Genomic DNA, 973,423 nt, shown 5'->3' on the forward strand with positions numbered 1-973,423 from the left:
ATGAATATATTACCATAAAGGAGACAGAGCAGGTTCTCCTTTTCTCCTCTCCATCAGCAGGTTTAGAAAAGTGACAACAGCAGACTGAACCACGGCAAAAATCACTGATGATTTCAAGTTGATGGTTCACTAAGGAAGAACGATAAAACGGGAAAACTTCAGCGTCTCCTTAAAAAGTTTCAATAGATAAATAATTCAAGATTAAACAGATTTTTAATCAATGGGACGCATTTTTGCTAGTTCAGGAACACTACACACTCTCTCACACACACACAACACACAGAAAATGTTCCTTGAGCGTCCTCTGATCGAGGCAGGGACTGTCACCATCTGGAAAGGTCAAAGGTCATGCAATGGAACCAGTGGTCACTCTTATGACATCTGGGAAGGCAGACAGTCCGTACAAATCCACACCCATGTCAGATACGCACAAGTGCTTACACAGTCTAGTGCAGCCAGCGCGTTTGTGTGTATTTGTGTGTGAAGATACTGTGTTAGCGTTAAAATAAAGGCACATATGTGGAAAATCATTAACTGGAACTATTGGGTTCACTATTTTTATTGCATTTATTTTTTTAATCATATGTTTCTCTCTGCACAATGATAACTGCATGTTTTTCTCTGTAAGTGCAGGCTGCCAGTCAACAACACTGTGCTGTACCAGATCTGCAGGCAAGAGGGCAGCAGCCTACTATGATACAAGCTTAGCTCATTGCATTGTGTAATATGTTGTAATACACTGTAGAATTACAAGAATTTATATAGCCTATTATTTGGGTGAAACATTTTTTTTTAATTGCTCTTTTTTGCAAATTAAGCTCTTAATTTGTGAATTATTTCAAAACTGTGCAGCTTTTTTTGGTATTTTTTATGCTGTTTGCCAAGAAGGAAATTGTAAAACTGTAACTGTAAAACCACACCTGGGCTATGTTGGTGACTACTGACAATATGTCTAAGACTTGGAATCAGTGCTGCCGTCCATTTTCTAAAAGAACGCTTTAACTCACTTATGCATAAATGTGATATGTATTTATATAAATAGTAACTGCTGTAAGGGTCCAATAAATCCAGCAAACACTTATCCTAAGTGACAGGCCACTCATCTGTGTGCTGAATGCTCAACCGCTACGATTTTATATAAAGTAGTAAATGAAGGGAAGGGAAACAGTTTTGTTTGTGGATAATGTGGATCTGGTCTAATAACTGAGGAGATGATGCACTTGTGCTTCTCTTGGTGAGCGTTCAGCTCTGTAGAAGGACGAGCAGGGATTAGTAGATTTTATAATGTGTGTTAATCAGATTAACTTGATTAGGTTAATCTGAGAATGTTTGTGTGTGACTGTATATCAGTGTGTATGACAACTTGGCTGCAATGTGGCAGGATTAAAGCTGGTGCATTGCTCAGCTGCAGACAGCATTTTAAAATGTCTTTGCTGATAGAGTCACATTACATGACCGGCTAACGGTGGGGATGCCAGATCGTATTCTTCAGTGTCTGAACAGCTTTTTTGTTGATGTCTTGTCAATGAGTTGTCATTGCAGTCAACGTCCACAGACGCCCTCTGTTATAAAACGAATCCTCCTCAGGGACCAGAACAGATCTGTACTTCTGTCTGAGGTGGCGATCCTGCAATTTTAAAAACTGCTAAAACTCAGATTCCACACGGTGTCCGTGAGCCAAAGAGTAAAACACAGATCGTGTTCGTTTTACTTCCATCACCAGTGTCCCCTGATAGCCCACTGACGTCTTTATGTGTGCTCAACACAAAGCAGGCACCCACTGACATAATGACCTGCACAACAATACAGAGATCTCATTTAACTATATGGGCATATTGACCAACCTCGTCACACACAAGAGAAACCAATATCGACATGCTGCTCTCACAGCAGTGTTATCTTACTTTAGTCCAGCTGCCATATGGTTTAGTCAGCTGAACACAGCTTTATGTACGTATCACCTCTTGTGGATTGATGCAGCCCAAATGAGCATTAAAGCTGCACTGACTGAAAAGGCAAAATCAAATTTACAACAATAAAACTGCTAAAAGTTCAAATGGCAAAGGAAAACCCAAAGATCTGAGATCTAACCAAAGTACTAATTTACTAGTAAATTTAATAGCCAACGTAACCCTGTAAAACCATGAAAAAAAAGGCCATAAAAATTTTATTGACACTTCTGACAAATAAAACAATAAACCAAATAAATATAAATAAATATGAGTTTCAGTTTGGATTATTTTTGCTATATTCTGTATTTTTGTGAAATTTATTGCTTAAAAATGTATTGTGCAATTTATTTTTCGGAAAAAAAAATCACACTTTTGATGTAGAGGTCTCAAAAACCTACAAAAACCCATCCCACATCATATATGATACATTTGGCATTATGGGGTTATTAAAGCCAGACTTTAAAATGTGTGCATTAAGATCCTGTAGCCAATGCAGACTGGAGCTGCAGTGGCTACAGGCTAATTTCTGCAGAGAGTCCAGAGGCAAAGGGTGTGTGTAAAAAAAAAAATACTGATATACAGACTGGTTTTGTTTGATTCCAGTGATTAAAAAAAGTATTTGAATATTAAAATAAAGTCCTGCAGGCAGCCAGAGGAATAAAACACTGTAGTTTGTTAGGGCTTATGGATCGCTACCCCCAGCTGCTGTGCACAGAGCAAGTTGTCAAAGCCCAAAAACATCATGTATGACAAGTCTAGAAATTATAAAACTGAGCACGTTTCTAAGATGATAAATTAAAACTTTTTGCTACTTGGCAAATAAATAAATAAATAAAAGTGCACAGAGAACTCTCTCTCTTTCTCTCTGAGCTTTCCTCCCAAGATTTTAAAACCTCTGTTTTGCCTGCAGGCTGTCTACCAATCAGAAGGTCAGGGGTTCGATCCCTGGCTCCTCCAGTCTGCATGTTGAAGTATCCCTGGGCAAGACAGTGAACCCCAAGTTGCCCCCAATGCATTCACTGGAGTGTAAGTATGTGAATGTTTATTTAAACGTCTTAGGCAAAGGACACAGCTCGTGTTTGGATGCGTGAATGAATGAGCTTGTAGTCAGAAAGTGCTCTGAGTGAAAGAAGTGGTGCATGATTTTTCTTTAGTAGGTTTTGTTATACAAGTGTTGGACTGCAATCACTGTTTTATAATTTTTCTAAAGGCAAACACAGGTATAGGATTACACTATTTCCAAATCACATTCAAGAGTTAAAATATAAAAATGTATACAACTTTCTATATTTTTCTTAGTGCAAACAAATAAAATGAAAAGGCTCACACAAACACAGAAAGACACACACATAATAAAACAGATACACACACACACCACAGCACACTTATCAAGTGATTAACTGTCAAACTGCACAGCCAGAGTTCAGCAAAGGTCAGGATTGATTTACATAGACAGATGGAGAACCCTAGTGTGTCAGTGTGTGTGTCAGTGTGTGTGTCAGTGTGTGTGTCAGTCTGTGCACGCCGCCTGCCATCAATAAGTGTATTGAGCTCCACCACACGCACACGAATGTTCTAAAAGACACACACATGTGCACACACACATGTGCACACTCCCCTGTGGCGCTGCTCTGTGCAACTCCTTCATGTTACCATGGAGATGATGAGCTTGCTGTACATCATCATAATGGGGTCGTGGCACAGTTAAAGGTCAAAGGTTGTGGGTGGCATGGTGTGTTTGTGTATAAGGTATCAGTGTGATTGTCCCGGTGGTTAAATCTTGCAATGTGAGAACTTTTCATGGGAAGTCAGCCTAAAAAATAAAAAAAAAACGTTTGGAGCCATTTACATGCGGGAGACATAATTTAATGCATGAAGCTGAGTTAAAAAGACAGCTAGTAGAAAGCATTGCCTAAGCATTTACACTGTGTGGCTTAAATTCCCTACATTTTTAACCCAGTCTGGAGTAAAATAAACTATCTTGTAAGATTCGGATAAATTTAAAGCTACATGTTAACCTAGCTCATAGGTGTCAAACTCTGGCCCGCGGGCCAAATTTGGCCCGCAGCCTAATTACATTTGGCCCGCGAAGCCATGCCAAATTACTATTAGAGCTGGCCTACTGGTATTATACAGTTAATATATATATTGTTTAGTATTAAGCTTTGCTCGTTCCATATTCAGTTTTTCAGCAAAACTTGTTTGAGTCCATAAGAAAAGATTCATTCTTATATCTAGAGGAAGATTTTTTTTTCAATAAATATTAATGTTAGCCCGCGACTTTGTTCCAGTTTTGAATTTTGGCCCACTGTGTATTTGAGTTTGACACCCCTGACCTAGCTGAAACAAAGTGATATGCATTATATATATATGATATATACAAATTTAGTATTCTCAGTATATATAATTAGAGCAACCTTTACGAGAACAGTTGGTATAGTTTGCCACACAACTAGGGTCCATTTAGGTCCAAGTAACATAGATTTTTTTCCATCAGACGGTGGGTGAGAGTTAGGGTCTGTACTGATGTCTGCATGCCTGCCAAGTTTTTATGACCCTACAGACTCATCCGTGGAGACTTAATATTACAGTGCACCTACTATGCATGCGCAGCAAGCACAGGGCTTCAAGCAAACTTCAAAGAAGTATAACAAAAACGACTACTGGGCTGTCAAGCCTCCTGCTGTCTGGATCTAAATAAGACCTTACAACTTCAATAAGCCTGGCTTAGAAGTTAAAGGTGGGATATTTCAAGAGCTTTATTAAAAAAAAAAAAAGTTTAATTTCTCCACCCTTTTTTAAAAGCAAAATAATTTTTATAGTGCATGACTCCATGCGTGACTCTGCTGCATCTGCCAGAGAAACTATAAGAAACTGTTTAGCTGGAGACCTAAACTTCAAGGCTATGGTATCAGCAGGTGTCTGTGCCCAGAGGGTAAAGCTGGATTCTCTAAAAGTCTCCAAAAGTCTCAAGTTCACAAGTAGTGGATGACGTCACAGTGGCGACATCCGTCATTTTCACGCAGGGTGGACCAAGAAGAAGCTATTTTTCTGCTTGTTTTTAGCCTGCACTAGGCTAAAAATGAATGTTAGCCTGCATTTAATCATTCCCTCCAGACGTTGCTTGCCAAGAGCTTCAGCAGTTGTTGCATGTACCGTTTCTTGTATTGACACCTTCCACACTGAATCAGCAATAAAGTTCACATTAAAAGGCAGACAAGGTGTGGTTGGTTGTATGTGGTTATAGAAGGTGAAGGTGAAGTTGCAGGACCTTCACTTAAAAGATTGTTGTTTGAATCCTATGCAGTACATATATTTTTACATTCAATGTATAGTAGAAAATGATTGTGGTTGGAGTTAAAATCCTGTGTTTATCACATTTTTGAAAGCTCCACTGTTTAGGTTGCTTGGCTTATGACTTCAGTCAGGGGGCTGTATTCAAAAATATTTGATCCAGGCAGAAAATCTATTTTATATTTAAATAAAGTCAAAGTCATGAAGTGACACAATCACATTTTGTTACTTCTTCACAAATCATCATGAGACCGAGCTGGCAGTAGTCGGTGTTTCTCTTCTTCAACATGAGCATCCGTTGCCTCTGCAGTAAATAAAGTGACGCTGACGTGATTCTCGTGTGTTTGTGTGTTTGTGGGTGTGTGTTTGTGCAGTGCTGAGCGGGAAAGAATAGAAAGGAAGAGAGAGAAAGAGAGATAAATGCTGCTGTCGTGCTGTGCGGTGCGCCCCGTCACTTTGATGAATCTCACAGTGAGCTGACGACACCTGCTGACAGCACACTCAAACCTGATTGGCTGGAAAGGCTCCAGGTCAGGAGGATGCTAATGGATATGATGTGGACAACAAATCGCACGCAGCAATGCAGACACACACAAGGACACACATGAAGAAATAGGTCACGCACGCCCACATTAAGAATATCCGGCACACAAATGCAGTACGAGCACACAATCAGCCCTTGTCTGGCTTTGTGTACATCATTATCGGGGCAATTATAGCTAATGATACAGTTGCCGCTCTGACTTACCTGATAATTAATTAACTCCTATTCATTATTATATTACAATATGCAGCTATTTTGAAGAAAATCACTCCTGCTAGGCCATTACAGCCTACAGTGAATCCAGGAAAAGTGTTAACATGAGCAACTGTATACAGAACACAGAGTAGGGCCACTTGATACACATGTCAAGCATGTAACATGAGCACTCTATAACAAAAGAGCCACTCTGCTCTCTGTTTTGATTTGTGCTTTCATCATAGAGGTCAGAAAGCCTCATGCTCTTCCACTTGACTCCCTGTATCTGAACTCCGCATATTTCTTTTTCAAAATGATTTGATTTCTTTCTGATTATGATTTCAGTGCTCGCTGCTGAGAGAGAAACGCAGACACACACACACAAAAAGAAAAACAGGGTGAACGGAGTCCAGCATGAGTGAAACATCAGTGAGAGGAGCTGGAGAAAGTCATGGTGTGTGGGGGCGAGGGCGGGATGATGAAACGCAGGAGCAGTCTGACCTTTGAAGAGCCGGTGGAAAATGTAGGGACAACTTCAAAAAGAGCACCATGAAATATACAACACACCACCGCCTCTGTCGTCGGAAAACCTCGTACCTCCAGGTGTGCTGTTTTCCAGCTGGTTGTTTTCGGGCCTGGGCTCGCCTTTGATATTTACCTTCACAGGTCAGATAAGCAGCGTTACCTCAGAAGGCCCTGTGAAACACGAGCTGCTGAGATACAGACTTGTTTTTTTGTTTGTTTCTGTCACTGTATTCGGCCAACTTTGGCTCTGAGATGGCAGGAGTTGTTTTTTTCTGTCTGTTGACAGTGAATCAGATGCAGCTTTGTCTCCATCCCTCTTTAAATCATCTCTCCTTCCATCTCTGTCCACGCTTCACATCTTTCACTTGCCCTATGTGCCTTTCCCTCACTCGTGCTGTTCCCCCGTCCTCTGCTATCCAAGTGTGTGTGTGTGTGTGTGTCCTTTCTCTTGATCTGCCCATCTATCCGTCTGTCTCTTTCTATCTTGCTTGCTTTCTCTCTATGTGTGTGTGTGTGTCTGGTTGATGCAGATGAGACAGTGATACACGATTTGCTGCGAGTCTTTCTGTCAGAGGACATCAGATCATCAGCAGCACACACACACACACACACTGTCACACACACTTGCAGGCAAGCACACATACATAGACATGGGGTGTCTGAGGAGATAAGGGAGTCTTTGAAGGTGGAAATTAGTTTTGGCGCCTGGCTGCTCCTGTCTTGCAGGTCATGTGACTAAATCCTCCAGTTACACCAACATAAACTGATAAGACAGCTACTCCGAGTGTGTATTTGTATGTGTGAGTGTGTGTGACTGTGCACATTTACCTGAATGCATGAACCCATGTGTGTGTGTGTGTGTGTGTGTGTGTGTGTGTGTGTGTGTGTGTGTTAGAGTATGTTTATAGATTCCATTTATCCAGTGTGCATCTCTTGTGGCAGGCCGAGGTAATTGGTGGCAGATAAACAGCGCTTAACACACACACACACACACACAGACACACAGATATACACATGCACAGTAATCAGAGGGGATTTACAATGTGTAGTTTGGAGCCTAATTGCTCTTCAGGTCCCAGTGAGAGTGCTGCCAAAGCCATTAGCCACTGCTGTTCTCCGAGTATTCAGTGTGTTGTCACTTGAATGTCTGTGTGTGTGTTTGGTCTCTAGAAAATGATCGTGCACACCACTTCAATGTATTTATGCATGCAAGCAAGTGTGTGTGTGCTTGTTCTTCTGTGTGTAGATCCTTATTTGCTTCTCATTGGTGCGCGCGTGCCCGTAGCTTTAGTGTTTTTCTCAGGGACTTGGCTCCCTTCCAAGCCCGAAGAGCTAATTGGAATTAGAATAACATTCCTCAAAGGCCGCTCGTTTAGTGCCAGAGCTGAGTGCTAACGACAGAGTAGTGGGTGAGAGCAAGGCGGGAGTGAGCGCCCTAACGATCTGCGCTAACAATGTTTTATTCTGATTTTTAATGAGGGGTAATCACTCAGCTGGATAAGAAGAGCAGCAGAAAAAAAAAAAGGAGGGAGATGGAGGGGGTGGAGAGGAGAGAGGAAGAGAGGTGATGAGGAAACAGTAATTATCTCCTCTTCGAGCTCTGAATCACAGCCGTCTTGCTGTCTCTCCCAGGGAAATTAGAGATGCACACTAACTGCCTTTATTCAGAGTCAGTGCTACCTGACAGCACCGTGATAACACACACACACACACACACATAAACATAAAAAAAGGCCTTTCAGAACAACAAAACTGCAGCCGTCACCTGGTTCTGGTTCTGATGTCATTTAAATGGTTTGCACACTGCTGGATGTTTCCCTAATCAGTGAAAACTGACTACATAGGAATATTTCTACAAACAAACTCACAGAGATGGATGTTTAAATTGACGTTTTGTGGATTAAAGGTGGGCCAGTCTGTTGATCTTAAAGAGAACCCCAACAATTTCAACTTGTAGCCTCAATATTGTATAAATGTGCCCTCCTATTAACTCCACTGCTTTTGTCTGTAGTATTTAGTCAGAAGGAAGAAACTAAGGCTACGTCCACACTAGCCCAGATAGATTTGAAAACGCTGAAAACGCTCCGCGTCCACACTAGCGTTTTCAGTCGTTTTCACAGGGTTGTGCGTCCACATTGAAACGGCTGAAAACGCAAACGTTCCAGTCCTGCGCATGCGCAAAAGCGAGTGAGAATTAAGAATTTGAAGAAAAGCTATCTGGAGCATGTACAAAATGATATTAATCATTTTTAGGGCTCTCAAAATTGAGAGCAATCAAAACAACTGCTCTATAATGCCCTCCGCTATCTTTGCTTAACTGGTCACATGACTGCATCACATGACTAAAATGCCTCATTGTTTTAGAAAATCTGCGTTTTCGAGTGTCCACACTGCGACGGGACAGCTCCGTTTTGAAATGTATGTATTTTCGAGAGCGTTGTACCTTGGCGAAAACGCTGTTTTCAAACGAAAACGCATTAGTGTGGACGTAGCCTAAAGTAATATTAGTCTTCACACCTTTCCTGTCAATGAGAGACGGCCTGGTTCTTCTGTGGGGAAGGGTTATAGAGCTTACGATATAACCTACGTAACAGGACGACATTTTTGCATTTCTTTGTAAATTCACATCCACTCTGGTAGTTTCAGGAATTTCCCACCAGGAATTTGCTCATAAGTTGCTCATAATTTCCTTATGATAGGCAACGATTACTATTCTTTCACTGATAAATTAAAAAACTGTGGTAAAAAAAAAAGTAGCCATACATACACAGGAGGATAATCACAATAGCTTCTGCTTGCATCGAGCCAATGTGTGGTTACACGTTCTCAGGAAGTGTACAACAGGTTTCGGCATTTTGATTCAGGCTCATCTTCTAGCCATGACTCCTTCTGTGTCAAACAGTTTTCTAATATAGACTGTTTTTGATATAGTATTTTTTTTTAACATTCACGACTGTAGCTAATGGCTGTGAGATGGAAAAGCAACACTGGTATCACACTCATCATACAACTTCACTTCCTGGATGGATGCCATCTTTGTTTGGCTTGTGGCAATTTTCTTTTAGCATACAATGGCGTGCCCCTAAACTCACTTCACTAAAGACTAGAGAGGAGCATGGAGCTGCTGTAGCACTTGTGTTAAGTGCAGCGTCCTTATCCACTTGGCTCATACTCAGACATCCAGATTGTTTGATTTGGTTGATTTTATACAGAATGATCGGCAGGGCCGGGTATGGAGCGAGAAGGATGAGTAATAAATGCTATCCTACAACACTCAGCGTCAGAGAAAAACAGCCTATATGTATTAACACTCGGCAGATCACTGATGTAACAAAAATGGAGCATCCAAATGCTTTCATAAATATTTAAGCATTAGATGTTTGGTTTTTTGTTTGCTTTTTTGCTCAAATTTGCTTTTCCTCTCATCAAGCCTTTTCTTTAGGAAGTTCTACCAAACAGATAAACAACATAAAATGAGCTCTTGTAAACACATAAATCTTACCCCCGGGCTGTTTTCATAACAAAACATTCTCCCAGATGTTTAGTGACATATACCCTTCGGCATAGTCACATAAAAACATATAAAATGAGCATTAATGGGAAGTTGATGCCGTATATTAAAATCTTACCGACAGGAGACAACATTTAAAGACTCCATCCCCATTAAATCAACTAAATGTCACCGCGTGTGGTCGTGAATTCAAATTGAAATCACACAATACCTTGTTCCCAATCCACCTAGGCCTTTAAATTGGTTTATATAAGCTTTACACTGGTGATGGTGTTGCTTTCTTCAGAAATCAGTTAACAAAACCTTTAGAAGAAAAAGACCCCTGTTCACCCCCAAAGGAACTGAAACAAAAAGGCCCGTAACATTAAAAGCTTAGAGGAAGAAATAGCTTGATGTAGACTTTTTCTGGGTCATTTATAATTGATAAAATACACATACTGTACAAAAGGGATCCAGTTTCTTTTTATATATATATTTTTGTGTATTTCCCACAACATGAACAATAAAGTCACCTGTTAGTTAACTGATTTGTCAAGTTGCACAGAGTGAATATTAAATTGCACTGTGTTTCCCCCGACGTTTCACAGTCATGGCACTTAGTTAATATGTATCATAGTTTAACAGAAATCTTTCCAATCTGGCCAATAAGATTGAATCAGACAGGCCAGTGAGCAGCTTTTGCATTAAAAATCCCACCAGGAAGCCATCAAGGCTAGCAGTTAACCCCCCCCCCCCCCCATCAATATATTGTAAACTTGCAAGATGCAAGATTTTTCACCCAGTCCGACTGAGCGTTAATCAATACAAACCACAGAGGGGGTTGGTGAGAGAGCAAAAGCGGGGCGAGGGAAAGGACTTGAAAGAAATCAGATTTGCAAAAGAATCAGGGATGCACTTAAATGGAAATGATGGCCGAGAGAGAGATGAAGCCAGAGAGAGAGAGATGGAGTGATATGGCATACAGCAGTAGTGGAGTGTGAAACAGATGCTGCTCGGTGGAGAGTGAGAGGCCAATGGAGCTTGTAGCTTCGAAAGGGCAGAGGCTGAATCGATTCAAGCACGCAAACACACACAACGATCTGGACTACATCTGCGTGTGTGTGTGTTTGTGCAAAGTGGGATTGTGGGGGTGAAGGAGAGTGAAAAATGGATGAAGAAAGGAGGGGTGGGTGTGTGGAGGGTACAGTGAGTGATAGCAGCAGGGGAGAGATAGAGGTGGAGATGGATCAGCAGAGAGATAGAGGCTGATTATCACTGAGCACTGACAGAGTAAAGGTCCTGTGGGTGTGTTACTAATACGCATACATCTACACACGCGCGCGCGCACCAACACACACACCCACACCAGGTCTTCAAGTAAACACATGAACTTACGCACTCAGCCACAAAGTGATGGAGATGAAGCAGCCAGTGTGTAATACAGTTAAACCCCCATTTCCACAGGCATCATTACTAAATGCCTGTACCCCTCCTCTCAGCTCCGCCTCTTTCCTCCTGTTTTCCCCCTCCCTCCGACAGCCTTTCAGCTCCCCCAACCCAAATCATAATCAACTCTCAGTGTTCCTCTGTCTTCAGCATCCTACCTCTTTTCTCCTTCTTTACACTCACCCCTCCTCCTTCTCCCCTTTCTCCCCCACTCCTCTTCTGCTTACTTTATCATAGCTCCTCTCTACGTGAGGGGATTCTCTGGCCCCTCGGAGCAGAAAATGGAGGCTAGTCGAGGGAGACAGCAAGAGATAAAGAAAAGCAAATATGTTGCACTGACACACATGTAGACACAGAGACATACATGCCTCAGAAATGCTCCTGTTCAGTAGTACAAACATCCAGTTTCAGCCATATTCAGTTCAAATCAGTTTTATGTATATAGCACAAAATCACAATAAAGGTCACCTCAAAATGCTTTACGGTTAAAATCTTAAATGAATACAGAGAAAACACCAACAATCCGGCAAACACCTGTGTGTAAGCACTCAGCGACAGTGGGAAGAAAAAAGTCCCTTTTAACAGGAAGAAACAAGCTCAAGGAGGGCAGGTCACATATTAGGAAAGAGACAAGAATACAGGTGAAAGACTCTCTTCTGTGACTCAGCTGAGAGGAGATGAAGGTAAGCAGGCAGCTCAGGGCTACTGTCACGTACGTCACAATCCACCCATCCGTCAAGTAGCTGACATATGTACCTTTAACTAATCAGTTTTGATGAACATTATACGTTCTGCTTCTCTGTAATTTTTGGCCATTTTAACAAACTAATATGGATGTAGCCACCATTATGTGAGTTGTTGGCTAGTGAAGTCTAATTATGAGGGCTCGAGCTGACCTTTGCTGAATTAGCCATTATGGTATTTTCAAACCAGGTGTGATGAGGAGGGGTGGATCTGATCTGGTAAAACCTGGGATAGTGCATTTGTATGCCCTGGATAATCCTATTCTAACCACATTTTACCAGTTTAACTTACTTTTGTATTCATTTAGGCCTAAAACTAGCAACTGAGCCCACAATGGTTTTACTGGTGTCACAGAGCAAAGGAACTGAGGACTATTTTCAACCTCGAAGATTTTCTGAAACCAGAGGAGTTGCGCTCTGCTGGTTATTAATGTTAAATTCTGGTTTTAGACACTTCCATCTTTGCTTCACCCTTCTCTCATCTTTAATACAGTGGTCCCTCGCTATATTGCAGTTCACCTTTCACGGCCTCGCTGTTTCGCTGATTTTTTTTTGTGCAATTTTGCATGTTTTTTTGTTTGCTTGTTTTTACAGCGCATTGTGTTCTGCATCCTGATTGGCTGTAGACCATTGTCAATCAATCTCGTGCTGGGTCTCCTGTACAGTAATGCCTCCAGCATGTCAAATTTACTTAAATCTTCGATCGCTAGCACTGTGACTCTGAAGTGCTGAACTGTATGTTTGTAAGTTTTCTCCCCAATGTCGACGAAACGTTTTGCACCGGCAAAGGCACCTGGTTTCATTCTATAATACTGGACTTATTTTTCTGTTGTTCATGACTGTCTGAGAAAAGTGTGTAAAGTGTGTAGTGAGGGGGTTTTAGAGCCTTAAAACATCTATAATAATTGTAAAAAATAAAAATAAAAATAGCGTTGGCTACGTCAAGGATTTAACCTATCGTGGGTTATTTTTATAACGTAACTCCGGCGATAAATGAGGGACCACTGTACACGTTATTTGATAGTGCCTCTAGTGGCCACCTGAAGAACTGCAGTTTCTTGGAACTTCCTGTTGGCTTCATTTTTCAGTGTGTTAGGTTGTGAAATTGATCGTAATTCAACTACCCTTATCGTTAAAGGGATATCTGGCAATTACTTGGATAGAATTTCCAACTTATCCAAATGGAAGATAAATGTACACCTCCCCTTAGCTGGTCTGTCTTTTTCTGTGTTGATTAGAACCTTTGAAGTGGTGCTCAAACTTTAGGTCTTCTTTTGGGACCTCAGATTTCATGGCAGCATGTACTTTACACTGTGGTGGAAAGCTTACGTCACAACATTTAAAATTACAATTGTGTGGGTAAATGTTTTTCTTAAATAGCTGACAGATTGGACATTTGAGTGTTTGGTGTTCCATGTTTGATTCTGCACAGTACATAAACTACAATAATAGCAAAATAATGTCATTTTCAAATAAATAAGGACTTGCGGTGAGACCACAGTGAGAAGGATCCAAGCGTGCTTCATTTAACATGATACAGCAGCATCAGAGGTGACCTGTAGAATTAACAATGTCGAAAGATTAAAGGGAAAAAAAACATAAAGCAATCAGAATCCAGTGTTTAATCTCCATTATGATTAGAATTTTGATCAAGTGAAGTCTAGCGGGAATGGAGAACATTACAACGCCCTTTTGTTCTGGATTTGACTGTGAGCATGAAACACCGAGTTTGTCAGAGTGCGAAGAATAACACCTTTAGAATCAGTGAAACAAATGGATGCTGTTTCACAGTCTGACAAAAAGGATGGGAACAGAGTTCTATCAGAAGAGGAGGATTATGGAAATCAGGTTGTGATCTCTGGTGCGGTAATCCTCGCCGCAGCAAGCAATCCCATAAAAAGTGTTAGTGAGATTAACCAGCAGATTAGCCACGTAGCCACACACATGTTTAACTGATTAAAACCCTTAAAAATCCAGACTCTGGGGAAGACCCATTCCATTTAGCATCTGTATTCAGAGTTTCCTCAAGCATAATTAAAGAAAATTTTCTGAGTTGCCCCCTGAGTGTGTGAGCAGTGACAGAGGCAGGCTAAAATGAATGAAGATAGAGGATTAGTGTGACCCAGAGAGCGATAAAAGAATTTTAATTTCCTTTGTATCCTGATGATTGATGAGAAATCCCCTTTTCCCCCTCCACTCTATTGCTGACTGAAAACATAACATTTTGAATTAAAAATGAAATAAAGAAAATGGAAATATGAACTACGAGGGGGTTTATGCATGTATGTTTAGTTGCTTGTGGTTAGCGATAGCTGAAATGAGTCACGCTAAAGGTAATCGATGTCTCTGATCGGCAGACTCCAGTTTATAGCTATTGACTGGGTGGTCAATACATGATGAGCTTTCAGCCTGCTGGGAAAAACAACCCCGGAGCCGTGTGTTTGAAAGCAGCTCGCCAATTTTCTGATCAATTCCCCAAAACTGGGTGAGTCAAGGGCTGAATGTCGAAAGTTGTTCCACTCATAGGAAAACAAGCTCAGTTAGACTCATAAATTAGAAATATTGAAGAAGCTTGTGCTGGTATATGCTGCAAGTTAAACACACACACGCACACAAAATAAACAGCAGATAAGGTCAGTGTACTAGGATCAAAGAGCCAGTACATCAGAAGAAGTCTTGCACATATAGAAATGACCCTAAAATAAGACCGAAAGAAGAAGAAAATAAATGTAAGTGCAGTTTTTTCCCCAGTAAACTTTACTGAATACGACTTTTTATGTGGTGCTGTATTTTCAATGGGTCTGTACAGTGCATTATTGTGCAAAGGCCAAGTGAGGTAAATAAAGTCACCTCCCATTACCACCCAGGTAGGCCACGCAAGACATCTGGATGAGCTTACTGTAGTTCTTCTGTGGATTTAGGCTGTCTTAGTGACTTCCGCCTCATCTAATCCCACATTTACTCAGTGATGCAGAGATCAGGGCTCCATCTGTTGCAGGACTCCTTGTTGTTGTTGTTGTTGTTGCTGAGGAAAGATCTCTGCGTATCTGGGATAAGTCAGACACTTCCCTGATGCTCCTGGATAATGGGCAACAAGTTAAACACCTACGCTGCCTAAAAGTTGAAGTACAGTATTGTGTTTTTTCCCACCTTACCAGGATCGCAGATAGAGGGATTATTGTGATGCAGACAACTGTATCCTATAAGTGAATTCAGTGTTTAAACCAACAATGAGTGAGAAAATAGTAAATGTGCAAAGAGTGACATCTTCACCCGAATCCTTGTGAATACTATCATCTGTGCCAGTGGCTGAGGTTTCTTAGATCCCTTAGCACTATTCACTTACACGGCACATTTTCATAAACGATTTATTTTACAAGACTAATCCAAGTTACATTTCTCTGATTATGCAAGTCCAAGGTTAGGAAAACTCTGTGGCTTATTTAATCCTACAATCTCAACTGACTCAAATATGAAAAACACATTCACATATAATGAATAACTACAATTACACACCCCTTCAACAAATTGCCACCCACAAACTCAATAAATGAAATTTGTGTGGCAGGAGTAGAGATCAGGCTGGAAAGGTGGAGGTATGATCTGGAGAGAAGAGGAATGAAAGTCAGTAGAAAAAAGATAGACTACATGGGAATGAAAGGGAGACAGGTGTAATAGTGAAAATGGAACGAGCAGAGGTTGTGAAGGTGGATACGTTTAAATCCAAAGCAACGGACAGTGCATATGAGAGGTGATAAAGAGAGTGTAGGCAGGGTGGCGTGGGTGGAGATGAGAGTCAGGGGTGTTTTTTGACAGATGGAGTGAAAGGGAAGGTTTATAAGATAGTAGTGAGACCTGCTGCGAGGTATGATTTGGAGATGGTGACACTAACAAAAAGGCAGGACGCAGAATTGAAGATGCTCAGATTTTCTTCAGGAGTGGCCAGAATGGAAAAGATTGGCGCTGTTTGGAGATAAAACTAGAAAGACAAGGATGAGATGGTTCGGACATCTGCAGACGAGGGGTAGTGGATATATACGGCAAAGGATACTGAATATGGAGTTGCTATCCAGGAGGAAAAAGAGGAAGATCACAGAGGAGGTTCATAAATGTAGTGAAGGAGGACATGGAGGTGTTTGGAATCAGGTGAGATGGAGGCAGAAGATCTGCTGTCGCAACCTCTAAAAGAAGAAGAAGAAGATGCATTTATATTAGTTTGCATGAACCAGTACAGAAGTAAATCTAGTTCTGAATGTACTTTAGCTCCCACTGTTAGGAAAAGACAAAATGACTTTTCAGAGAGAACAGTTTCACAGGACAGCTCTACACAGGATAATCAGCCTCTGAGAAACTGTTTCTGCTTGCAACCCTTTGGGAAGGATTTTTAAGTAATGACATAATGTTTAATACCATTTCACTGTAAGGAAAGCATCCTCTATGAGCTCTTCACAGACAAAAAGAGGGCAAAAAGTATCTGCATTAATGAGCAGATTGACCTTCTTTAAATACATCCTAATTTAACTGAATCACTGAGGTAGACATGAGCCAGGTAAGTACACTGTAATGTTCTTTGGTGTTCGTCTGCTTAACAATTAAGCTCCTAATTAAGACTTTATTGTAGATGACATTTCAGCAGCTGCAGTTCCTCTGGGTGGGGACCCAGGCTGAGGTTTAGCTGCTGGTGCGGACCGCTGTGGTGTGCTTCTTTTTTTCTAAATTTTTTCAATAACTCTGACTGACAGTCAGCTTCAGGTGAGGATGCATATTAAAGATGGAAAAGCCTCACTCACATTCACACACACATACACACACAGATGCAAGTACACACCTTTATCTCTGTCCTATTGAATAACTCTCTGATGCTTTCCATATTCCATGCGAGGGATTATTACAGCTTACCCACAATCCCCAGCAGCTGATTATCCTGTGTGTTGACAGGACAGAGTTGTGCTATCGGCCCTGCGCAGCAGTCAGCTGTGTGTGTGTGTGTGTGGTTGAGAAAAACATACCGTGTTTGATGTGTGTATGAACATGAAAAGGAAAAGGAAAGATGTATTCTGCATTTATGTGTACGAGTGTAGCAGAGGAGGAAGAAGGAAATGATTTTATTCTCACGTGTCTGTGTTAATGTGAGTAAAATGAAATGAAAATTAGTGCGTGCGTGTGTGTGTAGGTGTGTGTGTGTGTGTGTGTGTAGTAGTCCTCAAACAGGCAGGTGTTTGTGGTTGATACCTGCAGCTCCAGCAGTGCTGATCACCCCAGCATGGTACCTCACCTTGGGAGGGAGGCAACTCTAAGCTTATTAACACGCACACATGCATGCACAGAAACACATGCATGTGTGCGTGTGTTTCTGTGGGGGGGGGAGAGATTATTATAATAATGATAATAATAATAGTAGGAAATAGAAAAGTAAAAGGGAAAAATCTAATAAGCTCGGGGGAGAGCGAGGAGGAGAAACCATCCTATGTTTCCAAAGGAGGAGGAGACGTGTGGAAAACAAGTAGAGAAAGATGAAGGAAGGCGCACCAAGCAGAACTACAAGAGAAGAGGAACCACAAAAGGCAAAAGCATCTTAGCTTTGAAAGAAGATAGAACAGAGGGAGGTGGGAAATAAAAATGAGAGTGAGGGCAGAAATAGAGAAAGGAGGAGAAAGAAAAGTAGAAGGAGGCTTGAAGACACAGCATAACAGGATGTAATAGTTTTAGAGGCCCCGGTTTTATTCATGCTGGCAGCACCCGCTCTCTCATTATCCCCTGCTCAGATTTGTGTGAATTTAATTTAATATAGGCGTTTTGTAGCTTGTCTTTCTTCAGACTCTCTACTGTATGAGAGATGTCCTCAAACTCTGTGAGGAAAATGTAAACAGCATTAGAATAGAGTAACATAAAGCACACAAGTGATCCCGGAGTGACCATTAATAGTGTTGGAGTGCTTGTGTGACAACATTATAGCTCGTGCTATTATCATCTTTCACATCGAGGTGTCATTTTTCAACTTGAAGGGTTAATTCGACCTAAAAATCAATGTTTCCCCCAGCCTGCAGTGATACTTATTCACTAGATTGTTTGTGTGTGTGTGTGTGTGTGTGTGTTAGCCAGGTTTAGCAGAATAACACAGAATTGGATGGCACTCGGTTTAAAGAGCAGATAAAACAAAATAACTTGAAAAACTATGCAGCAGGTAGACAAAGTTTCACCTCTCTAAAAGCAGAGGTTTGGGCAGGTTGCTGGTCTGGTGTCAGTGTATACAATTGCCAAATAGGAAAGACATCAGCAAGGATCGTTATTGCTGTCTGCCAATTTAGGAAGGGTTATAAGGTCATGTCCAAACACCTTGAAGTTCTACAGTCAAAAAAAATTATTCACAAGTAGAAATCCTTCAGACATTTGCCAATCTTCCCGGGAGTGGACATGTCAGAGAAACTGCAAAAAACATAAAGGCTACATCTCAGACACTACAGGCCTCAGTTAGCATGTTCAATTTTTCATGACAGCACAGTTAGATAAAGACTGGACAAGCCTGGCCTGGGTTGCCAGGAGAAAACATCTTCTCTCTAGTGAGGATGTTTCGCTATAATGCACAGCATCACATTTGGAGGAAACCAAACACAGCATATCAGCACAAACAGCTCCCACCAGCTGTCAAGCACACTGGTGAAGGAGTGATGATTTAAACTTGCTTTGTAGCCACAGCACCTAGATGCCACGCAGTCATTCAGATGACATTCAACTGTATTCCAGTATAAGTAAATGTGTAACTTTTGTATAGGCGACTCCATCTGTCTGACACCTAAAGCTTCCCAAAGCTGGACCATGCAAGAGGAGAACAACAAGCAAAACAGGAACAGAAAGACTGAAAAAGAAAAGAATCAAGGTGTTGCAGAGACGAGACCTCAACCCGATTTAAATGCTGTGGTGGGAACTTTAAGAGCGCTGTACACAAACAAATGCCCACAAACCTCAATGAACTGAATCAGCGCTGTAAGGAAGAGAGAGCTGAAATTCTTTCACAATGACAAGAGACTGATAAAGTCATACAGAAATGATTATTGGGGTGTACTTAGTTGTTCACAGGAACTGCATAGTAGTGTCCAGTGAGAACTTTCTTTTTCGCATTGACTATGCATGCCTGAATAATATAAATATTAATCACAATGATGGAACTGACTGTATGAAGTATTTTAAGAGCTTTTTTGGTCATTCTGATCTTCCAGTCCAAAACTTTACTGTTTAACGTTGAGTTTCTCTGATCTTAACTGAGATTTTGTCCACAGCCAACTGTTTTTAGGCACTCCAAAAATCTGCGATAAAGACAATAACCCACTGTGCACCACCTCGTAACATGAAATGGCCCGTGGCGTTAACAACCAGTAGGTACAGATATGGTGTCACATTTATCAGTTAAAGATTCAGGTGTAGAAACCAGAAAAGATAAAAGAAGAGTGAACATTAAATATTACTAAAAAGGTGGCTAGAAACAAAACTACAAAAGAAAACAAAGCTGTCTTTGTGTCTCTGTGTCATCCGGACAAACATGTTTGCTTTAACATTTAAAGCTGTAATATCTGAGTGCAACTCGTGTCACTTCCCCGAGACATGGAAGACGCTGATTGTCGGCCTTAAAACACAATAAAGTCTAAATTATGCTGAATCCATGCATGATAGTTTGTGATAAGGTTGAACCCTGCACGTGCATGCGTCAGTCGCGTTAACGGAACTTTTTCATTCATCAGTAGATCATTTCTTTCTGTCTCGAGCATGCTGAAGGAAGAAATATCTTGTACCATACATACGCACTTCATCGTATGGGGTTTTTGTATTTGTCTGTATGAACGCTGTAGGAACCCAAATCCAATCTCTACTTGTGTTTAAATCCTTCAACAGAAAGAGCACAGCCTGAAATATCTTATATCCCAAACCGGTCCTCATGAATGTAGAGATTCGTTTCTACATACTCACACCCGTACTGTACACATAAGCTGAGCAGCAGGAAGAGAGCACCTTTTTTGTGTGGCGTTGAGATAAATAGGATTAGGGATTTGGGAGATTTAGGAGGAATAATCCGTCTGTGTATCGGAGAGAGGCAGCAGCGGTGATGATCAAAAGAGAACACTGTGATTCGGAGCTCAGACATCTCCGGATGGACTGAAAACTTGGAGTGACATTTTCTCCATTTTTTTCCTCCAAGGATCAGCTCTCATTTTGTCACTGTGAGTGCTGTAATTGCCACATAATCACCTTGTACTGTACGACAGAGTGCTTGTGTTTATGCAAGTGCCAGGAACGGATGGAGAATTATATATTCAAAGTAATTAATCAGATTTACAGTTTACATCGGGGGAAACAGCGAGCTAGTCTGTTTGTTGTTGGTGTTAGTATTAAGCAGGGGATTGGACTTAGTTATTTAACACACAGATGATTTGAACAGCTGCTTTGTTCAGCTGTTATCTATATGTCCACATCAGTACAATACAGACAAAAAATGTTTAAAAAAAAACAACTTTTTTTTTCCTGCGGACAGATTGTTAAGTGGGCCACCCAATAGCTCCATTCTTCATCTACCCATTTAATGCTACTCTTAGCCATGAGATTTACCCTCAAAGCAATGCACAGAAAGCAGGAAAACACTTCATAGATGGAGGTCAGGTGTTTCTTCTAGTCAAAATGAGTGGTAACACAGGAAGAGGTTAGACTTTAGTGAAATTCAGCAACTTGTTAGCAAGACGAAGGCAGTCAACTGAAGCAACAGGAGAAAAGGACGCTGTCACGTACAGATGTGGTCAGAAGTTTACATACACTCATCATGGGTCGTTAATGTCATGGTGATTTGTGGATTTTAATGATTTCTTTGAACTGTTCTTAATTGTACAACATGCATCAGAATTTTAAAAAGATTTTTCAAAGAGAGCTGGATGCAAAAGTAGGTGGTTATATTTTGTCAAACATCCCAGTATGCAGTTGGACGTCCACCAGATGTTTTTGGTAGCCATCAACAAAATTGGTCGGTTTCCTGGCACGGACCCAGCTTTTAAGAATAGTCCACAGATTTTCAGTAGGGTTAAGGTTTGGTTGGGTTGATTCTAAAACCAGTTTTGATGTGTGTTTGTTGAGACCATCGTCCTGTTGGAACACCCAGTTGTGTTTCAGTTTCAGCTATTGAAACTATTGATTTTATCGATTTACCTTAGCTGTTTACTTGAAGAATTTGGAGGTAGTCTTTCATTATTCCATCTACATGCAATGTACCAGTGCCCCTGGGACCAAAGCATGATGCTACCACCACCATGCTTGACATTTGATACAGGGTTCTTAGGTTTGAAAGCCTCCCCTTTACTGTCATTGTGGTCAGATAACTCCGTCTTTTATTGATCTGAAGATAAAAAAAAAAAAATTCCCCAGAAGGCACCTGACTTTCTCCTACAGGCAGCTACAAATTTCAGTGGAGCCTGAAAGTGTCAATTTTGAAGCAGGGCCTTTTTTTAGTCTGCACCCTCTCAGTTCATGGTGATTTACACCTCTGAAAACCTATGTCCTTTTGCTTTTAATCAATCAGTGTAGTCTAATACCAAAACATTTCGCTCACTGCTCTTCTTCTGTTTATTTGCTGATGTTGTGCGTTTTCCATTTAGCACCTATATATGTTTACATTTAAGACATTACATGAGGTTATCCTCCAACTGTCAACACCAGCAGACCCAAATCCAATCCAGTCAGTAATTATGGTCAAAACATACTCATTAGGTGTCTTCCTGCTCAAACAACGTTCAACCCCAACCGGGACAGACTGTGTCACGCCTCCCTTTAGCAATAACCAACTGTAATATACCAGAGTGCTGTCATTAGTGAGTGAAACAGTTACACAACTGCGTTGCCTTAACAGCAGGTCTCACCATTCAGATGTTATACTAGTGTTGCAATCTTGGCAAAGGTAAGGCCCTGAGGAAGTATTTTGGACAAAGCAAGCACCAGTACGTCTCCCAAGTTATTCAGCTGACTTTTCTTGGCGACCCTCTCAAAGCTGCAGTCATCCCAGTTGCTTGTGAAACTTTTCCTGCCACACTTTTCCAGTTAACGTTCAATTTAAATGCTTTGATAAAGTTAATCTGTGAGCAGCCAGCTTTCTGTGGTGTACCCTCCTTGTGAAGAGTATCGATAATCATCATCTAAGCAACTGTCAAATCAGCAGTGTTCCCCATGATTGTGGTTGCATTTATTGAACTTGGTGTTCTGGATGTACTCAAACTTGAAATTATCTATTCTGATCATTTGAGGTGCTGATTTTATGATTTTTATGATCTGTAAAAAGCCTTCAAAGTTAAAACAAAAAAAAGGCTTGCAATATGCCATGTTCAGTAAAGAGTTTCTAAATTATGAAAAAACTATGTTCTCACAATATCTTTTTTTTGTTGTTGTTGTTAGATGCACTGGCATGCTAGCTTCACTTAGGACTGTACAGGTTGGACCTTTCAGCTTATAAAGTAACAGAGGTGACAAAATCATAAGATTTTATCTCGTGACAGCAGTTATGTGGGAAGCAGCGCTCTCTGAATCTTCACTGGATGTTTTTCATGTGACTCCCAAAATAATTATCCTTGATCAGATGCAGTAGGCCAAGTCACAGCTATTCATTTCATGCAAGTTTATAGTGGTAAGATGGCCAATAGGAGCAAACAGGATGCAGCTTTTAGCTAAGAAAAGCAATGTGTTGTATGAGAGTTACATAATAACACTCAACTACAGTGTATTTTATTTTCATGATTCATCCACAAAAGCCAATAATTCCCTACATCTTCCTCCTTTAAAAACTTGAGTGTTGTTGTATCAAAGTGCAAAGTTAAAAGACACACGTTTTAAAAAAGAAACATTTATTGTCTAGACATTTCAATCATTTTAGACCCACTAGCATTAAGATCACTTAGTATTTCTCCCGATTAGACGTTTCTGCTTCATGTAAAAGACGTACAAAAAGTTTGTTTCTAAAGCAAATCTGGTAAGAAAAAAAGAACATATGTACATTTATACAAACAGAAACAGATTTAAGAACAAGCTAAGCACAAGGTCATGAAATTAATGAGCTGAAGCTAACCGACTCCTTCCTGAAGCTGAAGCGCGACTGCACCTTCTCTACCCTCGTCCTTAAGACGACGGTGAAAAATTACGATTTAATCTTTTCTTTAAAAAGTGACATCACGTTTCATTTCAAAGCTAAATTTTGAGCTAGTGTCCAATTTCAGAAATACAAGGTAAAGAAAGTATATAGCAAAAAAAAAAAAAAAAAAAAAAAAAAAAGTAATTTATTTAGTGAGTATAATCAGGAGAAGTTTTGTTTTGTTTGTTTGTTTTTACCCATCCTGGTCACTTATGATTTCCCAAATACAAGAACATTAAATTACATGTTAAGCCTTAATTTGTTCCCATCCAGGAAATATAATCATCGATTCATACAATAAGACATGACGTGTTTCAAAGATTGGTAAAGGCAGGGTGGGGGTGACTTACAGCGGTAAAGACATGGTGATTCTGTGACATCATTTCAGATCCATTGAGCAAAGCCCTTTCCGACATGCATTTCTTTCCTTTAATCACACAGCTTCATGTCTGAATGCATGAAGCAGCCTGTCACACTAGAATGGAGCCGGAAACACTGAAGTGTCACTTTCAACACAGAACAAAGTCTATTTGTCATGCCACTGTATTAACGGATGCACAAAAACTACTGCTGTGTCTCTATCTTCTAATCCACTATAGTTTTAATTGCAAGATTAAAACATTTGCCTATGAAGAATTTTTGCTATAATGGATCCAGGACAACAGAGTCAGTTTGTGACAGCCGGTGCAGCACATACATACAGATTCCCCCCCCAGCACACACACACACACACACACACACACACACACACGAACCCCTTTCAGTGACTGACAGGGAGTTTTAAACATCCAAATGTAACCACACTAGAGTTAACACTGCCAGTGCAATAAATCTTTTGCACGTATTGCAAAACTCAAATCGGACATCTGCATATATCACGTCTGAATGAATTCATGTTTACTTTACCACTGCCCACACCCTACAAGTCAAAGAACATAAACCCCAAATATTTTTTTTAAAGTCATTATACTCACTTCACTACCCCAAAGTAATCAACCTGGGAGAAACAAAGAGGGACCTACAGCACTTTACCAGTATGATGAAGCCAGTAATGCTGTGTATCTAATGTCTGAAAGGGACTTAACTGTGGGGTTACTCTAAGGAAACACCCACCAACATGAGCTGATGGCATAGATTACTGCTATATTGTTATTATTGCCATGCCCCTGCCCCTTGCTTTTGTTAGAATAAAGCTCCATCTAAATATTTCTGTCAATATTGTGGAGATTTTACATTTGTGTAGCACAACTTTAGTGTGAAAATATATGAAACCTATGTAATAATAGAATTTGACAATTAGTTAATCAACTTTTTTGAAAACACCAGGTTTTCACTCTTGCTTTCACCTTTTCCTCTTTTCTTTTTTAAAATTAAGGTCACAGAAAGAAGGTTTTTCAGAATAACCCAAGTTAAGCATTCTGTAACATATTACCATTTCCTGTTCTTGAAGCTTATCTGGATTGTTATGCTAATTTTTCTTCACATAGCTGAGTGCTTCACTTTTTCAATTTGAAACTGGTATGGATCTTTAAAAAAAAAAAAAAAACCCTATCATGTTACATGAGGATCAAATAAACTCATGACAGATGTTCGTGGCAGCATAATGTGAGACAAGTCATCATAGCCTTCAGCGTGTTTTAAAAATGTACCATTTGGACATTTTAAGTAGTTAAGTACAGCGTGTAGGTGGAAAGCTACAACTACAGTGCAGTTAGTGAGGATAGGACTTAAGGTAAAGACAGAGAATGTACTTTTCAGACAGAGTAGGCGTATCAGAACAGTAAGCTGAGGTTTTAAGGTCAAACAGCCATAGCTAAGAGGAACGAAAGGCTGTGAGCGTCTTCTGAACCAAAATACAAATCAACATATTCCGCATTCACTGTTTGAAAATGTCCCTCCATTCTGTTGTTCCTCTTTTTCTACCATCTTTCCAACATGATGCCAATTCTTGTCCATTCTTCCTTTTCCATTTGTCGTTTTTTTACACAGTCACCCCGCAGGCCTGAGAGGTTGTCCAAATGTAGTTGTGCTGACATTTAGTGTGTTTCAATATCTGATGTTCAGCAGTGTTGTCTGAAGAGCTCGTTTCAGAGTCCCCTTTGGTCCTTCTCTGATTCGTGTAAATGATCCCAGGTTAGCCCCCAGCAGTAAGCAGATATCTGAATATTTCCTGTGCTTCCATTATCATCCACTTGCTCCAGTTTATTCCCAGCTGAGTTGGAGTCATGTACACAGGCACAACAGATCAGTGCATATACAACATGGGTCTCCTTTTTGTGTTTCTCTGAAGGTTTCTAACAGAATAAAGAATGTGCCACCAAGGTCCACCTTATCTGTGGTGTGTTTCTAGAAACACAGAGCATATTGGAAAAAGAAGAAATGTCCCAGCTTTCTTTCCATATATTTAGTAGATGACCTCATAAACAGTGGCCTTCTTGTCCCCTGAACCAGTAACAATGTACTTGTCATCCACAGATATGTCACAGCTTAGTACCGAGGATGATTCTTTAGACTGAGGAAAAAAGAGATAGGGAAAAAAAAAAGTCAATAATGAAACGTTTTAAAAGAAAACTAGAAAATAAATTCATGCGTGTTTGTATGGAACACAGTGCTTAAAAGATTTAAAGTTGTGCTTTTAAAATTTACTGAATAGTACTGAAAGTAATATAGGAGCGACTGTGAGACTGCGAGGCTTTTACCTCAGTACTCATATTCAAAGTTTAAGCACGTTTTTCTGTATAATTCTCTTTAAACAACCTCCTTTGTTGGACAGCACTGACTGTTTCATAGCATTGACTCAGTTACTGCATGGATGCAAAACAGTGCTAGTGGATTTTGCAGTGTGGTTTATTAAAGCCAATGCAGCAACTTTCGAGGAGCACATTTTGTGTCATTTATGTAAATATATAATACAATGAATGTACTGATCAATTGCCACCAACCTGGAATATGCTCGCCCCATAAGGTGTCCTCCATGCATTCAGTAAGTTGTCCTTTCCTGTGCTCACAAACCATTTGCCTAGTAGAAGAGTAAATACAAGCATGCACAATATAAAAAATGAAAGCACTGTAGAATGGAACATACAACGTACAGACATAACTTCAGTGAAACCACTAGGCTGGGGGTGTCTTCACCGAACAATGGATTCCAAGCCCCCGTTTTTTTCCACCTCTATTTTGCAGCTCATTTAATATGCAAGTTGCTTACCACAGTAGGCAAACTGCAGGGAGAGCACACAGCTCTCATGTAGATGAAGCTGGTATTTATCCGGTTTGGTTACATGAAGGACCTCAACGTTGCTACTCTCCATTCCAACAGCGAGCCATTCTCCTGTCGGACAGTAGCCGAGCGAGAAGATCTGAACACAAGAGAAAATAAATATTAATAAGTCCTGTCAGGATTACAAATTTAACCAACTGATACGCACAGATTTTGTTTTAGTGGGGATGCTACTTTAAAATAAAAACTGAAACTTGTGGATTTCTTTTTAAGTAAATGACTGAAATAACGTTCAAATGCCTGTATGATTGTGCACCTGTGATGTAAAGTCATGCTGCTGCAGCTGCCGTCCCTCCCTCAGATCCCAGGAGCGGACTGTGTTATCCAAGCCTCCGGTCCACAGCTTGGTGCCATCATTGGAGATGTCGATACAGCTGGCTCCATCTGTGTGGCCCTGGAACTGCCTGTGGGATACACACATACATTCTCAATTAAATAAAGACAGACATTTTGGAACAAGGCACCAACCATGAGCTGTGCAGGGCAGTTGGTATGCATCACATGTTACCATATGGAGAGTGCTTACAGCATTTCTCATCAGAAGCCACTTTTGTAGTACTAACACTACAGATTGTCTGCCTCTTGGTGCTACAATCATAAAGGTTAAATCAGTCAGGGGCTGAGACTGCAAATTAAAGGTCAAATCTGTTGCTTAGAGGAGATTAGTAAAGCCAAGCAGTGATTGTAGATGTCCTTAACATTTAGCAGAGGCATATATTTATTTGCAGCAATCTTCTGAAGAGTGACAGAAGTAAAAGCATACAGTTATCTTTTACCTAACGAGTGTCTGGTTGTGCAAGTCCCAGACTGCGATGTTTCCATCGCTGCAGCAAGAAAAGCAAACTTTGGAGTCCGGGCTAATTGCCAGAGCGTAGCATGCTGGTGCTGATGATGTTAACTCTGCTTTAATCCTGGGAGTAGGCGTGGCCAAATCCCAGATTGACAACGTGCTTGCCTCGCCTCCCACAATAAGCGTCCGACCATCAGGGAGAAGACGGCAAGACCGGATGTAGTTGTCTCGGTTCTAATTTGGTAGGCACAAAAAAAGTTAATATTTAGTACAATATACAACATTTTATTGTGTTGTATATTCACCACATACATTTAGTATTCACTATTCTGCAATCTAGAGCACAAACTCTAGTGTGATCATTTCTGACAAACAAGTGTTCCTCAAACTAATACTCTGAACTATATATTATGAGGCCATTACTGTAGTCCTATCCCGGAAGGAGTATAGTAAGTAAAGCTAATTTTTCATGGGGATTCGACAAATTTGGCCTGTCCAAACAGTCCAATACTTTTTGTTATATGGACTGATCACCATCAAAACACTGCCAAAAACACTTTCTGTTATGTCTCCGCTAAGCATGTTGATGGCAGCTGGCCAGTCTCCCCTCACAGCTTCTATGTTTGGCTTTGTTTTGTGCTCATGTTAATTTCCCTTTTACTTCTGCAAAATAAACTCATTGTTATATGTGGTCTCCTCTTTTGAGCTAGTCCAAAACCCTATTGTGGCAGGAAATATTTTCCACTTCTGCACCTCAACAGGCCTTGCAGCAAAAGTACATTAACTTTTGGGTGGTGCAGTTTTGCTGTCTTAACTGGTAGGCCTGGGAAGACTTGTTTTGTTAGAATTCATTTGCTGCTACAACTCGCCTTGCCCTTGTGGCGGCTGATTCCTTTGCAAATTATCCCCTAGATTCTAACTTAAGCTATGTATATATAAAGAAAATTCTCCCGTGTTTGTAAACTGCTATCCACTTTATGCAAACCATGAGCCAGCTCATAACAATACACCTCACTCACCAGACAGTCTAGCTGGGACACAGGACTCTTGTTTCCTGGGTGACTAATGTCCCACACCTTGACACAGCCCTTTCCTCCTGTGTACACATGTCGGGTGGGGTTACTGATGGTAACGGCACACACCACCTCTCCGTGGTTCAGTGTGTTGATCTGACGGGCATGGCGAGGGATCCCAGGCCCCACCAAAGCATCTGGAGGAAATGGAACTGGCTGCATCTGTCCGTCAGCCGCGACATGAAATGAATAAGCACTGATGACAGAGAGGAAAAAGGATCAAGAAAAAGAAATCATCATCATTGTCACCATCATCATGGTAATTATAAGACTAATTATTTTTACAACTATACTTACGGTTTGCCACCAGGGATTCCTGTCAGACTAGGCGGCATTCCAGGAACTCGCATGTGAGGATGAGGATCAAAACCAACCTTTTGGACAGAAAACAGACATTTTATAAGCCCAGGACTAACAAATACCCATGAGAATTGGCAAAATGCACACAGGTCAATACTAACCTGTGAAAAGGAGCATAAACACTCATGAGCGCAAAGCTAACACATACTCTCAAGCACACATTAAACTGCTTATTCTAAATGACAACTACAAGAGACAGCAAACACACACAGGCAGATCTGTAGGTATTTGTGACTGCCTCCCACCCCATCCAACAAACAAACACACACACAGCTGCTAAGTACACAACCTGAGTTGCTATCAAGTGTTGCTCAGACACTGCTGTGTGACTACTAAAGCTATTTAAACAGTGTAATGAACACTATGCAAATACAGCAAAGAGTAATGTGGTGAATGTACTGCACATAGGTATGCCATCTGTATAAATACTATCCAAAACAAAGCAGGGACATGAAGCTTTTCAACTATTCACAATTTAATAGTAGTTTTTTGTTGTTGTTTTGATTCTTGTTTTAAAGTATTCACATTGATTAATGTCACTTTCTTTAAAATAAAATAAAATAAAAATTCCATTCTTTGAGTATTTAAATGCCCTTTTAAGTTACAATGCATGACACGGGAAACGACAACATAATGACCATTTCTTTAGAGGGGTGTAAGTTCAATGAATGTGGTAGAGATGAAAATCTGCCTGGAGCAGGTTACAGAGTTTTATGGCTGAGAGGTGACAACAACTGCTGCCCACCTGCTTCAGGTATAATAGCAAAGAGAAAGGCACAGTTGAAAAGTTTCATGTGAAGGGAGCAGAACTCAAAAATGCACTCTGTTCTTTTCACACACATTCACTGGCATGAAAATTCATAAAACTAAAGAATCCAGAAGTGCAAACCTGACACCAGGCTAACATAACTCTAGCATCTGAGTTTCTGCCAAAGTTCTATCTTGGCATGCAATCCATAGACATACACAGATTTAAAAAGTCACCTCATTTTATCACGTTAGTCTTGTTCTTCTACTCACCATTGGTGACCGCCCGTATGCGGCCACTGCAGCTGCCGCTGCAGCACTCATCTGAGGTGACATGTTGTGCAGTCCAGCAGCATAGGCTGCAGCTCCAGCTGCACCAGCTAGCTCCCCGTTCATTCCTGCTGTGTGGGGCAACATGCCAAATGCACCTGGATACGGACCTGGTACAGCCAGGGGAGTTCGCAAACCTGCAGCTGGAAACAACCACAAGAGGATTAATTAGTTAATGTCTAAGAATGCAAGTCTACGTCTTTGCACCATGCACTTACCAGACATTACATATCATGTAAAAGCAACTTAAGCCTAGGTAAACTGAGATTTCTAACCAGATATCTTGCAGTCACACTTCATATTAAGCTGTCTCTAGGATAAGGTTTTAAATATCTTCCATGAAACTGACTGAACGAGCAGACTTCTGCCTGAAGCAAGCAAACACTTAGTATTGAGGTCATTTTATTTGCCTCCAACAGAAAACTACATCATTTTTATAACTATTTATTAAGTAGTAAGTTTAAATGACTTACTAGGTGGATGTGGTATTTCCATTGAGGGGGGTTTTGAAAGATTTGGTCGGATTCCAGGTGTGGAGCTGGGCCCGGGGGTGGAGTCACCTCTAGGCGTGGGTGTGCTTGACTTCAGCCCAGGTGTACCTGCCTTATCTCGCTGCCAAACACCAAGGGATAATTATAAATATACAATAAATAAATAAATCACTCCATTTACTGGGTTTATTTATATAAAACAAATAAGTTTTTCTTTTCCATTCCTACCATTGCCATCTCTTTAGACTTTAAGGAGGAGGAGCTGGCTGATGATGCAGTAGAGGCTGGACTACAGGGGTCTTTCTTGAGAAGACGCGCTTTATCCAAACCATTTTCTCTAGGTGAAGGAAGAGGTGTGCCACGAGGGGAGGCTGGATCCTGGTGAAGTAACAAGAATTCTGTTAACTATTTGGGAGTTCAACTTAATACAGTCTGACAGTCTCCTTGAAAGAAGAAGACCACAGACGCCTGAATATGATGCACATCTTAAAAATGGACCATTGATGTAATGTAATTTAAGCATGTACCAGACAGCACAAAAACTAACATTTATAAAATATATTCAAATGTACTGACCTCATTTGAGACATCCACCACCAAATTGTCATCACTTTTCTCTGCGTCACTATCCTAGGGAAGAGGATCAGTTAGATAATCAAATTAGTCCATTGACTGGCTGTATAATTAATAAAATATGTTCAAATGAATGAAGACATTCCTTTTCCTTTGTCACGTTACATTAAAGACACAGGTACCAGAGAGATTCCTTACATAGTGACTTGAGTCCTTGTCATCCACCTTTCGCTTTTTGGTGTCATTTGAGAAGTCAGGTCCGTTGCGTCGCTTATCTGAATTCCTAAGACTTTCTGGCAGCAATGAGTTACTCTGCGAATGAAAGCAACGAGGAGGATGAGAAGGGCAGAACACTGCCGTTCATAAAAATATGAAAAAGAAAAAGGACAATTTGGAGGATAAAGACAAATTTTGTCATTTACAGTTCTGATTTCACTCAGTTGTGTATGCATCCTGCATGAGCTCACTAAAGTGTCTGATCCGTCTAACACTAATTACAAGAGCTATTCAGCTATGTAGAGCAGGTTAGAAAAACATACTCCTACTTGCAAATAGGTTAACAGTTCACAGAAGCATGAATTAAGCAGCACTAACACTTAAACAGCAACCTCTTTTCTCACTTGACCAAAGCCCGTCACAGCCACACACAAACACATGCCTCTGAAGTTGATGATTACATTAAGTGGCTCTCAAAATCTATCAGTGCTCCCTCTCCTGGCTCTGACAAGCTGCACTGGCTGTACTGAGAGTGTGGGTGAGAGTGTGTGTGTGTTTGTGTGCACAGTGTGTAATTGACTGTGAAAGCCTGTGTGTACGAACAAGTGTGTAACAGACTGTGAGTGTGTATTGCTTGCATAACACTCCTGTGTCCCTGCGTCCCAAGACTACACATACACACAGAGCTGCCTCCCCCTGGCCTCCTGACCAATGGATCCTATTGTTAATGGATTAAAGCTTCATGTTGAGTCCATTATAGTCTCAACCTGTCAATGAAATGTGCATCCAACATACACAAACACATGCGCATGCACACATCAAGCAAGGGAGTGAGTGCTTGGGCTTTGAGGGGGGGAAAGGGTAAATGAAGGAGGAATGGAGGGAGGGTGTGAGAGTGTGGAGGAAAAGAAAGGGTGACAAGAGACGAGGGACGGAAAAGAGTTTCGGGGGGGGGGGGGAATCTGTATTCTGCCAAAGGCCCCTTCCTTCATACCCCCCCAAACTTCCTTTCCTCCCCTCCTCTCTTTATTGAAAGGTTTTAGTGAGCTGAGCACAGAAGCACTGACCCGCAAAACGTAAGCAATTTCCCCCCTCCCTCTCTCTCTCTGTTCGCTTTTAGCATGGTGCCTCTCTCTCCCATCTCTGAAATACACACATACACACACGATGTCACATGACTGCTGGTCCCTCACCCCCCACTCTTCCCCAAGCCCTCCCCCTTTCAGTGGTGATGATATTAAACACAATGAGAGTCTTTAAGCGCGGGATAAGGGGCGGTGGGAGGGGGGAGAAGGGGGTAATCTGCTCACTGAGGTGTTAAATAGGCACAACAATGCAGGCTAGGGTTGAGAAGTGTGTGTGTATGAAAAATGTGTGTGTGTCTGTGTGTGACCATGCTAAAAAGCTCATTTGGAGGAGAAAGGAAACCTAAGTTCAGAGCAGATCTAGGGCAGAACTAAACAGGCAGGCCAAAGCCCTACCCAAAGAAATCCCACCACCCCTGCAGACACAGACACACACACACACAAGCTGAGAGTCAAAATGCACAACTTAAAAAGGTAAAAGCTACCTGGGTGTGAAACAGCACTAAAAACTACAAGGTGCTTTTATTCATAATGACATGTCATAAATTTTATTGATCCCTCAGGGGGAGTTACATAATAAAAGCAATTTCAATATAATGGGACACACACACACACACACACACACACACAGACAGAGCAACAGGTGACATCTACTCGCATTATGAAATTCTGTCCTACAGCATTTGGATGGATTTGACATCAACCTTTAACTACTGCATTTTCAATTAAGCCCTACAAGTTCTAAGAACTGTATGAGTGGCCAAAAATAACCTTTTATATAAGTGCATTAGTGAAAACCAAGCAATTAGCATATCTCTTGAAATTATATAAATTAAATATGTATAATTAATGTGTGTGTGTAAATTTGCATTTGACTGTGTTTAGGAGCAGTTTACTTACTCACAGCTATCTATTAACTAGAAGAACAAAGCAAATTTCCCGTAAACCTGAACTATCCCTCAAACAAAAGTAAGACAATAGTAGCTCACCAGAGCAGTAAACATTGCTGCAGAAAGAGGAAGTACTTACTGTGCTGGGCTCTCGCTCTGTTGTCATTGGAAAAGCGTGTGTGTGGTTGAGGTCACGGGGGGTTTACCAGAGCAGAAAAAAACCAAACAGATAAGGGAAGAAGAATGAGTTCAAAATGTCTTTACAACTAAGAATCTGATGTTCAGAGTAAATTGACTCAGAGTCTGAGAATGAGATGATAAGCAGGTAAAAAACAAACAGACTTCATTGCAACAAAACTCATACATAAACAACCCCTTTCTATCAGAAGTGTCTCTGTGCTGGAAGGTGCGTCTCCTTACCTCTCAGGTGTTCAGGTCCTGCAGGGTGAGAGTCTTGTCCAGACATGTGAGGTTTTTTCTCACCACTCTCTTTTCCTGCCAGATGAGGAGGAACAGCTCCGAGTGCTCCTGACAGGGCCAGAAGACTAGCTGAACCACCCAGCTGAGAAGGATGGAGGCCAGCAGGGTGAGGAGTGAGGGGCACAGGAGCACCACCATGGTTATGGGACAAGTGCTGCTGCTTTAGGAGAGGGGAAGGGGAAAAAACAGAAGGTGAAAGAGGTGGTTAGTTGGGAAAAACATTTTTAAAAAAGTGACCTGCTACAAAGAAGCACCAGTCCATTTTTATTTAGTCTGTGGTATACACAGCTGGACCAGTAACAGACAGGTCAGACAGATGAATAAAAAGCAGTTTAAAAGAACCACACCTATGTGGGTATGGCTTAATTCAGCAGTTGTGATGTAGTGCAGTACATTACAATCCTGGCTAAAACCAAAAACAAACAAACTAAAAAACAGAGAAGTTGAGTTCAACGAGGAGTCTCAAATTTCATAATGCAACTACCATAAATGTTTAAAGCATCAGTATCTGACACCAAAAACCCAACATAAAAGCAAGCCAAAAACAGCTAAAACTTAACAATGCTCTGTAACCTAATCAAAAGAGACTTCTGTCTCTATTAAAGTCTTCAACAGATGGGACAGTTTCTCCACTGTCTGGGGTTTACACCACCTCAACAAGCTGCTGCGCTCTACAAGGTGGTGAACACAGCCTCTCCCCCCTACACACATCCTCCTCCCTCTAAGGTCAAACACTGAACAATACTGACAGCTGGGATCACAGCCCAAACCCTGAGGATGTGGAGGGGGTAGGAGGGAGGAATGACGAGAGCCCCAGCTGCTGCTTGCACTGTCAGATCTTGTGAGGGAGTGAGGCGACTGAGCAGAGAGGGGAGGAGAGAAGGAGAGAAGAGGGTCAGAGAGACCGAGAGAGAGGGAGAGCCAGTTTGGCTGGCAGCCCTGCTCTCTCTTTCACACCAAATCAGGCGCTCGTCTGAGCGTGAAATGCCTTTGTGTTCCAAAACATCATTATTGCCTCCTCAGACAGTAGCTGCGGGAATCCAAGCTCACTGATTCGCCGCAGGGAGGGGAGGAGGAAGGAGGGAGAGAAGAAGAGAAGGTGGGGCACAGGAGGCGACTCGGCGGGGGTGGAAGCAGTGCTGAAGGTCAAACCGACTTTTATCTCACCTAATTGACGCACCCACCCCACCCCCATCTCACTTTGGATTCCCCGCCTCCTTTTACCTCTCCATCTATCCTTTGCTCCCCGCATCCTCCCCCAAAGAATGGAGGTAAAACAACAAAACAGTCTTTTAGCATCAACCCCCATGCCTGCCTGCGCACACACACTCAATTTCCAGAGTTAGCTCGCCTGCCAAACAATCAAACATAAACACACCCACACGTCACACTTGATCACACTTAACATGCATACGCATAGTCTAGATAAACAAGGCAGGCACACATCCTCACTCAACCATCCTACCTCTGCCTGTTGTTTTCTGGGGATAACAGAAAAGCATGCTCTGCTACACACAAACGCACACACACACACACACACACACAAACAGATGCAAAGCACACACACGCACGCACACACACGGATACACAAACAGGACCCCTGATGGGAGTAAATGGAGGGGAAGTATTGGTAGAGGCAAGGGGAGCCTGGTTTGTCATGGGATGTTAGTGTGAACTGGTGTGTCTGCGTGCATTTGTGTGGGATGTGCATATGTATGTGTGTGTGTGTGTGTGTGTAGGGGCAACATGCTTCATTACGCTCATTTAACTCACAAACGGGGTGAATGACAGGCTGGCGTGGGAGACGAGAGGAGATGGGAAGGGGGGGGTGTAAGGGCAATGCTGTGACCCCCCCTTTTACAAACACAAAAATCCTGCAATTAAGACTCAAACAGCAACTGCCAAATCCACCTCTCACACCAATCAGACACTAACAGAGACCCCCATCAGTTCACGCCAACTAACAAGCCCACCCCACATCACACCAAGCCCTCTGCAGACCCCTCCTCTTTCCCACATTCCCCTTGAACCAAAACCCATAGCGTCTCCTCCAGCCAGTCAAGCCCCTATGGCTCCTATAAGTCCGAGTAATAATGGTTCTCTAATCCCACCCAAAGAGTCATCACCACCAACAGCTAGACTCTCCATCTCCGTTTTACGTTGAGCATCACTGTCAAACCTCAAGGAAAAAACTACTTTTTACTCTTAGTGTGCCAAATCATTTTCTACTTAAGTATGAATAGCTGGTCATGCCCCATCAGTCTTCCAAGTCTGTCAACATCTTTTCAATAAACACCTTTCATAATTCCTGAAGCATATCCTCTTTGTCAACTTACTCATAACGAAAGAGTCCAGTTCTATCAATCAAAATCAAAACCATAGTCTCAAAAGAGAAAACATATTTGCATAAGGATTAATTTTCTTTCATTTCCCATAAAAATCACTCATATGCCCTACATCTAATTCTACAGTCTAAGTCCAGTGTTGGCTTATATCCTTGAGTTAAGTCTGGTGACAAAGGAATAAGGAATCTCATTTAAAAAAAGGAAAAAACATAGTCTCAAGCATATTCCTAAAACTTTATATAGATATCTGTTATGATTTGGTAGCAGTTCTCAGGGTTTTAACTGAAATGAGAAGAGAGAAAAAAAAAGACAAGACAGGTGACCGAAATAAGGACTTTTACCTTGTGTTTGACTTTGACCCAATTGTGTTTGAGTAAACAGTAAGATGTGTATTTACAATCCATTTTTACTATGTAAACAGTACAAATTGTTTCTTCAAATAGAACACAGACCTTTGATGATACAACAAGACTGTGGAAAATGTGGCTTCTATGTTAATCATTAAATGGTGCATATGCAATGTATTAGGTAATTTGCTATACTAATGTCCATGTCCTTATTATGGTTGCCCCCTAGGCAGCGACTAACACTAGTCATACTTACTATGTTAACTGCACACAAAGAACAACAAGAACAAACAAAGAAGATTACTGTGGTAGCCAACAACAACCTGAGAACTGAAATTATTTTATTACAAGAGCAAAATCAAACTGTGTTCCAAACTTGTTTGTGTAGGGAAAGAAATATTTCCTATGGAGTAAACACACACACTGCGATAGTTAATGCAAAGAGAAATTAAAGGAATACACACTGTAGGTGGAAGACCGGGCAGTCCACGTACCCCGATGACAGCATTGAGCTCTGCCATGGTCACCTGTTTGGCTCGCTCCACAGCCTGAACCACCTGCTGCTGATGCTGTAAATCAAAGATGCACAAACGTTTGCCAAAGCCTGAGAGTAATGGCAGATTTACCAGTAAAATTAGAGTGTATAAATGGGATACAAAGCACAGTCTGTAGCTCTAAGTCACGCATACTTACCTCCTGCGAGAGGAAGGGAATGACTTGTGCACAGATGGTGTTTAGTCTCTTGGCAATCTCAGTCTGATGAAGTAAGAGACACACACAGATAGAAAGAGACTTAATTGTTGATAACATAATTACATTCATTTAGAAAAGACATCTGTTCAGTAACACCAATAAAGCAATAAACGTGCACACACACACACAAGAAAGTGCTGTCACCACAGCAAGCAAGCAAAATACCCCCCCCAAAAAAATCCCTACCAGACAATGATACCAATGACACTCATCGACTTCTCCCCACACAGAAATCCTGTGTGTGCCATTTTCAGCACACACAGTGTAATGAGATTTTCCTCTCTAATTATAATTGTGGGCTCAGCTCAGGTTTCTCTCTTACCCGTTTTATTTCTTTTGCTCCCTCTCCGTCTGTCCTCTGTGTTCTTGTCCCTCTTCCCATCAGCACTTCAACATAATCTCATCAACTACTAACTTGGTTTGCTCTCCCTCGGTATCCATGCCAACACATCCGCCTGCCCCTTAAACCCCCGGAGGTGGTTACAATTGGCTGAAACCAGATACCCCCGTGGTGGCATCAAATCAGATAAGGGGACTCATATTACATATCATCCAATCAAATTGATAAGAGGACGACCAGAGTGAAGTGGGAATTGGGGACCATGAAAGGTAGTAATGGCTCAGACGACACACACATAAATATATAGATACATAGAAACGTGCATCATATCACCCTGTATTATTGTTGGGTGAATACTCAGGAAAAATGCGATGGTTGTCGTCACCGAAACAACAAATGGTTTTATGGAAACTTTTCAAAACTCAGCCAAAATTAAGTCATCAAGCTAGAAAGAAATGTAATATCCCACAGCACAAAGCAACCACCTGTGTGGGTTTAACTAACCCAAAAATGACTTCCCTTGCTATGCAACTGATATATGTCCTGTTAACCCACTTTACAGTAATAGCAAACAGGTAACTGTTCAAGAATTCATTGCCCTAATCTCCCATCTACATATAATTAATTTAACCTGACAGTCTGCTATTGTTTACAAATTAGAAATTTGAAGAAATGGCCACAAAGTCAGGGGATTAAAGCTATTACAGATCATCCAGAGAGTGATGGTAAAGCTAACATAGGCAAAACCTTTTTTAAGCTGTCACTGAGCAAAAATTCAACACTAATCTATGAGTAAAGTGTAATCAAAATGGTCCGAGAGGAAACCTGACTTCTGCATGTTCTCTTGGCTGTTTTAAAACTGTGAAAAAATGCAGAGAGGAAGACTTTGGGAAAACGCAGATCTTTTTAAGAATAAAGGAGCTCCTGTTGGCTGTTCTACAAATGCAGATGTACATGAATGTCCCTTCAGATGGAAACCCTGATTGAGTCATGGGAAATCCCACTGGGAAACTTGCTCTTCAATCACTGGCATGAACTGGCCGCACAAAAAGGAAGATGGTCTTGTCAAACAAAGAGTCTAAAAGGGAGACAGCCAATAAACACATTAAAGCATGGTGTATGTTTCTTTTACAAGTTGGAGGATCGCTCATTAGGTAAAGGGGAGTGTTAGTAACGTTGCACACCTAGCTAATGGCATGGTAAGTTCCCAGACATCAGCAACTGTTTGAAGGAGACATCAATATACAATATGTTATAGAGTTTTATTACCCGATGAAGGTACATCACAGCACGGCCATTTTGGAAGCATGACTGTCTGTTAAAACTTCATCTCAGTCCTTCCACTAGTCGCTGAGATATTTCAGCTTGGGCCAAAGTCCAAAGGCTGACAGGCGCTGCCATCTCTAAAACTTTAAAACCATGGCGTTGCTGCTGTAAATTATTTAATGATTTTAATGGGTCTGACAGCTCCTGAAAAACTGAAGTGGAGACGTCCTCTTTAGCTGGAGCATACTTGCGCTCAATTAGATGTCTCTGTCACGCACACACCTGTCAGCTCGCCAAACAGCCACAGTTCAGCCAATTATGTACTTGGATGAGCTAAATCAAGTGCTACCGTTTTCACAATGAGTCTTGAACTACACACATAACTGCTTCAAAAATAATAGTACTTTCAGTTATATTTATAAAAATTATGAATATATTTATAAAGTAACACAACATACATCTTGACAAGTCAACAAATGATACTCCCCAGACAAATTGAAATAAGGTGGTTGAATAAATACTCCACGTAAAAGTAAGCAAAGTCAGAACAAATAGACGTAAGTATATATGGAACAGCTTCCCTCTGAGAAAACTAAATACTGAACAACTGACTCTTTATCCAGAATCAAAAGACATGTTAAGCCTTCAGAGTACGCATACCTCCGTGTCATAACTACATGAGCTCAGCAGCCTTGCCACAGTTTTAACATTGCTGTCTGTGTATGTGCACCTGATGGCTACAGCACACTTTTGACAAATAAGAAAGGAGGATCTTAAAAACCTGTATTCTGTCCAGTTTTAAAGTTTCAGACTTTCCTGTACTGCCAAAGTGTGCCATAAATAACCAAGTCATTCCATACCAAGAAATCTTGAAATGAAAAGCTATTTCTGGCATACTATGTATATCCATTCTCAGAATTCTGAGTTGTAAGCCTATAATTAGCTTTGTATACAGGGTCAATCATTAGGTTGCCTGAGAATAGTGTGACCAGATACTAGGGCAACCCAGCAAACCTAAGTCGAGAGACAAAGTCAAATGCTCAAATTTCCCAGGCTGCACCCAAGACTTACAAGTTCATGATGTTGGCTTCAAAAATCTCGCCTCTCACTCACTTTGAACAGGGTGATGTTATATGTTATCTAACTGAATTATATTTGCTTGTGGGGAAAAGCTGCAAAAAGTTTTCAGGCAGCAGCTCAGGTGCTAACCAATCAAATTATGTTATGCAAATGTCCTGAGAGAGCAGAATGAAGATGGAGTACTCTGTCATTCATCTGAACTTTAGCAATAATCTCCAGAAAACAAACTAGACTTCTATCAGTGGAGGGACAAAGACTGTTTTTGTGATTTTTGGCTATATTTAAGATGAAAATGATCACGTTAGAAGCAACAAAACATGTTTCTTTTTCCTCTACTTGGAGCCCAGCCTTTGTATAGGTGGTACAGAGGAAGAGAAATAAAGTATTGTTGTGTGCACTAAAGGAAAAAGCAATGCGACTGTGATATTACTAAATCTAAATGTCAAAACTGAAAGCTGAATATCCACCCAATAATCAAATATTAGTGTCCAGCTCGACCAGTTCTCTTGTATATGCTTACATTTAGACCCAACCAGCTACACTAAGCTCATAACTGCTAATCAAAGCTTTCTTTGCTTGCTTTGTGATTTTACACAATATGATCTGTTGTTACTCTACTACGCCTCTCCCCCAACATTGAGACATGTCTAATGTCAAGCATAAAAAAGTAACAAAATCCACAAAAACTCACAGCCCGTGCATCCAAACCCTTAAATTAACATTTCTATATAGTGAATGAATCGAACAATGACTCATAACTGAGACAGTGGGTGAACAGAAGTTGAGGATGCAGAGAAAAGATGCAAGCATACACAGAAAATGTGCGAACAGAGAAGCAGCTTCCCATTACACATATAACTGGAGCATCATGCACCCCCCACAAACGTACATCCTCAGCAGGAGGTGAGTTGTTAGTCTATATCCTCCATACCCCCACCCACCCACAGAAGCTTGTTGCTCTGACAACTGCAGTCCCAAGCTAATGACCTCCCCTGGAGCTTTAGTGAGTGTAACTGTGTGTTTATGTGTGTGTGGACAATAGGAAGAGATGCATCTCCCTTACAATGAAAGAGCAGTAGCTTCACATGGACATAAAATGAAAGAGGAGCCCAAGAAGGAGGAATTTGGGGTGGGGGGTGGTTTGTAGCAAAAAGGAAGAAGAGATCCCATAACTGTTATTGGAGAGCAGAGGAAGGCAGAAAGAAAAGAAGAGGACTTGGGGTATAAAAAGGGAGAATAAAACAAGAGGAGAAGGAAGGGGAAGGAGTGTGAGAGAGGCGGAGAAGTATCCCCACTCTTCACTGAAGCATCCAGCCAATCCACCTCCAATTTCCTCTGGTCTGACTGGTCGATAGCTGTGGTAATTACTGGTAAACGCTCTGAGCCCTGCACCACTCCTGTGGGGAAATGTGTGTTTGTGTGTAGCGAGAGGGTGAGTTTTTCCCCTGCTCATCATCCACATGTCTACACACTTAAAAGGGAGAAAATTTTTAACTTTCACTGTCTGTGTACATATGTATATGCATCAACAACTTCTGTGCTTGTGTTCACTCTACCGTCTGTGAACTGAAACTGTCACTATCCTCGCGTTTTTGCATACATTACTTAGAGCTATGCAAAGTGCCCTTGCCTTTCTGCATGTGCATGTACACTGATTGGGTAATTGCCCTTGTTATTGAGCGCTTCATGTTTGAGTCTGCCTCGTTACTGTGTTAACCTCCCAACTTCAAAAAAGGGAGAGCTCCACAGTATCTCCTCCGTCTGCCTCACCGTGATCGATTCCTCTGCCCTCACCAGCCCTACCCCTCTAATGTAATAAAGCAGGCCGCTCCCCTAGACAGCACCAATCAATCTACAGAGCCATTCATCCTGCCTCTGGGCTCAGCCGGCCGGCCCTAACTGGGGAAATGGAGACAGAGCCCCATCGATCACAAATAAACACACATCCACACACATATACAAGCATACAGTAAAAGAGAGACACACACACACACACACAAATGCACTCGTGCACACACAAGGACACGTCAACAGGCCCACACTCCACATACATCAAAATCCATCCATAAGAGGAAGAGAGATAAACAAGAGGACCGACAGAGTAGACGAGCAGCCATACCTGTTTGTGCATTTCAATGTTGAGGCCATACGACATCTCATAGTACTGGGGGAGGGGAGGGAGGCAAAGAGTGAGAGGGTTAGAGGGGTGAAACAAATCCTAAACCCCTGAAAGAAAAAGCCTGAATAACTTAAACAATAATTAGCTACACTGTAGATGTCTTTGAGGATATTTGCAGATCTTTTTAAATGAAGTGTTCCACAAAGAGGTCAAACTACTTTGAAAGTCAAAACATGCAAGTCAAATGCTTTAACTTAAACATGAGGCAATGCAACATGCTCGCAAACAATCTGAACTGAACAACATTCGTGTCCATGTTATGTTTGTTTCTGTGCTAGATTAGAAGCTTTTGACACACAGCCACATTGCTTTGTGTAAAAGAGGTAAAACTTCAGTGATTTAAGGTGAAAAGTAAGCTCTCATGTATATTTTATTTTCTGAAACAGTGAAACACATTTTAAATCAACATGAAAAGTCGTAACAGCACAGCATCTTTACACAGTAAAAGCAGGTGACACTTGCATGTTGCTCTTCCTCTTCCCTTCATTTAGTATTTAACAATACATATATTTTGTATTACGAATCTTCAGATAGGAATTTGTATTCTGCTTTATAAGATATGGACAACTTTCTCCTCTAGGAAACTTTAGAACTCAGGCATGTGATGTGTGACCCTGCAGGGCAAATGAATTGAGTATAGGGAGCTCACCATGACGTAGTGCCTCTGCATCTCTGTTTTTTCACTGGCCAGCTTCTCACACTCCAGTTTGAGACTTAAAAAAAAAACAACAAGAAAAACAATACACCATTTACTTTGAGTGGGACTCAACATTTCAAGTTAAACTAATCAGTTTTCATTCTTTCTCTCACCCCTCTTGCTTGATGATTTAAACACCCTCTAAAACAGACCATGGAGATGTTTTCAAAAGAACTGGTGCAAAAATGGAAAACACGATGACTGTTCCCGTCAAATAATGGGTATACGTTTATGACAATCCTCTTCTTTGAATATGTAAATCAGAAACATTCTGTCTGCAGGTCTAGCTTTCACCTGTTGTGAATGACCCACCCTGACAACATCTAGAGCAAAGTTAAAAAAAACAAAAAGAAAAAAAAGAAACACTCTGCTCACATGCAGTACTTAAGCAAGCCTTTTCCCTACACAGCTACACACACAGGGGAAAATAAGGCGTGATTTATGAAACCCTAAGCCCACACGCCACCCCTCTGGCTTTCACCCATCAAGAAGATGTAGACCTACCGCAGTGCAAGCGCTAACACTGATGCCTGCTTGCATATGTGTGCACTTTTGTATGTGTACGTGAACCTAATCCAGGTTTATGGGTTAGTCTGAAGCCAGGGTTGAGGTTTTGTTCATTATGGTTATGAGGATGACTGTGGTTAGGGTGAAGTTTAGTGTTGGGGGGGCAGATGACAATAGAGGAAAATGTGAATTGAGTGTTTGTGTTATCCACCTGTGGTACTGTGCCTGAAGAAACTGAAACTCCTCCTTGATGCGGTCCAGTGACTCTGGGATGGTGAACTTGAAGGGCTGGCCTGGAGCCTGGTGGGGCGTCTGGCGCGTGCGCGCGCGCACACACACACACACAGACGGATTACCAACATCACACTGGTACATTACTTACACATTATTGGCTACATTATGAATCTGGTACTTTTCAGCACAAATACAATATCAACAACTTCTAAATATTAGTCGTTATTTAAAAAACAAAAACACACAAAAAGCTAAAACGCAGTATAATCAATCCCACTGTAGAGCCCAATTAGTTAGAAGACTGAGCTTAATATAAACACACAGGCAGCCCGGAGGGGCGGGTCATATAACGAGGTAATGTTACCCGGTTGAGCCCGGTGAAATGAGCGTCTGTTAATGCACAAAGAGCGTCTTACCGGGTGTCGCCCCTGGGGAAACATTGTTATCTCCGGGAGGATGAAACCGTTTCTTTCTTAAAACCCCGTCAAAGTGGGATCAAATGGGGATGAAAAGTAAGGTTGTGGGAAGCTCCCAATCACGGAGAGGAATCCATCCGCCGTTGTTATTAGGACCCCCGGTCGTTAATTACAAAAAAAGCACCGCTTGTCCGCTTCGTCTGGGTTCACCGACCGTTTAACGTGAATTTCCGCTTCTCCCTGTCTCTCCGTCGTCTGTCCTCCGCTCCACAGGCAGCGCGACCGTAAATCAACCGGAAAAACACGGGAAACGGCTCATTAGTTGAAAGCAGCTGAAGGGGGAGGGAAGAGAAGGGCAGGAGAGCCAGGTGAGAAATGAAAAAAAAAAAAATAGGGCTGGAGCCACCTTCGCCACTCCGGCGTTTGTTTTGTGTGCGAACTGATGTATTCCGAGTACGGAGGGCCGACCAAACAAACAAGATAAAATCAACCCCGTAGATCCTCAACAGACAGCCGCAAACTGCCGGCGCTCAGTCAGAGCATCAGAAACAAATCCACACAAGTTAATTGCAGAGAAGAGTTCCCACTTGACTCGCCGCGGTCGCTGGCTGGCGGTTGAACGGTCAACAAATACAGAAATATTTACTTCCTCGATCAGTGTGGAAGCAAGCCTTGCCTCCAAAATAGATTTCTCGTTTTTAAGACAAAAAATAAAAAACGAGGAAATATGTCGTTAATTTTGATAACAACAACTCCCACAGCGGCGGGAACTGTTCACGGTCCTGCTCTGCTTTACCTCAATGGCAACTTTCTCACGCGGTTTCACGCTCACCCAGCTAACCGAAACTATAGGCCAGCCCACAAAACGCCTCCGAACCAATCAAAGTCTTCGCTCCACGTGGGGATAATAATGTGGGTTATGAAACTGGCCAATGGTCTCTCTGCAAAGTTCCTCGATTCTGTTGACCTCGTTGAGCTACGCAGATTTTGACCAATCAGCGCGTCGCAAGGAGCTGCCACTTCGGAAGCGCGCAGGGCGGGCAGTGCGGTGGGGAAAAAGGCAAGTCTCAGCTGTCAATCAAAGTAACGTGGGTTCCAAGAGCAGAGCTGTAAATGTGCGCGTCCACACATACACACACACGCACACATTAACAAGCACACGCAGGCACACACTCAAACAGAAAAACACAAATATTGTTTTTCTTAGCTGCCGTGAACCTTCCCAACAAGTGTCGTGACAAATAACCCCAAATCTCTCTCTTCCTCTGCTTTCTCTCCCCCTCTATGTAATAATTTTCAGCGTGGGAATTGATTTAGTAGGACTTGAACGTGCTTTATGTTCTGCTTCTCCTAAAAAAAAAAAAATCTAATTATGCTGCTCATCTGTTGCAGTTTATTGCTATTTTCATACAGTCAGTCTACAGAGATCGCTCAGTTTGCCTCATCATGTTTCCTTCGCTGGCCAAGGACAAATCCAAAACTCCTTACTTGTACTGTGATGTCTTTATATCTCTTCAAAAATGTAGCTCGGCATTGTGCAAATGCGATTTTGACCCAAAGAAAGCAGAAAAATGCCAGGGGGGTTCCCGATTCGTTGTAATAAAGCTCACAGAATGGTATTTTATTATACCAGCAGTCAAAGCCAGACTGAAGCAGCTGTAAATAAAGACACACTAACAAGTGAGCAGCGTACACAAAGAAAAAAAGCAGATAACAAGTCAGAGTAGCTGCTAAAGTAATGAATACAAAAATATAAATGATAAAGAGGCTTTTATTGAAAATGTGTGAAGAGATATGCCACCTTCATCAAAAACGAAGACCATATCTCTTGCACATAAAAGTTTCAGCAATGTTTTTAAAATAAAGATGTCACCATTTATTGCTCTCCTAACCAACAAGCACAAGTTATAGCTCCATTCCCAATAAAGGCTATTGCTAAGTTACACTCATGTGCCAGCTACCTGATGAAATACTGCATGGCTGAAGTCACCACGTTGTGACTGGCGAGGGGTGTTTGAAGCTGAGTCATAAAGGAGGCTCACGAGATCTTCTCTACTCCTCTTATCCCATCTACGCACTGCTCACTTCACATTGGATGGCCCCTCAGAGACACACTGGCCCGTGATTGGCTTGGAGACCTCAACCCCCTGACCCACGTGACCTCTGACCTCTATGGTGGCTGATCCAGTCCATATGAGAGACTCCTGACTGTGACCAACAGTGACCTTTTTTTGCAGGTCTCACACATGCACAGACACGCAGGTGCTGTGGAGTGGGTGGTACGGTTACAAAGGCTTGCATGGCAGCTACACATTTGTGTGGGTGCTTAAACGCATTTTGTCTTTTATAAGTGTTGGTTCACATTCGTGTTAACCTTTGCTGCCTGTGACCCACACCCTCACCCCACCCCCGGCCACTCTAAAATGAACAACCAGGATTTCCTTGAAGTGCAACTCAGCCACACTGTTTGGAATTCACAGGCAAATTTTGTGCTGCATCAACCTAATGGTTGGACCTTTTCATTTAGGCTGTTTATATTAATTTATTCGTTTTGGCTGTATGCGACTGGCTTCTGGAGCTACAGTTAATCACAGTTACTGCCTATGAATATATGGTAAATTTCCACTAAAGAAAATCATCCTGAGTGTAATTTCTGAAATTTACAGCATGTTTTTAGAATCTTGGCTAGTTATCTGTTTGCTGCATAATGTTTTGTTTTTTATTGTTTTCCCTTCTTAAACCTCTCTACGGTGCACTGAATTATGCACATTGCTACACTTTTATGGCCCCAGTTCCCCCATCTTCTCTTCTGTTCTTCTCAAATGCTTCAAGGCTTAATGTCATCATTTTTTTTGCCATTAGTGCAGATTCAGTTGTTCAGAATCAAGTGCAGTGTTGGCCTTATTCAGTATACCTGAAACGTAATCTAAAATTTAGATCAATAACTTGTCCATACTGAGTGATAAGTTCCTACGAAGAAGAGGTACAATCCCAGTTCTGCAAAGTTGTGATGTGGTGAAAAATGTAAAATAAAATAAATAAATAATCTCATAAACACATACTTTATTTACACATCAAATCTTTTTTTTTTTTTAAAAAGTATTGAATTGAATTCGGTGGCAGCAACATGTCTCAAAGGTTGGAGTACTGCCACATTTACACCTGTGTAGTATCCCCTCCTCTTTACCACTCTGTAAGTGTCTGGGAACTGTGGAGCCCAGCGGCTGCCCCCCTTTAGAGCAATGTCATCCCATATCCTGGGTCTTCTTTATCATATTTTCCATTTTATGATCTGCCAATTTCTTTTATTTGTTGGAAGGAGTGGGCCGCAAGCAATCCAGTTCAGCATCTGGACTCTTCTACTACAAAGTCATGCTATTGTAAAATAGATGGAACATGCAGTTTAGCATTGTCTTGCTGAGGTATGCAAGGTCTTCCAAGTTGTCTAAAGCCTCTGTATACCTTTCAGCATTGATGCCTTTCCAGATGTGGAAGCTGCCAGTTCCATTCCCTATTATAGCGCCATAGCATCAGAGACTTTTGAACTGCAGACTTTTGAACTGAGTGCTGCAAACCAGATGGTCCCTGTCCTCTTTAGCCCAGAGGATGCAGAGTCCATGTTTTCCCAAGAGAATTTCAAATTTCGAATCATCTGATCACAAAACAGTTTTCCACTCTCCTCTGTCCACTTTAAATGAGCTTTGGCCCACAGAAGACAGCAGCAGCATTTCAGGATCATGTTCACTTAAGACTTCTTCAGTGATTTGCATGACAGAATCATCCCTGTTTTTAACGCGATGTTGACCAAGGGCCCAAAGATCAAGAGCATCCCAACTTTTGTGAAGCATGTTGCTGCCTTCAAATTATATTTGAGCTATTATTTTTCATGAAATAGTAAAAATTTTAATATTTGATATTTTTCATGTTCTTATGTGGATAAAAAATATGGTTCAGTGCAAATCACTGTATTCTATTTTGATCTACTCTTTACAGAGAATCCCAACCTTTTCAAAACTGGGGTTGTAATCGTTAACATTTTTAGTGCTCTATTAGTTCTACAAACACAGCAAAACAAGAAGAAGCACAAGGCAATATGCTCCTTTTTTCCTTACCTTAACTCACCTCAATGCAAAGATCCTAACAGCCCATCAAGTAATAGTTAAGAGGTCACACACCAGTCAAAACTAAACCTTTTAAATACACAACACAACAGTTAAACTATACATTGTATTAATAAAGATCCATGTTTTCTGTTGGTGTCTTTTCTGCACTATAGTGTTTTATTTAACACTGTATTTTGAATATGCTAATCATCCAGTATCCCCAAATAAACAGGATGATTAGCATTTTATTATTACTTTATGAGAGATTTGCATTTGAGGTTATAGACACAAGACACCACAAAGTGTTGAGTAATGATGAAAGTGATGAGTGAGACAAATTGCTTCTACCTAATGTTAACCACAGGTTACTGAGGAAAAAAGTAAAAATACAGAAAAACACATGTCCTGTATAATAGAACGCCCTGCATTTTAAGTCAATATGAAATTTAAATGTGAATTAAAAAGGTTTTTTTGGAATAGATGGAATAGAATAGTCCTTTATTGCTGTTGTACATGTAGAATTATAATTTTAGACTTGCAATAATAAACTGTTGTTTTTGAGTCACCAATGCCGCATTTTTTCTTAAAAGAAACACTGGCGGTTTTAAATACAGTTCAGTTTAATTTAAATTATATGGCATCAACTCACAAGAACAGTTTCCTCAAGGTACTCTAATGTAGAAACCTCCATATCGTGCACTTGGCGAAAGTAGGAAGGAAGAACTGCCTTTTAACAGGAAGATGCAACCAGAGAGGGGCAGCTATGTGCTGTGATTGGTTACGGGGTGAAGGGAAATATAAGAAAAATAGAAAGCATGAGGAGATAAGGACACATCACAAATTATGTTAGAAGTAAAACACGGAAAGTGAAAAGAGTAGTGTGGAGAAGAAATGCTCAGTGCAGCAGGGGAAGTCCCCCAACACCATACTTGGCTCGATTCGACTCAAATCTACTCTACCCGGTTTCCATCATTTTCCATTACAACTAAGTATCACCTCAATGTGGGTGGGGTCATTATAGAAAGACTGCCAGAAAGTATGTTCACATTATTTGTATACAACACAAACACAGCACAACGAAGCGATGGTATACCTGCTGCTCGGTCTATGGCTTTCTGTCAGACTCAGGGTAAAAGAAGAGCACCGGAAAAGAGTGAAGTCGGCAAGACAAAACACCCCAGACCACGATGTTGGTTTGTGTGTTGCCATTTCCCTCAGTTTCAAAAATCACAGGCTTTATTCTTGTGAAGGAGTTGCTCTCGTGACTCATCCAGTGACATCACTTCCTGGCCAATTAATGACATGCAGTCTGTTAACGTCACATTTGTGGTTCAACTCACCTTAATTGGAAACCCATAAGTAATAAAACCCGTTATTACGGGTAGATTCGATCTGACCCAAGTATGTACTATTGAAAAAGAGGCATAATAGATAAGTCAGTTGATCTAGCTCTAACTATAAGCTTTACCAAAAATGGTTTGACCTTAACCCCAAAAGTAGATAGGATGTCTTCTTATTTATATACAGTGGGGCAAAAAAGTATTTAGTCAGCCACCGATTGTGCAAGTTCCCCCACTTAAAATGATGACAGAGGTCAGTAATTTGCACCAGAGGTACACTTCAACTGTGAGAGACAGAATGTGGAAAAAAAATCCATGAATTCACATGGTAGGATTTGTAAAGAATTTATTCGTAAATCAGGGTGGAAAATAAGTATTTGGTCACCTCAAACAAGGAAAATCTCTGGCTCTCACAGACCTGTAACGTCTTCTGTAAGAAGCTTTTCTGTCCCCCACTCGTTACCTGTATGAATGGCACCTGTTTGAACTCATCATCTGTATAAAAGACACCTGTCCACAGCCTCAAACAGTCAGACTCCAAACTCCGCCATGGCCAAGACCAAAGAGCTTTCGAAGGACACCAGGAAAAGTATTGTAGACCTGCACCAGACTGGGAAGAGTGAATCTACAATAGGCAAGCAGCTTGGTGTGAAAAAATCAACTGTGGGAGCAATCATCAGAAAATGGAAGACATACAAGACCACTGATAATCTCCCTCGATCTGGGGCTCCACGCAAGATCTCATCCCGTGGGGTCAAAATTATCATGAGAATGGTGAGCAAAGATCCCAGAACCACATGGGGGGACCTGGTGAATGACCTGCAGAGAGCTGGGACCAAAGTAACAAAGGTCACCATCAGTAACACACTACAACGGCAGGGAATCAAATCCCGCAGTGCCAGACGTGTTCCGCTGCTGAAGCCAGTGCATGTCCAGGCCCGTCTGAAGTTTGCCAGAGAGCACATGGATGATACAGCAGAGGATTGGGAGAATGTCATGTGGTCAGATGAAACCAAAGTAGAACTTTTTGGTATAAACTCAACTCGTCGTGTTTGGAGGAAGAAGAATACTGAGTTGCATCCCAAGAACACCATACCTACTGTGAAGCATGGGGGTGGAAACATCATGCTATGGGGCTGTTTTTCTGCCAAGGGGACAGGACGACTGATCCGTGTTAAGGACAGAATGAATGGGGCCATGTATCGTGAGAGTTTGAGCCAAAACCTCCTTCCATCAGTGAGAACTTTGAAGATGAAACGAGGCTGGGTCTTCCAACATGACAATGATCCAAAACACACCGCCCGGGCAACAAAGGAGTGGCTCTGTAAGAAGCATTTGAAAGTCCTGGAGTGGCCTAGCCAGTCTCCAGACCTCAACCCCATAGAAAATCTGTGGCGGGAGTTGAAAGTCCGTGTTGCTCGGCGACAGCCCCAAAACATCACTGCTCTCGAGAAGATCTGCATGGAGGACTGGGCCAAAATACCAGCTACTGTGTGTGCAAACCTGGTAAAGACCTATAGTAAACGTTTGACCTCTGTTATTGCCAACAAGGGTTATGTTACAAAGTATTGAGTTGTATTTTTGTTATTGACCAAATACTTATTTTCCACCCTGATTTACAAATAAATTCTTTACAAATCCTACCATGTGGATTCATGGATTTTTTTTTTTTTTTTCACATTCTGTCTCTCACAGTTGAAGTGTACCTCTGGTGCAAATTACTGACCTCTGTCATCATTTTAGGTGGGGGAACTTGCACAATCGGTGGCTGACTAAATACTTTTTTGCCCCACTGTATATTAAATTTATAGTGCTGTTTTAAATCTGCGCCATAACAGCCCCCAGCTATTGTGATCGGCTGCTGTGTGTACCCGCTGTGCGTGTTCAGCTACTTTTTCACTTCAGTTTTTGAATTTATCAGTGCGATGATAACTGTCATCACCTCAATATAAGTACTCAAAGACGTCAGCAAATCTCTAGACTGGGACTGCAGAATCAGATTAAGGGAAGGAAGGCACAAATTAGTGGAAAAACTTAAGGGATACATATGATAAAAATGCAAAACAAACTCTTTGCCTTTACTCGTCATTTTGTATTCTATTTGTATTCTATTCATTTTATATTCTATTCTATTTGTATTCTATCTTGATGTAAGTACATTAATCAATGTATCATGACAGGATTAATCATGATTTCTGGGACTAGTATCAAAAGAATCTCTAATTCACTCATGAGCGTTGATAAAAATCTAAAGGTCATCAGTGGATCAGTAGCGGATGTTTGAAAGTCTGTATCCCGTGCAGTGAACATAAAAAAAGAGGTATCCATACTTGGTAAATCTAGACCTCTATAAATATATTTAAGCAGGTCTTCTAAAGCAGGGGTATCAAACTTAAGGTCCAGGGGCCAGAATTGGCCTGGCAAAGACTCCAGTCCAGCCATCTGATGGCTTTGGAAAATGTGAAGGAGCGCATAAAGGTTTTTAACTTTTAATTGCAGCTTTTTCTTGTGATAAAGATGCCCCCCTTCTCTCCCATACCATTTTATTACACCAAAGTAATTAAGAAATGGATAAACAATTAAATGACACAAAAGTTCACGTTTTTCAACTATCTGCTATAGAAATGTCTCTTCTGTTTGTTTGGCTTTTGTTACAGTGATTTCACTGGTGCAGCCCACTTGGGCTGAATGTGGTTCTCAATGTAAAAAGAGTTTGACATCCCTGGTATGAAGCGTTCATTTCTACTGCCACATGCCTCAGATATCCTCAGGAAGATTCAAGGGAGCAGGTCCAATGCCCTCAATGATACCTTGAGTTCCACTCCAGTGATTAGACGGCAACAGCGATTAGACGGCAACAGCGATTAGACGGCGACAGTGAAGATGGCGCATGAGCTCACTGGCCTCATGCTTTCCCTAACAAATGCCCTTCCCTTCATTCACTCCTAAAGTCTCTCCCTCTCTCTCAGTCATTTGTTTAGAGTGGGCAAGCACACAATTAGCCTCTGCTTTCGATGGGGTACAAGAACCTGCCATGCAGGCCTCATTTGGTTTGCAAATGCCCAATTTCTTTCTGATTTTAGTAGCTAAAACAAATGCTTGAGCTTTGTTTATAAAAGAGGAGGGAGAGAGAGTGGGGTAGAGCGAGAGAGTGAGAGGAGCGAGGAGGCAGAAGTGGCTATTTTAACTGTGACCCGGTCATCTTGCCTGTAGAGGAGAGAAGAGGCTCTCCCAGATAATGACTGAACAAGCAGCTTTGTGTGGGATGACAAATGGAGTGATCCCACTCTCATCCCACTTACCACAAGAAGAGCTTTGGTGCAGTGTGTGTGTCTTTGTGCGCGATCTTATATGCAAACATATGTGTTTTGTTGGGCTGTGTGTCATTTGAATGTGTGCACATGCATACATCGGGTTAGTTTGGTTAGTGTCATTGTGTGTGTGTGTGTGTGTGTGTGTGTGTGTGTCTCAGGAGAGGGTGTTAAAGAGTGTATTCATGGTCAGGAGGTGGTGTGTGTCAACAGCAGATGATTTGCGTGAGGGTTCTGGCCAAGCTGTCCTACGGAGGCCTTTTGTTTTGTTTTGACTCTTCTGTTTTTAATAGACAACCAAGGGCGTAATTTGAATACCACCGACCCCGCCTGTGTGCCACTTTCTCTGTATTCTGGCTGTGGAAGTTCTAGGCACCGGTCAGCTCCTTCTCTGGAAAAACGCAACTCCCTTTGTGCCAAATCCAGTCATCCTGTGCACACTTCGGGATGAGGTTCTGCATGAAGAAGAGCAAAGGATATAATACTGTGTATATGTTCCAAAACAGGTAGGAGGCCAAAGTCTTTGGGCAGATGTCTGAATCTGTTCACTGGTTCAATATTTGTCAGGATCAACTGAAAGATCAAAACCATCTCTAATCTGTAGAGTCAACATAAACTGCTGCCAGTGAAGAGCCATGACGCAAACATACAGAAATGTATTTGCTTTGCTTGCTTCACTGTACCCTTTCAAAACTTCACTCTTGATGCCTTCTCAGTTAACACAACCCCTTTTTTTTTTGTCATTTTCCATTTTTCTTCAAGAGCAAATATAAAATCTTTTACATATTTATCAGATTCCTCCTTTCCAATCAAAAACATGCTTTTTTATTGTGACTCTGGAAGTCTGTTTTGGCATCCGCCTGATCACTTGTATCACCCTCTTGCTCAAATTCAATCTCAGTCTAAGGAGTGCCCATAAACAAACAGGATTTTGAGATGTAGCAACTAGTTTGGAAGCCAGTTGCGATCCAATATGCAACTTACGCAAGTGTGATGTGGAAAGCTGAAACCACAGGTACACATACACTGACAATGGACGTTTGAGCGAGAGGTATCTTGTATCTACAAAGCTACAGTTTGTGAATTGATTTAATTAGTTTTAATTAATCATTTTAATCATTTTCACTAGTACATGCCCATGCTGCTGTATCATTTGGTGTGTTTAAGGTGTTGGCAAGCTGACGTGTTTAACCACACTGGGAAAAGTAAAAAAAAAAAATAAAAAAAAAAAAAAATATATATATATATATATATATATATATATATATATATATATATATATATATCAGGAGTGGTAGATGGTTTTTTAAATAAAAAAAAGTATGCAAAAGTATGCAATTCACTGTGTTTACAGTGCTAAACGAATTTATTACACCATCGCACAATACACCCAATGTAAGGCTTATGCAGCATCTTACCTAAATTAACAGTACTGGTAATTACCCAAATCATTATTTGTGTTTCTGTAATATTAATCCACAAGTATGTACAATCTCTTTAATCAAAATCACAGGTTTAATACTAAAATGTGATTATTGTTGTTATCCATGAATGTTCAAATGTACTATTTTACAAAAAGGCAGAAAAAAACAGCAACACACGTTATTACAGCTTTAATTAATATGCCAAATTACAGTTATTTACTTGGATCCTGATCAGAAAAATTGTTATGGTAGACTAATTTCCAGTGTGTCGCCTCAAATTTGTGTATAAAAATATGAATTCAGTTTCTCATTTCAGAGTCAGAATACTTTGTTAGTCCCAGAGGAAATTATGTGATCACAGTTGCTCTGAGAACAATAATAAACAAGTTAATGTACTAAAATAAAATAATACAATATATTACAAAATTCCATATAGCTTAATAATACAAATATCTTTAATATAAAAGTATCCTGATATGTTACACAAAATTATAATATTAATAAAGTTGTATAATAAATAGCAATATTTAATAAAAAAAATTAAATAAGTTTTTGAGAGCTTAATAAAATATTTGTGTTTTCTTGTTTTTATGACAGGTGGTTTAATAAATTTGTTTAGCACTAATATATATATATACGGGTCCAGGTCAACATATAACTTCATTCATCAGACACTGTCAACCCCTGTAAAGTGTAAAGGGAAAAAAAATTGTATCCTGAATTTGTATCTGTATTTATTTATTTTTCAGTGGCCATGTACAAAAATTAGTCTCCTAAGCAACTCACTGAACCAGATTTAGATATTTGCTAATTTCCATCTGCAGTCTCTGGGTGGGTCAAACTGTAATAAAAATACACAAAAAGACATCATCAAGGAACAAATGATACTAATATACAACCTACTCACAGTTCCCACATGATAACCCAAAGCTCAGCTCAGGTGGTAGATCAGGTCACCTACTAATTGGAAGGTTTGTGGGTTGATCCCGTCTACTCGAGTTGCTCTCTGATGCAGCCACTGGAGTATGAATGTGTGTGAATCATACTGAAATATCAAAGACACCTAAATGGCCCTCTTAAATCTTCATATTTAAAAGAAACAAAAGGACTACAAACTCTCTGTTTTTGACAGATTCTCAAAATCCACCTTTTGATATCACATGAGACAGACTAGAGATGTATTCCAGATTTCAAGCATTCAGGAAGATAATAGTTTTAAAAGAAGATGCAGGTTGGGAGAAAGCAGAGTATCTCAAAGCTCCGGAATAAATATATTCTTAGCAGCTGAATAAAGTTTTTCAGCAGTGGGAGTGCAACATTATTTTTAAAAAACTGTTAACAATAGTTAATGTAAGAAAAAATAAACATTCTGTTTCTTTCATGAGTAAATTGTGAACTTGTCCAAAGGTAATATTGTGTGTTTCCTGTCATTTTAAAACTTTTAAAACTAAGTTTAGGTTTGCCTTAATGTTTAACTTCACCAATGTTGCTTATTGTGATCATTTCATTTGAGAAAAGAGGATTTAGTACAACAACAAGTTGTTAATATACTTGCTGTTATTTGCACAGTTTTCCCATTTTCTGTAAATAGTCTGTTGTTTGGTTTTTTTAAGCACAAATCATTTTAAATGCACTTTTTCTACATTAAAAAAAATCCTACTCAGTTGCACATTTCTTTCAATGTGAGCCTGCTGTTTTTAATAACCGATATTCTCTACTTTTGTGTGAATCTGCGTGCTCCATCTTCCTGTCACTTTGCTGCCGGAACACCTGCATTTTCCCAATGAGGGACAATAAAGGACAATTCTATTCTATTCTATTAACTTCACCAATGTTGATTATATTAGGAATAGAGAATTTCAGTGATGGTATATTGAGGTGCTTTGTGGTTGAAAAACACGTATAAAAGATTTTTTTATATAATGGATGGAAATATCAAAATTAATATATTCAGTATTTGTTAAATTAGATCATACTGCCTGGAAATGAAATTTATATGATGCTTTTATAAGGTGTTATTGGTGTCTAACTGCTGAAATGGGTTATTTTAGCCTGTTGCTTGGTTGCTAGACAACATAATTATGTCATAATATCTGATAACAACCTTCAGGCGCCTCAGATATACCTGAGAACCAAATCTAGTTTCTCAACTTCTGATTGTGTAGGATTAGTTTGCCGACAAGGAAACAGAAAGACAGACGGATAGAGCTTCCTTATGTTATAGTGAGATATTTTGATATGCAACAGATTTCTTTCTTTCTTTCTTTCTTTCTTTTTGAAAAAAGACTGACTCTTAAGTGCTTCAGTCATGTCCATCTCAGAGGACAGCCTCAAGCAGGACCAGATCACACTGGAGAGGTTTTGTTTTTTTTACCAGGCTTGGAAAAAATTGCAGTATCTCTCCAGGAGACTTATATACAGCAATAGGGAAATGTGGGTAGCTCTGATTAGGCTCCTGACCTGATTGACAAAGACCTGGATAAGCATTAAATACTGGATTGATGGATGTCTTGAGCTAATACTTCACCACGAGCATCATCTCATCCTTCCTTGCCATTTACACTTGATACATGGCACAGAGTGAACTGTTGTGTGCGCACTGAAATCTGAGTAGCAGTGAACACACTACTGCAGTCTTGTCTTATTTTTACTGCTATGCCTACAGGAATGAGCATCTTCAACTGAACCTCCACCCATACCTTTGGTAAATCACTCGTTTGCAGTTTCCCATCATCTCCAGTCGCTCTGGTGTCGTGTTGTCATGCAGAGAGTGATTCTCTTTCCACAGACTTTTGTTTTGTAATGCTGGATCAGCGCTATCAGTTTATTTGTTTTAACACTGTGTATACATTCTTATAGACACATAGCTGAAATCAGAGAAGGGGAAAGTCCTATGTAAATATGGAATGCAAATATGTAAATGGTATTGAAAGCAGCCTGAGTGTGGTTCTGTTTATTCAGACTATAAGTTCGTGTTTCATCTTTATATAGGTCAGAATCCCTGGCTGCAATGTTTTCATTGTATTTTACTGATGTATAGAGTAAGCACTTTTTCTTTATATATCATCTATGCACTTAAATTCTGATTGGGCCCTGGGTTAAATTGGTTCCCGGCACTCTTACTTGTTGCTTGAAGGGTTAACTCCACCTAAAGGTCAAGAGTCTATAAATTGCCACACTTAAACAACAAAATAGACTGTAAAATTGGACTAATTCATTAACAGTTTGTGTGTTCAGATCATAAAAAACTGATTAATTGATTAACATTTTATGTACAGTGACTAAAGCAGCATGAAGCGTGCACAGACAAGATCATAATTTCTTTAAATTTAAATCACGTTACAGTGAAATAATCAATTATACGTGACTGATCTACTTTTCAAAAGTCTTTATGAATCACGTGGAGATTTTTTTTTTATTCCAGGTTGAATGTAAGACTTCCCATTTCACTCTTCAAGAGTCCTTTTTACTTAAAGGGCGTCACAGACTCAAACTGAACCTGTGAAACAGGTTTTTGGCATTTCTTGAAGTTGCAGTATTGTGTTCATTCCCAATACGCTGAGCTCGTGTATAATTTATGACGGCGCATTAAACAGCCAAGCACCAGGCTGCCTATCATGTAAACAGATCAGGATTTTACAGCCCTCTTGCCGGCTGTTTAAACAGACGAAAGGAAAAGGAGGGAAATTAAAATCCAAATGGAAAACATGTGTGGCACTGCACGCGCACGTGTGTGTGTGGAGGGTTCACTGCGAGATAATGTGGAAGTGACGCAGCGTGAGGCAAAAATCCACACATTAAAAACTTTCAAACACACACACATACTCACATATGGACACACACACACACACACATTAACCAAAGTGCCACAAAACCTCCAGTTTTATCAAATGCAGCTGTGAGCAGAGTCGTATCAAAGGCAGCATGTGGAGCAGGGCTGTGGTGCTGCAGAGAAGATCAGGTCCAGATGGGTTTAGTCTGTCAGACAGATCTGCTCACCTCTGCCATCATATCCGACTTAGTTACGTTACTGTATATATTGCTCCAGCCGCCAGACTGATCGTTTCTCCTCTGCTCTGGCCCTTTGTTTTATTTTATGGCTTTCCTGTTTTAGCGAACCCAAATAGGCACCACAGGGGTGACATGCAACAAAAGCGATGAACCGGTTCAGGCTCGTATCGTGCGTGTGGGTTGTGTAACTTGGCTTCGAGCCACCAGGACGTCCGTCTGTGTTTCTGATCACAAAGATAGCCAACCAAGCCAGAACTGCATATTGTCAGTGGGGAGAATAAAGAGTCTCTAACTGTGCGGATCGTGTGGATGTGTTTTTAAGAGGTTACTTTGTGTGTCCTAACATGTGTAGTTGCAGTCAAAGGCATGATCTATAGCAGATGGGTTAGAAAAAGACACATCCACACATGCAAGTTCAAAGAGTGGGTAAGACTTGTGCCATATATATGCCACAGACTGGAAAAAAAAAACAGCTAATCATACTCAATGCTGAAAATGAATTCTAAAGAAGACATCATAGAACATATTATACAGCAATTAGCACAGACCACATCTGGTCACAGTAGTAGGAGATTATACTACTGTCAGAATAACTAACACTGTCATGGACAAACATGTGTGTGCTTTAGCAACAAAGCTGTAATTAAGGATGCTGTGAACTTTCTTGTATGTTTCTTGTATGTGATCATCACACTGGTTTTATCATCCAGCTACATTTTCCCTCATTCCTTCCCGTGTGGTATAAAGTTCAGAAAACATATGAATTTTGTAGAATTCATTTTCACTTGCATTTTGTCTTATTGTGCACCAGAATGATGGCTTTAGTCGTGCTGAAATATAAAATAAAGAAAGGCTGAGAGAAAATTCTCCAGAAACCAGCTAAGCAAGTAAAAAAGAAAAGAAAAGAAAAGAAGAGCACAGTATGGCTTATTTTCTTGCTTTTATTATTCACTGGGCTGACCAAAGTCAGGAGAAACCTGGGGTGGAATGAAGCTGATCAAGAGAAGAGACAACTGCTCTTTGTATTCCAAAGTTCTACATTTTTCCATATACATATCAGTAAAATCTACTTCCATCCTCTTCACCTAACATGCCCTATTGCTGCGGGAGGTTTTGTTTTGTTTTTCTTGCTCATCATGTGGGATAACTATTTGTCCTCTGTAGCTCAGAAATAAGTCAGTCGAGGCTTACAAATCCCCCAAGGAATAGCCCATAATTAAAACTTGTATTAAATACTGACAATAAAGTGCTCCACCGTGTTGTGTAAGAGCTCGAGGACATGAGCTCAAAATCCAAGGCTCCCACTTTTGTCTTGAAGTCCTATCTGAAAGCTTTGTAGGGTTTTTGCATGTCCATGTTCACATAATGGTATTCCGCATAGCATCTCATGATTTTACAGCGAGCTAGAAATGTTCAAAGTCTAACGCTGAGAGTCAAACTTTATACCACTAGGGTATTTTGATCTGTCTTTTTGATCTGCGCGTTTGATCTGGCTATTCTTTTTGAAGCACTCTCCTTTTAGTTTTCCTCTTCACTTTAACAAGGATAAAACAGAAAGCAGAATTGTAGATGCCAAGTCGCTCAGGCACCAAAAAAAAAAATCTTTTTTGTTGAGCGTGGAATGAAAGATGAAGTTGATCTACTTCTGCAGCCTCTTAACTGGAGACAATATTGCCAGTTTATATGCATTCTTTTTGTTGTTATTGTTATTGTAGGGTGTGTGGGTGTGCATGTTGCCCTGCAAATACACTCGAACATACTGTATTGAATTTATAATCTCTGTGGCTGCTCAGAGCTTCCACCACATTTGTTTGTTTTTGTCCACGCACGGCCGCGGATCTGTAGGTGTGGGTCAGGAAGTAGGTGCCAAGGAGTGGATTCAAGGTCAACAGGTGTGTGTTTTCTGACTAAGCACTATCAAACAATTATGCGTGCATGTGTGCGCTATTCATGGCTGGCCCTTTGTGTGAAAAAGGAACAAAGATGCCTCTCTTGATACACCAACACCCAGTTTGTTTAACAGCCATGCAAACAGGCTTTTGGGAAATACCCACCATGAGTGATAATCAAAGGCTTGTTATGGTCATGGGAATGCAAATAACAGTGTGTGTGTGTGTGTGTGTGTGTGTGTGTGTGTGTGTGTGTGTGTGTGTGTGTGTGTGTGTGTGCGCGTTTGCATGTGTATCACTGTGCTTTGTGTGTATGGCAAAGTCATGTGCAGTTTTAGAACACACACATTTCACAAGATAGCTTGACGTTAAAATCTCCTTGTTTAAATAATTTGCACAAAATTTGTGTGACAATGATCTCATTGTAGAAAGAGATGCAAATACAAGAGTGTTTGTGTGTGTGTGTGTGCACACTCTCCTTGGCTGTCATGAGCACGCTCTTCTCAGCTGTTGCACTAATCCAAGAGACAGGCTTAGACACTGAGACTCTTGCGACCCTTTAAGTAAGCACTAATACCGTTAAACCACAACTGAGCTCTTACACACACTCTGAGAGAGCAGATAAAGATAGATGCCATGTGTGAGCTCTAACCCCCCCCCCACACACACACACACACACACACACACACACACACACAGTAACATAAACAAACACATATATTGCTTACTGTATGAACCTCTAATCATCCATTTCCATTTATAGCCATGCCTCTGAATTGTTCAGTGGTGATTTTGAAAATTTGAACAATCAGCTGGGCCAAAAAGAACAAAGATGGGGTTTTAGATCTCGATCGTCTAGCCTGCTTTTGTGACCCTGGGCAGGATAAGGATTACATCAGAGCCACTGGATCTAGATTTTTACACAACAAAATGATTATAAAGCACTAAATATACATTACAAAATATTATGACATGGTCAGACGGAGAAAAACCACAGTCGTCTAAATTAAAGTATCTATGATTGAACTGACATGTGGTAACATTAATGTTAGACGATTATAGTGAACACAATACGATCCACCAACTCTAAATACAGTTATAGTCTAGTATTGATAGAATCACATGTTATCTCTCCAAAAACCACAAGGAGCTTAATTTATTATAGCTTTACTGTAAAAAATAAAAATAAAAAAGACAAATTGTAAACTGTAAGTACATGTGAGTGTTTATTTCATAAGAATGGTGTGAGCCAGTAAAAGAGATTAAAAGTGGGAGGGCCGGCAAAAATAAAGATACAGAGATCCAGCGATAGAGGAACGGAGAGTCTGACAGAGGAAAGGAGAGGTTAAGAAGCTTTAAGTAACTGAGTTATTCAACACTAATGTTAAAGAGGCTTATGATTCCAGCATCACTCCCAGCTACACACACACACAACCACACACACTGTCTGTCATCATCTGACTGTTCCCTTGTAGGCCTGACCGTGAGTGTGTGTGTGCGTGTGTGTGTGTGTGTGTGTGTGTGTGTGTGTGTGTGTGTGTGTGTGTGTGTGTGTGTGTGTGTTACAGCCCAGCTTTTGCATAATAGGATCACTGTGAATCCATCTGAACTAAGAACTGGCCCCTGGATTTAGATTCATGAGTCTATTTGACAAGGGAAGGCACAAACGCACACACAATGGCGATCATAAACTTGTGTATTTACATATAAAACTACAGATTTTCAAAATAATAAGAATAATAAGAATAATAAGAATAACTTTATTTATCCCGAGGGAAATTCTTTTGTCATGTACATGCTCAAAGCAGCAGGAGAGACAGAGGAACAGATAAATAAGATATACAATATATACAATAAGAATAGTAGTATACAGTAATATACAGTAGTAGGATAGTGCAAGACATAGTATCAAATAACTCTAACAAAGTAATATAAATGACTGTATCCTGGAGAATAAATAACTTAACTATCAGTGCAGGCAATTCTAGAAAGTGACAGTATTGTGCAATCTCCAAAAGTTGATTCTGTTCATCTGGACGTAGCGTTTTCTGGGAGAAACGTTTCGTCACTCATCCAAGTGACTTCTTCGGTCACTTGGATGAGTGACTAAACGTTTCTCCCAGAAAACGCTACGTCCAGATGAACAGAATCAACTTTTGGAGATTTATTTTCCTGGATGATTGAGAATGCATCAAGAAGTATTGTGCAATAGAATAAAGGAAGTAGCAGCGTATGATGGGGGGATGAAACAAATATTCAATATTCAATAAGCTACTGTTGGGTAATATTGCATGGTCTGAAAGGGAACAGAATAACATTGGTAATAGTCTCAGGAAAATCACCTACAGAGTGAGGAAGAGTTATACAGTCTTATTGCCACCGGCACAAAGGGTTTACTGTGGCGGTCAGTTCTGCATTTCGGGGCAATGAGTCTTTTGCTGCGTTTGCTCCAATGGTCCATCATGGGGGCGTGCATGGGGTGACAGGGGTTGTCCATGATAGAAAGAAGCTTTTTTAGCATTCTCCTCTCATACACCTCCTCCAGGTTCTCAAGTCTGACACCCAGGACAGAACCAGCCTTTTTAATCAGTTTGTTCAGCCTGTTGGCATCAGCTGTCTTCACCCCACTTCCCCAGCACACAGTTGCAAAGAACACAACGCTCTCCAACACCGAATGATAGAACATGGTCAGCATTTTCCTACCAACATTGAAGGACCTGAGTCGCCTCAGTAGGAAAAGCCGACTCTGCCTTTTTTTGAAGATAGCATTGGTGTTCTTGATCCAGTCCAGTTTACAGTCCAAGTGGACCCCCAGGTACCGGTAGTCCTCAATAATCTCCACATCAGCCCCTCTGATGGTGACAGGGTTAGGAGGAGGAGCCTGCTTCCTAAAGTCCATAATCAGTTCTTTTGTCTTTGTGATGTTAGGTTGTAGGTGGTTTAGCTCACACCACTCGACAAAGCTGTCCACCACACTCCTGTACTCCTCCTCCTGTCCATCCCTGATACAGCCCACAATGGCAGAGTCATCCGAGAATTTCTGCAGATGACATGACTGAGACTTGTACCTGAAGTCAGATGTGTAGAGGGTGAAGAAAATCATACTATTTTCATATCTAATGACAAGATACTGATGCTTAACTGTGTACACACACGTGTGCCACTCATGTCAGAAACAAAGATAATGTTAATCTGTTTGTTGGTATTTAGTTTCAGTTGGATAATGTTAATTACATGATAGACAAGAAATAAGAGATACAGGACCATGAATACTGCAGATGTACACTAGTACATTTCAGTCCATCACACTGACAGGCGGTGTGTTTGTGTGTGTGTGTGTGTGTGTGTGTGTGTGTGTGTGTGTGTGTGTGTGTGTGTGTGTGTGTGTGTAAAGGGTATATATCATAATATTGTTCTGTGGATGATATTGCCATTAAATAAAAGTAATACAATGCTTTTATAAGCAGCAAATGCTAAAATTGACCATTTTAGATCATTAAATTGTAATAATATCTGATACTGATAAGAATCTTCAGGGGCCTAACAAGGTTTGATTGCTGAACTCATGATTACGTAGAGGGAGTTGACCTGAAACAGACAGAGATTTGGCCTGTTACAATAAAATGACCATTAGCCTACCAACTCCCTCGTCACCTGAGCACTTTATGTTGTTTTTCCAGCAGTAGTCAAAAAAAAATATGGGTAAAAAAAATACAAGAAATCAACAGCACAAATACAACTGCCATAACAACACCAAAGGACATGTTCCATTACTAAAAAAATATCCATAAAACTGTTGTTCTGATGAACACACATTATTCCCGTGGCATTCCAGGGCTCATAGGATGAGGTCATGCTTAGCGGTAAAGCAGCAGTCTCAGCTATCCATTTAGTCTCAGTGGCAGCTGTTTGACCTTTTATGAACCTTGCTAACAACTTTACAGCCTTACAGATCAATGCAAAATCTATTAGAAGAGATTAGCATTAAGGCAGAGCGTAATGGCTAGCCCAGTATCTACTGGGATCTCAGGTGTAAATACAGAGTAATGCTAATGCTGCTATTGGCACTGGACCAGCCACAGCCAGTGATGAAAGCCATTATAAAACTAAGGTAGCTTCAAAAAGGTCAGAACTTGCTGGCCAATTAGAAGAGTCTAATGAGGCCACATTACCAAATCGGAGTGAGAGGAGGTGAGAGGAGTGAAACAGACTGGAAAGTAAACATGACAAGTGGATGGAAGGTGACACGCAAAGGGAAACACTTACAGTACAGTGCAAAAGTCTTGTTTAATCCCTGATTTCCGTATCTTTCGCTCACAAAAAGAGGGAATTAGAGATTTATTAAAACATGCGCAAACATACACGAAACAGAGTATGCAATGGATTTGTACACTTCGAACAAGTTTGAAAGTCTTGAACCACACAACCTGAACTCTCTCAGACAACCTTTCTTGTAATTTCTTAAAGTAGTCTTCAGGAATAGTTGTTCAGGTTCCCTTTTGCCTTTTATTCCATTTTTTGTGAAGATGATCGCACACTGCTTTAACAATGTTGAGGTCCGGGCTCTGGGGAGGCCAATCCATGACTGAGTTTTCCTATTCGGGGATTCTTTTGCTGCCGTCTCAAGTGTGTTTGGGAGCATTGTCATGCTGAAAAATGAACTTAATGCCAATCAGACCTTTTCCAGATGTTGCTTTCCAGATTAAAATCTGAATTCATCCCTTCATCAGACCTGTTTCCGCTAATTTTCACTCCACTTACTGTGTAATTTTGCGTACCTCAGTCTTTTCTCCCTGTTTTCTTTCCATAAGAATGGCTTCTCGACAGGCCCCCTTCAACTGAGACTATTTCTGATGAGGATTCGGTGAATAGTAGGGGGACGAGCTGAAGATGTATCTCTCAGGTCCTGTGTCAGCTCTTTCTTGGATATTTTTTTTCCTATTGCCTAATGACATCCCTTTCAGATACTGTCAGCTCCTCTAGATAGTTTGTTAAGCCTGACGCTTTTTCTTTCATCCTCCACTTGTCAATGTCCTCCAAAATTTTAAGGACACACTGCACAAAAATGCCAAGATATGCAAAGTTTTCAGTTAATAGTTGTTTGGGAATCACCTTATTAGTGCAAATGTACTATTTTATGCCTGTCACACTGCATTATCTTGGGCATTTTTCTTGAACTAAAGGAATGGGAATGAATAATGTGCTTCTGCGACAGGCTGGTGGTAAGAAAGTGCCTAAAGGTACAATTTAAAATTGATTCTTTGCTATGCTGTTTGTTATGTGTAGTCCCAGATCTGGTTCATCCCTTTTTATGCTTGAATGATTCATAGGTCAGTGTTAAGTTGCTTAACATACAAAGTATGTACTCTGAAAATGTTCAAGTAGAAGGACTGAACTGAAAATGAGTGAAAAAGCAGCAAATGACTGGAATAAAAACCATACCATACCATCTGAAACACCATCAGAAAACTACTCAAGCTCACTTTTTACACAAAAAATAAAGAAATGAGGGGTGGCTCAATACTGTTGCACAGTACTGTATGCATGTAAGAAAGTAAAAATAATTTTGATCTATGACTCTAGTCCTTCCTGCTTAAATGGGATATTGACCTATTATGCAGTAAAGCTTAAAAGCAGGAGCTGAATTAGCAGTATGCCTTTAATGTGGATGAACAGAAGATAGACCGGAGGGATGAGATGAGAGGAGGAAAGAAGATGAAGGAGAGACTTCAGCAGCTGTGTGGTTTTGAATGGAAAACCGCAGCCCTGCCTTTTTTTAACCAGTTAAATGACAGCACATTTATATTTACAGTAAACACCGGAGGGACATCTTGAAAAGGAAAAGGTTTTCTTACAAGTTTGCACAACCCAAACACACCCTGGGAGGAATTAGCAAATTAATCAGAGTCCATCACATGAGGCCTCACAAACAGCTCTTGGTGCCATTAAATTTCAGCATGGATACGCTAATAGGAATGGCAATGTAGGTCCAATAAAAAAAGAGGGGGAAAACTGAAGAACAGAAAAGAAAATTATGACGATATAAGGGTGGGTTACTATTCTCAGAAAAAAAAAATCAACAACTCAGAATTACCAAGATCAAAGATAAAAGTAAATTTACTGTAAAAAAAAAGACAATTCTTTGAGACTGAGAAAAAAAATCTCTAAATAAGAATTATTGTTGAGGTTATGAGGTCACAAATTTATGACTAACTGTAATCGCACAGCAATAAATAAATGGAGGTTACTTTGATAAGGAGAAAAGACACACGCACAGATAAAGTGCTGCCCTTATGGCTTCTTACTTGGTAAAGAACACTTTCTGAAAGTCAGCTACTTTATAATTCAATATTTTAACTTTATATTTGGCCACGGCATCAGTTTCTAATTAAAAGCCCCCAAACTGTATGTTTATAGTTCTGCTTGACCATACCCGCTCTAACCTTCTATTCTTCCACTTTCTTTGACTTCACATTTAGCTACGAATGCCATCCGGTCTTTAAGTCTGACGTTATTAGCCATATCTGGGCCCAAAGTCAAACGATCACTGCGGCATCACTGAGAGTTGAAAAACTGTCTAAATTCTTTCATCTGTAATAAAATGATCAGTGTGGCTGCTCTACCAGGTGTAACAATGAAATTTAACATCCAGGCATCCATGAAAATGGAATTTATTACATTTAACGGAGTTAGAAGTTAGCAGGGAGTTAGCTCGCTACTTTCAATCTAAATATAATATACCATCTTCTGACTGAGGAATTTCTGAAACAAATTAAGACGTACAGCTCTGCTATCACTTCCAACATAAATGAAGACAGGAAAGTAAACAGCAGTGGCTGAAAGGTTTGTAGGGTTACTGAAGTTTGGCTAGCATATAACGATGTGCTACGTGATCGCTAGCGACACAGCTATGTTAGCATAATATAAACAGTGAAGCTGGAGGATGAACGCTAACTTTTTTCAGGTGCACATACATTGTGTTAAATGGACCCATCCAGTCACGGTGTGTGCAAGAGTGAACCAGTGTTGTCTGCCGCTGTAGGTGCTCCACGTGGAAATGCTTTCTCTCAGACTGGACTGTTCAGCAACACGAGCAAGATGAAAGAGCACTTCAAAGTTTGTGCGCGAGTCCACGAGACATGAGTAGCAACATGTTGTGTGTGATGTCTGGACTACTTTATTGTTGGTTTTTTAACACCACCCCATTGAACTATTATCACATATTCAGAGAGAAAGTGCAAGTGCAAAAATACAAGTGCAAACCCTAAATGCAGGCTTAAAATCAGTCCAAGGTGTCAATCATTTAGTTATCTATATCTTTTGTTTACATGAGCACAAAAACATTATTTTAATTAATATTGACCCTTAACACATGTATGATGTTGACGTTGTATTTGCTGAGAAAGGACATGGTAAGAAAACAGAAATAAAGTGAACTGCATCAGGCAGCTCAGGATTGCAGCTCTCTTCTGTCAGGTATTAGGCCACGTTGCAGTGAATAGGATAGGATGAGTGAGATCAGTAAGTATCCGAGCAAATAAAATGTGTACTACTGTATGCAACTTCATCTTTTTAACAAATACTTTTCTGTCTTTTTTCTTCTGGATAGGCACGCTGGAGCGCATGCCCCTCAAAATGTCTGTGCATGGCTATGAGGAGATGACTTTAGTGTATCAGATAGCTGCAAAGACATTCCTGGCTATACCAACTGTCCTTACTAACCTGTCTCTGTGGCCTTCACTTTAACCAGTGCCATCTGTGGTGTGATTAAGTTCATTCAACCCTGCAAAAATATGCTGAATGCCGGCTGGCTACATATCACTCCTGTACTCTCTCAACTGTACTTCCATCTTCCACCTCTATCCCTCTCAATAATGACTAAAAACGCACCAAAAAGGCAACTGAGCAAGTCTTCCACAAAGCACAGGTTTTTTGTGTCTCCACATGTCAAAGTGTTCTTGGCCAAGACATTTTTGTGCCTGATGGTGAGGCCATCAACCTGCATGGTGCTGTCACTGCCATTAGAGTGTCAGTTTGAGTATGTGAACAAGTGAATAGGTGTGGGGCAAAGCATATACAGCCACTTACCATTTTTTGGCTGAACTGTTGTGCCAAGATTCAAAACCCTCTCAGGGTACATTTGTCGTGTAGCTCCATCATCAGGTAGTTGGTGTTTTCACTTTGTGCATGTTGGCTTGACTAACAAGCAGTTTGCACAGCCTGTGCTGAGCTTCTATAGCATGGCTGTAGGCCATTAGTCTTGTTATTATTGCAAAGCAGAAATCTTGATTTTAAAAAAAGAACATGGAAAAAAATTAAATGAAACAACATTTCATGTCAAATCCAGATGGCCTGTCATTAAACTGAGCCTCAGTCCTGAAACCTACTAGGCTGCTTAAACTTATTCACATTTTTTAAGGTTAACATCAAAGATGTGCTGAATGCTAGTTACAAGTTATTTTGGTCATGTTTGACACATAGCAGCAAAGCAAAGTTGGAATGGTAACTAATGCAGCAAATCACCAATGAATCATTTGACTCCATGCTAACCGGCATACACAATGCATATGCTAAGACTAATCTAGCTAATGAATTATCAACAGGAGCTACAGTGTAAATTTGCCTTCATTTAACGAGCCGTCAGTCACAGCAAACCCATCAGCAGGTACCGTCAAAACTGGAGCAGGTGGGCAAGTAAAAAGGAAAGGGGGCGTGTTTGAGTCCAGTGGGTGTGTGGGCAGGAGTGTGACACGGCGACTCCACCGAAAGTCACTACTGCGCAGAGTCTGGGTCCAAAAGTGCAACATGGCAGCTCCCACAAACAGGAAATTTTGGCTTCATTTTTGCACACTGGGAGGAAATGCGGCCAGGTCGTCCATTTCTTCTACAGTCATTGATTTGTTTTGTTTTTAAATTTATGTAATGTACATGTGTGCAAGCAAAGGTGGCTTCACTTAAATGTGTTGGAGCTGATGTTTACGAGTGATTTGACCCTCGGAAGATATCAGCATACGTTAAAAAAAGAAAGATTGGTGCATAATGTGGCATTTTTAGCTAGATTTAATGCATGCTTCCAAAGTCTTGGCACATTTTTATTACCTAACTGTAACATCTATTCTTTTCAGTGCAGTTTATAAAAAGATTAAAACAATATTGAGCAAAATTGAGTTCAGCTTATTGGTGCAGACCACCACAAAAGTTCTAGTGTCTCATGCGGCCCCTTGGGAAAATTAATAGCCTACCCCTGAACTAGAGCAACATTTCTAAGGAGACTATACTATTAAATCTATTAAACAACTTCCCTATGCTTCATAAAGTAGTGCCCTGACCTGAGAGCTATCGTGTTGTCATATGAAAGCAACATGGAGCCACACTGACGGAGGATTCGTGGAAGAAGAGAAAGACAATTATGAAAGCATGACATTGATTATTCACGCTGTGTTATCAGTATCACATTACAAAAACACAAAGTGTTTTGATATGTCTGCTGTTACTGATCGGATCCTGATGACTTGGTTGTTTTTTTTTAACTGTGTGCCCCTATTTTCAAGGTCATGGGCGTTGAACAGCATCAGATGCTACAAAAAACAAACACAGTCATTGTTTTCAATGGCTGCAGGCAAAGTCAAGCTTTTAAGTGGTGTGTAAAAGCAGTTTGATTTGGTTCCCAGATTCAGCTCATAACCAAAAAAAAGAACAGCTTTTATCACTGAGGATCAGTGCAAGGAACTGATGACCACGTCTAGTCTGCAGGCAGTGCTGAAAAGTGTCAGGGTACAAAACTGAAAATACTGCTTCTTGTTGGCTGGAATGGCAGATTAATGAAAACGAAACAGCAGCAAGTGTGTGAAGACATTTAAATTAAGGAAACAAAATAATAGAGCATCAGAAAAAAGGAACCTTTAGGAGGACTTTGATGTGGATGGTAGAAAAGAGTAAGTTACCAGTGGAGACCAATGACCAGCAGCCAAACCATAATTGTTCCCTAGCCTCACTTGTTTATGACCAAAACCAAAACAATAATGGTCTCCTTACATCAGTGGTCACATCATCCAACACCATGATCTAACCCAGCCGCGTCATCTTTGTGCCTAAATGTAACCCAATGTTAAACATAGCTGTATGATATTATGACACTAGACACTGACAAATGATGTCTTTTTACTGGTAAAGATGTCAGTTCATACAATCAGCAGAAAATGTCGTCTTCTACCTGTGTGGATGTAACATTTTACTAACCATTTAGCATCTTCAGCTTCATGAAGTGAGACAGAGGTGGGAAGTAGAATTTCCAGGTATCTGTACTTTACTAGATTACTACTAGATTTAACAGTACGGACTGCTCAGTCAGATTTGATCAAATGGAAATTTAAAGCTTACATGTAAGTCCTCGTGTTTATTAATGAGACATTGGGTCTGTACTTGGGACATACGTTGTTTTCATATTGTGAAACATGCTGCAAAACAAACTGAGGTAGAGTAGCTGTGCTATTTAAATGTTGCATGAAAATAATCTGCAGGTTAGTGCAGGATAAGCAGGTTAGTTTGCTGCACGGTGATGGATTTAAAGTGTGTGTGACTGGTGCACAGTGGTTGTGGTTTCATGGTCAGGGTAAAGTACATTAAGTATAGCAGGGATCAATTAGAAGTTAAGCTGAAGCTTAGATTCATTGACTGAATTCCATCTTCATACCAACTCTTTATACCGTCTAGGTTGGGCAACTCCAGGCCTCGAGTGCCGGTGTCCTGCAGGTTTTAAATCTCACCCTGGGTCAACACACCTGAATCAGGTGATTCTTCTCTGGAGAACTTCAAGACATGTTGAGGAGATAATTTAACAATTTGAATCAGCTGTGTTGGATCAAGGACACATCTAAAACCTGCAGGACACCGGCACTCGAGGCCTGGAGTTGCCTCTCACTAGTCTAGAAAAAAGACAACATAAACAGTGTACTGTCAGTGTAGTGGATCAAAATGTTGTTAAATTCAGTTGTGTCAGAAAAAAGCAGTAAACCTCAGAGCAGCAGCTCAGCTGATCACAGCCTGAACACTAACAAAATCTACTGCACAGCTCAATAGAAATTATTTGTGACATACACACAGATTATGATTAAATTCCCCACACTGAGGCATTACAATTGATTTTCGGGAAATCCCTGCTATATCCCACTTTAACATCTCCCCTACTCATTTTCCTGTTTAGAGGAAAGGTCACTTTCTATAATCTAGGCATCTAGGCTATTTTTTATTTTTTATTTTCCTTCTTTTTTTCTGCTCATGTTCTACTTACCTGATTCAAACTGAGTACCTATATTAGAATTAAAATGCAAACTAAAGTTTTTATTCCTATCTATGAATATTATTTTATTATTACATTAATATAGCACAAGGTTCAGTTAGCTTTGCTTGATGCCATTAGTGGAACATGCTGGTATGTGTGTAAAGCATTAGAGTACAATGCACAAATTTGTAATATTCATTTAAACTTTAACTTAAAATGTTAAAACTTTTGCACAGATGCAGATATTTTGAATGGTGTATAAAGGTGCACTGTTACTATTGTGTGTGTCTATCTATCTATCTATCTATCTATCTATCTATCTATCTGGTGCTCGTGTCATTCAAATGTAAGAAAAATCTTGGCACCCTGGCTTTTACGAGTGATAGTTAAGGTCTTGGACAATAGTAATGGTTCTCTCTTGGTCAGAGTGACTGTAGGCAAATGATGACAGCAAAACAAGGGCCAAAAAAGTCTAATTAAATGCAATCCAACAGGAGTCGAGTTGTAACTAATAGTTTCCTTCATATTACCTCCTGCAGCTTGTGTGTGTGTGTGTGTGTGTGTGCAAGAGAGAGAGACTGCTGCACTTGCGTTCGTTAAAAGGGGATTTTCCAGGTTGAAAACAAAGCAGCACAGTGGCAGAGAAAACATCTGACGGACAAAGTGGGGTCCTGTGTGTGTGTGTGTGTGTGTGTGTGTGTGTGTGTGTGTGTGTGTGTGTGTGTGTGTGTGTGCATGCTAAACGCTCCTGGGCGACTAAGGAAATAATGAAAGGCAGAGCGACTACATTCTCATGCAGATTGTGAGGCAGCATGACAATGTGCTAATGACTTTCTTGGCCTAAAAGTAAATATATAAACTTTATCCCCTGAACATTCACTGCACACTAGAAAAATAAGAAGCAACTCTTGTTTTGTAAAACTCTTGATGAAATTTTGAGAAACCCTCAATTCAGAGCCCACAAACTCATCGCTAAAAGCACTTTAGAGGGGTTGTATGGTCGAGTGGTTTGCAATGATGCATGTGACACCAGCGGTGCCGAGTTTAAACCCCACATCAGTGAAATTGCTTTTCCACAACCGAAGGAGTTCCGAGAAGAAAGTTGTTTCTCAGACAACTGAACGCCTGAGAAACAACACTGACAAATTGTGAGCTCGAAATTATAAGGCTCGGGATGTTTCTGTGGAGTATTCAGAATCAACGTTTTAACAACCCAGCTAGAAAAGCTTTTATAAAGTAAGATCTGTCTTTAAAACTCAACCAGCCTGACCTGCATCCTAATCGTACTTTTACAGCAATGCAAGTCATGCACGCACTATAAAACCAGTGTTTTCTCTGTCAGTGTTTTTTCTAACACTCTTGAAGAATCATGGTTACAAAAGATCAGTGTTACTTCAGTGGTTAGATTAGTGCTTTGTTAAGACTAGGGAAAACAGTTTTCCCATAATAAAGTCCTTTTTTTGTTTTTTACTCCTCTAATATTTGCAGACAAAAACAGCAAAAGTGATGATGACTGTCGGTGATATTGATGATGAGCTCTACATACAGACGATCTTTCAAACTGAAAATAAAAATCAGCATCTATGGATATGTTTTTTTTTAAAAAACGATATCTTTATAAATATGGTTATTAACCTGAAAATTTTGTATAAATCCGAATGACCAAGCATCAAACAATGAATGAACATTGTCAGTGATACAGTATTTATGTAATGGAAAAGCTAAAATTCTGAGATCCAGAGAAATCTTTATACTAGAAATGAGAGAAATTAACTTGCAGATCAAGCAAAGTTTGGCACCTTGGAAATCTAGCGATCGAAGCTCAATTTTTACAAGCTTGTTTATCAATGCTGTAATTTACGAAGCTTAATGTGGCAGACCTGTGAAGCACTAGTGGCCTATACCAACAGCAAATACACTAACTGGGTAGTTGACAGCTTTTTATATCCTGGTGCTGATGAGCCATACTTTGCTCATAACATGCCAGGGGTGTTTCTCATACTTATCATCAGAGATGGGCAGTAACGCGTTACTTGTAACGCGTTACTGTAATCCGATTACTTTTTTCAAGTAACGAGTAAAGTAAGGGATTACTATTGCAAAAACGGTAATTAGATTACCGTTACTTTACCGTAGGAACGCTGCATTACTGCGTTACTAAAAACGTGATTTTTTTGCGAGAATGTCTCATGACAGTGACGTAAGCAAGTGCGATGTTCGTGACAACAGCTGTGTGCAGATCAACAGTGGATCATATATCAGTGCGGGAGAGACTATGAGCATGCAGCGTTTAAAGCGTGGAAGTACTGACCTTATTTTGAGTTTGATTCCATAAAAAGTGACAAAAACATTAGTGTCCATTGTGCGTGGGAAGAAAACTTCTTTTAACAGCGAAAAAAAAAACCCTAAACTTCCAAGCAAGCACCAAGTGCGCTATGACGTAATGGGAAATTCACAGAGAAACTCGCGGATTCTTCCACTGCTCACCTGCACCAGGGTAAACCTCCGCCTACCCTACTCCTGCTTTACAGGTGAAAATAGAGCCAAAGGACCGCTAGTCTTTGATTTTATTTATTTTCTGCTGTGTTTTACTTCCATCTATTTGAAAGACTGAGTGTAAACACACACAAAAAAAAAAAATAATTATGTGCTGGAATGTGCAGAAAATAGGTTTAAATATTAAACAAATTTCTGCAAGTCAGAGAATATTGCATATAATTAAATTTTTGCTTGATGCATAAAGTTAAAAGATTAAAACTGATAAAACAAGTTTTAAAAAGAGACTTTTCCATTTGATTACATTCTGTATGATGGATTATGTAGAAAAAGTAGAATTGGGCTGAAAGATCTATCGCTTTATCACCTATTCAGGTTGTAAATCGTGTTTTTAAAAAGTAACTAAGTAACTAAGTAATTAATTACTTTTGAAAATAAGTATTCAGTAAAGTAACGGGATTACTTTTTTGGGGAAGTAATCAGTAATTAGTTACTGATTACTTTTTTCAAGTAACTTGACCAACACTGCTTATCATAGTCAGATAAGCCATATAACCATATGTACATCATAATCTGTCATTAAAACTATCACGCAAAAGCATCCATAAACCCTATACTTGCATTAAAGCTCTATGACCCTATAAATCCCCAAATAGAACCTAAATCACCCAATTAACTCACCCCCCCACCCACCAAATGTTATCCTTTACCTGTCCCAGAACCTTTGACTAGTGTTCAGACCCCCGAGGACACATTTGCCTGAACACAGGTGAGTGTTTATTATGTCATAAATTCACTAAAATCATCACTCATATTCAAAATATTTGCACAAATGCTTTTACCCACACTATTCCTAACCAAATGATAATCAATTGCATTTGTGGCTAACACTGTCTCTTTATCTCACAGCATCTGCCCAACATCCACTGAATAGCTCATTAAGTATTGAAGGGTTCTCATATCCATGTTTCTTAAAGTGCAAACATGCACATAAAAGCGTTCGTTGTTACCTAAAACAAAATGCAAATCCCTCTTAGCAAGTAATGAAACAGCTCTTTGTTACATCCTATTCAAGCTCCCCCTGTTTGAAAGTAAGTTTCCTCCTAAAGCAGACGTTTATGTGGAAACCGTCCTATTTCTAATTTCAGGAATGCTTCCATGGGTCAGTTGAGGCAGTAGGAACAAACAACCAGTATAATCATCCAACTGGAGGAATTGTCGGAGATGTTATTTTGACTTTGAAACCAAACCTTTTAATGAAAAAAAATTGTAATAGGATATAATATTTTCTTGTTATAACATTGTGTTTTTCATCTCCTGTGCGTAAATATTTGATCCCGATCATGATTTGTTTTTATTATTAAGTGAACCCATCTGTATCTGAAGCAAAGCTGCAAATCAGGGAGCTTATTCCCACTGAGAGACACTCATGTGTGTAAAGCCAATGTCTCACACATCGAATTTGTGTGTTCATGCAGATGTGTGTGTGTGTGTCTGTCTGTGTCTGTGTGTATATATATTTCCTGATTGTGGGTGGGCCCATTAGCCCACAACCTCTCATAGCTTATGGGTCAGTGGTTTAGGAAAAAATGTCCCGAACCACAACCACACACACACATCGACACTAACCACAACACACATAACCACACCATCGTGCCAAACTATATACACACATGCGCACACACATGAAAAAACACCCTCGATAGTGTGACACACATCATAACAAACATTGCTCACATAAACCAAACACCCTGACACGGGGAACATATGTGTGTTTGTGTGTGTGTGTGCGTCTGGCTTTACTGAAGTTTTATGATGAAACATGAAGACTGAACCTAATGCAAACCATATGACAGAACCAGTGTTTGATCTCCACATGCAGCTCTCTGAGACACAGAGGGGCTTACGGTGTGTGTGTGGTCACATGTTCACTTTACACATGTGATGAGTTAATGGCCTCAAACACACACACACACACACACACACACACACACACACACACACACAGGCACAAAAAGAAAGAGTGTGTGCAATTGAGAGGGAGAGAGCAATGCAAGTGAAAACATTTGTTTTAGCAAAGTACTGTGCAACTACCAATCCAGTGACATTTGCCTTCAGCTGCACTGATCACACAGAAACAAGGACTGACTCAAAGGACTGCTCTGTTGCTGGTACACATTTTAGCCCTTTTTTAAAAACTGTTTTGTTTTGTTTTTTGTAAACTGAACTCAATCTTACTCACATGAAATGTTTCATTATTTCACCGTGAAAGTTTTGCATTGTAGCCTTAGTTATAACACTCGCTTTTATTTTTGTTCATGTGAACTTTTTGCCGAGTTACAGTTAAAGTAGTTCCACGGATGGTATAAAAGATGGACGTAGCTACACCAACTAGTTTCTGAAGTCCCATTTTGAAGCCTCGAGATGAGCATTTGGGCCATCGCCATCTTTTTGCAAAAAACATGGATGTGACCACCCGGAAGCTACCTGTCCATCCATACTGTCTATGAGTAGTTTGTTACAAGCTACATTTTGAGGCGACTGTGCGCAAACGCCTTTCAGTTAAAAACTGCTGCTGTCACTGATTACGATGATTGTAACACTGTTCTCGAGGGAACATCAGAAGAGAGGCATGACTGCCTTTGTGTATCCTGAAAAAGAAAGAAGAAGAAAAAAGAAAGTGTATTTGAAGATGGTTTGACTGCGTAAATGTTTGTCTTGTGAATTGTTTAACCACCGTTGAACCCTGACTTTTCTCTTTCTGTTTCTTTGTGAGTGCTGCTGGTCAAATGTCTCATCTCTTTGTTTAGCTTGTCTTTTCTTGACGTTGCTGCTTCAGGGATTACCATACCTGTGTGCGCTCGCTTACTTATTATTTGACTGTGCAAACCCATTTAAACAGCTGACTGATAAGATCTCTCACTCACACTTGCTCCTGTTTGCTATTTTCATAGCTGCTGAACTGCAGCCATATACATAAAAAGGCTGAACGGTATTCTCGGAAAGCTTTGATCAGATTGGATCATGAACTCAAGTCATTCTGTCAGGGCTTTGTTAGCCTGCGGACAAAATCACAACACAAAAGCTAGCCTCTGTGGGCAACAGTCATTGTTTGGCTTCCTGTGTAACCACGATATCTGGATAAGTGATAACTGATTCCATGCACCAGGCATTGTTTACAAATATGAACTTAGGAAGCTAATAAATAAAATAAAAATGCAAAATATTTGTCGCACCCTAGCTGCAGGTTGTAATTCAGCAAATCCAGTTCCTTTTTTGGTGTGTTTACCTACATACAGAAAAACCCGCTTAACTTGGATTGGTCAATAGATTATGGACAGCACACTAATACAAACAGAACCGTTATCCATTCCCAACAGAAATTCATGTTCTTGTGTTGGTCTATCAATATTAGCCTGTGTTATGGTGCAGAGGGAGTTGAGACTCAGAGAAGTTTTCAATTTACCTGTCAGTCTATGTTTCTTTCCTCACCTGAAGCTTGGGTCAAAGGTTTCATGCTCACACTCATTATGGGCATGAATGTCATGGTAATTATGGGAACTGTTCTTCTTCCAAGGTGGAATTATTGTACAGCATTACTTTAAAAAATAAGACTTGAGTGCACAAGATTGGATTTATTTTGGATCTTCTCTAATGCCCACAGGCTCAAATATATACACCTTCACTAATATTTGGTGAAATGTCCCTTAACAAACTGCAAACTCAACCGGTCAATTTTGGTAGACTGGCTGGATATTTGAGTTCATTTAAATTGTTTTTTCCTGGCACACACCCAGTTTTCAAGCATAATCCTCAAATTTTCAGTAGGGTTGAGGTCGTGACGTTGGGAAGACTATTCCAGAAGCTTAATGTTAGCCTGCTCTATCCACTCCAAAACTATTTGTAATGCATGTTGGGCTCATTGTCCTGTTGGAACACCCAACTGTTTCCAGGTTTCAACCATTTAGCTGTTGATTTGAGGTGAAGTTGAAGAATTTGGAGGTAGTCCTCCTTCTTCATTATTCCATGTAACAGCATGATGCTATGACCGCCATGCACAGTGACACTAGTGTTCCAGTTCAGTTCAGTTTCCAACCGGCCCTCTTCTGGCCTTCCCTGTGCGCTCATGCACCTTGCAGAACAGAGTTTAATGTGCAAGAAGTGGTCGATAAGGATGAAGAAACAAAAGCAAAAACAAACAAAAAACAAACAAAAGGTGGGGCTGAAAAGCTAAGAGAGAACTAGAAATAGATGCAGCAAATAGTGTCAGATTCACGGAAACATTAGCAGTTGCACGGTAAACAGTAGTGCCAGGAATAACTAATATGAAGCCCTGGCAGTCACAAGAGGATGCTGTTGCTACCACTGGAGAAATGCAGGAGGAGGAGCAGTAATTGATGTGTAAGAAGATAGGGAAGAAATTCAAGTAAAATGTAAAATTCAAGTATTGATCATGGTGGATGACCTGGACCAAAAATGGCAGGATCCATGATTTTGTCTATTATGAGCTTTGGATTGTGAAGAGATCATAGATACAGGTGGCTGGAAGGAGTGTGTGGACTCATACTTCAGGACAGGGGTGGAGCTCGGACGAAGTTGGTTTTGTTTTCTGACTGTGATACCATCCAGACAAATCTCTGGAGAGGTACTGGAAGAAAATCCAACTGGGAGGCTACAAAGCAGACCAAGAGCTGAGTTATTGTAGACTTTCTAAGTGTTATTGGTGAAATAATTTCAATTCTAACCTTACAAAGACTTATTTGTTTTAAGGCGCTCTCTGTTAGCTTTAACTTTACCTTTCCACACATATTGCAAAACACTTTTGTCTCGTTTATTTGCTCCTGTTCTTTCTGCACATGCTACATACACTATTTAGAAATCTAAATATCTAAAGCTACATAAGGCATTAAATGCTAATGTCTGTGCTTTAAATTAAACGACTATAGCAACAAAGTAAATTTAAATCTGTGAAACCGAATGTGGTTGCTGTAAAAGGGACTGGTTGAGGTGAACCAGTGAACATCTGAGGATAAGGATTTTGGTAGGAATTCCTTTGGGAGCTCTGTTATACACCCTTTCTCATTCTCTCTGTTCTTCACCAAATAATTTCATCTTTCCAAACCACACCTTTCCTTCTTTTTTTTGTATTTTGCTTTTTTTTATTTCTTTTTGTCCCTTTTCCATTTTGATTGAGTTCATTCAGTCTCAATAAAACCATTACCTCCTTCCTTTTTACTTTTCTCTTTGTCAGTCTACCTAGCATGTCATGATGGGGGGGGGGTGTCTCCATTTCTCACCTGTGGTTCTCTTTGGCTGATCGGTGTTTTCTCTGGGGAAATCTTTCAGAAGAGCAGTACTATGCTGCAAACCCCCCGTGACTCTGTTTCAGTTTCCTATCATGGCAATACAAGGTTCACCATACAAAGAGAGTGCACACACACACACAAATACAGTAAACAAATATGCACTAATGCAGGCACAAACAACACTCACATTAGAGTGTGTTTGTGTAGTAGAGCGAAACAGAGTGAACACAGCTATTTGTATTTATTCCATGTTGACTCGGTTCAGCACTGTAATGATGCTTGTCATGTTCCACAACAAAGAATGAGCCTACTCACATGTGTGCGGGCACACACACACACACACACACACACACACACACACACACACACACACACACACAGGGCTTCTACAGGCTTCAGTCTTATAGTCACAACTGCATAGATAAATAAGTACAATATACTCCCAGACAATAAATAACTACAGGAGATTGGATAAATCCACCACCACAAATGTTTGAAGCAGCAAACAAACACTCACATATGTATCTTTGTGCACAAGTAAAGCTCTCTCACACTCTTACAGTCCTGATTTTAATCCTGTGTTAACTTCAGTACCAAATGTGGGTTAATCTGCTCACGGGAACAGGAAAAGTTATTCTGATTCTTAGTAGTAGCAGCATCAGTAGTGATGATAATAATACTAACAGTAAAAATAATAATGTATTGGTCGAATGCCGATTGGTTGATAAGTGTGCCAGAGATCACCAGGACTGGAAGAAGTGAGTAAAAAAAATATAAGATTAATAAAAAATACAGCATTACATTCTGTAATAATGTCCTCTGTGATTTTTTTCAGTCTCTTACATCCTTGTGGACAAATTTTGGCCCACTTGTTTACATTCTTAAAGGTTTGTGGACATTTGCTCATGCACAGCTCTCTTCAGCTCCTGCCACATTTAACTGTAGAATACTTTGGTATAAAGAGTTCATCACCTCAGTGACTGCGAGGCACCCTGTGGCTGAAAAAAAAAACAAGCCCAAATCATCACCCCTCCACCACCATGTTTGATAGTTGGTATGAAGTATCCATGCGGATATGCTCTTTTTTTGGTTTTTACCATTACCTTTTCTGGACATCCAGTCTATCAGATAATGTTCGGGACAAGCTAGTATGTGTGAAAACAGCTTAGGAGAATCTAGAGTCCTAACAAGAAGTACTCTTATCTACATCTATTTGATAAATAGTAGATATCTTACCACTACAAAAAGAAACAGTCCAGTTTGGGGGGTCAAAGACTGCAGGAGGTTGGAGAGGTGTTGGTGTCACCGTTATCAGTTCACCAGCCAGCAGACTGAATTTAACATCCTGTGTGAAACTCCCTGTATGCACTTCCTTTAGCTTTTTTACACATAGTTTTTTCTAAATTATTAATTCTGAATATGTAATTACACTTGTGACACCCTAACCTTCACATTGAAAAATAACCAAAAATGGCACTAATACCACAATCTGGTGAGCTGTGAAGGCCCACCAAAGGAAACCCTATGAGTTACTAAGACATGCAGCTACACCTTTGACGTAACAGTATTGGTTTGCATCCCTCGGCCTGATACACACAGTTGACTACTGTGCATGCATCGGCGCAATAATACAGTTAGCTAATATGTTTCCCAGTATGATGTTGACTGGTTCATTGGGGCCAGAGGCAGCGTTGGCAGACTTAGGCAAACAATATTCAGAAGCACATACAGCTAATCAACTTCGAGGAGGTTCAGTGTCCTTGAGGAACCCAGAGCAATCCAAGCATCACAGGTTTACGTGTTGCCTTGATAGCATTTAGCCCTGTGTCCCAAGTGAGCTTCTTACCACCCACAAAGAGTACCAAACAGAAACAAACTCTCAATAGAGTCACAAAAACATTCAACACATTCAACAAACACTTTTTGAGCTCTTTTAGAGAAACTAAAATAAACTTTTCTGAAGTGCTTCTTTGTTTGCACCACTTGTTGCAGCACCAAGGAATTTTGGGGTAAATACCACAAATAAAAGAAAATTCATGATGAATTACTCATTTTTGTGTTTCCCTGTTTTTTCTATCCTCCGCTGTGCCCTCATCTCTGTTCTCACATTTGCTTGTTAGTCATTTCTTTTTAGTTACTTCCTATTTTCTGATGTGCTGTTTTCACTTTACTGTTCCTTTACTGTCCTGATTGTTGTGTCTCATTGTTAGATTGTATGCTCACCTTTCTGTGTCCATTGCGTTTTAGTGTCGAGCGTTCATCTTCTCAACCACTATCTAATTCAAGGTCACAGGGCTGGAGGGCTGAACCCTAACCCAGCTGCTCGAGAGGTCGCCAGTCTGTCTCAGGGTTTGTTCCCATTCCCTTCTTTTGGAGTTCTGCTGTTTCCTCATCTCCTCTTGTTGGAATATCCTTCTTAATTTTTGGATCAGTCCATTATTTGTTTATCCCCTGCACTTTGGACTCCATATTGTCCCCTATCTGGGTTGTTTTAATAACTTTGACTTTACTCATGGCAAAGACGTGCAGCAAACAAAACATTTAAATTCAAAGAAAAAGAAAAACACAATAAATACTTGAAAATAATCATACTGGTTGAATTTCTTTTAGAGATGGTAAATCTTTTACAAACACCTTCTTTGGTTTTCTAACATAACATTTTATCAAAGTCTTTAGATTTTTATCAAGAAGTGTTGTGTTTGATTTCTCTTAGACATTTTTGATTTCTATCAGAGGTGTGTTCTTTTGGCTGCAAACGAAGAAAAAAATATCTCGGAATCTGGTGGAATTTCTTTTGAAGTAATCTGCACTCATCTCTGACGTCCTTCCACAAAGGACCAAATTTTACTCAACATTATGCAGTCTGTCTGCTTCCCAGCCTGAGGAGGGTGGCTCCTACTATTTGCCCAACATATCCAACTTTTTGTTTCAGTTGAATTAGCTATTAGAGAAGAAAACCTTTAACAAACAGCATCCCAAAATGCTTTAAACACAGATGGAAGAGATTTTGGTTTCTAACTGTTTGCAAGCGGTGCAAGAATGTGTGTGTATCTACAACCATGAGAGAGCAAGAGTGTGTGTGTGTGTGCGCGTGTGTGTGTGTGTGTGTGTGTGTGTGTGTGGTGCGTGGTGGTGGTGTGTGTGTGTGTGTGTGTGTGTGCGTGCGCGTGCGTGCATGTGCGTGCGTGTCTAACCATGAGTAGATGAGGGGAGGCATGTGGTGGCCATTTAGAAGGATTAGAGCTGTCAGAGACATCAAGCACGACTAATTATTCTGTTAGCACACTACACTGCAGGGATACAGCGTGTGTGTGTGTGTGTGTGTGTGCGTGCGTGCATGCGTTAGGGAGCTGTAAGCAAGGAAAGATGGAGGGCGAGCAGCTAGTAGCTAGAACAGGGGAGATATATAAGAGATATGGATATGGAGGGCAGATGGAAATGGATAAGGCCAGACAAAGGAGAACAAGAGTGGGAAAAATTGAGGAGCCGTGAGAGCTGCAGTTATTACCCAGAGAGAAAGCACTCTGTATGAAAGATGGATAGATGGGAACAGAGGGCGTCATTGAAAAGCCCAGTGGTGAAATGTGTGAAACGTAACAAAGACGGAGAAAGAAACAAGAGAATGAGGACGTGAGGAAGGAAAGAGATGTTAAAATCGGAAGGACGAAAGAAACAGAGAGAAGAGGGGTGACCTACCTCATGCCTTCACGGATGACTGCATTTGTATCCAAACATCCCAACATGCCCTGCTCTGCCACTCGGGGCAAAATCAGCCTCCAGCATCCAATCAGCCATGGCCTTTTACCACCTCGCCGTGGGGCAGAACGTGCACGAGGGAGTAAGTCAGTCAGTGTATTTGTGTTTGCATGTGTGTGAGTCAAAACATGAGCGCGCGCACACACGCATCTGTTTGTATATGTGCGTGTGCGTGTAGTTATAGAGCTCCTCACTACGCTGCCTCTCTGATTCATCTTCAAACGGACAGCTCATTCGTCTCCTCTCACACACACCTCCTCTCACATCCATCCCTTCATTCCTTCTCTCCCTCGTGTTCACCATCTTCCATCCATCTTCTAAATACCACCCAATCAATCCAACCTTTCCTCACTAAATTCATCTCTTCTTCCATTCACTTCTCCTCGTTCCATGTACCCATCCCTCAATCTGCATTTACTTCCCGCAGGGATACACAATTTCCACAATCGCACTGAGGTGGAAGGATTTCAGATTTAATACATCCCCCACTCGTGTGATGTGCTCAGGCTTCAGAGGAAGAGGTGAGGGGTTCGATGGAGGACAGGGAACGGGAAGCAGCAGAAGCAAAGTTGTAGGATGAATACATGAATGAAGGGAAACGTTACCCAGGGTCCTCTTACATTATTCAAACACAGCAGTCTGTCTTTATCCTTGACATTAAAAGTGAAATACACTGTTTAACATGCGGTGTCAATCAACAGCAATTTCAGCCAACGGCAGCTTAATTACAAATCTAGTTCACAGATGACAGAATCTGCTCGTGTCACGAGTCACTTCAGACAGCATAATTAGTGGCCACAAGCAGTAGTTTGAAACATGATTAGACACACAGCTGTCTGAAATCAAGAAGCATTGCAAATTTTTAGGCGTTATCTCAACAACCTTGAGAGACATCATTATCTGTACATCATGTCTCACAATTTTTCATCTTAAATCAAAAGGTCTTTTAGAAGTGATGCAGAAATGGAAAGACATAAGAACAAAAGCAGAAGACAGAAGACAGTGTGATAACAAGCAGCAACTTCTCAGGCTGAAAACTGAAGCCAGAGCAGAAGTGCCTGAAGCTGCAGTTCCTTCAGTTGGTCAGCAGAGGTGATTCTAAATTGCATGCGAGTGCGGGCGGTTTTCTGTCTCACTGTGTTAGGCTTGTGACACACTGGTGACCTGTCCACAGTGTACCTCGACTCTCCTTCTACATAACCACAGGATGTAACCTGTCCCCCTGGGACAGGGTGCAGACAAAAGCACGTCAGAATCAGAATTGCATTTATTGCCATGTTTTCCACACAAATGAGGTGTTGGAGGGAAGGAAGATTCCAGCCAATCACCTTCTCAACCTGATGAGGGTGGTGTCATCTGCAAACTTCAGGAGTTTGATAGACTGGTGAATGGAGGTGCAGCAGGAGAACTGCTGTTAATGGACTGATGGTCAAAGTCAAGTGAACAAGCAGTGACGAGGTGAATGACCTCGTCCCTTTATTCTTTCCTCTCGGCAGAGAGATAATCACATCACCTGTCTTGCTTTTCTGTTTTATTTACAGCTTTGACCATGGGTGCACAGCATAAAGCCCACACACCAAAGCCTAATTTAAAAATCTGTGTCGTACCTTACAATGCAACCAGAAACCCCTCTTCCATTCAGACATTGCAGGCTTAAATACATCTGACATGTAGTTACCTTTCTCTGGAGGTGCACATCACATTGCATGGAAGGTAACGTTACAGGGTTAAAAGGGATTTCCAGTTAGGATGTATGTAGCCACAAATATCTAAGGCACTAGAATGATAATATTCACCTCTGAGGAATAGCCATCACGGTGAAATGCTCTGTCTCCGGTGTAATGGTGCAGACCTTGCTGCCTTTCAGTGCATCTGAGCTATTTGTGAGCTTGTGGCATGAATTCGTTAAGTGGCATCCGTGATGTGTGCTGGTTTAATGCTTAAAATATTCACAAAACACTTTTTTGTTATGCCATTTGAACGTAAATTAAAATACATTTTACATAACGCATAGTAAACTTATAGTACATAAGTTTACTATAAATGCAATGAAGCATTGTTGTTGGTTTATGAGGATATGTGTATTTGATTGCACTTCTTTAGCCTTTATTCAACTTCTGTGGAACCCAAAGAGATTTTCATTATTTTATTTTTAGAGCTTGCATTACACATATTTGTCACAGCAAATGAACCAACAAAATTCATCATAAATTTTTATACTTGAAGACCGTCGGGAGGTGGACACAGAGCAGAGCTGGTGGTTTATAGGCTGGTGGTTACTGCACTCTGCTGGTAAGTGATGGGACTTAAACAACATACAGCCAAGTCAGGCCGTGTGTGAGTGTGTATATTTCTAGATCAGTTTTTCATTTCCCTTTCAGCTCTGGTGCTCCCTCTATTCATGAATTGTGACTGAAACTAAAATAACGAGGTCACGATTTTTAATTATCATGTTGCTCATGGACAGTGGGAGGGGAAGAAAAAGAAGTATCACTTAAGAGTGAGAAATGGGAATAAAGTGCAACTGACAAGAACAGAGAAAAGGGAGACACTGAGAATTAAAAAATAATTGTCCTCGCAATTTCTTCAGTCAAGGTTATTTGCTAGGAATAAAGATCAGAGCACAATGAGCTCAGTGAGGGGGTGATAAGAAAGGGAAACAAAGAGAAAGATGATAGACAATTAAAGTCATATTATGGGGGCATGCCAACTACATTAGCTACCAAAGCTGATAATTAATCATCATCGTGTGCCTGTCAGTGGGTAATAGTCACATCTGTAATTGGGACAAATGGGTAACCAGTGGGGCATTTAAACTTTGGTGTGTGTGCGTGCGTGTGTGCAAAACATGCTCTCATTAACGTGAAGAGGGTAAAATGAGCATGCCATCAAAGATAAACAGCGTCTACTCTTCATCCCAAATAAACACCGCAGCAGATGTTTTCACGTCTGTAATTAGCACCTCGTTAAGCGCAGAGGGGAAAATAATGTGTGAAATAAGCAGCTGTGGAGGAGCAGCTAAAATAAAACCTTCATGTTTCACTAAACGCTGGAAGATCAATACGAAACATTTCCTTCTGCTGAGAATCGTGTTTGCAGTAACTGCAACCCTGTGTTAACAATGTTTATACTGACTAAAGATATATAACACTATGACACAGAGATTGTAAGGTATGTGTTAGATTGTATGTAAATATGTAATTACAGTGACCTCTTGCCTCATTGTAAATGTTAGACCCTCAGGTAACTTTCTTTCTAACATATGGATGTGTGTATTTGTAAATCTTTTATTGCTGGTTTCAGTCTCTTAGATTTACCTGGTCCCCGTCCGCTCTTCTCTTCCTCCCAGGCGTTGACATTTTGCCGCATTTTCCTGAGAAACAGGGTGCATGGGAGCTTCTCCACCCTGTTTGTAAGCGGCAGATCAAATTATGCACATCTAACCTTGCTGCAGCAAGAGACTACTTCTGTTTGGATCACTTCCAAACTTGTTCTGCCTCTCTAAACAACTTAATTAATTCTGATTGGCTCTCGTCTCTCCAGAAAATTTTCGTCTCGTTTTTTTTTTATTATTATTATTTCTTGTGAGTGAAAAAAGGAAAGTAGTAGTCAACAGTGTGGAAGGGCATCCAGCAAAAAAACTGAGATTTCCATACTGGACCAGTCTCCATCTCTCCAGTGTTGTTGGCCAACACTGTGGTGGTCCTAATGCTCACCTAAGGTAAAGGAAGGGGAAAGGTGTGTTCGGGAGGCAAGGCAGAGTGGGAGGAGATCAGTGTCAGGGGTGATTTGTGACAGGAGAATAGCAGCAAGGGAAGGGTCACAAGATGGTAATAAGGCCTGTTATTACGTTTGGTTTGGAGACAGGAGGTGGAGCTGGAGATGGCTGAGTTGAAGGTGCTGAAATTGTCGCTGGGAGTGACTAGAGTGAACAGGATTAGAAATGAGTATATGAGAGAGACAGCTCAGGCTGAGCGATTTGGAAACAAAGTTGAGGGGGCAAGCCTGAGATGGTTTGGATATGTGGAGAGAAGGAATTGTGGATGTACTGGGCTTCCAGGCAGGAGAAGAGGAAGCCCACAAAGAAGATTCATGGATGTAGTGAAGGAGGACATGCAGAGGACAGAATAGGATGGCAGAGATGGAGTGAAATGAAGGCAAACGATCCACTATGGCAACCCCTAAAGAGCGCAGCAGAAAGCAGAAATGTGTAAACTGGCATATTCTTACTAGACAGTATCAGTATCAAATATTGACTGAGCACAAATGTTTCCACATGATCCTTATTTAAAGATCCATCCTGCATACAAACATACCTTGAGGAAATGTATAAAGTTCTATTTCAGTCAAGGACAATCTAACAAAAATAATAAAATAAAAATTATATCTCATAAGTATTTTACTGTATTTTCTCATCTGTAGCTGAGTTTTGCAGCATTTGTTTTAAAGATAGGCACAAACTTAACTGTTGCCCAAAAGCTAAATAATCGGAAACCTTTCAGTCCAGAATCACGCAAATACTGGAGACCTGTTGAAAACCACCTCTAAAGCACTCTAGTGCAGTGCAAATACCCCCAAAATTTCAAGATACCCCATATCGAAGGTAGAATGGTTTGGTTTTGGGATAGCTGTAGCTCAGGAGACAGAGCAGGTCATCCACTTATTAGAAAGTTGATGATATGAAAGAAAAAGGGGAAAAACCATATATATCTGTAGGGCCTTCTTCTGACACAGAAAGAAATGTCATTCATTTTACTTTAAAATTTTCAAACGGAGAGAAAACACGCCAGGTGCAGGTCAGAGTAATAGACGGGCAGGCAAAGTAAATGCATTCAGAGAAATCATGAGGTCTTTGATGTAGTGAGACGTTGCAGCAGTAATAATTAGTTACAATATCTGTAATAGCAGCAGGTGTACTAATACAGCTAAAAGTAAAATTAAAATCATGAGTTATGAGAACGAGAGCTGGCGCTCTTTACGCATGCGCAACGCGCCACTGAAGGAAATGGTTAGAGAGGAGTGAGCAGACCAGTCGTGAGTTTCCACGAAATCTGAGATTTGACTCTGATTTAATCCGGCCTTCACTCTATAGAGTATAAAGAAGGGGTTTACGGACGTCGGAGCTTTTCCCCGTCTTTCCTTAAAACACCTGCTGGAAATTATAAGGATAACCTAGGCGGTGTGCAGGACCTGCACAGACCCATCGCTGGCCCCTGTCGGCACGGCTACTTGGGGACAGGGCTCGTCTGTTAGCCGCTACACCTGCTAACTCCAGGTAAGCGTAAAGTGGAAGGTTTGAAACACTAAAACTGAGTTTGTGTTTTTAAACTACAAAGACCTTACTCACCAAACAGTGTTTTACTACTTGTGAGTGATCACGTTGTTGCTTGATGTCGTGTGCGGCGGAACTTGCCACAATAACAAACATGTCTGCTAACCTCACGGTTGCACGCTACGTAGTTTGCTATCAACAGTCATCTGTGCTAGCTGATATTTTGGTATCGGGTAGCACGAACTACAAGAGAGTTGGCTTTAATTAAAGCAGTTATATCCGTGAAAGCACATCAAAATAAAATTACAGGCAAAGGCGAGTAATCTATGCACCTAATGTATATTTTGATCCCTCTACCTTTCTCTGAGAGATTTGTGAATTTGTGTTGAAAAGAAAATAATACTTTGTGGCTTGTATGACCAACTTTTAATGCGCCTGTAGACCAAACCATTGTTGAGTGCCCAACCTTTAATTTTGAAGAGATTGTGCGCGCATTTCCGGTTATGTCTGTCAATTGGGAGTAATTTCCTGAAGCTTCCTCCTGAACAAGCGGCAGCCAGACTGGCGCCGCTAGTTAGCTGAGCAGCTAGCGAACACAACAACTCAAACTTAATTTTTACCCACGAATAAAAAGCTACGGGAGTTTCTAAACTCGGCTGTGGATATACGGAAGGCCGCTTCGACATGTCATTTGGTTGTTGGTGAGCTAGCATTGTCATTATGCGGCTAAAAACTTCTTTTTTCTTTATAAGGTTAGAGTTTCTGGTTCACACCTGCTGCCAGCCACCCAGACTCAAAACAGAAATCCTGTTTGTTTGTTTGTTTGTTTGTTTGTTTGTTGTTGTTGTTGTTGTTGTTGTTTTCCTGGAAAGCTAATCTGTCTTTTGAATTAACAAGGCAGTAACTCAACAGAAAAAAATGCTGTTAAAACTGTTTTGTCTTATGTCTTTATATTTACCTACTGAGCTGTGCAGCACCATAATCTATTCTAGAGGTTTCAAAATTACTGAAAAGCTGATTCAGCTTTTCAGTTGAACTGATTTATTTTTATTTTTTTTTTTTTTTGCTTTTCATTTTACTTCCAGAGCTTGTCACCAGTCTCATTAAGAAGCACTGCTGAACTGTGACAGTCTCTCTGCCCTAACATCTTGACAATGAGGTGAAACCGTGTCAAAAAGCCGCAGTGGGGAAAAACATTAGCCGAGATGTCCATCACCAACACTCCTACCAGCAATGATGCCTGCCTTAGCATTGTACACAGCCTCATGTGTCACAGGCAGGGCGGCGAGAGCGAGACGTTTGCCAAGCGCGCCATCGAGAGCTTGGTGAAGAAGCTGAAGGAGAAAAAAGACGAACTTGACTCTCTCATTACAGCTATCACCACCAATGGGGCTCACCCGAGCAAGTGTGTGACCATTCAGAGGACACTTGATGGACGGCTGCAGGTATTTAAATATAAAGGCTGTTTCTGCTTAACACGTCAGTGGTCATGAGGTTTTACACATGAAAATTGCCAAAGATAGCACCACTTGTCAGAAAAAAAAATAGTATTTCTGCACCACAAAGGTAATTTGCAAAGAGCTATTATCCAACAGATTTGGCAGATCTCAGCGTGGTGTGCAGTGAGTTCTTAAAGAAATTTGAGGAAACTGGACAAGAGGAGGACAAAATATGTGGCAGGCCTTAAAACTAAACTAAGGAATGGCCCTTAAGATGAGCCATCTGCCAGAAATGGTGTCACTGGAAGGGAAACTGGGGCGGAAAATAAGTGGCAACAGGTGAGAGGGAAGAAACTTAATTTGATATTTTTGGATCAAATTGTCACTGATATACACAGATTTGATATTTTGAGACCAGGAGAGAGGTACAACAGTGAAAATCTATAGCCATCTGTAAAACACGGTGGAGACTATGTCATGGTTTTGCACTGTCATTATGTAAGTTTGAAAATTGCATGAATATATTCTTTTTCCCCAGAGGCCCATAAAAAAACATACATGGGCCAGTAAAACGCTGATCCACTGACCCGAGGGCTTTTAAACTGGATGCTAACATCTACTCCATCAGAACGTCTGTTATCTGCAGCAGGAAACGTCACATCAAAGTGCAGGGCAAACCTCAGAGAATGCTGATATGCTCGCTTTTCTTGAGCGCACCCGCCACATTTTCTTTTAAAGGCTTACAAACACACATACTCACTCATTCACTAGCACGTTTAAACATGCCGACACACAGGTGAACATATACCTAATGTAATTCATCCAGTCAGAACTCTTTTTGCCTCCTGCTAATGTAAGAAGGACTTCCAAGAAAAAAGAGGAAATTTTTATGCCTTACTTTAGGTTGTATGTACCGTATTTCCCGGACTACAAAGTGCACCTGAATATTAGCCGCACAAGCTAAAATCAGGGGAAAATCCTGTTTTGTACATACATTAGCCGCACCTGACTAAAAGCCGCAGGTGTTTCAATGTTGTCTTATCATATGTAAGAGAATATGCACAAAGGGAATTGTCAGGAAAGAGATGGCTGTTTGGAGACACATCCCTTTTATTAATATTTTGAAAAACAAGTTATGGGTACATATTTGCATAACTTTTTAGGTATTTGTACAAGTACTGGTAATTACAAGTACGAAACATGTACTGTGCTTCATAAATGAGTAACAAATGTAGTACATAACGATGACCTACAGCACACCAGAAAAATAGATTCGGACTACCTTTTAGGCTCAGGTGCAGTGACACGGCTTTAACAAGAAGAAAAGTCAGTCATTCACCACCATCTTTCTCTTCTTCCTGTGCACTAAAACCACCAAAGTCCTCTTCTCCAGTGTCGGAAACGAACAGGCTCAGGGTGGCTTCGTCATCCACTCTCAGCTTCTTTCCTTCGTTGTCACTTTCAAAACCAAAGAAATCCTCGTTGCCAGTGTCAGAGTCGAACACCCTCAGAAGGGCCGTGGCGGTGTCCTCCTCTCCATCGTGCAGCAGTCCAGCCCTTTGAAATCCGTTGGTGATCATGGATGTTTTCACACTTTTCCACGCTGTCAGATTCCACCGGTGGAGTTGAGCATAACTTGCTTTTCGCAAGATTATTGCCGCTCGTCATCCACATCTCCCGCTGAACGCGTAGCGCTACTTTGAAGTTTGTTTTTCGTGCTACTTGTACGGCACTATGTTGCCTGGTGGATGGACATGTGACCAACATACCACTCTTGAACCCCGATACTGTGTGTCTGATCACATGCCCTTCCGCCAGGCAAAGTAGTGCCGTACAACAGCGGAACAAACAAAACAAATCGTCTTACAATATGACAAAAATCATGGACAATCCATAGAAAAGCCGCAGGGTTCAAAGCTTGTGCAAAAAGTAGCGGCTTATAGCCCGACAATTACGGTACCTTCATTTATTTGACATTGTTAATTGTCAATGATTTTTTTTTCCTTTTTTTTTCTTTGTTTGCATTTATAATAATTTATGACACATAAATGCAATGGTATTGTATTTACAGATATTATATACAGTTAAACGATTAAAACATCGGTTTCCGTTTGAGAAATATCAATGAGCTACACAAAAGTTGACAATAGGCGTCCTTTTCTGCAGCAAGCATATAAATGAATTAACTCTGTTTTCTGTCTCTCATTGTTCCCAGGTGGCTGGACGTAAAGGCTTCCCTCATGTAATCTATGCACGGCTGTGGCGCTGGCCTGACCTGCATAAGAATGAACTGAAGCACGTGAAATACTGCCAGTTTGCCTTTGACCTCAAGTGTGACTGTGTGTGCGTGAACCCCTATCACTATGAGAGGGTGGTGTCTCCTGGCATAGGTGAGTAATGTTGGTGAGGTTCATTTGAGATTTGCAGTTGATCCAGTTATAATCTGAGTTACAAATTTGGCTACCAACAGTTAATAAAACACATTTATTGACGTACAAAGTTACTGTGAAGCATTTCGCTTTGATTCATTCATTTGGTAGTTTTGTTTAAAAAAAAAAAAAAAAGGTAATACTTGCCTGATGAGGATGGATAAAAGGTTATGTGTTTATTGTAATACCTGTGCTGATTTTCTAATATTGTCTCTGACATATGCCCTCCATATGATAATATTTTAAAACTGAAACTAATACAAAAATAAGCCCAAACTAAACATTTTCAAAAATAAAAACTAAACTGAATCAAAAACAAGAATCAAAATTAAATAAAAAAAAAAAAACACAAAACTATAATAACTCTGGTCTGTAACACAGATTGTAGTTTGACAGCTGCTTTGCCGCCTTAAGTGTTGTGATATTTACACACATCTGCATACCCATGAGCATCTGGTGCTGCCAGTGACCTGTTCCACCTGTCCTTTCTCTCGGTGTGCAGACTTATCAGGACTGACTATAAACAGCTCCGCCGGGCACAGCTCATCCATGATCGTTAAGGATGAGTTTGATTTTGACGGACAGCAGAGTGTGTCCTCCATTGATGGCAGCCACTCCCTCCAGACCATCCAGCATCCCCCAACCAGTAGTCGGCCACCACCGTCGGAATCATTTCCAACTCCAACTCTGCTCCCACCCCCTGAGCCCTCCACCTCTGCCTCAACGGCATCCTTTCCTGCTGTTGCTGCTGGATCAGGCAGTAAGATACAGTCATAAAACATCACCTCGTAAACTTGCTTGTCAGTGTGAACGTTTCATACAGTCTGCTTCTCGTCTTTGAAAGTGTGTTGCACTTTTTGGAGTCCCTTGTCTTTGTCTGTCCAGCTTCAGATCTGACTTTCGTTCTCTCCTCAGATCCCACCTCCGCCTGGCCCAGGAACGGCTTCACTCCCACCATACCCCACCACAGCAACGGGCATCTACAGCATCACCCTCCTATACCACATCCAGCACACTACTGTAGGTACACACTGACACTACAGCTGTAACTGTTTATAAAATCACAGACCTTTCTTTGCAGAGCAGGTGATTGCTGACATCTCTCTCTTTCTCAGGGCCAGTGCACAATGAGCTCGCCTTTCAGCCTCCTATATCCAATCATCCAGGTGAGGAAACGCAACCCACCCACCCAAATACACAAACCCTGTTTTAGGGGTGAATATAATAGAAAGTCTGATTTGAAAGCATCACACTTATATGAAAATGTAAAATGTAGTTTGGTTTTTCTTTCAAAATATATATATATATATATATATATATATATATATCTCAAAGATAAGAAAGTTTATGTAGCCTTGAGGATTAACTATGGTTCATTTCTATTGATGATGTGAAATTATTGAGATCTTCTTACCCTCTGTTTCAGCTCCTGACTACTGGTGTTCCATTGCCTACTTTGAGATGGATGTTCAGGTTGGGGAGACATTTAAAGTGCCCTCCTCGTGCCCCATAGTGACTGTAGATGGCTATGTGGACCCCTCAGGCGGTGACAGGTTCTGTTTGGGCCAGCTCAGTAATGTACATCGCACTGAGGCTATCGAGAGAGCAAGGTAGGCACCAACAAGAATAATGAACTGAGATTTTAACGTGTTTTGCTTGGTTTGCGTTTTTGTTTGTTTGTTTGTTTTGTATTGTTTTTTACAGATTAATTGTATCAGTTTTGGTTAAATGTTTGAAACTGAACAGTACCATATGTTACATACAGCCATGTGAAAAACCAGATGCACCACACCAGTCAACTGTTTACCAGCAAACCACCTTTACCAGCAATAACTCAAAGTAATCATTTTCTGTGTGACTTAATCAGTCTCTTACATCATTGTGTAATTTTGGCGTGCTCTTCTTTACACCTTTGATTCGGTTTATTGTGATTTGTGGCCATTTGTTTATGTGTAGCTCTCTAAAGGTCCTGTCACAGCAGGTCTTGAGTATGGTGTTCTTAAGTATTGGTTTTCTTGAGTATTGGTCTTGAGGTCTGGACTTTGGCTGGGCCAAGTCCACATGTCAGTCATGCTGTTGTAGATTTGCTGCGGTGCTAGGGATCATTGTTCTGTTGCATGACGACCTTTTAGCCAAGCTGTAGTTGTCCTACTGATAACCTCGCTTTTGACTTTAGAATACGTTGGTATACAGGAGATTTCATGGTTGCCTCATTTAGAACAAGGTGCTCAGGTCCTGTGGTTACAAAACACACCAAAATCCTCACATGACCACCACCGTGCTTGACAGTTGTTATGAGGTATTTGTGCTAATATGTTGTTTGTTTTTTGCCAAATGTGGTGCTGTGGATTATAGCCACAGTCTAAAGGACATTGTTCCAGAAATCTGGCAGTTTTTTTCATATAAAACTTTGCAAACGAATCCGTGCTGCCGTGTTCTTTGTAGAGAGATGTTTTCTTCTGGCAGCACTTCCATACAAGCCACACTGTTTTGAACGTCATGCTTAGATGAGTGATATGTTTGTGGGTGTTTTTGTTTTGTTTTATTTTTTTGCAGTTTCTCTGAGCATTGACCTTGAGGCCAGGGAAGATTGGCAGCTCTCTTGAATGTTTTCTACTTGTTAATGTCTTTCTTACTATAGAATGACAAACTTCAAATTGTTTGGAAATGACCCTCCAACTCTTCCCAGATTGATGGACAGCAGTAATTGTTTCTCTAAGATCACTGCTGATGTCTGTCCTCTTTAGTATTGTCTTGTCACAAACCTGGATGCTCCAAAATTTCTGCTTTTGTCAAGGTGGTCACATTTGCTGGTGATCAAAGAATAAAGTCCATTTGATGAATTTCTACGTACCCTCTTAATTCATATGGATGCAGTAAGACTGCCAAGAGAAAAATAATGTCTTTTCACATGACTGTAGGTAGAAATTTCAGAAGAATCTGTTCTTCTTATAACTTCTGTTTATGCCTTCCTGTTTACTTAAAGAGACCCTTTATTCTACTGGCATGAGAAGTCATTTGACTTGAAACATAACGTTTGGCACTTTTTGCTCCATTTTAAGCGACAACTTGCGTATTTCCTGTAAATGTGACAATGGGTGTTCTGTGGGTCATGCCATCCTCAACTATAGATTTAGAGAAGTGAGGAGTTGCATAATAGAGGAATATCATAGGAGGCAGCTGGAGTCTCCTATAAACATGAATTTTACAGGAATAATTTCAAACATTTACCTCTGAGGCTGAATGAAAGTAGATTTTGGAATTGCTGTTTGTTTTGTGTAAATATGTGTCCACATCAAAAATGACAATCACATTGTGTGTTTACCTTTGAAATGATCTATGGATCAAGGCCTTGTTTATGTGAATTTCTGAGCGCAAAGCTGACATTTATAGGAAGTGCACACCATGTTTTGGAGAAAGTCACTCCAGTTCATTCTCTTTCTCATGTTTTCCTTCTTTTCTGACAGACTACACATTGGTAAAGGGGTCCAGCTGGAGTGTAAAGGCGAGGGAGATGTGTGGGTGCGATGCCTCAGTGACCATGCTGTGTTTGTTCAGAGTTACTACCTGGACAGAGAGGCGGGCCGAGCCCCCGGTGACGCAGTTCACAAAATCTACCCCAGCGCTTACATCAAGGTGAGGCCACAGGTTTCAGTCCACAGCAATTTTTCCTGTGTAATAAATAGGCTGTCAGCTTTCATATATTTTGGTTTGAGAAATGTAAATAAAAACAGTATTCAGAGTGTCCTCTGTCCCACCAGGTATTCGACTTGCGTCAGTGCCACAGACAGATGCAACAGCAGGCTGCTACGGCTCAAGCAGCAGCAGCAGCTCAAGCAGCAGCTGTGGCTGGAAACATACCTGGACCTGGATCAGTAGGAGGGATAGCTCCAGCTATTAGTAAGATATAGCAACTGCAAATACTGATGCTATGAACAGAAATTAAATCAAAATGATTTTATGGACTCCTGCTCAGTAGAGTCTTGACTACCCCACTCCAAAACTGAAGCTGGAAATCTTTGGATGTGTTACTTTTCATATAGATATAATCTGAGTGTCTGTACATCCAAAACCTCACAATATTGAGTTTACTGTCATCTAAGTATAAGAAAAACAATCATCTGAAAAACATATTTTGATTTAAAAATGTCCTTACTATTAAGTTTAATAAATAGCTTCACTTGTAGTTGATGAGAATCACTTGTAAGCTCACCTGAAGACTTTTTCTTGATATTACCTGACGGAGGTGAACAGGAGAACACAACTGTTTGATATAGTCAGCTCAGATACTGAATTCTCTATGATTTCTTTTATTTATAGAGTTTTTGGGGATATTGCTTCTGATAGTCCAGTGAGTTTACAGCTAGTGGTTTTCTGGCCTCCTGCAGGCTGTGTACTAAGCACACTATCCCCCTTGCTGTGCTCTGGTACAGAGACATGGTAACTTCAGACTTGTTCCCAACATTGTCCTGAATTCATCTGTGAAAATTGCCTGATTGAGGGATGCATTTTGGGTTGGTTTGTTTTTGTCACAGTGGTTTTAATTGTGTCTTTCTGTCTCCTGTCAGGTTTGTCAGCAGCAGCTGGAATCGGTGTGGACGACCTGCGGAGGTTATGTATTCTCAGGATGAGCTTTGTTAAAGGCTGGGGGCCTGACTACCCACGCCAGAGCATCAAGGAGACCCCCTGCTGGATTGAGATCCACCTGCATAGAGCTCTGCAGTTACTGGACGAGGTTCTGCACACTATGCCTATAGCAGACCCACAGCCTCTCGACTGAGATCTTTGTAACAGCAGCATGTCGCTGCAGTATACAGTGGCAATGGAAAGTCTTCCTCTGTGAATTGTTTTGGGTAGAGAAGATGAAACTGAAGCTGTCCCACATGAATAAATACTTCCAGGTGTGTTTAAAGCACCTTCTGTGCACTGTGGCCCTAACTTTAGCTCGTGACACTAAATTAGCGGAAGCAGTTTATTAAAAATGCTTATCCACATTTTTGATAGATGGCTTTAATTTGGAATGACAGGAATGGCTTAAAGTTACACAGCTTCAAAGTATAAATCGCCAAACATGCACAAGGTTGACCTGCAGACCCCATTAAACTGGAATGTTTCCAACACAACCACCCCACTACTGACGGATATTAAAATCACACGCAGGCAAAAACATCTGTGTACTACTGGTTTGTGTTGTGTCAAGTTTTATTTAAACTGTTACAGACTGCTTTACACCTGGAGAAAGGCACAGGTTCATTCAGCTGTCAGGCTGAATAGCAAAGCAGCAGCACCCCAACACTTAGAGGAGGGAAACCCCTTGACACCAGCTCGATTCTCACCCATCCACAAATGTTGCAGGAGAAAACAACATGCCCCCGTGCCTGAAGACTGCTTCCAGCTCCCTAACTGAAACATCTCTGTGGACTTGGGGTTTTTTGTTTGCTTTTTGGTGTGGTGTTGTCAAAGTACAGGTTTGGACTTCAAGTGATAGGTGCAAGTCTGTGCCCATGGGTGTCCTGATGTCCTAGTTTCACCAGTTATTATACAGTGTTCTGTGCAATGAGCAGAACATCTGGATTGGAGATCTTGTGGCGGGGTGTTTTATCATACTAGAAGAGCCTTCTGTCATGCTAGATGTTGCATTTAGATGGGCGTCAAAGTAACATTCATACAAAAGCTCAGAGTCAAGATTTCCCAGCAGACGTTCGGTGTCTCAAGAATAACTGAAAAATAAGTAATAAAGTTTGTTAGCTTAGCACTTCAAAACCAGCGTTACAAAGTGCTTTACACCAGACACACACTGCACATAACAAAATCCACATAAGCATACGCAAATGATTCATTTCTGGCAAGAGGCCTTTGTAGGTGATCATTCAATCTTCTTTTTTTTTTTAAACCATGGTCGCCTCCCATCGGTTTCGGATACACCCTCCATAATGCCGCCATGATACTCGGGCTCTGTACCTCCTCACTTTTGTGCTGAGAACACAAAGAGAAAAGCTGAGATTCTTTGGGTACAATAAGATGAGCAGAGCAGAGGCAGACAGCTAATTTTTATCTATGATGTGCTTGCAGAATAATGAGCAGGCTTTGTTTTGGCAAACCAAAGCGATAAATACTGAGAAACGGTATAAATGTGTGATCATGACAGCATGAAGTCCAGTCACTGGCAGCTGTTTCTCAACCTCTGTTAGCTGAGGTTTCTTTAATTGGATTTTAAAGGCCTAGATCTAATTGCACTTAAATACCTTATGACTTGCAGCCCACTTATTTACCACTTGATCCAGGTCACCTGTGTGTAGTTTTCCCACAGAGAGAAGGAGAGTTTAAGGCGGTTAACAGCAATATTGATATATTTTCTTGGTTTTATTTTTGTTACCTTTCTTTGTAAATTTTTAGCACTTTACTTTTTTCCTCGATTTAATTCAATAACCATTGTTTTGAGGTGGCGAATGAACAGTAGAGCAAATAGGCTGGTTTATAGCTAACGTAGGGCTGTGATCAGGCAGCATCGTGTGATGCATTTGTAATGAAAACATACTGTATGCAGCATTGGGACACCTTTTTGCCCTCTCACTTTTCATTTAAACACATCTTAGTTTTTCTTTTGGCTTATCAGACTTTTTTTTCCTCTTCTTTTGATTTGCAGTTTTGTTTTCCTCTTTAATCCATGTAAATAACTTTGCTTTTGAAATGCATGTCAGTGTTTGCATGAATTTTAATGTCAAAGAAAGCCCTTTTTAAAATGGAGTGATTCATTTGCTCTGCATTACATGCAAATTATCATCAGAAGAGAGTAGAAACCAGCACCTGCTGTGTACTGATGTTTGTGTGTTGTAGTAAAGGCAAATAGAGGGAATCTGCATAGACGTAACTTACTCAAATGATCTAATGAATTCATGTAAAAATTTTAGCACGTCCTATTAAAAAAAGGCACCTTAAAGACATAAATCTAATAAACGAGTCCTCTGGTCATTAGCGGTCCACCTCTAATAAACGACCACTTCGCTCGCAGGTTGAAACCTGAAACGGGTGAAGTGTGACAAACTATTCAAGAAAGGCGCGTTTGATGGATTCTGTTGCACTGTTTGATGCAGGTTTTCACATGTTGATCACTCGCAACCATCAACTCACGCTTGTTATTTTAACACACAAACTTCCGCTCAGTCATAGCTTCATGAAAAGGATTTTTCTTCACGAATGTCCGTCTGTTCTTTTATTCTTTGTTCACGGGGATCTTCACAACCCAACAAGTAACCATAACTAAGCCGTGGTTCGCTTTCCTCATCCCTGTTTGCATTATGTCACCATCATTTTGAAGAGCTGTGTTCAAAAATGTTAAAATCTTGACACTTCTTATTATGGATCTAATCTATTGCATGGCAGGAAACAGGATAGAGAATTTATGCTGAAGAATAGAGTCCGTTATATGATGTTGTGCTTTAAGGTGGACAGATGTTTTTATATAACTTGCGGTTATTATAGGAGCCAAAAGACAGCTCAGATGAGTTGATGCTGACTACTATGACAAATTGCAGATATAAACTTTACCTGTATTTCTTATGTGAGAGTCTATAATTAAAAATGGCCTGATATTCTCTACACAGTGTCCTGTTCTTTTTTTTCCACAGCAACATAAGAAAGCAATAATTAAATGAGGTGATCCTTAATGAAAAGGCCTGGATAGACACACAGGAGTGTACAGTTACACCAGAGCTCAAGTTAAAGTTAGAAGAACACTTTGAATTTCAACAAAGAACAAAGGATTGAAAAGCTCAGCTGATGTCTGTGTTTCAGTGCTGCTACTTTTACTGGCTCCACTTTTGCTAATTCCTCTGATCTTAAGGGGTGATTTAAGTGTACAAAGAAGAGTTGAGACAAATGTTTTATAAAACAAGTAATGAAAAATATATCAATCAAGAGAAGGGTGCGTGGGTATGCCATGGCACACGATCATTGGAGACACATATATATGGCACAAGACCTGGATATCCCTCCAAAACTGATGGGAAAACTAGACGAAAACTGGTCTGGAGGCAGCATTAGGGGAGCTGCAGGAATTTCTGGCGAGCAATGGTCGTGTACTAAATGGGCTGTAGTGGCAAGACACGAACCATCCAACCCTGAATACGTTTTGCAACCGTGTACACCAGGTTATTAAAAAGCATGTGGGGCCAAGGTGTTGAACTTTGTAGCCATAATTCCTACAGCACTGCACATCACCAGGACATCATGATCACGGTGGCAGCGTTATGCTTTGGGGCTGGTTTTCCTCTGCTGGGACTTGTGCTTTAGTCAGGGTGGTAGAAGTTTTAACACAAGAAGACATCTAAAGATAAAGAGCAGTTTTATCTTTTGCTGTAACAAGTTAAAGCATATAATCAACAAAAAAATGACTTCAACATAGAAGATTTGCAATACCCCATCCAGTCAGAGCCCAGACCTGAATCCCACCTGTGTCCTGGAGATGCCCTTTGCAAAGAAAAGTGGGTAAATATTGACCCCACCCCCTCATTCAAATGCACTTTTGCTATATTTCATATCTCCCCTCATTCTTCTTCTTGCTCTGTTGCACCCATTTTTTTTCCCATGTTCGTTTGTCACAGAAGACATTTGGACAACAAATCAAGAAAAATGATTTTTAAAGGACATCTATGAGGTCAGAGGACACAGCAGACCCTGCCTTATTTACACGTGTAGTTTTCCAACTGTCACAGCTCAAAACCTCTCGGGCGACAAGCATTCTGTAAATACACACATTCTTTATAAGACCAGCAGAACAACGTGCACTTCAGCTGATGTTTAATTAAAAAGAATAGAAGGCACGTGTGGGTGGGCTTTTTCAAATTTACTGCCTGATGAAAACCGTTAGCAGTCGTGTATATCTTACGTTCAGTCGTGCTGCCTCTAATATCTGATTTCTTTCTGTACAAGGCTGGATATTTGAGTGGTGTGAAATAAATAAAAGAAACAAGTACAAAAATCCCTACGGCTACTGTAAAGCATACGGAAAAAGTAATGTAGAGAAAGCCATAAAAAATGGATGTAAAAAACGCTCCAACACTGACACACACTGTATTTCTATTTTTTGCTTTATCTACAGAGATGATGAGCGGCAAATTATTGAATCTATAAAAAAAAAAAAACAACAACTACTATGGGCTGTGTTTCCAAACTGGAATTTCTAATCACAATTTCTAACTTCACCCTAGTCTGAGCAGCAGAATTCAAAGAACCAAGTCCTCGTGCTATTTAACGCTTACCCAACTCCATATCAATATTTTTTTCAAAGGCTGCACTTTGCATCGTTCTTTTTTCTGCAATCTTGATCCAATAATTCAATTTTTGCAGGTCCTGAGGGACATTAATGCTCACTAGTGAGGAGTGTGGTGCTGCTTTCATCAGGAATACCTGTTAAAATGAAAGCTTATTTCTGCCACTGGTGGGAAAAAAAACAAACCCTTCTCATAAGAGTTTCAAGGTTAGCGTTCCAAAATTTCAACTTACTTAGAATTCTGAGTTGAACTTTTGAGATAATAACTTAAAATTTCACCTGAACCTTCCCACTCAATCGCAAAAAACATCCTCCCGTATGTTGTAATTCTGATGAAATCTGAACTCCTCATGAAAACAATCCCACGGGAAATATGAAGAAAAGAAAAAAATGACAGCAGTCTGGCATGGCTTAAAATGAAACCGTCTTTATTAAGTAACTTTAATATCAGAAAAATAAAACTCTTAAATTCTCTTTACAGCAAATATATAATATCAGTGCTTTGGCCACAATAACTTAAAAGGCCGTTATAAAATATAGTCTGCTTTTAAACTCCTGACTCAATTTGAAAGAATTTATATGCCATAAGACTCCCCCTACATATACATAACAAAAGTAGTAAAATTAGCAAATACTTTGAACTGTTGGTACAGCTTAACAATATATGTATTTATATAGAGATAATCTAAGATACATTTTAATAGTATACCGTTCTTAATTTGGTGGTGTACAGACATGACAGGCAGCTTGGATCCTTGGCCTTTTTACAGTTGCAGTGTGATGCTTTACATTGGCGGTAAATTATGAAGACATGCTCGTGATGCACATTCCATTTTCCACTAGGTTTAAACGGCAGCTATCAATACTATTATGATCAATACTGTAAACTAATACCTAGACTACAAGCAGACAGCACTGACACTCTCCTGCGTGGAAACATGTCTGTGTTTCCAACTCTTCATTCACCTAATCACTCAGAAAATTAAAGAAAAAAAAAAAAAAAAAGAAAATTTTTTACAAAAATCTTATTGTAAACATTTTAAAGATATATATATTTATGTATATATGAAATGTAACAAAATAAAAATAAGTTCTGTATATTTATCAGTCATTAACAGTAACATTATATAATACATACACAAAAATGTAAATAGATTCATATCGATAAACTGAGGGCCGACAGTGTATTGCATTCCCTCAGAGAGAGAAAGACTAAAAGGAGATCGGCTCATCGTAGAGCTGAGAAAACAACGGGACGGATGGATGACCCAAAGAGGGGGGCAGAAGCGGGACTTGTTTGGTTGCATTTTGTTATGAAAGCTCAATGATCCATGGTCAAGATGATGGATATTAAAAAGAAACGGAGCAAAGCTGTGTAAAAACTCCCAAAATACTGTTTACAGCTGGAATGCTAGAGGGACTGCAATCCAGTGTCCACACACCAGAGAGACAGTATTGACCTAATGTAGTGCGAGCGCAGTCCGAGCTGAACTCGTTCCAGTGCTTCCCCCTTTTAAAAGTGTCCGTGAGCTCATTCAGTCCTGTACTAGTCTAAAGACACAGATATTTAAAGCTAAGATTTGAGATGATTCTCATCCTTTTTGTACCATATCTTTACGTTTCAGAACTATATATGTATATATATATATTTAAAAAATATATATAGATGGAGAAGGTGAGAGGAAAGTCAATAACATGCCTGTCCCGGCCAGTCAATAGTGTGATATGATAATGGGGAAGCTCTGTGCTTAGTAGTGCACAGGACAACAGCAACTGAGCTGGTTAAAGGTGAAGTGTGTACCGTTAAAACATCTCATTAAAGAAAGAACTGAAATGTAATAGGAATAAAAAACTAAAATAAACAGACGGATTATTTCTGTCTACAAGTTTAACCCCAAAGTTAGTTTGAAACCCGAGAAGCTTCACTTATCTAGTGCTTCGTGCTGAGATGAATTTTGCATAGGCCTGGCAGAAGAGACGTGGGATTACAAAAGTGAAGCAACGAGCGGCCTTCATCTCAGTTTTGCATCCCATTGGAATCATTTTCCTGACTTCCTACCGAAAAGCTGTGAAGAGACAGCCACGGGGTGGAGCCGTCCAAACGAGTCGACATTCAAGTGAAAGAGAAGGATATTACTGAGATATCTACAAAAAGAAAAAAGAAAAGAATCAGTAGCCTGCCTGTACAGTACAGGGATTTGTTCCAGATCACAGCTGTCTTCATAGTTTCAGAAAAATCTCTTTTTTGCTCCCAGGTGAGATTTAAGTAAGAGTAAATACTTTAACAACAGGGAGGAGGAATGTTTCCAAAGGTACAAGCTGTGCATATCTGTTTTTGGCTGAAAAACAGTACTTTGTTTCCATACGAGGTCGTAACGGACATATAAATTAGAAGTAAATAAACTGAGGTGGGGGTGGGGAAATGTGACAACAGAAATGGACAAAATAAGAAAGTTTGGTGCCAAAAAATATGAAAGCAAAGCTCGATATCAGCTTGGGAAAATAGGAAGCGAAAGAAAGCGTCCTCGTGAGGCAAGATTTGTTCCAGCGAGGAGCGTCTTGGGAGACTGAACCTCGACAAATATATTAAGACTTCGGTCTGTCAGCTTGTGTTCTTTTGAGCCCGAAAATCTGGATCTGAAGATAGTGTTGTGAATTAATTACTGGCTTCCCAAAAAAAGGCCACAAGTTTGTTTAAAGACAGAGCAACGCCATGTGTCCGCTGAACCGGTTTACTTCTGTTTACACTCAGAGTGGAATTAGGCACAAGTTTACCGTAAACAGTTTGTAAGTATAAGTGGAAAGCAACGTGGCGATACTGAAGCGGTATCTCGACCCCAAAAGTAATAAAAAAGTTACTCACTTGTCGGTGTTATTCTGGGAAAAGAATAAAGAAATGAGGCAACGAGAGATTGCCGTTGGAGTGCGACAACTTTCAAATTGTAGTTAATAAAGTCAAAACACGCCGCGGGTGTGTGTCCGTGTGTGTTACACTGTTATTATATTAGCAGTACTCAAAACCTCTCATTCAAGTCTTACTGAATGTAAACATCCTTTTTAAAGACGCGCAGGTGTGCGCCGGTAGCCTGATGATATTTGCACCAATCATCTGGGAAACATGAATTCTGAAAAGACGACCTACGCTGTATCAGATTTACTGCATTAACTTGGTTTTTTTGTTTGTTTGTTTTTAAGTAACAAGAAGAACACTATTTTTCCTTAATAGTGTAGTTATACAGTCACATGTGGAACTCATGGAAACTCATTTGCCTCTACTTTTTTTTTTTTTTTTTTTACTTAAAATAAAGGCAAAGGGTCTTGGCCATAATTCAATGTATTAAAAAAAAAAAACCTTTTGAGATGTAGACAAAAAAGGCCAATAGAATTCAAACTCAATTTAAAACAAATAAAATTATAGGTAGGTACAAAAAATAACAATAACTAAAGATTTTAAGGACAAAAAAGAAAATATGAATCAAAAAATATATCTATCCCAACCCCACCCTCCCCCCAATGCTACATAGAGGGTTTCGAACCCTCTCGTTGATCAATCAAGGAAGAAGACTTCACAATACCAGGCACGTGAACGGGCTCAGCACCCTAACCTCGGCCCTAAATCAACATCATTCCTTATTCACCTACTCTGCTTCACCAGCTTAAAGGAAGCCAGATGAGAATTACACTTAGACACTGACCTGGGGTCAGTTTTGTATTTCCCTCCCCTACACACACGTCATGAACCAAAAGTGTTGGGCAGGCTGATCTCTAATCAGTTATAAAGGAAATTAAGGGTAAAAAAAGAGAAGAAGAAGAAAATCACATATTGCGAAGCTGAATGGCCTGGGTGGCTGGGGACAGACACTCAGGGCACACAGCATCTGGACCCTGGCATATCTGGGTGGCACAATTTAGACAGAAGAGGTTATGGCCGCAAGGAACCAAGGCGGCGATCGCCTGGTTATTCATACACTGGACGCACAAATCCTGTCCCCTCCCTGTTGATCCGAGCCCCAGTCGATAGGCGAGTGAGGATTCGGGAGGGGAGGAAGAGGAGGCGGTGCTTTCACTTGAGGAGGAGAAGGCTGAGCTGTAAGAGGGGAACCTGTGGGCGTCGAGAGCCCCGGCCGAGCCAAACGGTCCCCGGTGAACACGCTGGGCCTGAGGATGCTCCAGGGCATCGGTCCCAGAGAAGGTTGGCGAGAGCCGGGGTGTCCCAGGCTGGCTTGTCTGGAGACATCATAGGTGTTGAAGATTAGATAAATGGACACCATCAAAAAGTTTATGTTAAAATTGAGCTATGCGGGCAAATAAGTTCGTGAGAAACAACATATTAACTTAGGTTACCAAGTTTTATATCCACCATCATTTTTAAAGAGATTTCTAATGTTATAACAAAATCCTTATAAATGCACATCTGTGATAAATCACAGTTCTGAGCCTGCAATTTGCATATCAAACTCCCCCTGCACGCTGCTGACCATAAAAAGACTAAAATAAAACTGCACAGGAGGCCATAAAACTGCAGTTGTTAAATTTCTCTTACCTGAGACTGAAGAGCATCAAAGGCCTGGAGGGGCTGGTGGTCCACAAAGGGGCTCCAGATATGTGGCTGTGCAGTAGGGTGTGACGAATGGGCAGTGGAAATGGTTAATGGGTCAAATCCTGAGGAGGAGCCTCCACCTCCCAGCCCAACCAGCTCCTCAGACCCCACGGGAAGAAGGCCCTCGCCAAACCAGAAACTTGCACTGCCGCCATTGCTGTTGTTAGCGTTGGCATTAAACGGGCCGGTCGGGCTGACGTCTGCCAGTCGGTTGACGTTCCCGCTGCTATAAAAAGAATCGGCTGAGCTGGTGCCGCTGCCCAGGGAGCTGGAGCTGTCGTTGCGGTAGTTGGAAGACATCCTGGTGCCATTGTTGATATTGCTATTGACTCGCTGAGTACCGCTGATGTTTAGTGGCAGCAAGCCACCGCCGCCTGGTGATGATGCACCTGCCTGAAGCCATCCGGCCTCTCCCAAACCAGCCGATGTCTCAAAGCTGACATCTGTCCCGTTGAACTGAAAGTCATTGTTGTCTACACCTGGAGCCTCGATGCCCCCGCAGGTTCCGGTGCGGAGGGCGATATGGGCCTCTATCTCCTCCCTCGCCCGGTCCACGTTTTCTGGCATGCCCGTAACCTCGAACACTGGCTCTTTGTCCCGGCTCGGCGTCACAATGTAGGTGTGGGTCTGCTGCTGAATGCGTTTTATGGTTGCTCCTGAAAGATATGACCAGACCAGCTCTTTCACTCAAAACATGAGAGACACATGTTGAGTACAAAGACTCAATCAGCATTCTGCTCACTTTGCAACATGACTGTTCGTTATAGTTTGAAGTGGATATAATATATTCATTTTCACCCTCCTTTCCCCTTAATTTCACTCTTCCGAATAAAAACAAAGAGTCTGAATATGAGGTGGGAGGGGCTTAGGTCCTCATAGTCAGAGCAGTGAGATTGCTGTATTGGGGATATACCCCTCGCCCCTTTGACGTCACACAGATACAAGAGTAGAAAAAAAGTGCTTGAACAAAAGTGTCACCTAACCTTAACCTCAGAAACTTTGTCCATGTTTAATATGAGCAGCCACCAATATAAAGCAAACAAATGGCACATGGATGCTTAATTTTTAGTAGCTGGTGGTACAAATCTCATAAATCAAATAATAGTCCATCAAAATCTCAGACTGCAACACTAACAGCTCTGTGTACTTGTTTGTCTTTTAACAACTGCAGCTTGACAATCTGACAAAATAGGCCAAGCTGAGTCACACAGAACCTGCAGTCACAGCTCAAGATTTTAGTCACAACGACAGTAGGGCTGGGCTATGTCATACCGTTCACGATAATACCGGTGTAATTTTGGGCAACGATAGGAAAATGAAGTATCGCGATAGAATATGGGTAAAACGCGCATGCGCAGTGCCTATGTTTACATACGCACATGGCGGCGACGCAGAATGAGAAGAGCGAAAGTGGATCGTTAAATGAAACGGATGAACCAGAATTGGTTTGTAAAAATGCTGCGACTTCAGTGGTGTGGCACTGGTTTGGCTTTCGTCCGTCAGATACACAACAAAGCACTATTTTTGGTAGAGCATGCTAGCGGGCCGTCGTTATTACCGTGTTGTTTGGAAAATACGGCACACTTAAAATCCATTCTTTGATTTTTCTGAAAATCGACAGTGCCCCTTGTAATCCCGTGTGCCTTATGTATGAATTCTGGTTGTATTTACTGACCTCGACGCTCAAAAAGCTGTCAAATGTTTTAGTACAACTTTGCTAAGCTACGAACCCGCACCGCTTGATGGATTGTCGGAGCATTACGGCTGTCGTAGGCAGGAGCCTCGCGGAGTGATACGTACTGCGCTTCAACATAATATTACCGTATTGTGTGTGTAGAACCTCTTTTTAAGTTTTGTGGATATTATACATGGTTATGCTGAGGATATGTCGGCCAATTTCCACTGGAAATGCCTTTTGGTTAAACTGTCAGCAAGGAATTTGCACTGTTACGTTTTTATATAACTTTAATGCACATAAAAAAAACAGCTGCTTGTTTAAGTGAAAATACATTGATGGTGTTTTTTGCACTAATAAAGTTGTGGAGTTGTAAAGTATTTTGTCTAGTGTCAATTATATCGTCAATTATATCGTTATCGCAAATTTTCAAATGTATATCGTGATAAATATTTTTGGTCATATCGCCCTGCTCTAAACGACAGTATTGTGCATTTACGGCAGTTACACTTGTTTCTTGTTTTTTTATAGATTTTATTTTTTTGGACAGGACAGGAGAGAAGCTTGGAGAAAGACATAACTCAAAAGCGGGCCTCAGCATTAACCTTACAGCATATGCATCACCGTTGCTCAACCCAGTGAGTCAAACCAGAGCCCCACACTCAGATCTATTTAATCATTGTGTGTGTTGCTTTGAAAATGGAAACAGCACAGCTGTGCAGTAATTACAGTGCTCAACTACAGGCTGGCCTACTGACTCATCTGGCTGAAATCCACACCACCTGACCAAAACACTGAATTCAGATCCAGTGTGGAAACCTTATCAAATGTCAATACTGTGTTTTTAACCGAGAACAATATCCTAGAGTGCATTTTGATGCTTGTAAATACTCCACAGCACACCTCTCGACTCTGTGTTTGTGTGACGCAGTGTTTCATCCTAAATTTTCAACTCCAGTGACTTTTTTTGACACGTCACCACTTCCTCTACAGGTATTATCGCAAGATTGGTTGGTTTAACAAACAAAAAAACAGCCCATGCTATTTGACACACAGCTGGTAATGTCAACAGGGCAAAGAGTTAAAGACAGTGAGCAAATCATAATCAGCCTCAGGGCTTTTTCCACACACAGGTGCTAATGTGTACAAAGACTAGCTGAGAGCGACAGGGAATCTTCTGGACTTGAGCTGATGCAAGATGCAGAGGCTTTTAGAAATACAGGATATCCATTAGACAACACAGAAACAGAAAGCTGTTAGATGTGGGGCCTGATAGCAGAGCTACACAACTGAACAGTCCCATAGTGTCTTACCTATATCATCCAAAAAACACTCATGAAATTTGTTTTTCTGACTCTTTTTGTCCTAAATTGTATGTTTCACACCTTTCCTACCATCTATGCTAAAACAACATATAATTAAGCTAAAGGGCAATTCTGATTTTTGTTTTAGAGACTTTCTTTAAAACTATGACTTTCAGCAGTTACATACATGCAAACAATACAAATTAAATACCCACCTTTAGGACCCACAACCAACCCAACAACACGATATGGTACCCGCACCTGTACAGTTAAAACGATAAAGGTTAGCTATACACACTTTAAAATACAAAACACAACAGAGAGCCTTATTTATACAATAATTTTGCCTAGATACTGACACTAATAACACAGAGTCATCCTAACGGTTGTTCTCAACCCCTGAATGACTTCTTTTTTTTTTTTTTCATTTAAAGTCAAGCTTGCTGACCTGAATGGTAGTCCGTCCAGGTAAAGCCGGAGTCCCGAGGCTGGCTCCTGCAGTAAGAGGGCCCGTCCTGTTCCGAGAGGCTCTGATAAGGGAAAAGTGCTCAGCCGCAGACATGATCTCCCTTTTAGCCATGGCCACATCTTCTTTACGCCCCGTCACAACAAAGACTGGCTGTTCCCCCCTCACTGGTGTCTTAATGTAGGTATTGGTCTTGGCTCGAAGTGCCTTGATCTTACAGCCTGTCACATGGGCAAGTTAAAAAGCACATAAGGGGACCACATTAACCTCCACAGATTCAACATTGAACTCTTGAAACTCTGCATCTCCTAATAAACAAATGAACTAATAAAAGATCATGACACAAGCACTACAGCACAGGTCTCCAGTCATTAATGCCACATAAAAGTTGCATAGCTTATAAATTAAATATTCCATTCAGCAGTGGTTGAGAGTCCAGCATCATTACCAGAGCCATTTCCTGTTGTTGTCAACACCGCAGTCTGTGCACCATCCCCCAACTTACTCTCAAACATAATCACACTGCCCCACTAACCGAGTCCAGGCATCTATGTAAAATTTAGATAAAACAAAGACCACATATACGGGTCTAAGAACAGCGAGGGGATGTTTAGCTGAAATCATATCGGTTATGTCACGGAGCTAACTATAACCTGCAGCTGATGTGGCAAAAGAATGGTGCCCTCTCCTCCGAGACAAAGCCCAGGCTGGTTTAGCTCAGCAAAGCACGGCTACGGGGAGGCTCACTGACAGCATACCCGTGATATAGGCGAGCTACTGCACCGAAGCCACAGAGTGGGTTCCGGAGACCAATAAAACTTTAGCTGTAAACTTTTTTCAGGGCGTTGGGCGAGGGTGTTGTTGTTGACCCAGTTTGAAGGGGGAGGAATGCTAAGCTAGTAGCTGACTATGCCACTTTTCTTCGCGACGATTTTTTTAAAAAGCTATAACTTAGTTTTATCTCGTTGCTTTTCTGTTCCACGCCTTTAATTAATTAGAAGATAAACTCGCGATTCTTCAAGTTTCTTTATTTTGTCCCTTAATTCGGTCCTGCCTAACTCTCCCCACAAAGTTTAGTCTAAACTCCGTTAGCACCTTAACGTTAGCTCCACAAGCAGTCAAAAAAAAAGCGACTCACCCTGCCTGCCAACGATCTCCGCGACGTGCTCCGAGCTCGGCACGGCCACACACTCGGTCGTGTTTACGCTCTTACGCCGGTTCAACAGTGATGTCTCGGCCTCTCCGTAATCCGGCTCCCCGAACCCGCCGGACGGTAGCATCGTCATGCTGTTAGCCGGCGGGAGAGCGCCGCCGACCACAGGATCGTCCCGCTCGTCTCCGTTGTATAGCAACACAGTCTCGATGTGCTCCATCCCGGAGCTAGCCGGCCCAGAAAGGAGGTGTTGGTTGCGGTGGTGGGCCTGCGTTAGCAACGAGGAATCGGTTGCAACTAATGGCTCGTCCTCGGCCGCTGCCGTTTTGTTAATTTCGTCTCCCGAGGGCGGACGAGGCAGTGGCAAGGGCTTCAAGTCGAGGACCGTACCGAGGAGGCTGAAATGGGAGACCGAGGAGAGCGGGAGGTGGTGAAAGGGGAGGCTCTCGTCAGCTAGTTCGGGCGTCTGGCTATGAGCGCCGTGCTGCTCGTCAAGGCCCATACCGGCGAAAGCGTGCAGGAGCGGCGGTGGGACCTCGGACTCTCCCTCATCGGCCTCCAGCAAAGACGTACTACTCGGCATGATGCAAGCCTTTTATTGATATTGCCGGTAATCGTTATGAATAATGAATGAAATTTGTTTGATTACAAAAAATAAAAAAGCGACCAGCGCCTGTTCGTTGAAATGTGTGGCTTTGTTTTGTCTTTACGGCGCTCCTCTTCGCTTCTTTATTGAGGTGCATTTACAGCTGGCTTTCGATTATTTGGCGCATTACTGCCCCAAGTGGTATGGAGTGAATATTACAGCGACAAGCCAATCATTTCAACGTTCAGAAAAGGCGGGGGGGGGCGTGAAGGTGAAAGAAGCAAAGCTGTTCCAAAGTTGAATATTTTAATGATGTTCCAGTGTGTCTGATGAAAAAGTCATTTCTTTCTCCACACCTACTTTCTCACACTTTCGTTTAAACTCTAGTCTTTCTTCTTAACCTTTGATTGTTTTTGATACCTTTCATTCGACACCTGCTTCATAATGCATTTGCTTTATTTCCTGCTTAACCATAACTCAACCATAAAATCCATCTGACTGATTTCTGTGGCTTGTTTTGCTTTCACTGCGTACACACTGCATGTTCATGTGAAGCTTGTTTTCAGGGTGAGATGCAATTTCACAACTATCAGGAAGATGCACTCAACGTACATTATGAAGGGCGTTGTGTCATGGGAATATTAGAATGATACAACATCTGTGGGTGTTGGCATGGTCTACACCCCAAAAGTATTAAATGAGTACATGAATATTAGATGTGAGAGAAAGACATTGTGGTGTTTTCAGTGTGCGTTTTGTTGGCATAAAGATTGAGAGATAAATATAAATGCTTATAGGGATGGGATGTAAATGTATAATGAAGGCATGGAGAGTTTTTATTTGCAAGGCAAGAGGATCGATGTAAGTCTGGCTCCTTGCCATCTATAACATCTCTAAGTGGAAAAGTGCAAAGGTTTGAAGACAGCTGTCCTGAACATTTAAAAGGTAAGCCTGCTATGAATAGAATGATATAGTTTTGTTTTTGTTTTTCATTCTTACAATTCACAACAGAAATGCTAATATGTACTCAAGACCAATATTTCTTTTTCATGATTTCAGGGGTTACTTTGCAATGTTCAACTCCAGCAAAAATGTTTTAAAAACAATTTTTTCTATATATTTGTTTTAAACACACAGGGAAAATAGATTATTATCTGGCACGATAACCTTTAAAATCAAGTCTACTACATATTGTGAATGAAAACTATCCACTAATATTTAAGTCAGTCATTCATTTTACACCATACAGAAAGGACCCAAAGTAGAGCTCAAAGTAGTTTGGAAAAGTGGTCTAAACCCATAATGCAACTGAGAAAATGAGCCAAAATATTTTTCTAGTAATAAATGAAATCAAAATTCTCCTTTCAACAACCAAATATACTTCTTCACACATTCATCCACATACAGGTAAATTTTAAAGATTATTTCACCCCCTTACTCCTTATATATTGTGTCATTATATAAAAATAAATGAATATAAAACTTAAGGCACAGTGTAATAACAAAAAAGACAAAAGGAAATAAACAAACAAGACAAATCAAACAAACAAAAAAACATGTTTTGTTGCCAGAGTGTGACACTGTCATAGGGGTTAAATATCCCAAATGTGTTACGAAACATTTAATGTGTCTAATGAAATTTGGTTATAAGTAACATAAATATAACCACCATGCTATACCGATAGGGCTTAAGCAGCATTTCTACTCCATTCAAACTGCCTTCACTTTCATTTTAACCGGCGGCCACGTTGGAGCCCTGGATTCAGGTAATAAAAGGGAAGCTACGCTTTGCTCACACTTACGTGGTTGTGGCCCACGTGATGTTACAATGGCTCCTCCTTTTATGTTTTTCCACCAGTGAGAGCAAGCAAAGGCGGGCTTTTACGGATGACGGCCAATGAGATGTGTCGTTAGTAATACGCGTCTTAGCATTAGTTGCATCCGGGTGAGGACTGGGGTGAGTAGGTAATTCTAAGTAAAACATAATCTAAAATCGTAAATATTTGGATTTATTTTAACTCCTGTTACTACTTATGTCCTAATAAAACAACAACACAGCAACCATTGAAACATATTACAAATCCCGAGCTTCTTTCTTTCTCTAAAATATAAAGATCAGCTAGCTCGCTAGTTAGCTTTAAGCTAGCAGCTAGCCGCTTATATCAGTGTCCGGGTTTTCCTTGTCGGTATTTTCGCCACCTCCGGTGACGGTTTTAGTTTTAAATCTGTTGTTTTTACAGTTTTTTTCTTAGAAGCTGTCGGCTCTCAGTCTTCAGGATGCACGGATCGCTTCGGGTGTTGCTTCAGGTGCTCTGGGCCCAACTGCTTTGTGGGTGGGTGCTCGGCTCCGAGCTAACTTTTGAGCTGCCAGACAACGCTAAACAGTGTTTCTACGAAGACATCATCATGGGCACCAAATGCACCCTGGAGTTCCAGGTGCGTGTCTGTTCTTTCGATCCCTCCCATCCATGCGAATCATCCTTGTCGTTTTTCCCCCCAAATTAAATCGAGTATAGATTGTCCCCTTGAAATCTGTATCAGGCGTCAAAGATGAAAACCCAGGGACATGAACAGCTTCATGTGCATGTCTGATAAACACTAGAAATGTAAACCAACTCAGTTACTGTACTTCTACCTGAAAGATCTTCAGGTAAATATTTAAATTTAATAAGAGGTGTCCAGGTAGCAGCAGGCCGAGTTATAAGTAATAAATACTATTAAATGATCTTATTCATTATCTGTGACATGTGCCTTAAACATTTCACTAGAACTACACACACACACACACACACACACACACACACACACACATACATGCAGGGTGTATAACAAACACAAGAAGTGGCTGATATTGAAAGATTCTACCAATGGCTGGTTAAAGCTTGACAGGGTAGACGGCACAGAAACACTACTCATGGTAGCAAAAGATCCTTAGAGGTCGAGGTCTATCATACAGGCTGTGGAAAGATACCCCAGAGATAATCCAGCACATAACAGCAGGGTGCAAGATGCTAGCAGGCAGGGCATACATTGAACACCATAACCAAGTGTGTGGCATCGTATACAGGAACATCTGTGACGAGTATGGTCTGGAAATCCAGAGGTCAAAATGGGATACACCCCAAAGGTGATTGAGAGTAACCTAAGCTAACATCCAGTGAGACCTCCAGATGCAGACGAACAAACTGGTGATGGTTAACCAATCAAATATAATGTCCACATGGTGGACCATCAGAGGAAGAAGGCCACGGTGATGGATGTAGCTATACCAAGTGAATCAAGAAGAAGGAATACAAGAAGCTTGAGAAATACCAAGGGCTAAAGAGCCCACAGGGCGAGTGGGGAATTATTGTACAAGTATGCATTAGGATCATAGTGTTGTGTTATTTTTAAAAGTGCAATAATCACATACTGGTGCCTCAAGTGTATTTGCCAAAAAAGAGAGAGTGCAATAAATGAAGATTAATCTGGGTGATTGTTTTTATTTTTTAATTGTGTGCATAATTAGCCTGTAATAACAATCTGATGATATATAACTTTTCACTGTCCACTTTCTGCTGTAACAAAACAAATTTCCCACGTGTGGGACTAATAAAGGTTGTCTTATCTTATGTTGGGGCAGTTGTTTTAAACTCTGTTTCTACACTGTGTTCAGATTCATTTGCACTGACACTGAAAACATGTTTAGGACTCAGACATGAAATTGATAAAGAATCTGACCTGTAAGCAAAAACGCTATCCATATATATTTTTAAAAACACTTTGTCAGTATCCATCCTACCCCTCCTTGGCTTTGTTACTCATTCCTTCTGTGCTTTCGATTCCCAGGTGGTGACCGGTGGTCATTACGATGTGGACTGCCGTTTGGAGGACCCAGATGGCACAACACTCTATAAGGAGATGAAGAAGCAATATGACAGCTTTACCTTCACAGCAGCCAAGAACGGCACCTACAAATTCTGCTTCAGCAATGAGTTCTCCACCTTCACCCATAAGACAGTTTACTTTGACTTCCAGGTTGGCGATGACCCTCCACTTTTCCCCAACGAGAACAGAGTCACTGCTCTTACTCAGGTAAACTGTGAGGATGCACACATAAACCTGTTAACTGCCTGTTTCTCTCACTGATGTTTCCTTCATTGTATTTGTTAGGGCGAAATAACCTAAACGGTTACCCTGTCTTCATCCTGGTTGCACAAATGAACCAACACAGTTTCTTTAAATTAAAAGCAAATAAATCCTGGTGATAAATAACCCCCAAAAAGCAGAGCAGCCACCGAGTTTTTTTTAAAAATTTTATTCAGATAGAAAGGGTCACCAGACAAGCTTTGTCTGTAAATGAAATCTCAGTACTGTGGCTACTCTCACAAGATAATATCAACTAAAAGAAGGCTGAAATTTGATGATGTAGCAAGACAGTGATCCTAACCAGTGATCTACCAAAGAACGATTTTAAACAAACAAAAAAAAAAGAGGTTTGGAGAGACCCAGACAAACCCAGAAAATGACCATTTGAACTTTGTGCAATTACTTCAGGGAAGCTGATTACATCCTAAAAATATGGCTGAGCTGGAGTCATTCTTTTTAGAATAATGGGGGGAAAATTCCTGCTAAATGTTGCAGATGTTAGTCCCCTCCTTCTGGAAATGTCTGACCTTATCACCTTTTTGTGTTTCATTAGATTAAGTAAATGATGGTTGTCTTTATCAGGCACAAAACTAAAGACAGAAAAAGACAGCAAGATGTGGGATGTTCAAATACTGAAATATATGTCTGTTCAGACAGACTAGAAAAAGCACAAAATATCATCTGCCTACTGTAATATTAGCTAAGGAAATATAATTAAAAAGCACTGCCACAACCACTGTTGCCAAAAGAATACCAATGATATAAATACAAGCACCACCCCTCCCTTAAATGACAGACTCATATTTGTCAGCCGTGCAGATTTAATGTTCCTGGTGGATGAATTTAGTAAATATTTTCAGCCATCTTCCAAAAATCTAAAATCAGTTTTGTTTTCCAATGTTCACCATTTACAGATGGAGTCAGCCTGCGTGTCCATCCATGAGGCTCTGAAGTCGGTGATCGACTATCAGACACACTTTCGCCTCCGTGAGGCCCAGGGACGCAGTCGCGCCGAGGACCTCAATACCCGCGTCGCTTTCTGGTCCATTGGAGAAGCCATTATCCTTCTGGTGGTCAGCATCAGCCAGGTGGTCTTGCTGCGAAGCTTCTTCTCTGACAAGAAGACCACGACAACACGTGTGGGCTCATAACAGCCTCTGAGATCTGACTCATCACTTCCTTTGTCTGTTCTTGAGCTTGTGTGCATGGAGTGCATAGGAACAGCCGCGCTGATCTGTAATTGAATCATATCAAGCGGCCAGGTCGTACAATCTGACGCGGCCTCTTAAATCAGTACAGCTGTTCTTACAACTTTATGCAAATTAGTCTTGAGGAGAAAAAATAGTTGTGGGTTAAAAGTGTTTTTGAGGATTAAAAAAAAAAAAACAGGAGGAAGACTTGATTGTGTTGCTTGTAACTATCTGTATTTGAAGCAGTTCAAGCACCGGCCATATAGCTAAAAAAAAAAAACTTTAAGTCATTTGAATATTTGAAATGATTTCTAAATGTGTTCTTATTTTAAATGTGTCCTTTTCTAACCCCTGTCTTCATGATCTGTTCCAATTTTCATCCCAAACTGCTCTGAAATTAGCACCAAGTGGATACTGGGACTAAATGTAGTCATATTATAAGGATACTGCAGATATTTGTCTTTATCTGCACTAGCTCTCAAAAGCCACACTCTCAGTGCGAAGGTTGAATTTGTTTATGAAAAATCTGTTGCATTTTTTTCCTGTGTTACTAAAACTCACTTTATTAAGTGAGAAATGGTAGATGTTGTGTTTTTTGTTTTGATCAGCTTTGCCATTTTAGATAGTAGTTAGAAAGGAGTTTGCTGTGCTCTGCAGAGAGTAAGCAGTCCTTTAACCCAATATTAGTTTGACACCCTTTGTTCATAAGGTGGTTGTTGGGTTGAAGGATTGAATTAAAATGCAGAAGGTATACCACGAGTGACTGCAAACCTAATTCCTTAAAGAAAATCTCTATAAATTAAAGTAAGTTTTTGCTTTGTTTCCATTTGCTCTCTTTTACATTGGGGGAAATATTGATCGGTTTAAGTGTGCAACATAAATTCTAACATATGGGATGTAGGGTTTTTTTGTTGTTGTTTTTTTATTATTACATCTGTGTGACTCTGTGGCAGACAAAAAAGAAATGACTCATTCTTGTATTTAAAACCGCATCGTTTTGTCTGTTAAGTGGCAATCCCAGCTGTTAGAGGTGCACCAGTTCCTTAAGTCACTGTCTTTCTTTGAGCCGACGCTGTCCATTTGGTTTTGTACAACAATATTGTAACATTTGTGTGGTTGGAAGAATTGTTGCTTGAATAGAAGATAATTCAAGTGAATACGAGTTATAATTTGATGTTTCAAAACTCTCATCTCACCCTTTTTTGACATTTATTTAGCAGTGCAGAAAGAAATCTTAAACATGCATGTTTATTTTTAGGGGTTTCACTACAAATTTCGGTGAGCAGTTTTTTTGTACTAGTGTAGGTCACATGCAATGGTTTATGGGCTTAGTTCACCTGGGTGGTTTGACTTTCAGGCAGGAATCACGTGGATCTTTATTTGTGGTTTACAAACATCTTACTGTAAATGTATCTCTTTCACATAGACATTGGCTAAAGCACAAGTATAAAGAAGCTGTTTTAACCTACATAATTTTACTATACACAGCTATATGAAAAGAGATGAGAACAGATCGAAAGCTAAAAGATTGTTATATGTTAAACCTTTTCAGTCAGGGATGGGAAAAGAAAAAAAAATTCAGTGTACAAATATTATTATCCTGCTGAAAGAAGCCAAAAAAGCTTGTTTCATTTTATTGTCCAGGTTTATAGGAGTGTCCTACTTGGGATAGAAGTGATTAACCTCTTAAGCCCCAAGCCTACCTGATCTCCTGCCTTTTGCCCCTGTATCAGGGGGCGTTGGGGCTTAAGAGGTTAAAAACAACAAAAACTTCAAGAACAATCAATTTGATCTGTTATTCTCTCTCCAGAGGTCGCCATGTTTTATGTGGTGCAATTTTGGCATTTCCATTTGCACAGGTGTAGCTCCGAGGCATTGTGGGAAGTTGTTAAGTTATTGTGGGATGGGTGAATAAACTTTTTGTTTAAATGTTAAATTCTGCACTTATTTAGTCACCATTAATTAATAAACAGTGTGCACTGAGGTGTTGGGTTTCTAGAGAACACCATCTGCTCATGCTTCTTTTATCCTGAGGGGGGTGATATTGTCAAGGCCATCACAATTTTCTAAAGCATGTTCATGGTTTCCTTTAGGTCAGGGGTGTCAAGACTCAGTTTATTTCCTTTGTCACATGCAGTCTTATTCTTTATTTAATTATTTTTCTCATTTAAAAAATAAATTTACACACAGCTCGATCTTTAGGAAGTGTGTAGAATGTTGTGTAGAAAAACTCATAAACCTGCATTTTATTCACAGTAGAATGTGGAAAAGCCCTAGATGAGGACCCGTGGTAGACTCAGGACACGCTGGAGAGATGATGTCTCTTGGCTGGTCTGAGAGCGCCCCTGTGTTCCCTCGGATGAGCTGGAGTAAGTGGCTGGGGAGGGGAGGTCTTGGCATCTCTGCCGAAACTGCTGTCCGCATGGCCCAGACCTGGCTAAGCAATAGAAGATGGATGGATGGATGGATCCTGCACATCACTTTCAGGGAAGGTCTAGCATATTTCAGTAAGACGAGACTAAATCATATAATGCCGCTATTAAAACAGAGTGGCATCATAGTAGAAAAGTCCAGGTGCTGAACTGCCAAGCATGCAATCCAGACCTTTTTCCAACTGAAAACATTTTGCAGCTAAATGAATAAATATGAAAAAGCAGACCCACCCAGAACTGTTGAGCATCTAGAATCAGACATGAATGGGACTTTTACAGAGGTCATTTCCCAGAAGTCCAACACCTGGTCTCATAAGTTCACAGATATTTACAGATTGTCAAAGAAGAGTGGATGCTGTGCAGGGGTAAACACAGCTTGAACACTTGATATGTTTTCTGGGTTCTGTTATTATAAACTATAACTATATCCCAAGTTATAGTATTATTTGGTGCATTTGTACTGTTGGCAAACTGATGTACATAATCAAAGTGAGAAAAGTTGAAATAAAAAGGTGGTAGATGCTATTTATATAACTAGAAGATCAATATGGGACTCGTTCTCTGTTTATATACAAGTAAAATGTATGCATACATCTACATATGATTACAAGACCTTGGTATGTGTACAAAAATAACTATATGCTACTACACTCATCAGACACCTATCCCCATTAAGTTTATGGTGAAAAATTGTTATACAAGATTTTATTCTATTAAATATATATCCATATAGGAAAACGTGACTTAACTTTACTTTCAGTATGATTGTATATTTATATGCCTTGTGGTTTATCTATACATGTCAGTTACATTCACCTAAGACAAATGCTTGAAAAAAGGTGATAACTCCCACCTCTCCAGCCTCTCTTTCACCTGTTTTCTACTCTCTCTACAGATCACAATGCCATCTGCAAACATCAGTGTCAACAAAGAATCCTGTCTGGCCTCATCAACCTGTCTCACTGTCCTGACCAAGCATATTACAGTTATTAACAAAAAACAATAATTTGCAAACTAAATAAATAAAGCATACAATATATGATTAATGTATTACAGGGTATTGATGCAGATGTTAGTGGGACTGGAATCTCCAAATGACTGTGAGTCCCGCGTTTTTATTGCAATAGTTGATCTAACCCTAACAAATAAGTTAAAGGAAAAATAAAAGATCAGACTGAATGGATAACTTTATACATAAATAAATAAGTATAGTCATTAATATAATTTTAATCATTTTTCATGCTGTCTCTTTAATTTCAAACTGCCTCTGGAAGCAGCTGAGGATGTGCATTACCGTGTGTCTTCCTCAGCTATCAGTGCAGTATTTGAGTCTTTCCCGTGCCTCTGTTTCTCTTTCTATGGTAGTAAGAAAATTCATTGGTGCTTGAAAAACAGACTCTTTTAACTCTTTGTTGTTGTCTGCGTAACAGGGCTTCCAGCTCTCTGATTGGCTGTCCACCTGTCAATCATGTGCTCCACTGGAGAAAAAAAAAAAAGACTGCGTCGGGTTTGTGATTTGACACAAACCGAGTCGTGATCATCCGGTTGAGCCGTGGGTGGTTAGTTAGCCTCCCCTGTTTACCTTCTTTTCCTTTGGTGGACCTGCCAGCTTGTTGAGCGGCTGTGTGGACGACTGGTAACCTGCCGTTTTTGTGGTAACGCCTGTTGGTTTTTGGAAGGGGACGAGGTGTGTCTGTGAGGGAGAGACGCGGCAGGGTTAGTGGGGGATATCCCCTCGCTTGTTTGACTGAACGTCGTTTTTCCTGGCTAAGCTAGCATAAGCAGCAGCAGCGTAAACGGGTGGGGGTGGATTTCTACACTTCGGCCCTTGGAAAGCAAATATAAATAACCCACTGAGGAGTAACGTTATGCTGGGTAACAATGACCAGCGAAGGGGACAGATCTAAGGAAGAAGGGCTTCTCGAGTGGAGCGGACATGTCAGTGGATGAGCAGCGGTGAAGAGTGGTTCGGCTAAGCGGAGCTAGTCGGTTAGCTAAACGGATCGAGGAAGTTGACTAGCCACTTTTGCTAACTGGGCTAAAAACGTCTGAGTTAGTAATATAGATTAAGATTTAAGTGGTGTCAACTTTTTAAAGCTGGAGATTTAGAAAGTCACGAACTATTTGCGGATTTTAATCCCCAACAACAACAAGAAAAGGTAGCGCATTGGTTTAACAGTTAGCTAGAAAGTCGGAGCTTGTTATAAACAAAGGCTGCCAAGCTTCACCTGTCCACAGCGACCTTACACATCCACGGGTCGTCGACCCCATTGTTTGACAGACAGCGCTGCCATTTTTTTAAACTACTATTAAACCGTGAATTTAAGTCTCGGGGATGGATTTAAAGACCGCGGTGTTTAACGCAGCCAGAGATGGTAAGCTCCGGCTGCTTCAGAAGCTGCTGGAGAACAAAGATGGGCACGAGGTGACCAAGTTAATGGGCGAGAAGACAAACGGGGCCACCCCGCTCCTGATGGCTGCCCGGTACGGCCACTTGGACCTGGTGGAGTATCTGCTGGAGTGCTGCAGTGCTCCTGTCGAGGTCGGTGGATCGGTGAACTTTGACGGGGAGACTATCGAGGGGGCGCCCCCTCTCTGGGCTGCCTCGGCAGCGGGACATCTGAAGGTAGTCCAGTCCCTGCTGGGTCACGGAGCTTCTGTCAACAGCACAACGCTGACCAACTCAACGCCCCTGAGGGCGGCCTGCTTTGACGGCCACCTGGATATTGTGAAATACCTGGTGGAGCACAATGCTGACCTGGAAGTAGCCAACAGACACGGCCATACTTGTCTCATGATTTCATGCTACAAGGGGCACAAGGAGATAGCGCAGTACCTGCTGGAGAAAGGGGCAGATGTCAACAGGAAAAGCATCAAAGGTGAGTCTGTAAAAAGCTTTCCACAGTAAAATGTTGACTACATGGATGATAAGCCGTATTTTCTTTTTCCTTTTTTTTGAGCCGATAGCAGATAGTTTGAGAAAATCAAGCAACAAATGGGCAAAATGCACGTGACACGCATGCATCCAAATATAGGGTTTGTTATGGGATGACAAAATTAACTAATTTGCAATTGCTTTTTTTCCCTGTATGAAATGACTCAACAGCAAATCATGAACTTCTGGTTTCACAGTGGAAAGTTGCAAGCTAGCTACGTCAGCCTGGATGCGTGCGTGCGTGTGTGTCAGGGTGTGTCTGGAAGCTCATACTTTGGATGGTGTTTTCTAAATACAGGAACAATAAGAATTTGTCTTTAAGATCATTGTCTTTTATACGTGTGGTTAAAAATAAAAGCACTTAACTGCTCAGGATGTCCATTATTTTCTCTTTCTATGGAAACGGCTGCTTTGGTAGGCTTGAATTCACGGTTTTACAGTGAATTACAACCACAGACATTTGGATACCTACCTAGATTGGCACATTAAAGTCCCTACTTTTAGCTCTTGTGTGATCAGAACTATATAGTTGAAGCTTATACTTAATTTCCTGTGACTAGCACAAACCACCCTCTCTACACTGCTTTTCACAAAACAGCTGTATTGACATAAGAGGGTAAATCTCTATTATTAGATATGACTGGAAACTTTTCAAAAACAATAAAGCTTATGTTTAGGCAGGAAAGTGAGCAAGTTAGAGGAGAAAAACAGTCCTGACAAAATAATCACAGATGACTAGACTGCTTCAGAAGTTGTGCCCTGCTCACTTCCTTCTCAGAAAAGTCATCACTTTTCAGTTCATGAAAGACTTTCAGTAAATAACCTGTTTGGTGAGGTGTCATCTTGAATCGATTAATGCAGACAAACAAATCTTAAATGATTTCTTGAGGTTTTTCCCCAGTTTTTCCAATCAGTGTTATTTATCCAAACCACATTAAAACACTGATTATATAATCAAAAGTCAGTTTAAACCATTTTTTTAGTATAAACATGGCTTTCTTGTTGTTTACCCAGTTTTGCTTATACATATTTAACTGAGGGGGAAAACTGTAGCGCTGCTGCAGTTTTCTGTCCAGAATTGTTATGTTTGCAGAAACCAAAGAATATAACTGCTGGTTGATCCCAAACTAACCCTGTTTGGTCTCATCTGACTGAGTGTGGAGTAGCCTAAGAGAGCAGAAAGAAAAACAAACACACTGTTAACCAGAAAAAAAAAAAAGAGGGGGGTGAGCTTGAAGTGTTTATAATTCCCAGTCATGGCATGTGTTGAATTTCCTCAAAGGGATTTACTTATCTTTATGGGACTCAAAGTTCAGTAAGCACGTGTGTGTGTGTGTGTGTGTGTGTGTGTGTGTGTGTGTGTGTGTGTGTGTGTGTGTGTGTGTGTGTGTGTGTGTGTGTGTGTCTGTAGATCCCTTCCTCTTTGGGGAAAACTGAACCTGATTTTTCAGGACTGAGTGACCTACTTTTAACATGCCAGACTTGAGTAAATGTAGCAGTGGTGGAAATGGTCCTGCTTCTGCTCCATGAGTGATCTTGAATGTTATTTTTTGTACTTTCAAATTGTGGGTTTGTTTTATTGTTTTGTTTTGTTTTTTCTTGGCTACAATACCACTGTGTGACTCTTGCACGGTTTCACTGACAATGTGACATACCCTCCAACGAAGGCAAACAAGTCAAGACTGAAAACACTGCTGGTGGAACTTCATTTTTCACTGTAATTGTTTGTAATAGGTTCTCCCTTTTTCTTTTTAACAATAGCTTAGCTCACCTGACTAAGTGCAATTTCTCCCTTTTATCTGAGGAATGTGGCGTTGGAAGTTTGTGGTCATCCCTAAATATTCTTACAATTCATGATGGAAGTTATCTGCCCTTGACTCACCCTTACGTCCTGCAGTCCAAAGAACCAGTGGAGTTTCTCAGACTTTTCTGTTGTACAAATGTCTGGCCCTGTGTTTTCCTTAATGGTGAACCACATAGGTCCATACGGTGGTCTGATATGCTAATTTAAGCGCGCTTCAGGCATTTTCACTCTGTAAGTTTGCAGTCGTAAGAAACTGTTATCAGAACAGCTTCTCTGAAATTCAGCACCACAATAACACCACGGTACTCGAAGCTTGGTGACTAATTGTCTTCTTCTTATTGACTCTTAATAGTTGTATTTAGTCTCAGTAGTGAATGGAGTTAAACAGAAGTGTGATTGGGAGTACTTCCTTGTTTTGAGTTTGGTAAATTCCTGGGAAACCCCCAAGGTGGAGAGATGTTTTATTTTTGTTGCTAAACTGGATTAAACTAGATCTCTGGTATCCCTGGAATGCAACATTATCAATTAAAAGAAAACTAAATTAAATGGATTAAACTTTTAAGGAATGCATTTTGTGCTCTTCCTTGTTAGACATTCATATTTGTCTTTGTCTTTTGAACTGCTTATTTGTTTTTTTGTTTTTTTGTTTGTTTTTTATTGTGTTGCATGTTTGTTTGTTGTTGTTGTTTTTCTTTGTCCGTGTTGTGCTGAAAAATACTTCATGTGATGTGTGTCTGTTTGCTCAAATCCTTTGTAGAAGTTGATTCTCTTTTTCTGTTCTAAAACTGATGAAACCGCTAAAAAAGTGAATATGACACATCTTATGGAATACATAAATGTAAAGTGGTAGCATCCATAAGAACTTTAGCATCAGTCATTGAGCCTTTTAAATATTTTTTTTTTTAAATTACCAGCTTATGGTAACATGGAGAGAGAAATTCCTTAAGTCTATATCAAAGTAATAGGATGGATGTAGTAGTCATGGATTTGCAAACTGAATTCCTGCTAGTCTTCTGTGAGCTAATGTAGGTCTTATTATGTTTAACTCACTGCACAACATGTGTCTTCTTTGTTCACAGGCAACACGGCGCTTCACGACTGTGCGGAGTCAGGCAGCCTGGAGATCATGCGGATGTTGCTGCAGTATGGCGCAACCATGGAGCAGGATGGCTACGGCATGACACCCTTACTTTCTGCCAGTGTTACAGGCCATACTAATATTGTAGACTACCTGACTACGCATCAGCAGGTCAGGCTTCCTGTCGCCTACAGTTAAAGTTTGTTTGTGTAGAGTTGTGTGAGGATCACATAAATCACATATTTTGTCTCTGCAGACGAGGCACACAGAGCGCATTGATGCCCTGGAGCTCTTGGGAGCTACGTTTGTAGACAAAAAAAGAGATCTGCTTGGAGCTTTAAAATACTGGAAAAGAGCCATGGATCTGAGGTACATGGACAGTAACAACATCATCCAGAAGCCGGAACCCAAGCAGCTGATCATGGCATACGATTATGCTAGAGAGGTGAGTGCATTTACCCAGCACCACCTTAAAGTGGGCTTGCAATGTGTTTAAAGCTCTTGAAATAGGTTTTCTTTTCACATGATGTCACATTTTTGACATCAAAATGTAAAAAGTAAATGTTTTTATTTTTCTGGGGAAAACCTTTAATGTTACACTCTGGTCTTTAGTATTGGAGATGTAGCCTAAAACTTTGTTAATTAGTTATATAGATTAAATCCTTGGTACTGAAGTCACAAGTCACTCTGCTACTTTTTAATCTGCTTTCTAGGTAACAAACGCAGAAGAGCTGGATGGACTTATTTCTGACCCAGATGAGATGCGCATGCAGGCTCTGCTCATCCGAGAGCGAATCCTCGGTCCACAACACCCAGACACTTCCTACTACATCCGTTACCGTGGTGCCGTCTATGCTGACTCTGGAAACTTCGAACGCTGCATAAATCTGTGGAAGTACGCGCTGGACATGCAACAAAGCAACCTGGACCCCCTCAGTCCCATGACTTCCTCCAGCCTGCTGTCATTCGCTGAGCTCTTCTCCTTCATGCTGCAGGACAGGGCCAAGGGGCTCTTGGGGACATCGGTGTCGTTTGAGGACTTGATGGGGATACTGTCCAAGAGTGTGATGGAGATTGAACGAGCCATTAAACAAAGTGGACCAATGCCTCCTGACCCTGCTCAGCTCAGCAAGGCCCTCTCAATTATTCTCCACCTCATTTGTCTTTTAGAGAAGGTGCCATGTACTGCAGAGCAGGACCATTTCAAGAAGGAGACCATCTATAGGTGTGTTCCTATTGAAAATCTCCTCAGTGTTGTTTATAAAGGTCACACATGTCTCTGTGTACACAATATGGCAGTTGGAAGGGTCTAAAAGTTTCCTGTGACAGTGATTTTTGTTAATGTTCCTTTCAGTCACATATACAACCTTTATTTTTTGTTTTATTTTTTATTTTTTTTTAGCAAACAGGCAGGATGTTAATTGACCTTTGCCACAGGCTTTTTGCAATTCTGTCAGTAATGTTGATTTAAAAAAACATTAGTTTAATCAAACTTATTGTTCATATTCATAATTCTTTGCCTTTCATTCTGACACTGTTGCATCTCTAGATTCCTGAAGCTCCACCCATGTGGTAAGAATGGCTTCAGCCCGCTGCACTTGGCAGTCGACCGCAACACTACCTGCGTGGGCCGTTATCCCGTCTGCAAGTTCCCTTCCCTCACGGTCGCTTCAATCCTACTTGAGTGTGGGGCAGATGTCAACAGTCGAGATGACGATGACAACAGGTCTGTTTTTAAATATCGTGCTTCTGTTTCACCCACACTCTCCAGCTTTTAGTTTTCACCTAGATTTGTTCAGGGGGAAAATGGCAGAAAGTGGATAAGAAGACATGTGTGCTTGTATGTTGTACAGGATAATCCTCTTACAGATCTATTATCTTTGTATCCACCAGCCCCCTCCACATAGCGGCATCCAACGGTCACCCTGACATCATGAACCTGCTCATTTCCTGCGGGACTCACTTCGACAGCACCAACGCCTTCCAGCAAACGGCCTGCGACCTCCTGGATGAGAAGGAGCTGGCCAGGAATGTCATCCAGCCCATTAACCACACCACTCTGCAGTGCCTAGCCGCCAGGGCTATCATCAAGCACGGCCTCGACTACCGGGGAAACATCCCAGAGAAACTGGAGGCCTTCGTCTTGCTCCACAGATAATGATTGTGAAGGAGTGGAGAAGAATGGATGGGTGCACGGGGAAAAGTGTGAAAAGGAGCAACATAATCTCAACGCCTCACCCACAGGGTGCTTGAAAAACAGAGACAATTATGTGGGTTAGGTTTGCAAATTCAAACTACATGGAGAGTATGGACTTGTTGGAAGAATTAAGTGCACACAAAAAGTCCTCAACTAACCAGGATGGACTTAAAATGATTTGGATTAACTGGCCCAATTTTTGGGGGATGCATCAGGAGTGGATTGCAACATTGACAAACACAGCTGCATCTCTGGATGAACTGAGCAAAGGGGTTTATGTATTTTTGCTTGAGATTTTTTTTTTTTTTTTTTGCATATTCCTCGATTTCTATTTATTAAATGAAACTTGAGAGATTTTTCTCCATGCTGGCTGCAACCCAGTCTCAACATTGCCTGCTCACGTCTTCTCAGTCTCAAGGCATTTCTACATATACTGGGAGTTCAGGTTGTTATTATTATTTTTAAAAAATATTTTTGGTTTGCCAACAGTCATGGACCCTTCCTCAGTCATTAGATTTTTTTTTTTTTTTTGTTTGTTTTAGTTTTAGTTTTTTTGTACTTTTACAAATACACCTAGTTTTTGGTCATGCAAATCTGGACATCTGCCAAGTGCTGTGGATTCGAGACTCATTTGTCGTTCCCACTTAAGTGTACAACAAAGCTTTACAAGAAGGGTTTAATGCGTGCAAACACCATAAGTGCTTTATTCTTTCTATGCACAGGCTAGGCTGTTGGAAAGAGAGACTGTTGTATTCTGTGCCGGCACTTGTCTGTGCAATATCTCTCATGAGTTTTTGTGTTTACCTCATTGCTGCCGTTTTCTTCAGTATCCACCTACTTCACTCAAAAAGGAGGGGGAGAGGGGTGCAAAAAAACATTGTACTGATTGTTGTAAGACGAGTGAATGAATTTGAGCGATTGTGTTTTGTTTTTTTGCGTGAGTGCGTGTGTGAAAGAAATGCGAGTGCCCCCCACGGTGCGTTCCTTGTAAGCAGAGTGGGTTTTTTGCTTTTGTTTTTTGTTTGACTTTACACAAATTGTTGACAACGGGAATTTTGGTGAAGTGGCGCTCATGGAGATTCCACAATGCACGTGACTGCCAGTAGAAACCACAGCGGCCAAACTAACAGTTCACAACCGCTGGCGAGTGCAGGCTCGTACACAGAAGTGACCTCTTTAACATTCATACATGGCCGACCTTTAAATACTGTCGTTCTTTAATAATTTTTATCCCCCCCCAAAAAATGTTTGTGTAAACATCGTCCCACTGTTCACGTGCAGCAACATATCAACCAACCAATCACTGCAGAAGACCTTTCATGACAACACCTACACTCCAAACTAGAGCAGAGCAAGGGTAGATCTGTTTGTCTTATACAGCTGTCATCCAGCTGTGTGAGGAGTTGAAGACACGAGTGGGAGGATGCCTCTACATACAGAATAGGAAAGCTTTGTGAATTATCTCGTTTGCACATTAGCTTTAGATGTGTGGGTTGGAAATTTTAAAAAAGGGCTTTTCATAATTCTTAGGATTTCATATTACAGTTTAAAAAGAAAAAAAAGCAGACATAGCAAATGTATTGAGGACACCCAGGGCAACTTGATGTGAATCTGCACTTTACTACAGCGGAGTTTAAGATTTGATATGGCATTAATTGAGTTCATGTCTTAATAACCAGTTTGACAATAAACCCATGTTGCACTTGTCGTTTTGTCCAAATGTCTTTATTTCCTGGTGTTTCTCTCTTTGTTTTAATAGCTATACACCAGTCAGCCACAACATTAAAACCAGCTGCCTAACACAGTGTGAGACCCCTATTGTGACTTACTGGGTCAGGCACAAGGGAGCTCTGGGGGTGTCATGTGGTTTCTGGATTAGGAAAGCTGGAGAAAATCCTTTCAGGATGAGACTTGTCTCCCATAAATCCCTGACTGGATTGGGAGTTGAGCAGTTTGGTGGCCGGATTGATGCACCTGGCTCTGTTTAGATTCTTTGCGCTGTGGCATTGACACATTGTCCTCCTGGGAGAGGCTGCTGTCAATGCGTGTTGTGCTTGACCTCCAACAATGTTTAGGTGGGTTTTATGTGTCTTAAGTGAACTCTGCATTCTAATAAGGCAATGCTACTTGACCTGTCTGCGGTTTTAATGTTGTGGCTAATGGTGGAAGAGCGCAAAAAGGCAACAGCTGATTGAGTCAGTGTTCCCACTGCTTTTGCTCTATAGTCACTGAGCAGATCTTTGAGTTGGGTGAAGCAAAGAGGACCCCTGAGATGTGAAACTGCAGACGGGGGTTGCTCATGTTGTTTGTGAGTTGCTTCCAAGAAATGCCCCCAAGTAAAAACAAGCTAATTTATGACTTGCTTGTTCAATACTTTGTGCATGAAGCAATTAAAAACAGCAGCTGAGTGCTGTGCAGAGAACCTTGGAGTGTTTATTCTTCTCTAGACTACAGTCATTAGGACCCAGTAACAAGTATTGTCTCTGTATCCAACACCCAATGTGCTGCGTTGTATATTAACTCTGTGAGGCTCAAAGCATCAAAAACACATCAGCGAGGCCCTTGATGCTCCACAAGAATCAACAAGAAAAATCTAATGAATTATTTAAAGACCCAAGATGATATGATTGGTGTTCAGCCATGCTGTGTTATGGCTCCACTAGTGGCAATGTCATTTACTTTGCACATTACCCTCCAGGATTACATCAACATTTCACCAGGAGCCAGAGGTTTTCTTATTTTAGAAAAAAAAAAGGCTTCACACAAATGAATGGATTAACTTCAAGTGTGGTATGATATCACTGGACAACATCGAGTGGATGGATCTAGACTAGGGCTGTTCGATATAACGCTATATATCGGATAACATATAAAAACGTCTATCGTTTCATTTTATGCTATTGTTTGTTTCGTGGTGTCGCAAAATAAACTGTTTACAGTAATATTGTTTCATCGTTTTGATGGTCACTGTAGTGGCTATATTAATTTCTTAAAGTTCTCTCTTTCTCTTATATTTAATATAACCACACTAAGGATGGACAAGCGCCTGTCTTTATGCATTGTCATTAGCAACAATGACGGTAAAACCATCGGGTGTCCGCTTGTTTATGTTCCACATAAACCTTTCACAATAAAGCTCAAGATCCTGTTGAGACTTTTCAAAATAAACTGAATCACGTGAAAGATTATGCCGAGTATTTATGGATGAGAAGCAAAAAAGAGCCGTCAGATGCTAAAAAATAAACCTTAGACTCAAACGTTAGAACAGGCTTTTCCCCGCAGCACGCTGTGTAATAAATACAAAGAAAACAGTGGCCTTTACAACTTATGTCTAAAAATGTATCGTTTCATGCATCTGTTAAAACACTGGACTCCAGGTACACGAAGCCCAGCTGGAAACACTTCATGCAAGTCGAGCTGCCCGATATTCACAGAATTTACAGAAAATGTAAAAATTTTGTGATTTATATCGTTATGGGACGATAGATGTCTTATATCGGGATATGAGATTTTGGTCATATCGCACAGCCCTAATCTGGACCCAGGCTAAATGAACTTCGGTGATTTTATTTATAAAATCTGGTGACTACACTGCAGTCCTGCCAGTTAATTACTGATGTTCTTATACTTTTGGTTTATGGGTGAATTTGGGAGAAACTCAAGGCCTCACTCAGCTAAAAGCATGACTTTAGATTTCTTAATTGATACAAAATCCACATTCACCACATGCGCTGCCTTGGTTTAATCTCCCGAGTGATCATAGCTACTCCCGTTTCAGTTTAACAAAGTGAAAGGGTGAAATGTAAAGAACTGTCATGTAACAGCCAGATGATGCAGCTTCCTCACACACAAACGGACAGATACCTTCACGAATACACATTTATTACTTGCTTCCTCCACATGTAGAGCCGGCAGCGTTCACCCCCAAAATGTGAAACCCGTCCTGAATGTTCTGTGATGAGTCTCTGCCAGGATCTCCTGTAAAGCAGAGAGTGGGACTTTCTTAATGAGTCACGATCACTGTAGGTGTGTGTGTGCGCCAGGCCGCCGAGGCTGGACTGAGTGCGTCTGTTAGATATGTATGAATCTCTTTTACGACCTGCAACCATTTTGTGGTCTATAAAAATGGATTTCGCAACCTTCAGGGAATTTTTCAACCAGCCTTCCTTAATAAGTAGTTATAGCATGTAGCCATCTGAAATCATGTCACTCTTGCGTAACAGATAGCCACACAAAAAAAAACCTCTTGAAAAGAGAAATGGAGACAAACTAAATCAATTTTCTGAGGAAGTATTTACCGCCATTCTTCCTGAGAAGTGCAATTGAACTTTGCTGTTTTGCATTTTCACAACCACGCCCAGAATTACCTTTCTAAAATTAGCAAAGGTATCATGAGGTGAAAGTGGACACATGTTTTTATTTAGTGTGAGGTGTAACTGTAGCTGGAAAATCTATTTGGTTTTACGCACATCTTCCATTCCAGCCTCAGTTATGCAAAGCTCAGGTAACCTTCTTTTCCTTCTGCAGGAACGCTAACATACCTCATTGATGGTAACTGTGAAATATACGGTTTAGATGTTTCTGGGTCGAAGTGCACGGAACAAGTCGAGGCTTATCACAGTACTGGTATTTACGTCGCTCAGCCCCACTAGAAGTGGCTCTGTGTCCAACAAGGAAGAGTTTTAAAAAGGGTGCAGGGGAAAAAAAGGTGAAAGGCTGATATGAGGATGTTAAGTTTGTACTAAGGCTGTGTGGATAAAAGCCAGAGTTTCTAGAAAAGGAATTGTCAGCTCAGCAGGGAGGGGGTGTACTGAGTCAGAGGATTGCCCATGAAGTCTCACGAATGAAGATGATGAGAATCTACCATGCTGAACTGTCTTTTACTAAAATTCAGGCTCCCTACCAGCTTTCAAAATTGTGTCATTCTTTCTCACTAAACTATAATAAAACGCCTATTCAAAGGATAAAACTGTTCATATCTTCATATCTCTGTTAAAATAGTGACATGCCCTTATTTCCACCAACACGTTCTTATTAACTGCTTAACTTTGAAGTGTTTGCAAATGTATTTTTCTCTATCTCTTGCTTTAAGGTGCAGAGTTACACATGGGTATATTAGGAAGGAGGTAAAGAGGAAGACCACAGAGGAGGTTTGTGGATGTATTGAAGGAGTAGATGGAGAGGGTTGGTGTGACAGAGGAGGGTGCTAGGGATAGGGTGAGATGGACAATTTGCTGTGGTGACCCCTTAAGGATCAGCCAAAAAAAAAAAGGAAAAGATTTCCTAATTTAATTCAATTCATTGTATTTATATATCCCCAACTCACAACTATTGCCTCAGTGTGCTTTATATCGCAGGCTACACAACCTACAATATCAAACAAACTAAATAACAAGACAAAAACAGAGAAATCAGATGACCTCCAATTAAAAAGCACGTGGAGATGGTGAGAAGGAAAATCTCCCTTACCCCCCTGTCACAACCATTTGGGGTGAAGGAAAGAAAAGAGAGGAAAAGAATCTCTGTGGGAGAGAACGAAATGAAATGAATGAATATTTTATAATAATTCTGCTTAAAGGAAATAAGTATCATGTAAATAGACTTGGTCCAAGCACAGAGCCCTGTGGAACTCCATAATTAACCCTAATGTTTGAAGACGACTCCGCATTTACATGAGTAGGTTGGAGTCTAACAGATAGATATGATTCAAACGCTGCACTCTGGGCTACAGAAATGAATCCACTGTCACAGACCATAGGAAGGTTGTTAGCAACACCCACGAGTGCTGTTTCTGTGACACTCTAAATCCTGAGTGAAACTCTCAGAATAAGCCGTTCCCTTGCAGATGATCAGTTAGCTATTTAGTGAGGTTTGCTCAGGAATATGATTTTGAGCTGGTGACATGTTTGAGAAATTCTCTGAAGACTGTTGTTTCTCTAGTTGCGATTACAGCTGTAACAATCAGTGAGCTAATACAAATGAGCTAATACAGAGGAGTTTGAGATTCAAGCCTCATTTTAATTGTGTAACACAAGGCTGCATAATGAAATTGCGATGAAGCCCCTGCATGCCTCCAGAAAACTAAATATGAGTGAATAAACAGACAAGTGATAAAGTAATAAAGCCATTACTTGTGAAGTATACAGGGTGAGCTCAGTACTTTCAGAGCCTGAGAGGAGAAACTGTCTGGAGTTTAGCGGTTTCAGATACTTCTGTATCACTTGCCAGATGGCAGCAGGGTGAACAGGCTGCAGCTGGGGTGAGAACTGTCTTTTAGTATCCTTTGGGTTCTTCGCAGACATCTCATCTTACTGATATCAGTGACTCTGTGGGAGGCTTTAATCACCTGCTCCATATATTCTGTATCTGAGAGCGATGCTTATGATGCGTCACTTAAACTCCAGACTGATTTTGTTTTGGCAAAGTGTATATACAGGTATGTGTTTCTGCCATATCCAGTATAAAAATGACATTTTTGTATATATTTTTTTCACAATTACGGTGCTTTGACACTGTTTTGCCACCTTTTTCCTATTATGTACAAGCTCAGTACAGCTCAGAAATAGCAGCTAATTGAATTTATTTAAACATTTGCGCATTCAATCAGGGCAGGAAAAAGAAAGCGGAAAGTGAAGATTGAACGTGTAACCGTGAGTCCTCACTCACTGTACACAAGGCTTCACATCAAGTCTTATTTTTATGGCTTTTGGCAGTGCTGTCAGCTCGGCCTACTTCTGCCCTGTCTATATTTAGGGCTGAATAATGCCCTGCTGGAAAGCTGTCCTACATTAACCGTGCTCCTCCGTGTCTGAATACCTGCAGGTGAACTCACCACTAGACACCTTTTCTTTCCCCGTGCCTCAGCCTGTCTCTGTGTGCCACTCAACCCATTTCAGCTCGCTTCAGTGCCAAGACAAGCAGGATAATGCTACCATACAAAACCAAGACATGAATATGAATACAAAAATCTGGTCTATTGTCCTTTTTTAACGCTTTACTGCTTTTCTCTAGACTAGAATAATCCTTTAATTGTCCCACAAGGGGAAATTTGGTTGTAACAGCAGCCAGAAAGACATATATACAAACAAACAAACAGGACACAGGACAGAAACATACACAATTTTTCTTACATATTTACATAAGGACAATGGTTACTATAAACAGAGTACTGTACAGTTATTAAATTAAATAAAAAATAACTACAGATAAGAGGCAAACCCAGGTTGTAGTGTGAATCGGTTGATTAAATTATTGCAGTTACAGCGCAGATGTAAACATCTATGTTTGTTGGGAGCAGTTCTGATTGTACAGTCTGACAGCTGCAGGGAGGAAGGACCTGCGGAAACACTCCTTCATGCATCGAGGATGCAGCAGTCTCTCACTGAAGGAGCTCTGCCTGCGTTATTGTGTGTGGCTGTCAGTCTGCCGTCTCTTCGATCCTCTCTGGCCTTCTCCACAGCAGCAGGAGACTCGAAAGCTTTATAAATGGATGAATTCTCCGGTCACGACTCAAAGGAAACCTGATTTTCTAGTCAGATGGTCTGACTTACTGGACAGAAAAAGCATCAATAGAAGCAATGTTCAGGGACAAACTGATTGCTGCTTTTGAAACTAATTTTCTTCGGACTTTGCTCTCATGCAATGACACAATAGGCAATGTTTCCATTTTTTGCTTAGTCATTTAACTTCTCTAATAAAGAAAATATCTCTTTAAGAATAACATTGTCTGGTTCTAGTTTCAAGGATGGATTTCATTGTGTTTTGTGATGGAGAATTGATTGTTTTGGGGTTTTCCTCCCTTGAGATGCTCTGCTTTCACTGCAGCCACATTCACTTAAGCTTGATTGTAGGTTTCTCTCATCCAGTTCTGTCTTCAGTAACTCAGATGTATGCTATGCTGTTCTGAGATCAGGTGATTGAGATGGCTATTGAAGAATATCCAATTTCTTTGCCTTGAGAAACTCCTGAATTGCTCTTGCAGTATGCTTTGGGTAATTTTCTAGTTGCACAGTGAAGTCTGATCAGTTTTGCAGCAATTGGCTGAACCAGAGAAGAGAGTATATCCCTGTACACTTCACAATTCATCCTGCTACGTCTATCAGCTGTCACATCATCAATAAACACTAGTGACCCGGGTCCACTGGCAGCTATATGTGCCCATACCTTCACCCTGCCTCCAGCATGTTTCCAGCATGTCTTTCATTATTCATCTGACATTTTTTAGGTTAAGCATTTTATCTCTGACTTAAAAATAATAACTGGCAAGCTTAATGTATAAACGATGCAAGTGGTAAGGTGCTGTCCTAAACTCAATGCAACAGGAGCTCCTTTAATCTCTATTAATCTGGACTTTTCCATAACTGCTAGCTGCCAGATGTCAGCATCTCCCCTCTTATATATTTCAAATGAAGCTTTCAGCGTGGATACACGCAGACCTCATTGCATGCTCGTGTTCCTGGCTATCTTCCTGTGATTGCTCGCAGCCCCACAGCTTTGGGACAGTAAATCTGTCATCACCGTCCCTTTTAAACAGAGTTTATATGGAGATTATCCTCTGCACCGATTCACCAGAGGGTCACTCATTGCTTTGCTGTTTACTTTCATGGTCCAACATTGCATCTCTTTGGATGAGAGGAGCACCTGCTGACTGTTAAATGACAATGTGGTGACGGACAAAGGGGTGCTGGGAAAACGTGACAGATTACATAAGAGACCCCTCAGCTAAAATAGATTGGCAGGGTATTAATGTGGGGATCACTGTGGTCTGAATCTGACACTGGTGTGGCCTGGACACAGTCTCCACATCGCCTTTTCTCTTTCTGACTTGCGCACATAGTCGTTGATTGGACCATGGGGCAATGCTAATTGTGTGTGGGTGACTGTGAGGGATAAATGATCTATTGTGTGTATGTGTGATAGAGTTTTCTGCTCTCCAAGCTCACTGGCACCAAAACTTTCCGCTTTGAGTCAGCTGTCAAAATAACACTCATATAAATAGAGGAGGAATTAGCTGGCATGGCAGTGATTAGCACAACAAATACACTAATGTAACACACATGCGCACAACAGACACACACACAGGCCGGTCATCTTCTGACAGAGGATCTAACACTCAGATGAGCTCATTAATATACAGTGTTAAATCTTCAGGAATAATATTAAGCAAACATACTTGCACTTACACACACACACCATCCGCAAACACACACACGCACGTGTCCTTCCTGCCAATTTTTTAATATTTGTATTTATCTTCACTGATTTTTTGCCTTTATTGGACTTAAGAAATAAATAAATTCATGAATTAATTAAGAAAAAAAATATGTGGAGCAACAAAAATAAGTGGCTTGATTACAAGCATGAATATTGCAGCTCTGCTAAGGTTTATGTTAAAGCCTTTCATGCAGTTCTGCAATCTGTCACATTAATATTAGTTAACATGTCCTGTGAAACAAGAAAAAGGGGAAATGCTACAGTATATTATTGTTTATTCATTTATTTATTTTTGTTTCATGGCCGTGCTTTCAGCTCTTCTGCGTGACCCGGTGACTCAAATTCTAGTGTTTAATAGTCTTTTACTTTGCATTAATAAGTCCACCCATAGAGTCTGAACGCAGCATTCTAACCAACCAAGTTTGTTTGTGTTTGCTGATAAGTTAACACTGCAGTGTTTTATCCACATAGCTCAAAAAAACTAAAAGTGAAACCTCAGAATATGGATTCTAAAACCTGTGGGTGACGTCATGGTGGTTACATCCATGTTGGCAACCCAACGATCACTTCCTGTTTTATATTGTAATCGCTTGCCACGTATAGTACACTGGTGCGGTTGTTCTGCTTTCTGCTTTGTTATTGCCTTTGAGATATGAGATTTTTACCTGGTTTCCTGTTTGTATGTTGTATGTTGTGTGTTTGCTGAGTTAATTCTTTGATATTTGATGCCTCATTTATTTATTTATTTATTTATTTATTTAAAAAAAGTAGTAGATTTAGACTAGAACTCCTGCACAAAGGTGCACTTAAGGACTGATTTCTAAAAAATGCTTTAACAGGTTGTGTGAATCCCATTTTCTCCTGTTTCTCTTTATCGGGGTCACAGGGACAGGGCGCTTACACCTTTGCCTATCCCATCTACCATAGGGCGAGAGTCGGGATACACCCTGGACAGGTCGGCAATCTGAGACAGGGTTAATGCGGAGAGCCCGGTGTTACCATTCATAGTTACAGTCACACCTATGGGGAATTTAGAATGACCACTTGAGCTAACCCCACTAATTGTATGTTTTTGGGCTCCGGGAGGAAGCTGGAGTACCCAAACAGAACCCACGCAAAATTTCAAATCACCCTAAATTGGTATCTTTCTGCATTTGGATGGTCTCTAAAGAGAAAATCTAACTTTTCGGAGGGCATGATCACAGTGATGTTTGAGGAAATTCAAGCCAGGTAATCAATTATTAGCAGGACTATATATTAGGAGCTAAAAAAACCTAAGATTGTGCTGCCCAAACTGTGGCCGACACGCATCCCACACAAAATTATCAGGGAAACTAATATTGTACAGACTTTGTTTATGAGACGAGATTGCTTCCAGAACAATTGTAAGGGTTCGTGAATAAATACTTCTGCAGGTTGTTCAGAAAGCTGCTGCAGGGCTTCTGACTACCACTGCTAATTCAGTTCTTCTGACTCTCCGTTAACCTCAAAGTCTTTTTAGGTGGCTTTGACTTTTAGAGCTCTGCACAGACAAGCTCTGGTACACATCAGTAAACTTTTACATACATTAGCAGCAGGCCCCAGAGGTCATGTGATCAGTACCTGCTGACTGTGCATCAATCAAAACGGAGAGCTGAAGTAGGCAGAGCTCTGTCCCACTCAGTCTGAGATCTGCTTTTTAAATTTTTTTCCAAATTTGCTTTTGGAAAGTTGGGGGAAAGTTTTGACTGTATGGCTTCAGTGCTTCTCATCTGTCATACTGTAAATGTACTGTTGAAATAGTGGATGCTCAGTCCTCAGTGTGCTCTGAAAGCTTTACTTCAGATATTTTTCTATCTTTGTGTCTGTCCCTTGTGATTTCAATGCTCATATCAGGCACTCAGCTCTGAAGATACTCTTGGACGGATCTGCTTCATCGCTCTTCTACTCATGCTCTGTAGCTAATTTGGCTTGCCCGGTGCAGCTGATACTGGTAGCTGTCCAGGCACGAACATGCACAAGAGTGGGCATCCTGAAACTCAAGTATTGTTCAAAGTAAACGATTGCTGGCAGCACTGACGCTGAAAGAACCAGGAGTCATTTTACACAGAGATTAATCAGGCATTTGAAACTTCGGTCTCCAGAGACCAGAGGCTGCTCATTTATAGCGTGTGAAGCTCAGAATGATTTGATATAGAGAACTGTAAACTGACTTCATCCCCCTTATCACTGTCTCTGGCTTCATGATATTTCTTTTCACTACAATTGTGCTGGATCCTGCTGCATAGGTTTTAAAATACTAATCTGCTGAACTGTATACACTGATCAGACATGACATCATGACGACTGGCAGGTGAAGTGAATAATGCAGATTGTCTCTTCATCGTGGCACATGTTAGTAGGTGGGATATATTAGGGAACAAGTGAACATTTTGTCTTCAAGGTTGATGTGTTAGAAGCTCTTGTGGGCCGTCCCCTGTCTGCATTGGTCAGTATCTATCAAAAGTGGTCCAAAGAAGGAACAGTGGTGAACCAGTCACAGCGTCATGGGCAGCCAAGAGTGGCCTGTGTGGTGTGATTCAACAGACGAGCTACTTTAGCTCAAGTTGCTGAAAACGTTTGTGCTGCTTCTCAGGGTGCCCGTGCTGACCTCTGTCCCCTACTGAACGTGCCAAAAATGGGCACATGAGCATCCAGACTGGATCATGGAGCAATAGAAGGAGGCGGCTTGGTCTGATTAATCATGTTGTCTTTTACATCACGTGCATGTGCGTTGCTTACCTGGAGAACACCTGACACCAGTATGCACTACAGGAAGAAGGCAGTCTGATTCTTGGGTCATGTCATTCATGGGGGTGTTACTTTGACACATACCACCTACCCAAGCATTGCTGCAGACTATTCGCTGATGGCTGTGGCCTCTTTCAGCAGGATAATGTTCAGTGCCGAAAAGAAAAAAAAATGGTTCAGGAATAGTTTGAGGAGCACACCAACAAGTTTAACTTAAGGTGCTGACTTGGCCTCCAAATTCCCAGATCTTACTCCAATCGAGCATCTGTGGGATGTGCTGGACAAACAAGTCCGATCCATGTAGGTCCCACATCGCAACTTAAACAGAGTTAAATGATCTGTTGCTAACTTCTTGATGCCAGATACCACAGCACACCTTCAGGGGACTAATAGTCGGGTCAGCAAAAGGTGGAACAGCACAATATTGTTGGTTCACCAATCAAAACTATTTTCTTTATAAATGTTGTGATGCAAGTTGTTGTGCTTTCATTTATCAGTCATGCACATTAAACTGTTATTGCCACTTACTGTAGAGAACTGCAGTTTTACAGGCTAGATAAGAGGAAAGTGAGTTAAATTAGCAAACACAAACACCGATATCAGCGTCTGCACTCCCTGCCTTATCATTATGAATCATCAGAAAGTGGCAGTCATGTTCTGCTACAGCAGATGCTCACATTTATTTTTATTTTTTTAATTCTATCTGCCTCACAGAAAGCACGTCGAGCTGAAAGCATTTCTCTGGTTTCGGATGTTTATTACAGTCAGAATATTTTCCTCTTCTATCGCTCTAATGAAAAGCATTCAGGTTACATTACAGAAAAGCGTTTTCCCGAGATAAGAAATGCTTCCATTTCCATTCAGTGCTTCCATTAAAATGCAGCTTGTACAACAACAGTTCCTCCTGATCAGTGAAATTGTTTGGCGGCGCCCACATTTGTTGCCAATGCCAAACCATCTGCCACAAAGCAGCACTGACTCATCAGAGCCGCCTGCGCTCTCTTTTGAGAATCCATAATTTCCACAAGGTACCTCCTTTTCTGTCTCGTAACAATGTACTGCACCTTGCCCGGTGTTTCTCTGCGGCTCTGCGGCGCTGAAACAAACTCAGACCTGAGTATGTGGGTGCAGAAGTGCTGCAGATAAAAGAGCAGTCGTGGCTCAGAAGCTCAGCTGTGAGGCAACTGTGCAAGTAATACATAACTCTGGGGGTTGGTGGGGGGGCATCCAGATTTCACGAGCAAGCACCAGGAGAAGGAGTGCTAGATGGAGACTAGACTAGATGAAGAACATGGGCTTTGGGAAAGGTTTCGCTCGAGGATCAATGTGAGTCAGTGTCAGGCAGAAGAAGAGGGAGAGGCAAAGGTAGGCATTTATGACAGGATGGGTGCGGCCCTGTTCCTGAACCTCACAGTTATTTCCAATCACACACGTCAAACCTATCCCACTCATTCAGCTTTATGCCTCATTGTCTGGTTCACTTGTTGGACTGTTCTGTCATGCCTCTGTTGCTCAGGCTTACACTGATTTGCACGTGTGAAAAAGTGTGCACACACACACACACACACTCACACACACTCACACACACATATATTGTCAATTTCGCTTTCTCTCTCTCGCTCACTCCCGACCTCGGCACCTATCAGTAGCTGATAATCTAACCAAAAAGTGGCGGCAGCGTTCGCTCTGATCCTGAGTTGCTGGGCACAGGCGGCGACAGATCCAGTGTCTGGAGGATAAATTTGATGCTCCAGCCTGCTGGTGTCCATTACTCACGATCTCACTGGTGCAGCCGACACCTTACCCCGAGCTTTCACGGCTTCTCTTTTCTGTCTGTGTCCACTGCCTTTATCTGTGAACTTTCTTTGGTAGTTCTACTCCTGGTTTCAAGCTTCCATCATATCTCTGTTACTTCTTCGACAATTTTGTTATGACGTTACATCTCAAATAAGGGAGTGTCTGAGAACAATCCACAATTATGAAGGGTGGTGTGTGAAATTACAGCATTGTTTTGTTTGCTCATTTTTGTTCTCCTCTCTCAGGCTATGAAACTCTGAGGGAAACCCACAGGTGTGGTAAAGGGAGGGGAAAAATCAAAAAATAATGTGGTCACATACCAGAATTAAAGCAGAAACCCCAGTTTGCCCTGAAATAGCCCGTCAGTGTGCTTCATGATGCATACATTTTCTTTATTGAATCATCTGTATCTGTGTCTGAACTTAAAGCCTCTCATAAATCTTTCAGGTATGGGTTTCCAGAGGCCTTTCCAGATAAGCACCAGTAGTTCAAAGGAGCAGAGATGTGAAGAGGCTGGGTTTATATTCAGAATGAAAAGATAAGTCTTCTTATTTCCTACTGACAGCCATTTTTAAGCAGTAAAAAGCTGTGATAGTGGCGCAGTCTGACTCACGTCACATTCTCTGAGCAAAATGTTCAAGGCTTTAATCGATCACTGTTAAACTCAATAAAGAAATCACCTAATTGAACACCTTTTGCAGACTTCATATACTCTTTTTCAACTACTCTGAACACATGTGATGCACAGTTGTAACCGCAGATGGCAGAAGCTAAACTCAACCACAGCTTGGGTGTTGTTGGTTGCAGAAGTACTAAAAATTGTTCTGGCTTGTATCTAATGATGAAAGCGATGAAAGCATTATAAACAGTACGAGCTCAGACTGCACAGTGTGGTGTGCACTGAAACCAAGATGTGGATCTGGTGAGTCTTCAAGGCAGAGTGAGAAGACTGTGTGTGTGTTTGGGAGCTAGTGGATGAGGAGGATGAGAAGAGCAAGACAAGAAGCAGTTGTTCAAGTCAGTCTCCACAGACTCTCTGTGGTTTTGCTAATAGGGAAATTCAGAGGAAAATTATTTGAGTGATGGCTCCTGCAGCAAATCTATTTTTATACCTTGTTGTTACTATAAGCCTGTGTCCACAAGGAAGAAAGTGAAACTCACCATGCAAAGGCTGGTAAAAGAAAATCAAATCTAAGTGTCTGTTTTAAAGGGATTCTGGCTGACTGCTGAGACTCACCAATCAGCCCGTAGATCATTAAACAATCTGATTAAGCGAGCTTCTGTTCAAAGTATCCATGACCCAGAAGAGAAGGACAAAACAAGCTGAATGAAAGAAATGTGATCATTGTGCATGAGTTTGTGGAAATAGTTTCCCCAAACAAAAAGCTGTCTGTTTGCAGCGTTACAACTTGCCTGATCAGTTGGAGGTTTTGCGTTCACACTTTTGACAAAAAGCTGGAAAGTTTTAAGAGAGGTGTCTTAGTAGTTGTGTTAAACTGTAATAAAACTCTAGGAGTAGGGTGACACCAGCAGCCACAGACTTTAGAGCAGACAGACTGCTCATTAATGTTGTCAATGACTACAATATCTGGACTCCTTTTAACAGTCTCCTGGTGTCCATGTGAGTCTTCATTCACTTTCTTCCAGTTAATGCTTAATCAGCTTGTAGAAAACACACAGACAGGGCTCAGACCACAGCTGCATTATTGAACAGATGCCACAAGATTTTACACCAATACAATTTACTTTTCCAAAGAAGAAGCAAGAGTCTGCTGACATCACAAACATAGTTTTCAATTAGTTATGGATTTTCTTAATGTAAAAGTTTGTTAATTTAGGAAAAGGGAAGAAAGCTCCAGGATCCTGTGTTGTTGGTTTAATTTCAGAATTAGTTATCTGAGTAATATTTCACACAAAATGTTGAGTTAATCAAATAATGAGGTTAGAAACATTGTTTTTGGGTCATCTCTCAAACTTTATTTCCTTAATTATCTAATATGAGAGGGCTGCATGAACACTGAAGAGATGCAAAAAATGGAACCCAACACACAAAAGCATATTTTTCACATTTAAACCACTTCATTATGTGATCTGCTTGTGTGTATAAGGAAAAAGGTTAGTCTTTCATCATTAACAGTTAGTTTTAGAAGTGTATTTTAAAAAAGGTGTATAAGAGGAAAGCTAAAATAAAACAGTGCAGCTCTGCTGTTTTAACCTCAGCAGGCTGTCAGGCAAACTTTGCCAGCAGTGGCACTGATGTGAAATTCTAACAGAGTTAAACTTATAGGTAGAAACTCTGGCATACACATGCTGCATACAGTGGGGCAAAAAAGTATTTAGTCAGCCACCGATTGTGCAAGTTCCCCCACTTAAAATGATGACAGAGGTCAGTAATTTGCACCAGAGGTACACTTCAACTGTGAGAGACAGAATGTGAAAAAAAAATCCATGAATTCACATGGTAGGATTTGTAAAGAATTTATTTGTAAATCAGGGTGGAAAATAAGTATTTGGTCACCTCAAACAAGGAAAATCTCTGGCTCTCACAGACCTGTAACGTCTTCTGTAAGAAGCTTTTCTGTCCCCCACTCGTTACCTGTATGAATGGCACCTGTTTGAACTCATCATCTGTATAAAAGACACCTGTCCACAGCCTCAAACAGTCAGACTCCAAACTCCGCCATGGCCAAGACCAAAGAGCTTTCGAAGGACATCAGGAAAAGTATTGTAGACCTGCACCAGACTGGGAAGAGTGAATCGACAATAGGCAAGCAGCTTGGTGTGAAAAAATCAACTGTGGGAGCAATCATCAGAAAATGGAAGACATACAAGACCACTGATAATCTCCCTCGATCTGGGGCTCCACGCAAGATCTCATCCCGTGGGGTCAAAATGATCATGAGAACGGTGAGCAAAGATCCCAGAACCACACGGGGGGACCTGGTGAATGACCTGCAGAGAGCTGGGACCAAAGTAACAAAGGTCACCATCAGTAACACACTACAACGGCAGGGAATCAAATCCCGCAGTGCCAGACGTGTTCCGCTGCTGAAGCCAGTGCATGTCCAGGCCCGTCTGAAGTTTGCCAGAGAGCACATGGATGATACAGCAGAGGATTGGGAGAATGTCATGTGGTCAGATGAAGCCAAAGTAGAACTTTTTGGTATAAACTCAACTCGTCGTGTTTGGAGGAAGAAGAATACTGAGTTGCATCCCAAGAACACCATACCTACTGTGAAGCATGGGGGTGGAAACATCATGCTATGGGGCTGTTTTTCTGCCAAGGGGACAGGACGACTGATCCGTGTTAAGGACAGAAGGAATGGGGCCATGTATCGTGAGATTTTGAGCCAAAACCTCCTTCCATCAGTGAGAACTTTGAAGATGAAACGAGGCTGGGTCTTCCAACATGACAATGATCCAAAACACACCGCCCGGGCAACAAAGGAGTGGCTCCGTAAGAAGCATTTGAAAGTCCTGGAGTGGCCTAGCCAGTCTCCAGACCTCAACCCCATAGAAAATCTGTGGCGGGAGTTGAAAGTCCGTGTTGCTCGGCGACAGCCCCAAAACATCACTGCTCTCGAGAAGATCTGCATGGAGGAATGGGCCAAAATACCAGCTACTGTGTGTGCAAACCTGGTAAAGACCTATAGTAAACGTTTGACCTCTGTTATTGCCAACAAAGGTTATGTTACAAAGTATTGAGTTGTATTTTTGTTATTGACCAAATACTTATTTTCCACCCTGATTTACGAATAAATTCTTTACAAATCCTACCATGTGGATTCATGGATTTTTTTTTCACATTCTGTCTCTCACAGTTGAAGTGTACCTCTGGTGCAAATTACTGACCTCTGTCATCATTTTAGGTGGGGGAACTTGCACAATCGGTGGCTGACTAAATACTTTTTTGCCCCACTGTATAGCCGGATCGTGTTTATCCCACGAGGATACTCTGTGGAAAGCATCCTTTTAGCCAGAGCTCAAGCACACACATGTCAACATGAGGGCTGAGCCGTGTGATATGACTTTATTTTTCTCGTTAAACTAGATTGTGAATAATTAGTTGCAATACTAAGTAATAAAGTAAAATCAAAATTTCAGTTGTAATGTACAAGTTAAGAGGTTTTGAAAGCAGGGCCGACTAAAAAAAAATTTTTGTTTGTGCTTAGCATAAGGTCCATTTGATGACTTTCTTGATCTGTCTTAGGTGAGGTGTCGTCAGATTTTCAGTTTTCCATTTTAAAAGAACTTAATAGGGTTTTTCATCATATTTGTAAGGAAGCATAAAGCTGCCACTCAGGCAAAAGAAAAATAGAGCTATATCATGTTATAACGTAAAAAGTTTATTTTTCTAAAAATATACTATCATGTTAGTACAATATACTTTTCACGTTTGAAAATAATTATCACGTTATAACAAAAAACCTTTCAATTTTTTACAATATAAATATTATATTGTAATAACGAGATATTATGTTGTTCAAACGTGAAAAGTATATTGTAATAACATGAAAAGTATTTTGTTAGAACAATAAACCTTTCACTTTATATCCAGGGGTGCACATAAGTGGTCCGCAGGTGCGCATGGGCTGTCAAAATAAAAGCACCAGATAAGAAGTTGCAACGCGCGTTTGCGTAAGTAGGATTTTCTGGAGGAGGACAGACATTTGTTTAGAAGATGTCGAAGAAGCAAGCTCCTTTAAGCAATTACTTTGGTGTTCCTCCACCTCCAAAGAAATGTTAGAAAGACTCTGAACCGCAAAAGAAGCGCTTATTCTCGGAAAAGTGGTTGCAGGAGGTGAGCTGGCTTCAAACAAATGATGAACGCACTGAGATGTGGTCCAAAATATGCCATGAAAATCCCACTCTAGCGGACAAAAACAGTGCCTTTTAAATGTACGCAAATGCACATTGCAACTTCTTATCTGGTGCGCGTCTTTTATTTTGACAGCCCAGGCTCACCTGCGGATCACTTATGTGCACCCCTGTTTATAACGTGATATGGCTCTATTTTTCTTTTGCCTGGGTGGCAGCTTTACGCTTCCATAAAGCTTGTCTTTAAAGTCTTTAAAGAAATTTAACTGCCTTCATTATATGACTACTGGTCAAAACTCCCAAGCTGATGAAATTAACAGTTCTGTTACAGCCATTCAGGGAACATTACTTCATATTTGCATATGAAGTAATGTTAGCTGCTTCTGTTGTATCTTTTATTTGGGTAAGCTTTAGATATGCATAGATCATAGATACTTCAACCACATCCCAAAGGTGCTCTATTACACTTGGATCTGGTGACTGTAAAGGCCATTTGAGTACAGGGAACTCACTGATGTGTTCAAGGAGCCCGTTTGAGATGATTTGAGCTTCGTGACACGGGATGCTATCCTGCTGGAAGCGTCAGAAGATGGGTACACTGTGGTCATAAAGACACAGTCAGACTCAGGTAGGATGTGGTGCTGAAATGGTGCTAAGCTGGTATTAGAGGCATACTAATAAAATATCTCCTACACCATTACATCACAATCAACAGCCTGAAACACTGATACAAGACAGGATGGAGCCACGCCTTGCGTTGTTTACACAAATTTCTGACCAAACCTAGCCTTGCTAGCGCTAGCCTCTGTTTCCTGTTTTTAGCTTACAAGAGTGGCCCCTGGTGTGCTCTTCTGCTGCTGAAGTCAGTCTGCTTCAAGGTCCATTGTGTTATGCATTTACAGATACTCTTCTGCACACCTTCACTGTAACAACTATTTGAGTTACTGTTGCGTGATTGGCTGATTAGATATTTCCATTAAAACCCATAAAAGTGCACATTGGGCATAGCGGTGCATGTGTGTATATATTATGTAAGATTTAGAGCCCCGCCACTCTATATAAAGCATTAGACTAACAACATAACCCTCTCTACAGGTTATCTGAGGTCAGCAGTGAAAAGCCTTGCTTGTACATCCCTTATCTGAGAGGGTTGTTGAGGTAAAGAGTCATGTGAGAGGGCCTCTTATCCAGAGGCTCTCTCACATAAAAGTGGACAGTATAAGGAAGGCAAACAGTAAAACCTGATTTGTTTCTAAGTGTTGGTAGTAATATAAAGTTTTTTGTTAAAGCTAAGCAGAATGTATAGCTTTCGGCGTGACTGGAAGTGCGGCTGTGACTGTCCCTGTATGACATTCAGGGTTGTTATCTCTCAAGCGTCTACTCATTTTTGTGTGACTTCCTGCCTACGCTGATATAGCTTCCTTTAAGTGTTTCGTTCAGGAATTTGTACCATGATTTTTATTAGCAATGCGGTCAGAGAGTAAAAATAGCTAAAGGAAGGGCTAAATCAGCAGTTCAAATACGCTGCGCATACGTTTTTCACAGCAAGCATGCTACTAAAATGTTTCCAACCTTTCATAAAAAGTTAAGGCCACCAGGTTTTTCTCCTTTTAATGATTCTTATTAAACTGCCACTTATTTAACAAGTAAAGGTGCAATGATACTGCAGCTCATTTCAGCCATCCTGCATAGAGCAGAGTGCTGGATGAGCAGAAACGACGGCCCACTGGTGGTGTTGAATGAAAGGTCAGAAGAGAGGATGACTGAAGTTAGCAGGACTCCAGGGACCGCTGAGGTTTGCATGCCAAACATTCACCCTGTCCAAGCTGTTGCATTATTGCTTTCTAGACCAGTCATTACCCCCATTTCATGCCCTGCAGCTGTGTGAAATAAAGCAACTGTTTAACTGTCAACTGTCCAAAAGTAAGAATAAAAGAAAAGTCGATATCGCTTCTCTTCAGACGTCTCCTCTGATCACTGAAAGAGGTGCAAAACTGACATTTTTGTTTCCTACAAAGCCTGGCTGCAGACGATAAATGTGGTTATGTTAAGGGCAAGAATAAAAGAAATAAAGGCATTAACACAAGCACTCACAATAAATGACCAGAAGGTCAGAGCTAAAGAAGCGTTTGCAGAAACATTTATGTGCTGACGTCAGAGAGGACGTACAAGTACGAAGCACAGCGGGGAAAGCAATTAGACTGATCACTTTCCTACTGCCTACTCAAGTCCTTAGAACACAAGTGATTTACTGAAATGCATACAAACACACACACACACACACACACATACAGAAATGCATGTGTCCGCCCCGGATGGCATCCTGTATGGGTCTAACATGCTCAACATGCGCAGGGCACAGTCAGATCGTGTTGCTTTGTAGCACCGTATACAATTACAGCAGGTGTCAGAACAAACTCTGCGTATGCGGGTGCACGGCATTGCTCATGTTGTGAGGACCTAAATCTGTTTAGACAGTCACATCACAGACTGGAACTGTCTTAAGTGGACAAAAATCCACTCCACTACAATGCAGATCACTCAGTTTTTTATGTTGAAGACATGTTAGAAGATTTAGATTTAGGGTACCGTGATGGATATGCAACTGCCTGCGCATGCATGGTCAAATGAACCTGTTAAATGGGCAACAGATAAGCTATTGCATTAGCTAAATAACACTTTTCTGTAAGCTTCACTGTCACACCTACATCTGGGTGCAAAATTAAGACACAACCTTACAACGAAAACGAGAACAGGAGAAATGTCCCTTTCCCTTTTCTCAGTTAGTTGGATGTTGGGACAGCTGGAGTAGGTCTCATTGGGCTTTTTTTCTTTCATTTTTGGCAAAAGAAAAGAGGCCATAGTTGGAGAAGGCAAAGAAGATAAAAAGGGGGACAGGAACAGAGACTAAAAGTAAAACAAGCCTGAACTTTTGGCAGGCATGCAATCGAAGGAAAGAGCTCCAAGACCTAAAAGGGTTCAAAAACAAAATTTAGTTGACATTATTTCTATCAGTAAGAAGTTTTTCCCATCCCCAGAGGGGATGAGATGTGCTTTGCTGTGCCCCAGAGCCCAGACAACTTCCTCAATACTGTGGATGTCTTTGGTAATAGCATAAAGAAAGCTTCACATCTTTATTGTCCATAAATATCTTAGCTGGGCACCTCCACAAGACTCCGCTATACCTGCAGGTAGCAGATATAACTTAATACATTTAAAAATAAAACTAGAGGCATGGGAGTCCCCTTGGATAGATCGTTAAACAGCCATCATGTATGTGTGTGTGTTCATGCTTTCCTATGGGAAACACACGCACAGTTTGAAGAATGGCATAAATTTTAATTTAAAGATCTGGCATGAGTGACACTGATACTTCCACCGTTCAAGAATGCAAAACTGTCCACTCAGTTTACAGCGATCGTGTGTCATAACATTTCCAAATAGCTCATTGGCTCTTAAGTAAGAGGTCAGAGGTAATGTCAGAGGTTCTTTCATTCTTTCTCCTACCTGTATTGCCTCATCCACATGCCTTCCAGTTTTAAGACATGATTTTAACATCGACTTACGAAAGTTTGACTTAAGTTTTAATCGGTTTTGTGACCTAATTCTAAAAAAGCAAAAGTGCATTTACTCTGAGTTCTTTGTATGTCATTTATTTGAGTTACTCCTCACACAGAGACAGCTGTGATAGGCTCCAGTGCCCCGGGACTCTAAGCTGGATAAGCGGTAAAGAAACGTCATGGCAGGATTTTAGGACTCAAAACATTAGAAACTATATTATAGTGAATATTGCAAAGTAGTGATGTACATTAAGATACCCGTCTGATAAATTCTACAACTGCAGAATTAGTGACATCACTAATCCAATAACAAACAGTAATATAAAAATTTGTGTATAAAGTATTTTTTGGTTTTGGCACTTTATTTTGAAACTAATGTTGAATCCCTGGGTTTTACTCACACACACCCCACGATACACAATCATCACAATACTTCACTAATGATGTGGTTTTATTGCAATTTTTGAATACACTAAGGTATCTTGAGTATTGCAATGACATTTATTATGATTTATCACCTTTTTTTAAACGGCAAGTTATGTCCACAAAGTTAAATTTTGTCTTTATTTTTTTATCCAATAAGATTGTCAAGCATACAAACGCTTTCACTAAAGCCTGCCATAAAATGTTTCCACAAGCTGGAGTCACTCTGCTATCAGTCTGCAAACAAATGGGGTCAAGGTGGCAACTGCATGCAATCTGTTTCTGATAACACAGCAATTAACTATGATAAATCATTAAAAAAATCTCATATCTGGTGCTTCTCATTTAAAAGCACCAAACTTCACATTTTTTTAAAATATTATTTTTAATGCTCTTTTATACTTGCAAGGAGGTTGCTGCGCAATTTCTACTCCTGTGGCTGAGCCATTAGCTTGCTCAGAATATCACGCTGTGTCCAGTGTTGGATGGTGTTTCAGTCGAGCTGATTTAATGCAACTTCCCTCAGCTAACATTATCTCAGGACGGTGGTGGTGCACGGGATTTATTGAATAAAATGTTGAATTAAACAACTGTTTTTTAACTTCCACTCTGTGCTACTGCTAAATTTATATTGAGTATTTCTCCTGTACTGTTGCTATGACACATATCTAATCACACGTTTAACTTATGACAGCCAGATATAGACATGTGGTAGTAGGTGAACTTTGAGTTATGAGTTGTTTTGCCGAGCTAATGCCTTAACACTGGAACGAGTTATGTCATCTTCAAGCTGCTTTCATTTGTTCTCCTTGACATTTACATTTTTGTATGCAGATACAAACTATGTGGTCTGGAAATCCCCAGCTGTACCCACTTGTTTGATCTGTCATGCCAACCAGTCATCTGATTGCCTCTTTTATCAAATTAAGTGGGTCCCTCTGCTGAGGATGAGGACAGGAAATTGTAACACTCTCCATTAAGGAGAGCGGTTGCTATTTATGTTGCGATCACAACTCTGCCTCTGCACCCGAGGGAGAGACCATCCCCAATATCTGCACTCAATAATGGATTCAGGTTTCTATTTATACTGCCTTCACTCTCTTTCTCTCAGTGTCTCTGTCACTGTCACTTTGGCAAGACTCATAATAATTATAGCTGTTGGCCATCGTGAAAAAGCTGTTACAGAAATAGCCGAGGCCTCGGTACACTGCGCAGGCGGTTATTTTAGAGAGTGAGAGGCATATAGGTAACTTTAACTATCAAGCTGCAGGGTACAGTCAGATTTTATAACTCGAGAACTGGGTTACAGAGACTGAAAGGAAAACACGGAATAATACTCTTTGAAGACTTTTTATACTTCGTAAGTTTTATTGGGCCACACTAAAATCAACTTTCAGCAATTGAAAGGTTATTAATTCAAGGAAGATTTCAATATTTCTTTGGCTCACTGACTTTTCTGGCTTTTGACTTTGCGTATCTTCTAGAAAACATGCAAAACTACAAGGCTGGGAATAAAACCACATGGCAGTGGCAGGAAAAGATTGTTGTTATGAATAACAAAACATTTAAGGAGTGAGCGTGGTATCCATGTGACAGCTTCACACTGGCTGAAAGGATGAAACATGTTTGTGTAAGGTCTTCTTCGTGGTTATATACAGTCATATACATATACATATACATACATACAGTCATACACAGCTACGTGTAGTCCACGGTTCTTTTACAGTCACTTGTTATACCACAGTCCCTTAATGACAGCAGCGCCCTCTGCTGGTACAAACCAGTGACTGCAGAAGTACTCCACTCCAAACATGGCTGCCCTGGCAACTGCATGGGAGGATGATAAACATTACTCGGTATCTGTCATAGTCCTCATTATTTCATTTATTCCTAAACTGCCTTACATTAGACAGCCGGCTGTATTTGAATGATATTTTTTGTTTTCTTTTTGGCGCGTTTTACTTTCAGTTTTCGGGCCATCTGAAAGTCTAAAGAGCCAACGTTAGTCAGTGCTAGGTAGCAAAGTTAGCTTTAAGAGACGAAACTGGTTGGTAATTTTACAGATTTGTTTATTGCGCTAATCAGTAGTATGCAGGACTCTGACATACGCGCGCCATTAATGGTTTCATTGTTTTTGAAATGTTTTTCAGAGCTTTCGTTGCTAAATTTGCGCCTGTCCGATAATGGATGCTGTATAAATAACATGGTTACAGATGCCAATGTCGTTGAGTAGACTGTGGATTTATTATCGGACAGAACTTTCTGGACTTTTGAAAATGCAAAAAATCTACACCTGAGGTTGTTGGCATGAGCAGCACTTGTGTTTTACTAACACTAACTGAATATGAGCAGGGGGAGGAAGAGCCTAGTGTCCTGCAGCCATGCACATCACCCCTGCTCAGCGGTCAAAGTGCGGACCACAGACTGGCCACACAGAAAACTGCACAGTTCCTCAGGGAGGCTGAGAGGAACAGGAGGCAGTAAGTAATACTGCTGCTGTCACTTCTTCTGCGTTTAAATTGAATTTCTAACACATATTTTTATTTACATCGTCAAAAGTTTCATATCGATGTTATCTTGATTTCTCATTCACTGAAGATGAGTTGGAAACAGTCAGCAATAATACTCTGTGCCATTTAAGCGATGCTCAGTTGGTATTAAGGGTCCCAAAGTGTGCCAAGAAAATATGCCCACACCATTACATCACCACCACCAGCCTGAACCGCTTGATATTTCCTCTTTTTCAGACCATTCTCTCTAAACCCTAAAGATAATTTTAATCACAGGTCATCTTGACCATGTCTACTTGTAATTTTAATTGTTCTAATAAGGTGAAATCAGATTATTTGTAATAATGTGTAACAGATCAAATGAATCGCTGAACTTTTCATAGGATTGAGAAATTGGAGAAAGAGAGGACGCTGATTTCTCAGTGCAGAAAGAATGGCTGGGCGGATGTGAGTGGAGAGATCGAAGAGTACGAAAATGTGCTGGAGGGACAAAGAAATGCTGAGAGTAGGTCTTTCTTTACATATACTAACATTTTCACCTGACATTTTAATGTTGCCAGGTGAGGTTTTCATTAACCTGTTCTTTCTCCTTCAGAGATAAATCTTCAAAAGCAGCTCATGAAGATTCATAATGGTGTGAGGAAATTTCAGAGACATCTAACTGATGTGAAACCAACTCCGGAATGTAAGTTTTTACTCATTTATGTTAAAGTGGACCATTTCTGCTTTTCCTTATTCCAGTCATATATATTATACTGTTGGTAAATGCTCACATTAAACAGAGTGAGGGTTTTAATTAGTAATAGCTGGTATTTGTGCAAGAAATCCCTGTGAGCCACAAGCTCAGGCTTCAGACCTCGCTTAAAACTCCCCTTTAGACTGTTTTTTTCTGCTCCTGGGTCTGGATGATGTCAAAGAGATGGGATATCCCTAATATGGACATCTTACTCCAGCTGCTATTTAAGCATTCTGTTCTCGATTGGCAGCCAGTCATAAAGATATTACTTAAAGGACAAGGAGCTAAAACAGCTCATTTCAGACTAAACGAGATTTACTATGAAGTAAATGGGGATGATTTTGAACTTTTAATCATGCAAAGCTGATGTAGTAAAGATCCAAGAGTAAATAGCTGGAAATGGAAATGAATGTAATAGGTCCTCTTTAATTTAATTTCCACTATTGCAGAGTATTCAATTCAATTCAATTTTATTTATATAGCACTAAATCACAACAACAGTCGCCTCAAGGCGCTTTATATTGTAAGGTAGACCCTACAATAATACATACAGAGAAAAAAAAACAATCATGTGACCCCCAATGAGCAAGCACTTTGGCGACAGTGGGAAGGGAAAACTCCCTCTCAACAGGAAGAAACCTCCAGCAGAACCAGGCTCAGGGAGGGGCGGTCATCTGCTGCGACCGGTTGGGGAGAGAGAAGGAAGACAGGATGAAAGACATGCTGTGGATGAGAGCCAGAGATTAATAACAAGTGTGATTCAGCAGAGAGGTCTATTAACACTTGTTGAGTGAGAAAAGTGACTGAAAAGGAAATACTCGATGCATCTGAGTAGTGCACTGCTCAACAAAGTTGTCTGCATTGTTATATGTATAGAGTTCTTATTGTCTCTGCATTTCTTGGATTTTCAGTGATTGAAAAACTGAAGGAAATCATGTCAGAGGTGGAAATTTCTATTAACAGTGTGAAGGAGGAACAGCGCTCACGGTAACAGCATAAACCAAACAACCTGAGTTAGATGTAGAGCCTTAAAATCCATTTTAAAATATGTCATCCATATTAAAGTAAACTACCTTTAACTTAAAATGTAATAATATTTAACATAGTGAAGCAAGCAGGTACATTGCACTTGTACATGTTGCATTCGTTCGCACATGATTCCAGCTTTATGTACGTTAAAGGAGAGAAAGAGCAGCCACCGTTTAATATTTTGTGGGGGTGAACTTTTGTACTGATGTCAATATTTTGTTAAAATTGATTTGCTTTTCGTTCAGCTTTGAGGAATTTTTGAAGGAAGAGTGGACATGCAGACAGGAAATCACCGCTTATGAGAAGAAGATTGAAAACTGGAGCCTTGCTGTCAAAACGAATCCCAAACTACCCGCAGCTCCCACTGTTAGGGTGTGTCTCTGTCTCGTCTTCCTCCTCTCTGAACTTTCTCTCGTGTTTGTCAGTTAGGTGGTAAAATATTAGAGAGATGAGTTTCAGTGAGAAGTCTCAGAATTAGAATAAGATGAATAAATAGCTCTCTAACCAACATAGTGGCAGTTGACTTTATTTCAAAATGCACCCTGAATTCATAGCTGCCTCTTTTCCATAAGACCAAACCACCCGACAGAGACCTGCCAGCAGAAGTCAGAGCGCTGGAGGTTTTCCTGCAGAAGACTGGAGGCTCTTATGGTGGCTGGGACCAATATGACCATGAAGCTTTTCTTAAAGCAAGTAAACCATTACTGTTATTTCTCTTCCTTTCACTTGCCGATCATGTCATACGGTCAAACACTACTGATTAAACTAACGGGCAGACTCAGCAGCTGCCAGCCCAAAGCTTGGTGACCTCAGCGCGGTTGTCTGTCTGTAATCTGACTCACAGGTCTGGGTGAAGCACAGTGGGGAGCCGGGCTACAGGAAAGAAGCCAAGCTGTATCTGCCTGGTAGAACAATGGAGGAGATAGAGCAACACGAGGAATGGCATCAGGAGCTCATCTACCTGCAGGACAGGAAGAAAGAGGTAATGACAAAACATGTCTGAGCAGAATAGAAATCCAACTATTATCTATATATGTGCACATTAGACAAACGTGAAGGTGAGGTTGGAGAAAAAGCACCTGTGAGCTTCACTTTTAGCTCATCCTACAATAACCTTTGAGTTTCATTGATGGTGAGCCAGTTTGACCTTTGAGTTTTCAGACAGAGTTACAAAAAGCTTTTAATAATTTATTATGAGGGGAGACTTAAAACATCAGCGCAGAAGTTCTGCTGACAGTCCACTGCTTTTAACTGAAAACTAAGCAATCATAAAGAGTTAGATTTTCATCTTCACTACATATCCCCCCCTGATTAGTTTGAAAAAATGGCGATGATTGAACATTACCTCACATTTTCTTTATGTGTTAACATTAAATAGACAGCACATCATAAGAATAGTTTGCAACCCGTGCTGCTGCTTGTTAAGTATTTTGTGGTTTCTTATGTCACTGCTTATTTTTATGCCACATGCAGGCTATTCAGCGCTGGAAAGCCAGCAAGCATCAGGAACGCCAGATCAGGATACAGACTCAGGAGAAGACAGAAGAGGCAAAAAGGAGGGAGAAGGAGGCCAAAAGCCAGGCCCAGCAACACATGTGAGCCAGGAGTGTGACACACTAGTATGAAATAAAAAGGAGATGATGCAGGCGGGTTGATCTCCTAGCTATGCCGGTTAAATTCAACCCAATGTTGTAAATCCCACCTCATGTTATGAGCACCCAGTTGATTGATGGATTTTTGGGGGTGTCGTTTGTTCATGGTATATAATTTGTTTTAGGACTGAGGAGGAGAGGAGGGAGATGGCACGGCGTCTGGAGGAATGGAGGGAAGAAAAGAAAAGGAGGGAGGAGCAGGAAGAGGAGCAAAGACTGGCTGAAGAGATTCAAAAGAGGAGACGGGAAAAGGTGCTTTTGTGCTCGGGTGTCATTTTACTGTCGCTGTAGTTTAGTCAGGGAGCACTTCTGTGTAGTTATGCACTCATTTAATGTAAAAATGAAAATACAGAGTAAAACCAAGGAGTAAATATGTGCATGTAGTGTCCTGAACTGCTTTTTACTTTAACCAATAATGTATTCATACTTTTTATTAGGAGGAGCGCCGCCGGCAGCTGGAAGTGAAGCTAACCGTAGAGGAGCAGCTCCGACAGAGGAGAGTAGAAGAGGAGGAACAAGAGAGGAGGAGAAGAGCAGAAGAAGAGAGAGAAAGAGAAGAGAGGAGAAAGGAGGCGACAAAGAGCATCAGGCGTTTTAATGAAAGGGTACAAAAGTGCCAAAATTACAGACACAGGGAAACACAAGATGCGATGTTCGCGTGTTTTAAACTGAGATGCCTTAAGTGACTGCTGTAAAATGCCAGATTTTCAGATTTCTGGTGTTAAACAGGATGTTGCTCTGGATAAGAGCGCGGTTTTCATCAGGCGAGGTTGTGATGTCAAAACACTGAGAAATACAAGGCTCGTCTCTGCCTTTCTGCAGGATCTTCATAGGGTGGAGGCAAAGCGCCATGAGAAACAGCTGAGGGAAAAAGAGCAAGAGGAAAGGCAGAGGAGACTCACTGCCAAGTTGAAGGAGAAGGTGAGAGGTTTGTTTTCTTGTCGAAAAAGTAACAGTTAAGTCACTAAATCGGAAAATCATCATTGTGAAATCTTGAAATAAGAAGATTAAACTGCGTGTGGGAAAAAGGTTGACGTTTTGTCCTTTTTTCCACATTCAGGTGGACAATCATGCCAACAGAGACCCGTCCAGGCTTACCCGCCCTACGAAGGGATGGGAGGAGCGGCTGAAACACGTTGGACCGTCGGGAGATGGGCCAATGCTACAAATGTTTCACAGGTCTGCCTCCTAAACTTAATTTTTTTCTGTAAATCGTTCAAGTTTCTGTCAAGAAACATTTGGTAATAATGAGTAATTTATTTCTAAATGACTGAAATGTTCTTTTTGTTACAGAGCTGTTCCCACTTGGAGACAAGGCCTGTGATGAAGAGTCCTGCATTGTGTTCAGAATCCTTTCTATTTTTTAAAGAAAATAAAGATATACACTGCGCCCGAATTGTCCCTTTTTAATTTGTCATATAACTTTTAAGGTGCAATTCAGTTCAATTTTAAACTGTGAAACTGTTATTTTTAAAATAAAGATTTTTTATTGTGATGTACCGTTTACACTTTAGGTACATCGAAGTAGTATGAGCTTTTATTTTGAAACTTAAACGTACCGGAAAATGATTCTCATAGGTGCGAAAGCAAAGATGGCGGAAGAGGAGAACGAGTTTGAAGAATTTGAGCAAATAGACTTTTTAAGAGATCGACATGTACGATTCTTTCAGCGAACACTTCAGGTGTTACCTGAGAGATACGCCTCGCTGGAAACGACCAGGTCAGTTCACCGAAATGAACAAAGATGCTCTAGTTTGTGTGTTTTGTGGAAGAACTTCACTAGCAGCTAAGCTAGGTGGTCTTCACAAGCAGTTTTGAATGGAGGCTAATGCTAGTAGCATAGCATAACTGCAAGCACCAGCTTAGCCAAGTTATGGCAGATGAACAGATGTATTAACACAATGCAGTGAGGTGTTTATTATTAAGTGATAGGTCATGTTATTATCATAGTCATCAAGGGAATTGGTCTCACCTAAGTGTTGCAGCGAACTGTAATTTGTAAATTTGAATATTAACTCTGTACGTGTTTCAACTTTTTTATTTAATTAACGGAAAACGCCGCTTTACAAACTATAAACTAGTGTTTCGCTATAAAGAAAATGTGTCTCTAATGTAGAACGAACTGAGAGGTTTACCATAATTTAAGCAGAATAAATGAAAATGAAAAGTAAGTACTAACTAGTACTTACTTGGCTAACTAGGCTGTGATCTGAAGTAAGAACACGAAGCAGGTGGTTGAGAGATATCCATAAAAGAGTAATGAAAGTCACCAGAAGCAAGGCGGAATATTTCAGTTCAATTCAATTTTATTTATATACCGCCAAGCTAGTTGCTTCGAGGTGCTTTATATTGTCAGGTAAAGACCCTATAATAAAACAAAGAACCATGACCGGTTGGGGGTGAATGGATGAAGACAAGAGAAAGACATGCTGTGGAAGAGAGACAGAGATTAATAATAACTAATAATTAAATGCAGAGGTGTATAAATGCACAGTGAGTGAAAAAGATGACTGAAGAAGCATCATGGTAATCCCCCAGCAGCCTACATCAATTGCAGCATAACTAAGGGAGGATTCAAGGTCACCTGGTCCAGCCCTAACTATATTCTTTATCAAAAAGGAAAGTTTTAAGCCTAATCTTAAAAGTAGAGAGGCTGTCTGTCCCCAGAATCCAAACTGGGAGCTGGTTCCACAGAAGAGGGGCCTGAAAGCTGAAGGCTCTGCCTCCTATTTTACTTTTAAATACTGTAGGAACCACAAGTAAGGCCGCAGTCTGAGAGTGAAGCGCTCTATTGGCGTGATAGAGTACTGTAAGGTCATTAAGATGGGGCCTGATTATTCAAGACCTTGTATGTGAGGAGCAGGTTTTTAAATTTAATTCTGGATTTAACAGGGAACCAGTGAAGAGAAGCCAATATAGGAGAAATATGCTCTCTCTTGCTAGTCCCTGTGAGATCTTGTGCTGCAGCATTTTGGATCAACTGAAGACTTTTCAGGGGTTTTTTTAGGACATCCTAATAATAACAAATTACAGTAGTCCAGCCTAGAAGTAATAAATCCATGAACTAGTTTTTCAGCGTCACTTAGAGACAGGATGTTTCTAATTTTGGAGATATTGCGCAAATGGCAGAAATGTGTGTGAATGATAGGGAAGGAGGTGTCACAGTGAAGAAAAATAAGTACCTGACATCAACCATCCAAAGCGATGAACAGTCCAATAAGAGGTGAAGAAGAGAGTGCAGGCAAGGTGGAGTGATTGTCAGGATAGCAGAAAGAGTGAAAGGTAAGGTTTACAAGATGGTAATGAGAACTACTGTGATATATGGTTTAGTAACGGTGGCACTAACTAGAAAACAGGAGGTGGAGCTGAAAGTGTTAAGATGTTCGAGAGACGTCTGTCTCGCCCTAGCAGCGCCTGTCCCTCTCCTCCTCTTCCGTTCGCCTCAACATAAGCTTGTCATATTCTCTTATATGATTTACTCTGAGGTGTTTGACGAGGTTGGCGGTGTTGCCACAACACCTCACTGTCTTGCCACATGTATCGCAAACCGCGTCTTGGCTGTTTGTGGAGGTAAAATACGTCCACACATGAGCCATTGTTGTGAGTGTGCACGCCAAGGGGCTGCCACACATTTATACAGCCGTATTTCGCATGTGACTATGAAAGGCGGAAGAGAAAGTAGTTCCAATTTAGATGATCATAAGGATATTGTTTCTTTCCACTGTGTTTCTGTTAATGATAAACTACAAATTTACCCCAAATTACTAAAATATCAATATTTTAATATGAGAATCAATTCTAGAGCATAAATAACTGGTATCGGAGGAATGGATATTTCAGTATCGAGCCACACACCACTACAATAAACCACATCTTACATTGCCTCTGATTTTTTGCATTCTCACAAATATATTTGTAATAAGTAAAAATGAATGTAAATCTCACCTTGTTTTTAGGTTGACCATCGTGTTTTTCGCCCTGTCTGGTCTGGATGTGCTGGATGCCCTAGATGTGATTGATCGGAACGTCATGATTGAGTACATCTACTCACTACAGGTTCTGCCTACTGAGGATCGTAAGTCACACATTTTCCTACTTTTATAACTATTTAGCAGTTGGCAGTGCAAAAAAAAATCATTGTCAATAGGAATATTATTTTTTACAAAGGCTAACATTAAGTGGTAGAGCAATACAGCTGTCAGAGTTCCTGAATGCATTAATCAGGCATTGCATCTTTGCCTACATTTGTGCCCTGTTTCTTTGGTGTAATATTCCACAGTTAAGTTTAACTGGTTTAGTACCTAAATTGAACTGCACTAGAAAATAAATCAAAAAGATTTGAAAATTATGGAATTCATCATCAATCTCTGGTGCTGTTAGCAAACGGGATGCTGGTAGGGGGTGAGGGTTAGTGCGTGTTAGTCCCTAAGATATCATCAGGATATTACAGAGAGACTGAGTTACTGTGGGATTGATGGGCTCTTGGGAAGTTCAGCTTTCTGCCTTTTTAAGATTTTTACCCCAGGATACATTTCAGGTTTTTCTCTTCATGTTTGTCGACTTCAAAGCTGTCGAACTTGAAAGTCTGGATTATGAAACCAATACCGACTTCCAGGTGTTCTCCTCGCTTACCCTGTTACATTCATTCATTCGTCAGGGAAAGTTGGACTCTAAATCTTTAATGACTTGGGTTTTTTTGTCTCTAACAAGCCAGTCTGTGCCATCTGTTTAGATGCCCATTCAGTTAATTATTCAAGCCATCAACAGAAATTACAGAGGGGTAGCCATGCCTGATTGGTCTCGGTTTTGTTGCTGCCATATGTTTGGCGTCACATTAAATTTCTTGTCATTAGGTGTGAAAAACACAACTCAGGAGGCACTCGAGATTTCCTAATGTATCATTGGTATGGAAATAGATCTCTGGCATGAAACTGCAGATGTTTCGAGTGATTTAATCTTTATATTTATGCATCAAAAAAAATGATAAAGGTGTTGTGCAGCAAGTATAAACTCAATAATAAGTGCGAATAGCACCTGCCACTCAGGGCATAATGATCTGTAGATGTAATGGTGATAAATGTGCGACATGTAACAACTGTTTAATTATCGTATGTTGAAACTGCTGGAGCGTGCTGTCCACTGTAAGTGGTGTTTCTGTCATAACCAGGAGATGGCAGCAGTGTTCTTTTTATATTATTATTTTTTGGGAGAATTAAAAAAAAAAATCTAGTAATGCTTTCTTTGTCCCAGTTTTTCTTCACCTGTGTAGAGTGACGACCTTTTGTTAAATATCTGCTCTTCCTTCCGCTCTTGTCTTTTTTCAGAATCCAACCTAAGTCGATGTGGGTTTCGGGGATCATCACATATTGGAATCCCTTACAGCACTAAGGTACAGCCATCGCCCACCCCAGCATGTTTTTTGAGGTTATGTTTTGTAAAAACTAATGCATCACCTTCTTTTGCATTAGTCTTAGAGGCGGCTTCACTACTATTATCCCTATTTTTCTGTTGTTTTCTATATTTATGGTAATCCTGCTCCAAATATTTTGTTATTCTTCCCTCCAGCTGAAGGATTAGTAGTCAGAACTATTACCATTCTGTCTACAATCTCTTCCCGTATAGCTTCAGTGGTAAAAATAATATCTCCTGCTGATGTTTTCTCCAGGGCCCAGGTGTGCTCCATCCATATGACAGTGGCCATGTAGCTATGACCTATACTGGGCTGTGCTCACTGCTGATACTTGGAGATGACCTTAGCCGGGTTAACAAGCAGGCCTGTCTGGCTGGTCTGAGGGCGCTGCAGCTGGAGGATGGCAGGTCAGAGCGCACACACATACACGTTCTGATTTCCTTCAGCAGCTCGATTTAAATACACCTGAGGTGGTGGAGACAACAAGCAGCCTTAACACGGACTGACTCACATTTGATTCTGCAGTAGCAGTTCTGTGTGCAAGTCTCCAGGCACCCTGATAACAGATTGTACAGCAAGAAAACAATACAACTCTTGCAAATCTTTAGTGGGGTAGACCAGTGAAACGTCTCTTTCTGTTTGTGTAAAGAGGTTCAGCTGCACATTTATTCCCTGAGATATCTTTTCTTATGTTATTATTAAAAAAGAAGTGCAGTTTGATCATTATGTCTCAGTGTTTCTACATAATAAAGAAATGCTGCTGAAAGGAATCAGTCAGCATGACTTCCTGGGATGTCATTGTTAGAAATGAACATATAAAACTACAGAAAATGTCCTGTAATTATAAGACAGAAAGCCTTTGTTCATTTCCAGAAAATGCATTTAGTTTTGGTTTAGTGTGAAAACCACTGTAAAAACACAAGAAACAGACAATTCTACAGTAGATGGTGGAAAAAAGAATCTGTTCTGTCATTCAGTTGTTTATCTGTTATTTAGTTACCTTGATGAAGTATGAATGGCCATAGGAGAGATCTTTATCAGTGGAAAAAAGATGCAAAACTACAGATAAAAGTCTAAAATTTATGCCCTCTTTCATCCAGTGGGCCAAATTAGAGTCTTTGCCGAGCCGATTCTGGACTCAGGGCCTTATGTTTGACGCCTATATGTTCTATAAATTTAACGACTCTCTTCTAACCATCACAGCGGGATAAACCTTCCCAAAGCGGCATTATTGTTGGCATTGGTCTTTGCTCGTGGGAACTGTGACGTCACCACATCCCTGTAACTATTTATAGCTGTGCTTGAGGCGTTCTGCCACAACGCAGAAACAATCACTGGATCGGTGCGGGAATTAGAATAGAAGAAAACGAAACGGGCAACAAAGCGATCGAGAGGATTTTGGCTCATCTGGTCAAATGACCGATGAGCCGGTGCCGTGGCCAGACGTCTGCCAAACATCCACTCTTCCTATAAGTCGGCCAAAATTTAATAGAACTTGTGGGTGTTTTTCCATTTCCAGAAGATTCACTAGTCCTCCAAGAATATTGATCCGATTTTAGTGACACTTGCACACAGTGACCACCTACTAGGTGTTCAACCAAATTTCGGTCAAGGCCGAGGTCATGTGTGTCGTTCTCCAGCCAATAACCTGCAACCTGAGATGGATCGTGAGCTTAGATCTCACATCTTACAGATATTTTGTGGAAAAAGTGCTCTCTGTAGCATAGAATAGAATAGAAAAGCCTTTTATTGTCAATGTACATGTAACTTTTGGCACGCCCACCATTCATAAGGGCGACAACGGTAGCCAACAACTGGTTGTTGGCTACCGTTGACAAGTTCACTTCGTGTTAAGAAAAGTAACAGCCGCCTCACTAATGATTAAAAAAAACAGGTCAAAAACGACAGTTAGCAACATTAATCAGCAACCTCTGAACAAACACATGACAAATAAGTGTTTACTCTGCGACTGCCAGCTCTCTAATGCGGCACAAACAATGCCTTAGCAGTTTTATCTGAGAAGCTTTATAAAAATCAAATTCGTCTTCAGTATGGACAGCAGGCTTATTTCCAGTTGTTTATGTAGCTCATCCGGCTTTACTGCTTCCTCTTTCTTCCAGTTTTTACGCAGTGCCAGAAGGAAGTGAGAATGATATACGCTTTATCTACTGTGCAGCCAGTATCTGTTACATGCTGGACAACTGGTCAGGCATGGACATCCAAAAGGCCATTGAATACATCCGAGGAAGTTTGGTGAGTAGATGTTAAAAAATTAAAAAATATGAAATGTAGCTTCCTGGTAACTGGGTGCAGCTGTAAACAACAACACAGCGCGGCAACATTTGAATGAGAAGAACAGGCCACCCACCTTCAATAGGTGGCACTCTGCCGAGAAATACTTCATTTATAATAAACGGAGGGGGCTGAGCAGTGCGGTGTGGTCTTAAAGCTGTAGCAGAGTGTTCTTTCCCCCCTCCCGACCAGGAGGGAAAACACATTTTTTGCACCACACTGATATTTTTATCAAGAGCTCAAGTCCTCGAAGCAATGCGGGTTCCACTAAATCCTTAAATTGATTCTGTATCAGGACAAGCTCATATAATTTTGGCAGTTAGCACAAGAGGCTTTTATTACATAGTTTATCATTGTTTCACTGGTGTGTTGATAACAGGCTTCATACTTTTGGATGGATACCAATTTTTTTTTTTTGCTTAGCAGGTTAATTATTCGTGAATGTAAGTATGCCAGAAGCAGTGGGATGGTGGGTGGTTATGTATCAGAGGGCCTGTTTATGAGCAGCCACGTATCCATTTACAAACCTTATTGTTGAGGCGTGATCAGATCATACACAGGGACAAAACATGGTTGGACTTTCCCGCGTACCGCCTGTCGTTTAGTGTGAATTTTGTATGAGCTGCCTATTGTAGCAGGTGGCGATTTTTCATAAATATGTGTAGAAAACTGTCGTGTTTCATGACAGTTTCAGCTTCTTTTAAAACAACTGGGTAACCTTATCTGGGCTTTTTTAAAGAAAGAAAAAGGAGTCGCAGCTCTGCGAGCTGTCTCAGAGCATGTTTATGTATTTTACTGAGATTATATAGTTTCTAAAAACTGAAACAGATTGCAACACAAATGTATTTAATCTTTTTACTAAATTGGGTGTCAGTGTGAATAAATATATATTCAGAAGACTGATGTGGTGCTTTTTTTTTTTAAATCTTTGCTCACATTTGAACCTTTGTCTCTCTCTTTCTAGTCCTATGACAGCGGGTTTGGCCAGGGAGCTGGGCGAGAGTCACATGGTGAGTCTGATATTATTTTAATTGTTTATGTTATCAGATAAGTGAACATTGAGGAAGAAAATTATCGCATTTCGCAGCACAAATGTCTCTGAATAATGATTCGATTTGTGAGTTCATATCAGATCAAAGGATTTGTGGGTGTGTATGCCTGTGTCGCAGTAAAGGGTATGAACGTCCCCGATGGTGCTAAGTGCTTTAAAGGATTATCCATTTAAATAACTCTCTATAGATACAGTACCTTGCTCTCATTAAGCTCTCCCCCGCTCAAATTAAACCATGTTATTCTGGCACAAAAGCCTTCATCCTACATGCTCTTACACACATACACACACTTCTCAGTAACACATCTACTGTCACCTTCTTGGCACAGTGAAGAAATCATTTTGTGGTAGCTTTGTGAGGCGCTGTGAACGCATGAATTGAAACCGCTCAAAGGCACAGATTCTAGTGTGTCTCAGTGATTTCCTTCCTTGAGATAAATTCGACCTCTGTGATTACAGCCTTCATTGAGACTCTGCTCTCTTCTGCAAGCATGCCAACTCCCTGTCTGAAGGCTGATTACACATCAGTAGAGATGCAGAGTAGATGCCCATACATCCCTAAAGTGTGTTTGTTCAGCAGCAAGGCCTCCCACGCTGTTTGCTTTGCACTGTTTTGCTGATAATTGTGTTAAATGCATAAAATGGGGTATTATTAAAAACTATGTGCAGGGTATACTTTTCTCCTTTTTCTTGCCATGCATGGTTGTTTTCTTAAGATGGTAAGAAAACAACATTTTTGTCATAAATAGACCTCAGAGAAATTCCATAGATGTCACCCCTCGTGTTTAAACTGCATTATCAGTGTGTTTGGGCTCATTGTCATGCTGACACATGAATTTGCTGCCAGTCAGGTGCTTTCCAAATGGTATTGCATGGTGGATCAAAAGCTGATTGTGCTTTTTCACATTTGTAATTTTACCAATGTTGACAAGATTCCCAACAGCAGTGAGTGAAATGCAGCTCCAAATCAGAGCCTCCACCCTGCTTTACAGGTGGCTGTAGACACACTGTTGCATCTCTCTCCTGACTTCCACACATTTCGATGATGATTTGAAACAAAGATGTCAAATCTGGGTTATTCACTAGTATAGCTCAGCTAGCGCTGTTCGATATAACGATATATCGGATGACGATATAAAAACATCTATCATTTCATTTTACGCTAACGTTTGTTTCGTGGTGTCGCAAAATAAACTGTTTACGGCAATATTTTTTCATCGTTCTGATGGTCACTGTAGAGGCTATATTAATTTCTTAATATAAGAGAAAGTTCTCTCTTTCTCTTATATATAATATAGCCACACTACTGAGGGACAAGCGCCTGTTTTTATGTGTTGTCGTTAGCAACAGCCACGGTAACACCTTCGCGTGTCCGCTTGTTTATGTTCCACATAAACCTTTCACAATAAAGCTCAAGATCCTGTTGAGACTTTTCAAAATAAACTGAATCATGTGAAAGAACAGATTATTTACGGATGAGAAGTAAAAATGAGCCGCCAGGTGCTAAAAAATAAACCTTAGACTCAAACGTTAGAACAGGCAACCCGCAGCACGCCGTGTAATAAATACAAAGAAAACGGCGGCCGTTACAACTTATGTCTAAAAATGTATAGTTTCATGCATCAGTTAAAACACTCGACTCCGGGTAAAGGACGCGCAGCTGGAAACACTTCACGCAAGTCGAGCTGCCCGAGATTCACAGAATTTACAGAAAATGTTACATTTTTGTGATTTATATTGTTATCGGATTATAGAATTCTTATATCGGGATATGAGATTTTGGTCATATTGCACAGCCCTAAGCTCAGCCTTTTCTCCCTGTTCCCCCTCCCTTAAGATTTTTTTTTTTTGTCCTGTTTCATAAGGACATGAATTTCAGGTTAAATTCATCTCCTGTAGATAGTTAATTTTTTTTTTGTTTTTTTTTTTTAGGCAAGCCACTTCTTCTTTTATCTTCCACTTTTCCTAATTTTAACCGCACACTATGCCGCAATGTGCCAATTTTGGGTTAGTAGCACTTTGGGAATCACCTTGTTGGTCCAAAAATACAATTTTATCTTTGTCAATTTATGTTATATTTGGCATTTTTGGAAGATTAAACTAAAATGAGAATAAATTATGTGCTTTTATTTACAATTTAAAATTAGTTCCTTGCCAAGTTGTCTGTTGTAACACTAGTTCATCCCGTGAGTTTGGTTCATTTTCATGCCACTTCTTTTTTTACATCTTTTGAAAATGTTTCAGTCGAAGGACTTGCCTGAAAATGAGTGGAAAAAGCAGCCGAAGTCCGAAAATGAACTTAGAAACTAACTTTGGGAAAGCCTGGAGAACTAGTGCTCAAGACCGCTAGTAAGTAAAATGACAAGAAGGTCATACTCCCCAGATTATTTAAAATAAATCAATGAAAGTTGGCTCAAGCTTTGGGACTTTAGTGTATATGTTGGCACAGGAGGAAATAAGGTTACATTCAGGTGTGAATATTTGTTATACTTTCCAAACAGAAAGCTGCTTTTAGGGTCTATTTTTATTATAAAGCCGATTGTTCCCAACCCTGCGGTTAGAGTCAATGGTTAGGATTCCCCTCAGTTCTGTTTGACATTTATATTTATCTCCTCTTCCTTCGCCTCAAGCAGAAAGGGAGCTAGACATGGCTGATTATAGGCAAGTGTAGCATGTTGGCAGATTTACACTCGTGACCCAAACACTTCACCACGCCTTTTCTTTGTGTCTCCCCTTCACACGTTACCACATTCACACAAACACAGATAAGCTGGCAGTGATGTTCATAATGTGTGGAGGTCAGCTAGAGCAGCTGTGATAATGAAAGCAGTTGACAGCTGGATTGTAGAAGATTGCTTATGGCTGCTCTGATAACAGCTTATCATCAATCAATCAAAACTCTCACGCTGGTATTAGTCCAGCTGTATGATGCTCTGTTTTTCAGCCCTCAACAAAGCATCTCTAAAGGTTTTTCTCTTTTCGTCTTACGTTTAGCCTATGAGTTATTTGAGCCCACACACAGATATAAAATCTGTGTTTTGATTGCCGTGCCCTGCAATCATCTTGTTTGTCACCAAAACATATGAACTACCGGCGCTGCTTTCCAGTTTGAATACATTGTCAGATTAGTCCAATTTAATGAGCCTGTGTTGTGTTTCTAGGTGGCTGGACGTACTGCGCCATAGCCTCTCTGTGTCTGATGGGTCGACTGGAGGAGGCGCTGAATCAGCGGGAACTGGACCGGATCCGGCGCTGGTGCATCATGAGGCAGCAGAGCGGTTTCCACGGCCGCCCAAACAAACCCGTAGATACATGCTACTCCTTTTGGGTGGGAGCTACATTGGAGGTAAAGACCAGTGGGACAGACACGTGCACGCATATAGAGACACCGTTTTGCATGCATTAAAAGTGAAGCCGGGTGCTGCACTAAATGGCAATTAAAATACCAGCAGTTTAAGAGGAAGTGATTCCTGTGCACCAACATGGATGCACAGCCAAACTGGCTACCGAAACACTAAATAGGGAAGCTCAGATTGCAGCATACAGTGAGGAAGTGCTGCTCTTTTTCCTCCTACAGAGGCTATTACCCTACATGTTCACACTGGGGAAAATGGCCTGTCGATTGTCTCATTTATAGAACCTTTTAAGAAGTTAAGTTTATGAAATTTCTCTTTATTACAGCACAGAAGATGTTACACTTTAGAATATATTGGCATTCACTAAATGTGAATCATTTTTGAAAATCTCACATCGTCTAAACTCGTGGTTTACTGGGGGATTTAATTGCTTGTAAGCCGCAAACCCCTCTGAAACCCTACAGCGTCACCTGATATGGACACGGAAATGTAATCGTCTAGTTACATTACAACAGCTCGGTGCCGTTGAGTTCCCGTGGCATTTCCAGTTTTTGAATTTTTCAATCGCAAGTTGCTGAAATTATCAGGGTGGATGTGAAGGAATGTACAATGAAGACAAACAGGAGGGACAAATATTTTTGCCCCTGAGGGAAAAACTGACCACAAAGTAGGCTGGGGACAGAAAAAGTCCCAGCATTTTATTTCTGTCCTTCAGCCTGCACAGCATATAAAACACCGGGACATTTGGTAATTAATACATAGGTTGGTGGGCAGCACGGTGGCACGGTGGTTAGCACTGTTGCCGCACAGCAAGAAGGTCCTGAGTTCAATTCCATCATCAGGCCGGGGTCTTTCTGTGTGGAGTTTGCATGTTCTCCCCGTGTTTGCGTGGGTTCACTCCGGGTACTCCGGCTTCCTCCCTCCGTCCAAAGACATGCAACTTGTGGGGATAGGTTAATTGGATAATCCAAATTGCCACTAAGTTTGAATGTGAGTGCGAATGGTTGTCTGTCCCTGTGTGTTGGCCCTGCGACAGACTGGCGACCTGTCCAGGGTGTACCCCGCCTCTCGCCCTATGACAGCTCCTATGATAGGCTCCAGCGCCCCCCGCGACCCTGAAAAGGATAAGCGGAAGCGAATGGATGGATGGATGGATACATAGGTTGGTTTTCACTTCCATATAGGCTAAAAGCCTGACCTAAATACACACACACACTCGTGCTAAAGCAAACCCAGTGCAGGAAAACAGTGGATTTGTGGGTTGTCAAGCGCCAGAAGGATTAAAATTTCACAGTCAAACAAAATATTTGCAGATGGCTCACACTGAGGTTTGATGTTTTTCTCCCCTGATGTCTGTATATAGAGGGAGAATATCAAGTGTGTGTAATCACTGGTTTTCACCTTTGTGGAAATAAATGTTGTCATATGTGTGTGACTTCTCTAAACACAGTCTGCTCTGCTTCTTTGGAAATGAGTGTGTACTGAGCCAGTTTAATCTTATAATAAACAGCGCTCTAAATGTATATCAGTGCATTTGTTTTGTTAGTCTCTTGCAGATGTTTTCCTTTTTCTTATTACCCTTATTTTCCAGCTGTTAGATGTGTTCCAGTATACAAACTTTGAAAAGAACCGGAGCTTCATCCTGTCCACGCAGGATCGGTTGGTGGGTGGCTTCGCCAAATGGCCAGACAGCCATCCAGGTAAGCATCTCACAGTACATGTAGTCATTAGGTAAAGTGCAGAAAGTACCCGACTACTCAAAAGCCTAATGTGGATTCCACCCATAGTTTTTACAAAAATCAGTTTTGCTGTTTGTTTGCATAGAGGTTATTTTTTGTAGAAGCTCGATTAAGGTTACTATGCTTTGCTGTAGCTCTAAATATCTCAAGGATAAGAGGTGGTGGATGTAAGCAGTTAGGAAACCTTTATTTTCCTCTCTCTCTTACTGAACAGTTTCCATGCCCTCCACAGGTACAGGGAGGTCAGGGTGGAGCTGTGGTTGCCGGTTTTATTTGAGATCAGCGGATGAGCTCTTGTAACCCTAAACTTCAATGGTCTAGTTGCTCGTCTGGTCCGTATTTGTGCTTTCTTCCTCGCCCTTGTAATGTGTAATTGATGGGGTGGTTGTTGTTGGTAGCCAAGGAAACAGCAGATCGGGCTCCTCACGTTACAGGAACAAGGCAGGGGAAGACAGGGTGGAAGGAACAATGAGGTGAACAGGGCAGGTAGACAGTGTGATGACAAAGCCGTGTGAATATACATGTACAAAGGAGAGTTTTAGGAAATAAAAGAGACTGCAGCAGTATGGGAACAGATACCGCTGGACTTCTGTATGTGTGCGTGTGTGTGTGTTTGAGCTGCGCAGTCATGCACAGGAAGGAGCTGGCTTGGGAAGATGGGACAGCAACAATAGCCCGGAACAAAAGAAGGTGTTGTGTATTTGTTTAGCAGATCTGCACCAAATGAAGCCAAATATACTTTGAACATTTGGCACAGCCCAAGTTTGTCCACAGGTACTGTTTAACAATCTGATTAACAGGAATATGTGGGATTACACGGGGTAAGAGTGGCTGAAATTCCAGTTTAAAGTGATTAAATTGAACCAACAAAATATCAGCTGTTTATTAAAAAAACAAAATCAAATAAAATCCACAGGTCTTTTCAGCTAACTTTTTTTTGCTGTAAATGACGTGACAGAATTTGAACAAACCAAATGGTTGTCACAAAGAAAGCTCCTGCCTTTATTGTGTACGCGTGTCTCTGCTTTTATAACACTTACAAGAGACAGTTCGTGGCCCAAAGGCGTAGCTTAATGATCAAAGCAGCCTTATACTGATTCATGTTGGAGAAAGTGCTTTGAAGTGGCATTGATCAATACGCTGCTGTGCAAAAGTCTTGAGTCACCCTTCGTTTCTTTATATTTTGCTAGGAAAACGGGAAATGGGTGCAGCGATTTATTGAAACACATTCAAAAATAAAATGGAATGCAAGATATAAGGGGAAAACCGAGGTTGTACAATTCTGAGGAGCATGAAAGTCAATATTTGGTATGACAATATTTATTCTTCAATGTAGCCTGGACTCTGTTAGGCAAGCTTTGTTGTCATTTCTTTAAGTAGTCTTTGGAAATACTTCTTCAAGGACATTCAAAGCTCTGTTCTCTGTCAAGATGATCCCGCACTGCTTCAATAATATTGAGGTTCCGGCTCTGGGGAGACCAATCTATGATATTGCCCCATTGTATGGTTTTTCTTTCCAGGTATGCTTTTACTACTCTGGTAGTGTGTTTGGGGTCATTTTCATGTGGATCTAAATCTAAACAGAGTTTTCTGTATTTATATTTCCATCAATTTTTACAAGATCCCAACACCACTGGCTAAAATGCAGTGCCAAACCATGACAGAGATCAACCATGTTTTACAGATGGCTGTGTAATTTAGCACACCTCAGCCTTCTCTCCCTGTTTGCCTTCCTTAAGAACGGCTGATGTTAATAGTAGATGGATCAGCTGAAGGTTCAGATGCATCTCTGGTCCCGTGTCAGGTTTTTGCCATTTTTTTTTCCTGTTTCTTAAGGACATGACTTTCAGATTTGTCCAGTTTCTTCAATCTTTTTAAGAGCACGCTGCACAGCATGCTAAGATATGCCAAGTTGTAACGAAACGGAAAGAAACGATGCGTTTGTGACAGGCTGCTAGTAACGAAGTGCCTAAAGATACTATTTGTCTGTCACACAATTCTCTGTGCTACCTGCTCGGACCCACACATTTAGCACTTAGCTGCTAAAGAGCCAGATAGAGGTATCATTATTTGTAACTAAAACAGAGCTAACAGAGGTGACTCTGCTTTAACGATAATGTTCATCTGCATCTCTGGGTAAGTAGACAGTTTGCTAAATGGACATTGATAATTTCCTTATCAGTCAAACCGCCTCAAACCTTGGACTGATGGAGACGTCTCTTCTGTTCAGCCTTTAGTTTGAGTCCTTGTTGACTCCTGATTGATGCCACTAATGGTGCTTTGATTGATTCTAATGTATGTGTCCAATCATCTGTCATTTCATTATAATTCAATTACTGCTCATTTACTGGCTCGTGCAGCTTTTACTCTCGTCCCAGGGGAGGTGAAACGACCACAGAGGCGACCTGCATGCATTATTTATATCTACTTAAAGGTTCAGTGCAAGAAAACCATATGGAGGAAGGTTCTTATGTGAAATGAGGTTTTTGTTTTATTGACTGCATATGGATGGGTAAAGGGACATCCAGCACGTTCATCTTATCCAGTGGTTAAACTGGGGTTTATGACGGACGTCAGCACTCAAGACCATGCAGAGATTTTTCATTACTAGACCTTACTTGCCTTCTTGTTCCTCTACTTAAGAGGCCGGTCAAGTTTCATAGTTGTAGTCTTCTTGAATTCTTACATTAGACTTGAGCATGAAATTGGAAAGCTCTCAGTAATATGATTTCAAGCTAGTAACGGTACCAGCTCACCTTGATACTGCAGATAGAATATGATGATTGTGCCAAAAATGCCAACAGCTCTCATGGTGCTGTATAGACTCTGAATCTGTTTAGTTATGTGTCTCCTTCCTCATTTCTTATTCTTTGACATATTTGTCACACTTAAATGTTTCAGATCATCAAACACATTTTAGTATTAGACAAAGATGGCTTTGTTGTACTCGAGTTATCTAACCTGCCCTGCCTGCCCTCTTTTGTTAAATCATAAATTAAATGTGCTTAACCAAAATCTTTTTTTTTGGAAAGCTGGGTTTAGTTTCACTAGCCACTCCCAGGCCTGATTACAGCCAGATTCTTGGTGAATCAAGAAATCACTTAAATAGAAGCTGTCTGACAAAGTGAAGCAGGTTAAAAGATCTCGAATAACGTGCACAACATGGCACAATCTAAAGAAACTCGAGAGCAGCTGAGAAACAAAATCTCTGGCATCTATCAGTCTGCAAAGGGTAATAAAGCTATTCCTAAGACTTTTGGACTCCAGTGAACCACAGTGAGAGCCATTATCCACAAATGGAGACGACTTTAAACAGTGGTGAACCTTCCTGGGAGTGGCCAACCTGGCAAATTTGTTCCAAGAGCTCTGTAACCTAGAATAACCTGGAACATCATTTAAAGAACTGCAGGCCTCACTTTCCTCAGTTAAGGTCAGAGTTCATGTTTCAACAATAAGAAAGAGACTGAGCAAAAATGGCTTCCATTTTTTTCCTCTGGCGTCATCAGTCAGTGTACGAGTACTGCAAAGGCTACAGACCTGTCACATACAGGTGTTTGGCTGTGATGCATGTTATCATCTCTGACCTAGTTTCTTCTTTCCACTCTTTCAATCTCTCTTCCTCTCTGTCAGATCCTCTTCATGCATACTTAGGGCTTTGTGGTCTGTCCCTGATTGGAGAGCCCAATCTGAGGAAGGTCCACCCCGGTCTTAACATCACCCAGAGAGCCTTTCAGCACCTCCAACAGCTGCAGCAGACATGGAGAGACAGCACCGACACCTGCGGACGTCAGCACTGAAAGCCGGATGAACCGCGGCGCTCCCTCTCAATGGCTTCAGTTATCAGCAACGTCGAACAGTTACCAGTCAAGGAGGACTGGACTTGTTGAAGAGGTTTGGCCACTTACCAAGAGGCCATCTCATGTGAGGACTGAAGAACGCTCTTCTTTACAAAAGCAGTAACTTTGGGACGCTCACTTTAAATCCATCCAGTGCAACTCTTCCGTTAAGAGCCACACGCCTCACGTTTTTTGCTGCCTTTTATTCGCACAGTAGTCAATAACGGTGCGGTTTGTGGTTCGTGGGAATAAAAACGTGCCAGAAAGTCAAATTTGAGCTGCTATAAACTTGAAATTTCTGATGCCTCCATTGTTCCATTGAGTTTTTAGATAATGGCCTTTTGAGCTTTGCTGCTCATCATCATTGTGAACAATATCTTCATAGCCAAGGATCAAAACTCTAAATGTACATGAGAAACATTGTAATAAGTGTTTAAGGGGGGATCCCTGGAGGGCTGGGAGCATCCACACTGTCTTTTTTTTTATCAGGTTTATTTGCTAAGATTATGCTATTGCTGAGTAATGTCTCTAAATTTTAAATGTGAGATCTGTTAAGGTCTCCTTTTCATTCAAAGACTTAAAGAATTCGAAGCATAGTCTCCTTTTCCTTCTTTTGCTTTTTGTTTTGTTGCCCTTGTAGCATTTCCATCCTGACATTGCTTGTGAATCTCTTTAAAGCCTCAAGCTCTCATGTCCCAAAGGTGATACCAGGCCAGGTTTACTCATCTCCCAGTTTCACCACTGCAGGCTGTGTGCACTGATCAAGATTTAAATTAAAGAGCGCCTGGTGTGAAATTAATGGAAAAGGTGGTTATGGGTTTAGCTGCAGGCAAATCATTTTAGAAAATATCATTCTTTGTCTGCATTTTTCTCTGACGGCTAACAGAAAAGAGATTGAGCCTCTCCAGGGAGTTTGTTAAGAAGGGGAAAACCACCTTCTTTCCTGCAGAGGTAGTAGCTCCCGGTTGTAGCAGCAGACCCCATCCTAACACCCCACAACTCCTGCATCCTGACCTGTGCTCATTCGCTAGCTTGCATGCTCCCTGCAAGGCGCTAACCAGCCTCAAACCGGTAAGAAAAGATGAGACAATAGCACTGTAGCTTGAGGAAATGTATTCCTTTGAACAGTGCAGTTATTTTCAGTGCAGAAAGGATGCAAGGTAACAACAGAGAACAATGAGCATTAGCAGAATGGACCACAGAGTGTCAGGAAACAGAAGCAAGTGTTATCCCAACGAGCTACTTGCATCCCCCCCACCGTAAATGTTCATCACAAAGTATTTAGCAGTGATCTGACCCCAGACCCCTAAATCACTGAGGCAGAGCTGGTAGGGTTTACCGCACAGGTGCTCAAAGGAACACCACTCACATGTCGTTTAGGCAACCTTTTACCCTTGACCCGAGGCAGAGAGTTTTAAATTTCAAAAACAACCCTTAGAGTGACACACGACACTGAGTTGATCACAGCCGCCACCTCCTGCCCTCACTGAGGTTCTCTCATTCCCAAATAACCATCTTCTCCCAGCCACATCCTTTCATACCGGGGTCGCCGTCTAAGCAAACGCTGCCTGCAGTGGTTGCACCCTCACTGTAGGCTGCATACAACAGCCGTTCTCACAATCTTTTTCTTTTTATCCTACCATCTAAACTAAAGCCGGTCCTGGCATCATCTCCCTTTCCTCCAAATTGACCTCGTTTTCAGTTAAGGTTACAGACCAGGGAGACGGAGGAAAGAAGAGGTGAATAAATAAATAATTTGAGCCATCTATTATTAAAAGTAAACCAATGTAGGCTGATGTCTTCTCCTCGACTCCCAACAAAGGCCTCAGTGTTATATAGCCTGGTTTTACAGCTACTTTTTAGCCAATGCTTTATTATTGTTCATGTTTGCATGCTTTTCCTAAAGCGACAGGCTTTGCTGTGGCTATTCGTTGTTACTATAGTATCATTTTTCCTAAGATTTTGTTTCAGTGCATCTTTTTCAGATGTTCTTGAATTAAGCCTTAGATAAGTAAAGAAAGGATCTGAATTCAGAAAAAAAAAGTAATTTTCTTTTTTTAAAGTCATCATTATATTCTTGAATCAATGTGTTGTGATTTGCTTTGCTCTGTAAGAAAGAAAACTGTTACTGTACTTCTGCTGCACCACTGTAGAGCCAGATCCGGTGAAATTTAATGATCTGCATCTTAGGACGTCACTTCTGCTTCCTATACAGATTCCTCAGGCCATCCTCGGCCTGTCACTCGCTCAAATTTGACTTTGAAATGTGCCTCGTGCAGCGTCGTTTTGGGTCAGTGCTCTGTGAATACTGCAGTTCTGTACATGCAGCATGGTTAAACTGGGTTAGGGATGCTCCTTCTGTCAACAGACGCCCAGGATATTTTTCTTTCCTGGAGGAGAAGAAAGAGGAAGGAACCATCTACTCTAAATGCATGTAAACTTACAGGAAGGGTAACGACTGCTCTCTAAACTCTTTGCTCCTCCCATTTTTGTTAAATGTGCTTATACAATCAGACTGTACGATCTGACTGATGGAAGTGATTTTTTTTTTTTTTTTTTTTTTTTTTTTTTTACTGGAATCTGTTTTTGGGGTGTTTTGTTTTTTCGCTCTAACGCTCCCTGTGGACACTTTCTTAAAAAGCATGAAAGATTGGATTAATGGCTCTGCCACGTGACTGCAGATGAAGGCTGTGTCTCAGCAGAGTCACCTGTGCTCTGCCCCGGTCGCATCGCAGTCCACTCTGTCCCAAAACAGGTGGACGACGGCTTTGTGCTTTTAGCTGCAGTGAAAACTGTTTTCTTTCCGAGATCCAGCAACATGTGGTCAAACCATAAACCCCTGCTTTGCCATCAATAAATATACATAATGTAATAATGAATAATGTAAGAATAAAGGTAATGAAATTTATTTTTTCTATGCTTTGTAGCGATATTGAGTGTAGATACACATGTAAATGTCTATAAATATGTGACTTCTATCGTGCAAGAGAGAACCAGGTTTACGGTGACGTGAGTGAGACTGTTAGAGGAACTGGATATGCAAATGTTGGCATGTGATGTACTGTTTGTCTATAGCTTTGAATGAAATGATGTTGGCTCTGGCTTGGCAGTGCAAACTGTATGTATGGTAAATAAAACCTGTACTAACTGTCTCAATTGTTTTCTGTGGGTGGGTTCGTGCAGCTTTTCACTTTAGCTAAGTCGCACTTTAGCCTCAAAAGCTGGAGAATTCCTTCGGTACAGAAGTTAAAAATAAAGGTTAATACAACCTATAACGATATAGTTATAATAGTGTATAGCGCAGTAAAATAAAATTCGAAATGTCAACATATATTTTACTAAAGTAAAATCTGATTTGAAATCCAAATAAGGAAACAAAGTATACGTTTAAATATAGATCTGTCCACCCTTTTTTTGCTAAGTGTTTGGGTCCTGGGTGCAGGGTTTGAATAAACCATTAACATAAGAAAACATGATTTTCAGATAGATGTGTCACATGACCTATGAAAGACTTCCTGTATCTGTCAATGTGGCTGAATCAGCCTGTTAGAGAAAGTTTCTCTGCTGCTGTCTAGTGCGTGCAGCAGAGGTGGTTAGGTTTGTTACTTCCACCAGAGTTTTCAGCCAATCACAGAGCCAGCCTTCCTGCTCCGTACACTGTGCTCGCTACAGCAGACTGATAATGTCTGTTTTGCTGTGGTTTGCAGCTTTATTAGTAAACAGAGCCTGCTCATCTTCCAGGTCAGCCTGTTGCCGTCATGGTTGCATGGGTAAACCTCCATCAAATAGACAATCGGTCCCAGGACCAACACTGGTCGTGTAGCTGTGCTCGTCGTCACCATCTCTTTGGTCTTATTCGCATTCACAAGCAGGTGATTCCTCACAGAATGCACACAAAATCATCCACTAGTGCTCTGTACTCCTCCTCTTGCTTATCATTAGTACATCCAACCACTGCAGAATCGTCAGAGTGTTTCTATAGGGTTGTGTTCAAAATCTGAGGTGCACAAAGGGAACAGGAATGGAGACAGCCCGTCACCATGTCAGACGATGATAAGCCAGTCTGACAAACTGTGGCCTGTCTGTCAGGTACTGTGTAATCTGGGAGATGGTGGACAAATCTACTGGCCCCTCTTGAAGTTTTTCCTTCAGTATCAACAGCTTCAGATTCAGGAAAAAAAAACCACTTTAGTTTTGTCCCGTGGGGCCAGTGTGCATCATCTGCACAAATTATTGATTTTGCTTGTTTAAAAACAGACTCATTCCTGGAGGTGAAAAACCATGGGGGTTACCAAAATTGGTCGAAAATGCAAATGATTATGTTCCAGATGTGCACCAAAAGGAAAAAGAAAACATACTGTATATGCCATGTGTTTGTTTTATTAGGAAAGAAGGCTTTTCCTCTTATAACCAAAAATACAGATAGAAATTTCATATAGCAAGTAGCCTGTAGCTTTTGAAATGCCTTTATCTGCACAAAGGTGTAATAAGGAAATAAATCTTATCCCTGCCTCCCTGCCACTGAGACCCTCCTATATGGCAAGTTTCTTCAAAAAAGAAATCATTTCATAAGGAAACCTAAGCCTACAAATACTTTGGCTTTATCACTGAAAGGACAAGATTCCAAACATGAATGAGATTCAAATGGGAGCAGCTCAAACATCCACGCTGCAACTGTCTTTCCCATCAAGCTCTGCTTGATTCTGAGTGGAAGCACCAGAGCTGTCAGCCTGTTTGGCCTCATAAAGATCCCAAAAAACTGTAAGTGAACACTTTGAGCAGTCTAAAGCCTGGGTATACAGAGACATTATTTGAAACTTTGGCCATATTTATAATAAGCATCCACAACTGCAACAGCAATTACAAACAATCCACAATAAAAATCTCTTTAATCATTAGCTGCAATAAATACTCACAGAAAGAAATAAAGCACGAATTTCTTAAAACACAAAACTATCAAAAATGTGATCTTCAACTAGTCCTTTCAGAGTCAGTCCCTGTCCCCTCTTTGCACTAAAACATGAGTATGGACTCTCACCTGTCCACCTTAAAGGTCTTGGATCAGTCTCAGAATGAAAACAGGACCAAGTCTGGATAAAAGTTTCGATCTTTGCTATGGTGGGGAGAAAAATGCTTCTCCTGGGTCTGACGGGTCATGGCATGGCACTTTTATTCTCACTATTGTGAATCTTGTCATCCCAGCTGTCATGCCAAAGATGGATTTCCCCTTGCATAATGCCTCCTGGATGGAAGTATCTCGTGTTAAATACTTCCTTACAGCAAAAAGAGACAAAGCAAGTGTTCGCTCCTTTGGGTGTTACATGATTCATGCTGCCCGCAACAGCTGAGTTTCTTTATGAAAGGCTTTATTTCCTTTCACTGTGTCCTGCATATGGCTCGGTGACTCAACTGTTGTTGTTTTATTTTTACATCGAAAGATGACAGCTGGTCGGTATTTTCCCCCAATTTGCCTCAGTTGCCTTTCATGTTTCTACAGTGTGGGTGGCTTGTGTAGTGAGTAAAGCTGGGAGATGATTTTTTCCCCTCTGCTTTATTAGGTCAGTGACTGAAACATCATTAAAAGCTGAGGGGGAGGTGGGGCGGGGGGGTTCCTCTGGATACAGATCACACGTGCAAACATACATGGAGTCCCACCTGGGAGCTGCACAGCACAGTCACAGACTTCACTGTTGGCACTGATAGGGTAACACGAGCCAGGCTAATGGAGCCCAGTGGCACTGATATCCAATCTTTGGACATTATAAAATGTTAAACAGCAGTGGATCTTACATTTTGCCCCCCACTCCACAGAAAGCAATAGAAATACAAACATGAGGTTAGGAAAGTATTTTTACCCAAGTGATTACAGCCTAACCCAGACTGGTGATGTCTGGAGATATTCCCTTGGCAGCAGGTTGCAGCTGTGGCTTGGGTGGAGTTCATCAACACCTCTCATGCTCCCACATGTATATCTGCCAACAAAGAAGACCTAATATGAGTCGGTAAACATCGCTTAATGCAAACTCAGTCGTCAACTGAGCCGTTTCTACTAAAACAAGTGAAGAAATGCAGCATGTTTACCACTCTGCCTTTCATGTGATATTAATGACTCATCTGGAACGATCACAGGGCCTTAGGTGAACTAATGTGTGCTTATAAAACATGTATTCTCTGTCAGTCCTACTTAGTGAAACACGTTAATCAGTACTTTATATTGATTTTGCAATAGGTGTAGAACACTGTGGCGTTTTATGGGGTAGTTATGTGTCATCTCGGGTTTATGTACATGACAACTAAAGCACTGCATCGCAGCAGCACGTGATGGATGGCCATAAACTCTGTTCCAGACATTAATGCCTCCTACACGATGAGTTCTTACTAACAGTGTGGTCATCCCTCAGGTTTTCCTTGTGCCAGGATGAGGGCCACATTTAGTTTTGGTGTGAGATTTTTCCACTGAAATCTGGTGAAATCACATTGCCCTCAGACAGAAGTTCAGCTTTGATAATCCCTCAATTTATCCTTCTGTCCTCATCACTGGCTAAATGCAGCCTCTCACTGCTGTCTGTTCAGTCCACAAGTTGATCCTAGTGACCTCTAAATCATTCAACGATGGGGTGCTCGTATTTTTATTGTAGTATTCTATTAGAAGTTAAGTTATGTACCTGCATCTTTAAATGTTTTTTTAAGGAGATTTTTCGACTGCCGCCAGCTGACTGATTGTATCCGTGGTTGGGAGCCACTGGAAACATACTTAATAAGTTTCTTATGCTTCGGTTGTTCGGTCAGGGCAGTCTGCCTGCTTGTCCCCCTCCACATGCTCAATGGGGTGGAATATATCTGCATGAAGCCGTGTAGCCATCTGCCGACGCGGAACAAGTGGCATTGCCAGAAAAATTAAAAACACGAACTTAATCCGGCTTCACAATCTGTCTTTTTCTCCAAACCTCTACACGTCTGGATGCGTCACATTCAAGGGGCGGTTTTCAGCTTCCCAAACAACAAAATAAACCAAATAGTGGCACAAAAAGGCTACCTGTACTCTCATACGTGAGGCTAAATGACCACAAGTCGGCCCATAAAGCGTCATGCGCGCACGTGAGTGCGCCGCCAGCCATGCGTAAAAGCGTAAAAGAAACTTGAATAAGCGGCACTAACTGATTTGAGACACCCCCCCCCCCCCCCTCCCTACCCGACCCTTAATCTTCAGGCTGACATGATTATGATTTTGTAGTGATTGACAGATTAAGGGAAGTCATTCACTCGGGGGGTGATAAATGGTAGATCAGGCGAGTACAAAGAGCTGTGTGAGGCGAGACATCGCCGCCGAGGGATGATGTGGGGATAAGGAGGGAGATGGCACAGGAGGCTACAAAGGAGGGAGGGCGGGGTTTTTCCTTCCAAGATGAGGCTAACTAAAATTAAACTGCTGCCGGCATATGTGGGGTACTGTAGTCTCCACGGACAAACCTAAACCCGTGCGGAGAGAGAAAGAGGGAGGGAGGACGAGAGAGGATGGATGATGTGGATATGGTCTGAGGAGCGGCTCTTCCTCTCTTGATGTTGTCTCACCTCCCCTGCGAAGCTGTGAAGCTTTTATCCTGTTTCTTTAACAAGCCGCAGCAGTTGTTTGCGTCATTTTTTTCTGCATTTTTAAATATCGAGGTGCTCTCTTCTTCTATATACTGTGCATCCATCGTCATTCCCACCATCATCACCATCATCTGTAGCCATGTCGGACTCGGAGGATATGACGGAGTTCGCAAGCATCGTGGAGCGGATCGAGAGGGGCGAGGTGAGGCTCATCCGCTCGGATGATTTATGGTCCTTCTGACAGCGGCGATCTGCCTGTCAGCATGCTCCGACAGCAACAGCAGCGCCGGGCCGGCCTGCAGGACTGTCGGAGGATGGAGAGGCATGCTCATAGACTTCTATTCTAATCTGTTCTTTGTTGGTGTCACACAATATCCTATTATATTACGTTATATACACTACGAGTGCATGACTGAGTTATTAATGGCCCATATGCACTAGTAAGACCCACACCTATTGTATTCCTGTAGCACAAACTATTTTATTTTATTCTGTTCTTGTAAAATTTGTCACTTTACATTATTGCAGTTCAAAAGTAGAGATTCATTCCCTTAATTTAACCTCATCCATCTATCTATCTATCTATCTATCTATCTATCTATCTATCTATCTATCTATCTATCTATCTATCTATCTAAAAATTGAACATGATGAGTTTAATTAGAGGTTTTTCTGGGTGTGTTACTGGTTACTGCTGCAGGGAGAACACCGACTTATGTGGGCCACTTGGCAGCAGCTGTGGTTTTGGTGAGACTGAGTTACTGAGGTGTGTTTGCGACTAAAAGGGGAGGGGTGGGTGTCTTTACCCATTTCATGCACTCCAGACTGACAGAATGTGCTGAAATGTATCTCTCCTGCTAGCACAATCTCTGGCATTCGTTCATGCGTGCACAGAGCTGTGCATGTGTTTCGTGTGTGACAGAAACAGGAGAAGATCTTAGAGGCGACTGACTCACACATGCCAGCCGCAGTTGCAGATTTCTGTTATATTTTAAGCTGTTGTAAGACAGCACAGTGAGTGATAGTGTTATACCAGAGAATAAATACAATTAGGAGCCCAGTAAATCTATTAATGAAACAGTAACTGGAAATTCTTTGCTGAGCGTCTTTCTGTGAACAGCAGTACAAAAATGCTGTAAGTGAGGGTAATGTGTCAGAACATTTCTACGACCTCTGTGAAACTGTTAAATTTAGTTTTAATAGATCACCATCCAATCTAAGAGTGCTGTTGGAGGGTGAATCAAATCCTAGAGGACCAAGTTAAACTCAGGACAGGCTGTCAGTCAGTCACAGGTTGACATACAGCATATGACATAATGACATCATACAGGACATTTAGTGTTGTCAAGTCTTTGGACTTTGTGAGGAACAGAGGCACAGGGAGAACATGAAAGTCCACAGTGGCAGAAACTTCATCATGTGACACAGCAGCAAGACGGTGCTGTCTGGCAGTGTCGCTGCAAGGCCCGAGTGTCTGCCAGCAAACAAACAAATGACTAAACAGAGTCCTAAAGTTGCCCTCTGTGCCTCCAGTGACTGTGCATGCAGAAGCCGGTTAATCAATTCAAATAACATGGCCACTTTACTTCTTGAAGGAATTACAGCTCCTCCTCAAAGCACCCAACTTATTTTATGGTCACTTTTTGTTCTCTAACTGAAACATTATTGGGGTGACTTGCCAGGCAACCCTAGTGTTCAATAAAATAATTGCAGACCTGCGCAATAATCACTACAGCAAGCATTTATAGAGTCATAAATCCTCTAATGTAATGGGAAGGACCCTGACGTTGTAACGAGCACGGCAGTCTCAGTTTACTGGCCCCCTTTGCTTCTGGGTGTCAGTGTAGTAACCCGGTGTAAAGATGGACATACTGAAAAGGGTAGGCTGTTTTGTATTTTAAGTACTTTTGTAAAGCTTTTGAGAGCTTTCCCTTGAACTTCAAATTCAAGTGCTGATAGGCACATGAAGACACTTTAATTACCGGTCTGTTCTCAGCAAGCCTTCACACATTAAACACCACGTTGCTAACACTGCTACTGTATCTGCAAGCACAGCATACTTTTCCCGAATTCAGTTTGACTGCAAACATTCAACATTGTCTCCCAAAAATGTCAACCTGGGCTGTCCCCCTGATATACAGCATTGTGCAAAAGTCTTGAGGCCCCCCGCCTTTCTTTCTTTCTCTTTTTCTTTGTTTCCAAGGAGCCGACGTTTCTTTCACTCATGTTCAGTCCAGTCCTTGTACCTAATCATTTTTTCAGAAGAATGTTTCATTTGTTAAGCTACCTAACACTGACCTATGAATAATTCAAACATAAGAAGGTAACTTAACTCAAGGGATGAATTAGTGGTGAATTAGTGCTGTGTCTACACATAACACATAACAGAACCACTTTTAAATTGCATCTTAAGGCACTTTGTTACTGGCAGCCTTTCACATATATGTTCCCATTTCTTTAGTTGAATCTATAGAAAGTGCCAAAAATAATATAATTTGATAGAAATAATGCAGTATTTTTGCACCAATAATTCCCGAGGTGCTATTAGCCAAAAACTTGGCATATCTCAGCATGGTGTGCAGTGTGCACTTTAAAAAATTGAAGAAACTGGACAATTGGAGGACAGAAAAGGAAATGGTATGCATTAAAACATATGTACAGCAGATTGACAGCACCTGAGTGTCATATCCCTAAGAAACAAACAAACAAAACATATCCAGCAAATATCGGACACGGGACCTGAGAGAGGCTTAGGATGTTCACAGAAGCTTCATCAGAAATGGTCTCAGTGAAAGAACGGTTGGCAAGAGGGAGTCCATCATGCAAATGGACAGCGTTCCATTGGCAATGGCTTCATTTTCCAGCATGACAATGATCCCAAACACACTGCTAGAGCAGTAAAAGCAGGATAGAAAAGCACACAATGGAAAACTGACAGTCACACTGGGAACACTGACTGGGATCATCTGGACAAACAACAGAACAGAAAGGAGCCAACATCCAAAGAAAAGCTTTCAATGTCCTTCAAGAAGCCCGGAGAACTGTTCCCGAAGAACACTCAAAGAATTTATAAGCTTGTTGAAGAAATGTTTAGTCACACCAAATATTGACTTGCAAGCTTATTAGGAGTGTACAAACTTTGTTTTTTGCCTTATATACTGTATTTCCACGTATGTTTGCATGTGTTTCAATGACCTAGTAACATAATTCAATAACTTTTCACAAGAATGAGTTAATTCAACAACAAAAAAACCTTTCAGCGTTTCGTGTATATGAACATTTTCTTATGAAAATATCGATTCTATCGCGCCAGTAACGATACTGCCGATATTCGGCTCGATCCGCCCATCCGCACTCCCCCCTCCCACACGTCTCTCCTCCCCTCCTCCCTCCCCCCGCCTGTCTCGGTCCGCCTGCTCTCCTGCAGCAGAGAAGCGGCTGCTGATTCACTCCGGGCGGCCGGCGCAGACTCTCTCAGCAGCGTCGCTCTATTTAAATTCACTCATCCGTCGCTGTCGGCATCTTCACGTCGCGTCGGAGAAGTTCGGGTGTTTTAGCTCGAGCCAACACGCCGGGTTAAGTGTTTTTAAGTCTCTCACACAGCGTTTTCTCCCCCGGGATGTCTGCAGAGATGCGGCGTAGCAGCATAAACGGGGTAAGTTGGAGAAAAGTGAGTTTCATAGTAGTGTGTGTGTGTGAGACTCGTCATTGTTCGCCTCTGCTGCTGGGACTGGGCATTGTTAAAAGTTACCAGTCTCCATTCATTGCTGACTCCAGCGTTTGTTTCACTTATTTCTTTGCGTAGTGACTTGCTTCAAACAGGCTTGGTCACTGTTTTCTGTTTAAACTTCCCTTTATCCTTCTGGGTATTTAACACGTGAGTGTTTTCTCTAAATTACTGCTGTTCAAGCACCACCACCAGCAGGAGGATGGATTGATTGATTACGCCGGGATGTCTCATCACACCACCTGAAAGAAATCACCAATCTGCCGCTTTAGGACTGCTGCAGAGACGCTCGTAATCGTCTTTAATGTGCTGAAACGTGAGCTGCTGGGCTCATGCGTTTCACTGTTTCTCTATATTTAGCAGGGCTTAATCCCGGTTTATGTAATCTATCGCTAACATGTTAAATACACTGCGGATGGCCATTATTGTGATAGTCAGGGGAGTGACCGAAATCAGTATAGCTGTCCGTCAGACCTACACCCCAGTGTGCCCACCTTAAAGTGCATTTCTCCACCTGCAGAGACACAGCATACATGCTCAGATTTGCAGACAGCATCTTCATTATAGTAGTTGTCTGGGAATCAAAGAGCTGTATCCTTCTGAGCTGTGATGCTATTTCTGTCTCTCTGTTCACCTTGTTTCCAAGTTATTTTTGTCTTGTTCGGTGTACCTGACAGCACTTGCGCCATCTGAAAACGCCTCTAAATGTTAAAAAGAAATCTAGTTTATTCAGTTATCCCTTCTCCATCATCAGGTCCCTATCAAGAACATAGAGAGGGAGCTGATCTGCCCAATCTGCAAGGAGCTCTTCACCCATCCGCTGATCCTGCCCTGCCAGCACAGCGTCTGCCACAAATGTGTGAAAGAGCTGCTCATGTTGAACCACGAGGACTCTTTTGATGCCGGTTCTGAGTGCTCCCTACCGGGCAGCCCCAGGTCCAGGGTGCCCTCCCCCTCCATGGAGAGGCTGGACAGGCTTGTGAGATCAGGTGGGTCTCAGGGTAAGGAACCAAAGCTTGTTAACTTATAAGTGAGCTTCACAGGAAGGATTATGGTGTGGGGAGTTGAATCTCATATTTCTGTAGGTTTTGAAAAGCTTGTGTATCGAGGGCATTAGCAGGAACAGTGAGAGCTCTTGCGCTGCCTAATGGAAGCTAATAATCAGAACACAAAATGCAATGCTCGACCATTTGTGGTGATTCCTAGGGGAATTGGTAATGCCAACTTCCTGTAACATCTTCCTCCTAGTTCCTTCAACTTCACCTTTTGCTTCTTGTCAAAAGGCTGCATGCAACAGGTGTTGGGATTTTCCTCTACAGAAAGGGAAAGAAGGCTTCTCAAATAAGGAAAAGTATGACACAAATAAAAAAACGAAGGCTTGGGTGGAAAAAAAAAAGGTAGTGCAACTGAGAAGAGGGCTTCATGAACAAATAAGCAAATCTTTAGCCAATGCAAATTAATGGTTGAGTGTGACTAGACTCGTGGAAACTGGGAGAGACGCTAAATAGGCCAAGTATTATGCGACGTTTGGGTGCTAGTGCGCCTCAGACGCCGCTCTCCCCTCCTCTTCTTGTCCTAGATAACGCAGAACTAACTTTGAGAAATGATTTTTAATCATTTTACCGCTCAGCCGTAACACCGTCAGTCATCACTACTTCTGATCCCGTCTGCTTCTGCAGGCCTCATTAGAGAGAACGAAGAGTAAGTCGACGAGCTTAAGTTTTGTCTTCGAAAAGAAAAGAAATGTTGACAAGCTCCATCAGGCCCTAATCTTCACTGTCTGCCTCCTATTGGTCCCCGGGGCATCAAACAAATTTGGAAATGTTAAAATAATGACAAGAAGAGCAGCTATCATTTTCACTACACCTTTAATTGGATATGTGTGTATCGTCTGTGTGTGCGTGTTATGTACACACGGGTGAACAAAGGAGATCTGTAAGCTCCCTTTTTTGCGTTTTTAGAGTAATTTTAAACTCTTAAAACCAAGCTGAGCTGGGAGGAGGAAAGCTGGTTGAGATTCGTCCGGGCGCAGGTGGCTAAATTATGTTTATGTTCTCTGCACAGCACGTTGCACTGTTGCAGTCCGGCTCAAGCGGGTCAATGTCTAAGCCTAAAAAAAAAAAAAGCGTCATGGTGGGACACAAGGCCGCCTCTGTGGCTCCTGAGAGCTCTGGGCTGGAGGCCATTTTCAGAAAGATGTTGTCTCATTTGCGCCCTTGACATCACCCGGGCTGTGTCTGACTTAAATGCTACATACCAACTCCAAGCAGGTCGTGGGTTCATGCTGGAATAATGGGATTGGGAAAGAGTGTGCATATTTGAAATCTGCAGAGTTTAATCAAGTCTCTCTGTGCAATTCTTACTTTTTCCCCTTCTTTTTAAAAAAGGAGACGACAGATACAAAAATCAAGTAAATTGTGACATTGCTGTGATGTTTACCAGAGAGCGTATGCATGCCTTAAAATGCCAAACATCTACATATGTGCCGATGAATCCTTTTTTATTTCAGTGTTTTATGAGTGTGTTGTATTGAACTGGGACACCATTCGAGATGTAGTGTTGAATGTAATGTGTTTAAATCACTGGTATTAAAGGTTTGGTTGTGCTTCTTTTTTAATTTTTTTTTTTAATTTTAAATTGATGTTTCAATTTGTTCTTTAAGATGACGTTTGGGCATAATCAATGGCTGACCCCAAATCAACATGTTGAGTGATTATGCTGTGAAAGTTGATTAAAATCAAGTTTACAGTGCTTGATTTTAGACTCTATGTAATTTATTTATTTTTTGAACTGATGCAGACTTGTGCATAAAGGTCGGCACTCATTTTCTTACAATTATGGCTATTCAGTAACTCGTGCTGTATGAGACGGAGTAATGTTTAACCAACATCTCGTCTTGGAACACTGTCAAAATCAGAAGGGTAGCACTAACAAAACCGAAGTTTACTGAGGTGAACTCTTTGTAAGTTATTCAGCGCTGGTTCCAAACCACTGAGGCAGGGCTCTTGAACAGTCTCCCTGTTCAGCTTAAGTTTGTTCCTTACTGGCAGGACTGCGTCTGTTGATGCAGGAAATAATCAAATCCTGCTTTTTGAGTAAACAAATCTGAGGTCCTGCAAAAATCCAGGTTGTGCACAGAGCCACTGGACTCATTATGACTACTGCCTCCTTTCAGGTCAATGCACAGCATTAACGTACGGTAAATTCAGTGACACTTGGTTGACATGATATTTAATAAGGCTGTTCATGAGTGCAGATTTCCAGTGAGTGTAAGAAGGAAGCCTTGAAGTACATTATTAACACATTAACTCCCAACAGAACAAACTAACTCTCCTAGTGCCTTCACTGCTGGGAGCTCAGCTCATTGGTAGCCATGGTGATGCAACCTGCCTGAGAGGAATGACTGAGGGATTAGATGAAGGGAGAGAAAGAAAAGACTTGAGACTATATTTATCAGTGTGCAGCTTGGACAAGCCTCGCTGTACTGTGACTGGAAAAAGGCGGTTACTAAAACGTGACGTTTCCCAGTTTTGGTGCTATAAACACAGCTAACCTTTAACTGCTAACCCTCAATAAGAGTTAGCTGGCGAAGGCTGCGTTGGCTTTAGTAATCTTGTCTTATGTTGAGAAATAAGCAAATTTGTTTTCTTATCAGTGTTTTAGAAGTGAAATGCTGGATGCAAAACTCTAACCAGGAGATGGTTAGCTTTGCTTACCTGCTTTCTATTAAAGTATGTTTTCCATGCTCTTATTGGAAAATGTAACTGAATTATACATTAGGGCTGTGCGATATGACCAAAATCTCATATCCCGATATAAGACATCTATCGTCCCATAACGATATAAATCACAAAATTTTTACATTTTCTGTAAATTCTGTGAATATGGGCAGCTGGACTTGCGTGAAGTGTTTCCAGCTGCGCATTGTGTACCTGGAGTCAAGTGTTTTAACTGATGCATGAAACTATACATTTTTAGACATAAGTTGTAAAGGCTGCTGTTTTCTTTGTATTTATTACACAGCGTGCTGCGGGGAAAAGCCTGTTCTAACGTTTGAGTCTAAGGTTTATTTTTTTAGCACCTGACAGCTCTTTTTTGCTTCTCATCCATAAATACTCGGCATAATCTTTCACGTGATTCAGTTTATTTTGAAAAGTCTCAACAGGATCTTGAGCTTTATTTTGAAAGGTTTATGTGGAACATAAACAAGCGGACACCCGATGGTTTTACCGTCATTGTTGCTAACAACAATGCATAAAAATAGGTGCTTGTCCATCCTTAGTGTGGTTATATTAAATATAAGAGAAAGAGAGAACTTTTAAGAAATTAATATAGCCACTACAGTGACCATCAAAACGATGAAACAATATTGCCGTAAACAGTTTATTTTGCGACACCACGAAACAAACAATAGCGTAAAATGAAACGATAGACGTTTTTATATATCGTTATATCGAACAGCCCTATTATACATTTAAAAACACTTGCTTCGAAAATTAAGGGAGATTTAAAATGTTTCTGACTTTAGCGAACTTAATTTTGGTAACTCATCAACTTTGGTAGCATCTTTAGCTAACTTTAGCTAGTTGGCTAAAGATGCTAATGTTTTTAGTTCTGAGCTGCCGCTCCGGGGAAAAAAAGGGGGTTTCCACCCATAAGTCCAAAGTTTACATTCTCTAAAATTTTTCTTATGTATGGCTATAATTTTTTTTTTTCTTCTATTTCCAGTGGCATAAACAAACTTCCGCAGTGTTAATTTATTGTGGTGTCCAGGGAAACAGTTTAGCATATGCATGATTGATTATTTACCTGTAGGCAAATAATCAATCAACCTAGTCAAATGTTCTACATGGTGATAGGCCAGCATAATTAGGGGTATCAGTCAGTTTATATCAATGTTCAGCCAACATCTCAGTTCAGTTCTATTCATATAGTGCCAAGTCACTGCAACAGTTGCCTCAAAAGGCTTTATTTTGTAAGGTAAACCTTACAATAATATAATGTGGTTTATAATATAAATCTCACAAAAATTAAGCTAACTTTTAAATCCCATATTGGATCTTGATGAATGAAATATCTGTCCTTTACTCTCTGACAATCCCTGTTTAATTTGTTGAGAGCAAAATGGTGTCTGAACATCAAAAGGAAAAAAGATTTCTCCCTTAAATCTGTGCAAAAGGCTGCAAGTAGTGCAGTGGTGCTGGTAGGAAAGTGGTTTTGGCTTTGCCTAATTTTAATGGTGAGCTAAGCTAACAGTCTCCTTTTTTAAATTTTATGCTTGGCATATAAACATGACAAGAAACATTTCTCATAAGCCAAACTGTTGCTATTAATACACATTCTAGGCCAAAAATAAAATGAGGACCGCATTTATTAGTCCAGTCATGTATAAGTTTCTCTCTCCTTTAATACAAGTTGTCTAGTAATAATGCATAAATCAAGAGTTAATTGTACTTTGTTCAAAATGTATTTTAAATGTTTTACATGACGCTGAACTGCATTACCATTTTTGTCACTTTTCTCATAAGTTAACTTTTTTTTTTTTTTTTTTCAGTGTCATATTAAAAAAAAAAAAAATCTGCATTCACACATCACTTCACATTATGCTTTGTTTCATTTAAAGGATTTTTTTTTTTTCCTTGTTGGTCTCACCTCACTTCTCTGTTCATTGCTTGCAGCCACTGTGCGAAGGTCGTTTGGAAGTCGAGGTAGACGCGGGCTCCGTGTTTTGAGTAGCTGTAGTAGTGAGTACAGTGTTACTAGAACCCCTGTGAAACCCTAGTTTGGTTCAACCTCTTCTCTACATAGTCTGCATTAGCCCTATTCACACGACCATACAGACTCACACCAGATATAAAATAGGTTCTTATGCAGAACTGCTGTGATTAATACCATAAAGTAGGCTTTTAACTCTTTGTTAGACACTTAATGACTAATATCTGGTTTAAAAGACCCTTAAAAATATCCACTGAGCATAAAACCTGAGTGTTAAAATGGGTATGAAATGCTCCAACGATGAGTCAGTATGTAAAAGAAAGTAGTGCCTGAGTGAGGGAGGGAGGTAGTGTCTCAGACAGTTTGCTTCGTACCAAAAAGGAATTGAAAGGAGCTCAAATTAGTGAGAAAGGGGCAAGGAAGTTTCCTAGGAGTTGAAGTGGAACAAGAATGTGTGTGTGTGTGTGTGTGTGTGTGTGTGTGTGTGGACTAAGCCTTACATTATTCGCTAAATCACGGTAGCAACTAAAGCAGCTTTATAGGGATGGAGAACTGTAGGACTCTTAAGTTAAACACACAGTGGAAAAAAGCATACAGTATGTTTGGACTTGCCAAGTTTGTTAACTGTCATTATTTCCTGATATGTTTGCCTTTAATTTGCTCGTTATGCTTGACCTGACAATGAGTGTTAGAGAAACCACTTATAGGAACACAAACCTGTTTGAGCCTACCTCTAATTATTTTAAGCATGATGAATTAAGTGTCAGATTGCCAGCAAAGTAAAACAAGACTAACACAAGCCCTTTTAGTTTAACTAATGAAGTTTATTTAACATGCTCAGTGGATGTTTTTAATCGGGTGCAATTATTTTCTCAGCTTTGAAGCAGAGTCAGCGTCTCTTTCTTGAACACTGAAAAAATAATGTAGTGTCCCCAAAGCCCTTAAAAAAAAAAAGTACAAAAAAATAATGGGAGCTGACTTGATATTTTTTATTTTTTTATTTTATTTTTTTTCGGCCTTGGAGAACATGTATTAAGTTAATATTTTACATTTCTATATTGAACAAAGTGTAGTGGTACTAATTGGAGTCCTGTTAATCTGCCTTGGATATCTGCTCAGAAGTAAATATTTCATAAACTGCAGACTTAACCATTTTTTATAGTATACACTCACTGGCCACTTTATTAAGTACACCTTGCTAGTACTGAATTGGACCCATTTTTGCCTTCAGTACTGCCTTAATTCTCCATGGCATTCAACAAGGTGCTGGAAACCTTTCTCAGATTTTTGGATCATGTTGACATGATGGTACCATACAGGCTTCACACACGACAATCTCCTGTTCAGCCACAGACCAAAGGTTGGATTGGGATCTGGTGAGTACAGTGAACTCATCATCATGCTTTGTGATGTGGTGCAATATGATCAAGGGATGGACGTGGTTAGCAGGTTAGCAAAAATACTTTTTTTTTTTTTTTTTTTTTTTTTTTTTTTAAACGATGCTCGTTTGGAGCAAAAGTGTGCCAAGCCATTATACCTGTTTTGATATTTGGGCTAAATTATGACCCTACCATGTGGATGTTGCAGATGAAATTGAGACCCATCAGGTCACCCCCACCCCAAGTCTCCTGAGCATATGTAAGTTGTCTTAGCTAACAGGAGTGGCACGCAGTAGCTATAGTGCTGATTAAGTTTTAATATAAGATCCAGATATGCTCTTCTGCATACCTTGGTTGTAACAAATTGCGTTATTTGAGTTACCGTTGTAACATTATGTTCTCTGTAAACTCTGTTGATAACTTTGTGGGAGAATCCCAGTGGATCAGCAGTTTCTGAAATGCTCAGACCAGACTATCTGGCACCAAAAACTGTTACACTAACACTTAAATCACCTTTCTTCCAAATTCTGATGCTCAGTTTGGACTTCAGCAGATCGTTTTGACCATGTCTTCATACACTAAATGCTCTGGATTGCTGCTATTTGCATTAACAAACAGTTAAATAGGTGTACTTCATAAAGTTGCCAGTGAGTTTAAACATCCAGAATGTATCCTGATAATCTGAAACCTTTTAAGGGGGGAAAAAAAAAAAGAAATGGTAGGTTTCTGCATTATACTGTCTAAAGGTCTGGACAGGATGGAAAAAGAAAAGGTCAGTTTTTCTTTGCAATGACTCGTCAGTTTTTGCCTTTGGCTCTGCTCCCTCTGCAGATCCACAAATCAACACACAAACATGCTTTGCTTCAGGCATCTGCTCTGTGGGCCTTGTTTGCTCACACCTTATGTGCTGACCAGAACCTGAGTCAGTGTGCCTGCATGACATGCACGTGCAGTCTTTGCAGGATATAAAGACCTTCAGCGCCATTCGTTTAAGTATGAAGGCTTTTCTTTACTTTTTTTTTTTTTTTTTTGCCAGACTTGTCATCCACTGACTCTGCTTGTCTTTAATAAGACCATGCCATCTTCATTTCCATCATTGGCCTCAGATTTTCATCGTAACATCATAGCAAAATGTTTAACTTCACCTATGTTAAATAAATTCAGGTAGAAAAAACTGTGGTGAACAAAGCTCTGTAGTTTGTGGTCAGTCAGATCTGACCTCGTAGAGGTGCACCATCAGTGTTCACTGATACATCTGAGAACCCAGCATGGCTACACATCACATCAGTGTGTTTGCTGTTCTGCTGCTGCTTTCCCCTCAGCTGCCCCTCCTTACTTTTTTTGCTGAAGTGGTGCTTTCAAATCGTTTTCCTGTGTTTTGCTTACCTGAGGAGTGTTTGATTTAATTTTTTAGGTCCTCGGAAACGGAGCGGAAATACTGGCTTGCAAACAGAGATAAATCCAGCACTCCTCGCTTCCCCTGTCCCTCAAAAACGTGAAGCAATATATTAATTTTTGCGTGCTCTGACGTCAGTTTGCTGGCTTTAAGTGTGGTGACGATGTTTTGTTTAACAGACCCTGCTTGTGTCTGTGATGTGATCTCGTGTAACAGTGTTGCTGCCTTGTTCTGATGCTGCCGCATCAGTAACAAGCACAATGTTGTGAGACTCTTGAAAGCAATGTTGCTTTAAGAGATGTGCTATGTGAAAAGTGTTCCTGCATTGAACTGGACATGTCAGTTGCTTGAAATTTTTATTGAAAGCTTATTTTCTTTGTCTTACAGTGCACTTTAGTTAAAATTGCTTGTTTTTTGTTTTTTATTTTTGTTTAAATCATGTGGTTTGTGTTTCATCTTTATTTTGCCAATCACCCATTTAAGGGAAATTGAATTATTTCCTTTGTCCAGATCATTGTGAGCACTTAAAATACTCTTCCTTCATGTAGTAAGTGTTGAATGAAATGCATTTCTTATTAAGACTGTGTATAAGCTCAAAGGATGCTGACTTTCCTGCCAAACGTCACTCCTTAACCTGTTCCAGTACCCTTGATGGTCTTTCTTTGTGGACTTTTTTCCCCCTGACAGCTGCTGGGTGTATTGCCCCAATACAGCCATGCCTCAATTGTGCAGCTGTCACTGTGGAAATAAAGCACAAAGAGAGACATGCTGAGGCTCTATTTGTAACGTCAGATTTGTGAATTTTCTTTTCAAAACGAATCTATTTGTCTTTAAACTGTGCTGGAACATCTTGAAAGTTGTTAATTGACTAATTAGAAATCAGAGGACATTGTTCTTCACCTAATAAAATGGGGCCTCAGGCAAGACTGGAAAATGGGTGTCCCGAGGCTGTGACTCTATATTCCTGACACTCATTTCAGTGCTCTGCCCTCGTTGCTCTCCTCCAGGTTCCATCTCCTCCCCGGGATGGCGTAGAGGATCTGTGACTCCCCGGGTCACCGCCATCCCGTGCCCAGGCTGCCAGCATGACATAGATCTGGGCGAACGCGGCATCAGCATGTTGTTCCGAAACTTCACCCTGGAGAGCATCGTGGAGCGCTACCGGCAGGCTGCCCGCGCAGCCGTCGCCATCATGTGCAACATCTGCAAGCCTCCACAGCAGGAGGCAACAAAGAGCTGCATGGACTGCAAGGCGAGCTACTGTAACGAGTGTTTCAAGCTGCACCACCCCTGGGGCACACCCAAAGCCCAGCACGAGTATGTTGGTCCCACTACGAATTTTAGGCCCAAGGTGAGTGTGGCTCAGTAGCTGTCAGTTTGTTCTCACGAAGTAATAAACGATAAACAAAACAACTTTGAACTATGAACAGTTAACAAGATATGTTATCACAGAGTTAAACATTAGATAGATTTCTGCTTACTTGATTGAATGGTGGTATCAGAGTTGCATGTCATGCATGGTGAATTTTACCAGCTGTGTTGGTTTTCTAATCATTGCTATACAGAAAGTTTGGCTTAAAACTTAACTTTGCTGATCAAACTATATTTAATCACTTTCTGAAGCTCAGAAAGGTCAGTGACGCATGGTGTAACTCAGAAACAGAATCAAATATACTTTATTCTCAGCAGAACTATAAAATTGGTTCCTGTGTCATACTAGTCAAAAACAGAAGTGCAAGTTTTATCTTTTTACATGTGAAAACCCAAACAAATTCTGTGAGTAGTCTTCAATTCTTGTTGTTTGGTTTTAGTCTGGGGGGGATTGGTAATTTGTTTACTGAACACAAACTCGCGTGATTAAGTGAAGTTGGCCGAGGCCAGGTTATTGCCATGCTGGATGCTGGCATCTGTCCGAGCTGTTGCTGCAGACTTCCATGTCCACGAGAGCACCATCTCTGATCTGCTTGTTCTCAGTGGAAATCTGACTGGACAGAGGACCTAAGATGATGTGCTCCTACCTGTACTTATGTCCTGTGGATGTTGGGGTTTTTGTTTTGTTGTTTTTTTTTTTTTTTAGTGGGACCGTGCCAGAGTAGCACAGACTTCTCTGGATCAAGGCAGATCTTGTCTCAGACTTCCCTGGCTAGCATTTAGACCCCATATGTCTCCTGTTAAATGTGACCTGGACATTCTGGGTTAATGTATTCATCAGAGCAAGCTGCAATCATCCAGGAATGGGGAACAGTTCCTCAGCAATAGAGCTGGAGTCCTGTTTGGGTCAAGCCAGAGCTTGTTTCAAATGTCTATACATTTCTATTGTGTAGTGTTTGTCTTGAATGTCCATTGGAAACACAAACTTGCATTTCTCTTTTTGGTTTTTGTGTATTTGTTGCATTCCTTGTTCATTGAGGAGTGGTGTATCTGCTTTTTTAGCCTCTGATGAGGATCTTGGCATTTGGAGCGCTGATTTGAGTTCTATTTTAAGACCCATCAGGAAATGGTTCATCGAGCTGTCTACCACTTTTTTTTTTTTTTTTTTTTTTTTTTTTTTAAATGGCTTTAACTCATCTTCCTGTTTCACTTCATTTGTCAACATTTTTATCAACACTGTGTAGCTCTATGCAGTCTAACACAGTGCAGTTTAATGTGTACATGCGTTCTTTGGATTAATTTTAAGTACTTGTTTTTCAGAGTTTATGTAACTGGGAGGTAAGTAATACTCGTGACAAAGTGAGTCCTCGGGGGCGATAATTTATGTTTTCTCCTTAATCTCGCAGGTTCTCATGTGCCCAGAGCACGAGATGGAGAAGGTGAACATGTACTGTGAGGTCTGCAGGCGTCCCGTGTGTCACTTGTGCAAGCTTGGAGGATCCCATGCTAACCACAAAGTCACCTCCATGAGCAGTGCATACAAGATCCTCAAGGTAACACATTCAGACCTTTTTTTTTTTTTTTTTTTTTTTTTTTTTTTTTTCCCCCCACAAAGTTGGTACACTTGAAATTTTATTATTTAAAAACTGGTAATGACTAGGTAAACTGTAGTGAAAGATAAAACAATGATTTGAGGTTTTGAGAATCCTTTAAAGGCAGATTGTTGTGCAGAAGTTTGGTGCCAGCATAATTGGACTCAAGTAAAAAGCTTTTTGTCCACGCTCCCCGTCATCGCTGAAGTATGCAACAAAAGAAGTTCAGAGGCAGCTTTTTTCTGTAGTGGGCCACACACCGACTTGTTCCTGGATTTCATCTCCTCTGCTGTTGTAATATTAATGCTTGACCTGTTCCAGTGCTAGCATGCACACTGTAGATGTCACTCACTGTTTGGAAACTTAAACCCAGGCTGGCTAATTGAGTTCAAACTCCTCTTGAGAGCTTTCCCTTTCAGCATGATTACCTTTAATTCATTTTAGTGTTTTGTTTAGTTCACGTGGAGACGAAAATGTCATGAGATTGTGTTGGCAGCTGCTGTCACAGCAACCACACACTCCTAAAGCACAATGAGGCTATCAGCAGAATAGGTTTTAATTAAAATGCATTTAATAGTAATTGTTTTGTTGGCCTGAACGTCATCCTGCTTAGAGGGATTTATTTAACAGGGCTTAGCAAGTCGAGGCAGATTTTGTGAAATTCTATATGCTGGTTTGTGTCGATACAAACATATTGGTGTTTAATATTTAATGAGACCATTTGTTCCATGTGATTTTTGTGTGCGCTGCCTTTGAGTTCTTGGGAGGAGTATCAGATGTCCTGATCAGTCCCAGAAACCTGTGTCAGTTATAATTTCTTTGAACAGAAGTGCAGCGTCACTGTGTCCGGAGATGTCCGTCAGTAATAAACTGATTTATTGGACCCCTGTTTTTGATGAGCGTCTCAAACTACAAAACCTTTTCTTTTTAAAGTGGTGCCTGTTACTGTTTTCTTTCCCATAAAATATGTATTTTAAGGTTGTGTTATTAGTCTCATGCCTTGTGTATGTGCCAGCAAGTATAAGGCTCTGTGAAGCTCACTGTAAATACTGAAATGCTGCTGACTTTTTTTTTTTTTTTTTTTTTTTTTTTTTTCTCTCTCTCCCTCCTCCCTCCCCAGGAGAAGCTGGCCAAGAGTATCCATTACCTCATCAGCAAAGAGGACCAGGTCAGGACTCAGATTACTGAGCTTGAGGTGCTCATCAATAAGACTGAGGTGAGAGGGCTGACTCATGCTGCTGTATCTCTCACATCCTTTGATGTTACTGTATGCTCTGCAGACTTTTTTTTCCTTAATCATCAGTTGTAGTCAGAGGAAAAAGACCTGGAATTGGGTTATGGTTATTGCATCATCTCTGAGGTTCTTTGACTGTCAAAGTGCACACAAAATGTCCATAGCAACAATTCCAACTTTATCATCTGCAAAATCCCTGGACAGTGTTAAATCTATAAGGAGCAGAAGGTGGTTAACTCACTCACTCACTTACTTGTTAAAGATGCTGAGTTTGATTTTGGGAGGAGAGAACAAATTTTGATCCTGGATAAATGGGGGGGGGGGGGGGGAAGTTGCATCAGGAAGGCCATGTGGTGTAAAATCTGTGCCAAGTCAAACATGTAGATCTGGCCACTGTGGCGACCCAATGAGGAAGCAGCTGAAAGAATCTGTAACTCAGGATGGAATAAAAGGGCCGGTTATCACTATACCGCTTTTTATCACATTTATGAAGGTATCATGAACTTTGTTCACACTTTTAGCACTTCTCTAATCAGTTTGTGCCAATAAAGCTGCTCCTCCTCCTCCTCCTCCTCCTCCTCAAGAAGGAGGAGCAGCTTTATTCTGTCTAAACCTTTTGAATCTAGTCAAATTGATGATGTTATAGCGCAAAACAAATGCATCTGTTAATTCCCGTTGATAGCTGCAGAGAACAAATTTTAATACGGCTCAGTCGAAAGCAGCCCGAGTCGAACAATTACACACAGTCTTTGTAAGAGTAAGCAGCATCATTGAACAAGCAGTATGCAAACCACACAAACAAGGAAATGCAGGATTTGGTTCCCTCACGCAAGTCTGGGTTTTTAGTGTCTCAGCTGGTTCCTCTTTTACTTTGATGTTGGTCATAGATGACGAGCGCTCAACATACCCATGCTTTCAGTTTTGTAAAGGGCACTGGGTGTGTGAGCAATAGGTGATTGTTATGCTTTTAATTTTTCATTTTGCAATTGATGCTTCTGTCTCATTGAGTATAAATGGGAGTGACTTTTTTATGTTGTTCAAAACTAAACAGAGGCCTTAATTCATTCATGTTTGCTACTTATGTGTCGAACAATGGCTTAGATGAGATGAGTTCAAAATGTTGAATGTCTGCAGCTGAATTACAATAAAATGAAATGCGTACTGTCAAGGTTCATTCAACAGTCTCGAGTGGAAAAAGTGAGGAATCGATGCCCACTGCTTTGTTTTAAATGATCATAGTGGCAATGACTTGCACTCTGGCTGGCTTAAAGAAATGTCTGCTTATTGCATCTAATGTTAGTTTAAGATGATGAGAAACTTGTCTTTTCCTTAAAGGAAAATGGCCAGTTAGCAGAGCGTCAAGCCAACGAGCACTTTGAGCGCCTGTTTGAGACTCTGCAAGAGAGAAAATCTGAGATGCTGAGGTCAATCGAGCAGTCTCGTAACCGTCGCATGGAGCAGCTCAGAGGCCAGGTGAGACTTTGATTTCTCTATCTCATGCGTCATATTTGCATGAAGTCCATAATAAGTACTTTGAACTTTTCTAGAGGTTTTAAAAACTAGCCTGACTTCTCAAGATGCTGTCACAATTGTAACAAACACTTATAACTGACTTATAAATGGTATTGCCCAGGTGGAAGAGTACCAAGGTATGCTGGAGAACAGTGGGTTGGTGGGCTATGCTCAGGAGGTGCTGAAGGAAACCGATCAATCCTGTTTTGTGCAGACTGCGAAGCAGCTGCATGTCAGGTATGCAAATTGGTGAGATTTACATCTATATTTCATCTGTAGAGAGATTCACGTCCCTCAGCAGGCGTACATGGAAAGGTTCAGAAACCAGAAAACTATAATCTTCACTACAGTCATCTGTTTAAAATGATAACATTTAGGAAAAAAGTACAATAATCGAAATGATTGATAATGTAACAAAGCTTAGAGATGCAAATGGTGAGCAGTAAAAGCTGCCCGTATATAATCATCTGTATTATTCGTGAGGAAAGCTGCACTTTTGTGAAGGAATAGTTGAGCAGTGCACTTAAAGCAAATATGAGCTACAGAATTATGAAGTTAAATACTGTCAAAGTGATAATTTATGAATAAAGTAACCAAGTATACATTAATTTTAAAAAATGAAGCTAAATATGATTGTTAGGGCTGTCCAACAATTACAATATTGAGTCGCATGACTGTGCATAGTTAATTAATCGCAAAAACTACAAATAACTTTAGCCTTGTCAAAGAAACTATCAGGCAGAGTTTGAAATCTGAACTGAATCATTACAGTTTTTATTCTTCTCTGGATGCCATAAGCAGGTTTTTGTCTATTTTAGATTTGGTTTATTTTTGTGCTGCATTCAATCAGATTAAATGTTTGACTAAAATGTGTCACAAAGCCACGTGTTACTGAGCCACAGGTTACCAAACTCAAGGACAGTTTAAAGAAGACTTGTGCTACAGTGCCAAGTCAGTGCTGTGTATCTCAGTATCCTCTCCTTTAAGCTCACTAATTGATCTCCTTGAGCAGCTTTTGTAAGCTAGAACCTTTTTCTCTTACAGTCATGATAGGATGGTTTGTCCAGTTTACTCTTGACAAAGATTCAGCCTTTAATCCTTCATTGTGCTTATGAGAGACTGTATTAAAAATAGCCAGATGACCCCAGAGTACAGGACTGATTGAAAATACATTAGGGCAATGAAGGCACTCTGTCTGCTGTGAATAGTGTTGCTGTTTTGTGTCCTTACAGAAGTCTATAATTAAAAATCTTACCTTAATGATGATGGTTTCTTTTCTTTTTCTATTATGTTTTAGGATCCAGAAAGCCACAGAGTCTCTGAGGACCTTTCACCCTGCAGCTGACCCCTGCTTTGATGAGTTTGTCCTGGACACGTCCAGAGAAGAAATGCTGCTTAAAGAGATGTGCTTTGGTGGAGGTAAATGATTTCAGAGTAAAGGCAACACTTGGGTTGGCAGAAATGTCATTTATTGAATCATTTCTGACTTAAACCCTGTTTCAGTTGACTTTGATGCACTAAAAGGTGAATCTGTTTACAGGATAGTTTGTAAATATTGTTTTCAGGGGTTTGGTTTGCTCAGTCAAACTCATTTCTGGAAAAACTGGTGGTAAACAGCGAGCTTCTTGATCGTGCTCGGCTGGAAAAAGTGATCCCATCAGTTCATGAAAGAAAACATGGTGATATTTATGCTTCTATTCATCTGTGAGCATGAACACCGGCTTTGTTTGTGGCTCCTCCAGATCATGGCAAAATGTGGGAATATGATGTAGAGCCCTGCCGTTGTATTTCCTTACAAATCAAGTTGGTTAAAACTTGAATAAGTTATTTTTGTTGTTGCATGCAGAGCCATTCAAACTGTGCTATGCTAAGAGGTCAGAGGTCATTTGTAGGCAACCAAAATGAGAGCCGTGACTACACAGATTGTGGATGTTGGTGGTTTGTTCTGGTCTGCTGATTTACAAAGGCGTTTACTGTCAGAAAGCTGCTCAGAAGTTTCCCAGGGCTGAGAATATATATGCTTTCTTAAATTGCATTGGCAACCTGCATTATTCTGACCCATTTCAGGTTTGTCTACCCACAGCCTCAAAATAATGAGCAAACAGTAAGTGATAGCAGACTGATCTCAAAGCAAGACCATACCGGTGTTAAAGCGCTCAAACAAAAAATGTCTTAAATATCTGATCAAGGTACGTAACTGTTCATTATCTAACAAGCTATGTGTACCTAACCTCTCTATATTGATCTGGAAGATTTGTTTTTAAATCTGTTCACCAGTTTTGAGACTCAAAGGTCTGTGAAGGAGTGACCTGGATTATTTAAAGTGCATCCAGGTTATTGTGCAGGTTGCAAAAATGTCCTGCTAAGGAACTGCAAGTCGTCACAAGCTCACTGAAAGGCCGGTCAGAGGCAACGCTAGAACCTTAAAAGATGATGCTCTTTGACATTTATCTGACACACAATATGTGAAGAAAAACTGGAGAAGCTACTCCGGCCTCAACTGCTACATCGAATCACACTCCAAACTCAAATTCTGGTTCAACCCCATACGTTTTAGTCAGTCGTCCTAATTTATACAATTTCAATCAGTATATCCAGAGATTTGAAAAAGCAAAGGGAACATCTTTGGCTTCAATGCCCCCCTCGAACTGTCACTAAAACTGAAGGAATGGAAAAGTGACACGGGTGTCACCTAGGAACCCACTCTCCTGTTTATAAGAAGGCCCAGCTCCAGGCATTTGGCTCTAATCATAGACATGCCCAGGGAGACTAGTTGTATAATTGAAACAGCCTGTGTATCTGAGCAGTAAATGGTTAATAGACTGGTACTTGTATAACACTGTTTTACTTGTACTGAAGACTAGAAGCACTGCAAACTTGCATTCTTTCGAATGACCTCTGGTTGGGCAGAAAAAGTACTTCATACGCTGCAGGAAGGAGCGCTTTCGCAGATCATTCATCCCAACAGCAGTTACTCTATAACTCAATCACAATGTCATAAGTCACTGGACATTGTGGAGATCCACAGTCACCATTTCATGCATAATGGACCTTCTATGTGTATGGACATGTGCAGGTATATTTAGTGTGTAAGTGTGTGTACATGTCTATACTTATACATATCTATGACTTACATAGGAATAGTAGTGGTAGAATAGTTATAACTTTATAGTTTGTCTTGCATATTTCCACAACCATATCCATAATCACATACTGTATGCTACCGTTGTGTGTGTATATAGTGCATTATCTTATTTTATATTTATTGGTATTTTATTTGTATGTTTTGTATGTTCCTTTCTTCTGTCTATACCCGAGCTGAGGTAATGCAAATATTTCCCCACCGTGGGATCAATAAAGTCTTCTTATACCAGATTTCTCAGAAACATACTTAATAGTTTTTGTATGTATATAATCATCTCTGGTTCTGTCAACTTTACAACTAGCCACATTTTATTTATTTAAAAAAAAAAAAAAAAAAGCAGCCATCAAAGTGCTCAGACTGCACAGACCAATAGCTGTCGTCATGGTAGCCAGCTCAGACGTTGTCTGACTTTCCTTAATGATCAAATTGGAGTTCAACACAGCCTTGTTGTGAGTCATGCTTTGACATTTGGCTCTGTTTGGGAGAGGCTCATTCCTCGTGCGCTTTACTTTCTTTAATCTAACTTGACAACTTAATACGTATTAGTGACTGAGAGAAGGTGGTATTGATATTCTCCACTGCATATAGTGATGGTTAGTTGTGACAGGACTTTCAGTCATAGTTATGCAGTGACACTTGATTGGTGTTTGAGGCCATCCTGAAAACTGATAGCAGTTATTTGACAAGCTGCTTCGGTGGCAGTAAAGGCTTTAGCTCTGATTGTCAGATGTTCTTTCAGACAAAGCGCTAGATGGTAAATATCGAGGGATTGAATGTTGATATTTATAGACAGCACTGAGGTCTCTCGGTGCTGTTCAGTGAAACGGCAACTGAACATTATTATTTAGTGCAACTAAATAGCTGGCATTTGTTCCAGTGACCGTTGGTGACATGAATTTGTGATTATGGGCTTTTGTTACTGCACTGAAGAGCAGCCCCGCTCGGTTTGTTGAAAATCAGTGATGTGAGACGTCTCAAAGGCTACCGCTGGCTCGGTGTAGACACTGAAGGAAAATGGTCTGTTTTTCTGTGACTCATGAAGAACTGTTGGATAACGATCTAGTTATTATCTCCTCTATAATCTGATTACGGGCCAGCTTTAATTTACTGTGGTTTAAAAACGATGGATACATAAAAATGTGTAGGAAAAGGTTTCTGTACAAAGGCCACAAGAGCAGAGAGCTGTGGATTCTGTTTTTTTACAGGAGTAAAGGGGGGAAGGTAATGCTGCTGGAAAACGTTTTCTTTTTGAATAGTCAATGAAGCTGTTTAAAGACTTAAGAGAGTTTATATTTTTAAAGAAGTTGCTTGCTTAGTCCTTGGCTTGATTTAAAAACATCCTTTATACAAAGAAAGTCAAATCTGAAATTTAAAGTGTTGCCTGTGTAGCAGTGATGCATTTTCTTTTTTAGAAAAGTGCTGCATGCAGCAGTTTGGCGGCAGCTTTTAATCTAAAGGCCTGCAGGAGCCAGCTTAGTCCAAGCCCATGAGATAATAAGCTGTGAGTGCGCCTGTATACTGCAGTAATTACATTTAAGGAGGTTAAAAAATGACTGCATTATTGGTGGATCCTCTCCCTCATCCTTGTACTGTACTTGACTGCGTTTTTAAAAACTTGGGACTGACAACAAGTGTTTTTTTGTTCAGTGCTTGTGTCTTGTCCATGTTTTCTAGTGCACTCGTCATCCTTTGGATAACGATGCGTTTGTGCTCACTCCTTTTAACCCAGCTATGGCCATACTGTGGCGTATGAACCCCCCCAAAGAAAAAAAGAGCTCTGCTTCTCAAGAGGATGTGAAAGACTGCTTTGTCTCAAGTGTAAATGCCCGTTTGTGGTCAGTTTCAAACTGGAGTTTCTACTACACATCAGACTATGATCAGAGGTCTCAACATTTCATGTCTCTTAAAGGATGTTTTTCATATCAAAGCTTAAAGATTTTGAAGTGGGAGCTGTTGAAAGTCCAGTACAGGGAGCAGGGGAATGATAAAGAATATGAGTCAGAGCAGCTCCCTGCAGTGTAAGCTGTAATGTACATGATCAATAGTGTTTCTTCCGAATCACTGAACGAGGGCTTCCTGCTGAGTCGGATGGCTGACTGCCCCGTTTGGTCCTCACTTGTTTGTCCATCTGTTTGAACAGGTGAAAACATAAAATTTTATTTGTCAGGGTAGCAGATGGCTTTTTTTTTTTTTTTTTTTTTTTTTTTAAAATCAAAGAGGGCCTGTGGTGGTTACTCTTTACTTTCCCTAGTTAATGCTAATCTACATTAAGAATGCTTAATACATTGTGCTTTAAGATTACACAAGCTCATAAAGGAGAGCTGCCTGGGAGAAGTAAATTGGGGACTCGGGATTAGCCAAGTGACTTTGAAAGCTTAACAGCAGTGGTGACACTGGTCAGTGAGGGGGATCTACTATTGTGGGGAAAAGATGACAAAAATGGGAAGGATTGAAAACTAGAAGGGGAAAAATATAACCAAAGGGATGAGGGGAACTCTCACTGGGAGGATGATGGAAGTATACAGAGAAATGCTTTGATCTTGGAGAGGAGCTGTGACCTACATGGTTGCAGTAATTTGATTGTTTCTGGAGGAGAAAAAAAAATTAGCTGAGGAGTGTAACTGAGGGAATCCTTCAAGGGGTTTGTCCTCTAGCATAAGCCAGAAGCAGTTAATATGTAGGTGAATGTAAAGCCATGGAGAGATGGGTTAACAACACAAGCAGGAAATTGAAATGACTGTTGAGAAAATGGATGGGAAGAAACAAAGTGCAGTAAGGGAAAGAAGCTGAGTTGGGTGTAAGTGCATTTCCTGGCTGTGAGTCTGGGAAAAACTCTTAAGCTTCATTATGCAAGATAGTCCATTGTCCTGAGTGGATAGTCTTGATCCCGACAAAGCTAATCTTAGCTATACTTGCATTGCTTCATTTGCTTAAGCCCAAGCTATGTAGCTGAAATACAGGGCTCAGCGTGATTAGAATGCAAGTAATTTGGCTGCTATTGCTGTGTATTTTTATTTTTCTTAAATTCATGAGTCTTTCATCTCTTTAGGTGACTGTAAGTTGCTGTTATCTAAATAAAATTGAATGGTCTGTCTTGCAAATCCTAAATCTTCCAGAACTACTGTCTGCCATGTGAGATTTGTTTTTAAATTTGGGCAAAACAAGCTCTTCCCCAGATTTGTCATTGTTTTGAAAATCTTCATAACAGATGTTAAATGCTATATTTTAGAGGCTTTCCTGGTTGCACAGTTTCTACTTGATTACTTGTTGTTTGGCCTTACTTGTTTGATTATACTGACTGGCTCTATTCTTTACACTTTCTTCCTCTTCTCCAGTTCCAGACCCACCTCTGATTGACCTGTCCAATAGCAGAGTCTATAATGAGGCCTCAATCTGCTGGAGGCTCTCTGATGACCACCTACCTACTGATCACCACATGCTTGAGTACCGCAGGTGAGTGCAAGCATGACTTTGGGAGTAAAGGGATGTGTAGCGCCACGGATGAGTTGCAGATACTTGAAGGAAAAATATAATTTTTCTCCAGACTTGGAGGCCCAGGCCAGTCCCCATCCCAGGAAGATGGTGAGGACAATGGTGTCTGGAGGGCCACAGACAGAGTGTACGGCCCCAGCACCATGGTGTGTGACCTGGAGCCTGACAGTCTGTACTCGTTCAGAGTACGAAGCTGCAGGAACTCCATGTTCAGCCCCTACAGTCCTGAGGTCACCTTCCACACGCCACCTGCACCCGGTAAGCCTGAGACGCATGATTTATTCCAATTAGTTAAAAATTAGTTGCATTTCCCCTTCAATCCTGTGTTGGTTCTTCTGCTGGAGACAGAAGAGTAAAAGTGTTAAAGAATGCGGTGACTTACTCAATTCAAGCTGTTGTTTGTTGTTGATGCTGAGCTCATTAATGACTTGCCACGCTGACTACTGGAGGACCAACCCCTGTTATTGGGCCTCTTTCTGGCAGCAGCTAAGCTTTTTCTATCCCCTCTAGTTCTCAAAGCACGTCTGTGCTGAATGCTGTGCTCGACTTTAGGGAGATTATAAAATGATGGATGTTCCACTGTTTTTAAAACATTTTTGAATTTCCTTACAGCATGCAGGATGGAGGTAATGAAGCAGAGTGGTGGTGCAGTTTATCACCATAGTAATGGCTTTTGTTTCAGATTGCTGAAACCAATATAGCTTTTGTCTGTGTGCGTGGGAGTGGATGGCATACAGCATGTCAGCTTGGAGAAGAAACCTGCAGTTGCATCTGTTGCTGGCATTCTTAAGCTTTCCTCAAAGATGCAAGGTGGAATTCATTAAAAAGGATTATCATTTCCAGCCATCTGCTGGGCTTGAATTCAAATGGAGCCTTCCCAGTAAGGGACTGTATCACTTTGATTTACATCCTGCTTGGAAGGTGTTGGTCTCCTCACTTTGGGCTGTTTTCTCTGGGTGTATGCTATAATTTCAGGAGTCAGGAGGTTTGCAGAGCCTTTTTTGTAATGAGTCATCCTTAAAATCTGAAAATCTCCAGGCTCCACCACTCTGTCATGCCAGGAGCCTGTATCAAAATCAGCTGTAAACATGTTGCATCCCCCTGTGATCTGATAGGCCTGCGTTTTGATTTGCGGATAAGTGTTGTTATTTGTGGTGTTTTGTTGTGCGATCGGAGCGTCCACATTCCTGTGCTGTCTGGTTCGTGTGAGTCTGAATGGATGGACTCTGTGTGCGTCAGTAATGAGGTGGAATTTCAAGCAAGGGAGGGAAAAATGCAAAAGACAAAACCTACACCCTTGTAGCTCCTGCAAGGAGCTGTTTATGATGTAACAGCTTCAGTTTAAGACAGCCTGATGTTCCTATGAGATGCTAACACTCTGCCCCCAGCCAAGCAGGTGACTGACATGTCAAACATTGACATGTTAAACTTTGCCTGTTCTAAGTGCTCATAAGTTGATATTTACATGAATTTGATTTAAAATGATTATTAAAAAATGGTTACCTGGAAACTAATTTCAAGCTGCATAAATTGTATGAGCTATCGTTTCTTTAAAGATTTAATAAATGGATGGTAGCATCCATGTTTTATTAGGAATTTTGAATAATGCTTCCATCCAGTGTTGTTCCTATTTGCCCCCCTGGCTGTGGCAAGAAAAATGCAGATGGGCCTGTCGGACATCTAGCTTCAGGAGCAAAAGCATAAAATATCTGTAAACCAATGACATGATTGTTGTTCTTAGCAAACCTGACTTGTCAGTATTTTTTTTACCTGGTTACTCATCAGTGTTGCATCATATTTTTAAAGAAGGATGAGCAATTGACACCAGTTACAGAACCTCTGTTTATTAATAAAAATTTACTTATGTTGATTTATGATTCAACTGTTTAGTGAGATCAGGGAAACCTTAGACCCACTGATACCCAGATCGATAACAAACATAAAAAATAATAATAATTTGGTCATTGATTGGAAGTAGTAGAAATAAGTTTTTACATTTTAACTTAACTGAGTTTTCTAATTAAATCGACTTGGGAAAAATAAGAAATCCAGTCTGAGACATGGGTTCTTGCACCTGCCTTATGTATCGAGGGAGTTGCAGCTGTTATGTTCTGCAATATTTCCTCCGTATCTTCCACTAAAACTGTACTTAATGAGGACAGCACAAACTGCTTCTTTAGAAATGGTATGGACAAGCACAAAGCATATTGGCCCTTCTTCTTTTTTTTTTTTTTTTTTTTTTTTTCTCCCCCTCCCCATTATGGGGTGCTGCATTCTTTAGGGCTGGAAGAACAGATGGTGGTTTCAGAATCTGGGTTAGAGAAGGTGTGGAGGAAAAAAGGATTTGTAAAAATGGTTAAAGATGACCATTTATGTCAGACAAATTCCTCAAAACCCCCACCTCTATATCTGCATTTGAACATGTGTGTTTTTTTTTTTTGTTTTTTTTTTGTTTCCCCCCCCACAGCCTTGCACTTCTGCATGGTGTCACATTCATTGTTGACGTTACAGTACAAATAGTTGCTGAGGACTTGTAATACCGCAGTCAAATTTAACAGATGGTCTCCTGATGCTTCTGACTCATGCATCCAATGTCTGGAGGGAAAAGTCACCCTGTGTCACTGTGTATGTGGAATCAGTAGTTCAAATGGTGGGTGTGTGTGTGTGTGTGTGTGTGTGTGGGGGGGGGGGGGGGTGTGTGGGGTCTACGGACTGTCTTTAGTTTTTACCCCTCAGCCATTAAAGGCTGATGTGGTATTGCAGTCGGTGGATGGGTGGGAAACATGGACACTCAGGTTTGTGAATGCGATAACTTGAAAATGAAGCGACATAGAACCTTTTATACGTTGATACCGTGGGCATTTCTATTGCAAGTCTTGGACAAATCGGCGTCTCAGTGAACTTGAGGCTAAGGTCAGATATTTAGAATCTGAAAGTTTAGTGAATGCGATAACTAGACAAGGATTTCACCTAGGGGTTTGAACTTTTGGTGTATAACCCTTTAGTGGAATTTCTTGGATGTCAGGGTGCGCAGAGAATATTGAATTCTTCATATAAAATCTAAAGAATGGAAACAGCTCAGGTCACTTTGCATACATATTTCAACATCAGCGATACAAAGTTTATCATACTCGAAAATGGGAATCTACCAGCTTGTGTGCAATATTTGAAACAAATGCAAAGCTAAATAAGACTGCATAAAACTCCTGTCTCGTTGTCTTTTCACACGTTGGGTTAGCTTATACGAATATGATCATCATGCCCTAGTTGTTTAAAGGACTTCCCTAGACGCATGCTAATTAACTAGGTTTTCCCCAGTGTAGGCCTCAGATTGCAGAGAATGGCTGAGTGAACCGGCATAATCATGTTAGCTTGTATGTATCCTGGTGCATGGTAATCATGGCCTTTGGCCTTCAGACTATTTATAGAATACATTTGCAGCCAGATGAGAAATATAGGACATGGTTTCATTAGACTTCTGTCATGGTGTTATAATGATGGTGGTACTTGTAGTTCTTTATGTACATTTTAAGATTGTGTTATAGCACCCTCTTGTGTCAGTCTTTGTCACTTACCCAGTAACAGAATAGAGAAAATATTCACTTTTACGTGAGCTAAATGCTCAATAAGGACTCTTCTTCTGAAACTGGGTCTGTTTGTCCCATTCATATTTCTGATTTCCATGTACTCCTCTTTGTTCACCCTTTTTATGTGTCCCCCTTATCTAATTCTTCTATTCTGTCTTTTTGCATGCAGTGTTTGGTTTCCTGTTCAGTGACAAGTGTGGATTCAGCACAGAGAGGCTCATTCTAAATAAGAGACGGGATACTGTGGAGAGCGTAGCCGGCATGGCCTTCCTGCTCGCAGCCGAACGTGTGCAGACAGGCAGCTACATCGGACTAGATTACATAATTGGGGACACGGGCATCTCTCAGGGAAGGTATGCAAAACACAAACAACCAACACTGGGACTTGATACAAAAATCTCACTGAGCAGTAGATTTTGTTTCGTCAGTGCAAAGTAGGTTTAATTGCAAGATTTTCTGCCAGTTCCCAGGTTTGGTACAAATGAGCCCATTAGTGAATGAATGGGCAAACTGGTCATCATAACCTCCTCTTTCTGAGGTGAAAAAATTGGATTTTTATTTTTTTTGCAGACATTACTGGGCCTTTAAGGTGGAACCATACTCCTACATGGTTAAAGTTGGCGTGGCCTCCGACACAAAGCTGATTGAATGGTTTCACAATCCGAGAGATACCAGCAGCCCAAGGTATGTGCAGCCATACCCCCCCCCCCCCCCCTTATGTTGCTATAATCTATAGGCATGCGGTCTACAGGTGACAAATCTAACCATAACAAATGCGGTATAGCGCCAAGTGTATTTGAGCCATACCTAATCCTGTGATGTAAGAGAACCAGTATAAACTCTTAAAGAGCTTATTGAGACGAAGCTTGGCCTTTTCAGCAAATTAGCCCATGTAAAGGAGAACATTACATAATGCAAATAAATTTGACTTCTATGGTAATTATGTGACGCATGCAAATTGATAAGGACCAGGCAGTGTTCAGACAATGCTTAGATGTTTCCTCCAGATCAATTGCCTGAAATTCATAAGTTCATCTAATAATAAAGTTCTGCATAAACTTTCCAAGTGCAAAACAAATCTTTACCGCTACCTTCCTTTTACCAGGTATGACCACGACAGCGGGCACGACAGCGGCAGTGAAGATGCATGCTATGAGCTCTCCCAGCCCTTCACCCTCGTCACCTTGGGCATGGGCAAACTCATCATCCCGAAAGCTTCTTCATCGTCTAGCTCTTCCACAGCAAACGCACAGTCAGCTGACCCCGGCAGCCGCATCCTTCCTATGCCCCAGCGCTTGGGCGTATGCCTTGATTATGATGCGTGCCGAGTGTATTTTTACGACGCCGACACCATGAGGTGCCTTTACGAGAGGCAGGTGGATTGTTCGGGAACAATGTATCCGGCTTTTGGCCTCATGGGCAGCGGCAAGGTTCAGCTGGAAGAGTTCCTAGCCAGTAAGAGACTGGCCTTCTAAGGAGTGCATTAAGCCTGGAATCCATTTCATCTTTAGTGTGTTCTGGGAAGAGCAGGTTTTATTGACAGGGTGATGGAATACAATTCAGACCATTTTTGAAGGTCAAATCAGGCAGATGTGATTAGGGCACTTGGTCCTAATGTGGAAATGGGATCTCTGCCAGGGACTGGCCCCTTTTTTTTTTTCCTCCCCCCCCCCCCCCCCCCCAGTATTGGCATGTATAATGTATTACCCACACTAAGATAATAACGCTGAATATCAGTGTCTGCATACAGAGGTCTTCGGTAGTCCGTATAGATGTAAAAGGTCTTCTCCATATGCCAAAGTCTCTGGATCTGGTAATTGTATTGGACCTGGTTTTATGATGAACTGCTCAAACTGAGTCTTTTAACATTAAACGCCTTCGATCTTCCTTTCCTTTTTTTTATTTTTTTTTTTTTCAGGTTTTGGTTTAAATAGTGTTTGTTTCAATTAGTGGGTGGTTTGTATTTGCTTTTTTTCTGTAACAATTTACGTTAAGGTAGCAGCATAGGTGTAGATATATTAGTGGACCTGAGAGCCTTGTAGCTAACTGAAGCTAGCGCCTTTGTGCCTTTTTTTTTTTTTTTTTTTTTTTCTTTTGAAATGGATGAATTCTCTCTAGCAACCAGATGTTGACATTAAATACTGGATGTGAGGATTTAGTGTAGGTACAGTTGGCTCAGACACTGGCCTCATAGATATTAGGACTTATTTACTCTTTGTCACAAACGCTACTCCTCCTCACACTTATGTTTAGCTGTTTTTGCACAATAAAATGAGTCTTGCACAATAAATTTTAGTCTTCACAGCTGGATCACTACTTAGTTAGCGTAAACGTTGCCGATATACAGCTATCAGTATAACAGTACACTCTCACAGCTACCTTCACTAACAGATATAAACCCTGGAGTATTTACTGTGATTTGAGACTTTTTGTGTTTCCTGGTTTTTTTTTTTTTGTTTTTTTTTTTTTTGTTTTGTTTTTGTTTTGTTTTTTTTGCTTTCACTTCTGTTGCACAGCACAATTTGACTTTAAACACCATAAAACTGTCAAGGTATCAGAACACCAGGTGCTTACTTTTTGACAGCTGCAAAGTCACAAATGGCTCTTCACCACTGATGCAGTGCCAGTTCTACTTTGGTGCTTTTGAGAACCAGCATAAGCTTTGACAGGTTTGATGCAAATGTTGCATGGCATTACATAAAAGTTGGGGGTCTTTTTTTCAGCCTACATCTGTGAATCCCCTAACTTTCTTGCAGTAGTGCCTTTTGTAGCCACTTACTATGGATCCAAACTTGGGGCTAGCTTTTAGGACCCAGTAGTGCTGTCTAACTCAAAGGCATGGAGCTAGTTGTAGACTAGGCACTGCTTTGGTGGAAATAAAGCATATTAGCCAAAGCTTTTTTTTGGTTCTGGTGCTGACTTGATTGCAACCCACATCTTTGTGGCCTCACAGCCTTTAGTTTCAGGAAAAAAAAACAAAAAAAACCCAGACCTAGCTCTTCAGGTTCTTACAAAAAGTGCTATCACAAATTGCACTGTTTAGTAGCTATGCTGTGTAGCATGTGTCGCTATCAGACGCCAGAGTGGCTGGTTTTTTTTTTTTTCTTTTTTTTCAAAGAGCACACTAGACTGTTCAATAGGAAACCACATTTGTTTTTTGTATACACGCCTACTGTATGTGGTTGCACCTGGGTTTGCTTGTACATGTGTATATATATTTTGATTTCTGGAGGGTTAGGGTCGTCGGTGTGTGTGCGTTTTCTCAGGTTTCTGGCCTCGATTGAGGCTCAATGCTACCTACCTCTGTCCATCAGGCCTGGAAAACCTTAACTACTGTACCTTTCCTTACAGAAACTAGTTTGATTTGATTTACAGCTGTCCACCTAACAGTGCAGTATCTGCCTTCTCTTTCATGTCACGTAATAAGCTGATTGCTTGTGTTTGCTTTTTAATTCCATGTACAGTTTAATCCAGAGTATATTATTTTGGGTGAAATAAAGTACACAAATGTTCATATAATCGGTTGGTGTTTTGCTTGTAGATCACTTTTAATGGAAATTACTGTAAGCAGATGTTACCTGGTTCAGTTGCCTTCTTTGGGAGACGTTCTTGTTTTGGGTCTTATAAACATGAAATTTGCTCTTAATTTTATCTGGATAGAAATTTTTTTTTGTCTCAAGGTGAAATATTTAATTTCTCTTATGGTGCAAAGTTTTATTTTTTATTTTATTTTTTTTTTAATTCCCCCCCCTTACATGTTTATTTTCACTTGAGTCCTCAACATCTTTGTAAAACACTTCTATGCATTTATGAATTGGCAGTGCAGCTTTTGTTTTATTTCCATCACAGAATGTATTCTTAATCACAGAACAAACTGAATGTCTTCAGGTTCTTAATTTTTTCCTGAGTATGTAGTTGTTCCACTTGAGGGTCACAGCACACTCATGTAGTTTATAGCATCCTGATACAAGACCTGTAATCGTAATACCACAGCTGACTCTACATTAAACTGCATCCTAAATAAGATGCTGTTTGTTTTTTTTTTTGTTTTTTTTTTGTTTTTTTTTTTTTTTTTTTTTGTTCTCTTTGCTTACAAATTTTAGAACCAAATATTTTTGAAGGCTGGCTCTCAATCTAATTCCAAGCTAGCACTTTAAAAATCTGTAGCATGTCAGCAAATGTTTGGCTCTGCAGGTGTGTGTGTGTGTGTATAATGGGTGTGCAATATTATTGGGCTGCAGAACTGGAGAGAACACTAAAATTTGCACTGCTAACATTTTCTAGGTTTTGTGGTTTTAAAAAATTGGGCTTTAGCTTGATGCAAAGTAAATGTTGAAACTTTCTTTTGTAAGTGCAACACTGAGATTTTCTATCCTGTATATCGGTGACAGTGCATTTCTTTAGAGAACTGTATGTGGTGTGTAAATGGTGGATTTCTGTGTGTACCACGTTAAAGATTTGTCAGTATACTTTGCTCTGATTCATGTAAAGGCTACACTTTAATTTCTTGTGTGGGGATTTCATGAAATAAAGGTAGTGTTTTTAAAATCAGATTTTCTTGTGATCTTTATGTATTTATACAGCTGTGTGGTTACTTTTGTGGGTATTACAACTGCTGAATGAATCGAACATTGTCCCAGTTACCAGACTTAAAATGTTCTTCAGCATCATCACAAGCCCGGTTACAGTTAAGTCTTCATACTTTACAATCATACTGCAAACAAGATTTTATGTTAGTCTAGATATAGTATGCATTGCAATCAACATTTGAGACTGAACCACAGGATTTGGATAGTAGGGCCAGAATATGACAAACTTGAAACTATGGATCCATCGTGCTCGTTGTGTTGGGGTTTCTCAGTCCACTTTGGGCCCTTAGTATCAGCTAAACATCACTTAGACACCACAGTCTTATCAGAGTGTTATTGCTGACAATCTTTACGTCTTTATGGCCACATTTTAACCATTTTCTGATGTGTACATTTAATTTGAGCTTTGTGACAGAAACTTAGATGAAACTGGTTTCTTGAACGTGAAAATGAGGTAGCTGTACTCGAATGGCCTCCAGTCTCCAGATCTGTCCAACAGAGCGCCTTTGGAATGTGGTGGAACGGGAGATTAACATCATACGTGTGCAGCCGACAGAACTGCAGCAACTGTGCGCTGCTGTCATGTCAGTATGGACCAAAATCTCTCAAGGAATGTTTCCAGCACCTTGTTGAAGGTACACCACAAGAAATTAAAGAAGCTCAGAAGGTAAAAAAAAAAAAAAAAGTGTAACCCAGTACTAGCAAGGTATGTGTCAGAGCCAGCATGTGTGAATCCTTTTGATAACCTGCACACTTTGGCCGACCCCCGATGATGATGATAATAATAATTGATCAGCTCATTCTCCAGTATCTAACAGTTTCACTTCTGAATTTTCAAGCAGGGCTGTATCCAAAGATATACTGAAAATATATTTTTAGTGGCCTTTACCCTCATTTCGAAATGCTTTATTTTGTAAACGTCGTGCATTTCTTTCTTTTTTTTCAGTCTTTTCTTTTGTCTTATCTGTGCAGTGATACTCCAATTCCCATGTGTTAGCAATAATAAAATTTAAAAAAACAAAACATAGCCTTCACATTTTAGCACACAAAAAATAACAAGTTGTCATTTAGGAAACCAGAACCCTGCAATCCTGGTATTTGGTGGTTTCTGACTATAAGGGCACACATCAGGATTCTTTTCTCTTTTTCTTGTGGTTGAATTCGCCAAAGAAAGACTGAATCGTCCAATCATCCACCTGCAGGAGGATGCTGGTCTGTGAGGGTATTGGAGGAGGAGGAGGAGGAGTACGGACGTCACGTTGTCCACGCTCGCTGCCCGTCGTCGCAACGCGGAAGCGACGAACGAGAAAAGGGCGAATCCACGTCACTGAGGTGTCATATTGGCGTCAGTGCAACACAAGGTGCTACCTATCCCAGATATTTTCATTCATGTAGGTTATAATAACTCGTATGACCACAAAGCGAAGGTTTATCCATCTGTTTGTGCGCCGGAGGGGGGCCTCGGTGGAGACTCCGGGATTCCTCTGAAGGTAAAATACGCACATTTGTGTGTTTGTCCGCTACCTGCTAGCCAGCCTGACCGGAACCACCGGACGGAGCCTGCCGCTGTATTTCCTCCGGACACCGCTGACCATTGCGGAGTAGAGAAAGCGATTCCCACTGCTTTACCGATTCAGCGTCGTGGTGGCGATTAGCGCCAGCACTTCAGTGTCCCGGTTTCGGTTAGCTAGTCGGGATTTAAGGCTTCAGAGCGTTGTTGACGTTTTCGGTTTGACAGTTGTCGGCGCCCCGCTGAGGACCTGCTGGCTTCATTCATTTACATCCACAATTCTTATCTTAATGCAAATAATTTACAATCAGAAGCAGCTGCAGGCTGATTCACGGGCACAATAATAAATGAGCAGGGTCCTCTGAGCAGTTGTGAGAAGTGCAGGTTAAACTGTAACTACAGACGCTGAGGCCCATTCATTGTTGTGATTTTGAGCCCATCATCATCATCATCAGCAGATCTAAGAAGCATGTAATTCAGCAGAAGCTTAAGGACCACAGCATTCATTGCTGGAGCTCATGAAAGCAGTTGTGAAATGCCTCCTGTGGCCTCAGGGTTATCTAACATCGCTGCTTCACGTTAATAGAAGCCTTATTATTGTGCGTGGTTGGCACACAGCGATGGTCTGTGTTGGCAGATGGAAAAATGCTTATTTTGGCATGATGTGCAGCACTGTTTACAACAGTATTTTGTGATCATGGCTCCAGTGATCCCGGTGCAGTGTATCACACTCCTATAAAAATGTATGTAATAGAGTGTAAGTGTGTTGCGGCTGAACTGCTGGATATTACAGGGTTATTAAAGTGTTAGAAGTTGCTTGTGAGTGACAGTTATAACATCATTCTGTTGCTGTTCATTCAGTCGATCTGTTTGCTCACATATTACTTCTATGCTTCATTAATCCTTCAAGTTTCCTGTATGTATCCTGTTTGTCTCTAATTTTACTTCTGCTGTGATTTAAAAAAAACGTAGTTGCTTTTAAGAACCATCCATATGCTTATTTGAGTTTGCATTCTATCCATGATACGCTCACAGGTCTTCCCTATTTAAACATGTATTGTCCAAATATCAGGCTGACGTTTATATAACAAGTTGCTTAGTTTATGTTAGGATATGTTTGCAGACTGCACTTTACTAATCTTCCATTCACTCTAGCAATGGTGACGGATTACAGTTCTCAGTTCCATTCATGGTTAAATTGGCATCCTATCGCTTAAGATTGTTTTTTTGTTTTCTCCACATGCCCTGGCTTGTGGGAAAGAGGTGTGTGCGTTTATTAAATATCATCAACACAGACAGTCAGAAGTAGCTAGATGAGATAGACTGATAAAAGACTAGTTATAACCTTGGCTGTATAACTAGATTATTTGTAATGTAGCACTATAGCTTGTAGTTCAAATCCAGTAGTATTTATGTTTTTCAGCATGGAGGTGTTTGCTAAAAAATATGGGAATGTTTTTCTTTGATAACACTGTCTACAGCAGCATTGCAGCCTGCTTACTCCTTCTATGAAAACACACGCTTTTCAAATAGCACTCCTTCCCTGCAATCTTTCATTACATTGAATAGAAGAGTATGGTTTGCATTAACTCTAACATGTGGTTATGGTTTTGAAAATTATCGCACCCAGAACCTGTTTTATAGGCAACACCCATTTTTCACACCCTATACACACCTATTATTTCAAACCGATGATCATGTCCAGTATCAGTGTAAAATTCCTCTGAGATGGGAGGGTGTCTTTGTGGCATTGTCTGCTGATTGTTGTAGGGTGTGTCGATAAGATGCCAAAAACCACAGAGCGCTGCATGAGTAAAGTTCTTCATTCTGTTTTGGTTTATTTGAGGATTGTGATTTTAATGCATCACTATTGTTACATGGAGTGAAGGCCACAATGACAGAAAACGTACCCTATCATGTGTTTAATTTGGGAAAACTAGAGCTGGAGATCTAGAAACGTGCTTAGAAATCTTTCTTCTCCAATTCAAGTAATTCTTGATTTAAGTGAACATCTAAGCGGACAGTTATATAGAAGCAACGCCAGCTCACAGCAAAACGAACACTTTGCATTCAGCTCAGCAGCTCTGAGACTAATTGCAAAGCAAAGGGGAACTCAGATTAGGTGAAGTTTTGCTTCCTTTTTTGTAGGTAGCCTCGCTTCATGAGCAGTTACTGATGAGTTTAGTCAAATGCCTGAGTGTCTGTTAGCTCTTTTGAGCCTATAATGTAATTTGTGTTAGATTATAGATGACAGCATGATTATAATAAAACAATGCTTCCAAAGGTAGTATTGAGTGAGTGTATATTTGACATTTTCAGCCCCTGTAAAGTCTGACAACAGGTTGTTTGCCCTTATTGTTAAATGAGAGAGGCGTTCTCAATCTGATTTAATCTGTCTAATTGGTTGTCTTAATCGGTTAGCCCAGAGTACTATGACCAGGTCAAATGGCTGTGTGGTGGGTTGAAAATCTAAAGCTACTAAACTGTTGGCTAATCTGAAAAGGAAGCGTTTGATACGGCTGGTGACCGCTCTGTCTCGACTTGCACGAACAGCTAGATGTGATCGAGGACAGACCCTAGCCTAATACGTGTATGATGAGTTGTTTTGCGTGTGATATTAACGCCGTTGTTTGGCAGTACTATTTATTGACTTCCTCTCTCTCTTCCTTTTCCGTTTTATACATTGCATTGAGTTAAATTGTAATTTAAACTTTGCATCACATTTAGAATATGAGAACATTTACTTTCAGGTAGGTGACACTAATAATACACCACTTCAGAGTGGAGAGTGTTAATGTAAGCTTATTAGGCAGAGATTGAAAACAAAACACTTCAGGAGCTCTTAGAGAGGTCGGCTCTTCAATAGTACCGGGACTGCATAGTCACTGTTACGCTTACTGAGTGCAAAAAAACAATGACAGGAGTATTTGCTCAAATGAAAGCCTTCCTTTATGACTCAAAAAGGGGAACTTTAGTCAGTTCCTACTAGCAGTGGGGCATTGTGTTTACTCAGAGACTCTCTTTGTAAGGTCATGTGAGGAACATTGTTGTAGGCTGACGCTCTAATTTTGTATTCTCAACAGCCAGTGCAGGTGAGAGGGTGAGCTATAGGCCAGGAAGTTATGGTTGGCCATGAGTTGTACTGGTGCTGTTATATTTTTTTTTCCAAAATTCTGGTCTTTCCTATTTTGTTCTTTTCCATGTTGTGCTTTCAATCAGTGGCTGATTTATTAGTGCTTGTGAAAGCTACATAGTAGTTTATAATGTATGGATAATCTGCACCACTGCAAACACTTAGAGGCTCAGCGCGTAAAATCTATAAATCCATTACTGAATTCTTTTAGGGGCATTTTTCCCCTTTATTTAATAGTGAGAGGAGAAAGACCAGGGGAACACACACACAGTGAACCACTAAAGAGCCACAGGTCATTTCAACCATATTGCGTATGGCTGAAGGTGATACTGGACGTCATTTCCTTACCCCTCCTAATTCAAGTGCAGAATCCTAGCTATGGTGGTCAATGTAGGATAAACAATTAAGTGAAGCTTGCTTCTGTGATACCGAGGTGAGCTTTGAGGATACGCTGAACTTTTCTGTTGTTAAGCGCAGAAAAACCTCTGTTAGCTGCTGTTAGCATCTGTTAGCTGCTGTTAGCATCTGTTAGCTGCTGTTAGTCTCTGTTAATGAAACATTTTTTAAAGTTGATCTAGCATTGTTGGACTCAGATACTTAGTGGATAAAGTCTCGTATAATGTGGGAACGTAATTAAATTGTTTATTAGAAGGAAAGTGTATATTTATGAGTACAACATTCTTTTTTCTATCAAATGACCTTAAAAAATGAACTTAGCGTACCTGTAAATAACTGTGCTAAGATTTGATCTTTTTCTAGTACATCCATACAAAAAAAAAACCCCGAATGAGCGCTTAGGATATTTTGTAACTCTCTCTTCTTCACTTCCTTCCATTCTGTGTTTGTCTGGCTCTCCCCTTGGGTTAGGTCTGTCTGCACAATTTAGTTGTCAAGTAAATGTTAATTGTAATGTGTGACATGTTAAACAGAAATCAACCCTCCAGGTCTCATAGCAGATCTAATAATAGTCACGTAAAAACTTTCTTTACATGCACTTCCAAGTGAAAATGACGTTTTGGGGCAATAAAGAGCCTTTTTTACTGTTTGATCTTATGAAATATGAGATGTATCAGAGCAGCAGTTTTTTTGTGAGACACGCCAGATGACCTTAAAATAGGGATGCGCTAAAAGTGAAGTTCTCGGCTAGTATTGATGTCTTTAAAAAAACAATTTGTCCAGTAGCCGATGCCAAAACAGATGTTATTTTTTGGTTTTCTTGTTAGTTTAATCCACTTTTGTGCTAGAGAGAAACAAAGAAATTCTCATTATAAAAAAATAATTGAACTATTTTAAAGTCTTTCACCCGTTCATCCCTCCTGTCTTCAGACATTTAGCAAGCCCCGAATTGATGTGGCTCAACAGATGAACATCGACTGCTGCTAGCGCTGAATGTTATCTGACAGGCTGATGACAGACAAAAAGGCCTTTTACACCCAGAATACCTGCTTTACCGAATGAAAAATACTGCCTCTCATTCTGTGAGATCTCACACCTTTGTGAGAGTGTTAGAGCCGTCTTTGTTCACATGTACTGATGTACAATAAACAGAAGTACACTTCAGCTAAGCCCCTTCAGTATGCTGGGTGTATTCAGACTTGACAACCACTTTATTTGTATGGAATAAATGTGAAATGAGATTCTGTTTTTGCCTCTTTTGAGCTCTTTTGAGGCAGGTGTTTGATTAAATTTTTCCATTAGAGAAAGTTCACACATAGACAGTAGGAGAAATGGTGTAAACAACACTGTTTTGGTTTAAGGAGTCATTTCACATGCCCAATTTGGGAAAAATCTCTTAAGTATGACACTTTTTCCATATCAGAATGGGTAAAGATGCAGCAGGAACTTTAAGAGTGGGAAATGTGAGCAGTTTGTGCAGTTAAACTCCATTTTTGAAAAATAAAATTGTGCTCCAAGGGTTAATGGACCGGACTTTGAGAGTTCTTAGCCACATAAGGGTTTGGCACCAGAGAAGAAGTGGTGTATACCATGCAGTATTCAGGAGTTGATGAATGGTTTATTTATTAAATGTTTCTGTCTGCTTGTTCTCTCAGAGTGGCCCACTGCCTCAGCTTTTAAATGGGTGAATCAGGCTCACGGCGATCAACTCTTGTTTCCCGCCTGCCAATCTTCCGCCGCAGCAGCAGCAAGAGGCAGGAGTCCCTTCCCTCCTCTCCATCTTCAGGCGGAGTGGGAAATGGCGTCCACACCTCCTCGCCTTCCAGCACCAACTCCAGCTCCGGCAGCACCGGGAAACGGCGGAGCCTGTTCCGCACGCCGTCTCTCAGCTTCGCAAGTAAACGGAACAGCGATCCACGTGTCCAGCCTATCAACCTCAACCTCACGCCGCCGCTGACACAGGGCACCGATGCCAACGGAAATAATCAGCAGGCAATAAGCACGTCGGTGTCAACGGGGTTCAGCGATGGCGGCGGACGGCCCAAGTCACGCCACTCATTTGGATTTGGCAGCCACAAGCAAAAGAAAATCACACGCTCTCAGACTGAGGACTTTGACAAGGCTTCATCATCGTCCTCTACGACCAATCGAAATGTGTTCATCAACTGCATCAGCAGCTCGGGAACCAATGAGGGCGATGACTCCGGGATCCTCGATGACTACAGTGGCGGCAGTAACAACAACAGACGGTCATCACGCCAGAAGAAACAGCTGCTTCCGAAGTCTTTCTCAGCTCACCAACGCTTCTCCCGGACATCTGATCATCACAGGCCCCCTGAAGTGAAGCTGGAGCCTCCCAGCACCACCGCTACCATCACTCCAGGGGCAGGAGGGCTCACCCCAGGATCCTGGCCTGGTGAACTTGGTGCTGGTGGTGAGAGCTCACTCCAGTCCCCTATGATATCAGAGGATCGAACCACAGCGATCACTCCTTCCGAGTTCATTCCAATCACTGAAGACTCTGTATCTGAAGTAGATGCGCTGCCAGCTCCGAGCCCCGGATCGGGTTCAGCACCAGAACCGGCCTCTACACCAGGGGTAGATACGGAAGCTGCTCCAACCGATCATCCACCTGTTCCAGAAAACTTCAGCGTGGCTGTCTCTACCTCCCAGGTATCATGTTTGTTTTGTTGAAGAAGGTTTAAAATCAAATGGGGTTAACCAGTATAGACTAACAATGAGTTTAATAACACATAACAGCTTTTATGATAAAAACGCACCACATTTAAATACTAAGTAATCGGTCTGCATGTAACCAAATAGACTTAAAAAGATCAAAAAATGTTAGGGCTTCAGGAATACAGCTGCAGTTGCCGTTAAATGCAAAAACAAGAACAAGCACAAAGGACGAGTATTTGTGACCACTGTTTGGAGTGTGTGAAATATGGAATAAAAGTTGAGCACCGGGCATAAAAAATCCTTTTATTGAAAGAGCTTAGGCATGAAAAAGAAGACTAGTGCATGTCTGAATTCTGCCCTTCGCATTTCACACCTTTACGCTCACAACTTTTCCTCCTTCAAGCATTTATTCAGAGATATTATTCTGTTTTACTGCCAGCTGAGGGAACTTCAAAAAATGAAACCATTCACTTTCCTTTATGGCTTTAGAGTAGTAAAGACTGCATTATTTTGCCGTCTAAACATGTGCACTTTGGTGCATGAGAACACAAACATCCACCTTTTAAATGCTAGCTGAAGGGCGATCTTCTGTATGTAAACTGTTAGCTTTTTGCTTCATTATCTTGCCAGTGAGAAATTTGAACTTTGCACATACTAAATAAAATGCCTTCTCCTCAGGTTTTCTTCACTCCTGCCCAATCAAGCACTGAAAAACCCTTACTCCCGGACACCAGCACAGCCAACAACACGGACTATGAAACTGCCGTTTCCGTCTCGGAGCCTGAGACGGCCGTACCCTGCCTACCTCTGCGGGAACAGTCACTGGAGGAGAGGAAGGAGAGGGAGGAGGAAAGGAAGGAAGCGAGGAAAGAGTTGTCAGCAGAGAAGAGGGAGGACTTGGACTTAGAGAGGAAGACAGGTTACCACACAGAGACCACAAGTGAGAGCGAGGCGTGCGTCGTACGCAGTGAGGGCTGCCACTCTAACCCTGAGCAGTCCGAGAGGAGGGCAAGAACCACGCGATCTTTTCAAGAAAGAGGAAGCTTCTGCGGCTGCCATGAACCCAGACCCTCTCACTTGAGGAAACCACACACAGGTATCAAATTCAAGCAAATGCTTGCATGTAAATAACATATTTACATGCAAAGCCAAAGCCACGGGCATACAAATGTATACAGCCTATGTGGTCAGTGTGAGTCATAGAGCTGGGCTGATCCCATGATGTAAGAAACACACACCAAGAAAAAAATGTACACACGTTATGTTTGCTGGAAACTAAGCCTTTAACTTCACACATACACTTTGTTCACTTTGACACTTTCATTGTCTTGTACTTCTTTCCACACTTTATGACTTAAACACACAGATTCACTGTACTGACTTGAACAGATAAGGCATTTCCAAAACACCAGTGTAGGGTTTGGCAATAAAAGGCTCAAAATGATATTACAACATTTTAAGGGAACTTACGATCATGATTTTGATGACAGTTTAGAAGATATAGAGAAAAAACTACTGAACAACATTTTATCTGTAATTGCAGCGGCAGAGAGCAGCATTTATTACTGCAAAGAAAATGAGGGCATTTTCTATCCTCCTTTTCCAGCGAGTTACTGTCAGTGATGACAGACTACATAATTGAAAGTGTAAATCTGTTGCCACAAGGTGCCAGCAGAAGCAGCTTTACAGTGCAATAGTGGTGAGACAGCAAACCAAATCAGTAATTTCATTCCACTGTTTGCTCGTCCTGTCACACCAAGCCATGCTTGGGGGAGTCATTTGTTTACTATTGGTTGCACATGACCAGTTGCTAGTATCTCCACGTCGTGTGGATTCTGATGGTGTGTTTTGGCCTCAAGTGGCGAAACACATTTGGTACTAAATCATCATCATGAGAAGCTGACACATGGCTCTCGCTCTCAGATATGCCTGGGCTTGTCTTGTTTGGAATTGCTGTATTGATTGATATCATTGATATCATGATATGACACTCATTTCATGAAGCTTTCTACATGCTGTTCTTGAGCTAATCTGAAGGTCACATTAAGTTTGTAGCAACTGACTCTGCGCACTACGCACCTCAGCATTCACTGAGCCCACTCTGTGATTTTATGTCGCCTACCACTTTATTAGGGGTGCAACGATACACAAAATTCACGGTTCGGTTCGGTTCGATACTTTGGTGTCACGGTTCGATATTTTTTCGATACAAAAAAAATGTTCATGCCTTTTTAATTTGTCATTTATTAAAATTATAAATATATATTTTAACTCAAAAGTACAGTTTTTAAATTTAACCCTAACCCTTGTGCGTGTTTTTTATTTTGACAGCGAATGCGCACCTGCGGACCACTTATGTGCAGCCCTGGTTATTTAGCTCATCATATTGCAGCCACAGAAATTATTTTGTCCATGAAACCATAAAGCTGCACTTTCTTTTTGCCTTATAGTCTGATTTGTCATAACTTCTCCGTTTTGTGGTAAGCTTTTCTTTGGCTGTCACTTCTTCACCCCGACCTGTCTTATTTGGCTCAGCAGAACTGAAATGCTTTTACACGCTCACTCACATAAGCTCAGCGATTCTCTGCGCGATCAACCTCTCACATGTTTAAGCTGCGGGAGATTTCACTTGTCATGTTTGCATAGTAAGCTAACGATTAATAAGACGATGTCAGAGGAATTGGTGCACAAATTATCATCACTCACAGATCAGTGCTGTCGCTCTCTATACACAGTTCGCACGATTGCAAAGTGAAAGCAAAAAAACAAGCGCAAATTCAAACGCGACTTCAATATGTCACATATTGACAGTGGCTCACCGATGCCAATGACATAATTACCCAGCTACATTTCTGAAAGAATGCAAAAGCATTGACATATATTTTTCCTACAATAGCCCGACGGGCAGGGAAGAGATAGATTTTGGTAGCCCGACTGAAAAAATCGCTAGCTCCGGGACGTCGGGCTAGCGATATTGCAAGCCCTGTATCTGATTGAGGAATCACTCATCTTTGGAAAAGAGAGTTTATTACAGAGAAATGGCTCTTTCCAAAATAAAAGCTATACTATCCGCTTCTTCTGGGCTATATTCTCAGCAGCATAAGGAGAATCATGTGCTAACAGCTGTCTAAATGACTCGGCTAAAGTTAGTAGCATGCTTGTTGTTTTTGTCTTTGCACTAGGATGATGTCGGCGTAAATGTGCAGTCATATTCGTTGTGTTCCCACTAGTGCTTTCAGGTTAATCTCGTTGAAATGACCTTAACGCCACAACACGGCAAATCTCCGTTAACGAGCTACCGCCGATCGCTCCGTGCATGGGGCTAGACGGCCAACACGTTAACGAGCTAACTGCGCTAACACACTAGTTCACACCAATGTAATTGAGCATTGCATGGCACATCCAACATACTGTTTTACTTTAGTCCATGACTCGCTTACCTTCAGGGTCATACGTCACATGAAAACCAAAATAATTCCAAACGCCAGATCTGAATGTTGCAAGTAGAGCTTAACTTCTGTCTCGCTAGCTTGCCCTGCGCTCTTCCTTCTGACTATGCTGTCTGTGTTGAGCGCTCAGTGGATCTGCGCTCGACAGTGCAGCCTAGGCGGAGTAGTCGAACACAGATTCACACTTTATAATACTTTCACTTGTCGAATAATACCACTAATAGTTGACTGTCGAATACCGGAGTTGTTGCACAGGCTGGAATTCACCGAGCTCCTGAGAGCGACCCATTCTTTCACAAAGGTATTCAGAAGCAGTGTGTATGGTTAGGTGCTTGATTTGTACACCTGTGACTATAAAGGTTATTGAAACACCTGGATTCAGTTATTTGGGTGGGTGCATAAATACTTATGGCAGTATAGCATACATCATAGCAGGTCTTATTACCATCTTGTAGCCCTTACCTTTGACTCTTGCTGCTATCCTCTATCACAAATCACCCCTAACACCTTTCTCCGCCTACTCCACCCTGGCTGCACTCTTTTCTTCACCTCTGTTAAGCACCATTTGTTGCTTCGGATTTGCATGAGACAGGCGAAAGTACTTAAACTCATCTGACTTCACCCCTTCTGCTCATTGAATGGTCACTGTTACACCTGTCTCCTTCTCGTTCTCAGACGTGTATTCTAACTTTCATTCCTCCTTTCTAGAGCATACCTCCACCCCACCTGTTTCTCTTCCACCTACTACTTACTCTCAGGGGCAGTCGCAATGTCATCAAACGTTATAGTCGATAGAGAATTCTGCGCTACTACTACAAACGAGGGCTCATCAGGCCCAATCCCTGATGTAATCCTACCCCCACCTTGAACTCATCTGTCACTCCTAACATACACCTCATCACCGTCTCACTGTCCTCAAACATGTCGTGGACCCGCGTCACATACTGATGCATGCAAACATATTGAACGTGAATAATTGTCGGATTCTAAATTGTTGTTTTTCCATGAAAAAATTCATGGCAACAGTATTATTGTATTATTGGAGATGTTCATTTGTAAGTATGATCTGAACAAATTGCTGTTAATATAGTCACTGTTACGTTTTCATCAAAAAAGATCCACATTCATCTCTGCTGAAATGAGTTTGACAGTAAACATTTATTATGAAGTTAAAGTGATGCTATGCTCCTGCTACTTCAGTGTTGTTTGGTTTTATTACTTCCCTATGCGTGATTGTACAAGTGTGAATTAGAATGCCAATAAAAATCTTGAGAGTTCATTATCAAGCCTATCAAAGAGATTCTCCCAGGAAGCTGATAAGTGGAGGTGCTGTAAATTGGCATAATCGAGATTTAAAATGATATTATTCTCATGTCTCACAGCTTGTTCCCACTTGATGATTGCAGACTACAAGATGATTTGTATTGACATACGGAGCATAATGCCTTTGCATTGTTTGCTTCCAAATTGTTTGCTAATTCAAAGTTGGGAGTGAGAATGTTTCCAGACAATAAACGAATTAGGGCTGGAAATCGGCAACATGAATTTCAAATCAGATTTAAAACTCGTGTGGCTGTCAGTCCTTCTTGCAGCAGCTCAGGCAGTTAATCTGGAAAAATCCTTTCAGTATATTAAATTAGTGGCAGCTGTGGACTGACTGAAACAGTAAGTGTCACATTGAAAGTGTTTTTCTTAAATAAAGCTGATTTGTTAATGTTATTCTTAATTCACCTCCAGCTGCTGCAACACAATGCGCACTTTCTTCTTGCCAGACTTTCTCTGGTAATAACAAAAAATGCCTACAAAACGGCTCTCTTGAGCAGCTGAGTGCTCAAGAGAGGTGAAGAAGAAAGGGTTGAGCGGTTGGAGACGACTATTGGGGTGATTTGTGACAGAAGGAAGCTGCAAGAGTGAAAAGAAAAGGTTTACAAGATGGTACTGAGACCTACTATGATGTACGGTTTGGTACTTACAACAAAGACAAGAAGCCGAGTTGAAGATGCTAAGATTTTTGTTAGGACTGACTGGAATGGAAAAGAAATGAGGAACAGCTGAGGTTGAGTGGTTTAGAGACAACGTTAGAGAGGCAAGGTTTAGACAGTTGGGACATGTGCAGAGGAAGTATAGTGGATATACTGGACACAGAATGTTGAATATGGAGCTCCCAGGCAGAAGGACAAGAGAAAGACCACAGAAGCGACAGAAGAGGATGTTAGAGATCGAGTGAGATGAAAGCAGACAATCTGCTGTGGCGAGCCCTAAAGGCACCAGGCAATAGAAGAAGAAAATTTGAATCATTCAAACATGAAGTCCAGGGTTTCACTGGGAGGACTGTCTAAACTGTTTGATGAGGAATCAGAGGTCAGTTGCATACCGGCAGTACAGGCACTTTTGGCTGCTCCCTTATTTTCTTCGCCACAGCAGATGGATCCACTCGTTTGATTTGGTTCACACAATTTTATGCCAGATGCCATTTCTGATGCAGTCCTCTCTTTTATCCGGGCTTAGTGCTGGCATTATGTCGCCTTCTGACTGGATTTGTGTTTCCTCACGGTCTTGAACTGAGGATCTTTCACTTGTGAGACAAATGTGTTAACCACTGTAGCGCTAAATTGTTGTTTTGTTACCTTCACAGTTGAAACTGAAGAGACTGATAAGAAACTTGATAATCCACCAAGGTTTAGTCATGTTCAAAACGTTTCCTGTATAAAATGTGGGCATTGATACACTTTGATGATGCTCCCGATTTGCCTTTTTTTTTTTCTTCTGTTAGAAACTCTAGAAGGACTGTAACCTTGATTATTGCAACTGTTCAAGGCATGCTGTTGTGCAGTCGAAACATGGCTTGATTGAAGGACTGTCTGCAAGCGAACACGTAACATGGTATTAATGGCCTATTTTAGCAACACGCAGACACACACAGCATGTTGCAATCCCTCCTGAAGGAAAATAGCTGAATATTGATTTACACTTTGAGTTTCTGGCTTCCAGGCAGTGAGAACTACTGACAGACTATCACTGAGACAAATAAGCTCATCTGTTGACTCTACAAAAAAGGAATTTTTTGTGCAAACATTTGAACAGTCTACAATAAGGGTCCCAATGTGTTGTAACTCCATGTGTAGTTACAGATGCAATCATGGCACTTCTTCAGTGTTCTCATGTCTGCTTAGTTCTTGCATGAAGACTACCGACTTACATACCTGTTGTTTGCGCGTGTAAAGGTTCAGGTAACAGTGTGCAAGTGTAGCAAGAAATAAGGAAGGTAAAATGGCTCATACAAAGTCTTGTTTTTGTGTGTCTGTGTGTCTCCTCTTGCTTAGTGACAGGATGTGGTATTGTCTCTCTGTTTTCACTTCAATCTTCTAGGAGATCAAAATAGAGCAATTATAACAATCTTTCATTTATCTGTCTAAGGAGTATTTCCCCTGAAAACAATAAATAGCATTTGACCAAAAGCAATATTGCTGAAAAGCTTTGTAAATGGAAGATTGAATGTCGTTTAAAATGTTGAATATATAAAACATTGTGATTTAGTTTCATGAAACAAAAGCCCCTTTCTAACAGGAAATAGGGCTGACTGCATTAGGAATACAATAAAACGTGATTACATCTATGCTTGTGGAATCACTGTTATAACAATTTCACCTGAATTCATTATTTCTCTCCATCTGTCTGTCTGACTGTGTAATTCTCTTTCATTCTTTCCTCCAGCCTCACTGTGCAGCAGTGCCAGCCCCTACCACGAGGTGATGCGGATGGAAAGACGTCTGCGCTCCTCGTCCGAGGGGGCTGGTGGTCCTCGTATCCATGGAAACCACAGAGAAGCCCCTGGCATGGAGGGATGTGGTCTGCTCAAACACAGAAACGACTCCTCATCGTCTAAACTCGGGAGCCTGGTAGGTCTTAAGCTTTCTGTGTTTGTTTGTGTGTTTATTCGACAGCAGTGCCCTTTGATGATTATGTCATCAGTAGTTGTTTGTGCACATTTGCGGTAAACTATTTTTTATTTATATATATATTTTACATCAGCTAGTCATATATTTTTGTGAGGTTATAATACATAATAAAGCACAAAAGTGTAACGAAAAAAAAAGTTAAAAATATATTAATTTGTGTGTGTGTGTTTCTGCATATTTAAAGCACTTTTGTGCTTTATTATTTGTGTGGTATTGTGTTGCTTTATATCATGCATATGTACTCATTTGTGTTGAGGTGCCTACGGGAGTTTTGCCTTTTTGGTCAGTGATGGAGGCACTTTATTAAATGCACGCATCTCAGATGAGATATTGGCCACACCACTCTGTTGGCCCTGCTTCAAAGAAATTCTCCTCAGAAACATAGCTAACATGAAGAGGGACAAGTGATTTTATTGTGATAAATGCTGCAACAACCAATTGTGGAAACAGTGTTACAGGTATTTAAGGTGTTTTTATGCCTACGGTTTGTTTACTCTGGTATGGAGTTTGTGATTTTGTTTCTTTTCACACAGAAAATTCAAGCAAATCCAAAAGCATCACTACAAATCACGTGAACTAAATAAATACAGAAGGAGATAAAAAATGTAGTCCTTTGACCAAATTGTCAATAAGGCAACATACCAAGTGAGCTACTGGTTAATTTTGCAGGTAGTTGCTATAGTTTGTGTAGTTTGTTCATGTCTATAATGCTCTGCTGCATCCCAGAATGGGCCACATAGCTGGCTACAGGAAGGCGTTTAGCTCCAACTTTCAGCATACACACAGTAGTTGGACCGGATCAAAGTCGGATCACATTTATGCCAAAAACAAACCCCACTGGAGTTTATCTGGAACTGGACTCATACCACCTTCTCCAAAGCGTCTTGTTTTGATCCACACCTGAGTGGAATTACCACATTAACATCTGCACAAACAAACTACACTAAGGGTGGGGTATACTGGTGCTGAATAAAAGTTGTGCAGTTCTAAATGTAAAACGTTCACGCTGGCTAAAGGACCCTTAAAGAGGATACTTGTGGAAATGCTGCTGGGTTTGGTCACTTTCACTAACAACATCAAGTCATTATTAAAGTAGTGCTACGACTCTCTGACCTTACTTTTTGCCATTGCTGTGCAAACACAGCTGGTGTAAACACTGTACTGCCTGTTCATACTGGCACGCCTATACTCAGTGTACATGAAGGGTTATTTGAAATGCATTTACAGGCTTACTAGTATAGAAAGAGATTTTTTAAAAAAGTAAACCTTGTCTGGATGAAGATGGTTTGCTATTTAAAACCATGTTTTTAAATGATTACATTTAATTTCAACAATACACATAAAGATAATGAGGGGGAAAATACCCTCTTTAGTTGATTACTTGATTGTCATTTCAAGTATAAAATTGTGTCTCTTTTGAAAGGGAATAAAAAGAGAAGATGTAATTGGCCTCAATCATAGCCAACCACTAATGCAATGCCATTTAATATGTAATGTAATAAAGGATCTGGCCTAATCTCACTCAGTGCTCATGCCTCTGGCTATGCAAACACTAAATGTTCCAGCATGCCCTCAGCAATGCAGACTGTGTTTACTTTTTCAGCTTTGACTCAGAAAAAAAAGTTGTAAATTGTTGGTGTGATGGTATGTTGGTGGTGAGTAAGTGTCCTGATAATCTCAGGAAGTAACATTTTGAAATGAGACGCTGTTGAATCGACTGTAAATGAAATGGTGAATGCAGAAGTGTACACTGTAGAGGTGGAACAGTTTATTGAGGGTCACCACTTCTTGATTCTTTTTAGCGGTACTTAACCAACCGATTAGGGAAAAGTGGTTCATCAACTCACAGATTATTACTAAGGGATCTACATGCTCAGCAAAGCTGGTTGTGTCATTTAAATGATGTTCAATTGGTACCCAAATGGGGCCCAAAGTGGGACAATAAAATATCCCCCCAATTCTTGATACTAGGCAGGATGGATCCATGATTTCATGCCTCAGTTTCCTGCTCTTAAACTGACAGGAAGTGGCACCCGGAGTGGTCTTCTGCTGTTGTACATTCAGAGATGCTCTTCTGCATACCTGGCTTGTAATGAATGTTTGTCTGAGTTGCTGTTGCTTTCTTTATCAGCTAGAAGCAGTCTAGCTGATAAGAAGCCAGACGTCCTCTGACTTCTGGCATCAACAAGGCATTTGCACTCAGAGAACTGCATGCTCATTGGTTAGTTTCTCTTTTTTCGACCATTCTTTGTAAACACTATAGATAGCTGTATGGGGAATTGCCAGTAGATTAGCAGTTTCACTGTGCTGATTCTTGTCATGTCAGGTGTAGATAATGGTCTTGCAGTGTATTGCCAAATCCCTCATTGCTATGGTATTGTATCATACTATGAGGGATTGTGTGATTCCAACCCCTAATACAAGTCTTTTATACCTTACTCATTGCATCTGTCTCTGGACATGATGCACACTTCAGTAAAGATGAAGGAATGTCTTATTTCCCTTTTCTTTGTATATAAAGGGCCCGTCAGGGGCCTGAGTCATGAAGGAAAGGTACGAGCCTGGGAGTGTGTATTATGCATCACCACTGTTACCGTCATGTAAATTTGTGGGGTAGCTGTTAGGTATATACCTAAGTGTGAGCTTTCTAATTAAATACAGAACTAAACTTAGTGAGGGCATGACTGGGATACAAATGGTTTGCTTATTGTTTATACGTATACTGTTTGGATGATTATGGTGGTAATGTGTTACAGAGCCTGTGGGATACAGTGATTATGCGACGCAAAACAGAGAACGGCTGAAGGATACAATGCAAAAAACTAAAGATTTAGTTTGCAGTGACAAATGACTAATTTGTTAAATTTGCAAAGATAAACTGTGACGCGCCGCTGTGGACTGAAGCAAGCCGATGTTTGCTTGAGCCGTTTGGCGATTTCATTCCAGTAGTTATTGTTTTTTGATATCCCTCTGAGAAGCTGTGAGATATTTATTTTGTCACCATATTCGGTGTTGTTTGCTCATAAGTCTCTCAATGACAGCTGTGATAATACTGTGACAGTCTGACAATGATTACACTCAAAAGTGGCTGAAAAAAACATTCTTGGGGAATTGTCTCTTATCTCAGAGAACAAACAACTTTGAACATGGATTTTAGTTTGTAGTTTGATGGATATGTATATGGCAGAATTCACTTTACATTGGCTGTTTTACTTATGTATATCAACTATCGACAGTCTCTTGATTGCTAGACAGTGTTGTAATACAGAGTGGCTCTTGTTTTCATATTTCTCAGTCTGATTGTTGCCTTGTGCAGGCTAGATAGCATAAATGGCACTTGTATTAATCATACACAGATAAGGATTCACTTCCTCTCCAAGACAGAATTTGTAATGACCACAAGCAGACGGTTTGGTTTGGGAATGAAAAACAGAGAGGATGTTCGCACATACTGGTGTTATATGCTCTCTTGGCCCCAAGACAGCACATAAAAGCAGTACCAATTATGATATACTTGAAAGTTCAAATCAAATGATTTTCTCTGAGGCTAATGCACAATGGTTATACTGCAGAGCCCTGACAGTAATGGTTTATGGAGAAAAGATCTTGCAACTTATACGCACCAATGACTAGATGAGCCAAAATGCTGCAAAATAAACACGAATTTAAGGTGGTTTTGAAGTATGCAGTTGTCACATTTAGTGTGTAGATTGTCGTGCAGAGGACCCGAGCACAGAACGCTGCAGGCAGAGCACTAAAGGAAATGTAAAACTTTATTGTGGATTATCAGAGTCCTAAACTACAAAACTGTGGACTGTAATTCAAGAAAGTACCAGGAAACACCTGAGCAAGCGAAGGACAGCTCACACGGAGAGTCACTCAACAGGACAAAGGACATAAGGAGGACTACAGTGTATATAAACACAAGGACTGTTAGGGATAAGGGACAGGTACACACAGTCAGGGCAATCATGGGAGTCAGACACTAAGCAACATTCAAGGCAAGACAACACAGAAAACATATGCCAAATGAAACCCAAACAAGGCAAAGACACATAACTAAATGTGGACGTAAGAAGACTTGGACTAAACAAGAGGACAGATACAAGGAAACACTAGAGGACAAAGTCATAAACTTAGAAAAACAAGACAACTACACTCATGAAAATTAACAAGCTCAAAAGAGAAATTGAAATTCAACAACTAAACATTATAACAGTAATTCATCTTAATGGGCATCCAGACTCCATAAACACGAAACAGTAACCAGAATAACCAGGAAGTCGTGCTCAAGATACTGGAAATATAATAGAAAAACCAGGAGACTATAAAGAGCAGCGCTCAAGCAATACAAAACAACTGGCAATCACTGAGAACGTGATCCAAAACACCGAATCCTAACAGAGAAAATGAATACCAAGAAAACCACGAGATGACAACAGGAATCAAAAACATCTGTAACATCACAAGAAATCAAAACAAGAATCAACTGTTTAACAAAACTCAGACTTGAATATATTCACTCAGATAAGATAGACAAGTACCTGAGATCAAGGCAGCAGTAAATTATCGCATCATCATTATTATTATTATTATAAGTAAGGTTATTGTTCTTAATTAATTAGGTTTTATTTAACTGGTTGTCAGCACTTGAGAGGCTTTGGTGCGCATATTTTATTGAGACTGTTCTAATGTGTTGTTCAGTTATTGTAGTAGTAACAAAAACAACAGTAAAAAAAATGTGGTAAAACTTAACATTTAGAATTATTAAAAATTATGTTGAAACAAGCAAATCTAGTCAGCTGAATAAAAACAAGAATTAATAATGAATTTAAAAGAAAAAGTAACAAATTGCAATAGCTTTCTTTATACGTAAGTCTGACAGCTAGCTCATGAAAATTCAAATATATTCTTTATTATTTATTGCAAAATGAGAATGAGTAGTCTGTAATAATAATAATAATAATAATAATAATGATAAAAGCTATTTATATGGAAACAAACTGATCCTTGAATTAGTGCTCCATGGCAATTTCCCCTGACTGTACACGTCGCAGACCATGAAGATTTGATACTGGAAATAAATATGTCTTCACTTGTTTCACTGTAAAGAGGATCTGAAAGCTGGTCTGATCGACACTTTTTCTCTGAGAAAGCCTCGTGTCAGAGTTGAAGTTGTTTTTTGTGTTGTTAAATTTGCCTGTGAGTTCCTGCTCTGACTTGTCAAAAATGCTTGCAAACTTTCAGCTGGCCTTCCAAGATGACCTGAAATAAATCTTAACCTGCAATATGTGATATCTTCTTAATCTTCTCGGAAAGATTTCATGCTTCCGAAGTTAGCTCTGTCAGTCTAAACCACGCGTTCGGAGCGAGTTTCTTACAGCGTCAGCGGTGCAAATATCTGGATTTGTTTCTCTTATCGAATCGCCCGTTGAATATGAAAACGTTTTACTCGGGTTGCTTCGGTCTTGGACGACTGGTGTTTCTGTATTGAGTGATGGCTGTTAGAAAATGTCAAATGTCAGGTGTTAAGTTGTGAAACAAGGTTTTTTTCCCCTCAAGTAGGTGTTATTCAACGGAAGTTTCACTGGACGTTCAATCCTTCATGCCCTCAGGCGCACTGTAAACACAACTGGCTGCGAATCGTCGACTCAGACAGAAAGGAAGTCATTTTTTACTCCATAAATATCTGCAGCCATAATACCTGGCTGCAAAGCCAAATTGCTCTGCTGCGATACTAATGCATTCACCACCTTAAAGAAGTGAATAAATGTAATTTTCATAGACTGTATATGTGGTATTTTTTACAGAGTGCGAATGGAAACCTCTGGCTTTTTATGGACAGAGAATCTCTTGCTTCCTCTTATCCCTGTTTTGGATGTCATTCTGCTAGGCATTTAAGAGATGGAGCCATTTTTTGATGAGAGCAGAATCTGATATTATCTCTATTAACTCAAGGATTATACTCATTCAACTCACATTAGTGATGTAAAAAAGGTGACATCTCATGCTTGTAAAATCGTATTAACACATTTCTGTGGTTGGAGGGGCACATTAAAATGGGTAATTTTGCTTCAAATGAAGTCTGTGTGCAGTAGCATCACACAGTATGGCTCTTCATTTCTTTTCCCAATACCTTTTAGCTATTAGCTTTAATGCCTGAAATGAGGGCTTACGTGTTCAGGCGCATCACACTGAAATGCGTTCGGAGCTTTTTCTGATGTTTACTGCCCCGCCATCCAGAGGGGGAAAGGAAAGGATATAATTTTGAATGTTCATAAACACGTAACTGCTGCTTTGGAGAACATAAAGTCAACTGATTTGAAATTCAGAGGTGTGTTTAATGGTCAGGGATGCCACTGAGCTTTGAGGTTCAGATGGGAGGAGATCGATACAGAGTCGCTCGGAGGCAGTTTATGTCCAAACAACAGTGATGAGGAGTGAACAGAGATGGTTATTGGATTTTCTGATGCATTTTAATCTGTAGATGTTGTGCCAGACTGGTACTTGGTAGTTTGTGAATGCTGGTATTTCACTCTGGTTTTGGTTTGTAACTTTTTAGTGCACACAAGTTCAGGGAAGATATTTCTACCAGTACAACCAGGACAGGAATGCTACCCACTTACACTACATGTTGATGTAGAACTGCACTGACATGCAGGTTGTGATTTTCATTTGAGTCAACAGAGACCTGCTGATGATAAAAACATGTTCCCAGGGGGGTTGACATATATGAGTTTATGTAGAAGTGTCTCATAAATATTACATTAGCTGATAAATAAAGCCTATAAGTACACTTCCTGTTAGGCAGGAATACGCAGTGTTTTAATACATGTATTTGCCACACTATACTTCTGTGTGTTTTTTGCAGTGAATTTACCCATTTGTAACCATTGGATGGCAGTATTGACTTTTAAAATCCTGAACGTAAAGGAAACACATCTTACTGCGTCATTATAACCTCATAATGCCAAGAACATGGAAGCTTCTGCTGAAAGATTACAAGTGAATATCTGCTGTTAAGTGATGAAGCATGACTCACTGCGCTGCTGTGGCTATAGCTCATTTAAGAGACGAAGGATTAGGAAAATCTTATCAGTTATTTTCTGAAATTTAAAGAGTTTGTAAGAAATTTTAAAACCGTAACGTCAGTGAAGATAATGTTGATATTTCAAGGCCACCCAAGGTGGAGGGAGGTTTTCTTATTGGATTATTATTGTTGACGTTTGGACAACACTGGTTTTTACATAAGAGAATTAATTTAAACTCAGTAATCAGAAGGCACTGGCTCGTTTTTTGTCATGGGGAATAAATTCCTGTAGATTTCTAGTTGTTTTTTCCCCTTGTTTATTCATCAGCAATTTTTAGCCTGTGAAGCATGGTAAAAGCTGACAGTGGCTGCACCAAACTACAGCCTCATTGAGCACTTTCTCGCTTTCTCAAACTAAACCCTTTATTAATCGTCCCTACATAACAAGAAGAGCAATTTGTTCTCGATAGTTTGGATGTAATGATGAAGAACTAAATATCTTGTTAAATGCAAGCAGAATGGGGGAAGAAATACAGTGCACTATTAAAAAGAACTGCATTATTATCATTACTAATATTTATAACGTTTAATTTCTTCAGCTAAGTGATTCTTCTTCTGATTGTTCTGACCCACCTGGATTACTTTGATGAGAATCGTTTCATAATTTTTTGTAAAGTTGTCACATAGTAATAATTAGTATTCTGCGTTTCAGCGTTTGTTTTCAGAACCTTTTTGATTAATGACTACCTCACTGAAATCGTATCAAAACGATCTATCATAAGAACATCAGGCAAAAAATTCTCTTTTATTTTTGTTCATTTTACAAAAGCAGGAAAAAAAACCATTTTGTTATTTGTTATTTTGTATTATGTTATTGTGAGGATAATAATTAGTCGTTGCTTTATCGCTCACCTTTTCGGAGTTTATTTCATGTTTGTGTTTTTGCTCTTTCTCATCAGGATGTTCTGAACAACCTGGGTTCCTCGGAGCTGGATGAAGACGACCTCATGTTAGATCTGGATCTCTCCGATGATCAGCGACACCGACATGGTAACGTTTTTTCTGCTGTTTCCGCCATAATAAACATTTGCATATTTTGCGGTGACATTGTAGGAAATCAGTGAGAGAATTCTGCAACCATTTTTAATCTTTTTAACCAGTTCTTAGCAGATTTCACTGATGATTTTGTACATGCAAAGTTCATTTAGATAATACTTCAAAATAGCTTTTCAAGATGCCTCCTATGCAGCAGGACTTGTTTCTAGAAGAACTCTGTGTAGGGGAGTTAATGGACATGTGACTGGATGATGAACAATTGCATCACAAGTTAAAACCCTGAGATATCTTTTGGAATTAAACAAGTTCTTTTACTCTTTATGATTCATGATTTGCACTCCCATTTACTACAATGACAAAAGACTTCATTGCGACTTTTACACTTTGGTAATCCATCCAGTCTGGGGGGCCAGATTGGACCCTCTTTGAGGACAATTCTGACCCCCCAGACTCATGTTTGTAGGTTACATTACTCATGTCCTTTATATCTGTATCTCTTTTAATTAAAGGGAATATCTCCTCTCTTACCTTCCTCTCTGGTGTCATAGTCTCTCCCCTGTCTGGTTTTGCTTCAATCTTTGCCTCTCTTTTTCCTTTATTAGTACACTTCTCCCTCATCACCTTAAAGCATGAAACCAGTGTTCTCCCTGCTTCTTTCAACACGTGCTGGGACTTTGATGCGGCTGCCTCATTTACACCAATTCATCTCCTTTGTTGTTCTGGCATTTCCATCACACTTCTCCTGACATGCGTCACAGTTGAAAAGTGTCTGTCGGAGGAAAATCGTTGCTCGTGCCCTGCCACGGTGGAGCATAGGAGTGCCAAACACCCTGAACCCCAGCTTCCTCTCATACAACACATAAGAATAGTATTGCGCTGAAAAAGTGCAGTGTAACCACCAAACATACAAATCTGTTAAGAGAAACTCTGTGTGTGCTCATGTATTGGCTTTTATTGCATCCATGTCTTAAAAATGGGATTTTTCTGTTGTGAGTCAATGTTACAGTGAAATTGTTAGATTTTAACCAGCAGTGCTGTTTTTTTGCGCAGACATAACTGAGCAAAATCGAAAGCTCTTGCAGTTACTGTCTGTACTGGTTATATTTCTTATCTGTGCTTGCAAAGGTTTAGTTCGTATTAATATGCGTCAAACCAGACAGATATACATAGTTGATGTGTGGTAGAGTGCAACACACGAAGAAAATGACTCAACGAGGTAAACATAAGCTTGTGATCATACTCCATTTCTGTGTTTCATGTTGCTCAGACACAGGGACTGCAACAATGCAGCGACGGGGTGCGTTTATGTCAGCTCGACTAGCTTTGTCTCTTATCAACAGATCTATCGGTGAAATTATATGTTAATGTGAGGTTGGATTCATCTATTTCTAGGCCATATTTAAGTCCCAGATGGGCTCCTAGAATATTGCAGTTGCAGTCAAATAAAGTAAAATGCTCAGCAGCACTGAGAAGTAAAGAATACAATGGAAGCTTCAGCGCTAATAAACAGAATTTCCTATGCTTATGGGGTTTGAAGAGCATTGGGAGGCTGGGTGGTTCACTCACACAGCCAGTCAAAACACACACACACACACACACTGAAAAGATCTCTACAGGCACTGGCTGATGCAGAGCTAAGGGAGGCACCATCATTAATATACACACTAGCACACAAGCGTGCATGCTTAGTCATTAGACCTAATGGTTTGCAGACTGTAGCATGAAATTAAAGAGTTTGATGAATTGTTCTCATAAAGTCAAGGGACTAAGACTCTGTGCTGGCATTAGAAGAGTAAGGTTCTTCCACAAACTCAAATTACAGGAACTCATTTAAACACACCGTAACAGACATTCACGCAGAATACACAATACAGACACGCGCAGATCCATGCACAGGTTCATATAAAGATGTATGCAGACACACAGACGTACACAATTTGATGCACACCCATCTCACAATCCCTTACACCCACGCACTCATCGGTACTCCTCATTTTGACCTCTCTCAGGTGGCTTGTTGAAGCCGTTATTAAAAAGCAAGCAGTTTCACAGCAATTTATGGCCCACAGGGCTCTGCGTTCTCACTCCTATGGTGACTCATGCCCTGTGGAATCACACAGGGACAGTGTGAGAGACAGAGACCTTTGCAAAGACATAAAGAAATACCAAATCTTGGCTTTATATCCAACTTTTATTTCACTGTCTTTTATATTGGCCTGTTAAATGTGCCATTGAATATTTAGGCATAATTGTAAAGAAACACAAAAAACAACAACTGATGGTATGATGATCCCAACGGATCACTGCTGAATTTTAATAACATCTTTGATCCAAGTTTTATAGCTCTAATTCATCTCAAAAGAAGATTTAAACAGAGAGCTGTGAATTCTTCTTAGGCTAACATATGTTGTCAGTCAGATTGTCACCTGGGGTTAGAGAAAACTTGAATTCATTACATGTCTGTTTGGTTGTGTGCACAGTGTCCAGAGAAGACTCCAGCCAGTCTCTAGCTTCCTGTCTGAACCTGCTGCCCTCACCTTTGGACCCATCTGGAGATCGCGTTTTGGGAAAAGAAAATATTCAGAGGTAATAAATACGTGGTTTTATTGTAGTGCTTTTCTGTGCTTTGTGTTATACATATGTTTATAGGGACTGTCTTAAAAATTCTTAAGTCCATTTAGTGTAATTTTATAAAGAGCAGAGTTGTTTGGCTTCTTAAAAAAAGGGGAAAACAGCAGCTAGTTTTTAAAACACATGGGCCACTTTATTAGGTATACCCATTCTTTTACTCTTTAACAGAAATATCTAATTAGTCAATCACATGGCAGCAACTCAATATACTTAAGCATGTAGGCATCCAGACCTGTTGGAAGTTCAAAAACAGCATCAGAATGGGGAAGAAAGGTGACTTTGAATGTGACATGGTTGTTGGGCTGGTCTGAGTATTTCAGCAACTTAGAATTTACCATATCTGAGATTTACAGAAAATGGTCCAACAAAGACAAAATATCCAATGAATGGGAGTTTTCTGGGTGAAAATGACTTGCTGATGCCAGAGGAGAAAGGCCAGACTGCTTCAAGTTGATAGCAAGTCAACAGTAAGTTAAACAATCACGTGTGTCAACCAAAGTGTGCAGAAGAGCATCTCTGAGTGCACAGCCCTGAAGCACATGGGCTGCAGTGGCAGAAGATCAGTCAGCTAAGAACAGGAAGCTGAGGCTACATTGTACACACGCTCAACAAAATTGGACAATAGAAGATCCAACCAGTGTTGCCTGGTCTAAAGAGTCTTGAGTTCTGCTGCTAATTGGATGCTAGGTTCAAAATTTGGTGTAAACAACATGAAAACGTGAATCCATCCTGCTCAATATCAACGATTTAGGCTGATGGTGATGATGTAATGATGTTGGGGCCCCGTTGTACCACTTGAGCCCCATTTAAACTCCATAGCCTTCCTTGCTGACCACGTCCCTTTATGACCACAGTGTAGCTATCTTCTGATGGGTACTTTAAGTAACATAACAGGCCATGTCACAAAGATTACATCATTTCAAACTCTTGTTCCTTTAACAATGGATTCATCAGACTCAAACGGCCTCCACAGTCAACTCATTCCAAATAATGGACCAAAATATCTGAGGAGTGTTTCTATTACCTTGTTGAATCTGTGCCATGAAGAATTAAGGCAGTTCTGAAAGCAAAAGGGTCTCCAACAAAGGGATGGCAAGGTGTAACCAATGAAGTGGCCAGTGAGTGTATTATTACCCTGAACAATGCACGCTGAAGTAAGGTGAGGACACTTTTGAAATAAAAAATAATACCACAGTGTTACTGTTCTGCAACGACCTGTAAGTGCAGTACACAAAAGTAAAAATATGCCCAAATCATCAGTGAGTGAGTCAAGTTATTGGAGGTGAACTTGCACACAGTTTTTTAAAGGTATTCGGAAGGTAGAATGTTCCCAGCACCTTAGAGAACTTGTCAAAATTCTCTTTCTCACTTTCTGTTAACATGTCTGTTAATGAAATCCCGGTCTCACTTGGATGTTTTTTAAACCAGGACTATATCGGACTGGGATAATAGAACCAGAATCACATAAAAAATGTCGCCATGCACAGTGTGTGTGTGTGGGCGTGTTTTTTCATTTTACCTTATAAAATCCATATTAGAGGAGAGCGAGAAAGGTAGGCGGTTATTGTCTATTCTGGGACTTGCTGATGTTGAATGTTCTGTGTAAATGCATGCAAACATGTTTTATATCTTTTCCTCTCTTAGAGATGAGACAGCAAGAAGGAATATAAATTAATTAATTCTGATTGAATAAATATGCAAGCTGTCCTCCTCTCTCTGTCCCTTTGTAGCCAGCGACTGAAACAAAACACTTAAGAGTTTCTGTTTACACATGTGCTCCACTGCCAAGGACAGTTCAAAATCAGATTAGATTTGCCCACTTGTTGCTTCTTTTTGCCCAGAACCAGGACAAGTCTTACTGGACGCACACAAACCTGCATGCAAAGCCATTTGTCTGCATAAAGATACACAAGCACAAACACACACAGTGCAGCTTTTCAGATGGGGCTTATTTGGGTTTTATGGAGCCAACTGAGTAATAAAGGGGTTGTAGCACCATTGGCTAGGTAAAGATGATTATTGCTTTACCTTTCAGTATTGCTTTCTCCACTCACTAGTTGAATTTATCTCTGCTGGAACCCACAGAGTAATTGTATCTGTCTAAATGTGTTTTTCCTTGAATAAACTAGCTCTGATCTTCTGTTTGTGGAGACAGTGCAGATCAACTTGTGTGAGTGGTTTTAAAGTAGAGGTTGACAGATTTATACTATACCATTGAGTCACTGGACTTAACCGGGGCCTCTTTTTGTGAGAAGGTTTTTTTTTTTTATCACGCTTCTAACGCTTCTCTTTGAAAGTTTCAATGAATAGAGAGACATTCTGTGTCTAGACAGTGTCAGTGAATCATGCAAGTCGGGAGTCAACCTTTTCAAATCATCCAAGGTTTTTGTCAGACTCATTGGTTGTTTCATTTATAGTGAAGTCTCACTTATCATTGAAAAGCAGTGGAGGAGCTTTCATATCAGACGCACACATAGAGACACGCTCAAAAATATTTACATTATTGCCTTCTGTGTACAAGGTCATGGCAAAAATAACATTCTGCTGAAACCTTCTTTGGCTTGATTGAGCTTGTCTGAACTGAGCCAGCGATGTTTAGCCTGGAAATGTCATAACTTGAGGAACTGGTTCGATCCCTCTTGATCAAAACAGTGACATGACTTGGTGTTTTGACAGGATCCCTTTAGCAGAGAAAGCAGATGAATGAACCAAAGCATGAATGGATGAATATGCTGGTGCTTTTAGCTAAAAATGTAAGGTCTCAGTCACACAAGCCTAGAGATCAATCCGTGAACCCTGAGTAACTAACAGTTGTAAGGGAAAATGTGTTTCACCAGACTGGTTGCCAATTTAGTTGACACAATGCATGGAAGATGCCAACTTATCAGCAGACATTCACCATTTAATCTCCACGCCGTAGTGAAACTTTAAAATGGTAAATGGCCTGTATTTGTATAGTGCTTAACACGTTCAGTCATCCACCCATTCACACACGTGATGGTAAGCTACATTGTAGCCACAGCCACCCTGGGTCGCACTGACAGAGGCGAGGCTGCCGGACACTGGCGCCACCAGGCCCTCTGACCACCACTAGGCAACGGGTGAAGTGTCTTGCCCAAGGACGCAACAACAGAGACTGTCCGAGCCGGGGCTCGAACCGGCCTTCCGATTACAAGACGAACTGCCACCTCTTGAGCCACGATCGCACATTGCCATTTCTAAAGGTTCAGCTTTGAAGGTGAATATACTCAGTTTTCTGTTTGTATTGCACTCTTTACAGCAATGACTGTAGAAAACATGGACGACGCGACAGCGCCTCCACCCATTGTGCAAAAATGAAGCCAAAATATCCAGCTTGTGGAGGCTGCCATCTTGCATTTTTGGAGCCAGAGTCTGCGCAGTAGTGACTTGAGGTGGAGGTGGAGGCGTAACGCTCCCGCCCACACACCCGCTGGACGTGACCACAAACACGCCCCCTACACTTTTTACGTAGTCTGGCTGCTCCAGTTTTTAGCTAGTTTACCGCGACTGACGACTCGTTTAATTAAGGTAAATACAACCATGTCACTGTTATAAAAAAAAAAAAAGACACACAGCGTATCATCTTATAGTTCTAAAATCACTCTGTTGTTAATTCGTTTGCTAGATTAGCCGCTAGCATACGCACTGTGTTGAGGGCTTGTTGCTAGCTAGTTAGCGATGCTACACACCTGTTACTCTAATAGTCTGTATTATTGAAGGATTCAGCACTGCTTAGGTTTTGTTTCCATTTTTAGACAGTGATGAGATCAGCTGCACACTCCACAGAGGCTACAGTCCTGTAGAAAGTTATATATTTAAACATATATGATCCTCTCTGGTTACTCTGGTATGAATAACTCTGAATCACTTTATGGTAAATGACACACTATCTGCAAAAAACTCAAAGAATTCCAGATCACAAGTTTGTAGTTAAACATCCAAGTGACGACCTTTGACCTTCATCAGGTTTTATTTAATTGTGTCAGAGAAAATCAAATGTGCTCTTCATGCAGCTGAGTACATAAAATATTTAAAACGGAAGCTGTGCAGGTCTGAGATCAGCAGCTTTGTAAAACACCAAACTGAGGTCCTGTTAATGCTGATATATACTGGCACTGCTGGTGATTAATCCTTTTGACTTTTTGTCTTTAACTTTATCAATAAACAGCTGAAGCTTTCACTGACAGCACATGTGGTACTTTAACCTTTGTACTGTTTTCATCAGTTAATTTTGCAGTTGACATGTAAACATGTTGGATGATCTGTCTGCTGTCACTGGGTGGTGCTGAGGTCTGAATCTGAGGGCAGCTCCTGTAATCACAAAGAGAACAGAACCATCACAAACTGAAATATAAAGTTTCTCTCAAGTCTGAAATAAAGCTGATCCTTCTCTGTCCCACACACTCAGGATCTGAAGCGCTTCTCTTACATTTTTTTCAGTTCTACAGTTTAATCCACAGTTACTGATTAATGAGGAGTTACTGAAGTACAAGCTTTTTAAAAAAATGGTGTTACTGTCTCTAAAGATGTGGCAAAAGACAGAAAACATGCTGTTGTTTGCACATATTTAATAATCAGCTCTGCACAGGAGCTGAAGCAGAGTGCAACCTGTTGCTTTTATAGTATAACACTTGTAATAAAAGTACAGTAACGATAATTAGTGACTGAGCAGCCCGGAGCGTTTCTCTTGATTTCTTTAGTCAGGGTAAATTCATTCACCTGCACGGATTAGCTAACGAACGAAAACAAGTTTCCCCGACAGCTAAGTGCTCATCTTAGCTAGCTAGGTCTCAGGACCGAGCTAAGGACGGTAGTTACGGATTAGCTTACAAACACGTTTAACTTACCGAAAAAGTGCAGCGGGGCCTCGGGTCCTTCTGTCGGTAGTCCAGTTTACTGAAGAACACCTCAGGCTGTCAGGCTAAAACAGTCAATCGTGTTTTCGTAACGTAAACGCTGGCCCTCCTCTCAGAGCCTACGCTCTATCTGCTATTCCCGAACAGAGATACGCAAGTTTCTCCGTGACTGCAGCTGCCAGTCAAAGCTGCTGTGATGACATTACATCCCAATTTAACATCGCCGTGGTAGGAATTAGAATCAAACTTATGGGAAAGGAGACCGCTTGGACATAAATCAGCGTGGTGAGAACTATTGATAACAAAAGAAAGAATCTTTGGGAAAAATTTATTAATTAATTTTAGTCTGACCCCCGTCCCATCCGCTAACATGGAGGAGGCGGGGTTTATGACCTATACTGCAGCCAGACGTTTTGGCTTCATTTTTGGGAAGCTGTCGCGTCGTCCATGTTTTCTACAGTCATTGCTTTACAGTGAGGTGATATGGTCTGCAACTTAAGACCAGCAAAATGCTGCCAAAACAAACAAAACACGACAGAAGTGTAAGAAAACACAACGGAATTAGAGAAAAGCATCACAAAAGCTAACAGTAAAGAGCTAATAGCAAACATGTATCTGAATCTTGTGATTAAAGCACACATTACTTACAGCTTTGGTTCCCTTGCAACACTGATGAACGCTCTGCTTCTTTTAAGCCTATCTTAGTGCTCTTAAAACGTTTAGATTTCTGTCGTTTCCGAACATTTTTGTGTTTCCAGAAACAATTTCTGTTTATTTAGTCAACTTCTGTTGTTTTGTGTGTTTTTGGAGCATTTGTCTATTTGCTGGCATTTCCTTAAGTTGCAGTCCGTTTGACCTTTCAGGGCCATTTTGCAGACAAATTGATGCCTTTCGTGCAAACTATAGGTGACTGGGGCGAGGTGCTAGTTGCTAAAGAAAGCGCAAGAAGCACCATTTACCTCTTTATGACCAATTTCATACCAGCAGCTTCCAGTAACATCCAGCAATCACTCATTGCTGGATGGAGAATATATATTTTTATTTTTGCAACCAGTGATTTTCGGATTGTTGCCGTCTGGTCTCTCCGCTGTGTGACTGGGGCCCAACATCACCATGTTAACACAGCGATGTGTGGCAGCTGTTACGATAATGGTTCATATACCATGTTCTCATCTTGATTTACTTTTCTATGTTTAAATTAACTCTAAATGCAAGTCTGTTAGAAGTGGTTAGTTGTGGGAAAATAAACATTTTATCTGGTGATAGGGAATATGTTGGTACACCTCAAAGTGTTTATTCATCCTGGGTGGAGGCGTGGGTGCAGCGGGGCGTGAATATGTGTGCCAAATGTCAAGACGATCCATCCAGGACTTGCTGAGATACATATTTTATTTTGGACCAAGGTGGTAGACTAATTGACCATCAGACTGACATTTCCATCCTAGGAGTCATGCTGCTATTGTGGCTAAAAGTGTATGCAGTAATTTTACATTCAAGTCATGTTGCGTCTGAGTAATGGCTTATATGCCAACCTTTATAACAACTCGACAGTCCGCGCTGAAGTCTTGAACCTTGTACTCCAGAATGACTTAAGCCTCCAAAACTGTAGACACATTACACAATTTAACAGTGAGTGTGCTCCTGACAGCCAGACAGTGATATGATATAGTGGGATTAGAGGGAAGTGTGTGTTGAGCTAACTTCTCCACAGCAAAGGAGCAGTTCTTTTAGCTGAAGTGCAGAGCAGCAGAGCAGCTTCAGTAAACACTAAAAAAGACTAGAGGAAACTGCAGGCTTGTGGACTCGACTTGTTTTGGATTCAGAGTAAATTTAGATTCTGTTTCATTTCAGAAAGCATCATTTTAAAATGCAGGAAATCAGGTGCTAGTGTCACAGTTTTAACATACTGTTTTGGCTTCGAAAACACCGGAGCTGGTTAGATAATGAAACCAGGTGTATGATTCTTAGCCTGACCAGGATGTAGGCTGCTGGCAGGTGTTAATTTCCTACAGTTTGAGTTCACCATCCTCGCTGATTTCTTCCAACAAAATATTTTCACCCAAATGTTTAAGTCTGCGAGTGAAGAACCTGAGATTGGAACTAGGGGAAGAGAGCAAAATCTGTTTGCCCAGGGCTTCCTCTCTCTCTCTCACACACCGTCTTTCTTTCTCTTGGAGTTGCTTTTGCTCTTTGTCTCAGGTTCCACATTCCCTCGAGGGGACATTGATTTGCTGGAGGCAAAGCAAGCTCCCTTCTGTTCACACACGACACACGCACGCACACACATGCACGCACGCATTTGTGTTTCCATCACTTCAGAGGACATTACACCAACTTACATTGAAGACTTATTGGAATGCTAACCACAGCTGTAACTTACCTAACCCTCCATGACTCTAAACCTAACTTAATCTAAAATCAAGGCTTTGTAATAAAACCGAATTTCCATTTTTACTTTGTTTTTTTGTCCCCTGTAGCCACAGCCGGTCCCCAGAATATGACTGTGTAAACAGATTTATGTCCCCACAGTATGAGTAACACAGGATCATGCACACACACACCTGTCAGTCAGTCAGGCTGTCCAGAGAGAGTATCAGCTGCAGGATACTGCTGGCTGTCTGACAGGCTGCACAGAACATCTGCTGCATGCACGCACACACAAACACACACTCGCACACACAGGCGTGCAGGCACAGCTCCGACCTCTTTGATGTATGGCAGTTGAATGATTTTGATGGCAGGGTTTTAATTGTCTATGTTTATGACTTTGTAAACATTAATATCGCAGTAACAAAGCCATGTCAGCAAACAGCCAGGTGCTCAAAATCTATTTCCGTTCTTTGCAGCTGCATAGGTGTTTAGAGACAGAGAGAGGTGGGGTGGGGGGGCTGACACATCAGTCAGTGTCACAGCATCCAATATCACCCTATATGTATACCTTGCGTAGCAGCTTTCAGCAGCGTAGAATACAGTATTTATTGTTGTTTTTAGTTATTGATGAGAATGAGGGAGAGTACAATACAAAGTTTAGAGATGCAACTTTAGATAGATTTCCAGCTCTGAAATCGGTTAAATTCATTATAGATTCATCCAGTTTTCTGAACAAATTTGCCACACCAAACAACAACAACTCCAAACAAAAAGATAGCTCTACTGTCACGGAAAATCAAGAAAAGCAGAATAATCCTCCCCATTTCCACAGCTTAAACCTGCACATGGCTTACATTCTGGCTTAACAAAAATATTTGACTAATCGATTAATACCCAGGTGCCTCGGCTCTAGACATTTCCGCCCGAGTGACTTTGTCCTTGCCTCGCAGTGCACCAGAAGACCTGCCTTGGAGTACAATAGGTTTGGGTCAGTGTGATATTATGTCTTTGAACTTCTATCATATTTACATTTGCCTTGAAATCTAAAATAAAATAAGACAGATCTCTTCAGTGCATTCTTTTTTTTGCCAGTAGCAGTGCTGCCATCAAAGCATGACAATACCAAATGTCCCTCAGAGACTTTTGGTTCCATTTGTGATGTATCTTTATTGTCTGTTTTCTTTTAAGACGTGAACTGCTCCCGTCTCTTATACAAAAAGATGCAGAGGAAATTAAATTTTGACAGTTGGGATAAAGCTTGCCTGTTTCTATGGTAACGGCAGCCTGCCTGTTGAGTGTTCCCCTGCCATTCTTCTCTTCATTTTCCCCTTTCTCTGTTTTCATTGCCGTTGATTGCTATGCGGAAGACGGGCAATCTGAGCAGAGGACACGCAAACACAGAGGTGTCCTTATCTGTCAGTATGCAGCGGACGATCACAAAAGTCTCAATTCCCATATCTCCGCTTCTCAATTGAAGATTAAACGTGTAGGTATTACACTCACATGCTCTTGCGGCGGCATAATGAGGTGCATTAGAAAAATGTCAACATTCGCGCGCAGGTCCCAATTCACCCTGTTGACCCTTATTCGTATATAGAGGTTAAAAATCTTTTTTCCTCTGGTTGAATGTGTTGAGAAAGGAGTTAGCTGGGTCTGCTCGTGAACTGAATGCTGTGTAAATGGCAGCAGTGAGATGGCGGTAGAAAAGACAGCCTACTCATAGCTGTCTTCATTGAGGCAGCTGGGTATTAAGATACTGCTGAGCAGAAAGACCAAGTGTTGAGAAAGTGTCTTGTAATTCAGAGAAAAACCAATTCGCTCACATTTGGTTGGAATGCTACATAGCGATATACTCTCCTGTATATATCCTGTAGTCTCAAACGGAGACCTGTAATCTGCAATTTTATAGAATTTTCTCGCATATGCACAAAAACAGGAAGGAACACATTTATTTAATGTTAATACGACTCACAAAGTATATCGACCATGTTGTAATCGAATCCCTCCAGACTTAATATAGTCTGCAAAAGTAGCACACGCATCTCCTTCTACCGTAAGTCACATACTCACAAACATTTAAGCGTATGCACATTCATAAAAATAGACAAGCATAAAGAATCCAGTTTAAGGAGTGGAGCTGAGGACAGACGAAATTCCCTGCAACATGATTTTCAGACACACAGAGAAACACAGCATACAGTGGGAGTTGAAGGGAACACAAAGTAGACCCCCCCAACCTCTTTTTTTTTCAGTTGCTGGTGTATAACGATGCAGAATTTGTTAATCCAACAAGCAGCGACAAGACTCGGTCTTTTATCTTGTTTTAATCTGTGGTTTTTCAGTGGAGAAGCTTTGGCTACATGCCTTGACAGCTTTTAATTTTTAAAACTCTAAACCCATTAAAAGCGTTATAGTGTGCATGTGTTGGCATGTGCATTTCTTTTGTCAATTGTTGTTTAGCTTGTAATTCACACCACCCTATAGGGTTTATTAAATGTTCAGCATGAGGAGACTAATTAGTATTGGCTTTCATTTTTATCCCACTTGCTTCGAGCGGGAACTTGTTGTCCTGATTTGTAACGCAAAGAAAAACAGTAGATTGGCAATAAATAAGACATCCCTGTGCTTCCAATAACCTTTTTCTTAATCAACTAGTGTGTTCCAGAAATAAAAGGGAGTGCTGAAGTGGTGTTCACTGTAAATCGTACGGCAACAGATTGTAAGACACATGGCATTAGTGCTGCCGTTTCCAGCATTTCAAGACTTTTTCTTTTTTTAACATAAATATAGCAATGCACTTTTGTCTTTGGCTCTCTTTATCTTGTCTCAAGTTGTTGCAGACCACAGTATAGTATATGCAAATGTTAAATCTATTTTAATACAACAGGATGAGATTAGAGATTGTTTCTAAGAAGATATTTCCCGCCCCGTTTTGTTGCTTTTTCAAACACATTCCTTCTGCTGTTGTCAGTGATAAAAATGTTTTGTGAATGCTGAATATTTCCCATGAGAATATGTTACTGTTGTATTTGTTCTTCTTGATGTTTGGTCTTTGTAGCTGTCTGGTGCACCTCGCTTAAAGAATGATACCCCCTCCCCCCCTCAAAAAAAAAAAAAAAAGAAACAAAAAAAACTAGAGTTTGAAATAGAAAACCTCTTTACATGAGTCTTGATGCTTGATGCAATCATCCAGATAAGGACAGGACTCTTTACACTGGGTATTAGTGAATGTTTTAGTCAAAGGTTGTTATCCAGGGACTGGAGAGAGGTTATGAAACTAAGTCAACCCATGTTGCTTTGGTGAGAATTAAGAGAGAAAATTGCGCTTGTTAAATGATCATCAGCATTTAGGTGTGCTAACAAAATGCTGCAATCTTCCCAGGAGTGGACATCACAGCTAATCATAGCAAAAAAGCAACTGCAAAGAAGCCATGAGTCAGACTCTACAGGCTTAAGTTAGCATGTTAAATGTTAAAGTTGATGAAAGTCCAGTTAGAGAAAAACTGAACAAGTCGAGTCAAGTCAAGGAACATGGCAGCACAGCTTATGTTGGCAAATTTGCATCTTAACAAACCAACAGACTTCTGGAGCATTTGATTGAGAAAGAGGAGTCCAATGTGTGTGGCCTTAAAGGACCGCACCATGTTTGGAGAAAACACAGCATATCAGCTCAGACTACCTCATCCATACATACCATCAAACACGGTGGTGGAGGAGTTAGGTTTTGGGCTTGGGCAATCTCAGGATCTGGGCACTTTGCAATCTCTGAGACGGCCATTAACTCCTCTCTGTATTAGAGTGTTGTATAGTCAAGTGCAAGGCCATTTGTCTGATAGCTAAGGCTTGGCCTATATTGGGTCTTTCAGTGGAACATTGGGGCAAGCATGCTAGTAAATCTACAATAGAATTGCTGAAAAATAAAGAAAAGAACCTCAACCTGATTAAATGCTTGGGCAGGATCTTGAGAGAGGTGTGCAAAAAGAAACGCCTGCAAACCTCAATGAGCAGAAGCAACACTGTGAAGAAGAGAGGGCCAAAATTTCTCCACAATGATGTGAAAGACTGATAAAATAAACTAAAGTACTTCAAGGTATTGCTGCTGAAGGTGGCTTTACAAGCTATTGAATCATGATATTTTCACAGGACTGCAGAGAGTCCTACAAAAACCTTTTTCCCATTACTGCCAAATGTTTGTTTTTTGGCAAGCTGAGATTATCTGAACTCAGCTTGCCATATATTATATTTAGGCTGGGCTCAAAAAAGTGGTAGCTTGGCTTGGTGCAGAAAGGTGGAAAAAAAGAGGTTCAGTGGGAGTGCTGTAACTATGTCAAACAACAGCTGGATGCAGTGACTGTTCACTCTCTCTAAAGGTTAATGTTTTATCCAAATATTGAACTATTTGGAGACTCATTTGTCTTCCAGCGTCTGGCTTCGAACTTTTAACCCTCATAAAAAATGTAATAAAATAAAAAAACACAAAACTGTAAATATCTTTAACTTAGGTGCGTGATAATTTTGTCACACAGTGTTGCAGATATACAGTCAAATCAGACAGAAACACAGTGTTGGTCACTATGAAAGCACCAGAGTCTGAAAAAGATATAAAGCCCAAGTGCCATTGTTCATATTCAGCGACCAAAACGAAAATCTTAACTCACTTGACCACATTAAGAAAACTGAAGATGCTATACATAAGCACCTTGGACAGATTGTGTATCCAAAATACAATTTCAGTGTGGAACTCTTGATAAAACAGTAGATATTACGTGTTAATTGGTGATGTCCTCGCCGTTTTCCCAGCATGGGTAAATCATGTTTCAAACAAACAGATCTAATACTTGCAGACTCTGTTGTCAACTTGCGTAAGTCTCCACAAAATTACACGAAGAGTGCAAAATCAAAGCAAAATTGTTGCCTTCTGTGTGCATAATATCTTATTAGGCACCTCATAGTCTTATTTCAGTACTGCCATGACAACGGCTTTTAAAGAAATGAGGATGATGGCCATATGTGCTTTTTAATGTTCTTGATTGGAGAGGATTATCTGTGGTACCTTTTTATATATGTTTTCTTATTTAATAAGGATCAGAGCTTTTGCAGGTGATTACAGACGAAGAAATATGTTTATGTCGGCAGTCTCGATAAGATTAGGCCTAAAATGAGGGATTGATGAGGGGAATGCTGAGAAACATTTATTTAGAAATGATGTCAACAAGAATATGGGCAGTGTGGGCAGTCGACGTGAATCTGATCTAAGTGCAGCGATTGTTGCAATAAACATGCAGGCACAATAATTGTCATTTAAATGTTTCCTTTGCATGAGGCAGTATGGAAACTTGTTCTTAGGTGCTATTATTTTGTCATTGCGATGACAACAGTGCCACCGCAAAAATCACAACAAATCAAAACTGTGACTCATCTTAAACAATATATGGCTTTCTGAAAGGAAAGTGGGCAGTTTGACAATGACAAGAGGAAATTAGATGAAAAGGAGAGAGGCAACATTTACATTTCTTGTGATGCTGTTACTCTCTGTCATAAAATATCACTTGTGTTTGTCTCAAACAACATGTGTTATACTGGGAATTTACAACACAAGCTTGCTCCTCCGTGTCTTATTGTCTTATTAATATGAGCTTTGAGTCACACATTGGCAGCTAAGGTCACATTAATTTGCACTTATTACATTTCTGGTCAAAATCTTATCTGAAATTCGATGCTTTTGATTTTTTTATGACTGCGGGATCAGCAGAAGATAATCAGGCTGTGCAGTGGCAACACGGTTATAAGGTCATTGAAATTCTGGTCCTTTATTATCAGGGATTTAGAATAAATAATGCAAAAATTATCATGTCCTTAAGTAATGAACAGACTGGATAAGCATTAATGTGTCCTCTAAATAAAAACTCCCTTTGGGTGCAGAATTTGCATTTTAAACATGGATTTGTTAGCTGGAGTTTAAAAAAATAAATAAGATAAAATAAAAATCGGGCTTAGTCAACCAGTGGTTGCTTTTGTGATCAGCTGTCACCTGTGGCACTCGGGCATTTTTATGCGATTCTCGCTAAAAATTGCAAACTGACAGAGTTACTTTAAAACATGTGAATCATAGAAGAAATCCCTTCATGCTTGCATAACAACATAAGTTCAAGAGAGAGAGAGAGAGAAATGTCTCAGATTCCCTTGGGCAATAAGTTTTGGTAGTGGACTCGCAGCAGGGTTTCTGTGCTAAAAATTGAAACTGTTCCACTTTAATGGAATATTGCTTGGAGGCTTTTATACAGGGTAAGATTTGGCAACTTGGCATGACAATATTCACGGAAAATGGAAAATGTAATGCGACACATGGGACCGATATTAAATAGATCTCTACGAGCAACAATAAGTTGTGATAGTAATTAGTGCAAGTATGTTCTGATAACTCCCCAAAGGTTCCCCCACCACCACCACCACCACCCACAAAGAGCTAATGTGGTGGTTCCCATCCTTTTATGGATTAACCTCACAGATGCCAAGGAAGCGGTGAGTGGGCAGTGGCAGACAGCAATAGATCGAGGTTAAAGAAGTCAGGGGGAGTGAAACAAGCAAGAGTCAAGCAAAAGCACGGGTTTCTTGCAAACGAAGCACACATTCAGAGTGCAGAGTGCAAAGGGAAGCAGAAAGGACAGTTGGGTTAATCAGAAAGTTACCCCTGCCATATTACATTAGTTTTATATTCTCCCCCTTTCTGTGTCTGAAGAGTTGAATTCACCATTAGATTCACTGCCTGGAGCCTGGCTTGCGCTCACTCTTTAGTCACAGATGCACTTTATGTCGGAGATGAGTTTAATGGTAGCATTAAACATCCGTAGCCTCAGGTGCTGAATGCAGATGAGTACACAGTGTCTGTCAGGTGGAAAGCAGTGACAAATGATGGTGATCACTCTCTTTTAGTTGTACTACAGTATACAGTTGTACTTCACATGTGCAGACAAGCAAGCACACATGACGCACAGATGGCTGCAGTACAAACACACACATACACACACGCAGCCGTAGACACTCATATATATTGGATTGTTCCCATAAACATGTTCTTTGTCGTCAGTAAAAATTTAATGATGGAAAAGTTGGCAGTGGGGACTGACTGCCTTTCTCGCCGTATCTCAGCGCTGAAGTGTCCTTTACTATTATTATTCCTGAGACAATGCCGTCTCTATATATTGCTGATTGACAAGGGTACAGCCCACCGCTTCTCACGGCTGCTCAAGATGATGTACTTGAATCCCACGTGATTTATTTGACCGGGAGTCATTATTCGTCACTTGACACACAAACCGAACACCGTGTAAACACAGACATCTAAATCTTCATATACATGCCTCTCAGGTCTCTCCTCGCCTGTGTGCGTGTATTGTTTGCTGCATGTGTGGATGTGGATAACGTGTGTGTGTGTGTGCAGGTATGTACAAGGTGCTGGTAGTCAACAACACAGTCATAAAACCCCGTGTGAGTGGTAAAATAATGAAAGTCATAAAAACGCAGATAATTGGCTTTTTTCGGGTTGGTGAAATGGATCACTTCTAACGCTGCTGTTGAGAAATGGCTTCTTAGAGCAGAGGGGAGAGTCAGAAGGATGGAGAGGAGTAAGTGAGAGGGAGGAGAAAAAAGCAAAGGAGAGCAGAACACAGAGAAAGAGAGGAGGTGAGCGAGGGGGGAGGATATGGATTATAAAGGAATGAAAGTGAGGAGAGAACGGAGGAGAAATGACAACAGAAGGCACAAAGAAAACAAGAGCATAATGCAAAGGAGGGGGGGACAGTTTTCATACTCTACCAGTGTTTTCCTTTTCTGTTTAATTACTCCGAAAAGACAGTAGAGGGAAAATCTCTTTGGAAACATTTAATTGTGCTTTAATCCATATATTTGTTTGTAATCATCTTCCCATTTACATGCCCTATTTGAAGATGCAGTGCCATTGTCTACCACTAGCTGGTGTAATACTACATCTTTATCAATTCAAATTAGAACTTGGTCCACTTGGGTAATCTTCTAATTGACTGCTATCACACGGTCCCATTCTCTGCACTCACATACATATAAGCTGTTCAGAGGGGCAGTGTGTGTTTGCGTGTGTGTGCCTGTGTGTGTGTGTGTGTGTGTGAGAGAGAGAGAGTTATAAAAAAGGGAAATAGAGTGAGAGTGTCGGGCTATCAGCTCATGACAGTGAAAAGACAGATGACCCTGAGTAGAGGAACGGCCTCCCTGCCTGTGTAACATCTATCATCACTGAACAGACTTGTCTTCAACTGTGCCCTGCGCTTGCTCGTGAGCGTGTTTGTGTGTGTGTGCGCGTGCAGTAATTACCTGCAGGTGAGACTCATGCTTGGCTGGAAATGACTTTGTCTGGCCTGTAACTGCAGTTTAACTGCAGCAAAAGTATGCATTCTGACATGCTTCGTCATATTTTGTCATATTTTGCTAGGAAAATGGGAAATAGGTGCAAAGACTTAATGGAAGCTGTGCAAAAACACATAGGCTTACAGTTTGTAAGGCAAAAACTACTTCTACTTTTCAAGTGGTGTTCAGGAATTGTTCTCCAGGCTTCTTGGATACAACTTTTGTTTTTTCAATAGGAAGAGGGCCATGTGACACATCAAACTTATTGGTAATGTCACAAGAAAAACAATGGTGTGCTTGGTTTCAACGTAACTTTATTCTTTCATGAGTTATTTACAAGTTTCTGACCACTTATAAAATGTGTTCAATGTTCTGCCCATTGTGTTGGGTTGTCAATGCAACCCTCTTCTCCCACTCTTCACACACTGATAGCAACACTGCAGGAGAAATGCCAGCACAGGCATCCAGTATCCGTAGTTTCAGGTGCTGCACATCTCGTATCTTCACACCATAGACAATTGCCTTCAGATGACCCCAAAGATAAAAGTCTAAGGGGGTCAGATTGAGAGACCTTGGGGGCCATTCAATTGGCCGACGACGACCAATCCACTTTCCAGGAAACTGTTCATCTAGGAATGCTCGGACCTGGCACCCATAATGTGGTGGTGCACCATCTTACTGGAAAAACTCAGGGAACGTGCCAGCTTCAGTGCATAAAGAGGGAAACACATCATCATGTAGCAATTTCAAATATCCAGTGGCCTTGAGGTTTCCATTGATGAAGAATGGACCCACTATCGTTGTACCCCATATACCACACCAAACCATCACTTTTATTGTTCCAACAGTCTTGGAGGGATCCATTCAATGTGGGTTAGTGTCAGACCAATAGCGGTGGTTTTGTTTGTTAACTTCACCATTCACATAAAAGTTTGCCTCATCACTGAACAAAATCTTCTGCGTGAACTGAGGGTCCTGTTCCAATTTTTGTTTTGCCCATTCTGCAAATTCTGTGCGCCGATCTGGGTCATCCTCGTTGAGATGCTGCAGTAGCTGGAGTTTGTAAGGGTGCCATTTGTGAGTAGCTAATATCCGCCCAAGGGATGTTCGACTAATGCCACTCTCCAGTGACATGCGGCGAGTGCTACGCTGTGGGCTCTTGCTAAGCTGTGGGCTCTTGCTGAATGAAGCTAGGACAGCCACTGGTGTTTCTCCATTAGTGACAGTTTTCTTGCGTCCACATTTTGGCAAATCCAACACTGAACCAGTTTCACGAAACTTAGCAAGCAGTTTGCTAACTGTAGCATGGGAGATGGGTGGTCTCGTAGGGTGTCTTGCATTGAAATCTGCTGCAATGACCCGGTTACTGCGTTCACCAGATATCAACACAATTTCGATCCGCTCCTCACGTGTTAACCTCTTCGATATTTCAATGGCTGTGAACAAAGAGAAACTTGTAAATAACTCATGAAAGAATAAAGTTACGTTGAAACCAAGCACATCATTGTTTTTCTTGTGACATCTCCAATAAGTTTGATGTGTCACATGGCCCTCTTCCTATTGAAAAAACAAAAGTTGTATCCAAGATGGCCGACTTCTAAATGGCCACCATGGTCACCACCCATCTTGAGGAGTTTGCCCCCTCACATATACTAATGTGCCACAAACAGGACTTTAATATCACCAACCATTCCCATGTTATTACGGTGTATCCATATAAATGGCCCACCCTGTACATCAAACATTGCATTTACAAAGCTTTTTGGAGATAAAATGTTTGTATAACTCCTGATGTCTACTAATTATATCAAAAACTTTCCTAAAGTATATATATTAATGTTTTTGGACCTGTCAGCATTACAAAGAGTGTAGACATGCACTGAAAGATATGCACATTTTTAAAAAAGTGTTTAAAAAGTGTCCACAATAAAACGTGTTTACAGCCCTCAGCTGTTCAGTTCAAGCAGCAACTTCTAGTCCCCTGAAAGAGTAAATACTGTGCATACCTGCGCCTGATGTGTGATTGTTGTTATGGGTGATTCAAGTGTTGTTTGAACCCTACTCCTACTCATTTTCCTGTCACTCTGTTTGAGCTACACCAAAAGAAAAATCCAAACCTGAAACCCTGGTGAAAGCTAGAGAAAGGGCAAGATTGTCAGGCATGGAGTAAGGCGCAGATGCAGATAACCATAAAGAAAACGTCCTTGTGAAGAACCCCCCCCTCAAAAATGTTGTTTTGGAACCGCACTGTGCCATTTGACACATCAGAGAAGAGTGCACGGTTGATCATTTGTTATTTATTTACCCCCTGTTCATCCTACCTGAATAGCAGAGTGGAGCAATACAGAAATAAATGGAGAAAGTTCACTCTTTTCAGAGATGCCAGGCAGGAACAAAAAGCTGCAAATAATTCAGTTTAAGAAAGAGGGGGGGAAAAAAATCTCATCTGACTAGTTGACAGACAGCGCTCACCTGTCCTCAAAAGACAGCAGGCCTCCTCGACATTTGTATGAGGTACTCAGCAGTATCCCCAGGGGGACACCTAGGCTTTGATACTGCATCAGTTTAGTGTAGTGGTTGTCAGAGGAATACGTGAAAAAGATGAAGAGGCAAGGGCAGAGCTGTAGAGATGGAAGACGCAGACTCAAGTGAGGGGTATGGCGGGGGTGGGAAAGGGAAGGGCAGGGGAACAAAAGAGAAGTAACAGAGGTGGGAGCCTGGAGAGAGTGGCGAAGGTTTGAAGAATAGAAAAAGCGCGACAATGTGGGGTTAGACAGATATAGAGGAGGGGGAAGAAAGACAAAAGAGGGGTGGGATGTTGAACAGTCAGAGAAGAAAGTACGAGGGTGCGATTCAGCCTGACCTTTTCACCGAGCTGTGTTCAGAATGGCTTATGTTGTTCGATATTTTTGTGATGTTTTTTATTTTAGAAAGAAAAGAGAATTTAAAAAAAGTAGATTTTTCTGGCTGACTTAATGCTTATGGCTGCTCTTTATTTGGTGATTTTTTTAGAACCTCCCTCTAAATCTGTGAAAGTGAACATGGGCTCTTGATGATTAAGAGCTTCTTGTTTCTGCTACCATGTCTGCCTTTCCACTGTCTTCCATCCCTCTTCTTTTCTTGTTATGCAGACTGTGAACTCTGAGGTTGTCTGTGTGGTTTTCAGACAAGAGGGTGGTATTTCTCGGCTCACCTTTTGAAAATGTCATAAAGAAGGTGAGATACACAATCCCCCTTTATGCACTTCTGTCAAAATATCACAACCTGGCAGAGAAATGTTAATGCAGGAATTTACTTTATTGAAACAAGTTTGATTATTCTAGTTGCTTTCCGGCGTTCTTTCTCTCTGCTTTCCCTGTGTGAAATGCGTCAACTCTAGTTTAATAGTTGAAATAGTTTAAGTCTATTTTGCAAACAATCTAGCTCCGTGTAGTCGTGTTAATAGGAACTTTTAAGAGTAAAGACTTGGCGAAATGTCCAAGTCAGAGTCAGCGCCACATTTTTATTGATCAGAGACGTTTGTGACTGTTTGCCAGTGGATTGATGATGGCTTGCATTTTAAAAGGCAAAGAAGTGCATAAACAGAACAAAAGGTTTATCCACGGATTCTGTTTATCCACGGATCATGTAACCCTTTAGGTTACAAAGTTATGCCCATGAATGCAGTTAGTGTTCCAGTGTGTTTTGTGGTTAATTGCTTGTGTAATTGCTGTTGTCTGAAAAGTAAATTGTTAACCTCAGGTAAGTGCTAATCCCAAAATGAGAATGTCGGGGAATTAAAATGTCTGTTTAGAAAATATATCTTTTTTTTCCACCACTCAATAAAAAAAGTATTTGAATTACAAACCACATCAGTAGCCCCACAGACATTCAATTACCGTCATGTTTGTGCAGAGCTATCATAAAGTAAACTGATGTGCTTTGTTTTCCCGATGCTTTTCACACACGGCCACAAAATAGAATAAAAACGTCTTGATCTTTGTTCGGAGACTGTTTTCATGTCTGGTGGACCATAGAGAAGTCTGACATCTTGAGCAGGGAAATGTGGCAAATTGGCAAAAGGAGTAAAGCGGACTCCAAGCAATTAATGACTATGTTAATATAAGAGCCCGAGGTGCATGGATTGAGCTTTAGGAAGGCAAAGACAGATGCTCCAAGCAGGTCTGGCTCTTTGTAAGAATCCCTTCCAAAAATCTGTCTCCTTTTTTCCTAAATGCTGTGACTTTCAGGTGAGACGAGGAATAGAGGCCACGCACCGGAGACCAAAGACATGCTGGTACAAAGACCTGTTTACTGTTTAATGGAGTGTGTTCCCAAATGGGACAGATAATTACAAGAAGGCTTTGGTTGAACTCCCCCCTGTTGTTTGTGTGTGTTTGAATCCAATCCTGTGCCATCACAACATTGCCTCTTTTGGAGGCTAATAGTTAATAGTCCGGCCTTAAACTGTGACTTTTAACAGCATCTACCTACGGTCAGCTCTGCTGCACTAAACATTCAAACTTTCTTGTGGACGTCCACAAATCTCTTGGTAGTGAAGTCTCCCCCTGACTTCATTATACAGGATGATAAGGTGGACTTTTTGTTTTGTGTGGTAGTTTGTTATCGCCTCACGTTGTTGATTTAAAACCTTCTCTAAAAAGAATTATTGTAGAAATGACTTGTCATTAAAATCGAGTCCTCGGTGGATCCTGTGGGGTAGCTGCTGTGTATTGTGACAGTTGGTTCTGACTGTCACTTTTTTTGGTTTGATTTTCCTTCTCCTGTTTTTTTCTGTCTGTCTCATTTTCTTTTCATTCTGTGTTTTTTAAAACCAACTATTTTTGCAGCAATGGACTATTTTTTTTATTCAATGACTCTGAAATAATAAAGATGAAAGATTCAAAATGTTCACATTGGGTTTCAATCAGACTAAAATACTGTGAATAACAGCTTTATGCTATGCAGGAAGGTTGTGTAGAAGGAGTAGTTTACTACGTTGCATCTAATTGCTACAAATTATTGTTTTGCATTCTGCCAAGTTATTGTTCGGACTATGTTTGTGCACTTTAGTTTGTTACACATGGTATCACACAGAATTCAAGGAATTACTGGGGTATTGAGAAGCAGCTGGCATCTTCACTTTACTGTGTAATGGGTCAGCTATATAATGTCTAACCAGCGAAGGCAATGATGAGATTCCACAAGTGGAGAACAGCGGGACGTGGGGAAGACGTGTTTATGATGAAGTTTTTGTTCATCCCTCCCCTCCTCTAGGGAACCCTGCCGTCCAACCAGCCTGCTGCCTGCTGAGTGGAGTGCCGGGTTGGGCACGGGGAAGGAAGATGACCCTTTACCTCTGGGACTGGAAACCCTTCCACTAAGACTCATGCAGCAGGAGTGCACTGCTGTCAAAACCCTGCTTCTAAGGCTGAGGCGGACACTGCAGGAGGTGAGATAATGCACATGGCTAACAGTCAGCAGCACATAAGCTCTTCTCGACAAGGACATACAAACAAATGAAGGAAGATTAGCTTTACATTTAGTGAGTCTGGCATATTTGGCTTCTACAGAGCACATAAGGTAGACCACACCGACAGCCCTTATCAATTTAGAAACGCATCAAATTGTTTTAAACCGGTGAGGATAAGGGTCTAGCAAACAATAAAAAGCAATTTCATCTGGAACCACTGTGCACCACGCTGCTCTTACGAATTTTTCACCCCCTATTTTAATCAGGCTCTATTTCAGTTCCATGAAATCTGGTCTGGTGGTTGCTTTCCCGTCTCTAAAAGGTCCATTTAATCACTTTGTTTTGTTAATTTAATCAGATTCTACGTTTAGAGGGGGAAACTGGGAGACTTTGAGTATCTGCCAGTTTATGCTTTACATGTGCACAAACACACACATATTACCCCTTCTGTTTCAGGCTATAAATCTCCTCTTTAAATGTTTTAGCCTGGTTAAAGCTAACGTTTCACCCCAGGCTATGTGTCTGTCTCAGTGTGAATGTTTGGAACCAACTTAAATTACATCCAAACCATTCTGGACATGATTAGCTGAAACAGTCACTTAGTAAAGCACTGACACGTTGGAATACCTTTACAAGGTCTAACAATATAAACCAGGAAGCCACATTATCTGCCATCCTCTGCACTTACATATCCTCTTTAGATGCCAGACTCCACACGTTTTTGAGGGGTCTCGGGTAATTACAAGATGCAGATGCAAATTTTTGTTTTACATTTTAGTCCAAATCAGGATCCAGAAAGATCATAACACTTTTCTTGAAAATGACAGATGCCTAAATGATTGTTTTCTGAAGTTTTGCGAGCACAGTGTCAGTAGGAGTCATTTGGAAGGGGGTGTTGATGGTGTTTAATATATACGGTGAATGTTTTGTTTTAGAGTGAAAGTGCTAATATTTTCACTAATACCCTTTGGCAGTGTATAATACATGCCAACATACCAATAAGGGATGTTAGCAATAGCATAAGCTCAGAAAGAACATCCATTAGCTTTAATTGTCTGATGCTTTGGGTTTTTTTTAAATCTACATGGGTGACTGACCCCAACCATATATGGAAGTATTATACAGACCCGTACTCAAAATACAAATACACAAAAAGATAAAAGGGTGACCAGACCTTCCCTAAAACCACACCATTAGTATCTCTAAACTAAGATCAAAGCCTGCTGTGAATTACAGTCCACAGAGGCATATATATGGCTTTCTCCTGATTTCTTTCCTGCTTATATCTCTCTTTTTCTCCCAGGACCTCTGTGAGAGAGACATGAGACATGTAAATGAAATAATAATTTGTAGAGAGAGAGGTAAACTAAAGTGGTGATGGGAAAAAAACTAAAGGAGTGCAACAGAGAGAGAGGGTACGCAGCAGCAGAACATGAATATGAAAGAGGCGTTTCTTTGCCCTCTTTGCTTGCTCTGTTGTGTCATTAACTTGCAAATTTTGTTACCTTCCAAAAGCAGACATAAACCATTCTGCAACAAGGGGAGGGTGACTCGACATGTCTGTTTTCTTTGCATTTCATTTGCTTGACCTTCTGGTATTGAGCCCCGGTCTTTGGCTTTGTTTAACTTAACTTATAGCCTCTTGCGTTCACCTTTGCCGTTGTACACTTGTGTCTGCTTTTGCAAGCTTTTGCCAATCAATAGCAGGTGCCAACACTTTTCACTGTCAAACACTTTTGTCCACTTCAAACGTCCTATCACTGGGCCGAAGCTCAGCCAAGTAGACAGGGTCATAACTCTGCAGTATGTGGAACCTGGCATGTGAAACTTTGGGATTAGAATTCCTGCTGTCAGTCCTCTGTGTGTGCAAAGGTGCAGGGACTGTAATTTGTTCACTTTTTACTTTATTTATTGGAAATTCAACTTCAAATCAAATCATCATTACATACTGTATTACATACATTACGTGCATCAAGGTCACACAGAGATTCTTTTATCTAATGTCTAATCTAACCTACATCTGGTGATTGAGAAGACCTCCCCGTTGCTGTGTCACCCTATCAGAGGTTATGAAATCAAAAGGCACTTTATGGTGGTGATTGTCCACAGGCTACCCAAAGATTTTGTCTTTCACCTAATTATGCTTATTGACTTGCAAGCTTTCAGTGCAGACCTGTGAATTCTCCCCTCTGAAGTAACACACTAGTTAATCAATTTTGGGGACTTTTGAGGCTCAATAAGAACCCTAAATTGAGCTTAAGTCACCAATGAATTGAAATATAGGTGAATCAAAATTCACTTACATTAAAAAATTAGTCCCAAATTTTGAGCATATCATCAGTCTGGGTTGAAGATTAAGCTCTTAATATAATTTTTATTTTTCAACTATCCATAGGTTTGTGATTCTTGAAAAGGACTTTGGTCATTATTTTCAGCTGCTTTGAGGTACTGAAGCTCAGATGTGTTGTTCCGCACTCATGTTAGAGCGATACTATCATGGGTTTACATCTCTACAGTGTCTTCTTTGAATTGCAAATAAATGGAAAGTTATGGAAATTCACTTATAATGTATTTCAAACCGAAAACCTCAAGTCCCCAAAACCATAGCCTGAAATTCTGGAAAATCTTTACAGTTACTTAACGTTGACCATATAATTGAGATTACTGTGTTTTTGGCTTCTGTCTAATTTCCATTGTTTTTTCAAGTGCCACAAAAACATGCAAAACGACTCGATTTAGGTGCTTTCAGAGATTACCTGAGTTGAAATTCTCTGCAGAACTAAACTTATAGACTTATGAACTAAACTTTAATGATTTGAAGGAAAGAGAACTCGCCACGTCTTAACCTTATGTCAAAGTTATGGCAGGTGGAAACAAAACACAGAATTCCCTGTGGTTCAGCTCCCAAGGCTCTAGAGACATCAAACAGATTTGAGTTGGGTTCCCAGGAGACTGGAGACACTATTGCATATCTTCTTCCCTGCCATGCGCGGGTTTTTGCAAGAATAATTTTTCCCCCAAAAAAAGAAGGCTCATCAGTAGGCCTCAGTGGTCCACTGCAGAAACCTTACTGAAGAACCTAGTTGATACATCGCAACAATTCATGGAAGATGGAGGGTGAGATTAACAGAGCAGACTCTCAAAGCCCCAGAGACCGACATATTTAGATATCAACTCCCAAACAGTAAGATCTTTGGAGAGTTTACCAAAAAGCCCAACATTGAAAGTACATTAAAAGATTTGAATGTGAGAGCATCACGTCTCAGAAAAAATAGATTTGCATAATTGAAAGTTTACATTGACACCTAACATTGACCTTTTAATCCAGAATCCAGCCTTGATTTTTGGGACAGCCTAGCTGTGAGCGATCTACACCTTTGAATTCAGGAGCTTGTAAAAGTTATCAAGACACGATTGGGCTGCACACAGCTGTTGTGAGCTTATTTGATGTAAATTGATGCAGTTTCCCATTCTTTATAAACATATAGACTATAATATCTGTAGAACAGGATTAACAACTGTTTTAAAAGAATTTTCTTTTCATCAGTTAGTTAAGAGGAACGTATTTTCCAGTGGGGTTGGATAAAAATTTCTTATGGCACCAAAAATTCAAAGAATTGAGGAAAAACAATTTATATAGCTTCCGATTTCAAATTGAAATGATACAAACGATACTAATAAAAATCAAAATACTAGCACAAGCTGTAAGATTTGATGTCAAAAATAATAACAAAGGATTGTCCTATACAAATAAAAGATGCTTATCATTATGCAGACGCAAACAATTTGAACCATGAACACTCCTTTCAGATATTTAGTTTTTTTAACAGTGTTTTCTGTCGGCTGCATGGACGAACATTTGTAAAATGCCACTGTCTGTGTCCAGAAATGTTTCCTATGGTGATCTCCATTTGTCAGTGTCAGCCATGGATTCTAGGAAGACCGTGACTGACTTTTTGTTACGGCTTACACTCAGACTGCTTCCTCCACCACGTTGTCAGAATGCGGCTATAACAGAATGACATTGAAAATGGTGTTTCTTACAGTTCCGATTGTGCCATCCAAATCTGTTAAAACAGTTTTTGGAAAGAACAGTGCCATTCAGAACCAGCTAATGTGCTCCCATCAGCATTTCCAAAAGTTCTGATGAACTTCTACAAATAAATTTGTGTTGGATTGTACAGATAGATGTGGAACACAGCAAAGCGGAGTAATTCAATGTCCTCGCTTAATCGCATGAGAGTATTTTAAAGCAATTTCTATAAAAAAAGACGAATGTCTGTCAGAGAGCGAGGTGGTATGAATGCCCCGTGAGTTATTTGAAGGTTTTCATTTCTTGATTTAACTCATGTGTGGATGTGATTAAAGGTGCGCATCAAACTACAAAACCTGCTTTCCTTTCTTAGGCCATTCATCATCTGTAGACATTTAGTTTCAGTGTAGTGCCAGTCATTAAATCCATGGCTCCCCGGCAGCCAATTCCTAAATCTAAGAGCCTTTTTACTGAGCCACGTCTAATTGTGGGGACAGTTGTGTGTTAAGGCCTGTGGGACAGGGGTGACCTTAAAGAGGATGGGTATGTGTTAGAAGGAGACAGAGTGAGAGTGTGTATGTGTGTTTAGGGGGGTGTCACTGAGTACACGCCTGTCTGTCTACATAGGAAAAGGCATTGATCACCAATGACACATTGAGGGCCTGACGCCACAGCACACCTATAACTCTGATAGGGAGGCATGCTTCTTTAAAAGGTCAGCCAAACCAAAAGCATCAAGTTTATGCTGTGCAAAGATTTGGGCTCAAGTGTTTCTCAGAACCTCCTTCAAAACCAATGAGACAGCTGGAATCTTGTGAGTTTCACAAGATCACAATCGCAAGGAAATTGATCTTGTCAGGCTTCAAGCTAAGTAGCTGATCCTGAGTTGATCAGACCAAGTCAGCATCCTAGGAGGAAACATTGGCAGCTGTGCCGAGAGACTTGCAGACTTCAAGTAACCATAACTTTAATCTAACCTTACCCTAAGATTATCATTAAATGAATTTAACCGCAATCCCAACCTAACCTTGTAACAGTGAAGAGGGCATGTCATGTTTTGTAGTGGCTGTGCTGTGCATCTGCAGGCAGACCAACTTGGCTTTTTAAGTGTGATTGTTTAGGAGATTAGTGTAACCGCTTCTATAGCATGTGTGTTGTCAAAAGTGGAGATTATCTTAATTAAGAGAAGAGAAAAGAATGCAAGCCAAGTGCTTTCTATCTTTCAAAGATCTTTAGAGAGCAGGATGTTGTGTTTCCTCTTTGATGCTCTCGTACGTCCTCATATGATTCAGTAATGTGATCTAAAATGTCATATGATAGGGAGACACTCACCAAATCACCTGCCAAGTATGTTTTTTTTTTTTAAGTATTTGCCCTTTTTAAAATGAAAGCCATGGACAACATCATCTCAGAATGTTTGTGAAAGAAACCATCTGTCAAATTAGGTTATTTAAAAGCTGAAAGTAGGCTAACACTATGCACATATGATTAAACTTCAGCCTAAAAATCCAATTTTTATAGACTTCTTACTGTATCTGGTCATTTCGCCTAACAACAGTGGGGTTAGTTGGCATATAAATCTCCTAAAGGGCAAAATATGGCAAGGAATAGACTTCACTGAATATTCAAGTGGAGATAATGTTGTTTTTTTTTTTTTTTTAGATGATACTTATTTTTACCTTTCCTCTTTCCTTCTCTTGTTATATCATGTATCTTGTCATATTTTCCATCTGTGTACTGTCATGTCCCTACCATGCAAAAGTACACCAATAGCAGCAGTCCTAGCTTGAGACACGATTTTCCTCTCTGCTTTCCCATATGACCCATCAGGAGCCCTCAGCAGTGATCTATATACCCGCATATGCTCTTCTTAAGGGACGGTGTTTCTGTGCACCTGTGTGCAGATTGTACGTGATTGCACATGCTCCTTTTGTCACATGAAAACAGGCTGTGTGTTTGTGTGTGTGTGTGTACGCGTGTGCATTTTGGATCCCCTTCTGGCTGCCTCTGCTCTCTGCCCACTAGATAACTGTGCTGAGAAGCAGTGCCAAAAAGCGTCAAATCACAACTGTCATCAGAAAAAAAGAGCTTTTGTAAGAAACCAGGTGAAAATAATGCAGCTGGCAACATGAAATTGTTCTGATACAGACATGTTACCTACATTTACATTTTTGATGTCATTCAAATGTAGATGAATCAGATTTTCTGTAAAAAAAAAAAAAAAAAAATAAAAAATGAAAAGTCAGGGATGAAAATGAGCACCTGTCTTCAGAACTAAAGTTTTTTTTTATACCTTCCTCTGTTTTCATACTGAATGTTTAGCGAGGCTTTTGTAATACTGCCTAACTGTGAATATATTTAGCAGAAAAAGAAGAGTAAAAACAAAATTCCTTAATGTTGTAATGTTGTCATTTTAAGCACCTGACTGGTTTATCTTCAGCACAGTACAGCACGCAGACCTCATCGTGATGTTCTGGTTATAGCCGTGTTTTTGTCTTTTTGCAGAGCACAGAGACAAGTCCTGCCAGCAGCCTTCAGTCTCTACCCATCAGCCCTTGCAGTGAAAAATCTCTTCCGTTTAAGGTAACACGGAGCAGTCTGTTTTATACTAAATTTAGCTATTTGTTCAGTGAGAACGGCTGTATTACAAGCATCAAATTTACAGATCCATTAAAAGTGTGAGGCAATGAAAAATATTAATAAAAATGTCCTCCCAGCTTTATATCTTACAAAAACAGAGCTTATGCTTTCACTTAATACATGTACAGTAAAGTTGTAGTGCTCACTTGTTATTCTTTTTCCATAGCCAACCCTTCACTTCAATTAGCCAGCTAGTTTAATTAAAAGAACACAGCAGGCTCGGTGTGATCAAAAATATAAAACTGAATCTTCCTTTGATCCATGTGTCTCGTTCAGTTTTACCCATATCAGAACAATTAACACTTTTTTTTCACATCAGCTTCTAATGAATCACGAAAAGATCAAATAGGAAGAAAGAGAGCAGAGCAGCAAGGAAGGCAGAGTGAAGGAGAGAGAGAGAAAGAGTTGGAAAAAGGATGATTAAAAGCAGGAGAGTTGCAGATATAGAATGGGAGAGGGGCAACGTGTTTTGATTGTCTTGACAGGCTCCAGATGCCCTCTGTCAACCTTGTCCATCCCAGCCGTGCGATCTGGATGAGATTTATTAATCTCTGTAGGGAGCATGTGCATCATTGCTCAAGTGGGTGCTTGTGTGTGAGCGGGATTTAAGTTTGCCATGGGAGGTCTTTTGTCGAGCTTTCCCCCCGGATTTAGTTGGGTCACATCAGAGGTCTTGTTAGCCTGTTGGAGGAGGGAGGCGTAGTAGAGCCATCAGCTCTGTGGTTCTCATCTTTGATGTGTGTGTGTGTGTTTTTTTTAACTGCAACATAATAAAGTTCCCTTTACATACATGAATGTGCACACTGGTAAAGGTCTTTTAAAATACAGTCTAGTGATACTTACCCACAAAATACTGACACACTGCCAACAAATACTGCGTTTGTGTCACTAAGTGCACCTGTATGTGTGTACCACTTAATCTTAGGGCTGTATATAGACTTTGTGTTTGTATAGTTGTCACAGCGTGTATGCCCTCTTTATTGACCTACATGCTGTATCAGTGGCAGCTGGACGATAAGGAAAAATTAAAAATGTAGGATGGGACACAGCATGCTGACAGCAGCTCTGGCTGAAAAGTACAGATGGACAGACAGGGAACATGGACCGATTGAAAAGAAGGGATCAAATGGGGTAGAAAAGAGTAGGAAATGGTTTCAGTAAACTATCCAAAACAGACTTGGAGACAGGCAATTGACTATAATCAAAAGATTATTTGACTGGACAGGGGGAACCTGAAATTTCTTTTTGGGGGTAATTTTATCTGATGTGACAGTGGATGTTGAGGAGGCAGAGAAGAAATGATATGGTATGACATGCCACAAATGTCACTGGATTGAATTGAACCGTGGACATTTGGATTATGTGACATGTACTTTAACCATCTGGCTTAGGCTTTCAATCCTAAAAGCTGTAATTTCCCATCTGTGGAAAAAGGTTGGAGTGCTACTATGTACAGATCAATCGGAGTACTGTAGATTTGTGTTAGAATGCCCCTTAAATCACCTTTCTTCCCCATTGTGATGCTGGGTTTGAAGTCCAGCATCTCTACATCCCTAAATGCACTAAGTTGCTGGCAGGTGATCGGCTGATTAGATAAGTGCATTTATGAGCAGTTGAACAGGTGTACTTAATGAAGTGGCCATGAGCGTGTGTGTATAGATTGGGAGAGAGCGAGAGATGAAACACTCATTCAGCAGATCCTCTGTGCTTGTCATCAGATGAGGAGAGTTTTCTTAAAGGAGGAAAGGGTCACGATCGATAGAGATAAAAACAAATCAGGGAGAAAGCAGCAAGAATTGCAGGAAATGAGTTTAACTTGAAGATGGGACAGAGGTAGATGATTGAGAGAAGTGTATATATAGGAGAGAGGTAGGTGGTAAAGGCTGAGCTTTTCACAGAGCTAGATGAATTGAAAACAACATAAATACAGAGAGGGTATATCGCCTGAGTAGAAGCTTCATATGAGGAAAAAGTTTCAATGTTGAGAAGAGGACATTGTATTTCTTACTTTGGGACAGATTGAAGAAAAGAGATGAGGGAGAAAAGCTGCTGGGAAAAGTGTGGGAGCTATAGCTGAAGTGTAGCCATTCAAGAGCAAAGCATTCGGTTTGATGACATTAACTTGATAAGGAAAAGGGGAGGAAATAAACACCGGAGTGCAAGAGGTGGAGGCGAGACCAAGCGATGAACGAGAGATAGAGAAGAAGCCGGTGTTTGAGAAATACTGCTCGAAGATGGAAGAAGAACAAGAGGGAGGGCTGAGAAGAAGAGAATTTGCCCTGGCACTCTAGAAAACGACTCGGCATGTGTAAAAATAATCTACGGTATCCACCTGAGAGGCTGCAGTGTCACAGTGCGACCTAGTTTAATTTAGACCCAATGCATATGACATGATTTTTACCAGATTTTGTCCCAGTTAAAGTATTCTACTGTATCTTAGAAGAAAGTAGCAGAAAAAAGAAATCACGCTAGAGTTGCCGCTAGAGGTGTACTCCACCAGTGTGTTCATTAAAGAAAAAAATGTCAAGGGCAGCAAGTTTTGCACCTGATGAAATGTTGTTTTGTGTACACTCACCTTTGCTTCAGCAGCACGGTGAACTTCTTTTTATAGTGGAACACTTATCATCATGTCAGAGGCAGCGTAATTAGAAATTAATAATGCATAATTCTGATGACTGTGAATTTATAATTACCGACTTTTCCCCACAGTGATGCCCTAATCACTGCGAGAGGGTTAAAAGGATGCATGCTTTGAGGAAAGCACGGAGACATGCGGCTATGTGCGTTATACACACCTTTCTGACACAGACAACACGCAGCTATATCGAGATGCACAAAATGTCATTTCTTTAAGCCGCAGCACAGAACAGACTGCCACTCTCATCTCCCCGTTTCATCCTTTGTCTCGTTTTTGAATCTCTCTTTCCAGATAACCGTTTATCTCTGTTACACTGCGTGAGAAACTTCGCGTTTAGTAATTGTTGTGAGGCTCAGGCATCAAATTCCACTTTTTTTTTTTTTTCTTCACATTTTGCTCCTCTGCATCAGTGGTCCTGTGATATGAGTTCTCGGGTTAAAATCAAAACCGTTAATAGTGAAATTGTAACTCGCCTTTTTACATCTCAAATTATTCATTACGTTTTAGCTCAGTGCGGGGTGCTGTCAGAAAAAAAATACAAATTAGACCATTCTACTGTGTGCTATGATAAAGCCTGGAAAGTTTGCCACCCTGCCCCCGGGCTACCTTAGAACTAGACAGCTGTGTTTCTGATTCCACGACACCTGCTGATAGGAAGAAACCATGGCTCATTATTTGTGATTTGCTAATAGGGTCAGAGAGCGAGAAGTGATATTTTAGAGACAGCTTTAAACCTCGGAAGTACAGATACTGTATATATTATATTATTTCTATCACCACAGCACTCAACTTTTGGACTTCACAGGAAAACATTTTAATGATTTGAAAATTTCCCTACAAGCCAAATGTTTTCTTTCAGCTTTAATGGATGTTGAGTTCTTATTTTACACATATATGAACTCACTGGATGCTTTATTAGCCAAACCTTGCTAGTACAGCGTTGGACCCCCTTTTGTCCTCAAAACTGACTTAATGATTTGTGGTACTGATTCAACAAGGTGCTCGAAACATTGCACAGAGATTCTGGTGCATATTGACACAATAGCATCAAACAGTTGCTTCATCCTTGATGTGAATCTCCCCTTCTGGTACTCTGTTGGACTGACATCACAGTCATGTTCAAGACACCAGTTTGAGATGATCTGAGCTTTGAGACATGCTTAGCTATCGGGCTGGAATAAGCCATCGATACTGGGGAACAGTGTGATTGTAAAGGGGAGGATAGGATATGATCAGCAACAGTTCTCAGGTAGACTGGGACATTTAAACAGTCCTTGCTTGGTACTAAGAGGCCTAAAGTGTGCCAAGACAGTATCCCCTACACCATTACACCACCACAAGCCTGAACCGTTCATACAGGCAAGATGGATCCATCCTTTTCCATGTTGTTTTCTGCCAAATTCTGAGCCTACCATCTGAAAGTTGAAATAGAACTTGAGACTCAGCAGACCAGGCAACATATTTCAAATCCTCTGTGGGCAGTTTTTGTGAGTCCGTGTAAATTAAAGCCTCAGTTTTCTATTCATAGCTGACAGGAGGGACACATGGTGTGGTCTTCTACTGCTGTAGCCCATCTGCTACAAGACTCAACATGATGTGCGTTTAGAGATGCTTTTCATACCTTGGTTTTAACAAGTCGTTAGTTGAGTCGCCTTCCTATTAGTGTGAAGCAGTTTGGCCAGTCTTCCTGCCGTATGGCATCAAAATGGCTTTTCCCCCCAGAGAAAAGCTTCTTGTTAGATGATCTTTTTAGAGCCATTCTCTGTAAACCCTAGAGATGATCGTGTGGGAAAATTCTCAGTGGAACAGCCGTTTCTGAATTACTTAGACGAGTCCATGCAAAATTCAAAGTTAAATCACCTTTCTTCTCTATTCTGATTGGTTCAGCTTGGTTTGAATATCAGCAGGTTGTCTTGATCATGTCCCCAAGCCTAAGTGCATTAAGTTTCTACCACGTGTTTGGCTTGTTAAAGACAGCATGAACAAGCAGTCGATCCGGTGTAGTGAGTATATTTACAACCCCTGAACCATGTACCGGTACTGGTCCATGAGTCGTTTGGTGCCGGGCTGTGAGAGTTGAGGCTCGCGTGTGAAATTTATGGGTTTCAGTGTTTTTAGGGTTTTTTAGTGTTTTTATCTATTAAAATTTATTTATTTTTTATAACTCTGATTCCCTGGGTCTTTTTTTTGGTACCGGTACTGGTTTTATTTTGATGTATTCATCCACAACACCTTAAAGGCCGGTCCGTGAAAATATTGTCGGACATAAACCGGTCCATGGTGCAAAAAAGGTTGGAGACTCCTGTTTTAGATGTCTACTAAGCACATTTTTTTGTCTTTTTTCAGACTTGGATTTAGTTAACTTTTTTTATGTTGCTATTTGTTGTGAAGCACTTTGTGATCCTTGTCTTGAAAGGTGCTATATAAATAAAATTTGACTTTACTTTACAGATATATCCATTGGTTTCTTTGTGTATGGGCGTGTCCAGAGCCACTTAAATCTATTTTAAAAGCGACTGACATTATGGTGACCTGCTATTGACAGTTAATTTAATTTGAAAAGACAGCTGACCGAGGTCAGAGTAACCTGTTATCCTTTCTTGATAAGAATTGATAATGTGATGCAGATCACACATTTTGAATCACCTCTTCTCTGTTTTTAACTTAACCTCCTAGGACCTGGCGTCCACATATGTGGACATCACATTTGGGGTCATTTAGACCAAAATACTCAATTTTGCTCTACAAGGAACTGTCCACTTACGAGGACATTATGCTGCTACTGTTCTATCAAAATTTTAAATGAATATCCTCATATGTGGCTCTCATTTTTCTCAGAAACAAAAATTAGGCCAAAAAAAAAAATCTGGTAATTCTTTGTTTTTACATTCATCAGGTCCCAATGTGCCCAAATATCAAAGAGAAATTAAAAATGCATGCTGTGGAGGAGTTCGGGTCTTAGGAGGTTAAACGGAAAAGTTCACAACAAAATCAAATCTACATATTTTTCATCTAATCTGTAGGGCTGTTGATATAAGCTTTTTCTCTTGCCCTTTTCAATGTGCATAAATAAGCTATTAATATAGTTACCAAGGCAGACATAAAGTAGATAAACAGAGACAGCCAGCAGATAGAAATGAAGATGGATTCAGATACAGGGTGAATATTAAATACTTGAGGCAAGCAACTTTATGCTGGATCAGTTTGCACATTTGTCTTTGTGATATCATTTATTGTTTTTTTGGTGACAAAATGAAAAGTGAGGTTGGACAAACTGTACTGGAATCTCCAAGAAGCCATATGTGAGATGCCTGAATTATATTTGGTCTTGGTACACTGTGCCATATCACTTTTGTAGACCGTTCATTTGTGTTGAGGAGTCCACATTGTGCTGCATGTCTTTGTCGCTTTTTTCTGGGGGGGGGGTTTCCACACAGCGTAGCTAAGTACACAGTTTTTATGCAAATGATTTACCAACAGAAAGCATTCGATATGTGGACATAAATCATGGAGTCTTAAGCTGGCATTCAGTGTACTTAATTTCGTAATTTTTCAGCTGTGACCATATCAGACTCTCAAAACGTGATCAGAACTTCCACAGATGTACTTTTTAGTAAGAAACAAGGAGTCATTTGCGTAATTAAGATTTATTTTAAAAACTTGCATGGATGTAATATGTATAAAGGAAAGAATTTTTACTTTTTCATCCTGTTTAACCTTCAGGTTTAAAATGATAAAACCGAATGTTCAGTCCATCTCTCACGAGTTCATGTCTTTCTTTGTGATGACACATTAGGCTTTCTCCGTGCGTTACCTGCATCAAGAAGTCGGTTTGTGACTGAGGCTCCATTTAAAGAATCCATTTAAAGCTAAAGGGTGGCTGAGCATTTGAAACAGCTGCCGAGAATACGGGAAGTGCCTCCCTGCGGGTTTAAGATTTATGGACGCTTCTGAAACGTTTAAGTCAAATCAGATTAGCTGTTATTGTTTTGTGTTTTGTTTTTGTCTGTACTAAAAGCAAAGTTTAATAAATTAGGGTTTCTGAGTCCCTTCCCAACATGTGTATGCTGCAGTGCTGCTAAAAGTAAAATTGTCCGGGAGACCCTCTAACCGTGGTGCGATTGTAAGACTCCAGGTGTGGTCAATTATTATTATTACATTTTACATTTTAGCTAGTTTAATTCTCCAACACTCATAGTTAAAGTGCAAGGTTAGGGTTAAATGCTGAATAAATTGGTATAAAGATAACACGGAGAAGGCATTTTGTCATGTTGTTCTTGCTTATACCCATTTCATCAATATCAAGAAAACTCCAATTTGTTAAAGAAATTGAAGAAAATTGGATGTTGACTAATTGACAAACAACCAGCACATTTTCTCAATGATGTTTCCCAAAAAAAAAAGAAAAAAGTTGAATCATTTCTCGTAACAAGAGGAATAAAATTCATCCCCATACCCTCTTCAACTGACTGCTGATTACATGCATAGAGAGCCTCAAACGCTTTACAAAATCACATCTCTTTGCAAAAGTGGATGCACTCCAATGATTTTGATCAGATTTAGCCCCACTGAGGCTGTTCTGGTCACATTAGAAATAAATTTGTATGCCCCACTTTCTTGCCATGGGTCCTCCATTCTATTCTGCCTTGAAAAATTGGTTTGAATGCCACCTGATGGGTGACTGAATGCACTTTATGGCGCTTCTTTCGGCGAGCAGAATAAAATTTCTCATTTTAGCTTTAAATGTGTTCATCACATTGAGATCTTATTTGTATGTGCACTGCCCTGGCATTGCTTGGCTCTGCATGTCCAGGGGCCGTGGATAAAAATTGCATTGCACTGTAATTCCTCAGGGATTAATGCAATATTTCTGTTCAAGTAAAGCTGAGGTCTGCCTTCCAGTAGAAGTACAGAGAAGAATTGTGACAACTGTATAACTGTTCAAAAATGACCAAACCAAACTATAAAGGTAGTAGATACAAATTGGATGATTTGATCAACCAAACATATGGCCTGTGTATGAACTATGCCATGCCATCACTTTCACCACACCAAGACATAAAATGAAAATAGATTTTTTTTCTTTGTTTTACTATAAAGGAAGTTTAAAAGGGGAATTAAGAAACAGGAAGATAATATTGCATAAACATATTTCAAATGTTCAGCCAATAGCCATCCACTTATTACAATAACTTACCAGACATTTATTAGGTACATTTTACCAGTACTTGGTTAGACCCCTTTTGTCTTAAGAAATGTGTTCATTCTAGTGGCTTATAATCAACAATGTGATGAAAACATTCTTCAGAGATCTTGGTTCAGTAAAGTGTCCCTGAATTTAATCATAAGCCTGTTCTCATCAATAACTCCTTTCTTCTGTTTATACTCGCAAGGTGTTTTTTGTCCTGTAAAGAAACCCATTAGGTCAATAAAGCATTGGATTTAGTCTCAACACTGACGTCACCACGACGATAGCATCGCACAGTTGCTGCAGATTTGTCTGCTGCACATCTGCGATGCAAATTTCCTGTTCCACTTCATCCCTTGGATTGTATATTGAATTCAGATCTGGTGACTGTGCTGGCCATTTGAGTACGGACATGACACATTAAATACATTTGAATATCAAACCATCTTTTCAGACTGTCATGTCTGTTGTTACACTCATTCATGGCCTGAACTGAAAAGGCAGATCTTCTTAGAGGAACTCTCCACGAGCGTTTGACTTTTAATGCTCTGGTCACCTCTTTGCGAGCAGAGCATTCTACGGATCTTTTCAGCGGTTAAGATGCAATATTGTGAGAGTTTTGAAACAGATTATATTAAGCTGCTGTATTTCTTTATCACTCGTTTTATCTTTCTCTCACATACCCTCTCGCATGTCTTTCTTCAGTTTATACTCCTAAGGTGTTTTCTGGGTCGTAAACAAACCGACGAAGTCAATAAAGTGTCCCTGGATTTAGTCATTAGCCTGTTCTCAGCATTTCATATAACTACTCTTATACATGCAGTTTTAAAAGCTGCAGATAAGCCACATAGAAATGCACACACAAGACAATGAGGGATACCAACTGTGTCGTTGTAGCCAGACAGCTCATTTAGTGCAGCCTTCAGTCCTGTTCGGGTGAGATTAATTTTAGAGGCTGACTAATGTAGTAATTGTCACAGCATGTTAGTGATTTTTCAGTCCCATCCAAATCTCATGTTAGTAATTTGTGTGTGTGTGTATGTGTGTTCTTTAGTAGGAAAATAATATCCTTATTATCTATAAATACTGTTATCTCCCCTGCAAAGGCAGGGAAACAGAGTGCATTCTGATTTAACACCACTGGGTTTTGTTTTTGTTAATTGTTTTTCTATTTCCTGGTGGAAAATGTATTCTTTTATAGGTTTTATTACCGTGGAAGCACTTAGTGAAGCTTTTAGTTATGTCCTCCTTGACCATTATCGTGTGCCAAGGTAAGGGCCCCTGCATACACTTCAACATCAATTAGACTTGCAAAATAAAGAAGCCGTTAAAAAATAAAAACCACCTTAAAAACTTTGCAGACAGTGTGAAACCTTCTCACCACCTCTGTAACTGTAAGCTTATCACGCAAAGATCAAACAACATCTGATTTCCCCCCACTTTGTTTAATTGCCAAAATTGGTGGGACTCAACCTCTCATGATTGGCCAAGTTTTTATAATTGAAGAAGCAAGAATGCTGTGGAATTTCTTTTCTTTTTGTTTTGTTTTGTTCACCACAATTTCTGGCACTTTTCAATGGGAACACCTCAAGGGAACACTGTGAATGGTTACCTGAAAAGATTAACAGCATTTGGTACGATCCTTTTGTTTAAAGATTTATCACATTTCAATAGTTTTAGTTTTTTTTTCCTTTTACTATTATTTTCCTTTTATATTTTCTTTAATTTTGTTTCAGCAGCCTAGTCTTCTCCCTCCTTATGCCCTCACGTACATCCACTGACACATACATCACCCATCTACATACAACACCTCGCGTACATCATAATATCCTTAACTTTATTCACTGTGCAACAGCACAAATTGTGCTTAGTCTGGCACTTCTACCATTGTTAGTTCAGTTTTGTGTTATAGCCAATCAGAAAAACAGACTGGCTAAGATAACATGCCAGTTTTTTCTTTTCTGCACTACTGCAAGAATATTATCTGGATGTCGAAACAAAACATTACATAGTAAACTTTATATTAACATTAAATTATTTCCCTTTTTAAAGATATGGTTTTGAAAATTCCTTTATATTACCCTGAACCAGAAATTATTGCCAGAAAACCATAAACCATGAAGCCAAAACAATCAGATATTATACATACTTTAAAAAAAACTTTATAGACGACACTGATACAGGACACTCATTCATTTATTTTTAAAATGTCTGTCAGCCAAAAATCAATCCATCCATCCATCCAGCTTCCCCTTGATTAAGTCACAGTTGTCTGAAAGGGTCAACCAAAGCTACTGAATGAATAAGTGTCAACATGTACAATACAAAACTTTGTACTCTACAGTGATCAGGCAGATTACAACCTCCTCATGGTTTACACGTAAAGGGTGAGAAAGTTGAATCTTTACAGTTTCACAATCCTTTTTCTCACACAGACTCAGACTTACAGAAATATTTTTTTTCTAGCCCTCGATCCCCGGGGGTGTTCTGTACTGATTCACCGTACAGGTTCCATATTTACTTCTCTGAATTTTGAAGTGACTTGAAGAAAATTGTCAGGCTCGATGGGTCTTTTTTGCATCACAGAGGTCATTTAAAGGACGACGATGTAGCTATATGGTTCCCTGTGGTCTCCCTCTGACTCTGCGTGTCCTTTAGCTAGATGGCTCCCTGTGGTTTCAGACCATCATGCTCAGCCTCGGGGCCTCTCTGTCCTCTCCTCTATCAATGTCCCCCTTTTCTCACATTTCCCCCTCATTTTCCTCCTGTTATCTTGCCCCTCGTTTCCTCTTCTGCTTTTATGTCCTTGAAGAGGTAATGACAATCTGCCTGTCATTTTGCACTCTCTATCTTATTGCTCGTTTCCTCCCACTTCCTTATCCCCTTTCTCTTGTTCCCTCTCTCTTCACATTGCGTCGCTCTTTGTCCACATTTTAACTAACTGCCTGTTGCAGACTTAACTTGAATATTTTTAGCGAAGACTGTTGTGCCTTATATCTTATTTCTGACTTCCCCATGAGCCATCCTCTCAAAGCTCTCTGTTGACTGCAGGCAGGGTCTGAAGATGACTAGGCATTTGAAAACACTGAGAGTGAAAAGGAGGCGCCACGCTTACATTTTTGCTTTAAAAAAAAAAAAGATTCCACGTCAACTAATTTTACGTGACAAAAATTGTTTTTATTTATTTATTTTTTTACTTTTGCACTGGATAAATGAGACTAACACTGTTAAATGAGGACAGCAGCACAATTATAACATAAATATCAACCAGATTTTAATGTAAGACATGTTCGCAACCACTTAGAATTTCTTTTTCTTTTGCCCTTAAGCATTTTGTAAATTGTTTTTAAAGGTGCCATAAGAATAAAGTTGTTTTCATTAGTTTAATTATTTTCTATGTCTTCTGGAGCTTCTCTTCATCTTCCCTGCAAAAAAAAAAAACATCCCCTGACAACACAAGGTCAAATAAAAACTGCTGTGTGCTCTGGGGCGCTGCCACAGGACACAACGAGTTTATCGCTGTGATGTAGAGAGAAGAGGAGATCACAGTCGTGCAGAACGCACCGCATGACAACTTTATTACACAAACACAGGGCTCAGCAAGAATCGCAACACTCAACAGACTCATAAGTACACATGAAAGACCTGCAGATACACACAGAAACTCTCAGAGAATCACATACAAAGACAAACACACAGAAGCATTCCTGTAATGTACTTTTGGCTGCATGCATTGCTTTGGTGGCTTTATGGTCCCTTAGATAAAACTGTAATGTTAAACATGGTTTGTTGTTTCTTGTGTTCAGGATCCCAGCAGAGAGGAAGCCTTGCTGCAACAACTGAGAGAGAAAGATGAGCTGATTATGAAACTCCAGAGCGAACTGGTAAGATCTTAGTTCTAAAAGTAATTCAAAACATTATGTAGACTTTTGATGATAATGATGCCCGAGTTCCTTCTTTTGCAATGTGGCATGTTTGTTTTTTTTTCCTTTCTTTTTTGCACAAGAAAAAAGTAAAATTAAATGACAGTAAGTGACAGCTTCTGATGAATCCCTTAGTAAATATAAATGAATCCAGTGAGGTGAAATATTTATTTTTCCCTTCCAAAAAATACTCTAATGTCTTTGTAGGTGATAAGAGAAGCAACTCAAAGTTTGAGACATGGAAGGTTTGCTCATATATTGTGTTTTATCTCTATCACAGTGTCTTTTTCTTCATCTTTGTCTTTTGGAACTTTGATATGAATAATTAAAACAGCTTGAGTGTGTTTGAATTATTTGTTTTAAGGATATAAATTAAAGACAAATTTTCTTTGAAGCACATTTTAAGGGTTCAGACTTTTAAAAGAAATGTTAACTAAAAAAACAAACAAACCAAAACACATGGATTTCAAAGGACTAGAAAGTGTAACTTTTGTTAAAATCGCTTTGTCAGTTTATCATCTTCTTAAGATCTTCTAGAAAAGATTGACCATAAAAGAGAGAGTACATTATGTGAGAATGGTTTTATAGTTGGCTTGAAGTCACAGCATCAACAGCAGAAAGCCTGTCTTCGTTAATGTAAACTGCTCGTTCACGCCAGCTTAATGTAATGACAAAAAATTATTGGGACTCCCGCCAAACGAGAGGTATAAGATGCGAAGCAACGACTTTTCCATTTTAAATGTGCTCACCATTTATTTGAAATATAGAGATGTAAATGAAAAATGTATCGTCTTGACAGTGTTTTCCTTTTTTTTTTTTTTTTTTCCTTCTCGTCCTCTGGAGCGTGATTGTTGGATCATCTGCAGAAATGCCATTAAAATGTCTGCAATTTGTCACCTATTCTGTCGATGTAATGCAATGCAGACATTGTGCCAGGCTTTAGTAGAATAATGTGCCAATGTTGTAGCGGTATTGTAAGAGATGCCAGTCTAACCCAGACTTGAGTCTCATGTGGCATCTGTTTGTTTGATCATTCTCTGGAACATGCGTCTATTCCCCCCCCCCCCAACTCTTTCTCTCTTTGACTCCCGTCCTTTCGCGTTCTGCCGTTCTGTCAGCAGCACCTATCCCCCTCTCTTCTCTTTCTCACTGTGCTGTTTTCAGTGCTGTGCGCATCTAATGTCGAATTAATGTCAAAATTGAGCAATTTTCAGGCAGCCTGGCTGGCAGGCAGGCAGACAGGCAGTAGGCTACATGTAACGTCAATGTTCCTCTCTGAAATTCGTGTTGATGGGCAGTGTAACAGACTTAGCACTCACACATTAAAACACCTTTTTAAGCCTTTTCACATTGCAGCTTCTAAATAAAACACATTTATTCACAGGTCTCTCTTCTGTGCATTAGTGTTTCACACTCCCTCTCCCATACATTATTTCTGGACCAACCCTATTATTGAATGCATTTGCACTGGGATCTACATCCTCCTTCATATCCCCCCCTCAGTCATGATAATGGGACAACTGACCTCAATAAATTAGAGTTTAACTGTTTGGTCAAATATTTGCTGCTTACAAAAAAATGTATATTACCAAAATGAGTCTGTTCCCCTACAGCTAAGATGTGTTATGATTAAATATTTAACACACTCATGCTCAGTATTTGAGTGGAAATGAAGGAAAAAGTAGATAAATAAAAAAACCTTTTGGTAAATCTTGTACTCTAGATTGTTTGTAGGTTTAATTGTTCGCGATGTAGCAAAAGGGGGTCTGTTTTTTCACTCTGCGTGTTAGTTGTTCCACATGTTGATTATTGCCGATGTATCATGGCGCTGATATCCTCTTCTGTTTTGGCCATATGTAGTGCTGTGATTTATGGTTAAACATCTCCACTGTTGTTCCAGATATCTTCTGAGTCCTTCAGATGCAACTTTGCAGAACAATCCTTCCACACAAGTCATACGTCCAGTCTTTCTCAAATTGTGCTGACTGGTTTAAAAGTAGGCTGGAGCAGGAAATGGAGTAGAAGAAGACTTCAGCTTAAACGGAAGTAGTGTGAAAAACATCAAATATTAAAATAAACAGCATGGCAAAGTCAGTGGCTGCAGTGGACTTTTCAGCTCTTTGTGTAAAGCAAGAGTAGTCCACAAACCAGTTGTTTGTGATGTTGATCACTGGTAACAGTAAACAGCTACTATATGTAGACAACGGTCTCCAAAGCTGTGTATAGGCACAAACAGACACAAACACAATACCATAAATCCACCTTAAGATGTAACTCTTGGGTGTTTATTTTATTTTTTAGCACAGCAGGTCTGACCTTGGGGTGGATGCACCGAGATGACCACTTGGGAAGATTGACAGCTGACTTGAATGTTTTCCACTTGTGAATAATCTTTCTAACTGTAGTATGATGGACTTTAAACTGTTTGGAAATGACCTTATAACTCTTCCTAGATTGATGGGCAGTAACAATTGTCTCCTCCAAGATCACTGCTGATGTTTTTCCTTCTTGGCATCATGTTAAAGCACCTGAATGCTGCAGACCAGAAAACAGGCAAAACTGGTGCTTTTATAGAGGTGATGATCAGTTAATGAGGTGCCTTTGATTAGCAGCACCTGGGTGCTACTTACCCTCATAATTCCTTTTGAAGGAGTACATAGTTTTTCACATGCTTAATTTTCTGAATAAATAATCACACAGTGTAATATTCAACGTGCTTTTATTCATCTGAGGTTGTACTTACCTAATTTTAAGACCCGGCAAAGAAATTACCCTATGCTAACTTCACGATCTGCTACTGAAACACTCTCGCTGTGACTTAAAACTGTGCAAAAGTTTGAGGTCTCAACTTGGGTAAAGTTTTACTTGAGTTTTACTTATCATACTAACGGAAATATAGAATATCACCTGACCTATTCATAAAACAGTCCAAGTCTTTATCTAATTTAATCACATTCCTCTTGTATTTACTTTACACCTGAATCTATAATTATGGTTCTTTTCTGCTTGTTTTTTCACTCTTTGTCTCTCTCTCTCTTTCCTTTGCTTCTACATGGGGACATTTTCCTGCTGGGATTATCAAAATTCTTCTCTTTCATTCTCATTTTATTCTCCTAGATCACACATGGTTCTATCACTCAGAGTTTAGGGTATGCAGTTGCTTTTGCATGCTCGGACACACACAGATGCTGATCACCGCTGACAGTGTGTATTCATCTGCTTGGCACTTCTCACTGACAGAGATGTTTTGGCTCCCGCAACCAGCTGGATACGATTTCCAAACATATACAGCTTGTGTGATGTCACGAGAACAAGTCTGCGTGTTTGTTTGCATAATAATAATCTAACTCTAGGCCTCATCCGCACTGCATCCACAGCCTAGCCCTGTTTTATCTGCCCCATACGCCCTTGGGCATTGGCATTGCTTCACATTTATGAAGTTGTGCAGTTTGTGTGCGTGAACATTACAGAGGATCTGTACCTGTCTTTGTGTAAGAGAGTCTAAAAGGGAAACCTTTCCTGCTGCAGCTAAGTTAAAGTGCAGCATTTGAAGGAAAGGGCAGCTCATAGCCAAAGCTCTCCTCGCTCTGCCTCCGTCTGTAAATCTGCCAGTGAAAACCTATTAATTATCTCCTAGAAGGACCTGCTAGCTGGCTGGCCATCACTAGCTGTCACTTTTTATGAGTTTTCTTCTCTCTCTGCTGGTGCATTTTGTTGAAGGACCGTGTTCCAACTGCAGCATTTAGCTGCAGAAAGCCTTCCTTTTCTTTTTATGCATTTGAAGGCATGATTAATGAAAACTGATTTTTAACTCAATCTGTCAGCTTACTTGTGCTCACTCTGAAGTAGACAGTATATATTTGAGTTAAGAACTATAACATAAATTCATTTTATTCTAGAGTACTTACCATAAACCCGTCCTTACGCCTAGTCCTAATTTGGTTGATGAATTTTAATCAAGGTTAATGAATTTCTCAATATTTCATAGCCACTGCACCTTTCAAACCGTTCTCTTCTGTAACCCATGAGCAGCGTAGGGCAGAGATGTCAGAATGATTAGTGACATCGTCATAAAGTGCTCCCGGTGGAAGTAGTGCTCAGCTCTTTTCATTCAGAGGACTCGCATCCTGCTTTTTTCAAAATAATCATACAGGGGTAACACCGGAGTTGCCGGCAGCCTCCTGGTCAAGGTAAAAGTTCTGCATTTAAAGAAAAAGAGCCAAAGCTTTTCTCTCTATCCTTTGATTGTAAATCTGCCAGAGGAAACCTATTAATTATCCAGTAGAAGGACCTTTTTAGTGAGCTGGACAGTGCTACCTGTCAATTTTTATGAATTCTTCTCTGAGGGTACACTTTGTGGAAGGTCCATGCTCCAATATTTGGCTGGAGAAAAGTTTTCCTGCAATTCAGCCCATTTTTACGACCTCTTTGATTTCCAGAAAATGCAGCCAAAGGAAAGAAATGGTTAAGGCTGTTCAGAGATGCAGTTTTTCTTTTTCTTTTGATAGCTAACTAAGCATGCAAGCCAGCTGTACCAAGTGTTGTGAGTGGAGGAAATGGCGTAAGTCTGCTGGGAGAGTACTTGTTCTCATTTATATATATTTGATGTTTCTCTCGCTTATTTTTTTTGTGAAATTTTGGACACGGCTGATGGGTGTGTGTTTGTTTTCTGTGCAGGAGAGTGCCAAAGCTGCCCTGAAGATGAAAGACTGCCAAATGACTGACCGCACAACACAGACTGAACACATGGGGCCAGAGGTGAGTCACTCACAGACAGTAGGCACACTTTAGCTTTGTGAGGCTCTGACACACAAACAGGGCTTTGTACACTATCTTTTAAGACACCTGAGTCACAAAATTAGGCTCAGTTTTTACCTTTCCAGTGCAAACTCGTTCCTTCCCTATTTTTCTATCCTCATATGTATATCATTGCATTTTATGCTGCGTCACAGCAGCCGTCTCTCTGCCCCTCCTTTTCTTTTCCATCTCTTAAGAACCATCTTTTCATGTTGAACTAAATCTATAATCCATCTTACTTTTTTCTGAAGATATTTTCCTGCACTGACAGTCATATTATAGTCCACTACCTGCTCCGCCCCTTTTTCCTCCAATTCCCACAGTGCTCAGAGTGCTGTGATGCATCCTACCTGCCTGCTGCCTAACGCCTTCAGCTGACATGGCCTCTTTGGCTTCACTAGGGGCTGACAGTATGGGAACATAGCAGACTTAATGGATGACTGTCTAAAAATGGCTGCCTGTGGAAACAGGAGCAGAGTTTTGGGGTCTGTTTCTTTGTCACTCTTTTCTTTCTTTTAAAACACTTTTTTCCCTCGTCTTCTTTGCTGCTCTCAAGGTTCCTTTATATCTTGAATCCTGCTGTGTATAAAGTTGGCAAGAAACACTGTTAAAGAGAGAAAGCTTTGCATTTGTGTGAGTGAGTAGGTGCACAGTATTCCCACCAACGCACTGACTTCCCAACACACACTGGCACAGGATAGTGTTTGAGAGCAAATCAAATACATTATTTGGACATTGTAACAGAAACAACAGTTTTGCATGAGCAGCAGTGTCCCTTCATCACCACATATTCAGCAACAGAAAAAAAAATATCATGCAGAGCTATCAGTTTTAAAGCAGTTGATTTTTATTAAGTTTTATTGTCACTTACTACACATGGCAGTCATAGAGATGAGAGCCGGAAGCAGAGACCTCAGAGAGTGGAATGTTAATTGAAAAATCTACTTTGTTAAATCAAGGCTAAAAATAATAAATAACACACAGTGGAGTGCAGACTCTTGAGTCACTTGCTGTAGCTATAAAGTCAACAAACACAGTTAAATCAACAGATATGGTTTTGCATCACTACCTAATATCAACCTAAGAAGCTTTGCATCAAAAGCCTGTCATGTTTACCCTGTACTCTCGAAGCCTCTGTAGAATATTACTATATTAAAGTAGTCAGATTTATGAAATTTATTTCAACTTTGTAACATCTTGGCATCGGCGGCTCAAGATCCTGTTTGTGCTTGGACGATATATTTTTTGCCCGGTCCAGTGGTCGCAGTGTCAGATTTTGTGATTATAGAATCATAAAATCTTGAATCTGTTGATAGAGATACTGCTCCTCACTCAGTCCTGCTTTCCCTCTTTCTTGACACTTATAATGTGATCAGGAAGAAGGCACTAGCTGGTGATTTGGGATAAGACTTTAAACAGATATTGGCAACCAAGGCTTTATGTGTTTACCACACAGCTAAACGTGCTAGTTACAATAGCTGGTGAACCTTATACTAGAACTTCAAAGTATTTTTTTTATGTCTTTGGTATACAACTTCACTTTTCTATGACATAAAATGGTTCATTGTCTTGCTTGATCCCCATTTTCCTGCCTAACCCAAATCAACACCCCGCACAGTTCAGACCGGGCTACCTGGTCAGATTATTGTGTCGATACAGTGTAGTCCAAAACCCCCACAAAGCATTCATAATTTGTGCATCTGTGCTTTAACAATGTCATTACTAAAATTAGAGATTGAACACACATGCCTACTTTTTATGCCAGCTGAGTAATCAGGTAATTGCATACGCCTTTAATCAAAATAACAGGTGAGAACCTTGATATTTACTTTACCCGACTGGAAATCGAGCTGTTTTGGGCTATGAACATGTAGTGCTAGTAGATGTTTCTGTTGTCGGGAGAATGGAAAGTAAATGTGAAACAGACAAGACAAATATGCCTTTTTTCACACAGGGTTTTGAAAGGTCTGTCACACACATTAGCTATCGAAAATAGCACAGATCTACAGTAGCTGCAGTGCACTTCTGACCAGGTCCACACAGGCAGGCTTAAGAGAAGAAAAATTCTGTGAATCTTGACACCAAAATTGCAGTGTAGTGCAGGATTGCTAGTGACACTCCCCCTACTTTGTTTCTCTGTGATGCACAGTGAGTCACCAAAACAGGTGCAGGCAAGGCAGGGACCTTGCTGTGCCTCAGAAAAATGCTACTTTACTGCTACATATGTATGATGATACAATCCTGAAGCCTATAATTTTACCATACCTGCAATCATTCTCCCTATCAGTTGTTTGTCGTATACATCTGTTGGTTACTTCACTTCAATTTTTTTTTTTTACACACACTGACACTGTTTGTTGGCTTCATTTGCAATTACTGGCTAATGGACTTCTCAAAACGTAGTCTGAAGTAGCTATGTGCAGTTTTTTGGTGCTCAAGGCTAAAGTAAATAAAGGTGTGGCGCTCTGTTTGCAGTTGTATTGGTGTGCAAATTTGTATGCATGCCCATGTGTCTGCCTATGCAAGTGTGTATGTGTGTATGGTTGTTTTGCGAAGTAGCCATTAGTCCTGGCCTTGGACAGCGGTGTCAATAAAATGCTGTTGAAAGTGTCAGAGTAACTTCAGTAAAATAGGTTGCGTTATGCCTCATACAGTATAATTCACTCATTAATGCTGCTGTTTGTGTGTTTTATGTGTTGTCAGTATCAGTATGGCCATGCCATTAACGGGACATGACTTTAGTTGAATTATTACTCATTGTTTGTCCTGACGAAGGGACTGCATATTGAGCAGTTACTGTTGTTTGATACCCTAAGTTCTAATATTTTTTTCCTCCCTGACTTTCTGATTGCTTTTAATTCTTTTCATTAAAACTAATTTCAGACAATCACTTTGATTTGCCTCACCAGGACCACCAGGTAGTGAAAAATATGTTCGGCTTTTGTTCCTGCGATGTAGTGCATATAAAGAGAGATTCAAGCTCTAAAGATTCACTCAGTTATATCCACTCTCTGAGGTGAAGTGGTTTGATTAATTGGTGGGTAATCATTTTAATTCAAGAAGTGCCACTAATTGTCTCATCTGCTCCGCAGGTGGAAAACAGTGATGTTAGCATGCTGTATTGGTCTGTTTAACAGCAGTAGGACAAAGGTCTTATGGGCGTTGAACGTGCTCATTGAAGTATCGAAGGTACTTTGGAGGTATGCAGTTTTCCAAAAAACTCTTTTACCACGCTGTAAAGGAAGGAATATAGGCGTGGATCATATAACGATCTCTTCATCTTAATAGAGTCCATCCAGCTTTAAGAAGTCTGGCCAGTACTCCAGAGTATGGCTTTGGTGTCTATTATAAGAATATTACCTGGCTATACAGCCTTCCATATGTTCAAGCCCCTCGAGAAGATGGTCCCTTAATTAGAGGAGCAGCTGGTTGCCCGCTAGCAAGCTAGGCTAGCAATGCAGGTGACTTAACTCAGCAGTAGATTTCAGCATGTGTGGCCTGATTTTATGCCATGCTCCACCCCACCCCCCACCCCACCATGTGTGCATAAAAGCGAGGGGAAGAGTAACAGAGTGCATTGCTACAGCATGGAGCAAGCCTATATAGGTTAGCTACCCCAGTGCATCAAGGACAGTCTGCTAGCAACAGAAAGTGTGTCTACAAGTGGGGCAGCTATTTCTACTGCCTCTACCACTTTCGCGGGGTCGACCATCTCACTCTCTCCGTTTCTCTCTCTCTACCTCACGCTCCCTATTTTCTGGAACGTCCTCTTGCTTTTCCTCACTTGGTTTTCGTCCTTTCTTTCTTCCATCCTGCTTTTGATCGCTGACCCCCCGAAAGCGCAGAAGTTAGCTTTCAGAAGCTCTCCTCTCCGAGCTCAGAAAACTCATGTGGGATTGTCCTGCCCTGGTTTCCCTGCCTCTGACACTCTGTCCCAGGGACAGCTCCTGGCCCCGTACTCAACAGATCTACAACTTCAGGCTGACATTTCACATTATACCACTTGTATTCTACTTTTCTGACCTTCTACTAAGGTCAGAAAGAGAAGAGCTACTTGAATTTCACGTGCGTATGCCTCACTTCTCACTGACAAGTACAGGGTGTCCTTTCAGGTGATTGACTGCATAAATTTTGAGTCCAATTAGATTAAAGATACTCATCTTGTTAATTTCCTACCATTGTAGCTGGACAAATGAGCAAAGTTAAGCAAATTTAATATACTGTAATAATAATTTTTTAAAAAACAAGACCCTTAATCAAGCACATTTTAGTCCAGTGACCTTTTTCAGCTGATTTAAGCTTTGGTGTGACGACAGATTGCCAGAATAAATTGGTAAGAATAATGGGAAAACTGAGACCTCGGTAAAAGAGTAAAAGTGCAATAAAAATGTGAATTTGATGTGTAACTAATGAAATAAAAATCTGTCTGCATATATGATATGTTTAATTATTAAGTGGCTATGGTCCAGTTGCCTTTTTTGTATTGCAATCTATGTGATTTTTGATTCTGTGTACTAAAACAGATTTAGACATGTGTCATATAGTTGGTATTCTGGATCCTTATCACAAGAGCTATGAAAGAAAGTCTCACAACCCAGCAGCCAACTTGGAATGAATTGAGACAGTTACTTTGAAGCCTCTATCTATCTACAGTAAAGCGCCATAACTTTATTTACAGTGGTAACTAGAACACATATGGAATCAGCATTCAAATCCAGCACGCACCATTTAAAAACTCTGGTGACTGTTTTCCCCATCGTGTAAACAGTTCACAACAGATTCAGTAACAGCTTAGTTCAAACAGTGTCTCTGATTGTCTCACAAGAGCTTCGAAACAAGGCCGTAGTATGGATGCAGTGAGACTCTTCTTCTTCTTCTTCTTTTGGATGCTCGCTTTAGGGTTTGCCACAGCAGATCATCTGCCTCCATCTCACCCTATCTCTAGCATCCTCTTCTGTCACGTCACCCCTCTGTGTGTCCTCCTTCACTACATCCATAAACCTCTGAGGTCTTCCTCTTTTCCTCCTGCCTGGCAGCTCTAGCCCACCCAGCCACAGGGTAGGCCATGAGCCAGCGTACTCCGAGTGCTGCCCCAAGCAGGGATAAAACAGGGGGGTTGGGTCAGGAAGAGCATCCGGGGCGAAATTGTGGCCGAATCAAACATGCGGATACAGTAAATTTTAAAAAGTTAAAATGCACCGGCACTGCTTTTTCAATATGGACATACACTTTTGCTGACAAAGCGGAAACGGTCATCACTGTCTACTGTGTGAATGTGTCAGCACAGCATGATTGATTACAGTGTTTTAGTTTTAGATGTTGACTGGCTTTAGCATTTCAGAATTCCCCCTTTGATTTCTATGTATCCTTAAGCTGACAAGTAGCATCCTGGCTTTAGTCGAACACAAACTGGAAAGTGTCAACTGACCCCATTTTTTCCTATTGTACACTTAGAGATTTCTCTTTCTGTGATTGTGCCAATATTGAGTTGGCAGGTAAGGTGAAAGGGAAACTGAGAAAGAGTACAAAAAAGAAGGCGCCTGGAGAAAAAGGCGAGGAGCTATTTTATGTCCTCGGAGACTCTTAAGAGCTGGAGATGTGGTGGCTGTTTGAAAGTTTCTTAGAGCGGATTCAGTCGATTGAGATTGCTTTCTTTCACCAAGCTAATTTCATGGGCATTCTTAAAAGGAACGTTTTATGGATGGGATCAAAAGCTCTTGATAGTTAGCTCACTCTTTCCTGTTCCCTTTCTTACTTTGTCCCCCTCACTCCTTTACTCCGTCGTATTGTATTCTCAGTAGATTTGTGCAACTTTCCTTTTTTTTTGCCTCCTACTTCTTTCTCCTTTTCTCCCCTTGCTCTATTCCCACCCATCTCCTCATCCCCTATCGCCTCAGTGGCATCTAAAAAGAATGACAGGAGCGCGTCGTTTATGGTCTGTTTGTGGGCCATTACATTTGAATAAAGAAACATTTAAGAAGATCACGCAGATTCTTTCCTCTTTGTCTCTCATTCTGGTTTACTGTCTCAAAAGCAGTAAACTGTGCTACGGAGTACATTTTTCTCCCACGTTTAATGAGGAGAAGGAGCATCTTTTTGAGTTTGGTGGGTCATTTCGAATGAAAATGTGCCGGCGTTTTTTTGAGTGAATGTTGAAAATCACAGACTCACAGACTAACACCACCTGACAGGTCATCATGATAAAACAATCATTTATACATATTTAGGTTTAGAAAATAAAAGTGTTAGTGTTTATAGTTGGTGGCTGTTGTTAAAAGCCAAAGTGATTGTAAACAACACATTTAATAAGAGTTTAATTTACCTTATGATGGAAGCGAAACCCATATATACTTACTCGATACTTTCTTTTCTAGAAATTGCTACTACAGTGTTGAACCTCCTCTTGCCTCCAATTTTGCGGGTTTCTTCTTATTAAAAGCGATTCCCACTGTCGCTAAGTGCTACAGAGGCTGTTTGATTGTTGGAGTCTTCTTTGTATTGTTGTAGGGTCTCTGTCTTTTATTTATATATATATATATATATATATATATGTGTGTGTATATATATAGTGCTTTGAGGCAACTGCTGTTGTGACTGGATCTTGTATAAATGAAACTGAATTGAACCAGCTTGAGATGATTTGAGCCTTATTTATGACATAGTGTGCTATCCTGCTGGAAGCAGCCATCAGAAGATGGGTACACTGTGGTCATGAAGGGATGGACATAGCAGAACTGCTAAGGCAGACTGTCGCGTCATGTGGTATCAAGTGTGCCAATTCTGATCCAAGCGTTGCACCAGAAATCGAGAATCATCTGACCAGCCTATGCAGGAAGATCCCAGACCAGCAGTTTCTGAAATACCAGACCAGCCAGTTTGGCACCAACAAACACTCCACGTGCAAAGTCACATAAATCACTTTTATTCCACATTCTGATAGTTGGGTCGAACTTTAGCGTGGCATCTCGTTTGTGTCTACATGTTTAAGTTCATTGAGTTGCTACAATGTGATTGGCCGATTAGGTATTTACAGCAACAAACAGTTGAACAGGTGTACCTAATGAAATTGGTCCATGAGTTTAAATGGGTCACAAAGCATAAGAAGCCTGTATTTTTATGAGTTAGACTTAGGTTTGAAACCACTCTGCTTTCAAAATAGCATACTTTCCAGTTTCTGTGGTTTCACGGCTGCTCAAGACTAGCAGATAAATGTTTAGACATAATTAGATGTGTTGAATAACTAAAACTCTGACAGCTAATGTCAGTGCAGGGCAGCAAAAACAGAAATAGATATTTATATATGTCTGTGCATAACCCCGAAGCAAAGGACAAGTTTATTCTGCTGACACGTCTCCCTGTGGGGACAGCCCTTTAAAGTTCTTTCTGAGAAAACAATTTTGTAGAGAAAAGCAGCATGTATAGTCTCCTGTACCGTCTAAGTTTTAAAGTACAGATTGATTTTTTTTTTTTCAGCGGCTGTGTATCATGGTTGGGGCAGAGATTTCTTCTTCTTCTGTGACCTCACCAACCGAGCAGACAATATTTTCTTCATTGTTGTTCTCTTTCAGCTTGTGGTTGAATTACAACATTAAGACATTCACAGCAACTGCTTCAAGGATCTTTGTTTGCATATCATCACATGTCCACAAAAATGTGTTCAAAACTTTAGGTTGTTCTCCATGTCAGCTCTTTAATAGTAGACTGATTGCAAAAAAAGGTCCCCAGTTAACTGTAGTAATGATGCAGTAATGATGCTTGCAAACTGGAGCCACCTTTTAGCCAAGTGAAATGATTGCACCGACACTTGTACAAACTAAAGCAGACCAGTCATTGATCCTTTTTCTTTGCCTTTGTTCTGGGGATGTTTTTGTCTAGAGTTATTGATCAATCGAGTCCGGTGGGAAAAGAAGCCTTTAGTGTAGTATTCCTGTACTTATATCCACCTATTACTGCTATGGTTACACAGATCATGTTCAGCGAACCCCCATTTTCAATGCGAGCTCCTAAAAATCACAGCTAACTTATCCATCCGTGTCTTCCTGGAGCCGGGGATCCTGAATCAGTATTTAATACAGATCTCCAGCATTAGTGCTCTCCACATCTGTGCCAGTTTAAGCCAGAGGATGGAGGGTCCAGTGATGATTGTGACTATGTAGGTCTCCGACTCCTATTCCTGTAAAGTAGATCATTTTGTACAGCCTAGTCCTTACTGAGTAATGGTGCTGCTAAAAGAGAAAAGGAAGGAAGCGAGAACGAGGAGGAGCGTGAGAGATGCAGCTTTCTGTCCTACTTATAGTTTTCATAAATTCTTCTCTTTTTATTACTTTATATCCAACTCACGTCTTGTCCTTTCATATTCTTTCTTACTTACTTGTCTGAAATTTAATTGTTTCTTCCTTGTTTGTGCCCCTTCATTGCTTTTGGTTTTCCTATTCCTACATTCATCACTTTTCTTCAGTCTGATCTGTCCATAAACTTCCAAGCATTTCTTTTGCCTTTATTTATTCTTTTCTTTCCATCCTCTTCACATTTCTCATCCATTCCTTAATATCCTTTTATTCTTCCTCTGTTCTCATCTTTATTATCAGCCTTTCCACCCATGTACCCCTCTGTTCACAGTCCGTCCCTCTCGCTCGTCTCTCTCAACTCCTTTATTACCGTTGCACTGTCACCCTGCCTTGGCCTTCCTCGTCGCTATTCATGCTGTGTTACAGGTTTCTTCTGGTCTCCATCCCACAGCAGCACACCTTTAGGGCCAACTTTTCACAGTGTTCCTCTTTTATTCCACTTTAACTGGGCTGCATTACGTCTTGCTGAGTTTTAGGGAGGTCAAGAAAAAGGAAAAGTAATTTTGATTGATGGAGTGCACACTTCTGTCATCACAGACAAGTCATGTTGTCCTCTCAAATGATTGTGTCCATCCTCTCCACTCCTCTAACTGCATGCTGGGAGTTTGAGAGCATTAGTAGCTGCTAGAGTGTGTGAAGCTGCTGATTTAGTTTGATGCTTTGGTGTTTTTCATTGAGGCTTTTTAAAAAATGTTATTTATCAACCTGTGTGTGCAGGTAAGACTATTTTAGTAAATTACTGTGCGGATTAAGCATCTTGGGTAATGTTCGTACCCAAGTTATACTGACTGTATTTGAGAAGGGTTCGCCTCCCTTATCTTAGCTGGTTGTCTTGGCTGCAGAAGAACAAGTGGGCCATGAGAACGTTTCATATGGCTCTCGGATGAATGAGGCAGTCGTGTCTTCTCTCGCACGACTGCAGCATTTTTAGTCTTTTCAAAGACAGCCTTTCATGTATCTGAATGATCCAGCACAGATTTTAGAAGTTAAATGCAAAATGTCAATGTAGCAACATGACATGCTTTGAGTGTGGTATGGTATGCACAAAACAGGTCAGCTGCAACCCACAGGTAGCTCTGCATGGAACAAGAAAGGCTCCCACTGGCACCGGGCACAGAAAACACTGAACAATGGACGAATTGTGAGGCATAACAGCGAGGTGATAGACAGTAGCTCTGATAATACTGAGGGACAAGCTGTGGAGAAAAATATCAAATCAAATCAAATCACTTTTATTGTCACATCACATGTGCAGGTACATTGGTACAGCACATGTGAGTGAAATATAAGCAGTAGGCAGACAGAACCGTGCGCTAGATAGAAAGTCTGACAACCGAGGCTGAAAAAACAGCAAATCAAGTGAATCAAACACCAGAAATGTTGAAAATATTTACGTGGAAATCTTAGAAGATGACTTCCTGTCTCAGTGCTCTGATATTGTCTCAAAAATATGATCAGTAGTCATATTCACCCGAGGAGATCGGTAATTTCCTAGAAAATGGCAGACAGTTTGTTATATTTCTTTTGTAAAGATTACAAAGCTGGCTAGTCAAGAACAGCCAACTCAAAAGAAACTGTTTAGCCTAAGAGAGATGCTTCAGACAGCAAATCAATTGGTTAAAACAAAGTAAATATAGAGAAGAAAAATGGCTTAACTAAGTAGCATGTACCTGAGGCTGAGTTGGTAATAACTCAAAGACTTGCTTTTTAGGAAAACGGGTACCTCTTGTAATCCTTTCATCATACCTATCAGTTCACTGGACTGGTTAGCATTGAGAGTCTTTTGTCTTCAAACTGCACAAGAGTTTCTTCACCTTAAGCAACAGGTCTGGATTAAATAAAAAGAAAAAAGGATCTGGTCTGGTTCCTCTATCCCTGGCTGATGTAGACACTCAACAGACCTCCTCTTTAACCAGTCAGTCCTCCATACTTTAAATTCTGTTTTCAACTCAGACAGCGTTTTAAACTCTGTGGTACTGTTGGGAGTAACTTTTGTTTTACCCACTGACTTTGAGGACTCTCAGTTCTAACCATGTGCTGATAATCCTCAGACCAGCTGGCCAGGCAGGCTAAGAAACTTTAAATGTCAGTGTCTTCTGGAGAAGATTCTGTAGGAGGTGAAGTGTGGTCATCCTGGTCTTTTTACGGAGCAACCCAAGGATCAAAATACCAGACTTCTTCAAAGAAGAAGGCCTTAGAACGCTTCTCTCTCATTTAGCAGGTGTTCACGAATCAAGGTGGGGTTTTTTTTGGGGTTTTTTTCTTTTTTACAAGGTTTCTAGAGGAGGCTTGAAGTCGCTGTGCAAAACTCCCAGAAGAGAACTGCAGAAGAGGCTACATGTAGGCATACAGTACAGGGCATAATGACCATGAAGCAAGAAGTCTTTGTGTGTTTTACTAAGCTGGTGAAAGTCTGAGCTCTCCAAGACTGGTACCCTTTTCTCAGTACTGCAGGCAGTTTGTTGGTTTAGGGTCTTATAGGTGTTAGAGGACAGGCCTTATATTTCTGGTTCCTGATATTCTGCTGCACAGTGCAGGCATATTTGTCTAGTGATTTTATTTGTATTCTTTTTTATTTTTTGGGATCAAGCTGAACAGATGAAGACAAACAAAATCATGATGGGTGCATGTGTTCGGAGGTTGGCTGGCTGCACGTCTTAGAGTGGAGGTCAGCTGATATATTGACAGGGCTGACATTAAATATTTGCCAGTACACGGGTATCGCATTTATAACTTCCAGTTAAAAATGTTGTAGCTATTGATGTTGCATATTTTGTCCACCTGAGGTCACTCTACAGCTTTTGGTAACGCGCGACGAACAAAAATTTGGGCAAATTTGAAAAAAAGTAATCCATGAAAGATTGATATTTTTTTAGTCAATCCATCCATTTTCTTCTGCTTATCCGGGGCCTGGTCCCGGGGCAGCAGCCCAAGCAGAGAAGCCCAGACCTCCCTCTCCCCAGCCACCTCTTCCAGCTTGTTCGGGGGAACACCCAGGCGTTCCCAGGCCAGCTGAGCAATATAATCCTGGCGGAGCGATCCCTGGCTACCAAGACTGGCAATATTTTACTTTTTTAGTCTTTGTTATATTCTGTTATTATATTATCTTGGTAATGAATCGTAAGTAAACACACACAAAACTGTTAGGGAATCAGTTTATACTTCAAGCGTTTGAAAGATAAAAAAAAATCACAAGAATATCGGTATCGGTATCGAACTTTAAAATCAGATATCAGTCAGGCTCTAGTATGGGGTTTGTATATAATAAAATCCTGTCATACCTCTAAGAGGTTGATTTGCTTATTAAGTTGAAAAGATTGTGTGCAGCAGCTCAGTAATAATAAATGCACAGTACAAGCAGCCATTTATTTATTTAGTTTATATGTTTTATTTTGGGGGTCGTAAAGGAAGGGTTTAATAGTCGCAGAGGTCGGGTGTCTGTGCCTTCTTTTTTCGTATGTGTGAGGTAAATTTACCTCACACATACGAAGCTCAGGAGATAGAGCAGGTCATCTGCTGATCAGAAGGTTGGTGGTTCGATTCCTGGCTCCCTCAGTCTGCATGCCAAATATCCTTGGGCAAGATACTAACCCCCACTTGCTCTCCAGTGCATCCATCGGAGTATGAATGTGTACGAGTGTATGTTAGTTAAAAAGCACTGACAAAGCATAGAGTGGTTGTGTGAATGGGTGTGTATGGGTGAATGTGGCGTGTTGTATAGAGCGCTTTGAGTACTCCAGGAGAGTAGAAAAGCGCTATGTAAAAATCAGTCCATTTACCATTTACCATCTAAAATGCTATATAGCTCATCTGCTGTCTTCATAATGTTTTGAAATGCAGTAAAATAAAGGGAACAATAAAACAATTTAGAATCAGCTTTGGTGAGGCTAACACTTTACTGGCACCATTAAGGCCTCCTTAACAGTCGAAAGTCTTGTTAACAGGAGATTATGTAACATTTTACCACTACAAAGCCTGGACGCATTAAGTAGTCCATTTGGGGCTCCTGAGCTGACCATTATATTAAGTAGTAATGATATGCAGTCAGCAAAACCGAAAACACGTTGGGCTCTATTTAAAAAAAATTACTGTAGCGTGACAAAAAAATAACAAACTTTAAGATTATGTTATAAATAGACAGTGTTTTTCCTCTGGTGTCTTAAGAGAAGTGTTAACTAATCATATTTATTCATACATTTTGTTTCACAGTGTAAAAATTCAAATAATTATAGTAACAGGAATATAACCTTGCCAGCTGGGACATCATTAATATGGATAACGGAGGTAACTGCGGAGGGAAAAAGCCATGGAAATGCTGTTAGCTGGGTATTGTTCCTACATGTTTACACAATTGCCCAAAAATGATGTCCTTGTCTGTTGGCTTTAAACACATTGTTGTGGAATTGCTATAACATTTGTAGTTTTTGGCAAGTGAATTTCTGTGTGGGTACAGGAAAGAACAAGCATGTGTGGGAACATGAAGAACAAAGCACCAGTATTTATAAACCCTCTACTTTGCTGTGGTGTCACCCACTAGCTCTATTTTCTTCTTCTGCTCATCAAAAACCAATGTCATTGACGCAAAACACCACACAGTTCTTCAGTAGTATAAAAAGGAAGCGAGTGTGCAGTCGTTTCGCATTGCCGAGTCGTCGGAAAGAAAGTATCAGGTGCGCATGTATAGAGTCGCTATGAGTGAGTGAGATATGAACAAATGAACTGCAGTGCAAGACATGATGCGGTCCAACAGAAGGAACAAGGATTCAGCTTTCTAAGCATTGTAAGCTTCTTTGCATCAATGACTATTCCTGTTCAGTTTGGAAAGACCTGTTAGCGGTGTTTAGACGTAATGAGAAGTTACAGTCATGCATATTAAGCCGACAGGAAGTGTTAGAGGCTCCTTTAGGATTGCTGTGAAGTTGAAAACTATTTTTCCCTCTTCTGATCTAAATACAATTCCTCTTTGTCTCCGACCCCTTCTTCTTCTTCTTTTCTTTTCTTTTTGGCTGCTTGTTCTTTTGTGTCATCATCTCTTTTGTTTACAGGGCATCAAGGCCCATGGAAGCACTACTTTGTCAACAAGGAGACAACTGAGTGAGTGTCTCTGTTCTGCTATCACCTGACTGAACGTGACTGTGTCTATGTAGTGGTCTATCTTGATGTACTAGATGGAAGCACAGGGGGTCTTGGTACTAGGGCTTGATTCATCTGTACGGCTCTACTCTGATCTTCACTTGTTTTGCTTCACAAAATGAGCTAATCCAGTTCTTGACATCCACTGTTAGAACTGATTACATTCTTTGATTAACCTGACTTTACTCACGTAACTGTTCGGTTATATTATGAGCACTCCACATCTGGAATGACTGTCTCACTACAGACTGAAGTAGATCGGCGGATGGATGCTGGTTTTGTGAAGTAAAATCATGACAAATAGTACATTGAGCCAGTTCTAAGAATCAATCAAGCCCCAGTGTGGAGACCCTCCGTGCGATAATGAATGCCACCTGCACTGCCTTGTCCTGTAACGTAGACAAGAATGCTGCCTATTTATTATACCTATGTGAATCAATCCTGCCTAAAAGGGATGGTGACCGAGAAAGATCTTGGCTCCAAGATCATCTCTTTTCTTGTTTAAATCAATGTAACTGACCTGCTCTGTCTGTTGGAGTTCACTGAAAAAGCCAATGTAATATTTTCTGTGGTTTATGTCAGAGTGGGAAAAATCTGTTCAAGCAGAAGACAGTGGTACAGATAATTTCTCTTATACTGCAATTCGATGGTGCAGATCATCTCTGTTATAAGCCGATGAGCTTGACAAATGGCATGGTTTCAGATATTGAACAGTGTGCAGTGTAGTCTCCGTTTCTAAGTTCACAAAGCATTCAAGTGCCAAATCATGAGTTTAGCCCATTTGAAGAAATCTAAATCTATATCTTTTCTCGGTATCCACATGTTATTTACAGGGTCTTATTTTCCCTGTAAAGCGCTTTAAAGAATGGGACGTGCCATCCCAACAAATTAACAACCCAGAAGATGTCCACAAAGTGAAACTGTTCAAAGTGGACCACTTTATCAAATATTCTTTAAGTGTTTTCACTTCAAAAGATTCATCAACTTCATTTCAACTTCCACGCGAGCTGTATGAAAAGTTTACATGCTGTGAAGTCAGTCGCTGCACAGAAAATATTATGTTGCAGGGAAGTTCAGGAACTTCCCAAGGTGAAAATTCCTCTGGGGACCTAAAGAAAGTAGTTTTTTTTTGTGTGTTTTGTTTTTTAAAGTGTATTCCCTGCCTACCTTCCTGCACTGTACTAAAGTCGAGCATGCTTTAGGATTCAGAGCACCAGTGCTTGAATGTAGTGTCCCTGGTCTCTCTTCTCCTGCTCTTGCGTGAACTTTAACCCTCCCCGTCATTGCACTATGAACTGCGATCCCAGCTGTCACAATATGCAAGCCTTTTATTGACGCCTGTGACCTGTGACCTTCCCCAGACAGGCTTCATACTTCCCTCCCCTCTCTACTCAGCCCACCCTGGCATTACATAACATACACACAAGCCTTGATAGACACAGGCATTGATTCAGTATAACGCTTGCACATGAAGACCTTCGAGTTTTCAAGGACAAGTCTTATGTTAACCATCAATTACAAAGGAACCATTTTTGTTGCTTCTGAGGTAAATAACCTCCGTGTTTGAAGGTTAAAGCACAAAGAGACTGTAAAAGCCATCGGTGCCCCATTTACGCAAGGGCACCTACACACTTCCACGTCTTTGTATGTGCATACGGTTGTTTGCCTCTGTGTGTGGAGTTGAGTTATTTTTACCCAAACATACAGGTTTGCTGCAAGAATACCTCATCATTTTTGTGTGTGCCTGTGTGCTAATGTGCACGTGGTGATGATTCTTTTTTTTTCTCATTAAACTCCTCAAGGACTGACAGTAATGCTGTGATGTTGAATTATTAGTCACTTCTGGACCTGTTGCAGTGAAAACAACATAATGAGCTAAACCTCATTTGCAAGGTCAAACCAAGTGGAAACCAAAACGGAGGAGGCTAAAGGCACAGATTCCTCTTAACGCAGTTCTCATAATGTCCACTTTGGTGGAAAAGACCTTAAATTTTTGGGAGGCAGGTCTTGCAAAAACGTCCTAGCGTAATTAAACAACTTCACAGTAAGTGAGCTTTCCTTAACTTTAAGTTAAACTGATTTAATATTCCTGAGGTTCGCTGATATATAATCATCTGCAATTATGAAAAATGTAATTTAACTGCAATAAAGGCAAGAAAGCACAAGTAGAGTAATAAATCTATCTAAATATTGTTATTTGTTAGGATAGCAAACTAAGTTAAAGTTTTTATACCCAAATTTGAGCCGGCACACTGGACTTCTCTGAGAAGTCTGAAATTAATCACTCAAAGCATTCAACCACTAAAACTAATTTTTCTGTTCAAGACTGCAAGTAAATAAATGCAATTTGGCACCTTAACCCCAAAATAATAGGATGCCTTATTATTTTATTTATTATTTTCAGCTTTTTTTGTAAAAAAGAGTACACAATGTTCATATTTATGTGTTGGTAGTTGGAGATCTAACTTTTTTGGTTCCTGTTCAACTGAACATCTACACTACAGAACTGTCTATGCTCAAGTACATAACAAACGGCGTGTCAACTAAAAATGTAAATAAACCTACACGACTAACATAAATTGAGTCACGCTGCACAGTATTTATTACCCTATTTAATATAGGTAAGGAAATGTTTCTATTTACAGTTTGAATGTTTTAGCAAATGTTAGAAGGGATCCTGTGTATTGGTTCCCACTCATTCGCCACTCACTCTGAGCTCCTTTCAGGCTCTAAGATGTGAATTTTTTATCCTCCAAACAAATAACAGCATGGCACTGAGTGATAAACCTGAAGCAGAGGCAAAATAAAACTGGAGATGATGTCAGAGGCACTATATCAAATGCGCAGTCTTAAAGTTCTGACTGAAGTTGTAAACCATGACATTAGGATGAAATGTTTTGCAGCGTCTCATAAAGGCTTGAGCAAAAGAGTCTCCAGGAGAAACAATGCTTCCATGACTTCATTTGAATTGTAAATACATTGAATCTTTGTGATTAAGTGCCTTGTAAAACATACATCTGCATTTACTAGTCAACTAGCAGAGTTAGCACTTGTGTTAATGTGTGTGCCATTGCTGCGCTGACATCAACATAGCGAAAAAGGGCAGCAGGTGGAGAGAGTGAAAGCGATGGAGAGAGAGTGCATGAATGTGCGTGGGGGTGTTCGAGCCTGCCCGCCTGCCCAGTGGCAGTCACATGAAGATGAAAGGTTTCTCTACCCAGGTGGAGGTTGCATGTTGGAGGAAGTGTTGTCTTTGTGGAGTATGTGTGTGAGTTTGTCAAACCACCTATATGAACAAAGTGACGGCTGACTGGTTTAAAGGTTGGTGGCAACTAAAAATCCTCTACACTTCTCATCTTGTGTTTTTTAAAACTTGCTTTCTGTTCAAAATTACCAGCAGCGACATCACAAATATGAACAAGAGTGCATAAAGTACATATCTGAGTGGTAGCAGACAGCTACATAGGAAGACTGCATTTTTATAGCACCAACAACACAGCACGCAGGTGCCTTCAGCTGTCCCGAGGTTAAAAGAAGAAAAGTCTCTTTTTTGAGTGTTTCATAGCGTTTGCACGCATACATGGCTGTGTCACATCTTTGATCCACTATTCTGGGCTCCTATTGCATGTCCCTTTTTGACTACCTAAAATGAGAAAGGGAGATGAGAAAGCGCAGGTGGGTTGGTGTATCTGTGGATGTGGTTTCCAGCTAGCGACACATATTGTCAAGCTAAAACTGGATACTTCCAAGTGGCCCCGTCCATGCGCAGGTGGTACTTTTCAGAGAAGGCTGAAGCCCCCAACCACCAACCACACAGCACTGCTAAAGAAGTGGGGGCTGTCTTTGTGCATGCTTGTGTGTGTGCGCACGCATGAGCTAATCTCCAATGCTGGCTAGCTGCCAGAGCACTTATCTAACTGTGATCCACAGTGCTACTCACTGTGACTCCTAATTATAGACAGAGGCACTCAAACAGACACATATACACACAGTTTCTACATGCTCTCCTGTGTACCATTCACGCTAATGAAGCACTCTCCCTGAGGAAGTATCCACACTCCTCTCTGCTCCTTAATGGAGGCCACCAAGACCACCTCCTCTTGCAGCCTACCTCTCAGCTTTCTACTCATACAGAAAGTTACCAACATGTGTACGCCATTTGTCAGACAGAAGTGGGAATGAAAAGAAAACGAATAATACAAACGCAGTGATAACTATAGAAATGCAGTGAGATGTGGAGCAAAACTGAGGGGATGATCGAAAGCTGCCATGGGGAGTGCAGGGGAAGACGGAGAACGTCTGCCAAGAAGTGGAGAAGCCAACAGATAGAGATCATGTTGAGGGAACGGACAGCGGGGGACTTGGAACTGCTTGCGAGAAGAGCAGAGAAGGAGGAGAAGAGATGGAGAACATTTGTTCTGTTTACTTATTGAGATCCAAGATGCATGATCACAATCCTTTTACAGTCCCAGAGGCTTTTCTCTTTGTCCCTCTATCTTTACATCTCCTTTCCTCTCATTGTTTCCTCATTTATCCCTCTCGGTCGTTTTCATTCCTCTCTCATTGTGCTCCTCCTCCTCCCCCATTCTGTCATGTTACAGCAGAGTGAGAATGGCACGCAGTCAAATCCTTAAATCCTTCGAGACTGGGTTAGGATACGTTAACATATGATAAGTCACTGTGCCATATGATATATTCGATAAAACCTCTGAAGGCTTTGTGCCAGTTTGTCTGGGTGAAGGCAACTTACAGTTGGGCGACATATTAAAGAAGAAAATCAAACCCTTAAACCTTACACACACTGATGTTATCTGATTGTTATGTTATCCTGTGAAGGGCATTTTGGTGCCATGTTTTGGGTACACTTGCTCCGTAGAGGGAAGTGCAAATCAATATGATGCTGTCCTGAGAGCTCACCTTTATCCTGTGACTTGTCGAGAGGCCTAGTAAAATCAATCACAGAATGCACTGAAGTCGTTCTTGGCCTTTCTTACTTTGTGTTGTTTTTTTCTCCCCTGTAGTTTGTCACCCACATAACTTCCTGTGTCTGTGCATTAAGGAGCTATTTGCAGTTTCCCAGCACAGCTTTCTTAAAAGTATTCCAAGAGCAGGAGGCAACAATACAATTAATTTAACTTGCTTTGTATGCCCCTCAAAGCTTGATGAAACATTCCCAGGCGATGCATAGTTAGTTCACTTATGTGCCTTAACTGCGCCTTCCTCTCGCGTCCTCTAAATAACTTTATCAAGGTAACACCGCTGCTACCACCACCACCTCTCTCTATACATAGTGCTGACAGAAGGGAACAAAGCAAGCAGGACGGGACAGAAGGGACTGTGGTGGCTACTGCTGTGTGCCTCTCATCCAGACTAACCCCACCTGGCCCCAGGGGCAGTGCAGGGGAGAGTGGGGGCTGACAGCAGAAGGTGTGCTTGTGTGTGGGACTGTGCATCTAAGAAAGAGGAACAGAGACAGAGAGAGTGTGCTTGTGTTTGTGTGGGAGTCTCTGATCTGTGTCCTCATGTATGGCTTTCTCCCCCCGGGCAGGGCATAACAGCACAGGGAGGCGGGCACCTAACTGGGCACAGATGGCAGCGACAGACAGACAGGGGCGGTGGTGATATAAACACGTTAATAAATAATTATCTGTACAATGACACTGGGTACAGCGGAGTTGACGGGAGGGGGAACTGCAGGACAGGAGGGGAGAAGGAGACGGGTGGGGGTGGACGTGAAGAAAATGGACAAAGAAGGATTTGAGAAGACCGGGAGAAAGAGTGACAGAGGAGGTAAAGGAAGGAGGCAGGATAAAAGGGTGCGAGAGAGGATGAAGAGTAAAGAAAACCAGGAGAATCTGTCAAGTAAAGGACAAAGGAAATGAAGAAAGAATATGAAATTACGAAGAAAAGTGATAGAAGACTAAAGTGTGTGTTTGAGTGTTTGTGTTTGAGAGCTCCAGTAAATATTAACAACGGTTGATATTGATATTTATTTAAAAATGTATAACTTAACACAGTTTGAGCAAGTGAATCTAAAGCTGCCGTTTCACTATCTAGAGATTTTAAGCCGTAGTAGCTGGAGTGCCAGAGTTTAAAAGCTAAAACCTCAAAGGCAAAATCGTTTTTAGTTTTGCGTCTATAACTCCATAAAGGAGTTATGGTGGAAAACAAAATAGAGAGATGAAAAGCCAGGTATGAATCCGTGTGAAGGAAATAAGAGGTGGAGAGAGCAGTGGGAAAGGATTCAACATCAGACAAGAAAAAGAGACAAGACGGGAGCGAGGGTAAAGACGAAGTGGGATGAAAATTGAGGAAACATGACAGAGGGGAAAAGAGGGAGTCAGTTACTCTACGTTGAAAGGCAGATGAAAGCAATACTCTGCTGTTCAGTGACAAGTCAGAGGGGAGGCTTTAGGTGGACAAAGCATCTAGTGGTGTGTGTGAGTGTGTGTTTCTTGCCCAGTGTGTGCCACATCATGCATGCAATCCTGCATGCGTGTGTCGTCCGCTGACCTATAACTGCTTTTATCTGTAATGAATGACAAGAGGGCCTCTTGGCTCTTTCTCTCCTCCTCATATGCCGTCTTCCCCTCCGTCTCGCTCTCTTTTTCTAGTACCTCTTTCGCTTCACCTCTGTCGCTTTAGTCTCCCCATCATTTTTCTCTTTTCTCTCTCCTTCCTGCACCTCCCCGCTCTCCAAGCTTTCAGCCGCAAACACCCTATCTGTGGTCACTTATTAATATATTTGAGTAGCAGGTTAACATAATTAGGGGTGTAGAGTTTGACTGCAGAAGGCTCGTGGGTGGATGCCGGTGCTCCTGCTGGCTCTCATCGACATTAGATAAGTTCTAAAAGGTCGAGACCAAATTAACATTTTAACTTTGGGCGTCAAGATGCAATCCTCCCTTTCCTTCCTTGACTTCTTAGCTCCTTGCTCATTTCCATTTTTCTCTTTTAGCTACAGGAAGTCACATTTTGCATATATAGTGTTTCCTATAATAGATGATACAGTCACAGCCAGTGCATTGACAGTCACAGCCACGGCGCATTACTGTATTGTAAGTTAGCTATATGCCATATTTTTATTTCCCATGTTGCTTTCTACAGCCCTCTTAGCATTCACTTTGAATTCATCATTAATTCATAACATCTCTCATCCTCATTGGCTATTCTTCAGCTCGAAACGATCAAAGAAACAAGGATTGTCGGGAAATGGCCGCATATGTAGCGAGTCTCCAACTTGAGATACAATTGTATCTATGTCTTTTACGTTATGCCAGCTCTTCCAGCTGGTAGATAATCAGTACATGTTAAAGGGCATTTGGCTTTCTTGCACATAGGTGTATTGAAAAGGGCACACTTTTATTTGGTGTTTAAAGCTAAAAGGAGCCTCGGCTTCCCCGCTAGAAAAAAACAGAGAAATTGCAACAGTTTGTGTTCACACACACACAGAAGCAATGTCAAGTAAGAGGGACGGTGTCCCACATGAGAGTTACTTGCTTTCAAATGACAGGGAATATAATCTTGTCTGACAAAAAGCTATGTTTTCAGTATCAGACGTTTGTTATCTTTAAAGTAAAGTATAAAGGTTTTAGCTTTCTCTGTTGAGCAAGACAGCAGCTGCAGTCTGTTTGGCGTTCCAACACTTGCAATGGATCACAGCCCTAACCCAGTTCTGCAGGTATAAAAATACCCATAGAAGCCAGTACAGTGTTTTTTTCCCATGTTTTTTTTTTTCTTTTTAAATTCGTTCATCCACTTTTCATCTTCATGCTCTTAGGGTTGTAAGCGCTGATCATTTCTAAAAATTTCCCTTCATTAATATTTTTTGTGTTGATATTTGTTGTTGACAAACCAACTTAGGCAGACATGTTTCCGTCTATTTTTAACATAACGCTTGGCAGTATGTTTTGGCATGGTATAGCCACGTTCGAGCCCAGGCGCCGTGATTTTTGCGCCAGCAGTGTACAGCACGACAAAACTGATAAAGAAAATATTGGCTACTGTACCATTTGCAAGTTTAAAATACTGATAAAAACAGCCTTCACCTATAGAATAGGTTGCGAGGGCATTTTCTTAAATCCTAATTTAAACTGGCACCTTCATTCCTTATCCCCTTGTCCTCTTCTTTGATCCTCCTCTCATCTTCCTCCATTCGCCACTGTCCCTTTTCCAGACCTCCTACTGTCTTGGCATCCTCTTCAGGTGCTGCTGCCTTTCATGGTTCCTCTATCTCTGTGTGTCTACCTCCCTTTTCATTCCCCCCCCCCTTCATTTTTAGGCCCTCATTACTTCTACTGACACAGTTTTCTTATCTTATGGTGCATTTTGAATGAGTGTTTGTCGTGTGAACGTGCTGTGTGCTTGCATGTTTTCTTGGTGGATGTGTTGTTGTGTATTGTAGAAAAAGGCTGCAGGTTTGCATCTGCTAAGGCCAGCTTTATTGCAGTTGTGAGAGCATATATGTTTATTTATGGACTCATGTGTTGCTTTGATGGACCTTTGGTGTTATCTTGCTTTACTACACTTTAATATCAGTGCATAATCTACATGTAAAGGAGCTGATCTGATCTGATCCTCAGTACATGGAGAGGACAGTAATATTCAGCTTTGCACTGGGACCACATTCACACATGCTGTTTCCTATCCCCTCACGCTCATCTCTGTTTCTTCTCCGTGCACCTCCCTGCCTACGTTCATTCGTGTTCTTGCATTCATTTGTGTGTATCCCATGTTCATATTCAACTACATTCGTCTCACTACACCATGTCTTTTGTGTCTTCTCTTATGTTGTCCATCCATACGCGTCTACCTCCATTTGTCCGGAAGCAGTAAGCAGCATGGTATGACGGAGGAATGCAACAGGTATGGGTGCGTGAGTTGGGTGACACCACAATCCTGGGTCTGAAAATTGCTTTGCCCCAATACTATTTGTTTTTATTGCATTCCAGCTATAAATTCAAGATTTTATACCACATCTGTTGTGAAGGGCACCAACATATAAAAAAAAGACATGAAATCTATGTGGATATCTCACTCCTTTTTTTTTATCTTTCCATTATTTTTTGTAATTGATTGATCTCATCTGGCAGGCCACAGACTATGTAATGGTCTGTTCGCCCTCTAGGCAGAGATAAGCTCACAACTGGCCCAGGTTTGTGTGTGCCATCTGCCATCTATCCATCATTTCTCTAACCGTTCATTGCTTAGCCTGTTTCTCTCTCCAATCAAGACAGCTGAACATTTGATTTACCTTCGTTATAGTAAATGTGACCTCATGGGTGTACTCCAAAGCCTTCTAATTCTATGTAGGTCTCAGTGCTCTCAAGTGGCTCTCTTAGCCCTGCCAAGTCTCCTCTCCACCTCCACTCTCAAAGATGGAAATCAAATTCCATCTGTTAGTCTAACAGCATCTGTGAGAATTCAGGAAAAGAGGGGAAAAAAAGAAGACAATGATTGATTGTAGCAGGACGACCACTTCAGACTGCTGAGACATTATTTTCACTATTCATTGACTTGAGATCAATTTAACAGGATAGTTTCTAACTGTAACACAATAAAAGAAGTAACTTCTTTAATTTCGCATGATGATTTCTGGCATAATTTTCTCTTTGACAAGCTCTGTACTAATATGAGCAAATTAAAAGATATCTCTCTCCAGCTTGAAAAGATTTACAGGACAATTTATTAACTCAGACACCACTTTCATTACCCATCTCTCATAATGGCATGTGAGAATGATGATTTGATAATCCTATTATGTCAAGTTTGATGTCCCTAAAATAGCCATAAAATTCAACATTCATTATCTCCTTTTCTTGTTTAATCAGCCTTTTTAAAAAAAATTTTTGTTGTACACTCAACATGATTCTTGTTTGAGCTATAAAAAAATCAATCAGTTTGACTTACTATTGATTTGCATGCCCAAACTACCTGTCGCCAAGTAATTTATGCCGAGGGAAGCTACCGGTTGGCCATTTTGATTGATGGCTGGTGATTTGCATAGCTGTGATTGCACTGCAATTTTTGACTGACTTAAGTGTCAAGACTCATCTCAAATCAAATTTGTCACATAATCGAACTGCGTTATACACATCGCACAGCATGTATATGCTTATTTGATATACCTGAAGGCACAAATGAATCATAGGAATGAAGTTTTGTTCCTGTGGAAGTGGACATGGATGTCTTTGTTTTCCTTGGATTCTCCTTCCATCTATTGTTTTGGCCTAAGATGCTTTGTTTTTAGTGTAGATCCCTGTTTAAACAGAGGTACATTATAAAAGGTCAGTCTGTGGCTTTTATACAAAAGCAACGCTGACATCTAACTAAATATTTCTTCTCTGTATTTGTGTGTCGTCTATTAGATCCAGAGGTATTTGTGATGATATTTTCATCAGCTCACAGAGACAGTGTTCAGCAATGAGCCTAGGCAGATAACAGTGTCCTCTCTGTGCATTACCCTGTATTGGACAAAATAGTCAGAGTTAGTCTGATGTGATTTTTAAATTGGACAGTACGGACAAGGCTGAGCAAATGGTCTAATGAAGAGAAAACGCGGAGGCTTGTTAGCGTAATCAGTTTGGAGCTGACTGAATCGGCCTCTGAAAGAAATTCAGTATTTCACCACTGAGTGGAAGGCCACGACGCTCAGTTTGTCTCTAGTGTTTTATCAGGGGAGAAGTTAACATTTTGTCTGCCCTTTTCTAATGATGTGACATGTTTTTCCACAGCTGATGATTTCAAGAGGTGTTTCTGTCTGACTGTGATAAATATGAAACATTAACAGAACAGTGTTTAGCGTCAAGCACAAAAACAATGGTAGGCAGCTTGGAGACCTTAAAGCTAGTTATTCTCCCTTTGAAAGTGGAGTGGGGTCCTTCATTTCCTTCCTTTAGTGGTTCACAGGGAGGCAAAAACGAAGAGGCCAGCTGTGTGAAGTTGAGAGCGCGGTGGCCCTTGGAGCCCTCCAATTCCCATGTCTCTTCACCTTCCCCTGCCCCGTTCTCCAGAGTTCACTGGCTGATTGATTTGTTTTGGACAGGCAGTATTTTGGACATTAAAAATTGATTAACTGATCTGTAGTAGTGGTAGTAGAAGCAGAAGATCGGTAGCTTTAAAAAGATAATTCCCATGACTGAGTATTAAAAAGTGGATATGAACACGCGCGGTTATGCTACACAAATCTGTATTTGAGGAAGAGTGGTGATGAGAGCTTTTGTGAACAGCTGGTATGTCTCAGCACATGGGAATCTCAATGGGGAAAAGACATGAGAGCACAACAGGAAGCTACTTAAATTCTCCTTGAAACTAACCAAGCACTTCCTTTAGCTACCGTACTCTTTCATGGGCATGAGGGGATTCACACTGTGCTTCAGCCTCAGGTAAACGCTCTATTTCTTTGCGTAATTTATGGACAGCTGAGTGGTAAAAATCCTTTCCAGCATTTCATGTGTGACTTAACGTATGGCACGATATCTGTGTTTTTAACCAATAATGACTTTTAAAAAAAACAGTAGCCTATGGAAAAACTTTGATAACATCACGTAACAGTCTGTGTGTGTTTTGTGAGGTTATGTGTTCCTGATGTAATACAATGTGTTCTTGCTCGTAGCATGACGCAGACAAATATGTTAAATATTATCCATTTGTATGCGTCCTCACCCCGTCTATTGTGCACGCTTGCTCATTCCTTCATTATCATGGTAGAGCAGGTCTTTATTAATGAAGGGACATCTGTTTCATTAAAGCAGAAAGATCCCTGGGAGAGGGAGGGATGGAAGCGGTCTAAAGAGGAGCACATGCTGAGAGCCAGAATGAGACAGGACCAGACATGCAGAGATGCTTTGTGGTTACAGGGGCTTTGAGGCTGAGTAAAGTGGAAATAAAAGGCAACCTGAAATAGAAATGTAAGAAAAAAAAATTAGGAAGAGATGTCAGACCCTTAGGCAGGAATGCTCCTACTGAGACTGAATGAGTCCAGCTTTTACACCCATATACATACTTCTACAGATCGCATCAGGTATCATCGTAAAAACACGAATTAACTCAGAAATACATGTAACTAGAACTAATGCTGGGCCTGGAGGTTGCAGGCTGATGCTGGTCACAAAGACTGCACTGCACCAAAAACCTCATTGATTGTAGTTTGCATGGAACACGCCGACACTTGATAACTACTCGCTAAAACCCTTAGTGTCTGTTGGAACTTCCCCTTAAAATGTGTCTGTTTCACTGTTACCAAACACCTTTTATTCTGCTTACCGCTCTGTGGTTAGTAAGTGATTGTTTGCAGACAAGTTGGCATCTTCCATGCAGATTGGGGGTGACCACATAAATCTGCTAGTGATCAAAGCATTCACGAGAAGGTTTTTGGTACAGCACAGTTCTTGTGACTGAGTTCACCCAGTAACAGCCAAGAATTCCCCAGTTAGTTATTGGAGAATACATATTTTTTGCTAGCGACCAGTGGTTGCCAGGGGTTCCTGGAGCCACTAAGGGGTGGCTGTAGCTCAGGTGGTAGAGCAGGTCATCTGCTAATCAGAATGATGGTGGTTCGGTCCCTGGCTGCTCCAGGCTGCAAGATGCTAACCCAAAGAAAAAAACAGTTAGAGGTCAAGCACTCACAAACGCTTCAATAAAAGATGGAATTTAAGTGGTAAATAATATTTGAGGTACATAAAGTGCAGGCAGCCAAAAGACGTGGTGTGTAAGGACAATGTAAGTCCTATTGCTTTAATTATCTGTGTCAGGCGTAATATATCTCACCAAATGATAACACAACACATATCTTCTTTTTCAAAGAGAAGTAATAAACTAATGTGAGAAATAAACAGTTTCAATGTGTGAGTATGCGACCACAGGTCCACAGCCAAAGGCAAACAATTCTTCTTTGTCTCTTGAATTTACATTTGTTAAGACACCAAAAGTCTGCTCACTATTTTTAATGTTTATAATGGCGCATGGCTTTCTTTTCTCCACTTTGTTACTGTATAGCCACTATTTGGAAATAAGATACATATAAATATGTGCGTAAACTGCTGAAATGTGTGTTATGTGTGGTTGTATCGGTATACTTTCAAAATATAACGTTTGCTCATATAGAATATAGTATGATTGCATATATTGGATATTTATCTAATATAACATCATATTGTAGCTGAAAATGACAGGAGATACAGTTATAGAGAACAGAAATTTAACTTTAAATTTAACTAGCTAGAAAACCAGTTTACCTAATAGAGTTTATTCTTCTCAGAGTGATAAACGTTCAATAATCTTTCAGTGACTTTGTGTTCATGTGCATAATTAAAATAGCCACAGATGTTCACCATAGGAAGTATTGCTCCACCTTATATCCGCATACCTGGCTTTTGAGTAATAGTCATTCTTGGAGCAACCATTTAGCTCATGGCTACTCTTTAGGGAAGGTTAAATCAAATGCGTTTACTCTGGCATCACGACTCCACACTGCTTTCACAGAACAGATGAGGTGACATCTTCTATGTCATTTATATGAACATGTCTCCTGTAGCAGCACTACCTTCATGTAAAAACAGCAAACACATTTCCAAGGTAGGCTATGTGGCCTGGCGTACAGTTTGTATGCTGATGTTAACACCAGTGGAGGTTTGGAACTTACTCAACAGTCAGTGGCTCCACTCTGGAACTGATTCGCCTTGCTTCCTAAATACTGCCGCTCTCCAATAATAACTACTTATAGCAATAAATTTCACAGATTGATATGTTTCAGTGGTGGTGTCAAACTTTTGTCATGTTCATGTTATTGTGACACATGTTTTTACCTTCCTGACAGATTAGGCTTTACTTTGACTTTTACCTTTAAATATTCAAATTTGGACCCTGGCAGCAGTCTAATAATGAGTTTGATTAGTTTTGTAGATTTTAGGTTGTAATGTTTGTATAGTATATATATTTTAAAACAACTCAGTCACCAAAATAACTGCACCAACTGAAAAACACAAAGACAATTTGCACTTTTAATGATAAAAAAAAAAGATAAAGCTCATACTTGTTGCACATAAATAGGTTCAGAGCAACTCCCATTGCCTAGCAGAGAGTGTGTTATATTTGCTTTTTATTTGATCGAGTAAAATGGAATTGAACTGGTGGTCGACAACTTCAGATCTAGTGTCGTCTTAAAACTGAAAGAATAAAACATTAGACGTTTGTGGACTGGTCATGAAATAGTAAAGTTAAATTGCATGTTGTTTTCTCACAATGGGGCGATTTATGTGTGTGGTGCCAGGTAAAGCATAAAAGGGTGAGAACGGTCCAAAAAACTAGTGTAAGTGTTACCAAGTGGGAGGTTGTTAGAAGAGAAACAAACAGACACAAACTGAAAGAGAGAATTTAAAATAAGTGAAAACGGGGGCAACATGTGCAGTGTTGAGGTCAGATATGGCAACAGCGGTATTACACACATGCACACACAGTCAATAGCCAAGGTCAGATCGAGTCACAGTAGGATCACAAAGTCCCTGCAGAGGACCAGGTTAGAACTGACAACTATAATTAGCCTAATTAGTGCAACAAAACCATCATCACAGTGGGTAATGACCTGGGCAGGCCAGCGAGGGTGATGGATGGAAGGATAGATGGATGAGGCAGAGAAAGAGAAACAGGTAGATAAAGAGTATTAATTAGGGTAAGACTAAGGGGAACAATGGGTGAATTAGTGAGAGCATGATGGAGAGACAGATAGACCGCATTTACAATATATATAAGAAAGGCCTTAGAGGTATGGGTGTCAGACAGGTTCACTGTTAGACACCCTTACTCAGTCTCGAATAGCCTGTTGTGCTGCCTCAGATTTTGTTCAGTTTTAAGCACAACACTCAGTATGCATTCAAATCACTGTCTGCGTTTGCAAGTCTCTAATCTCAAACTAGCCACACTTGCTAGATCTGAACGGATTAGCCAGTTAATCCAACAGCAAATGCGCTAACAGCTAGCTGTAACAGTAGCCATTTAAGACAAATGCTAATATTGTCTGGTTCTACCTTTTTCAGCTGAGCTTTTTTCTACAGTTTTCTTGATATTTTTCCAGCCAAGCAATTAATTTAATAAATGATGCAACAGTTACTGGGTTATGCCAGTGTGATGAAAAATGAAATTGAAAGAAAGTTTGAAGTTAAAAACAAGTGTCTATTTATATGATGATCTAACATGTTAGAACTGAAGAAGCTTCTTGGATGAGAAGTGGAACATCTTCACGAAACGTAAAGAAGTCGCTTTCTTTCCAAGCTCCTTAGGCTAACTTGTTAGTTGGTTTTAAAGAAATTGTGTCAGCAGTGTTTTAAGTGCAAAAATCAACCACAAATGCAGCACCTTTATAAATAGTCTTAAGCCAAATTTGCAACTACTCAAACTGCACCGTGAAGTCAAGTGACTCACTCGCCCCCAGCCTGACTTCATATGGAATTAAATTTGATAGAACTAAAGAACATGAAAGAACATGACATGTGAGTGAAAGACTGTGACACGCAGACACAAGGGAGAAGAAATGGCGGAATAGAAGGAATTGTGAAATAGAGTGCAAGAACAAGAGATGGAGAAAAGGAAGAGCCATAAGTTTTTACACAGGACATAAACGTACATCATTTAATAAATGGTCGGTGCAGCCGCATGTGCCAGCTGACCTTTAACTGATGTAAAGGCACATTCACTGCATGTATTACCATCTAGGGTCCTTTCATATTAAGTCTGAAGTGGAAGCTCACTGACTGAATTAAAACTGTCACAAGTAGGAACTGATGATTTGATGCTTCAACAAAGTTGATGCAAATGTTGTTTTTCTTTCATGGGGAGATGCATGCAAATAATGTATGCATATTTACAACATCTGACAAATAACATTAAAATGATGCTTTTTTTCTCTCTTGCTTAAATCTAAGAGGGGTCTAAAAAAGAGTTGTAAACTAATCCTTGAACAGGCAGTTGCTTCAGTTAAAGAAGTGATGTCAAGCTGCTCTGCATCGCTCTCTGAAAATGCAACATGAAGTCTGTTAGTCATTCTTCTTAGTCGCTTTTAAACTTTTTTTCTTTTTTTCTCATGGGGGAGGATTTAGGTGGGTGGATGGATTAACTATATAATATTGGTGCAGCTTTGCTTAAGATAAGTAAGCCAGCTATGCTGGACTATGTGTGACTAATGGAAAAGTAGAGAATAAAATATATATATATTTTAGGTATGCATTAAGTTTGTAGTTGAGTATTGTGGCTTTAGGGTCAAAGTTAGTAACATTCAAATTGACACATTCAGAATTTCTGTCAATTTTCTGCAAACTGACCGTTGGCATTGTAAATATTCACTTTTTTCTTTATTACAGAAGTTAGCCAGTGTATCTTACTAGCCAGCTCTTAACTGTGTTTTTATGCACGAACAGATGAAAAGCTGTAAAAGTAAAAAAAAAATAACCAGGCAAATATTAAATATTATTAATTAAACACTGCCCTTATCTTTGTTTGTCCACATTTATGCCACAGTCACCTTGGTAGCTTAAACTTTATTGGAATCGTCACAGAACAAAAACCATCCAGCTCTGCCTTCTAGCTTGCTGTGTAGCTGATAGACAATAGTTGATGCTCTGCCAAAACTTTCCAGGGTTCCCAGAGTTCACTGGACTTTATATACTATTTTGCATTACGTCGCCATGGTTATTATATACAGACCTGTCCACACATCAGGAAGTCTATTTTAAAAGTCGTGTTGATCCGTCTGAGTCACCTAATAATTTTCTAATGAGTGTTATACGTGGTGTGACCTTGTCTATCGAGTTCATTGAGTCTTTTTTCTTTTCATGCAGTAACTTTGATGCAAATCAGTATAATAAAGCAACGAGGGAGACTTGCCTAATAGGGGAGGTGAGACACTTCTGCTTAAATGATTGAGAAAACTATGAGAGGTGATGAATAAAAAATCTTGCTGTGCTAATCTTTCCCAGTCAGAATTCCTAAAATAGTCACTATGGCCTTAAAAAATGTATTCCTCTGTAGCATATATCCATTTACAGCTTCATATTGCCATGTGGAAAGATGGCTGCTTTTAAATTTGCATGATTTGGGATTTATTTGCGTGACTCAAAATGATGAAATTTTTTACCACAATGAGTCAGTTCTCTGTGTTTTAGATCGGCTGCTGTCGGTCTCTGGTCATTAAGCTCAAATGGGCCTCAACAGCTTTAATGAGTTTTTCATTGTTCCATAATGGACAAAGAAAAATGCAAAAGGTCAGCTCATCACTGCTATTGTTATTAAAAAAGCAGCTCCTAGATAGCTGCCCTTTAAAAAGCTATACTACTATGTCATCATCATACTATGCCTGAATTAGCAACCAACGTAATACTGAGAAATAGTATACCTCACATTCCAGCTTTGATAAATTCAAAAGTGTATATGTTCATTGAAATAATGGTGAATATGGCGAGCAAATATTTGATTTGTTAGGATGCATTTTATTCTATTTAAAGCAAAGCCTGTATTTGCTAATAAGTAAAAAATGGACCCCTGCAGAAGTGCATCCAGATATTTTAGGTTTAGCTTTAACTGCATGTATTGCAGACAGCGAGGCGTGTGTGTGTGTGTGATACATCAGCAGCATCTGATTATCTTTAGGATAACTGGACACATGTGACTTTCCGATGCATTTTATGTTTTACCGTAGAGTTTTCCAAAGATGGCCGTGACTCCTCGTGTCTGACACATTCATTGACTTTTAGCGTGGGGGTGCATTTATTCGAAATAAAATACAGTAGCAATGGAGGTAATTTAACAGTTTGTCAGGAAGGAAGAGGATTTAGGACATTTCTTTAGAAGGAGCTGGAGAATTGGGACATAGATAGAATATCTCAGAGTTGCCATGGGTACCAACAGAGAGGAAACAGGAGTCCCCGCAGTGTAAGCATACAGTGCTTGTAAAATTCTCCAAGGCATTTAACCTGAAGGCCGTCAGGAACACTTCCTCCAGTAGGCACTGCAATGTGCAACAATACAGATAATGATAGGAGCCACTGAATGTACTGTTACATCACTTCACAGTTTCCCGAATGAGTCAGTGTTAATTGGACGTGTTTACTTAAAATGTTAGCCCTGATAGTTTCATTGTGCACTGCTAGATTTTCGCCCAATTTTTGTTACCTTAATGAGGAATAAACTAGAAAATTGCTTGAATTCATTAATCCGCATTTTGAGGAATTTGTCGTTAATTGTTGGAAGCAGGCTTATTTAGAAAGCCAGGAAAGGGTGATGCAGCAATGTAATTTGTGTGTAACCATGTTAAATGCTTTGAGGTCAAGATGTCCTTTGTCCATCCTTTAAATCAGCATCAGTAATGGTATCAGTACACATGAAGGCGTGACTGATGGCTGTATCACATCATTGTGAGTCAAGTGTATCGTGGAATAGCCCAAACAAGTGAAAAGCAGCGAGTAGCCATCCACAACTGTGAGGTTGAACGGGCAGATTCAGACCCTCGTGGTCATTTAGAGTGTCTTTGACTTAAAAGGGTAGCGTTTGTTCATTGAGCAAAAAAGGAGCAAAATGTGTTGAACTTTTCCTAAAAATAAACTTTGGAAAAGTCTAGTTAGAAAATATGGGATTGTGCCCTTGAGAAATTTTGGTTTTCTATCTACATCTACAAACTATTTAGTGAAGAATTTAGGCCAATATTTAGACTAAAATGAGAATGCAATGATTTGCAAGTCTTTTTAACCCTATATTTCATTAAACCAGTCCAAAGAAAACAAGAGATATACATTCACTGGTTGCTTCATTAGGTATACCTGTTTAAATGCTGTATAAAACAAATATCTAATGAGCCAATCACACAGCAGCAGCTTCCTGCATGTAGGCTTTTATCAAGATGACCTGCTAAAGTTCAAATCAGGTCTCAAAATGACAGAGAAAGGTGACTGAACATGTCGTGTTTGATGGTGTCAAAACGGAATACTCAGACCAGTGGTCTGTAACTGGTCTGTAACTGCTGATCTGCTGGGATTTCCCCACACAACCATATCAAGGGTTTAAAGGGAACGGTCTGGAAAAGAGAAAAAATCCATTGAGTGAAAAATGCAGAGGAGAATAGCCAGACTGAAACTGAGGCGACCATTTCCACAGACTCATCAAAATTGTAAAACAGAAAAGTATTGAGAAGTTGCCTGGGCTCAATTTCTGCTCCGCCATTCAGTTGATAGATTCAGAATTTGACTTAATCCTGACAACATGGCTTCTATCGACAGTTCAAGGTGGTGGTGTAATGTATTGTCGTGTTTTAGTGAGTTCACTGTACCCCAATGCTATGCACAGTCACCAGATCTCAGTCTAATACGAGATCTTTGGGATATGGTGGAGTTGGACATCGTCTGTGACACTGCCATTTGTATATAGACCAAAATCTCTGAGGAAAGCTTGCCACAAAAGATTAGGGCATTTCTGAAGGCAACACGGGGTCCAACACAGTACTAGTAAGGTGTAGATAATGAAGTGGCCGGTGTGTGTATTCTAATTTTATTTATATTTTCTACATAGAGTCTCTACAGTGCATTATATCAATGTTATACGGTACAGTGTAACGCTTTATCACTTTACGCCATTTTTACTTTCATACTACCTGAAGAATATTTCAAAGCAGTCTTTTACTGATCATCAAAGGAAGGTAGAAAGAAATACAGAGTTGAATGACTCATAGGCAGAAAGAGAAATTGATGGTCTATGTAATGGAGAGACAGAAGAAATGATGACTGACAATGAGAAACTGACAGACGTGGTATGATACAGCAAAATGGAAGCTGTCATCCCTGTAACATGGACTCATAAAAAAGGTCCGACACATTGATGGCACACACACACTTATTATTATGGGCATAAAAGTAGGCAGATGGCCTATATGTGGAAGACGGATAGGTGTTTCATTTTTAAAAAGGACAAATACTTATCAATTAATTATCTTATGTTTTCTATTTGTTTTTCTCATTGACTTAACTTGTATATTTTTGTCTGTGAAGCTTCTCAGTCATCCATTTCATCGTAGTCAAAGGAGCTTGCAAAGAAAAGCGTCTGGACTTCTTTAAGTTGCTTGAAGACGTTTCACCTCTCATCCGAGAAGCTTCTTCAGTTCTAAGGTCAAATGGTGGGGAGTCCCAGATTTAAACCTAGTGGGAGTATCCCCCCACAGACGGGCAAAAGGACCTGGCCCCACCTTATCATTTCGCATGATAAGGTGGGGCCAGGTTTCACAATGAGCTCACCCGAAACCCTGGCTGATTGGGACCCACACCCAGTTTCACACCTTGGCTCAGGCGATTAGAGGATCATCAGGGGGTCCTTTTGTCCCTCTGTGGGGGGATACTCCCACTAGGTTTAAATCTGGGACTCTCCACCATTTGACCTTAGAACTAAAGAAGCTTCTCGGATGAGAGGTGAAACGTCTCAAGCAACTGAAAGACGTCCAGACGCTTTTCTTTGCAAGCTCCTTTGACTTGTATATTTTTTGTTTCCACAACATAAAGACTCTTTTATTTTTTAATGTTTTTTTTGTTAAAGCCTATAATTACACTCCCTGTGATTAAGTTGTGTAAACAATAACATAGAAAAAAGTCCAAAGGGGATGAATACTTCTTTTTTTAGGAACCGTGTCTGTTCGTGTGTGTATGCCTGCCCAGAAATGCTTGTGAAATTCAGCAGCTGAGATGAAAGGTCATTTGCCTTTGAAGAGAGGCCCATATCAGATATCTTCACTTCTCTGCTTTCCTTTTGTCATTTAAAAAGAAATTTGGCTTTATATATATATATATATATATATATATATATATATATATATATATATATATATATCTATATATATTATTTTATTTATTTATTTATTTTTCTTACTTTAGAAGAATATTGCCTTGTGTGTCATTGTCCTGGTGCATGTTGTACTGGTGCAAATGTTATTTTTTACATACATACTTCACTTCCAAAGTTTAAGATAGCTAAACTATAATTATTCAAGTGCTGTATTGTTATTGAAATATAGATACATGCGCTAAGACAAGTAACCAAGTTTATATTTCCCTAAAGAGTTGTAAAGAACACAAAAATGATTGGAATAATTATTCAGCTTTATTTCATCCAACAGATGATATATAGACATGCCCAAGAGTTACATTCAATAACATTAAAAATGTGGGAAAACAAAAACTATATTTTCCCACGTTAGTCCTTGCAATAAGGTAAATGAATGATGGAAACATCTCAGTGAGGCTTGAGACCAACATCAAATATCTTTATTGATAAGAAGAGAAAAACGTTTGCAGAACGCTCTTCATCGCATCGCTCTACGAATGCCCGTGTGCACAGCTATACAGTCAAATACGCATGGGGACGCACACTGGCACACAATAAACCATGATCCAAGCTATTAAAAAAGCAATTAGTTCCTGGCTTCATACGTGAGAATCAAGTAGATTATAGAATGAGAGGTCTGCAGAGGATGGTGAAGGAGAGAGGGGAAAATATAGCCTCTACACCTTTGAGCTGTGAAGATTGTGCCGCTATATGTGGAAAGAAGAGGAAGATAATAAAAACAGGAGGCTGTGTTATTGGAAAGGACAGAGATATAAGATATTTAGTTAATCCATATATAAAATACATAGAGGAATGGAAATGGACTGTTATTGCTAAATAGAGTCAGATCCAGTTTTCCGAACTGGAAGCTTTTTATAGACAAACAATAAAGGACAAGTTATTTGTATTTCGTGCTTTTCACATGTTGATCATAACTGCCTTGCAGCATAAAATTAAGGTCACATTTCTTCTTTCTGGTGGCCAAAGGACAATTTAGATATGCTTAAATTGTTAAAAGACTGAATTGATCATGTAGTAGTAAATTTAATTAAATCAACATTTAGTGGATGTAGTGAATAAGATATAATGACAGCGTTTAGATCATTTGTCACCTGCAAGCACATCTACCTCTACAGTGCCTGTAATGTGGGAGGAGAAGTTGTTATTCATTTATCCATTTTTACCCTTCATTTTTCTTTTCTTTTTTTAAATACAGGGTTCATGGAGTCTAATTAGATGTAATTACATTTCTATTATCGTTCAATAAGTGCCAAACACTTTTGGGATTACAAAAAAAGTTGCTACCTGGAAGCACTCTTTTCAGTGATTATGTCTCTCCACATTCGGTTCTGTCTATTTTTACTCTGAATTCTAATAGAAGCAGGTAGCAGAGCAGTTTGGTTATAACAGAAACATGTGTAAATGGAACATAAGGAATTATTTATTGTAGTATTTTTATGGTAATTATGACTTCCATAAATTTTCACGTCACTTTGAAGTTATTAGGCTGAGGGAAATCGGTGCAAATGTAAAAACATCAGCCGCTATTACCTCATTAGGATCAGTTTTCCCCTTTGATGTTACCCTGTACCATTTACAATCCAAATACTGAAATTATACTATTATTCTCTTGACAGGTTTTCATATTTTTTACCAGACTATTGCTATATTGGCAAATATTTTCTAGCTTTATTAATAAATAAATTGTCATCATTAATAACAAGCTAATACCTGGTTATTACTGTGTAATTACTTGGTAATGCTTAATGAAAAGGTAATAATTAAGTAGTTACTACTTTATTAATCTAATTATCATTGTTTTACTACTATTTTTACGATATTACCAAGCTGAATGTAAGCCAGATAAGAAGGTTCAGTTAGTATTAACTCTGAATTTGCACTGTACATTTTTACATATATCTAAAATACGAGTAAAGCCAGTAAGAGTGAAGCTCACCTAAGACACAAACTGAAAATCCCAGTTGTGCAAAAAAAAAAAAGTCCAAGCAGTAATGCAGTATAGAACAACCAGACATATTTCAAATATCTTAATATCACTGTCTGCAAATATCTCTCAAAAGTACATCAAAAATGTTTATTAAATAGTTTCTGTTGCATAAAGTGCATACATTTTTTGGGGCAAACTATTTTCTGCCAAATCTTCATCTGGGAAAAATTCTCATCTTTTAGAGAAAACCCTGCTCAGCACAGTCACACACACCACACACCTGTCAGCCACAGAAATTTACCGCCTTTCTGATGCTAGCAACTTTTTGGTCTCTAGCCTGTGGCAATAATTCTGTTTGGATTGTAAACCTAGTGGATTTTTGTCAGATGTTTAATCATTTACAAACATGCTAAAAGTGAGTCTGTCTAAAGTATTGTCTAAACCTTAATAATTAATGAACGGACACAGTTTGACATCAAGAAACCTCAGAAAGTAAACACAGATGGATAAATCAAATCTGTTTTTTCCAAGTGAATTGGGAAGTTTTAAAAATTTAAGAAAACAAAAGAACTGAAACAATGAAATTTTTTGACTTCAGCATGAACAGCATGAACGTCAGCACCGTGCCTCACCTCAATTGTTTGTTTTAATGATAATTAATTTGTTCTTTAGGAGATTTGATGATGAAAGTTGCTTTAACTGTGTCTCTTTTTAGACTATTTTGCAGACACATATGCAGTGCTGATGTAGACTTGTATGAATCCATAGTGTGTTCTTTATCCATCCATCCATCCATCCATCTGTCTTCTATAAAGCTGGAGCCTTTCCCAGGTGTCACTTGGCTAGAGGCATGTTACACTCTGGACAGGTCACCAGTCCATCACAGGGCTAAGGGTCAGTTTTTCTTTGTCCCATGTTTGGATAGTGGGAACAAGCCGGCGTACCAGGAGAAAAAACCCAGGACCTCTCAAATCAAAGAACTTTCAAACATTTATATAAAGTAGAATGTCAGGTGAAAGCTTTTCTCTTGGAGAAACGATAAAAAATGTTACCTTGGCAACTTTTAGATACCTCACTTTATACATTTTACATAATACTGTCAAAAAAACTTTTATTTTTTTGTTACAGTCTCTTCTTCCACTTTTCTCCTGTTCCCTACCCACACATCCCTGCATTGGTAGGGAAAATAAATGAAAATTGCTAATGGTAATTAGCATTTTCTACAATAGCAACTTGGCTCTAGCACTGTGAGACAGTTACATCGACTTTACTCAGAGAATGAACTGTAAAAACCAGGCCAACATTAGGCCAATGTTATCTCCGAGCAATTATATCTAAACATATGGTCATAAATTCATTTGTTATGTTTCTTTCTCAGAGCATCGCACCCCCATGTAGCACACTGAAAGCCATTAATGACTCCTGCTTACTCATAGTTGTCTCCTGTGAGCATATTTAATCATGCATAAGTGGCAGGAGGATAGAGATTAAACATGATAACACATAGGCTGAGACATGTAAAGGGTCTAGATATTGCTTACCCAGAGAATCAGAATGCGATTTGAACTATGAGCTAGTGTCTATGCCCACCTTATTGCTATTACCCAGAAAACTTGGTTGAAACCCAGACGCTCTCTCCTTGGATGCCAAAAACCCGACTGTTAATGGATGGATGTCGATGGTTAGACAGTCTCCTACAAAGTGAGAAATATAGATCATACTTTTGCAAAGTAGGAATTACGAGCATTTGTCTTTGTTTAAAAAAAGAAAAGACAAATAATATTTCAGCTTTAATCTTGGAACTATTTTTCAGCAATGACTAGATGTCAAGTAAAGACCGCCAGGCGATGGTTTTTCAATGTCAAAACATTTGCTGGATGTGAACCAAGGACGTGTCTGCTGTTTGATGTATTCCCTCTTTCTCTTGATGTTAGACAATTGTGCAATTTTGTTTCCAAACAGCGTGTATGTTTGTGGCACCACAACTTTAAATTTGCCGTTTTAGGTTGTACAACAATCTGTCGTCAGATGATACATGACCGTTCTGCGCAAGAGTGTGCGCGCGCATGTGTTTGTGTTTCTCACTGACACATGTCGCTGTGAAGTCAAATGACTAGAAGGTGCAGGGGTTCGTTGAACACAGGCAGGGCAATGAGATCACACACGCAACTACAGCGTACAGTAGAGAGAGCATATTAAATCAAGTGCACATTCAGTGTCGCGCTGGCTCAAACACACATCAAGATGTTTCACATGCTTACACACATGCCAGAAAAAATAAAAGCGCACTCACTCTGAGCACAGGGTGGTCTAACCGGGCCTCCGGTGATTCAGGACAGATTCGGGACACTTCGGGTTCATTAGTCAGACCAAAGTAGGACAGATACCTTTAGAACTTAACTCTCCTCTGTTCTTCTCTCTTTTCTTCTTCCTCCCTCCTACTCATTCTCTCCTCCTCTCTTTTACACTCTTCTGTTTTGTCTCTTTCTTCCTTTGACCTCCCACTTTTTTCTTCTCTTTCTCCCCTCATGTGTATGATCTTTTCCCCTTCTTTTTTCAAAGTTTCCTTTTCATCTGCTGGAAACATAGGGCCATCTGTAGCAGCTCCAGCCCTCTCTTTGTTCTCTCCAGCTCCATCCCCCTCTGATAACTCTCTCACTTCACTCTTTTTCCTTCTCAGTCTGTGAGATACACTAGTGGACGCATATACAAGCCCTGAGTTTGATCTGAGACAATTTGCTGCAACATTAATGAAAGCATAAACTCACATGAATATTGATGAGCTATTCTTTTGCAATCTGCACATTCCGGATGGCCTGAAGGCAAAATTGTAAGACACAGCCACGCGTACACCCTCACACGCACACACACACATACACAAACCCACAAAGATGGAATATTTCACTGACAAATGTTGCAAATTAATATTTAGTGACATGGAATGTAAAGTTGTCAGGGTTTCTCATGTCTTCCAACTCTAAGTAAGGCCATTCTGTCTACTTTAACACACATACACTCTTTTTAGTTGTAACCACACACACATACGATAGCTACAGTTTGTGTTGTATTCGCACATAGCTGTCGTCTTTTTTTGTCCTTTAATGTCCCCTCCTTGTGTTTCCTGTTCTTTGTGTTGATTTTATTTGTCTGAAAGATCCATTCATCTGAAGAATCGTATTCAGTGAAAAGTTAGGTGTTAGTGTCAGCTGTAGTGTTTTTGACCGCTTTTTCAGCTTTATTTGATAGATACAGTGAACAGAGGACAGACGGTGACAGACATGCAGCAAAGGGCCGCGGGTTGGACTCGAACCTGGGCTGGCTGCTCTCTGTACGGCATGTAGTCGCCTGCTCAACACACTGAGCTAAACCGGCACCCTGCTGTAGTGTTTGTAATATAAAAAAAATTAAGTGAACAATGGTGCTGTTAATTGTGATTAATTGCTTCTTTTGTCTTCAAATTTTGTACATCTAAAATCATACAGTTAGCAACCTGTAGCGACCTGACCAGTCACTCAGCAACCTGCTGCTTAAAGCAAGGTGCTATAGAGAAAAATGTATATCCCATAACCGGTTGGCAAGTGTTTGCTATACCAAAATCATTGACATTGCCTTGAGTCCCCACCTTCAAAGTAAAGTTTGCTCATTTTGAAACATGTTGGTCACAGAGGTAAGGTATAACTTTTACTTGGAAATTGATGGTGATCTGCTAGCAACCAAAGCAATCAGAAGGAGATCTTTAGTGCAGCCCTGTCTTTGTCATTTAGTTCACTTTGAGACAGCCATAAATTACTTGTTGACACAAGTAGTTGCTGACATATCTGTGTGACTGAAACCAAATGTAGATTTAAAGATTTATATCTTCTATTATCCCTAAATCTAATAATGTTTTACCCTGAATGTGCAGTGGGTTTTTTTTTGACAGTGCAGCTAATTTAATACTGAATCAATGTTGAGTTTCAGTTTATGATTTCCACCTGGAATTAGTTCAAAACTGTGACTAAATGTTATGTAAAAGACTGATGTTAGATAGAAGGTGGCATCCAGTCCGTGTGTTATCTGAAGTTAGTTTGCAGTTTGGTGTTGGAGTTTGGAGGTTATAACCTTCATGGCCTGTCTGCATTGATAAGAACATAACTAATAACAGGCTAAAGCTCTAGAAGTAGAGATAGCCAAGACAAAGATCAGGATGTGTTCTGCCCTGCAAGCAAGACTGGAGCATAATGCACTGCAAGCTAGCTTAATGCAGGTGTTGCTCTTTTTTGTCATTGGTCCAAGAACCCTACACAACTTGTATTTGTATCAGCTTTACCCAGAAGTAATAAAAAGAACTGCTGCATTATTAGCCCCCCCCCCACACCACCACCACCACAACTACAATGCTCAATTAATGTGTGATTTATTTTTTTATTTTATTATTTATTTTGTTTTACGGCACAAAGACACTCCATCTCCAATTTGTGTCTTGTGACTCGTTTCTTTTTTGTAATTCTCTCTCTTCCATTTTATTCTAGGTACGCTCACACGGCTGTTTGTTTTCTTTTTTAATTATTCACGCACACATGATATTTGACAATTGATGTTTTGTGAAGCGTGCTTATTGACTTTCTTGCTTAAAATTAGATGAAAAAGATCAATACCACTTTCATGTCTGTTTGCTCACATAAGCGGCCCACCTGCTTCCCAGCACCTTTAAATCTCACTAATTAACTCATTTTGTCATGTTTGTTTAATCTGAACAAAAAGCAAAGAGCAAAAGTGGCACGGCGGGGTTTTAAACGGGACTTTTTCTGATGATGCAGTGATGTTTTCACCATTAGGTTGCCAAGGCAGCGGCACATTTTCTGAAAATGCAGAGCTGTTACCTGAATATTGACCATTTTAATCTGGGCTTTATTATGTTTGTGTTCATATGTATACAGACAACCGTAAGTGATGGAAGTTTCATTACATAGTTAATTTGGTGCTTGTCAAAGAAATAAGTAGAAAGAAGGGTGCTCCATCAAACAACTGTGGCTGTGTGAATGTTTCCTTTCTGTGTGTGTGTGTGTGTGTGTGTGTGTGTGTGTGTGTGTGTGTGTGTGTGTTCTTCTATTTGATGGCAGTTGCAAATGTGGGAAATTGTCTTTCTGTGCTGCAGGCTGTTTTAGCCTTCACATATCAAACTTTTAAAGCCTTTTTAAAACTCCAGGGCAGTCTCATCAAAAATCAAATATGGGTCTAATTTGTTTTCATAAAAGATTACAGAATTCAAACTCTAGTTGTAGACCGAGAAAGTGAAAGTGTTTACACACAGCCTGTAGTTAATAACTTCATAAACCGAGAGGCAGTCCACCTCAGTTAAAATGTAATTTTAGCCCTGTCCTCATAACTTCAGGGGAATCTAACGACCTTTCAGAAACACTGTTGTTCAAACTTTGCTCGATTGTGTGTTTGTGTATGTCAGTCGGTGTCTCTGTGCGTGCCTCCGGTTCTCTTTCCTCAGCGCTTTTTGAGAATACAATGAGGATAATTAATCACAGAATGAATCTCTGTCCTTTCATTCCTTTGTTCTTTTTCTTACACCAGTAATGTTGTATTCATGCACAGCCATTCCCTTTCAAGTCCTCTATTGTCCTCTGCTTGTGTCGTCCCTCTGCCTCTTTCCTCATTCTGTGTTCTCTTTGCTGCTCTTTCTCCTTATGTTTAATAAGTAAGGAGAGACATACAGTGTTGGATTTGAGGCCCTCAGGTACTCAGGGAGATATGACAAGACCTTTTTCTGATGCACGAACCGGCAAACATACTTAGCCTCCACAGCGCAGACTCACAATTGCACAAATCAAATGCAGAACTTTCACGATTAATACATGAACACCAGGAGTCACTGAAGGCCACATGTGTTTTTCTTCTCTCAGTCGTCTCCCCTCACTTTTTCTTTGTATCCACTGAGATATTTGATATGCGATAATAAACTGATTAACCATCCAGCTGTCAGCTTCCTTCAGTTTTGCACATATTTCTAAAATATAGCTCTGTTTCCATTTTCTTTTCAAATAAGGTTATTTCTGAGCCAAATGGCATTTTTTGAGGCAGCAAATAAACGGTGCAATTTTTAAAATGTATTTATTTATTTTTGTGCTCGGTCTTTTCACATTTGTATAAATAGAGTGCATTTTATGTTTTCTAGCTACTTCAAATTCAGCTCTTGTTTTCCTCAAATTTAGGGTTGGTGTACTGTGGCTCCCTGCAGATAATCTTCCCAGTGAGGCTGGTTGGTCTAACTGCTATGGAATGGGTAGTGATTTAAATAGTGCCTTTTAATGTGTCTGCTGATAACAAGGCTAAAAATGGGACACGGTGCAGAAACAATGACAACACCAATGTAGAATGTAGGCTAATGATCTCTGTGGCTTTTATAGGAGAAAAGATTCAATTATTCAGAACAAAAATAGTTCATTAAAACATAATTAGAACAAAATAACTTTTGCAAACTCATTTTCTATGCCCAACCTCATTTGGAAAATGTGTCTCATTTGGAAAAATTATGTCTTTCTGGATTCTTTCCAGGAGCTCTGGAATTGCAATTCTGCTCCGCTTATCCTGCTAAGAGTTCCTTTGCGGACGCAAATTTCTACCACAAATCTCTTCTCAAAAATCGGTAGCATTAATTATTTACTTTCCTGTCGGTGTGGCCACATTCCCACATCTGCCAGTGAAACAATATTTGGTTCTCTGCCAGCGTGTGGCTGCTCTAGCTCGTCAGGCACAGTACGCCAGTCTGTGGCATCTGTCTTTAACAATCAAAAAAAGCACGGGTGTTCACTGCACAGTTATAAAGCTTTTATTATCCTTTGAAGCTCCGCGTGCTAATAATCTGCCTCCTTATTCTGCATCTTTTGGCAAATGTGATAAGTAGCTAAGTAACCTTTGTAAATATGTGATGGGAGAACGCTCGATTGCCCTCCTTTTTCCTTCTCTCTCATCGAGTGGAGTGTGGGAGCAGCAGGGCAGTCAGTTATTTTCAACGTGATGACACAGGTGGCAGATGCACTGTTATCATCAGGCCTCCCAGACATTTAATGGAAAATCTACCTGTTTCTTCTTCCTGTTTGGAATTCTCTTCATCCATCATTTTTCCCCCTCACCCTCACCTTTCCGATTTCCTGTATTCTTTCAGCCCACGTGGGTTGTCACACAGAGCAAGATGAGAAACTGGGAAAGGAACTCAGCAGCAGCAGCAACTGACAGAAGGGTGGGAGGGTGTGTGTGTGTGTGTGTTTGTGTGAGTGTGGCTTGGTGCACACCTCTACCATCATCTTCATACTCCATTACTGCCCACAATTGTGTTGCAGGCCACTCTGCGGCCTCACACAATATTTATAAAGGTGCACATTTCTGTAAAGATGTCCAGACTCACACACTTTCAGCACCACCGCTAAGTTCTCCCACATGATGTATCGCTCTGACAGTCCTCAACACACTGTCATTATTACAGTCTTCATTATTTTCCTTACTGTCACTCTTTGATCTATTCTGCTAAGCTGTCAAGCCACCATTCTTTATTGCAGACTTTAGAACTCATATTTCTATTTGTCTACATTCATCACATGCACAATGAGTCATTGATAAATGACTCCTGGAAAAATTAAAACCAACCACTTTGCCAGGTCTCCCATGCATAAATTACATTATTGGAGTGAAAGAAGAGAGACGCTTTGCTTTTATGCTAAATCGAAGCATTGCCAGCGTTGCCAAATAGGTTGATAGTATATGTAATTCAAGCAGCACTAACGCTCTTTTGATCCAGTGACTGTTGAGTGAAACTGGGAGAGGATGGATGCTCTGTACATGCTGCAGGAAATGACATATAAGTGAGCATTTAGGCAGATAGGTGTTTATGTCTGTGTGATTTGGCCGGAGGAGGAAATATTCTAGCCTGATGACATTTTGAGAATTTAAATCTGCCGTCCTGAAGATGCTTCTTGTGCGGATGTAAGGGTGTGAAATAGCCAAGTTTAAACGCTTACAGAGCTTACTGAGCAGTGCAATAAAATGTGTAGTGATTAATCGCCATGCACGCAGGCTCTTTAAGGGTTACAGTACAAGCCTTGGGCATATAGGAAGACAGTACAGCGTTCACACCCCCGCAGCCTTGAGGGTGAGACTGATAGAAGAATGATAAGCCTACAGTGCTAGCCTGATTAAGGTGGAATAATCCCAGGTCTTCTGCCAGGTCTCAGCGAGGGGCCAACAGAAGGGACACTGCCAAGAGTCCAGCTTTAGGTATGGCCAGGGATCCTCATTTTGAGGAAAGCCCCTGGTAATGCAATGCTGTCAACTTAGTTTGACAACCGGATAGAAGTTCAGTGAAATGCAGTTTGGGAATAGTGGGTTAGCACTGACAGCGAAGTACACAGTCAGTAAGTATTGTGCACTTACAGAGTGAGCAGTAGTGACAGCTTACAGGAACGTATTAGGCACAGAGTAATGGTGCATAGATCACAGTCTCTGCAATAATTAGACAGCATCAGGGGGGACCATGTTGACACCCGGAGGGGGCAGCCAAGTGCAGCAATCAATCCAACTGGAGAGCATAAGGAGATACTTTCATATACAGGAGAGAAACTAAAAATCAGTCGGTTGCGGATTTTTTGGTTGGTTTTTTTTTTTTGCTTGCAACCAAAAAGGTAACAAAATAATCCTCCCTGAGCCACAATTAATAGCAGCAGCACATGACGAGCATGCATGCCCCAGCAATTATTTCAAATATAATTGTGCTCTTGTTTAGACTAAAACCATTACTTACCACCACATGATATATATTGAGGTGTTGGTGTACACGAGCTAGCCTTTATGACTTTTACTGAAGCATTTCATTGGGAAATAAAGCCTTTTATTTGTGTGGATACCAATGGGAACTAGAAATTGGCATTCACACATAATTCCTGTTGAGGAGTGAATGTTCTGCTCCACCACGTTGCTTTCTCGTCTCATATCGATGCCACTGTTCTAACATTGACCATGTCTCTGCATTTCCTAATTATCTCAATTGTCTTCTGTAACTTTGGGTCAGTGCTGGCACCTTTTATTCTCACTTTGTCCCCTAGAGTACCTCTCATCCATCTGACCCATCTACACTTTGGCCTCTTCTCTGTTCCTTTGTTGTTTCACCACCTGTTTTAGCACTGTGTCATCCCCTTTTTTCTATGACCCCTCTTTTCTCCATATTTTAGCTCCTTATTCTATCTTTGTCTTTTACCTTTTCCTCGCACATTTTTGTCCTCGTTTCCCCTCTACATCTCCTCCTCCACTCTACCCTTTCAGTCCACTTCACTGTTTCATTTTCATGTCTTCACCCCCACTTTTCCCCCTCACTCGTTTCCTCCCCTCATCTTTACTTGTTCACTCCCTTTGCTTTTACATCCCACTCCTCTTGCTTGTGGTTCTGGGCAGTGTTCACCAAGCATATTGGCACATGCTGGTGGTCGATGGGTTTTGCCATGATTACACACACGCACACGCAAGACACATGCCTATGTGCCTGCACGCACAGACCTGTTGGAGATGGTGGTTGATGAGCAATGCCAGACTCTCAGCATCCGTGCCTATCAGAGCTGCTCAAGAAACCTCATTAGGCCTCCTGTCCGCAGCATGGTACTGGCTTCGGTACTCGCCAACCCGCTTCTTTTTTCTTTTTTTGCCCTGAGAGGAATTTGAAGACCTAGCGCTATGCACTTTTCAACACCCACAATCATAAGTAGTGACATAGAATCACTGATCAGACGCTTGTTCAGCAACTCCAGTATTTGACCGTGATCACATCGGAGGTCTTTAAACTGATGTGAATGTTGATGGTCCCATTCCCTGCAGTGATCCCGATCACTTAATCAGTGAGATGAGCCCTTCTGTTGCCAGGCAACACATAATGTCAGTCAGTCAACTATTACAAGCAGCGGCATTTTCTAACAACACCATAAACAAACGAATCTAAAAATCCATCCAATTGGTTCATTCATGAAAAGTTTCTCTCTCTGTAGCATTTCTATCAATGTTTCTAGTTGCTTTAAACGGTTTATGGCTACTCCTGCTCTCTCCAGCTGATTAACATAAATTTTTTAGATCAGATAAGCAAACTTTCTTTGAGTGCATTAACACTATAATAATGACAAGCAAGCCAGTGGACAGACAATCTTGAATATTACAGAGGCATCAAGCTAGTAGTTGTGTACTTGTAATGGTTTATGGGGCATTCAGATATGGTTACAAGTTGCAACTTTTCCCTGAAGCCAAGTTTGTTTTCTTTCCCAAATTTGCAAATAGGCAACTGATGACTAAGCTTTAGACACTGTAATATATTCAGGCCTTCAGCCACACTGATATGCAGTGAAGCTGCCCTGCCTAAGATATTGTAAATCTAAATATTTATCAAGTTACCGACAGACAACCCTCTTTGATATGGGCTGCAGTGTGTCGGGATGCTGTTACTCAATATAACATCAGCCTAAAGTCGATAATTTTACAAAAGCACTGTGACGGCATTGAAGATTGGTGGCACTGTGAGCCGATTAGCTGTGCAGTGCATCACATTAGTGGTCTGCCTCTCAGTATGCGCCTCTGTTGGGAAGGTCCAGGATGTGACATTCAGCCAACTGGTTGGCAGTGTGCTGCAGTGTGGGTTGGAGTGACAGCTCAACTTTAGTCCCCTCTTATTCTCCATCTTTCTTCATCATCTCAGCCCCATACCCACCCCAACTGTCACCACCTAGAAGGGGGAGAAAACTTTTCCTACCTCCAATCTCTCTCTGTCGCTGTGGTCTCCAGACTGCTGTAGCAAACCATCAGTCCTCCGGCTGTCAGGTCCTATTCAGCCTGGCTGCCACTGGCACTCTTAACCAGCAAGTTACATAACAAAAGAAAGAGAGAAAAGAAGGGACAAAAGAAAGGACAGAGTGGGTAATAAGGTGAGAAATAAGAGAAGAAGGGAGGTCAAGAGGGGGGACAAAAGGTGAGAGACAAGTAAAGAATAACAATGCGTGGAAAGAGAGCATATTTGGCGGCTATTATCATGCATCCTGGGATGGTCCACAAACTCTGTGTATTTTGCCAGCAGTCCAGAGCAAGCTGTCAGAGAGGTAACCTCCAAAATGCAAATAATCGCACAGTTGAAAGCATTAGCATTCACTGAATGGGAAATTAAACTGAAACGTGGGACTGAGCAGGCACTGGCAAAGAGTCAAATGCTGGGTAAACCTATTAAATGTTCAACTGTTAAAACTTATAGCTTAATTAAAAGACTCCAACAACAGAAAAATTCCATTCCTGTTTTATAATTCGTCTGAACTAATTTCAACGAAAGCGATATACCTATAAAATCTTATTTACTTGTTTTGCCATGTCCACTGCTGTTCTTACTGCTATGATTATGTGGATTTACTGCCCATCTTTTGAATAAAAGTTCAAGAGAGGTGAGCTGCAGAGCGAGAGAGCAGTTCGAAATTGGGAAAGTTGTATAGAGAACTGGTGCGGAGAGACGAAGATCAGAGGGGAGACAAAGAAAGAAGACTAATCTGAGTGAGGGAAAGCAAGGCTTGCCGCTACAAGCTGTGCAAGAGATTCACCTCCTTAGGGGGGTGTGTATTGATGAAAACCAGCATCTTCAAAGTAAAGGTAGGCTATGGCCTTGAGACACCAGCCCAGGCTTAGTTTCACCCCTCGTTTGATTGTTGATTATTTATCCAGCAAAGTGCCCGCGGAGACTCTTCTTGCACACACCTTGTCTGTGAATATTCAATATTTCTATCAGGGCATAGGAAATGCTAGTTAGGGCTTTGTGGGATTTCACGAGTGCTGACATCATGTTTCTCAGCTTGTCTGACCTGCTTCTATTACTACTCCACTTTCAAACATGGTTGTAAACCTGTGGGTAGTACTGTTAGTGCATGAGGACTGGTTTGTTGTAAGCCTCGGTGCACTTTATTTCGCTTTCTAAAATCCCATAATAAGGATCCATTTTACTGTTTTTTGCATGTTTCCAACTCTACTTTTCCATCACGCTGGACATAAATATTCAAGCAAATATATATGAGACTTTCTAGCATGCAGCACAGGAAAGGTTGGATGGTTTCGGCTACTGCATCACAATTGGAGAATGTATTTGGTTATAGTCTAAATAGGATTTAGAGTACCATCTATGTGGGTGTACTGCACTGTTATTGTATCTGTACCAAACACCCCAGCGTTTCACACATCCAAAGAACCACAGGATTACTTTGTTCAAAGTATGTGGGTGTCACAGAATATACAGAAATCACAGTGACAAAGTTTTGCCTCTCTTATCTCAAGCTGCAAAGTTTTGGGGTCCGATGCATTTCATCCCCCTGGACCTTCATTAGAGTTAGGCGTGTGGGTGTCGGGATACTGGGCCGTGGTGTGTGATTGATGGCAATTACATGGGAGTATTTTCCTCACATTGGGCCTGTGTTACACCTGAATTTAGCTTTTACTTTGCTGCGCTGCAAGGCAAGCAAAAGTCATAAAATAAATCTCCCGCGCTGGCTCTTCTCCCAATATAAAAATTACCAAGACAGGAGATAGCAAACATTGTATAGGGTTGTTTTAGGGTTTTAAGGAAGTCTTTTATGCAAACTTGGCCCTTACAACATTGCTCCATTCTTCACTGCCCAATAAAAACCGAGCCCGCAGGAGAGGGCCCCCTTTAAATCACTCTGATTTACCAATGACTAGTGTACGTGTGCGTGTGGGTGTATGTATGTGTATTTTTAGGACAGTGTGTGAAAGAGAGACTCTCCAGAGTGTTTGCGCGCACACAGGCTGTTCTGTCAGTGGCAAAGAGGCAGCCTGCTTGCCGCAGAGCGTGTACTTGAGAAAGGACACCTGAGTTTGTAAATCTCTCCTGTTCACTTTCTCTGTGCACTTTCCTGTCCGCTCGACTTTTGGTCTCATTTTTCTTTATCTCTGTTTTCAATCACCTTCTCATTTCTTCCCTTTCCTTCCTTTTGTTTACTTTTTTGCTTGACCTTTCCCCCCCCCATGCATGTCCCTCCTGTACAGTCACATACAGCCAACTTTTACCAGTTTGCTTTTATTTGAGTCATTGTCATTGATTATCTCTAAAGTGTCTGTCCTTCTAATTTGGATAAGAAAAGTCTCTTTGATAGAGAGCATATGTCTCTACAACTAACTCTTGTACTGTGCCTGGTAATTATTTCCTTTAAAGTTGCCTGCCAATTTGTATCTTACTGTTCTCGCTTTACCTTCTGTTGTTTTCTCAAATGACTGAGGGTGGAATAACACTACAGATTTTGTTTTTTTTATAAGATTGGCGATTTAGCCCTAATTAAGTCGTCCCACATAAACCTGCAACACCACAGTAGAGATTCAACGCTGTTGCAATTCCCTCATGTTTTTCACAGCGCCCCGCGTAGAAAATTTGGCTGGAATGAAAATTCTCACTCTTAATTAGATCAAGGAATTCACAAGGAGTCTTGTACTATTTATCCACCCATTAAAGCCCATTAGAAAGCTGCGATCCACTCCCAAAGCTCTTTAAGTAAGTTGTATAGACAATGGCTGAGCGTTGTTGTAGTTTTTTTTTCCACCATTGGACATGAAAGCATATAGACGGAACCGTTAAAATGGAGATTGCTTGGCTTCAGTTCCAATTTTTGATTTCTGAATCCAGTGAGTCTGCTTTTATGTTTCTGTATACTGTAGGTGGAACATTACAAGCATAAGAGACAGGCCGCATGGACAGATTAAGAGTGTAACAGTCTTTTTGTAGTCAACATTTTTTATTAAGCTGTGACTCTTTCCCCAGAATTTAATTGAAAGTTGTTAAAAAAAATCAACTGAAACTGACAAAATCTATTGTTTGTTATTGGTTTGTACTGCTTTCATTTAATATAGTGATTTAATTCAATTCAGTTTGATTTATATAGCCCCAACTCACAGCACTTGCCTCAAGATGCTTTGTATTCTAAGGTAAAGTGCCTTAATTGAGACAAAACCCCAAGAACCCACTATAAGCAATCATTTGGCAACAGTGGGAAGGAAAAACTCCCTTTTAAGATGAAGAAACCTCCAGCAGAACCAAGCTCAGGAGAGTAGTCAGTACGAAAGACAAACTGTGATTGAAATGTGTGATTTAAGGCTTTTCACATTTTTACATGCTGTTTGTTTTCAAGCATCCCATCTATTCTGAAAGCAGTGGCTGTGTCACATTTGTTATGTATATGCCAGTAAAATTAAATTATTATTAAAACCAAAAAAGGAAAGAAATTCACTTTACATTATCTTCAAGTTCCAGTGTTGAAAATCAGTAGCAAGAACAAACACGTTCAAAGAAAGGTCGACTTCAGTTTTGTTCAGTTTTCTCCCCTCAGGAATTTGTCTTCTTATCATATTTAACCCACATCATACTCTACACCCCCTCAGACTAAATTAGTGCCAAGCACAGTCACAACTAAATCCTCATAGAATACTTTGAAATTTAAAAAAGAAGCTAGATATAGCACCTTAGTAAGTAAGATATTAAAAATCTGGTGATGTTCAGTAGCTGGAGGCTTTCACTTGCCATTTCACCAGCTGAAATTTCCAACAACATATTGTAATCAGGGCTATTTCATTTTTTTTTGCTGTTATAAAAGAGCTACTTTATTAATTATGTCTCTCTAAATACTCATTAAATGTATGTACCATGTGCTAAAAGGTTTGGATTTTTTAAACTAATGACCCAACATGTGCTTTTAGTAAAGCCAGTGCCTTAATTTGTATTTGAGTTGACATCAGCACTACAATAATATGTTATTTTAGTGAAAATCACACACTTTTGCTTTATTGGATGTAAATTGACACCAATGGCACACTGTGGACACACAGTGGTCAAATGTGTGGGGAGTAAATTTGATTAAAATTGCTGCTCTGCTGGATCGTCGATGCATGTCAGTGCTGGAAAATAGGACAGTGGGACTGACCTGAAAGGCTTTGTGTTGACACTGCTGGTGAGTGGCCTTTGGCATGTGTTACCTTTTGCCCCAGCGTGTGTAAGAATCATAATAGTACATTTAGATTACGATCATCTCCTAAATTTGATTAAGGACTTACATTTTAATTTGGCTGGAGTTTGCTAAGACACAGCTATAAACCTACACAGACTCCTCATTTCACAGTTTTTACTCATTCTTTCGTTCTATACTTTATAACCAACAGCGGCCTAATAAGCACAATTTGTAACACGGACCTCCATCTTCTCACTTTCTTAGAAATTACTCCACTTTCTCTCCACCTTAATTTTTTTAAATTTCATTTCAGGCCGTATTAGCTCATGAATAAAAACTGTTTCATTGAATTAGCGTTTCCATTGTTATACCGCATTTATTCGGTTAGCTATGTTCTGGCTAATTGCATTTCTACCTTTCACCCCAAATTCCTGTCGACAACCTCGGCGCAGTAATTACATTTCTTTTAGTGTTAATTTGCGTGTATGGTTGCGTGGAAATATGAGGAAAGCACATGCACGTCATGTTGCGCAGGCATACGTGCGCACGTACACACGCTCATGCATATGCATGCCATACACAGGAAAAACAAACACACACACACACACACACAACCATCGTGTTGGCAAATGTCAACTCGGCTTACTTTCTCCTGAGGTTCAGTGTCGGATGAGATTGCATTTCTATAGTGAACATTGCGCACTTAGTCCCAGTGTTATTTTAGTAATGTGTGTGTGAGAGAGAGAGTTTGAGAGAGAAAGAAGGGGGCAGTGATGAGATATGTTGCATAAGGGGCTGCAGTGGAGTGTGAAAGAAAACAGGTGGCTTCTGTTTCTGCCATCTAACTTTATGTGCCATCTTCCCCATTGAGCTTGTGTGTGTGTGTGTGTGTGTGTGTACGTGTGATAGAAAGACAATGGCACCACATTGCTTCGTGAGTGGGGATTTGCATATACCTCGAGTGGATATCTCCATGCGTCCACACGTTACCGCGTCCTGTTTGTGTGCTAATGTGTGCGTGTCTCTCAGTGGTATTTGTGAGTCTGTTCTTCACTTTTTTTAGTGAGCAGGGTTCCGGTTCGTTTAGAAACAATTAGATGAAGCTGCAGGAACCCAAAGACATCATTCGCCAAATGTCACCCAATTAACAATCTATACTGAGCACACAGCAGCACTCTCCTTGTCTCGTGTTCCCTGACTCACTATTTGTCTCTGTCTGTCTGTGTTTTTACTCGCTGCCTCTCCTTTGCACTCGAGACATGCTCAGTAAATAATTTTTGGAAAATGGCAGATTCACATCACACGTTCCCTGACAGAGTAAATTATAAAGTCTGTTTAACTTCTGCCCTTTCCCTTTTTTTTCTGCTTCTCTCTCAGATCAATCATCCAGGCCGATGGTCAGGACTCGGCAACAGCAGCAGCACCAGTCTGGCCCCAAGGGACCGAAGGGTGGTGCGGGGTGCACTCGTAGGGGACCTCTCTAACCAGCACTTCCCACAACACTATCCACCTCTGCATAGCCGGCCTTCTGCTTCTGAGCGGCACACTGCCAGGGAGGAGCGCCATCACCAGGGGGTCTTGGCACAGTCGGTGGCCCGTAACCCTGTTCTATACCTGGCTCCAGGCTCCTCTAACCTGTCCTCTGCCACTTCTGCAGCGTCGGCCCAAAGCTCGTCTACCACACCGGCCCAGCTCCAAGTTTCACACCCGGGCCTCAGTCAGAATCAATGCCCAGTGTCCAATTCGGTGGCCGCTACTCATTCTCCAGTTACATCACTGTCCTCCAAGCTACTGGAGGGGGTATCCTCTTCTTCTGCAGAGTCCTTAACTCCAGGAGGAGGAGGAGGAGCAAGTCTGCCAGGTGGAGGGAGGAGAGGAGGAGGAGCAGGAGGAGGAGATCACCATCCCCCCAGCCAGATCCCTCGTGCAGTCGGGGCCAGTGCTTCTTCAAGTCTCCACAGTCTTGTGAGCAGAGGGAGCCCTTCTGCTAGCATCTCTTCATCTGAGCAAGTCTCCCCTCCGCCTCCTACTCCTTCCTCCACATCCTCTTCTTCCTCCTCATCCTCCACGTTTACCGGCCGTTTGGGACAACCACCTCGAGGCCCGCTGTCTCTGCATAGCTACAGTCGCAAAAATGTCTTCCTCCAACATTCCCTACATACTGCCGAACTGCAAGCTCTGACACAGAGAGACAGTTGAGAGCACACAGTCACACTATTCCACCTATAAGCAGCCATATCATCAACCTAAGTGACAACATAGTGACTTAAAAGCAAAACTGCTGCTCCTTCAGTACGAGTTGTCCATGTTTCACTGCCTCAGTATCGCCCTGAATCACGAACCGTGCGCGCTTACAATCACATTTGTCTCTCTTTGCAATCCAGACGAGCCCTTTGCTGACATTTTGTTCATAAATTTGCTCTGATAAACAAACACTTAGCTACAAGTGCACGCACACACGCACACACACACACACACACACACACACACACACACACACACACACACATCTAGCTTTGAGTATGAAAAAGGCACTCACCCGTCTGTCAGACCTCCCACGTTGTGTCATGCTGACAGTTTAGATGTGCTTACGCCCACAGACACACAAAGTGCACACAAACTCACAACCTCAAATCCATGCACACATACACAAATCTTGTCATGCACACATTAAAATACACACTCCTCACACAGAGACATCATCTGTGATATCTCTGCTTCACTATCTGCACACATAACAGGGTGGTGAACGCGAACAGAGATGAGACGTGTGCATTGTTGAGATTGTATTTTTTATCCATTTATCTAACCTTTTTTTTTAAATAGTGAAAACCATCTGCTGCTTAAGGAACTATGGGACTTGCCATGAATTGCGCTTCTAAGTATATATATATATACATATATATATATATATATATATATATATATATATATATATATATATATATATATATATATATATATACATATATATATATATATATATTCTCACATTGCCAAATCCTGCATCAGATCAAATCCTCATTGCGTGACGTCCACTTAAGGTCCAGATTAAGGAACATGTTTAGACGAACAGATACGACCCTTTTACTGCATGCTTTCTAAGATTTATGAAACGATACAGGTGAGCATTTTGTACCGCAACAAAACCGGGATTCGGGCGACTTTTTAAAGTCTTTTCATAACAATTTCTTGGTGTGGAGATTGATGTCGGTGTTTAAAGAAGTGAATCATAACCAATAAGAGCCCCATTTGTATAGAAAGAAACGTCCCTCCTTCTGCTCACATAAATAATTAGATTTACTCTGTGCTTCAATCTGGACCACTGTTGTTTTTGTGCAAATACCATGCTGCGATATTACTTGCATTATATACAAGAATTAACATGTACCTACAATGTTAGATTAGTAGAGTGCAAAAGCTGAAATGAAGGGTTTCATTTAAAAACGAGATGCCTGCGACATGAACAATATGACACCTATATGAAGTTCGCAAAATCCCAGCGAGGTCTTCGAGCAAAGCACGGTTTTTCAATTTGGCACAAGCGATTTGATGCATTTCTTCAAATAATGAGAGGGAAGAAGGTGTCAGTTTTTGGAATGAAACCCTTCAAGTCTTCTTCAGGGCTGGGTATTAAACTTACTGGTGCTTTCTCAGTTTTTGGGGATTCAGGAAGAAAAACTACATCACTGATGGAATCAAACAGTCTGATTATTTTTTAGAGAAGCAGATAAGGAAACAAATGTGGTGTTGAAGTGTATATACTTGATCAAGTGAAGAAAGGAAAGAAACAAAAATCAGTTTTACAAACTCATTTGTCAGAAGCATGAGCACCGGGTTTTTCCTCTGATACCCAGCCCTCATATGTTAGCCTTGTTAGATCTTCCTGATCTCAGTTCTGTTGCTTACACTTTAAAGAACTGACCTAATGAGATGGCGTTTTTGGTATAACGGCAGTTTAGCTGTTTTGAACAATGCGACACACACATTTTGTTTTGAAATTGATATTAATTGAAACCTCCTTGACCTGCTGAGTCATACATTATTCACAGTTTGGGGACAAGACATGTAACTTTTAATAAGTGATGAAACTTTTTACAACTGCACTGCATAACGACCTGTTCCGTCTGCCGCTGGTGCATATATTTGCTCTGCCGGCAAGACTTATCAAACAGCCCTGCCACTCCCGACAGGTTTGGAGTACACAAATATTCTAATGTTAGCCGGGCGGTGGGAGCCTGCACATCTGCCGAGTGCAGACGGGTAGTTCACCGCTCCCAGCGTCTACAGATTTCAGAGAAGTTCTTGACCTTGTCTGTTCCTGTCCCAGCACCAGGCTGTAGGGTAGCTGTATAAATCATGTGTGTGTTGTAATGTACACCTCATGAGTCAAGGGGCTGGTAGAGGTGAAGAAAAGCCTAAAGGATGGCAGCTCTGCTCCCAGCTATGGAAGCTACAACTCTCCTTCCTGTCTGTTTTTTCTTCTCCTTTTTTTCCCAACCTTCTACATATTTTCTTATTTTGTCATGTATGCAATCTGCTTATTCTCCTCCGTCCCTCTCGTGAAGCATGTGATCTGTAGCTGCTTTTATTTCTCTGTTCCTTTCATCCTCCTTGCCCCTCTGTCGCACCCCTGGTCTCTCCACTCTAGCTCGCTCCTCTAGCCCAGCTTGTATTGTCATACAGCGTGTCTGTTACAGACTCTGTTGCAGTGGCATTCAGTCCTGAGCTTTGGGACCCGCGACGCTGCCGATTTTCATTCCAGTTTTCTAGTTGGGAAGTAATTTTACACATGGTAAATGCAATTAACTACCTGGTAGGATAGACAGGCGGCAGTAATATGGCTCCTGGGGACTCGGGACTGAAAAACCGCAGCTGTAATGCGATCTAAACACTCCCTGCTCGGTTTGTTTACAGGTGGAGGGGAACAATGTTTTGTCGCTGGCTGACCTCTTAAGAAATTCTATTTACATCCCTCATCTATGCATGCATCATAATTTAGCTGAGGGCATGTGAAACGTCTTAGGAGAGTGTTTAACCCCGTTTCCACTGCCCACTCAGGTGTTATTTTTTTCCACACACAGCTGCGCTCATTTCCACTGTGCTTGAATTTAAAACTTGCCACAGAGGTACGCTGCTGTTTAATGTCATATGTCAATGCCTGAAAACACAAGACAGCAGTTGAAATGTGGCGTGGGCCTGTCTTATGTGAAGACATTTTTCCTTTTCAGATTAAAAGAATAAACTGTTAGGAAACCAGAATCGGCAAAAGTGGTACCTCTAAATATCTTTTTCTTTTCACCTAGCAGCATGTTGTGGATTTAAGACACTACAAACATTTGTTGTGCAGTAATTTATTGTTTTGGGTATTTTTGCCTTATTTATCTGTTTATCACCATAGGAGCAGTTTAATGAGAAGTGTCTTGGCACTAATAAATAAAGACATTAGTGAAGATAATAACCACAACGGACATTACAGTAATAATAAAACTGTCCTTGTTAGAATTTTATTGAATTAAAGAGTTTTTATGTTGTCCTAGCTCTTCAATGTGCTTATTGTATTTAAATCATGTTTTGTTTTTTTCTTTTTGAATGAATAATTGTACATAAATTAGTGATTTGTCACGAACAGTTTGTGTTCTCATATGATCACTATTGATAACAGGGGTCAGATGTGTTGTTTGCTGTCACACAGAAGATTAAAATATAACAAAAACTGTTTGTTTTTTTTTGTTTTTGTTTTTGTTTTTACATTAACGAGAGGTAATTAGAGGTTACTATTGGTTACACGCCAGAAAGCAAATGTGACAGTTTTAATAAGTGTGAAGGCCATTCTACTTTCTCTCTCCCTGCTTCAGCCTTTTGCTCCAGAAAGTGAACGATGATAATCTGTTAAAACTGCTTTTTCCTCTTCAGGTCCACATGTATGTCTTAAGTGTACAAAACTCTCGGGTAGACACGTGCTGTGAACCCCTGACCAGTTAGTCCACCAATTTATTAGAAATAATCCACCCACACGGATGTGGAAGAAGAAAAAGAAACTCTTCAGAGTTTGCTTGATCCTTCTTTAAAGTTTAGGAATTTTATCTCTCTGACAAGGACTTCTTTTAAAGGACTAACTGGCGGTCGGTATGCTTTGCTGTATATGTTTACCCAAAGTATTTTTCTTCCCCTCCACCCTCACATTTCTTTCTTCATATGAGAACTATTTTTTGTCCACTGTGTCCTTATTGTTAATATTTAATATAATTAAAATTGCCGAGTAAAAAGAAATGGTGGAATCTGTTACTGTTTTATGTTTTCATTCCATTTTCTATTACCAGTGGTGCAAAGTCAGTTGTATCTGAAGAAAGGCTGGGATGCACTTGAGCTGTGAGAATGAGTGATGGATTCTGCTTCCATTAAAAAGTGCATCTCAATAAAGCAATAAATCTCAGGGACCTAGGTTCCCTCTCTCAGACTGGGTAGACTGTGCTGCACAAATCTCTAAAGAAAAGAATGAATAAAATCAAAGACTGAAAGTAGAACATACAACAAAGCAATGAATAAAGAATCTTAGGGGCCATCGCTCGCCAAGATTGACTGAGGAAAAACTTTTCCAGCAACAACATTTGAGTGGACTTTTAAAGAGTTGTGCATGGCAGTGGGTGCAGACAGAAGTAATTCTACCTCATTTGACATCAGCCTCCAACCTATCTGAGTAAGTTTCATTTGACAGTGACCGTAAAGTATGGAAGTGTTTAGAAAATCAATTACATTAGCACAAGTTTGTGTGTGTGTGTGTGTGTGTGTGTGTGTGTGTGTGTGTGTGGGTTTGTTTGTTTTTTTATTTGGGGGGGAAATGTAGGCTTTTACTGTTTACCCCTTAGGGAGGACCTGTGCACGCTCCTCATTTCTGGACTCACTCAATTAGTGTTGGTAATGTTATGACTGGTTGAGGAGTATACATACACACACACACACACACAGAAGACAGCAGTTCTGATACTAACTTGCTGTAATTGATAGGACAGGAGGTCAGCACATCAGTAAACAGGCTACTGATTAACAGAGCTTTGAAGTCCAAAGAGCTCACATAATTGACAGGATGTGTATCTGTGCGGCTGCTGCTGCTGATGAATCCTCCGGAGGCTGTGCAATAAGCCTTTCTGGTGTTTGATATTCAGTTCAAAAAATTTAGACGACTGATCTCACCGAAAAGCTGAAAATGAATCATCAGCTAATATTGACAACTGATAACCCCTTAAATATGTTTTGCTTGTTTTCTTAGCCATGTGCCAAAGCACATAAATCTAAGACACTTGTATTCTGATTAGTTAATGTTTGTGTGTGTGTGTGTGTGTGTGTGTGTGTGTGTGTGTGTGTGTGTGTGTGTGTGTGGCTTGTGGTGGTCAGTGCCGTTTCCTGACAGCAAGAATGTTCATTCCTGTTGGCGGGCAGCCTTTCTGTGTGGACCTCTCTCTTAGACTGCGTGGGTTTCTTTTAGGTACTCCACTTTCCTCCCACGTATGCATTTCTGTGTGTGGAAATGGGCTGTAGGTATGCATGTGGGCATGAATGGCTGTCTGTCTCTCTGTGTTGGCTCTCTGATGGACTGGTGATCTGTCCAGGCTGCAAACTTCCTGACGTAACACTAGTTGGATTAAGCTATTAGGAAAATATGGATTATAGTTGCATCAGACTTATTAACATGATTAACATAAGATGTAAAAGTTAAACTATGGTTCCTGACATTCTTGTTGACTTCGCTTGAATTTTTCTGCAGTATTTCCACAAAAACATTAACGTATAACATGATAGATGGCTTATAAAGAGTAGTTTAATGTAACTGAACCTTAACCTCTGATAAATGTGTCTTTTTTAAACATTTAAATGACTTCCATTCCATCCTTCCATCCATCCATTTCTATTTATCCAGTTCAGGGTCACAGGGTGGTTCGAGCCTATCCCAATCTATCACAGGGCAAAGGTTGTTCATGAATTCGTTTATTCATTCACTCACTCCATCCTCGCAACTCCACATACATGAAAGTCTCTAGACTGCTGACCCTTTTACAAAAAAGCTTCCTCCTGAAGTATATGTGGGATGTTTTGGACAGTGTCACCTGTAAGATATCCAGAGTATAATTCAATTATATGGATTCACTTACCCTAAAACTGGCGATCACAAAAATGGCTATAAAGTAAACCAGGGTTTCTTCTGCACATCGGTATCTTCTGACCAATCACAGCTCTACTGGCAACAACGTGAATAATTTAATTGGAGCAAGAAGTCGCTTAGCGTCCCAGCGACCGGCATGAGTAACGGACAGAACAATTACATTCTTTTCCACTAGAGGGCGATACAACTTATTGTTCCAATTAAATGTATTGCTAACTGCCAGTAAAACAAGAAGACGAAGAAGAATTTATCCCGTCATGCTGCGAGTGAGACAACGCAGCGCGAAATAGTAATAGATTTTTTTGTAAGTAGTCAGTCTGACCTGGAGAAAATTTCAAGCCGGATGAAATCCCAATCATGAGTAGTAGTCAGAGGAAAGCAAAAAATGTATATTGGGGACAAATCCAGCCAATTCCGCTCTGCCTGGTGCACAGGGAAAAATGATCAATATGATTTTAGTGACATTTTTGTTTGGTGGTGTGCCGTGTGATTTTTCTAATGTGAAATATGTGCCGCGGCTCCAAAAGGTTGGGAAACACTGGGTTAGAGTACCAATGAGGTGACATCAGATAATCTTCACTGGTTTGAGGAATCTTCCAGGAATGGTGACGCTATTTTCTGGAGAATTTATTGGTGAGCAGGCTGTCACTTTTACCTGTTGATTGCTAATCTAAAATGTAACATATGGCAATATACTGCGTGTTTATACTTTTTTGTTCTCTGTTTATACTTTGCAATACGGAAAAGCCAGGATTAAACTTGACCTTACGTGGATAATATAAAATCCTGCTTCAAAGCACAGATTTACCAATCCAAAGAGACACATTAAATACCAACCAATAAATAATTATCTGATCGTACCATACTGATCTTATGTTGTTTTGAAGCTAGCGGTTTTTTTTTTTCCTTTTAAAGTTAAATATGCGCCTACACCACTGTCTTACACAGACTTATTTAAGTGTTCATATTAATTAAGGTATTGATCTGTTCTGTGTTTTGTGTATGTCTCTGTTTAACTGGAGCAAACAACTGTGAGATGAGGTTAAAAGCTTGGGGAAAATGCTATTAAGCAGATTTTGAGTTAAGATGTTTAGAATTTGAGCAGTTTCAATGTAAATCAATAATCTTTAGTTCCAGCTGTCTAAAATGCACTGGAAACTGTGAATTAAATCAAATACAGGATAATAATCTGTGTGAAAGCACACAGCAGCTGGTGAAACTAATGAATAAATAAATAAATGACTGGCCTGCATTACATGCACTATTGGCCTGCAGGTAACCAAGAATCTCCTTTTACTTTACAATTATAATCCACTTAAAGCGAGGTGTGTGCACACGTTGTACTGTCTTTACCACTTCTGGTAATTTTTAGTAGTTTTTCTTTTAGCACTGAAAACTTCTGTGCAGATGTACAGTCAATGTCTCAGTTGTTGGAAAGACGCCACGGACCAAATACACATCCACAAATGCCATGTGATCAAAATTCCTCACACCTTATTGTAGGTAATGATCACTGAAGGGTGTGGACATACTTCAGACCAGGAGCATATGGTATTATACCCACACACAAGTCAGATACTCAGCCCAGCACTCACACCAAGAAGATTCTGGGTGATACGTCTGCTTCCTCCCATAGATCGAAGACTTTACATTACGTTAATCTTGATTCTAAATTGGTATTAGGTGTGAGTGTGAATGGTTTTCTATGTATTAGCCCTGCAACAGATTGCTGATCTGTCCAGGGTGTACCCCTGAACTCTGGGACAGGCTCCAGCCCCCCTTGTGATCCTGAACTGAACAAACAGTTAAGAAGATGAATGGAAAAGCAACAAGGATACACGCACAGGCGGCTAAACTAATCCTGCAGTTTTATTCACTGTTGCCTCCCACTTCACAAACCTGTGAGTCGCTGATCAGGACTCACGAAAACAACTTTCCAGGCCATCACACTTTATCCACCAGTCAAAACAAAAAGAAACTCAGAATATCAGCCCAACTTGTAAGAGACAAAAGACTTTAGAGGTTGCCAAGAACACAATGCACCCATGCTTTTATGAAATTAGGCCAGGAACAAACTGATCTGACTGACAGAACTGCTGGGAAGCCTGGAAAAATATAAAACTCCATTAGGCAATATATTTTTTTTTAAAAACAAACAAAAAACCCACTGCAGACTTTTCCACCCAGCGGATATCCACCCAGGTAAATTTAACTATTAACCCACATGACACAAATCAGTTAAAGTATGAGCATGTGTTAAAGATATAAAGCCTACTTTATAAACTTCAGGCAAAACTACATTTATTGTATTTAGCATTCCTTTAGGCTGCAATAATGCTGTGCAGAATGTTAGACTAATGTTTGGCCAGGGCATGTCTTTCATTTCACACATTCGAAAAATCTCTGGAGCTCCTTTTTTCATATGTGCCAAAATTAGGAACATAGTATCTAAAAGAAATTAAGTGATTGTGATATAGCTAGTCCATACTCCTTATTATGTGATTCTTTCACCTCACCGCCAGCCTGGCTGACTCTCGCTGAGCCTGGTTCAGATGGAGGTCACTTCGTGTTAAAAGGAAGTTCGTTCTTCCTACTGCTCGCAATAGATCTGATGTGAGAAAGTCATCTAATAGGGAATTACAATGTTTACTATGCAATAAAATGCCAGGAGTGAACCGAAATGGCATATACAGGTAAACTAAACTGAATTCAACTAATTTCTGTTTGTGTACATATAATCTGCAGGTCTGCTACAGGTGTTCTAGTTTAACTGGTGATTATATTATCTGGTGATGTCTGTTTGCATTTTAAACCCATCGAAATAAACTCTTGATCGGGGGTGTCAAACTTAAGGCCCGGAGGCCAAAATCAGCCCACCAAAGACTCTAATCTGGCCCACTGGACACAACTGAAAAATGTGAAGGATATAAATTTTAGACTTTTACCTGAATTCAAAGGTTTTACAGTTTTTCTTACTGATAAAGACTGATTTTGAGCATTTATTTTTTTGTAAATAAATAAATAAATATAATCTATATGTGATCTAATATAGTCAGACTCTATGTAATACTTTTATTTGTGTGTAATTAATCTTACGTGTCTTTTATATGGTTCTTTTCTCCTTTTTTTTAACCTTCAACATATATATTCTAGTGTAAAGTGAACAAAATGAACAGACCTGTCAAGGACTGAGGTTTTATCTCCGACATCAGCAATGAAAGAAAAAACAAGAAAACGTCAGAAGATGCCTGCTGTTTTGTTCGCTTTGTAGTCATCACATGTCCATCATACATCATACAGTAGTAGCATGTGCTCAGGAGCAGCATTTGATGTTAACTAGTCAAGTCTTTTGCATTTCTCAATATAACTTGACTTCTAGACAGATCAATAACAGCATTTGAAGCGCTGCCAGACCACTCAGTCAGACTGTCGCTTCTAGCTGTTGGCTTAGTATGCTGTGACAGGCATGCTTCCCTTATGTCTGCAAGCCTGCAGTGAAAGGGTAAAAGAGGTGGGTGGTGTTTGTGTATGTGTTGGTATATATGTGTGTGACTCAGACTGCTCTCAATTATTTGCTACTTGAATCGGTTTTATTTTTTCTGGCTGAACTTATTTGGATTCTAACCACAGCCACTGTGACACGCGACTATTGATGCCTGTAGTTGTGACAGAGAGCGCGTGTGTCTTGCAGTCGTCTCACTCTGTCACTCTGCCATTTGTCAGAATCAGTGGGGATGTGTTGGATCCATTTAGCTTTGTCTCCCATCTGTCTCTTGCTCGCTCTTCTGCTCCTTCTTCCTCCATCTTGTCTGTGTGCAACAACCCCCCCCCCCCTCCCCTCTCTTTTTGTCTGTCTGTGCAAATAACTCGGGTTGTCCCCCAAAACTGTCTAAAGCAAACTTTATTATTGTATTTCATGGCCAAAAGACTTTTAGACTTGAGACACAAAGGCACTGAGACATGCACTGACTGCAGTGTGCAGCCAGTCACATTTGGTGTTCAGTCACAACCTTCTTCCCTGAAGTTACAGAGATTATGCACACATACACGTGTGTGCGTACAAAACAACACATCCTTCCAGCTGCCTTATTTTCAAATCAAGCTTATTTCTTGTCTAGTTTGCTGCCCATAAATTAGAGAACTAAAATCAGACACAGTTCACACCAATGCACAGTACCGTAGGTGACAGTCTTAAAAAAAGAAAAGGAAAAATAGGCTCACAGAGATTAATCATACACTATAAATACACAGCATTTAGAACCATTCATTTACACATACACTGTCTGTCTAACTATCTATCTATCTATCTATTAAAAAAAAAAACCCTCACAATGAACATTCACTGAATGTCATGTCCTTAAGAAATGGAGAGAAAAATGCAGCAAAAACCTGTCACACAACCTGAGAGATGCATCTGAACCATCTACTGTCCACTCAAGCCTCATCAGAAATGCTCTCAGTGGAAGGGCGGCTGTCAAGAAGCCATTCTTGACTGAGGTATGCCAAATTACACAAGAATTGGACTGAAGCTCAGTGGCAACAGATTTTATGGAGTGATGAATCCAAATTTGCGATTTTTGGTTCAAATTGTTGTGAGTATGTACGGAGGACGTCGGGAGAGAGGTACAACACTGAGTGTCTACAGCCATCTGCAAAGCACACTGGAGACTCCAGCGTGCTGTCATGGTTTGGAGTGGTGTTGAGGATCTTGTCAAAATTCATGGAGTTATGAACACAGAAAAGCACAGTCAGATTTTGATCCAACATGAAATACCATCTGGAAAGTTTCTCCTTCTTAATGGCTTAATTTTTCAGCATGACAATGATTTCAAACACACTATCAATACAGTAAAAGCATGATGATATAAAAACACACAATGGAACCTCCAGTATTACTGAACCAGTGTGGGATAACCTTGAGGTAAAACGGAACAAAAGGCAGCCAAGATCCAAAGAAGAGCCTTAAATGTCCTTCAAGAAGCCTGGATAACTATTCCTGAAGCCTCTCCATTTGTCTTATTCATTTAGGGTTTAGGTTTCTTGGCACGCAGGTTTAGTTTGCTTTGAAACAAAGATATAGATAAAGAACTACTTCATATATCTGCTGTAGCTGTGTCCTGGTCCATTTAGATTAGAGGAGAAAAACCCCAAAAGAATTTAAAAATGAGCTTAATAATTTTCAAAATCACTTTATCTTTTTCCCTTTTTTAAGCTTTGACTCACAATTTGTTTTGCTTAAAAATTTGCTCACTGGCCATTTGGTCGTAGAGAGCTGCCTTTTTTCTGTCAGTCACAAACAGAAGGAGATGCCCATCTGTAAGCTCTCGGCTAAGTTTTCTGATCCAAGACGAAGATGAAGTGTGAATGATTATTTTGTCCTTAACGTGCCTATTGTGGAGCTGGATGATTGCAGTCCACATGAGTAATCTTGGCTGTTTTACACGTGCAAGCCACAGCGATCCATCAGTCTTGCGAGACAAAAGCGTGCTATGCTGAGCCAAGATCTCACTGATGTTCAAGACAGATGATTCATAGACAGACATCTAAATATAATGGTGATTATTGGAACAGTTTCCCCATCATTTCAGTCATTATTGGCCATATAAAAATTACCATGCAGTGCATAAAGGAAAAGTGTTTTTCAGAGTTTTCTACAGAAATCATTCCTTCTGCATCCAGTGGGAACACATGCAGAGGAGCTTTTACAGAGTTGTGTAGCAATTTGGAAGCTTTTCTTTTCCTTTTTTCCTCATTTTTTTCCCCCTTTCTCGCCATCACTTACTTTTGTGCTATCAGCAGAATATTTTTCTTACCAACGTCATGGTCAAATTAGTTTTGCTTTTGGTTTCATTTTATGACAAATTAATTTAAACATCCCTGCTGCTCTTCATCTAATGACAGTGGGTAATGGGCAAAATTAATGTTACAAATCTTGTCTCTGCTTTTAAATTCCAGAGAAACATTGATTAAAGAGCTTCTTTCCATCCATTTGAATATCAGTGAAATTCCTCAGGAGGTGTCCTTGAAGCACAGGCAGATGCCCAATCCCCCTCAACTGGCTCCTTTTGATGTGGAGGACTAGTGGGTCTTCTGTGTTACTCCACCCACTGGAGCAACCTGCTGCTTGTATCTGTGATCTTATTCTTTTAGAGCCACAGGTGAGTTTAGGAGCACTGATAAATTAACAGCCTTGATTTAGAGCTCATCTGTCAATCTCCAGCTTTACTCTCCTCCCACTTGTGAACAGGAAACTAGCATACTTGAACTCCTCCACTCTAGGCAACAACTCATCCCTAACCTGGAGCACAGAGTCCACCCTTTTCTCCTGCTGACAACTGGAAACTCCAAACTCTGAGGTGTTAATTCTCCCTCCTTACTGCTTCACACTTGGCTGCAAACTGCCTCAATGTGAGCTGGAGCTCATTACTCAATGAAGCCAGCAGCACTGCATTGACCATAAAAAGCTGAGATAAGATCCTGAGACCACTGAACCCTCCACCATTCGCCCTTTACAGTTCACTCTCCATCCTTTTGGCTGCTCCTAAAAGATTTTGAACCAATTCGGTGACAATGGACAGTCCTTGTAGTCCTCGCAAATCTAAGACCCACAGCTAATGATTATTACTTATTTAAATATTACTTATTTAATATTATTAACCAAGAATTCACTACAGTTTTATGGATCAAAAAGCCGTGAAGGATGTAACTGAATACCTTCTCTTAGTCCACAAAAACATGTGTTACACAGTGGCATTTGTTTTTGCAGAACAGAGAGTGAGTGAGTAGAACACCAGTGGAAGTGGGACCAATGTCCCTTCTGGTAATAATGACGTTGTTGTAATTTTATGGTTTCTGCCCTCGGCTATTGTTGTCCAGGCACACAGCACCACTGCCTCAAGAATCTTTGCTGGGTTGTGGCTCAAATGTTGAGATGAGTGAAAATGTTGGGTCGACTCAGTTCAATGAGTGCAATTGTAATAGTCCTGAAAGCGTGTTGAATACTGTTTAAAACTGTTATCTATCCTCCTTTCCTCAGTTACATACAGTGATTGTTGTTGCATAATGTACTCTCCAGATAGTTTGGGAATGGATTCACATGCAGTGGGTTTTGTTTGTTTTGTTTTTTTTTGCTTCTAGTGGAGAGCCTCACCAAAAGCAACTAGAGGTTTCAGATTCAGTGCCCCACACAGCCATTTCTAGAAGACCTTAACCTACCCAGTAGGAGTCAGTGGTTCAGTGACAAGGACACGATCCCTTATTGGCTGCTCACACTGGAACACTGCCAGTTTCTGTTTGTTGGACCACAGGACCAAGCTGAAGGCACAGATGTTGGGAAATGAACCCTGAACTCAAGTCTGCAGAGAATTTTGCTCCTGGGTCACTCGAGGTTCCCTACACGAATCTGTATCTCATACATACAGCACATAAACTCACTTGTACAACTACACAAATAGTACACAGGTTTGTAGACATCTGAAAATATATGTAAACTGCTGGAGGCCTTTATGCCTTGCTTAAGGTCACATGGAAGCTCAGCAATCCTTCACCAGCCTGAACGCTCAGTTTAGGGCATGTGCTGGCTTGCATCGTCCTCTAATCATGATTCACATTCACAGAGCCTGTCAGCCTGCAGTGCGTTTCTCTGAAATCCCTCTCTGGTCCTGCGTGTGAAGCCAGAGATTTTTCTGATATGGTTTGACTTCATAACACAGAAGCATCGTTTGACTCTCCACTACGCCGCTGTCTTCCCAAATAAAAATGAGCAGATAGTCGATTTCGATTTCAGCTGACATTTTTAGAATGGCTTTTTTGTGTTTGAACTAGGCAGTTGGCGTAACAGTTGGCTTAGCTTTATGCGAGCATACTCATCGGGGCTCATGTTGCCCACTCAGTGTCTCTCCGCTTTTCTGCTACCTGACTACCATGTGTACAACACAAGACAAATTTAGCCTGGGCTTTTACTGGAAGCAGATTGTATGGTATCATACTGGCGATACTGTTTGCCACTGATGACTCTTCAAGTGAGCCCACTCAGCATCTCTGCTCTTTTCCTCCTCCACCGAGATGCAAAATATCAAATATGACGGGCCTTTTTGGCTTGTAAGAGGAAATTCACTGAGATAAATTTTTCTACTGTTCTCTTTTAATTTCTTCCACTTTCCCTCTCCTCCTTCAGCCACACAGATCTCTATTGCTCCTTCATTTACCATCATGTGATTGTGTGTTGTTTGGTTTCCATCTGCAGGAATTTTATGTAAGCAGCCAAAGAAAGAAGATGCAATGGGATCTTTATATATGAAATAAGAATCTAGATGAAACTCAAGCTTTCTTGGTCTCTTTCCCAGCTGTAGCCATAACTTGGAAAAAGTCATAATCCCCCACTCATCAAGAAGACTTCATTGTAAATGTCACCTTTCGACAGATACAGTCATTACTCACCACTCTAGTCTTCTGACACTTTTAGCTTCTGAAATAAATGTAATTACCAGATTATTGATCAGTTGAATCTTCTAAGAAAGTTCCTGGATAAAAAAAACAACAACAACAAAGACCTTCCTACTAAACACGCAGTCATATTCAGGGCCACTAACATCACCTCAGATCTTTTTCCTTGGTGAGTTGCAGTACTGAGTATTATGTATGTTACAGCTGACAGGAAGATGATCCTTCGGTAGATGACACTATTCCACCCCAGAGGTTTCCTCTGTGAATTTTGTCAAGTAAGCGTTTTGTTATAGTGTAATATTTTAATTTTATGATATATTATTAATCCTTTATTTATCCAGGTAAAAAATCTCATTGAGATTAAAAATCTCATTTCCAAGAGAGACCTGGCATCATGGCAACAAAAGTCACATACCACATAGGTATATAACATTTAAAACAAATACAATATCCCATACAAACATGTGTAAAATATACAATAACAGAACATATATATTTCTTAACCCCGTGCTACGCAGAGGGGTGTGGTGTGAAAACAGCAGACATCACTCTGTTTTGACTGAACAGAGAACAACTTTAGTTTATTGGCCAATCTTTTACACACACACACACACACACACACACACACACACACACACACACACACACACACAGCAACTTCCAAAATGGCCACCTATCCATCTCTCTAAGCTTTATGTACTCTCTTACCACGCCTTCTCAATTCAAACTGGCCTATGACATAATCCTTCCAGAGAGGGAAAAGAAGAACAAAGAAGATTAGTTTTCACAATTAATCCTAACATTATCAATCACTTGTCAAAAATGGAAGCAGACATGTCATATACACAATTTAATGCAATTTAAAGGTCATTTCACACTTCTAATTATTTTAAATTTCTGCAAAAAGCTGACCTACCAAATACCTACTCTTTCCAGCTCAGATCCTTTAAAAGAGCTGCATTTGAGGTGGATTCCTTTTTACTGGCAAGACAAGGTAGCTGCCACTGAGGTTTAAGCTGGGTAACTTACACCAAACATTTTGCTTCTATTTTGGCGAATAGTGAAGGACTTATGCTTCCTGACACTCGTTATAGTTTATGTACACTGTTGAGTGCTGTATGCTGTGATACCATCTGTAGATTTGTGACTGTCACAGTGGACATTATTAGACACTTTAATGATGTTAGCCTGCGAACATGAATGCCAGCTTAGATGATAGTAGGGTTAGGTTAGCTAGGACCCTACCATACTATGCTAGCTAGCTATTTTACTTTTTTTTTCATATCCATTATCCACTTTACTGCATTCACTGCACCTTTGTTTTTCTTTAGTAGATGGTTTGAATCATAAATTGACCGTGTTGACATCATACAATTTGAATTAGCCAAAAATGATTTTAAGCTAATCTTAATTTCATACATTATGTAAAGTTGTGTTTTAAACCAATGTTAAGTTGTGAAATGTGCCTAATGTTTAGTAGTGAGATTAAATATGAGTAGGTGGGACAGATGGTGTTGTTTTCGTGCCACCAGATGGCACTGCTCTTTTTGAGCTATGCCTGTTAACTAGGAATGCTAGGGAACGGCGCAGAGACAGTCATGAAAGCATATTTGTGTTGCTGTCACGTTTATATGCTGGGATATTTCCAGGCAAGTTATCTTGTGGTAAGTAATGGCATGTTTTGTACTAAATATCCATTGATAAGTATTAAAGAGTGTTGAAGTCATTCAGCGCTTGCGGTTTGTCCTTGAGTGCAGCTGTATTTATTTGGATGTTAACAGAAGTGTGGAGAACTGTTTGAGCATGAAGGCTCCCAGGAAACCTGTGTAATCTTATTTGACAATCTTGTGGACTAATACACCGTATTTGTTTTACAATGTTACTGTAACATAAAAAAGTACAATATTTTTTAATATTATTAGCAATTTGATGTGTTTAATATCGATTAAAATACCATTTCTGGTTTCAGCATTGTTTCAATACAGGTGAAGGCGCAAAAGTGACTAAATACAAGTTCAGCATTGATTCAGTGCAATTATTGAACTTGCATCAGTGTAGCCCAGTAATGTTCATGGCCTTTACATATCTTTATGCAGTCCCTACATCCAGTAATGCTCCTGAAGTCACAGTGGATGATGCACTGCAACATCCTCTCCTAGGTTTTGATCAGGGCCTTACTAAACTGTTGAATAGTCTATGGCACCATTTGGCAGTGTTGCAAGGATACATTACGTTCCAGAGGTTTTAAACTTTCATTCATGTCTGGGGAACATGATGCTCAGTCAGTGGCATCAGTGCCTTTGTTACCCAGGAAAGGCCTACATGTTCTTGACATGTGATGCTGGGCGTTTTCCTCCACAAGGGGGAACCCAGGGCTACTGCAACAGCGCAAGATCTGACAGTGACAAGTATTTTGTCCCTGTACCTAACAGCAGTCAGACTACCATCGGCTAAAAAGTGGAGGTTAGTGTGAAGCTCCAAGAACATGGAGACCAGGGACTGATTCACGATGGTTTATGCTTCCTAACTGGACAGATTAATATCGCCGGAGTTTATCTGACTTATACTAGGATGGTCATTAATGATCATTAATTTTTTTTTTAGCAGTGTAGATGCTGCTGGGTTAGATGACCCAGAGACATCTCAGAATTATGCCAGATAATAACAGGAAGAAATCCCTAAGAGAATACCTTACAGATAGCATCTGTCCCGGATAAAATAGAAAACGTGTAAGTTAAATTTGTTGTGGTGCTAACAAATGTATGCAGTAGAAGTTGACAGCTGTTTAACAACTGTGGTTGCAAGAATATCCACTCTAGTATTGTAAGGTGAAGAGCAGACAAAATTGTACAAAGAAACCCAGCAATCAACAAGCCTATGAGAAAAACAAAACAGAAAACTCTCCTCTGTAACAAGAGGAAACCTCCAGCTGAACCACAGAGGGCGTCCATCTGCTGCAATCAGTTGGGGTGAAAATAAAGCGAATACAGGAAAGAACAACATAGAGAAACAACAAACAAGACCAAGAAATGGGAGTGAAATAGTGGAAAGCAAATTCAAGGTTCTTAGCACAACATAGCGGCATCTTCGTAACACCCTTGGGTAGCTATTTGTGCAGCTGTTTTGAAGCCCTTATTTAAATGAATAGGGAGTGACCCATAACTTTAATACATACAGTGGGGCAAAAAAGTATTTAGTCAGCCACCGATTGTGCAAGTTCCCCCACCTAAAATGATGACAGAGGTCAGTAATTTGCACCAGAGGTACACTTCAACTGTGAGAGACAGAATGTGAAAAAAAAAATCCATGAATCCACATGGTAGGATTTGTAAAGAATTTATTCGTAAATCAGGGTGGAAAATAAGTATTTGGTCAATAACAAAAATACAACTCAATACTTTGTAACATAACCTTTGTTGGCAATAACAGAGGTCAAACGTTTACTATAGGTCTTTACCAGGTTTGCACACACAGTAGCTGGTATTTTGGCCCATTCCTCCATGCAGATCTTCTCGAGAGCAGTGATGTTTTGGGGCTGTCGCCGAGCAACACGGACTTTCAACTCCCGCCACAGATTTTCTATGGGGTTGAGGTCTGGAGACTGGCTAGGCCACTCCAGGACTTTCAAATGCTTCTTACGGAGCCACTCCTTTGTTGCCCGGGCGGTGTGTTTTGGATCATTGTCATGTTGGAAGACCCAGCCTCGTTTCATCTTCAAAGTTCTCACTGATGGAAGGAGGTTTTGGCTCAAAATCTCACGATACATGGCCCCATTCATTCTGTTTTTAACACGGATCAGTCGTCCTGTCCCCTTGGCAGAAAAACAGCCCCATAGCATGATGTTTCCACCCCCATGCTTCACAGTAGGTATGGTGTTCTTGGGATGCAACTCAGTATTCGTCTTCCTCCAAACACGACGAGTTGAGTTTATACCAAAAAGTTCTACTTTGGTTTCATCTGACCACATGACATTCTCCCAATCCTCTGCTGTATCATCCATGTGCTCTCTGGCAAACTTCAGACGGGCCTGGACATGCACTGGCTTCAGCAGCGGAACACGTCTGGCACTGCGGGATTTGATTCCCTGCCGTTGTAGTGTGTTACTGATGGTGACCTTTGTTACTTTGGTCCCAGCTCTCTGCAGGTCATTCACCAGGTCCTCCCGTGTGGTTCTGGGATCTTTGCTCACCGTTCTCATGATCATTTTGACCCCACGGGATGAGATCTTGCGTGGAGCCCCAGATCGAGGGAGATTATCAGTGGTCTTGTATGTCTTCCATTTTCTGATGATTGCTCCCACAGTTGATTTTTTCACACCAAGCTGCTTGCCTATTGTAGATTCACTCTTCCCAGTCTGGTGCAGGTCTACAATACTTTTCCTGGTGTCCTTCGAAAGCTCTTTGGTCTTGGCCATGGCGGAGTTTGGAGTCTGACTGTTTGAGGCTGTGGACACGTGTCTTTTATACAGATGATGAGTTCAAACAGGTGCCATTCATACAGGTAACAAGTGGGGGACAGAAAAGCTTCTTACAGAGGACGTTACAGGTCTGTGAGAGCCAGAGATTTTCCTTGTTTGAGGTGACCAAATACTTATTTTCCACCCTAATTTACGAATAAATTCTTTACAAATCCTACCATGTGAATTCATGGATTTTTTTTTCACATTCTGTCTCTCACAGTTGAAGTGTACCTCTGGTGCAAATTACTGACCTCTGTCATCATTTTAAGTGGGGGAACTTGCACAATCGGTGGCTGACTAAATACTTTTTTGCCCCACTGTATGCAAAGTGTTGTGACATTATTACTTTATTTATCCAGAGTACTGACAAGATCTACCCCCACTGGACACTTCACTGGGTAGACCTTGGTAACGCAAGGTTGGAGCCCCTGCTGCTTTCAGCTGCCCTGATTCTTAATTTCATAGGTTCAACAAGGTGCTGGAAACCCTCCTCAGAGATTTTGGTCTATCTTGACATGATAGCATCACAGAGCTCCTGCAGATTGGTAGGTTGGAAATCCATGATGCAATCTTCACCGCACTCCAAAATCTAATCAATCTATTAGATTGAGATGGAGTGATTGGGCTTATGACTGAGACCATTTGAGCATAGGGAAGTCATTGTCATGTTCAAGAAATCATTTCGAGGTGAATTTTTGTGGTAATCTTGAAGATAAGTACATTGTGGTTGTAACAGGATGGTGACATTATGCTATTAATATGACATGAGGTTTAGTTAGTAAAAACATCGCTGGTAGTGTTGTAATCTCCCAATTCTTTGAATCTTTGGGCTGAAGGAAGGACAATACTCGGTGTATTTATGCTCAATCAACAATCATTTATTTCCATACAATTCAACACTTAAGAGCATAAGAACCATCATGATGGGGAGACATGCCTGAAGAGGGTCACAGCAAGTCTCAAAATGGTGACGGGTTGCTCAGCTTTTTATAGTCTCTAGTGGCCCCCATCTAGTCGTAAAAGCCAAAACATCACATTCTTTCTCTGTTACAGCGCCTAAGTTATGACCTCGGCAGTTGTCTCTCTGCTTTCTGTAAGGTGGGGGTATGGAATGTGGTCTGTCTCTTCTATTATCGGCACAAGGTCCTCTGCACACAACATTCTCTTCATGATTCAGCAGTATGAAATGTCAAGACACAGTGTAACACATTCAACAGTGTCTAGTAATACAGGTCAATCCAATAGATCTAATGATTTTCACACTCTTTTAAGTCAGAAGTATACTGCAAACTAAGACTACATACTGATCACACACTCTATGTTAAAGGGTATAATATGATCTACGGCAGTATCATAATTCAACTATTTTGATTACATATATAAGGTAACATATGATAACAGAATAATATCACAGTAGAGAACTTGTTAACTTTTACTTGAGTAAACAAGTTGTATCAGTACTTCAACTTTGACTGGAGTCTTTTTCTTTAACACAAGTGTCTGTACTATCAGTACTTCCCACATCTAAAGCACATTACGCCACCTGTTGTATATCCAGTCAAATCATAAATTGCTATTTTTGTGCCATTTTCAATATCCTTATTTCATTATATACCACATCTGGTTATATTTATATTTCTCACAGTGTTTTGGGAAAATAGATTTCCTTCTTTCTTTTTCTATTACAGCTGTACAAGAAAAGCCACGTATTGGAAACTGGAACAGTGATAAAAGTTGATCTGACAACATTGGCCTGGATCCAAGACACAAAAGGTCCACATCTTAGTCAAAGCTAAAAAAAAAAACCCAACAACAGCTAGAAATTTCATTTGTTACATTGTTACATAGTTTCATTTTGAAATTTGTCTGAACTTAAAAATAGCATTTCCATCATCAAATTATCTGGTTCTCCAAAATCTGACTGAGCTTAAGTACGTCATGATTTATGCAGTGTATCTAAAAGGATTTTTATACATTTACACATTTATTCTGTATCCATTCTTAATGCCACCTTTGAGTTTATTCCCACTGAAAAATATGGCGGGATAGTGAGAAAGTGAGAGACGCTCTCATCATCTGAGAGATGAGGCGGTGTCAGTGACAGGAACATAGACAGGAGATGTGTTAGGAGATGATGGGTTGGGCTTTTCCAGAAGTAAAAATATGATGGGGAAAGAAGAATATACTATATACCCCGGTAGAGAACTTCAAGGGGAAAAGTGATACGCCATGATTATGATGATGATGATGCGTAATGACTTGGCATCACGAATAAAGAGGTTTAGGTGTTCAGATTTCAGTGTGTGTCTTGGGCGTGAGTGTCTCTGAGAGGAGGGTGCTCTCTGGCTGCAGCAGCTATGTCAAGGGACCACAGCAATGACAGCAGGCTCATTTGCTGCATGATTATCGACAGAGTTGTTGCGACATAGAGGAAAGGCTGCCTACGCACACACTCCCTGTGATGCACGCACGCGCATGCACACACAGATACTGCACACTCTGTTTCTTGTTTAAGCCAATTATGCAGGCCAGTAACCTGCCATATGGCTGCTGCTAGTTCAGAAACTGTATTTGTGTAGATTGCGTGGACACGGATGGTGTCATTGTAACACAAAGTCGGTTCCAGCCTAAGGCCACAAAGCAGATGAAGAAGAAAGACAAATTTTAACAAGTGCCAACAGTCTAGCACTGTCTAGGCAACTGCTGGGGTAACGTGTTGATGATGCTTCAAAGGGCATACTTATTTATTTATCTCTCAGTTATCTTGTATTTCATAAATTTCCATTTTATGACCTTTAACGTTGGTCAAAGAGGAATTTGTTTTGTATGGCTGACGGACATTCAGCGACCTATATACACAGATCAGCTGAAGGGCGTAAGTAGGAAAACGTGCTTTCAGTTTGGGGTAATGATATCAGCACTACCTCCACAATAATCCATTGTGGATTAATGGATTGGAAAGTTCTGCAATGTCACAGGGGGACACTGCTGCACTGTTTAGTTGAGCGACAATTCAGCAGTAAATTTGGTCTTTTGTTGTCACACAGATCTGAGAACAGCGTACAACAAGTGAAGAAAAAAAAGAAAATACCAGAATTTTTATATTTTTGCAACATGGGCCAGTACAATTATTGATATTATTATTTTATTAGTTTCTATACGCTTATTAGTTCATTTAAAGTAGTCCAAGGAGCTTTGAAAAAAAAAGCGTCTGGACTCCTTTAAGTTGCGTGAAGGCGGTTTACCTCTCATCCAAGAAGCTTCTTCAGTTCTAAGGTCAAATGGTGGAAAGTCCCAGATCAGATTTAAGCCCTATGGGAGAGACATGGACCCCCAGTTGATCATCTAGAACTGAAGAAGCTTCTCGGATAAGAGGTGAAACGTCTTCAAGCAACTAAAAGAAGTCGCTTAGACTATGATTACCTGGATGACTGAGAACAATCACAGACATATTCATTTAAAGCACTTTCTATCACCAGCAATTCAGCATCTTTGTTCTTGAAAATGAGGCTTTAAGCTGTTTTATCAAATAAATCTGATTTATTCTTCATCTCGAGGAAGAAAATAATTAAAATTGCTGTGTGTTTTTTTTGTTTTTTTTGTTTTGTTTTTTTGGCTATTAAAAATGACCGTTACCTCTGGTAACACTAAGGGGAATCCATGAAATTCTCTGAGATGATGGACTGCCCACTCGGTTTTTTTTTTCCGGTTTTTTTTGATGTGTTGAAAAGAAAAGCAAACCCCCGGCTTAAGAAGACCACAGAGATTAAAAAGAAAAAAGAAAAAAACAACGCACACCTGCTCCAACCTGCTACACACACACACACACACACACACACACACACACACACACACACACACACACACACACACACACACACACACACACACACACATCAGTATGCACCAGCCTTAGAAGAAGAGGGACTGCAGGCTCTTGTGCTTTTGCTTTGATGTGTGTAAAACAGTGTGATGTCTGTGTGCATGTATGTGTGAGTGTGGTCACATGCATCCTTTTGATATTGTGACATTAAGGTCAGTTGAGCAAGTCCAAGACAGTCTTAACTTTTTAGACTTTGTGACAGATACAATTCCAATCATGGGAAAATGTGCGTGTCTGATTGAGGGTCTTGACTCCTCTCACAGAAAAACATTAGCGCTCCGCAGGCACTGAGCCACAGGTGTTTAAATTTCCCCCATTACTCTAAGTGGGCTGATTTCATTCTTCCATTATTATAATTCCGTTATTTGATAAATATTAGAAATCCACCTTTTGACACTTTTGAAAAGCCCCCTTAGAATTTCAGTGGAGTTAGTTAAGAAATTTTCTTCTTATAAAATTCCACATTAATTCAAATTCCACATTAACAATAGGGCGCAAGGCCTTGTCTCACTTACTAAAAAAAAATTCAAAGTCAAACGCCATCATAGCCTTTGCTACACATAATGAAAAGATTACACATTAAAGGCCCATGTTGTAGAAGGTTTTTCATACATACTGAAGTGTGAAGGTCATAAAGCTCTTTTGTTACATACATGCATGGTAATGTGTTAACATGATCAGATCGTAATGACAGTATGACTAAAGCTGTTTGAATATATTTGTAGAACTTTCCTTTGTGTGCTTTAACCCATCAGTTCATGGTCATTTTTCTAACACTGTAAAATACAGTATAATAATACCTTCCCTTTCAAGCATAATCAAACTATAATTATTAATTCTTTCACCTTTTTTCCTTTTAACTGTTTCATGTTTCCTAAAATTTCCAAAATTGTAGATCAACATATAAAAAAAGATTTCATTTATCTTTGTTTATTTCCTTTCAACGTTTAACTGTGCTCATTCTTACAGTGCTTTAGTAAAGATACAAATACATTGCCTCTGATAAAGTCTTAACAAGGTTTCAACGAAATTGTTGCCAGATCACAATCCACACAACATTATTGTAACAGGCTAAAGATTGAAAAGTGTCACTAACATCACCAAGGGGACAAATTTTCAGCACTAGGATTGTGTGGTTCCACTCAGTGGGGGTTTTGCTCTCTGAGAGGTTTGCTGGGTGAGGATTTAGGGCAAAATAGTGTGCTTTTTATTTGCAGTTTATACATCAGAAACTATTCAGGAAACTGTTTTAGGCATAGTTTTGAGAGATATTGCCAAAAGTGAAGTTAAGATAACAAACACTGGAAATATTTGAAAGTCCTGTTGTTTGTGATTGCGTGATTACTTAGTTGTTTTTGTATGAAGCCAGATTGCTTCTTTGGCCAGCTTTTCTCGTGTTGCATCACTTAAAAAAAAGAAGAAGCTTTATCCCTTCAATAAGCAATCTATTCACTTTCATCTTAAAAGTTTAGTTAGCACTAACCAGTTAGTGTTTTTTTTGTCTTTTGTCTTTTTGTCTCGTCTTTCTCCAGTTCAGTGGCTCGATCGCTGGTGTGCCAATCGTCAGTGTCATTCTATTGCCTCTCTAGAGAGTCTCTCCTCCCACAGTTGTACTGCAGCTGGTGACGATAGTCCTTGTTCTGCTCTGGAGATCTGCTGGAAGGTTGAGGGCCACTTTAAACAGTAGGAAAACTGTTTTATGTTATTCCGCAGCAAGCTTACCAAGCCTGTAGAGCAGAACAAGGACCACAGATGCCAGCTGCACTCTAAGACCATAGAGTTGAAGGTCATCTGTGGGATAAAAGACTGTCTGGAAAGGCAGCTGATTTTTGTTAAAATATGTTTTTATTTATCAAAGTAATTAGTTCTTTCTTTTCTACAGCTCATATGTCTAATTTTGCACATGTATACAGGTCACCACAAATAAAATCCTAGTATGCTGGAGAAATGGACTCCTACTCCTCTTAAGCCAAATGTTTACCTTCAAAAGTATGACATGTTGGAAAAAATCATTTATGAAAAGATGTATTTGTGAAATTCTAAAATCCAGTAAATATAAATGTATTTCAGAGCGGACCCATTTATAGATATGAGATTTGTTTTGTTGCAGTTTTTCAGAGCATCATATTTTTCTATTAAAGTTTTATCTGCCTTTCTTTCTTTTGGAGATGTTCTTGCTTCGAGTTGAATGTCTGGCCTGGAACACAACCTGTTATTGGAGACAGAGGTGCGTGATTGGAGCAGAACTACGTTTCAGGACTGATTAGGTCACTGAGGTCTAGTGTTGTGATTCCCAGTGCATTGATTATTTTTTTTAAAATGTTGAATTTATTTATTTTTTTTTAATCTTTCGGCACAGTATAAAGAACAAGTACATTGTATTATTACTGGAAATAAATGATTTTGGTTGAATGAATTTGATTGTTTTCACTTTTAGAGTTCAGAGTTACATTACCATAACAGTGTGGAAACAAGAGAAAATTCAACCTCATTAGCTGATAGGTGATTCTGCAGCATTTGTAAAAAAATTTGTATGTTTGCTTTGGAAAACCCTACCACTGAGACAGCCTACAGATCTGGCACCCGACCTCCGACAGTCACCGTATCCAGCGAAGAAAATTAAGCAAATGAATGGGTGTAGATGAACCACTCATCTTAGCAGCTAAATTGTGACTCAGTGTAGTCTGACATGGGTTTGCGTGTCTGTGATATTGGATAATGATGATTATTGGTATTTTCCGAGCCGAAACACTTATCTGCAGAGCTAAAAAAAAATGGAAAAAAAGACCAATAACTCTTCATAAACACCTCAGGACACAGGACACAGATGTCAATGGGTGGAATAGATGTGAGGTATAATTAGGGCCATTAAATAACCTTATAAATCCAGAACTACTTTACAGTATGTTAGCCTGCACAGCCAAAAAAAACTGGGGAAGTAATAATCGACACCATACACTGTTTAAACTACCTGTGCCACCATCCATGCTGTGGTCCTAGTTATGTTTGTGCTTTAGGCAAGATCATGCAAGTAGTTCCTCCCACACACACACACACACACACACACACACACACACACACACACACACACTACTCAAGTACAGCACAAAACATCATGTAGGCACATGCCACATGCTGAGCTGTTAGAATTCACTAATATGTGAAGTGAAATGTTTCCAAGTGAAGGTGAAAATAATAAAACAACATTACAGCCTATTGAGTGTTTGGCTGAAGATACAATTTTTGCAGCCTTATGAAGATGGACTACTGGCTGATGCAGTATACCAATCTTACGTGTGGTTTCCCACTCATCTCCTTTTTAGAAGCCAAAATGTTACATAACAGAATAAAAAATGCTCAGAAGGAAACATCCTTACTTCTTCCTTTGTCTAACTTATTCCCTTAGTCTTTGCGCTCACTTGTAAAGCCCCGGCAGTGCCCTTCTGCTCCCTGTAAAGACAGGAGTTTAGTATGCAGTGCAGTAGGCTTTGTCACGGCGGCAATAAATACTGTCAACAAAGTTATCTTTAGTGGATCTGAACTGGCTACTTTTGCCCTTTTATTAGTTAATCAGCGAGTCTTGTTTGCACTTAATTTTTATGTCTGTATGCATCTATCCTCGTCACTTTCTTGTTAAATATGCTTAAGGACGGCATTAGGCGAGGACAGTGAGAGCTGGATGGGTCCCTGAGACCACTGTAGAGTACAGGGCTCAGGCACATAGTGTCCTTGCATCATCAAAGCAACTGTCCGTGCTATTTCAACTCAAAAAAAAGGAAAAAAGTATGCAAAAAAAGATGAAGTGTCTTTCTTGTCAGGTGAAGGTCACTTCACCTAAATAGTTAGTTTTCTCGATGTGAAAAAAAATGTTCTAACATGCACTACATCAGCAAGAATTTCTGAGTATGCTCCCCTTTTGCATTTATATTCTGAGAGATCCCACATGTCTGATACAGGCTATGCCCTGTATAATCATGTTTGACCTTAAGGATTCTGCTCAGTTTGGTAGTTTTTCCTCATAGTTTTCTTATTCCTGGTACCAACTGATATTATGTAGGGATAAAACTTCATCATATATCTCCTCTTCTCTGATAATCCACCTGCTTTAATGATTATTTGTGATGTTGTCATGTCATACAATCACACATTTCAGCCCAACTTGCATGACTGAAATATCTATTTCTGTTTTTCTCTGCTTAATATCAATTTGTTAGAAAAGAAACAGGAAATACATCATGTAAAACCCTGCTGGGCAGTCTAACAAAAGGTGCCCTGTGCCACACATTCTTTACTACTCTCCACCACCCTCCATTTGCTTCATATACCCCGCAGGCACTGGCTGCAATCAGCAGTGTAATTTTAGGTAGCTCTAGTATGGACATGTACCTGCCACTTTTCCAACGACCTAAAATTGTCCCTACCTCGAGTGAAGGTTCACTTGCTGCCAAATGATGAGAGTGAATGTCTCTGTGCTGCTGTGTCTCTTACATTCAGTACCTTAATGACTGTGTAAAGTAGTCACAATATACAGTTTTATTTTATGATAATCGTTAGCTTTGATTAGTAAATCTAGGTCTTTTGTTTGTTAATCACGCAGCTATCAACAGATTTTCAGAGCTTTTTTTACAAGCGTATCTAATAGACCCTGACCAATACAGGATTATTCACACCAACACTAATATTTGGTGTTTAATCAGAGATTTCTCTGATAGATAAACTATGCAATGTCAACACTCAACACGGGCTGAAGGATGTTTCTCTCATCTCTTCTTTACTTTTTACATTTTCATTTGTTGTCTAAGTGCTGATAACGGCACATCGGTAAATAGCTTACACGAGCTGATAATATTAGCCTACCAATATATCAGCCAGGCTCTAAACTGCTAAAACGGACTTTATCCTATCATTAAATTTGAATTCAATTAAGTATCATAGTAAATGACAAACACATGTCAACACAGACCCAGAAATAAACAGTTATTGTAGAGTAAATATGACTTTTTGGTGCTAAATTTGGGAATCTCTAGTCTGGAGTTTAACCAAAATTGATTTCATTTTTTTCATATAATATAATATATGCCTACTTTGAATTTGTTGAAAATGGGGCACTGCAAGGCTTCTGTGGATTATTATTATTTCCTAATGCTGATGGTCTTTCTAGGATAAAAATTATATTTCTGTCTGCACCATCATTTTGTATTCCTGCAGCACTGGTCAGTTGGGAACATTATTAGTGATAAACAACAAAAATGTCTTATTACATGCTACTCATTAAAAAACATTATTAGATTTGTATTACTCTGCAACAGCAGCAGTAACACTCTACATTGCTTGTTATATAATTTTGCCCCACCTCAAGCTGTTTTAGTTTTCTTCACTAATCTATTTTGTAAAGAGATTTACTGAAGATGATCTACAATATCTGCTTTAGTGACCACCATAATGTTAGATTGGATTCCAGCAGATGGGATAACAGGAGCAACTCAACCTCAGTGTTATACGTCTAAGTGTGAAATTCACAGTTAATTGTGTTAAACATGAGGTGGAACATCGACCAGCTCTTTTATGAAGGCAGATAATCCATAAGCAAGCAAACAAATATTTTATTGTCTCTACAGACACTTTAAATGGTTGTACTTCACTGTGTGTGTTCTGTAGAGCTGCACGGTGATGCTTCATACTGGCCCTGGGGTCTACAGTTGATACATGTAATTTCATGCAATGGGCGGTGGCATTGTGTTTTCATTTTGACTGTGACTCCAATATAAAATTGACAATGATCAGCCATTTTTATTTTTTTTTGTACACAGAGATGTCACAATACCAGAGATTTTCTAGTTGATACCACCACTAGTAGAATTACACAATACACAATTTGATACAGATAAAATGAAATAAAATCCAATGACAAAATGAATGTGTGTGTTTCACAGTGTTACATTTTGATGTAAAGGACATTTATGTCTGTTGTTGTGGTTACCTCATACAATAGTCTCTCTCTCTCTCACACACACACACAAGCAAAAGCAATCAAAATGGGACTGTAATATGGGCTAGTGTAATATTAATACAAATTGCACAACTTATTTTAAGCAGCTGGAGAGCAGGAAGAAAGAGGGATGCCAAGCCAACGGGGGGCCTGACGCAGGCTAAATTAATAACATTAAGAATCTCTGTTTACAATAAATCAATACTAATAATATTCATTAAAATAATCATACAAAGAGCAATAGGCAAGTTAAAATTATAAAAAGGTAACTTAACTAGACTGAGAGGGAATATTTACAAAAACAAAACAGCTGTGGACTGACCTCAAAATCTTTAATACAACAGTATCACAGCCATCAGAACCAATAACTGGCTGTTCTCTGAGCTCCTCCTCCTGTTTCCATGGCGTTTTCACTAAACTGAACCCCTCCATGGCCACTCCACCATGGCTGCTGATTAAAGTTTGCTATCATCCACTTTCCGTTAGGCTCCCTGCTGGGTTGCTCTGCTGTCTAGCTCCTCTTGCTTTACTGTGTGCCTCATGGTGTATGTCTTTTGATTCATCTGTTGATTGGGAAGACACGGGTAGGAAGTAAAAACCTATGGAAACAAATTACAAAATAAATGCATTCAAGTGAAATGTAAAGAAAACATGCAAATGATAAGTAAAAAGTATGAAAAGACACAATAAGTAACAACATGGCATATGATCAACTTTTCCCCGGAGAAATAAGGAAGGAGAGAAATCCGAGGGCACATCATCGGCCAAAATCTGAACAACCTCTGGGTTTGTACCCTGGCAGACTGAGCTGACAAAATACTGACAGAGCACCTCTGTGCTGTCAATGATTTGAATATATTGAATTTTGTATACCTGTCAAATATGCAACCCTCAACTTAAACAGTGAAGCTGTTTAAAAAAAAAAACCTCTCTGAGATATGCAATAAACCCTCTTTTGTGTACACAGGCACACAGCAACACAAAAAACTTTCTCTCCTGCATCACCTTTCTCTCTCCTTAGTCCATCAGAGCCTATCCTATTTTGAGTCTAAAGCGTGTCTAGAGAATATTTATTTTGACCTGTTTTATGGCTCCCTCGATGCATTGCAGCTGTGAGCAGTCATGTGTCTCATTGATAATGAAAGACGGGGGAAACAAAGAGAGAGAGAGAGGGATGGAGAGAATAATACAGAAAGAGAGAGTAAGCATGTGAGTCATGCCTCTATTTGATAATGATGACCCATTGGTTCAGAAGTCTGTGTCACAATCTCAGTGGTGAGAGAACGCATTTGACACGCTCAGGACATTCTTTGGTTCCTGCCTGCTTCAATTAAGTTCCTGCTGTTTGTGGCTTTAGAGCCTGTGGCTCCACTAATCTGATGTGTGTCTATGTGAGTGACTGAATTAGTGTTTGTGTGTATCTTTGCCCGCATATGTGTGCGTGCGTGTGTCCGAGTGCCTATGCTGGTCGTTGTGTGTATGTTTTTTTTGTGTGTTTGCAGTGCCCTGCTGCTGATGCATTTGGATCTTGCAGTTTTGTAAACTTATTCTTTTGAAAGGTGTTGTCTTTCACTCACCACCGAAGCAAAATTTTGGTTCATTTTATTAATTTTAGTCCAGGTGTAAAGTTAAAATTCAACAGCCAATCTAGCTATAGTAATGTGTTGTTTTTGTTGGGTTTTCTTAAATCAGACGGGTTTATTAGCTGCTATCAAGATCGATATTATGCTGCTCCTTGGGGATATTTGTCTTGGGCTCAGTTTCTGCCATATAGCGAACCTTTTTCAGACAGGAAATAGAGTGCCAAAGTTCAAGTGCATAAATAGATATTGTCAATATGTAAAAAATAAAAAAAGCAAATGTCACTATGTAAAATATTGCTCATGTGCAATCCAATGATATCTAAAAATATAATAGTGGTTTTGGTTATAACCATGATATTTAAAATATGAAATTTTGATATCATGCTGATTATACAAATATGATTAACACATCTGACTGGCACCAAGAAGACTTTGATTCTCTGTTAATATACATGTTAGAATGTCAAGTTACTTGGGAGTAAGTCAAAGTTCTAGAAACTATCCTGAAAGCCTGATTTTTTAGGCTTCCATAACTTAGTCATATTCAGTTGTTGGTTTGAGGGAGTCCCCTTCCTTTTGGCTTCTTGTTGTGCCATGCTACTCCAGTCTTCCTGTGCGTCTGGAGTTTTGGACTGAGCACTTCACAAAGACTTTGTATATAGCACTATCTGCACCAATACTGTAAATAAACTCACTGAACTTTCATTCCTGAGCCCTGCATTTGACTCCAGCCAGACAAACCACGACATGTGGCAGCAAACTTTAGACTGCATTGACAAAACAGAGCAGTAAATGAATAGGTACTGTGTTTTGTAAGTTTGAAGCCACATGGAAATCACCTTTTCTATGTCATGTAATGTGTCATGTGTCCATGACACATTACATATACACCCAACCCATATCACATAATCAGAAAAAAGACACGGTGCAGTCTTGTTACTCCCATCAGGAAATCCACCAGCCTGTCATTGACAGTCATTGACAGCATGTGTTCGCCATTTGTTCGGTTTCTGTTTGCTTACATCTTACATGCTGAAGCTTTTCCCCCATCACATACGATACCTGGAAACTGCCTAGCTGTTCAATCCTGGGATCACAGACTTATGTTCTGGAATGGGAGTTAAGGTCTGAGTACTGGTGTTGTTCCAAATAGTGATCGTCTGCCAAAAAGTCATTTCTGATATTTGCCAAAAAAAGACTGGCCCTATTTAAAGTGTCGGAAATGATTTCAAACGTATGACTTCAACATATAATCTGTCAAACATGTCTCTTACGTGTTATATCAAGTCGTTTTGAGCCCGAAACAAAATTCCTCTTACGAGGTTGAAGCAACAATCAGTTTAAAGTGACCTTTATTTATCCAGGTAAAAAGTGTCGTTGACATAAAAACAGACATTTTAACAAATAGAACATTAGAGTTATTACAATATAACTATTAAGGTATCCTAAGTGGCCAAAAAGACTGGATTGACTATAGCTTAGGGACAATAATGCAGATTCATACTTGTCAAAAAGGTAATTAATTCATTATATATGTAACCCCTGCATGAATCCTGTTGATTATAGTCTATTGACCAATATAAGCAGATGTATTACAGATAGAAAACATATAGAAACAAAGACAATCACTTGTTAAGACAAATTCCCTCTTAGTGAGAGAGTTCACCTCTCGTTTAAATTCATAGACCGAAAACAATCTGAATTAACTCTTGAGTCTCCTGCTCTGAGAACTGTTGTAAAAAGCCTGATTTAATGACTGATATGCCTTTGTAGGGCATCAAAACTGGATACTAGACTACCAACAGACAAACAATCTGAACCGATCACATACTCTCACTTCAGAATGGAAATTAGCAGCACTAGGACCAAGCATGAAAACATTTTAAAATTTATTGCATCACCAACTATACCATACCATACCACCTTTATTTATAAAACACTTTAACATAAAACCAGAGTTCACAAAGTGCTGTACATGCTAATAGCATAAGTAAAGAAAATTAAAAACCTGTAAACTATGTAAAAGTAAATTCCTGTGATAATGAAATACATAAAATACATGAACTACTACACATCTGCTGTAACTTTACTTCAGGGATTCATTCAGTGGTATTATTGAGGTACATGTCAGCTTGTTGCATGCATTATTGTAGTGCTTCAGCCGAGAGTCTATTACACACTAGAGAGCATATTACAGAAGAATCGGTGAAAATGTGGTTCTCCCAGCAAATTTTAAACCAAATTCTGGACCAGATTAGGTGTCAGCAATAAGCTACCATGGTGATCTATCCAGACTTATCCTCCTTGGCACTGCAAACAGTAACTTTGAGCTCAACATACCCAGTTAATCCATTAATCTCGTTTGATAGTACACCCCTCTGGTCTTACAAGATCCAAAGAAGACAGAAAGCTTTTACTTCTGTCCTGCTCTTAAAAGATCGGGTGCAGCAGAACTCATGGCAGCTATGAAGAGACTCTCCAAATGTGTGAAGTGAGTCTTACTGTGCCACACGCAGAAGAAGACATTAATTTTTTTTTCTAATAATTTCAGGTAACAAGTTCAGGATTGCTAGATCATGTTGGTTTTTTATTAAACATGTGGAAAAACTTTATTCATTCATTCAATTAGTCGAATCAGTCAGGAGGATCAACCTGGATCAGTCAGGAGTAACTCAAGACAGTTGAACTGTCACATGCACTCTGTAAAATTACACTTTTGTCACATTTTGGCTGCTTTTTCAAAGGTCAGGATAGTTATTTTAAGTCTGAGCTAAGTTTTTCTTGTTAAGGTAAGAAAAAGTTACTAAGGTAAGAAAAAAAAAACTAGCAAGATTAATTTTCTTTTTTGTGGTTTCCTCCTGAAATCAAAGTCAAGTGTTTTTTTTCTTATAAAAGTCACAAAAGTTATTTAATATCTGGGATCCTCCCATTGCCATGACTAGTTCCAAGCAGGGGCACTACCAAAGGGGGACGAAGGGGGGAACTGGCCATCCCTCCGGCAAGACTGTCCTGTGTTAGTAATAATATAATAAGGTTGCAGAAAAGCTGGTGCCAATCCCTGTACAGATCACTGTTGTATCTCAGGACCAACATACAGTAGCGACAGGCAAATTTGTTAAATTTGTTAACTGGCAAATTTGTTAAATTTACCCTTTTTAATTTTTCATATTTATTTCCTATCTTATTCATAGCCTTTTCCTTTTTGTTTTCTTTAGGTCACGAGCAGTTGTCCAAGCATTTCACTACATATCGTACTGTGTATGACTGTGTACGTGACAAATAAAATTTGAATTTGAATTTGAATTTGAATTTGAAATTTAATACTTATTTGTCTTTCCTGAACAAGTTTGCTCTTAAAGTTAACTCCATTCCGACAGAGTGAATCTTACGCTGCTTGTGCTCAGCTCTGCTGAGAATCATTAAAGCGATGGTTGGGCCTTCCAGTCAGTCAATCAATAAATCAAACAATTAAAACTGATTATTATGGATTTCAAAATCTTATTTTCAGTGATATCAACTTTAATAGCAGGAAATTAACTAGGCATATAATTCCCTTGTCAAATATAATTCTATATTTGAATATATATATGAAATCCAATTCTATATTTGACACCAGCATAATAAAACTGGAAATTCTGCTTTTGGTGTGCCACTCCAATATTTTTAGTGGACCCCATATGGCCACCCCTATGAAACAATTCTGGATGTGGTCTTGGTTCCATGTAATTTGTTTTATGTAGGAACAAAAAACCAATATCAGAAGTTAAATTAAAAGAAATATACAACCCAGCGTGCCTTAAATCTCGTTCCACCGACTGGATTCTGGGCCGGTCGTGTCAGGTTTTTTTTTCCCCCTGTCACTATTTTTTATGACTCTGTTAGTCAGTTTGTTCCTAATGATGTCACATCTTTCTATTTCTGCTCAGATTAGTGGGGTTTTTTTTTTTTGTTTAAATGCAAATATTTTGGGATCCCACTGGACTCTAAGGCTACGTTCACACTGCAGGCGAAAACGCATCAAATCTGACTTTTTTGACCCTATGCGACCCATATCCGATCGTGGTATGACGGTGTGAACAGCACAAATCCGATATTCTCAAATCCGATCTGGGTCACTTTCGTATGTGGTACTGAATCCGATACATATCTGATGTTTTAGAAAGCGACTGCTGTTTGAATGGTCATGTTGCATTAAATCCGTCTTTTACGTCACTGACACAAGACAGACGCCAATTATCAACTCCGGAGAAGCGCCTGAGAAGACATCGTGAACGCTTTCTGGCCATCCAGTGAAACTGTTGGGAAGACAACGTTGGAGTAACGTGAACATTTTATTTGTACTGTATAATCTGCAGATTCTGACAGAAATCTGCAACGATCCTTTGAAGCACCGCTCCTCTCTAAAACAGCAATAAGGATCATTATTAGGCCATATGTAACTAACAAAATAACTTTATAACTTAACGTAAAGTCAGAAACAAGTCTTTATATACTGTTTGGTCTGGGTCTAAACAGAGCGCATTGTGTGTGACGTCTTCTTTTGCGTATGAATCACATTATTAATAAAGCCTCAAGGATAAATAGTTTTTGCTGTTATTATTTTGCTATTATAGTTGCTTCTAGCAGTAAATAATTCTTCAGGTCCCCAGAGGGACCCTGGTTAGGGTCAAGGTTAAACAAGAAAAATGCAACTTAAGTGTGTGTGTGCATGTGAGTGTGTGTGTGTGTGTGTGTGTGTGTGTGTGTGTGTGTGTGAGAGAGAGAGAGAGAGAGAGAGAGAGAGAGAGAAAAGACTGAACAAATCTTATTACCAGCACTGGATATGAAAGATTTTAAGCCTTTTCTTGAGCACATTAACCTTTTTTTTTAAAAAAATTTCATTTAGAGGACACAAATTCATTGCAGTACAGTGTCTTGCCCCTGCCTCTGTGTTGCGATACACAAAGGAATTGCATGTGTTTTGGACAGGTTTAAATGAAACAACTAAGGCTTGAACTGTGTTCCAGTAGAGTTAAACGCTATCACATGAAGGTGTCACTTAGCCTTCCGCTGACTGTTCCATTGACTGTCTTTAGACTATTTTTTCTGGCCTTTGTGTCAAGTGAGTGACAATTTGTTTAAACAGTCCACCGAGTCATTATTTTCTCGTTACATAATTGCTGAAACATTAGATTGCTTGGGAAACAGATCAATTGGAACCTTTTGAATGGTGAATGGTGATTCATTTTGTTATGTATTACTAATAGTCCAAAGCTAAATAAACCCAACACAAATCATTCCACCAAGATATATCAAGTTTCAAAATAATTCATCATATTGTCATCTGGAGTAATCATTTCCTTCCCTTTACTAATTTAACACCAAACATCACATCTAATATAGTCAGACACATCACTTACATTAGGTGCAGCCGTTGCAAATTTAGCCCATAAGTGTCATTGAATCCTCTGTGACTTCTGTGCATCCCAGTGAACCCATTTGTCTGGTCCCAATAGACCAGGCAGTTGACTTCATTTTATCTCACTCACTCCTCCTCATGCCACTCCTCCTTCACTTTATCTATAGCGTTCAGGGTCAGCTGGCTAGACAGACAATTAGGATGTTGCTCTTAGGAATGCATATGTGTGTTTGTGAGTGTGGGTGTGCATGTGTCATTGCCAATGTGACAATTTGATGCAGCAGAAGGACATCAGTAGATATTATATTTAGACTGTCATACTCTTGTAATACAGTGGACCCAAGCTATAGCTGTATATCTGTTGGCTAGTAAGCATGTATGTATGTATTTATTTATTTTTAACAGAGGAGAGGACAGAGTCAGGGGAAGACAAAAAAGCCTCATGGCAAAGATATTAATATACTCCATGCCCTGCTGACACTGCTATATTGGGTTGATTTAGAAACACATGCAAACCCTCCACTTCTGTTGTCTTCTCTCATATGTAAGTAAGGAGGAATAACTACAGCAGCAATGAGAAGAGCAAATTCAGAAAACGGATCACCTCTCTCCTTCTCTCTGAAACAATTCAGGAAAACCAATGTGCGAGAGGAAATGTGAGCGTATATGTGAGAGGGACGATTGATGGGGGACGTATTGATAGAATTTACACTCCTGGTTGAATTGACAATTATCCGCTAGATGAAATTGGAATTGGGTTGTAAAAGTGATGGGGACCTTTTTGCAAGGAAACCCAGATGCAAATATTGGGATAATTTACATCAGCTCTTGATACCCTCTCTGCTTCATATATCCAAGGATTTAATAGCCTACTTTCCTCACAACTGTTCTTTAAAAAAATGGAGGAAAAAGGGATAGCAGTGTTGTGGAAGGAGGAGAATAGGGAAAAGAACGGAAGAGACAGATGCAGTATAGAGCTAGAAGCAAATTCACCCCTCAATTTGCAAAGCATAAGCAAATTATGGGTACATAATTTCTTCCCTCCTGCCAGTAGCTTGGGATGCTGCTTGGGTTAGATGGCTTGCATTTCCTTCCTGCTAACCAAAAGATGGGCCCAGAAACAAAGCCACCTCTCTGACCTAGGGCGAAAAGAGAAAAGGGGCTGAGGAGGAAAAACCATTGAATGGAAACAATTTTCTAGTAATAATCTGAAAATATTATATTCTACATAACAAAACAAAATCAGCATAGAAGAGAAAGGGATTAGAGACAAAGGAAATTAATAAACTCTCAGATGCTATGTATTAAAAAGTAATACAGTCAATCATCAGTTTTGATGCGCGTTTCTCTTCACTCTTCTACGCTACTACTTCAAGGGCATGGATGTTTAGGAGTGTTACTTTCTTGGTAAATGCCAACACATCAGAGGCTCTCTCAAAGAGTTCACTTACCACCAACACGCATGCAAGCAAACACACTCGATCATAGTCGCAATTTCAATTGTCTGGGAAAACCCAAGGAAGGAACTTACCTCCTATTTAACATATTTCTATGCTGTCTGTCTCCTCATTGGCTCAGCATGATTAATGAGGCTTCCCTAGCACGCAGCCTCTCAGGTTACCTTATTTTGCGTGTGTGTGTGTGTGTGTGTGTGTGTGTGTGTGTGTGTGTGTGTGTGTGTGTGTCAAATAGTGGAATATGTGCACTTGATTAAAGGGCAGTCCATTTTTACTTCTTTTTTCATTCAGAAAAATAATTCAAAGTGGCTTCTTCAACAGCTATGATGACATAAGACACATCGAAACACTGATTTCTCATTACGTAGCCCTTAGCATGTACTGTATATACACAAGTATACAGATGTGAACCAGCTGCACGCCATCACAATCTTACATTCCCACCTTTTTCACATGAAACCTAGTAATTTCCAAATGGACTGCCATTTTCAGCAACACTTAGAGATAATATGTAAATTGAAGTGGGCTTAACATTTCATGTGTGGCTCAAATCCCAGCAGTTATGTCAATGCAAGAAAATGATTGCTTAGCACCTGCTTTGGTAGCTTTATTGTTACCTTTCAGAATCACTTCATTTGTGTGTGTGTGTGTGTTTGTGTGTGTGTGTTTGATTAATTAGAAAAAAAAGAACACATTCTGTGATTATTTTCTTATGAATGGCCATAACACAGAGGAAAATTGCTTTTTACTATATTTTTGGTACAATACTGGTACAATATCATTCGTAAGATCAAAACCCATTGACCTCAGCACTTATGACATAAAAACATTTTTTTAAACCCATATAAACTGGTAATTTATTTGGGCTCTACCCTTGTATATTGAAGCAAGAGTCACACAGTATAGAAGTCACACTCAGGCATAAACAGATGGCCTAACATAGAGTAAGCAGTTTTCCAAAGGACTGTTATTCATCGCAAAGTTGCAAAATTAAAATGATTAAAGACACCACTGTACGTACCTCTGTATTTGTATGTGTGAGTATTTCAGCATAATCAGTCATAAACTTAAGTGTGTAGCTGGCCTTGACATGAAGGTGAAGGTAGGCACAAACAGAATTCGGCTGCAAGTGCTACAACGTTACATACTATAACTGACCACTTTTTTTTTTGGCAAAGGTCACCATACACTCACTGGCTGGTTTATAAGCTAACATCACACAGTTACTCCATATTTCTCAGCTCCCCAGCATGCAAGATGCTCTCTTGGATTAAGAATCGTCATGTTCAAGAAACCAGTTTGAGATGATTTGAGTTTTGTGGCTCATGATGTTGCTGGAAGCAGGATGAATTTTGTGATGGGTCCTCACAAAAAGATGGACATGGTCAGCAACAATACTCAGATATACGTTTAAGAGCATGGCTGTGACTGTGGTTTCTAAATGCTGCTTGGCTGGTACCAAGATGCCCACAATATGCCAAGAAAATATCCCCCACACATTACACCATCACTACTAGCCTGGACCCATGTTCTCATGTCGCTGATGCCAAATCCTAATGTTGATGCCTCGGAATAGGAAGGAGGCCAACCCACTAGATTGCTTTAACTTTATCCACACAATCAACCATATGTCTATAAAACTCAGGAAAAAGGCTCAGCTTGGGTATGACATCAACTCAACACCGTGCCAACACATTTCCTCTAAAGCGTCCTCCTAAAGACCTACGCCTTACTTATCCAGCCTTCTCAGGACGGTCTGTACAACCTCAAAATCTCTGAACTTTTTACAGTCTAATGAAACTGTAAGTCTGTCAGTGTTTATTCCCATAGAATCTATTTCCTAGTTTTTTCTTCCTCTCTCCATATTATATGGTCCATTTAAAAGTCCAGGGTGCTTAACATATAATGCGTGACAGCACACACATTTCCCTCAAATGTAATCCTTCCCATTCAGCTTAATGTCCTCATGATACACTGGACCAATCCAGTTATAGTCTGTAATTACAGTCACTGTGCAACTATTACCCCACATCATGAGGTCTTAGTGAAAAAGAACTCTGCACAAGTATAAACATAATTAAGCATACTGGGGGAAATGTTTTTACAGTGATTCTCTCTGGAAAAAAAGTTTCTTTTTTTGTGAGAAATGTGAAAACAGATGATTTGCAAATCATTTAAACCCTATATTTTGATTCTTCGTGATCAGCATATTTGTAATGTTTGTTGAAATTTCAGTAACTTATGTTAGCTTTGTCTTTTATTTGTTTTTTGGGGGTTTTTTTTATTAAGCAATTTGTTGCTCTATAAATTTCAGCTAGGCGGGTAGTTATGTTGTTGTTGCTTTCATGAACGCTTTTCATTTGACGTCTGATCAAAGAACTCCTATATTGTACTTGAATAGGTTTAGTACAAAGAGCTTAAAGTAAAATGAGTTCTGAGGATTTACCACTTTAGAGGTATTATCTAATACAGCTTTGATTATAATGCATTCTGTTTGTGTCGTATATTGTAGGTTTTATTTCTGTGAATAATACCTGGTCTCTGCCATTCTTGTGTTATAATTTGTATCCAAGTCTTGTAAGCTGAAAGTGGAGCATTGCTGGCCAATAGAAAAAAAAATCTTTTTTAGATGACTGTAATCCTCACAAACCTAAACAAAGAAAGGATGGTGGGCACAATACTGTCATGTAGGCTTTACATTGGCTTTGAAGAGGCTTAACACCGCTCTCCTCGGGGTACGCCATTTGGGACCCTCTCGTCAGCTATATTCATCTTACAGCTGCAGTAGGCAGAAAGCTAGAAAAAACAGCCAGAATTTAAAATAGTAAGCTCTCATCCTGCTGCTCAGCCACCAGTTGAGTGCAGCAATGCACCTGCTTGGGTAAGGTAAAAAGCCAATAATGAGTCTAATAAGTTAGTTCTGAGTTATGGCTTTATATAGCATTCACGCCATGCTCTCCTAGATGAAAGGCCCGCGCTACACCCATTGTACCATCCTTTCTTGCTTTCTGAGCTGCTCTGAAAAGTCATGTGAATGGCCAGAGTCTCTTGCCACTGTGTAGATGTTCTAAAGTTTGAAAATATAGCCCCAAGGAAGTGGAGGAATCTAGCTACTCCTCAAACCACTTGAGTTACAAAAGGCACATACTGAAAGGTTATAAAAGATTTTTTTCATCCAGTGATGGGAAAAAACTTGGTGCCTACCTTGACAGACAGCTTAACATTTTGTGGCTATCACATGTTGTTTTTCACTACTGCACTGCTGCATTGACAAAATTATGCCTGAGATGTTAAACTCTCTTTCTATGATTGTTTGCAGTTGGTAATTTGTTTAGAGTAGTAATCAGACCAGCAGGTTCCTCCCAAATTATGCCGTAAAGATAAATATGCCTCTCTGCAGGTTGTGTCGATGTTGAAAGGACTGACTTCAAAACTTTTACTGTTGGCTTTCTCTTCAACCCCATACATCAATTATATTATAGTGCATATGAGTATGAATACATGTCAGACATTTAGTAGGAACAGAGCCCTCTGCTGTGGTCTATAATTACTACAGGTTGCTGTGGACTACTTTGAGTCGACCATGCTCAGTGTTGCTGTCTGTTTGCTGACTCAGAAGTTAGCTTTGATATGAAAAGTGGGAAAAATATAAACGTAACATGGTTTTTGACTATGAATAAATTACTTTTTTGTTGTTGTTTGATATAGTCCAGATGGAGAGACATAATGAAATAATGCAATATATTTAGTTGATTTTAATAAGCCTTTGCATACTTAAGTTAGGATTATATTTCCATCAGGATCAATGAGAACATCTATTACCCAGGATGTTGGCCTCTTGATATTTAAATAGCTGCTTCCTCATGTATTAACAGATTAGGGATCAGTCATAGAAAGGGTCAGCAACCAGCCCATTGCCATTCACTTTAGAGAGCCAGTGATACAGGAGGGGGAAAAGAACTTTATAGAGAAGAAAAGCTGTAACATCTCAGGCAGAGAGAGACAACAACATCTTCCCAAAGGTTTATTTTGTAAGAACAGGTTGTTGGACAGTTTCCAGAGGTTGCAGGAAATCCTTAAACTTCATGGATGCAGTTCAGGAAGTTGTTGACTTTCCTTTCTAACTTAAAAAAATCCCCTGAAGGTTTACATAAAATACCACTTCAACATTCTTTCCTTCATTTCAAGCTGAGTAAGCTTTAACTTAGCTATGAATGCAACCATAAATGTTAATATTATATCTATGCTGGGTTTTTTTGTATTTGGTGTTGCAGGTGGGCTGAAGTCTATCCCAGCTGTCACATGGTGACATGTATGTCTTTGTGCTGTGGGGGTAGGGAGCCGGAGTACCTGGAGAGAGCCCACGCAGGCACAGGGAGAACATGCAGGCTCTATGCAGGCTGTATGCAGGGGGTGGGGGGGCATATGGCTGGTGGATTGGAACCCTACATCTTCTTGCTGTGAGGCAGCAGCGCGAACCACTGCACCACTGTGCCCGCCACTAACAATATATGATATCTAACTAGCCGTGCGAACACAAACATTTCACATGTTTTTGATTTGACAGTTTACTGTATATGTCAGTTGGCTTTGTTGGATGAAAAAACTGGGGGTGCATAATTTCAACATCATCCCACTACCCTATGTAGTTAAATTTGGACAAATTGTGCAATGAATGCAGGTGAATCCACGGGGCCTTTGATCATTTATTCCAGCCCTCCTACCTCTTTCCTTGGCAGCTGTGATAGAACACAATGAGTCAGTGAGCTGTTTTTACTTGTTTCATCCTCTGTTTTTCTACATCAGTCTAAGAGGTTGTAACATGGACATTTTTCTGCATATACTTTTCGCATTTCTCAAAACAGTATCACATATACAGTAAATTCACACATTTTTTTCATTTGCATTTTAATTCAATAAAAAAAAATGCATTTGACAAAAGCGCTGTGCATTTCTGTGTGCGCATATCGGTTTAATATCAGCTCGCTCTGCCCTGACATCTGTAATAATAACAGGACAATCATTTATCATCTCATATTTCATGTTCACTTTTGTGTGGCTGGATATTGTCATGCCAGTCATTGTTTGCTTTTGTGTGGTTACTATCACACCAGTGAGTTCAGTCCTGGGCATTTGTAATAAAGTGAAGACAACAAAGGATGATTGTTATGGCCTGTAGTTGCTTATTTGTCAAATAGTTTCCAAATTCTATGTTCTTGTCTCTTCTAAACAACACATATTGGCTGTGTCAGCCATTGTATTTACAATACAATGGCTCCCTTTTCTTCTGTAGCGCTTTGTTGCAGGCTTGTCTCATAACCACCATGAGATCAACCAACTCTCTGATCAGTCGAGAAGGAGAGGGAGAGCGGGAGAGGGAGGTAGCGAGGAGGTAGATGAGCCGAGCAAGATGGATAGAGAGAAATCAAACATGAGAGATATGAAATGGAAGAGAGAGAAAAACGGGGAGCGATGCATGATGGATGGATGGATGGATGGATGGATGGATGGAGGGGCTTCACGGATTGTGTGGCTGCGCAACATGAAAGTGAAAGTGGGCCGCAGCTGGGTAAAAGCTGGGGCAGCCTGCTATTAACAGAGTAGTGACTACTGAGCAGGGACTTTAAATTGTGCTTCAATCTGTGTGGGTGCCGTCTCAGGGAACCTCGTTCATCCTCCCCTACATATCTCACATGTTATCTTTTCTTTAATATAACATAACAAGGGTTCTGTTTGTCACTCTTATTTTTGATATTTGTTTATTATAGCATTAAATGTTTCAACAAAAAAGCTTGTCCATTGAAAGAACCTGCTGATCTTCTGGGATTTTCCCACACAGCCACCTCTGGGGTTTACAGAAAATGGCACAATAAAGAGGAACTATCCAGTGAGCAGTTTCTCTGGGGAAAAATGCTTTGTTGATGTCAGAGATCAGCAACAGTAACTCAAATAACCAACCAATGTATGCAGATAAGCATCTCAGGATGCACAACACATCAAACCTTGATGCAGATGGACTATAGCAGCAGAAGACCATACTGGGTGTCACCTCAGAACATAAACTGAAGCTACGGTTTGCACTGTAGGACAACACAAGTCTTGATTTCTGCTAATATTCGTATGACAGGGTCAGAATTTGACATAGACCGAAGCACGAATCCATCCTGCCTTGTATCAATGGTTCAAGCATTTAATGGTATGTGGGATATTGTATTGGACATCTTACTACCCGTTCAGTATCATTTAAATGACAGCCTACCTGAGTATTGTTGCTGTCTATGTCTATCCCTTTATGACCACAGTGATGTCACATACTTCAGATCATCTCAGACTGGTTCCTTGAACATTACAGTGAGTTCATTTTATTCAAATAGCCTCCAACAGCCTCTGTCCCAGCACTAGCAAGGTGATGATATTTATATCTAGTTTTGTGTCTGCCCATTACTTTCTTTGTTCATGCTGATTGAATAAAAACCCCTATGAACCAGTATTAAAACAGAAATGCATATACATCATAGCAACACACCTAATGTGTTGGCTTCACTATTTCTTTGCTGTTTGCTAGAAGCAACAGCGACCACCTCTAGAGAAAGGTAGCACATCCCTTACACAGAAATCTGTCTTTTGAAGACCCCTGGTTAGCTCCTGGGCATTTAATTCCTCCATTAGACACTAGTAGACAACAAATTAGGGAATGAGGCATCCATGCAATCTCCAACAGTGGTCATTGCAGTTTATGATTACTGCCTTTTTAACGCTTCAGCTGCAGAGTTTCACAAGTTTTTAAGGGGTAAGATTTTTTTTTACCAGCATTGATAGAATCATTTGTTTTCTGCAAATTGGATCTTTTGTTCTCTTTTAAATGTTTGAATGCTTTTATTGTCTTTTAATTTATTTTTTTAAATTTTGTGTTTTTATGTAATTTATTGTGGTCAACTTTCATGGATTTTCATGTAATTTTATACTTGGCTTTATACTTTCAATGTAAACCACTTTGGTCAACTCTATTTTTTTTTTAAATTCCTATATAAAAATAAAAATTGACCTTGAATCTTCTAGTTTGCTGTGGGCTGACACAACCTCATTTTACCTCCCTCACTCTCTTTTTTAATTTCTAGTGTCACTGTTGAGGGTATAAAAATGGAACAATCTATCAAAGCTACATATTTTTAATATATATATTTTTAGAAGTGATTTCTGTTTTATACAAAATTAGCTGAAGCTGCATAGAATGTTAGTTTGTATATGGTTACCATCACTGAGTTTATTCCTATTCTTGATAAAATGATTTTTGAAGATGCATTATCAGTGCTGGTTCAATCCAAGACGACGCCACAGGCAAGCTTGGATACATTTTCTGGATTTCGATTTGAGCACTTATCTCAAGCTGTGTTCTTGATAAAATACCTTCCAGTAACACATTAAATGTGAGAGGAAATCCCATAACAATTTCAGGAAGCCATTTGTTGACATATTGATAAAATGGGGGTGGGGGGGGGGGGGAAGAAAAACTCCCCGAGGTTTGGTCAAAATTTATTGGACAGTACAATGTTTTAATAATTTATCTAAAACGCATGCCTCGGCAAGCATTAGGGGCATCCCATACAAAATTAAAGAGACAAATATTTGTTTTCTTTTTTTGTTTGTGTAGCTGCTTCAAAGCCATTTTGTTTTGGATTTAAAAAATAAAAGACTCATGAACTGCTTTTATTACTTTTGGCTTGATATTCATATGTACTGTATCTCTTAAATGTTTCCTCTGGAGTCAGAAAAGCAGCTTTTTCGTTTGGATTTTAATTCCAAATTTACTCAAAGCATTACTCATTCCAAAAAAAGAGTTCCCTGTTGTGACGGTATTTAACAGACCAAAAAAAAGTGTTTCTTTGAGCACAACATGGAGCCTAACAGATCATTTTTACTATTGTTTTGGGAGAAGGTTGAAACATATACCGCTAGTTTCTGTGTCCAGCTGTGATTACATTACAGAAAAAGGAATGGCATTTTAGTAGCAAAGAGGTTGTGTACAAACTGAAAGGAGAACTAGCAGGCTATCCAGAATTAATCAATACATGTTAATTATTGTAGTATGCTTGATAAATTCACTGATCTTTCAACAGAAGTTATACTCCAGCATGCAGCTGGATTACTCGTATTAATAGAAATGCAATATCCTATACATGATATAGGGAAACGGTGCCCATAATGTTGACAGAAATGTTCTTTATTTATGTGGTGATACAGAGTGTGCATGCAGTATTTTGCATGCGGGGTGTAGTGTATGCATTCTGTTTAATAAAGAACCACAGCAGGATGGACCTCTTCAGCACCAATCATGGTGACTCTTCCATTTCTTTTATGCCAGAGAAAAGGGAGCTTTTATATTTGAGGTGAAAGATGGCAGGAGAGAAAAAGCTCCCAGCTGGAAAACATTTGCACTATTACCACAGATTTCTTCATTTATAAACACTGTACAGCTCTAAGCTGAAATGACATTGAGCCATAGAGGGTCTGGACAACTTTTCATTTCTGCATGGTTTTTTTTGAAAGACAGCGCTGGAGTTAAGCTGGGAGACTAAAGTGAGAGTATGATCCAATGTGCAGTGGCGTACTGGAGTGCTCAGACCTCCATTAAAGTGTTCAGGAGTCCAGTGGATGCATAGTTGGAATTTTGCTTGATTTAAAAAGTTGAAAAAAAAAAGTTTTGATCAGTAGTATGGTGTTAAAACATTGAATAAAACAGGCAGCTATTAGTAACTGACCCGTAATGTATTATCACATTACTGAATATGTAAGGTTAACCAGCTTTATGTTTCTTTTCTTTTTTCTTTTAGCTCATACTGTTCACACACTGAGGACACGTAATGACTGAAATTTAAATAAGACACGAAAATATTAGCTAGACAACACCCCACTTCAGCTCATCCCATATAACAACCAGAACAGAACAAGGCAATCTGTTCTTCAGTACAAGGCACAGTGGGTGGCTCTAATGCTTTTTACTGGCAGAAAGTGATGCTTCTGGTCATGTAGGACGGCAGCATACATTCAGACATTAACACCTTAGCTCCGTCTGCGTCATGCGATGACTAAATCATTGTTAATTTACGATATTTGAATGAAGGACTACATTTGTTGCAGCGCTTGAATATCACACTACATCATGCACTACTTGGTGATTTCTTGGCTTTCCCAGAGTACTGAATTTGAAAATGGCCATGCAGTCACAGTGCCAGGATACTACGGTGCTTTCCATATTCAATAGGGCTGGCAGTGGAAAAATGCTAACTGCAGGAGGTTAGCAAAACAAATGACTCCCATAATGTGGTATAATATGAAAGGAGGTAAAATGAGGTTGTGTCAGTATTGTTGTGTGTATAAATCAAAATGTGTATTTTTCTGCATATTATATAGTAGTTATTCCAACTGAGCCAGAGCAGAGATTTTAGATAAAGAGCGTATTGTATCTCTATAGGTTTCATGTTTGCAGAGGGCTGCTTTAATGTAATAATGGGCTTTTGATGGGATAGCGTTACTCACCAGACCCAGTGACTACAATGGAGCTATGACAGAGAGCAGCAGGGGAGGCTTTGTGATGCTTCCGTGTAGGAGTGCTGATTTAAAAAACAGACAACATGTCTGTTTAGCATATACTTAGATCAGTTTCAGTGTGGAACACTTATTTGAGGACAGCGAGTTTTTCCGTGCAGGTGAGATGTATCAGCCTTAAAGTAAATTTATGGTGATTTTATATTTACCATTTGTAATTTAATAGATGTTAAATTGTATGAGTGCACAGTGGATCATGGCCCCTTACAAAACAACCATTAGAAAATCCTTGGGAATTTGTATAAGAAAGTAGCTTCCCCTAAAAAATTAAATGGTGAAAAAAATATTTACTGATGGCGCCAACATTTCAACTCAACCTTGAGCAGCACTGGTAACAGGACTCCTGTGTCCTGTTATACTTCCCAGTGTCTTAAATTTATTCCACAGCTTCCAGCCATTCACCAAAGAATTTTCAGTATACACTTACAATCCATACACTAATAATCAATGCTCACATTATATCTATCTATCAGTTTGTCTGTCTGTATATAGCTATATGTATATATCTATATGTATAGATAGAGATAGATATATAATATAGGAGAGCTTAAATACAAAAAAAAGAACTAGAATTTTTTGCATTTTTTTAATGCAGTTTCGAGAGGAAAATAAAATACAGAGATCGAGTCTATTGAAGGTTACAGGGGACCACTTCTAGTTATAGGTGGTTCAACTGCCACTGGGGTCATTCATGCTGAAAAAGATTCTCACTCATGGAAGTGTAAGCCGCTTAGCATAAAAGCATCCACCAAATATCACATGTTAATGGCCTATATTACCATATTTTAGCTCCACTGAGCAAGCACAGCTCCCAATGCTGTTTGAATGCCATTTTAAATTCCCACCCTTAGTAGATGGCTGCTGGCTTATTTATTTGCAAAAGCTTCTTATTGCCAAATATTTCGTCACGTGGTATAATAGAAGCTGATCAGTTCACCAAAAGTACTAAAGCAGAATATCAGTAGTCAGACTTTTCTCCAACAGTGTATGCCTGCACTAAATAGATTCCTGACTGTACCTGATGGACAGCTGCAATGATGCACACCAGCCATACAACCTTCATGTTATATAAGCCCACTGGCACAGCCAGCTGCTGATATTTTCCAGAGACTGTATGTATTTCCACTAGTAACTATTTGCAAAATGTATGCACTCATGGTGTTGTTCATCACTTTAAATGGATGAAATGTTGCACTGACTTCAGAAGCAAATGCAGTGAATAGTTCCAGTACTGTAGAAAAAAAAATTTAACCCCCCAAACTTCTCATTTTTATTACTAAATGTAATATTGAGCGTGTTAAAAACACTTGGATAAAACCACACATTAAACAAAAGTGTCCAAACATACAAAGAAGCTCAATCAAAAAGATAAACTTATGTTCATTCCTGCATACACACTCCCATAACACACAGCAGAAAAACAAGAAGGCAAAAGTTTAAGATTAAGATGAAGGAAATGCTAGGTTGTTAAAAATGAGTTTTCAGCCGTTGTTTACTGCAGATTCAGCCAGCCTGATGAGGAAGACTATTCCTGAGTTTAGGAGGTGCAACCTCAAAAATGTGTTTTAAAGGAATGGGTAAAAGATCCTGATCAGAAGGGTTTCAACAGGTCTGCAGCATGTGGGGTTTTATATGTAATTAACCACTTCCTAAGCTGAATGCAGAGTAAACACAAGCATATGTCTTTTACTAAATCTGTCTATGCCTGTAGGTAATGTGTTATTTTACATGAAGTTACGGTTGTGAACACTGAGTACATTCTGTATTAAGAGGAGGGCGTAACCAGACATGTTAGAAGTTTAACATATTATCTCAAATATAGACAGAAAATGCATGTCCATATTCATACTTAACGTATTTACATCTTGATTATTACGTCTTGATGTATTCTCAATCATCCAGGTAAGTAATTCTCCAAAAGTTGATTCTGTTCATGTGGACGTAGCGTTTCTCCCACTAAAAACTACGGTGGCCCCTAGAGACAAAGCACGTACAAACTCCAAAACACTTGCAAAATCCAAAACACTTACAAACTCCAAAACACATGCAAGCTCCAAAACACTTACAAAATACAAAACACATGCAAAATACAAAACACGTACAAAATACAAAACACATGCAAAATCCAAAACACATGCAAAATCCAAAACACGTACAAAATCCAAAACACGTGCAAAATCCAAAACACGTGCAAACTCCAAAGCACTTACAAAATCCAAAACACGTGCAAACTCCAAAACACGTACAAAATCCAAAACACGTGCAAACTCCAAAACACATGCAAGCTCCAAAACACTTACAAAATACAAAACACATGCAAAATACAAAACACGTACAAAATACAAAACACATGCAAAATACAAAACACGTACAAAATCCAAAACACGTGCAAAATCCAAAACACGTGCAAACTCCAAAACACTTACAAAATCCAAAACACGTGCAAACTCCAAAACACGTGCAAACTCCAAAACACGTACAAAATCCAAAACACGTGCAAAATCCAAAACACGTACAAAATCCAAAACACGTGCAAAATCCAAAACACGTGCAAAATCCAAAACACGTACAAAATCCAAAACACGTGCAAAATCCAAAACACGTGCAAAATCCAAAACACGTACAAAATACAAAACACGTGCAAACCCCAAAACACGCGCAAACTCCAAAACACATGCAAAATCCAAAACACACGCATACCCCAAAACACATGCAAATTCCAAAACACAACGGAAGTGCTCCAGGACGCTAGGGGCAGTGTTGAGCTTTTGTTACCTAGTAACTACACAAGACAGGAAGTACCAATGACCGGATTTGGGGTCTGCAGCCTTAAAGGCCGCATTTTAAGGCCGATTATGTCACAGCGACACGACGAAGACTGTCCCAATTCAAAGGCTGCTCGAAATGCGGCCCTCAAATGCGTCCTTAATTTCCCTGAATTTTAAGGATGGGTCAGTGTAGCCTTCATGGCCCAACATATCCCAGACTTCATAGCGCGGCGGTGGTGTGGATAATTTTGCCGAAAAAAAAAACGGCGGAAGCGGAGCGGACGAAGAGTAAACTTTCAGAAGTAAGTACTGAATATTATGTCACTTATTTATGCGCAAATGTTTTTATAATGAAGAACATTAAAACATTACTGTTGGCAACATGTCGGGAAAGTTATGTGACATTAGCGACGTTTGTACTAACTTGGTTTTAAAGCCTTTACTTCAAAATATTCGCCGTTCAATAGCTGACTTTAATCTTACAGAGAATGTGATGATTTTATGCGTAATTAAAGTCAGTCATGTCAGTCAGCTGACGGTTCACTCATTAAGCTGAAAGAAAGATGCTTTAATCACAGGAGTCACACATGTGTCCACTGTACCATCTGGGAACTCTTCTTGTTTAGCACTCGTAATGACACAAACACTAAATCCTCCTTCTCTGGTGCTGTTTTGTAGCAGTGTGTACACCTGAGACTGTCACCTGTCTGTCTGTCCTGCACTCTCTCTCTGTTTCTTTCTCTCTGATTGTGGAATAAAAGTATGAACATGTATTTATAAGTCACACTTGTGTTTGAATCCTGCAGCTTATCACACATTTGATTTCTATGTGTGACACGTGCAAGTGTCCAGAGTGAGGACAGACTGAGGGACCCACTGCTGCACATCATCTGTGAGGCTTTGCACCCCTGATGATCCACCAGGACAATCTCAGCAGTATGTGAGGAAGAGGAGGAGGAAGAGCCAGCAGCAGCTGACAGATGGAGAGAATAGACAGACTGTTCCCTGTTTGTGAAGGACTGCTAGAAAAGTTTAAAATAACTAATTGTCTGTCCTGAATCAGTCTTATTAGGTAATGTTCAAATAATTTTTATCATTCCCGTGTTTTCAGTGTGGGAGAAAGTACTCAGGGCATTCAGGTTACACACTATGAAAGGCAGCAACAAGTTTAATGTTCAGAAACCTAAAGTATGTATCAGCAGCAGAATGGAACTAAAAATAAATGTTTGTTTCAGTTCTATGAAGCTTTGAGTATTTTGGATTAGTAGCACTGCTGTGTTTGTTGCATCATATTGCTGTAATTGTTTATATGCTTTATATATTCTGAGGTAAGTTGATCTATAGTGTTACATCATATTCTATAAGGATGTTATGTGTTTGTATACTTTCTGCCCAGTTTGACCCATTTAGCAGAAGTCAGCCTGTTTAAGGCTCTGATATCTATTCTGTATGACTTAAAGCAGTTATGACATGGTCTGATTTTCTCACCCAATAAAGGAATATTTAATACATCAGTCTACTCTTCATTTTATCAGAAACGGTTATCACAGCTTGTACATTTTCTTTTTACACATGTATGTAAGCATTGAGCCAAATTTAGTAATGCCAACATACTGAAGGAACAACATTTGTCTCTTATATATGATACACCTATATATGCACTGTCAATATACATTTTGAACCAGCTGCAGATGTCAGAGTAACAACTGACTGACCCCCACATAAAGTGCGTTACAGTAGTCCACAGGGGAAGAAATAAAAGCATGGATCACGGTTTCAAAGTGCTGCCTAGAAAGAAAAGATTTCACTCTTGCCAGTCGCCTTAAATGATAAAAATGGATTGGTCTAACTTAAAACCTTGGGCAGTAACAACAGGTTTAAAATATACCTCCAGGGGTTCCAAATGAAAAGAAGAGGACTCACAGGGGCCACTGGGTCCAAACACCAACAAATCTGTTTTCTTTTCATTCAAATTTAAAAAGTTTAGAGCCAACCAAGCTTTAATGTCATCTAGGCATGTCAAGAGAGGTTTTATTCAGATGCCATCCTTCTGCTTCAGTGGCAAATAAATTTGGCAGTCATTCCTATATACTTGTCTTTGAGTGAAGATTTAAGGTGGTAAGACATGTAAATAACTGCAACTTGAATCTGTACTGAAGCTCAGTATTTGACACAGAGTTCATGTTCACTGCTGTAATAGCTAATAATGACTAATATAATAACCATAATATTGGCCATATTATATTTACATTACCAAAGTGATATGACTTTAGTCTTATGAACAACATTAGCTAATTGTTATTTACTAACTAATCTTAAATGACTATTCAGTACAGAAATGAAGCCCAAAAATCATGTTTTACTGTCCTGTGGTCTCAACCTCAGATACTTATCAAATCACACAAAGCTCTTGTAGAAACAAACAAACAAATGAAAAAAATATGTTCTCCTTCATTTCTGTCAAAAAAAGTTGTATGACACGTTTCCAGCTGTTAGTATCATGGTTGCTAGGCAACCTGGGAAGCGCGACGGAGACTAGAGCCCATGTGTTTGCAACAAACTTGCCGTTTATTTTGCAAATCGAGCTCAACACTGCCCCTAGCGTCCTGGAGCACTTCCGTTGTGATTTGGAGTTTGCATGTGTTTTGGATTTTGTACGTGTTTTGGAGTTTGCACGTGTTTTGGATTTTGTACGTGTTTTGGAGTTTGCATGTGTTTTGGATTTTGCATGTGTTTTGGAGTTTGCATGTGTTTTGGATTTTGTACGTGTTTTGGATTTTGTACGTGTTTTGGAGTTTGCACGTGTTTTGGATTTTGTACGTGTTTTGTATTTTGCATGTGTTTTGGATTTTGTACGTGTTTTGGATTTTGCATGTGTTTTGGATTTTGTACGTGTTTTGGATTTTGCACGTGTTTTGGAGTTTGCATGTGTTTTGGAGTTTGCATGTGTTTTGGATTTTGTACGTGTTTTGGATTTTGTACGTGTTTTGGATTTTGTATGTGTTTTGGATTTTGTATGTGTTTTGGAGTTTGCATGTGTTTTGGAGTTTGTACGTGTTTTGGATTTTGCATGTGTTTTGGATTTTGCAAGGTGTTTTGGATTTTGTAGATGTTTTGGATTTTGTACCTGTCTTGGTGTTTGCACGTGTTTTGGATTTTGCGTGTGTTTTGTATTTTGTACCTGTTTTGGATTTTGTACCTGTCTCGGTGTTTGCACGTGTCTTGGATTTTGTACGTGTTTTGGATTTTGTACGTGTTTTGGAGTTTGTACGTGTTTTGGAGTTTGCATGTGTTTTGGATTTTGTACGTGTTGAGGAGTTTGTGCGTGCTATTTGGAATTTGTAAGTGTTTTGGAGTTTATACATGCTTTGTCTCTAGGGGCCACCGTAAAAAACACTACATCCAGATGAACAGAATCAACTTTTGGAGATCTTGATTGTTAATTTGTTCAGTTACAGTATATACTGTTGTACCTTTACAAGTTTATTGGTGACCCTCTGATACGAAATAATGTTTAAATTCTTTACATTGATGCTAGAAAGATTTTGTCTGAAGTTTCATTTTCCAGCATGAGAGCCTTTATACTGTTCGAAGATGGCTATTATTCCACATGTGAAACTGGAGAGGCTTTGTTTGGGCTTTCAGCACCATCATATTGGAGAGCTCCAGAGTTGAGCTGGAGTCCAGCTGAACATTTCAGCACCATTGTATAAGGACAGCTCCCCCAAAATGCGTATGTTACCGTCTGGCAAACCTGCAACAGCTACATTTATTAAGAATGAAATAAAATGCTCTGTTCTACAAATAGGGTATTACATAAAAAAGGCAGTTAAAAATTAAACACCTTTATTACATCTGGCTAATACATTTAAAAATACACCCAAGTGTGTTAGCACACTTGCTTCCTCTGAACACAGAGTAGTTATTTCACACACCTTTTAGTAAAGCCAACACATGTTACAGTGAATGAATGCATAAAAAAGCAGTTTTCCTTCCTACACTGAGTCCCTCGTAATGTATGTTCTTAGATATAAAAAATTGTGTGTCAACAATGATTAAAGCAATGTATGCTTCCAACTAAAATCTTCACCTTTATTGTTGTTGTAAGGGAAATGTGTTCATTCCTCATTCACTTGACATTCACAGTCATTAGATTTTCAAGGAAACAGAAAACTAACAGAATGAAGGAGAGGGTTAAATAAAAAAATAAAAAAAAGGTGTGGTCCTGTGTAAGGCCTGAGAAGCTCCTCTCAGCACTTTTCTTAGCTCAATAGCAAGGCCCCAGGCTAGGATTTAACTCTTTCGCTCAGTTTTTCTTATGTTCTCAATCTTTCAAATCTCTGCCTGCCAGTGCCCACCGCATCTCACTCCACACCCCACCCTACCCATTACCAGTTCTCCCCACCATACCCTTTTCCTTAATCTCCTGGGTCAAGTGGAATAGAGGAGATAAAGGGATTTCAGTTTATGGCTCTCTTCAGAATTCTTCATTTAAGCCCTGACATGTGATAGAGAGGTAAGTGTGCTACTAATTAAAGACAGGTAGGGAATCAAGATTTTGAATGCAGTTAGAATGCAAATAGAGAACACGATGCGCACACGCACACAAAGAGCACATGCAGGTCAAAGCCTTGATCACGTTTCTTATCTTTGCACAACACACACCTTTTCCAAAAACTCCTCTCCGCTCTTTTCACCTTACCCTTTGTTCTTTTTCCTCCCCTCTCGCTCTGTTTGTCTGCAAGTCCTGCTTGTTTCTGTTAGTCCCACCACTCTTAGATAAGAAAAAAAACTTTAATTAACATCAATTATTCACGAAGTTTAGCTCTGGGTAGTGGTTGTGTGCATGTGTGATCTTAATGCCACAGTTAGATTTACGGTGCCTGGGAATAAGGATCTCTGTGGGAGCTTTGTGGCATGTCGCTTGGGTATGTTTGGGATTAGACTGGGTCCTGTGATGCCAGAAAAAACATTCCTCTCTGCCACATTAGGTAGCCATTAGCATGCAAAAACCATAGGTAGGTGGACAACTGAAGCACCTCTAACATATTGCTAGATAAACACAAACTATAAATAAAGAAGCACTTACTATCATTAGCAGAACTGTGGTAATTCATTGAATTCATTACATCCACGGGAAGGGTTTTGATAGATAGCTTCACATTGTTGATGTTGGTGATATTGTACTCTCTGTGTGTGGCTTCATTTTCAACCTTGCCTGCAGAAAATGATTTTTCACCAAGACGCACTTAATACCACATACAAAATACAGTGTAATTGGTTTCCAAGTACCACACAGCTGCTTGGTATTGTTTGCATGGTGACAGAAAAGGAAAACGGAAAGTAATAAAAATTGTTGACCCAAACAGAAGATAATGTTTTGCCGTTTAAATATCGTTTGACACAGTTCAACCTAGTTCTTAATTCATAGACACCCCCCTCCAAAAAACCCCCAAACAAACCAAAAAACAAAAGCAAAAAACAGTTTTGGTTTTGTTTATGAAAAACACAACTCAGCTGATCTTTGTTCTTTGTCTTCTGTTCGAGAATAAATCATCTCTGTGGGTTGCAGGCCATTTGAAAGTCTCTAACGGTGCTCGGGCTTAATAATTGCTGTCTGGTCTTTTGTTTGAAAGCACGTACATGCTGACACACAAACATAACACACACAAACAGATGCACTCAGAGGATGCACCCTCTTGATAGCAGGTTTTGCTTCTGTCACAATAATGTTGGCTTTTACTGGCCTGCCACTTAATGGCTTCAGTGGCATGCTTAATGGCTTCAAGCATGGTTAGCTTATACAATGTGCAAAACAGCTGACATTAACTCACACACACACGTCCATGTCCACATGAATATACAAATGAACAACTTCATCTACTCTTACCCCCCAAGACAGACAATGTCCTTGAGAGCAGTTGACTGTTGTAGATATGCATAACAATAAGCCACCCAGCTAAAACCTGAATTAATCTACTCTGTGAGGTTTGAGCACATTTTTTTCTGTTTTCCGAATGTGCCTTTTTTGTGAGTCATAAAATTACTTTTGTGTTTTTTTTCTCTGTAGTACCCAGATAATAACTCTACTACACTTACAATCCCATGAACCTCCAAGGTAATTCTACTAAGTTGCACAAATAAAGAGCAACAGTCATTTCAGAATAATGGATGAGCTTTTGATGTATTAACTCTTGCAAACAGATTTAGTCATTGTTGTCCTTAATTTATTTTTAATTCACTTGCTATCAAACAGATACCAGGAGAGATGGGTGTGTAAATTAAAACAGAAAATACTTTGTGACCCAGATTACAGAGTTAAATATATTCAATTCAATTCATTTTTACTGATATAGAACCAAATCAAAACAACTGCAACCTCAAGGTCCTTTATAGTGTAGGGCAAAGACATCATGATAATAGAGATAAAATGAAACAACCCCCTATGAGTGACTGACGACAGAGGAAAGGAAAAACTCCCTTTTTTTGAAGCAAGAAACGTCCAACAGAACCAGGCTCAGGGATGGGTGGCTATCTCCTGAGGGATGATGAAGGGAAAAAAGAAAGCAAAAAAAAAGACAGGACCAAAAAAAACCACAAATCATGGGAGTCATTGAAGAAAGCTAATATGGAGCAAATATTGGTATCCTGTCAGTACTCTCACTGCAGCATTTTGGATGAACTAAAGGCTTTTCCAGGAGCTTTTAAAACAACCTGATAATAATGGATTAAAGTAATTGACTATATAAGTAATAAATGCATGAACTAGTCTTTCAGCATCACTCTGAGACAGGATGTTTCAAATTTTACAGATATTGAGCAAATGCAAAAAAGCAGTCCTACATATTTGTTTAGTATGCGCATAAAAGGACATATCCTGATCAAAAGTTACTCCAAGATTCTTCCCAGTGTTTCTGATAGACAAGGTAATGTCATCCAGAGAAAGTATTTGGTTAGACACCCTGTTTCTAAGATTGTCAGGGATGAGTACAATAACCTCAGCTTTATCTGAACTAAGAAGCTGGAAACTGGAGGTCATCCAGACCTTTATGTTTTTAAGACATTCTTGTAGTTTCACAAATGAATGTGTATCATCTGGCTTCATTGATAAATAAAGTTGGGTATCATCAGCATAGCGTTGAAAAAGTATGTTATGATACATAGTAAGTTGTAGTAAATATAATGTAAATAAATCAAAGAGTTATGTATGTATATGTTCCAATAAATTAGAAAAAACAAGCAATACTTTACTAACATTTTACAATATTTGACATTTACTTAACTGCAGTACCTAAGCACAAGTGCCCTTGCTTTTAACATGAGTTTACTAAAAAACTCAAAACCCATTTTTATAGTCAAAAAGTTTTTCCTTTGCTATTATTGCTTATGGAGTAAAGAGCGGTGGTGACATTCATTGCTTAAATAAAAAGTGTATTTGTTTTCTTGTGTGACACACAAATTTCATCCCAGAGAATCAAAAGCTCTCAGAGGCGGCTGTTGTCTCAGAGATATGAAGAAGATTTCCTTTTTAATGGATTGTTTTAGGGTTAAATCCTCTGTTTGGTGAGGCCTTGCTATTTGGGGAGGACTGAAAAAAGGTTCTTCTCAGTTGAGCTTTTAGCAGTATGATGGCCTCTGCCAGCTGATGGTGCTGGGTTCTTGCTCAATAATGGGCATCAAGGACAGGGTAGCTGCAGACATCTGCTTCTCCAGAGAGATGACTAGGGCGGGGTGTTATAAGCTGTGTGAGTTTAGTACTGTAGTGTTGAGTCACTATGTTTGTTGTAACTTGTGTTCTCCTAGAAATCAGCTATAATAAGTTTATCCATATTTTATACTAATTATCTGTGTCTACTGCATCTGTCTGGAAGCACCAAATGTAGCATTATGAGAGATTGTGATCCTCTTTGAAGAGACCGTGGTTCATGTCCTGTTTGGGAGATGTATTTAGCTTTTTGCTTTTCTTAGTTTTCACTTGGTCTTTGTCTGGTTTTCATTTACTTGTTTATATTTGCTTTTAATTGCTGGTTTGGTTTAGTCCTTTAGAAAGAGGTCACATTTTTGGGTGAAATTATAACTGTCTGTCGGTCGGTCGCATATGTTTCATGACTTTTTGCTGACAGTTAACTTTTTGGTTAGTTAAATGGTGCAAAACAGCTTAAGTAACAAGTAACAAGCTTCTCGGTGACTTTCTTCATTGTTATGTGAACAAGTTCCATGACAGTGTTGACACCAGCAGATAACATCTGACTACAGTTCCATTTAATCTATTTCAGAATTTTGTGTATTGAATTCTGTTAGGCTAATTTCTTGTTGAAAAATGAGACTAATAAGGAAGCTAGTGTAATAAAAGTTCCTGAGCAAATGGAATTAAATAGTCATGTATATACAACACACAATCCATTTGAAAGCCATCATTTTTTAAACCATTTTCAGCTGTTTTTATGGATGATATTAGGCATGAAAAGTTTTTAATTTCACTATTTTGTATCCTGAAGTAACATCTTGGATATATATATAGATATATCTATATCTATCTATCTATCTATCTATCTATCTATCTATCTATCTATCTATCTATCTATCTATCTATATTATAGATATAGATATATAGATATAGTATAGGTAGTTTTACAACTCCCAGATACCACATTTGTACATTCATTCATTGCAAAGTGACAGGATACTATCATTATCCACACCATCCTCAGCTTCTGGGGCACCAATAATAGAGGAATTACAGTTAGGGATCAATCTTCTGCCAAATTCAGGATAGATATCTAGGTCTGACGGTTCACTGTCCATCTGGTGCAAGATTTTACTCTTTTAAAGCAGTGATTATCAAAAATACATAAACTGGTGAGCAGGGATGCAATCATCTGAGTGGTGGTCAAGGTCTCACTTTGTCTGTTTACAGCTGTCAAGTATTTTCCAACATGTTAGACATTTAAGCTCTAGCTGAAGGTCTCGCTTTACTGGAGAGTTCACTACAAAAATAAAAATCCATTTTACTAATTATTTCATGACACAGAAATAAATCAATGGAAATTTGAGACAGCTCTTTTTTTAAAATGGTTTTCATGAATTAATTATATCATATTATACAACCTGCTAAATGTTTTTTAGCAAGCCATAAAACTTGCCAAAGAGTGCTTTAAAGTTTGTGGCTATGCACTGTTTTAAAATTCAGGAATTGGGGTGCAAATGCCTCAGCGTGCCAGAACAGAAGAAATGCTTGTAATTTTGTGTGAGCTGCCTGAATAAAAGGCGTATCCATAATAATAAATAGGCTCTTACCTGTTATGTGTTGGAATGAAACCAGCACACTAGAAAGACACAAATTTTTTGGTTATCATAAGCAATAAAATGACAAAAATGAAAATTAAAAATATAAGGAAATTTTAAAAAAATCACTTTGCTTGACAGTAGAAACAGAAGTGAAACATAAAATGAATGAATGCTTTCAAAGATCTCTCTTTTCTCTCTGTTCATTTATTTAATATCAGTGATATCCTCATGGACTCACCATACCGCCTCTTTACCAGCCACTTTTTATAAGTATTTTATTTTTAATGCAAAACGCTGGACTTTGCATGATTGAAGTCTTTCATTTCGTTTCCATCTATTCATTTTCTTCCACTTGTCCAATTTAGGGTGGCAGCTGGGCTGGAACCTATCCCAGCTGTCACCAGGTGTGAGACAGGTCACTTTGGAAGAGAAGTAGTAGTAAAATACAAAGTGAGTGGTTATATAAACATTTAATAATAAATCAATGGGATGAAACAAGGACATGAGAGAGCAACTTTGACAGTCTTAGTTTTGTTGTCAGTTTAATCCCTCATTCCTTGAATGCGTATAAAATAGTCAGTCCAGTAGTAGCCTGTGGCTCCCAGCCCTTATAATCTCTAATCCACGGTCTGGGGCAGATTAAGAGCAACACAGGGGACTTCATCTTTCCAGGGAGGCAGGGAAGGGCGACAGAGGAGGACAGAGTAGAGAGTAGTAAAGCGTGGTGGGAATAATTGTGGGGAAACTAAGCTAACTACAAGACACAGAGAGAAATGAAACCAGTTCGGATAAGGAAATGTATGAAAGACAACTCCCAGGATGTGGTGTGACTGAGTGAACTGATCAGAAAAAAAAAGACAGGATCGCGTTAAAACAAAACATCACAGCAGGGTAAAGTTAATGGAAATGTTTTTTTTTATGTAAAAAGTGTCCAGTTGATGAGACGGATAACCTCATACAGCACAGAAACTGGCATCCCCATCACCACCTCCTGTTGTACAGGGGGGTTAGCTATCAACGGCTGAGTGAAGTGCCCGTGGCAGAGCAGATTACCCCTCTCCTCATCTGTCTGTCTCTTCGTTAGACTCCCCTCTGCATCCCCCGCCCCCCCTGATATTCACATTTCATCTGTCTTTCACCAAGGTAATTCCAGACAGTAGATGCGCGCCCCGGCTGGCAACTGCTGCTGCTCACAGTTGCTGCCGCTTCTTTCTCTTTATCTCTCTCCTGGGTCTCCTCCCTCTCTTTCTTTCTCTCTCTCTCTCTTCACTCCAACCCCCCCCCTCTCTCTTCCCCCCCCACCCCTCACGGACGCAGCATACCTCCTCTTTACCAGCCACCGCGCGTGCTGCTGGGGCCGACGCTAACACCCGCATACGGAGTGCGGACCGCGCGAGTGTCACTGCGCGCACCCTCGGTTAATTTTTCTCCTGGTAGCCCAGCCTACGTTTCCCCCCTCCTGGCGAAGAAAATAATAGTGGCTTTTGGAGCTCTCTATACTATACGTGTTAGAGCCCCCTCCTCTTTCTCTCATCTCTTCAGGAAGCTACAGACAATTCCGGAATATGGTACCTCTCCGTGTTAATGCCATGTGACAAGGCTTTTCATCATTTCTTGTATTGACTGTCAAAAGTCGCTGCTGGGTTTTGTCAAGGTGCTCTGCCTGTTGTGGTGTTTAAACGGTGGCTAGGTGAAGGAACAATAAAAAGACAGCCTTTGGGATAAATGGAAGTTTTGGCCGTTGGCTTGCTCCGTTGAGGCTGCTGCTGCTGCTGCTGGTGGTTTGGTGATTGGTGCAGGGGGAAACTGCGTCGCCAGGTCTGAGAGGCTGGGGATCTCGAGTCATTATAACAGAACCTGCTTTTCAAGATAACAAGGTTTCCTCTCACGTTATCAAATGATTACAGGTTTATTCCTTTAAATGAGCTGCCACAACCTCCAGCCCGTCAGCTCGTTTTAACGCGTCGGCGTTTGGATGCGGTTTGTTTTCTCCACGGCTCAACGTCTCTACTCGTCCAGAACATGATTTAATGTTGGGAGGAATTTCAACAGGGCACCAGTCTATGACTACCCAGGAATCTCTTCCTCTTTTCATCTACAGGCAAGCATTACACTCTCAAGAGAACACATAAAGACAGAGATCACCGGGAATTTCCTTCACCACCTTACAGATGGACTAAAAAAGGAAGCTTCTGTTTTCGGGATTTTAACTCAGTTTGCTCTCGCGCAGAGAGCTGTAGTTTTTCTCGGTTTCTGGGGGAAAATATTTCTGGACATAATGAAAGTTATATCGGCTGTGTTGCTCGTTGCCGTTTTTTGGAGCCAGGAGTGGAAGTCGACACTCTCGGATTCAATCATTCACATCGGTAAGTTACTGCGCTTTTCTTCCTCTAAATCGCAGCCAGAACGAGACTCTCTGTGAGTCTCTCAGGAAACAGACGGGATGTTTCAGCCTTGCTATGCGCGGTGCTTCTTAAATCACAGCGTCGCTGGCGATATCTTTGGCGCACTGTGGCATAAAGTGGAGTTCTTTGTTAATGAAGCTCAGTGCATTCAGGATGTAGACAATATATTTTAAATGGATTTCAGTGCGAATATTTGTGAATTTTAGCCTTTTGTTCCACAGCTAAAATGATGACCTGGAGATATGCTATGCGTCATACAAATGAAGTTTGCGTTAGTGCTGGGGGCATTACTGAAAATCAGTTGCATTTATAAACCCATTTTCTGTTTAGTCTACCCATAGTGGGTTTGTTTAAAAAAAAAAAAAAATCTATCCATCTCTCTGTCTATCTATCTATGTATATCTATCTATCTATCTATCTATCTATCTATCTATCTATCTATCTATCTATCTATCTATCTATCTATCTATCTATCTATCTATCTATCTATATATATATAGTTGGGGCATATATTAACACATACATTAAAGGCGGACAATTTTCAGAAAAGGGTCTACCCTTAGAGTGCAGCGTTTGTCTTGCTTTGAGCACAGCGTGCGCGGAAAACAGGTGGTTTTGGATGGCGTGATGTTGCCCTGCGTGTCAGAGAGATTATCCTGGCTGGTAGGAAATTTTCCACTTATAGATTTTCCTGGAGCACGGGGCACTGTCACCTTTCTTTCGCGAGCTACTGCAGTGTCAAGAGGAAAAGAAAAGGTTTTGTCTGTCCTTATGTCTTTTCTGCCCTCCACCACCACCCGCGTAGCATGGCACTGTTGCGTTGAGAGTGATTTCCAAATCAAGGAGCATACACTTTGAGTCGATGTAGCAGCACCTCCGGCTCCTATAGGTTGGGGAGAGAGTGGGAGGGGGAGAGAAAGAGAGAGAGAGCGAGAGAGGGAGGGGGAGAGTTGACAGTGGAGAGCGTGCCTTGCAGGATGAGATGAGGACGCGAGGTGGTGGTGGGCACACATATTCGATGCACAACTCGGTGGCCTCGAAAATGCGATAGACCAGAGCGAGAGAGAGCATACACATGCAAAAAGATAAGCACCTGTCCACTTTTTATTTAACTTGAAGTGCATGGTCAAGATCACATCCGGATTCACTGACACACACACGCACGCACGCACGCACGCACGCACGCACACACACACACACACACACACACACACACACACACACACACACACACACACACACACACACTTAAAACCATCTATCTCACAGTATTATGCTGCCAAGGAGGGAAGACCCTGATCCATTTAAACCCTAGTGATTTACAGCGCTGATCCCAGGCCAGGTTTGTGGCTAACTGAGTGCAGTTTCCAAAATCACTGGTTGAGTTCGAGGTCCTTTCTGGGCCATGGACCAAGCAGATGCTCCACATTAGAACTACAATAGCAGTATGGCAAAACGAATGGGATTTGTCTTGTCGACAGCAAATGCATATTCTGGTAATTTGAAGAGAATGGAACCTGCCAATACTGAGTATAGTTTTCTCAGTAGATCAAAAACCTCCCTTTTGTTTCTGATTTAAATTTAGTTTATATAAGTTTGAGTGCTGTAAAGTCAGTAAAGTGCACAGAAGCTTAGTTGGGGTTGTGTGCTGTGGTTCCTGCCCTGTGCAGGTGGCAGCGGTTAGGCAGCTCATCCCCATGAGTGATGGTTTGATCACAGCAGCAGGTTCATGTTCTGCAAGTGTCTCACAGCAAGAGTTCAAATTTTTACCTGCTTGCTGACTGTAAGTTTCTTCAGATAAGAGTGCTAGCAACGTGCTTAAATCAGAGACATTTTCAGGCTCACCATACACAAGACAGATCAAATTTGGGTAACTACACTTGTCAGCCACTGGAACTGCAGCTGGCAAGAACCTGCTGTTCTCTGTTCTTCATATATTTGAGACATGGTGTCAAATTTTCATTGTCCCTTTGGAATAAACTCTAGCCAATCATTTTTAAACCCAGTGTTTTACAACTGGCATGCGAAACCCAGTCATTCGCCTACATATTACCCTTTAAATCTTTCTGAGAATGGGATTTGGTTAGTTGTTAAAATCTGCATTTTTTGCAGATGAAGTTTCTGCAAAACTGCAAAAATTCAACAAATCCAAACTGTAAATTAAACAGATAAATAGATGTAGATAGACCGGCCCCCGACTGGGAATTTAAACATATATATATATATATATCTATATAGAAATAGATATATGTTTATATAAGATGGTGTAAACAAAGAATGCTTTCAAAAATGGAGGTGTTAATCATTTATTTTCATCAATCAACAAAATGCAGCGAATGAACAAAAGAAAAATCTAAATCAAATCAATATTTGGTGTGACCACCCTTTGACTTCAAAACAGCATCATTTCTTCTAGGTACACTTGCACATAGTTTTTGAAGAAACCCTGCGGGTAGGTTGTTCCTAGCATCTTGGGGAAATAACCACAGGTCTTCTGAGGCTGTATGCTTCCTCACATCCTTCTGTCTTTTCATGTAATCCCAGACACACTCGATGATGTTGAGATCAGGGCTCTGTGGGGGCCATACCATCACTACCAGTACTTCTTGTCCTTCTTTACGCTGAAGATAGCTCTTAATGACTTTGGCTGTATGTCTGGGGTCATTGTCATTGCAGAATACATTTGGGACCAATAAACAATCATATATATTTCTCAAAGCATTCTTTGTTTACAGCATTTTTTCACAGTTGCTTACAACTTTTGCACAGCAACTTTTGCACAGCAGGGAACAAAGTTAGGGGAATAACTCCAGCTTTTAGTATGTTAAATCTACAATACAGTGGAAACCTGGGCAAGAAATGCTTTGAAATTAGCAGAACTGTGCAGTCTGTTATGGGCTGTTATTTCAGTTGGGTACAAGCTTATCTATGTATGCGTTTAAGAAAGAAGGTTCAGTGCAGATGGTTAGCTGGGCAGTGAGATTTCTTGCTCAATCTCTTGTCCACCTAGTTTATTTATTTCCCCACTAGATACTAGTACTTTCAATCACAGCTAAACGTTAGAAACACAAAATGATACTCTTTCTCTCTCGCTCATAGTTTTCTTTTCTCTAAAATATCCATCCTCATCCTCACTTTTACAGCAGATCTTGGAAACGGTACATAAGCAAGGGTATGGAATTAGAAGACACAAGTAGAGGTGCATTGTGATTTGATCTGTAGCTCACAGAAGGTGGTACTATTTTAAGTAGAGGCCAGTAGTGGAGATACTTTCTCTCTCCGTTGCTCTATCTCGGCTTGTGTGAGTCCACGTGTGTGTGTGTTTGTGTGTGTGTGTGTGTGTGTTTATATCTTATTGACTTAGGTCAACATGAAAAATAAAAAAGTAGTATGCCCACCGGGCGCATCACGTTGACATGTCAGAAGTAATCCCTCTTTAATCTCTTTGTTGCTGTTGAAGATGGAATGAGGGGACGAGGTGGAAAACTAGACACGCAAGGGGAGATGCATATCAAATAGAGAAAAAGAGGAAGACAGAGAGTAAAAAAGCACCAACAAAGGGAGACTTTATATCACCATCACATACCATTCAGCTGTCTAATCTGAGAACCTGTTGGTCTGTAACTGACTTGCCGTTATTTGGGTGATATTTGCAGGAGTGACCGGCAGATGTTTTCATCTTGCTCTATCCAGGCATTAAATGTGATTGAGCTGCAAGGGGAGCTGGCACTACTGCTTTGCCAGTCTCTCTTTTTTTCGCTCTGTCTCTCTCCCATTTTGTCTCTCTAATGATCAGCATGCAGAGGGAAAGGGGGAGGGAGGGGGAGGCAGTCCGCTTGCCTCTTGGCCCTCACTGCATCGTGTTCTGCATGGCAATGTCTCTTTGCTTTATGAGGGCAGTTCATATTGGTTCTTCATGTGTGTGTTAGGGAATGAGAGAGACCGGTCCAGTATATATGTATAATATATATATATATACATATATATATATACATATATGTGTATATATATATATATATATATATATATATATATATATATATATATATTGATTCCACTGGAGTCTTTAAAAAACTCTGAACCTTCCCAGTTCATTTAACTGTGGTGCTTAATTAAAATCATGTATTTCCAGTGCTAAATACTGAAAGGTCAACCTGCAGCATTTATCTAAAACTTCAGTAAATAGCTGACAGTTCTCAGTGTTATCATTGTATTCCGGCTATGTAAGCAAGCATGCAAACGCTTCAACCTCGTGACCTTTACCAGAGAAGCACATTTGTATTCTTTGGTGATTTATTCAGCCAAATTAAGTCCTCACTGTGGTGTCACTGAATTTTAGCCATGCAGTGTGTCAGAGTGCATCCACTGGTACATCAAGCATTAGAGACGAGTCAAAGATGCTGGCTTCTTTCCCTTGTCTGTGAGCCTGGTTCATCCCGGTTCAAGCGATGTCTTGCACAGTTACCTTTCTCTGTCTCTCAGCACGATCACCATTCATAGCACTTTCAGTGCTGTTTATGTTTTTCACTTAGTCTGAGGCTACAGGTTGTTATTATAGTATATTATATTATTATCATTTTTAGTGGATCCATAGTGTAGTTGTTTACATTTGTCTAGTGAGCAAAAGATCCTCAATTCAATCCTGGGAGGAGACACAAATCACATAGATGTTATGTCAGAAAAGGCATCTGGCATAAAAATCTGCCAAGTCAAATATGTGGAGCTACCCACTGTGGCGTCCCCTTCTGAATAAGGGAGCAGCCAAAAGTTGCTTTTGTTTGATTAAGTATTTGATGTCTTTTTGGTTTCAAATTATTTTTTTGCAAAAAGTGAAATTTTTGTATAGTAGAAATTTTGAAACAGAAACCATTTTCATGAGGGCAACACTGCTGAGGTTCCTCGTAGCTGCCAGCAGGAATGCCACGTAAAACAATTTTTTGCACTGTTTTTCGACATGCTTGGCAGTGAGGTTGTTAGAGTTGTACCGAGGAACTTGGAACAGCTCTGCTTCGGAGGCTGCGTCTGTACCTTCTGCGATCCCAGGCTGACTCACTGATGTCGATCACACACTTCCCTGATGGCGCTGGTTTATGGGTAAGGATCTTAGCTTCTAATGTGCTGCTGACAACCAGCCCATGTGTTGCTAAAACTGGGCCAAAGACTGTGACCACAGATATTTTAGGTCCACTGAGATTCATTTGACACGGCTTAGTTGTTCTGTACTGTAGCTTAGCATGGGTTCTTTGACTACCCACTACCATGTACTAAATGATACAGATTCACGTCCTATATTGGTGAATGGCTCCTGGGATTCGTATTTAACATAGTTGCATTCTTACATCTTACACATCATGGTAGCTTCTCATGTTATTTAATACAGACAAATATCCAGAAACATAGAGCATTAATTTGTTTAAAAAAAAACCTGTTTCAGTCAGTTATCACAGACTTGGTAAAGATAAAGCAGGCAAGCAGAAAAAAAGGTTATAAAGTGACGAGTGAGAGAATTGACTTCGAGATTATTGGATCTTTGCAGCGCTTGAACACGGGGAGCTCAGTCCTTTCATACTGTCGAGAAAGAGAAGAATTTCTGTCATTTGGATGGGACGAGTTGAAAGACCAAATGAGAGGTTTCCATTATTTACAGGGTTTAGAAATTGGGGTGGCATGTCCTGGTTTTTCCTTTCACTTTGGTGCTATTCCGGTCTTTTCCTTGGAGAAGGATTTCTAAACATCTCAGTTTGTGTGAATGGCTGTTCTTGTCTGGTTTTGTCTCCAAGTTTCACAGCTGTCAACACCGCTTCCTTTTTGAAACTGTCCTTTTCTGTTTGTGTGTGCACACATATATTTAAATCTGAATGTATGCACCAATTCAGCAGGGTGGGCGCTTGGCAGCGTGTGTTAAACGCTTCATCTCTTTTGAGTTTTATGTCTGAGTGTTGACAGATGTGCTGGTCCGTGCTATCTTTGACTTGAAAGATTTAGCGCCTCATATTTCTTAGTGCATGAACAATAGTGGGGTTTTTTTTCTCCTTTTTGTTTTGTATGTGAATATGATTCACTGAGGTTCAAATTGTTTGTCTGGTTTCTGTATGTTTGCGGTGTGGTATTTGGGACTGTTATGTATCTTCTTGTAAAGGAAAGAGACAGACAGTGGCAGCTGCTCTGACGTCTGTACCTGGTCACTGAGGCAGAACCCTTAACCAGGCAGAGAGAGAAATTGAGAATGTGTGTGTGTGTGTTTCTGAAGTTGAGATGAAGTGACAGGTAACTGTGAGAAGAAGTATGATTGCTTGTCTGAGGTTGACTGCAGATGCAGGCGAGGGTAGACTGGCCTGCCCTGCTGAAGGTGCTTCATCTCACTGTATCAGTCAGAATACAGGTAGAATGGACCAGATGGGTTGGGAAGGACTTGTACAACAAAGGCCCTTGTTCCCGGATGATTGTATTGTGCGTTTATGCAGTTGGCACACGCTTAATGTCATCTGAGGACAAAAACTTTTGTTGCAAGTGTCAGCTTGCTTTTTGCGTAGATTGATTTAAACCACTTCTGGCAGCACAGAATGCATGAAGAATCCACACAAAAAATATAAAAAATGTAAAGGCGTGCCTTTGTGGCTCTGTGCTCTTAATATTGTGTTCTCAATGAAATATTTTCAGAAGCTAGCTGATTTTAGAGACTGTGCAGTGACTAGAAGTTACTCACATGGTAGAAATAACTGAATTCCTTAAAGCGAATATGTAATCAGCCAACCACATCGCAGAAACCCAGTGCATTTAGGCTTGTAGACATGGTTAAGATGACCTCCTGTATTTCAAACTGAACATCAGAATGAGAATGAAAGCTAATTCAAATGATGTTGAACTTGGCATGGTTGTTGGTGCCTTGCAGGTTGGTTGGTCTCAGTATTCCACAAACTTCTGACCTACTGAGATTTTTCTGCAGAAGCATCTATAAGGTTTATAAAAAACAGAAAAAAATCCAGTGAGCAGCAGTTCTCTGGATGAAAATACCTTGTTGATGTCAGAGGTCAGAATAGAGTAGCCATACTGCTTGTAGCTGATGAGAGCAACAGTAACTCAAATAACCACTCGTTACAACCAAGTTATGTAGAAGAACATTTCTGAATGGAAGCCATGTTTTCCATTCAGATGGAAACCAACTTTTCCATGCTAGACACCTTGAAGCAGATGGACTATAGCAACAGTACACCTAAGAACAGTTAACTGAGGCTACATTTCACACAGGCCCACCAAAATTAGACAACAGAAGAATGGAAAAACTTTGTCTGGTCTAATGAGTCTTCATTTCTGCTGCAACATTCATACAGTAGAGCCAGAATTTGATGTAAACAACATGAAAGCATGGATTCATCCTGCCTTGCATCAATGGTTCAGGCTGCTGGTAGTGTAATGGTGTAGGCGATATTGGTAAATGGAGTGGTTTTTATATAGTGCTTTACTACTTGAGCATTCAAAGCGGTTTATACCACATTCATTCATTCACACCCATTAATATGAGCACTTTTTGTCCACACATAAGTGCTTTCTATCTAACATTCACACACACTGGTATTGTGATGAATGCATCAGAGAGCAACTTGGGGTTCAGTATCTTTCCTAAGGATACTTGGATCATCAAAATCCTTGGATCAAACCACCAACCATCCTGCTCCAGATGACCTGTTTTACCGCCTGAACTACAGTCACCCCACTGGGGATACTGGACCTCACAACACCAATTCAGCATCATTTAAACACCATCTCCTACACCTGTATTGTTCCTGACCATGTCCATACCTTTATGATTACAGTGTACCCATCTTCTGATGACTGCTTCCAACAGGTTAACTCACCATTTCATAAAGCTCAAATCATCTGCTTTCTTGAAAATAGCAATGAGTTCACTGTACTCAAATGGCCATCACAGTCATTAGATCTCAATCAAATAGGGCACCTTTGGGAAGTGGAAGAAGGGGAGATTCACATCATGGGTGTGGAGGAGACAAAGCTGCAGCAGCTGTGGGATGCTATCGTATCAATAAGATATGATAGCATCACAATCTGAGGGATGATTCCAGGACCTATATATAGTACAAGGGTTCAACCCTGTACCAACAAGGTGTCCATAATAAAGTGTTTGTAGAGTGTATGGGAAACCTTATGTATGCATTGTAATAAATACTAGTGGGACTGTCAGCTTTATGTGTGTGTGTGTGAGTGTGCAGTTGCACATTTCTGTTGCATGTACTATATGACATATATACTATATGTGGGTGTCCTTGCGTGTTATTCATCCCTTTTGTTCCTCTTACGTCCTTGTAGCTGTGTGAATATTTACAGCTGCCCTCTCCTTCCTTCCTCTCTCTTTTTCGTGGTTTTTCACGGTCTTGTTCACCGTCTCTGCTGACACAAATGCTGTTTTAGTCTTCCAGTTATCTGCACTGTGTCTCACAGGGGTACAAGGTTCCCTGAATGTGCAGAAAATATGTTTTTGCATGTGTACAACATTTGTGTGAGTGTCTCAGGCACACTTGTGTGTGAGCATGCGAGCACGCATTAGTCGGTGTGCATATTGTCTGAGCTTGCATGCAAGTAATAGTGGTCATTTGTAAGCACACGTCCTGACCACAATCTGTGTGTTTGGCCACATATTCAGCATGGGTGTTTGTTCATGCATCTTTGTGCAAGCGTGTCTGTGTGAGTGCCAACATTATTAGTTTCTTTTTTCAAAAATATTTCCTCCACATCAAATTATGGAGTGGCAATCTAAAGACAAAGTAAACATGACATTTGGAAGTTTGTTCTGCATTGTGCACACACGCAGATACACTAACACATGTGGCCCAGTATACGCATGCGAAGAAGGACAAATTGGCGAGGGAAAATACCCCCGCAAAAAATCTTGACAGTTACATTTATAACACTTTGAAATCCAAAGAGCATTGCCTGCATCGTCCCTTTATGCTCTGTCTTTGCTTCATTCATTTGTGAATGATTCACTGAACAGTGACGCATGGAGATGATCGGTCATGAACTCTATTGTACTAGAGCTGCACAAATCTGATCACATGCATGTCTTGTAGTGTGCTTTCTGCTTACTTTTAGTTTCACACTTTCACTGGTAATTTTCACAACTCTCTCACAATGATCCCTTTCTTATTTTCGGTGAGAAGTAGTTAATTTCCACGTTGCGGAGGAAAAAAATATTTATTACACGATCCTGTCGGCGAGGCCCTTTTCAGATTTATTGATTTACTTTGAGAGCTCAAAAGAATATTTAAGAATCTTTTTTTTAGCTGTTCTTTGGACTGCTTTGCAGAAATGCAAACACAATACTTAACGTGTGACCTGTGCAACATCAAACACACAGACGCACATCAGCACACACACTCAGATGCTCACAAGATGAAAACAGTACATAAGCAGTAGTAGCTTTTACCTGATAGCGGAGGAAGAAAAACTTGTATTACTGTTGGACTCATTTCTGTTTCTCAGTGAATAACACAGTGAGACTTCACCCCTGACTTGGCCTCTGCTCCCACCTCAGTCTTTGTCTGGAGTCATATTCTCTGTGATATAATATTTCATATCTGTACCTGTGCTGTATGTATCCATATATCCATATATATATATATATATATATATATATATATATATATATATATATATATATATATATATATATATATATATATATGTACGGCTCCTCTCCTCTTTCCCCATTTTACCTCCCTCCGTTGTTCTCCCCTCTCCCTCCCTGTCTCCCCCTCAGTGCTTAAAATGCTGTCAGCGATTACAGAAATAGACATTGGAACTGAGAGGTGTTAAACACTTTGCTAATCACTGTCATGGAATTGTAATGTGCTGTTTGTTTGTCTGACACACTTGGCAACACGTCACAACGCTGCCTGCGTGTGCCCATCTGGATTGTAGCGTTCACCATAGTGTTCCTTAAAGCTCTGAAAAAGAAATTCCCACAAATTCAAAGGGAGACAACAGCGAGAGCAGATATTTGCACACAGTTTGCTTTGTTATGTTTGGTAAATTATTTCATCTTCTTGCAGTCATGGAGGAATTTACGACTTTTGTTCTTACCCATATGGAAAAGAAATAGTAAAAACTTATAAAACACTTGCATAAGATGTGGCCTACTTCATATAGTGAATCATATAAGGCTTACATGATTTACTCATGAAGGTGGCCACTTTCTCATTACTTTCATATATTGTTTTAGTAAAGTATCCAAAACATACAAGTTTCATTTATATAATTTTTCAAGGGATCTTATATCTGTTTTCACTCTTGTATGCTTTTCATACAAGTTTCACACAAGACAGATACAAACTTTATGAGATTTATATATATCTTTTCCATATGGGTAAGGCCATCATTGTTTTTCATATGCCACAACTTACTGTGGTAGACAGTAAGTTGTGATTTAACATCGTAAATCTGAGCTGAGCTCTTTATAGGATAAAGTTTCCTGAACATGCTCCATTTGTGCTGTTAAGGTGTTGTACCTCATATCAGATTCAACAAAGCCACATGTGGACTCTTCATTGTTGGCGTAGCGCCCCCTGCCTCTACCCTAAGTGCTGCAATGCACAGAAAAACCCCTCCCCCAGTTATTTCTGAAGGGCTGCCGCTGGCTGCCTGGTGCCCTGGCTCCTGTTTTAACTGCTAGTGGGTGCATTTGCTTATGTCTTCTACCGTGTGTTCATAGCTCCCAGTTGGGTTAAACACAGAGGTCAAATTCCTACACAGAGGTGCAGAATTCTTGATTATATATATATATTTTTTAAATGTTTACAGTCAAAGTATGTGCATCTATGGAGATCAGCACATACTTTGCATTAACACAGATCCGGAGGCTGAAAAGCTGTCCTGTGAAATGATTTATGCAGACGCTCCATGCAGTGCAAACAACATAAGGTAATAATAAATATGCTAGACAGACAGTAACAGCTGTGTTGGTCATTCAAACAGCACTACGTGATGAGAATGTGGCGCTGATCTAACTGCATTAATGCAGCTCCCACTGTTTATTCTTATTATGCGTGGCGTGTCTCAGAAATGTAATCTACAGCTAATTTTAAATACATATTCCATTATAGTATATAAACATATAGCTCTTGTATCTCTTATTAAATCAACACATGCTTGTCTCTTGGATGCCCCAATGTGGCATAAGTCACAGCCTCATAATGGTTTACAAATTTGTATCCTTAAGCAAGTCAAGTAAACTTCATTCTTATTTACAGTAATGAATGCCACAGGGACTTCTAGCGAGGAAGCAAGCATATTGATTGTTGTTGCATTTTGTTTGTTTTTTTGTGCTGATTATGCAGCCACTGTAAAAGTAGCAGCATCCAGATTAAAGTGGTGGAATATTAGGTAGTGCAGGTAGCTCCTGGGAAATGTTTTGCTTTTATATGTGTAAGGATCTTTGAACCTCAGAAAATAACATTCTACACTGCTTGCTTAAGGTTTAAATCATTACTATAGTTTCTATTTCTATTGCTGACATTCTTCAGACTAGAAGAATTGTTCACTCCAGAGCCCAGTGTATGTGATTTTAAAGAGCTGAAGTGTTGAAAAATAAATTAAAGCTGCTTTGGCGGAAATGATTTATTTTTAAAGGATTTCTACAATTTTTATATGTTTATTTATATGACACTGTTCTTTGTGTTCTGGTATTAAAAAAAGAAGCTATGTCCAGATAAAAAAAAAACTACTAAAAGAAATGTCTTACTTCATTGTACACTCAAGCACAACCACTACTTCATGCACAGTGAATCTGTTATTGAGACGGCATCATTAGAACCCGTCTGGCTGCAGAGAACCCTTTGGGCTCTCTTTTTCTCACCCTCTATGCTTTTGACTTGCTTTTCTCCTGCTCCTTTGTCTTGCTCTCTATCTTTTGCGCCTCTCTCTCTTGCATTTCCTTTACTCTGTGTTCTTTAACCATCTGTTGAACCACTATCAAAGGAAAAACTCACATTTCTGTGTCCTTTTCATTAAGCCTATATTCTTTTAGTGCCTTCTTTATGTGACGTATATCTAAAGTGTATTCTCCTTGCTACCAGCTTGACGAATGCATATTACTGGCGTTTCTCAGATAGAATTTTTCATAGTTTCAACAACAATGTTCAATACAGATGTAAAAGTGATGCTACCATCAATACCATCTGAAAATTTAAAAAAAGGTGTTTCGGATGTTTTCAGTCACATTGCCACAGTTGTGTAAACTCAATCACTTAGCTGTGCTTTAATAACAAATATTCATGAAAGATTGGATTGTTCAGAAGAGCTCACCGAACTTTTGTGTGGTACTTCATAAGGATGCAACCATAACAACAAGTCACTTTAGGAATTTAATGTTGATTTCTTCCCCTCTAGATACTCCACAATTAGATGTAAGTGGTACAAAGTTTAAGTGCCATGAAGGCAAAGACAATGTAATGTTACAGAGCGAGATCACCAGTGCTTAATAACCGTGGAGTTCCAAACCTCCTCTGGCATTAACATGAACACAAAAACTCTCCCCCAGGTGCTTCACGGCATGAGTTTCTGTGGCCGAGGAGCTCCAGTAGGTGCAACGTGTATAGATAGCCCAGTACTTTTGTCCATGTAGTATATAATAAGACAGTATTTTTGGTATTTAGATGACATCTACAGCTTTTTTCTATATTTATATACATTTTGAACATTTCATACTGATATTTTAACCCTTAAACCACAGGTGTTGAACTCCAGGCCTCAAGGGCCAGTGTCCTGCAGGTTTTAGATGTGTCCTTGATGCAACACAGCTGATTTAAATGTCTAAATTACCTCCTCAACATGTCTTGAAGTTCTCCAGAGCCCTGGTAATGAACTAATCATTTGATTCAGGTGTGTTGCCCCAGAGTGAGATCTAAAACCTGCAGGACACCGGCCCTCGAGGCCTGGACTTACCCACCCTTGCTAAAAACCCTTTGACTGATAATTGAGCTTAATAATTCACTGCACTGTAGTCACTTTTGTAGCATTGCATTGGAAAAGAAATACTGAGTAATGTTAAAAATGTTATTACAGCATTTTGCTAAAGTTTTGAGTCATCTCTCATTTCTTTTTGTATTTTTTTTCCCCAATAAACCAGATGTTCTTGTCATTTTTTAAAAGTGGTCTTGAAAAATAGCATTTTTCTGAAGGTCTTTCAAAGATTTTCATTGGGCATTGGCTGGTTATTCACCCAGTCCTTGCATTTCAAATTTTTCAGAACAATGTCTTTTTTTTTGTTTGCTAAGCCACTTAACACGGAGCTATGAAGCATAAAAAAAGCATAAAAAACTCAACGGATGAACAAGTGTTGTGTCTATCTATGACAGAAAACTTGGCAAACAATCAATTATAAATTGTTTCTTTAGGCCGTTTGTTACTAAAGAGACAGGCTGTGTTTCTGCAGCCTGTTGCAAAATTGTATAATTTGTTGCCACTTCTTTAGCGGAACCTGTGAAAAAAGACAAAGATAACACTGTGTAACAGGTACAATCCCGAAAGGCTGTTAGATAAACTCGACATATCTGAGCATAGTGTACAATGTGTCCTTAAAAGAATTTGTGGAATCTAGACAAGTGGAAGAAAAGAGAAGCAATGGCATGCCACAGAAACATATACAATTTCTTAAGTCATGTCTTTCAGAAATGGGAAAACGCCAACAAAAACCTGACACAGGACCTGAGAGATGCATCTGGTCCTTCAGCTGATCCATCTACTGTTCAGTGATGACTCATCATAAATGGTCTCAGTGGAAGGGTGGCTGTCAAAAAGCCATTCTTAAGGAAGGGAAACAGGGAGAACAGGCTGAAGTATGTCAAATTTAACAAGACCTGGACTGAAAACAGGTGGCAGCAGGTCTTATGGAGTGATGAATCCAAATGTCAGATTTCTGGCTGAGATTGTCATCAGTTTGTACGGAAGAGGTCAGGAGAGAAGTGCAGCAGTCAGTGTCTTCTGCTAACATTTGTAAAGCAGGGTGGAGGCTCTTTGAGGCTGAGGTTTGAGGCTGCATTTCAACCAATGGTGTTGGAAATCATTTTCAAATTGATGGAGTTATGAACACAGAAATGTATCGGTAGATTTGGCTCCACCATGGAATATTATCTGGTTACCATCTGGTTGGGATCTACTTCATTTTTCAGCATGACAATGATCCAATACACACTGTCAATGCAGTTAAATCATACATGGATAGAAAAACAGAGCCATCAATTGGTCTCCCCAAGCCCGGACATCAATAGTACTGAAACAGTGTCAGCCAACATTCAAAGAAGAGCATTGAATGTCTTCTAAGAATCCTGGAAAACTATTCCCCAAAACTCAAGAAGTAAGAAGAAAGCTTGCAGCAGCGAGTTCAGGATGTGTTGAATAATAAAGGAGGTCATACCAAACATTGAATTAGAATCCTACAAACTCTGTTTTTGCCTTGTATGCTGTATTTGTATTGATGGTTTCAATAAATCGCTGCACAATTTTCACTTTTCACATTGCAAAATATAAAGAAACGAGGACTGACTCAAGACTTTTGTACAGTGCTGTAAATCTCAGTGGAACTTTTTCAGGGAAAGCACTCTAACTTTTGGAGATACAGATACTTCACTGCAACATGTATTTTTGTGAGCGTGGTTTCTCAGTAAATACACGGGTTAAATATAGAAACTAGTAAAAACAGGCTTGAATTTTGCTCCTCTTTACATTTTTGCCTGGAGTGTTCCTAGGAGGGAGCATCCACTTGACTGCAACTTCAGTTGCAGAGAAATAGTTTAGCCATCTGGGTTGTATTTGCAAGATATATGTTCTTTGAGTGCTTTAAGAACATTGCCATTAATCTTCATCATCAAAAACATGTTAACGACGCCTGGCTGCATTAAATAAGATAAATTTCTTGAGTTTCATCTCAGTTCACACCGAGCCTGCTAATGTTAGCTGACAAAGCTCTGTGGGTGAATTATGAGAAGATTTGTTCCCTCGCTCTGTCTTACAGCGGAGTGTGCACGTCTTTCAGCTCAAATGTTTATGCGATCTGATCAGTCCCTTTATCTTTGTCACCAGGGTACCATTCTGCAGCTTGACTCAGACTCTCTGTTTAATGTAGCATCCAGATGCAGGGAGGATGGTGTCTACAAACAAAGAAGTTCTTAATGGTTATGGAATAGAGAAGTCCTCTTTTGAAGCACTCTTTATAACTGTTGCATTATTTATTACTTCAGTTAGTTGAATGATAACTACACTTTTCTTTTTGATTTAACACAGTGTAGGTCAGGTTTATGTGCATTTTTTTTTACTCAAATCTATATTCAACTACTGCCGTTGCACTAATTTGCATTACTTGTATTTTTTGTAATGTCTCGACCCTCCTCTGGCTCGTCCTTGTTAGGATAGTCTCAACAAAATGGGAATTTATAAATTGTGTGTGAAGAATAATCTTGTTTAAGTGTTTATTGCTTCTGGGAAAGCAGTGAACTTCAGTCAAGAACATTTAAGCTTCATGCACCACGAGTTTTGTTGCATTTAACACACTGTAATTCAATTCATAACTCCATGTTTGGATGAGTAGAATTTGAATGTCTTTATTTTGCTTAATTTCTTGACCCTTTTACACACACTGTGATGTCAGAGGGTACATTATTGCTTTACCTTTGTTATTTACAGCCATTATTCACTTGACTGAAAATATCTCTTTGCGGTATTAAATAAAAAGAATTAGAACTGGGTCCTGGTAATCCTTATGCAAATGTCTTATTCAATTACACTGTGGTCCTGAGCATAAGTCTTGTAGCTAAATCTTAAAAAGTTAAGCTGAAAATCCTCTTTAGTCTGAAGGTCCCGGCTCTAATCGTCAGGATATTGTTGTTTTTGGTCCTATTAATTCCACTGATTTCCGGTGACCTCTGTGTACGGGAGAAAATACGAGTGGGCGTCCTTTTATTTATTTATTTTACTTTTTATATGTGTATGCATAGAAAAGCTTGTGGGGAAAGGTCAATCAGATTTGTGCTCCATTTCCAAATTGTCTGGTATTATTTTGAAAACTATAGTGCATGCTCTCACACATACATGGAGAATCTGGCTTACGTACACTCAAATTTAACAGAGTTCAAAGAGCTTAGAACCGGACATGCACAGTAGGACAATGGGCTGTAATTCAGGAAAGGTTTAGTGGTGAGGGGGAGCGCAAGAGTGGATTAGTATGTAACAAGGCTACAAAGGCAAGAGTTTAAAGTCAATATTCAGAATTAAAGTGGAATTAACTTTAGACAGCAAAAATTAGTGCTTATTTAGATATTCCTCGTCTCACTCTTTGTGGATGTTCACAGTTTATTGATGACACAGAGGTTTTTGTGTAGCATGTATTTCATTTGTTTTTTGTTTATCTGTGTGCATGCATGTGACAAGGCTTTAGTTGGATTAGTTTGTCATGTCAACAAATTTCTAGATTTTACATTAACAGAGAGTGATGCAGTACAACAAGACTTATTATGGTATTTTGGAAATGTTAAACCCTCCAGTACTGGCAGCAGAAAGTCAGCGTTAGAGGAAATATAATTTTCAGCTCACAATTTTATTATGAATGCATTTAAAAAAATATGATTAAACAAATCCCAGCTCGGTTAAATAATGTGATTTCTTTATCGGTGTGTCTCTGTATCAATAAATACACATATCAGATTTACAGTACACACTGCAAGTGGTAAACCTAGGCAGTCAGCTGATAATGTGCACATACAGACACAGACACTCCACTCCTATCTCCTGCTGTCCTGTCTAGCTGTGCAGCTCAGCAGCCCAGTGGAATATGAGAACAGACAGTCTTATTTTTTCATCTCCATGTAGTTGCCGAGGGTTATGCACACTGGACAACCATCTAACCCCAGTGCATTACTGTGCAGTCAAGCCAAATCAGGCCTGTGTGCATTCTCTCATATTGTATGTGTGAGTGAGCGCTATAAGGATCATTTCGGTGCATGACATGCTGTACAGTATGCTTGAACGTGTTGGCATATTGCCATATTGTAAAAATGCCATGGTATGCAGCGTGTGTGTGTGTGCCTGCGTGTACTTATGGAGACTATGTCTGTGAATATACGCAGTACGCTTGGGGAAAAGAGTGTAATGTGTAATGCGCCTTAATTCTTCAAGTGGAAAAATGACAGCGCTGCTGAAATGTAACATTAAACAGGGGATGTAAGAGATTACATGAAGAGTTGAAAGGGAGCTGACATTATGCATTCCAGTGGGAAGTTTCTAAACAGTGTCCAATTATGTAGCCTGCTTATTTGAAATTATGTTTAAAAGCTCTTCTTACCATAACAGGTTTATTTGATTTACTCTTATTTGCATTCCTTCCAAACTGCCTGAGAGCTGCTGATGCCGCACTATGTATTTTAAACTTTATATTTTTGACAATAATTAACAGTCAGTACTAGTATTGACCGCCTTCATTCCAGTTTTTGCTAATTACTTGGATACTTGGAAGTGTGTTCCTTTAGATGTAAAATATGGTTATAACACAGATTTTATTTTCTGCACTGGTCTTGATCTTAAATCAGACAGTAGAGAAATGTAATTAATGGCTAGAAAGCAATATGCATAATATGCAATACATTCTACTGCGCTTTATTAATATAAATGAACGGTTTAATGACTTTAGGGGTAGTTTTTATGTAATACCAAGCTGAAGTCAGCTGGTATGTAAGGTTTCTTTGTGTGTTTGATGGCAAAAATCCTAGAATAATGGAGAAAAAAAACGAATCAGGAAATTTTTAAAAAGTTTTGTGAAAGCTGTTAATTTACAGATGTAGATACCTGTGGTCTGTTGGTGATTAACTCAGTCAACAATCAAGTAGTCAGTACATCCGTTGTGGAGAATGAGGAAGATGTAGTGCCTGTTAGCCGAAATAAGTACATGGTATGCACTTTATTCCAGGGAGGAGCAGCGTGTTTTTGCTGTGGCCTAAAGACATGTGGTTGGATGTTTCTGGTTTATGTGCATGCTTTTTAGGTTATTATGCAATGGATAGTGACTGTAGTCTGAGGGGAATGCCTTTGGCAGAGTGAGACAGGAATGGTAGCGTGCATGCTCTTTTAGCACCACTATCTCACATCATGCCAACTGCCTTAGGTCGAAATCCTCGATGATTTTGTGTCAGTGTTGGGTTAGTAATTTAACTTCAAAGGTGTGATTTCTACTACATTTAGAAGGTGATTTGACATTTTTAAAAAGAAAACAATCCCTTTCCTTTTCTTCATCCTGTCAGATAGCGATAGTGACCCGTAAGCACGGCCATAAGGTTATGACATGAAACGAGGCTGTCATATTAGCGAGTCGGAAACATCTAGCAATAACCTACATTTGGGCAAGTTCTGATTTTCAGGTACATCAGTCTGCTAATGTCACCTGTGTGAACTGGAGGTTAAATGCTTAATGCATTAATTATGAATTTATTTGGCACAAAAGCTCTATTTGATTCAGCAAAAAAAAACCTTCCTCCATCATCCAGTTTACTACTTGTGAATTGTGACTTAAGTGAAGAAGTATAGTGGCACATTATCGATGCCATAACATCCAGACTACCAGTACCAGTAGATTACATGACTCATGCCCAGTTTGATACCCTGGGATTATCCCACGTACTGAAACAGAAACAGAAACTCAATAATCAGAAAGTCATTTTAAATACATGACATGATATTTTAAAATGTTTTGTGCTTAGTAACTTTGAGCGGTATATCGTTAGTAACATTACAGTAGCTTTAGTAACATTTTAGAACATTGCTGATTTTAATATTATTTTACAATACCGGCTCTCTCAAACTAACACGTAACATGTATTGCAGGATAACAATGCCAAGAGCTGCCATACGGGACTCTTACTATCTTTGTTATGAGTAAGTTTTCTTTCTTCTTCGGCATGTAAAGATATACAAGAGCACTTGCAGGTATATGCTGGTCCACAAGTTGTGGAAGAACAGAAGCTTTGATACATATTCTGTCTAAGGTACCCACCGTACTTAAAAAATGCAGAAATAAAAAAAATACTGTTGCTTTTTCAGAATTTTGCTATGAGAAAGCACTTTACAGTGATTTTTAGACATCACATGAATTTGATGATAGAAAGTTTCTTTGCAGAAAACCAGGGGAAGGATTAACCAGACTGAACTATCTGGTAAAGCATGAAGGAGAGAATTTCAAAACGTGGTGCTGTACTCACATTCGTGTATTTATTGATCATATCTCAAAAGCCTGAAGTGAATGGAGGAGTTTGGTTGAAGGCTTTAAAGCATTAAGCCAAAAAAAATTATTGAAGTAACAAAAGTGTATCTGTCTCATGGGCTCATGGTCCAAAGAATACTAGTGGCCTGTTGAAAGAATATTTTGTACAGAGGAACTCAAAGCATTAGATCGGCTCTGACCAAAATCAAAAATCCACCTTTGCATTTGAGTTGTCTCAACTCGTCCATCAAAGAACACCAACTTGACTTTCTGTTTCTCAGTCAGCTTCACTCCTTCGTCAAAATGGACCACTGAGCACAAGACATATGAAAGAATGAATAAATTAATTATTGAATGAAGCTTAGCATATTTTCTCCTGCCACTGCCTGAATCTACCCCCTTCTTATAGAGGGCTTGATTTATTTTTAAATTTATGGCCGCTAGAACCACTAGAGTGTACAAAACACCAAATCCCATTTAAAATGTATTGCATTTATCTAAAATTCTAAGTTCAAATGGACTGTTACAACTGTTACTCAATGGATGACACATTGTACCCTTAAAAGCTGTTCAGTAACCATAACCAGAAGCAGTATAACACTGCCAGTGAGAGAAATTTCATGAGGCCGGACCTTCATTAATGGAACCTGATGAGGTGTTGTCAGCTACCTACTTTGCCAAAATACAAGCTGCTGGCGCTTGTCTTGGCATCAGTTGTGATAGGCATGGAAAAAGCCAGCTTGATCTGCCTTATTTTACCACTCATGAGAAATGGTACAGGCGATGTGGGACTGATTCATTATTTTACAATCAAACTTTCTGCTTTTAAATGTCAGACTTTTATTTACAGACACCTGTGCAACAATAGCCTTGATGAGAGTGACAACACTAACATACCTATCCTTTTATTAGGCATAAAGCTATAAAGAATACATCACATCGTGCTCCACAATGAAATATTTAGTTTCATCTCCTCTATGAGCTTCCAAAGAAAAGAAATGCAGTTTACTTTATTTTGTAACCACTGCAGCCTTTTTACACTTTTGTATTTACTAATTAGTTTGGGTTTTTAAAAAAAATTTTTTTTTTAAGTGTTTATTTATTTTCACAGTTTTCTGATTTCAGTTGTTTTACGTGTTATTGCATGGAGAAAACATGCAGGAGGCAAGATTTTGGATACTTAGTACAGGTATTACATCAAAAACACAAAACTTTTTCAAAGCAGTTGACTCACATTCTTGTAGCCATCCAAACTCTCAATTAACATCTTCATCAAATCCACATCAGCCTAGCTGTGATACCAAATTTTGCCAAATTGCAAGGTCACAAAATCATTTCAGTTTGTTTTCTTTTTTTCTTTTTTTTTTACGGTCTTGTCTTTATTTTTATTTTAGTTGATTGAAATGTTTTTCTCACTTCTGGTTTCAGTTTTTCTAAATATAAAAATGGTAGAAAAATGTGCTTTTATATTTCCTCTTGGTCCACACTTTGTCTCTGTATAAAATAGGAAATAAACAGAAAGACAAGCAGTGTGGCTGTTTTCAATAACTCCTGTTCTTTGTTGTCTTCAGGTCTGACAGCACTTTGATGGGGTCAACCTGTGGCACTAGAGAACATGCCTGTCTGTCTCTTTGTAACATTTCTCTAGCTACGCATCTGTTTCCTCCTCCCTGATATTGTGATGAAACACGTCTTTGTTGTTAGTACTCACTCATACAGACTAAATAAATGACACACGGTGATGCACAGTGCATTGTGTCATGGTTTACACAGTAGAACAGGAAGCTCGTCATCTCTTTGCATTAGCTTGATCAAAAGAACTACATTGAAATATTTGGCAGAAGGAAAGCAAACTGAGATTGTTCTTCAAATCCGAGGCCAAATTTTATTGGCAAGCATCGCATTCATCTTGTGAGCAGGACCCTCGGGGGTCTTGGAACTGTGGGAATCCACAGGTGGTGGTAATCTTTGTTTTTGTTCAATTTCATCTCAAATGTGTACAAAAACATTTCAACCAAAAGTGATAGGCTTAAAAAGGATATATTGAGAACATATAATTCAATTTCTTTACTTACCTACCTGCTGTGAAAACACTTGTTTTACATTACAGCAATCTATAATGGAGAAAACTGTCTGGTGGTAGTGTAGATCCACCACACCTTCCCTCCTGGGAAATCTGACTTGCCAATCCATCTTTCTTTAAGCAGGTTGGTTAGTCTTTGAGTGGGATCGAGGTATTTATGCGTCGCTTGACAGAACAATGGAAATAACACAAGATATGACCGCTCATTGCACCATTTACTTTTGAAATGGTTTAAGCAGGCGGGAACAGCAGCTACAAAGCCAGGTAATCCTTGACACCCAAACCGCACTCTGCATTGCATCAAGGTTAGTGGCATACTGCTCGGCTTCATTCATCATTTACTCCAGACAGAACAGTGTTTACAGAAAATAGCCAAAGTGGAAGAAAAGCACAGGCACAAATTAGCCATATGGGTAAGATTTAAATGTCACTTTAACTGCAGAAACTCCTGTTTTTGTGCTCTAAATTATCAAAAGATTATCACCAGTTTCCAAATGTTTTTCTGATTTTTAACAATATTGTTGAGACAGGTATCAAGAATGAAATTTCTTTTTCTTGTAATAATGTAGCACACTGCATGAAATGGCATTTTACAGCCACATGCAACACACTGCACACACACACGATTATGAGAGAGCCAATACAAATGTTAAAATATTAATCTCAGTGGTGCAGTGGAACAGTCTTATGACAGTTTGCTTCTTACAGCCATGCGGTCTTTTTTGTCCTCATGAAGACATCAGATATAATTTACCAGCTCTCTCAGTTCTTATTTAGGCCTTTCTGAGATAAGGCAGATACTCATAAGACATTTGGGAAGTTTGTTCTTCAAATAAAGAGAGACTTTAACAGTCTTGGCTTTCATTTAAAAACTTTTCTTATTTAATTTTTCATTAGAAACTTTTCTTATGTACTTCATACCATAATACCCAAATGGCAACTTGCACACAATGTTCATGGTGATATTAATAAATAAAGCAATGAAACTCTTGGAGTTGAACAAATAAAACCATAGCTGGAAAAGGGAGCAAGACTGTAAAAGGGAAGCAAGAATGAAATATTGGGATGTCGTGAACACTGGACATAGAATGCAGATAAGATGAGCAGATGAGCTGTCATACTTGTTTACCATGAAAACAAAATGTAACTAGGTGGAGAATTTCACCTAAGAGTGTGCTCACTTAACCTTTTTTACCCTTGTTAAATTAAGTCAAACATGGTTTCAAGATTCAAATCTAATGAAGTCTTTGTTTTGTCAAACCGCCCTTGCCCCTCTTTTAAAAGTTCAGTCGCTGTTAATGAGCTAGCCTCAGCCTTTCCAATCAGTCACTGATGGAGTCTGTCTGGCCACAGCTGTACCATCTTGGACCACAGCTGGCAGCAGTAGTTCATTTTCTGTTCTGAGGTTCCACTGTGAACTCGCGGGTTACTCCAGCCAGAACAAGCAGTAAGAAGAGAGTGGGTTCATGGGCTGTAGAGCAGAACAAAGACTTCTATCGCTAACTGCAATCTAAGACAGTGGAAGCGCCCAACCGTGGGAGGGGAGTCTTGCCGAAGAGGCCATAGATATAAATCAGCAGCTGATTCTCTGTTTATCTGTCATAATGTGTGTCTGTTTGTTTTTGCACAGGAGAACTGGATTCTCCTTTTCATACACAATTTCCTCATAGTCACTTCACTGCAGATCCCCTGCTGAACAAGCAATAGCAAGAAAACACCTAACCCACACTACTGTCACTGTTCAATGACCATATTGGTAAACAGAAAACAAAAATAAAATTGCATTTTCACTTTCATCCCAGGCAAAACTGTAATTATGCCATGTTGTTTCATGTATTTTCTTTTCTATCCCTCTCAGAATTGACATTTTTCCAAGCAGATGCTCCAGATATTTTTGGAATCCGGATTTCTCAAGAAGACTAAGAGTGCTTAAAATGATGAGAGGGGTAAAGAAGAAAAAGATGTGAAAAGACTGCCAAAAGTAAAATCTGCAGGATAAAGGTTTCAGAAATAGGTTAAAGCAGTAATTCAGTAGATTGAGATTGGAAGATTGGGAGTTAAATAAATAGGAGTGAGAGTAATCATGAACTGCAATGCAGGTTCTCTCTTTATAATTTGCTCCTTTCATTCTAACAGTATGTCATTTCTTAAACAAACAAATGTGATTTTATGTCAAGTCAAAGAAGTTTAAATTGGCATCTGAAAGAACTGGAGTGATGCTGGGGCTATCAGGTTCAACATTAGTAAAGAAATGAGTTAATGGCCTCCCTGCCCTTCCAAACTTCCACAGTCTGACAGCTTTCAAATAATACATTATAAGATGGTGCTTGAAGATTGCTAATTGAAATGCAACTTCTGTGGTAAACATTTACATAAATTAGACATAAGAAACATTAATGTGTAATTAAACTCAACATTTTTAAAGTTTGTGAAAAGGTTATTAGCATCTATCTATCTGTCTATCTGTCTGTCTATCTATCTATGAATAGATTTAATTTGAGTATTTCTGCCTTTGATGATTGGCTTTCTGTTCGTCAGACTTGTTTTGATTCAGTTATAACAGCTTGTGGAGTATCTTTTTCCTTTCTTTCTCTTCCCTTATTTTATTGACCGCTGGAGTAAACAGTTTGAGGCCACAGAGAGTGTTAAATGAGAATATCATCCAAACCCAGGCTTCAGGTGCTACTTGGTAATTTAATCTGTCACGGTTTGCTTGAATGTGAACTTTTTAGAAAACCGTTTGCCAGTTGTAGAAGTGTTTAGATGTTGCCCTTTGACTGAACCTGTGGTTTCCAAATGGAATGGTTTTAATCTAAAGTGATCACAGCGGGATGTAAAAAGACAGAAAGATGAAGTAAATAGTAAGAGAAAGGGCAGGCGAGGGTGAGAGCACAAACAGGAGATAGAGCAGAAGAACTGAGTGAGGAGAAAAGAGAAAGAATGAATTTATAATTCAGAGTGAAATTGAAAATGACAAAGAAAAGTTAAAAAGACATGAGAACAAGAGCAATTAGAATGAATAAGTCATTAACAAATTAATATTAAAACAGATGGATTCATATTAGAATTATAGAATATGTGCACACATTGGGGGTCAAACGTTTTCAGAGCACCTTGGTGATGTGATATGTGGTTAGGTTGCATACACTGTGGTAATGTCCTGGACATTTTGTTCCCAGTTTGGCTGCTACATGCCATCTCCTCTTCCTCTTTTCCACTATTCTCTATCTTACTCTATTTTCTCTGGTTGTTACAGAAATATACAGAGTATAAGGATCAGTGAAGGATACTTTTTACGACACCCTATATCAATAGACAATCCTTACTCTGTCTTCATGCCTAAGGTTAGGGAGTTTGCATATGTTTGCCCCGCAGGTTTTTCATCTCCAATCATTTGCAGATGAGAGCCAGAATCTGCTTAATTCACTCTTTCCCATCAGAGCATTACACATTTATTTAAACAGGACTAAGGGGTTTAGGAAAAGCAACTCTGTCTTGCCTTTGCCTTATCAGTGGCTGTCACACTGGACGGTAGAGATCGTTATGATTCCAGTTTCAATAGCTACCTCATGAGCCATGTTTCAGGGTATTTCTGTGAAGAACATCTGTCAGGCTGCTAGTTGGTCACACATTTAGAGGAGTTTACAGTCTCAATGTGAATGTGTCCACACACTTAGTTTTGGGGCTGGGGCTGAGGTGTTGACCTGCCGGGCTCGATGTGTTTTGGGATATATACAGTCGGGGTGATTGGGGTATAGCTCCTATAGTGAGATATCGAGCAAGGTTTGAAAGTAAGTGCTTGGTTACTAGCGTAAACCTGGTTGTCTGAAAACGAAGTGAAGTATTGCACTGCCTTATTTCCATGGGCACATGGAAGAAATAGTTGGAGAAAGCCTGATGGCCATTATGATACGCCTGTCTAAAAAAATAATATATTTTTTAGACAGGCATGGTGACAATCAAGCTTCTGTGATTGGTGCTTTACCCTGGTAACCAAATAGTTTGTAAGTCAACAAAAGACTGGGAACGTGTAGAGTTATTTTTTGTGTTCCTTTTATTGCTATAGAAAAGCTGCAAGTTAACCAGTACCTTTACTGCTTTGCTTAGATTTCAATAAAAGCATGAAAACATATAAAAGGTGGTAGTGTATATAATCAGACTGCTTAACGGACAAAAAAAGGTACCTGTCTGAGAAACCTTTAAACTCTTTGAATATAAAGAACATTTATCCAGAGTATGGTAGCTGTAGATTATGCAGCTACATCATAGAAATAGCTCAGTCAATAACTTAAAGACAGCTCATATTCAGAGTAACTCAGTCAGCCATATTAAATAAACTGAAGTGGATCGAACCGCTGTCGGTGCTGTAATCAAAATCAGTGCATTCACTGCAACTTTAGGTCTATTATTTAATGGGATTCACACCAGATAAGTAGGCTTTGTGTCAATAACAGACTGATTTTAAACGGTCTTCATAGACAGAAATGTACAATAAACGCAATATGTTTGATCTAGTAAATAAAAAATTAAACAAACTAAGCAAGAAAAACACAGAACAACTTCCTCAAAAAATAAATGAAATAAATGCAACGGGCTGCTGCTTTAATCTCATCACTTAGATAAGTGGCATGTGTTGGTTACTAGTACCACACTTTTAGTGTCATAATCAAACACTGAGGTTTATGTTGATCCAATGCAATTTCTCTCTCATTGATCTGTCGTTTCACTGCTAATGACTTGTTATTCGCAAAATTCAGATGGATACCATGGTCGCAAAATGAGCTGTGGCAGAGCTGAAAAAATCTGAAAAGGCTGACCCATAATCAGCTCATCAGTTAAATAAACTGTAATGAGGGCTAACAGTATTGAAAATGTCTCTTGCAGAATGGCGACAAAAAGGAGAGACGGTGGTATGATGTAAAGGAAATTCAAAAACTGGCACCACGTAGAAGAAAGTTGAAGAAACACAACAAAATAAAAAAACATTTTTATGCAGTGGTTGCTTGACCACATATAATGAATGAAGCAAAGGAGAAACATTACTGGCATGGCTCTCAGTCTGATTACCCCTGTTTATGAATGAAATCTAATAGACCTTAATGGACAATATTAACTTGAAATATTGATGTTTTTGGTAAACAGGAATATTTCCTTGATCTCGTGCAAGCTTATTAATATTAGGTATCTACTACATAGATCATGGCCCATTAGTTCATTTAGCTAAAAGCTGATTAAACATGCACATCCTTGCAGATGGAAAAGGGAATGTTAGCTTTTTACATCTTAGTCACCTTATTTTTCATGAGCTACTCTTCAAAATTCTGATGGCTGTGATTTAAAACTATTACTTTATTAAACTAGAGAAACATACCTCGCTAAACTAAAAATCAGTACACACTGCAAAAACCATACAAGCCAAATAGTCTAGTTTTATTACCTGTTATTATCATTATTCTTTTTAACTGTGAATAAATTACAGACAGTTGAAAACAGGTAACATGGTAATAAGAGCAGTGTAATCAGGGAAAGTAACAATCAGGAAAGACGGGCTTTTATAAATGGACTAAATTTGCCTGACCACTGTCACTGCTTCATTCACACTCGTGTATGAAATAAAATGTTCACTGTGTATCATTAAGGAGAGCAGCCGAGTCAGACCGTCTAGCTTAGGAAGACAATACACATTAGCTGACACATTGCATAATGGTCAGATTCTGATCAGCCTTTACTGAGCCATTAAAAATGGTGACTCGGTTATGATATCTCATTTTGTGCTTCATATTTATTAATCAGTGTAACAGGATGACTTATTACATTTAATGACTCTATTTTGAATGTGGTGGTGCTCCACAGATGGCTTCAGATTTGTATAGAAATTGTTTGCGATTGTTTGTTGTGTCACTTAAATCTTATCATGAATGTCAAAATATGTTTCCAATAATAGTGTCTCAAACTTTGGGTGGCTGTGGCTCAGGAGGTCCTTGACTCCTCTAGTCTGCATGTCAAAGTATCCTTTGGCTACATGCTACCCCTAAGTTGCCCCGATGCATCCATTGCAGTGTGCGTGTGTGCATGAATGTTAGACAGGCATAGAAAAAAAGTGCTTCTTCGTATGTGTGTGCGTGTGTAATTGGATGAATTAGGCTTGTAGTAAAAAAAATGCTTTGAGTATTCATTTAGAGTAGAAAAGCTCTATGTAAGTACAAGTTCATTAGCTGTACTACCTGCTAGAATCAGCTCTCTTACTCTTGCAAGCTGGCATTTCTGGATATTTAGAATCAACTGAACATACCCGGCAGCAATGTTTGACCTTTTCCCCTGCTACAATTTTTCGACAGCTTAGCCTGCTTAGTTTAGCTCAAATATTCTACTAGTTTGTGCTGTTTCTCACCCTTTTGCTCTTTTGTTGTTTGTATAGGCTATGTGTGTGTGTATAGTATCAGTGGGTATGCAGAGTAAATTTGGCTTTTCTGCATGTAAGATGGTTCATGTAAGGAATTGTCAAACAACTTTAAGCAAACATTTCCATGTGGCTCTTCAAGGGAAACCTATGGTTCTTTTGTTTGAATATACAGTATATTTTGTATATATTAGAATATATAGTGTACTCAGTTTATACACATCTTTAAGGCATTTTTTTTTGCTTAGATTTTTATGTATTAGAAGGTACCACCAGGCAGGTATGTTATTGATCTCTGGTACACTGTACAGCATGACAGGGATAGACTACATTAGGGCAGAACAAGGGAGCCTTGCAAAAGGTCTCTTGATCATGATAAAAGAACCTGTAAATGTACGTACTTTTGAAAGCACGCACACTATTACTACCTCGCAGTTTTCCACATTGCTTTCTAAATTTCTCTGTGGATGCCATAAACTATTTGCAGCATATATTAAGTTTGTGATCTCGTCCAGTTAAATATTAAAAAAAGAGTGCAGCATTCTAACATAGCATATTGCTAATTCTATCTAAATTGGTCACTTTTCATTAAAAATACTTGATAGGTTTTATATAACTGTATTAACAGGAAATAGTAGTGTCTGCCCTGCTTGATTTTTTGCCCGTTTTTTTTTTTTTTTGCATGCAAATGCAGTGCATATCTCCCCTGTTCTTAATCTGAATTTCTCTTTGCTGTTTTCTTTCTCTTGCATGCTGCCGTTGGCAGCTCACCAACTAGCTGCTGTAATTTTCTACTCATTCTTTGTACAGGATGACATTCCTCCTCAAGATTCCATTCTGTCTGTTCTGTTTATCCGTGTGTGAGCAAAAACATGTCTTGGTTCAGAATGGACTGATTAATATTGATGGTGGAGAATATTTTTAAACTTGAGGTACTTTTCTCCGTCTAGATAGCGTTTCTGCTTGTTTTCGGCATATATGTATATGCATATGTGCAGCATGTGAATTCGTGTGGAACGGCATTTTCTCGTTATATAGTATCAACCCTGAGCTGGTTGCATATTCAACATGTCAGTGTTTCTTTGTTTCCTAAAGCCAAATTCAGCAGCTCTGTCACATTGAAGCACCTGTTTCTTTTCTTTTCCTGTATTTATTTTTCATTAATTTATACTCCTTCCTCTGTTAGTCTCTTTTGTTTACTTTCCAAATAATTTCAAGTGCACAATTCTCAAAGTCAAGGTTGCCAGCTTGGGGCAAGCACCAATGAAAAGCAACATCAAAATCACCTTGTACTTTTCCCCTAATTTGGAAAAAAAGGGAAATACTTTGACAGGAAAAACTACAAAGCATTAGAGAACAAAGTTAATCACTGTGGGAGAATGCCAGGGGCTGATAAATGGAGAGACAGAATTGTAAGCACAACATCAGCTATTTGTTTTCTTTGTTGTGCCTTATTTTCTGCCTTCATCCTCACTGCTCTCTTTCTCCCCGCCTTATATCCCTGCTTTCTTTGTCATATCTCTCGTCACCCTCCTCTTCAATCTCCACTGCCTTTGTATACAGTCTCTTTTTCATACTTTCTATCTCTATGCCTTTCTCTCTCTTTCACCCTCTCTGCTTTCGCAGTAAAATTCTATTTGTAAGGTGTCAGAGGTCCACGGAGGCTGGGTGTGAGCTGAGAGAATGTGTCATAACAAACAACACAAAACAGAAAAGATTGATTTAACGTTTATCGCAACGGTGCAGTGGTGGTTGAGAAAATTGGTGTAGGACTCCAGAGCTGGGTGTGCTGCACAATGAGAGGGGTTTATATTCTTGTGAGCATATATTGTAAATCCAACGCACTGATACGAGTTGTTTTCATAAACACTTTCCATCTGCTAAACAGCTACTGAGAGTTATTGTCCTTTTCAATATTCTCTTGCTGTGACACGAGCACGAATCCGATTTAGAGGTGAACATTTGTTTGTTCACGTTTGGGTAAGTATTGGTAAGAAGAGGTTTATGCTGCCGCTCTTTGTTGTGTGCAGAAATTAAGCGGTATGTTTGATCACTTCAACTGTGTGTGCATCTTGGTTAGTGTAGGCCCGTATGGGGATGGAGTGTTTTACATGGTCGTCAGCGTCCATAGAGAATTGTAGTGACAGCAGATAATTCTTTTAGAAGAGTCCACTTAAAATGAAGCGCAGGGGAATGAACTAAATATAGTCATCCAATAAACACCACATCATACTTGAACACACACAAAAGACTAGTTGGGCTGGCTTGATCCTGCATCATATCCCATCAATATTCTACAGTCTGTCACTTCTCCACATTTTTCAATTTGTCATGCGGGAATGTGCGCTGTAGCTGCCGTCGATTGTAGCGATGTTTGCAAAAGTGCTTTGTTTTACTTTTAAGTGTGGCCTTTTCAGGAATGTGTTCTGTTAATAGAACTCAAGGGACTTTGGTATATCAAGATGGTTATGCCTGCTATCAGTGTGCGGTCAAATAGGTACTGTAATTACATGTAATCTGGTTTTGATAAATCTCTTGTCATCTACATTCACAAGAATTCACATTAAACAGAAATTCACATTGATGCATTGATTTAACTGCAACCAGATTACAACCAGTTGAGCAACCAGCCAAGTCAAGTCCTCCTGTCTTTCCAAACATCCAAGCTGCCAGTTTTATATTCGAATGCATGTGCATCCGAGAAGGAGATTCAGGTTAGGGCAGGGCAATATGGCCAAAAATATTTATCACGATATATATTTGAAAATTTGCGATAACGATATAACTGACGATATAATTGACGTGAGACAAAATATTTTACAACTCCAAAAAACCCCCCAACAACATCAATGTATTTTCACTAAAACAAGCAGCTGTTTTTTATGTGCATTAAAGCTATATAAAAATTTAACAGTGCAAATGCAAATTCCTTGCTGACAGTTTAACCAGAAGGCATTTCCAGTGGAAATTGGCCGACATATCCTCAGCATAACCATGTATAATATCCACAACACTTAAAAAGAGGTTGTACACACACACGATATGGTAATATTATGTTGAAGCGCAGTACGTATCACTCCACGAATCTCCTGACTATGCTAGCCGTAATGCTCCGACAATCCATCAAGTGGTGTGGCTTCGTAGCTTAGCAAAGTCATAGTAAAACATTTTATGACAGATTTTCGAGTGCCGTGTACCATATAAAATCGGTTCGAGGTCAGTCAGCACAACCGGAATTCATATATAATAATTATAAGGGAAACTGTCGATTTTTCAGAAAATCAAAGGATTTTAAGAGTGACTTATTTTCCGAAAAACACGGTAATAATGCTTGCATGCTCTACCAAAAATTGTGCTTTGGTGTGTATCTGACGGACGAAAGCCAAACCAATTCCACACCACTGAAGTTGCACCATTTTTACAAACCAATTCTGGTTCATCTGTTTCATTCAACAATCCACTTTCGCCCTTCTCATTCTCCGTCACCGCCATGCTTCTTCTGCCATGTGCATATAAAAACAAAGGCACTGCGCATGCGCGTTTTACCCAAATTCTATCGCGATATTCCATTTTCTTATCATTGCCTAACATTATACCGGTATTACCGTGAACGGTATGATATGGCCCAGCCCTAATTCAGGTGATCCACAATCACATGGAAACTGCTGATTGACTGGTTTGAAGAAGTTAGTGGGGTTGTCTGGGTTCAATGACTGGATGGACAGCAGATTCTTAGCCTTTATCTGACAGCCATCTCATGCTCTTCTTGCTTTCTCTGCACCCAACAAAGTGCCAGCAGTTAGTTTGCTACCAACGCTGTGATCTGCTGAGTGTTTGTTTTAGAAGCCTGATTAGAAGCTAGGAGTTGAATCTTGAATATATTCTAATATCTGTGTGGTTTGCTGAGAGACTTGTGTAAATACTTTTTGTAAACTGTGAATTATGAATACTTAAACAATATACATCTTGAGCAATGTGTAGCAGTTTAGTATGAATGAGAAGACCTTTTTTCCTTACAGTCCTTTTCCTCATGTTTATTTGTTAAGAGTATAGGTTGGAAAACTGTCTTTTGTTTGCCGTTTACTTTTCTTAGGGAAACTTTTGTTTTTTGCTTTGGCATTGCTCACCTCAGAAGTGAATAAACTGCTGTTTGGCATCTTGAATTGATGCTGCAGGCCTTTTTTTGGGAGTGGTAGGAGTGAGGGAGTTACACCTCATGTTATGTCTGGGTTACCCCTACGCCGGGCATGTAACAGCAAACATTTGAAATGAGTGCTGATAACAAGCTGGATGTTCCCTCTCCTCTTTAGTCCAGAGGATGTGTGTCTGTGTGTGTGCGTGTGTGCGTGTGTGCGTGTGCGTGTGTGCGTGTGTGTGTGTGTATTTTCCAAAAAGAATTTCAAATTTTGATTCGTCTGACCACAGAACATCTCTCCACTTTGCCTCAGTCCATTTTAAATGAGCTTTTCCCAGAGAAGGTGGCAGTGTTTCTAGATCATGTTCACATATGGCTTCTTCTTTGCACGATAGAGCTTTAACCTGAATTTGTGGATGGCAGGGTGGACTGTGTTTCAGATTTCATGCAGTATTTCCATCATACAAAACTTTCCTGTCTTTAATCCAGCAATGCCTGAGAGCCCGGAGATCTTATACATCCAACATTTTTTAGGCCTTGTCCCTTGCAGACAGAGATTTCTGCAGATCCTCAGAATCTTTTGATGATATTTTGTTACGTAGATGATGAGATATTTAAAGTCTTTGCAATTTTTTGTTGGGCACCATTATTCTGAAATAGTTCCACAAGTTTAACTCTGAACTTTTTTAGATGCTCTTTTTATACCCAGTCAAGCTGCTGACCTGTTGCCAATTAACCTAATTAGTTGCAAAATGTTCCTTCAGTTGATTCTTTTTTAGTAACACTTTTTCAACTTTTTGTTGCCCCCCTGTGCCAGCTTATTTGAAACATGTTGCTGCCATCCACATATTTCAAACAATTGTTAACACTGTAAACCCCAAACTAATTACCAGGAAGTTCTAATCTTTGGAAACTGTAGTGTTTATCGAACCCTTTTTTTAAAAAAATGAATAATTATACATTTGCATATGCTGCCTTTAATTTGTATCATTTTGTATTATCCGTAAATGTGCTGTGGAATCTTTTCAGGTGTTTCAGGAAAAAAATCATGCTGATACCGTAAAGCTTAAAAAACTCATGTCAAATATGGCATAGTTCCCATTAAAGGGTTTAAAATGATAACATTTGTGAATAAAATGTGACTTTATGAGATTTGCAAAGTGTTGCATTCTGTTTTTGTGTATCAATTTACACAATGACCCAACTTTTTCGGAATTGCGGTTGTAGTATGCACACTAATGAAAAGAAACTGCTCTCCTACAGTTCAGAATCGCTCGCAGCAGCAATTGTGGCAACATCCATAATATGATTTGAGAGCTTGTGCCTTAGAATGCAGCTCATCATTCAGTGGCCAGTATTGCGGCAATCTAAGAATTGGTAGCGACATATTCAGGTCACAGTTGTTAGCTGTGAATAAAGAATTGAGTTCTTTTCCAGGTAGTCGTCAGTGGGAATGGGGTGTTTGTCTAAGGGGAAATGTGAGTTTGAACAAATTAATGTGCATGGAAAGAAAAGGACTGTCACTCCCACCAGGGATGGTTTTGATTCCATCAATCTGTGACAGCACTGTTATTAGGAAGTTTTGTCTCTAGATAGTTATTAAGAAGTTTTCGTCTCGAGCCATCCATCCACGATCTGTCCTTGAACAGCACATTAGCTGACAAGTTCAGGTCTATCAAACAGTGTCATTCATTTGTGCTCACCCGGGAAAATCTGGAGCACGTTTCATAGTGTATACTGTTGCCGACGTGTTCTTTTCCTTTAACCCAGCTTTTCCATGTCGTCTGTGTGGCTCGATTTTTTTTAAAACTATTGGCTTCCTTTGTTTTCTTTTCTTTATCCAGTTCCTTTATTGCTGTCTTTGAATGACAGCTTGTCCATCATTTATAACAGTTGAAGCGTGCGGCATTGATTTTCAAGTTGACAGGCTAACTGTCAGAGTTCATGTTCCACAGGTTTCAAGCTCGACTTTGATGGAATTGGAGATTTATGTGCACACATACGCTCAAGCATACAGTGCATTTGCCTACAATATTTAGTCACAAGACAACTATAGCTACATAATTGGTAAGCATGTAACTATAGCATGCCTCATTCACCCAAGCACTTTTCTTCTATGCTTAAGTGCTTTCTATCTAACATTCTCACACACTCATACATGCATTGGAGAGCAACTTGCCCAAGGATATTTGGCATGCAGACTTGAGCAGCCAGGGATCGAACCACCAACCTTCCAATTAGTAGATGACCTACTGTGCCTCCTGAGCTTCATCCACCCACAAGACATAGCGAGATGATAACATGAAAGTAAGTAAAGTAAAGTAAAATTTTATTTATATAGCACCTTTCAAGATAAAATCACAAAGTGCTTTACAAAGGCAGAAAACAGACATTAAAATCTAAAACAAAACAAAATCAACCAAAAGCAAATTTAAACTGATATGTTTTTAACTGCTTTTTAAAAGACATGACTGAGTCCACAGATCTCAAACTCAAAGGGAGCGAGTTCCAGAGTCTGGGAGCCACTGATACAAACGCTCTGTCACCTTTTGTTTTTAACCTTGTATGCTGGACAACCAGCAACCCCTGGCCGCAAGACCTCAGGGAGCTACTGGGGTGATAAGGAAGAAGAAGATCACTTATGTAAGTTGGAGCTACACCGTGCAAGGCCTATAAGTCATGATTATGATCTTAAAATGCACCCTGAACTTGACAGGGAGCCAGTGCAGTTGAATCAGCAGGGGAGTGGCATGGGAGTATTTGTGATGCTTTATCAGAAGCCTAGCAGCAGCATTTTGAACACCCTGCAGTCGTTCCAGGGAGGCAGTACTTAAGCAAGTAAACAAGGAATTACAATAGTTTAAGCGAGATGAGACAAAAACATGAATAATTATTTCCAAATACATTTATAAGGCCGACTTAGAAACAGAGGGACACACAGTTTGGCTTCATTAATAGTTTAAAGTGAAAGTTTTTGACAAAGCGTGTCATCTCAGAATGAGATTTGTAACAACCTTAAAATGATTTGTGGATTATGTGTATTATATGTGTGCATCAGTGTTTTTGTGTTTGAAGTGTATCCTGCTATCTAAATCTCACTGAGACTATCCTTTGTGCAGTGTCATATATTCTCACAGGGCCAAGTGTTTACAGAAATTCATTCCAACTCCAGATGAAACAAAAAGAACAGTCTCCTTACTCTGGGCTATTGAACAGATGCTTTGTTTGAATGTGTGTCTCTTTGGAGTTGTGACTGCATGCATGTGAGTATAGCTTACAAAGCTGGCTGTTCAGCCATTTCACTATACATTTTTTTTTCAATACAAGTGCAATATACAAGTCTGTTTATGGAGTTTTGCTGCACGGGAAGTTTTATTGATGTAATACATTTACTTTATTATCTGTATCAAGCATCCAATGGGTGATGGCTTCAGAAAATCACAAGGCACAATTGAGCCCCATTTTAAGTTTAAACTTTGTTGAATATTTTCTCGAAATACTGAGCCTTTATTTCATTGCGGTTTCAGTCACTAAATATGGACCATATACCAGGTGCATAGGTTGCCACTTTGGAATTGAGTTTTCTTTCTTAGAGGCTTTGATGTCTGCCACATGGCCACTGGTGTGAAACTGTAAGTGAGCTCTCTTAGACTTGGAGCATCTGTTTAAGAATAAAATAAAGCAGTGACTCCTCTACTGATACTAATTATCTGCCTGGAGAAAAAGAAAAACATTCAAGATATTACAATGATAAAAGCCGCACAGAATTTTGCAGTAGGTTTAATGTTTGTCCTTGACTGAGTGCCCTTTTAGCACAATAATGCAGATAGCACAAAAAATAAATAACATTAGGCCTTGGGTAGACTGGTTCATATTTCCAGTAAGCTTGCCACTCAGTGTTGGCTTCAGTCCAGGGTAGCTGGGCATGTTTCCAGGGCGTGAAAGGCAACACCCTGAACCCTTGAACCCATTTGAAAAAAGTACGAGGTAAATAGTTTTACATTGTTTGCAACATTCCTGTATAACCACAGAAAGAGTGAGTGAATCTGCACTCTTGACTGCATCAAAACAGTAAGGTGTATGCTGTATGACTGACCTCCTCGCATCTGTTTCAGGCGTCGCTTCTTCGGCTTGGTCGTATCATATCATGAACTCAAGCATCAAATAAGCTTAAAGGGTTTTAAGTCATCGCTTTTTGGATCAAGGCAATTAATTTTGGGCAAAAATAAAGGGGTAGAGGGGTAAACTATTTAGTGTGCCAGATACAAATTAAAGTAAATAATATCATGTCAGGCTGGTTATCTGTATCATAGCTGCCTTAATAGTGAGTAACACTCACTGGGCCTTGATTTGGCCATTGGTAGTGCAATGGCAAAGAAATGTATTTTAAGGATCTCACATTTAATTCAACCAATCTAAATACGTCCCTGCTTTTGCTTGTGTTTTGTGTCTTTCTGTATGCCTGCATGTGTGTGCATGTGTTCCTGGATGCATGCCTTCCTGTCTCGCTGCTTGTCTCTGCCAGAGGGATAACTTGAGTTGGCAGCATCTCCATCTTATTACAGGGCTTTTGATTTCACTACAGAAGCCAAAAGGGACAGGAGATGCGAGGGAATGTGCAAGGCAATGAAAGAGAAAATGCACGTAATGTGGCAGCTAAATGACACAACAATTTAACGAACCACTTGAGCCTTTTTTGTGTTTGTGTGCCTATAGGTCTTCCTGTATGCTTTATATGTTTTTGCTTGACTTGAGAAGTTGAGGAAAGGAAGCCTTCGAGTCAGGGTCTCATTTACATCACGGAAACAAGGATGCGACTTTTGTTTTTCAAACCTGAAACCTTCACTGCTTTGATCTATGCATAATGTAATTCCTGTTAAGCTACATACTGTTGGGTATTTACAGGACTCCATGTTGGCGTCTTTCCGTAGGTTGAAAACCCCTCTCCATAAGTTCTGTGTAGGCAAATACCTATGCAAACACACACAACCACTGTAACATAAATTGAGCACAAGACTTCCAAGATATCTAAGAAAGAGTGTTTGTTTGTTTGTTTTTAAAAACTAGAATATCTTTCAAGTAAAGCAAAGCAAAAGACCATTTGATGGAAAGTTACAAATATTTAGACAAAATTACTTAGGTTGAGCCTGAATAATTTCACCAACTAAAAAAGCAGATAAAAAGAAGGTAGATTTAACCTCCTAGGACCTGGCGTCCACATATGTGGACATCACATTTTGGGTTATTTAGACCAAAATACTCAATTTTGCTCTACATGGGCCCGATATCCACTTACGAGGGACATTAAACTGCTACTGTTCTATCAAGATTTTAAACGAATATCCTAATATGTGGCTCTTATTTTTCTTAAAAACAAAAACAAGGTAAAAAAAAAAAATCTGGTAATTCTTTGTTTTTACATTCATTGGGCCCCAATATGCCCAAATATCAAAGAGAAATTAAAAATGCATGTTGTGGAAGAGTTTGGGTCTTAGGAGGTTAAACAAAGAGCACAACAAGAGAAAAGAAAGAGCAACAGAGAATTTTAAAAAAGAGAGTTAAAACAGCAGTGACATCTACAAGCTGCATGATAAGAATGAGATCCATGCCAGTATGGTCGCTTTCATTCTGGTACAGATAAAAGTGGATAGACAGAGCATAGATGAGCTAAAGATAGCAGATGACAACAAGGATCAGAGAACAAGAAGTGAATCATGTCCTGACAGAAACAGATGGAATCACGAGACACAAAATAGATGAAGAATATTTTAAAAGCGATTGGAATGGTGGAAGAAGGGATCGGGAGATAAAGGCATCAGTAAATAAAACAAGATGATACAATTCAAAAAGTAACCTACAGAAAATCGGAGGGATAGGAAAGAGAGTGTCTAGGGATGGGGTAGAATACAAGAGAGATGCACATCATGTAGATACAGAGAGGTAACAACACCAAAGTGATATAAAGAGGATAAAAATAAATGAAAAAAAAAGCTGTCTTATCCGTATAAATTATAACATTCTTTAGTCTTATTAAGACTATATTTGGCATTTCGGGTGGACCTGTTTCTTTTGGTTTGTGTGTGTGTGTGCGTGTGCATGCGTGTGTGTGCGTGTGTGTGCATGTGTTCTTTTGTTCTTCTGATATTAACTGTCATGCCCTGTGAAACTTCTTAGCAAACTGTTGAGGGATCTGCTGTGAGCAAAAGATACAAGTTAATACTCTTTAAACCAAAGTTAATAAAAGTTCTTAATGATGGATCTCAAAATATAAATGATGACAGATTTAGCTCAGTAAAGATGCAAAGTTAGATACAAAATTAGAGCCAGGTTTTTATTAAGTTAACTTTTGGGATGTTCTTTGAGTAAAGTGTAAACAGATAACAAAACACTGAGTCTGCAAAGGGGAATGAGGTGGAAATAAACATATTAGATAAATAATAGATTAATGAAACAGTTCAAAGATGAAACACTGCACCAGTATTCATGATGTTTGGAACAAGCATTTATAAAAATGTTTCATTTCCATGAAGTTTATTCAATACTCTCAATTAGATAACCTCGGGATAACTGTTTGCGCACAGTATATGACACAAAATATTAATTACAAAAAGCTGGAGAATCCTATTCTAAGCACGTGTGGGCTTTGGACCTGTTGGAAATGCTGCTGAGATGCATTCACATCTGCTGTCATGGTGGAAAGAAAGTACACCCTCTTTCATTTCTAAGTTTTTACATGCCAGGCCTATATATGCCTTACCAGGTCATAAAATGAATTTGTAATTAGTCAAGTGCATTTGATTAGCAACACCTCGCTGCTACTTACCGTTTCAATTCCTATGGTAGCAATAAGGGTGTACACTGGTTTTCACACATTGCTTCTGCATTTGGACTTTTTTGTCATATCATGTTTTGTAATTCATCTGAGGTTGTTTCTAGGTTATTTTTTCTTTTTAAATTAACCTGATAAATGAAACCTTAGAATTTAAAGAGGCTATACTTTCTCTTCACCGTGACTGTATGCATTTCATGTGTTTGTATAGATCTCAATATTATGACCAATATATTTCCAAAATGTTGATTTGAGTGACATTCAAAACTGTGTATTGTTCCCGTGGAAGTGCTTTGCTGAATAAAATTTGTCAGGCCTGGAGGAGTTTTGACTGCCGATGCGCACAGCACACAGCTGCACCCACAGGTCTCTTTGTAACAGTTTCTGCTTTTTTATAAAAAGCGCAAGTGTGATTTTTGGGTCATGGAAAAAACTCTATTGGCACAGTTACTGAGTCACTGTGTTCTTTCTAAACGCTTAAAACCCACAGACGGAGGCATACTGTACATCACCAAGCTATGAAAGGTGACACCTTTTTTTTTTTTTTTTTAACTTTGATTGTATTGTTTTTTTTATTTTATTTTATTTTAAATAATTAACTTTTTTTTTTTTTTTTTTTTACAATTTTTTCAGCAATATGGGGAAAAGAAAAAGAACAAAGCAACAAAAAGGGCATCCAGGCTGATCAGTGAACACCCCAAATGTCATTGAAATACAGGTGGTATATGTATAATCTCTTGCTTCTTCTCCCCTTTTTCAAAAAAGGGAACTCTTTCTAAGGCATCAATGTTGCTTGTGCAAGCGCTTCAATAAATAAGGCATATAGGACCCGACTAAGAGGCCACCTCTGCTGACAGCTTCCTTGAATGGGCCCTCTTGGTCATACCTTTATTTTTTTTTTTTCTTGATTCATTAAAACTAAATAGTTGCAATGTCAGAAAAAGATGTCTGTGAAGGTTCTCAGTCATCTAGGTATCCTGTATATCCCATCAAATGGAGTCGAACGCCTTTTCTGCATCTAAGCTCAAAACAATGGACTTTTGACTTGACTGATTTTTGCTCATACCATCTATAAGTTTAAGGCTCGCCTTACACTGTCATGAATTTGTTTAGTTTTGAGGAAACCTGTCTTATCATCATCTATAATATCGGAAATTACATTTTATCCTTACCTGTCTTCAGTATTACTAAGATTATGGCCTGTCTCCAAGACACGGGCATCTATCTGCCTTTACGTATAAAGTGAAAACATTTTCATAGTAGGGGGGATATTGTGATACTTTGTAATATTCTGCATTCATCCATGCCCAAAGTTCCAAGGCTAGACCTTCTTAAAAGCTAAGAAGCACACATTCTTAAAGCACCATTCACACTTATCTGTAAAATTCAGTAGTTATATTGAATTTATAATTCATATTGCAATCCCCCACACTTTACAGTGCAAGTAAAACTAATTCCGCCTGTCTTTATTGCCCACAAATCACTCAGATATTTACTGCAGCCTGACACATCGCCTTGTTGACGTCTGTTTAGTTTCTGTTATTTATCTCTACTGCAAGAGAATTCACTTTCATTTGCCTGCTTCCCTAAACAAGCTTAACCTGACTTTATCAGTAGCAGAATTCTTTTAAAGATAAGAGGTTAAGCTATGTACAGTATGAATTTTCTATTTTGTTCAAGCTCATATACAGTTGCAGCTGCCTTTAATTAAGATCACATTTCAGCCTTGACGGTTGAATAAGTGGGCTGTCTGTTCCCCGGGCAAAAATAGCAGGCTAACATGTAATCACTGAGAACACAGAATCTGTGTAAATGCATCAACACTCCTATTTAACATCCATTTTGCACTCTGAAGTCATATTGATTCACCAACAATGTTGCATGTTATTTTAATCAGTGTTATTCACTCACTGATTAGACATCAAGTTAACATTTACAGACTATAAAATCAACACTGCTTAATAATAATCAGGATTCTGTGGCAACATGCGAGTAAAATAGACTGTCAATATCAGCAATTACACTGTATCAGTCTGACTTAGTTAGGCTGCAGTGGACATTGTTCATCAAACAATGACCAAAATCAAAACCTTTTCAATTAGACAGTATTCAAAATATTTTTACATGACATTACAGATTTGAAAAGCTCAAGTTGGCTGATTTGGTTTATTTGACAATAAGTTAAAATTGATACTAACCTCTCCTATTTTAAGGGAGAGAAAAAATAAGTGAAAAGGAATCTAAAAGAAAAAGAGAAACCAGAGTTACTAAAGGAATTGAGCTGTTTTAGCCGTTGGTGACAGAAAAGAAAGAAAAAGAATGGTAATTTGTTTTATAAATATGAGAGACTAGCAAATTGAACTAGTGCAAAGATGTGTCAAATAGGATTAAAATGAACTCAAAAAGAGCTGTTGGTGATCTTGTAATCCTCCACTGCAGTTTTACAGCTAGAATAACTGGCTTACGCTTTCAGGGCAGCAACAGTGCATCTTTACCTAAGACGTTTTGCTGATCTTCTTCTGTACAGTTAAAGGATAGGTAATCCTTCTGGCCAAATCTCTCAGTAGAGGTGCTGTAGCAACAACTGCACCAACAGTTTAATCATACTGGTCCACTGAGAAAAACGAGACTTCTGCTGCCCAGCAACATTTCCACTCCAAAGTGAAAGCAAAACAGAGATGGAGTTTGGAGGGGAAGGCTCTTTATCTGAACATTACCTGCTCTTCTGTTCAGATTGTTCAAAGCAAACAAAGACAGATTGACTCAGACTGTTATTGTACTTGTGGCCAGCAGACTAACAGCAGCAATGTGATTTTTTTTCTTCTAGCTCAAGCTAAAGACCGCACTCAAACCAGTTCCACCTTAGTCCTAAATATGTTAATAAAACACTGGAAGGTGCTCCGGCTTATTCCGCTTTGGCGATGCATTCAAACTATTTCCATTAACTATTAAAGAATCTAGCATCCAATTTTACAATCCAAATTGAATTGTTGCAATTGTTTAACAGAATGGGAACTCATGATGCATTTAAATTTGTCATTATACGAAAACACCTGTTTAAAAGGCAAGCAGTTGGCTGTGGCTCTCTTGGTTCACCAGTGATTGATACCTATTAGAAAGGCTGGGATTGTTAATTATTGGAGTAAAACAGGTACAAAATTATTTTGATTATGATTTTTTATGTGGCACAGTTAACATGCAGAACTACGTGGTGTGTGCTATTATCAAATATGGGGCAAAAGTAATATTTTAATGGCTTTTTTTTTGTCTTCCTCTTGTTTGGGTTTTGTTTTTTTTTTGGTTGTTTTTTGTGATGTTAATGGTTTTAGTTGACGTCTTTTTAGTACTTCCAATTCCTTGGAAGTACTAAAAAGACTAAAGTACAACATTTTATTTTTCATTTTAATAATGAAAAATGGACACGCTAGATGTGACTCATTACTTTTCAAAGCCTGCATGGATTACAGATGTGTCCTGTGCTTTATTCTAAAAATATTGACTTATTTCAATGGTAGCTTTGATCATGAAGAGATTTTATGATTTTGTGATTTTATTTTAATTATTTTATTTTATTAATTGTGAGTAAAAGCGTAATGTTCTAAATGTGGAATAGAATATATGTATAATACATAGTCCGTTGTTTTAGTGAAAGAGTTTAAATTCAACAGCTAGTATGCCTCATATAGAACTGGGTATTGAGGTAAATATATATTTATAGTAACTTTTTTTTTTAAAGATAACTGGACTGTCAGTGTGCATTTTAGAGGACACTGTTATGCCTTTATTTGAGACTGTAATTTATTAACAGGTCAAGGTATTAAATATTAAATCTTTTAATCTGCAAATATACAAAATGAATGATTAAAAAAAAAATCAACATAATTAGTATGACTTGTCAAAGGAACTTCAAATGTGAAATAATATCAAGCTGACTAAAACTGTAATATCAAAATTATAACAACACCGTGCTAAACATGGAGAATTGTTAGCCTGGTAAAACTTACACATTACCACTTTTTGGGAAACTTCTGTTCACTGTTTTTAATATTCTTGGGCTTTCTGTACTTAACTTCTTCTCTGCAGGCCTATTATCTGTCTCTTACGCACAGTGAAGCAGAGAAAACCATACAGAAAAAGACTGAAGCAGAAATAATACAAATATGCTAAAGATCAACTCCTGCCAACTTCAGAGTGTTGAAGTCAGATATTAAGAGGAAGACCAAGAAATTGGTGTTTGTGAGGGCATTAAGTCATTTTTTCCCCTTCATAAACTAAGTACAATTGATGAGTCAAATGCATATCAAAAAAGTATGAAGCATATTTTAACAGCTTTTGGTATTTGGGAAGTACAATATTTATAGACTAAAACGTACCTTAGAACCACAGGACATATCAAAACTGAAGTTTGAAACGAACTCAGTGAAGACAGAAAGCTCATTACTGTTCAGTCCCAGAGAGCATTGGGTTGTCACATGAAGAAAACAGTCATCACCCAGCTAACCAATCAAAGGTATTAAGAGTTTTGCATTAACAAGTCATTTAAAAGATTTATAAAACAATTCACCAAATTTCCTCTTCAAATGGATGTGACAGTGCTGGAACAGTGGAGAATCTCCCATCTGACTGTTCAAGTCCCAGATTACCCAGCTGGGGAGTCTAAACATAAGTGACTGAAATTAAAATACTAAAACAAGAGCCGTCCTCTTTTCTCTCTGCTTTGAAATTTATTTAGAGATCTCAATACCAAAGAGACCATGGTCGCCACATTCAATTTTAATATTGATAATGCTCTAGCAAAATGTGCACTTTTGCTGCTGTAGCTTTCAACAAATCCAAATAAATCAGATTTGTTATTTACTTTAAGCTAATACAGTGAGACTTTTGGGCTTTATGAGAACTGTTTGCCATCCGGAGCAGAGTCAATACATGCATGCTTGGTTGCATTATTGTTTTCCATGCATTGTCCTGCTTAAAGACAAGTATAGGAATGCAGGCTTCCATGTGCAGTGTGCAAAAACTTGAGGATTTACAGGGAACAAAATTCACATCCTTCTGACTGATAAAGATGGCATTACTACTGTAATAATGTGTTTTGTCTATTTTGGGAACTGGATAAAAAAATCTTGCAGTGATGGGGGTCCTTTGGGAACAACAGTACACAGAAAAAGAAAAGGAAAAAAGAAACGCTTGGTCCATAGTTCCAAAATAGTACATTTTGTGTAATTTACCAAGTTTGAAAAAAAAACCCCCAACAACAAACAACAAAAACTTTACCACAGCCCCCCCCCCCACACACACACACACATTATACATTGTGTTAACAGAAACTGGAAAAGATTAGATTCTCAGATTCATGACTCGTAAAATTGAGCTCATAATACCCCTGAAAAGAAGTGCTGTGACTCTGTATGTGTAATGGAATTACTGCATTTCTTGACATTTGGTCTCTTCTTGTGTCAGCAAACAAGCTCTGCGGGTTATAATCGGAGTGTCATGAGATGATGAGTCTGTGACTTAAATATTGTTTTATTACACAGAAGCTCTGCCAGTGTTATCTTTGGATTCATAAATGTATGAACTGATTTATTTTTGATGTATTGTATATTGAATAACCTTTGTTTCCTTGTGATTGTGGCTTGAAACAATCTTCTTGTTTTAGTTCAGGTATCATTTTGCATCTGTTCACAAACTTTAATTAAAGACCACCTGCTGCTCTGATCGCCTTCATTTCCAAAGATGGTTTTTCAGTTTTAATCCACAGACGTTGCAAAAGTGCTATGAGGTTTCCCACTCTTTGTGGGTATAAACGTAAATCTAATATTCATAAACCCATGTCCATTGTGCTATAAATTTAATACACCTCTGCCTACCACCTTAACGATAGCAAAGTCTTCTTCCTGGTTTGTAATGCTGGCATTTTAATTTGCCCGTTGTAAATCCCTAATCACAAGCCAACGTTTCATTGTAATTGCCGTGAACAAGTGGGACTCTGCAGGCAAAGTGAATAACACAGGCCCGTGTTCATTTTATGCCATGCAATATGGCATAAGACCGATGGTTTTGAAATGAGCAGCAGTTAAACATGACAATAACTGAGGCATAATTATGACTCCATATTAAAAGTGTTTACAGTAGATGTACTGTAGTATTAATCTGTAACACAAAAGTCAAGCTAATTTATAGAGACCGAAGACAAGGATTAAAAGTACCAGAAAGCGTCATGCAGTCATCAAATCTTGTATCTGTAATCTTTGTTTATCTGAGCAACTTAACAGATTTACATTCAGCTGCAATGTACAATATGGCTAATAGCAGTAAGAATACTGGCCAGTGGCTCTTAATGAAAGCAATCATCTTGGTCGAGCCAGGCAGGGTATTATGGCAGTATTTAATTCACAGCTTCTCTGTGGTTTGTAAGCTATTAAAACAAATGGGATTTCCATATTTCTTTTTTGCATGGCAAGACCCCTTTTAAGCTTAAGCCAAATAACATATCTGTGATATCATGACTGCTCCCTCATGCTCCCCCCTTCTCATCCACATCCATATGAGCAGACTCCATACATATCTTAGACATTCTTAAACACCAAAGGCGGTGCTCATAAAGTTTAATGTAAGCTCTAACAAGATGTCAAGGTCACGCTGCTGTAATATTATAGGAAGCAAGGCTCTCTCACAATGGCAAGTAATGAAGTTCTATTGGTCATACTTGAGGGGGCTCATTGTTCGGCTCAGGGAGGGAACATTAATGGAATGGATTATTCACGACAGCCTGTTGAAAGGTTTATCACTCAGTCAAACGGGGATATATACTGTCTGCCATACCCCCTGTTGGTGCACCATCTTTGTACATAAATGCATGGAGCATAAAGAGAATGCTGGGGACTTTTTCTTTACCTCAGAGGGTGTTGACTTCAGTATTTCCTGGATGTTCCATAAAATTGAATTACATAGGTGTGTATAAGCCAAACTGCACTTTAGTAATATTGCATCAAATCTTGTAGCAAGGTCGAAAACTAATCTAAAAACTAATGAAAACTAATCACTTTATTGAATTTACCAAAACAGATTAGCCTTTGAATTATGTTAACTCAAAACAGAGTAAATAAAAAATCAGGGGAAAAAAACCCTCAATAATCTTTGTAGCACATCACACTAGAAAATGCTCTTTATATCATATTTCAACTCTGACTGGCACTTGTGAAAGCAGTGGTCTGTACATCTCTCTTGGAGATTAGAAGGCTTAGGTTGCAAGCTCCGATTCTTTCTGCGTTCTTCTTCTCGCTTGTTCTCTCCGATTATTTTGATCAATAATCCTAATGGATGAACCACCGTTTGGTGTGAGAGAGGGGGAAAAAATGTCTTGAGAGCGGAGGGGGATGGGTGAGACAGGGGAAAAAGATTGAACAGGAGAGAAAGTCAGAGTGTGAAAGCAGCAAAGAGCTTAAGAGCCTTGAACACATGTTATTTGACACAGAAGGTTGTGTAGCAAGTCCCACAGGTGTTCTTGAGAGTGTTGGCGGTTCTGTTTTGACTCCTCACCCCTGAACTCCCTATCATTTTTGTACATCTTATTCCTCCTCTCTTTCTGTGCTTTTCTTTTCTCCCTGTGCTCTTGCTCCTTCCAGCTTTATCTCCATTCCTTACCACCAACCTCCTAATTAGAGATGGTCCGATACCAATATCATAAATTTTGGATATCTGCCGATACCGATATGAATCCGATATAGTGTGTTTTAATCAATAAAAATGTTTTTTTAATATCTTGCTGCTTTTTGTATAAGTTCATACTCAAGTTACAAAAAACAAAGAAACACTAAAGCTATTCTGTTATACCTGTATGCAAAAAATATACTGCACCCAAAATATTTCATAGTTCAGCAATACTGATCAATCTAATAAACTTCAACCTACTCCATCCTCCCTATTCTGGTATTTTAAAGAGTAAGCAACCTAACTAATAGGGTTCTAAAGCTCCCAGCAAAAAAAAAAAAAAAATAGGGAACCACCTACCCTCCACCTCATGATGCTTCATCGACGTAATCAACTTTAATTTGATGCAGTGTGGGAACTCAATTATTTTTCAAGAATAATTAAATAGATTCAGCATCTTTCTTCAACAGAATTGCAGGCTGCACAGATGGTAGTATAGCTGATGGTAATAGAAATAGAAAATAGAAAAGAATAAAAAAGTAGTATAGCTTACTAGGGTATATTAGACTTAATAGTCACTATATACAGTAATGGACTTCTATACATTTTTCATCAGATTAAAACTTTGGGTGTAAGATTTGGATAATTATTTATTAAAAGCTACACATTTTAAATGAGACTAAGAAAGAAAAGTATGTCTTTGTGCCCCCCTTTTCCCTGTTCATGCCCTATCGGCCCCCTTGGCTAAACTTTGCTAGATCCGCCCCTGCACAGTTACCAGCCATCAGCTACATAGAAAAAGATCCTGGTGTAGAAAGTAATATTAAATAAATTCTAACAACAGCTTATCAAGCTTAAACATGCTGCTGTTGTTCAGCTGCTGGTTTCCTCTTTCTGGTGCGAAGTGGGCAATAAACAAACAAGAGAGACGGACTCGCGACAGAAAAGCCGATCAGCTGATCATTGATCAGTTTCATGATTGAAGTAGCAGCAGGAGAGGGAGGGAGAGAGAAGAGGCAGTCGCTCCATATATCGGTTGTTAAGCTTAACGCAGGAATGCTTTACAAACATTCAGAGATGGACTTACACACTTGCTTTACTTCTCTCTGGGATAACTTTGTCGGAGATGAAATGCTGGGTTGGTAGCAAAGCTCCAAATGCTCAACCAGACCACCGACAGGTCTTGGACGCCACAGCCGCTATATCACGTGACGCATACTGCTCAGACGTGCTAAGGTTATGAGGTGAGTTAAGGCGTGTTGCAAGTTTTGTGAGGTGCTTTTTTGATATTTAACGGATCGGATTACATTTTTTATTTCTCTCCGATATCCGATCCAGTAATTTAGGTCAGTATCGGACCGATACCGATACGTGATATCGGATAGGTCCATCTCTACTCCTAATATCCATTTACGTTTTTCATTTTCCCTTATAGAACACAGATGATCTACAGTCCTGTTATAAATCGCAACAGGACTGATTTATGAAAAATTGGGCATATTTTATGTTGCAGCACTACCACATCTAAAGCGATGTACTAATCTGCTGTTCACAGTCATATAGACATTCACGACTGCACTTTGCTGCTGTTGTGTACCAGCTTCTGCTCGTTTCTAGACCATTCTGATTGACTACCCCTCTCAAAAAAGCGATCTAAGCAGCTGGAGTTGGGGGCTCCTGTGCTCTCAGAGCTGTATGCCTGAGATGATCAAATTATGGATATTCTTTCCATTGCTATTATATACAGCTCCAGAGAGAAAGGAAGAAAAACTCTGACAGTGTTTAGAGCAGTCTGAAGAAGAGTGCTCAACACATAAGACTTGCAAATACATTATCACTTACTTCAGACTTGGAAAAACTTCTTTGTGAATGTTTTCAAAATGATCAGCGCCTCCAAGGATGTTCGCATTTAACATCATCGTAGTAAGGTGCTTGTACCTGCTTTCAAGTTGCAAGATTTCACAGTCAGATTATTATTTCATTTATTTAAAGCATAATTTGTTTTTCTTAAACATTATTTACATTATTCTTGCATAAAACTTTATTAGAAGTGAGTGACTTTTTTTGTCTTTTTGTGCGTGTTAACCACCTGAAGGCCAAAGCAAAACTGGCAGTTTGATAGAGATCATGTAATTACTTGCCACAGTACAGACACATTGAACTGACATCATCGATGCTTCTCTAGTGTGAATGGGTTTTTTTCCCTGTGATTGCCCAGTGGACAGCCAAAGATAACCTTCGTCTCAGCCTAATTTCAACCTAAAGATGATGAGCTCTATTTTGGTTGGCCTGATTAGTAGTTTGCATTTATCTGGGGCTCCCATGACCCAATCTGATATCTAGGGCTGCGCCTACATGCACATCCGTTTGTGCACGAGTGCATTTGTGTTAAGCTCCCCACTGAGAGATTTATGTAATGTTTTTTTACACCAAGGACAAAGTGTGAATGTGTATGGAAAGAGTGTGTCTATGCAGATTTGTAAGTCTGTGCATGGAAATTACTGATCTCACTTGTGTGTAACGTGAGAGACTGCCATAATCCAGCAACAGATAGATAGAAAATATCTAATGAGTCAACTCTTGCTCTCTCTTTCTTCTTTCTGAGTCAGTTGAGGTCAGTGCAATGATTGCTGCAGTTAGATTTTTCATGTGAAGGTTTTCTCATTGATACCAAGGAACAAATTCATGCTTTGGCAGTGAGGAGCACAATTACCACAGCTGCCATCCATTCTGTATCATTTTTGCTAAAACTATTATTAGTTATAAAACAAAAGAGAGGAAAAAGTGTAGTTTCAAATCTTATATTTGTGTGTTCTGTTTTTATAAATCACATCTTAGTCTGAGTGATGTTGTGTCAACCCAGATAGCCCCACAACAACCAGAACTTGAAAGAACTACAGGTAAATCTCAATTGCCCAAAAGGTGGTAGGTCCCCTAGGAACAGTTATTTAACTACCTCAATGAACTTGCCCCCAGTAGTAACCAAGTCATGCCCTTTGTTCCCAAATCTGTTTCCACAACAGAAACTTTGTCAACAGGTTTGAGGAGATACTTGAAATATTACTTCCACCACCTTATTGTATTTTTTGTTAAAGTGAAAATAACCTGATCCCAACTACAGACAGTGTAAGATGGAAGCTACTGTCCCCTCCCGAGTCGCCTGATGGTTTGCCAGACTGGCTTTGAGGCTAATCAAAAGTCTTGTTCCATGGCCTCACCAAACTCTTCCCACACTGGAGTTTTTGCTTTAACTACTGCCAGAGATGCATTGTGCTTTGCCTGCCAGAACCTGTCAGCTATCTCAAAGCTCAAGAGAACTTTTTCTTCAGCTTAACCGCTTCCTTCACTTTCCTTCAGTGTATCTCATCTGGTACACTCATCTACCCCCATCAGAGACACCAACTGCCTTGTGGCTACAACAATGTACAGTCCCATCAGCAAGTGAGGTGTGGGACGTAGTCTTCTTGGACTAAATGTCCCCAGACTCCCTGGTATGTTTTAATAGTTCTGCTAGAAATGGGATTTGAAGACCTTGAATTGATACCAGACACTATGGATTCAAGTAAATTGTATAAATACTGTGTAATATTGTGTATCTCTCACTTAGTTTAGTCAGTAGACTGCTGATTCAACAGTTGTCTAGGGTAGGAGCTGGGTATTTGCTGGGTGCTGTATTGAGGCATTTAATGGTTTTCAATTTAATGGAAAAAGGTGCATAAGCAACAGTAATCACCACAGTCTTGAGAGGACTGTCAAGTAAAGTCCATTTAAGAACTTGGGGGAGCTTCACAAGGAGTGGACTGAAGCTGGTTCCAGTGCATCAAGAGCCATCACTCAGGGATTTTGGGAAAGGGGCGACAGCTGTCACGTACCTGATAGCTAGCCACTTCGGAATCAGAGATCAAAGTACACTGCATGAGTAGGGAACAATGCATAAATAAATTAAGCATTTCAGTTGGTTGTACACCAGACTGACACAGAGAATAAAAAAACTTAAACAAAAAGTTGGACCCACCTATTTTTAAGCAATCTGTTATGGATTGTAACACTTTTCAGCATCATGTTTCTATAACACTCTTCAGAGTGTTGCACTTTGCTTACGTAGCTTAAGAACAAATGTTACGTAACCTTAGTTGGCAACATTGTTATTTGGCTACTGTTGAATTTTATTTATTATATTCACCATTTTAATTGCATTCCAGAGCAGGTTATACCAAACTTCATGTACCCATGTGATTCAGGTTTGTCTCGCTACAAAGAGGTTCTCTGATCAGTTCAACTATCTTTCCATTAAAAATTTGGACATTGAATTATGATTATGGCGGAAGAATTTTTGTTTTGTGTTATAATTTGTAGCCAACAATCAACATGAATAATTGCTCTATTATCTAGATATCTGCTTAAAGTTCAGGTTAACATCCACCCTTACCTTCTGTCTGTCTGGTTGGTGTCATTTAAGGTCAGTGTTAGGTTGTATTTTAGCCACATGGTACTTTTCAGCTGAAGCCTCATACATTAATTTTGGCCAAGGATTTCTCTCCCCCCCCCCCCCCTTTTTTTCCTTTCAGTTATTCAACTATTAATAAATTAATTAATAATCATCAATAAAACACAATTATTTTCAAAATTCGTCTACTAATGTTACTCACTGACCTAAACATTACAAAAATCAATCGCAGAGAATTTGAAAAGCAAATATTTTAAGCTCCACATATAGAGGAACTCCATTAAGATAAACTGTAGCCTGAAGGCTGTGGGGGTCTATTGTCATTGACATAGCTCACATTGTGCTGTTTACACAGGGTAATAGTTTGAGCCAAAGTAGAGATAAGGATGAACAAATGAAGATCAAATCAAGTCATGAAGCCGAAATATCAGACAGCAATATATAAGTAAAGGACTTGCTGACATAGACGCACAGAAAAAGTAAGCGCAATAAACAGAACAGAGATAAGGAAAAGATTTAGGCTTTGAGAAGGAGATCAACAAAGTGAGGAAAAAGAGAAAAACTGATTTGCAGATCAAGCTCAGGGAGTGTTTTAGCTCGTGCTGGCAGCTCTTCCTGATGCAGCAGTATTAAGAGTTCAACTTTTCACCTCTACCTGAATAAAGTGACGAGAGTAGAACGATGTGTGTTGAAGGGCCACTGAAAGCATAATTGCATTAAAGGAAGACGCAAATATGTGAAGACAGAAAGTAGGGGTTGGTAATAGGGAATGGTAGAGCACAAGTTTTCAAGACTTTTTGAAATTCAAATTCTAAAAGTGGGAAAAGGCCAAAAGGATGAGATGCTATTAGGGTTGTTCCCTGGCTCTGGATGGGCCTTTGTGGGGTAGATGCAAAAACAATCAAGACTGATCCATGTAAAATAGGCAATGAGTCTTTGCTGTCTGTTATTTCTGAACATTTGATAACCTAAATTGTCTAATATAATTTGATCATAAGTCTCCTATTTATTTGGCAAAAAATCATGTATGCAGGAAAAACTCTGTGTTCTAGGAAATAAAGGGAGGATAGGTGCAGTGCAAAGAGCGGAAAGGAAGGAGACTTGAGAACTACACCACTTGCTTCCCTGCATAATGCATGCAGGGTGATTTGGTGCATGTAAACAGTCTCTGAATGTTTTATAAGATCAGGTTGACCAAGTAATACCACGTGGGAGAAACAAAAACTGGTCAGAGTGGACAAAGCAGAAGACATGGCTGTGAAGGTAAAAACCTGGGGAAAAATGATATATTTTATTGAACGTGCGCTTTAGTGCATTTGTTTGTGTGCTTGCGGTGGTGGAGGGAGAAGGAGAGAAAGGGAGTACTGAGATGTTGTGGTTAAGCTCTTTGTATGGATGGAGGCACTCCCTATCTCCAGGAAAAAAACGTTCTTTTCACAGTACAGCAAGCAAGTGAACTGTGGGATTATACAAAGCCATCGACAGAACAAGTTTCCACTTCAAAGAAATTATGGCTTTTAAAAGTTTCATAAAGCTGCCTTAGATTGTCTGAAGGACAGGGAGATAGTGTTGATAGCTGTGGGATTGCGGTGTGTGCCAGGTGCACTTGTGCCCCTCTAACTTTTCCTGAAATGTCCTTAAACTTACAAACTTACACATTAGGCGAATAGGCTGAAGTGGAAATAATTAATGAAATTACAGTTGAATTGAGTATTCAGAGTTATTCTGTCACTTTAGTTCTCTCTTTTTTTGTGTTTTTCATAATTATGGACCGGTCTCATACTGCTGCGTTTGACCTCAGTGGTTGATTGGACTCTAACAACTTGAGTGATCATAACTCCCCAGTTCTCTTTGAGTAATCTAACCCTATTTTTTCTTAACATATCCTGATATCTTGGCCAAAAAGATATTCAACACACTGGTTTATTACTATAGGCCTTCAAAAATCATTCAAGCCCTCTGCCTCAAAAACTGTCAAATATATGAAATATAAATAAATAATTTGGTCACTTGCTCATATAGATGCCCAAAACAACAGGCACAGAAAGTAAGTGGTTAAGCGAGGGAGTCATAGCGAGAGAGTACCTCTTTAGTCTTCTTTACTTTATGGGAAAAAAATGTCTTTAATATTGCCGCATTATAACGGTTTAACTTTGAAACTGCAGTGCACCCTTTTAAAAAACTGCTAGCAGGATGAAGACATTTAAATTTTTTACAAGAAGCGGCACCAGACTTGGTTTTGTTTCATCACAATTTCAAACCTCATTACTCATCAGGGCCTTTGCTGCAGAGAACTGGAGCTCGGCAGTATCTCCTAAAGCTGCAGAAGCACTTGGTTCAGTGATTCTGTGGTTCCTCACAGAAATCCCCACAGAAAGAAGGAAAAGTGTTCACCTGTAATGCTTCTTATTATACTTGTGGTTTACTTTCATTATTAAGCACATAAATCACAGTCCACACCCCTCATGTGTTGAAGGGTGTGGACTCACCACCACTCCCTTGTGACAGGACACAGACATGCATCATGCTGACACAAGGACTGGCACAATAAGGGTTGATGTCAAATAGATCTACTATCTAATGACATAGTTAAAGGAATTAATGTTGGACCAACATAAACAGCAGTCCCAGACTCCATTGTTCGTGAATAACAGTGCCATTTACTCTCTCAAATCCCTTGACTAGCATCACATTTGAAAAGGGGTTCTGAAATTCTCCATTACTGCCATTACTTACAATTTTTGATGCTGCATTGATTATTGAACTCTCTGTCTTTTTATCCAGAGCTGTTGTGAAATCAATTTTATATCAAGAACACTTGCAGCATAAAGGTTTCTAAATCAAAGCCTTAAACTTCTAAGGGGGAAAGTCTTAGGAGGGGAAATTGAATGAAATATGTTCTCTCCTCTGCCGCAGTGGTGCCCTAGAGTAAGGCACTTAACCCTCAGCAGTTCTAGTGGAATAGCTCAGCTGCCCACAGAAGACTGCTGTGGGTTGATCCTACGCTTGAATGTGTGCAAATGTAACCAGCGCTGAAAAAGGTAGCTGCTGCAGAAGATCAGTACTAAATGGGGGTGTTAGCATCTGAAAAGCACTTCATGGTGCCATGTCAACTTTTGACTTTCTTTATACAAACTGGTCAAATGAGACTCCATGTGAGGCTCCCATGATCCATTATAGGTACTGAGTGTGTGTGTGTGTGTGTGTTTTGATTAAAATCATTCATCAGTGCACGAAGGAACACTGTAGGGCGGATCTTTCTGGAGTTAAATCTGCATCATACATAACCATTTTTTAATCAGAAGAAGAATCAGAAAATGTTAAATGCTTCTGCCTGCACCCTGAAATGCTGTGAAAGAAGCTCTGTGAAAAGGGGGGATAAGAAAATCCAGCTCAACCAGGCAATCATACTTTGCATGATTTTGCCAGAAATAGGTCAGGTATGAATAACATAGTTGAAGAATGCATGATCATTCCACAAAGAAGCCAAATTCAGTTCAGCATTCTGTTCCACACGTATTTGTTCTGTAATCACCTCTGGTGAAGCAGCTGCAGCTAACTAAGGGGAGGTTTAACACTACTGGAGTTCAAACCACTAGGCCCCAACCATTTTATTTTTAATTATATATTTATTAAAGCAATAAGAAAAGAACAAACTGAGAGGCAAGAAAACAAGAAAAAAGTTAATGGGACGATACGATGCACGGTGTACTCAGCTACACAGGTGCAGTATGTGGAGAAAAGAGGAGAGCTTTCCCCCTACATTCCTCTAACAGATGCTGTTATAACATATGACTAGTCATGCAAAGAAACATAAATATGTCTTAAGTTTTCTTCTGGGGTTACTTCCTAATCCAAAAAAAGGTAAACAGAGTTGTTGGTGACTGTACTTGTCTGTGTGTTTGAAAATCTATTATACTTTTTGATGAGATTTCTATTTGTATATTGAAATAAAAAAGAAAAGTAGCACGCATTTGTTGTTTTTTGGTTTATTTTTGTCATTTTTACCAGTTTACTGTTGCTTACGAGCTAAGAGAACTGTATTCAACAGCATTCAGTGCAACTAGAAATCAGCATTTTTATTTTAGCAGCTGAAGCATATCATAATTGATGTGACAGTATTTGCACAGCTTACATTGAGATAAGAGGGAAAGATTTGTGAATGAATCCTGAATTACTTAGAGAGAATACTAACCAAAGGCTGTTTCACCAATTTAAAAAAACAAAGTCGGATCAAAACACTGACAGATACTATTGCGGGTGGTTGCTCGAGCAGACAACTTCGACCCTAGGAGTTCAAATGCCCTCTTAGGGCCTCTGGGTTTCTGGAGTCTTGATCTCCTCCATACCTGCTTCATGCCCTGGTGGACGGGGCTGTGGCTCCCCACACCCTCTAGCAGATCATTACATGAAGGAACCTTTTAAAAACAAGCGCGTTCATGCTCACAGGTGTACACACGGGTGCTCACACACACAAACGACACCCTTTTTGGCTCCTACCTCAAAGCACACTGTGTGCTGTCGATATTACGTGCTGCACAATAATGCTTAATATTTAGTATTTACTGTTATATTCCCATATATCATCGTGATGTTGTTTATTGTATTGCTCTTGTTTTCTTCTGCTTGTTTTCTTTTTTCTTTCTCAACAGGTGATCCAGGTGATTGATATATGCATTTTTTTTTGTCTGCTTATTTAGTTGGAATTGGTTTTTTTGCCCTTTATCCCCGTCCCTCTTCTCTGCTGTTTTTCCCCCCTCTTCCTTTCTCCCTTTTCTTTTCCTCATTCAAGTCTGTCCCATATCTAGCAAGTGAAAATAAAAAAATAAATAAAATAAACAATAAAAGGTGAATCAAATAGACCAATTACGGCAAGGCTGGGATGGTCAATTTGGTAAAGTAAATCCGTTGGGCATCTTTCCTCGCCTTTAGACAATAATTCTGATGGCAAAAGAACCAAACGGGACAGGCAAAAAAAAAAAGAAAAAAAAATGTGGTTGGTTGCAGTTAATAGACTTACATTAGTTTATGTTAGCTAACTAGTGACAGAATTGGTAACTCAGGGGAAAATAAGGACACTATAACTGAACATCTGTTTAAGGGGATTACATTTGTGCTGCAGCAATGAGTTTTATGTTAAGAAACAGAGGACACACTGTCCACTTTCACTGCCTGTCTCTGTAACTCTCTGTCTCAGTGGCTGTTCCCTGTTTGGCTAGTTGCACTCAAACAAGAAAATCCAGCTATTTGTTATGCAGTATATCCTCGGCTTCTTAGCAGAAAAGAAAAAAAAAAACCCAAAACAACAAAAAACCCCAACAACAACTAAAAAAAACAACAAAAAAAATGCCCTCTTTTAAATCCTTAAAATACTCTTTGTTTTTTTAAAACAGTAACAAGGGGCAGGAAATAAAACCAGCAATTACTGTTAATGCTGTTGGAAACCATGACAAATTGTTCTTGCTATTTGTTTTTGCAGTGATTGGTGGTCTGCATGCAGAAACAAGTCCAGTTTTATTTAAACTTCAAGCTTGCATGCTAATTTTGGAATAGTAGCTCTAGTGTGGAGAGAGAGAGAGAGAGAAGAGGTTCCGGGTTTATTTGAAAAAAAAAAGGGCTTCAGACAAGTAGAAGGACAAAGTAGGTGTAAAGTGAAGAGAGTCAGACATCAGAAGGAAAACAAAATGCAAAAAACAACAAACAACAAACAAGCAAACATTTTTCTGTAGTACATAGAGGAGATGAGAACAAAGAAACCATGGGACCCATTAGATTGAAGGATGATTAACAGAGACAGGAGGTGTAAAGGATTCAGAAGGCGAAACTGAAAGTGAAAAAGATTTGTAAGCAAGAAATAAACAAAGGGAAAGTCGGGAGAGGACTCGGGGAGGTGCATGGTCGGCTTGAGCGATTCCCTACAAAGTGAAAGCAGAGTGATGAAGTGCTGATATATGGAGTCAACAAGTCTGAAGAAATCGAAGAGGCAAGGAAGAGGGAAGCGGGGGGTGTAAGGGATCTCCAGCAGGGGGTCATGCAACTGACTCAAAGTCGTAAAAGAGGTACAGGTCTAAATCACACGCATCAACCTCACATAATCATTCTTCTTTTTTTTCTTTGGCCTGTCCTGCTCTTATTTTCTCACCTTTCCTGCAGACCAAGCAGAGTGAACTGAGCTTTCTCTTCAATAGAACCTTTTACCTCTCTCTGTGTACTGGACAAAAAAAGGAAGCTTGCAATCCTGCCATGTCTCCAATGGATTAGTTATATGATTATATATGCTGTTTGACAAAAGCTTTTATCCGCAGAACTCAAAGTGATGCACCAGGCGATCTATAGGGAAAAATTGTGGGCGAGTCTCATTCGTGTACACAAAAAAGGCTTAGCGCAGCTGCACAAAAACAGAAATCTGCATTGAACTGACTGTTCCCATTGTATCAGCAGTCGATGCAACATATGTGGCATACTAATTAATACTGCAAAGAATAGATTCTGTTGTCATTTGAGTGAACATGATGTGCCAGGTGAAAGATTTAAGTAACTTCACTGATCTGGATATTAATGCTGCTCTCTGTTATGTAAGGACACTTTTTATTCTCTTTTTATTTTTCCTATGTGTGGCAGTTTTTTAATATGCAAAAGGGGAAAAAAAAGAAATCCTACAGCAGGAGTCCTGTGGGTGATGAACAGCTTGTTGGTGAAACTCACAGTGGATTGCAAGGACTGCGCAAGCCAGCAGAACGGCTGCAAACAGGCAAAAATTGGCAGACAGAAAAATGTTTTTTTTTTCTAGTCACTCCTTCCTGTATGCGTGCTACAGGAACCTAAAGATATCCATGCAGTCAGTAAGTGGAACGGACACTTGTCAGAGCTACATTAAGATTTAGAGATTAATGTTAGACAGGCTTAAACTTATCAGTTTAATGTGCCTCTTTTTTTCCTTTATATCATCCTGTATTGTCAGTTGCTTGAAAATTAAACAGTTCTTTTAAATGTCTTCTTTAATTAATGCTATTCACTTCGATTTTATTCTTCTCTCTCAATGTTCTTTTAATCCAACCATAAATCTGTTAATGACTTTTCCTTTAAACATTTTCTGATACCTCATTCTTTTATTCACTCCCTCTAACCAGAGCTGCAATATGGCCTATGTCAGGTTGGCCATAGCCCATGATTCCTATTACCATTTCTCTCGAGAACCCCCTTACGTGCCACGAAGACTATTAACAGTAAAGTAAAGTAGGTTCTGTTGGGATGATCATACGTGATGTAATGACAGGTGTGGTATTTTGGATGTTATAAAAAATTACATTCATTTGTTTATTCAGGTGGAGAGCAACTAAAGGAGGGGTGGCAAACCAAGGAAGCCTTGCTAACACCAAAGTAGCTATTGAAAAAAGTATTTACAATAGAAACCCAAAAATCAATTAAGATTTTAATTACACTAAAAAGTAAGTCAGTAAAAGGAGCCCAGGTTAAACAAATAAATAAAAGTTAAATAGAAATAGTCTGAATTTATGAGAAGAAACTGGCTATGTGCTAGTTGACTTGACACCACAGCCTCTGAAAACAACCGTGCTAAAAATCCTCGATTTACGGGGCAGGTCCGATCCTTTGTTGTAACAGTAACTTGCTGGCACTCCACAGCAGACGGCGCTGACCTCTGGTACAGAAAGGAGACAACTCGGATGATTCCAATGGCTCTCTGCATCCAGCTTTCATTGCAATATTTTAATCCCTAAAACACTGACCTGCTCCATGGCCTCCCGGCCAAGGCTACTGTCTTAGAATTCATTTCCTTATATTTTCTGTCAGTGTCTCTGCTGCCTTGCTCCTTTGTTGTTCTCTCCTTCCCATGCTCCTCTCTAGTACTCTCTTTTGAAGTGGTAGACTGCCGAGATTTGGTTAATTTGTTGATAAAGGAGACCTGGATAGGAAGTAAAAGCCATCTACAAATACTATAAAGCAGCAATTTTCAAAGTAAAAACATGCAAATTATAAAATAGATTTAATGTAAAACAAATCAAACCCAACTCATAAGGCACAGAAAAAAAAAAGATTATTTTTTCTGGGTTATGCATATTTTTTCCCTTCAACTATGATATGTAGATGGTGAAAACATTGTGCTGGCCATAGCTTAGAAAAAGTTCCACTTGTTCATTAAGTTAAAATCTTGAAAAAAACAAACAAAAAAAAACCTCCCTCTTTTATTCGATACTGTATGTTTATAGTTTCAATGTCAAGAACAATGGGGAGATAAAGTAATACCATTTACCCACAGTACAGCCTGTCAACATGCCCCTGGGCCTGCCTAACATGCCATTACGTGGCCAATGGTGTGTGAACTTGGCCGTATGTATAGCGGCTTGTTCAGCCAGGATGTGCACATCATGTATGTACGAGATGTCCAGGCATCTACCTCTACCTCGCTGTAACTCACATCCCCTGAACTCAACTGATTCTTCACATGAAGTGCGTCTGCTACTTCCCACTAAGTAATGACAACATAAAGCATGTTTATGACCACGGTACTCACTCAAATGGGAAAGGCGAGCATATACCGAGCACATATATGTGTTAGGATATATATCAATATGCTAAACAACATCATCCACAGCTGTGTTTTTTTTGTCAAGTTTGGATAGATAGGAGGAAAAGGAAGCAGAAGACAGAGGTCAGGGTGACCAGTAGAGTGACAGCAGTAGTAAGTGTTAGAACAGATAAGAAAAAAGGTGAGACAGTGTGAGGTCTGCTGTCTATCTAGCCTGTCTCTATGAAGTTAAAAAACTGCTCAACAGCAAAGCATCATGGCCATCAATCATTCCAAAATGGGAAGTAGGAGAGGCAAATTGAAGAGGAGGGGAGCAATGAAGGGCAGTTGAGCAGGACACAGGGGAATGGGTCAAGGTCGAGAGAAGAACTTGAGAGAAAATTGATAGTTGGTGTTATAGTAGGACTGAATGGCCCAGATATTTGCTGACCTTGTCCTTATTCCCTATTCTGCTGGATGCCCTTTTGATATCAGAGGAAGGGATAGACTTGAAGAGACGGGAAGACAGTAGCAGGCCAGGAAAAAAGAGAGAGATAAAGTTTGACATACTAAAAAATGTCTTTCCGGGTAGAAGTAGAATAAGACTAAAGATTAAAGGCAGTCATGTCAATGTAAAAAAGAAACTATTCATTTCCTTCTGTTTCTACCTTTAACAGCTGCCAGAGAGAACCTAGAAAATTTTGATTCCCACATTCAAACATTGACTCAAATTGGCCTCATTACTAACGCAACTATCTGGATTTCTCATCTAACGTAAACTTTCCAGGTGTTTGTGTGTTCATGTGTGAGCACATATGCCCTGTCTTTGTGTTCACCTCCTTGGCACAGATTAATTAGCTTCTATAAATCTAGGTGGAGTACCAGTTGTCTATGTAATGAGCAGTGTGGAGTGAATAGGCGGAAAATTAACATTAAATTGCACATCATGCTCTGGGTCTCAGTGTATGGCAGCTCACCTCATTTTCTGAATAAGAACAGCATGAGGCACAGATGTTTCATCTCGACTTGGAAAATATTTCTAATTCCACTCTTGTTATTAATAAGAAAGGGCTTCTAACAACCTTGACTGAACTCCCCATGGTGTGCTATTAGCAAAGAACACAATTTAGTCGTTGACAGATATTTTTGGCTTTTGATTAGCTGCTGTTTTCTCAGACAAACCACTTTGATTTTGGGGGGTGTGTGCTTTTTTTTTTTTTTTTAATAAAGCGTTTTACAGACATTAGCATCAGTTGACTTCACCATTTGAAAGAGTTTTGTGGTCCCCATTTGCTTTAGTCAGTTTCATATAAAATGACACTAGTCTGCTATAACCCCGGTGACTCTCTCTGATGCTGATTACCAACTAGCCTGGCTGAGCTGCTGCATGTAGCATATGACACAGCTGGAAACATCTATTTCTTCCAAGGAAAAATGGACACAGGACTCAAAGGTCACCCCTAGAAAATCAGAAATGGGATCCTTTTGTTTTTCACATACATACTGGGGAAAAACCTCAAACCATTCCTAATTTCTTTAAATATTTCTTTTAAGGAGTCAAACTTTCTTAATAATACTTTTCCAGGCTTCCTGAAGGTCATTTAAAGTTTTCCTTTGAACAATGACTGCTTTTTCGCTCATTTGTAGTCCAGTCCAGAACGTTTCTTAAGCCACTTAGCACTGAACTATGAATCATTCATTCAAAAGGCACCTAACTCACAACCAGTGTTGTGTATACACATAGCATACAACTTAGCAAAGAACCCATTTTAAATAGCATCTTTAGGTGATTTGTTAGAAGCAGCCTATCACAAAAACACATAATTTTTCACATTAGCTGAAAGTGTGAAGACATAAAGTTGCGTACACAAGGTGATTACAAAAGTAGAAATATGATAAATGCATCTAATCCTCCAATTCTCTGTCTAGTACTGAAGCCCCATCAGAAATGGTCTCAATGGAAGTTGGCTGTGAAGAAGCTGTCCATAAGGGAGAAAAACAGGGAGAAAAGGCTGGGGTACACAAAGTTAGACAAAACTAGACTGAAAATCGGGACAGGTCTGTTTAGGAGATTAGGATAGGAAAGCAGGGAGACAGAGACTGCAGAGACATGCAACAAAGTGCCTTGGACTTGAACCAAGGCTGCTCAATTTAGTCTTCGGTCATGGGATATGCTCACATGCTCGACCAAGTGAGCTAAAGAGGCATCACAGAGCTGTAATTTTTGGTTGCCATTATTATGTAATGAGGTGGTCAGTCGATGGGTAAAACAGTGAGTGTCTACAGTCATCTGTAAAACATGGTAGAGGCTCTGTCATGGTTTGGAGGTTCATTTAAACCAGGTGTGGGGAGATCTGAATGCAGAAAAGTACCGTCAGATTTTGGGCACCATACATTCTGGAAAGTGTCTGATTGGAAACAACTTCCCTGTCAACATGGTAGTGATTCCTAAACACATTGCCAAAGCAGTAAGAGTGTACCGAGTATTCTTGGATAAGGAAGCAGACAGTGGAACACAATCAGTCATGTACTGGCTACCGAGAGCCCGGACCTCAAAGAAAAGCTTTGAAATGTCCTTTAAGAAGCCTGGAGAACTATTCTTAAACACTACCTACGTGAGTTCAGACTGTGCTAAAGAATAATTTTTTCCTGGAATGATCTCTGTAGTTAGGTTAATTCTCATGACGTACTATTTACATCTCCTTTCGCCAGCTTGTGGCCACCAAGCAACGTAATACATAATGATGAATTAATTAGGAACTGACGCCTTGTTTCATCTTTGGTCACCAAAATCCCTCATCATCTACATGTCAGGCTTGTGCTTGTCATTTTCTGACTCTCCTCAGTCTTTTTTTATGGCACAAGAGAAAGAGAGGTTATTAATAAATTGATGAAATGGTGCTGGGCTATCTTTCATTTTGAGTCTGCATCTTTTTTCTCTTTCTCCCTTCTTTCTCCTTTTGTCCACGGTTCTATCACAGTTTTAGTGTTTTATTCTTATGCAACTAGTTTCTGCCTCTTGGTTCATTTCAGTGGCTGTTGAAAGCCTTTGTGGCTCAAATGGGTGGAGGCGAGCTGTAGAATTGGGCAATTGACTCACTTGGAGAATATTTTAGAAGGTGTTTTTTTTCTTTATCAAATACCTAATTTATTGTAGTTTGATTGTAGTTGTGTGCTTGTCTGCATTAGAAATTGTACTCTTTATGTGTATCTCTATCACTGGAAACACTGGTTATAAAGAGACTCACTCAAGCCAGTTGGGTCTTTTGTGTGTGTGTGTGTGTGTGTGTGTGTGTGTGTGTGTGTGTGTGTGTGTGTGTGAGTGAACTGTGCTTATGACGTGTGTACACTGGTGTATGAAAACACCATGCGCGTTCCTTCCCTCTGTCTGCAGATGCTGTATGAGATTGGACAAGCCCAGTCAAAGCCGTGTGGGATAAATTTAGCTCGTGCTAACACCCTTGGAGGCCTCTTAATAATTGAGAAGGCATCTGCTCCAATTAATGTGGCCCTCTAAATGGAATCCCTATTTAAATTTTCTCTAACTGGGTCACTCTCTTTCTCACTCTTCTTCTTCTCCTCTCTCTCTCCTTCTCTCTCTGCGGTGCAGTAAGGAAGAAAATGAGCTGCCTTCTACTTTTAAATGGTTTTTAGGGTTTCTGAAACATCATCTGGGATGTTTTGCCTGAGGTCTCCCAAGCACACACACACACACACACACACACACACACACACACACACACACACACACACACACACACACACACACACACACACTGTGTACACACACTGAAATAAAGTTTTGACAGATTTTTCATGCAGCCCTCTTTTGAATGAGAAAAGGGAGGATCTCGGAACTTCTTTGAACTTTGATATGGCTGATAGATTTAGCCTATTAAATCAAAAACTGGGGGGAGGTGTTACCAGTTGGGCGTATAATGACTGAGTAAGCAGTTACATTGCCTGCCTCCTGGATTCTGATTAGTTACACTTTGAGACAGTTAGTTCTCAAAGTGGATAAAAACTTATTGATTTCCAAACAGCAGGATATTAATTTGAGTAGTTGGCCAGATGAGTGTTTAGACTATATCATGTACATATGTAATCAACAATAATCAATTATCAATCAATTATCAGTATCATAAATACAAAAGCAGTAAGCAGTTGAGAGGTTGATTGATATGTTTTCATAAAGGTAAAAAAAAAAGTTTAGTTGAGTTTTAGGTGCACATCAACAGTATGGTGAGAGCAAAAATATGACTGATGATCAAGTAATCCATGATATTGAGTTGAATGTATGTCTTCTCTTAACATATGGCAATTTTAGCAAGATTTTAACCAGATTTGTCCAAGACCAGATTGGTCTTCAAATTTTGGATTACTTAAAGTAATCACAATTGCTTTTGACAAATCACTTCCCTGTGCTTTTCACCAGCTATAAATCAGCTTTATCCGAGTCTGTCACCAAACTGGCTGGAGTTCTCTTCTTGAATCCCATCTCTTTTTGCTTTCCAGTGTCCTTAACCACACTGACTTCTCATGCTTCCCGGTTTCACCTCCCTTAGTCTTTACCTGAACAGCCGTGGTATAAAATCATGACTGCTATGTAATCCCCAGTGGCTTTTCAGTATTTGGGCAATCCCTCCTGAGTCACACAGACTGTTTTGTTTGTGTGTGTCTCCACACTTTAGCTTTTCATCTGTCTGCTGCAAAAAGAAGAGAGAGAAAAAAATTAGGGTGCCTGATTGCTTGTGTATTACTGTGTGTATGCATCTGCTTGTGAGTATGCATAATATGTGTGGGTGCTTGTGCTTGGGGGTGGGTGTGCAATGCTAAAAATAGCTCTGTGGGCCATAGCGACAGGGAGATCCAGTATGCAGCTGGAAGCTGACTCACAGGGTGGACACTTTACTAGATGGATAACACACTGCTCCTTCGCCCTGACCCACTGTACTTCTTTCCTCCTTTCTTTCCTTTCTTGCTTCCATTTGATCTAAATGGCTCACAATCGCAAAGGCTCATAGAATTGTAGAAGTCGGCAAAAAGATCAGTGACGTGTCATTTAGATCTCAACTGAAAATGTGGTTTTATGAGCATCTCTAATCCAGATCAGGGAAAAAAGCAGGTTCTCACAGTGGAGTCATTCGCAATGAGAGGTAGACTGGTGTTTCACAGGAAATGAATAACACAACACAGCAGCTACAGTGCAAGTATTTTAAGGGTCAGAGTTTTAAAGTGTACATATATAGTGTATGAAGACTCCCACACTGGGAGAGTGGCTCCAGCACATCCCTGGAAAGACATTTGAGATCTCTGTCTGGAAGAGTGGATACTTGGGAACAACAAAGATACTGTGCAGGACAAGCTCCCAGGCCTCTGGTAGATGTCCTGAGCTTGAAGGATAAAGTCTACCCACAGTGTGAGTGAGGAACTGATAGATAGATAGATAGATTTTTTTGATCTGCTAGGTTTACAGAGGGTGGTCATGAAAAGAGAAAATACCCAGTGAGCGGCAGTTCTCTGGGTGAAAATGCATCGTTGATGTCAGAGGAAAATGGCCACGCTACTGTAAGCTGATAGGACGGCAACAGTAACTTAAATAACAGCTTTGCACAGCCAAAGTATGCAGAAAAACATGTCTGAATGCACAACACATTGATCAATCGAACCTTGAAGCAGATGGGCTAATGCAACTACAATGCTAAACCACACCAGCTACCACTCCTGTTACCTAAGAATAGGTCTGATGTGCACATTTCAGATTGTGGCATAAACAACATGAAAGGATGGATCTATCAGTGGTTCAGGCTGATGCCACTGATGTAATGGTGTGGGGAATATTTTCCTGGCACACTTTAAACCTTTAGTATCAACTGTACATAATTTAAACACTGCAGTGTAGTGGAATATTATTGCTGACCATATACATCCCTTTATGACCACAGTGTAGCCATCTTCTACTTCCCGCAGGATAACCTGTCATGTCACAAAGCTCAAATAATCTCAAATTGGTTCCTTAAGCAATGACAGTAAGTTTGATGTACTCAAATGGCCTCCACAGTCAGCAGAATCTAGTAGAGCACTTTTAGGATGTGGTGTAGAAGAGGAGATTCACATCATGGATATGCAAATGTGCGATCCTATTGTGTCAATATAGACCAAAATCTTTGTTTCCAGCACTTTGTTGAATCTGTGCCACAAAGAATTAAGGCAGTTCTAAAGGCAATGATAGAAACTCCGGTCTACCCTTTTTAAAAACTGCATTGTCAAATAGCTTACAGTCTAAGCAGATTCCGTTTTGAATAGTACCCACATATGACAAGGAAGAAAGAAAATGGAACTGCAAGAGAAGGAGAAAAATAAGGAGAAAAATAGGTTTAGTTAAAGAGAGAGTGAGGTGAATAAGAATGAGAGTGAAAGAATGTTGAATGTCATTGAGAAGAAAAAGAAAAAAACAAGGAAAGGGGAGAGAGTATGTGTCTGACATGAATCTGTCTGCTTGTGTCACACTGCGTCTGGTCTCTTTTCACCTCTCCTGTGCCTTGGTGATCTAAATGGAAAAAGAAGTCCTAATGTGAATTTAGCATTCACATTGCATCTTGACACAGTTCTGTCTCATGTTAAAAAATGAGACAGTGCAGGACAGTCAGAGAAGAGTGCAAACTAGAGAGGGAGAGAAGAGAAAACTGGCAGAAAGTCAGACTGTATGACTCAGAAAGGGGAAAAATCAGGGCTTAGGAAAAAAAAGTTCACACTGAGATGTAGGGGGAAAGGGGATGAGTAAAAGACAGGAATAGTTAATGAGGGGATAACATAATTGTGGAAAACCACAGAATGTAATACACCTGTACCTTTCTACGCAGAAATGTTAAACTTCTCCAACTTACATCAAAACCTGCCGACTCACGCTTTAGGTTAAAGCTATTCTAATTGACAGCAGCAGCTACCGCAAGTCAGAAAGCGGTTTCTCGTAGTCATTGGTTACATTCTCAAAGGTCAGCATGCAGGTGGTTTTAGCCTCAACAAAGCTGCCAAGATTTGGTGTAGAGCACTTCATAAACAATATAGTGAACACCAAAGGGGTGAAAGTACCATGTGGTGATTACCAAGTGGCACTCAAAGCAGATTTTTGTCTATAATTTGACCATTGTGCTAGTTTAGCACACATATCTTTACTCCAGTTTTCTTAGAGAGGTAGCTGGATGTTAGTGGTATTTGTGGCTGCATGCATAGAGATGCAGGTCTTTGAACAATGGACATTACTGCATGTGCAGGTGCCTGTTTTCCTAACAAAACATGGCTAGTTGCACCCCTGCTGCGTGTATAGATGCCCCCTGTATAATGAGAACACTGCCTCCTCTGAGACACGTGTGCACATACACGCACACACGGACACACAACAGCGACTTGGATCATCACCGCACTAGCAGAGCCATTCCACATGAGCACCTTTAGCCATTAAAATACACAGCTGAATGGAATACAAAGAATGGCTGAGAACTGCGTGCTGAGCTTGTTTCAGGGGTACTACAAGTTTCTTCCCTGAATCTGACAAAAGAACTAAACAACCTCAATAAAGTCTAACTTGTAGTTGCTAATTTAAAGCACAAATTAACTTTCACACCACTAATTGTAAATAGAGACAGTAGCAGGGAGTGAATGCACTTTAATTTTGGATAGATAATAGCTGTAGTAGTAGAAGGTAGTTGAAGGAATTATAGACAATATAGTGAACAAGAATCATTTACCAGCAAATGGGTGATTTGGGCACAAGGTTGGTTATTATGATGTTTTTAATGTCTCATTATCACATTTTTTAATGCAAGTATTGCACAGATATAATATTTTTTTGTTAGGAGGTTAATATAAACTATTATTATACTATTATAAATTGGTACCCTTAAACATATTTCCATTCATAGCCTTTTTTTCTGGTGATGTCCTACTCTGTTACATGAGTTACATCCTCTTATTGAGATATAGTGTTGCTGCTACAATGTTAGTGCTATTCTTGTGAATTGGTAATAAAATTTCTTAAACAATCATCTCTATTCTTATCTAATTAATACCCCTTAAAAATAATGGATAAAAACTGTCATTTGCATTTTTGTCTGTAAAATCCATCGTGCATTATCAACTGCTGCTTTACCTCCACTCCACAAGTTTCCTGGTTCTCTTTCCTGGTGCAGACATAGGCAGCTAAGAAAAGGAATGGATGAATGGACCAGGATGGAAAGGGTTATTTAGGGGGATATTCTCTGCTAATTTAAAGACCAATAACATAAAAAAGTGTGGTGCTTTCTGTTTAATTTTGGAGTCACAGAAATGAATTCAGGCCTCATTCTCCGTGTTAGTAGCTCTGTCCACAGAGACCTAAAGTAGATAGAGTTGTACACTCTGTCCCTTACAGTTTGACAATTAATTTGTTAATTAGATATACTGATGCCTTGGTTTTTTTAGGTCCTCTGTAATTAGTTACTAATTGGAATTACATCTCAAGCAGGGAGACACAGAAACAGAGGAAATTGGGTTTTGTGAGGGTGTAAATTGATTATGTGCTCTTACCGTTGTTTTAGTCATACCTGCTGTTCAGTCTTGTGAGGGAAATACATTCCTAAAGCCAAACAACATGGTCAAGAATTTATAAGTTATAGAATACTGTCTAAGAACTGGTTCTATCAGTAGCATTAAAATAATGGATGTACAGATAGCACATTTTAAAGAAGAAAGCTGTGCACTGGATTACATTTGATCCGGCTGCCCTTGTTAAGAGAAAGCCTGTCAGTTGGTGGATTTAGCTTATGATGTGTGTATGTATGTGTGTATGTATTCATTTTCATTTTTTGCTATCCCCAACACAATTAGCTTTTCTGACCTAATGAGGACAAAAATGAACTCCACTGAGAATGTGGAAAACAGAGACGCAAAGAGCAGGACAGAAAAAAGAGCAGGTGAATGGACAAAGGAGAGTTATAAATTCACAAGCTTATTTCAGATTCAGAAATGAATACATGAACTTCTTTTTACAGGTTAGTGTTGTGAAGTCTGGAACCACTATTGATTCAAACATCTTTTATATTTTTCAAATGTGGAGAGCAAAATAGCTTTGTATTTCAAAACACTTTGTAAGAAATTACATTTTATTTAGCCAAAATGCACATTTTGGGGCGATCGTGGCTCAAGAGTTGGGAGTTCGCCTTGTAATCGGAAGGTTGCCGGTTCGAGCCCCGGCTTGGACAGTCTCCGGTCGTTGTGTCCTTGGGCAAGACACTTCACCCGTTGCCTACTGGTGGTGGTCAGAGGGCCCGGTGGCGCCAGTGTCCGGCAGCCTCGGCTCTGTCAGTGCGCCCCAGGGTGGCTGTGGTTACAACATAGCTTGCCATCACCAGTGTGTGAATGTGTGCGTGAATTAGGGGTGGGTTTTTATAATCGATTCATCGATTAAAATCGATTCTGGCTTGGATAACATAAAATCGATTCATTAAAATCCTGAATCGATTTTTTAATATAAATTTATTTTGTCCGAAATGCCAGAATCTCTGGTGACATCTCACAAAATTTCAAGAACCACCAAACAGTAAATGAGAGCAGGTACAGGGATTCTGCACATAGACTTAAACACACAGCGCGACCCGCGGTTCAGAATCAGTTAGATGTCGCCTTTCTCACAGTCGGGGCTGAAAGCCGACAGCTCGCTGATCTGGGTCCGCGCTTTGTGTTCACGCCCTTTATGCGCTGATTCTAAAGCTGTTAGTTTGATCTCTCTCCAAACAATATTGACCGAACCAGCAGCAAAAGAAGATCCAAAAGCTTCACATAAACATCGTCATGAATTCACTCTTTTACTGTTTTGCTTCCATTGCGATGCGCAGCTCTCTCTCTCTCCCTCTCTCCCTCCCCCCCCTCTCTCGAACAGTTTCCCTCTCTTCATTATTCGCTTGCTTGTTACGCACAAGTCTACTGTTGCTTACAGCGCTGTCGGCCGCTGTTTTTTCCCCTTTTACATTCTTCCGAAAAGAAAACCTCATTTCTGCTGTTCAATACTGAACAAATTGAAACTTTTTAAAATTATTCAAAATGCAAAATGCTTAGCCGTGTCTCTAATAAAACCGCTGTAACGTCAGAGGTAATGTTCATTAATTAATGGTTTTCTTTCGTTTTTGATGTACTGCAGAATATTTTTATAAAATCCCAGGCCAGGAAAATCACCTACATGTTTTTCTGTGTTTTATCTTCAGCTACTTTGACACAAAGGCATCTGCTGTGATGCTCACACCTTTGATAAAGTCTTGCGAGTGTCAGCTTCCTTTTTATAGATACAAAAATATGTAAATGTTCTGATCTGAATTATATTTCTGACTGTCAAAATTTCCCAGATTTAAATCGAATCGAATCGAATTGAATCGAATCGTGGATCGAATCGATTCTGGACCTTGTGAATCGGAATTGAATCGATTCTAGAAATCAGTGACGATACCCAGCCCTAGCGTGAATGGGTGGATGACTGGATGTGTAAAGTGCTTTGGGGTCCTTAGGGACTAGTAAAGCGCTATACAAATACAGGCCATTTACCATTTACAGGCCATTGTTGATTGATTTAGTGGAGACCTATTGCTGGATGTTATTGTGTAAAAGTACATTGGTTTAGTCATAACTTTGATTTTAGACAGGATGAAACTCAAAGTCTACTTACTTGCTTACTTACAGAGTCTACTAACTCATTATTTGTGATGACTGGACATCAGCCGAGCGTCTGCCTAGTGTTAGCTAACCCCCAGGGATGGACAGACTAAAGTCCAAACAGGGCACAGATAAGACTTCAGTCATTTTTCCTCTTGTTAGATGCAATTCTCATTTTTCTAGAAGCCAGTGTTGGCTGACCATCGTAGCTGAACTCTTGCAGATCTGCACAGACTGTCACTACTCATGCCTCAGTTTATGCTGGGACTTACTAACTTATACAGTAATAATGATAATTATTATATAATTTAACTTATATTAGTTAGTGATACCACATAATAATTATATCATACACATCATAATGATACATTGGAGTGTATTGTCATCAGAGGTGGAAAGTAACTAAGTACAAAACAAAGAGAGCTAACTTCACTCAGAGATGGAGAAAGATAAGAAAGGAGAGGAAGAACAGAGGTTAGATTTAAAGGTAAGAACTACTCAGTGGGATTTGATAAACTGGAAATGTAAAGGTTACATGTAAGTCTTCATGTTTTTAGATGTTTAAATGTTGTGAAACATGCTGTAAATAAAACTGAGGTAGACTAACTGCTATTTAAAGGCTGTATGAAAATACTCTGCAGTTTAGTGCAGGATGAACAGGTTTGTTTGCTGTACTGTGATGGATTTAGAGCAGTGGCTGTGGTTTCATGGTCAGAGTAAGGTTACACTTTAAATGTAGCAGAGATTAGTGTAAATTATAGCTGTTGATGTTTAGATTCATTCACTGAAATCCACCTTCATACCAATTTTATACCATCTAGAAAAAAGATAGTATAAATAGTGTACTGCCATTGATGAAAATCAGCCAGGACTACTTAACATCTGCTGACATCTGGTTGAATTAAGTTGTGTACATCCACAAAGAGCAGCAGGTCAGCTGATCACAGTCTGTGAACTGAGAAAATCTACTGGAGAGCTCGACAGAAATTATTGTGGATTATGTTTCTTTTCCCCATACTGAGCCATTACAACCAATTCTAGGCTTCCCCAACTAATGAAACCCACTTTAACTCCTCACTATACATATTTTCCTGTTTAGAGGCAAAGTCACCCAAAGCTGATTATAATTAGAATATAAAGAAGTTAGACTGAAGTTTGTATACCCATCTGCTGATTTTATGTTATTTCATCATTATGTTGCGTTATTTTATCATTAGGTTAATATAGCACAAGGTTCAGTTAGCTTTGCACAAAAATATAAACCTCCTCCAAAGAGCTACTTTAATACTTTGTGCTTTATACTTTGAGTATATTACACAGCTGGTACTTTTTTACTTTTACTTGAGTAAAGAAGTTGAATCAGTACTTCAACTTTTACTGGAGTATTTGTACTTCTGTAAGTCTGTACTTTGGCCAAGTCTGATTGTCATAGATCTTAAAGTGTTGAATGGTTTCTGGTAGGTGAAGATGTCTTGTGACTCAAAAACCATAGGTAAATATTCTGATATCACAGCTAGATAAGAGTCCTGCTGGGGTGCTGTAGGTTCTCTAAGTGCTGTACTGGCCTTAATTGAGTAAAATTTGTTCTTATTGTGTACTAATTGTACCCATTATCCTGTAGTACCCCTCAGAAATGTTTCACTTTCCTACCTTTGAAATAAAGGTACTGAATGATAAATATGTGCTTAATAATGTGTTTGAATAATTGTTGAACAAACCGAGGCTTTGAATAGTGTCGGTTCTGGGTCAGAAAGATGTTAGAAAACAAAGGCTAATGTCACAGCTATGTATGTGATGTGCTTTACACTTGGTCACATTGAAATCTAGAACCGCCTTGTTGTTGGTCAGTCAGTGAGATTTCTTTTCTCTAAATATCTAAAATTCAATAAACTATAAAAGTTAAAGTCTTTCAGGCACTGAATAAAATTGCTCTTGTTGATCAAATCACCCAAAAGTTGGCTTTTGCACTGATAAGGAAGCAAATATCTCAGAATATGAGAATAACTGGTTGCTTCAGGACTACATGGAAAAGACAAGGCAGGAAATGGGGGTTTGTTTTGCTTAAAATAGATGCTGTAAGACCAAAGTTGGTGTTTACAACAGTAAGCACCAGCTGTGTTCAGACAACCATGTTTACTATCTGTAAATTAGACATATGTATATGTATACTGCTGTGTGTTGCTGCTAAGTATACCATGTTTCCACTTTCAGTTGGGAAGTAGTTAAAATAGTTGGGTATATATATGTTAAGCCATATCCATGCAATAATTGCCTAAATGCTGTAAAATGAGCCAGAAGGACACTGGTTCAGTTGCAGAACTCTGTACTTTTCCACATAGTTCTTTCTGGCTGTAATAGAAGTAATTTTTAAAGCAGCTTCCCGGTAGTATGTCCAACTCTGCTGACCATCTTTGCCAAGCTTAGATCTCCTTATAAGATGCGTTCAAGGGGAATCATTTGCACTCAATTTGAATTTTCAAGTAATTTATCAAAGCCACCCAAAAAAGACTAAATCTGAATTTGGTGGAGGATTTGGACTTGAACCAGATTGTTAAAGCAGATTGGAATTTCAGATACAAACCTTCTGGAATAATTTGCATTTTGTGCACAAAAGATTTCTTTGGGAATTCACTAATCTCAAATTGAATATGCTTCCAATATAATTCTCTTGATTGTTTCAGGGTATTTTATTGTCTTTCTTGAATGCTTTAAGTGACTATTTTTATTCACAGGGCTGAATTTCAAAAAGACCAATGTGTCTTTGAAAGTGTCACATGATTATTTCCTAAATTATGAAATGGAACATTTTAGGATTAGGCTTTATTACTCCTATGCAGCATTTCTTCTCTCTGTCTTTTAATATCAACCCCTTCCCTCCCCACTGTACGAGCATGGACACACATAAATCTTCCTAAGGCTTTGTATGTGTGTATATTACAAAGAGATGCAATGAAACTGCCTTAATTCATTTTTTGTTTCCTGAGTGGTAGCAATACAGATTACTGGCCTGAATTTGACCCTCTTCTGAATGCTCAACTTGATTAGTAATTGCATAGCTGGATAATAAAAAATCTTTAGCCAGGGGATCTAATAATATAACTGAATGTATTTCTTTTATGATAATAGTGTAGAAAATCTCCCATTTATGCACATTAATGGAGCTTATGGAGCTCATAGGGAAGTTTAAGGCTGGAATACAAAGCAATTTCCATCACCTCCCGTAACTTATCTCATTCTGTTTCAGTTACATGCATGTCCACAGAACACATTGATCATTTCAAAAAAGCTCAGTCTGCCGTTTGCCTGTGCGAAACCCTGCTCAGTGGATACCATTACACTGTAAGCTGGAAAGCATCAACAGCTACCCCAAGCTACTGTTATATTTTCGAGATGTTGCTTTCGAGCTTTGCAACTCAAGATAATTCTGTTTACAATGAAAAACTATGGATTCAAGATTCAAAACAATGGTGTGCTTGGTTTCAACGTAACTTTATTCTTTCATGAGTTATTTACAAGTTTCTGACCACTTATAAAATGTGCTCAATGTGCTGCCCATTGTGTTGGATTGTCAATGCAACCCTCTTCTCCCACTCTTCACACACTGATAGCAACACCGCAGGAGAAATGCCAGCACAGGCATCCAGTATCCGTAGTTTCAGGTGCTGCACATCTCGTATCTTCACACCATAGACAATTGCCTTCAGATGATCCCAAAGATAAAAGTCTAAGGGGGTCAGATCGGGAGACCTTGGGGGCCATTCAATTGGCCCACGATGACCAATCCACTTTCCAGGAAACTGTTCATCTAGGAATGCTCGGACCTGGCACCCATAATGTGGTGGTGCACCATCTTGCTGGAAAAACTCAGGGAACGTGCCAGCTTCAGTGCATAAAGAGGGAAACACATCATCATGTAGCAATTTCAAATATCCAGTGGCCTTGAGGTTTCCATTGATGAAGAATAGACCCACTATCGTTGTACCCCATATACCACACCAAACCATCACTTTTATTGTTCCAACAGTCTTGGAGGGATCCATCCAATGTGGGTTAGTGTCAGACCAATAGCGGTGGTTTTGTTTGTTAACTTCACCATTCACATAAAAGTTTGCCTCATCACTGAACAAAATCTTCTGCGTGAACTGAGGGTCCTGTTCCAATTTTTGTTTTGCCCATTCTGCAAATTCTGTGCGCCGATCTGGGTCATCCTCGTTGAGATGCTGCAGTAGCTGGAGTTTGTAAGGGTGCCATTTGTGAGTAGCTAATATCCGCCCAAGGGATGTTCGACTAATGCCACTCTCCAGTGACATGCGGCGAGTGCTAAGCTGTGGGCTCTTGCTGAATGAAGCTAGGACAGCCACTGGTGTTTCTCCATTAGTGACAGTTTTCTTGCGTCCACATTTTGGCAAATCCAACACTGAACCAGTTTCACAAAACTTAGCAAGCAGTTTGCTAACTGTAGCATGGGAGATGGGTGGTCTCGTAGGGTGTCTTGCATTGAAATGTGCTGCAATGACCCGGTTACTGCGTTCACCAGATATCAACACAATTTCGATCCGCTCCTCACGTGTTAACCTCTTCGACATGTCAATGGCTGTGAACAAAGAGAAACTTGTAAATAACTCATGAAAGAATAAAGTTACGTTGAAACCAAGCACACCATTGTTTTTCTTGTGACATTACCAATAAGTTTGATGTGTCACATGGCCCTCTTCCTATTGAAAAAACAAAAGTTGTTGTCACCACCCATCCTGAGGAGTTTGCCCCCTCACATATGCTAATGTGCCACAAACAGGACTTTAATATCACCAACCATTCCCATTTTATTACGGTGTATCCATATAAATGGCCCACCATGTACTTTATTCTACTTTTACTGACAATATCATAATTTTAAATCAGGCGGTACACATTTACTTCTTAAACGCGATGGTATATCTGGTAATGTTTTTACATTGTTAGTCTGTAGACAGCTTCAGTTGCTGGAGCTGCCACAAAGGTGGGTCTGCCTGGTGTTTATATATTTGCCTCTATGTGGGCAACTGTTCAACAAAACAGGTGTACAGTGGTCCCTCGCTATAACGCGGTTGACCTTTCACGGCCTCGCTGTTTTGCGGATTGTTTTTGTGCAATGTGCATGCTTTTCTTTTCTTTTCTTACGGCGCATTGTGTTCTGCGTCCTGATTGGCTGTAGACCATTGTCAATCAATCTCCTCCGTACCGTGTCTCCTGTACAGAATGTTTCAGCTTGTCAAATTTACATAAATCTTCGATTGCTGGCAGTGTGACTCTGAAGTGCTGTTTGTAAGTTTTCTCGCCAACAAACACAGCAATATCGACTAAATGTTTTGCGCCATCAAAGGCACCTGCGGTAGCAGCCAAAAGGCAGGGGAAGATGCTAACCATCGCACAAAAAGTTGGACTTTTAGACACGCTAAAGGAAGGTAGACGTTACCGTATTTTTCGGACTATATGGCACACCGGATTATGAGCCGCATTAAGTGAAACATAACAGTCAGAAGATAAGTCAGACTTTACTCAACTCATTCTTTTTACTTCCTCCACTTCTGTACTATTGATTCATTAATGTTAAATTCTCTCACAGCTCCATGTTCTGGACCTGAAAACAGGGTTTGATCTTTGGTTTCATTCTATAATACTGGACTTATTTTTCTACGAAGGTTTGAACTTTGAGAGAAAAACAAGAGAGAAAAGTGTGAAAATGTTCATGCCTGTCTGAGAAAAGTGTATAAAGTGTGTATTTAGGGATTTTACAGCCTTTAAGCATCTATAATAATTGTAAAAAAATAAAGCTGGCAATTTCAACTATCGCGGGTTATTTTTAGAGTGTAACTCCCACGATAAATGAGGGACCACTGTACATCAAATTAAAGGCAGAATTTGAATGTGCTTGTGGTGCGAGACCCCACTGGTGTGGTAGCTGGTGTGATTCTGTTATAGGTTGGTCTCTAGTTATATACAGTGAGCTAAATAATTATTTAATTTCTCACTTGAATAGTTGCTAATTGTGATGGTAGAGACATAACATAAAACAGAATTCTGGATTTACAATACGCATTGCATAAAAGTTATTACTTGATTTGCATGCGATTGAGTGAAATAAGTATTTGATACCCAGGCAAAACATAACTTAGTGGAAAAAAACACTTTATTGGCAATTACAGCTGTTAGATGTTTCCTGTAGTTGGTCACCAGGTTTTCACACATCTCGGGAGGGATTTTGGCCAACTCCTCTTTACAAAAACTCTTTTAATCTTTTAGGTTTTGTTACTGGCATTTGGTTTCCACTGAAGTCTGGAGACTGGCTAGACAACTCAATGACATTAATGTGCTCCTTTGTTTCCTTGGTAGTATGTTTTAGATCATTGCCATGCTGGAGGACACACCCATGATCTATCCTCAGTGGTATGGCTGAGGGAAAGAAGTTCTTATCCAACTTCCAAATTCAGCACGGGATCAAATAATTATTTCCCCCACTGTAGGTTGTTTGAAATGTCAACATGGTGAAAGCCTTTGCTGCTGCATCCTGTTGCAAGATGATCTCTAATTACATGCCTACTTACATCTGTAATTACATTTCAGGGAAAAGTAATGAAAGGAGTTTTTTTTAAATATAACATCCTTGTAGTGTCTTTCTGTTATCTTTAGTAACTAAAGACTTAATTCATGGTCACCCCTTAAGTAATCTACAAGTGTTTTCTCTTGTGAAAATGTCAAAGCCCTAAAATGTCAAATACATTGTAATGTGTCACTGTTTCCTTGCAAATTGTAAATGGCTGAAGAAGTAATGTGTTTTCTCAGCGGTTGCATTCATATATATGGTTTATGAGTGTTTCCCGCTTTTCTGTCTTCCACCAGCCACCACTGAAACACTTTGGCTATAGATAAAGGAAATTACTTTCACAGAGATAAAATGATGATCAGATCGAACACCTTACCATTTGGATACCACATAGAACTTCATTTATATTTCTTTACAAGGTGGGGACTGTAAATGTATTGCTGACACACACAGACGTAGAGCTTGCCACCTACACCTCCTGTACACCACTCAGGGGGTGTTGGAAACTAAGGGCTACCTGGCCACCTACCTTACCGCACTGATGAATAAAACAACAGTCACTTGGAGCTATGTGTGTGTGTGTGTGTGTGTGTGTGTGTGCGCGTGTGTGTGTGTGTGTGTATGGCAAGCTTCTGCTGACGTGCTGGCTTTTAAATGAACTTCTCTGGCTGGCTCTTTGGCTTGCAACCTGATTTAAGTGTCTGCATGCATATACGATAACCTGAGAAGCAGCAGTAAATGACCACTGTCAGAAGAAAGCCAGACTTATCCACTTGCCATCATTCATCTTTCACATGCCTTTGCACTGCGACTAAGGCAGGTCAACTAAACATCGTGCTATTATTTTTCTTTTTGTTTTTTTCTGACTGGAAGGTCCACACTACTACTTCAAAGTGTGATTTCTAATGATCAGCATCTTTCACTACATTTTGTACTGAATAGTTTTAGACCTCAGCCACAAGACCTTAAGACCTGTTGCTGGAGGTTACTGGCTAATGCTAGGTGAAATCGACTGTAAGCAGGGTGCTGGACCAAAACCCTCCTTGTGTTTGCTGCATTTGCTTGTATTTTGGATGAAGACAGCAACTTGTCTGCAAACACTCTCTAACTATTTGTTTGAGTGGTAGTACCATAACCTGAGAACATTCACCTTCAAAGTAAAGACTGTGCCTCACCCCACCGAGGGTTCACAACCACTTGGGTAATGAAAGTAGTCTCTTGTTGTTTTCAGGGAATTTGGCATGTATCTTACAAACTACTGTGACAACCTGCTAGTTACCAAAACAATGGCAAAGAAACTATTCACCAAACGGTTGTGGGATATACACTTTTCCCTAGTGTCCGATATTTGCCAGGGGATCATTAATTAGCTTCCTAGGCCTGTGTGACTGAGGCCTTATTGAGTCATTTTACTCAATAAGGTAAAATGACTTAACGTTGCAGATACTCAAAAAGTTGATTCTATTTATCTGAACGTAGTGTTTCCAGATGATGTCCAGATGAACATAAACAACTTTTTTGGGAATTCCTTACTTTGAGCATGCATCAAGATACCTTTTGCAACTTTTTTGCAAAGCTCTAAACACATTTTTAGCTATGCACTTTCTAGTTTCACAGTTACGTTTGCAGAAGCTGCAAGCACAAGGTTAATGATTGCAACGATCTATAGACACAATCTTGAGAAGCAGAGTAGGAATAATGAGTGTACTGGAAGAGACGGTGGGCGAAAAGGAGGACAAGAACAAGACCATGAACAGTAATGTAAGATGAAATTGTGTGGTAGACCATACCTTGCTTAATGGAATTACATCTTTTATAACAAAAACAACGTCTCATTTCTTCTAATAGTAAATGTGCCATGTAGATTTATTTTGTAAACTGTATGATGACCACATGAGGGTGAAAGTGCTGAACATTTTTTTGAGTTACTTTGTGTGTGATCTGAAAATTATTTTCTCTTGAGCATTGGAAACTGTTTTGATGCAGTTGTTGGTTGTTACTCATTCACTCAGGTTTTGTGAATGAAAACTGAAAACAGTTTTTTCTTTTATATTTTGATAGTTTTGAGAAATGGCTGAAAGGTTTCAAGAAACATCTTTTAAATTGTAAAAAATTGTAAAACATTTGTCTTCAGGTTAGATTTTGAGTTGGTTTAGGTTGTTTGTTTGTTTTTTAAACCTTCATAAGGGGTTTTTCAAGCCATTTAAGCCTTGACCTCTGCACACGGCTTTTGACAGCAAACTTTATTACTTGACTGCCTGAAAAAATGTCAAGGGCTTATGTACTCAGCTTCAAAATTCCTTGAATCTTGCTCACTCAGTTTTTTATCATGGAAACCAGGCCTTTTCATTAATTCTAATCAAATGTGGATCCCACAAAAGTGATCCTAGAAATGCATTTTATATTTAAATATGCTTTACAAACTCTGTTCTTCTTTTATAATGGCTTTTAAGTTAATTATTTGGATAGATAACATTAGATCAAATATTGTAGTCATATAAATGTGAATTACAGCTGAAGCAGAGAATGTCACTTTAATGGACCATAACATTATCAGATGGCTATACCACTGACCCCCTGCCTTTCTTTAAGTTACAATAAGGAAACTGTTTCCCAAGTGAAATATTACATTGTTCTGGTTGCATAAATACTGTGAACATGCGTTAAAAAAATTCTAATGTTGCTTTTATGGTCATATTAGTGAGTTATTGTTCTGGAGAATGTATTAGATGTTTCTGTGAGTTTTCTATGTGTCATTTTAAGTTTTCTTAAATTTTCAAGAGGTACAGAATATTTCAATAAGATCCCAGATAGAATTCCCAAAGCAGGTGATTTGTACTACAGTGTTTCTCTAACTTTAATCTTTGCTGAATTTCCAAACCTCAAAAACGCAGAAGGAATTTCTTAATTGATGAATGAGAAGTGCATCAAGATTCTGCTTGTTCACAACGACGCCACCGCTTTGGCAACCATCCATCATGTAGCTACAAACACTGACGTGTTATCGCTGTAATGAATATCTAACATCAGGACTCATTAGGAGTTGATTATAACCACTTAAACCTACATGGAAACGCAGGCTGGCAGGTTAATTTTTGCATGTATGAAGAGCATGTGTGTGCACGTGTCCAAATATGTCAGTGTTTTTGTTTCTAGCATGCTTGTGCAACCGCGAGGATTGCCCATTGCTAATAGGTTTGTAGATAGAGGAGCTTTATTATGCTCTTTATGACTTTTTAACGGACTCACAGCTCACTGTTGAGCATATATGTGTGTGTGTGCATTTGCATGAGTGTGAATATTAGTAGTGAATATGAGCAAGCTGAGTGCAGGTTTGCAACAGAATGTATTCCGTGGGGGTGGTAGTGTACTGAGAAGAGGCCTTGAGGGAATGAGGGCTCGAGAGATAGGTGGTGGAGAGAGAGCATGACAGAGGGATAGTGATGGGCGGAGGAGAGAAAATGTATTTCATCAGAGAGAGAGAGAGATAAAAGGATAGGCAGCGAGACAGAAAAAAGAATGATGGAGTGAAAATGAGGAAAACAAAACTGGTACTAACTCTGCTCCATGCTGTGTGTGGGCAGATAGAGTGGCAGTAATGAAGAACAATATAGTAAGACAAAGTAAATGAAAAAGAAAAAACAGTCACTCATTTATGAAGCAAATATACACCTGATACTACCATTGCGGCTCTAAAATCCAACCTAATTTTGGACTACAAATGTAGTCTCATGTTACTGTTCTGTGTTGTGATCATCCCCCTGCTGAACCATCTACATCGGTCTGTCATTATCTTACAAAGAAAGGCATATAGCGGTTATAAAAAGTACGTGCCCCAACTCAGTACATGAATGAAAGCAGGGAGTCCACGACTATTACACAATAGCCGTGGAAGAGAAATGTGGGGAATGGTTGTTGCTGTAGCTAACTGGATCTTTTCAGCGGCTTGTGTATGATGGGCTGAATGAGAAATAAGTAACTTGCAGTAAGTAATGATATGCTAATAAGCCATGTTTTCATTCTGTTATGCTAGTTAGCCATACGGAGCAGTTAATCATTCATTAACACATGTTCTTAGAACGTTTATTTTAAGCATTAATTACAAATAGGTCAGCATAATGAAGTACGGTTTTCCTTTATGATGTAATCATAATCAAGCGATCACATCTGTTGTATACTCTTTTTTTTCTTGTTCATCCATTTTAATGACTTGAGGTATAAACTAAAATGTGGATAAAGGTATAAACTAAACTATTACAGATCTACTTGATGATATCCTCGTGAATTGCAGGATTGAGGACCCAAATGGAGACACAAAAGATTCACTGACAAACAAAAGACAAACCTTTATTTCAGCTGATGGAAACTTGATAATATAAAGTTCACCAGGACAGTGAAGAAAATTCAAAACTGAACCACAGCAATGATTGAAGACCCTAAGATAAACATGTAGGCAAAATAGCACTATGTGTATGTGAAAGAGCAGTCAGAGAGTTAGACACAGGAGGGTAATAAGATGCAGGTGGAGATAGTAAAAGACAATGAAAATGGAGTAGAAGTAAAACTACACACAAGACACTAGAGACAAATGAAAATAGAACGAGAAGACAGTAACTAAACAGGGAAATGGAGACAGATGAATAGACTTGACAATTAACTTGAACTTGAACCCAAATCCAGGCACAAAAAATGGACTGAAAAACAAAAGCAAAACCTTTATTTCAGCTGATGGAAACTTCACAATATGAATTTCACCAGGACAATGAACAGAATTCAAAACTGACTGGTGAAACACAGCATGGATAATACACACTGAGATGAGGACTGAGGGAAGACAGCACAATTTATAGACAAAAGGATAATCAGGGAAATAGACACAGGAGGATAACAAAGGTAGATTGACAACAACACAGAAGGGAAAGCGAAGCTAAACACGAGGCACTAGAAACAAATGGCTACCAAAATACAACAGAAAGTAAAAACCAAAACAGGGAAATAAAAACACTTGCATAAACTTAACCCAGGAGACAAATGAGAATAAGACAGGAAACACTGAGGAAACAAATTAAACTCTATAACTAGGACTAAATTATAACAAGAGTAAAGGCTCCCAAAATACTCAAGAATAGAAACAACAGAAACCAAACTAAGAACACCTAACACACAAGCAGGAAATAAACCTCAAAAAACACAAAGACAAATCTGAGATCATGACAGTTCTGCTTTGGAGTTTGTTTTTCATTTTCATTTATATTAGTGCTGCTTTTAGAACGAGTGCTTTCTTTCACTGAAAACATTCATGTTCCTATTCTTGCGTGCATTCGTGTAGCCCGACTAGTATTTAAGTGCTTAAGCAGAAGAGAAACGTTGTGGCAGCATAACCAAGGACAGGAAAAGAGAACTACTTATTATTGAAGTGCTTGTGTAATGATAAACAGAACTCAAAAATCTGTAGAGGACAAAGAGAGGACATGAGGTTGTGAGGAAAAACAAGCGGGGAAGATGACAAAATGGACAAGACGGGGGATGTGAGAGGAAGAAGAGAAAGATAAGTGACGAGAGAAGGGCCAGAGGATGGCAGGTGATGACAGGGGAAAAAAATCATGTATGTTAGATGACATAGATGACAAGTATGTGATGGAGGGATAAAGATTAGGCTGGGTGAAAAGAAGGAGAAGCAGAAAGGCTATGTGAATTAGAGAGAACTGTGAAGGAGTGAAGTGAAGTAGAGGAAAATGCTGGAGAGAAAAAAGAGACAAAGGGGTGGAGAGTTTAGAAGTTTTGAAATTGTAACTATAGGGAATTGGGACAAGGATAGAGTTTGATAGCGTGAGGTTGAAGAAGACTACGGCAGGAATATAAATGTCAGAAGATGCTGAAGACATGCAGTTTGCTGGAGAAGGAGGGCAAGAGAGGGCGGATTGTATAAATCCATCCTTCCTTGAAATATAATATGACATTTATGATGTGTACAAATCTGGAGCCTCTTACCAGCGCTTCAGGCAAAATCCTCCCAAATGTTCGGCATTAATCAGGAGGGTGAGCTTTAAAGACTCAAGGTGCTCAAGTAGAGCGGCTTCGTGCGTTAAAAGCAGATATGAACGTTAAATTCAGATGTTTTTTGATACCTGTTTTTATTACCATTTCTTTCAAGTCCCTTACAGTCTCTCTTACACTTTCCTTTTAAACACATTTCCTTCATTTTTGTTTGTTCATTTTTGTTGTTGTTTGTAATTCATCAAATACTGAAAAAAAAGTCTTCCACAAAAAACAAGCCAGCTTTGTGTAAGTTTTATTAATTTGATTGTTAAAGGGTTAATGTTTTCATATGCTGATGATCAAGGTTTGCTTGTTATATTCCAGTTGAGTTTGATTTTTAATATAGTGTGAATGAATTGCTGTTTGGTACCTAACCTTTGGTTGTTGGATATTACCACCATTCAAATGTGCCTGAAAGGCTTTTGCTTCATTATGACAATGCTGCAAAAGAAAGTAAAGAGAGAATCGTGCCTTTCTCAATAGAGGACATATGTTTCAGAGTTTTCTGTTGTATTTGAAAACATGGCTTCTTGATTCTAGGAAACATAATCACCTGCAATACTGCATACTGTTTGGCGAAGTAGGAACAGCAGAGATAAGTACACTAGGATTTTGTGTTGTTTTGCTTTGCTTTGTTTTAAAGGAAATACCGAAAGTTATTTTTGGCCAAGTTTGACAGCCCTTGTTGGAAAAATAGAATATGTGATTTGTTTTAAATGATGCAGGAAACATCTGAATTATTGATTTAGTAATAAGAAAGCCTCTGTCTGCCTGCTACACACAGACATATACACATTTTTAAGTACATCGAGTCCTTTCAAGCCAGGCCAGATTTACTTGGATTAGATGTCACACACTGCATCACATTGAAATAAGAAAAGGGGGGGACGACAAGAGTGATAATGACAGCAGAGAGAAGAGATAGTTAGGGAAATATGAGGAGGGAAGCAAGCAAGGAAATATGGGGTAGAGAGCACCAAAAATGGAGGAAGGTTGAGCTAAATAAGGAGTACAAAATGGAAAACAGCTTGAAAGGGAATGTAGGCATGACGAAGCATGATAGAAAGGCAGAGGACAAAGAACAAAGAGAAAGAGAATTAGGGAAATTGGCTAAAAGAATGTTGAAAAGAGACAGACCTAAGGAAAAGTATGTGAGAGATTGTGAGGTGGAGAGGAAATGAGCAAGTTAGGATAGAAAGGGAATCTCTTCAACAGGTAAAGCTCCAAATCAGGAAGTAGGAAGGCAATAATCCAATATTTGGATCGATTATCAGTCTGGTTTTGGCTCAAAAAGCTGGATTGGCCATGAGTATTTTATGCTTACTATGCCAGTAACTATGCACCAGTTGCTAGAGGGAGAGCTAACATAGCATGGTAGGTAACAGCAGTTTGGACGTAACTCGTGCTGTGAGGCAAACAGCGTTTCTTTTATGTCTGTAAAAGTTTTGACAAGCCCCAATGACAACACTTGTCCCTCTCACTCTCATTATGGAAGCTTTTATTGTGCTTACAGTAACATAGCATGTTGTTATTTGTTCAATATTATTTTGCCTCATCTGTATCCTACTCCATACATTTGTCTGTGAGGAGGTGCACTCACGTGGTTGCTGGAGATGTTTGCAAGTTGCTAGGTGAAATCAGTAGCAAAATGTGTGCTGCACCAAAACGTTTTTGTGATTGTGGCAGTCATTGTAGTTGGCATAGAAGGCAAGGCAAGTTTATTTATATAGGACAATTCAACAACAAGGTGATTCAAAGTGCTTTACAGAGACATTAAAAAACAAAAACAAATCAAAATTGATTAAAAAAGACAGTAGATAAAATCAGAACAGTAGATAAAATCAGTAGTTAAAATGTAAGTTTTGAAATTTAAGCTTAAAAGTGTGGATTTGGTGTTGTATTCAAATGCAGCTGAGAATAGGTGAGTCTTCAACCTGGATTTAAATAAACTGAGTGTTTCAGCTGATCTGAGGCTTTCTGGGAGTTTGTTCCAGATATATGGAGCATAAAAGCTGAATGCAGCTTCTCCGTGTCTGACAGTCAGTGTCTAGAAAACACTGACTGGTGCCTCACCACTGTAGCCAACATGTTTGGGAAAGCCATAACTTTTAGTTTGAATGTTCTCCGTTTTACAGCTTGTCTTACTTTTCAAATCTTTCATACGAACTGCAGGCAGTCTGCATATCAACTAAAGCAATCTATTTGAGTTTTTACGTGCAGCACTGTACACGTATAGATCTGTGTGATTGGAACTTTAGAAACTTTATCAATTTCATTCTGCCTAACATCACCCTCTAGTAACCACTCGCCAACTGGTTGAGGAATACACATTTTCCCTTGTGACCAGTGGTTGCCAGATGGCCTCTGTGATTGGGGCTAGAGTAATTTCACACTCAGGTCACAATTAATACAAGAAAATGGATCAGTGCAAGTTTTGTCTACATGCTGATATGATAGATAAGAAGGAGAAGATAGACACTTTATCAAACAGAGCTATAATTTCACAGTAGTTGTCAAGGGTATACACAGGTACACTGAAGATACACCTTAGGTCATTCAAGTGGTACATTGCTATCACTCTAATTATCATTTACTTATAACTTGGCTTGAGCTTCAGTATATTTTCATAACTGGCTCACAGCCACCTACTCTACTGTTTCCAGATCCCTGACAATGCTGGCCAGACAGGAGCTGAGTCAGCTGTTGTTTGGAAATCAGCTGGACCTTGCCAAAAAACAGTCCAGAGCTGACTTAAAGAGAAACACAAAACAAATGTTGCCGTCAGTTTTCTGTCCCCGGTTGCACACAAAGGGATATGAATTTAAATGTATCTGAGATGAGCTAGTTATTTCACCTAATGCTTAATGAATGAAGACACACAACAAATGTTCCACCTACTAAAAGTATATTCATATGTGTGGGAGGAAGCAAAGCCTTGGGTATCAACAGTAGGTCTCTACAAAGGAAGCAGTAAGGCAAAGGTCTGTCTAGATTAGAAGGGAAAAAGGTAAGACAGGGACAGAGACGTGGCAAAGAAAGCGGCGACCTTGGCACAGCTTTGTGTGACAGTTTGACAAAGAACTGGCGTGCTGCTGAACTACAAATTTTGCTGGCTGCTCGCCTCCTTAACGATGGAGCAAATTAATTTACGTGCCTATAATGAAAGAAGTGAAGGAGGAGGGAAGCAGGGAGGAGAGATGAAAAAAGTAGGAGAACGAAAGATTTTTCTTGCACAAATCAGGTTACCTGGGAGATTTGTCCATGAATGCACAAGGGGATAGACGGCAATCAGAGGCATCCCTCTGACATATAGTCAAGCACGCACACACACAGTTTGCTTCCATATTTCATTTAATTGTGCACACATGCTAGATATGGTCAGAGTAACCTACTGCGGATGCACAACCCTGATAACAAAGTAACCATGTTTCTGGGAATACTTGAACACAATAGACCCTGTATCTAGCAAAACTACATGAGAATTGTGTATGTGAGTATATTCTGGTGTGAGGTCATATGATAAATATTAGAGCTGTTTTTATATCTGTTCCTGTCACACTCCACTGGCCTGCTCTGGTCACCAGTGACCATTAATTCTTTGTCCTCCTCCCTTTCCTTTCTTACACACACACACACACACCTACACACACTTACACATTAATTCTATACTCCCTTTCAGCTCTCACATCACTGCTGTAAATAACAGTGTGTTTGTGTGTTTCGCACACGTGTGTTTGTGTGCGAGTGTAATTTAGGGCATTTGACACTGTAGGACCATAACCTCTGCCGTCCATCGCCATCATCACTCAGCACTGCCGCTACCTTGCTTTCATCATCACATTGAGCCGGAAACACTTAAGTCTAGCCTTGTCACAAATCAGTAATACATCATGTGATTTATGCTGTGACGTGTGTTTGTGTGTGTGTGTGTGTGTGTGTGTGTGTGTGTGTGTGTGTGTGTGTGTGTGTGTATTCCTACACATTATCCTTGTCAGGGTTCCTGTCACATTACTGTCATCAGCTGCAGTTTCAACAACAGGTGTCTGTTTGTTCGAGAAACAAAGGAATGATATTTCAGATATTTCTTCAGTGCCCCGTTTCGAGTTGTCCTTAAGAAAAGGAGAGAATCAGATAGAGGCATATGGTGATAGGGAGAGAAAAGAACAAGGGGGAGCTTAACAGTAGTAAAAAGCTTGAATGGATGAGCGTAAAAGGCCAGGAGGCAGGTGTAAAAACTAAGTGAGGTGGGAATGGATTTTCCAAAGCAGCAGAGATGGCATTGTGAGTCTCTCCACCAATTGTTATTATGTCAGAGTCACACTACTGCCTGGAATACTGTGAATTTTGTTCCATAGGTATTGGCAACGCTTATCTCTCCTTTTAAAAAAAAAAATCAATTCAACTCTTTGTGTACATATTGCAAATGTTTATGTTTCTCGCACACAGCATCTCACTAAACCACAGTGTGTTATACATATACGATTTTACACAGAATGAACAGTAATCCCTTTGTTTTTCAAAAAGTAAACGCATTTTTCTTTGATAAGCAGCATTTTATGTTGTATAGTGCTAATTAAGCACATTAAATGTTTATAAAGGTTATCATGCCTACATAGTAAATTGCAGTGGTTCCATTGCACTCTACAGCACAGCATCACACGGCTGCAACTGCTAGCGTGGGTGTAGACTCTTAGCCTTGTTAAAAATCTAAAAAAAAAAAAAAAAAATTAACCTCTAAATAAACTTCTGTTGTGCAAACCAGATAATTATGCAGATAAATATGCATGTGTGATTACACAATCATGGCAATAAAGCTGACATTAAAGCCCACATACTGACTAATGATCATCCTTTTTTCTCTCTCTTATTTTCTTTTCTAAATGTACTTGTATATTGTTCACATGTTGAAATAAATTACCAATCAATCAAATCCTTTGATCTTTCACAAACACACAAACACATATATATCTATATCTATATCTATATCAATATATATGTATACGTATATATATGATGATGATTGAGTGTGTGAATCAAGATTTTGTTACTTTCAAATCAGAAGGAGAAATTGACCAAATATGAACATGTAGATGCTGCTTTGTTTGTTAACTGCATATATTTACAGTGAATAAAAAGAGAGGATATGTAAAAGCGAACATTACTGAGATTCCAGCAGAAATTGGCTGGGGCAAAAGAAAAGACTATTCTAACTTATTTGTGGCTTTGTGTGACAACACATTCCCCTCTTTTTTCTTTTACCTCTAGCATCACTCATCCATCCCAGTCGGTTGTTTGGCAGGAAGTAGATAAACAAGTTATTTATTACCTCTTTATCAATGTAAACAAACTAGGAAATGAATACTAAACACTTAAACATTGGATGACATTTGATTGATACTTCCTGACCAAAACACTGTAAGTTTTTGGAATCCTACATCACTAGAAATTGACCACTGTTGCTGATAATGCTGTTGACGTCGAAGGCATGGTTGGGGAAAAATGTTGATGATTTAGTACTTCTGCTCACACGCTGTATATGTGTGTGTATGTGTGTGTGTGTGTGTGTGTGTGACTGCCCTTGAGGCATCCGTGTAAAGCAAGATTCAGTACTTTTATATCCTGGCTTGCTGATTTATGCTGTGACGTCTGCCTTTGCACTCACAATCACATTACTGGAAGGGAGGAAGAGCCAGGGCCCTGTGTGTTGTTTGTGTGTGTGCATGTCTGTGTGTGTGTGTGTCTGTGTTTGCTAATCAGCATGCAGTAACGCTGTTGTTTCAAAATAGCTGACAGTGAACAGCAGACATTTACCAATCGTCTGTTCTCATCTCTTGTCTTGTGCTTTCTTCTTGTGAAAAGTTAATTATTTTTTAATATGTACACATTAAAGATGGTAATATTTGGGAGATTCCAAAATAGTTTGATTAGTGTTTGAGTTCAGAAGCCTCAAAAGGTTCATGCTACTCTTCAATCATTAGGAACAACAGGAGCCAAGTTTAGCTTTAGTGAAATAAAGGTGAGAAAGAGTCAGCGAACTGTAGTGTGTTTATTTTCCAGACTTAATTCCGATTCTTTGTTCATATTTTACCTTGGACTTTCATGCCCCCCTGCAGTGACTCCATGCCCCAGAAAGGGGGCCCACCCACAGCTTGAGAACCACAGCCTTAAGGCACAAAAGCATGTTTAAAACACATTTGGATGAAGATTCAAATCTGCTTCACAGACCAAGGACATTTTTTTTCATTATCACCTACAATTTTTTCTCATCTCCCTTTCTGCATGCACACTGGGTCTCGATTAAAGAGTGTTATTTTCAGTCACATGCACGTAGCTAATATATCACCGTGCAGGTGTAGCAGCTTTGATAGAGAAATGATATAGGCGATAACAGAAGAAAGAAAAGTGACATGAAAAAATACTACAATGCAGTGTCTTCTTCTCCATTTCAATATCTTTTGTTACCATTGTGGTCACTAGATCCCAAAATGCATTGCTGGTGTGATAAAGGAAATACACACTTTACAAGGAAACAAACCATATGCAAAGAGAGTGGTGTACGATGCAGTAAAGCTTTTAACATATGCCTGGGAGCAGGTTACTATGGAAACATCCTTGTAGAAACCTAGATTAAAGGAGCCATTTACTGTTCCCTCTGCATGTTTGTAAAAAAAAAAAAAAAGACAAAAAAATATATATTACAAAACTTTATCCACAAAGGAAAACACACAGAAAATCATAAATCAGCTTACTAATGTCAAACATTTCGATGTGCTTTTGTCCTCTAGACATATAACCTTTACAGTGTCATGGTTCCAGTTTAAAATCTGTACCAATCCTCTCCCAGCAGTGTCATCTTCAAACTGATTGGGACCTTATTCAAAATTTATCACTAATGGAATAGTTAATGTCTTTGTTCTTCATTCTTTATCGCTTTGTCCAGGCCTGCTTGTCTCACCTCATCTATACTGCATGATTATAAAAACAACCAAGACTCAATCAGTTGCCTGGTATTTACAGTTGCCTAATGTTGAGGAATCAAGTGATTGAACGATACATATTTAATGAGGCCTTTGACGCAGAGGCAGTTAACATATCATTCCTAACCGCATGTGGTTTTGAATGAGGTGTGAGTATAAAGGCTGTGCTGAAATGGATTGCCCTTCAGAAGTTGAGTTTAATCAAAACGTTGTTTAAACTGTTGCAGATGTGATAATTTCTAGGGTTTTACAACTTTTGCTAGCCACATATCTTTTTCTAATTAAATGTATTGACAATTAAATTATTGACAGTTTCACAGATTCCAGTAACCTAAAAAAGAGCATAAGGAAGAGATTTTTTTAAACGATTAAAGAGGCAAGTGGATTTCTAAAGCACAAGAACCAACTAATCTTATTGTAATAATGTAATACTGTATATGATTTCCTGGATGATTTATCCAAAGTACTGCAAAATAAAGACGGTGAAGTTTGGGCTCTCTGGGATTTAGTCCACAACCTTTGTGGCATTAACATCAGGCTATGCACAGCCAATTACAGATATAGTTTTCTAAATGTGGTACAAAACAGCCCTCAGCCAAAGCAGCCTTCTTGGTTATTAATGGATTTTGCTACCTGTGTCTTACACACATGCACAGGCACACACATCCACACTATACAGTATGAGGCTTATTTTCTGGTCAATGAAATGCGGTTAGCAGTGCTTCACTGCGCTGGCTTACACAATTAGTGGCCCAGTGGATTCAGGGGATAAACTGGGTTGAATTGAGAGGCTAAAGAGAAGTAAAATAAGAAAAAAAACATACGGTTAATTGTGTGTAACAGACCAAAGCATAGACCGAATCTCTGCTAGCCAGTCAACACCCCACATTGCCTCATTTGTCTGTCTCAGCAGCACTGCAGGTTGACATTTATTTTTATGACTAATTTAGTATTCACTAGTGGGAACTTTATCTGCCACTACAGATACTAACACACACCAGTTCTTCTTCCATTTCCCCTTGTGGGGCAACTGTTTTGTCTGAGTCAGTGCCCTACACTGGGTAGTTTTTGACACTGGAATCAACATTCATGTAAGCCCATTAGTCCCTTCTTTTTCATGCAGGATGCCAGATCAGGGGCTAAATACTTAAAGTCTATATTTCTAGACTTATTTGAAGCTGGTTTCATGAATGTGGGTAATATAATTGGTTAAATTTTGCTGCCTTTGGTTTCCAATACCAGCATTACAAGGCAGTTAGCCATTTAAAGAATGTAAATGAAGGAGATTCCCTGTAAACACATTACTAGCTATTTAGTGAGTAGTAGTGAGGTGGTTATATATTGGGGAACTCAAGCACAGGTGGAAAAGGCATCAGCGGCTTTTCTATAGGTAGGGTGAACACTAAATCCACTTGGATGGAATTATATTTTGAGGCATTTCTTTGAAGAATTCCCTTTGTAGATTACATACTTCAGAGTTCTGTAAAAATAACCCAAAAGATAATGCCTTTTTTGTTTCTTTCCTTCTTCTTCTAATAGGTGCCATCTTTGATGAGTCAGCACGGAAAGATGATGAGGTGTTTCGCCTTGCTGTGGCGGATCTCAATTTAAACAACGAGATTTTGGAGACAGAGAAGATCACCATCTCTGTGGAGTTCGTTGATGGGAACAACCCTTTCCAGGCTGTGCAAGAAGGTAGGGAGATAATACTGTGTTGTAACATTTATGCATTGCACCAACAGGACTAATAGAATGTATCTGTTTCAAATTGAAATATGTTTTTCTTAAATATGTTGATGCATGCTCAGTCATCCAGGTAAGGAAATCCCCAAAAAGTTGATTCTGTTCATCTGGACGTAGAGTTTTCTCCCACTGTAAACGCTACGTCCAGATGAACAGAATCAACATTTTGGGTTTTCTTAAATAGCTTTTCTTATATTGGCCTTATATAGGGATGGGTGTAATTCGGTGTTTGCTTCACATATTCTAAGTTACACGTTTGCTTTAAATAGATTTAAACAAAAAAAGGAATCATTTGTGTTTATTTTGATACCCCAGCTCCTCTTTTGATTTTCAAATAATCCTGAATTGTTTATATAACACAGTTAAATACATGTATTAATTTCCATTTGATCCAATGCAGATATAATTAAAAATGTGTAAAATTTGCAGTATTTCTACAGACAATCTTAGTCTTGTTATCATTTTATAACTGAAACACATAAGCATGCGGTGCTTTCACAGTCATTTCAGCATTTTCCTGACCTATTCTATCTTAAGAAGATGAACTGATTCATGTGGGAAAAAATAAAGATTTGAAAAGTTGGCCAACTTTTAAAAATATTTTATTTTTATTTTGCATTGCTGGCAGGCCTTTATGAGTTGACCTGCATCACAATCAGTTGAGGATATGAGGTTTTTTACCCTCTCTCTTTTTTGTTTGGGTTTCCAGCCAGTTTATTTAATTAAAATCTAGTTTGTAGAAGAAATTGACTCTGGAATGTTCATATTTTTAATCAGTGGACATTCTGAATTATACAATTTTTTTTCATCCATGTGGGTATTTATATTTTAATATTATAGCTGCTGGTTCACAAGCCAAACCAACAGGCTTGATTTTAAATTGGAATTCAATATGAAAGAATCACATATAACTAAGCTTAGTTTGACTTGTTGACTTATCACTGGTAGTAATAAGAAACAGGATTCAGTGAGGACTACTGGACGTTTGTGCTTTTTATATGAACAGAAACATTTACAAAATTATTAAATCTGAGCATGTTTGCAGTGCATATACATTTTTCAAAAGTTGTTACTCTGTTTTCCTTCCAAAGAGTCAGATTTTCTTTTAATTTTTCAGAGTGGCCTTTCCAAGGACATCCTCAGAGGAATGCCTTCATTTTGTTTGTTAGTTCGTTTGTTAAGCCACCAAACACTGATCTATGAATCATTCAAGCATAAACATCTCTCCCAAGGGATGAACCAGTTTTGTATCTACACTTAACAGACAACTTAGCAAAGAACCAGTCTTAAATTGTAACTTTGGACACTATGTTACTAGCAGCCTGTCACAGAAACCCATCATTTGTGTAGTTGTTTTTGCTTTTTTTCTCCTTTCTTTTGTGCAATCTGTGAAGAATGCAAAAAAGAGATAGCAAGATAGTTTGACAGGCATAAAATCGTATTTTTGCACTAACAAGGTGATTCCGAAAGAGCTATTACTGTAGCACAAAACTTGCCACATTTTGGTGTGCTGGATACCCTTAAAAAATTAAGGAAACTGGACAAATAGAGGAGAGAAGTGGGAGACCTGCAAAATTATTTACCAGGAGAAAGATGAGATTTGATAGACATATCTTTAAGAAATTATAATAACTTTAAAGCAATAACAAAACCTGACATAGGACCTGTATCCTGAAGCCTCATCAGAAATAGTCTCAATCAACTGGGGAACTATTCTTGAAGACTACTTTAAGAATTTACATGGAAGCTTGCCGAGGAGAGTCCAGGTTTTGTGGAAGAATGAAGGTGGTCATACCAAATGTTGACTTTTAAGCTTGTTAGAACTGTACACATGGTATCTCCATGTATGCAAAAGAAACAACAGATAGTGCAACACTTTTACTAAGTATGTACAACATTTACCCATCTTTTTACTAGCAAATGTATGGTTGCAAATTAGCTAATTTAGCTAGGATACAGATTTAGGATGCAGCTCTTGAAGGATCCTAACGATATAAATGTATTTTAATTGGGCATTAAGAACAGAACTAAAATATATTGACCTGACTGCTTTGTAGCAGAACAATGGAGTCTGAAACCCAATTCTTTTGTTGGTTTACCTGCTGATCACATGCTTAAACGCCTAGCAGCAACCCTTGTTCTCACCAATGGGCTCTGTAGCACAACATAAATTAAAATAACCCAGAACATCATTAAAAATAAGCAGAGAGAGAAAGAATGTGTGGGTGTATTAATTGACAGTGCCACAGGGCATACATGAACAAACATACACAGTGAGCACACCATAACATCATGCAAGATGTGAACAAATAAACATATACATTAACTTTAAGCTGGGGCTGCTGGAGATACGAAACAAAAGAACCCAAGAATAGCTTTTTTTATAAACATTTATCTTAAACTTTCATTATTTTTATTTAAAAATTAATCTTAAAGTCATCATCATTTTTTTTTAAACAGATGGCATCGTTGCTTAATGAAGAGTGCTGTGAAAAATTACAGGATGTAATTTAATGTTGTGGACATTCAGTTCAGCTAAGCAACTTTGAATGACATGTTCACTTTATTGGTGTAAGCATTTGAATTCAGAAATATTGCAAAATACAAAATATAGGAATGAGGCAGGAGTATTGGCACTGCCTACATGACTAATGAGTCATCTGACAGCAGGCTGTGTCACACACATTCTTTTCTACTACACTGTGTGAATTGCTAATCAGGACATTTGTCTAAATTGTCTAATAGTCATCCAAAAGCCTGTGCAATGTAAATAAATTCGCATCTATTGTCTTCCTCTCAGGATGTAAGGATTATGTGATTTTAGAAATGTCGTGGTTGATTCACTCTTACAAACGTCTACTGTGTAGTACGAAATTCTTTCTATAGAACATGGAATTAACAAAATCCAACAATCAGGCTATCACGAGCAGATACAACTGCTGCACATATGGGCCAGTATCCATGATTTGGGAACCATTATACCGAGTTCAAGTTTTTCACAGAGAAGCTCGTATTTTGGCGCAATGAAATGGAAGTGAAATGGAAAGACAAACTGATCGTCACACAAGCATCCATGTGCCTGTGATCGTTTTTGACTGGCGGGCTGCCTTAGAATAAACAGAGATTTGATCAAGGCACAATAATGAGCAGGCACGAAAAGAAACAAACAGAGATCTAACATTTTGTTGTAAACCATGTTGCACCCGTGTTTATGCCCGTTTAGTTTATTTGCTTCGTCTGATACTTGTGCATGCATTGTATTCGTATTTATATATGAAATATACCTTAGAGTACACACAGCTGACTGTGATTAATTTGTAGTTTTGTTAAATTTACATACATTGTAATTGGGATGAGGTTCAGCCCTTCTCCATGACCCTTTATTCTACCAGCAGAAGAAGGTCAGTCAAGAAATTGCAGTAATTACATATTTAAAAGTGAATTCAGAGTGATCAAAAGCATAAAGCTTTTCAATATTGCACGACAGAATTACTACTGATGATTTGCATTAATTAGTATTCCTTCTTTCAGTATTGGATCCCTTTTTTATTGATTAAAGAAAACAGGTGAAGAGGAGGGTAGAATGGGGTCAAAGTTAGAAACGTGAATAAAACAGAATCACTGTTCTCACTGCTTTGCAATTTTTTTTTTAAATTGACTTTAGAGATTTAAAAAAAGAAAGGGGAAAAAGCCCTGAATGGATTTCTAAGTTCTGACAGTTTACATGTTAGGACTTTGAATCCCTTCCGTGATTTAATTAACTGATAATCAAATACAAAGAGCCCTATTATCAACATCCATTCACACACTTAAGTAAGAGCACACACACATAAAACATTATATTAGCTTTGGTGAAACAGAAAAGGGAAGAACAGAGAATACATCTGTGGGCTTGTTTGCATTTCACTCAAAACAGGCAGCAGGATTAATGCCCATAGCAAACAATGGTGGCCAAACTGTAAGTGTATCTCCATTTTAGAGATTCCCTCAGGGGAGTTTGTGTGGATGCATTGTATGTGCATGAGTGCATGTGCACTCGTGTACCTCTAAGAGCCTTGTTAAAGCTGTTGCTTTGATATAAGGGTCTACAGTGATGTTTGGTACTCAGGCTGTAATTCTTTGAAGTTCCAACCTTAGTCATTCCATTAGCTGGGCTCTACGTGCGAGTTTCTGCAATTGTTTCTTTCTTATTTATTTCAGTGAAACTGAGCAGCTTGAATCTCAAGTGTCTTATTTAGAATATTAGAACCATGTGAAATAAAGACTGAAGAGAGATGTGACAGCGCTCCAGGAGACTGCATTTGAATGCTTGCTCTTTGACCGGGCACACTAAGCCACCAGCATGCTTCTGAATCCTCCAATACATGTCTTTATTTGTCCTTTAGTGTTGCTGATAGTGCACATTTTGCATTGAAGACTAAATTAAATTGAGCTTTTAAAATTTGGAATCTAATGATTACTGATTAATAACTATTTTGCTTCTCTCTCTCTGTCGCTCTCTCTTTTCCCCTACTTTCATTTGTACTGGCTCCTACAGGCCTCAGAGCCCATCAGTGTGTTGGTCAGTCTGTCCAAACTTGTGGGCACTGCAAAAAATGAAAAAATCTTCGCAGTCTTTCTGTTTCTCTGGTACTGAGCATACTGCCTGTCATTTCTCTGCCAGTCAGCCTATTCTTCTTCTGTTTGCCTGGCTGTTAGTGTAGCTGTGGCTGCTGAACTTGTCTATCAGCCTATTTGTCTGGTTAAGTAGTGACATGGTCGACCTTGCCATTGCCTGTTTCTCACGTACTATAATTTAAATGGATTGGTGGCAATTTAAGTAGATTAAAAGCAGTGAATTACACTGCTTCAAACAGAAGTACTATTTAACTATGAGTTTTCTCTGTTATAAACCTTATAAGCTACAATTAGCAGATTTTCAGAAATTATTTATATGCATCTCACTTATCTTTTTGCTAACTTACAGTCCACTAATGAAAAATATTGGAATTTGTTGCCATATAAATTCAACATTTAGTGGCACTAAATTGGCTTTTCATGAGGGATTTCTAAAGATAATTGACAATAAATGTCAAAACCTACTGCAGTCAGAAGTATGAACAGCAGCATAAACAACATGTCGTCTTTAAAGGCTAGATTTACATACATGAGCGTGGCAATTTGTACCTCGCCTTTCAGTCACTTTATGGCGCCAGTCTAAGTGTAATTAGCACCAGATTTGCAAAGGTAGTAGCTCATTATGCAGTCAGCACTTGGGACTCTCTCTAAGACACATTATGTGTCTGAAGCAGAGGGTGGTGGATGCAGTTCAGTAGAGGGATTAGTTGGAGATCACCAAGCTAAAAAAAAAAAAGTCATGATGTAATAATGCTGTAGGGCAGAAGGCTGAGCAGAATCTCAGATGTTTCACATCTCAGTGGAAGTGATAGGTTAAAGAAGCCAGGTTTATGATCAAAAGAAGCAATTTGCCAGATTTTAGTGATATGATATGATTATTATATGATATGTAAGATTTATAAACAAAACAAGTTCAGGTCCATGCTCTGCATCTCTTCTGTCTTTTGTATTATTAATTGATACAATTGTATTATGTATGAGTCATATATATACAATTTGGTTGATTTATTATCTTCATTTTTTATGCATAAAGACATATCACAAAATGCACCCCTTAGTCATTAGAGATTTCAGGTAGTTTAATTGAGTAATTTATTTTTCAAAGGTGTGACAAATTCTGTGACCCACAGTAAATCTAAGAAAGTAAATCAGTGTCATATTTAAAAACAGAATTTCCATGTTCTTGTACATAAATAGAGTCTACTATTAAAAAGGACTAAAGATATGTGTCTGTGAAGGTTCTCAGTCATCCAGGTCATTGTAGTCTAAGGAGCTTGGAAAGAAAACCGTCTGGACTTCTGTAAGTTGCTTGAAGACTTTTCAGAGTCTTTTCTAAGCACGACATCCCAGTATACTTCCGACCCAGCCACACACTCAGACAAAAACTGGTTCATCCCAAAGACAGAACTACTAAACACAAACTTAACAACATAGTTTGTGCTGTACAGTGTAGCGAGAAATGCTTAGACCTCTACATTGGAGAGATCAAACAGCCACTTCATAAACGCATGGCACAACATAGACGAGCCACCTCGACATGGACTCAATGGTCCATCTGCATCTAAAGGACAAAGGTCACTCTTTCGAGGATGCCGTTGTTCACATTTTGGACAGAGAAGACAGATGGTTTGAAAGAGGAGTCAAAGAAGCCACCTATGTCCACTGTGAACGACAATCTTTGAACAGACCCGGTTTACGACACCAACTCTCTGCAATCTATAATCCAGTTTTGAGATCCCTTCCCATCCTGGGGCTTTTGACCTCAGGAAATCACATGGTAGGGTGTGGCTAGGTTTCACAGCGGGTTCTCCTGAAACCTTGGCTGATTATGACCTACACCTGCTTTCACACCTTGACTCGTGTGATTAGGTAGAGGATCATTAGGGGGTCTATTGTCCCTCTTGGGGGAACACTCCCATAGGGCTTAAATCTGCGACTCTCCACCATTTGACCTTAGAACTGAAGAAGCTTTTCGGATGAGAAGTGAAACATCTTCAAGAAACCAGACGCTTTTCTTTCCAAGCTCCTTAGACGACTAAAAGTATGGTTTACGTTAGTTTGTTTCCATAGAGAGTGAATTCATTTTTTTTTTACTGCTACTAACTCCAAGATACATGTTGATAATACATGTCAAAGTCACAGCAAATACATAAGATAATATAAACCACAGTAGAGTGTGCCTGCTAATTTTAATTGAGAGACCACCACATCTATGTCTAAATCTGCATCTGTGCCACAGTACATCTGAACTGCTGAAAGTAATCTCTAAGCCATAAAGGATAAGAACTGTTACAGCAAAGTGAGTTATAGAAAAATGGCACATGTAAGTATCTGCATCTCTAAAACTGTAGACCATTCTACAAAAGAGCTGTCCAAAAAGATTTGAGTCTCACAGAAAATTATGTCTTTGAATGATTTATTCAGATGATTTACTGCTCCCTTTGCCCGATGGCCGTGTGTGTGTGTGTGATTGTACAGAATTGTGTCAGAAGTGTGCAAAGTGGCTTGGATTTAATCACACACTTTCCCTCCCTTTTGCCATCCTGTGTGGCACTTAATTGTGGGTCTGCTCCTGTCACTTATATTCACATTTCACTCCCTACCCGATATCTCTAATTTCTATAGTCCATCTACAATAGACACTAGTTGTGGAACAGGTGGAGTTTTCTGTGGGGTGGGTTATTTGTATGTGTGTGTGTGCGTGTGTATGCATGTCAGCCTACCCGTTCACGTCTCTATCGATTAAAGCAATGAGAATCACCTAATTGGATAACAGTCTATGGAAAAGTGGGGGGTGAGGAAATGGAAAGCAGGAGGAGACCACAGGATGGAGGGAACTCAATAGTTGTCTCAGCTTATTTTTCATCTCAGCTTAGTCTTGACACACATTGCACACAGCTGCATTTGCGTGCACACTACCACACGCTGTGATTTAAGGGAAAGAAAGCAAACAAATATCAAACCAACAAACAAAAAGAAACATAAAAATATTGTACCTTTTCTAGAAGGTGTGCAGAATTATGACAGAGCTTGCCAGCATCACTGGCTGATATCTAAATAGTTTAGATAATTGAATCACTAATATTTAACGTTAAATACTGTAATAGCTAATTATTTTATTTTATATATAGAATGACTAATCTCATGACATGACTGCAAATGATCCCTCAATTATACGCACAGCACAGTAGACTGAGCATGTTAGCTGCTCTAAATATATGAGAAAATCTCCTGACTTCCCAATATCTCGAATGTTTTCCTAGAAGTCAAACTTCCCAAGCAATTCCCATGTTTTGTTTGCTGACACTTTGAATTTATTCATAAAGCAAAAGTCCTGAACATTCATTCCATTGTTGTTGTTTTTTTTTTGCCTTTCTTTGTTTGATATTTTTTAGTTGATTGCGCATTGATTTTCTTTCAGTTTCGGACTGTTGAACAAACAAAAAGCTATTTGGCAATGTCACAACAGAGCTTTTAATTAATTATCTGACAATTTACACAACAGCAGATCCTGTCATACTTTTTACAATCTTTTTACATTAGTTTTCTTTTTAAAAATTGCATTTATTTTACCGTCAATCGGTTCTCAGACAGATCAGCACCGTGGACAGTGCCAAACCTCACACATTACCTTTTAGGCTTGCCTTGGACCTATGAAAAAATAGGCTACAAGCAATGGAAGGTTGCAGACACTAATGCAGTTGCTTCAAAGTGTATTTGCTTCAACACTTGCACATATAGAATTAGCTTTAAAATGACAGTTTCTACATATTTCTCCATCAGTCTACATTGAATAATAAAATATTTTGCGCTATGTATTATTTTGCAAAGTTATTTTGTTTTGTGTGCCCTAATTATGCTTTCACATGTATCTAGAATATGAGTAAAGTAGACTGGAGCCTTGGCAAAATGAACAAGCCTTGGACACCGCACTACATGTCCATGAGAAAAAATAAATAAATAAATAAATAAATGTAGCAAAAGTCTAGAGTAAATCGAGGAAACTGTGTAAAACTATTTTTTAAGCTTTGATTCTTCATGAGAACACAGTAGCTTCCAAAACTAAGAAGAAGAAAGAATTGAATAGAATAAAATGGAAAAAAATTGAATAGAATAATCCTTTAATTGTCCCACAAGGGGAAATTTGGGTGTAACAGCAGCAAGAAAGACAGATATACAAACAAACAGTACACAAGACACAGAACAGAAACAGACACAATTTTTACATATTTACACAAAGGACAATGGTTACCAAAAACAGAGTACTGTACCATTATTAAATTAAAAATACAATTAAATACAGATAAATTTTATGTAATTTAATAACGGTACAGTACTCTGTTTTTGGGAAAAAATCTGTTTTTGGTCAGAAATGGGCAAAGCAGAGTAAGAATGAAGGGTTTTGATAGAGGTGGCCAAGTATGCAGAGATAGAACCTGTGCGAAGAACAGCCATGTTAGAACACTGTCTTGTTGTAGTGGTGCTTGACACAAAAAGACTTTTCATTATAAAGCATTTAACAACTGACGTAGTCATTTAACAAGCCTTTCTTAAGAACTCAGACACCATGTAGGAAGGATTCTTTGCTCTGATAAGTAAAATATAACGATGTTTGGCAGAACTCCAGGCATTATGTCTGACATGCACCAGAGACTGCTCATTACCTCACTGATATCATCACTAAAGTCAAACATGATGGTGGTGATAGCATCATTCAGTAAAATTCCTTCCCAGTGGCAAGGATAAGGAGAATGGTCAAAATTTCATTTGCTTGCATGCAAATATTCTTGAAGAAAGCTAGCTCCAGAACACAGACAGTCTAAGATTGGGGCGTCAGTTAACCTTTAAAGTGAAGGTAAGTGATTTTTATAACACATTTAAAACAACAGGAGAACCAAAATATGCTTTCCAAACAGATTCATTTATTTTCCGGGTTGCCAGAAAAAAAAAGAAATTACAAAACATAGAACTCTCATAAGTATAATGAAGCAGCTCAGCAGTGAACAAAAACCATGCAGCTCCAACAGTGAGGTCAGCGTGAGTCAGGATGAGTCTTTGACTGTCAGGGTAATGGACTAATGGGCAAAAAGTCAATTTCATTAATTTAAAAGGAATTAAAGAGAAACATCTCTAAATGACCTTGCATCTTTTTTTGTTACATCTTAACTTTCACATGATGTGAGTCTGTTTTCATTAAAAACACCACCAAGAGTTCTACGTTATATAAATGAATTCTTGCATGAATCTTATTTGCTTCTTGTTGGATTTTCGGTTACATTGCAAAGGTTAAAAATCTGATTAAACTTGGGATATGGTGGTTTCTGGGTAGAGAATAGCAAGGTACATGACATGAACATTTATATGCTATCACATTTACAAGCTTTTACATAGTTCACAATCCCAATGTTGTTTAGCCTAAAAGATCATGGCAGTCTTTTTCCCCCAAAATATTTTCATGTGTTAAAATGACACAAGCTATAGTGGTGGAAATGTTTCAGCAGCAGTGAAGATTAATTAAACGGGATGTAATGCAAAATAGGATGTGTATAAAAATTAGAAAATACGTCATCTTCTTAAGATCTTAATTAAAGTTTTAATGGATTTGAGTGACTAAAATATATTAAGAAGTTTTTTCATCTTTTCTATATATATGTTCTGACACAGAAGTCGTTGTGATTCACAGGAACGATGTGGTATAGTGCCAATGTCAGCATGAAGCAAATGCCTTTAGGGTGTGAGAAACATTTGACTGCATGAGCATGTTGAGAATAACTCAATCAGACTTTGCCATGTTGATGAAGCATAAGCCTGTACCATTATTATGGGACTTACCATGTATGTTTCATCCCAAATATTTTCATATTGTACCTACAATGTTTAATAATCATACAACTTTCCTGTTTTGAAGGATCCATTTTGCCCAGAATGCAAAAAAGGAAGACTTAAATTCTGTAATCAGGCTATTTTGAATTTGTTTTCTGAATATTGCAGTCTTCTCCATCTGTAAAATATTAATCTGGCATTTAAATGATTTAGACAACCCCACACCCCTCTGTTGAAGTCTCAATATGTATTCCAAACATAAACAAGTGCAGAAGCATGTATGCCGTAGCACTCGACATTTGGTATAGAATTCAGTGATCTGTAACGTGCAAGAGGAGGGAATGGTATTGGATTTAGAACTTAAGGCTTCTTTATTTAGACTTTTTCGAAGCATGTTTTCACACCTGCACTATTCAATCCATTTAAACAACTCTGGTTCATATTTACCTTTGGCGTGGTTCAAACATGGTAATCGCACTCGGGTGTGGACTAGAGCTGCTGCAAACAATTATTTTGATACTCGACTAATAATAATAATGGATTGCATTTATATAGCGCTTTTCGAGACCCTTAAAGCACTTTACAATTCCACTATTCATACACTCTCACATTCACACACTGGTGGAGGTAAGCTACAGTTGTAGCCACAGCTGCCCTGAGGCAGACTGACAGAAGCTAGGCTGCCATATCGCACCATCGGCCCCTCTGGCCATCACGAGTAGGACACAACGACCACGACAGACAGAGCTGGGGATCAAACCGGTAACCTTCCGTTTACAAGATGAGCTTCCCAACCCCCTGAACCACAGTCGCCCCAATTATTTTTGTGATTAGTCAGCTAATCAGATCATGCATCCGTTGGACATAAAACGTACAGCTTATTGCACCAGCATGCTCTTACATAACTATCATTAGCTTACAGCTTGAAGTGTTTAAGGTATGTGCTAACTAAAAGTAAAGACAAGATGATAGTTTATTAAACTTTTAATGAAATTTGCAGGTTGTCTCGGTGGAGTTTAATAAACTCAGCCATCTGCTCCTTGCTCACTAAAATATAGCAGGACACTGGAGTAAATTCTCTACCATCTCACATTTCTGTTTAATCAGTTTTCTGTTTGAAGTTTATTCAGCTGTGTGAAAACTATAACTTTAATCTGAGCCAAACCGATTTACTCAGGAACAAATAAAACACTGAAAAAGTTATCTAAGTGACTTAAATATCATGTTTAACCTGAGAAAAAAAGGGGTTTGAAAACGATGTGCCGGGAGTTTCGCTGTTATTGCCGGCTCTAGTGAACCTTGACCTCCCGGTCAGCTATCGAGCTGGTGGGTAACAGACGTCTTCGAAAATGTCGGAACACTTTTGCAAATATGTGACATCTTGATAAATCGAGCACATATTTGAAGTTTACACACCTACATTCTCATCTACAAATATCTTAAAAGTTTACTTTGTGACCCAGAAAGAATAATATTAAAACTAAGTAGCTGCAGCCATTGTTGGATACTGGAATTGGCTGGGCTGCGCTATGAATTCTGGGATAGGTCGGGCCACAAAGGATACACCCAACCCATCCTTCAAATCTGGGGAAAGGAGTTGAATTTTGACATTCGTCAGGTTGCTGTGATGTAATCAACCTACAAATACGGCCTGCGAAGGATGCGGCCCCTGAATTTGGACACAGCTACAATACCGGAGACTGCTTCTTCTTCTTCTTTGGCGTTTAACGGCAGCGGGCATCCTTGTAGATGCTTTGCTGCCATCTTCTGTTTCCGTCTGTTATTACACTCTTAAATCCTACTACTTATTCCTGCGTCTTTCAGGATCTTACTAAGCTTCAAACGAGATGTCGACTATTAAATTAGTCATTGATGATTTTGATAGTCGAGTGGACCAAAACAACTACACCAAGCCCCTTTGGAAAAGGTGGTCTCGATCGAGTTCCAGACTAACTCCAGAGCAGTTTGTTTGAGAGTCCAACCAACCTGATTACCGGGGCTATACTGCAAGTTTGAGCTAAATGCCTTCCCCTAGCCTGGTATACTTTGCATTTTGGCATGTGGAACCATACTATAAATGTGCAGAGTACTCAAAGTGCTTGATGTTGCCCAAATAAATATAAATTTGAGGACAAAATTCAATGACATTCCAGAACTCGTCACTTTTTTTTCTTGTATATACTTTCTTTGCTCCCACCACAGACACATCTAGCCAATAAGTAGACTGAACGTTCTCACATGGTTTGTAGTGATGCATTTTGGTTCACTTTCAATTCACTTGAAGTTTTCTCTGTGAATAGAAACCAAACTATAGGAAAAAGCAACCGTTTTACAAACTCTTCCACCAATTCAGACCAGAGTAAATAAGGTATAGGTGTGAAAATGCACTAAATCTCAGAAATACGGTTCAACCTTGTGGTTACGGTTGAACTGTTGAGTCATCGTGCTCATTAACAAACATAGTATTAAATGGAAAATGTTTTTCACGTTGAATGTTTCTAGTTAAAAAATTGCATGTGATACAAATCTTGAAGCTAATTTTTCAAACCCTGATTATTTTCCTAATTTCATGTCAACCTGATATGGAAAACGATCAATTCAATACAAGGAGTAAATAGCTCGTGCATTAAATTAGCACCCGATGGAAGTATTTCCCTTCTCACCCCTGGGAGGGGTTAGCGATCCTCGCTAATCACAATTCATTTTAATTATCTCTTATGTGTGGCTAAAATCTGAGCCATGGGCCTTTGCAGAGCATTTACATGGCACAGTAGTGTAATTTATTTGTCCTATGTCTCATGTTTTATGCAGGTTAAAATAATAATCCACAATAATAAAATAACTTATCATCTTAATTGACCAGATATTTATAGTTTCCTGCCTTCCTATAATAGATTAAATTGATCTGCCATGAGAAGACGATAAAAAATCCTGCCGTGATTCACTTTTATGACGAAGTATTTACATCCTTCCTCATATAAGTGATAAACAAGTCCTTGCTCAAAAAAAGCAATCTTTCAGCATTAGCATTATTTCATTTAAGGCTACATTTGATTAATACAACAACAATTCAATTTTCCTTCAATGACATCATCTAGGAGGTGCATTTAAGGCTGCTAATACAAAATAATATAAAATGTACTTGATTCATTTGAGGAGTTAATTATGTATTTTTTGTGTATTGTTTAAATTGCAAACTTTGTCCTTAAAATAAATTACCTTTTCAAGTGTCAAATAAAGGAAGTGTTAATGCTCATATTTAGGCACCTTTTTTGTTGAGTTGTGTAGACTGTGTGATTGTGTTTATTCTCACTTTAAGTGACACCTTATTCAAACTAATGAGTGCGCTCGTCTCCTATATTATATGGCAAAACAATCTGGTTGGAAAAGCAAAAGCTGGCTCTCAGAAAAGACTTCAAACGCAAAATGAAATATCTCCTACTTTTAGTTATACCTTCTTATTTAGGCTTTATAAGAATGCAGTGTTCTGAATATTGCATAGTTTGAACAAAGACTGTTATTGAAAGCTGGTGAGTTGCTTTTGTGCATTACGGAGCCCTTCACTCAAACGCTAAAAAAAAAAAAACAAGGAAAAAAAGTTGTTTTGTCTTCAAAGGTAGTTTAAAACTTCATCTTTGGCAGAAATGCAAAAGTGTTCTAGGTTATATTTTCTGTTCTGACATCTTTTAGTAATGTTCTCATTTGTTGTTCTATATCACATAGACTGTCATATCTACACTTTGCTGCATTTGTGTACTGGCTTAGTATTGTGCTTGCATCAGTTTGACATGCAAGGCAGACTTACACTAAGATTATAGAAAAGAAACCGGAGGTGGCAAAATTACAGACTTTCTTTACGTCAGTAGAAGTACAGAAGTACAGACATGTAAAAAAAATACTCCACTAAAAGTTGAAGTAGGGAAGCAACTTTTTTACTCAAGTAAAAGTGCCTGCTCTGAAATGTTTTCAAAGTAAGAAAGTACAAAGTAGCTACTCGAAGGACAATTCTACTAACCATTTTTGTACAAAGGCACAATCAGCGAAAGATAATTTTAAAAATGAACTATTTTCTGTTGCCTGCATAGTAGAGGGTGACTTTGCCTCCACACCAAACAGTAAAATGATTACAGTCAAGGGTTAAAGTGGGATTCAGCAGGTGGGGTAAATCCCAAGCTCTGTGTAGTGGCTCAGCACAGGACAAAGAATTATAACTCACAATTATTTCTAACAAGAGTGCCAGCAGATTGTCTTGGTGTACATGATGTGATTAGCTGACCTGCTCTTCTTTGTGGATTTACACAACTGAATTCGATGAGATGTACGCAGTTTGACATGTTGCCTGATGTCCATCTCATACACTGACACTACACTATCTTTATACAAGACAGTATATAATTGGTATAAAATTGGAATTCAGTGAATTAATATAAACATCATGATATTAAATGCAAATTCATCTGTGCTACACTTGATGTAACCTACATCTGACCATGAGCACCACAGCCAGTCCAACACAGAACATACATACATAAATTATCAGTATGCATAATTTACAAATTGAATATGTAATTAAAATGATAACATTACATGTAAGCCTTAAATTAACAGTTTATCAGTGTAACTGTCCAGTCCTTAACTATAAATCTAACCTCTTCTTCCTCTCCTGTTCTGTCATTTTTCTCCATCTCTGAGTGACATTAGCTCAATCTCTTCATGCTTCCTCCTTTTCTATAGTGCTAGCTAGATCCTGAAGTACCGCAAATGCAACTTACGGACACCTGCACCTCTTCCGGCCCACTTTCACTCCTGAGCATAAACGCTATAAATGATACTTCTAAACCTAGTAACGAGTCTGTTTTGAAAAAGTTAGGAGGATAAAGTAGAGATATTTGATTAAAAATGTAGGGAATAAAAGTAAAAAGTTGTCGGAAAAATAAATACTCAAGTAAAGTACAGATACCTGAAAATTATTCCTAAATATAGTAACAAAGTATTTGCACTACGTTAATTTGCAACTCTGATAGAAACTGACACCCGCATAAATTATTCTTATGCCCCACTGTCCTCCTTTCCTTCCTTCTTCCACAGATGGATGGATGTTTCTATCCATCCTCCGCATTCTGTCTTCATTCTCCAATGAAAATGCACAGAGCAGTCAGCTGCCATAGAGACCAACGAAATCTCTTTTTCTGAGGCCCTTCCATCACTCAGAGCTCAGATGCCCTCCTCCTGTTTGCCATCCTGTCTTGGTTTGTCCATTTATCCAACTGCCAAACAAAAAACTGTATACACAGTGAAACATACACCTACACAGATCCACTTATACAGAGGACATGGTGGCTTTCATGACGCACTGACATTTCCCAGCTCATTCTTCTTCGCTAGATGTATCCGTTTGTCTGTCTGCTGTAGTAATGGCTGAATTTCAAAGATGTTAACATCTCTCTTCTTTAATCTTTATCTGTTCCCATCATTTTTTTCCCTCATCTCTCTTTTCCACTTTATCTTTTTCTCTTTCAATCTTTGCTTTATTAAGTAATGAATGGCAATAATTCAATTAACCTCCTATTTAATCATGGGTGGGGGTGGAGGGTATCCATGGCAACGCTGACATTTTACAAGAGGCAGTTTGATGTTATTTTGTGCGTGTGTGTGTGCGGAGTCCAGCAGCTGACAGCTGGGCACAAACTAGTTCCAACCAGACTTTTGGAGCTTTGAGTAATTTATATGTTGTGTGTGTGTGTGTGTGTGTGTGTGTGTGTGTGTGTGTGTGTGTGTGTGTGTGTGTGTGTGTGTGTGTGTGTGTGCTCAATTGGTGGTAGGTCTGTTGATTGGTTGGTAGATAGAAAGTGTCATTTGAATAGAAGTCAGAAAGAGAGGACTAGGTTTCCTTCCTGCCCCTGCTGAGCATTGACCAATGAAAACTCTCTTTTCCTCTACATGGCTGCTTGACAGCCAACTTCCCCATTTACAAAGTTACAAAGTTGTCTTTGTCTTCACGGTAGATGGGGAAAAGATGACTGTGAAATTATTTTGCTGTAACTTCTCTTTTCAAGTTAGCACTCAATAGCAACGCTCCCCTGGAGGGACATCATAATTTCCCTCCTCTGCACACAGTGCAGCACAGTCTAGCAACTGGCAAAAAATGATATTGATCCTTGGTCATAATACACTGTGACATATCTATGAATAACCCCAATCCAACACCCATTTTATGTGCCTTTTATATGAACAATAAAGCATGTTGTATTGGTGTAGATGTCACTGTTTACCGTGGTTACTTTGTTAAACTTTCAAACACATATCACTACAATTACATTAAGAGGTATTAGAACTAAGTAATTTGTAACTCTAACAGCATTATTTATATCTTTTTACCAGTTATACCAGGGATGTAAGTCATTCTCCTATTTTCGGTGTGAAATAAGAGAGTCTAGGACTTGTTATTAAATCCAGACTATGCCTGGGAGAAAAATGAATAAACAATATTTTTTGTTTAATATCCTAAGTAGCTTTGAAACACAAAAAATGTTGGCATAAAGTTAAGGTTTCTCTGTCAAAGAGCCGTATCCTGCATCAAGAAAAAAGGAGACCCAACTAAATGGGAAAGGAGGTTATATTTGCCTTTTTAAGCTCCCCAAACATACTGTGAGAGTGCCGATGATAATATGGCCCAGAGTACTTTGTGCATTATTTCTTACTTTCTTCATATTACTGCATTTAACTAATATGTCTACATACTTTCCTTAAAGAGTTGGAGAGTATTCTGATTTTATCGTAGTACATCAGTTTTAAGATGTTTAGTAGAATTGGCCAACACTACCAGTTCATTTGTTTCCTTTTTGATATCTATTAATTTGCATGCTAAGTTAATGGATATCAAATACACTTTGTTTTAAGAATATTGTAGTGTATTTGAATCATTAGCCCTGGTCACTCCTTTAACCATTTGTATCCCAGCAGAATTCTATTATCATGTTCCAGAATCCTGAGAGTCTGGTAAGGTAATTCATTAGTAATGAATTTAGTTTAAAAACTATTGAAATGTGTAATTTTTGAGTTTTGAATTTGAAGACTAAAATGACCCTTTCAAACTAGGCATTACCATTTAAGATTTTATATTATTTTACACCTCTTTCTCCTCTCCATCTTCATCTGCCTATTCCACTATTGCTCTTTTCTACCTCATCTCCACCTCACCCTCTTCCTCCTTGCCTGAAGCCTCATGTTTTGAACTAAAATCAGGGCTTTGCCACAAAAAACATGTATAAAACACTGTTTTCCCCTGATATCATTACAATTACTCTGTGTCAGCAGATATGGGATCCTCCACTGTCTTGAAAGGCGCTTTTAAATAAAATGTATTATTATTAATTCATTCATTTATTAAAATGCTGGCTGTCTCCGGCTATTATGGGGATGGATATGCAGAGCAGGCGGCTGCGGCCATTATGGGGTGCAGAGGGTTAATGATTTTCATTGGACTGAACATAGCTTAAACATTTCATTGTAATTTTATGCAGCAAGCCACATTATATCTGACTGCTCATCTCAGGTCTTGGGAGTGCATTACTTTCTAGACATTAATGGCTTGGCAGTTACACATTTTTTAGGCTCTGTGCTTCAGAAAAATTCACTTTGAAATAAGACATGGACTTGTGACCAATAGTGTTAAACATTCAAGAAAATTAGATAGATACACATGAAGCTATTCAAAGTCATTGTTTTGATTTTTTGTGGAAAATTCTGTAAAGAAATACAGCAGATGTTTCCACCTTTCCATGTATTTAAAAGAGTATATATATCTACAGTCCAGTTCTTCACTTAAAACTCAGATTAAAATTTAAAGCTTGGAGCATGATTTTGAGCTTGATAATGAGCATTAAGGATGCTGATCTCTAAATACTCTCAAGTAGAGACTGAATCAACTTAGCATTGTTTTTATTTATTTGTTTTTGTATTTGTCTGTTTTCTTAATGCTATGATCATGCGCACAGAGACTTAGACAAATATCGGCACAAGCTTATAAACATGTGCAAATGTCATAACAGCAAACTAGAATCGCTATGCAGCATGGAAAGTCCCTGAAATAGCTTGAGTCGGTGGAGTGCTGCTTCACCAGTGGACAAAACCCTTAATAAATTGCTAAACAGCACTGATACAGTGTGGCAGCACAAGTGCCCACACATCAACACACATAAACACAGTGCTACTCAAAGCCACCCAACTCTAATGCTTTGTGTTTTTATCAGAGTCCCCCCCCCCCCTCAAAAACCCCCAAAAAACTCCGTCCTGATTTGATTTGATGCTTTTTGGAAATAAAGTGCTCTTTTTTGGTCTCACTGCTTTTTATTCTGCCCAATTGAATTCAAGGTACTACTGGCATCAGAGCTGACTGCATTACAAAAATCAAAAACAAATAATCAACGTGATTCAGGCTATGAATTTTATCCCCATTACACCTGTCAGTGTCTTCACGCACACACACAACACACAGTTGTTGAAATGAAACCACATGGACAAGATTAATTCACCTGTGTGTGTTTAGCATGTGCATTTGTTTGCATTCCCTTTACCCCGTAGTGAGATTGTAATTGTTTTGCCCACTGCCAGACCAACCCAAATCCACGCACACACACACACACACACACACACACACACACACACACACACACACACACACACACACACACACACACACACACACACACACACACACACTCCCTTTATCTTTACACAGCTTTGCCCGCTGCCCCCTCTGTGGCCACTGCTGTTGTGATTTTGGCTTTCTTCCCTTTTTTTCTTTCTTCTTCTCTCCTCATTTTAAAAGCCGTTACATTCAGTGTTGCTTCCAAAATAGAGACAGAGGAGCGACTGGCTGACAAATGAAGGCGAGAAACAGGTGAAATAACAGGTGGAACACGATCTGCGGTGTTTCTTTTAAATTCAATTTTGAAATGATAACAATTCATGCTGAAATTATGCCTCAGTCTTGTTTGAAACTCACGTAATCTCACGCAACTTGTGATATTTGCAGCTGCGTCAAGAAAAACGTCAACCCCTCCTTTTCACTCCTCTATTACAGCTTTTCTCTTCTCTCTGCCAAGTTTTAAACTCTGCCATTTCACCCACAGGGAAACTATTTCACGCTGATGATTGACACGCAGTTGACAGTCTGTCAGTAGGACCGCTAATTTACCATAGTGGAAGCTAAAACTGCTCGTTCTCCATCACAAGTGGCTGACGTGTGTAAATCATGTGGGTGAAACTGGTTGAGAGATTTGAAAATAGGAGAGCGTAAAGGCGAGGAGGAGAAAAGAGACCTATCAAGGATATTTGGTCTGTTTTTTTTAGGCAATAAGTGGAACCATTACTGGCAGCTCCCCAGGGAATGGTTGCGCACATGCCCACCTACAAACAACAGTGTCAGGGTCACAGAGGTGAATGTGGAGAGAAGTGAGGTATATGAAGCACTTTAATGAAATGCTCGGAACTGCCAATGCAGTGGCACTGGCCTTAGTCAAGCACTTAAAGAGATAGATAGGGAGAGTGAGATATCCATTCATGAGAGATGAAATCAGAGAGAGATGCACAAAGCAGAAAAAAAAGAACAAGAAAATAAGTTTCACCCCCTGTGGTTTGAAGAAGAAAATTGGGAAAGGGGAAGGTGAATAGGGAATGTGCCCAGAGGAAATGAGCTATTTGACTGTTAAATTGTCTATTCTTCATGCACTTGGAGCCCTCCTGGGTGAAGATGTCAATAATGACTGAAATGTCAGCTCCACATGAAACATAATGTGAATACAAAGCCACTTGTGGCATTTTTTTAAAAAATTCAGCTTTACTCCAAGTGACATAAGTGCTAAAATATCCTTTAACATTAGCTCAGAAACTTGAAGCTGCACTAATAAGTACATTCACTCTTGTCCATGTACAAAGAACAGCAGATGAAAACAGGATGTCAGTATCGCACAAATTCATTAAAGTCCAAAACAAGTCCTCTTTTTTTTAGTTTGGTATTATCTGCACCATCTTTTTTCTCCTCAATTCTTGTACACGGGTGCAAAAGGCACACAATTTTCTTTGGCTTTATCTTTTCTTTTTTTTCAACTCTTACTGTACATTTTTCATCGTGCTTGCAGTCCTTCATTTCAAGGTCCAAGCCTCCAGTATGCCTCAAGCAGACCTCATGAGGTCCCCTTGAACAAAAACCTTGATATCTTTATCCTTCATTTATTGTTACGGACTGTAATTCTAAGCCTTAGCTTCTGGCATAAATATAAAGCCTTTAAGTCCAAAGGAAATTGTTACATTACTTCTGAGAGTTACAGTGCAAATAGCTCTCATATTAAGTTATATATATTTTTCCCTTGGGGTGAATCTCATGTATTACATATTAAACTAGTGCTTTATTAGTCATTACCAAGGTAAAGATTTCTGATTTGATGGGTTAGAAAAGGTACATTAATAGATTACATTTATATTTATTTATCTCACTTTCAGGTTCATCAATGTACTGCATCTTTGATGAAACTGCATACTAAGATGCTGGGTGCTATTCTTTGTCTACATACAAGAATAGGACATTTATTCTTTTGTCTAGTTACACCCTCTTTATTGTTCTTTCATTAATTTCACCATTCTTTCTCTTTAAGGGGACAAGGTGGGACCGGTGTTCGAAAATTTCAGACAAAATAGATTGAGCACTAGATAAATCTCTGCAGACAGCTCCCTTCTTTCCCTCCCACAGGCAGGCAGGCCCGGAGCCACACAGGCATAAAGGACAGTGTTTATAGACAGGAGAAAGCACTTAGTTCCTCCTTCACACCTTTTAGCCAGAAGGTCTTCTGAGAGTCAGATAAAGAAAGAGAGAACAGTAGAAGGAGAAAAGAAAGAAAGTCAAGATAGAGGAGAATAACAGGGTTAGAGAGGTTATAGGAGGTAAACTGTGAGAATAAAAGGGGTGTGGTTGCCTCTTTCTGGGGATGAGAAAAGAAAAGACAAAGTGAAAGGAGATGAGCAGATGGGTAGAATAGAAGAAGAGAAAATTAAAGGAATGAGAGCAGCACTGACAAGTTAGAGGGGAGAGGCCAGAAAAGACATGACAAAGAAAGAGGAGAGGAAGCAACAAATGAGGGGAGGTAAGGACAGGGTTTAAGTTAACATGTACTGCCAGTTAGCTTTGAAATGTGAATCCACGAGTCTAGCTTCATGAATAATGGGATTGGGGCATCTAATCATCTTAGTGGCTGAAACAGTGAAATAAGAGGTCTTAATGGGTCATGAGAAAGGAGTTAGGAAAAAAGTAAGCTGTAGCAAATGCTCAAAGTTAACATTAAGTACATGATACTCTGGAAGTTAAAGGCAGGTCAGAAGAGGATGGCAAATAAGAGCAGCAAATCTAAAATCAAAGTAAAAGTTGGCCGCTATAAAAAGCTGAGGGTTGTTTGGAAGGAGGGCTGGCATTGAGGCAGGGAGGAAAGTTTAAATAACAAAGAAAAGTAGAGAAAGATGCCTGAATAGTTGGCTAGTGACACTATTTTCTTGGTAAGATTACTGAGCGGGTGATGTAGGAGCTTTGAGGAAGAGACGAGAGGTGTTTCCACTGGGTGAAAAGTAACAGAAGAAATGGATTTTGGACAAAAGCGTAAACATTTAAAAAGGAGGAAAGAGTGGATGATTGTGGAGAAAAGATTGGCAAAGGAGACTAGAGTGACAGCAGAGAGTTGAGGAGAGGACAAGAGGATACACAGTGTTTGATGTGTATTACCATGGGACCAAAGCGGTTAGAGCTCTCTGATATGTTGTCTGTTGAACACAAATGGCTTTCTGATTTTTCTGTGTATGCGCATGTTCTTGGCAGCCATCAAGCTGCGATTTTTATCACAAATTTCCTCTGGGAAATATGTGCCTGGTGTAAACCGTTCTTAAAAGGAAGGCTGTCATCTATTTTGTGTGAAATAACCTTGTGTAACCACTAATTCATTCATATTTTATAACTGCCCTGTGGAGACCACAAGCACTTAATGGAAGAGGGTTTTTTTTGGACCCACAGAATGCTTTTGTGCTTGTGATGTCAGCCACCTTTGCCAGCTGTCCTCATTTATTTTGTATTTGAGCACCTGCAGCTTTAACATCTTGTTGACATCCCGTGCTTATTACACTCCAAGATTCTGGAAAACAACATGTTTAAAGTAATTGTCAACATACAGAACTAACTGCAGAGATGACAAGCAAAATTAAATGGGACCATGTTGATCTAAGTGAGCAGCCTTTTACTCATCTTCATTTAGCTCAAAGTGACTAAGGTTTCATTGATTGAAGTAAACATGAAACATTTATTTAGACTGTGGAAGTCATAACAATTCTTGATATGTAATCCCGACTAGTCTAGGATGAGGGCTAACTGGAATTAATCAGGTCTGTGGTTTGATTTGTAAATTGGTGATAGCCTGTGATAGTTTAAAAGCTACCTTGGGCTCATAGCTGGCCGATGGTGATTTTTCGTTTTTATGGTCCGATGGGTTTTTGTTTTTTTTGTGTTTTTTTTCCGTAACAGTATAAACACTGAAAGGTGGTGGATTGGCCAGATGCTGGGAGATGTGTAAAAGTAACTCAGTTGTGGTGGCTATTGCGGAGCTTCCACAGATTCAGTAACATTAGCAAGTGGTGGAGGCCAGCAGATGCAACATGCTGGCAGGTGGATGACGGAAAGGCAGGAGGAGCAGAGACCCAAGGCGGTGAACTGAGCTTCAGGTAAGAAGTTATGACCTGCAGTCTATCTGGGTCAGACATAAACCAAGTTTAGGTGTATTTTATTTTCGTTATGCTGACTTTTTACAGTCAGTTACAATAACTCGTAGTGTGTGCTAGCTAGCATGACAGAGTTTCTATACTGCTGAGCGGATGTCGTGCTAAACAACAGCAGCACGTTTAAGCTTGGTCAGCTGTTGTTAGAATTTATTTAATATTAATTTCTAGTATCAGCTGAGGTTTGCTGGAGCCACAGCTGTAAAAGCTGCTGATCATTATGTCGGTTTGGTTATCTGGTGAGAGGGAAACATGAAGATGAAACCAGGAGATGTTCTTACTGAATCATCAGAGCTGAACAGGTGATGGAGAAACAGGTTTACCTTTTAGGTGACATGAACGAGTTGAAGGGAAGTTATGAACTGTTTCTGAGAGACAAATAACACCAGGATCCTTTTTTTATGTAGCTGACAGCTGGTAACTGTGCAGGGGCGGATCTAGCAAAGTTTTGCCAGGGGCCCAGGTAGGGCATTAACAGGGAAAGGGGGGACAAAGAAATACTTTTCTTTCTTATTCTCATTTAAAATGTCTCGCTTTTAACAAATATTTATCTGAATCTTACAACAAACGTTTTCATCTGATGTAAAATGTGTAGAAATCCATTGTACATAGGAATTTCTTTTAGGGTCCCATCATAATTTCTTCAGAAGTAGCTAAGTACTGTATATGATGCCAGTATTTTCCCACATTTTCTAGATACTGTACCAGTACTGTGTCTAAAATGCCATCAAAAAGTCAATTAAGTTTTATTCTTTCTCACCTGTCTTTCTATCTCCTTTCACTTTTTAAAGGTTGCCATGTTAGAAAAAATATTTTGCCCTGCCATGCTGTTTATTGATGTGGCAAATGAATGGTTTATGAAAATATATCTAAATCTGTCATCAGTAATTAGTAATGATCATGTCTCACCTCTAGTCTTCTCTGTCTTAATTTCAGGTTTTCACCATGTGTTGTAGATAGTTCAGGAGGTTAACTCGACCAAGCAGTCTACTTTCGGGTACTGTTTAGAATACCAGAATAGGGAGGATGGTGTAGGTTTAAGTTTATTAGACTGATACATATATACCAACAAGACAGTGTACATCACTGTGACAACAGCGTTTGTTGGTGGGCCGGTCTCTAGTCAAAATGCCCGGGCCAATTTTTTGTCCCAGTCCAGCCCTGCTTGGGCTACTCCCTTGTCACAAGGGGTCTCCATAGCGAGTAGCTCCACATGTTTGATTTGGCGGTGTTTCACACAGATGCTCTTCCTGACACCACTCCAAAAGGGATTTGTGTCTCTGGTTGGAATTCAATCAGCAACCTTTTCTTGCCACTAGTGATTGTATACTATAAGTAAATAAACAGTCCTCTATAGATGTCTTTAGTTTTTTTGTCCACTCTCTTAACTGCTCACCGAACTCAACTTGGAGTGTGGCTGGAGTCTGTCCCAGCTGTCACAGGCAGGGTACACTCTGGATGGGTTTCCAGTCCATTATAGAGCTTTAGATTAACCCAACACACACACTTCTTTGGACTGTGAAAGGAATCCAGGAAAAAAAAAAAGAGGGGGGGGGGGGGGGGGGGATTAAATGAGCTAGGTCCAAAAACAATGTTTCAACATGGGACATGAGCATGAGCCTCCTGGTTAAAGGTCCTGTGTTTAATCTGCACTGCCACCTTGCCCCTGCCCTTCCATTGGGGATTTCATTTTAATTTATTCCGCCTCACTAAGAGCACATTGGTAATTTTGAAAACACCCTCTTTGTCATCATGCAAACACACTTACATGTTGTTTCTGGAGTCCTTGACAACTGGTGCATCTGAGGACATATTCCACAGTTATCTAGTTCCCTGTGGTACACTATCTGCAAAATAGGAAGAATACAAACTAAGTTCCCAGATGAGGCATTAAAAAAACACTTAAAATGTATAAAAGGAGAGGAAGTTAAGCCTGTGTTCAGCTTGAAAACATGAAGATGACTGCTAATGTGACATATGTCCTGCAGCAGCCAATTGTCACTGCCTAGCATGCAACCTGAGTTCAGGGACTAAATGGGTTGTGACAGCTAAATCCACTGATGTGCAAAGATAGGATTCAGAATTTAATCTAGTAGGACAAAACTTGTTGTTGCTGTTGTTTTGTTTTTTTGGCTTGTTTTTTTTTTTTTTTTTTTTTGTCCACACAGAGTAATAGCTAATGATGAAAAAGATGAATAAAACCTAACTGCAGTACATAGAGTACCTATTCAGCTGGTAGTTTTTCAACAAATTGGTAGCAAAAACATGATCTGAAACCATAATTTAGCTTAATGACCTTCATTCTAACTTTTATTAAACTAATAAAGGTTAATAAACCTGGTCCTGTAAAATGTGCATTTATCTACTTTTTGCATCTTATTGATCGTTTCATAAGATAAGGTTACAATTTTGGTGAAAGAGTAGAGTTTCTTACAGAAAAAAACACTAACTCTAACCCTATATAAAAGAGCAATAAAAACCATCAACCAATAGTTTCAAACTCTTCATAGCTCAGTTGAATAACATCATGTAACAATCACTAAAAACACCAAAATACTTACACCCATAATGAATAAAAATAAAACCATAGCGCTTATTAAGAATAAATAAGGCTAATACCACTACTTGTATCAGTGATATGAATGATGTGCATACACAGGAAGCACAAGGCTTTTTTTTAAAGTATATTTTAAAATGCTGGGCTTCAAGTGATATGTGTAGGAGTGCAAACTCCCAGTGTCAGGAACCACAGCAAGACATTGTTTTAATTTGCCAAAAAAAGTGCAGTTTAATAAATAGTCTAATTTCTGATACCTTTTTAGTAAACTATTCTTGTCCAGCAAACTTAATATTTTCCTTGAATGATTGGAGAAATGTGTACACAGAGGGGGTTTCTCAGATAGTGTAATTCACCCTAAAGTTCAGTATACACAATATCTCAGTGACCTTTAGTGCAATCTGGATAATTAATGAGTATTGGTACAAACTACCAACAACACAACTAATTGTGAGGTCTCAGTATGTCCTGCATTTAATTTCAGTGCCTTAATTTTTCATATATTCAACAAGGTGCTAGAAACATTCCTCAGAGATTTTGTTGACATGATAGCATCACACAATTGGTGCAGATTTGTCAGCTGCACATCCATAATGTGAATCTCCCTTTCCACCTAATCCCAAAGTTGGCTCAAAGTCTTCTTTAAATCTGAGGCTGTCTATAGAGAAAAAGAGACGTTGGGTCTTTTGGGTTGGCATTTGGTGACTGTGGAGGCCATTTGAGTACAGTGAACTCATTATTATCAGGAAACCAGTTTGAGATGATTCCAGCTTTGTGCCATCAGAAGATGGGTACACTGTGGTCATAAAAGAATGGACAGGGATAGTAACAATTCTCAGGTAGGATGTGGCTTTAAAAGGATGTTCTATTGGTGCAAAGAAGTACAAAGTGTGGCACGGATATGTCTCCCACACCATTACACCACCACCACCTGCACCCTGAACTGTTCATAGATGGATGGATCCATGCTTTCATGTTTCTGACCCTAGCAGTTTTTGGCTAGAATTTTGCATCAGAAATGGAGACTCATCAGATGAGGCAACATTTATCCAAGGTCCTATTGTCCAGTTTCCTGTTCTTAGCTGACAGGAGTAGCACCTGGTGTGCCTTTTTGTTGTTAGAGCCCATTTGCTTCAAGGTTTGATGTATTGTACATTTAGAGATGCTCTTCTGTACAGACTGGTTGTAACACGCAGTTATATGAGTTTCTGTACCTTTCCTATCAGTTCAAAGGACACGAGCCATTCTCCTCTGACCTCTGGCATCATAAAGTTAGTTTTACTCAAAGAATTAAAAACCAAATATTTTCTCTTTTTCAGATCATTCTCTGTTACTCCTGTTGGAAGAGTAGAGATCAGCAATTTCTGAAATACTCACACTAACCCATCTAAAACAAACAACCATCATGACTTCAAAGGCACTTAAATCATCTTTGTTGACCATTTTGATTCTTCAGCTGGTCATCTTGACCATGCCTACGTGCATAAAATGCATTGCATTGCCACCATGTGATTAGCTGATTACATATTTACATTAACAGGCAGTGGATATGTCATGTTTGACAGCAATACATGTTAAGAACAGCAGAACATTGAACATACTACCCTGTAGAGAGGATCAATGATCCGAACTACTGTAACCAGCTTTGGTCTTTGTTAATCAGGGCTCAGGAAGCTCGTCACTGTACTCCTCCATGCTGCCGTCATCCAAATGGAACACCATGAGAAGAGAGCACCAGATCTCATCAGTGTTTACCCTTGAATCACTGGAAAGCTGTCCAGGCATGCAGGTGGATTTTCTGTGCTGACAGCAGCACACTCGGTGCCAAGGCAGATGAAACATGTCTGGTGATTACAGAGGGACAGTGGCGGGGGGGCAAAGGCAAGTGGAGTGTGACAAAGCCAACCTTGGCTCTCAACATTGTCTTGCTGGTCACTAAAGAAAAATGGATGAGCAGTAGATTGAGTGTCCATTATGAAAGGCCACTTACATAACATACAAAGCTGTGAATGAAAAGCATTCACACATGCAAAGATGAGGTGTGAAGCCTAGGAGTCCCGTTAGTGCAACCATGCACTCCAAACCTATGCTATAGTTTACAAGTAGGATCAGGAATTGCAGTTTGTTGTACATACACTAAAATATGCAAAAACTATAGTATGACACTCTAAGCAGTGGAATAAAGAATCTGAGATGAGACACAAAGAGAAAGAGAAGCTTGTGCTATAAGTCAAGGTTGACAGACACTGATGTCCTGAATCCCCTTCCCTCTCTGCCTCTCCCTCTCCTTTTACTCATGCGTGCTCTTGCTCAGTTCCTTGCCTCAGCTCTGAGAGATGGTGTGTACAGCATAGCAATGAATTGGTTGCACTCCCCCTGGCCTGGAGAAAGGGCCCCATTAAACTGCATTAAAACACAATAAAGCCTCTGTGTGCACGTGTGTGCGTGTGAGTGCGTGCATGTGCTCGCATGTGTGATTGAAAGCCAATATTTGTCTTCCTTTTGCCCTGCGTTTCATTCTCACTCTCGATTTCTCATCCATTCACTGTCTGGCCTCATGGCACTCTCCCTTCCCTCGTGCCCCTCTCTGTGCCTTAATCTTACACTGCCCCCCCTCCTCCCGCCATTCGTCAAATCAATATTAAGTATGTTTTTATTTATGAATAATTTTGTTGTTGGCTGCATCCACACCCCATATGGGCAGTGTTTACGCTATAATCACACTTTGTGTACTGGATATGTGTACGCAGGTATAAGTCTTGGGTTTTCTTTTATATTATGAATTTGTACGCACTTCTCTTTGTGAATGTCTTTGTTAGGTAGCTGCACATGCGTGAACGTGGTCGACTTTAGATCCGCTCCTGTGTATTCAAATGCTAGAGGATTAAGAAGCATGACTTCCAATTTCCAGACACTGCCTCTGTGCCTTTCAACCCCCAGACTTCTAAAACTGGTAAAAAAAAGAGGAAGAAAAAAAGACTTAGAGCAGCTCAGCCCAGCAAATAGCACAACACAACAATCCAGACTGTAAAGTGGAATGCACGTCACCACAGGAAAGAAACAAACAAGTGCCCCAAGAGTCGTGGAAAATGTATGAATATAAAAAGCTGATTTCTTCAGATCGTTTCCTTCCCCCTCCTAGACTAATCTGTGTTTTTCCATTGACTGTTTTGTCAGTGCAATGCATAAAGAATATGAACAGTCGCAACAGAATTAGATTTAATCTTCACTATCTTGTCATGCAATTGAATTATGCCCTTTTGTCAGTTTTAATCGGCACTTACAGTGACCGCTATTGATCTCTACTAATTAACAGTACATACAGGAAATCAATAAACCAATAGCCAACAACTTTTATCATCTCAAAGTACAGAATATCTATGAAAGTAACACCAGCATACTATGTGAGAAGAATTTCTTCAATAATTACAGAGCGCTGCGCTGATTTTCTTTTTTCATCTTGAGAATAAGCCTTGTTAGTCACCTTACCATAAATGTCGTACCCACAGTATCAAAGAGATATCTCTCCTGTACTTCTTGTATGGGGATCAATGACACTGTCTGATACAGACAATGAAATGCTTTTTTCTTTTTTTTTTTCCAAGCAAGAGAGAACAAAGGCTGCTGTGTGGTAATTCTTTGATCTCCGGAAAGCAATGTGCCAGCTTGCATTGCTCAGAGAAGAGGAGAGGTGAAGACGCCCCCTCAATCCAGCCAGAAGCAGAATAATAGCAAAACAGGACAATAAATGTTATAAAACTTATTTTACTTTATGGTTTTTTGCATTCATATTTATTTACATTTTGCATAGCAACTTAACTTCCTTGGAAATAGAGTTGTACTTCCCAGAACTTAAAAAGCACGTACATAATGTGTTCCTAAACCTTCCTTATCCAGTTCTTTTTGACTTGACAAGTATTTCCTGAATCTTTATCCATCTAGCACCATCTATTTTTTTTTTTATTAGATCCTACTTATTAAGTATTCCAAACATGGAAAGCGCAAGGATGCTTGTTAGTGCTCTGTCCATACAAATGCAGAAAAATCACTGACTGAACATCTAGTTGAGTTATCCAAGGGCATTTGTGACTCATCTTTTTGTGATGCCTTCGATTCATATTCGAAGCTGAATACACGTATTGCAAGCCTAACTAAATGGAAGGGAACAGAAGGGGAATAGAGACATATGCTGGAAGGCAACCTTTTCTTACAAGGCAGTCTGTGTTAAGAGACCTGTGTAATACAGAGTGGAAAGTCATGTTCATTGTCTAACCAGTGAGATTTATGTCACTGCAGCAATGATAGAGTTAAGGCTGTTGTTGCATGCCCTAATGGGCACTGCTGTTAAACTGTGTGTCGAGGAAGTACTTTCATAACATATCAAAAATTTAAACTGAACATTTAAATGGTTTCGAGGCAGGGCCTCTGGTATTTTTTTTATCAAGTAGTTTGTGAAGAATAAGTTGCTACAGTTTTTGTTACCATTATTTATTTGTTTATTTTTTCATTTATTTATTGGAATAGACTTGATGCCAGAAATTCCCGACACTTTACAAGTTAGGCCTGAAAAAGCAACAATTAATGACAGACTGACAAATATGTGGATTTTATTTGTTGAGTTCTCAGGTCTTTAGATAACCATAAATTGGATGCATACAGGTCCTGGCAAGTGGCACGTGCTATTCTGAGGACGTCTGATGAATATAAAAATAATGAGAACTGTTGATGTGTAGTTTTTAAACATAATTTAAAGCTGGTTCTTTGTATGGTTGGCACAAATGTTTGTGTAACTGCAGCAGAGTGTGTGTTTTTTATTTTTTTTATTTTTATTTTTTTCCAGTCTGAAGCTCCAGTTTGTTGCTGTGCAGTTGTTATATTGACACATTAGATTAAGTTGAAAAGCTGTTTTCAAAGCAAGCTTACCGCGCTGAATAACTAAAAGAATATGGGTCACCATTCTGAGCTTTTTTTTGCATCTTTCTTTTTTTTTTTTTTACTAAGCAAGCATCTTCTTCTTCTTCCTGCTCCTTTTAGGGGTCTCCACAGTTAATCTTCTGCCTTCACCCTATCTGTAGCCTTCTCTGTCACACCAAACCCTATGCATGTCCTCCTTCCCTACATCCATGAATCTTCTCTGTGGTCTTCCTCTTTTCCTCCTTCATGGCAGCTCCATATTTAATGTTGTTTGTAGTTACAGAGGCAAGGCTAAGATTGTTTGGGAGGGATAGTGGATAAATTGCACAGATGGTATTTCTTTTCCCGCTCAAATATAAATATATTAGTATAAGTTACTTTGTTTCCTGCTTTAGTCTCACTCCTTCTTGGACTCCCTTGTTTCTTATCGTTAATAATGGTGCTGTAATTATGCGTCTGCTGTGTTTTCTATTGATTTGTAATGCTAGCTTTGTTAGCTTTACATCTTTTATATACAGTTAATAATCTTTTGGGTTGGTCACTTTTTTCTGTCTCTTCTTGCCTCTCTCTGTCTCACCTTGCTGCTTTCCGTCTTGGGAGCCAGAACAAGTCAGATGTTGAATTCTAATGAAGACCAATCATTGTAGCAGTTGGACAAACGTATGATTCACTCATGTATAGGGAGTTGTCAGTGAAGAGGGGAGCTCACAGATACACCAACAGTTTGATTTCTCTCTATATCTCTTGAGTATTCCCATTAATTACAAGGGCTTCTGAGTCTGCTCTCTCCTCAGTATCTATGTGTCAGTCTTCTCTTTGCCTTGTTTATTTTTCACTTCTGTATGTTTTTGGTCCCTTATGACATGCACACAGTTTTACCTATTATCCCCCTTGTCCCTGTGTTTTTGTTTTCAGTCTCTTTTTTTCTTCTCTTTGTTCTTACCACGCAGCCTCCTTCTTTTCCCTTCTAATCATCATCCAAGTTGTCCTCAGTTTCCCTTGCTTTCATTTCCCACTTTTTCTCTCTGTTCTTTCTTTTGCAGACGTGATTCATTTTTACTGTATTTGCTTTCTTTCATCTTCTTTTGTCACCCTGCGCCTCCCTCCAACCCTCCCCCATTGTCTCATGAGAGAAGAGGACCTGGGTGTGAGAATTGTTAGAAGTCTTAATAGCAGTCCTGGACCATCCCCCGGGAACGCTGTGTCTGTTTTCTTTTTATTTTTTAAAATCGTTTTTACATCATTCCATTTCCTCATCTGTTTCCATCACTCAGTCATTACTGTCTTCTGCCAGCCTGTGATAAATGGTCCTGCAGAGCGCTTCAGGTTATCTGCGTGTGGGTGTGTGTATGCAGGTGTGCATGTGTGCATATATGCACGCCAGTGTGTAAGAGAGGAAATGCTTGGTCACTCAGATCCAATAATAGTTATTAGGTTTGACTTATACGAGGGAAAAACCACCGCTGAACTGCATTTGGATTTTCAGATTAAACGCTGCTACACATCTATAAGAGTATTTAAAAAGCCTATGGAAGAATAAGATTAAGAATATTTAGTATTGGCTGTTTAAAGTCAGATTAAAGTCAATATTTACAGACATACAGGGATGCAAGGATAAAATAACAATGTCGTATTTAAAAAATAATAACACTTTAATGTGATAAACTTACAGGTCTGTCATCCGGCAGGCAATAAATAAAGAAAGCAATAATCCATACCACTATTGCTGTTACACAAGGTTACCTTGTTAATAGGAGGTGTTGTGTGTTTGTGCAAATTGATAAATGGCTTTCTTAATTACAATGCTCTGTTTTTTTTCTCAGTGCATTATTTCCATTGTATCCAGGTTTAATAATGAGCAAAATGCCTAGCATTACCATTACAGATGATTATCTCACCAGGGGACACATGAAACTGAGAGAGCAATGCTTCAAAACAAAATTAGCCCGTTTTGTATCCCTAATCCAAGATACATAATGCCAGGCCATGTGTCCATAATGCATGTCTTTATTCCATGTGTCTATGTGTGTTATAAGAAAGCTACACTGATGCTGAAAAAATGCTCCATTGCTTCAGTATACATGTGTGTGCAGCCACTGAGAATCAGCTGTCGATTCTGAACACAGTTCAGTAAATTCAGATGCACAGTGAAAATCCAGCATCTGTAGACATCTTTGTGGCAGATGCTGCATAACACAGTGTTGCACTGGTTAACTGAAATCTATTCTCGGGCTATGTTGATTTCATCAGCCACACTGGTTTAGCATGATGGAGACTCACTGTGTGCCCCAGTGGGAGTAGAGGCACGGCGGATCCGGCAATGCCAGTCCAGTGAAGTGCGTTGCCACTTTGGTGCCAAAATTTTTTAAGTCTCACATAATCTGCAGCCCACTTGTATAAGCCTGGTCAACTGTTTAGTGCACTTACAGTGTTGGGAAGGTTACTTTTAAAATGTATTTCATTACAGATTACAGAATACATGCCCCAAAATGTATTCTGTAACATATTCCGTTACGTTACTCAATGACAGTAACGTATTCTGAATACTTTGGATTACTTAATATATTATCATGCTTTTTACAACTACGTGAATGTACTATTGCTGTGATTTATTACTGTTACTGAAGGTCCGCGGCTCCGAACCGTAGTAAAGGGACCTCTGGCTAATACGTCGGGTTCCGTGTTGCGCTGTAGCCGAAAAATAGCTTTACTTTGTTGTGTGGAGAGGCGTTGAAAGGCTGCTCCAACGGAACTTATTGTTTCGGAGGAAAACACGAACACAGCGTACAGTCGAGTCTTAATAGCGTACTTACAACTGGGCTCGTCAGGCACTCTTCTTGGCTGCAGTGGTTATTATTATATTTACATGCTTCCAGCTCCCGTTTCTGCTCGATGACAGCTCCGTACTTTTCCACTCGCCTTTTTCTCCCTCCTCGCGCTCACAGACACATAACGAGTATGGCAGTCCATTCTCCCTGCAGCACGGACTACACTGCCCATGATGCTACATTCTTTAGAGCAGTAGCATTCTGTCAGCATTCAGCTTAGCACAAACACAACAACAACAAAAAGACGCTCTCTCACCCAGGAAACACGCAGAGAGAGAGCGTCACCCTGTAACCATGGCAACCGTAACGCTGCCGCCTGGAACAACAGAACATAGCTGTCAAACAAAACCCAAACAGTCCTGACCCGCCACAATATGAAACAGGAAAGTGTAATCCATTTATTTTAACAAAGTAACTGTATTCTAAATACCACCTTTTTAAACGTTAACTGTAACGGAATACAGTTACTCATATTTTGTATTTTAAATACGTAACGGCGGTACATGTATTCCGTTACTCCCCAACACTGTGCACTTATTGGTTTGTATGAAATCACACAGACTCATTCATTCTCTCTTTTTGTGGAAAGAAAAAGTATACATTTTGTCCAGTTATGAATTTTTATCTGGCTGACTCTCTTTACAGCCAAATGAAAGCAGCAGGTGTCTCTTTCATCAGAAGTCTCATTTTGGAGTGGTGTTTCACACTATCAAGAACCAATTGCAGATCTGCTGGTTAAGTACTGCGCAACGAGCACCAGACTCTGTCCCTGTCGACTTATTAGGTATTCTAAGCAATGCTCCGCAGTTTCTTCTGGCCATTCGAAGTTGTGTTGAAGTCAGTTACACTGAGAACAGTTTGTGCAGCTCAAAAGTTGTAGATCAACTAAAAAAGATAACTTCCCTATGACAGCCTATTCCTGTCAGTCATGAAGATGTGTGTCTATAATGAGCAGTTACAAAGATTGTTCAGTTGTTAAATTTTGTTGTGCTGCTTCTACAAACAGTTTATTTGTGGAACATTACTGAGACATGCCCCCAATGCTAAATTAAGATTCCGTACTACACTTTTAATCTCGAAATTAAAAAAAGAAAATGAAAGAAAAATAACATGAAAAAATATAGACCAGTACTGTGTGTCAAGCGTTTTCAGCTTTACATCACAGAGGCAACCATTCATAGATGTTTGTATGCATGGTTTGCATGGGACTGACATCTTTAAGTCACACTCATGAATTTAAAAGCTAGTGAGATTATTGAACAAAATTAACAAAAGTGACTGGCTTTTGCCTTGTAATCCAAATATAGTGGCCTGTTAGCAGCTAGCAGATTGCAGCTGTACCTTTGCATATTATACGTGTGAATGTGCTCTTTTCTTCTTGGTTGAATCAATTTAAGGTGCCTTAGAGAGAAACTCTGACACTTGAAAAATATCAGGCTCCACAAACCATACCCTTAAGCCACTATATTATTGTGTCCATGTTCCCAGTTGCCAAGATACCACTTACATGTATTCACGTTGAAGAAGTTGGCTTATGTGTTTAAGAGCCCTTGGGTAGCAACCTGCGTTTATGTGACCATGGATGCATGAAATGTTTAAATGTAAGGTGCCTGTACACTGTAGGAGGCTTCAAGAATGAATAAAAGAAACACCAGGGATTTACTGACAGTAGACAGTGCTTTAAGATTTAGAATTTGTCTATATTTGGCCAGCTTGTTTGCTTTTGGTTGACTTTGGCCTGTGTACTCTCCAGCTTGTACTGCACGTTGGATGAATTGTGTGTCACCAACATCTTCTTTTCCCCCTGTGATTAAATAGCTTGACTCTGAAGGGGTAACGGTTAAGCTAGATTTACATTAGAGTAGAGGAGGCTGCTACAAAAGAAGGATCTCCTACTCGATAAATTCTAAACTAAAGCAAAACTGAACTATTCCAGTTTGTGGGTAGATTTAAAGTTAAATATTTCCACACGTCTGAGATATTTTAGTCAGTGCAGTGTAGCTGACCTGACAGTGATGCTGCTGAGCTTTGCTGAGAAACTATTTTAAATACCCATGCTATCAGCATTAGCAGCACGGATCACTGTGATACAAAGCATGCTTTACTGACGTGACAAATGTCACTCATGTCATATAGTACGTGTTTCCAGGATGCGTGTTGCCATACTTATAGTCATAAACTGTCTCTCCCTGCTGTCAAATTAAAACTAGTGCATATGTGAATATTGTTGTGTAGGTGCACTGCAGCTGTACATACTGTACTAGTGATGCTAGCATCAGAAGGTAGACATTACAGTCCGTGGAGGTTTATTTAGAAGCAATGTTGTTTGAAATGGAGGAGTGTGCCTTCAACTGTGAGGTCACACATTAAGGTTATGAGGCTACAATTTTACCTGCACTGTGGTATCATCATCATTTTGTGACATCCCTCTGCAAGTTGGCAGCTTTTCAACAGGGAGAAGATCCAAAAAATGAGACCCCTTTCATTTCGAATGACCTCGTACTCAGCACTACACTTACTTGAGTCCTTAGCATCCCCAAAGTTTGAAATTATTTGTTGAAACAAAGAGGTAAAAAAAAAGAAAAGAAACATCTATTACTGAGATATTAAAAAGGAAGAAACTAAAAAAAGACATTTACTATAAAATGTTAGATGGAACTACTTCTAGAAATGTCTGTCATTCAGTCTAAAGGAGCCTAGTTTATCCTCATCTTAATCAGTATTTGATAAATATCGCCAAAGGATAATGCAAGACAGTAGAATCAGAATGTGACCAAGAAAAAGTGCAAATAACACAGGCTACTAGCTATGTCTTGTGTTATACTGTCAGCTTATTGGAAACAGGAAGTTGAAATTTATGTTGCTGATTATGTCAGGAAATCCAATTTTAGACAGAGGAGGGAAGAGGAAACGGTGGATGATTACAAAGGAGATGTAATGCACAAATAGATAATGGAGAAAAAGGTTGTAAAAAGCAAGAGACAGAGTACACCCAGAATAGTGTAGATGCATTTGGACACTGATGTGTCTGGAACAAAAATAGAAAAAAAAGAGTTCTGTCCAATAATTTCCCTCAAACTCAAAACAAGTGTAGCTTTAAAGTTGATTATAAGGGATTAAGAGCTGTTATATAGTTGTTACCCTTTTAAAATCTTAGTCACAGATTTACAAAAGTATAAACAGAAATCCATTATGTAGATATGATAAGTGCTGAGACAGAAATGGATAATGGCACCAAACTGGGGACAGTAGGGTCAAGGAAAAACCATGCCAAGAATAAAAAGGACGTAGACGTTTAGTACTTAGGTGTTTATCATGCTATAGCCCACAGTACAACGTTAACATGATCTGTCTTGATAATAAACAGAATTCACTGTTAGGGTTAGGGTTAGGGAATAAGATGTCACGTGTGCATTGTTGCCTGCATCTGTGTGATTTGTTCGTCTTTAGTTTTGTGCAAGCTTCTTTTAGACCAAACTGCTAATAAAACTATTTTCTTCAGCTACTCTCTCTGCTTCCTGTATATGTTTCCAGCACACAACATGTAACTGTGAAAAGACTAAGTCAACTTTAAGGAAGTAAATGAAGTATTCAGTTCCAGCAGGATGCTTAGATGTCATGTCAATGATCTGGATTGGTCAGTTTTGTCAAAGCTCCATGATTAGATGCGCATACAAACAGCTAGATAGACAAGTGGGCAGACAGATAAATGGACAGTGATAAAGGAGAAAAGCTTGGCAGACAAGAGAACACGTTTGCAAACAAACCAATGCCTGCATCCACTCATACACACAGACAGACCTATTATGACTGTATCTTATGCAGATCAGCACGTGAAGGCACTGAAAGATGTGTGATAGCTTTACCGCCTCACTCCCTCCCCCCACCATCTCCCCTTAAAATATTTCGTATTTCTTATTCAACCTATTAGCTAATTCACAAATCAATATCAGTGAAACTACCTTATAATGGTACGTGAGTAGAAATCAATATCAGTGAAAGGATTTCTAACCAGCATGCATTTTAGTTTGTTTTTCTCAGTCTTGTGGAAAATACATTTTCTACACTTGTCTCTTCCTGATATCAGTCATGGTCTTAACAGTATACGCAAGGATTCAGTATTCAGTATATACAGAACTACTGTGTTTCCATATTTGTCATATGTTTAGAATCCATTTTAGATAACATTTTTAATGTCACTATGTGGCTGGTGCTTTTGAGTGAAATACCCAAATTGCTCCGTCTTTTACCAAATACACAGAGCAGAGCTTGCTTGCTACATAAAGGAGTGAATGTATGTTAGATAACTTGCAATGATCGCGTGTGCATCTCATTAGAAGGAGCACAACTTTGTGTGTTTCTGTGAATGGAAGGATAATGAGAGAGTGTAATGCGCCGGATAGCACCTTGCAGTCACACTTCACAGAAATCAGGATAAACACAGCATGGAGACAAAAACTGAACACCATGTTTTAGATTAAGTACAGAGTCGATACTAAATCTGCTGTATCTATAATAGTCACATTTCTATGTTAGAAAGGCATTTACTCTCATCTTTAGGCTGGTGTTTCTTTTTTTTCTACTGTGGTCTTTCATTATTTCCAAAGCAGCAGCTCATTTTTTCAGCCACTTGAACTTTTCACTTTTTGTCAATGTAGTAAATCGCTCAATGATTCAAAATGTTGTGAGGCTGAAGATCCAAATGCTCCATCTGTGAAAAATGGAAAAGAAAGAAAGGATAGGTGTCTGTTAACATGACATTACAATATATAAGAATATGTGCATGTGCTCATGCACGTATTCAATAATACATTTCACATAGCATTTTTGTTTTGCACTTTGATGCTTTTACTCTGGCTGTGTACAAGCACTTTTCCCTTCTTTGTGAAATCAGTATTCTAATCCAATATACCCACCTTTGATATTTTTATGTGGTGAAGTCAGACAGAATGAGTTAATTTCAATTCCAGCAAAGTGTGTAATCAACCACCATATCATATCTTCATCAATCATGCTTTTTTTTTTTAAATCCTCCATTAAATGCATATGCACTAAGAAAAGAACAACAATTTACTGATTACACTCACATTGCAACTCAGACCACAGGCAATCTGTTCCTCCACACTGGTGCACCTGTTTCATAAATAGGATGACATTACTGTGTTAGTGTTGGGCTGGTAAAGAGAAACACTGAGCATGCCAGACTGTTAGAGGAAAACACTGAGTGGTCTCAGCTATACACTGTGTGGAGCTGTCTGACCTTTCCCTACCACCTGGTCTCTCCTATCTGCAGTGTATATTAGCTGACTGGCATTGATTCAGGATGTGTTCGCACTCCCCTCCGCTTTCTCTACCCCAATTTCACCTCCTTCCATCTCATACAGATGGGTCAGTCCGTTTGCCCCGCGGTGCTCCTATTCATTGGCAGGTTGTAGTCACAAGTCAGCTGGCTTGTCATTTTTCCTCACAGGGCTGTTATCTCTCTTCCCAGTTCATTGTGATTTCTATGTCCATGTGTCTTGTGGCTGACAATCCTTTTTCACTATCTTTGTTTTTACCTCATGCCAGGTTTGCCCCGCATACACAAAAATGTACTGGAGAGCTCATTGCTCTAAAACTGAGGAAAACAAAGCAAAACAAAAACACAAAACAAGCACAAACACATACAAACACACATAAATCTGCATAGCATTTAGAAAAATACTGAGAATATTCAAGTAGCACACAACAGTACTAGCTATATTTCCAGGGGTTGCTAAAAGGTTAGGGACATAACAGGAACATGCTTGTTGTTGAAATAATTTATGACTTATGAGGTAAATTTCAAAATTAACACACAACCGATTAATAATCATAATAATAATAATAAGACTTGTGTTCAGACAGCCTTATCTACATCATTTCCAGACCTCTCAAAAGCCACTTCATTCAGTTTTAACTGTAAATTGAGAAACTGCCTGAAGCGTCACATTTGTTTACCCAGAACTACCAAAGAAAACAAAATGATAAATATAACCTGCCTATACTGTTGAGATGAGCAAAACCGTCACTTTTGAGCGACTGCAAAATAAGAGCCACATTCTGCAGAGATTATATATTATCTTGTTACACTTTTCTGGGAAGATCATCCGGATACATGTAGTCATATGTGTCCCAGACCACCTCAACAAGTGGTTTAAGTACTGGATCATAATGTGCTCTAGCAGTTTTTACAGGTGTACTCAGTGGTGTCCAGCTGACATCTGATGTTCAAAAATGAATGAATCCACTGGCTCATGAATTTTTAATTTTTATGGACTTGTGGTTGTTTTCTGTAGTTTTGCATTTTATTTCTTATAAAGACACAATACCCACACTGGTCATTTTATTAAGTGAACCTGTTTAACTGTTGCTAATACAAATATATAAGTCGTTTAGGCATAAAGGCATGGCCAAGATGGCATGCTGAAATTCAGATTGCTCACCAGAATGACAAGAGGATATCTGAATGCACAACATGTCAAACCTTGAAGCAGATGGACTACAACAGCAGAAGACCACAGCGGGCAGCGCTCATGACAGCACAGGAAAATACGGGTACAATTTGCACAAGCTTACCAAAATTGGACAACAGACAAGCAAAAATAAAAGAAATGTTGCCTGGTCTGATGAGTCTCAGTTTCTGTTGTGACATGGACTGGTTCTTATACAGCCATTTGGATGGCAGAATTTGGCATAAACAACATAATAGCATGGATCCATCCATGCCTTGTATTAACGGTTCTGGCTGTTGGGGATTTGAGGGATGTTTTTTTGGCACGCTTTGGCTTCCATAATAGCAATTTAGCATTGTTTAAATGCCAAAGCCTACCTCGTTACTGTTGCTGACCATGTCCATCCCATTATGACCACATTGTACTCTTCTCCTGACAGCTGCTTCTAGCGGCACAACGCATCATGTAATTAAACTCAAATCAGCTCAAACTGTTTTTGTGAACATGACGATGAGTTCACTGTACTGAAATAGCCTCCACAGTTACCAGATCCATAGAACACCTTTGGGGCAAATACGGAGCAACTGTGTAATGCTATTGTGTCAATAAGAACCAAAATCTTTGACGAATGTTTCCTAAACCTTCTTGAATCGTTGGCATAAAGAATCAAGGCAGTTCTGACCGTTCAGTAATACTTGTGATTACAAGTTGTGACTAATAAAGTGGCGGCTGAGTAAACACTGTAGGCGAAAGACCAGCTGAATGAAGTTGTTACATTTGCTTTTTTCCCCCAAGTTTCTATTATTTTGTATATATTTTCTTTATTTTGTGGCAGTTATAGTGTTCCCAGGAACAGCTTGTCTTTGTGCTATTGTAATGATAAATACTCTTCATGCAGTTGGCACTTTATCCCAACAGAAAGGCCAAATCTCAGAGGGAACCTTCTTTTGGCCCAGCTTAGTGTCTCTGTTAAATTGTGATACCATACTGTAGTTACAACGCTGTGGAAGTCTTGCGTTTTGTTTATTTTGCATCACAACTTCATCTGACTTGACTGTGGATTAAATTATATATTTAATATCATTATAATATTTGAGTTTGTACACTGGTAACATGACAGCATTTATTTTAATTTGAATTTATGTTAGCAGTATGAAAAGCTGTGACATATCACACATGCAGAGAGATTTTTACCCCTCTTGCAAGCCCTTACCTTGTGTTAGCTTGGCACTGAGTAGCACCTTCCTGGCAGAGGTTAAGCTGTTTATGCCATGTGGAGATACAGCTTTCCCCTCTCTCTGCAGTACTGCACTTGCCCTATGCTAGGCTGGCACATGTTGGCCTCATCTTGGCAGAGGTTGCATGATAACTCCTTCCCACAGGGGCTCTTGTTTGGCAAAAGGTTGGAACAGACTATACCAAACGCATCTCCGTGTTCGTACCTCTCTGGCAGGCTTTCATGAGTTCAGCCCCATCATGCTCAGTCTGGGGCAAATCTGTCATTTTGCTCTCTGCAGTAACACACCACAGTGGTTATCATCTTTAGAATTACAAGATTGCAAGGTTTCACTTTGAAGTAAAATGTCACATGCATGTTTTCTAAAATTATTTTACTCCTCCAACTACTGAGAAATATGTTTGTTCCTTGTCTGAAATGCCGGATGCCCTTTAGCTGGCTTGTTGAAGACTTAGAAATATTATATTTCGTGTATTTTTTTTTAATTAATGTGTTTACACATTGGTAGAAATATTAATACATCCCTTGACTTTATGGCTCCAAAGCCAAGAAACCTGGTTGGCAAAGTTCGCCTTTGAGTCACAGAGCCAGCTTGTGGGGGCTTGGACAGTACAGGTCAGTTCAATACCAATGGCATTTTCTTGGCTGAATATCAACAGCCCGCTCTGTCTTTTGCATGGCTAATGTTTCCAACACTCGCTCTGTGAGTTCCTGGGTGGCCTCTGTACCAGATAATGCCCTGCAGGTTAGCAGTTTTGGCAGCTATTTTTCTGTGAGTTAGTCTGTTTTTTTCCCAAGCCAGTGTCTGTGTATTAGTGTGCCCATCAGGGTCAGTGAATACTTCAGGTCCTTCCATATCTTTTGTTTGTTTCTTCTCTTTCTACCTCAATCTTCATAGAGGATTTTTTTTATTTCTGTGCCCTCAGTGCTTTTGCTTCCTTTTCTGTCTGTTTTTCTCCACCATTTGTGTTTTACCTTTTTCTTTTTCCTTACCTCTGTCCCTCCTCTTTCTCTATCTCCCTTGATTTCTTGCTCCTTCGTCTGTTGTTCATTTGTTCCCCTGTTTATTCACCCCCACTTGTTTCCCTGCTGTCATTTCTGTCTTCTTGTATTTTGTGCTTTCTGATCTTCTTTTATCTGAGCTGTCTAAATGGTGGGCTGACAGAAACACAGACACACAGGGGAGCACATAGAAACACAGTGATTCACAGACAACACACGCATACATACACACACACATGCTCACGTACATTGACAGTCAAACTTTTTAAAGAATTAGCACATATGATTCATAACTACATACAGGCACATGCACACTACAATACTGTGTGGCTTTACTAAAAACGTGGCGGTTTTTAGGGTGAGTCACTCTATACAGCGTGCATTTCCCTCCCCTGTTGTGAAACAACAGCCTTCAGAAGCTAAAACCATGGCAACAGCCTCTGCAGCCCTGAGTATGGGATCTCGGCCACATGACATCACTTTAAAAGAAAAGATATGCAGGCAGAAACTTACAAACACAAATGTAAGCCCACTAACACACACATACACAAACTCTCGTTGTGTCCAGGACTACGGATTCACAACGCTTTTGGACCGCTCATAAACCGCATTGACTTTTCTTGGAAACTCATCTTTGTCTTTCAGAATCCTATTATTTCTGTCAACTTCATGTGTGCATGCTATTCACAAGGTGGAGAGATGTGCCACAGGGATGCGTGACAGATATTGTGTGTATTCATTGCTGATGAAACACTGGATAAATCTATTAAGCGACTAAGCTTAAGAGGAAGGAAAACCCACAGTAGCCCGAGTCTGTAAGGAAAGAAGAAACAAGCAGATGAGATGTTCCAGACATCACCAGCATCACAAACTACACATCTGAATGTAAATTTTATTTGTATTTACTGTATAATGCGTTACTAAAGGCACTAGAGTAACTTATTGTCGTAGCTTTTTATATTTAATATACAGTAAAAGTTATCCAGTGGTTTTCTAAAGATTTTTTTGTTTTGTATACTTCCTTCCTCCTGTGGAGGCAGATTCACTTTTTTTTGTTTTATAGTTTTCAGGTTACACAGTTTATCCCTCTGTAATTAAATGGAATTCAATTAAATTCCTGAGGATTCAAAAAGAAAGCGGAATTCTGATGAACATTCTACACATTAAAATTTAGCTCAAAAACTATTAAAAGTTCTACTTATAAGCTGGTTTTAAGATCACAAATAGCCCTTTTCAAACTTTAAGATCTGCGCATTCAAATTTTCATCTCTTTTTCCTTTTCTTACCTCGCTCCTCACTCAACTCCACCTCATCCAGGTTACTTATTGTTAGCAGATTCAGCATGCAGCTGTTGCCTGTCTCCAGTAGCTTGCTCTAACAACAACAGCTGATTAAAAGCTAAAGTTATGCAGCTAAAGTTAGGCTTGACTGACAGAAAAGTTCAAGATCACTGTCATTGGTCAGAAGTAAGCTTCGTTGACCCATCGACCCGAATCGGACTCCTTTCACAAAGCTTTACAGCCTCCTCAAGAGTAAAGAGACATGGACGTTTCACACCTGGCATTTTGACAGCTGAGGTAAACGGTGGACGGACAGCCTACATTTACTACAGATGAACACTGGCCAGAGTATTTGAGGTGACCTGGGAGTAAAAATGTGAAAAATTGAAAAATATTTAAGTTAAACACATCAGGTTCTTTTTCTAATTTCCTATTTATTGCTCAAATTTATGCAAAGACAGTAGAAGAAACTTGCCAGCCATTCATGGCCATTATGGGTGAAATGCAGAGCGGCCAGAGAGAATTAAAGAACGCTGGAGACAAGGTATTGAAATATGTACATCACTGGCTTTGTAACCTGAAATTATGCAGGAGCTGAGGCAGATACTGGAGTGTTCTATAAGAGCAATTGTGCGTTTTGACAGATCATTTTTCTCTATACCGCTACACTTTGACTGACCAGCACACATACACACAGACACACGCACACGTTGAAAATTACCATATGAAAGCAGAAAATGCATTTCCTGTTTTCCCTCGGAACATTTGGGTGTTTTTACAGCTGCGTTTGACTGTTCATTAACAAAAATATGTCATGTTTTTGTCCATTCATATGTTCTCAAGAGTTTGCATGGTATGCGCTTTGTAACAAAAGTGAGAGAGAACCATAAGGTGGAGGAATCAGCAGGCAGTACAGATGAAATGGCCGAGCTCTGAGGTGAGAAGCCCGATGATCGCTCTCACTGGGTTCTGACCTCATGCATTGGTAAATGGGTGCAGCGCAGGTTCTTTTTAACATTGAAAGTAGTGCACAAGTGCTCACCCACTATGTGTATACACACCCACACAACAGTATGCACACACACTAGACTTTTAAATACACCTGACTAATGTGTGTTGCTTTTTGTTACATGCAGGGACCATTTAGACATTAGCCCCCTTGTTAAAGGCAGAACTGGTCAACAAGTGAAACTATATGCTTAGCAGGTCTTGCACTTGTATTAGCTGAAGTACATCTGGACATACTGTAGTCATAAATGCAGGCACACACACACACACACACACACACACACACACACACACACATACATATATATATTTGTAGCTCAGATATTTCTGTTTTGGGACAAATTCATTTTTCTTTCCAATTCCGGTCTGAACAAAAGATAGAAATAGAGAAAACTAATAACACCCCAGAGGTTTTAATGGCCCAAGGGGTGATTATGAACCATTATTTAATTAAGCCACAGCAATTACTTAGTTTTAAGGGTTTCTACGGTGATTTTTGTTCAAGGCCGTCAAACAACTTGCTCAATATTCTCCTGGTTTGATTGTCAATCTATTTCTGGTCTCTGCACTTGAAAAAGGAGCATAAAACAAAAGGATTACAGTTTACTACACACAGATGTATGGTCTTTGACTGTTCAGTGTGTGCGTGTTTGTTTGTGTGTAACTGGCATACTGTCTTTTTCCATCACAGTTTAAATCAGTTAAACCATTCCATGTTGTCTCTATTTCTATTAATTATCAGAAATATTAAGCAGTGTAGATATTTGTTAGCGGGGTAGGAATTTAGTCTTTATTTGGGGATTTGGTTATTTCTTATTTTCATTTAATATTCAATATATTCTGTACATCTCACTTCAGGCGCCTGACATTCTTTTCGCTCACAGCAGGGATCGTTACGCTTCAGTTCCCCTCATTGTTGCTAACTTTTCATACCCCTTTAGCAACTTTTTTTAAAAAATATCTCCCTCTATCTAAATCTGTTGAGAGCAATAAGCAGCAGCACCCGTGAATGAGGATGTTTACACATGCGCAGTGTTCTTGCGGTTTAGAGACTGTTGCAGAAAAGAATAAAATTAAATTAAAAAGACAGCCAGTTGCTTCTTTCTCTCCGAGTGAGGATTTTAAATTTAAATATAGCCAACAGTCAACCAACACAGCACACTGGCTGTCTTCAGCTAATATGCATAGTGATTTACTACCCCCTGTAATAACTGCACAGTGTAATTAAAACCTCATAATGAATATAGGTGGAACACATTTAGAGTACTGAAAGCAATCCTGTGTGAAACAGCCGTAGAACAGCCTGCTCATATTTAGCATGTTCAAAGCCTCTTATTATTATCAGTCAAAAGTCAGTGAGAGTGCTTTTTGTGACACATGCGGCAAAGTCCAAACAGGCCAGTGGATTAGAAGTCATTATCACAGACGGTTTTCAAAATATTAAACATTTTATTATCGATGTGATCTAATGATGTGGTCTGCTGAAGTCACCCTTCAATTATAAAACATACAATGTGATAAGTTAATAGGCTGCCTTATGTACTGGCACTATATATCTAACAGTGTATTATTGGTCCTGTTAGTTAATTTAATAAGCATCATATTACACTAAATGTCTCTATGAGATTAATGGCTCTTCCTTGGGGGACACCATTGTAAAACAGTTGGTTTGAAGAGGGTTTTATGTAAATTTACTAAATGTACTAAATACAGATTTCTATATATGATTCATGTTTCCCTCTTCTCCACAACATCTATTTGCTGCTGTGAATGCTTGGCTGCTCTGTTTAATAATCGCAGGAAGAGTTGCGAAAGGATCACTGTTGACATCTGTCGTGAGACCTTAGTGGGTTTTGTCTTTGCATTGTTTGTAAGAGAGAAACATAAACTTGCAAGTGGGAGAGACTGTGATTATTCGACTATGGGAGAAACTCTGTTTAACTGGGACCTAACTGAGTTGATATATGTACTGCTTTGACATGTGTGGTTGTGTTAACCACACATCAAAAAGACCACTCTAATAGACTGACAGATATGAGTTGCCATCTTGTGTCACATGTTGAAGTAATTATAACCCACCAGATGAAATGCAGCAGTGTCACATTTGTCCTGCTGAGAAAGGACATTCAGTGTCTTCAGTCACCCGAGACCTTGCTTTGTAGTTTGCTGTGTGCTCTTACATCATGGTAAGGAGGAGATCCAAGCTCCCTACCATTACAAACAGCATATGATCTATGTGATTTGGCAGTTTACATTCATGTGAATGTTTTCTCAGTGCAGCATCTCTCAGACTAATAAGACGTGGTCTTATGGTGAGGCTAGACTGAAGAGTTTGCTCCCTGCACTGGAAAACAGGGAAAAAAATTACTTTAGAGAATTACTTCGCTCAAAGGGGTTTTTTTCCACTAGAGAGAACAGGAACCTTTTATGCAAGCAGGATTCTCTTTGCTCCTGTAGTGTTCATTAAAACAGTACATTAACCAGCAGTAACAACGGGTACTTTACCTTTGATTCTATGAACCTGACTTGTAATTACCAGGAAGTGTCCAAATTTCTCCTGTATAAAGGGTGACAGCTATAATGGTGAGGCAGACTGTGCAATTAAGTGCTGTTTTGTGTCTTGCTGTCTTGTGGTCAAATGAAACATAATGATTTTTTTCTCTAATTTACCGCAAGTGCCCAATTATTTTTCCATATAACGGTGTTAATGCAGCTTTTGAGATAAGAACTGAAGATGCGCCACATTTATATAGTCATTTATATATTATGGAAACATGAAAGGAAAATTCAACACCTGCCTATTAGTGAAGTTAAACACTTATACCAGCACTTTCAGCGCACTTCTCTTTGTAAAACATACAATGCTGGAACTTCATGTATCCAGATCAAAGTTATTCATCGTCTTACACCATCCTTCCCCTTCAGCGTCTTTCCATAGTCACTTGATTCATACCCATCACCCTGAGTGTGCCATAAAATGCTAAAAGGAAAAAAAAAAAAACAGAGGTCAAAGAGCAGCTAACACTGAGTGTACAATGACCACATACATATCTAACCACAGAGTCAGCCTTGAGGACACTAAGTCCCATGTCACCTCTAGCAAACCAAAGCATTTATCTCTTGCACAGCCACACGGGGCTGTCCTTTTTATGGATTTTTCTGCAATCTAATACCCCATAAGAGCATGAAGATTCTTGTGAACCACGGGCACAAAGCTCACCCAAGAATCGATTAAAAATCCTTTGTCTTTAATGAGGAATACTAATAGGTAATGTGCATATTTTTTTAAGATTATACTGTTTTTTAGCTTATCTTAAATGGTCTAATGTGACCTTGTTTGTTTGCAGACCACCATGCAATCATTAACCTCATTATGTACAACAATGTACAGTGAATGGAGATTAGGCCTGTACTTGAATTGGGATTTTTTTCCCCTTAAGTTGCATCTGATTTTAAATTCAGTACAGCTCATGATTTTTTTTTTTTATTAGTCTACTATCAAATGCATTTGCCTGAATAATGAGGCAGGTCACATATCGGTATTTCTGTTCGAGTAAGGCTCTTATAGGCTTTCTTCACCTTAATAAACATGGAAACACATGGACATAAGCAAATAACACAAGCCAAAGATCAGCACCTTTGAAAGTTATTCGAAAGTTCCAAGTCCTGCTGTCTTTTCTCAAGCCTGGATCATTTGTTGGTTACCTATACTACTGGGACGAATTCTGCAGTGATGGGTGGGAGGCAGCGAGAGCCACTCTCATAGCATTCCTTTTTTATGGGGCAACGAACATGAAAACATAAAGTTTGGATGGTTGTTATTTTGGTTACTTTCAGGTTGCAACACAGATAATTGGTCCCACAAGACTTTAAAGGCACAACCTAAAGGAAAACAATCACAAGTATCGTTCGAGCTCAGGTTTCAGCGTCTCTTGTCAGTTAATCATGGGTCCATAAGTCCAATGTGAGGGTCTTTCGGAGGAAGATGCAATACTTTTTAGTTGAAAGGTAATAGCTGAATCATCCGGAAAGGTAGGATAACAGATAACTTGTACTTTTCATAGTAGTCTTTAGCCTGTTTGTGCACAGCCTTGAATTGATTATTAAAGTCTGATTTCTGGGAACCTGGATCCTGCATTAGTCATTTTGTCTCTTAATCGGATTCTATTCTGAGGTTTGTGTGTCCGTAAAAAACAAAACAGAAAAATGTGTAGTTACTGATGATAATCTGTTTAGGCTGCAGACAGAACTCTCTTCTTTCAAACACTCTTTAAACTTTTTCCCTGCTTGTAGATAACAGAAGAGACTCTGAATCATCGCTCTCTGCTTTTTTTCACCATTATATCTGTTTATCACACTGTCGACATGATGCCTGCTACATCGACAGTTATCATGACTAAAATTTGGTACAAAACAGATTTTTTTGATTCAATAAAAAAAAAAAATTAAGACGCTGTGTAGGAAGTAGCTCACTAAGCTCCAACTCTAAAGTAGGCACTTGATTGTGCAAGTGCTTGTGTTATTCTTATAGTCAAAGCATCAAAATACCAGATGCATGCATGAATCAGTACAAAAATATTTGTGATGACTCTTCCCACTCATATGTCTATGAGCATTAGATAGCTGAACAGATTGTACTGTTTAGAGACTTCACTGCTTCACTGTAAGAAGTCTCCAACACATGTTTACCAGTGGTGTTGTTTAGCCACTTGAAGAGGTAAGAAGAAAGAAATATGTTGACATTGAATCTAAAGTCTCACAATGAATCTAAAGTCTTTATCTGTTGTAGGTACATGTTTTTCATGCATTAATAAGGGAATACACACCTTCTATTCAGCAACCACAATGCAATATTAATGTATTTTTGTATAGTTAGTAGGGATGGGTATTGATAAGATTTTCACGATTCCGATTCCATTTTCGATTCTGTTTAACGATTCGATTCTTTATCGATTCTCTTATCGATTCTCTTATCGATAAGATAAGATTCTTTTTTTAAAAAAAGGAGAACACTAAGATCGATTAGCTTAGAACTTTGTTTTATATTTTCTCTTTGAACAAGATAGAAATTTAGGAGTAACATGGGCTTACAAACCCAGCAGTGAGCTCTTAAGAGATCCACAGCCTACGGCTCTTCAATGGGGTGTCACAGGGTCCCCAGGAAAAGAATTGTAAATGTAAAATAATAAAATAAATATTCTTCTGTAGCAATAACAAAGTATAACATAAATTATTCTGTAGCAATTACACAAGAATATCCAGTAATGTCCTGCCTACAATTAAACACATTCAGTTACCGAAAATCGGGGCATCTGCTGTGGCAAATGGGTGCAAATCTTTTACCACAAACTTAGACACTGCTTGGTGACATTCGTCTATCCTGGCCTGAAAGGAGACGCTACCGGTAGACTGCAGCGAGAACTGCCAGCATCTGAGCCAGACTCTGTCTGTCGCTCTCATCATGGTCACCTAAATGCACAGTAATGGCAGGTTTTGTAATAAGGCAGATCGCGCTAACATAATGTGCACTGTTAGTTGATTATTTACCTGCCGCATTAATGGGAGAGGACGTGCAAATGTTACCGTTGCTGCTGCGTTGAGATTCACGAGTCTGGAACGGAATTAAAAACACGACATTCATTTAAGGTCATCGCGTGTTTTGTGAGTAAATGCTTTTGCATATTCGTAGTGTTTCCTTAAATGAAATATCTACTTTTCAAGTATTGCAAGTTGCCTTGTTGTCATCCGTTCTCGTAAAGTATAACCAAACTTTTGAGTGTTTGAGCCGCTTAGGCACCGTGTTTCCTGCCAGGTAAATGACGCTCCGCAATGTGGTGACGTCATTCGGGGCGACTGGAATCGATAAATGAATTGTTACAGTGAATTGAAACAGTGGGAACCGGTTCTCAACAAGAACCGGGTTTCGATACCCATCCCTAATAGTTGGAATATTAGTGAATATAACCCGTTTCACTTTACACATAATATCTGGTAATATCTGCACAGAATACTTGCACATTTTTGACTGGTTTTACTTGCTTGGATGGGCCATTGAGACACTGAACAAGTTGGTGAAAGCCGTGCCCGAAGAAAAGTTTATTGTAACAAAATTTAATATTTTAAATTGAGAGAAGTGAGTGAAGAAAAAATACTTGGGCAATGAAAAGCAAAATGGCCTTTCAGTCCATTCCATATACAGCCTGTGAATACCTTCCTCTCCCTCTAACTGTGCCTAATTTTTTTCAGCTGCTTTTTAAAAACCGGTAACATGAAAATAGAGACGGTGAAAGAGAGACCTCGGTTTATTGGTAGTTTCAATCTCTCTATTTTTGCTTTCTCTGTTTTCCTGTCTTGTCTTTTTTCACTCCATTTATGACAGGTCCCTTAGTGTCCTTCAGTCATGACTTATGGTTAAAAGGCAATTACTCAGTTAGACTGAAGGAGTCTGAATCAATACACACACACACACACACATAGATAGAGCAAGAGAGTGAGAGAGACTGCCTTTATAGATCCCCTGGGAACACAAAATGTTATTAAACACAGTTTTTCTCTAACTTTTGTACTTCTTGCCTAGACTTAGCTGCTGCTCGTCCTGTATGTGTGTGTGTTTGATGTGTACAAAGAAAATCCTGAGTTAGTCTTGTGATCGGAGGTTTGTGGTCTTCTTGTCTTCGCTGTGTAGAGAGACACACAGTGGCACATAGATGCAGTAGTCACACTTTTAATTTAATCATCTTTTGGTGGCTTTTTGGTTGTTTGAATACAAAGTGTGTGTGTGTGTGTGTGTGTGTGTGTGTGTGTGTGTGTGTGTGTGTGTGTGTGTGTGTGTGTGTACGTGTGCTACATCTGCACTCTGCCTGTGGTTCTTCTCCTTTGTTTCCAAACCATGGAATATCCTGACTAGTAGGTCTCTTCAATTCGCTGTAAAATGATTTGGCACATAGAATAGATTGCAACAAAAATGTATATATTGATGTGGATTTTTGTGATAGATAATATTTAAATAGCCACACATACCTGTTTAAGTGATATAATTTGTAAAAATAAACAAAAATATCCTATTCATCATTATCTTTCACAAAAGTATGTTGGTCATTGGTATTAATAATTAAACACATATTTTAGAGGAAGAAGTATAGTAATTGGAGCAACGCCAGCAGCATTAAGGAATACTTCATAGTTACAGTGGTTAATAAGGGGCTGTTGATTTGGATGGCTGGCTTTAGCACTCTCTAATGTGGAAGCTTGGAGAGTGAACCACAACTACAGCCCAGTGCACATGTCACCATTTTACAGTTTAATGTAAAAGATGGTTAGTAAATTTGATTAAAGAAATAGCCGTGTAATTTCTACAAAGTAGTAAAAATTAATGAGGCACTAAGTTCTTGCTTATATACTATTATGAGCAAAGGGGAAAAAGGAATTGGCTTCATTTGAAGTAATACCACTCATTGTTAAAAACCCCTTCACATTTAGTGAAGCAATACAAAAATGTTCCTGTTTGAAAGAAGTTACTTGAGTTCAGATAGTGTTGTCAGTAAATCTAAAGTCTTTTTCCAAGGATTAAAACAGAATTAATGCAGAGTCTCTTCTGCCCTTGAACTGATTTGGTGTGTTTTTATTGAGTCTTGGTAATATTTAACACTGCAACAGCTTGGACTGGACTCTTGTCAGTTTTGTTGTTATGCATTATTCATCGAATTCAGTTACTGGCTATTGTGAGCCTGGAAACATTTCTAAAACTATGTTTTCACTTGATCATTGTGGGTTATTCAGTTTAGACTGAAGGGCAAGAATGCCAATATTAGTTGAAAAATAACTTTTTTGTTTTTATTCTGTGAAAAAAAGGGTTTGGGATGTTTTCTGAAGCAAATGTAGAGATGAGGAGGCGCTCACTGCAGCTAATTATTTGTTGTTTTAAAAATATTATTGTGTATACTTACAGTATATTCATATTTTTATTATCATGTAATGATAATATGCCCATTTAACATTTGTCAAAATCAGCTAATTAACTTTTATTGGTTGAGATTACATTGCATTTATTTTAAGTCATCATGAGCTTCAGGTTGACAGAAAATAGATAATGGTCACTAATCTTATTTCCATATCAAGGAAATGGCAACACTTTATCATATGCATGCAAGCATACGCATACACACACACACACACACACACTCTCATGGAGGGTCGCATTCATATATCCTTTAAATACTTGTTGCAATTACCTTGTTGCCTTGGTGACATGGCTGTCAATGAGCCTTTTTCTGTGGTCTAAAAATCTTACATTGGGTAAGAAAGATTTTGATGACGAGTCCATTAAAGCATCTATACCATACTATCTTAAATTCTAAATCCTCTAATGATAGACTTTGATTAGTTCATGAGAACTCATTATTTGTAAAGACGAAAATAACTTGGAAACGCACAGATGCTCACACAAACTATGTTCATCCTTTTTATTTCAAAGAGTTGATTAAGTAGGGATTATTATGCTGTGCAGTTACCATAGCAACTCAGATTGGGGTCAACCAGGTCAATCTGTAGGAACAATATTTATACTTTCCTGCTAAAAACTCCATCTGCAAGTGCTATAGAATTATGTAACATTCTGATTTCTTCCTGATATAGATTTTACACTTACCTTGCACTATTTTTAGGTACTCCTTGCTGGTACTGGTTTTGAACTGCATCAACTTTTCAGTGCATGGAATCGACAAAGCAATTGAAACATTCATGACAGCATTATGATTATATGATACCATCGTACACTTTGGGCAGATTTACTGGCTACTGTTCCAGCACTTTCCAAAAGTGCTCTACTGGATTAAGATCTGATGATTGTGGAGGCCATTTGAGTACAGTGAACTCATTGTCATGTTCAAGAAGCCATTTTTAGATGATTTGAGATTTCTGACAGTGTTAGAAGGCATGGACATAAAGGTAGGCTGTGGTTAGCTAACAGGAATGGCAGCCAGGGTGATCTTTTTCTGCTTAGCTCATCTGAGTTTAAGTTTAACATTGTAATATTTGACACTATTATGCAGATATGCAGAAAATTTAGGGTGCTATTCTGCATACTTGGATTGTACTGAGTGGCTATTTGAGTTATAAGCAACCATTCATAGTCAAATCATCTTCCCCGTTCTTATGCTTGGTTTGAACTTTTGTCTTATGACCTTAACCATGTGCCTAAATGCCTAAAGATTGGCAACAGGCAGTTGAACAGATATACCTAAAAAGTGGCAAGTGAGTCTATATGGTTGTTTGAATATTGTATGTACTCTTGATAAATGTAGAACCATTATGGTTTATACTGTATTTGTCACAGAGAAGCGAATAATGTGTTGAATTGATTGTGTTTTTTATACATTACCACTGAGTCACAAATTTTGATGTCTTTAGCTCTACAGTTTTCATGATACAAATAATTTGCATAATTTGGCATAGGCCTTTTTTGTTTATTGCTCAAATTTCTATCAGTGCTTAAAAAGAAAGATTGAAAGTATTTAAAATCGCATACATGTTTGTGTGCAGTTTCTGTTACCCAACAGCTATGCGTTGATGAAACAGATGTGGATTCACTTACTTGTTATGCATCCTTCATAAATGTATGTCTAATTACATTTCCCATGACAAAGGAGATAAAGGGAAGCCAGTATCTCTTTCTACCTCTGTGTCTTGGTCCTGCCATGCATATGTGTGTATTGGCTCTATAGCTCCTCTGAGCACAAGGATTAGCTCCGGGTGTGAGAACCAGTTGCCCAGCATGATTACTGGAGTGTAAGCTATACTTTCATAGCCACAGAGATTGTTACCATGTTCAGAAAGGGGAAACGGTGACAGATGAAGTAGGAATAGTCCTCCAAGTTTCTAAATATCGACTTTTACATCGCTCCAGAGAAGTCAAGTGAAGTGAAGTGGAAGAAAAGTTGAGACGACAACTCTAAACACCATAACAAACAACTATAAGAACACAAAGGAAGGATAACTGGTTGCCACTAGACTCACACCAGCTATAGCTCTTGCAACCCTATATGCAGTTTCTGTCATTTTGGCGAGATTTCCCTTGCAAACAATTGGATGTTTTCATTGTATTTGATCAAATCTTGCATGAATGAGAAATACTAAATTGGTTAGGGCTAAACATTTCAAGTTATGCATCCATAATAAGACATATTGTTTAAAAAGAAAATGTCCATAAATGTAAAAATAAGACAGACAGCCACGGCTTGAATTAGACGTGGCTTTCACTGAGGACTATGAATTGGTAAAAAGTGAGTAAAAGACTTCGAATGGCATAACCATGGCAGATAAAGCAGAATTTCGGATTACATGCAGTACCACTTACAGTGAAGGATGTGTATGGATTAGTCTAATTCTGTGTTGTAGAGATCTTTCCAACAGGGGATTTGTCAATCAGACCTTAGGAACGCAAATACATTGCTGTTTGTAAATGGGGTGTTAATATCAAGTAGCAGTGACACAGATTTTTAGGCAGCTTCTGTGCTTAAGTAGTGTTCAGTACATAGAGTTGAATTTTAAAAGCAGTGTCTTAACTGAAGAAATATTTAAACTGGCTATTGTTGGTCTGTTTCTTTTCTATGGTTCTGTGGGTATTTGGTTATTGTGTGCTCAGAATAGCATACCCATTATAACATACTGAAAATGTTTTTCAGGTCAATCCGCAGGAAGTTGTGGTTTTTATGATGAATTTTCTAGCCAATAACAGAGCCGGACGTAGGAACAAATAGATACAAAATAAGTATCACTTATGGCTCCTGTATAAGAAAGTTGTATTTGGTTAAACTAAAAATGTAGTTGGGGTTACAGCCACATGTGCACCAGCCACTGACATTTTTTTCTCTGCTGACCTTTATTATAACTGTGTTATTATTACTTTATTATTGTTTGAAGGCCTGAAACATAATTCTACCAGTGGCCCTCTCAGTAAATGTGAGAGGGCCAATGGCATTTACAGAGAGTACAGGTTGGCTTATTACTTTCTGAGGTTTTTTAATATCATCGGTCATTGGCTATATGTTTGTGCTCACAAGACAGTGGTCAAGTTGAATACACGTATAAGTTTAATATCCAGTATTCACTTGGATCCTAACAGGAAAATGGGGAAATGGCTGTAGTGTTTTATTGAAACGTGCAATCATACATTGAAATTCAGTACATAAGGCAGTTTTTAGAATTCTAATGAGCTTGAAAGTCATTAGGTGGTAAGAATGCTTTCATTCTTCAACACAGTGTGAACTCTCTTAGTCAAGCTTTCTTCTAATTTCTTTAAGCGGTCTTCAGGAATTGTTCTCTAGACTTCTTACAGGACATTCAAAACTCTTCTTTGGATGTCAGCGGCCTTTTGCTCCATTCTGTCAAGATGATCTCATAGTGCTCCACTAATGATGAAGTCCAGGCTCTGGTGACAGTGGTAGTGTCCCAATTTCTGTTGCTCTATCCACACGTTTGTGATTATTGTCATACTCAAAAATAAAACCACTGCCAATCATAAGCTTTTTAAATGGTGGAATAATATTTTAAAGTCTATTTCTGTGTTCATAATTCCATCTGTTTTGACGAGATCATCACCATTTGCTGAAATGTGTACCAACTGGTAGCAAAATATAACGAAATGAGGGGTGGCTCAAGACTTTTACACAGTATTGCATTAGATATGATACAATACTTGCTCAAATTAAGGACAACTAAGGGAAAAACTAGGGAACACATGGAGGTAGACATCTGGAGGGAAAACTGATGAGAAATCAAAATCAACACAGGAGGAGATTGGCATTTTCACTGGGGACTGATTGAAGACACAGGTGGAAACATTCAGATTCAATCTAACAAGTATGAATAGAAAACAAGTGGTACAAAATAACCAAATCAAAGCAAATAAAGTTAGAACAGGAAGTATTTATTACCGAGACACATATAGTGACAAGAGAGGCACACTTGGCCCCTTTCTAATGTCTTTCTTTATATAATCCTTCCCTCGCATACTCTCTTCACATCCTAACCCCTCCTACCAGACAAGGCAAGGAAGAAACATGAGGAGTTGCAGTAGAAGGACATTTGACACAATGAGAAATGTCGCCTCTGAGCTGTCGTTTTAAAGTGATGTCAAATAAATACGGTGTGTGGCACAGCTGCATCATCTGTCCAGTGTTTTGTTACAGCCTGCTGCTGCTGTATTTTGTGTGCTTAGATGTTGTGTTAGCATAACCACGTTTGTGACAACATATATATTTAGGGGTTCTGTTAATTAAATTCACACTATAACACAATGTGACAGTAAAGGGCAGAAAGTTTGACCATCTTAATAACTTAAACAACTCATAAATTTAAAAAAAATTCTTATTTGCAGAGTCCTTCTGCACTGTTGCTGTTTCATGAATGCATTTGCTTTTTGTGGTTTTAATGCATAATATAAAACAACTGTGCAAATGTTCTCTCTAAAAACATCTGTTGCATGGTAGTTTTGCCTACTTGCATTATTTAATAAGTCGCTTTATATTTTTCAAGATATCAGAGCAGGTTTTTCTAAACTGTGCTTTTTAAACTGTAATAATCTGCTCAACTTAAATCGTAAATGGCCTGTATTTATATGGTGCTTTACTAGTCTCTAAGGACCCCAAAGCGCTCTACACATCCAGTCATCCACACACACATTGGTGATGGCAAGCTACATTGTAGCCACAGCCACCGGGCCCTCTGACCACCACCAGTAGGCAACGGGTGAAGTGCCTTGCCCAAGGACACAACGACCAAGACTGTCCAAGCCGGGGCTCGAACCAGCAACTTTCCGATTACAAGGCGAGCTCCCAACTCTTGAGCCACAATCGCCCTCAAGAGTGTGGCTCAAGAGTTAGCTGACATTTAGAGTCATTGCACATTTTGTAAAGAAAATATTTCATATACTTGATTTATATGACCTCTAATCTATTGTTTGATTCCTTCTAAAACATTTTTAATTATATATTTTTTTGCAAATATGGAATATTTGTAATAAAACAAACCAAACCAAAAATCACAGTCAAAAACTGTGTCAGTTACTATTAAGCAGTAAGTCGGCTGTTTAAGTGGTTGACCAACCAAAAAGTCTCCCATTCATGCTCTTAGACAGGCTGTCAGTCAGAGCTCTGTATGTTACAGCGAGTGAATGTGGGATCAAAAGGCTGGAGCCTTACACTGGGGGCCTAGTGTGACTTCACCATGAGCAGACTAATGTGATTAGAGTAGACTGTGTGATATTTCAGTCATTTGGCACCAAGCAGGCAGATGGGAAACATGTCATGAATATGAAATGCTGCTTTAGAGGAGTGATGGATTGATCAGCTTTACATTGGGATGTGAAATCTGTTGCCCCATTTATGGCCCAACACCCCCTTTAACCCAGGACTCATCACTTCTGGGACTGCCAACTCTGAGAATCAAACGTGAAGCCAGAATTCACTTTTCTTATAGAAAAAGGATCTAAAAAGATCAACAGGTGCCAATTTTTATACAGCGTAGTTTCACCAAAGAATGACGAATATTTCGTTCTTGATGGACGCTGAAATACCTGAAAGCTTGTTTTTGTTGTTTTTTTCTTTTCTTTTGAACATTCCGTCAGTCATACTCGCAACATTTTGAGAGTTACTTTGTACATCCCCAGTTTGTGTCAGTGAATATACAATCCATTTTTGACCTGAATAACACCTAACAGCAGTATTCCCCAGTCAGCCAGAGAGTGAAAACACATAAAAAAGAATGAAGAGTTTGTATAACAGATTATATAACTGAGATAATATACTAATGTACTAATGCATACTCTGTATTGGAAGCACTTACAGTATTTGGATCATTTTACAAACACATACTTATCTTCATTATGTCACTGCATCACATACTGTGACTTTACAGTAAATTCTTGTTCTAATACAAGTAATAAGAACATATTTCAGACTCAGGTGGCATTTCTCAGTTAAGACATGTGAGTTTATTATCGTGTTCCCTGCAGATTCACATTATTTCTGTTTTTAGGAAAATAAAAGACAAGGCACAACCTGTCACCAGTGAGCCTGCAAACCTGAGAAGCAATACATCAAGTTCAAGTTTGTTTAAGGTTTTTCTTTGCCATAATTGCTCTTCACTATAATCTTGAGAGATGTGTGTGTGTGCAGTGTAGAGATCCTTCTATAATTTGGGTAATATAGGAAGTGGACTCAATCATTTAACCCCTTCATTTATCAAAATCACACATGATTTCAATCAGTTAAACCTGATTTCTTACGACTACTTTGAAGTCCTCAAATACTGAGGGGAAAAAAGAGAGCGAGAGAGAATTTTCTATGTCCATTAGAAGAATGTCATCGTAAAGGCCAATAGTGTGTGAGACATTTGTCTGATTAGAATAGGGGAGCTGATTAAGCTTTGCCTTAAGTGTTGGTGGTTCAAGAGAAGAATGAAAGCACTCCAGGAAAGCACTCGAGAGTTTACAATGTTGTCCAGTTCTACTAACCACGGTCGAGGATTTGGCATGGTTTATTAAGCATTAAGCATGTTATTATTATCGCCAGCTATAATTAAATGGACATGTAAGTCTAAAAATGATGAATATACGTTTAAAGAAATTTAAAATTAATAATTAAATAACAGCACTGGACACAAACTGCAATTTCATTGGTGTGAGTACTGTATATGATGCTATATTCTCTACCCCGTCAGGCTGATTTTGTAGGTTTTTGTGGCTGTAATATCACAATACTGTGATATTTTAAAACAAAGACATTGTACCCATTGTATATCTATTTCATGTTTTAATGTGAAAAGCAAAGACAAACAGGCACACAGACATAAAATATAGGTACCTTTATTTACAGCATATGCTTAGAAATCATGCACCTTTTTAATTATATTTCAGTGGCATCACTTTAAAGGTAGTAAAGTAAAAATCTTAGTTATATATATTTTTTTCATAGATTCTGATTATAAGTCAGCTGATTGAAATTTGGGCATAGTGTGTGTAGCACGCTTATGTATTCTCCTTCCGCATTCGATTTTGAAAGAGGAAATTGTTCATTTGAATGAAGCATTATTATCAGACTTTTATGAATATTCAATGTAGGAGGGCTCTCATGCACAGAAATTGACAGCAGCAATTACCACGGTGAATCATAAATTGTTGCTGGTGATAACAGGAAAATATTACTTAAGCTGAATATTAAGTAGATCAACAGGAGCTTGTCAAACATTATTGCTGGAAGACTGGACCGCAAGATTACTGGTTTCTATGGAGGTTTCTACTTTCCTTTATTGTCCTGCTTATTGTGAGTGATTCTTCTCTTTATCCATGTCCCTATGCCTCTCCTCTCTCCCCTTTTGTGTCAGATTATGAGGACTGACATGAAAGATCAGGTCCCTGAATAGTTGTTTAGGTCAGCCATGCCCTTTATGACCACACTCATAAATGTTTCTGGGCAGGAGAAAGCAGCTGGTTTTTAAAAGTATGAAATGTGGAAATGCTGTGTTGCAGTGATTTAATGGAAAGGCAGGCAGGGGACTGGGAGAGAAGAGAGGCTGGAAGGGTGAGTGGGTTTGAGGACAATGATGTAGAGGTAGAGACACAATGAGATTGCACAGTTTAGAAGGAGACATTTTGTCTGACTGAGAGAAAAATGGAGAGGAAGAAGTGGAGGTCATTTTTCCTCCTGGGCACATCCATTTCGCAGTGTTTTCCTCGAGGCTCCCTCTGGACATTACCCCAATTATCCCTCCATTCGCCATTATATATGTGGCCTAAACCTTCTCTCACATGTGCCTGCCTACTGTAGCCTGTCTGTGCTCTTCCACCACTATTAGCTTTCCATGACAACCGAGGTAGACTTCTCAAGTGCTGCAGCCTGCAGACACAGCAGTTCTGCCACATTTATTGATATTGTATTAAAGCTGTTGTTAATGCCCCTTTCGAAAAAGCCAAACACAACAAGGCAGCCTCCTATTCATTTCCTGTGGAGCTCTGTCAAAAGTCACTTTTGCAGAGCTGTTAACAGTCTGTTAATGATTAACAGTGTAAAAATAAATAGGAATTTTAGAATGGAGGACTGTATTTATATCACATACAACAATGTTTCCAAGCTGAAATTAAGTGAAGGATATTACCATTAGAGGCATCCACTTGCACCTTTAGGGGATCCATTAAAAGTTATTTTGGTGAGCATTTCACCACTTTATCTGTCAGTCAGTACCGCCTTATTTGTAAAACAGGCACGCTAAAGTCCACTGTATTGATTGGGTCAGCCTTACAAGTGAATTTTGATCATTCATTCCAAAACCTTCCATCTCCATCCATCCTTACACTCCATCTGATCATTAAAATAATTTTCGAGAGACCACTGATGATAGAGATGTGATGCTTTGTATTTCTTGTGAATTTTTTTAAAAGGTAGCTAAATGTTAGAAAGCAATTTGTATTTTAGAAAAAATAAATTCAGCTCACTTTTATTTGTATAGGACAAATTCACCTTAAAGGGTTTTATATTCTAAGGCATTATACATTAGACTGGGAGGTTGTGGGGGAACATGAAAAAAGAGAGATAAGAAGAAGAGAGAGTAGACAAAAGTCATGTCATGCACGTAAAACACAGCAGAAAATAAATAAAATCAAAAACTCAGCGGTCCTCTTGCTCTATTTTCACCTGTATAGCAGGAGTGGGGCAGGCAGAGGTTTGCCCTGGTGCAGGTGTGTCGTAGCGGTCAGTGGAAGGATCTGGGAGATTCACATTCCCGTGGCAGCGTACTGTATTATCCATATATTATCCATTGTTGATCTGCACACAGCTGTTGCCACGAACGTCGCACTCGCCTACATCATTGTCATGAGACACTCTCGCAAAAAAAAATCACGGTTTTAGTAACGCAGTAACGTAGCGTGCTTACGGAAACGTAACAGTAATCTAATTACCTTTTTTGCAATAGTAATCCCTTACTTTACTCGTTTCTTGAAAAAAGTAATCGGATTAACGTGTTACTGCCCATCTCTGTGCACTAGTTTTTAAGCATCACTCTTATTACATAATACGACATAGTACTGTGCTTCCTCACAGCAGTACTAGAGTATAAAGTAATGCCATCCAGAGTAAGTATCTGGTCAGATGTTGGATTTTTGACAATTTTTTTAGCCAAATACAATGACCTCACTTATTGTCCAAGTATATAAATGAAATATTCAAGTCATCCAGGTCTTTATGTCTTCAGGTTGTGCTTGTACTTTATTTGTATCATCTCACTTCATAGATACGTGTAACTGCACAGTTGCATAGCAATAGAAATTAATGCAGCGCCTTTATATATCCTTTTATTGGTTTTATTCCTTTTATATTCATATTTATTTTTGTTTGTCACTGTAATAAGTGCAACGAAGATATTGTGATTCTGATTTTTCTCTCAGTAACACTGAGTAAAGAAAACAATACGTAACATAAAATGTATTAGACCCATCACAGAACCTCGTGGAACACTGTGGATAACTTTTATGAACAAATTGATATCGATCAGATGAATTTCCTTCAATGTAAATTGTGTACTCTAGTCTTTGTAGTTAAATGTTTTGTTCAGTAGTATTACACGCTGCATGGTGATGGAGGAAGAAGCACAGAGAGCACTCTCTGAGGCCATGAGATCCTTAGTGTCTTTTTTCACTGCTATGACGAACTCCTGTCTGAAATTCTAAATGAAACTCTTCAAATTAATTTTTCATTTGCAAACGATAGCTCATTTACAAGAACTCTTTCAAGATTTTTTTAAATTTATAATATATAATTAAAAACATCTTAAGATTCTGATTCTGTTATACAATTCATGAAATGAATTTTTTTACATTGATGTGTGATTCAAAAGATAATCATTTTCCTTTGAAAAGTTTTTACAATAATCACTAATTAAAGGCACTCAAAAGTTACGTTTGCATTATATCTAACAATTGAAGTTTATTCAATTTTTCTTTTAAATAGTAGCCGTAATAATATTCCACTACTGAGTGCTTGTGGGCTTTAAAAGCAATAAGACTGATGATTGGCATATGCTGAACCAATCAGAGATGACCCCAGTGATGTATTTATGGGAGATCAAATGCAATATGTGAGACAGCAGTTTTACTATTTTTCATTATTATGGAGGGTGTAGATAATCACTTAAGATCATTGACCTTGTCCTTGGTAGAAAATGACTACACCACAACCATGCTGTAAAAAGCATTCTCAATCATCAAAAGCCTCCGTAATTTAGTAAGGTTGTGCTCCCTGTGGTATATTTTGCTACCAATGATTTTCTTATATGTATTTCTAGTAATGCAGGGAATATGCAGTTTAAAACGACAGGAAAGACAAATACCCTGTTCTCTTGTAGCACTGGTGTTCGACAAAATTCTACAAAACTTATCGTGGAAGGTGACCCAATTGAATTTGTGGAAATTACACCGTGAAAAAAACAAACAAAAAACTAACTCCTATCACCTTTTCATATCTCAATGCTATAAACTGTGCCACCCACCCAAGTCATTTTTAAGTTAAAAAGTAAAAAAGTAAAAAATCCACAGTTAACAAATTTCATCAAAATTGCTTAAGAAAAAAACACTAATTGGCTTGTATAGCATCCTTTTAATGCTGGGTTTCCTTAAAAGTAAATTATAATTAAAAACAATCTTCTTGGAAACATTCTTGAAAAGGCTCTCTTTCCACCAAGGGACTTACTATGCATTATCCAATGAGAACAAAATTCCTCTCTCGGCTCATATGCTTTCTCTAGATCCACAAAGACACAGTATTGAGAATCTGTGCTGGGGTGCAGATCACATTACATGTGTGCTGTGCCTATGTCCAGTTGACTTGCTTGAAAAAGATGTGAGTGGAGAAGAGGTGTTTCAAGTGCAGTAAAAACAGAACTGCGAACTGGGTTCTGGAGTTCAAACATGCCCAATAATCTGCGTGAGTGTTCCTGTAAAAGAACACTACAGTATTTTGTAAACAGTAGTATGACATGCAGAGCTATCCACTGTGGTGACCCCTTGTGTCAATTAAGTTTCCAAAAGTAGCTTCTCAGAAAAGAACAAATGTGGCGGACCACTGGAGGGCTCCACTCACACCCAGTCCTCAGGAAGTGTTGTTGCTGTGTTTTGGAGGGAAAAGTATTCAGTTGTGTGGTGATGAGTAATAAACCAGCAGTGTTAATCGAGAGCTCTCGTGTCATCTGTGTTTACCTCCACACAAAGGTGTTTCTTAAATGGCAATAATTGACTTGCAACATAGAAAAATCAGGTTCACATTTAAAGAAAGATCTAAAGACAAACAGATCTACTATATGTAAAATGAAGCCTGCTTTCTTTAAAATAACAGTCATTGAGTTTATTTGGCTATATTTCTTGATTATCCATATTGATTATCCAAATATTTTTTACATGTAATGTTTTTGTTAAAATAAAAAATAATGCAAGAAAGAGCTCATGATGGCATGCATTCTCTCCCCTCAAATGAAATACATTCTCTACATGGTTTTTCTTTAGCTTCTAGAATTCTCGCAGTTTCTACATAAACGAATTGCTTAAGATACTTTTCCAGATAATTTCCAAACACAGGAGTCATGCTTCTGGTGATATTATAATTAAAACAAATTTCTCCATCTGAATCAGTTTCTTAAAGTGAAACTGTGCAAGTCTGAGGGGTTAAAACATAGCATGCATTACATGACTGTCCTGCTGTAGCATCCATACATCATGCAAGCCGAAGCCTGCAATCACACAGATTGATTACAGCTGACTAATCAGTCACTTCCAGGTGGCCATTTTTCAAAGACACTGGCAAAATCAATACAGACTTGAGAGATGAGAGGGCTAGAACCTAATTTCAAACAGAACTTGGACCATGATCTGATGGGTCTTAGTAGTTGAAAGAATAATAAAGTGCTCTGATTTGCCCAGTGGCTTCTGGGTTAGGCCTCCCTGTGGTCGATGGTATGTTCGATGTTTCATGGTCATCACCTTGGTACAAAGCGACCAAACCATTCAAAAATGCATATGGTGCAGTCAGTTAATTGATTTCCTCCTCCGGTATGGAAAACGGCTTTTAGTGGTCTCCCTTTGGATCATTTCTGATTAACGTCTTTGACTGCTGCAGTGCAGTGCGAAGTGCAACTCTAATTTTTTTCTAAATGGAAATGCAAATAAACCAGATTGAAAGACTTTCTTGCTAAATGCTGTTACAAAAGGTGCTTTTAAAACCATTACTTTTTGTCTCCAGTCTAATACACAAACATATTGATAATACAAAATCTTCCACAAAAAGAACGTCTCCGTTTATTTATTTATGTTTTTAATCTGTGTTTATGAGTACTTTACTGAAGCCCCACGAGGAAAAGAAAAAGGCTGTAAGTGATCTTTACTTCTACTGTGGCTACTGATGATATCACAGCAGCACTGAAAGAAATAGCAATAAAAGAGCTTTAAGTACCAAAAAGAGCTGTTACCTGGGTTAAAAAAGAATACTCCAGTAAAAGCCGAAGTAGTTAAACTTTGCAGGATGTTTTCACAAACATACATTTTATCAAAACACAAAATATACTAATTCAATATGTGATTGAAAATGATGGGATTATCACATGTAAGTTTTAAATTAGCTGTTTATCACTTTAAATCATCACTGAGCAGTCCTGACCTTTAAATCTTACCACCCTTCTTCCTGTCCCCTCTGTCGTCCGACATCTTTCTCCATCTCTTAGTAAAGTTAGCGCTCTCTTATTTCTCTCCATGGGAAATACAGCAGCTAGCAACACACTGTGCAACAGACTGCACACAGACAGTTTGTCTGTTTGCTGATGTATACCTGATAGAAACACTGAAATTGAAATGACTTTTTATGCTTCTTCCCATGCTTCTGTAGCACTAGCTAGATGCTGAAGTATCATAAACGCAGCTTACGGACACCTGCACTCCTTCCAGCTCACTTTTACTCCCGAATATAAATGCTATAAGCGATAGTTGACCCTAAAGTAACTAGCCTGTTTTGAAAATGTAAGGAGTAAAAGTGAACTCCTTACTTTTAATAAATAATTATTCAAGTAACATGTAAATGAAAATTCTACTTACATTAGAGTAACAAAGTATTTGTACTTTATTAATTCCCAAATGATGGGAAAAGATGAGTGCTAAGAGATATTAACTGCTGTGGGCAGTGAGTAGAATAGTTTATACTGTACAGCAGGTCTGGAGTTTTGTCACCTTTTTAGAAGAAGACCAAGTTTCTTGGAGAAAGTACAGAAAAGTCTTGAGATGGACAGTCAGTTAAAGGCATCTACAACCATGAGAAAAATATGGACTTTCAATTTCACTGTGGGAGAAAAAATGGATTTAAATGGTAAGGAGAAAACAAAAGGAAGAGCAAGATAAGCGAGATTGATGTAGCCCAATCTATAGGCAGCTAGTGAACAAGTTCCCAGGAAATTATTGATTTGAGGCCAGTATCGATCTTGACACCCTACATAAACACCTCCACATTTATGCATCAGATTCACTTAAGTAGGAAAAGGTGAAGGGAAATGCCCTTGGATGTATTATCAGCACTAAAGTTGTTGCTCACATATCTTTGTCTGCTCATAAAGGGCGCTCATTTTCTCACATCAGATGGCCTAATGGTAAAAAAGAATAATTCTGAGTGTGCTCCTATTTTTTTTCATAGAAATATAATAAATTTGATGTAAGATTGTTGCAATTACATGGGATTGGAGTGGTAAAATAAATACTCAGGAAGAATTGCTTAATCAGATTATTTACTGGAATAATCAACCCATGTTTAATTGTTTGAGTTCACTGACAGAGGCCAAGGCTCCCTGTTGCTACAATATTGTTATACATCACAGTCCTCCCTAAATCCTTGATTGGCTCCAATGTGAAAGCTTTTTCAGTAAGTCTTTAAAGTGGGTCGAACTGGCAGTCGATTGTTATGTGATTCCATTTAAGGATGTGCTAGTGATAGTGTAAGGGGTGGTACTGTGGGACACAATAGCTTCTAGAAATACTTAAAGCTATTACTGTCTCTTTATTTAATGATTTTGTGAATTGGACTTAGTGTGTATGCATGGTTCAAATGTGCACGGGGGAGAGAGAGAGAGAGCAAAGAGTAAAGTTCAGTCCATAAACATAAATTGATGTGCTCTTATTTGCTTGCTCATGAATCTAGTTTCAGAGTACACATCGGGACCTGATGGACCCAGTGGTTCTGAAAAGGAACGCTGCAGACTCATTAGTTCCCAAAAAGAGAGTAATTTCAAGTGGTTTCATCATCTTGAGGCAATTCCAGTGTGCGTATGTGTTTGTTGGCGCATATCCAGCAGTTTTTAAGTGCACCCATACCGCTATTAAAGATTAGGGATGAAGTAGAGCAACACCCTTGTATATGTGTGTGTGTGTGTGTGCGCGCGCATGTGTGCATTAACATGTCAGTGCGTGCTTTTTCACAACAGGATAACAAAGACGATTTCTAACATCACTTTATAACCCTGACCAGAAAGCTGGTCCTTTCCTTCTTTAGAACTGGTACATTAGCAGCATATTGAGCCCTTTGTTGCAGCCACCTGTGGTCATCTGTATAAAGATTTTCATTACCGGGCTTTACAACCGTGGTGTGTCTGTGTCTATAAACAAACACAATACAGGGGGTGCTAGAATTCTCGTTATACTATCGCATGTGCGCATACTGCATGCTTAAGAGTGTAAATGCACAAACACGCACACACACACACACACACGCACACACAAGCACACACACGCACGCACACACACACGCACTCACAAACACACAATTGATTAAAACACAAAAAGATTCAGCAGTGAAATATGCAGACTCAGCTTTGTTAGCTAATGCTATTTTTTTAAACTCCAGACTGCATCCCCAGCTGCAGATTTCCCCAGAGAGATGAGTGAAAAAAAATGACCACCGAACTCCAACATAAGGAAGTTTACATAGGATTTCTTTTTTGTCTCTTTGCTTTTTTATTGCACTTGAAACGCTCTTCTTTTGAAACGTCTTTCTCTCTTTATCCCTTCAAAGCTCCTTAGTGTTTAAAAAAAAATTGGATTCTCCACTTAGTCTTCCTTCTGTGTTTTTGAAATATGATGAAAAACAATCCCAGTACCCTTCAAATGGTCTAACTAAATAAGAAAAGAAAACTCAAAGGTCAACAATTCACCTTTTGATTGTTTCAGTAATAGATTTTAGATCTAAATTTATAATGTCTTTCCGAGTGGTACAGACTGAGCCTTATGATTTTTCTGCTTCAGCAGGCAGTATCAAGGAGCGTGTCAGGAATTCTAGCTCTGTATGTTGCGGAGCAGGCCAGTATCTCTGCGTGCGCTCGTTCTCTGAATTTTTGCAAACAGGCTCAGACACTATGCTATCCTAGTGACGACATCTAATTGACATAATGCTTTCCCTAGCTGCTTACCCTAACCCTAACCATCAAAAATGAATGCCTAACCCTAACCTTTAGTCTAAACCTAACCATAACCTAATTGTAACCCTGACACTAAACCCACATTTTGAGTCTCAAAAATGTCTTCAAACTCGTGAGGACAGGCACCTGTGTCCTCAAAAGTGGCTGTTGGTCCCCACAAGTATGGTAAAGTTCAGATGTTTTTGGTCCACACAAAGATATCTAAACAGGTAAACACACACAGTCAGTAGTTGTCTCAAAGCTTTTGGCAGAGACCCTAACAAGTCATTGCAATTAGATATAAATAGGGATGGGTACCGGTATCCGGTGCCATGATGGTACCGGTTCTGACATAAACGGTAGTAACCAGACCGAAAAGCAGCGCACATTTCGGTGCTTTATTTCGGTGCTTTTTTTTCTTGAGCTGTGACACACTTTAGATTCTAGCCAATCATTTTACGTTTCCGAGGATAGTAGGCGGGTCCAGGTACGTACGTTCTTTTAGAGCAGAGCTACAGATTAAAAATGCCCAAGGCCAAGCGGTCAAAAGTCTGGCTGTACTTCACAGCAAAATATGCAAACTCAGCAGCCTGCAACAAGTGCTTTAAGCTGATACTGTGATACTGTCAAAGGAGGTAACGCCTCAAATCCGATGAAACACCTGGCGATGCATAGCGTTTTTTTTAAAAGCCGAGAAATGCGCCGTATTTGATAGCTTGCTGCGAGACCTCACACCGAGCGCATCTACTGCGGGTGTGGTGCCTGTTATCGGACCCAGAGTTAGCAACATCCCCCAAAAACATGAAGAGGAGAGTCCTGGCCCCTAGCCCTGCCAGTGTAGCAGAAATGATGACGGCAGCAGCCGTTCTTCTCTGCGTGAGTAGCTTAATGTTGTTTGTGTGTAATTTACGTTGAGTAGGCTAACCACGTTATTACATTAATGCATGTAAGGTGAACTAGCAAACACCTTACATGCGGCTGTCTTCTTGTTTGATGGCAGATACTCCCTTCACCCTGGCCAAAAAGGCTAAAATGACCAAAGAAAAAGTGGAAAACAGTTAAACATGAGAGGTTTTTGGACAAAGTTTGTGTTTTTTCCATTGTTTAAGCACTGCTTCCAGCCAAGAGTGATACCATATATGCCCTATAGCTGCAGAAAAGGCTAACATTGTTATCTTTTTACAAAAAAAAACAGCTGAACATGAGAGGTTTTTGGACCAATTTTGTGTTCTCCATTCTTTAAGCACCGGTTCGAGCACCGTTTAAGCACTGGCACCGTTTCAAAAGTACCGGTTTGGCACCGGTATCGGATAAAACCTAAACGATACCCATCCCTAGATATAAAGCTACAAATAAGAAATGAATCCTGCAACAGAATGCTCCCCTATCTGCATAGTTAAAAAGCGTTCCACAACGCAACACAGTGAGAGAGATACTATTTCAGTTTCACCAAGCAGCCACAAAACTCCTTGGGTTAGTGAAACCTTTCTTGTTTTGTACATCTAGGCAAATTTTAGTCCTATTCATTTCAAAGGAAGAGGAGTAGGTGGAGAGGCAGACAGACTGAAAGGTCTGTGAGACAGTCACGCTTCCACTTGAGAAACCTGGGGGGTATGAGCTTGGGAATTGTTTATGAAGGTTTTTAAATTTCAGCTTTGCATGCTGCATTATGACTGTATTAAAGATAGAGAAAGAAAAAAAAGGTTTGGGCATCAGGGAGAATAAATTGAATATCTTCTTTCCTCACAGGGTGTAGTAATTAAACGCATTTATCATTAGCAGAGATCCCAACTCTATCTTGCAAGATGGCCAGGCAGCATAAAAACGAGAAAAGGAAACTCAGCGAGATTAGTTAAAGACAGAGGGAAATGAGAAAAAATATTGCTGCTTTATATCAGTGAAAACCTTGAATATACGGTAATCACCCACAACATAAAAACCACTGACAGGCAAAGTGATGCAATTCAGTGTTCAGCTGGGAAACCTTAGTCTAATCATTTATGTGGATGCTACTTTGACACATACCACCCACTTAAAAATTTCTGCAGACCACCCATAGCAAAGGCACTTCCACAGGGAATCCTCTTTCTCCCCACAACGCCACATAAACTGCTCAGGAGTGGTTCAAGGAACACAGCATCGAGTCCGAGGTGCTGACCCTGTCTCCAAGTTCCCCACATCCAAATCGGATTGAGCGTCCACAGGGTGTCCTGAAAAGCCCCCAGAGGCAAAGGCTGGCTGCCTTAAGAGGATCTATACAATATTAAGCAAGTGGCTTTAAGGTTGTGCCTTATCGGTCTGTGCTGTATTTTAAATAGGTGGGATATATTTTATATATGTATCCATTACTCCACTTGTCCAACTGCAGCCCGTCTCAGCTGCCATCAGGTAAGAGGCGGGGTATATCCTGGACAGGTTGTCAGTTTATTTAAACATTATGAACTTAATATTAGTTTCTGCAAGATGTCAGTTGCAGTCATTCTGATCATTTCTATTACCTTCCCGCATTTTTGCCTTTTGAGTTGACTTGAGCAAAAAAATGTGCAATTTGTGTACCACAGTGAAGATCAACCTCTCACAACCACAGCAGGAAATTAACAATTATCCTTCTCATCTGTCTGTTTGGCATTCTCACTCTATCCTTCTAACTGTCTGTGCATGTCTGATTCCCTGTCTGTCTGCGGAATTTCCTCTCTATCATTAAACTAAAGAGTGGAACAGGAAATTAACAATTATTCTGCAGAGTTACTTACCTTACAATGACTGTCTAGAGGCTGCAGGAAGATATCAAAGGTTAATGTGTGAGTGTATATGTGGAAGCATTAACTGTGTAGTGGGGAAGTCACAATGCAGTCAACAGAATTTTGTGTGCATTGGTTTGGTCTTCAGGGAATAAATCAATTCTGTTGTCAAACTTAAAGACATGCAACACTCACATTGTGTTTGCTCTGTAATTAAAAAAAAGTTTTGTGGTCTGTGAAATACAGTAAAGTAATTTCAGGATGTAAATAAATCTCACATTTGTTTGTCTTTCCCATTTTTTTCATGCTTTCCTTCCACATCGGTGTCACTTCGCTTCAACAAAGGTAAGAGAAAATCATGTGTGCAGTGCAGTGTGCATGGATATGTGACAGTCAATAATACCTCTCGGTGATGAGAGAGAGGTAGACAAAGAAAGGTCATGCCAGAAAGTTGGAAATTGAAACAGTGGTAACAGTAACCCATTACAACTTTAGATTTCTCATTTGTTAACATATGTTCCTTTAATAGTCTGATTTAATTTCAACATTTTCAAACATGAAAAGTATGGAGGGTATCCAGGAAAGTTTGTGTACAGTTAATTTAGGACACATAGCCTTGGTGTACTGAGTCACAGACAGCTGTGAAGCAATGCAGATTACGTAAAACGGACACCAAGTTGAGAATATTTGTAGAATTGAATGAAATAAAGTAAAACAGCACTATAAAAAAAGCAAAGCTTTTCATGTTTAGTTTTGTTCTAATTCGACCTTATACACAGAAATAATAGAAATCATGATGTGTTTGATTTAAGTGATTTATACGAAAGAACCATGCACTTTGCTTTTTCAAAAACAATTACACAAATTTTTTTCTATGGTAGAAATGATTTTTAAATAACACGTGTGTTGTACTTGTTCTTATGGGTATAATTTACAATCCCTTTTACTTCAACTACAGTAGCTGAAGAATGCTTGACCATCTTATTCTGTGAGGTCCAAATCAAATGTTTAGATTCTGACAATGTCCTCACAATGTACTTATTAAATCATAATTCCTCTTTACGAGAATCACTTAAAGGATTTTAAGAGCATAAGGTCATGACCGATGCCTGGTCCATTTCCATCATTTAAAAAGATGTAATCTTGAATTTATTTATCTTCTAAGGAGATTAAAGATAAGATAAACTGCACTGATGCCTGAGGACAAATTAGCTCTGTAGCAGTTCAGATAACAGAGGACTCTGTAGATAAATACAATAACAACAAAACATAAGCTTTAAGTTGATATCCTCATCATGCTAATGCAGATCTATCAGGCAAAAGGGAGCACTTATCATATTATTTATTGGCAGATTTGAATAAATTATGAGAAAAAACAGACTGCCACTTATTTGTGAAAGAGCACAGCAAAGCTTAGACCATGAATCATACCATAAGACAGAAACAACCTTGTGTAGACTACAACACCCAAATCACAGATGACTCAGTTAAAATGGAAACATAACATGGCAAAATGTTGCATGTCAGTTTTGCTCTACATGATTGGAGTTTTTTGTGACACTGTCATCCCATGAAAGGGCAGTTGTCCTCAAGGAATCTGTTTTGCTGTGACATTTTATGTCTTTATATAAGATTTTCAGGTTGGTTGCAGCTCAGCTGTGTTGTTCTTGACTGCAATCCAAACAAGGCATTTATAAACTATCGCTCCAAGCAGCGATGAGGGGGCCAAGCAGTTCAGTTGGGCACAGTGGCAACTTGATCTGATCATGTTAAAAGCACTGCTTTAAGAACTGATAGGATAAAGAAAAATACATTTTTGTTATTACTGTACCACCGCCTCCCTTTCCCCCTACTGCCCCAGTACTTAAAAGTACTTTATTGGATTACTGCAGGAAGTGGTGTTAAGTCCATATATCAAATTTTGTGTCAGTTTGTCAAAATGTTAATGAGATATGATCCCATCTCTTTTTTTGATGGTTTCACTGCCAATTTTTAGTCACTGCAGTTAGAAAATCCTTTGTAAAGTCAAAAAAAAGTTATTGTGAAGCTTATTTGTCACCTGTGAAGAACTCTATAAACCTTCTGGTAATACAGCGATAAGGATAATATGACAATTTGACATTTCGATGGTTTGTGAGTACCCACATTAATGCCTAACACAAGTATTGCTGTATGTATTTAAGGCAAACATAACCATTTTTTTTGCAGTATTCGCAAGACTAGCCGTCAAATAGCACATAAATTCTTCACAATGGGGTCCAAAGTCCATGTAACAAACTTGGTTTTGATATATCTAAGAGATGCTGAGAAATAACCACACTTTCTGTTAAGCAGAATAGCTGCCAATTTAACTAGCTTTGATAAACAAAAGCTATAATAATAATATAATATAATAATAATTCAATAAAAATACATGTGACTGCTGTGAGGCTTGGTCTGAAAATCATCGGAGCCAGTTTTAATGACGACTCTGAAAAAATATTGCAGAGGTATGTAAGCCTAGGTGGCTTCTTTTATACAGTATTTGTTTGTATGCTGTGCACTTCTACATTTACTCCAACAGCTGGAATCTTCTTTAATTAAAGCTCTGCAATTTATTGTACCTGGGTAAAGTTCACAGTTGGCTGCATTTCTTGTCTTACGAACACACATATACACACACACCTCATTATGTCTAATCACAGTCTACATCATCGCATACATATGAACCTTTTTCATCAGCCAGTGCTCTCACCTTTCAGAGTTCTACAAATGTCTTGGATTGTATTTGTCCCAGTGTGCTATTTATTAAGCCAGTTAGTACGTTGGGATAGCAGGCAGTCAATGAGGCCCATAGTCAGTGACACTTACTCTGACTTTTAGTGATATTAGTTTCACCATTAAGCAAATGAACAGCCAGACAACCAGTCAACCTGGAAAATGTGTGAAATCCAGTATTTAAGCAAATGACGCTCATTAATAGTTTTTAGATAAGCAGCACTAAAATAGCTGTCTACTGCTAGAGGGGAGAGATGAGTTTTTTTTTTCTTTTCTGTGAGGTGTTGTCTTATTATCATTGTTAAGGCAATGAAAGTGATTAAGGAAACATTGTGAATGGAGTGAGAAGAAAAAAAAGGGTGACGAATGAGGTTAGGAGGATAAATGAGAGAGATGAGTTTGATAGTGGGGTAAAAAGGTAGATGGAGATATTTTGAGGTCAGTCAGTGTATCGTCAGAGCATTATTACATGAATTGGAAAACACGTATACATACACACTCAAAGCAGCAGAATGCCACCGCTTCAAACAATAATCTCTTCATCCATCAAATGTATTATAAGAGATCCATCACAGTCCCCACATGTCAGCGCGAATTGATGTTGTTCCTCACACTTGCATACACATTTGAAGCATGGATGAAGATTGGGCATTGCTTACAACTGATGCATTATTATCTAAGGCCAGATATCCATCAATACTTCTTTTTTAATCTAACACTGACAGATATATTGCTTCTGAGAAATAAGAAATGAGAAACACTGTGCAGAAAAGCTTAATCGTCTCCTTTAGATAGGAGATGATTAGTTCTTCGGTGAAAACTACATTATCTTACAAATAAAATGGAAATTGATACTATTTTACGGCAAATTAAGTAGGAATTTACACATAGTGTATACCCACTCAATTAATATTTTTTTACATTTATTTAATTGCACATATGGGTGCATTTCCGAAATATCTGAAAGCATAGGCAGTGTAATGTACATTTCAATATTGCAGTTTATATAATTTTCTTTTTATTCATAAACAGCTGGTGCTGGTTCCTTTCGTTCTGCTTTTTTGCATTTTTGTGTATGTACTATGCTGTTTTGTAGACATTTGCATGGGCACCCCTGCAGTTTATCTTTCAGTTAGTTACTCCATAGGTTTCAAAAATAAGTCTGTTGCTGTTCATTACATTTTTAACAACATCTGTATTACTGTTCAGTTACACAGAAGAAAGCAGAAACAAAAAATGGAATTGAACAGGAAACAGTGATTACTGATATACGCCTGCAAATATAAAAAAAAATAAAGATTTCAATTTTCTTGTCCATTCAAAACATACAACAAGTCCAAGATGTCATGGCTCACAAAAACCAATTAATCAGACTGACTATTTCTTTTGTGTATATATATATATATATTTTACAAAGTTTTAAAAAGCTGTAAAAGGGTTTTTCCAAATTCAAATCAATGCAAGTATATTTTGAAAGACAAACAAATGTGTCATTCTGTCTATCCATTTGTCTGATATGATTTTTTTCTTATCCAGTGTGTAACATTTGGTCTGTTGAGCTACTTTTCCAAAACAGTGCCATTAGCCTTTTGGCATTTACAGCAAATGCTAATGCCCTATAAACTGAATTTTCATAATAATTTAGTACATTATCCTAAATTCAAAGTCTATTACAAATGTATCTAACCATATTTTTATGCTTTTACTTGTCTGAAACTTTAAAGGTAGATACGGACGCTCAGCAAAGCTTAAAGTTAGTTTTGATTTCTCTCACGCTTTAGTTTTACTAAATGTCTCAAATAATAACGTGTATCACAGTTAGTTGGGTAAGTCACTCATTATGAAGTCTGATTGCAGTTCTAATTAAACAGCTGCCAAAATGCTCAATGCATATCATGTGGGGAGGGAGTTAGAAGATGCATGTGTGTGAGTGCATGGATAAGAGTGTTTGGTCCCCTCTTGAGTTTAAGAGGCGGAGACATACTTGGTTCAGTTGCTTCATTGTCAGACTAAACTGTGGGGAAAGTTTTCTGCTTTATTCCCTGCAGGTAGGCATACTCTACCTTTTAAGGTGACACTTACTGGTAAACCTACCAATGGAAGAGTAGCATTGCCTGTTAATGTACAATAAAAATAATGAGTAATTATAATAATAGTTACATTATTAGCTGTGGAATAAAAACTGATATTTTAAGACTTATGAATAGTATTATGTATTTTATTGCAGTTTATTATTTTATTCTTTATTTCTTTTTTAAACAAATAGTTGTAATAAAGTAATAAAGGTTTAATTGCTCATCAGTGAGCCCATTAGCCCGTTTAGCTGATTGCAGGTTGTTGGCCAATCCCTGCCTAAATGTGCAGATATCATGGCCACTGGGTGATATCACTTTTGTAGATGCTGAATCAGAAGTCACATTTTGAAAGCTACAATATACTGAAGTTTTTATTCAGCAGTGGTCACAGCAATTATGTGGTGTTAAAATGAAACAATTTATCTTTCGGATATATGTAATTGATTTAAAATGTAACAAATAGTCCTTTTCATGGTTTTTGTGACACCCATGTCTGCGACAATGATTTGATTTCACTGAAAAATTTGTGTGCATTCACTCATGATTGTCTTTCTGGGCCATAGTTACAAAAAATGACAGCCGCAAACACAAATACATGCAGTTATGTTTACATCAGTTAAAAGGTCCTAGCATGTAATTACACTACTTCTCTGGAATCTTTCTCTAATGCTATCCATTATCGCTGCTTACCGAACCTTAATCCTAGCTTTAAACCAAGTCTCAACCTAAAATTCAATATTCCGCATTAGGGGACTTGTTTTTATCGTCAAAAGGGAGTGCTGTGTGATTGTGTTTAAATTTATGTTCTCACAATATAAGTAATACAAGTATGCATACACACATAAATCCGATAAGATCTTATCTGTATTTGAGTGGCTACACATAGTAAAACCTCTGTTGTGCAGAGACACTAGGTTTCATATCATGTGTGTGTCATGGCCAGATCTTTCATCATCCCTGGAGCTTCTTTCTCTCTCTTACTCTCTTTGTGTGTGTGTGTGTGTGTGTGTGTGTGTGTGTGTGTGTGTGTGTGTGTGTGAGAGTAAAGAGTTCAGCCATGAGAAGCCATCCAGAATGCTTATCTTGTAAATTCAACAGCTCGACTGCTTTTTCTTGCTGTGGCAGCAACACACAGACTCACTTTTTGCCACACATACAGAGCTCACAAACACACACGCACTTCACACACTCACGCCTTACCCCATGCTGCTATGCCTGAGCTTGACGCGCCATGCATTGACTGCCATCAGTTGAGCTCAGATTTGATGATTCTCACTTCTTTGAAGTCCCAGTCATAGTCCTGTGTTTGTGTGTGTGTGCATGTTTGTGTGTTTGCATAACAGAGAAGAGAGTGAGACACAGAAAGTGAGGCTGGACACATGAGACATTGTTCTATTTGTACCTATATTCTGACATTGTTCCAGTTTTTTCTTCTGTTTTTCCCTTTTCCCCTGACTTTTTCTGTTCCCTTATCCCTCTCCATTCTGTCATCCCACTCTCTTTTTTTTACATTTAGATGACAATATATTGTAGCATTGTGTTACAGTTACCTATACTCCTGTTCCTTGTATTAAGCTGTGTTAGCCTGTCTTCAACTTACAGTTAATACCTTTAAAATTAAGTGACTATTCTTTCTGGATACAATGTACTACTTCATATACTACTAAAAGTAAATATTTGGTGTGACCATATTTATTCTTCAGCACAGCTTGAACTGTCTTAGAGAAGATTGCTCATATCTATCATAGATAGTGTTTGGTTTTTTTTGCTCAGGTCTGTTTTTACTGTATTGGTAGTAGGGCTGGGCGATATGGCCTAAAATCCATATTACGGTATAATTTGAAGCATGTGTGGTAACGATATATATTGCGATACATATATACATGTATATGTATGTATATATATATATATGCATGTATGTATGTATGTGTGTATATATATATATATATATATATATATATATATATATATATATATATATATATATATATATATATATATATATATATATTAGGGCTGCCACGATTTGTCGACTAGTCACGATTACGTCGACTATCAAAATCGTCGACGACTGATTTAATAGTCGACGTGTCGTTTGAAGCTTTGTAAGATCGCAAAAGACGCAGAAGTAGCAGGATTTAAGAGTGTAATAACGGACTGAAACAGAAGATGGCAGCACTGCATGTACAAGGATGCCAGCTGCCGTTAAACCCCGAAGAAGAAGAAGCAGCTGTGTCCCAGAATTCATAGCGCGGCCCAGCTTAGTTTCCAACAATGGCGGTAGCTAGTTAGTTTTAATATTACTCTTATTATTCTTTCTGCGTCACAAAATAAACGTTTAACATATTTTCAGGCGAGAATGTAGCTGTGTAAACCTCAAATATCGGCTCAGTTTATCAGGACACCACATATTTTCAAAAGCGCTCCGACGTTTTCGGAGACGTCTGTTACCCACTAGCTCGATAGCTAGCCGGGGGCTAGGTCACTAGCGCCGTGAGAACACCGGACTCCCGGCAAATTGTTTTCAAACCCACCGCCGTCTTTCGCGACTCAGGTTAAACATATATGAGTCACTTAGATAAATTAAAAATGTTGTTGTTTGGCTTTTTTTTTTTTTTTTTTTTTTTTTTTTTAGTATTTTATTTGTTCCTGAGTAAATCGGTTTGGCTGAGATTAAAGTTATAGTTTTTACACAGCTGAATAAACGTAAAGCAGACAGCTGATTATCAGAAGTGTGAGATGCTGGAGAATATACTCCGGTGTCCTGTTATATTTTAGATAGCAAGGAGTTTATTAAACTTTACCAAAACAATCTGCAAATTTCATTAAAATTGAATAAACTATCATCTTGTCTTTATTTTTAGTTAGCACCTTAAAAGCTTAAAGCTGTAAGCTAATGATAGTTATATAAGAGCAGATGCTGCTGGTGCAATAAGCTGTAGTTTTACGTCCAGTGGATGATGATCTGATTAGTCGACTAATTGCATAAATAATCGGTGACTAGTCGACTATCAAAATAATCGTTTGTGGCAGCCCTAATATATATATATATATATATATATATATATATATATATATATATATATATATATATATATATGTGTGTATATATATATGTGTGTATATATATATGTGTGTATATATATATATATACATATATATATATATATATATATATATATATATGTATATGTGTGTGTATATGTATATATGTATGTATATATTAGGGGTGCAACAATACTCGTATTGATATTGAACCGTTCGATACAGTGCTTTTGTTTCGGTACGCATATGTATCGAACAATACAAAATATTAAATTTATTTTATCAACTTTTCTTCTGACGATGCTGTCTGTCTTGAGCGCTCAGTGAATCTGCGTTCGACTACTCTGCCTAGGCTGCACTGTCGAGTGCCGATCCACTGAGCGCAGCGCAAGCTAGCAAGACAGAAGCTAAGCTCGTTGCAACATGGCAAATTGAACCTCCCCCACCCTCATTCAGATCTGGCGTTTGGAACTATCTTGGTTTTCATGTGAAGCATAACCCTGATGGTAAGCACGTCATAGACAAAAGTAAAACAGTATGTCGGATGTGCCACACAATCTCAATTACATTGGTGGGAACTAGTGCGTCAGCGCAGTTAGCTCGTTAACGTGTTGACGCCGTCCAGCCCCACACACGGGGCAATCCGCGGTAACTCGTTAACGGAGATTTGCCGCGTTATGGCGTTAATGTCATTTTAACGAGATTAACGCTGACAGCACTAGTGGGAACACAACAAATATGACCTAGTTTTTGCAATGAATTTTGTTCACTCAAATTATTTTTTCCTCGCTCAAAATAAATTTCTTCTCAAAATGCAACACTTGCACCTGTAATTTTTTTTACGTCCGTTCAATTTTTTTTTACATGCGCTCAGAATAGTGGCACAAAAATAACGGCATAGTGTCAGTGAGACAGAGAGAGAGAGAGAGAGTGAGAGCGAATACCCCTCAGGCTATGAATGTCACTTCTTTTCTCCATCCATTGATACAACTGTGTATTCCCAAGTGAATGGGAATACATGCTCACTCTCGCCGTCTCTTTCTTTTGTGTCCTCTCAGTGTCATTTTCCATATACAGCTTTCATGCTTTAATAACTCTGGCCATCTTTAATATCAGTAGAGGTCAAGTGGTCCAGAACGATCTGGAACAGTGTTCTGGCACCTTCAGTTACTGAGTAATTGAAACTGATTGGCAGATTAATACATAGGAAAGTCAAGTGAGTTAATTTTTCATGAGCTGCAATCTGGCATTGCTTGTAGCTGACGGCATGAAGAAACTTGCTTAGTAATGAGAAAGTAATGTCATCCCATGGTCCTGCTGACGCTGTAAGCCTTTTTTTTCTCATCTCTGTCATGTGTTCATTCCTCATCTCAACAAAGTATCTATCTATCTATCTATCTATCTGTCTATCTATCTATCTGTCTATCTATCTGTCTATCTGTCTAAAGTATTGTAAATAATGTTTGGTAGATGAAAGTGATTAAGATTTTTTGTCATTGCTGAAATTGAATACTTTCAGTGGTTTGAATGTTGTATGCAGAAGAGTTTTGCTTTGCTCTCATTAATAATGGAAAGGTTAACTTTCTGTGCAAGGTTCAGTGAGCAATTTCCTTAATAACATCTTGTGTGTAGTTTGGTTTACTTATTAAATGAAAACAGAATTGTATTGGCTTTGAGTAGCTAAATTTAATTATAAATGATATTAACTTATCTCTTCAGATGAAATGTTATAGAACAATTAGCTGAAAATTGCAAATTGAAATTTTCAAGTAAGCCAAAAATACCAAATACCTATCCTATACAGTAGGATATAAGTTTGTGGAGATTGTGCTTCAAGGAAGAGAAAGAAAATCTTTCTACTAGATGAAAGTTGACATCAGTGAGCTAAACACAGACTCACACACCACAGACTTCCAAAGACACACAAACACCAGTAGCAGCATGTCAAGTTCCTCTAGCAAAGCTACTGTCACTGTTTGTACCCAAGAGCCAGCTGCTTTGAGAGCATCAGCAGTTTGGGAGGAGTGCTTGGATGTGTGTTTGCATGTAAACACATGAGCATTTGGTGTGTATCTGTGGTGGTAGATAGCCACCACTAAATGAAATAGTAAGGCAAAACCACTCCCCTGGCCTTAACAAGGAAACTTCTCATAAAAACATTATCACCTTACCGAAACCTTAGCATCTATAATTGAAAACTCAACCCAAAAACCTCCACCACCCCACAGACACACCCACCCACACAGTGACTCACCAGCCCACACACACGCACACAGACAAGGACTTAGCTTTTTAACATGCTACACAGACACACATTTAATGTTTAAACATGGCATTGTGAGATAAGAAAGAGATGAAGGGCATCTGGGTGGGAATAGAGGAAGATAGTGAGTGCAAGGAAAATAAATTTAGCCCAGGAAAATATTTCTGAAGATGGCTGCAAGTTGGATTTCTTTTTTCAGCTTTTTAGACAGAAATCCATGTTGAATAAATACTCAAATCAGAAGGTAACAGATTTGAAATAGATTGTAATGTTTCACACATAAAAAAGTGATCTAGCTTGTCATTGTAGAAAACTGACCCTTACAAGTCACTTTCCTCATTTTAACCTCTACCAAAAGAGTGCATGGACAGTTAGGGAGGCTAAATATGAAGTGATATTAAGTTAAATGAATGTGAGTTGTGTCTGAAAACTTGCAAAGATCTGCTTATGTTATTTTTGGTGTTTCACTAAAACCAAACTTGAACAGTTTTTGTTGTTATTGGGACTGGGGGATGAACTGTGTTGTGCTATTCGATGGGAATATGAAAAGTTTGTGGAGATTCTGATATACTGCATCATATGATCTATTTCTCCCGTGGTCCTTTATGTAATAATGATTAAAGCAGGAGCCTGGTTGAGGTATTTGTTACTATTCTCGCTTTTAGGAAATATAAACAGTCCCTCCATCCTGCTACTTTCATCTGAGGTATTTGCAAGGTTACATTCAATGCTGAATTAGGCTGCAGTCAAACTATTCATGTTTTTATTTCATCTCGGTGAGACTATTTTAACAGTGTTGACAGGTACTGTACAGGTAGATTCATCATTAAGAATTTGCCAGTTCTTTCAGGGACCAAGAAAAATGAACAACTCTGATTTTAATTACCTTACACAGGATACCCATTTATTTGTTTATTTTAGATGTGATTTATTTTGATTTAGCCTGGGCCCTGAATGTATAGAAGTGTTGTCCCAGGACTAAATAGTGCTCATTCTGAAGTTCTTAGGCAGGAACCTGCTGACCTTTCATACTTAATAAATGAAAGAGTAAAGGTGACCAAATATTCACTGTAATGTCTCCCAGGCTGTGGAAGAAGTTAGCTAAGACACTCTGGTTTGTTAAATCAGTATTTTCTTTGAAATAACTTATAAAGACCTATTTGTAATTCATGGGTTGTAACTTTTCCTCTAATTTTGTTATTTTACACTTTAGACTGCTGAGTTACGCTTCATTTTATTCGTTGCACTTAAGTCTTGGTTTTAATAGTTCAATATACTTATTTTTAAATTCATAAAGGTGTGAAGTTTAAATTCATAGTAATAATATTAATCATCATCATCGTTATCATCATCTTCTCACTGATGATTGGAATGATCTTTATGTTTGTTCCCAAACTCCTCATGGACAACATGTTCAATACTTGAGATATTTAGTCTTCATGGTATTCTATGTTGCCGAGCAACCAGACTAGAGTTATAGAGCAAAGAGTACTGGAGCATGGGCTTGTGAAAATAATAATAGTTGATTTGCTTCATTCAGTGCTTGTGTTTCGTTTTGTCTTCTTCCATTGGTCTGTATATCTTTTTTTTGTCATCTAGCAACATCAAGATAGCAGAGTTGATCTAATTATGTAGCATAATTTAAAGTCAACAATCCATGTTAAACCAAATCTATAGGTTGTTAGTCAATACCATACTAACTGCTATAGTACACGTGAGAAGCTGTGAGATGTGAGTGTGGAGATATGAGTTCGGCTAAGAACTCATAACCTTGTTTAACTACCCTGATGAGACTACAGACAAGTGGGACTTGATCCAGTTTACCTGAACATTTTGTGTCATACTTTATTCATAGAAGTTAAATTAAAGTTAAAATCATTTAGGTGTAGGAGTGGAAAAGACAAAACAAAAGCAGCAAGTAACAAATGGTTTAACCCTCTGAGCTCTAACCCCGACACTAACCCTGATTCTTCTTCAATCATCCTCAGCATGCTATAATGATTTGATGCTTTTTTTTTTTTTTTTTGCAGCAAAGATAGTTTTGCTTTTCCCTAAAATTAACATTTGGTGTAGAGTTAAGGTTATCATCAATAATGACTCTCAAACAGTTAGTGTTTTTTGTATTGGCTTTGACCTCGAGTCCCTGAACTTACCGCTGTTTCAGTGATGTCAAAGCGTAGAAATGATTGGGCCTTGAAGGGAACGTGATAAGGTAATTGGAATGGTGCTGGTGCCAGAAGTCTTAGGTTTGTCAAATACTACTTTGTTAAGTTATGGGATATGGGTTTGGGTTAACCCCTTGTGAATGCCAATGGTTTGGTGTCTCGTGGGATTTTTATGTCTCTCACTATATTTTATATTAAATCTCTAAGAGTAGATCCCTTTTGTTGGACCACTTCCATATGTAACTCTTAGTTACATATTTATATAGAAAATATAAACATGAACTATTTATTTATGGCCATGGACAAGTTTAAATTGAGTGGTTTGAAAGGGAAAAATAGTTCTGTTCATTTCTGGCTTGCAGTAGGAAGTATTTATCCATGAAATACATTTTCTTGCTTACATTTTTTTCTCGCATTTATGACAGTAAATAGAAAATATCTTCATCAAAGACTAAAGAAAGAAAACTGTCAACTGACATTTCAAGCTTTCACTGAAAGTTTATATTGACCTTTATGTGATCTGTAAGTGTAGCAATGAAAGGTAGTGTGAAAGTAAATATTGAATCTCAGACTTCAGCTTCGGCATTTGGACTCTCCAGCCTTTGCAGCTTAAACGTAGCTGAATGCACTGTTAGTGTTTCCATGTGGGTTCCTGCAAACAGAAAGAACTTTTTCTCCCATTATCATATTATCTCTTGCATGCAACCTTTTTTTTCTGCCCAGGACTGCAAAGTAGTTGCTTTGTAAACTTGGGAATGCATCATGGGAATGAGTTGAGCAATGGACCTCATCTTTTTAGAAAGTTTTTTGATTGAGAACAGGACTTAAACCAAACCAGTGTCTACATTCAGACTTTGTTCTAAGGCAATAAATAATGATTGCAGTCAATTAACCAAGTAAACACTGATTTTATCTAATTATTAACTCGATTACTAACCATTTTATCAGTATTTAGTGCAGTGGTGTTTTGTACCTCTCACAAATCATGGTGCAATGAGGATACATCACTGTTCTTAATAAAACATTTATATTAAAATCTTTTTAGATTAAAGTCCTACATGTAAAACACCATATTTTTTTTTACTTTTTTAATTTTTATTTTAGATTTAGATTTGTTTTATGAAGTGATAATAGCTCCCAGCCTGTCTCTCTCCCATCTGACAGCACTTGTCTTTCAATTATCAAAGTGGATAACTCTGGAGAAATTACATTGTGGCACAAAATGTAGCCTGCCTCTGGATCCCACAGACTGGCTGTTGATTCATCCTTTGAATTATAAACCCCAGCCAGGATGAGGACCCCCAAATATGCATCCTTCCAATTCTCCCCGCAAAATACACTGTCCTTTTAGATTAGTCATTTCAACAAGGATTTTCTATATGGAGTTGGACACGACCAGCTCAAAAGCTAACTTGGCAAAGATAGATATCAAGTCTTTGCCAAGACAGGGCCCTGGCACTGTCTTTCATGCAGATATTTTTGCCTGATGTATATTTGAGGATGAAGACCACTATATTTTACCATTTTTGATGCGATTGTCTTGCTTTGAGGGATGTGAATAGCAGTTTCCTCATTTGGTTCATAATCAAAATCATCAGATTCTGAATTGACCTCAAGATAGCTTTCAACTTCAGACGTATTCTCTTCAGACAAATCTCTTCTTCTATAATCAAAGTTGAGTTCCAGAGCCTCCAGGGCTGTCAACTGTTTACTTCTGCTGCTTATTTTGTAAAACTCTGACAGAAGAATATATCATATGTAGCTGCAGAGTGCAATGTTGGTAGGACTGCCTTGCAGATAATCTTTATGTGTTTTGCTCCTGAGTGTTCACTCAGTGTGGGTGGAGTTTGCCCATGAGAACAGAAAAGCTTCCTGTCCAAAGTTATAACAACACCTGCATTTTTGTTCTTTACACATAGGGTCAGTAGGTCAATAATAATGTGTATATGTGTAAATGGACTGGTTCTGTTATAGCGCTTTTCTACTCTATCTGAGCACTCAAAGCGCTTTACACAACTCGCCTCATTCACCCAAGTACTTTTTTCTATGCCTTTTCTATACAAGTGCTTTCTGTCTAACGTTCACACACACATACTCTGATGGATACATTGGAGAGCAACTTGGGGGGTAAGTATCTTGGCCATGCCGCTTGGAGCAGATGGAGATCAAACCACCAACTTCTGATTAGTAGGTGACCTGCTCAACCGCCTGAGCTGCTGCCATCTAAAAAAAACTCTGTGTGTGTGTATTTGGGTAAAATATGTTTCACAGTTGAAAGAAACAAACAAACAATTTTGATCTTTTTAATCCCCACTTTCACTGCAAAGGTCTAATTAATCTGAACAGTATATTTGTAATATAAATATCTTTTTTTTGGGGGGGGGGATTACAAATATATCAAATTAAACTTTTCCATTTAATATACTGATTACACCGTTTACGGCAAGCAAAAACTGATCATATTTAAAAAGTACTTTTAACAATTTTTTTTTAAATTTTTAAATTTCAAAACTGGTCAGTTTAGTCCGCAACACAACAGGAGAGTTAAAGCATATAAGTTAATGTATACTTTCATGTATACAATCCTCTTTTGGGGCAAAAAACTAAACAAAACTGAAGAAACACCCAATTCACATTTTTACAAGTGTGTGTACACAATATAGAAATGTTTGCACACACACTGCATCTGCTCACGCCACAGACGACCTTCCTCTTTAGAGCTATAACAAGCCATCGCCTGGTTCTGTTTATGTGGGGGACGCTACATTAGTCAGCAGACACGACGCAGCTGGGAGGTGCAATGTCTCCCACACGTTGGGCTCTCTGTATGTCATTAGCGATCTTGTTTTAGCCATGAATCCTGTGCATAAAGATTTCCACAAATCTCTGCAGAACATCTCTAATGTTCATTGATTCATTACCTGAACATTACCTAAGTCCCATTCAGACCCGCAGAGCCATTTAATTATGTACTTGTTAAACAAAGACCAGTTACATTTTTGCCCAGCAGACTATTAATGGCTAAACCATGTGTTATTGTTTCTGTTAAGATAGCGTTGTGTTATTTTTGCTTACTGTTTTCAACTCGTGCCATAAAGCAAAAAGTACTTTATGTTATTAACTTTAGTGATGTAAAAGCTGTTTTGTGAACAGACCTTTATTGTTGCCTGCCTTCACACCTACACAGGTAGTCAGTTTGCTCCAGCAGTTTGGCTTTGTTCTTGGACTGTAAAAGTGTTGCAGCAAAAACACCAAAGTATAAATTAGAGAGAACTGTAAAATTTGTAGTTTTTAGACTTTGTGTAGGCCCGAAGACATCTGCAGTTCAATTCTTTGCAGTTCTAGACTTTTAATGGCGAATATTATTCAGTGCTTCACCAAAGGCTTTGTGAAAAGCTGGCCGTTTTTGAACAATGAGATTCTGATTGCATGTGATGTAGTTACACCAATAACACATTTTGAGCTCTGACAGCAAAGCTAGAGCTTCTACAACATTATACAATGCAAAAAGAACTGTATTAATTTTCAATTCAAGCAAAGAAAAACGTACACCTCATCGTTATAATATTAAATCAAGAAAACAGTTTTTGTTTTAGCAGCTCTCTGCTGCTGAGGAACTTTGAATGTCATTGTGAAAGAGCTCTGACACCTCAATGAGTAAATGATTATTTTCTAAGAACAACAATGTCCTTAAAGTCTAAAGGCGAAAACCAAAGAGACTTCTGGCAGTCGTCTGACTTTCTCACTAACTGTCTTTCCCTCACTCGATCTCTTTCATCTGATGTAAGGTACAGAGCAGGCTATTATCTGTCAGGAGCTCATTTTCTGGTTCCCACACTGCCACTGTGGCCGATCAACATCTGATGGGATAGGCAGTGTCAGAGAGCTAATCCTAATGATCTGTCTGGTGAGAGAGATTGAGTGACGAGTGGAATTAGGAAAAGATAAACAAGCATAGTCTATAGATGCACGGTTCTGAGAGAAGAGAGACAAAAAAGAGGAAAAGCACGTTAGAATGAGCGAGAGAATAATGCTGCAAAATGGAGGGGAGTGAGCAAGCAGCTGGATTGCCAAGGTAAGCTGGAGAATCTGCCTATCACCGTCACTCACCCTGCCCTATCTGTCTAACTGAGCTTTGCAGGCTTTCTCATTCATGCATTCTCTATCTGATACTTTTGTATTCATGGCTATTTTGAGTGTAACTATCAGGAATATCTTCTGTAGATGAAATACCCAATTGCATTATGATTATGATTAAGGACTCAAAGCCACAGTTTAACTTAATAGTAACCATTGGGAAGTAAAACAAAGGCAGTGTTGCTTTGGGCAGTCATTTTATTGTGTCAGCTTGATTTTTTTTTCCTTTCTTTCCTCCTCTTGCTTCTTATAGCTTGGACATTTTTTTTATTGTTTTTAACTTGTCTCCCTGCATGATCTCATTGTCCCTTTCTCATGTTTTTTTACATGACAGGGGTTAATGGAGAGATAGACCTGAACTTAGGAATTGTTTACCGTGAGCGTTACTGTAAACATTCAGTTTACATTCAGTCAGTCAGAAAAAATAGATGTTTTAGCCAACCTTCGGTTCAAGATTGACTCAGCGCGGTTTCATCCTTCTTGAACGCATAGGGTTAGGGTAGCCATTCATTCATCATCATTCAATTCCACCCATTATTAGAGAAAATGCAATTTAGTTTGACATAGAAAAGCTTCATAACATTGTTCCATTTTGTATTCCTATCTTAAATGTTCTTTACCGTTATCATAAAATTGGATGAAATCTAAGGTAAAGGTTAAAAAAATACCTAACAAGGTGGCAAAAGAAAATATAAACATTTGTTTATTTGCCTCCTGTTACCGAAAATACGTCTAATAGAATAGAATAGAATATATATTGTTTATACTAATATCTGCAAGTCAATCAAGCCAGAATTCATCTATGTTATTATCCCATTAGTGAAACTTTTGAATTTCCAAGTTCTTCTCTGGTTCCAAATATTGTCACTCTTGTCAGATGAAAAATAAGATACTGAGTGTCCCAGTTCATATGCATAAAGAGATATATAGTAATTATCTGTGAGAGACAGCAGCATAACTGTTGTAAAGCACTGGCAACTGTCAGAATGGCTGCTTGTCAAAGAACAAACAGTTTCAGCACAACTTATATATTTATTAATCTCTCATTTCAACTTTTATCATAATCATCAATACAACATCACAAGTTGCTTGTAAGGTGGGAAACAGATGGTCTGGTTTGTTCTTCATAGCTGTCTTTGTCGTCATCCGTTTAGATGTTGTCTCAGTTTCTAAATCTCCTCCTGCATGACAAGAACATTGCCCATCTGTAGACACACACACACACACACACACACACACACACACACACACACACTCTTTGCATCTCTGTATATTGACAAAAAAGTGCTCATCCTGGTTGAATGTGTAATTTTGTCAAGTAGACTTCAGATTCACGAAGAAAAGAAAGAGAATTTCATTCCCTCCTTTTTCCTCCGTGCAAAGATGTGCTGTAAAGCTAATTTGGATTACAAATAATAATTTTACACCTAGTAGTTCAACAAATGGCACCACATGGATATTTAATTTCAGTATCCCGCAGAGCATGCTAGGTAACTGGTAAATAAGAAGGATTATTTAACTTAATTATTTACCTCAAATATTTACACTTCAAATATTTCTACTTAGCATGTCATATTTTTTGTTTTTAACCACCACAGACAGTATTAAAGATGGACGTAGTGACATCACCCTTTGTTCTGTCCTATGTTGAAGCCAGAGGCGGAGGCAGACATTTGAAACACCCGGGGCTTAGCCCTAAAGGGTAGTATGAATGTGGGATTTTTTTATTATTTTTTTTTGGGGGGGGGGGGGGGGGGGGGGGTAGAAATGACTGAAAGATTAATAGGCTCTGTTTTGAGTTTTGTTCAAAAAAGAATGACTTCATATAGGGAAAAATATATATCACATGTGCAGGACACCTTAAACTAGTTTTTTAATTAAGCAGCAAGGCAGAACAAAGTCGGGGCTGTATCAAGACATGAGAACTAAACCCCAATTCAACCAGACCCAGAACTGATCCTGAATTAAAACAGGACTACAACAGTTCAATATCAGGACTACTTGGGATTTAACCAAGACAGAACCACAATCAGAACTAGATGATAGTAGCACTAAAAATCATCATAGACCTGCTCTACACTTGTTTTTTTTAATTCTACCAAAGTACAATATTTAGATTGAGAAAGGTTTATATAATTATTTAGCCTTGTTGTGCAAACAAGCCTGCAAAACTTAATAAATGTAGAATTTGAAAAATGGCAAACCTAAAAAGAAACACTAGGTACAAGATACATGAGGACCTATGATACGGTGATACTTTTGGTAAACAACCATTTGACTAACGTGTGTCTCACCTGCTCTTGTTCCATCTCTGTTCTGTCCTCATTCTCCATCTCCCTCTCTGCTCCTCTCTCTCCCTCTCTGTTCCTCTCTCTCCCTCTTTGTGCTGACAATCATCAAATATACAGTTGAAACCACATATTTATGTACTCTTCAGATCAAAACACACTTTTTTAATTGTAACATCAAATCAGACTAAATATATTTTTTTTTAGATTGATAAATATAAAAAACATATTTGTTAACTTTAAGAGTAAAGTGAGAAACTATCTGTATTTCTTAATTGCAAATGGCACCAAATTGTATTCAAAATTGAGCCACACTTATGGAGCTCCACAGTTCTTTTCCTGGTGTTTTGGTTGACATCTCTTGATTTTCCCATGTCACAGAAACAGGCTCTGTGTTTTGCCTTATATGCATCCACAGCTGTGCCACCAATTTACTCACATGGACTCTACTAACCTATCAGAAGCTTCTTCAGCTCAGAATGGAATCGTCTGGAGTTTTCTTATTAATTAACAATAAACTTAGTGTATATGTACTCCTAAATTTGATGAAAGTGATAAAAATAGACAGATCCCTCTCTCTTTATTCTGACATTTAACTAATTCAAAAGATATTTCAATATTTATCTAAAACAAAAGTTTACTCTAAATTGATGTTGTACAGTAAAAATGTTTTATGTTTTCTCCCTAAAGTATATGTAAATATCTGGTTACAAATGTGAATATCCTGCTGTGTACTGAAATCCCTCGTTTTGCATAGAAATATACTGAACAACATACAAAGCATAATATATAAAATAACATTTACCTGAGTTTTTTCTTTGAAAGAACCCTCTAATGTCCATTCTTATATTTCAGTACATAACTGAAACCGATTTAGTCGGGGAGGGTAAGAACTGAAAATATGAAATAAACACACGTAAGCTAAGACTCTCTAAAAAATAGCATTTGTTCGGCTTTTCATTTCGCCATTTGTTGATTCACTTGAAGAGCAAGTAACGTAATATGGGTCAAGTGATCAGTTTGATATCAATCTTTCGTGATGCACCGTCATATTTACATTATTTGTACGCTACGAATGATTTGCTTTGGTACCTGGTCAAACTTTAGCTCTCCTTAGTATGGCTGGCTCCGTTTCTCCAACAGCGCACTCACGGGCAGCAGCTGCCCCGCCCCCTCGCTCAGTTGCTTAGTGCCTGAGCTCGGATCATACCAATATCAGGGGGGGATTCACGCACAGTCGTAAATTCCCACAGTGTGCACTATGTGCTTCGAATATTGTGTGTACTTTTTGTTTTATACAGTTGTCAGCCAGGCATCTAACTATGAAAAAATTACACTCCAAAAGACCCCGGGCTTCTGACAAAACAACCGGGGCTTAAGCCCAGTAAGCCACCCCCACGCTCCGCCCCTGGTTGAAGCTTCGAGAACAGCATTTTTTTTGTCACTATCTTGGTGTTTTGAAACCAAATGTGATGATGAGAGGCAGAATTGACATTGTTGTTGCTGTTGTTTTATACACCATGACTCGAAATGACAGCCTGAGCTGATAAACACAGCAGCAAAGAAGTCCCGGCAGAGGGCTATTTTCCTGTAGCCTTCTATAGGATCAGAAGTATTTTTGCAACCACAACTTCATCCCTAGTAGCTTTTAAAAAGAATGTAGGTTTGAGGCACTTCTACATTTTTTTCCACTCATGCTATGATGTTAATTCTTTTCCTAAGAAATGGATCTAGGGCCCATTTGTCTGGCTGATTATTCAGTTTGCTTCCAGCTCATTCTGGAGAATCTCATGTCATTCCCAGGTCAAACAGGATATGTAATCACTTCAGAATGTTCTGGGTCTGCTCCGGGTTTTCCTCCCAGTTGGTCATGCCAAAAACACATCCATGTGGAAGTGTGTAGGAGGTATTTTAATCAGGTGCCTAAAACCACCTCTCAAGCCTCCTTTCAAAATGAGGAACTGGTTTTATGATGAGCTTCTTCAGGATGTCTCAGGGCTTCATAGGGATGAGCCCAGACGCTCAAACAAGGAAACTCTAATCACACTTTTGTTGGATCACAATTTGAATATTCCTAAACGGAAAATGAAGTCGAATATCTGTGAAAGGGAGGAAATGTATCTAATAAACATTTAGAGTGGATAATTTAGACGATAAAGATGACTCTTCACATATGTACTGAAGCTTATAGTCAAAACAGCTTCTTTTTGGAGTTGACATATGAGTAGCCAGTGAAACGGCACGTGTCATACAAATGAAATTTGATTACAGATTTTCATTCCACAAATTGATATTTTCAACTTATATTTAACGTAATTTAACTTAAAGAATATGCTAAGCTTTGGCCACAGCGCCTGTTGACACCTACTATTGAAGCCTGTCAAATATATAAAATTGTTTTTCCATCTTTGTTATGGCCTACAGACATAACCTCAAAACTCCTTTGCTTTTTCAATCTTTATTTATGTATTTAATATTATTATGTAATCATGTATGTATGTTTGTATTTTTTTATTGGTCATTTTGTCATTCCACCTAGTCTTTAGTCTAGTAGTATGGGTCAAGTGTGTCAGTCTTATTATAGTGAAAGGTTGATTTAGGATAAGTTGTCCGGGTTTCTGGAACTGTAGAGAATTTTATAATATCCATTCAGAGGGCATATGAGCCAATTAGCTTAGTTAACACTATGCCCTTTGTGACTATTGCAATCTTTACAGGGCATGGAACTGCCAGGCAGTGCTTCACCTGTCTGTATTTTATTGACTGTCTGATTTGTGACTGATTTGCATACTCTAGCTTACTTGACTGAATAGCATGCTTTCACACTGTGCTGTGTTGATGCCTCTTGGTTATTGGAGGGTTGTCAATACACTTGTTAGCCAGCTGGTTTAGGTGGATCGGCACATTCTATTAATTAGTCATGTGGCTGTGTGGTGAAAAAGCCAAACAAAAACCAACCACACTTCAGGGATCTTTAGCTGCCTCATGATGATGAAGAGTCAATTCTAAAATAAGAATTTGCACATTTGAAATCCCACTTGTAAAGTTATTGTAGAATATATATATATATATATATATATATATATATATATATTCTACAATAACTTTATATATATAGTTACAGGGGAAATGATCCCTCTTGGCAAAAGAAGGGAAGTTATTAGTTTTAATATTTACTGTTGTTATAAGAAATAAAATAAATGTTTAAGAAAATCTCTGTTAAAATTTTAATCATAATTTTATGAGATCACACAATCTCATATTTATTTTATTTTAATACAAACAAAGTACAAATACTAAAAACAAAATTTATACATGTGCAGTTTTCAGTTAATAAATGCGTAGCCGAATATTATATGCATTGTGTTAAATATATTTTTTGCATGTATGTGTTGCATGTATGTAGTATGACTATTTTGTAACACAGCATAACACAGACAGTTCAAATACTATTACACTGTTATCGACAAATGTTCATTTAAAAGAAACATTTCTGAGGGTTTGGACAATATTTCCTTTAACTCTTTATATCTTATCCTAATAAAGTTTACCAGAAATAAGTAAATGAAATGTAGGACCCAATAGGACATGGGTATTTTATCCAATCATCTTCCAAGTACTACTGGCTTCTTTCTTTTTCCAGTTCACTTCACAGATGGTTTTGTTTAGCAAAACATCTGGCACATCAGGTTAATTAATGAAAAGCTTTAAAGTTGTAAAAAAAAATGTAACTATTACAATTGTGTTATTTTTGTTTTTTGTTAGTTTTCTGTGGGTTTACTACACCATGTGTCAGCAGTGGTGCACTGGTTGGTGGAAAAGCAACTAGAAAAGCATGGAGGAAGCTATTAGCTAAGTGACAGCAGTTTTGAGTTGTTTCAGTTTGTAACACTAAAAGCTTCTCCGTGCATGATGATGATGATACTTTCTATGGGTCATAAAAATCCACTCTTATGTTATGTATTTTGCTGCTTTGTCTGGTGACCTATTTCATTTTTTGTTCCATTATTTATGTCCCAAAACTCAGAGACGGATTAAAAAAATTGGCAAATGAATGGTTCTTTAGCTCTGAAAAATACGATGTGTCGATTTGCTAAACTAATCCTTGCAAGTCATGATGTGGAGCAAATAGGACATTACAAGTGTTACAAAAAAGGGCATGAATTATCCAATTTCCAGCCTATGTTCTGGTAAAGTGCCAATGTAAATGGAGATGATGATATGAAAGTGGTGCGTAAACACAAGCATTATTTTCATCAAAATTCATAAAGCTGTGTGTATCCATGTGCCTCTTGGATCAATTTTATGTGTTTAAACATCAAATTTTCATTTGTATTATACTTTTTTTTTAAGTGAAAAGGACCACAAAGAAGTGCAGTTTCACACACTGTCAAAGTCACGAGAGAAGTAGGGAAAAGGAAAAAGTGCTTCAGTCACAAATCACAAACAGAAGAAAAACTGCTGAAGGAAAGGAAATCACTCTAAGTTCAGAGGAAAGGATCCTGGCAGAGGAACAGGAATAGTCAGCTTAGTAATAGTGAAAACAACCAAATGATTATATATGGCTGCAGCTAATAATAATACTAAATAACAATAAGAGGTGAGATTATACCTTAAATTATTTATGCAAAGTTTGGAATGATAAATTGCACGTAAAATTTGTATTTGAGTTTATTAGCAGAAATCAGTTGGATTTGTTTAAGATAAAATTCTCTCACAACTTATTTTTCCATTTCTACTTCACTGTATTGTCCTTCCTTTCCTCAAAAAATATGCTGGAGGTTTTTGTGATCTTCTTGTAACTTTACTACACAAACAGAATGTGTATTAAAAATGCAGTGAGCTCACATCCGACCCTTTGTGTTTGTAGGTCAAAGCTAATAGGCGCTTGAATGACCAGTTCTGTCATTACATTGGTCATTAGGCAGCTGTTGTTGTTATACCTACAGCGGATAAAATGATTGAACACGTCACCAATTTGGTAAGCAAATATATTTCTACTGATGCTATTAACATGAAATTCTCATTATTACACATAATTTATGGGCATCTGTGGTCTGATTTCTTTGCATGTGTGGATTGGATAGGTTGTTACCGACATCTGGTGAGAACACCAATGTTCAACACTTATTTTACCCGCTGTATATGTTCCTTGGCTTCAGGCATACTGCTGAGCTAGACTTAATCAACTAGTGAAGGTAGGTCCACAACAAGAGAAACATTAAAGGTAAGGAATGGGAAATAAGAAAATAACTACAGCAAATAGACTTAATGAATCCTCCAAATGAGCACCAAGTGTCAAGAAGCAGAGGCATCAGCCCCCCCCCCCTTATTACATCTCTAACAACACCCAAGCCCCTGTAACCTCCCATATAAACACCAGCCGACGACTGAAAGATACCAAAAATGACTTTTTTAAAGAATGCAATTTTACACAGCCTTGTAATAGTGCCCTGTTTAATATAAGAAAAATAACAAATAAATAAAAACAGCCATTGAGAGTCCAAGTTTTTTTGGCATCACTGTAAAACTGCAAGAATTGGATTTCATGTTGCTGGAGAACTACTTTTATCTGTCAGCATACAATCTCATTTATCACTAGGAGAGGCTGTCCAAGAAGCCTCTTCAGAATAACAGTGGGACCAAAGGAAAACAAGATCATCACTTCATTGCTAGAGTATATCTTTAATGGGTTTATTCACTGAAATAGCATCATTTATTTAAAACCCTTTGTGGATTTCTTAATATGAAACAAGAAGGGGGGGGGTGTAACGATATAACTACCTTCTGCTACTTGATGGAGTAGATGTGATTTGTGCAGCACTGTCTGCAGAGTCTAGCCTCAGTAGTTCGAGTTTTGCACACTAAAATTCATCCACTGGTTAGCATAAATAGACCATGGAGTGGACATATTGTAGAGAGGTGAAGCAATGAGTCATTACAAAAAAAAGTAAGGGCAATCTCCTTTTTGGTCATTATTGATTGACGCAGGAAAATGGTATTCATTATATCTGATAAAATTGCAATGATTGTTTTTCCCATGCTTCCTTCTGCATATATTGGAGTCTTTCTAACTTTGCCTTTTGTTCTCATTTGACACATTTGAACACTGTGACTCAACAGCATCGCACCATTCCCAGTTGAAAAATTGTTCTTTGGTGAAGATGATATATTTTATGAAAAAGTGCAATTCAGATGGCAGAAATTGTGCATTTTCTCACCAGTGGTGAATAATTTATCATTCCATGTCCAATTTAAGGCTTTTATCTTTATAACCTAGCCGGCCAATAGATTTCATCTTCCTCAAAACATTTTCCATGCCAACATTAAATTCACTTTGACCTCTAGCATTTTAAAAAATATAGTGAACTTAGCCGGGGAGTTTTATGGGCGGTTCATCATCTGGATTTGTCTTTTTTACAGTTTGTGGGTATGAGAGAGTAGTAATGCACTTACTAAGAGGCTCTGAGTCAGTATGTACCAATCTTAGCAAAGACGATGGAAAGCAGAGGAAGCTGTTGCACAAAACAGCATTTTATAAATGATGGATCAATGAAAATTGTTCACAGGCTGTATTTTAAAAGGTTATATTATAAATATGTCCTGTTCCCCACCAAGCTAACCTGTGTTGAGTGCATATCAGTCTTTTGTTCTGCAGTGCTGAGTTGTATGACCACTGTTTTTCCTCCTAATTCAGGCCACCTCATTGTGAGCAATTCCCAGGCACTCTTGGAAACTAGATTTTTAAAATATTCCCCGTATTTCACAACCCTTCAAAATACAATAAGCAATTTGCAATTTCCTAACTTGGTAGATTGCCAGGCTCACCTTGGCTTTTTTCATCCCCACTGTTTCAACTGATGAAGTATCTGGCTGATTACTGAGATATTTGTATATTGCCATACTAATTTATAATAAAAATCTTAGCATGCATTACCATGATATATGTAATATTCAATATATTCATCATAAAAATAGAAACCCCTTTTGTGATTTGGACATGATTATTAGAGAACTGTGAAAAAGAGCTGAGCCACGTGTTGCCTCATTTGTTTGTATTGTAGTAGCCAGACTTGAGTCTGACTGTACTTCTTTAAGATTTTCAGAGGTCTTTTTTTGTTTTCCTTTTTGTTGGACATCAGCTGCTTTTTTACTCATTTTAAAATAATGTTGTGTTTATAGTGGGGTTCCATCAAGACAACAGGATGACTAAATGTAATGTGTTTGACGATCTACTTTTTCCCTACTACATTGCTCAAGCCGTTTAATTCAATTTTAAGACTTATTTGTAGTTTTCATAAAACATTGTATTGACAATTAAATTTACGATTGTAAGTGTGGTTAGATCATTTCATAGTGTTCTTGTTGTTTCTTTTCCTATTTTAATGGTTAGAAATATTTCTCCACCTCTTGTCATTTTAAGCTAATAGTAAATAAAAGTAAAGGTTTTTTGCTAATATAATGGATATTTATTTAACTACAAAGGTAATAATAATAATATTTATCAATAATAAAATATTGATAAATGGTAAAATACTGATAAATGGTGGCAGACGATGTTTTTCTTCAACAATTCAACAATTTCTTCAGTTGGATATATGAAATAAGCCAAAGTTTGTCAGGCATTTAACTTTACTTTTGTGCAAGCAAGACAATTCCTAAGGAGGTATTAGTTAGCAAACATGAATCTTTGAGGCACTCTGGTACTGGGGCAAGTGTGATAATAAAACATGTTCTGCAGCTTCAGGGTCCTCACCATAGTTACAGTTCCCTATGTAGTGTTTCCTTATTATAAAAAGCTTATGGCCATGCCACCCTGAGCACACCCCATCTCATCCGGTTTTGGAGGCTGCCTGGGAAGCGCTGTAAGCTTGTAATACTGGAGGGTCTTTACAATATAAAGCACCTTGAGGCAACTGGTGTTGTGATTTGGTGCTATATAAATGAAACTTATCCCACAGGACCCACGGGAGCCCCTATATGGGTTTTCTTTGGGCAAGCCCATTATGGGTTTCTGCCACAAAACAGTCATGGGGACCCCGACTAGTAAAACCACATGGGCCAAGCTTGTATGGGCTGCCCACGGGGAGAAAAAAGAAAAGCTGAGGTGTGTTAAATTACACAAGAATTTGACTGCTGTTATGTAGTGATGCATCCACGTTTGAAATTTGTGTTTCAGATCATCATCAAGTCATCAGCTACTTTTCCTGAAAACTGCTTAAAGAAGTTACAGGAATGCTTGCCTAACAGAGTTTGGTCTAAGTTTACAAATAAAGGTGGTCATACCAAATATTGACTTTTAAGCTGTACAATTATTGCCTTTTTTACTCTATTCCCATTTATGTCTGGACATGTTTCAATAAATCACTTCACCCATTTCCCATTTTTCAAGCCAAATATACAGACATGATGGGTGGCTCAAAACTTTTGCATAGTACAATTGCAATTGCTTTTTTCTGTCCAGCCATTCAACATTTAGGCTTGCGTTCGTTCCAGGAGACTACGAACTCTCACACAGACTACCGCTGTGTCATGGCTTTAAATGTCAGCCATGTGACACAGTCATGTGCAGATATTAATCTTACTGCATTAGAATTCATTTGCCGTAATTAAAGCTCAACCTACACATGCTGCATGTATGTGATTTAATATTGTTCATTATATTACAAAGTGAACAGTTAGCAAATCAGTGCAGATGTCTCCTACAGCGTACTGCCCCCTAATGAAGTTCGCAGCTCACAATCATCACAGACATCACCCACCAACATAAAATGTGTGTGTGGGAGGTAAACTGTAGTTGGCCTGCAGAGCAATATTTATACTGACTAATTGGTGTTGTCAGTGTTGTCCATTCGGTGGCCTGATTGTTATAGTACACATCCAGCTATTTAATGCGTTTCTCTGCAACATTTCTGCCAGCACTGTAGTGTCTGATCAACACTCCTGATGTACTGTAATCAGGAGAGATGCTGGATAAAATCCCTTTATTCAGCCCTGTGTGTGTATTAGAAATCTATCCATGTAATAGCAAGCCCCTGCTTGCTCTTTGTCTCTATATTAATTAACCTTTATGGACTGTCTGCCAGTTCTTCACTTTATTATCTATCTTCTGGAGCAAACACACTCACACGCATACATACAACCAAAGACAGATGAACATTGTGAGGTCTTCACTCCACTCTGTCTGTGACATTTACCACTCTGGTAGAGTGTAACACTTAAGTAGCAAGGGTATTGAATGCAAATGTGTGGGTGTGTGGTCAGATATTGGACTGGACTGGATGTCATGGAGACTAAGGAGAAGGTTACCTTTTTGATAATGGTGTTTGATATATAGGAAAGTATTGTCAGGTGTACTAGAACTCTAGAACGTTAGAGTTCATTATCGGTGCTAAAAACAGAATATAGGTTTAGAGAATCTTTTAGAGAATGAGACCGATGAGAGCACTATTCAAATCTGAAAATCCAGACGGGATTGAGTAACTGTATGTGGAAGACAGGATAATGCAGACTAAAAAAAAAATCCACTGAAGGTTAAAGACACAGCACGGTGGAAGGGCAATAGTGAGAGATAAGTGAATAAGCAAGCCCTTCTCACTCCTGGGGCTTCAAATGTTGCCATTCTGTCAAAGCCCCTCAAAGACATGAAAAAGGTATCCTTTCTCTTTGGTGCTGTGACTCGTCTGGTAAAGCAGTAGGAAGACTGATGTCAGTACCAACCATGAACATATGGACCCTTGTTTCACAAAGTTCAGAGTTGATAAACCAACTCAAAAACCATCCATCCATCCCATCCATCCATGGAAAAATAAAACAGAGTGAAAAGCATATGAACGAAAGTGCAAAATACAATGGGACCTGGACAACTGCCTTGCCATGCAGATTTTATCACTAATTTAAGCAGAACTCTTATATCAAGGCTTCTAATATCCTTTGTGGATGATGTTTCAAGATACAAAGAATACTTTGCCTGTATACCCATGACATGAGTGGCTTGTTACAAAATGCCAGCAATTGATTCCCTAGGATGAGAACACAATGGGATTAGCATTCAAATAAGGGTCTAAGGTGGATAGTGAGAATAACAAGGTAATAAGTACAATGAGGAGGACATAGAGATGGAAATATAAAACACTGCGATAAATATTAACATTGGCTGGGGAATAGAAGACATATTCAAAAAACAGAGTAAGACATCTCTATTAGGCTGTCAGGGACGATACCTACATTTGTTCCCCAAAATCAAAAATAACAAATCTGCAAGTGTGTTTCTGTTTTATACAGTATAGTGGTTTTATTTTAATCACCAGCTACTATCTGCATTTCTTTGAGTTTAATGAATCTGCTTTCTCCTCTGGTAAGGACACGTGTGATATATTGATTTGTGCCTGTTTTATATATCTTTTCTGATTTGCAGTTGTTCATATTAACAGATGCTGCTGAAAGTCAGACCTGACGCAACAAGCCCATTAATCCTGCGGTTGGCGTAGCAAAGCTTGGCATCCGTCTCCTATGTTCTTTGCATTCTTCGGTTTGGCTCACAATCTCAGAAAGCCAGCAGATTTTAGATGGAGGACTCTCCTCCGTCTGTTTTGGTCTAGACAATTGTCATCTGGCAGGCACTCAATATCCAATGCCCACAGTTCTTGTCTCTTGCTTCCAGATGCAGCATATACTTGGCATCATCCTCCACATTACTATCCGCTTTCCTATGGGATGGAAAGCCATACTCACTCCCTCCTCTTTCTAAACCTCTTTACAGACTATCAGTACATCCTTTCAGTGCCCTCAGTAAGCAAATCATTGGTTTACAAGGGAAAACAGGTGTACGAGCCCATTCCTGCCAACTGCAAGAAGGCACAGCTGTACATGCTTGTCCTAACCGTGCTACAGCACATTTGAATAACATTTTGATCTGGGATGAATGCCAATATTACTGTGGCAGAAAGTGCAGACAAAAGGGGAAACAACACAGTCCTTTTCTCTATTATGCATGTCTGACTATGTGAAAGTTTAGCTGTAAAACCATGTGACATGGAGTAGGTCCTCCAAAATGTAGATCTTTCAAATGAATTGCTTTCTTACTGCGATATAAAATACTTTGACAGTATAGTTGTGGATTTCTTTCAGTGTCTCTGATGGTCAAAATAGGTAAAAGCAACCTGATGATATGTAATAGAGTATGCTTAAATATTAGAGATGAGAGACGTAGTTTTCAACGTAAACAAAAAGAAAAACAAACAAACAATAAAACCCAGCTTCTCATGTGTTACAAGAAGCACAGGTTACCTGCTGCATTAGTGACTCCTACTGGCTTGCTGAGTCACGTGCACAATGACAGATGGTAACATATCAGCCTCCCTGTGTGCACTTCTTGACAAGTGGAAAGGTGCAGCTGATGGGAAAGTCCTTCCCCGAGCAGACTTAACAGACCACAGGAAACTGAAAATAAAAACTTTCGGGAAAATGAGAATATTTTAAAGGAGGAAAAAGTTATACCTTTTAGATGTTCAGATTACACAGTTTTCAGTGTACGTACAACTAATTTGCCTTGTTTTTAAAATTGAGGAAAAAAAATTCTCATTTTTATGGAAAGATTGAAACAAGTGCAGTAGTCTTCTGTAGTCGACTAATTTGGCCTGGTGCAAGGCAGATAGTGGTAAGTTCACTGTTGGGTCAGGTCAAGGGCAGAAGTCATCAATATTTAGTTTATAAGCTGATGATACTCTTAGACTAAGGACTTGCAAGCAGTCACATAAGTGCAATAGTTTATTTTGAAGAATACAGTGGGCTAAATCCACGATGAACAGTAAACCTGAGAGATGCAGCAGCACAGATCATCTGCTCACATAGCCTGTGCACAAAGAAAACAAATCTAGTGGAGCTCACAGTACAAATCAATGCGAGAGATATTTTGAGGCATCTGAGTCATTTTTCCTACTGCATAGCTACACTAGAGCTTAGGGTTCCCCTACCTGCCAAATCCCACTTTAACCCCTGATTACAAGTGACCCTAAGTCAACCTCTCTCACGGTCAATGTGTTCAGCCTTAAACCGTGGCATCGCTAGGCTGTTTTTCACTCTGCTCATCACTGTCTCCTCTTCTCAACCAGAGGGAGCGGGACGGATGGACAAGGAGTGAGTGGGTGTGAGACAGGGAGAAAGTGCAACATAGGGAAGAAATCTGGCCAAACAATTCTGCCCCGTCATTAATTGGCAAACAATAAGACTGTTTATACCTGCCAGAAAGAATCTGGGGCCCTTGGCTAGCCATTTCTCAGGGCTTCACAGTTTGATGATCTCCTGTAATTTATTTTTATCTGGCTTACATTATGTTTTTAATTTTGAATTCTTTTAAGCAATTTAATGATTTTTCTGCTCATTCTCTTTCTGTTTTCTTTCTTTCGTTCTTTCTTTTTTCTCTGAATTAGGCAGCTAATAAGGCATGACATGAGGTGAGAGGGAATTACGGGTACAGAAGTTTATTGTTCCTACACACATATCTCATACTTTTTACCTTATTGCACAGGGTATGTCCCTGGGCTCTTTGCCAAGTGTGTGTGTGTGTGTGTGTGGTATGTGTCTTCATCGTAAAATCATGTCTCTTCTTAGGTGACCAAATTTTGTCAGGATGCAAACATTGTGTCTTTTTTTTAAACCTATCATTTACTGCAAAGGATTTCATTTTCTAACATGTGATTATATAATTTCTATAATTGATGACAATAAAAGTAATTCATTCAGAATTGAAGAAAGAAAAAATTGCTGTTTTGGATACTAACCTTTTAAAATTGGGGATAATTGCAGCTTAGTTCAATAAAATATTTGAAATCCATTAATTTGAAACGAAATAGAGCTGTTGAGAGGTTGTGATGATGCAACAGGACCCAAGGACTAAATTATACTAATGTAATAGCACACAAAACAAATGTCAATACATGAAGCCTAGGCAGGCCTAGAGGAGAGGTACTTCTTTTTCATGAAACTAATTGAAGCCCAAGTTTGTCAAAATGTACAGCTGGTAGGGGGAATGCAAGAAAAGAAAAGGTGTTGATAAACATGAAATTACATTTTAAGCTTTTTTTATAGTGTCCTTAATGCCTTTTTCTTTGCTTTAGTATTATTATGAGCACTCATTGTACTCTGCACACACACTTGCACTATGCTACTGTGATCTAATGCTTACTTTTCCTTAGTTCCCTATTGTCTTTCTCTTCACTTGTCTTTGCTCTTCTTACCTCCCGACTGGTCTTTTCATCACAGTTTTCTAGCATTCTGTAACAGGTTTTTATTATTCTGCTACTACCCTCCCTATTGGTATTGTCCCCTATCGTTCTATTGGTAGTATTTATTGATTACACTTTACATTAATTTACACTTACATTCACCTGTCACATCATTAGTTACACCTTGCAGGTCCCAGATTGGATCCCATTCTTTCTACATAACTGCTTTAATTCCTAGATAGATTCAAGAAATTGCTAGAAACACTCTTCAGAGATTTTTGATCATATTGACATGATAGTGTTATGCAATTGCTGCAGATTTGTCAGCTGCACATCCATTATTCAAGTCTCCTGCTCCACCACATTCCAAAGGTGATGTGGTGCCTGGTGATTGTGGAAGCCATTTGAGTACAGTGAACACATTGTTAGTGAACTAACTCGTTGTGATGTTCAAGACACCACTTTGAGATGATCTGAGCTCTGTGAGATTATACTGCTGGAAGCAGCCATCAGAAGTTGGTTACTTTGTAGTAATAAAGGGATGGACATGGCCAGGAACAATGCTCAGGTAGGCTGTTGCTTTTAAACAATGCTCACTTTGTTCTAAGGGACCCAAAGTGTGTCAAGAAAATATCCTCCACACCATTACACCACCAGCCTGAACCACTGATACAAGGAAGGAAGGGCCCACACTTTCATTCTTCCTATGCTAAATTCTTACCCTACTATTTGAATATTGCAGTAGAAATTGAGATTCATCAGACTAAATAATGTTTTTCCCTGTCTCCTATTGTCCAATTATGTGAGCTTGTATGAATTGCGGTCTTTGTTTCCTGTTTTTAGCTGACAGGACTGGCACCCAGTGTGGTCTCCAACATGTTGTGCATTCATAGAGGCTCTTCTGCATGTCTCGGTGGAAACGAGTGGTTATTTGAGTTGCTGTTGCCTTCCTATTAGCTTGAATCAGAGAATCGCCCCTTACTGGATACGTGTGATAGTTGTGGGGAAAATTCCCACTATCTGTGAGTATCTCAGCATTTTCTGAGATACTCACACCGGTATGTTTAGCACCAACAACCTCATTCAAAGTATTTTAAATCCCCTTGCCTCCACATTGCTAATGGCCTCCATACTACGTCGCATAGAGGCAACACTTTGTGGTAAAAAGGATCCAACTCCAGCTCCAAGTAATGAGTGTTTAAAAGACAATACTTTTCAAAAGCAGGGAAACACAAAGGTGTGGTGGTTAGCACCATCACTTCACAATAAGAAGACTCCACTGGCCAGCTAAGGAATTTCTGTCTAGAGTTTGTGTCTTCTCTCCTGTCTTCAACAGTCCAAGACAATTAACACATTAGGCTGATTGGTGAAAATTGACCACGGGTGTGAAAATTAGCATGGATGGCTGTCTGTGTCTAAGCGTTAGCCCTGTGCCAGATTTGTGACGCTCCAGGGACTCTTTTCTTACAACAACTGCCATAGGCTCGAGCCAAAACCGTGACCCTGAATTGGATAAGCAGAATCAAATAGATGAATGGATGGATGAGTGGTTAGACACCATCTTAGAAACATGGTTTTAAACAGATGCTTACTCTGGATGGCATTACCCTGGGCTCCAGTTGAGTCGTTTTTAACCAGGATATATCCTTTATATTAAACAAATCTGTAGGACTACTGTCTTGCGTTTGTGGAATATTGCTAAAATTAGACACATCCTGTCTCAGAGTGATGCTGAAAAGCTAATTCATACATTTATTACTCCTAGGCTGGACAATTGTAATTCATTATTGTCAGGCTGAAACCCTCTTTTCACCCTGGAACTGACAGGTACTAGAAAGAGACAGCATATTTCTCCCAAATTGGTTTCTCTTCATTAACTCGCTGTTAAATCCAGAATCAAATTTAATAAATAATAAAATGATAACTAAATAATTGTTCAGGCCCCATCTTATTTTAAAGACATCATAGAACAGCTTAGTACTATCACCCCAATAGAGCACTTTGGTCTCAGACTGCTGGTTTACTTGTGGTTCCTTGGGTATTTGAAAGTAGAGTCAGATGTATATAAACTCCTCTGTATTTAATTATTAGATGGCTGCTCTTCCCTCAGTCTGGTTCTGCCAGAGATTTCTTCCTGTTTAACGGGTGTTTTTCTTTCTAATTGTCACCAAATGATTACTTAAAGGGAGTCGTCTGACTGTTGGGGTTATCTCCGTGTTATTGTAGGGTTTTTACTTTAAAATACAAAGCGCCTTGAGGCGACTTATGTGTACTTACAAAAACCAGAGTTTAAATTGTTATACACATATATACACTTTTAAGCAGAAGCTGCAAGTAATGGCTGGCCATAATTGTTCATTTAAAAGTGATTAGAGAAATCAATATAGAACCTGCAGCTCTAAACAGTCAGTGCTGGCCTTAGAGTGGAGAGTAGGGGCGATTGTTTATATGTGGATGGGAGTGTCAGGGTGGGTGGCTGTTTGTGTGTTGTTTTTACATTGATTGCTTTTGCTGATGCACGTGCATGTTAAATTGTGCTTGCCATGTTGTCCCTCAGGGGTATAGACTAGTGATTATTTCAATGGTTTCAGTACATTTTAACTGTGCAGTAGCTTACCTGCTATTGCTTTACTTTATTTGTGTCAAGCCATGTTGCTTACCTTGATTTCTGGCTTTGGTCTCTTTGTCTATATAATATCCTCTTTCAATCTCCCTTTCCTCTCTCCTTTCTCTTCTCCATTATAGTTTTGCTTAATGTTCCATGCTGTATTATTATTATTTCTAAATAAACCTATTTTCATTCTCAGCCTTGTCCATGTTGTTTTACTTGTTGCATTACCTTTCACAACAACCTGTTCGATTCTGTTACGGGTCTTGTATAATTTTTTTTTTTTTATGTGGCCTTTATGTGGCCCTCAGGGACCCATGGAATAACCCACCATGCTTACCATAATGACAATTCGCCCAGTGTATTTAGATTTCCACATATACACAAGCGTGAACACACACTTGTTTCACACAACACCTCGCTACAAACATTAACATCCTACACCTCTCTCTTAGCCTGGGGTGGTTTTAACGAATCCTTATAATGTGCATGTACTCACATCAACATGCAAATACACATCTACACACACACACACACAGGAACACACACACAAACACACACACACACAGTATTTCTTTTTCTTTTCTTCTCTCGCCAGCTACACAAGACATATTGACTGTGGAGTCTATCTGTTCTGGCTCACAGTTAATTGCATGAAGCTCATGTTCAAAGCTATTATTCACTTCTGTCTTCTCAGGGATTATTTACATACACACACACACACACATACGTGGACACACATATGTGTATTTCTTCTGATTAAGCATTGATTTCTTTTCAAGTGAGTCCAGTTGTCCCTGAATATTAACATTTAGTGTTTTCTATTGTACAGCAATCATTAATCATTCAGACACCATTGCCTTCTCAGACACACTCTGTCACACACACAAACACACCTGCATGCAAAGACATAAACCTACATAAACTACAGCACCTTTTACGTAAGAAAAACAAAACAAAACAGAGACACTCTTTTTGTGTCAGTGGGCAATGCTAAAACAGCCCTTCTTCAGGTCAGATGTCCTCAGTAGTAGGGTTCAGCTCCACTTGGACAAAAAAAAAAAATGTACACATGATATGTAAATTCATCTCCTGGCAATGGGAAATGAGTCCTTCAGCTTATTTTTCAGGTTTTGTTTGATACTTTGGCTAATTTTATTTTGAAAAGGGTGTAAATGTGCTTTTATTTGGCGGGCTGTATTATAACAGGTATTAGCTGCTCAAATAGTGGGGAGAACACTGGCCCACCTTGGCCATTGTCTCTGTAGTTTCACAGAAACCCATAATCACAATCTGATTACCATTTATTCCCCTTTGTTTGTGTGTCCACCTACTTCAGCGTGTGTGTGTAAGTTTGTGTATATTTAAATGAGTTGGAAGGTTTCTGGTCGAGCCACGGAGATGGAGAGGTTGCAGGTGTTCTTGTGTGCGTCTGATTATTCTTGCTTCCTTATAATGGGATTGAATACATTTGTATTCATATACAAGTGCATGTGTGTTTGTGTCTCTCTGTACCCTTATTATGTAGATGAATGGATATAAAATTGTCCCATATTGTAGTCATGCAGACCTGGACTGACAGCTCACATCCCTCGAGAAAGAAGCAGACAGGCAGATCACACTTTATGACTGACAGGGGCCAGAGCCATGTTGCTCATACACAGCCACTTTCCTTTAACTAACATCCTTTAGTTATTTTGTGTACAGTTTTCAGGGTTGTGGGCTTCATTTGAACACCAGTGAATGTGTGTGAGCGTTAACACCTGCACGAGAGACACTGCTATGCTTGCATTCATGCATGTTCTCATGGGCTAGAACTGCACAATGTCGCCCATTTTTTTCTTTTTACTGGATTCAGATGTAAACCAAATCAACATGTGAGGTCTTATAAACATAAAAAAAAAAGACTACATTTCAGCACACATCACTCAAAGCAGTCAGCTTCTCTGCCAGGAGACATTAACATTTTCTATGATTTAGTAGATGGAGAGGGAGAATGGGGTTGGGACTTAGCTCGTTGTGGAGAGCATTAAGAAGGAAACATACAAACTGCAGCAAAGAGTTGTGCGGGAAAAATGAATTACGTAATGCAGCATCAATAAACACAAACATTATTGCCTCTACCTATGTCTCATTTGAAAATATATTAATATAACTAAAGAAAGTTGATACAACTCCCAGCCTCAACATTTAAATATTTATTAGCTGCACCACCATGTACAACCTGTAAAAGTAAATGTCAGTATATAATTAAAATAGCAAAAACTGAGATAAGATAAGCGACACAGGGGTCTAAGCTCTGACCCAATGGTTACTGTGAAGATTGAATCTGTGATCAGACTTGGCAGTGTGCTGAGATGTTGTTTAAATGTCAGCTACAAAGCAGGTGCTCATGCATCAGGTAGACTTTGCAGAAAGGAGTAAAAAAGGGAAAGAAGAAGTAGAGGGAATGAAAAGTTTTTCCATCTTTCACAATGTACGAGATGGTCCCAAACAAAATCTTATTTTTTTTTTTTTTTTTTTCTTTTTTTGTGTCCCGTTTGGATCTATAGCCATCAGAATTGTTGTCTTAAGGCCAAGAAAGATGCCAAGCGGATTTATTTTACCAAGTGGATCGTCATGGCCTTGCCATATTGGTCCATTTGATTGACCTTTATTATAATTATGAATTTATTTTATTTTCAGTTGCTACAAACGGGACAGACATGACTGGAGGATAGGACAGGGAGAAAGAATGAAAGAAAGAGAGGGAGAGAAAGAAAACCAAAGGGGAGAAGAGACGGTGAGAAGGGGGGGAAGAAAAAAAAAAAAAAAAAAAAAAAAGAACAAAACTCCTGGGTCACCTGTATGGAGAAAAAAAACAGAAGAGAAAGCAAACAACAAAGAGCAACATAATAAATTAAAAAAACGGCACCATCACAATAAACTAGCTAGCAGTAGATATCAGTAGATACTAAATAATAAACGATATTGTGCAGCACGCAAGATAGACAGCGCACAGTGTGCTTTGAGGCAGCAGCCAAGAAAGCTGTAGTCCGCGTCTGTGAATACCCGTGTGTACACCTGTGTGCATACCTGTGTGGATCAGCATGCTTGCATTCCAAAGGTTTCTCCATGTAACGATCTGCTAGGGAGTGTGGGGAGCCACAGCCCCGTCCTCCAGGGCATGAAGCAGGTATGGAGGAGATCAAGACTCCAGACATCCAGAGGCCCCCAGAACACAAGAGACCAAGGAAGACCAACAGAGGGGCAGCCGCGCCACTGTCCCAGTAAGAGCTGAGGAGAGTCCCAGATGAGGGCTCACTCAGCAGCCGCGGAGCAGAAGCCAGGGGGAGTTGCAGTGACGCGCCCGTGGGCTCCGCCGGCAGCCAGCTGTGCCTGAGTGACCGAGCCCCAGGCCGAGAGGCCGGGGGCACCCCACCTCCGGAGTGGCCCGAGCGAGCCCCAGGCTCCAGGCCCCGATAAGCGGCCGCCAAGGAGTGAGCCGGTGTGTACCCGGACGCCCACCCCCAGACACAAAGAACCACCAACGCACCGACACCTGAGGGAGTCCGCCACTGGCAGGGGAAGTGGTGGTGGGTGGAGATAGGCCTCCAAACCTTGGAGGGCCTGAGATGTCCCCAGAGAGGTGGCGTCTGATACCCAACCTGACATATAGACACAGACATACAGGTACACACAGACACAAACATCCATTCCCACCCTCATGCTCTCATTTGCACTTACTCCACACTCAACCAACATGGAGACAGACATAAAGAGACGCTGTACACACGGTCACACTCCCCAAGCGTACTCTACGAACCGGGTCTAGGTACCCTTGCCCCTGGAGGGGGGAACTGCACCCAGACCCAGGTGGTGTTACCCTTTTCCCTGCGGTGGGGAGAGGCAGACCGCCCCGACTCCGCAGCAGCAGGGAGGCCCCACACTCCAGACCGCAGTCGGACGGCCAACTCCTCCTCCTAGCCCCCCCGCTCCAGCAGGCCGCAGAGAACGGGGGTGAGAGAAGACTCCAAACCTCCCTCCACCCGCTCATTGTAGTGTTGATGCATGTGTGTTCTAAGGTGCAATTAAAACCCAGGAGGGCATGGAGCTACCTGCCAGAGAGCAGCAGGTAAGCGCATGGTCCCTCCTGCTAGCCCTCAATGTCTACGTGTATTCAAAATTGAGAGGTGGGCAACGACGCCAGGGGTGGGGTGTACACCCTGATGGTAATTCTGACTCCGTGTATCGTGCCCACCCCCAAGATCCTATATGTATGCGTAATGAGAGTGTGAGTAATGTGAATGTCTAAGTTGTGGGATAAAATTGAGGCAGAGGCAGCCAGAAGGGGACGGGGGGGGGGGGGGGGTAGCCTCCTCTGCACCCTGGTGACATACCCCTACTCCAAGGCCCTACATGTGTGGGTGGTTGTGGTGGAGCGGGAAGAGGGAGGCAGCTGGAGATGGGGAGGGAAGGAAGGGAGGGGCAGGTCTTATTTTTGGGCAAAGCTGGAAAGGTTTACGATGCTAATTTGAGAGATCTTACCAAAAAAATCTCTTTGCATAGGTTGAAGAGTAAGTCTTAGGTAAAAGATTTAGGTGCTATAAATACTGTTGGTTTAAAATTCTGCTGATAGCATGACAGTATTCCTGATGGCCTTAACATCTTTCTTAGGCAGAAATGTGCCATTGCAGTATTTATTAAATAATTAAAAAAGTAAAATGAAGAGAGTGCCATGTGAACCAAATATGCAGTGTTTCTTGATACGATTGTGCCTTTGTGCCTTTTAAATTCTGCTGATAAAAACGTAAAGTAACTTCAAAGATAATCACAAGTATATTTCAGACTCCCTCACTCTTAACAGCATGTGCATGGCAGGAGGGTGAGACACTGTGCTGAGATGACTTTGAGGACTATAAAAAGGAATAATCTACATAATCTACAATAATCTATCTTTTTTTCATTATTTAATTCTAGATATATAATTATCTTATTCCTTCTCATGGTCTGAATACCTCACTGCTATGCAGAGGTGCTGTTTCTATACCTTCTTTGTCTTAATTGCATACTTGAAGTAATTGTTTTTCTTGCCCCACACTGTGAATTATTAATTATTATTTTTTTGTACTGCATTAGAAAGAGGTGTGTGGAATGAATCTGGTTAACTGCATGAATCTTGGGGTCAGTGTGTGTCGCTGATCACATTAGCCTTAACCATTGCTCACCCACAAATTGGATGGGGATGTTTAATAATAAAACGTTTAAATAATAAAAATAGGAATTTGTAAAAAAATATATTATTCATCCACACATCGATCCACCCATCCATGCATTTTCTGCTGCTTACCCAGTTCAGATTCATTCCGAGCCTACTGCAGTTGCCATAAGTCAAGAGACTGGTTACACCCTCAACCAGTCACAGATCTGGAACAGAATTAATGTATAAGCACATTTTTTAAAATTGTATTTATTTGTTATTTGTCCACCAGTTAAATAATAAATTGTCCCACTTGCTCAGTTCCTCAACAGATGGGAATAAAATATGAAAGAAAAGAGGTTGTTATGTTTGCTGTAATGTGTATCAGTTTTCATACATTCATTAAAAATATGCAGCCGCACATTTTTTTATGTTTGAAAAGTAAAAGAGAGGAGTGTAGAAGAGGGTTTCTAAACCTAAAACGGGAGATTCCCCTGTATCCTGTTTCTGTAGCTGCATAGGGAGAGTTCAGGGTCAAGCAGCAAAATGTTCAGAAACCCCTGAAATACAAAGGATACATATGTGTAACATTGCTGGATTATTTCAAAGCATAAAAGATCACCATTGCAGTACTCTAAAGCTGAAGATTAGTGGCACAGTCGGCTGGAGAAACTGTTTTGTTGAGACAGCTGAACTGAACACATCTTACTTTGGGATGTTGTTGTGATCAATTTGGCTGTGAAATGGCATTGCTGTAATCACATTACAAGTCTTTGTTATTAAGACAGTTAACGATTAACTTGGCATTTGTTATACAGGAGTTAGAGTACGTAGTTCCCTCCACAATGGGTTGATAGAAGGGAACAACATACTGGAATAAGTGTAATGTCACTAAATGGTAAATTTTACATTTTTGTAAAATTTTCTGTCCAAAGCAGAGTTTTCCAAATCTTGTGGTGTTTTACCAAGAAAAAATGTGTTATCTTAACAACAAAACTATTGCCAGTGACCAGCAAAGTGACTCAGAAATGTTGAAATGAGTCCCACCTGGTGAAATATTAAACTCTGAGGCATTCACTAAAACAATAAACTATGCAGCACTTCTATAACTTAATGTACATACATAATGTACACTCATACTATATTATATTACTCTTTTCTCATTCTTGTAAACATCAACATTTCTATATTTCTATCAGGCTTCACGATTTTTAACTTTATCTCTTTTTTTATTCTGATCTTCTCTCAGATGCACATCATCGGTGCACCCTTTGTGTCCTATAAAAGGTCTAATATGTACCTAGTAATTGGTTTTTAATTGACGTGATTCTCAATCCTCTGCTATCACTGTATCACAACACTTTAATTACTGCTTATCAGCCACTGAGCCACATGATTCTATAAAACATCAGAACATTTACGAGAGTGTGATGGGAATAAAGACAGGTAGAGAAAAGGTAAAATTCATAATAAAAGAAAATAAATCAGCAAAGGCATAGGCAGCCTGTGTTTGGAAAAAAAAAAAGCACAAGCCTGTGCTGACAGCTAGAATAAGCAAAGATGAGGGCAGACAAGTGTGACTAAAGTGACAGAGGCAGCAAGATAAGGAAAAATTGTGGGCAAAGAGTAATTTGAGCCTTTGTGAAGAGGCACACATAAATTCGTTCACCTGAGAAGAGCTGCTTTGAACTTGTGGATCCTTTGATCGGCCACCATATTTTGTTTCCTATAGCTATCAGTCCATCTTGCGACAGGTATCAACCCTGAACTGAGCAGTAAAAGTGCTGACATGAAATGGAGCCACGTTTATTCTTTAAGAACGAAGAGGAAAGATGAAAGGGAAGATAAAAACCGGACAGAGATAGAGAACGATAATTCTCTACGAAGACTGAGGAAGAGTAAAGTGTATATCTTTTTTGTGAAATCAGTTAGCTCATATTTAGTTTGACGAAAATGCATTGGGTGGTCATAGCCGCTTAAAGGGTAGTGTTAGCTGCATAAAAGATTAGGTAAACATGCATTTGGCTGTTGCAATAACAACATCAGGGTGAAGAAACTCGAGAAATACCAAGGACTAAGAGAGGAGCTCAAAAAGATGTGATGGGTGAATGCAGCAGCGGTCTCCTGTGGCAATCAAAGCACTTGGTGATGTCCAGAAGTCCTAAGAACAGCAAAAATACTGTGGAGGAGCTTCAGGCCTCTTGTAGACGACCCCAGCTTGAAGGATACGCTTGGCTCGCTTGAAGGCGAGTGAGCAAGTTTGATCTCTATTATACATTTATCACCCCAACCAGTCACTCAGATGACCGCCCCTCCCCGAGCCTGGTTCTGCCGAAGGTTTCTTCCTGTTAAAAGGGAGTTTTTCCTTGTTCCACTGTCGCCAAAGTGCTTCCTCATAGTGGGTCATATGATTGTTGGGAATTTCTCTGTATGTACTATTGTAGGGTCTACCTTACAATATAAACCACCTTGAGGTGGTTGTGATTTGGCGCTGTATAAATAAAATAAAATTGAATTGAATTGAATTGAATTAAATATGGATGGTTTCAGGCTCCTGGAGACAGTATATCAAGTTTTGACCACAATGGTATAGACTAGAATTACAGTCCATTAACCCCCCCAAAAATAAAATGCCAGTTAATATAATTATATAGTTAGTCTCAAAAAGGTACTGCATTGTTTAATCATTTTATTTTCTTTGCCTCGGTCTTACATAGTCCCTATTTGGTAATATTTTAAAGGTGTGGTTTCTACATTTTGAGATAACGTTCCAACCCCCCTCCCCCGATCCACTATCTTTACTATGTTTAGTAATAAAATATGAAATTGTTTGGTTATTATTTAGCTGGAAGTGACTATAACTCCTTCTTCAGGTAGAAATGAGGAGTGTAGAAAATGTATAGTTATCGCTTCATTTGCCACTTTTGTTAAACTTTATATGCATAGCAACAAAGCATTTACAGGATTTTACAAGACTGTTTCAAAGGTAGGTCACTAAACATCACCATGTGAGATATGCTAATTTTCTGTAATTATCTGATGTTACACCATATAAATATGTCTACACCTATTTTAGTGTTATGATATGTTCAAAATCACAGAATATTCAAGCTGGAAAGATACACTCAAACGCAAATGTAATAAAGAGAGATAACAAAAACCGCAGCTGTCTGTCACACTTCTCTGACGGCTAGTTGTTTCTCTCTTGTCATAATTTCAGCTCATTTTTCAGTTAGTTGACCTTCTTCAGTTATTTCTGTAAGTGTTCATGCCACGTTAAGTCAAGAGCTGCAGTGAGTTATTGAACAAAGTGGGCGTATCAGCATGCGTTAGCTCTTCTTTTTGTTTTTTTTCTTTTATCTTTTTTATATCAACAGTTTGTTTTGTTTTGCTTTTTAATTAAATGACTATTTACTTTGTTATTTTGTTGCAGCGAAGCATCATTTGGTTGAATAAGTTTATTCAGTTAAATGAATGAAGTTTTCAGTTTTGTGGTTCTAAGTATAGTTTAAATGGCAAAGTTAAAGAACAGCTACAAGTATAACCACAATCCTTCTGATTATCAGGTTAGAGTGAGCCAGAAAGAACTGGAAGGACATTCCAACACCTTCAGTATAGTAATTAAATCTGATAAGCCAGTTTATGCATATTATGGTTGAATAGTCAATTTTTCAAGTGCTGCAGCAAGGCATTACTTCCAGTAATGGCATGCGGATACTTATGCAGTAAAAAGAAAATAATTAGATCCCATGCCTGCTTACACCCTGAGCACATCCCTTTTTTCTTCCTGTCCCTGTGATACGTTGGTGTTGTAGATGTAAATAAAGTTGCTTGCAATATCCCAGCATTTAGCTTGCGCCACAGAAGAGGAATTAGCTTAACCCTCTCAAGGCAGGCGTTGCAGATTTGCAACAGTTAAAAGCTAACAACCCGATTACCCCATATACATATTTTATGAGTTTTTTTTACTCAAAAGTACCACTGCAGGTATTCTTTTGTGCATTAGCAACAAAAACTTAATTTGAGCCTGAGAGGGTTAAACAGAATAAACCTTTTGCAGGTTTGCAGGTAATTGTAGGTAAATGGCAAATGGATCAACAAATATTACCAAACACACACTTCTACTGCTAGCTAAATAAATCAAAGATGTATTTATCAAAGATTGAGACAGTAACAAATACACAGCAGGAGAGAAAGAGGGAAAGATTATTTTCAAAGGTAGGAACTATGCAGCAAGTAAAATCTTATCAACTGGAAATATTAAGCTTACATGTAAAGTTCTAATTAATTTTGGAATCTTAGGTTGGTCATTTTGGATTTTGGAGAATTGCTGCAGAAAGTAGCAGTAGCAGTGTATGCAGTTCTATTAGGAAAAAAATCGCAAACAAGGAATACCTCTCATGTATATTGTATGGGATGGTCTCACTAATAGTAGTGTTCAAGCACTTTGGAGTTTAGATCAAGAGGACATCATTTCAAGCCACTTTTAGTTTAAAGTCTTGAATCACACCCCACAGGCAATCAGAAAAAAACTATGGTTACTATATTACTATATATATTAATATTACTATATAGTTACTAATGAACAGCCATCCAGTAGCTATTAGTGCTGATCACAGAGGCGGGCTTCAGCATGACAGATCCAATGACAGCACATGTCTCACCATAACCCCATGCATATGAATGAGCCATGCACTGGTAAGACGTCTTTGATAGGCTATGCAGATTTGTCTGACTCATTATCTGAAGTGATTTTCACTGCATGGTGTTAGGCCCTGAAAACAGATGAGAGGTGTGAATAAGTGAGCGAAAGCATGAAAAGCACACCTTTGGAATATTGATGTGTCGTAACCTTGGTAAGAACCTATGCTTTCTGCGGTTGTGGATGAGTGTAAACTGATGCAAGAACTGATACATATAGTAATTAATAAACTTATAATTACATGTAGAAAATTATAACACATTCAACGACCCGTTACTCTCATTAAATAGTCCTTTTCACCTCCATGACCAACAAAAGCGTTTCAGACATATACAAAAGGCATCACACATTCATACAATTAAGACCTTGTTGTTGATTATTTTCCTTGAGTGTGGATGCTTTTTCAGTTTCTTAAGAAAGTTTCTTTTTTTCTTGAGTTGATCTACAAGTTGTACTTCTTCTCTGCTTCACACAGCACACCAACGAGCCCCCTCGTGCTCCTCAGCTCTCAAACAACATGTGATATAATTTCGAACAATTCTCGAGCCACCGCTTTCGCAAATTTTTATCCCACTTGGTTAAGAAAGTTATACTGTACAGCATAGGTGTCAAACTCTGGCCCGCGGGCCAAATTTGGCCCGCAGCCTAATTACATTTGGCCCGCGAAGTCATAACAAATTACTATTAGAGCTGGCCTACTGGTATTATACAGCTAATATATATATTGTTTAGTATTAAGCTTTGCTTGTTCCATATTCAGTTTTTCAGCAAAACTTGTTTGAGTCCATAAGAAAAGATTCATTCTTATATCTGGAGGAATAAATATATTTCAGTAAATATTAACGTTAGCCCGCGACTTTGTTCCAGTTTTGAATTTTGGCCCACTGTGTATTTGAGTTTGACACCCCTGCTGTACAGTTTCGGTATTGTGAACCTGCGTGTCGTGGTTACCTCCAGGGTATAGCACTAAATTTACATTTACTTTTTGTGAGAATCATGTTTTGTTATCTTTTTTATGTGCCGTTGCTTGACAACATAGTGTGTGAGTGTGACAGATCTGGTCACACTGTATCCTCTATTCTCCTTATCTTGTCACCACGGTGTTATCGCTCCAGACTGTCCTGCCGACTTTGTCAGATAAACTTTGACTCTGAAAATACAGAAGAGCAAAAGGGTCATTCTGTAAAAAAAATCAAAATAGAAAAATCATGTGCACATGGATGAATTTACAATATTACATAAGCTATAACTAAATTTTTTTAGTAGTTCTAGATGCTTCCACACAATCCATGTATGAGGTTGTTTATCATGGAATGGGTTAACTCGTTATTCGAAGAAATATAAGTCATGCTTAGAATTACTCTGTGTCTTCATTGTTAGTCTGAACATATAAAAAACGATTTTTCTTTTTTTAATCGTCAGCATATTTTCGAGCACACTCCCACAGTCATAATCATAACGAGAAAGAATGCAGCCAGTCTATCTGGAGCCTGGAAGTCAAATTTTCTTGAGGTGCATGGCAGTTTGGTTAGGCAAGGTGGGATGTACTAAAATGTACATATACATGAAAATGTACATGAAGTCTAAACTGTAATCTCAATTTCTTAAAGAAACAAAGTTTATTGCAGTGTCCACTTTGAGGTTTTTGACCTTCTAGCAGCATTTCCTGCCCCTTTATACCCTGGGTGATGCAGAAGCACATCAAACCGTGAAAGGAAATTATAATCTGAGAACCATTTCATGGGACCTTCAACTACAAAGTGAATGCTACGTCCATATAGCGATCTCTGTAATAGCGCACAGTGCCTGACTTTTTTTGTGTCTTTTTGTAACCTGTGCCCCTTTGCTATTCTGGTGACATGCTGTTAACTTGATTGCTTTCAGAAAAGCAGTATGCGGAGGCGGAGTGAGGGGTGGAGGGTCGGAGGGTGTCAGCAGTAACCAAAGGAGTGCAGTGCATCTTTGTGAGGGAGGGTTTTCCAGCTGCTGCTGCACTTACTTATATGCATTCCACTCTAGGCTTAAATCTGTTTGAAATTAAAATACGTATGTGTTCTGAATCTGAATGCGACACGGTTGCTGAACACTTGACTGGCCACATATATTTTTATCTTAGTGCTATGTCTTCCTGCGACATCCACTGATAATGGATGACATTAAAACTTTTAACTTGCAAACTTTGACTCATTGACTCATATATAATCAATAGAATACAGTATAGTCAGCTCTCAGTGCACATGTTCTGTGTGTGATTAAATGCATTCTCAGCTATAGAGCTCCTTATCTCGCATGCTTTTTAATTTGAAGTAATTTTTAGATATTTGCATTACCTAATGCATCCTTGTCCTGCCCATCCCTTTATGTAGGACGACTTTAATTTTTTAAAAATCTCTTCTAAAGTGCAGCTAATTGCTACTTTGAACCATAGAGGGAAAGCAAAGTGAATATATTATTAAAATACCATTAATATCAGAGAAATGTTAAACAAGGAGCACATAATGGAAAAACACAATGACAGAGATTTCAGCCATCCCTCAGACACATACACAACAACGTGCACGTAAAACATTCGAACAAGAGAGCATTTTTCGTTGAATCTCCCCCTTTTGTGTTTCCATATGGTAATGTAAGACACACTAAAAGCAGTCTGGTCTGTCATATGTCTTCACAGAGAAATGTGAGTGGATGTGTAAGCAGTTATATTCGTGTGTCTGTGTGTATTTATCAAGTGCACATAAGGTTCTTTATATACACTTTAAAAGGAGGTTGAAAGTACACAGGTTTTTAAGAGTTTGCCTCTGTGTGACGTGAGTTTGTGTATGTGTGTGTGTATGTGTACTGTACGTGGGGACAAACCACTGCACTGCAGACATTCTAGCAGCTTAAAGCACCCCCTTGTGAGCCACATGCTGCCATCATTACTTAGAGCTTGGCCTGGTTCAGCCGCCAGCACTAAATATGGGGTGGTAGACACTGTGCCTTACGGGGTCTTTTAACTTCACAATTGGTTGTCCCAGATCTGTCATCCCACCATGGAACAGAGTGTGCACAAATACACATGTGACTGTGTGTATATGTATGTAGGACTGTGCATCTTCGTGAATGCACGTCTTGGTTTATGTGTTTGTTTTCTCTGTCTTTCTGAAAGATACTGAGCAGAGCTCAAACTATTTTTGTTGGTGGGTAAATGACAAGTTCTTATTCACTAGTACGTAATGCTTCAAGTTTAACACAAAACAGTTTCTGAAAGCATGGCTGATCATGGCGGAAAAGTTCAAATGATTTCCCACTTCACTCTCAGGGGTTTTATCAGAAATGTATGTTTGTGATATTTGGCTATATCCACAGGAGGCGCACTTACTTAATGATATATTTTTTCAAATGCTGTTAGGTCCAGTTAGACTTTAAATCATTTTAGGCCTGTTCTTTGGTCTTGTCGTCATTCAGTGTCTGAAAGCCTTAAAGGAAATACACAAGAAAATACACAAGATCTGTTAAATTACTGCTTGTGGACCAAGGAACCATTTAAAAAAAATCAAAACCAACACAACAGTGAATAAACACTGATTAAAGCAAAAGCTACCTGGTTGTTCATAATCTATCAAGGGCCAAAAATGTGTTCCTATTGAGAAGTAATCCAGCCTGCCTGTATGGCTCATCCACTACACCATGGTAGTCTGTTAAGACCCCAAACACACATGCACAGAGCATACGCCCACACTGAGCCACTGATTGAGTTGCTGCAGTAGCTACTTACTACTGTTCACTCACTGTTTTTGGCAAATAGCAAAAAACCATAGGGAAGCATTTTCATTTCCTCTTTCAAGATTTTTCTTTGGGCTTAATGAGCGCTTAACACTACCCTGACAGTAGGGGTTTAGAGAAATAAACACGAGGCCACATTCAGAAAATGATCACAATCATTGGTCAGAGAAACTTTTTTTCTATTTTTACAGTGCACCGGTATCATTACAAAGTCTTTTTTGCATGTGTCACAATCAGTGATGGCCAAGTTACTTGAAAAAAGTAATCAGTAACTAATTACTGATTACTTCCCTAAAAAAGTAATCCCATTACTTTACTGATTACTTATTTTCAAAAGTAATTAATTACTTAGTTACTTAGTTACTTTTTAAAAACACGATTTACAACCTGAGTAGGTGATAAAGCGACGGATCTTTCAGCCCAATTCTACTTTTTCTGAATAATCCATCATACAAAATGTAATCAAATGGAAAAGTCTCTTTTTAAAACTTGTTTTATTAGTTTTAATCTTTTAACTTTATACATCAAGCAAAAATTTAATTATATGCAACATTCTCTGACTGGAAGAAATTTGTTTAATATTTAAACTTATTTTCTGCACATTCCAGCACATAAAATATTTTTTTTTGTGTGTTTACACTCACTCTTTCAAATAGATGCAAGTAAAACACAGCAGGAAATAAATAACATCAAATACTAGCGGTCCTGTTGCTCTATTTTCACCTGTAAAGCAGGAGTGGCGTACGCGGAGGTTTACCCTGGTGCAGGTGTGCTGCAGCGGTCAGTTGAAGAATCCGCAAGTTTCTCTGCGAGTTTCCCATTACATCGTTGCGCACTCGGTGCTTGCTTGGAAGTTTAGGGGTTTTTTTTCGCTGTAAAAAGAAGTTTTCTTCCCACGGACACTAATGTTTTTGTCACTTTTTATGGAATCAAACTCAAAGTAAGGTCAGTACTTCCACGCTTTAAACGCTGCACGCTCATACTCTCTCCCGCACTCATATGATCCATTGTTGATCTGCACACAGCTGTTGTCACGAACATCGCACTCGCTTACGTCACTGTCATGAGACATTCTTGCAAAAAAATCACGGTTTTAGTAACGCAGTAAGGCAGCGTTCCTACGAGAAAGTAACGGTAATCTAATTACAGTTTTTGCAATAGTAATCCCTTACTTTACTCGTTACCTGAAAAAAGTAATCAGATTACAGTAACGCGTTACTGCCCATGTCTGGTCACAATATAATAATTGGGTTTGACAGTTTGATTCCATTTTAAATTCATTTAGCTCTTGACATAGTCAGACAAAACGTCTTAGGGAAATAAAGCCAAAAATCTTGCACGCCATTGTTTATCTCAATTTAAATATTCAGGAGAAGAAATCATGCTCAACAATGGACTTGACAAACCTCAACTGACAAAGCCGTTTTGAATTGCCACAACAGCTTTTTTCCTATATGATGCATCTGGCTCCTCCCTGATAATGATGAAATGATGCAATGATGAAACAAGTTGTCATTGCATGATTTGGCGGATGAAACGCTTATTTGGGGAAAAAAATGCACTGCTGCAGCCAAACAGCCATTGAATGCTGGAAGGGTCCATCTTTCAGCCTTCTGTGCTATTAACCTCCACTCAAAAGAGATTAACACACAGAAACAGAGCAAGCCTAGTTGCCAAGTACAAATATGTGCACATCTGCCTTTGCATATGCAAATAGACACAAAAATGCAAATATGCATATAGAGAAGTCTAGACACATATTGCTGTTTTGGGTTATGCACACGTGTAACTGTCTTTGCCCCGTCTTTTAGACAAACTTCTTCTCAAAAACAAAACATTTTTTAACTTCTGTTTTTCCATTTTTGGCTACCAGTCAATATGAACGCTTTCACAAATGTATAATACTTTTGTTATTATAATAGTTACTTTACAGCCTTTCTCTGATACTTGAAATACACTGAAAAACACTGAGTATTTTTAAAGTACCTGCTTTTAGCTTGTGGCCGGTTAATAAGATATATGCATATTTCATTCAATTTGATACCACATTTTTAAGTGGAAAATTGAGGGATTATTTGGTGATTATTTGTGATATGCCATTACATTTGCAAATATTCCCTTTGACTTCCTAAAATGATAAACATTTTAGTGTACCACTAAATTCATGTTTGGATAACATGCAAAAAATGTCCACGTATTTTCACTAGCTATTCACGAGCTATTCTTTCATTCATTAGTGATTCAAAAATTCTCCATTTAATACACATCTTATTATGCTAGGTAAATGCTCTGATCAAGTACATATAAGGTTCTCTGTGCGAGGCCATCTGTCAAAAAACTAAAGCTTGGCTGAACACAACAGGACAATGATTCCAAATACACCAGCAAATCTGCAACAGAATATCCAAAAAAGTCAAAGTCCAGATCTCATCCCAATTAAATTGCGATAGGACCTTAAGAGAGCTGTGCATAAACGAATAACCACAAACCTCAGTGAACTGAAGCAGTGCTGTTAAACAGACAAGTCTTAGAGACAAGTGAGCTAAAAGTATTAAAACACAAGGTCTACTCAGTCTTTTACAGGGCTTTGTCACAGGCTAGCTCTATGAAAACTTTCTGTAGACCCAATTAAGTTAGCAAATGGCTTTATGGAAATAAATACTTTAATTTACATAATTTATGTTAAAGTGCAAAATTTCTTCTTTGTATAAATAAAAAGCACTAATGCTATAATCCCTCACAGGGTGATTACAGGGGCAGTATGATTTGTTTTCAGTTTTCCTCTACTATCAATTAAACTAAATTATACTCTTTTTCTTGTTTATGTTTCCCTCTTGGTTCCCACTGCTTGAATACTTACACTAACCTGTAACACATGGATGCAGCTGTCAAACGGTAGTCTTCAAGTACAAAGTAGGCTTTAAGTAACTTATATAATGTTTTCCATAAATACAGATAACTTGTCTTTTATTAGTGACCTTTGAGGAACGTTAAAGCAAAGTAATGTTTAAAGGACACAAGTGAAATGTGAGTTAAATTTTTTATCTGAACATAACCGGTATATATAAAAAATAAATAAATATAATAAATACATAATATTGTATTTGGAGCTCCTTTACAGTGAGCACTCAACTCCATATGTGAGGTCTAGAAAGGTAGTGTGTCAGATAAATGGTTACATCCGTGGTCATTTCATCTCTCTATAGTGCATTGATCCTGTTCGTCTTAACTGCACACCTGAGGCATTACCAGAAAAAAGAATCAATATTGAGTCTTTCTGAGCTTGTGTTAGACATGATATTTTGTTTTTTTCTCTTTTTCTTCCTTTATGTGAAAACTCACACTACAGTATGCATGATGAACAGCCTAGCAAGTTCACTGTGCTACATTTTACAGCACGGAGACAATGCTACTCTGAATCTACATTCGATTCTGTACAGCCACAAGATACATGCTAATTATGTATTTGAGTTCATTATGACCGCCATTTTCAGAAGCTGTTGATTTAATAAATAATAAAATAATAATAATAAAATCCACAAAATGCTTTGTATTGTAACAGCACGCATACTGTTACATAACATTTCACCATAAACAAATTAGTATCTTAACACATGACATTAAAACATAAATGAATAAATGTGTAGATCTCTAAGTGGGAAACGCAGCGCAGTAATCCAGCAATGAAAAATCCATTAACTTCATTTGTGAAGCATTACACAGTATTGGATAAGCAGCCTCTAAATGCATTCCTTTATAATTTAATACCTTGCAATTCAAATTAGAACTTTTTTAGGAATATTTGAAATACATTATATTATATTACTTTATATCATCTCAATCTTGCTTTAGTACATTATCACTTAAATGATATTCTGGTGTGTGCAAAACAAACACAATTCAGTTTAAAACTCTACAACCAAGTGAGATACAAAATCACAACCTTTTTGCTTCCCATGGAGCTAATTATAGGGAAGAAAGTACTTAATATATGGTCTATTCACTTACCAGCTAATAGAAAAACTGTAATTCTCATGCACATCTGGTGCTTAAGCCATATGTAGAGATATTTAAGAGAATTTTAATAAATCGTTTTTAAAATTTAAGCCTGCTTATCTTTTCCACGTTTGGAATGCTGGAATTTACCAATTATCAATTGAATTTTTTTACTTCTTTTATGTGTATACATATGTTGTATTACCTTGAATGTTAGTCTTTTCTAACAAAAAAAAAGATTAGATATATTTCTTGGATCAAGACTTGGCTGGAGTTCAGTGTTCCTTGTATTCATTATTTGCAAGAAACCATGACATGACTGACTGTTCGTGGTGTCACACTGGAACTTGCAGACTCCTCTGAATAGTAGAAGTCTCTTGTAGTAGTCGAAGCTCCCAGTTAGATATCTGAAAGGGTTTTTTTGCTTACTCATCTCAAACAAATGCCCCTGTATTCCACTACTGATATTTTATGGACATTTAAATGATTAAGAGAGCAATTTTGTGTATATTTGTGCACATGTATATCTGTTTGTGTATTTGGGCTTTTTTCTGTCTTTTGGCTGTGAGCTGGAATGGACTGGGTTTGTTTCTGTCTGGACTGATAAGAGGAAGCCGCTTACATCCCTCTCTTATCACTCTGCTCAGGGCTAATATCCCTTTCATTTTTTCTCTCTTTCACTCATCATCACCCTTTGTTGTTAGTGGACTGGGAAGAGGTTCAGCAACTTTTTTCTCATTTTTCTTGTCTTTCATCATCTTCTATTTCTTTTATTTTTCTTGCATTCAAGCCACCATCATATTTCTTTAAATTGCCCCAGGGAATGAACCCATCAAGAGGTCATGTTTGTTGAGAGAACGAATATTATTTATTACACAACTGTAAATGTAAACTTGATCTTTTTTTTTAATTCGTCAATTTTTGTGATTTTTGACTTCTGTGCATGAAGATGGATAAAAGTCAAAGCGGGTTTGATGCTGACACACACACACAGACACACATGCATTATCTTAAAATGATTTGAGTCTTCTCATGTGGGGCAGAATGTGGGATGGAATCAACATCCTATATTTAGGTTTTCAATATCTTTCCTATCTTATTTCCTACTTTACAATTTCTGATGACTTTTTGTTGGGCGGAATTGCATTTCCCAGTATATATGCTGGATAGATAAATTGATTTCTGTTGCAACATATGACAAGCTATGCCTCTTCGTCTCTCATATCAGATGCAAATGTGATGCAGCATACCCACACATCATTCTATCGTCAGGTCTGTCAATCCAAACAGCAGCGAGAACTTTAAACTCCCATTACAAATGTTTTGCGCTTAAATATACATTTATCCATTATACATGCAGCATAATACATACAGTATGCTATGTACTACATGTAATATAATTATATATTTAAGCCTATCCATTAATTCTACTTTTCAGAGACAACAATCTGTATTTTTATTCACATTGTCAAAACATAATTTATTCACTATATTACTGAGGTTGTAGTTTGCAGTGAATGCAGGAAAATCATATCATTAAAAAAGCATCAAAGTATCAAAAACATGACTAACCACTGTAATAAATATAATATACATTTCACTTTAGCTTTACTATTCACCCCCTCAACACCTTTTTTGCTTCAGAACTGCCTTAATTCTTTACGGATTAGATTCAGTAAAGTGCTCAGAGATTTTGACATGATGTTTTTTTTTTTTTGTTTGTTTTTCTGCCTGTCCCGTTTGGCTCTTTTGCCATCAGAATTATTGTCTAAAGGCAAAGAAAGATGCCCAATGGATTTACTTTTTGACATGATGTTGATATTGACATGATTTGTTGACTGCACGTCCGTGATGTAAATGTCCTGTTTCACCACACTCCAAAGATGCTCTATTGGAATGAGATCTGGTGACTGTAGAGGCCATTTGAGTATAGTGAAAAGAAAGAAACCAGTCTGAGATGATTTGAGCATCTGGAAATCCTGTGAATGCAATATAACTCAAGAAGGAAGTCAACAACATTTAACGTCTGAGATCAGATGTCATGTTTTCAGAAAATCTCGTGGAGGCTGGCACAAGGTGACACGGGATTTTGAAATTGGTTCCATAGGTATATCTACTAGCCAGCTGAGGGGTAGCACTGGTAGTTGCCAGTATTTTTTGATTTACTCTTGCCTTCCTAACACCTCAAAGTAATCTAGCTATTCTCTTTTGACCTCTCCAATTTACAAAACATTTTTGCCTGCTTACAGTTTATTTTATTATATGTTATTTTCAGACCATTCTCTTGGTGCCCTGTAAACCTAATGAAACGGAGGTTTACAGGGCACCTTAATCGAATACCCATAATTGACACACATATAACACCACCTACACTTTTTATGTATAAAAAGCACATGTTAAGACATGAAGACAAAAAAATGCCACATGAGTTCTTACTTATCTTCGCATCTCCTTTCAAAGCCATCACTTGTGATCTGTTTGCTGAATGAGAACCACATGAAAACCAACAATCAGTGCCTTTCATCCTCAACATGTAATCTTGAAGCAAAACCCTCATTCAATGCTGAGACAAGGGGCTCAAGTAATGTTATTCTGATTGACTACTTGAAAGGATGCAGTGATTTAGTCACTACGAGAGTGTCCCCTTGGCACGCACACACACACAAACACACAAATGCACACAAAGTACCATGCCTTTTTTTGCAGGCATCAAAGCAATGTCTATGTCGAAGAATGTGTCCTTGTGAATAAACATATATTTACCTTGGCTATGTGCCAGTGTAAGCTGAATATTTGAATTACAGAAGTCTATTTTACCGTTATTGATGGAAACATTACCTATTTGTTCTGAGCCCTCTATTCTTTGCACACTGGGACAGGCGAAGAAGAAAAATTAATTATACTATGCATCATCTTTTCCCTGAAGGCACACTCACTAGAGAGCATGAGGAAAAAGTACCTGCAATGAAATGGAATGATATTCCCAGTCCACTTCTTTCCCTTTTAAATTTTATGGCATGAAATACACAAAGCAAAAACACAAGCACCCATTTCAGAAGGTACTTGACAATGGGGAGAGAAGAAAAATTCAATCAATCAGAAGTAAGCACACACTTTAGTTTCTGGGAAGACTTCTAGCCTCATAACGAAAGTAAGCCAGCAGCTCTTTATATTACAGCTGTGAAAAAATGTGTCTTCTTAAGCAAGAAACTTCTGCCCATGACTTTCAATTTCATTAAAAAAAAAAGGATCAGTTTGCATCCCAGGGCTGTTAGTTTGTATCAACAAAGGACTGATTCATTTGTCCGTCATAGTACAAAAAAACCAAAAAAGGAGAACAAAACCAGGGAATCCAAAAAGGCAGACATCACTAGGATTACCAAGTCTTAGAGAACACAGAGCTAGAGGACACAAACTACTATGGGGATGACACAACAAAGGAAAAATGAAAGTTGAGGTATATAAGAGATAATGAGGAAGGGGGAACAGGTGGGAAACAAACTCAGCTGAAGCTAATTAGCATGACAATACAAAGGAAGTCAAATTAATTCAAAAGATTAGAAACAAAAGACTATCAAAATAAAACAGGAAGACAGACAGCTAAACAGAATAAGCCTGACACAGGAGAAAACTGAAAAACAGAGGAAAAACAGGGGGAGCAGAAAATGAAACCACAAAAAGGAACTAACTAAATACAATGTGAAAGTTGCTGTAGTTACAGACTTATCCAACAAGGCTAGAAAATATACCATTAAAATAAAAAAAATGTTTATAAACTTTCAAATTTTAATAAATAAATAAAGTATACAGGAACAATAAATGTAACTATTGCAAACAATGCACCATTAACCCATTAACTTGATTCATTAACTCTCAAAAAAATAGTTAAAACCCTGGGTATAAATCCCAGAGCCATAACAATAATAAATATAATACTAGTGCCACTGGGCTAATGATACCACTTGCCTCAAGTAGCAATCAAATTAAGTGCTCGTTACAAAGTTAGGAAAGCAGTTTCCATCTTTTTCATCTTGAGAATTTGCTATTCTGTTTGGTCTGACACTGTTAGCAGTTCTCTTATTTTGTCATATTATAGATTTAACTACATCTGCAAAGCATGTTGTAACACTTGCTTTCAAAGATGCCATGGAAATAAAGTCATGTATTTCACAATAAATGACAAGTGATATTATGATAAAAGTGGCCTTTTGCTTTAAACAGTTTCATCTGATCTGTTTTCGGCTTAGTATAGCAATATATTATTTTTGATAAAATGATATAATGCTTCCTTTGTCACCAGCAATTGGAGTTCTTTAAAACATGTACATGAGCCCCACTGGACTTGTTTTGAAAATTAAATTGCATGTAAAGCTAATATTCTCAATTATGCAAGCAATATATACATTAGGTCATATTGTTGAGCATTGCGACGCATGGGGCTATCTTAAGCTTTACCTATATAGTTATTGTTTACCTGTGAGTGTGTATTTATTTGTATTTAGGGTTTTTTACATATCCAAGTTTCAGATGCATTGGTATTCATTGGTTTGTCATCTTAAGAATATGAAATGTTCCAACTGTTATACCGAAAAGGCAAATTCTAACAATATATTTTTTGTCTTTTCTCTCTATTATCACCCACCCCACCAACTTCTCTTCTTCTCTCCTTCCCTTGTCTTTTTGTCCAATCACTATGTGATGTCTCTCCAACAAGGTAAGATCCAAATGTCCACAAGTCTCTCACCATTTGGTACAATGCCATCGACTTGTCAGCACCTTGTCAGATTTCTACTAAGACAGCTCTGGCAACAAGACACGCACACACACATGCACCCATACATGCACATTCACACAGGCAAACTTCTATTTAACAGTGTGATTGTTTCATTCCGACTTCACAAACAGACCAGAAATAAAAGCCCTCCTAATCTGTCCTCAGTGTGTGGGGCTTTTCAAACATTTTACAATCTCTGTTTGAGGCAATCACCCAGCCATTATTGCTTCTGCTGGGATTTGAGTCTCTTAATTTCCCCATTACCTTAGAGGGAAGACATTTTGTGCCATGTTGCAACCATTTTAAATATGCTGATACCATGTCTGGACAAGGTGCATCTAATTTTAGCTATAGTGTGTACATAATCGGAAGTCTGGTCTATTTGTTTTGGTCGTTAAAGAGGGCCAAGGGAACAATTTGAAATGAAAATCTTCCCAAGTGAATTTATAAGCTCTTCAGTAACATGATAAAGATTAAAAATAATGTTTACTCTCTACCTCATTTTTATTGTGGGAGAGTTAAAGGTGAAAAAATTCACCTATCAGTTTTAAGTAAAAGTATTTCTTTATGAGCTAATTAACACACTGTACTGCCTACTAAATGTTGATACAGAGGAACAAGACTGTTTTAAGCTGCAGGTATTTTATCATTAAGTGCTAGCTAGTGTTCAATATCAATAAACTGAAATGGCATCGCGCCAGTCAATTCAGTCTTTCAAAGTTTAATTAATGCGGCATTGTAAATGAGGCCTCTATGTAAGTGCATTACATAGTAGATGCATAACTTTATCTATAGTGTCCTGATTTAGTTCTAGAAAGATCATGGTTTTCTGCTCAACCTACTCGCATGTCAAGGCAGTAGATTTCAGGGAGTTAATGTCCAAAGTGTGAACGGCATTATTCTTCCCTGCAGTCAGAAAGTGTTTGCGTTTAGCTGCTGAGACAGTGAATGTTGCACATTTCTATCAAAGAAGTATTTTCACACGCATTACTCACATGCCCTCGAACATTGTGAAGATGGGGATGATGAGGCTGTCTCGCTATTAGATTATCCAATTCAGTGATTTTTAAAATGTATTTATTTATTTATTTATTTATTTATAGTTTTAAAAACGGTTATATGTTTGCAGGATCATTTTATATGCATTGTCCTGTATTTTGATTTTAAAATTCATGTTATAAATACATTATTATTATTGTTGTTGTTGTTGTTACAAAATGTTAGGGCAACATTTACTCTGCCGAAGCAGGAGCTCAGGAAAAGTATTGGCAGAATACTGAGTACTAAGTTCTGCCAAGTCATTCTGTTGTAACTCATCCTGCTGGCCAGTCTTACACATTGTGTGGAATATATAGGCACTAATAATTGGTAGCGCAGGCAAGGTTATTTATCTGGGTTCAGTTGCTCTTTGATTTATTCCCTAATTAAATTAGTCTTAATATTAAAAGCATGTAAGAGAATTTGTTTTTTAGGATGCAAAAGTCTATTTTTTTTTCCTTTTTTGTTTCTTCATTGAAAATAGGGGCAAAAGACGACAATCTCCCCCATTCTTTTTGATAGTGCTATAAGTGTGTCTTGCTACAATTGCACACACATACTCAGAGATCCTTCTGTCCTTCTATTGGTCATCCACCTCCTGTGAAACACCTTATGTTCTAGCGCTTTATCTTTTCATGTGATGAGCTTACAAGGAAGTAGCTGAAGGCCACTGTCACTTTAGTATGCATGTGTGTTTATATATATATTTTTATATATTCTGAGTAACTATTCCTCCGCTGTGCTTTTTACTTCCTGCGGTGAAGTATGTGCACATGAACACGATAACACGTACCTGAATCCGCACACAAACGTGTTTGTCTTTACATGATATGAAACATGCTCTGATTACTGAAGATAATTGTCTGCCTTAATCATCTTTGATTACCAAACTTAATTGAGCACTTTATATTATTAAAGTGCACTCTTGAAATGAAGTTAAAAACTTTTGTCCAAGCCTATCTAGGTCACTGCTTTCATGGTTGTTTCACTAAACAACAAAAAAAGTTTTTTTTCTTAAAAGAAAAAAAAAACTGTTACTTTAACAGCACCCTTGCTTGATATGACCAGAGCAGACACTGACCTTTAGTCAGTTAACTTGCAAACAGTTTCATTAGGGATTTTAGCTAATTTTCACTGACATGTGGTGGCTTTTTAATTTTGGAACAGTCAACAAAATTAAAACATACTTTTGAAATACTAACGACACACATATTTAATCTCAACTAATAGGCTACAAATCTGAAGATCAGATTAAAGGTTATTACAGCTATAAACAAATATGGACACAAGAGCATGTGTGCGCGGATCTATGCATACAGTTTAACCATTGTTTATTATTGCTTAGAACTGTCCGTCATGATCTATGCAGGTTGCCCAGACCCAGACCCATTACAATCTCGGGTCTTTTTTATCTTAGTTTATTAAAGACCAAGGTTTTATTTGTTTTTCTTTCCATAGAAAAAAGTTAAACTTCAGATGTGGTGATATTGATTAAGCCTTTGTCTGGCAATATAACTCAACTACACAATGCTTGTAAAATCAAGTAAAAAGTGATGATTATCTTCCAATTGACACTCAGTTTAAAAGCTTCAGCAGGAGTTTGAGGGGTCACTTGAGAATGCATAATGCCAAAAAAATAAAAGAAATCAGTTTAGACTTGAGGAAAACAACCGCTGATCCTCTCAAAGCAGAAGCTGGTGATGCAAAATTATCACAGCTTTTCCAAGTGAAGAACTGGAGCGCAAAGTATCATCAAGGCATTCAATGAGAGCCGCAGAGTACAGAACAAGCCTGACAGAGGTAGGAAACGAAAGACTCTGCAAAGAAAACTAGTGAGAGACGTATCGAAAAACCCCAGAATCACTGCCAAGAAACCAGTGAATGACTTAAGTCAGGGATCGTAGTCTCAAAAAAGACCATCACTAGAACCCTGTGCAGGAACAGACTGTGAGGTTGCAGATCAAGAACAACTCCACTTCTGCAAAGCAGACACTATAAAGGTAGACTAAAGTATGCTAAGGACAATGTAGAGAAAGATTATCCATACTGGAAGTTCATCTTTTGGTCACAGACTAGACCTCTTTGGCCACATAGACACTGATTATGTCGTTCATATTTAATAATTTCGACATCGATTCTCATGAATTCTCTTCTAAATGTCAGCTCTCATGTCTAGCTGCTTGTCATAGCAATAATCCGAGAGATTATCTTCTTAAAGTTAAAACAATTGAAGGCAAACTGAAACAACCAAAACCTGCCTAAGAAAACAGGACAAAAACATTTGGTGTCCTTAGTAGTGGCAGTTGCAAATACAATATCCTGTCAGCAAAGCATAATATTAGATTTACTTTTGTAAGAAAAAACAATATTTTTCTGTTGAAACTGCAGTTCAGCGCTGTTTTCCCCCCACAATACACATATGAATGTACACACATACACATGCACACATACATACCTGCCAGGTAAAACGGAAGGCAGAATAAAGATATGCAGGCAACAAACAGAAACGTGCTAATGCCCTGAACCTGCCCTCCACAAGAGAACACACACACACACACACATATATATGGGCACACACACACGCACACTACTCCTTTTCTTAGCCGTCTTTCTCATCACTCCAGTGACTATCTCTGACATCATTGGCTATGCTAAGCCAGCAGTTTTGATTCCTTCATGGCTTCACATTTTTATTATCTTTGTACCACTGTTAAATAAGTCTTGACTGTTATTATCATTTTTTTCCCTTAACTCCCTCTCCAGTCTATATTTTCGTCTTCTCTGTGCCCCATTTACGTCGTTTATATATCTTTAATCTCCAGTCTCTGTCACTCATACTTTTTCTCAGTTGTTTGAAGTGAGAATAGAGGAAGATTGTGGCTGAAAGGCTGGGTCAGTTTGCAGAGGACAAAGGGAGTCCCTGTATTTCACTGCTTTCTTCTTTTATGGCGAGCATCACTTTAATCACTGCTGTGATTTTTGCTTTAAGGTTCCTCTCCATCGTGACCTTATCGATGATGTAATAATAACATAACTGTATTTTATAATTATTTTTTAAAAAGTATGCTAAAGCTTTCTTAGACTAGAGACAACATATACATTTCAAGCTTCCTTTCGTTGAGCACAGTTGAGCTGCTCTGCATGTGTGACCAATTATATTCTAATCAAGGTGTCAAGATATTAGACACCTGCTGTGTAAATCAATGACATCCACTCAATCTGTTCAGCAATTAGAACGGCTGAGTATGCGACCTTTTTGGCCCGGTTCTTGAATTCTTGGCTTTTCTTTTTCATGTAGTGTATTTACTCGTTAGAAGAACAATTTTACACACACACACACATATATATATATATAATATATATATATATATATATATATATATATATATATATATATATATATATGTGTATATATATATCCATCCATCCATCCGCTACCGCTTATCCTTTTCAGGGTCGCGGGGGGTGCTGGAGCCAATCCCAGCTGTCATAGGGCGAGAGGCGGGGTACACCCTGGACAGGTCGCCAGTCTGTCGCAGGGCTAACACACAAGGACAGACAACCATTCATACTCACATTCACTCGCACATTCACACCTAGTGGCATTTGGATTATCCAATTAACCTATCCCCACAAACTGCATGTCTTTGGACGGTGGGAGGAAGCCGGAGTACCCGGAGCGAACCCCCGGCCTGATGGTGGAATTGAAACCTTCTTGCTGTGCGGCAACAGTGCTAACCACCGTGCCACTATATATATATATATATATATATATATATATATATATATATATATATATGGAAAAGATATATATAAATCTTATAAAGTTTGTATCTGTCTTGTGTGAAACTTGTATGAAAAGCATACAAGAGTGAAAACAGATATAAGATCCCTTGAAAAATTATATAAATGAAACTTGTATGTTTTGGATACTTAATAAAACAATATATGAAAGTAATGAGAAATTGGCCACTTTCATGAGTAAATCATATAAGCCTTAAGCCTTATATGATTCACTACATGAAGTAGTATATGAAGTATATATATATATATATATATATATATATATATATATACACACACACACATGTGGAATACCTTGATTTTGTACTATTGGCATTACAGACTAACATGACACAGTAATTTGACTTGACGACTGGAATTCTTCAAAACTAGTCTATTGTTTCTGTAGCTTGAGATAACTTCCCAGTGCCTAGTGCTCCTAAAATAGTGTTTTCTCTGCTGTTGCTGCCGTTATTTTGGTTTTATGTGGGCAACTAAAACATTTGTTACACAATGTTGGAGATAATCAGTGTAAATTGTCGAGCTGGGACAATTTTGACTTTGAAAACCTCCATTTTTGTCTTTTGTTTTACATCTTCGATGTGTAAAACTTAAGATATACACCGAGATTACCAAGATTGTATGAACTACGTGTGAAATGTGTTCATTTAGGCAGACTTGTGGCTTGTCTTGTATCTTAGTTTTGAGTTCTACTTTCTTTTCTTTAAAAATAAGTGATCACAGACACACAAAGAAGCTGCTGCTGCAAGAGGCCCTTGCTTTAACTTTGACTAACAGTCTAGCTCTGACTACTTAAACACTGCATATAACTAGGACCCCCTGCTAGCAGAGTGGGCTGAAGTCTGACTCACACACACGATCCCACAAACCTAAACATGGTATGAGTGGGATGCCTGCGTGTGCTTGTGTGACATTCCCAAGTGAGAGTTTATTTTCATGAGCACTGGCTCCCCCAGGGTACCTTCCCCATGCTGGCATACATTCGGAAATTTCTTCTCTGATGATGTCTTCACAAGAAAAATGACAGCGCTGATAACTGTTTAATCAGAAGTTAAAACTCCTCATTTGCATCTTTTGTACAAGCGGCCTCTTGTGGTACTGCTAATAATAACTGTTCATTCTCACACCAATGCCAGAGATCATGGGATGCATCCTAATAATGCTAATAATAAGCCATTTTAATAAGTTATTTGACCTTTCAGTAACTTTATTATTTTAGATCAGAATATATTAAAAGGTGGCAGAAAAGAAAAGTCTTTTATAAATCATTTTCATCACATGTAAAACAAGGAAGACATCGCATATTTCATGTTTCACATGATGTTTCCGATAACTTCAGTAATCCTGGCCCCAGCACCTGGGCCACTGGTCTATCATTTGTAATGTCGAGGGTTGGATTATGTGGATGCTTACTTGGCATCAGAGAGGCTTATTTTTAGCCAGCTGAAACGGATGAATCATAGGGCCACAAAAATCCAGCTTTAAAGCTTTTTTTTTTCCATGAGTCTATCATGAAGTGAAAGGACCAAACAGGGCTGGTTTTAACTTCAAATAATGATAAGGCAGTAGATGAAAGCCTTTTAAAATGAATCTGGAATGCCTTTGATCCTCTTTTATCCATACATAATACTGATGTTTTAGCACTTTGTGTGTAATGGGCTGAAAATGTATGGAAAATGTGGAAATGCAGGGGAGACAGAAGAAAAATAGAAGCCCTTATTTTCTTCTTTAACAGATTACTGTGTTATTTTATATTCTGACCATGAATAGGCTACAGATGGATGTGAGAAGATCTCTCTGTATATGATTAGGTCCCTAAAAGGTTGTGACCTGATTCAGGGATCTCTGCTTTATTTACTGCTAAGAGTGTTAAATGTAGACAAACTGTTGAACAGTATGATAATCATACCTGCTGTAACACATCTACTCGAAATTCTTCTGCTTGATATCAAGTATTTCCATAATAAGTATATTTATAGTTACACTTGTGTCTCCTGAAATATTATTTCTGTGTGACTGAACACCTGGTCACACAATAGTTTCTTATCAGAGTGTTTATTTGAAAGGACAAATGGCAATTTCTCAACTTCAACCTCACACAGTTCTGGAAAATAACAGACGCAACATCTAATAATTTGAGCCAGAATGAAAATAGATTAAAAGCGGCTGGCAAGTTTGATCCAGCATGCATGGCATTGACCACATTAATTTGACAAACTTTGAGTCGGGGATGTGCAAAAAATAGCTCCTAAAGCTTCTTGTAAGCAGAAAAGTTTTGCTGTGAAGGCTCAGGTCACAGAAGAAAGTTCATTCTGGGCTGAGTTTTTAGTTGAAAAGTGCTGAATGTGCATGTAGACACAAGTACCGCGCTGTGGAGTGACACGAACACATGGGCATGTGAACACAGAAGTGTGCGCTCTCTCTCTCCCTCACACACACACACAAACACACAGCTGACTGCGACACTGTGTACTGTTGCACCGAGGGAACAAGAAAAAAAGAAACCAGAAACATAAACCCCCAACAGCAGGTATTGAATAATGTAGTAGAGAAACCACACACACACTCAGGGACACACATATCTGCCTACACCTGGTTTTTGGGGTCTAGGGGGCATGAAGCTGGCATAAGGCCTGCTGTGCCTGTCAGAAGCAATCAGAGCATTCGGCTGAGGGCTGGCATTTACAGCTGATTTGTCAGGATCGGCGGGCCCACGGGGTTCGGCCAGTAATAAGCCTCCACCTGTGGTGATGGATCACCTATGACACAGCTGGCCACACAGGGAGAGACATGGCCACTGGCATGCTTTGAGACAAGACAGGACTAGACACAGGAAGGACAAGAGGGAGAGAGAAAAGAGAACAGGAGGAGAGTGTGCACAGGGGAGTTTTCTCTCCAGTTTTGCACTGCACACAATTCATAAACGGTAAAATTAAATCCCAGGTGACTTTATCTATCTGTCAGCCTCTTTAGGCTGTATATATATATAGAGAGAGAGAGTGTGCAGAGGTTTAGTTTAATATAAGTGTTTAGCTTAGCTAACAATTTCCTTCCATCCTTCTGCTTATCAGTCAGGGTCACGCTAGGGTGGGAGCTGGCTCTCATGGGACAAGAAGCGCGGTCCACCATGAACGGGTCACCAGTCTGTCGCGGGACTAACACATTAGAGACAGACAACCATTCATGTTCACATTCACACCAATTTAGGATCACCGTTTAACCTAACATAGACGTCTTTGGACTACGGGAGTCACTAGTGAGAGCCCATGCAGGCATAATAATAATAATAATAATGGATTGCATTTATATAGCGCTTTTCAGGGCCCTCAAAGCGCTTTACAATTCCACTATTCATTCACGCTCACATTCACACACACTGGTGGAGGCAGCTACAGTTGTAGCCACAGCTGCCCTGGGGCAGACTGACAGAGGCGAGGCTGCCATATCGCGCCATCGGCCCCTCTGGCCATCACCAGTAGGCGGCAGGTGAAGTGTCTTGCCCAAGGACACAACGACCGAGACCGTCCGAGCCGGGGCTCGAACCGGCAACCTTCCGGTTACAAGACGAACGGCCAACTCTTTGAGCCATGATCGCCCCAGGAATGTGGTGACCAAAAAGAAACAGTAGTGCCCCAGCTGGCTGGTGGATTCAAGCCCAGAACCTTCTTACTGTGAGGTGACAGTCCTAACCACAGCAACACTGTCCTGCAGGTTTTTTGAAAATGAATTAAACTAATTATTTTTAAATTAATATAAATCTTGATTGTTGTTAAGTTGATGTAGTATTTATTTAATGGCTATAAGCCAAAGATTAAAGAAGGACAAAAACATATAGCTTTTCATGATGGGTTTTATTTTTAAAAACCCCTAGCATAAAAATTACAAGCTCTATTTCTGGCTGTGGACAGACAAGCTCAGAGGCGATACTTAACTAGACAGCTTGAGATCAGGTGAGAGCAGGAGATCAACGAAAGGATGAGAGCTATTACCGTTCAGGCTTATCTGAGCAATTTGCAAAACAGTGTAAGTGTATATATTGACCACAAAATGATCAAGCAGAGGAGGTGTGCATCAACAAGTGCCTAGCTCTAAGTATGATTCACTTTACATGGTGGCGTATCTGTCAAGTCTGACCAACTGTTACAGTACAAGAGCATCAACACCTGCAGTGCAAGTCCTGAATCACCAGAAGGACCGCCGATCTGAGATTTACTGTGAACAATAAGGCCATTCTTCTCATAATACTTTCTGTAGCAGCTTGCACTGCCATATGATGTATCCTTTCTCTCCCATTCGCTTTCATTCTTTCTCAGCACACTATAACTCATGGGAATGCTGAAACGTCATGTATGGCTGTATGAACGCAAAATAGTGCTCATATATGTTAACTTAAATTTTCCTACCTAAAATCAGGCATAGTGCTGTTGGAGGCAGCACAAAGAGCGATCCTGCTCTATGACATATCTACAGCAGAGTTATTACAAGACCAAAGCTGAAAAGATTCCCTGCTGGTTACCACATTCCTCCAAATGCGAGAGATTTCTGTCATATTTCTGTCCAAGGCTGTGAATGACTAGATCATCAAGTCTGTCTCTGTCTTTCAGAAGTCTCCCTGTCAAATCTTACTATTCACACATGGTAAATAACAGATCGAATGTTCATATAGATGTCAGCACATGCAAACACACAAAGTCATATCCAAAGACCAACTCGTGCCCAAACACTCCAACCCAGAGCCATCACTTAGCTCAGTGCCTTGTCAGTCGTTCGGTGTTTTATTTTAAGTAGCACTCATCAATAATGGATGTGATGAAGGGAATAATTGATGGGACACACAGCTTCCTCTAATGCTGCTTAGTTTGACGGATGAAGGGACTGCAGGAACTCTTTGGTGAAATCATCCTCCACCTGCCCACACACACACTCATATACACCCACACTTATTTTGATGGATGGATGAACAGCAGGAACTCTGTGGCAGGATCTCTTTTAGGACTTTCACAACACTTATTATCCACATCATTTAAAGCAGTATCAATAAACCTTTAGTCAGAAAACCAATAATGGGCTCCAGCCCTCACTACAGAGAGGAGGTATGTTTGGAATATGTGGATGAATTCCCTCTTGTGGTCCGTGGTCAGTAATTACATGTAAAAAAAAAAAAAATGCAGTAATGTTTGTTTGCCTGATATGTCAAAAAATGATATTTCAAATTGCTAACCCAACTTAAACAAGCAAACTAGAAAGGTAATTCTCAGATTCAAATCTAGACTAGACCATCAACATTTGAACATGTATGTATGGATTACATCATGTATGGATGTAATTCCATACAGGAATTCATGCCCTGTTGATGACCCAGGTACTAAAGAGAGGACCATTTGTCTTTTTTTTCCTGTTCATTTGCATGTAAATGCATGCTTTTAAACCAGAAGAAAAAAAAAACTAAAACAGCTCTCTCAGCATGGAAAACTCTGTTCTTGCCTTTGGAGATGTCACTGTCATTTTATCTGCACTGACATCTACTTGCTACTGCAAAGCTATTTCAAAACTGTGAAGAGGGCAAAGGAGGGTGTAGGGGAATGTAAGGCCAGAGCACAAGTGTGTGCTGAATTGTGTGTTTGTGTGCCTGCCTACGCCTGCATGTGTGTTTATATCCAACTCTTAGGCTGTTGTTCTTTGTTCTGTTGTAAAAATCTAGCAGTCCCGTAAGCCATAAACAGTACATTATCCAACACTTCACACGGCAAAAGAAATATATTCCGATTTTTGTCAAAGAGGAGGGATACCTCCCGTCTTTCCCCAAGTACTGGTTTCATTAAAATGCAAAGGCTTTAATGTACACTGTGTGTGTTTTTTGCCGTTTTGTTTGTGTGTGTGGACACGTGTGTTAAAGTGGTACCTTGTGTATGGTCAATGCAGTAGAAGTTATGGCTGACTTTTTTGGGTAAGGTTGCCATTCTGGGCAAAGAAAACAAACTCTGATGCCATCTGGCAAGTTGCATACGCATCAGCTCATGTGTATTCCCTGTGTGTGACTTGTAAACATTAGTATTTCTCCAGACAAACTTACATTTGTTTGTGTGTGTGTTCACTTTACCATGTCCATGATTTGTATGTGGCAGGTGTTCAGGGGCATGAAAGCTCTATATGCAACTGTCTGTGTGCTTTTTAAAGACTCATTGTAATAGTAATGGAAATGATAGTGTTTCGATACTCCCACTAGGTTTAAATCTGGGACTCCCCATCATTTGACCTTAGAACTGAAGAAGCTTCTCGGATGAGAGGTGAAACGTCTTCAAGTAACTTAAAGAAGTCCAGACGCTTTTCTTTGCAAGCTCCTTTGACTACGATGACCTGGATGACTGAGAACCTTCACAGACAATGATAGTGTTGTTTTTTTCTGATTCTCCATCTCATGTGAGAAACTATTTGAGTGAGTTAGACTGTGTGTCTGTCTTATGATCTGTATAGTATAATGAGGAGTTTAACTGGAACAACCAAACTGCCACAAGAAATGTTACAGAATATATTTACACCAAAACTACTGAATTCAAGCTTGAATTACAGCGATTACTCACTTCTTGTTTTCCAGAAATGAATATAATTAGAAGCTATCAATATTTTTAAGTGCCGGTGCTTGAGGTGTGTAATTTATTTTAATTTGCTTTTGTCATCAGCTTCATTACTTTTTCTTAATCCACTGAAAGTGGCAACGGGCAAAAATGTTTAATAGTAGGATGTCATTATATTTCAAGATTTCACGTTGAAGAGCTTTGCAGGGGTTGCATTAAAAATTAAATTTAAAAAAAAAAAAGAGAGAAATAAATCTATATTGTTCCAAATAAAGAGTTTGGTTGTTTCATCTCAACCATCCACTCTACAAAACATTTTGTTTTTACTTTAATATGCTTGGAAAGCTATAAAATAGAAGGTTATAGGTTCCAGATTAGATGCCAGTGATTTTAATCTCTAGAGGAAGTGACAGGTGGAGCTGGTCTCATTTAAACCTCTCACACCTGGGGTCTGGTATTCTCTTTGCCATTGAAGTATGTTGTGTCATCATGTCAAGATCCAAAGAGCTCTTCAAAGGCCTTGGGATGAAAGATCAGGGCTGCCTATGAGTCAGGGAATGAATCTAAAAAGGCCTCCAAACTGTGTGAAATAAAATGTAGAGAAAGTCATTTACAAGCAGAAGATTCCAGATTTCAAATAAATTCAACCATGGACCAGGCCGCATCATTAAAACACAGAAAGATACACACATACACGCGCGTGTGTGTACCTCAAAATAAATTTTACAAATATGACCTGCATCAGAAGCTTACCAAGAAAAAGCTGTTCAATAGGAACTTTAGAGCAACAACAGTTTGCCAATTACCATTCTGGCAAAGGTTAGGAGCTTTATTCATAAAGCTTCTCAGTGCAAAAACTTTGCAGCAAAGTTATTCACAGTCCTTCAGAGAACACTTAAAGGCAGTAAACTGAGCAGAGGGGAAAACAATAAGAATCGTAAGCAGGGAAGGAGAAAAACAAGGGAAAGGCAAAGAGGCAGGAGGAATATTTCTCAAATACTGAATGACAGTGAGTTAATGAAATGCTACAGAATAGATCGCGCAAGGATAATGTTTGCAGTTGATCCCATTAGGAATGCATTCGCATCTCAGCTCTGCTCTCTACCAATCCAATAATGCTATCACAGCAGAAATGAAAGTCATCACAACACGAAGATGTGTTGTAGCTGGAAAATGTAACAGCAGTGATGACTTGGATATATCATCGGGTTAGTAGAGTGCTCACACAAACAGTTAGGGCACTTTTTAAGTCACACAATGAGAAGCTGTCAGTTTAATTTTCACTGGATGTCCCAACCTTACACACTCACAAAAAGGCATTAATGGATATAACAGGCTTCCCTGGTTTTACCGGTGGGATTCGTGCCAGCGTACTGTCTAAAAGTCACCTGAGACAGCTTTTAAAATAATATTACAGGCCAGCCAGTTACCACATCTTAGTGGGCATGCAGCCTTTGGCTTTTACACTCCTTAATGTCATCTAGACCAGGGACTGGAGCTAAATAACAACAGGTGATCTGAGCAGTAGAATAGCATAGAATTATTATGCATGGAAATGACATTTGAAGCACAAAAACTGTGCTGAGTACTTTCGTATTTTAGTCGATAATATTAAGACTTACCATCCACAGGGGGAGGAACTCAATCTGCTATTGTCAGGTCCAACAGGGACGGTTCTGGAGCTGCAGAACCAGGAAAGCTTAACTGATGTTGATAGCAATACACCTGTGATGTTGAGAGCCCAGCTTTCCCTGATGGTTGGATAAGAAAAGGAAAAAACACCAGTCTTTTTAACTGTTGTTTCATGTTCTTGATGATGGCAGTAAAAGTGAAAAAACCTCCAGCGCTCATAAGTTGTGTAATACTCACCAGTTATTGAATAATGTATCTGTGCTTCAATACCTCTCACTGCATTGCGAACACTTGTTGTGCATCTAAAATCAGATGATCTATAGTGCTGTAAATGTACCTCTTGCTGCAAAACTGGGGCTGATGTTTCCTTTAAAAGTGTTTTATGCTCTCACAGACTTTATGTAAAAGACAGAAAAAGTCCACGTCTTAAAGTGAAGGCAATGCAGAATTGCCTGAAAGTTGCATTCTTTCTGATGGCCAGCAGAGGGTTGCAAAAAGTCAGATTGTTTAGAAGTTTATGAGAAAATCATACCCGCTGTCTTATGTGATTTAATTAAGAGTTTTAATAGTAAGTTTATTGAGATAATTGCAAGCTTCTTCTATTCTTTCTCAGTATTGCTGTAAACTCTGTTCGCATTTGGGGTAAAGGAAATAATAAAGCAGGGCATGGTTTGGGTGTGCCCGCTTGTGACTGACAAGTCTCTATATAGGTTTGTCCTCTGGTACTCAGTCAGCTCTACCCCTCCCTTGTCACATCTGGTTTAACAAAACAGGATTGCAAATGCCAAACTGTCAAAGTCAGGCCTTCAGAATGATATCTGGTAAATTAAAAGATAATGTTATTGTTTTATATGTGGAATGAAATGTTGTGGTGGAGATTTGAACTTTCCGTACACGCAAGACAACCATTAAAAATGCAACTGAGAAGATTTTTACATTTTTCTGCACGCATGCATTAAAAATGATAGACAACAAACTTATTTCTGCTAAAGGCTTCATGATGTTGAGTTTCTGTTGAGTTGTTTCCTATTTTGTTCCTGTTTGTCTTGTAGTTGCAGTTAGTTGCACTTCCAGTCATTGGTCTGTCTCCTTTTTGTGCCTCACTTCTTTCCAACTAGTCATTAGTCTCATTAGTGTATATTCCCTCTGCTTTGCACTCGTCACTTTCCAAATTCTCTTGTGCTCTTGTTTAGTACAATTAAAGCCTGGGAATAAGGGTGTACTACTGTTTAGACAAAGAGATATTACATCTGTTGATATTCTCAGTGATCTGAAAAGGCTGAAAAGGAAAATCAAGTATTTGCTTGCTCATGTGTGTTTTCATTCCCACATTTTTATCATGTAGGCATGAAAAGCACATACAGGGAGTGCAGAATTATTAGGCAAGTTGTATTTTTGAGGAATAATTTTATTATTGAACAACAACCATGTTCTCAATGAACCCAAAAAACTCATTAATATCAAAGCTGAATGTTTTTGGAAGTAGTTTTTAGTTTGTTTTTAGTTTTAGCTATTTTAGGGGGATATCTGTGTGTGCAGGTGACTATTACTGTGCATAATTATTAGGCAACTTAACAAAAAACAAATATATACCCATTTCAATGATTTATTTTTACCAGTGAAACCAATATAACATCTCCACATTCACAAATATACATTTCTGACATGCAAAAACAAAACAAAAACAAATCAGCGACCAATATAGCCACCTTTCTTTGCAAGGACACTCAAAAGCCTGCCATCCATGGATTCTGTCAGTGTTTTGATCTGTTCACCATCAACATTGCGTGCAGCAGCAACCACAGCCTCCCAGACACTGTTCAGAGAGGTGTACTGTTTTCCCTCCTTGTAAATCTCACATTTGATGATGGACCACAGGTTCTCAATGGGGTTCAGATCAGGTGAACAAGGAGGCCATGTCATTAGTTTTTCTTCTTTTATACCCTTTCTTGCCAGCCACGCTGTGGAGTACTTGGACGCGTGTGATGGAGCATTGTCCTGCATGAAAATCATGTTTTTCTTGAAGGATGCAGACTTCTTCCTTTACCATTGCTTGAAGAAGGTGTCTTCCAGAAACTGGCAGTAGGACTGGGAGTTGAGCTTGACTCCATCCTCAACCCGAAAAGGCCCCACAAGCTCATCTTTGATGATACCAGCCCAAACCAGTACTCCACCTCCACCTTGCTGGCGTCTGAGTCGGACTGGAGCTCTCTGTCCTTTACCAATCCAGCCACGGGCCCATCCATCTGGCCCATCAAGACTCACTCTCACTTCATCAGTCCATAAAACCTTAGAAAAACCAGTCTTGAGATATTTCTTGGCCCAGTCTTGACGTTTCAGCTTGTGTGTCTTGTTCAGTGGTGGTCGTCTTTCAGCCTTTCTTACCTTGGCCATGTCTCTGAGTATTGCACACCTTGTGCTTTTGGGCACTCCAGTGATGTTGCAGCTCTGAAATATGGCCAAACTGGTGGCAAGTGGCATCTTGGCAGCTGCATGCTTGACTTTTCTCAGTTCATGGGCAGTTATTTTGCGCCTTGGTTTTTCCACACGCTTCTTGCGACCCTGTTGACTATTTTGAATGAAACGCTTGATTGTTCGATGATCACGCTTCAGAAGCTTTTCAATTTTGAGACTGCTGCATCCCTCTGCAAGATATCTCACTATTTTTGACTTTTCTGAGCCTGTCAAGTCCTTCTTTTGACCCATTTTGCCAAAGGAAAGGACGTTACCTAATAATTATGCACACCTGATATAGGGTGTTGATGTCATTAGACCACACCCCTTCTCATTACAGAGATGCACATCACCTAATATGCTTAATTGGTAGTAGGCTTTCGAGCCTATACAGCTTGGAGTAAGACAACATGCATGAAGAGGATGATGTGGACAAAATATTCATTTGCCTAATAATTCTGCACTCCCTGTATAAGTATGTGCACTTCTGGACAGTTATGATAGCATTACTAATGTTACTTTGCAACTTTTCCACTGTCTTAGTAAGTCTGAGATTCTGTGTTCTAGAAAGTCTCATATTTTTCTTTGAGTTGCACATCTGCTGGATTTTTTTTTTTTCATTAATGTATTACAACTGTTCTGTTATTCTCTCATGCTGCTGTGCTTGCCTTTAAAAAATATAGAAGGCTTTTGGTTATGCTAGGATTAATCTGCCCTGATGCTTCATGACAGGAGCTGGATGTGAACATCTGGACACATATGCACACACAGTCCTCTTGCATAGACATGTAAGCACATGGCTTAATATATCAAACCTGACTGATGTATACACTCACACCAACCCCATCACTGGTGAACAGAAGGAGAGAGTTCACCTGTGTCGTGCGTTCTTGTCATATTTTCAAAAATGATGGAAGATGTTTTCCAAGTGGTACTGAAATGCCAGACTTGATGTACAAATGAGGCCATTGTCTTTGTAAAGCTCTCTAGAGATTCAAGCATTCTCAAGTTAATTGCATGACTGAAAGAATATATTTTTTGTGCAACTTAAGGCGTTATTATAATGTCAAATGCACTCTTTGATCGCTGGCAATAGCCTTGTTATTATTTGTAGGGCCAGATGTTGCATGACTGAAATCATTTGCATAACAAGGAATATGAAGTTGTTAGCATCCTATTTTGTAAATGCGTGTCCATGTGTATTCATCCATATGGACCGTAATTAGTGAAGTTAATCCAGGTCAGAAGAAATTAGAAAATGTGTGGGGTTTTTTTGTTTTTTGTTTTTCTTACTTCATTCGTTATACATATAATAAGACAAAACATTTTTTGACCCTAGCCTTTTTCTACATCTGTCTGAGGGTTCAAGGCGAGGAAGACTGCTTTCATTATATTTTTGTGACTTTTTAAAAATAATTATTCTGCTTTCATTTCACTCAGTCTTTATCTCTCAGGTCCAGATTATGTGCTTCCACAGTGTAATGGCAGCTGTAACAAGGAAAGCCCTATAAACACTCAACTTCAAAGAAAACAAAGTTGAAAAGAAGAGCTAAGCCTATAAAGAATGAAAATGTTGTTTAGCCCTCCCAGAAGTGGCTGCTGTGTATCACCCCACTTCAGAGAATGGAGCATACAGATGTACCCTGCATCACAGAAATCCCACTCTTCGCCATGTGCTTGCTAACCCACAGCTGTACTTTTAGCACTCTTAAGTGGACTTTCTGGAAATAATTTTGTTCTGTCTGCACTGTGTAGACTTCATGAGGACTGAAAGATGACATTTTGTGTGTGTTGATTTGTGTGTGACAGACGAACTAAAAGTACAAGATGTTGGTGAATAACATGTCTTGATGCTATTAACTAGTTTTCTCTAGTTTAACACTATTAAAACAAAGAGAGCATCAGCTTTTGGGGAGGCTGTGGCTTAGGAGCAGAAGCGGGACATCTACTAATCAGAGGGTTGGTGGTTTGATCCCTGGCAGCTCAAGTCTGCTTGCCAAAGCATCCTTGGGCAAGGTATTGAATCCCAAACCTCCAACGCATTCAAGTTTATAGATATAGACAAGAGTGCTTGTATGAATGTGTTTGTGCTTGTGAACTGGTAAATGCCATTTCTACTCAAGTAGAGTAGAAAGGCACTTTACTTATACTCTCGCCTTTACATTACATTTTCGTTATCCCAGATATCCATTATATCATGACTATAGTCCTGCAACTAGGGTAATCACCACCAAGAATGAGGAAACCTGCATAAGACGCCAACACAACACAGATTTGTGCTCTCAGTATCGCTGATATTGTCTGACCAAAAATAAATTTGACAGCCTACAACCATAACAACTGCTGCCAGCTTTCCAATGGGCTTGGAACAACCTCCCTGCCAAGGGTCATGAAATATTCGCTGCTGTTTGTAAAGGAAAGGGTGCTCACATCAAATTATACCTAATTTGCATTTTTCTTGTTTACTTCATTTTTTACGAAACTACATTGGGAGGGGAGCAATTCATTAAGTGATATTTGAAATCTCCACAGTACTTTTAGTGGCTGAAATGTCTGCTCAGTGTCATACCATTATACTAAGACTGATATTGACTACTGGACAGTTTTAAATAATGCTCACAGAGGCTCTCGAAAATGGAATTAAAACAGTCCACAGCAAATTGAGTCCCAAGGTACACGCACAATAACACCACTATCTAATGGCACTAATTGATGAAACCACAATGTTCTAAATGTGCCCGTAGTTGGCTGCGTCTCTGTTTTGACATCGTGTGCTTACAATGCATTTTCCAAAAAATCTGCCATTCATAAATGTGGCACATCATCCATGAAGAAAAAGATAGGTAGATAATTAGCGAGACTGCCTGTAAACATAATGCGGGCAGTGATTACATTTCACCTAACTGTAATTAGGTTATGTTCCTGTACCACAATTTCATTGTATAGGAACATAATTTACAGCTGGCAGGTTCACACCTGGTATTAAAATGCGCTCCAATTATGTTGATTGTGGCTGCAATTTGATGCAGCCTCACTGTGTAAATAAGTTGTGCAGAGCATGTTGACATGGCATGGTAAAGAGAAGCCATGTGGTTGTATTGTTTCTATTTGGGTCTCTTTAAAAAAAAAAGTGTATTATTGTGTGATTTTTATGCAGTTCTTAGAAACTCGGAGGAAACACTGGGATACAGAAATACAGCACCTCCATTTGTTGCTCAGTTCAAACATTAAAAAAAAAAATAGCAACAACCAATAGCAATAATAATAATTGTTGTAATAATAAAATAAGAACAATCATATATACGTTAAATACAAGTAAAACATCATCATTTTACAGGGAAAGAAAAATAATACAAATATTCAAATAATATCCATGCTGCTCGTTCTGTTCTGAGGCCCAGGAACACTCTGTCCCTGCAGGTGGCTGCTGCAACTTCTATCCAACCTTTTTTTGACCAGTCTGGTTCCAGCATTTTGAATCATTTTGTTATGGAGGTGGCGAGTGAACAACTCAAGTAACACTTCCTTCCATTGTAATATATTTTAGGTATTTCCTTTTGGATTTCATCACTTTAAAAAAGTGAGAAACGTGTGGCATCATTGCAGATTACAATATTACAACTAACAATAATAATAATAAAACTAAACTTTTTTTCCTTTTTTTGTTTTATTTTCTTTTTTTGCCTTCGAAACCTCTTGTATTTTTTCATATGTTAGTAATGTGGTTAGATCCGTCTTTTTCCTACATAATCCCACAACCAAAAGTGAAAAAGGAACAAACATCACAAATAAAAAAACAAAAAAACAATGAAATTCTAAAAATAAACAGTGTAATAATAATGTATACTTTATTGATGCCCCGTGGGGAAATTACTCTCTCTGCATTTGACCCATTCACTCAGTGGGCAGCTACTAAGCAGGTGCACCGGGGAGCAGTGTGTAGGGATGGTACCTTGCTCAGGGGTACGTCAGGGTAGCCGTTCAGTGGATTCGAACCCTCAACCTTCCTGCGACCACTCTACCTACCGAGCTATCCCCGCCCTGTATGCCCTGTATATTGATTTGGCTACTGGCTGGTAATATATCATTTTAATATACCCAGGATGTCACAGGAACTTGTCCTTGCTGACTGCAGGTGAAAAGCTGGGTTTACTGTAGACTAATCACCAGATTCAAAAAAAATTCACTGTTCTTAAATCTGTTCTTTTTTTATTTTTTTATAATAGTTAGGGCATTAATGTAAAAGTCAAAATCTAAAAATAGACCATCGTTGTGTATATATGCTTATCCAAAAGTTGCCCGGATTTGCTAGCATGAGAAAAAGTGTTGATGAGCTGGTGGAGTTCTCAAGAGACACCAGCACACATACATGCATTAATCTTGTATAACACTCGAAGTAATATTGCAGAGAAGCTGTGGAGGATGACCCTGTGGGAAACACAAACATACACACTTGTGAATTTGTACATTCACAGAAATCTGAATGTTTAGTGTGAATAATTGGTGTAAGCAGATAAAGAAAAGCAATTTTCAGTGTGTTGATTTATAGGCATCAGGCAGGAAACAAGAAAATGAATTAACCGAGGACCATCTTGTGATAAGATCACAGCAGCTGCAACACCAATCAACACATTGAGGTTCAGATGCATGAATATTTGGGAATCAATCAACACTATTACCAAAGTGCACAAATACACACACACACACACACACACACGGACACACAAATCAATATCAGCTATTCTATCACAGCTGGTAACAATCTGGGATTCACACTTCATCCAGAAACACATGACATCATAAACAAACTGAAAGGTCAGTCTTGCATATTAGTCACACTGTGTAGTTCATCTTCATGAGTGGATTAATGTTCATAGTTTTACACTGAGTAAGACAGAGAGTGACCAAGTTAGCACAGGGAAAAGTCGTCTGTCTTTTCAGTAGCTAATTGATTTTTTTGGAATAGTGCTTTTCATAAATAGTTCTCTCTATGGCTTTAAAGCTTGAAGAATTGGATTAAAGGCAAATCCCATAGATCATTTTTGTTGTAAATCTTGTTGTAAATCTTTCATTTATTTTTTCTCCCTTCCCTTCTTGTAGTAGGCTGGATGGAAACGATGCCTTTTAGCATTGACTGAGTGCTTCTCAAACTGTCTCTGAGCAGGCCACATAAACTATTAGCTCAAATATATAATTATACAAATGTTATTTTCATGCCCATGCTGGGGAAAATGTGTAAGTAATTAGCTTATATTTGAATGGATTGTCAGTCATGTTACATGACTGGCAATCATTTTGGGCTTCCAGCCAAACGAGCCCTTAGTGGTTACTCATTTCATACCAGCAATAATCAAGTGGGACATTGTCAATTTCTGCAGTTAGGAAAACTAGATTAGATGACTTTCCTCACGGAATTATTATAAAACATTTAGTGCACCTTGGCAACGTGCGTAGTGTGTTGAAGAGATATAAAATGAGCTGAATCAATTGGTCATGACTCATTCTTCCATCAATACAGCTCCTCATTTATTTTAATACAAATATTCAAGTTGAACTGTGTCTGTGTTCTTTAAGGATTCATATTATGCTTATTTCCTAATAGTTTTTAACCAGGAACTCTGTAAAAGTTGCTTTCAGGATTGACAGTTCAAAAATATCTAAGCTGTTTCTTAGGCAGCCCCTGGTTTAAACAACAGTTGAGCCTGAAAATCAAGATTTAGATTTAGGTTTTGTAAGACCTCTCTTATTAATATCACACTGTCCCCTTGAGTGCCCAACCTCCAGAAACCTGCAGAGGGATAATACCCACAAATTCATCCTTTTTGTTATGGAGTAACATAAGGTAACATAATGCCTTGTTCTCGCAAAAATGTGAGCAAGCTCGTGTACAGCTTTAAAAGTAGTTTGCTTGCTCGGACCACATACCTTTAGGTTTAGGTTTAACAGCATTTCTAGTAGATAAAGGCAGATGTCTTGAACATGAATTAAGGCTGCGTTTTGGGGAAGGCCCCAAAAACGGTCCCATCTAATATCATATATAGACAGAGAACAGGAAGGGGCATGTATAGAGGTTTGGTCCCACTCCTGAAATTCTGATAAATTATCTCCAATTAATGGTCAATCTGATACCGAACAGGTAGCCAGTGTAGGGTATCAAGAATGGTAGTGATATAATTTTATTTCAGTAAATATGTTAAAAGTTTATCAGCTGAGTTTTGAATGAGCTGTAGGTGGAAAATCTGATGGGAATTACAGCAGTCCAAACATGATAAAGAACCACATAGATGTCTTTTTCACCATCTTATCAATAAGGAGTTTAGGTACTCACGAGAAGGATCTCAGATCGGACCTGATGTGACCTGTAGGACATTTTGTGACATCAGCATTGAACTTAAGAGAGAAAAGCCACAAGATTTGAGATTGCCCTTAGACTACTGTCTGTCAGCAGAACATATAGCTGGGTATTATCCACGTAACAGTGGAAAGTAACACAGCATTTATAGATAATCTTATCCAGTGGAACCGTATAGATAGAGAATAAGAATCGGCCACTGTGGAACACTCCGTGAGAGAGAAAGGATGAGGATGAGATTTGTCTGATAAGTAGGGGCAAAACTGGGAAAGAGCAGCATCCTCGGTGCTACCAGGGCATTCAAGGTAGTTTATAAAGATGTAATGGCCAGATGTTTCAAATGCAAAAGAATCAGGATAGAGCAGAATCAACTACAAACAATAAATCATTTTCATGTGTTTTAAAGCTAAAACTTCCTAAAACTGACTGATAATTTGTCGGTAATTTCGCCACTATTTAGAAACATTATACATTTTTATTGACAGACGTCATCAAATTTAAGCACATAGTCTGTGTTTTCATACAGCTGGATACCGTTACATCTGTTTTTATTTATTTTTTCAATTATAATCACTGAATGTCCAGGTGTTAGGAACTTTTCATGAACAGCACAGTGTGACAGGGCTTTGAAATGGCAATAGGCTGTTTTTGCAGTTCAACCCCACTAAGTGATAATCCGATGCACCTGTGTGCTAGCTGTTGGAAAATCCAGCTATGGTTGACTGGGCTGCACAGCCAAACAAACATTAAGCTGCGTTAAGGTGGTGCTGGAGGTGCCTGTTATATTGTTTTATTTTGTTTTTGTTTTTGTTTTTGTTTAAAACCGTATGTGTAAATTGCCGCAATTCTCTGGCTTATGAGTCACTGGCTGGCAGTGTGCAAAATGCCATGCAGAGAGCAACAAACAAGCAACACTAAGAGAGACAGGTAGAGCAGTGGGTAGGTACAGGTTGCAAACTCTGCTTTCATATGATCCGGTAGCAGGATGACTCAACCTGCTGCTGCTTTAAGAAAGATTTTGATCTTACTTTTCAATTTAAATATAAGATTTTAAGCCAGCCTGTACTTGTTAGAATCTTCTCCTGCATGTCCCTAAAGTTTACAAGAAACAGACTTTCTATGCAACAACCTTATTTTCCCTAATCCATTTTAGTAGCAACCAAGCCAATGCTGACTTTTGGCTTTACACAGAATTTGAACTTCGTGCTCCCAGGTGGAAGATCACTGCTTAATCCACTGTGCTACATGTTGCTTCCAGTGCAGGTTTTTTTCATTCTTCACATTGCTTTATACTGCTCACCTAACCCTTCTTAGATTTTTAGGTGTTTAAAAAAAAAGACAGCCCAAAAAGATACAATATACTGAAAGGCTGGTAGGGCTGGTGTCTTTCACTTGTTTAATCTTTTGCCAAAAAACATGTTGCATCTACAAACTTTCAGAATCTCAAGACTGGAGAGAGCTGTCCTACGAATTGAGATTACTGGCATAGCAAGCTATGTTGAGTTTAAAGTCAAAACCTTTCTGTGTCACCGACGTGGCTCTCTGTATATCTGGCTTAATAGTAATCAGCTCAATGGTAACTGATGCTGAACACGTAAGCTGGTCAGGAGAAGGTTTTGTTCCGAGCTTCCGTTTACGGTCACCTGGAAGTGCCACGGTTCTGCGGATCCTTTTAATTACAACATGTTTTAAATGCAATCTAGATTCTCCTCTGGAGGATTATGGGTTTTTTATGTGCAAGTTGTAAAGCTGTGCCGTTACTTGTCGGTAATAAAACCACTAAATTAAGTGTAAACTGTGCATTGCATTGTCACAGGAATGTGCATGTATTATTTTGGTTATTTGGAAAATTTAGAAATGTTTTTATAGTTGGTTGTAATCCATGGCTTAGTCTGCTTATTCTGAAGAACACCTATTATATCAGTAAAATTAATATCACTTTTGATCTGTAATTTCCATGTTTTTGATTGCAACTTTTTTAGCCTTTTTAAGCTTAGAATATGTCCAGTTTAAAGTTGCATAGCTCAAATCAAGTTAGAAATAAACAGCAGCACCAAAAGCACACATAACAAATTAACTATTTTCAAATAACTTGAATTAAAATAATTATTTTATGGGCTAAATCACTAGATTAATGATTTTCTGTGGCATTAATCTCTTTTCCTTTAACATTTTACTATTATATTATATTTTGTTTTGTTTTTAATTTAATTTTAATCGCTATTTTATCATCATTTGATAATGTCTCTGATTGATATGAGTGGCACTCATAGGAGTAATTTTGTGTGGAAGAGGGGTCACATGGACCAAAAAATACCTATTTTTATAAGTTTGCACAGAGCCTGAAGCAGAAAGCAGCGTCACAGTTGTAATACCTGTAATCTTTAACTGGAGTTTTAGGTTTTGTTGAGCCAGCTAACCCAAATAAAGCCCGACTGTGTTGAACTTGAAGATGATCAAACTTAATGTATATTAATAGGAAAAAATATAGACGCTAAACACAATGAAATCATCACAGCTGCTTGCTGCAGATAAAGCAGCACAGTTTGTCTTATGCTGGGCAGACACTGTGCGATTTTTTTCAGTCGCGCGATTCAGCTCCTGCTCAAACTGTACGGTTGACTCGCAGGGGTTAGAAGTTCATAGGTCACGATGCAGGGTCTCACACTATATGGCCCGATGCTCTGATGCGACCTGAGTGCTCACATTGTGCGTCCATAAAAATGAAGGTTATAACAGAAATTCTGTCGCTCGCTCTCCCTTTCTGTCTTTCACTCACACAGACACACCACCACCATCAACTTTGCTAAATTGCTAATGAAAAACATTGATCAGGCAGCTGTGATTGAGCAGCAGTGTAGATCCAACTATTTTCACGGTTGTTGTGGTCGTGATCATTTTGTGAGGCCACATCGAAAAGGCTCGGATGAGCTTTCCAAAGTTCTACAAGTTGTGCCTCCATCGCTTGTGTCCAGATCACACGCTGCACTGCCGTGCTGCGCCGTCTTTTTCGCTGACATTTGTGTTTGCGCGTGCGCAGTGTGAGAAGCTGCGGTGACACCCTCGCGACGGTCGCGAGGATTTCAAACAGGTTTGAAATCCTCACGACCAAGCGATTGATGATCGGGAGCTCGTCGTGAGGTGTCAATCGCTTCTCGTTACCCCACGTATACTACACGATGCACGACGCACGATGAAGGCCAAAATCGGGCCGATCGCCAAAACGGTCGCACGACTCAAAAATCGGCTCAAAATGGGCCAAAAATCGCACAGTGTCTGCCCAGCATTAGAGGAAAAACAGCAGTACAGTATATGTAGGACTGCAAAACAAGGTATGAAAGTGGGTCTCCAAGCCCTTTGGTCAGTATAACTGGAAAAGTCATATTAATATAAAATCTGTCAGTCAACAGACTTATCAGTATCACCGTATTGGGAGACTTTGGAAGTTTCCCAGTGGCCTAAGGGTGACTTTGGCCTGATTTAGACTTGAATAGCGACATTGCTAAAGATGGAAGGAGTTGATGGACCTCTCAGATTTCACGAATTAGGGGTGGCTCTTTCACGCTTGCCAATCGGCTGTTGGCTCTAGCTGCACTGTCGACAGTTTTAGCCTTATTCTTTCATCTGCATCCCTGGCTATGTTAAGTGATCTGAGAACAACTGAAGAACAGCTGAATTCAAACTAATACAGCCGTTGTCAGGAGTTTGCATTTGTGTATAAGCTTAAACATTTATTTGAATTAAGTACACATATACAAGGCTTGGGTGAGAGATGTTTGTTGTCATATATAGTAAGAAATCCAAGACCTCCAATAGCACACTAACTATAGTGCGCCTCAGTGCATTCAGCCTATTCTTCCTTTTTGGCAAAATTACCCTTCTTGATTCTCTGTAACACATGAGAAATACTATTCTAATGAGCTTCATTCATTCTTTTTGTCTCTCACCCAGTACTGATCTACTCTCAGCAAACAGTACCAGTAATCCAGACACCTGGCATCATAAACCTGGCATTCACCTCGCAAAGCTGTCTTGGCCAACAGACTCCAAAATCAGAGGAGAATTAGAATTTCCTGCACTTTTTTGTATGTTTTTTTTTTTTTCTTTTGTATCTGCTGAATGCTTTACAGTCAGTTAGATTTGGAGCTATGGGGAAGAGAGGGAGGAATCAACGTGAAGAGTGGGAGTAAACACTGAAATAGTCATTTATTTAAATTGGTGTGCTTACTGGTGCCAAGACACAGCTAAATAGACTGTAGTATATCACAGATCCCTTTGAAAAGAGCATAAATGTTTCTTTGGGGAATTTGATTCAGCTTTTTGGGCACGAGTCCACGTATGTGTGGAAAGCTGTGCGAGTGTGTGAAAACATGTTCACATGATAATTGTGGTCCCTGTCATCCTGGTTTCTCTTTCATATTTTCCTCTTTAACAGTGCCTGTGCTGACTCTTTCTCTTACACATAGGCACAGCTTTCTTGCAACCTGGTCTCGGTTTTAAAATATGGGTCATATTTTTTTATCACCTGGCTTTCCTGTGGGTTTTCATAAGCTTAATACTAGCATAGCAGCAGGCAGAGTACTTTAGATACTAAAAGAATTCATCTCTGTCCTCTGAGAACAAACATAAGCCTGTTGCAGCTAATTTAAAATCCCTATGTAAGAGATAGCAAAGTTACTAAGAAGCAGAACACAGAGGGATTTGGACAGTGTCCTTGTTCAGAACATTCTCTGCCCTTGTAAGTTGTCCTTGAAGTGGTAGAATAAACACTTATGCAGCTTTGTTTACCTGAAAATAGAGAACAACATAACTAACATTTATTGCTGATGGGTCAGGCAAAAATAATACATAAAAGAGTTACATATATGAACGTATTCTTTAATAGTTTTGAAAGGGACAAAAAAAAACATAGAAAGATACTTTTATGATTTTTCCTCGTCTGACATCTTCACTCCTGTCCTCTAGGTTTAATGTTAAGAATCAGGAAAATAAATAAGAGACACGTGTTTTGATTGTTTTGTGATATTTCTTTTCTCAATATATTTTCTTTTCCCTTTTGTTAACTACCTCCAGCAAGATTTGTCTGACTCTGGCTGAGATGGATACAAAACTCACCTCAGGAGGCCTGTTGCCCAGAGAAACAGACTGAGATCATAGAAAGGATTATATACAACTCTATGGTATAGCCCTGGGCCCTCTGATAGGCTGGTGCCAGAGGAATAGTAAGCTGGTGTTAGCAAGCAGTCATACTATAGGCAAGCTTGAAGAAAAAGAAAAAAAAGCCTTGTAATACACGCTTTAATTGGGTCGATAGGCTTAGAGCTGAATAGGATGAGATGACATGACTTGCCATGTCAGATAACAGTTTTCAAATTTTATACAAGAAGAGAAAAAAAACTTTGGCAGGAACATCGTTGACAGTTTGCTGTAGCAGGACTGCAATTTAAAACCAATATGATTCAAAAGTTACTCTGTAAGTCTTTAAAACGATGCAGCTCGTGTTATAGTTTAGTAAAGAAGAAGATGAAAAGCAGTGAGCAAAGTACGTGTAGTTTTAGTGTTTTTATGCAAAAAAAAAAAAAATCTACACACTTCCTGCAGCAAAACTGACAAATATATAATAGCAAAAGAAAAGAGGAGTGACATTACAAGAAATTACATGGGCACACATGAAAAAATATCCACCTGAAACCAGTTTATCCGCTTAATATGTTAATTTACTGGGTCTCATCCTTTCTTACCTCACCTCTTATACCTCCTCTTATCCCTATGACAACACTGACTTCTCTATTTATTTTTCTATGCACATATTTCATGTACTTACAGTTATGTTTGGAGGTGAAGGATTGAAGAGGGTGCAGCGACATGACAGAAGGAAACTGGTAGGATCAGGGAAATGTGGGAAAGTCACAGATGTGGATAACCATGAATCTTTCGGGCGTATACTTCATCCTTCAGCTCATTCAGGGAAAGGAGTAAATGAAAAGTGGCAAAGCGATAGACGGATGAGGAGATTAATGTGTAAATGGGGGATAGAAAGGCAGATAGGTAGATGAATCGATGAGTGAAGAGATAAATGGACCAGGGTTTAGAGATTTAGGATCATTACAGCGGCACAAACCTTCAGTGGGGAGGGAAAAACTGACTGAGGGGTTTCTGGAAAATGACTGCAGAAAGAAATGATTAGGTTAAGATATTTAAATAATTAACAGCAGTCACATCATCAGGAAACATTAGTGGCCCGGCAGTCATACATGGCCACGTCATAACATTGCTTCCAACTGGTTTGATGGATGATGTTGTATGTTTTGGATCACGAGTTGCATCTTCCACCATTCTGATTCAAGTTAATTGTAGCTTCTTATTTCCAAACATTTTTTTTCCAGATGTGATTTCACCTTGCTGTCACTTTCATGAAAGCATCTCTTGTTTAACAATAATGTAAAATGTTCCTGGAGTGTTCTCGACTTGGTTAGATGTTGTGAAGGAGTTTTTCTTAATCATGGAAATAATTCTGTCATTAACCACTTTGGTTGTATTCTCTGGTGCTGCTGAGCTGGCAACACATTGCTTATCATTTAGATTGTAAAAGATGTCTTGCTGATGGGTTTTTATTTTATTTTATTTAAGCCTAATTATCTTGTTCTTGGCTTGCATTGACAAATTTGACTTTAGCAAATCTGACAAATCCACTTTGGTAGTGTACAGTAGAAAAATACAAAAAAGGTGTTGCTTACACCTAACCGTATAAGACCTAAGCAGTTTGACTACTTCCTTCCATATTTCTTTATCATATTGTGCCTGCTGCACCGTGAAATTGCTCAAAGAGTCAAGAGACACTGAAAATCATGGTCTTATCACAAGTTATTATCATCATAGTAATGATGACACATAAACAGACTTACATTGCAGTCTAACAGTCTGACACCACATGAAGAAGGAGGTTTTCTGGCACTGAGCATAATAACTGAAAAAGGTCAGTTACTTAAAACTGTATCCCTTCCACTAAAGTGCAGTTTAATTTAACCATCGGGTGGATTGAATTTCCCAGCTTCCACAATCAAATCAGTGTGCAGCCATAATTTTTTGTAAATATGACTGCCAAATATTTCTGCAAGGCAGGGCTAAAACTGTAGGAAACGTGGCGTCAAAAGCAAGTTTACAAATTTAAAATATTATTCTAAGTAACAGTGTTGCTGTCGGCATTAAATCACTGATACACTGTTTCTAAGGGGATGGTGCATGGCATGGAGCCACGCAGACTTGAACGTGACCACATTAGAGAATCGATACATCAAGCTTTGTTCACTAAGGGTTAGAAAAGCAGCTTCATCAATAAGACTGAAATGTTTAATGCAAACACTAGACTCCAATCAAAAAAAGCATTGTCAACAGAAATGAGGATGCACAAGGCGCCTTGTTTGGAGGCAACATGTCTCAGTCAGACTTGGACTGACTGCAATCACTCAAAGAGTTTGGCAAAGATTTGCAGTTAATCGGCGCCTAATATATAAAAGCAGACAGATGAACGTCGCAAATGGTCAATGCATCAATGAACACAACATGTCTGCTACATCAAACAATGAAAAATATAAACCTGAGTTACTAAGGTTTGTTGCAGGGAATATAAACCAAACTGAACATTAAAAACATGTCTTAATTTGTTCCTAATGCGTGTGCAGTAGTTGCCACTAGAAAAGTCTATTTATTAGGAACGAGAGATGTTATCAGAACAAGTGCGTTATTGGCATGGCTGGATTTCTCAAAGCTGTGAGCACAATGCTGAAACTTTGACTGTCCTGTTGCTCTTTACTCAGCCCTCACTGGTATTCATATACAGCAGACCTGAACTGAACTTAACAGAGGGAGGGAGAAGGAGAATCCTGACATAAGACACATAATGTAGAATTCAGTTGAATTCAGTTTGATTTATACTTTACAGCGCCAAATCACAACAACAGTCCCCGTATCAACAATGAGATAAGACCCTGTAATAATACGGAGAAACCCAAGCAATCTGGCAACTACCTATGACCAACCACAGGAAGGAAAACCCCCCTTTTAAAAGGGAGAAATCTCCCCCAACAAGCTCAAGGAGGGGCAGCCATCTGCTGCAAACAGTTGGGGTGAGGACATGGATACATCTTGTTTTGCTTTTTAAAAGTGAACTGAGCAGGTCCCAGTGTTTCAGGCTTTTAATCACATTTCTACACAGAGATCGGTATACAACGAAAACATCTCTGCATGTTTCAGCAGTTTTCGCACACTGAGCAACAGTCACATTTCTTTCTTTTACTTCTCTCGATAGGCACAATAACATATGTCTGTCAAAATATTATGGCAACCTAGTATTACGGCAAAACGTCTAATAGAAACACCGATCCACTGTGTCCATTTCATGGTTTGCCTCTCCAAAACATGAAATGAAGTTGCATTACTGCATGCAGAAATTGCATTACCAGCAGGGGGAAACATTATATTTAAAGCCACAAAGTCGGTAGTGAGCAAAAGCTGTCAGGGTCCTTAATTGTCAGAATCGATTAGGCTAAGGGACTAATATATATATATATATATACATGTAAATGTTTTAATAGTGTCTGTTTAAACACTTCCCATGATTGTTTTCATGTTGGCTTGAATTAAAATACAGTGGAACCCCGAAATTCAAGTTACTTAACGGCAATATTTCTGCCCGTGTTACGGCAAAATGCCCGTGTAACGAAATGGGCAACGTATTGTTGTTGCAGTTAGCAATTAGCCTATAGCCTATCATTCAGTCAAAAGGTGCGATGGGTGCTTCGACTTACGAACATTTTCGACTTACGAAAGACCATCGGGAATGAATTAATTTCGTAAACTGGGGTTCCACTGTATCTCCCTCTGCTTTTACTGCAGATTACAGTAACCTATGGCGACTTCTGCATGCATGCCTATTTCACTTTTTAAAGAGGCAAAGCATGAAATGCACACTGCGGACCAGGGTGTCTATTTTTGTGATATCAGGTTGGCTATTAATAGGATTGTGTTAGTGCTATATTAATATCTGAATGTTATAATATGTTACTGTTATGCTTAATTCAATTAATATGCACAATATCCCCAGTCTCATGCTTTTCTCCTCAGATATCCAAAGTCAACATACCAGAAATAAGTGCTCCATCCAATTAGTGCTATTTGACCAGCTGTACCAAATGTCAAATAATGTCAAAATGCTTTTTTGCAGTGTGCAATCATGATTTTTTAATCTAAAGAATCTGTAGGGAATAGGAGGCCTGTTGTTCCATTTACTTAGATCACCAGCAGATTTTCTTAGTTCGAGAGTTAATTAATGTGTAAAAATGACTCAGCTGTGTAACGTGTTTTACAGCATAACGGACAGTTTTAATGCCGGTGAATGATATTTGGGTTAAGGCTGTTCCTCTCTATCTGTCTGTTACAGCAGCTGCACCATCAGTTGCTGCACCATGCATGTAGCATTTCTTGAGAGACCCTCTCACAGCAAGGCTTTGTAACTGTGGGATGTTAGACAGCCTGGTGTCCTCAGTTTCACACACTGCAGAAAAACCCAGTGTGTATTTACACATGTGGCACAGTAACAGCATCGTCATTAACACATGGATGCCTCAGTAACTGACAATAAATAACAATATGTGTTCGCATACATAAAAGTTACGCACAGTTTCAGCTTTTTATGGATGGACATTTTGTGAGGAGCTATACCCTTATCACAAACGTAGTGATTCCTCTTCAGCCTTCTCTCATTTATGCATGCTGCCATGCTATTTTCAGAGAGAAACACATGCATTACACTGTATTACACTGTAACACAGCTTACACTGTATTATTTTGTTCGGACTTACTTATGCCCTCATATTTCTGCCTCATATTTAAGCTGCTCTTAATAGAATGCTGGTCATTAATAAACTGAACTAGCTGCATCTTTGTTTTTAAAGCAATTATTTATTACAAATTTGTCTCATTTAGACCTGGCCCAGTCTGTGGGTCAGAGAGTTGTGCTGTTTTATTTCCATTTTATCTCCCTCTCGATACACCAAACTCGGTTTAAAGGCAACAACTAAGTCCAAGTAAGCTCAAACTTGGTTTATATTTCTCAAAAGGACCATAAAAGACGGGGCATTATAAGCTGATTGTGTAAGTCATGCCATCTCCAACAATGCTTTTCTGTAGTGTGACTGTAGATTTAGATGACTGGAAAAGCACTTTTAATTTTTTAAAAAAAAGTTTAAATTTCAGGTCGCAAAAAAAGGGTGCTTCACCCAGGAATGAAATTGAGTGTTTTGATTTTTTTTTCTTTTTGTAGAAAGGATCTCAGAACTGAACGTTACCCTATAAGACATTTATGGGGGGCACTTGGTGACTGAAGATGCCAAGCTTTCCTGAAGTCATATTTACATGGATTTTGTCAACACTATTTACGACGACTGAAACAATATAATAGAGTAAAGATACATAAATTTAGTACTTTTTACACCTGTGATAAAATGAAAAATTAACAGCGCACTTGTTGTGGCAGAGAGCCTTCAGTCTCAACCTGAGTCTATAACCCGTTACCATGGCAATCTGCAGCAAAAGGGGGGACTCAAAGAGGGTACATAAAGAGAGAGAAACAGAATGGGAGGCGTAAATGGGATAAATAGACAGAAAAGGTGTGATAGAAAAACAGCGACAATGTGTCTGTGAAGGATGCAGCACTGCGACAATGATGGACAGACTGAATGAGAGACATGGAGCAAATGAGTATTTACCGAGTGCTGCTTATCAAAGATTCATTCCGGCGCCTCACACAATGATAAGGTTTAGATTACAATATTCGATCTGTCAGATACACTCTGTCCCATACTCTTTAGCCTCCTTTTTGCACTATAAGCACATTGGTTCCCATTTTAGAATAGAATATGGGCTCATCTCTTTGGTGAATTGTGTGTGTCTAAAGCACAATAGAGCGACTCTGTCGATATTCCATTATGCAGTATAATGTTAGGGCTCCAGAGGACTGAGAGAGAGTGAAAGCAAAGAGGTAGAGAGTAAAATATGAGAAAGAAAAAGGAGAAGTCATGTAATCCTTATGGCATTCTACTCATGGAGCTGTGTTACACACTACATCAGCAAATGGGATTTGATAGGCATATTATGGATGATTTGTCTTGCTAATATTCACTCCAGAATTGAACACTCCCCGATTGCTTCACTTATATCTGTATAACTATATTTAGGATGCTTCCTTCAGTACAGCCCTCTTCCTCATTCTTTTGTTTCTTTCTTGTCTTTAAGTTCTCTGTTTTCATAAAACGTCCATGACTATCTGTTCACTTTCTTAGGCAGTCTTATACATCTACATGTATAAAATATTCTCATCTTAAGCTTTTTAGCATTGTAAATCATGTGAATCATGCAACCTCTTGTAAAAATGTTCAGAAAATCTATCCAGCAGACAGGCCCAAGTGCAGGTCCATTTGATGACATTATACTCATGAATCATTTTGACTGGGTGGTCAACCATTGAATATTCAGCATCTCAGTGTTTGCTGGGATACTGCCCCAGGGGGAAAAAGAAAAAAAAAAACTATTCATGTAATGTAATGTGATTCTCAAGAATGAAGGAAAACAAGGTTAACAAATAGAAAAGAGAAGCAGACTGAAGCAGAAAACAGCAGGAGGGTTTGTGAAATGAGAACAGACTAGATCATTGGTGTGTGCAGTGCACCTTGTTAGCGGTGGTCTGTAACTGTCTAAAGGATGTGTGATCAGCACATATTTCAAGATGGATTCAAAACAGAAAGAGACAAAGTCTGAGAGATGGTGTTCAGATGGTGTTTACATAAGCTTGTCATTCATTTATTCCTTATTATTTTTGATAATCACCACTATTCAGTTGTCAAACTGGACTAACACACGTCAGAGGTAAAATAAGAAATATCCGTCTGTTGTCACTGAATATTTTCTTTTATTCATCTTGCAACCTTCTGCTTACGACCGTCCTCACTATGTTTAAAAATTTCTAGCATGGTAAGCAGTGGTCACATTAGCATGAAATTGGCTTGTTTAAATGACCATAAAACATTCAGCGATGGCACTGGTGCCTCTTCCACAGTTTCCTCTTCATTAGAAAATGCTGTGTATATAGATACACTGATGCTGTGTGACTGTGTAGCGTGATGTGAAGACAAAACATTATGTATTGTTTTTGTGCAGCTTTGTGAATGTCTATATTCAACTAGGTACTTTTGTGACTATATACGTGGAAAGAGTGTCGTCATTCAAACATGATTTTCCCACAAATCACCTTCTCCTCGATTCCTTGCTCTGTCTATGAACATGTACATCAGTCTTCACTTTTTAATTAGCTTTGTTGAACTTTTTTACTCATGCTGTTTCTTGTGGGAGAAAGGATTATTTTCTTTGTGAGCTCCCAGAGGTGTGAAGCAGAGAAAGGATGGAGAGAGAACTAGAGATGGATCCACAATAATAATTTGCAAAAGTAGACTCCAGAGAGACAGAGAAGGCAAGGATTGGGGGAGATGATCCCTCAAGGATGCGGGCAGAGAGATAGTGTGCAGACCATCAAGTTTGTTTCCTCTCACTTGTTCTTTAGAATGAAAATTGACTTCTGTCTCAGTCAACCATTAATCCTATTGCACTGAATCCGGTGCCAGGATATAACAGCATACAGATAGATACTTAAACATGTAGACGTGCAGACAACGAAAACCACTGGTTCAATGGTGCAGTTCAAAATGATTATTTCTTCTGTTAGACTGCTGTCTCAAGCACTTTGATTTGCTATAAGTGACTCTGTGTCCAAGGGTGCCAAATTCGCAGCTCTGTAAGATACATTTACAGAGGCATGCAGGTTTTTTTTAAATTATTTATTTATTTATTATTGTTATCTGCACACAAACAGCTACAAAAATTCAATAAGGGGAAGAAAAATTTCAACACGAGGGATTTCGCAGCTAGGCTTAGTGTTTTAATGGTCTTTATTATAGAGGTTTTCCCTCAATTTCAGAAAAGATACAATATGAACAGTTTGGACTTTGACTGTCATTCTCTTACTTTTTTCTTCATTTCATCAGTTGTTTGTTTAGGATGTGGCACCGACTTAGCTTTGCTTTGTTTAGTTAGGATTTTTTTTTGTTAGGAAAATATAATTTTATAGCTTGAGCAAAAGTATGCTCTTTGTAATGTTAACCACATATTCTAAGGCAGAGTATCTGTAGTAAGCTTCTTACCATGCCATGCCATGTATGTGTCGTGTGACGTGGGCGACACGAGAAGAGCATGTTTGCCTACTCTCTCATGGTGTCTATGTCAAATACTGACATTTTAGAGTCTACTGGGCCACTCTCAACACAGTGAAATCCTTTTAAAATTATGCTAAAGCTACAGTCACACTAGGGTGGTGGTCAGAGACCACTGTTCTCCCACGTGCTATGAACTTGCAATCTTGTCGCCTTTGAAATTGCTTCAAAGATGAAATCAACCAGTTGGCTCAGACTGAGTCAGATGGATTGCAAACTGTTGGCAATCTTTCTGCATATATAAATTAGATGGAAATTATCTGCAAACCTTTGTCATAGGATGACAAGCTGTCCAATTGCCTTCCAATTCCAAATTGTCTCCGATAGCTTACGGTGTTGCAGGTTCAACATCTGGGTGACCAAAATGTGAAAAAGTTCAGTGCAATCAGCTGGCTGCTACACATTTTTTTCTGCTCACAAGCAAGTTGCTGTCATTAGACAGCATGCGGCCTGCAAGCTGTGGGTTGTCAAACCCTGGACTAGAGTAATGATGTCAGAATTGAGTTTGACAGCGTGGGAAAAATGAAAATGGTGTAAAGAATAGAATAGCAGCCAAATACCCAGGAATTACCGAGGATGTGCTGCCTCTATTACAGATTTTCCTCATTGAACTTGCGCATAAGCTTCATTACTATAGAAAGGAAGCCACATGTGACATGTAGAACCTCCTCCTGTAACAGCTTGTAAATGCAGTAGATAATCCCTTCTCTTCTCTCCCATGTGAGAGATGAAGATTCATATAATTTTAGAATTTATAACTGTATATATAAATCAAGTGTTTAAGTCAAATTTACTGAAACAGTGATTGAAATACATTTTCTGAATGAGTGCTGGTGATGGGTTTACTGAATCTTCAACAAAATGTCCAAATCCAGCACAGAAAACCTGTGAATCCTAATAAAGAATACTGATTCCAGTACCATGAATACACATAAATACTGCCTGGTCTTATATTGATAAACCATTTTCATTAATTGTGTTTTAAATGATGTTTTTGTCACAGATTAGTGAACAAAGCATTTTCTTTGAGAATCGGAAACACAGAGAAGCTCTCTAACAATCAGGAGTAGCACATGCGCACACATTCACCTTGAGGCAACCCAGTATGACCATTAGCAGCTAAATCAGAGCATTTTGTAGAAAATGATTTTGCCCAAGGGGAATATTGGCATTCAGTCATGGAGGGATGGTGGCCACAGCTTGCTTCTAAAAAATGAAACAAAATGTTGTATAATGATGTGAAATAAGAGGGGAAGAGGGAACCAGATCCCAAGATTTAACTGGGCCACACTATTGATATGGGGATGAGAGAGAAGCTGAGCGAAGGCAAATGTCTATGAGGTCTGCTGTTGATGTGTGTGCTAATATGCATGTAGACACATATAGAAGCGTATTTGCTTCCCCTTCACATCACAATTTAACATACTGGGTAAATATGCTTTGTTAGTGCAGCTGAACGTGAATAAAAACACAGTGAAAGCATAAGAAACTCCAAAACAGGACAGAAAAAAACCACCAATATCCAGTGGTCGTTGTCTTTCATACAGGAGTCTTTAGCTTTTTGTATTCTTTATTGTGGTTGCAAAGAAAGGAGTAACACAGGAGCTAAAAAAGAGATTAAAGATGGGGCATTTAAGAGGTTAGAAATCAGCTCAGTGTGAAATGCTAGACTCAGTCGTGAAGAGGGAAAAAGGGAAATGGGCAAAATAAGGAGGCAGTGAATCAGTGAAGAAGAAGCGATAACCACAAGTTGCACAACAAGTGGGTAGCAGCAGAAAACCAAAGGGCAGCTGCATATCAATATGGACAAGGGACAGATGCGGAAGGTAGAAAGATTGGAAGGTAACAAAAACAGCAGCTTATTCTAAGTATAGAAAGAAAATCACCCTTTGGGAACGAGCTGCAAAGTGAGGATAAAGAAAAATTGCTGGTGAGGAGAGCTGAGGTGACTGGAGACAAGTGAAGGATGGGGGAGAAAGGAGAGGTGATAAGAGCACAAATAAATGTTGAACTGAGGAAAAATCAACCCCACTTTACAGCGTTGAACTGGGTTAGGAGGGCACGGAGTGTGAATAACTCAGAATAAAAGTACTGACAGAAATTACAGTTTTCAAGGTGGCTTCACTTATAGCTGCCAGTGGTGACTGTGCCATGTTATTCATATCCCAGTTGGGATGCGATGACTATCTTCTGTTTTTATCTCCTTTATTCCCTTTGTTTATTTGTTACGAGGCAGGCTGCCTCACCTGCCTCCTTGGTTTACTTCCATTCTACTGGGTTCAGTTTTAGATGGGAAATTTCACCATGAACTAATGCTCCAGGTAACATATCCCAGTGTCACGGAAGAACTAAAACCCTTAACCCTGAAGAACTAACAATTTGTAGATGGGAATCTTCTATTAAAAGCAGATCATAAAATTTCCTGAAGGAGTTATGGGAAGAATAAGGAAAGAGGAGAGTAGGAGGCAGGAAAGAGGTGTAGAAGTTGGAGAGAGGCAAAAGCCTGAAGCAAAATAAGTCATGAGGAGGAACAGTAGCAGGACAGGAGTGCTCCCCTGTGAGATCAGAGTGAGAAAGAAGGAGAAAGAGCTAGCAGTGTGTGTTTGCCTGGAGGGAGTTGGGGGAAGCCAAAAAGAGGTAAAGACAGCTGGGGGAGGAGGGATGTGGAACATGTGGAGGAGTGAGCAAAGTTCAGAGAGATAGATGGGGCACCATGCAGTGTGAATTAAAATCCAACAAAAACCAACAGGGCAATCAAAGTGGTTTTTAATGGGGGCAAAGTGGCAAAGATATATATCACACAAATGCATATTTACAGTTCTGTCTTCACATAAAATGTGCACTTGAAATAACATTTAGACCATATTACACCAAGTCTTGGATAACAACGTTTCTTCCATGTTTGGGAGGCTGAAATAAGCGCATTGCTTTTCTCTCTGTTCTCTGTCATTTTTGTTTTAGAGTTTTTAGACAAAATATGTTAATTTTCATTTTTGAGGCGACATTATTACAAATAAGGATGCAAGATGGTGTGAGTACAAAGGATGGCCCTGAATGCAGGCATTCATTCAAAGAAAATAGTTTATTCAGACCACATAAATAGAAGGAACTTATCAATTTCATAAGGTCAAATGTTTAGAGTACTCTGCATACAAATTTAAGGTTAACCCCCTCTCTGCCAATGCACAGTGCATTCAGACAAGTACTGTTCACCTGGAAACTTCCAAACCCAGACACATCCATCGGATTTCCAGACGGAGAAGTTAATTTGTCACTCCAGAAAACACTTCTCCACTGCATCCAGTTGTGTTTGTTTGTGTCCTCCCAATTCTTGGCTGAGTTGCTGTCATTCCCAGACACTTCCACTATCTTATAATACCATTAACAGTTGACTGTTAGTGGAATATTTTGTGGTAAGTAAAATTTTATAACTGGACTTGTTGTACAGTTTGGATGGATGAGTGAATACTTTTGGCAATGTAGTGTAACACCGAGTGTATTTACTTCATGTCTCAGTTATTTCAGCAAGATTGTCCTTTCCAGGGAGTAATAGTGCAGGGTACTAATTGCCCAGCTAATGGCCAAAGTGCCTTTCTCAATAGCAGAACACTTATTTCTTCTTAAAAACAAGGTGGACTTCTCTTTGCCTAGTTCCCATTGGATGACCACTATCTCCAGTCCAGTATATGAAGCATATTGTACCATAAACTCCTTTCTAGACTCAGTTACACATGATATTATTATTTATATATTTATCCTACCCATAGTCCTGGAAAGCAATGCCCATCAACTGCTAATAAGTCACTGGTGGTTCATGCAGTCGAAGAGATGGGAGTAAAATGAAACAGACCTGACCCTGGAACCAGGAAGACAAGTGCATTAATTATAAGTAGGGTCAAGGGGTACTTGCCGGTAGCCTTCAAAGAGTTTTAAGATTATTATGTACTTGGCCTTGTCTGACTTCTCCAGGCCACTGGATATGAATTAAAACAAGAAGTCTTCTTCAGTTTTCTCATATCTGAGGAAAACCAACAATGAGGTGAGTCTCTCTTGGTTGCCAGGACAATAGGATTAGACCAATCACTTTAAATGGTTCAGTGAGTACCATGTCTAGCTTTGTTTCCACCTCTTGCTTCAATGGTTCCACCTGCGTTTCTGGAATCCTGTGGGGTCTACTTAGGCTTAAAGATTTGGTTTCTTTAAACATACAGTTGTTCGTTTTGTTTTGTTTTTGGGTTATTTCATTAAAAAAAGATAATTATACTTATATAAATGTACATCAATTATCTTACAACAAATCAATGTATTCTTATAAACTTTGAATTAATCAATTAAAAATAGATAGGAGTGGATGCCGGTTTGTGAAAGATGTTGCCCCACCAACCCACCAGCCATACGTGTAGTATGGAAAAGGCAAAGGAAAGGGGAACTTGTAGACATTTAACCTAACATCTAGGGACAAGAAGTATGAAAAAAGAGAAAGTCTGTCTTAAAAAACAAAACAAATATGTTTGTCCTATAGTGGCCACAGTAGATAGGATTATGCACCTGAATTGGGAAAGGTAAGACAACAGAATTCAAATACTGACATCAGTGGTGAATGTTTCCCACACTGTACCTTTACGAACAGACTTACACTATGTCTGATAATGTCTTATGCCTGATGTCTGTTCTACCAGGCCAAAGGTTTACCTCGTTTAACTAGATTTGTTGCACTGATCATGCTTAGGTACTAAGAAATATTGAATATTGTCAGCTCAGCTTCATTTATTGCTTTTAATTTGTTCATATCTTAGACCTGGATCTACATAAGCGGCTGTTTTGTTGTGAGTTGTGACTCTATAAAAATACTTCTATAAAACTATTTCTGCAAAGACTGAGGTTACAACCCCGATACAGCATATAGGCCTTCATGCTTCAAGTTTACATAGTCGCAAAGGAAGCACCAATAATACTGTCTATCTAAGTTGCATGTTTTTCTGTTTATGGTATCTTTATTATAACATACATTGGCTTGCTCCAAATGTTTCTTGACCATGAAATTCTCCAACTCGTTTCTCATGTTAAGGATGCAGAAAACCTAGCTGTGTGTTGTCGCCTTATCATTCACGCTCTACTCATTGATCATTTCAGTTAAATTTTCATTTATATTGTTCCTCAAGGAACTTTATATTGTAAGGTTAAATAATACAAAGAAAACCAAATTACTTGACCCTCTATGAGCAAGTGCTTCGGCAACAGTGAGAAGGAAAAAGTCCGTTTTAACAGGAAGAAACCTCCAGCAGAACCAGGCTCAGGAAGGGGCGGCCATCTGCCACAACCAGTTCTGGTGAAGGAAGGAACACAGGGCAAAAGACATGCTGTGGGAGAGAGCCAGAGATTAGTTTGGAAAGCTACTCAGGGTTCCTGTTGTTTTTATCAGAGTAGGTAGGGTAGACATTGGGAGGTTAGAATAGTTAGGAGTTTATACTGTAGGATCAGAGACAGGCCTTTTTTAAACAGAGAGCCAATCCAGACTTCCTGTAATGGGGTGCTGGTTCCACAGATCGGCAAAGGTTTGTTTTCTTTCTTTACCTGTATTATTGCTTTCACCTGTGTCTCATTACCTTCCTGTTGGTCTTAAACCTGTTGTGCCTTTTGTCCTGTCTTTCTCCCCTCACCCTCAACCGGTCGTTGCTGTTCCTCCCCGAGCCTCCCTGAGTTTTTGTGTTTTTTGTGCATCAGTATGACGTCTAATTTTTTCCACTCAACTTAAAATGTCAGTTAACAACTTTATTGGTCTACAGTGTAAGCATTAATATGATGATATACTGAACTAGCATGGCTATTTGTACTTGTTGACCTCATATGAAATTTACAACTATGCTAAATGCTGATTTGAATAATATGGGTTTCTTTGTATTTGTTCTTGCTCTCAGACATTTAAACACTATCAGGACTTCAGCTGAATGAATGAGGCTGAAATTGTTTCACGCATATCTAAACATTATTGGAACATGTAATTATAGTCTGTTAGATTCGTCCATGTCTTAGTAAAAGAGCTGCAATACGAAGGATCTATTAAAAGGCCAACTTTCTTGCTTGTCATCAGATAAACTAAATGCTATTCACATAGTAACACTTCCAGTATAACTAAGCAAAGCACTTTCATACAGTGATTTTAATTCTACATTTTTCCTCTTTTGCAAACTCATACTTTACTGCTTAGCCCAATTGCTAGTGTTAGAGTAAGTGAAGCCAGGGATTGAAGGATATTCTGGGTATGTTGAACTTCCATTTCTAATAAAGGGCTTACGGCCTGCAATGCTAAATGTTGCTTTCTAGTGTCCATCGTTTTGTGTCACTTTTACAAATGAGTCTTTGAATAGAGGAAACTCACTCAGTTGTCCCCTTTAGTTCCCTTTTTGAATACGAAGCCTTGTATATTAGGTGACTCTGGTATTTTAAACTAAAAAAAACCCAAACATACATAACTTAGTGTTGTTATGTTTGGATTTGGGGTGCATGTGAGAAGGAAAAGAACTGACTTTACTCCTCGAGATGTGTTGTTCTTGGCTTCATCTCAGAGAAGAAAATGTCTTTATATCATTTGATGCATACAGTAAATTAAGAAAGACAGCTGGATAAGAAGAAAAAGCTGGATAGATATGTTTAATATCATTTCTGCTTTATTTGTTCGGATGATTATGAAAAGGCATAATAAATTAATTAAGAAGGAGACAGCTCAAGTGGTCCTTTCTCTTTTCTCTGTTCCTTATTGCATCCTTAATGGCCTTGTCGTTGTTTTGTTCTCTCCAGTTTTTTTTCCCAATTACTTTCTATCACCTCCTCTATTTTCTGTCCTAGTCTTAAGAAGTGAAAATACTAATGAAAAAAAAAGAATTACAAGTGACCATCTTAATCATATCTTGAAAACACCCTATGGAGAGTTTTAAGAGAAGGTTATAGCTTTGTCATTGAATTAGCAATAATAATGTGTATGTGATCTAAGTGTTTTTTAATCCACTGTTAGCCCATTACACCTTTAGACACTATGATCAGAAAAATGCATTCATGACAGCCTGCAGCATTATAATGACGCTCAGAGTGAACACTGTTTGATATTATTAGTATCTGATATAGTGTGTTTTTTAATCAATAAAACTGTTTTTTTAATATCTTGCTGCATTTTGTATAAGTTCATACTCAAGTTTAAATAAACAACAACACTAAAGCTATTCTGTTATACCTGTATGTAAAAAATACACTGTGCCCAAAATATTTCATAGTTCAGCAACACTGATCAATCTAATAAACTTAAACCTGCACCATTCTCCCTATTCTGGTATTTTAAAGAGTACTTAGAGAAATATTAAGCAACCTAACTAATAGGGTTGCAAACTCCCAGCAAAAAAAAAATAAAAATAGGGAGCCACCCCCCACCCTCCACCTCATGATGCTTAATCGATGCAATCAACTTTAATTTGATGCAGGGTAAAAAAAAAATGCACAGAAATAAATTATTTTTCAAGAATAATTAAATAGATTCAACATCTTTCTTCAACAGAATTGCAGAATTTACAGATGGCACTTTCCCAAAGGAAAAAGTACTAGCTTACTAGGGTATATTAGACTTAACAGTTACTATATAGGGAAATGGACTTTTATACATTTTACATCAGATTAAAACTTTGGGTGTAAGATTCAGATAATTATTTATTAAAAGCTAGACATTTTAAATGAGAATAAGAAAGAAAGGTATGTCTTTGTGCCACCTTTTCCCTGTTCGGCCCCCCTGGCTAAACTTTGCTAGATCCGCCCCTGCACAGTTACCAGCCGTCAGCTGCGTAGAAAAGGATCATGGTCTAGAAAGTAATATTAAATAAATTCTAACAACAGCTTATCAAGCTTAAACGTGCTGCTGTTGTTCAGCCGCTGGTTTCCTCTTTCTGGTGCAAAGTGGGCCAAAAACAAAGAAGAGAGACGGACTCGCAACAGAAAAGCCGATCAGCTGATCATTAAGCAGTTTCCCGATTGAAGTAGCAGCAGGAAGGGGAGGGAGAGAGAGGCAGTCGCTCCATATATCGGTTGTTAAGCTTAACAAACATTCAGAGATGAACTTACACACTTGCTTTACTTCTCTCTGGGATAACTTCCTCAGATGAAATGCTGGTTTGGTAGGCTCCACGCAGCCGCTCTATCACGTGACGCATACTGCTGCGATGTGCTAAGGTTATGAGCTGAGTTACGCCATGTCGCAAGTTTTGTGAGGTGCTTTTTTGATATTTAATGGATCAGATTACATTTTTTATTTCTCGCCGATATCCGATCCAGTAATTTAGGTCAGTATCGGACCGATACCGATACGTGATATCGGATCGGTCCATCTCTAATAAAAATACATGCACAGGTCTTCATGTTTGCAAAGATGTATAAAATGTATAAAATATACAAATACATGCTTATGCTATCCTTGCTTTTGCAGATCAGACATCAAAGCTTCCTGTCTGTTTCTATGCAGTAATGTTTAGTAAAGTTTGTGTGTTTAATTTAATATGTTGTATTTTCACTGAAAAGACACACAATCAAGTGAAGAGTTTCCATGTTATTGAGATTCAGCTCATGAAGTCTGCACAAATGTAAAGGCTATATGGGTTGAAATGGGAGGAGATGGATAAATGTGTGATGGGGGACCTGAGAGGAAAGGAAAGAAGTAAAGCAGAGGAATCATTATAACACTGGACATCAACAGAATACAACAAGGTCTTGTTGTATTCTGTGGAAACTGCATAACACAACCTGGAAACTGGAAATTTATTACAGAAGCGCATAGAGCGAACACTGACAAAAATACTCAGTAGCTTTTTCGTTTAAGCTTTTTTGTCATGAAATAATGGTCTGTTTAGCAAATGATGTACATTCATGTAATGTACTTTAATGTAAAATGCCTGGAGAAAGTTAACCTTTATTTTCAGACCAGATTATCTGTTTATTCTTTCTTTACAGATTCTGTCAGTATAATTGTTCACTTTAATATTGTCATCACTTTACAAATTTGCTGACCAAATTTCAGCTTCATAGTCCTTTTGCTCCATCAGTCTCAATTCTCAGGCTCAGATGTTTCACATAAACAGTTATTAGTTCATTTTAGGAGAGTAGTGTGAGAATAGTTCTCCCCTGTCTGCTAGACTTGGAATATCTAGGTTAGGAAAGATAAACTGATTTTAATTAGCTAGTTTACTTTCAGTTCAAAATGTGCCTATTCAGGAGGGGTGGTGTGGAGCTTGCATCCTAAGTGATTAAGTGAAATCATTTGTGTCCATAAGAATGTAGTATTTCAAGACCGAGTTGCAATGATCCAGCCTTAGTATTGAACGGCAATCCAGATATACTATGTAGATTTATATTATATGCATAAGTAAAACATTTTGTGCACATTCTGCTCCGTGTGTTGCTATATAAAACAAAATATCGAAAGCAAGCAAGGCATTAGTAACTACCCAAACACAAACTGATTTATTAGTCACTCAATTTAAAAGGTATGTTGCAATAAAATATCGTTGGACTGTGTAGGAAGTATGTATGGAGTTTAGCTGACTTTAAAATGAGCTATCAGTGAGCTTTTGAACGCCTCACACAACCACACAGACTCATCTCAGAACTCAATCTACAAGCTGTTTAGGAGGGAGCGTCTTTAAGGAGGTCTTTAACTGAGATGTCAAATCATCATTTGGCTGTTTAACGGAAGAGAGGTTGTGTTTACTGGAGTCTGTGGGTTTGAGTTGTTGCTGTGGAGCAGAATCTGTTCCTTTACAGCCCTGGGTCCCAAACAACCGGCTGTCTTGCCTGACCTGTGTGAGAGCATAACAGAAAACAACTTTTAATAATAATGGATTGCATTTATATAGCACTTTTCGAGACCCTCAAAGCACTTTAGAATTCCACTATTCATTCACTCTCGCATTCACACACTGGTGGAGGCAAGCTACAGTAACAGAAATATTAAAACCAGATAATTACAGGCTCATTGCTAGACCTAGGTGTTGAGAATTACAACACAGAAATACCTAGTAAAGTAGACTTGATGAACCATTGTATTGGCATTGATAAACAAAGGGGAAGATTGGGAAAAGACATTCAAATCTTTAATTTAAGAAAAAATAATTTATTAGTATACCAGCATATAGCATATATATATATTTTTTTTTTAATTGGATAGTGACATATCATGGTGAAATCAATGACGAGACAGTAATGAAGTAATACAAATTGATGTTTCAAATTGCTTTCAGGCTAATACCTTCAAAATTACAGTGTGACTCAAAATTATTTAACCCGATGTTTGAAACAATCCGTCTTGTTTGAAGGTTACATTGTATAAATTGGAGGTTTAGTTATAGTACTTTTTACTTGGAAACACTAGTTGATAGTTTCTGTAAAATAACTTTTTTTAATATGCTAAATGTTAATAACCTAGTATTTACATAATTAAATAATTACTCAATTAATTACATGGTATTTACTGGCATTAATTCTTTATTATCAAATCACACTACCACTCTTACATTATTATTGATGTTGTTTTGCAGCGCTTGTATTTACACTCCTGAGAGCATCTTCCAGTTATAGATTTAGAGAATAATATACCTACCTCTTCTAGGAAGCATGTTCAGCAAACTTTAAAAATTAATTGATTAACTTTGACAGCTCTGTGTTTTGTGTTAGATCACTCAACTTTGACTATGATCCCAGGTTAAGCACATATGTGAGTAAAGACAGAAAGTCATTGTTAGTGGTGTGCCACGACTCACCATGGCATCTGGTAAATAATAAGCAACGCTTCCAAAACCTGTCAAAGTGGATAAATATATTAATGTTAAAAAAATGGCAGGAAACAAAAGAATATTTTTAATCTGTCATCTTCAAAGACAGTGTCAAAATGTGATATAAAATATTTTCAACTTGAATTTTCATTTATTGAAGCCTAGTGAATTTTTAAATGTAATCATTCAGCTGTAACGTGACAGTGGCAAAATGACAAGACACAGTTTACCGGTGGGCATTTGGTATTAGTTGGACAGACAGCATTAGACCATCCACTTTTAAGTAATTTTTTCATTAAATAAAAAATGCAACAGTTCATGGCAGAATCATTTTTTCAGCAGATGCATAATATATTGTGTAATATTTAATGACCTCTTTTTTTTCTTATAGAGAGAATACATTATTTCTGCCATTAGTAGATAAAAATAAAAAATAAAAATTCGATTCACAGAAAATAAAATAAAATATTTTATTCTAAAAATAAATAATTGATCTGCAATCAAATCTCCACCTCTTTGCTTTTAGGTATATTGACAAATGAATGATCGTAAAAGTGCTCATGTTAAATACAAAAAAACTAGCAAACTAACAACTAACTACAATTCCAGTGTTTGTAAAACTGTAAACTTCCACAAATTGCCTTGCTATGCATTTTGATAGCAACTTTGTTAATGAGAAAATTAATTAGAGGGTCAGTCAGCTGGTTCAGCAGTAGCTGCACAGGAGGAGTTAGAGAAAAGCTCAGGTTGTAGTAGAAGTCCTGCCAGCAAGCAGTCCATTATCCCAGTGAGTGACTCAGTTTTTGGAAACAGGTAACGCAGTTTCCCTCAACTCAGTTAACAGTCTCAGAGCTGTTAGCCAAGCATGCTTACTGGAATAAGGCCCGGTTGTTATCTTCCCTCTATAGTGATTCATACTGATGAATTTTTGAAACATGTGCTGCTAATCTTTGTTCTTCTTCTTACACAAACATACCTAATTCACACTTTCTTTCACACTTTTACAAAGACTGTGTTTTCTGCCACATGTTGCTTAAAAGACAGATGAAGATTTAGTCAAGAGGACTACGTTTCTTTTTCTCATTACATGTGCATTTACACATGCCTCCAACACACACATAATTATGTTCAGTGAGCTGTAATCCATTAACTGACAAGACCAGATTGATTACTTAAAAGGTTAATGCAGTTACACACTGTTCCCAATCAGAGCAAATTGACAAATGTGGATAGCAAAGAGCAATTACCAATGATGGTTTAAACTTGTGTTCAGTTACACAGTAGACCAGGAAATGTTAAATCCAACTGCAACCAAAAACTGCAATTTCATGAGTGGACTCCAAGAGACTGATACTCCATAGAGCTCCACGTTTGAATGTGGTCATTATTTTGTATCTAGTTTTGTTGCAAGCCAATGTTTTACTTACATGTAATGTCATTGTGAATTGCAAGCATACATTGCAAAACCATAAGCTAGCAAGTGCTGGCATTATTGTATACAACCCCTCAGCTTTCTTTCATTATCCAGCTATGTTCACACAGTCTCCAAAGGAGAATAAGATCGTAACCAAAATTGCATACTGGAGGTTTCAGTTTGGATTCTTTTCTTTTGTTAATGGCCTGCAACAGAAAATAATAAATAAAATAAAATTAAAATAATTTTTAAAAGAAACAAGTGAAAGCCATTAGTTGTTAGAATGACTGACTGTATGTCTGATTCAGTCCTCTGGGAACAAAGGAAAGTACATACAAAATGAAAATGGAGAGGATTTTAAAATTAAATGAGGTTTGTTAATGCAGGTTTAGCATTTGAGCTATTTTTGTTGTACTTACTTCCATGGATATATTTTTGTAAAAGTGTTGTGATTTAATGAACTCAGTTGATATATTCTTTGTATCTTTTAAATATTTCATTTACCAGAAAACTTTATTAAAAGTATTAAAGACTTGAAAAAAATCACTCAGTATAAACACTAAACTCCTATAAATATATGAAAATGCTTTTGTTTGTAATTGCAAATTACTCTAATTTAAGAAATTGCAGGGAGAAACATATATATCAGCAGCCCAGTTTTCTAATTTTAATTAAACCTTAAAAACAGTCAAAATAAAGTTGCTAATTGTGCTGTAGATCAAAATAGAAAAATCTCTGTTATTTATAAATATAATGAAGAATTTACCAAATATAATTCTGGTCAGTTTTTCTGCACCTTCTGCCTTTGCTTTCCATGGTTTTCCTATTTACTCAATAAGCAAAAAGTATTGAAACAGTGGGCAGCACGGTGGCACGGTGGTTAGCACTGTTGCCGCACAGCAAGAAGGTCCTGAGTTCAATTGCACCATCAGGCCGGGGTCTTTCTGTGTGGAGTTTGCATGTTCTCCCCGTGTTTGCGTGGGTTCCCTCCGGGTACTCCGGCTTCCTCCCACCGTACAAAGACATGCAGCTTGTGGGGATAGGTTAATTGGATAATCCAAATTGTCACTAGGTGTGAATGTGCGAATGAATGTGAGTGCGAATGGTTGTCTGTCCCTGTGTGTTGGCCCTGCGACAGGGTGTACCCTGCCTCTCGCTCTATGACAGCTGGGATAGGCTCCAGCGCCCCCCGCGACCCTGAAAAGGATAAGCGGAAGCGAATGGATGGATGGATATTGAAACAGTATACATTTGAATTTACATTACTGGTCAAAAGATTTAGAACCACCAGGTTTTTCCAGTTTTTTATTGAAAATTATGTTTGATGTCTTATTGCACTGTGAAATGAAAGCACAGTGTATATATATATATATATATATATATATACATATATAAGCTGGCCAAAGGAGGAGATAGAAGCCACTGACATAAAGACAAGAAAGCTCCTTACCATGCATGGAGGGTTTCACCCCAAGTCCAGCACCCTGAGGCTGTACGCTAAGCGGAAGGAAGGGGGCCGGGGACTGGCGAGTGTCGGTACCACAGTCCAGGATGAGACAACGAACATCCAAGAATACATTGGGAAGATGGCCCCAACTGACCGACTGCTCAGTGAATACCTCAGGCAGCAGAAACCCAAGAAAGAGGAGGGAGACGAGGACCCATCATGGAAGGACAGGCCCCTGCACGGTATGTACCACCGGCAGATAGAGGAGGTGGCTGATATCCAGAAATCCTACCAGTGGCTGGACAAAGCTGGACTGAAAGACAGCACAGAGGCACTAATCATGGCAGCACAAGAACAAGCTCTGAGTACAAGATCCATAGAGGCTGGGGTCTATCACACCAGGCAAGACCCCAGGTGCAGGCTGTGTAAAGATGCCCCAGAGACAATCCAGCACATAACAGCAGGGTGCAAGATGCTAGCAGGCAAGGCATACATGGAACGCCATAACCAAGTGGCCGGCATAGTGTACAGGAACATCTGTGCCGAGTATAACCTGGAAGTCCCGAGGTCAAAATGGGAGACGCCCCCAAGGGTGGTGGAGAATGACCGAGCTAAGATCCTGTGGGACTTCCAGATACAGACGGACAAAATGGTGGTGGCTAACCAACCGGACATAGTGGTGGTAGACAAACAGAAGAAGACGGCCGTAGTGATCGATGTAGCGGTTCCGAATGACAGCAATATCAGGAAGAAGGAACACGAGAAGCTGGAGAAATACCAAGGGCTCAGAGAAGAGCTCGAGAGGATGTGGAGGGTGAAGGTAACGGTGGTCCCCGTGGTAATCGGAGCACTAGGTGCGGTGACTCCCAAGCTAGGCGAGTGGCTCCAGCTGATCCCGGGAACAACATCGGAGATCTCTGTCCAGAAGAGCGCAGTCCTGGGAACAGCTAAGATACTGCGCAGGACCCTCAAGCTCCCAGGCCTCTGGTAGAGGACCCGAGCTTGAAGGATAAACCGCCCGCAGGGACGTGCTGGGTGTTTTATATATATATATATATATATATATATAATATATGTGTGTGTGTGTGTGTGTGTGTGTGTGTGTGTGTGTGTGTGTGTGTTTGTTTTTTTTTCTATTTGAGAAATCAAAAACAGCATATCATTTTCAATATGATAATTTGCATTCAGTCAGTTTTAATCTTGTATAAATGATTCAGCACACCAAAAGATATACAACACAAATATAAGATATACAAAAGTGTAGAATGAGGTATACAAAAATATGGTAGTTACTAAACACATCAGAATTGACCAAATGGTTATGATCTCTTGAGAAAATATAGCAGTTTACTATTCTATAATGAGTTTTACTAAACAGAGCACATGTACCCATTTAAATCTTCCTCTTTGTCTGGTAACAGTTGCTTGCCTTCATTCTTCAGTGCCAGATGTCTCTTTGGGTGGGTAAGTACTGCTTGCTGTAAAAGTAACACTTTAAAGGTACTGTGCGATACTGAAAGTATGTACTACACATTACTTGTTACTTTAAAAAGTAATAAATTACTTGTGGCATCTTCAAATTAACTCCTTCATATGACAACCTTAAACAACCTATAAAGGTGTTAAGAGGTATGACCCAGTACTTCTTTTTTTCCATAAAAGGTAAAAACTTGCTCCTTTTTGTGGGTAATGCATTTGGTTGTTGTCATTTGTTCAAACTAAGCTTACTCTTATTTTAGTATTCTGGCAGCATTTCTTTCTTTTGGTCTGCTCTATTATCGTACGCTTCCCACCTTGTCTAAACCTAAAAGAGAAAAGTTGTTTTTCTGCTATCATATTCAGGAAAACAACACAGGGACTTAAAATATATGCCAGCTCTAATAAGCCTAAAACTTCATTCAGTCAGGAAACAGAAACATTAAAGAAATGAATCATATGTTTTAAAAAAGTTCTTTTTTATGGTCAACAAGCTGTGGCAGTTTAGAAAGTACCTTTTCTACGAACATAGGCATATAATGAAAATCTAGGTTTAATAAAAATTGATTAGAATGGGGGGGAAAGCATTAGCTGTCAGAGGTGCCTGGTGAAAAGAATATACTGGTAAGTACATAAACAGAATCTCTCTCTCCCTCATCCCTGTTTAATCAGACACAAGGTAATATTTTTTGGTTCAGATCACAGTGGATAGTTGAGCCCTGAGGGAATTTGGAAGACACAGATTTTCATTAAGGGGTATCTATCGAGATAAATCCTACCTGTGATACTGGCAAGTATTCCATTTTCTTCCCTGTTTGCTTGTTCCAGGTTGTGCATCTTTTAACAAAGATCCTATGTGTAACTTTGGATTGAAACAGAGGCTGTATTTCCCCACCAATATTCTCAGTGCAAACACAGGTGCTTTTTATTATTGTGATTACTGGAAGATGAGAACATAGTCATTCCATATTACTTACATTTTATTTAGGCTTGTAGCATAATTAAAATCACACACGGTCTGTGTTTTAAATCAACACCAAACTCACTTTTTATTTCATTAAGACATTTTATTTGGGTTAATGAGTTATTCTTTCCAGTATTACAACACACAGCTGTTTGTAGTTAATCTAACCATTCATCTATTTATAGTCAGTACATAAAGTCTACAGTTTTCCTTATGGCAGTGTATTACACTCTTGGATCAGATGTCACTAGGGTTTTTTAGGAAGTGTACCAGAAAGATAAAGACACCTGTTACAGTTGTTTAGTTCCTCAGAACCCCCCCCCCCCCCCCAAAAAAAAAACAAACAAACAAAAAAAACAAAACAAGCAGTAATAAGAGTGTCCATAATAACTTTTGGATAATATGCTAACTGTACAGTATCATGGATTTCAGTGTCTGTCATTAGACATGTTTGGGTTTTTTTTTTAATTCTCTTTTGTATTTATATTTGGGCGTGTGGCATAATAATTATTATTAAATCAGCATCTTGAAAATTTACACCTCTTGTACAAGAACAATAACTTCCTCTTACACACTGGCCTGGATTCAACTCTCAGATGATTAGAAACCAGTCCGTGTGTCATCGCAGGGAGTCCTCAACTTTTAAAAGCAATTATAAGAGCTGATTCGATTGAATGGCTATTACTGGTAGCTGTCTCAGCTCCATGTGCTAATAACAAATTACTCCTCTTCAAAAGTGATGAGCACAAGATGAGTATAGAACAGGATGATGCTCAAACACGTCATATAGCTTACTCTTCATGTTGCTTAAAGGTTGTACATGCTCCTCTAGTCAGCAGTTCACCCTCATGAAACACCAAGTATTAATTAAAAGGGTAAATAGGTTTATGTAAGAGCTTGTGTGAGTGTGTGTGTCTTTGTGTGTGCCTGTGTGTATCAATAGACATGTCATGCTTCTAAATGATAAATCATCTTTTTTCTTTTTGTCTTTGCCCTCCCTCTAATGAAACTACAAACCCATGCTGTGAAATAAATATATAAACATGCATGCACCCTTACAAACATGTCAACTCACAGAAATAGCACAGAGTATAAACTCCGGGCCTTCTCTGTCTGAGTGGATGCCAGCTTGTCCAAATTGGATCACAGTGTCTTCGAGGGGACTAGGTGTACAAGTATCAAAGAGATTGAAGGGCTGACAGCCAGCCAAATTAAAGCATTAAACCTTAGCATCCGTCTGGTTTCTGCACAGAGCGGGGCAGGAAAGGGGAGTGAGTGGGAGAGAGATTATAGAGGCGAGATTTAAGGGAGGGGACAGACAGGTGGTAGGGAGTGAGAAGAGAGAAAAACAGAACACAGCAGCATGAGATGAAGCGGAGGGAGAAGAAACAGAGAGGAAACCAGTGAGCAGGAGTGGGAGGCAAAAGGGAGAAGTGATCCGACAGCAGAGGGAGAGACAATGTCAATCCACAAAGGTCAGATAAAGGCAAAAGCTGTTACAGGAATGAAAGCACTGGGAATAAGAAATAATTGTCAGCCTAAATTATTATGTGTGACTCTGAACCCACAGGAAGTACATGTACACACTACATATTTACTGTTTTGGAAACAACAAAGTAATTTGCTCTGATTTTCCCTGTGAAAAGTGCTTGAGGCAAGAATAAACAGATGAACAAGCCAAGCAAGTTTTGTGAAAAATATACTTTACATAGAGTAGGCTATTGTTTTTACATTTAGTGCCACACAATTATATATATATACATGAATAATAAATGTGCTCAGTACATTTTGGCACTACTGAGAATACATAAACTTACATGACCAAGGTATTATGCTAATACAAATTCCCAAATCGCTTTAATTTGTAACAAACTATCCAAGCCAGAAGTTCCTGTCATGCATTTTAAGTTTATCTGTAGCTTGCCACAATGTAGCTTGCCATCACCAGTGTGTGAATGTGTGCGTGAATGGGTGGATGACTGGATATGTAAAGCGCTTTGGGGTCCTTAGGGACTAGTAAAAGCGCTATATAAATACAGGCCATTTACCATTTACCATTTATCTAAGTTAAAAACAAATGCATTTAAAAAAAAAATGCGGTCAACAAAAAACAAACATAATAAAAAACATTGTTTTCAATGCTCACTAGGCCAGTACTGGAAATTGTATGCATGACAACCATCCATTACATTACACTTGTTTTCAAGGACATTCATTACACATAAAACTACATGATATGGAAATGCCATTGCACTAATTACAGTAATTACTGATGGTACTGGACAACTAAAATGTTCAGCTAGCATGTATTTATATTTCTTTATAATATATGCTTTTGCTGTGCAATGCAACTCTATGGACAAAAGTATTGGGCCACCTACACATTACACCTACAGGAGTTGTTCTGCAATGGAAACCAATGTCATGAGTCTCCCAGTGGACAGTTTTTTGTGCTGTGTTACAGTTTTTCTCCATTGGTTTGGCTCATTTCTTGAAACAGAAATTACATTCTCAAAATAACATGGACAAACCTTCAAACCTCTTGGCAAATGTTCACAACAGAATGGCATGTCTCATTCATTTTATCAAGTGGCAAATGCCTAAGTACATGTCTCAATTGTCTCAGTGCATCTTTGCAAATGATTAAGTACACGTAGCCTACAGTTATACAGTTAGCCCACATGTAGCACATTTTCCAAATGAATAGATCTTGTAGATCTAAACTGATTAGTTGATTCTCAGTCTAATGATCATTCTCTCCAAAACATGTCAGCATGATTTCATTGTATAAGTACTCGCATGCACAACTGTCTGTTCAATTGTCAAAATTGGTCAGGAACATAATACCATGAATACCATATATGAATTTCTTTGAATATTTGATAAATTGATGACAGTCATTGACAGTCAGGTGAAACTAGAAACTAGGGGGAGTGTGACTGTCATGGTCCTGGGTCGTGCGACCCAGTGTTTTGTGTTTTAGCCTATTTTGATGTTTATTCTTTGTTTAGGGTCACTAAGGCAGTCCAGCCATTTGTACATATTACCCGTGTATTAAGTCTCCCTTGCCCTTCGTGTGTTTATGTCTGCGTGTCTTATATTGTCAAGTCCATGCTGTCAGTTATGTCATCTCCCCTGTACTATGTCTCCCCGGTTCATGTGTCTTGTCTAATCTCCATGTTTCCTGTTTTACTTTGAAAGTCTGTATTCACGGTCAGTGTATTCAGTTTCACTCCTTCTGTCCTGTCGTTAAGTTCATATGTGTCAGCTGTGTTCCCATGTGTGGCCACTTCCCCTGATCATCCCTCATGTGTATTTAGTCTCTGTGTTTCATACAGTCTGTCTGGCGTCGTCTGTGTTGCCACCTCCTGTGTTCTGTACCTCCAGCCATAGTCTTTCCTTAGTTTTGTCCAGTTTAGGTTTTCTGTTGAGTACTACACGTATGCTGCCCTCATTCTGTTTTTGTTCTTTTCATCAGCCATAATAAAAGGCTCGTTTTGTTGGAATCCACTCCTGCATCCTCGTTTGTGTTCGCACCTGGGTCCACCACACACCTTTCCGCACGGTCTGCCTCCGCAGACCTTGACAGTGACACACAGGTGTGTTCCATGATTGTGTGCTGCCAAACACAGATATATAGAGCTTGACCAGAGCCAGTCTGATCTCTGAACATGGATTCATGCTTGAGTGTATGGAAGAGCTGAAGACGTGGCCGTAATATTATTGGCCACCTGGCCACAGTGGATGTCCCAGGTCAGCAAGGGGGCAATATAACTATGTGTGCTGCCATTTCTGAGAATGGTGTGGCCACTCACATCCCCAGTCTTGGCCCATACAACACACACAAGCTCCTCATCTTCTTGGATTGCCTTTATACCGATTTTATCCCTGAAAATGAGAGAGGTCTCATAGGGCCTCACCTACCCATTCATGTAATTGTGTGGGACAATGTCAATTTCCACCATAGCCCACTCATTAGGGGCTGGTTTGCAACACATCCAAGGATGGTCATGGTCATTCCTACCACCTTACTCTCCTTTCCTCAATCCGATAGAGGAGTTTTTCTCTGCTTGGAGGTGGAGAGTGTATGAGAATCATGCTCAGGATCAGCCATCCCTGCTCCATGCTATGGACGCAGCGTGTGACGACATTACAGGAGATCAATGCAGGGGACCAGACGGACAACAGCGTGTAAATAATCAGGAGGGTGAAGACAGTGGACAAGAGCGGGAGAATGAGTACAGCGACCACTGAATAAGTCCTTGTTTTTTGATTTTGTGTTCATACAATTTACTAGTGTAATGTACATTTTCTTTTTACATATGTATAAAACTTTCTTTGCGTGTGAATAACAAATGGTTATAATTTCCTTGGTAGTGTGAGTGCAATCTGTGATGTCAAACCTTGGAGGCTACTCTTTTCTGTTGTATATTGTTGGTCCTCTGCCATAGTGACAAAACATCTAAACATTTTGTATGGCAGTACTCACATAATGCCAAAGGGACGATGCATTTTGGGGGCACTGACTATTCAGATTAGAAAGAAATGTAGTTTTGACACATGAGTGAACTGTTTTACCTTAAAGAACCTTGAACCTTGAACCTTTTAGGGGAGATATGAGCTTTTGCAGGTGGACCATGTTGTTGTGATCAACCATCCAGGTTTATTTTGACAAAAGCACCAAGAATGATGAGAATGTCCGATCTGTGTCGAGAAATGAGCCAAAGCTATTGAGAAGGATCTTTGCCATTTTGGAGACACTGACTGTTTAAATGAGAAAGGGATTTAGATTGAAGCCCGAGTGGACAGTTTTGGAAGAGATATGAGCTTTTGCAGGTGAGCTATAGTGTTGTGCTAAACTGTAAGAGTGTTTTGCCAAATGATCTTAGAGTTTTGAGAATGTAATTTCTGTTTCAAGAAATGAGCCAAACCAATAGAGAAAAACTGTAATACCAGAGTTTAACATCTTGATGCATTCTCAACAACTCTGCAGTTACTGAGTCAGCAGAGTGTTGGCAATTTTGATGCAATATGCACCTTAGCAACCCCCCCACCCTTAACTTTACTTTAATTTTATACACATTTGGCAGTGGGACTGAAAACACCTGATTTAAAAAGTGAAGAGGTGATAATGCTAATACATTTGTCTATCTATTGTATGTTGTAGCTTTGAAGTTTAGATTAGAATTAGAAATGTATTTTTGTCCTCTAACACGTACCTTCAGAATGATATAAATATAGTAATACTTCCTTCAAAGTACAACTTGTGGAGTTGGGGGTGGGTTTGGCTACAAAGAAGTGTTTTTATTTATTTATTTTCCCAATTCAACATGCAGAGCAGTAAGTAGTCCACAGTATTCGCACATATCCCTCATTTTAAGCCAATATAATGCTAGTACGTATCTATATTGGAAGTCCTGAAATTTCCACATGATATTGGTAGGGATCTGCCCTATTAAATTATGTGTTCTCTAAGAACCAACCAATGGGCAAATCTGTTGTGAAAATTGATCTTGAATAATAGTCATTCACTCCTCAGTAACATCACCGTTTTCACAGGTTTGGAGTTTCAACAGACAGATACTTGTTCCTTAGATAACAGTATCTGGGTATGACAGCAGGAGATGCAAACCGCTTCAACACAATGACAGCAATAACAGCTTTTAGCGCTGTGCTGTCGAGTGGCACAAACAGCCGGGTGGAAACGGGACAACAGACAAACCACCACTGAGATTCAGACAGCTAGAAACACAAATGGATACTCATACACTGACACACAAAGACACACATGCCAATTAGTGACAAACATTGTAATTGCATCTCATAAGGATAGCAAAGTCTCATTAAAAATGAAATGAAAAAGGCCTACATCCACCATACTGTGTACACACAGACAACAGCAAATGTCTTTTTTTTGGTGTTTCATTTCTTAAAAATTAATTTGAATTTGATGTGTTTACCAAAACACTGATTGCTTTAATGAGCGGCACATTGTTGAGTGGTTGTTTGTGTGACCCCCCTGATGAAAACTAATTGACTTTGAGTCTAAAACTTTGATTAGAAATGTTGTCTTAGTAGAACATTCCTCTGTCAGAAGAGAATTGAGAGCCATTTCAGTTACGCTATGAGTTTTACACCTCAGGTTGATGTACTTTATAAAAAAATCTTTCCTTGTTGCTTTTAATGAAGTGAACAGAAACTGGGAAAATAGAGAAGGAAATTGATTGCTTAATTACGAATATGCTATGAACGCAAAGCAATTAACAAAAGCAATCTTTCTCTCTCACACACATCCACACACAACTTCAGCATTGCTTAATAATGTAGCTATAAATAGTTTTATATAAATTATTTTCATTCTGCTTAACTGGTCAAAGAGGGCATTAGGGTCTCTTTTTGCATATTTAATTAAATTGAATTCAAAATAAAATAATAAGTTGTAATAATAACTAAAATTACATTTTAAAGATTGCATTGCAGATATAAACCCATGGTGTCAAAAATAGTAAATATGATATTCATATCCTGTTAATATTCAAGTTTATTTAATTTTATTCTATTCATATAGCACCAGTGGACAGCAACAGGTTTCTCAGGATGCTTTATATTATAAGGTAAAAACCTTAATATATCAGACTGCAATGACCCCAACCCTAAGATGATCCTCTTTCAGCAAGCGCTTAGTGACAGTGGGGAGAACGAACTCCCTTTAAACTGGAAGGGTCCTCTGGAAGCAGCAGCCTCAGTGATGGGCACCCATCTGCCATGTTGAGGGTGTGAGAGGAAATTCAATTTCAAAATCCTAGGTGATTTCAAACTTGGGTGTCCACATCGCCTGCTCACCTATCTGGTGAGGTGATGTCAATACCCCACCAGCCCGAGAGGTAAACAGAAAACATCTCCTTCCTTCAAGAATTGCAAATAAGCCTAAAGTTGACAATAACAGGCTGTGGTAGCGTGATGGTAAAGTGGAAACAACCACATTATAATGGTAACACAAGTTTGGTGCTTTGCAAGCATCTGTACAGACAACATGCAAATACAAAGCTAGGCAACAACCCAGGCTGATTTTAAAGCTGAGTGCATGTTGACCCCAGCTTAGCAGCCAGACCTTCAACTTCAACAGGCAACAACAGGCAGTGATGGGCAGGAAAGCGTCTAGCCTCCATTTCTCCATGTTCATGTTTCTAAAGTAGAATCTTTGGGCTGGTTTTCATCTTTGCTTTGAGTAAACAGAAAGCAGAAGTTCCACCTTCGTGAAAGCATCTCCAAAAACAAAATACGAAAAGATAAAAAAAAAAGTAGAATTTGGATTAAATACATGACAAATACGGTCACTGCACACACTGTGATGATGATGGCAGTTTTGATGATGATGTAGGTGTTACTGGTATGGTATATTTAAAAAAATAAGCAGACAAACAGTTTACTCACATAAACTTTTATGTAATCCACTACACGCTCGATAGGTTTTAGCTCCAGACACCCAAAGTAAATTTTAGTAGTTGTCTTATTATGTTCAAAGTTAAATAAGACTTTTCTGTCATATTCTTGCATTGATAGTCTACCTAATACTAGGGATGGGTATCGTTTAGGTTTTATCCGATACCAGTACCAAACTGGTACTTTTGAAACGGTGCCGGTGCTTAAACGGTGCTCGAACCGGTGCTTAAAGAATGGAGAACACAAAATTGGTCCAAAAACCTCCCATGTTCAGCTGTTTTTTTGTAAAAAGATAACAATGTTAGCCTTTTCTGCAGCTATGGGGCATATATGGTATCACTCTCGGCTGGAAGCAGAGCTTAAACAATGGAAAAAACACAAACTTTGTCCAAAAACCTCTCATGTTTAACTGTTTCCCACTTTTTCTTTGGTCATTTTAGCCTTTTTGGCCAGGGTGAAGGGAGTATCTGCCATCAAACAAGAAGACAGCCGCATGTAAGGTGTTTGCTAGTTCACCTTACATGCATTAATGTAATAACGTGGTTAGCCTACTCAACGTAAATTACACACGAACAACATTAAGCTACTCACGCAGAGAAGAACGGCTGCTGCTGCATCATCATCCGTCATCATTTCTGCTACACTGGCAGGGCTAGGGGCCAGGACTCTCCTCTTCGGGTTCTTGGGGGATGTTGCTAACTCCGGGTCAGATAACAGGCAACCCACCCGCAGTAGATGTGCACGGTGTGAGGTCTCGCAGCAAGCTATCAAATACGGCGCATTTCTCGGCTTTTAACAAAATGCTATACGTTGCCAGGTGTTTCATCAGATTCGAGGTGTTACCTCCTTTGCACAGTATCAGCTTAAAGCACTTGTTGCAGGCTGCTGAGTTTGCATCTTTTGCTGTGAAGTACAGCCAGACTTTGACCGCTTCTCCTTGGGCATTTTTAATCTGTAGCTCTGCTCTAAAAGAACGTGCATACCTGGGCCCGCCTACTATGCTTGCAAAGGTAAAATGATTGGCTGGAATCCAAAGTGTATGACATCTCAGGAAAAAAATAAAGCACCAAAATGTGCGCTGCTTTTCAGTCTGGTTACTACCGTTTATGTCAGAACCTGTGCCATAATGGCACCGGATACCGGTACCCATCCCTACCTAATACTAGCACACAAGTGCACATGCATACACGTCCCTTACGCCACTCATTTAACTCTGACAATCAAGGTCAGCGTCTTTTTGAGAGTGAAATATGTGTGCCATGTTTTTTATTTTGCATTATCTAGAGAGAGCGGGAAAAAATGGCTCAGATCAAGGCCTTGACAGACTAAACGTGGCAGTTTGTGCAAGATTTATTTCTTTTTTTAAAAGCAGTTATTGCAGTCATGATCACAATTTTACATTGCAATCGTTAAAGGATAAAGTAGAGAGCTGCTTTAAGAAAAATCTATATTTATCAAACACAACTACAGTGGAGGACCCCAAAAAACACAAAGCATGTCTGTTTGTTAATGTTTTCACGCTGTTTGATTGACTATAAACATTTGCTCATTCAATTATGGATCAACAGAGTGACAGCAGAAGGGGCTTTACTGAGTACTTTGAACAGATTCTGCTGTCGCTTTTCAACTTGAAATACATCAGTCCCTTGCTCCTGTCTTCTCTCTAGGCCTTCACAGGGGGCCTGCCATCTGTCATGTGGTGCACGCATGGAGAGTCACATGTCATACACACGGTGTCCACAGTATATGAGCAGCGATGCACACAAACACACCAATATAAAGAAATTCCTGGGAACAAGCATGCAGTGGCGTAAGCGATCACACACAAAACCCAGCAAACTCATGCTCACGTGCACGCACTGTTTCCTCCCTCTGAACTCATTCATTCTTGTTACAGCAACATAAGAGTTATCAAGCATCCTGTCAGGGGAATGGGAGAGAGAAATACAGCGGGGGAGAATGACAAAGAAAAGATGGCATGGCTTTGGCTGCAGTGTAGCTCTTGTATATTTATCTCAATTAGATTTTCTGGGACACTGTGTATACATAGGGTTTATTCAACCAGTCTGTGTGCGTTTCAGTTTGTATTAGTAGATATCGAGATATTTGTTGGACTAGATATGTTGTTCCGCTGTAGTTTAGAAAAACACTGCAGTGGAGTGAAGATTGGAAATGTTGGTGTCTTTTTTTGACTGGATGTCTGCAGTTTATCTTTCTTACCTCACAGTAGTCCATTTTTTCTTCTCATGATTTCTATGCAGAAGCCCAAAAAACTGCTCTATTGCCTATTTTCCAGTGTAGAGTTTATTTACTTCAGTTCCATATGCTTTGTTTTAAGTGTTTGACAGTGTGTGCAACTGTATCCAAATACAATGGGAATGCATCATATGGAGCACAAACTCCTCTCTCTCTCTCTCTCGCTCCTCTGGATCTGTCAGTAATCCGGTGCCGCTGCACTTGAATCTCTATTTTTCTCCGAGCTGTATCTTTTGCTGTCTTTGTTCTCCAATTCCTCTTTCTCTGTCTCTTCACATCTCAATTTATGTGTTTCTCAGTCTTTGCCATAACCTCATATGTGCTAGGATCTATTAACCTCTCTTTTCCCCCTCCTCACTCTCTCACGTATACACTTCTCTGTCAGTTTTCTTTCCTTCCCCTCCCCTCCCTTCCTCCATCGAGATCATCTGTAAAATAAAAGGTGAATATAGCCTTTAGCTAGGTACTAGCACTTCAAAGCCCTCTCATTGTCCCTCTCTCTTTTCATCATTGGAAGGTTGAGTACTGTTATAAACCCATATAACCTTTTCACCACATGGCCCTTGTCTCTTTCTGATCTCTTATCGATGCCAATTTTATCTCAAGTGTGAAGGAGCTACTGTACATTCAGTTTGAATATACAGTATATGGCTATGACTTAAACCTTCTGTTCCAAGTATGTCTAAGGCTTCCTAATTACATCTACTTCTCCAGAAACACAAAAATGCAATGTGTGTGAGCATGTAACAGGGAAGCCTGAGGATTTGAGTACCAGCTGCATATGCATATTTGTGTATATGAGTACCTCCCTTTGACACTGTTGGTGCTCCTTGTATTTCAGCCTGGCCTCTCAGCAGTTTTGAGGAATACTCTCAAAAAATGGACATGAATTGTTAAAATTTTCATGTCAGTGAGAGTGAATTTATAGGTAATGAATTATAATAGGGAGCATATTTCGCGTCAGGAATAGTATTTTTGTCGAGGGATGTGTCACCATGACAACCAGGAAAACAAAGTTTTAAAAGACATGGCAAGCTGTATTTTAACCTAAAGCATAAGCCACAAATTTGTAATGCATTACGTTAACCAAATGATATTTGCAATTAATAACATATTTTTAAAAATATGTGAAAAAGCTGTGAGGTGTATGATTCAAAACTTGAGTCTCCAGGATGAAAGTCAAGACAGCCTACTCCACCACCATCACTCACAACTACCAGACTTTTTCTTGCATCTTGATCAGCACATGTAAGAGCTGAGTGATGAAAAATTCTGTTCAAGGACATAAAATAATGTTGGGAAATTCATGCCAAAGACTCGAGGAATAAAAAAGAAAGAAAATTAGTGTCCAACATCACACTCCAGTAGATTAAAACTTGTGACTACATCACAAACTGTTGTTAGACTGAGTTGTGTAGTTGTAGGTAGGATAATCAGTGTTATTAATTTCTTTGTGTTTTGCAAGTTATGTCTAATCAGTGTATTTTATTTTATTTTTGTTCTTCTAGGCTGATTACACTATTGGGGGAAAATATAAATCCATGTCGAAAAAAAAACTGATCAAGTTTATTTTGGCATTGTTGACCATACGTTTGATTTATTGTTTTCTTGTATCTTCTAATTTACTTTGTCTTTGATAACTTCAAACTTGACACTGTACGATTTTTCCAACAACAAGTTTAAATTAGTTATATAAACTGTCATTGCCGTAGGCAGAGACTGCACAGCCAGATAGAGAAACATAGGTGCTACGTGGGCTATGCATCACATGGTGCAAAGCACTCCAGTGAATAATCAAATAAGCCAGAATGATATAAGATCCTTCTGGGAACTCATTTCACCTTTTGGGTTGAAAAATGGTATAGCTGCTATTTTGTCTAAGTTTGAAATGTCATTGCAATATAAGAGAGCCAGAAAAGAGAATAGTTGATGCTGTACTGACTACTGCTGCTTGGAAAAGACAGTAAGGAGGTGGAAGAACACAAGACACTTGCTGGCATGTTGCACTGGATGGGTGCCTGGAAGAAAGGGGCTACAGATCCCTACACAGTCTTGTTGCCAGTACCAGGATTTTTAGGCATGATACAAGCAGCTATGGTCAGCTAGTATACAGTTACTCTGTCAGTGCGCATTTGCGTGTGAGTTTATTTCACCCCAACTGACTCACTGTATTGCTTATGGATGCTGGAGAGATCCATCCTTTCTTTCTCTATTTGTTGTGTTTAACACCTATAGAAATAAATATCACTGCATCATTGTTCGATGGGATCATCAGCATTAGCAGTGGTTACTTAGACACCTACAGATACCTCTATACTCTGATCCCTTCATCACAGTCCACCCACCCTTTACCTCTCTTTCTTTTCACTTTAGCAAACTAAGTAGCTACTGAAGATATGCAAAGATGTAGCTAATTTTGAGCACATTTAAACAAGGCAGCTATCTACCTTCAGTTCCATTAATTTTCTATTATTTTAGGCAATTAGCAAATGGCTTAATTATAAATATATTAATCAAAAAATAAGGTATTGTCTCTGGTTTTAAAGGATCTTGATATCTTTTTCTTAATGACTTTTTTATGAAACTGAAGTGCTCAATTAATGAATTTTGGATAATCAATCAAACCTTCCCTTCACATTTTTATCAACTGCTCTCCGTTGTTTCCTATAATATTTTCATCTGTGGGTATGCAATCCCTTTCTTTCTTACTGAAGTAACTCTGATAGAGTCTTGTATCATTATGGAGTTCTCCATATTTCATCTCGCTGCAGTTTCCCTCCTTCCTTTCATCACCTTCACCATCTCCCTTTACTGCCCTATGATTTGCATTTGTCTCCGTCTTACTCAACAAGCCTTTATACCTACTTTATTTCCCTGAGCTTTTTACTGCAATGCATGCTTTGAAAACATCTCAATCCAGCTTTTCATTTGTCCTCCCATTTATTTTTTAATTCTCCTTTTCTACTCGTTTGCTAATGTTGCTCTCACGATTCATCAATTTATTTACTGTCTTCCAAATCTATGTACACAGCTGCAGATAATTAAATTTTTTCATGCTGGCTCAGGCACAGGGAAAGGCACCAATAGCATTGGGAAATCCCTTACTGGTAAATGGTGTAAACACTGCTAAATATTTTGTTTGATATACAGTATGTCACTAATGTGTTAGATAAACACCATCAGATCAGCCTGTTTGCGCAATCCGTGTGTAAAATACCAAAGAGACACATATTCACCACTCAGAAATCAGAAAATCTTGTTTCCTATAAATAATACAGTTCTGGATTGGGTCAATCTGTTACAGGTAAATGAACATACCCAAGCTCCCCACCTCATGCCAGTTATTGCCAAATGATGACAAAGTGAACTGATTGAAATGCAGTTCCTGTAGCTATTTTGTCAAAATCTGATCAGACTTTCTTTCTTTCCAGTGAAACATTTCACTTTCTGAGAGTAATGATTGTGTACAAGCGTATTACACATTTAAAAATAATAGTAACAATGAAAAAAAAAACTTTCCCCCTATATGTTCACATGATAGATCCACTAGATTAAGGAAGTGTTGGGGAAAAAAAACAACAACACACATCTGTCCTAGCGAAGTAATGGCAGTAAAAGCCCAAAGGCTGTAAACAGAAGAGCTGTGGATTTTCCCAGGGGACACGTTCATCTCCTTGACTTTACAATAGATTGAGCCGGGGCACAAAGATATATATGGCGTCAGGTTTGTCTGAATGGATTGAGGGTGGATGAGCGAATAGCCAAAGGAAAGAAGAGATGAGAAAAAGGATAAACTGTCAACCCATGGGCCACTATACCCACACCACATATGCCCATAGTTTATTTTGATTCTGTACTTTCTCCTGTGAGCACACACACACACACACACACAATAACACACAATAAAAATTAATTCACTGGCAGGCACTGAGAAGCATCAAATAGCGAGCAAGTATCACATTTTGCACTGTGTCTTTTTTCCTTGTGTAGATATTGTCTAAAATAAATCACTCTTGACTGTGGGTTGACATAAGACAAATGGATTTTTGAGGATTACTATTTGCTGAAAAATGAAAGTTATGCTAATTCAATGGAAATCACATAGGTGGTAGATGCTGAAAGAAGAGTGATGAATTTTAACAGGGGATGAAGTAGCCACTAGAGAAGAAGGGCATGGGGTGCATTTTAATTGGATTTAAACAACAATTGAGTTGCTGGATTGATGAGTGGATGAATGGAGAAAAGGAACAAAAAAAAAAACTTCCCACAATTATCTCCTGTACATGTTTCAGATAATGGATAACAAAGTAAAGGAATTAGTTTTTAGACCAGATGAGAGGAAAAAGAAAATAGAGCATGGCTGTGGTAAAGAGGCACTTATCTGGCATCCTCATAAAAACTAGGAACTAAAATCTGGGTTCATTATACAGTTCACTTCAAGTTGAATTTGTGAGAGGCAGGAGAAGAGTAGAGGAGATACAAAAGAGAGCAAGGTGGAAGGATGAGTGGAGTGAAATTAAGGGTTATTTTTGCAAAAATAAGAGAAGAGGGAACGTAGGAAAAGTGGCATGTTAGGAATTTCATTGCAAATAAAAAAAGAAGAAAAAACTGTGAGACAGATACTGAAATAAAAGGGGACGGCTTATTCATCTGGTGAGTGTGATAACAGTGAATGCAGCCACTGGATGAATATAGTGGTAAAGGGTACTGAGGGAGAAATGAGGAGAGAAATGAGGAGAGGAGCGCAGATAGAGTTACAGACAAGACAAAAAGAGCCTGGATGAAAGAGAGGATGTATACATCTCCAGGGCACAAAGACTAGAGCTGAATAGATGATGTTAAATGTGACAAGATGAAGGGACCAAAGGGGGTCCATTAAATGTTAATGGGAACAGGGTAGACGGTCGAGAGGCTACCCGGGGCAAGAATAAGAACAGATTGTGTTTGTGAGAAATCATTGGTCTGGTATTTTCAGCAACAGGAAGTGCCAGAAGTCTAAAGAACCTACAGTGATAAATTTCTAAAGAAACAGAGTCGAAAAGGGCACGTTATCTTTTACTCATTCTACCCCCCTGAGCACATTAATTCAAGTGCAAATTCCCTGAAGGAGCGTATATCAGCAAACTACGAGTCCACACATCCACGCAGGCGCTCACAGAGGCATTTACAGTATAGAGCAGAGCATATTTTCAGCCTGCCAGCACTGTGAGTAAGCATCTCTCCCTGCCACTCAGTGCTTAGTCGTGTATGGCACTGTGCATGGCAGCAGTTTGGAACTGTGGACCTTCAAACAATACATGTAACAATATACGGACACAAGTAGGTCATTCAAACACACACTCACACACTAAACACAGAGATACACTTCTGGCTAGGACAGTGCTTTGTGAGCTTGCAGGACTTCCTATTTGTCTATGAATTTCTGATCAAACCAGCCACTTTCTTTTGATTACACACTCATCTTACAGCCAGGGGATACATGGTTTTTCATTCAACCACTCTTCTGCTGAAAACAAACTAAGTCCTCCCTGTTGCTGGAAGTATAATCATAACCTAATGAATAAATAATACAATATCTGTTTGCTAGGTGTTTTTGTTTTTGCTGCTGAATAGAGAGGCTTGGGAGATTTGTGAGGAGACTCCCCCTTACACAATGGCAGTCTTTTTTAATATCTTTGTTGCATTGTAGATCATAGATTAAGAGGACTGTTATATTAGAGATAATATGCTAATGTTAACTACGCTTTCCCCTTATTTAACATAAAATAGTTCCACAGAGAGGCAGAGGCTGTGCTTTAGGGAGAGAGAGACTCTAAATTTCTTGTGTTTATTGGTTCTCTTCAGGTATTGATTTCCTTGCTTCCTATCCATCTGTCTTTCGCTGTTGTTTCCATCCTTCAGACACCGGGCCACAGAATCTGGAGGACAGTGTGTCAGTGTGATAAAGTCTGTATGGTGTGTGTCAGTGTGTGGTGGAAGGAGAGCTGCTTTGAGAGACACAGCTAGAAGAATCAGTCACACCTGGACGCAGGTGAAGTGCTTGCAGTTCATTTATTCTGACAGACCAACAAGCAGGAGACAGTGCTCAATAACATGCTCTGCTGCAAACAACTCATGTAAAATGCACGCTGACATACAAACATAAAAACGTCTGCATATAAACATTAAGTGGATGGGACAGAGTGTATACTTGATTTATGTAGTGAGTGTTTTTGCAATGGTACTGAAAAGCGGACGAGGCTAATAAAACCCCCATGGCCAAGCACCTGAAGTTGTAGATAGACACCTGTGTTTAGGAATGACTGATATTTACATCTCTCACATGAACACCTCTCCATAGCTGTTTGTCAGGTCTTAGCTGCTTTAGGGAGACTGAGTCCGGCATCATTTATCATGCATCACCATACTGCCCACACAGGGGTGGGGCGTTTGCGTGCGTGGGTTGGCGATGATGTTGGGTTGTGAGTGTGGTTTGGTGGTGGTTGTAGTTCATGATGATACATCAAGAATTCCAAATAGCAATACTTTCTATTTTTTGCCTGCGCCATGGCTCACAATATGAAGTGCTTTGAAGTAACTACTGTTTTAATTTGGCAGTCTAGAAATAGAATTTAATCGGATTGGATTGAACCGAATTGAACTGAAATACAGATCTATCATTTACTCTTAAAACATTGTTCATCCCTGCAGCTTAACATCGTACCAGTAGCTCTAGCTCCTTCTCATGTTCATTCATTAAACTGTTGCCTACATCAGAGTGATGTAAACTTGGGTTGGGTTAATGCAACGAGCCCTTTAAGTTATTAGCAAAAAGTATTAATGAGGCTAATGCTTAGAAGCCCCCCACAGACTTAAGAATGTGTGATGTAGAGGGGATGAGGGCACTAATTCTCCAAAGTGCCCCAATAACTAATGGATTAGCAAAGCGTTCCATTAGCCAAAGCCTTGATCGTGCTAGGCTAATGTGCTGTTTCTAGACTGGAACAATGCAGCTAGTTAAAAAAAAAGTTAGTTAGCATGCCAGCTATAATACACATGTACAGACTGAGTAATTTCCCTAGATGTCCTCAGCTCAAAAATCAATCTCAGTGCCAGTTTTATTTAAATAGCACAATCCATTTCACGTGAGCTATGAAAAATAAAAACATTAAAACTATGGCAAAAATAAGAGAAAACAAAAAAACAAGACAAAAACTAAAAAATAGAAATTAACATGCACACAAACTCACACAGTTATTAACTGTAAGCTACTGAGAATAAAAAGGTTTCAAGTCTATTTTTGAATGTAGACACAGTTGCAATTGACCTCAGGTCAGCGGGCAGCTTATTCCAAAGAAGAAGACCACAGTAAGTGAAAGCACCTTCAGCACACTTAGATCTAATTCTGGGAACTGTCTTACGATCCTCAGCCGATGACCTGAGGAGTCTAGTTGGGTTATAGACACTGAGCAAGTCAGAGATGTACTGAGGGGGATCCGTAATGAACTGGGAGCCAGTGACGTGACTTCATCACTCGGGTTACGTGTTCAACTATTCAGAGACATGTAGGCTCACTCGCACAGGTCTAACAACCCTGTGATAGGCCCAGGTGCAGATATTTTTCAGGCCCTTACTGCCACATCATATTGAGCAAACACACATCATATACTCTTTCCTCCTCTTTCACACAGACACACAAACACAGGCTGCATTAACTAGCATGTGAGCTGCATATTCCTAGATTTTATACTGTGCATTTAGACATTTGAACATTTTATTTACACTGCCTTTGACATAGTATTTTATTCTATTCTATTGTTTTTTTCTTAATTTTTGCTGCTCTTAATTTCGTACTGTCCACTTTCTGCCGTGACCAAGCAAATCTTATCTCTCTCATCTCTTAAAAAACATTGGCCTTTGGTTCACAAGATCTGACCATCTGACTGTCTTTGCTCACTTGCTCACTAGACATGACTGGACTTACCTGTGCTCAAACATTAGGTTCCTGGTAGATCGATTCTGGGCTCAATGATTTTTAAGAATAGAGGCTGTGACTAAGCAGCATGGTGAGAGTTTGTGAAGTTTAATCATATATTGTTAGAGTTTAATTAATTCCTCAAAAGTGGACTTGAACAATGGGCAGTGAGACTGAAACTGTATTAGCTTCTACACATTAATCATCTACATCAATGCAGAATGAAATGGTTTTTTGGAAAAAACCCTTCAGCTATTGCTAAAAAGGAAAATTGCTTCCAACAATGTTTTTGCCAGTTAATTACAAAAAGGGTTTGCATTCATATATTTAAAGTTATTGCTCATAAAATCAGATCACTGCTTGAGTGACAACTTCAGCCAGTCAGTCAACTTCAAGTCAAACTGTTTTTGAGCAGACCATCCCTCATACATATTTAATCTTCTGTGTTAACTTTTTTGTTTATAATTTCAGACAAATAAAGAGTGACATGAATTTGGTTTTAGGGTGACTGTAACATCTCGTAAATAAATAAGGCCAGTGATGCTTGAACTAACGTGAATTAATTAAACTTGATTTAATTAAACAAACTGAATTAAACTACAAAAAGAAATTAATCAGACAGCACGCTATGCATCAGTAAAACACGCATGCACACAAATCTACAGGCACACATACTAATTTCTCCTGATTTGAGACTTCATCCTCACCTCTTTGAACACTTTGAAATCCAACTCATTAGGTTGTTTTTGTGCAACCAGCTGACACGGTATTCATTGTCATATTGTATAGGTCACATGTTACACACACACGCACACTTGCACACATGCAGTGCTTTATTCTGCCCTCTCAGCACGATGATTCTGTCTCCTCGAGCTTCTCTTTTTCTGAAACTTTTTTTTCTTTTCACTTTCTTTCTTCAGCTTTATTTTTGCAGTGTCAACAGATTACTCCCTGTGGCATTACACAGGCTGACTGTGTGTGTTTTAGATTGTGCTAACTTGCTTTTATACATTGCCATTTCACAGTTTGTGTGTCTGCATCTCTGTTTGTGTTGCTATACTGTCTTTAAACATTCTTTCACCGCTCTTTGTTTTTCTCAGTAAATCTGTGACAGGATTTTAGTCAGCTAGGAGTAAAATAAACACTGCTAACATTAAAGGATGCAGTGAGGAGCAGAAGAGGAGGATGAAATGAGGATCGGGATAGATAAGGGATGGAAAAGGGAGAGGGAAAGCTGGGGACTTTCAGAGAGGCAAACAAAAAACCAAAGCAATAAAGAGGTGAAGAGTCAAGAGTGAAGAAGCAAGGATAGGTGAATGTTTATGTTGCCATGAGGGTAAACAAGAGATGATGGAGAAAGCAGCTTGTGAGTGAAGATGTTGCGAAAGATTGGGAGGTGAAAATCGAAAGATTCTGAAGGAGGAATGTTAGATAGGATGTGGCACGGGAAAGCAGATGATTCCAAACTGAGGACACTGTATAGTATTCTGCAGTGCTGTAAGGCACTTAAAATAAAAATCACTGCAAGACTGTGACTCTGAAATGATTGGGGCTGAAAGGTAAGCACTCAGAGGGGCTGTTTTGAACAAGAAGGGAGATAACAGGGGAGTGGGTTGAGAGGGTAGGAGGTAGAGGTATATTTGATAGCACTAGAGGCCTAACAGGAAGGAATAAGAAGTGAAGTAAGCACACACAAAGCGTCTCATTGCTGAGGAGAATTTAGGAAGCGGAGCACAAAAAGTCTCTGGCAAAAGTGACATATTTTGAATAGATATATTTATGAGTCCTTATGTTTTCTAATAGCGTTTTACATCACGGGAACACTGTTACTACTCTGCTACCATATATCTGTTTAATTATACTTCCTTCTTTATCTTTCTAGACAACACAACATATGACTGTAATAGCTTGGTATTCATAATAAATGTCCAGTGCATTTGGAAACAATCTCCAAAATATTTTTCCGGGCCCTTTAATTAACTCTGCAATGTGGTGACCTTGCCTTGGTGCACTCTTACTCTCTTACAAAGACTCCTAGGATCAACAGTATGACATATACTTTCACTGCTGATTTTTCTTAGAATAAAACAAGTAGTACAACATTTTTTCTATGCTTTGAAATGTAATATATGCCTTCTTTTTTTCTTCTTTGTCTGCTCCCTCCTTCCGCTAGCCTGTGAGCTGATGAACCGTGGAATCCTGGCTCTGGTCAGTTCAATTGGCTGCATGTCGGCAGGCAGCCTTCAAACTCTAGCTGATGCCATGCACATCCCCCACCTCTTTATCCAGCGCTCCCCAGCGGGAACACCCCGTTCAGCCTGCCCACCGACCAGTCGAGTCCCTGGAACAGATGACTACACCCTAATGGTTCGCCCACCTGTCTATCTCAATGAGGTCATCATGCAAGTGGTATCTGAGTATAGCTGGCAGAAGTTTGTTCTCTTCTATGATTCTGATTTCGGTAAGGAAATATCTATCTATCTATCTATCTATCTATCTATCTATCTGTCTGTCTATCTGTCTGTCTGTCTGTCTGTCTGTCTGTCTGTCTGTCTGTCTGTCTGTCTGTCTGTCTGTCTGTGTCCATTACATACAAACGCGACATTTTAGTAGGTTATGAAGACGATCTGCTTTAACTGCCATCTCCAACAGTACATTACAGAGAAAGATAATGGACACACTTCCTTTTTGTTTTTTTCTTACCTTCTCTCGCCCAAACACACATGGATAGACAGTGTATACGTATACATGTGTATACGTGTGCCAGGGCACACTGAAAGAGGCAACCTGTGTCTTCATGCAAGTGACACATCTGTTTGTGTGGATGTGTTACTTTTCTTTATCTCGCGACCACGCTTTCTGGTCCATTAATTCTATCATTAGACCAGAAACATCCTGTGTCCCTTTTATAAAGAGCCGAAAAGATTTGTCAACCTTGGTCAGTTTTCTTCAACAGAAATCTAATATTTCTTTTTGCTGTTGGTGTGTGCAGATATATATGTTGTTGGGTTTTTTTGTTTTGCTTTTTTGTAGTATCTGTGCATGACGTTTGTTGGGGCTGCATAAGTTGTACGATTAGTGACCCCACCCTTTGCAATTCCTTGTCTACAACAAACCTATTATCTCTTTACTCAGTTGATCCTCTCCTTGTGTTTGAGGTTACAAACTTGATCAAACTCTCATATACCATATACCCTTTCAGTATATGTCTACACAGGGTCAAGAGCATGTTCTGATCTGATTTATCCTCCTCATCACTAGATTGACTGCCTGTCATTGTAGGGCTTTCCTTCCAGGTCAACCATCTATCTTTACTTTCATTTCAAAAGGTGATACAGAAGATAAAGGTATTAAGGCAAACCTTCTAATAGGTTAAAACTCAGAAAAAAATACTTTGGTATCATGCTTGCTAATGGAAAACACCAGCAGGGACATCATTCATTGGTGGGTCGACTGAAGTACAGCACTAAGAGCTTTAGCTCATAGAAAGCAATGCTTTCTGCCCTAGGTGATTCATTGTTGATTTACTTGTCATAGCCATAATGGAGCTCCATTCCCCTCATTGCAGTCAATTTACACAATCAATATGTTGTATGCATTGAACTCCGATGGGATCACTCCTGTGGACATATTTTTAAGTTGAAGGTTGAAGCATTTAGTCAGTGTACTGAGAACAGTAGGTCATAAAATGTATCTTCTAACTAGGCAGCTCTGCCAAGCATTTTATACTGAATGAATACTGAACATTGTTAATGGTGCCCTTTTAGAAATGCTAATGCTAACAGCATGATAAAACAACATTTGAAAACAGAATTTTTATCCAGTCTGGTAGTTGATAGTCTATATTCCAAAAGCAATTTCAAGTGTACTAAGAACCACAGTCTTCCTCTATGAGTCTGCTACACTGTTAGCATAATGTTAGCTAATGTTTAACATGGCATTAGTTCGTGGAGAAAGATTAATGTTACAAGGTCTTCAGTGATAAAAACAAAACACACACAAAAAACAGAGAAAACCTCAACAATCAGATGACCCCCTGCGAGGAAGCACTTCAGACTTGACAATAAAAAGAAAAATACTCCCTTTTAATAGGAAAGAACCTCTGGTAGAAACAGCTAGGCCGGTTGGGGTGTCACATTGAATATATAGATATACAACTAATGTGTGTCTGACAATAACTTTTAAATCCAAAAGTTTTTGTCAGAGTTAACAGGTCGAAACCTTTCATTATACTCAAACCCGGTAGGTTTAGTTTCCTCTCTTGATTATGCAAAGTTAAGCAATCCTGTGGAAGCCTTCCATACACACCACGAGGTCTTTAAAATTGCATGCAGATTATGAAATGATATATTTATTCCTTCAGGGATACGTTTTTTCTAACCTTGCTTTTATCATGACTGTACGTGGATTTTTTTTACCTTTTCAAGCTAGCACTTGTTAAACCACCCATTTTAAATCTAAAATTACTCCCAAATGTACCGTTTACATGTAATATAGTAAAACTATATGTAATATAATGTACAAAACATACATATACACACACGCATGCAGGCACAAGTTGGTACTTCACTTTAATCCCTCTGCCCTCTGTGACCACTGATTCATCAGATGGATAATCTGGGGTTTCTCCATGCTGTTCTCTCAGCCACAGAAGGCCCCTTTAAAGACATCACTGCAGTTCCCTAATGGCCTAACCTCCTGTTTAAAGAGAAAAGGCAGAGGCAAGAAAGAGGGAGAGAGGGAGAAACTTAGAGAGAAGCAGAAAGAGAAACAGAGATGGTCTTTTAAGATGATAGCAATGTTCCCAAAAGGCCTTGCTTCTGTACAAGGAGAGTTCTTTAGAGAACAGACAGTCAAGTGTGTCCTCTCAAATGAAGCTACGGTGAAACTGTCCCAATCCCTATTTTCAGCTCTACTGGTGCGTTCTGGACACTGAGAACACATGTTTTCTCTCTATTATTTTTCCCTCCCTTCTCACGGTTTATCTCTCTTCTCCATTTTCCTTTTCTTCTCTGACCACCTATGTGATTTTTCTTCCAGTTTTTCCTCAGGTGTCTAATATTCTAACTGTAAAATATGATGTATGTTGAAAATTAGAATGACAGTTGTCATTACAACTGAGTGACCTCATAATCCACTCAGAACCATAGGATCATTGGCCTCGTTGGAAAAACACAGGGAGCACCGCTTTGTGGAAAAAACCCTGTTGACATTAAGATGATTTGTTTTGCTTTGCTGTTAGCCAATGACAAGAGGGACCTTAGGCACAATGGAAAAAGGTTATAGCTGCATGGAAAAGCCATTTTAAAACTGTGCTGTGTGGTTAACAGCATTTTATTTTTTCTTATTCGGAAAAATCAATACAGTTGCTGAATATAAGTTTCTGTGTGGATAAATGCACTTATTGCTTTTAGAATGTTACTGGGAATCTTATTAGAGTGGAGGACAAATTCATGTGATCCCCTGTTGAATTTGTAAGTTCGCTTACTTACAAACTACAAAATATCAACCAAAAATTCATAGAAACACATTACATAAAAGTTGTAATTTGATTTGCATGTGACTGAGTTAAATAAGTATTTGAATCATAAGTAAAACACGATTTAGTACTTGGTAGAGAAACCTTTGTTACCAATTACAGCAGTAAGCTGTTTTTCTGTAGTTGGTCACCAGGTTTGCACACATTTCAGGATATTGTCCCACTTCTCTTTATGGAAACTCTCTAAATCCTTTAGGTTTCTTAGTTGCTGCTTGACACCTCGAACTCTGGCCACTCTTTGACCTTAATGTGCATCTTCTTTAGTCACTCCTTTGCTGCCTTGGCAATATGTTTTGGGTCATTGTCATCATGAAAGAACCATCTTCAGTGTTCTTGCTGAGGGAAGGAGGGATGTTTCTTTGTGCTTGACTGTCAGAACGGTGTTTTTTGGGTCATGTTCAGCATTTCTCTTGACAAACATAGATTAGTTGAGTTGATGTTTCTAAATAACTGGAAAAGCAGTTGTCATCTTTTCACCAAGCTTCCTGCTAATAGTCCTGTAGCTCATTCTATCCTTGTGCAGGTCTACAGAGGATGTACCTGACATCCTTTAACAGCTTTTTGGTCTTGCCCATGGTGGTGGATAAGTTGGGATGTATGAAACTGGTTCTGTGCACAGTTGGGCTTTATCAAACAATGAGTGTCAATCATGAGTATCCATAATAGATTAACTGATTGATTGATTGATTGACTGATTAATCGTAATCTGTTTGCCACATGGGCACAAGGTCAATCTGCAGGACTTAGAATTCGGGTTGTAGGGGCTCAAATACTTATTTCTCCCAATGGAATTCCATATTATCTTTGAGGTCACAGATAATATATACTTAATTTTGAACCTCATTAATCCACAGATTGTGACATCAAAAACAGCTATATGCCATTAGACTATTGCGAAGTCACTTACGTATATGCATCAACAAGGGGCACAGCCACTTACCTCACAAAGACTCCAACACTAAATTTACTTTGGAGGTCAATAGAAAAACTCTGCAAATGAGTAGCATGGACCTCCTTGTTCCATTTTTCCCCACTATTGCACTGTGAAAAGTGTGAAAGTGCCACTGCTGCCACAGCTTGTTATGTATGACTTTGCTGTGGTGATGTTACACTAAAGAGTGTCATGCCACCTTGCATTGAGGAAAGAAAGAAAGAAAGAAAGAACTGTAATACTGTTGACTACACAGTCAACTGGGGAAAGAAAAGTGTTTAAACACTAGGTCTTCTGGGATTTTCTTTCTGAAAACGGTTTTATATTCAGAAATAACAGAATTGAAAATTTGTCTATTTTTTAATGAAAAAAACAAAAACAAAAAAACAATAGCAATAAAGATATTCAAGTTTGGAAACACAGTATTGACTTTCCACTGCACATTGCAGTCACTTGTGTTATTATACAGATGAGTAACAAATTAAAGGAGAAAGCCAACATCAGAAAAAGTAAGAAAATGGTAAATCGAGTGGTGTTTATGCAGAACTTTTCTATTCCATCACTCAGTCACTTTTACTTAGTGTTTTTTCTATCAGAAACATTCTGACATTGAGAGATATAAGGGGGAAAGTAGGGGTTGAATATTTTTCCCTAAGAATACTTTGACCTCATTTGGTATTTTCATAATGGGGGTGGGGAACATTGTCATACCTCTCTCCATAATTCGCCATTACTCTTCAGTCTGGTCAAGATCTGACTTTATCAAGACTTCAGCAAATTATTCACCTTATTTCATTTTCATCAAACTATTCATCATTCATAGATGCTGGCATGGAAGACACCACTCCCATCAGGACAGACATGTTTCATCACCGGGAAAGGTGGTTGCGCAGAACAACTTTATGTATATATTAACATTTTCTTTAATACTAAGTTTGTTGGTATGCCTGCTTAAGTATGCGTGTTTTACATTTTAAATGAAAGAAGATGATCGGTTGATCTCCACACCATCATTGGAGTGCTATATATTTATAGCATGACAAGCATATTAAAAATCACTCAGAGCTAAATATTTCTTCTCAGATTGCTCCTAAAGGGACAAAGTACCCACTCACTAGGGCTGCCACAATTAGTCGAGTTGTCAAGATTACGTCGACTATCAAAATCGTCGACGACTAATTTAATAGTTGATGAAGTCGTTTGAAGCTTTGTAAGATCCCAAAAGACGCAGGAATAAGTAGTAGGATTTAAGAGTGTAATAACGGGCTGAAACAGAAGATGGCAGCACTGCATGTACAAGGATGCCAGCTGCTGTTAAACCCCAAAGAAGGAGAAGCTGTGTCCGGTATCGTAGCGGTGTGCAAATAGAGATTGACAGACCACGTGACTTTCGCGCATTGCATGCCGGGTACTCGTGGCAAAACAATCAAAGCAATGCATCAAACGCAAGCATTTGCAGCACCGCAAAACGTTCATTCTCCGGTTCCAATACCTTTTTGTTTTTTCTTTATGCCGGTCCGTACAAAGACAGACATGACGAAAAGTCAAAGAAAAGATACGAGAAAAAAATCAAAGGAGTGAAAGGGTTAGACCCTTACCAGCACACAGAGTGGACAAAATACGTTAGTGTGCTGCCCAACTTTCACCACGCTCATATTTATAATTATACGGTTCTTGGAGTGAGTGCATACACTCATGAAGTTTAGTAACTTCAGGTCACTGCAACAAGCCCAGGTACAGTTTACCGACGGATGGGTACAGGACCTTGAAATGCACCGTGTAGAACAAAAGACCATCGTACATATCATAAGTTTACCAGTCTCACAAATCGTCTTCATAAATACACATTCGTTAACTGTTTATTAATAGGACCTTTGAGCTCAATGGTAATTAATTAGCAGTGGAAATAATTTCTGGTACGCATCACAGAAATGTAGCAGTGACAATAATATTGTATGCTGTAATCGTACTGGGCAATTAGTGATACAAAAAAACCTGTTTTATCCTGTGAATAAAAGTATATGTTTTTGTCAATGTACCATAATAACAGAAGCGAAACGCAATATTGTGTCAGGACAATTCACTATTTATGCACAATAAACAAAGGAGCATAGCGCGACAATTTCTGTTCAGCGCCAGACTTGCTTGTAACCTATATCACCAATTAAGTTATGAAAAATGACGTATTAACTACTACAAAACACTGACCTTTGTGGAAATGCTTGGAGCAGACTAACATGTGAGCTGGAGTGTTCTGGGATGTTATATTTGGTCTTTGAATGGCTGCAATCCAGGCCATCCGTCGCCTCTTTGTTACTTCGGAAACATGGCTCAAACAATTTCTCTTCAACGACGTAATCCGATAACAACCGATCTCTTTACCCGTCGGCTTCCCGTGGCTGTCATGCGACCGGCTATTGCAGTTAATAATACAACAGCTTCTTGCCATTTTTTGCGTTTCTTTTTATCGCTGTGTAATGTAATTTCAATTGAAAGCCTGCGTGGGCTAGTACCTCTTGCCACGAGTTCCCAGAATCCTTTGCAGTTTTACCCCTGAATGACGTCACATTTTCAATCTCTGTTCAGGAACCGCATCCTCCTCAGCCCACATTTGTAGGCCGATTACGTTACAGCGACACAACAAAGACTGTCCAAATTCGAAGACTCTTCCAAATGCAGCCTTCATTTCCCCAGATTTGAAGGATGGGTCAGTTGTATTCTTCGTGGCCCAACCTATCCCAGAATTCAAAACGCGGCCCAGCTCAGTTTTCAACAATGGCGGCAGCTACTTTAATATTACTGTTATTATTCATTGTGGGTCACAAAAAAAAGTTTTCAGATATTTTCAGGTGAGCATGTAGCTGTGTAAACCTCAAATATCTGCCCAGTTTATAAAGACATCACATATATATATTTTCTTTTTCTTTTTCTTTTTTTTTAACCTGTCCCGTTTGGCTCTTCTGCCATCAGAATTATTGTCTAAAGGCGAGGAAAGATGCCCAATGGATTTACTTTACCAAATGGACCATCCCAGCCTTGCCGTAATGGTCTATTTGATTCACATTTTATTTTTTTTTGTATTTTATTTTTACTTGTTAAATACGGGACAGACTGGGGAAAAGAAAGGGGAGAAAGAAAGAGGAAAAGAAAAACAGCGGGGAAGAGGGATGGGGATAAAGAGCAAAAAACAAAAAAAACAACAAAATAAGCAGACAAAAAATACATATATCAATCACCTGGATCATCTGTTGAGAAAGAAAAAAGAGAAAACAAGCAGAAGAAAGAAGAAAAGAGCAACATAATAAACAACATCAACCTGATCTATGGGAATGTAACAGTAAATACTAAATATTAAACATTATTGTGCAGCACGTAAGATCAACAGCGCACAGTGTGCTTTGAGGTAGGAGCCAAAAAGGGTGTAGTTTGTGTGTGTGAGTCCTCGTGTTTACACCTGTGAGCATGAGCGCGCTTGTATTTAAAAGGTTCCTTCATGTAATAATCTGCTAGACATCACATACCTTTTAAAAACAAAAGCGCTCTGACGTTTTCGGAGACGTCTGTTACCCACCAACTTGATAGCTAGCCGGGGTTCAAGGTTCACTAGAGCCTGTGAGAACACCGGACTCCCGGCAAATCGTTTTCAAACCCACCACCGTCTTTTGCTACTTAGGTTAAACAAGATATATAAGTCACTTAGATAACTTAAAAATGTTATTGTTTGGCTTTTTTTTTAGTATTTTTTAGTACATTTGTTCCTGAATAAATCGGTTTGGCTGAGATTAAAGTTATTGTTTTTACACAGCTGAATAAACGTCAAGCAGACAACTGATTATCAGAAGTGTGAGATGGTCGAGAATATACTCCGGTGTCCTGTTATATTATAGATAGCAAGGAGCAGACAGCTGAGTTTATTAAACTCCACCGAGACAATCTGCAAATTTAATTAAAATTTAGTAAACTATCATCTTGTCTTTATTTTTAGTTAGCACATACCTTAAACACTTCAAGCTGTAAGCTAATGATAGTTATATAAGAGCTGATGCATGCTGGTGCAATAAGCTGTACGTTTTACGTCCAATGGATGCATGATCTGATTAGTCGACTGTTGTGGGATTTCTCTTTAGTGTATTGTCCTTTAATGTATTGTCTTGATGAAATGCTTTCATGTTACTTAGTTTAGTACGTCTGGTTCACACCTCATTCACGCCGGGAAACAGATGGTGAGAAACTGGTGAATGTCTCCCAGGAGACGGAAGCCCACACAGGAAGACTTGACCCCAGAGTGGGGGAGATTCACACAGGTGATAGAGAGTTTTTCTGTTTAGAGCCAAGGTGTGAACTGCAACTGTAAAAGCCTTTTGTTCTGCGACTGTGTATAAAAGGGACCTGAATTGTTCATTATCAGAGACGACTTTCAGTGCCCCCTGACTGACGTCCCTCCTTATGCATGAGATAGCTGAAATAAAGGTGTTGTTACAACTCATCGTGTCTGCAGGCTTTGGTAATTAAAATTTCCACAACATCGACTAATCGCAAAAATAATCGGTGACTAGTCGACTATCAAAATAATCGTTTGTGGCAGCCCTACCACTCCCCCAGAGATTTAGGCAAGGAGTGTTTTTCTTAGTTTCTTTAAATAACAATTGATTTAGTCTCATTTCTGTACAAAGCCTTTTTAGAATTTCTTTGCATAAAAAAGACACCAACCAGGAGAGACAGAGTTCCACCTGTTTAATGAAGATGTGGCTGCAGCAAAGGGAGAGTTGGGCTAGAGGCTCCAGACAATGAGCACTTCGTTATCACTATAGGTGTAGATAGGTGTGGCATCAAAGAAAAACAACCCACTAGGAACATTCTAGATCCTAATCCAACAGCCGGAAACAGCAAAAGAGAGCAACTGACGTTGAGAGAGTAGCCCTCACTGAACTGAAAACACAGAGGGACCGAGGGAGAAGCTAGCTACTGTCTGGTATGCTGAATGGCAAAAAAAGGGGCAAGGAAAGCTGTACAAGCCCAGCACCTTCATCACAAACCAGTTCGGATTTGTGCTACTGGGACAGAAGCACAGTGGTCACCTGTTTTTCTCAACTGAGACAATTAATAGTGTAACCCATGTGAAATACAGGGCTGCAAAATCCCTTTTTGTAATCTAAGGCTATAGCCTGTTATTGTCACAAGGGGGTGCTGTGATGCAGTCTTGTGTTCTGACGACCTTGCGTCTAGTGCGCAGGAAGTATTACCTCTCTCTTCCTGTGAGATCTTCCCTCTGATGCCGGTCAAGTACGTGTCGGAGCGCATGGAAAAAGTATCTTGGCCCCGAACTCTGACCACAAAGGGAATAACGTCTGTCAAGTTATTTGTGTCTGAAAATCCCGATTGTTTTTTTTTAACTACTAGAAGGATTCTGGAGAACCCCTGACGGCGAGAACAGCCCAAACGAGATCCTGGATGATCGTGAAATGGTGTGGCCAGCCATGCAATCGGATTGTGGGATTTGCCTGAGAAACTGATTCAAGCAACCCTGGATTTCAGATAAGCCCTATGCACTACTTTTCCTACCCGGATAATAGGGTTTGCACACTGACAATTCCCCTACAGTACACCTGTTTGGGTTTTCAACGACTTTAAAGGACAATTCAGACTGGACAATTCAAACTTCACAACAGGAACACTTTAATCTGTTTCATTCATTCCAAAGAGCTCTGATACTGTTCAGTATAAATCTTCCATTTAAATGTCTTTATTTTGTTTTGTTTTACCTGTATTCACCTTTAAAATGCCCTATTAGTGTGCAATTTGGGTTATTGTGTTGTATATGTATATAAATGGTACTGAGGCAATAAAGGTCCCAGTTATTCACTTCCAAGCCAACTCCTTTTGTGAGTCTCCAAGACAAAACCTCCTTCTGAACCTAGTAAGATGTCTAGGGTCTCTATTTGAAGTGAGAGTGTACTGGTCCTGAGTAGAGGCGCTACAATAGCTACACAGGATAATGACCCCAAGCACAGCAGCAAATCTACAGCATGGAAGTCCAGACCTCAACCTGACTGAAATGCTGTGTATAAAGGAATGTTTGCAAATGTCATTGATTTGAATTTATTGCTGCTAACTGCTGGTTCTGTTAACGACTCAATCATAGAATGATAGAATGAAGTCTCCACGGAGGATTTAGGCTGTCATCTGCCGAGGCCAGCTGAGGCTAAGAGGTAACAATCTTACCGCCGTCATTTAGCCGCTCCGGTTCCGAGTGCCAGGACCCTCCGTCCTTTCACCTGTCGGGACCGGGACGGCCCCCGGTTCTGGTCAGTCCAGCTGCCTGCGGTCTCCGTTTTTGGCCGCGGAGCCGGCCCTGCTGCTGGCGCTACTGACGATTAGCTGTGGCGTTCATGGGTGCGCGCGGGAGACAGCGAGCAGGCCGTGCACGGAATCAAGGATCAGAGGATGGCCCTCTGCTCGGACGAGGCTTTTCAGGAACTATTACAAAGAATCCATGACATGGAAATGAAAATCCGACGCCTTGAGGAGAACGCCAAAAGCAATAAAACTCTGCCGGTGGCTTACGGCAAGCAACAACCGGGCAGATCAATACCATCAACACAGAGTGGGACCCCTCCGAGCGGAGGACGTTTGTCGGGAGGAACTCCCCATTCATCAGACCTTTGGCCCCCACTTAGACGGGAGACTCCCAAGAAGATAAAGGAACATCGAAAGACACTCCAACAAGAAACAACTTCAATTATTCCTCTAAAAAATAGATTTGCGCCTCTCAGCTTATCACCGTCCAGCCCGCAAAGAGTGTCAGCTGCAGAGCGAGGTCACTGGAATGTAAATAAAGATAAAACAAGCCGCACGAAATGGGCAAAGAGAACAGAGAACAGCAAGCGAGGGAGAGCACTTGCTATTATTCATGACGGATCAATCAAAGGAATTGAACAGCTATGCATCAATACTAGTGTCTTTAATTGTCCACAAATGACAGTAAAAGAAATTTCTGAGAGGATTCCATCAATTATTGAGAATAACCCAGACCTAGAAAAAGTTGTTGTTCATGCTGGAGCTGCTGACATCCTTTTGAAAAAATCCGAAAATTTAAAGAAAGACTTTTTGGATTTACTTCAGAACTTTGACAACCACAAGGTGCAACTCCACGCATCTGGACCGATTCCAGCAACGCCCTACAATGAAGAATATAGCAGGATGAAATCGTTCAGCAGGTTTGTTAAAACTGTCTGTGCTGAAAGGTCAATTCGATATCTAAATAATTTTAAGATTTCTTGTGGAAGGAAGCACCTGTTTACAAGAAATGAACGTAACATTAATAAGAAAGGTCAGAGGCTTTATCTTCTGAACTTGTTGTTTCACGTGAACTCATCGCCCTGTTCTCAAATTGAGATAAAGACGTCAGTATCAGCTGAGACGCATAGTGGACACCAACCAGCTGTATCACACAGAGACCATGACGTACTTGCACCTTTCAGTGATAAGCCTGCCAGAGACGTATCAGCCGACCCAAAAACAATGGCACCTGACGACTCTCGAAAGAAACAGAGTTTCAGCAGCGCTGTGCAGAAACACATCAGTTGACATAGCTCAAGCAGCTGAGTTACTATGCCAGCCCCCAACAGCTTCACTTCCAGCAGAGATTACAGCGACTCCAGCCACATATGCAGGTTCAACTCTGTGCAGAAACTCACCAGCTGATGCCTGTATACCTTCATCATCATCATCCTCATCAGTGATCATATCACCATTTAAGTCGTTTCCCGAACCCCTTCAAACCGAAATAAACAGACATCAAAAGTGGGACCACACCCACCAACTAATTATAAACAATAGGGTTCTCCACTCCACCTAACTGAGTCTGATATCTGATACCGACCGGACGCCGTTACCAGATTGCATCATTCCCACCAAAATGTGTCCGGTCACTCTCATTCATATACTGAAAGCAAAATACCAGTTATTATAAGCAACAGATCCTTACACACTAAAAGTACTTATAATCGAACAGTACAGAATCTGAATATAATACTGTGCAAAAATAATCTCTCAATTACTGAAAGAAATATTAAAGCAGCTGTACTAAATATTAGATCTCTATCAGGGAAGTCTCTCCTAATCAATGATTACATCATTTCACATGATATACATGTTCTCTTTCTTTCAGAAACTTGGTTAGATGGAAATTCAGAACAAGCTGTATTAATAGAAACTTGCCCAACTGATTATCACTTCATTAGTGAGACCAGAAAAAACAAAAGAGGTAGTGGTCTTGCTGTAATCTTTCACCAATCACTGAACTTTAAAAAGGTATCGCTAGGTGAGTTCAGCACCTTTGAATATTTAGCTACTGAAATAAATGAACCAAAGAAAGTTTTATTTCTAAACATATATAGACCACCAAAATCTAATACAAACTTTTTTAATGATTTCAAAGACGTTTGCTCTGCAATATGTCTAGACTATGACCAGATAGCAATTGTGGGAGATTTTAACATTCATACTGACAAGCCTCAAGATAGTGGAACAAAAGCATTAAATGATGTCCTCCATAACTTTGATCTAATCCAGCACATTAGTGAGCCAACGCATAATCGAGGACACACTCTGGACCTACTTATTAGCAAAGATCTAAATATCTCTAACATTGCCGTTACTGATATTGCATTATCTGATCATTTCTGCATTTCATTTGATAGCAACATCTTAGCCAATATACCTAATCAGAGTAAGATCACTGTTAAAAAATGCTTCCTTAAAGAAAGCTGAATATTTTAAACTGATGTACACTTCCACCTTGTTTAAATCACCAACATCCACCAACACACATTCAGTAAACAAACTGACAGATGATTTTCTATCCAAAATCTTAGACATGATGGATAAGATTGCACCATTCAAGGTTAAAACTGTCTCTAGTAAAAAGAAGTCTCCGTGGAGAAGTGATCCACTGGTATGTAATGAAAAAAGAGAGTGCCGGCGTGCTGAGAGAAAATGGCGGAAAACTCGACTCCAGGTTCACTGCGAGATATATAAAGAGAGGCTGAATAAGTATCAACTAGCCCTGAAGGATGCAAGGGAGTCATTTTTCTCTGAGATTATTCATAGAAACAACAACAATAATGCTAGGACATTATTTGTTACAGTGGAGAGATTAATTACTCCTCCAGTGGCAATAGCCCCCGAACTAAGCTCCACCAGGGCCTGCAATGAATTTGCCAGCTTCTTTATTGAAAAGATCTTGAAAATCAGAAGATCGATTGGCACATTAGTTTCAACCCCAATACCGACGTTAAGCCCAATTAGCACTTATGCAGAGAAAATGACTGACTTTCAAATAATAAATCAACCAAGCCTCGATAAAATTATTGAGAATCTAAGCTCTGCCACCTGCTGCTTGGATATATTACCGACAGGTTTTCTTAAAAAGGTCCTCCCAGCCATCAGGGAGGATCTGATCCAAATAGTTAACGCATTCCTCCTATCAGGTGTCTTTCCCAAAGCCTTAAAAACAGCAGTTATCAAACCAATATTAAAGAAAAAGAACCTAGAAAGCACATTAATGCAAAACTACAGACCAATCTCTAATCTTCCATTTATCGGTAAAATTATTGGAAAAGCTGTTTTCCAGCAGTTAAACAGCTTTCTCACAATGAACAACCGCTTTGATATTTATTAGTCTCGTTTTCGTAGGCACCACAGCACCGAGACAGCCCTTGTCAAAGTGTTTAATGACATCCGTATAAATATTCAAAATGGGAAATCCACAGTATTGGTACTACTGGACCTTAGTGCGGCGTTTGACACCGTTGATCATGATATAGTATTGGAACGTCTAGAGAGCTGTGCCGGACTCTCTGGTACAGCACTCGACTGGTTCAAGTCCTACCTTAAGAACAGGAACTTCTATGTGTCAATTAGCCAATTTTCATCACAAAATATAGAAATCACATGCGGGGTCCCCCAGGGTTCCATCCTAGGGCCCCTCTTATTTAGCATTTACATGCTCCCGTTAAGCCAGATTATAACCACCAATAATATTAACTACCACAATTATGCAGACGATACTCAACTTTATATATCAATGTCACCAGGTGATATTGAACCTATCCAAACTCTTAATACTGTAAATGCATTGAGCAAATTAATAATTGGATGTCTCATAATTTCCTTCAACTGAACAATAACAAAACTGGAGTACTTATCTTTGGACCCAAAAAAGATCGATTAAATATCAGTAATCAGCTCAAACTGGTCCAACTAGAAACTACCGATCAGGCCAGAAATTTAGGTGTAATAATGGACTGAGACCTGAACCTCCAGGGCCACATAAAAGTTATAACAAAGTCAGCCTTCTATCACCTGAGGAACATTTCTAGGATTAAAGGACTGATGAGACAAGGAGACCTAGAAAAACTCATCCATGCATTTATTTCTAGCCGCCTTGATTACTGTAACAGTATCTTCACAGGTTTACCCAAAAAATCAATTAGACAACTGCAGCTGATTCAGAAAGCTGCTGCTCGTGTTCTCACTAGAACCAAGAAAATAGAGCACATTACTCCAGTTCTAAAGTCATTACACTGGCTCCCTGTAGCTCAGAGAATAGACTTTAAAGTGCTTTTATTAGTTTATAAATCTTTGAATGGGTTAGCACCAGAGTACATTAGGGATCTGCTATCATGGTACAAACCATCTAGATCAGTCAGGTCCTCCAGCTCTCATTTATTGACCGTCCCTAGAACCAGAACTAAACATGGAGAAGCAGCTTTTAGTTTCTATGCTCCTCACATCTGGAACACACTATCGGGAGAATGCAAAGCTGCAGAGACACTGAACTCTTTTAAGTCTGAAATTAAAACTTACTTATTTAGACTTGCTTATGAGTAACTGATCCTATTATGGCTCTCTACCTGTTTGTTTTAATTTTTTCATATAAATTATTGTCTTGATTATTGTTTTATCGTAAATGTTTTCTTGTATTTTACTTTTATACTGTTTTACGTTTTATTTTATGTGTTTTATTTTAATCATGTAAAGCACCTTGAATTGCCTTGTGCTGAAAGTGTGCTATACAAATAAAATTGCCTTGCCTTGCCTTGCCTTACCTCAGCCACTCTTACAGCTACACTGGGAGATCAAAAGCTTGATCACTGGAACACTATCCCCACCTCCACCTTGCACCCAGTTTGACATCAAGCAACCAAAACTGAAAGAGGTCAGGGAGGTCATGCTAGCTGGTCACAAGTTAGGGCCTGATCACCCCCAGCTGAGTCAGTCTGGAGAAACACCCAGTGGCCCCAGGTAGATCACTAGTTGCACCAAAAGGTGTGTGTTATAAAAATACTATGACTGATTAATAGTTGTTCACCCACACCCTTGAGATAACCATCCAAGACTTTGAAGATACCACCTTCATGCTTTGTAACCCTTACTACAGGCAGATCTTGAATAGAGAGCGAGCTAAGTTGTTTTCCATAAGTCTACTTGATCTTTGAAGAAATCTTTCCTTTGATTTTATTCACTGTTATGTGGTCCATTTTGCTGCTGCTCCTTCTGGGTCTGCCAGCAGAACTTCTATTTCCAGTCCTGAATGTGAACCTGTGTTTGAACTGTGCCTACAGTAAATTGCACAAGACACAGCTGAGTGAGGGCTAATGAAGATGAAAAGGGAGAGCTTGAAAAAATGGCTACTGTGAAGTTTTTTTATGGGTCTGGTGGACTCATGGTATTACTGGGTTATCAATACCTATAACAGTTTATGTATGAACTTTTAACAGATGTTTACTTTGTCCCCATTTCAAACAATATAGACCACATCTTGTTGCATTCTCAATCATCCAGGAAAGTAAATCTCCAAAAGTTGATTCTATTCATCTGGACGTAGCGTTTTGTGGGAGAAACATTTCGTCACTCATCCAAGTGACTTCTTCAGTCCCACAGTTTGTGGGAAACATTTCTCCCACAAAACGCCATGTCCAGAGGAACAGAATCAACTTTTGGAGAATATAGACCACATATATGGTTAAAATCTGGCATTTACCTTCTGTCCACAATTTGGGTGGAAAAAAATCCAAACATATTTTTCTTGAAGAAAGGTTTCTGAATCCTATTGATGTTTACTTCTTTGAACTTAATTAGAAATGGAAAAGATTCACATCAGCCCAACCGAATAAATGGCCTTTTCGTATCCCGCCTATACAACAACTAAAGGGCAACTCTGACCTGTGTGTTGCATATGTATATCTTTCTCCTGATGCATGTATATTGTGTCTTCGTAACCAGTTTTGGTCCTCACACAGTGCACCTCTTACTTTTGTTGCTACTGGATCAGAATTTACATCGAGAAACATCTGATACAAATAACTTTCTAGATGGCAATGTCGATGAAAAGCTAAAAATCCCATCATTTGTGTTGGCCCTGGTTTTACCATCTTGGCAACCAAGTAGTTGGCTCATTCTTTGGGCAAGAAGGCCAATCTCATGGTCGATCTAATCCTTCTCTTCAAACTCACTGTCAGACCCTGAATTGGGGTTGCTGCTGTAGCTCACCTGGCTGAACAAGTTACACATGTACTGAAGGCTGGAGTCCTCGCTGCAGGGACTGGTTTTGAGTCTGTCTCAGACCATCTCCTCTCATTCTCTCTCCACCCCCCTTTCTACTGTCTTATCCAATAAAGAAAAAAAAGGACTCATGTTCTGAAAACTCATCAGCTTCAAAATCTTCCTTTCTTCTAAAATCACTGAAGTTCTCAGAGCGGAAAATCTTTCCACTGTCTTGATCAATAAGAAGCCACACGGGCAAAGCTATTTATTTGTTGTGTCCCACATCCAATCTGCTGCTGGGACAGAGCATGAGAAAATATAGAAAGATTCCTGCAAGGCAGAGGGTAAAATGTGTGGGAATTTGGGAGCAGACAGGTGTAGGTGATAGAAATATAACAATGCTGCAACCTTGTAAGGGAAAACACACTTATACAAATACACACTGCACATACAAACAAACACACACACACACACACACACACACACACACACACACACAAACACAAACCAACAGTGAAGGGATACAGCACTTCCACACCTTTATGACCCATGGGTCCAGTGGGCCCGAAAACCACGTGAGAGAGAGAAGATAATCTAATCCTCATTAAGAGAATGAGGTTTGGGAAATCCTACAAAACATTTCATAGGACCAAACCATGCTATCGTGGTTTGGTCCTGTGTTTCCTGTAGTATTTAATGTTCTGTCTGTGGCACATTGTAATCGTAATATTCTATATATTTTCATGTCCTCAATAATATCCACTAGCAGAAAAACACATTATCTCTTTTTCTCAGTTATTGACCCAGCAGGCTTGGAGTGACATAAACAAACTAGGAAAGGCTAATCCACATAAAAAAAAAAAAAAAAAAAACAGAAGAAAGAAAGGAAAATAAAGAAAATCTCTATAAGATTAGAGACTCGTTTATATTCAGATGGAGATTCATTGTTTCTTAGATATAGACATTGTTAAATGACCAGAGTGGTAGTTCAGTTCAACTCACAAGAAAGTCATGATCAAACAATATAGAAAGAAATATCAGTTAAAAAGAAATAAGGCAGCTTAGAGCAGGGGAGAAGAATTTGGACACTTAAGGCATATGAAAGCAGGAGTAGTGTGTGTGTAGGTGTGTGTGTGTTTGTGTGGAGATAGAAAAGTGATGCACATCTAAAAGGTGCCAAGCCTTTTATAAAGTGTTGGTTTTTTACAAGTGTTTGTTAAGCTCTCTGTGGGGACTCGGAGAATGTGAAGCCCCAGGCTTTAAGGTAAAATGAATAAAAAGAGAGCAAGAAAAAGAGGAAAATAAAAAAAGTGGTGAATGGAAAACAGCACTTCCATCTATAGGGATAGGAGTCGTGCCATAGGCAGTCAGACGCTGATGGTTTAGAACCTAAAGCGTTTATTTCTCTTATGGAACTAAACTTCCCAGGTTTAGGCTAGCCCCAAAGGGCTGTGTTTCTAACCACACCTTTAAATGAGAAGTAGATTCTCTAGAATTCTTTTACAAGAAGAAGTCCCACATTTCATTTTTAAAGTGTAAGTCTATATTTTAAGAATCACTGCTTTCAGCAACAGTGGAATGCCTGAGGCAGGTATTCGGATAGCCAGAGGTAATGGCCGAGGAGAAAGCAAATATGCCTCCTGTTAGTATTCGGTGGGTTCTCCGTCTAAACACTGCTTATCAAAACTTCTTCCCCCCACCTACACCATTGCTTTTTCTTCCCACTCACCACTTACAAAACTGTTTTGAACCCACCATCTGTTGATTCTGACAAAGAACCTTACCTGGTAAAAACTGTTCCTTGCCAATACTTTTAATTCTGTTAAAACCATTTTATCCACAAGTTTCAAAAACCTGGAATAGTACACATCGATTGGAATTATACTCTACGACTCCCTTTGGCCTCAACCCAATTCACCATGTAAAAAAACTCACCCTGATTAAAAAAAAGGGATATAAGGTAATCCGTCCCAAACTCATTTATGTTAGCATGGATTCTGTGGCCTCAAAAAAATCATATTATAATGTGGACAATGTGCAATCAAATGCCATTTTAGGCTGTAGGGCAAGCACAAATCATTGGAGAAAAACCTGGTAGCTTGATCAAGCTGTTTGGATGGAGGGAGGGATGGATGGATGGATGGATGGATCCTCTTTTACAATTTAAGTTTGGGTATTTTCTAATAGAACTGGAACAAAACAAATACAAACAACTTAAGCTTTAAATGCCTCATACTGGAAGAGTGCTGATGAAACAATGCAGGAGGAGGGAAAGGCACAAAGTCAGAGTAGTCAGTAGTTGCAAACTTGTGTATTTTCTTTCACATGAAGGTGGAGAAGGGTTTCAAGTCAGAAAGGTGAAATAGGGAGAATGGGGTAACTCAGAAGGCAGATATTGTGTTGCATCAGCTGAATCTCATTTGCAGGTGTTTGATGTTACACTTTCTCTACACCCAGAGAAGCCTTCTCGCATGTGCTAAAACTTCCTTTTCACATTCTATGTGTCCTTTTTACATTATGCCAACTTGTCCAAAGGGCGGACTTTTATCAATAATTGCAAATTTGATTTTAAGAAATTTAAGAAGCCCAAGCTATTTGTATATATAAAGGGTTTTTTTTTTTTTGGTCTAATTTCACATTAATTCTACATTGTCGAGGAAGTTAAAACAGCTACAGCTATATATCTATCTATCTATCTATAGATCTATAGATATAAATATATATATATATAGGTAAAGTAAAAATCACTTCCATCAGAGGGAAATCATTACTGACATCTAGCAGAATGCAAACACTGGTCTCCGGTGCGGGATTGATGGACATTAGACACGGCACAGAATCTGCCTCTCGGAGTGGAATAACAGCGTGGACTTCACAAACACTCAAAATGAGAATTCAGCCCAAGAGAACAGAAAACAAACAGAGAGAGGTTTCAGATGAAAAACTAAGCGAAAGCAAGAGGGATCGAGGGAAAGCAAGCAAGGGAGAAAATAGTGGCGGTGTCTGAGCAGAGACAGAGTACCACAGAGCTGTTCGGTACATGCAGGTGAAATCCCTGCGTGCTGTTGGCGGCTACACTACATTAACTCTAGCTTTCAGTTTGAGCCAGGGACTTGGGGAATAGATGGGATGAGGGCAAAAGGAGGGAATCCTAACAAATGGTAGTTCAGGGACACACACTGGACCTTTTGCTATACAAGCCTTGACCTTGTTTTATACGATATTATTAAAGCCATTCCAGCTGATGAGCTCTCGTCACAAAATGCCTTTTTTCATTTCACTGAAAGAAGTCATGAAAGGCAGTGACGCACAGCCTCGCAACTAGGAGGAAAAGTGCACCAAGAATGCAATTAGGTTCTTCTCATCCTCAGTGGAGACATGACTGGAGCTTTTGTTTACCCTCAATCATGTCATTTCAGTCTTTCTTCAATAATATGAAAGTCAATAATACACAGATACAGATTGTGTTTTAGGAAGACTTGCACTGGTTAACGTTACAGCAGTTATACTGTAATCTCAGTTAAATTAGCCTGGGACTGAGTGGATACACTGAGTGACTGCGTAAGGTGACAGCCCTTTGGGGAAAACTTTTGAGGTGATGGTTGATCATGGTGTTAATGTACCAGTACTGTGTCACAGAGGGATGTCTCTCAAACAGATGGTTGCCTGGGCTGGCAAGGTTGGTGGCAATTTTACCCCTCTTTTTCTCTACTGTCGAGTCCCTAAGCTCCTTGATGTTAAGTAGCTGACAGTCAATGATCCACTCAGCAGTGGCGAGGTACACGCTCAAGCCTTGTCCTCTGAGAAGCAGGAGGCAGGAACTCAAGCAAAGTTTGACATCAAAGACATGTATGTTTAAAAGTGAATGAGTCAGTGGGCTTTCTAGCTCATCTGTTTGGATGTTTACTTGCCTGTTGGTTTGTTTTCATTGGTCTTCCATTTCTCTCACTGTATTACAATCAGTCACTATTAGTAATTCATAAAAAGTGTTGTATACGTTTTATTTATTATTATAATTTCTTTTTTTTTTTTATATATTCGTTTTGCTTAATCCTGTGGGCTGGAAAGACCTGCATTCAGTGAGAGGGTCAGGTTAGTTCTTTAAGGTCCTCACAGAATGGGGCAAGGCAAATGAATTAGACACACAACCTGTATTATAAGCTAGGGTGGAGAATGGATTGATGATGGCAAATAAAAGCAGATTGCCCCACCACCCTTGAGCAGACAACAGCACACCATGACAGACACGTGATCAGGCCCAAGCTATTATTTATAACATAAAAATGCAAATAAATAGCTATGATACAGACTTCTCTTTGTTCTGTTGGCAAAAGCTTTTATTTAACTGTAACTGTGATTATTAGTATGTGTAACCAGATCCCAGGTTCAATTCAGACCTTCTTCATTTTTAAAGTTAGGCTTAACATTGTCCTTTTCCATCAATTTTATAGTTGGGGATAGATCAGGTGATCCTGAATCCTCTTTTAGTTACGCTATAATAAGTCTAGGCTGCTTGGGATTTCCCATGATACACTGAGTGTTTCTTCTTCACCCATTTCTGAGCCTGGTTCTACTAAAGGTTTCCTCATGTTTTTAAAGGGAGTCTGTCCCCAAATGGTTCCTTATCAAGGCTTGTTTGGTTGTTGGAGGTTTTTGTCTATTATGGTAGGGTCTTTATCACAGCACCTTAAGGTGACTGTTGTTGTGATTTGGCACTACATATAAAACTCAATTCAACTAAATTAAATTAAATAGTGGAGATCGGAGGGTTGGCCTTGAAAGTTATGATTAGCCAAACTGCTGACAACTTAGTTTGTTTCACTACAATTAATTTTGTTTCTCCAGCCTTAAATATATTGATAGATGATGGAGATAAATGTTTTCTCATCATCACTCACAACTAAGTACCCAAAGTGACACAGTAATTTAATGAATGTTTTATTTACATGCATGCACATTTACACTCACGCAGAAGCTTTTTCTTCCAATTTAAAACTAAACCGTAAACAGTTGTTGTTTAGCCGTTGTCCTCTGGAGTCTTGCACCCACATACTGTATGTATTGTATGCTGCACAAAAAAGAAAAAAAAGTCACATTTTTCCTTGTCATGTAACCCTACTATTGCTAAACGACTTAAAGATTGACAAATCAAGGAACTCATTGTGATAATTTTTGTCTTGTGTGCATGCGTGTGTGTGCACAGGGATTATGTTCGTCTTACTTCTAAATACCATATTTTTCTGAATCAATGCTGCTCTCTCTCCTCTTAATACTTTTATAAACCTCCTAAAATTGGCATTGATGAAATCAGAGCATCTCCCCAGCCCTCTGGGATTTAACAAGAATAATCAATCCAGTTAATTGTTCTGCCGCGACACTGGCAATGACGGCGGTGTCATCCGTTTTCCATATCAAATAGATCATTAGGTAGTTACATAACTACACACACATACACATCCTTTGACATCATTAGCAGTGGCCTCAACCAAAATACCTTAATTAGGATTACCTTGACCTGGAATGTATTCCATTAAGAACAGAAGAGGCAGTAAAAATATTCATACTAGCATCGTGGTTCTGTTACCACACAAAAATAAGTTTAATGGAGATAATTACAGTGGTTAGTCCTCTCATTGAAAAGTCTTAATAATGACATGACTTATTGGTTCTCTTAGTGGTGAGACAGTATCATGGATTCAGCAATATTTTTTTAGCTACTGTTTCCTCTTCTATTAGGACAGGTATTAACAGATATCGAAAACGACAACAAATCACTGTCGGATTAAAGGTCAAGATTTTTTTTTTTTTCCCCCGTAACATAGCTAGAGTAATGAAGTATGTATACAGGGATATTTATTGTCCTTAAGATTACATAAGTTCTGGTTTGACCAATATGAGATTAATTTGCTCATTCATTCTCCAAATTGTTATGTGTGCTGTGCTGCTGCTTGACTGGTACACAGCAGCATGATATATTTCGAAAAATTTGTATTTTCAAAAACAAACCTTGCTCTGCTTTTGACATTTGGCTGCCATCAAATTCATACTGAGAAAATGAGACAGAAAAACATTACAAATTTTGGACATAACACTGACAGAAACTTGCTCTATTTAATGAAAGTATTTCAGATTTGGTATGTGGTGTCATATCTGGGGGAAATCACAATGAAGTTGAATGAAAATGTGATATTTTTTTTTTCACATTAAAGCTTAAATATCAATGAGACCTGATGTGAGCTGTTTCCAAGAATATTATGTGCCTCGTATATGAGCAGCTGTGAATCATATATCAGTGCTCTACCTGCAAACTACAGACCTCCAAATCTGCTGTGAGAGATCGGACATTCAGATATTTTAGGGATTTCGAGCAGCCATTGTTCTGTGTCATATGCGTAGATCTGCAGTTCCAGATATTTGAAATACAGATTTTGATGAACTTGTTTTGAAATGGCTCCTAAAAAATTGTGAATTCATATTAAAAAGTCTATTATTGGTCTAGAGTTTATTTGCAAACATATTATTAGTTTATACCTTATTAATGTTTTAGTCCTTCATTATAAGTACAAACAAAGTATAATCATTGTATGACTGTACTACCCAGAAAGCACACCTCTAATGACCTATTGCAATATGCTTTTGATTTAATGTATTTCTGATCTATGTCTGTGTGTGTGTGTGTGTGTGTGTGTGTGTGTGTGTGTGTGTGTGTGTGTGTGTGTGTGTGTGTATGTGTGTGTGTGTGTGTGTGTCTATATCATGCTTTCAGCATTGAAATTTCCATAAAGAAAGCTATGTAGTAGTAGCATACAGTGTGTGCTTTTCAGACAATGAAACACTGAGCTCAAATAACACAAAGGATAAAATCTTGAGTCGAACAAATGTAGTGATAGTGAGGATTGCTTACCAGTAAGAGCTTATAAATAGAGATATTTACTAAACCTATTCCTGCAGAGAGATAATCCGTCAACTGAAAGAGAGAATATGGTGTAAAGTGATCAGTGATGCCTCTAATATTTGTCTGATATTTATGTCCTGTGCAGTCCTGTGTAATTTTTCTGCACGATGCTTTCAGAAGAATGTGGTTGTTGTTCTGCACAGTTACACCTCTATCTATCTTTTTTTTCCCAGATATCCGTGGCATTGAGGATTTCCTTGACAGTACCTCTCAGCAGGGGATGGATGTATCCCTTCAGAAAGTGGAATCCAACATTAACATGATGATCACGAGTCTGTTCAGAACAATGCGTGTGGAGGAGCTGCATCGCTATAGGGATACACTGCGCAGAGCTGTGTTGTTCATGAGCCCAGCTACGGCCAAAGCGTTTATTACCGAGGTAAGGAAAGTTAGATTTGGGCCTTCGTTTGTCAGTTAATAAAGTAGGTAAACAACACCAGTGATGGCATTTTAGAAGTTTTGTGGAACCAGAACTACTGGAGCAGGACGAACATTTCAAACTCACTGCCAGGGAGAGCAGAGATGATCACACACGTTGACAAGACAAATTGTCATCCAGTTTTGAAGTATGTTCCCTAATGGCATGTTTACACTCCTTCAGCACATGCACCCGGATATCCAGATAAGGCTGACATAAATGTCTGACATATGCCTCTCTAATACTGCATGGAAAGGATGCCAATTAGATGCAGATTAAGAGCGAGGAATTTCAAAAGCCACTGAGTCATTATGACTTTTGAGGTCTTACCGAAAGGAGAGAGCTACTTTAAAGAAAAAGTCCTCTACAAACAATAGTTTAAGCCTTTCTCAATCGGCGAATGGCATGTTAAACAGGTAGCTTACATTTTAAATAGCCTCACAGGACTTTATATAAAGATGTTAGCAAGTCTGGAAGAGCTGAATGCTTTGATGGAATACCAAATTAAATATGCAAACTATAGATATAGATTTTATGTTGTTACATGAGTAGCAAATAAAAAAAAATGTAGTAGGAATCTGTCTTACATTCTTCACGGTTAAGTGATTAATGGTATTTTGAATTGGGTTTACTCTTGTGACGCTACCAATGTTACCAGGCTTAATGAATGTTTTGCTAATTCACGTGAGCCCTGTGTGTCTCTATTAACCAGATCAGATGAAATTATTGGAGTTAGTCCTCTCAAGGCCACTGAAGTATTATTTGTTAAGCCCTGAGCATGATGGGAAGATATGAAAGTATTCATTGGTTTACTTCTTTCACTCCCGCTCTTTCTCTTGGTACGAGTCAGTGTTAATTTATGGTGCACAGACAAGGTGCATGTTTTTAATGTAATTTTTAGGAAACATGCATATTCAAACAGACGTACACAGTTCTCTTCCCCTCTCATCATACTCTTTATCGCTTCAGAAGAAGACAATTAGAGGAGTTCCTTTTGCTCCTATACATAAATGATATGGAGGTCATGGTTGAAAGCAATAGGCTCTAGCATTAGTTATGAATTCTTAATTTGAATTGGTAGGATGGGGCTTAATCCCATGTGTCATGTTCTCATCTCAGTTTAATTAAAAGTGACCTCGGAAAGAGCAATCACAATCTAATTTGGTTGGAGGCGTGACAGGGGTGGGGGTGGATGGTGGGGGGTGAAAAATGGGGTGTTATTGTGTGACTGTGAGTGTGTTAGTGTCAGTGTTTGTGTATCGTAGTGTTTCTGTGGCTGTGTTACAGCCTTTTAAGTTTAGCATGGAAATACACTGGCGGTAGGCCTCTTAGCTTCAAGGCTTTGCACTCACATTCAGAAAAGATCGTCAAGCTCACTTTAGATGACTTTCAGTGCTGAGGTCGTTAATCAAACAAACCTGATGCATCATGCAGTACTTGTTACTCTTATCCAATGTAGTGAATTATGAAGCTTTTTGTAGAAAGTAGTTCATTACGTCACTCTTTATATTACTTTACTGCAGTCTTCTTCTGGACGATAGGTGTCACAACTCGGAAAAATCTCTGCATGGCGTAAGATTCGTCAAAGAAAGAAAAGTGGTTGTAAAAATCGAACCTTTTTAAGTTGTTGTAGTGTCTTGTTCTTTCTGAGCTCCTGACTTGATATATCATTGAAATAGTGGTAAAGGCCAACCTGCTTGTACACTTATGTCTCCAACCCGTTGGGCACTGGCTGCTCTGTGCTTGCCAGGTAACAAAAGTCAAGAGGTGCATGACAAGCTGAAATGACCATAACACACCATTGATCAGCAGTTGTAATGTCAATTTTAATGTACATTATCATTTGTGAGTGCAACAATGGTAAACATAAATAGGTCATACTGTAATTAGTTCTCAGGTAAAAATATAAATCTTCAGTTACAGTCCCACACGACAGAGGTCCCTGTAATAATGAGGTGACTCACAAGGTCTTTCTTTTCCTTTTTACCCCTGAGCCGTACGAGGCTGATAAGGTATTGTCGTCACCCTGCCATTGGGCGAGCAGGCAGGCGGGCAACATGGACACCCAAGTTTGTGAATGCGGTTACTCGAGAACGAAGCAATACTGGAGTTTCAAATTGATATCATAGCTGTATCTACTAAAAATCTCAGATGATTTCGTATCTCTGCGACCTCAACCTCAAGGTCAAGATCAGAGTACAAGTTTTCTCATAATCTTGTGAATGCAATGAGTGGAGAATGAAGTCACCTAAGATTTTGTATCTACTACTAGGCTGAGTGGTACAACTGGCCACCACCAGTATTTTTAAGTATTCAAACAGAGCCATTGGCAAAGTTAGTAAAAACCAGCCCAAAAGAGCACTTCAGGGAAAAATGTTGTGGTCAGAGCAATTCTGCTGTAGAATCAGGGGTGAGAAATGGAGCCCAGACTGCTGCGAGCCTGGCTGCCCATTTGTTACCTGTTGAAGGTCGCACTTTAGATGGAGCCAGGCTTCTTTACTACTAGCGGTGTGTTAGCATGTTGTCAGTGCAGTTGTTTGAAAGCAGCTGATTTCATGTTAGCAGTGGGCAGTTGTCAAAATATCCCTTATTGTTCAAGAAAAATTGATTAACATATCTCCACTCCTTCATTGGTTTACACCATTTTCCTGTTTAATATGATTGTAGCAATGAAAGGTGCATTTTGTTTTTTTATTCATTTATTTTTTGACCTTATTTGGCTGTCAAATCAACAAATGAGAGATCCCTCTTTCAGTCCTGGGAGTTCACACAAATCCTTCTGAGGTTTCATGAGAAAGAATAAAATCTCCCAAATCAAAAATATGAAGGAGTAACCAAAAGTATTTATTCATTTATTTTTTGCCCATTATAAAGATAATGATCTAGTAACCAGTAACCAGATAATGGGATTCCAGTGCAAAGTCACAAAATATGCATTTTGTTGAAGTTATTCTGACTGAACATGTTATGTCACCTGTTAATTGCCCCTTGTCTTCTGATTCTGATTCAGATCACTGAATGGTTCCTTTTTTATTTATTTCCTTGTTTCATTTTATCTTGACTTTGGTTTACTTGCTAACATGAATCACTGCTGGGTGAATGGGGAACAGGAGAGAGGATCCTTAAGGCATAGAGAACAGTCAGGCAGGGATAGGTGTCAAACAGGTAAAATTAATTAATTTTAATCTCTAATCTATTGGGTTGTCTGTCTTTACACGTTCCTTGGGATTCGTTTTTTAAATATAAAAAAGGCTTACGATAAAAGAAAAGAAAGCAGAACAGTACATAGAGTCAAAATGTAAACCGATGATAGAATGCATCCTTATTATAATTTATTCATTTAAACTACGAAATCTGATCTACAGTTGGTGTGGAATATTGCTTTGGCTATTATACAATATGAAAGCACCCGCCTCAATTTCAGTGTGTGACTGGAACCCAGATTAGTTTTCTAGAGTTTCTCTCTCTTTCCTTTGGGAAGGTTGACAAAGCAGTCATTTAATCTAATTTAGTCAGACATCAAGTGGAAAGGGGTTTCTGAGATGAAGTGTCGGGAGACGGTAAATATTGGTGGATAAGATTGATGGTCACAGATGTCTCTTTCTCGCTCTACCTGGGAGGATGCTCGGGGAGGGAGAAACATATACACCGGTTGAGAGACAGACACAGACTGTCATGGAGACAGCGAGAGATGAGTGGGATGTTGTTTTTTTTCTCTCTATCAGTTATTTGTGAGGTCATTTGTCATGAAAAGCACCTCCCACCCAGATGCTCTAGGCTACGGTGGATGTGAACTGAAAGCTGTTGCAAAATAACAAGACTTGACAGAAAGAGAGAGAAAGGTGCATAGGATGATTGAGCAGAGAATGATACACATTTAAGACAATGTAACGTTGCTTAAATTTAGCATCTTTCAAAAGAAACTTCGGTCTTTTCGTTTAAAGTACTTATTGGTGATGATTTTGTGATAAAGAGGAGCAAAGCCAGTGGAAATGTTTCAAGTGAGAATGAATGCTTGACGTATACATTCATGATTCATTCGTAATTTGCTGTTTAGTAATGTGTTATTTATATGTTGCTTTATGTCAGAAGTGGCTATCACTAAGGAGATGGAGCAGCAGATCACCTACTATTCAGAAAGTTTTCTTGGTTGTGTCAATGTATGTGAATATTAGACATAAAGCACTTAGATGGATGAATGAGGCATGTTGTATATAGTGCTTTAAGTCCTCAAGTAGAGTAGAAAAGCACTATGTGTGATCCAGCCCATTTACCAAAGGCTCTGTGGCTCTCTGCTGTAGTCTCCCACCACAACCTGTAACAAGTCAGGTTGTGAGTTAAACCTCCTAAGACCCGAACTCTTTCATGGCTTGCATTTTTAATTTCTCTTTCCTTTTTTAGGCTGATTGATTTTTTTTTTTTAGATGGGGACAATTATTTTAAATTTCGATAGAACAGTGACAGTATACTGTCCTCATAAGTGGATATCAGGTCCTTGTAGAGCAAGATTTTGTATTTTGGTCTTTACAACCCAAAATGTGATGTCCACATATGTGGACACCAGGTCCTAGGAGGTTAATTTTAGATGAGTGAAATTATCATTTTTACTGTCAATTGAGGCTAAAAACCCATATTACCATTTCTCAAGTATATCCTCCTGAGAACCAGCCTATTCATTCATGTCCTCTGTAATGGACATTTGTTTATATCTTTGTATAAGATCTTTGTATGTATATCTTTTGACTTATTTGAGCTTCCCTACTAAGTCCTGATGTACTAAATAGAGGACATCTTGGGCTTTCCATTGATATCTCATGTGTTTGGGTGGCCTCTTTTAGCTCCAAAGAGGCAGGAAATCACAAAAAAAAGTTCAAAAGTTCAGAGATTTATTTTTAGTTTTTCGTGGTGTATTGAAAATCCAAATATCATTTACGTAAATTACATTTTGGATTTTCATCTAGGGCACTGAGCTTTGACATCTGGGAGCTCTTACAAGCTTTGGTTATGCCACTTGAGGACAAGACAACTGTCTTATATCTACTTCAGTGTTGCAATACTACTTAATGCCACTCTGGTGCTGAATAGTAATCCATCATCCCAATCTCATGTCACTGTGTTTCTTCTAGGACCTCTATGTGTTTGGCTGCATTTATCCCTCAGTTTAGCCCCTAAGCACTTTGACCCTGTTTGGTGAGAAACCCTACACAGTGTTTTGATGCCACTTCTGTGCTTCACTGTAAGGATAGTGTTAGCCAGGTGATGATGTCTGGTGTTTGTGAGAGATAGTGCTTGGAAAAAAACAAACAAACATTGGAGAACATTTTTATCTTGTGAGACCAGAGAGGGATTTTTTTTGTGCTCTCGGAGTCCTTTAAATGGCACTGGGCTCTGGGGAACACTCAATGCTTTAGTAATGCTTTTATACTATTGCCCTGATCTATGCCTCACTGTCCGAGGTTAACTCTTGTTTTACTTTGAGTTTCTGTCGCTCTTCCTCTTCACCTTCTTTGACTCCTCTGACGACTAAACTCTTCTACTTTTTCAATTTAACTGCTGTCCACTTACATTTTAAGCTGCACAAGGACGTTTTGTACCCGGTGGCAAATATTACCATGTTACCGAATGCAAACATATTTGGAACTAATTTGAAAACTAAGTATGTCATTACATAGCCACTAAATTGTTCAATCACCATTAACGTCATGATCATAACTTAAAGCAACAAGTTTGCCAGTTGCCTGTTTAAATTTACAATAAGGTGAAGTGTACCTCTTGGCTTATCTCTTTTTAATTGTCAGATTATTGTTTTCATCCATCCTTCCTTTTCTAAATTCCTTCTTGTGAAGATTATAGTCCAGCATCTTCTGAATTCTCAGCAGAACATCCCTCTCCAAGCACATCCTTTCACTTCACCACACAAACTAATCTGAAGCCCAACATTCCCATTCAATTTTCTGCATTATTTAACATTTTCCTGCTCTGTTGCCTTTTTTCAATCTGGTACATATGGCCGAGTTGCTAGCCACTGGCAGCAAGGTTTCTTGACGATGCATTCATTTCCTTATTCCATCCACTTCATGTAGACATAAGAGTAAAGTTGGATTTTTACCCTGGGACTGTTTTTCTATTAAAAATATTACTCTTTGTGATTTCCCTGGACTCAGTGCAAATAAATAACCAATAAGAGGATAATATAAAGACATGAAAGGCGATTTCCCCTCTTATGCTCCTTTCATGCAACTTTCATCTTACGTGCAGCTTGAGATGATTCTTAAAGCAGCAAGAGTAACACAGCTGGTAAGTAGTCAAAAAGTAGAAGAAAAGTAGAAAACAGAAAATAAATAACTAAAATTGCTCCATAAATTAAGAACAATAAATGATAGGGCACCATAAGTGATAACTAGGTGGTCCTGTTCTTTAAAAAGAAAACTTTTCTCTCCAGTTGTGCATCAGTCAGCACTTTTTTCACCACTAATAGTTTTGTTTATGCAGATAAAGCATGAACTAATGAGTCAGTATTTATTGTTAAGAACAAATGTACTAGTATATAATACAGTGAGTCAGAATTTACTCTGAGAAACTGGTCTTCTGCCTATCCTTATCTCTGCCTCAACACATACACACAGAGACTTCATATTAGATATGCAAAGAAGTTGAAAATATGAATTTTGCCATTTGATCTTAAAGCGTTAAAATTTTAAAACGTTGACATTTTGGGACTATTTTCTCTGTAACTGACATTTCTTACTTGAAGGACCATCAAACAAGTTGGAGATTATTCCAAAGATGACAGATGTCACAAATGAAACATGAAGAAAAATATTCTTTATAGGACATGTTGAATAATGTATTCACTGAAGTCTCCATCCACTGCAAGAGTGTTTTTTTTTTTCTTTAGTAAAGCCTTCTGTGGTTGTCTTTTATGCCTAAAAAAATCTAAAATAGAGAGGCGGTGTTGAACTAACACAACTGGGTAATGTAGAGTATATGAATCAACAAGGACAAGAGTATTTCATATGGTGAAAAGTATATGTCAGCAGAATAGGGGGAGGTAGAACATTAAAACATTCTATGTATTCTACACAATAAGAAAGCCAGCATAATACACATAATGCATCTTGAATTGCTGGCTGTTTCCCTGCCTTGGCTCAGTCACTTGATGAATTATAATACCAACCTGGGACAGCTTGCTTCTTATTTATGTATCCTTGATCATACTTTCATGTCTGTGTAATCTCTCTTTTGCTGACAGTTTTCCAATTTCACATAGAAATGGTACATAAAGGCCTCATGATCTATGATCCTCCTCTGCCATGTCTGTAAAATGCCTGAAGAAAAAACATTAAGCACACAAGGAACTTGGAAAGTTGTGAAATTTGTTGGTATAGTTTAGTTATGTGGCTCTTTTTTTTGTTGTTGTAACAGCTTCAAGGGTGGTTTTTTTGTTCTTTTTTATCTGTTTGCATTTTCCTCTTTTTTACATCTTTCTGAGCGCTAATGTTAGAATTAATTCAATTGCAAAATCTGATGATAGATAAATGTAATGGGGACTAGACTTTGAAAAAAGATGAATATCTATTGGAGTTTTGAATGGATATCACAAAGTGGTTGACTAAATGTATGGAGAACTGGGCAGGTTTTTTGCTGCGTAGGGAAGCAGGAAAACCAGAACTGAAGTGAGCAGAGCTGGAGAAGCGGAGTCTGATGAGCAGGGTGATTGGGGCAGGTCAGAACAGATGGTAGATGATTGAGAGTGACTGCAGGTTAGTTGAAGTGCAATTACAAACTTTCACTGTTTGACGTCTGTAGCAGGCAGTTTGATGAAATTTAAAATTTAGGCTGTGACATGTTTAATATGATAAATATGGAGCGCTGTTGTTTTTTTTTATATACTCTTTTTTTACAGATAGGCTGAACCCAAACAAAATAATATTCTTCCAAATTAATTTTTAAGTTTTCCATAATGCTGATATCCTGCAATTATTAAATTATTCAGATGTTTAAATCAATGTTTTCTAGTCACTGTGTATTGGTGAATTGTAACTAATATAAATTTATTTTTTACTGTTCTAAAATGTTAAACCCTGTAGTTGTAAAATAGCAAACGCAATGTATAAATATATAAATTAAATAAAAAATACTATAAAGCCATTTCATTTATGGTGCAGCCTGGAACTCTCTTTCTACTCAAGCCACTGATTTAGTTTAGTCACTCATCCTTTTTCAGAATGAGCTTGTGTTACTTTTATTTATCTTATTTCTCACTCAAATCTTAAAATTTTATGATTCTTTTTCTTAACTCTTATCATGTCTCCCTATGTTTTTATTTCTTTTAATTATCTTAATTGTACAGCACCTTGGTCAACAGTTGTCATTTTAAATGTGCTATATAAATAAATTTGACTTTGACTTTTTCCCTTTCTCATGTACACCCTCACAGTACTTCTGCATCTACCTAGCTGAAAAACAATCTTATGGAGCAACTTTTTATTTGTTGTTTTTGTTTTGGGGTTTTTATATTTTTATGTTTCTTGCTTCATTTTTTTTTACTTACATTTTTTCAAAAGTCATGGCTTTCATCATTACACACAAATAGTTTTTACGATGTGTTTGTGACCAGCATGTTTTTATCCCCACATTTGAGCTAGTTCACTGGACTTCTCTGCGAAGTCAAAAATTTATTAAAGATAACATTCAGTCACTTTCTGGATTGCAAGAAAATATCTTTAATTTGGCATCTTAATTAAAAAAATATAATTATGTGCTTTGGATTTTTGTAAAACAACACATTTGAACATTTATGGATAACAATGATTATATTTTAGCATTGAAAATATCATTTTGATCATGAACTTGCTCATATTGTTTGTTTAACCACGGCAGAAACAAAAAAATGATTTTGGTAATTACCAACACTGCTTAATTTATTGCACCTGTCACATAAACCTTATATTGGGTTGTGATCTAATAAATCTATTAAGCACTGTAGTTGGCTAAATCCACAAAGAGCAGTTAGCCTCAGGAAGTGCAGCAGCAGATGGCAGCTAACGGCCTGTCCAAAAAAAACTCTCCTTGCGTTCAGAAAATGTAGGAATATGGAAGATATAGCTAATATAAGTTGAACTGACGCAGACAGACACACATTTAATTTAATTCTTTCTTTACGGTAAATGTGATAAAATTCGGTTGACTGCATCTTAGCATTTCACAGGTGACTGATTACTGTACTGTATGTATAACATTTCCCTCCGCTATACTTTGTTTGGCATTATTTTGTGTGGTATCAAAGTTTATGCTGACAAATGAATACCCAACTGACTCATCAGCTGTGCAGCTGTTACTATATGAGATGGTAGAAAAGTTGGACTTTTAGATGTAGATGTTGATTTCCTCTGACTCTCTTTGATTTAAAATACATCCACATGCTTATATAAACCCTTCTCACAGCAGATGTCTTCAGCTATCACAGTAGGGAAAGCGGGGGATAGTAATAATGGCTGTGCTCCACTGAGGCAGGCCCTTCTTTGGTGCATACAGATTCACTGTCATGTCTTGGGCGCTTAATATAACCATATTAATGAGCCATCATTATTACAACTGTGCTTTCTCGCTGTAATGAGTCAAAATGTCTGCGATGAAACAGGTATATTAAATGTACAGTTTAATCAAACAAAAAGCCTTTAAAAAAGCTATTATATAAAATAATGACTTATGGTTGGGGCTGATTTTACCCGTTTAAAATAATGGTACGCATTATCAGAAATAACAGTCAGAGAAATAGTGGAATGAGAGACAGTGAGAACAACTGCTTTTCTGAAAGGGGTGACGGTGGATGAAATTCAGGTCATGAGCCACAGTGGAATTTGTTATAGGATTTTTTAAAAACATTTTAGATTGGTGCTTCATTGGCAATCCATTCATTGTAAATTCTGCTGACAGTGGACAATACTTTACCAAGGACAATTGTTTTGAGAATGTTTTATCTATTTTGATTTCAGTGAGGGGAAGCATATAATTGGTCAGTTTAAATAGATTGTCATGACTCAGATCATTTGTGCATCATAAATCATTAACTTTGGTTTGTACAGAGAATCTTTTATACTTTTGTGCCTAAACAAGGGCAAGTTTTAAAAACTGGCTTATTAGAATAGATTGGACTTACTGGGTTGAAGACTTACAAACAATTACACTGCAGTGGCTTTTTTTTTTTTTTTTGGACAGAGGCTGAGCCAAGAGAATACGTGAAGGCCATTTTAAGATAAATGTGTCTTTTTAAATTGTAAATCATGCAAAAAATACACCAGTGGGGCACCAGAATGAAAATATGGACCTGGAAATGTGCATTACATGTCCCCTTTAATTCATTTGCTATAATCATCCCCGAGGGGACGGCATTAAGAGGTTTCCACTGCAAATGGAGCCTTAAATCAGGTGTTGTGATTCTGCCCTGCTCCATTGCCACTGATGAATATGTATTTTCTCATCAACACTCTGCATATAAATTTTCCACAATTTATAATAAATTATCCTGATTCTTTTTGGACCAAAGGGCCGTGAAATATATGCTTGTGAGAGACAATGTATGCTGTCAATTACAGTAAAAAAAAGACAACATTTTCTACAGGACATATTGTATTACATGTATATTATATTTCATTTTTCATATTATATTAGGAATGAAAAAGAACTCCTAAGCAAGCATTCATTATGCATCGATTTACAAGATAGATTGATGTCATGGCTAATCTGAGCGTATTAATGAATGCATTCAGTGGTTTGATTTAATAACTTTGGTGTAGATTCATACTCTGGCTGACTGACACAGTAATTGTTAATTATACTGAGAACCACAGTATTACTGGACTATTTGAGTATATATCAAATAGTACAAGAAATTAAAGGATTTTGGAGGAATGCCAGCACAGAAATATACAAACTGCGACTCAATATTGTTGAAAATAAACTCCAATATAATCCCCCTTTTCGTATCTTCCCACGTGCTTCCTCTTTTGCTTTTTGCTTACTGACACATGAAGGGCACCATTTTGCATTCTCTCAGTCTAAAGTAAACTTTTACTGAATGTCTCCTATATTAACCACTCAAATATTGCTGGGCCTTGTCAAAATAAAATTGAAGGTTAGAAAATGACAGTTATTATCATGATGATTTGTGGGTAGTTTGAGTGAGTTGTTCGAGTTATTTAGGTTTTCTTCATCTTGGCATTACACACAGATTGCTGCTCTGTTGGCGTCTTTACTTTGGCAATGGAGCTTGAGGAGCAAATGTTGACCCTTATAATTATGGGACATGTAGCAGACGGCGTAAAAAATAGGAAAGTAGTTCTTGATGGAATAGCATGGAGGGAAAGGGTCGAGTGAAGGGCAATGAAGTTTATTTTACGAAGCAAAGTTATGTAAAGGTGACTACTGCGAAAAGAAGGTGGGTGTGTAAAGAAAGGAGAATGAAAAAGATCTCGAGAGAGCAACTCTGGTAGAAAAAGTGGCATGTGGGGGTGGGATATAAAGAGGAGCAGAGATGTGGTGATTTAAGTTATTGTAGGGAAGACAGAAACTTATTGAGTTTCTGTCAGTTACAATATAGATTATTCAGGTTAGTTTTGATTAATAGTACATGCCTGGCACTTTCATGAGTGTAAAAATTGTATTTACTTCTTGGTACAGGTCACTGGAAGAATGATTAAGAGTGACTCAGAAACAAGACGTCGAAAACTAGATATAAACAGATGATGTAGAATGTGAAGGGTGAATATTTGGAGATGAAATAAACGGATGAGGTAAACACTGCGGGTGAAAACACACAGATGTGCTCTCTTACGCTGAAGGAGCAAGAACAAAGGAGAGTCAATAAATGTGAACACATACAGACAAATTTGTCTCCTGAATAAAGTGCTGCATTTAGGTGTTCCTCCTTCCGTGAAGTGACATTTAGATTGTGTCATCAAGCACAGACATATACACAGTCACTTTCTCAGCGGTTCCCTAAAGATATGAAAGAAAAGATCCCTCTTAGACCAGACAGCATAGTATTGGCCAAAATGGCCAGACTGAAATTATTTGATAAATGAGTCTTCAAAGTCTGTCGAAATATCTGGCCTATAGTCAAAGGATGTGGATCTGCAACATACAGCCACGTGAAGAAGAACATTTCTAAGCAACTTTTGATGTTTTGAATAGGTGTAAATTTTGAAAGAACTGCAGTCCTATCATAAACAAAGTACATTCTTACTGTTTCTCCAATGATACGAGCTAATATAAATGCACTTGATGAGCTGAAAAACTGCAAGCGTGGGTACCTCTATAAAAGCAGACTTTTTGGCAGTTAGTTGGTCTGGAGCATTCATGTATGTGTTTACGCAATGCCACGATCTTCCCAGAAGTGGACGTTACAGCAAATTTACCTCAAGGTCACAGACTGTGAAATGCTTAGAGAAAATACAGCAAATCCAAGAGCTTCTGGAGCAAAAGCTTCACGACTACACCACATTTGACAAAAAAACACAACAAAATACACAACATATTGGTACAAACACCCCATAGAAAGTGTCAAGCACAGTGGTAGAAGGGTGATGATTTTGGCTTGTTTTGCAGCCACAGAATCTGGGGATCTTGCAGTCATTGTGTTGTCCATGAACTCATCAGTATTCCAAAGGGTGTATGTTTGAAAACTAAAGACGGGCCCAAATTGGATAATGCAATGCCAACAAATTTATAAGAGAATGTAAAGAGTGTCAAAGTGTTGCAATGGCCCAGCCAGATTACAGACCTCAACCTGATTGAAATGCTGTGGTAGGACCTTAAGAGAACCGTGCAGATAAATTGTCTGTAAACCTCAATAACCTGAAGCAACTTTCTACAGTAGAGTGGGGCCTCCACAATGGTGTGAGAGACTGATTCTGAACATTTTTACTTGATTTCATTGCTGCAAAAGGAGGCCTTGCAAGCTAGCAAATCATGGGGTATATTTAGTTTTTCACATGAGTGCATAGAGTGAGCTGTACATGTGTCATTGCTTCCCACAACTCCAAGGCGGTGAAGATGTGATTCTAGACATAATAATAATAATGATAATAATGATGAAACCAAACTCTGGTTTATTGTGGATTTAGTGGAAGACTTAAATGAGCCGCAGCTTCATTTGTGTTTTGGGCAACTGCTCAAAAAGAATGAAAAATATTTCATTGTGCAACCTCTCTTTAAACGTCTTCATATGGACTTTTTGACTTCTTCCTCTACTGCAGTTTTCTCAATCACCCTCTGGAGGTTCTCTGTCTACCACTTTTGCTTGTGCAGCTGCAACATTGCCATAGACAAAACCAACCCCACATTTTAGCTCTTCAATCTACCTCTCATCGCTGGTTTCAGACTATGATGGAAAAGATGAACAGCACTTTTAGGGCGAATGCTGTTTTTATGACATTTATAGGGTTGCGGTGTGGATTCAAGCCTCGGGGATAGGCTGTCAGTGTGCAGTTCTACTGTAACATCCTGAGCATTCTGATGGAGAACATTTACCACAAACAACCTAAATTGTGGTGTGTGTATCTTTTGTGCCATCCCAGCAGGAGTTTGTTTTATTGTGTGTGTGTGCGTGTGTGTGTGTGTGTTTATTATTTTGCCAGGGCAAAGCAATCTTTCTCACCACCTGTACTACATGGCCACAACAAAATAACCCAAGGTTGATAATTACAGTATTCCTTCGCTGCAGGGTCTATTGAAGGTTCGTGTCCCTTTGAGGTTATGTCATAATATTTGTACTTTCTGCGTGTGTCTGTTTGGTGTCACACGAAGCAGACACACGCTTACCTGGAGAGATAGCATTTTCTGCTCACCATTTTCCAGTGCACTTAAAAGGGCCCTTCAAGGGCTCCTTGAACTTTATCACCAGACAGAGATGGTATTATGTTCTTATCTTAACAAACAGGGTGTGTGTGCACGTGTGTGTGATGTGTGATGACATTAAGGCTTTATCGGTGCACATGGAGCTGGGAGCACAATGATTACAGAGCATTACAACTAAAGGGCTGAGAGGTTGTGTGTGTGTGTGTGTGTGTGTGTGTGTAGTGTGTGTATAAATACACACGTGTGTGCGTGTGTGTGTAGAGCACCAAAGGTTAGCACTATTGACTACTGCTAGTGGAGCCACTAATGGGGATGCCAGGAAGTACTTCAGAGATGATACAGGTGTGTGTGGCGGTGAAGGAGCTGGGGGTTGGGTATAGGAGGAGAAGGCCTGTGTAAGGTTGTCATTGCACATTTTTTTCAGTTTGGCAATGTCCTTATCTGTTGCCTCTTTCTCTTTCCTCTGTTTTCCTGCTTTGTACACAAGCACCTACATACTCGTGCAAACACACACACACATAGATGCTTAATCTCACCTGCACACTCCTCATGCACTCTATGCCCTCCCAATTTTTTTAACCACTTTCAAAACATAGTTACAAGCATACAAATAGTTGAAACTTTTCTCTGTTTCCTCGAGCAAAGATATCCTTAAAAAATGCAGGGCCTTTTGTATTTGCTATTGGAATAAAATAATTTAATGATAAACTATATTTATATAACACTTCTTACAAGATGCATTTGTGTCGTCTGAACTGGGTTACACTTGTGTGTGGGGGTGATTTGAACTCAAGAAAACAGTGTAAGTAAAGTAAAACTAGCATGTGTGTTTTTTACCGATATAAAGCAGGGCAATAGGTATTAATAAAAACAAGAAACAATATGTTGGCGACATTTGGATTGCTGACAATGGCAGCAGTCCTAAAATGTCCTGATCATTAAACTCTTCTTCACATAATTCACTGAGCAAGTGCAATCCTGATTTACATTGTCTCCATACTGAAGATTGTCCTATGACTTGTGTCTTACATGGTAATTACATGGAGACATTATTAGGGCTTTGGTTTAATAAACACAAATGTTGGCACAAAAGGTGTTGCAATATCCACACAAAATTTTTAAATATGCAAATTTATCAGCTTTTTAAATCAAATAGTACAAAATTTAAAGGAAGTGGAGGAATCCTCAGTTTCTATCTTAAAACTGATTACTCTGTGCACTCAAACCAATTTCCATAAGGAAAGTGGCCTCGGTTTTCTCTAATTGGTTACTGGAGACCAATGTAGTATATGCTGTTGAATCTAATGCCTTCTTAATTATTACTGATGTCAAGCCTGCTGACACACTGGGTTTCAAGCATATTTAAAATATCCCTGCTCAATAATGGTGATGGTCCCAGCCATGGCACAAATTGGCAAATCATTAGTCCTCCTGTGGTGCTCAGTGGACAAGCCGTCCTTCAAGTGAGAAACTGCTGTTTCATGTCACGATGCAAGATGTCCCAAATCAAAGGTCTAGGCACAGTCAGGGTAAATTGTACCTGCTGGCAATGATAACTATAAATGATTTTTCACATTTGCCTTTATCTGGGCAATTTATAATAGGGGACATTTCTTAACACAATTTTAGGAAAAGTCAGACGCTGAGTATTAGAGAAGTGTTGCAGATATTTGACGGGGAAAAAATAGCAGGGGAGAAATTTCCTAATCGTGCCGTGTTTCCGACAGACAGAGAATGTGGCTGTAGTGATACAGGCTGCACATAAATGCATGCATAAGCTCTGTGCACATAAATGAATAAGAACAAATACACTCTGATGCTGATGCAACAATAAGTACCTCATCTGGTGTATGAACTCTAACTCTGCCATTTTGAGCAGCAGCTGGTGATGCTAGTGCTTGTTCTGCTCTGCAGCCCTTGTGAGTTACTGAAATAAATCAGAATATATACTGTATATATACCCCCACTGTCTTCCCCCGCCTCAGTGCGTGTGTTGGAGTACACAGTAGTAGTTACCCAACTTAAGATTGGCCATGATATACCCACCCACTGATGAGAGTGTGTTGTTTAGAGATAAATAATAGAATAAGTAGGATGAAAAGAAGCTTTCTACTTCACTTTTTCTCCCATCTCTCTGCGCATAGCCTGTAATAGGATTTATGGTGTTGAAGATGTAGTAGATGTTAATACATGGTATTATCTGGGTTGAATGAAAAAGGAGAAACAGAGGGAGATGAAGCACAATAAAACCAGAAATGAAAAGGAAGAATGCAGAAAGAGTGTGCAGTGAAAAAGGACAAATGGGAATATGATCATGGTTGAAAGACTTGGAAGGGTGGGGTGGTGGGGGTAACAGGGAACTGATAAAAGCATGCAATGTTTCAGCAGAAAACACAGAGTTGCTGTAAGTACAGTACCCCACTTATGGCTGACAATAAAGAATGAGGCTTGCCTACCCGAAAGCCTCTTATTGTGTATGGCTGGATGGTCACAAACAACATAGTAGCTTTTAAGAAGAACATCTGACATTTACACTGTTGTGCAATGTCATCTTTTTTTCTTTGCAGAGAGTACAAGTAGTATCTAACAGATAAAAATGTCTGACTACTGAAGAATACAGTTCCAAAAAGTGTTTCCTTACTAAAATTCAGTTAAGTATATAATCTCATATAGTTATAAATAAACTTGAGTCTTTTTCATATTTGAACTGTAGCAAGAGGAGAATATTGTGAACTGTGGTTTTAGCTTATGTGGTTTGGATCTTTTTCTCAGCTTGGAAGGTGTTTTGACCTCCCAGAGCAGTTGCATTACACCTTATTATTTAAGAGCTTGCAGAATAGCTGATAGTTGAAGATGGCTGAAAGATGTGGCCTTTTCACTGTTGCCTTGTGGTTGCATTTTTCAGATCACCTTTTTCCTTTTACAATTCTTCTTGTCTTTTATCCACCCGTCCCTTAATCTCATTATCCCTTTCCCTGTGTTTTGTTATAAACAGATTCTCCTCACAGGGGTTGATGGTGTTTTGATAAAACTCCAGATTCTCAGAATATACTTGAGGGTGTCTCTCTTTTCCTCTCAGATGCAAAAGATACAAATTCTGCACTTGAACATGGTTTGCAGACTTGCAGACGGCTACGTTATCCACTTCTCACTCATCTCTGTAATCGGATCAGGTTCAGTGTCAAAAAGTCTCCCTCCCACAAGCCCAGCAGGAAATAGAGGACTAAAATGATTTGATAATTGAGAAGGCAGAAGATGTAATATGTCTTTAGGGTCAGTTGATCTAATATGTGAGCTTTGCTTTAGTTTCAGGGCACAGTGCCTCGTGAATTTGATTTTTGCAGAAGGCATTTTGCCTCCTTGTTGTGTTTAATAACTTATTTATCAAGCAGCCTACATGCTCTCTGATCAAGAGCATAGTGGGAGGTTCTTGTTGTAAATGAAGTGTGTAATTGAAATTCTAAATGAGATTGTTTAGTTTGTGTCAGTATGCTGTACTCATTAGATGTAATACCCAGGTATACGCTGAAATAGCTGCAGTCTAAGTGTGGCCATTTTAGCACCACACACGCACAGCAGCCCTGATGTTTTTGAACTTTATTACGACCTGACAGAGGTGCATGAAAAAGCTCAAATGATCAGGCATTAAACCTGCCAGTTTTTGAGTGCAGATTATTTGTCATTTTGGACTGCACCTGTGTGTCAATAGTGAGGCTAATATCCCAGTGCAGTTACTGCTAGTCATACGCACTGCCTGCTGTGCACTCTGTCCAGCTGGTGCAAATGTATCTGAAGTGGACCATTTTAAATGACATTTTTAAGACAGCTATGGAAAATATCATGATCTGATTCCCTGGTTTTGTCCAAAATTCAGGTGAAAACAGCTTTTGACTGAGGTATAAGTGACAAATGAAAGGTTAAACAGCATTTTTTTATTCCAGTCCTTCTGAAGACCAATGAGAACCTGAAAGTGGACTTTATGTTACTCTAGTCATTTAATTCTTGTCAGTTAGAAGTAAAAGCCCCTTATTATGTGAGGCACATGGAGTACAGTTATAGCTGAGAAAATAAGTCTCATCATTGTCTTGCTATCTGTTCCTGCTTGACAATGGCATGTCTCCTGCTATGGGGAGCCAAAAAGTCTCAAAAAGCTGTGTCTTTTAATCCAAATTCTGGCCTCCTGCATGAACAGGCCTGTTTGCTACAGCACACAGCATGCAAACAACAAAATACTGCTGTGCTAATGCTTTCACTAAAGAGCACTTATAACACAAAAAATGATCTAACAATTACTGTGTTAAAATGTTCCTAGGTGTACATACTGAAAGCTAAGTGGCATTAAAACAAGCACAATTTACTGAGAAGAGCTGTTTAAGTAAATGTAGAGGAGTAAATGTAACTTATTACCACCCACCTCAGGCACAGGCTGCAGCTGTTTAGAGTTGGTTTCCTGTGAAAACACAATGAATCAGCACAAGGTCACATGCCATTCCATCCATTTATTTTGATAGCCCAAATGTGACTTTTATCTTTCAAGTGTTTTTATTTTAATTCCACACGGTATAGATTTGCTCCTGTACAGATGCCTCATGTTGGAGATGAACTGTTGTCTTTTGACAAGGATAATTTAACACAAAATGACTACCCTCTGTCTTTGGAAGTAAAAGGCATACTGTAGAGGTTGTTTACTCTGATCAAATCACGAAAGACACGTTGAATTTATGTGTCAAAACTATCTTAACTACAGAGTAACTTTGACAGGGTCAGTTAATTTTAAGTTGTGTCAATAAAATGTGAGCTCAGTAACTTAATTTCACAGCTGACATTGTTTGCTTACATCATTTTATAATACTTAAATGGCCTTATATCCTTATAAGTTAGTCTTTTCATCATTTGAAACTGAGGAGAAATTAAAGTTTGTAAAAATTACCAATCCTACTGTATGTCAAAGTCTACAGAATTAACTGCAAAGCATGAGTGGGGTCATCTCCTCCAGCTGAAAACTTTAACATATGCTTCAACCCATGGAGACCACATCAGATGTGTAACTGAGGACCACAGCAGCTGCTGCTCTCACCATATACAGCTGGTTATTCCCTTTACTTGCTCAAACACCAGCCCTTCATTCCATGACACTAATATGAACTTTTTATTTCTCCCCACTGGTAATTGCTTAAGTTCATGTTGTAAGGTTATTACATGATTATGGTTACTAATTCAGAACGTGACTTTCCTTGACTCCATATGCAAACATGTTATTTTCTTGGACAGAAGTGGATGTTCTCTGGTTATATTTGGAGCAGAAGGAATAACATATGTGAAATCATAACTTACATACATCGGTATCTAACTGTAAATACTATTTACAGTTAGTTAGCATAAGTTATCTTTTGTCCTAGCTTTAAGTTTGGATAAGTAATACATTGTCACAGCTATAAGTAGCAGTAACCGGCTTTAAAACCATGACATTAGCATTTGATGTTCACTAAAAACTGTCATGTTAACCATCTATGGTTGGTTAACACAGCACTACCAAAAAACAAAACAAAAACCATGACTGTACTATGAGCTTGGACTTTCTTTGCATTTAAAATTGTTGCTTCACAGTCGAGAAGCAGTTCGTCAGCCACCCCTGGTGAGTTGCCATCTTCAGAGCAACTATGTTAAGTCCGTCAGTTTGTGATTGAGTTGAGTGGATTAAAGCTATTAATTACATTCAATTTGTTTGGGATAATTAGGTAATTAACTGTGATTAATCAATTGCAAATATGTTGCAGCAGATTCACATTAAACAGAAAGTCAATTTCAAAATTTCTCCACAAATAGTGACATAGTTGCTGCAGGACAGCAACTGAACTGTAAAGTGACACTGGTGTTTAGCAACCTTGCTTTTATATAGAAATACCACCAGAATACAAACACTTAGCAACCAAGGGAGTCGAGTCCTCTATTACAAAGTCCCATATGTATGACGCTTATTGAGGCAGACTGACTCAAATTGATTGATGTTCGCAATCTGTTTGTGTTTTTAAATTAGACAGCACTTATTTGAAAACCTTCCCCAATCTGGCTGAGAGTTGTTGCAGTTACTCTGAGCTGAACAGAGTTTGTTTAGAACCAGGCTGCTTCCCAACAGGTGACCCATTTAATCGCCTTGTGATCTAAAGTGGTTATCCAGAGGTTAAGAGTGTTGCATAGTCATCCTCTGCATGACCAGTTGGTCACTGCAAGTGCTTCTCCTCCACTGCAAGTACGCAAAAAAAAAAAATGTAATCCCTGGGCAACCATTAATTTTTTTCTACTTGCAATGAGGATGCTTTACTATATTAACTCTACTGAGACTGAGCAATAAAGGGGACCTTCAAGCTAAAGTATTGGTTATTTTTTATTTTATATTTTTTGTGCAAGTTGAGACGTCATATTTTAAATTTCAACGTGTTTTGTTCACAAGCCATTGATGCAGATACATAGCTAAGTAAATGTAGTCTTCAATGAGGCACAATGAATGAAGCTCAATTTTTATTGTTCAGCTGGGGAGATGAGTAGAAGGTAGAAGTATTTAATATTGTCTAGCCTTCTTTTTGGGACATTATGGTTTCAGTTTCTTCAGACAGACTTTTCCTCTGCCTTTTGGCTTTTTGGTACAGGGTTAGGGCTCTCACTTGCAGCAGCATTGCTACTTTCTTTGCTACACCTGGAAATAAAAACCTTTCTGTATCTGTGTTTTGAAAATCATATGTATTTAGCATAAACCTGCTGTTTCAAAATTAATTCACCTGTGTTCTGTTCTCTTCTGCTTTGTTTTTCTCTGTACTCACTTGAACTCCTCGCAGTTGAGCCAGTAAGCAAATGCTGACAAGGATCTGGCGAACAGTAGATAAATAAAGTAAAGGGCTATTCACTTCACCCAGTTTTTGTGTCGGCTCTTTGCTGGATTTTTTACAATTTCTTAAGGACATGACTCAGTCTGTCTCAGGAAAAGCAGGGCCATCACACGTGACCCGTTGCACCCTGCTCACCACTTGTTGGACCTGCTGCCCTCTGGTTGGTGCCTCAGGTCAATCAGCTCCCACACTTCCAGACATTCGGACTGTCAACAAACACTATATCACTTGAAGTTCAGATCAGTCTTTTAGTCTATTTTTAAACACTAAAAAATTAAGTTGACCTTTAATACCAAATTTTAATGTATTTTTAACACGACTCCACTCTACACCCCTGCGAGGCTTTCTCAGAATGTATTTAAAAAATTGAGCTATTTGTTTAGAGACAGAGTGATGATATATGCACACAAATAATGTGTGTTACCTATTTGGTGGAACTGATAAATTAAATTAAAACAAAACAAAACAGAAAAACTGATTTCTTTGAAAATGGTCAGGTACACGACTGGACTGAAAATAAAATTAGTTCCATAATTCCATAGTTGCTAATATTTTTTAATAGAGTCCAAAAAAAATAAAAGGAACCTTTGAAAAAAAGGAAGCTTGTGAGCTGAGTCAAGCTTGCTGTAATAGCCACTTTTCTACTATAACTTGAGAGACAGAGGAATATTTTATATAGGTTGTGGACATAAATAGTGATGTGTGAAATGAAAAGACCACACCCCATTTTCTGCTGTACTCCAAGAGAAAGCAGCTTATAAATCATTTAAAGTCCTATAACAATATAAAGAACAAGCACACACACACACACACACACACACACACACACACACACACACACACACACACACAAACACACATGTGCATAGACAAATATGTACCTTGGGCCTATCAAGACAGCTTATTCTATTTGTTCCAGTCATTGATCCGTTCATATCTAAATGTCAGGTTGAATAGACATCGTCATATTTGCTGGTGGTGGTTGTGGTGTATGCGTGCAATTGTACGCGCACGCTGTGTTGTGCGTGTGTTATACAATCTCTCTGTGGATTCAGCAGTGCTCGGATCTGTGGTCAGATCAATAAACCGAAAGGCCGACAAGCACACGCATACAGTGCCCGCAAAGTCTTGTGTGCTCCGCTGCGCACACACAGACACACACCAACACACACAGTTTAAGGATGATAGATGCCTTCCATGTTGGCCCTGCTACTCCTTGCCGTCACAACACATACTTTTGCAAGACCTTTGCTGTCCTAGCCTTACATTATACAGTATGTCAGAAATAAAGAGGAAAAAGAAAGACAGAAAGTGAGAAAAGAAAGAGAAAGCTGCTGCTGAAAAAAACACCTGCAGACAGCATTCAACAAAGGTGAATGACTCTGCTGCTCTTTTCTCCCCTGTTTTCATCAAAAAGCAAGTGATTGATCAGCAATGGCAGTCTCTTGTGCAATTGGATGGTGAACAGTGCGAGATCTACTCAAGATGACAGCTGTGTGCGGGAGAGAACGTTTCAAATAGGATTTCCAAAGAGACAATAATCAGTGAAATACTCTCACACACACAAATTAATACTCACACAGGCATAGTCACATTGTGTAATGTTTAGTATCTCTGTGTCTCTTCCACCTACTGCTCTGTTTTCACAATGCATGCACAACCGTTATAGGCTTTTTAGTTCATTGGCGTGTGACCGCAGCTTGATCAAACTAATTAAACAGTTATGGTAGTGATTTAGAGTCATTAGTTGTTGGGAAGAATCACACAGGTCTTACACCCATGTGATTCATGTCACGTTTTTCAAGCGCGTTCAGCACAAAGAAGGCTGTTTTCCTTTGGCAGCATGTACTGTAAATACAGTAAAAGCCACAGTTATAATTATTTGTTATTTAGTTTGTGTTTTAAAATTTGGATTGTGTCTTAACTATGGCCTTGGAAATGTATTAGTTAATTAACTAGTAAGAACCAAATTGATTGGTTGCTTTAAAGTTGCAACCTTTGAGGCTATTTTCATAATCACCACACTTTTCATTGACCCCCTCGTGACCCACAGATGACAAGACCACTGATCCTGGAAGGAAATGCTTCAACATAGAATAGAGGTGATCGCTCAGAACAGATTTGTATTGATTTGCAGTGACCCTTTCCTCTAAGGGGACAAGTTGGTCCAAACAATGCCAGCAAAATGCTCACCGCAGCATAAGTAAACTACACGATCTATATAATGGTTTCAGTTTTTCTCTTTTAATTTGCCACCCATCTACACAGTTTATGCCTGTGTGGTCTGACTGTTTTTATTGGATAGTGCACACCGAAGTCTTGAAAACACAACAGTTACTGTGTGTTAGCAAACAGCTGTCTGTTGCTTGTGTAAAAAGTATATATATGTGTCTTATGTGTCTGTTCTCTACATACACAGACATACAGTAAATCAGGATACACAGTATTATTTCCCAAAGGCACTATCTAACATGATAATTTACTGCTTCATTTATGACTGTCATATCCCAGATGCAGAGATACATGCATGTCAGTCGAGTTTATGTCGCTACAAGACAAGCAGGTATCACAAGAGGAGGACAAGCAGGATCTAATGTCAAGATGATGTATTTGGGTGAATGTGGTGTGGGACACCCTTTGAAATTCAGTTATGTACACAAAGAAGAGGCTTAACATTAGAAGTCTAGTTAGCACTGTAATTGCTGAAGTCTGTTTGCTTTGCTCTGTGGATTACATTTTTGGCAGCGCTCAGGCTGAGCACAGTCATAATGCACCACCCTTTGCTTGCCATCTTGTCTTTTAGCACAGTACGAACAGACGTGCTTGACATCAAGACACACAATCTCAACCATGCATCATGCATAAAGCACACTGTGGGAGCAATGTGGGTGAGGTGCTGACATACAGCAGTTACTGTATGTTTCGGGGAAAAGTGCTTCAGTTGGTGTGTGCTAAATGCTTATTTCATGCACAGGGAGGCTGAGTAGCGGGCTGAATAAATGGGGGTAATGGGTTAGTAAAAGCCCGCTTTGTGTTTTGTATAGCTGCAGTTTTCATATGTTTTGTAACTTAGATTTGAAAGAAGGAAGAGTCGCTGAAGAAGGAGCAAGTTAATGGTAGATGACTATGTAGAAAGTATCCCTAGCTTGATCTGACAGTGGGACAACCATGCTAATCAAAACCAAAAGTGGGAACTAGAGAGACTCCCATCTCTGGTAATAAACAAATTGGAAACCATTCATATGAATGCAACACAGCAGGATTTTTTTTTTCTGTGTATAATTTAGATTTAACAGATTTTAATTCTGATTCTGCTTTTTGAGTCCTGACTCTGATTTCCATCATATTATTTTAAGTAAGAAAATAAACCCTGCCACAAATATAACTTTATTTGGTTAACTAAGCATTCTCAAATCACTGGGTAGCTTAATTTTCCAGCAGCACAGTGGCTGAGCAGATAAGTAGATGATAAAAAAAAAAAAAAGCTGGAAATATCATTGATACAAAATATGGAAAATAAAAAAGATGAAGTAAAACACTGGTTACAATGCACTGTGTCACTCCATCAGTTTTTAAACTTCTTTATCTGTCTCTTTGTTTCTCTTTCATCTGTTCCTGCTTTCCTAAAGTTTCTCTTCTGTTCTAGTCCAAGTGTCTTTCATATTATGATTCCAGGTGGAATGAAGGGTTGTAGATGATAACAGTAATCACGGACCCCTATGTCCACACTCAAGCGCAGACCGGCACACACATGTGCACGCACAGGAACACAAATTAATTACAGTGATCAAAAACCTCACTTGGATGAACCACAGCATTCATGTGTGTGTGTGTGTGTGTGTGTGTGTGTGTGTGTGTGTGTGTGTCAGTAGGCGCATAATCATATAGCACATCTTGCTTTCCAGACACGTAATGCAACAGGGGCTGGACTGTGAAAGAAGAAGAAGTAGAAATGGATCACTGTGCTTGTGTTTATAGATTTTTTTTCTTTGTGTGGTTTTGTATGTGTGTTTATAAATTCACAGCTTGTGCTTGCATGTTCAAATGTGAAGCTGGATATGCCTAGTTTGGAGGGTTGGCTGTAGGCTGTTTGCTTGATTTGATCACAAATAGTGCATGAAATTAAATGACACAACTAATTTTTAATTTAGAGCACTTTATTCAATAACAACACCCACTCTCTCACTTCAGGCATCATACCACTGCTTTTACATTCTTAACCTCTCACACAGAGTGCCCCACTATACAGGGAATATACAGCAGTCTGTAAAAGAAGTCGTATATCCTTGTTTGTTTGAACAGTTGTCTAAAATGTGTTGTATAGGCTCATATTTATTATGCGTGTGCATTAGCATAACATGTGTGAGTAAAATATTAGCAATACGCCCTCTTTTGTCAAGTCAGACCTCAGTGTGAGCGGCAAACCCTGACACTTGTGTGTCAAGCTAAACCATTTGCCAAAATCAACAATTTCTCTTTGTTGTACTCCTTCGGGAGTGACAGGTGAGCAGAGGTCATTTGCAGGATCAAAACGGTGTTTGGCTGTCCCACGGCCGCTTGATAAACACGTACAAGACTGGCGTGCGCTGTAGCATGATGTTACAGATCAGTCTTAGTTCTCTGTGTGTGCTTTCAGACTTTGAGAAAAGGCTTACTTATATTGACACTAGGTGATTGGATTTGTCTCAGACCACGGAGCTGGTTTTAGTGCGATCTTCTGACTTCAGAGAAGAAGAACTGTGGCGAATTGAAGCTTTTGTGAAGGTGGTCCGAGAGGTCACAAGGATTTCTTTGCTATCACTACAGGAATGATGCCCAGGTGACCCCCCCACCGTCCTCCATTGGTGGCATGAAGGCTGTGATGTTTTGTAAGTGTGTGTACATCTGGACAAATACACAAGGGCAAGCACACAGACAAACCAGCCTCGGGACTTAGCAGCAGTAATTGTTGTAGCTGTGGGTGTTTGGTTCTTGTGTGTGTATGAGTGTGAATATGTGTGTGTGTTTGTCTGAGACAGTGTATTGAACAATTCCAACCCCTGAGGAGTCATGTCTAGTTCTATGAATCTTCCATTTCACTAATTAGCTTAAAACATCTGTCCATACGGATGCTAGAGGGAGGTCATAATGGGAAAAGTGGAAGCACTTACTACAGAACCAGCAGTAGTTGCGTACAAGCAGCGACACCAGACAACCACAACACTGAAACCGCTGACAGGTGAAGATCATTTATCAGCTCATTACAAAGTAATATTCTGCTGTAAAAACATTGTTTGTGGTGTACTACCCACGTACTATCTGGCTTAGCAATGTTGCAGTCCAAGCACATTCACTTTCCCATGATCTTGAATAAAATATCAGATTAAAGTTTTTCATATTTAAAAAGCGGAAATTTTGCAAGCAATCCCACACAAATACTCATAATTAATACCAAGAGAGAGGACTGCAAAAAGGGACATTAAGCCAGAAAGAGAGCTGACCAGAAAAGTTGAGTTTGAGAAACCTGTGTTGTCTTTCTCCCCTCTCCTTTTTGCCTTTATCGCTGCCCACTCATTCAATTTTTCAGTGGAGATAAACAGAAACATTGTGACAGGACAAAACGACAAAAACCACATTACTTACATTTCAGATCCCGTACATGGAGGGAATAAGTGAAAGTAGAGGGGAACAGAGGTTCTGACAGAAAAAACTAAAATTAAGAAAAATATTGTGTCTTACAGCTCAGTCACTCTGCCTTACACCTTGTCTGTGTCGAAACTATGTTTTCTGTCGAGTGTTTTACAGCAGCCTTCTGTGTTATAAGTTTTATGGCGATTCGGTGGGAGATTAAACCATTATTAGCCACACACCGCCACCCTCTCCAGCTGTTGCCTTTTGTTTAAAAAGTGTTTTATGGCGTGATGTTCTATAGTCACCTAGACAATTATAGCTAATGATAATATGAGTGGCACTCTATTTTTACTCTGGGATTGAAGGGAGAAGGGCTGAGAGCGAGTGAAGAAAAGGAGTAGGAGCAGTCACAGAGTGAGAAGTGAGTAATTAAAGCCCGATGATGGGATGAGAGGTGAGGGGAGAGCAACGATAAGAGAACAAAAATTAGAGGGTGGTTCTGGGAGGATGAAAATGAGAGACAAAAGAGGTAAAAAGCAAAGGTGAGTGTTTTTGACAGAAGAAAGTCAAAAGCAAGGTAAGAATACTCAACCCTCTGATCTCTGTTCAGTCTGTTCAGTAAATGTTTAATTTTGCAGTTCACCATGACATTGCTTAAGATGCATGGGGTTGGCCATGACTCAGGTTTTAGACCAGGCTGTCCAGTAGTCATGGGGTTGGAGGGCTGATCGCCTTCATGTGCCAAAGAGTCCCTGGGAAAGATACTAAACCCCATGTTGCTCCTGAAAGCAGGTAAACACCTCGCCAGCTCCAGCCCTTTGCCAGTGTGTGAATGGCTAAATGAGAAACACATAACAAAGCTCTTTGTGGATCCTAGCAAAGGTTAAATGGGATATAAATATAGTATGCATAATATATAAATGCTAATAAGTGCAGACCCTTTACTGTTCCCGTTACCAGTTTCTTCCTTTTCCCATCACATAATTGTCTTTTTTTGGGTGTTTTGTTTTTTTCTGCCACTGATGCAAACCTCGAGCATTTATCTACCACAACTGAACTAATTGCTAGTAAGTGTAATGTGATTACTGACTTTGGTAAAAGTAATGAATTAGATTACTGTGTTAAAGACAAAGCTAATTAGATTAGCTTCAATAGATCAATACCAAATACTAATGAGAAGAAGTCTGTTGTTTTATTCAAACACACACTCTCACACACACACAAACAAAAATATCTACTTATTATGTCATTGATGTCCTCATATCATATGTCATTGTTAAATGTGATCACAGACGAATAACACACACGTGCACACACACACACACACACACACACACACAGAACTGTTACTGCTATATATAGCAGAGCAGATTAGCCTTTTAATAGAAATGTACGATATGTGCAAATGTACTGCAGGTATGTCTGAAGTTCCAAAGATTTAGCCTTGACTGTAGTACTGTTCTCTCTCTGTTCTCTGCGGTAGACAGCCCTTTTCCAATGTGTCCTCACTGCAGCATTTAACATTTGGGTAGCTGCTGGTTAGATAGACACATATAAATATTTAAGTTGCACTTCATGGAGACTGTTTTGTTTTTCTCTAGGCTGAAAAACACACGATTCTGAGGCATTTTTTGTTTGCCCCTGATTTTGTTTTGTGTTATTCGCACACACAGAGATCACTGCAGGAGGAAAAGCAAATGAAATCCCCTCAGAAGTTTGCCTAAATTGTGTAAATTGATAAAATACTTGATGTTGAAGTCTGTATTCGGGTCAGGCAAGCATGACTACATTTGCATGTGTTTGAAAAGATTTTTGACTGATACCTTGAGCACCTTTGATAGAAATTCTGTGTCGAGCTTCACACCTTCACGCTTCACCGTTGCAGCTTTCCACTAAATTGTTTACCATCATATTCACACTTTAGAAGTCGTGATTCACAATGACAGTAGCATTTATATGAAAGTCTGTAATAATTTATTTTACTGTAAATCATAAAAAGCCTGACCACTGTTGCCTTTGTTGGTCACAGAGATTAAGCACAATTTAAAAAGAAAATGTTGTGTCTTGTGTTTTCGTAGGTGGTGGAGACAAACCTGGTGGCCTTCGATTGTCACTGGATCCTGATTAACGAGGTAAGTGCCATGACAGTGATTTATGTATCATGTACTTTGTATGCTTTGTGTTGACCTTGTTCTTTTATTTATTCTGTGAATACTTCTGGCTGTAGATCCAAAAACCCTTTTTTGACTCCTATCTTTTGGTTATTTGAGAGAAAACTTGGCTCTTTTTGTTTCACATCAGTTTTTACAAAAACACACATGCCATCGGTGTATGACCTTTAAAAGTTCACAATCAGTTCTAGTTCAATGCTTTTTTGGATTAACAGTTGTAGACAAGCCCAAACAGTTCACAAAGTCAATTTCCTGTTCCTCAGAGTGTACAGTTATCACCCTGTGTATTTCTCTCATCCGTGTTCATGATCGCTGATCAGAGTGAGCGCTGGTCATAAGCGAAACATAATGAAACTTTAATGCTGGCTGTAATTTCCTATTAATTTTGAATAGGAGCCGATCTTTGATCTTGCTTCGCGAGAAATGCCTTTTAGAAAAACAGCAGAATTAGCTACATTTTTTGCGTGTGCGTGTGCATGTTAGGGGGTGTATGTGCACTACAAGCTAATGCAGTGTGTCTTGGTAGCCTCGGGCATTACAATGAACTTGCAGGGCACAACAGGGAGCCCATTCTGCCACACACTAACAAACACACAACCATATACACAAGCAGATACATCGGAGAAGAGCAAAAAGCAGCGTTCACTATGGGAACAACAGAAAGTAAAGCAATGTGGGACAAAACAAGAAAATATATCTAGATGCTTGAGTGTACTGTAGTTTCTCTCTTTTTCTCTCTCTTCCATTTTCAAGCCTCTAACTGTAACATAACACTGCTGCTAACTGCTGCTAGTCCTATTATTTGCTCGGTTATGCAAAGAGAGTGTTTCTCTTCATGCATTGGAATGCATGACATCCATTAGTTCTGCAGGACAGCCAATCTTCTTCTCTTTGATGTTTAGTGGAGATTTTGAGACTTTGAGGCTCCAGTAACACTTACAATCTCCCCCAGTACCTTAGATAACCCCTCAACTTTTTTTTATTTATTTATTGTATTTTCTCACTTCAACAGAGTGGAGGAAACCAAGGGAGCCCTGGTTTTTATTCAACATGATTGTTCAGATGTAAAATGTGAATAAATCAGACCAAAACAATAACTCTGTTTTACTTAATTACTTCATACAGGGCTTTTTATGTCACTTAACTGCTAAATAAAATAGAATGCATATCATAATGTCCATTTCCCATGTACCATTAGGGATTTTGACAAAAGCTTGCTTTTTTTTTTTACAAGATGTCTTAGTATATTTTGTTTTTCTGATGGCAGTAACAAGCAGCCTGTGAAGAAGACTATCATTATTTAGATGCCTGTTCAGCTAAATACGGATTCAGCGGCCTAATAAACTATACTTTGCTTTCAGTCTGAGTTCTTGGACCAGTCACATAAATGTAGGCTTCTGTTACAAAAAAAGCAAAGATGGGAACACTGGTGAAGTCTTGAAACTGTAAGCTGTCATCTGGCAACATTCTAGCCTTTTATTAACTGCTTAAAAATTCTAAACAAAGACTGGTCCATGGCACAGCTGTTCTGTTTTCCTGCCTACAGCAGGAACAGAATAGGTCTATATAAGAGCATGGCTGCATGTTTTACATCTAAAACCAAAGTGGAAATGTTTGGACATAATGCTCAGTGCCACGTTTAGCGAAACATAATAAAACCACACCACAAATACCTCATAACAACTGTCGAGCACAGTGATGGAGGAGGGATGTTTTGGGTTGTTTTTGTGACCTCACAACAAACCCCGTACCCATCTCTTTACTCTTCGTACAGCTTTAGAAATGGCTTATAACCATGGAAAAGGCTTTGTTTTTTATTTGTTCCGGAATTTCGTGGGATCGCAGCACGTTTAAGAAACTTTTGGTCTACTCCACTTTGTAAAGCAGATCCTATTTTAGTGATTTCTTGATTGAGAACAGTGGCAGTAATCAGGCCTGGGTATGACTAAAGAAATTGAACTTAGCTTTCCAAAGATGTCACACCAGAGGTGGGCACAATCACTTTTTCATACAAGCCATGGAGGTTTGGATTTTTTTCCCCCGTAAATAATAAAGACCTTCATTTCAAATATTTTTGTTATCTTTGTCAAATATTTACATTTCTTTGATTATCTGAAATATTTAAGTGACAAACATACAAAAAAAAAAAACAGGAAATCAGGAAGGGGCCAACACTTTTTCACACCAGTGTATGTAGTAGATAAAACCGCTTTTCAAAAGAACAGATTGGAATGAATGAATGAATCATTAGGTGATGATAAGATCATGAATATGTTTGAAGCACCGCAGCTAATATAGATTCATTCTCTACAAATTGCGTAATCATTAGCTATTCTTTTTGTACTGCATGTGGTTTGTTACTAATTATAAATTCATAAGCAAAACTCAAGTAGCTGCTTGTTAGTTATTAAAAAAAAAAGAAGATAATCCTTTACTTTGAGGGTAGCAAAAAAGAGTGGTCAGGCACCTATGACTTTAAAAAAAGCTAATTTCTAAGCAATTTCAGACTTTTGTGAATGACAGAGCTTCTTTGTTTCCTATATCACTTTCTCTCTCTCTCACACACACACAGTTTTTTTATGCTAAAAATCAATGCTTACCAAGTCTCCCTGCATAAAATTTAAAAATCAAGACAAAAATATAGTCATAGATTTCTGTGATGCGCACACTATATTCCATTGGCCACATGCAATGGTTCAGAGGGTGTTTAAAATTGATGAGCGGTTAAAATATTTTGTCATATAGAATGTCCTCTTGTACTTCTTCTGTGGAGAATGAATATTCCTATGTGTGAAAGTCCTCTCCATCCCTGTAGATTATTATGGATGAGAGGGTACTGTATGGTTGTCATAACTGTGCTTTATCTACAGCCAACAGTCAGACAGCCCCACTGAGGGGGAGTTCACAGTTCGTAATTGATCATCCTTCCTTTACCCATCTCCTTTGCTCTTCTCAGGAGAAGAGGATGAGGGGTGTGGGGAGAAGAAGTGATAAGAGATGTTCATGACTTCTCTTTCTCTCTGTTTTCCCCTTACATTTTGGAGGATAACTCCACTATTGACCCCGCTCATTCACAATTTCCCCATTATTCGTTATTCTTGACCTTTTCTGTGGTCGTTCACACCCGTTTCCTTTTTGTTCTTCTTTCGCTACATTCGTCTGTCTCTTCTGCCTCTCAGAGGAAAAATGCATAGTAATAAGATGCTTTGAGATTAGCATTTTCTGTCAATTTGGAGCTTAACACGTCACTATGAAAGCCATGTAACTGGAACTATTCGGATTTTCTTTTTCTTTTTTTTAATATAATTGCTAGATTATGAGGTCTTGTCCAATTTAAGAACATTCTACAGACTTTCGCATAATTGAACCCTATTAAAGCCTACTGTGTGGTGGTTAGTTTCATTTATTGTTCTTGGAAACAGATTAAGGATACAAAGTGACTCTAACTTAAGGCTGCAATCTCAGCTAAGTTAAAGAACAATTTTATTTGCTGCTCCAGAAGGACTTGCTGGGAGAGAATGAGTCAACATTTGTGCATACTGTGTCCACAGCTTGAAATTGCTCGCTATGACTTCAGCTATCTCATACCCTTGTTGTTAATAAGTGGCTACGCCGAAACTGTCGGATCTTTTTTTTTTTGCCTTGTTGAAGGAAAACGTGGCACCTCTCTCATCCACCTTTCCCTGCATGGCTTGGAAATCTGAATTAGAACACATTTGATCATAATTCTGTCCTTGCTCCTGCCTCATAACTTGTCTGCATAGTGTTGGTGTGTTGTGTGTTTGCATGGTATTTCACTTTGCCGCAGATTTTCTCCATCATCTTGATGCGTTCTTTCTATCAACCTTCTAAATCTAATAGAATTTAAGGATTTAAAGACTTAAAGTACATTTCTTCTGTGGCCGTGTGCTACAACCCTCCCTTTCTTAACACTAACGGCAATAGTTTAAATAATACGATTATTAGTTAAATCCCATTTTACTTTCTTTTACCCTTCTTTGCTTTTTGAAGTCTTTATGGATGTAATGCATTTCTTAAAGATTTAATATTTATCTAGACATTATCAGATATGAGATGTTAGTCTTATCACTTCCATCATGTCTAACATTCACATTGTAATACACTGTGCTTACTGATCTCCTATCACCAGCAGGTAGGCTGGTGTAATACAGCAGACTGTAGTGAATTTTGGGTTATACTTTCTTCTGAGCATTACTTTGAACAGCTTCATTCATCCTAGCCTCTCTCTTCTTCATGCTCTTTTTTTTTTTTATTCTTTCCTGAAGTGAACATGTGAGAAGACTTAAAGCCAGAGGAGATTATTATGGGCACTGATGGGCTCAGCAGTTGAGTAGCGGAGGACAAACAGAAAACCCCCCAAAAATAAATAAAAGTAGCTTTCTCCTGTCATCCAAGAGAAATGAAAGGGAAGGGGAGAAATACCACGGGGAAAGAAGTATCTGGATAAGGGTAAAATGGTCGACAAGAATGGGGATAAATTGAACAGATTTGGTTTACAGAGTAAACAGCTCATGATGAACTCCAGAAATTAGGTTTAGGGCATTCTGGCTGTCATGACTGACCTAGTGTGTTTAGTTTGAGGTAGCTGGCCTTGGTGTGTAGAATTTAAGCCCACAACACTGACATAAGGACCAAATGATATTGTAATTAAATGCTAATCTTTAAGAGGATTAAAAGGAATGAGTGATAAAACAATCTCACCTTTGTTCAGTTGTTGGTTAGGACTAAAAGACTGAGTAAGTAATTTGAAACTAGACAAAAATGACGATGGGCATGAAAGAGGGAATTAAAGAATTAAAATTTCGAGCTGGTAATTAGATTATTAGCAGTAATTATTTCATGGATGTTTCAGGGTCATTGTTGTAAATCCAACTCGAACCTCACCCCTATTTTAACTCAGTGTTGCAGAGGCATTTAGCGTTGGTCTTATAATGTTTTGATTGAAGAAGTCCATGAAAGGTTAATGGTTGGTGGCCTGAGGGAAGGTTGGGGTAAAGTGAAACTCGTGAAAAAGAGCGAAGTGATTATATGAGGTTAATATCAACTGTGTAGCAGTACCCTCTCCTTCCCGAGACTCTAGGGTTGTAGATGAGAGCATGTGTGTTTCTTCACGCCAGTCTACTGTATGTGCATCCATGTGTCATATCCATTTTGTTTTAGCTGTTAAAAGGCTAACAACTTTCAGAGCACTGAAAGTCACACTGGGTGATGTCACTTTAGTTTATCCCCAGGGAGATCCAGACAAAGAGCCAAACAGAACATGACAAAGGAAGAGGGACAAATCCCTGTTTAGAGGGCAAACCTCAAACCTCCCAATTAAGTGTGTCTTTGTCTCTGTTTTTGCTGTGTGTTGGTTCATCTATATTTGTTTGCATTTGATCCTTTGAGTGGTGCACTCTGGATAATTTTTGTCTACCAATCTTTCTTTGCGTGCCCTTGACGGCCTGCTGTGCATGTTAATTTTTTTTCGGCCCACAAATCTGCCTTTTTAGCAATTTTCAGCATTTTCTCTCTGCTCTAGATCTTCTTTTTTTGTTGGCTTTGTAATTCAGTCCCCTTCAGGGTTTTATGGCTTCAGCTGTTTGGGATTTTTGCCACGTTTTCGCCCCTAAGCCAGCAAACGGATTCCTTACTTGGACTGTTTAGAAAGTAGATATTTCAGAGCTCAGAGTGTTAATGCAAGGTTAAACATGTTAAGTTGTTTGAGTAATTTGTCAAGGTATAAATTTCATTCTTTTGTTGTTAACTTTTATAAATAATTTAAATCAACTGTAGAACTACATCTGGTTCCAGTAAAATATGACCACAGAGGAAAAAGTATAAAAAGCAGAAACTTGAAAATCAACTTCTAAGCAGAAGCAAATGAATACTTTTGTGTCTGGTGGTGGATGTGGAGATCTAGGGGCCATTGCAAAGGCAATACATCATCCTTATTAGTGCAGATGACACTGGGTATACCAATAAAGTCCATATAAAACAACCTCTAATCACCATTGATCATATCCCATGAGGACTCACGGGTCTTAATGGACGTTAATTACACTCAATTAAAATCCATTCCTATTAGTCAATGAGGTGTGTTATCTATAATATTACCCTTCACTAATACAAAGTGTGTGTGTGATGGATTGTTTGTGCATGTGCATAATCTGAGTCCTTTCAATCCTATCAAGCGGACTCAGGTGCATACACAAGGGAATCATAAGGGGTTTTCATGATTGTACGGCTTAAAAACAGTCTCATAAAAAAAAAAAAACCTGACTGATTTATGCACAGACTGGCATGGGCACAAAAGACACATGAAATCACACACAAACACAATCACTGCATACACATACAAAGGAAGTAAAAGCTGTTTCAGTTGATGGCAGCATTACCTCCACCAGGGACGATAAACGTCAGTTCTCATCTCATCACCACATGACCCTCTGCATGGAGGATGGATGGAGATCCATGGATGGAGAGCGGGGAAGGAGAGTGTGTGTCCTAGGGCTAAAATTAGCAGTGATTCCTCCCCCAAGGTTTTGCAAGGACATACAGAGTACGTGCAAACGCACATGTGTGCACATAACAAACATATGCGCACAGTCAGACCAACACGCGGATATTTTTTACCCTTCTCTCTTCCTCTTTCCATAGGCTGACTTGTACCTTTCATATCTAATAACTATTTTTGCATATGATGTAGACAGCTTTTCATCGCTCAGTGTGGCGATAATGAGAAACATAGGGTATCTAAAACAAAGCCTAACTTTTACTTGTTTAGGAATTAGATCTGAGGCTTTTGAGGTGTAATATTCAACCACGTTTTTCTTTTTTTGCTTTTATTTTGTGTGCGCAGTTACAGTTCTTATGTATTTTGTTCATGCTGGCTTTATGTCTGCATAATGAAGTTGTTAATTTCATGCCTACATTTACTTCATCCCTTCTTTCCTTTCCTATACCTATTCCTCTATTCTACCCTTTTTCAGGAGATCTCGGACTATGACTTGCAGGAGTTAGTCATGAAGTCTATCGGTCGGCTGACGTTGGTGCGCCAGATGTTCCCAATGCCCCAGAACACAACCCAGCGCTGTGTCAAACACAACCATAGAATTAACACTTCCCTCTGTGACCTTAAAAACCCAAAGGCTCAGCAGCTAGAGGTGAGTTGGCAGGTTATTGATTTTCAGTATTATGTTGAATACTAGCTTAATTGTCCAAATTCTGTTGCTCACTGCCAAGAACACTTTTCTGTTATTTGTGAATTTTTTTAAGTAATACTCAAATATGTGGCATGACTTTGTTTGCATTTGTTTTTTTTCATACATGTCTTTTATATTTCAAGCTATGAAATAAATAACTTCAAAATCAACAGGGGTTCATTACTCAGAACAGTTATTACACCCATTAAGGAGTTGTGAAAAGAGTGATTGATTTGAGAAGTAGGCTTGCCTAATGTTACAGAAAGAAATCAACAGAGGATTGATTATAACGTAACAGATGACTCACTGAAAAATATGTGTATTCTAATAATTTGTTTTTAATTTTTAGCTGAAAAATTGTGCAGAAACGGTTACTGGCTGACGTACACTCACAGCGAGCAGAAAAGTTGCTCACAAAAACTGTCAACAAAAATCAAGCTATTGTAGGGAGTTGAGATGAGTGGCTTGTGGCTTAGTCTTTGACAAGTTGTCCCCTTCCAGTTTAATTAAATCGGGTAAGAAAAGATGGATGTTCAGTGGGAATACAGTCGAGTCGATGGAAATCTTTGCCCCCAGTCATTGATGACATTGTGAATGAGAATAAGTGACTTTAAATACACTTGGTGTAGCTCTAGTGTATCATTAAATGCAAACCTCTAACACATTCTGCTTTTAATGATGTAATATTTTTTTTGTTTCCTTTTGTTTTGACACTGTCAAGGCAGGTCGTTGTCATGGTGAAGTTTTACTTGCCAACTTATTGTGCTGAGTTGCATCCTGTTTGCATCGCTTTACCTTTGATGTGTATACAGAAATCCACCTGCTCCAGTGTACCAAGTAGCTGTGCATATATTGTTTTTTTCCACATGTCCACTCTCTATAGACAAAAAAGCATGGCTCAGTGGCAAACAAAAGAAACTTCTATATTTTGATTAAAAATCACAATGGTAAAAGAGAAGAATTGTAAAACTCAATAGCTTTTGATTACAATGCACGTGACTGCTTGATGAGAGTTTGACAAACATAATTTAAAGGAAGCACGAGAAAGAACATTCTCTGGTCTGACGAAAGAAAAGCTATGGACATTTGTATTAGCTATGGGAACTGAAACTTGTGTGAAAAGAAGAAAAGATGAACGAAGCCAAATATAGTAAGACATGGTTTAGCAGACTACAAGCCCATTTAACATCTGTGGAGAGGCCTGAAGAGCCTTTCTTTTCAAATCGATGCAGCTTGAGAGGCTCTTCCATAAAGAATTGGACAAACTGTACAGTTCCTTGTATGGAAAGCTGACAGAGACTTACCCTACACTTAAACCTAAAACTTCTATCTGACAAAAGAATGAACTGAGAATCCGGTCTTTAAGTCGGACGTAATTAGCTGTGTCTAGGCCCAAACTCCGCTGCAGGTCCCTAAGTCAAACAGTCACTGCGACATCACTGACTAAATTCTTTCATCTGTAATAAAATGATCAGTGTGGCTGCTCTACCAGGTGTAACAATTAAGTTTAGCATCCAGACATCCATCAAAACAGAATTTATGAAATTTATGAAAATTAGAAGTTAGCAGGGAGTTAGCTCGCTAGTTTCAATCTAAATATAAATATACCATCTTCTGACTGAGGGATTTCTGAAACAAATTAAAACGTACAGCTCTGCTACCACTTCCAACATAAATGAAGACAGGAAAGTAAACAGCAGTGGCGTTTGTAGGGTTAATGAAGTTTGGCTAGTATATAACGATGTACTACGTGATCGCTAGCGACACAGCTATGTTAGCATAATATAAAAAGTGAAGCTGGAGGATGAACGCTAACTTTTTTCCACTTGATAAAAGTTAACGTGAGGATTCTCAATGGTCAGGGACAAATGCAGTCAATCAGGATGCTGTAAACGGACCAAACTTCAGCCAGGAGAACAACTGCGATAATCCATCAACAATACGAGGTTAATCATTCATATACTGCTGCATGGGCTGGGCTGTAGTTACATCGTAAGGTTTTTTAAAACTAAGCTTTAAACTGAATATCCAAAAGTTGATTCTGTTCATCTGGACGTAGCGTTTTCAGTGGAAGAAACATATCGTCACTCATCCAAGTCTCAGCTGACTGCAGGTTTCCCCAATGTCATAAACAGTACATTTGCATAATGTACTGTTTATAATGTAACGTTTCTTCCACTGAAAACGCTACATCCAGATGAACAGAATCAACTTTTGGAGATTTACTTTCCTGGATGATTGAGAATGCATCAAGACGTTTAAAATGAATAGCGGTAATAAAAACCGAGAGAGGCCGACAGTGATCACTGACTGTTTTTAGGTGCTTGTTGAGATTAAATAGAACAAGATAAAAAGCTTTAAAACATGTTAAAAACACAACAGCCTTATTAAACACAGGGTAGTTTGGGCCCGGAAGCAGGATTCATCATGTCATCACTTAAAGACCGGATATGTTTATAAAAGGGAAACTTCACATTTTGAACTTCCAATAGGTTTCCAGAAAATTTCAGAAATTGTCACTTTTCATTTCCACTTTAATTTCTCTCTAGAACAGAACAAAGTGTACAAAAAGTAAAAGGATCTTTAATCTAGTACAATGACAACTTTAATTTCTAATGAGAAAAATCTTAATTTTAATAATCCTAACAATGTCACCAGAAACAAGTATTTGAAACTTAAGGGACCACACTTAAATGTATTAAAGTGCACTTGCTATTTTTTTTCTGTGACTCTCAATGAAGATGATGCCATACCCCAATTTGTGTTTAGCAGCAAAAAAGACAAAAAGACTGGCCATCCATGAAATGAGCCTTATGACCCAAAACTTCCCTTCCCAAACTAATGAGGCAGGAAAGCTAAATAAATAAAGCCTTGGAAAAACAGAGTACCAGGACCTTCATCCCAAAAAGAAAAAAATAAATTCCCAAAGAGAAGAAGGGGTCTGGAGATGCTAGGCAGCTCCTTGGTCTGGGTGACAGAAAAATCCTTTCTTAGCCTCCTTTAAATTGGGGCAAGGCAATTATCATTTACTTCGCCCAGTCACACCAAGAAAAGAATGAAGAGATAGGTAAGGGAGTAGAGAGATGGGAGCAGATAGGAACGAAGGAAAGTGGATGCAAACACAAGGGGGAGGGCATGTAATTATATGTGTGATGGCTGTATTTAATTTTGACCCATGCAGTAGATTCCAGTATCATTACATATACTGGTTCACACTGTGTCTGAATAATGTGGGTTTATTTAAACAGAGACAGAAACTACTACGGGGAAATGTTCCTCTGCCTTGCTCTGTTTTTGCATCTTTTAAACATGCAACAGGTGTTTCAGTATGACATTTAAACATGTCACTTGATCCTAATGCTTTCAATTACAGCAGGCCTACTGGTTCGATGTTGTCCAGTCATCCATCCATTGTTACTGAGGCTTTTTTTAACCTGTAAAATTAATTATTTTTGACCACATCCTTATGCAGTTTTATGTAAGACCTCACATTTCATTTACAGTACGGCAATGGAAAACACAGAGTGACAGTTTATTTTTCCATCTTCACATTTTGTTTACTATTTTTGTAAATGGCCCCTGGGGTGGCAATACATACGCAATATATGTATTTTTTTTATTTTTATGTGACTCATCAAGCTGCCATCAAATGAACAGAGAAAAGGGAGCACAGTCTCATTTATGTGTCAAGATAAAAAATATCAAATTAAATTAATATGCTGTTGATTTATGTAGATGCGCAAGACCCTGGAGGAACATGTTTGATGAATGTTAGAATCACATTGAAACATTTGGATATCTGGAAGAGTTTGTTTCTAGACTTTTGCCTACTAGCTGCTTGTAGACGTTCATAGAGGAAAGATAAGGAAATGCATGTGTTTATGTAATATAGGTGTCAACATGCAAGTCGTTTAAGTCAAGGGCAATGTGTTTTTGGGTGTCTAGCAAAAAGAGTGATCTCAAAAGTCATGCACTTGCTGCATGCATGTTCATTTCCATATGCAGACTGATGAATGGCTGAATGAAAAACAAAACAATGATGAGGATGAGGAGGACATAAGAAAGAGCGAGTGGGAGAGAGCGAGCTTGAGATTGAGGAAGCAGATCAGCTCAGCGGTCAGAGAGTGGCCCAGAAGCCCAATTTCACACTGCAATGAAGCACATCAACTCAGGCTGACCACACAAGCACACACACTCTCATACAAAGCTTGCTCGGAGAGCCGAAACCGAGCTCCCCACGGAGCAGTAGAGTTTCCCTTTAATTTTAAAAGAAAAAGAACGATAAAGAAAATCACCACGTGGAAGACATAAAACAATGCTGTGAAAGCTAAGATACTTTGAAAGAAGTTAGATGTGAGGAAAATTTGGCATGTCCTTTTGTCCTGACTGTCAGTAAACAATTTGATAAGCTGTAAGAAAGACAATATCTTTTGTTATCCTTTCATCCCCCATGCCAACTTTTTAAGAAACCAAAAAACCTGGTTCTATCCCTTACATTTTATGATTTAATGTTTTTATTCTGTATGAGGTGTACCTGTAAGCTTGGCTGTTATATACTGTGAGGCTTTGGCCATGAATGTCTGCGTCTGAATTACAATATCCCATCTAATATAAACAGCCATGTTTTCATAGCTTTCATGTTTTGCTGGTTGTTGTTTTTTTTACTTTAACAATATCTGAAGATTATTCAGTGAATAACATCTTTGACCTGAGTTGGAATGAATCAACCACAAGGGTTTGTTGCCATGCAAAAATGGCTAATTATAGCGCTGGGATAAAGTATTTGTCCCCGTCTTTGATTCTGTTTTTTTAATGTTTGTCTGACTGGCATGTTTCTGATAATTAAAAAAATTGTATTATTAGACAAAGATAACCCAAGCAAATACAACATTGTTTTTATGTGACGATTTCATTTGTTAAGGGAAAAAAGCTATCCAAACATTCCTGGTCTTGTGTGATAAAAGTAATTAGACCCCCCTTTTAAATCACGAATTAAAAATGTAATCACATTTTTCTAGGCGACATCTATCAGCCTGAAAGGGGTTACAAAAGTATTTGTAAGCCTTTGGAACACTAGCAAACCACACTGAGAGCCATTATCCACAAATAGAGAAAACTTCCCAGGAGTGACCGGCAATGTTCCCTCTAATTTTTCACGTGTCTGAGCGAACACACAAACTCCCTGAGTGGTCCCTTGGACCACTGTGAGCAACATCAGACGTGTGCACTGTGGTCACGCCAGCATCGAATCCATCCAAGTTACATGGTTTATTAAAATAATCAAATTACAGCATTTATGTTAGACTACTTTTAATTAACTGCTTTAGCCCACTTACAATGAAAATGTAAAAAAAAATCTAGTCATTGACCTGTGCAGTATGTTAACACTATTGGAAGTAAAAATAACTTGAACTCCAATTTTGAAAACACAACTTTCTTTCTTTTTTTTAAAAAAAAGCTCTGACTTGTATTATGAGTCTGTGGTCTGGGAGAGAGTCCTGTAACTCTCTGTCTGCAAAATACAGTATATAATGACCAATGCTGGGCAATTAGTAACTCAGTTTGGCAAACAACAAGGTTTTTTGCAGCTATTTTTTTAAATGCAGCCAAGGCATTTTTAAATAAACATTTCAAACTATTTACAGAATAATCAGCTGTTCTGCATCAAATCTGATGCCACACAAATTATTTGTGCCACTCCAAAAAATAATTTCTGTCCACTATGAGATAAAGGAGAACAAGAGCCTGATACCTACAGGCCTGACAACAGGAGATATATCACTCCTATAACACCTGTAACATTCAGCAGTCGCCTCATTGTTCTGACACACACACAACAACACTATACTACACTCTAACTACACAAGATTTGTGCTAAACGTCGAAAATCTCTCACATCTCAAAGCACCGCCGTCACTCCTAAAACTTCCCCCCGTTTCTTAACAACTAGATGCCACGTTGCCATATCATTTTTTGATTGGTCGACATGGTACTTTTTTGGACGAATAGGAAAGGGAGAGGGGGGTGGAGTTTGTTTTTGCTCACAGGCTTTCCAGCGTTTTCCTTATAAAACGCAGTTTTTACCGTTTATTCCCGCAGTAAATATAAACAACGATAGTATTCAGGAAGAAAACCAAACATTGCATATTTTTTTATATCACAACTCTGGTTTTACGTGGCCTATCAACACAATTTAAAAACTGGTATAAAGTCCATACTTTTTCCGTCAGTTGTTCCGTCTGTCTCTGTCCTGCTCACATCTCCAATGGAGTCACTCACTGACTAACACTGCAAAACAGAATTGTTAAAAGTATTAATTTTAATTTCAATGCAGGTTAGATTTTTTTCTTTTGTGCGCAACACAGATTTTCTGTGCACAGAGACCATGCCAGCAGTGCGCAATTGCGCACGTGCGCAGTTAAGAGGGAACATTGGTGACCGGTCTATCAGCATTACTCCAAGACCTCATCGGCAACTCATCCAGGAGGTCACAAAAGAACCCAGAACAACATTTAAAAAACTGCAGGCCCCACTTGTCTCAGTTAAGGTCAAAGTTCATGATTCAGCAGTCAGAAAGAGACTGGGCAAAAATGGCATCCATGGGAGAGTTCCAATGAGAAATTTACTGGTGGCCATAAACAATACCAGGGTTCGTTTCAAATTTCCCAAAAAATATCTTGATGATCCCCAAGACTTTTGGGAAAAATATTCTGTGGACCAACGAGACGAAAGTTGAGCTATTTGGAAAGTGTTTTGTCCAGTTGTATTTTGCCTAAAACTAGTACAGGATATTTTCACCGGCAGTCAAACGTGGTGGTGGTGGTGTGATGGTCTGGGGTAGCTTTGCTGTTTCAGAACCTGGACAGATAATGGAACCATGAATTCTGCTCTCTAACAGAAAATCATGAAGAAAATCATGAAGGCGCATATTCGACTATCATAATGGTCAAGTGAACTGCAACAATTCCACCTCTGACTCAAAACAAAGCACCCCCCCAATTCTGCAAAAAGAGTGGGATAAAGTTCATTCAGAGCTATGGGCATTACGTATTTCCTCGGGCTATCTTTGTCTAATATTAAAATCAGCTTGGTGATCTGAAACGTTTAAGTGTGACAAATATTTTAAAAAACTAAGAAATCAGGATGTTGGCAAATACTTTTTCACAGCAATGGAAGTACTGGGCAAAAATTTGAAGAAGATTTAAACACTGTGTAGTATAATATATTAAAAAAATATTGTGTTCAAAGCCTCTTTTTGGTGTACAAAATGCAATATTAGAGAGATCAAGGCTTCTGCTTGTGTTGTGTGATTGTATTCATTTGTCCATTAATGTGAGTGGATCCACACTGCTTGCTTGCTTTTTTGTGTGTAGGCGTGGAATCATTGTAGTTCATTTATTTTACCCCGTTCCCATTTACACAGAGACAAGAGGCTTGGTACTGTACATTACACAATGATCAATCACAGAATGAGTGGACTCCTCCTGTCTCCTACTTGTTTTTGTTTTGGTGTCAATGACCTTTCAGTACATTAATTAATTTAATCTTGAAAGCTTTTTTTGTTCTTACTTATAAGAAGTACCCAAAAACAACGTTGGCTGCGTAGTCAGGGTGTATACTGTTGATTTTAAGGAGACAAGGTAATATTTTTCTTTTTTGATCAAGAAGCTGCTGGATTTGTCTGGAAATAAATTGTTTAATTTTAATAGCATTTCAACCTGGAAAGGCTTGGACTGTTTGTTTTGTGAAACTTATTACTGATTACGAGTTTGTCTTTATTTTCTCACACAATTCAAGTTGCATTGCCTTGTTTTATCTTCCTTTTTATGTTTCTTTCTGTAGATCACCAACCGCTACATCTATGATACAGTCTTACTGCTGGCCAATACCTTCCACAGAAAGTTGGAGGACAGGAAATGGCACAGCATGGCCAGTCTGAGCTGCATCAGGAAGAACTCCAAACCATGGCAGGGAGGCAAGAGTATGCTGGATACTGTCAAAAAGGTATAAAATGGTGAAGAAATGCACACTGTGTTTTTTCCTCTCAAGGCTTACAGAAAGGTGTTTCACCAAGTGTGCAAGCATAATGTGTACTTGGCTGCTCTGGTGAGTCTACCTGAGTATACACAGATGTAGGCACAGAGGTAAGCTGGTTGTTGTTCTGCAAGCAAGCATCCTCAGTTCATACAGTAAGAACTTTTCATATGTGGTTAAAGACTTGTGAACCTTTTTTAGGGAGCCTACTTGCAACTTATTCTGTTCACTCCATTTCGCAATGTATTAAACACATCAATTACCATTAATGAGAAGTTCACGCAGTAATGCAGTGCATGTGTCACAGGAGTGCAAGTAGAGACAGTGAAGATGGTGATTATTGGTGAAAATAAACAATAGCTTCCTGACAGGTTGAAACAACCAGAATGGCTAATAATTAGTATGCTAATTTGAGATTAATGGTGCGTGAGGTACGATACATTTAAGACATTAATATGGAGTCAGTACCTACAGCTTCCTGTGGCTTTTAGTCAAGAAAACAGCTATATCCTATTAAATCTGATCCCAGTTTAATAAGATCCAGAGATTTGTTTACTGCTAACTACTTCACAAATACAGCCAGCTGTCCAATGTTTGTATCAATTCAATTCAATTCAATTTTATTTATATAGCGCCAAATCACAACAAAAGTCACCTCAAGGTGTATCCAATTAGATTATCAGTGTATCAGTCTGAAAGGTGTCAAAAAGCATTCATAACCCTTTAGAACTCTAGCAAACCACGGTCAGAGCCTTATACTGTTATATGAATGGCGGACAGACCTCGCCATAGAACACCTGTTCTATCACAGAATAAGCCTACGTGTTGCAACATCCAATTCAGTTTCCATAAAACATTGTATTTTCTTTCCAATATTAAAATCATTCATATGAGCTGTTCGCACTAAAGTAAAAAGCACCATCACTTCATGCGGATACCCTTTCGGCGCCAGCTGTGGTCGCAAGGCTGGAGCCGAACAAAAACACCCTGATAATGACTGTGTTTAGTCTGTTCCTTCCCATTCCATGCAAGGCCACCTGGGTTGGCTGGAAAACTGTTTACTTAGCGTACCAGAGCGAAGGACACTGTCTCAGCTGAACTCTGGACACGCACACACATACATATACACTGATATGCACACACTCATTCCCCCTCCCTTTCCAAACGCCTTCGAAGCTTGTTCCCTCCTGGGAACACGGCGGGTCTGAGCCCGCGCTGGAATGGTAGCGCTGGGTAGGATGGCTGCTGTGTTTGCTTCGGATTACTCCTCACCCCCCACCCGACCCCGTGGCTTGTCACGTGTTCCATAATGTTGTGCTGTGGACATTTATGTGCTTTTTTGTGCAGAGGAGTTTTTTTGTTTCCTATTCTCATGCTGTCCTCCCAGGAGCCCAGCATGAGTATGAGGTCTCTTTTTTTCCTCTTGTACTTTCCCATTGTAGTGTATATTTCAGTGTTTTTTTTCTGTAACGCTACCGATCTCCGACCTGTATCCCCATGTGATGTCTGTGTTGTGTGTGTAAGGTCCGGGGGGGGGGGTCCTATTTCACTGCAGGGCAACCTGCACGTGGCGAATAAAGCCTTGATTGATTGAAATCTGTGGCATGTTAGTTCAGATAGTTGTGCAGTCAGTGAAGAGCAGAATAGATCTAGGCTCCTAAACTTATAGCCAGCTTGAACACGGAGTTTGTCTTTAACTGTGTTTGCATTAATTCAGAGTAAGTCAGGATGCAGTTCAACAAAAAAACAAACCAATCCAGTTTAAGATGAGTCACATGCTGAGGTTAATAAACAGCTTTTGTATTTACAGCTGATGGGTTTTCAAATCCAACACCATTGCACCCAAATGTGTAACTTTAAAACCATACAGACATACATATAAAACCTTACAGACTGATTCGAATGCAGAAATGAAACAGATTCAGATTCACATGCTATAAAAGTAGCATATCACTAGGTGCTAAGACGAAATACAAATTAGTGCACAGCACTCAATAATAGACTTGCTCTCTTAAAACATAAAAAGAGCAGTAAGGCACCACAGTTTTTTATTGCAATACCTTCACCAGAATATAAAAAAGGCATATTACACTGTCATTATGTATATAAAAAACAGAGCCTAACCATTTGTTTAACAAGCTAAAAAAAGTGTTTGCTGTTTTCTGACATTGTCCATATTTCATTAGCATTCATTTCCCAATGGCTATGAGTATAAAACCCTCCAAATTATGCTCCTGAGTTGAATGCTTGATCAATTTCATTGTGCAGAAGAGGGTCATCAAAAATGTTTAGACCAAATCTATTGTGTGATACACCCTGTGAACCCTGTGTTCAACTCCTGCAGGAGAAAAGAGGAGCACAGTTTCTGCATGCTGAATATCAATTTCTTTTTAATCTGTGTCCATCACACGATCCCCCATCTCTCACGCAGGCTGTGACAGTCTGCATATTCATTCACTGGAGATTTTTTCAGTAGCCCTAGTGTGTGTTGAAGCCTGGACAGCCCAGACTGTAAATTCTTGACTGTTTTGTTTTCATCAAAACATTGGCATTTACTCATGTCCTGAAGTGCTTTAGACCATCAGTTTTTTAACATTTAGAAATTATGAGGTACCAGACACACTAGATCAGCATGAAGTATCCCACACTGTAGGCATCTGTAATATATACATTCGGATGCTGTGCTAAGAACAATGTTTTAGACATGGATCCCAAGGGTTGCCAATGAGCTGTGTCCACTGCAACTCCACACCCCCCTGGCATCTCAATGCTTTTTACTATCAGTGCTGCCTGCATTTCCTTCTCACATTTGAAATCTTTGCGTTATTCATTTCATAATATTTCAGTATTTGCGGTGTCACTGTCTTTGCCAAATACATTTATTTATTTGTTTATTTGTTATTAATGAGCACAATTCCTGGCTTTGAGACACTTTAGAAAAGGCCAAATCAGTGTGAAAATGCCGAGGAGCACTTGTAACAATACTCAAAAGTAGGGATGGGTATTGATAAGATTTTCACGATTCCGATTCCATTTTCGATTCTGTTTAACGATTCGATTCTTTATCGATTCTCTTATCGATTCTTTTTAAAAAGGAGAACACTAAGTTCGATTAGCTTAGAACTTTGTTTTATATTTTCTCTTTGAACAAGATAGAAATTTAGGAGTAACATGGCCTTATAAACCCAGCAGTGAGATCTTAAGAGATCCACAGCCTATGGCTCTTCAATGGGGTGTCACAGGGTCCCCAGGAAAAAAAATTGTAAATGTAAAGAGTTTTCTCATTTTCTTATTTCATCTTCAGTTTTCCAATTAATTTCAGATTTAATTTGATGTTTTTACATTGCAGTCACTACTTCTAGTATCTGACTAATGCTTGGATATTTTATTAGCCTGTTTATATTGATTTATGTTGTAATACAAACACTATAATCTGTGATGAATATTGGAAATTTATTCAAAAAGGACAGCCAGGAAAATATTTCTGTTATTTTTTTTTAAACAATCCATCTATTTCATCAGTCTCCTGCAGTATGCACATATGTGTGTATATGCCAGTTTGAAAAAAAAATCTTTGTTTAAATAATCATCCATCCATCCAGCCAGCCAGCCAGCCAGAAAGTACTTGGCGAGAAACCACACAACCCCTACAAACACAGGGAGAACAAACTTCACAGAGTTTACATGTCCCCTGCCAGATGGTGTATTCAAACCCAGGATAATATTAATCATAGTAATAATAATGATAACAGCAATAATAATAATAGTAGCACTGTTGCCTCACAGCATGAAGGTCCTGAGTTAGATGCCATCATCTGGCCTGGGGCATTTCTCTGTGGGGTTTGCATGTTCTTCCCATGTTTGTGTGGGTTGCATGTTTGCACTTACTGTTAATTGGTGATTCTAAATTGCTCATAGGTGTGAATGTAAGTGTGAATCTTCATCTGTCTCTCTGACTTAGTCCTGTGTCTAACACAAGTTTAAGACAGGTTGACTGAATTGTTGACCTGTCCAGGGTTTATTCTGCATCTTGTCCTATAGTAGCTGGGATAATAATAATAATAATAATAATAATAATAATAATAATAATAATAATAATGATAATAATAATAATAATAATAAATGTTATGAATCAATCTCTTTCAAGAAAAAAAATCAAATGATATTTATCCTTCTTTTTAAACAACAACAACTAATCTGCAATTCAAGACACCTTTTTACAGCTCTTATTTTTCCTTGGCTGAAACAGCAAGATGTAGTCATAGCTAAATTGACTAATACATTAGCGTCACCTGTAACTGAAGAATGCGAATGGATAAGGTTCTGAAAAACCTCTGTCTTAACTTTTATATTGTTCTCATCACAGAGAGATCAATTTTTTTTTATCAATAAATCTAATGATAGCTTTCTACCTTTGTCCTGAGTACACCTTAGACACCAAGTGATCGTGCATTCAAAGGACGGCATGAACAAAGTAAATCCACCAGTCGGCAAGTTCTTCTCAGTTCCTGCATATTTGGCTTTTGGCAGGTAGAGGACTTCATTCTGCAATTGTGATTTTAGGAATCTCAACATTTCACCTTGAGTTTACGCGTGGGTTTGGCAACACTTTCATCACTGTTAAATCCAATTGGATCAATGCCCCCTGTTTTGATATCAATAATAAAAAAAAAATACTCCAGGGATGACAGTTTGACTGAATGATGAAGCCAAGTGAAATGCTAATTTAGGATTAGTGTCAGACAATAATAAATGCAGCGCAATGGCTTTCATATCTATCTCTGCACTTCACCTTGCGATCAGGCTGGGGTTTGGCAACACTTTCATCAGCCAGCCCCGGCTGCTAAACCAACCTTGATGACTGTCTCAGCAGAGCTCTGTTAAAGAGCCCTAAGCAGTAATAGAGTTGATTTCAACAGCCTGGCATCAGTTCCATTTCGCACTGTATCAGCAGTGTTCTTTACTTGCTGTGCGTGCCTGTGTGTTTAATCAGTGTTTTGGTATGTGGGGCCAATATGGTAATGATAAATACTAATTTGCAGGTGTTGATGAGGAGCTCTATTGATGTTGTTGTCTGGTGTTCATTGACAAACTCGGAGTGGAGAATAAATGCTGCTGTTACACCTGAAGTGCGTGTTGTGTTTGTGCTTAGAAGACTAAGTATTGCCTGCTACATTTCCACCTTTGAATCTCTGCGACATAAACTGTTAAGGTTTAGGACTCATTTTAAAATTTTATTGATTACTTTAAAGGCATTGTAAGGCCTGTGACCCAGCCCCTACATCTTCTGCAGCACCTGGGAGACTGTTTTCAAATCTAGGCTTAACGATTCTCAATTTATTTTTGCTGTTATTATAACACACATACGCTGTTACTTTCATCTTAGTTCTGTCAAGCATCCAAAAATTAAAAAGTCTTTTTTTTTTTCATTTCGCTGTTATTTTATTTCTCTTCTTAGACCTAATAAAACATCTTTTCCATCCAGGTTCTCCTAAATGACTATTAAGGGCATGTTTCAACCTCAGCTGTTGATGCAGAGATGTAAACATGCGATATACTGAGTGTGCGTCTAAGTACGTGCACTCATCCCAGGTGAATAAAATATTTACATAGATTAGTAATCCCAATAGCACATTACCATTTCTTATGAAGTGCCATAGACATACTAATAGAACTAGTTGTTCTTCAAAGCATATCAGCATTAGGGGTATGCACGCTTATGACAGACACACATATACATCTGGTGTGTTTGAGTACAGAAAGAGAGATATTACTGCAAATTCTCAGAATATTATTTACAAAAATTGGGAAGACTGTCACTATTCTATAACTCAGACATCAGATATCAAATAAGGAGGGTTCAATAAAAAGAGATTACTTGAAAGAATCGAACTTGGTTTATTTAGATAGAGATATTAATGTATATGGCGATTACACTCCGCCGATCAGCCGTGAAAGGATTTATTGCAGGACCCCCGGGAGTCTAGACACTGGTGATGGTGAAGATGAAAAGCTCTGACTGAGGTGTCAGTGAGGTGAAGTTGGGGATGAGGTGGGTTGCATGAATGAGAGTCTGAAAGCGAGAATGACGGAGAGCAAAGATTTAAACTGTGCAAACTGGAGGCTGATCGCCCCAAAGAAGACGGGTAAAAAGACGATTGGACTAGAATGATGATGTCAGTATTGAGATTGACAGCGGGGAAAAGTGAAAGTGATGTAGAAAACAGAAAAGCAGCCTTAACACCCTGTAGAGCAGGCAGATGAGTGAATATTGATCTTCCTTATTGAAATTAACCATAAGCGCATTTATTCGACTTTCCTAAAATATAAACAGTTGTTGCTTTCATCAGTTCAAATCACTGTAACTTCTATCCTGACAAACATCAACAGAAGCTGAAGTTTTCCCACTGAATATATGACAGCAGCATGAGACCACAGTAACTTATAATTTAATAATTATCCCTAAAAATGACACGAGGTATGACATTGGCCTGTCTGCAGACTCGCAGTTTATACGCTACAGATTAATAATGCTCTGGTCCATTCACCGAAGGTTACTAAAGTGTATGTAGGTGAAATGGAATGTTTATTCTTTTGCTATCACAGTAACTGAGAAAGTAATGCCTCCATGATGAGAAAAAAAATCACAAGAGACCACCTGTATTATGTATCACTGTCAAATGTCACACACAATACCTACGACTGTGATAATATAAATGTGAATGTGATGTAAAAATCATACGTATCTCGGTTTCGCTGTGTACAGTTACCATTACTTTTTTTTTTTTGCTGAAAAAACTGTTATTTTTTAAAGATATGTAGGGAGAAGTGACAAAACAAAAGCTGACATCATTATAGTGATGAAAATCACAATAATAATTACAGTAATTTTGACGATAACAACAATAATTGTAAGATAAACCAAAAATAACACATCCTAAATCTTTTCCTTGCAGTTCGGGGTGAGCGGCCTGACCAGTTTCTTGGAGTTCACTGACAACGGCACTAACCCCAACATCTTCTTTGAAATCCTGGGCACAAATTATGGAGAAGATAGAGGACGGGGAGTCAGTAGGGTAAGTAGTTAAAACAGAACCTCTGTGTGGCGTTCTACTGTGGGTGAAGGGAGGATAATTTCTTCAAATGCGTAGAGTATATTTGCATAATTCTTGGATTTACTGGGGAATTCCATTGCACCTAGTCTCTAAATGGTGTCTCATATTTACACAGGTATTTCTTCATTTTGCCTGTCACCCCTATAGCAGCATAGTCCAGCTGCTCTTTCATATTTACACCTGAATTCTTTCTTTCTCTGTCTTTCTTTTTTTCTTTCTTTCCCAAGCCATTAACGTCTTGAACAGAACAAATGATTTTTTTGTGTTTTCATTTTTTATGTTTTCTGGCCACCCGTTGGGTAAAGCCTGAGCGCTGCAGCTCACCTCCCCTTCAATAAAGCATGGTGTTAATTGGATTCATTAGAAGCATCTTCAAATGCTATCTGGTAATGATACGTGCATAATGAATTTTAACAGGCATCATAAAAGACAGCCACGCACGCACATATTCATAACATTGTTTGTTCATGGATTGTGTGCAAGTGTGTGGTTGTGGGTGTATGTGTGCACTTAGTTGTGTTTTGCAGGCTATATTAAAAAAAAAGATGTTGTACATTCAAATCTCTGATTTTTATTTTTAAGATGATCTATACGTCTGTGGTAAAGAACACACTTCTGTGAAAAACCGCTGATGAATAAATTACTACTTAAATTACTTGTTTTATGCATAATACTGATAACTTTCTACTGGACAGTGCTGTGAAGGTTCTCAGTCATCCAGGTCAGCGTAGTCTAAGGAGCTTGGAAAGAAAAGCGTCTGGACTTCTTTGAGTTGCTTGAAGACGTTCTCAGTCCATGTTCTTGTTTCCAATACACTTACAGAAACAGGACACAAAAATGATGTCCTCAGACACGTATGCACAGTGCGTCTGTCCCTCTGTACCAGAGGGATCTCTTCACAGATAACAGTGATCTGTGATTATGGATAATGTGGTGAGGCACCAACATAACACAGCATGCCATCACAGACAAAATTAATCTTTAAAGCACAGGATAATTACATTAAGGCACAATTCCCTAATCGCAGAGCATAATTACTTCTTAGGGAATTCAAGCACTTGTTATACAGTATTCCTGCCACAGTCTCCCTTAATTCTCTGAACATTTGTTCATTTGTCATTGGGATTCAATTAAATTCATACATGGCATTAAAAAAAGACTAAAGAAAGGCTGCTATTCCTCTCAGAGGGTCTGGATAGTAACTTTTTTTTCCAAATCATGTGGCCCTCTTAAATGGTGTTCATACTGAGCATCTAACCTTCAATAAAAGCATGTCAATGAGCCAGTGTGTACGGCTGGAAATATAGTGAAATATACTGAAATATTCACTCAGAAACAGAAAAAGAAAGCAAGAGGAAAGTCCTGCTGGAACCTTTTTATGTATATAAATCCATGGAGAAGAAAAACTATAAAAGAAATTAATATCCTGGTATATCAGCAGAAAAAGAACTATCACCAATACATCAGCCATTCAATTAGTTGTAGTCCCTGAATGCAAATGTCGGTACGTTGCAGAAGTTTCACCAATGCATGCTGATTGCAATGAAAACCAAGAGCTGTTATTTTTCCTTTCTCCTCTGCATTATGTGCTTACCAAAAAAAGCTAAGAAAGAATATACTTAATTGAAATATACTTAATATTATGAAAGCTATCTGGTTCTCTCACTCAAGTCATTTTTTTTCTTTTGTACTGTGTGCTTAAGTGATACATAGGTCTTGTTTTATTTGCAAAGTAAAATGTACAGCATGTAAAATAAAGTAACTTAAATCAGTGTAAATCAAAAGATTTTTTTTTTTAAGAAGAAAAGTTGACCTTACTGCATAATTTTCTAAATTTCTAAAATATGTAGACCAAGCCAATAACTGTTATGTGTTAGGTGCACATATACTACAAAAAATTATAATAATGAAAAAATGATTGCAAAAAAAAATACTGTAATAAAAATATATATTTGTCACCAACATCCAATTTTTTATCACGGTTAAAAAACTGAGCCATCAGAAAGGAAAGCTGGAAGAAAAAGGCTCACACTCTATAATTTTCAATCCAAGCTGGTATTCTTATGAAAGAAATAATAATGGCAAAGTAAAAAACAGCCGTGAAATAAAAGGAACAGAAACAGTTTCTTTCATTTGTATGAATTACTGATAAAGTTCCTCAGTTTCATAGACTCTGGGTCGTTTACACTTCAGAGCAAACAGAGAAAAGGAAGCTTTTGTATAAGCTTTGTCATATGTTTGCTGAAAAGAAAATTCTTGAAACTCAAATAAACCCACGTGTTCTGTTCACTGCTGAAATGTTGTAACATATTTATTTAACCACCCCTGAGGTCTGGTGACCCGTGTTATAGAAGTGTAAACAAATAAAGGGACCACATTCCTTATAGAAACTTTTGATCCGTTATTTATAAATTGCTTTGTGGTTATCTTGTATTTTAACATAGGTGGTGAAGTCACATGACATTTCCCATAAAAAATGAAAAAAAAAAAGTCTAAGTCTGGAACCAAACGCAATTACCATTGGTTATATTCCTGCATAAATTATAGATCATCTCCCTTCTCACACTTCATCTTTAGAACATATATATTAATCATGCCATATGAAGTTTAATGTGTTTTTCTTGTACCTGAGTACAGTTCTGCATTAAAGCTTTCTCTGTTTTTGACAAGTCCTCAAAAAGCCCAGCTAAATTGCAATCAATGTTATTGTGTGTCTTTTTGACCTAACCGAACCATTAACAATACATGCTTATCCCCCTAATTATAGTAATACCACTGGTTTCATGTGAGCATACCACTTAACCTGACCTTTCTTTTCTGTCCTTCCTCGCGGTTTCTCTTTGAGCTTTCCTAGGCCTGCTCACAGTTTCATTAATAACTTTTGGGGTTTTTTTTATTGTTGTTTTTTACTTAATTAATGTATTCTTCTGAGCGCCTTTCTCTTTTACGACTTCCTCCTTCTTCATCTCCCTGTTATATTTTTCTTCACCAATCCGCTTTGGCTTTATCCCCATCATACTTCACACAGATGCATACAGCTATCGAGCGATAATAATAGTAGCAAATACCTGAGATCAGTCATAATTATTACCACTACACTGTGGTAGAATTGGATTTTTGCTCCATTACCTTCGGTTTTTATACACAGAGCCTATATATCTCTCTATATATACATATACAGGCATGTCAGGCTCCACTGATCTCTTACAGAGAGGCGACAAGACTGCCATGTGTAATTGCTTCGTTAGCTATCAGCTACATCTTAAATGACTTCAGAGAGAAAAACGGCATCGAGTACTTTAAAACAGCCACAATAAAAAAAGGCTTGTGGCTAACTGAGGAGATAAGAAGGAAGGAGGTTTAGATTTGAAGAAAAGAGAGATAAAATGAAACAAGCTGAACAGCACAAGAGACAGCTAGAAAGGAGATAGATGACCTAATCCTTTCAGATCCCATGCAAGCGATAGAAACAGCAGCTCAGGTCATAATAGAGTCACAATCATTACATTCTTACTCTCACATATGCCCATGGTCTCCTTCCACTCACACACGGGCTCATATTCTCCATCTTTTGGAGGAGAGATTGAAACGTTCTCCCTCTTTATGCGAATCAATGGCCTGCAAACTGCAGTGTTCCTAAATTGAGGTCACTTCAATTATCATCTCCAGTCTTATTTGACATATGTGGTAAATTATGTTAAGTGACTTCAGAGAGTCATGGGACCCTGGGAGCCTTTTCACAGTCCCGCCACCATGTGAAAAACATTCCCCACCATTACATGTTTTGAATGATTGAAAGACATTTTTCTTTTATGCGATCTCTTAATGCGCGCACAAGCTCAAATACCCTTAATAGCTGCAGTCACTTGGGAACACATGCAAGCCCATTCACACGCGCATTTGCATAAATCTTCTGACATGTTTGAAAATGTTCAGTTAACTCTTTTTCTTTTTGCATAACAATTTATGTCAGTCTGCATGACCATAAATGCGTGACACAGAGAGGGAGACGCAGAGTTTCCTCTCGTTTAGCACATAAACACACAGAGAGATTCTGCTATAGAAACAAAACCAGAAACTGAGTTCCAGACAGGGTTAATTACGGTTAAAATTTGAGAAATCCATGCCACAGTGACACACAAAGCTGTTTTTCACCAGCACTCCACAGACATATGAATTAACCTTTGGATCAGGATGCAACAAAAGCTTCTATGTAGTGTTTTAAAGGGACAACAATGGTGAATTTTTATTCTGAACACATGTTCCAGATATATTTTTACTTCAATACCACTACAGTAAGCAGAAAAATGTCAGACAAAATTGAGCACTGTCTTGTGTTTCCTTTCAATAACACACCTCTTATTGGCTCACAGACTAATATCCTGTGGTTTGTCTCTGTTTTGATGTTGGCAGTGCACTGTCCCAACAGGAATCCTCCATATATCTGCTGAAATAGCTTTTTACTGAATTCAGAGCCTAAACTAATGTTACCTGACTTATCACCTTTTTTTTAACCAGCATTAAGTGTTGTTTAACATGTCATGAAAAAAATGCATATATATAAATAAAGGGACACCCCTGAGGAAGATTGAGGTAGTAGTTTTTTGTTTTTTTGTTTTTTTTTAATAAATAGGCATTTGCAGCTCAGCTGAGACAAAACTGAAATCCTAAGACCTACAGGCCAGATAAAGATTCCTGATAACATCAAATACATTATAGCTGATAACACAGAAATAGGCATATTAAAATGTTTAATTAATTTGGATTATTCATGCACAGCATGTTGAGCAGCGCTTCAGATTATCTGTGATTATGGAACACATCTGAGAGGCAACAGCCCTGAAGGGCAAGTTACCAAGCTCTATGGATGAGGGCTAATACCACTGAAACTGACTGTCAATGGTATATGAAAAGGTCCAGGGTGAGACAAATAAGGTAATGGTAAAACACAGAGAGAGGTTAGAGTGATTGATGTGAAAAAAAGACATTTTGATTGGCTCGTGAAGTAAAATAAAATTTTATAAATAAGCTGCAGAAAGCTGGTCTGGTTGGAAACATGCAGTGTTATGGTAAGTGAAGAATGGAAGACAGTGATAGACAAAAATGTCTCCAAGGAGAAAAATCTCTATTTTCCTCATTTTTTTTTCCATCTTATTAAGTAGATTTGCATGACTCTTCATTCACCATGCCCCCCACCTCCAGGCCAGGTGGGAGATTGCAGAAAGGATGGAAAGAGGAAGCTGTAAAAGATGCATGAGTGAAAGAAAGATGGAAAAGGGCATGGAAACAGGAGAGATAGACATAGGAGCAGAGTGATGGAGAGAGAGGGAGAGACAGAGAGACAAGAGGATGTCATTGATTTATCCTGCTTGCAGGTTCCTTCCTCTCCACTTCTCTGGTTCTCTCAACTGTTAGCATTGTGCATATGCATCCATGCACTTGTGTATGGCTTCCTTTGCCTTGTGTAATGTTCTTGCATGTTGCTGAGTCTGTATTGTAGTGTGGGATGACAGAACCTGGATAAGTAACAGAAAACAAAGTTGCGATTTCACAAAAGATCTTTAGTATCTATGTTTCAGGCGCCACTAGTGAACAACCAAACATTTTCAGCATTAATGAAGTTAGAATTTTAATACAACAACATTGAACAATCATTCAGATGAGATTCATAGATGTAGTGAAGGAGGACATGCACACAGTTGGTGTGACAGAAGGCATCTGTACAACCACAGTGAGTGTTTGGTCCATGTTGCCAGTAATAAGTCTTACCCATTCCTGGTTGGTGTTGGAATCTGACAAGGCTGCCCTGTGCACTTTTGCTGATTCCGTCCATAAGTTTTATGGACAGAATTTCTAGGCACAGCCAAGTGTTGTCACCTCTGTTTTTGTGGTGGAAATGAGAATTAGCACCTCCAAGTCTGAGAGCATGGTTCTCAGCTGAAATATGGAGAAGTGTCTGCTCAAATTTAGTGACAAGTTCCTGCTCCAAGTGGAGGAGTTTAAGCATCTCGGGATCTTAATCACAAGTGAAGAGAGATGGGAGTGGGAGATTGACTGACAGATTGGTGTCGTGTCTGGAGCAACTCTTGACCAATCGTTGTAACAAATTAGAAAGCTGAGCATGAACGCGAAGGTGTCAGTTTATTGGTTAATCCACATTCCTACCCTATCCTATGGCTACGCGCTCTGGATTGTGTCCAAATGAGATCACAGAGACAAGCAAATGAGCTTCCCCAGATAGGGTGAGGAGTTTGATCAATCGGGAGGGACTCGGAGTACAGCCACTACTCCTCCGCATCAAAAGGAACAGGTTGAGATGGTCAAGGCCTCTGAATAGGATAAATTCTGGGTGCCTCCTAGATGAGAGGTTCTGGGCATGTCGTACCAGGAAGAGGTTGTGGGTCAGACACAGGACATGCTGGAGAGATTACATCTCTTGGTTGACTTGGGATCGCTCAGTACCCTCTGGATGAGCTGGAGGAGGTAGACAGGGAGTGGGAGCTCTGTGCTTCTCTGCTTAGACTGCTACCCTTGTGACTCAGATCTTGATAAATGGTAGAAAATAAAGAGATGTAAAATTTTTGCAGATATTTTTAAAATATGAAGATACATTAAAAACATAGGAATTAAGAGAATTTAAAAATATGTAATTCAAATGAACATTTATATTTCAAGGCTTAACATTTCATCCCTAATCGCCTGGCTCTTATGTAAAATTGGCCGTTATGTACAAAGATTTTATTACAGCAAAGTGTTTATGTACTCAGATCCCAGTAAGTGGTGCAAAATAACATAACAAATAGACTTTAGTTATTTCTGATTAAAAAAAGATGTATGACATATTGTGAGAGGGAAGTTAAAATAACCTGGTCAGTACATAATTTGCAATGAAAAGACATCAGAAGCCCAAAATAGTAGAAGTACAAGCACAGTAGAACAATAACAAATTGTGAATGATTACATGCAGATGACGAGGAAAAAAACAAAACAAAACATGTTACTTTAACAAGGAGTAAGCTTACTATTAATAGTGATAAGCTCAGTGATAGCATACACCATCTGATCTGCGAGGTGTCAGTCAAACATACTTGGTAAAATGTCAAAGTATCCATTCAAGTCCTCAGTCCTATCACATTATTCTGTCCATTTCCAGTGTGGTCAGGGCAAGAGCACACCAGATTCTTTTTTTTCAACCTTTGTGGTAACAGCTTTTACCCTTGTGAACTCATGAATACTAGAGTATTTGCAGGCTTCCTCTGTGGGACTGATTGATGTCTTCCATTTGTTTTAGCTGGAAGGTCGTGTCAGTCAAGAGTTAACACACATGCACTGACCAGCAAGTTATAATCCGGGTGACCACAGCACAGTGGACACTGGATGCTAACTGAAGCTGACGAAGTGCCTCTGGTGTCCATGGATCAGTCTACGTTTGGCAGCGCATGTGAATATTATCTGTGTGTGTGCTTGTGACTGAACAGCAGTCTCCCCCCCCCCAAAAAAAACAAAAAAAACATAGAAAACATAGAGAGAGGCAGAATGAAGAGCCGGGTGGAGAAAAAGAAGAGAATCAGATAAGTGAGGCAAACAAATGTGAAAATACAGAGGAGAGAGAAACAGCATTTTTAACTATTACTTGCTGTCAAACAAACCCCATTGGGAACTTCATTGTGGTGCCAAACAAAAACATCCGTTGTGCAAACAGTATGGGTAACACCAAACACTAGCCCGACAGCCACTCTTCTGCTTTTCTGTTTGTTGAGACAAGCCAGGAGAAGTTTTATTCCCCAGGTACTCAACTGTCAATCCTGTCTCATGTCTCCTCCAAGGCAGATTCTGTGCTGTGACATAGGGAATCTGAGCATAAGCACACTGATTTTTAAGAAAATGCCGCAACTGTAATAGGTGGCTGCATATACTGAGGTTCCGCTGTGTATTATCATTTAAAGAATTTGGGAGCGTGATGTACTGAAGCGGCTCCCTGAATTTTAAGGAAAGACAGAAAGTGAGCACAAAAGAAGGGATAAAAGAACAGCAGTGTTATTGTGTGTGCATTATAAAAGTTTTACATTCTGCTCCATACCTATTTCTGGAATACTGCAGGCACTATTGTCTCTATAAACCCTTACCCCTGAAGGGAAAAAAAACATGCAAAGGAGTACTGAAAAAAAGACAGAATTAAATAACTCTGTCAGAACCCTTCACCCAACCCTATCCTCTTTATTTCCATTCTGCTGTAGTAAAATATGAAATTGTCTTGTCTCCGCATGAGCTTGAATTGCCCCTATTTAAAACATACGAACCTACAAGACCAAACATAAGAGTGTTTGGTCTTGCAAAGGGGCAAGATATATATATATATATATAAACTATAAACAGCTATACATCTTTAAATTTATTAGCTTACAAAAGAAAAAGTAACTAGAAGTCTTTAGATTAGTTGTGTTATTCTACAGTGTACTGCAATACTCTATATATTCTTTATCCATTCTTTATGTCTTTTGCACATAGTCGGGCTGCATGTGCACCAGTGCCACCGAGGTACAGAGATCACTGTCAAATCGTGGATGTTATGTTATTAATATAAAGCATATAGCAGTGAGAGGGGAAGAAAAGGTTAGACTGATGCGCCTGGGTGGATGGAAGAATAACAGCTCAGCGAGGTGTGAGTAACATATAAAATTGTGAAAGGATAAGAGGATGGTTATATGAACGAAGGAGAAAAAGGAAACAAGAAGCAGCCCTGTTTTGCCCTCAAGCTAATGTTTTTTAAGCCAGAGAGATGTATGGATGGATGAGTATGGAGAGAGAGTGATGGATGGACAGCAGAGAAGTGGAGTAGGGAAATGAGGTGGGTTATCAGTCCTTGGGTTAATCTTTGCTATGTAGTGGATGGATGGATTGATGGATGGATAAATGGATTGACAGGATCAGGAGGAGACATAAGGGAGGAGGCCTAATTGCCTGTGACCTGGTTGTAAACATAGCACAAGTAAGGTGACAGCTGAGAATGACTGAGAGATCATTAGCAAAGAAGTGAAGGTGATTGATCAGTGGGATCTGACACCAGGTTTGTTTCCTTGTCTTAAGCATACAGTGGATTTCTGAATAGTGGCAACTGGTGCTAGAGGGGGTGGAGATCTCATGTAGAAAAATACGTTTTTACAATAATCTTTTTTTTAAATAAATTACAGACTTTTGTATGCCTACCTAAAAATAGTGACATTGGAAATAACGTCATATAGTACACAAATTGGCTACACGGTCATTCAATCATTCAAATTAACTATGGCCTTGATTAGCAGCACACAATGGTGAAAACGAATAGCAAGGCACAGCCTGAAATTGAGTTGTATAAGGAGGACCTGCGGCAAACTGGACTAGTGTATTGATGTGGAATACCATTACCTAACATTACCTTATTTCACCATGAAATTGGCAAATTTCCCATAAACTTTCCACATTTTCTTCAAGCTAAATCTGTGCTGGCTCTGTGACAAATATTACTGCTGGCACCAGCAGAAGCAGAGGCTGCTGCAGTGATGGAACTGATGAAGGAGTTATATGAACTGATGGAACCTATCAGCACATCAGTCTTACACAGTTCTGGCTTCAACATCCTGTTCTTAACTACATTATCCCGCCAGAGATATTGCTTCTATTTAAAATGAGCACCCTCTATGATCAGTTTTAGTCACAATTTCACCACCAAAAAGTTTTATTTTTCTTCTGTAATTTTGCCCCTGTTTATTAGTTTATTGGTTAATTGGTTTACACATACAGGGAGTGCAGAATTATTAAGCAAATGAGTATTTTGTCCACATCATCCTCTTCATGCATGTTGTCTTACTCCAAGCTGTATAGGCTCGAAAGCCTACTACCAATTAAGCATATTAGGTGATGTGCATCTCTGTAATGAGAAGGGGTGTGGTCTTATGACATCAACACCCTATATCAGGTGTGCATAATTATTAGGCAACTTCCTTTCCTTTGGCAAAATGGGTCAAAAGAAGGACTTGACAGGCTCAGAAAAGTCAAAAATAGTGAGATATCTTGCAGAGGGATGCAGCAGTCTCAAAATTGCAAAGCTTCTGAAGCGTGATCATCGAACAATCAAGCGTTTCATTCAAAATAGTCAACAGGGTCGCAAGAAGCGTGTGGAAAAACCAAGGCGCAAAATAACTGCCCATGAACTGAGAAAAGTCAAGCGTGCAGCTGCCAAGATGCCACTTGCCACCAGTTTGGCCATATTTCAGAGCTGCAACATCACTGGAGTGCCCAAAAGCACAAAGTGTGCAATACTCAGAGACATGGCCAAGGTAAGAAAGGCTGAAAGACGACCACCACTGAACAAGACACACAAGCTGAAACGTCAAGACTGGGCCAAGAAATATCTCAAGACTGGTTTTTCTAAGGTTTTATGGACTGATGAAATGAGAGTGAGTCTTGATGGGCCAGATGGATGGGCCCGTGGCTGGATTGGTAAAGGGCAGAGAGCTCCAGTCCGACTCAGACGCCAGCAAGGTGGAGGTGGAGTACTGGTTTGGGCTGGTATCATCAAAGATGAGCTTGTGGGGCCTTTTCGGGTTGAGGATGGAGTCAAGCTCAACTCCCAGTCCTACTGCCAGTTTCTGGAAGACACCTTCTTCAAGCAGTGTGTAACACCTGCTTAGTATAGTAGGGTTAAACTTATAGACTAGATTCGAGAGGAGTAAAATAAATTTGAGAGAATTGAGTGTTGAACAGCCGCCAGATTTATTACAATGTTACAGTGGTGCAATAACCCAATGTAAACAGCATAGAAAATTAACAGAAAATCAACAGAGAAGAGCGCTCTTTTGAAAATAACAACAAAATAAAATAAAATAAGTAGTCTCTTTAGACCTGACTCCTGATGAGCAGGATATTGGGAGTTCAACTGTTTCCCAGAGAAACAATCCGTATCAAGTAAGCAGTTTTTGCTCTTGCTTATCTGAAATCCTGCGATTCGAAGTAATTCAGACTGTAGCTCTACTCCTGCATCCAGAACAGCTGGCCACACTGCTTTTGGATTCGCCAAGAGTTTTCACAGGGTCTGGCTCGCCATCCATATCCAGAACCACTTCAGATCCAGGATCACAAAAAACCAGTCTGCACATACAGTACAGAGCAATAAACAAAATAGTGCTTAACAGTTTTTCTAAATAAAATGAGATCTCATAAAGTTTTCAAAATCAAGTACACTGTTGTTTTAACATTGTTCTGTCTCTATGAATTCCATTTGTATTGCTTTACAGCATTACAATCAATTGTATTTATATACCCCTTTTTAAGGCATATGTAATCACATCATGAAATGTTTGTAACGTAACTAGTTTTAAATAACTTATTTACATGTATTAACCTATAACTGAAATGACAAAGTGCAGGAAAGGCACTGGACAACATTTATGGCTAAAAGAAAAGTGCATCCTGCATTAGTTTTGCGCATTTGTGAAGATGCCCAATCAAATAGACAATAAAATAAAATACGACATTCCATTTCACACACAATTCAAGTACTCCGACTGGTTTTAGCTTTTTTTAGACAATACAGAATTCGCACTGTTGCAGTGTTTACCACATGTAAAATTAGCATAAGTTTTCCTGCTAACTTATCATCTCTAGTAACTCACCGGAATTCCCAAGAAACAAATACATGCTCTGTCTGGTTTTGGTCGAGAGTAAAACACATAAAGGCCTCTGAAAAGTACATAACTTTAAGTTAGAGACTGTTGAAAATACTTTATAACACTTATTTTATACCAAAAGACTCACTGTGTAGCTTGTTAATTGCTCTCGGTGTCTTGCTCCGTTTTGCCTAGCTTAATGCAGCAACATGCTTTTGTTGCATTCACTGAACTACGGAAAATCAAAGTGTGTTCAAGGGGTGTCGGAAATAATAATACCAGGTAAAAACAAGAAAATACTAGTAACTATGTCTATAGGGGTTACAAGTGGTACAGGAAGAAGTCTACATCCTTCAAGAAAAACATGATTTTCATGCAGGACAATGCTCCATCACACGCGTCCAAGTACTCCACAGCGTGGCTGGCAAGAAAGGGTATAAAAGAAGAAAAACTAATGACATGGCCACCTTGTTCACCTGATCTGAACCCCATTGAGAACCTGTGGTCCATCATCAAATGTAAGATTTACAAGGAGGGAAAACAGTACACCTCTCTGAACAGTGTCTGGGAGGCTGTGGTTGCTGCTGCACGCAATGTTGATGGTGAACAGATCAAAACACTGACAGAATCCATGGATGGCAGGCTTTTGAGTGTCCTTGCAAAGAAAGGTGGCTATATTGGTCGCTGATTTGTTTTTGTTTTGTTTTTGAATGTCAGAAATGTATATTTGTGAATGTGGAGATGTTATATTTGTTTCACTGGTAAAAATAAATCATTGAAATGGGTATATATTTGTTTTTTGTTAAGTTGCCTAATAATTATGCACAGTAATAGTCACCTGCACACACAGATATCCCCCTAAAATAGCTAAAACTAAAAACAAACTAAAAACTACTTCCAAAAACATTCAGCTTTGATATTAATGAGTTTTTTGGGTTCATTGAGAACATGGTTGTTGTTCAATAATAAAATTATTCCTCAAAAATACAACTTGCCTAATAATTCTGCACTCCCTGTAAATTTAAAGGCACTCAAACGCTGTATAGAGAGTTTTACAAGAGTAGCTACATGACTTCTTTCATTATAATGTTGCACCATTTATTCCCATTTTATTCATGATTTTCAGCACTCACTGAGCACTTTATTAGGTATTAGGTACTGGTCAACAGCTTGTCAACACAAATATCCAGTCAGCCAATCACCTAGCAGTAACTCAATGCTTTCTTGTCTCTACAGCTCATCTATCTTGTTTAACCAAAGGTTTGTTTGAGCAGTATTTGATAAATCACCTTATTTAAAATTCAGCAAAGTTATCGGAATATATATCTCACACTATGCCATACTTTGGTCTCCTTATAACAGTCTTAATAAATAACAAGGTCTTTTTCACTAGTTTTTAAAAGCAATGGCCGTTTCATCAATTTTTAGATAAAATTCATATTTTGGAGATTAACATTATGGATTTGTAGCCAGTAAATAATATCAATAATATCAATATGGACCAATGTCTGTGAGGAATGGCTCGAGCAGGTTGTTGAATCTAGCCCACAAAGACAGTAGTAAAGTACTAAGACAAAGAATTAAGAAACGAGCTAACAAGTATATGCCCTGTGTGTGTGTGTGTGTGTATGTATGTATATATATATATGTATATATATATATATATATATATATATATATATATATATATATATATCCTGTTAATATGTCTAATGACAATATAATAATCTATTTGTATTCGTCTTAAGAAATTAAATTAATTTCTCTTCATCTTCATTCATCTTCATTCTCTTCATCTTCATTTTTAGTTACCCCTGACTTCAGTCTTTGGCATACACAAGCAGAAACTACCAGAGGACTGAAAAACACAATGGTATCATTGGTTGATAATCTCTGAGTAAATCACCACATGCCTACAGTAGATCTTCTCATAGGCTTGATAAGCAAAGACAAGAAGGATTTATGGTGTGCCTGTTCCAGTTTGTGTGTATGTGTCTGTGTTGTTGCACATTATAAAGGGATTATAGTGGGGGCTGGGGGTGGGCAGATTTGTATTGGTTTGATATGCCATCATTCTTTCGCTTCCTCTTCTTCTAACTCTTGTCAGGCTGTTCTCTCTCATTTCATTTCAATGCACCTCCTTTCATTTTATTCCATGCCACACATTCTTTTTTGTTTACAATACAGTCCTTTAAGAACTTAGAGTACCTCAATTAGATAAGGTGCGACTGTCCACACCATTCCCTTGGTCAGACTATCTGTAATCTTCAGTGTGAATGTATGTAAAAACTACATGGTACCATACTGTGCCACAGTGTGTGTAATAAAAAAAACCCTGTCAGAAAGCAGCGCAGAAGTCAGCTTTCATCCAAAAGAAGAGCTTTTAGACATCCTTGTAAAAGCCTGCAGGACTATTCATGAATACTAAATACTAAAGAAATTGAAAAAAAAGCCTAAGAGAGTTCCCTCAACTCTAAGGGCAGAAAATGAAACCAAAACCAATGAGACCACAACATACTGGTGATTGACATATTTCAAAGTAGTTAATACATTAGAGGATCAGCTAAACTACTCGAGCCCAGAATGTGCACTACAGTCAGTGTCAAAGCCACGAGCAACAATTCAGTGACTTCCTGTGTCTACACAGCTTTTTGCTGTTTATGTAAACATGTAACTGTAATTTCAAAGAAAAAAACATGCTAATAAAAATAGTCATAACTGATCAAATCTGTGAAAACAATGTTTACAAAGCCTATAAGTAAATACTATTTAGAATGAAACTTGACTAACAAAAGAGTTTCGATGAAAAGTTCAGACTCTTTTTTTCTTCTTCTCTGTGAAATATATTTAGCTGTTCATCTGCCTATCCTTAACACATTGTAGTTTATATATGAGTAGATTTGTCTAGTTCTAAACTTCTTCAGTGTATCTTGCTGCTTGTATTTTTCTGTCTCTCCATGTTTCTCTCCACTCTCTATCTAAAACTTTCTTCCTCGCTCTATATGTTTAATTTGTGTTTCATATGACTGTCCTTTCTTTAGCGACTCATTTTTTGTCTTACCTACATTGTCCTTTCTTGTCTCTCTCTTTTATTCTCCCTCTCTTTCTGTCTGCCAGCTGGGCCTGTAGGCTTTCAGCAGCATTACAGCTTGTAAACCTCGGATTACAGCACCCAGAATCTGCCTAGCACTGCATGCTTCTGTGGATCACAAATACACAAGTGTGACATTCACCCATTCATCATTTACATATAAACATATATGATATTTAAATAGCCTTGGATAAACATGCGCCTTAAAGTAAGACAATGCTGTGACAATTATACATTGCGGTATAGGCACACAATGACTACACAAGCTTAGTGTCTATACTGTTCTCCACTGCATTAAGTTCCACAACGTCCCTTCACTATCATAGTGAGCTCACTAGAGGATTACCTTTCTGCTCCTCAGTATGTTTACCTAATTTTTCTACTGATTATTGCTATTGTTTGCCTATTTCCCCATGGCCTCTATTCACATTGTGCAAGGACATGTATGAGCATAATGCCTTTCAGCATTCAGCTAAATCACCAGTTTTTAATATTGAACTTACAGTACCTGCAAAACAACAACTAAAATGTATTAAGTTTAGTCTTTAAGTTTTCTTATTTCTTAAAAAAGCAGCCTGCTTATAATAGCTTGTGTGATGAAATAAAGAAAAGCGTTGTATTTACCTACAAGGCCTACTTGTTTTAAAAGTTGTTGTTTCATAATTTGGAAAGTTTTTGGTTAATAGGTCCAGAGTGTAAGCAGGGCGGTTTAAGGGCCAGATTCTTCCACGAAATGCGGTTGAAAAATTTGCTTTTGCATTAGTTTACTGAAAACAAGTGGATTCACCTTGGTTTATTTTACTATAGAGCATTGCTCTTAAAATACACACAGCTTCATTTAGTTTTGGCCTTCCCTGTACACTAAGGCCCTCTCATATTAGCATGGACAATTTGCTTTTTCTATCTATCATTAATGAAATCAAGCGAGGAAAGGCAACAGCTCTTCTGGATCTTAATGATTTATGTTTTTTTTTCTTTTCATAGCAGAGTTTTAACTGTCATTTGCTGAGCAGTGATGAACTATGTCTGCTGAGAGTGGCTTTCAGAAGCATACCTGATTCCTGAAGTAATGATTTCCCATCAAGAATCCTATGTAGTTTAAAGGCTATTCTGCTTCCATAGACTGTGCAGCTATTTAATATTGGTTGTCAGCCTTGTCCTGTGTTATAAGATTATGTGGGATATAAATTCCCAATTTCTTGATTACTTATATCTTTCAGTTTGGTTATTCTTTAATTGTTGAGATCCCTTTATACCAGTGTAAAAATAATATTTTAAACATGTGGCTAATAATAAAGTAGAAAGTGTTTATTTTTATTTGCAAAAATCTTTCATTTCTTTCTCAAAATTTCTATAATGCTACACTTAGAATTAAATACAGGGTTGAAATGATTTGCATTTCCTATATCATTCTAACCTTTTTCTTTTTTTGTGATTTAATATTTTATTATTTCTTTTCCTGCTTGGGGCTCTGTACCTCTGCTCTGTGTTTTCTGTGCCTGTTGTCTTTTTCTGCTAGGTAAATATCAGTTTACAGGAGAGGTCAAGAGATGTGCTAATGCAACAAAATAACTGCTTTTGGACATACCAGACTCTGAGACAGGCCCTCAGTGAACAGCAAGAATCAGAGTGATGGGTGACAGGACTGAATGTGTTTTTGTGTGTGTGAGTGTATTGTATGAAAGTGAGAGTAAGTGAGTGTTGGACAGCTGAGAAGTGAAGGGTGCTAAGTGTATCCAAGTGTACCAGAATGGCTGTAAAACTAACTTTTACTGTATCCACATGCGATACACACATGCAGCTCTTATCCTAACAACTGAATAAACGTCCATGTAGCCCTTAACGCTAAAACATGCCTTAACCCTCAAATAGTCATTGAAATCTACAAGGTCCCTCCAAAGCTTTTGGACCTTAATAGTATGGTGAGATCTCAGGATCTCACCTTATAATGCAAACAAACACACACAGAAAAACACACAGAGATCTGTTGAGGGACCAGCTAGGTGGTTAGACTGGCACAGGTTAGTCTAGCTGTCTGAGTGCTGCAGATATCATATTGACTGAATTACTATAGAATTCGTTTTTTGTACCTATGAAAAAAGGACTATATCTACTCTAGTGTAGCTTGACATAAGATGTAAAAAATACATTTTTGTCAACATTCTTACCTTGCTGTGTTAAGAAGTAAACGAAGAAGATGAATAATTAAACAACTTAAATATTTACATAAACATTTACAATAGGGGTTACTGAAAACACTTACCTGCAGTTTGTCTGTAGAAAATGAAGCAAATAATAAGAAATTACATAAGACAATACATAAGAGTGTTATGATGAAGGGCCATGAAAGTGTAGAGCAAATAAAGCATGCAATAACGTATTACAGAATAAGCACTAGGATATGTTCCTGTACAAACTGTGAGATGTAAAAGGTTCTCAAAACAATAAAAATGTTACTCTCTTATGTAAGAGAAATTCAGCTACCAAAAGATTGTGCATGAGCTACACAGAACGAGCAAAAAAAATGTAATATTATTCATTGCTTACGTAAGATACAGTCAGTGGAATCAGAAGAAAAGCTACACAAAAATGAAATAACATTGTGCATGTTGCCTTTCTGATGTTCTCAAAGTAAGACTGTCGATCGAGGACGCTGAAGATATCTACCTATTCGGAACCATGATAACAGGGTTCTTGCTGATCGGAGCTGGCTTGGCCCTGGCTTATCGGAGAATTAAGAAAGCGGAACTGGCTGTTCAAACCCCCCAAGGCCGCCCGCTGGGATTGAAACGGTGGGACGAGGCGCAACTTCTCAGAATGGGCTCATTGAGAGCAGCATGGTTAAGATCTTGGAGACGCTTACAGCTGCCGTGAATACTCAGAATAACACCTCTGAGCATATATTGGGTTACATCAAGGAGAGGCCTGCTCAGAATAACACCTTTGAGCGAAAGTTGGATTACATCGTGGAACAGCTGACTGCAGCCGTGAGTTCTCAGAATCGGCTCTCTGAGCAAAAGAATGACAACACCACGGAACGCAAGTTTGATACCATCATGGGGAAGCTCGCGGTTCTCCAACGGGAGATTGAGAGACCAGTGTCGGAGTGTTAAAGAACAGCTTTGAAATTCTCATGAGTTGTTGCAAAAGACAAATTACCATCATAATCCGGCTACCCCTTCGGCGCCAGCTGTGGGCTCAAGGCTGGAGCCGAACAAAAACTCCCTGATCTGTGCATTCCTGTACTATCCTTTTGTGTTACCCATTTTGATGTTTTTTTCCTCACATGGGGGAGACAGCCTGACCTGTCTCCCCAATGTGATGTTTGTGTATTGTATGTACGGTCAGCAAGATCTGTCATCTCGGTTGTGGGCAAAAGACCTGCAACTGACAAATAAAGGCTATCTCATCTCATCTCTCTCTCTCTTATCATCAACATTAAGAGTCCCCATGGCTTTACATCTTTAGCTGCACTTTAATCGTAATGATAGCTTCTGTGTGCATAGAGTGCAGTGAAAATTTCTGATTCCTTAGTCTTTTGCATATTTTTCCCATTTACTTATTTCATTATCATCAAACAAATTTTAATATTAGACAAAGACTACTCAAGTAAATACAAAATGCAGTTTTGTAAAAGATAATTTGATTTATTAAAGGAAAAAAACATCCAAAGCTCCCTGGCCAAGAATCATTATCCACAAATGGTAAAAAATTTGGAACAGTCATGAACCTTTCCAGGAGTTTCTGGCCAAATTACTCCAAGTGAACATTGACAACTCGTCCTGGAAGTAACAAAAGAAGCCATAATAACATCTAGATTACTGCAGGCCCCACTTGCTTCAGTTAAGGTCAGAGCTCATGATAGCAATAAGAAAGAGACTGGGCAACAATGGCGTCCATGGTAGAGTTCCAAAGTGAAAACCACTCCTGGCCAAAAAGAACACAAAAGCTCATCAAATCATCATTTTAAAGCTGAATTTTCTGCTTACTTAGGTATTCTTTGTCTAACATTAAAACTTGTTATATATCTGAAATATGTATTTGTGAGAAATATGCAAAAAAATAGAAAACCAGGAAGGACCGAATATTTTTCCACACAACTGTATATGTTGGCACTGGTGTGTGTGTGTGTGTGTGTGTGTGTATTTTGCATGCTGTGTTTCTTTAACTACATGTAAGTGAAGTTGTGTTAAACACATATAACTACTTACTGTAAGCCTTAGCATTTTTTTCTTTTCATCTGTGATGATTGCAAAGCAAAAAGCAAGTAAATAGAGTTATTTGCATGCCTACCTACCTGCACTTACCAGGCAGACACGGTGGAAATAGTGGAAGATAACTAGATTTGAGAATTTTTACTTCTGTTAAGACTTTTGGGGAACCTTGCGTGTAAACTCTATTAGATCAAACCTGTATTCCCAAGTGGAGTCTCACCCTTCTCCCACTCTTCCTTCTGTTGTATCTCCCATTATTCACCAAGAGTATTTGCAGGGTGAAGAACATTTTTTAAATCACTTTCCCCATTTTTTTAACAGCATCTCCTCCTTTACTTATCTCTGCTCTGCTTTCCATTTTTTTTCTGTCTGCCTTTTTGTCTCTTTGTCTTTTTCTCACGTTTCAAGAGAACAGAAAAGACAAACGCCATAAACACATACAGAGGTAAATACACAAATTATGTATCACCTTATCAATAATTAGCATTATTTTTTTCCTGTAGTGTTAATCATAGACTTTTATATAGCTTTGTTTTAGACAAACACATTTTTTCTCATTTGCCAGACATATCTCAAACACAAAGGTTAATTGATTTAAAAAGCATTTTCCAAGAACTCCAATTGCGCTCATCTTTTTAGGCAATAAGTGATGAAACGTTTTCTTCTTTATTCAATTAAAAAGAGACGGACACTGAATTAAATGATAGCGCAGTTTAATTATTAAGTTACATATTAATTTAAAGTTTGGTATTTAAAAGCACATTAAGTAAGGAAGTTTGAATTATATATACATACCAGAACCCAATCTAACCCGCACTGCACACACACAGACACGCGTCTTCCCAACAATTCAAGCAAGCCATAAAACAGCTTGTGGCTCATCTGGGAAATCAGAACAGGACTTGTTGTTGTCATCGTTATATTGATCAGAGACTGCTCAGTGTATTTGTGTGTGTGTTTGTGTGTGAATGCAAGTGTGGATTCGTAGGTGTGTGAACATGTGTATATGTTTGCATGTATATAAGAAAGAGAATAAAATCTATAGTCAAATGTTGTACTTCAAGTCATGAACATGAAGTACTCCCACTATGAATAACCTCAACTCCTACAAAATAAAATGAGCAATAAAACAAAGAATATATTTTTGCCCCCTTCCTTTTTCCTTTTTTGATATTATGCAAATTTCACATGTCTGTATATAAAGAGGTTATGAACACTCATAAGTTAATTTTCTGTCTCTTCTCCAACACTTTTTTGATTTGTTTAGAACCCCCCAAAAAATCACTAATTATGCAACAAACTATAGATACCCTAAATGTTTTTAGAGCTTTGTGTATAATTAAATTAAATGTATTTCAGTTAAAGCTAAGTTTGCTCTGCCAATCCTGTTCTCACTAATGTTGTGTATCACAGGCATAAAATGGCATTATTATAGCATAAAAATGACAGTAATAATTTTTGCTCATACACAGTTTATCACACTCATAGTTATGCTGGTTTTTTTTGGTGGGGGGGGGGGGGGGGGGGGGGGGTTGCTTAGATACTAGAATGCTGAATTCACATGATAGCCCACTGTGATTGTCATGGTCCTGGGTCGTGCGACCCAGTGTTTTGTGTTTTAGCCTATTTGGATGTTTATTCTTTGTTTAGGGTCACTAAGGCAGTCCAGCCATTTGTACATATTACCCGTGTATTAAGTCTCCCTTGCCCTTCGTGTGTTTATGTCTGCGTGTCTTATATTGTCAAGTCCATGCTGTCAGTTATGTCATCTCCCCTGTACTATGTCTCCCCGGTTCATGTGTCTTGTCTAATCTCCATGTTTCCTGTTTTACTTTGAAAGTCTGTATTCACGGTCAGTGTATTCAGTTTCACTCCTTTTGTCCTGTCGTTAAGTTCATGTGTGTCAGCTGTGTTCCCATGTGTGGCCACTTCCCCTGATCATCCCTCATGTGTATTTAGTCTCTGTGTTTCATACAGTCTGTCTGGCGTCGTCTGTGTTATCACCCCCCTGTGTTCCACCCTCGATGTTTCCATGCCCGGTCTGTTGTGTTCTCAGTCATAGTTCATAGTTCAACCTTAGTTCATTCCCAGTTTAGGTTTCTGTTTAGTTTTGCTTTTGTGCTGCCCTTATCCTTGTTCATTTCTCTTGCATAACCAGCCACAAATAAAGGCTCGCTTTTTGTTAAAGTTCACTACGGCATCCTCGGTTTGTGTTCGCTCCTGGGCCCACCGCACGCATTCCGCACGGTCTGCCTCCGCAGACTGTGACAGTGGATTTGTATAGATAAATCAGAACTCCTCTGTATTTTCACGGTTGGATAAACCCAGATCTGTTTCATTTGATCTTGCTGCTCTTTTTAATACCTCTTTAATTCAGCATGGGTGATTAAGGAATCAAAAATTTAAAAAGTAATTATTAAAATAAGCTGTATCTTTATAAGTTTTATAGCTTCGGTCAGGTGTAAACTTCAGTAATGTTATTATTTCATGTTTTTTCAAACCTAATGTGTACCTGTGTACACTAGTTTGTTTGAAATGGTGGTTGTGGTGCCTTCAGCTAGTCAACATTCACTTCTATCTGGATGAATCACCTCACACTTATGTCATATGGTTCATCTCGTACAGCCAGAGTACCTACCCTAAAGGAGGAACCAAAAAAAAACAACACACCCTTAAAATGCTATTCTAAAGGCTGCAATCATCCTCTGTTTCTGCAGTACAACCACATAAAAGAGAGTACTATTTCTACAGTGGTTTTCAGAATTTTAAAAAAGGTCCAGAAGGGCCTAGTGAAATCATCTAGTACGGTGAAGTGATTGTCATTGCTCAAGTAACAAGTCTGAGATGAATTCAGGGTTGTGAAATTTTGTGTTATACTGCTGGAAGCAGCCGTAAGTATACGGGTATGTGGTCATGAAATTCAACAATCAAGATTCTTTACTGTCATTTTAAGAAAATATACAATGGAATGAAGTTGCACTCAAGGATTGTACTCAATGAATATAAAAATAAGAATGAAATATCAGTTAAGCCAGCGGTCCCCAACCCCTGGGCCTCGGACCGGTACCGGTCCGTGAGTCGTTTGGTACCGGGCCGCGAGAGTTGAGCCTCAGGTGTGAAATGTATGGTTTTCAGGGTTTTTATCGGTTTTCAGCGTTATTTTGTTATCGTTTTGATCGTTAACTCGGTTTTCCTGGGTCTTTTCACGTGTGTTATGAATAAATCTTCTTTTTTTTGGTACCGGTACTAGTTTTATTTTGTTGTATTTATCCGCGACACATTAAAGGCCGGTCCGTGAAAAATATTGTCGGGCATAAACCGGTCCGTGGCGCAAAAAAGGTTGGGGACCGCTGAGTTAAGCTATAAATATAAACAGTTAATTTTGCACACACAACAAACATCACAATTTCCCAGTATTTCCACTATGCAGCACATTCATTGCCACTGTATGCATTCATAAAGTCCACATTGTGATTTACTCCTGTTATTGTAATTGCTGCACGTTTTGTATATAGGGGTGTGCTTCAGTCCATTGTTCAGGATGGTAATGGCTTTAGGGTATAACTGTTGATGAATTTTTTGGTGCATGTTTTAATGGACTGGTAACGTTTTCCTGAGGGTAATGATTCAAAGAGATGATGAGCCTTCCAGTATACTGTTGTTGTTGTTTTTCTTCCAACAGCAGGAGGTTGAGATGTCTTCCAAGGCAGGTAGCTGTTAGTTTGTGATGTTTTGTGGACATAATCAGCAACAATCTCCTCAGTTGGTACTAAGAGGCTACATGGTTTAAACAGAATATCCCCCAAAATGTTATACCACCACCAGCGGGATGATATGAAGCAGGATGTATCCATGCTTTCGTGTTTAGGGCGAATTCTGAACCTACTATCTGAATGTTGCAGCAAAAATTGAGGCTCATCAGTCCAGCTCATCTTCTGTTATCCAGTTTTGGTTAGTCTGTGTGAATTCTACTGAAGTAAGTGAAGGAAGGCACCCGGTGTGCTCTTCTGCTTCTAGAGCTAATCTGCTTTGAAGTTTGACCTTTTGAGCTTGCTTTTCTGCATACCTTGGTTGTAACAAGTGGTTATGTGACTTACCTTGGCCTTTTTATCAGTTTAAAGTAGTTTAGCCATTCTCCTTTAACCGCTGATGTCAACAGGGCATTTTCTCCTGCCATTCACTGCACTGGATATTTTCTTCTTTTTTGGATCGCTCCAAACCACAGAGATGGTTGTGTGGGGAAACCCCAGTAGATCAGCATTTACTGAAACACTCAGAGAAACCTGTCTGGCACCAACAACTATGCCACAATCAAAGTCACTTGCAATATCTTGCAATATAGATCACATTCTATATGAATTCTCTATTGAATTTTTGATTTGACTTGCTGTGACCATTTAGTTAAAGGCATACAATGTGTAATATGAATGTACAAATAAAGACTAAGCTTTGCTGTTATGTAAATAATATCGGTAAGCAATGGAGTTTTGTTTTTCCTCAGGAGAGAAGAAGGAGGTCAAGAGGCAATTGCTATAACCTCTCTTTTGTCTGTGAAGGTTCTCAGTTATCCATGTCATCGTAGTCAAAGGAGCTTGCAAACAAAAGCGTCTGGACTTCTTTAAGTTGCTTGAAGACGTTTCACCTCTCATCCGAGAAGCTTCTTCAGTTCTAAGGTCAAATGGTGGGGAGTCCCAGATTTAAACCTAGTGGGAGTATCCCCCCAAAAAAGGTTTACGACACCAACTGTCTCCCATCTATAATACAGTTTTGAGTTCCCTCCCCAGACGCCTTAACGCCCACTCACATCCTGGGCCATCTGACCTCAGGAATTCGCATGATAAGGTGGGGCCAGGTTTCACAATGAGCTCACCCGAAACCCTGGCTGATTGGGACCCACACCCATTTTCACACCTTGGCTCAGGTGATTAGAGGATCATCAGGGGGTCCTTTTGTCCCTCTGTGGGGGGATACTCCCACTAGGTTTAAATCTGGGACTCCCCACCATTTGACCTTAGAACTGAAGAAGCTTCTCGGATGAGAGGTGAAACATCTTCAAGCAACTTAAAGAAGTCCAGACGCTTTTGTTTGCAAGCTCCTTTGACAACCTCTCTTTTGACAAACGTTATCACAACAAGGAAAACAAGAAAGTCTCCACTAATGTTGTTCTGTTGACTGAAGACCTTATGAATTCAACTATGCTGGAAAAAAAAATCTCTTTAGAAAAAAATGTGTTTCTTTTTACATTATTAGCTTTTACATGACACACTTAATCAACAATTTGCCATGAGTATAGCTTTTGTTCTTTTAATTGTGTCCCTCAAATTCAATTCTGTTTAGGAAATTGGTGGAAGGGCAGGACAGAGCAAAGTGGCTTTTTGATTTTAATTGCCATTCAGGTTGCAGTTTTTGTGTTCAAAGACACAATGATTGGAATGGGGCATGCTTTGCTATATTTTATAATTTTATTTTAATAACACCAAACAGCAAAATAAAATAACACAAGTAAGTGAAAGAAGGGAAGAGAGGAGATGAGAATTCCTGTACACTTGGAAGTAGTTTTCATGCTAGAGTGGATGAGCACACAGACTATGAGGTAGAGAATGGGCAGCTGGTGTTGCAGACCTAGTGTAAGTGGTGCAACAAGCACCCTGTGTTAGCTGAGAGAAAGACGGAGAGGGCGGGCTTATTGTGCATTAAAGTGCACATATTGTTGTTTAAGTAAATTCATTATTGTAGATAAATCAGAACTCCTCTGTATTTTCACGGTTGGATAAACCCAGATCTATTTCATTTGATCTTGCTGCTCTTTTTAATACCTCTTTAATTCAGCATGGGTGATTAAGAAATCAAAATTTTAAAAAGTAATTATCAAAATAAGCTGCATCTTTATAAGTTTTGTAGCTTCGGTCAGGTGTAAACTTCAGTAATGTTATTATTTCATGTTACTAATTAAACACTCTTTAAGCACTTTTTGAATAATTACAAAACATACTGTGGAAATAAAGAGTAATGTGCCCATACTGGGCTTCTGTTCCCACAAACAGATGCACAGCTGGATAGGGCTGAACTTAAATGGTGCATTAGATGTTAAAAGCAAAAAAATCTTTACTTACTGTGAATCAGCCCTACCGTTACTATTACCACCACCAGGAGTGTAGGAGTGTCATGATCAAAGAATGATTATAATGAGGCATTAGTGTTTTGTTTTTTTTTTTTTAATAGTTTCATCGCAGGAATATTTTTGAATAAAACTGTCCAAATAAATCAAGGCAGTGAATAGAATAGATTAGAGCTATGCTTGGAACTGCTTTCGAGGCCGATGGATGAGCCTGCACGCTATAAGGTGGAGAGAAGGCAGTTGGTGGTGCAGAGCTTTCATACTAGTGCAAGTGGACTGCTTGCTGCAACAAGCTGGTGCTTCTCTGACTGCCACTGAACTGGTAGAGAGCATGGAGTGGGGAGAGAACCTTGGACTTTTAGTTGGTTAGTTAAAACATGTCAACCAGCAAGCACAAATATGGCAGAGGGAGGGGGGAGGACAGAAGGAAGGCTTGGTGTGCAAGCTGTTCGTAGACTGACACGCATGTTGCTCATTAGCAAGGGAGAAACGGAGGTTCGGGTGGTGGTAAGAGAGGGGTCACTTGAGGAGAGGGAGGGAGACAGGAGTAGTGGAACTGCTCTTTGGTTTGACTGTGCACATGTCTGGCTGCCCTCTCTTTATAGCAATGGCAAACATATCACTGCATAGTGGAGTCAACAGAGGGAACATTATAGCACAACAGATGTTGAAAGCAGAACACCTACTCCTGGGCAGGTGAAATCCAGTTAACACAGGGAAAAAAGAAACAAAAACAAAAAGAGGGAGCCACGTATGATCATGGAGGAAAGCCCTATAGTATTTCTGCTGCTGAAGGTGAAGCAGATAAACTACTAATAGCTAAGAGTAGCCTACACCAAGAGTCCATTATTACACTGCATTAGAAAGTCCAAAATCAAATCTCTCTCTGTGTCTATCCACTAGTGGAGCTCATCATATAAGGTGGGAGGAAGTGCAGCAGCAGCTAATACAGCAATTGCCCAGGTCTAATTTCATGGGGAGTTGCTCTTATGTCTACCAGCAGTAATTTGAGGTAAGGTGTAGAGCAGAATTTTGACAACATTTATTCATACATCTCTGTTTTACTTTTACAACTTCCTACGCATATTGATTTTGTTGCAGTCGCTAGTGTCTGTCAGCGCTGTGTACAATTTTCCCACCTCCATGGCTTCCAAATGTCACCTGCTATCGACTGCATTTTGAATTGCTACGAGTCATGTATGTAACAATCAGGCCAGAAGCCACAGTTTGTGTCACAGTGTGCTTTGATGTGTTTGCCACAGGGAGAGACAATAAGAGATACATGAAATCTCAAAGCACCCCTTAGTGATTGTAAGATGCTATTTAGGCTAGAGGATACCTGCATGCTGTTTGATTGTGCATCCACATACAGTATTCGGGGTTTGTGTTCACATTGATGTGTGTTCCGAGAAAAGGGTTTGTTGTAACAGTAAATGACTCGTGGCTCCAACACAGCACTGGTCGATGGTCCAATTACCTTTAAATGTGTGTGGTTACACATCCTTTAAAGTGCCTGGGGTCTGTCTGAGTCTATGCAAGTGCGGTGGCTGGAAGTAGGAAGGAGACTGATATATCCATTTTTTGTTCAGTGTTATAATAATGTTTTACAGATCACAATGACAAACAATACTGAAAGACTGACACTGTAATGTAGATGTTTTTATTTGTACACTACTGTGCAGTCTTAGCCTTTGTGGATGTCTTTTAAAGATCTTCTTTGGACATATTACTACTTTTTCCACTTATTTTTAGTCCAGTCCTTGCACCTGACCATTTTTAAATAAGTTTTTTTAAACCCTTAACCCTGACCTAGGAATGATTCTAGCATAAAACGCCACCTAAATTAAAGAATGAACCGGTGTTGTTTCTACACATAACAGAAAACTTAGCAACGAACCAGTTTTAAATTGTATCTTTAGGCACTTTTATACTAGCAGCCTGTTATAAAAGCAAACCATTTGTTCACATTTCTTTAGATGAAGAACCTATGAACCTATGAAAAATGCCAAAGATAACACAGTTTGACAGGCATAACATAATAGTTTTGCACCAAGAAGTGCTATTAGCTAAAAACTGGCTGTGCTGTGCAGCGTCTCCCTAAAATATTTGAAGAGGCTGGACAAATGTAGGGCAAAAGAATGAGTTTCAGGCCTACTGAACTGCAGAAGATAAAGAGTATGTGAAAGTCATATCCTTAAGAAATAGGAAGAAGCCCAGTAAAGATGTGACACAGGATCTATGACATTCATTTGGTCCCTCAGTTGATACGGTTGTTGCAATATCATCCAGAAAACATACGATCAGGAACAGCTTCCTTTTTAAGCTGTTGATTCCAAACACTCTGCTAATGCAGTAAACGCAATTGTGGATAGAAAAACACACAATGGAAAACTATCAGTCGTGGAATTGTCTCACCAGAGCCTGGACCTCAACGTTATTGAAGCAGTGTGGGATCATCTTAACAGAAAATGAAACAAAAGGTATCCAGCATCCAAAGAAGAGCTTTGAATGTCCTTCCAGAAGCCCATGGTGATTCATCAAATGTTGTTGAAACACAATTTTGGTAAAATGAGAAACAAAGAGATAGCATGCTTTGTCAAAAGAAAAACTGAACTGAGAGCAATAAATGATGAAAAAGGAGAAATAAAAAAGGAAATTAAAGCAGTGATAGAGAAAGAAGGAGAGAGAGTGTGGGATGTTAATGGCCGTGTTTAGATGCTGTCTTCTTCCTAATGGTTATAACATGCAAAGGCACACAAACACTCACAAATGCACATTTACTTCATACTGTCAGGCTGAGAGCCATTATCCAGAGCTATGAAGATAAGCAGAGGTTGGTGGCCACTCTGCTAGTCATCCAACCATTTTAACTCATCACCTGCACACCTCTACAGTGAAGCAGCCTCTATTACTCCTTTTAGGTGGAAGCAAATGCATAAGAGGATAAAAGTGAAAATACTGACATTTACATTTGTTGAAATATTACAAAGGTTCTTCCATCTCCTTCGAGCTTATGGCTTTGTCTCTTATTTCCTCTCTACCGTCCATTTATAATGTCAAAGAAAAAATGAAGATAGTAATGTAAAAACAATGTATGTATGTACTGTTAAGTGTACATACCCTTATCAGTAAGGCTGTTTTTGCATGTCATTAAAAAAAGAAGACCATTTAAGTGGATGCAATTTAAATGACAATGGAGAAAAGTAGGAATGTGCCCAAACTCGGATTTAAGTTTTATGTTCTCACAAACAGATGGACAACTGATCCAGGAAGATGTTTTTCAAAAGAATGAAAGAGCATTTACAGTAAACAATGTGGATTAAAATTTGATCACTTCCCTCACCAGAAAGTGGGCTTTAAAAAAGAATTATTGTAGTTGTTGGCAATGACGCATTTAGGTATTGCTCATACCATTCAAAGTGCACTATGTACATCTATTGTGGTTCTACTGTGGCTCTATATGAGAGTGGGGGAGTGAAATTTGATGTAATGTGTGTTGGTCTGGGTGGGTGAGTGTTTTTGTCTATAAGTGTACATTAATGGCTAAACAGCCTGACCCTGATTAGTACCCTCTGTTATTACTTTAGTCCTTTGCTTTTAGTGATTGATATGTTTTGCCTAATCTTATTGACTTATAACTAAATGCTATGCAGAATGCAATAGACTGCCTCATTGGGTTCACTGCTTTTCTGTGTTATTGTGCATATTCTCTGCCCACATTGTTTCTGTAGGATCTAGCACCTTATCAGTAGCTGGAGCAATTGACTGATTTAACTCGTGCAAATGCACGTGGTTATTAAACCAGTCTTTTAGGAACTCTTGTTTTATTAATGCAGTCCCAAGAAATAAATATTAAGTGCCTTGCTTAAGGGTAAGATGACTACAATAGGCAATTCCCGTCTCCGGGAGGCAGTACAGGAAACACTAATGAAGCAAAACCATGTGGTTTTGATTTTTTAACTCTTTCACTATCACTAACTCTTATCTCAGTACAATCACTGAGTTTTGATTACCACTGTTGGGGCTCACTGCTGCATAGCTCAACAGCTCTGTGGAAGCCAGGATTACAGAGTGCCATAGCAGGTGTGCTTTTGCTGTTAGCCAAAGGCTTTTTTGTGTGTGTCTGTGTAAAAATGTGTGTCTCGCTGAACCCTTTTTTTTTTTTATTATTATGAGTTCCGCTTATAATCCCATTGCTGGATTTTAGATAATGTTCTCTTTGGAGCAGGTTGACTTATATGTGTTGTTGTATGGATTTGTTTTCCTACAGATGTGGTCAGGTGTGAATGTAAAGTGAAAAACAGAGTCTGCTTTTGGTTTTCTAATCGGCATTTTGCTACAGGACTAATATTTTATTGATTATACACATTCACACTTTTAGAAGCACTTATGGCAACTGCTGTGCTGCAACTATTTTTTTTTACAGTGTGTCATCATCTTTGTTCAACACCTATCAACATCTTGTTTGTCTTGCATGAGGTTCACCCATCTCCATATCTATTTTTTCCTCCCTAAGTGTCGCTGTTTGGTTTGTGTTAACTGTTTCTCACCTGTGTTTTTATTCGTGAGACCTTTCTATCTTTTTCATGTTACCACAATCTCCTTTTCCAAGTTTGCTTCTGTTGCCACACATATAAACAGCAGACAGGCGCAGCAAAAGAGTAGCGTGTACAAACACATTCACACACTTTTATTAACGGCTGTATTGACAGTGGGTTTGTGGAAAAAATTATTCAGTAGTAGTTTTTCTGTGTTGCAAAATAAAGGCTAGCAGGCTAATATTAAGAGAAATACAGGTTTACAGATACCTCTGTATTTTGGGCCGTTATGAAATAGAGAAATGAGCTACATTTAGCTCCACATCTCCCTCTCCAGGCAAAAACATGGATAGCATGGAATTTGATTTACTTGGGTTTGTCTGTGTGATTTGGGTAAATGCAGAAAGATGAGCAAAGATGAGCACTGTATTGTTGATTTAAGTGCTGGAACGGCAACAATGTTGTATGGTTGCTTTAACACATAACAATAAGACAGTTGTACATCCTACACACCCTCATATATCCAACTCACAGTGAAGGTTGATGAGGCTCTTGTGTGAATTATCTAAGGTCACTGGACTCTGTTCTAATAGGAATGATAAAGGTTGTAATATTTTCCACTACAAGGAGCAACAAAGAGGGCACTTTGCAAATAAAAATAATAAAGGCTCTTTTAAAGGGCAGGACCTTGCTCACAGCGTGCATTTATAAAAGCCCTGCATGTCTACTTTGGTATTGGCAGTTCAAGCACACATCGGCTTAGTTTAACAGCAAGAATGCTTAAAGATGTTGAAAAAGGTGCTTCAGTGATGTTGGGAAGATGCCAGTGAAGTACACCCACGCATGCTTGAGATATCAAATAAGAGTTTAAAAATGTAAAAAGTACCTGTGGACGTGCAGTATTAACACATTTACATGTGTAATGGATGAAATCCCCAGTGATAGCTACTCTCTCCCCATTGATCAACAGTGCTGTCTGTCATGGTTCACTCATGAGGAAAGACCCAAACAGGTAGGCAGGCAGGCTACAGAAAGAAACAGCACACACACAAAAAGAAAAGAAAAGAAAACACAAAAGTACTCATAAAAGGTTGCATAAGTAATGACAACAAAGAAACATCAAGGATGTAGAAAATAGAGTAATGCCACGTTATATGAGGGTACCTTAGCTGTACCTAGGACTGCGCTCTTCTGGACAGAGATCTCAGATGTTGTTCCTGGGATCTGCTGGAGCCACTCGCACAGCTTGGGGGGTCACTGCACCGAGTGCTCCGATTACCACTGGGACCACTGTTACCTTCACCCTCCACATCGTCTCCAGTTCTTTTCTAAGCTTCTAGCACTTTTACAGCTTCTCGTGTTCCTTCTTCCTGTTGTTGCTGTCATTCGGTATCGCTACATCTATCACTACAGCCGTCTTCCTCTGCTTGTCCACCACCATTACTATTGGTTGATTAGCCATCATCAGTTTGTCTGTCTGCATCTGGAAGTCCCACAGGATCTTAGCTCGGTCATTCTCTACCACCCTAGGACGCATCTCCTATTTTGACCTCAGATCTTCCAGGCTATGCTTGGCACAGATGTTCCTGTAGACAATACGAGCACTTGGTTATGGCGTTCCATGTATGCCCTGCCTGCTAGCATCTTGCACCCTTTTCTTATGTGCTGGATTGTCTCGGGGCATCTTTACACAGCCCCTGCACCAGTGGTCTTGCCTGATGTGATAGACCCCAGCCTCTATGGATCTTGTGCTCAGAGCTTGTTCCTGCGCTGCCATGATTAGTGCCTCTGTGCTGTCTTTCAGTCCAGCTTTGTCCAGCCACTGGTAGGACTTCTGGATGTTAGCCACTTCCTCTATCTGCCAATGATACACACCGTGCAGGGGCCTTGCTCCTCTTCTTTCTTGTGTTTCTGCTGCCTGAGGTATTCACTAAACATGCGGTCGGTTGTGGCCATCTTTCTGATGTACTCACTGATGTTTGTTGTCCCTGGCCTTCTTCTTTTCTCAGGCTGCTGGATTTGGTGTGAAACACTCCATGCATGGTGGTTCATCTGAATCTTTGATATAATGCAGCAACAATATAAAGGGAAGACAAACATAATGACTTAGTTGGTGTTGGAGTGGGTATAACTTTTCGCACTTTTACCAGAGGTGAAGAAAGACACAACCACAGACAGACAGGAACTAAGAGGGCAAAAAAGTCATGGGAGAAACACCACAAGAATAAGTCAAAAAGTAGTTATAATACAGCACCGGCTTCTAATGGCAAATCTAGAATTAACTCACACACATGATCCGTGTCTACAAAAATCATTCCACGAGGAGTGATTTAAACTGTTGGCTTTGATTTTGAAAAAAAAAAAACTTCAAACAGGATGTAGCAGGGCATGAAAAAAGCCACAATTTTAGAGAAGCTTTACCATAAGTACTGGTCCCAAAAGGGAATTGATCAGAATTGGCAGAAAACTGTATATCCAACAGTAACTTCTGGCTTTAGAAAAATGGATAATCCCGTATTTCCCTCTGCACTGTGCCCTCTGCTTCTCTGATGTGTTTGTGTTTTCTTTTAAATACAAATCATCGCATGCAGTTTTGTGTGTATCATAGTGTGCTTGTGATACACAAAAAACAGTTTTTTCCCCCTGTTTTTTTTTCCTACTGCCTCTATCTCCACAGGGAAAACAGACTAGTCTGATCTTTGAAGCTAAAAACAATATTTTATTGAAAACATCAGGCAGATTAAATAATTTGGTCCAGAGGAAGAGAAAAAACCACTGGGTGTTTATGATGCAATTTGATAGAAGTCTGGGTCAGAAGGAAATAGATGAAATCTTGTATACTGGGAGTTAAAGCAGTATATTATGTGCTGTTTATGATTATGTTGGGGTCCTAGGTAATTCAGAAGGTAATTAATTCAGTGCTCAGTTAAGTCAGATTTTATAATGATATGGGATATCATGCTGAAGCAATCATATAAGCCTTGTGTTTGTCCTTTTTCACATTATGCATCATGCACTTGGGGGTGAACTGCAGATTGTAAACTATACATTCCAGAGAAATTTGATCAAGGGTTTTTTGGCGATTAGCGGGAATATGGAATGGGAACCGGCAAAACATAAGACATAAAAGTTAGATGAGCCAAATGTGTAGCTGAAATGTGAATATGCCTGATTGGTGGTTTACAAGAAGTTTTTTTAATTGGGACATTCTGGTTGGTCACCCATAGATTAGTTAGTCGAAATCCTTATTTTGCTTAATTGACTCTTTTTAATTTCCAGAAATAGATTAGAGTGCAATATTCATGATGCTCAGTACTAACTGCACCCAGTGTACAAAAAAAGATGTTCAGTAAATGTTTGGAACAAAATGAAAAAAATAAATTTTGTGGAATTAAAAAATAAACGTAGGAAAACTTAGGTGAAGCTGAACTTGTCGAACTCTTAAGCACCTCCATGTATTGACAAAAATCAGGTAGATGAACAGGCTTTTCGTTTTTATGGTTGGTCTCCGTAAAGACAAAAAGCCTGTTTACTTTTAATCTGAGACTAGAAGACTATTTTCTTGTTTTATTGCTCATTACACAAGTATTTAAGGGACACACTATTTTGTGAATTGTACTTTTCTTTCGGGTGAACTTTCAAGAAATTGAGCTGTGTTTAAGAAAGGAAACCTTTGTGTGGCCAATTACATTTATATAGCTTGACATATATATATATATATATATATATATATATATATATATATTATGAGAGAAGTTTGTTCTCTTTTATGTTTGATGAAGTGTGTCACCATTACAACTGTGTATTCTGGCATTGCGTGTGAGTCCATCTGGGCTGGAAATAAGCTACCAAAGTGGTGGAACTACCGTAGTGCACCAGAGATAATTATCATTTTCTTCAAAACAATAACTTAACACACAGTTAAATAAAGGTAGTTAAAACACTGCAAGCTTACAGTTTATTTTGAACATTTAAAAGTTTGTGGAAAAACACTGAAATCTAGCTCCATTCTGATGTGGCTCTGTTAAACAACCAGCCTTTTTGGATTTCAATGATATCAGTGATACTTACATTGCAGTGTTTGGATAAATCCAAGCATGTGATTGATGAATCGCTAAGTTTTTGTTCTTACTGAGGAATTAACCAGTCTTATGTTTCAGATTTCTGTGTAACTAACTGTTTGGTGTGTTTCTGTGTGTTTTTGTTTGTGTACATTACAGCTAGCCACATGGGACCCAGTTCATGGATTGAATGGCACTCTGACAGACAGAAAATTGGAAAACAACATGAGGGGAGTTGTGCTACGAGTTGTCACTGTTCTGGTGAGTTTAACTGGCCAGTTTGTTAATCTGTGCGTGTGTCTGTTCTTCGATTATGACAAGATTTCCAATTGTCCAAAGACAAAGAAGACCAATTTCAGTCTTTATACAACTTTTCCTTTTGTTCATCTTGAAGAATCAGGAGGGACTGTATTAATTTGACATTTCAAACTTTTGCTCCTTTATAAATCTGTCCTTTTGTCTATTTTTGTGCCAATCATTCCACTTTATATATATGGGAATGGATCTAGGGACAGCTTAAGAGCTTATGTGAGAGCATGAAAAAAAAACAGTTTATCAGACAGTGTTAGGAGTAAAGATGGGGGTCATAAAAGCCGAAGAATACCTACCACGGTGAGCTCACTAATGGACCAAGCTATCATAATTTCATTAGCCTTCATTTTGACATTTGACAACTATGTGATGGAGTCTTGATGGTGGTGGGACTCTGGCTTTCCAGCTCTATCTGCCTCGCCTGCAGCATCGATTTGAGTATATCCCTTGAGTGCTTTAAAGATTCACAGCTATAAATTCTTCATATCCCCCCTTTGAAGTGAGAAACAGAGGAAAAAAAGCGATAATGCTAGACATCTTTGTGGCTATCCCTTTTTACTGATCTTTTCATACATTTTTTCAGTCTTTGATTTTCATCATCCTTAAAGGCAAAAAGGATATGGGCTGTAAATATTGTCCCTCTTCTCATTTTGGGAAGGAGTATCTCTAGTAATGTGACAAGGTGTATTGTTTGCACACTTTTAAATTTGTGTTGTGTTGCTCTTCCTGTCTTCCTGTTCTGTAGCTCTGCCTGTGTAAAAATGTTTTACCCAAAATGCCTCATCCCACTTGTCGGCCTAATAGCAGAAAAGCCTAGAAAGGGTGTGAAATGTCCATGTGCGTTCCCAGATCTTTCCATGTGTAAATTGTTGTGGTTATGACCCATAAGTGTGCAGGCACTTATGGATGTGTGGGAGGAAATGCCATGTACAGTAGTTTAGTATTAAATGTACTGCATGGGTTTTGTTCAGTAAGACTGGAGAAGAACTACTATATTAAATACTATATAGTATATTAAAGTCTGGCATATTTCAATCTGCATTTAACGCTGATGCTCACTGGGGAAACACAAAGACATTAGACATTATTAGAAAACTTCAGACCCTTGTACCTCCTGCTATCCATGCACAGAGGGATCTTGCAGGAATGGTGATGCTATTTGGTCAGTAGGATTTCATAACCTGCTCTAGAGCAGGTTAGTTTTGCAACGTAAGTTAGAAGTAAGAAGTGACACAATTTCAGGGTACTAAAAACTCGGGTTAACAGTGAAGTTAGCTGGGTAAGAATAAATCCTGCTTTATAATACAGACTCAGGGGTAGAAAAACTTTTGGGCACAAGTGACACAATTAGCCAAAAAAGATGTCTTAAAACTGAAAAATATAGTTTAAGAGCTTTAAGCAGTTATCAAAATGTGGTTTTCTTTATACTATATGTAAGACTATATAGTCAGCTGGCCTAAAAATCTAAAATTACTGACTTATATATGTTTCTAAATTAAATTGTTTAATCTCAGCAGCATGGCTTTCTTCTTTTCATCATATGTAGTGGTCTTGTCCTTTTTTATGCGAGGGTGCACATTTCTCTGATTTAAGTAGCAAGCTGTGGATTTAGCTACAGTAGCCCAAATATGCAGCCAAAGGCAAAATATGTCCCTTTTTAACTTGAGTTCATATTTTTGGAGATAATGAAGAGAGCTCACAATGTTCTCTCTGAATAAAAAGTAAAGTTTTACTTTGAAGGAAGATAAGACACACAGTAACCACAAGTGTAATTAATGCCAAATTTGTTTTGCAAGGTGGCTAATGATATCGATCACTGAAGATTGATGAATTAGCAATCAAATTAAATGATGTTTACAATTTGACAGTTGTTCCTTTACTTTCATTTGATAGTCCATCTAACAATAAAATGTATTTTAAAGGGACCATCTGTAGGATTCAGTCTAATGATGAGGTTGGAGATTGCAACCAACTGCTTACCCATCTTTTTCCAAGTGCTTAGAAGAGCCTTAAGTGAATGCAAACTCAAAATGCAAAAGGCTGCTGATAGAGCCTGTTTGGTTTTTCTGTTCTTGGAGAATAAATATGGTCGACTATGGAGAATGTGACAGTGCTCTATCGATACAGATGATTGTCTATACACTAATGAAAACATAATTATTAAAATTCCTATATAAAAAAAAGATCTCTCTAAAGAAAAAAAACTTGTCCACTGTCTTGTACACTAAATATGAATTTAGTGTACATTTTTCTTTGCGTGTCAATTTGAATTGCTTTTCTGTTGTTCTGAACTTTATATCGTCTTTCTTTACCAAACTGAAACTGAGAGAAAAATCATTATCACACAATATAAAATCTAATCTACTGCAGGCGCTGTCTGGGCTTTTCAAAATAGATTTTACTTTTACGGTACACATACATTTCTCAGAGTGTTTTGGAAATGATCACAGTGGCACAACTTACCACATGACTCTGTCAAAACTAGCATTCCTTAGAGGGAACTTCAAGTGGTATTACTTAGTTTTTGTGGAGGGAGCAATTCCTGTTTCTGGTATTTTTTTCCAAAAAGAATAAGAGGAACATTTCCAGTTACAGGAATTAGTCTTGAGGAAAGTTAGGGGAAATGATGGAAATGAGACATGGGAACAGTAACTTCAAGGGACGTGAGATTATATACTGCATGGTGACAAGTGGGAGTATTGTAGCTTGATGGATGTGTGAAGATGAGGTGTTCTAGACATATGTTCAGGGAAAACTAGAATCTACAGACATTGCACCCTGAAAAGATGCAAAGTGTTATATGTCAGCTGGTAAGTGGCAAGAGAAACAAAGGGGCTGTAAGGAAAAAAGCAGAGAAAGAAAAGCAACTCGAGAAATACAGATTAACATCACAGTAATACTACATCTCAAAGGAGAATTTTCTTGCAAGATTTCAGTCTGTAAACCATTTACTGAGAAGTGATTTAGCCCAACAGTTTAAAATCAGACTAAACAGCGCAATGTTCAGATGGTTACATGACTCTTTGTTGACTTTTAGATAGTCTCATTATTTTGCAAGTGAAAAAAAATATCAGTTGCATACCCACAAGTGTATTAATTCTCTCAGAGCTAAGATAAGATGAGATAAGATAAGATCAGATGAGATAAGATAAGATAAAACACAGTCATGACTAAAAGAAAGTACACACTTTCACAAGTACACCTCATGATTCAATAGCTTTTTTTTCACATTATTGTGGAGGATTTCTGGTGGACACCTTCTTTAGATCGTTGAGGTTTGCAGGCATTCATTTATGCACAGCACTCTTGAGGTTGTGCCACAGCATTTCAATTGGGTTGAAGTGTAGACTTTGGGTGATTGCAATATTTTGATTTTTTTCCAACATGGCCTCATATTTGGTTCTAGAATACTTTGATTATGATCACTGTAGAAGAAGCCCAAATCCCCCCCCCCCGCCTCTGTGCTTGACAGGTGTTATGAGCTGTTTGTGCTGATATGTCGTGTTTGGTTTTCGCCAAATGCCCAGACATCTGCACTTTGGTCTCATCTGTGTAATGAACAATATTCCCGAAGTTTTGTGGTTTGAATGTATCTCTGTAAACCAAACCTGTGCTGCCATTGCAGCCCTTTCCAAACAAGCCATACTTATTCAGTATTTTTCTTTTTCTATGAGCTTTATGTTTGTAACACGTTAACTGCATTACTAGTAGCATCGCATAGTCCGACCTTAGGCTCCACTCCATATCTACTCATGGGAAGATTAGCATCTGTCTTGAAAGTTTTCCACTTGTGAATAATTCTTCTTGCTGTAGAATAATAGATGTGAAATTGTTTGGATCATATAACCTTTCCCAGATTGATGGGCAGCAAGAATTACTTCTCTAAAACTATTGCTGATGCCTTTCTTCTTTGCTATTTTGTTAACACAGATCTGCAAAACTTCTGCTTTATAGAGGTCCTCACACCTGTTGTTGGCCAATTAATCAAGTGCTTATAGTGAAATGGCTAACGTTAATATGCATGCCATTTGTGATAACTCTTTGATACTTTAATGTACTTTAATACATTAATGCTATGGAAAAAAAAGTTAAGCTTAAAAAACGTTAACTGCTGGTGTTATGTGTTTTCCACACCTACTCTGTCTTTCACACATAATGTAGTTTAAAAGTTATATAGTGTAATTAACTGTAGATCAGGAAATTTGTACTATTACTTTGCCTTGATTGTCCTGCAGAACAATGCCAACCAGCTTTTCTCCACCATGTCTATTTGTTTATAAAGGTTTACAGAACCCCCCAAATAAGGAAGCAATCAGTGTCAGTTGAGGGGAAAATCAGTATGTATGGCTGTTTTTGTTAGTGGGTGTTCCCACCTGAATTGATGGATGCTTGTGGTAAGAGAGGGACTTGGTATGCATGTCCACTCACTGTCTAATAGTTTATTGAACTGCAGCTGCTAGCAAGGATTTGAAAATGCCAAGTTAATGTGTAGAATGGCCTGTGTGTATATGTTTCTGTTTGAATGTCTGTGCTTAATGTGCAACCAATATCCTGTCAATGACACAAACAGTCTCATAAAATAAGACACATTGGTCTGCAATGTTTCACTCATCAGTAAGGATTTATTAAACAATAATTGTGTGGTAAACGGCTAGAAGGAAAACACATAATCCAAGGTGTAGGAAATGAAAATAAGTCTCGTGTTGCTTTCTATTTTTTGTATAAGCAAAGTTTCCTTGAAAATAAAAAAAAAACAACTAGTTTTCCCTTGTGCTTTGTTCACTTAATTGCCTAAAATGACAACGCTGTTGGATGTCATTTAACCTCAACAGAGAGCCAAGTGCCAGAAATCAATATACAAGAGATTTAGGCTTCCCAATGGTATTTAAGAATGAACCGTTAAAAACAAAACTGCTGGAATTTATAGTGAAGTTATTGATCTTCAACATTTTAATTCACTTTAAGTTGTCAGACAGGGTACCATTTCAGTAAATTAATAAATTGGTTCCATAAATGAATACAAGTATGCCGAGATGAGAACTTCAAATAATGGGGTTAATCATGATTTTCACTTGTTACAGTCAACATACACTCACTCAAAAGGTGCTTCAGCATATAATTATAATTATATATATAATTAGCAAATAATGAACATATGCTGAAAGATGTCCGCTTGCTTTCACACCTTGATTTCTTCTAGAATAACACATAGGATTATTTTCACATTTGCAGCATTAATATCTCTAGTAGGTAGTAGAAAATAAACCCCAGAGAAGAGCCTACCTGTAACATATAGTTTTACCTTTTCAGGCATTGCTTGTATCATTATCTTTAAATGTAAAATGTAGATTCTCTCAGATATGCTTGCAGCCATCAAAATGATCTTTTGTGCTGCTAACATGGTTATTAGGGTAATGGGGGGCTTGATGCTTGAATGAATGGTGCATTGATTGGCTGCTTGACTGACTTACTGACACGCTGACTGTTCGTTGCCTTCTAGGAGGAGCCGTTTGTAATGGTGTCAGAGAATGTTCTTGGGAAACCAAAGAAGTACCAGGGCTTTTCCATTGATGTCCTGGATGCTCTGTCAAACTACCTGGGCTTTAAGTACGAGATCTATGTTGCTCCAGACCACAAATATGGCAGCTTGCAGCCTGATGGTCAATGGAATGGACTGATGGGCGAATTAGTCTTCAAGGTGAGAAGATCACTTGCATACACAAATGCACATGAGCAAACAAATACATATACAAATACATGTTCCCTGTTTATGCACACGCTTATACTATATCACTGCAGAAGGAGGAGAAGCTTGCATGTAGACACGAATCAATTGCTGAACAGAACAGCCTCTCTTAGGTTTAGTTCACACTCGGATGGGTTCCATCATCACCCACTTGGCAACCATTGGATTTATGTCTTTAAACTTCTTTAATTTGGAATGAGAGATTTAGACACTCATTCATAAAGAATTGTACTATGTAAGCTGAAGTGGATTTGGGAGGCGCAGAGATGAAATATTGTGTGATTTTGCATACTAGAGAAACACAACAACTTTATAATAATTTGACTAGCTTCAAGTATCTTCAAGTGTTATAACTGCTGGCAGACACTTGAACTGCTTCAGTGGAAAGTGGAAAAGTGGAGATGATATAGTGACACCATAAATGTGGGTTCACCAAAGATGGAGAGGCCTCTAGATTGAGGGTAGTAAATTGGCATATTTGAAAAATAACTACTTTGACCATGACTTAGCCCTACTGACATAGACTTCAGTTGACATACTTCAAAATTTACCAGTTTCATTGCTGTTTAATATTCTGTTATATCTCAAAGTGCCCTTATTATATGTGTGAGAGCTGTTTTTTAGTTTTGTTCCTTGCAGCATATCCTAGAGAAACATAAATGGAGACCTGGCAGCTTATCTTGCGCTAGTTGTAAATGCTTGAGATTGATAACTATTTGTCACATCATACATATATTTCATATCATAATCACACCGTCTTTTGCTGATTAAACAAAGTCACACAATAAAACCAAGCTGAACTTTTACATGCAGGAAGTCTAGAGTAGTCACATATGAATTTCTGTTTTTAATATCACTGAAATGTGATGATACTAATAATCATAAATATTTCAAATCTGAAAAACTCCTAGCACATGCAAGACTGCTGTTGCTTTGCTTGGAGTCCATCTTAAAAGACAAGGCAACACAGGAAAGTGTTTCTTGTGAACCTTGTGAAAATAACTCATGATTTGACAGGCACTTTCTGTTCCTCTGTGGCTTTGATTGTTTAAAATATTCATTGACTGTTGTTATGTGGAAGCCAATAATAAACCCTGAGCTTACCTTAGTTTCTTGCAATCAAGTCATTCTTTTATGCTTAAAATAATTTATGTTTTGCTAAAACTTTTTTTTATTACTATTTTTTTTCCTATTAAATATGCGGTCTGAGCAAAGGTAGGACTAAATAAATATTTTAGGTTTTAAACTCAACATTTAAGGTGAGTTTACCTGTTTTATTCTTTCGTGACTGCACTCACAAGTGAACAATTCTTTTGAACTTCACACACTAAGGTGGAAAAGGGGAGGAAAGAGTGGAGTTAGGTCCAAAAATATTTGGTTATTTATGCAGTTTTTGTAATTTTGCCTCTGTCCACCACCGTATTAGATTTTAAACAAAGCAACCAAGATGTGATTTAATTGGGAGCTTTTATCTATAAATCGAGGGGTTTGACAAAGTTAGACGTTTGGGAATTACAACCATTTTGTTCTTTCATTATTCCATGACAATGAGCTGATAAAAGATCAGTTGTTGCAAAGTGTGGAAGTTGCATTTGGCAGCTGTTCACTGGAACTCTCAGCAAGAGGTCCAAAGAGATATTGAAGCAAGGCAAGGTGTCCATCATTAGAGTATAAAAACAAAATAAGACAACTTCGAGTAGCCAAATTGGCAATCTCTGGTACATTCTTAAGAGGAAGGCACTTACAACACCAAAAGGCCTGGAAGATCATTTATGACAACTGAAGTGAATGAATACAGAAGTCTTTCTCTGGTCATGAAAAACCACCTTCACACCATCTTTCTAATTCATGAACACTCTTGAGGAGGTAGGCGTATCATTGCCAAAGACTACAATCAAGAGATCCCTTCATGAATGAAAATACAAGAAGGTGTAAACCACTGGTTACGCTCAAGAAGAGAAAGGGTAGATTAAACTTTGCCACAAAACATCTAAAAAAGACCTGCACAGCTCTGTAAAAAAATTCTGTGGGTCCATGAAACCAATATTAACTTAAAGCACACTGATGGAAGACAAAGCTGTGGAAACGAGATAAACAGCTCAGGATTCAAAGCTTACCACATGTATATATAGCAGCCAATGAAACAAGAGGGGTTTTTTATGTGACTGCAGAGAGGAGTAGCAGGATGAATTGTAAAGTGTACAAGGCTGTAGTCTCTGCTCAGATTCAGCCAAATGATGCAAAACTGATCAAACAGCACTTCACAGTGCAAATAGATAATGACCCAAAGCACATTGCAAAAGCAGCCCATGAGCCTCTCAAGGCAAAGCAATGGGATATTCTTCAATAGCCAAAGTCAGTTACCCGATTTCGACTAACAAAGCTTGCTTTTCAGTTTTGCTGCACTTTGATCGCATCTTGAACTGTTTGATTTTAAAAAACGTGGTTTACAGGTGTGCATCTTACCAGATCCTTTCAAATCAATAGTACAGTGTTTTTCTGCCACGATCATCTCTTGATGGCAGGAAAAACTTTTTTTCCAATTTCCAGCCCAAACAAACACCATTTTTATACAGTTAGATCTAATTTAATTTTAACAACCTTTTTATGACTACGTGAAAGTGTTTGTGCAAGTTCATGTTTATATCTGCATCTGCACAATACCTGCTGATGTCCTTTGATGAAATCATATTAACCCGATGCACATTTTGTTCACCCTAGGTCAAGTATATATTTTTCTTTGATTGTTGTCTTTTGTTCTCTTCAGTTGAGCAGTGTTTTCTCAGAAATTTCTGATTCCATCACTTCATTATTTTCCTTCGGCTGTGTGTCAGGCTTGAGTGATTTTGTAAGACTTGGCTCTCCTTTCCTTGACCTTGAATACTTGCAGTTTGTATTTAACATTTCTAGCCCCCTCTCCCCCAGTGGCTCACAAAATTACCGAGAAATGCTTCAAGCACAATGCATATTTATGTGTACACAGATGAGCACAAGTTGCAAATAAACTGAACATGCAAATAATTCTGTTTTCCCCATCAGTCAGCAACAAGGTTTATCTCTCCAAAACCAAATTATACCAGATAATTATTACCCAGAATGCTTCCTGTAAGTTTTCATGTTGACTGACCACATGTGTCAGCATGGTAATTCATCTCATCCTATACACACACACACACACACTGTTGTATGCATATCACTGTTGTCCCAACCCACAGCCATCTTACAGGATTTCTGAAATTTTCCTCTTACGCAGTGTAAGTGACAATTTACTGCACATTTAAGCATTTTTGTTTTTTCACTGAGCTGTAAAATTTGGATGGAGGGCGGGAATTAAGTTTTTTGTTTGCTTTTGTGTGTGTATGTAAATGTGGATGTGGTCTGTGTCTATATAAGTACATAATCTGTGTGTGTACGGTACCTGTAGGGCTCAGCGTTTGCCTACAAACTCACCTAACTTGCTAGAGTCAGTTGTTTATGGCAACAAAGAAAATCTCATTATCGAACAAGTTCATAATATGTGCCCTCTCTCGCTGTAGTATAGATTTCAAACACCAGCATGCGCTCACAGCAGCATCTTAAATCCCTATTATAGTATAAGCAGATGTCTGCAGTTGCTAGTCAAGCACTGGGGACTGAAAACGTTTTAATTATCCATCATTGTTTCTGCATTAAAGCTAAGCTCAGCCTGTTTTCCTTGGCAGACGCACTCAGTGACGGCTGTTTTTTTTCAACTTAAAATCTTTGCACATATTTAAAGCAGTCATTTGTTGTCTCTTAACAAGCCTTACAAGTGAAGAGAAAGGTTTTAAGTGCTTCAGAAAGTATACTGACAGAAAACAGATTAATTAATTCATTTGTAAATGATTCAAACGCCACATATTAGAATACAAGTGCAAATTGAGCCAGGGCCTATATGGATTTAAATCTCTTGCTGATATCTGTCAGATATATCTAAATTTAGTAGGGTGTTACAAGGGGGTTCATTATGACATTTTTAAAAGTACTGTAATTGTAACTACTAGTTACCATCACTGTGACATGTGTTTTCTTCCTCTATACCAGATATTTCCAGATAACTGTTAAATTCTTTGCACTCTGTCCTTCGATTCTTTATTTTAGGTGATGAGAAGGCGCAGATGGACTTTAAGGCTGTTATAAGAATCCACATTTTTCGGCTGACTTCCTCACTTACACATTTTCACAGTTTTAATACTTCAAACTTCTTTGCCTCTTGCAGCGAGCTGATGTGGGACTTTCTGCCTTGACCATCACGCCTGAGCGAGAGAGCGTTGTGGACTTCACCACACGCTACATGGATTATTCTGTGGGCGTTCTGCTGCGCAAGGCTGAGCGCACAGTGGACATGTTTGCCTGCCTGGCACCCTTCGACCTGTCACTGTGGGCGTGCATCGCAGGCACCGTGCTCCTCGTTGGCATCCTGGTGTACTTGCTCAACTGGCTCAACCCACCTCGGCTCCCCATGGGATCTGTGTCTTCAACAACGCTGTACAACTCCATGTGGTTCGTGTACGGCTCGTTTGTACAACAAGGTAAGAAAGCAGGATAGAGGGGGTGAAACACAAGTTCAGCAGCAGCAGAATAATGGTTTATTTATTTATCTATTAGTCATATTCATTAGTCATTTTGTTTTCACTTGTTACTTAAGTTATGTTTATGCACCAAGACTGATGAGATCTGATTAGGTCATGGTTTGAGTTCGTTAGACCTTTTCACAATGTTAACCAAATGTTGGAAAGTTCAAGTTTCCGTTTTATTCATTTTGACAGGGTGGCAAACCCTGTCTGCAAGAATACATTCCCAAAAACCTATCTCTTAATAATCTACAACCTTTAAAACAAATGCAACCTTTAAAACAAAGTGTGTTTTTTATGCATTGGGCCGCTGTGGTCGATGGGGTCTTTCGCATGGCTTATTTGCAGGGTCTATCTCAGTGGTAAAACAGGGGAATAATGGTGGGGATGGGAAGCATAGACGGAAAAAATGAGCTTGTGAAAGCAATCTAATTTAAAAATAAAATAAAATAGCTCCTCTGAGTACCATAGGTGTGAACTGCCTTTTCGTGTTATAGCACAATAGTCAAATTAGAACAAAAAGGAGGAGACATTTTGTTCCACATGGATTGAAGGAAAGATAATGGCCTTATCCCGGTGATCGGTCTGAAGATTTTTCCAGAATTCATCAGGCTGTGCTCAGGTGTGAAGATCAGACAATTGACACGTGGAAAAGGATTTAAATTTCATCGGCGTAGAAACAGATGCACAGCATAAGGAGAAAATTTCAATAGATTTAGGTGTGTGTATTTGTGTGTGTGCATACGAATGTGTCTGTTTTCCATCTAGGGCATGTGTTTCATAAAGTATCCATATAAAGAATATAGAAGCTACTTTTGAAGATAAGCGTCTTAATATTCTCAGGTTCAATCTTGGGTTTCTCGCAAAATATGTGCTATTTGCCAGTGAGCACAGTGTTCTTTTGTTGTCATGCTCTGGGCCTTGCAATAGTTAATTTTTTAAGCAACATTAATTATGCAAATTTAAGGAGGAATGTTTTTTTTGACACTGCCTGTGAAACATTTCAAGCCCTGAATAAGCAACTGATGAGCATTTCGCCATTTGGTAAATAATCCTCCATCTTGTGCTGCAGCTAATGGTGGTAATGATGATGATGATGATACATGCTAATTGCTGTTTGATATTCACAATCATTTCTCTTTTTAGCTGTAATTAACATTTTAGTCATGGCATTGTTAGAAAGAAAAGAAGAGAGAGAAAGGATCTCATTCTTCCACAGTGGGGTTGTCCTGCACTTGTGTATGATATGGTATGTAGGATATAAGAGAGCTTACTGAGACAGAGTGTGTCAAACGAGTGGCATGTTTTTCACTTCCCAAGAAAATGAAGGTTGTGAAGTTTGCACCACTCAGTCAGGTTGTTCATCAAACAAGTCAAGTTCATCAAAAATGACAGATTGTTCAGGAAGTACTATTAAGCTTCACCATTCCTGATATTTTCCTCTGTCTACAGATTTTTTTCTGGACTTTTTACATGACACACACACACACACACACACAGGTACATTGAATATTCATTCAGCAGCTTTCTCACAGCACCTCTATAATGTCCCAGACCTTTGTGCTTCACCTAGAAATATTACCCCCAGGGAAAATTGATTCAGATGCAAAGACACCCACAGCAGGAGATGAGTGATGGGAGTGAATAGTCAAACTTGACGCCAGAATTTTGCTTTTGGCTCTGTCACTCACTGCAAGACGGAGCAAGGGTGAGATGAGAAACAGAGAGGTGCAAAGGGATTACACTGATTTTTACAAACCTTTCTCTTTTCTTTTCTTCTTCCCTTTGACTTTTTCTTTAGGTCGCTCCTTTTTTTTTTCTTTTTTTTTACTGCACACTTCCATTTCTTCCACTGCATTTTTTCGTCTTTTCCCCTTCTTCCTTTCTAAGAGTCTGCCTTACAAATTCTGTTCTTCACTGTGGCTCATGTGAGCCACTAGGGCAGCAGCCAAGTGACTGTTTGTTTACAACCTCACCCAGAGGTCTCTCTGTCTGGCGTGTGTACAGAAGATGTAGTGGGGAAAAATATCTGTACTCCATTAACTATTTCTAATTGGTCTCAATGAGAGTGAAAGAGACAGAAGAAGGAAGCGTGTATAAAGACGCAAAGGGAGGGACTGCATCATATGAAATCTGCTGCTTGGTTCTTGACTTCCTAACTGCTACATCAAAGGAACAAAAAAAATCATGGGATTTGGTTTTATTATGCACTAGTAATACAGTATCTTCTCAAATAAAACAGCACATCAAAGAGAAAATTCTGCAGGAAAAAAAAGATCAGTTGTTCACAGATATAGTTTGATGATATGCTGCAGGAAGGGGAAGAAAGAGAGCAAAAAAACATAAAGCAACAGGAAGCTATAAGGTGAATTAGTCTATGATACTAAAGATTAATAAATAAGTTACAGAATCCATCTGACAGCAGACGGTGTCTCCTTTGCTGCCAACACAAATATAATGTAAGTGTTTTAGCAGTCCTCAAGGGTGACTAAAAGTTGGAAGTGCAGGAAAATTAGTAAATTTCCAGGCGATCACACACAGTCACACACACACAACAAAAAAAAGATATCCAGGGTAAGAATGAAGTATGTAAGCAGTCAGCGCAGAGGAAAGGTTGTATAAGAGAGGAAATGACTTAAAAGATGGGAAATGTTCCTAAGGAGATTAATTTTCAGCTTCTGCTGTGTTGCACGTTAGCCCTGGCTGAGGTGGGAAGGTCATTCCAATATTTTTCAGAACCAAGAGGACGGGGGAGGCAAGGCTGGGATGAGTGATTACCAGGTCACATTATTAGGACAGCCCAGCAGACAACATTAGCTTAGTGCAGGGCATTGACTGACTTGTTATAGGGCCTCGGACAGAACATGGCCTGGAGGGATGGGGATATGCACTAGTTTGCAGTCTTTTACACCTGGTTTTAGATCTGAAATGAGCCACTACAGGCAGGCAGCGAAGATAGAGCAGGGGGAGGGTGACATGCAAGAACTTGGGATGATAGAAAACAATACACCCTGCAGCAGTTTTTTTTTTTTTTTTTTTCTAAATGACATCAGAAACAGCAGTATGCGACATTAACGTGATGGCAGAGCTTCAGTTCATCCTTTGTCATTTTTTTTTTTTTTTTTTTTTTTTTTTTTTTAAATGAATAGGACAGGGGGAATGAATGAGAGAAAGAGGGGTAGAGAAAGCGAGAAAACCAAAGGGTAGAAGAAGACGGTGAGAAGGGGGGGGGAAGAGAGAGAGAAAAAAAAAGAAAAAAAAGAAAAAAAAAAAACTCCTGGGTCACCTGTATGGAGAAAGAAAAAACAAACAAAAAACAAACAAACAGAGGAGACAGCAAACAACAAAGAGCAACATAATAATAGAGAAAACAAAGCACCATCACAATAAACTAGCTAGTCATAGATATCAATAGTTACTAAATAATAAACGATATTGTGCAGCACGCAAGATAGACAGCGCACAATGTGCTTTGAGGCAGCAGCCAAGAAAGCTGTAGTCCGCGTCTGTGAATACCCGTGTGTACACCTGTGTGCATACCTGTGTGGATCAGCATGCTTGCATTCCAAAGGTTTCTCCATGTAACGATCTGCTAGGGAGTGTGGGGAGCCACAGCCCCGTCCTCCAGGGCATGAAGCAGGTATGGAGGAGATCAAGACTCCAGACATCCAGAGGCCCCCAGAACACAAGAGACCAAGGAAGACCAACAGAGGGGCAGCCGCGCCACTGTCCCAGTAAGAGCTGAGGAGAGTCCCAGATGAGGGCTCACTCAGCAGCCGCGGAGCAGAAGCCAGGGGGAGTTGCAGTGACGCGCCCGTGAGCTCCGCCGGCAGCCAGCTGTGCCTGAGTGACCGAGCCCCAGGCCGGGAGGCCGGGGGCACCCCACCTCCGGAGTGGCCCGAGCGAGCCCCAGGCTCCAGGCCCCGATAAGCGGCCGCCAAGGAGTGAGCCGGTGTGTACCCGGACGCCCACCCCCAGACACAAAGAACCACCAACGCACCGACACCTGAGGGAGTCCGCCACTGGCAGGGGAAGTGGTGGTGGGTGGAGATAGGCCTCCAAACCTTGGAGGGCCTGAGATGTCCCCAGAGAGGTGGCGTCTGATACCCAACCTGACATATAGACACAGACATACAGGCACACACAGACACAAACATCCATTCCCACCCTCATGCTCTCATAGGCACTTACTCCACACTCAACCAACATGGAGACAGACATAAAGAGACGCTGTACACACAATCACACTCCCCAAGCGTACTCTACAAACCGGGTCTAGGTACCCTTGCCCCTGGAGGGGGGAATTGCACCCAGACCCAGGTGGTGTTACCCTTTTCCCTGCGGTGGGGAGAGGCAGACCACCCCGACTCCGCAGCAGCAGGGAGGCCCCACACCCCAGACCGCAGTCGGACGGCCAACTCCTCCTGCAGCAGTTTGGATGACATGCAGGGAGGATGGTCAGAAGAAAGTTGCAGTACATCAGACCAAAATTCCCAAAAGCTTATTAGGAAGGGCCTGCCTCACTCAGTGTAACTGCAGACAACAATGACGTGCTCAAAAGGGAAGAAGCTTTTGTGAGATAGACACATTTACATGTCATGGAATTAAAGTGTTTGTCATTACTGAGGATAATAATGTGGTTCTAATTATAGCCTGTAAAGAATAAACATAATTTTCTAGGGATATTAGAGACGGAATAAATCCAAAGGCAAATTAAAGTGTTCGTTTGTCAGCATGTTTAAGTCTCTCTAAAGAATTGCATTGAATATTTCAAATTAAAAAAAATACAGTATTGATGCAATTAATTAATAAGTGATCCCTTTCTTTGATAGCAAACCTCAAAGTGCTAAGAGTAAGACAAATATAAAAAGGAGGGAGGAAGAATAAAATAGAAAGCCAAGAAATAAAATGACAGACAAAAAGCATCTGCAACATATGTCGTTTTAGAACTGCAACACTTTTTATTTTGACTGACTTTTATTTTTCTTTTTTCATCCAAGGCTACATCCTCTCGTCGAGATGAAAGCAAAAACGGCCAGACCGAACAAATTTGCTATAAACTCTGTCGGTATTGAAATGGGTAAATGGCCGCATATCTGCTGACCTGTGCAGCAGGGAGAGAAGCTCTGTTATGCAAGTTGGACATCCTGACAAAAAGAAGCAATGAAACTGAGATAGACAGGTTACCCTGTTCCCCGTCCCGTTTCCTCTTTTAAACTTCCTGTCTCCCCGTGTCTGCCTCAAACTTCTCTCCTTTTCCTTTCTGTCCTGTCCTGACTCCCAAGTTTTGCCAGCAGAATTTGAGCTAAAGTAGAAGAGTCAAAAGCAAAACTCTGTTGTCAAACTGAATATTTGTCTTATGCAAATCTTTGTCGGCCATTCTCTCACTTTCTGGTGTCCATAATTAATGTCTAAACCAGTAGGGGAGAACAAACACCGTGGAGAAACAGACTGGTATTTTGGGTTTTGTTTTTTGGTGTTGTTTGCACATATGTGTTACCTGTCAGTGTGAGTGCTGCTATAGCTCAATTACAACAGTTTTTGTGAGAAAAGCATATGCAATCACACAGATACAGCACGCACTCTTACAAAATTAGTTTTCACTGTATGAAAAAATGCACGCGCGCACACACACACAAACACACAGACACAATCACACACAGAGTCAGGGCCATAGGCCACAATCAGTGCTTTCATCTTTCCATCTGCTTCTCCAAACATCTCTCTCTTCCTCTCTGTGCGTCTCCCTTTTCCCACCAACCCCTGCTGTGTATCTATCTGTATGTGACTATGTGTGTGAAGGAGAGAGAGCTTTGTTGGAGAACCATATACTGTACTGTATGAAAAAAAAATCTGTTTCCCTACTCTCCTTTTGCATTTCAACCCAGCATCCCCCAGTTCTCTCCATTCCCCAAATCTCTGTACTCACTGCTGAGTTTTCTCAGTGTGAGTGCGTTCACAGTCTGCACTCCTCATTCCGTCTCTTGGTTCCTCTATGTGTCTCTCCCTCAATCATTATCTCTGTTTCTGCTGTGCCATACTGCTGGGAAGCCAACGTTATCATCATTTTCCTGCTCTCTCCTTCTCCTTTCCTCTCTTTCTCTCTTTATGACTCCCTCTAATCCATTATCCCTCTCTAACGACTCTTTTGTGCTGCTGTAAAGTGGACCCAACTTTAGGACATCCACCCCTCCTGACTTTAACCCTCTATCTCCATCTTTCCTCCCTCTGTTCCTTTTTCCCGTCTCCCTCAAAGTGTCTCTCCTGCAACAAAGATGCGCCACAGTGAGAAGAGACCGTCTCTCAGCAGTTCCATTAAATGCATCTCTCTCGTGCTCTCTCTTCCACTCTGTGCACTTTTGTTCTGTTCCTGTTTCTGTCACAATTGCTTCCTGTCCTTCTCCCCTTTTCTCTCCATTCAGCAGCAATCTCTCTTGGCCCCCTCTGTCCACTTCTTTCTTTCTGCTCATGTATGATTACATCCAGCTGGGGCAATCTCATCCTAAAAGCAGGTTTGAATAGGATGTGTACCTTCTGTCCTCCTCACATCTGTCTTCCCCTCGTTCCTTCAGTGGGCAAAAAGTTATTTAAGTACATTTACTCAAGTATGTACTTCAGTGTGAGGGTCCTAGATTCTGCCAGTGAAAATTCCCCGTACTGAGTTCTCATGAATACATTTGTCTGAAAGTGTTTCTGTACTTAGTAAATTTCTGTTCTTACAAATTGATCCAGTCTTACGTTGCCATCAAGTACTTTTAGGGTGTTTTTTGGCTGACGACCCGAGAGTAGCGCTATTTAAAAATCATCAAGCCTCTGATTAGATTTCTTTTTTAGGGCAGTACAGAGAAACCGGTGTTGATGTTTGCATCTGTATTTGTTGAGGAAACAAAATGATGAAATATGTGAACCTGAATTTTAAAAAAAAGTCAAAATAGGTATAAAAACTTTTATTTGTTTAATTTCACTTTTACTTTTAGGATATTAAAGTGTTAATGTAAATATTCCTCAATAAACATACAAATTATGTCCTAAACTCAGTTATAAGCATCCATAATCATAAATATCACTAAAAAGAAAATCATGTTGAAACTAATTTTCAGTCACTGCTTTCTTTCTCAACTGAAATATCTGCAATCGTGTGATGCGGACAGATGTTTGAGGGTTGAGTTAAGCGTGTGGCTGAGCTAGCTAGTTAACAAAATTTTTCATCATCCTCATGGTCATCAACAATGTCTATTTCCACATATAAAGGTGCGCTGGTCACACCTTTTTAATACCAGCTTGAGAACGCCTTCAAATTCTTTGAGATGTAGATTCAGCAAGTAACTGGAGACATTCCTTAGATATTTTGCTCCATATTGGCACGATAACATCACATAATTGGTGGAGATTTGTAGGCAGGGTATGTCTGTGTTTTCACGCTTTTTACGGCAAATTCTGACCCAACCATCTGAATCCCACAGCACATGTGTACAGCCTCAGTTTCCTGTTATTAGCTACCGGGAGTGGAGCCCGATTTAGTGTGATGCATCCCCTCTGCATTAAGGTTCAAGATGTTCTGCTGCATACCATGGTTATAACAAGTGATTAAGTTACTGTTGTCTTCCTGAGCTTGTTTAGTATTTTCACCCAGAGAACTGCTGAATGCTAGAGATTTCCTCTTTGTCCAATCAGACTCTGTAAACCTTAGAGATTCCTGTGCAGGGAAATCCCAGCAGCTCAGTATTTTCTGAAATATGTAGACCAGCCCATCTGATGCCAACAACCACATTCAAAGTCACTTAAATCACCTTTTTATTCTCCATTCTGGTGCTCAGTTGGAACTTCATCCAAATTTCTATATGCCTGAATGCATTTGCTGCCATATGACTCGCTGATTAGATGATTACCTTTATTAGCAGTAGAACAGGTGTCCCTAATAAAGTGTCTGGTGAGAGTATATTTGTAGTAAGCCACTGTTTGTGAGAATTTTCACTTCTTGTGTGATACTGTATTAGTATAGACTTCAGATGTTGGTTAAATAAGATTTATATTCTTGTAAATGCAGCAGTGTCGTTGCCTTTATGCAGATTTGCTGTCTGAATATCAAGATGTAGTTTCACCAGATATGAGGATGTCTTGAAGTCTGGCATTTAGTGAAACAGTTGTTTCTATACATAGAGGGAGATGGTAATTCTGTGCAGTTGTCACTTTGACCAGCTCCTCATTATGATTCTTCTTGTCTGGATTAGCTCTTGCTTTTAATTTATATCAAGACTTTACAATTTATCCTATTGTAAAGTGTCCTTGGGTGACTTGAAAGGCGCTCATAAATAAAATGTATTATTATTATTATTATTATTAAGAATAGAAACTGCTCTTCATGAGCCTTCTTTCATTTTTGTCTCCATCAGGGGATTTTCTGAGACTTTGTTAGTACACATGACATTTTCCAGATTCAAAATGCATAACAAAGTAATGTTAAACAGCTTCACTTTTTGCATGAAGAAGCACATTAAAAATTGAAAAATGCCAAAGACTCCTTGTCTTGTTTTTATAGCTGGCGTAGGGCAACAGATTTGGTCTTTGGTGTTACCACACCGACACATTCAAATGTCCATTTTGTGTTGACAAGCATTGTTCGGTCATATTTTTACATGACTCTTACATGCTGTGTACTCTTTCTCTTGCATTCTCTGTTTTTCCCGTCTTTAAATGTTTAATCATACTTAAATGTAATCAAACTTTCATCTGCAGACAGCAAAAAAACGAGCTATGTGAGGACAAATAGCGAGATGCATTGCAAACATTTGCAAAGGAAAAAAATTCTTGAACTAAAATACATATAATATCATGCTTGCCTGCATCTTACCATGCTGTTAGTGACTGAAGATGTGTATCTCTTACTAAATGTGTATCTGTCAAAGCAGCTCCAAAGCACACTGCAATCTGCTGGTCTTGTTTTATCCAGATTCTTTCTCCAGGGAGTCCAAGAAGCTGTAGCTACCAGGGACAGTAATGAGGAGGGTGGCTTAATTGAAATACAAGCATATTTATTTTGGGCACTGTTTTGTTAACTGCCTCGAGAAAACAGGCTGAGTGAATGCAGTTTATTTCCCAGTGAATGTGTTGTAAAGGTCGGGCATTGTGCAGAATGCAAGTGGAAAAAAAAAAAAGATCTAACTGCTTCTTGGTGGGTGTGCTCACAGTAACTTTTGTTCTCTGAATTTGAATGAATGTACAGTTGTTTAGGGCATTTCTTGGGCAAATGTTAAAACTTGTCCACAAAAATTTAATTCCAAAAAGCTCACAACATAATTAGTAAACACATCATAACGGATAAGACGCTTATAAAAATTTACCAGTGCAGGATCGATAGCATTTATAGGATTTAACGCTTGTCAGAAAAGCAATAGAGCAAAATTACTACTTTCTTCTTTCCCAACTTGCACAGCAACAAATGAAGTCCTGATTTCACTCAGTAACCCTCCACGAATCTAGATAATTGCAAGATTTATGAGATCATTTACCTTAACAAGGCAGCTACTCTTTCTACCAAACCCCAAGAACATTACAAAATCCCACAGCTGGATAGAAATTTTTTTAAAAAGAGGGAGAATGGAGGATAGGTCAGTCAAAAGAGATAAAACTGAAGGAGGGCTGGTTGTTTCGCACCTTGTTAGACACCTTGTTAGTGCTCAGCCAGTCATTATAGTGTCTGCTGAGGCAGGAGTATCTCTAATAAATCAAGACATATCTGTCTGTCTTTTATTCAGCTATCATCCGATCTACTTCACTTGGCAAACACAAATCAAGTGTAAGAATGTGAACTGTGACATCGCCTGCAATCTCATCTCATAGTGAAGGCCACAAAACAGGACCCTGTAAGTGAGACCACTGCTCATCCAAACAGCTAAACTTTTTCCCAGCAATTGCAGGTCAAATTAGTAGTTGAAACATTGGCAGAAATTTTGTTAACTAGCTAACACAAGGATGAAAAAGTGGGATTTGCACATCAAACTTTCCTTAGTGTACCTCTCAAAATATTAGTGCCATACGTGCAGAAATTCATAGCCTCGATGGATTTCACATTACAGATTAGAAGCGAAGACTAAAACTTGCCCACCCCTGGGGTATGCAGTACGTGTAGGTTTATGGTTATTGAACGAGGAAAGGTGCAGATCTGTGTAACCTGGCAGTGTGTGTGGACCTGCAGCCCTTGAAAAAGGGAGAGGAAAAGAAGATGAGACAAGAAAAGTGACAGGAAGAGGGAGGGCATGTGGCGTGCAATGTGCGAAATATTGAGAAGGACATTGTTAAAGTTGAATATGAGCGACTCAAACACAATCACCATCAAGAGAGAAGTCTAAGAAGTGTATTTTTTGTGAGCACTTGTGTGCATAGGAACGCACACACTTTGTCCTAGTCAAAGGGAAAATTGCTGAGAGAGCCATCTGTCAGAAGTCGCACTCAGAGAGGCAGCCATGGTCTTATTGGTTTGATTGAACAAGACACAGTCTGCATACAGCCACCTATAATGAGTCCACAGTACTGTACTTTCAGCTTAATGCAATTTGCATGCGTGTCTGTGGATGTGCACATGTGTAACTGTTCTGACTGGCTTTGTATTACATCCTTTTTGTGAGTGTACGTGTTTATTTTGCTCTTTTTTTTCTTTGTATGGGAAGCTCCATTGTTACTGTGGGCTTGAAACGCACAGAGCTATTGGAATAGTTTCCATCAAACCTTTCCTTAATTCCTTTAACACCCTCTTTGGGATTAATTGTTGAGAGTAAAAGGCATTAGCTAACAATCGTCCACAGTTTTTATGTTATTTATGTTTACTGTTATTGTACGGACACTATCGGGGAGGGATATTAAGAAATAGCCTCATTATTTGTGACTTTTTCAGCAATCTTAGTGTTATGGATTGGATGTACACTGGTGTGTGAAATGTTGTCTGGGAAAAGCCGTTAGTTGTGGCCTTTTAGAAATAAGCAAATACAAAGCAGCCACATACACATGAACACAGGCACATACAGCCTCGACTTCCTGTTGGCTGTTGTAACCCTTATATCGTACACAGACTGTATTGATCCACGTATAGGAGCCGAGCGGAGAAACATAGCCTGTAAATAAGCTCAAAGAAATTTCTGCTGACCCCATCATTTTTATGTTCCTTTCAACGGTGAAAAGGAGGCAAAAAGTGCTGATGAGGCTTGAAAAAAGGAAGAGAGAAGAGGGGAAAGAACGTTTATTTAATAAGTCCAATGTCAAGCAGTTTGCAGTCTGCATATGGTACATACACTTACACACGCATTCAGAGGAGGACTTTTACCGCAGCTATTTTGGGAGGGCGTTAAGAAGTTGCCACACTAAAGCGTGCACACATAAAGGTGCAGACACGCACACACCCTGACACAGAAAAAACTGCTGTTTATCGCCAGTCTCCACACTTGGCCTGTTGCAGCCTACAGGTTAACTGGCTGCTCTTCATTCATTTTAGGGAATGGGAAGCTGCTCTCCCATCCCAAAAAGCAACCAGTTTTAATGAATTTTCACAAGTGATGATGCAGTAAGTTGCAGTTTTTGAATGGCAGGCGAACAAACTTGTATGAATGTACATGTGCTTGGGTTTACAGTCATTTTGCAAAAGTATATACTTAGTAAGCGGATCTAAACACAAAACACACACGAAAGCACAAAAATCATATTTGATCGATATGACGTGTCCAAATTAGTACATAGAAGATGTGAACGCCAATGTTCTTTCGCCATTTCATATCCTTAAGCTACATTCACAAGTGTTACATAGTCTGAGTCTAGAGGCTATCTAGAAGATGAGCTTGTTATAAAGTGGGTAAAAAAAGGAGACCGCCTATCCCACATTCTGGTATTAACCTTGAAAGTTTACCCAAAATGCACTTTTTTCCCCCCCAGTGAACCATCAGAAAATAGAACATTCCGGCCCATTTATGAATAAACTGGTTCTGTTTTTTAGTGAAAGTACCCATAATACTGAAGCTGAATGCCAGAAAAAATCCTGCTGAACAAGAGCAAGACTTTGGCCTCATATCGTGACACTTGAAATGGGTGTAAAATTGATTTGGTTGCAGCTTTTGAAATAGGATGTGCACCTTTCTGGTGATGCTACTTAAAAACCACAACATTCCAGCCCACATCCATGTAAGCTGAAGGTCTGTAACTTGGGAAATTTGTATGGAAGTAGAACTTGCCTGAGTGTGTGTGTGTGTGTGTGTGTGTGTGTGTGTGTGTGTGTGTGTGTGTGTGAGAGAGAGAGAGAGAGAGAGAGAGAGACAGAGAGGGCATTTGTCAATAAATATGTTCACTGTCTGTCTGGGAGAAAGTTAATATGTCTCTTTACACCACAGCCAGAACAATAACAGAAGCAAGCAGTATTTCAGAAAGAAAGACAATGTTGTCGGGGTACAGTTAAAGTTAAAATACTTTTAAATAATACATTTAGTGTGAAGACAGTAAAACCAAAGCAGTACACCACAAACTCCCCAAAAGACAAACTAAAAAATAAAAACTGTAACTGATGCAATCCAAAAGGTCACTGGAGGGTTTTTTCCGAGTTTTGCATTTTCTCTGGCCTATTGTGTAGCGAATGTCTTGGCTGTATTGTGATAAAGTGTCACGTAGACCCTGCATGCTGAGCTTTGACTGCACAGGCACAAAACTTCCCTTCTGCATTTAAAAGAATACTAGTGAAGCTAGCTTACCAGCTCTCTCCGTGAACGCTATGACTGTAGCTATGATCGTTGCTGTAGCTTTGTAATTGCATACAGTAACTGTCTCTCTGACTGGTTGTACTTTGGTTCTCATGAATCTGGCTGTGACATGTTCATTTTTAATTGGTATAAAACTGACTACATGCAGCGGTTATGTGTTCAGTGATGGGTTTGCTTGCTGAGTGCTGTATCGAATCTTTTCTATTCCTGAACTTCTGTGCTATGATGATCTGTCATAGAAGGACATCAGGTTCAAATAGTAACAGCTGGACATATCCATAACACCACAGACTGAGCCATACAGCATACTCAGCCTCACCTACACAGTCAGTCAGACTAAGCATCAATAGCTGTTCTCACAAGCAGCAGCTGGATACTGTTAGAGAATCGCCTTTCATAATGAGGAATGAGCGATAAATGCACCATGTAAATGGTCACATTATCGAATCATTTCCATATCTGTATTGTGAGTCTTTTAATTGGCAATGTATTATAACGAGACTCGAACAACGTGGTTCTTATGGCTCAGAAGGAATGCAAAAGCAAGGCGATAGCGTTTGTTTGGTTTATGGCTTTAAATACCAGAAAGAAAACTATCATCTTGATGTGGTTGTTGTTCTTTTCCTTATGAAAAATGGTAAATGGTAAATGGCCTGTATTTGTACAGCGCTTTACTAGTCCCTAAGGAAAAAAGCTTGATGAAATGATGAAATGATGAAATGAAACGATGCGTTATTTCTGCTAAATGCACACAAACACATATGTTAAGTACACATGAGCGCGAAAAGTCTGCTTTGGTTCGCTGTTTCCCCCGTGCACTAATGCAGACATAGCAGATTTTTTTTTCATGGTGAGCACGCTCTGAAGCACAGCTAAGTGAGGGAATAATTTGCATTTCAATCTTTTAATTTGCTCCCTTTTTGTGAAATTGAGCCAACTTCTACAAGCTAACTGGAGTGAGTACAGAACCCTCATTTCAGCATCCCCCCTAAGGGCGATCCTATAATATTTGAATATCTCTTTCCCGCAGTTGAACTTATATTAAACTCACATTTATATTACACACATTGAATTCTTTGGGGGTTTCAACTTAAGTCATGTTCTAAACATGACATGACTGCAAGGATCGCTTTGATTTGCTGGTTTCTTAAGTGTGAGTAAGAATGTAGAGAGCAAGTAACGAAGAGAAACACCTTTCTGACCAAAAAGAGGACTTTGCTTTTCAAATTGTCATTTACGAAATAACTAGACCTGAAAACCTAACATTTAAAGAAAAAAAAACAAATGGCTTGCAAAGATTTGTTGCAGTTTGATGGCACATGCTGCTTTTCTGATATCTGTTAGAACATGGGTCTACCATCTATATAACGAACACATGCACTCAACGGTCTAATTTTAATTAACTTAGATGATCCATGTTTGGCCAGCTCAGTTTGGTCTTGTATTAACTTCTACAAACATACATAATACGTGTATTCTATACATATGTATATACTACACAGCATGTGTCTGTATGGAGTGCACACTTCAGTAGAGGGAGGGTCCAGAGCAATTTGTCGGGCGCAGAGGTGAATCACAGCAATATAAAAAATTAATATAACGTTCATGAATATTAATAACTCTGATGCAATTGCCATAATATCAGCGCTTCTCCTTCACATCACATGTAGCTTTAAAGTACAATAAAAAATAATCACAAATCACAAAATAATATGGATTTATTTGCATTATGTGAGTTTAATGTGCTACCGAGTAATTAAAGTGCTTACCTCTGAGCAGTATATTGGGCTTCACATTGCCCACAGATCACACCTGAATGTTATGCTGTAGCTTGAGACTGTGTGATGCAATATTCTTTATTTTATCATAGTGGCCTTGTCCAATAGCAAAATGAAATAATTATGTAAATGATATTGGAAAAATGTGAGTCATATGAGCCTATGTGCACACGCAAGGGCTGCCTACTTTGTCAGCGGAAATGCACATTCATAGGAGGATTTTTTCTGAGATGCAAATTTGGTTGTCAAGTTGCTGATTGCGGTGTCTATTTGTTATGCTAAGTGTAATCAAGACTTTGCTGTCACAATCAGAAATTTAGATGACAATCATTTAACAATCAGTTCAAATTTCACTTTATTAAAAGCTTTTTGTTGTTGTTGAGTTACTGTAATTTCAATTAGCCTGAAGTTAAACTGTGTGAATTGCTCAGGGGGGTGGCTGCGGTTTAAGAGTGAGTTGTCTGCTCATCGGAAGGTCGATGGTTCGATCCCCAGCTCCTTTAGTCCGTGTGTCCTTGTGTAAGATTGCGAGAGTAATAGATTAAAAGTGCTTAGTAAACCTTGCTTTTTGGTGTGTGTGAATTTGAACTTGTGTATAAACTTCAGCCATATTTTTTGAGGATGTCTTAAAGTTCCTATACGTATTCAGGGAGCATACAGGGAAGGGAGACACCATTGGGGCACATCCCTGAATTGGAAACTTCGTGCATCTCAGCTCAAATCCACAACATTACCAGCCTGCTGGATCTTTTTAATGGTTGCACTTGATGGCTTGAAAAAAAATTGCTAACCACATGGAAAATCCCTCTTCGCTTTGGCTTATAGCCAGGGGTATTAGAGGTGGCACATGTACAATGTAGAGATTGAAAAGCAGAAGGCAGGAGAGGTGATGGAGGAGGGATGCATGCACTCTGTCATCCTCCTCCTCCCTTTTTCTATTCTCTCGCTTTTTCCATCTTCACCCCGGCTCCTGCACTGTAATATGTCTTTCCCAAGTTGTTTATAATCACTGGGACACCGTCAGACGGGAGTGATTGAGGTGCTAGAGGAGAAATAGATGGTAAAAAAATAAATAATGTTTCCAGCAAGTCATCAGACGGTGGAGGGGTATAATCTGAGGCAGTGGAGGTGCTTGCTCAGTGGTGAGATTTGAAGCTTTACAAGAAAGCCACACATATATAAAACCCTTCAGGATGTGCCCACCGCTCGACTGGCTTCAAAGCTGCACTCATCTCGAGTTACCTTTACTGCAGAATGTCAACAAGGATGGGGAAAAGAGGAGAAGAGCAGAGGAGGAAGGTAGTAAGAGATGCAGAAAGGAGGCAGGCAGAAAAACTAAGAATGTGTGATGCAGATGAATTGGCTTATAGAATAATTTTGTTTGCCAAACCTGCGGGAAACAACAGCACCTGTATCTGTCAAATTTTTCATCCTCCTTCCTGGATCTACATGTTTATTTCTCTCAAAGCAAACAAATAACAGTGTATAGACATATGCATATTCCTTTTTTTGTGAGTTTATGTTTGGATTCTTTGATTTTGTTTGTCTTGAAAAGCTGTTGCATTCGTTGCCTTTAACAAAAAGGAAATCAATAGCACTAAAATTACAGCCTACCCTGGGAGCAAGTTCTTATACTGTCAGGAACTCTAGCGTAAGTCTTTGAGTTTCTTTAGCAATCCAGTTCACTTAAGATCATTGGTATTCAGGAGGTAATACTGATGATATTTTGTTGGAACCTGACTTTATAAATCAGTGCCATGCATAAACACTGCCTGGAGCTGGTGTAAGGTATTAATTACATAGCTCATAATTGCAGATTTAAGAGATTATAGTATTTTTCCGATGCACTTTTTTCCTTTTTTTTTTTTTTTTGTCACTTAAAATGGCTCTAACTAACATATTGGGGGAGGGTGATACATTTGCATCTTATTTCTCGTCTTCATTTTTTCCCTCCGTGCTTCATTCAGTTAAAGTAACACTATGTTTTATGTACTATAAATGAGTAATACTGAATGATACTATATATATATATATATATATCATTTAGTGTGACCTTGTGTAACCACATGTTAATGTGACTTTCAGCTGACATTGTGATGATTTCATACTAAAGATGTAGTAATTCATTATAAAGTACTGAGATGCTTGACATTTGTTTTTAGAGAATTTAAAAATCTCTAGATTTCCTTTCATTTTAAAGTCTGAGGAAACATTGTTGCAGAATTCTGTGACATGATGACAAGACTTTTGATGATGTGGGTGATCACTGACATTTATTTGATATTGTATAAGACTTAGACAACAAAAGAAAGTCTGAAACTTTTCACAATACTTTAAAAGATGGATTGAATTTTATAATCATAACCTCAGTTTAACAGTTAACATATTTAACATATTTCTGACAGTGTTGACACATGTACAAGCAATGAAGCAAAACTGGTACTGTTTGGTGTTTTTCTGTGCTCAAAATCCTATTTGACTGTCCATTTGGTATGAAACAGCCATATGTGCAAAGCTAGATTGTGGAAGACTTGATACGTTCATGTGTTAAACGGAGATAACCTGTTGTTATTTTTCGAGACACTTTTCAGTGGTGTGGAAGAATGAAAAGTGAATGCCTAAAGTGTTGTTAAAAAGAACCTTACATCATCTTACGGGAAGATTGCATGGATTCCAACTGGGGGATGACATCAGCTGAGCACACTCTATCTCTTTTTTACTCATTTAAAAAAAACAATACTCTAATGAACTACTCTGCTCTTATTTCATCCAAGAATAACCAGAGTGTGATGCTTTAAATTTGAAGAGATGGATCAGAAAGGTTGGCAGCAGGAGTGTAGATTTGAAAAACTGATGATGCATTTGAGAGAAATTGATTTCCAACACTGGGTGCAGACATTCCTTATCATCTAAAATTGCAGAAAGGGAGAAAGATACAGATTTTTTTTTTTAAACACATTACTTCTTTTCTATAAGATGATAAAGATGATATGGGATGAGATTAATGGTCAGTAAGTCTTTGCAAATGGGCATCTCAAACACGCACTGCACCAGCACCATAAACTAGTGTCTTGAAGGAGCTTGTTTACACTGACAGCATGCAGTAAAAGAGCAGAGCGTAGACTGTCGATATGGACCGTGCACAGTAACGGAGCTGGTCCTTATCATCAATTTGTCCAGCGTCGTCTTCTAGTGGTTGACCTCTTTGTCTCATTTACTCTGAAATGTGGCTTTTTTCCCGACAGAGAAGATAAATCTCTCTATTAGGCTGCTTTACTGCAAGTATTTACAAAACACCTGTACATAGAACAGAGAGCATGTTGTTTCCCCTGACCTCAGGTTGCACTTTCAATTACAGGTTCTTTACTTTTCAGACTAAAGAACAGACAAATGCATCACTTATCTCTTATGGTAATGGTGTTACTTCAGTTTGGTTCATTATTCTTCCATTGTTATGTCTAAAAATGGCAACATTAAGAATATGGAAGCTCAATGAGAATCGTTTATTTCCACTGTAATACTTTTTATTGCCTCACTGAGATTTTTATTTGCTTACAGTACACTAAGACTCATTGTGTGCTTTCATCAACCAGTTATGCTGCACTCTATGTCCTGACTGTCCACGGGCCAAGTAGCGTGACTTAACCTTTGACCTTTTAAATATGAATTGCCATCACTTCTGCGTCTGTATTAGTTGATCATATATGCCACAATACTCCTTGCCATTTTTGCATAAAAATCTTTAACAATCTCTTGCTTTCCTTACCTACTTAGCTAACCGAAGAGCAAATTCAATTTAAAATTCAAGAGCTGATTTGTTAAGGTGCTGTGACTCATTAAGTCTTACGAGTGACACTGAAAAGGACTGTCCTGCACCTTTGGCTGCTTTTGAAACAAAAAGTCTTGGCCTGTAAATCACCCCATCAAGTTTACAGCATCATACACGGGATCAAGGGCTTTTTGGACTAATCGTCATCCTCACTGATTAATTTGAGTCAGGGCTGTGGGATGGGGGTCATGTCCGGTGCTCCCATTTATCTAAGCACTTGATGTTCTTCCCTAATATGTGGGCAGTGGATGTGTGTGAGTGTGTGTTTGTGTGTGTGGTTACCTTTGCCAGGACCCCTAAAAATGTGGGATATCCAGAAGTGCAGTTTTAACAAACAAATCTACACGAGTCTCATCCTAATATTAGTTCATATTTGATACCTTTAGCAATCATGCTAAAGGTATCAAATGTAAAGACACACAGTCCGTTCTGTTTTTTAAGTTCAGTTAAACACTGAGTTTAATTTGACCTACAGGCAACAACCACTAATGAGGGAAACGTGTATTCACTCAACAGGTTGGGAGTGGTTGGTGGAGATGGTTGGTGCTACTTTCCAAGTGGTAGCGAATCTTTGAAAAGCAGTGCAAAATAGAAGTAAAAGTTGTGCCTTAATGCTGCAACCAACACATTTCAAAAGGTTCAGCTTTTACTTTCAAGGTGAATGTCCTCTGTTTCTGGTTTCATCAAGTCATCATCAAGTTTTATTATAGTTCAGAGAGAAATGGTGAGCAGACATCTTCCATGCAAACTGTGGGTGATCCAAAGGAGTCAAAAGGAGTCTGCAACCCCTTTCACCAGTCAACAGCCAGCATCAGCAATGATTTGTAACATGTTGGGGAATGCACTTTCTTTACTAGAAACCAGCAGTTGCCAACTGGTCTCTGAGCTGTGTGCCTGAAGTTTTAGATATTTCAATAAAAGAGCAAGACGTTGCAAGTTGAGAGACAGAATGTATTAAGATCCACAAAAAAGTGTGTTATCTGCGTAAAGGTGGGTTTTACACAGCTCACACCACAATGTCAAACTTTTATTGTGGACATTTTCACTCTTACTAATATCTTGTTGCATTCTCAATCATCCAGGTAAATCTCCAAAAGTTGATTCTGTTCATCTGGACGTAGCGTTTTGTGGGAGAAACGTTTCACACGGTGGACCGACACATCAAATTCACCAGGGAGGATATGAAAAGTGGCAGGTTAGCCTTCTTAGACTGTGAGATTTCCATCAGTAATGGGGGACATCTAAAAGCTGACGTGTACCGTAAACCTACACATACGGATCAATATTTAAGGTTTGACTCTCATCATCCACTGGAGCACAAACTGGGTGTCATTAGGAAGCTACAACACAGAGCGAACACCATCGCCAGGGAGGCAGAAGAACATCACATCAAGAAGGCCCTGAGTAAATGTGGTTATCCCAGCTGGACTTTTGTCAAAGCTGGAAAGGCACCTAAAGAAAGCTCCAGCCGATCCAGGAGAGAAGGACAACCGCTGCCCAAGCAAAAACCTGTAGTGATCCCATATGTGTCAGGAGTATCGGAGCAGTTGAGACGCATTTTTTCTAAACACCAGGTCTCTGTGTCTTTTAAACCCCAAAACACGCTGCGCCAAAAACTGGTCCACCCCAAGGATCGGGTCCCCCGACACAAACAGAGTAACATAGTGTGCGCTGTTAAGTGCCAGGAGGATTGCCAGGATTTATACATCAGGGAAACCAAACAATCTCTGGTGAAGCAGGATGGCACAACACAGAAGAGCTACCTCGTCAGGCCAGGACTCTGCAGTCTATTTACACCTACAGGCCAGTGGACACTCTTTCAAGGATGAGGATGTACACATCCTGGACAGGGAGGAACGCTGGTTTAAGCGCGGTGTCAAGGAGGCCATTTACATGAAAAGGGAAAGACCATCTCTGAATCGAGGAGGGGGCCTAAGGGTACATCTTTTGCCATCTTACAATGCTGTGATTGCAGCCATTCCCCAACTCTCTGTGAATGGTACTCATGGCCATTGATCAGTGGGTTTTGGTCAGTGGTTGTTGATCAATGGTCATGAGAATTTGCATAATTAAGATTAAGGAACTGACCTCCCAGCCCATTGTTCCTTCAGTGGGCTGGTTTCAGTCATTATGCAAATGTACTGTCTATAAGATTGGGGAAACCTGCAGTCAGCTGAGACTGAAGAAGTTTCTCCCACAAAACGCTACGTCCAGATGAACAGAATCAACTTTTGGACACTATTACTAATACTTTATAATACTCAACTGATCTGGTTTGCCTGGCCAGAGTTTTTCCTTGAATTTGTAGCTCCATTATGATTGCTGTGGATGAGTCATCAGACCTATGAGGAGTTATTGGCTAATAAATTCACAGTGTTGGACAACAGGTACAGGGGTCAACCAATCATGTCCCAAACATTTTGGATGAAACTGCTTGCTTTTGTCTTTTATTTTCCCGGTGAAGATTAAAAAACAAAAAACAAAAAACAGACTTATAACATAAAGGTTTTTGCTGCCAAGCCCTATTGTTTAATTATCTGACTGTTTAAAGATGTGCCATTGTTCTTGGTTGTATGCATATGCTTCATCCAAACTCATGCCAAATAAATTTCTGAAAGTCCCTGCCCTTTTCCAAGAAGTTTCCAAGGACAACTTGCCAGATGGTTCCGTGTTTACCAAACCATCTGGAGTGTCAGGTTATAAAATATCCAATCAAGGGCTGTATTTTTCTCAACAGAAATCAGAGTCTAGAGGGTTGGGAAAGTCAGGTTGCACTACAATATTCTGAAGGGCTTCTTCTTCTTTTTGTCCAATAATACCCAAAACATCAGTCTGTTCAGGCAAACAAAATTAGATTGTGAAGCTGCAAAAAAAAAAAAAAAAAGATGGGAAAATGAAATGCCAAGGGGTCTTTTAGCCAGCAAAATTGCAAGTTAATCAGTCGGTCAGTTACACGGCCAAGGGGCAGCTATCAAATTAACTAATCAATTATGTAGATATCCAGCAATCCAATTACTCTTTCAATCAAAAAAGACAGAAAGCAGCACTTAGCATCAGGCTAATGGAAACCTGAAAGTTAGGGGAAAATACATTAAAACATGAAAGACAGCCACATGGTTCATAGAGTAATTTGAAGAACTGCAGCATCCTTAGTATGCCTCTTTAAATGAAGTTTCAGTTTTAATTCCTAGTTTTGAGTTGTGTAGGAAGAAATAAAGTAATCCTGTTTGCCCAGAGCTACACGAGTCACAGCTGAGAATAAGAGGAGTAGCAGGAGAAACATGGGGGTAAGAATGGAGAGCTATATCGAGGGGACACAACGGGGTGCTTTTGAAGCCGCCGAGCTGTATTTGCAAAAGCTGCTTCATGGCAGCTATGCTTCTCTTAGGATCCTTACGTGTACCGGTATGCAAACTGAGACACCCATACACTCCTACCTTTAAAAAAAGTTTTTCAGGAGTTCAAACACAGGAAAACGTAAAAGTTCTTTCAGAAAAGAATCTCTGAATCCTAGACAGAAGATTACTATGATTTATTTTAGTAGTCTTGATTAGCTTAGTTAAAGGAATCCCGAAGAAGAACGATAACATTATTAGTCTTTTATCTGTATAGAATGAGTTAACCCAGCTGTCACCTCCTACCAGTCAATCTGAATCATTTCGATTCTGAGATACATGTACTCTGTTCAGAAAGTCTGTGTTTGAAATGTCATGCTGACTTCACACTATCCTTTGAGATAGCTGCTTAGTCGTGAACCTCTAATAACGCACAAAATTTTTTGTCATTTATCCTCAGACCCCATTTTCTGATGAAACAGGATAAAAGGTGTATTTTAAAATGATATAAAAGGTGCCGTACATGCTTTATGCCTGTATATGTGCCCATGAAACCTGACACAACCACTCACTCACTTGGAGCGTTTGCTGACTGCTGTTTCAATACTAAATGGTAACATCCATCTAAGTCTTTCCCCTACTATGAAATATGGTTTTGAGAGCACTCACTATAAATGATGCTTCTCTTGGTACAATATACTTTAGTATTGGATTTTATAGAACTATACATTTTTACAATACACTAGTTTGCACATATCTAAAGTCGGGTAAATTTAGTTAATAAATAAACCCCTTAGTCTGGTGAGGCTTGCTAGTACTAAATTGGATCCACTTTTATCTTCTGAACTGCCTTAATTCTTCAAGAATTGAACAGCCATGAACTGTTGATATAACGCAGAATGGATACTTTCAGATTGTTTATGTCAAATTTTGATCCTACCATCCTTCTCTCTGAGTTTTGCAGCAGACCAGGCAATGCTTTTAGAATCTTCTACTGTCCAGTTTTGGTGACCGCATGTAAACTGTAGCCTCGGTTTCCTGTCCTTAGCTTACAGAAGATCCACCCAGTGTGGTCTTCTGCTATAGCCTATCTGCTTCAAGGTTTGATGTGTTGTGTGCTCAGAGATGCTCTTCTACATGCCTTTGTTTGTAGCTAGTGGTTATTTGAGTTTCTGTTGTCCATCAAAGAGTTTTAACTTTATCCTTTGACCTCAACAAGGCATTTTCACCCAAATATCTGCTGCTCACTGGATATTTTATCTTTTTTTGACCATTCTTTGTAAACCCTAGAGATGGTCGTGTGGGAAAATTCCAGTAGATTAGCAAAATACTGAAATACTCAGTCCAGCCCATCTGGCACCACCAACGATGGCGTGTTAAAAGTCACTTAAATCACCTTTCTTGGTTTAAACAGCAGGTGACCTATTTCGATAAGTGCATTGAGTTGCTGCTGATTAGATATGTGCGTTAATGAGCACTTGAACAGATGTCCCTAACAAAGTGACCAGTGAGTCTAAATTTCAAAAGTGTTGTCCTGATCATCTTTCCCTGAGGATTCAGGGGTTTTTTTTTTTACTTATGTGAGCTATAGATCATTAAAATCTCTGATGGTAGGTGGTGACGCGTGAAAGGTGAACAGTGACATATTGCTCAATAAAATCATATATATGCTTTTTGGCCACTCACATTTAGGATGAGATAATGAGACACTAAAAGTGTCTAAGTGTAAAGGTATTATAGGTTTATAGCTGTTAAGAGATAGAGATAGAGAGATAGAGATTATCTCACATTTTTGAGCTCTTAAATCAATGCTCGCCTTATGGTCAAATAAGCTTAACGTTTCTGTAATATTAATCTGCTTCTGTCTTTCACACACACACACACACACACACACACACACACACACACACACACACACACACACACACACACATATGTGTATGTATATATATAGATATCCATATAAAGACTAGGAAACGAAATGACCTTTTCTAAAAATCTGCTCTACGTGATTTGATTCCGAGCTCAAAATTTTGTGACACTTGGATGTCTAAACTCGCCAGCTACATTAATATTTTATAAAAGTCACTTGTGCAGCCAGAAATCAACATAAAAATTGTTCTGAGACTGGACAATGGCTTTTTTTCAGTGAATTAATTGGTCCTCCGTGGATATTGCCAGTGTGAAACCCCAAATCCCCAAATACCTTCTGCAGCTGGAACGATTCACAAAGGTCATGTTTTAGAAGCTATTGAAGTCCAAGATACTGCAGTCACGCTCAGGCATATACTCGGACGTTTTTTGGCACCAAAAAGCATCTCTGCCTGCTGGTTGCTTTCATTCATGAAAATGCTTCATCTCATCTTCCCACGCACATTCCCATGCACAGTGATTTCTTAGGAATACTGTGCTGGCTTATTATTTCGATCATTTCATTATAAAGTTTCTTTTTCATAAAAAAATAGCTGTTATGTAATTACAGTGACACATACTTTTCTTCAGGTTACCTGATAAAAAATTACAATTATTACACAACCACTTTATGTGTGACCATTTACTGAAAAAATGAAAAGATTGAAACATTTTAAAGACATAATTCACGATGCCATGTCATCCATACAGTATACGTTATAATGCCTTCGGGCTTGTGCTAAAACCTGGTGTCAACAGCAAATCATGCAAAGGATAACGGAAAACATGTAGAGGGAAAAAGAGATAGTACGTTTAAAATAAATCAAATGGTATACAGGAAGGGAAGATGGGAAAAAAAAGAATCCAGTGGATATAGAGAAGGTGGTGAGATAAAGAGAGAGAGAGATTATGTGGGTGTCAGATATATTATTGAGGCTGGGCTAAGGGAAGTGGGAGACATGAGAGCATTGGCTGGTCTGTGCTGATGTAACCGTGATCACCACAGGTATAAAAACATACATTTACTGCATAGCTACAGTAAATGTATGCAAAAACACTGTCGTCAGTAAGCAAGTGTGTGGGTATGAATAGAAAGGCTACCCCACACAGCTACCTGAGAAGAATGGAAGAGCCAAAGATAAATGTGTCCCGTTTTCTGCGCTGGTTAGTACACAAACAAATAGATTCCCTCTCTCTGTATCTCTCTCTTTAGTTTTTTTTTTATTTTGTTGTTTTCTTGTTTTTTGAGGGCTACATTTGGAATGACAACCTTTCTTGAAAAACATATAAAGCGGAGCCAGTTTGTGTTTTACTGTTGCAGAACAAGATTTCAGAGGACAAGGCCAGAAAAGCTGTTTATAACACAAGAGGAGGATAAAGCGATTTTATATTTGAAGACAGACAAGCCACTTTTCATTGTAATGTGTTCCCGGCAGCATCTTAATGGGAATGCCTGACAAGCATTTTGTTCGCATTCATCACATCTTTTCAACAGTATTTATTGCAAAAAGCAGGTTACCGTTTTTTTTTAATGTGCATCCAAATAGTTTTTTTTTAGTTCTTAGTTATATAAAGTGTATTAAAACATCACGAGACAATGGAAGACAACCTCTGATCACCCGATGCTTGCCAAGACCTAAGATTTCAAATGTTACTTAATATATGATTATTTATAAACTGGTTTTCATATATCAAAGATTTTCTTATCGCAGTGATTTGGAATTTGTTATTTTGATGTTTTCCAGTTCACAGCAATTTCTTGTAGAAGATCCGACCATGTGAAGATCAGATCTATGCCAAAGCATCAGATCAAATCCTGTTAATCCAATGATAATCGTTCAGGATGTGCTTTGCTGTTTTCACAGCTTTTTCTCCCGCAGCAAAGAGCTGCTTTTTTTTTTCTTATACCGTGATTTTGACTCTCTTTTTCTCTCTCTTTTGTTTTCTTACTTTTGTTGCAGGTGGAGAGGTGCCTTACACCACCCTAGCTACAAGGATGATGATGGGGGTTTGGTGGATGTTTGCTCTAATTGTCATATCCTCATATACTGCCAATCTAGCAGCTTTCCTCACAATCACGCGTATAGAGAATTCTATACAGTAAGTATTCAACTAATTTTTTTCACCTACTGTTTTTAGTGGTAGCTACCATACTGACTGATATATTGATTTAAATGTTTTCAAGTAAAAACTGCCACCTTTATTGTATCCTTATTGTTGTCATATTTAGGTATATTTAAACCTATGGAGTTAAATGATTCTCAAAAGAGTTACAAATGTGTATTGAACATTTTGTGTGTAATTTTGGGTATCCACAATTGCATACTCCAGTCCAAACATAGAGCAGTTTGAACACATACAACACAAGTGCATAGGGCTAAAACCTGCATAAATACGGATCATTTACACACTAATCTGTAAGTCCAGCTTCACAAATCTTTTCATTTTCACTTTCAAAAAGGTTCCCGTGCAACTGTCTAAAAACAGTTGTGAGTTTCTGTTCATTCAAATATCGGGAAATCCGTGTGCACCAGTCACCTGATCATCATGCCACATGTGCTCGCAGGGTGCTGGCGTTTTGAGACTCACACTATCAGTTTGGTACAGATGCACAAATGTGAAACATCTGTTGTCCTTGAAATAACCCAGGAATACAAAGGAGGCTTGAATGTCCTAGTTTTCCACTAGCACTTGAACGCAGCTTAGATTTGTGGATCTGTGCCAAGCTGGCAGTGTGCAAAGACTAAGAGCCTCAAAACCCCAGAGCACGTGTTGTGATTTGTGCATATCAGGCGACTGGTGCGCACATATTTGATTTATCTGTAAGTGAGTGAAAAGAAAGTTGCAAATATTTTTAGATATTTGCACGCACGGGAAACTTTTTAAAAGTGAAAGTGATCAGACTGGTTACATGGAAAACTTGAGCTTGAAAATATTGTGTTGTAAATGATCGCTGTTTGTTCAGGTTTCGACATGAGAATTTTTAAAATAATGTTCAAATTGCTTTGTATCCATGTGTAGATTGGTGCACGCGTTTGTAAGTACTCAGAGTTACACACAGATGAATTGTTTTACACATTTATAAATCTGGTTTATGCCTGTGGATCATATCATACACATTTGTAACCTCTTTAAGACTCATTTAACTCTATTTAAAACTGCACAGCACATCTAAATAGATGCACAACCTCTGTACTGCAAAGAAAGATGACCCCAAGGCAAAAACTACATATAGACATATAGTGCATTTGTATAAATGTGTGCTTTCAGTTATGATTGCACGACACCACGAACACATCTTTCTGTATAAGTATACAAGTATACATGACAAATCGTGCCTAACACACAGACACACACTGCATGCGCCTTCAGTGTGCTGAAACCCGGCAACACACAAGCATGCATGCGCATGCAGATTGCTTACACACACGCGCAGTTAATTCTTTACCCTTTCTTTTCTCAAGCTCAGTCCTCCATTATATTATCTGTCTCACATATGTGTGTGTTTGTGTGTCCGTGTGTGTTCTACTGATCAAGGTAGGAAGAAAAAATGGCAAACAGAGTTAGTGAAACAGTCAAAGTATGTTGAAATTGTTTTTAAGAGTGTTTTTGCAATCTATTTTTTTTTTTTTTGCCTAGGTATCAAGGCAACTAGAAAAGCTGCCTACGTTCATTGCACACACACAAACACGCACACACACAGACATTTCCTGAAGCGCTGTGCCCTCTGTTTATCTATCCTTGTGATAATATGTTTGCCTGCTTCTCTCCTGGTGGCACTAGGAAACGCTCATCTCTCATTGGACTAATCAGCATGCCGAAGCATCCGCTATGCCCGGCAGTGCCACAGTTAATTGTGCTTGGCTTTGGAATAAACAACATTTATTTCTCTAAATCTCACAACTATCTGTTTCTTAATTTGCTTCTGTCAGTTTGTTTCTCTGTTATTCTCTTTTATGTGTTTAGAAGACCTTTCCTTTAGTTTACTTTGGTCACACTGCGCCCCTCATTCATGCTGTTGTTTTTTCTTCTTTGTTCTACGTCCTTCCGCCCATCCTCTTGTAAAATGTGTCAATCTATAGTTTCTTTCTTTCTTTCTTTCTTTTGTCTGTCCTCAATTGCTTTTTGTTTGTTTGTTTTTCACTTTGCTGTCATTAATGAGTGGCTCTCAGTTTGCTGCCTCATTCAGCATACATTGAGCTAATTAAGGATTTCCATAAATTTTAATGCATTATCTTTAGTGTGTTGACTCTTCTTGGGTCATTAGTGCCATAATTACCAACTAAACAGCAGCACCCACATGGCCCAAGGCCTCCAAAGATGGGTTTTGGGGATAAGTAGTGAGATGGAACATTCCTAAAATAAACTGAGAGTAATTGTAAAGTGTAACAAAATCTCAATGGAGAGATGAGAAATGTAGCCATGCAGAAAAAAATAGCAGTCTGTGATGTTGTGATTAGCATGCACTTTTATCTGATAATCCTTGATTAACATATTATGCAGATGGAATTAGATTGAATGCATTTGTGTGATTGAGAGAGCGAATTAGTTAGAATGGAAAAGAGCAAAAGAGCGCACACATGGGCAAGAAAGGAAGAGAAGGTCGGGGGAAGAATGGAGGCATTCCTCTCCTTAGTGTCTCCTATCAGGACAGACAGGATTTTTAAGTATTAATGCCCTTGTTTCATCCTGAAAATGAAATAACAAGTGAACGCTCAGAACTCTCTCTGGACTATTTCACGCTTGGATGTTTTCCCTCAATTTCAGTGTGAATCCTTTAGGAAAACAGTGAGAGATGGCAGTGGAGAGTAGCAAAGAGCGGGTGCTAGAGAGGAATGTATGAAGGGAGAGACAAAAGGGGAATAAGCATTATAAAGTGGAAATGAAGAGCGCAAGTGCGTGGAAGGAAAGATGAGATGGAGAAAACGGGAGTAAAGAGGCAAAGGTTAGAGATGGAGAAGGAAACGGAGAGAAGAGGAGCGGAAGGAAGCATGGTGAAGGGTTTTGGTAGTGGTGATGAGTCAGAATGGGGAATTTATTTTTCAGGGGTAAAAGTGAGGTGAGAGACAGCAGAGCGAACAGAGAGAATAGATGGAGCGGAAGAATTGGTTAGGATGGGAAGACTAAAAGATGGATGGAGTGTTTGAGGATAAAGCGCTTCTTTCCTGGCCCAACCTCGTACAGGAGGAGACATATTTTATGGTTGATAAAGATTGCCAATAAAGTCAATCAGGTCATTTCACACTTGCTTGTGTGAATATGTCTGCTGGCTTTATAGTTACAGGTGACTCTTTGGTGGCTGTTGCATTCTTAGTAATCAGATAAAGCAGCACATTGTCCACTGGCAGATATTGATTAGATTACGTAAAGCTTAAGTAAGAAATGCATGACATGAAATCTGATTTGATCTGCTGTGACTTGGCTTGTACGTTCATTCTGCTTCTGACATCAGTGTCCCTGAAAAATGAACAGGAATACAAAATATTGCATGCTGCACCAGCACTTCAATGATATTGATGATCTGATGAAAACATAGAGACTGAAATGGCCACACAGATCAAAAGAACTTCTGGGATTTTTAAATTATGAAACAATAACGATTTTCAATTTAGCTAACCAAATGTGCCACAGCTGGAACCACTGCCACTTCAGCTGACTTCAGCCCGAGTATCGATTGCCTATTCCCGTGCACAGTATAGTTAGCGGTTAATGTGTTTCTGATAAAGGCTTCTACATTTACAGATTCAGTCTCCTACAAAACCGTGTAGCCACGATCATCTATGTCCTTTCAAGTTCATTTAGGCCAAATTAGCACCAAAATTAGAGTTTTTGGAGCTGATGATCTTTATTGACAGAAGCTTTTAGCAAAGGTGACCAGGTGACCAAATATGCAGAAACAAAGCTATGCACACAGGAATTATTCCTGCACATATTCAGATTAACCTGCTATTAAAAGGGCCCCTCTCTAGCTATTCAGTCTTTAAATCATTCTCTCACCCCGACACACAGACACACACACACATATTCGCTATTTGTCACACAAAACATTCAGCTGCTGTTCACTCCATTTACTTGCTCATTGAGCTGCTTAGGGGTAATATAATTGGTTGCAAAATGAGCTAGCATACACAGGACAGGAACACAATTTTGTGGACACACAGATCCACAGACACACACACAGAAATTAATTTCACATAAAACACTCACAGAAAGACAGTTAAACACATAATGCATATGGGCATTTTTCCATGAGACACCCACACAATAGTAAACGAATTTGAGGAATTTAATAGTGTTTAAAGAAAAAAATACATTAAAATAAGAGTTATAGATACTTCTTACGTTTACAGATTTTGGTTTGACCACTATGCTTTCATCTAATTTTTTAAAAGTAGTCTTCATGAATAGATCTCCCGGCTTCTTTAATGACTGTCCAAAACTCTTCTTTGAATGTTGGCTGCTTTTTGATCCGTTCTCTGTTAATGTCATCCCACACAGCCACCCTTCCACTCAAAGCATAACTCAAGAAGTAAGTCAGCTAGGATTTTGAAGTTGATATGAAAAGTGTATATACTAAAAATCTTGTATGACTTTGAATCTCAGTGACCTTGACCTCGAGGTCAAATTCTTTGAAAATATTCTGAATGTGATAACTTGAGAAAAAGGTGGCATAGGATTTTGGAATCTATACCATAGGTGTATCTACTAGGAGGCTGAGGGGTACCACTGGCCAGTATTTTTAGACACACAATTACACACATTTTCAGTTTTAAGGTTTTGTGTTTTCCTTGCCTTGTCAATCGTGGAAATATATGCAGTGGTTGTTCAAAAAAGGGTAAATCATATGAGATCTGTATTTTCTTTAAACATACATTTCAGTTGTATGCTGGATACTAACCTTACGATGTTTCATTATTAATCAAAATAGTCAGTGAAACCAACACAAACCATTTTTATCTGTTTTTGGGGGGTTTCTTCCAAATGAACTTTGGTCTAATGTAATGCAGAGCTAATGCATGATTCTTTCTCTCTGTCTCCTGCACACGCACCATTAAAGAACAAGCTTAGAGTTACTATGCAGTGAAAGCAATTCACAAAGGGGGAATCCCGGTCAAAGAGTGTGCTGACAGGCGTGCATATTCACGGGGGAGCGGTGGGGAGGGGAGATTATTTAGGCCAAAGATTAATTGGCGGAAATAAAAGATTCATGTTCATGGCAAAGTTCATTAAAATCTTCAAAGGATTTTTTCTTTCTTTAGAATGGGTCAGCGAGATATTTGAGGAGGGCTGGAGCCAAGGGGGAAGCGCAAGAGCTGTCCCTTCCATATTATTTCACACGTGTGCGTGTCTGTGTGGGTGTGTATTTATCAAAATGAACAGTGTAGTAATATTGCAAGCAGTAGCTACTTATATTTGTGCCCATTGTAAGTCTGCTTCGTGGGTGTACTGTATTACAACTGAATTAATGAAGTAAGATAATATATACTTGTTGTTCTTCATTAAGCAGGACATGTTGAGTGTTTTTGTGTGCATGTTTTGTTTCCCAAACGTTTGTCTCTCAAATCCATGGGTGGTATGTAGCAACCATTCAACAAACAAACAGTAATTAGTTTTCGTAATGGTTCTCCATTACATTTCTCAGCGGCCAAACTCTTTGAAAGGCAACCCAAGCACCGTTGCGTTATAATTAACAATAGCTTGTGTATTCCCCCAGAGGTGACAATTTATGGGTGAGAGGTGGAACGAAGGAGAAAGGAAGAGAAACTTGTATGTGTGTTTGTGTTTTTCAGTTCTTTATGAGTGTTTCCGTTTTCTTGGTGTAGTTCTAGAAATCTCGAGTATGTGGTTATCCTAGCCATCTTATTAAGCACCGTGAACTGAGTGCTACTGTTGAAACTGGTTTCCAGCCACATCTTTTCATACCCATTTGTCGTGGCCAGTTTCCTTTTTTAAAATAAATCCTGAATGTCAATTAAATGTTGCTGCCAACTCCTGCTTTTGGTCCTTAGAAAAAATTAATGGCTAGGTGAGTGTCTGAACCACAGTACAGCTGGCCACTTCGTTTATACTCAATTTGTACCATCCAAAATCCCCCCTTTCCAGCCCCTCTTAGGTATCACGGGGAATTACCAAGACAGCAACAAAAGACTGATTATTCACCATGTCCTGTAGAGCCAAGCCCAAAGCTCCAAAGTTAGGATTTAATCTAGTCAGTGAATGGATAGTTGATTTAGGTGTTTTCTGCTTTCAGCCAGATATAGTTATATGCTTTGTAATAGGGGTCTCATGTTAGGCTGATTCCATCATAAATGTACCGTATATGTAAAAGTGCAGACCGAGCTGTGTAGTAATCTTGTAATGTGAAGTGAGTGAATAGAAAGCTGAAACCAGTGTTTTGCTAAAGTGCAGTTAACCTGGGGTCTGATTGTTTCTGTGATTTTAATACCACCGTCATTTGGAAAAGCATTTTACGGAAGAATTACCCAGAAAGTATCAAATGAAATCATAGTGTCTGCTATTATTACGAGCACTAGTAGAACAAGAGTGATGCTGTTAAAAAGTACTACATCTACACTCAGCAAGGATCAAATGTGTATCAATACAGGTGAAGGATCTTTCAGGCTCAGCCTTTTTTTTACAGTTGATAGATGAATGAAGATGATGTGAATATTAACCCTTTGCACCACCTGTGTCTCTGTAGGTCTCTGCAAGACTTATCCAAGCAGACAGAGTTGCCTTACGGTACAGTGTTGGACTCTGCAGTTTATGATCAGGTGCGCTCCAAGGCAATGAACCCCTTTGAAAGGGATCCCATGTACTCCCAAATGTGGCGGATGATTAACCGCACAGGAGGAGGCGATAATAACGTTGAGGAGTCAAAAGAAGGCATTCGCAAGGTACGTCTTTTCATTTTTTATTATTTTTTTTGGTTAATTAAACTTTGGCACACACAAAATGATTGTGGTTAATGAAATAAACACCGGAGTCAAGTCATTCCCTTGATAGGGTTTGAATAAACAGGACAGGTGGAGAAGGGCAGCAGCATCAGTGCAATTATTTGTTACTCAGAACACACTGGAAACATAATTTGCTGTAATTTGATCCTGTCATTTTTGAGAACATACATACCAAAAAATTGGTTGTAGAGTGAACTTCCCTGAAGGGCAAAATGACATCTATCTCAGAGGAGAGGATTTTATTCATATATTATATATTCTTTGTGACATATCTGCACGAACATGTTTTTTGGATTATGTTATAATTCAAGTTACAGTTTGCCGGTGGTGTTAAATATCTCTTCTACAATATAAAAAATAGCAAGGATTAGAGGATTAGGAGGATTTGAGTACTTCTAAATCAGCTTTTACTGTTCACTTTAAAAACATACAGATGGGTGTCAAATTAAAAGAAATGTCGTGAGTCCCCTGGTGAAGTGAAGTGGTGAAGTGTGAGAAAAAAAAATAGTGCAAAGTTTTTCTGAGTGTTCGCCTTTGAAACCATTGTCATCATAAAACTATTTTATACTGATGTCAGTGGTACCATCTAGTTCCTTAGTCTCTCTAGGGGGATGGGGGGAGGTCACTGAAGGGTTTATTGAGTGTAGAAATGATGTGAATCTGTGATACTGGTATGGCTGTTACCACCTCTCACCGCAAATGAGCACTTGAGATTTTGAATGTTAGACAGCACTCTCCACCACCATCATCAAATCACCAAATGAGGAAATGTGCTTTGGAAGAATAATGCTCATCGGTTCAGCAGAGGTCCAGAAACTTGGAGAATCAATGCCGGGCGGGGGAGTTGAAGCTGCTCTGGATGCACAAAATCTTACTAAAACACATTATATTGGCTTTTCACTTTATTTGTCACCCTTCTGCATTTCATGGTATAAAGCAGCATCCCTAAAAAACAAAAACTCCTTAGTGTTGTGGCTCAGTCTCTCTCCATGAATCACCCGACATCTTTGCTCTCCAAGAGGGCAAATTTACTTGAAAGCACTGCTGTCCAGCATGTTGTTAAATGTTCAGACTCATCATAAAATTTGTCATGTGACTAAGGCGCACGTCACACACTGTGCCCATATGTTTTTGGCAGCTGGAGTAGATTTTCACGTTCCAAAGGTTTTCATGCTCCTTTGGCTCCTCGTAAGAAGGAAAGAATTGCAAGTTTTGCTATCGTGTATTTTTAATACAGTGATATTTGTGACCATTCATCTTTAGTGTGCGTATTTTTGATGTATTATGGGTATTGAACAAATCTATTGTTGGGATGTTGTCTTTTAAAAGTTTCACAGACATTTCCTATCCTTTCCAACATTCACTGTCATTACTATGTTTTTATGTACTTTTATGTATTACCCAGTCATTTTTATCAGGTGCACTAATATGCAGATTAAAGTTTCTTATTTTTTTTCTTACATAAGTTATGCAAATATCAGTGCCCATTCAGCATGTGCTAGTAATGCCTAATTCATAATGCGTAATACAGAGAATTGAAGATGTTTACCGTATGGTCTACAGTGCATCCTTACAAAGCACCGACTCGGCCCTGTTTTGACATGCCGCTCATGTTACAGGGTCGTCTGTGTTGATCGGGGATAAATGATGTTAATGATACACAGATAACGTTCGCATGACTAAATACTTAATTCCCTTGGTGATTACCCAGCATCATAAATACCTGACTGCTGCATCTCATTTGCATGCATCCCACTTTCTGTTTGCATCGTGCTTCGCTCTTCCAGAGGGTCCCACTTTCTCCTTTCTCCTTCCAGAATATATTAGACTTAAACCGGAGCCAGCATTGGAAGGAGTGATGAAAGTGGCACACGGTAGTTTTAAAATTATGCATTCAATCCAGTGTCTAATAAGATGTAAGAGTGGAACCATTAACACTTACTAAGAATCATTTTTTGTTGGTGATGTAAACATGTATACTTAATTATTAGTATCCCCAGAAACACAAATAAGGTAGTATTTTATTGCAAAATAGGGTTGTTTGTTGCACCAGCAAAAGTATTTATCACCTTCACTACAAACTTGACACCGACAGCTTGAGAAAACACGTTTACCTAGTGAGCTGACATCTGTGATTCTGGCATAATGGGTTGAGAAATAGTGGCACCAAAGACAAATCACACCTCGAATTTTCTGTAACGATTTTTTAAAGGATTTTAAAATTGTGGTATTTCTGCAGCACATGGGCTACCACAAGCTAGTATGGTACAGAGAGATCATGAATACACATTGTCATTTGATGGCTTTGCTCGGGAGACAGTCCTGTTCACAAACCACGGTGAAACCTGTCATTATGGCAACACATAAGATAATAGTGTGCTCTCCCACCACTCTGGATATTTGGTTCACATGAAAACAGCAGGTCGTAGCCGTGGCGCTCGCCATTAAGGTCGACAAGACCAAAGTCAAATTCCTATTGGCAGCAGGAAGTTGTGGGGAAAAAAATCTGTTACACCCTGCGTGCGAATCACTGGAATACCACACTTAACAAGAACAACTCGAATGTGAAGTATCACTGCAACTGTACAACCCAGGGGAACACCTGAAACTCCCTATGTGATGCAATTCAGACACAGTGTGCACGCTTTAAATGAGTTCATGGCCAGAGACACTGTCAGACATCATGCTGTTGTGGAAATGTAAAAGTCCAGTTCCTGCTAGCAGACTGGGTTGGGGCGACTCATAAATATATATCAAGAAGCAGTTCTTCTGGGCAGTGCTTCAGTAATTATCAGCTGAGACTGAATTTTCCATGATAAGTAAGTCATATGAAAAAAAAGGGCTGCTTTTCAGAAGCAGCGCAGTGGGAGGAGGCAGGACTGACAAGAGGCAGGACTGGATGAAGGTTTTTGAGAGAGGATCTGCTTTTTCATGGATAAATTCTCTATGACAGGGGTGACACCTCCAGAGTGGCAAGCAAGCACTGCAGAGCAGAACTGAGAGCGAATACAAGAAGGAAGCCGATATCCCCTCTGAATATGTCTCTCTTGATTTTATACTTTACTTTATTCTTTCATCCCCTGCTCTGCATTTCGGTTCCTTTCTTCTCACCTGCATCTTTTTTCCCCCTCTTTTTTTTCTTGCACTGCACCACCGAATATTTGGCTGTTAGCGTTCTATCTCTCCATCGCGCCCCGCCTCCCCCGCTCTCGACTCCTACCCAAATCTTTCTTTCGTTCTCTGCTTCTCCTTATAATATTTCATTCTGCAACCCCGCTGTCTCTCTGTCTGTCTTTTTTTTTTTCATCTACTTTGTGTTAAAAGCTACAGGGTGCACTCTAGTGGTTCACTAATGCCCGTCCCTCTCTGCTGACTGCATTGACACAAGCTGATTTTTTTCCCCTTCTGCTGCAGTGCCACTGACAGTGACACTGCCGCCTTGACTGTGTACGTTTAAGCAAATGAATCAAATCAACGGTTTAATTATTCCTAAATTTGGTGGAATTGGGAAACACTGGATACATCCTCTACATTCTGTACATGCAGAGCTTACCAATCATTGATTTTTCCTTTAGAGAAAACATTTTGTCAATGTGGAGACTTTCAACCTGTTAAGGATTCTTCTCATGCTGACAAATACATTTAGAAGGTAGTAAACAGACCCCTGAAATTATTTGTTTTTTAAGCTGGAGGCTAGACGCAAAGCTATAATATTATTAACAGACTCCATGAGTCAGACATTTTTGGTTTTCTGTCTTTGTCTGATTTATTCTGATCCGTTTGTCTTCTTCAATCCCGTCCCTTTTGCTATATTTGATTCCCGTGAGGTTAAGAACTTGATATATTTTCCCCCTCAGTGTCATGCTCTCTCGCTCCCTTCTGTCTCTTCCTGCACTTTCTCTCCGTTTTTTTTCTCCTCTTTCCCAATAAACCTCTTACCCCTCTCCGTCACCGTTGTCTCCTGTGCACTATGGATTTTCTCCCTTTTCAGTTTCGATCCCCCGTGGCAGAATAATATTATATGTCAGAACAGGTCAGTGTCTGGGCTGTCTCTGCTATCACTCACACACAAACGTGCAGCCTACACACACACATAAATGCACATACACAAAGACCTACTCAGATTCAAACACAGATACAAAATTTGCATTTCCCTAAGTAGCATGCTTTACACATGCATTAACACATTTCCCCTCATGCGCGCCTTGCATACTTTGATACACAAACACACACCAAGCCAGCCAAGTGCTCCAGGGTGAGGCCTGTCACAGAGTAATATATGTGTCGCTCCCATTTCAGTCAATGATCAAGGCACTCAATAGAGTGAGAGGTGTTGCACCTCCGCCTTGATATCTCATTAACTTTGTGTCACATATGATATCTAAGACCGCTGTGCTCTGTGTCACTGTTTGACATAATGGCATCCTCATTTAAGTCAATGGAGGACTTACTTGTGGTCCCATCTATTTATTATTGCATTGTCTCAAGAGTGAAAGCAAAGTCTTTTTTTGTCTGTCAGTATCAGTTACTTACCCTCTAAATTATATGAAACCCTTACTGACATAGATAATAATAAGATGCGCCGATATTAGCGACGGTAACTGTAGACTCTCGCAACTCCTTTAGCTGGATCACTGAGCATTGTCTTACGTTTTCTTTATATGACTCTATATGGTTAATAAAATGCTTTACTTATGCGACTACAGTTTAAAGCCTCATCTAGTGATTTTTGTTGTTGATAATAATTTCAGCCAATGTGACAGGAGACTGTACCATGAAATGGAAACGTTTTCCACTGAGCGCCGTTTATGTCCTAATACGATAGCACGTACATGCATGCTTGGCATACTCTATCACGTTTCACTAGAAGCTCACAAAACTAAAACCTTCAGATTTGCATGTTTATTCACATACGTGCCAATGCCGACACGTACACACACCTGACTCGGTTGAATTAAGTATCCCTGTGTGAATATTTGACAGCTACTCTCTGTCAGGCTTTAAGAGTCTCTGATGACCGCTGAGTGAATTTAGAGTTGAGTGGATTGCCAGTGAGTGATTTTCTGTCTGTATGACTTTCTGCTCCACCATGGGAAGGTACCACTTTAGAAAATGCATCTTTTCCCCTCATGACATTGCCTACTATATATTACCGTTATTCCTAAAAAAAAGAAGAGCAGAAAGTATTGAAACCTTCACTGCAACATTATCAACGATAGGCTGGGGAAGGGGGGGCTTCACGGTATAAAGGTCCTGTTCTCCAACAAAGACACGCAACACTGTGTGAATTCAATATCCTTCCAAACTTACCCTGCAATAAATAATGTTCAAAAGGACGATGAAGGCTTTCGAAAAAATTTTCCCATACTTGTAGCAGCCAATGAAAGCTTGGAAATGGATGGAGAAAAAGAGGTCAGACGAGTGGGCTGAAAGCAGTGAATCTGAAATTAAATGCTTCATACATTATGAATATATTTGGATTATACTATATAGAGGAGCATTTACTTCAGGTAAAGCGCTTTTACATAGCTGCTGTCACTTGTGAAGCCGTCTCTTCACTGAAAAATACCAATTTCTTGGATCTGAATTTCAAATTCTTATTACCTGAAAATGGATCTGACCCACTGAGCTGATAAGGTCACATCAATCAAGAGAAGCATATAATATATAAACATTAATTCACTTTCTATAATCCCTTAGTATGCTTTTGTCATATGGAAGTTTTCTGACCACACAGAATTGTCTTTCATTCCTGGAGACAGGAAATAGAGGTAAAGTGAGTAGGAAAATGATGCAAAGTAAATGGCCCAGCCAGGCTATCAGGTCCCCCCCACACGTCAAAAATACCTGTGAGCGATGCTATGTAATACTATGCAACGTTTACCAGTGAAGGAAAATTCCTCCACTTATCCTACATATGCTCGACTCCATTGTGCAACAAGCCGTTTTCTGCCACTTAATTTCATCCCATCACCGTCTCCCCATTTAGCATAACGACTCTAGAAATTGTACTAAAAATTACCATCATCTCTTCACCTCTGCTGCATATATCTTGAAACAGGAAGTAAGTATCTGTATAATGTAAGCCTATAAGGTTTCGCCAATTTACCATAATGACTTCAGTGATGATGATAAAGATTATGCCGAGTCCTCATCCAGATAGAGCTGGTGGCAAATCATCCAAGACCTGTTTGGATCCTTCAGCCATCACAGCACTCTAGAGGACAATCGAGACAAAGCAGAGGAGAGATGAAGGGAGGAGTGGAAGATGACATAGATGGCGAATTGGTGCTCGAGGAGTAGGAAGACGGAAATTGGGAAATTTAGGTGGCATGAGGGCGATAAAGGGGGGAGGGAGACGAACTAGTGAAAATTGAGAGAGTGAATGCATGTGGATATGAAGGGACAAGAAAGAAGTGCAAGGAGAGGACTGAAAGGAGGGATGATATAGAAATAGAGAATGAGTAGGTAGACAGTGACCTAGACAGAACTGAAGAAATGGATTAGCCATATTTTGCTAAAACATATTTTTTATTTACTATATTGTTTATTTCTTACAGTTTCACTCTTGCTCTAGCAAGGCCTTAAATGCATACATATATGAGACCAATGATTCTGAGTGCTATGCTCTGAAAGGGTTACAAGCACCTGGAAGGGAAGAACTCCCTTTTAACAGGAAGAAGCATTTACTAGCCATGTTTCCAGTTTCTGATTAGTTTCATTTTTAGTGGTTGGTTATTTTTGCTGTTTGCCCTCCATTCAGATTTAAGAACCAAACTCGCTGACGAAATCTGCTCCTTTACAACATAAGCCGTCCACTTGAAGGCTGATGCTTGCCCCATGCATTCAAATGTGAAGCCAAGGGGTCCTTAACAAGTATCTTTTGGAAGTGAGATTCACCGCTATGAAAACCCAAGCGTGTCGCTGCATCAAAGTCAAAGGACACGTTGTTTGTGAGACTCCAGCGACTTTGATAAGACACTGAGAAAGCACAGAGATTCAGAACAGGTTAATAAAAAAATCACCCGCCCATTTAAGGTTTATGAGCGCTTGTTCACTGCCTCTCTCTCTCTTCATTAGTCAGCCATCCAGTGTGAATCAGCGAGGTGGACTGGGGGTGTGTGGGGAGATTATGTTTAAACAGAGGATAACATTGAAGCTCACCCCAGATGCCTCACTTTGTGTGCGTGTGTGAGTGCAGGCACATGTTACTCTTCTCTCAATTTAGAGAGGCCTCTCTAACACCTGTTTACCCTCTCAAATCACGGTTAACATTGTATCTGTAGGCAGCAGTGCTCTCTGAGTCTGTATGTGTTTGTATCAGTGTCACAGTTCTTTAAGGACCTCCTGCCAACCACCCATTGGTCAGGGAGTTGCCAAGGTTACCGAGCAGGGTGGCCCAGCTGTGCTCGGGGTGACAGATCTCTGTGTTTATGATTCCTCTCCCCCTGTGTTTGAGAGAGGTCGACTTTTCATGAACAAAGCTCTCAGGTCCCAAGGTTGCCTACAGCTATGTGACTTGTATCTCTTACACTGCACCCACTAACACAATATTCTCCCTGCGCTTCCTCTTGTCACTCCTTCAATTTTGTTTCTTTCTTCCTCGTGTGCTCTTGGTTCCTCTTTTTGCTGATGTTGTTGTGCTTCTGTAGTCCGGAGTGACACTTGCGGTATTTTTGTGCCTAAGCCAGTGCTCTGACACGGTGCGCTTACAAGAGGGGCTGAGGCAAGACCCGTTTCATTAGATTTTTAAAAATTGATGCCATATTTACGTGTTTGTCATGTATTTTATTGGATTTGAATGAAATCTCTGCTAAGCCATATAAGCCCGTGATATATATCTGTCACTATGCCATGGTATGACTGCTGCAATATCCTCTGTAATAATCCAGGCTATGCTACGACCAGAAAATGCCTTTTTTGGCTGCTGGGCTCTCTCATTTTCTATTTTCTAGTAGTGCAAATCACCCCGACAGGAAAAAGAGAAAGCTCTTTTCCTGCAGAGCCTGATAGCTCATTAGAATTCAACACAACAAGCCCAAACAGCAAACATATTTTCCTGCTGTTACAATTCTGTGCCTATGTGATGACAGTGTTTCTGTGTTGTGACTGAGATTTGGGGAAAGCAGATGAAAAGAGGACTAAAGACGAAGGAAATGGGGGTAAATTTACTCTCCATATTAAAGAGGGAAGATTGTAAGGATTGAAAGAGACATTTGAAATAAGGGAATTATAGATGCTAAACAAAAATGGAGAGAGGGAGAGATGGAAGTTCATCCTTGCTCGCTGTGGTGATTGATTAAAAACTGGCGTGTTTGCTGGAGATGTGACAAATCGGCATAGAGTGAAGGGAACAGAGGGAGAGAAAGTATTGAAGTAAGGAGAGGAGATAAGGGTTCGGTATGGTTAAAAAAAAACTCAAAGAAGAGAAGAAGAAATATTTATGTTATCTATTTCTATCTATTTATGTTTTCTTCTCTCTGTTCTTATATTTAAGAACGATGCCGAAATTGCCTTCGTATCGGTTTCTCCTTCTTCTGCCGCCCAAGCGTCAATCCATCTGACAGCCGCACAACAGTCTTCTTCTGGATTTAGTTTTTTCTTCCTCTGTTTGCCTCCCTCGCTCACCGAGTCAGTGTGTGTTTTTCCTCTCGTTCCCTTTCATCCCGCGCTATACCTCTTGTGTCTAATAATAATTACAGCACCTCACAAAGAAATCAATGAAAGTCAGCAAATGAATGCAGCAATTTATAGACCTGCTTTATTGCTGGATATAAATTGCATTAATGCAGCACTTGCGAGCACACATCTGTGTTTGTGAACTCGTGTTTACATTTTAGTGTAGGTGTGTGTGTGTGTGTGTGTACAGTATACTGCTGTATGCAGGTCTGTTGTCATAAAGGTATACCATGCAAAGCTCTATATCTGTGACACGGCTTTACAATTTGTAACCAAGAAACTTTTTTTTTTTTTTGCATTAAAAAGAAAGAAAGAAAAAATAAAAACAAGTTTGGCCAAGAGATTTAAGGTTACGTCCTGTAGAAATAAGTTAGAGAAAATAGGAGAAACTGCTCAGAAGGTTTAAAAAAATCCCTTGTTGGTCCATATTACTTTTCCCCCTCTCATTTTAACGGTCTTCCCCAGAAGAGTATGTGAGCTTCCAGGCAAGCATGTAATCCCGGCAATGCAACGTGCACTTGTTCATGATTCACTGTCCTCAACATATGCAGGACACATCCTCAATATTTGGCAGAAGGGTGCAAAAAAAGTGCAAAGATTTCCTATTTCTCCCTGTGTGATGTTATCGACCCTGCTGCTTCCCCTTTCAGTCCCTTGATTACCCAACATTCACCTGTAGGCCCCCACACAGTGGATATTTCCTTATCACTTCCTAGTTTTGGAACTGAGATCTACACTTTGATTTTGTTCTTTCACACCTCGATTCCTCTTCTTTAGTTTTCTTTTTTGGTTTGTAGATATCCTGCTGTGTTTGGGATCATTGTCCTGTTGCCTGACCAAATTTCTGCCAAACTTTAGCTGTCAGACAGATGGCTTCATATTTGCCTCTGAATACTTTGGTATACAGAGGAGTTTGTGGTCGACTCAGAGTCTTCAAGGTACCCAGACCACTGTGCTTGACAGCTGGTAGGAGGTGTTTGTGCTGATATGCGGTGTTTGGTTTTTGCCAAACATCTTCACTTTGGCCTCGTCTATCCAAAGGACATCGTTCCAGAAGTCTTCTGGTTTGATCAGCTGCAGCTTTGCAAACCTAAGCCGTGCTGCCATGTTGTTTTTAGAGAGAGGAAGCTTTCTCCTGACAAACCTTCAAAAACAAGCCATACTTATTCAGCCTTTTGCTAGCTATACTGTCTTGAACTTTAACATTTAACATGCTAATGGAGGTCTGTGGAGTCTCTAATGTAGGTTTTTGTTCACTGATACATGCACAGTCTCGCCTTGGGGAGAATTTGCTGGGATCTCCACACCATTGTGGTTTTGTGTTGACGCATAGCTGAGTGCTCTACACCAACGGCTGCTTTTATAGTTACTGGTCATCAATTAATTGGAAGAATAGCCTAATACCAGGCCAAACACAGGTTAAACTCTGGTTCTGGTTCAAAGAAATTCTGTTTGGTGATCTTCTATGAAATGCACTCTCATGTACCCGTAACCATGCTTAACACTGCCGTAACAATATCCAATCCATTGCATGTTCCCCTCTCCCCTGCAACAAGATGGCAAACTTTGATAAACTCACATTCCAGCTGGTCTTAAGTTACTGTTTAAGCTCTTTGAGCTGTGCTGTTTTTAAAGACACTAACAAAAAGGAAACATGTCACAGTTTGCTTCTCATGTGTTTGGTAGAGACAAGCGCAGAAACAAATCATCTCCCCGACATGTTTCACATTCTTTACTTGGTGTGTTTAGTAAATATTTCTTATTTTTTCCCCTTTTACTTTAAAGTTTTAAAGATATTATCTTGCAAACACAGAGGCTTTGCTATTATGCTTTTGATTTTCTTGTTTGTTTATTTTTTAGGTATATAAAGGATCTGGGTCTTTAAATATGTGAAGTTAAAAGTAGTCTTTAGCTAAACTGCTTTAAAAAATATGGTTGTGCTGCTTATGTTTTTGTTTTAGCCCAAATTAACAAGAATATACCTACTTATGTATCTTTAGATGCCAAATGCATTACTTGTAGTTGTAACTAGTTGTAAGCTGTACTTGTGTACTTGTAAGTTGTAACTAATACTTAACCAAACCTCAACAATAAGTCTCTCCAAAGTCTGCAAGCAGCTAAATTGAGTTATGTTTGCAGGATAACCAGCAACAAGCATTTAATTTAAAGAATATGATGTCCTCTTAGCTCTCTAAGGTCAAGATTTAGTGTTTAGTAAGTATGAAAAAAGTCAGTATGTTGCTGTCTACGTTAACTGAGCTGAGTGGTGTATGAAGGTTTGTAGTGGTTTGTACCAAACTTTATTCATCAGCAAGCACAAACAGCTATGTATCGGTCAGTCTCCATGGGCATTGCTTTAATCAAGCTAAGCTTTCTCGCTTGTAAAACTATTTAGGAGTAATTTCATTTACATAGTTGGTGGTTAATTGGGTAACATAAAAGCTGTGTAGGTAGAGGAGATGAAACCTGTAGTCAGTGTAAGATGTTAGAATAAGAATACTGAATATTGAAGTAAAAACTGCTTTGATTATTTTTTGGCAAGTAGCATAAGGCGTATTTGAGAGTTTAAGCAAAAACATGTGTTTTAATCTATCCTACAGTAGTGTAATCTAAAAAAGCATGTTATTTTAGCCTTTGTGGGCAGTTACTGTTGAGAACTGTGTATTCTTTACTCAAAACATAGAAGTTTGCAGCCTTAATGATTTCTCCTACACCTTTAATGAGCCAGCCCACATTCTCTCATCCATAGACTAACAAGAGATAACCATGCAGAAAAAATAATACCAAAGTTATCTACTTATTGCAGAGAAATTGATTTAAAAAAAACTTCTAGCAATTAGATGATACACATAAAAGAATTTTGATTTTACAATACAGACAACACCATAATTTAAACAGGCAATCTCAATTCCAAATAGTAATTAAAATGATAAAACATTCCAAAAACCCTTTTTTTTTTTTTTTTGAGGCAATAGGATTAATTTTTTTTTTTTTTATTGAATTCCTTTTTATCTATTACTGAAGTCCAAGATGAAAAAGATAGCACATAATTATTGTATTTATAGGCCCTGCTGGAGATTAAAATGCACACAGAGTCTGGCTGAGAGAAATATGAAAGGGAGCACAACAGCAATTAGGCCAATAGAAGCACAAAGAGCAAAGTTGTGAAAGTTAGACAATAGTATTATTCAAAGAGCCAAATGCTCCTGCTGAAAGAAAGAAAAATAACCGTTTTTAAACACATTTTTCATCTGCCTGCTCTCCGTCATGTCTAGCCAACTCTGCAACCTGAAGCAGACTGTTAGATTACATCTTAATTTCCCAGATAAAAAGAGGCTGAAACTGAAAAAACAGAGAATGGATCACTCAGTCCCCTGTGTTTTGAATGAAAGTGGAAAGGGCAAGTTTAATCTCTGGATTGTAGATTAATTAGGAGGACAAAGTAAGAGGTGGAGGGAATTTAAAAGAGAAAAAAAAGCATTTTATTAATGATTTCGTGGTGGGATATCTGGTTACAATTGACCCTCATCTCTTATCGTCGCTTCACGTTCGACCCGTTCTATTTTTCATTCTCTCCTCCCTCCCTTTTCTCTGGTATTTCTTAGCCTTTTATTTATTTCTCCCTTGTCTTCTTATGTCTACACCACTCTCACTGTGAATAGAAGGCTTCTCTTTCTGTCTTTTCTTTCACCTGCATGTCCTGCTCTTTTCCTTCACCTCCTCTTTTTTTTCTCCTCCTGGTGCTCGCTCAATGGTGTTTGTCTTCATTTTTTCACTCCTTTCTGTTTGATGTCTCCTTCTGTGTTTGCATCATCTATTCCCTTTTCTATCCCTTCCATTCATTCTCTTCACTTCACCTATACTCTTGGGCTTCTCTTCATTATCAAGGTGTTTTCACATCCACACTCCTTTCTCTCTCTCTGTGCCTCTTGCTCTTTTCTCCCCTGTTCTCCTCCATACTTCTTTTTCCACTGTCCTCTCATTTTCATGCGACTCACTGGGCAGCCACACTCAGCGTCTTTATCTCTGTCTGTGGGAGAGGAGGCAGCCCAGTGCCAGCAACTAATGGACTTTTGGAGAACACAGACAGCCATGCATCACAGTCCGGAGAACTACATAGGGAGAAAGAGAAGGAGGATTTGGAGTGAAGCCAAAGGGAGAGTGATTTGGGACAGAGAAGGAAACAGACGAATGAGGGAAAGAGTGATAGCGAAGAAAAAAATTAAAGTTAGAGGATCCTCTCAAGCAATACATGGAAAGGAAATAGGGGAGAAAAATATTTTGCTTGTGGGAGCTATAATAAATAAAAATTCTTTACAGATTTAACATTGCACATCTTTCCTTAATTTACCAATGCAACTTTGTCAGCCAGCTTCATCATAGTCATGCAAACAGAGAAAATGCCTATAAACATTTTTTTAAAAGTGATGTGGTTTAAAAGCTTGCAAAAAAATAATAATGGAGCCCTTTTTCCAAATGGTGGCAAGAAGAGTTAGAAAGTGACTCAAGAGTTGTTCAGTTTGAAGATTATTCAACTATAGGATTACTTGGACAACAAAGTTTTTAGAAATAGCCTCTTTTCACACTTTTTGTAGTAAAAATATAAATTCAAGATGTGTGTGGATAATTTCTTTCTTTTTGCCTGTTATCATCTCAGATATTAGAATTTTGATTTGACAGAATTGTGGAAAAGCTGATCATCACGATCAATAGACTAGCTATTTAATTTCCATATACCCTTGACCAGCTATTGTAGCATGCCATGAAGGAGGAAAAATGAGTTGCTGTAAATATGTGTAAATTTCGTGGTTAATGTTGAACATTGCCACAAGCCCAAGGCTTTTTAGATGCAAGAGGGAGATTGGTTCTCAGCGCTACACTTCTGTCCCGTGAAGCCTCCCTCTGTGGCATTAAACCACGTCCAAAGAACCTTGAAGGCAGGTTGTGAAAGTATGCAAAGGATTTATGGTGCCATACAGTATCAGATTGGTAAAAAAAAAAAATAGAAATCTACTAAGAAAAGAGTGTGTTGCATTCTAACATAATTGTGTAATGCAATCTTAAATAAATAAAGAAAATCTGTCTGTGGATGTTAAATGTAATAGCTTCTTTGCCGAATGAGGGAGTTTAGCTAAAGTCCTGCTCACTTTATTACATCTGCAAAGCTTTGCTGTAAGTCAGCCAGACTTAAGTTCCCAGTAACAAAAACTCTGGCCACCCAAAGAGAACAGAATTCACAAGTAGAAAATGTTTTTTTTGTATTTGAAATGTGCCCCCAGATACACAAAAGCAGAATGAACACTGTGAGCTGTATCTTACATCTTAGCAGGTAGAATAATCTCTGATGTCTAGGTCGCACCTATAGGTGAGAAGAATCCAAAGGATGCATGAGTCTGGAGGTGCACACAAACAAATTTCTTAGCCAGTAATGCATTGCAGAGTTATGACCTCTAGTTGGAATGGAGAACAGAGTTCCAATGACACACACCTACACATCCAGCGACTTGCAGAGTAGTTACAGCAGAGTTCATTTCCACACTGCACTTTCTTCCTTCATGGGCGGTTTGTGGTCAGGTGGACATTGAAATGTATCTGTAATAACCAAGTGCAGACTTTCAATGGCAAACTCATTCCCAGTCTACAGCGGACCGCCATCAAACTGCAAGGCATGCATCTCTAAGTATGCTGACAGCCTGTGAGGGCAGGAACTCTAATTTGCACTGAAGATCTTATCATTCACCTCAAGTCTGAGTCGAACTCCTGGCAGGTTTTTGTGAACCTTAGCCATAACTTAATGAATGCTGGGTAGCCTAGTGTCTGATCTTTTCTTTCCATCTGACAGGTGCTTGTGTTGACTGAATGAGTAAAGGTACATTAATGATTTTCACTCTGTCTCGCATGTTTACACAAGGAAGAGTAATGGCCTTTCAGTGATCAATGCTAGCATCACTTTGGGTCAGATAGGCCATAAATGCTGCATAAATAGCAGTCAAGTGGTATTATAATGGCAGATGTTTTCAAATGAAGTTGTGGCTAAAGGGACTGTGTGATCTACAAGATTTGTTTTAGCAAACACCAGCTGTTCATTAATTTTGCGCAAGTGCGACTGCGGAACCACTCAAATTAACCGGAGTGTTGTGAAATACTGGCACAGCTTGTCAGTCACTCTGCTAACCGATGGTGATGTTCAGCTCCCTGACAGATCCTACGTGTCAGGCTTATTGACATTCATTTACTCATATGCTACAGTAGTATTTTCAGGTACTATACAGGTAAGAATTTTTTGGTGAAATTCAAATTATTCTGAAATGGATAGAAACTATTGAGGAAAAAAAAAGTTACTTCTTTTAATTACCCTCGGGAGTCGATGGAGCTACAGTGACTGATGGTGTGAGAGCACTCATGCACCTAAATCTGTTGCTGGAAGAGCATCTGAGTGTATCAGTCATCATTTTCTCTCCTCGCCTTCATAACTATTTCTTTCCCACGGTTCCAATTAAAACTCCTCCAAATCAGGCTGTATTGCTTCCACATTAACATTTGCAAGACTTTTTTTCTTCTCCCCCATACAAGTTGTAAGATAACTTGAAGTTTTAATAGAAATTCCATCTGAAATAGACATGGAATCTGTCTGCAATATGGGCCAGTGTTTTCCCTTGCAATTACTCCTTGGTGTTATGGAGGGCTTTTGACACTGTACTGCAACCATTTGGCACCAGAACTTACCACTGAGACCAATATTAATGAAGTAAATAGAGGAGGGCTGGCACGTTGAACTCTGCAGCCTGCATTTAATCAGTATTTTATACTCTTAGGCAACTAACATGTTAAACTGACAGGGGACATTCAGGATCATTGTTGAAACTGAGCCTGCATACTTACAACCAAAGTAGCGCTACAGTGGTATGGTGTGCTTTCGACCTTCTTTGGGCTGTGATCTCTACAGTTCTTCCTTCCAAATTTATCCCAGAGGTGGATGGCTCTATTCACATGTCCTGATTCTTCACTTGTTTTCTTTTTGATGCGTGTCTGTGATTGCAAAATGTGTAACGTGACCACAGTGCAGAAATGGGCCACCTGCCAGATGAGGGCACACGCAGTGTCTGGTCTCACTGGTGTTGACAGGGTGAGGAGCTCAGTAATCTGTGATGACCTTGAAGTCAACCACTGATCCTTCGCACGGAGAGGCACAAGGTGGGAGACACAGTTCATACATTTAGTGTTATCTGCTGAGCATGACCGAGTATATGGCGATCAAGGGGTTGACCGGCAAGACCTGCTCATTTATAGGTTGATGGGCAGATGGACAGACAGACATTCTGTAATGAATGCTCTGTCTGACAGGACTGATAGCATCACGTCCCTTTTTGTTGGTACGGCAATATTGCTCATGGAAGCCAATGGATTGTGACACTCAGTAATGAGAAGGTGGAATACTCGTAAGCTGTTTTGAAGTAGTGTGTTTTACTACCCTGACCTGCAGCATAAGGAAAACTGGAAAATCAGTGAGAAAATAAAAGGCCTGGATCCAGAGTCGCATTTATATAGTCACAAATGAACTGACTCAGAGGTGAGGGGCACTATAAGAAACTCTCTGCACCATTTTCATTTCTGTTAGTCAACCTGAAAGCTGTCAAATGGGCTCGCAGGATGCAAGCAAATAAGGTTCTCTGTGCATGTCTGTGTAGAGACAGCGAGTACTTTCATGGCCTTGTGTTTTATGTTTTGAGTGTCACTTTTTATAGTAATTATTTCAGCATTGTCCAGGTATTAATGGCAACCCTATTGATATGCTTATGACTGTTAGCGGAATCCATAAAGCAAAATCTGCATACTGAATAGGTTCCTATTCTATGCTGCTGTCTCATCTGCAAGTCACAGCATGCTTTGTATATTTTTTTTTCACATTTAACTTGCTCTCACGTCTGTCTCAGTCTGTCACCGTCTGTGTTTGTCATGGACAGATTTTGCCTCTCTTGCCTTTTGTCTGTGTCAGTGTGTGTGTGCATCTTATAGCTTCTTCTCTGTTCTGCCACCCCGCAGTGCAAATGTTGATGTTGATGATTTTTTGATCAAAAAAAACAAAGACTGCTTGAAGGAGACTCGGAGAGCTCATTCTCTGCCAAACCCAATACTCAGTTTCAAATTAAAGAAAGTGATCTGGATATGCATAAAGTTTAACGGGTCCTTCTTTTTCTCTCGCGTCACCTTTCTAGCAAGTTTTTGCAACTTCAACTTTTTTTTTCAAGCATGGCTATAGAAAAAGAAAGAAAACATAGCTCTTCCTTTGACTCAGCATGCGTGCTCTCCTTTATTTTTGAAACTTTATCTGAGATTCATCAGTCTGTGTCTGTGTTTGTTTCGCTGACTTTTTTGAGGACAGTGTCGAGGTTGTTGACCACCTTTGTTTTCTTTTTTAGGCAGAGAACATTTCACAGACATCCCTGAGAGTTTCTATTTGTTTGACTCTCTGCCTTTACTTTCAGAAACTTCTGCAGGGACCTGAGACATAATCCTGGCTAGTTTATTCAAACGGTACACCAGTTCTTCACACATTCACTGATTCAGTTCATTTCATCTTCATTGTCAGGGCAAAGTTAGCCGGGCCAAGCTACAATCAGCATGACCAGCAATCGCCCTGGACACTGCATTCTACTTTTAAATTTGATGCCAAGCATCAGAAATTTAAAAGGAACAACAAAAAAGGGTTTAATGACACGTGACCCAGCTGTGCATAAAGCTCAGCTGTTTCTGGATGTAGATGAATATATCTATATTTTCATTACATGTAATGTAGTTGCACTCTCTCAGACATCATTTCTTGTTTCTATTCTTAATAGAAATGTAAAGCATAGTCTAGAGCAAGGGGCCCTAATATAACTATAATTTCTCTCCTTTGATTCTACTCCTGTGATAAGTCAGGGTTTTTTTCATTGTCAGCATTAATAATGTCTTGGTATGTTTTCATTTGGTGCACTGCAAAAATCTTTACAATTAAAGAGTATTTTAAGGTATTTGTGTAGACTATAGCAAGTATAATTCTTTAAATTAGTTACTGCTGCGTGTCGTCTATGTTGTGGGCTGTTTAAGTTCCAATGTTGTGTGCTGCGTTGCCCGGCAACACTGCATGCATCTAACAGTAACCCAGGAAGTAAATGAACCTCTCTTGATATTTGTCACAAACTCACATCGTCTGGGTCTCCTAGAAAGCTGGAAAAAAATTGCAAAAGACAACACACACACAAAAAAAGATTCATACTTTGTAAAGCCATGCAAATATAACATAAGACTTCATTATGAAAAATACTGTTGAGCAAAGGGAAGATGAAAAGGAAACAGAGAGAAATAATTTTTTCTGCCAGATCCTATTAAGGCTGGCATCTTAGTTTTGGCTCACTGATCCGTCTCGGATGATCCGTCTTTCCAACATCTGTCTCCAATTACTTCTCTCTTCTAGTATCACATCTCTCATCGGCTTAACGGGGTCTGAGCAAAGATTTTCATAGAGCGTGGCAATAGGCGATTAATTTCTCTCTTTTCTTTGACTCCCTCTTCCTGGAGAAACAAAGACGACTAATGACAGCTGATGGTAATGAAACAACAGAGAAACAAAGGGAGGAGAGGGAGTGAAGAAGTTGTCATATTGCGTCTCTAAGGATGTAGGCGGCTGTTGCCACTAGAGCGAGCAGTCGGACGAAACAACTCAGGAGGAATTGGCGCAACCTGCATGCCAGGCTTTAGCACCTCAAACCTGGCCATCAGTATGTTGTTGGAAAAGGTAGATAATTATTCATTCACTAGGTAAGAATATAGATATTTTATATATTTTCATCTTCAGTCCATTCCTTGTACCTGACCATTTTCAAAGGGATATTTTTTGCTTCTCTGTTAAGTCCCTTAACACCGACCTATAAAAAAGCTAACTCTGGGAGCTAGTGTTGTGTCTACACATAACAGGCAACTTAGCAAAGAGCCAATTTTAAATAATGTCTTTAGGCACTTTGTTACTGGCAGCCTGTTGAAAAAAAACTAATTTTCTCCTAATTTGTTTGTTGAATCTATGAAAAATCCCAAAGATAACATAGTTTGACAGGCATAAAATTGTATTTTTGCACCCAGAGAGCTATTAGAGGAACATTTGTCATATCTCGGCATTGTGTGCAGTATGTGCTTTAAAAAACTTAAAGAAACTGGACAAGTAGAAGATCAAAAAAGAAGTGACAGGTCTCAGCGATGAAAAGTACCTGAAAGTCTGGTTCTTAAAAACATCAGGGGAAAAACATCCAGCGAAGACCTGACACAGGACCTGTCAGATGCACGTGGCCCCTCAGCTGATCCATCTGCTGTTCACCGAAGACTCATAGAAATGGTTTAAGAAGTCTAATGAAGTGAGTAAAATGCAAATTCTGTTTAAATCATCTTTAGTTTATAGAGGAGGTCAAGGGAGAGGTACAACAGTGAGTGTCTACAGCCATCCATAAAACACGGTAGAGGCTCTGTCTTGGATTTGGGGCTGCTTTTCAGCCAGTGCTGTTGTGAAAATTGATGGAACTATAAATGGAGCTTTTGATCCGACATGCAGTACCATCTGGAAAGCATCATATTGGCAACGGCTTGATTATTTAGCCTGACAATGATCCCAAACACACAAACTACTTACCTGGATACAGTGGAACTCAAGCCTCATCAATATTGAAGCAGTGTGAGATCATAACAAAAGGCAGCCAACATCCAAAGAAGAGCTTTGTTCTCAAGGAAGCCTGGCAAACTATTCCTGAAGACTACTTAACGAATTTATAGGAAAGCTTCCCTAAGAGACCCTAAACTGGTCGCACCAAATATTGACTTTCAAGCTTGTTTGAACTGTGCAACTTATGTTTTTGCCTTATAAACTGTATTTCTGGATATGTTTACACATGCTTCCATAAATGATTGCACCTTTTTCCCATTTCTTAGCATACTATACAAAAGCTGTGATCTTAAAGCTTTAAAAAATGCAGCCAAAAAGAAACTGTAGAATTATCCCAACACATCACCTCGTACGTTTCAAGGGAACCTGTCCTGAAATAACCTTCCTCATGTGTATTTATGCAGTAAGATGCATAGACGGGGAGTCGTTGTCTCTCTTTTTGGTGCCCTGATTGATTCGTCTGCACCTAATCTTATCTTTATTCGGATCTTCATATATCTACAAGAAGCCAGCTAGTGCAAACTGGGGCGAAAATTTGGCTGGGGAGCAGCCTCTCATTGTAATGCTCTCTGAGCCTAAACAAAGGCAGCACAGAGCATGTGGGATGCAAGTAAAACAAGACAGAGAGAGACAGAACTAGCTGTGAGGATGTGGTTTGAGTGTTATGCCGCAGTCAGACCAAAATCCGCTTGGTGAATTTTACTCACGTGGTGTGGACAAAAGCAGGACGGTAAGGTTGCAAGCATAACCTGTACTGCTCACAAGCTGATAGCAGCAGTCATCAGAGCTGTGATACAAAATGTATTTTATCAGACACTGTTATTACCCTCTGTCATTGTCCTTACACTGCAGACACACCAAATTCTCTCCTATCTACTGCATGTATTATTTCACCATTCACTACACAGAATCCTCCAGTTGTATTTTGTGAATTAAAAATCAGTTCTACCTGTTCTCTCTCAAACTGGCAGAAAGGTGGAAAGCTTTGTAACTTCAGGCCTTAAAAATCAATCTGGTTGGACTGAGCGAAGTCGGTTACCAGACGTGAATGTTTCTAAATGCTACAGACGTGAAACATATGCCTATGGACTGATTGTGTGACGTTTGTGAGAGCGACAGAGACTACCCATAAAGTTTAGAAATTGGCAGAAGCGTTAGATCTCTGGCCTGAGATGTACTGCAAGTAAATTTAAGTTTGTCTCTGGGCTGTTGGCTTTTTTCAGTCAGAGTCTGTCTTCCATCAGTCGCTCTCACATTTCTCAAAATCAAACAAATCAGCGTCAAAAGAGAGTGATGCAAGAAGACATATGCAGAAGTACGCCGTGAGTGTAGGCTGCTGGGAGACGGTTCTGAGCTGGTAGCAGTTATGAGTAAAGATGAGAGACTTCACTGTAAAATACAAAGCTTAATGATGTAATTTCTGAGCTAGGTAATCTTTTTAATGTTCACTCATTTCTATGAAGCGAAATCAAATTATGATGGGGTCACCGAACAGGCAGGCTGCTCTGCCTTTTCCCAACAGAAAAACGACACCATAATCTGTCTGTTTAAATGTGTAAATGATAAATGCTCATTCACTCTTCTTGCCTATAAAAAGCAAAAGCCATCAGTAATTTAAAGTAGATTGACCTTCCCCTCTAGGTCATCTTCTCATGCACTTCTAGATCACTTCCAGCACTGCTGCTCTTTTTAGATCACACAGTAGAAATGTTGTTTTGATCACTTACACATGGACATTTCATCATGGACATCAATCTTTTCAGTAAAGGAACATCAATTTAAACTAATCCAGGTTCAGATGATGAGAACTAAGGCCAGATGGACTCACAGACAAAACGGGAGTCGTGTCCAAGCTCAAAATCAAAATAGGAGACAAGGCGGTCGCTGTGCCATAGCAAAGGTGGTCCACCAGGTACTGCTGGTCAGTGGTACAGAAGCTAAACCTAACCAGGTAGCTGTCATTAGAGGTACATTTAAAAATTCAAGTTGGGTTTTTTTGTTGTTTTATTGTTGTTTATTTGCTTGTTTGTCTTTTTAATGTATGAATAAAGATCAGTTTCTGTTGAAAGCTGATTAATTCACTGGGAGAATAAACAAAAGAAAAATGTGAAGATAAGCTGTAACAAATCCACGTGGATAGCACAAAACTCAATACTGAAATAATATATGAATAAAAATGAGGAAGAATGTCCTGTATTACAGCCATGACCTTTCCTCTTAAGTTTCTACTGTTTTGCTGCAACTTTGTCAGTGTACTCTCACTTTAAAGAACAAAGCACACAGCCTCCCATGTGTAAAACATTTCACATACATTGCTTTAAGGCTAAATGGTGATCATTTAAGAAACTAATTTCACACTGGGGGATGATTTGTTATGTGCCACTGTAAAAAAAAGTGTTTATAATCTAAGATGTAATTTATGGATGAGGGAAAAGATTTTTGATATACTTTAGTTTAAACTTTGAGCGAGATGAAGAATCTGGTATTCCTTTGCATGCTGGGTGCCCTTCAAGGGATCTTTCTGAGAGAGGGGGGGGGAGAGAGAGAGAGGAAAAAAATCAGACAGAGAAAAAGAGAGTGGACCCTGGAGTAGTTTGGGCATTTTGAAGTTGCAGCATGCCTAGACTCTTAAGCCAAACTGTTTGAACCATGGATGAGATAGAAAGACCTCTTGAAAACTGCAGAGACACACGCACATGGGGCTAGTACTGTAATATAATTGCAATGTAGCGTCTAGAGAGAGTTTTATAAGTCAAAATGTATGTGCAGTCACCCCAAGGAGTATGTGTAGGTGGCCACTTTTCATTTGAATGGCCCTCAAAGTTCAAAGTTCAGCCTTTTGTTTATTTCAATGCTTTTTTCTTCTTCTTCATTTTCTTTATGTAGAAAGAAGGAGGTTTCATGTGCTGTTTGGATATTGTTTAAGGAAATATTTTTATTGCACTTTCTATAGTTATCTTTAAACTAAAAATACATTGTTATGTGTGGAAACTCTGCTATAATGGAAATTAGTGCTGTCGGGTTATTTAAGGTTAGGCAAGTTAGGGAAAGTTAGTGGACTTTGTAGTCAGTCGTTTTTTCAGATAAGACCCATTTATATGCTCAAATGTTGTGAAGCTTTACTTTTCCAGGGCTTTGAAGTTACCAGCCAGTGAATTCAGGCTAACAAATCTGGCATCCTTTCATTCTAAAATAGCATTTTGGATCTGTTTGGGTCGCTAAGTTAACCTGTCCTACATTTTCTCATGTCACAGTTGTTTCTTCTTTCTTTCTTTTTTTTCCAGTATAATGTAAAACTACTCACTTTTTCTTCTTTCTGTTGCAACATAGCTGCAGTGGCACTCCAATACACCAACTGTGTTAGACTGTGGTTACGCAAAATGATGTTATACAACATGTTAACACGCTCATCACAACCCAGTTGGTGATTTTGCTCCCATAATTTCGAATTTAGTAATAACAAATAATGAAGCAAAGACATGAATAATTAGTTTCGATTTAACTATTTCCATCTTTCGTGTTTTCTTGCTCCTGTGGTTGGGTGAAAACACAAATCAGATCTGCTGAGAAACAACTCTGGCTCATGGTTCAGTGGTGTTATGGCTTCATTAAATGAGCTCTACCATCACTAAACCCCTTTAAAACTGATAAACAAGATATATAGACCATAAACAATGAACGAGCAACAGAATTGGTTTCATTTTCTCTCCTCGAGGCAATTGTTGTTGTGATTTGGCGCTATATAAATAAAGTTGAATTGAATCCTTTTCAGGAAGGAGGGATGGAAATTAAAAAGTGGCGTGAGTCATAGAAAAAGTAGGAAGCAGAAAGAAGAGAGACGCTGCAATGACTTTAATTTAGTGATTATGGATCTTACCGAGTTGTCTTTGTCACATTCATGAGAGAAGAAAACAAGGCCCAATGCAGTGATTAGGATGCATTGGTGGTTGATAGTGTGTGTCCATGTGATTGTGTGGTCTGTGTTTGGGTGCGACTGTGCTTGGGTGTGTTTGTTTTGGTATATCTGCGTGTGACTGTGATTGTTTCCAGAGTGTCAATGTTTCTGGGAAAAGTAGCTTATGATTTAATTACCTTGGCCCAAGCAGAGGCACAACCCTGTACCTGTGGAAGAGAGGAAGGAGCACGTCTGTACAGTGTGTGTGGGTTGGATATTAGATGCAGCAGTTAGTGCTGCATGAGATAAGCATCACTTGCATATCAAGTACATTCGGCAAGAGCATGATAACTTAGACACGCATTGAAAACATTTTCAAGGATTTTAAAACTTGAGCCTGAACGCAATTAATCAAAGTTCACTCGACAAATACAAACGTGGTTATCACCACCAGAAGAACCTGAAGACAGCACACCTGCAAATGAAAGCACCAAAAAATATCTCCCAGCATAGTTTAAGAATATCCCAACCCCCCCAGTCACCCCATTTGTACCATTTGTATGATAATGGGAGGGTTTATGAACCCCTAAAATGCAAAATGTTATTTAGCACCAAAAATACTCAGTGAACATGGCACACTGGTGGATTGTGTTTATTTAAGAGATCCTGGAGATCATCTGAAAAACAATTAAATGAGCTCTACATTTGATAAAACAGTCGTCAAATAGTCATAGTCATCAGACGATGGGCACACCGTGGTCATAAAGGGGGCCTCCGGACACTGAGGATTTTTCTGCATCGCATGAGTCTATAATTTTTTTTAAAAAAGGTGTCAATATGTACATGTAACCCTAATAAGTTTAAAAAAAACCTATAATGCAGATAGAATATAGAGATACTGATATGTAGAGTTGCATCACTTATTTTAATCAAAAACATAACCCAGTAGAAATTTTATTTCTCATCATATTGTAAGCATAATTTGTAGATGATGAGATTTGCTATAAACAGGTTTTTAGTGAATAGTAACCATTACGTATTAATATCTTGGTTGTTCTCTGACTATGTCTCGATAAAGTAAAGATTGGAAATATTTAATTTGAAATAATGACATGAATATACATAATCTGTATATGCGTTCCTACTATTGTATACCTGTTTTTAAAATCGTGTTATATTACTAGTGCAACTGTGGATGGACATTACAGTGGGAAAAAGAGAAAAATATGTAAATACATTGAAATGTTACATTGAAAGCTATGGGTTTAATAGATGGAAAAGCATTACATTTTTCATTTCAAAACATAAACTCACCCTCATGTTCCTCACAGTTATTTGGTCCGCTGACAAGCATCCCCTATCTCCTTTACTGCGAATTGCAAGTGAAGGATGTGAGAGAAAATGTTACTTCTACCATTCAGTAAAAATTAACATTATTATGTATTTACTGTGGTAACCACGCCATTTTTATTAGGTTATGTCCAAACAGTTTTGATGCAACAGCTTTAATGCAACCGCCAAATTGTTAAGGAGAAGCTTATTCAGCCGTGCACATGGAAAATCATTGCAATCGCTCAAGCCGCTGCCTTACATTTACCAGCAGTGACATTACCTTTTCTATTGCGATAAATGGTGAAGTTGAAGACATTTTAGTCTCTTCCCTTTTTCCGTACCACAGTTCTGTTTCATTCTTTGCACACCTGAGGGTCATGAACTACAAGCGTCAGACACAAGCAGTGGTACTGTTCATAAACTGGATAAGAAATACCATGAAAGAGAAAGAACATTTCAGATACACTATGTAAAAAGAGGTAAGCTGGCCTTCAGCACATCACTCTATTGTACCATTCTAAGTGAGATTTTGTCGTCAGTAATTAACCAGGTTACGAGCCTTTATTAAGCTTTGCACGTAGAGTGGCTGTTCTGCTGCATAAAATCAAGTGCTCCCTATTCACACATACTGTACATTGTTTATGAAACAGCTGCAGCTGGAGGCAAAAGCATTTCCCTTCACAGGCTACAGCATCCTCTTCATTACCGGGACAATGCCTTTTTTATGTGATTGCGCTGTAACGTAGTGGAATTGATGTAACCTTTAAGAAGACATATTGAACCGGTGTTTGTATTAACTGATCCTGTGAGATCAACAACCTCGTGACTAAAAGACACAGAAAAATCACTGCGCTCAATCATAACCAAGTGACATTTTTATCATGAAAGCACTACTGAAGAGTTTTTCATTATTACTCAATGTGCAATTCATTAAAAAATGGAACAACAGGAAACATTTCTGTCACTAAAAATTGAAGCTGATGTTCTAAACCTCTGCTCCCCCATATTTTCTTTTCTAGCTAGTCTTTTAGGCCACAGGCTAATATTTTATGTCAGTGCATTTTTTTTTTTAGAATTTGCATTGCTCTCTGCTGCCTTTAAACTCACTCATTTTTATACAATTACATTCATATTTTTTGTGTTCCTGTGTGAAGCCAACTCTATTTTTTCTTCCCCAATATGGCGTATTACTCAAAGCAAACACATGAATTCCACTCTGTCTTAATTTCATCCACACATAGAGGCTTTTACATCCATCCTATTTGTTTGCTTGCATTCTCTCCCTTGCAGGGCACCATTTACAATTCAATACACAAGCTAAAACATTAAATGTTAGGAAAATTACAAATGGTGTCATTGGGGTATATTACTGGCACTTTTTTTGACTCATTGTTGGGGTTTTTACACAAAGGGCAATGACAGTGTTAATCAGATTAGCAGAGCTTTTGTTGATTTGACATCAGAGGTCACTGCACATATATTGTGCTTAATAATTGATTTGAGCTCTTTTCACCCAAATGTAGGGGAAAAGTGCCCTTAATGCTCAATTTTAAGCTGTTGAAACAGATTTTTTTGCTAATTTACGTAGCACAAAGCCCATAATCTTTTCAATTCAAAAGCAATAATGAAAAGCCATTAAATTATTCTTAAAAGTAATAAAGTGTTCTCTTCTCTTTTTAAGGTTGTAAAGAGCTGAATTTGCTATTCTGATGCCCTGCGGTGAATTATTGAACACACACACGTACACACATGTACACACTGCAGAGAGCTACAGGCTGTGAAATTACCCAATCACAAGGTCTTGTCAGTTCTCAGACATTAGTCATCTCACATAGGCCAAGTGAGGTGATACACACACACACACACAAAGACAGAGGGTTTTGAAAAATTTATAAATCTCCATTAAAGTTAATGACACACCAAGTCCAAAATAATGTATTAGAGGAGAAGTGTGTGTCTGTGTGCCTGTTGTCACCCGAGGCTATTTAAGTGAATTGTCAGGAGGTGTTAGGATGTGAATGTCCCAATCTGGTTGTTTATTCTCCGTTTTTCATTTTCTTGCAAAAATATCCCGTAGATTTACAGAATATTAAGTAGAAGCTATGTTAGCAACAGGCACCTTGGCTTTTACTGTGAAATAAACTGTGATTCTCACCTTGAGTCCATTTCCAATTCTTCTCACGCACAAGCTGCTATCTCACTCATACCCGCAGTTTGACCATGCACATACACAACAAGGACATGAAAATGAAAAACAGATCCAACACACACCTATGCAGGGTTCAATGAAGATGAGCCAAAGCACTACATGAATCTACAGTCAAGGGGGAATGCCGAACAGTAAAATTGCTGTGCTGTGCTATGAAGTTTGCCGTCCTGCAACGCACAAATAGTGTAATCTTGGCTCGACACAACATTTTTGGACTAAAACTGCTGACTGTAGTTATGAAATTTCAGCGCTGGGGTGAATTGGTCCCCTTAGAGCACGTTAGGCAGAAAAGGTCTAAGACGATTCAGCCCATAAATATCTTTAAATAGTTCAATTTTCAACCTGTGAGCCATTCTTGGATCTCTTAGAAAACCATCTCAATAACTCAAGTGCTGAATGCTCTGGGATGTGTTCTGCATGACCTCCGATGCACCTTTCTGAGCATTGTTAACCACCTTGTAAATGTCTTTCAGGTGAAGTATGGCCGGTTTGGGTTTGTGTGGGATGCAGCAGTGCTGGAGTACGTTGCTAATAATGATGAGGATTGCTCCTTCTACACCGTCAGCAACAACGCACCAGACCGTGGATACGGTATCGCCATGCAGCACGGCAGCCCCTACAGGGACATTTTCTCCCAGAGGTAAGAGCCTTATAACAGTAAACAGCAGCCAGCTGCATCGTTAACTGCATTTTATTTGTTAGTTTACAAAGAAAGTACATATTTTACTTGCTGGATCTGTTCTGTTTCATACCATTCATCTCAGTTAGATTGTCTTCTCTTTTAGGTATAGAAAAATCCACCTGTTTTGGAAATGAGTAGCATTCAAAATATATTTATATGTATCTTCCTAGTTATGGAGAAGTCCAGTAAGTTGGGTGGTTTTTTTTATTGCTACTCCAGATTAATTTCTGTAAAAAATGGCCGCTACCATAAAATTTGCCCTTGTACAGTGCCCGAAGAACCTCAAGACATCAATCTAGACAACAACAAGGTGGCAGATAAAAATTGCCAACTTCTGTCTTCCAGAATTAAGAATGCAATGGCCTTTTTCCCATCTTCTGTACAATTATGTGAGGCTTAACGTGAGGTTAACCAAGTGTGACTACCTTGCCTCCCAAATAAGTCAGCAAAGGTGCAGTGCAGACGTAGCCAAGCTGTTTCTGGTTGTGTATCTTGTTACTGTAGCACAAAGCTGAGACTCTTCTTCTCACTGCTGAGTACAGTAACTGAATTTGTTCATTTTTTTCATTATACATCTAGTTTCTTACAGTGACCAGGAATCTTGGTAGTGTCTTGAAATGCAACACAAAGCCGTACATCTACACGCTGAGAGGCCTCATTTGTTTTTTGCATTAATCTTTATTGCTGTGCAGTGATGTCACATGAGGTGAAGTGTCTGTGAAAGCCATGAGCGTATTGGTTGCATCTTAATCCTGTGGGCTTATGAGTTATGAGTTTTTTGGTCTATTTGTGGATTTGGATTTGTGTGTGCTGTAAGTGAGTGGAACATCTTGTGTGTGTGGGCCTAAGTTTGCAAGCTTTACAGAGTTTGAATGGGTAGGCCTGTCTGTCTGCTCCATATCTGGTGAAGCGTTACACTTCTGAATATTGCCTATCATGGCTTCTATTAAAATAAACAAGGAATTAATTGACAGGCTATGGAGGCAGTGTCACACTCTTGGGAAGTCAATTTTAAACCGTTAACTCACACTGGTCCCCATGCTTCAAACGAAAAACCAGAGAGAAATCGTCAGGAGAAAAAAAATTACAGAGGCATAATTATTTTGTTTTTCTTTGCAGTGAGTTTTAGATTTTACGTTGTGCTATTCTCTAATATACTGACAAAGCACAAAGTCTGGGTTTAACAGGAATCATATGAGCAGTCAGTGTCTTGACACCATGGAAAGAAAGGTTTCATTATGTTTAGTCATTGCTGAAGGCCAGGTCATAACAAATCTGGAGGCTTGACACATCTTTTGGTTGGATTTGTGTTGACTGGGAAATCCAACGGTATTTGAGAGGGATACATTGTGTACATTCCCTTGTTCATTTGTTCAATTGCTTATTAACACAATTATCTAATCAGCCAACCAGATGGCAGCAACTTGTTGCATTTAGGCATGCAGTCATGGTTAAGATGGCCTGCTGAAGTTCAAACTAAGCATCAGAATGAAGAAGAAAGGTGATTTAAGTGTTCGTTGTTGGATCCAGAGGGGCTGAATATTTCATAAACTGTTGATCTGCTGCATTTTTTTCACACAACCATCTCTAGAGAATGGTCTAGAAAAGAGAAAATTTACAGTGAGCAGGAGTTCTCTGGGCAAAAATGCCCTATTGTTGCCAAAGGTCAGAGGAGACCGACTGGTTTGCTAGGAACGCTAAAGTAACTCAAATAATTGCTTCTTACAACCAAGCTATGCAGAAGAGCATCTTTGAATTGACCTGACAACCCGTCAGATCTTGAAGGAGCAGGTTCCATAAATTTGATTTTGATAACAGAATATTGGAAAAACATAGCCTGGTCTAATGGGTCTTGATTGCTGTTGCAACTTTTGTTGGGTTGGTAGGGTCTGAATTTGGAATAAACCACATGAATGCATGTGGGGGATATTGGCTTGGCATGTCACAAAACTCAGATGATCTCAAATTCGTGCTTGAACATGGCAGTGAGTTCACTGTACTCAAATGGCCTCCACAGTCACTGGATCTCAATCCAATAGAGCACCTTTGGGATGTGTTGGAACAGGAGATTGACATTCTGGATGTGTAGCTGAAAATTCTGCTGCACCTGTGTGATGCTCTCATGTCAGTATGACCCAAAATCTCTGGGGAATGTCCAGCACCTTGTTGAATATATGCCATGAAGAATTAAGGCAGCTCTGAAGGCAAAAGGAGGTTCAACTCAGGACTAGCAAGATATACCTTAAAAGGTGCCCAGTGAGTGTATTTTCCCCACTTCAATAAATAATAATAAACTGTAGATTACATCTTTTGTTCATAGTTAAGTCTAGCCTAGTCTTGCTTATGTAAATGTGTAGCAGAAGGGGATTTTTTTTGGTCAGTAGCACAAACTGATGAGGTTGTTTATCAAGCAGTCAATCACATTCTCTGTAGGCAGCAGCAGTGCAGAGTGGAGTGATGGAATCTATCCAAAATACTGAGGGGAAATGTTGTGGAACTAGTATACAAGCTTGAGTGTTTATTAAGCATACCAAATGGCACATGCTGCGTTGTCTACAGAAATGAGATGGGCATGATTTTATTCATATCAGTGCATCGCTATACTGGTATGAATCTCGTCTACTAAAAGGGATTTCAAAGGCAGTAACACAGTGTATGGGTAGACAACGCTCAAGCTGGCCAAAAACAACTAGAGCCAGTGGGAGGAATTATATAACCAGCCAACATCTGTTAAGCCTGCAAAACCTTCTCTGATTCAAGTACAAGCACATGTGTCTGAGACCACTGTGTCATTTTTCCCTCTCTTTTTGCATCTTTTTTGAGATTTCATTTCTTGACATGACATGACAGAACAAATATAATAACTATAGCTGCAGGCTTTTCTGCCTTTTTGTTAGAAAAACACATTTTGTATTAGGATCTCTGTGAAGCTTTTTGATTCTATCCCTATGTAAGTTGCTTTTCGTGGCTTTGGCTAATTCTGCCTAAAGCTGGTTCTCATGTCTTCCTGGTAGGCTGTTCTTGCTTTCAAATCGGTCGTAATGAAATACTTAGAAACATGTCTCAGAAGGATCAGTTTTAAAGCACTCCACCTATGTACACTCTAGATTCATTTGCATATATTATCCCCATAACCTGATACTGGTTTGAAAGCAAAACATGCGTTAAATAGGCATCAGCGCATCAGTGTGTAGTAACTTTTACTAGTGAGAGTTTCATGTTAATGCATTGTCCTATGTTAGAAAGTCCTAAAAAATACTACTAATACAAACACCATTAAGATAAGCAAGATGATTAAAATATAGCAATGATGAATAAAGATGTCATTGATTGGCTGGTCTAACTGGGGAGAGCTTTAACCACTTCTGAGGAGTATTTACTTTACTTTGTATTTACTGTGTGTATCAGTGTGCGTTTTCTGCATACTTGAGGAGTGTTTGCTATCTGCATGCCCCTGGAGATAATATGAGAGATGAAAAAGAATTTATTTGCTTCGACACTTTGAGGAGAAAGAGAAAAAGGCAGACTGCTACAGCTTCATCAGTTTAAACCATTTAGTTTGTAATGAGAAAACCATCGGCAGAGTTCAAGTGCAGCACCAGCGCATGCCTGCTTCTGTTTGTGTGACTGTGCGGATCTAAAAGTTTTTGGCGGCACAGTAGAACAAATAGAGTGCAAATGTGTACATGCTTGAGTATGTGTGATGCTCTGTGATTGCTGAAGACAGCCTGCAGATTTACCAGTCAAAAAAAAAAAAACAGTGCCGTAAAGGAGTAGTCCTCTAATTTAAACCGACAGCTTCTGACAAGTTGCTTTGAAGTGCTGAAGGGCCAAGAACTTAAAAAAAACCTTCTCCCTGGCAAATATTATTTTTGTCTCTGTTTGTCTGAAGGCAGTGATGTGAAAATTGAATCCATAGCTGATGGACATCTTGAGGGTGTTGGTGCCCAGATAGATAGACAGATAGATAGATACCTGGGAAATGTTAGGAGGAACACTTCAGAGAAAATCAACTACACGACCAATATTATATCAAATTTTGTCTTTCATTATTATCTTTCTCAATTTAAGCACATTTGAGGTGAGCAAGGAGAGCCACATCTACCGTATGAGTTTGGCTTTGGTCACAAAGATACATTTATATAGTTGTTTTATTACCTGTCTGCAGGCAACTATTCATCAGTGGCCTGAGGGCTAATCATTAACTGCTTCAAAAATAGAGCCATGGTGGGCTGTATATCTGTGGGGACCTTGGCAGTGCATGTTGTATGGTACATTTGAGGGGTGAAATGACGTATACACCTGCAACAAATCACTGCTACAAACAGATAAATCACACCTCAGAGGCTGTGGCTTGGATTGCTGTGGTGAGCACCCGAGCCTGGCTTCACTCTGGAGAAATTACATTATCTTCTTAGACTGTGTCATGTAATTTCTTGGCATGGTTTATATGAAAGCAGGGATTAGAACTTTTGGAGGTCCTGAGTTGGCCGTTTATTATTTTATTGTTTTATAATTTCATATATATTTATTTTTATCTTGAAAGAAATCATGTGTTTCTCCACAAAATAACTTGGTAAAAGTAGGAAACCTACCGTGAGGGCTTTGTTAGGGTTCAGTATTGTGTTATCAAATGTAGGTTTGTTTGGAGTAGCTTGCCATGATGCCACTTTATTCAGAAGTGATTATTATTACTCTTATTTAATTATTTATTTCATTTTGGTATCTTAACACCATGGCTAAAGTCTTTATTCAGCCTTTAATCGAGCAATGTGTGCATATATTCTTTGTTGCTGTTAATTCCATTTCCAGATGAAAAATCAAAGTCAGCAATAGTAGGTGTTGTGTTGAGAAGTGGAAGTGGTCTTTGACTAAAAAGTTATTTTAAATGATGTTAAAGCGCATCGAGTCCCAGTAAATACAAGGTAAACTATATATGGCACATAAACAGTTCGTTGTGATGCTTTCAGCATTCTGGCAAGCTTTTATATCCCCAGCTCTCATGACAATAAAATTGTCAGCAATAGTTAAAAAACTCTTGATGAACTGACTTCTGAAAGTTTGGTTATTGCAAACCTTGAAGGGAAATTTAATGAATTGTATAGTGTTTTTTTTCTTTGGGAATGTATATGATAGTGATAAAGTAAATTACACCAGTGAAGGGCACATATAAACGTTTTTTAAAGCTGCCTTTGCTCATGTAAATCTTACATTTTAGTCCCAGCAGAGGGGTTGTAAACAGAACCTGCAGAAGAGAGATGAAGGTATATTGCCTTGTCCTGTTCTGTCAGAGGTGTCTCATGCATTTAAAAAGAAAATTCTACTATATCTACTGGTGAAAGGCGTTTTTACTATCTAGTGGCTAACACGGATGAAATACTGAAATACATTTAACGAAAGTCTATGTAATTGTCCTTTCACCTGACCAATAAAAATTCAAATATAATCTGAACATTGAAAATAAAAAGGAGGTCAGGTCTAATTGAGGAGGTTTGCCTGTGCTTGTGAGTCACACTTACACAATTGTATAAAACTCGCAATGAGAAGGAACACACAATTATACTGACTGAACAATTAGCATGGAAAATAGAACCAGTAAGTCAAATCAGTGACAGAAAAGTAATAGTAGTTTCATAGTCATTTAATAATCGGCAGTGTGTCATACTGTATCAGCAATGTGACTCAAGCTTTACAAGTTACCATTTCTGCTTTCTTTGGCTTTCACTCATTATGAATTTTTTAACTTTGAGACAAAACAGGGTGAACTCATGCTCTAGGATTTGTTAAATTAGCAAAAAAAAATATCTTTTTATTAATTAAATAAGCATCAAATGACTATAATGGAAAATTACTGATCTGTATTTTTTGGGGTTGGGTTGCTCATTTTACTATTATATAGTTCAATTCTACATACTACACTTTCAAAAACATGTTTTTCCAATAGCTCTCTTGTGACCTTACAGCCCCTACATGCACTGAGTGGTGAGTTGTATTCTGAATTTTCTGCAGCAATCAACAAATAATTAGATGATGAAGTATAAGTTTTCTCCTGTGCACCAACTCCCAGACTAGCCTCATCCCCCATTTGGAAACTTTGGACCCAGCTGCTTTGCTTGCCTTTGTGATTTCTCCATCAGACTGCCCCTGCAGGTGAAGATGTCTGCAGTTGATGATAATGGCTGATGATAATCTCGTACAGGAGGCAGAGGAGGTATTCTTTGACATTCTACTGTAGAGTCGGATCCAAATAACAGGCCAGACGCGTTGGCTTTTTCTCAGTTCTCTTTTGGGACCCTTCGAGCCTAGTAATGAAGAATCTTGAGTTCCTCTTTAAGATGATATATGTGTCGCTCGTCCCACTATCCTGCCACAAGTTGTTCATAACAGTGAAGCAGAACAGTGATTTTCCAAAGGACGTTGGTTTTCTACTGTTATTTTTGGAAAAGCGTAACCTAGCTTAGGTGCTACATCCCAGGGAAGCCTTTTCAGAAATTTAAGCCGGATGCTGCTCAAGATGTTGCAGGGCAAACAACGTGGCAAGGTTATCCTCGCCTTGTCTGCCATAGCAATTTAGCCCATCGCTCTTTCCCCAGAGATAGCCACGGACATCAGGAAGCACAGCTTCAGCCTCTTTGCAATAATGACAAAGTGGACGATGAGCATCAACAGCATACTGCGTTGCTTTTGTGTTTTAGCTTTCTCCAGAAGTCAGATGGAGGATGCTGGATGGCCCCTTATCCCCCGAGTGAGGCGTTTAGACCACTCTTTGACAGAGTGGCTCGTTTACACTAAACAATCAAGGAACCAAAACGATAGAATACCTTCACCGTCTCAACATCAAAATCGCAGAGATGCTCACCTCAAGAGGAAGTTTGCTCCAACCATTACTAACCCTGGGTCTCCATGTTTCAGTACACTTGGTCCCACAGCCCACCCACAATTGTTTCTTCCATTGCACACAGGTGGCACTACTGTGTAGGGAAGGGATCAGATGCTGGTTTATCAGGACCACCATGAGAAAGATGCAGTTCTGACAGACTTACTTGTGCAACATTGTTGAATTCTGGGCTTCCCCTTAAAACCAAAGCGCTATTCTTTTCACCAAACTGAGCATTTATCTACATAAGAACTAAACCACCTTGACAACCAAGTTGTCCCCAGTGAAACTGAAAGTGCTAAACTCTCTAATATCACTTGTTGCACCCCACAGAGTGGCGCATGTGCTACCTGTTGTACGTCTGCTGGATTTGGTGCCTGAAAGTGTTGTGGTTGTCCCCTTGGGAGCCCTCCACATACGGTAAATTCAGGACAATTTAGCCGCCTGCACCTCAACGAAATACAGTACCAAAAATCCATATTTAATGTTCCTCTCCCACTGCAGCCAGTTTGTCATACATAAAAATCCCACGTTCTCTCTGCAGGGGAGCTCCTTTGGGACAACTGTGTCAGACATACCAGAATGCAAAGATGCATTTCTCTCCACCTAGAGATGAATATACCAATCTTAAGTCGCTGGTGGGAAGTGAAGAAACCTTTGTCTCCTCGCATAATTTTCACTGAACTGCACTTACTTCTCCATTCATTCTGGTGGCACCAGAACAAACAAGCATAGTATAGCTGTTAGTGGGGGAGCTGTGGCAGTTGTCTTGTCACAAAGACATATGAAAGACATTTGGTAACCCAGTGGACAGGAGTTTTGATAGAGATTCCTGTTTAAGCTGGGGTTCCTATCTGGACTCTGTGAAGGGATCTCAGAGGTCATTCGTGGTGGCTTACTGTTAGCATGTACGAGTGAGTAGGTAATGAGTCAGCATCTCATTTGAGGCGCCACGGGCTCCTCTTTTCAAGTTTACAAAAAACCTTGCATAGTTAGCATGCCTCATCTCCCTTTTGAAACCTGCTGCATACATAATGTACGACTTGAAGCACACTATTTTCCTCGGCTGAACTTCATTAAATACTCTTGCATAATTCGGACTCTGCAGAGTTCATTCTGCAGGAGTTGACCTGGTCACACAATATTTCCTTCACAGGCCTTTCCCTGCTTAATAGAACCCAATATCCAAGGAGCAAGATCTTCTACTACAGCCTTCTACTAAAGCCTGTCATGCAGGAAAATGGTGCACTTTCCAGCAGTGGTGCATGGACAGAAGCTCAGACCTCATGTTGTGTCCTCTATCCCCTGTGGTGACCCATCTCCACATGCTTAAGAGCATAAACAGGTTTTTCATTATATTTTGCACATGGCTAACATCAAACAGATCCAACTGTTTATCCAACACAAAGTACACTCATGAGGTATGTCTCGCTGACTGTGTGAAGCTATCAGACAAGCCTACAGCAGCAGGAACAGAGCCTCCATAGGGCGTCTGTGCTCACTTCGCGAGCACCTTATCTCATTCACATCCCTCCTCAGTGGGATGGAGTTGTCGAACAGCTGCACAGCGGCATCTTGGGTCTCACATTCCCATTCATCTGTTTCCATCTGCACAATATATGTTAGTTTTCCCTGACTAACTCATTTTTATGCATACTTGACAGCTCGTAATATGTTGTCAAATCTCACCCTTTTTATGCACGTGCCAAGAGGTGTTCCTCTAATCCCATCATGGATTAGTGAACTGCGCAGTGTGTAATGCCCCACTCTCCCCTGCTGTTACAGGTGTGTTGTGGCAAAGGAGTCTAATTTTCACTCTTTTTCTTTCCACACATGGACTGACATAGTAAATTATCATGAAAAAAAAAAACCCAACCTTATTTCAATACCTTATTGTAGCGTATTGTTTTGTGTGTGTGTTATCCACTAGGAAACACTGGTGTCGTGGTGGGATGTTGACCACATGCCTTATCCTAATAACGACAGCTCTTAGAGGAATTAGCATGTGCATAATACTTACTTACAGCAAGCCCAGATTCTGTGATGACAGACCAACTCATTAGGCTGTAAGCTGTGTTTGTTCCCCCTGTGTCAGAAAGAAAACGCTGACTTACAGAACACAAGGACATGAAAGAAAGTCTTGAAGGTTGGACAGGCACAGAGGGATAAACACAATAGCTCCAACTTTTAGCAGCTTATGTTTATACACACAGAATCTGTGGTTACAGTGTGTAACCAACTGTACTGTATTACTCTGTATTAAAAGAATAATCTAAGTCCTGTGGGTCAAGTCCTTTTCCAAAGAAAACTTTCACCTAGATTCTTAGTGAGAAAATTGTATTTTAGCTTTACTTGCTGGTTTGATTTTTGGGGCCCCGTTAAGTATTGACGTTTTTATCTGAGTCTCTTTTTCATGCTCTCTCCCTCATCTTTCTCTTTCATATTGATTAGTTCATTTCAAAAGCAATTTCAATTGCAAACAGCACAAGTTTCAAATGCACCAGCAGCTGTCATGCATTCACTCGATGAATACCCTCCAAATAGTGTATAATCAGTTTTTAAAGTTCAGATTTTAAACAACAGAAATTATTTTATTTTGAGAACTGTGCCTTTGATCTTTTTGGTGTCTTTGTAGTAGCATAATACCTTGAGCGACAAGCGTGATTAGGCTTGATCAAGGCTTCTGCCAAAGAAACCAAAAGCTACATGCTGGTTATTTGATTCACTGCATCGCTCTTTCTGTTGTACTCACTAAGCTCCAGTAAAGCTGGAGGCTCTAAGGCCCTTAGTTTTCACTGCATGGAAATCACCCCCAAAAAAGTCTTTTTCTAAAGAAACTCTTGTTTGTCTTTGAAATTTGTGTGTTTGTATGTGTTTATGACACATTGTGATTTAATGTCAGGTGTCAGTCTAAGTTGTCTAAGCTCTCTCAGTCTGGAACTGTCACTCTTTGTCATTTCTCAGTCAAACTCAGCCCATGCATTCATTTAATCTTTGCAAATCACTCATCAATTAACGATGAAGGTCTTTTTTCTTACCCTGTTTCTTTCTCGATATGTTAATGACAGTTAATGGCTGTTTTACTTCTGTGCGTTGTTTATCATAGTTCAGCTCGATAATCTGTTTCACTTCGTGAACACAACTGTGGCTTAATGGTCCTTAATTGAAAATTTTGTTGACAGTGTGTATGAATGTGTATTGAACCCTGAGGGTGCTAATTGGTATAATTAAGCTTAGCAAACTTTACTTGAGGGACCAGAGACCCAAGGGTGAATAACCTCCCTCACTCCAGTCCTCGGGATTCATTGTAGAAGCGATATCTGTGTTGACATGGGGCCTTATATTGTGATTATGAGGCCAAAACAGAAGCAAAATGCTTCATATAAACGACTCAGTCAAATAAAATAAACAAAGATGGAAATTTGAAATGTTTCAATGGAGTAGTTCCACTGAATAATTATATTGTGTAAACAACTGACCCTCGTTGCTTTCAGGCTGCTCCCTGTACGTGCCCTCCAATCTGCATTCCTTCCTCCATAAATGTGGACATATTCTTCTCCAAATGATAAAGCACGTGCCACTGAGATAGAGTAGCTGTTGAAGAAGATAAATGCATAAAGTATTGATCCCTTTTGTGCACGTCACATTGATCGGACTAAGTGTGAGCAGCTGATGCGAAAGCTTCGATCGTAATGAAAAAACGTTTCCTTGCAACTGAAGCCACTGTTAACTGCTGGAGCAATCAGAGCAGCTTGATGATTATCACTGGTGGCTCGCAGTAGGATAGTCTCGTACTTTAACATCATCCTGTTTCTTTCCCTGCAGAGTTCCCATGTTATGGCGTGTTTCTTGCCTATAGGACCCCATGCTCTGTGTGTTTTCCCAGCCTCTCAAAGATGACACAGTGATCTTAAACGTGAGGCAGAGCAGCGTGCCATCTCTGCTGCTAGAATGAGGCAGTTAAAATGCTTGATCTATGCCTAGCAAGGTCACTGGTGAGACTTCTGGGTTTCTTCTTTTTATAGTTGACATGAAGAATCTAGCTCTGAAGCAAATCTATGCACCAACAGTGCTGAACTAATATTTCTTCTATCTGAGATGACTAGTACTCTGTGGCTGAATAAACAGACTACCTAGAAGTTGCGGTATTGATGTGTGCTGGTGGGTCAGTCTTAGCTTCTCACAGCTGTTCTTTGCTAAAACACAAGTGTGCAGTCCAGGTGCAGGTGCACTTCGTTGATTGGTTTAAGCCGCCGAGTCTCTCTGGCGCTCTGTCTTGGCCCTGCTCACAAAAGTGAGATTTTTACAACTCAACAAGGTGAATGTGACACATCAGTTTGAAGCTGACTTTTTTTACCTCCTTGTGATACATTCTGACAATTTTGGCTTGTTTTTCTAAGGCAGGTCACAGAGAAACACGATGTGATGCAGCGAGAGTGATCCAATGTTTTGTTGATTCCCCTACACACCTTCCACACGCAGGTCAAAATAAACAGCTTCAGCAGGCCTTTACCTGTTGTGATTCAGCATTTAAGAATACTTGGGTGGGTTGTTTGCTGCATCTTTGAGCTAAGCTCACAAGTTGAAGGCTGACATCCCTAATCAGTGTGTGAATCTCACCTACCCGAAGTAACTGAAATATAGACAGTTAAGGTTTCATCTTAATGGAGTCTGCATGTTCTCACTGTGCCTGCATGGGTTTCTAACCATGTCCAAACACATGATTGTTGGGTTAATTCTGAATTGTCTGTAGGTGTAAATACAAGAATGAATGGTCTGCTGACCCAGTGATGGACCTGTCCAGGGTGAATCCCTAATTTGGATGGATAGACTTAAGTTTTGTTTGGTTAAATTCAGTCACCCAAACTCTTTAGGTTTATAAAAATATCAGGATTTTGGTTAAAATACACACATTATGAAGTGAAAGGTAGAAAGCTATGTACTAATTCACGTCTGCAAGAGGTAGCATATCTTTAAAGCAGACTACTTTCTGTTTATCTGTGATCAGAATGGATGACAATGCACCTTCTGCCCTACTAGTAGGTCCACAAGGGCGCCTATGGGAATAATTAAAACTGAGATCGAACATCTAATGGGCTGATGGCAATTCAAGCTAGTGTTGTGATTTAGTGCACACCTTTCACATCTTTTCTAAGACAAGCCAAAACATTTAAGGCAACATTTCTTACCCCGCGCTCATCAAAACTACAGAGAAACTACTTTTCGTCTTTATTATATGGACATTATTCTCAATCGTGTATTCTTATGGGTCTAACACGAGTGCGGCGGCTAGGGGCCCGCTGATGCTGCCAGCTTTGTGTTAAGCTAGTAAGTGAGCTGTCAAACCAATGTTGTTCTCATTTAAGGAGCTGACAGTCAGCAGTCGTCTGTAAGCCACAAACTCATTTTAGAATAACACCTCTGTCTCTCATCTCCCTCCACTACCCCTTCTCTGCTCATTTCATTCCACACTCTTCCTCTGTTCACTCATCATTGTCTTTTCTTCTCTCTTTACCCTTCTTGGCTACCTTCTTACTATTCTGTCTCCTCTACTTTCCTACCTGTGCTCCCCCTTTACCTCCATTGTATGATTCTGTTGTCAGTCATCCATTCAGCCAGAACACACTGCCAGGGTTTTTGCACCCCTCTCATTTTCTCTCTTGGACTCACTTGGGTTTCTTCCCCCCTATCTTCAAATTCTTTTTTTTTTCCACTTCTCACTTCACTACGACTTCTACCTTTCATTGTCTCCAACTTAAAATTGTGTTTGCTACAGAGGTGACAGGAGATGAATGTTCATAGAACTACTGCAGACATGTTTCACCGCTCCACAGATGTTAGTGTGCTCCAAAATGATGCACTCTGCCTTTACCCCTCTTACAGAAACAGTTAAGTCTATGTAGCAAGCTCTGAAATTCACTGAAGTGTTTCACATTATTCTTGATCATCTAACTCTCACTGCTCTGCATTTTAACTGGCTACAGCTGCAGTAAAATCTGCTACTAGGAATGTAAAGCTTGGGCCACCGCCTGCATTTATAGGCTCCTTATGGATGGGCCTGGGGAAGACTGCAGAATCAACACAATATATGAAGTTATAGCGCATTTAAAGGGCAGTAAGTGAGATTTTTATCATCCCATTGCAGAAAATAGCCCTAATATATCTAGACGGGGTTGAAAGCTAAGTTGATCAATACCAGTGACTCAACCATCAGTTTGCCAGGTGCTGAGATAACAGGCCTTCAAAACTCACTTTGTAGCCTGTAGTCTCTGTTTGGAACAGCCTCGCCATCCATTTGAGTTCGAAAGACAGTCCCCATACCCCAGCAGTGGTGTAGCAGCACAGTGTGACATCTCTGAACAGTCCATTTTCACCACACTAGGGATCTAATTTCTAACATTAGGGGCAGCCTATTAAACCAGTTACAAATAGACAATGCTGTCAGATTAACTTGTAAAAGCTCTCTTTTCAGGTAATTTAACTTTAAATGTGATATATTTTGGACATATTCAAACTCTGACTGGGTTTTTGACTAAATCAAGCACAAGAAAATTACTTTTAAGTCCATTAAAGTTAATATGCAGGGTTTTTTTTGAGTTTTTTATGACAGTTCTTTAGCCTAACTCGTGCTATTACCACCTGGAAAAACATCTTCAAATCTGTCCAAATGAGTTACAGCAACGGAAATGTCAGGCCAAATTAAATAGCCTAGGGCTCTATGGACGGCAAACACTTGAGAGAATTTTGGAATATCATGAGCCAAAATCCCCAGGCCTGAATGAAGTCTCAAAACTCTAAAATAGAGATTAAATTATAGTCTCGTAGTAGTAAAAGACAGCCTCTTTACACTGTACCGTGTTTGGTGACTTTATGAAAATGGAAAACGTTTCCTTTAACAGACACAGCTTAGTCACGGTGCAGGTACCTTCGGGTGGGGAAGGGAGATTAAATGTGTAAAACAGTGTTTGTGCATATGGTGGCTTGTTTGTACTAAAGGTCTGCGCCTGACTATAACCCTCGTTTAGGGTCGGTTTTGCATCTGAAAGGTGGGGACGGGTGTTTTTTATGTCTAGCTTTATTGCATATGTTTTCCCTTTCAGAGTGAAAAAGTTTGGAAGGGGAATATTTAAATAAATCACAGAAACATGGAATTTACTGTAAATTGTGCTGAGCAAATGCCAGAAAAAAATCCTGTCACATTTTGCATCTGGAATAGTTTTGATAGCTACAGGTAGAAGTTTTCTTTTATTTGGAATGAGAGGGAGAAATGTTGTCAGTGTATAATTGGCATGGCTGGATGGTTCAGAGCTTAGAGCACAGTGCCAAAACTTTGGCTCTGCCCTGTAACTCTTCACTGAGTCGTCACCCTGGATGTTTGGAGCCCAGTCATGAAAAGTAGTCCTGGTATTTTGATGGGACAGATGTTTAACTGAGCTCAACATGTAACGTCGGAGAGTGGGGGAGAATCCCAGTACTCTTTATTTTGCAGGCAGTCGCACAGAGAGACCTTCATGTTTTATTTTTATTTAATTTTTTCTGTTTAATTCTCTCTTTTACTTCAGGGTTACATGTTGTAATAGCTTATAATATATAACACAGCCCTCCTCTGGATGAATTCTGTGCTCCACATGAGTCTCAGTCTTCAGCAACACATACAGTCCTTTGCTATTTCTAACACAGGTGCTTGCCCTTATATAAAAAAAAACATATTGATTCTCCTTCAGCTGCCTCTCACCGAACTGAACTGCCACACTGTTATCAGAGAATAGCCCGTATGTAAAACCTGCTTTTCCACCGTGTTAGTTTTGTTTGCGTCTTAATACACCCCTCGCCCAGCCTGCTTGTTCATGACCCGCTAATTTGCAGTGCTCTCGGTATGAAGCTGATCATTACTGTTAGCAGAAGTTTTCCACTCCCATCAGAGGTATTTTTGCATTTGCAGCGTGACGCTAAAATCTGGGTCTGCACATCTACACCTGAGAAGGCAGACATTAATAAAATGCATCCTCAAACTGTAACCGTTATATTACCCACCAAACTTGTAATCAGAATAAAAAGTTCAGATTTATCCTCACAAAGACAGAATCACAAAACCGCCCAGGAGTGTTTCTTCGTAACAAAAAGAAGATTTGCAAATGCCTGTGCCCTTTGTGGCTGTCTTTCTCTCCTTCTTTTTAAGTATGTGCCCACATTAAACGTGTTGCTGAACGCTTTTCTTCTGGTACTGTTCCACACTCTAGCTCTCTTCTTGTGTGTGATCTCGTTATATTTCTGCCTTGATTGTGTGTTGTCGTTTGACAGAATTCTCAGGCTTTTCTCAACTTAAACATTTTTCTTTTCGCCCCCCTTTTCTTTATTCTTGTCTTCTGCCCCTTGGTCCTTTATCCAAATCACTATGGTGTTCCTTCTTTTTTTCAGTTTGAGTCAACTAATAATGTGTGATCATCCCAGCATCAAGGCTGCTGCCATAGAGTTGCCATGGCAACACCTAGTCCACACACAGTAATGGCCACTGCAGAGAGAACAGGGAGCCAGCGACAGAGCGCGCACATACTTGTACCCACACACACACACACACACATAGAAGCAAACAGTTGCCCCCATCACATGGAGCAAACCCTTGCTCATTTGCTTTAACAACCAGTGGGAGTGTTAAAGCCATTATAGATCTCCCCAGTCAAAGTCAACGATCTTAAAGCAAGGTGATAACTCATTACACACACGGTGTTAATGCGCACTTACAGCACACCAGCTGTTTCGCAGATACACTCAGAGACGCCCCATAAACACATACCATGTGTAAATATACACTGTTACTAGGAAAGAAAATATATGTGTATATATCTACACATCCAGAACTTATGGCGTACAATATATGCCATATATTTTACCTGACAGTGAAGCATTTAATTGGATGCTAACATGTAGTTGACATTAATATGGAAGCCCCACCATTATATACTGCTAGACCTGACACTAATAACGGTACTCTATGTCCTCAGATTTAAATGATGTATAGTAGATGCTATTCTGGGTTATTAAAGTGATCTATTTCCTGATACCTCTGGCTGCAGTGTGGTGAGTGATGAACCCCTGGGGGGGGGAGGGGGGGAATGCAACAGACCTTGGAGGAAAGGGGGGGGGGGATGAAAACAAATACACACTGGTATATTATGCTAAAAGAAATGAGGGGGCAACTGAGCTTTATTATGATCTCCCATCAGACTCGGTGTGATACAGCAGGTATTTCATGAGGATGTGCATGCTGTGACACACACAGTTTAATACTTTAATTAACTGCTCACAGATCCCTTTAGTTTATTATTGTTTCAAAGCAACTTTGTGAATAGGCCACACTTCCAACTGAGTTGATGTATATTTTGCTCACACTGGCAAATTCCTTTTTATTTATTTATTTTTAAGGAAGATATGTTTCTTTGGTGAGACGGTTAAATTAGAGCGTGAAACAGATGGTGTACTGCGGGAGCCCTTTGACTGAACCCATTTTTTTGTCAGGCAGTCACAGTGGCCTTTCATATTCCCGGTCAGGAACGGGATGGAGATGAATGAAGAACAGTGGTAACTGCTTCTGTTTGCTTAAAAATGAACATCGCCATGCCCACTTTCTCACACATAAGTATGCCTTGCTTTGCGTCTAAATGTGACCACAGCAGTTTGGAGCTGTGTGGTGAAAAGTAAGCATACGAGTTATTAAGTATCTGTGAGTTTGTCATTCCGAACTCACAGATTCTGAAGGCGCTGACACATCATCAGAACAAGAGCTATATTGACAATATTCTATTTACAAATTAAAATGTTAGTTTACCGTCAGCATTTAAAGGGTCCTGGAGTTTGACGAGTAAAGATGTTTTTCATAGTTTGAGTTGCATAACTCAGACAAGATTGGATAACAAAAAAAAAGGCAGCAAGCATCGCAAAATATTATCAGCTTGTTCGTAAATTCTTACCTTTTCTGCAAGTATTCTGCGATTCAGCGACTGTGCGTGTGTGCCTGTGTGCATTTGTCCAGGATAATTAACCTCAATGAGATAAATGTAAGCTAAATGTAAATGTGGCCAATATGTGTGTGTGTGTGCATGTTCTTGCGAGTGAATGTCAGTGTTAGGGTTTGATTCAAGGGCCTATCGGGGAAGCAGCCTTTGCATAACTCTGATAGGCCAATTAGTGCAGAATGATAGATGATGAGCTCCGCGGAAGACAGGGTCGTAATAAAGGGACGGGAGAAAGCACTGTGTCCTGAATCTTAACTCTGTTCTGCCTCTGTCCTCCTTCAGAGACTCAGAGATACGTGTGGTGTAGCCCTAATATTCCTTTACTCCTGGTGTGGGGAGAAAGCTCTTAAGTTATTATTTATTGTTTTGTTTGGCATCCTTCTCGAGGGAAAAGAGGTTGTAATTTGGTGAGTCATTGTATTGATATCTGAAAATCATATTTAACTCAGCTGAGAGGCATTTGACAGAGCTTGTATTTAAGCTCACCTGAGTTTTCGTGTTGGTATTAATACCGAGGTGACGTCAGTCACTGTTCAATGTCCTTTTTCGCTGATAACAAGGTTATTAATTTCCCTCAAATGTCAACAACAAAACACCTTATGTAACATTTACTGTCATATTCACTGTGTTTACAGGTGTTAAAGTAGATGAAACATGGCAGCGCCGCTGCTTATTGCGACTCGCATCACATGACATTTTTGACACATAAGAACAGTCAGCTCATGAGCAGAGATAAGAAGCAGCAACTCTAAACAGAAAGCGTGCCTCTCCTCTCAACAGACATGAAACAATATGAACTCAGACAAGAAATCTTTAGAAGATGGCTGATTTTCAAGCGAGAAATGATGAAATATTTTGACAAAACACGGCCTGCCTTCTTTGATAGGTGGGATCTCTCTTATTCCATCTCATTAGCCTGGTGTGTAATTCGTCTTTCTCTGAAGCCGTCTGTCAGCGCGCGTGCTTGTTTGTGCGCCTCTGTGTGTGTAAAGCATCTGTTGTCGGAGTGGCAGATAAAAAGGGTCAGTACAGTATGAAAGGCGCGATGTTTCTCTTGGGAAAAACGCTTTGTTTTAACTTTTATAAGCTGCGATGCTTTCAACAGCTGAGAACAAAATGGTAAAGATGTTGTTTAAATTTTGAAAACAGAACAACTGCTTGGCATTGAACCTCAAGAGTGTTAATGTGCTTGTCTTTAAAGGAGAGACGTTTGACATTTTTAAAATATTCATTAAAAGGAGATTGAGGAAGTGGATGAATATAAATATCTTCACTGGGTGTCACTTTAAACTCTTATCTCAGTATTATTGTCTATATTACGAAATTGCCCAGGACTGCTAGGACACATTTGATACATTTCTTTTTTTGGTAGCACCAGATTTACCCCCCCCCCCCCCCCCCCCCCGAGTAAGATCACAGTGTGGGATTAATGTGAAAAAGAAACTTTTCACATGACCCCCTGCAGTCCTGTGAAAAAACTAAGTACACCCCATGATTCAATAGCTTGTTCAAACACCTCTAGAAGCAATAACTTGAAATTTTTTGTGTGACTTTATCAGTTTCTCACATTGCCGTGGAGGAATTCTGGCCCACTCATCTTTATAACACTGCAGGTATTCATTTATGCACAGCTCTCTTAAGGTCCTGCCACAGCATTTCAATAGAGTTGTGGTCTGGACCTCGGCGCTTTCTTTTTCAGCCATTCTGTTGTAGATCTGCTGCTGTGCTTGAGATTGCTCTTCTGTTGCTTTAGACAGATGGCCTCACATTTGACCCGAGAATCCTTTGGTGCTGCAGAAACCTGTGCTGCAGAACTCAGTGACTAAAAGGTGTCCAGGTCCTGTGGCTGCAAAACAAGCTCACATTATCACCACTGTGTTCCTGAAGTCTTGTGGTTTCTTCAGATGCAACATTGCAAGTTATTTCTTTTTAGAGAAAATGGGCTTTTTCCTGGTTTCCCTTACATGTCATACTTATTCAGACTTTTTCTAATTGTACTGTCATGAACTTTACCATTTAACATGCTAACTGAGACCTATAGAGTTGCTTTTGTGTTTCTTACAATTTCTCTGTGCATTTCACAGGATGACCTTGGGGTCAGTTTGTTAGGAAGGTTGTGGCATTGTGTTAACACACACCTGAATGCTCCAGACAAGCAAACCTCCAAAACTTCTGCTTTTACAGAGGTGGTCACACTTCCTGATGTCCAATTAATTAAGTTTGTTTCATTATCAGCACCTGGCTGCTTTCCTCTTAATTGCTATAGAAGCAGTAAGGGTGTAGGACTGCATTGAGTCCTGTGAAAGCTTTCTTTTTTCACATGACTGTATGTCCTTCCCACAATCAATAAAACTTTAAAAGCAATGGGCGTAATATGAGTGACAGCATACCGCTGTCAAATTTTCCAAAAATATGATGTAGGTCTTGACACTTTCATAAGGTTCTCATTCATAAAACAATGTTTAACTGCCCAAATGGCTTTGCCTCAGATAATCTGTCCATTAAATAAAAAATATCACAGTGAAAGAGTCCTGACTCGTTGTGGCATTGAAGGATAACTGTCAAGTTCCAGCGCACACAAAAAGCTTTTCGCAGTAAAACCCTCATCTTCATGGAACAAAAGTGAATCCATATCTGAAACCACAACAACAAATATTTAGGAGTGATATGTTGTTGAATAACTGGCTGACTTATTATACCTATAGCTACAGTTAAAAGTGCACAATCTCACTCCATTTGTCATTAAATATACATCAATATATAACCCCTATAATCCCCTTTGTGGTTGCATCCAGAAGGGCATCCAGTGTAAAATATGACAAACATGCAGAGCTACCTGCTGTGACGACCCAATGGAGAATCCAGAAGTAGCCTCCTCTTATTCTTTTTCTCTGTCTTCTCCTATATGACTCCAACTACATCTAGCCTAAACATACCCAACCTGGTAAGTACAAAATACAAGTTTTAAATTTGAAGCAGAAATGTTACTTTCACTCACTTTTTTTTTCCCAAAAGAAAATTAATTGGGCACTGCATTGATAACTGGTTGCTGCTCAACTGGACAAATCCAGGCCTGATTACTACCAGCCCTCTTCATTAGTTAATTAGACAATTTTCAGAAGCATGGTGTATGCTAAATGGTCCCACCTGTAGCACACCAACACCAAATAAACAAAAAACAAATAAAAATCCACCAGACACAGGGAAGAAGATGTCTGAAACACATCTTCTGGAATGCTTTCAAAAATATGTCTGAGACTTTTGGACTCCAATGGTGCACAGTGTGAGAGATTATTCAAAAGCTGAGAAAACTTGGAGCAATAGTTAGCCTTCTGAGAAGTGGCCAACCTTCCTCCAAAAGCGCCGCGGTGCCTCATCCAGGAAGTCTAAAAAGATACAAGGAAAACATCCAAGCAAGCACAGGCCTCTCTCACCTCAGTAAATCTCAGTGTTCATGTTTCCACTATCCAACAGACACTGGGCAAAATGACAGAGTGGTGAATTGAACACCACTTCAATCCCAGAAAAAAATGAAGGCTTGTCTGATATGTTTTGGGAGAATTTTCTGAGGTGAAGTACTTAGAAGACAGGAGCCCCTGCTACATATGCTGTACACCACAGACTACACAGAATTTTATACAAATAAAAAGCGCATTATACTTACAGACATACACAGAGGTAGGAGTAACTGCTTCAGGGCCAGGGCAACTCTCCATAATTGAGGGAAACATGAATTTGGCTCTCTGGCAGAAAATCCTCAAGGATAACATCAGATCATCAGTGGGCGAGTTAAAGCTCAAGCGCAAATCAGTTATGCAGCAAGACAATGATCACAAGCATGAGAGCAAGTCCACCTCTGACTGAGTTGGGAATAAAATTAACGCTTGGGGGTGGCTTAAGGTCTAGAATTGAACCCCAGCGAAATGCTGTGGTGTAACCTCAAAAGAGCCTTTCATTTTCACAAACCTGTGCTGCAGAACTGTGAGAAGAGTGGGCCCCAAACCCACCAACAATGTCCGACAGTATTCAACTGCAGTTGTTGCTGTTAAAGGTGCCACAAATGGAACAAAGCCTGCAAGTCAGTTCAGGCAAGACAAGTCGAGCTGTGCTGCATCACAACCACGTAACGTGCCTCACTCTGTTTATGTAATATACCAAACATATACTCCCAATTTAGCATTTTCTTTAGGCTGTGTGTATTCCCATCCATCCCTCTGACTAGACAATGCCTCTGTCGGCTCTTTCAACCCCTTCTCCACCACAGAATCTGCCTGTAGGCACTTGGAAATAATTTCTCATCAGCCACCAATTTGTATGTCCTCCATGTTTCCTGGCAGTGACGTTGTCACTAACCTGCAACTATGTTCTCATGCAGAAATGAATCATTTCAAGTAAACTGTCTGATTGAACTAGTTATTACTTTCAAGGACCAATTGGTTTTTCACACTTGCCGTTTGGCATCGATAGATGTAATTATTATAATCTAAAACTCACATTTTGTGTTTACTCAGGTCGCCTTTTTTCTGTTGTATATTTGCTTTTCTGTCCTGATGTTCTGATCCTGTTTAAAGTTGGCATCTGCTGCATCTCTTTCCTGTGTGACCATGTGTGTAATAAACAAAAAATAATAATAAAATAATCAAAACAAGGGCTCGGTTCAACAACCTAATCTTAGGCATGCTAACTTGCAGTTCAGCAGTGCGCCCTGCATGCAACAGTGAAGTGTTTTGGGGATATTGCTCCTTCAGCAATCAGGAGTCTAACTCAGAAGGGGGCAGGGAGTGGTCAAGCATGAAGCAATTTGGGAGTCCTGTGTTATACAATATCATAGTCTAAAAGTAGTTTAATAACATGTTTGAAAGGAAAAGAAGCAGAGCAGGCTGTGTTACCAAGAAGAAAACAAATGCACGGTTGATATGTGATGAGAGAGTTTTACAACCAGGACGTGACTAGGCCAGTAGTGTCTGTTTACTATAATGGCTATCAATGCAGATCGGTTCGATTTGAGTGACTAATCCGCATCATTACTATCAAAGTCTTATCTAATCATGGCACTAATCTGCACTGATTTGAGCCGAACAATTCCACAATCAAGTCGACAGTTGATGGACATGATCTCTCATTCGAGTGACTGTCGGTGGATTTGCTGTTCAAATTAGTTTGTTGTTGTCTTATTTTCTTCCTCTCCTCTTCATTTCTCTTCCTTCCTTTTTTTTCACCCCATCAATTTCAGTCATAGCTGCCATTGCAACTGTACAGTGCCACGCATTCCCACCAGCATAGAAAACATCCCTAAATGAGAGTGGCGTTGCTATAACGCGACGTGCCGTGCATGTTTACCTGATTTACATCTAAATGATCTATGTTGTTTGGGTTTTTGGTTTTTTTTAGGTATTGTGAATGAAATTAATTATGTAAACTAACTGCGGTGCTCATTTGCATTTCTTGATTGATTTCTGTCCGTTTTGTGTGATGAAAAAAACGAAGAGGAGAGATGGGCACTGACGTTTGTGCGACCATTGAAATTGCAAGAAAGGCGTTTGCCCTCAGGAAGTTCTGCAGATAATTGCAAGCATCTGTCTTGATGTGCACATGTATGAATCCCGAATCAGTTTGAACATGCGTGGCAGTCAAATGTGCGACCTTTGTGCACGCCTGGTTGTGCATCCACAATCCTGGTGCCAGTCAGTGTGGAGGCTTAGTTTGTCTTTGATGAATCTATTTGTTTTCTGTGTTAGTGTGTATGTGTCTGTAAGGTACTGGATATGCATATTCCCAAACTCCTCTCTTTCTCGTTTTCTGTGCCCCTCTCTACTCCTCGCCAGATTACCTGTTAAATATCTATACGCTTGTGTGTCTGCAGCTCTCCTCCAAACTGAAATGAACGACCCAGTTAAATAATAAGCTGAAGGCTAACAGAGGGACCCCATCAACCTCTGAGCTGTATCCTCTCTGAAGCCATCAATCGTGAGACTAAAGCTAGGCTGCATAATGACATTGTGGCAGTGTACTCTCGCTGTGCTGCAAAACATATTAATGTTAGCCATAATGAGTTTGACAGCCCAATATGGTTGTCAGGGATCAGGGCGAATTTCAGCTGGCAAACACTGCCCTCAAATGGAAGAGAGGAGTTACAGCAGCTGCAGGAAACGCTGCAGTGTCGTCAGGTTGTGTGACATGCAAACATGCTGTGTGTTTGATTGCACTCTTTAATCATTAAAAAGTCGCTCAGATACCATCAGTTACTTAATTAGTCTAATTCTGTGTAGCTGCTGGCTTGCTGAACATTTCCTTTTCTTTTTTTTACATGAACTTTGTGTGTGTTGACATTTTCCATTTGCCAGAAATTTGAATATACCTAAACAGAGATTTTGAAGTACTTATTTAAAGTATGGATGGATAATTTTATGACTAACATGCCTGCCTTCCTTGCCTATATCCTAGAATCTTGGAACTCCAGCAGAACGGTGACATGGATATACTAAAACTCAAGTGGTGGCCCAAGGACAGCCCCTGTGACCTCTACAGTTCAGTCCAGACACGACAGCGTGGCAGTGCCCTTGATATCCACAGCTTTGCTGGCGTTTTCTGCGTCCTGGCTGCTGGCGTGGTGCTTTCCTGTCTCATTGCCATGGTGGAAAGCTGGTGGTCACGAAGGAAGGGATCCAGGGTCCCCTCCAAGGAGGTAGGGTGATGGATGAGTGACTGAAAGGAGGAGCAATGATATAGAAGGAGGTACAGGACCTACAATAGATTCTAGCTCTTTTCATCCCGTGAAAAGGGAAAAGCATAAATATGTAATAGGTTGAACAAAGGGAATGGATGGATCAAGACAGGGAAAAAAGTGTAAAGTGAGAGTAGAGAGACTTTGATGGAATGGGGGATGGGTTTACTTACAGGTCAAGCTAAAGAAAGGGGAGAAGGATATAACAAAAAGTTTAGACTTTAAATAATTATGTAATTAAAGTTATCAACAAATTCCTCCAGTTTGGGATGCAGGAGCACCAAACATATGAGCAGAGACTTCATAATGAAGGAGGCGTGAACTCTAACAGCCCCCAAAACTGCTGAAAATCACCCTCGTTCACAACGTTACTTCCCCTAAAGTGAATTTGCACATAAGCAGTGTCAGCAATACACTTTCTATGGCACACATTGTAACTGCATTATTTGCTATGCTTTTGCATAATCTGTCAAAAAGAATTTTGGAAGTCCTTTATTAGCTCTCCAGTAATATAACTGGCATTGATCTTTTGCTTAGTCTTGTGAATATAAAGCTCTACAATGGTAGAAAACAAAAAAGGTAAATCACGACTTCAACGATTTCAGAAGCTCAGTGGAGGGAAAAAAACAATTCATTTTACTTTTACGCACAATCACCATCTGAACACACAGACTATTAGCTTATAAAACATGCTGTCATGTTTTAAATTCCAATTGTTTTTGTGATTAAAGTAACCATCAAATTATCGAAATTATTAACCAGAGACATTGTCTTCCAAAAGCAAATTGAATGTCAGTGTAAACTGAATTAAGCAGCAAATTAAACTTAGGTTAATTGAAGTGAGTGTTAATTTTTCACTCATGTGTTAGTCCTACTTAATCATCATTACGGTATACTCCCAATTTATAGTGATGTCAAATAAAATCAAATATTAATAACTGACAACGATCTGGGTGACACGTCCAAGTAGATGAATATCTTGACAGTTAAATCGCAAGCCCAACACACGTGCACCAACGCCTGGTTAACTCTGTCATCACAAAAGCCTCTACAGGATTTGATACACAACATACAACCCCAGTTCGGACTCAGGGTATTAATAAACTGTTGTCATTACTCTTTTTATACTCTTTCAGAATTAGAGAATATTTGCCCTATAATGGATTTAGTTTCCCACAGCTGCTGTCCTGTGAAATCTCACCTCATTTTAATGCTTAATTAATGGTCTTTTGATCGCGTTAGCTAAATAAAAGTGGCACAAATGCATCAGTGTCAACAGGATGATCAACCACTTATTTTTAAGTTAATATTTTGTGAGAGAAAAAAAGAGGACACTGGCACTGTTAAAAGCAGAATACAGAAACAGCCAGAGGGCCTGTTGGAAAGCTGCAGACCAAAGAGCATTGACTCACAGTATTAAACATGGATATTTATACCAGCGTACTAAACAGTGGCAACACTCCACCTTGTAAATTAGCAGCAGCACCCTGTGAAATATCCAATCAGGCTGTGTGCGGTTGATCACCTCAGCAGGAATATCATTTGAGGCAATCAAAATGACTCTGGTAACATCTTCTTCTGGTAGGAACCCTGCGGTATGTGTGACATGGTAGCTTTGTTTGCTCCCTCATTAATAAAACTGGTGATATCTTCAAAGAAAAGCCCAAATGGTAGCATTTTACTTTTCACATTTGGTGGCATCCAACAATTTGCCCTGACACAGACTCATCAGGTTCATCTGCTTTAAAGACGCGATAGCTATTGCTGCAACCACTGTGCTGATTTATCCACGAACTCAGTTTGCCAGAACAGAAGGAGAAATTGTTAATAAGTATATATATATATGCAAAACATGCCATTGATGAACTGAGAGAAATGTAACTATGTGTGAAATAATATTTTCACTTTTGTTGAAAAGTTTATTATTTTTGCATCTGCAGCAAATTAGAGTGAGACATGAAGCAGCACAGATTAATTTTTAGCTGAAAATGTTTTTCCCATCAGGTAAATTACCTCAGCTTCAAACAGCTGCTTTTTTCCCCCTTTCTCAGGAGGCTGTCTAATGAAGACATGTTAAGGTTAACCCGTATGTAATGGTTTAAAAAAAAACTCATGCTAAATTGATTCTTAACCAGAACATCATAAAAACATCTTACTGGCAGTCAGATGAGAGATGTTTTGAAATGTCTAACATAATGTGTTACTGATGTTTGGGCTGCAGAAAAAAAATGTCTTCGGCTACTGATTTGTTATCTGCGTGACTCTGAAGACGAGAAACAAGTAAAAGAAGCCTGTCCCGTCTCCTTAATCACTGGTGTCACGCTAATTTAAAATTCCGCTAAGAATAATTTGGAAAAAATGACAAATAGAGGGGGAGTGGAAACTGTGACTGTACAGTCAGGATGATTTAGAGACTGTTCAGGTTACTTTTCATGATAAAACACCAATAACACTACTCATCTGGAAAGTCAATTAGTTGAAAGTTTTAGCTTGAAAACTCTATAAATCATTAAGTGATTAAATGGGAGAACATTGATATGTCATCAGAAAATTACTGCATCGCTACAATATCTAAATTCTCTCTAGTTTTGGTAATTTAGTAACTTAAATGGTGATGTCCTGTAACATGAAGGGCAGAATTACACTAGAGGAGAGCAGAGGGGTGTTTTGTTGCTCGAACAATGCGCCTCATCGGCTAATGTGCACGAGACTGTTTGGCACAAAACCTGAAAGTTGGACTTATAGCACTTTTGTTCACTTCACTCCAATACACCACCTGCAACGGCTCAACGGGAACAAATGTTTAGTTGTGTTTATTACACATCCTTCAGGCTCCTTGTCCACTGATCAATGTAATTGCACAGTTACATTTGGTCTCAGTGTTGATTCTTTCCTCTTTAAAGACTTAATCAATTTAAGGCTTGATTTGCTAATGTTATGAAGGGCTTTGTGCTCTTTTCTGAATATGTAAGAGCGAGCTATAAGGTCATATGGGAAGTTTTCCATGCATCTGGTATAATGTGTCATTAAGCTGACTACAAGCTGCGGTGAAAATAGAGCAACATGTTGACTGCAGTCCTCTCTGCTTGACTGTTATTTAGTTTCTTCTATACTGAGGCTGTAATTTCATTTTCTGCCATCTAATTGCTTTGGTAAATCAAGTTAAATGTATTAGATGTTTACCCAGCATGCTAGCACTCATGTAGAGATCATTCTAGATGTAAGTGAGGCAGAGATGGTATATTTCTTAGTTGAGTTCCTGCCTAAGCATTGTAGCTAATAAGAAAAAAAAACAGTTATTAATTGTAAGCTCTTCTTCCACAACATGCGTCGGATGGCAACATATGCAACATTGGCAGTTAGTCAAGATGCCAATGTTTCATTGTTTATTATCAGTCAGCTTTTTTCTAGCTCTCTCTCTCTTTTTTTTTAAAATACACACTCACACACAGTGTACCCCCTACCTCTAATTCCCGGCTCAGTTAGCAGCTTTAATCTGTCATTCAGACCAGTAGTCATGTCTGCCACTGAGCAGACACAAAGACACCAAACCTTGAGTTGACCCAAAGTCATGTTAAGCCCAGTGTGGCTCAGCTGAAACACAAACAAACACACACACCCACCCCCAACCCCCCTGCTATCTTCATTAACCACTAAGAGCAGCCAGTGGAATCAGCCCCAGATTGAACACGGGAGTGGAATCGCGTCAATGACGACAGGAAGGACAGCAGGGATTTGATTCTCTTTGTGGAGAATAAAGGTTTTACATATCAAGGACTCAGGTAGTCACAGAGAACTCACTATTATTATCAATTTAGTTGGATGCATGTCATGGGTGGCAGCTGGATCTGGTGATCGTATATTTAACATGTTAAGACACTTCCCCTTTAATATGGCTGTTATATAACCATAATGGATATATGTCAGTGAGAACCGATAGTTATGTAGATGAGGGAGTCAGATATTATTTGAGTGTGAATCAAAACAAAGCCCTCGTAAAGCAGTGGGAGCAAACAGATGGGATATCAAAGTTAAGACCAGACTAATAGAGCATCGTTAAAATAGTCCATTCACCGGCTCCGTGTTGAAATGAAGTTGGCTCAGTCAGCCGTGATTGTTTTTGATGGCTGACCCCTGACATTCATCCTTCACCCTGTCACAGCATTGACCTATTGATTGCTGTTGTATAGCTCAAGGTTTGCCCAGAGCAACCGCTGAACATAAAGGAGTCAGTATGCTTCAAATGCAATGCCTGCCGGATCATCGAACAGCATCTGAAACCTTCGACACCTACACATTTCCCATTCGCAGCCTCTCTGAAACCAACAATCTAACAAGCGTGGTCAGCTCACTCAATGATAGACGTGGAGGGGGAAATGTAGGCAGGATGTGAACTTGTCTTTCAAGCTCTCTATTTTCACTCTCCGCGCAGCTTCTACCATCACTTTTCACCAAACATGAAATTCATTGAGGAGTTACTGGCCCTACGTGTGAACTATGTGCATCCATATATGACTATCAGATAATTATGTTTCACCGCAGCTTTGAACATTAGAGCTTTCATAGTCGAACATGAAGAAAAATGTATATTTGTCTATAAAGGTAAGTTTAAAATAGAATTCGCCTCGTTGGACATTTTTATTTGGCCGAAATGGTATTTCGTGTCTTGCAAAAACTGTGCAAATGCCACACTCTGATCTCAAATCACCATCTGTGCAGAGTGTTTTCAAACGGGCAGCCAGCTGCAAAGACGGTTGCTGAGAACAGAACAGGAGAGTGTCAAGCTGGGACCACTGCAGCATGTCCTGACTCAGTGGAGGAAGGAAGACAAATTTAAGTCAACTTCAAAGCAGCTAATTAGATAAATTGCATATGTTGCAATTTATCGACTTGGGAAATCTCTGCATCTGCATGCAATTTGGCCTTAGTCATGGCCAGTGGAGTAAGCCTAGTGCGTTCAAAGTCAGCTTCCAAAAGTTAAATTAATAAAGTGAATCAAGCCATAAAGCTTGTAATTAACTCCATGCTTTACTTTCTAACAGTTTAAATAAAGAACTTGATGGTCTCTGTCTTACTGTCAGAGTGAATGTTGAAACCACTTGAAATCATTACAACGGGTCAAGAGCGTGTGGCTCTTTGTTCATTTTTGAAAGCTTCGCATAAAGTAGGAAAAGCCTGGTGACCCACTCTTTATGCGTGGGCACAGAAAAATTGGCTTAGTAAGATGCACTGGCAGCTGAAAGATACATTGGGAGTGCAGACTTGGCACGAGGACTCTTTCCACTGCCCTACTCCAACACAGTTAGTTACTCTGTCCAGTAAGCATACAATTTATAGACTATCTTTATAGAGAATTCACTTTGATATCTGCCACCCGGTGGTTTGAATGGTTTCCTCTACAAGTGAAGAAAGATAAAACATGACTGAGAAACACTCTAAGTGTAAATATGTCACTGGGGTGATCAGATAGGTCGCTCCTCCCACAGATGTTTGTCAAAGGAGACAAACATCTCCAGATTCTGTACTAAAAAGTGCACTTATACATGTAATCATGTCTGATTAAAGAACATCAAAGACAAATCCAGATTTGTCGCCCATGATACATGAACATGGCCTCCTTTACACCTAAATACACCTTTTGAGTTCACCCTCATGCGTGCATGCATACACGTCATTGCTGCCTCGGTTTTAGCTCACCTCTTCCATCATGTCAGGCTTGCCTCAAAGTGACGAATGCTCAAACTTTGCGTAAGATATGCCATGTCATAAAAACCCATTAAAATCAAGGTATACAATTTGTATTAAACATGCTTCGTTGGCCCGGGTGTACGTCCATTCACCAGCAGCAATGAAGAATCGGGTTGTTTTGCTCTTAGCGGGCCACATGAGCATCCTATGATGAATGCAAACCACTCATAAAAAGTAATCACTTGCACAAATCATGACTACATTCATCCATCAAACATTTGGCCAACGCAGCGCCTTCACTTGCCACATACCTACAGCCATACAAGCTTTCTGCATACCTGACAATCAGCAATTCACTGTTCAAACACTAATACAACTAATCTGTGTTTGTGTCTCTGTGTTTCTTATGAATATTAAAACATGCATAATCACATATTGTACATGTCTTTACATGCCTTCACATTCATACTATACGCTGTATCTTGTGTTGACTGTGAGCTGTCGGTGTTCATGCTGCTGTTGTGTTCTGTGTTGTGGAATGGCTGACATTGTTATCTATGAGCCTGCTTCTGTGCATAGAGTTTGCTTAAGAGTTTTTTTTTTTTGTTTGTTTGTTTTAAATCGGGCTTATACACTCACAAATACACAAAGACACACTTCCACAGGCCTGACTCGTGTGAGTAACCAATGATATTAATTTCATCCTGAGCACACTTAAAAAGGATATTATGTACAGAAAATAAAGGGGAGTTTGTATGACTGTGTATTAACAGTCTCCCTGCAAGTCCTTCCTGCAGTTCTTTGGGGGGTTTTTTTTACAGTCATTCACTCTTCTCAAATGAGTTATGACTGCAGTTCATGTTCATGTTCATTCTTAAGGCACAGGCATGATTTCTGAATTCATTATGTGCTAATGGTCATAAGGGTGGCTAAAATTGATCAACCCTTAACATTACTTTAGAAGTTGCTCTTGATGCTTTTTTTGACAAGCTCTTTCTAGATGAGTGTCTGAAGCCCATTTCATTCATAACAGGGCGGCTGTACTGCTTTACCCCTTTTTGCCTATACACACACACACACACACACACACACACACACACACACACACACACACACACACACATATATATGTTCAACCAGAGGTTTGTATGAAAGAGTTCTGTCATTGGACTCAATCTTCAAAACTTCAAATCTGAGAGGAACTTCAGAAATCACATCACAATCACTGTCAGAACTCTTCCATAATGGTAACATCTGTGGTTTTGACTGTGTAGATTTAGCATGAGAGGAGCTGGCACTTCCTTGTGTATCAGGTTCTTTGATACACACAAAACAGGTGACTTCTTATCGCTCTCTTTTTTGTTTTTTCTTGGTGGTTTGGATGGGAATTGCCACTCTTCTTGTTCTACCTCTACACAATGATCTGTGTCACTGTGGCTCAAAGCTCTCATATTGCCTTTTTGCTTTGTTTTTGTAGATAAGTACTCTGTGTTGAGGGGTGTAGCGGGCGAGGGGGAGAAAGAGAGAGAGGGAGAGAGCAATACAAAATGGCATTTAAACATCTCCCCTTTCCAGGTATATAACGACTGTGTGAATGTCTCTCTGAGGACAAAACACAGAGCGACCTGCTTAACTGTGTGTGCTGACTGACTGCCATGTCTTTCTTCTCACTCACCCCCCACCCATCTGTCTTTCCAATTTCCTTCTCTCTCTCCTCCACCTTACCGTCCTCCCATCTGCCTGATCTTGTCTGTCACTCATCCCCTTCTCCGTCTCTGCCCGTCTTCCGTTCGTCTGCCTGTGCGTCAATTTGGCTTCTTCCTTGGCGGGGTTCTTGTTTTAATCTTCTCACTCAACTTGCATGAACACAAACACACATACATGCGTATGATTCACTCCACCGCTCTCTTTCTCTCTTCTCTCAAACCTACACACGTACACGCTTGCACATCACACACTCACACCAGACACAGGCAGATGGCCCATCTGCCAGGCAAGCTGCCGATCCCTGTTCTCACAACCCCAGCGAGCACCCCCTTGCCCTGGGTGGTCAAACCCAGAACCAGACCCCCAACACTGCCAACACCACTGCCCCTACAGCCACCCATTACCAGCCCCCAGCATGCTGTGACATTCCCTGCGCCCTGATTGTCCAGCACTCTTTCGAACCCACAAACCCCTCCGAGCTCACCCCCAAAATGAGAATGACAACCTTCACCACCTCACCTCCAACCCCAAGGTTATATATACAATAGAAGATTTAAAAATATATATATAATTGGTTATTAATGCTTGTAGCCCGATGTGTTTTTGAAATGTCAATATGAATGATTATTTATTAAGAGATATAATGAAAATCAGGAAGAATGGTGCAAATGCCGGATGCAGAAGTACCTCATTTTAAAGAAAAAAAAAAGTTTTGACATCTGGCATGGTGCCAGCTGAACTGTGCAATCATGCCTTCATACCACGAGAGGGTGCTGTCGCTCTATTTTGAGGCAAATTAAGCACCATCTTTCACCAGACAGTTAAAGATAAATGTGTATGTCAGGTCAGCGAAGTGTTTATTTTTAGGTCACAGAGACTTTTGCTACATTTTATATCCCAAATGAAGCCACAAAATATTCCCTGTCTAAACCAAACATTGTTCTTCAAATATGGCCTTGACTGAAAAATTTGAGTTTTACATTAATTATTTTACTTATAGGCCATTATAGTTCTTAATAAGTGACTTAGTGTTGCTATATCTTATGTAATGTTATAGTAGATCTTGTGATGCTGGGAAATGTTACACTCTTCACAGTATAACATAATCTTGTAGTCAGATCCGGCTCTGGGATCTTCTTAAAAAAAAGAGGAAAGAAACCTTCCATTTTTCCTTGATTCAGTCCCTTTTGTTCACCCAGTTACCCATTAGTCTCCTTTCACAGACAGCAGGCTGACCATTTGTGATTCACTCTTCTCTTTCAACTCCCCCTCATTTCTTTCTGTACCAACACTGCCCCGTTGATGTCCCCTAACTCAAACTTTTAGTGTTTGTATGATAGTTTCACGACAGACGTTAGCGCCCCCTCGTCCTCTCCTTCCTCCCACTGTCCCTCCTTTAGATGGGGCATCACTCCTGGTCCCCTCGTCCTGTGAACTACATACAGTAGGGCCAGAACCCCCTCCAGAATCCCCCAGACCCAAAGGACACGGTCAGTAAAACTCTCTATCCCCCTTACTCGTATTAATGTGACTCCTATCATCACAAAAACCCTGTATGACTTTACCTAAATAATACCACCCTGGAATTTAAAACACCAAAAATGAGACATCCAAGTTACGTGGTTCCCCCCACCTCACCTACCTCTGAGACAGAAAACCTTACCTCATCTCACCACCTAAAAACCTACAGAAGCACACTTGCACGTTTGTGGACAATGAACAACGTAAAAGTTGTGGAAACTTCTCCAGCACTGTCTTCTGCTCACCTGAGCCCTCTCTCGTCTATGTGCTCACCTCATTCATTGCAAACTGAACTCCCCTGCACTACTATCCACCCTACCCTATGCAGTAAAAGCATGAAACACCTCTCACTGAGTGTTACCATTTTTTAGACTATGTGGATAAGTTATTATATAAGTAAATGTGAATATAGTCATATTTCTTTATAAGTTTCATTTAACTGATACTGTAAGTTAAGTTAAAGCTTAAGTTAATGTATTTGCTGTGTTTCAAGTGGAATTGTTAAGATTGTTAATTGTTAGACATTTTTTGATTTAAGTTAATGATGCAATCCTAAAAAAGAAGAACTTCAGCAATAAATTATGGCCTGGTACCAAATTTACGAGATGTTAATCTCAATGTGAATTTTCCTTATCAAAGTGGCCATAATGAACCAGGTAAAATACATAAGACAAAGTCAGGTACTGTCCAACATTTGAACTGTCTTGCATAGAATAAGTTGTATTTGAAGATTAAATAGATAATGTATGGTAATGCTTGCTTGATAATTGACCTAACACCCTGGAATCACAGAGCACACAGCATGACTGCAGTGTGTTTCCTGCTGGTATTCCAGATTATCTGCACTCCCTTACAGACCTTGTACAAGTGTGTGTATGTTTCTCTCTTCCAATATCCTGACCACAGCTCAGAGTGTGCTTCTCTATCTTTCCCTTCCATCCTTCCCCTCCTCTCTTTTTGCTCTCCCCGCTTCCTGCCAAATCCATGTTTCCCTGTGGCCATCAAAACATTTTTGTGCTGAATTATTGCAAATACAACGACTTGAAATCGTGTGTCATGTTTGCTTGTTGTCCCGCCCTCATCGTTTCACCATCTGCTTTGTCTAACACCTTTCTCTTGCTTTCACTATTATTTTTAATAACCATTTATACTGGTTGGATGGATGACATCCCTTTTGCTGAATACAAATACACCCCATACTATGTCCTCTCTGCACATACTCTGTTTCCTTTGTTGTTCTCTTCTTCTCTTCCTTACTCCTGTATTTGCACTACCCTCACTCCTTTCCTTTACTCCCTTTACCTCCTTCTCTTCCTTTATCCAACTTTCCTCAATTTATCCCTCCCATTTGCATCCCTCTTATCTTGTCCTTCTCCATATCTCCTTATCTCCATCTCCCATTCTTAAACATTGTCCCTCGATCTTTCTTCTATCCCATCCCTTCTCGCCTTTCCTTTCAAACGTCTTCTTTCCATTTTCCCTCACTTCCCATTAACATTTTCCCCTCTTTCCATTTACCATCACCTCTTCTCCGTTCTACTCCTTCCCTGCCCCTCCCCACCTACAGGACGATAAGGAGATCGACCTGGAGCACCTACACCGCCGGGTTAACAGCTTGTGCACCGAGGACGAAAGCCCCCACAAGCAGTTCTCCACCTCTTCCGTCGATTTAACACCCCTTGACATGGATGCGCTACCTGCTGCCCGCCAGGCGCTTGAGCAGATCAGCGATTTCCGCAACACCCACATCACCACCACCACCTTCATCCCTGAGCAGATCCAGACCCTAAGCCGTAGCCTCTCTGCCAAAGCCGCCGCTGGATTTTCTGCTGGTTTCAGTAGCGGTGGCAGTGGCGGGGGTGTCCTCCAGGACCACCGGACTGGTGGGGTGGGCCCTTTCAGGCAGAGGGCCCCCAATGGTGGCTTCTTCCGCAGCCCCATTAAAACAATGTCCTCCATTCCCTACCAGCCCACAGGTCCAGGACCCAACTTTGGCTATGGCAATGATCCAGACAGGGGCACCTCCATATGAGGAGTTGCTAAGGTTGTTTCAGGAAGAAGAGTTATATGCAGGAGGAGGCGAGGTGGTTCTAGTCAGTCATAGGTGGTAGAACAGATATGATGTGGCTAAGTTCGAAAGTCAGAAGGTGGAGATCTGTGTACATAGGAATCTTTCTGTTTTCAGTTTCAGCTGGGGTGTTTCCAGGGGTGTCTATTTTATACATGGGGAAGTCAAAGGAGGTGGAAGTCTGTTGGGGTGTTCCTCATTTGTGCAAACCACGGTGGTGAGGTGCAAGAGGGAAAAGGGTGCGGGAGGGGGCTTGACTCTTTGCTTTATTGTTGTTGTTCTTGTGATTGGGGGATTATTTTTGAGATGTGTGTGAAAGGGAATCTTGTTTTTTTTATTGTTTCAGTTTTATGACATGGGATCTGCCTCATGTTACGGGATCTGATGAAACAACCTGACTCCTATTACTATCTAAACTCCCGTCTCGGAGGGTTTAGTTTATACTAGTTCAGCTCCAGGAAATACTCTTATATTCTTGTTAGCTCCAGGGCTGTCATTTGTGGATGACTGGTGATCTCTTTAGCCATGAAACAACTTCAAGGGGGCTTCTACTACTAAGCAATTATGGGGCTGTTATTTTGTGAAGGTATATAAAACACATATACTTTTGTCAGTGGCCCTCGGAATACATACAGTACACAGCCCGTGTAGTGTTTTGAAAAGGCCCCAACTCAATGAATATTGGAAGATTCCACTTCGCCAGTTTAACTCTGCCTTTTCACGCTGTTTTCTCTTTTCTGGTGGCGTTTCACCAATACCTGGGGCTCTAAATGTGTAATCATCTCCAAGATGGTGTCCACACTGTGGCCTGACTAAAGAGAAGGCTGAACACATAGCGACACCTTCCTGGTGCGTCGATCTGGAAACTGTTGAAATGCCATGACAGTGCAACAGTATGACACTGTAGAAATTGCCAGTTTGGTGCATCAATCTTAAACTACTTCTGCCATTTTTTTTTTTCTTTTTTTGGTGCATCAGCTTGAAACTGTTTTCACCATTCTGATGCACATTAAACTCTTTGTCAATCCCACTGCACTGTACCAGTGCCCACAGACCTGTAAGTGATTGTATGTAGATCTGACCTTTTCTTTTCTCACCTGTACTGTGCTATCTGCTTTTCAAGTCAAGGTGAGATCCTCTAATCTGACTCTAAGAGGTATAGTAAAAAGCAGCTTAAAAAAAAAACTTAAAAAAAACATAAAAGACAAGCTGAAAGACTTCAAAAAGCTTATGCTTATTATATGTCTTTTATTGAATTTTGTTTTTGGAAAAAAAATAGATTTTAATGCGTGGAATGTGTTTTGGTCAGGAAGTACAAGAAAAAAATTAACATTGTTCTAAGCTGTCTATGTTGTTTTTTTATTTTTCAGCAAATTTTGAAAAACTGCTAAATGAGTGCTGTAGTCTCTGGTTTTGCATCATTAAGTCATTCAGACGTTTGATTTTTGTTTTTTCTTTGTTTTGCTTACTTTTAGTGCTACCATGGCTCGGGTGTTTAAAAAAAGATAAAATATCACTCTGTAATGTCATCAAGTTCATGAATCACTTCTTATCAGGTTCAAGTGGTGAAATGGAGTTTTATTTTGTGTTGAGGAGAAGCCATTGCAACAGCATCTTCAGTGCAGGCCTTACGTGACAACTAGTTCGCTGTAACCTCCCAGCTTCCAGTTAAACCCAATATATCAGTGTACTGGGACTATTTAAGAAGAACAGATCAGTGGTTGTGCTGCGGGTGATGGGAAAGTTATGAAGATCCAAAGGCCATCACAACTCAATGGCTGCCTTTTGCGAGACGAGTCCAAAATGCGGTTCTGTTTCATACTTTTCATGTTAAGGGTACTGTTTATATAACTTTTTGTTTGTGTGTCTGTTTGTTTGTTTGTTTTTTTAAGTGCCAATTAATTAAAATGAGACCATTAAGGTGCATTTTGGGGTGGGGAATGGTACACTGAGAGCATTAAAGGAATATTTTATGGGTCACGGGTGGGGGGTGGGCGGGGTTGGTAAAACGGAACCAAACCTTTTTCACTAACGCTGTATTAATAATTGATAACGATAGTTGTTTAGAACAAGTTTTCAGTTTGTTATCTTAAAGAACTAAAACTGCAAAATGTTGTGTGTAGAGAATTCAGTCAAGCCACAGTGTTTTGAAGCAAGCGTTCTTAGGCATTCTTTTCTTATATTAGGCTACAGTATGGCTATCGAATGACAAATAGGACACAGACATTTAAAAATTTTTATTTAGTATAAACGAAAGAGACATTATAAAAATGTATATTTTACATGTCAATGCTATTTTTGTTTAACAAAAAGAAAAGAGTATATCACATTGGGCTTTGGTGTTGAGTTTGAGCAGTCACATTGCTGCATTTGGCTTTTCCCTTGTCTTGCCCATGGTAAACATGAACACACACGAACCGTTTGATTTTCTCATGTCATCCTGAGTTCATTTTATTATTTGCTAGCTAAATAACAAAAAGTGGCAAGTTCACTAAAAAGAAAGCATGCACAAACTTGCTGTTTTGCTATCTGTTAACATTTTTAATTTCATACATAGAACTACAGGATTTACTTGATAATTTTCAAAAATTTATGATGTACAGTATTTAATATAGGCCTATTTTGTTGTATGTGTTGCATATTATTCAAAAACCGAACAAACTGGGGCCTCTGTTACAAGTGGCAAAGCTTTCTGTGTATAATTTGTCTAATAAACAGGTTTTCTACAGTGGGATGGTATTTGTTGTCTTTGCTAATGTAGACAACCATCAAAGGAAAGTCACACTTCAAAATTCAACATGAAAAACTACAACAGTTTGTGAATAATTAGTTAAAGAAGAGGATATTTATCATTCCTTACATTAAACAGCTGTGCTCAAACTTATTTTGGCATGTTCCCCCTGCCCCATGAATTTCATCAATTCTTTACAATATAAAAACAACCAGATGAATTCTGTGATGTAAACATTAGCACAGTAACATCAGCAAACTATTGTTTATTTCTGAGGAAAAAAGCAATTCTACATAGTGTCACTTTTGCTTTTTTCTAACGTGCTTGGCTGTGTCCCACCTGCAGTGGCTCTAAACCCCACCACAGACTGAGAAACACTGCACTAAACATATCACTTCCTGGTTCCCAACACACGGGAAAACTCTTCACATATTTTTTTTTAAAAAGGAAGCATCTAAAGATTTAAATTCACAGCTTTCACCGTTTTCATGTATTTTACGGCAGCGTTGGTCCAGATACTGGATATCAGAATCATGATAGAAGTGGATACAAATGTTTTGTGAGTTCATTTCATGTGTGGAATACGTGTGAAGTTCAAGCCTGAGCTAAGCTTTTGTGTCTTTCCTATATAGGCTATCACTTCAAAGGCCCGTATACTGCTGTTAACAGCTGGATAGAGATCCTGCTGAGGATGACTGCTGTCAAGTTCACTGGAGCATTACACTGCAATAGCCTTTGTGAACCAGATAGTGGCACTACATAGCTCCCACAAGTGTCTCTCTGAACTTACTGTTAGCACTCAGTGATGAGTTGAATGGTTGTCAGGCATTCCCAGAGCTAATTAGAATTAATGGAAGACAGTGATGGACACAGCTGAGCCATAGCAAATTTGAACTAAAGGTCTGAGATCACTGTAAGCAACTTAATGTAGACTTAACCACTCACATTTCACCCTTTTGAAGAGGAAGCATATAGATTATAGACTCTAAAACAACTATGGATTCTTTTTATGGCATAAAATATAACTTGTAATAGATCTCTATATATTTAATGAGAAGCCTCAAGAAAATAATATAGACATGCACAAAGCTTTGTTATATATGATTTTACTAAAGATTAAGTCTATACTGGTTTAGCTATAATGAAGGGAGTCTAGTTGAAATGCTGTTAATGTCGAGTTTTATTGACACTGCTCATACGCTGTAGGTAAAATGGATGAGTTCCAGTGAGTTCCAATTAAAACATCAAGTATTTAAATTCCATGATCTTCATTTTTCGGGAACAGGAAGCTTCCCCTCCGTTGTTTCCTATTTTAAAGTTACACATTTAGAAGTTTACTTCATCTGAACAATCCCAGATCTATGCGGGTTTAGTTGATTTAGTTGAAACGCAGATACGTTTTGAAATCCCTGTCCAGCTCCCCTCACCCCAGTCTCGTGCCCGTCGCGCCCCTGTCTCCAGGGAGATGGGAATGAGAAGGGGCAGCACGCAGACTCCTCTCGCGCACTGGAATGGGAGCCCGCCACTCTCCCTCGAGGAGCCCCCCAGGCGTGACCAATGGAACATAGAGTCTCCATTGTGACTGCGACACTTTAATAATCGTCAGCTACAATATCCAACCTGTCGGTAGCTTCAGGAGCCCGGCACAGCCCGTTAGATGGGGGGGCTCGTAGGTGGGAAGAGGGGGCAAACGCTCGGCGCCAGACCTCTAGCCCGCAAGACATCCCCATGATGAATACATGAATAAAAAATGGAAAAGACTGATGTCGGATTATCTCTGAAATTATGGGGTTCCTTCACACAATTCCTTGCTATATATTGTGTCGTGCATATCTCGCGGATTATGAATGAAAACGCAAAAAAAAAAGAATTCTTTATTTTTTTTTTATTATTTGATAAGTTTATTTCATTTGAATTTGGTTAGATTTTTTTTTATATTACCAGGATACTTTGGCAGCTACATTCGGGTTTGCATCTCTTGATCTTTGTGTCCCATACACCGATCTTCTGCATATCCTTCTAATCCTTCTAATTGACTGCGCTGAGCCCATTTCCCATCAGCAATCACCCTCTTGCTATTTTGCCAGATGCCTAAAGTTTACATCTCGGTAAGCACGGCTCCTTTGATCATCAGACTGAACGTGGTTCAATTTGCTTCCCGTTGATTTTTTTTAACTGTAGCTTTAAAAGCCGTATTTCCTTTTTCTAAAGGTCGCCTATCTTATAGAAGGCATGGTGAAGTTTGGCAATAACGTCGGTGTGTGTGTGCGCGAGAGAACCCTTCAACCGCGCGCCACTTGTGTCAGTACGGAAACAGTGTTGAGACCCCTACTCATGTTTCCGTTCCCTGTGAAGCCCTTTTTTTTACCGAAAGGGCGGTTCCGAGAGCTGGATCAAAAGGTTTTAGAGCCGCTACAAAAGAAAAATGGAAACTGGAGATGATCTGAGAATGAATGAATGAGCGCGCGAGCCCCAGGAACCGCTACATTCTTTTTTTTTTTTTTTTTTTTTTTTTTTTGGCTTTTGGTCACGCTTCATCTACCCACGACTTTTCTTCCTCAACTTTGTTCATTTCTGCTACTGGTGAAATGCAGCAGTTTGGTTTTGGCTGAAGCGGTTTTATAGTGGAAAGCATTAAATGAATTAACCGAGTCGCCGCTTCCACGGCCGTGGGTAGCAAATTAACCACTTGAACCTTGCCATTCGCCTCTTTAACCCTCTCCCTACTCTCCGTCATTCCTGAGATGTAACACGGGCTCAGAAGCAGGTAGGTGTTCTTGTCCCGTCCACGCTCCTCACCTAAAAACCGTCATCACTTGCACGTGCGTCCTGTGGGAGGTTCCCCTTACCTCCCTTGTGTTAAACACCCCCTTAAATTGTAACGTTATCATAAACAGTCCAGCGTCGGGGGGTCATAATCGCCTCTCTCGGGCTTTACCGAGACTTCTCATTGGACGTCAACACGCGACCGACGCGAGGAGGGGGGCTTCCAGGCGCGTGCCGCTTTTTAAACCGACGCCGCGCCTTGAGACACCAGAGAAGGAGTCTCGCACGCGACACTCACATTCACACGGTGAGACAACATAGCTGTGCGTGCCTCCGATAACTTTTTTTCTCCACAGTGTTTTTCTTGGGGGGAATCATGGATGTCCTAACTGTGGAGGGCTGGAGCAAATGCGCACGTGAGGTGCCGGCCACGCACTCTCGGCAGCAGAGTTGTGGGAGCCCCAGAGAGGTGGAGAGGGGAGGGAAGCAACAGTTCGAGGAGTCCCGCTACGAACCTGGGCTGACGCTCGTGGACAGCGATAGCGACCCACGCGCCTGGCTGGCTTCCGCTTCTGGCACCTGTGCGGCACACGCCACTTCACCCGACTACCTGCGGCACTCGCCATGTCCGAGTACCGGCTCCTATCACGGTGAGGAACAGCACCAGTGCGTGCAACTTTTGACCAGCTTTCCCGTTAATTATCTAAAAACCGGCTCATGCAACAGGCAGCAGGGGCTATTGGTGGTAACTGATGTAATTTATCAAGCTCTGGAAGTTAAATATAAACAGGAGGAGCGCTGCCTTTATGTAAATTATAACGTTTTTTGCGCAGTTGGAAAGTTCTAACGAGTTTATTGTCTAAAATTGTACTGATACGCTTTTTTCACAACCCACAGTGTAGCTTAATTTCTTTTCATTTTTCAGAGAGTGGCTCCCCGGGTTCCTCAGGCCATCCCAGCCCACAGAGCTACAGAAAACCTGCCAAGAGCCTCACGTCTTCTTCTCTCAAAGTCAGGGAGTTGTGTCGCCTTAAAGGCACCCTCACCGGGCCCGAAGAGGAGGCCTCCGTGAGACAGAGAGCCCCCTCCCACAAGCCTGTCAACGGGATTCAAAGGCAAAGGAGAGTGGCCGCCAACGCGCGTGAGAGAAGGCGAATGCACGGGCTCAACCATGCGTTTGATGAGCTGCGCAGCGTCATCCCAGCGTTTGACAACGACAAGAAGCTCTCGAAGTATGAAACTCTGCAGATGGCGCAGATTTACATCAACGCCCTCGCCGAGCTTCTCCAAGGTCCGGTGTCCTCCTCCTCTTCCTCCAGCAGCAGCAGCAGCAGTAATAACGACATCTCCAACAACACCAGCTCGCCAAAGTGTGACATTATGCTCTCGTCCACCGCTGGTTATGACGGGATGAAAGACAGGGCCTCTCAGTCTCCCTCAACCTGCAGAGCAGCGGACCCTGCGCCCGTTTCAGGTAGCAGCTTACCTGTGCACATCAGCGGGGTGCCCTTCTGTTCCTCCTTCGACGAAAGTTCGTTTTCCACTAGAGTTGAAAAAGCGATGTGTTCCCCGTCTCCTTCGTCAGCTCGGGCGGGCAGTTCGCAGTTTGCAAATGGGAGGAAAGCGTCTCCCCGGAGCGACGGAGAGTTTTCCCCGCACTCCCACTTCAGTGACTCGGATGAAATAGCGATGGAGCTTCATTCGAGTGAAGAAGACGATCTTTCAGAACTGAAGCTGCCCTCACACCATCACCGCACAATTTCCTTCTAAATTCCCACATAAAGACACAGTATAGCGAAGTTTCTCTATAGCCTACAGTGAAGTAATGTCCATAAGACGTGTCAATCATATCGATAGTCCTGCGTTGACGAAATGCGTTTTTAAGAGAAATTCTTGCTTTTTGCAAATAAAAGAAAAAGAAGTTTAATGTTTAATTTAACATGTTGCATCGTTTAAAGATCTTTTTTTAAAATGTGAGTAAGGCCTAATTCGATTCTGCCAATAAATATCTATCCTATAATTTTTCAGTCTCCACGGAGACGTGGTTGGAAGACCCCTCTGCCATGTCGCGCGCAGCACTGCCACGGGTATTTCCCACGTCCCTCCAACCAAAAAGCTGTCTTCCGCAAAAAATCACAAGTTTATGGATAATTGCTTATATTTGATAATGTAAAGACGTTTTTGTAGCTATGAAATGAGTTTTGTTGTGATTTATGTTTTTTTTTTTGTAAAAATGAATTTTGTTTTGCAACTTTAAAAGTTCATGATGTGCACTTTAAACTATAAGAGCCAGAGGCTTTGTTTGTTTGTTTTCACACCATAAATATAAAAATAGAGGTTTGCTTTGTTTGTTAGTGTAGTGCTGCCAACTCCATACAAATAGCCTATTTAATGTAGCCATCATTGCTGCCGCCTTTTGTATTTTCTTTTTTTTTTATCTTCACATCAGCTTGTGTGTCTTTTTTCTTTGGTTGGTAACTGTTTTTGTTCTTGTATGTAATGTATTTATTGCTCATAGCCCATGTTTCATGTGATTTGCTTTTTTTTAGTTAAATTTGCCCCAGGAAAAAAGCAATCATTCGCCATTCTTAGTTATGTTAATTTGATTTTGGAAATAATAAAAAAAAGCAAACGAAAATGTCATGTCTCTGTTTCTGTGACCCTGTTGATGATGATGATAATAATAATAATAATAATAATAATAATAATAATAATAATAATAATTTCTTTATTTCTATGGATATATTCCAAGTAAAATAGCACCAAAACGTTTTATTGCCTAATTTTTGCATATAATGCATAAACTTTAACGAATTTTGAATCGATAAAATAACGTTAACGTCAGTTTTGGTTCCATAGGTTTTATGAGTTAGGCAAATACAAATAGGCCAAGAAGTTTGATTTTATCCCTAAAGCTATAGGAGGAAAAAAACAGAAATTTAAACACGCATTTATGTTTAATTAAAGACGCTTTTAATATTTGAGCTTCTCTTATGTAATGTGATGTAAACACGCGCTCGTAGGCCATATGTTGCAGGTACACGCGCCCCCCCTGGCTTGTTGCACCTTGTGCTCCAAACTACAAGTTGCAGTGTTCGACTTCTTCAACACAGAAAAGTTCGCTTTAATTAATTTCAGTCTGTTGCTTCCTTGAAACAAACTTTTTTTTTTTCTTTTTCCTGAACTCTTGCCATGCTGTCCATTTGGTGAATACCGGATTTATTAATGGGGAATGTGCATTAATTTCAGGCTATTGTTGGCAGGCTCGTGGGCCGAGGTGTTGGATGGCCTCAGTGAAGCACGCTCTGTCAGCTGGTGAGCGCTCACGGGTCCCCACCGAGTCCCCGAGGACCTGACTCGAGAGGGAACACACTTTTCTCCATTAAAGAAAGGCCTGCACACACACGGGTGCGCGCACATACACGCACACACTGACACACGTGTACACCTCTTCGCCTCCGCTTCTTTCTTTTTCTTTCTTTCTCTCCGTCAACTTAGACAAACACGCACGTGGAACGCACGCACCCCGCTCGCGCGGGCTCTGGCAACCTGGGCTGCTGCGTGACTCAGGCTCAAATTAGTCGTCCCCTCCACCCCCGCCCCTCTTTCTTCAGGCTATTTACTACAATGCTTAAAAACCCTGGCGGATAAAGGTGCCTGCTACAGAGGAGAGGAGCAAAATAGGAACCTTCGAAATTATTCATGATGGTGAGCAACCTGTTTGCTACCTGTCACTGCTATGTCTCCCACCCACTGTTATGAGCCAATCGCAGTACTGTGCCCCTGCGCTCGCCCCTCGAAGGCAGGGAATAAAGGGGAATATAATAAGGAATCCGTGATAAATTATTAAAAGAATTTATGCAGCTAGAGCTGTATCCGAGTATGATCGGACAGCAATTTGAGCCGAGTTCGTTTTGGGGTGAAGCGAGCTCAAGTTTCGTAAACATTTTTTTTTTTTTCAGATGGATACAGAAGAGCCAGAACAGTAACACTGATCATCTGTGTAACCACCAACCCCCCGCAGAGATGTTTAAGACGTAACCGACTAGAATGAGGCCACAACAAGTATTCAAATTCTGGTCTAGGATCGGGTTCAAAGAATCACTGACACTTCTCGTTATTCAGCGCAATGTTAACAGCTGTCTGAATCAGATAAAAACAAATAAATAAGTAAACAAATGAAACGAGATTAGCTGTAAAACGATATCCACGCATTGTGCACAACAAAGAATGTGGCGCCCGACGCTTTATGTTTAAGCGAAGCAGTTTGTTTTTATTTCTAAAGCATTCATGTTTGATGGGCTATGCAAATACTCAGGCTTAACTGGGAAACCCACAACCGCTGAGCTTTCCGAGGAGTTTCTATAATATAACAGGTTATTTGGATTTAAATTGATGGTTTACCGCAGAAACCACATGATTCGACTTCTAATAATGCAATGCCTTTATTTTATCTTATTTTTGCAGGGTAGAGTAATTTGCTGACTTCTTTCTTAATATAAAACGACAAAATTTTCGGCTACATTAGGGTTAAAATTTCTATAAACAAACATATACAAAGTTGCAAGGTAAAAAAAAACATTTAAAAAGCATATCTGTAACAGGTGGGATGCTGGTAGGCAGGTGGAGGTCTCGCTGTTTCAGGCACATTAATTATTAATGCATGGACGTTATGGAAAAAAAAAAAAAACAGAGTCTGGGAGAACTGGGGCCCCTGACGCGTGTGGATACTGCTGCGAGTAAAAGGAGAAGCAAAAAGTAGAAACAGAACAACAAACGCACATAGAGCTTAATTTGCTCGTGGCTAAAGCTTAAAATCAGATGTAAGTTTTGCACATTGTCTTTACTGCTTTAACATATTTCTTTACGTGTGCAGATGCCAAAAGAATAAGAAACTTAAATGCATCATGCACAGTGCATAACACTGAAAAAAAGGTGCAAGTTTTGTGCAAACTGGTTAAATCAGCAGGGATCACTGAAATAATTCTTTTTTAATTCTATTTTTCCTGCATTAAGAAGTTTAAAAGTTCCAGTGAAGTCCTGGGATGATAAACAGTCAATGCATCTGAGGCTTGTGTACCCTCGTGCTCATTTCTATAAATATATTCAGAAAATGTGCATTCCCGAACTTTTTTTTTAATGAAAAGAAAGGCACTTGCATTTTGTATGAGATATGGGGAGCCGAGTTGTGTGCTGTCCAAAAAGCCACTGGTCTCTCTGGGGACCCAGAACAAAAGGCAGAACTGGGCCATAGTTTCCATCTGCTGTCTCAGAGACAGAGAGAAAGAGAGGTAGAGAGAGGGCAGTGAGTGAGGACACCATGGGCAGATATAGAGACGGAACAATGAGTGTGTGTGTGTGTGTGTGTGTGTGTGTGTGTGTGTGTGTGTGTGTGTGTGTGTGTGGTGCTGGTGGGGGGGACGAAAGAGAAGAAGAGCAGCAACAGGGAACAGGATGAGAGTAAGGGCAATCAAAAGTTGGAATAACTTAATTTCTATTCAGTTTAACCAACTGTAAAGGGCTAACACACACACGCAACAATAACTAAACACCTATTTGATCTTTATTTGATCCTCATATTAGCCTAAAGAACCCACCTTTCATTAGTTGCCTATTATAACGCGTTGCAATGTAACCTATAGTGACCAGCAAACACACAATGCAGCTGTGATGCAAGGAGCACCTGTTGCATTGCATGCTCCAACTCAGTGATGCTATTAATTGTTAATGAGTTTCATTGGAAATGTTGACACAGAATAACAAAGTTGTCCTTTGTGTAATTTTACAGTGAAACTACTGGTAAAAACAGAACTTGTCACATACTGTAAATAAAGCAAAGTGTACACTGGATTCAGATGAGCACAGGTCTCAGTGTTTCTGACTGAGGAACAGCCAAAGAGTGGGAGGACAGCATTTATGTAATGCTTTGGGAAATATTAAAATTTTTTAATGGATTTACTTTGCATTTTCAGTGATCTTATGATAGTCAGTCTGTGTAAAATCACCTATTTTTATATTGTAGAATAGATTTTTAAATGCAATTTAGTTAAATTAAAACTCATAGCAGGAAAGGAAAACTTGAACAATGGGCACGTAATTTAATGGCAAGTATGAATTTCCCTTTGAGATCGATAAAGTTATTCTTGAGTTATTTTTTGTTCTAAGTATTGTTTGATAAGATCAGAGCTGGCACAAATGAGACATGAGTATGAACATGTGATGTGCTCACACAGGCACTGCTTCATTTTACACACATGCCTGCACTCGTGTCTCTCTAAATTTTTGTATCCACACTCCCAGACTCGCTGACATTAAAAATGCAACAAATTTCAGAAAATTCTGCAAAATTAAAAATCTTCACAGTAGCAAAATGGCATATATGTGTAGGATATATATGGATTTCCTCCTAGAAAATAAAGCTATGAGTAAGCATAAAGATATTTCTCAGTAGGGTTCAAGCAACAAAGTCGGGAGTTTGAGTTTAGATAATGTCCTGATTCTCTAAAAAAAATTTAAAAAAAATTAAAAAGAGCCACAAAACAGAAAATGCAAAAAATGTGATTGTTACAGAAAAGAAAATACTATTAAGCACACTTCTGCTTTTATTTTGAAAGGGTCTAAGACCCCAGGGCTGTCCATCCTTGTAAAAAAAAAAGGTGTTAAGCTATTTTGACAAAATACATCCTGTGGTTTCAGTGATTACATGCCGCCCATGCCTTAGAGCATTTCAGCCTGCACACGAACACACCAAAGCAGTCGCACTACGACAAGGAAGAAGATCATTTATCTCTGCGGTTCGCTCCATGAAAGATGTCCATGGGTGAAGCAGGGTCTCCCAGGGCTTTGTTCTGGGCAGGGTTCACCTCTTTGTGTCCACCACCTTCAAAGCAAATGTACATGAACACGAACATGAGGCTTCTTGGGTAACCGGCCCATTGAAGAACAGCACAATGGTGCTACCAATTATCCACAGAGCTCAATGCTCCTGTGGAATCGGTTACATGGCTTTGTGTGTGTTTTTGTGTGTGTATTTATGCCTGAGAGAAGGGGTGTGTATGTTATATTTGCATTTTTGACGATGTAAAGCTTTGATCTGTAAGTATGTGTCTGGGTACATCTGTGCATGCAGCATTACTCAGTGTGTGTCTTTATATGTAAGAGAGTGTGTTTTTCCTTTATGGTCCTAAGTGCTAAATCTTGTAAACTTTTATTTTTTTTCTTTGTTTTTTGTGTGTGTGTGTGTGTGTGTGGGGGGGGGGGGGGTACTTTTTAAAATGAGATATAAATATTTCACATATTTTTTATTTATTTATATGACTTTTTTGGAATGACTTCCCTGAATTTTATTGACATAAACCTGCTGGCTATAGACCTCAGCAGTGCCTTGATTATTTCTATTTATAGTACCCGAATTGCAGTTCTTCACCCCAATATGAAAACACTTGAACTGCAAATATTTTTACTCCTTTTCACACAGCGTGATTTCCACCAGGGTTGGATTACAAAGGGTGTTCAGCCCGTCCTCTGTGGAGTCGGTCTGCATTTAGAGACCTCCACCAAGACTCTGCAAACATGAAAGGAAACCTCTCTAAGCTTCTGAAGTGATTTGGCTGTAGGTGCATTACTATCTTTTTCACACATTTAAACATGAGAGGTCCACAAGGGCGTGAATGTAGAGAGCTAGCTTCAGCTCATTGGTGTGTCTGTGTGTGTGTCTGTGTGTTTACAGCTTGATACACACCTAAGCTTCTTTAGTGTGACACCAAGTCTTTAACTTGACACCAGTGATTTTTACCAGCTGTAACCTTTGCTGGCTAACTGCCAGATTCACGTGTACAATACAAACATGTGTGCATGCCATAACACAAGGTCATACATCACCTAGCATCACTTCAAAAGGCTCTATTTACTTTAAAAATGTGACCAAAGCTTGTTTTAGTATAATCTTCATCCCTGCATTAAAAGGCTTAATTAATTAAATATTAGTTAAAAAAAAAAAAAAAAAGAAGAGGAAGAAGCAGTGACTGCATCAGTCTGACCCTGATGATCTGACAGGCTACAACCATTGACTGTAGAAAACAGTCAATGGTCTTTTCTACAATCATTGGCTAGAACCAGCATCTGTGCAATGTCACATATTGGGTTTTGGTTTCAAGAGCTCTGAACTGCAAAGGCTTAAAGCTATGTCCTGTTTAACAAGAAGAAGAAGAAGAAGAAAGGTTTTAGCAAAAAAAAAGAAGAAGAAGACCTAAATAAGAATAAAAGGAAGTAAAGAAGAGTGTGAGGTGAAGAATAAATATGGACACTCATCTAAAAACCATGTGGCTGTGCCTGACAATGAAAACTATTTTATTAACCCTTTAAGACCTACCATAGAACCAAGGCCGCCAGAGCTTATATTATATTTTTACATGCTGTAGTGCCATTTTAGGGAGCATTCCAAGTTGCTATACATCAATACAACCATTATAGCCCAAATTTTAATAATATGTATGCATTAAGTCCATAGTAACGACATAAATTGCAAAAAAGTGCAATAAACTACAAAAAAATTGAAAATCGTTTTTGTTTTGTTTTTTACATATATTTCTACTTGGAGAAATTTAAGAGGTTTATCCCTCAAAACTTTAAATACAAAAAAGTTGCAAAAAATAGTTTACAACAACAGGAAATTTATTTTGAGTGTCTTCATGGTTTTATTTTTGAGATACACCAATTTTTATATACTGCAGAAAAAAAGAAAAACAATCTTATGATGCAAATTTGCATAGAAAACAGCATGTGCATCAAAATAAACTATTTTAAGCAGTGCAATTTGAGTTCTAAGCATCACAGAAACTATTCAGAAAAGCATAAAGTCAAACATGACTTATAAAAACACCAGTATAGGCTTCTAAGGCCTACAAGTAAAAAACTGCATTTTCCGCGAAAATGACATCACTTCCGGTTTCGGGCAGGTAATGGCGGACATGCGATGTTTGCGCTGATGTCTATTTCAATGTAGGAAGTGTTATGAACAGCTGATCGGATCGGCAAAGTATGTTTCTGGAATATTATGTTTTTGTTCCTGCAAGCGCTTTTTGTGCAACTTTTACAAAGCTATGTGTGGAAGGAAACCGTGACCTAGGACAAGCTGATGGCATAAGATGTAAGTACAACTCCTCCGGTTTCATATGCAAAAAAAATTATTGCGCTAGCTTACGTGGTTCCGGTTCTACAGGGATTTAAAAATAGTTACGCAAAACAGAGCGTGCCTGCTCCGATCGGCTTTAAAGGGTTAATTCAGGTCAAAATTCAAGGGTAGAAGATTTTGATAATTGGGGAAAAAAAGTTTCAGTTTTACTCCACACGTCTTTTTGATATAAAAAGATCTGCTCCCTCCTCCACACGACCTATAATTAAAACCATAAAAATATAAGGTAATCCAAGCAGAACACTTTGTGAGCAGGATGGTGCAGGGTCAGCCGGGTTGCACTGTCAGTGTAGCTCAACCACATAGCAGACTGAATGTACCTGCAGCTCTAAGATTACAAACATGCACGTTGGCAATGCAAATATTGGTGATCTCTTGAAGCTTGTTTTTATTTTACTTCTCAGTTTTGCATAAAATGCACAAATAAAGGTTGGGAAAGGATTCGTGTTTCACCATTAAGTTGACAGAGGTCAACTATGAGCCCTTTTCCTCTTGTATCTACTCGGGGTCAGTTCGACTCAACTCGACTTGGTTTTTAGGGTTTTCTAATAAGTGGTAGTACAGTACCTGGTACCAGGTACTCATTCAGCCGGGTTTCCAAGGTGATCCAAAAATGTGACATCAAGAGACTGCACGCAACTGATTGCCTAGTCAGTAGCATTGCTGAATCATTTTACAGCGTCTCCTTCACAAAAATAAAAACTGCCTTTTTTGTAGCCTGGTAACGAGGGCAATGGTTGCACAAAAAAAAACAGGGTGATGCTGCAGCAGTATATTAATGACTAACCTCATATGTCGCCGAAGTACTTGCTCATAGGGGGTCATATGACTGTTGGGTTTTTCTCTATATGTATTACTGTAGGGTCTACCTTACAATATAAAGTGCTTTGAGGCAACTGTTGCTGTGATTTGGCACTGTATAAATAAAACTAAATTGAACTGAATTGGTATACCATCACCTCGACGTTCTCCAGCGTTGAGATTTTTGTGTAGCATACAAATGACGACATAGGACTTTCGGCCACGTTGCTATAAAGATCTCACACACATTAGGTGGTACTCAGTTGTAATGGAAAACATCCAAAACTGAGTCGAGTTGAGTCAAGTTGAGCTGAGAAGCTATAAGGGCCCCAAAATGCATCAAGAATATATCACCCACACCATCACATACCCAACAGCAGCCTTAATCATTGATGCCATCCCAATGTTGCAGCAGGATTAGACATTCATTGACATGCACCTGGTGTAGAGTTCTGCTGCTGTAGTCCGTCTTCTTCAAGATTTGACATGTTGTGGGATCACAGAATCTTCTGCATACCTTGGTTGCAATCAGAGTTTGTTTTGCCTTCCTAGCAGATCGAAGCAGTGTGACCATTCTCCTCTGATATCTGACATCAATAACGCAGAGACCCGAGGCTCACTTTTCAGCAAGTCATCTTGACAATGTCTACATGCATAAATGCCACCATGTGATTGGTTAATTAGATATTTATGTGAACAAACAGCTGAACAGTAGTAAATAATAAAGTGAAGAGCTTGAAAGAGTACATGCTGCTAGTATTGGAGTACTGCAGTGTGAAAGCTAATTGTTTATTTTCATGTGTTGATTCACTTTTTGGCTCAGTGCATTTTTTTGGTGTGGATGTGTGTGTATTTTTTCCCATCTTGTAAATAATAAAATGGCCAGTAAGTGTATTGTTTTATAATTAGTCAATCTGAGTGTGAGATTGAACAATCACTGCAACTGTCAGACCACACAAAAGATGAATGCAGCATTGATTGAGAATTTATTTCCACTGATAAAGGGAAAAGGTCTTCTGACCCGAACAACCATTTAGGATGTTTCCATATAAGTGTCAGTTTTGCATACTTTGTTTGGGTAGTTTTTGTTCTCTCTGTGTTTCCCTGTCTGTTCCTCCCATTGTCTCTTTTGCTAATGTGTCGCCTCCCTGTGTCTGATCTCCTATTAAGTGTTAGTATCCATGCCAGTATTAAATATCTTGCTTGTTTCCTGTCTTACTTTGAGGGCTGGTTTTCTTTCATGCTTAGTTTTGCTTCCTGTCTCTTGATAGCCTTGACTATTTATTTCCCCCTGTGTTGATAATGTGCTGATTTCCCTGCTTTGCCTCATCCCTAATTGTTATGTCGTTGCTTCCTGTGCCTGTTTTTGTTTTGCATCATGTTTTCAAATGGACTTTTTTCCGATTTTGTGTTGGACTTGCAACCAGCCTCATTAAGACCTTGTCTTTCGCTTAATATTCAGCCTGCAATGAGGACCTTACTCCACTCTGCATTGCAATATGTAAGGTGTTGAGGTGGAGGGAATGATAACGTGTTGGATTCAAATACTCTGTCGCAATATTGATGAACACAGTGTAATGAAAAGTAAACTTTTTAACCAGGGAACACACAGCTGCCAGTAGTAAAAAACACAAAGGTAAGGTAATGGAGTGGTCATGGTTAACTTTCCTCTCCTCTCTGATCTCCTGTCTTGTCCTTCCTGTGCCCATTGTACAGTTGCCCTATACGAGCTCTCCTTTCAGCTAGTTGCCCTACTCAGGTGAGGGATACAGTATATTGAAGGAGATTTTGCTTGTATTTGATTCCGCTCCTTTTCAGAGCAGCTGAAAGCCTGGCCTCCATGCTGCTCCCTCCTCCCTGTCCTGTCCAGTTCCCAGGGGACCCCCACTCTACCGGGCTGGCCTGGGTGGAGCGGTCTCAGAGTGGGGCAAGTAGGGAACAGACAAGGGTATCACTTACAGCCTCCCTCCTGCACTTACACAGTGCAGAGTACACAGGCACCAACAGCGCACCCCTTCACCTTGCCTGTCTCCATCTCTCGGGTGCACACTCAGTGGTTTTGATGTGCGTTCACACGTACATGGAGACACAAGCGTCTTTTCCAAGTCTTACCAATTCGTGATACATGTCCTATCTTTTTCATCTGTCTTTTCAACCTGTCCGCTCAGTCACTGATCCCGGGTGGAGGCAGTCCACAGTGGAGCTGTGAAAAGTCATTTCTTTGCACTGCAAAGCCAGCAATTGAGATTTAGTGACTAAGAGTTATGCATAAGTTTATAGTATCTGGATAATTTTAAAATGTTCAAACGCTAATGCACACAACACATAGAAAAATTAATCAATATTGGCTTTCCACTATTGTCAGTTCAGTGTGTCTTCACACACCTTTGCCCTACTTATTATACCCACCAGCTATGTCGATAGGATTCAGTGTTAGAGGCACAGATTGCTTGATTACGATCTGATTTTCTTGAATTAGCAATCTATGTGTGTATTATTGATTAAACCTGAAGCTTTCATTAAATGCTGAAAAGACTGATTGTGTTGTTTCCTTCTGAGTTAAAGCTCAACTAACTTCACACATCACCCACTTAATCAGCATAGCAGTGCTGTCACGTAGTTCTTGACTGGTTCTTTTACACACAGAGCAATAGCTATAGGGCATACTCAGAAACAACAAGCCCCCCCAGTAGAAAAAAACAACAGCACGACACTTCCTACAGTGAAGGAAGAGGATTAACACAGATCTTTTCAACTACACAGGAAGGAAAGTGGGTCGTCCCCCCCCCCCCCAAAAAAAAAACCCCTCACAAGAATGTTGTTTATAAGATTAGGTTTCTTTGTTTTTTCTTTTTCATTTTTTAAAATAATTTAATTATGACCATTTAAAAGCATATCACAAAGCTTATGAAACCCTTAACTCTTAACATTTCTAAGTATTTGTTTTCTGTTGGTAGGATGAGCTGTGGGGCATTTAAAGGAATCTGTCGGATCCCAGCAGGATAACATAGCCAGACATTTCTGAGCACTGTAAAGGACTAATGAGCTTCTTAGCGGGGCAGCACAAACACACAAAAATGGTTGTTTAACTAACTATAAGATGTGACTCAAATTCCACCTGTTAACCTCATCATTTCTCCTGGTGAGACATAAACCACTTGCTTTCTAAAAACTGAAACTAGCTGTGTACCACATTTCCATTCAGATTTCATTCAGACTCTATTTAAAGTAAAAAAAATAAATAAATACCGTATTTTCCTGCTTGTGGAAAAAAAAGACTTTAGTTGATTTTTGGAACTTGGAACTCAAATGCAAGCTTAAACAATATAAGACATAAAAACCTAAATTAACTGTTGCACAGTCAAAGGAGGTTGAAAAATGTAAATCAGGTTTTTTAATGGAAATTGGAAAAAATATCTAAGCTCACTGACAGAGTTTGTGTTGGCTAATTTTACCATCCTTATCTCTCTCCTCCCAGATCCGTGCTTAATTTTCCTTGTTTTCACATCATTAAGGCCAATCCACATCCTCCTCATTGGGGGCGGGGTCCTGTGGAGATCAGTGACGCCTCACTGACCACATCAATCAATCATTCTCCATCTGACTAGCTCTCTCCTGCTTCCTTTTGTCTCTCTCTGTATGTATCTGTCTCCATATCTCTCTGTCTCGCCTACACAACTTTAATATCGCTCGCTTCCTTCTTTCCCACACGCAACATGGGAACTATTTATCATAAGAGCACAGATAAATGTTGTCGAGCAATTCTTAGAAAAGCGGCCACTGAAGAAGGCTCTTTGGGTGGTGAACTGTAACCATCAGCAAGTAGCTGTTATTATTGTGGTATTTATTACTGTGTATTTTTATTTTTCTACATACACTGTAGACCACAATTATTCAATTTCAGTTTCACTAGCCACACCCAGGCCTGACTACTGCCAGATGAGCTGAGTCGAGAAATAATTTAAAAAGCAGAAAACAAAAGCAACAAATAATGCCATGATCTAAAGAAACTCAAGAACAGATGAGAAACATACCATTGAGTCTTGAAAGGATTACAAAGTCATTTCCAAGGCTTTGGCACTCTAATGAACCATAGTGAGAGCCATTATCGACAAATAGAGACACTTGGAACAGTGGCAAACCTTCTCAGGAGTGGCCAACCTACCAAAATTACCCCAAGAACGCAGCAACTGCTCATCCAGGAAGTCCCCAAAGAACCCCAAATAACACTTTAAGAACCCCAGCCCTCACTTGCCTCAGATAAGATCAATGTCTGGGAAAAAATGTCCTCCATAGGAGAGTCCAAGGAGATATCCATTGCTGACCATACAAAAACACAAAGGTTCATCTCACATTTGACCAAAAAACATCTTCATGATTCGCAAGAATTTTGGGGAAATATCCTGTGGACTGACAAGACGAAGGTTTCATTTGGATCCATCCACATAAAACTAACAAAGCGCTGTATAAAAAGAACATCATATCAGCAGTAAAAACATGGTGGTGGTAGGGTGATGGTCTCGGGCTACTTTGCTGCTTGAGGACAACTTGCTGCAACTGATGGAACCATGAATTCTGCTCTGTACCAGAAAATCCTAAAGGCCAATATCAGTCCATCATTTTGTTCCCTGAGTTTTAAGCATTATTGGGTAATGCAGCAAGACAATGGTTGAAAACACACCAGCAAGTCCCTCTCTGAATGGCTTAAAACAAAATGGAATTTTTCAAGTTGCCTATTCAAAGTCTGGTTTCAAATCCAATTGAGATGTTTTTGCTTGACCTTAAACAGGCTTTTCATGCTTACAAAACTTCAATGTGGCTGAGTGAAAACAATTCTGTAAAGAAGAGCGGTCCATAATTCCTACACGCTGATGGGAAAAACTCATTGCCTGTTTTTGCAAGGGCTTCATTGTAGTTTGTGCTGCCAAGGGTGGTATTGTCTTTTCTCTGTTTTTCTACTTTGAATTTGATTTTGCTGCTCTGTATTTGGTAAATCCAGTTCTTACATATTCATTCATTCACACAACTGAGTGCTTTTTGTGTAACATTCACACTCTTGGAGAGAAACTTGGGGTTCAATATCTTGACCAAGAGTTCTTTGGCATGCAGACTGGAACAAAAAAAGATACTCAATGACAAGTACAGCGATAGTCTGGATGTTTCCTGTTACCAGATAATCTAATGAACATGTGAAGCAAAAGGCCAAAGCTTACCTTCCTGATCTCATAAATCAGCGGTCCCCAACCCCCGGGCCTCGGACCGGTACCGGTCCGTGAGTCGTTTGGTACCGGGCTGCAAGAGTTGAGGCTCAGGTGTGAAATGTATGGTTTTCAGGGTTTTTATCGGTTTTCAGCGTTATTTTGTTATCGTTTTTATCGTTAACTCGGTTTTTCTGGGTCTTTTCACGTGTGTTATGAATACATCTTCTTTTTTTCGGTACCGGTACCGAAATTATTTTGTTGTATTTATCCGCGACACCTTAAAGGCCGGTCCGTGAAAATAATGTCGGGCATAAACCGGTCCGTGGCGCAAAAAAGGTTGGGGACCGCTGTCATAAATGCTTGCTAGTTCAGCTCATCATCAGTCATCAACAGCTGAAAATCCATTTATTTCAATTTATTTAGTGTTTGCTAGAGTGCCCTTCTATTTTATTGTCTTAAATATGAAATGATCGATCTATTTGTGAACTATTGTTAAAAAAAAATGTGGCTCCTGAATCAGAAAAAAAACAATTTAGGTTTGATAGTTGCAAACAGAGCAGGAAATTAGGAGTGCGATCGCTTGATGAATTTTTTGACCACATGAACAATCCAAGATGGTTATCATTATGCATAGTGGTAGATACTGATATGAAACGGATTACAGTATATGGGATAAAATGAGACAAAGATACATGCCTCAGCTATCTATCACCCGTTTGTTGTTTTGAATGCCACCCTACACACCCGATTTTATTTCTCTCCTTTTTTTGTGATTTGCACACTTTGTTGTTCTGTCGTCCTCTTATCTCACCTGTCTGTCTGCATACCAACCTGTCTGCTTCTTAGTGTTCCATTTTACCTCTCAGTCTGTATGTCTGCCAGGTAGGAAAGGTCAGGGCTAAATGGGCTGAGTGTAAACAATGCCTTTGGTACCTAGGACAGGGACAGCCAACGTCCCACAGCCGCCGTCCTGCCATCAGTGCATGTTGTGTGTGGTCACCTCTTTATTGTTTTCCATTTTTCTCCCCTATGCTTTCTGAAATTGTTTAATGGTTTTTGCCAACCTTTTCTACTTTTTCTCCTTCTTGCCTCTTCTACTTTCTACCTCCTTTTTTCTACTGCTGTTTTCTCCCTCCTGTCCTCCATCTCCATATCTGCCCTTTCTTGCTTTCCTTTTCTCCCCTCCTGTCCCCATCAGTCCCCATCAGAAGGAACTTAATAGGAAATCAAAGTTTCTGGTGGAAGAATGGAGTAGGGCTTAGCATTACTGTCCCCTGGGTCCTTTCTGCTGAAAGAGGAGTGCAGAAAAGACTCTATGCTGGCACTGTGGAGGGGAAGGTTAATGCAGCAGATAGTCTTTCCCTTGCTCTCTTTCCATGTCTCTTTATTTATTCTTTTCTCTCCGAGACACATGCTCTTTCCCACCTGTCTTTTTAGGCCTTTTTCCTCTTTTGCTGCCTTACATTCACTCAAAATCCACACAGTCAAAACACATTCTTCTTTTAGCGGGTGTGTTTGGCTTTTACTGGCTGAATACCATTTGGTGAGGTTGAATTTGCAGCCCGCCACTGCACCATCCGTCCATTGGGATGCAGTTTGGAAATGGATTGTGTGTGTGCATTTGTGTGTGTGTGAGTAAGCCTCCCCCAGCTCTGCACAGAACACAACCCCTGCCCTTCAAAGCACTGCGTATGTGTAGCAATTGACTCCATTGCCCCTGTGAGCTCAGGTACTATTGCCTTGTCAAGCATGTCAAGAAGCATTTACAAAGGCTGTCTGTGTGCCTTGTTAACCACGGAAGTCTTTGACTCATAAGCAATAATAATCAGCAGATTATCAAATATACATAATCAGTGAGCAGGCAAACCTTTGCAGGAACTCTCTTGTCTATTGTGACCTAGGATTAAAACTAAATTGTGATAACTGATTTTTAAAAAGTATTTTTCTTAAGGTCAAAGCAGAATTTATTAAATGAAAGTATGAACTTTGCAGTATGGCTCTTGGAAAACTGCATTTGGAAAATATCCTACCAACGAGAGAGGAAACAGAGTAACAGAATGCTTTTGTTAAAGGACGAAGACGTTAAATGGCTTGCATAAAGTAAATATTTGCAGTGCCTGTGTACCTGCTTATTGGGCATCACATATCAATATCAACAGACTGGCAGAAAATGCCATGTAAAAGTCAGGGCTAAGCCTAGAATTAGTCTTGTATTAGCTGTTGAGCATGAGCCGACTTTAGGCTAAGTGGTCCAGATCCTGCTGTGTTAAGCTTCTTAAACACTCAAAGGTGGAAAAGCTTAAACAGTGTGAATGCCTGAAGGCACGAGGCAGCACTGAGAGCGCTGAGCAGAGGGCAGGGAAGCTGGTAGTATAGAAGAGGGTGGGGCGCAGGAGTCAGAGAGCAGGAAGGGGCAGCAAAAGATAACAATTCATTTAGTGAAGACACATAAAGCACAGAAGAACGAGGAAGACTACATGTGCAAGAAAAGAGAAGATGCTGTAGCAGAATCCATATTTTCCCCTCCACCCCCAAATTTCCTCCTCTCTGCTTCCCTGCCTCCCCACCTTCTCTCTCCTCATGCCTGCACACCACCCACCTGCCCTCTGCACTCCCCCACAGAAGAGTTCGGATTCTTGGAAGGTGTTGGGTGTCTACAGTGTCACAACTAAACAAAACCATTTGAAAACAAAGTGGGCTCGTGAATGTGCCGGCGCAATCCGACCCCTGTCCCTTTGTGGCCGTAGAGAAAAACGGCCTCTCAGAGCGAAGGGGACGGGGGAGGAGGGAGGGGGCGAGCAAAGGGTGGCACACTATTTCAGTCCACGGGTTAGCCCTTATCCACCCACCCAGTCGCGCTTTTACCGCCCCCTCTCCACCCCGCATGCACCCAGACTTTTAAGTGCACCCTTCAAAGGTGAACATGCTATCTGAGACAGAGCGGTCTGTGTTACAGTACCTCCAAGAACGAGATGCTTCTATTTTTCTCCCTCTCTTTTATTTTTTTCTCTTCTGAGGCATTTTCATTTGCTTGCTTCCCACATTGGATTTTAGCAATGCTATCTTCTCGTAAGAATTTGAAAGCAGTCAAGAAATAAAGAAGTAAATAAGAATTGAACAATATAAAAATAGAGAAGTGTTGCAAGACTTATGAAGGAAGATCACCAAAGAAAAAAACAAATAGCCCAATTATGGCATAGATGAAAATATATGTCTTCTGGGAAAGTCCCACAGCTGACCACAGGCAGGATTTAAGGATGATCTTTAGGTAGTAATTCCATTGATTTATATGAAATATGACAACTTAAGAGATACAGACAAAAGGGGAAACCGTCACATGGTTTCTCAGCCATTTGCTTAAATAACTACATTAATGTCCATCCATCCATCCATCCATCCATCCATCCATTCTTCCATTCATCCATTTTTTTTTTACCACTTATCTGGATTCGGATAGCAGGGGGCAGCAGTCTGAACAGAGAAGCCCAAACTTCCCTCACCCCGGCCATCTCTTCCAGCTCATCCGTGGGGGATACCGAGTCATTTCCAAGCAAGCCAAGATAATTGTTAAGTATTAATGACTTTAACATTCAAAAAACAACAACAAAAAGAAAAAGGAAAAAAAAAACCTCTGTTTCTTCACAACATATGCAGGAACAGAGGTACTACTAACTTCTTGTGAATCATTTACTTTACTATCTTTTACATATTCAGTTGAGACCTTTTATTTATTTATTTAGTATCTTTATTTCAGAACAGGAACAATGTGTGTGTGTGTGTGTGTGTGTGTGTGTGTGTGTGTGTGTGTGGTTGTGTGTGTGTGTGTGTGTGTGTGTGTGTGTGTGTACATGCATGTGTACCAGTGTGATGAACTGTCTGTCAATCAGCTTCTGAGTTAATTATTTTGTCACCCCGCTGGGTGTGAGTGTGTGTCAGGAACTCTGACCTGGAGACCTGGGGTTGAGTCACCAACACACACATCAACACATTCTTCCCCCTGAGAGCTGAGGGGTCCACCCAAGTACTCAAAGGATGGTTCACTGGCCACCTGACTACCCCCTGTGTTGACCAAGATGAAATGAATGTGTTAATATGAGTAGTTATGAACAATTTTTACTGACTACAGTCAGGATTTCAGGAGACATCTAAAAATGTAAAAATAATATAATATTTTTTGTTTGTTTATTTGTTTGTTTGTTTGTTTTATTAATCTTCACTGATTTTTCTTATAGCATCTTATTCGCATCAAGAACTGCATAATAAGAACTAGAGATGGACCGATCCGATATTACGTATCGGTATCAGTCCGATACTGACCTAAATTACTGGATCGGATATCGGAGAGAAATAAAAAATATAGTCCGATCCGAAGTATCACAAAATCACCTCACAAAACGCGCTACTTGGCGTAACCCAGCTCGGCGCATCGGAGCAGTATGTGTCACGTGATAGAGCGGCTGTTGGCGGTCTGTTGGAGTATTTGGAGCCTGGCTACATGCTTCTTAACCGCGGCATTTCATCTCGGCGAAAACTATCCCAGATAAGTAAAGCAAGTGTGTAAGTTCATCCCTGAATGTTTGCATAGTATTTCCACGTTAAGCTTAACAACTGATATGTTGAGCCACAGCTGGACTGGCCATCGGAGTTCCATATCGAGGTGAAAAGGAAGCGATTTGTCCCATACTTCAGCTGGAATTAAAAAATAGACACAAAGCTGGAATTATTTTGTCTTTGCTGCTCAGTTGCATCTACTTCTTTCATTTACTCCCCCTCCCTCTCCTGTTATTACTTCAAACATGAAACTGATCAATGATCAGTTGATCGGCTTTTCTGCCGCAAGTCCCGTCTTGTTTGTTTGTCGCCCACTTTGTGCTAGAAAGAGGAGACCAGCGGATAAACAACAGCAGTGCGTTTAAGGGTGAAAAGCTGTTGTTAGAATTTATTTAATATTACTTTCTAGTATCAGCTGATGTTTGCTGGTCATGATATCTGTTTGGATATGTGGTGAGAGGGAAACATGAAGATGAAACCAGGAGATGTCCTTACTGAATCATCAGAGCTGAACAGGTGATGGAGAAACAGGTTTACCTTTTAGGTGACATGAATGAGTTGAAGGGAAGTTATGAACTGTTTCTGAGAGACAAATAACACCAGGATCCTTTTAGCTGACGGCTGGTAACTGTGCAGGGGCGGCTCTAGCAAAGTTTTGCCAGGGGGCCAGGTAGGACATTAACTGGAAAAGGGGGGCACAAAGAAATATTTTACTTTATTATGTCATTTAAAAACTTTGAATAAATAATTATCTGAATCTTACAACAAAAGTGGTCATCTGATTAAATGTATAGAAATCCATTATTGTATATAGTAACTAATAAGTCTAATATACACCCTAGTAAGCTATAGTACTTTTTCTTTGGGAAGGTACCATCTGTGCAGTCTGCAATTCTGTTGAAGAAAGATGTTGAATCTATTTAAATATTGTAGAAAAATAATTGATTTCTGTGCATTTGTTTTACATTGCATTAAATTAAAGTTGATTACATCAATTAAGGGAGTTGCTGGGAGTTGGCAACCCTATTAGTTAGGTTGCTTAATATTTCCACTAAGTACTCTTTAAAATACCAGATTAGGGAGGATGGTGTAGGTTTAAATTTATTAAATTGATCAATGTTGCTGAACTATAAAATGTTTTGGGTGGAGTGTATTTTTTGCATACAGGTATAGCAGAATAGCTTCAGTGTCTTGTTTTTTTTAAACTTGAGTATGAACTTATACAAAATACAGCAAGATATTTATAAAAAGAAGTTTTATTGATTACAAAATACACTGTATCGGATTCATATCGGTATCGGCAGATATCCAAATTTATGATATCGGAATCGGTATCGGACATTAAAAAGTGGTATCGTGCCATCTCTAATAAGAACTGGTAGTTTTGTTTTTTTTTGTTGTTTTTTTTACATTTGCTGACTAGGAGTGTCTTTGTCCTCTATTCTGACTGAGCCACCATGCTTGAACAAATCTTCGCAGCATGATCCAATAGACATTGCATCTGTAAATAAATAATAACAAAAAGCACCCATTCTAATGACATCTAAACCAAAAAACCCTGCACTTCATTTTCCCACAGGAGAGACGCGCTTGTACAATAATCGGCACCTACATGTGTCTCGGTCCATAAGCTCCACCACACACCGTGAGCTAAACTGATGAAGAGTAACCCAAGAATGAAAATTAAAACACTGTCACCTTGTTTTTGAAGATGAAAGATGCCGAGTAAAAGAACAGTGAGCGAGGACTTATTGGATTAGCAGCCGACACAATCGCATCTGTGCAGATTTGCCTCTGTGCTGTAAATGTGATTGTGGGCAATAACATGTCGATTAAGGGGCCGTGGCTGGACTATTGGAGGCTTTATGTGAGACTGCAGAGGAGATGATTTGATTGTCGAGGGCTAAAGTGAGAAACCTTCAGGGAGAAGGGGTGAATACTGATGAGAAGGTCCAGAAGTAACCAGTCAAAAAAGTAATACTTTTTACCACATGACGTATTTGCTTTGTTTTAGTCTGAGAACATCAGGAAGCACTGGAAATTTTTTTTGTACATTTATGATAAAATATCCAAATCACTTAAACTCTATATTTAATGTAGAATATTCAGTAACAGAAGTTGCAACCTCTTCTATTTACAGCACTCTGTGAGTGTTTGAAAACTGAGGACATGAAGACAGTGTGTTGTAATTCTGAAAGTATCATGTTTTCCAACTCTTGCTGATACTGGATTTTCATTGGTCAACACTTTGGGCCCCAACTAAGTTTCAAAATGCCCCAGATGTTTTCAGCAGGTACGGAGCCCCGCAGGGGACATGGGAGAAAAAAAAATTAAGACGGACTTTAGCAAAAGTTTTGCGAGATCTCGCAAAACAAACTCGGGATCTCGCAAAACAAACTCAGGATCTCGCAAAAGTTGAATTTTAACAATGGTGGCAGCTACTTAGTTGTAATATTACTCTTTCTGGGTCACAAAATACTTTGAGGCGTGAATGTAGTTGTGTAAACGTCAGATACCTGCTCGGTTTACAAGACATCACATATTTGCAAAAGTGCTCCGACGTTTTCGGAGATCTGACACCCACCATCTCGAAGCTAACGGGAGGTCGAGACCTACTACAGCCGGGAGGAACACCGCTTTCCTGGCACATCGTGCCTCGACCTCCCGGTCGGCTTCGAGCTGGCGGCCTCCGAAGAATGCGAGATCCCGAGTTTGTTTTGCGAGATCTCGCAAAAGTCCGTCTAAATTTTTTTTTCTCCCATGTCCCCTGCGGGGCTCCGTGAGCAGGTGACCAGTGTAGGATAAAGTCTATTTTACTCTTTAAGTAAGTGCAAAGATGTAGTTTGGCATTGTGTTGTTGAAATAAGTAAGGCCTGGTCCCAAGAATGAGCTCTAGAGGAGAGGGACCAGAGGATGCATCATCCACAATATTCCACAAGAATGTCAAACTTTGATTGGTCAGACCATTGAATAGCTTTCCATTTGGGCTCAGGCCGTGTTAAATGATATTGGCTGCAGAGTATACAGTGAGAAATTCTCGATTCTGAAATTTTTCCTGCAGCGACCTCGACAACAGGATGTTTCCAAAGTCGTGCCACCAGAAGGTCGAAAGATCAGAGCCATTCAGTGGCTGACAGAGATTTTTCCAGAGTTTCTAAATCTTTTGTCTTGACCATAGATGAGGAAATCCCCAAATTACTTACAGTTTTGCCTTGAGAAATGTCCTCAAATTGTCAAAACTGATTGCAAAGCATTTCTGGCATCTTTCTCTGTCTCTCTCTCTCTTTTTATAACCCAGTCATTTTAACACCCACCTTGAAATATATCCAACTTTCAAACATTTATCTTTTGTTTTTAGTTTTGAAAAGACAGACAATACTGGCGTTTGATATACTGCTTTAGGGAACTGTTAAATTGACCTTCACTTTAAATCTTTGCCTCACTTTTCGTGACTTTTAGACACAACTAAATTTCAGGTGACTTTTTGGGACAATGTTATTGCTAATAATAAACACACAAAAATCACCTTGGAAATCTTTGCAATCATTCGTAGATATTCCTGAAATTTTGAAAAACAATATTGCACTAGTATTTCTCTTCTTGAGCTCCTTCCTCCATCTCTGTCCTCCTGGTGATCAAAAAGAGGCCTCTCTGATTTCCACCTTACAAATTGTCTTATCGGTCTGTGAGCTGATTGGGGAGAATGAAAACATGACCTTCTCAGACGGGGTCTCTAACAGAAAACTCCAGGTACACTGATCGGGGCCGATAAAAGCTTAAGGAAGAGGATACTGCAGAGTCATAGAGAGACTTATCTCTGGGTTCACTGATCAGCAAAGATAAAGCCATATGAGGATAAGGGAGAGCAGTGGAGTGGCAAACAAGCACCATTAGGGTTATTCTTTTCTTACGTAGAAAGAGAGAGGGGGGGGGGGGCAGGCCTGGCAGTTAAGTGGCTAACAAGGTCCATTATTACTTCTCAGACTTTCAGAGCAATGGCGGGCAGACTGACTGAATGACTGATTAGGCTGCGGAGTGACAGGAGTGATGGGTAGAAAGAAGGAGCGTTAAAAGTAAAGCGTGATTACATACACATTTGTACATATAACTTAATCACTGTCTGGTTAATTTATGTGTTAAGGTGAACAAAAGTTCAAATTAATAAAACTTTTTCATACAGTGTATTTATGTTCACTTATAAAATGATTTAACATCCTTTTTTTGTAATGGGGCAAACTGCAAAAGTCAGTTTTATCACTTAATAAATGAAGTGGCTATAAAAAAATTTCATTTGATTTACTTCTCACAGTTTATAAAAGATAAATGGATAAAATGTGCCACAAAGGGTCACTAAACCCAAATGTGAGATGATCTCATCTTGATACTTGCTTGTGAATATGCCAACACAGCAGATCACTAGAAAGATTTTTAAGTGGGACATCCGAGCAAAAACTATAATTGCACATTACAACTATCTACAGAAAGATTCAGTCTTATTACGCCGCCTTTAATAGACACTATTTTGCGCAATGTGTGATTTTTATTTTTATTCTTTACCTTAAGCTCATAATTTTTTTTAAGAAATTATACCAAAAGCATGGTGTATAATGGGTGGCTATCCGGTCGTTGTGTGATGTGATGACGTGGCGAATCCTACTTCCGGGCCTAAAGTAGTCTGCGTTTAATATGGCTTTTGTGTTGTTAACATGTTTAATGTTTTGTATTTTCTTCTATTTAATCTCAAAAAGCTCCTAAAACAATCAGTGATCACTGTTGACCTCCCTCGGCTTTTATTACCGCTAATCATTTATTTAAGCTCAGTTTTTAAAACCTTAGGATGTAACTACAGCCCAGCCCATGCAGCAGTATATGAATGACTAACCTCGTATTGTGGATGGATTATCTCAGTTGTTCTCCTGGCTGAAGTTTGGTCCTTTTACAGCATCCTGCCATGTGATTACATTTGTTCCTGACCACCGAGAACACTCACGTTAACTTTTATCGAGTGGGAAAAAAGTTAGCTTGTTTATATTATGCTAACATAGCTGTGTCGCTAGCAGTCACGTAGCACATCTTTATATACCAGCTAGCCAAACTTCAATAACCCTACAAATGTCACTGCTGTTTAGTTTTCTGTCTTCATTTATGTTGGAAGTGATAACAGAGCTGTACGTTTTAATATGTTTCCAAAACCCCGCAGTCAGGACATGCTATATTGTATTTAGATAGAAGCTAGCGAGCTAACTTCTTGCTAACTTCTAACTCCGTTAAATGTCATAAATTCCGTTTTCATGGATGCCTGGATGTTAAACTCAATTGTTACACCTGGTAGAGGAGAACACTGATCATTTTTATTAAAGATGAAAGACTTTAGACAGTTTTTCAACTCTCAGTAATGCCATAGTGATCGTTTGATATATGGACCTGCAGCGGAGTTTAGGCCCAGACACAGCTAGTGACGTTCAGACTTAACGACCGGAGCTTTGTAGGTAAAGTGGGTCATCTCCCAATTGGAAGGTGAGTGGTTTGCTTCCCACTTCTTCCTGACTGCATCTCAAAGTATTCTCAGGCAGGATACTGAACCCAGAGTTGCCTGTGATGCAGCCATCAAAGCGTGTGTGTGAATGTAGACAAGGTGCTTGGGTATAGGAAAATAGCATTTGTATGAATGTGTGTGATTGGGTGACTGAGGCTTGTTGTAAAAGGTTCAGTTAGAGTAGAAAAGCACTATACAAGTACCAGGCTATCCATTTATCATAAGACATTTTTTAAAATGAAAAATAAAAATAATAAAAATGGTCACAAATAATAATATTAATTAACTTATATTCAAAGATTTAAACAATTAAGGCTTGGGGTGGAGAATAAAATCAGGTCTATTTAGCAGCATAAGAAAGAGAAGGATCAGCGGAGGGAGGCGAGTGCATGGGGATACAGTGCAAAGGGCTGGCTAAACTTTCAGATCTGTCCCATTGTTCCACATTAAAAGCATCGGTGTCCATTGTGAGAGCAGGGAGGGCAAGGTTTCCATGCAAGCTGCGGATGGCTGGAGGGAAAAAAAGAGGGGGAAAAGGAGACAGAGAATGACAGAAAGTTCAAGAAAGTAAGGAGGATGTGTCGGAGCATAAACAATACATCAAAACAAAAAGTATGATGGGGAGAAAGAGAGGAAAAAGGTGGGCGTAGAGGTAAAAGAAGTTGTGATGTGTGCACATGATAAATACCCCCCCACCCCACCTCTCCCTTTAGCTCACGCTTGGCTGCTCCAGGATGGAGAGAGAAGGAGAGAGAGGGGATGGGGGAAGAATAGAGGGTCATATTAGACAGTGGGGGCTTTGTTGACACTTATCAGACTGATGGCAAGAACTGGACCCAGAGAGGAGAGACAGTGAATAGAAATGGACCAAGGTGTGTGTGTTTCTGTGTGTGCGTGGAATGAGCCCAGAAAAAAAAGGGATGATGCAAATACGGATGAGACAAGAAACTGTGACGAGCAAAGGGGGATGAAAGAGAACGGAGACGAATGAGGAGAGCCATAGCACGCTGGAGATCACTTTACCAGCCTGAATGCACCTTCAGGAGAGACTGAAGAAGTCGGAAAGAGGTGGAAGAAGGGAGCGCAGGGACACTGACAAAGAGCGAGAAGGTCAAGGAGAGGTATATCATATGGAGTCGGAGAAAACAGAAAGCTAAGGGAGGAAAGGGCCAGAGAAGATTGTATTACACAAGAGTACACCAGAGCTACATCCACATAGGTGGAGTTTCATTAACAGAGGGACTCTGCTGTGTGTGTTGCTATGTATCAGGGTGGTGAAAAAAGTTATTTTTCCCCCCCGCTGTTTTCTGTAACTCACTTCTTAACTTCATTGCTTTCCTTCACTTTCCCAATAATACACTGAGACATACAGGCACGCACCGTGGCAGCTCCCAGCTCACTGCGGTGCGCCTGCTGAGAGGGGTCATGTCAGACATCAACTCCCGTCGCGTCAGCTCTTTTTATCCCACTATTCAGCACAGCTGAGCCTGTCACCACACTAACCTCCCCCCACCCACAAAAAGGCCCAGACACGGCCTCTAACTTCCACGTAGACGCAAACATATTTATGATGTACGCACATAATTCAAAACGCACTCACACACTCATTCACAAGCCCCATCAGACCCACCTATTTAGATGCAGTGGCGTTCTAGAGGGGACCGACCCCCAACTGGTGTCCACCAGCAGGGGAGCTGATCTTATGCTGCCATTCCCATCTCAGCCACCTCAAACGTCCCTGCCACTTTACAGACTAGAGAGGCCAGGACACGCACATATGAACTCACACAGTCACGACTGTCCCAGAAAGACTGCCAACAAACAGAAACAACCTAACAAGACTTTGTCCGAGCTCTCTTCTCTCAGGACAGCTTTGTTTTTTTAACAAGGGTGAAAGTTTTCCTGGAGCTTGCAAGTGTACATTTGTATGCATAGGTGTAAAGTCATGGAGTCAAACAACCTGAATCTCTTCATACAAAAGGCTGAAAGTGAACTCCTGACACAGGCAGGTGCTAAAATACTGCAAGTAAACGTGTATACTTACTTTTAGGGCTTGTTTTCAACCAGAAACAAGCCCTAAAAGTAAAAATATGGTAAATACCACTGAACAAGTTCAGGCACCAGTAAATCGAATGGACACCTAGCACTTATTTCAGTGAGCCAAGTCATGTTCTGTAGTATTTTGCCTGCATTTTATATTTCACTTTTTCCCACTTCAACGGTAAAGTTTAAGGCAGACCCTCCCTTTATGTTAAAATCAACAGTTTCAGGCTAAACTGTGGGGACAAAATTGTAGCAGTAGTAGATTACACCAAGCAATCCAAGTAGGACAATAATCAGTTGGTAAAAGCAGAAAAATAAATCATGAAGCCAACAATATTATTTGTCTAAATGACAGAGACATAATTGGCATCATTTGACTCAAACAATTGCAGACAGGCAGACAATGCAAAGGCATGGAGCGCCAACAAAGCTCTGTCTGAACAACGTCGTATAAGGCAGCCTGGGGATTATTCATTGTCCGCCTGTCTTTCTGCATGTCTCCTTCTGCTTAATTAAAACACTGCAATAATGTGACAGAACCATCAGAGTTGACTGCAGCCGCTGAAAGGAAGGAAAATCACCGTTTAGTTGTGCCACACTTCAGGCAAACACAATAACGGCACGCTATCGCTACAAAGCAAATGCAGAGATTACAGTAGCAATATATATTTTCATTTTTTGACACAGATCTAATTAACAATGTTTCATTAACGGAGTGCAAAGAGGACAATACAGAGGAATGCAGCGCTAACAAAGCTCTGTTTGACTGATGTTCTGTAAGGCAGCCAGGAGGATCAGTCATTGTCTCTCTGTGATTGGTGTGTTGTCTCGCTGCTCCGCAGCATCACCGCCAGCAACAGGGGAATTCTCCCCCACTGCTGTTGCGCTTTGCCTGCAGAGAGAGAGGTTATGAGTGATGACTAAACAAAAGCAGTTTTTTCTGTAAAGTGTTTTATAAGTTTTCTGACAGCAGATTTTCAAGTGGATATGTTTTAATAACCCAAATGCTGTCCATAAAAAGCATATTGCTGCAGTCCTCAAATCCTGTCTTCTTTCTTGGTTTGTGTTTTTATGTCACTGTAAATTATTCTGGCCACCTTTTTCCAGGAAATCATATTTATTGGTTGCAGTTATTATGCACTGCACAGTCTTGTCTGCTAACCTTTTGGAAATATCATAAAAAATCTTTATGATATTGTTTGTTTCCCGGTGCATGAGCATAAGCTAAACTTGACTTATAGGCTATTTTGATATTGTTTGCCAAAAGTGAAAGTAAGATACGCAGTTAGTGATACTCTTTTATTATTAAACTTTTACCCCTCTACGTGTCAAATGTGGATATGTGTGAGTTTCTCTCTTTATAGAACAGTTGTGGTCACCTTGACTTTATGTCAGTTATACCAAAATGTAATAGTGACAAGTTTTCCCAGCAGAAATAAGAGTCACCACATCCATAAAAGTTTTCACAGCATACTGTTCACTCGCATGTGTTGGTATTTCTTTTTATACACTGCATCTCTGGTAGCAACCACAAAGGAACAAATAAGGTTAGGTGACTTATTTCACTTATTTCAGTTTCCTAAAGCAAAACTTGCATAAAGTACTCAGTGGCTGGCTATGACACAATAACAATAATTTGCTAAATAAGCTCATGTAAGCATAGCATTGTGGTGGCAAATTGAGGCGGCACATTTTTTTATACAACATCAATGGAAAACCTTCTGTTAATTGAACATACAGTAGCTGTGCAGGGTTGGCTGTATAGACAGAGCTGGATATATGAGAGTAATCTACAGCTCCACAAATGTATTATAGTGTCTGTGGTGTGGAACTTGGTAAATGAATGTTAGTAGAGCTTCAAAACTGTTTTGAAATATCATAAGCTGTTTAAAACCAATAGCCACATCACAATGAGATAGTGCTAACATTATGTTTGGTGGCTTTGTGCAAAAAAGAAACCTAGAATCTGTTTCTCAGTGTTTTCACATCAGTTCATGTTGATTGTTACAGTTACTTCTAACATGAAATATGCCCTACACTCAATGAGTGTGTGTGTGTGTGTGTGTGTGTGTGTGTGTGTGTGTGTGTGTGTGTGTGTGTGTGTGTGTGTGTGTCTCCCTGCATTTCTTGGGGGAGTTGGGGTGGGGGGGGTTACATCCCAGACGTGTTACCAGGGTGACAAGGTGCTCCTTGCCGCCGTCGGGTCTCGGCCAAGTTGGGCGCCATGGTGACTGGGTGGTGACAGACACTGTGACAAGTCCACTGGGACATCATGGATGGGTCAACCTTAAAAGTGCACACACAACGAGCGCGCGGGCATGCATGTAAGGCGTGGACTTACACATGCACTTGACACAGGCCCTCATAAACGAATATGTGGATGCAAGCTTTTCACATATTACAGGAGAACATAAACACTATTTAGATTTACAGTATGAGAAGTGCAAGCAAATTATCTGTGTGTGTGTGTGTATTTGTTACATTAATAATTTGGTTTTAAAGCAGCAGGATGTCATATCACTTGCTTCACTTTTGCTCTGTGTATGTTTCCATACTTTTGTTTCGCCTATTAACTCGAGCAAAAACATACCGTACAAATGGTTCTTGCCTCGCAGCCTGCGTTGTTGGAAACACGACATACTTGCTTGTTTTGTTTTTGAATCTGTGTGCAATCCTGAGTTTGATAAATACATAGTAGAAAAGCACATGTATAACAACCCTGACAAAGCAAAACTAACAAAGGAAAAAACATTCTAACTTTAATGGAAAGTACAAACACACACGCATACACACACATGCACGAACACATATACACACAAACCTTGACCAGGAGACAGGAGAAGCCAGGAGCCACAGTTTGAGCATCCTGCTGTGAAGGGTCACAACCCCTATCAGACTCTATGTCAGTCTGTCTATTGTGCTTTGGGTAGAGTACAAACACACACACATACACACAAGCAATGCTATAACTTACATGGTCTCCATGACAATGGTGGGGGCGACAGTAAGGCGGCAAAATGGCGCTGTACTGGCTGCTGAGGTGTTATGATGAGATGACCAAACGTAACCATCAACACTGCTCCGACGCAAGGCGTAGTGACATCATGTTGCCAGGTTTGGTGAAAACTGGGTTTATGGAAGAGGCCGGTGTTTTAAAGTGTTTTGTGATGTGTCATTAGAAGAACATTCAAAGTTCAATCAGGTTTTACTGCAGACATGTTTGTCTGACATGTAGCCAGACCATCTCTAACACATAATCTGTGCACACAGTCTGCACATGAAATACAGTTTAAATCCATCTGTCACCACATCCTGTCAAATCACAACCTGATTCAAGCTCTGTGTGTGTGTGTGTGTGTGTGTGTGTGTGTGTGTGTGTGTGTGTGTGTGTGTGTGTGTGTGTGTGTGTGTGTGTGTGTGAGACTGCCCAGGAGGAAGGCAGACCAGTGGGATGGTTGAGGAACTACAGTAGAGCTCAATCTTAGTTGTTGTTGCTTCACAAATTTGCTTCTCTTAGGTGAGAAGATTTGTTAGAAAGCAACATTTTTAACTTGTAATGGAAATAAATAACTTTGCTTTCTTTGAGCCAGCTGTGAGACAAGTGCACAAAGAACATCTACAAAGTGCAGGACTAAAAAGAAAAATGTATATATTTTGTTTTCACAGCCAATATAATTTGAATTTATGACCCTCTTTAGTTTCCCTTTGTTATGTATTTAGTAAAAGCAATATATTGTGTAGTGGTACTACTTTATGTTATAAAATAGAGAACACCAAGTGTGGTGTATGTGCGCATTGATATGCCTGCGCCCTTGCAAAACATGTTAAATAAAGTAAGTTACTTCAACAAAAAGGTGTTGTTACCATAGCAGTTAAGTTATAAGAGAGAACATAACACCCTTGTTATTTTTTTATTTAAACCTTGGCTCGGGTTTGGGGTGGCTGTAGCTCAGGTGGCAGAGCAGGTCAGCCACTAATCAGAAGATCAGTGGTTCGATCCCAGGCTGCATGCCAAATATCCTTCCCCCATCACCAGTGTGTGAATGGGTGAACGACTAAATGTAGTGTAAAGCGCTTTGGGGTCCTCAGGAACAAAGTAAAGTGCTTTACAAATGCAGGCCACTTACCATTTAAACAGGCATGACATTTTATGTAACTTATGTTAATATACTGAATTATGTGGCTTAAGAGAGAGCAGCAGCAAAGGTCAGCTGATTAAACAACCTGTCAACCAAAAAAAAAAAATCTGCAGAAGCCCAATACTCACTTGATGATTGTTGTTATTACGCTACCTTACATAAAAATAGCTTCAAGTACACACCAATAACAGGTGAGTGCCTGCTCCGCTCCCAATGGTCTGCAGTTACTGCTAAGTAATATCACTTAAAAGCGTCTGAGTATCACTTTTAAGTGAACCGGTGGAATTCTCTGAACTGAAACAAAGCATGCTTCAATTCTTCCTTTCTTGATCTCCTGTAGCATAGCAGATACTGAAACATCCATCCGACAACAAAAAAGAAACACCAGATACATCAGTTTCCACAAATACATCAGTTATTTAAATTATCACTGTGATCTTCATCTAATGCCAGAAAATTGGCAATTGACAATAAAGTTGTTATTTCTTTAACAACTTTATTGTTTCTGCGCCCATTAAAATGGGCTGTACCTTGCACACAGAGATTTAATATAGAAGAACTAGTTTGACAGTTCTAGGACTGTATAATGATAGGTTTTTTTTTAATATATAAGGATGAACAAACTGTAATCTCCCAAAGTGGTAATTAAATGAGAGCAAAGAGAACACACCTCCAGAGGATGCTGAAGTTACAAAAGGAAGTGAAGGAAACTTTGTAGTCCTTTACCCCATCTCAAAAAGAATGTATCTGCTGCCACCTGCTGATCTGTGAATGTGTGACAGTGTTTGGCTCTTTTTCATTTTTTTCGTTTTTAAACTCTGGGGGATTTGGTTGCTGAGTAACGGGATATTTATCAGATTATGAGGACAAAATAAGTTTAAACATCTTGTATATTTATTGCAAAAATGCATCAATACATTTGATCTAAATGTGTTTTATACACTGTACTTTGTGAAAGTCTTGAGCCACCCCTTTCATTGGGAAGATGGGAAAATAGCTGCAGGAATTCATGGAAACACTGCTAACCATACAGTACAGGATATAAAGCTAGAACAGAGTTTGTACAAATGTAACAGGCTTTGGTATCACACACACACACACACACACACACAATGAAATCTCACTATTGTTGGTTTTAAAATATCCTCTTCAGTTGGATTTACTTAACATATGAGTTTTTTTAAGTTTACTTAAGTTATTTGTGTTATTTAAGTAAAATTAAAAAGGTTATTTCAAATGTTTCCACCCAACTGTGTTGAGTAACTCCAAAGAAATTGACTGTTGTACTCTAAATTTGTAAATTTGTGAATGTAAAGGCATTGAGTATTTACAGTATTTAACTGAAATAACAGATAAATAAAGTCAAAATTAAGATGTTTCATATGAGTTACTAAACATAGTTGTGTGAAACTACTTAAGTAAATTAGAAAAAAAAACATTCTTTGAGTTCAAGATGATCCCACACTGCTTTTATAATGTTGAGGTCTGGCCTCTCCTTCCAGGTATGCTTTTACTGCATTGGCAGTGTGTTGGAGCTCACTGTCATGCTGAAAAGTGAAGCCATCCCTGATCAGATGCTTTGCTATTCTTTGCTAAATGGTCTGCTATGTGAACACTCGTTCATGCCTGCAATTAGGTGTGTTTTTGTGCTTGAATGATTCATTGGTCAAGCCATCGTGTTAGTGTTAAGTGGCTTAAGAAACGACTACAACAAAACTCCATTCATTTGAAAATGGTAAGGTAGAAGGAAGGACTGAACTAAAAATGAGTGGAAAATCTGCCTTTGCCCAAATAAAAACCTTGAAAGCTCTTCAGAAATCCTAGAGCACTCAAGCACAATTTCAAATATACAATAAAGTCTGGCTCCTTAAAAGCAAAATTTAGAAAAAAAAGAGTTTCTAAGGACTTCATGCGTCAAGTCAGGGGATAAGAGCCTTCTCCTGACAGAGCCAGCTTTTACATATTGGGTATTATCTGGGGATAAATGGCATATAGAGCAGGAAAATTTGTTGTATTTAGAAGACTTTGGAAAAAATGTATATTCCCAATATAAATTTATATTTATATTTCCCATTAAGAGTTCTCGTGTTGGATGGTTAAATGCAGAAGAAATAAGTTATTATTGCTTTGATGGTAATAAATACATTAATGAAAACAGAACATATCCTTCCAAGACAAATCTGGGTTCACAAAAACAGGCATTCCCTGTAGGCATGCAATGCTATTTGTTTTCACAGTACATCCAGCAGTTTGATGTTCATGATGGAAATTATTATTATCATTATTGTTATCATCATTATTAATATTGCACCACGATTTACTTAGAATTGCTCATTGTCAACGCTCTGTAAACCCCGACGACCCCATTCTAAACAAATTTCATGGACTTGGCTAGTACCTGTAAATTGCATAGTAATTACAATTTAGAAAGACATGTCTGTATCTTTGTAATTAGCTCATACCCAGACAATTTAAAACAAAGTGCAGTTAATGATCCATACATTCAAATGATATGGTTACCCACAAGTGCTACAGGGTGTGTAATTTTATACATCAGTGATTTCATAAGCGACGTCAACACTGCCGTGAAAATAATGAACCTCCTTCTCTTCTGCCCACTAGTGGAAAGGAAAACGCTGTGATACCTCACGGATGCATTCATATGTATTTATATTCGCGATGAGACGCTGACACTCATTACATTACCATTAGCCCTGTAAAACTCAATGTGAGCGAAAGCGGAAGTATGCTACAGAGTACCATCTTGACTTACCGATGAGTTTCCGCCCACTTCTTCCTCTTACCAATGAGCTGTGCCGGCTCGGATTCCTCCAGGGCCGAGGGAGTTCGCGGGAAACCGGGTATAGTAGGGATGCAGCATACATAACTCGGGAGTTTAACCGCTTTCTTTGTTACAAAACCCGTGTGACATTACCGATCAATTTTAAGCTAATGCCGTTAAAAACGGAGCAGTGACACAGCTTTCTTACCCTCTATGCTAATATCTGGTGCTAGTTAGCGGACTCACATCGTGCATCACGTTGTGCTTCATACGGCTGAACAGGAAAAAAATACGGCTGAGTAGGAAGAGACAAAGAAGTGCCGCTGTCAGGCACATAAAGGACCTGGTAAAATGAGTCTCTTCAATTTAGACCGGTTCCGTTTTGATGAGAGCGCATGCAGCAAGGACCAGGTTAACGGGTCAAAAAGTCCAGAGTCTGAAAAGGAGAACAAACCAGGTAACCAGCAGCTACATGTAAAGGCTAGCTCTGCATTGCTGATAGCTAGATGTGTTGAAATGCTATCGTTAGCATGACCTGTATCACTTTAACAGCTCAGCATGGCTTTCCCCCGCAGCAGTATTGAGGTAGATATTTAGAAATAATTCTTTCAATCTATAGCTGGCCATTTACACAATCAAATATTACACCTACAGCATAAAAGACAACAATTGTTAAGCCATTTCAGAAATCCTATTAGAGATTTGAGGTGATGTCAGTCTAATCTTCATCTTTTAGCAGCATACAAACACTAAGCTCAGTATTATGATGATGTCTTGTGTACCAGGGTTCACAAGTCAACCATAATTTCAGGATTTGGTCCTTTTCATATCCACCTTCTTTAACTTCAAGTAGTTCCATGCATGTGGTTATGTTCCATGTTTTGCCAAGAAAAACGTAAAAGCAGACATGTGTCATACAATTTGTAGTATCACTGGTCTTCTTCACTGGTATTTTTCCTGCAAACATTAATTTTAATATATCGAATGAAATTTCTTTGTCTGCTGTTAGGAAAACATCTACCAACATGTTTCTGCTGTCTTTTTTTCCCCCAGCCCAGACAAAGCCTGTCAAAGCCCCACCAAAATCCATCGCCCGAGGAGTTGTTTTTGAGGAAGTCTTTACTGTTGATTTAGAGGAGGATGAAGTCATTTCTGAACCAAAAACCAAGATGTCATTAACAAAAAACTCCAAGTGTGTATATGCTAAAATAACTAGTAATTATTTTTTTCCCCCCAAATGTATGCATTCATTCACTGATCCACTGCATATTTTAGAGTTGTTATCTTTCTTTTATAGCAAGCCTGCTGGTAAAGCATCCCAAATTGTAGTGCTGGATGATACGGATGTGGACAATGAATTGGATGACAAATTGAACAGACTAATGGAGATGTTTCCTGAGCTGACAAGACTGGATGCGCTGGAGGTGAGTTTCAATAAAAGTTTTTGTATCTTTTAGGGATGCCACGATTAGTCAACTAGTCACGATTACGTCGACTATCAAAATCGTCGACGACTGATTTAATAGTCGACCTGTCGTTTGAAGCTTTGTAAGATCACAACAGACGCAGGAATAAGTAGTAGGATTTAAGAGTGTAATAACGGACTGAAACAGAAGATGGCAGCACTGCATGTACAAGGATACCAGCTGCTGTTAAACCCCGAAGAAGAAGAAGTAGCCCTGTCCCAGAATTCATAGCACAACCCAGCTCAGTTTCCAACAATGGCGGCAGCTAGTTAGTTTTAATATTACTCTTATTCTTTCTGGGTCACAAAATAAACATTTAATATATGTTCAGACAAGAATGTAGCTGTGTAAACCTCAAATATCTGCTCAGTTTATCAAGACAGCACTACTTCGGCAGTAACCGATTTACAGCACTAAATCGGTTTGGCTGAGATTAAAGTTAGTTTTTACACAGCTGAATAAATGTCAAGAAGACAACTGATTATCAGAAGTGTGAGATGCTCGAGAATATACTCCGGTGTCCCGTTATATTTTAGATAGCAAGGAGTTTATTAAACTTAGCTGAAACAATCAGCAAATTTCATGAAAATTTAATAAACTACCATCTTGTCTTTATTTTTAGTTAGGACATACCTTAAACACTTAAAGCTGTAAGCTAATGATAGTTATATAAGAGCAGATGCATGCTGGTTCAATTGACCCTGTGCACGAGAAAATGCTAACTTCCTGGTTTGAGACTGGATGTGGGGTTGTACATTTCCAGTAGCTTTACTTTGCGGTCAATCGCTACTGCGAAGATATACTCCAAAATCATGTCCAAAACGGAAGATCGCGTTAAGTTACAAAGAGCAGAAGGTGGGAACACTCACCACTGTTGTGTCATAAAAAAATCTAATGATCAATTTTGACGTTTAAAGAGTTTAGATCGATCAGTTGTTTACATCACTCAACACAAGCAGAACTGCATCACTGCAGCAGAAGACACATCGTCCACATTCAGAAGCACATCTCTGTATAGTGACTGGTCTTATGATTTAAACAGGCAAATGTTCAGCATTCAAACTACAGGTGAAGAATAGTCAAACCAGATGTTTCCCCCGTTATGTCAAGATCAGCTAGTCTAAGTACACACATACACAGCATGTTAACAAACCGTGAAAAAAGCCACACAAAAATGAATGATTGCTGGTAACGGTTTTTATACATTAGTATTTACAAAGGGTATGTTGTGACTTACCTTAAAAAATTACAGCGGTCCCTCACTATAACACGGTTCACATTTCACCTCGCTGTTTCGCAGATTTTTTAGTGCAAGTTTGCATGCTTATTTTTTTTACGTCACCTTGTGTCCTGCGTCCTGATCGCTGCAGACGATCTCCTCCGTGCCGTCTCTCCTGTACAGTACACAATCGCTGCATCGATCACTAGCAGTGTGACTCTGAAGTGCGGTACTGTATGTCCACGAAACGTTTTGCACCGTCAAAAAATAAAATTGGCTACTTGATTTCACCTATGGCTGGTTATTTTTAGAACATAACACCCGCGATAAACGAGGGACAGCTGAGAAATATAACATTTTTAGAGCTGGGTGATATATCGAGTTTTTAAAAAATATCGATATATTTTTATACGAGATATAAGATCTGACAATATCCTTTATATCGATATAGTCTATGTTACGTTATAATTATACTTGTGGAGCCGCAAGTTTGCCTCTCTTTCGTCCACTTTCGTCTTTACGCAACATTACTCGGCCTCGCCTCTCCTTCACTGAACACAACTCCCCCTCCTCCCCCATCGCTTCACCTGCAGGAAGCGACAAGATGGACACGGCAAATCTCCGTTAACGAGTTACTGCGCATCGCCCCGTGCGTGGGGCTGGACGGCGTCAATGTGTTAGCTAGCTAACCACGCTAACGAGCTAACCACGCTAACGCCATGCAGCCCAGAGGTGCTGCACGGACTAAAATCCTTTCATTTTCTCAAAAGTTGACAGCGTGCCTTATGTATGAATTCTGGTTGTGCTTGATGGCCGCGAACCGATTTTATGTGGAACACGGCGCTCAGCAATCTGTCAAAAAATGTTTTAGTACGACTTTGGTAAACTACGGAGCTGCACCGCTTGATGGATTATCAGAGCATTACGGCTGAGCCTCGCGGAGTGATACGTACTGTGCTTCAACATAATATTACCCTGTGTATAAGGACCATAAATGGCACCTGTTAAGAGACGTGGTTGCGAAGCGGATTTAAAAACTCCAGGCTGTCAGTCACGCAGTACAAGTTGGGAACAGAGCAGCTGTGAAATCTGTCTTTGTTATTGTGCTCAGCGTCTTTTAGTTTACATTTTGACTGCACAATTGTGAGCTTTTTGTTATGCACAAAAACAACATTGTTTTCTTTTATTTATGGAGCATTATTATTTAATAAATGCTCATAATTTAGTTTTGAGTAAATTTTATGTACATCTGCTCTATGTTAATAAAAGTGCCTGTGTGACATCTGGGACACAGCTTTGACTAAGAACTCTCTTCTTGTTCTTACTTTATGGCTTTAAAAAAATATATCGAGATATATATCTTATATCGCCATCCAGCTAAAAAATATCGAGATATGAATTTTGGGTCATATCGCCCAGCCCTAATTTGAATCCCTTTTCTCTTTTGCTCTGAGGTGCGGGGGAAAAAATATCGACAAGTCGATGAACATCATTTACAGATACAGTGGGGCAAAAAAGTATTTAGTCAGCCACGGATTGTGCAAGTTCCCCTCACTTAAAATGATGACAGAGGTCAGTAATTTGCACCAGAGGTACACTTCAACTGTGAGAGACAGAATGTGGAAAAAAAAAATCCATGAATTCACATGGTAGGATTTGTAAAGAATTTATTCGTAAATCAGGGTGGAAAATAAGTATTTGGTCACCTCAAACATGGAAAATCTCTGGCTCTCACAGACCTGTAACGTCTTCTGTAAGAAGCTTTTCTGTCCCCCACTCGTTACCTGTATGAATGGCACCTGTTTGAACTCATCATCTGTATAAAAGACACCTGTCCACAGCCTCAAACAGTCAGACTCCAAACTCCGCCATGGCCAAGACCAAAGAGCTTTCGAAGGACACCAGGAAAAGTATTGTAGACCTGCACCAGACTGGGAAGAGTGAATCTACAATAGGCAAGCAGCTTGGTGTGAAAAAATCAACTGTGGGAGCAATCATCAGAAAATGGAAGACATACAAGACCACTGATAATCTCCCTCGATCTGGGGCTCCACGCAAGATCTCATCCCGTGGGGTCAAAATGATCATGAGAACGGTGAGCAAAGATCCCAGAACCACACGGGGGGACCTGGTGAATGACCTGCAGAGAGCTGGGACCAAAGTAACAAAGGTCACCATCAGTAACACACTACAACGGCAGGGAATCAAATCCCGCAGTGCCAGACGTGTTCTGCTGCTGAAGCCAGTGCATGTCCAGGCCCGTCTGAAGTTTGCCAGAGAGCACATGGATGATACAGCAGAGGATTGGGAGAATGTCATGTGGTCAGATGAAACCAAAGTAGAACTTTTTGGTATAAACTCAACTCGTCGTGTTTGGAGGAAGAAGAATACTGAGTTGCATCCCAAGAACACCATACCTACTGTGAAGCATGGGGGTGGAAACATCATGCTATGGGGCTGTTTTTCTGCCAAGGGGACAGGACGACTGATCCGTGTTAAGGACAGAATGAATGGGGTCATGTATCGTGAGATTTTGAGCCAAAACCTCCTTCCATCAGTGAGAACTTTGAGATGAAACGAGGCTGGGTCTTCCAACATGACAATGATCCATAACACACCACCTGGGCAACAAAGGAGTGGCTCCGTAAGAAGCATTTGAAAGTCCTGGAGTGGCCTAGCCAGTCTCCAGACCTCAACCCCATAGAAAATCTGTGGCGGGAGTTGAAAGTCCGTGTTGCTCGGCGACAGCCCCAAAACATCACTGCTCTCGAGAAGATCTGCATGGAGGACTGGGCCAAAATACCAGCTACTGTGTGTGCAAACCTGGTAAAGACCTATAGTAAACGTTTGACCTCTGTTATTGCCAACAAAGGTTATGTTACAAAGTATTGAGTTGTATGTTTGTTATTGACCAAATACTTATTTTCCACCCTGATTTACGAATAAATTCTTTACAAATCCTACCATGTAGATTCATGGATTTTTTTTTTTCACATTCTGTCTCTCACAGTTGACGTGTACCTCTGGTGCAAATTACTGACCTCTGTCATCATTTTAGGTGGGGGAACTTGCACAATCGGTGGCTGACTAAATACTTTTTTGCCCCACTGTATATTGGGTAAATGCCCAAGACATCTATAGAAATGTAAATCGCCGCTTGATTCATTCATTTGCTTAACTTGTTTTGGACCGTAAACCAGGCGCGAACAGGACACCGGAAACAAAGCTCCCCACAGCAGTTTCCGCACCGGAAGTAGCATATGCTAACGTGCACATAGTCAATAAGTTGTACGTGTTACGTCCAATGGATGCATGATCTGATTAGTCGACTAATCGCAAAATTAATCGGTGACTAGTCAACTATCAAAATAATCGTTTGTGGAAGCCCTAGTATCTTTATGCATTAATGCCAGTTGCCAAGTATAAAACATTAGGGGTGAATGGGTTTTTTTGTGCCAATAAGAGCTCAATGGTCTGTCCATTTCAGGCTACATTTTTTTTTTTTTTTAGCTAATTCTTTGCTCAGTAAATAATCAGCCCACTAATGTTTACGATTGATTTTCTTTAACCCATGTTCATTTACTTTAGTTAAATTTGTGTGTGGCCTGTAAACTGCTAGCATTGAATATAACTTCTTCATAGAGAATACCTAAAATAAGTTCTATATTTTTTATGTTTGCTTTAGAAATTATTTAGTGTTTAAAAATCAGAACCAGCCTGCTGCCTGGTTTTTGTTTGTTTTGTTTTTTTTTTAATTCAATTTCAGCACCCTTCCCAAATGTAATATTTATAATGGTGATTGAAAACTGTATTTATATATTAGCCACTTCAAATGTAGTCACTGTTCATTAGACATGATCCGTTCGGTTTTCCTTTCAGATTGTTGAAAGTACAAGCACACTGGATGGGGCTGTAGCTGCTTGCCTTTTAAAATATGGTGATAAAGAAGGTAAGTATTTATTTTACTTTTCATATTGAGGTTTATTTTATAACTTAAAGGGAAATCTTTAGTTCTACAAAGAATATACCAAATCTAAACCTATAGAGAGTAAGTAAGAGTAAAAAGAAAAAAAGAAGCAATTATTAGGTGTGAAAAATAATTATTCCAAATATATGAGCATGTTATTGTAAAAATAACATCCTCTTAAAGTGATTAAAGTAGATAGATCTGTTTCTTAATTAGTTAGATTTATTAGGAACACTGTCTGTTTTGTCCTCTCAGGCCCGAGTGAAAGCAGGAAGAGAAAGCAGGATGGAAGCAGCAGCTCTAAAGACAGTGTTGAGATTCAACCTAGCAAGAAGACAAAACCATCAGCGGTAAGCCTTCTAACTGTGTCTTAATGGTTTAAAATGGGAAGAATTGTGCATCTTTGCGACACTAATGGTGACTTCAGTCATGATACAGCATGAAAACAGTGTGCACAGAACACTGGGAATACTTTAATTTTCTTTTAAACAGAACAAAAGCGTGGTTTACAAGAACTGACTCCTGCTTTGTTTTGGTTTTTTGTAAATTAAAATGGTAATTTTATTGCATTTTTTAACGGACAGGCCTCTGATGAGGAAGAAAATGAGGACAAAGAGCCAAGCTGGGAGAAGCAGGCATCTATGGTCAGAAGACTGCAGAAGAAATTTCCTGACCAGGACAAGGAGGTGAGTGAGAGACGTCTTAAATTCACAATGTCGCAATTAACATTTCCACTGATGTAAAAAATATGTTATAAAAACTGTATAAAATGGCCTGCAACACTGCAGTAAAAAGTAAATGTGTCAATGTGCCACTTTAGTTCGGCTGGTGAGAAGGCAACCCTTGCTGTAGTGTCCTGGTTCAATTCCACCCTGGGAATTCCCCTTCTGGCTCTGCCTTCTTTTTTACATGCCACAGTCCTAGAAGGCCAACAAGTAAACTTAAAATATACATACAGTGCTTGACAAATTTATTAGACCATGACCAAGTGTATGGTTTTTACCACAGCTGCCTTCTACAATGGTCTATCCACCAGTATGTACAATGTCTTTAAGTGAAAGTTTTTGTTTAAAACAAGATTTCTAAAATGTTTGTTTTCATCCCCTAATAAATGTATTAAGCACCGTATAAAGGTGGAGAAGATGTAGTTGAACATTTACTGATGAGTTCAAAGAAAATTACATCGACACAAAATAGTAAGAAAAGGAAGTCGGTCAAAATTACAGCTGTTTCTGAAACAATGTTTTGTGTTAGTTTGACGACTGATCCGTAGTCTGTGTGTTGTAGGAGCTGAGGATGGTGCTGCAGGAACATGACTTTAATTTTGAAGATGCTCTGCAGGTTCTACAGATGTTCTCAGACACAGGTGCAAACACAACAGCTGTCATCTGAATATTTTCACTGTTTAACAAGCAGTTTATATGTACTTTCAATTTAATGTTGAAGTGCTTAACTGGTTCTGAAACCTCCGTTTGTTTTCTGATATTAGATAATACAAGTTTCAGCTCGCATGGGTCAGAAGGAAAGGTATCCAGCAAATCAAAGGAGAAAGACGAGTCAAAGAGAAAGTTGAGGCCCCGAAAAGACCCGAAAAATGCTGAAAAGAGGCAAGACCATGACAGTACAGATGATTCTGAAAATACAAAGGACAGTGAAGATGATTCTGACTTGGAAGACAACGAAGACTCCAAAGAGAAAAGTGCCACTCTGTCTTCTTGGATTGTAAGAAAATCTGGTCCAGCGGCTTCATCATCCTCTGCCAACAAAACTACTACCTCTTCCTCGCTGAAGTCCTCTTCCTCTTTATCTGCTGCCCAGACTTTGTCCAGATTTGCCAGTGGAACCAGCATAGCTAAAAAGCAGGCGGCAGAGAGAAAGAGGAAGGCGCGTGCCTCCGATGAACATGTCAGTTCAGAGGGCGAAAACGACTATGAAGACACAGTGAGCAGCGAGTTTGAGGATTCAGATGATGAGCTGGACTCTAAAGTAGGCATGACAGAAGTGAAGAGGGAGATTCTTGCATTCTTCCAGGATGCATCACTAGACGAACTGTCACTAATGTCTGGGTGCTCCATTAAAAAGGCACAGAAAATTGTGGAACTGAGACCCTTTAAAAGCTGGAAAACCTTGGTAAGAGGCCATGTGTTTCTAAACAAGAAGCATGAAACCACAAATAGATTTCCAGCAGATTATTTATGTTAAATAAAACAGTTTGATAGAGTTTTTGTCCAAAGAGGTATAAAAACAAAGGGCTGTATTCACAGTCTGAAATCATCTGACTGAATGCAACCTTTTGTTTATGCTGTATTGGCTTGTTCTGCAGATAACATGCTCTGTTCAGCACAATAGTTTTATCACAATAGTTTTCTTTTTCTCCACACCTCTATCATCAGAGGGTAAATATGCAAAGATGGATAAGATTTATCAGAATGTGTACAAATAGAGTAGTAATGACTCCTCTCTATATTTAGTCAGATTTATTTGTCATGTTAATTGTTGTTTGATGTTTTTCTCCTCCAGGTTGATGTTCTCAATAAGAACAATGGACTTTCAGAAGACTTGCTGGTGGGCTGCAGAGTCGTCCTCAAGGAGAGGAAGGTTGTCCTGGGGCTGATGTGCAAATGTGAGACGATTTCATCAAAAATGGTCAAACAAGTCACTCAAGTGATGGAGAAAGGGACAAGAACCATGAAACAGCCCACAGTGCTCAACACCCAGTGAGTACAGTGTAATTCTTGAAAACAGTTTGTGAACCATCTTAAATTTCTTAAGTTTTTGTGTAGTATGACCAACATCAGATTCTAATGCAGGGGTTCAAAGTAAATATTCTGAAATGTACTTCTAGAAATTAAAAGAAAACTGTCTCCGAGAGTTCAGGCTGTGTTAAAGAATAATGGGGAAATAATAGTTCAGTGGTGGTAGCGTGTGGGCTGTTGTGGGGAGCTTCAGACTATCTGCAGAGTGTCTGTTGTCAAATTGGGGCAAGTGTCAAAAATATGTGGTATAGCCGGTCTGTGGGCCGCTCTTACATGTACTGCTATTGGTTCATCTGTCAGCCATGGGGAAGAATGAAGTTACAACATGTAAAGAGCCGAAGTGAAACAGTGTTTAAAAAAAAAAAAAAAATGTCTCCACTGCAGTCACTGTTTGTACTTTTCATGCTATATTTTTTAATGGGTTTTTATTTGCACAATTATTGAATGTATCTCTATAAAAAGACGAGGGTCAGTTCAAGATATTTGTGCAAACTGTTGATTGTTTCAATAATTTGTAACCAAAAAATTGAAATTTCGTAATAAAAAAAAATCAGTTCTTTATTATAACAAGATTGTTAAAAATGTCTTTACAGAACTTTAAAAAATATTTTGTAACTTGATAAAGGAGGCTTTCTGTTGTCATTTCAATGTATAAGACAAGCAAATGTGATACAAAAAACAAGCGAGTATGATGTGCAGAGTATTAGAAAGAAATGTCTGAATGTTTTTGCTACTGAGTGAAAGCTGAACGATCTTTAACTTAACTCTCCGATGTTGGAAGGAAAGTGCAGAATTTGCAAACAGTGTAGGAACCAATGTAGGAAGACTGAGGTGATTTGTGACCTCAGAATGAACTTGGCCTTAACTGCTGTTATAACAGCTTTTCATCATTTTTCCATAAATTATGCATTACGACTTAATGAATGAGTCAGGGTGTGTTTGGAAAAAAAAGACAGACCTAGTTCTTTTTCTCAGTCTGTAATTATTGTTGTTCTTCAGGTTCCAGCTGAAACCCTATCAGCTAATTGGGCTAAAGTGGCTGCTGCTTCTTCATGAACACAAATTGAGCGGTATCCTCGCTGATGAAATGGTGAGGCAATAACCTTGGGACCTGTTGTTAAATGTTAAATCCGACATAAGTTTGTATAAGTTTGTTTTTTTTCTTCCCAAAAAGTATAAATATGGATACTGAATTAAAGCAAATGTGTTGTTTTAGCCTAAAAATGGCAAGAGAGCACTGATTTGTGCAGTTGGTCAACATTTTGTTCTTAATATTGTTGAGAAACAACAGTGTTCAAACATAAGTGTTTGAACACTGTTGCTACTGTTCGTGTCTCATGTCTGATTGTATCGCTTTGTCTCTTTCACTGTCCAACCTGCAGGGTTTAGGGAAAACTATCCAGGCTATAGCATTTCTAGCTCAGCTGTACCAGAATGGTATTGAAGGGCCTCACCTCATCACTGTGCCTTCTTCTACACTAGGTAATGAACTCCACATGTCACGCGCTTTGCCACTTCACTTTATACCGTGTAATCTTTCAGCTTGAATAATAGTCCACATAGATAGATAGATACTTTATTGAAATTATAACTTGAAAATTGAAACAGAACAATATACATACAGATTTTTATCTTCATTAACATTTATGGTACAAACTTCAATATTTCCATCTGAATCTTTTTATTTATATAAAACCTAAAGAAATGACAATTTCTGACCTGTGTTGTTTTCAATCTGTCTCGTAGATAATTGGGTCAGAGAGATGAAACTCTGGTGTCCAGATCTCAAAGTTCTCGTCTATTATGGTAAGGTTATAGTTAATTAAGTGTTGCTAGAAATTAACTGAAACAGTTTTAGGAACTCGAGGATTTGTGTTCTGTGGAGCATGTTGTTCACATGTAAATATGCATAATCTGTGGTGATTGTTAGAAGTTTAGCTGGATGTCACATGTCTGCTGTGTGCACTTGCACAATTAAAAGTTTTTTTTAAATTGTGCATTTGATTTTTGCTTCAGAATGTTTGTATCTGACCTTGCTTAAAAATCTAATTTCCTCAGTTTGTAAACAAAGCATTGTGTTTGTGTTCCTTTATTCTGTATAGGATCTATAGAAGATCGTCGCTACCTCAAACATGACATCCTGAATGGAGATGTTGACTTCAATGTCATTGTGACCACGTAAGCAAACACAGATCACTCATCATTTTAGCAAACATGCTACCAGGAGATCGAATTAGTGCAGTGAAGAATGAGCTCCTGGAGGAAACGATAGAAACTTTTCACTCATACCTTTGCTTTTATTTCATTTGTTTGTTTCTTTACAGTTATAACTTGGCAATAGGAAATGACAGCGACCGCAGCCTGTTTCGTAAGCTGCGGCTGATATATGCCATTTTTGATGAAGGCCACATGCTGAAGAACATGAACTCTTTGCGCTATCGGCATCTTATGGCTATTAATGTAAGCTGACCTCTGTGTAGTCTTTTTTTTTTTTTTTTTTTAACACCACTGTGGTTTTTCTTTGTTGCGCCTAATGGGGTTCGGTTTCTGTCTGGTTCCCTGTAGGCAGAGCATCGCTTGCTGCTGACAGGAACTCCGTTACAGAACAACCTCTTAGAGCTGATGTCTCTTCTGAACTTCATCATGCCATCTATGTTCTCCAGCTCCACTACCCAGCTCTCAAAAATGTTTTCTATGGTAAGTGTCTGTCAAGTCGATTTTGTTTTGACAGAAGTGGGATTTTTTTGTACTTTTTAAGCACTAAATAACTCCAGAATTACAAGAAAATGCAACTCCTTTCTCTTTCTTCTTATGTTAAACTGTAGTCGGTCATGTCTTCTCTTATTAAATAAGAATTTGAGTGATTAAAACAGCTCAAATACCAAAACAGGTGCTGCATCAAGGAACAGGGTTTGAAAATAAACTTGAGCCTCTGAAATTAACTGATTATTCATTGTCCCCTGGTTTTCACTTTAATTACAGACAAATGTCATGATCTTTTGTTTCACAGGTTAAAACAGTGCAAGAAGAACATGCAAAATCTGTTTAGTAGTAGCGTGTTCTGTTGTTCTGTCTCCTATCTGACTCAAATTGCTTGTTACATTGCATGTTAGAAATCACATGAAGAGCAGAGTCGTTTCGAGAGGGATCGTATTTCTCAGGCCAAACTCATCATGAAACCTTTCATCCTCCGACGGATCAAGAGCGAGGTCAGTTAATCTGAGAAAGTTGCACATTTGTACTGTACAAGTATTATGAGAATTTCAAGTATTTGGAATGAAAGCCTGCATTACAGCTTTCGTTTTTTGGCCAAGATGTGTGAAACTCTTAATAGTAATGAACTTCAAGTAATAATCGAGTTAGAATTAAATAAATATTCATACACTTTCTATGAAAATCCTTCTTGTCTGGAGTTGATCTTATTTAAATGACTATTTGGCTAAAAGATAAGCTTCCAGGAAAAACTAACAAACAGTTTTAATCATACACATTTACAGGGATTATATGTACTAATTAACTAATGGTGCTCCTTTTTCCCCCCCAAGGTCCTTCAGCAGCTTCCAGCAAAGGAAGAGACGGTGGAGTTCTGCTCAATGAGTGAGAAGCAGCGGGGTCTGTACCAGAACCTCTTTCAAAAACTCAAATCCACCACGAATGGCGAAAGTAAGCCCCACATTAAATGAACTGGGTGGAATTAGAGCTCTTTAGTATAACTCGGGATACTATTTTACAGTAATATAGAACAATGTTTGATTAATAATTCCTGACATGCATCTTCTCTTCAGAGCGAGAGTTGTGTAATGTGATGATGCAGCTGAGGAAGATGGCCAACCACCCTCTGCTTCATAGACAGTACTACACCACTGAAAAACTAAAAGCCATGAGCAAGCTTATGCTCAAGGTGAGGATACTCCCCGACAACCACTGTTTGTGTTCTTTATTGTGTTTTGTTTGTCTTGTTGGCTGAATTATCGATTAGCTCATGCTAAGACAGTGAGCCCTCCGTCCACATTTCCGAAGAATCACTACTATGTTCTGGAGGACTCCTTGTTTTTGTGAAAGTTGCACACAGTGATCACCTAATAAGTCTTTGCTGATAGTGTTCAAGTTCAATGTCACTTTTGGTGGTTTTCAAGGGAATTTGATTCTCATTAGTTCAATACAACCAATGACATGAAAACATCACTTTCTCTGCTTCACACATTACAACAACCTTTGAATCGTGAAGTTACTGACATTCTGGTTTTTCATTCTGTTATCCAGAAACGTCTTCAAGTTGTGATATTTAGCTTGTAGATTTGGCTCACAACACCAAACATTTAGATTTCTTTGCCATCATCATTTTTTGGATCCTGGTACGCTGTTGACTAGCTGAATGCTGGACTTTGATTTAGTACATTTTCATACATTTTGGGTCGTCTCTTTTTCTCTCTCCTCAGGAGCCAACACACTTTGATGCAGATCCTGTTCTGATACAGGAGGACATGGAGGTGATGTCAGATTTTGAGCTGAATCGTCTGTGCCAGCAGTACTCCACTATCAGCTCCTACCAGCTTGAAAATGATCTCCTGCTTGACTCTGGAAAGTTCCACCACCTTACAAAGCTGCTGGCCTCACTTAAAGAGAAGGTAGATAGAAATATACCGAACCATTTCGTTCTACGTTTTTGATTTTTGGAGCACAGGTTTAAGATTTTTTTACAGCACAACCTTCCTGTCGTCATACAGGGGGACCGAGTGGTATTATTCAGTCAGTTCACCATGATGCTTGATATTGTGGAAGTGCTGCTGAAACATCTTATGCATCGTTACATCAGACTGGATGGATCCACACCCATAGCGGACAGGTGGGTTTCAAATATTGAAATAAGATCATTGTAGCTAACAAGGCATCAAGCATTTGATGTTATTAGGTCTAAATCTTTTCCTTTAAAATTATTTATTGGACTTCATTCTTGCGGTTCTCAGTCATATAGGTCATGCTTATCTAAGGAGCTTGGAAAGAAAAGCGACTAGACTTCTTTAAACTTCTTTTCAGTCACTTTTTTTCCCCCAAGCTCCTTAGATTCTAGTTATATTCTATGTTCTGCAAATCAGTAGAATAAAATTGTAACGTGATTTAAATTTAATATCTAAAAGGTCACGTTGTGCACATGTGGATGTCTATACAGACACTTTGACTGGAACTTCAACAACATCAGATATTACATTACAGTAAAGGCACCTTAAATCCTGCAGAAGTGTTTGTTAAAGTTTAAGCTGTTTGAAAAGTTTAGCACATCTGTTATTCTAGCTGTTGCATCAGGTAAAAATGTGTCAAAATGGAACCAATGTCTGTTCAATTCAGCTTGTACCCACCTGTAGCTGTTAAATGGTTTTCTTTCTCCTTCAGGATTGTGTTGATTGATGAGTTCAACACAGACCCTGACATATTTGTGTTCCTGCTGTCAACCCGTGCTGGCGGCCTCGGCATAAACCTGACCTCAGCTAACGTTGTGATTCTACATGACATCGACTGCAATCCCTACAATGACAAACAAGCAGAGGATAGGTGTCACCGTGTGGGCCAGACCAGGTTAGATGGAATCTGTGTACAATCCTAGATATATTTTACCCAACAATGTCTTGTGATTGTGCCTTATCATGTCAGTTACTGGGCAGAAAAGCGTTTTGCAATATCAATGCAGGTTCTGTTGGGAGGAAGTTCTGTGGTTAGTATGGTTGCACACATGCAGTGTGTAGTGATGGATCTACTTCTGTGTATCAGAACTGTACAGGTGATTAAGCTGATCAGTAAGGACACTATAGAGGACTGCATCCTGCAACTGGGCAACAAGAAACTAAAGCTGGAGCAGGACATGATCTCATCTGAACAAAGTAAGGAGATATTTAAAGATATGTGCTGTACCTATTTTCACCGAAGGTTTCTCTAGTAGATAAATTCAATTAGATAAATGCATTTGTTTCGGTTTTTAAAATAAACATGAAAAAAATACTCAAAACATAAAAAAACAGTAGTGAGGATTTCATTAAGAAGTTCTAACCTTTAAGGCCCAAAGTGTGCTTCTGTTCTTTTAAACATGGTCAGCTGCTTTCACAATAAACTCCTGCAAATTTTGTACGAGTACCAAATTTGTCAGAGAGATTATTGCCCCTCACTCACGTCTGTGCTCTGCAAGCAGACACTTTGAATTTTTATTTTAGCAAGTAATACTGTCTGGCCATCTGACACTTCTCTTTCTCTGTGTGAGCACCCGAATCGATACGCTATTTTGCTTCTTTCTGTCTTTGAGTGACATTTTTAAACACCACAGCCGCTATCTTTAGCTTATGTGTACGACATATTTTTGTCAGATAAAGGTTGCAAGCCTCTGACTGCAGTGTCTACATCTGTAAATATTTGCTTTTGATTTCTGCTAAAACTCCAGCTGACTTTAAAACTGGGTCCACGTTTTATGGGGTTTTTCTGTTTGGAAAGTGCATGAATTCCAGGAGCAGTTATTGGATTAACCTGATTCTATTGTGGAAAATGTGGGAAATTGATTAACATTATTAGGCAGGTGAAGTGCAAACAATGAGGACTGAGAAGATAATCACAGGAAAATGTAGATATTTTTTGCAGTGTGTACCCTGCCTTTTGTTAACTGGAATAGCTAAGTTGGTTAGGATAATGCAAAAATAATGCTAACAAATGATTTGTCCTTTAGGTGATGAGGGGACCATACCTGAGGATATGGCATCTTTGATCAAAGCCTCACTGGGAATGTGATACACAAACATATGAAACTTGAAACTGTACAAATGCATTTGTATGGAGTCTCCTGAGATTTCGGGAAGACTTGAGTATTCTGACTGAGCTAACACCATTGTGTCTGTACTTGAGAACTGCTGTAAACCATAAACTGCCATGCAAACACTGAAATCCGATAGATCAGATTTACAGTGTGACATGGCAGCTGTGCCTAAAACAGTTTTTACATACGCACAGTTTTTGCTCTCACTTTGACTACACGACCAGTATAAACTGCATTTTAGCCTCTGCATTTTGTAAGTGTACCAAGCAGTAAAAACTTGAAAGAGTGTGATTTTTAAATCTTTAGTAATAAAAAGGTATTTAAAGTACACCATCACACTGGTCTGACAGAATTAAAGTGTCGTTTAAGTTTAAACATATGCAGTGTTGCACTGCTCCCATTCAGATAAAAGTAACATGGTGGTAAGGAGAATGATGCTTACTTGCCAAACTTTGATACAGGAAATATTTTAAAATCTAGGACTTAAAGAAAAAGGTTCGAGCATGGAGAATGGTGGATATATTTTTACCCGCCGTTCCATACAGTGTTTGCGTGTTCAGAGAAATACAGTTCAAATAACAAGTATACTGAAAATGTTGTTCACATTAAATTCCTCTACCATTTCTGATTTAAAATTTGTGGCTGCATCACATGCATATGGACTCTGTCAGTGTTAAGTGTAATGTCTTACATTTCATCCTGTTGTCATCTTCTAATTACATATTTAGGAAAGGCAGACTGCATCAAGCATACAGATATTTTAATTCTTATCCTGGTATGTAAGAAAAAACCTATGGTGCTTGCATTTCTTTCATAGCTGTTTCTACTCCTTTAATTATCGTGCCGAGAGAAGACTTTTCGATTTAAGGAAGCAGCTGCCGCATTCGTGTACTGTATAAGTAGATAATGTGTTGTTATTGTAAAAGTGTTACTGTAAAAGCTTTTACTAAGTCATGTGTATGTTTGTTTGTTTGTTTTTTTTAGTTTCTTGTTAAAACTGAATAATAAATATTGGAATAATTGTTTGTGTGGTGTCTATAACAATGCACCAGTAGAGGCAGCCAATGACAATTTTTTTAACTATTATTATCAGAGATTACAAAGATCCTCCCAAAGGCCAGAGTTGGTAACGGTCTGTTGTAGTATACATTGCTGAACTAGAATTACATTTCCAATTTTTCATTTGGAGAAACAGTAAAGGATTCTTTGATTAATCTAATGAAAGAGTGCCAAAATAATCACAGAGCAATAATATAAGAAATTATTAATAAACTAAAATTGGGAGGTCTGATATTTTTTCAGAAAATAATTGTTTGTATAAGTGCGTATTGTTACCTTGTTGCTGATGTAGACAGTTCCAACAGGCTTAAGAAAAGTCAAGGGTACTTAAAAATGAAACTGGTAATGTCTTGATTCAATTGTTTTTTAATTTTGGTTTATACAAAAATGCTGCTGACATGTATATAGAAGACTAACAACAAGTAGGCTATCAAAATGTATCAATATAATAGAATGTACAATTGCACACTTTATCATTCATTATATATGTATATCATTAGAATGCATTCACGTCAGATTAAAAAATTAGGAAAAATTTGTTCCTGTAAAAATGTGCTCAAATACCATTTTGGTGCACATTTTACCAAGTTGTTCTGTCATATAGGCAAATCACAAGAAGGACTTAATGTCTTGGAAAACAGAACCACCAGATGATTATATAGAGTACTGTGCAAAAGTCTTGAGCCATATCTAATTCCTTTTTGTTTCCAAGAGTTTATTGTAATTTTTAAAGTGTCTTTGTTTTTATTTGATCACTCATTTAAAGTCCAGTCCTTGTACCTTGTACCATGCAACACTGACCCATGGCTTATTCAAGCATAATAAAAAGCACCTATTCCAGTACTGTCTATACACAGATAGCTCGGCAAAGAAACAGTTTTAAGTTAAAAACGGTTAAAACTTGACATATTTCAGCATGGTGTTCAGCGTGTCCTTAAAAATAGGAGGACTTAAATAAGTCAAAGACCATAGATGGTATCTGAGAGAGAAATCTGCTTTTCCAGTTTATCCATCGACCAGTCACTGAAGCATCATCAGAAATGGTCTTAAGAGAAAAATGGCTGTTGAGGAGCTGTTCAAGTAAGGGAAAGATAAAAGGCTGGGGCGTGACCAATTACACAAGAACTGGACTGAAAATTAAAAGCAACGGGTCTTAACAGCCACAGCCATTGTAAGACATGGTTGAAACTGACTTGGTTTGGGGCTGCATTGGAACCAGTGGTTTTGGGAATCATCTGAATGGCCACAGCTTCATTTTTCAGCATGACAATATTCTATCCATGAATGCAGTAAAAGCATGCATGGATAGAAAAACACAAACGCTCAGTCATAGATCAGAATCTGAACGTCAGCATTATTGAAGCAGTCTGGGGATCATCTTGCCAGAGAACAAAGCAAAAAGTAGCCAACATACAAAGTACAGCATTGGAATGTCCTTCAAGAAGCCTGGAAATCTACTTCTGAAGGCTACTTTAAAAAAAAAAGACAAGAAAGCTTGTCTAACAGAATTCAGTCTGTGTTGAAGACTACAGGTGGTCATACCAAATATTGACTTTTAAGCTCATTACAAATGTACAAACCCTTATTTTGTCTTAGATTTTTTTTTAAATAAATGTTGATCTTGTAATGTTTGTTGCTGCACCTATTTCCTGTTTTCATAGCAAAATATGAAGGAAAAAAAGAAATGAGGTACAGACTTTTGCACTACTGTAAATCCATACCTAATCTACTCAGCATTGGGGGAGTATCGTCCACACCTATATCCTGTCAAGTGAGCATCACAGTTGATTCTGTAGGTAAAATAGAGAACTCCTTTGCGCAGCTGACAGCTTAAGGAATGAATTCCTCGCTCTGGAAACACAATACACCTCCCTGCAATATCATTGTAAAGCACGTCCCTATCCCAGACTTCAAACCTCAACTCCTGACCCAGTTCCACCGAGCCAAAGTCATAGGTGGCATTCCATATCGGGTCATTGTCATCCATCACCGTGTCAGTCTCTTCATATATGCCATTGTAGAAGATCTTCACATAGGCATCTGTTTTTGTGAAGGTGTCTGCCCTCAGGCCTGCAGCTCTGTGAATCTCCAGTTGGAGAGTTCCTCTACCAGCCCTTAAAGGGCAGCAGTTATGGTCCAGGTTGGGAGTCGGTGAGCAGTTCTTGAAACCAAGTTGGTCTTCCTTCAGCTGGTTCTCTTTTATGTACTCTGAGACAGTCCTTATCAGATTAGCGCTGATTTGTGAATCCTCCACCAAGTGATGCAGAGGGAAGATGGCATAAGAAACCACATCGGGGTTTTCATGAAGGCTGTTCATCCAGCTGTGGTAGGCTTCAGATGGGTCCTGCTGATAGAGGATGTCAGGGAAGTACCTCTCTCCTCCAGTAACCTCAATCTTATGGGTCATGAAGCCTTGGTAAAAGCCCATGCTCATGTTGCCTTTAAAGAGGCTGTCACACCTGTTCGAGAAAGATACATTGGCCGGGAGGAAACCCAATGCCATACGGAGTTCAACATTCAGGCAGTTTTTGATCTCTGCCTCTGAAAAGCCCTTCAGGGTGGCCAGGCAGGTCCTGAAGGCAGTGATTCGCCTCACCTTACCACCGAGCTGGACCTAACACAAAACAGTAATAGAATGCATTATAACATCACCATTATTTTGCACCAGAAATGCTTTCCACAGCCTACATATTGCAGCATTAAACCCCTGTGTATCCAACAAGTTTCACTGACCTGGTGTATATAGTGTGTTCCATAAGTGTCTATTAGACGTCTGTATAGGGCTCTGTTCTGGCTTGTGTTTAAACTCTGTGGGAGTCTCTTGAGATGCTTTGTGAACTCTGCACTCAGCGGTGGATGATCAGCCAGCCTGTAGCTGCAAAAACAAAAGGCATGTGGAGTTCAATCATGAAACAACAGCAATTGAACCTTGCTTTTCTGTAAGAGGGACGATAAGCAGCTCAGTCCACTGAGTCCAACAATTCAAAAAGTAAACATTTCTCTCACATTGTAATCGAGGTCATCCTTTCAGTTGTAACACATACAACTGAAAGGATGAGCCTGTGTTGCTTTACCTGTAATAGGTGCAACTGATTTCATGAATGGCAAAAGTGGCTTTGTCCACACTGTGCTGCGAACGTGCAAACTTTGCCAAATCTGAGCGGCTTCCTCCCAGAACTGCCTTTCCAATGTTGTCAAGGCTCAAACCCAAATCCCAGTTGTTGTTAACCAGCGAGTTGGAGCTGCGCAGCAGGGAGTCCACAGAGTGGTGAAGTGCACTGGAAAGCTGCTTAGAGCAGCGGCTGAAGGGACGCCAGTCAAGCACTGAAGCTGGGAGTCTCTGAATCTGTGGAGCAGATGAAAGGCAGGAAGTGGAGCGGGATGCAGGTGGTGGAGGAAAATATAGGAAGTTGAGGGGGAGGAAAAATGCAGGAAAGTACAGAAAAAAACAGGGTGAAGAAATGAACTTGAGGCTGATAAAGAGTGTGAAGGTTAATAATAATAATAATAATACATTTTATTTAAATAGCGCCTTTCAAAGCACCCAAGGACACTGTACAACAGATAAAAACTGGAAATATACACAATGATAAAAATAGAAGATAAAAGTTGTTAAGTAGTAGGTTTCATGTTTTCACCTCTCCTTTTTGGAATCGGTTCGGACACAGTGTGCAGGTGTGGTTGTCAGCTAGGTGGGCTTTGACATTGATGACATATGCTCCTGTCCGACGCATCCGCACCACGTCAAAGCCTTCTCCAGCCAGATTGTGGCCCGGTACAAAAGGAGCTTTCTCACACTGGGACCCTGTGCCACTCCGACAGGCCTGGACACTGCAGTCTTCCAGCATAATTGGCAAAGCCAACATAAACAGGAAAATGTGTCTCTGCTGGTATCCTCCTGCACACATGGTTACCTAAAGGTACAGTGGGGGGGGGAGGGAGTCAGTGGATTTTAATGGTTACTGTGTATAAGCACATTTTTGTAACCGAGTTATTTTCCTTTGAAATAAAGAAAATGTGATTTTTTTTTTTATTGATGTAAATGCAGATGAGCTTCTAATCTTCTTAAATATATAAGCTGTAATCAGGCCACAGATATTTTGTTAAAGCTGAGAATGTGCACATTGGTGGCATACATTCTTACCTTGTCCTAGCTTTCTTTGTCCTCTACGTTTCGTTGTTGTCCAGTATTTTTTCCACAGCCAAAATAAATCTCTTGATTTTAAGTCCCCCTCCTTATTTGCACCGTTGATTGCACAGCTCGCTGTGAACAATGGAACCTCAGGCTGACGTCTCGATCCTGCTGGAAATAAAATCACGGTTGGACGAGCCTTAAGCGTTGCTGAGAGGTTGTGCTGGAAGCCTGCTGCGTGCACACTTTGGTCTATCATCTGCCTTTTAAAAAAAACATGGAGGGAGTTGCCTGGCTATGCTGCTCTCTCCCTCTCTGTCTCTCTCCCTCTCTGTCTCTCTCCCTCTCTACCCCAAGGCCTTCCCAATTTCCTCAGCATGAGCGGGTTTGTTTTTATTCTCAAGACCCAGTTCTGTAAATCCCTCACAGCCCTGTATGTCTGTGCACGTGCATGTGCATTTGTGGGGGAGGGAAATTTTGTGTAGTCACGAGAGAAAAGATGAACAGTGGTCTGAGCAGTCTTTACGGGAAATGGGCGTGTATTTATGTATGTTTGTACATGTGAGTGTACAGTGCACGGGTGTATGTCTGCTGGACTGAATCTGTGCTTTCGTTCACATAATGTCTGAGCTGGCCTGTCTGTGTGCCGATAACCTTACCAAAACCATGAGCTCAGCTTTGCCACTGTCTATTTCTGGATGTGGGTGGCGTGTTTGTGGTTTTTTCTCAGTGAGGACAAAGGAGAGAAACATGTCTTTATGCAAAAGGTTTCATTCAGTGTAAGAGGTATTCAGTTCATATTTGAATAAAGAATATTTTGTGTGGTGCCACAGATTTATGCAAGTTTTCCTAGTGTAAGTTCCCTTCACTGTTAAAATTTTGTTCTTTACACTTTATACTATACAAACTATAAAGCAGGTATACTATAAAGTTCCAGTTAAATATGCTTTGTATCAGGTCAAAGATCTAGCACAAATTCATTTGTTGTATCATGAAAAAAATTCATACACACCCTGATCTAGGTAAGTCTTTTGTGAGGGCTGTTTCTTTGCTGACCATGACAAAGTATAAAGTAAAACTGAATTAATGTTTTATTTGAGGCAAATGTACAAGCAAGATCTGACCTTGATCTCTCTAATAATCCTGTGTTTGTTTTAATGTCGGCCTTCACTGATTACCCCGTCCCAGATTCACATGAACTCTTGCCCACAAGCACTTGAATTGTGTTGGACACTGCTGCGTATATAAGATTTTTATCTTTCATGTTGTTTTAGTGAAGCACTGAGGTCCGTGGGAGCACTGCACTTTCAAGTTCCTGTGTATGATCTGTACATATGTTTTGACAATAAAGCTGACTTTGACTTTGACTAATGTTAATGACTGATTAAAAATGGGTTGGAGTGGGAGTTGTGAACCTTGTTTGCCTTCTAAAGGGAGTCTACATGGTTAGAGAAATACCATTAATCAATACAATGATAAAATAAAGACTGATCCATATAATGTCTGCTATGCTCTAGTGCACTTTCAGAGTCACACCAGTTTTTATAGTAGGCCTTAGAGACAGAAAGTATCAACATAAAAAAAAAACATGTGATACTTTAGATTTGTACTCCAAAAGATTGATTTTGTTCATCTGGACGTAACGTTTTCAGTGGGACAAACATTTCGTCACTAATTCAGCTGAGACTCGAGAATTCATGAATCTCAGCTGACTGCAGGTTTCCCCAACCTTGAAAAAAAGTGCATTTGCACAATGAAACTAGCACCTGAATGAACAATGGGCTGTGAGGTGAGTTCCTTGATCATTAATGTGCAAATTCTCATGACCATTGATCAACAACTACTGATCAAAGTGGTGCTAGTTTCAGTCATTGTGCAATGTACTGTTTATAAGGTAGTCAGTTGAGGGTGAAGAAGTCACTTGGATGAGTGATGAAACATTTCTCCAAGTGAAAACACTACGTCCAGATGAACAGAATAAACTACAGTATATGGGAACCAGGTATTTGTCCAATTAGGCTCGTTAAACTCTAGTTTCTGTTTGCTTGTGTCCACTTTTGGCTCCTTCTCCCACACTCAACCACAGAGTACTATATAATACAGCTGTAGCATAATATTTGCCTATGAAAATCATTAGGACCTGTCAAAACATGTCCAGTTGCAAGTAAATGAAACCTCCATTGAGTTAATGAGAAAGACACATTTGCTAGTTCTTCTTGCTGGAGGACAGCAAGAAGAATTTAGACACTCTCAAAGCTCATGTTCCCTCTGCTAAAATTGAAACAGCATCCTCCAAAAGAAGTTGCCCGGTTTTGTGCCAAGGTAGGTATCCCCAACAGAAAAATTTTCCCTGCATCAGGAGCACGCAGCAGCTGTCTAAATCATGGACAAATAGTATCTCACATTCTTGATTTTTAGTTCACAAACACTTCTTAAAATAACTTATTACTAAAAAAAAAAAAAAACAAAAAAACAAAAAAAAACTTATTACTCCAGACATTTTTGAGGTTTTAGCTCTTAATACAGTAAAGTTAGGATACAAATAATTATCAGGCAATTATTTGTATCCTGTGTGGTGCCACAGATTTATGTCTACAGTAGTTTTTGACAATTACTGTAGACAAGGCTTAGAGTTAGACTTTCAAATGAATTAAAAACCAGTCTAGCTCTTACTTAAGTCGACTTTAAAAAACCATCTCATAGATCTTAGTAACTGGTCCATGATGCAAACAGCATCTAAATACAAAAATAATGATATACTTTGTATTTAGACATTGTGAAATTACAAATAAAGTGTTCTTCAGTTATGAATTATACACGGTTTATTGCAAGCAGTGTGAAAATCATACACAAAGTTCTTTTATTGGAGCAAAAATAGAATTAATATAAAACATGGCATGTGCATATTGACCTCAAGGGGGAGCCGTTGGGCTTACTGTTAACTTTGAAAATCTCTTCACCTTCTTTTTTGAAAAGAGTCAAAACATTTTTCCAGAGCTATAGTATAATAGTATAAAGTTCTCGAGTACAAAACACAAAAAAACAAACTGAAAAGGCTGATCCAAAATAAAAGCTCTTAACATGTTTCAGTGCTGTAAGAAGCATAACAACCAATAGAGTCACGTTACTATAATCTTTGTATCTAGTTGAACAAGGTATTACGTTCTTATTACATCTTGTTGTGTATCCATCTCAGCCTCTTCAGGTATTTTCTCATAACCTCTCATAGTTCTAAACCCTGACATCCTCCTCCTTCTTTTCACCAAGAAAACTGCCACTATGGCCACCAGCAGTATCATACCGATCACCCCAAAAGCTACACCTGCCTTTTCGCCACTAGACATCTGATTCAGTTTAGGATGAAGATTTTGAATAAATTCCTCGATTTCTTCTGGTTTGGCAAGTTTCCACGTCTTGGTCTGACCCACTCTCACCCAGCTGTTTTCTCCTTCAGTCATCACCATCACTGTGTTGGTGGCTTGCACGCTGATAAGTGGAGGTTTGGTGAACGGAGGCAGATCGATGGGATTCAGCTCCCCACCTGTGAACAGTCCAGACTGAACACAGTAGAGGATTTCACAACCATCACTGATTGCAGCAAGGTGCTGACTAAACTTGGGAGGGCACCTGTGTTGATTCCTTGCGAGTGGGTTGGTTGACTGACAGCTGAAGAGACCTCCGAATGGTACTGAGAATCTGGTACCTGCCTCATAGTCATTACTCACACAGATCACCTCACCATCTGAGAGGAACTTTAGTGGAATAAAGTTTGGAGGACAGCTTTTGCTTTTCGTGAGGGGGTTTGGGAGATTGGGGTTGTAAATACCTCCAAACAGATACCCTGAATTTTCTGGAGCCCTTCCATTTACGGAGCACCAGTAGGTGTTGATGCGAGCAGAGCGAACATAGGTGTTGTCCCGACACCAATGATCATAACAAGTTGACATGTCAAAAAACCCACAATCATAGCTACTTGTATAACATTCATTCTTTGTTTCAGTGACATGTCTCACCTCTGATCTGAGTAAAGTTGGTAAATAAGGTGGACGACAGGAGAAGGCACCTGTATCTGGGTTTTTCTGGGCCAGGGCATCACAAAGTCGATCTGCATCTGAGCTGAGTTTTACACACTCTTGGTAGACACCACCAAAACTAAGATTTGTAGCTGGACCTTCACAGGAATTATCATCCATGTTAGCCTGGAAGTTGAAGTTCTTGGAGTTGACATCAACGCATCCGGGGCGAGTATTGATCTTGTAGTAGCGCTCTACAGCCTGACTGACTTTAAGAGCAACTTTTCTAATCGTAGGGTGTGGCAGATCAGTGAGAGTGTTGGTGTTTATGAAATAGTGCAGAGGAAATCCTGAGCGATCGATGGCAACGAGGTTGTTTCTGGTACTTTCCTGCCACTTCTGCAGAGTGATACCAGGATAAAAGGGTGCACCTCCGTGGCTTTGAATGAGGGAGTACTGAATATTGGATTGATATGTATGAAGTGATGAGCTCTGTTGGGCACTTTGACTGCTAATGTCAAACTTCAGCTTATCAAAGAAGTTTAATCCAGCCTGTGCTTTCACAGAAGAACTTTCTGACTCACTGTCTGACACATATGAGGAACGGAGATAGTCCTCCTGCACCAAAGCCGCTCCAGCATCCACGGTAGTGATGACATGAGTCCCATAGTCCAGCACCATCATCTCTGAGAGATAGTCTGCATTTTTAGTCTGGTTGTTTTCAATTGCTTCAGCGATGTCTCTGACTTGCTGAACGAATCGTGTGTCCAGAGTGAAGCCTGGATAAGTCTTAACTGTGTAGAGGAAGTTACGAACCTTTGAAAGAAAGGAATATATTATCATTAACTGTTAACAATGCTGTTTTCCTAATATTTATATATGCTTCCTTTTCTTTCTTTGCTCTAGTTAAAAATCATTTTATAACATTTGCCTTTCGACTGTGGTTAAAATAATTTCTTTCAATTATCTTTTTTAAGCTATTCTCTTATTTGAGAGGGATCTTCACGCTAACTTAAGTAGTTTTGTAGTGTCTATAATATATACTGCATTAGATAGACGTGTAAAGTAACTTGTTGCATTAACTGAATTTAGGAAATTTATTAGAGAGTAGTATTTATTTTTATAAATGAAACAATATTTTCATGTGGAAAGATTACAATCTCAGCTGTGTCTGTTTTTTCTTTCATTTTATACACTTAAAACACAAATCAGTAAAAACTTACCTGCACTCTGGCTGTGGTTGAAGAGTCTCTGACCTGATGGGTTTTCATTCTCTTGTTCTCACTAGAAAATTTGCCATTCAGCAGCTTGAGGAATGACATGTCTGCATTAATGCTTTCAGACGTCGAGCTTTTCTGCTCAAGCCAGGACCTGATGATCTCTGAGCTGGTTTCCACACCTGTCTCTTTGTGAGGGATGACAAAAACTTCATCTGGGATAAGGTAGAGCCCGTCCTCAGTGGTCTGACACTGGAAGTAGCTGAGGTTCATGACTCGACCCATGTCCATGTTTCGCAGATTGTCCCAGCCTCCACCTGGCAGCACCTCCAGTGCTGTGATGGAGAGGTTGGTAGAAGCACGGCATTGTCTGAGCCAGTTTGTTGGACGGCTTACAGGTACTGAAGAGCAGACATGAAGGAAAGAGAAAACCAGGAAGGTCGCTGTTGTTTCCATCCTGACTGTGTCACAAGTGAGTGCTGGCACCACTGAATATAAAGCTTAAGCCACATCCCTCCTACTCTTAGGCAGCTTATCATATGACAAGAAAAAAAAATCATGTGACAGAAAAGGCCATTTTCAGAAACTTGCATTTCTAAGTCTGTATTTTTTTTTCTCATTAGATTAGTACAAGTTTAATCTAACATGATCTAACACGATGCAAAAGTATTTGCATCCTTTTTTTCACATATTTTTCCACATTTACATGTTTCAGAAAATCAACCACATTTTAACATAAAATGATCACCCAGAATAAATTCAAAAGGCAGTTGTTCTAATGACGAGTTGATTAATCAACAGAAAGTCATCCAAACCTACCCAGGAGGTCAAATAGGAATCCAGAAAAATAACTAAAAAACTACAGGTTTTACTTGCTAGTTAAGGTTAGAGTTCCTAATTGTCAGATTGTCAGTCAGAAAAAAAATGGGCAAAAATTGCATCCATGAGAAAGTTCCAAGGACCACTGCTTGTCTCACCTTTGCCAAAATAACATCTTGATGATCCCTAAAACTTTTGGGAAAATATCTTGTAGACTAATGAGAGAATTTTCACTTTGTGGAAGGCTTGAGTCCCATTACATGTGGCATAAAAACAAGTGCATTATTTCATAAAAAGAACATCGTACATACAGTCAAACATGGTGGTGGCAGTGTGATGGTTTAGGGTTACTGCTCCAGGACCTGGACAGCCCAGTATCACAGCAAAATGCGTACCATGATACATGCCGGTCCTCCGTGTCTATTTCACGTTTTAACTCTCCAAAACATGAAATGAAGTTGCATTACTGCATGCAGAAATAGCATTACCGGCACGGGGAGTTAATATTTAAAGCCACGAAGTCGGTGATGAGCAAAAAAGTATTAAATCTATTCCAGGGTCCTTAATTGCCAGAAATAATTAAACCAGGCGGCTAATATGTATATACTAGTGCTGTTCTACAAAGCACTGTAGCCCTTTGGACCTAGAGCTACTCCAAAACACGTAGTAAGTAAATGGGACCTCCAAGACGTTTTGTAAAAATACAAATTTAAAAAAATTAAAAAGTCATAATTTTCTCTTTTGTCACACCACCAAAAGTACACAGTAACCTCAACGAGGTTTTAATTTCTCTTCCCCATTGGGGAGAGAAATTGAAACTTAACACCAATCGACCAGAACAAGGTAAACTTGTTTTGTTTTTTTCACATTTAAAGGAACCAAAAGTGAATATAAAAAGAAAATGTGGCTTGCACTGGGCAAAAATGGCATCCTGGGCACATGAGTACACGTGACTGGAAATTTCTGAGAACTTTTGAGTCTCTTCCCAGAAGTCAAACACAAGCTCCAATTTTTGGCAAACTCTAAAATAAGAAAAGAAAAATCTCCAGGACTTACGCTGTCCTTTGCATAATAGATTTAAATTACATTACACACCTTATTTTCACAAATGCTCACGTTGCCTTGGTGACAATGTTGTGCTGCAGAGCCGTGTGTTAAACAAAGCAAAGAATTTGTGTTGCAAAGTTTTTATCATTGAATGACTCAATGAATCATTGCAGCCCTAAAATATATTATTAGTACTTGAGAGTAATATTATATTTATATTATATTAATATAGCAGAAGGTCCAGTTACCTATGCAATTGTCCTTCGAGCAGCTACAAATGTAATATTAGTACAGGAGAATACACCACTTGCTACCTTATCATGGTGGTGGGGTTTGTGTAGCCCAAGGATCCTGGGTGACGGACCAGACAAAGAGTGTTTCAAATGTGAAATCTAGGGAATGGTTCACCCTGCACGGGATAGGGGCACAGGCCGAAGAGGGGACATGGGCCCAGCCTCCTGTAGGTCCACCACCTACAGGAGGTGCCACAGGGGTCGGGGCTGTGTGTGCTGGGCGGCACTCAGGTGCAGAGGCCAAGGTGCACTGATCCCCACGAACCATCTTCAAATCTCACCTCTGGCAGAACTGTGACAGCATTCTGAGGAGAACAGGGCAGTTTTCTCCGTTCTGCCACCCTACCCCAGTTTGATGGTGGCTGTGGTGCTGGGCCTTGTGGACTTGAGCTGGACAGTAGTGTGTGGTGTGATTTGGCCTGGCTTACCAAACTGGTAACATTCACCCCTAGCCTGTGAGGTTGCCCTTTTAGTCTGCTGACGATCTCCCACCACTGGGCGTGGGTGTAGGGCCCATCAGGTCGGCCTGAAGAATCTCCCCCTGGGCAACCTGTAGAAATTATTGATGACACTGATGAGGAGAATGCATGCTTTTTGGTACACATTAGGTCTGATAATGACTGCACTGAGGGAAATGGCTCATGCAGCTGCCAATTAATGACATATCTGTTAATTTATGACTGACACAGGTGGAAACATCACTGTACCGTCATAGCAGACATACACATGCATGGTGTAATAATGTGACTGCTGTTCAGCAACATCAAACTACTCCGCCAAACCCTTTTACTCCCAACATAAGTTTACCTACTTTCACTCTGGCTATAGAATATATATTCCACTGCAACCCAATATACAGATGTGTCAGTGCTCACTTTATGAGCAAATACTATGCATGGCCTCCTTAGTTATTGTTCTTGGTGATTTTAACCAAGGACACCTCAGTTAAACTAAGCCACAGTTAACCACAGAAGACAACAATGTGGATCACTCTTAAACAACGTTAAGTAATGCCTACAATCCAGTAGCTGCATTAGGATTCTCAGGCAATTTTATGGTTCACTTGATCATTGTTTACAGGAAGAAACAAAAATTTTCAAAGCCTGTATGGAAAACACCTGGTCAGTGTGGACTAAAGATGCTGCAGGCATCTCTGGATGGCGCTGACTGCAATGTTTTCCGGACTGCTATGAAAAGTTTTGATGAGTATAAAGAGTCTGTAATGTCCTACATCAGCTTCTTTGAGGACAGCTGAATATCATCACACACTAGGGTGAGTTAATAACAACAAGCCCTGGTTCACATCTAAACTAAGGAGGCTAAAGCTGGAAAAGCAGGAAGCATTTTAGAGTTGCGACAAAGCCAATTTCAACGCATCAAAAAACAGGTTTAGCAAGGACGAGAGAGAGGCTAAACGGCTGTACTCTGAAACTATAACACCACTTCTCAGCTCATGGCTTTGCTTCTTTTTGGAAAGGGCTCAGGCAATTACATATAGCTACATATATATTGCATATAGTTGGTTTTGTGGTCACTGTCAGCCGGCCTGCAGTGAGCTCTGTTGTCAGAAGTGTACAAAGTATGTGCTATAACTGCTCTGTGGGCCACTCTTGCTTGTTCTGATGTTGGTCTGTCAGCCAGCTTTAAAGGAGAGTGAAGTTAAAGTACACAAAGAGCTGAAGAGCTCTTTGTATGTTATAACTGATAAACAGCTGAAAAACTATGAAAATTGTCCACTGCAGCCATTGACTCTACTTTTAATAGTCTATTGCCCAGTCTTTTTTCATGATTCTCATGTTCCTGGTGAACTGCGCTACCAACCCCTTGTCTTTTCCATTCGGCTTGTCCACTAATCAACATTTGGCAGTCGCTTACATCACCTGCTTCCAGCAGCGCGCAGTCAGGATCTTGGTGGACTGCACGGGACCATGCAAACTAACCAGTTTATTCTATAGCTTAGTTTGTTTTGCAGGATGTTCCACAAAATGAAAATACATAATTTATTTAAAAAACAATACAAATTCAATGTGTGATTAAAATTATTACATGTAAGCTTTAAATTTTCAGTTTATAAAGCATCACTATAAAGTGTCATTGAGCAGTCCTTGTCTTTAAATCTAGTCTTCAGGAACTCATGGAAGACCTCATCCACCCCAGGGGCACTGCTACCAAGAAGTTGTTGAATTCCTCAGTGATGTCGCCCCTGGTGATTCAACCCCCCTCATACCCAGACTCTGCTTCCTCTAGGGAAGATGTGCCAGTGGGATTGAGGAGGTCCTCAAAATATTTCTTCCACTTCCTGACAATGTCCTCAGTCAAAGTCAGCCTAGCTCCACCCGCACTCTACATGGTGCAGGTAGACCACAGCTTTACCCTCATTAGTCGCTTGATGGTTTGCCAGAATCTCTTTGAGGCAGTCCAAAAGTCTTTCTGTGGCCTCTCCGAACTCCTCCGACACATGTGTTTTTGCTTCAGCCACTGCCTGAGCTTTGTTACCACCATGACAGGGACCAACCACCTTGCAGCAAAGGGCAGGAGCTTCAGCAATGGAAGGGCTGAATATGGTCCACTCGGACTCAATGTTCCCTG

General features: G+C 39.4%; 14 protein-coding genes and 3 long non-coding RNA genes across 37 annotated transcripts; 12 read left to right on the plus strand and 5 right to left on the minus strand.

The window, feature by feature from the left end:
• Nucleotides 1-23,933: 23,933 nt before the first annotated feature.
• LOC120733461 (transducin-like enhancer protein 1) lies at nt 23,934-44,642 on the minus strand. Of its 4 annotated transcripts, none has more exons than XM_040031694.1 (20): nt 43,821-44,642; nt 43,382-43,470; nt 42,616-42,679; nt 41,907-41,951; nt 37,042-37,104; nt 36,813-36,917; nt 33,597-33,816; nt 33,316-33,332; nt 31,184-31,297; nt 30,989-31,042; nt 30,641-30,790; nt 30,395-30,533; nt 29,865-30,064; nt 28,782-28,858; nt 28,431-28,680; nt 27,398-27,645; nt 26,878-27,025; nt 26,550-26,700; nt 26,284-26,360; nt 23,934-25,853 (listed from the first exon to the last, which is right to left on the minus strand). In XM_040031694.1, exons 1-20 carry the CDS (start codon nt 43,842-43,844, stop codon nt 25,746-25,748), a joined length of 2,343 nt encoding a protein of 780 aa, XP_039887628.1. In that variant the 5' UTR covers nt 43,845-44,642; the 3' UTR covers nt 23,934-25,745. The 4 variants fall into 4 exon arrangements, with proteins under 4 accessions (XP_039887628.1, XP_039887629.1, XP_039887625.1 ...); XM_040031695.1 differs by having other exon boundaries at nt 33,597-33,813; nt 36,843-36,917; nt 43,382-43,482; XM_040031691.1 differs by having other exon boundaries at nt 43,382-43,482.
• Nucleotides 44,643-87,722: 43,080 nt separating this feature from the next.
• Nucleotides 87,723-99,476, plus strand: LOC120733465 (mothers against decapentaplegic homolog 4-like). 2 transcript variants are annotated; one of them, XM_040031699.1, is made up of 10 exons: nt 87,723-88,012; nt 89,095-89,454; nt 91,664-91,838; nt 92,380-92,637; nt 92,793-92,897; nt 92,993-93,043; nt 93,304-93,487; nt 95,345-95,513; nt 95,639-95,777; nt 96,446-99,476. In XM_040031699.1, the coding sequence occupies exons 2-10, from the start codon at nt 89,215-89,217 to the stop codon at nt 96,655-96,657; spliced, it is 1,533 nt and encodes a 510-aa protein (XP_039887633.1). In that variant the 5' UTR covers nt 87,723-88,012; nt 89,095-89,214; the 3' UTR covers nt 96,658-99,476. The 2 variants fall into 2 exon arrangements, with proteins under 2 accessions (XP_039887633.1, XP_039887632.1); XM_040031698.1 differs by lacking the exon at nt 87,723-88,012 and adding an exon at nt 88,044-88,710.
• A 1,715-nt stretch (nt 99,477-101,191) lies between these two features.
• Nucleotides 101,192-111,092, minus strand: LOC120733463 (RNA-binding protein MEX3B-like). The gene is made up of 5 exons (XM_040031696.1): nt 110,332-111,092; nt 109,176-109,414; nt 108,943-108,988; nt 105,692-106,404; nt 101,192-105,375 (listed from the first exon to the last, which is right to left on the minus strand). The coding sequence occupies exons 1-5, from the start codon at nt 110,927-110,929 to the stop codon at nt 104,965-104,967; spliced, it is 2,007 nt and encodes a 668-aa protein (XP_039887630.1). The 5' UTR covers nt 110,930-111,092; the 3' UTR covers nt 101,192-104,964.
• Nucleotides 111,093-112,767: 1,675 nt separating this feature from the next.
• tmed7 (transmembrane p24 trafficking protein 7) lies at nt 112,768-118,186 on the plus strand. 2 transcript variants are annotated; one of them, XM_040031701.1, is made up of 4 exons: nt 112,768-112,889; nt 113,173-113,368; nt 114,761-115,006; nt 115,975-118,186. In XM_040031701.1, exons 2-4 carry the CDS (start codon nt 113,210-113,212, stop codon nt 116,209-116,211), a joined length of 642 nt encoding a protein of 213 aa, XP_039887635.1. In that variant the 5' UTR covers nt 112,768-112,889; nt 113,173-113,209; the 3' UTR covers nt 116,212-118,186. The 2 variants fall into 2 exon arrangements, with proteins under 2 accessions (XP_039887635.1, XP_039887634.1); XM_040031700.1 differs by having other exon boundaries at nt 112,812-112,897.
• Nucleotides 118,187-120,175: 1,989 nt separating this feature from the next.
• fem1c (fem-1 homolog c) lies at nt 120,176-128,403 on the plus strand. The gene is made up of 6 exons (XM_040031697.1): nt 120,176-121,561; nt 124,501-124,670; nt 124,756-124,944; nt 125,213-125,724; nt 126,049-126,225; nt 126,393-128,403. Exons 1-6 carry the CDS (start codon nt 121,018-121,020, stop codon nt 126,655-126,657), a joined length of 1,857 nt encoding a protein of 618 aa, XP_039887631.1. The 5' UTR covers nt 120,176-121,017; the 3' UTR covers nt 126,658-128,403.
• A 22,634-nt stretch (nt 128,404-151,037) lies between these two features.
• Nucleotides 151,038-156,653, plus strand: LOC120733468 (coiled-coil domain-containing protein 112). 2 transcript variants are annotated; one of them, XM_040031703.1, is made up of 14 exons: nt 151,038-151,132; nt 151,629-151,756; nt 152,170-152,291; nt 152,382-152,471; nt 153,434-153,509; nt 153,797-153,923; nt 154,124-154,240; nt 154,396-154,533; nt 155,025-155,146; nt 155,329-155,455; nt 155,641-155,808; nt 156,026-156,124; nt 156,264-156,382; nt 156,497-156,652. In XM_040031703.1, exons 1-14 carry the CDS (start codon nt 151,088-151,090, stop codon nt 156,525-156,527), a joined length of 1,509 nt encoding a protein of 502 aa, XP_039887637.1. In that variant the 5' UTR covers nt 151,038-151,087; the 3' UTR covers nt 156,528-156,652. The 2 variants fall into 2 exon arrangements, with proteins under 2 accessions (XP_039887637.1, XP_039887636.1); XM_040031702.1 differs by having other exon boundaries at nt 151,039-151,132; nt 151,626-151,756; nt 156,497-156,653.
• Nucleotides 156,654-156,760: 107 nt separating this feature from the next.
• On the plus strand, nt 156,761-176,040 carry pggt1b (protein geranylgeranyltransferase type I, beta subunit). The gene is made up of 9 exons (XM_040031704.1): nt 156,761-156,923; nt 159,160-159,278; nt 160,528-160,592; nt 160,869-161,020; nt 162,734-162,866; nt 163,870-163,915; nt 167,118-167,302; nt 168,904-169,012; nt 172,682-176,040. The coding sequence occupies exons 1-9, from the start codon at nt 156,769-156,771 to the stop codon at nt 172,846-172,848; spliced, it is 1,131 nt and encodes a 376-aa protein (XP_039887638.1). The 5' UTR covers nt 156,761-156,768; the 3' UTR covers nt 172,849-176,040.
• Nucleotides 176,041-180,312: 4,272 nt separating this feature from the next.
• trim36 (tripartite motif containing 36) lies at nt 180,313-211,606 on the plus strand. Of its 6 annotated transcripts, none has more exons than XM_040031712.1 (13): nt 180,313-180,682; nt 184,962-185,208; nt 193,705-194,048; nt 195,475-195,621; nt 196,781-196,876; nt 198,230-198,367; nt 198,528-198,655; nt 199,704-199,825; nt 204,887-205,004; nt 205,096-205,301; nt 208,800-208,983; nt 209,201-209,314; nt 209,736-211,606. In XM_040031712.1, the coding sequence occupies exons 1-13, from the start codon at nt 180,620-180,622 to the stop codon at nt 210,103-210,105; spliced, it is 2,277 nt and encodes a 758-aa protein (XP_039887646.1). In that variant the 5' UTR covers nt 180,313-180,619; the 3' UTR covers nt 210,106-211,606. The 6 variants fall into 6 exon arrangements, with proteins under 6 accessions (XP_039887646.1, XP_039887648.1, XP_039887647.1 ...); XM_040031714.1 differs by having other exon boundaries at nt 180,314-180,682; nt 184,962-185,196; XM_040031713.1 differs by having other exon boundaries at nt 180,316-180,682; nt 198,528-198,643.
• On the plus strand, nt 188,641-193,704 carry LOC120733473. The gene is made up of 2 exons (XR_005695831.1): nt 188,641-191,371; nt 191,530-193,704. It is a non-coding gene; the product is annotated as an uncharacterized LOC120733473 (long non-coding RNA).
• A 2,896-nt stretch (nt 211,607-214,502) lies between the features above and the next one.
• On the plus strand, nt 214,503-337,104 carry ccser1 (coiled-coil serine-rich protein 1). 7 transcript variants are annotated; one of them, XM_040031707.1, is made up of 13 exons: nt 214,507-214,709; nt 219,914-220,931; nt 221,616-222,033; nt 228,101-228,285; nt 236,335-236,425; nt 238,912-239,017; nt 259,945-260,119; nt 266,679-266,756; nt 278,446-278,523; nt 283,240-283,320; nt 296,753-296,801; nt 305,673-305,705; nt 336,009-336,114. In XM_040031707.1, exons 2-12 carry the CDS (start codon nt 219,939-219,941, stop codon nt 305,687-305,689), a joined length of 2,271 nt encoding a protein of 756 aa, XP_039887641.1. In that variant the 5' UTR covers nt 214,507-214,709; nt 219,914-219,938; the 3' UTR covers nt 305,690-305,705; nt 336,009-336,114. The 7 variants fall into 7 exon arrangements, with proteins under 7 accessions (XP_039887639.1, XP_039887640.1, XP_039887641.1 ...); XM_040031706.1 differs by lacking the exon at nt 305,673-305,705 and having other exon boundaries at nt 214,506-214,709; nt 336,009-336,231; XM_040031708.1 differs by lacking the exon at nt 336,009-336,114 and having other exon boundaries at nt 305,673-310,390.
• Nucleotides 337,105-396,984: 59,880 nt separating this feature from the next.
• On the plus strand, nt 396,985-905,481 carry grid2 (glutamate receptor, ionotropic, delta 2). Of its 3 annotated transcripts, none has more exons than XM_040031719.1 (17): nt 396,985-398,034; nt 489,221-489,376; nt 688,267-688,554; nt 712,241-712,446; nt 740,918-740,971; nt 748,003-748,176; nt 756,058-756,219; nt 763,206-763,325; nt 797,191-797,292; nt 802,844-803,041; nt 807,327-807,639; nt 833,230-833,368; nt 839,970-840,165; nt 867,504-867,670; nt 891,047-891,287; nt 898,982-899,253; nt 901,810-902,038. In XM_040031719.1, exons 1-17 carry the CDS (start codon nt 397,947-397,949, stop codon nt 901,913-901,915), a joined length of 2,982 nt encoding a protein of 993 aa, XP_039887653.1. In that variant the 5' UTR covers nt 396,985-397,946; the 3' UTR covers nt 901,916-902,038. The 3 variants fall into 3 exon arrangements, 2 of the variants coding, with proteins under 2 accessions (XP_039887653.1, XP_039887652.1); XR_005695832.1 differs by lacking the exon at nt 898,982-899,253 and adding an exon at nt 898,492-898,589 and having other exon boundaries at nt 396,986-398,034; nt 901,810-901,904; XM_040031718.1 differs by lacking the exon at nt 898,982-899,253 and having other exon boundaries at nt 397,947-398,034; nt 901,810-905,481.
• Nucleotides 458,610-459,354, minus strand: LOC120733478. Its single transcript, XR_005695835.1, has 2 exons — nt 459,256-459,354; nt 458,610-458,773 (listed from the first exon to the last, which is right to left on the minus strand). It is a non-coding gene; the product is annotated as an uncharacterized LOC120733478 (long non-coding RNA).
• On the plus strand, nt 716,972-733,592 carry LOC120733477. The gene is made up of 3 exons (XR_005695833.1): nt 716,972-720,290; nt 724,348-724,356; nt 733,581-733,592. It is a non-coding gene; the product is annotated as an uncharacterized LOC120733477 (long non-coding RNA).
• A 114-nt stretch (nt 905,482-905,595) lies between the features above and the next one.
• Nucleotides 905,596-911,508, plus strand: atoh1a (atonal bHLH transcription factor 1a). Its single transcript, XM_040031720.1, has 2 exons — nt 905,596-908,457; nt 908,733-911,508. The coding sequence occupies exons 1-2, from the start codon at nt 908,184-908,186 to the stop codon at nt 909,575-909,577; spliced, it is 1,119 nt and encodes a 372-aa protein (XP_039887654.1). The 5' UTR covers nt 905,596-908,183; the 3' UTR covers nt 909,578-911,508.
• A 30,510-nt stretch (nt 911,509-942,018) lies between these two features.
• On the plus strand, nt 942,019-959,276 carry smarcad1a (SWI/SNF-related, matrix-associated actin-dependent regulator of chromatin, subfamily a, containing DEAD/H box 1 a). 2 transcript variants are annotated; one of them, XM_040031722.1, is made up of 23 exons: nt 942,019-942,132; nt 943,107-943,245; nt 943,351-943,477; nt 948,618-948,687; nt 948,961-949,055; nt 949,290-949,391; nt 949,993-950,071; nt 950,195-950,835; nt 951,226-951,422; nt 952,461-952,551; nt 952,844-952,943; nt 953,208-953,267; nt 953,564-953,639; nt 953,786-953,921; nt 954,027-954,158; nt 954,575-954,670; nt 955,007-955,124; nt 955,247-955,362; nt 955,901-956,089; nt 956,189-956,307; nt 956,853-957,035; nt 957,228-957,337; nt 958,168-959,276. In XM_040031722.1, the coding sequence occupies exons 1-23, from the start codon at nt 942,078-942,080 to the stop codon at nt 958,227-958,229; spliced, it is 3,093 nt and encodes a 1,030-aa protein (XP_039887656.1). In that variant the 5' UTR covers nt 942,019-942,077; the 3' UTR covers nt 958,230-959,276. The 2 variants fall into 2 exon arrangements, with proteins under 2 accessions (XP_039887656.1, XP_039887655.1); XM_040031721.1 differs by having other exon boundaries at nt 942,052-942,510.
• A 1,644-nt stretch (nt 959,277-960,920) lies between these two features.
• prf1.5 (perforin 1.5) lies at nt 960,921-964,042 on the minus strand. The gene is made up of 5 exons (XM_040031723.1): nt 963,458-964,042; nt 962,952-963,227; nt 962,388-962,659; nt 962,047-962,188; nt 960,921-961,927 (listed from the first exon to the last, which is right to left on the minus strand). The coding sequence occupies exons 2-5, from the start codon at nt 963,219-963,221 to the stop codon at nt 961,040-961,042; spliced, it is 1,572 nt and encodes a 523-aa protein (XP_039887657.1). The 5' UTR covers nt 963,222-963,227; nt 963,458-964,042; the 3' UTR covers nt 960,921-961,039.
• A 2,214-nt stretch (nt 964,043-966,256) lies between these two features.
• Nucleotides 966,257-969,156, minus strand: LOC120733481 (macrophage-expressed gene 1 protein-like). Its single transcript, XM_040031724.1, has 2 exons — nt 968,682-969,156; nt 966,257-968,274 (listed from the first exon to the last, which is right to left on the minus strand). Exons 1-2 carry the CDS (start codon nt 969,129-969,131, stop codon nt 966,604-966,606), a joined length of 2,121 nt encoding a protein of 706 aa, XP_039887658.1. The 5' UTR covers nt 969,132-969,156; the 3' UTR covers nt 966,257-966,603.
• Nucleotides 969,157-973,423: the final 4,267 nt, after the last annotated feature.

This window comes from Simochromis diagramma, unplaced genomic scaffold (assembly GCF_900408965.1).
Source record: "Simochromis diagramma unplaced genomic scaffold, fSimDia1.1 OVJJ01000284.1, whole genome shotgun sequence".
In the NCBI taxonomy this organism is placed as follows: domain Eukaryota; kingdom Metazoa; phylum Chordata; class Actinopteri; order Cichliformes; family Cichlidae; genus Simochromis; species Simochromis diagramma.

What these genes read in the sequence shown, in the direction of transcription:
- LOC120733461 (XM_040031691.1), bottom strand. Translation starts at nt 43,844, where the DNA reads ATGTTTCCCCAGGGGCGACACCCG. An exon ending in AGTCTAAAGAGATGGCAATG is followed by an intron (nt 30,534 to 30,640) that starts GTAGGAATGGAA and finishes GGTGTTTGGCAG; the next exon opens with CGAGATAAGGCAGGTACACC. An exon ending in GGAAATACCACATCCACCTA is followed by an intron (nt 30,065 to 30,394) that starts GTAAGTCATTTA and finishes GGTTGTTTCCAG; the next exon opens with CTGCAGGTTTGCGAACTCCC.
- LOC120733465 (XM_040031699.1), top strand. Translation starts at nt 89,215, where the DNA reads ATGTCCATCACCAACACTCCTACCAGCAATGATGCCTGCCTTAGCATT. An exon ending in TCCTATATCCAATCATCCAG is followed by an intron (nt 93,044 to 93,303) that starts GTGAGGAAACGC and finishes CCTCTGTTTCAG; the next exon opens with CTCCTGACTACTGGTGTTCC. An exon ending in AGGGATAGCTCCAGCTATTA is followed by an intron (nt 95,778 to 96,445) that starts GTAAGATATAGC and finishes GTCTCCTGTCAG; the next exon opens with GTTTGTCAGCAGCAGCTGGA.
- LOC120733463 (XM_040031696.1), bottom strand. Translation starts at nt 110,929, where the DNA reads ATGCCGAGTAGTACGTCTTTGCTGGAGGCCGATGAGGGAGAGTCCGAG. An exon ending in GGAGATCGTTGGCAGGCAGG is followed by an intron (nt 109,415 to 110,331) that starts GTGAGTCGCTTT and finishes CCCATGTGACAG; the next exon opens with GCTGTAAGATCAAGGCACTT. An exon ending in GTTGGTTGTGGGTCCTAAAG is followed by an intron (nt 106,405 to 108,942) that starts GTGGGTATTTAA and finishes CATATCTTTCAG; the next exon opens with GAGCAACCATAAAACGCATT.
- tmed7 (XM_040031700.1), top strand. Translation starts at nt 112,830, where the DNA reads ATGAGATGTGTCGTTAGTAATACGCGTCTTAGCATTAGTTGCATCCGG. An exon ending in GTGAGGACTGGGGTGAGTAG is followed by an intron (nt 112,898 to 113,172) that starts GTAATTCTAAGT and finishes TTGTTTTTACAG; the next exon opens with TTTTTTTCTTAGAAGCTGTC. An exon ending in GAGTCACTGCTCTTACTCAG is followed by an intron (nt 115,007 to 115,974) that starts GTAAACTGTGAG and finishes CACCATTTACAG; the next exon opens with ATGGAGTCAGCCTGCGTGTC.
- fem1c (XM_040031697.1), top strand. Translation starts at nt 121,018, where the DNA reads ATGGATTTAAAGACCGCGGTGTTTAACGCAGCCAGAGATGGTAAGCTC. An exon ending in CATACGATTATGCTAGAGAG is followed by an intron (nt 124,945 to 125,212) that starts GTGAGTGCATTT and finishes TCTGCTTTCTAG; the next exon opens with GTAACAAACGCAGAAGAGCT. An exon ending in AAGAAGGAGACCATCTATAG is followed by an intron (nt 125,725 to 126,048) that starts GTGTGTTCCTAT and finishes TTGCATCTCTAG; the next exon opens with ATTCCTGAAGCTCCACCCAT.
- LOC120733468 (XM_040031702.1), top strand. Translation starts at nt 151,088, where the DNA reads ATGGCTGCCCTGGCAACTGCATGGGAGGATGATAAACATTACTCG. An exon ending in AAGGAGGAACAGCGCTCACG is followed by an intron (nt 153,510 to 153,796) that starts GTAACAGCATAA and finishes CTTTTCGTTCAG; the next exon opens with CTTTGAGGAATTTTTGAAGG. An exon ending in AGCCAGGCCCAGCAACACAT is followed by an intron (nt 155,147 to 155,328) that starts GTGAGCCAGGAG and finishes AATTTGTTTTAG; the next exon opens with GACTGAGGAGGAGAGGAGGG.
- pggt1b (XM_040031704.1), top strand. Translation starts at nt 156,769, where the DNA reads ATGATTCTCATAGGTGCGAAAGCAAAGATGGCGGAAGAGGAGAACGAG. An exon ending in GGTTCTGCCTACTGAGGATC is followed by an intron (nt 159,279 to 160,527) that starts GTAAGTCACACA and finishes GTCTTTTTTCAG; the next exon opens with AATCCAACCTAAGTCGATGT. An exon ending in AGCTGGGCGAGAGTCACATG is followed by an intron (nt 163,916 to 167,117) that starts GTGAGTCTGATA and finishes TTGTGTTTCTAG; the next exon opens with GTGGCTGGACGTACTGCGCC.
- trim36 (XM_040031712.1), top strand. Translation starts at nt 180,620, where the DNA reads ATGTCGGACTCGGAGGATATGACGGAGTTCGCAAGCATCGTGGAGCGG. An exon ending in GTGCATACAAGATCCTCAAG is followed by an intron (nt 195,622 to 196,780) that starts GTAACACATTCA and finishes CTCCCTCCCCAG; the next exon opens with GAGAAGCTGGCCAAGAGTAT. An exon ending in AGAGATACCAGCAGCCCAAG is followed by an intron (nt 209,315 to 209,735) that starts GTATGTGCAGCC and finishes TCCTTTTACCAG; the next exon opens with GTATGACCACGACAGCGGGC.
- ccser1 (XM_040031705.1), top strand. Translation starts at nt 219,939, where the DNA reads ATGGGTGAATCAGGCTCACGGCGATCAACTCTTGTTTCCCGCCTGCCA. An exon ending in AAAAATCTCTTCCGTTTAAG is followed by an intron (nt 266,757 to 278,445) that starts GTAACACGGAGC and finishes TCTTGTGTTCAG; the next exon opens with GATCCCAGCAGAGAGGAAGC. An exon ending in TGAAACTCCAGAGCGAACTG is followed by an intron (nt 278,524 to 283,239) that starts GTAAGATCTTAG and finishes TTTTCTGTGCAG; the next exon opens with GAGAGTGCCAAAGCTGCCCT.
- grid2 (XM_040031718.1), top strand. Translation starts at nt 397,947, where the DNA reads ATGAAAGTTATATCGGCTGTGTTGCTCGTTGCCGTTTTTTGGAGCCAG. An exon ending in CCAAAGCGTTTATTACCGAG is followed by an intron (nt 712,447 to 740,917) that starts GTAAGGAAAGTT and finishes GTGTTTTCGTAG; the next exon opens with GTGGTGGAGACAAACCTGGT. An exon ending in CAAAGGCTCAGCAGCTAGAG is followed by an intron (nt 748,177 to 756,057) that starts GTGAGTTGGCAG and finishes TTCTTTCTGTAG; the next exon opens with ATCACCAACCGCTACATCTA.
- atoh1a (XM_040031720.1), top strand. Translation starts at nt 908,184, where the DNA reads ATGGATGTCCTAACTGTGGAGGGCTGGAGCAAATGCGCACGTGAGGTG. An exon ending in GAGTACCGGCTCCTATCACG is followed by an intron (nt 908,458 to 908,732) that starts GTGAGGAACAGC and finishes TTCATTTTTCAG; the next exon opens with AGAGTGGCTCCCCGGGTTCC.
- smarcad1a (XM_040031721.1), top strand. Translation starts at nt 942,405, where the DNA reads ATGAGTCTCTTCAATTTAGACCGGTTCCGTTTTGATGAGAGCGCATGC. An exon ending in TTCAATGTCATTGTGACCAC is followed by an intron (nt 953,640 to 953,785) that starts GTAAGCAAACAC and finishes GTTTCTTTACAG; the next exon opens with TTATAACTTGGCAATAGGAA. An exon ending in CATGATCTCATCTGAACAAA is followed by an intron (nt 957,338 to 958,167) that starts GTAAGGAGATAT and finishes TTTGTCCTTTAG; the next exon opens with GTGATGAGGGGACCATACCT.
- prf1.5 (XM_040031723.1), bottom strand. Translation starts at nt 963,221, where the DNA reads ATGTGTGCAGGAGGATACCAGCAGAGACACATTTTCCTGTTTATGTTG. An exon ending in ATCAGTTGCACCTATTACAG is followed by an intron (nt 962,189 to 962,387) that starts GTAAAGCAACAC and finishes TTGTTTTTGCAG; the next exon opens with CTACAGGCTGGCTGATCATC. An exon ending in GAACACACTATATACACCAG is followed by an intron (nt 961,928 to 962,046) that starts GTCAGTGAAACT and finishes GTTTTGTGTTAG; the next exon opens with GTCCAGCTCGGTGGTAAGGT.
- LOC120733481 (XM_040031724.1), bottom strand. Translation starts at nt 969,131, where the DNA reads ATGGAAACAACAGCGACCTTCCTGGTTTTCTCTTTCCTTCATGTCTGC. An exon ending in CAACCACAGCCAGAGTGCAG is followed by an intron (nt 968,275 to 968,681) that starts GTAAGTTTTTAC and finishes TTTCTTTCAAAG; the next exon opens with GTTCGTAACTTCCTCTACAC.